Source organism: Carcharodon carcharias, chromosome 9, assembly GCF_017639515.1.
Source record: "Carcharodon carcharias isolate sCarCar2 chromosome 9, sCarCar2.pri, whole genome shotgun sequence".
In the NCBI taxonomy this organism is placed as follows: Eukaryota; Metazoa; Chordata; class Chondrichthyes; order Lamniformes; family Lamnidae; genus Carcharodon; species Carcharodon carcharias.
Genome location: NC_054475.1, coordinates 126,095,155 through 127,248,587, shown reverse-complemented (window position 1 = coordinate 127,248,587; position 1,153,433 = coordinate 126,095,155). Strand labels below are relative to the sequence as shown.

At 43.2% G+C, this 1,153,433-nt stretch overlaps 4 protein-coding genes across 11 annotated transcripts; 2 read left to right on the top strand and 2 right to left on the bottom strand.

The window, feature by feature from the left end:
- The first annotated feature begins 126,544 nt into the window (after positions 1 to 126,544).
- On the top strand, positions 126,545 to 140,971 carry LOC121282466 (diamine acetyltransferase 1-like). The gene is made up of 6 exons (XM_041196169.1): positions 126,545 to 126,575; positions 133,552 to 133,618; positions 137,888 to 137,899; positions 138,556 to 138,662; positions 140,646 to 140,686; positions 140,801 to 140,971. The coding sequence occupies exons 1-6, from the start codon at positions 126,545 to 126,547 to the stop codon at positions 140,969 to 140,971; spliced, it is 429 nt and encodes a 142-aa protein (XP_041052103.1).
- Positions 140,972 to 144,359: 3,388 nt separating this feature from the next.
- Positions 144,360 to 203,127, bottom strand: LOC121282508 (MICOS complex subunit MIC27-like). The gene is made up of 9 exons (XM_041196214.1): positions 202,987 to 203,127; positions 183,732 to 183,836; positions 176,753 to 176,872; positions 160,297 to 160,351; positions 156,159 to 156,257; positions 153,020 to 153,111; positions 151,747 to 151,845; positions 147,247 to 147,376; positions 144,360 to 144,764 (listed from the first exon to the last, which is right to left on the bottom strand). Exons 1-9 carry the CDS (start codon positions 203,086 to 203,088, stop codon positions 144,676 to 144,678), a joined length of 891 nt encoding a protein of 296 aa, XP_041052148.1. The 5' UTR covers positions 203,089 to 203,127; the 3' UTR covers positions 144,360 to 144,675.
- Positions 203,128 to 230,068: 26,941 nt separating this feature from the next.
- On the bottom strand, positions 230,069 to 978,998 carry si:ch211-26b3.4 (connector enhancer of kinase suppressor of ras 2). Its single transcript, XM_041195459.1, has 23 exons — positions 978,935 to 978,998; positions 905,994 to 906,157; positions 761,258 to 761,460; positions 743,307 to 743,394; positions 718,553 to 718,594; positions 681,849 to 681,968; positions 669,934 to 669,993; positions 599,402 to 599,470; positions 580,484 to 580,630; positions 571,840 to 571,973; positions 571,155 to 571,366; positions 518,176 to 518,253; positions 516,478 to 516,489; positions 479,129 to 479,367; positions 344,376 to 344,424; positions 337,137 to 337,309; positions 317,558 to 317,631; positions 316,801 to 316,872; positions 269,937 to 270,007; positions 263,525 to 263,625; positions 261,896 to 262,409; positions 249,157 to 249,356; positions 230,069 to 231,795 (listed from the first exon to the last, which is right to left on the bottom strand). The coding sequence occupies exons 1-23, from the start codon at positions 978,996 to 978,998 to the stop codon at positions 231,580 to 231,582; spliced, it is 3,102 nt and encodes a 1,033-aa protein (XP_041051393.1). The 3' UTR covers positions 230,069 to 231,579.
- A 50,176-nt stretch (positions 978,999 to 1,029,174) lies between these two features.
- Positions 1,029,175 to 1,126,207, top strand: hdx (highly divergent homeobox). Of its 8 annotated transcripts, none has more exons than XM_041194652.1 (11): positions 1,029,175 to 1,029,287; positions 1,034,236 to 1,034,346; positions 1,064,038 to 1,064,184; positions 1,068,834 to 1,069,964; positions 1,078,312 to 1,078,365; positions 1,100,393 to 1,100,533; positions 1,109,119 to 1,109,317; positions 1,110,375 to 1,110,511; positions 1,116,203 to 1,116,298; positions 1,121,797 to 1,121,919; positions 1,125,955 to 1,126,207. In XM_041194652.1, exons 2-11 carry the CDS (start codon positions 1,034,329 to 1,034,331, stop codon positions 1,126,024 to 1,126,026), a joined length of 2,118 nt encoding a protein of 705 aa, XP_041050586.1. In that variant the 5' UTR covers positions 1,029,175 to 1,029,287; positions 1,034,236 to 1,034,328; the 3' UTR covers positions 1,126,027 to 1,126,207. The 8 variants fall into 8 exon arrangements, with proteins under 8 accessions (XP_041050586.1, XP_041050584.1, XP_041050589.1 ...); XM_041194650.1 differs by having other exon boundaries at positions 1,100,387 to 1,100,533; XM_041194655.1 differs by lacking the exon at positions 1,125,955 to 1,126,207 and adding an exon at positions 1,119,391 to 1,119,498 and having other exon boundaries at positions 1,100,387 to 1,100,533.
- The last annotated feature ends 27,226 nt before the right edge of the window (positions 1,126,208 to 1,153,433 follow it).

The window sequence follows — 1,153,433 nt, the reverse complement described above, 5'->3', positions numbered from 1 at the left end:
ACCCTTAGGACTTGGGTTCCAATCCCAATCTAAAATGGTAATGGGAGAAACTCTCTCCTCTCTGCTGGCTGTAAGGGACTCAGACCAAATCTAACCAATGTCAAAACTGCCCAAGGATTGGCATTTTGTCTACAAAAAGAGCAGCAGGAAATGGAGAACTATAACAGAAATGTTCTTGTGGAGTTGAACTTCTTGTTGGGGTGCAGCAAGCTTTGCTCTGTCACACCTGAATACTAAATCTAGGTGTCCAGAGTAAAAAGACGTTTTATTTCTGGTGCTGCAAATGATTCATCAAATACAAAACTGTTAAAAGCAAAATGTTTAAATGCTATATTATAGAAATGTCTATCTAACGAATGTATCTATATTAAGATATAAATATATTACCCGTTTGAGTGCTGAAAGGTCAGTCAGTTCGCTAGTTTATCCTGAGCTTGATAACCTGGCCTCTCGCCAGAGAAGGAGTCATAAATTTACAAGCAGCTGCCAGTCTACAGAAACTTCCCTCAGTAATCGGCCTCAAAGGTGTTCCTATTTGGAATAGGAAGTAGGAAGTACCTGAGTATTAGTCATAAAGAGACAGCTAAGGTTAATCATCATATCACTGCTGCAGATCACAGGCCGCCCATGAACAAATCATGGGAAATCAGCTAATGGTTCAAAAAGACATACTGTGAGCAAAATGTTTAGGATTTGTTTTACCAAAGGTATATACTTCACTTCAATCTTCTGATCTGGGACATTGGACGAAATCTTGTTGTAGCGGCAAGTGTCCTATCAGCAGGGCTGGAAGCACACCTCCATTTGGAGGTGGGACGATTGGCCAAATGCAGTCACACAGTCAGTACATTCAGTGTCAAGAGGCCCGGCCAATTGTGAGGCAGCAGTGGGCAGGAAGTCACCAACCCTGCCATTGCCTCAAGGTGTCGCATTATGAACAGCACCTGGGCAGGCATCCGCTCCCTGCAAGCCAGCAGCATCAGTCTCGCTGTCTGAGAAGAGGATTTTGAACTGGATCGGCGGGAGCTACAACTACCCCCTCCACTCCTGCGACTTTCAGATTTCCTGCAGCTGTTGCCACCCCCTTCCACCTGTTGATTCCGATCACCCCATTCAAAAGCAGACACATTTCTCAGCGCAGACAAGTGGCCCCATGGTTTAGTCATGCAGGGTCTCCTCCAGGCTGCCCAGGAACAGCAGGAGTTGCTCACCCCCAGGTCTGGCAGCAGGAGGCCCTCCCGCCTGACCACGGCTGCCTGGGCAGAGATTGCAGCAGAGGTGAGCAGCCGTGGGGGTCCACAAGCAAAACTGGGTCCAGTGCCACAAAAGGGTCAATGAGCTCCTGCACTCCGCACGGGTAAGTGGTACAGTGTTGTCACTGCAAAATTGCACTCATGATCACATTAAGTGATGTGAATGCATGAGTGGAGAAGTATGTCAGGCAGGAGTTTGGGTTCTAGGCCTCAGCACCAGATGGAACATGTGGACAGAACATGTGGGATTCAGTTCATGCTGTGAAAATTGTACCAGTGCATGTGTGTGGAATGCTTACTAAGGAGCTGTCACACTTAGCTCTACTTAGCTGTCACAGGCCTGCAAGCTCTTAAAGGGGTTTGCTGTCCACTGAGATCATACTCAATCCTTCTGCCTGTCTGCAGGACAAAAAAGCACATAATATGAGTAAAGGGTCAAAGATTTGTGCTGGTGTCTCTGAGGTCCACATGTTGACCCCTGTCAGAGGAGGAGGAGGGAGTTGAACTGGCCAGGTAGCTGGGTGGAGAATCAGTTGAAGACGGTGAGGCCAATGTGTCAGGGCAACAGTGTGTGAATGTCTCCAACTTGGTGTTGAGAACTGAGCATATAGGAGACATGCATGATAATGCCATGGGAAAAGGGATTGTGCATGACCGCAAGCTAATTCTTTGTGCTCTCCGCTGCAGGTCCTTGCGGTCAGGAGAGACATCGAGCACAGCTTCTGCAGCAAGCAAATTCCAACACTGAGGATGATGACACAGAGCACTCAGAGGGTGCACTGGACTATCATTTCCCACACCGTCCACCAGTGAAGACATTCACCTCAGTGGGAATGGGTTTGCTATTAGACTCGGGGTGACAATCTGCTGAGCACATCACAGCAGCTGATGGAGGATGTGACACCAACAGGTAGGAGGAGCACCAAAAAGCTGCCCTGGGCGCCTCATCTCAGGGTGGTCCCAGGGTGAGTTGCCACCCCTCCTCCTCTCTGGCAGTGACCCCAGTGCCTCCATCAGGTGAGGCCAAAGAGGTTCATCTGCATCTGAGTTGGAGACCCTTAGTAGGCCAGAGCCCTCCAAGCCTCGGACCACCAGAGGACAGCTGAGGCAGTCTACACTTGGAAGATGAACGCATGGCATTCTTAGCAAGACATTGCCAGGATTGGAGTGTGTGGAGTGCGTGTGACTGAGTCATGTGCGACCTCTTTCCAGTTCAGAAGTGTGTTTGCCTTTTACAGGGCGATGCTTATGGGCTTGTTCATGCCAAGGGCCTACATCTTTTTCCCTCCTAGGTGCCAGAGGTCGTAGGCCTCTAGGTTAGTCTGGAGGGAGTGTGCCAGATCTGGTAGCACTTCCATTGTGACATTTCTTGAGGCAGAAATCAAGAGACCTTGCAAGGGCCCCTGAAGTTGGGATTCCATTGCCCTGCAGTTGAAGCAGCACCTCAGGTTCTTTTGACTCTTCCCCTTCACCCTCGTCCGAGGATGAATCCGGCTCCTCCATCTCCCTGGTTGACAATTCCTCACCATTTTGCTGCATGGGGTTGTGTAGGGAGCAGCATACCACAATGATCCTGGAGACTGTCTCTGACACATACTGTAGTGCTCCACTAGAGCAGCCCAGGCAGCAGAACCTCATCTTCAGCATTCTGATGGTCTGTCCTATTGATGCCCTTGTTGAGGCATGGGCAATATTGTATCTCTCCTCTGCTGGGCTTTGTGGGTTCTGCACAGATATCATGAGCCAGGTCTTCTGTGGATAACCCCTGTCACCCAGGAGCCACCCCTGCAGTTATGCTGGAGGAGAAAACAGCTGTGGCACCTGAGATTGAGTGAGAATGTACAAGTCACCTTGGGAAGCCAGCACACACATGCAGGATTCGTTTTCAGTTGACATGAACCAGATGAACATTGATGAAATGAAACTCAATTCGGTTTATGAATGCTGCTGGCTGTTCCCAGGGAGCTCTTGGGTGCCACTTGTGCAATCAATTCCCCCTTGCACTTGAGGAAATCCAGCTATGGAGCCGAATCCAACAGCTCTGGCTGACTGGCTCTCAGGGCCTGTGGTGAGTCTCACAAAACTGTCGGTCCTTCTGACCATGATATAGGTGGACTCCCTTATGCACCTAGATGTCTGGGAGATGCCACACATGACCTCTGCGGAGCTCTGGTGGCATAGAAATTCTATGTCACAGTGACTTTTAAGATACTGGCATAGCTACCTCCCATGCCACAGGACCATTTGTCTTTCTGCATGAGCTGACGGATGTCAGTGACCTGGTGTGCCATCCTCACTTGTCTTAAAAAGGCCGGAATTGTCCCCTCCTATCAGCAGCTGGAATCATGGCGGGCGTGAGTGCACAATTTGCGAGAAGCCAAAAATTATGCCATCGTGAAATCAGTTTGCAATCGTCCATTCTGCCCGTCAGGAATTTAATTTTAATGCATTTACATCTCATCATTGTGCCCACACACCAGAATAGAATCAACTCCCATGTCGGCATGAATTCAGAATAGTGTGCTTCGCGACTGCCTTTAAAAGGTGTGTACCTGGCGAGCTGAAGTTTGAGGATAATTTGGAAGCGAGTGCACAAAACGTTGCACAGCACTTGCGGGAATTATCCATAGGATATCAAGGAAGAGGCACCATGCATTCAGAGGGGGCACAGGCAAGTCGCTTTCTCCCGGTTGATTTTCAGTGCGGTGCCGGGACAAGGTCTCCAGTGCAGGTGAGGCCGGGGTGGGGGGCAAGGCTGCACAGACAGAAGGAAGTACACAAGCATATGCTGGGGTGGGGGGATGTGGATTGCAGGGTGAGGAATGCAGTCATGGGTTTGGAAAACCTTGTTAAAAGTGAGCATTTTTCCACAGCTGAGACAGTTCAGCAGCAGCTCCATTGCCATGCTTGGAGTTGGGCCTCTGAAGCATTTCTGCCCACTCAAGCAATGCAAAATCATGAATGCGTCACCAAATGCTGCAGAAATTTTCACTCCCCTGGGCACAAACTGCAAGTTAATGTGCGTTTTAGGGGGCAGCAAAACAATTGGCCGAATGGCCAAGTTGTAGAATCCCCTTGCGAAAGGTGGCCATAGTGCAGTCACTGGTGGGGGCACTCAGAGCCCCTTTTAATGTCTTTATTAAGGTTTGGACCAGTGTGCCTCATGGTTCAAGCTAACATTGTGGGTTAGGAGAATGCCTGCATGTGAGCTGAGAGTGCAGCGTGCAGTCCAGTGGCTGAAGCTGCCACCAATCGGTCAAGTGGAGTGGGAGGAGGTGGGTGGGATTTCAGACAGTCAATGAGTGCACTACACACTGGCCATCCAAGTGGTGACCAGCACTCTCCAGTATGTGTGAAGGTGTCTTGAGAATTAACAAAGAGAGGTCCTTAGGACATATATAACCCATGCGCCTCTCTCTTTGATCTTGCAAGAGGAGAATATCAGGATCATGGAGCCTGGTGATTTAGCAGCATTGCTCATGTCTTACAGGGAGCAGAGAAGGAGAAGAGTGCAAAAGGGGTGCCTGGTTCGCCAACGCGAGGAACACTAACCTAAATATGAAGGGGTGGCAGGGCCTCCTGCACACGCAGCTGAAATCCACAGCAAGCCATTGCTCATAGGCACCTCGCTGAACCCAGGGTCTATAGAAACAGCTCATCATTCCTGCAGATCACTGGGAACCAGTGTTATCAAAGACTGCACATGTCTAGGGAACTGGTTGGTCACATATGCCAACTGCGGCAGGATTTGGTGCCATGGGGGCATCGAGGGCATCCACTGCCAGTAGCTGTGCAAGTGACTGCAGCACTCAATTTTTATGCCAGTGGCTCCTTCAAGGGCTCTGCAGGTGACCTATGTGGGATCTAGCAAGCCTCCAAGCACAAGTGCATCTAGGAGATCATGGACAGCATATTTGTGAAGGCACATAACTTCAGGAATTTCAACCAGGATCAAGCATGCCAGGAAGCAACCACTGGGACTTGTGGCGAGCTGTGGTTTTCCACGGGTGCAAGGTGCCATTGACTGCACTCATGTGGCACTCAGATCTCCATGGCAACAAGTAGTCAACTACATCAACCACAAGGGCTTCCACTCGCTGAATGTTTAGCTGCTCTGCAACCACCACAAATGCATACTATAGCTCTTTGCATGATTCTCAGGGAGCATAACGACTCTACATCCTTAGCAGGTCTCAGATCCCTGACATCTTCCAGGGTCCACACAGGCTGCAGCATCGGCTCCTCAGGGACAAGGGCTACCCATAGAAGATGTAGCTGATGACGCCTGTGCAGCGGCCTCAGATTGCAGCTGAGAAACGGTAAAAGAAGGCACATGCTGCAGCCCGTTCTTTGTGGGAGCAATCAATAGACATATTGAAAATGAGGTTCTGGTGCCTTGACAGGTCTGGTGCAACACAGGCCCCAGAAGGTGTCATGGATCATCGTATTACGCTGCGCGCTACACAACCTGGTGTTGCAATGGCTTGGGAGGGAGGACCTGGCTGAGGAAGAGATGGAGGAGCTGCATGTCTCCTCCGATAAGGAGGATGTTGAAGGTGAGGCGAGGGTGATGAGGTCCTCACAGGCAAGGACGCTGGCTATGAGGCCATTGCACTGGCCAGACGAGGCATATGTGCTTGGGAGGCCCTAAGAGCTGCAAGATTTGTAGAGGATGATGGTAAGGACAGTCCTGACATCTTCACATTGCATCTGTGAACAGTTGACTCCTGTGTGGCTGAAGGCAGCGCACACACCCTTAATACACAGGCTTAAGTAGTGGCGACACAACAGAGGCCCTAATATTTGCAAGATTCCAGGAGGATGATGATGATATGCAGTGAGGACACTCCATAGATCTTCACACTGCCTCTGTGAACGTTGGACTCCTGTCTGGCTGAGAGTAGCTCTTTTGCGCTTTGTGATCAGGGTCATATCATGGAGACGCAGCCGTGAAACTTGAAGTGCACCTGATCCTTTGGCAGCCTTCCGTACCTGTTCCTTTCAGGAACGCACTGTCACTGGTCACAGATGCTGAAGAGATGGGAGCCAGCCCTTCCTTAAAGGTGCTGAGAGAACACAGAGAGAATGATGGAACTCTATGATGCCTGCCCATGACATTCTGGCATCAATGACAAGCACCGTTGAGGTGCAGAGATCACCAATGTGTCCACTGAGTGTGCAGCCAGACCAGCATTTTGGTCTGAAGGTTACACACTGCACAGGGAAGAGGCCCTGGACTGAGACACCTGCCTTTATCTTGTGCAAGAACCAAGGTTTCAGATCTGAATGACACGAATACAGTTCATCATAACCAGGAGCCATAGGCAAGGAGACATTCTTAGGAATTTATTTACAATAGTAAACATTAAATACAAGTGCTTAACACCCATGCCCAGGCTGTGCAATTACATCTTCTTAACCTTCTTAACCCTGCCACTATGTCTTGGTGCTCCCCCAACATCCACAGTGGAGGTGGAGGCAGTGTGCTCGCTGCTACGTCCTGTTGTTTGTGATGACTTTGGTGGGTGCCCTTTGGATGGCCCAGATCTGGAGGGCCCCTGCCTGCTTTAGGTGTCCTGCTGTGGGCCAGATGCACCCTCCTCGGCCTGTGGGGTCACAGAAAGAGGCGATTTGGATTGGCTGGAGACTCCTGGAGTCACCTGGATGTTATGACCCCTGGTGTGCAACTGTTGGTCCTCTTCCCTATGAGTGTCTGATGGCCCCTGGCTGATTCCTTGAAGAGAAGGGGAAGCTGCAGTGAAATCGGGTTGCCCCGCACCCCTCTCGCGTTGACGCTGTTGAAGGTCAGCTATGGCATCAACGATGGAGTTCAGCCCACGCAGCAATGCAGGACCGGTGTCTTGGACCAAGATCTCCATGGTGGCCGCCATCCTGCCAGCGTAGACCTTGGTGCATTGGCATGATAACGCTATCACCTCAGGCTGAAGGCAGAAGGACTCCTCCATCATCCCTTGCAATCTGAGGAGTGCAGTGGACATCCCTTCCTCATGTTCCCATGATAGTCTTTGCAGTTCCACCAACTGATTGAGGACCGAGTCCAGAGGCTCATCATCTGACTTGGACTCAGCAGATTCCTTGCCTCCAGCATTCCCCTGAGTGCTGGTGACCTCGGATGTCCCTGCCTCCAACTGCTATGGAACAGATTGTGTGCTGTGCTCACAAGATTGTGATCCTGAGGCCACTCTACATCTAGGACCCACCAAGGTGTGTGTCGCTGCACTGGTGAAGGGTGTGGGTGAGCACCATGATGGGTCTTCAAACGAGGTGAGGGTCCTCATCTGAGGTGCTCTGGGTGCTGGGGTGGGGTCATGGTTGGCTGAGGGCAATGTGGCAGATGTGCCTAGGAGAGAAAGTGGAGATTATCAGTGCTTGGCAGTCGCGTTACACACAGGACGGTGGACTCAGAGTAGTGTTGAGAGAGAGATGATCTGGTGTTGAATTCCCACATGGATGCTTGCCGCTGACCTCACCATCGACACAGGAACGGTCCACATCCACTATGGCTAGCTCCAAGGCGTGACTCTTGAACAGAGTGAGGACCTTGATATCTGGCACTCCACCCCCGGATTGGCACCTCATCCACTGATAGTGCGTGATCTTGTCCTGCATAAAGACAGATGGAGAGAGTGTGAGCAAGGCACATACCAGACCAAATGAGAAGGATGCCAAGCTGGCTTGTGTGCTGAGTGGATCCATGGACCAATGACCTGTCCCCAGTTACCCTTGATCTCCTTTCTATTGTGCTTGATTTGTCTTCGGTAGAGATTGACTTTCGCTGGGTCAACCAGCTCCCCGCCTCTGTCCCCAGGAACCTTTTTAGGGCCACCATTTTGAACCAAGGAGGAGCCAGCATCCCTCCCTTGGACAGCCATGCCACACCGAACTCAATGCAACAAGCTTAGCCTCCTCTCCCTGGTCCAACAGAGTTCCCTATCCAAGGAAAACAGCTTCTAGTCACTGCAAATGCACCAGGAAGACTACCTTGCCAGCTGCACGTCACTTTAACAAGTCATGAATCTGAAGGCACCTGTTTCTCATTCACTGCTGACTTAACCGCAAAGGTACAATTTAATCTGGCAAGCATGTACTTCATGCGTATACAAGACATGCAAATGCATTAAAAATCGGCTCCTGCCACACACAATCAGGAACCACGATCTACCTTTAATTCACCCCCAACTTTATTCCCAACTTTCATTCTGCTGTTAGGAAGCTGACATTTCACCTCCCACACAATTAAGTGGCCCAGCCCACTTCGTTTGCCGCTCCCAGGAACAGAATTAGATTTTGCACATAGATAAACATGAAACTCGAAAACTGAGAACCTAATTGTTTACACAATAGAATGATTGGAGCAAAATGGCACGCAAAACTTTGAAAGCGGAAAGACTGCACTTTTCTGAAGACTGGAAAGTTAATGGTGCTTCAAAGTGCAAACATAAATACAGCAAACCCCATTTCATGAGGAATTTAAAGGAAATGCCCAGTAATCAATTTTTATGATGATCAAATGTTGTCACCACCTGGTTTATGTGTGAATTTGCTTTAGTGTAAATATCGCAACCTGAGAGATGGTCTGACCTACAGTTCAGTTAAATGTCAAAAATGTTTTCTTTTTCTTCTGTGTTCTAAGTGAATTACTAGGCCCACAATACTTAAAAGATGAAAAGATATCCTTCATCAGGGATCTCAATTTAATGTATTTGCTTAGAACATTCCAAGAAAAAATGCATGTTATTGGTGAGTAGATAGTGAGTGAACATTCCAATCCCAGAAACAAAATGGGGAGTAAAAATATAAAAAGTTCAAAATCCCACATCCTGTGATTATTGTTCTGGTAGTAGAATGAGGTCATCATAGGAAGGACTGGATTCCTGCCCAGATATTCTATCATATCCTGTAATATGAGTGTATTGAACAATATTTTTACAGGAAGATGCTATATCATGTGCTGGTTGCATGGAATGAGATGGCAAGCTATATATAGACAATACTAATCACTGGGGAGTTGTGTCTGGTTTTCTTCGTGCATTCGTAGATGGGGGGGAAAAAGAATACGCAAGACTTCAATTTGTACTCAATGTTACTCATACAACAAATGTGATGGCATGTGCTAGGGAGAAAGTGGTTCTTATATCAAGTGTTGCTATTTTGGATACCACTTTGGACTGGGGAATTAAGCAGTTTTCCACTCTTTTGTCATTTTACCAGTCCCTGGGTGGCAGGCTAGCATTTGGGGGTGTTGAGGGGTGGGGCGGGGGGGTGGGGGGTGCTGGTAAAATGCCAGGGACCCATGTTAGGCTGGTCCCCTTGAATGCATTCCCACTGACAGGCCATCTTACAAGCACCGGGAAGGGCAGTTTCTCAGTCGCATGCTGACGAGAGGCAGACAGCCAATTTAGCAATTATAGGTCCATTTTGCCAGTGACAGAGTGACCCACCCCTGCAACTGCATGGAGAGAGCAACTTTCAAAGATGGAGGGGTCTTCACCCCTTTGGAGGCTCCTTGGTTCATGGAGGGGGCTTCTGGTCACACAGGCTTCCCGCATGAACCTAGCTGGAGGGTTTTCTCTTCCAATCACCAGGGCCTGCCTGGATTTTTCACCTCCTTTGCGCAGCTTCAGCAGCAGCTACCTCTCTCAATAGCAGAGCTCTGATTGGTCTGGCAGTTTGGAGAGCCAGCCTGCCATCCTTAATTGTATGGCTGCCACTGGAAGGATTGCCATTGTGGTCCCACTGGCCATCCGCAATTGGTCCTGACATCAAGACTCACACTCTGTCAGATAAACCCCAGCCTTGGTATCAGCATGAAGAAACTCTAGGTCAACTGCATTGAGCAGACACAAATTACAGCTCTGTCCCAAGCAGTGCACCTTAACAAGGAAGAGAAACCTTTTGTCCAAACCATTCCTCCATTTTTATAGTGACGTTCAGGCACCAACTATATTGACATAATATACTTATCCAATTCTGGCTTGACGGCTACCTAAGTCAGACGGTGTAGGCCAGTTATTAAAGTCCCAGGGTATGCAGGTTTAAATGCTTGGTGGCGGAGTATGACCATCATGGCAATGATTATTGGTATTTCCTGTATATCAGGGTTGGTAGTGTTCTGTTTACCTTTGCCACTTTGAAGCATGGTTTGGGTAAGGACGACGGGTTTCCTTTCTTGAAGACCATTAATGAACCAGTTGGGTTTTTACAACAATCCAACAGCTTCATGGTCACATTTACTGACACCAGCTCTTTTTATTTCCAGATTTCGAAAATCTGAATTCAAATTCTCAAATTGCCCTAGATTTCGATTTGACTTCTCATTCTTTGAATCATTACATTACCATATCCATCTACACTATTGTAAACAGTTATTAAACAGAGACTCTTCCTGCATGCTGTGCTAGTCCAGGAATCCAAGAGGCAATAAACTATGGCTCCAGGCTGCCCTGAGAACCGTTGACTTTCTGTAACCCCACCTATTCTATCTACTCTAACTTTACCTGCTTTATATACTCTTAATTTCATCTGTACTAAAACCATCTATTCCAATCAAGCTTAATGCCAAATTATGAAGAGTTTTGTGCAATAAACATCTAATCAGTAGGAGCTGGGTTTTTAATTTACATGTACTCTAAATGAACAGACTAAAAACTCTTAGATAAAAGCAAAATACTGCGGATGCTGGAAATCTGAAACAAAAACAGAAAATGCTGGAAAAAGGCAGCAGATCTAACAGCATCTGTGAAGAAAAAAAAACAGAGTTAACGTTTCTAGGCCATATGACTCTTCTTCAGAGTGTTGAGTTTTTCCAGCATCTTCTGATTTTGTTTCAGACTAAGGAATCTTATTCATCAATCTAGCCCGGATTTGATGTTAGTTTACAGCAAGCTAGTTACTGTACCACTCAATATCTAGATGCTTACATGAAATGACAGCACTAAAGTTGTGATGTTGCTCCATTTTAGCTTCCATCCGTTTGCATTATTGCAGGAAAAAAATATTGGAAGGTAAGATTAAAATTTTCTTTGAATTTTCCAAATGCTTCTAGAATATACTTGCTAACTCAATTGATTTACTCTTAGATCTTATTATTCATTTGGTGATTTAAGTGTTTTTTTTTACAAATAATTATATAGAAATGATAACATGGAAACAGGTCATTCTGCTCAAACTATGTTGGTGTTTATCCTCCGTGGGAGTAGCGGTTCCAAACCCGGGTTCCTTTCCCTGTGCCCTTTATTCCCCATTCCTTCAACCACTTAGCCAAACTATTTATAAAAATTGACCTGTCTCTACTGCAATCACAAACATTCCACAGCCACACAATCCTCCCTGTAAAAAGGTTTCTCCTGCTCTTGGCCTAAATCTCTTTCTATCAGTTTCTGCTTTTCTAAGATTGCTTACATCACAGAGTTTATATTTATTCTGTCCCACCTCTTCATCATCTTAAACATTTTTATCAAAGTACCCTGTAATCTCCTTGCAACTAAAGAAAACATCTCAGATTTTGAGTTGCTCTAGAACTTCTGTGAAAAATTGGATCAAGCAGCAAAACTGAAAGCCAACCCATGCTGTTTCTAGCTAACCTGCCCTGTGCACATAACAGCACCAGAAGATATATATAAGGAAGGGTATTTTAATTCATCCATCCAAAACAATTCTCTGTTTCCCATTGCTTCACTTAATTGTTTCTTAATTGATGCCAGGCATTTTTTGCCCCCAACATTCAAATTGGAAATCAATTCCAAATGTTGATCATCCTCTGTGCAAAGGACAAAAGCTTTCACTTCCTAGAACCAAGTTGATACTGTTTACTGACACCTGTTATTCAAATAATTCTCAAAATTATCCCTGTTAATCAATTTCATCATTTTAGCTGGAACTGAAGTAAGACTTTGATTGGTCCAGACAGCTTGATGCTGATTGGTGAAGGCATTGCCATTGGGTATGAACCAGGGAATGGCAATGCCTTGACCAGAGTTGACCTGCCTGATTTGAATTTGAACAAAAGCTTGGCAGTTAACTGTTCCCTGCTCCATTCTCCATGGCAACACTTCAGCCAATCAAAAACAACATGCCAACCAATCAGCACACTTCTCTCATGCATTGTAAATTGTTGTTCCCTTTCCTGTTGGTAATCTTGCAATCTGCCCTGATGAGTGCAAGACAAAGAGCTTAGACAGTAAGTCTCTTTTTTCAACAATACGCAAGTTCTTGAGTGTTGCTATGGCTGCACCCATCAGCCCAGTAGAGAATATTCCTGACTGGAATGTTGTAGGTGATGAAAAGGCTTTGAGGGGGTCAAGGGATGAGCCATCCATCACAGCTTCTACTTTGCTCCTGTTAACGTGGTTGTTGCAGTTAAGCTGCCAGTCAATGGCGACCTGCAATCTATTAATGATGAGGGACTCACTGATGGTGGTGTATTTGAAGGTCAGAGGGTGATGGCTGAGCTTGTTCTTGTTTGAGATGGTTATTACCTGGCACTCTTGAAGCGTAATTGCTGCCAGTCACTTGTCAGCTCAAGCTTGCATGTTCAGTTCCTGCTATTGGACGCCTTCATTATCAGAGCAGTTTTGAATGGAGTTTTAAGATATCTGGGAGAAGAATGTGAAATCAGTGGTCACCTTAGCTGCACAGATGCAGCAAATATGATTAGAATTTTCTGATTTAAATTTAATGTACAATGTTTCTGATTATAATGCCCCTTGTTGACTGCTTCAGAAAATGCAATGACAGTCAGGTGGCTGTAAGATCAATTTCCACACCAGAGGGCTGAGAATAAAATCTTGGTTGACACTCTGGAGCAGTACAGGAGGAGGTGCTGTCTTTTGGATGAGTCTTAAACTAAAGCCCCAGCTGCCCTCTCAAATGGACGTATAAGATCACATGGCGGTATTTTGAAAAAGTGCAGAATCCTGTTCTTTCTGTCACTAAAGAACAGATATCTGCTCATTATCTCTGCATTGTTTCTGGAACTTTGGCTGCTGCATTTCCTACCTTACAAAAGTGACTACAGTTCAAAAACACTTCATTGATTGTAAAGCGTTCTGGAACATTCTGAGGTCATGAAAGGCGTGATACACATGAAAGTATTTTTTTCTTTAATGTCAGAGGTTGGGAGGTTTTAATTGAAGCTGGCACCAATGGATGCTGATTCTAATACTTACAGGTATGGAAAACCATAAGAACAAAATTGCATTGCAAAGCACCTTCACCTACAAATCACTCACCTAAAGGCATTTTTCAGCTGAATGCTGACCATACGTCATGTTTGATCAACCAGCCACCTCCAACAGAATGGGAAACATTGGCCACTTGTTCCCACGGCCACAGAAAACAGATGGAATTGGAGAATCCAATCCCTAAAAATTTTCCTGCAAAATCATGGAATACCGCCTAACAGACACAAGATTTAATTTAATACACCTTTCTTTTAATTTATGTTCGTGGTGCCAGCTGGGTTCCTAAAGCATGCAATTAGCAGTAGCCTGAAGAAGAGCTTTTCAGGTTCAGTACAGGAAGACCTACCACTGACCTCAGTAAATCTATCAGCTTTTGCATTGTTGCATTGTGTCAAAAAAAAAATAAGGATAAAGGTGAGTTATAATCGCAACCTGTCTAAGCAATCTGGGCAAAACCTTTCAGCCAAGTCTAAATGCAGTAGAATGGACAACAGCTTACATTTATATGGCACCTTTAACACAGCCTGATGCCCCAAAGTACTTCACTAGGGAGTTATCAGACAAAGTAAATGGTACCTCAGCTGTAATGTTAAATTAAACTTAACAGTGAACTGGAATCCCAGTGTTTCATTTTGAAATTGATCCTAAACTGGAAAAGGATAATTTGTCCAAATTTTGCTGCAGCAGGGCATCTAACAGCTTCTGCCGTAAGGTAAACTTGCACCTGCACTATTTTGCACAAAAAATATTTGCCCACAAAGTTGCTGAAGATGTGAGGTGAAGTTGTTGCAGCGAATGGAAACCGAGTCGCTGGGACCTGTGTGAAAAAGACACACAACAGGGTATCCCTTAACCAATCAAAATTAAAGATTGATAAATAAACAGTGCAAGGACTGAGAAGGAAGCATCAGTTGGAGGAGTGTCAGATACAGGAAGAGAGACTGAGAGAGAAAGAGAAGGATTGGATTAAGAGAGACAGAAGGGAAAAGAAAAAAAGCATTTTAGTTTAAAATCTGAAATTTCAAAATCTCCTCAAAAAATGCAATACCAGAAGGAATGAGATTAAACACTTTGAGTAATTAGTTTTCAGTGCCACAGGGGATGATTAACACTCCATAAAACCTTACCATGTCATTGAAAGGGTGTCTACACTTGTAATGACAGGGGTTAATTTTCTGTGATGAATTTAAGAGGAAATTAATGGGCAAATTTTGCAACTTCTTAAAAATTGGGCTGTCTTGAAGCCAATGATAGAGTTATGCAACTCAAGCAGCAACATTTGGATATCCACATTTATCTGTATCTGCTCCTTGCTGTACTATTTACTTGTAAATAAGTGAGCAGAGTTGTAATATGCCGTTAAGGTACAGCAGCATGACATCACTAGAAGGGAAGAGCTACGCGATCCAGTTTTTGTTTCACATTTGACTGTGAGCAGAGCACAGTACAAGCTCTGATGTCTTCAAGCTTTAAAGCTTTATATGTCTGTTCTCATGTGCCCAGTCTTGATAAATGAACCCACTATGTGTTTACCCAGTCCTTTATGAGTGATTGGTGCCTTTAAATCATTATAAAAAACACAACAGAAACTAGAGAGCAACTTTTAAAACTGCAAGAGACAAAAATGCAGGTACAGAATTTCCAAGTTTACAGTTGGGACAATAAGTTTACATCCAGGATCCCACAGAAGCTAGAGGCAAAATACTGCAGATGCTGGAAATCTGAAACAAAAATAAAAAGTGCTAGAAAAACTCAGCAGGTCTGACAACATCTGTGGAGAGAAAGGCACAGTTACAGAATCTGTGGAGAGAAAGAGTTAACAGTTTCAAGTCCATATGACTCTTCTGAAGAAGAAGAGTCATATGGACTCGAAACATTAACCCTGTCTTTCTCTCCACAGATGCTGTCAGGCCTGCTGAGTTTTTCCAGCACTTTTTGTTTTTGTTTCCCATAGAAGCTAAGTGGCAGCCAACGAAAGTGGCCGGGATTTGTTCAGAACCAATGTCCTTTGAAGTCATTCCACACAAAGGCAGGATGGTGAAGCATAACCAAGGACAAATCAGATGCATCCCAGCTCCTCAATCACCATACAGTCTGATTGCATCGGGCACAAGATCCCAAATGCAACCAGGAACAACATTCAAGAATGACAATCCCACAGATCACTGTGAGCAATTAAAGACACCTCCAGGCAAGTTTACCATTATAAGAACTGGGTATACCAGCAGATTATCTCTACGCTTTAGAGTCTCATAGAGTCACCAGTCATGTACACTTATGTAATGGTAACTAAACTTTAACATGTATTGTAAATAGTTATACTTATTTGAAAGGGGTGTTAAGTATCTTTTAAATGAAAAGAGGATGCTGTAATTTTGCCTTTGAGGAATAGAAACATGACATCACTAGAATGGACGTGTATCATGCAATCCAGTTTTAATTTCATTTTCGCATGTGAGCAGAACATAGCACAGCTCTGATGTCTTTAGGCTTTGTACTCATGCATATTTGTTCTCATGTGCCTAGTCGTAATAAATGAACACACATGTTTACCTAATCCCTTCAGAGTGATTAGGGCCTTTATATCATTATAAAAACACAGTAAGCACCAACTGCCTTTCCTTTATTTTTCCAGGAGTACTTTATTTACTTACTTAAGTCAACTTAGTTCTTCCGGTACCATGTGGGACAATGGGCAGCAAGAGTCTTCCACTGACCCCAGTCCATCACAATCTCTTTTGCTCCAATTAAAGTGTGCCCGCTCTTGGAGGACCTGCTTAAATGGTCTTCTTTGGCCAACCCCCTCTTCTTTTGCCTGTTGGTGTCGGCTCTATTGCCACTCTGGTGGGGCATACATCCTGGAGATGAAGGACTTGTCCTGCCAGCATCAATCACTTCTCTGTTATGATGTCCCATGGGCAACTCTGATAAGTCCTTTGTGGCATTTCTCCCTTGGTGATGTTATCTTTCTGTGTGATGCCTGGGATCTTACATAGGCAGTGCTGGTGAAACACTCCCTACTCACGTGAAACCTTTGTCATTCTCTTTCATGTCTCGCTGGCACAGATTGTGAAAATGCATTTTTTGGTAGCTTGCTGTAGTGCTTAAGATGCAATGCAGAAGGTGAACCATAAACCTGACCTTCTTGAACTCTGACCTCTGACATTCCTATTGAATGAGGGGGACTTGACACGAAAGACACAGTCTGTGGTTTGATTTACAAAGTTAACAATACTCCTTATTAAGATGCAATTATTTGTAGTTACATGAGAAACAATTAATTTTGTCCTTTTACATGGCTGGAGTATCTCATTTCACAGCCTAATTCATTGTCAAACTATTTATCTCAGACACTTTTCTATGAACAGGTGGTGTGTCCTTTTATCTAAATAACAATATAGAATCATATCCTTTTTTAATAATTACCTTTAGATTGAAAGCATTGGCCTTCAGTTCATAAAGCACCATTAATTTTACATGTGGCCATTGTTTCAAGATCTGGCACTTCCTGCAAAGTTACCGAATTTCTTTGTTGGCATGTTATTGGTATTGTTTGATGTTATTATTAATCCATTGACATTTGAGAACCACACAACTCCTCACCAGAGTGCCACACTCTGCATACAGTAGTGAAACATAGATGGCAGTAAATAAAGCTTGACTGTTAGGTGTTGATTGTACAAATATTAGGATCACCATTCGTTTTGACATTTGGTAAACTGTCTGAGATCAACATGAAGCTTGACTAGTGCCTTTTATTTTTGCAGCTTTTGTGTCTTCTGCTGCATGTGATTAAATATTTGCTCACTGCTGATTTCCACTCCTTTCATTCTGTGGTTGATTTGCAAGACTGAATAAGTTTGGCACAGGTTCTCCCATGGGAACATTTACACCAAAGCTGTGCCAGCAATGAACATCTCTGCTAAGAGAGATTCCAACCATCTCACCTTGACATTTAACAGCAATACTATCACTGTATCCTCCACCATCAGCGTCCTGGGGGTCACTATTGGCCAGAAACTTAATTGGACTAGACATAAATAATATGGCTATAAGAGCAGGTTAGAGGTTAAAATTCTGCAGTGAGTATCTCACCTCCTGACTTCTCAAAGCCTGTCCACCATCTACAAAGCACAAGTCAGGAGTGTGATGGAATATTCTTCACTTGCCTGGGTGAGTGCAGCTCCAACAAGACTCAAGAAGCTTGGTACTATCCAGGACAAAGCAGCCCACTTGATTGGTACCCCACGTACCACCTTAAATATTCACTCCCTCCACCTCAGGTTTGTCCATAATTTGAATTTAATAGCTATGGGCAGGTTTTCCTGAGTCCAGGAAACAGGCAGCTAAAGGAATGCAGTAGTTTTCCAGCACGGCTTATTGGCTAGGAAGTGCAGAAGTGCTTTCCCAAACCAACAAACAAATGTGCCGTGATATCTCCCTATCATGCAATTGGCCAACCCGCACCTACTCCACTTGATCTCTCTTACCCGCTCAAAGTATATTCCTATGACCTTTACCCCCACAATCTTTCGCCGTGATCTCTCACAGCTATGTCCACTCCAGAGATTCCGCCCCCGCGATCTCTTCCCTCTGTGTGTCAGCGGTGGTTCAGTTGCACTGCAGCCTCTGAAACATAAGGTTGTGGGTTTAAGTCCCATGCCAACACTTGAACATCAAAACCATGGTTGCAGTCCAGTGTAGAACTGGGGAAGTCCATATGACAGTGCTGCAACTGGAGAACACTGGATATGGCTCAGGTCACAGGGGCATTGATGTTACGACTCAGGTCACAGGGAATTGTGATTTACAGCTCAGGTCACAGTGGCATTGAGGTTTACAGCTCAGGTCATAGCGGCATTGTGAGTTTGGCTCTGGTCACACGGGCATTGTGGATATGGCTCAGAGTGATTTCAGGCAGCCAATTTATGCAGAGCAAGCTCCAGGCACAAGTCCCGTGTTCATCTTCAAAGTAATGTTTTGGGATCTTTTATGTCCACATGAGAGGAACCTCGATTTAACTGAAGATAACACTTCTGACGGTGCAGCTTTTCAATATTTATTGCTCAATCAACATCCCAAATATAGATTAACTGGGCATTATCAGCTTGTATTTATGTTGTGCATAAATTAGCTGCCCGCAATCACTCTCCACAATTTTTCCCCTGTGATTTATCCCCCTAATCTTGCACCCTGTAATCTCAAACCCATGATTTCTCCAAGCTATCTCCCCTGTAACCTCTGCCTCCTCATGATCACTGTCTCTGTGATCCGAGCTGTAGTCACAACCCCTGTGACCTGAGCCATACCCTCAATGCCGCTGTGACCTGAGCTGTACCCAGTGTTCTCCAGTTGCAGCAATGTCGCATGGACTTCCCCAGCTGACTGCCAGCCAGCTTCAAGCTGACTGACTGCTAGGTTGGAAACAAAGTGAAAAGAACTCAATTGAGGTTCTGCCATTAAATGCAGCAGGTCGTTTGTTTTCCTGGGTGTCCTATCTGCTAACAGCACTAGCTCTTTAAACGTTTAAATTAACGTGGGTTAATTTTTAGTGTGTTTGTTTCACGTTCCTCTATCTAGTTTTACCCCAGCCAGGCAGGTTACAAGCACAGTAACTAGTCGCCTCTAAGGTGTTTTAAATGAGCTGTTTATAAGATATTAGCTATGCTTCAGCGAGTTCAAAGGTTGTGGATTTTTTTTCTTGATTCTTTCATGGGGTGTGGCAGTCACTGGCAAGACCAGCATTTGTTGCCCATCCCTAATTGTCCTTGAACTATGTGGCTATTTCAGTTAAGAATCAACCACATTGCTGTGGGTCTGGAGTCACATGTAGATCTGACCAGGTAAAGATGGCAGATTTCCTTCCCCAAAGGACATTCGTGAACCAGATGGGTTTTCGCAGCAATCAATGATAGCTTCAGGGTCGAGCTTTTCAATTCCAGATTTCAATTCCACTAGCTGCTGTGGCGAGATTTAAACCTGTGTCCCCAGAAAATTCACCTGGGCCTCTGGATTACTAGTCCAATGACATCGCCACTATGCCACCGTCTCCCCATTGCATTGTAGACCAAACTCTCTGATGGGACCCTGGGCATCTTGCATCATTACAAAACTATAGACTGTGGCTCTGAAGATACTTGCATTTACACAAAGGTGGCGAGGAAACAGGGGGGACCTCTGATATCCAGGAATGCAGAGGGCTTGCCGAGTTGAATGGCAGGGCCTCATTATAATTTTTATTATTTCGTTTCCCACCCAACTGCCAGCCACACTGACACACAAGTTGGCTTCCAGACAGGACAGCCTGCAGCCGGAAGCCACTGGGATAATTGGGGTGTCCCCCCAGCAACAGGTAAAGAGCAGAAGAGGGGGTTTCAGACCAGCAGTCACGAGGAGAAAGGTGGGGGGAGAGAGATCAGAGTGCAGAAGGCTTGGCATCATTGGATTGGAGAGAAGGGGTCAGCTGATTTCAGCAGCTAATTTGATTGAGGGGGCCGTGGAGTGGACTCACAGAAGCTCTGACCTGCTTCATCTCCGCCTCCAAGTCCTGGGAAGCTGGCTGGCCAATGCTGATTGCACTGTTGGAGTCTGACTTAAATACTATAGTGCAGTGTTGTGCCTCTCATAAGCAGAACACAAACACTCCACACAACACATCACCCATGAAAATGGCTATAAAAACAAAAAACTGCGGATGCTGGAAATCCAAAACAAAAACAGAAATACCTGGAATAACTCAGCAGGTCTGGCAGCATCGGCGGAAAAGAGCAAAATTGACGTTTCGAGTCCTCATGACCCTTCAAATGTCAACTTTGCTCTTCTCTGCCAATGCTGCCAGACCTGCTGAGTTATTCCAGGTATTTCTGTTTTTGTTTTACCATGAAAATGGCGGCAGGCTCAAATGCAGTGGGTTGGGGTCGTGTTACTTAATATTAAGTGAACTCCCTGATCCTCGCCATTCCATCGTGAGGGTGGGGTTAAAACTCCCCTCCTCCTCCGAGAGATGTTATTGCAGCAGGATTCATCGCCTCAGTGTTCAATGACTGAGTGTTCCGGATTATTCTGAGTACCGTCATTTTCCCAATATGAAAATTACATCTGGAAACAACTGCTAGTGATGGGAGGAGATGAATATTTACAAATTCCTACATCATGCGATGGTCTGTTATTTGATTAGAGTTACTGGATTGCTATTTCAACAACAACAAAGACTTGTATTTACATAGCAGTTTAAATGTAATAAAATGTCCCATGGTACTTCACAGAAGCATTACAAAACAAAATGCAACACCAAGCCAACATAGATGGTATTAGGTCAGATGACCAAAAGTTTGGTCAAAGAGGTAGGTTGTAAGAGGTGTCTTAAAGAAGTAAAGTGAGGTAGAGAGATGGAGAGGTGGAGGGAGGGCATTCCAGGGCTTGGGCTTAGGCAACTGAAGGCACGGCCACCAATGGTGGAGCAATTATGATTGAGAATACATAGGATGGCAGAATTAGCGGATATCTCGGAAGGTTGTAGGGTTAGAGGAGGTTACAGAGATTTGGAAGGGCAAAGCCTTGGAGGGATTTGAAAACAGGAATGAGAATGTTAAAATCAAGATGGCCAAAAGTTTGGTCAAAGAGGGATGTTTTAATAGGTGCTTTAAAGGGGGAAATGGAGGTAGAGAGGCAGAGGCTGAAGGCACAGTCACTGATGGTAGATCAATTAAAATGGGGGAATGGTCAAGAGGCCGGAATTAGAACTTGGGGGCTGGGCAACTGAAGGCACAGCCACCAATCGTGGAGCAATTATTAATTGGGAATGTACTAGAAGCCAGAATTGGAAGAGTGCAAATATCTTAGATGGTTGTGGGGTTGGAGGAGATTACAGGGATAGGGAGGGGAAAGGCCATGGATTTGAAAACAAGGATGAGAATGTTAAAACAAAGGTTTGAACGGGAGCCAATGTAGGTCAGCAAGCACGGGGTGATAGATGAACCAGATTTGGTGCGAGTTAAGGTATAGGCAGCAGAGTTTTCAATTATCTCAAATTTTCAGAGGATAGACTGTGGGAGACTAGCTAGGGGTGTGTTGGAATAGTCAAACCTAGTGGTAACAAAGGCATGAACGAGGGTTTTAGCATCCGATGAGGTGAGACGGAAGTCAGGTCGGGCGATGTTATGGAGATGGAACTAGATAATCTAAGCAATGGCCCAAAAGCTTCCTGGAAAGTTTCAACATAAGAGTTTCGCCTCTGACCTCCCCAAGGGAATTCACATACAGAAATTAATGCCAAAACAAAGGGTATGCCCAAATTTCCTGAATCATTTCAAATTCCCAGTCAGTTTATGAACATAGCTCCAGCTCCATTTACACCAGTTCTAAATGGGCACAAGTTTACAACCAAAATTTGAAGTGCAACAGAATTTGAAATCACAAAATTACAATGCTTTTTTATAAAAACATTTTTTGTATTTCTCTTTAGTGAGGCCTACACTGTATTTTTTAATATCTTCAAATGTTTTTATGGCATCAGAATCCATTGCATTAAAATGAGAAATGCTCACTATATTTTTATTAAGCTTGCTTTTCTTGCTTTTTTCATTCATTTGCGGGACATTGGCTTCACTGGCCAGACCAGCATTTATTGCCCATCCCTCATTGCCCTTGAGAAGGTGGTGGCGAGCTGCCTTCTTGAACCGCTGCAGTCCCTGTGGTGTAGGTACATCCAGTGCTGAAAGGAAGGGAGTTCCAGGATTTTGACCGGGTGGCAGTGAAGGAACTGTCCCAAGTCAGGATGGTGAGTAACTTGGAGGGGAACTTCCAGGTGGTGTCTGAGGAGCCTCAGTGAGTTTCTGCAGTGCATCTTGTAAATGGTGCACACTGCCGCCACCGTTCGTCAGTGGTGGAGGGAGTGAAGGTTTGTGGAAGGGGTGACAATCAAGCGAACCGCTTTGTCCTGGATGGTGTCAAGCTTCTTGAGTATTGTTGCAACTGCACTCATCCAGGCAAGCGGAGAGTATTCCATTACACTCCTGACTTGTGCCTTGTAGATCGTGGACAGGTTTTGGGGAGTCAGGAGGTGAGTTACGCACTGCAGGATTCCTAGCCTCTGATTTGCTCTTGTAGCCACAATATTTAATGGCTAGTCCAGTTCAGTTTCTGGTCAATGGTAACCCCCAGGATGTTGATATTGTGGGATTCAGCGATGATAATGCCATTGAATGTCAAGGGGCGATGGTTAGATTCTCTCTTGTTGGAGATGGTCATTGCCTGACATTTGTGTGGCGCAAATGTTACTTGCCACTTGTCAGCCCAAGCCTGGATATCGTCCAGGTCCTGCTGCATTTGCACATGGACTGCTTCAGTATCTGAGGAGTCGCAAATGGTGCTGAACATTGTGCAATCATCAGCAAACATCCCCACTTCTCACCTTATGACGGAAGGAAGGTCATTGATGAAGCAGCTGAAGATGGTTGGGCTGAGGACACTACCCTGAGGAACTCCTGCAGTGATGTCCTGGAGCTGAGAAGATTGACCTCCAACAACCACAACCATCTTCCTTTGTACTAGGTATCACTCCAACCAGTGGAGATTTGACCCCTGATTCCCATTGATTACAGTTTTGCTAGGGCTGCTTGATGCCACACACAGTCAAATGCAGCCTTGATGTCAAGGGAGTCACTCTGACCTCACTTCTGGAGTTCAGCTCTTGCTCATGTTTGAACTAAGGCTGTAATGAGGCCAGAAGCTGAGTAACCCTGGTAGAACCCAAACTGAGTGTCAGCGAGCAGGTTATTGCAAGCATCGCTCGATAGCACTGTTGATGACCCCTTCCATCACTTTCCTGATGATGAGCAGTAGACTCATGGTACTGTAATTGGGTGGGTTGGATTTGTCCTGCTTGTTGTGTACAGGACATACCTGGGCAATTTTCCATATAGCCGGGTAGATGTCAATGTTGTAGCTGTACTGGAACAGCTTGGCTAGGGGTGCAGCAAGCTCTTGCCAGAATATTGTCAGGGTCTATAGCCTTTGCAGTATCTAGTGCCTTCAGCCGTTTCTTGATATCATGTGGAGTGAATCGAACTGGCTGAAGACTGGCATCTGTGATGCTGGGGACCTCCGGAGGAGGCAGAGATGGATCATCCACTCAACAATTCTGGTTGAAGTTTGTTGCAAATGCTTCAGCCTTATCTTTTGCACTAATATGCTGGGCTCCTCCATCACTGAGGATGGGGATATTTGTGGAGTCTCCTCCTCCAGTGAGTTGTTTAATTGTCCACCACCATACACGACTGGGAGTGTCCTGTGGTGTAGCTTCACCAGGTTGAACACCTCATTTTTAGGTATGGCTGTTGTGTTCAGAGTGAGGGAAGGTGGAGTACATTCCATGCTTTCCTCGAGCGCTGATAGTTTATGTCGCTTTTTATTACTTTATATTTCACAGGAAATTTTAGTGTAAGTTGGTGTCTGTAAAAATTGCAGTTTTACCATTAGTGTGATCCTGGAAACCATGGCCCAAATTAATCCAACAGCCAGTCAATGCAACGGGCAGAGAAACATTATCCCATTTTGGCTAGTGGCAAGAATACAGGTTGCATTCTCTGTGAATAAGAAAACTGAAAGTTATAACCAAGTGCAGGGGATAAAGTGCCCAAATATGGACAGCTTTTCCTTCCTGACATACACGTCTGCTGTGAGAACTGAAATCTGGTGGGCATGTGTCCGATTGAAATAATAGTTGAATGATGGATGTGGTCTTCAGCTGACCAAATCTAAACCAAACTTAAATTGACTGAAAATTGTTCTTCTAATGGGCAATAAATTAAGTTCTTTTAGCTCATGCGGTTGCATTAGCAATTTTGAGGTGATGCCATAAATGTGTACACTCGAAGCTATAGTGTGATTTTGGCCTTAAAGGAATCCCTAGTCTGAATGTTGCTGATTTGAACTAATTTTGCTTAATTTCAAATATTAATTATGACTGAAGGATGAGTTGTTGGAATGCAAACACAGACCTTGTGGGAATAGCGCTGGCAATAACTCCACTGCACAATCAGATTAAAGTGTTGTTGACAGCATTTGCTGTATACTAAGCCATTCAGATAAACACAGAAGGTTCTAGTTAAATAGGCTGGGGAAGCAGTGACAAAGAGGCAAAAATAGCCTTTGGAATGAGAGAATGATTGAAAAGCCAGCATTCCACTGAGTGTGAGATGATGCTGTCTGAAAGGCTTGTGTTTCAGACAAAATATCAACTCCTCACCTGAGTGATTAAGGGTTTAGGCAGTCATAACAAGAACAAATAATCAAGTCTAATGGAACCTCAGGTGAACATTATCGTGTGGCATGAAAGGAAGAGTTAAATGGGAATTAGATGGGTGGGATGGCCCTGTCTATCCTATTGGGTGGACTCTATGCGTGGGAACAGGGGAGCTTTTCCTGCACATCCTGACTAATATTTATCACTCAACCAACGCCTAAAAATAGATGACCTGGTCATTATTTCATTACTGTGCTACGATCTGTGCTGATGTTAATACTGGAAAAATCAGATCCCAGAGTTGATACCTGACTTGATAGAAACTAACTTTTTTAGAAACCATGGAGGAAAGTTACTGAACAAATTCACAGGAGTCTGCTGATGAATTTTTAACACATTATTTTTAACACAAAGAATAAAATATTTATTCAACAAGAAAAATGAACGGTATCACACCAGTCAAAAAAAATTGGAAAGATCTCAATACAAACACAAGGGGCAGAATTTTATGTCCCGTGAGTGGGCACATGCCCGACCCAATCAGGAGTAAAATAGTGCGTGATGACATCCAATGGCATTGCACATTCATGCGATATTTCAGTCGGCAGGTGCACATGAGAGCTGGCAGCGTGCCCGCTGACAATTAAGAGGCCTATTAAGGCCCTTAAGCAAGTAATTAATTTGTATTTTTCACTGCCTTATGGTTGGAGATTGGGCAAATAGGCCAGGCATCCTTTGCATTTTTTATGAAACCTCATCCACAGGCGGGTTGAGGTTTCCAACAGTAATTAAAAAAAATGAAAAATTTTTCAACATCAGGCAAGATTTTCCCTTCGTCAGGCGGACGCAGCAGGTGGACCCAGGAGCGGGCTCAGAACCGCAGCCCGTAATCAGGCCCCAACTCAATTTCAGGCTAGCTGGCCAATTAACGGCCAGCCAGCATGAAACATGCGCTGAGAACCTCAGTGCTGCTGGTGTGGGGGTGGGAGAAGCGCGAGTGCTAAAGTCTGTATACATGTGGGGGTGTGTGCACTAAAGCTCGTTGAAGGCAGGGAGCTGCCTCATGGAGCTGAAGAATTTTACAATCAAAAATAAAGATTTTAAAAATAAAGGAAATTTGTCCCCACATGTGACTCAGACACATGAACAGGGACATATTAAAAATGATGGGCAAAATTTTCAGCTTGGCGGACGGGCACTAGCCGACCCACTCGAGTGTAAAATGACACACATTGACGTTGGGCAAGTGTCCTGATGCTAATGCACAGTTGCGCAATATTTCAGTCGGCAGGCATGCGCGGGAATCAGTAACGAGCCTGCTGACAATTCAAAGGCCTGTTAAGACCATTAAAGTATTAATTGACTGACATTTTTCGCTGCCTGTCCAAGAGTCACATGAGGGGACATGTTTTATTACGTTTTTCATATCTTCATTTTGAAAAAATATCTTCATCTCCCTGAGGCAGGGAGCAGTTGGCTTCCTGACTGCCCCCGCCCACACTCGCCAAGCCCGCCCGACAAGGGTTAAATTCTGCCCACTGTTTCTTCAATTGCAGAGCAAACAAAATGAGTTCCTTAAACTAACTTATCCAATAACACCTCTGCTAAACTGATCACTTTACTGAGTTCTATAACTTACTATTTAATCAACTATTGTCCCCAATAGCCTTGTAGTCTTTCTTATCAGAGAGCTTAGAATTCTTGTCCTCCCTCTCTGACACACACTGAACTTGCTCCCTCTTAACTCCTGTCTTGCTTTATGTGTCTGTGTCTCTGGACCACTGTCACTAAGAAACAGGAAAGTTTTTTTCTACTTTGTGTTTTCCTCCCAACAATCATTAAGCTTTTAATCCATCTCTTTAACTTCAGGGGTTGTAAAACCTGATTATAAATGTATATATACAAACAAACCCAAAAGACCTGACCTTAAGTCAAGAGTCAATCTAGGCTCCCAGGCTGTAAAGCACTTTGGGGCAAAGTCATCAAAATGGCTGGTAGAATGTTGGCCTTTATCTCAAAGGGACTAGAATACAAAGTGGATAGGAGGGGTTAGGGGTGCTGCTTCAGATGTACAGAGCTTTAATCAGACCCCATATACTATACTGCAGATTTGGACACCAATAGGCTATATTGGCCATTGATGGGTACAGCACAGATTCACTTGAATGACAATGGAGCTTAAAGGATTGAATTCTAAACTAGGACAGGTTGCATAAACCTGCCCTGTATCCTCCACATCAAAACAGCAGACCACTGTTAATCATCACTCAGCACACCCCCTTCCCAATTTTTAAACCCCTCTCCTCCCACTGGATTCTCCTGAGGCCCTTGACTGAGATCAGAGATGGGCCATTTTGTTTTCTTGCCACCCCTGTCCCCAACACTCTGCAATCAGCCAGCTGCACCGGGTCTCTGGCTGGCACCCAATGCTCGCTGGTACTGTCCTATGGGACCAGAAAGACTGGCTGCAATTGTTATAAAAACCCATCTGAATCCTTTAGGGAAGGAAATCTGCCACCCTTACCTGGTCTGCCCTACATGTAACTCAAAATCCACAATAATGTGGTTGACTCTTAACTGCCTTCTGAAATGGCCTAGCAAGCCACTCACTCCAAGGGCAATTAGAGATGGGCAACAAATGTTGGCCTTGCCAGTGACGCCCAAATCCCATGAAAAAATAAAACTAAAACCTGTTCCTTCATTCAGCTAAATCATAGCTGATCTATAACTCAACTTAATTTTCCAGTCCCTTCTCCATGTTCCTCGATACCCACCGAAGAATCACTCTCAATCTTGCTCCTTGACTTTCAATGGCATTACCATCACTGAATCTCCCACTATCAACATCCTGGGGGTTTACCATTGACCAGAAACTAAACTGCACAAGCCATATAAATACTATGGCTACAAGAGCAAGTCATAGGCTAAGAATCCTGCGGCAAGTAACTCACCTCCCAACTCCCCAAAGCCTGCCCACCTTCTACAAAGCACAAGTCAGGAGTGTGAAGGAATACTCCCCACTTGCCTAGATGAGTGCAGCTCATCAAGAAGCTTGACAACATCCAAAATAAAGTAGCCTGCTTGATTGGCACCCCATCCACAAACATTCACTTCTTCCACCACTGGCGCACAGTGGCAGCAGTATGTACCTTCTAAAAGATGCACTGCAGGAATTCACCAAACAGCACCTTCCAAACCCATGACCACTACCATCTAGAAGGACAAGGGCAGCAGATAGATGAGAACACCGCCAACTGGAAGCTCCCTTCCAAACCACTCACCACCCTGACTTGGAAATATATCATTTCACATTCCTTCACTGTCGCTGGATCAAAATTCTGGAACACCCTCCCTAACAGCACTGTGGGTGTACCTACACCATAGGGACTGCAGCAATTCAAGAAGGCAGTTCACCGTCACCTTCTCAAGGGCAAAGAGGGATGAGCAATAAATGTTAGCCTAGCCAGTAATACCCACATCCCATGAATAAATTTTAAAAATTTAAATTGATCCAATTTACCCAATTGAATCCTTCTAACATTTTAAAACCTCAATTTCAACATGCAATGGGAAAAATAGCTTTGAATGATCTTTACATATTGTGCCAAAGCTTTGCAGTGGAACTTTGATTTTTTTTGTTCAACATTAAGTGCTGCGCAGTTTCTTTGGGCCCACAGGCTTCTGCTGGTTTTTACTTTCTGGCTGTGTGCTAATACGATTGGTGCAATCATGTGGAACAGTGGAGAAGGAACCGACAGAAATTTTGGCTCAGTTTGCCGATTGGACACTTTGGAAAAGTCCGAGCCCATGGTCTGAATTTCCAATTCCAGCACCTACAAGAGATATGCAGACACATTGCCTGTGGATTTCTGTCCACCATTTGCAACGAGTAAGGCAGATTCTGCTTTTAGGGAGTTTGCATGTGGGATTTCTGGATTTCAGCAGCGTTTAGAGGATTAAATCTGCTTACAATTAAAATCATTGGTTTATGGTGACTCAGTAAATCAGATTTCCTTTCATGGCGTAGGATTCTGGAATTTTCCAGCAATTTCAGTGTATCTTTAGCATCACATTCTCCGATTTGCATCAAAATTCTGTGAAAACTGCAACCCTTGGTTACTATCAATTGAAGAGAAGCCAGGTTAAAAGCTCCGCTGAGATCCAGAAACATTATAGACAAGGTTTTAACTCACTCAAAACCCATCCACTGGCACAGAGCCAAAATTGGTTTGTTTGGGGCCTTTTCTCCTGCTATTAGAGTCTCACTAGACCTCCACCCTTAAGGGAACAGTACTACACTAGAGACGGCTGATTTGGTTTCATCAGTTGCTGAAATATTTCCACAGCACAAGCAAGATCACAATCACTTTACTCTAACCAGAAATAACCATACTTGGCTTGTTAATGTCTAACTGGAAACCGCAATGTGTTTGTCACTGGAACCATCAAGTCAATCCCAATACCCTGGCTCCCGGTACTATCCCACATCACTACCCCATTCGTTCACTGTAAAGGTGCAGTGCTGCGGTAAGTCCAGTGAATCAAGGAAAACGAAGGTCTCACCACCCACCAGGACCTCAACAATGTCCTTTAGGTCCCACACACTTAATCTTCAACATGCAACTTCAACACTGATGAAGCTTGGAAAGTTGAATGGAGCTCACAATGTCACAGACATACACCACGTGAAACATCAGAATGTGGAGGATCCCTGCCTTTGCTCTTCCACCTCTTCCACAAAGCTCTTGGGCAATCATAAACCACATCCATATGAACCATGACTTCTCGGTTACTCGATGCACCAATGGCAAACTAAAATCTCTCCAACATGCGACTGTGGTCATCCAGACAACCATGGAACATATAACTTTAGCTAACAGTTTCTTATGAGGGATTTTATCAAATGCCCACTGAAAGTCCATATAAATAACACACCTAAACATTCCCTGACCCACAACTTAAGTCACATCTTCAAAGAAATTCAATCAGATTCATCAGGCGTGACCTTTCACAAATCCATTCTGACTCCCTCCGATCAATTGAAAATTTTCAAGATATTATATCCTTAATTATAGGCAAGGATTTTCCAGTCCTGACGTGATGGGAATCGTTGCAGGCCAGACAGAAAATTTGATGGAACAGCTGAAGGTCTGTTGACTTCAGGCGGCACTGGAATATCCTGCCATCATCTAGCTGTCTATATTTTCCTGTTTTCCCTCTGTCGTCTTTTCTTATGTGGCAAGTGACATGCACACCTTTCCAATCTAAACCGTTGCTGAATCAGGGGAACTTTGGAAGATCATAGTTAGGACCCCCACAATGTTCTTTCTCACCTATTTAAGACCCTGGGGTGGAATTATCTGGTCCTGGAGATCTGTCACTCTTTAATGTCATTATTTTCTTCATTGCTATTATTAACAATAGGTAGAGTAGATGGGGAAAGGCACAAAATCATAGGGCAGCATTTTCCCGTTGGCATGCAGGGGCAGGCCTCGCAGATCCGTGCGTAAAGTGATGCACTGTGACGTCGGGTGAGCATCATTGCCATCGCGATATTTCGTTGGGTGTGAGATGATATCTGCTGCGCACCTGCTGTTAATTAATGGGCAACTTAAGGCCCTTGACTCACCAATCGACACCGATTTTTTGGCACTTGTGCAATCTTCGGGTCGGCGCACAGACCAATGGGCAGGCGGGTAGGACATATTTGTATTAACCTCATCCACAGGCGGAATAAGAGGGTTCACTGGGGTTGCGAGTGTCCTCTCTCAAGTATTGATTTTTCAAAGTTATTGAAACTTGCCTGTGTGATTTGCAGTACTTCAAAACGCATACCAGCTGCTTTGGCTGGACTCTTAACCTTCAGGTCAGCACCCTGCAGTGAAGAATCGTTTTTGGGCTTGCAGGTTTATGGAAGCCTTCCCATAGCCTGGGAATGGGAACTGAACTCTCCACTGGAGGCAGCTCCTCTGAGGAGGAAGGGAGGGCTAGAAGGGGGAGGAGGCCAGGAGTGCACATTCAGCCTCCAGCGGAGCCACTTTTGGGGGGTGAGGTGCAGTCACAACGGGCGCAGGGCCAAGAGGTAGACCAAGGTGGAAGGGGCCGCAGAAGACGCCACTATCCTGCTGCCAGAGTTTACACGCAGGGGAAGCAGCTACCTCAATATATCTGAGGTGCAGTACCGAAGGAGGCTCCATCTCTCAAGGGAAACAGTCAACTATATTGTCAGGTAATAGGCCCTAAGATCTCCGCTAACCATGTGGGTGGACACCCCATGCCAGTGGCTCTGAAGGTCACAGCTACCCTCAACGTCTATGCCTCTGGCTCCTTCCAGGGGTCGGTGGGTGATCTTTGTTGTGCCTCCCAATCTGCTGTCCACACTTGTATCAAGCAGGTTACAGATGCTCTGTTTAGGTGTGCATTGACCTTCATCCACTTCCGTTGGTAACAGGCAAGCCAGACACAGTGAGCCAGAGGCTTTGCGGCCATTGCTGGCTTCCCCGCAACCAGGGTGCAATAGGCTGCACACATGTGGCCATCAAGCAGGTGAGCCGAGTGCCTTCGTCAACAGGAAGGGCTTCCACTCCATGAACGTGCAGATAGTGTGTGATCACAGGATGCAGATTCTACCAGTCTGTGCAAGGTACCCAGACAGCTCCCATGATGCCTACATCCTCAGACACTCCCAGGTGCTGAGGCTCTTCAGTGCTCCGGCTCGGCTTGATGGATGGCTGCTGGGTGACAAGAGCTATCCCCTCAGAAGGCAGCTCATGACACCTCTCCTCCATCCAAGAACAGAAGCTGAGCAGCGCTACAATAGGAGCCACGCCTCCACAGGGCTGTGGTGGAGAGAACCATCAGTCTTCTCAAGATGTGCTTCCAATGCCTGAACCGCACTCCAGTCCCCCCAGATCATGTGTCGGTGATAGTAGTTGCATGTTGCGCTCTCCGCAATCTTGCGTTGGAAAGGGGTGATGCAGTGGATGATGAAGACATCGACGCAGTGGCTGCGGCTGCTCATGATGAGTCCAGCAGTGATCCGAGGATCAGCACGCACAGGGAAATGATGAGGGGGTAGACGCTGACCTGGGCATGCTCCAGGGAGACAGGGGTACCCAGGAGGCTTTAATCCAATGAACCTTCAGCTAGTGCATCACATATGGACCTGCAAGACAAGCCTCAGCTATCGGCTCCATACTCGATACCCATGTGCCAAATCTTCCAGGTTAGGAACAGTAACTAAGGACCTTCTTTATAAAGCTGAATGTCCCGCAAGCATTCCCAACATTTTTGGAAATGACACACAGGCAGAAGAAAAGAGGCACCCTCAGCTTTGGTCATGTGTCTTAATTTAATATCACAGGCAAAGAAACTTAACAAAACAAAATGATGTGGTTGTTCCAGTTCAAAGCAAATCATAAAGATCTCATCTCAGGCTAAGTTAAAAGCACCAGTGATAAACCCATGCTGTGCCTAAGGTGCCTTATGTTTATGTTTCTGGGTGCTACGTCTTCATGCTGCCCCATCTCTGGGAATGGCATCTGAGACAGCCTGCTGACTCTGCTGTCCTGTTGGCCTCGATGACATTGGCAGTCGTCCTCTGGCCCATGGAACCTGTGCTGGCCCCACCTGGGAGGAATCTGCCAGTTCCACAGCTGGCATCTCCCCAGTCATCGCAGCCTCACCGGATGTTACAATCACTGAGAGACGGGCAGAGGAGCTGCCACCCTCAACCAGAGCGCCCTGAGAGGTGCTTGCAGAGACAACAGGCAGTTGCTGCGTCGACCTGAGGTCACCATGGGCCTTTTGCTCACCGTAGATGGATGGGCACCAATCTGGGAATCTTGGTGCCCACACTGGCACTGACCAGCTGAGGTCAATGCTGATGTGAGAGCTTGATGGTCAGAGCACATCCCCAGGAAGCCCTGATGGGTCTCCTGGAGGAGCCTCTCCACGTGAGTCGCCACTCTCTTCATTGAGGACGCATGGTGCTCAGACATGTGGCTCATTGCTTCTGCGATCATCCGTGTAGACTCCTCCACCACAGAGACCAAGCCAAGCATAGCCCCATGTATCTCCACTGATGCTCCCGCACACCCAGCCACATTTCCTGCACCTGCTGCGTCGCAGATGACTCCAGAGGCACATCATCAGGCATCGACTGAGCATGTGCCTGGTCCCCCGCAGTCTTCCAACCACTGGCGCGATGGACACTCTGTCTTTGCCAGTGCCTCCAGCGACTATTAAGTGCCTTCACCATTGTGCCCCGGGACACTAGCCAATGTTCTAACTCCCGCCAAGGCACTAGCATCTGGCAGAGATGGTGTGACGCTGGTGAGACTTCAGGGCCTCTGCTGCTCCACCTCCTGGCCCTGGTCTTCTGATGCTGAAAGGAAGAACAAGGACATTGGAACAGTTAACGTGGAGACAATGACAAAGTGCATCCCTGTCCCCCGGATCATTATGCGCTTATCCTTCCATAAGCAATGGTCAAACCATGTTGCAAAATTAAATCACTTAACATCCAGCACTGTTATGGCTGTTGGGAGAACAATGCTGACCTCATTGCTGGGCACACATACCTGGCCATGGCACCCCAGCCTCACCGACACCAGTGGACCTGGGCGCATGGCGCCTCTCCAGATCCAGGGCCTCCTGCTCAAACTGGCTGAGAATGGCTAAACCTACCTGGCTGCCGACAGCCCTCACACGCTCTGCAGCATTGTGAGCATTCTTCTCCTGAAAAGGAGAGACAAGCATCGATTTGTGCAAATTGTACATAGATTCTCTTCACGGACGGCCCACCCCAATCAGAGTGGGACGTATCAGGGGTCCCGAGCCTCCTTACCCCGTTGCTGCTGAACACTCACACAAAGGTGCTCGGCCTGTTCCCCACACCCCCACCCCCCCTCCCCCTTGGCCACATGCTGCCTGCATCACATTAGGCACCACACGGTATATCCTTCCATAGCAAGGAGGTGCAAGCACGTGGAGCGTAGAGGGCAGCAGATGGTTCATTGCCACGCCACCTTGAAGCTCCCCTCCCAGCATGTCATCACCCTGACTTGGACGTGTCCTGGAGTTCCAGCACTGCGCCCAGGTGCAGCTCCTCCAGCTTGCCCCCAAAACAGTCATGTGTGTCTCTGTGTACCACAAGCTGCGGGTGCAGAATCCACTAGGTTCTTCACCAGGGTGACCTAGGCATGGGCAATATCTACTGGCCCACCCAGCAAAGGAATATGCCGTCAATGATTCAATGCAGTCACTATATTCAGACTTGGCAGGGAGGTGGTGGCAGCAGGGGGGAAAGCCGACCTGCCGGGCTAAGTGACCAATGCAAACAATGTCCTCACCCTTCCAGGGTGCAACAAGTCGTTGAAGCGCTTGCGACACTGGATCCAGGTGCGCCACACCACATTGCGGGAGCTCACCACCTCCGCCAACTCCTCCCAGGCACATTTTATCATGTGGGGGGGGTTTCCTCCTCCCGTCCTGGGGAACCAGCACCTCCTGCCATGCTGTCACCTCCTGGAGGAGGGCAGCAAAGCAGGCAACGGAAAAACGAGGGGCACACTGGACCCCCGCCCTACCCTGAGGCCTGGCCTGCCCCGTTAGCCTATCTTCCAGACTTGAATAACTTCCATTGCCCTTCTGTAGAGCCCTTCGCCCAACTATTGCGAGCAGCTTTTACAAGGCTGCCAGGCCTTCCTTTATACAGGTCGCCATCGGACCTGGTGGGCTGAGCGCGCCCACCACCGCCCACCCACTCCCACTGTGCACGGGAGTCGTGAAGTACACTGGGCCCACCCACTTAAAATGGTGGCGTGGACCTGATCGCGAGCAGCGATTGGGTCTGCGCCCACCTGCACCCACTCCTGCTCCACCCACCCCACCCCCCCTCCTCATCCAGAAAATTCTGTCCATAGAGTCAGGGAAATGAACGTTTCGGGGGAGTATAGGACTGAAGGAGATTACAGAGATAAGTGTGGACCAAGAACTTGGAGTAATTTATCGTGGAGGTCAAGGACTCCTGATATTTTGCATTAAGCTTTGGGGAGCTATAGGAGAGATTTGTTGTGCGAGAAACTGACACGAGGACTGGATGTAAAGTATTTTTAAACTGAAGCTTTCGAGTCATGACACAGAGCTCGAGCAGACATCTGGACTCAGAGACCAATCTGACGCTGGAGAGAACAGCAATGGGGCTCCTTGGTTAGAATGGTTGACACTTAACTTGGGACTGACAGAAATGTCAAACCTGGTTTAAAATGCACCCAGGAAGTCTTTTAGTGAGTTCAAACGTTTACACACTGCTGTCTCTATATTCTGAACACTTAAATCTTGAAAACTCTCTGATCACAGCCATAGCTGGACTCTGTTACTCTGAGAATGGTGGGGGCAGAATAGATGCAGGGTAGTTCGGCCTTGGGTGGTTTGGGTTGAGTGAGGTCAAGGGTCAAAGTGTGGGAATAGCAAGTGCTGAAGGGGCTAACTAGTCAAGAGGCACACTGCACCAATTCAGCGCCTAGCCGAATTGTTCAGGTAAGGTTTTTTATTTCACGCAATTAAAATTGTTGAATGGCATATTCTAAAAATGTCCAGTTTCTGGACAAATCTGCTTTTTGGACAGCCGGATTTGAGGCTGTACCAAAATCAACATGCAGTAATATTGTACCCCAGGCTTTTTTGAGATCCCTTTGACATTCTGGAATTCTCTTCCCAAACCTCTCTGTCTTGCAGCATCTCTCCTCAGGTTAAAACAAAAACCTCATGAAAACTGACCTGTTTAATCATAAGTCCCTTAACCCAGTTCCTGCTTGATATCTATCGCTCCTGCCCTAGGGATATTTATGTCCATTAAAAGCACGATAAACAGGCAAGCTGCTTTTGCAATTTTGCTTAAAGCTTCTTTAACTGTCTGCAAATAAAATTACTAATATCACTGATAAAACAGGATAGCTTCGTAAAATTTGATCATAATATTACACAGAAAACAGCTGCACCGCTTTGAAGCCCATCAAACAATGAGTGCAAGCACACTTGATGATCACCATCGTTTCAAAGGATATGTTGTCTTTAAAAGCAGTATTCCTAAATGGGGAACTTTGTGCTGTAGGTTATGCCTTTGGGTCATGCAAATCAATATTTAAGCTGATTATTTTATGTGCATTAGTGCTTTCACTGGGAGCTATCTTTGGGGCCTAGTAATTGCTCCTTGTTTGCCTCCAATCACCCTAAAGTAACTGTGAATTTCTGGCTTTATTCAACAATTGGCCTGCAGCCCTTTTTAAACCTATGTAAACCGTTCCATTCTCAGATCCTTACACTTGAAAAATAACCTTTTCCAAAAATGTTTACCATGGAAAAACGATCGAAAAGAATTTCAAATGGGAAAAATCTTAAAAATTACAGAATATGTTATATACAGAAGGATTAAAAAATCCACAAACCGCATTTGTGCAAACTCACTATTTTGTCTTTCCTAAACTGCACTATCACTGCTCACCATTTTGTCACTCCTCCCTAATTGTGTTGGCTTTGGTAGCAGACTGGTTACAATACTGGGCTAGCAATCCAGAAGACCTTGGCTAATAATCCAAAGACATGAGCTCAAATCCTATCATGGCAATTGAGAAACTTAAATTCAGATGATTAAATAAATCTGGAAATAAGAAGCTGGTAACTATTATAGTTGGGGAAGTGAACTGGACCTCGGTGTCTGGACATCCAACATCAGTGTAGGGCTGGATGCTGGGCACTAGGTTGCCACCAGCAAAGGTTGTCGGCCTGGAAGGATCCAGAGAACTTGGTCAGCTCTGTAGGCGCCCCTTGGGACAAAAGTGATGCCCTCGGCAGCCTGGAGGTGGAGCCTGAAACCTGGAGCATGGGCTGAAGCAGAAGGGGCAGAGTCAGGAGCCTAGAGCGTGGGCTGGAGAAGCTGGGGAGGCTGGAAGCCTGAGAGGGAGAGAGAAGAGCAGGGCAGCAGCAAGGAGCAGGAGCAGAAGTCCGTGACCAGTGAGTCTCAGCATCAAGGTGCCTAGGACTTGAATAGAGCAGACTGAAGCCTCTGCTGGTGGCTCAAGCACTGAGAAGTGACAACAGAGTAGGCAAACAGCTGCTGGAGACCTAGGTGGACCACCTGGACAACACCCCTGAGTTTGAGAGGCCACAAGGAGAGGAAGATCCCCTTCATGTCTGGGAGATAAGATAATCTGGTCAATGTGACCATGGGAATTTGCAGTAGGAGCTCCACCAATTGAACTCTGCTACCCAGCTGATTGAGATCAGGAGTTCAGATCTCAATGGTCTCCTGGTGGATCTGGAGCATCAGCCATGAATATCCATTGTATATATTTTGTTCCTCTAACTTAAGCTGTTCCATTAATATGTATAAAGATTTGACGCCAGTGGAATGAAGAGTCCCTGTTTTATAATCTTTGTGGTGTCCATGAGCTTGAGTCGCACATTATGATTTGGTGTCAGAAGTGGGATTCAACACATGCATCAAATCATGGCAGATGATATGGAAACCTTACCTGAAAAGTTTGTCAGAATTCTAAACACAGCAATGTTAACTTGCACTCGATAGTGAAACTTTATGTTTGAAGGTGATTTTTAAATCATCGTTAGATATCTGAAAGTATTCAAATGAAGGAACTGACCCAAAAGCACATCAGTTGCGAACATTTATGTGCTTGCAACCATAGAAAACACATCAATTGCAAACTGTAATTGTTCACCTGACATCATTGCTATTAAACCCTTATGGATCAGCAATTGGCTAGCTCCAAAGTGTGCTCACAGCGAGTGCTGGCCTGTTTAAGTGCTCGCAGAGAGACTGTTGTTGGAAATTAACTAAGACCCTCATGCAGCCTGTACTTGGAAATTTGTCCCTGTTAAGTGCACACACCAGCACTTAATATTGGCCAGCCTGGTAATCTGCCTCCCAATTTCCAGTATCATGGAGTATTGAGATATAGTTAGGCGGAATATAGATATTAGGTAGAATTCATATACGATTAGAAGCTTGTACTGTAGAATTGAATAAATGGTTACAATTTGTTAACAGGCAAAACGGGGCTAAAAACCTTTTATTCATTTGCACACACACACAGGGACAGCTCTGAATTTAAAGGCAGCTGAAGTACTTCTGTGTTTAAAATTAAAACAAAATTTTAAAAATCTTTTTCAGACAGAGGTACCAGATATGGACTACTATCAAGACTAGTGGGACACCTCACCCCGCCTACACACAATCCCCCCAATTCTCCTACACCCAACCCCACCAAACCCCCTATCCCCTCTTACACCACCACCCCTGTCTTAGTGACAACCCCCTACCCACCATCCCTACATCCACCCCCTCTACCCCCCACCCCCAGTCCTCTACATCCACAGCCCCTGCCCCCTCAAACGCCACTAGCCCCCAACCCCTCTACACTCCCCCAGCCTCCATCCCTCTACAGCCACTCCAGCCCCCTATACACTCCCAAGGCCCCACTCCCTCTGGACCCCCAAGCCCCTCTACAACTCCCAGCCCCCCCACCCCTCTATACCTGCACCCCCTCTACACTCTACAGCCCCTTTACACCCCACCCCCTCTACACACCTACAACACCCCAGCCCGTCTATACTCCCCAGCCCTCCAGACCGTCTATGCCCCCAGCCCCACTACAACCCCCACAGCCGCCCAACCCCTCCAAACCCTTCACCCCCTTATCCCCTCTACAACCCCAACTCCCTCTACACCACTGCAACCCCTCACAACCTTAACACCCCCTGCCTCCCACTCCCTGAGTACCCCCTCCCATCTACAATCCCCACCCCCCAACCCTCTACACTCTACCCACACCTCAACACCCCCCCCACCCCCCTCTACACCCCACATCTTCTACATACCCCCAGCCCCCACCTCCCCTATACTCTCTACAACCTTCCAACCCCTCTCCACCCCCAGCCCCTCAACACTCCCACACCCCCAACCCTCTATACTCCCCCAGCCTTCCAACCCCCTTTACATGCCCTAGCCTCTCTACACCCCCAGCCCCCAACCCTCAATCTCTCTATGACCTCCACCCAATAACCGTGTCTTCAGCCCCCAGCCCCTCAACACCCATAACGCCTGAAACTCCTAGGCCCTTTACAACATCCCCAGACTGTACCCTCTCTATACCCCCCACAGCACCCCCATCCCTCTATGCCTTCCCAGCCACCCCTCCCCTCTGCACATCCCCAGATCCCAGGGAGGGAGGGGAGAGAGAGAGGGAGGGAGTAGAGAGAGGGAGAGAGAAACAGAGGGAAGATAGCAGAGAGATGGATCGAAGAATGGGGAGGTGAGATGGATGGACAGATGGAGGGAGGGTGGAGGGAGAGACTGCGGGAATGGGTGACAGGGAGACAGGGAGGAAGCGGGAGAAGGGGAGATAGGGTGGGGGGAGAGGGAGTGGGGTGGCTGGGCAATAGTGCAGGAGAGAGAGAGAGGGCAGGGGATGGGGAAGAACCAAAATAGCGGGAAGAGCTCTGGTATTGGAAGGGTCTTGAGGAGGGGTCAGAAAGAGAGCTGAGGCTTGAGGGTGGGGCATGTAGGCCTGAGGTTTGAGAGGTTGTCAGTGTCAAGCCCCGAGACCTGAGTGAGGGCTTTCACAAAGTCCCATGTAGGTACATTTCCGGCAGGCCCAAGGGGAAGAGGGAGGGTCCAGGCCATCAGAGCTGGGTGTTGGGTGTTGCTATCTTACGGCAGAGGATATCGGAAGAATTGGGGGTAGTGGGGGTAGGGGGTGGGGTGTACCGCAAGATTGTGATTTTTAGCCATGCATTGGGCGATAAGTTGCTTTCCTTAAAAAAATCTTATTCACATTTCTTTTTACCTTTTTCTGAACTTTCACCTTCAGGCATAAACCTTGCTGGGATGTCCGGTTTTCTTGGGGCAGGCACAGCCTGGATGTTGGTGAGGACACCCCCCTGGGCTATGGTGACTCCTCCTGGCTGCTTGCTGAGCTCCTAGTCATTGCTGATGGTGAGCTGCAGGTGGTGGAGGCTGATGTGGGTCATCTTGTTGTCCTGGGTCACATTGTCAACCAGCTCCTGGATCTCAGCAATCAGGTACTCAAGAACAGCAGCCAAGTAGGCAGGGGCTTTAGAAAGGGAGTTCCAGGGTTTTGACTCAGCAATAGTGAAGGAATGGTGAGTTAGGGTGGTGTGTGGCTTGGAGAAAAGCTTGCATGCAGTGGTGCTTCCATGCATCTGCTGCCCTTGTCCTTCTCGGTGGCAGAGTTCGCGGGTTTGGAAGGTGCTGTCGCAGAGCCTTGGTGAGTTCCTAGCTTTCTTGTTTCATTATATACTTTTAAATTTAATTCCACTACACTGTTACTTCTAATGGTGCAGCAACTACTTCGTTACTTACATTGTTGACTATTTCTTTACCGTGCCGCCTCCCCCACCCGGTGAATTATCCCTTGTTTTGCCCCAGAGTTGGTGGGGGCATTATTTCCTTGAACTCCCAAGTGCTTCCAATTACTAATGATCGCCTCTGAATGCAGAAGAACACTTCCACAACCTTGACAAGCCGCGTTGGCTTTCGAGCATTTTTGAGCATTTTAAATGAATTCAGGCACCTGGCCAAGATGCAGTGGGTGCTGAAAGGACTGGAACTGGCCATGTCAGCAAAGGAGGCCAAAGCAGCTGCTGCTGTAGTGGAGGCTCAGGCTTCACAGGATGAAGTTGAGAGTCAACGTAGTGACCAAGGAGCAGCTTCCAGTGTGCCCTCCTTTAGCATAGCCGGGGAAGGACAGAATACCCTGTCACGGATATTCTACTTGCCGACAGGTAGGAAGCTGAACGGATGTGGGAGAAGGCCAGAGAAGGCCAATAATCCAGCAGCTGAGAATTGGAAGATGGGCCTGCAGCTGGTTATGGTACTCAGGAGCCTCAATGAGAGGGAGCAGGCAGCGTTCATGATGGGACATCTGTACCGGAAAGCTCACAGGGAACTACTGCCGAGAGGTGCGGATGATCAATGAAGTCCGCAGCGAATCTTTGATGTCCTGGCACAAGTCTTTTGGGACAGCAGTAGCCTGCCACAGCTGCAGCAGAAGTTTTCTGAGTACAAGCAAGCCGAAGGAGAGGACCTAGTCTCAACTGGTTTCAACATCCCTGGAGCTGGTGAAATTGTTCGACTGCATCATTCTCCTGGATCTCTCCTTCAATTGACCACGGACACAGAGCTGAAGTGATACATGGAAGTGTCCGGATGGAATTGAGGAGACTGAATAGTGACAAACCCCAACTGTCCTTCTTGGACACATGGGATCATATCATCTGGATCATGGGAAAAGACTAGATTCCTAAGGCCAGGAAAGAAGCTGCTGTCAGGGAGGTGACTGTCAGCACTGATGGGAATGTAAACCTCAGGGTGAAGAGGTAGGCAGAACAGATTGCTGCACAGCAAATGCAAATCCAATTCTTGCTGCCTATCTCCACAGCAAGTCTCATGGCCATTATGCCTGAGGATACTCCATAGTGGTGCTGGGATTATAATGGTGTTGGGCACTTCAAATGAAACTATCCTCAAAAATCAGAGACACAACAGACATTAGGTACAGCAAACCCATCCTGTGCAATTCCATTCTACCTTCCTCACCAGAGATGATACAGGCTCAGCAAAGATATTGGAAATGCTGTGGCCCTCAGCCAGAAGACTGACCATGAAAGGGAACCCACCTTTGCCAAGTTAGAGGAGATTATAGTTGATGCCAAACCCATGCCTCAAGCAGATGGCAGCATTCACACCCCAGTTCCCCCAGAAAATTCAGGCAGAGATTCATCCAAGTGTCACCAATGTGTTATGAGGGAGATCCAAATCTGATCCAGAGAAGTAGAACCTTTTCCTTCCATCTCAAAAGAGGATTTCAGGCAGCTTCAGCTGGTCGATGAAGACATCTGTAGAGTTCACCACTACTGGAAAGCCCAACATCCATCAACTCTGGTGGTGCCTTCTGATGAAGAAGTCCAAACATGCATGTAAACTATTGAGTTGCTGGAAGGGGTTCAGGGAGGAGGAAGGTGTTCTCTATTGGCTGGTTCATGACAACGGGAGAGAGGTGAAGCAACTCATCCTGCCTGGCAGTCTCAAGCATCAAGTGTTGACAGCGGTTCATGTGCCAGGGGGGAGGCACCATGCATTGGAAAAGACAACTCTGCTGACCAGGGAGAGATGTTACTGGCCTAGGGTGGCTACTGATAGTGGATTACTGCCAGAACTGTGAGAAATGTACTTTCGTCAAAGCAGAGAAGCAGCTTCACCCCAGCATAGGATCCCTAGTTGCCTCTAGATCGTTGGATGTACTCGCAATGGGTTTCACAGTCCTCGACCGCAGCAATGGGACTGAGCATGTTCTCATACTCATGGATGTCTTCACCAAATTTACACAGGCCATTCCCACCCATGACCTAAAGGCCTCAATTATAGCTAGAGTGTTAATGTGCAATTGGTTCATCTATCCCATGTCAGACCCACAGTGTCCAAGACCCTATAGAAGCTTGGCAAGATGTACAGCAATGTCAAAAGCCGCACTACCCTCTACCCCTGGAAGGTAATGGACACTGTGAAGGATTCAACCATATTCTGCATGGCTGATTTCACACTTTGACTCCTGAGAGCAAATAAAAGTGGCCTGAGTAGCTTCCGGAACTGGTCTATGCTTCTAAAAGCACCCCACATTCCAACATGGGCTATCCTCCGTACTATCTCTTCTTTGGAAGAGATCCAGTCCTTGCTGTGGATCATCTCCTTGGATTCACTGGACACTCTTATGGAGATGACCAACTCAATGAGTGGATAGCTGAGCATCAAGCAAGTTTAAACCAGGCATTTAAAATGGTGTCCAATAGGACCTCGAAAGAAGCGTTGCGAAGAAAACCGCTACACGATCATAAAGCTGACAAGGTGGGCCTTCCAGCTGGCATAAGAGTATTCTTCCAGAACAGAAATATCAGGAGTCAAAATCAGATACAGGATGTCTGGCATTCGAAACATTACAAAGTCACCAAGCGGTTTGACACTGGTGGCCACACCCATGTTGTTGAACCAGTAGCTGGAATCAGCCTCAGCAAATGGTTCACGATGGGGGAGGAGGAGGGGTTGCTTGAGGACAAAGCCTGGTGAATGATGTGGAAGCAAGCAGTTTTCTCAATGGCATCGCTCAACCTGAAAGGTCAGCAGGCAGTAGTTTGAGTGAAGAGGAGTTGGAAAGCAATGGGGAATCCTGAAATATGTCTGTCTGAGATCCAGTGTGAGGAGGCCAACTCCAGTGTTGGAAAGAGATGCTGAGGTGTCTGACAGGGAGGCTGCAACTGGAACAACCAGCACTGCAGATCTGATGGTCCCTAGGAACAAGACCGATCTAGTCCCCTATGTGGCTGACCCCTCACAAAGCCTGGGTCCTATTGAAAGTACCAGTTCGGAGGAGGGGCCGAGAAGGTCATCTCAAACAATTGCTAAATATCATCCCAATCTTTAATATTTGTGCAGATCGGTGATGAACGAAGGAAATGCTGTCACTAGTAACTCAAACGAACTTATTGATCACGCGATTGCTAAGTCACTGTGTGATATGCGTAGTTGCCGGGATTGCAACTCTCAAGCAGGCAAGTATGTAGTAGGGGAACCAAGCGGGATGTCGGCCTCCTGACTTCCGATGACGGCGCAGGGCTGGATTCCAGGGCCTGCCCACTTTGAGGCATTGGGTTGCCGCCAGCAGAGGTCTTCAGCCTGGGAGGAGTCGACAGAGAACTCAGTCAGACCTATGGGGCCCCCTGAGGATGAGAAGTGATGCATCAGAAGGCTGGGGGCAAAGCCTGAAGACTGGAGCATGGGCTGAAGTGGAAGGGGCAAAATCTGGAGCCCAGGGTGTGGGCTGGAGAAGGAGGAGAAGCCAGAAGCCTCGGAGAGAGAGAGAGCAGGGCAGCAACCAGGAGCAGGTGCAGAAATCCGAGACAGGTGAGTTGCAGCATTCAGGAACAAAGGCTATGAATAGGGCAGACCAAAGCTTTTGATGGTGGCTTAAGCACCAGGAAGTGGCAGCAGGGTGGGAAAACTGCTACTGGAGACCTAGGCAGGCCAGCTGGATAGAAGCTCCGAGATCGAGAGGCCACGAGGCGAGGAAGATCCCCTTTGTATCTGGGAGTCAAGATAATCTGGGTCACATGGTCACAGGGAGTTAGCAAAAAGAGCTCCACCAATTGAACTCTGCTCCCCGGCTGATTAGAGATCAGGAGCTAAGCTCTTGATGGTGTCCTGGTGGATCTCGAAAATCAGCCGCAAATGTCTGTTGTAAATAGTCTGATCTTCTAAAAACTTTTCCATTAATTTTTATAAAGATTTGATGCCAATGGAATGAAGAATCCCTTTTTATAACTTTTGTGCAGTCTTTGTGCTTGAATTGCACATTACACCACGAAACTACCACATTGTCCTGGAAACTCAATCAGTTCATTAAAAGCCATCAGGGAAGGAAACCTGCCATCCTTACCTGGTCTGGCCACGAGTCATGAGTGCCTCAAGGCCCACAGCGATGTGGTTGATTTTTAACTACCCACTGAAATGGCCTAACAAACCATTCAGTTGTATCAAATTCTTCACCACGTGGACTGCAGAGGTTCAAGAAGGCAACTTGCCAACAACTTCTCAAGGGCAATTGGGATTGGGCTTGCCAGTGATGCTCACATCCTAAGAATAAAAACAAAATTTTATCCGTCAGAGATTCCCAACTCTCAGAGGCACTTGTAAATATGTGCGATGGGGCAGAGGTCAGTAAGCTCAGTGGTGATGACTGAATGAGAATGAAGCCTGTGTAGGTCAGGGTGAGGACTGTGGGGGTTTGGACAAGTTGGAGTTTTTGTAAGGTGGAACTCAAACGGTCATCAAGGAGGACTTCAGAAAATTGAGTTTCGAGATAATGAGGACAAGGAAAAATCTCTCCCTAGTCTTTCTGCGGAAAGTCTCTCTCATCTCTCTGTAGAAGGTCTCTCTCTAGTCCCTCTGTAGAAAGTCTCTATTCTTTCTGTAGAAAATCTCTCCTTGTCTCTCTGTGGAAAATCTTTTCCCAGTCCCTCTGTGGAAAAATCTCTCCCCAGTCTCTCTGTGGTAAGTTTCTCTCGATCAAGAGACTTTCCACAAAGATACTAGGGAGAGACTTTCCACAGAGAGACCAGAGAGAGACTTTCCACAAAGATACTAGAGAGACACTGTACTAAAACAGCTTGGCTAGGGGCCTGGCAAGTTCTGGAGCTCAAGTCTTCAGTACAATTGCCAGAATATTGTCAGGGCCCTTAGCCTTTGTAGTATCCAGTGCCTTCAGCCGTTTCTTGATGTCACGTGGAGTGAATGGAATTGGCTGAGGACTGGCATCTATAATGCTGAGGATCTTCAGAGGAGGCTGAGATGGATAATTCACTTGATACTCCTGTCTCAAGATTGCAGCAAATGCAATTAATGCCTTATCTTTTGGACTGATGTGCTGGGCTCCTCCATCATTGAGGATGGGGATAATTGTGAAACCTCCTCCTCAAGTGAGTTGTTTAATTGTCCACCACCATTCACGACTGAATGTGGCAGGACTGGAGCGTTTAGATCTGATCCGTTGGTCACTTAGCCCTATATATCATTTGCTGCTTATGCTGTTCGGCACACAAGTAGTCCTGTGTTATGGCTTCACCAGGTTGACACTTCATTTTTAGGTATGCCTGGTGCTGCTCCTGGCTTGCTCTCCTGCACTCTTCATTGAATCAGGGTTGATCCCCTGCCTTGATTGTAATGGTAGAGTGGGGGATATGTTGGGCCATGAGGTTACAGATCGGGTTCAAGTATAATTCTGCTGCTGCTGATGGCCCACATTGCCTCATAGATGCCCAGTCTTGAGTTGCTCGATCTGTTCAAAATTCTCCCATTTAGCAAGGTGGTAGTGCCACACACCACGATGGAGGGTATCCTCAATGTGAAGGTGGCACTTCATCTCCGTAATGACTGTGTAGTGGTCACTCCTACCAATACTGTCATGGACAGATACATCTGCAGCAGACAGGTTGGTGAGGGTGAGGTCAAGTATGTTTTTTCCTCTTGTTGGGTTCCCTCACCACCTGCCGTAGACCCAGTCTAGCAGTTATGTCATTTAGGACTCGGCCAGCTCGGTCAGTAGTGGTGCTACCGAGCCACTCTTGGTGATGGACGTTGAAGTCCCCCACGCAGATACATTCTGTGCCCTTGCCACCTTCAGTGTTTCCTCCATGTGGTGTTCGAGATGGAGGAGCAAGAGCTGAGGGAGGGCTGTACATGGTAATCAGCAGGAGGTTTCCTTGCCCATGTTTGACCTAATGCCATGAGACTTCATGGGGTCCGGAGTTGATGTTGAGGACTCCCAGCGCAACTCCCTCCCGACTGTGTATTACTGTGGCAGTGTTGTGCTGGCCCTGTCCTGCCAGTGCGATATGATATACCCAAGGATGGTGATGGTGGTATCTTTTTGGTTGTTTTTACAACTGAGTGGCTTACTAGGCCATTTCAGAGGGCATTCAAGAGTCAACCACGTTGCTGTGGGTCTGGAGTCACGTGTAGGCCAACCAGGTAAGGGTGACAGATTTCCTTCCCTAAAGGACATGAGTAAACCAGATTGGTTTTTACAATAATCGACAAAGGTTCCATGGTAATCATGGTAATTCCAGATTTTTATTGAATTAAAATTCCTGACATGGTGGGATTCAAACCCAGGTCCCCCAGAGCATTACCTTAGGTCTCTGGATTACTGGTCCAGTGACAATACCACTGCACCATCACGCCCGCCCCCCCTCCCCCCAATGTCTCCCTGCCTATGGCTCCTTTTTCTGATGAGCAGTGTTAATGTCACTCAGATATGAAACCTTTCTGCACAAGATAAAGGCAGGTGTCTTAGTCCAGGGCCTCTTCCCTGTGCTTTATGCAGCTTTTAGACCAAAGTGATGGCCTGGCCTCACACTCACTGGATACACCTGCACCTCGGCAGTGCTTGTCATTGCTGCCAGAATGCCATGGGCGGGCGTCACAGAGTTCCGTCATTCTCTCTGTGCTCTCAGTACCTTTGAGGTGGGGCTGGCCCCCATCTCATCAGCATCTGTGACTGATGACGCTGTGCTCCTGAAGTGAACAGGTGCTGAAGGCAGACAAAAGATAAGGTGCATTTAAAGTTTCATGCTGCATCTCCATGATATGACCCTGATCACAGAGCGTAAGCGAGGTACCCTTTGTGAGACAGGAGTCAGACATTCTCAGAGGAGAAGACCTTTGGAGTGTTCTCCATGACAGGAGCATTATCACAGAGACTATGCACGTTGCCATCAGCTAGGCTGGAGTCAAATGTTCACAGATGCAATGTGAGGATCCATGGTGTCTCCTCATTGCATGTCATCATCATTCTCCACAAATCTAGCAGCTATGAGGGTCTCCCGAGTGCGCCTGCCTTGTCTGGCCAGTGTGATGTCCTCATCGCCATCATCCTCGCCTTCGAGGGCCTCTTCACCCTCATCCTCATCGATGTTCTCCTCATTGGAGACCTCCAGCTCCTCCATCCCCTCCTCAGCCAGCTCCTCTCCCCGTTGCAGCACCAGGCTGTAAAGTGCACAGCAGGCAATGATGATGCATGACAATGTCTGTGGACTATATTGCAGGGCTCCACCAGACCAGTCCAGGCACCAGAACATCATCTTCAGAATCCCGATGGTCTGCTCCATCAAGGTGTGAGTTGCAACATGAGCCTTGTTGTACCTTCGCTCTGCTGCAGTCTGAGGCCGCCACATGGGTGTCATTAGCCATGTCCCCTGTGGTAGCCTTGTCCCCAAGAAACCATCCCAGCAGCTGCCGTGTAACCCTGGAAGATGTCAGGGATCAGAGACCCACTGAGAATGCAGGAGTTGTGGACATTGCCTGGGAACTAAGTGCAGACCTGCAGGATGCATTTGTGGTGGTTGCCCACCAGCTGCACATTCAGCAAGTGGATGCCCTTGCGGTTGACAGAGTTGACTGCTTCTTGCCATGGAGATCTGAGCCTCATGTGAGTGCAATATTCCACAGAGGTCACCTGTGGAGCCCTGAAAGGAGCTAAATTGTAGAAATTGAGCACCCTATCACTTGCATGGCCATGGGCAGTGGATGTCCTCCCTGTTCCTATGGCGCCAAACCCTGCAGCAGGTGGCATATGTGACCGATCAGTTCCCTAGACATGCTTAGTCTTTGGCAACACAAGTTCTCAGTCATCTGCAGGAATGACAAGCACCATCTATAGACCCTGGGTCTAGCTAGGTGCTGACCAGCAACAGCTCATTGTGGCTGCTCAGCAGCGTGTGTGGCAGGCCCAGCTGCCCCTTCTTCATGAGGCTGCTGTTCCTACTTCTGCTCAGCCAAGCGCCTCTGTCACTTTTTTTCTCTTTTATCTCCACTCTCTGTAAGCAATGAGTCATACAGCTAGTTCACCAGGCTCCATGCTCCTGATGTACTCCTCCTGCAGGATGAAAGAGAGAAAGATGGCTGGGATAGCTTGGGTGTACTAAGAACCTGTCTGTCCTTGGCTTGCTGCATTGTTCCAGTGAAGCCCAACGCAATCTGGAGGAACAACACCTCATCTTCCGACTAGGCACTTTACAGCCTTCCGGACTGAATATTGAATTCAACAACTTTAGGTGTTGAACTCCCTCCTCCATCCCCACCCCCTTTCTGTTTCTTCCCCCTTCCTTTTGTTTTTTCCAATAAATTATATAGATTTTTCTTTTCCCACCTATTTCCATCATTTTTAAATATTTTTAAATCTTTTATGCTCCCCCCACCCCCACTGGAGCTATACCTTGAGTGCCCTACCATCCATTCTTAATTAGCACATTCGTTTAGATAATATCACCAACTTCAACACCTATGTGTTCTTTTGTTCTGTTGTCTGTGACATATTTTGATGATCTGCTTCTATCACTGCTTGTTTGTCCCTACAACCACACCACCCCCCTCCACTTCTCTCCCCCCACCCAAACTGCACCCCCCACCCCCCCCTCCACACACCTTAAACCAGCTTATATTTCACCCCTTCCTTGGATTCACCTAGTTCTGTTGAAGGGTCATGAGGACTCGAAACGTCAACTCTTTTCTTCTCCGCCGATGTTGCCAGACCTGCTGAGTTTTTCCAGGTAATTCTGTTTTTGTACTAAGAACCTCTCTTGGTTAAGTCTAAAGGCCCCTTAACACATCCCAGAGAGTGCTGGTCACCACCTGGATGGCCAGAGTTTAGTAAGCTGCATGGCTACCCAAAACCTCACCCACCTCCGCCCCACTCCACCTGACCAATTGGCAGCAGCTTTGCCCACTGGACTGCATGCTGTGCTCTCAGCTCAGGCACAGACATTCTCCTAACCCACACTGCAAGGCTGCACTATTAACTTGAACCATGGGGGAAACTGGTCCAAACCAGGATGCTAACATTGGAAGGGGCTGTGAGCGCCTCCAGCAGTGACTGCTCCATGGCCAGCTTTAGCAAGGAGATTGTACAACATGTGCAGGCGTCCAAATATTCCACTAAAACACACATTAGTTTGCAGTCTGTGCTCGAGGGGTGAAATGTTCAGGAGCGCTTGGTGGCACTTTCATGCCTCTGCGTGCTTGAGTGGATAGGTAAGCTAGAGGCCCGTATCCAAGCACGTCAATGTGGCTGCCCCTGAACTGTCTCAGCTGCGGAGGAATGGTCACTTTATACAAGGTTTCCCTAATGTGTGGTCACATCCCTCGCCCAACTGACCCCACCCCGCATGTGCTTGTGCACTACCATCAACTGCAGGATAGCCCTTCCCCCCCACCAAGTCGCCTCAACCACAGTGCAGCCCTTGCCCCCTCTCAACTAGCACTAACTGCAGGGCAGCCCTTGCCCTCGCCCAAGTCGCTTCAATCTTTGTCCCTTGTCCCCACCCCCATGCAACTCGCCTCAACCGGAGGGCAGCCCTTGCCCAGGCATTGCACTGTCAGTCAGCCGGGGGAAAAAAATGTGCAACGCCTCAACCTTGAAGCTCAGCAGGTAGCCCTCGCAAGCGCTGAGCAACGTTACTGTGCATTCACCTCCGAGTTCCCCTTGAAGTGAAGCTTACCATGTGCATGCCTTTTATATGCTGTGGTGAAAAACATTGGTGTGTAATCACACCGATGTGCTCGACAATCCAGCGTGAGGAGATGAAACCGGCATGCTGGGCTTACAATGATGTGCAGCTGTATTACAATGAAGTTCCCAACGTCTGATGGCAGGAAACACAGCCCGCCATTGATGGGCAGAGCAGAAGATTGGAAACTGGTTTCACACCATCGTGAAACCGATTTTTGGCCTTGTCTGCTCATGCCACCAAACACGCCCGCTGCCAACAGGCACAGAAAATTCTGCCCATAGATGCAGCTAGGCCTGCTATTTCCAACATTTTCTGTTTTTATTTCAGATTTCCAGCATTCACAGTATTCTGTTGTTGTTCAAGAATCCTGCCTTGGCCCACAAAATCTTGGTGCGTGATTGATGACACTTTGCCCTTTACTGACACTTTCCCACCTAGTTAAACCCTTCCAAGTGCCCTGCGCAAACTGCCTTAATTCATTGGCTTTAATGTAATCTGGGACATCGAAAAACATGAAAGGTAGTTTTCGGGTTCTTAACTTTCTTCTCCTGGACCTGTGGAGTCTATACTGTTTACATTGTTGGGTGGATGCCATAGAATTGCCAATTAAAGGCAAACTGTACAGGTCAAAATGGTCTGAATTGTCTCAAGGTCTCTCACTATGGAGCTCATTGTTCAACTTCAAGTTTCTTCTCACTTATAGACATATTGGAAGTCATTATTTTAGGATTTGTCCAATAGGGACCTGGCGGTGCATGTGCTTTGGAAGGTGACAGGACAAATTAAGAGAGCAGCTAGCAAAGCATATGGGATCCTGGGCTTCATAAATAGAGGTATTGAATACAAAATCAGGGAAGTTATGCTGAGCCTTTATAAAGCTCTAGTTATGCCCCAACTAGAGTATTGCATCTGCTCAGCATACTTTACTTAGGATAAGAGAGGGTGCAGAGGAGATTTACCAGAATGGTTCCAGGGATGGAGGCTTTAATTACAAGATCAGGTTAGAAAGGCTGGGGCTATTCTTCTTGGAGAAAAGGACTTCGAGGGGAGATTTGATAGAGGTGTAAGCAAAATACTGCAGATGCTGGAATTCTAGAACAAAAGCAAAAACACCTGGGCAAACTCAGCAGGTCTGACAGCATCTGCGGAGAGGGATACAGTTAATGTTTTGAATCCGAATGAAACTTCATCAGAACAGATAGGGGTGTATAAGGTTGTGACAGGCTTATGACAGGTAGACATGGAAAAACTGTTTCCATTATCTAATGGTACACGGGCTAGGGGACACAAATGTAAGATTTTGGGCTGGAGATGTGGGGGAATGAGAGGAAGAACTTCTTTATAGAGCGAGTGTTAATGACTGTGATCCGATGCCCACAAGTCTGGTGGATGCAGAAACAATCAACGGTTTGAAAAGGGATGGGCACTTGAAGGTAATAAACTTGAAGGGCTATGGGGACCGAATGGGGGAATGGAATTGACTGGGCTGGTCCACAGGGAGCCAGCATGGACTCAATGGGGCAAATAGCTTCCTTCTATGCCATAAATGAATCTATTTCCCCAGAACTCAGGCCTGAATTCTGCAGGATCCACCTCGTTTTTTGAAAAACAACTAGCCTGAAATGTTCTGGTGTTGATTGAGCTAAAATGATTTTATTAAGGAGGTCTGATACCTCCGTTGTGTTTTTTCTCTTTGTACCGACTACAATTTTTTCATTGTCCTTGTTTACAAGTTCCACCATAGCTTCAACAAACCTCATTAATGTCCTCCCTGTATGCCCTAAGACCCATGCTCCACTCCCCTATGTCTGCAACCAATGGTTGAATGGGGGTTGGGGGTGGTTGGGGGGTGGGGGAGAGGAATTTTATGTGCCAATATCTCTATTGCTGGTGGAAGATCCTTCAGCAATCACCACCCTTCCATCTGGAACTATCTCCTCAAATTAATCTGCATTGCTCCTTCTCTCCACACCATCAGAGTCCTATTCAAAACTGACCTCTTGGGCTGCACATTTTGTTTACTCCAATAACTTATACTTTCCCAATTTCTGCTCAATGTCCATTACCAAATTACACCACACACTTGGGGTATTTTATTAGATTAAAAGCCCTACATCACTCTATGGTGTTGTTATAAAGGATGTTTATTTCATTCACTGCTCAATGTTGTTGAAGATAAAGCTTGCTGATAACATTTCCAACTTTTTTATTCATTATTAGATGAAGTAGCACCCCACAATAAAACTCTGACTACAACTTCACATGTTGATTAAAGCCTTCCCTCTAACTAGAACTATTTTTGTTTCTAATTCTTGGGATGTGGGCTTCGCATTCATTGCCTATCCCTCATTACCTGTAGAACTGAGAGCAGTTAAGAGTCAGCCACATTGGTATGGGATCACAGTGACATATTGATAGTGGTGTTACCATGGATAATGCACCAGGGAACAAGCTTTTGTTTAAATTCAGACCAACCAAATTGACTCTGATTGGTCGAGGCGTTGTCATGGGGAATTCACTAGGGAGCAATTGTCCCCCCTGGTGCATTCTCCATGGCAACACCCCTACAATCAATGTTCACTTGCCAACCAATCAGCACCTTTTCTCATGCAGTATATATTGCTGTTTCCTTTGAGATTTAGCATTCTTGCATTTCAGTCCTGATGAGTGCATGACAAAAAGCTTTGACAGCATGTCTCCTTTTTCAGCAATACTCAAGTTCTGTATTACTTTTCTATTTCTTAATTCTACCCAGAAAGACAGCACTGCCTGCTTACCCCTCATTTTATCTTTCCTTATCATTGAAGCGATTTCATCCATAATCATTAAGGCTAGTCTTCTCCCTCTATCATCACAGAATCTCAGAATTTTTACAGCACAGAAGGAGGCCACTGGGTCCATTGTACCTGCACTGGCTTTCCAAATGAACAATTTATTTAATGCCATTCTCCCCCACTTCTCCTCATACCCCTGCACATTCTTCCTTTTCAAATATAAGTCTAATTTCCTTATTAATGCCATGATTGAACCTACCTCCACCACATTCTCAGGCAGTGCATTCCAGACCTTAACGACTTGCTGCGTGAAAATGTTTTTTCTCATATCGCTTTTACTTCTTTTGCAAATTACTTTAAATCTGTGCTTGGTCAAGTGGGAACAGATTCTCCCTTTTTACTCTGACCAGGCTCCTCAATTTTGAATACCTCTATCAAATCTCCTCTCAGCTTTCTTTTCTCCAAGGAAAACAGTCCCAACTTCTCCAATCTATCTTCATAACTGAAGTTCCTCACCCCAGAACCATTCTCATGTATATTTTCTACACTGTCTCCAATGCCTTCACATTGTTCCTAAAGTGCAGCACCCAGAACTGGACACAAAATTCCAGCTGAGTCCGAACTTGTGTCTTATACAAATACAACACAACTTCCTTGCTCTTGTACTCAATGCCCCGATTAATAATGCCTTGGAGACTATGTTTTTTTTAACAGCTCCCTCAAACTGTCCTGATACCTTCAATGACTTATGCACATAGACACCCAGGTCCCTCTGCTCCTGCACCATCTTTAGAATTGGGCCCTTTATTTAATATTGCCTCTCCATGTTCTTCCTACCGATATGACTTACTTCACATTTCTCCACATTGAACTTCATCCGCCACCTGTCCGTCCATTCCACTAACTTGTCTTTGTCCTACTGAAGTTCTACAATTTCTCCCTCACATTTTACAATGCTTCCAAGTTTTGCTATCTTTTTCCCTTTCCTTTTCCTTCTCAATACTTTTTCCTAACTTTTTTGTGGACTTTTGAGATCTGTTGGAAGATCCTGCAGCCATTACACCAATTCTACCTGGAACCTGATGTATCTAGTTTCCAGTCCTGACCATTTTGCAGCCATATTTCAGTTACAGGGCCATGTTATACCATCCAAATTGGATTTGTGTCTGCATTTCATTCAATTTGTTTCTGATAGCCTGGGTATTTGTATATCGAATGCTTATTTGGACCCTAACTTCTACTTCTGCTCTAATGTTTTACTCATACATTTCCTATTTCACTCTTGTGGCTTAATTACTTCATATCTTTTAGTGTTCCCTTTATCTGTGGTTCCCAAACCACACTTTTGGACTGTTTAGGAGGTCTTGTGGTGCAATGGGTCCCTGCCTTTGAGCCAGAAGCTCTGAGTGTGAATCCCACCCTGGAACTTGATAGCCAAGGAAGTTGTGTTCATAACATGGCCAAACTGATTGAGTATCGACCTGCACACCCTTCGAACACATGCCAGTGGGAGGCTGAAAGAGTGGGAAAGATTCCTGGTCAGCCATGTGATGGAAAGAATGTTGGAGTCTCTACCATCACTATCCATAGCTCCAATTTACAACATGCTTTAAAAGTGCATGTTGCCAGAGCAACTCGGATTCCCTGAGTGAACTGTAACACCTTCCTTTTTGAACTATTATTCATACCACCCATTTCACCTCAGCCCACCCTCCATTCATTAGCTTAATGTCTTAGTGGCTGCCCAATCTATCCTTTCCACTAGGACTCTGGTCCCAGCCCAGTTCAGGTGGAGCCTGTCCCACCCAAGGGTACAGTTCCTTCCTGTCCCTATCTTGTTGCCAATGAACCCCTTTTTCCCACATGACTTCTTCAGCCTCTTGTTCTTTTCCCTAACCTGCTTATTCCTGTGTCAGTTTGAACATGATTCAGGTAATAATCCAAAAATTATAATTTGTCCCCTGATTGAACTCACCCCACAAACCCTGGCCTCCATATACTGGCCTGCTCATAATCCCCTAAGAGTCCTCGGATGTGGAATCTGGAAGAAGAAGATTATCATGTGATTTTGATGTTAAATTTGACAGAACCTCAGCTTCCCAAACCCCGGGAGCCCCCATCCCCCATGACTGTCCTCAACCCACAATCTCCCCATCTCCCCGTAAGTATCAGGGCAACAAGCTCTGAATTAATGATCCAAGTCTTGATTATTAGTCTAGTAACGTAAGCACTACACAGCCGTACCCAGTAATACATTACATTGCTTGCTTCGAATGCCCTTCCCTCAGTAGCTTTAACAAGATGATATGGTGAAATTACGACCAAATTATCAAAAAACACTTCTATTTATATTGTTGCTTTGTACTGCAGACCCTTAATCTAAAATCTTCAACTGGATTTCAGTATTAGCCACTGATGTGAGTGCAAAGGGAGTGCAAATTAAACAAAAACAGATGCTCTGTCTGGTGATAATTTTTTTCCGTAATGGAGGAAGGAAACAGAAGTTGGAAGCAGGGCTACATGGAAAAGCTATCAGGAGAAAGCAAGCAAGTCCTGTCTTAAAAGTCAAAGTTACACCCAATCAACATGTGGTAGCTATCCTTTATTACCGAGTCTATCAGGCAGATGCACTATGGAAAGTGAGTTTTTTTTTATGTTCATTCATGGGATGTGGGCTTCGCTGGTTGGGCCAGCATTTATTGCTCATCCCTAATTGCCCTTGAGAAGGTGGTGGTGAGCTGCCTTCTCGAACTGCTGCAGTCCATGTGGTGTAGGGACACCCACAGTGCTGTTTGGGAGGGAATTCCAGGATTTTGACCCAATGACAGTGAAGGAATGTTAGGATGGTGAGTGGCTTGGAGGGGAACTTCCGGTTGGTGGTGTTTCCATGCAACTGCTGCCCTTGTCCTTCTGGATGGTAACGGTCGTGGGTTTGAAAGGTGCTGCCTAAGGAGACTTGAGCTCCTGAGTTCCCGCAGTCCATCTTATACTTGGTACATAGCGCTGCTACTGTGTGTCAGGTTACGAGTATTGCCTAATTTCTCAAACAGCAATGATAGAAAAGGGACTGGTGAGTGCTGAGCATGAGTTGTTGGTCCAGGCTGGATGGATTGATGAAGTGATTTCACTATGGTATTTTAGTTTAACATAACTATTAGTAGCTTCATTTAGCTGTTCCTTCGGCACTAGACTTCAGTAACACTTGCTGGGTTACAATTTGAGAGGCATCTCTAACACCTCATCCAAGCTAATAAAAGGCTATTGGTGCTCTGTAATCATTATTCATCATCTGTGAACTTGGAAGGTAAATGTCAATGAGCTATTCTGCCCAGGGAGTGCATTAACCTCAAGCCTGATCTGGTTCCCACCAAACATCTAGTGCGGAGCTTCTAGCAGGAAGTAACTGAAGAAATGTCAGAAGCAGGAATGCCAGGTAATTTCTTTTTTGGCTGGGGCAGAGGCCAATAGCATCCCCTCAAATACTACCCTGAGTGAGATGCATTAACCCACCACAGACCAGGGATCTTCTAGTAAGCACTACAACTGAACCATGGTGTCAGTCAGGGCTCAGTGTTAGGAGTCAGAGGTGTGGGTTCAAGTCTCACTCCAGAAACTTTGGCACAAAATCTAGACAGTACAGTGTAGCAGGGCTTCTGGCAGCAGGTGGTGATGATGGGGCAGAACACCAAACAGAGGAACTGGTCAGCTGCTCAGGGTCCATCCCTGTAGGGAGTAGGATCTTTAACAAGCTGAGAGGCAGAGCCAGATGCCATGAGGTGAGGGGGAAAGTAGCAAGGGCAAGTCTAGGACTTGTGAATGGCAGGAGCTTAGGGCAGCTTGAAGCCCCTGAGGGTGGCTAAGGAGCCAGGAGGGGAATTTGGAGGCATAGTCAGTATACTGGCAGTACCCCTGAGTCTGAGAAGACTCATGGAGAGAGAGGACTGCAGCCAGGAGCTGGGCAGCAGAACAAGCCTGACGAATCACTGCATTGAAGAGCCAAGGCCCCAAATAGGGCAGAGATCTGGAGCATTGGCGGTGAATATTCTCTGTCAGTAGTTTGTTTCTTGGAATTGTGTCTTCTTTTAAGAGCTTATACAGTTTTGATGCTGGCGGAGTAGAGGAACCTTTTCTTTTTAACCTTCATGCAGTCTGTGAGGTTAAATATCACATTACAACAGTGCAGTACTGAGGGAGTGCTGCACCTTTGGAGGTGCAGTCTGTTGGATGAACCACTAAACTGAGGCCGCTGTCTGCCCTCTCAGATAGGCATAAAAGATTGCATGGCACTGTTTCAATGAAGAGCATGGGAGTTCTCCCTAGTAGCCTAACCAATATTATCCCTCAAACAACATGGCTGAAACAGTTTATCTGATCACTTTTACAGTTGCTGTTTATGAGATCCTGCTGTGCGGAAAGTGGCTGCCGAGTTTTCCTACAACAGTCAGAAACAGTTCATTGGCTGTAAAGCGCTTTAGGATGCTTTGATATCATGAAAAGCTTTCTAGGGATACAAGTTTATCTTGTTTATTGTGCCAGCCAGCAGGATCTTAACCATGACCCAGTCCCATGTCCCTAAGGGGAACGTCTGTTCCAGCTGCTTTTCTAACAGCGATATGGGTGTTACCTCCTCCAGAGTGTCAGGCAATCAATGGAGATGGGGCAGTCTGCATTTGTTGTGTGTAGGCACTTTCAACGTGAGCACAGTAGAGGTCAATGAGTATGGGATGAGTAAGGGGTAATGGGAGAACAGTACTGGGTGCGGGAAAGAATGTGACTGGGGAGTTTTGGATGTGCTGCTGTTTGTATTGTGTGGGGAGAAATATTGGGAGCTACACTGTCACAAGCACCTGTTTCTCCCTCTTGTCTAAAAGAACATGGGCCAAACTCAGAATCGGCCTGTTGTTACTGTTCAATTCGTCTGAAGATACTGTCTAATAACTGGGTCTGCGATTGAGCTCTCAGCTCCCCCCAAGCTTATTTCTGGCAGTAAATCTACTTTGAAACTGTTTGGTTTATTTTCCACTATTGTCAAGTGAACAGCTATTTGTATTTAGATTTGAACAGTAGTCAATATGATTGAGAAAGAGATGAAAATAGCACAGAGTGAGGTTAGAATCCTTTCATCTTTCCCTGCACTACTGTAAAGTTTCCAAAAGTAAAGAGGTAAAATAGTGATTTTAAAATTCCCTTTCACAGGTTACTCCAGAGTGTTCATTAATTGTGGATAAGCATCAGCCTCCACTCAGTGGGACCATCCTCACTTCAGAACAGGCTTTAGGGATTCAGGAGGTGAGATACCTGCTACAGAATTCTGAGCCTTTTACCTGTTCCTGTGGTCAGACTTTATATATCGTATTTATATCCAGTTAAGTTTTGGGTCAATGGTAACCCCAATGTTCTTGAATGTCAAGGGAAGATGATTAGATTCTCTTTTGTTGGAGTGGATCTTGCCTGGCATTTGTGTGTTGTGAATGGTACTACCACTTAGCGGCCCAAGTCTAGCAGCATATAAACACAGACTGCTTCAGTTTCTGAGGAGTTGCAAATACTACTGAACATTATGCAATCATCAGTGAACACCCCCTCTTCTGACTTTATGTTGGAAAAAAAGGTATTGATGAAGTAGCTGAAGAACACTACCCTGAGGAACCCCTTCAGTGATGCCCTGGGGCTGAGAAGAGTGACCTGCAACAACCACAACCATCTTCCTTTGTGCTAGGTATGACTTCTACCAGTGGAGAGCCCCCATCCCCCGATACCCTTTCACTCCAGTTTTGCCAGGTCTCCTTGACACCACACTCAGACAAATGTTTCCTTGATCATAAAGATGGTCACTCTCTCCTCACGTCTAGATTTTAGCTCTTTTATTCATGTACCAAGGCTGTAGTGAGGCCTGGAGCCAAGTGGCCCAGACATTGGTGAGCAAGTTAGCAGGTGCCACTTTATGGCACTGTTGCCAATACTATCCATCACTTTGCTGATAATTGAGAATAGACTGATGAGGCAGTGATTGGTTGGATTGGATTTGTCCTGCTTTTTTTGGACATGTCTACCACTAGCAGGTAGATGCCAATATTGTAGCTGTAGTGAAACAGCTTGGCTAGCAACGTGGCAAGTTCTGGAGCACAAGCCTTTGATACCATTGCTGGAATGTTGTCAGGGCCCACAGCCTTTGCAGTGTCCAATGCCTTCAGTCATTTCTTTATATCATGTGGAGTGAGTCAAATTAATGAAGGCTGGCATCTATGTTGGTGGTGACCTCAGGAAAATGCCCAGATGGATCATCCATTCAGCACTTCTGGTGAAGATGGCTGAAAACACTTCAGCCTTGCCATTTGCACTAACGCTCTGGGTTCCCTCATTGTTGAGAATGGGGATGTTTGTGAAGCCTCCTCCACTGCTTAGTTGTTTAATTGTCCACCGCCATTCATGACTGTATGTGGCAGTACTGCAGAGCTTTGATCTCACCCATTGTTTGTGGGATTACTTAGCTCTATCTATAGCATGCTGCTTTCACTGTTCAGCACCCATGTAGTCCTGTATTGTAGCACATTTTTAGGTGTGCCTAGTGCTGCTCCTGGCATAATCTCCTGCACCTTTATTAAATCAGAATTGATCCCCAGCTTGACGGTAATGAAAGAGAGGGATATGCTGGGCCATGAGGTTACAGATTGTGGTTGAATACAATTCTGCTGGTGCTATTGAGTCACTTTTGACAACAGATGCTGAACCCCAACTGTAGTCCATTCTGTGCCCTTGCTACCCTCAGTGCTTCTTCCAAGTGGTGTTCAATATGGAGGAGCACTGATACAGCAGCTGGGGATTGGGGAGACAGGGGGGGGAACTGCAGTAGGTAGTAATCAGCAGGTTTGACCTGGTGCCTTGAGATTTCATGGGGTTCAGATTCAATGTAGAGGATTCCCAGAGCAACTCCCTCCTGATGGCTATCACCTCTGGCTAATGCTTCGGGGACATGAATTCAAATCCCACCATGGCAGCTGCTACTCCTCCATTCTGTACTTTAACTTGTTCAAAACAGTATCATACCATTCTCCATACTGTACACCATTGTGCTCCATACTGTTCTATACCTTGCTCCATACTGTACTATACTCCGCTCCATACTCTACAATGTACTATAGGATCTAATCTTTATCACCTCCAAAAATAATTTACACCCATACCTAATATGATAGCGACTCAGAAACAAGACCAATTTGACTTTCTAAGCAGGCTCTGTATGACTGGTAAGTACAAGAGATTAAAATCAAATCCATTCACCATGTTATGTTTTTAAAAGAGATGGGCAACTTTCTCCAAACACTTCTGCTAAAGAACTATGAGTTGGCCAAGATAGGGTTTAACATAAAAGTAAAATACTGTGGTTGCTGGAAATCTGAAATAAAAACAGAAACTGCTGGAAAATCTTGTAGGTCTGGCAGCATCTGTGGAGAGAGAAACAGAATTAACATTTCGAGTCCAATATGACTTTTCTTCTGTATATTATCTTGGGATCTTAACATGTTTAACGCAAGGAGCTGATAAATGCACTAGGGTTGGCTTCCCTGGATGATTGTTAAGGAGCTGGTTAACTAAATTATCTGCTAGCGCTCATTAAAGAGGTTGCATGCCATTTTGGCAGGGACTGTTTCAGATGATGACTTCTAACAGCAACCAGCTGAACAGGAATAAGAAGTTATTGCTAAGAATTTTGAGTGCTCCTTTAAGCTATGCTTCGTTTTCCACTTTCGCTTGCTGATTGAGATCCACGGGCTGTATTGTGTTTAGAAAGGACTTTTGAGACACATAGGGAGACTTTCTGGGCCACTTTGTCAAATTTTCACTAAGGCTTCATCAATATTTTTTCCAAAAATTCTCTTCTGCATTTTATGCAGAAAAGCGAGTGTTGTGCTACCTTATAGATACCTTATAGATGTCACCAGGAGAAAGAGAGTACTTAGTCATGGCCATTTTGCTAGCAGATTCTCATTCTCATGCTCTGTCTGAGGAATTAGAGGAGAAGATCAGATCAGGTAGAGCAGCTCAAACTGCAAGAGGAGAGAGGGACAAGAGAGTGAGGATAGATCTCAGCAGGAATCCCTATCCACTCAGAGTCTTCAGAGGGTACTACTCCTATAATCACCCAAAACCATCGCATGAGGAGCCTGCGCTTCAACATGGCAGTCATTACAGAGATGGTGGTGTCATCATATTAGATGGTGGAGTTGCTATCATATTAAGTACAGGTGTAAATTATTTTTGGAGGTGATAAAGATTAGATCCTACAGTACATTGCAGAGTATGGAGCAGAGTGCAGTACAGTATGGAGCAAGTTATAGAACAGTATGGAGCATAATAATGTACAATATGGAGGAGGGTAATTTCACTGAACTAGTACTCCAGAGGCTAGACTAATGCTTTGGGGACAGGACAGCTGGTAGAATTTAAATCCATTTATTTGGAATTGAAAGCTGGCCTCAGTGATGGTGGCCATGAAACTATCATTGATTGTCGTTAAAAACCCATTGGGTTCACTAATGTCCTTGGGAAGGTAATTTGCCGTCCTTATCTGGTCTGGCCTACATGTGACTCCAGACCCATAGCAATGTGGTTGGCTCTTAGCTGCCCTCTGAAACTGCCTAACAAGGCACTCTGTTCAAGGGCAATTAGGGATGGGCGACAAATGCTGGGCTTGCCAGCGACGCCCACAATCCGGGAAAGAATAAACAAAAAAAAAGAACTGTGGCCTTGTGGATTGAAGGTTCAGACATCGCAGTACAGCATTGCCTGTGGCAGTCAAGGCCATCGTCACACTTAATTTTATGCCACTGGAACCATCCAGGCTGCTACAGGTGGTGCCATTTACATCTCACAATCCTCTGTGCACTTCCACATAAGGGAGTTCCCTGCGGCTACATACACTCTTAGGAATGACTATCATTCCCTATTGCCAGAGAAGTCTAGAGGCAGAGAGCTCTAGAATTCAACAGGATTTCAGGATTCCTTATTATCCAGGGAGCCATTGACTGCACACATGTGGCTATATGAGCCCCTGGTTTAAACCCGCAAGTGCTCAGAAGGCAGAGGTTCCCTCAATGGGCAATTTGTCTTTTCCCATCTCCCATCATCAGTGCATCAAACAGGAGAATGCCTGCTATCCAGAGAGCTGCCACCATGTGTTTATAATGCGATAACCATCCATCCTACGGATCCTTTGTCCCACCACCAACGCAATGTGCACAGCTGGCTCCAAGGTGACAAGAGATGCTCTCTGAAGCCATATGCCCTCTAATTTCCTGTTTCTTGCACTGTGCAGTCCCTTTAAGATTGCCACACCACCACATATTTCTGCACCCTAAAGGGGCTGCCGATTGTGCGTGGCCTGTTTGTCTCCTGTGTGGCACATTCTGCACTGTTATGTACTTGTGCTGCTTAGAGGGAATGTTGTTCTGATACCACACATCATGACTCCCTCAGAAAAAGCACCAGCTGAGCAATCACACAATGAGAGCCATTCATTCACCAGGAATACCACTGGGATCCTGAAACAGAGCTTAGTCTTGTCAGGAGGTACACTGCAGTACTCGACTAAGAAGGTCTAGAGATTCCTGGTGATTTGCTGCATGCTCTGCAATCTGAGGATCACAAGAGATCAGTCATTAACAGCAGGAATTGTTCCAGAGGGTCAAGCTCAGGAGCCACGACAGGGGGAGGAAGAGAAATAGAGGAAGGAGGAAAAGGAGAAGAAAGTGGAGAAGGAGAAAGTGGAAGAGGTGGGGCACAAGGATTGGGTTGGGGGAGTACCAGTGATTTATGGGCCAGCCAGGGTGCACACTCACTACCAGGGGTCACTCACCATCATCTAGTTGAAATTGTTTTTTGTGAGATGTCCTCCACCATCAGACTCGGATGCTCTGTTGTCACATGACGTACTTTCCATAACTTATGAGGCATCAGCCAGTCCATCATCTACACTCAATCCTTCGAACCCTTTCCCATGAAAGTTGGGGGAATAAAGATTTGATCACTACCCAATTACTATCTTCACTATTTATCTACTTCAAAGACAAGCAACTGAAACATGACACAACCAACAGCGCATACAAATTTGAAACTGTTCACCCTGCAGCTTGCCTTAGAGATGGTCTATAAGTGCTCATGCACAAAGTGCAACCCCAGTGGCAGCAGTAGGTGAGGTATTGCCGAGAAAATGAAGAGAAAGTCCAGATGCTCTCCCAGGAAGCTGTGAGCAAGAGTACTGAGAGAGTGTTGCAGGGTCAGAGGTGTCATCTTTAAGCTGAGATATTAAACTGTGGCCTTGTCTGCCCTCTCAGATACATACATTGAGTGTCTTTAACTCCCTCATCTAGCTTTTGGGGTCAAGCAAGATTTAAGTGCCCTTACAATTGTCAAGTAGATTTGAACTCCTGTTGGTGGGCAGTGTGTCAGGGATGGGGAGAAAGGGAATGGGGGGTTCTATGACTGAGATATGGCTTCTGAATAAAAATAATACAAATTATGATTTTCTTCAAAGTTTCATGGTGAGATTTAATACTTTTAAATACAATATTGAATAATTGGACTGTTCCATTGCTAAGTAGTGATAGTTTAATAAAACAGGAGGAAAGGGATTAGAATAAGTGGGAGGAGCTTGAAATCATAGCCAAAGAGAGAGGCTTTGAAGAGACAAGAAACTAGAGAAGGAGGTCACGAAACAGAAGAATATAAAGAGGGGGAGAGATCCAGGGGACAGAGAGTAGTGTGTGAAGGGCGAGGGGGAGAGGGGTGGCAGATACCCAGGGGACAGAGAGTAGTACGTGAGAAGGGGGCAGATACCCAGGAGACAGAGTAGTGCGTGAGGAGGGGGCAGATACCCAGGGGACAGAGAGAAGTGTGTGAGGAAGGGACAGATACCCAGGGGACAGAGAGTGGTGTGTGAAGGGGGGAGGCAGATACCCAGGGGGCAGAGAGAAGTGTGTGAGGAGGGGGCAGATACCCAGGGGACAGAGAGTAGTTTGTGAGGGGGGGGGCAGATACCCAGGGGACAGAGAGTAATGTATGAGGAGGGGCAGATACCCAGGGGACCGTGGCTATAAATGCTGAATGTCCAGCAACAATACTCAGTAGGTGTCAATTTTAAGAATATCAAAAGAAACATCACCTTTCCAATCACACATCCGACCTTCCTGAAGGTGAAGAGCTTGCATCACAATGGCTTTCATTTCCGTTCAATTTCCATTAGTAAAGAAATGCAAATGTTTGCTCAGGTCTTTCATCGAATTCAGAGACATTTTATTGTGTTTCTGAGTCCAACTACAACTATTCCAAATAACAATTACAACTTCTATTTATATAGAATGTCCCAATGCACTTCAATGAAGTGTCACCTCTGGACACCCTCCTTTTCCTAATATAACATTGCAAAAAATCCTCTCCAGCATGTTTTGGACTTCCCTTGCAAATTCATTTCAGAGGGCATTTGAGGGTCAATTACTTTGTTGTGGGTCTGGAGTTACATGTAAGCCAGGCCAGGTAAGGATGGTAGATTTGCTTCCCTGAAGGACATTAATGAACCAGGTAGGCTTTTTTATGATACATTTTATTGCAGATTTTTAAATTAATTGAATTTAAATCCCAACTGTTGTGGTGGGACTTGAACGCATGCCTCCAAACTTTAGTCCAGGCTTCTGGATTACTGGCCCAGTAACATCACCACGCTGGAGATCTTGTGGCACAGTGGGTGCCTCTAAACTAGAAGCTCTAGGTTCAAGTCCCACTCCAGAACTTGATGGCCTAGGAAGGTGCATTTATAATGTGGCCAGACAGATTGAGTATCAACTGGCAAATTGTTCTGCCAATGGCAAGCAGTAAGAGTGGGAGAGATTCCTGGTCAGCTGTGTGATAGAGAGAAAATTGGAGCTTTTACCATCACTGCCCATGACTCTGGACTGGAACATGCATGTAAAAGTGCATGTTGCCACAGCAACTCAGAATCCTTGTGGGGAGCTGGTTGATCCAGATGGCTGATTTGGACCAAATTAGTGTCAACAGCAGGGGGTTCAATTCCTGTTCTGGCTGAGGTAGATTTGGGACCTTCCTTGTTGTCCTATCTGTGCTGAAAATTGCAGTTCTGTGGGTCAGACCTGCCCTTGGACAGAGAACAGAAGAACATTACCATTATACCAATATGTATATTTCATATTTGCTATGATCTGTGCAATATTTTTACAATTTTATCTATTTTTAAAGTTTTATGTTGTCTCCTGCCTCCTTAGTTGCCCCTGGCTGTCTTTTTGGGCAAGGAGAGCTCTTGCCCCTTAAACTGGCCTGAATCATGTTAAATTCTTCTTTGAGCACTTTCCAATTTTCTATTTTTATAACTCCACACGTAAAGCCCCAATGCCTGCTTACTTCTCTTTATATCCTCTCTTAACATTGAAGTGATTTCATTGTTAATCACTAAGGCTATTCTTCCACCGCTATCATTTTCCTGATCCTTCCTGTAGAACTTATAAACTGGTATGAGGTCTTGTGGTGCAGTGGGTGGGTCCCTACCTCTGAACCATGAAGCTCTGGGTTTCAGGCCCGCTCCAGGACTTGATGGCCACTGAAGGTGTGTTGTGGCATGGCAAAGCAAGTTGATTGTCAACCTGTAAATCCTTCTGATATGCCTATGGTAGCTGGTAAGAGCCAGAACTGTGTGGTAGCTCCAGTGCAACAGCCTCCCACATTAAAAGGCTACATGCATAAGCTCTTGTCTTCGTCTCCATGAGGGGCTGCTGCAGAGAGAGAGAGATAACTGGTGTATTTAGTTTCCAATCCTAACCATCTTACAGTCATATCTCAGTAATGGCTACCATGAGTCATGAACGTCTAGTTGTAATATTATAGATTTTTAAAAAAAGCTAATTTTCCTTTTAAATGGACACAAGGAACCTTAAATATGGCTGTGAAAAATCAGCAGACCTTTTTCAACTGCAATGTGGTCAAGCTGTAGAAGGCTCCAAGTGGATTGTGGGTAGGCATACACAGACATGTGAAGGCATTTGAAATTCAACTCTCATTTCCACAAGTGTACATAGAAACGGATTTTGGTATCCCTGGAAGTGTGAATAGTTCTCTTCTATTTCCTCAAACCTGGGAGAATGAACCATTCAAGTTAATGGCTGAGACATTTAAAAGGTTAATTACCTACACTAAAGAAGACAATGGATGGAGATATTCCTAATACCTAATATGGAAGCATGATTTGACAATTTGGGACAACAGCCATTTTAAGTTTTGGAACTGTATAAAGTCTGTTTGAGAACAGCCATTTTGTGTACAGAACCCCAGGAAAACTCTGAGAAACAACATCAGAGAGGATCTCGGTCAAAGAGGTCAGGGGTCAGAGAGGACAAAGAGAAAGGTATTAAGAAATCAACTGCTCTTCTGCCGAAAGAATCCAGGCAATCTGCAAGTGCCGGAACCACAGAATTAGTGAGGAATAGGAAACCTTCTCTCTCTCCCAAAATCCTGCTAAGTTCACCTAAAAAGGCAAACCCCCAAATTGTCAACTGCAGAAGCCATCACAGCTGCTAAACAGAACCTCAAGTTTCAACCCCTTCACTTTGGAAAGAAGGAATTCAAGCAATGGAATACAACGATGGGTGGCATCATCTCAAATTCACACTAAGTGCGGTAGCAGGCAGGTAAAACAACGTTTTACCCCTCAGCCACAATGGCGGCTTTTCACAATGTTGCGTCCCAAACCCACTGCATTAGTTATGCATTCTCAGGAAATATGCCATTTCCATGGCGGGTGGGCTCTCATTCGCCCGCCGCACCACCACCTCGCTGCTTCATCATGCCAGGCGCCATATTAAAAGTCCAGATGCGCGCACACTTCTCAGTGCTTCCAGCCCATGGCTACTGCAGAGAAGATGTTCACAAAAGGCAAAAAGACTGCAGCCCCCAGGTTTAGTGACACATCACTGGAGTGCCTTTTGGACACTGTGGAGGCCTGCCATGATGTCCTCTACCCCCCTCTCTGGCCACAGGATGGGCAGCAGTGTAACCAACCAGGCTTGGGAGGCGGTGACAGTGGTGATCAGTGTCAATGCTGCACAGAAGAGGTTGGCCATCCAATGCAGATAGAGGATGAATGATCTCATCTGTGCAGCCAGGGTAAGGCAACAATTTCATCACTCCAAACTCACACACTTAAGCCCATTCACTGGCATCTCACTCACTGCCAGCTCAAGGGATGTTCTCACACACACACACCCTCACATGTCCATCTGGCCTCATTTCCTATGAAGACTGACTTCTCAGCCCTCAACATCTTGAGGCCATTTGCACAGATCAACATGTGCCCCCACACACACCCTGGGTTACCCTCCTTCTCCGGCATAGCTCTCATCCTGCAGCCTCTTCCCTTGCCTGAGGCAACGTCTCCCCCTTCACCAAGCAAGCCTTAGCCATGTAGCCATTGAAGAGCCGCCTACATATGGCTGATCTGGTAGGTAGAGACCTACCCATGAGCCCCCCTAAAAATGATGTAGTGCTGTCTGTGAAGCCTGGCGCTGATGACTTCAAGTGCCGATCGAAGCAAGGTAGGCTAACAAACCTTGAGGTCCCGAGCGAAGTGCACTTGAAGATGTATGTCGCTTATGTGCTGTTGTGAAACAAGTCGGTGGGATGGACGTTCCAATGGTGGGGGGGCGGGGGTGGTGGGGGGGCAGACGATTCCGGCGGACTGGCCTTATAATGATATGCAGGTATATTACAATGAGGTTCCCGATGTCCGATTACGGGAAACACGGCATGCCATCAGTGGGCTAAGTGGACAATCACAAACTGGTTTCATGCTGTCATGAAACCGATTGCGCCATATTGTCCGCTTACGCCACCAAACACGCCTGGTGCTGGTGGGTACGGAAAATCCCAGCTGATGTCTCTGAAACTAATTTGAACTCTTATCTTTAAGTATCTTTTTTGTCTTTATCTGCTGTTAATCTTTGTATCTCTGTTTTAGTTAATACCTTTATTACTTTTACTTAAGTAACTTTCAGCAGGAGTTTTGTAATAAACTAACCTTGATCTTGTTTAAGATATAGCTTGTCTGCTGGGGTATTTTCAAATTGAACTATTCATAAATTAGAAGGGGGCTACAAACACACACACACAATTTCTTGGCTCATGGACCACTGTAAAGAAACACCTTTTACAAATTTGTGACATATGTCATACTCTTCAAAATGAATTTTGCACCTGCAATTCATTCAACTTGTTCCTTTATAGACTATGCATTTATATATGAAGAAAGCTTATCTGAGTCACACACCCTGACTTGCCCAACTGCCCTAATGTTTTATTCGCACATTTCTTACTTCTCCTTCCTGGTTTGTTTTCCTTTTATTTGTGATACCTGAAGCACAATTCCTGACTATTACTCTGCACTTTTACCTTTTATTTTCATTTGAAGCAAGGATTTGAAAATGAGGATAAGAATTTTAAGATCGTGGCATTACTTTACCGTGAGCACAGAGGTAATGGGTGTATGGGATCTGGTGTGAGTAAGGACATGGGCAGCAGAGTTTTAGATAACTCCAAGTTTACTGAGGTAAAATGTGGGAGAAATAGTTAACTCTAGAAGTAACAAACCATCTTCAGCTGCCTCATCAATGATCTCCGCTCCATTATAAGGTGAGAAGTGGGGATATTCACTGAAGATTGCAGTGTTCCGTTCCATTCACAACTGCTCAGGTGCTAGAGCAGTCCAAGCCCTCATGCAGCAAGAAATATTTGCACCTCACAAGTGCCAAGCAGTGACCATCTCTCCTGGTCATTCAATAATATCACAATTGCTGAATACCCCACCATCAATATCCTATGAGTCACCATTGATCAGGAATTTAACTGGACCAGCCATATAAATACTGTACCTACAAGACCAGTTCAGAATCTGGGAATGCTGTGGAACGCACCTCCTGACTTTCCAAACCCTGTCCACCATCTACAAAGCACTATTCAGGAGTGAGATGGAATACCTTCCACTTACCTATATGAGCGCAACTCCAACAACACTCATGAAGCTCAACACAATCCACAACAAAGCACTTACTTGATTACCACCCCATTCACCAGATTCACGCTCTCCACCACCAACACACCGTGATAGCATTGCGCACAATCTACAAGATGCGCTGCAGTAACTCATCAAGGTTGCTTTGGCAGCACCTTCCAAACCTGCAACCTCTATTTTCTAGAAAGACAAGGGCAGTAGACACATGGAAACATCACCCCCTGAAAGTTCCCCTCCAAGCCACTCACCATCCTGACTTGGAAATATATCACCATTCCTTTACTGTCGCTGGGTCAAAATCCTGGAACTCCCTTCCTAACAGCACTGTGGGTGTACCTACAAAACAGGGACTGCAATAGTTCATGAAGGTGGCTCACTGCCACCATCTCGAGGGCGGTTAGGGATGAGCAATAAATGCTGGTCTAGCCAGTGACACCCACATCCCAAGAACAAATAATAGGTGATCTTGGTGATGGTGTGAATATGTGGTTGGAAGCTCATTTCGAGGTGAAATATGACACCAATACTGAACCAAGTCTGGTTCAGCCTCAGCCAGTGGCCAGGTTGAGGGATGGAGCCAGTAATGGAGCTTGTGACCAGGATTTGGAGGAAATTTCTACTGGATGTCAGATAAGCTGTTTGATAATTTAGAGACAGTGGAGAGATTAAGACAGATGGTGGTGAGTTACAGCACAATGTCAGTGTACTTGCTAAAACTGTTGTGCTTTCAGATGTTGCTGAGGGGCCACAAGATAATGAGAAATAGAAAATAAATGTCAGATTGGTAGCAATTCTCACTTCTAAGCTAAAGGTTTGCTGGGTTCAGCTTCCATTCCAGAGATTAAATGCTGGGCTGACACTCCAGTGCAGAATCAAAGGAGTGCTGCAACGTCAGAAATCTCCTTGTTTCCAAGGAAAGAAAGAGACTTGCGTTTGTATTGCACCTTTCATGATTTCATGAAAGTACTTCTCAACTAATAAAGTGTAGAGAGTGCTTTAATGTGGGAATACAGCAGTGTTATGAATGATGCAGTTTGTAAAGTGGAGTTATTTAAAATTCCCAGAGGGAAACTTTAAACAACTGTCAGAACCTATAATTTAAAGTGTTATGTCTGAGATGCGACTCTAAATTCAGGAATCAGACCACCAGTTCTCAAGGCTTTACATTAGACTAAATGAAACATTTTATTAATTTACACAGGTTAAATATATATACACATGGCTACAAATTACTGCTATCATAACTTTTAACAAATTCCCAAACTAATCTCCATTAAGGCAACAGCAACCCATAGACTTACCCAAACACCAGGCAAAGCATTTTCACCTTATGAATTCAAAATGAAGTTATTTTCACTTTGGTTCCTGTGCAGACAGTTGGAGGTTTGCAGCTGCCTTTTCCTTTCACATCGTCTCTGCTCCGCACACACAAAACTGCTAAAGTTATACCTACTGATTGAATGCAAATTCTCATTGTATCACCAGCCTCTTTGAACTCCACCTTTTAACAATAAAACCCTTTCATAGTACCAATTTTATTAGTAATATAAACACATTGCTTGGTAGCTGCTAGATAGGCATCAGTTTCACCCCACTTCTTGAATGTCTATTCAAAAAATGCAAATGCATTCTACCTCTCTGTTTACATCTCAAAACTAGTACATGTCAAAGCACCCAGACTAGCTTGCTTTAATCCAATTAAGACACACCCACAGACTAAACCTCTATGTTAAAAGAAAAATATTTTCCAATGATATTATATACATTAATAGCTCCATGACAGCAGCAATTTGCAAACTTTAATGAGATATGAAATAATCTGTTTTAGTGATGTTTTTTGAGATATAAATATTGACCATGACACTGGGGAGAGCTCTCCTGCTCTTCTTCAAAAATGCTATGAGATATTTGACATCCACCTAAGAGGGCAGACGGTGGTTTGGTTTAATATCTCCTCCAAAAGACAGCACCTCCAACAGTGCAGCACTTCCTAAGTATTGCACTGGGGTGTCAGCCTGGGTTATGTGCTCAATTCACTGGAGTGGGACTTGAACTTGTGACCTTCTGATGCAGGGACATAAGATGCTAACCTGAGGTCCTGAGGTAAATGTGAACAAAGTCATGCCAATACCTGAAGAACAGTGAGGTTTCTCCTAGTGTACTGGCTAACATTATTTCATGGTCATTTTGCTTATTTTCTGCTTGTAGCTCCTGGCTCTGTGCAAATAGGCTGGTGGTGCTTTGGGAAATCTCGAGACTACAAAACAAGCTGGTTCTTTCTCAGAAACTGCAGCTTTCGAGGTCTCACGTTGCTTTGTCAGCTGATTTTGCAGCAGGTGTCTGAACCTGGATTGACACTGAACAGCGAGAATCATTTACACAACAAACAGCAAACCATTCAAAATGATATCATCAAACCATGGCTGCATCATTGGGCAGATTCAAAAGTCCCCCATTGAAATAATAATGCTCAGTAATGGTGATGTCATTCCAGACTGTTTAGTGTTATTTAAGTTAATATTTATAAGCCAAACATGCCCCGCATAGGTGCTGTCCTTCAGAGGTCATATTACATCAAGGCTCCATCAACTCTTTCAGCTGGACATAAAAGATGCCACAACACTATTCAAAGAACAACAGCGGCGTTCTCCTAGTAACCTGGCCGACATTTCATGCAATCATAAAATCCTACTTGACAGAACAAACTACTTCAACCCATCTTGTCAATGCTGGCTCTTTGAAAGAGCTACCCAATTGGTCCCGCTCCCGAGCTCTTTCTCCATAATCTTCCAAATTGGTCCTGTTCAATTACATGTACAATTCTCTTTTGAGGGATTCATCCATCAATTATTACCTCAATAAAAACAAAGAAATGCTCTGGTCATTTAACTCCTTTGTGGAATCTTGCTGTATACAAGCCAGTGGATGCATTATACCCACATGATGATGGTGATTACATTTACTAACAAAAGAAAAATTGGATATGAAGAGCTTTGAGACATCTTGAGAGACACAAGATATGGTAACAATACAAGATCTTTCTTTATCTTCATATATTTTACATAAAGATTGAATCATGTGATTTAGCACGAAGCAGTAGTGGTAGGAAGCAGTAGCAAGATATAGAAAGTTACAATACAATCCAGCAATGTCAACATAGTTTTATAAAAGGAAAATCACGTTTGACAGGGCTATTAGAGTTCTTTGAGGATGTAACAAGCAGGGAGGATAAAGGGCAACCAGTAGATGTAGTGTATTTGGATTTCCAAAGGGCAATCAATAAGCCGCCACATAAAAGGTACTGATTATGATGTAGGGGGCGATGAGGGGGGGGAGGATTTTCTAACTAACAGAAAACAATCAGGATAAATGGGTTGTTTTCAGGTTGGCAAAATGTAACTAGTGGGGTGCCACAGGGATCAGTGCAGGGCTTCAACCACTTTCAATCTATATCAATGACTTGGATGAAAGAACCGAGTAAATTTGCCAACAGTATAAAGATAAGTCAGAAAGCATGTGAGGACACGAAGAGTGGTTAAATGAGTGTGCAAAAATTTGGCAGATGGAGTATAATATTGGAAAATGTGAGTCTACCCACTTTGGTTGGAAGAACAGCTATGCAAAGTATTAATTACATGGAGTGAGATTGCAGAAAAACAAAAGTTAGCATGCAGGTACAGCAAGTAATTTGGAAGATAAATGAAATGTTGTCTTTATTGCAAGGGGAATGGAATATAAAAGTAGGGGTGTCTTGTTACAACTATACAGGCATTGGTAAGACCACATCTAAAGTACTGTGTACAGTTTTTGGTCTCTATTTAATTGGAATATACCTGTATTGGAGGCATTTGAGGAAAGGTTGAACAGGTTGGGCCTATACTTATTGGAGTTTGGAAAAATGAGAGGTCATTTTATCGAAACATGTAAGGTTTTGAGGGGGCTTAACAGGGGTAGATGCTGAGAGGATGCTACCCCACATTGGGGGATCTAGAATTCAGGGGGATAATTTTCAGAATAAGGGGTCGCCCATTTAAAATGATGAGGAGGAATTTCTACTCTGAGGGTCGCTAATCTTTGGAATTCTCTAACCCAGAGCCTGTGGAGGCAGATTGGATGAATGAAAGCAGCAAGATAGCCAATTAAGGCTGTTGAAAGGCCTATTAAACTAATTATCAGAGGCTGACTTGAATTTTGCACTTGGCCTCCAGGCACCCGGAGAGCAGAGTAGCTGCTGGGAGGCAGCCTCCTGGCGGCAGACCAGGGGGGCAGTGCTCTAGCTAGGCTTTGTGGCCCATGAGGCAGCATGTAGCTACAGCTGAAGCCAGGCAGGCAGCGAGGGACTTGCTGACCTGCTTGTTGTTACTGATGACTACAGCAGCTTCCCAGACATAGAAATAGCTACGTCAGCCTCAACAAAGGCAGTCACCCCAAAGCTCAACCAGATTTTTGCTTTGTTTGTGTTAATTTTATTAATCATATATTGAGGAAAGAATGAATCTGAAGCCAGTCTTTTCCTTAAGCCAGGTTTATTTCCAAGACTACAGAGTAATGGCACAGATTCCTTTTGTTCCTCTCAACACTCAGTGTGAACTGTTTTTCTACTCTTGCAATGATTCCTTAATCTTTCCCCTATTGGGGGCAGCTGCTTTTAATTACCAACTTAAAGAATGAACACTATTGCAGTATGATTCCAATATTAACAATTTGGACTCCCTCACATGGGGAGAAATGGCAATGGACACTGATTTAACAGTAATTAGTTCTGCAAATTGCAGATCAATTCTCTCATTTGCTTCTTATTACTTAGTGCATCGGAAGACAAATTTTTCATATATTGTATTTTTCTTGGGTTTGAAATAGTTTGTTAGTGCATTGTTGCTGAGTTGTAGTCATTTTCACTTTGCGCAAGTGTAAGTTCTCAAAGATTTATTTAACTCCAGATTGGAGAAGTAAGGCCTTTTTCTTTTGTCATCTGTGATTGCAAAACCTGCCATCATGCTTTTGAATTGTCACAGCCATTTTTACCCATGTGAAAATACAGATGATGCCTCTGAATGCACATCAAAACATGATAGATTGGGCATAGACAACACCATCTTGATCAGTCGTGCAGCAATAGTGCGTGATCAATGATCTCAGGTCACATTCCTTTCATAGAAACTCCACTGTAATGATCAAGTGGGAGAGACACTTAATGGACACAGAGTTGCATATCAGTTTTGGGAGTGGAGTGGGTGCAGGTGCAGTGGTGAATTTTGAACCTTCAAAATGCAGATGGCATTCTGCTTAGTAACTCAGTGGAGGACATACAGGAGTTGTTTGATCGATCAAGTTAACCAGAAATACAGTCTGCTGATCAACGTCAACAAGACAAAGGTGATGGGGATGGGTGATTAACGGAGTTCAGCTTGAACAGATCGATACCTTTTGCTATTTTAGGTCGCTCATCACAGAAGATACAGAGTCTACCAAAGAAATTCGGGCTAGATTTAACAAGGGTCATAGCACTGTGAACTCACTTAGGAATATGATGCAGTCACAGCATCTCAATTAAAATGAAAATTCAACTTCTGAAAGCCCTTGTGTGGCTGGTGACAATATATGGCTGTGAAAGCTGGATCATCAAAAAGAGTGACGAGGCTCGAATAAGAGCATTTGAGATGACAGGACTCAGACGGATATTACATGTGTGATGGATGGCCAAACAGGAAAACGCTCAGGAAAGCTGGTGTTAAGAGGAACTTGCCTGAGGCAGCGATATCAAGGGAGTTCACAGATTTTGGACATGTCTTGCAAACAAGAGGGGAGTGTTTGGAAAAAGAGGTAATGCAAGGTAAAACATTTGGAAAATGTGCACAAGGAAAACCCAAGGTGGCATGGATGGATAATATCAGAACATGGACTGGTCTCTCTATGGGACAGGCAGTGAGGCCAGTGGAAAATAGAAATCAGTGGAGAAAGGTTGATCATAGTGCAGCTAAACCTTGGAATGAGGGAGATGAAAGACAAGAAAATAATCCAAGATTTTTTTTTCTGTTTGGATCGCTATTTTGGTGATATCATTGTGTATAAATGCAGGCCTCCCTGTTGCTAATCCCAAGCTGGAATGCATCATGTGCGTGTCTAATAATCGGCTACAGCTGCAATGTGTTCCCGAAATCCCCAGCCTAAAACCATATCTCCAGAAAGTAGACAAAGACCTTCCAAAAGTTGCATACCTGAAAGCAACGTTTATACTTTCACCATCTTCATCATCATTGTGAAGTTTTTGGGAGTAAAGAAGTAAAGTTAACAGTAAAGAAGCTTTCAGAACCAGAACTGCACATGATGTCAAAAGAATAGATTCCTTTATTCTCTTTCCAGACTCCCTCTACTAGTATATGTGTATAGTAGCCTTAAGTGGACAAAGTACACAATGCAGTTCTCAAAACAGTACAAATTGTGGCCCACAAGCTCACACCTCAAAACTTATCCATTTTAGGAGCTGATTCTTTATACCTTATAATTCACAGTAACCTTTATTGGTGGGGAGTAAAACAAAGTTGGAACATAAAAGGTATTTCAGTCATTGAGGGTTCTCTGTGGGGAGCCATATCCCATGAGAGGCTGGTTCAGAACTAAACCTACAACATTGTATCCCCTAAATCTCCATCCCTGCTGAGAGCACAGAATCCCCCACATGATCAGAACCCCTGCCTCTCTGTGGCATTAGCTCCTTCCTTGAAGCAGACTGGTTACACTAATAAATATTTTTTTTTGCAAAAATATACTTTATTCATAAAAAATCTTCAACAACATTTCAAACCATTTCAAAATCACCATCACAAAAATACAATCAGATTCAACTTTTATGACATGAATCACGAGGTGCATCAGTACAAACAATGAATATTACAATCATTTGCAGACATTCATTTTGAGCTGTACAGTCCGAGGGGCTCTTTACAGTTCCCAGTCCCTCTGTGCACTGTGGCAGAAAGGTCTTGGGCAGCAACCCTTCCCCATTGTGCCTTTGTGGGGCTGCCCCAAGCTTTAGTGCGCCCCTCAGCACGTAATCCTGGAGTTTGGAATGTTCCAGTCTGCAACACTCGGTCAGGGACAACTCTTTGCGCTGGAAGACCAAGTTACGGGCAGACCAAAGAGCGTCTTTCACCGAGTTGATGATCCTCCAGCTGCAACTGATGTTTGTCTTGGTGTGTGTCCCTGGGAACAGCCCGTAGAACACAGAGTCCTGTGTCACAGAACTGCTCAGGATGGACCTCGACAGAAACCACTGCATCTCTCCCCAGACCTTCTTTGCAAAGGCACAATTCACAAGGAGGTGAACAACGGTCTCTTCCCCACCACAGCCACCTCAAGGGTAACGTGCCGAGGGGGTGAGACTCCTGGAGTGTAGGAAGGATCTGACAGGGAGGGCTTTTCTCACCACCAGCCAAGCTACATCTTGGTGCTTGTTGGAAAGTTCTGGCGATGAGGCATTCTGTCAAATGACTTTGACAGTCTGCTCAGGGAACCATCCCACAGGATCCAGCCTCTCCTTTTCCCGCAGGACCTCTAAGACATTACGTGCCGACCACTACCTGATGGACTTGTGGTCAAAGGTGTTTCTCTGCATAAATTTTTCCACGAGGGACAGGTGGTAAGGCACGGTCCAACTACTTGGAGCGTTCCACGGCAGCGTGGCCAGACCTATCTTTTGCAACACCGGGGACAGGTAGAACCTCAGCACGTAGTGACACTTGGTGTTTGCATACTGAGGGTCTACACACCACTTGATGCAGCCACACACAAAGGTGGCCATCAGTATGAGGGCAATGTTGGGCACGTTTTTTCCCCCTTTATCTAGAGGCTTGTACACCTGCGGACACGATCCATTTTCAACCTCCAGATAAAGCGGAAGATGGCTCAGGTGATCGCTATTGTGCAGGAGTGTGGAATGGGCCAAACCTGCGCCACATACAGCAACAGCGAGAGTGCCTCACACCTGATGACCAGGTTCTTACCCGCAATGGAGAAGAAGCGTCGCTCCCACATGCCCAGTTTCCTTTTCACCATAGACACTTGCTCCTTCCAGTTTCTAACGCATGCCCTGGTCCCTCCGAACCATATCCCCAGCACCTTCAGGCCGTCAGCCCTGACAGTGAAGGGGACAAAGGATCGGTCAGCCCAGTTCCTGAAGAACATGGCCTCGCTCTTCCCACGATTTACCTTGGCTCCCGAGGCCAGTTCAAACTGGTCGCAGATGTGGATCAGTCTGTGCACCGACAGGGGATCCGAGCAGAAGACAGCGACATCGTCCATGTACAGGGAGGTTTTGATCTGAGTGCCTCCACTGCCTGGGATCGTCATTCCTCTTATGCCCATCCTTCCTGATGGACTCAGCAAAAGGTTCTATGCAACACATGAAAAGAACAGGCGAGAGAGGACAGCCCTGCCTGACTCCAGATTTAATCAGAAAATTATCTGATTCCTACCCATTGATTGAGACTGCGCTACTGATGTTAGTGTAGAGCAGTTGGATCCAATTGCGAATTCCCTCCCCAAACCCCATTTTGGAGAGCACATCCACCATGTAGGTGTGCGATATTCTGTCAAAGGCCTTCTCCTGATCCAGGCTGATGAGGCAGGTAACCACACCCCTGTCCTATACGTAGGCAATCGTATCCCTGAGCAGCGTGAGGCGGTCAGAGATCTTCCTGCCTGGCACAGTGCAGGTCTGGTCAGGGTGGATCACCAATTCCAGAGCAGATTTGACCCGATTGGCGATGACCTTGGGCAGAATCTTAAAGTCCACATTCAACAGTGAAATGGGTCACCAATTTCTAGTTTCCTCCCTTTCCCCCTTGTGCTTGTAGATGAGGGTGATAATGCCTTTCCACATGGATTCTGACATATTGCCGGCCAGGAACATATTCTCGTACACTTCTAGCAGGTACGGACCGATCCAGTCCCATAGAGCCAAAAACAACTCCGCCGGCAAGCCGTCGCTTCCGGGAGTTTTACTCTTCTCGAAGGTCTCAAGGGCTTTAATCAGTTCGTCAGGAGTTAGCGGTTTGACCAGATTCTCCCGTATACTGTCGTCTAAGACCTCCGTGATAGAGGACAGGAAGGACTGGGAGGCCGTGCTGTCTGTGGGCTTCACGTCATACAATCCGGCATAAAAGGATTTGCTGATCCTCAAAATGTCGGACTGTGATGACTTTACTGAGCCGTCTTCTTCCTTCAGGCTGCTGATCACAGAGCTCTCTCTGTGTACCTTTTGGAAGAAGAAACGTGAGCACGTCTCATCCTGCTCCACGAAGCGGACTCTGGAACGGAAGATGATCTTGGAGGCCTCCGAGGCAAAGAACGAGGCTTGCTGGCTCTTCACCCCTTGGAGTTCCTCCTTGACATCGACCCCCATCGACTGCAGCCGGAGCAGATTCTGCATGTTTTTCTGGAGTCAGGACATTACCCTCTGTTCCTTTCTAGCATTCTGGGTGCCTTTGAGGATGAAAAACCTCTTGATGTTTCCCTTGATCGCTTCCCACCACTAATAAATATTTGTATTCCTTTAGTAATGAGCAGTTTAAGAAAGTCATGCATTTATATGGTGCCTTTCCCAAACTCAGGATGTCCCACAGCACTTTTCACTCAATAAAGTACTTTTGCTGATGAGAAACATGGCAGGTAATTTGTACATAGCAAGGTCACGCAAACAGCAATAATATAATGACCTGTTAATCTGTTTTAGTAATATTGGTTGAGGGATAAATATTGACCAGGACACCAAGGAAGAATTCCCCTGCTCTTCTTCGAAATAGTAGGCATGGGATCATTTACATCCACTTGAGAGCAGGCGGGGCCTCAGTTTAATGTCATATCCAAAAGACAGCCTCAGTATTGCACTGGAATGTCTGCCTGGATTTTGTGCTGCAATCCCTGGAGTGATATAATGAACCCACAACCTTCTGACTGCAAGATGTTGTGCTACTGTTCAGCCAGGGCTGAGAGCTAGTGCCTAGTTGGCTCATTCTGAGCGTGTGTTAGGCTGGGATGTACCACGCCATCAGCTGCTGCGATTCCCCACTGCATTTTAAAATGGTTTTGGTGCCACTGAGATGGGTTAGTAAATTCAAAGGAGAACCAGGCATAATCCAGCTTTCGTTCCCTCCCCTGCAGCTTGTGAACCACGCGCTGCTTGTGCTGGGGATCAGTGAGCTGACTGTTCCACTGTCAAACAGGAGCCCTGAAGAATAACTCCTTGTACTGGTGCCAGAAAGGGCCAGAAAGTTAAGCACACAGCACTGAATAGAATCATGCCGAATGTGAAACCACCCTTTTCAACACATCAGCTCTCAGCATGAAGTTGTCTGACTAAAGGATTGGGCTAATTTTGTGATTTACAGGAACAAGACTCGATTGCCAGAGATGACTGACAGCAAAAGGAACTGCAAACAATGTATTTTTTTTTAGCCTAACAATAGACATCGAGATCTTTCCTTCAACTTTTACATTTGACTATTGTGCAAATACTGGTGAATACTTCTTCATAAAGTTTTAATTACAATTGCAGGTGGTAACAAAATAAACTAATTCTCTCCTACAATTAACTCCATAGCTTAAATCATTGGGGCAAAGTAAAATCATTTGTGGGTATTACCAGTAGAGTGTTGTGTAGTAAACAGAAAACTCATTCTGCTTGTTTATATAAAACACAGCTGCTGTCACACTCCAGCTGAGGCAAAGCAGGATGCTGACACCAGCAATTATTTGGCTTGACACTGTTCCCAAATACATACCATGTCGTAGATTAGCACTGGGAAGTATCTCTGCTAATCATCCTACTCAATTTTGCAAAGACATGCAATATCTCACATGTATCAGCTCATTTCAGAACCTTAAGGCCTTGATTTATCCAGTATGTTATTGATGGTTGAATGTTGCACCCTGCAGCATTAATTAGATTAACAATAGAGTGCTGGACTTAAAAAGACCAAAGACAATCTAGTTTGCCTTCAACCATCCAAGGTCTTGCATGATACAATGATATTGGAGTTGTTGACTAATAATAAGGAATCAACTCCATCAATAAGTCTCCAACAGGCTCCACAGAGGTGGAGAGATTTAGGAACTGTAGGTTCAAAGTCACTTATTCCTCCCAAACTTGCTACCCATCAGAAAATCAAAGCTTTTACTTTTGTTTCACCCAGTGCTCTTGAGGTGTGCAAAAATTGGTGCAAGATGATTTGAATGTCTTGTTTGCCCACAAGTACAGTGGTGTTGTGCTTATGCTACTTAGACAAGTAATCCAACAGTATAGAAATACACATGCTGCCACAGTAGTTTGAGAATTTAAACTCTGTTTTAAAAAGAATTAGAAATAAAATCCTGGTATCAGTAAAAGTGTCTATAAAGCAATTGGAGTGTTGTAAAAAAAATCCAACTGGTAACTTTATTGCTGAGAAAGAGACATGCTGTTGAAGCTTTTCATCTTGCACTCATCAGGACAGATGCAAGAATACCACATTTCAAAGGGAACAACAATTTATACTGCATGAGAAAAAGGTGCTGATTGGTTGGCAAGTAGACCCAGTTTCCCGGTTTTGTTGGGGGGGGGGGAATGTAACTGTTCCCTAGTGCATTCTCCATGGCAACACCTTGACCAATCAGAGTACACTTACCAACCAATCAGTACCCTTTTCTCATGGAGTATAATTTGTTGTTCCCTTTGAAATACTGTTGGGATACAAACAGTGTGAAGGGCACAGGGCCCACAAAATTCTTGAAAGAGAACTTTTTCAGCCAGCACATAACAAGCTCAATGAGAGAGGACTCTTAGGAAATAAATCTGAACGAGTGGATGAAGTAGTCTCCATTTTGGAGATAGTGACCATAATACAGTCAGATTTAGCATAATTATGGAAAAGGACAAAGATACAACATGAGTAAAAGTTTTAAATTGGGGAAAGACAAATTTTACAAAGCTAAGAGGTGAGCTGGCGAAAATGGACTGGTTACAGCTACTAGAAGGGAAAGGGTATCAAATCAATTGGAGGTGTTCAAAAGCAAGGTTCTACTGGTACAGTGTAGACATGTCTCCACAAAGTAAAAGGATGTTACTGCCAAATCTAGAGCTCCGTGGTTATCCAGAAGCAAATGGGGTAAGATAAAGCAGAAAAAGAAAGCTTATGACAGTCACAAAAAGCTTAATAATGTAGAAAGCCTAGAGGAGTATAAAAAATACAGGGATGAAGTAAAAAAGGAAATTAGGAAAGCAGAGAGGATACAAAAAAAATTGGAAAGTAAAATCAAAGAAAATCCAAAGATGTTTTACCAGTACATTAAGAGCAAGAGAATAACTAAGGAAAGGGTAGGGCACATCAGAGATGTACATAGCAACTTGTGCATTGATGCTGAAGATGTGGGCAGGGTTTTCAATGAGTATTTTGTCTCTGTCTTAAGGAGAGAGGTGATGCAGACATTCTAGTTGAGGAGGAGTGAGACGTGCAAAATATTAGATACAATATGCATAGTGAGAGAGGAAGTACTGGAGGGACTGGCATCTTTGAAGGTAGATAAATCACCAGGGCTGGATGGATTGTACCCCAGGTTGTTAATGAAAGCCAGGGAGGAAATAACGGATGCTCTGAGGATCATTTTCCAATCCTCACTAGATACAGGTAAGGTACCAGAGGATTGGAGGTCTGCAAAAGTTGTACCAATATTTTAAAAGGATGCGAGGAATGGACCAGAAAATTGTAGGCCAGTCCGTCTGTCTTTGGTAGTGGGAAAATTATTTGTATCGATTCTGAGAGACAGGATAAACTGTCACTTAGAAAGGAATGGATTGATCAGGGATAGTCAGCATTATATTGTTAGGGGAAGTGGCGTTCCACAGGGCTCAGTGTTAGGTCCCTTGCTGCTTGTTGTATATATTAATGATTTGAACTTAAATGGGGGAGGCATGATTTGGAAATTTGCAGATGACACAAAAATTGGCCGTGTACTTGAAAGTGAAGAGGGTAGCTGTTGTCTCCAGAAAGATATCAATGATTTGGTTGAGTGGCAAATAGAATTCAATCCCAAAAAGTTGTGAGGTAGTGCATTTGGGGAGGGCAAACAAAGCAAAGGAATACTCAATAAATGGGAGGCTATTGAGAAGGGTTGGAGAAGTGAGAGACCTTAGAGTGAAGTGCTGTAACCTGCAAGGCTACGAACCAGGTGCTGGAAAGCGGGAGTAAAAATGAGCAGCAAGTTTCTTTTTTTCTCTTTTTTTTGGCCAGCGCAGAGATGATGGGCTGAATGGCCTCTATTTGCACCATAACTCTTCGATGGTTCTATGGCTCTATGTCCTTTAAGAACATAAGAATTAGGAGCAGGAGTAGGCCATTTAGCCCCTCAAGCCTGCCCCGCCATTCAATAAGATCATGGCTGATCTGCCCCAGACCTCAACTCATCTTTCGTGCCAGCTCCTCATATCCCTCAACTCCCCGATATTTCAAAAATCTATCTACCTCCTCTTTAAATATTTTCAATGATCTAGCCTCCACAGCTCTCTGGGGTAGAGAATTCCAGACATTCACTACCCTCTGAGAGAAGAAATTCCTTCGCATTTCAGTTTTAAATGGGTGTCCCCTTATTCTGTAACTAGTTCAAGATTCCCCAACTAGTGGAAACATTTTCTCAACATCTACCCTGTCAAGCCCCCTCAGAATCTTGTACGTTTCAATAAGATCACCCCTCATTCTTTCAAACTCCAATGAATAAAGGCCTAACCCGTTTAGCTGTTCTTGTTAAGTCAACCCCTTTATCCCAGGAATCAATCTAGTGAATCTCTTTTGAACTTTCTCCAATGCCAGTATAGCCTTTCTTAAATACGGGGACCAAAACTGTACACAGTGCCCCAGGTGCAGCCTCACCAACACCCTGTACAGTTGTAACAAGACTTCCCTATTTTTAAACTCCAGTCCCCTAGCAGTACAGGCCAAAATTCCTTTTGCCTGCTTAATTACTTGCTGCACCTGCATACTAACTTTTTGTACTTCATGCACAAGAACACCCAGATCCCTCTGTGCTGCACTTTTTTGGAGTCTTTCTCCATTTAAATAATAGTCTGCCCTTTGATTTTTCCTACCAAAGTGCATGACCTCATACTTTCCCACATTAAACTCCATCTGCCAAGATTCTGTCCACTCACTCAACCTGTCTATATCCCCTTGCAGATTCCTTATGTCCTCATCACAACTTGCCCTCCCACCTATTTTTGTATTGTCAGCAAATTTGGATACATTACACTCTGCCTACTCCTCTAAGTCATTAATATAGATAGTAAATTATTGAGGCCCTAGGACTGATCCTTGTTGCACTCCACTAGTTGCATTTTCCAACCTGAAAAAGACCCATTAATCCCGGCTCTCTGTCTTCTGTGTGTTAACAAATCCTCAATCCATGCTAATACATTACCCCCAATACCATGAGTCCTATCTTGTGCAATAACCTTTTATGTGGCACCTTATCAAATGCCTTCTGGAAATCTAAATACACTACATCTACGATTTCCCCTTCATCAACTCTGCTTGTTCTATCCTCAAAGAACTTCAGCAAATTTGCCAAATGTGATTTCCCTTTCACAAAACCATGTTGACTCTGTTTGACTGGATTAATCTTTTCTAAATCAGGGATTGTTTCTTAGAGCAATACGCTGCAGAACTGACCCGGGAACAGCGGATGACTAAAAACGAATAAAGAGGGAGAAATTGATTATGAAAGTAAATTGGCAAGAATTATAAAAACAAACAACATGAGCCTCTATGAGTGGCTAAAGTGAGCGTGGGACCCTTGGAGGAATGCTTCTGGAGAATTGATAACAAGGGAACAGGGAAATGGCAGATAATTTAAACCAACATTTTGCTTCGGTCTTCACAGTGGAGGACACTATAAACGTTCCAAAGATATCAAATAAGCAAGGAGCTAATGGGAGGAAAGATCTTATAACAGTCTCTATCACGAGGGACAAAGTATTTGACAAACTAATGGAACTAAAGGCAGACAAGTCACCAGGACCTGATGGCTTGCATTTAAGGGTTTTAAAGTGAATGGCTGCAGTGATAGTGGAGGCATTGGTTGAAATATTTCAGAACTCACTGGATTCCGGGAGGGTCCCAGCAGATTGGAAAACCGCTAATGTGACGCCTCTGTTCAAGAAGGGAGGGAGACAAAAAGAAGAAAACTATAAGCCAGTCAGCCTAACATCTGTCATTGGGAAAATGCTAGATTCCATTATTAAGGAAGAAATAACAGGGAGTGCTCATCCACTGACCTTCCCCTTAGTCTATTTTCCCAGCCTGCTTTAGACAACTCTTTCTTCAGAGCTCTGTAATTGCCCTTACTTAAGTTGAGGATACAGGTTTGAGACCGGAGTTGCTCACCCTCAAATTGAATTCAAAATTCTACCATGCTGTGATCGCTACCCCCTAGAGGATCCTTAACTATGAGATCTCTTATTAATCCTACCTCATACATATTCCTAGATCTAAAATAGACTGTTCCTGGGTCGGTTCCGTAATATATTGCTCTAAGAAACAATCCCTGATGCATTCTACAAATTCACCTTCCATGTTACCCCTGCCAAACTGGTTTGTCCAGTCAATATACTGATTAAACTCACCCATGTCACTTATAGCGCCCTTCTTACATGCCTCAATTATTTCCCGTTTATACTTTGACCTACAGTGAGGCAAATCTTCGGGGCCCTATAGACGACTCCCACCCATGACATTTTCCTCTTACTATTCCTTATTTCCACCCAAACTGATTCCACATCACGAATTATTGCACCTATATCACCACTCACCACTGCACTGATACCTTCCTTTATTCACAAAGCTACCTCACCTCCCTTTCCTTTATGCCTAATTTTCTGGAACATCGAATACCCTCGAATATTGAATTCCCAGTCTTGGTCACCACATCTTTGTAATAGTTATCAAGTCATATCCATTTTTTTCTATTTGTGCCGTCAACTCATCTATCCTGTTAGGGAAAGAAAGCTGCCAACCTTACCCTGTCTGCTGTTACATGGACTCCATCTCATATGTAAAGTCTTGTGATTGATCCCCAGACAGTAACAACACTCCTCATAGGGTGAACGAGTGAAGTTTTCAATATTCCCTCTGCATTGTAGCTGCATCGTAACATCATAGAGAGGGCGAGGGAGGGTAGTTGGTGTTGAATGACAAATCCTATCATCTAGCACTGCCATGGTGGCATTGACAAGACATCTGACAAATAATATTAGTTAACATTTTGAGTCCATATGACACTTCCTCAGAGCTCTGAAGAAGAGTCATATGGACTTGAAATGTTAACTCTGTCTTTCTCTCCACAGATGCTGTCAGACCTGCTGAGTTTTTCCAGCATTTTCTGTTTTGTTTCAGATTCCCAGCATCCGCAGTATTTTTCCTTTGACAAATAATATTGTCTTGTCAATAGTGCATCATTGGAACGTGTCTGCCTAGCACAGTCCAGTGGAACATTACAGAAACGGTAATGAGCAGGAAGCTTACGTGCCAAATTTAAAGCTATTCCGGGAAAACCTGAGGTGAGAAATCTTCCCTAAGTTGTATTTTAAAATAAAGATTCCAAAACGGGAAAGAGCTATTCTTTGGGAATTAAATCAAATCCAACATTGAAGAAAATAATTGTGCTAGTGTGATTTTGAAAAGACTTCTGTTTCAAAGGAAAACGTTCTTTGGGATTGGCAGTCAGCTGTTTGCCACAAGTTGATTGGTTGCCCAAGGGGAGAAGGAATGCACACTTTTGGGCCACGTACCAGTGAATCCATTTGTGCCAGTGAATCTGATGGTGCCAGTGAATCTGTTTGTGCCAATGAACATTCCATTTTAGTGCAATGTATTTTATGATTACAACTGATTTGTGATTGCAAGGTAGCACTAGGCTCATCTATCTTAAGCACAGAGGGTGATAGAATTATAGAATTATAGCAAGCACAGTCTAATGCAATTAATCTAGTACAGGCTAGATTGATGCCAAGAATCTACAATACTGATCAGCTTATCTGCAGAAGATTAAGTCATTCATTCCCTCAGGTTAAAGTTCTTATGCTTCCTCAAAGGACCTGAACTGGTATGGAGGGACAAGGGACCAAGGAGAAGCTGTCATCTCCTTTAAAGGAATAACAGATGGAGAACAACTCTGCATAATGGCCTGATCCAGAAGATCTGTTTGAGGTAATAGCTCCCTTAAAATATTTGGCAAAAAAATAATGTTTTTCATATCTCAGTGTTGGTGGGACAGCATCGTATATATGGCATGGCACAACATAGTGTCGCAAGACACAACATGGTAGAGCATGGCATAGCATGGCACAGAACAGCATGGAATGGCATGTCACATCATGACATAGAATAGAATGACACGCAATGAGGAGAACTCATCATATCTGAGAGTGTGCAGTCAATACATTTAACTAAATCATATAAACTCTTCACAGTCACTGAGCCACAAACAGGGAATGCAGTTGATGTGTGGGCAGCATTTATCAACCCTTAAAGATAAAGTGTTCAATTAGGGGGTCAAAAATACTTGTAGCCCTTCAGCAATGTTCCAAATAGCTTTTGAGTATTTCTTCTTTCCAATAACATGTACTGGGGACAAGAACAAGGCAATAAGGACAAGAATGTGAAGTCAATGTAGAGACATGAAGCAGAATTCCTGGGTAAGCAGAAAAACAGAAACTGTACAGAATCTGAAAATGCGTAAAAGTTAATTAACATAGTAAATGATTACTTCCTGTATAAAGTAGTAGTAATATGGCAGCCATTATAGGAGGCTCTACAACTCAACATAACGGGGGTCAAAATTCTGGGGTTAGAGTGGGTGTAGATTAGGCATATCATTCACACCAGCTTGTAACTTGAACTCCAAATTTTGAGAGGAGCAGAGGGTCTTCCCTTGCCTCTGAGTCAGAAGATCCTGGGCTCAAGCCCCAGTCTGGATGCAAGCAAATAATTTAGACGGACACTTCTTGCAGAAACGGGGTGTGCTACACTTGGTTAGTGCTTCAGGGCCTATAGAAACGATTGGTGTACCTTGGTAGGTACAACCAATCAGACAATGCTGCCTCTTAATCACAATGGTGTGCTTTCTTTCTTGCAATATCACAAAGCAATGCTTCCAGAAAACCATTCAACCTTATGAATCATAGAATGGTAACAGCACAGGAATAACAGATGGAGAACAACTCTGCATAATGGCCTGATCCAGAAGATCTGTTTGAGGTAATAGTTCCCTTAAAATATTTGGCAAAAAAATGATGTTTCTCATATCTCAGTGTTGGTGGGACAGCATCATATGCATGGCATGGCACAACATAGTGTCACAAGACACAACATGGTAGAGCATGGCATAGCATGGCATGGTGTAGCACAGCACAGGCACAGCACAACACAGTTGTGTCCATGCTAGTTCACTGCAAGAGTAAATCAGTTAGTCCCACTCCCCCGCCCTTTCACCGTTGCACCTCAATTATCTTCTCTTCAGGTGCTTATCCAATTCCCTTCAGAAAACCATAACTGACTGCCTCCACCAATCTATCAAGAAGTGCATTCTAGATTCTAATTCCTTGTGTATAAAAATGCTTTTCCTCGTGTCACCATTGTTTCTTTTGCAATAACCTTAAATCAGTGTCCTCTGGTTCTCGACCCTTTGCCAGTGGGAACAGTTTCTCTCTATCTGCTCTCTAGACCCCTCAGGGCTTTGAATGCCTCAAGCAAATCTTCTTTCAACCTCTAAGAAGAACAACCTCAACTTCTCCAATCTATCCATGTAACTGAAGTCGCTCATCCCAGGAACTATCCTGGTAAATCTTTTCTGCACCCTCTCTAAAGCTTTCACATCCTTCATAAAGTGAGCTACCCAGAATTGGCCAACACTCCAGCTGAGGCTGAGCCAGAGTTTTGTAAAGATTCACCATAACTTTCCTGCTTTTGTACTCCAGGACTATATTTATAAAGCCCAGAGTCCATTTCTCAATCTGTTACTTTCAATGATTTGTCGACATATACCCCCAGTTCCCTCTGCTCCAGCACCCCCTTTAGAATTGTACCTTTTATTCTCTATTTCCTTTCCTTTCTTCTTACCAAAATGTAGCATTTCTCTGCATTAGGTTACATCTGCCACATGTCCATACATTCCGCCACCTGCCAACTCCTCACAGTTCAAAATACTTCCAAGTTTTGCATCACCAGCAAATTTGGAAATTGTGCCCTGCACAGCCAAGTCTAGATCGTTAACTTAGACAAGATTATAATAGCAGTGGTTCCAGGACTGACCCTTGGGGAAACCTACTGTATTCCTTCCTCTAGTCTGAAGACCAACCATTTGCCTTTAATCTCTGTTTCTAGATCACATCAACCACATGGTTAGTCAGGCATTCACATATTGCCATGACACGCTCAGGAACTTGTTAATACAATTTAATTCAGGAAGAGGAGCCCCTACTGTACTGGACTCTGTTGTTCACTTTCATCAAAGAGCCAGGAAAATATCCCATCGCTGCATGGGCAGTGAAGAGAAGTTGAGAGAACAATGCTGAGGTGGGTTTAACATGCAGGCAGTTTGTCTATAAGTAAAGAACCCTCATACACCTTGCTGAGGGTGTTATAGATGTCCCCATTGCCTAAGTCACTAATCAATACACCCCCCTGCACAACCCCACCCCACCTCACCACCCTGCCAGCCCTACTGAATGTAAATCAATTCAACCTTATAGGTGCAAATACCTAGAAGATGGACCCCATTGCCTCAAATTAATCTGATATGCATAAACTCTAGTTCTATTTATGACTTAGCCTTTTACTCCATCTAATGGATCTAATAAACTTCCCATGGACCTTGGGCATAATTTTTGCAGAGTTGAAAAGACTCCTCAGACCTTTAAAACTGATGGGCAGGACCCAGATGCAGAAGTCTCAACTTCGTTTCTGGCGGGTCCAACTTTTGTCGGCAGTGGGAAGAGGTGAGACAAGATGCACAGGAGGGAAATGGCAGGGCCATTTGAACCTAGTACTGAGTTCAGATAGACTCCATTTGGCTAGTCCAAGGGCCTTAATCCACAATGTAGGAATCACAAATATATGTAATATATGTAAATGCTCTTGAAGGATAGATAAAGTTTGTTTAAGAGTCATGATCTGAAATTTTTTAAACACCTGCTCTTTAAACAAAAAAAATAAGAGTGAAGCTGTCAGTGAGAGTGAAAAAAAACCCTCTGCTGGACTGCCTTGATTAACAAGCCATCTGGTGTAGGTTAGAAGAAACATTGCATCTGGTCATGCAGTTTCAATAGAGTTCTTTATTGACATTTCCCGTAGGTGAGCATTCTGTCATTATGAATGCCTAGCTGAGTTTCAAAAGTTACACCTCTGCATTATAAGGTTCTGGATCAAGCCCCATTCTAGGACTTGAGCACAAATATGAAGGCTGACATACCAGTATAGTACTGAGGGATTGGTGTACCGATGGAGGTACCATCCTTTGAATGAGAAATTAATTGAAGCCTGTCTGCCCTCTCAGGTAAATGTAAGAGATTCCATGTCAATATTTTGAAGAAAACCAGCAGAGATATCTCTGGTGTCCCAACCAATATTTATCCCTCAAAAAAGTCACAAAAAACATGATCTGGTCATTATCACATTGTTGTTTGTGAGAGTCTACTATGTGCAATTTGACTGCTGCATTTCCTACATTACAACAGTGATAACACTTCAAAAGTATTTAATTGGTTGTAAAGTGCTTTGAAGCGTCCAGTGGTTGTGAAAAGTACTAAATAAATGTAAGTCTTCCTTTTTTCTTCCTTTTAACACTTGAAACAGTCCATGGGTAGTGTAGAGTTGTGGAAGCAAAAAAAAACTTAAGCTAATTAACTGATAACTTTATGGGATTGAATAAGTTTTTCCTTCATTCAAGATGGGTAGGTTCAAATGGACTCCCTCATCTGTTTGTCTGGATGGCAGTGCAGTGATTATGAGTTCAAATTGTCATGGCAAGTTGAAGATTGAATTTAATGAATCCAGTAATTTGTGGGATGACACAAGAAATAAAACAACCATGAAAGCTACCATATTGTCACCAAAACCCAATCAGTTCACTAATGTACTTCACAGAAAGGAACTTACCAGCCCTACCCAGTCTGGCCCACACATAACTCCAGTCCCATATGATATGGGCAACTCCCAAAGCCCTCTGAAATATTCCAGGAAAGCCATTGTCAAGGCTCAATTAATCCAGCAGTGTTAGTGAAGTGATGAACAGGTGATTAATTTTCCATGGTTCAGTGATAGAATTCTCACCTCTTAGCCAGAAGACTATGGGTTCAAGGCCCACTCCAGAGATTGAGCACATTACCCAAGCTAACAATTTAGTGTAGAATTGAGGAAGTGTTGCACTGACAGAATTGCCATATTTCAGATAAAATTTTAAAACTAGGCACATTCTTCCTTCACAGGTGACTGTAAATGATCCCTTGGAATTATGTGAGGAAGAGCAGGGAGGTTTTTCCAAGTTTCCTGGCCAAAATGTATCCCTCGACTAACATTATTAAGACGAATGATCTAATTATTATCACACTGCTGTTTGTGGTCCTTTACTCTGTGTAAATTAGCTGCTACATTTTCTACATTTCAACAGTGACTACACTTCTAAAATACTTTTAAAATACTAAAATGTTGTAAAGCACTTTGAGATGTTCTGAGGTTCTGAAACGTGCTCCCTCATGTGATCTCAATATTTATATTCTCACTGTACAAGCATGTGTTCTTTGAACTTTCTGTGTGATTGCTGTTAAAATTAAAAGCAGAATGTGAGTGTTTTCTGATTGTTGAAATCATTACTCCCTTTATTACTGCAAGTGGGCAGATGGTAAGTAATTATGCACAGGTGAAGAGCATTTCCCTGCCTTGTGTGACTGCATTTAAGGCATTTTCTATTGATATATGTACATTTGCCTAAAACCTAGCCAGGTTTATGATTAATTAGTAATTTCTATTAGATTACACTGTTTTAGCCTAATCTATATGTGCTGAATTAGTTAAGGCTTTGTTAAATGCATCCATTCGAGTACCCACTGTCCTGAACATTGTGTGCAACAATGAAAGCTTTACTAATTTGATCAATGTACTACTGACCAAGCAGTTGGATTGCACCTGCAATAATGTTGCTGGGTCCTATAATCATAGAATCGCAGAATGGTTACAGCACAGAAGGAGGCTATTCAGCCCATCGTGTGTGCTAGCTCTCCAAAGGAGCAATTAACCTAGTGACATTCCAAGTTTGGTATCATCCGCAAATTTTTAAATTGTGCCCTGTGCACCAAGCCCTAGGTCATTAATATATATATCAGGAAGAGCAAGGATCCTAGGGCCAACCCCTGGGGAACTCCACTATAAACTTTCCTCCAGTCCGAAAAATATCCATTAATGACTAGTCCCTGTTTCTGCCATTCAGCCAATTCCATATCCATGTCTTTACTGTCCTTAGCATTCCATGAGCTATAACTTTGCTCTCAAGTCTGCTGTGCGGCACATTATCAAATGCCTTTTGGAAGCCCATGTACACCACTTCAACAGAATTACCCCAATCAACCCCCTCTGTTTCCTCATCAAAAAACTCTAGCAAGTTAATTAAACACAATTTACCTTTAACAAATCCATGCTGGCTTTCCTTAATTAACCCATACTTGCCCACGTGACTATTAACTTTTTCCCAAATTATTGTTTCTAGAAGTTTCCCCACACTGAGGTTAAAATGACTGGCCTGTGATTTAACTTTACACCCTTTTTGAACAGTGTGCAATGTTTACAATTCTCCATTCCTCTGGCACCACCTCTAAGTCTAAGGAAGACAGGAAAATTATGGCCAGTGCCTCTGCAATTTCAACTTTCTCTTCCCTCAGTATCCTTAGATGCATCTCACCTGGCCCTGGTTCCTCATCAGCTTTACGTACAGACAGCATATCCAATACCTCAGCCTTATCAATTTAAAACCCTTCAAGTGTCTGAATTACCTCATTTTTTACCATGGCCTGGGTAGTATCTTCTTCCTCGGTAAAGACAGATACAAAATATTCATTAAATACCTTAGTTACGTCCACTGCCTCCATGCCAAAATCTCCTTCCCAGTCCCTAATTGGCCCCACTCCTCTTTTTACCATTCTTTTATTATCTACATGTCTATAGAAGACTTTTGGATTCCCTTTTATGTTGGCTGTTAGTTTCTTATCATATTCTCTCTTTGCTCTTCTTATTTGTTTTTTTTGCTTCCTCTCTGAACCTTCCATATTCAGGCTGGTTCTTCTTGTATTACCTACCTGACATCTGTCAAAAGCACACTTTTTCTTCTTCATCTTACTCTCTATCTCTTTCGTCTTTCAGGAAGCTCTGGATTTGTTTGCCCTACCTTTCCCCTTCAAGGAAATATACCTTGACTGTGCCTGAGCTATCTCCTCTTTAATTCCCATTGTTCAGTTACTGTTTTTTCTGCCAACCTTTGATTCCAATTTATTCGACCCAGATCTGCTCTTACACCATTGAAGTTAGCTTTACCCCAGTTACTTATACTTACTCTGGATTTTTCTTTGTCCTTTTCATAGCCAACCAAAACCTTATGATACAATGATCACTGTCCCCTAAATGTTCTCCTACTGACACTTAATGTACTTGGTCCATCTCATTCCCAAGAACCAGGTCTAGCAGTGCCTTCTTTTTTGTCGGACTAGAAATGTACCACTGTAGAAAATCTTCCTGAACACACTCTAGGAACTCTTGCCCCTCTCAGCCCTTTACACTACTACCATCCCAGTCTGTTTGCAGATAATTGAAGTCTCCTATTATAACTACTCTATAATTCTTGTATGTCTCTGTAATTCCCTTACAAGTTTGTTTCCCCACATCTTTCAGCACCAGTTAATGGCCTATAGACTACACTGAGCAATGTAAATGCCCCTTTTTGTTCCTTAGCTCTAGCCAAATAGATTCTGTCCTTGACCCCTCTGGTGGGACCTCCTCTCTCTTCAGCATAGCATTGTTTGCCTTAATCAATATCCCCAGCCCTCCCCATTTACTTCCCTTCCTAGCTTTCCTGAACACCTTGTATTCAAGAATATTTAATACCAAGTCCAGCACTCCTTTGATCCAGGTCTCTGTTATAGCCACAACATCATATTTCCACATGGCAATCTGCACCTATAACTTAATCTACTAATCTTAATCGTCAAGCAATCACTATAAAACAGGGCTCCCTGAATGATAAGGGATGATCGGATCTGCCAGGTTATCATATTCCAGTTCATTGCAACACATTTGTGTTTTCCTGTATTTGTTGATCCAGTATGTAAAGCAGTAAATGCACTAATGGAGTATATGTTCTGTAACAATAGATTTAGTAAATGACATTGTCTTCCAGAATTTGCGAGAGGGCCACTAGGGATACATCAGTTTGACATCGATTTGATCATTACTGGAAAGGACAATAAGACCCTGGAAAACCAGCTTCAATGAGAAGGCTCTGTAGGTCATTGATTATGAGATGACCATTGAAATGCTCGCTGTGCAAGGGCAGTTGAATGTCCAGTAGACCTGGGAATAGGAAAAACCTTCTTGACCTGGTGAAATTAATAGATAAATTTATTTAGTGATATCACTGTGTGAACAATTCAGGCAAAAATGACAGAAACCCTCCTCTTTGGATAACTAATTATCAATAAATTTATAATCATATCCATTATACAGCATAAGATAACTATTGTGATCGTAATAAAATACAGCAGAATTGACAATGATCCTTATTAATTTAGTTTAGCGTTCTTCTAAATTGACACCTTCTTCCTAACAACTTTCCAGTTGTGGGTGCCATCATTTTCCTCCCATAAGCAACTTTCACTTATATAGCACCTTTCATGTGCTCAAATGTCCCAAGGCATTTCACAGGAGCCTTATCAAACAAAATTTGACACCCATAAGGAGATGTAAGGATAGGTGAGGTAAGTTTTAAGGAGCCTCTTAAAGGAGAGCGAGGATCTAGGCAGCTGAAAGCATGACCTCCATTGGTGGAGCAATTAAAATCAGGGAAGTGTATAACAGAATTGGAGGGATGCAGAGATGATGAAAGATTAGAGGAGGTTATAGAGATGGGAAGGGATGAGGCATTGGAAGATTTGAAAACAAGGATGAAAATGTTAAAATATAACACAAGGTAATCAATTGGGAGAGTCCCTTGTTATCAGATACTGTTCCATTTCCATGAAGAGAACAGAAAAGAAATTGGGAGCTCTTATAAAATAGATATACAACAAAAGATTATTCTTAAGCCAAGTTAAAGTAGGCTCCCTGTTCCAGACAACTCACAGATGAGTAATTTTACTGGCATGACTGGATGCATTGATGGAGAGCCAAGGGAGATATGATGGAGCTGATTGTCCTCTGATTGTTGGTCCTTGAGCACTTGATTCAGGGCTGTTAGGCAGAGGAAACTGTCTGGTCTCCACTCCTCCTTTGGGCCTGGTGCAGGTTTTCTGGGAAATGCCTTCTCCTTCCCCAGAGTAGGTGGGAAGCTTCCTCCTGAGAGAGGTGAATGTATCTCAATTGTATATTAGTGAGATGGAAGTGGGTGTCAGATCAGAGCGCCTCGCACACCATTGTCCTGGGTTTCCACCTGGCAAAAGCTGAGGAAATCTTCCCTCAAGAACTTTGGGGGAGTCCCTTGTTATCAGATTGCCCCTTCAGGGTTTTCTGCAAACCCCTAGAGCCTCCAGAAAAGCAGGTGGGTAGGTAGGATGTTGTAAAGGGAGATCAATAGAAGCTGGAGTCTATCTTGGCATTGCTTTTAGCTTTGGGAAATAATCCTTTAACTTGTATCTTGTTTCTGTCGCAGGGTGAAGACCAGGCTATGCAAATGGGTTACAGCTGAAAATTCAATCGTGGTACAGTGAGGCTGCACTCCACCCAACCCATGCCGGTAATGGATCTATTTATAAGTAGAATGAAAGCATAAAAGCCCGATGCTTATTTTTTTTCATTGTTAAGACAGTCTTACAGAAGTCTGAGGAAATCCTGAATCAGATGGGAAGAATGCTTGGAAAATACCTTTGCCAGATGAACTGAAGGTTTCCATGCTGTTAAATTTTGGTTTGGACCCTGGTGCCACACATCTGGTAAGAATTGTAATTTGAGTAAATATGTTCTTCACAGCACTAAGCTTCATGGAAGTGGAAACATCCCTGAAAGCTTTAATCTTTACAATAAAGCTTCAGGGACAGTGTGAAGAGTGTGAGGTTGTGAATGCAGATTGGGGCTACTAATGTTTTGGTTGAATGGTTGGCTGAACAAGGTGGTTAGGAGGTCCCGTAGTGACCAGTCAGTTCAGCACTTGGTTGGGTTTCTCATTTCTGATAATAGTAGTGTGATGGAAGTCCACAAGGAGCCCCGCAATGCACACAACAAAGGCGGTGGAAATGTTTTTGCACCCATGCTCCCTCACAGCAACCACCCCCCCGCCCCCCCCCCCCCCCCCACCCAGGAATCACACTGGACACCTAGAGATATTTGCACTTGTTAAATATGTTTTATAGATGGGAGATTGTTGTTGTATTGATAGCGGTCAATGGAGGACACATGTGGTCCATGCTCCTGACTGGTGGACAATAAACAGAAAATGATGGAGCAACTTATTAAAAATAATTTGTCATGTTTGAAGAGAAACAATTCACCATTCAGACTCGAGCAGCAACTTAGATGTTACTATTACAACTATGGCTCCATGTCTTTGAGTCCTACCCTTGTCAGGCTCTCTAATATGCTGGCATCTATATATTGCATTAAATATCATACAAGCAGTGGCCATTTCTGGGTCTGAGTTTTAAAGCGTCTAAGCAATTGCTGCAAACATTTAATCCAGTTTTTTGTTGTTGGATTTGGGACACATGTTCATCCCATAGATGTGTACATGTTCTAAATCAATTCATTATTTTTATTGAGGGAAAATAACTAAAATTGGGATATCTGAAGATAGTTTCTATCTCAGATTGACATGTTTTGTGAGGTGGAAAATGAACAGTATTTTTTAAGAGTTTAGTTATAAAGCTGCTGAGGCTCACAATCCAGTTTGCATTTCTAGTACTTTCAAAACTATGTAAACTGAGAACTGAAGTTTTGCCCCTGCATTGGGAGCACATAGTTGGGACAATTCCCGGCTCCACAAACCTGCCCAAAGGAAATGTGCCCCAGAAGGTTGGATTTTCGGTCCGGGTGGGAAGGTTCAAAATGGCAGTCATGGTGGGTGACCCCAGAACAAGTTCGGAGGCTGCCTAGGTGCTCTGGCACCATGTCAAAGTATTTTTTTTAACAACAAGAATACATAAAACAGCCTCTTATCCCTCACACCCCCCTCACTGCCCCACACACACTCCCCATGCCCCACCCATGTGAACCCATGCCACCTAATGCCCCTCTACCCATTCCCCATGCCAATCTACATCCCTCCACCCACCCCATGGCCCCTCATACCCCCATGCCAATCTATGCCCCTCTATCCATTCCCATCATCCTTTATTGCCCCTATGCCAACATATTACCAACCCATGCTCCCCAACCATTACCCTTTGCCTTTACAACCACCATGCCAACTCACCCAGTATCCACCATGGGCAGACCTCAGGACCCACGCTAACATGAGATAAAATAAAGTTATTAAGCATCCATTGAAAAATTCATTATTTAAAAAAAAACTCTCATTGATAAAAATGCCTTTAAAATTTCCTTTAATCCCTTATAGAAACAAACATTGGAATTCATAGTCCTACTTCAAAGGGTCTATTACGGGTTGGAGCTATCAATCAAACTGTGAACTGAGAGACACCCCACTGTGACACTGTAAGGTTGTGAAATCATTCATGCAGCATTAATCCAGTAATGATAACCCTCAGGTTTATGCCAATTGACAGGGTGAAATAGCAAGCACTGTTTTTTTAAACGCTGCATTTTTATTTCAAAGGGCAGGAGTTTTAAACCCTTTGACAATTTGACAGTTCCTTTTGACAATTCCAATGAGTTTATACACTTTTTAATGTATTTAACAATCCCAAAGGGTACCTTACCTCTCCCAGAGGTATTGTGGGACCATATCCAAATGAGTCCCTTGCCTCTCCAAGAGGGTACCTCACCCACCCAAGCAATGGTGCAAAGTTAAGACCTGCTCCTATCAGCTCTCATCTGCACATGTTGTGTTTCCAACTCCCCTAGCTCAGTAAATAAGTAGCTAAAAGGACAAGATTGAAGTCAACGGAAAAGAAATTGAGAGTGTAGTGCAAAACAGGTTATTGATTCACTATGAGCCCATTATATACTCCTGTCCTGGCAATCTTACTCCACAAAGCCCACTCATAGTAAACTTTCACTAGCAACAAAATAAACAGAACTCCAGCCATGATTCTTCCCTCTGTTAGCAAGAAAGTAATGGATGACGAAGGCCATCTAACCCAGCTTATCGTATCCATCCCAGAATGATATACGGACATTTGTATTAGGAGCAAGAGTAAACCATTTTGACCCTCAAGCCTGCTCTGCCATTTGATAACTTTGCCAACATTATACCAGTGACTACAACTCAAAAGTCTTTAATTGGCTGTAAAGCAATTTGGGACATCATAAAAGGTGTTGTACAAATGTAGGTTTTGTCTTTCCTTCATTACATCTGCATGCAGTAGGCAGAGTGAATGTAGCAATAGTGAAGTTGGAGGCCCAATGCTGATTCGCTCAGGATAATTAAGCACCGAGCAATTAATGACATTACAAAGAAATCCCTACATTTACAAAACAATTCAATTCTGTAGATAACCTCCCACCCCACAACCATCCTTCCGACCTTCCATCCTCCCCCCAACTCCCCCAAACCTCTCAAATCTCCCCCTCCAACCTCCCCCCAACCTCCTTTCCAAACTGCCTCCAATCTCCTCCTCCAACCTCCCTCCATCATCCCACCAACCTTCCACACAACCCTCTCTCGAATCTCCCCCTAACCATCTTCAATCTCCTCCCCAACACTCCTCCAATCTCCCCCTCCAACCTCCCATCAACACCCCAACCCCTCCTCCAAACTCCCCCCAAGCCCCCTCCAACTCCCCCCACAATTTCCCCTCCAACCCATGCTCCAATCTCCCCCAACTCCCCCTTCCAACCACCCCAACCAATCTCCCCCCTCCAACCACCACCTCCAATGCCGCCCCCCTGCCAAACATACACACATACACACACACACATGCACACACAGCATCTAATTGTCTAATTTAATGTATTTAACAATCCCAAAGGGTACCTTACCTCTCCCAGAGGTATTGTGGGACCATATCCAAATGAGTCCCTTGCCTCTCCAAGAGGGTACCTCACCCACCCAAGCAATGGTGCAAAGTTAAGACCTGTTCCTATCAGCTCTCATCTGCACATGTTGTGTTTCCAACTCCCCTAGCTCAGTAAATAAGTAGCTAAAAGGACAAGATTGAAGTCAATGGAAAAGAAATTGAGAGTGTAGTGCAAAACAGGTTATTGATTCACTATGAGCCCATTATATACTCCTGTCCTGGCAATCTTACTCCACAAAGCCCACTCATAATAAAATAGAGATTTGAATGACCATTTTTCAAACAAGAACATGTCCAGTTGTTACGCTGCTGTTGATCTTCAGGTAGCTTTGTGGTTTTCTGGCGGGCTTTTCAAAAAAAGATTCGGAACCACAAGGCTGCTTGAAGGCCGGAAGCAGCAGCAACTCAGTGAAACCGACCTGACGCTGACAGACTGGCTTTAAAAAAATCGGAACTCTCAGCCTGACCCATCCATTTTTTAAAAGTCAGTCTTTTCGCTCTGTACCTCTGGTTGCTCAGTGTGGATGACAAGAAACTCTGTTGAAAACACCGATCCCAGGGCCCCCGGCCCAAGGTGTTTGGCACCATCTGCACCATCTTCTCCCTGGCCCTGACTGGAGGCAGCTGCTGCTTTATATGGGCAGCTGCACCTGTGAACCAGGGATGTGCAGTTTGGAATCTGCCTCCATTTCCCACAAAAATGGTAGGCGCATATTCAGGAGTGGGACATCCGGATTCAGACATCCACAGCCACTTTCATGAGAATGGAGAGGCTCTCCATCTTTACAAAAATTCACGCCATCGTTATCCACAGAAAAACAATTTAACTTCTATTGTATTTCTAAACCAAGTGTGTAAAATTACCAATGATAACTACCAGAGGATTTCTAAGGAAAGGCTTATTCAAGTTCTCTTGAACTATCCAAAACTTTCGAAAAAAACCTCAAATTCATGTGACTGCACAACAAGGAGTACGCTCTTCAGAAATTATTAAGTGCTTAATATCTTAATTTGGTGTAAAAGTAAAATTACTTATTGGATCTTTTTTAGATATCCAAGGCTTGTGCCAACAGCTGTCTCTCAGTTGCTTCACAAACAACTGTTCTGAACACAGTGGAACAGTATTATGACCCAGGGCTGTGGGCCTGCAGACTGACTGATGTCAAGTGGAATGCGAGAAGAGATTCCACAACAGACTGTCTCAGTTCTGTTTGCAAAATGCAAGGCAAAGGGCGGCCCAAATGTGACTGCCCAAGGCAGCTGACTAACCCCAGTGGCACCGAAAGATCAGAGACTTCACATAGTTAGAGCTGTATGAATGAATACATTCAAAGTAAATGGGGACTTAAAAATAACTTTATAGTGCGGGGAGACCTGGGAGAGTTGGCCTCAGTAGCTGCACGCTGATTTAATAGTTACAGTCATGTGAAAAGCAGAGAGAATTATTGCAAAATGAATCAAAAATGCAACAAGGGAAAGCATTTCTTTGTGCACATTATGTAATGGTTTTCTTGCTAATACATTTATCTTGTGTTCACAAATTTGAGGGAGCTGTAGGTACCTTTCCAGGTCAATTAGTGTCAGAACTGCCTGTAAGTTGACTGATTCTCTTTTATGGGAGGTGACTCTCACTGCCTATCACCTACTTGGACACGGGAATCATAAAATGGTTACAGTGCAGAAAGAGGCCATTCGGCTGTTGTGTCCATGCCAGCTCTCTGCAAGAGCAGCCCAGCTAGTTCCACCGCCCTTTCCCCATGGTCCAGTATATTTTAAATCTTCAACTGTTTATCCAATTCCCTTTTGAAAGCCACAATTTCATCTTCCTGCACCTCACTCTCAGACAGTGCGTTCCAGATCCTAATCACTCACTGCATATATAAATGTTTTTCCTCTTGTCGCCATTGCTTCTTTTGCCAATTGCCTTAAATCAGTGTCCTCTGTTTCTTGACCCTTCTACAACAGAAACAGTTTCGCTCTATCTACCCTGTCCAGATCCCTCCGGATTTTGAACACATTTATCAAATCTCCTCTCAACCTCCTCTTCTCCAAGGAGAACAACCTCAACTTTTCCAATCCATCCAAGTAACTGAAGTCCCTCAAGTCAGGAACCATTCTGGTGAATCTTTTCTACACCTCCTCTAAAGCCTTCACATCCTTCCTAAACTGTGGTGCCCAGGCCTGTTTCCTCATCCATCACATTAGTTAAACACAATTTACCTTTTAAAAAATATTTGCTGGCTCTTCATAACTAATCCGCATTTGTGCAAGTGATTGTTAATTGTGACCTGGTTTATCCTTTCTCAAAGCTTTCTCAATTCCAAGATTAAACTGACTGACCTGTAGTTAATGGGTTTTCCTTACACTTTTTTAATAAGGGCATAACATTTGCAATTCTCCAGTCCTCTGGCAAAATCCCTGTTTTTAAGTGTCACGGACAGAATGTATGTGGTGTCCTACTTCACATGATCAGTGTGTTTTATACAGAAAGAGTTGTGTTTTGTCTTACCTTTGGAGAGTGTATATTCCAATCAAAGAATTCAGCAGCAAGTTTCTGTGAGTTTAAAAATAAAGTGTATTTATTCTCACACATTCACCCCTAATTAAACACAATGTCAGGCCCACTTATTCTCACACACATACTGACATAGATTGGGTATAGATAAAGGTCATGCACTTTTACAGATTACAGGTAACTCAGTCTCTGGTTTACGATCTCTGGTATCCCACCTGGCAAGCCTATTGTTTCTTTGACGGTTTTGTTGCTTTAAATTTAAAGGGGTCTTGTAAAGCAAAGGTTCACAGCAGTTTGTGAGAGTTCTTGTAGTCAAATAAATGGTGTTTGTTTCTGAGGTGAACTTCAAACTGGAACAGGTAGGGAGAATGAGTCCTTCTCTTTGTTGGGATCTCCCACTTTCAAGGTATTGCTGTTAATTACTTTGGTAACTTGCAGATAGTTCTTAATCCAGTTTTGTAACAATAGTACCCCTTTGTGCTTTAGACTGGATACGCATGTTTTTCACATGAATACTTTTTCAACATCTACTGAGGTGGATTAAATAAATAATTGGAGAGGTGAGTCCTGATAACAAACCAATAAGCTACAAATTTCATGCTGAAGTGAACATTTATAACAGCCACTATTTACCTGTGTGAAACAATAACAAAGAGCCTTTCACTCTTCTCCACATCAGTGGGTCGACTTACTTGAAGATGGTGTCCAACTACCCTGTAGCACTTTTAACCTCCTTGCTTCAGTGACAGTTCTCTTGGCTTTTCGTTGGCCTATCTGCCCATTTCCACATGTCCCTTTTTTAAATCTCCTTTTTATAGGCTGAGGAATTGCTTCTTGCTTGTAGGTTCCAACCTAGGTGCACAATTGTGGGATTTGGTGGGTCCAAACCCAGTGCACAATACTAGCATTGGGATATGCCCAACACTAGATATACAATAACCAGAATGAAATAGATCCAACACCACTCTATAACAAAAACAGAATTACCTGGAAAAACTCAGCAGGTCTGGCAGCATCGGCGGAGAAGAAAAGAGTTGACGTTTCGAGTCCTCATGACCCTTCGACAGAACTCGAAACGTCAACTCTTTTCTTCTCCGCCGATGCTGCCAGACCTGCTGAGTTTTTCCAGGTAATTCTGTTTTTGTTTTGGATTTCCAGCATCCGCAGTTTTTTTGTTTTTACCACTCTATAACACATGGATGATGATTCGTGTAGTTATCCTTGCAGCAAATGGCACAGCTCTGCATCAGGACATGTACAGCCCTGAACCACATCTATCTATCTCTTCCCACTTTGCTGTTTCCTGATAGGTGTGCCTCTGCCCGTAAGTGGCAGGGTAGCAGCAGGATGCAGTCTAACTCTAATGGCATACCTCCTGTTCTTCCTCCAGATAGTGTAAACAAAGAGATTGCCAGTATCGCAATATCATGAGCATGTTTAGGGCAAAGGGTAGTGTAGTGGTAATGTCACTGGATTTTTTATTCCACAGACCCAAGTTAATTTGCTGGGGATACAGGTTCAAATCCCACCAGGGCATATGGTGGAATTTAAACTCAATTAATAAAATAAAATAAAAGCTAGTCTCAGTAATGGTGACCATGAAGCCATCATTGATTGCCATAAAAACCCATCTGGTTCATTCATGTCCTTTAGGGAAGGAAATCTGCCATCCTTACCTGGTCTGGCCTACACACAACTCCAGACCTACAGCAATGTGGTTGATTTTTAATTGTCCTTGAAATAGCCTAGCAAACGACTCAGTTCAAGGGCAGTTAGGGATGGGTAACAAATGATGATCTTGCCAGCGACTCTTACATGCCATCAAAGAATAAAAAGAAAGTGGCAGTGTTAGAACAGCTGGCACAAAACCCTCTGACCAACTATACTACATAAGAGAAAGAGGAGGGAAAGAAAAGCAGAAATGGTCCTAAAATGCTGGCCCAAATCTTCCAATTGGGTTCTTCAAATCTGCCTCTGTACTAACACACCCAAGGTACTCCAGATGCCCACTTTACTTTGGCGACTGAGTTTGTTACTTACATCTACATCGGGATATTGCACAGACATCTAAAGAACATCGTTGGAGGTTAATTTTAACTAGCTGCAGATTGCAGGCAAAAACATAAAACCCAACAAGAATACTGGAATGATGCGTTATGAGTGTGGAAATTTGGTGTCATGGATGTCCAATATTTTCCAATCAATGATGCCCACCAATCATTTGTAACTGATCGGAAAATGCTGGTGATTCTGCCCATTAGGAACGAATCCAAGCAAAACATCGAACAACCCGTGGTTGCATTTCTGCCAGACTTTCCATCATTGAAGACTAAACAGAATCACAGCATTGTTACAGCACAGAAGGAGACCATTCAGCCTGTCGGGTCGGCACCAGCTCTCCGAATGAGCAATTCACCTAGTAAATGATTACTTGGATCAGCAGCCATCCACGGGTAAGTTATATGACGGAGCTCATCGGTAGCAGCTGCCAGCTCTAAGCCCAACAAGGCCAAGTTTGACCCTTCCAGTTGGTCTTTCTTCAGCACTGCAGCTGCTTGATTTAATATTGCTTGGATGTGTACATGTGTGGCTTTAAATAAGATATTCCCAGCAATTCCCTAGTGGATGTTACAAACATGCCCTTGAACAATACAGACTGATGTATTCAGCTGCAATGTGACTGATCCCAAGCTTATCATCATGCATGATATTGTTTTCCAAAACTGATATGAATCAAAACTCCATATTTCACTTTTGTTTAACCTACCCTGTCTCTAAATCAAACTGGCGTACCTTCACAATGTATTCAATTGTAGGCTAAAATCCTTTGAAATAAAATTACATGGATTCCATGAATCCCAAAATTAAAGGGCAATGCCGTCATGGACTCTGTTATTCATGTTTAAACAGCCCACACACTTGCACTGCTACAGACTACTTGTCTGCCACAATCACCTGAGTTTTCAGAACTTAAAGGGCACAGTCTTCATCCAGAAGCCTCTACCTGAATCTTACAGTTAGGTCCAACTAAAAAGGACCAGTAGCACTCCAAACAGTACCAAGGAGGTCTCAGGTTTAATCCACAGTCCATGAGAGTTTGTTGGTCTTAGCCAGGACAATTGTCCCTACAACTGGCCCTGGAAACCTAGGGTTGTGGAGGGTTAACCTGTGGCAACAGAAAATCTCATGTTTATGTTTGGGTTACTTCAAAGTGGGTTTTGACCAAGCTCTGGCAGGACTCTCCTTATTCTCTCAATCCCAGCACAGTTGCATGGACTTGGCTTGCATTCGCTTGAGTATAGAAGATTATGGAGTTATCTAATTGATGGTTAAATAATTTGATAAGGTGGATAGAGAGAAACCAGTTCCTCTGCTGGGAGTACAGAATGAGGGGGTATAAATTTTAAATTAGAACTTGGCCATTCATGGGTGATGCCAGCACAAACTTCTTCAACACAAAGGGTCACCTTAACCTGAACCCTCTCCCAAAATGCTATTAAGATTGGGTCAATTGAAAACTGATTGATAGCTTTTTGTTAGAATAGGTAAGAGTATTAAGGGATATGGAACCAAGATGAGAAAATGGGGCTAAGAAACAGACCAGCCATGATCTAACTGAATGGCAGAACAGGCACGATGGGCTGAATGGCCAACTCCTGGCCCTATGTTCCTATGTTCCTAGATCAGAGACATTCTAGTGATACATTTCCAGAATTATTTCTTTTAAAGCTTGTTAACTGTGGAATTGTGTTTTTGTGAGCGACTTAATTATGGCAAATTTCTTTGGTTTCTTGTTTTCAATAACATTGATGTTCCTCCATAGACAGTCTTTATCTGTATCCCAGTAAGCAGTTGTTACAAATTCAGGTTTTGTCCTCAATACATCCTCAGTTAGAGTTGCTCACCCCTGTGAGTCCTACAAGCACTTGGAATTTCCTCCCTACTTACAACTTGGAAGCTGGACCCAAAATTGCACTCATTCCCAGACCCAGGTTATGCCCAAATTTCCTGTAAATCCCATTAGAATAGAACATGTAGACAAATCAGTCTAAACAAATCGTGGCCAAGTGAAAGCACCAAATTCACACACCAAATTTTGACAGAAAATATGAAAATTAAAGTTTCAGCTCATGTAAGCATCATTAGGCATAGCATCAGCAGAGCTTTTTAAATTGATAAAAGGTAAATTTAGAACGAATCTCAGGAAATCTTTACTTGCCTGAAGTATGTCGGTACATGGAATAGATTGCCAGGAAGATTAGTGGAGTAGAAAACTTTAATCTTTTAACATACCACTGGTCACTGAAATAGGAAGTGTAGGAGGAGGGCTTCACAAATTTTCTGGATGGATGAACTGCTAAGAGCTGAGTTATCATCTTCCCCTGGTAGTCAGATGTGTGAGGTGGAAGTTGCTCAGGGCCTGCTATGTTATAAATTTTAGTGATGTCATTGGGCTGCACCTGGATAAATTCTCTGCCTTTAATAGCTCCTTACTTTGTCACTGGGTGCAAGTTTCCCTCCGTTGGAACCCAGCAGCAGTTTCTCAAGGCTGGTTAGTATGTAAAGGAGCGGCGGCACTGTAACCATTTTCAAATCGGGTAGGGCACCATATAGACCCTTGTGTGATACTAAACACTAATGAAATCTGATCCATGATTTAGTTAAATGTGGTTACAGGTTTTTTCTGGTTATACTGCCACTTCCATTTATTTACACTTTTAATACAGGAAAACATCTTAAGTTACTTCAAAGCAGCATAAAGAAAACAGATGCTTAAGCAAGAGCTGAGAACGGGGTAACCAAAATCTAGGTTCAAGAGCTAGATTTAGAAAGTTTCAAAGTAGGGGGAGGTGGGGGAGATGAGCATGTGAGCTAAGTAAGGGAGCAAATTCCTCAGAATGGGACCTAGGCAGCTGAGGGACAAAGGAAATGGGCAAAAGAGCCTAGGGTCAGGAGGACAAAAAATTTCAGGTGGTGCTATAGATGTTATGGAGGTGAAGGCAGGGGGAGGGGGTTTGGGAGGAGCAAGGGGCATGGTGTCAGGGAGGAGTTAAGGCCACAAATGGACTTAAAGGCAAGAACAATAATTTCCAATTTGAAGTGCTAGGAGGGGAGGGAAGGTGGAGTTGTGGTGCAATGGTAGTTCCCTACCTCTGAGCCAGTAGCTCCAGGTTCAAGTCCCACTCCAGAACTTAATCGCCATGGAAGGTGTGTTTTTAATGTGGCCAAACAGGTTGATTATCAATCCTTCCAATATGCCTATGGCTGATGGTAAGAGCAAGAGGGTCTCCTAGTCCAGCGGAGCAGGCTTGAAGGGCCGAATGGACTACTCCTGCCCCTGATTAGAACATTCAGGTAGAATTTGCATAAGGCAACAGCTAACCACTGCAGTACCTTGCCAAGCATAAACATGACTAACACATGGAGGGTCATGAGGACTCGAAACATCAACTCTTTTCTTCTCCGCTGATGCTGCCAGACCTGCTGAGTTTTTCCAGGTAATTCTGTTTTTGTCATGGAAATCCATGGTCCCCAACACCCTCTTAGGGCATGGTACCTGAAGAGAGAGAGAGACTGTGTTGGGGGAATGGGAACCAAAGTAGGCCAGTGACAACAGGGGGCTTGATAGGTGAGCGGGAATTGGTGTGGGACAGGATACAAGGTGGGTGTGTTGGAGTTTGTGGAGGGTAGAGGAGGGGAAGATGTTAATCAGAGCATTGGAAAAACTAAGCCTAGACATGGAGGAGGTAGTTTCAGAGTTTCAGTGGCTGATGGGAGGAGCAGACGTGGATGAAGTTATAGAGATGAAAGGCTTCATGGTTGAGAGAATACAGAGCTGGAAACTCAACTGGAGGCTAAGCAGGATGCCATAACTAATGGCAATTATTTACCTGTTAATAAATAATTTAAAAGTATTTCTTTAAAGAAGTGGAGTGTTTATCTTAGATAAATGTACATTGCCTATAGCAGATCATCATGCAGATTGTGGTGCTGGGAATTTATGGGTGATCAGAAAAAGTGCTTTTACTTTTAAACATCTTTTTTCACCTGGTTATCTTAACATGCAGAGTTCCCTCTTGGTGTACTTGAGTTTTTAGTTAATCATCTAATTGGTTATCAGATGACAGGACTACATCACAAACAACAAAGACCTCAACAGAGCCAATCTGCCCAGCATTGAAAGCATTCTCTTGCAATGTCAGCTGTGCTGGGCTGAACATGTGAAATGCAGGAAGGATTCCAAAATGACACAAGCAGTGCTTTATGGTGAACTATGCCCTGGTAAGTGAAATCACACTTCAAAGATCAGCTGAAAAGACAGCTCTCTCTGGATGACCCTAACCAACAGGTGTTGAAGCACGAGGCTGTCGATAAAGACAGCTGGCACAAATCACGTAACTTTAATAGATGGATGGATTGCTAAAGAATCATTAATGTATGTTAATTTTTGGAACAGGAACGTTGACATATCTTTTGCAATGCTTTGAGGTATAATACATCTCACAAAAACACACATTCTATGTACATTATCAAGAGAAGGGAAGCATTGGTTTAACATACTTTTGAGGTCTGTTAAAGTAGTTCTGTTTCAGTCTGATAAGGATCAAACTCGCCAAGTAGTTTCACAGAATTCCTCACCACAATATTTTATCATTGATTTGGCACTGCTCACATACACTCTGCATTGAAATTTTTACACTACAACAGTGCTGATTTTAAGCAAAGTTTCACTTATTTTTTTCCTCATGTGTTTCTCCTCAGTGCCAAACCATGGCTGGGAGTGATAAGTGTTCCTCCCGTAAGTCTGCACACTTTTCCCAACAATTAACATTAGGGGATTTATTTTTCATGTAATGGCTCGGACAGGCCGTGGAATTCCAGAAGGGCCACCACAAGTGTCATCCCACCCTCAATGCTCACAATGCCCTACAAAGGGCAAAATATCATAGCAGCATTGTGGTGCATTCTCCGCCCCACACCAATCAACACCCCCTCAAAAAAAGTTATCTGAAGCATCCCTAAACATTGGCTTATAAGTCGTACCTCAAAGGGGCCATGGCCTTAAAGGGACAGATAAGCAGCTCGACATCAGACTCAATAACATCTCAGCAACACCAAGGGAGATCTGCTATTGAATGAATATCTTTGATAACAGAAAGTGGGAATAGTTTGGAATGTTAAATGGCATCAAGAGCTGGTCAGCATCAGGCGCCGTCTCGCAAATATTCAAAATGTGTCTCAATGATCCATGAGCAAATGAAACAGTGAATTTTTTGGAATATTTTGATGCTATAAATAATATTGAAGAAGCCACATGATGCATTGTGTGACTGTATTTGTCAACGGCCGTAATGCTGAATAACTCTGGATGGATTTGGGAGACCTCGAATGACAGGGCTTACAGTCTAGGACCTTTTCTGTGAATATGATCCATTCCGAAAAAGCTGAAAGGTTTGCTCAGATCAGTCAAATCAATAACTATTGAAGTTGTGGCATTATTTTGAACAAGAAGCAATTACAAAGAAATCAAATATCCATTGAAATCATAGCTTAATTTATTTCATTTAGGATGTTCTCTGGCATTTTGATTATTTCCTACAGTCAGTATGCAAAATAAACCCGTGAGCATAATTATCTACCTTAGCATTACTGGCAGGTTTTACTTTAGAAGGAAAACAAAAATAGTCACTTTCAAACAAAGGAGAAAAACACAAGAGCAAATCTGTATGTTCCAGTGGGGTCGGTTGGTGTGTGTGTGTGTGTGTGTGTGTGTGTCGGGGGGGGGGGGCGATGGTAGTGGAGCGGTGAGGAGCTGGTGTGTGTATTATCAAGAGGAAAATTAATCAGTACATTAGCAAACAATATGCAGGGGGCTTTAGGCAAATTATGGTTATTCAGGTGAAAATTTACAATATTTTAGAGAAGATTGTGCAGAACAGTGTGTGAGGGAGAAGATTAGACAAAAAGTGAGAGGAACAAGCGGGATAGAGATGGAAGGGTAGGATAGAGTGAGAGAGAAAAATAGGACAAAGAGTGAGAGAAGAGTAGGACCGTGGGTGATGGAAGAGTAAGACAAAGAGTGAGAGGGAGAAGAGCAATATAAAAAGTCTTCTGCCAATTCAGTTACCGCTCCTAATTTTTCCTCCATGGATTGGCACTCATTCACTTATCCATTTCTATTTAACATTCCACCCCCCCCACCACCCTCTCCCCCATCCCCTTTAAAGCTTCATAAGACATTGTCTATGTTAAAGAGACAATACAAATGCCAACTCCTATCTTCAGTCATAAATCACTTGAGGAAAGCATTCCTATAATATTATTACTTTTGCTAGTGATATAAACCCATTAGGTGAGATAAAAAGCAATGAAGATATATACATTCATAGAAATCTGGTCTAACTTCATTGCTTTTGTAATGAACCTTAAAGTGATGACATGCTGCTAACCCTTAAAAGCATATTACAACAATTATTTGGGCTCAAAACTGGCCCAGGTACATTAATGTAGTTAAACCGTAAAATAAAGTGCATTAGAACTTCAAATGTGCACAGTTAGGAAGTCAATGGAATTGTGGAAGCAGGAAACTGCAATCACCCTGGGATCAATGCAAATGTCACTCTTCAATGGGCAATGCTAATGAAGTTGACTACCATAAAGCAACTTTTAATAAACTAAAACTACCATGAATGGGCAGAGTCGGGTGTTTGGAAGTCAGTGTTTGGAGTGGTGGGTGCAATTTTCAATTACGTGCCAACAGCTCATGTGTAGAACACAGAAATGGAAAATTATCGCAGTGCTTTCTGCCTGAATTGTACACAGCAAAGTGCTACAAACAGCAATATGATGAAAGAGCAGTCGATCTGTTTGTATTGGTGTTAGCTGAGGGATAAACATTGGCCAGAAGACTGGAAGAATCCCCCTGCTCTTCTTCCAATTGTGCTAGGGATCTCCTTTATGAAGGGTCAGTTTGAATGTCTCATGCGAAGGACAGCACCTCCCTTAGTGAACACTTAGTGTCAGCTTAGATTGTGTGATCAAGTTACTGAAGTAAGGCTTGAAGCCACAACTTTCTAACTCATATGTGGGATTGCTACCACCATGGAGTCAAAGTCACCACCAAGTCCTCATAAAGTTCTTTCCTTTCCCACCCTCCTTCATCTCCCTGTCCCTTCACCAAGACTAGTGAAGTTATAGGAGCTGCTTCCCAGTGGAAGCAGTTGTAATGAACAAACAGGACAACATGTCGACTTAGGAAAGTTGGGTCTTAAGAGATGGACGTGTGTGATCACAGATGGTCAGATGCTCCTTGGGTATGACACTTCTTGCGTGATCAGAATGAGGCGGGGGGAGGTGATGGGAATGTGAAGGAAGGTTTATTGTGGAGATGGTGAAAGGGTAAAGGAGAAAGTAGAAACATTTGATTTTCTGGAGTACACTAAGGATCAGAATTTCCTTTGAAAAGTTGGTATGAGCGGGGTTGAATACTTGAGGAGATAGGCTGATGGTGCAAGGAATAGACTCCATGGACTAACAGAACCTTTTTGGTTCATCACTCTCTTGTATTAATTATTTGGTTAAATATTTGAGTTTGTAATACTCACTAATTTTTCTGAAAGGGATGAATAAGCCAAAAGCCACAGCTGACATCATTGTTATTTTTACTGATGACACTTTGTTTTGGAAACATTTATTCCAATTGGGTGTTGGCACTTGGCATTAGCCTGTCTGAGGTCCTAGCTATTTCCGCTACTGGAAGCACATTTACACTTTTAGAACGTCTCCTTTTAGAACATCAGACTCTTCAGCCATCATTACACACATAACAAACATGTACAAAGTCTGAAGTTATATCAAAAAACAAAGCAAAATGCTGTTCATTTGGATCACTAAATGCTGTTTGAATACTACAACAGATTTTCTTGTTTTAGTGTATTATTAGCTATTTTTTGGTCAGATTCAGGAAGCAAGAGAGATCTGTACCTTGCGCTTCCTGGCTCAGTCCTAAAGAACTGCCACTGTGGGGGTGGCAGGTGAACACTGCCCTCTTCTGGGTAATCTGTCAAACTGCAATTCATTACAAAAACAAAAATACCTGGAAAAGCTCAGCAGGTCTGGCAGTATCTGTGGAGAGGAACACAGTCAACGTTTCGAGTCCGTATGACTCTTCAACATTTCATTGTCACCTCTCGGACACAAACGTTGCCCAGGCAGGATTTGGGCCTGAATGATGCAGCATGGAAAGAAGCCATTCAGCCCATCCTGCCTTTGCCAGCTTGTTGAAGCAGTCATCCAGTTAGTCCCATTCCCTTACGTTTTCCTCAGAATCCTGCAAACTTTCACCCCTCAAAGTCTCAAACCCTCCAGATCAGAATTGGACCAATCAGGATGACATTGCCGGTGTCATAAACCCAATTACCAAATAATCTAGTAAAAATGTCCCTTTTTAAAAGGGCACAAACAATAAACACCCAATCATATATAAAAGGAAAGAAAATATATCAAATATATTATTTACACAGTTGATCATGAATTCCAGTCTCTACTGGGTGCATTGATCATGTAAAGTCCCATGTATACAGTGGACACCATGTGCTCCCTTTCCTGGACCACTCAGGTGTAGACATGACCCCTGCGGAGAAGCAGGTAGCCAAAGCAACCACACCACCAACCGCATCGAACCTGGACCTATTAATGGTCACCATGGCCAGGCCCTCTTCTAGTGGCCAAACATCAGGAGCATGGGTCTGAAGTCCAGCCAGGAACTGAGGAGCAGCCCTTTCAAATAACAAAAGGCTGCAACCTCTCCGTCTCCATGTGCACATCAACTCATCCAGGCCACAAAACTTATAAACAGCCTGGGAGTCGGTGAAGTTTCTCAGAAATTTGTTCACAGTGGTCCAGCCAGGGCCATTCAGCTCCTGACCTCATTATAGCATTGGTCCAAACATGGACAAAAGAGCTGAACTCAAGAGGTGAGGTGAGAGTGACTGCCCTTGACATCAAGGCAGCATTTGACTGAGTGTGGGGTCAAGGAGCCTAGCTAAAGTCAAGTCAATGAGCATTGAGGGGAGACGGTGGCATAGTGGTATTGTCGCTGGACTAGTAATCCAGAGACCCATGGTAATTTTCTGGAGATACAAAATAGAAATTGCTGGAAAAACTCAGCAGGCCTAGCAGCATCTGTGGAGAGAAACAGAGTTAACTTTTTGAGTCCATATGACCCTTCTTCAGAGCTGGGGACCCAGGTTCAAATCCCACCACGGCAGATGTGTGGAATTTGAATTCAATTAAAATCTAGAATTAAAAGTCTAATGAAGAACTCATCTGGTTCACTGTTTTTTAGCCTTTAGAAGGGAAATCTGCTGTCCTTGCTGTTGACTCTTAAACGCCTTCTGAAAATATGCGTAAGCCAGTCAGTTGTATCGAACCACTAAAATGCCTCAAAGGAAAGAAATCGGACTGACAAACTGGCATTGACCTAGACACTGAGCAACAGCAAACTCACCCCTGTCAACCCTGCAAAGTCCTCCTTACTAACATCTGGGGTTTGTGCAAAAATTGGGAGAGCTGTCTCACAGGCTGTTCAAGCAACAGCCTGACATAATCTCCTCACAGAATCATATCTTACAGATATTGTCCCAGACACCACAATCACCATCACAGCAGAGGTGGTGGCACAGTGATATACAGTCAGGCGCCAGTTGCCCTGGGAGTCCTCAACATCGGCACCGGACCCCATGAAGTCTCATGGCATCAATTCAACACGGACAAGGAAACCTCCTGCTGATAACCATGAACTGCCTTCCTCAGCTGGTGAATCAGCGCTCCTCCATGTTGAACACAGCTTGGAGGAAGCACTGAGGGTGGTAAGGGTGCAGAATGTACTCAGGGTGGGAGACTTCGATGTCCATCGCCAAGGGTGCCTCGGTAGCACCACCACTGACCGAGCTGGCCGAGCCCTAACGGACAAAGCTGCAAGACTGGGTCTGCGGCAGCTGGTGAAGGAACCAACAAGAGGGAAAACCATACTTGACTTCATTCTCACCAAACGGCCTGCTGCAGATACATAGTATTGGTAGGAGTGACCATTGCACAGTCCTTGTGGAGATTAAGGCCCACCTTCACATTGAGGATATCCTCCATGGTGTTGTGTGGCACCACCAGTGTGCTAAATGGGATAGATTTTGAACAGATATAGCAGCTCAACACTGGGCATCCTTGAGGCAGTGTGGGCCATCAGCAGCAGCAGAATTGTACAATCTGTAACCTCATGGCCAGGCATATCCCCCACTCTACCATTACCATCAAGCCGGGGATCAATCCTGGTTCAATGAAGAGTGCAGGAGGGCATGCCAGGAGCAGCACCAGGCATACCTAAAAATGAGGGACCGCAACTTCCTACTTCTGCCGGAAAGTGATTGCCTGCTGCAAAACCAACAAAAGAAATACATACTTGCCTGCCCTGCAAATTTACTCTGGGAGGTGCTTAGGGCCTGCATCGAAGGCCTTCTTGAGGGCCCCAGTGAAGTCCAACTCTGGCAAAGCCATGCCCACCAAATGACACAAGAAGAGCAGGGAATGTCCCGTGAAGTCAGCATTTGACAGAAGAGTTTTAAAGAGACAAGTTGAAGACCCAAGGATTCCCCATAATTTTAAGGTCAGGGTCTTTAGACCAGTGAGCAGAGTGGGGGTGGGGGGGGAGGGGAGGCACTTGCCAACGCGTAAAATGATGCAGGATGACGTTGGGCAAAACTCCCGACGTCACCCCGCCTCATTTCAATTTTCAGGTCAGCAGGGGCGCAGCCGAATCAGCTGTGTGCCCACCGACCTGTCAACGGCATATTGAGGCCATTGAAAAAGTAATTGATTTCATTAATGGACTTGCCCATCCAACTTTAAGGTTGGCGAGCAGGCTGGGAGCCCTGGTGGGATTAAGTAAAAACATGAATCCTCATCCACGGGCAGGATGAGGTTTCATAAAGGTTTTAAAAATTTAATTAAGGTTAGAATTAAAGTGATGGACATGTCCCAACTCATATGATGATGTCACATGAGGGGACATGTCAGGGAAATTTTGTTTTAGTTCCTTTACCATTTTTAAATGTGGAGTTGATCTCCCTGAGACAACACTTAGCCTCAGGGAGATCAGTGCGCTCTTTTGCATGCACACATCCCCCTCGCCCGCACAGGGAGTGCATAGCGCTTCTGGGCGGACGTCACGCTGGGCGGGCCTTAATTGGCCCACCCACATAAAATGGCAGCGCGCCCCGATCGGAGGTGCTCCTGCCCTCACCCACTCCTGCACTTCCCCCTCAGTATTTCCCAGCTTTTGTTTTTGTTATTTATTTTAAGCTGTTAATGCTGTCATTACTGGCTCGTTCTAAGCTTACTGTAATAATTTAATTTCTTTTAATGATTGAATATCATTTTTAGTCAGGATATATAAGTTAACTTAGTTTTTCTTACTTATTTTAAATCTGTAATTTCATTAAACAACTTTAAGTGTAAGGTGCTTAAAAGTATTGATAATCTTTTTTGCATTTTGAAGATGGCAGTTTATGATAATGTGGTGAAGACGTGGAGTCTAACCTTCACAGATGAGGAATTGAGAATCCTTCTAAACAAGGGTGGAAGAAAAGCACATGTACATCCTAGGCCGTGGGAAATCTGAGCCTCCGGGGAATCTTAAGGCCATGGCTTGGAAACAGGTTGCAGCAGTTCTGAATGCCAACAGAATTGTGCCTACAGTACCTGCTGTAAGAAACTGAATGATTTAATGCGTTCAGCCAGGGTTTGTATATAGCTGAGTACATAAAGTAATTTCTGAAACTTCTTAAAATCCTAGTTTGTGACTATAAAAATTAAGAAAGGTCAGAAATTTTTACTCTGTCTATTCAGTTTGAAGTGTCAGAAATGTAGTTGCCATGGAAATAGTTTGAACCAGTTATATCCAATCTTGATAAGACAATACAGAGGTGTAAAGAATGCAGGTGCCTTGGAGACGCAGTGAACGAGTTCCATCCGAACTTGATAAGATAATACAGTTTCTCTGCTAACTTTGAGGGGTGTCAAAAATGCAGGCGCCTTAGATATGCTATGAACTAGTTCCATCCAATCTCGATAAGGCAATACAGCACAATAAGTCTCTGTCAGATTCTAACTAAAATGATAACACCTGCAGCTGCACACTGTGGCCAGGAGCCCAGCTGAGAGACAGTTGCTGCTGGTAATGTTGCAGCGCCTGCACTTTCTGTCCAGCAGCTGCCCAGTTTAGAGAAACCTGCTGCTGGGAATGCATCTGGGACACAGGAGTCACAGGGATGGGGACAACGCGGAAGACATTAGAGCTCATCCCCTCTCCCTCCAACACTGCCTCCTCTACCTCCTGCCCATTTTTTTCATAATGGATATTTTCTTTGTTTTTTTCAGTGCTTTGCGTTCCTTACTTATTGTGCCTTTGGCCACTGACTTGACTGTAAACTGTGTTTTGTTACATTTGACTTATTTTTTGGTTTGTGTTGTTTATTAGTATAGTTATGCCTTCATTTAAAAATGTTCCAGTTCAGATTTGTTGTTTGTTTGAGTCATGTTATTCAGCTATAGTTTTCTTCTATTTAAAAGTTCAGTATTTTTGATGTAATTACACATTTGTAGCAGTCGGGAAAACATTTATTCATAAAAATAATGTAAGAGATACAAAATCTTAAATTTTTGACAAACACTGTACCCTTTACCTTAAGCAGCTGCACCATGACCTTTAGAGTAATAACTACCTCAATATGTTTACATTTTTACAAATAAAATGAAACTTTTTTAAAACTTTACCACAACAGGTCTCTGGTCTTATTTTGGGAGGGAGGGAGGGAAGGAGGAAGGGAGGGAGGGACATAAGCAGAGCAGCAATTGTGATGTGCCAGGTGTTGAACATGACTCCAGATCAAGTTTGAAATCTGCACTGAATACTGGAATACCTGTCAGAGATATGGTTCACATCAGCATATAGAAGGCTTGCGTATGTCCTTTTAAGAATTACACTTTTCTAAAGCACTTGAAAAAGCCAAATTACATACTTTTAACAGTGAACGCAGAACTCCTTTTCAAACTGTATCAACTAGATAAGAGATTTCTAAGGATTAGCATTGCACTAAAGGGGCTTTTAAAACTGGAATACGCCACATTGCATTAAAATGCATCGTAAACATATATTTTACAAAATAACTTTAGCTGTAGTTTATTACCGACACTTCATTGAGTCAAACCTACATTGTTAAAGGGCTTCTAAATGGAATAAACAGCAGAATTGCATGAAAAAATTTGTGAAAAGAATAAAATTTCTATCTTTCTTACACTTTCTGCACATTATATCTGTTCAAAAGATGTTGAAACTAGAAGTAAAGAAAAATCAGCCACCACTGAAATGTCTGCTGCCTCTCTTCATTGCAGTTAGGCCAAGAATGAAAGTATGTAAAGAAATCCAGGTAAATACTTACCTATCATTGGGGCAGCTAGGCAAAGTGGGCACTGTGGCATAAATTTATGCCCTTCAGTGTAACATACTCAGTTGTGCAGTTAAAAATCCTGAGTTGGGAGTTTGAATGCAGTGTGTTAGCACACGTGCACCAGGGCTTCCTTGGGGTCCCGGAGCATAACTTCCAGGCTATGCTACCAGAGCAGCGGTAAGTAATGAGGAATTAAGGGCCAAGGTGACAACCTGGTTCAGCTACACCACAGGACTACTTGTGTGCCAAACAGCATTAGCAGCAAGTAATAGACAGAGCTAAGCAACACCACAACCAACGTATCAGAACTATGCTTTGCAGTCCTATCACATGCAGCCGTGAATGGTGGTGGACAATTAAACAACTGACTGGGGGAGGACGCTCCATAAATATCCCCATCCTCAATGGTGGAGGAGCCCAGCACATCAGTGCAAAAGATAAGGCTCAAGCTTTCGCAACAATCTTCAGTTAGAAGTGCCGAGTGGATGATCCATCTAAGCCTCCTCCAGAGGTCCCCAGCATCAAGATGCCAGTTTTCAGCCAATTCGATTTACTCCACGTGACATCAAGAAATGGCTGAAGGCACTGGATACTGTAAAGGTTATGGGACCTGACAATATTCCAGCAATAGTACTGAAGACTTGTGCTCCAGAACTTGCCACACCCCTAGCTGAGTTGTTCCAGTACAGCTATAACACTGGCATCTACCTGGCTATGTGGAAAGTTTCCCAGGTATTTCCTGTACACAAAAAGCAGGACAAATCCAACCCGAACAATTACCGTCCCATCAGTCTATTCGCAATCATTAGAAAAGTGATGGAAAGGGCCATCAACTGTGCTATCAAGCAGCACTTGCTTAGCAATAACCTGCTCACTGATGCCCAGTTTGGGTTCCGCGGGGCCACTCAGCTCCTGACCTCATTAAAGCCTTGGTTCAAAGAAGAGATGAACTCCAGAGGTGAGGTGAGAGTGACTGCCCCTCACATCAAGGCTGCATTTGACTGAGTCTGGCAACAAGGAGCCCATAGCAAAAATGGAGTCAATGGGAATTGGGTATATCTCTCAACTGGTTGGAGCCATAGCTAGCACAGAAGAAGATGGTTGTGGTTGTTAGATATCAGTCATCTCAGCTCCAGGACATTGCTGCAGAAGTTAATCAGGGTAGTGTCCTAGGCCCAACCATCTTCAGCTGCTTCATCAATGACCTTCCCTCCATTATAAGGTCAGAAGTGGGGCCGTTTGCTGATGATTGCTCAATGTTCAGCACCAATCACTGAAGCAGTCCATGTCCAAAAGCAGCAAGACCTGGACAATATCCAGACTTGGACTGATAAGTGGCAAATAACATCCACAACACACAAGTGTCAGGCAATGACCATCTCCAATAAGAGAGGATCTAACCATCATCCCTTGACATTCAATGGCATTACCATCACTGAATTCCCCACTGACAACATCCTGGGGGTTACCATTGACCAGAAACTGAACTGGACTAGCCATATAAATACTGTGGCTACAAGAGCAGGTCAGAGGCTGGGAATCCTGCGGCAAGTAACTCATCTCCTGACTCCCCAAAGCCTGTCCATCATCTACAAGGTGTGTGATGCAATACTCTTCACTTGCCTGGATGAATGCAGCTGCAACAACACTCAAGAAGCTTGACACGGTCCAGGACAAAGCAGCCCACTTGATTGGCACCACATCTACAGACATTCACTCCCATCACCGCTGCCGCACAGTAGCAGCAGTGTGTACCATCTACTAGGTGCACTGCAGAAACTCACCAAGGCTCTTTAAACATCACCTCCCAAACCACGACCACTAACATCTGGAAGGACAAGGGTAGCGGATAGATGGGAACACCACCACCTGGAAGTTCCCATCCAAGCCACTCGCCATCCTGACTTTGAAATGTATCGCCGTTCCTTCACTGTCGCTCGGTCAAAATCCTGGAACTACCTCCCTAACAGCACTGTGGGTGTACCTACACCACAGGGACTGCAAGCAGTTCAAGAAGGCAGCTTACCACCACTTTCTCAAGGGTAACTTGGGATGGGCAATAAATGCTGGCCTAGCACTGAGGGAATAACAAAAAAGAATCAGGGTGAAAACACTCCACTGGTCATACCTAGCACAAAGGAAGATTGTGTGGTTGTTGGAGTTTAATCATCTCAGCTCCAGGGCATCACTGCAGGAGTTCCTCATGGTAGTATCCTCGGTCCAACCATCTTCAGCTGCTTCATCATTGACCTTCCTTCCATCATAAGGTCAAAAGTGGGGATCTTTGCTGATGATTGCATAATGTTCAGCACCATTCACAACTCCTCAGATTCTGAAGCAGTCCCTACCCAAATGCAGCAAGACCTGGACAAAATCAGGTTTGGGCTGACAAATGGCAAGTAACATTCACGTCACCCAGGTGCCAGGCAATGACCATCTCCAAGAAGAGAGAATCTAACCATCGCCCCTTGACATTCAATGGCATTACCATCGCTGAATCCCCCCCACTATCAACATCCTGGGGGTTACCATTGATCAGAAACTGAACTGAGCCAGTCATATAAATATAAAAGCAAAATACTGCAGATGCTGGAAATCTGAAACAAAACAAAAATATCTGGAAACCTCAGCAGGTCGGACAGCACATGCGGAGAGGAATACAGTTAACATTTTGATTCCGTATGACTCTTCATCAGATGAAGAGTCATATAGTCATATAAATACTCTGGTTTCATTCAGTCCTCCAGCACTGGTACGCAGCAGCAGCAGTGTGTACCATTTACAAGATGCACTGCGGAAACTTGTCAAGCCTCCTTCAAAAGCACCTTTCGAAGCCGCAACCTGTACCACCTAGAAGGACAAGGGCAGTAGATGCATGGGAACACACTACTAAGTGCAAGTTCCTCTCCAAGTTACACACCATCCTGACTTAGAAATATATGGCTGTTCCTTCACTGTCACTGAGTCAATATCCTGGAACAGCACTGTGGGTTTACCTCCACCTCATGGACTGCAATGATTCGAGAAGGCAGCTGACCAACACCTACTCAAGGGCAATTAGGGATGGGCAATAAATGTTGGTCTTGACAGTGACACTCACATCCCAAGAAAGAATTTAAAAAAGCAACGCTCTGAAGCACAAACTTTCAGTGGAAAGCACTTCTGAAGTATGCTATTTTGAGATGATACTGGATTGTCTCATGATTAGCATATAATAATGAGACCACATAATGACACCTTCCTGTGAATGAGGTGTGCTGACCTGCACGCTCAGTATCACTCTCCCCTCCACACCAACCAAATCTTTCAAAGTCTGGACTCTAATCTACTGGTCTTTAAATGGAGGCAAGACTTTCATTTTAAACCTGCCATGTTAACATAAAGTTAAATTTATAGACATAGCAGGAAAAGTTGACTAAAATAAATGGCATCAATTTCTGCTGTTGCTCAGAGGGAGGCAGTGGCATAGTGGTTTTGTCACTAGCCTAGTAATCAGAAAGCCATGGTAATTCTCTGGGGACCTGAGTTTGAATCCCACCATGGCAGATGGTGGAATTTGAATTCAATTAAAAAATCTGTCCGATGATGATCATGAAACCATTGTCAATTATCATAAAAATCCATCTGGTTCACTAATGTCCTTTAGGGAAGGAAATCTATCACCCTTGCCTGGTCTGGCCTACATGTGACTCCAGACCCACATCAATGCAGTTGACTCTTAAATGCCCTCTGAACAAGGTCAATGAGGGATGGGCAATAAATGCTGGCCTAGCCAGCAATGTCCACATCCCATGAACAAAAAAAACTTTCAAATGTTGCCTAAAAAATATAACAATCATAAAGTAACATTTATTGGGGCCTTATCAATATTGGGCCTCAATTGATATCCCTTTTGGGAGCATATACTTACCAGTTGAAGTATTTGTTGGTGGGATTAATTGATCCAGAATCCAAAGAGCATTACCGCGCAGTCTGTATATAGATGAATCATTTTCCCTGATGGGACAGTGGTACAGGATAAGATGATGATTTGTGGCCTTTACCAGAATAGGTTTGCATAGGGCCTCCAGGATTGAAAAAAATAATAATCTCCAGGATAACTCTATGAGCAACATGGAGAAAAATTATCAGGGCAATAAAAAAATAAATTTTTAAAATGTTATTTGAACAGCTTGAAGGGAATGTGGATTGTGCACTGCTTGGTTTGCTGCATTGTGCGGTGCATTCCAGAATGTTCCATGGCCGCACACCCACAGGAGGCAGGAGATGATGTGGTGCAGCCTCCAGGAATACAGCCAATGAGAGGCAAGGGAAACAACCAGTTTGACCAGTAAGATTGGGTTTGAGTTGAGGAAGTTGATCAGGTCTTTCAATTCTGATTGATAAACATCCAGGGTTTTAGATTACAAACTGGAAAAACACGAATATTCCTCTCTGAGGGAAGTGTGCTTCAAAGATTGTCACAATGAGGTGCTGTATAGTCAGAATTGTAGCACCACCATTGATCCAGAGGAGGCCAGTGTTGAACAACTCAAATTCAGCACATCTTTCTGAAGTTGCAGATTCTGGACAAGCAGGAGGTAGATCAAGAGGGAGCAAACAGCACAGAGGAAATAATGTCCCTCAAACTTTGCCAAAGGATCAACCTCATTGAAGCAAGAACTATTGGTTTAATGACAGTCTGTTTTCTATTCTGTATACATTTTATACATTTTTTAACTGCTTTTCCACAAGACAGAGACAGAACGGCAGGCAGAGTGAGGAAGGGTGAGGGAATCACAGATAGAAAGAAATCTAGAGACAGATTGAAAAGTAGAAAGACAGACAGACATATAGGCCTGGATTTTCCGGCCCCATCATGGGTGGGACCCACCGCGGGCAAGGCGGCACCCATCCCCCCCAGCCAGAAATCCATTGACTTGCGGCGGGACTGGAAGATTGCGGCGGCAGACAGGTGCAGAAAATCCTGCCCATAGAGTTTAAGAGATATAGAGGCAGGGAGAGGGATATTGGTACAGATCTCACATTCTCTGGAGTATTGGGAAGTAGCCCGGAAGATGCATTTGGGGATCCCTCGGAAGTCCCTGCGCAAGGACTACACAGGAATTCCCAGGAAGATTCAACTTCCAATGGGCAGTTCCAATGGGGGAGGAGTGCTACTACTGAGGAAAGGAAATAGTATAACTGTGGATTACTTTCCAAATTTAATACAGAGATTAAATACAGCAATCCGAAACTATACCATTGACTAAGTGAGCAGTTCCTCCACTAACAGGTGCAATTTTTATTGTGAGGGCCAAAAGTGATAAAACTTAAGATGAAACTAATTTGCACCTAATTTTTCACTAATTATCTCCGTATTGTAATTGTTTTATCTCATTAAAAGATTCTAATTAAATTAACAGATGAACTTTGTGATTCAAATCACTGCAGATCCTTAAAAGGGAACTTCTGAAACAAGAATACATTTCCAGTTTTAGAGGCAAATTACACCCACCCAAGAGGGTAGTTTCATAGACCATCCAAAAGACAGAACCACCCTCAGTACTGCACAGGTGTGTCAGCCTAAATTATATGCTCAGGTCTGGGGCTTGAACCTGTAGTATTAGGATTTGTAAGGGTTAATGTTTGGGACTGTGTAAATAGCACCTCCCAAACTGATGAGGTATCTCACATGCATGCTCTCCCTCTCCTACGTTTTCCTTCTTTCTCCCACACATTCCCTCCATCTCTCTCCCACACTCTCCACTCTCCCTCTCTCTTACATGCATGCATGATCTCCCACTCTCCCATGCACACACGCTCTCCCTCTCTCTCCCATACATGCATGCACACTCTCCCTCTCTCTCCCACGCATGCACACACACTCTTCCTCTCTCCCATGCACATCCACTTTCCTTCTCTCTCCCACACTCTCCCTCTCTCTCCCATGCACGCATGCTCTCCCTCTCTCTCCCACGCATGCACACACACTCTTCCTCTATCTCCCATGCACATCTACTCTCCCCCTCTCTCCCACACTCTCCCCCTCTCTCCCATGCACACACACTCTCCCTCTCTCTCCCTCACGCATGCACGCATGCTCTACTATGCATGACTAGGAGATGATGAGGGAGAATGTTGATAGCTTTATCAGTGTAACACTTACTCATGGATATCTGTACATAGTTCAGTTGTATTAAATAAACCAGCTGTTGTTTAAACATACCAACATCTCAGAAGTCATTCTGAAGCTAGACTGTCCAACATCCATGAACCCACAACCTTCTGACTCAGACCCAAAATTGCTGATATCCAACAAACAGAAAAAAAACACCCAGAAGAACGGGCAAGTGGAAAGATAGAAAAAGTAGAAGAATGTGTGGAGAGAAGGATGTGAGCTGAAGGTCGATATATTAACATCACTGGCCCATAATCTGTGTCTCACGAATGAAGTGTTTGGCAATTACAGCCAAATGACATTTTATTGACATAATACTTACCACAGGTACGGGATTCCCAACTGAACATGCTTCAAATTTTCTCAATTAGTTCAACTGCAATGCTGGTAATACAGGTTGATGTTCACCCACATTTATTATGACAGGTGTAGGTATTTGCTTCTCCTGGCCAATAAGACCACCAATGTTTTCAAGGGAATGGCACAAACAAAGGAAGAAAAAAGGTTTATGGGGAGAGCGGGGACAGGTAGTGGGATTAGTTTTGGATTAGTCCAGCAGAGAATCGAAACAGACACAAGGAAGTCATTTGACTTTGCACAGTTGTGTGAAACAGGTGATTGTGAATTTTTATTTCCATTGAGGTCAGTGGGGAGAGACACAAAGCAGTCGCCAACTAGCTATCACTTGTATTACGCAATTGTTCAAAGGCAAGATCTATACTTGTGCATCCCCTGAACCTCCTCTGTTCTGCAAGCCAAAGAGGTTCTATGCATGGAGGGGTAAATCTTGATTCCTCAGTATGCAAGCTGACAACTCTGGAAGCTTCCTTAAGATTATGTCACTGACAGTGACATTACTGAATTAGGTCAATGAGTGCTTTCAATATTGTAACGTGGTTAATGCTAGGAGCCCATTAATCAAGTGGCATGCCTGTAGTTAGTGCTGGACTTTGATAGTTCTGCAGGCAGTTAACACCGCACATATATGAACTTTAATAACCTGGACTGGCAGGTTTATATCGAATGACGTGTCACCACAATGCTACCTCATGTATACTACACCTTAGGGTTAGCAGTCGAAGATGAAAGTAACATGATATAGTTCCAGCAGAAATCATATTGAATTCCTGTTTTATTCCTTCCTTTCAATTGAGACTGTGCATGTGTGTGTGGTGGCAGAGGAGGTCAGGTTTTCTTGCCAGGATCTGTACCCTCAGAGGGTAGGATGCGGAATGGTGAAGGGCATGCTGGCAGAGGCGACTCGGTCAGCGGTTAAAATTCTGATTGTCCAGGAACTGGATGTCTTGATTGAGAGAGACATAATTCACAATATTTCACTTCCTATTGTGCATATTTGAGTCCTATAAATGATTAGTACGAACAACCAATATGGAAATTCCCACTAGATATTTAGACAAATAAAATTAATCTGAGTTGATGAATTTACTGACATCTTCTCACCTTCTCAGAGATAGTGATCAAAAACAAGCCAATGGAGTTGAGATACAGATCAGTCATGATCTGATCGAATGGCAGAATGAGTTGGAGGGGCTGAATGGCCTCTTCCCGTTGCCTGGGGGTGAAGTTCATCAATGCCGCTGTGCGAAATGTGTATGAAATAAAAAATCTTGGCAATATTTTCCAGGACCAGAAAAATTTAAACAGGGACAGTGTATAACAGGCTGTCCATTCATTACAAGACTGTTAGCTCTACCCCGGAGCTTAACCCACCCCAAAATCCATTAATTAATGAGACTTCAAACCAATCAAACTATTCCAAAAACTTAAATCACATAAAGGAAATAAGGGACATTTTTGAAAGTGTGAAAGTCGTTTTTAGTTAATATGACTGAATACCTTTAAATTATTTAACATGTCGAAAGTTTCAAATATTTCACTGAACTTTGCCCTCCTGCCCTTTCTCTCACTGCCTGTGGGGGCATTCAGTGAAGCCGGACTCACTCTAGCCGTGCTTCATTCAGGTGAGCAAGTCCGACTGCAAATCCTTTCCTGCCGCCCAGATTTAGCAACTCTGTTGCGGAATTCCGCTCAATTCACTTGCTCGCCTAAGCGGCGAATCCCTCCCAGTAACTAGACAGCTTCAGTGGTGGGGGTGAAGGAGAAAGGGGAGGAGGGAAAGAGGAGAGGAGAGAATGGGGCAGACGGGAGAGAGCAAGATAGAGGGGAGGGGGATAGAGGAAGTAGGAAGAAGGGAGGGGGATAGAGAGAGTAAGAAAAGAAGGGAGGGAGAGGGATGGGGAAGGGATCAGACGTAGGGCTTTCACCCCCCACCTTGGCTGCTCCTTCGCCAAGGGAAGTAGCATCACTCTGAGGTCTTCAATGAAGCTGTAGGTTCCAGATATGCGCATCACATGTCCTCCCAAACACCCCCCACATCCACCCCCTCCCTCACATCTACCCCCTCTCAAACATCTCTCCGTCCCTCCACACCCTCTCTCTCCACACCCTCTCTCTCCACACCCTCCCTCTGCCAAACACCTCACTACCTCCCCCTCCTGTCCCCTCCTAAACACCCCTTCCCCTGTTCAACCTCTCAGAACTTTCCAACACATCCATCACCTGCCAACCATCCTATCTAACCATCCCAAACATCTTCACCCATACCAACCCCGGGGACAAACTGTGAATGAAGAACCCTTTTGCTGCTTTCTTAAATCGCAGGATCATCTTTGGACCGAGAGAGGAAGTAGAGGTTCCAGAATGACAAAATTCACAATCCGTAATGCCACATCTGCCAACTGTGCCGATATCCTGCGATTGATTAAGGTAACAAACATACCATGCATTTTAACCTGTGGACTGAGAGAGCACCCTCCATATTCCAATCCAACAAAAGGATAAGCAGATGAGTTATACTCTTTGGATTGCAGTTGTGTCATTGGATTTGACAAGCTATTGTGTATCTGGTACCATATTGCAACTTGTTACTAGTTCTGGGTCAAACAGACACCTTGATAGTGAATGTGTGATGTTCATAAGGCAGAATCAAAATACTGCAGATGCTGGAAATCTGAAATAAACACAGAAAACTGGACACTCAGCAAGTCAGGCAACATCTGTGGAGAAAGAAACAAAGTTATTGAAACAGGCCAATGTAGTTTGATCAGAACAGGGAGTTTTTATGGATGAACAGCTTTTAAGCAAGTACAGAGTCTGGAAAAGGCGGCAGGGAAAGAACAAAAGGGAAAGAGAGGCCTGCAATAGGGTGAAGGGTAGGAAGGATTTGATGAGAAAAGGGATAATCATGCAAGGTAAAAAAGCAGGCAATAATGAGACATGAAACTAAAGATGGATCCAGTGTAGTTGTAAGTGGTTACAGCAGAATGACAGAGAAGGACTGAAGCATGGAAATTCTGTCATGGGCTGAAGGCTCCCATGGCCCGAAATGTAGCACAGAAAGGTGGGAGACCCCAGGGATGTGGACCAGCCCACGGCTGTGTATGCTCCCAAGCACCAGGCCACACTTCCTCCAGTCCCAGTGCCTCTGGTGCAGCCATCCTCCATCACCAGCACCGACAACCCAAGACAATGGGAGCAGTGGTTAAGATCTAAAGTAGTTAAGCACAATATGAAGGCCAGAAGGCCAAAAGGCATCAGTAGAAAGATGCAGTGTTGTTCCTTGAGCTTGTGCTGAACTTTATTGAGAGTGTTTCCAGCATTTTCAGCTTTTTTTTTTTAAATTTCAGATTTCCAACATTCTCAGTATTTTGATTCCGTTTCACCCTATTGCTAATTCGTGACACTATGCATACTAAACAGAAGTGTTCTGTAAAGCAGTCATCCAATTTGCATTTAGTCTTCCCAATATTGAGGAAGCCATATTTGTGAGTAGTAAATAGAGGATACTATATCGAAAGAAGCACAAGTAAGTTGCTGTTTACTTGGATGGAGAGTTTTGAGGATCTGGATGGTGGGAAGGGAGAAGGTGAAAGGAGATAGGTGTTGCATCTCTGAGTTTGCATAGAAATGTGCTCAGGGAAGGGGAAGGAGGAAATTAATAAATGGAAATGTGACAGAGGATGGGAATTACTAAATGGATAGCTGAGAGGTGGAGGAATTAATTACCCCTACCCCTCAGTTCAGTTTATTATCTAATGGATTTATAACAAATAGAAAAAGAATACATTTTGATTAACTGTGCTTCAATGTACCAGTTTGTAATTTTAGTTATAAAAGTTGGTTGATAGATAATAGATACAATTTATTTTTAAAAAGCAGCTTGCTTCATTTGAAGACATGGCTAATGCAGTCAAACTGACAGAAAAAGGTAAGCCATTACCCTTGTACAATAGAAAGCATTGAAGGAAGTTCTTTGGTCACTGCTGTCATAGGGTAGATCATACATGTCATAGACCACTACCCCTCCCCCCACCCCTATGAAAGTTTGGTGTAAATATAATTATTTTTCTTGAATCTTGCTGAAAAGAGAGACATATTGTCAAAGCTTTTCGTCTTTCTCCCATCAGGACAAATACAAGAATGCCAAATTTCAAATGATCAGCAATTTATGCTACTGAAGAAAAGGGTTCTGAGTGGTTGGCAAGTCAACTCTGATTGCCTGAGATGTTGCCATACATACAGCAATGGGGAAACTATAGGCTCACCAAGCTCCCAGGTAATTTGGTTTCTTTATTCGTTCATGGAATGTGGGTGACACTGGCAGGGCAGCATTTGTTGTCCATTTCTAATTGCCTGTAAGTTGAGTGACTTGCTAGGTCAAATTAAAGGGAGAATTAAGAGTCAGCCACACTACAGTAGGTGTTGGGTCACATGTAGCCAGACTGGGTAAGGATGGTATATTTCCTTCCCTAAAGGACATTAGTGAACCTGATGGGTTTTTACAATAATCGATGATAGCTGTCATGGTCGCCATTACTATTACTAGCTTTATAATTCCAGATTTATTAATTGAATTGAAATTCCACCAGCTGCCGTGGTGAAATTTGAACCTATGTCCCCAGAGTATTAGCCTGAGCCTCTGAATTACTAGTCCAGTGACATTATCACTACACCACCACCTTCCCCCTAGACTTAATTTCATTGCTGGTATGAAGCCAGGTACCTAGGCCGTCGAGGCTGATCAAATCAAACAGCATGTTCCTTCGGTTGTTCGTAATGGGTAGAGTATAGACCATACTTTCAAAACCCAAAACAAAATACCTACTGATAGAGGTGATTCCATGATTGGACAGCACTTGCTGAACAATCCTGAATGTGCTAGTAGCTACAATAACAACCAATCCAATACAGTCAGTAGAGATTGTAACATGGCTTAACAAAAACAGAATTACCTGGAAAAACTCAGCAGGTCCGGCAGCATCAGCGGAGAAGAAAAGAGTTGACGTTTCAAGTCCTCATGACCCTTCGACAGAACTAGACGAATCCCAGGAAGGGAAATATAAGCTAGTTTAAGGTGGTGGGGGGGGGGTGTGGTTGGGTGGGGGGAGAGAAGTGGAGGGGGGTGGTGTGGTTGTAGGCAAAAGCAGTGATAGAAGCAGATCATCAAAAGATGTCACAGACAGCAGAACAAAAGAACAAATCGGTGTCGAAGTTGGTGATATTATCTAAACGAACGTGCTAATTAAGAATGGATGGTAGGGCACTCAAGGTATAGCTCTAGTGGGAGTGGGGGGAGCATAAAAGATTTAAAAATATTTTAAAATAATGGAAATAGGTGGGAAAAAGAAAAATCTATATAATTTATTGGAAAAAAACAAAAGGAAGGGGGAAGAAACAGAAAGGGGATGGGGATGGAGGGGGGAGGTCAAGACCTAAAGTTGTTGAATTTAATATTCAGTCCGGAAGGCTGTAAAGTGCCTAGTCGGAAGATGAGGTGTTGTTCCTCCAGTTTGCGTTGGGCTTCACTGGAACAATGCAGCAAGCCAAGGACAGACATGTGGGCAAGAGAGCAGGGTGGAGTGTTGAAATGGCAAGCGACAGGGAGGTTTGGGTCATTCTTGCGGACAGACCGCAGGTGTTCTGCAAAGCGGTCGCCCAGTTTACATTTGGTCTCTCCAATGTAGAGGAGACCGCACTGGGAGCAACGAATGCAGTAGACTAAGTTGGAAGTGAAATGCAAGTGAAATGTTGCTTCACTTTAAAGGAGTGTTTGGGCCCTTGGACGGTGAGGAGAGTGGAAGTGAAGGGGCAGGTGTTACATCGGACGGCCCGCTTCTACCTCCTACCCAAAATCCACAAACAGAACTGTCCCGGTAGACCGATCTTGTCTGCTTGCTCCTGCCCCACAGAACTCATTTCTCGTCATCTTGACTCCCTTCTCTCTCCCCTTGTCCAGTCCCTCCCCACCTACATCCGTGAGTCCTCTGACACCTTACGTCACATCAACAATTTCCAGTTCCCTGGCCCCAACCGCTTCCTCTTCACCATGGACGTCCAATCCCTCTACACCTCCATCCCCCACCAGGATGGTCTGAGGGCCCTTAGCTTCTTCCTCGAACAGAGGCCCGAACAATCCCCATCCACCACTACTCTCCTCCGTCTGGCTGAACTTGTTCTCACGCTGAACAATTTCTCCTTCAACTCCTCTCACTTCCTCCAAATAAAAGGTGTGGCTATGGGTACCCGCATGGGCCCCAGCTATGCCTGTCTCTTTATGGGGTATGTGGAACATTCCTTGTTGCAGTCCTACTCTGGCCCCCTTCCACAACTCTTTCTCCGGTACATCGATGATTACTTCAGTGCTGCTTCGTGCTCTCATCAGGACTTGGAAAAATTTATTAATTTTGCTTCCAATCTCCACCCCTCCATCATTTTCACGTGGTCCATCTCTGACACTTCCCTTCCCTTCCTTGACCTCTCTGTCTCAATCTCTGGTGATAGACTGTCCACCAATATCCATTACAAGCCTACCGACTCCCACAGCTACCTTGACTACAGCTCCTCACACCCCGCTTCCTGTAAGGACTCCATCCCATTCTCTCAGTTCCTTCTCCTCCATCGCATCTGTTCCGATGATGCTACTTTCAAAAACAGTTCCTCTGACATGTCCTCCTTCTTCCTTAACCGAGGTTTTCCACCCACGGTCGTTGACAGGGCCCTCAACCGTGTCCGGCCCATCTCCCGCGCATCCACCCTCATGCCTTCTCCACCCTCCCAGAAACATGATAGGGTCCCCCTTGTCCTCACTTATCACCCCACCAGCCTCCGCATTCAAAGGATCATCCTCCGCCGTTTCCGCCAACTCCAGCATGATGCCACTACCAAACACATCTTCCCTTCACCCCCACTGTCGGCATTCCGTAGGGATCGTTCCCTCCGGGACACCCTGGTCCACTCCTCCATCAGCCCCTACTCCCCAACCCCCACCTATGGCACCACCCCATGCCCACGCAAAAGATGTAACACTTGCCCCTTCACTTCCACTCTCCTCGCAGTCCATGGGCCCAAACACTCCTTTAAAGTGAAGCAACATTTCACTTGCATTTCCCCCAACTTAGTCTACTGCATTCGTTGCTCCCAATGTGGTCTCCTCTACATTGGAGAGACCAAACGTAAACTGGGCGACCGCTTTGCAGAACACCTGTGGTCTGTCCACAAGAATGACCCAAACCTCCCTGTCGCTTGCCATTTCAACACTCCACCCTGCTCTCTTGCCCACATGTCTGTCCTTGGCTTGCTGCATTGTTCCAGTGAAGCCCAACGCAAACTGGAAGAACAACACCTCATCTTCCAACTAGGCACTTTACAGCCTTCCGGACTGAATATTGAATTCAACAACTTTAGGTCTTGACCTCCCCCCTCCATCCCCATCCCCTTTCTGTTTCTTCCCCCTTCCTTTTGTTTTTTTCCAATAAATTATATAGATTTTCCTTTTTCCCACCTATTTCCATTATTTTAAAATATTTTTAAATCTTTTATGCTCCCCCCACTCCCACTAGAGCTATACCTTGAGTGCCCTACCATCCATTCTTAATTAGCACATTCGTTTAGATAATATCACCAACTTCGACACCTATGTGTTCTTTTGTTCTGCTGTCTGTGACACCTTTTGATGATCTGCTTCTATCACTGCTTTTGCCTACAACCACACCACCCCCCTCCACTTCTCTCCCCCCATCCAACCCCATCCCCCAATCACCTTAAACCAGCTTATATTTCACCCCTTCCTGGGATTCGCCTAGTTCTGTCGAAGGGTCATGAGGACTCGAAATGTCAACTCTTTTCTTCTCTGCCGATGCTGCCAGACCTGCGGAGTTTTTCCAGATAATTCTGTTTTTGTTTTCTATTTCCAGCATCCGCAGTTTTTTGTTTTTTGTAACATGGCTTGTTTACCCTTGCCAGAAGTGACATGCATTCATACACAGGGACTCTGCAACTAACAGGAATTTGTTCAAACCTTGCGGGTTTTAAAATTACCCAGGAGCTTGGGGCATTTATAGTCCCCTTGTTGCTTTCTCCACGGCAATGTCTCAACCAATCAGCACCCTTTTCTCCTGTAGAATAAACTGTTGTGATTGTTTGAGATTTGGCATTCTTGCACTTGTCCTGATGAGTGCAAGATGAAAAGCTTTGGCAACATGTCTCTCGTTTCACCAAGATTCATATTACATTTCTGTTGTGCTCATTACAAAGAAGGAGGTGGTTCAGAGAATCATGTAGCATTGGAGGATGCCACTTAACCCATTGTGCCTAACCTTGTTCTTTTAAAGAGTTACCCAATTAATCCCTCTCACTTCCTATAGCCCTGTGAATTGTTTCGTTCTATGCATTAACTCAATTCCCTTTTGAAAGTTACCTTTGAGTCTGCTTTCACATCCTTGCAGGTAGTGCATTCCAGATCATCTTAACTCTGCTTAAAAACAATTCTCCTCCTCCTTCTTCCTGTTATATTTCCAAATATGGCAGGACTGCAAAGCTTAGATCCCAACCAACAGATCAGATCAAAGCTCTGCAGTCCTGTCACATACGGTTGTGAATGGTGGTGGACAATTAAACAACTCACTGGAGGAGGAGGCTCCACAAATATCCCCGTCCTCAATGATAGGAGTACCCAACACATCAGTGCAAAACATTTGCTACAGTCTTCAGTCAGAAATGCTGAGTGGATGATCCAGAGGTCCCCAGCATCACAGATGCCAGTCTTCAGCCAATTTGATTCACTCCACGTGATATCAAGAAACGGCTGAAGGCACTGGATTGTGCAAAGGCTACAGGCCCTGACAATATTCTGGCAATAGTACTGAAGACTTGTGTTCCAGAACTTGCCGTACCTTGAGCCAGGCTGTTTCAGTACAGCTACAATGCTGGCATCTATCCGGCTATGTGGAAAATTGCCCAGGTGTGCCCTGTACACAAAAAGCAGGACAAATCCAACCAGGCCAATTACCGCCTTATCAGTCTACTCTCTACCATCAGTAAAGTAATGGAAGGGGTCATCAACAGTGCTATCAAGCTGCACTTGCTTAGCAATAACCTGCTCAGTGACTCCCAGTTCGGTTCTGCCAGGGTCACTCAGCTCCTGACCTTATTACAACCTTGGTTCAAACATGGACAAAAGAGCTGAACTCCTGAAGTGAGGTGAGAGTGACTGCCCTTGACATCAAGGCCATATATGACCGAGTGTGGCATCAAGTGGCAAATAACATTTGCGCCACACAAGTGCCAGGCAATGACCTTCTCCAACAAGAGAGAATCTAACCATTGCCCTTTGATGTTCAATGGCATTATCACCACTGAATGCCCACTATCAACATCCTGGGAGTTACCATTGACCAGAAACTGAACTGGATTAGCCACATAAATACTGTGGCTACAAGAGCGGGTCACAGGCTAGGAATCCTGTGATGAGTAACTTACCTCTTGACTCCCCAAAGCCTGTTCACCATTTACAAGGCACAAGTCAGGAGTGTGATGGAATACTCCCCACTTGCCTGGATGAGTGCAGCTAATCAAGAAGCTTAACACCGTCTAGGACAAAGCAGCCCGCTTGATTGGCACCACATCCACAAACATTCACTCCTTCTGCCACTGACACACAGTAACAGTTGTGTGTACCATCTACAAGATGCACGGTAGGAATTCACCAAGGCTCCTTTGACAGCACCTTCGAAACCCACGACGACTACCATCTAGAAGGACAAGGGCTGCAGACACATGGGAACACCACCACTTGGAGGTTCCCCTCCAAGTCATTTACCATCCTGACTTGGAAATATATTGCTGCTCCTTCACTGTCATTGGGTCAAATTCCTGGAACTCCCTCCCTAATAGCAGAGTGGGTGTACGGATACCACATGGACCGCAGCAGTTCAAGAAGGCAGCTCACCACCACCTTTTCGAGGGCAACTATGATTGGCAATAAATGCTGGCCCTGCCAGCAAAGCCCACATCCTATGAATGAATAAAAAATATATATATCTTTAAATGTGTCCTCTGGTTACTGACCCTCCTGCCAGTGAAAACTGATTCTCCTCAATGACTGTCAAAACCCTTGACAATTTTGAGCTTCTTCTAAATGTCCCTTTAACTTTTGCTCATAAGGGAACAATCTCAGATACTCTCATCTCTCCCACATAAATGAACTTTCTCATCCCTGGTACCATTCGAGTAAACCTTATCTCCACATCCTTCCTAAAATGTGGTGTGCAGAATTGAACACAGTAGACTGAATTTTAGTTCCAGGGTCTAGAGTCCAGATTCTGATGCTGGGCTGAATTTTGCATTGAGAACCTGGAAGTGGCCGTGGAAAGACCCTAGAGGAGAAAGCAAATCAAGAGGCTATCTCCAGGAGCGCTATCCAATTGAAAATAGTGGGCAGACTCCACAGTCAGGAGCATCAATGAGAGCGCCCATATCTGGTGGCAGGTAACCCCATTAGGAGAGGTGAGAGCTTCCGCTATAGGTAGATGACCGCCTTCCAGATAGTGTGCGAAGAATGCCCTAAGTTGGCACTTGAATAGCAATAGCTGCCACCCTTCAAAGCCACCTCCCTGGATAAAGGCTGGAACCGGAACATGCCAGCAGACTGGCACAGCAGCTGGTAGCATGAAAGTGCTGGCACTCTCATCTCCAAACCTGCCTCTGACTGTGCTTGTGTCTGCTCCTCCCTGCTCCAATCCCCCAGTCCCTGTGGTGATACTTCATACCCCTCTCACAGTCTAGATCAGTCCTTGCTATTGATGAAATTACTTCTGGATCAGATGTTTTGTTGTTGTTGTTGATGATATAATGGGTATTTTCCCCTTCAGGAAATTGATTCTTCACCTTGATATTCTTTGTTCCAGACTGGTTAGAAGATAGTTTTGATGAACACCCTTGCTATCATTGTCTTGTTGCAGAAGTAGCGAAAGAGTGGTAAGATTATTTTGTCTTTACCATGACCCAGGTTTTGTAAAGAACGCTTTGTTTTGGAATATTTCAGTTCATTTTTTTTTCTTTCCTTTCTTTGTTGCTGACAGTGCCTTGTTAATGGGTACAGTCCTGGGGGACACTCAATGCTTTGACTAAAGGTCATTCCCTCATGTAGTGGACAATGAGTCTTGGAGGGCAATTTAACTGAGTCTGGAAAGCTGGACCTCAGCCTGTCCTTGCTTGGTAATCATGGCATTCTAACATGGTGGAGCTGGGAGCTGATTATTCAGCAAACTGGGAAACCCTGAGCAACATTTTTATTTTGCTTTGATAGTCCGGGGAGCACTGAGGCCGATTCTACGTCGCCAATACCACCCTGGCTGAAAGACTTGAGATTTAATGTGTCATTTTAGTTGTTTGTGTGGCCACATAACCTGCACTGTGTCAGCTTCAGCTTGGTGATGGCAATGTTACCTTTGAGTTAAAAAATCATGGGTTCAAGCCCCATTGCAGGATCTGAGTACATAGATTAGATTGATCCTTCAGTACAATACAGAGAGCATGTGTCTATCAGAGTTGGAAGAACTTTTAAACAGAGGCCCCACCTGTTCTGGTGGACATGAAAGATTCCACAGCACCATTTGAAGAACAGAATCATTTCCCCAATATCGTGGCCAAGATTTATTTGTCAACAAGCATCACCAAAACAGATTAACTGGTCAACTACTGTGTTGCAGTTTTGGATTTGATCAGCACATATTGGTCGTTATGTTTGTCTACAACACTTTTTTTTTATTTGTTCATGGGACGTTTGCAGCACTGACAAGGCCAGCATTTATTGCTCACGCCTGATTGCTTTTGAAAACGAAATGTTGAGCTGCCATCTTGAACTCCTGCAGTCCAAGTGGGGTTGGTGCACAGTGTTATAGAGGGAATTCCAGGATTCTAACCCAGTGACACTGAAGAAACCAGCATATAGTTCCAAGTCAAGATGGTGTGTGGTTTGGAGGGAAACTTGCAGGTGGTGGCATTCCATTGTGTCTGCTGCCTTAAACTTCCAGGTGGTAGAGGTCACGGGTTTAGAAGGCAAGTTTCTACAGTGCCTCTTGCAAATGGTACATACTGCTGTCAATGTGCATTGGTGGTGGAGGGGGTGAATGTTTAAGGTGGATGAAGTGCAGGTGGAGCAGGCTGCTTTGTCCTGAAATAAAAACAGAAAATACTCAACAGGTCAAGCATTATCATAATTATTATACCATCATTATCGTAATGCATTATCCTGCATTGTCTGTTTTCAGATTTCCAGCATCTGCAGTATTTTGCTTTGTCCTGGATGGTATCGAGTTGCTTGAATGTAGTAGGAAATGTACTCTTGTAGGCAGGTGGAGAGTATTCCATCACACTCCTGACTTTGCCTTGTAGAATGCTTTGGGGAGTCAGAAGGTGAGTTATTTGCTGCAGAGTTCCCACCTTCTGACCTCCTCTTATAACCACAGTATTTAAATGGCTGGTCCAGTTAATTTCCTGGTCAATTGTAAACCCCAGGATGTTGATAGTGGGGAATACAGCAATGGTAATATCAAGGGGAGATGGTCAGATCTCTCTTGTTGGAGGTGGTCATTGCCTGGCACTTGTGTGGCATGAATGTTACTTGCCACTTTTTAGCCCAAGCCTGAATGTTGTCCAACCCTTTCTGCATATGGGCCTGGACTGCTTCTGTAACTGAGGAGTTGTGAACGGAATTGAATATCCGCAATTGTCAGTAAAAAGTCCCCATCTCTGACGTTATGACGGAGGGAACATCACTGATGAAGCTGAAATAGTTGGGCCTAGGACACTACCCTGAGAAACTCATATAGCAATGTCCAGGGACTGAGATGATTGATCCCCAGCAATCACAACCATCTTCCTTTGTGCTAGGTATGACTCCAACCAGTGGAGAGTTTTCCACCTGATTCCCATTAACATCAATTTTGCTAAGGCTCCTAGATTCTATTTCTTGGTAACTCATGGAGTGAATCCAGTTGGCTGATTACTGGTAACTGTGATGTTGGGGACTTCAGGAGGATGCCAAGATGGATCATCCACTCGGCACTTATGGCTGCAGATGGTTGCAAACACTCCAACCTTGTCAACTGATGTGTTGCAGTCCTCCATTGTTGAGGATGGGGATATTTGTGCAGCCTCCTCTTCCATTTAATTGTTTAATTATCCACCACCATCCATGACTGGATGTGACAAGATTGCAGAGCTTTGATCTGTTCCGTTAGTTGTGGGATCACTTTGCTCCATCTATAGCATACTGCCTCCTCTGTTTAGCATGTATGTACTCCTGTGTTATAGCTTCACCAGGTTGACATCTCATTTTTGATGTCCAGTGATAGTCCTGGCATGCGCTCCTGCACTCCTCATTGAACCAGCAATGGTTCCCTGATTTGATATAATGGTGGAGTGAGAGATATGCCAGGCCATGAAGTTACAGATTGTAGTTGAATTCAATTCTGCTGCTACTGATGGCCCATAGCACCTCATGGATGACCAGTTTTGAGCTACTAGATCTGTTTGAAATCTTTCCTACTTAGCTTGGTGGTAGTGCCGCACAACATGATGCAGTTTGAAAATGGGACATTGTCTCCACAAGGACTATGCGGTGGTTGGTCTTAACCAATGCTGTCATGAAAGGTGCATCTGTGACAGCATTGGAGTCATATATAGGCCACACCAAGTAAGAACAGTGGATTTCCTTCCCTGCAGGACTTTAGTGATCCATCTGAGTTAGTATATATCAAAGTATAGATTTAGAAGTGTAAGTAGGGAGTTCATGGAACAAACTGCCCTTGCCATTCATGCCATGGGAACACACATTACTTTAAATCATCAGCTTCTAGCAGGCCACATTTTCAGGGAATTGAATTGATTTCCAAGATGAAACTACTATTGTCTAGAATTTCCAATCAGCAACATGATAAGTCCTTTAAAATGTCTTCATTCCAGTAATTACATAACACTGCTATAAAATCTGAAGCCAATATATTTAAATTTAATTGTATAAAATGTACTTGAAGTGCACATTCAATCCATCAGCATTTGGAAAACAGATGCATTTTCAGGTCTTGACCCTTTGTCAGAGCTCAAAGGCACATGATGCCTTTTTCCATGCCTCAGATACATAAAGATGGTTTATGGAGTGGGGAGAGAATAAAAGGTAAAGTCAAATTTGCCACAATGCTCATGTGAAACTTGAATATTTTACTAGGCCTCATCCATATTTTTAAGCAGACACTGATGACAGATAAATCTTACTCCTACAATTGTACTTTTATTTAATTTGAAACATCACCACTGTGACCATTTTAGATTTTATCCAGTAGGAAACACATATCTGGCATCAAACCTTGACTGGAAATGTTGTATATTGTGGCAAAAATAATTGTGGTTCTTTTCACCAGTACAGCTGGCAGGTCTGAAGAAGAGCCATTCGGACTCGAAAAGTTAACTGTTTTTCTCTCCACACCTGCGTAGTTTTTCCAGTATTTTCTATTTTCATTTCTGATTTCCAACATCCACAGTATTTTGCTTTTATCTTAGCTGACTGGTCTTTCAATTCAGTAACTATAATTCTAGTTAGGTCATACAATGGACCAATGTTGTTCTTCATAATTTCTGGGCTGTTCTGCCTTTGGCCTAAATTTTCTCAAATATTGAGAAGTACTGTTACCAGATGGAAAGCAGGAGCAGACCCTATGCTGGCGGGTGCTGGGCTACAGGGGCAACTTTATACTAGCAACAGCTAATTAAGCATCTGCTGTTGAGATGGATGCCTAATTGGGGATGGTGGCCCATCTCCCAGAGCTGTTGGCCCAATGAGAGGGTCAACAGCTAGGCAGCCTCACCAATAGTGGTGACCACCGCTGGGGCTGCAACCTGAAGGTGCATCAATGGTGAGCCACCCTCAAAGATGAGGTACATTTTGCTCAGTTAGCCATAACCTGGCAGACAAGTCCCAGAGATTGGAATTGGGCAGGGGGAAGGTGGTGCCTTAAACATGTGTGGCCATGGCCACCAAGGGGCTCCTCTGCTGACCATGGAGCAGCTATAAAGGAGAAGCCCCATTCCAAGGAACCCACTGGAAGGCCACCAGGCTTTACCTTGCAATGGTAAAATGGTAGTACGAGTGGGAAATGGCCCTTAGTTGGCTCAGTAGGCCACCAGCGGGCAGCTGTATCTTTGAGGTTCCTACCGCTGGTACTGTGCCATGGCAAGGGGAAGACATTGGGCTCCCCTCCTGATGCCTCATCTTGTCATGTTACCAGCCCCTCTCACCTCCCAGCCCATTTCCAAAGGGCTGGTAAAATTTAACCTTTTGAGTGTCTGGTTGCACTCTAGCCTCTGAACCAGAAGGTTGTGGGTTTAAGTCTCATTCCTGAGATTTCAGCGCACAATCCAGGTTGACATTCAGTAGAATAGTGAGGGAGTGCTGCACTGTCAGAGGTGCCATTGGTTTTATGAGACATAAAACCAAGGCCCTGACTGTCCCTTCAGGTGGACAATTTGAAAAAAAGCAAGGAAGTATGTAATAGGGAGTACGTTGTTTAAAAGTGTACTTATTTGGTTATAAAGTGCTTTGGGATGTCCTGATATTGTGAAAAGTCATATATAAATGCAAGTTCTTTCCTTATATTAGAAATAGTTAAAATTATGAAAAATGGTTTAATATTTAAAAGGCAGATTTCTTTCCTTGAGTCTTAATTTGTATGTTTTCACATTTACATACTTATGGTGTGTGTCTCCGAACAAGTTATCAATTAATTTATATTGGTTGAACGTTCATTGACCTGGCCAGTGTTCCCTTTCCTCAAGCATTGTTTCTCTTGCCTACAAAAGTGTCTTTATCACTCTTCGTTGACCATGTGTTCTATAATAAATATACCTTTATTCTCAGGGCATACAGTTGTGGGATTTGCCATGTATTACTTTACATACGATCCATGGACTGGAAAGATGATTTATCTTGAAGACTTCTATGTGATGGAACTGTACAGAGGTAAGCAGTGCTACTGACTGCATTTTTAGAAAACCTGTTAATTTTCCACACATAAGTTTAACATACAAACAGGAGCAGGGGTAGGTAATTCAGCCCCTCGAGTCTGCTCCACCATTCTATAAGATCATGGCTGATCTGATAGTAACCTCAAATCTGCATCCTGCCTACCCCGATAACCTATCACCCCCTTGCTTACCAAGAATCAATCCACCACTGCCTTAAAAATATTCACAGACTCTGCTTCCACCACTTTTGAGGAAGATTCCAAAGATACTCAACCAACTGAGAAAATTTCTCCTCAGCTGTTTTAAATGGCGACCCTTATTTTTAAACAGTGACCCTAATTCTAGATTCTCTCACAAGAGGAAACATCCTCTCCACATCCACCGTATCAAGACACCTCAGAATCTTACGTTTCAATCAAGTTGCCTCTTACTCTTCTAAACTCCAGCCGATACAGGCCTAGTCTGTCTGACCTTTCCACATAAGACAACCTGCCCATTCCAGGTATTAATCTGGTAAACTCTCTCTGAACTGCTTCCAACACATGTACATTCTTAAAATGAAACCAATACTGTACACTGTATGCAGATGTGGTCTCACTAGTGCTCTGTATAACTGAAGCATTACCTCCCTACCTTTGTATTCAATTCCCCTTGCAATAAGTAATAATTCTATTACTTTCCTAATTACTTGCTGTACCTGCATAATAGCCTTTTGCGATTCATGAAGACACCCAAATCCCTCTATATCTCAGAACTCAGCAACCTCTCGCCATTTAGATAATATGCTTTTATTTTTCCTGCCAAAATTGACAATTTCACATTTTCCTTCATTATATTCCTTGTGCCAGATCTTTGCCCACTCACTTAACCTATCTATATCTCTATGCAGCCTCTTAGATAAAGGTCCAATGCTACAAATAGGGGCATGACCAGTATTTCAACTGACATCACTCTGTGCACTTATTAAAATACTACTCCAAACACATGGATGTATTTTATTTTCCAGTTTGAGGCACTTGATAACCATCTCTGACTGAGCTGGCCTCCAGTGACTTAGTTTGCCTCTAAAACAGGCAGTTTCACCTGTTTCCTGGCCTGTCCACAGTGGAAAGGAGGATCCTTGAGCAGTCTTCTAATAAGGAGAGATCCATTAAGCTCTAACAAGCATTAGTTGGGATTCGCACACACATATCGTTTACATTGTGACTGTCAGTTTGTGAAATTGTCTTATAGTAAACAGGAACCCCCAGGTATCCCAGGACCCATGTGTCAGGATTACATTCCTTTCAACATTCTTTTGGGTCTTGAAGGTGAAACCTAGCAAGTGTTTAGTATGCTGCATGGCCGTTTTTGTTTACCTCCGTAACATACTTGCTAAAGGTGACCCACCACAATGTACCACTTCTGCCCACTTAGATTTTCACTCTCAACAATCTTCTTGGCAAGATCTATTTTGCCACTTCCAATTATCCACTAAACATTTTATTAACGACCCTTAATGCTGCTGGTGTACATATGGATGACCACATGTAAAGGTCTTTTTTTAAATAATTTTGTATAAATGATTAGATCTTGTGATGGATGAAAGGATAAGCACAATCTAGTTCTTTAATATTATCTTAACTCCACTACCATATTCACTACCACATTCCAGCTTTCGAATAGCTTGCTTTCTGAATCAGTCCTCAGCTTGCCCCTTACTAGTCTGTATCTACCTTTTCTCCCTCTGTCTGCACTGGAGTTGTGGGTAGCTCAAAAGTGTTCTCTGACTCACCATTTCTATTCCGCTTGGTATCCTGAATGCATTTTACAAAGTCCTCAATTGTCTCCTTTGAAGACCTGAGAGGTCAGCTTTTTCCTAACATTTCCTCATCATTTGAGTCCTTTTGACATGGGGGTCCAACCAATTTCTAAATGTAATTTCTATAGAGAAGTGAAAAGATGTTTTGAAAGAAAGCTTTGTGATTTTTGCTTGCAGGTTTGGGCATAGGATCTGAAATCCTGAAGTGGATTAGTCAGGTAAGCGTATACAATATTTCTGAATAACTATCAAACGTATTTGTATTTTAGGATTTTAAAGCCCTTCCTTTTGACACTGAGATTAAAATTGGATTTCTGTTGCACTGTGTTTAGATAGCAATCCAGAACAGGTGTTGCAGTATGCATTTTGTTGTTGTGAGGTGGAACACGGCCTCTATAGAATACTACACAAGACGAGGTGCTCTGGATCTGTCAAAACAGGAAGAGTGGCTTCTATTTAAATTCAGTAAAGAGAACATGATCAAACTGGCATCTGAGGAATGAAAGCAGCACCACAGGACAGCCAAGGCAGAAGGATGATACGTGTTTCTTTTCCTTATTTGAGGGAATGAACATTTTTTTTTGGTACAGGCATTCTTCCTGCAGGAGGATATCTGAGCATCTCCTTTACATTAAAAACTACCGAAATCTCCTTCAATTCAATTACTGCGTTTTCTAAGAGTGATACCATACCGTAATGAACCTGCCATTGGAATTGAAGCAGACGGTTCATTCAACATAAGTACATTTGCTACTGATGTATATTATTCCAAGCTGATGTGTGAACTAAAGTGCCTTTCTCTTTTGTCATGTGCAGCACTTAATACAGATTTGCACTGTGAATATGAATAAAGTTTTTTTATATGGGAACTATTTTGGCGAAGTATCTGAGAATTACAAAATGAAATTTGCTATGATGACTTTATCATTTAGCATCACTAGCCAACTGTATAACTGTCAGCGTATTGTTCAACAAAACTGAGGTGACATGGAAGTTTAAGTGATGATTGGTGGTCATGTCTGCCATTTATTACCCAGCTTTACTGTGGAAAAGCTATCACATAATTGGCACAATGTGGTCAAGCCATATTGCCAGGACTTGAACATATAAAGTGATTTAACAAAGCTTGTGTTGCTGTCGTGGGGTTTGAGGTGGCTGGGGGGAATGAACCACTAAAAGGAAAAGTAAACAGCGGTCATTTTTTCAACGTACTTTGACACTAATTTCTATGAATCTCTACCATTGATGAGCAGAATGTTTTGCTGTCTGACTGCACCATTTGTTGCATATAGAATCATAGAAAGCCTGTGTCGGCATCTATTGCTAGTGTCAAGTTCATTTCCTCTGGAATGCCCAAGCAGTGAAGCTAAATACAGCCACAGAAAAGTTAGTAAGTTACTCAATTTTTTTTGACACAACAGCTTTCATTCAACATTTCTTTGAGTTCATGTAAACTGAGTGATTTTTCAATTTTAAACCATTCTGCTTTTGACAGCAATTCAATGGCTTCAATCTAATAGATCAATGCAGCAATTGGACTAATACAGACTGCTCTATATTGGAATGCAAAACAATCACATGTACAAAATCACCTATTTATATTTCTTCTACAGTTTCTTATCCAAATATTAGAACCATCCATTATCCAATTTTGAATAAATGGAATGCTAATCCTAGCCAGCTCCCTTCCAAGTCAAACCTAGAGACAGTAACATTTCTTAACTGCCTAATTACTTCAATATAAATATCATTTTGTCAAATGTTCCTGTTGTGGTTGAATCATTGAAGAAATAAATAGTATCTGTTGCAAACATTCATAAACTGGCTGTTTTTAAAAATGGATTAAAGTTTCATAGTCTTGCACAGAAGCACAAATCTGTCAAAGTACAAATGGCAGGTTTTTGATAAATCATATTGTTTAAAAAAAATGAAAGCCAGTAATTTCTGGCTGTTTTTCTGAGATCTTGTTAACCTGTTCACTCACCAAGGTCAAGAGTTGGAGATTCACAAGCAGCTACCAGTCTACACAAACTTCCATTAGCAATTGCCTTTTTAGGACATCCGCACAGTATGCAAGAGTGAGGCTTAAAAGATCAGGTCACAGTGAAACATCCTTGGCACAAACATCAAAACTCTACTTAACAGACTCCAGATGAATTGCAAGCAATGCTGGGACATATTGACCAGGAAAACTATTGTCTATATACAGATATCAATGATGTTTGTGTCTCTAATGCTTGAAAGACTACATTTGCTCCCAAGAGATTCTCTTTTGGGAATTTTAAAGCACCTCGCTTCCATCATATAACACATCATGGCCCATTAGAGTGTCTGCTCAATTTTCCTGAAGGGGCGCAAGTTATGTTCAGTTTCTACAAATCAACACAACTGTTACTGTTGAAAGAACAATGCTTTCCACTGAATTGTCTCAATCCTTAATGAAGGAATAAAGAGACATCTGTATACTATAAGCATCTCACAATCATTTCAACTTATTTCAGGTTTTGCAAACTGGTTCAATGTAAGTGTCTGCACCAGTCTTGTCTTGTGGCATCACAAGTTAGGAAGTCTGTCACCATCCACTATAGTATAGATTTTCTAACCAAAACATCTGCCTCATCCAAAATGAGCGATGATATATGATGATAATGATATCCCATGTGTTTCTCTAAGCTAAGCAGCTTTGCTTTAATAATGTTTTTAGAGCTTAGCTTTACTTTGGCCGAGATCAATATTGGCTTCATTACTTAATTAAGAGCTGCTAGAGAAATTAAGGCCGTGGTTTCTGAACATACAGAACAAGAGGCAAGATCTGCAGGCCACATGCTTAGGACTTTTAATTTCCAACTCCACCTAATGCTTTATTTATGTACAACACTATACATTGGTCTTGAATCCAGTGGAATATCCATCTTTTTACCAGATGCAAGAGATTCCTTGACATGCACTTCTCATATGAAATGTGAATAGAATCTTGAGAAGTTTTTTTCATATATGCTGCACTAATATTTAATTCAATAAATTTGGAGTTCAGTAATATTTTAAATGGAGGTCTTGTGGCATAGTGGAAGTGGGTTGGGTTGGGTTTGGCTCAGTAGGCTGAATAGCCAGTATGGATCAGAGTGATGCCAACAGCGTGGGGTTCGATCCCTGTTCCAGCTAGGGTGGATTCAGGACCTGCCTCTTTGTTCCCACCCATAGTGGAGGTCATGGGCTGTGGGTCAGACCTACCTTCGAGGAGGGAGAAGAGGAAGAATAATATTTTAAATATACCTTCCAACATATGCAAATCCCAGTAAGAATGAGCACTACTAAGGCTTTGGGTAAAGAATAGGGGAATTGCAGCTAATTGAGTAGCACTAAAATTCCTCACAAAGCAAGGTCCTCTTTTTGGTTAAACACAAAAGTATTTTCTGCAAAGGGGAGGAGGTAAGCTCAGCCAAGTCACTCACCACAGCTCTCAGTAGCTGGCGACTTGGGAGCAGGATCTAGAAAGTAAATAGTATGTGATCTAAAAATTAGAACAAATGCGTGGTGCTGTGGAACAACAAAAAATGATTTCAATTAAATGGATCTTTTGTGCTCCCCAAGGTGTGAACAGGATCTGGGTATTGCACACTTGGGTGGCATTGTACCTCATTGTTTGGGTCAAGTCTTCCTGAATCCAGAACAGAATGCACTTCCCTTCCCCCCACCCCCATCCCCTCCTGAGCCCCAGCGTATCCTCAGCTTACTGATAGAAAATATTAGAATTCAACATGCTGTATGAAATTTAGCTTCTTGTTCCAGTTGGATGGAAAAGAAGAAAAGGTGCTAAGTAAACAAAATCACATATAGCTCTCCCTAGAAACTGATCTCCTCATACATTCCCAGGAACAAAGATCTACATGGTTTTCCTGAAGTTACACAATATTTATTTTCTGGGTGTTGTGTACACCATTAAACAATGTGATATAAACAAACAGCAATCTCATTTTTTTATTAAATGTGGCAGTTGAATGTGTAAAATCTTAGCAGGAGATGACGGGTTTATAATCGACACATTTTGAGATATAAATAAATAAACACTGTATAATGAAATAAATTCATACACTAGCATAAATGGTGGTTATTAACAGTTCCAGATATATAAATTTGTTCCACTGCCAACAAAGACTCTTTGAAATACCAGAAAGCATATTGAAAATGTCTGCAGTCTTCTGGGTCCTTAGCTTCGAGTGCTGTACAAGTCTGTATCTTCAGGATTTGACTGACCATGGTCCATCAAGTTAGGATCAAATGCAGCCGTTTGCTTTTCTGTTGTATGAGCGAAAAATTAAAAAGGTGGATGTCATTTTAAACTAGACTTTTGAAATATGCTTCACAATAACAGCAGAAAAACACTCGTTCATGACTGTTGTACTTGAGGTGTCACAGGGTTAAATTTCTATCACGCTTAATAAAAAAAAGCCAGTGTACAGAAAAAAATCCATTAACAGGACATATTTTTAAATTGATACTCTTTGTAAAATGTACAGAAACAGAAGGCCAGTCTGATATCTAATTGACTTATCAAAGAACAATTAGCCTCTTACTGCCCTAGGATAGTATAACTATACCTGTGGCTTTACACCAGGTTGTACTTTAGAAGCAGGGCAATCGATTGCCTATTGCATGTTATAACCTTTCTGTTCGAATAACAGAATAGATCATTTGACCTACTACGAGCTAGAGGGAAAGGATGGTGGTTGGGGCTGGGTGGAAGGGAAACCGAGAGATAAAGAAGGAAAGAGAATCAAGAGAAGTCAATCGATCTAGAGATAGTAAGAGAGATCCATCAATCGAACGATATAGAAATATATTTGCATTTAATTAATATAACATAACTCAAGTCTTTGGAATTTCTGTTAGTTTATGTACCAGAGGTTTTTGCTTACCTTTGAAGTAATAGCATGAAATCCAGCTTGACAGAGCACTGCTTCAACAGTACTTAACGTGGGGAATTGGGTAAGTGAGGGAATTTTAAGAGTTGATCTCGTAGTATAATCTAGTCAAGTTTCACATTTGGCATTTAACTTTAGCCTTAATTTGTATTTTTTCCAATCATAGCCAGTGATAAATAAGCCGCCTGTTAGTGGCAGCTGCACTGTTAGTAAATTAGGTGGCTAGTTAAGACAGGTTACTTGGTCAGCAGGGTTGACTCAGGGGTCTGGAATTTCTGTTCGTATAAATAGAAGAGGTTTTGCTTACACACAAAATCCAGCTTGACGGAGTACTGCTTTGGCAGAGCAATTAACTCAGAATTGAGTGAGTGAGGAATTCAGCAGATTGAGTAAAAATGCTTTTCTGGTTATTTTATAAAACAAGTAGTAGTCCAAGAGAGGGAGTGGGAGACAGCAAGACCTGAAAGCTAAAGTCCAAAGGCATTAATTAGGTAAGCAGGTAGAATTCGTTGGTGAGCTTTGAAGTTTCTTCTTTTCTCTAAAATTGGAGAAAAGCTGATTTTGATGGGCTGAGAATAGAACTTTGGAAAATAAAATGGGGGCAATACTGACAAACAATGATGTAGAACAACAATGGAAAATATTTAAAATAGTGTCCATAGTGCAGGGAATATATTGGGCTAAAAGTACAAACTCTTTGGATGAATAGAGACACGTGGGCACAATTGGGGGTTAGGAAAAAGACATACATTAAGTGCATAGACAGCAGAGGAGTACATTAAAGGAGAGAATATGGAGAGATTAGGAGAGAAGTCAAAAAACAATGAAGAAGCAAAAATAAACAATGAAATGAAATTATTAAGGAACATAAAACAAAACAGTAAAATATTTTACAGGCATATCAATAAAAAAGGAAGGCTGTGATGGAAATAGGACATTAAGGGATAGTCAGGATAATAACACAGGTAATGACAGAGATGGCAAGAATATTAAATAATTATTTTGCTTTGTGATTTACCGGGGAATAGAAATGGTAGACATTACATTAAATGATGAGGGGGAGGGGATGGCACAATGGTAATGTCACTGGACTAGTAATCCAGAGGCCCAGGCTGGGTGCCATATTATAAAAAGGATCTATACCAGAAATGTGTGGGTATATATATCAGGAAAGAATTGACAGGCTGGGTCTTTTTTCTCCTTAAAAAAGCTGATGGCTGATGTAATAGAGATTTTTTAAATTATGAAAGGTTTTGACAGAGCAGATACAGGGAGAATGTTTTCTATTGTGGGGAAGATCATAACTTAGAGGCCATCAATGTAAGATAGTCACCAAGAAATAAAATAGGGAATTCAGAAGAAACTTCTTTACCCTAAGAGTGGGAGTAGACTTCTTGTTATTCAAGCTGTAAGTGACTTCACCATCTTCTGACAGTCCTCTCATGACTGAAGAGTCCAATAGAAGATCGCATGAATATCTGCAGAACTGGCAGTTCATGTTGTCATTGATGCTTGCGGGAACTGCTGTAGCTGGGTGACCCAAAGCGGGCTGAGAATGTGAAACTCACTACCACAGGGAGTGGCTGAAGCGAATAGTAAGGATGCATTTAAGGGGAAGCTTGAAAATGGGAGAAGGAAATAAAAAGTTACAATGATAGGTTTAGATAAGGAGGCTTGAGTGGAACATAAACTTCAGAATGGCCTGATTGAGCTGAATGGTATGTTTCTATGCCATATGTTCTATGTAATCCTATGTAAAATAATAAAAACTTCACCACCCACGGCACATTAAGTTTATAACATGATACATGTTAATATCCAAACTAGTTGATGACAGTAGAAATGCTGTTTAGTACCTTCTGTTGGCACAAAGGTAATTTCTGACTCTAGTAGTTTTTGAGGCAATTCCTCTGCAAGTGGAGTATCAGTGCTTTCTGCTTTACCAATTAACTCTTGCTTTAGCTGGTCCTCCTGTACTTTAGTGGTCTAAAGTAAACAATTAACACACCAACAATAAAAATGCAGAACTTACTTTAGTGCTCATTTCAAGCAAGCAGAATATTCAAATATCAGTTTAATTTTTTTTTTAGTTAACAGAGATTGGTAATTTTTGCCCATTTGTACACAAGTTGGAATTTCTTTTGCGAGTGGGCTCCTGAGATTGAAGCTGCCTTGTTTAGTTTTTTGCCGAATCTCTGCTTTATTTGCCCCACTCAGCTCCACCAACCCCGCTCAAGCAGATCTTGACAGTGCAGTGTCCTTCCCTGCCAGAGTTGAGCTTCAACAACCCTTCCCCATATCCAATCCACTACTAGAACTGCCAGTCTGCACCTCCAAAACATCACCCATCTCCACCCCTAGCTCATCCCCACTGCCATCAAAACCTTCACCCATGTTCTTATCAGCTGCAGCCTATTTCCCATGGACTTGATGGGTGCCTCCTTCTGCACTGTAAAGATTCTGTGATTGTGACTTTTGAGATTCACCATACACAAACTCACCCAGAAATCTGGCTCCTTCATCCCATTCTGTACAAACTGACACTATCACCCTGATTTTTGCTAACCTCCAATTGCTCCCAATTGACCAGAGTACTTGCATGATTTCACTAACAAATATGTAAACTATAGCTATCACACTTTTAAAAAATGTAATCATTTCTATTTTAACCTATGGGGCAGGGCAATTCCACACTCCCTGCAGGAAGTTGTACTCACAGACAGCACAAGCCAGGAGCAAGTATACAATAATGCGATTCCTCGACTCACGTACCCTGTGAGTGTGTCACACTGGGATCATAGAATTACTCCTTATATACAAGAAGCAAAACAACAAAGGAGCTGAATTTTAGGTAAGCACAACAATGTAAATATTAATTTTTGATTGTTATTGAAACCTACTTCCACATAGGTTTACAGCAGTAGAATGCTCAATCTCAGCTGGAAGGGCTGTCAATCTAGATTCACAAAGTCTGATCAAAAACGTTCAGCGATGGATCATTTTCAATCATTTGCTGCTATGAAAATCAACTCTTGAATGGCCAGAAACTTTCAGTTCGACCACTGAATTGCTCAAATTATACCGACTGCTGACGAGCTCAACTTGTATTAAGGAATAAGGAAACAGGATAGATAAAAAGTTAGTACAGTGCAAATGCTGGAAATCAAAAATGTGAAAGGGTGGACCCACAGGGCAGGTCCCTCAGTACCTGTGAAGATAAAAGACAGGTTAACTTTAAAGTTTCAGGTGTGATCCTTAGAGTTTGCTGTGAGACTCTAGCATTTTCAATTTTTGCTTCAGATTCATGAGATTACCTGATATGATCTTGTTTCTATGTAAAAAAATATCAATTCCAAATAAATGAACTTAATATTATCTTTTCCCTAACTTGTCTGCATTTACAATTTAATTCCTACTAATTAGCATGAGTGAAAGAATATTGTGCTTGTTTAAATTTATGCTCTTTTTTTGGAAATGTTTACTTTTAGTGACTAATGTACATCCTCAATTTTGATTGCTCCATCATTGGCAGCCACTTTCAAATGCCGAGGCCTGATGCTCTGGAATTCCCTCCCCAAACTTCTCTGCCTCCCTCTCTTCCTCTAAGATGCTCATAAGAATCTACCTTTTTGGCCAGGCTTTTGGTTATCTGTTCTGATATCTTCTCTGTGCCTCGGTGTCAAAATTATATTTTTTTATATAATGTGCTTGTTAAGCATAGTGGGACATTTAAATACATTAAAGGAGCTATTTAAATACAAGTTGTACATAAATGTAAGTTGTTGTTGACTACATTTGTAAAAAGGGGTTGGGTGACTGCACTCCCAACTTCATTTCAGATTTTAAATCTTGGCCTCAATTGAATAATTTTAGAAATTCACATTAATTAATGTAAATTTGCCAAGTTTGCTCAGCAAAATAAACGAGTGACAGAAATGGCAAGTTATATAGGCTTGGGAGAATTTAAAGGACAATGCACAGTGAAAGATGTGGAAAACTTTGCACTAAATCTCAGATTTGCATCAATAACAGCTGTGTAAATACTGTCGTCATTAGTAGCAAAATAAAAAAAAAATCTTTCTTTCATTTCTCAATGCCATTATTCACCTCTTTTGGCAGACTTACGAATAAAATAGGGCCAGACTAACACAGAGGTCAAAGATACCAATGCAATTTAGTCAGCTCCAGGAATGCTGGGGGAGGGAAGAAAACAAAGAGCAGGCACAAGGACATCAGATTCAAGAGTGACCACGTCAGATTCACAAATGTCTGACACCCTTTTCAGTACTATATGAGGCAAAAGTAGCAACTAATGCCAAGTCAAAGGCCCATCTTGTCCTTTGGATTCATAGACAATCTACATGTTACAGTGTCACCTAATTCTACACTCAAAACAACAAGAGCTACTGCACCGATGAACATCCCCATATCTCATCCCTTCTGAAATTGTGTTCTCCCCAAGTGAAACATGTTGAATTATCCCATGTTTGATGCTCCCCAGGACGTCAAAAAGGAACATAGGAACAGGATTTAAGCCCTCAAACGTGTTCTACCATTCATGAAACCTTATCTGATCTGCATCTTAACTCCATTTGCTCGCCTTTGTCCCATAATCCAATAATTCTTGACTCCTTTGCTGATCAAAAATCTATTCAACTCAACCTTGAACATATTCAATGACTCAGCCTCCACTGCTCTCTGGGGAAGAGAATTCCACAGACTAATGACCCCTAAGAGAAAAAAAAATCCTACCTCAGTCTTCAATTTTTAAACTGTGTCCCCTGGCTCTAGACTCCCCCACAAAGGGGAAATATTCAGCATCCACCCTATCAAGTCCCGTCAGGATTGTGTGTGTTTTGGTCAGATCACCTTTCATTTTCTAAACTCCAATGGATATAGACCCAACCTGCTCAACCTTTCCTCATAAGATAACCAATTCATCCCAGGAATCAGTCGAGTGAATCTTCCCTGAACTGTTCTGAATGCAATGTTATCCTTTAAGGAGACAAAAACCGTACACAGTACTCCAGATGTGGTCTCACCAACACCCTATACAACTGTAATATAACTTCAATACTTTTATACCCAATTCCCATTGCAATAAATGCCAACATTCCATTTGCCTTCCTTATCACTTGTTGCACCTGCATACCTATGTGATTCCTGTACCAGGACACCTATGTCCCTCTGTACCATACAGTATTCCAACTGTGGTCTAATCAGGGCTTTGTATCGCTGAAGCATTACTGCTACTCCCTTGTATTCTAGTCCTCTATATATAAAGGCCAACATTCCAGTAGTCTTTTTGATTATTTTCTGTATCTGTTCATAACATTTTAATGTTCAATGTATCTGGACTTCCAGGATGTGTGCTGTCCCTTTGAATCCAATGACCTTTGGAAACAAGTATGCTCATTTCAGTCTTGCTCAGGACCCATCTTAATATTTGTCTGTGAAGCAATTGAGTTTAGAAGTATGCTAGCTACTAAAATGGCAAGTGATCTTCATTCCCGAATTCCACATGCCATTCCAGAACATGTGCATTTTTCCTCTTCTTTCGACTTCCTTGTTGGAATGAATGGAACTAGCTGGAGAAAATTTGGTTATAAAAATGTACAATATTGATTAACAATTATTTTCATATAATCTTTAATTTTCTTCAGCTAATCCATACTGTGAACAAAGTCAATCAGAAAATGCACTTTGGAGATTGGGATATAGAGGTTGTGGATTGGATCAGAGATATGGAGGCCATGTTTATACATCTGCTGGTTGCAAAATCCACCAGCTGGTTTAGAGCAGGGAAGTACTGAAGAGAGAGCTCCTCATCAGTGCTGAGATAACTGATCTCATTAAGAATGGTGATGGAGAGATTCTTGCCTGTATAGAACTCAGTGAGCACATTCAAAAGAACAGAAGAAGAGAGAGAAAAAAACTAGGAGATAAAAAGAGAGCAACCAAATACACAGAGGTCAAGTTCAGGATTGAATCCAATGTCTCTTTTAATACTAAACAAGGCAGCAAAGTCAATGTTGAAGCTGAGGATCATTTTATGCTTTGCATTTACAATTGAAAGGAATAGTTTTCTCCCACACCATGCTAACTTTGAATTAAGACAAAGAGCATCAAAAACAACTTTATTAAGAATGTCAAGTGAAACAGCACAAAACACAGCTTAACTCAAAAAATGCAAATGCAGAAAAAGGTATTTATAAGTAGTTGCAAGCTACATTTGTCATTTCTGAAAACAGCGCACTATATTTATATGATCCAAACAATTTATGTATTTCATCCAATTTTAATGTTATGTTAAGATTTCTGGTTCAATGATTATTTTCCACAGAAATCGAAATTACCTCCTGGTCTCCCTCTTTCTTTGCAGTATTTCTTTTCCAGAGAGATCGAACAGCCTCATAACTGCCCTGGCTGACAGCATACATCTTCTGGCCAGAAAACTAAACAAAAAACATAACACTAACAATATCACTGTTCAAAGTTGTATCCTAGCAAATACATTATTCTGCTCTCATATATGTTTGGTAAATTGATGCAACCTCTGCCAAGAATTAACACCAAAACACAAAAAAAAATGATCATTTGGAATTTTAAAATTACCAGTTACATGCAAAATAAAAATGCAGATGAAATAAAATGAAACTCCCACTTGTCCAGGAAACAACAAATAAAACATTCCCAGTTCCAAGAGCAACTGCAGAACATTACGCTAAATAGATGCTTACATAGCTGTCATTCTAGGCCTATATAAGCTTGTGCTTATCCAAAACTCAGCTACCCATCTCTTAAATTGCTACAACCAACCTTAACACCCCCACCCCAACCCCTCTGCTCACCCAGATCACTGTGCTCCTCAAACTCTGGCCTCTTTTGCATCCCTAATTTTAATTGTTCCACCATTAGTGGCCATGTTTTCAGCTGCCTTTCCCCAAAGCTTTGGAATTCCCCCCGGTAAACCTCTCCAACTCTCTGTTCTCTTTTAAGATGCTCCTATAAAGCTGTCTCTTGTTCAAGCTGTTGGGCATCTTTCTGATTTCTGATTTCTCCTGCTGCGGTTCTGTGTCAAAAGATGCTTTTTATTAATATCACTCGTTAAGCACCTTGGGACATTTTACTACCTTAAACACGCTATATCCATGTAAATTGTTGTCGTTTAACTACCAAGAAATGTTTCTAATATCAACAGATCAAAAGTTTTTTATTCAAAAAATGTAACCACTTTCATTTGTAAGCCCTAAATGGAAAAATGGTTTCAATTCATCCTATTGATTTCACTCCTAATTCTTCCAACATCACTTACAAGCAATTGGAATGTGTGCTCTAAATGGACCCCCAAAGCTCCACCTCAGCAGCAGATTAATTCATTGCTCTTAACATGGTATAATGCAAATTTTTCCTTTTCTAAAAGAAAACATCTAGAGTCCACGCAATAATATTTTTCATAAGCATTACTACACCAAAACTCAGGATTCATTCGGATTGTCCAGTATGCGCAACTACTTTGTAAAGCTCCTTTTTCCAAACCTCATCACAGTTTAAACACTGCATAACCCTTTAGTCATTCACGTATCAGAAGAAAAATATAACACTAATTAAAATGGAGGGAAATATTACCTTTGCTACTGAAATAGCTTCTTGAGGGTAACAAATGGCCATTCCTACAGTTGCAAGTCCCACAGGATATACCATCTTCTTAAACTGTGGACCTACGTAAATTCAAATCAGTTAGTGCAAATAACACATCACAGGAAGGTGACTACAAGATTTTTGAAGCCAAGTTTCAGCTAAGCCATACTGTAACTGAATGAACTTAAAATAACAACCATACTATAGACATTAATAATTCAAACACAGAAGAATAGCATTTATTTAGTAGTTGGGGTGATGGTGGGGTGACAGGGATATGTCAACTTCAAAAACTAACTTTGTTTCTCTTATCTAGGTCTAACCTTTCCCCACCTGTATGATGGAAGCTAGGTTCCTCTCTTACGATGTAAGCCTTCTGAGTTTCTCATAAAGATCCTCATTCTGTTCCCCCCATTTCCCCAGTTTCATCAAATCATTCCCAACGTCTCATCATTCCAAGCCATTTTTCTCAGTTAAAAACACTTCCTGTTTTCTTTTGTTTTTCTCTTCTCCAGTATTTTCACATTGATTCTGGCATCTTCCTCCTCCTTAATTAATACTGTGGTTTCTTTTTCTTAGTACAAAATTCTAGAGGTCTTTTTGAGCTGTACAACATTACAACAGGTAGGCTACCTGCTCTCAGACTTTTAACAATGTTGCTGCTAACCAGCCCTTTATGTTAATTGGAGCACCTGAGTGGCGTTGGGTTGATCTTTTAATAATTCCTTCCTTTGAAGCCATTGTTGAAATCAGGACACTTAAATAAAATGATTTTCAGTGTGTGAACAGCACTGATTAGTTAATCTATTCCTTACTAACTGGTATCCTAACCTTGCAGTAAGTCCAGCTATGAAGTAGCCAGATTCTTTCCTGATGCTGCCTCTGATCCATCCAATTCTTGTGGTCAAAGAAGAGGAGCAAACTGATGGTAAAATTTGACTGGGCATCATATTTCAATGGATTTAATACAGCCTGTACCATTGATCAGTTGACATAGGTTCAATTTGTGATTCTTGCCAGAGTCAGAAAGAACTGGGTTTAAACAGTAAACACTTATGTAATAACAGGGCTGTGGATTCAAGCCCCACTTCAGAAAATTCAGCATATAATCTGGGCGGGCACATGCCCAACCACTCGAGCATAAAATGACGCCTGCTGACATCAGGCGACTGTCCCGACGTCAATGAGCAGTCGTGCAATATTTTGGTTGGGGGGCGCGTGCCAGAGTCAGCAGCGCACCCACCAACAATTAAAAGGCCTATTAAGGCCATTAACAGTGTATTTAAAATAAATTTTTCACTGCCCATCCAACCTTACGGTTGATGGGCAGGCAAAAAGTCCAAGTGGCCTTTGCGCTTTATAGGAAACCTCATTCATGGACTGGATGAGGTTTCCTAAAGCAAATAAAAATAAAATAAAAATGTTTTAATTTAATTGAAGGGACATGTTTTATAACATTTTTAATTTCTTTATTACTTTTAAAAAAAACTCTTCAAATCCCTGAGGCAGCTCTGTGCCTCAGGGAGATTATGAAGTGTGCACTTGCACTCATGCTCGAAGTTTGCAGTCGCCCCACTAGCCCTCCCCCCCACCATCTGCCCAGGCAGCGCTGAGCGCTGTCGCTCACGTTTCACACTGAATGGGCCTTAATTGATCCGCCAGTGTGAAGTCACCTTCCGGCCTCAATCGTGGGCAGCAGTCAGCTTCCCGACCGCCCCCGCCCGACAAGGGTAGGATTCTGCCTGTTGACTTTCAGATATAACATTTAACCTAGCCCCAACTGCCCTTAGATGAATGCAAAATGATCCACGGCACTAATAGAAGAGCAACAGAGTTTCCCCAGTGTCCTGGCCAATATTCATCCTTCATCCAATATCACTAAAGCAGATGGCCTGGTCATTTATTTCAATGCTGTTGGAGGGAATATTGCTTCAGACCAATAAACTGTTGTAGCTCCTACATTACAACTGTGACTATGCTTCCAAAGTTGTTGGCTGTATGGCACTTCAGGAAGCTGAGGTTGTGAAAGCGGCTCTATCAATTTCTTTGTTTCTAGGTGAGGCAGCCATCTGGAGAAAATGGCTGATAACCACAATTATCAATCACTATCCAAACACTATTTCACATGGTTATTAGTAGAAATTTCTAAGCCATTGCATCTTAATTATTCATGTGGAATAATCAATGAAGCTTTAAGTGCTGATATAAACTTACTTCTGTAGAAAGTGGTAATGAGTTAGAACTTGCTGCCTATGAGGATGGTGGAAACGGTGTTGATCGATGATTTTGAAAGAAAATTGGGTGGACATGTGAGGGAAATAAATTTTCAGGGCTACAAGGGCTGAGCAGGGGAATGGAATTGACTGGATTGCCCTACAGATATCCAGCATAGAATCGATGGGCTGAATGGGCTGCTTCTGTGCTATTATGTTCCTACATTATGATGAACCTTTATTAAACTCTAGTTCGACCTCAAGTTGAGTACAATTCAGGGCTTGGCACTTTAGGAAGGATATGAAGGCTTTACAGAGGGTGCAGAAATGATTGACAAGAATGGTTTCAGGGATGTGGGACTTCAGTTATGTAGATAGATTAGAGAAGCTGGGGCTCTTCTCCTCAGAAAAGGTTGAGAGGAGATTTGAGAGAGGTGTTCAAAATCATGAGGGTCTAAACAGAGTAGGTAGGGAGAATTTGTTTCCATTGGTGGAAGGGTCGAGAGCCTGAGGACACAGATTTAAGATGACTGGCAAAAAAACCAAAGGCAACATGGGGAAAAACTCCTTGAGTAGTTAGGATCTAGAATGCTGCACCATCTGACATGCTGGTCGAGGTAGATTAAAAATTTTGGCTTTCAAAAAGGAATTGGATAAGCACTTGAAGAGAAAGAACTTGCAGAGCTATGGGGAAAGGACAGGGGAGTAGGACTAGCTATACTGATCTTGCAGTGTCCCAGCACTGAATCGATGGGTCAAATGGCCTCCTTCAGTGGTGTAACGATTCTATGGAAATAGATCTACAGCCACAAATGCAGGTAACAAATCTGAAGAAATGTGGATCAACATATACAAGTATCCAAGGAGTTCATCCTGCCTTCCAAAGCAACAACTGTTTCATGAAAACTGCCTACCTCTTGATGCCAGAATTAATCCAGCCAATCCAGACACAGTTATCACACCCATTCTTGGGAAGAATCCTTCAGGTGGATCCTTGAGAAAAACGTAGGCACCTTAGAAAAAGAAAAAGATGAACATTTTCCTCATCATATCCTTCTCAATCATGGAGATTAGTGCGCCACCCCCCTCCCACCCCCCAATGACTTTAGTATATTTCCAATTTGCTCTTGCGTTACATGAATCGGTTTCACTTTCACAATGATATCCTCTTTTATTTATCTTCATAAATTCCTTCCTAATACTCTTCATAAACTTAATTTTCTAGTTTCCCAAATTTCAGTTCACAGATACCTAAGCAAGGGTGATGGGGTGAATGACCATTACTGATGCTCACTGTGTTCTGGTATTAAAGATCATTGTATTTTTAAAAACAAACTTTTTTTTTTGTCTGTGGAACACATTAGCTGCAGAAAATCTGTTTGCAAGGTTCCTCAAATGCTGCCCTGATCAAGTACACACTAAGTGCACAGAGCTGGAAGAACTACTCCATTTTTGATTGCGCAGGTCATTTGGATTCTTCTTAGACATTTTCAATCCCCTAAGAAACACAATCCTTCTTAACCTTTCAATCATTATGTTATTTAAATCTATTAAATTCTGTGACCTTAGAAAGTGTTAACTCTCAAATTATACATCACCTTAAATTCCATGATAGCCTGTACACTTTGGACATGAACATGACTGATGAGGTTCTTGCCCATCTTATACACCTCTGGAGCCTTCCTGTGATTTGTCTGCCATTGACTGGACATCTCTGAAGTCTGACAAGGTCTTGCCCATGTACCTCTAAATAAAATACCAATATCTGGTTTTCCAAGAAAGCTATGCTCATGGCTATCAAGTATCCTCCTTTTACCTGCAATGTTTCATCCCATGCCTTAACTTCGCTCTCTCTCTCACCCACATTATTGATGAGGGAGCAGAACAATCTCTTCCACTCAATTCAGAGTTTGGCTGACCAATTCCACTTTACATTCACATCTTTCTTTCAGACTGCACAAATTCAATACACACAACTATCATTCTGCTCACAATAAATCACTAGGTATAGTAAATATGTAAATCCATCCATCATAAACGTAGAAGAAATCTTTGCCTTAAATCTTCTGAGAGACATGAAAATCATGCTCTTTTAATTTTTCAAAACAGTTTCTTCAAATATCTCAACAGTTAACACTTCTTACCTTTGATAGCTGCACTTAACTCCATCTTCATATATTAACCTCATTATCCCCTCTGATCTCAAAATGGAGATGACAAATCCCCTCCGGTGCTTGAGCTACCCTATAGAAACTTGATTTTTTTTGTGCAGAATTCTCCTTTATTATCCAGTTCTCAACTCAGCGAAATGAACTATTCCTCCAATATCTCAGCAGGATCTTTCAGCATCAATCTTAACTGAATGCAACAAAAAACTAGTTATCCAGTAGCCAATAGTCTTTCACCTTCTACTGCGGCCTTTTTATAGAGTCATACAATGGTTTCAGCACAAAGGAGGCCATTCAGTGCACTGTGTCTGTGCTGGCCCTCTAACCACCAAGTCCCACTCCCTTGCCTTTTCCCCATAGCCCTGCAAATTTTCTCTTTTCAGATAATGATCCAACTCCCTTTTGAAAGCCTCAATTGAACCTGCCTCCATCACACTCTCAGGAGGCGCATTCCAGATCTTAACCACTCACTGTGTGAAAACGTTTTTCCACATGCTGTGTGAAAATGTTTTTCCTCGTGTTGGCATTGCTTCTTTTGCCAATTACCTTAAATCTGTGTGCTCTGGTTCTCGATCCTTCCACCAATGGCAATAATTTCTCTCTATCTACTCTGTCCAAACGCGTCATGATTTTGAGTACTGTTAAGATCCTAGACCAGACTCTCAAGTTTTCGTTAAGATCCAGTTAGCGACCAATGACATTTTATTTGAAGTAGACAAAGTTTGAGATTCAAGATGCTCCCAAAAGAATAAAGCCACAAGATTCCATGGGTTTTGGAAAAAAATTACTCTACAAGGTCAAAAAGGTAAAATAATTTACAATATTTATCTTATTCTCTAACATTCAGGATTAATATGAGGTACATATGAATTAACAGGCAAACTGTGGTCGAATACCCCACACTGTAGAATGAATAGCAAATGTGACCAAGACAGATCCCACGGATTTCTCAGCAACTCATCCAGGCATCAGTAAACACACTAATGCCTTCACATCCATCCTAAAGTGTGGTGCCTAGAACTGGATGCAAGATTCCAGTGTTTTATACAGGTTTAACATAAATTCCTTGCTATTGTTTTCTATGTTCCTATTGATAAATCCCAGGATGCTGTATGCTTTATTACCTGGTCTCTCAACCTGTCTTGCCAACTTCAATGATTTATGCATATATATACACCCAGGTCCCTCTGCTCCTATGCCCCCTTTAGAATTGTACCCTTTATGCTGTCTCTCCTCATTCTTCCTGCCAAAATGAATCACTTATCACTTCTCTGCATTAAATTTCACCTGCCACTTATCTGTCCACTCCGCTAACCTGTTTATGTCCTGCTAAAGTTCTACACTATCCTCCTCATGGTTCACAATGGTTCCAAGCTACCTATCATCCACAAATTTTGAAATTGTGCCCCGTACTAATTGTGATCAAAGTCTAGAACATTAATATACATCAGGAAGCTTCAGGGGTCCTAACACCAACCCCTGGAAACTCCCTATAAACCTTCCACCAGTCCAAAAAACAACCGTTCCCTATCACCCAGCCCATTTCATATCCATGTTGCTACTGTCTCTTTTAATCCATGAGTCTAACTTTGCTCACAAGTCTGTTGTGCAGCACTATATCACATGTCTTCTGGAAGTCCATATACACCATATCAGCAGCACTATCCTCATCAACACTCTCTGTTACCTCATCAAAAAAACTCAAGTTAGTTAAGCATGATTTGCCTTTAATAAATCCATGCTGGCTTTTGTCTTTCAGGATATTGTTACTACGGACATTATTCCTCTATACTTTCTATCCTTGTACTTGGCGAACACAAAATGTGCAATTCTACACATTCTTTGTCCTCTTTTCATCCTCATTTTGTTGATAGACTTATTGAACTGTCTTCCACTCAGTTCATTCCTTCCTTAAAAGAAAAGCTGTGGTATTCTTTACCTCTCCATCACCCTACAACCTTCAGACTTGAAGCCCTAGCCTGATGTCACATGGCCACTGCACCTTGGTTTACTCACACGCCTTCTTTTCAACCATAAGTGTCTTACACTATGGACCCTGGCTCTTCACACAAGTTTATTTTTACTTGATACAAAACATTTTTTTTTGGCTTTCAGGAGTTTAGAAAGTATTGTAGCTAATACATTTCCCAACAGAGTTCTGGGTCAGTCTGTTAATTATGTGGTCAAAGTTTTAGCTCCAAAGCAATGCCATTTTTAGAAATTAAGTTGTTTTAGAAATTTTCCTTTCCTATATTTAACTGTAGTATGTAATAGCTAATGGCATGATGTAAACTCATTAATCAAAAGGTCTAATGTTCATACGACATGCAAATACGAGTAAGTCAATTATATTGTTGAGGTTATAAGGTTAAGGTTAATAAACAGTTGATGGGAATTGTCTTTGAGCACATATAAATGAGGGATATCCTTTGAAAGTTTAATTTTTTGTTACAGTGTCCCTTTAAGGAGCTTTCAATTAGTTAATTTGTTTATACTTGTTCATTTGGTTAAAAAAGAGCATATAAATGAGGGATAGGGACACTGTTGTGTGGGAGGAGAGCTGAGAGACTGAACAAGTCAATAAACTCCCTCAATATAGAAAAGCTCTGTGTCTTGGTTTCAGCTTCAACAACCAACTTGGATTCCATTAACAAATAAAATCCACTGATGATCATTTATCAAAGGCACGTATTTCCCTTCTACTGTAGATAGATTAGCAAGTACTGTATAAGTTGGAGCTGAGACAGGTGAACCAGAAAGTCCCAAGGATGACCACTGCTGAATCCACCTGCCTCAATCAGGACAACAGTGGGCCTGCTCCAAATGGCTTCAGTGTCCCAAGATCCAGAAGAAGAAAAACTAAAATAAACATAAACACACTTACCTTGCCCAAATGTAATTGTATTTTCTGCACCACTTTTAATAGCATTATATGCACCCTAGAAAAAAAACAGATGAAATTCTGTTAAAGCTAACATTAACTGCAATGGAAAAACAATTATAGAGACAGAAATAAAATCGAACATACTGGAAGTGAAATAAAAATGAAATATGCTTGGAGAGTGAAAGGAGATGTGATGGAAGTTGGAGTTCCTTGGATGAACAGAGAAAATAAAATGCGATTTACAAAAAGATTTAGGGCCAACACCAAGTATATAAACCATAGAAGGAAAGCAAAAACAATAGAAATGTTAAGAGGAGGATGATAGACCAGGAAGCATAGAGATGTTATAAATGCACAAGGAATAAAATCATTAAAGATTAAAGCTAATGAGTAGAGCTAGAGATGAAAAAGAAAATCAATTTTCAGGATGAAGGAAAGGCAGAGGTACCAATGAGAGCTTCTGCCTTTTTCTGTTTTTCAGAGAAGTGTGGTAGTGGGAATATGGTTAGGGAGATGAGAAAGAGTTGGAGCAGTTAAATAGGGTAATTATTGAGTAGGAAGTAGTGCTTAAAACAACTGGTGAAACTCAAACGGGATAGGTACTGGGCCTTGATGATCTGTATCTCAGAATTCAGAAGAAGCTGGAAGATGAAACAGCTGAGGCTTTGACCATAATGTATCAAATATCTTGGGTTATGGAAATTGGACAGAGGATTGAAGAGTTGTTAAAAACACACTCGAAAGGGGAAAAACAGATAAAGCAGGTGGCCACAGATCTAAGACTGGCAGTGGCTACCCGTTAAGTTTCTAGGAGGTCAAAAAACTGAATGAAATGAATATTCACTTAGAAAGGTATGGGATAATAAAGGACAGCCATAATGGATTTGTAAAAGACAAGTTGTGTTTTTTTTTTAATTCATTCACAGGATGTAGACTTCGATTGGTGGGCCAGCATTTATTGCCCATCCCTAGTTGCCCTGGAGAAGGTGGTGGTGAGCTGCCTTCTTGAACCGCTGCAGTCAATGTGGTGTAGGTACACCCACAGTGCTGTTAGGGAGGGAATTCCAGGATTTTGATCCAACGACATTGAACGAATGGTGATATATTTCCAAGTCAGGATGGTGAGTGACTTGGAGCGGAACTTGCAGGTGGTGGTGTTCCCATGTGTCTGCTGCCCTTGTCCTTCTAGATGGTAGTGGTTGTGTCTTTGGAAGGTGCTGTTGAAGGAGCCTTGGTGAATTCCTGCAGTGCATCTTGTAGATGGTACACACTGCTGCTACTGTGTGTCAGTGGTGGAGGGAATGAATGTTTGTGGATGTGGTGCCATTCAAGCGGGCTGCTTTGTCCTGGACTGTGTCAAGCTTCTTGAGTGTTGTGGGAGCTGCACTCATCCAGGCAAATGTGGAGTATTCCATCACACTCCTGACTTGTGCCTTGCAGATGGTGAACAGGCTTTGTGGAGTCAGGAGGGGAGTTACTCGTTGCACGATTCCTAGCCTCTGACCTGCTCTTGCGGCCACAGTATTTCTATAGCTTGTCCAGTTCAGTTTCTGGTCAATGGTAACCCCCAGGATGTTGATGGTGGGGGATTCAGTGATGGCAATGCCATTGAACTTAAGGAACAATGGCTGGATTCTCTCTTGTTGGAATAGTCATTGCCTGTTACTTGTGTGGCACAAATGCAACTTGCCACTTATCAGCCCAAGTCTGGATATTGTCCAGGTTTTGCTGCATTTGGACTTGGACTGCTTCAGTATCTGAGTTGTCACAAATGATGCTGAACATTGTGCAATCATCAGCGAACATCCCCACTTCCGACCTTATGATGAAAGGAAGATCATTGATGAAGCAGCTGAAGATGAAGAAACTATCCAGAGGAACTCCTGCAGTGATGTCCTGAAGCTGAGATGACTGGCCTCCAACAACCACAAAACAACCACAACCATCTTCCTCAGTGCTCAGTATGACTCCAACCAGCAGAGAGCTTTCCCCCTGATTCCCATTGAGTCCAGTTTTGCTAGGGCTCCTTGATGCCACACTCAGTCAAAAGCAGTCTTGATGTCAAGGGCAGTCACTCTCACCTCGGGAGTTCAGCTCTTTTATCCATGTTTGAACCAAGGCTGTAATGAGGTCAGGAGCTGAGTGGCCCTGGCGAAATCCAAACTGGGCATCAGTGAGCAGTTAAGCAAGTGCTGCTTGATGGCACTGTTGACCCCTTCCATTACTTTACTGATGATAGAGAGTAGACTGATGGGGTGGTAATTGGCCAGGTTGGATTTGTCCTGCTTTTTGTGTACAGGACACACCTGGGCTCTTTCCACATAGCAGGGTAGATGCCAGTATTGTAGCTGTACTGGAATAGCTTGGCTAGGGGCATGGCTAGTTCTGGAGCACAAGTCTTCAGTGCTATTGCCAGAATATTGTCAGGACCCACAGCCTTTGCACTATCCAGCACCTTCAGCCATTTCTTGATATCACGTCTAGTGAATCGAATTGACTGAAGACTGGCATCTATGATGCTGGGGACCTGCAGAGGAGGTAGAGATGGATCATCCACTCGGCACTTCTGGCTGAAGATTGTAGCAAATGCTTCAGCCTTACCTTCTGCACTGATGTGCTGGGCTTCTCCATCATTGAGGATGGGGATATTTGTGGAGCCTTCCCCTCCATTGAGTTGTTTAATTGTCCACCACCATTCACTACTGGATGTGGCAGGAATGTAGAGCTTAGTTCTGATCCGTAGGTTGTGGGATCGCTTAGCTCTGTCTATCATTTGCTGTTTATGCTCTTTAGCAGGCAAATAGTCCTGTGTTATAGTTTCACCAAGTTGACACCTCATTTTTAGGTATGCCTGGTGCTGTTCCTGGAATGCCTTCCTGCACTGAACCAGGGTTCATCCAATGGCTTGAGGGTAATGGTAGAGTGGGGAAAATGCTGGGCCATGAGGTTACAGATTGTGTTCGAGTACAATTCTGCTTCTGCTGATGGCCCACAGTGCCACACGGATGCCCAGTATTGAGTTGCTACATCTGTTCAAAATCCATTTAACACGGTGGTAGTGCCACACAACACAATGGAGGGTATCCTCAATGTGAAGGCAGGACTTTGTCTCCACAACGATTGTGTGGTGGTCACTCCTACCTATACTGTTATGGATAGACGCATCTGCGGCAGGCAGATTGAGGATGAGGTCAAGTATGTTTTTCTCTTTTGTTGGTTCCCTCACCACCTGCAGACCCAGTCTAGAAGCTATGTAATTTAGCCAGCTTGGTCAGTAGTGGTGCTACTGAGTCATTCTTGGTTGATGGACATTGAAGTCCCCCACCCAGAGTACGTTCTGTGCCCTTGCCACCATCAGTGCTTCTTCCAAGTGGTGTTCAACATGGAGCAGCACTGATTCATCAGCTGAGGGAGGGTGTTATGTGGTGATCAGCAGGAGGTTTCCTTGCCGATGTTTGACCTGATGCCATGAGACTTCATGGGGTCCGGAGTCGATGTTGAGGACTCCCTGGGGATTTCAGGCCATTTCAGGGGGCATTTAAGAATCAACCACATTGGTATGGGTCTGGAGTCACATATAGGCCAGACCAGGTAAGGATGTCAGATTTCCTTCCCTATTGAATTCAAATTCCACCATCTGGGATATGAACCCAGGTCACCAGAGCATTACCCTGGGTCTCTGGATTACTAGTCTAGTGACAAGATCACTATGCCAGCACGTTCCCCTGACAAATTGAGGAAGTAACAGATGAACTGATAAAGGAAATGCAGTGAATTTTGTGCATGTGCCTTTTCAAAAGGCATTAGATTGGGTGCCATATAGGAGGCTTGTTGATAAAATATAGGTACACAATATTAAAGAGAATGTGGCAGTACAGGAAGTTAGGTAAAAAACACAAGAAAAAGTTGTGTTCAAGAGATTTCTTTTGACTGGAATGTCAGCTTTGGGACCAGCTCTTCGCCAAACAATAAAGAAACAAAATAATCTCAATTTAGGCTTAGTGGGCCAAAATTAAACAGAATGAAACAAAAAGAGGGAAGATTCTAATTAGGAGGAGGACTAAAAGTGACATCCAGAGGCCATAGACAGGTTAGTATATTGGGTAGATTGATGCCAGATGAAATTTAAGCGAGTTGACGCATTGTGCAAGGAAGAATAAAGAGAAGAATTATAAATAATAATAAAACTCTTTAAAAGAAGTTGAGAGCAGAGAGACTTAATAGGCTATAACACTTAAATCTTTAAAATGAAGCCAATGCAAAACAGCAAATGGACTCATATCACAATCTGGGTGGCACTTCAGTGTAGTGCTGAGGGATTGCTGCACTTTCAGAGTTGCCCTCTTTCAGATGACACATTAAACTAAGGCCCCATCTGCCATCTCAGGTGGATGTAAAAGATCCCATGTCACCATTTGGTTAAAAAAAAAGCAGGGCATTCTCTTGATACACTAACTAACATTTAACCTTGAACCAACATCATTAAAAAGGAGAGATTATCTGATAATTTAACATGGCTATTTGAGGGACTTTGATGCATGCCAATTGGCTGTTGTATTTCCTTACATTACAGCGATTACACTTCAGAAGAACTTAATCAGCTGTGAAATGCAACCAAGAATGGTGGAAGGTGCTACATAAATGCAAGTTTATTCTTTCCCCACCCCGCCAAGATATAGAGTATGCAGAAACACAAAATTTATTTTAATTCTTGTTTAGCAAGGGAAGTCTTGCTGGCCCAGCTCCAGAATTCTCATTGCATGACTCACCCTCCAAATATTCCATAATTCAACTAAGAACTCTGCTCAGACAACATAATTAACCTAATCAGGCAGGTCACCCAAATCAAATAAAGTCAAGTTGCTCAGTATTAAACGAACAAGAATCAAAAGAAGTCAATAAATAACTTTAGTACAGAATTGAGCCTGACAATTCAGTGCAGAACTACAAGAGTGCTCCATCGTCAGAGGGCAGACATTAAAATGGAGGTCCAAATTGCAAGATCAAATAATGCTGCTTTAGAAGAGCAGAGAATTTTCCTGGCACCTTAGCCAATATTCTTCCCTCCCTCACATAAAAAAATCTGGTCATTAATTTAATTTGCTGTTTGTGGGTATTTATTATGTACAGACGTATTACACTGTGTTTCTGCCTCTCTCCATTTCACATGCACAACATACTTCAATGAGATAAACATGCCCTCTGTTGTATTTCCCACCATTTGCATGGTTTGAAAGTTGCATGTGAGGACTGTTCGACCTCGATGCCTAGCCTGTCCTCAAAGTTCAGCAGAGGGAATCTCTGAAGTGTTTTTTTTAAAAAGAGATAGGGTCTATGCAATCATTCTCAGATGTGACCATGCACAGGCTTAGAGAAGCACACAAAATTTTCAGGCAGCTATTTTTCTGCCCATGTTTAGCACGACTCCCCAGTCTGTATCTCCAGTATGCTACTGACCTGATAGCTTAATAATCCCATCCCATCAAAACTACACTGAAAATGGAAACTCAGGTTTTGTTTTACCATAGATTTTTTAAATTCAGAGACCTGCCATTGTAATACACCCAAACGTATCATTTGTGAGATTCTGAGGACTGAAAATTCTACAAGCAGTATCAATTCTTAATTCACATTACAAGGCTCTTACTGCTCATAGAAACACAAGTGGAATAATTTGTTTGTTTATGAATTCTTAGCACAGAAACATAATCACATCAGTCTCTGCTTAGGCAAATCCATTTACCACAATGCTTTGCAAACCAATATCTTTAAAAATGAAAAAATAATACAAAGCAAGCACAGACTAAAAATATGTAAATAAAGGAAACACGACATGACTCACTGCATTGTGATCCTCACACAGTAAGTTACTATGTCCTCAAAATGTTACAGCTATGGTCTAAATGTTAAAATATTAAAATTGAGTTATTTTTAGAGACTGGGTTCAAATCTTGTAGCAAGTCATTCATTGCATATTACAGTTGTCATAAATAGTTACAAAGCCTTCGATTTTAAATTCTTTCAGAACAATAGCATCATTTCAAGATACATACCACGGTTCCAACATCTTGATTGAAAGACTGCACACAACCACTCACAAGTGAACAGTACAGTGCAGAGAAATATTTGGTTCCCTTTATTTTCATAACAGACCATGCTGATTCAGACATTTTTACATTCTTCACAGAAATAGATTTATTAAAACTGTCATTAGCAGATTGGAAAATCAGATCTGGTTATCAAATTTCTGGTGGAATACCTGTACCTGTATGCAAAACAATATTCCGGGAAAAGTTTGATCACTGTACTTGAGAGCCAAAACTCAGTAAGAAAGTGTTAGCCCAATTGGTATCAATGTCACCTCAGAGTCAGAAGGCTCTAGGCTCAAACTCCACTCCAGAATACCTTAGATCAGACACAAAAACAAGACCCACCAACCCGCACTTCAAGGAATCCACGAAACAATTTAAAAATACAGCAGGGATTTCTTTCCTTAACCAACATCCCCAGGACAAGTCATTTTTGACTTTGAAACTTAGTTCACAGGTGGGTCCCAAAACTCCTGTGCTGTGTTACACTTCTCATCACCCAACCTAATCAATTATGGTAGTGTTGTAGCATTCATTACATCGACCCCTTGATCTTTCCCCCCGACTTTCTCTCTCTGGCTTCCTTCAAGCATTTGACCTGTTCCAATCTTCTGCCTTTGCCTTTAAAATCTTTGCTATCTGCTGTCTCCCCCACCCAAGCCTGAATGTCGTCTGCTGCCTTTATTACGTTGGCGCAGGTTTTGGGGACGTTTGAAACATGATTATAAAAATCTAAGCTGTCAGAAACAATTGTTACCAATATAGGGTAATATATTCTGTACCATTATAGAATGATAGGAACTATTCCTTAAGTGAGACAAGGCCTCTTTTTCAATTACAGCAACATTGTTAGTTCTCACGGTCACTGGCAACACTTCCAAAAACATGTCCCTGTGTCATTTTCCCTTCACTGTGATACCAGGGATGCAACTTACTATTCCAGCTTCTTCGAATATCCTCAAGCATGTCATCTCCCAAATCCATGCCCATCTTTTCTGCAATTTTATCCACTCCTGCCATAGTGCTGAAATTGTCCTGATCAAAGTCGCAAATGACATTCTATGTGGCTGTGGGAAATTTTCCCTCCTCAACCTTCTTGACCTGTCTGCAGTCTACAACATGGTTGACCACACCATCCTCTTCTCCATTGTCCAGCCGGATATGACTGTCCTCTCCCAGTTCCATTCTTATCTATCCACTTGCAACCGGAGAATTGCCTGCAATGGCTTCTCTTTCCGTTCCGTTATTATCCTAGAGTCATTCAAGATTCTATCTTTGGTCCCCTTCTATTTCTCATTGACACACCACCCCTTGGAGATATCATCCGAAAACATGTGGTCTGGTTTCACATGCAAGTTAAGGACACTTAGCTTTACCTCATCATCATTTCCTTTGATCCCTCACTGTCTCCAAGTTGTCAGACTGCTGGATGAACAGAAATTTTCTCCAACTAAACACTGGGAAGACCAAAGCTATTCATTTCAGTTTGCCACAAACTCAGCTCCCTAGCTACTGATTCCATTCATCTTCCTGGCAACTGTGTGAAGCTGAACCAAACCACTAGTAACTTTGGCACTACATTTCAGCTTCTGGCCTGATACCTACCCAAGACCAAGACTATATAATTACACCACCATAACACTGCACAACTCTGGCCCTCAACTCATCTGCAACTGAAATCCACATCTGTGCGCCTTTGTTACCTCTAGACTTGACATTTGCAAAGCTCTCCTGGGTAGCCTCCCAATCCTAAAAAGTTGTACTCATCTAAAACACTTGCTGCGTGTCTCCTAACTCATACAAAATTTCATTCACCCATCACCCCTGTACTCACAACCTGCACTGGCTCCTGGTATAATTTTGAAATTTTCATCCTTTTTTATCAAATTCCTCTATGGCTCAGCTCTCCCTCTGCCCATAACCTCCTCCAGCCCAACCTCAGATCTCTACACTCCGACTATTGTGGCATCTTACATTTCCCCGATTTTAAATGCTCCACTATTGATGGCCATACTTTCAGCTGCCAAGGTTCTAAACTTTGGATTTCCCTTCCTAAACCTCTCAACTTTTCACTCCTCCTTTAAGTTGCTCCCAAAAAATGGCTTCTTTGACCAAGCTTTTGGTCACCTGTCCTGATATCTCTCTCTCTGTGGATTGGAGTGAAAAGGTTGATAAACATTGCCCACGAAGGATCTTGGGACAATTTGCTAAGTGAAGGAGCTATATAAATGCAAGTTGTTCTTGTTATTTTAACAGTTTCCTAAAACTAACGACAGGCTTTTACTATGTTTATTGGCACCCCAGATAGTACCATGCTGCACAGACCCATGGTCCATTCTTCTGCTGTCAACCTCTTCCAGCCCTTTCCTTCATTTTCCTATTCGGGCTTACCTACACACTAGAATACAGCTTTCCCCTAGCTCATGTACCATGTACAGCATCAAAGTGTTTCCGTAGTAAAAAGTTCAATAATCTGCTGTTTGAATGTTCTGAGGTGAAGACATTAGTGCAGATGCAATTATTCTGTTTCCTGTTCATGTATACGCAAGTATACATTGCTCTTCATATATTTCACTGGTCTATCTGTGGTCCGCACCCAATTTTAAATAATCTGTTTCTCTGTGGCTCCAAAATTTACGTTTTGCATTCATCAAAAATAGATACTAGCAGTTACTGGATGAGCTGGTGAGTTGAAAAGGGGAGAAAATAGTCCGGTAATAGCTTGCTGGGGCTTTATTGATGAAAGAAAAAAAGGCAAAAGTTGCTAACCCATTTGACATTGTTATCCATATCAATATGTAAATTGTGCAGCTTTTGTTCATTTCTTGGGAACATGGTGGCCAGGAAGACATCAATCATACCAAGTCAGCAGATACTGGCATTGCTTGATAGATAAAAAGGGAGAAAACCATTAACTGTTTAATAGAAACGGGGAGAAGTAAAAAAAAGACAGATATAGGAGCTGCCTGAAATTTTAAATATAAAAAGTGAGATAGAGTATGAAAATAAATCAAGGAAGAAAATGGCTGCACGGGAAAGCGATAAAAAGAAGAAAAATTAAAATGGAAGAATGTTTCTTAATTAACATTCACTGATGTTAATCTATAGTTATTAGAGTGTTAACTGCTTCCAAATGAATCCAACTTTATGGTGGCTGGCAGTCATAAAATGTTTTATGACAACAATGACGCAGGGGCTGGACATGGTTGAAGCAATTTGTGGAGAGATAGTGAAACATACCTTAGGTTGACACGGAGGCTTAATTTATCTTGTGGCAGTAACAGTTAGGCCTCTGAGGAATATTAAACAATTGCTACCATTTTCTACAGCAACAGTTCCAGCAGTTCATGTAAACAAGGAGCTTAAACCCAAAGAAACAAGAAAGGCCATGCAGGCAAGATAGTGAAACAATGTAAAAGGAGAAGAAAAGCTTCAATTTTAATAAGTGGCCAATACTCCACAATGGGAATAATAGACCCCTTCCAAAGAAATGATGCTCAGTAGCAACACTGCCTTAAAAGAAAATGAATGCCACGTTGGACCATTTATAAGTACAGATGAGTGTTGCCAATTCAAATTCATGTTATGCTAAACAAGAAAACTGAAGTATCTAGCAATTCAAATCCAGCAACATGAAGCGAGAGCTTAATGCTAAAAAAAATATAATTTAATTATACAATTTTGAATTAATATTCGGTTGTATTTGAAGATGGACCAATCATCAGCTCAAATGGCATGCATCTTTTAAAAAGCCAGAATTAAATACTGAAAAATCTCATGACACAAGGAACAATAAGAAAGGATGGTTTACTGATACAAACTATTTTTACAGTAAGGAACGAATTCAATAAGTTTTAGGAACAGGAAAACACTATTAGGTCAACGTGCGTTATCCTTATTCAGACACCAACCCAATCTATTCATCTTCACATCATGTCCCTAAACTACCTTATGAATTAATTTATATTGTCCACTTTAATGGTCTCCTTTAGCAATTTATCTAAACTTATTTTTCAGGTAGGAAAATTCTACCTGACTCACCTACTTCTGAGTTCTTAGATTTTAAACATTTGTATCATAGCATTCGAACTGTTCAAATGGCGTGAATAAGACACTTTTTCTAGCATTCTCTATGGACACCCAATTTTAAATTATATTTAGATTGGCAGGATATTGCTCCATATTGGGATTGGGAGAATAGGTGCAGGAATGGACATATTTTTGGGTCCAACTTCCAAAATGCACACACCCAGGAAACTCAAGGCTTTGATGCTCAAAATCATCACCATCACATCTGTTACCCTTTAGTATTTAGTTTATCTTTGTGCATGTACTGGCAACAGATACTGTCTGTAGCATAGCACTGTTCCACATGAGGCTTTACACATTTCTTGTTCTGAAATAGTTTGAATCTCATATTTCAGATTTCTCTCAAGGATGAGTGCTAAATGTGGCTTTGAATAACACGCCAGGAGTGGGAACAGTATATCTATTGGTCTGGTCTATATTACTCTCTTATGCCTCCATAAGTTCCATTCCAGTCTTCAAGAGTACAGTAAGTTCCCATTATAAGTTGCCCTGCTTAAAGTCATTTTGCTTCAACGTCGTTTACTTTTGAGGACCTTTTTGATTTACTTTGTTATTTGCAATCTGGCCCTGCCACCCGCACTGAAGTCTGGGCCATCCACTGCCATATTCTGATGCTGCAGCCACTGTCACTAGAAGCCCAGTCTGCAGGGAGACAGCAAGGCCTGTGATCCTGGAGCAGGAGCGCAGGGCAGGGACAAGAAGCTGCTGGCCGCTGATCAGGTGATGAACTGAGAGTATCCCTGGGGCTGGGGTTGGGAGGGAGCACCCCTCCCCGCCCACACCACAAGAGAGAGAAAGCGGGAAAGTAGAGTGAGAGAGAGAGCGAGAGGGAAAGGAGAGAGAGAGAGAGAGAGAGAGCGGGAAAGGAGAGAGAGAGAGAGTGGGAAAGGAGAGAGAGAGAGCGGGAAAGGAGAGAGAGAGAGAGCGGGAAAGGAGAGAGAGAGAGAGTGGGAAAGGAGAGAGAGAGAGAGTGGGAAAGGAGAGAGAGAGCGGGAAAGGAGAGAGAGAGAGAGAGAGAGCGGGAAAGGAGAGAGAGAGAGAGAGAGAGAGCGGGAAAGGAGAGAGAGAGAGAGAGCGGGAAAGGAGAGAGAGAGAGCGGGAAAGGAGAGAGAGAGAGAGAGAGAGAGGGAAAGGAGAGAGAGGGGAAAAGGAGAGAGAGAGAGAGGGGGAAAGGAGAGAGAGAGAGAGGGGGAAAGGAGAGAGAGAGAGCAGAAAAGGAGAGCGAGAGAGCGGGAAAGGAGAGTGAGAGAGAGAGCAGGAAAGGAGAGAGAGAGAGCGGGAAAGGAGAGAGAGAGAGAGCGGGAAAGGAGAGAGAGAGAGAGAGCGGGAAAGGAGAGAGAGAGAGAGCGGGAAAGGAGAGAGAGAGGAAAGGGAAAGGAGAGAGAGAGGAGAGGGAAAGGAGAGAGAGAGAAGGAGAAGGAAAGGAGAGAGAGAGAGAGAGCGGGAAAGGAGAGAGAGAGAGAGAGGGAAAGGAGAGAGAGAGAGAGCGGGAAAGGAGAGAGAGAGAGAGAGAGGGAAAGGAGAGACAGAGAGAGAGAGGGAAAGGAGAGAGAGAGAGAGAGGGAAAGGAGAGAGAGAGAGAGAGAGGGAAAGGAGAGAGAGAGAGAGAGCGGGAAAGGAGAGAGAGAGCGGGAAAGGAGAGAGAGAGAGCGGGAAAGGAGAGAGAGAGAGCGGGAAAGGAGAGAAAGAGAGAGAGAGCGGGAAAGGAGAGAAAGAGAGAGAGAGCGGGAAAGGAGAGAAAGAGAGAGAGAGAGGGAAAGGAGAGAGAGAGAGAGGGAAAGGAGAGAGAGAGAGCGAGAGAGGGAAAGGAGAGAGAGAGAGAGAGAGGGAAAGGAGAGACAGAGAGAGGGAAAGGAGAGACAGAGAGAGAGGGAAAGGAGAGAGAGGGGAAAAGGAGAGAGAGAGAGGGGGGGAAAGGAGAGAGAGAGAGCAGGAAAGGAGAGCGAGAGAGCGGGAAAGGAGAGCGAGAGAGAGAGCAGGAAAGGAGAGAGAGAGAGCGAGCGGGAAAGGAGAGAGAGAGAGCGGGAAAGGAGAGAGAGAGAGCGGGAAAGGAGAGAGAGAGAGGGAAAGGAGAGAGAGGGGAAAAGGAGAGAGAGAGAGGGGGGAAAGGAGAGAGAGAGAGCAGGAAAGGAGAGCGAGAGAGCAGGAAAGGAGAGCGAGAGAGCGGGAAAGGAGAGCGAGAGAGAGCAGGAAAGGAGAGAGAGAGCGGGAAAGGAGAGAGAGAGAGAGCGGGAAAGGAGAGAGAGAGAGAGCGGGAAAGGAGAGAGAGAGAGAGAGAGAGTGGGAAAGGAGAGAGAGAGGAGAGGGAAAGGAGAGAGAGAGGAGAGGGAAAGGAGAGAGAGAGAGAGCAGGAAAGGAGAGAGAGAGTGGGGGAAAGGAGAGAGAGAGAGCGGGAAAGGAGAGAGAGAGCGGGAAAGGAGAGAGAGAGAGCGGGAAAGGAGAGAGAGAGAGCGGGAAAGGAGAGAGAGAGCGGGAAAGGAGAGAGAGCGGGAAAGGAGAGAGAGCGGGAAAGGAGAGAGAGCGGGAAAGGAGAGAGAGCGGGAAAGGAGAGAGAGCGGGAAAGGAGAGAGAGCGGGAAAGGAGAGAGAGCGGGAAAGGAGAGAGAGAGAGAGAGCAAGAGGGAAAGGAGAGCGAGAGCGCGAACGGGAAAGGGGAGAGAGAGCGAGAGCATGAGCGGGAAAGGAGAGAGAGAGCCTGAGAGGGAATGGAGAGAGAGAGAGCGAGAGCGCAAGCGGGAAAGGAGAGAGAGAGTGAGAGAGAGAGAGTGAGAGCGTGAGCGGGAAAGGGCGGAAGAGAGAGAGAAAGCTAGAGCGCGAGCAGGAAAGTGGAGAGAGAGAGAGCGAAAGCATGAGTGGGAAAGGGGAGAGAGAGTGAGAGAGAGCGAGAGCAGGAAAGGGGAGAGAGAGAGTGAGAGTGCGAGTGGGAAAGGAGAGAGCGAGAGCACAAGCAGGAAAGGAGAGAGAGAGCGCGAGAGGGAATGGAGAGAGAGAGAGAGAGCGAGAGCGCAAGCGGGAAAGGAGAGAGAGAGTGAGAGAGAGAGCGTGAGCGGGAAATGGGAGAAAGAGAGAGACAGCGAGAGTGGAAAAGGGGAGAGAGAGAGAGAGCGAGAGCGCGAGCGGGAAAGGGGGGAGAGAGAGAGCGAGAGCACGAGCGGGAAAGGGGGGGAGAGAGAGAGCGAGAGTGCGAGTGGGAAAGAAGAGAGCGAGAGCACGAGTGAGAAAGGAGAGAGAGAGCGAGAGCACGAGCAGGAAAGGAGAGAGAGAGAGAGAGCGAGAGTGCGATCTGGAAAGGAGAGTGAGGGCGCGAGCGGGAAAGGAGAGAGAGAGAGAGTGAGAGAGCGTGAGCGGGAAATGGGAGAGGGAGAGAGAGAGCGAGAGCAGAAAAGGGGGGGGGCAGAGAGAGAGAGAGAGCGGGAAATGGGGGAGAGGGAGAGAGAGCGAGTGCGCGAGTGGGAAAGGAGAGAGAGAGCGAGAGCGCGAGTGGGAAAGGGGAGAGAGAGAGTGAGAGCGCGAGTGGGAAAGGGGAGAGAGAGAGCGAGAGCGCGAGTGGGAAAGGAGCGAGAGAGCGAGAGCGCGAATGGGAAAGGAGAGAGATAGAGATGGCAAGCGGGTGTGGCGAGGGGGCGCGCAGGAGAGGCGAACGGGCAAAGTAGGCGAGGCGAACGGGCAAAGTAGGCGAGGCAAACGGGCAAAGTAGGCGAGGCGAGCGGGCGCGTCGAGGGCGGGCGAGCGGGCGAGCGGGCGCGTCGAGGGCGGGCGAGCGGGCGCGTCGAGGGCGGGCGAGCGGGCGCATCGAGCGGGCGCGTCGAGCGGGCGCGTCAAGGGCGGGCGAGTCGAGGGCGGGCGAGTCGAGGGCGGGCGAGCGAGCGTGTCGAGGGCAGGCGAGCGGGCGCGTCGAGGGCGGGCGCGTCGAGGGCGGGCGCGTCGAGGGCGGGCGAACGGGCAAAGTAGGCGAGGCGAGCGGGCAAAGTAGGCAAGGGCGGGCGAGCGGGCGCGTCGAGGGCGGGCAAGCGGGCGCGTCGAGGGCGGGCAAGTGGGTGCATCGAGGGCGGGCGCGTCGAGGGCGGGCGAGTCGAGGGCGGGCGAGTCGAGGGCGGGTGAGCGGGCGCATCGAGGGCGGTCGCATCGAGGGTGGGCGAGCGTGGTGAAGGCGGGCGAGCAGGCGTGGTGATGGCCGGCGGGCAATGCATGGGCGGGCGGGCAACGCGTGCATGCAACCAGGCAAGGGAAGAGAGGACGCGCATGGGAAAGGAAAGAGAGAGCGCGCGCCGGAAAGGAATTAGAGAGCGCGCATGGGAAAGGAAAGAGAGAGAGAGAGACAGCGTGGGAAAGGAGAGAGGAAACGCGCAGGAAAGGAGAGAGTGTGAAAGGAGAAAGAGAGAGAGTGCGAGAGCGAGTGGGAAAGGAGAGAGAAAGAGAGAGCATGTGAGAGAGATTGGGAAAGGAGAGAGTGCGAAAGGAAACAGAGAGAGCACGAGTGAGAGTGGGAAAGGAGAGAGAGAGAGAGAGTGGGAAAGGAGAGAGAGAGAGAATGGGAAGGGGGAGAGTGAGTGGGTAAGGAGATGGAGTGAGAGTGGGAAAGGAGGGAGAAAATGGGAAAGAGAGAGAGTAGGAAAAGGAGGAGAGTGGGAAAGGCGAGAGACACAGGCAGACAGACAGAGTGGGAAAGGTGAGTGAGACATGGACAGCTTGAGAGTGGAAAGAGAAAGATAGAGTCAAAAAGGGAAGCAAGAAAAAATTCGAGCTGAGTTTCGGGACTGCTGTTGGTGGGATAGAAGCTGTGCTACTCCGGGGTGCTTGGGTGATTTATTGTTATGTAATTTCAATGTATATAGTATTTCTGTTATATTCAGTGATTTATTTTATTTTGCAATGTATTCCAACAAGGAATGCAGTATTTCAATTTGTACATTGGTTTTTGCGGGCAAGAATTGTCTGAAGGAACCCAACTGTAGCTTTAGCATCGATTCCTAAGGGAACCCATGATTCACAAAGTTGTTTCACTTAAAGTTGAGATTTTCAGGAATGCAAACACAACTTTAAGCGAGGACTTGTCGTAGTCAGGAAGTTCATATTTGCTTCATATATTGAAGCTAATGAATATTTAATTAATCTAACAGTAGTTTATATGGACTAGAAAGTGAATTATCTAATTGCTTGATTAGATAAAAGATCCTACTCAACTAGCTAGCCTTTAAATAGGACTTTTTCATTTCTTGCCATTGTAGGTCATATTTATGTAAATTATTTCTGGAAAATTCGCATTATATTCCATGTATTTCCAACTTATTGGTTCCTTTTCAGTTTTTTATAGTTCATAATCCCAGAAAATAATTACCACACTTTGCAGTATTGCATTTTCCAACCACTTACAATTATGAAGTCATATACAAACTGAATCAATTCACACAGTGATTGTTCATGTTCGAATTATTCCTCTCTCCAGCTATTAATCAATAAAATTGATAATACTGTATGAAATAAGCTTAAAGCAGGAGCCCAAACTCCAGTCATTTTTTAAAAATCTGATTGTTTGTGATTGGAAGTAAATGCATAAGCACCAAGCCAAAATTAGGTGAAAGCAACACACTTTTATCAGATCATCCCGCCCTTTAAGATCAGATACTGAGTAATAGATAGAGTGCCACCAATGCAGTGTTCGTAAGAATCTAAAACCGTATTCATTCGTAACATAACAGTGCCTAGACACTTCTATTTCAGAAAATACAAGAATGTTTCATAACCATATTGTATCCTTGTAAAGCCATGTAACTACACAAATAGATTGTGGCCAGAATATGCCCATTTAAATAGGTTTATTTCTGCTGCAGCGACCTAACAGTTAAATATTCTTTTTTAATGGTAAGTTAATCCTTCTCATGGGAGCAGCATATTCCTTAAACAAACAAATGGTGTTTTTTACCAGCTACCCATTCCCAAGGTCATTTCCTGGCTCAGCAGAGCACCGGTGCTATTGTAGTAGCATTCTGTGAACTGTGAAATTTCAAGTTGTCAATAACAAACTGTGTGCACCATAGGTTTTAAAATTTATTTTGTTGAAACAATTTCTACAGTTTTTCCAACAAAATAATCACTGATATTAAATCAGAAAACAGAAGACAGAACAACTTTTGAGGCTCTTTCCTGACTTTTGGTATTTCAAAAGAAATGCGTCGTCATTTTGAATCTTGCTGTAACAAATACTTACAAAAATATCTTGTCTCAAATAATTCCATAGGACATAGCGCAAGTAAACACAAAAGGGTGATTATACAATACCTTGCATTGAGTAGCAAACGGTTGAACCTTTTGTCTCACAATAGAAATCCGTTGAAGGAGCCAACCAGGCTGTTCAGTTATGTACTTGGAGTTTGTAGAAGGTTCATTGTAAACTGAAAGCTTAAAACAACAAATTACATTCAATATGAGAGTGACATTTTACTTAAACATTATGTTTAATAATGAGTATCACCTTTTGTAGAGATAATTTTGCATCAAAAATCCTATTTAAAAATAGAACTGGACTAGCCATATAAATACTGTGGTTACAAGTCATAGGCTAGGAATCCTGTGGCGAGTAACTCAGCTTCTGACTCCCTAAAGCCTGTCCACCATCAACAAAGCACAAGTCAGGAATGTGATGGAATACTCTCAACTGCCTGGGTGAATCCAGCTCCAACAATACTCAAGAGCCTTGACACTATCCAGAACAAAGCAGCCCGCTTCATTGACACCCCATCCACAAACATTCACTCCCTCCACCACTGACGCACAGTGGCATCAATGTGTACATTCTACAAGATGTACTGCAGGAATTCACCAAGCCTCGTTAGACAGCACCTTCCAAACCCACAACCACTACCATCTAGAAGGACAAGGGCAGCAGACACATGAGTACACCACCAGCTGCAAGTTCCCTCCAAGCCACTCACCAAACCAACTTGGAAATATATTGCCGTTCCTTCACTGTCGTTGGGTCAAAATACTGGAACTCCCCCCCACTGACAGCACTGTGGGTGTACCTACACCACATGGACTGCACGGTTCAAGGCGGCAGCTCACCACCACCTTCTCAAGGACAATTATGCATGGCCAATAAATGCTGGCCTAGCCAGTGACACCCACATCCCATAAATGAATCAAAGTAAGATACAAGGATAGCTATTGTTTAATCTCCCTCTACATATCTACCCTTTTGACAGAAAATGGTAATTAGTTTGGCCAAGAACATTCAGATTTCAGAAACTAAAACAAAAACAGAATTACCTGGAAAAACTCAGCAGGTCTGGCAGCATCGGCAGAGAAGAAAAGAGTTGTCGTTTCGAGTCCTCATGACCCTTCGACAGAACTTGAGTTCGAGTCCAAGAAAGAGTTGAAATATAAGCTGGTTTAAGGTGAGTGTGTGGGGGGCGGAGAGAGAGAGAGAGGTGGAGGGGGGGGTTGTGGTTGTAGGAACAAACAAGCAGTGATAGAAGCAGGTCATCAAAAGATGTCAACAACAATGGTACAGAAGAACAGATAGGTGTTAAAGTTAAAGTTGGTGATATTATCTAAACGAATGTGCTAATTAAGAATGGATGGTAGGGCACTCAAGGTATAGCTCTAGTGGGGGTGTTTTTTGTTTTATTTTAAAAATAATGGAAATAGGTGGGAAAAGGAAAATCTTTATAATTTATTGGAAAAAAAAGGAAGGGGGAAACAGAAAGGGGGTGAGGATGGGGGAGGGAGCTCACGACCTAAAGTTGTTGAATTCAATATTCAGTCCGGAAGGCTGTAAAGTCCCTAGTCGGAAGATGAGTTGTTCCTCCAGTTTGCGTTGGGCTTCACTGGAACAATGCAGCAAGCCAAGGACAGACATGTGGGCAAGAGAGCACGGTGGAGTGTTAAAATGGCAAGCGACAGGGAGGTTTGGGTCATTCTTGCAGACAGACCGCAGGTGTTCTGCAAAGCGGTCACCCAGTTTACGTTTGGTCTCTCCAATGTAGAGGAGACCACATTGGGAGCAACGAATGCAGTAGACTAAGTTGGGGGAAATGCAAGTGAAATGCTGCTTCACTTGAAAGGAGTGTTTGGGCCCTTGGACGGTGAGGAGAGAGGAAGTGAAGGGGCAGGTGTTGCATCTTTTGCGTGGGCATGGGGTGGTGCCATAGGAGGGGGTTGAGGAGTAGGGGGTGATGGAGGAGTGGACCAGGGTGTCCCGGAGGGAGCGATCCTTACGGAATGCCGATAGGGGGGGTGAAGGGAAGATGTGTTTGGTGGTGGCAATTTGCTGGAGTTGGCGGAAATGGCGGAGGATGGTCCTTTGAATGCAGAGTGATAAGTGAGGACAAGGGGGACCCTATCATGTTTCTGGGAGGGAGGAGAAGGCGTGAGGGCGGATTCGCGGGAGATGGGCCGGACATGGTTGAGGGCCCTGTCAACGACCGTGGGTGGAAAACCTCAGTTAAGGAAGAAGGAGGACATGTCAGAGGAACTGTTTTTGAAGGTAGCATCAGCGGAACAGATGCAGCGGAGGCGAAGGAACTGAGAGAATGGGATGGAGTCCTTACAGGAAGCGGGGTGTGAGGAGCTGTAGTCGAGATAGCTGTGGAAGTCGGTGGGTTTGTAATGGATATTGGTGGACAGTCTATCACCAGAGATTGAGACAGAGAGGTCAAGGAAGGGAAGGGAAGTGTCAGAGATGGACCACGTGAAAATGATGGAGGGGTGGAGATTGGAAGCAAAATTAATAAATTTTTCTAAGTCCCGACGAGAGCATGAAGCGGCACCGAAGTAATCATCGATGTACCGGAGAAAGAGTTGTGGAAGGGGGCCGGAGTAGGACTGCAACAAGGAATGTTCCACATACCCCATAAAGAGACAGGCATAGCTGGGGCCCATGCGGGTACCCATAGCCACACCTTTTATTTGGAGGAAGTGAGAGGAGTTGAAGGAGAAATTGTTCAGCGTGAGAACAAGTTCAGCCAGACGGAGGAGAGTAGTGGCGGATGGGGATTGTTCGGGCCTCTGTTCGAGGAAGAAGCTAAGGGCCCTCAGACCATCCTGGTGGGGGATGGAGGTGTAGAGGGATTGGACGTCCATGGTGAAGAGGAAGCGGTTGGGGCCAGGGAACTGGAAATTGTTGATGTGACCGGGACACCCTGGTCCACTCCTCCATCACCCCCTACTCCTCAACCCCCTCCTATGGCACCACCCCATGCCCACGCAAAAGATGCAACACCTGCCCCTTCACTTCCTCTCTCCTCACCGTCCAAGGACCCAAACACTCCTTTCAAGTGAAGCAGCATTTCACTTGCATTTCCCCCAACTTAGTCTACTGCATTCGTTGCTCCCAATGTGGTCTCCTCTACATTGGAGAGACCAAACGTAAACTGGGCGACCGCTTTGCAGAACACCTGCAGTCTGTCCGCAAGAATGACCCAAACCTCCCTGTCGCTTGCCATTTTAACACTCCACCCTGCTCTCTTGCCCACATGTCTGTCCTTGGCTTGCTGCATTGTTCCAGTGAAGCCCAACGCAAACTGGAGGAACAACACCTCATCTTCCGACTAGGCACTTTACAGCCTTCCGGACTGAATATTGAATTCAACAACTTTAGGTCGTGAGCTCCCTCCCCCATCCCCACCCCCTTTCTGTTTCCCCCTTCCTTTTTTTTTCCAATAAATTATAAAGATTTTCCTTTTCCCACCTATTTCCATTATTTTTTTAAAAAAAACAAAAAACACCCCCACTAGTGCTATACCTTGAGTGCCCTACCATCCATTCTTAATTAGCACATTTGTTTAGATAATATCACCAACTTTAACTTTAACACCTATCTGTTCTTCTGTACCATTGTTGTTGACATCTTTTGATGACCTGCTTCTATCACTGCTTGTTTGTCCCTACAACCGCATCCCCCCCCTCCACCTCTCTCTCTCTCTCCGCCCCCACACACTCACCTTAAACCAGCTTATATTTCAACTCTTTCTTGGACTCGAACTCAAGTTCTGTCGAAGGGTCATGAGGACTCGAAACGACAACTCTTTTCTTCTCTGCCGATGCTGCCAGACCTGCTGAGTTTTTCCAGGTAATTCTGTTTTTGTTTTTGTTTTGGATTTCCAGCATCCGCAGTTTTTTTGTTTTTATCTCAGATTTCAGAAAGGTAGCTTAGTCACCTTCAAGTGGAGTACTTGGCATTATTCTTCATATAAAAAGGTACTTTATGCATAGTGATACATTCCCCATAAAATTAGTGTTGAATTACAACATATCTGTGTACAAGTGCACTCATTGAGATCTGTGGTGTGTGCCAATATGCAGTGAGAAAAGGAAAACCGCAGAATATTGTATTGAAGTCCTTTCTCCATCTCAGCTCTCCAGTGTTACCTTCTTTAATACGCTTTGGCCTGGGGGATTATTCAAAATATAAATAGATCATATTCCCCCTACCACTGCTGCAATAGTTTCAGCAATGCTGAATCAAGAAAACCTGCAGATATTTCTCTTATTACATCTGGTGGATCATTCGGATAAGTTTCAGAAAACAAATTTTGAACTCCAGTCATATTTAAAAAATAAACACCACCAAAAATGATACAATTAAAATTATTTTCTACAACACCCCACTGACATCAATGATTGGTGTCCTAGTGCAAACAAAGGTTTATGAGACAGATGCTAAGCTTTCATCCTCTAGCTATACCTAGTGGAGAGTGTCCAAATATCGCAATCAATACGTCAGAGAGGGTTATAGTACAAGTCAAAGTGAAGGCATGTGCACAGTATGGTAGCTAATACACAGTGCTGCTGCAAAAGATGTAGAGCAAAAGTATACTATTGCCTATTCATGCCACTGACTTCAATTGGTAAGAAAGTGATTTTTTTTCACTATTGTTACACCATGCAGAAGGAAGAACACCCATTTGTCAGGGTAAAGCAAATTAAATAGCCTATGTGACCATTCATTTCCTTCCTTATACAGGGGTGAAAGTGGGTGTACAAGACAAACTCCAGTCTTCAAAATATTCTCGTATTATATTAAGCTCTCTTAATATAATATTATGCATCTCTGCTCCCCTCTATTTTGAGTTAAGGGGAGAAAATAACCAAGGAAAAAAAGTTATTGCATTTATATCGCATCTGACCACATTCCTCAGAAATGGCTGAAATATGTTTCTTGCAGGATGAACTGCTCTGAGGTGCATACCCTTTTATATAAGTAAATTCAGCAGTTCTGTGACATATATGAAAATCCCGAGAATGAGAATATGCAATGATTTTGTTTTTGGTGTGTTCATTGAGAGAGGAAGGTGAGTCAGAGCACTGGTGGGGAGGGTGGAAATCGCTGCTCTTCTTAGAATGTCACAGGTCTTTCATGCTCACTTGAACCCCAGGAACAAGTAGAAGTTACTTTAATGCAATGCGTCATCCGAAGAACAATACTACTGATAAAGTGGCATTCTCTAAGTACTGCACTGGATTGGGGTGTGAACCTGCTGAACCAAGCTGACAATATGTGAAAATTCCAGCATCAGTTAAACCAAGCACCATGCTGAAGAGTCTCTAAACCACAAGACTGAGGAATCCACATAGGCAGAGATTCAGTTTGCTCAATATGGAAACCAGGAACGTATGCCACCAGAGCATACTGCTTATTCGCAAATAGTCAGAAGCAGGGCTTAAGGACAGCAAGTAGGAGTACTGATGGATTTTAAATAGCTAAAGCTCCACAGCTACCAGCACAAAACACTGATGAACACCTTTCTTCTTCTGCTAGGATCATTCTATCAGTTCTGGCAGGAGCTTGCAGAGTTACGTGGATCAGAGTCAGGAGAATTCCAGGCACGACCAACAAACCCACGCTTACAGGTTCCATTGATTGGCAAAGCTGGCTGGTTAGTCATCAAAATTGTCTTCAACTATAATAGACTTGCCAAGCTGAGGTAGCAATTAGAGCCTTTCAGAGGGTTGAATCAGTTCCCACCTTCCACTGATAAACACATAATTTTTTGTTCAGCTTGATTCCAAATAGACCCTGGAAGACTCTCTCCTTTCCCCAAATTAAATAGGCAAGGGTGAACATAAGCCCTCGTTAGATATACAACGGATACAACAGGAACTCTTCAGAAGTAACATGTAGAGTTGCACAAGTCACCACAAAATAGATGACTGCATTACCCTAATTTCTTAACTGCCAAAATATGCCCCCATTGAAAAACAAGAGAACTTTTGTACGAACTTCTTGTCTCTCTGCAGCTGAATCTTCAAGCAAGCGTTTCTTCAAATCCAACTTTCCGAGTCAGCTACACGTTGAAAATCTGCCTTCAGCATGACTGAAGGAACTTTCAGTGTAGTAGAGGGAGTTCTGTGCTATGTCACAGGGATGATAAGGGAGTGCCGTCTTTCAAATCAATTCTCTCAGGTGTACGCAGAAGCTGTCATGATACAATTTAAAAAGCGTATGCATTTGAAGTGTTCAAATTGGAAGCCATATTTTCCTCCATTACAACAATACTACATTGCAGAAAGCATCTCTTTAGCTGTGAACTGCTTTGGGATGTCCTGAGGAAGCGAAAGTTGCTACATAAATGCAGGTTCGGTCTTCAAAATTGCTTTAAGTTTAGTAGGTGTACCATTCAGACTTGCAACCCTACCAATAGCTGGGTATCAAATCAAACTCATTCACAAAGGACTTCTTCTCTATCAACTTTACCGACCTGCCTGCATGTGGGTATGTCCTTACCTTGCCTACATGTGACTCCAGAACCACAGCAATGTGGTTGACTCTTAACTGCCCTCTGAAATGGTCTAGCAAGCTATTCAGTTCTATTAAACTGCTGCAAAGCCAATAAAAAGGAATGAAAATGGACAGATCACCTAGGCACTGGAAACCCAGTTCTGTCAACACTGCAAAGTTCACTCATTCTCTTAGAACTGAATCCTGATGACACCGAACAGACAGAAACTGCATCACCAAGTTGCAGACGGTAACTGAAGTTGGGGAATGGAAAAATGTTCCATTTACATGAAACATTTTCGAAGTTTGCAAGGTGTCAATTTAAACGATCAGTAGCTTGGTTTTTTTTTTAAATTAAACAGGCAGGTTACAAAATGATTAAAATTGTGGAGTTATTTAGTACCAGCATATACCCATCACCAGAAAATGTTCGGCACGTCTGGCGACTTGATAAATTCAAATGAAAAAAAATTATTTTCCCACATTATTATAAACATTGAATCTAAGCAGGAAATTTAATAAAGCAGTAGAAAACCTCACCTGTTCAGGCTTGATCAGATCCTTATCCTGGTGACTTTTATTTGAAGCATATACTTTGAAAGAGACCAGGCCCAGGCCAGCTGGAAGAGCTGACAATTTGACAACCTGGGAGAAATAAAATTAAATTATACAGCATTCCTGCTAAATGAACTCATTTTTCAATAACTACGACTAGGGGCTTATACTAGCCACTTAAGTGGTTACATCAGTTTATTCTCTCACTCAATCTATATCTTTTCTTGAAGAAAGTGCCTCATTAATTCATGGCACTGGTTATTTTCCTCAATTGATTATAAGAATAAGCTTGGTTTGAGCAGTGTAAAATGCCTCTTTTCCTTTCTGCATCTCAGTTAAATAACTTTGTGAAGATTATGCTAAAGGATTAAGTGACCATGGGAGGTGGTGGTGTAGTGGTAATAGCACTGGATTAGTAATTCAGAGGCCCAGGCTAATGCTCACCAAGCCAACTGGTGGAATTTAAAATCAATTAATAGTCCTGGATCTTGGTAATGGTGACCATGAAACCATCATCGATTGTTGTAAAAACCCATTTTTAAGGAAGAAAATCTGCCGTCCTTACCTTGCCTACATGTGACTCCAGAATAACTGCCCTCTGAAATGGCCTAGCAAGCTATTCAGTTCTATTAAACCACCGCAAAGCCAACAAAAAGGAATGAAAATGAACAGATCACCTAGGCACTGGAAACCCAGTTCTGTCAACACTGCAAAGTCTACTGACATCTGGGGCTTGTGTCAAAATTGGGAGAGCTGTCCACAAATGAGTCAGGCAACATAGTCATACTCAGAATCATACCTTACAGAATGTGCCAGACACCACCATCACTAGCTATGTCCTGTCCAAAGGTGGCAGCACAGTGGTGTACAGTCAGAAGGGAACAGCCCTGGGAATTCTCAACATCAATTCTGGACCCCATGAAGTCTTATGGCATTGGGTAAAACATGGGCAAGGAAACCTCCTGCTCCTCCCTGCCACGTAATCTGATGAATCAGTGCTCCTCCATGTTGAACACCACTTGAAGGAAGCACTGAGTGTGGTAAGGGCACAGAATGTACCGAGGGTGGAGGACTTCAATGCCTATCACCAAGAGTGGCTTGGTAGCATCGTTACTGATTGAACTGGCTGGATCTTAAAGAACGTAGCTGCTAGACAGTTGGTGAGGGAACCAACAAGAGGAAGAAACCTACTTGACCTCGTCCTCACCAATCTACATATCACCAATGCATCTGTTCATGACAGTATTGGTAAGAGCGACCATTGCACATTTCTTGTGGAGACGAAGTCCCACTAGCACTACCACCATGCTAAATGGGATAGATTATGAACATATCTAGCAACTCAAAACTGGGCATCCATGAGGCGCTGTGGGCCATCATCAGCAGCAGAACTCTATTCAATCACAATCTGTACCTTCATAGCCTGACATTTACCCACTCTACCATTACCATCAAGTGGGGGATCATACCTGGTTCAATGAATATTTCAGGAGAGCATGCCTGAAGCAGCACCAGGCATACCTAAAAAAATTAGACGGCAACTTGGTGAAGCTACAACACAGGACTACTTGCACACCAAACAGCAGAAACACCATGTGATAGAGCTAAGTGGTCTTACAACCAATGATCAAGCTCTGCAGGTCTGCCACATCCAGTCATGAATGGTGGTGGACAATTAAACAACTCACCGGAGGAGGCTCCACAAATATCCCCACCCTCAATGGTGGGGCACATCAGTGCAAAAGACAAGGCTGAAGCATTCGTAACAATCTTTAGCCAGAAGTGCCAAGTGGATGATCCATCTCGGCCTCCTCCTGAGGTCCCCTCAGACTCACAGATGCCAGTCTTCAGCCAATTCGATTTGTTCCACACAACATCAAGAAACTGCTGAAGGCACTGGATACTGCAAAGGTATGGGCCCTGACAACATTACAGCCACAGTACTGAAGCCTTGTGTTCCAGAACTAGCCATGCCCCTAGTAAAATTATTCCAGTATAACGACAACACTGGCGTCTATCCGGCAATGTGGAAAATTGCCCAGGTATGTTCTCTCTACAAACAGCAGGACAAATCCAACCCAACCAATTACCACCCCATCAGTCTACTCTTGATCATCAACAAAGTAATGGAAGTGGTCATCGACAATGCTATCAAGCAGCACTTACTCAGACATAACCTGCTCACTGATGTTCAGTTTGGGTTCCACCAGGGCCACTCAGCTCCTGACCTCATTACAGCCTTGGTCCAAACATGGACAAAAGAGTTGAACCCAAGAAGTACGGTGAGAGTGACTGTCCTTGACATCAAGGCAACATTTGACTGAGTGTGGTGTCAAGGAGCCCTAACAATACTTGAGTCAATGGGAATCAGGGAAAAACTCTCCATTGGTTGGAGTGGTACCTAGCACAAAGAAAGATGATGTGATTGTTGGAGGTCAATCATCTCAGTCCCAAGACATCACTGCAGGTGTTCCTCAGGGTAATGTCCTAGACCCAACCATCCATCTTCTGCTGCTTCATCAATGACCTTCCCTCCATCATAAGCTCAGAAGTGGGGATGCTCGCTGATGATTGCACAATGTTAGCACCATTCATGACTCCTCAGATACTGAAGCAGTCCAGGTCCAAATGCAGCAAGACCTGGACAACAATCAGGCTTAGTCTCATAAGTGGTAAGCAACATTTGCGCCACAAGTGCTGGGCAATGACCACCTCCAACAAAAGAGAATCCAAACATCTCCCCTTGACATTCAATGGTATTACCATCGCTTAATCCCTAACTATCAACATCTTGGGGGTTACCATTGACCTGAAGCTGAACTGGACTAGCCACAGAAATATTGTGGCTACAAGAGCAGGTCAAAGGCTGGGAATTCTGCAGGGAGTAACTCCCCTCCTGCCTTCCCAAAGACAGCTCACCGTCTACAAGGCACAAGTCCGGAGTATGATGGAATACTCCCCATTTGCCTAGCTGAGTGCAACTCCAACACTCTAGAAGCTTGGCAACCCATCCACCACGTTTTACATCCACTCCCTGCACCATCAACGCAGTGGAAGCAGTGAGAACCATCTAAAGATGCACTGCAGCAACTCACAAGGCTCATTGGACAGCACCTTCCAAACTCATGACCGCTACCAACTAGGAGGAAAAGAGCAGCAGATGCATAGGAACACCACCACCTGCAAGTGCCTATCCAAGCCACACACCATCCTGACTTGGAAACATATCGCCGTTCTTTCAACGACACTAGGTCAAAATCCTGGAACTCCCTCCCTGACAGCACTGTGGGTGTACCTACACCAATGGACTGCAACAGTTCAAGAAGGCGTTTCATCACCACCTTCTCAAGGGTAATTAGGGATGGGCAATAAATGTTGGTCTAGCCAGTGCCCCCACATCCCATAATAGAATAGAAAAAAAAAGACTGCTATGAAACAGGAACTACAATTCTTTCCAAAGTGCAAAGTGTAATTATGTTGAATCCAAGTAAACTTATTCGGTGATTTATTGTTCTATTTCAAAACAATTGCAAGTGATTAAGTACAGATAGGTAAACCCTAGTCTATTCTATCCAACTGACCCTTCGCAACAATAAGATGTTGTCTTACCTATACTGCAAATTCACATCTAAACTTTTGTTCAAAATTTAGAAGGCTAAAACTCTTGCCATTTCATTCATGTTGTGTACATGTGGCATATTTGAAAAGCTAATTATATTGTTATATGTTGGCACAAAACAATTAGTTCTTGTATTAACATACCAAAGAATTTCATGTCGGAGCAGAACTATTATAGCTGTTTTGTGGCTTTGAAAGTAACTTACTTTGTTACACTCAAGTATTTTCAAGGTTGAAATGGCATTACATTGCCAAAGGAGGCAACAGCTGTTACAATTTGTTTTGTAAACATATGGTACACTGTTGCAGCAATGATGTTAACATGTTGCAGTGCAGTGTTGACAAGGGATTTGCATGTTTCATGTAACCCAAACATACAATGTACATCCAATTTAATGGGGTATCAATGAAAGTCACAAGTTCCGTATTCAAAAATCCCACTTGGCATATTTGCAGAGATATTTAGTGTTGAGCCGATTAACTTGTGGTTCCATATGTATAACAGGAGGAGTCTGTAAGGCCCTTTGAGCCTGCTCCACCATTCAATCAGATCAGGGCTGAACTTCCACATCATCTCCACTTTCCTGTACTATCCCCTATCCCTTGATTCTCTCAATGTCCAAAAATCTATTGATCTCAGCCATGAAAATACTCAACATATTGGCTTCCACAGTATTCTGGGATAGAGAATTCCAAAGATTTCCGACCCTCTGCATTTGCTCATCTGAAAACTTAAAACTATTAATTGTATGAAGTGTGGTTTCTGTGCATGAAGTTTCTTCCAATGCATCTGCAGTTAAGGCTGTTGGAAAAACAGCACTCAGTTCTCCAAGTAAGCAATACACTAAAAAAACTGCTTCAAGTTGGCAGCAACAAAAAACACAGGTTAGTTATTTCATCATGTATTTATTTAATAATTTTATTTTCTTGCAGAGAAATCTAAACTACAGTACACTGCATTATGGCAAATACAAAAAAGGTCACATTTTGTGGTCCTAGAAATCATTCTTCTGCATACAATTACAACAGGCATCCAATCTTTATAGAACAGTAAAACCAATGGTTAATTGGGAAAGCTGGGAATTTTGTTCAATACTAGAATCTGAATTCGCTGTCTCTGAATCCTATGCTACACATGCGCAATGTCATCTCAATTGAGTTCTTTCATGAGAATCATCTCAAAAGGTGTGAAGGTGATCATCGTAAAGCACAGCCTCCTGGCCAAGAAGCAGTGTATTACTTTCCTCACAATGCTAATCAATCCTCAGGACTAGGAATTTCTTAGGTGTTTAATGCAGGATTTCATTCTTTGGTACAAGGAGGTGAACCTGCAGGGTTTGCAATAATATTTCTTTGTCTGATGAAGTCAGTATCAAATTAACATCTTTTACAGAGCTCACATCAAAAATTTATTGTGGCTCCATTACTAATGCATTTCCCCAGCACAGCAATTTTTTAAATATTTTTTCATGGAATGTTGGCATCACTGGCAAGGCCAGCATTTGTTGCCCATTCCTAATTGCCCTTGAACAGAGTGGCTTGCTAGACCATTTCAGAGGGTGGTTAAAAGTCAATCGCATTGCTGTGGGTCTGGAGTCACACAGAGGCCAGACCTGGCAAGGAACGCAGATTTCCTTCCCGAGAGGACATTAACAAACCAGATAGGTTTTTTTACAACTATTGATGATAGTTTCCTGGTCACCATTACTGAGGCTAGCTTTTAATTACAGATTTTTATTGTTAAATGAACTTAAATTCCACCAGCTGTCATGGTTGGTTTTGAACCCATGTTTCCAGGTCATTAGCCTGGGCCTCTGGATTACTAAGATAAAAGCAAAAAACTGCGGATGCTGGAAATCCAAAACAAAAACAAAAATAAAAATAAAAATACCTGGAAAAACTCAGCAGGTCTGACAGCATCTAACGTTTCGTTTCGAGTCCGTATGACTCTTCAATATTATGATATGCGAAAGGTAGGTGAAAAGGAGTGTTTTAAGCGGGGAGAGGTCGAGAGGTTTAGAGAGACAATTCCAGGGCCTAGGCATCGGAAGGCCTGACCACTAATGGAGGAGCAATTTATAATTTAAAAAAATTGGGAATGCACAAGAGGCCAGAATGGAAGGAACGCAGAGATCTCAGCAGGTTGTAAGGCTGGAGATGGATGGTGACAAAGGGAGAAACGAGGCGAATACTCCAATTTTTTTCTTTATCTATTCCATACTCACTTGAAAGAATGAAACTGTGGTTCCTGGTGGCAATGCTACAGGTAGCTCGTTTAACAGTTTTCTAATTAAACTTAACAAGGTTGCACTTACTCAGCTCACAAATATTAATTTTAATTTTGACTGTTGTAGCTTGTGATTTTCAGAACCACAAAAATAAGGAGCCCACCTTTTTCATTTATATCCTCAATCTTTCTCCGCATCCCCTGGCTACCTTTTTAGAAAGATTAGGTTTGCTTGTTAACCTTAGTGGGTAAATGTACCTCTAAGCAGACTCAAACAGATCAAGTTTGTGCAGTTAGCTCTGCTCAGAGTTAGTGCAGTAGGGAGTTACAAAAGTACTTCAGTTTCTCTGGGGTAATTAAAGTAAAACATCAAGGGGTCCAGTGATCCCTGCACATGTGGGGAGGTCAAAGAGAAGAAGATTAGGCTGTGATGTACATGGTCAAATAATTTACTAATGCTCTAATTTTTAGGCCCATACTACAAAATAACCCCTTTGGGAAGGACTGGAGGTTGGATGGATTCTCTATTCAGCTTCCAGATGTCAGAGAAGCTGGTGTGGAGGGCACGGTAGGAATAAATCATTGCATAGAGCTTGCAGTAACTACAGCAATCTGATCTTTTTCAAAGAGGTTTTGCAGACCAGACCACTGGACATTGCAAAGCACAATACTGCCAATTAAGTACTTTTAGGAGTGTCATCACTGTTCTAAGTAGGAACATTCAAAGAAGAGCTCTCCCCAGTGTCCTGGCCAATATTTATCCTTCAACCAATATCATTAACAGATGATCTGGTCAGTACCTCATTTGATGTTTGGATGGTCGTTGTGCACAAATTGTCTGTCATGTTTCCTACATTACATGTGGTGACTGTACTTCAAAAATAGTCGTAAAGCACTTTGGAATGTATAGAGGTCATGAAAGGTGTTATATATAAATGCGAGTTGTTATTTATTTTAACTAAAGCCTACACTGATTTCAGAAATGCCAGCATGTTATTTTGATCCTATCTTGAGCAAGCCACCAGGAAATCTTCAGAAAATGTATTCAATTATACATAAAAGGACAAACTAATTTAATGCATTGTCTTGGCAAGCACTGCATGTATTTACATCACTTAAATCAAGTGACAGGAAGTCGGTTTACTTTTCCATAATTTACCTACCGTAGTTTCCAAGTCAAGACTAAAAAATATTCCAATAATGAAACATTGCGACAATTCTACAATATCACATTCCCCAAATGTGCTCATGGCTAGCTGGAAATACACTTCTATACACAAGCAAGGTTGGTAATGACCCAGGCTTAACACTTAGAATATTGAAGGACAACTTCATTTTCAGTGATAAATTCCACACAAAGTTATGCTCTGTGAAATGGCAGAAACTTCTGGGGATGGGGGAAGCCGGGGTTCTGTTCTGTTCGGGATTCTGGGACTGTTAAAGAACAGTCAGTCCTCTGCTCAGAGAAGAGAGAACTTTCCTGAAATTTATTTTTGAACTTACAATCAACTTACAATTCTGCTCTCAAACTACTAAAATCAGGTCTAAATTTTTAAAAAACTTTTGACATGTATACGTCAAAATATATGAAAATCATTTAACTCTTTATGATTCAGTGTTGTCTTTAAAAGCTAATTTTGCAGTGTTAGATTTAGTTTTGTTAATATAATGCTGCAAAAACAAGTGGATCCTGCTCAAAGGGTAGCTAGGTTGCATTTAAATTATAAATGTGGGACTGGATTTCTGCTCCCGAGTCGGGTGCAAAATTCCCAACTCCCCAAACCCGATTCAAGAAAAACTTCCCCAAATGGTCACACGCTAACATCTACTCTTAACAATCCTAGAGGGGTACCTGACCTCTCCAAGGGGGTACCTTACCTCTCCAAAGGGGTCTGGTAGGTTTAGACCTTTTCCTCAAATTGTAAAGTCCACAAGTTGCGTTTCAGAAACCCGGATGGTGAAAATTGCTTCTGATTGAAGACAGATGTGTTGCAGGCTCCGTGGACCATGGATGTGTTAAATACATCCTGCTCCTGTTACCTCCCTGGTGAAAATGTTGACGCCTGATACAGGGGTTGGGGGGGACCTCCAGATTAAGGGCTCTGGCAATATTTTGACTAAGGTGTGGGAGACTTTCTGTCACTGTGAAAATTCAGCCCATAGTGTCTGTAAATTCCTGCAGTGTAAATCTGGAATCAGGCCCCGAGTTGCCCCAGAAACTCCTTCAAAAAGTCTTATTCCACTTTGCTCCACAATCAGGTTCCAGACCGTGGCTTTGGACTACTGTTACAGGACAAATGCAGTGTAGGAGAAATGCACCTCAGAAATGTCATCAAGACAACAAGTGATTCTGAGCCAAAAGCGTTATTAGGAGGAATGTGCTTATTGAAAGAGGTGGCTGTTAATCCACTTATTATTGCTTCATATGAAAAACAAATCCAGATTTTGTTCTTTCAAACCTTGGGTTACGTCTAGTGATTTGGTTTGCACTTTAGGCAAAAGTAAAGCTTAGAAAATATTTTCCCACAAATACTGGACATGCAAAACAAACTCCTATCAATTCCTTTCAAAGCAAGATGAAAGCTACCTTGTAATTACAGTTGTGACAATCCAGTTCCAAAGACTTGGCAGTTCAATGGGCAGAATTTTGCCCTTGGTGGGCGTGCGGGCCCCACTGGCTCGGCGGTGGGAGGACAGCTGACCCCTGCCACCGAAACGGGGCCCGCTGGCATTTTGAGTGGGTGGGCCAATTAAGGACCGCCCAGCGGCCTTCTGTCAAAGTGCGCTCTTTCGCACAAGCACACAAAAGAGTGCACTGCTCCCTGAGACTAAGTGCTGTCTTAGGGAGATTAGTGACAGTGCACAAAAGTTAAAAAATAGAAAAATAAAAATATTATTAACATGTCCCCCTCATGTGACAATGTTAATAAAAATGACATAAACTTTATTACGCTTTTTAAAAACGGACATGAAACCTCATCCCGCTAGTGGATGAGGTTTCATGCATTATCAGGAGCGCGCTGATAACCTTAAGGTTGGACGGGCGGGTCTATAATGATCTTAATTAGCCTGTCATTGGCCATTGACAGGTTGGCAGGCAGACAGCTGATTTCGCTGTCCGCTTGCCTTCCTAAAAATTTAAAGGGACCGGGATGACATCTGGTGTTCCTCCCAACGTCATTCCACGTCATTTTCCCGTCAGCGAGCGGGCCCCACCCCCAAATCATCAACAGGAAAATTCTGGCCAAATGTTTAATCCCGAAGCTATGGCAAGAAAAACTGGGCAAAGAGAAAAACAAATTGCAACAGATCTGCAATTCCAGACAAGACAGTGATTAGCAAAAGTGTGAGCCATCTGGATGCACCCAACTTCAGTCTCTAACCTGCACATCTTTTAATGAAGAGGAAAAAAACTACTTGACGCAGAGAGTGCAAGAGCATAAACAGAGGGCGTGAAGGCCCAGGACAGAGTGCAGACCTGAGCAAAGGCGATATAATATACTCAGTGAATACAAAAGTAACAAAAAAAAATGAATGCCACAGGACAGAAGGTAGATGATTGGTTAATGAGTGTTACCATTGTCTTTCTTTAATTTAAGAAAGTGGGTTATCTAAGAAATTTAGTAGTCTAATAAATGAGGCATGGCAAGACAACTTAGTCATGTCAATGCCCGTTCTGTTCCATGTGGGAATGTCAGGACATTTCTCCTGCCCCGGACAACCACATGTGCAGGAAGGGTCATCAGTAGTAGCAGCAGCAGCAGTTTGAGCCACGGATTTCAAAATATCACAAGAAACAGGAACAGGTCTTGTTTTGTCTCATTCTCCTTCGAATCACTCCTTTTTCAGCCAATCAACTCATGGGCTTTCTGTGATGGCACAGTTTGATTTTTTTTCTCTAACTTTTCAAACTTGAGCATGCCCCAGTCTGTTCCTGCTTCCAATTCTCACTCTAGGCAAGTGTTAGCCCCGAGACTGGGCACGAATTTATCCTCTATTTGCAGCTCCTGCTTCCCCTTAGCTCCACTCCTACTCCTACTCTCACTCTGGATTTCGGAGCTCAAGCAGCAACTGGAATCACTGTGGCACATCCATGAGGCAGAGAACTATATGGAAAGTACATTTCTGGAGGTGGTCACCCTGCAACTTAAGAGTTTGCAAGTAGAGGGGGAAATGGGCGAATGCCAGGTTGACAATGAGGACAAGGCAGGCATTGCAGGAGTTCCCAGAGTACATCTCGCTCTGTAATAGCTATTCAGTCTGAATATTGGTGAGAGCCATGGTTCTTCTGGGGATTGCAGCGAAAGCCAAGTCCTTGACACCAAAGATTGTTCAGCTGTACAGTGCGTAGTTGGGGGCAGGATGAAGGTCAGGAAATTAACAGTGATTATTCAATAGTTGGAGAGGTCAGGCAGGCATTTCTGTGGCTACAGGCATGATTCCAGGATGGTATGTTGTTTCCCTAGTGGCAGTGTCCAAAATGTCACTGAGCAGTTACAGAACATTCTGTGAAGGGAGGGTGAACAGCCAGAGGTGGCCACACATATCGGTGTCTAATATAGATGCAAAGAGGGATGACGTCCTGTAAGCAGGTTCAGGGAGCTAGAAATTAAAAAGTAGGACCTTAATGGTAGTAATCTTCAATTACTCCCCATGCTGGCGAATATAGAAATAGGAGAATGGATGAACATGTGGCTAGAGAGCGGGTGCAGGAGGGAGGGCTTTAGATTCCAGGGACATTGGGACTGGTTCTGGGGCAATGGGGTCTGTACAAGCAGTCAGTAAATCGGGCACAGGCCAACATTGTGGAGGGGAGGTTTTCTCATGCTGTAAGGCAGGGTTTACCCTCGTTTGGCAGGGGTGTGGAAGCTGAACATGGGTTTAGAAGGGAAGGAAGCAAAACTGGAAATGGAATGCAGGAAATTAATAAGTGTGAAAGGCAGAGGGAACAATGGCTAGAAAATAGATAATATATAAGTAGTTCAGTAATTGTCATATACTTCAATCAAGGTGTTTAGTGAATAAATCAGATGAACTGAGGGCACAGGTAGACACATAGAAGTATGATATCATAGCGTTACTGAATATGGCTTAAATAAGGGCAGAAATGGCAGCTCAACATTTCTCGTTACAAGCTTTTCAAATGAGATAGAGGAGTAATATAAAAGGAGGGGGCTGGGTCGCAATACTGGTAGAGAAAAAAAAATCACATCTCTGAGGACACAAGACAAAGTGCTTTGCAGTCAACAAAGTACTTTTGAAGTGCAGTGTTGTAATGTAGGGAATTGCTAGAAGGGCCAAATGAGGCCATATGGACTGAACTGAGGAACAAAAAAGGGGCAATCACACTGCTGGCAGTACTCTATAGACCCCCAAACACTCAAAGGGAGTACAGAAGCAATAGAGCAGGGGGATATGGCAGGGGATTTCAACTATCCTAATATAAACTGGGATAAAATCAGTATAACAAAGTACAGAAGGTACAGGTTTTTTAAAATGAATTCAGGAGAACTTTTTTGTGCCAACACATCACACGCCCAACAAGATAAAGGGCAGTTCTGGATTTAGTTTTGGGGACTGAACCAGGGTAGGTGCAAGGGGATCAGTGGAAAAACTGTTTAGTGGTAGTGATCATAATTCAGTAAAATTTGGGAAGTCTATTTCACTAAGCTGCAACGTGATTTAACTAAAATAAACTGGAAACAGCTACATGAAGGTAAGTCAGTATCTGAGTGATGGGATGCTTCAAGGAGATAGAAAGGATTTAGAATAAACATGTTTCCACAAAGAAAAAGGGTTGGAGATCCAAACGCAGACCCTGCCTATCCAAACCACCATCCCACCTTACCACCACATGTCAAAGGGACATGCAGAATTCGATAAGGCAATAAAAGGGAAGCTTATATCGGATATCAAGAGCTCAATGCTGCAGAAAGCCAGCAGCAGTATAAAGTGGAGGGATGAAACTAAATAGGAAAGCAAAAGAGAGCATGAAAAAAAAAAATACCGGGCAAGTAACATCATGGAAAACCCAAAGATATTTCATAATACATAAAGGGCAAATGGATAAATAATGAAGGAGTGGGCCACAGACCAAAAAAATAGTATGTGTAGAGGTGGAAGCATGGCCATGTTTCTGAATTAATACTTTGCATCTGTCTTCACAGGAGTGGGGGTCAGTGCAGATATTGTAGTTAAGGAGAAATGGCAAATTTTAAATGAAATAAACATAGCTAGAAAGGGGTTTGCCATCTTTGACAGTAGATAAATCACCAAGCCCAGATGAAATGCACCCCAGGCTGCTAACAGCGCTAACATCCCTTCCTATCAGCACTCTGGGTATACCACATGGACGGCAACAGTTCAAGAAGGCAGCTCACCAATATCTTCTCAAGGGCAATTAGTGATGGGCAACAAATGCTAGCCTTGCCAGTGATGTCCAAGTCCCATGAAAGAATACAAAAAAGCAAAGGAGGAAACAGTGAAGGCCCTGACCATCATTTTCCAATTCTCTCTGGCTTCAGGTGTGGTGCTAGAAGACTACAAAAGTTGCACCATTGTTTAAAAAGGGAGGAAAGGATAGACCATTTAATTGCAGGCCAGTCAGCTTAACCTTGATAGTGGACAAATTATTGAAAAAAATTCTTAGAAATAGTATTATTTAGAAAGGCACAGATTAGTCAAGAACAGTCAGCACGGATCTGTTAAGGGAAGATTAACTTGATTAAAATTTTCAAAGAGATAACAAGATTGATGAGGCTAATGTGTTTGATGTAGTCTACATGGGTTTAGCCATGATTTTAGACAAGGTGGCACATGGCAGAATAGTCAGAAAAGGAAAAGCTCGTGGGATTCAAAGGGGAGGGCAAGTTGGATCCAAAACTGTCTTAGTGTTTTTGTGACTAGAAGGTTGCTTCTAGTGGGGATCTGCAGGGCTCAGGAGTGGATCCCTTGCTTTTCATGGTATATATATCAATAGTTTAGACTTAAAAGTAGGGGACCTGATTAAGAAGTTTGCAGATGATACAAAAATTGGCCGTGTGGTTGCTAATGAGGAAGAAAACTGTAGACTGCAGGGCAGAAAAAATGGCAAATAAAACGCAAATCAGAGAAGTTTGGGGAAGGAAAACAAGGCAAGAGAATACGCAATAAAAGGTAGAATACTGAAAAGTATAGAGGGGCAGAGGGACCTTGGAGGGTCCACAGATCCCCGAAGTAGCAGAACAGGTAGATAAAGTGGTTAAGAGGGCATAAGGAATATTTTCCCTTATTAGCCGAGAACATGGAATGCAGGATCAGGAAGGTTCTACTGGAAATGTATAAAACACTGGTTCGATCACAGCTAGATTACTCTAAATAATACTGGTCACTATTATCGAAGGGATGTGATCACATTAGAGAGTACAGAGAAGGTTTAAAAGGCTGTTGCCAGGAGTGAATAACTTTAGCTAAGAAGAAAGATGAGTTATTTTCTCTTCAACAGAGGAGGCCGAGTGGAGATTTAACGGAGTGTACAAATTATGAGAGGCCTGGAAAGGAAGGACCTAATTCCCTTAGCAGCAAGCTCAAAAACCAGGGGGCTTAGACTTAAAGTGAAAGTAAGCAAAATAAAAGCACTAGAAGGGAGTAGAGGATCTTTTTTTTAGCCAGCACAGATCGCTGGACTGAATGGCCCCCTTCTGTGCCTTAAATTTTCGATTTGTAGTGAACACTGACATACACCACATGATTGTAAATATCCAATGATCCCATTACAATTTTCTGTGTAATGCTGAACATGGAACTTTTTATGTACTGAAATTTGCTTCATTTTTATTAAAAATCGAAGCTAAAAAAAACTCATTTTCAAAATCCAGTAATTCAAGGTGCACTTATTATTAATTTATTAAGAATAGTTCTGCCTATGGTTAGTACTCCACCTAGAGGGAAAAAGGTTTCAGCCTGTCATCAACTGTTCAGGAAATACATCTATTTTGCTTATTGAAGAGAGCACAGGGTTTTCAATTGTCAGCAGTGCGATGCTTCACTATAAATTCACAGGATCGCAACTATTAACTTTCAAGTGCAATCATTATATGCTGTGCAACACAGGCACCAAATACCAGGTACCTAAACTCAATTAGATTTTAGCCCTGCAACGGATTTCATCTGTCCATTACTGTCCATTTAATGCAAATGCAAGTGTCACAGGGCTTTAGTTGTGATCACATTATGCGGCTTGGTATACAAGAAGGACAAAGCTTTTCATGGTTTGTGACTCACCAGAGAGCAAAAAAATCAATAATTTAACTGCTATACTCAGTTTTATACTTTAGCAGGACAATGGGATCCACCGTAAGTCCTTATGCTAACAATTAGAATTAACCAAGAAAAACTTGCAGAGAAGGTCTGGATTACTTCTTGCACCCATTTCCCCTCAGTTCACAGCTACTTATGCCAAACCCCATGCACCTACAATTATAGAGGAAACTGGTCCTGGAAATAGGGTGGGCAATACAAATTTTGGCTGATGAGAGGCATACAAATGCCCAAAATATATTAAAACTTCTAATATTTCTAAGCCTGAAGTATATAAACTTCTCCAGGTAAGAAAATTGCAGCTAATGAAACAGAATACAGCATGGAAATCCAGTCCATCAGGACAGGAATGTTAGACTTCATAGACAAATGGCATGAACAGATGAAAATACAACTCTTCTGCTGGACAGTCTGGTGTTCACACTGACATGCTTTGCCACAGACCAAGAGAGAACCATGTATCTGAGAAAACATATGCAGAAGTACATACTTAAGCATTATATGATCAGTATGAGGCACATACCAAGTTACTGCTACAGACACATGAACAAATGCATGATTTAGGAAAAATATGCGGCATGAGACACCTCTTGTCCTACATCATTCCACAGTGTCTATTCTCACGGAATGGATCTGTTCAAAGCTCCATGCAGCAGACCTGTGAAATGGCTCTCTCTATAAAAGTAACTAAATTAATCAAAAATAACTCTAAGATGTTGAAGTGTTTAACTCCAAGAAGGCCTTACTCTTTCCACATGGAAGCTGGCCTACAAATTCTGACCAGCGCTTCTGCTGCGGTTTGCCATTGAGTCTTGTTTCTGGTATCTTGATGCCTGAGCTCAAAGAGGTCCTTGCACAGGATTCTGAAGCATGTACTTTCCGCTTTTTGATGCAATATGTCTTTATAATATTGACCTCCCAAACATATGTGCACACAGTCTTCAAATTCATACATGGCTGTCATACTGCTAGCAACACCTAACTGTTAGGGAGTGCATCTAATCCAGGCAGGTATTTAGAATCATAGAATGATTACAGAACAGGAGGCCACCATTTGGACTGTTGTGTCCATGTCAACTCCCCACAAGAGCAATTCATCTACTTGCACTCCTCTGCCATTTTCCCCTCAGCTAAGCCCCCTGACTTCACATCAATCCCTTTTAGGTGCCTAATTGGCCCCATTGTTCCGTTTAGCACCCTTTTGCTATTTACATACCTACAAAGACTTTTGGATTCCTTTTACATTAGCTGCAAGTCTCTTCTCATACTCTCTTTTTGCTTCTCATTTTTTTCATTTGACCTCCGAAATTTCCTTAATCAGTTGGGTTCTCAATTGAATTATCAACCTGACATGTCATATACATCCTTTTTCTGCTTCATCTTGCTCGCTATCTCTTTCCTTATCCAGAGAGCTCTGGATTTGTTTTCCCTATCTTTCTCCCTTGTGGGAATATAGTTTGGGTACAATCAAGGTATTTCCACTTTAAATATAGCCCATTACTCTTTTCCAACATTCATATTGAGCATCACTATGGACAGATGCACAGAAATGCCCATTGAGGTACTGTATTATCCTTGAACTCCCAGAAATCACATGGTCCTGTTTAATTAAAGAAAACAAGACTAAGCTGCATCCATTTCATGATGAATTAGGTGCTACAAAAGGTGATAGGCAACAGTCTGGAGACTCTGAAGAATTAGCTTTGCTGTTTTCTTTACTCATTCATGGGACGTGGGCATCACTGGCTAGGCCAACATTTATTGCCCATTCCTAACTGCCCTTGAGAAGGTGCCTTCTTGAACCACGGCAGTCCATGTGGTGTAGGTACATCCACAGCGCTGTTAGGGAGGGAGTTCCAGGATTTTGACCCAGCAACAGCGATATATTTCCAAGTCAGAATGGTGAGCGGAGGAACTTTCAGATGGTGGTGTTTCCATGTGTCTGCTACCCTTATCCTTCTAGAATCTTTAGACGGTAGTGATTGTGGGTTTGTTGCCCAATAAAATGTCAACTGCCAGATGTTGTCCAATGTCCTGGGTAGAGTGCGTCTTCCACTCATGAAGAAAAAAGTTTGCAGCACTTTTCATTATTTGGATGACCGGTCTTGTGAGATGCAGAAATATTCAGTCCTTATATTAAATATCCACAAATGGATATTTACCACCATCTACACTGAAGGGCAGCAACGTGGAGGGAAAGAGGTGAAAGCTGGCAAATGCCACAATCAGGGATCTTGTACAACTTGGCAGTTTGTAGCAGCATTGGAGCAGTTTCATTATCCGTAGGAGATTTTTCTGATAGGCTACAGTAACATTGAAACCACTGTTTGAGGAGCTATAAAGCAAGGTTGTCTCAGTCTCCAACAGACATCTTTGGAATGTCAAATTTTAAACCATGAATAATGGTCCTGAGGGGAAATCACATTCACCAATGACGAAGGAAAAAAGGAAGATTTTCTCACACTTAGACATCCTAAAACACTTTACAGCTAATGAAGTATTTTTCAAGTATACACACAACTGTAATTTAGGAAAAGGAACAATCAATATAACACACAGCAAGGTCCCACAAGTAACAACACAGCAATGACCACATAATCTGTTTCTAGGTATTGGTTGAGGGATTATCACTGGCCAGGATATCAGGGAGAACTTCCCTGCCCTTCTTCAAAATTGTGCTGTGGGATCTTTTATATCCACCTGAGAGAGAAAATGAGGCCTTATATTAACATGATTCAAAAGACAAAAGCTCCTATAGAGCAGGAGGGCAAGTGCTTTTCAACCAATTGCACTTTTCAAATGTCATCACTGTTGCAATGTAGAAAATGTTGAGCTTATTCAGTGAAAGAGGTAGACATGTTTAATCCCACTGAGTTCTCAGTTTAGGTATCTTCTGGGAGAGATGTTCACAGTCACCAGGCTTCAAAATTTTAACAGATTGGGATGAAAGTATCGATGTTCTTCAGTTTTTTTCTTGAGCTCCTCAGAGTATTTTTAGAAGGTTAAAAGAAGGTAATGTAGTCTACAAGGGGCCAGAGACAGAAACACACATCCTGGACAGGGTCCAGTGTACATCTTATATAAAAGAAACATTACACAGGCTCAAAAAGTCCAGTTGAAAATAAAAACACTGCATTAAAGCACTTCACATTCAGGAACAACTCTTATCATAAGTGAAGCCAATACCAAAAAAGCAAATTAACTAAGGATGGAAAAACCCTACATAAGGATGGAAACGTCACAAGGATTCCTGACAAAATGTATCTTAATAGAAATGGCAACAGACTAGCTTGGAATATCCGGGACTTGGGCTTCAAACCAACTCAGACTTTTAAAGTCTCATCTATTAACAGTAAGGATATAATGTGAAATAAGTCTCAGTCTAGTGAGCATCAGCCAACTGCACTAAATTACCTCATATTTGGCACTGTCACTCCAGCATGGTCTAAGGACAGTCAATGTGGAAAACAGTAAAATTGCCTCACTGTTGCGTTCTTTGCTGAGGTCGAGGCACATTAGTGAGGCAGAGTCGTAGGAGTTTAATTTCTTATCTAGCTGCACCATACCTGATGTGGGAGTGCTTGATATTGAGTGCCTGAAATGGTAACTTTTTCAGTTGCAAGTATTGACATGCAGTATCTTAACAGTATTTACTTCATATATAAAATTTGATCTAAATTTTCAAAAAATGTTACATTGTAGTTTACTGCAGTGCACATTACAAATCAGACAAATATCTTAACAGTTTGCTTTATATTTTTTTTAAAAAGTGTTCATGCCTTCATCTGTCTAGGCCCTAAACCTCTCTCATCTCTCTTTTAAGACGCACCTTAAAACTTACCGCTTTATCAAGCTTTTAGTCATCTTATCAGTTCAGTGTCAAATTTTGTTTGATAATGCTCCTGTGAAGCATCTTAGGATATGTTACTCCATAAAAATTATACTTATATCCACAAACATACATTCACCTATCTGCCGCTATCAACACAGTTGATCACACCATCCTCCTTAACACCTCTCCATCACTGTCCAGCTGGATGGGGCTAAACTCCCCTGGTTCGATTCTTGTTCAACTGATCATAGCCAGAGAATCACTTGCATTGGCTTCCTTCCACTCCCATACCACTACCTCTGGTGGCCCCCAAGGATTCCTTAGCCACCTCATATTTCTCATCTACATGCTGTCCCTTGGTGACATCACAAAGCCACATGCATGCTGACGACACCCAGCTCTACCTCATCATCACCCCGTGACTCCTCACTGTCTCTAAAATCTCAGACTGTCTGATTTCTTAAAACTCTTTGCCAAAACAAAGCTGAGTATCCTGGATTACTTCATCACATCAATTTTAACATACAGAAGTGAGTGTTGGACAATCAGTGAAGCAATGCAGAGAAAAACTGAGGCTGCAGAGCCTTTGAGGCAAATAATGAAAATATCTTGGATAAGTCACATTACTAATGAAAGGGTGCTAGTAAAATTTGAGACCAAAAGAACTCTGCTGACCATGATCAGGAATAGACAGTTAGAATTTCCTGGGCACGTAATAAGAATTTATGATTTATAAAGTCTGATGCTTATAGGAAAGAATCAATAGTAAAAGAGATTGAAGTAGATAAAGAACGATTTTTTAAAAAAGAGCTATGCAAACTTGATGACTGTACCACCAAGGAAGACAATCCACGTCTCCAGAGCAAGATTAACATAGAGGTTCATGGTCACCAACACCCTCTTATGGCAGGGCACCTGAAAAAAGAGAGAGAGGCCTCTTTGACCAAGCTTTTGGTCATCTGATCTCATACTGCTTTATGAGGTCTGGTGTTATATTTTGTTTTATAATGCTCCTGTGAAACACATTAGGCTGTTTGATTACATTAAAGGCGCTATATAAAGATATGGTGTTGTTGATCTATAAACTCACTCCTGTGACTTTCTGTCACACGAACTCAGTGCCAACGCCAGCGGCCATCCACTGCCACCAAGAGCGGGCCCCGGGCTCCAGTTGCATGGGGCCGCACTCGCCCTCACAGCGCGATCAACGAAGCGAAGTCCGGGCGCCTGAGTCTCGGCTCCGGACAACGGCCAGGGACACTCACCTGAGACACCATGGCGACAGCTCCTGCTCCAGAACATGCGCAATGCCCGGCGTTACCGGCTCCAGAACATGCGCACTGCCCGTAGTGCTGCCTACAGAACATGCGTGGTGCTGGCTTTGGAACTTCAGCCGTGCTCGAGGTGCCGGCTACAGTACTGAGCGTCGGCGCTTGGATATGCGCATTGCACTCAGTGTCAGATCCAGCAGATGCGCAATGTTTTCAGTGCCGGCCACAGTCTGCTCTGGGAGTGTTGGTGCTGCCCAAAGTGACCTAACTGGGGGATCTTTACATCCAGCGACAAGTCCCCACGGTCACTAAACTAAAATCATCACAAGCAAGGGTCTCTTTTTAGGGCAGCACTAATATGAGACCACTCAAACTGAGAAAATGCCAAAATAAGCCAAAGCAACAGAATACTTACGCATAAGTCTGAATTTTATTACTGATGTCCACAGTATTACTCTGTATCCTGAGAAGACCAACAAGGGAAAGATGAGAGCACATTGATGAGTAGTGGGTGTGTTTTTCTCCAGTTTAAAATAGATTAAGCTAAAGAAAAGTAAGGGTTCTAGTTTTTATTTAAAGTACATAAATAATTTAACTTTTTTACTGTATTTAACTTAAGTGAGCATTTTTTTTCAACTGGAGGCATGGCAGGGCAGCTCAGTCCCATGTTATGTACCGCCTGCAACATGTGGGAAGTCCTAGACGCTCCTTGCGCTCTGATCGACTATGTATGCAGGAATGCCACCAGCTGCAGCTACTTGAGCTCTTGAGTTTCAGAGCTTGAGCGGCAGCTGGAGGCACTGAGGTGCATCCGTGAGGCTGAGAGTTTCGTGGATAGCACGTTTTTAGACATGGTCACCCCACAGCTTACAGAAGTGCAGACAGAGAGGGAATGGGTGACCATTAGTCAGAAGAAAGGAGTCAGGCAGGTAGTCAGGAAATCCCCAGGGTGCATCTCACTTGAAAACTGTTTTTCTGTGTTGGAAAATGGTGAGACTGACTGATCCTCTGGGGAGTGCAGTCATGCTCATGGAACTGTGAGTGGCTCAGCTGCACAGGGAAGGGAGGAAAAAGAGGGGAAGAGCAATCGTGGCAGGAGACTCGATAGTAAGGGGGACAGACAGGCGTTTCTGCAACCGTAGATGTGACTCCAGGATGGTAAGTTGCCTCCCTGGTGCCAGGTTCAAGGATGTCACTGAACGACTGCAGGGCATTCTGAAGGGGGAGAATAAATAGACAGAGATTGTGGTACATATTGGTACCAATGACAGAGGTAGAAAAAGGGATGAGGTCCTGCAAGCAGAATTTACGGAGCTAGGAAACAGATCAAAAAACAGGACCTCAAAGGTAGTAATCTCTGGATTACTTGCGGTGCCACGCGCTAGTGAGTATAGAAATAGGAGGTTAGCCCAGATGAACGCGTGACTGGAGAGATGGTGCAAGAGGGAGGGATTTAGATTTCTGGGACATTGGGACTGTTTCTAGGGACGGTGGGACCTGTACAAGGTGGATGGGTTGCACTTGAACCAGAATGGGACCAACATCCTTCCGGTGTGGTTTGCTAGTGCTGTTGGGGATGGCTTAAACTGACTTGGCAGGAGGATGGGATCCTGAGAGGAGGTTCAGCAGGGGGAGATGCACAGCCAAATTTAGAAGAGAGAGCAAGTGAGTCTGGAAGGCATAGAAACTATAGGCCAGTTAAGGCAAAAGGGAGTTTGGCAAGGTTGGATAGTATTTATTTTAATGCAAGGAGTCTGATGAATAAGGCAGATGAGTTGAGGGCATAAATTAACACAGAGAAGTATGATGTCATTGCTGTCACAGAGACATGGTTGAGAGAGCAGCAGGATTGGCAGTTCCGTATTCCAGGATATAGGTTCTTCAGGCGAGACAGGGAAGGAGGTAAAAGAGGAGGGAGTATCGCAATATTGATCAAGGAGTCAATTACAGCAGTAAGGAGGGATGACATCCTAGAAGACTCCTCAAATGAAGCTATATGGGTAGAACTGAAAAACAAAAAAGGAGCATTCACATTGCTGGGAGTGTACTTTTGGCCCCCAAACAGTCAGAGAGAAATAGAAGAGCAGATATGTAGGCAAATTTCAGAGAAGTGTAAAAGCAATAGGGTAGTAATAGTGAGGGATTTCAACTTCCCCAACATTAACTGGGTTAGTTATAGCATGATAGGTTTAGAGGGAGCGGAATTCTTAAAATGCATCCAGGAGAGCTTTTTAAGCCAGTACGTAGAAGGTCCTACAAGAGAGAGGGCAGTCCTGGATTTAATTTTAGGGAATGAAGCCGGGCAAATGGTAGAGGTATCAGTAGGGGAACATTTTGCAGATAGTGATCATAACTCTGTTAGATTCAAGGTTGTTATGGAAAAGGACAAGGATGGGCAGAAATCAGAGTTCTAATTTGGGGGAAGGGTGATTTTAATAAGATCAGATATGATTTGGCCAGAGTGGACTGGGAGCAGCTACTTTTAGGTAAATTTGCGTCAGAGCAATGGGACTCATTCAAGGAAGAAATAGGGAGAGTATAGGGCCAACATATTCCAGTAAAGACAAAGGGTGGGACCAACAAATCAGGGAATCCTGGATGTTGAGGGATATACAGGATTGGATAAAAAGAAAAAGGGAGGCTTATGGCAGATGCCGAGGGCTCAAAACAGCGGAAGCCCTCGAGGAGTATAGAATATGAAGGGGGGGGGGGAGACTTAAAAGGAAATTAGGAGAGCAAAAAGGGGGCATGAGAAAACATTGGCAGATAAAATAAAGGAAAATCCAAAGTTGTTTTACAAGTACATTAAGAGTAAGAGGATAACTGGGGAAAGAGTAGGGCCCATTAAGGATCATAGTTGTAATTTGTGTGAAGAGCCGGAAGACGTAGGTAGGGTTCTAAATGAATACTTTGTGTCAGTGTTCACAAGTGAGAGGGACGACATGGGTATGGAAATCAGGCAGAAGGACTGTGATATAATTGAAGAAATTAGCACAGAAAGGGAGGAAGTTCTAAGTGGTCTGGTGGGCTTAAAAGTAGATAAATCTCCAGGCCTATATGAAATGTATCCCAGACTGTTGAGTGAGGCAATGGAGAAGGTAGCAGGGGCACTGGCAATAATTTTCAATACCTCTATGGCCATAGGAGAGGTGCCAGAGGACTGGAGGTCAGCCAATGTGGTATCTTTATTCAAGAAGGGAGGAAGGGATAAAGCAGGGAACTACAGGTCAGTCAGTCTAACCTCAACGGTGAGGAAACTATTGGAAGCAATTCTGAGGGACAGAGTTAATCTACACTTGGAGAGGCAGGGATTAATCAAGGACAGTCAGCATGGTTTTGTTAAGGGGAAGTCATGTCTGACCAATTTGATTGCATTTTTCGAAAAGGTGACCAAGTGTATAGATGAGGGCAATGCATTTGATGTAGTCTATTTGGACTTCAGCAAGGCTTTTGATAAGGTCCTGCATGGGAGACTGACAATGAAGGTAAGAGCCCATGAGATCCAAGGAAATTTGGCAGATGGATGATGGTCGAGGGGTGTTTCTGTGACTGGATGCCTGTGTCCAGTGGGGTCCACAGGGATCGATGTTGGGTCCCTTGCTGTTTGTGGTATATGTAAACAATTTAGATTTGAATGTAGGAGGGTTGATTATGTTCGTGGATGGCACAAAAATTGGTGGGTTGGTAAATAGTGAGGGGGATAGCCTTAGATTACAGGAGGATATAAACGGGCTGATCAGATGGGCTGATCAGTGGCAAATCGAATTTAATCCAGATAAATGTGAGGTGATGCACTGGGGCAGGACAAACAAGGCACGGGGATACACAATGAATGGTAGGACACTGGGAAGTACTGAGGATCAGAGGAACCTTGGTGTACATGTCCACTGGTCCCTTAAGGTAGCGGGACAGGTAGATAAGGTGGTTAAGAAGACATATGGGATACTTGCCTTTATCAGCCAAGGCATAGAATATAAGAGCAGGGAGGTTATGTTGGAACTGTATAAAATGCTGGTTAGGCCACAACTAGAGTATTGTGTGCAGTTCTGGAATCTGCATTATAGGAAGGATTGCACTAGAGAGAGTGCAGAGGAGATTTACCAGGATGTTGCCTGGGCTGGAGAGTTGGAGGAGAGATTGGATAGACTGGGGTTATTTTCCCTGGAGCAGAGGAGATTGAGGGGGGACATGATTGAGGTGCATAAAATTATGAGGGGCATAGATAGTGTAGACAGGAAGGAACTTTTCCCCTTAGTGGAGGGATCAGAAGCCAGGGGGCATAGATTTAAGGTAAGGGGCAGGCGGGTTAGAGGGGATGTGAGGAAGAATTTTTTCACCCAGAGGGTGGTGGGAATCTGGAACTCACTGCATCAGAGGGTGATAGAGGCAGAAACCCTCATAACGTTTAAGAAGTATTTGGATGCGCACATGCGATGCTATGGCATACAAAGCTATGGGCTTAGTGCTGGAAAATGGGATTAGTATAGTTAGGTACCTGTTTGACTGGTGAAGACTCAATGGGCCGAAGGGCCTTTTTCTGTGCAGTAGAGCTCAATGATGTTATGAGGCAAGGTGCATAGCAGTGCAGACAACATGTGACCTCTCCTGGTCTACCTGAACACTGACAGGACCGCAAAAGAACATTTTGTGCATCCCTGATTTTAATTGTTCCACCACTGGCAGCCGTGCCTTCCACTGCATCAACCCCAAGCTCTGGAATTCCCTTCCTAAACCTTTCCCCCTCTCTGCTTCTCTTTCCTCCTTTAAGATGCTCCTTAGCCTTTGGTCATCTGGCTTAATATCTCCTCATGTGTCTCAGTGTCAAATGGCTTTATCATTCTCCAGTGAAACGCCTTGGGATTTTTATCACATTAAAGGCTCTATATAATTTCAAGTTGTTGTTGTTGTTGGAAGCAATGAGCAGCCAGAGAGACCCCCTCGCCACTCCCTCACAATGGGGATGGTGTGTGTGGAAACAGATTCACTCCAAGGCAACTCTCAGAAAATGGAGGCACACTCCCAGGAATTTTCTGTAAATATTCCTGGAGACAGTTTCCTTCCCCACCCCCTTAAAATGCTGACAAACAGCCGAGGGACTCTTCACTCCAATCTTGTCTTACACCTGAGCGACTCCACCCTTCAAGTACTGACCCACACCCCATGGACTGTTGATAAATAGAGATAACTTAAACACATATATCCCATGCCTTTCAGAACTTGATTACATACCAAACACTTTACAGCCAATTAAGTATTTTTGATGTCATTGACTGGAATCAATGGGAATCTCTCAGCTGGTTGGAATCATACCTAAACACACAAGAAGATGGTTATTGGAGGTCAATCATCTCAGCTCCAGGACATCTTTGCAGGAGTTCCTCAGGGTAGAGTCCTAGGCCCAATCATCTTCAGCTGCTTCATCAATGACCTTTCTTCCATCATAAGATTAGAAGTGGGGATGTTTGCTGATCATTGCACAGTGTTCAACGTTATTCGTGACTCCTCAGATACAGAAGCAGTCCATGTCCAAATGTAGCAAGTCCTGGACAATATCCAAGCATGGGCTGACAATTGGCAAGTAACATTCATGCCACACAAGTACCTTGCAATGACCATCTCCAACAAGAGAGAATCTAACCATTGCCCCTTGACATTCAATGGCATTACCATTGCTGAAGCCCCTATTATCAACATCCTGGGGATTACCACTAGCTGGAAACTGAACTGGACTAGCCATATAAATGCTGTGGCTACAAGAGCAGGTCAGAGGCTAGGAATCCTGCGGCGTGTAACTCATGTCCTGACTCCCCAAAGCCTGTCCACCATCTACAAGGCACAAATCAGGAGTGTAATAGAATACTCTCCACATGCCTGGATGAGTGCAGCTCCAACAACACTCAAGAAGCTTGACACCATCCAGAACAAAGCAGCCCACTTGATTGGCACCCCTTCCACAAACATTCACTCCCTCCACCGCTGATGATTATTGGCAGCAGTGTGTACCATCAACAAGATGCACTGCAGAAACTTATCAAGGCTCCTTCAACAGCACCTTCTAAATTCATGCCTGCTACCATCTAGGAGGACAAGGGCAGCAACTAGATGGGAACACCACCACATGAAAGGTCCACTCCAAGTAACTCACCATCCTGACGTGGAATTATATTGCTGTTCCTTCACTGTTGCTGAGTCAAAATCCTGGAACTCCCTCCCTGAAGGAACTCTGGGTGTACTTACGCCACATGGACTGCAGCAGTTCAAGAAGGCAGCTCCCCACCACCTTCTCAAGGGCAATAATGAATGGGCAATAAATGCTGTTCTAGCCAGCGACACCCACATCCCGTGAATAATTTTTTTAAAAATTGTGTTGTAATTTAGGAAGCACAGTAACCAATTTCCACATGCAAGATCTCACAAACGGCTATGAAATATTTACCAGATAATCTATTATATTAATGGTGGATAAAGGATAAGTATTGGCCAGGACACCAGGGTAAACACCCTGCTTTTCTGCAAAATAGGGCCAAGATACCTTATACATTAGCCTGGATAGGGCAAAGGGGGCATCGGTTTAACATTGCAACCCAAAAGATGGAACCTCTGACAGTGCAGCACTCCCTCAGTACTGCACTGGGGCCATCAGCCTAGATCATGCATTTAATTTTCTGGAGTGGGATTTGCACCATATCTGACTCAGAGGCGAGAATATGATCACTATGCCAAGGCTGGCATAATACTGCATATCCAGCAACTTCCTCTGAAAATATTTGGCACACTGCCAGAGACCTCCTGCAAACATAAATTCCGTCTCAGGGACATCACCCCCAGAAATCCAGATACTCATATTTCCAATAGACAATGTGCAAATATTGACATGCACCTAGAGATCCTTTACAAATACTGACACACTCCCAGGTACTCATTATAAATGCTGATGCACTCCTGGTGACCCGCTTTAACATAGTCTTGAGCATCTCCAGAAAATGCTGGTGTGTTCCTGGGAAGCCCTGCACATAAGGGCACATCCTTGAGAACCCCTTGCAAATATTGAGATGTTCCCAGGAATATCCTGCAAGCATTGAGAAAATTCTGGGAACCCGCACAAAATTGAAAATTGTGAAATACTCAGGGCTGAATTTTCCACTCTCACTAGCGGCAGGACTTTTGGTGGGGGGTGGGGTGGAGGGGGTGCACAAAAGTGGTGGCAAAAGTCAGGTTCCAACTGGCAGGAAATTAGTTTGGAAATTGTTCCCCCGACTTTCTGGCGGGCTACAGGTGGGTCAACTTTCCCACTGATTGTTGTTGGGAACCATATTTGCATCAATTTGTATCTCATGAATGCACATTAAAAATACAAGTGGCCGGATTCACGCCCTTCCTCCAAATTCGCTCTGCCAGCGAATACTTAGAATGATCTGTTTCACAAACGTACTTGGCAAGCTTCATTTCACCAGCGACTTCGAGGTACATGGCTGCTTTCACCTACCTTTAATAGTGGTGCTGCGAGATCTTGGTGCTCGACAGAAGCTGCGCCAAGGCTGGTGCACTAGAGGCAGTACCAGTGGGAAGGGGGATGACAGAGGCATGACTGAGGGGGGAGTGCGTGGGACACAGGAGGGAAGAGTGGAACGCTGGCACATGACAGGGGTTGGGTGGGGGGGGAGTTGCATTGTTAAAGGTGCAGAGGGTAGTAGTGTGAGACAGACCTGGGGCTGAGGCCACACTGTCAGGGGAAGATTCAGAAGACAGCCCTGGGACTCAGCGGGCCATGCTAGAGGGCACTGCATGTCTCGGTCCCTGTCCTGGGAAGGGGAGGCCTCTCTGGGCAGTGACAGTCGGGCACAGCATGGTGTACACGGCGTGGTCAGTCGGTACAGATGTTGGTCCTGGGGGTTGGAGGATTCGTGTGGGGTGACAGATGGCACAGTCACAGCCAGGGACGGCATCTGCATTGTGTAAAGTGGGAGTTGGTAAGTCATGGGGCCGGGTATTGTATGGTCTCATGGGGTGAGGACTCCCTGAAAATCATGGTGTATGTGGCCTCAAGAAGGGTAGGGGTCAAATTGACAAAATGTATGGGGGCATGTACATTAGGGTTCAGAGTGGAGGACAGGAGTATCAACAGATATAAAGATTGGCTCCAGGGTAATGGGGGAGGCAGGAGAGTGATTGGAGGAAGGGGAATGTGGATGCGGTGAGGATGGAGGATGATAGGGACACGGAGGGTAAGATGGGGGTGTTGAAAGCTGGTCATCCACACAAAACACTGCACCACCATGATGATCAAGAACTAGGAACAACGCAGTTGAAAAATAATGCTTGACAAAAGGGTCTAAGGGCATGTGGGCGGAATCAATGACTGAAATTTTGGAACGGCTGAAGGGGCTTCCTCATACTTATCGGCTCAATGTATGTAGATCAGGGCTCAGCTAAGAACTGTTAACACGTGTCAAGTCCCAATTGAAGGAGTTTGGTACCTTAATTCATGGAGTGCATTCATGCGAGAATCTGTTAAAGCTTGGGGAAACATTTGATTTGCTCTGATTGCCCACATATCCGTCACAGAGGCATGTAAAGAGGGAAGAAGGATCAAACAATTAAGGGACAACAACTGCCATGAATAAGCAACAAGCTCAAGACAAGCCTCCACGTTATCGTTTGAATGACCATGGATTGGAGGCCATAATGCTGGCAATCATGAAATTAGTGCAAGCTGGGCTCATGTCAAGGACACAGGCTGACAGTATCCTGACTGGGGGTAAGAGCACATGGCTGTATTGACTCTGATCAAAGTCTATTTGTTAATGTGCAGTCATGTCATAAGGGGATGTTCAGCCACATGAGAACCTTCAGGATGTGCTTCAGCTACAATGGGTGGCCCAGGGATGCCATGTCTGGAATGAGGACAAGTCCAGGCCTTCACACCGGCTTCCTGGCTTGGCGGTAGAGCGAGAGCATTTCATGGTAAAGTGCAATCATGTCCCTATTCTATTTGTCCACAGAGACAAAGAAGAGTGCAGAATGCAGGCTGCAGGCAATGCTGCCTTCTTTATAGGTTTTGATGAGAGTTTGGCACAGCTCAGGGAATATCATTGCTTTGAGAGTCTGCAGGGCCCCAGGAAGATGTCCAGATGCTGATGAGGAGCGACCAAATCCATGGAGGCATTAGGCATGACCAAAAGCCTATAGAAGATACCTCTCATACATGAAGCTGAGCAAAAGACAGTGCCACAGACACCTTCGCTTGTCTAGGGATGTGGTGGATCACATCTGCTACATTCTCCGTGAGGATCTCACTCCGCACGGACTGGGAGGCTAACCAATGCCGCTGGCACTGAAGGTTACGGCCGCACTCAACTTTTTTGCCAGTGGACCATTCCAGGACTCCGCTGGGGACCTCTGTGGAATCTCACAATTGTCCACTCATAAATAACGTGCAGTTCACCATGGATCAAGCAAGACTGCCAGAGCTGTGGGCCTCACAGCGATCTCCGACTTCCCACAAGTTCAGGGGGCCATCAATGGCACATACGTTGCCTCAAGAGCTCCCTGGCAGCAGCCAGTAAGATTTATCAATAGAAAAGGCTTACATTCTCTAAACATGCCTCTGATCTGTGATCACTGAAAGCAGATAATGCATGTTTGTGCAAAGTACCCTGGGAGCTCACAAGACTCTTACATCGTGCGTCACTCAAAGGTGCCACAAATCTTCGAGGGCCCTCAGCACATTAAGGGCTGGCTCTTTGGTGATAAGGGGCACCCCCAAAAGACGTGGCTAATGATGTGCATTTGTTGTCCACATAGTTCACCTGAGGAGAGATATAATGCAGCACATCCACAACAAGATCCTTAATAGAGCAGACAATTGGCATGTTGAAGATGCATTTTAGATGTTTGGACCAATCAGGTGGGGCTCTCCAGTACTCTCTACAGAGGGTGTCCTGTACCACCATTGTTTGCTGTGCCCTACACAACCTAGCACTGCAAAGGGGGGATGAGTTTCCACATGAGGACATGGAGGAGGTACACATCTCTTCGGACAAAAAGGACATGGAATGGGATGAATTCAAGGAAGGTGAGGATTTTTATGTGCCTCAGGAGGAGGCCCATTCCACGGTCATGAAGCGGAAGATGTGTCCATAAGACCCTCAGTGCAACAAGGTTCCAGGAGGAATAAGGTGAAGGCAAGCTGATACAAGTGGAGTTCTCCTATCCCTTCAATCAAGGCAGATATTAAGACCTTCTTTATCATCTTCAACATCTCAATGAAGGTCATCAATCTCAGAATGAATAGTCACATTCATGCATAATGATGGCCCATCCTTGGAAGGCTAAGTACCCTAAGAGCATGTGACCATTCCGTAATGTGATAAGCACTCCACCAATGCTCAATCTGAAGCAAGTAAATATTGAAACAGAAACATAGAAAATAGGAGCAGGAGAAGGCCATTTGATCCCTTGAGCCTACTCTGCCATTCAATATGATCATGGCTGATCTTCTATCTCCCACTCTCTCCCCATACCCCTTGATGTCTTTCGTGCCTAGAAATCTATCTATTCCCTTCTTAAATATATTTAGTGACTTGGCCTCTACAGCCTTCTGTGTTAGAGAATTCCATAGATACACCACCCTCTGCGTGAAGAAGTTTCTCCTCATCTCAGTCCTAAATGGCCGATCCCATATCCTGAGACTCCTTGTTCTAGGCACCCCAGCCTGAGGAAATATCATCCCTGCAGCCAGTCTGTCCAGCCCTGTCAGAATTTTATACATTTCAATGAGATCCTCTTTCATTTTTCTAAGCTCCAGTGAATACGAACCTAGTCAACCCAATCTCTCCTCATACGACAATCCCAGGAATCAATCTGGTGAATCTTCGCTGCACTTCCTCCATGGCAAGTATATCCTTTCTAGGTAAGGAGACCAAAACTGCACACAATACTCCAGGTGTGGTCTCACCAAGGCCCTGTATAACTGCAGAAAGGCATCCTTGCATCTGTACTAAAATCATCTTGCAATGAAGGCCAACATACCATTTGCCTTCTTAACTGCTTGCTGCACCTGAATGCATGTTTTCAGTGATTGGTGTACAAGGACACGCAGATCCTTTTGTACATCAACATTTCCCAATATATCACCATTTAAATAATACTCTGCCATTCAGTTTTTCCTACCAAAGTGGATACCTTCACACTTATCCATGTTATACTGCATCTGCCCATGTATTTGGCTAAATTGGCTTGAAGACTCTTAACATCCTTCTTGCCACTCCTCACATTCCCACCTAGTTTTGTGTCATCAGCAAACTTGGAAATATTACATTTGGTTCCCTCATCCAAATCATTTTAAACATATTATGAATAGCTGGGGCCCAAGCACTGATCCCTGCAGTACCCCACTAGTCACCGCCTGCCACTCTGAAAAATACCCATTTATTCATACTCTCTGTTTCCTGTCTGCAAACCAATTCTCAATCCATGCCAGTATATTATCCCCAATTCCTTGTGCTTTAACCTTGCGCACTAACCTCTTATGTGGGATTTTATCAAAAGCTTTCTGAAAATCCAAATACACCACATCCACTGATTCTCCCTTATCTATTCTATTAATTATGTCCTCAAAAAACTCCAGTATGTTTGTCAAACATGATTTCCCCTTCATAATTCCATGCTGACTTTGTCTAATTCCATTGATATTTTCTAACTGTCCTATTATCACATCCTATATAATAGACATGATGCAGTCCTTTCAGCCATTGCTCCAACATTTCACAGGCCATGGCTGCCTTCATGAGGCAGAAACACTGCTGCAAACATCAATGCATTTATAGCAGTATCTGGAGCTTAGCAAGGTGGCCCAAGGAGGAAAATGATCGGTCACTGGTTATCACCTGACCACCTCAAGACAAATCTAAATCTGGAAAACAACATCTCTCCAAATGCCATCTCTCATATATGATTAATAGTGAGGCCACATCTTGATATTGAGCTTCAGAATGACTTCACTCTTCAGGACGCTGTGATCTGTCACTCTGCAGCATTGGAGCGAACCTGTGAGTCAGGTTACTTTTGTAAGCACAGAGAGTGCTTCAGCAGGATCATCTTGTGATCATTGACAAGCACTCATGACACTGTCTTCATTGGAAGCCCCCCAAGTTAACACCAGCATTGTTGGCATCTGGGAGAGATGTGGCCCAGTCTGTATTGACATAGCACTTTTTAATTATAATTTAGTTCCCTAGTAAATGCTGAGGAGCAGTCAGGAGATGCAGAGGAGAATCACTCTCATCCCATTGCAGTCCTCCACATTTTCAGTCTACCAGAGTGTGATAAGTACAAGGAAGATGAAGATACTGATTGCACTGTCACATTATGAGAACCATATCAATTGTCTTCCTGAGACCTAACACAGGGATTCCGTCAAGCCACACTCGGGTCCGTGAGGTGATCACCAGATAGTGACCCAGGGCCTACTCTAGAACTAGGTCCCACCAAGGTGTGTGTACCTGCGCTGGGGGAGGATCCAGGGAAACGCAGTGATCGGTCTTCATCAGATGCCTCCTCAAGATCCTCATCCAAGGTGGTCTGGGGGCTGAGGCACTGGCTGGTGGTTTCCCTCTGCCATTTCTTGTTGGTGGCTGGAGTCAGGGCCAGGAGGTTGCCCTGGGAATCCCCAACATCAACTCTGGACCCCATGAAGTCTTGTAGGAATCAGGTCAAACATGGGCAAGGAAACCTCCTGCTGATTACCACGTTCTGCCCTCCCTCAGCTGATGAATCAGTGCTCCTCCATGTTGAACACCGCTTGGAGAAAGCACTGAGGATGGTAAGGGTGCAGAATGTTCTCTGGGTGGGGACTTCAATGTCCATCACCAAGAGTGGCTTAGTAGCACCACTGCTGATTGAGCTGGCCAAGTCCTAAATGGCATAGCTGCTAGACTGGGTCTGCGGCAGGTGGTGAGGGAACCAACAACATTGAAAAACATACTTGACCTCATCCTCACCAACCTGTTTGCCACGGATGCATCTGTCCATGACAGATTCAGTAGGAGTGACCACTGCACAGTCATTGTGGAGACGAGGTCCTGCCTTCACATTGAGGATACCCTCCATCGATGATGAACATGTTTGGCAACCGTAATAATTAATGCCTCACGTGAAGAGGCACAGGTGTAGGTGGTAGATGGATTTTAAAACTAAGTACTTTTGGTGCCCAATTTATTGTTTAGAAATTTATGACAGTTGTCATGAAGATGTATTTTATGTCAAATAATGATGTTTAATCCACCGGCTGGAAGCATTAATTGAGCTTTTCAAAACAGATTTTTTAAAACACAGAGTAAAGTGATTTGAACTCACAGCCAGGGTATCTACATAATTTACATTACTGTGCATTCCATATTCCAACCCCATTGAGATGGAGACAGTATGTCTACAAAAACCCATCACAGACAATGACCTCAGAGGGATGTGAATGAAACAATATTTTCTATTGCATTAGCACAACACTTAGATACTCAGCTGGATGGAGATAAACCATCAAACCTAATCGCTTGAGCAATGGGACCTGGGCTAAGAGGGGGACCTCCCAGACCTGACCTGATCAAGTTACAATTGGAAAACACAATCATGTTTGAACTACTGGTCAGTTGGACAGGGTGATCACCAATGGTGTGAATGTTTTAAGCATGTTTTCTGAGAACTGAGGACAAGCAGCTGAGACGCTGTGAGAGATCCTTCCCCTCTCTCGCTCTCTCTCTCTCTGTCTGCCCAACTAATAAGCTTTTGAGCCCTGTCTCCTGTTGTTTGATTCTCTGTCCATGTGCAGCAGAGATTTTAAAGAAAGAACTCAACTACTCCAGGAGAACAGATGTGTCATCCACCTGTAGTTTTAAACCACTTTGACACTGAAAGCAGAAGACCACCGAGTGAAAGCAGGAAGGCCACTACATTCAACCTGAAGCCAACTGAGTCACCAAACTATAGACTTCGAATTCCTTTGGACTTGGACTATGGTATCATCAACCTATCTTTCTCCATTCTACAATCTGTATTTGTGTGCATGTGTGTGTGTCTATGTGTGCGTGTGCACGTGCAAAATTCAGTGTGTGTTTAATTATTTTACTGAAGTTGTTGGACTCAAGAAAATCTGTCCTTTTGGTTCTTTCATGATCACAGCACACTGAATTGGTAAGTGTATCCTTTCCAAACAAAAATCCTGTTGTGGTAAACCGAGGAGAGGGCAAAGAGGGGAGCCATTCAACCATCCCTCAACTGGTTGTAACACAGCCTCCTCACAACAATGCTATCCAGTTCCCAATCTTTTGGAAGGTAAACTAGCCCTTTTTCTCTAAGTTGATGAACTAGAAATTGAGACTATTGGGATGTGATCCTGGTGCAATGCTCGCTGCATGCATCTGACGAGGCCAGCAGCAGGAACCTGTTAAATTGACCGGATAGCCTTATTAGCATAGTGCTAGTAAGCTGTGGGCATCTCTCACTTCCTCAGAGGCAGCTCACTGGTTGTGGGGGTGGGGTTGGGGATGAGGAGGCGGTGAGGAAGAGAATCCAGGCAGCTAGATGCCACCTGAGGACCTCAGGAGGGTCTGGGAGGGTAGGGGAGACTACTGGGAGGTAGGGGAGGAGGGAGGTGAGCAGAGAATGGCAGAAACCTGGAGCTTTATCCAGTAGCCAGGAGAAGCACATCTGCTCTTTCTGGTTGCACAATAAAGTAAGTAAACAACTTACATTTCAGATGGAAGCCCCCAGAGGTTGGGCCCTTTAAGGACCATTGGTTTGGCTACCAAGCTCCTGAAAAAACTGACCGACAAAAGCACAGTTCCATCTGTGGTCCTTCACAAACCAATTTGGCAAAGGCTGATTCACCTATGCAATGAGCCTAACACCAGTTTCATGCATGCCTACTGCCCACTCCTAACCTGTACAGCAGGGAGTGCATTTGCAGCAAGGAATAAGTAGGTAACTGCCAGCTGCTGTAATGGATCCTTGGATGCCCATTTCATCTCTTCAAGAAAATTGCAGCTCATTCTACTTTGTTCAGATATCAGCATTTATATTTTTGGCAACCAATGACGGAGAATTGATATAAAAATCTATTAGGTATCGAAATGTTAACCCAGTCGAGGTCGCGTAGTGACAAGAAGAATTGCTGTCTATTTAATAATACGATTCAGTATCAGCAAAATGAGGCTTCAAAGCAAACTCCTTTCTGCTTCTAGAGGGAAATGGTAGCTTTTAGAAAGCTATCTGCTAACTCCACGGTAATGAGGTTTATGGATTCGGGACATGATGCCAGATACTGTAGAAGGATCCTTTCACTTTATCTCAGTAAGTCTCAGTGAGTTTATTTTGAAATCCAAAGTCAACCATTACTGTGAGTGAAGCTGTAAAACCATACAGTATTATTCCGATTTGCAGCTTACCCACCTTTCCTCTCTTTGTCGAAGAGAATGAGGCTAACACACCCTGAAGATTAAAACAAAATGTTCCATTGTGAGAAGTGCACAAGTTGGAAAGTGGAAATTAATGTAAGAATGTGACTCCCAGTGATGTTGTTGGGCTGAGTTTTTGAACTGTTTGTCAGTGTGCAACTTCTAATCATGGCAACTACATGGTGGAAAAATGTGGTGGTGGCATAGTGGTGTTGTCACTAAACTCGTATTCTAAAGACCCAGTGTAATCCTCTGATGGACCTGGGTTCAAATCCCACCATTGGTAGGTGGTGAAATTTATTTTTAATAAAAACCTGGAATTAAAAGTCGAATGATGCCCATGAACCCATTACCGATCATTGTTAAAAACCCTTCTGGTTACTAATGTCCTATAGGGAAGGAAATCTGCTGGCCTACATGTGACTCCAGACCCTCAATGTTGGCAATAAATGCTGGCCCAGCCAGTAATGCCCACATCCCATGAACAAATTTTTAAAAATTGTATTGTTTGTATCACTGTCACTTGCACACAACAACATTTCATAACAATCTCAGATATATCCCAAGCTGCTATGTGAGGCAAGGGAGGAGATAGCAGGGGCTCTGATACCAATTTTCCAATCCTCTCTGGCCACAGGAGAGGTGCCAGAGGACTGGAGGACAGCGAATGTGGTACCATTATTCAAGAAGGGGAGTAGGGATAAACCAGGTGATTACAGGCCAATGAGTCTAACATCAGTGGTAGGGAAACTATTGGAAAAAATTCTGAGGGACAGGATTAATCTCCACTTGGAGAGGCAGGGATTAATCAAGGATAGTCAGCATAGCTTTGTCCGGGGGAGATCATGTCAAACAAATTAGAATTTTTTGAGAAGGTGACTAGTTGTGTAGATGAGGGTAGTGCAGTTGATGTCGTCTACATGGACTTCAGTAAGGCTTTTGACAAGGTCCCATATGGGAGAATGGTCAAGAAGGTAAGAGCATGGCATCAAGGGCAATTTGGCAAATTGGATCCAAAATTGGTTTAGTGGCAGAGTGTGATGGTCAAAGATTGGTTTTGCGATTGGAAGCCTGTGACGAGTGGTGTACTACAGGGATTGGTGCTGGGACCCTTGCTGTTTGTAGTGTACATTAATGATTTCGATGTGAATATAGGAGGTATGATCAGTAAGTTCGTAGATGAGACGAAAATTGGTGGTGTTGTAAATAGTGAGGAGGAAAGCCTTAGATAACAGGACGATGTAGATGGGCTGGTAAGATGGGCAGAGCAGTGCCAAATGGAATTTAATCCTGAGAAGTATGAGGTGATACATCTTGGGAGGACTAATACACAATGAATGGTAGGACCCTAGGAAGTACAGAGGGACCTTGGTGTACAAGAAGGCAAATGGGATACTTGCCTTTATTAGCTGAGGCATAGAATATAAGAGCAGGGAGGTTACGTAGGAGCTGTATAAAACGCTAGTTGGGCAACAGCTGGATTACTGTGTGCAGTTCTGGTCACCACACTATAGGAAGGATGTGATTGCACTGGAGAGGGTGCAGAGGAGATTCACCAGGATGTTTCTTGGGCAGGAGTGTTTCAGCTACGAAGAGAGACTGGATAGGCTAGGGTTGTTTTCCTTAGAGCAGAGAAGGCTGAGGGGGGATCTGATAGAGGTATACAAAATTATTAGAGGCATAGATAGGGTAGATAGGAAGAAACTATTCCCCTTAGCGGAGGTGTCAATAACAAGCAGGTATAGATTTAAGGGGCAGGAGGTTTATAGGGGATTTGAGGAAAATCTTTTTCACCCAGAGGGTGGTTGGAATCTGGAACACACTGCCTGAGGGTATGGTAGAGGCAGGAACCCTCACAACATTTAAGAAATATTCAGATGAGCACTTGAAATGCCTTGGCATTCAGGGCTATGTGCCAAGTGCTGGAAAATGGGATTAGAAAAGATAAGTGCTTGATGGCCAGTATGGGCACGATGGGCCAAAGGGCCTGTTTCTGTGCTGTATAACTCTATGACTCTCTGACTCTATTTTCCAGAACCAAGTACAATTTGTTTTTCAAAGCATTGGCACACTCCCATTAATAATGATGGTGAATTAATCATTGCTGCAGCCATTATAAAACAGATCCTACATTCTCCAAAACAACTTACCAGGATTTATTGCATAATCATTGATTCTTAAGTGTACATCTACCAAACATTCTGACTTTTTACGTAGCACGATGCTGTTGCTTTGACTAAGGGAAAAATAAGCTGCAGTTGAAAGATGGTGTCTGTGTGAGAAAGCATTGGGTCAATTAGTTTGTCTTCTAGTGGATGTTATGATGAATATTATAGTTCTTGATCAGGCTGGAAGTGTATGCCTTGGTCACCTCGATTAGGCGAGCATTAGCTTTTGATGAAGAATTAGCAATGTACTTGAGGACCGAAGCTTTATGTTGCAGGTGCTCATCATTACAAAAAGATCTTGATTCTATCCAGCATCTATTGTGTTTTGCTTTGTGTTTTATTGATTCTTTTGTATCGTTGTCCATTAATAAAAAATTACGTTCAATCATTTGGAGGGATCTTAATTTTCAATTTTTCCTTACTTCAAATCCAGATCAAAATCGTAGGAAAGGTGCTGCAGTTTCTCAATAAAACCCAGCACAAATTCAATGTAAAATTAACATTCAGGCACAATTGTTTACAAGTCCTCTCAGAGCGCAGTTGAAATTCTACTTTTCAAACAAAATAGTACCTGAGATAAATGATGCACCATTCTAATGGCATATAACTGCAACCTAAGTGAATGTGCTTTTTTTTCCATTTTTATCATAGTGCAGAGATAAAACAGGAGGCACACAATGATTCTAAGGTGGAAGCTTTAAATAGATGGGCAGCATTATATATCCTGGTATATTTAGTCATTGCATTTGGCTGCTTTCCAAAATATAAAGATGGTGGGTGAATAGATGTAGCATGACTTGCTCGCTTCCAGGATTGACTTTCTTTAAGCACATTCCCTTAATGATAGCTGCGTGATAGTTGCCATTTCCTAAGTAGCCCTGTGCACTCACTCAGGAAATGCAACTTTACAGCCTCATACCCTCCTGCTGTGAGACAAGTAATTTAATATTCTTGCAATAAGTCCAGCCAATCTAGTCCAATTCTGAATGTTGTTGTTCATTGTCCTGATCCTGTCAACTCTCATTGCCTTCTCTGTCCATATTCATCAGTGGCAAAAGTTCACAAAACAGAAGGCAGTGTATGAAGTTTACACTGGAAGCCAACTTTTTCGACAGTGTGTACAGCCTGAATCTAGCTCTCCTTCTGCAACTATATACACTAATAAGACCATTTGATGGAAAGTCTTCTCAGAAATGACAGTGTGCTAAAATTGGCACATGTTGCTCTCCTCTTTGCATTGTTATAACTCTCTTGCGAAATGAATTGAAATGAGATTAAGGTTAAGTTCCACAAAGCACAGATGGTCATGATGATGGAAGTTCTGCTGGATTAGAACAAACCAATGTGATACCTTTTCCAACAGAGATGACAAAACATACCTAGGCAATGACATTAATCAATTAATCTTGCATCCCTAACTGGCAAACTAATGGAATCCATCAAGACAGATAAACTTGAGGATAACTCTGCAAATTTAATCTAATAAACTGTAGTTAACATTGTTTCAGATTGCCTGACCAAAATCCTTGACTTGTTTGAGGAAGCTACATCCCAAATGGACAATGTAAAGTGCTATGATACAGTGTACCCGGACTTCCAGAAATAATTTCATGAAAGATTGCTATATAAGTTTAAACACTGGGTATCCTAAGATAAGCATGTTAGAGAAATAAAGAATTGGCTGTAAGAAAGGTGCCAGTGACACCGTTTAGGGGACTAGTGGTAGACTGGGGGGACTTACAGAGTGGACTGTGCAGGAATTGGTGTATTCAGAACCATAATGTGACTTGATTATGTTTGCAGGTAATAGTAAATTGGGATGGGTGAGTCATTTAAAGCTAAAGAAGCACTCAAGGAAATACATAAGGACCTAATCAAAATTTACAAACATGTAGAACTATGGCAAATGAAATGCAGTGCAGATAGATGTAAACTGTTACACATAGGACCACACTCAAAGAGATCTGGGAGCCATTGTAAACTTAATACCATGGCCCCAATTTTCGCAAAGCCAGAAAGGCTCTACACCTTAGCCAAAATGACACTGGAGTCTGGAACCCAGAGGTCCTGCCCCCAATCTGGGCGTCCACCATTTTAGCTGGGGGATGGGTGTGGGGAATGAGGGCAGTTCATGGAGGAAGCTGCACTTTTAATTTTGGACATCCACGTTCCTGAAATATGACTCATGAGCTTTACGAATTTGAGGGAAAGGTACCGGAGTTCTTTGGAGAGGTCAAGTGCCCTTTTGGAGAGGTTCAAGTATTCCTTTGGGATTCTAAAGAGTAGATATGAATGTGCGTAAAAATTGGGTAAGGTCTGTGGAACTGTCAAACTGCTGGGACATTTGATTCCCTTGCCCTGTAAATTTTGAAAAAGCCAGCCTGCAGTTGCAAGAAATCGGTGCTTGCATTTACAATAGATGTGAGGCACAAAGGAAATATTGAACTTTGGAAAGAGATGTCATGGTAGGCAATGAGGATGAAGACTGTGCTATGTGAAAAGGTTAGAAAAACTCATCAAGACCAAACCTCTGCTGCAAGATGCTCAAATATTGGGTGGAATTGTCCCAGATCTCCACTAAGTGCAAAAGCGGGCGTGAAAAAAGACCTTTTACCTGCTGGCTGCAATGATGGGTTTTTGTGCCATATCGTCCCCTTCCTGGCGCGTCCCGCCTCATTGATAATACAATCACAGGAAACACTTCAGATTGTTGATGGGCTGGCTCGTATTTGCCTGCCAAGCCGTGACCTCAGTGCTTCCTCGCTCCGGGTGCCATATATATAGCACACCAGCATGCATGCTTACTTCATGTCTACAGACTAGGGTTGTTCCAGGCGACAGATGGCCCCAAAAGCCAGGAAGGCAGCAGCCTCCAAATTTAGTTACACCTCTCTGAGGTGCCTGCTGAGCACTGTGGAAGGCCGCCGTGATATCCTCCACCCCCACTCTGGCTGTAGGAGGTCCACCGGAGGCACGAATCTGGCCTGGGAGGCAGTGGCAGAGGCAGTCAGAGCCTCGTGCAAGGACTCCCCCATGCATGCAGAGCCTTTATCCATCACTCTCATTTCACTGTCTTGAGCATTTTCAATGATACCTGCAGGGGTTCTCTTTCAGTTGTCCATCTGAGCTGACTTGCATCTCTGCCCACCCATTGATCACACTCCCATGCTTCGCTCACTTTCGATTTCTGCAAAATGGTAGTTGTCAAGTTTGAGATAAACTCCCCCGTCCTTTCCACTCCTCCAGTCACCCATGTCCTCTCCCCCATCACAGTTGCCCCCCTGGCATCACCTTCCACCTCCCCACCATCACCTTCCAATCCAAACCCTTGTCATTCCAGGATGTTCAGGTGAAGGTGCACGTTCCCCACCTTCCTGAAAATCTCATCCCAATCCACACTGACTTCCCCAACCTCCTCCTTCCCATCTCCAGTGTCTGTGTCTGCCTCCAAGTCTCCACCAACCACCCTTGTTGACCCTTCTATTGCTACCGACGCACCCTCACCCTTCCACCCTATCAACCCCCTCTGCCCCCTCACACTCACCATTCCCTCCTACCACACACACCCTGTTTGCTCCCCAGGAGTCAGTCATTGACTCCAAAGACCCCTTTCTTGTACGTTCACTTGGACATACCCTGCTTACTCCCTCCTCTCCCTAGATACCTTCCACCCTCCAAACTCCCTCCTCCCCCTGGACACCTTCTCCCCTCTGAACTCCATCCTCCTGGGACACCTTTCCCTCTCTGAACTCCCTCTTTTACACCTTCCTACACCCTTACACCTACCTCCCCACTTGCAGCATTCTCCTCTGTTACACCTCGTATTCCCTCCTCCCCCTGTACTCCCTCCTCTCCTTCCCTTAGACACCTTCCCGCCTCTGAACTCCCTCCTCCTTTGGACATCTTTCCCCCTCGAACTCTCTCCTCCCCCCAGGGCACCATGCCCCCTCCGAACTCCCAACTACCCCAGACACCTCCCCCTGTCAAACTCCCTCCTACCCCCAGGCACCTTCCCCCCTCCGAGCTCCCTTCCTTACACCTACCTCCCCACTTGCAGCATTCTCCCCTGTTACACCTTCCTCCCCCTGTGCTCCCTCCTCCTGTCCATACTCCCCTCTTCCTCCCCCTCGGACATTCATCTCACTCCCAACCTCACCCTCCCCAACACCTTCATCTCTCCCCTCTGAACCACACCACCCCCATGACATCTTTGTCTCCCAATTCCTCCTGCCCCAGTACACCTTCCTCTCCCACCCATCCCGGTACACCACCCTCTTCCACTCACACCTAGACCTTCCTCTCTCCCCTTCGCCGATCATCTGTAGCAACCCATGGCCGAGACTGTGATGTTCCGAAGGAAACCCAAAGCATCAACGGAGGCCTCCCACCTTTAGAGAGCTGCTTCACGGTGGAGCCATGTGCTGAAGATCCACCCAGCATGCGATGCATATGTTTCTCCAGGGCCCGGCAGCTGTAGGACTCCTGCATCTTCTTCTCATCGGATGTCTGCAATCTGAGCAAGGCCCTAACGGTAAGTCCTGATGTCTGCACATTACACTTGGCCAGATGTGTTCTGGGCCAGTGTGTTTTCCCTCCAGTGTAACAGAATATCTGGCTTGGAGGTCAATTCCAGTCGGGCCTTACTTTGCATCCCATTAGCAAAGTGGATTCATGCTGGCCTCCAGTGGGGTTCGTGTTCTGCCATGGTGGAAACGACCCTGCAATGCTTTCATGCTGGCATGAAACTGATTTCTGCCCCTCACGCTGAATTCTATTCCCCCCATCTGCCATGACGCCCACTGCCAATGAGACCAGACGATTCCACCCATCAGCTCTGGCCCTAATGCAGTCTCCAAGGGAAGTGGCATGTTAATTGCACCCACATGATCTTTAGGACTCCAACAAACCATATTATGCTTTCAGAAATAGCTCAACATGCATATAGTCGGTGATGCCAATCTAAGCAATTTCCATGTATTAATTCCAGATATATCAGGGACAGGCATGCTGCCTTTAATCAAAGCATACTATGTGCCAATAAATGATGTCCAATGTGCAGATTGTGGAGTTATAAAACAATAATTCCATTGCCCTGATTTCTCAAGGGATCTGGTTACAGTTGCAAATCACATTGAGAGCAAGAACATTTCCAAACTCCTCATCTGAACAAACTCCACACAAAATTCAAGATCAAATAGTCATAGTTTCAAATTAAGGAAGGCAATGAAAAATGGGTAATTCAAACAAACCATTTTGTGTAAAAGGCTGAAAATCACAGACTCTCATTGTTGCCAGGCATGCAACAGTTTTCATGGCCATGTATTTCTGGTGCCAGGTTGGAGGACAATTATGTACTTTGCCGTGGTGGGATCTGAACAGATGACCACTACATGACTGTAAAATGACCACCAACTGCTATAATTACAATGAGCATTGAAGATTACTGAATCATGACAAAATCACATCCTGGGAAAGAAACAAAAAATATTCACGTTATTATTCAAATTCCCTCTGTGACAAAAGATCTAAGCCATTCCCACAAAATAAATATATATTGTTAAAATCTTAGAATTCTGTAGCATAATTTCATATTTCTACACCATGCCTAAAAGTTATATAATGAAAAGAGACAGTGGGAATGAAATTGGGTGATAACAGGTTTGTAATGAACTGACAGCTGATTTCTCAGTACATTTGATCTTCTTTCCACTGACGTTTACAGAACGATAGTTTAAACTCTTTTTGGAAATCCGATTTCTAGTCTCATAGTTGTTTTTACCTGGTTTGAAATTAAAAATCTTGGTAATATTTTCCAAGTCAATGGAAAATAAAAACTGTAGTGCAGTGCATAACAGGCTGCCGATTCATTACAAACTTGTAAACTAATTTCACCCCCAGTATCTTTTTCCAGGCCTAATGAGGCTGAATATGAAAACCATAATAACAAATGAGAATCTGTTTTTTGTCTGCCATGTACTGAACTCTAGCTCCATTAAATTTAGGCAGTGAAACGTCACCCATTGTGCAGAAATTGTGGGGAGAATTTTTTATTGAAACCTTTTGTGGGGGGAAAGCATTGCTGTGTATCATTCTAAACTAAAATATTATAGAGAGATATAGAGATAACACTGCAACTAACTTGCTGGAGTTTTTTGAAGAGGTAACAGAAAAGGTCAATGAGAATAATGCTGTTGAATGTGGTGTACATGGACTTTCAAAAGGCACTTGATACAGTGCCACACAACAGACTTGTGAGAAAAGTTATTTTTGATGGAATAAAAGGGATGGTAGCAATGCAGATACAAAATTGGCTGAAAAATATGAAGCAGAAAATAATAGTCAATGGATATTTTTCAGGCTGGAGGAAGGTTTGCAGTGGAGTTCCTCAGGGGTCGGTATTGGGACTCTTGCTTTTCCTGATATATATTAATGGGAAGAATTTTCCCGTCGGCAAGTGGGGGGGGGGTGGGGCCTGCTCGCTGACACGTAAAATGACACGTGGTGACATTGGGTGGGCGCCCTGAAGTCACTGCGCATCATTTAGATTTTCAGTTTGTTGGCTGCGCGTCCGCCGAACTGTCAAAGGCCTATTAAGGCCATTTAAAACCTAATTAATTCAATTCAATGAGCTGCCCAACCAACCTTATGGTTGGCGGGCAGGCGAAGAGCCCAGGTGGCCTTCGCATTTTTCATGAAACTTCATCCAAGGGCGGGATGAGGTTTCGTGAAGTGTTTCAAAATCTAATAAAAATTTATACTTTTATTCTTTGACATGTCCCAGCTCATGCGATGGTGTCACACGAAGGGACATTTTAAAATGTTAAAAATCTTTATTTAAAACTTTAGCACTGAAACAAATCTCTCTGAGGCACCTCTGTGCCTCAGGGAGATCTCTGCGCTCTTTCATGCATGTGCGTGAAAGAGCACAGGGAACCTCTTAGGGAATCCCCACCCCACCCCCCACCCCCACCCCACCCACACAGGGCGAGCATCACACTGGGTGGGCCTTAATTGGTCCGCCCATGTAAACTGGCGGCACGTCCCCGATTGGGGGCACCAATTGGGTTCCTGCCCACCCCCCGCACAACCCCCCCCCACCGATGGGGGGAAATTTCTGGCCATTGATCTAGATCTTGGTGTGCAGGGGACAATTTCAAAGTTTGCAGATGGTATGAAGCTTGGGAGTGTTGTAAACTGCTAGGAGGACAGTGTAGAACTTCAAAAGGACATAGACAAGTTGGTGGAGTGGGCAGATCGGTGGCAGATGAAGTTCAATGCGGATAAGTGTGAGGTGATGCATTTTGGTAGGAAAAACATAAGACAGGCAATATAAAATAAGGAGTGAAATTTTGAAGGGGGTGCAGGAGCAGAAAGACCTGGGTCTATATGTGCATAGGTCATTGAAGGTGGCAGGACAGTTGGAGAGAGCAGTTAGTAAAGCATATAGTATCTGGGGCTCTATTAACAGGGGTATAGAGGACAAGAGCAAGGAGGTTATGCTGAATTTATATAAGACACTTGTTAAACCTCAGCTGGAGCATTATGCACAGCTCTGAGCGCCCCATTATAGGAAGGATATGAACACATTGGAGAGAGTGCAGAAGGGATTTACAAGAATGGTTCCAGGAATGAGAAACTTCAGTTATGAAGATAGATTGGAGAGGTTGAGACTGTTCTCCATGGAGAGGAGGCTAAGAGGAGATTTGATAGAGATGCTCAAAATCATGAGGGTGCTGGACCGAGTAGATAAGGAGAAGCTGTTCCCACTCGTAAAAGGATCAAGAACTAGAGGGCACAGATTTAATGTGATTTGCAAAAGAAGCAACTGTGGGGTGAGAAAAAATCTTTTTCATGCAGCCAGCGGTTCGGGTTTGGAATACACTGCCTGGAAGGGTGGTGGAGGCAGGTTCAATTGAGGCATTCAAGAGGGCATTAGATGATTATTTGAATAGAAATAATGTGCAGGGGTACGGGGAAATGGCAGGGCAATTGCACTTGGTCATATGCTCATTTGAAGAGCTGAGGCACACGATGGGCCAAATGGCTTCCCTCGGTGCCGTTAAAATTCTGTGATTTTGTGATATGTTAAGGAGTTGATTTCTCTTTATATTTCATCAATATTGTTCAATGAGCAATTGGGCTCATTTATCTAACCTCCCCCACAATGTCCCCTCGACCCTGCAAACAAAACATCCTAATAAGCTCTATATATAATATGGATGTGCCAAATATAAGTACGTCTAAAAAAATCCAAACATTTTGCGAAGATTATGTTGCACACTGGTATGTTTTCACACAAAATCTATTTAAAGAGATTCTATGCTCAGATCTCAGTTCAATCCCTGAATGTCCCAAAGGTTTCCCTTATTTTATCTCTCTCTTGTCTGAACAAAGGGGTTTCACAGGTCTCAGCAGCCCTCCAGCACTTTCTCTGTTGACCACTCTTCACATGTGAGCCTTATTGTACAACTTTGAACCAGGAAGAACATTAGAGGCAGCAGAGTTTGACCTTCACACATGCGCATTTTTCATCAGAAGTGCCTGGATATCAATCACCAGTTATTATTTCTCCGCCTCCCTTAGCCAGGAGCTCTGAAGCCAAATATAGTGCTCCGACGGTTGTTCAGGAACATCAGCTAAAGATACACAAATTGGGGACTGAATGAAATCAATCTCACCTTTTTAGCATTGTAGAGTATCTCAACATGTTGTCACAAGATGTATTTAATGCATTAGAGAGAATTTATAGAACAAAAACAGGGCCATTTGAGTCTAGTGTCCTTGCTGTTGTTTATACTATACACATGCCTCCACACACCCTTTTACCCAATACCATCAACATATCCTTCTCTTCCTTTCTCCCTCATTTACTTATTTACTAGCTTCCCCTTAGATGCATTTATTTTATTTGTTTTTACTTCCTATGGGTAGCAAACTCCACATTCACACCACTCTGCGGGTAAAAGACATTTCTCCCAAATTCTTCATTGGATTTATTAGAGACTAGCTTCCATTTATGCCCTCTAGTTTTACAATGTTGGAATATTTTGCTATAGTGCAGGTCCATTAGAACTCTTTCAGTGTTGTAGTAATTATGGTTTTACTTAGAGTGTAATGTACCTTTAAAAATAATACTTGTTTAAGGAAGATCACATGATTTGTAATAACCAATAGGAAAGTAGCGCAGGCTACCTCAGCAGTCAGTGTAGCGATAGAGTTGGAGTTGAAAGCACATGTGTAGTTGTGCTGAGTATATTGTAAATAAAGTTAAAGTTTCCACCCAAGAAGTGTCTGCAGATTAACTCTATCATTAATAGCACAACTCGGCCATCCTACAAGTGTCCAAGGAATCTTGTTTATAAGCTGTCACAATTATGAGTTTGGCTATCGCACAAGGCAGACAAAAATGAATCCCATCACTTTCAGGGGAAGAAGATTTAAATAGTCAAAGATACCATATCACAGAGAATTTAATTTAATGAAGTCAAAAGTTTTACAACTCAGGCTTACAATTTGTTCAAAAAGGACTACCTTTAAATCATGAAGAATAATTGCTTCCAATGATGCACAGAACACATGTTAATAGTTAACCATAGCATTGCAAAAAAAAGTTAAATTTTCCTTTTTATTGTTGCAGTGCAACTTACAACTCATACAACTGTGCAATGTACCATGTACACACAATGAGAAACATACAATGGAAACCTACATATGCCAAAAAACCTCCTACTTGTAGTCACAAAAAGTAAACCAGGTGAGTTAAATGCTGTTAATAACTGATACATGTTGTCTATTGATTTCAAATCAAAAACGTACTAAATTTACATTCTCAAATTTGCATGGCTAAAAAGACTCAATGAGGTCTTTAAACACTGATAAGGAAGTCAGTTGACATTAAGTGACCCAAATGAGTATTATCACAGTTTCAGTACACTCCTTCCCCTCAGCCTACAGTTAATGGTGCAGGTAAAGTGCAAGCAATAAAGACAACAAATGACAACAGAATAATGTATTTAGATAAGTCTTACTATTGTGTTTTTTTAAAGGTACAGTGTGGTCTAACAAGTCTTCTGTCTACTTGCATATAGTTAGAATAATTACCCTGGGAGCCAGAACCAACTTCTGTCAGCTTACCATACACAGTTAATATTGATACAAAACTTGAACATGACATTTTAGTCAATCACCTTGAATGTGTCAACAGATCATCCACCAGCCTCTGGGCCCCAGGTATATCAGTTTTAAGTCAATGTATTTCTTTTAACCAGCAACAGTATAAAAAATTGTGAGCAAGGAGTCATATATAAATATTAATACTTGTATATTTTTAGTTATTTTCATATACAGCTTTTAGCTATAATTTTAATAAAAGCTGGGTTGTTTTCAAAGGGACATCAAAAATTACTCTTGTTCATTCAGTGTTACACTAGCAAAACTTTACATACTTTACATACATTCAGCAATTTGTATGTTCAATGCCTACATAAAAATGAATGTTCACCTAAAACTGTGAGTAGATTAAGACATTCCACTCTGGTTTACCAGAGATTATTATCAACCACTTGTCATCAGTATTATTCATTTGGACGGGGTGAGTTAAGTTGTCAGTATAAAACTGTTGGAACATATAGGTGCTGTTGACTAAAAGCTTAGCTTTTTTTTAGTACAACATATACAGTATGTGTGTACTTATAATTTTTATAAACACTACCACCTGTCCTTTCAAATGCAAAGTTGAAAGCACATTGTGTTGGTCAACAGAAACAAAGAAAAGGTTTTGGAATAAACAGAATACAGACATTATCTCATGCACATATTAGGCATCCTGTGACACTATTCTGTTATCCAATTTATGTACAAGAATACTGCTGAATATATTATGTACAAATATACAATATGGATGCTAAAGGTTTGATAGCATGGCGAGGTGCTGCTGTCTGCTGGGCAGTGTGCTCCAGTTACAAATTGGTTCACACGTGAGTTTCGATGAATGAATGTGTGTGTGTCAAGAGTGGTGCTGGTAATACCAGTTCAGACGCACCATTTTGCGGCTTCATAACAGCACTGTACCCACAAATGTCCAAGAAAAACTCATGATTCAGCTGTTTCCACTCTTTAAATTTTTTGGATGTCAAGTAGGGATCTTCAAGAATCTGGTTGATAATCATCAGGTCTCCTTCTTTCGCCTGAGGGAAATAAATAGAATAGAGTGAAAAGTGCAAAAATCAAGGCTCTCTGCTTTCTTCAGAAGACTTGGGTTAGTGAACATGAAGCTCAGATAACGTCCTGTTTTCAGGTGCATCGTCATTATTACACAAATCAGAACATAGGAACAGGAGCAGACAATTCAGTTAGACCACAGCCTGTCTGTATCTCAGCTCTATTGAACTGCCTTGGCTCCATCACCCCTAATATCCTTAATACCATTTCCGAATAAAATTCTATCGCCACAGTAATGACATTTTCAACTGACCTAGGCTTAACAGTTTTTTTGGGGAGAGAGTCCCAGGACCTGATTTTAATCCATTGAGAACCCACCCACTTGTACAGAGTTCAAACCAGGTCCCCAGATTTCCACCCTTCCTCGTGTGAAGTAGTGTTTCCTGACATCACCCAAGTCATGGATGCGATTCTTATAGCTTTGCAATGTGCTAGCTATGGCCCTGTGTTAACATGCTCACCTCTGAGTCAGAAAGTTGTGGGTTCAAGCCCCAATCCAGGGTGTTTAACACAAAATCCAGATAGACACTCCAATGGTGAAATGAGGGTGTTTTGCACTGTTGGAGGTGCTTTCCTTCACATGAAAAGTTAAACTAAAGCCCTGTTCTTCAAATGCTGTTCTTCAGTTCTGTTGAAGGGTCATGAGGACTCGAAACCTCAACTGTACTCCTCTCCGCTGATGCTGCCAGACCTGCTGAGTTTTTCCAGGTATTTCTGTTTCTGTTTTTGTTTTAAACTAAAGCCCTGTCTATCCTCTCAGGTGGATACAAAAGATCCAATAACACTATTTGAAGAACAGCAGGGGAGTTATCCCTGATGTCCTGATTAATAATTATCTCTCACCAAAAAAACAAATAATCACTTGATGTTTGTTGGAGCTTGATGCGTATAACATTGGCTGCTGCGCTTCTTATAATTGTGACTGCACTTCAAAGATATTTTGTTGGCTGTAACACACTTTGGGACATCCTGGTGTCATGAAGGCTGTGATAGAAATGCAAGTATTTCTAATTGTTGTTTCTCTCAGTGGTCATCTGGCGAGATTCTGGGCAGGCAGCTTTATTGGGAAGGTTGGATACTGTTTACCTGAAGGATTCAGCTGTCAGGTTGCTGTTACAACATGAATTGTAAAAATATTGTGCTTCAAAGTAACTCATATGGCATGCTTTCAGCCATTTCTGAGATACACTGCAGAAATGCATATTTCCAGGCAAAGTACTTAAATGATTCTGATCTTGGCAACAACCTTTGTGTACCTGACAATGTTTGCTGATTCATTCAGGGCACTGGAGAGGAACAATTATACACAAATGCTGGTATATCCCTGTCACATATGGAATCAAAACCATAGTTTCCTCTCCCACTAGGGTTCCTTGCAAAAATGCATCCCATGCTATGGAAGCTAAGGAAAGGTTTGATCCCTGTGTGGAAAACAGTGAGACTTCTGTGTATGTTATGTCATTCAATTTCTGAATAGTTAGAATTAAAATGAAAGCCAACATTACTGACCAAATTTTAAGAATACAGAGTCAGAAGAGATCACCAGTTGTTTGCTCTTAGGGTACAGAGGCTCTGTGGTGCAAGTTAAATTGAACTTGGTTAAAATAGTAATAAGCTCTGGGTAAAAAGATATTCTATGGAAGACAGTTGGTGGTATAGTCACTGGACTAGTAATCTGGAGGCCCAGGCTAATGCTCTAGGTACATCGGTTCAAATCCCATCATAGCAGCTGGTGGAATTTAAATTCAATTCATAGATCTGGAAGTGTGAGTGATGGTGACCATGAAACTATCATCGATTGTTATAAAAACCCATCTGGTTCACTAATAACACTTTAAGGAAAGAAATCTGCTATCCTTATCCATGTGACTCCAGATCTACAGCAATGGGGTTGGCTCTTAACTTCCCTCTGAAATGGCCTAGCAAGCCACTCTATTCAAGGACAAACACTGGCCTTGCCAGCAATGCCCACATCCTATGAAAGAAAAAAAATTGTAAGCTCCATTCTGTCCTTGATATTGATTGACAGTTCTGTTCTCAGGGGCTTTTGGTCATAATAGGGGCTTCTCCCAGTATCCGCAAGTCAATCCAGATATCTGAACTCTGGTGGTTGGTTGATCACATCAGCCAAATATGGCTTTGCAAAGCCATTTCCAAAATATGGTTTCATCCAGGAGCCCATATGCTTTATTGTGTAAGAAATGTATGTTAAAAATGGTATTTAACCCCCTTGTGCACGGTTCCAATTTAATTGTTCAAAATATATGTACTCCGAGTGCCTTACTGCTTTAAGTGCATTATTTTATTTATAAACAAACCTGAATTACTTTAAGCCTAAATGCATTTGTATAATAAGGTGGCACTTCTCACCTTTTGGAACAGGCAACAAAATGTGAGGATGTCATGTGATTTCTGTGACCAATATCGCAATAAGAAGATAAATATCAATTGTGGATATGCCAATTCTAGTATGGCATGTATAATGGCACAGGTTCCCTTTCTAATTGTTCTTGTGGTGACACTGATAAAGCAGCACTGAGTGCCAACCCTTTCATCCAGGAGCCATTAAAAGACAACATTGGAGGGCAAGACTGTAGCTAAATGAAGATAAGACTGGAAGATTCCCTTCCCTGAAAGTCTTTAGTGGATCAGTTGAGTTTTTAAGGACAATCCAGTAGTTTCATAGTCATATTTATTGGTGCCAGCCTAAATTTCACAAGGCTGACTGAATTTAGTTTCACTGTTTGCAAAGGTGGATTGTGAACTCACAAGCTCTGGGTTGCTAATCCATGACCATCATTGATTCCTTGGAGACTTTGTCTGCTTAAGGAAACTAACTTATTCACTGGGAGCACAAAATGATAATGCTTAGAAAGAGGAGACAGTGGCGTAGTGGCAGTGTCACTTGGCCAGTGATCCAGAGACACAAGTTCAAATTCCACAGTGGCAGCTGGTGGAACTTAAATTCAATTCATAATAATCTGGAATATAAAGCTAGGCTCAGTAATGGTGACCATGATTGTTGTAAAAACCCTTCTGGTTTACTATGCCCTTTCAGGGTGGAAATCTGCCATTCTGGTCTGGACCATCATGTGACTCCAAATCCACAGCAATGTGTTTGACTGTAAACTGCCATCTGAAATAGCCTAGCAAGCCAGTCTATTCAAGAAGAACTATTAGGGTTGGACAACAAATGCTGGCCTTGCCAGTGATGCCCATATCCCATGAAAGAATTTTTAAAAAGCCCAAATCATGGTATCAATACCATGGTACATGCTGAACTAGTGAGTTTCGGCAAGTGGTATTGGAGGTTATTGATACCCTGAGACCCTTTCCCTGTATTCAGCATCTACTTACTTGCAGAAGGCATCACTAGGGACAGCTAAAGACCCAGGGTGAATTTTTCCTCTATGCCCTTTTCAAGTATGCCGTTTGTAATGTCATGCTGAAATCAGCATGTAAAAGGGCTAAATCTACATCTCCCAGGGTATTGATTAAACTGAAAAGAATAGAAAACTTCAGGTTTCAATTAATTTAAATGGATGCACTTATTGATTAACATCTTAGGCAATGAACTGCTTCCATTCAGAATTGATAAATCACTATTTTGGTTTGCTTAAATCATAATAAGCATGTGCTCTGCTGCCTTTTTCAGGGTACATGGGAGATGTTAGCAAGCTACCATTTGAAGGGTAGGCCCCAATTCTTGGAAAAGACAGTCGAACTCTTCATTAGATTGAGCTCTTTATGATTAATAGCCCAGAGACTTCAGCTCGCAAAAGAAGACAATGAAGAGTAAGAATGTATGTGCAGCTCACAGCCAAAAACTTCAAGGTCTTTTTGTTCGAAAGTTCTATGTCAACCTGATATTTGAAGTCAGACAAGCCTGTGGTCGTAAGTAAAATTATAGCCAATGGTCCACACTTAGGGCAGAATTTTCTGGCTCTGTTGGCGTCGGGTTTCATGTCGGGTGTGAACTGAAAATATGGCAGGAAGGCCAAAAATTGGTTTCACGCTGTCGTGAAACCAGTTTACGATCATCAGCTCTACCCATCGAGGGTGGACCACAATCCTGCTGCCACACATTGGGAACTTCATTTTTAAAAATCTGCATATAATTTTAAGCCCTGCTCGCCAGAATCATGCCCCAACACGAGATCATCCGGGCATGTCAGCCTGATTGCGCACCAACGTGTTGCACAACTATACACAAGCAACATGCGCCTGGCGAGCTGCACTTCACTCGGAACTTCAAGGTTTGCTTGCCTACCATGCTTCAGACAGCACTCGCAATCATCAGCATCAGGCTTCGCAGGCAGCACCACATCATTTTTAGGGGGCTCATGGACAGGTCTCTACCTACTACACCAGTTGTAAGGCAGAGTGGCTTTTCAACAGCTGCAGGGCTGTGGCTTGCTTGGAGCAGTGGGAGAAGTGGCCTCAGGCAAGGGAAAAGGCTGCAGGATGAGGGGAAAGGGGGTATCCCAGCGTGTGTGTGGGGGCACGTTGATCTGTGCAAGTGGCCTTGAGATGGTGAGGGCTGAGGAGGCAGCCTCCAGAGGAGATGAGGTCAGATGGAGATGTGAGGGTGTGTGTGAGAGTGAGTGTGATGTCCCTTGAGATGGCAGAGTGAGATGCCAGTGAACTTGTGATGTGCTTGAGTGTGTGAGTTTAGAACGATGATGTGGTCCCCTTACCCTGGCAGCACAGATGAGATCATTCATCCTTTTTCTGCAAGGTATGGCCTACCTCTTCTGTGCAGCGTTGGCACTGACTACCACTGCCACCGCCTCCCAAGCCAGAGTGATGAGATTGCTGGACTTCCTGCAAGCAGAGTGGGGGGGGTGGGGTGTTGGGGGGGTGGTGGGAGGACAAGACGACAGTCCTTCAAAAGGCATTCCAGTGACGGGTCACTGAACTCTTCTTGGCTTTCAGGGCCGTGTCTTCTCTGGAGCAGTCCTAGGCTGCAAGCATTGAGAACCGTGTGGGCAGCTGCAGTTTAGATATGGTACCCGGAGTGAGGAAACCGTGAGGTACTGCGTGGTGGGCAATTCAGAGGCTGCCCGCCAGCGAGACAGCGTGTTTCCTGTGTCTGAATAATTAATGAGGCTGGAAGCAGATAATTCAGCATGAAAACCCGCCATTGTGGCCAATGGGTAAAACGTCCTTTTTCTCGCCCGCTACTGCACTTGGTGCAAATCTGGGACGATTCTGTCCTGAGGCAGAAAGAAGATTGCACTTTTATTACTTAATAAATGGAGGCTTGTAGCAAAAATATCTCCCAGGGTGTACAACAGAACACATAGATCCAAGTGTGCTGAATTTTGAAGGAGAACTGTTTGGGCACACCATGGGTGCTGCAAGCTTGATTTGCATTGTGATGTTGTTGTTATTGAAGAACAGTGAGAAAGAATAAAGTGCCTTTGTTCTTTCTTGTGTGGACTAGATTGAAGCTGGGATAGTGTCTCAGGTACTGATATAAATCTCCACTATTAAGAGATGAACTACATATTCAAAGTTATTATGTCTATACTGCTAGGCAACATAGCAATTTTTTTTCAAATCAGCACTTTAATTATTACAACTGATAATTATATCATCTCTGGCACAAATGACAGCACCAAATTCTTTTCAAGTATAAAAATATATAGATTTGATCTGAAAACATGCGTGGCTATGGATAGCATTTGCTCTTTAAGACTTTGAAAGTTTTACAAGGGTTATTTAAGAATGAATTTCTCCAGATTCTCACAACTTGTTGATAGCTTCTAATCTAACCCCATCAAATCTCAGCACTGCACTAATTTGAACATGAGCAATAGAATCCTGGCTGTTGCTTTCCTGAGGCTTAAATAACTGAAGTGATGAAGATCTAATAGATGGTAGGCCAGGAAAAAGCATTGAAAACTCAAGCCAGTTCTCTTGCCGGATTCACATTGTAAAGTAGGACAAAAAAATCGGTTATAAATGGCTTAAAGTTTATCTGCCATTACATCTCCATGTGCAAAGGGCCCTAAAAGATACGGAAGACTGTTGCTGTTCAGACTTGGGGGTGGGGGGGGGTGGGGAAGGAAGAGAGAGAGAGAGAAGGTGAACAGGACTAGTAATCCAGAAACCCAAGCTAATGATCTGGGGACATGGTTCAAATTCCACCATGGCAGCTGGTGGAATTTGAATGAGTTAATAAATATGGAAGTGGAAGTTAATTTCAGTAATGGTGGCCATGAAACTATTATTGATTTTTATAAAAATCCATCTGGTTCACTAATGTCCTTTAGGGAAGGAAATCTGCCTTTCTTACTCGGTCTGGCTTACATGTGACTCCAGACACAAAACAATATGGTTGACTCTTAACTGCTCTCTGAAATGGCCTCGCAAGCCACTCAGTTCAAGGGCAATTAGGGGTGGGCAACAAACGCTAGCCTTGCCAGTGACACCCACATACTGTGAAGGAAAAATGTGCAGGCCCTGTTGTTGGATGGTGTCAAGCTTTTTGAGTGTTGTTGGAGCTGCACTCATCAAGGCAAGTGGAGAGTATTCCATCACACTCCTGATTTGTGCCTTGTAGATGATGGACAGGCTTTGGGGCATCAGGAGGTGAGTTACTCGTCACAGAATTCCCAGCCTCTGACCTGCTTTTGTAGCCACGGTATTTGTATGGCTAGCCCAGTTCAGTTTCTGGTCAATGGTAAGCCCCCATTGTATTGATAGTGGGGGATTCAGCGATGGTAATGCCATTGAATGTCAAGGGAGGATGATTAGATTCTCTCTTATTGGACATGGTCATTGCCTGACACTTGTCTGGTGTGAATGTTATTTGCCACTTATCAGCCCAAGCCTGAAAATTGTCCAGGTTTTGCTGCATATGGCTACAGACTGCTTCAGTATCTGAGGATTGCAACTGGTGCTGAACATTGTGCAATCATCTGCGAACATCCCCACTTCTGGCCTTATACTGGAGGAAAGGTCATTGATGAAGTAGCTGAAGAACGTTGGGCCTAAGGACACTACCCTGGAGAACTCCTGCAGCAATGTCCTGGGCCTGAGACGTTTGACCTCCAACAATCACAGCCATCTTCCTTTATGCTAGGTATGACTCCAACCAGTGGAGAATTTTCCCTCTGATTCCCATTGACTTTAGTTTTGCTAAGGTTCTTTGATGCCACATTAGGTCAAATGCTGCCTTGCTGTCAAGGGCAGTCACTCTCGCACTGTATCTTGAGTTCAGCTCTTTTGCATGTTTGGACCAAGACGAGAATGAGGTGAGGAGCTGAGTGGCCTTGGCAGAACCCAAATTGAGTGTCAGTAAGCAGGTTATTGCTGAGTACGTGCCACTTCTTAGCAATATCAACAACACTTTCCATCACTTTGCTGATGATTAAGAATCAACTGATGGGGCGGTAATTGGCTGGGTAGATGCCTGTGTTGTAGCTATACTGGAATAGCTTGGGTAGTGGCATGGCTAGTTCTGGAGCTTTAGTCTTCACTACTGTTGCTGGAATATTGTCAGGACCCACAGCCTCTGCACTATCCAATGCCTTCAGCCGTTTCTTTGATAGCATGTGAAGTGAATCAAATTGGCTGAAGACTGGCATCTGTAATGCTGGGGACCTTGGGAGGAGGCTGATGTGGATCATCCACTCAGCACTTCAGGCTGCAGATGGTTGCAAATGCTTAAGCCTTGTGTTTTGCACTCATGGGCTGGGCTTCTCCACCATTGAGGACGGGGATATTTTTGGAGCCTCCTATCCTTCCTGCACTGTCCCAATATCCCTTGATACCTTTAATATTTAGTAACTTATCATTTCTGTCTTAAAGATATTCAATGACTGAGCCTCCACAGCCTACTTGGGTAGAGAATTCCAAAGATTCACCACCATTTGAGTGAAGAAATTCCTCTTGAGCTCAGTCCTGAATGGCCTACCTCTTATACTGAGGCTGTGTCCCCTGGTTCTAGATCATCCCTGGCAGGGGAAACCTCTTTCTTGCATCTACCTTGATGAACCCTATTAGAATTTGTATGCTTCAATGAGATCGCCACTCATTTTTCCCAACTCTAGAGAATACAAGCCCAGCCTCTTCAATCTCTCCTTATAAGACAGTCCCGCCATCTCAGGAATCTGTCTGGTGAATCTTTGTTGCACTCCTTCTATAACTAGTATATCCTTCCTTAGGTAAGGAGACCAAAACTGTACACAATGCTCCAGGTGCAGTCTCACCAAGGCTCTATACAATTGCAGCAAGACATCTTTACTCCTGTACTCAAATCCTCTTGTAATAAAGGCCAACATACCATTTGCCTTCCTAATTGCTTGCTGCACTTGCATGTTAGCTTTCAGTGACTCTTGAACAAGGACACCCAGGTCCCTTTGGAAATCAACACTTCCCAATCCCTCACCATTTAAGAAATACTCTGCTTTTCCATTTTTCCTACCAAAGTAGACATTTTCCCATATTATTTCCCAAATGCCAAGTTCCTGCCCACTTACTTAGGCTTTTTAAATCCCCTTGAAGCCTCTTTGCATCCTCCTCACAACTCTCATTCCCACTGACTTTGTGTCAGCAGTAAACTTAGAAATATTAGGTTTGGTCCCCGCATCCATATCATTGCTATAGATTGTGAACAGCTGGGGCCCAAGCACTGATCCTTGTGACAACCCCACTAGTCACAGCCTATCAACCTGAGAATGCTTTGTTTATTCCTACTTTCTGTTTCCTGTCTGTTAACCAATTCTCAATCCATATCAGTGTACCACCCCCAAACCTATGCACTCTAATTTTGTTTACTAACCTCTTATGTAGCATCTGTTGAAAGCATTCTGAAAATCCAAATACACATCCACTGGTTCTCCCTTATCTATTCTGCCAGTTATGTCCTCAAAAATTCCAACTGGTTTATCAAACATGATTGCACTTTCATAAATCCAAGTTGATTCTGCCCGTCCAGGGCTCTTACCAATTTTCAGTGCATTAATTTGTCCAGTATTTTTTTTCTTACTCATAATAATTTCTTCCAGTTCCTCATTCTTGCTAGTTCCTTGGTTCTGTAGTATTTCTGGGAGATTTTTTGTACCTTCATCCATGATCACAGACACAAATACCCCGATTTCATTCCCAGATCGGGTTCATAGAGTCAGGAGATTTCCTGACTCGGCAAACCCAGCCTTTAAAAATGGCCACTCACAGGCTGGATTTTTGGACAGGGGAGTGGGCTGAAATAGGTGTCGGGGTGGGTGACACCGGAACAAGTGTGGAGGCTGTCAGGTGTGAAGGCAGACTGGATGCAAGGTGCTGGCACTGTGTTTAAATTTTTTAAAAATTGCTCCAGCCCTCACCACCACCCCACCCCCCCACCACCCCCACCCCACACACTCCCTATGCCCATCTATGCTAGCCTATATCCCCACCCACCCATAGAGTCCCTCATACCTCCATGCCAACCCATGCCCCAACTCACCCCCATGGCCATTCATGCCCCCAATTTAGTTCCAATTCATGCCACCCATATTCACTACCCACAACCCTTTACCTTTATCCCCTCCACGTCAACTATCTGATTAAGCTTTGACGCTTCCTGGATAACTCTGCCAGCTTTGACACTTCCTGGACCACATGACACTTCCTGGACCGCTTGGCAGTTCCAATGGGTTTCTGCATAAACAGTGCCCAATTAGGTTTAATTCTAACAATCCCAGAGGGTGCCTTATGTCTGCAAAGGGTGCCTTACCTCTCCCAAAGGTGTCCCAGGATCTTATCCAAAGAGATACCTTACCCTAACTATCCAATTAATCCACTAAGTTCAGACCTCTTACCTGGCCTGTTCTGCACGATCCACGATTCACGCAGCTAGTGATCAAAAATTCCACTACAGTGAAGGTAGCTGGTGATTTAAATGGCCAGCTGCCTCAGCAAATTGTGCATGCTCAAGGCCCGGCCTGACTCCAGTCCTGCCCCCATGAAGATGGGGAATGCCGGGTTTGGGGGTGGGCTTAGAAATTTCATCCATTTCCGGGATTTTTGCCACATCAGAGAGGCTCATTCATTGTGGCAAAAATCTGGGCCAAAGTATTTGTTTATCTTCTCGGCCATTTATGTATTCCTCATGATAAATTCTCCTGTCTCTGCCTGTAATGGGTCCGCATTTGTGTTTGCTCATCTTTTCCATTTTATATACCTATAGAAACTTTTACACTCCATTTTTATGTTTCTCGCTAGTTTACTTTCATATTCTATTTTCCCCTTTTTTATTCGTTTTTTGATCCTCCTTTGCTGAATTCTAAAATTTTCCCAATCCTCAGGCTTACTACTTTTTTGGCAACTTTATAAGCCTATTCCTTTGATCCAATCCAATCTTTAACTTCTCTTGTTAGCTGTGGTTGGATCACTTTACCTGTTGGGTTTTTGCACTTCAAAAGGAATGTATATTTGTTGTAAAACATATATTAATTCACCATTGCCTGTCTACTGTCATATCTTTTAATGTAGTTTGCCAATCCAGCCAACTTGCGGCTCATACCTTCGTAGTTTCCTTTGTTTAGATTTAAGACCCTAATTTAGGATTGAACTACATCACTTTCAAATTTCATGTAAAAATCTATCATATTATGGTTACTCTTCCCTAAAGGCTCCTTTACAATGAGATTATTAATTTGCCCTTTCTCATTGCGTAGTACTAGATCTAAAATAGTCCATTCTCAGTTGGTTCCTCAACATATTGTTCTAGGAAACCATCTCCTATTCATTCCAGGAACTTGTCCTTCACAGCGTTAGTGCTAATTAAATTTACACAGTCTATATGTAGATTGAAGTCCCCCTTTACTGTGTTACCTTTGTTACATACACCTCTGATTTCCTGATTTATAATGTGCCCTATATTACTCCAATTGTTTGGTGGCCTATAAACAACTCCCACCAATGTTTGCTGCCGCTTGGTGTTTCTTAACTCTAGCCAAACTGATTCTGCATTTTCATCTTCCGATCTAAGATCGTCTTTCACTAATGTACTGATCTCATCCTTTATTAACAGCGCTACCCTATCTCCTTTTCCATTTTGTCTATCCTTCCTAAGTGTCAAATACCCTTGAATATTCAGTTCCCAGCCTTGGTCACCCTGTAGCCACAGTTCCGTAATAGCAATTAGATCATACCCGTTTACTTCTTTTGTGCCTTCAATTCATCTACCTTTTGTGAATGCTACATGCATTCAGATAGAGTGCCTTTAATTTTGCCTTTTTAACATTTTGCTGTATTTTGACCCTATTTGATGCTGGCCTTTGTTTCTGCTACCTTCCAATTTCTCTTACTACTTTTCTTCCAACCATTACCACTTTGTTTCTCTTCTAACTGAAGTCCCTCTCAGATTCTCATCCCCCACCAAACTAATTTAAACCCTCCCCAACAGCACCAGCAGATTTCCTTGTGAGCATATTGGTCCCAGTCCTGCTGAGGTGTAACCTGTCCTCCTTGTACAGGTCCCACCTGCCCCAGAACTGGCCCCAGTGCCTCAGAAATCTAAAGTTCTCCCTCCTGCACCATCTCTCCAGCCACGTGTTCATTTATTCTATCCTCCAGTTTCTGTACTCACCAGCACATGACACTGGAAGTAATCCTGAGATGACTGCCTTTGAAGACCTGCTTTTTAATCTTTTCCCAAGCTCTCTAAAAGCTCCTTTAAGGACCTCATCCCCTTTCTACCTATGACATTGGTCTCATTGTGGACCACAACCTCTGGCTGTTCAACCTCCCCCAGAAGGATGTCCTGCGGCCACTCAGTGACATGCTTGATCCTGGCACCAGGGAGGCAATACACTATCCTGGAGTCACATCTATGACTGCAGAAATGACTGTGTGTTCCACCAACATTTGAATTCCCTACCACTATTGTTCTTCCACTCTTTTTCTTCCGCTCCTGTGCAGCTGAGCCGCCCGTGGTGCCCCGGACTTGGCTCTGATTGCATTCCTCTGAGGTACCTCCATTGTCCTCACCAGTATTCAAAACAGAAAACCGGTTAGTGAGTGAGATGGACTCAGGGGTCTTCTGCGCTGCCTGTCTGGTCCTCCTGGGTTGTTTGACAGTCACCCATTCCCTTTCTGCTCGAGCTTTCTTAACTGTGGAGTGACCATCTCCCAAAACATGCTTTCCACATAGTTCTTAGCCTTGCAGATGCACCACAGTGACTCCAGCCATTGCTCAAGTTCTGAAACCCGGAGCTCAAGTTTCTGCAGCTGGTAACACTTGCTGCACATGTGGTGGTCTAGGCCATGGGGAGCGTCCAAGACTTACCACATCACAGGATGTGTATTCCACTCAGCCGAGTTGTCTTGGCATGCCTTAACTTTACTTTACAGACCAGTTATTACAAACTGGAGACTGGAAAGTAGGAAGTAGAACTACTCACCAATCAGCTCCTTCCTCTGTGCTGACATCACTTTATATTCCTGACGTCACGTTTTGAACTCCGCCAGTGTTCTGCTCCCACTGGCTGTTTTTTATGCCCCACTTAACTCTTGCTCCTTCCTGTCACTCTCCAATTAACTAATTACTTATTTTCTTAATGATTTTTTAAATTAATGCCTTCACTTAATGTACTACTTTACACCTTAGTAATACAATAAATCCTACTTTTTAACAATTACCTCACCATTTAAAAATAAAATTAATCAGTAGATTCACCAGCTTATTATTTCCCTTCTACTTGTGTCTCTTAATTAATTTCTTAAGGATTTTTTTTTTAATGTTTTTCTAATTTTCAGCTATTTACAGACACTCCCTAACAGTAGTTACTCACCAATCAACTAACTTTACGGTTTTCCTGTGGTATCACTGTTTCATTTTTTTTTAAACACAGTCAGCTCCTCAATGCTCCCCAATTTTTGCTGCTCCCATGCAGGTTTGGGTTCCTCTCCACTCCCTGAAGGTAAGTGAAGTGAAGGCCCTGAGCCTCATTCTCTATTTATCCACTCTAGAGTTTAATTGCTCCCACACAAGTCTGTGTTCCTTTCTGCACCCAGCCAGCAGTTACATGCTTCTCTGTGATGTCACACCTCAATTTTCTTTTTTCTGAATGCAGGCTCTGAGTGGCTCCTGATGGAATAGCTGCCTTATATTCCTGTTCCTTGTCTTGCTCTTCCCTGCTGCTCCAACTGAACTCTTACCTTCTCCGCACTGTTTATATCCCCACTCCTAGTCTCACGCTTTCGCACTGTTCCAAAGCAAAGTTTATTTAAGAACTAAAAGAAAGAAAGGCTTGCACAACATGTTTGTCACTTCTCGCAGGAATACTTCAAAGCACTGCACATAACTAATTATTTTGAAGTGAAGTCTTGTTCTATGGAAAGAAGAGAGACTTGCATTTATACAGCACACTTCACAGCCTTAGGACATCTCAAAAAGCTTTCAAAATACATTAGAAGTGTAGTCACTGCTGTAATGTAGGAAGTGTGACAACCAATTTGCACACAGGAAGCTCCCACAAACAGCGAAGATATAGTGATCTGATAATCTGTTTTTTTTAAGTGATGTTGGTTGGGGGATAAATTTTGACCAAGACACCAGGGAGAACTGTTATTTTTCTTTTTCAAACAGTGCCATGAGATTGTTTGTGCAAACAGGTTTAATGTCTCATCCCAAAGGTTGTAACTCCAACAGAACACAAGTCCCCCAGGACAAATGCAACTTCCATTTTGCACAGCAAAATCCCACAAACGACAATGAAATTAATAATCAGTTAATTTGCTCTCTGGAGGTGTCAGTTGAGGGATGAATGTTACCCAGGATGGCAGGATAATTCCCTGTTCTGCTTTGACTAGTGCCATGGGTTATATTCTGTATCCAGAACCAAGAAACCAATTTATGTATATCGGAATTCAGTCAGATACAACAGATCGTACTAGGACTCAGTCAGATACCAGGAATGTTATGGGATTCAGAAATCAGAAACAGTACCGGACTCAGTCAATTACCAGCAACAATACTGGACTTAGATCCAGGAATGGTGCTGGACTGACTCAAATACCAGGAATGATGCTGGACTTAGTCAGATACCTGGAATGGTACTGGATTCAGTCAGATACCAGGAATGTCAGTGGAACTCAAGCAGATACCAGGGATGACAGCAATAATTATTTATTCAGAAATTAAGAAGAAGGAAGACTTTGGACTTATATAATGCCTTTCACTTCCTAAGGATATCCCAAAAGAAATTACTTTTGAAATGCAATCACTGTTGTTACATAGGGAAATGCAGCAGCCAATTTGTGTAAGATATAGTCCTGCATAGAGACTAAGTGAACTTTCCTGATCCTTCTCTGAATAGTGCTATGGAATCTCTTATGTCCACCTGAACTGGCAGCAACAACGTCTGTTTAATGTCTCTTTAGAAATACAGCACAGTCTCAGTATTGCAGTGAAGTGTTGTACAGGAGTACGTGCTCAAGACTCTGGAGGGGGGGCTTGAACCCTCTGACTCAGAATTTACACTGTTATCAACTGAGCCAAGCTGACCCTTCCACACAATACCTCAGAGTATATTGACAATGAATATCTTTTGAATACCTTTTTAAAAATATGCCATTGCTTTTCAATAAGTTAACTAATAAAAATTCACCAATTGAGAACAGATTTTCAATGAACCAGAGCCTGAACATTCAAATTATTATTAAGTCCATCGATTCTCCCTTCTGAGAAAATCGGACAATTTGATGGAGGAATTTTTTCTAGTTAAAAAAAAATCAATTTTGCCCTCTTGGAATATCTTCATTTTGTGTCACTGCTTTTGTTGTTGTTTAACTGTTATGATGCATACCAACACCGGGTGACTGTTGGGCCAGATAGTTGTCTCATTCAGTCCATTCTAAACTGAATTCACAGAAACACTAACATAGGGCACTGAGGGGAGAGTGTCTCTTGCTGATAACCAGTAAATGTCATGATAAAGTGTCTCCCAGTAATCTCAAACCGGCTCAAGGTGACTCGAATGCAAAGTGCAAAGCTGCACAAGCTGAGAGGTCTCTGTTCCAAGATACCTAGTATCAGCCAGTCTGTGGGGCGATGGGATATGGGTAAGTTGCATTCTTCAGCCAAAGATGCAACTCAGATCCCATCCTTGAAGCATCCCCCACTGCTGCCACAGGTTGCAAAACTGATATTTGCCCATTCCCATTATATCTGCAGTGCCGATCTCTCCAGATGCCTCAGTTAACAAGTGCAACATCCATTGAGGAATGAATTAGCTGATCACTGCTGGGATGGTTATTACAATTGACCAAACTGTTGAATGAGGCACCCCACTGCGAACAAGATGACTGAGCTTACCATCATTTACTTGTGAGGTATTTCCTATCCTCCTGGAAGATAGGAGAAATTGAAAGCTAGAAGTTGTGGTAATGTGGATTCTTCAGCACAGTATCTGAGAGTCATAAATGGTACAGTTACAAACTTGAGGGAATTCTCAGATTCCTCACAAGAAACAAAACCTGATCCAAGTTATGAAGTAGGCTCTAGCCAGACAATCAACTTTTGTCTGTTGCTTCCCTGTAGCTGCCATTGATGAGCCTGGACAGACCATCCATTGGATCAGAAATCACCCTGCTCTGTTTACTTCAGCTAATTGCTGACTTCCACATCTAAGCAAGTGCAGCAACTAAATAAATCTTGAGTAGTCATGTGATGAGTGGCACAGGACGAGTGCCAGACCCCATCCACAGGCAATAGATGGACTGGGAAATGGATGGGAAAGTCCTTGGTGAGTCATCTCTGGATTAGTCACTCCTGGACAAGCATCTATAACTTTAACACATCAATTACACCACAACAATGGTAGTGGCCAAAGAATTGTTACCTGTTATTCTCCCAGCTATGATATAGCACTCTCTTTGGGGAAGTGGATGGAGGGGGAAGCAGGGTGTGGGTGTGTGAGGGATTAAAAAATAATGGGTTCAAAATGGTTTCAAAGTTAACATAAGTTTAGAAATGACCTCTGTCAGTATTAGTAAAACTACAGCCAACAACCATATGATGTTTCTCTGTCTACGTTTAGTAGAGGTATTATTTTAAATGGATTAGTGCTTCCATTAAAATAGCACAGTGTTGCGCAAATGAGTTAAGCATTCCCTGGAACAGGACTAGGCCATTTAGCCCTGGAGCTGGCATTCAGCAACATCATGCTGATCTGCACCTCAACTCCATGGCCAGGATTTTACAGTCGGCGTACGAGGGCGGGCCCAACATGCCGACACATAAAATGATGTGCGATGTTTTGTTTGGTGGGCGCGTGCCATAGTTGGCTGTACGCCTGGCGATAATTAAAAGGCCTATTAAGGCCATTAAGGAACTAATTCATTTCAAATTTACGCTGCCCGTCCAACCTAACAGTTGGCAGGCAGGCGAAAAGGCCAAGGGGCCTTTATGTTTTTTGGAAACCTCATCCACAAGCGGGATGAGGTTTTGTAAAACCTTTACAAATTGAATAAAAACACTTTTGAAAAATAAAAACATGTCCCATCTCATATGACACAGTCACATGAGGGGACATGTTTCATTAAATTTTTATTGCATGTACTTATTTTTTTCACAAGTGCTTCAATCTCCAAGGCAGCTCTGTGCTTCAGGGAGATTGAAGCGTTCTTTCGCGCACTCATGTATTACGTTGGGCGGGCCTTAATTGGCCCACCCACGTAAAGTGGCGGTGCAGAGCCAATTGCAGGCGGCCGTCCCTGCCCATTCCCACCCACCATGGGAAAAATTCAGGCCCGTTTTCTTGCTTCCATATCCCTTGACACCGTTGCCTAAAAACAATCTCTCAATTTTAGTCATGAAAGCACCAACTGACACATAATCCACGGTCTTTTCTGGACAGTGGAGTGGTTGCGGGGGTTGAGGGGAAGGTAGAAAGAACCAGATTTCCATGAACCATTGTGTAAAAAGTGCTTCCTGATCTCATTTCTGAATGGCTGAGTTCTAAATTTACACTGATGGGCATTTTCTCTTGATTCCCCCACCAGAGGGACGCTTTTCTGTGTCGACCTTCATGTTTTCAGCATTTTAAATATCTCAAATAGATCAATCCTCAATCTTCTATTCTCACGGGAATACAAGCCAAATTTATGCAACCATCATCATAATTCACCCTTCTAAACCCCGGTATCATCCTGGTGAATGTGTTGCACCCCCTTGAAGCTCCAATCAGTGCCAGGATTTTCAGGTACCTCATTCTCTAATGTAAAATTGAGGATCACAGCAGTTTGGAAAGGTCAAGTGTGTATTCTAATAGTGGGCATCTTGTTCCTCAAGTTCAAATTTAGAACAAGTAAATGATGCTGCTTCTCACCTTTAGTGTACTCTTCAGCATCCTAATGTGGTGCAATTTTTCATTGACAACTGGATCGTTACATCTTTTTATAAATGACCTTCTGAATTCTTGTTTGGTGGAAGGACGCTGCTCTCCGATTGCAGACAGACTGGCCTGCTCCAGGGACCTGTACAGCTCCTGTAACCCATCTGTAGATCTTCTGTCTTCTGCTGTACTTTCTGGAAGGGAATATTGCAGGTGTTTGAATCTCGTCACACGCACGGACCAAACTGGACTTTAAACATACACGTTTCTATCTGCCTGTATTTTGGAATAACACTTGCGACCAACATATGAGTGGATTTTTTTAGGTTTCTACAAAGTGAGGTTTCTTGGAAGCGATTAGGATCCTAATGATTTTATAAATTAACCTAATATAATATTGCAGCAAATAAGCTGGTGTAAAAAAAATTAGAGCTCCTTGAGATAGTTTGGATCTGTGAATGATGTCCTTTAAGTGGAAATAATTAAATCCAATCAACCTTCCCTCATTTCTATATGCACTTCAGTGTCTGTTATGTAGGAATGGTGCATTGGTTTATAATTTTAATTCAAATATTCCTTCCTTAATATCCCATCCACCACTTCCCCGGTACCTGCTGAATTTGTTTGTCTATTTTTGTTATTACATGAACATTTTAACTTGATTAGTCTATATATGAATTTTAAGATGCAAGTTATAGTACAATTCAGCCTTTGGGCTGCGAACATATTTCTTGAATAAAACATCATTATCATTTCAGGCTACACTTAATATAACAAGGAATTCACAGTATAACACAAAAATGGGAAGCTAGCACTTCCAGATCAGTTCAAGGCAAACTACAAGCTTTGATTTATTAATTTATAATAAAATTATAAATAGATCGAATAAAAAATTAAAATTTATATGTATATATTATTGATCCAATAATATAAAAGATTTGGAAACAATTTTTTGCATGCTGAATCAATGCTTTGGTTGAATAAAATCTCTTGGAGACTATTCTCAATATTGAAACTAGCTTACGAAAAGCAGAATAAATTTACATCTGTCAACAGACTTCAGTGTGCAGAGAGACATGGCTAATGACCATCTATTAAAACAAAAGTCGCTCTTCTGGACTGCTAAGTGCTTTGTGCTTAATGAAATCCGTGCATGCAACTACTATTTAAATAAATAATCATGTTTTGTCAGGCAATGACTGCATAGGAGGTTTGTTAACTGCCATCAGTCATCATGATGTTCTTACTCATTATTACAGCGTCACGTCAGTTGGTCTCGAACTAACCCACTAATACTAAAACGTAATTCCTCTAACAGCAATGATAGCGCATTCACAATTGGCAATGAAAAGACATCTAATCTGTGTCTATATTATTATGGGGTGTCTTAGATGAATCGATTCCTTGTATTTTAAATGCACGTTTCCATTTACAATCCATTTGGCACATTTTACGTTATCTATAATTGTTACAAAAATATTTGCAAAATTGCAAATCAAATATATAACTTGTAAGAAAAGAAAATTAAATAGGGTGAATCAGGCGTCTTTCAAGATTACAATATAAATAAAGTGGACCAAATAAAACCATTTTAACAATTATGAATCGGTCACTGCTCCCTCTTACCTTACAAATTCTCCATTCTTGTGCTGTTTCCACTGTTTTCAGACATAAACAATGTAATCTCACAAGATGACATTATTTACGTCATGTGACTGCGGCCTTGCTGATCGGCCTGAAACAGGGAACAGGGGATTTTTAAAGTAGGAGGGGCAACACTCGTTCTTTCACTGACCAACAGTTGCAGGTTATTAATGACTGATTAATTAAACTGTGGTATTAGCAATGCACACTATTTACATGCACTGTTTTAGTTTCTTTAAACAAAGCACACTGGTGATGTTGCTGGAAGGAATTACTGTTTTAGAGCGAGTAAAGCAAATTAAAGCCTTATTCACTCACACACAAACATTATCAATAGAAATTCAACACTAGGCTGCCATGGATTGGTAAATTTAGAATGAATGCAATTAAAAGATGTATTTTTGTTTCCTTTGTGATTCCAAATTTAGTAAATTGACTAGATTCTGTGGGGGAAAAGGTAGAGAAACTGACAAACTTCAGATGTAACATCTCCACAATGACATGAATTAAAAGGATGATTTATTCGCAGGATACACACGATGATCTGGGTCATTGTTTCACAGAGGCCAAGTGAGGTCAATCACAAGGGTTCAAGCTCCGGGGCAGGGATCCTCACTTGGTGCAAAAGTGGATTGAGTATGAAGGACACTGTGCCTGATTCTCATTCCTCCTGATTTTATTTGAACCATTGAAGGATCAGGACGTCAATCGGGGTGAACCAATTGATCTGCCCCCTTCGTCAAGCACAGTGAGCTCTATCCTATAAAATAGACCCCGATGCATCATTGCCCCTTTCTTTTCAAAAGGGTTTCTGAGATTATTACCAGTAATTTGGGGATCACTCCCCATGATTCCACTCAGAACAGCATTCTGGTAAATCCAATTGAATTTGGTATTCATTAACTATTCCACTTTCACTTCCCACTGTCTGGGATTTCTATGGTCATAAATAATCAAAGTGGAACCCTGCACCAGCTCAATGCAGTTACATTGAGCCTTATGCCATGGTTTTACCTCTCTCTGCTGGAAAGTTGAGTTACTGCCATAACATAACTGACTAAAAGGAAAAAAATATTAGTTTGCTGAGCCATAATTCTTCAGCTACAATTAAGATGGTCCTTCAGTGAAGTGACAATAAAATATATTCAAGGGTCAATTTAACCCATTCCACTGGGTGGGAAACTGATGTGATCTGATCACCTGTCTGATTTAACTTTTCCCTGGTTTGATTGCCTGGCTGTGCCAAGAGTGTAAAATTCAATCAAAAAAAACCCATGAATTTTCAATGCATAGATAGAAAATTCCAGAAATACTTAGCAGATCAGGCAGCATCTGTGGAGAGAGAAACAGAGTTAGCAGGCTGAATTTTCATCCTCAATGTTGGTAGCGGGAATCAGGAAAATTCCTAGTCCGGCATACCTTGGGAGAAAGTGCCACAAAAGGCAGGACTGTCATGGTGCAGGGGCAGATGGGGGCTGCAGTGGTATCAGCCAACCCAGGAAAGAGTTTGGAGGCAGCCACAGGGCCTGCCAGCTATGAAGGCAGACTATTTAAAAGTCCTGCATCAGTGTTGTGGGACGTCGTCCTAGTCATGATGAAAAAAATTAAGGCCCTCTAGTCCTCACCTCTCACAACCCCTCACCGCTAACACATTCCCCATGCCCAATCCTTGCCACCTCATGCTCCCCACCTATGTCCTATGGTCCCTCATGTCCTCATTCCAAGGTGTACCCCCCAAACAACCAATATGACTCCTCATGCCTCTATTTGAGGTTTGAACTCCCCCGCCCCATGCACCTCCTTTGGTCCCTCATGCTCCTATGCCAAGCTATGGCATTTCTAAGCCCATTCACCCACTGTACACTGCATAGAACCAATGAACCCTATAGTGACAATAGGGTGTTTTAAAAAAAAAACTTTAAAAAGTAATTCACTGATAACATTCCACTTTCTTAAAAAATAACTCCTCTTTACTACAGGCTACTAAAATATCAATCATCCAGACCCTTTAAAGGATCAATAGCTGAAAATGCAAACACTTGAAGCCTCTTTATCTTGTGTAAATAAATATTTTGAAATTAACAGATTAGATCAGAGAGCCGGAGCTGTCAATCAGCTAATGCTTTCCCTGGGGCTCAGGTGTTTCAGCACTTTAATGGATGTCTGGCCTCTCAGCCAAGAAAGCATAATGAGGCTTGGCGTCATTAGTTAATACATTAATATGTAGAAAGTTATTAATGAATGAATACCTTGCCATGGAGGCATGAGAGGCCATAGGGGATGGTTGGGGGGCAGGGGGAATATCTTGGCATGCAGAAGAAAGGTTTGAACTTAGCTTTCAAAAGGTTCCTTCATGCAGACAATGGTTCATGCCACTTCTGAGCGGCTGTGAACCATGACTCTTTGAACAGCTGGTCTGACTGCATGAAAATTGCAAGGACTAGGATACCCAGAAGGAAAAAACAGTTCAAACCAGTACTCTTTCCCAATTTTTATTGGTGTTCCATTTTAAGGTATATAAGACCAGTTCAGACCAGTATTCTTATTTCCCAGTTTTTACTGTTTTTCCCTCTGGGTATGCCTATCCTGAAATTGAGCTAGCCAGGCCAAGAGTGCAGGGTGTGGGTTTGCAACCCAAACCAGCACACACCCTTAAAAGACATTCCTGAAAATAGGAAATTTGGGAATGGGATCAGGAATCTTGTCCTGGCCACTATTTTCACCCCTCCACTGAGTCTCCCCCACTTCATGAAACTCCATCCCAATATTTCATGTTGATGACCTTTCATTAGAACTGGGAAACGTTAGAGACTTAATAGGTTTTGAGTATAGAGAGCATGGGACAAGGACAAAAGGAAGGTCTTTGATAGGGTCGAAGACAGGAGAGAGAGCCAAAGGGGAAAGAAAAGAAACAATGAAACAAAAGATGTGTCTAGGGCAAGTAAAAAGTGTGCAGTCAGAAAACAAAAATAAGAGAAAAACCAAAACATGCAAAGAAAGAGAAACAAAATCAGAGTGATGCATTTACAGTCTGAAATTGTTGAACTCAGTGTTGAATCCAGAAGGCTGTGGTGCCATTTCTCAAGCTTACATTGAGCTTCACTGGTACAGTGCAGCAGACCAAGGTCAGAGATGTCAGCATGAGAGCAAGGTGGAGAATTAAATGACAAGCCACCTGAGGCTCAAGGTCATGCTTGTGGACTAAGCAAAGGTGTTTCTCAAAGCAGTCACCCAATGTGTTTGGTCTCCCCATTGTAGAGAAGACCGCACTGTGAGATGTGAATACAGTAGACTAAATTGAGAGAAGTACAAGTAAATCACTGCTTCATCTGGAACACTACTGTGGTCCTGGGAAGACAGGGAAGGGATGAGAGCAGACATGGTTGAGGGCCATGTCAAACACAATGTTGGGGGGGGTGAATCCACATTTGAGGGAAAAAGAAGATATCTCAGAAACACCAGTGTGGGAGGTCGAATCCTTAGAACAAATGTGATGGGGTCAGAGTTTTCAAGCTTTGTTTAAAACCTGAACTGTTGTACAGCTCTGTATAATGGCTGCTTTGGATTACATGCAGTGGTTGAATCATGTGAATAAATATCGACCTTGTTTCTACATATTTGTTCTAGAGGTAAATTTCATCCAGGTCCTATAGGTCACTTGCTGTCCTGACCAAAAGTCAACATTTTTCATTGTTACTAAAGGGGTTTTACGATTGGATGTAATTCATTTCTGAAGTAAGGTGAGAGGCAGCGCACTGGACCTACTAAAGTACCCAGTAAATTATATGCTACAGATATGCCAAATCTTGTGAATTAATTGCCAGAGACACAATTTCTTAGTCAAGTTCAGCCTTATTCATGATCTCATGAGAGGTCTCTGATGTGGATATTTGCTCACAGAGGTTGGAACTGGGTTACTGACTCTCACTCTCCTGATTGGTTACAGCCAGAGAGCAGGCTCTGCAAGATCCCAAAACTGCTGCTGGCTTTGTTTTATGTTGCACTCAGTCTCCGATGGCTTCCGACAAAATGACACTCACTTTTAAAGTGTTAAGTATCCCATGGACAGAATGTCTGAAGGCCTTGTGTTTGGTAGGGGGTGGGTGGGTGGGGGCGAGGAGGGGGGAGAGGCTGAAGCGCTCACGTTGCATCTCTCTCTCTTGGGCAGAGTGGAAATCCTAGGAGTTGACTTAAAGTTTTGGCCTAATTTTCAAATTCCTGCAACGCCCTCTCCACTTCTCTAACACCAAGCTTCTTACTGTTTTTCACTTCTTCACTTTATGATAGCCCTTCATGTAGCCAATGCTATAGGCCAGTACCTCCCTCGCTATTCTGTCTCACCGCCCTCTTTGCTTTAAAAAAAAACCTCCCAAAAGCACTTTTCTTCTTTTGTGCTTTTCTTTTCCTAGTCTTTATTTTTAAATATTCCCCTCCTGCTTAACATTCACTGTTTTACATTCTCAATGTGAAACACTTTGAGATACCTCTGTATTTGAGGAGTTGAATGGCAAATTGTTGTCTATTGGTACTAAAAGAGCAGCACAGCTGTACTGTACACTCAGTATCTATCATCATATTGGACTGTTTGTTACACCAAATTATTTCAAGATATTGTAAATGAAAATAATGCTTAAGACTAATCATTGAAACCATCATGTTTTACTGGTCTGTTTTGTATCTTCACACACATCCCCTTTGGAGAATAGTGGGTAAGGGTTGGAAGAATTAGCAGGCCAATCATCTGTCAAGCCACATCATGAACATTCCTTCCATGGCCAACAAGTCCTGTAGTGTGATTTGAACCCTGGACTTCTGGCTCAGAAGTAGGGGAAATACCTACTGAGCCACAAGACCTCCTCTATTTTATAGGTGATGAGCATACACATACATGGTGATCTATTAAGTTCGGCACTTGTGTGAGGCAGGTTGGATGAGATTCTTAATCTGCCAGTTACTATTCACATGTTTGCATTTGCTTAACTGCTACTATCATATTTTGAATACCTCAAATTTGAAGGTAATACTAGTTACTCTACACAAGAAAAATGTATTTTTAATGCATTAATTTGTCAAATTGGGATAGGTTTCGTCCTATAAGAAGGCAGCCAATAGTAACTGTGGTGGGAGGACAGATTGTTCTTTATCATATACGGAGATAACAAGTAGGAATTTTAATATTTTCTTATAAAGCATTTACTGAAGCAGTAATATAGTTTTGGTAAAGAACCTTTACCTGTTAGAGATTAAATAAGCCACCAAAGATGTGGTGCCAGCCTACACTGGTTTATTTTTGAAAAAAAAAGTAACTCAAGATTTTTATACAATATCTCTTAATTTTAAAGAGTTTGTCTCAATTTCTGAGACAGAAAGGTTGCCTGTCTGTATAAACCAAGTACTCAGTGATAAGCTATGGAATACAAAATGGATGTCATATGTGACAAAAATTTAGGAGCTCCCTCTTGATTTGGTTTTTGCTGATTGTTGAGTTCTTTCTAATGTCTGCCTTGGCTGAGTGATGGTGTCCTCTGAGACAGGAGACCAAGGGTTTAAGCAATAGACCTAGAGACTTCAGCACACAATCAAGGCTGATACTTCAGTACAATACTGAGGAGGGCACTCCAATGCTACCGCTTGGATAAGACATTAATTCTAGACCAAAACAGAATTACCTGGAAAAACTCAGCAGGTCTGGCAGCATCGGCGGAGAAGAAAAGAGTTGACGTTTCGAGTCCTCATGACCCTTCGACAGAACTTGAGTTCGAGTCCAAGAAAGAGTTGAAATATAAGCTGGTTTAAGGTGTGTGTGTGGGGGGCGGAGAGATAGAGAGACAGAGAGGTGGAGGGGGGTGGTGTGGTTGTAGGAACAAACAAGCAGTGATAGAAGCAGATCACCAAAAGATGTCAACGACAATAGTACAATAGAACACATAGGTGTTAAAGTTAAAGTTGGTGATATTATCTAAACGAACGTGCTAATTAAGAATGGATGGTAGGGCACTCAAGGTATAGCTCTAGTGGGGTTTTTTAAAATTTTTTTTAAATAATGGAAATAGGTGGGAAAAGGAAAATCTTTATAGTTTATTGGAACAAAAAAGGAAGGGGGAAACAGAAAGGGGGTGGGGATGGGGGAGGGAGCTCACGACCTAAAGTTGTTGAATTCAATATTCAGTCCGGAAGGCTGTAAAGTCCCTAGTCGGAAGATGAGGTGTTGTTCCTCCAGTTTGCGTTGGGCTTCACTGGAACAATGCAGCAAGCCAAGGACAGACATGTGGGCAAGAGAGCAGGGTGGAGTGTTAAAATGGCAAGCGACAGGGAGGTTTGGGTCATTCTTGCGGACAGACCGCAGGTGTTCTGCAAAGCGGTCACCCAGTTTACGTTTGGTCTCTCCAATGTAGAGGAGACCACATTGGGAGCAACGAATGCAGTAGACTAAGTTGGGGGAAATGCAAGTGAAATGCTGCTTCACTTGAAAGGAGTGCTTGGGTCCTTGGACGGTGAGGAGAGAGGAAGTGAAGGGGCAGGTGTTGCATCTTTTGCGTGGGCATGGGGTGGTGCCATAGGAGGGGGTTGAGGAGTAGGGGGTGATGGAGGAGTGGACCAGGGTGTCCCGGAGGGAGCGATCCCTACGGAATGCCGATAAGGGGGTGAAGGGAAGATGTGTTTGGTGGTGGCATCATGCTGGAGTTGGCGAAAATGGCGGAGGATGATCCTTTGAATGCGGAGGCTGGTGGGGTGATAAGTGAGGACAAGGGGGACCCTATCATGTTTCTGGGAGGGAGGAGAAGGCGTGAGGGCGGATGCGCGGGAGATGGGCCGGACACGGTTGAGGGCCCTGTCAACGACCGTGGGTGGAAAACCTTGGTTAAGGAAGAAGGAGGACATGTCAGAGGAACTGTTTTTGAAGGTAGCATCATCGGAACAGATGCGACGGAGGCGAAGGAACTCAGAGAATGGGATGGAGTCCTTACAGGAAGCGGGGTGTGAGGAGCTGTAGTCGAGATAGCTGTGGGAGTCGGTGGGTTTGTAATGGATATTGGTGGACAGTCTATCACCAGAGATTGAGACAGAGAGGTCAAGGAAGGGAAGGGAAGTGTCAGAGATGGACCACGTGAAAATGATGGAGGGGTGGAGATTGGAAGCAAAATTAATAAATTTTTCCAAGTCCCGACGAGAGCATGAAGCGGCACCGAAGTAATCATCGATGTACTGGAGAAAGAGTTGTGGAAGGGGGCCGGAGTAGGACTGCAACAAGGAATGTTCCACATACCCCATAAAGAGACAGGCTTAGCTGGGGCCCATGTGGGTACCCATAGCCACACCTTTTATTTGGAGGAAGTGAGAGGAGTTGAAGGAGAAATTGTTCAGCGTGAGAACAAGTTCAGCCAGACGGAGGAGAGTGGTGGTGGATGGGGATTGTTCGGGCCTCTGTTCGAGGAAGAAGCTAAGGGCCCTCAGACCATCCTGGTGGGGGATGGAGGTGTAGAGGGATTGGACGTCCATGGTGAAGAGGAAGGGGTTGGGGCCAGGGAACTGGAAATTGTTGATGTGACGTAAGGTGTCAGAGGAATCACGGATGTAGGTGGGAAGGGACTGGACAAGGGGAGAGAGAAGGGAGTCAAGATAACGAGAAATGAGTTCTGTGGGGCAGGAGCAAGCTGAGACGATCGGTCTACCGGGGCAGTTCTGTTTGTGGATTTTGGGTAGGAGATAGAAGCGGGCCGTCCGAGGTTGGGCGACTATCAGGTTGGAAGCTGTGGGAGGGAGATCCCCAGAGGAGATGAGGTCAGTGACAGTCCTGGAAACAATGGCTTGATGTTCAGTGGTGGGGTCATGGTCCAGGGAGAGGTAGGAGGAAGTGTCTGCGAGTTGACGCTCAGCTTCCGCGAGGTAGAGGTCAGTGCGCCAGACAACAACAGCAGCACCCTTGTCAGCGGGTTTGATGACATTGTCAGGGTTGGACCTGAGAGAATGGAGTGCAGTAAGTTCAGAGAGAGACAGGTTAGAATGGGTGAGAGGATGCTGAACGTTCAGTGCTCAGCAAAGGACTTGGTTTCATACCCTTACGCCCTCACCTCAATGAATTTATGGGCTCGGCATGATACTGAACTCTTCTTCCGCCGTCTTCGTCTCCGGGCTCACTTCTTTGGGCAGGAGTCCTCTCCCAGTTCAACGGATCCTTTTACCCATCTCCAATATTCTCCCTCCACCTGGACCCCTCCCTCTGGATTCTTACCTTCTCTCGATCTTTTCATTGAGAACTGTCGGCGCGACATTAGTCGTCTCAATTTCTCTGCTCCTCTCACCCATTCTAACCTGTCTCTCTCTGAACTTACTGCACTCCATTCTCTCAGGTCCAACCCTGACGTTGTCATCAAACCCGCTGACAAGGGTGCTGCTGTTGTTGTCTGGCGCAATAACCTCTACCTCACAGAGGCTGAGCGTCAACTCGCAGACACTTCCTCCTACCTCTCCCTGGACCATTACCCCACCACTGAACATCAAGCCATTGTTTCCAGGACTGTCAATGACCTCATCTCCTCTGGGGATCTCCCTCCCACAGCTTCCAACCTGATAGTCGCCCAACCTCGGACGGCCCGCTTCTATCTCCTACCCAAAATCCACAAACAGAACTGCCCCGGTAGACCGATCGTCTCAGCTTGCTCCTGCCCCACAGAACTCATTTCTCGTTATCTTGACTCCCTTCTCTCTCCCCTTGTCCAGTCCCTTCCCACCTACATCCGTGATTCCTCTGACACCTTACGTCACATCAACAATTTCCAGTTCCCTGGCCCCAACCGCTTCCTCTTCACCATGGACGTCCAATCCCTCTACACCTCCATCCCCCACCAGGATGGTCTGAGGGCCCTTAGCTTCTTCCTCGAACAGAGGCCCGAACAATCCCCATCCACCACTACTCTCCTCCGTCTGGCTGAACTTGTTCTCACGCTGAACAATTTCTCCTTCAACTCCTCTCACTTCCTCCAAATAAAAGGTGTGGCTATGGGTACCCGCATGGGCCCCAGCTATGCCTGTCACTTTATGGGGTATGTGGAACATTCCTTGTTGCAGTCCTACTCCGGCCCCCTTCCACAACTCTTTCTCCGGTACATCGATGATTACTTCGGTGCCGCTTCATGCTCTCGTCGGGACTTGGAAAAATTTATTAATTTTGCTTCCAATCTCCACCCCTCCATCATTTTCACGTGGTCCATCTCTGACACTTCCCTTCCCTTCCTTGACCTCTCTGTCTCAATCTCTGGTGATAGACTGTCCACCAATATCCATTACAAACCCACCAACTCCCACAGCTATCTCGACTACAGCTCCTCACACCCCGCTTCCTGTGAGGACTCCATCCCATTCTCTGAGTTCCTTCGCCTCCGTCGCATCTGTTCCGATGATGCTACATTCAACAACAGTTCCTCTGACATGTCCTCCTTCTTCCTTAACCGAGAGTTTCCACCCACGGTCGTTGACAGGGCCCTCAACCGTGCCCGGCCCATCTCCCGCGCATCCGCCCTCACGCCTTCTCCTCCCTCCCAGAAACATGATAGGGTCCCCTTTGTCCTCACTTATCACCCCACCAGCCTCCGCATTCAAAGGATCATCCTCCGCCATTTCCGCCAACTCCAGCATGATGCCACCACCAAACACATCTTCCCTTCACCCCCCTTATCGGCATTCCGTAGGGATCGCTCCCTCCGGGACACCCTGGTCCACTCCTCCATCACCCTCTACTCCTCAACCCCCTCCTATGGCACCACCCCATGCCCACGCAAAAGATGCAACACCTGCCCCTTCACTTCCTCTCTCCTCACCGTCCAAGGACCCAAACACTCCTTTCAAGTGAAGCAGCATTTCACTTGCATTTCCCCCAACTTAGTCTACTGCATTCATTGCTCCCAATGTGGTCTCCTCTACATTGGAGAGACCAAACGTAAACTGGGCGACCGCTTTGCAGAACACCTGCGGTCTGTCCGCAAGGATGACCCAAACCTCCCTGTCGCTTGCCATTTTAACACTCCACCCTGCTCTCTTGCCCACATGTCTGTCCTTGGCTTGCTGCATTGTTCCAGTGAAGCCCAACGCATACTGGAGGAACAACACCTCATCTTCCGACTAGGGACTTTACAGCCTTCCGGACTGAATATTGAATTCAACAACTTTAGGTCGTGAGCTCCCTCCCCCATCCCCACCCCCTTTCTGTTTCCCCCTTCTTTTTTTTTTCCAATAAATTATAAAGATTTTCCTTTTCCCACCTATTTCCATTATTTAAAAAAAAATAAAAAAAAAATAAAAAAAACCCCTAGAGCTATACCTTGAGTGCCCTACCATCCATTCTTAATTAGCACATTCGTTTAGATAATATCACCAACTTTAACTTTAACACCTATGCGTTCTATTGTAGTATTGTCGTTGACATCTTTTGATGATCTGCTTCTATCACTGCTTGTTCGTCCCTACAACCACACCACCCCCCTCCACCTCTCTCTCTCTCTATCTCTCCGCCCCCAACACACACGCCTTAAACCAGCTTATATTTCAACTCTTTCTTGAACTTGAACTCAAGTTCTGTCGAAGGGTCATGAGGACTCGAAACGTCAACTCTTTTCTTCTCCGCCGATGCTGCCAGACCTGCTGAGTTTTTCCAGGTAATTCTGTTTTTGTTTTGGATTTCCAGCATCCGCAGTTTTTTTGTTTTTATCTCTTGTGATTAATTCTAGACCGCCTGCTTGATCAAGGTGGATATTGGAAGAAAATTAGAGGGATCATCCAGTGTTCTGTCCATCATTTCCCCCTCAACCAAAAGCAATAAAACTGCTTAACTGATCAATTATCTCATCTGCTGTTTGTGGGATCTGACTGACGGCAATGGCACTGATACGTTTGCCTATACAACAATGACGACAATACTGCAAAAGCAATTCATTGTCCACGAACTGTTTTGGAGCAAATTGAGAATGTGAAAGGCAATATCAGAAAAGCAAGTTCTTTCTTTAATAAAATAAATTCCAGTCATGTACAATACTTTCTAATCACTCTATCCAAAAAAGTCGTGCTCCATATGAAAAACATGGCTCATACCAACCTGGTTTATTTGCGCCATTTTGCTTGATACATTGGATCTCATCATCCTCAGATCTCTCCTCAGCAAGTCCGGGAGGGAGCATATGCCCTTTTATTCTTGCTTCCCTATTCCTTGGGAGGCTCTGGCTACGTTGTTTACATCCTCTACTGTGAGATCCAGGTCCCCGTTCACATTCCACCAGTGGAAAAGGCCCATCGCGGTCATGGTTATGGCGTCTCTGAACGGGCAATGTTGCCTGCCGTCTTCTTTCAGGTGACATTAGGCCTGTTCTACTAGGGATATAATCCGTTTCCAGAGGGACAGTCTGCAGGAAATGCAACCCTGAACTGGTTAGAGGGGTTTCAATCAGGTCCTGCCACGACCGCCTCTCTCTGTATGAAGATCTACAGCCAGATGAATGGGTACTTCCTGATGCATCATGCCGTGAATCCTCAGCAGATGAATGCGAGTACGTTGACTCACTTGAGAAATGTCGTCCGTGTTTAGATTCTGGGAAGGGACTTGAAGAATTAACCTTTAGAAAAGTGAGAGAAGCAATTAATCTGTAGTTACAATAATTATCAGCAATAGTCTTATAAATATAAGACTGAAAATTGCTATTTGTGATATTAACAAATGAACAGCTAATATTCCTAACTCTTAACCCCATCTAACCCCACAACCCTCAGATTTCTGCTCTTCTCTAACTCTGGCCTCTTGTGCATTCCTGATTTTCTTAGCTCCACACTGGCATAGTGTGCATTGTAAAGCATCTTAAGATGCTTCATTGGTGTAATTAGCAGACAAAATTTGTCACCAAGTCATATAAGCAGATATTAGGAAAGGCGACTAAAAGCTTGGTCAAAGAGGTAGGTTTTAAGGAGCATCTTTCCTAATATCTTCTTATATGACTTGGTGACAAATTTTTTTTGTTAATTACGTCAATGGAGCACCTTAAGCTATTTTACAATGCACACTATGCCACTGTGGAGCTAAGAAAATCAGGAATGCACAAGAGACCAGAATTAGAGGAGAGCAGAAATCTGAGGGTTGTGGGGCTGGAGGGGGTTAGGAGTTAGGAATATCAGCTGTTCACGATATACTATAAATGCAAATTCCCCTTTTTGTTGCATGAATCATAGCATAATATATCCCTGAAGGAGGTCATTTGGCCCATGGCATCTGTGCTGACTCTTTGAACGAGTTATCCAATTGGTCCCATTCCCTGACTTTTCTCCTACTGCCCTGCACGTTTCCTTGCAACTATATATCCAAATTCCTTTTGGAAGTTATTGTTGACTCTGCTTCCATGTTCCTTTCAAGTAGTGCATTCCAGATCATAACTCACTGCATTAAATAAAAATCTCTCTCCCTTTCTTTTTGCCAATTATGTTATAGAAATTCCTCTGCTATCGAAAGAGAAGCTCCAATTGATTTAAATAAAATTAGATCACGCTTGATTTTTCAGGTGTTTCTGTCATGCTTCAGCTGGTAGTATTCTCATCTCTGAGTGAAAAGGTTGTGGGCTCAAACTCCACACCAAGATTTTAGCCGATAATCTAGCCTGACAGTCCAGTGTAGTGCTAACAAATACCAAGAGTGTGCAAATACCCACAAACATATATGGCAAGGCTGCATTCTGATACTTACTGATGGTGTCCGGGGATACGTGTCACACACCGCTGAAGGGCCCTCCGCTTTTACAGTTAAGGAATCATTGGCATCCTCTTGGTCGCTTTCACTCCAGTAGTCTGAAGGGGAACAAAAACACCTTATTACAAAATACTCCCTGATTTTAAAAATAAATTTGGAGAGCCCTGATAAGGTTAATAATGACAGAAATGCACACCATTGAAAGACACAAGGAGTAACTTTAACATGGGTAAGCATGTGGGGTGGGTGCGGTTATAATGGAAAGAATTCTGAGCACATGGGAAAACTGGTTCCAACTTTCAGACCTCCAGGTTTTTTGGAAGCAGAATTGGAAACAGGCATTTAAATACTTTTATGAGACTGGTACCCTCTGATTCAACCTGCTTTACAGTGGCCGGTTTGGTTTCCCAGGCCTGAGGAGAGGGTAGTTTTGAGGAGAAAGTAAATGCCTTTACAGCATGACTTTTGGACTAGGAGGTGCAGGAGTCTTCCCCAGGTCCTCCAAACTCCCCACCCCCATAGAAAGGATTGCTCCTGTGATTGGGGGTGGACACAAGCCCTGGGTTCAGGATCGGACCTACCTGGGACTACACCTGTTCCCCATAAGACTGGAAGACCTGGTCATCAGGTTGACTTCCAGGTGGGGAACTTGTCAGGGGCAAAAAGTACCTGCTGTGTAAATTATGCCTCCTGTTTCTTGGTCAAAAAGGAATTACAGCTACAGTTCCTCCCCAGTTGACCAACTAGGGCTGCATAATCAAATACAAATCTAATCCTTTACACACAATATCCAATATTTGTCTATGTGTTTATAGGTCTTTATTTATGAGGTTACTTCAAAACTAATTATTACCACTGGAAGCTCTTTCTATTGAGTGTGAATTTGCAATTTAACCGTGTAGCAATTGTTTCGATGTAAATACTTATCCAAAATCTGGTCCCTCTATAAGGGATCCATACATTTTATTTTCACTCAAATAAGCTGCAATGCAGATAGAATGGCTTTGGTTTGCACTAGAGGCTCTAGGGTAAGATTCACATAAATGAATCATTAAATTGTTTATAAAGAACCCATGGACAATTCAATCACAGATATAGCAGAGGAAACACTCCGATGCCCCATCTACCCCGACCCTCATATTAGAATTGACCCTGGGAATAACACTGGTTGTGGAACAATTCAAATGACAGGGAGGTTAATTTTATGAACAATATGAACATACAAATTAGGAGCAGAAATAGGCCACTTGGCCCCGCAAACATGTTTCACCATTCAATAAGATCATGGCTGATCTGATTGTAACCTCAACTCCACATTCTCATCCCAATAACCTTTCACCCCCTTACTCATCAAGAATCTATTTACCTCTACTTACAAATATTCAAAGACTCTGCTTCTACTGCCTTTTGAGGAAGAGAGTTCCAAAGACTCATGATCCTCAGAGAAAAAGATTCTCATTTCTGTCTTAAATAACTGATCCTTTCATTTTAAATAGTGACTCCAAGTTTCAGATTCTCTTACAAGAGGAAACAACCTTTCCACATCCATCCTGTCAAGACCCCTCGGAATCTTACATGTTTCAATCAAGCCACTTCTTACTTTTCTAAATTCCAGCAGATACAAGCCTAGCTTGTCCAACCTTTCCTCATAAGATAACCTACCCATTCCAGGTATTTATCTAACAATTAACTTCTCTGAACTGCTTCCAATGCATTTACATCCTTCCTTAAATAAGGAATCCAGTACTGTCCACAATACTCCAGATGTGGTCTCACCAATTCCCTGTATAACTGAAGCATTACCTCTCTATTTTGTATTCAATTCCCATTGCAATACGTGATAACATTCTATTAGCTTTCCTAATTACTTGCTGTATCTGCATACTAAACTTTTGCAATTCATGCCCTAGGACACCAAGTTTCCTCTGCATCTCGGAGCTTTGCAATCTCTCACCATTTAGATAATATGCTTATTTTTTATGCTTCCTGCCAAATTGGACAATTTCACATTTTCCCACATTATACTCAGTTTGGCAGGTCTTTGCTTAACTGATTTATATCCCTTTGTAGCCCCCTTATGTCCTCTTCTTTGTATCATCAGCAAATTTAGCAACCATAACTTTGGTCCCTTCGTCCAGGTCATTTATATAAGTTGAGGCCCTAGCACTGATCCCTGTGGCACACCGCTCATTACATCTTGCCAACAGACAAGTACCCATTTATGCCTACTCTGTTTCCTGTTAGTTAGCCAATCTTCTATCCATGCCAATATGTTACCCCCTACACCTTGAGCTTTTATTTTCCGCAATACCTTTGATGTGGCACCTTATCAAATGCCTTCTGGAAATCTAAGTACAGCATGTCCACCAGTTCCCCTTTATCCAAAGCACATGTTACTTCTTCAAGGAACTCTAATAAATGGGCTAAATATGATTTCCCTCTCACAAAACCATGTTGACACTGCCTGTTACACTGAATTTATCTAAGTGCCTTGCTATAATGTCTTTCATAATAACTTCTAACATTTCCCTGTGACAGATGTTAAGCTAACTGGCCTTTGCTAAGGAAAATTGATGTTTATGGATGCAATTCAAATATATTCCAATTGTTAGGAATTTAACACGGAAGTGTGAAAGAAAATGGAGGAGATATTTCTAGTTTCAGGACTGGATCTTTCTGTCCACAGTTGTGTCATTGGCTCTGTGTAGGAAGACAAAATCATGCTGGAGCTAGTTTTCCTGACACTGTTAAAAGGAGCTCAGTCTTCAGCCCCAGCAGCATTATCCAGCTGAGGAAGATCAGAACCAATGACTGAAATGTCAAGTGACCGTTCTGCCCATACAGTCATAATTTAGGTTCAGTTGCCCTTTAAATTCAGTTAAGAAATGTCCTCTGGACGTGGTGCACACACGGGGCTGTGATTGTCTACTTTAAGCTGGAGCAGGTTATATAATTCATCACGCTTCATCACAGCATTTTGCCTGCAGTCCAATACATTTTTTCTATTTGTGCTAGGCCCTGTTGTTTGAAGTTCCTGCAGCTTCTATGAACATTAAACTTAAAGGGAAGGTTTTCATGAGGGAACTAAAGGTAAACTGTTAACATTTTCATCTTTGCGGCTTAAGTCTTCTAAGTGTTTGCCTTGACAGAGAGCTCATGCTTGAGAAGCACATTCCTCATGAGCTTTTTGCCATTTTCAGCATTCAGAAATCACCATATTTCTCAGCTCCTGGTTGCATTTTGATGTTGTTATTCAGCAGTGTTATTTAACTTATTGTCAACACTGTGATCATTGATATGTTTGAGGGTGACTCCCAGGAATTGGATGCAAATGATGCTAGCCTGCAAATTTATTCTTTATTCTGTGCTTGAGATATGGGTATTGCTGGTAAATCCATAATAATTAGTGGTGGATCTATGTATAACCAAGTGGCTTGTAAGGCTACTTTCAAAGGGTCTTGAGAGTCAATCAGATAATATGGGACCAGAGTCACCTGTAGACCAGCTGGTAAGTACCCATCTCTGAAGGACATCTGTGAACCAGCTAGGCTTTTGTATTGCAAAACAAAAATAGAATTACCTGGAAAAACTCAGCAGGTCTGGCAGCACCGGCGGAGAAGAAAAGAGTTGACGTTTCAAGTCCTCATGACCCTTCAACAGAACTGATTTTTCTTTGCAATGAGAGGGGTGAAATATGGCTTTTGTATTATTCAATTTTACAACCTGCCATATTAACCTTGTGACTCTGGCTTATGAGTCTAGTACAATGATGATGAATATCATAGTTATCACAAATAGTGGGTTCCAGAGGAAGGGGAGAACACCAGTATACTGGTTAGTTCTTTGGAAACTGTATCCTAGGAATGATGATTGAAGATGAATGTTTAATACATTTATACAACACTACTCTTTGCTATTTTAGTTGCAGCTTTCATCTATTTTAAAGTAAGAAGATTAACACTTCAGTTAAAACAGCAGATAGAGGAATGACATGTAAAGCTCTCTTCTTTGACCATATCTCCTGGCTACTGCTTGCAATCTGTTTCCGTCATTGTGACAGAATGAGAGACATTTACTATTTTAAAGGCAAGCTGCTGAGAGGTTTGTTAATCATTCCTCCAACAGTAAATGCTAATGAATATAAATCCTATAGATTTGATAAAGCCCTTTCGCTGGCACTATGGATGTTGTCATAACCTCAAATTCCTCCCCATTTTCCCCTGTCTTCTCTAAACTGGACAGCAAGAACAGCAGGGGTGGGGGGTACCACACAGCTTCCTCAGCCTGCCGCCTCAGGATTCCATTTATGAAAGGCCACAAATGGCGAGGAGGTGGAGTGGGTATGAAAGTGTCACCATTACTATACTAAACTTACAGCCCAGAGTCACAAGTTCATAATTGAAGAGTCTGAGAATATCAGCGATCCATATCTCTCAGCATTATTACCAGGAAAATCAATCAAAACCAGTCAACGGGGATAAAATGGAAGTCTCCAGCACAAAGCTAAGTGCCTATATTCTGATGTGAATTTCATAAGGTTTTATTCTGGTTAGAGGTCTTGCAGTGCTTTAACTCCACAGCATGTCTCTTCTCTCCTTTACAGGTTCCCCATCTGGAATTCAATCTGATTGACAGGCTTGTCCCAGTCAGGCAGGGTCTTTCTGGTGCAGGTAGTTCCGATACTCGGCCCCATGGGGGAGTGTCCAATCCCCAACACTGGGACTGAGAGGTGGGGCAATGATTCGATTTCAGAGGGGATCTGATTCCTGAACTTGGGGCCAGGGGGTCATTATTTGGGGTGGGGTCTGATGATGGTATATTTTAGCAGGGGTTGGGGTGCACCAGGAGGAAGCACTCTTGCTGCTCCTGGTCCACATAGCAGCGCTGGAGAAGCACTTAGCTTTTCTCTGAAGCTGTCCTCACCACACTTCAGCTATTCAGGTTTTCCAAGGCCTGGGGAACCTAGCCAGCTGCTGTGAAATCAGAAGCTGCCAATCTCCATTAAGCATTTAAATTGCCAAGCTGCCTCCTGGGAGCAGGTTGGCTGTCCACCCCTTGACCCGCCTCTGTTGAGCTCAAAGTGGATGGTTTAGGGTTGGGATTGAGATTTTATAAGTTTTAACATCAGACTGTCCCCAACCCATTTGTTTTTTGTTTAAAATTCAGCCATATCTTTTGGATATCTGATCATGCCTGTTATACTTGATCTCAAATTTACAAAACATAGTTTGTAGGAAGCTCAGACCCATTTACGTTGTCACCTGGAATTCCCCACAGGGTTCGGATGAACCCTCTGACAAACATTCACTCATTTCTCTGCAGTATTTATTGAAGTTATGTCGGGAGATTAGAATAGCCCTATAGAAATGCAGGGCTAACATATTTAAACGGAAAGGCAACCCCCCCACCCCCACAAATTATAGACAACATTGTGTCCATGCCCAGCCTTGTAATTATTATGTTCAACCCCACTGCCATGTCTGAATCGCTCCTACCCTCCGTCATGTGAGACTTACTTGACATGTGCTCCACAGCTGATATCCCACCCAGCAGACAATAGGCCTCAATCTGGCTGACTGTCAGGTGGCAAACCTCAAGAAAATTTAAAAGATGTCCTGCTGTTAACTACTCCAGGACGTCCAGGAAACTCATACATCCTGGTTTCCCACTGGAAATACCCTCTCACGCTTACAGTCTTCCCAGCCCCAAATGAAAACGGGGTCCATAATCTTCTCAAGGCAACTAGGGGTGGACTGCCTAGCCAGCAGTACCCACATCCAAAGAGTAATCTGAGAAAAGCTCATTCAGGCAAAAAAGATCAGTTTAAGAATTCCTCAGTTATCAGTGGATGTTTGGCCTGTGTGTAACAATTCATAAGTTCACTTCAAACATATGAAATAAAATGCCTACTAGTTTCACAAATTTAAAATAGATGGGAGGTAGCCTCTGTTGAGATAGTGGAGAGAGGAATCCCAGATGCAACAAGTAAGTGTTCACTTGCTCATCTTCTTTAATTCAAGAGAACTTGGTTCATTACTTTAGAGTTCACAAGTAACCTGGACAAAACTCCAACAAGGATAAGACCTGATTAAAGAATTGGCTAAGTCTTAGGGATGTCCTAGAGAAAGGGATGGAGCAGCAGCAGAATTAAAAGGGAACTTTAATTGTCTTATTCTTCTTAATGAACCTCGACGAAAATTCTAGACAATGATTGCAATAAATGATTTGATTTTATTCTGCTTCCCATTCCCATGTGAGGACCGTTGGGTCTACTTTCATGTTTGATAGCTATTCATATCCCAAGCGTTTCCTCCCTCTCCCAGCTCCTATTAGCACGTATTACTGTAGAGTATTAATTCTCTTTGTTAGAATAGCAGTTAGTTCCAGCTGGGACCATATAGAAGCTCACCTTCATCTGGTCTGGTCACCTTATCATCAGGTGTGTACCCAATAGCAGCTAATCCCAATCGATTCATCCACCTGCAAAAGCATTGGAAATGCCGAAGGGAAAAAAGGCATATGCAAGATTAATTACAAATGTTTTAATTTGCAGTTGCCAGTCATTCTTTAAATAGCAAGAATTAAAACAGTCAAAATGCATCTGATATTTTTAACATACATTCAATATCTTTGCCAGTAGAAAGCAATCTATGCTTTATGAGAAATTAAGTTCCATTGTTTTGTTCTCTTCACTGAAGAATTAATGGCATGGCTCAGTTTAAAGTTGTTAATGGAATTAACTCTGTAGCACAATGGTATTGGCATCTATGTCACACACACAGATTCTTTTTGCAGATATTATCCATCACTGGGGTGATTCATCATCAGATGTGACTGGGCCACATCAAGCAGTATTGGGCCTAACTCTCACCACTCCAGGATCATCCTGGAGAGCAATTATACCTCTGGACTTTTTAAACCATTTTCTTCGCCTTCAAAAGGTACAAGGAGTTCATGAATTTCTTTGCTACTAGGATTGAGACCAACAGTTCAACTGTTTTCCCCCTTTCATCTTACCCACCAAGCTAATCCTTCATCTGGATTCCTGTTGCCCTCTGACACCTTACGTCACATCAACAATTTCCAGTTCCCTGGCCCCAACCCCTTCCTCTTCACCATGGACGTCCAATTCCTCTACACCTCCATCCCCCACCAGGATGGTCTGAGGGCCCTTAGCTTCTTCCTCGAACAGAGGCCCGAACAATCCCCATCCACCACTACTCTCCTCCGTCTGGCTGAACTTGTTCTCACGCTGAACAATTTCTCCTTCAACTCCTCTCACTTCCTCCAAATAAAAGGTGTGGCTATGGGTACCCGCATGGGCCCCAGCTATGCCTGTCTCTTTATGGGGTATGTGGAACATTCCTTGTTCCAGTCCTACTCCGGCCCCCTTCCACAACTCTTTCTCCGGTACATTGAAGATTACTTTGGTGCTGCTTCGTGCTCTCGTCGGGACTTGGAAAAATTTATTAATTTTGCTTCCAATCTCCACCCCTCCATCATTTTCACGTGGTCCATCTCTGACACTTCCCTTCCCTTCCTTGAACTCTCTGTCTCAATCTCTGGTGATAGACTGTCCACCAATATTCATTACAAACCCACCGACTCCCACAGCTACCTCGACTACAGCTCCTCACACCCCGCTTCCTGTAAGGACTCCATCCCATTCTCTGAGTTCCTTCGCCTCCGTCGCATCTGTTCCGATGATGCTACCTTCAAAAACAGTTCCTCTGACATGTCCTCCTTCTTCCTTAACCAAGGTTTTCCACCCACGGTCGTTGACAGGGCCCTCAACCGTGTCCGGCCCATCTCCCTCGCATCCGCCCTCACGCCTTCTCCTCCCTCCCAGAAACACGATAGGGTCCCCTTTGTCCTCACTTATCATCCCACCAGCCTCCGCATTCAAAGGATCATCCTCCGCCATTTTCGCCAACTCCAGCATGATGCCACCACCAAACACATCTTCCCTTCACCCCCCGCTATCGGCATTCCGTAGGGATCGCTCCCTCCGGGACACCCTGGTCCACTCCTCTATCACCCCCTACTCCTCAACCCCCTCCTATGGCACCACCCCATGCCCACGCAAAAGATGCAACACCTGCCCCTTCACTTCCTCTCTCCTCACCGTCCAAGAGCCCAAACACTCCTTTCAAGTGAAGCAACATTTCATTTGCATTTCCCCCAACTTAGTCTACTGCATTCGTTGCTCCCAATGTGGTCTCCTCTACATTGGAGAGACCAAACGTAAACTGGGCGACCGCTTTGCAGAACACCTGCGGTCTGTCCGCAAGAATGACCCAAACCTCCCTGTCGCTTGCCATTTTAACACTCCACCCTGCTCTCTTGCCCACATGTCTGTCCTTGGCTTGCTGCATTGTTCCAGTGAAGCCCAACGCAAACTGGAGGAACAACACCTCATCTTCCGACTAGGCACTTTACAGCTTTCCGGACTGAATATTGAATTCAACAACTTTAGGTCGTGAGCTCCCTCCCCCATCCCCACCCCCTTTCTGTTTCCCCCTTCCTTTTGTTTTTTTCCAATAAATTATATAGATTTTTCTTTTCCCACCTATTTCCATTATTTTTAAATATTTTAAAATCTTTTATGCTCTCCCCACTCCCACTAGAGCTATACCTTGAGTGCCCTACCATCCATTCTTAATTAGCACATTCGTTTAGATAATATCACCAACTTTAACACCTATGTGTTCTTTTGTTCTATTGTTGGTGACATCGTTTGATGATCTGCTTCTATCACTGCTTGTTCGTCCCTACAACCACACCAACCCCCTCCACTTCTCTCTCTCTCTCTGCACCCCCCCCCCACACACCTTAAACCAGCTTATATTTCAACTCTTTCTTGGACTCGAACTCAAGTTCTGTCGAAGGGTCATGAGGACTCGAAACGTCAACTCTTTTCTTCTCCGCCGATGCTGCCAGACCTGCTGAGTTTTTCCAGGTAATTCTGTTTTTGTCCTGTTGCCCTGTTGCATTGATCCCTATTTTTACTTCCCTCATGCCCTTTTCAAAAGGCCCACCTCCTGCTCCCTGGATTCTTTACCATGAGAGTGCTGATCACCCAACTTCCCTTTCCAGCTACCGAGGTGACAGTGTAAATGGTTACTTCTCATGTATTGACCCCCCTTCCCCTCTTTCAAATCAGGCATCATCACTCCCTTCTCAAGGAATGTACCCCTGACCCCTCTGTCCTTTGAACTTCTATCTCATCTTTCTTCTCCAAAGTCCTTGAATGTGTTATTGCCTTCCAAATATGTGCTCAACTTTCCTTAAACTCATGGTTGAATCTCTCCAATTAGGTACCCACCCACAGCACTGAAATGGCCTGAATCAAAGTCACAAATGGCACCTCTATGACTGGGACCATGATTGTGCATAATCCTTCCTCAATCTCCCTGAACCTTCGACAGATACAGTTGAGCATTGACTACGCCATCTTCCAACAATGCTTCTCATCCTTTGTCTAACTTGGTGGGTCTGCCCTTGTCTGTTCCCACTTTTAGCTTTGCACTGTAGCCTGATGTATGTAATGCCTTCATCTCTTGTGCCAGCACTGCTACCTCAGTCCCAAAGGACCTATCTTTGTCTCCCTCCTCAAATTAATCATTCGGAGAGCTGGTGCAGACACGATGGGCTGAGCGGCCCCCTGTGCTGCAACAATTCTGTGATTCTGTGCATTTACATGCTACCCATTTAGCAACATCATCCAAACACATAGGGACAGTTTCCACATATACGCTGATGACACATTGCGCTATCTCTCCACCACCTCTCTTGACCACTCCACTGCTTGTTTTTTCAAACTGCTTGGCTAATACAAACCAAATTTAAACTTTAAAGCTAAAACTAATTCCCAACACCCCAAAATATAAATATAACTTACTTAAACTGTCAATATTTGCTAACAGTATATCCTATCCCACCAACATTACAGGCCCACCAGAGGTGGCGGCATTGTGGCATATAGTTGGGATTATTAACACACTCCTGGAAATCCCCTGAATATACTGACACACTCACACAGAGCCCCTGAAAATACTGGTATGCACTTTCCAAACTGAAACTTCCTCCATCGTAAAGTCTGCCACTTTAAAACATTGCATGCCTCCACCCTGGCTGCTGAAACTCACATCCAGACCTTTTGTCACCTCCAGATTTGACTATTCCAATGCTCTCATGATCGGCCGCCCATTCTCAATTCTCCATAAACTTCAGCTCATCTAAAACTCCAATGCCCATATCCTATTGTGCCTGAGCTCTCACTCAACCATTATTTCTGTCTTGCTGACCTAATTGGCTCCCAAAGTCCAAACAAGTCCCATTTAAAGTTCTCATCCTTATGATTAAATCTCAGCATGGATGTGAAACCTCCACCAGCCCAACAACACTATCCCCACAACACCATGACTCTGTTTCTCCAATTCACGTTCATCTCTCCCCCAGCAATCCTAAGCTTTGGAATTTCCTCCTTTAAGACCCTCATGTAAACCCACCTTTCTGACTAAGCATTTAGTCACCCCTCCTGTCTCCTTCTTTGGGTTGACATCCATTTTTGTCTGATTATGCCTCTGTGAAGCACCTTGGAATAATTTTGTACACCAAAGGCATGATATAAATGGAACTTGTTTGTTGAAATCCTGCAGTGCAATATTAACACCTGAGTGAGTTTCAACAGCGTGAGTTTCAAGTTGGAATTCCTCAATCATAAAATCCAGTTATGAAAGGTTTGCCTCAGTCAATCAGATCTCTTTATTTGTTAGCTTAGGGTATGCTAATTCTGTTACTTTATTTGCCACTACCAAAAACATTTTCTACAATAACTGGATTGCCTTCCTTTGGTTAACCGGCACCATATTCCAGAAATTAGGACAGGATGTATGCAAACATTTATGGGGCTTCCCTGGGGGCATACCAATATTTTCAGGGGCTCTGTGTAAGTGTGTCAGTATATTCAGGGGATTTCCAGGAGTGTTAATAACCCTGACTATATGCCACAGTGCCGCCACCTCTGGTGGGCCTGTATTGTTGGTGGGGCAGGACGTTTAAGTTTGATTTGTATTTCTGTATTTGTGTGTGAAGAAAAGGTCAAGTTGAGTTTTAGTTTCACTTTAAAAAGATGAAACGTGGGCTTTAGTTTCATTTTTGAGGGTGATAGCAGCTCTAAAGCTGTTTGTATACCTGCATTTCTGATGGGTTTTATGACTGTTGGGGAGAAGTTAAAGCAAACACAACAGCAGAAAAATCTGTGCTGTTGTCTTACAACAGGGGCCCAGAGAGGCAGGACCCACTGACACACAGGCAGAGCAGATGAAAACAGTTTGAGTTCAGCTAAAATAGCTGCCAGAGAGAGACTGGAGCAAAGGTACTGTAAGCAAGTCCAAAGCTAAAGAAGGTCCCCAAATCCAGGGGAGTGGAACAGGAAAGATCCCAAGAAGATCTTCCAGTCCAAGGATGGACAGGAACCTGGAAAAGGTCCTTTTAAGTGAAGTTAAGAGTGAGGAGCAGAGGAAGGCTCCAAGCTTAAAGGCAGAAAGCTACAGGAAGCAAATTTAAAGTGAAATAATGGCTTGTGAGAATTCAGAGGTCCAAAGAAACAACTGAAGGTTTGTAACTCTTTGCTATGGGCATGTGAAGCAGTGGTGTACTGTTGATGGCTGAGTCGGTGAGAGAGAGCGTGCAGAAGCAAACTTGAATACATGTGGTAACCCAAGGGAGAGGAACATCAGAAGGAGTGTTCAAAAACCCTGAAGATGGACCCTTGCAGAAGGCGTATGAGAGAAAGCATCAATTTGGGAGCAGATTCCAAAGGAGTTCATGGAGAGTGGAGGTTGGAAACCCTCATATGAAAGATGGAGTTCAGTGAGACTGGTTGGCTCATGGTGTGTCAAGCATCTGGAAAGAATTGGGGAGAGATCCATATCATCTTTTTGAGATGGCATCTGTCACTTGGTTTGACAGTGTGGTGTGTCTGACCACAGGTCGTCTAGGGGGTTTACATGGGCTGTGTACATACGGTGAACATTTAAGTATAAGATAGCTTTTATAACGTGTTTTATCCTTACAAATCTGTATCTATCTGTAAAAATATAGTTGTGGTGAAGGAGTATTGTAATATAGTTCATCTTTTCTTGTTTAATAAATGTTTTATTCTTTTGTCATCAGCTGACTCCGGTGACTCTGCTCAGTAGCAACTCTCTACGTATCTAAACAAAAAAATAAAAATTAGGATCTGTCAAGCCAGGTTCCAACCTGGGATTAGGCTTTTCCAGTTGTAACATCAGCTGGGATCATAACAGTACTCAGGTGGTGTCTAGGACATTGTCTATAAGGTATGATTCCATGAGTATGACAGTGTCAGGCTGTTGTTTGACTAGTCTGTGGGATAGTTCTCCCAATTTTGGCACAAGCCCCTCCCCGCCCCTCTCACCACCCCCCACCGCCCGCCAATGTTTGTAAAGAGGACTTTGTAGAGTTGACAGGGTTGGATTTGCCATTGTCGTTTCTGGTGCCTAAGTCGCTGCCAGGAAATCTGTCTGTTTTCCTTCCTTTTTGTAGGCTTCATAGTGGTTAGATACATCCGAGTGGCTTGCTAGGCCATTTCAGAAGGCAGTTAGGAGTCAGTCATATTAATGTAGATCTGGAGTCACAAGCAGGCCAGGTAATGACGGCAGAATTCCTTCCCGAAAGGACATTAGTGAACCCAGATGAGTTTTTACAACAATTGATTCATGGTCACTATTACTGAGGCTGCTTTTTTAATTCCAGTTTATTAACTGAGTTTAAATTCCACCAGCTACCATGTTAGGATTCAAACCAATGTCCCCAGATCATTAGCCTGGGCCTCTGGATTACTCGTCTGGTGACATTACCACTACACCACTGCCTCCCCCCATACTTGCAGGTCGTCCCCATGAGCTTGGGAGCATTTGAGGGAGTGTGCTAGTATTTCCAGTTGATACCTAGGAAGCAAGTTAATATTTAGATGCATTTGATGGAATTCCTTGATAGTTGATCATTATTTGGAGTATGTATATAAATATGTGAAGGTAGTCCCAAAAAGTGTATGAGCATTTACATGGGTGGCCTAGGAGTGTGTCAGTATTTTAGGGGGCCCCTGGTGTGCGTAGGGCATCCCTGAAGTGTGATAGTATTTGTAGGGGATCCCTGTAATATATCCGTATTGGTACAGTGTCCCTAGAGTGCGACAGTGTTTGGAGAGTACAGAAATGTTTGACAAACATCACCTAACTTAACTCATTTATCAGAAAATTCTCTGTTTATAATTTTAATCAAGGCATCAACCTACTTAAAATAAAGCAGGTACCAGACCCTGTCAAATAGCAAACATTAATTTCACACAGTCGAGGGAAATATGAAGAAGCGAATATCAGATGGGTAAATTTCACGGCCTCCATCAGAAATTGTGGGCGGAATCGTCCCACGTTTGCACTAAGTGCAGTAGTCGGCGTGAAAAAATACACTTTAACTGCCTGCCGCAATAGCTGACTTTTGCAACGTGTCATCCCCTTCCTGCCTCAAAAATTATGCAGTCATGGACAAGATGCCGGATCGCTGGTGACCGACCTCCAATTTGCCTGCCACTCCGTTACCTTGGCGCTTGCTCACGCTGGGTGCCATATTTAAACTGTAGCTGCACGCACAGTACTCAATGCTTGCAGCCCAGGACTGCTTCACTGACGACATGACCCCAAAAACCAAGAAGAGTTCAGCCCCCGATTCAATGACGCATCCCTGGGACGCTTCTGGACAACGTGGAGGCTCACCGCAATGGCCTCTACCTGTGTTCTGGCTGCAGGAGGTCCATCAGTCTGACCGCTCTGGCTTGGGAGGCAGTGGCAGAGGTGGTCAGTGACAATGCTACACACAATAGGTCAGCCATCCAGTGCAGAAAGCGGGTGAATGATCTCTTCTGTGCCACCAGGGTAACGAAACCATCTCATCACTCTAAACTCTCACACTGACAAGCCCATCACACATTCACTGGCATCTCACTCACTGCCAGCTCAAGTGACATCACCACTCACTCTCTTACACACACCCTTACATCTCCATTTGGCCTCATCTCCTCTAGAGATAGCCTCCTCATCCCGTCCATGGCTCCATCCAGCACACACACAAGTCTGGCATCCTTCTCATTTGGCCTGGCATGCGTCTTGCTCATACTTTGTCCATCTGTCTTTATGTAGAACAGGATTGTGCACAATCAACTGGCGAGGTCCCAGACTGGGGTGGAGTGCCGGACATCAAGGTCCTCACTCCGTTTGAGAGTCATGCATTGGAGGTGGCCGGAGAGGACAGGGACCGTTCCTGCGGCAAAGGTGAGATTGGCGGCAAACATCCACGTGAGAATCCTACACCACATCATCTCTCTCTCAACATTACTCTGAGTCCAACGTGGCTGTCAAGCACTTCTTTCCTAGGCATATCTGGCATGTTGACCTCAGGCAAAACTTGACCCCGACTAAAACACTGAGAGCACCTCAGATGAGGACTCTGAGTGCAGCACCCGTGAAGTCACGTCACGGCGCTCACCCACACCCTCCAACAGCACAGCGACACACACCTTAGCGGGACCTAGATGAGAAGAATGCTTGGGATCACAGTCTAGTGAGCACAGCACACAATCTATTCCATAGCAGGCGTAGGCAGGGACATCTGTGGTCACCGGCACTTGGAGGAATACTGGAGGCAAGGAATCTGCTGAGTCCGAGTCAGATGATAAGCCTCTAGACTCAGTCCCAAGTCAGTTGGTGGAGCTGCAAAGAATATCACGGGAACATCAGGAAGGGATATCTGGTGCACTCCTCGGATTGCAAGGGACAATGAAGGAGCCCGTATGCCTCCAGTCCAAGGCGATGGTGCGTCTGCATGCAGGCGCTAAGGTCAACACTGGCAGGTTAGCGGCCGCCATGGAGAACTTGGTCCAGGACAAAGGTTCTGCACTGCTGCGCAGGCTGAACTCCATGGCTGATGCCACAGTTGGCCTCCAACAGTGTAAACACGTGAGGAGTGTGGGCAGCTCAATCTCACTCCAACTTCCCCCTCTCCTCAAGGAGATAGCCAGGGGCCGACAGGTACCCATAAGAAGGAGGACCAGGAGCTTGAAACCCCACGGCCATTCAGCCAGGTGACTCTAGGAGAGTCCGGCCAATCCAAATCCCCTCTTCCTGTGACCTCCGCAGCTCCATCTCAACAGGCTGTGGAGGGTGCAGCTGGCCCACAGCAGGATACCCAAGGCAGGCTGGGGCTCTCCCGGTCTTGGACCCCCAGAGGACACACACTGAAGTCATCACAGACAACAGATCATAGCAGTCAGCAAACTGCCTCCACCTCCACTGTGGATGTTGGGGGAGCACCAAGATGCAGTGCCAGGGTTCAGAAGGTTAAGAAGATGCAGTTACACAGCGTGGGCACAATGAACATAATGTTCATTATTGTAAATAAACTCCCAAGAATGTCTCCTTGCCTATGACTCCTTGTTATGATCAGCAACGTTCATGTCACTTAGATGTGAAACATTGGTTCCTGCACACAATAAAGGCAAGTACCTCCATCCAGGGTCTCTTCCCTGTGCAGTGTGTAACCTTCTGGCCAAAGTGTGGTCTATCTCCATACTCACTAGACACATCAGTGATGCCTGCACCTCGATGGTGCTCGGCATTGCTGCAAGAATGCCGTGAGTAGGCGTCAGAGAGTTCCATCATTCTCTCTGTCTGCTCTCAGCACCATTGAAGTGGGGCTGGCCCCCATCTCTTAGGCATCTGTGACCAGTGACAGTGTGCTTCTGTAGGGTACAGATGCTGAAGGCTGCCAAAGGGTCAGGTGCATTTAAAGTTTCACAGCTGCGTCTCCATGATATGACCCTGATCACAGAGTACAAGCGAGCTGCCCTCAGCCAGACAAGAGTCAGGCATTCACAGAGGCAATGTGAAGATCTATGGCATGTTCGCACTGCATGTCGTCATCCTCCTGGATTTGAGTGCTTATTAAAGGCCTCCGCTACTTGCCATGACATGGGCCTGAGCATTGAGGGTATGTGCGCTGTCATCAGCCAAACAGGAGTCAAACGTTCACAGATGCAAGATGAGGATGTCAGGACTGCATCTCAGTGCATCTAGTCGTCATCTTTCACGAATCTTGTAGCTATGAGAACCTCCCAAGTGCACCTGTTCATCTGGCCAGCGCAATAGCCTCATCACCGGGATCCTTGCCTTCCAGGACCTCATCACCATCATTCCCTTCAATGTCCTCCTCGTCGGAGGAGACGTGCAGCTATTCCATCGCCTCCTCAGCCAGTCCTCCCTCCATTGCAGAGCCAGCTTTTGTAGTGTGCAGCAAACTATGATGATAGTATTGCAGTGTTCCACTGGACCAACTGAGGCACTGGAACCTCATTTTCAAAATGCCTATATAGTTTGCTCCACCAAACTCCAGATCATGTCATAAGCCTCGTTGTACTGTTGTTCTGCTGCAGTATGAGGCCGCCGCACAGGCATCATCTGCCACGTCCTCTGTGGGTAGCCCTTGTTCCTGAAGAGCCAAGCCTTCAGTCTCTGTGGACACTGAAAGTTGTCAGGGATCTGAGACCTGCTAAGGATGCAGGAGTTGTGGATACTCCCTGGAAATCATATGCAGAGCTATAGGATGCATTTGTGGTGGTTGCAGACTAGTTGAACATTCAGTGAGTGGAAGCTCTTGCAGTTGACTGTTTGTTGCCACAGAGATTTAAGCGTCATGTGAGTGCAGTCAATGCTACCCCGCACCTGTGGAAAATCAGAGATCTGTGCAAACAGCGCTCTTGCTTCCTGGCTTTCCTGATCCCAGTTGAAATGCATTAAGTTCTGTACCTGTGTGAAGATGGTGACTGTGACCTCCTGGATACACTTGTGTGGTGGAGGCTTGCGAGATCACGCACAGGTCACCTGTGCAGCCCTGAAACGAGCCACTGGCATAAAAATTGAGTGTCGTAGTCACATTTACAACCACTGGCAGTGTTTGCCCTCCATGTCCCCATGGCACCAAATCCTGCAGCAGTTGGCATGTGACTGATCAGTTCCCTAGACATGTGCAGTTTTTGGCGACACTGGTTCTCAGTCAGATTGGCAGCAGCTTTGTCCACTGGACTGCATGTTGTGCTCTCAGCTCAGGCACAGGCATCCTCCTAACCTGCATTGCAAAGCTGCGCTGTTAGCTTGAACAATGAGATACACTGGTCCAAACCTTAATAAAGACATGGCAAGAGGTTCTGAGTGCGTCCACCAGTGACTACCCTATGGCCACCTTTGTAAAGGGATTCTACAACTTGCCCAGTTGTCCAATTGATCTGCTGCCCCACAAAATGCATATTAATTTGCAGCCTGTGCCCAAGGGGTGAAAAGTTCTGGAGCATTTGGTGGCACTTTCATACTTTTGCATTGCTTGAGTGGGCAGAAAAGTTTCAGAAGCCCAACTCCAAGCATGTCAATGGAGCTGCTGCTGAACGGTCTCAGATGCAGAAGAATGCTCACTTTTGACAAGTTTTTCCAAGTGCATGGTTGCTTCCCTCACCCCACCTCTCGCGCTACCTCAATCCTGGCAATGTGCTGCTGCCTTGCACCATCACCACCACATCGCCACCTCCCCACCCCCCCAGCCTCACCCGCATTGAAGCCGTTGCCCTGTGTCATGAAGAGATATTAATGTATATAATGTTATTGGAAATTATTTTAAATTGGGTTTGTAGTGGGGTCTGCGTCAGTGTGTATGTGTCTTAACTGGATTAAAGCCAGCTAGTCTGGGTGCTTTGATGTATAGTAGTTTTGAGATGTTAACAGTAAGATAAAGGATGCATTTGCATTTTCTTGAATAAACCATTCAAAGACTGGGAGTGAATTCTTGCACCTAGCTAGGAGACCACCAAGCAATGTGTTTATATTGCTAATAAAATTGGTACTATGAAAGAGGTTTTATTGTTAGAGATGGTGGAGTTCAAAGGGCTTGGTGATACAATGAGAATTTGCATTCAACGGGAAGACTAGGTATATACAGACGAGTTTTGTGTGTGGGTCAGAGGAATGTGAGATCTACGCAGCCTGTAAACCTACCACTGTGTCTGCGAAGAAACAACTTGAAAGGGACCTCACTTTGAATTCGTAAGATAAAATGTGCTTTGCCTGGTGTCCATTTAAAGTCTACGGGTTATTGTTGCCTTGGTGAAGATTTTAGGAGTGGAGTGATTAATTTGGGATTTGTTTAAAAGTTATTATGGTAGTAATTCATAGATGTGTATGTGTTTAATTTTTTCTTAAAATTAATAAATATATTTAATTTATATAAAAACATCTGGAGTCTTGGTGGTTTCATTTCTGAATTCAGAGTTTCATCTCAAACATACCAATTGAAAATATAGGTTATGACAGTTGTTTAAAGTTTCCCTCTGGGATTTTAAATAGCTCAGCCTATACCAACTGCTGGGTCGTAACACCATGGCAACTGGAAAGCCAGTTGGGAAAAAGTGACTTGCCTGGCCCCCCCCGCCCTGCCCCATACGTGGTGCCTCTTCGTTGATGTCCTACAGGCGATGCTCATGAGTGCTATGCAATGTTGTGTGCACTAGCCTCTGAGTTCCCCTTGAAGTTCAGCTTGCCAGGTACATGCTTTTTTAAAGCAGTTGTGAAGCATGCCGTTCTGAAGTCACGCTGACATGGGCAGTAAACTTGATGTGGAGGGGGATGATTCCAGCATTAGGGCACAATAATGACATGCAAATGCATTAAAATTAAGTTCCCACCATTTAACGTCAGGAAACATGGCCTGCCATTGACGGGTGGAGCGGACAAGCGCAAATGATTTCACAACGGTGTGAAAACAATTTTTGGCCTTCTCACCATGCTGTCCACTCATGTCCACCATGACGCCCGCCACCAACAGGACCAGACAATTCCACCCTATATATCCTTTTGGGAGATGATTACTGCAGACTGCATCAGCCTACACCCAACACCCCATTCTGTGCCAACAGACATCAGAAGTTTTTGTGCCACCCTGAGTAATAAGCATAAAACAGTTCCCTGTCATAGCAGGGAGGGAGATAACATATCCTTCAAAACTGAACAGTTTAGCCCTTATCTGTAAGCTACCTTGGTACAGTTCCACTATTTCCGACATTTGCCTCATTAGGCTTAAGGATGTGCTAGTCTAATCTTACAAAACAACCTAGTGCTACACTTTATACATATTTTATGAGGAAAAGCTGATCAGGCAATTTCCCAAAAAGTTTGTATTTTAAACTTTGACCAAGAAAGACACAAATGACTGGAGCAGCAGGTTTTACACAATACACAACAGAATCTGCACAGTTTCCTCAGTTGCCAACAATAATTCAGAACAAACAGAATATTTGAATGGCTTAAAAATTTGACATGAATTAAAAATGATAAAAACCATAAATAATTGAAGAAAGAATGCATTATTAAGCATGTAGAAGAATTGCAAAAATCTAGAGCAAACTACACAAGGCAGACTATCGTGAAATTATAAATCAAATTTTTAATGTTGCATTTTACAAGAAAGAAAGATTTACACTTATATAGCACCTTTCACAACCATTTTGCAGCCAAGGAAGTATTTTTGAAATCTAGTATTATTATTACTATTGTAATGTGGGAAACACAGCAGCCAATTTGCACACATCAAAATCCCACAAAGAGCAATGTGATAATGACCAGATAAGTGAGGTCAGTTGAGAGATAAATATTGGCCAGGGCACTTGGGATAACTCACAATAGTACCATGGGTTCTTTTACGTCCACCTGAGAGGGCAGATGGAGCCTTGGCTTAACATCTCATCTAAAAGATGGAGCCTCCAGCACCCCCTCAGTCCTGCAACGCGCTTAGATTTTGTGTTCAGGTCTCTGGAGTGGGACTTGCTTCCACAACCTCTACCTCCAGGTCGAGTGTGCTACCACTAAGCCATGGCTGACACAACACAAAATGAGTATTCTGAATTTGTACAGCAATGTCAATCTTTTGGTACCATATCTAAAATTATATATAAGGCAGCCTTTTAATTCTTCCCACCAGGATCGCCTTCATTAACTAAAAGTTACATGCGAACATTAGGAGTAGTAGGCCACTTGGCCCATCGATCCTGCTCCGCCATTCAATAAGATCATGGCTGATCTGACGGAACCTCAACTCCACATTGCTGCCTGCCCTTGATAACCTTTCACCCCCTTGCTTATCAAGAATCTATCTACCTCTGCCTTAAAAATATTCAAAGACTCTGCTTCCACTGCCTTTTGAGGAAGAGAGTTCCAAAGGCTCACGACCCTCAGAGAAAAAAACTCCCCCCATCTCTGACTCAAATGGGTGACCCCTTATTTTTAAGCAGTGACGCCCTGATTCTAGATTCTCCCACAAGAGGAAATATCCTTTCCACATCAACCCTATCAAGGCCCCTCAGGATTTTACATGTTTCAATCAACTCTTATTCTTCTAAACTCCAGCGGATATAAGCCTGGCCAACCTTTCCTCATAAGACAACCTTCCCATTCCAGGTATTAAGCTAGTAAGCCTTCTGCCCTGGAATGGGGAGAAATTATAGAATTACACTGAATTTCCTAGCACAGGAATAGACCATTCAGTCCAATAGGTCTATGTGGGTGTTTATGCTCAACACCACATCCTTGGCTGACATGCAGGTCACTGGTCCCACACTAAACAGTTGACTCTTAATGCTGTCAGGGCATGTAGGAAGGGGCAATAAATACTGGCTTGGCAGTATTGGTCACATCCCATGAACAAGTAATTTATAAGAAGCCACCAAAACACATTATAAATACAAAATATCTTTAACATAATAAGAGAGAGCTGACAAGATATAAATACTGATTAATGCAATGTTCACACAGTAAGTCCAATACTTATATCAAATCATGTGGGTATAGATTTCTTACTCTTTGCTATGTAAGTGTTTATATTATGGACAGACCTTGGCCCGGATTTTGATCTATGAGGCAGGAGTCACTGGTCGGGCCATTTCCTGTTAACGCAATCCTGCCTCCTGCCCAGCAGTGCCTGTCAATGTCATTTTCACCATGGGGTGGCAGGAGTGGGCTGAATTGGGGTCACCACCACCTGAAGCAAGGCGGAGGCAGAAATGGAGGTGGGTGGATGCCAAGGCAGGCAGGTTAGAAGACACATCTCGGTTCCCTGGGACATCTGCCCAATTCTGTACATGAGCATTAGGCACCCTAGCCCTCACCCCCCCACCCACCCCCATGCCCCTCCATACCCCCGCCTCCTCCATAAAACCCCCACCCCTTCATAAACCCCCTGCCCCATCATATCCCCCATGCGCACTCAGATACACCATTTCCCCGTACTCCCCCATGCCATCCCATATTCTCCCATGCACCTCCACATCTTCCCTTGCCTCATCACCCAGTATCCACTATGGACAGAACTCACAACTTCTAAGATAACATCTTTGAGATGTTCATGAAACTGTCAAAATGAACACTCATTCAAATTCCACTTGAAAGAAAAACTATTCTTTTTTAGGAGCTCATAAAACTGTCAATCAAACATATTCAAAGTCCACTTGAAAAACTTAATCCCATTAGGTGGTCATAAAACCTCTTCAAAAAGCATAATCCCCTTAGGAGCTCATAAAACTATCAATAGCTGGGTGGGGAGTCTGATCCTGGGGAGAAATCTGCTACCTGACCATGGCAAGGGCATGGTGGGGGGAGGTGGGATTCAATCCTGGGCTGCGATTGGGCTTGTATGACAGAGAGCACCTGATAGTTGGGTAGCTTAGGAGGCTGAGGGGAAGCATTCCTACTGCTGCTGATTCACAAGGAGAGCTGTGAGGCACTTACCTTCTCCCAGAGGCTGTCTTCCCCTCAATACAACTGTCGGGTATCTCAAGACACCATAATTCTTTTTGCCATTTAATCTCTCCTGCCTTCACCCATATCACAGACCTCCCCTTTTGTTCCTTCTCCTCTCTCCCTTTACAAGCTTCTGTGCTCTTAAATCTGTGATTTCTCTGACTTTTGCCAGTTCTGACAAAAGATCATTGACCAAAAAAGTTAATTCTGTTTCTTGCTCCACAGACGCTACGAGATGTGCTGACTATTTCCAGCATTTTCTGCTTTTATTTCAGATTTCCAGCATTCACAGTACTTTACAAATGAAAGTTCTGTAACTGTCATTGTGTCCTGCATGGTATGTTGCCTCGCTGGTACCAGGGTAAAGGGCATAATCGAGAGGGTGCAGAATATTTTGCAGGGGCAAGGGAGTGAGCCAGAAGTTATGGTGCACGTAAGTACCAATGACACTGAGATAGCAGATATTGCAGACCTAAAGCCAGATTTTTCAGGAGCAAGTTAAAAATTAGAACCTCGAGGGTAGTAATCTCTGGATTACTCCCAGCGCCACACGCTAGCCAGAGTATGAATAAGAAGGTAGGGAGGATCAAAGTGTGACTTGGAGCATGAGGCAGGAGGGAGGGGTTCAGATTCTTGGGGCATTGGGACCAGTTCTGGGACAAAAGGCACCTTTCAAATGGACAGGTTGCACTTCAACAGGACTGAGACCAATGTCATCGTGGGAAGGTTCACTGGTGTGGCTGGGAAGGGTTTAAACTAAATTGGTTGGGGGTGGGCACTAGCAAATAAAAGTAGAAAAAAGGGATAAGGTGCATAAAGTGAGAGTGTTAGACAATAATAAAGAAGGAAGTAGTACCGTATTAGGGGCGGAGTAGGAAGAAATATGAGGAATGCAAACGCAGCAGTGCTATGCATGGATGTGTGGTGAATAAGAGTAGTGAGCTACAAGCATAAATAGCAGTTTGAGAATATGGTGTAGTGGCATTAATGGAAATGTGGCTTAAAAAGTGAGGATTGGACACTTAATCTACGAGGATATAAAGTGTTCAGAAAAGATAGAGAAGGAAGAAAAGGAGATGGGGTGGCAGTAATGACTAGGGAAGACATTGCAGTGTTAAAAAGAGCAGACTTCCCTGAATGGGCAAGGAGAGAGTCTACTTAGTTAGAACTGAGAAGTGAAAAAAGATCATGCTACTTGGGGTTCTATATACTTCCAAATAGTGAGAGAAAGATGGAGGGGCAAATCTGCAGGGAAATCAGAGAGATGTGTAAGAACCATAGAGTGGTGGCACAGAAGGATCTTAGTTACCCAAATATTGATTGAGATAATGTTAGAGTAAAGGGTAAGGAGGGGGAGGAATTTCTGAAAAGCGTTCAGGAGAACTTCCTTGATCAGTATGTTCTCAGTCCACCAACGAAGGAGGCATTGCTGCAGCTGGTTCTGGAAAATGAGGTGGGCCAGGCGGACCAAGTATCCATGGGGAACATTTGGGTAAGAGTGATCATCATATCATAAGGCTCAGAGCACCAATGGAGAAGTGCAAGGAACAATCTAATACAGAATTTCCAAATTGGAAGAGGGCTAATTTCAATGCGATGAGAAGGAATCTAACCAGGGAAACATGGAATCAGAGAATGACAGGAAAAGTGTAACAGACCAATGGGTGATCTTTAAAGGAAGCGATGCTTCAGGTACAGACTAGATTCATTCCAACAATGGTGAAAGGTAAAGATAAGGATTATGAAGAAAGAAGAGTTTCTAAGATGCTGGTCAGGTGAATTCTTCACATGAAAACCAGGTCAAATACAATAGGATGAAAGGGGAGGCGAAGAGGAAAACAAGACTGCAAAAGTAAATCTGAGAAAAGAATGGCAGTCAACATAAAAGGGAATCCCAAAATCCTCCAACAGAATGTAAATCAAATGTGGGCAGTAAGAGGTGGAGTGGGTCCTATTAGGGACAAAGGGAGTGATATTTGCACAGAGGTGCAGGGAAATAGAATACTTAATATGAATCTTTGTATCAGTATTTACTAAGGAAGCGCAATCTAACAAAATATCAATAGAAATAGAGATAGTGGCGTTGGAGCTAATGGAAAGGCTGGCTATGCTGAGGATAGATAAGTCACTTGGCCCAGATGGCCTGCATCCCAGATTGCTAAAGAAAGTGGGGATGCAGTTGGCGGAAGGACTGTCTTAATTTTCAAACTTCCCTAGATTTTGAGTGGTCTCACCCACCTGTGGGCTATTTTCATTCCTATGGGGCCACCTGCTGATGCCAAGCCACTGCAGGGGATAGAGGCAGACTCCCAAATGAAAAGGCAGGGAAATGGGGGAGCAGAATTTTGCCCTTGGCACGTGGGATTGGTGGGGGCAGTCAGGGACCCAACCGTTACCCATGATCGGCAGCGCTCCACGATTTTACACGGGCGGACCAATTAAGGTCCACCCAGCGTGATACGTGAGCTGCAGTGCTGAGCGCTGCCTGTGTGGGTGGGCCCCCACACCAGCCAGCACATCAAGCTGTGGCTGCTGGCCAACCAGAGGAGGGATTGTTGTCCATGATGATGGCCAGGCAGCTGTGGCCCTTTTAAATTGAAAATCTTTCACATTATCTTCAAAGGGCAGATCCATCAAACACTCTCTCTTACCTGCATCAGCAGCTCACACCTCAAAACAGTACAGCAGCCAATATGTCATTGTTGAAAGGCTCTCAGGAGCCCACCCACCCTCCATCCCTACAAAGATCATGACAGGAGTCTGACACCAACACAACTTGGGGTCGGAACCTGGAAAGTCACCCGACATTGGGGTCCCGACCCCAAAACAAAAACCAGCCTATTATACCTAGTGAATCCCTAATTAGGGATAGGGTCAGACAAACTATTATGAACGTATAATAATTTTCATAATATTTTTCTGGTTTCTTGTCAAGTAGGTTTATTGGGGTTGTGTTTTTCTGTGTGTGTGAGATTTAATTACATCAAAAGGAGTAAGGTGTGGAAGTGTCTTTAATATGCTAATGAGTGAACGTGGTTGGGATCTCAGCATGTAAGGTGTAAAGGGAATTTGCATTTTTAGATAGATGAAGGGGATTTGGTTTTCAAAGGGATCTCAGTCTGTTTACAAATAGCCAGACAAGCAAGCTAAGGAATGTGTTTATTTTTCTCAAGGGTTACTGACAATATATAGTGAACATGAAAATTTTTATGTTGTGAGGGAGACTTTCAAAAACTTAGGAAGCAATAAAATTTACATATTAAAAAGGAGAAACATATAAAGGAGAATGAGTCTATGTGTCAGAGGAAGGCATTGTAAGGTCTAACAGGAGTGTGTGAAATAGCCTTCATGAAGCCTCCAGCATTTGTGCATAAACCTGCTGTCTACAGAAGCTGAAGCTGGAGAACGCCACTTTGAATTCCACTGTCCAGAGTATTGTGTCAGTTTGCTGGATCTGTTTAAAATTTAAAAAAATCTATTTTTGAATTGTTGCCTTAAAGGGGGTGTAACTGCGAGTCAGGTTAATTAGGGAGTTTAAGAGTTATTATAGTAGTAATTTGTAGTTCTATGTATGTGCTTGAAATCTTCTCTTCTGTTAATAAATGTTTTAATTTAGTTTTTAAAATAATATATCTCTAAAAGCCTTGCTGGGACTTATTACTTCTCAATTCAGTGCACACATCTCGAAATAAATACAAATTGCAAAACCATTGTGATAGCACAATCAAGTTTCCCTTGTCGATTTGATCTGCCTGGCACACATCATCTGCTGTGTCATAACACAAACAGTCCTCCCACTGACTGTATAGGCAGTCGAAATGGACAGAGACAACCAGTCAACCAGGTTTTTAAAGAAGGGACTGCAAGCTATAATCCTTGGATTGGAGATGATTCAATTCTTGAAGGAATGGCATGACTCCTCATCTTTCTGTTTGTTTCTTTGCATGCCCTGAGGACCATGTTAAGGCACCATATAAAAACAAGTCTATTCTGTCTTCATTCATGTTTGATACCAATTCAGAAAGCCTGGAGACTAGGTGCTGACAAAACTTGGGTACTCACTATTGCTCGCTATTTACATTAGTTAACAAACAGATTCAAATTTGGTTGCTCTACTCTAATCAGTACTAATAATTTTTGAAAGAAGATATAAAATATAATTAGAGTAGCATCAATATTTGTGTGCTCAGATATGAAATGCCTGATAGTCTCCATCACTATATTAGGCAGCTTCATGCTCTAATAAATTTGTTGGTGAACTCGAGCCAAACTCTGAAATCCATTCTCATGTAGGCTAGCTGGTATTGAGTGACAAGTAAAAAGCAGCATATTAATCATCAAGCGGGTGGTAATGACAAGCCAGATTTAAAACAAAACACTAGCCTATATTTGTTAAACTAGAATAGTCTTCTGAAAGTAAAGCAATTGATTAAAAAAAATTAAAAGTCTTCTTCCTGATTCTGCAGGAACACGTTCATTATGGAAGTGTTAACAGTTTTCTGCCATGCTTTCCTGATTGATTTAAAGTAAAAAGCAGCAACCCAGAGGTAGGGAATGTGCAAGTCATAAAAAATTAAATGGCTAGGAAACAACCATATGAAACTGCTAAGGACTTATCAAAGCAGCTAACTCTGCACAATTAGGAGAACCTCTGAAAAAAGTCCGCAGCCTTATCTGCCAATATTTTTTCTCATTGCCTGCAATTTGTAACTTTCAAAATTTAGCGTTAAACAAATCAAAAGAAGCCACATATTCCATAATCATAATTTACCTGTAGAACTACTTTCTTTGCCTTTTAATGGCCTAAATTTTCTGTTAGGCAGGCAGGCAGAGCTGATGTTGATGCCATTTTGTGCGGGCGGGCCAATTAAAGCCCACCCAGCGCATTTCCGACTCCCGTGGAGAGCAGGAATCTTAAGTTTGTGGTGGTTGTGTACAGACCGCCGGGTACAATGGCAACCCGGCAGTCTGTATAAAAAAAGGACAGGCAGCCTCCTTTAGGCTGTTCACTATGACCAGCTGCAGGTGGCACCTCAGGGGGTCTGCAGAGCAGGCCAATGTAGAGGGAAGGCCAAAGGAGGAGGGCAGGCTGTAGGGCATGGGCCAGGAGTAGGGCAGGCTGCAGGGTAGGCCAATGTGCCCCTCGCTTTTCTGATGCCCGTCTTGCTGCCCTTGTGGAGGAGGTGGCAGGATGGCGGGGGGTGCTGTTTCCCCAGGATAGGAGGAGGAGGATGCCCCACATGACGAAGTGTGTCTGGGAGGAGGTGGTGAGCTTCTGGAACGTGGTGTGGTGCGTCTGGATCCAGTGCCTTAAGCGGTTCAACGATTTGTTGCACTCTGGAAGGGTGAGTACCATGTTGGCGTTGGGCATTTAAGCCAGCTGATAGCCTTAGCGCCACCCCCCCCCCCCGCCAAAGTCTTAGTGTCGTGACTGCATTGGCTTATGTTGGGCATTTGTCGTATGCTGGGTGGTCAAGCAGATAGTGACCATGCTTATGGCAGCCTAAGTGGTTCTTGAGAAGATGTTCTCCCCGCACCAGGCGTTGATCTTAGTCACACGAGTAGTCTGGGGGCAACCTGCAGGAGATGCAGCTCGGTGCATACTCAGAACTCCAACATATGTCCTATTCACTCTGATGAGATTGTGGAAGGGGATCCTCAAGGTCTTGTGGCCAAGAGCCATCTGGTGCCCTCAGCGCCGCACCTAGTTGTGCCTCCTTGCCATGGGAGCTAAGACCGTGTGTTTCTGAAAGTGATGGACGCAGAATGTGTCCAAGGTGGCCGTTGAAGGGGGGTTGGGAGCAGCCGTACCATATTTTTGTGACCGATCACCAGTAGCATGGACAGGAGGCACTGGAGGCCTCTGTGGTTGGGGTGTGGCGTGTGCATGCAGAGTACATGAGCGATCAGCCCAATAAATGGTCTTCTCTGTTCTGCAGGAGAAAAATGCGCATAATGCACATGAACGTTCACGCACTGGAGGTGGCCAGGCCCAGCTCATCATATTGACCCGTTCTGAACAGGAGGCCCTGGAGTTAGAAGCACGCCATGCGCCCAGGTCCACAGGTGTCGGTCAGGCTGGGGTGGAGCAGCCAGGTATTTGAGGTCCACTCTGTCTTCCCGCCATCCAAAGCACTGATGATTGTTGGAATTGTTAATGCAGCAACACTGCTCATTCACAGACTGGTAGAGTCAGAGGTGTAGGTCATAGACAAAGGTCCCTCAGCCATAAGACCATAAGACACAGGAGCAGAAATTAGGCCAATCGGCCCATCGAGTCTGCTCTGCCATTCAATCATGGCTGATAAGTTTCTCAACCCCATTCTCCCCCCTTCTCCCCGTAACCTTTGATCCCCTTACCAATCAAGAATCTATCTATCTCGGTCTTAAATACACTCATTGACCTGGCCCTTCGAAGATGCGCGAGTCTAGCACCTTCCAAAGTCACCTTATCCCATTTCTGACCACTATCCCCATGGCCTTGGATGCCATGGCATCACTACTGCACATCCAAATATTTATTACATCTTAGGAGGGTTTCTGCCTCCATCACCTTTCAGCCAGTGTGTCCCACATTACTCTGTCCAAACGTCCCTCATCACCTCACTTGTCAACCTCATGCTCTTTACCTTAAATAAATGCCACCAGGTTAGTCATCCCTTCGCCAAGGGGAAATGTTGCTTTCTGTCGACCCTATCTATGCCTCTCAATGCTATGAAGCTCAATAATGTCACCCCTCAATTTCCTGTACTCCACTGCAAATTTCACCAGTGTATGCTGTGTCATCATAACTTCAACTCTCCAGGATAGCATGCATCCAGGTCAGCGACCTCTGCACTCTCTCCACTCCAATCACATCCCTCCCATGAAGCACTGATCACAACTGAACACAGAAGTGTAGCTGTGGCCTCAACAGCATTTTCTGCACTTGCAACATGACCTCCCTATTCCTACATTCTATTCCTCGGCTAATAAAGGCAAGTATGGCTTTTACCTTCTTAAACTCCTTATGCACCTCTCCTGCTACGGGCCTGTCAACATGCCCAGCAAGGTCCCTCTAATCGTCCTTACTTTCCACGGTCCTACCACCCCTCGTGTATTCCCGTACCTTGTTTGTCCTGCCCAAGTGCATCACCTCACACTTATCCACATAATATTCCATTTGGCACTCCTTATGCCATCTGACCAGTCCTTCTCCTGACTATTTGTCACCCCACCAATGTTCGTCTCCTTAGGTTCTGGAAGGTTGAGTGAATAATGAGCCAGGGGGAAAGGGATGAAGTGTGTTACTGTGTGCACGCTAACTGATCCACTAGCCTTGTTAATTTCAGCATCATCAGAGCATGGCCACCAGGATGAATTGCAGATGCCCCCTCTCACATCTGAGGGCCCTCAACTGTCACCTGTGTCACACCATTTCAGCGAGGCAGGCACCAGCACAGAGACTAGCACATCGATGGGAATTGTTACATCAGCTAATGTCCCGGGGCACAGTGGAGAGGGCACTTCACAGAGGAGATGGCAGAGACAGAGAATGTCAATGGCGTCAGCAGCCAGAGGACTGCAGGGTCCAGGCACATGCTAAGTCTCGCCGTGATGATGTGCCTCGGAGTTGTCCGCCACGCAGCAGCTGCAGGAAATGTGGCCGGGTGTGCGGGAGCATTGCATGAGAGTGTGCTTCACTTGGTCTCTACGGTGGAGGAATCCACGTGGAGCGTGAGTGATGCCATGAGCCTCATGTCAGGGTGTCAGGCTTCCTCCATGGAGAGAGTAGCAACTCTCCTAGAGAGGGGCTTCCAGCAGAACAACCAGCTTCTCCTGGGGATACATTCGGACCTGCAAGCCCTCACATTGCCAGTGGCCGCAGCTGGTCATTGGCAATCTAGGAGATAGTCTGGGCACCAAGTCCCAGCTCGGTGCCCATTCATCTACGGTGAGCAGGGAGGTCCGAAACGACCTCACATCGGCGCAACAGCTGCCTGTCGTCTCTGCGGTCAATGAGAGCAGCAGCTCCTCTGCCCCTCTGCCAGTGACCATTGCATCCAATAAGGCTGCGACGACTGGGGATATGCCAGCTGTGGAACTGGCCATTCCCTCCCAGGCGGGGCCAGCACAGGCTCCACAGGCCAGAGGACATCCGCCAAGGTCATCAAGGCTAACAGGACAGCAGAGTCGGCAGGCTGTCTCAGAAGTCATTCCAAGTGATGAGGCGGCACCCAGACGTAACACCTGTAAACGTAAGCATAAGGCACCTGAGGCACACCACAGGTTTCTCCCTGGTGCTTTTGTGTTGGCCCTAGATTAGGGAATTATTATTTTTTGATGTTGTAACAACGTTTGGAATTAATTTTGTTGAATCATATTATGGATCAAAATAAAATCCACATGTGTTACCATGGTTAAGGGTGGCTCCTTTGTGCTGCATTTGTATGTTTCACAGTATTGTCATGAGTGTTTGAGTGGACATTGTGGTTTATGTGCAAAACCCTTAGTTGCAGTTGATGAAATGGCAGATGTAGCATTTAAGTGCCTCGTATGGATGCGCCAGGCAATGCTGGTCCTCCAGATCCATTTGTGTGGAGCTGGCTGAAGGTTTGTTGGATTAAAGTCTCCCAGGTGTCCCAGCTTCTTTGGTGTAGTGCTGGGTCAGTGTTCAGCCCCTCATCATTGCCCTGTGTTTCCTCATCCTCCGAACCACTGCTGGAGTCATCGTGTGCAGCCGCATCCACTGCGTCAAGGTCTTCGTCGCCCAATGCGTCCCCCCTTTCCAGCGCAAGATTGTGCAGAGTGCAGCATGCGACCACTATCACCAACACACGATCTGGGGGGTAATGGAGTGCGCCCCCTGAGCAGTCCAGGCCTCGGAAGCTTAGCTTAAGAAGACCGACGGCTCTCTCCACTACAGCCCTTGTGGAGCCATGGCTCCTATGGTACTGCTGCTCAACTTCTGTTCTTGGATGGCGGAGAGGCATTATGAGCCACCTTCTGAGGGGATAGCCCTTGTCACCCAGCAGCCAACCATCAAGCTGAGCCGGAGCACTGAAGAGCCCCAGCACCTGGGAGTGTCTGAGGATGTAGGCCTCATGGGAGCTGCCTGGGTACATTGCACAGACTTGTAGAATCAGCATCCTGTGATCACACACTGTCCGCATGCTCATGGAGTGGAATCCCTTCCTGTTGACGAAGGCACCGGGCTCACCTGCTGGCACCTTGTGTGCAGTCTATTGCCACCCTGGATGTGGGGAAAGCCTGCAATGGCCGCGAAGCCTCTGGCTCGCTATGCCTGACTTGCCTGGTCACAGCGGAAGTGTCAATGCACACCTGAACAGAGTGTCTGTGACCTGCTTGACACAAGTGTGGACAGCTGATTAGGAGACACCACAAAGATCACTCACTGAGCCCTGGAAGGAGCCAGAGGCATAGAAGTTGAGGGCAACTGTGACCTTCAGAGCCGCTGGCATGGGGTGGCCGCCCACACAGTTAGGGGAGATCTCAGGGCCAATCATCTGACAGATACAGTTGACTGTCTTCCTTGACAGACGGAGCATCCTTTGGCACTGCACCTCAGTCATACTGAGGTAGCTGCTTCTCCGCTTGTATACCCTGGCAGCAGGATAGTGGCGTCTTCTGCGGCCCCTTCCACCTCAACCTTCCTCTTGGCCCAGCGCCCCTTGTGCCTGTGCCTGTACGCCCAAAGGTGGCTCCCCTGGGGGCTGATTGTCCACTCCTGGCCTCCTCCTTTTTCTAGCCCTCTCTTCCTCCTGTGGACATGTCAGAACCCATACCCAGGCTAAATGGAGGCCTCTGGAAAGCTGCAGACCCGATAAAGATTCCTGTCTGCAGAGTGCTGAGCTGAAGGTTCAAAATACACAGAAAGCTGCTGGAATTTGTTCTGAACTGCTGCAGAGCACACAGGCAAGTTTAAAACACTTTCTGCAATAAATACTTCACAGGCCAGACTGACAAACCCACTGAGCCTTCTTATCCCACCCGTGGATGAGTTTTATTAAAAAGTTGCTTACCAGCCTGCTCGTTGCGCCCGTGCGCTGAGCCGAAGATTGCACGGGTGCCTGAAAATCGGTATTGATTGCCAAGTTAAGGGCCTTAACAAGCCCGTTAATTAATGGCGGGTGCGCGTCGCACTTCATCGCCCGCCCAACGAAATATCGTGATGGCGCGTGGTGATGTCGGAGCACTTGCCCAATGTCACCGTGCATCACTTTATGCGCTGATGTGTGGGGCCCACCCCCCCACACATCACCCAGAAAATTCTGCCCAATAAGTTCAAAGCTTTGGCCTGTCTCAAAAGTCCAGGCTATAATTGCATATTTGTTTCTTAGATCAGTGCAGGAATTTCCAGCTTTGACTCAATTTCCAAAAGTTGTGACAGAATTCTTATGTTTCTTCATTTAGAATGACTTGAAAAGCATCCGGAGCAGTTTTTAAACACTGAATTTGAAAGCTGACTTAAATTTAAACCATTATCAAATGCTTAATTTCTATTTTGAGACAGAGCATAAGCTGAGAGAGAAGGAAAAATTTTGAGAGGGAGATAGAGACAGAGAAAGGGAAGAGCTGTGATAAATACTGGAGAACCATAAAACAGATTTAATCCTACAACTGTGAAATGTTTATTTTCTCACAGCTTAGATCTGAACGTTATTTTCTTTAAAAGACAAATGAACAGAATTTAAAATCTTTGCAGAGCAAACTAATTACCTTATAACTCACAAAGGGAATGTAATGGTACTGATTATAAACATCTAAATTAGTTCTAGAAGTGCTAGTCATAAAATAATTCAATAAACAGCAACTACAGTGTTTAAGCGCATATTGCATTAAAGGCTGGCTTCAGGCTGGGGCAGGTCAACTCTAATATTTCTGTACCCCTATTCTTTCAATTGTGCAAGAGCCCCCTTCCCTCCCATCCCACCCCGTAATACTTCTGGACTCTGGGACAGCATCCATGTGTATTTCTGCACCATGATATCCAATTTCTTATTGCTCACAGTCCCTGGGAACCTTCTTCCAATGTTCTTGGACCAAGGAAAACATCTGCTGGTGATCCCAGCCTCAGATTCTCAACTACCAGGCCCTGAACTCCCTATAAGTGCTATTTGACCTCTGATTGCCCTCCCATTTAGTACAAGGAAACCACAGGAATCCCTCCTCTCCAGTTCTCATGTATTCTAGCCCTCCCTGGTACTCCAGATCTTATGCTGTGACTGTGTGACTCTCTGATCCCAGTTCTGAGAATCCATGTATTTTGCTCCAAGACTCTAGAATCGTACACCTCTTGCACACTCTCGAGCAGTGCTGTTAACCCTGGGACCTGCCCATTCTTGCTGGAGATTCCCTTTAGTGTTCTGAGACACCAGCACACAGTACAGCCAGTTGCTGATCTCTCTCTGTAGTGATACCAAACTCTGACTTCCACCATATTTCTGTCATAGTCCTGGGGCCTCCTACAACTCCCTCCAGCATCCATTCTGCTACAAACCCCTTACCTCATTCCAAACTTTACAGCCTCCTCATTGCTGTTCGCATGAGAAGATGTGGTACAAGACACAGGGAACAGATCTGAACTGCAGGAGGGCTCTGAACTTAGAAGCCTTTTCCTCCTTCGGAGGAAGCCACCGTTAACATCCTTGTATCCAAGAGCTTGAAGGGAGGACGGTCACTCACTCTCCCACAACTGTATGACTAACATCGACACTGCCTTGCAATGTAACCACTGATGGTATCTCAGCAATGCAAGAGCAGTCTATCACCACTGCCAATGGTTAAGAACTTGTCAATTCCTGAAAGATCCAATCACATGCATCCCAGGGATAAAATTAGTGAGCTTGAGAATGTAGCACCAGGTGAGTCACTGAAAAGAAAGACAGACTTGGATTTAGATAGCACTTTTCATAACCTCAGACATCCCAAAATGTTTTACAGTCAATGAAGTACTTTTGTTGTGTGGTCACTGCTGTAATGTAGGAAATGGAGCAGCAAATTACCCTCCATAAACTTCTACACAAAACACTAGTATGATCAGATAACCTGTGCTTGGGCGATATTGGTTGAGGTCCTGGACACCAGGAACAACTCCTCTGCTCCCTTTTGAACTAGGGCCACCTGAGTAAGCAGGAGAAGCCTTGGTTTAACACCTCAACTGAAAGGCAGCAGCTCTGACACTGCAACACTTCTTTAGTACTGGACTGGAGTGGTTGCCTAGATTTTGTGCTCAAGACTTTGGACCAGGGCTTCAGCTTCTGACTCAAGCGTGAGAATGCTACCCACTGCAGACACAGCACTGAACTGAGAAGCAGCTGGTAATGGCATCGAAGAAGCAGCAGAAACCTGAGACCCAGGTGGTTACATGTCTGATATCAATTAATCCCTCTGGTGACATTGGGCAGCTTTGGCACAATGCTGTTACTTGTTACTCGGAGATGATAAAGCAGTTGTGGCCACGCTGACCAATGCGCCAGCCACCTACTTGATGGGCAGCGCTGTAGTACAGATCTTTACATTAACTTTGAGGGAGACGGAAACAGAAAGCTGAGATTGGTAATGACCTTTATTATCGCTGGCAGTAATTACAACATGATATAAGTTGGCCATTGGTGTTATTGCAGCAGAGGTACAGCATTAGAAATGGTTTAGAATCTGAAATGCAGTTTCCCTCAATCAACATAAGGTAGGTGTGCCAGATATGACTGGATGGCATAAAAGTGAGTGCATGTTATTTGCCTCTGGAGCGCTCCCTGACATGTCTTTTTTTTTAACCACTCTAACAATGAAATAATGAATATGAGGTTCTTGAAAACCAACATTGAGCATAAATTTAAAATTAATGATGGCTGCCAGAGGACACTTTCACTTGCCATTAGTTGCTTGTGACTCTCTGAACTCTGATAGATAGCACAGCCCCTTTACAAGTTCCTTTTTTATACTCTTTTTCTGCTGACCTCGTTCAGTCATTTCTGGTGATTTTGCACACAATGCTTGTTATCTTTATATCTACTTGGGCATCTCATAAAACAGAAATCAAAGGGAAAAAAACAATGAAGTGACCAAAAACCAGCTTTAAAAATGTGTTGGAAAAATTTAAAAAACCCATAACTGCATCTACCTCTTTTCAAGTATCCATCTTCCTTTTTCACCAATGTTCAGAGTGAGCAAACCCAGAGCAGAATCCCATCGAAATGAATATGACATTGCTGAAAGGATGACTTACAGCAATTATATTATGTTTTAATATTTACAGTTTGGCAAGAGCATGCTCATCGATAAGTTGGTAAGAATACTACAAACTGAAAATTTAGTAGGATAGAAATTAACATTGGTGTTACAGAGCATGAAAATTTAGTGCCTCCACATGACATTTCACTGTCTGCTATTGTACGGAGTTAATAACCCACTTTAAATAAATGTGGTGTGCCCTGGCCTTGAAATAGTGGATAGAGGATTGCTGTACAAACACTTCAAAGATCACTATCATTAGCAATCATTTGGTTTGGAATCCAAATTTCAGCTGAAGCATTCTGGTTTGGTTATGGTGGTATGGCTCAACAATTAATTACACTGTTGAATTTGAGAGACATTCAGAAGCTGTAAACTATGTTTCGGTATCATGTTTGCAAAATATGCAACAAATCCTCTGCAAATATTTTGCGAGATAATCATTTACTCATTATACGGATATCATGATGAGCCAAGGACCACCTGTTTGAGTCCACCCCACCCTCCCCGCATCCCTTTAACCGATTTTAAGTACAATGATGGAAAATAGATTGCATGGAGTATACAGCAACTCACTATAATATAGTGAGCTGGATCTTAAGATCAGCAGCAAAGCAATGGCACTCATCACTGACCTTGAAGAAAGCTGTCCACAAAGATCTAGTGATCTTTGTGGCATGGATTTCCCCTTTCCCAACTACAGTTTAAATCTGGCATCAAGTCAAGGGGATTGCCAGATATTCAGCAGCCATGATGTCTGCAAGCTGGTAAGCAGTTAATCACATTGAAGCATTCTCACAAACAGCAAACCAGGATGTTAACAGCATTTAATACCCTTCACCTTTAATTGAAATGTTCAGATTGCAAAATAACTCACTATGATTAGAGTAATAAAAAGTATTTAAGTATATGCAGAATTTTTTTTATCATACTGGAGAATTTTGAAATTCTGCAAACATAAAATTAGCTTTTCAGAGTCAATGAGGGTGGTTGGCAGTAATTATAAACTGAGTATGCAATTAAACACGCAGTTTCATCTCTTTCAACAAGGTGAAACTTGTTCAAGAGGTTTTACAACAAATCTAATATTGGAAAAGTGGAAGTTTTTGTCAATTTACTGATTGCTTAGAGACTGCACTCTTCAAGGACACTTCAACAACGCATCCTTGGAGCAGTGTAGAATCACTGACAGCAACCTCTGGATTTCTGTAGTATTCTGCATATGTGTGGGCTCCAGAAGTTCTGTCAGTTTCAGTGGAATAATAATGGTGATGCTGACGGCAATGTTGTCATACCACTGCAAAATCTGGGCAATAAAAAAACATGTAATGGAACCATAAGGCCATCAGAGAAATAGAAAACTCTTGCCTGCCCTACACAAAGATCCTTTCCATGCTTGGCATTTTGATTGCCTGAAGCATTCCAGGCCAACATCATATGTGGTTGTAGCTCTTTAATCCTCGATTAGAGCTGCTTAAGATACAATATTATTGAAATAAATGCCTCCTTCATTATTGTTCAAATAAATGAAACTTCCTTCCTTCATTCCTTTTTCTTTTGGCTTTTACCATGTTACATGGGGTTACCCAATGCTGATTAATCAGTTTTCACATTAACCATCATTTTTTGGATTTTGCAGGTGGTTTTACAGCCAGATATCCTTCTTGCTGCTAATCCTCCCCATTTATCTGGGCTGGGGACCAACGCATATACACACTGGCTTGACTGCACCAGTAGCTGGGTTTGCTCATAGTCAAAAAGTCCTGGAGTGGATCTTAAACCCAGGGCCTTCTAGCTCAGAGGTAGGAGAGATACCCATTGAGCTATTCCAGCAAGTGAATCTTCCGTTCCACATATATTCCACTATGATGGTCTCTCCTAAAGATCCATTTGGCTTAATATTTCCTCAAATTCTTGGTAAAGAATTATCATCCATTGCCCCATTCTGTTCCATCATGATCCACAGCAAGTTTCATCTATAACAACTTTGACAGGTCTTTCACTTTCTGGTTTACCATGAGACCACAGCTTATGATGATATCCCAATCACTGGCTTAAAAGTGTACAACTCCAAATTTACCCATGTTCTAAAACAAAAACAGAATTACCTGGAAAAACTCAGCAGGTCTGGCAGCATCGGCGGAGAAGAAAAGAGTTGACGTTTCGAGTCCTCATGACCCTTCAACAGAACTTGAGTTCGAGTCCAAGAAAGAGTTGAAATATAAGCTGGTTTAAGGTGTGTGTGTGGGGGGCGGAGAGATAGAGAGAGAGAGAGAGGTGGGGGGGGGGGGTTTGGTTGTAGGGACAAACAAGCAGTGATAGAAGCAGATCATCAAAAGATGTCAATGACAATAGTACAATAGAACACATAGGTGTTAAAGTTAAAGTTGGTGATATTATCTAAACGAATGTGCTAATTAGGAATGGATGGTAGGGCACTCAAGGTATAGCTCTAGTGGGGTTTTTTTTTAAAATAATGGAAATAGGTGGGAAAAGGAAAATCTTTATAATTTATTGGAAAAAAAAGGAAGGGGGAAACAGAAAGGGGGTGGGGATGGGGGAGGGAGCTCACGACCTAAAGTTGTTGAATTCAATATCCCCCTTCCTTTTTTTTCCAATAAATTATAAAGATTTTCCTTTTCCCACCTATTTCCATTATTAAAAAAAAACCCCACTAGAGCTATACCTTGAGTGCCCTACCATCCATTCTTAATTAGCACATTTGTTTAGATAATATCACCAACTTTAACTTTAACACCTATGTGTTCTATTGTACTATTGTCGTTGACATCTTTTGATGATCTGCTTCTATCACTGCTTGTTTCTCCCTACAACCACACCCCCCCCACCTCTCTATCTCTCTGCCCCCCACACACACACCTTAAACCAGCTTAAATTTCAACTCTTTCTTGGACTCGAACTCAAGTTCTGTCAAAGGGTCATGAGGACTCGAAACGTCAACTCTTTTCTTCTCCGCCGATGCTGCCAGACCTGCTGAGTTTTTCCAGGTAATTCTGTTTTTGTTTTGGATTTCCAGCATCCGCAGTTTTTTTGTTTTTACCCATGTTCTATCCTGTCTATTCAACCTCCCTTAGTTCCAACTCATGTGATCTCCTAATGGGGAAACAAAAAAACTAGATAAAACCCATGCCAATTAAGGAAATTTAGAAGCACAATCTCTCTCCAACCACCAAGCTCAGTGGTTTACTTCCTTCGCAACTTCCTGTTGTCTGACTCCATCACGGTGCCTGTGTTCTGATTTTTAAAAACCTTTTCCACAGCCCCAGCTGCCAAGTATTTTTCAGAATAACCAGCCACTGTGCAATCTGGAGAATAAATGAGATTTGAAGGTCTGAACTGACTCTGAGACAAAGCAGAGTCCTCCAGGGAGTTTCACTCTACTTCATTCTGTCATGAAGCCAGGCTACATTTTCATTGTATACAGTCAGTGAGATGTGAAACTCATTCATGCCAATGTTGTAATCTAATGTAACGTGTACTCTAGTATAGTCAGATTCCACTTCTTGTGGGTGCAAAGACTAGTGATAATTTGAACCATGGTGAGATAATTAACTGATTTCACCTTATTTTTAATGTTCAATCAATTATGAGCTTGCAATCTATAGATTCATAAACTACTTTGACATGAGTGTGATAGCAGAACAACATATTTTTGTTAACACATCTCTCAGATCCATTCATAAACTTACACCTAGATTACAATCTTTGAATACTTCAATTGATTAAACACACATCGGCCATCTGTGCTCCCGCCGCCCTTACCCTCACAAAGGTGTCTGAGTTGCTGTGGCAACATACACTCTTACATGCATGTTATAGTTTGGAGTTTTGGATAGTGATGGCAGAGGCTCCAATTTCTTTCCATCACACGGATGACCAGGAATCTCTCCCGTTCTTACCGCTTGCCATTTGCGTATATTGGAATCATTTACAAGTTGATCCAATCTGTTTGGCTGCGTTGTGAATGCATCTTCCCTGCCATCAAGTACTGGAGTGTGACTTGAACCTGGAGCTTCTGGCTCAGAGGCAGGGACGTTATCCACTGCACCGCAAGACCTCCTTGCGGATATGACCCAGACCTCACTGTTGCTTGCCATTTCAACACACCCCACCATACTCTCATGCTCGTCCTTGGCCTGCTGCAATGTTCCAGTGAAGCTCAAGGCAAACTGGAGGAACAGCACCTCATCTTCCGATAAGGCAATTTACAGCCTTCCGAACTTAACATTGAGTTCAACAACTTCAGATCATGAACTCTCTCCTCCATCCCTGTCCCCTTTCCCATCCCCCTGTTTTCTTATAATTTATATATTTTTAAAAATATTTTTTAAAATATACTTTTCTTTTCCCACTTATTTCTATTATTATTTTTAAGTTTATTTCCATCCATTGTCTTATCTCCTCCTTTTAGCCCATTTCAATCCCTTCTCCCTACCCCACCCCCATTAGGGCTATCTGTCACTTACTGGTCCTGCTTTCTACCCTTAATGTCGCCAATAGCACATCCTTTAGCTATCTCCATTGTCAACACCGCTTTGTCCTTTTGTCTATGACATCTTTGGCAATCTCTTTACCTCCACCTATCATTGGCCCTCTATCAGCTCCACCTGTCTCCCCCCCCCCCCCCAAACAGCTTATATTTCACCTTATTTCTATTTTTCTTTAGTTCTGATGAAGAGTCATACGGACTCAAAACGTTAACTTTGTCCTCTTCCCCACAGATGCTGTCAGACCTGCTGAGCTTTTCCAGCTATCTTTGTTTTTATTTCAGATTTCCAGCATCCACAGTATTTTGCTTTTACCAAATTCCAAAGCTTTTTACAGTCAAAATGAGAAGCCCAAACGGTTAATAAGGATGCGTGCTGGATAAACACTACAAACACAGATATATAAAATATGACTGACAGGTTTAAAGCATTTATGTCACTATATATCTCTCACTAAATAATTATTTCAAATGGATATAGCATTTCCTTTTACTGCCTAAGTATGAGAGCTTGTCAAATCAGGTACAAAAAAAGAAATAAAGGTAAAGATATATTGGATAATTAAGGCGGGGGAAGGAAAAGTAAGATTTTTTTAAAAGTTTGACATTATTAAGTATCCTAAAACAATCCACACCCTGAAGAGATGAGACACGACACGAATAAGAGTGGTTGGCACTCATCAACAATTATCACTGTTAAAAGGGCACTTACGCAGTTAACGTGCGAATGCAACATTAAAATCACGGGGAGCCTGAGTTGCCATTTTCATGAAGGTACAGCAAAGTGGCGTATATCATTCAGCAATTTACAGCAAATCTCAATTCACGGGACATACCCTTCTTCGCCACTAGTTTTTGGCCGATTTGCACATTAATAGCAATGTACAGTATTCAGATGTTATGTGTTTCAGTGAAATCTCGCCAAAGACAATTTAGCATCTACCTGAATAGACAGACATGACCTTGGTTTAAGTTCCCATGGATATATTCGAGGAAGAGGCACAGTTAAGTATCTTATTACTGGCAACCCGGGGACTAAGTCCAGGTTAGATTTCAGATCTTGTCAGTTTTCGGAGAAAAAAGTTGAAACCTTAATTCGATTAATGGGGAATAAGTTTTTCTTTTAGTTTGAGAAAAAGAATGTTATAGTGAAGAAATAACATTTGAAAAAAATAAGGTCAGGCTGACTCATGGCCTGTGCTGGAACCCCAAAATGAGTCGGACGGATTGAGCCGAGCCGGGTGGGATCGGGTCGGCTGGAGTGGGCTCCAGGGCCGTTCGGATCACTTGGAGCATCGGAAAAGACTGGCGCGCTACCGCCAATGCAGCACCTAGCCGAGTTGTCCCAGTAAGCTAGTTTATTAATTTAGTACCAAAGTAGATACATGGCAGCTTATAAAAATGTCTGGTTTTCGGACAGCCGGATTTGAGGCACTGTACCTATATGTACATCTCTGCTAAAAGCACACTGTTGCAAGCGTGAGATCAGAGTACCTGCCGAACGGAATCACCTGCGAAGCACAATGGCAATTTGGGGTTGGGGGGTACGTGTGGGAATTCTGTGCAGGCTTTCCGGAAGGTGGTCACCCCAAAGCCACAGAGAATTGAGGAGAACAGTAAGCTGATAGGATAGGAATCCTCTGGAGGTGTGGCTCTCTCAAACCAGTTTTGATTGCTGAATACCGGCAGGGATGATGACATCTCGGAGGGAGTGCAATCCATGGAACACCCATGGCATACTGGGACAAATGACTCCAGAAGGGACGCAGCAAAGTGTAGATGTGTAGTAGTCATAGAGGGTTTGACTGTCACAAGAATAGACGGACCTTTCTGCAACCATCAATGTGTGTTCCACGTGATGTGTTGCTTCCCTGGTCTCAGGCCAAAAGATTTTATTGAAAGAGTGGGGAAAGGGGAACAGCCAGAAGTTGTCCATGTGGGAACCAATGGTTTTGGAAGGAAAAACATTGAGGTCCTGCAGTCAGATTTTAGGAGCTTGAGACCAGATTTTTACTAGTGCTATGTGCCAATGAGTATATAAGCAGGATAAATCAGATTAAAACATGGCTGGAGACATGGTGCAGAAAGATCGGCCCACCCACACTCCTTGGCATTGACCTCAAGCTTTCTGGCAGGCATGTCAATGCATCAAGTATTTCGATGTGCATATTTATCAGTGTTCTCCTACAGCCCATCCCATTGAAGTTATCGAATGAGTAAGTGGGATGTGAGAATGAGGACCAGAGGATATTGTCACCTTTGATGGTTTCAGCCTCGCCTCTGGCCATGGATTTAGCCTTGGCCACTCCAAATGATGGCAAGCATTGCCTCGTCCATCATGGAAACCGTGCCTAAGCCTTGCCGGTTAGCTGTTACTACCTGCGGTTATCACAGAATCACAGTGCAGAAGAGGCCCTTCAGCCCATCGAGTCTGCACCAACATGTGAGAAACACCTGACCTATCTACCTAATCCCATTTACCAACCCATAGCCTTGAATGTTATGACGTGCCAAGTGCTCATCCAGGTACTTTTTAAAGTATGTGAGGCAAGACGCCTCAACCACCCTCCCAGGCAGTGCATTCCAGACCGTCACTACCCTCTGGGTAAAAAAGTTTTTCCTCACATCCCCCCTAAACCTCCTGTCCCTCACCTTGAACTTATGCCCACCTTGTACTTATGTTCCACCTCGTCCTGCAAGAGAGAGGCAAGTGTATCAGTGAGTGCGGTGTTATCTGCTTGGATAGCGTCACTGTCCAGGTTGAAAAACTAGCAATGTATATAGCTGTGAGCTGTGGGTGTGAGGATTGCAGCAGTGCTAAGTGCATGAGGATGAGGTGAAGCTATGAACCTTCGGTATGAGTAGTGATTGATAGAGATTGTTAATAGGTGAACGATAGGGGTGTGGTGCATTGAGTAGCATGTGAGGCTCGTGGTGCCATTGGTAGGATACAGCATTTGATACATTCATTGACCTTGAGCACTTGTGTAACATCATTGAGCTTCTTGTCACTTGGCAACCAGGTCCCCGGAGCTAAACTTATGGCATGGACTGGATCTGCCTTGCAACGTTTGACTGATGCATCTCCAGCAGATAGATGATGTCACTCCTCCTCGCCATCTCTTGTTCCATGACAGGAAATCTTGGAGCTTACTTTCTGACAAAGTGTGCCATTAGTGTTTCCCTTTTCAAAATTGCTTTTAGGACAACTTCCAGCACTGACTCCAGCTACAATGCACCATCCCTCTAAGAGGTACAGGCTGACTTAACTCATGTATTCACTTGTCAAGCTTTTGTGCTCCCTGCTCAGCTGTGCAGCAACTTGGCATTATGCTTAATGCTGCCTGCTAATTTAAATAATTGTAGCTTTGCAGCCAGTATGAAGTTTGCATGCCTGATTGTTGACTGCTTTGGAACCAATGGATGTAGTTAATTCTGCATCGCAATCTTCTCGCCTGTTTTCGGACCCTGGTCAATTTTGTGGCCACTGAGTCTAAACCTGGAATTATAAATTAGACTTAAAACATCTACTGGAAGCAAAATGTTGATTGGGAAAGAAAGATAGAATTGAGAGAGGTAAAAAATATGTATATAAAATAATTTTCTTTTAACATTTTCATTATTTTTAAAATTTTCAAGACAATGAAATTCTGCAGAAATGGAATGCCACATTTGCAAAATCAAATTTTCAGTGCAAGAGGTTGTTAGGCAGTAATAAGAATAGAACGTGATGTCAAAAATTCACTTACACAGTCCAGATCACTATTGTTCAGATGTTTAGCAAATAAATAGTGGGCAATAAGTTTCAGAGAATAGTAGATAGCAGTGCTTTGTGCTCAAAGGGTTTGAAATTGTTCTGTGTTCAAGCTTCTGCACATACAAAGCATGTGTCTTAACGTGTTATCATTTACAGTGAGCATAGGATCTTTTTTGCAATTCTCCCAAGATTATTCCTGGGATCTAGCTATGTAAATGTACATTAAACACTGCCTCACTTCTGATTTTTCTGTTTTCTTTGTTACAAGTTTATTAGACAACAATTGAATGCAAACATGCAAATGAAAGGATTGCATTTTGTATTCTGTTCTTGAGGAAATTATGGGTCTCCACATATTCCAATGATAAAAGTACATTATCACTTGGCTGTGCAGAGATGCTGATTACCCACTTCACAATGCATTAACACTACATGATCTTCACCTTGCGCAACAAAAAGCACAGCACAAGTACATTCAATGAGTGGGAACATCAGTGAGTGAACATTTGGTGGGCTCAAATAACAGTCTCAAATTTTGCCCATGTAACGGGTCCTTTATAACCATACAATTTACAGCGCGGAAGAAGGCCCATCAAGACCTTGCCAGTCAATGAGAAACCATCCAGCCTAATCCCACTTTCAAGCTCTTAACCTTTGTAGGTTACGCCACTTCAGGTGCATTTCTAAGTACTTCTTAAATGTTATTAGGGTTTCTACCTCTACCACCCTTTCAGGCAGTGAATTCCAGATCCTCACATCATCTATTTCTCATCCTCACATTTCCTCCTGAATTCCCTCTTAACCTCTAGGACCTAGAGCTGAGTCTTCTGGCACCCCACTGGAAACAGGCTTCCAGTCACAAAAAACATTAATGGTTACCCTTTGCATTTTGACCTCTGAGCCAGTTTTGGATCCAACTTGCCCCTTTGCCCTTGGATTTATGGGCCTTTACTTCCTTGACCAATCTGCCATGTGGAACCTTATCAGAAGTCTTGCTAAAATCCATGTAGACGACATTAAATGCACCACCCTCATCGAACCTCCTTGCTGTGTCCTCAAAAAATTTCAATCATGTTAATCAGATATAACCTTCCCTTAACAAATCTGTGCTGACTGCCTTTAATAAATCTATGTTTTTCTAAATGAAGATCTATCCTGCCCCTCAGAATTTTTTCCAATAATTTTCCCACCATGACTAGCCTATAATTACTTGGGGCTGAATTTTCCCCCGTCGGGTGGGTTGTGCGGGAGTGGGCAGAAGCGAGCGCGAACTTGATCGGGGCCCCCGGTCGGGTGTGCACCGCCATTTTACGTGGGCGGGCCAATTAAGGCCCACTCAGTGTGATGCACTGCCAGAAGTGCTGTGCGCTCCCTGTGTGGGCGGTGGATATTCCCTGAGTCGGGGCCTGCGCTCTTTCGCACATGCAAAAGAAAGAGCGCAGAAATCTCCCTGAGGCATGGAGGTGCCTTAGGGAGATTAGTTTAAGTCTTGAAAAATGTAATAAAGTCAAAAAAAAATAAGGACATGTCCCATCATATGAAACTGTCACATGAGCCAGGACATGTCTATTCATTTTTTCAAAAAAATTTATTTAATTAGTGAACCCTTCATGAAACCTCATCTGGTCCGTGGATGAGGTTTCATGAAAAATGGGAAGGCCGCCTAAGCTCTTCGTCTGCCCGCCAACCTAAAGGTTGGATGAGCAGCATTCTTAACAGCTTCAATTACTTTGTTAATGGCCTTAATAGGCCTTTGACAGTTTAGCACGTGTGCAGCTGACATGGCTGCACTCCCACCGAACTGACAATCTGAATGATGCGCGGTGACGGGACGCCCGCTCAATGTCATCGTGTGTCATTTTACACGTTGCCGATGGAAAAATTCTTCCCTTGGTCTATCCCTTTCTTCCTTTTTAAACACTGGTACAATGTTAGCTATCCTCTGGCAGCATACTTGTAGCCACAATACACCCACAATATATTAACAATGATGAGTCCACAACATGGAATACATTCACCAAATAAGTTGCTTGTTGGGATACCACCTGGGCTCTGGTTGAACATTGTGGATTATACTGCTGAGAGATCTCTGTCCCTCATTCATGGCTCCTTGGAGGTTGTCCACACTTGCTGAAGTCAGTTCACGTTCCAGTACGTTGTGCAAAGCTCAAGGCCTTGGTATCATTAGTGGTAGCATTGCTGAGAGCTGCTCTAACTTTGTCCAGTGTCTTTGAGCATGAAGTGGTTCACGCCCACTGATAATGCATGCTGTAAAAAGAAATGACTAGCCAAAGAGATCACTTGCTTCATTGCACTGCTCAGTTGGGTAGGGTCTGCAACTGTAGCAAACCAACTGAAGAGGCGATTGACTGATAAATTTGCTCCTGCTTTATAGCTGGCCCCCAGGTGGTTGGATGCATGAAGTAACTCAGTAGGGTCTTGATGAGGGTCTTGTGTTTCCACACAATCTCATGGTGACCATGAAACCATTGTCAATTATTGTAAAACCCATCTGCTTCACTAATGCCCTTTTGGGAAGGACATGCTGCTTTCCTTATCTAATCTGGCCTACATGTGACTCCAAACCCAAAGCAGTATGCTTGACTCTTAAATGCCCTCTGAAATAGTGTGGCAATTCACTCAGTTCAAAGGCAATTCAGAATGGGCAATCTATGCTGCCCTTACCAGTGATGCCAACATTCCATGAAAGAATTTAAAAAAAAAACTCAGCCTTTTTCTTTGCCCCTTCTATAGTCATATGGAGTGATACACCAGGTTACTCCTCCTTAATTTTGACAATTTTTTTTGGGTGCTGATTCACCACTTGAGGTGGGTATGTGGGATAAGGTTCATTGGTGAGAGGATTGGTTTGCTCTTCATAGGTTTCTGGCATTCTGTAATTGGATGCAAAGTGCGCATGATGAATGAATTGAACATTACATGGTTTGTTTCCCAGTGCAACAGGACTACTGCTTTAGACTTGTAATAGAGAAGATCTCTGATTATGCAAACCTTGGGACATCATCTTCTCCTCTTGACTGCATACCACTCATCCTCTTATACCCAGGTATCTAAAGGTTTCCAGTACATGACCTTCACAACAGCATCTTTATAAATAATCCAGTCCAGTGCAGTACTGGAGGTGTGTTGCCCTCTCAGAGGAGATGTTCAGATGTTAAAAACTTTGGGACGTCCTGAAGTCATGTAAGGTAATTATAAATGCAAGTTTTTTTTTCTTCTTTCTTCGCTTTTGGTTTGAGCGATATTCCTGACTACCCTCCTTATCTGGCTAAGGTAGCCTGCACCAAATCAGAAATGTCAGCAAAAACATTACTAAATCTTTCTGTTGTATCAGGACAAATTGTTTCTGCCAATTCTCCTGAACTTGTTATCCTTCCCAGACACTTTGAAAACTTGTCTTTGATTATGTTGCATCTTCACAGATGGAATACTTGCTTATTGAGGTATTTTAAATTCAATTACTGTCTTTGGAAATGGCAAGAAAATAAATCATCCATAGTGAAATGGTGGCTTATTTCTCATTTTACATAAATCAGAACCATCACGTTTTGGATTTTTAAAATAATTAAACAGCTCAATCTCCACAAGGCAGATTTGTATTTTACTCCTTGTAAAACTCAAACACACATCAAAACTGAACCTCCTCCCATTCTATTTAAGATTAATCTACAAGCAATGTAACAAGTTAGAGATTACTATGGCCGATATCAGGAACTGAATGTCTACCATGTTTTTTGTTATTTTCAATCTGATTTTAAGATGCCAGTTTAGATTGGTGAATGCCTTCATTTAAATAACAGATGGAAAACTATCAGACAAACTTTGTTTGCTTATAATTTTTTGTAACCTGCTACAAGCAAATTGGATTTTATAAGAACTTTTGCTTGGCAACCAGGATCTCCTTTCATAGCTCAGCTTGTTCTATGATGTTCTGAAGAATTACATACTCTGAAACAGAATATCTGGAAGATTTGGAAGTGGAATGTGTACTGTACATTTAATGCACTCGTGAAATTCCTTTACCATTTTAGTGAGGCGCTAATCATCGAAAATAATTGGATTAAAAATGCATTAAAATAGAAGATTAATGAGCATTATTCAAACCCATGCAGGGTTTATCAACATATATCACTGACAATCATTCCTTGGCTTGGCAGCAAGTGTTAAATTCTCCTTTCAAAAAAGGGTAGCCAGACAGTGATGAGGGAGGCCAATGAATTTTGTGGCGAAGGAATGGAGTTTGTGGTGGGGTCCGTGGTAATAGTTTTGACCTTCCCAATGTTCAACCGGAGGAAATTGCAGCTCATTTAGCTCGGATGTTGGACAACTAGGCTAACTATACATAGACAGTCAAAGGGTCAAGAGAGGTAGTGGTGAGACAGACCTGGGTGTTGTCAACATGTGTGGGAAACTTATGTCACTTCTTCAGATGATCTTGCCAAGGGGTAGTACATATGTAAGAAACTGGAGCGGTCTAAGAATAGATCTGTGGAGGACTCCAGAGGTAACGACTCCAGAGGGAGCAGGAAGAAAGGCCATTGCAGAAGATTCTCTGGCTACGACTGGAGAGTTTGAGTAAAACTGTTGTTACAATACTCCCACTCTGCATTGTGCATACAAACATTGAAGCATGTACCCCAAGATTAGATCTTTGCTTCATCCTGTAAATTAAATTAAACTTCATCCTTTAAATTAAGAATCAATATTTCCTCTAATTCTTCCATCCATATGTGGAGTGAATTTTGTTACGTGCAGCAATATTAAGCTGATGTGTGCCACCATTAGAAACAAAAAAACTTATACAATATATATATTTTTTAAAGTTACTATAGGTATGGAAGAAGAAAGAATACCAACCCCAGCCATTGACACTATAACATGCTCATCTACAAATGACCAGATTTACTGAATTCAATTTTAAGTTTACCATGGTGCAATTTGAACTCATGACCTCTGGGTTTTAAATTCAGTATTATAACCACTACACGTACATGAGAGAGGCATTTGTTAGTTTTTATATTGCAGCTTGTACTGTTGTCATTTGACAGGAGAAAAGTTGAATTGGTAATGATGGTTCAAGACATGATGAGGATCTTTTGTTTCAATTTGACAAGATCAAAATAGAAAATTGATAGAAAATGTGGAAAAGGCAACTTTTTTCAGCTTACTGAAGTGTTTTCTTAACTTAAAACTGCTATGAATATTGAGAAAAATTGCTTAGTTGTTTCTTCAAATCAGCAAACATAATCAGGCAGAGGTAAAGTGTCGCTGTGAATTTGGAAAGAGGCTTGCTCTCGTGAACTGGAGGGTGAAAGTCAGAGAGACACAGCGTCCCTGTAAATCCAGTGAATATTGAAGTGGGGAAATGACATGTGGGAACTGGGGAAGAGAGTTGTGTGAAAAGAGAATGGAATCCCAGGAGGGAGAATGACTGTTGAGGTGGTTTTTGGGGGAGTCATGACATTTATTCCACATGCAGATATTTTGAAATTAAAAATCAATGAATTGTGAAGTAATAAACTGGTGCACCATTTTTAAAGTAAACTGCCTCTCACATTGCATACAAAAGTGAATTAGGGAGAAGTAGTACGGGTATTTCTATGTATGCATAGTTTAAAATGTCGAACTCACAAGAACCTTTGCGTTATGATTTGGAGATCTGGTCTAGGAATCCAAAACTTTTCACAAACTTCCTGGAAATGTCCCTGTGTTTTTAATGTGTCAAATATCTTTGGGATCAATCTTCCTTTCATAATTCTACAAAACCAGCTGCAGCAGAATGACTGGATCAATGGTATTAACTGGCCCAGAAATTCTCTTACCAATGACTTAACAATACATAATAACTTACTAGCTCTTAAAAAATTAGTAACTCTTTCAACTTACTTCCTGCTCATTGCCTCTCCTGACTCTCTGCTTCCCTCCCTGGCCCTCCTGCTCACCGTCTCTTTCTCTGACTCCTGACCCGCCTCTCCCCTCACTGACCCTCCTGACTCGGTACCTCCACTCGTGCTCACCTCTTCCCTCCCTGACCCTCCTGATTCGCCACCCCACTCCTGCTCACTTCTTCCCTCACAGACCTGTTAATTCATTCTGAAGCCAGATGGTGAAGTAGGAAGCCAGATGCCAATCTTTTACTAAACACTAGATTTACAGAATGCTATGTTACATATGTCTGCATCCTTCCTAACCAACATCATGTCCCCCAGAAGTCCCTCCTTTATATGTTTTTCTTTGAACCAAATAAAAAATAAACCATTAACAAATTAACGAGGGTGACAGACCCTTAAAAGGGTACTGTAACAAAAAGAAAACTATCAGAGGAAAACTTAGCTAACTAAATTAATTATCCCCTATTTATAGACTCATTTGAGAAATAAAATCAACAAATTGAAACTAAAAATCAATAAATCAGAGGGGGTGACAACCCCTGGGTTAGGCACTGTAATTAAACCAAAAATGTGAAAGGAAATTTACAACTGAAATCAAAATGTCCTTTCCGGGGGAAGTCCCTCTTTATAAGCTCTTTGTGAAAAACAAGATCCAATAAATTAAACTAAAAGTCAAAGAGTGGGGGGGGGAATAAAAGCCCCAGGTGGGGCACAGGTCCCTCTTTATATGTGCTTAAGGTACTTAATCAATGTGCTAAGAATACCTATGTATCCTTAACCTTAATAATATAATTAACATACTATTAAAACAAGCTTCCTGCTTGCTGCCTCTCCTGCTCACCACCCTCCCTCTCGCCATTTCCCTACCGCTCGTCATTTCCCCCCCCACTCCCCCCAAAACCTTCCTGGAGGCTGTGAGTGGGACGGTTGGGAAGGGAAGCAGCAAGCAGGAGCATCAGGGAAGGTGTGGTGACAGGGAGGGAAACGGTGAGCAGGGGAGGCTGTGAACGGAAGAGGTGGGAGGGAAGCCACAGTCGGGATGGTTGGCAAAGGAAGCAACTAGCGGGAGGTTCAGCGAGTGAGTGGAAGAGGCGGTGATCAGGCCACAGGAAAGATGCTGACATAGCTTCGGGCTCCAGGAATTGACATGAGTGAATTTTAGCTGTTAATTCCACTCGATTAATCATGTCAGGCTTGGCTCTCGTCTATTAATTTCCTGTCGTGGGAGTGTCTACCAATTCTTTGCTCATGGAGCAGAGTGACAGTAAACCTCATTTAACTATCAGGATGTGCGCTGCAGTAATTGTTTAATACGGCACTTGATGGATTGTTGAGCAGCTGCGCAGATTATAGGGACTTTAATTTACAGTCTCACGCTGGAAGATTTATTTGAAGGTTACACCAAAGTAGCAGCAATGATATACCAAATGGGAATCACAGAATTATAGAATTATGCAGCACAAGTGGAGGCCCTTCAGCCCATCGTCACTTTGCTATCTGTTTGGCAGAGCTTGCCAGCTTGTCCGTTCTCCTGTTCTTTCTTCAAAGCTCGGTAATTCTTTTTCTCTTCAAGTGTTCAACTAATTCTCTTTTGAATGTTATTGTTGAAGCTGCTTCCACCACCCTTTCTGACGGTACATTCCAGATCACAAAAACTGCACATAGGAAATGTTTCTTCACGTCGCCTCTAGGTCTTTTGCCATACACCTGAAATCTATTTCTTCTACCTGCTGACTCTCCTGTGGCTAGAAATAGTTTCTCCTTATTTACTCCAGCAATGTGATTTTGAACACCTCTATTAAATTTTCTCTTAACCTTTTCTGCTGTAAAGAGAACAACTCCAGCTTCTCCAGCCTCTCCACATAGCTGAAGTCCCTCATCTCTGGAACATTTCTAGTCAATTGTTTCTGCACCATCTTTAAGGCTTTGACATCCTTCCTAAAGTGTGGTGCTCAAAATTGAAGAGCCTATTTATGAAAAAACTAATTCAGTTCAAGCAAATAGAGGTGCTAATTAGTGATAAACTGTAGACAATGAATAGTTGTATTTCATGAAATTATGGAACCTATTTTCCATTCATATTTTATTAAAAAGGAATGTTTAAATATATAACCATTCTAAACACTGACTATAAAATATCCTAATAGGCACAAGTCTCTCAAATCAAACTGCAAAGAAATAAAGTATAAGATGAAACCTATGGCGTTGAAAAATGATCTTTAGTTATATTAACTGCCAAAGAGTGAAGGCACTCTCTCAAACTCACCTCTTCATTTAATGCAACCAGCAAAATTAGCAGTTACGTAAATGAGTTTCGACATCTGTGTTAAAATAGCAGACAGGTGAATGTCACACAAACTCTTTCAGCGTTTGTCACTAAGATCACCAGCAGAAATGCGTATATTTCATTTTGAAATCAACATATGGTGCATGCAGAATATGTTATGGAAGCTCTTTGTGATATGCTCCATGACCCACTCTGGTACAATTAACACAACTTGACTGCTGCTCATCTGTCACCAAGTCAATCCACTTTTCATTATCTGTCATCTATGTACATGGAGGGCATAGATAAACTTGTCAAAGAAAAAACACGCTGGGTGGAATCGTCCCAGATTTGCAAAAAGTGCAGTAGCGGATGGGGAAAAAAGTCATTTTACCTGCTGGCTGCAATGGTGGGTGTCCCGTTCCCACCTCATTAATTGTGCAGCCACAGGAAACACGCCATTTCCCTGGCCGGTGGCCTCAAATATGCCTGCCATGCCACTACCTGGCTGCTCTCTCGTGCAGGGTGCCAAATTTAAATTGCAGCTGTGCGCACACTTCTCTATGCTTGCAGCCCAGGACGACTCCAGTGAAGATTTGACCCCAAAAACCAAGAAGAGTGCAGCCCCCCGATTCAGTGATGTATCCCTAAGATGCCTTCTGGATGCCATGAAGGCCATCGTAATGTCCTCTACCGTTGTTCTGACCGCAGGAGGCCCATCAGTCTCTCCCCTCCGGGTTGGGAGTTGGTGACAGAGGTGGTCAATGCCAATGATGCACACAAGAGGTCGGCCTCCAGTGCAGAAAACTGATGAATGATCTCATCTATGCCGCCAGGTTAAGGCAACATCTTATCACTCTAAACTCTCACTCAAAAGGCCATCACACATTCACTGGCATCTCACTCACTGCCAGGTCAAGGGACATCACCACTCACTCTCTCACACACATACCCTCACACGTCCATCTGGCTTCATCTCCTCTGGAGACTGCCTCCTCAGCCCTCACCATCTTGAGGCCACTTGCACAGATCAATATGTGTCCCCACACACGCCTGGGATACCCCCGACCTTACCCAGTACAGTCCTCGTCCTGCAGCCTCTTCCCTTGCCAGAGGTCACCTCTCCCTTCCCTAAGCAAGCCTTAGTCCTACAGCCATTGAAAAGCCACCCCCCACCTCGCCCTTCCACCTAATGGCTGGTCTGGTAGGTACAGACCTGCCTAGAGCCCCCCTAAAAGTGATATGGTGCTGCATGCGAAACCTGGCACTGATGACTGTGAATGCTGCCCGAAGTTAGGTAGGCAAACAACTTAGAAGTCCCAAGCGAAGAGCAGCTCACCTGGTGCACATCACTTAAGTACAGCTGTGAAACACGTCAGCATGCAATCACACCGATGTGCCCAGATGATCCAGCATAGGGGGATGATTCTGCCAAGTAGGGCTTCTGATTAGATGCTAAAATATTGGGATTAGGTTCCCGGCAATCACAGCCCGCCATTGACGGGTGGAATGGACGATCACAAACTGGTTTCATTACGGCGTGAAACTGATTTTTGGCCTTCCCGCCCTTCCGCTCATGCCTGCCCAACACCAACTAGGCTGCAAAATTCTGGCCACTGTTGCTTAAGCTTTCAGTCACCATTTTAATTGCTAAATATAATCCAACGGAATAGAACATTTTTACCTGTTCATTTCTTCCAAGCAGTCGGTTGCAAAGTAGAAGCTCTTAATTTTCGGATGACAGGCCTTGAAGGCACTTCAGGAAAACAAAACATGAAAGTCTTAACACACAGATCAGCAGAGAGGAACTTCATTATTCTGAGAATGCAATTTTCAATGGAACTGTGTAGGTTTTTGGGGTAGATTGTAACTTTGTGTGATAGTGCAAAATGGTTCATTGTGGGTGGGCAGCTCATTTTATATCTCTCTCCACTTTCATTTCCACTTGACATCAATGAAGAACGATTTAAATGGAGGCTGATGACTCGTTTTAGACTATCACACAAAGTCAGCACCTACCCTGCTGTGTTTAGAAATACCCAGCATTTTTGCTGTTTCATTTTAATTAAAGAAACAAATCAGAACTGAGTCACCATTTGCACCTCAGAGCCTCATGAACAGGGAAACACATATGCCATCGCATGGTAATTGAAAGTAAACTTTCTGATTCTGTGTGCTCCTGCAAAATCATGCCAGCGTCTGATTGCATATTGGGAATCACAGACACAAAACTGTGATCGTTTTGTCCATTAACTTTAGTGGGTGGGAAATACTGGGCTGCAGCTCCTGATCTCACAATACAAGTTCCCAGAGGGCAAGGGTCAGTACTGCGACCAATCGGCAAATTTACTTTTAGATGTTCAGAGCTCAGCAGGTAATTCCCTTTGTTTACACACTGTTTTTGACAAATTGCATAACCGCACTGCCAGATTATCACTTACTATTTCCGTCTGCATTCAATAGCCCTGTCTATCCTGAACTCCGGCAAGCTGATGAATCCCTCAGCCTTTTCATCCTGTTGAGAAAGCACAGAGCCCAATGATAAGGAAAATTGTTCTGATATGTAAAATGAAGTTTTCTGGTCTTAAAAGTTCTAGGGTTGCAAAATATGTCAAATGATAATGACTTTAACTTCTAATCCATTTAAACTTTGCTGAAAATAGGGATTAGTGGAGTTTTATTTCCCCACTGTAAGCATCAATTCATTTAATATGTCCCCAAAAGACTCTGATTAAACAATAAACTCTTTCAGTCATGAGATTTCATTCAAACCTTGTGCAATGTATGACAAACCTTAAATTTTACAAATACTGATCCCAAAACAAATTCCATTTTAGAATTGCAATCTTTTCTCATGTCAAGCTGAATGCTCTCTACGTAATCCATCGACAAACCACATGAAGGTTCATTCAGAATTCAGCTAAACAAAAAAAATGATGCCCTTTGCTGACGAATAGCACCATTAAAACTTTAATCCTGTCACCTTACCTGAAAGTCTACTTCTGCTTCAACTACCTGACTTCTTGGCGGTGAAAAGTATCAGTGCATCCAGATAGTTTACATAGTGGTATTATGTATATTTACAACACAAAAACAGTCCATTCAGGCCCAATGGGTCCATGCTTATCCTGGTTACCTACCACGAGTCTTCTCCCACCTTTCTGCAGTCAAGCCCATCAATATTTCTTTCTGTACCTGTCTCCCTCCTGTGTTTATCCAGCTTCCTCTTAAATACACCTATGCTAGTCACTTCAACCATTCGTTATTTTAACCCGGCTCTGGGTAACAAAGTTTCTCCTCAGTTCCCTATTGAATTTATTCATGACTATCTGACACTTATGGTCCCTAGTTCTGGTCTCCCCTCAAGTGGAAACATCTCACATCTACTGCTTCCCAATCTTAAAGACTTCTGATGCCTCAGTCTTCTTTAGAGAAAAGAGTCCCAGTATTCAATCTTTCTTGATAGGTATAACCGCTCAGTTCTGGTACCGTTCAAGATAATCTTTTTTTGCATGCTCTCTCGTGTCTTTATCCATTTTACAATATGTAGAGCAGAATTGGTTCAAAGTACTCCAAGATTCTATTCAAGTTTAACTTAATGGGCCAAATATTTGTCAGTGCTATGAAATAGTTGCAGGGATCACAATTCATGATTGCGTTCTGGTTCCACCGCCTCCTCATCACCATGATTTCTCCTAAGTCTATGAGGTAAGCATGTGTTCCAGAAAGCCTCCAGCTCTTAAAAGGCAGTCTGTCCCTCTCAAAGGGGAGTTCCTGCACTAGAACACACAAGTCTAAAAACAATTGAAGCAGAAATATTTGACGTGAAGGAAAATGGGGCACTTGCCCAGGGACACATCACCAGCTTCATTGACTTTGCTCTGGAAGCTCTAGCCATGGAGGTGGATAGAAGGACCAAGGTCATCAAAGCATTTCCTCAGGAGGAAATGAGAGTAGATGACAAGGAAGGTCAACTCGCAGGTTCTGGGAGCAATGCAAAAAGAAGTGTGATAACCCCAGAAATGTGGTCAAGGTCAGTGAATGCATCTTCACATCACATCTCACACCCACAAAACCACCAGCCCACTATGCTGCCCAGTGCATTGTACCTCCCATCACTTACCCAACAGTGCTCAATATTCATGCCTAACATTCATATAATGCACCTTATCCCCATTAACCTTCCAAAGCTCCCACCCACATCTTACTGCCTCTGCAGACTTTCAGCTATGGTTGGCGCATCACCCAGGCATAGTGCCACACAATCATTAACAGTCTGCCCTCCCTCTTGCAGGAGAAGGGCACCCTTAATGGGAGGGAGCAACACAGGACTATAGGTGCAGGTAGGGACACCACAATTACACCCATTTACCCTAACAAAGGAGATGATACTCTGCATCATGGGTTTGGCAGCAATGGAGTCTGTGCTGAGAACATTGAAAATGGCAAAAAGGTACATCCTTATGTCCCTTCTCAACTCACTATTCACCCACATCCTGACATCAACCATAAATTCAAAGCTGCAGATAATGTGACCCTGAACCTCCTTTCCCATCCAACTCACTTCCTCACTCCAACCCTCCCTTTCTGCTTTTATTCTTTCAGACACCCGAAGTCTGCCACTGGTCAACTTCAACACAGCCAGGAGGAAGAGAGAGAGGAAACCTACACCAATGACAAGGAAATCACTGGCTCTCATGATCCCAGACACCAGGTCGGATTGTGTGCAGCTTTGAGGCTAATATAGAGGCAGGATCAGCGCATGGCAAGTGCAAGGCATGATTGGACTGCTGCCAGATCAGACTGTAGTCGCTTGTGCCAAGCTGATGCATTCAAAAACAGGGTCCATAAGGCCCAGAGGTGCTTGAGGGTGCCCTGCAAGGCCATCCGCAGTCTCCCCTGCGGGAAGTCAGCTGTCTTACACCAAACTTGCACAAGGCACTGGGGTAGCACTGCTTAGGGACACTAGAACAGGTGAAGAAACCCACAAGACAGGCACTAATGAAATGCACAAGGGTGAATAGTTCATTTTTCTTCGTACAATAGGATATGTTATTGGATAAAGATGCTAATGAAAAAGTTTTTGTTGGTGGCTTTTATTGTTGGATGGTGGCCAGGGAGTTGTGTCTCGGATCCATGTGACGGTGGGGATTTATGGGTCCATATTGGTTTGGAGTAATTGTCTCAGTGGAAGCATAATCTCCCCTCTAACAGCCCATCTACTTACAAGGGGTCCAGATTCCCTCCTCCCTGCCTCCTCCTCCTGAGTTGACCTCCAGATCCCTGGAGGTAGTAGCTTCGCTGTTATAATGACAAGGCTGTGGAGAATACAAAATACCACCGCAAACTTCAAGGCCCATCTGCAGAGTGCACTGCGGTACTCCCCCTCAAATGGTTAAGGCAGTAGGACCATTGTCTGTGGAAGCTGATTGCTTGTTCCATGATGTCCTGAGTGTCTCTGTGGCTCTTGTTGAAGGCCCACTCTGCTCACATGATGGGATAGTGGCAGGGGGTCAGCAGCCATGTGTAGAGGGGGCAGCTCTTCTCCTCCAGCTGGTCTCCGGTTCTTCTAGAAGAACCAAAGATGGCAGGTAGGCCATGCATCGTGGCTGCTACAGGATAGCAGGCATTCTTTTTTTTAATTATTCATTCGTGGGATGTGGGCTTCGCTGGCTGAGCCAGCATTTATTGCCCATCCCTAGTCACCTTTGAGAAGGTGATGGTGAGCTGCCTTCTTGAACCACTACAATCGTTGTTGTGTGGGTACACCCACAGTACTGTGAGGAAGGGAGCTCCAGGATTTTGACTCAGCGACAGTGAAGGAACGGCGATATATTTCCAAGTCAGGATGATGAGTGACTTGGAGAGGAACTTCTAGGTGGTGGTGTTCCCATCTATCTGCTGCTCTTGTCCTCCTAGATGGTAGTGGTTGTGGGTTTGGAAAGTGCTGTCGAAGGAGCCTTGGTGAATTCCTGCAGTGCATCTTGTAGATGATACACACTGCTGCCACTGTGTTTTGGTGGTGGAGGGAGTGAATTTTTGTGGATGAGGTGCCAATCAAACGGGCTGCTTTGTCCTCGATGGTGTCAAGCTTCTTCAGTATTGTGGAAGCTGCACTCATTCAGGCAAATGGCAAGTATTCTATCACACTCCTGACTTGTGCCTTGTAAATGGTGGACAGGCTTTGGGGAGTCAGGAGGTGGGTTACTCGTCGCATTATTCTTAGCCTCTGACCTGCTTTTATAGCCACAGTATTTATATGGCTAGTCCAGTTCAGTATCTGGTCAATGGTAACTCCCAGGATGTTGATAGTGGGGGATTCAGTGATGGTAATGCCAAAGAACATCAAGGGGTGATGGTTAGATTCTGCCTTGTTGGAGATGGTCATTGCCTGACACTTGTGTGATGCGAATGTTACTCGCCACTTGTCAGCCCAAGCCTGGATATTGTCCAAGCCTTGCTGCAATTGAACATGGACTGCTTCAGTATTTGAGGAGTCATGAAGGTGCTGAACATTGTGCAATCATCAACGAACATCCCCACTTCTGACCTTATGATGGAAGAAAGGTCATTGATGAAGCAGCTGAAGATGGCTGGGCCAAGAAACTACCCTGAGGAACTCCTGCAGTGATGTCCTGGAGCTGAGATGACTGACCTCCAATAACCACAACCATCTTCCTTTGTGCAAGGTGTGATTCCAACCAGCAGAGTTTTCCCCCTGATTCCCACTGACTCCAGTTTTGCTAGCGCTCCTTGATGCCACACTTTGTCAAATGCAGCCTTAATGCCAAGGGCAGTCACTCTCACCTCACCTCGGGAGTTCAGCTCTTTTGTCCATGTTTGAACCAAGTACTGTAAGAAGGCCAGGAGCCGCGTGGCCCTGGCGGAAACTAAACTGGGCATCAGTGACCAGGTTATTGCTAACCAAGTGCCGCTTGATAGCAGTGTCCATGACCCCTTCCATTACTTTACTGATGATTGAGAGTAGGCTGATGGGGCGGTAATTAGCCGGGTTGGATTTGTCCTGCTTTTTGTGTACAGGACATATCTGGACAATTTTCCACATAGCCGGGTATATGGCAGTGTTGTAGCTGTACTGGAACAGCTTGGCTAGGGGCGCAGCAAGTTCTGGAGCACAGGTCTTCAGTACTATTGCCAGAAATTTGTCAGGGCTGATAGCCTATGTAGTATCCAGCACCTTAAGCCATTTCTTGATATCATGTGGAGTGAATTGAATTGGCTGAAGATTGGCATCTGTGATGCAGGGGTCCTCCAGTGGAGGTCAAGATGGATCATCCACTCGGCACTTCTGGCTGAAGACTGTAGCAAATGCTTCAGCCTTATCTTTTGCATTGATGTGCTGGGCTCCACCATTGAGGATGGGGATATTTGTGGAGCCTCCTCCTCCAGTGAGTAGTTTAATTGTCCACCACCATTCACGACTGGATGTGGCAAGACTGCAGAGCTTAGATCTGATCCATTGGTTTTGGGATCGCTTAGCCCTGTCTATCACTTGTTACTTATGCTGATTGGCATGCAAGTAGTCCTGTGTTATAGCTTCACCAAGTTGAGACCTCATTTTTAGGTATGCCTGGTGCTGCTCTTGGCATTACCTCCTGCACTCTTCATTGAGCCAGGGTTGATTCCCTGATGTGATTGTAATGGTAGAGTGGGGGATATCCTGGGCCATGAGGTTACAGATTGTTTTCGAGTAAAATTCCACTGCTGCTGATGGCCCACAGCACCTCATGGATGCCCAGTCTTGAATTGCTGGATTTGTTTGAAATCTATCCCATTTAGCACAGTGGTAGTGCCACACAACACAATGGAGGGTAACCTCAATGTGAAGCCAGGACTTCGTCTCCACAAGGACTGTGTGGTGGTCACTCCTACTGATATTGTCATGGACAGATGCATCTGCGGCAGGCAGGTTGTTGAGGATGAGGTCAGGTATGTTTTTCCCTCTTGTTGTTTCCCTCACCACCTGCCACAGACCCAGTCTAGCAGCTATGTCCTTTAGGACTTGACCAACTCGGTCAGTAGTGGTGCTACCGAGCCACTCTTGGTGGTGGACATTGAAGTCCCCCACCCAGAGTACATTCTGCACCCTTGCCACCCTCAGTGCTTCCTCCAAGTAGTGTTCAACATGGAGGAGCACTGATTCATTAGCTTAGGGAGGGCGCTATGTGGTAATCAGCAGGAAGTTTCCTTGCCCATGTTTGACCTGATGCCATGAGACTTCATGGGGTCCGGAGTCGAAGTTGAGGATCCCAGGGCAAACCCCTCGCGGCTGCATACAGCTGTGCCACCACTTCTGCTGTCTGTCCTGCCGGTGGGACAGGACATACCCAGGGATGGTGATGGTGGCGTCTGGGACATTATCTGTAAGGTATGATTCCGTGAGGATGACTATGTCAGGCAGTCACTTGACTAGTCTGTGAGACAGCACTCCCAATTTTGGCACTAGCCCCCAGATGTTAGTAAGGAGGACTTTGCAGGGTCAACAGGGCTGAGATTGCCATTGTCACATCCGGTGTCTAGGTCACCAAGATAAGGGCCAAATTTATCAAGTGGAAACTCATCAGTTCCTGTAGCTCTCCCTCTTGACATGGTGAGCTTGAGGAGCCAGGTGGCTACAAGCAATGGCACCCTGCACAATCAGAATCTTGCTATTCTGACGATGCCATGTGCCCTCTTGGGTTGTCCTATGATGAAAGGCTGAATAAATTCTCTGGAGTTTAGAAGAATGAGAAGTGATCTCAGTGAAACATATTAGAATCTGAAGGGGCTTTAAAGCGTAGACACTGAAAAGTTGTTTCTCCTTGCTGGGGAATCCAGAACATGAGAACACAATCTCAATATAATAGGCCAATCCTCTCGGACTGGGATGAGGAGAAACTTCTTCACTCAAAGGGTTGTAAACCTATGGAATTCTCTACCCCGGAAGGCTGAGGATTCTTCACTCTTGAATATATTTAAGTCTGTGTTTTAACTAACTAACAGAGTTGATGAGCAATTTAAGATGTTAATTAGCAAATAATTAAGAATGCTGCTCAGTATAAGCAAAACACTGCGATGGTATTTGGATCATAGCCAGAAAGCCAGCTACTACAGAAGTCCTTGAGGTACCTTGCTGTTGGAAGCATGCCAGCCGGCTGGTGTTTTTCTATCCACCCAAATAGTTTGCAAGATTCTTAACTTTGATAAATTGTTTTTGAAATCTGTTTTTCTGAGAAACAACAATGAAAGTCATTTTTGGTTTCTGCCACAATCTCTTCAAATTAGTGACTATTAGCTCAGATAGTTCAGCCAGCCATCTTTGGACATAGGTTTGAGTCCCGGCCTGGTCCAGGAATCCCTAACGTTTTGAGATAAAGACACTTACCTTCCAGTAAAATTTCTCCTTAATTGGAAGTATAATTACCTTTTAATCAATATTTGTTTGTTTATCCAAACTGTTAATTACAGTAGATTCAAAAATTAAGCAGGATTGGCATGCTATGATTAGCTTTAGTTACCATCTATGTTATTATATAATCCTCATCCACAAACTGTAATCCGTAACTGGTTTTAATAATAAACATTTTTGAATAAGTATAAAAGGGTTGTAGTCTCATATTTATATCCTCACAAGCCCATATATACAAATTATATCCTAGAGTTCTAAGAGCTGAGATTGGAAAACTGCACAATAGTTTATTCTGCTATAATAGACCTCTATGTATATTATATCCTAAGATAACATTGCTAGGTTGGAAACTCCTGGAAGAGAGGACTTTTCATTTCAGGACCCAGTCTATAGCTGATCAAGCAGACTATGTTCCTTTAATGATTTGAAATTTCTTTCTGTTGAGGTTCTAGGTTAACAATAAATTCAAGGGAATAGGTTTACCTTGCCAGGTAGTAAAAATAATAGAACCATTAACATGCAATAGCAGAATTTTGGTCTCTGAGAGGCAGTGGCATAGTGCTATTGTCACTGGACCGGTTACCCGGAGACCCAGGGTAATGCTCTGCAGACCTGGGTTCAAATCCCACCACAGCAGATGAATTCAAAAAAAAATCTGGAATTAAAAGTCTAATAACCATTAAACCATTGTTGATTGTCATAAAAACCCATCTGATTCACTAATGTCCTTTAGGGAAGGAAATCTGCTGACTCCAGATCCACAGCAATGTGGTTGACTCTTAAATGCCTTCTGAACAAGGGTAATTAGCGTTGGGCAATACATACTGGCCTAGCCAGTGACAGCCACATCCCATGAATGAATAAAAAAAAATCAAGGGATATGGGGAACTTGGGGGAACATTGGTTGAGCCATGATAATATAATAGGCCAAATGGTCTACTCCTCTTATTTCTCATGCTCTTATGTTTTTTATTATATCTTTGCATGAGGATTCCATTATCTTTTAAACCAAGCTAATTAGTCTATAGTTCTCTGGACTTGTTCCATCTGCCTTTTTAAATAAAGAAATCACATCTGCTGTTCACCAGTACTTTGTACTATTCCCTTTTCTAATAACTTTAAATACATATATTCTTCCAAAGTTTGATGAGCTTATCAATTATCCTCCCCCCCATCTTTCTATTTTAAAAGCCTTAATATTATTTCTGATCACTTCGTCTAGTGTCATGTCCACCGTATTAGTCTCCTTGGTCAAGATCGAAGCAAAGCAATATTTAATATTTGCGCCATTTTATTGCCATTATCTGTCTGCTTATCAAGTGTATCACTTAGTCATCCCATCCCTAACTTGATTTTTTTTGTTATTTATATGTCTGTAAAGTGTTTAACTATTTTTTTATATTCCTTAATAATTTAACTTTGTAGTTTCTCTTTGTCTTCCTAGTTAATTTATGACTTCTTTCCTAATCATTTTGTATTCCATTTTGTCATCCTCTTCTTTTTTCTCTGTGTACTTAGAAATACAGAAAATTTCAGACACAGGAGGCCATTCAGCCTATTGTGTCTGTGCTGGCTGAAAAAGAGCTGTCCAACCTCATCTCATTTTCCAGCATTTGGTCTGTAGCCTTATTGGTACTTCAAGTGCACATCCAGATACTTTTGAAATGTGACGAGGGTTCCTGTATTTATCATCCTTTCAGACAGAAAGTTCCAGACCCCTACCATCCTCTGGGTGAAAAAAACTTCAACTCCCCTAAAATCCTTCTGTCAATTACATCAAATTAACTTCCCCTGATCATTGACCTTTTTACTCTTGACCCCTCATAATTTTGTACACTTCAATTAAATCTCTCCTGAACCTCCACTGTTCCAAAGAAAACAACCCCAGCCTGTCCAGTCTTTACTCACAGCTAAGATTCGCCATTCCTGGCATTATGCTCATGAATCTCCTCCTCTATATCCTCCCTCGTGTGGATGTACCTTCCTGCAATGTAGTGACCAGAACCCCACACAATACTCTACTTGTGGTCTGACTTGTGTTTTATACAATTCTAGCATAATGTCGATGCTCTTATATTTTATATACTGTGTATGTTTCTCTCTCTCATTTCAACTTTGCCTTCATTACTTTGTTCATCCATGGTGTGTTATTACTTTCTCGATTTTAGTGGGATATATTTCTCCTGGGCTGTATTGAGTATCATTTTAAATGTTTTTCATTGCTGTTCTATTTTTGTGTTGCTGGTAAATTTTCCCATTTACTTTCCCTACCTTTATCTTATGCCTTCTTACATTGTGATCACTGGATGCCATGCTTACTTCTAAGTTTACTTCTCTTATCTGTTCCAGTGCACTTCACAACAATAGATCCAGCAATGCTCCCTCCCTTGCTACTACAGGTAAAATAAATATAAGATCTATTTGAAGCTAAAATTTAACTTGCTGCAATATTTATTGAAGAGCACTTGGCACATTCATATGGCATTGTTATAAATGCCATTTAAAATATATATTAGAATAGCATAATGTAATGCAAATGCATTAATTGTTTGTTCCCTAATGGCCTTTAGCAATTTCTAGGTTAATGAGATCAATCATGTTTTTCTTATATTTTGCACAGCTAAGTGACCAAGCAACTGACAGGTACTCAACATTTTAACCCAAGATTTACTACTTCTGGTTCAAAGGGCTTTTGTCTATTCTTCAATTTGAAATAAGATTGAAATATTACACTTAGTCAGTTAAATACCATAAATACCCCCGGGGAAAAATAAGCCAATTTTTGATAAATTTTTAAGCAAAAAATTTAAGTGGATGTCTTTTACACAGGTACTGTTTTTAAGAGGCTAACTTTCAACTAAAACATTCCCTCCCAGCACACCTAAAATGGCTCTCAAAATAACCCACAAGGTAATGGGGGAAGCTGGGCCCACACCAGCTGTTTATTGTCTCTCTCTCTCTCTCCCTCCCTGTTTTTATAACGGACCTTACCCTGCAATTCCTCTCCTCGGGAGAGAAAGCAGCAGTGTCAACTGTGCCTGTAAATTCAATGATGCTAAGGGGCCAAGGGAAGAGAAGGGTCATGGTATTAGGAAATGTCACAGTGAAGGCCCCCAGCCCATGACTTAGGCCTTGGTTCAGGGGGATTGCGCTGTATCTGTACTTAGAAGGACCCAGTTGGCAAGGCCCAAGCCTCCCCTCCCCTCTCAGGAAGGTTGAGGGTGATGGCTGAGGACACAAGGCCCAGGGGTTCATTTATCTAATGTTTACTCTGGAAGTTGGTTCCTGCAATCTGTTTCCATCTGCACTGTTGATATCTCTTCACTGATTTGTTGGTTTTCCCCCCAAAATATAAAAATTGATCGACATTTTACCTGCCTTGATTGACAAGTAGGAAATACCGCAAGTGTCACTTTTTTTAATGAATAACGGTTGAGGTATTTGATGTGATTGTAGAGATTATACTTTGGTTCTGAAATTTTTGGGCTTTGATCCCTGTAAAACTACAATTGACTTTTACACGAGTTTATATGAAAAATGACCTCTCGTTGGCCAGAAATCACAGATTAACTCTTATATAAAACTAACCTTTACACAAGTATATACAGTAGTGTGTGTGTGTGTGTGTGTGTGTGTGTGTTTTGTGTTTGGGTCCTGTAAGCTTCCAAAAATGGGCTCTAGTTTGCCTGGTGCTTTGGGAAGAGTTGTACCTGAATTATTTCTGCACACTTTCAGACATTGTGCTTTGATTTCACTGTTTAATTTCATTCCATTTACCTGCATGGGATTCAATGATTTTTTAAAATTCAATCTTTCAAGACAAAAAATGTAAGGCTCCTTTTATTCTACAACTGTGTGCAGTATGTACTATATTATTTCACATGACACTGGGTGCTGCAATAAAGGTGTAAATACAACTTGCATCAGGGTACAGCATATCGCTGGAGTGATTGCCCTTGGAGGAGGCAGTCTTAATTCACTTGGCTTTTCAATTAGTTTGGACCACCAAACTCAGTTAACAAGGCACAAATTTAATGTCAGTGGCAAGCTGAAAGTGCTTTGCACCAATCCTAAACCATTAGCATGAGGGCACCCTCAAATAATAAGTAGTCTGGCAGTTCACATTTCATAAGGCTGTCATTTCAGAGTTATGAAAATATGTCCCACTTCCAAAGGCATCAATTGTAATTTAATCTCAAAGTTTTTAAAAAGTCTGAATCTAAAGCAAAATCAGACACTAGCGCAAGAAAACCAACACATAATTATCATGTTGCAACAACATAGTAGATATTATTTTGATTAAAATAAAGGCAAAGAATATAAGAAATAGCCCTGTTTCCATTCAATTCCAGTGAATGCAAAAACCATCTATATTAAGTAGAAGTTCTATAGGAGTCAAACAGAGCATTATGGTTGTATCATACGGCAAGGATGGAGCTGTATGAAAGTCCTTGGCCTCAATTTTCACTGTGTCAGAATGACTCAGGAGCCCTTTAAAAATGGCATCTGGGACCTGATTTTAGGATTCCTGACTCCCTTCTCGGGGTTTCCAATAAACATTGTGAAATTGACAGCAGAGATCAGAGTACCAGAGCTGTCAATTAAGAAATGTTTTCTCTGGGGCTCAGGTGTTTCAAAAGACCAATGGATTTCTGGCCTCCCTCAACCAAGCCTCATTATGGATTATTGGCTGAGAGCTCTGGCTCTTTGATCTCTGCTGTAAATTTCACAATGTTTATTTATACAAGATAAAGAGGTTTCAAGTGCCTGCTATTTCAGCAACTGAAACTTTAAAGGATCTGGAAGATTGACACTTTTTTGGGCTGTAGTAAAAAGGAATTTTCCTTTTAGAAAGTGGCAAGTTATTGATGACTGACTGATTTTTTAAAAAAGTTTTTTTAAATATTCTACATTCATTGGTTCTATACAAAGTGCAGTGGGTGAATAGGCATGGAAGTGCCATAGCCTGATGTGGGGGGCATGAAGGGCCAGAGAGGTTGGTTGGAGGGGCATACCTTCGCATCAGGGGCAATAGAAGCCATCAGTGTTGTTTATGGAGTCTGACCTTGCTATGTGGGACATGAGGGGCCATAAGGATTGTTTGGAGCCTTCAAAGGGTGAGGGCTGATTTGGGTCAAAAGCCTGCACCCTGCACTCCTGACCTGGCTGGCTCCATTTGCGGGGATGCCTTAGTCCTCCGCCATCTTCATGGAGTTGGGTCAGGTTTTCTATGAGTTGTGGTTCATGGCACCTCAGAGGTGTTGTAAACCATAGTCTGCATGAGGGGATATTTTAAAAAGTAAGTTCAAAAGTTCCTCATGCCCCCTCCCTGCCAAGACATGGATGGAGCCCCATCCACCCCGTGGTCCCTCATGCTTCCCATGCCAATGTCTGCCACCCCACTCACTCCCTATGGCCCCTCATTCTTCTCATGCCAAGATATGCCCTCCAAACAGCCCCTATGGCCCCTCATGCCATCCCCCATGCCAAGGTAAGGCCCCCAAACAACTACGGCCCCTCATGTCTCTATACCAAGGTATGCCTCCAGGATCTGACCACCATCCCTAATTGAATGGCAAACGTGGAGGTGGCCTGCTAATTGGCTGCTTCCCATAAGATTTTGCCGGCAGGTGTACTGCTGCAATGAGTGGGGTCGGGTCCAGAAATGGTCCTGACGCTTAAAAATGTTGTAAGTGCAGAAGGTTCTAGCTTGTGAGTGCATAGAAGCTCAGGTATAGTGTCAGTGAGTATTATTTTTTCATTCCTTAGGGGGATATGGTGGAGGCATAGTGGTAATGTCACTGAACTAGGCTAATGCTCTGAGGGGCAAGGTTTCTAATCCCACCATGGCAGCTGGTGCAGTTTAAATTAAATTAATTAAAAAAACTAAAATTGAAAGCTAGTCTCAGTAAAGGTGACCATGAAACTATCGTTGGTTGTTAAAAAAAATCTGCCCTCTTTACCTGGTTTGACCCAATGTGACTCCAGACCCACAGCAATATGGTTGACTCTTACTTGCCCTCTGAAGTGGCCTAGCAAGCCGCTCAGTTCAAGGGCAATTAGGGATAGACCACAGATGCTGGTCTTGCCAGTGACACTCACATCCCATGAAAGAATAAAGAAAAAAAAGTGACAGATTTGGAAAAAGACAGAAATTATCCCAGCCATCACTGGAAGTTGGTAGATTGCCATAGATGTAATATCTGAATGAAAGTAGGTGAAGGAAGAAGTGGTTTTGATTTACTAATTAGAAATATTTGTTTTTTAAGTCAAGCATTTAGTTACTTAGTCATCTGACAATATAGTATCTCAATGAGAGCTCAAAAAATACGTTCCTATGTAAGATCAAGAAACCGGGATTCAGTGATTCCAGTCTTGCAACAGGGAGTTGCAGGAGATAGATGGTTTGTTGGTTTCTCAGGGAATCAAGGGATTTGAAGAGTGGGTAGGAAAGTGGAGTTGAAGCAGAAAATTAGCTGTGATCATATTAAATGGCTGAGCATGGTTGGGGCAGCACGGTCTACTCCTAATCCCATTTCTTATTCACAAGGGGCAGAATTTTGCCCTTGGCAGGCAGGCTCAGCGGGGGAGAGCAGGGGCAGTCAGGAAGCCGACCACCACCTGCGATTGGGGCCGGAAGGCGATTTCACGCTGGGGGGCCAATTAAGGCCTGCCCAGCATGAAATGCAAGCGGCAGCGCTCAGTGCTGCCTATGCAGGTGGGGGGAGGAGGGCGAGTGGGGCAAGCATGCACTTCATAATCTCCATGAGGCATAGAGCTGCCTCAGGGAGATGAAAAGATATATAAAAATGAATAAAGATATTAAAAATGTAATAAAACATGTCACATGAGCAGGGACATGTTACTAATTAAGTTTAAAAAAAAAATTTATTTGCTGTAGAAATCCTCATCCTGCCCATGGATGAGGTTTCCTAAAAAGTGTAAAGGCCGCTTGGCCTTTTTGCCTGCCCGTCAACCGTAAGGTTGGACTGGCAGGGAAAAATTCTATTTAATTGATAAATTAATGGCCATGGCCTTTTAATTGTTGGCGGGCGCGTTGCTAACACTGATGCGTGCCGCTGAGTGAAATATCTCGTGGCTGAGCATTGATGTCAGGACGCTTGCCTGACGTCAATGTGCGTCATTTTATGCCCGCCCACTAAGCTAAAGATTTTGTCCAAGGAGTGCGGTGTGGAGTCAGGAGCACCATGCTGTATGATTCTGTGAGTATGGCTTCCTGTGAGTATAGCTTCCCACCCAAAAAATGCCCCTTAAATTTCAAATTTTAATCATTGCAAAATTTTATAACCCCAGAAAATGGGTATGGGGATTGAGTTATGTGACTAACCAATGCCCTTTGCCTCCAATGCAGGCAATAGGTAAACCTTATGCTGCCTGCTAATTTAAATGATCATAGCATGCAGTCAGTGCTAAGTGCTTCAGTGGAGAGGTGCATTTTGGTTAGAGAAGATGCTGGAAGTCATTCTAAAAGTGATTCTGGCCTGGAGAAAAACACAAAAATAGCATGGCAGACAGTAGACTTGAAGATTTTCTAACACAATAGTGGAGGCTTTGGAGCAGGAGAGATGTCATTTATTACAAGGGGCCATGAAGTCCTCCTAGAAAATCAGTGTGAAGGCAGTGGCACCAAGTAGTCTTGGTGGTCAGTGCCAGGAAGTTAGCCCTGAGGAGCTGGATGCAATGTTGGAAGAAGTTCAATAACCTCACATGAATGAACTCAGCGAATGTATCTTCAAATTCTGCATCCCACCAACTCCTTCACACAGATTAAGAAGGTGCAGATTACTTCCACATTGCTGTTTTGTTATCCACATTATACCAGAGAACTATGCAAAGTTCAATATAAATCTCAACCTAAACATTTTCACCTGAAGGACCTATAAACCATAGGAGATCCATAGGTCTGTCTACGATAGAGGAAAAAGAGCAATAAGTGAAAGTGGTGATTAGAAAGACTTCACACAAAAGGTGTTATTTATTCATGTTTGATCTTGCATGCATTACATTGTACTGAGGTGTGAACCCGTGAGTAAACACAGCTGTTTCTGCTGAACGAACACTAGAACACTTCATGAGCTTTAAGTGGCATTTTTCAAATTGATGTTATTATATCACTTCTTAGCCAATATAAGTAAATGCCTGGTGAGGGGCTATAAATTTAATTCAAAATCTTTGTTCTTATATATGGGTTCTTTATATAGGTTCAAATACCACCATGGCAGCTGGTGAAATTTATATTCAATTAATAAAATTTGAAATATAAAGCTAGCCTCAGTAATGATGACCATGAAACTATCATTGATCGTTGTTAAAAGCCGTCTGGTTCATTAATGTCCTTCAGGGCAGGAAATCTGCTTAACCGAGGTTTTCCACCCACGGTCGTTGACAGGGCCCTCAACCGTGACCGGCCCATCTCCCGCGCATCCGCCCTCACGCCTTCTCCTCCCTCCCAGAAACATGATAGGGTCCCCCTTGTCCTCACTTATCACCCCACCAGCCTCCGCATTCAAAGGATCATCCTCCGCCATTTCCGCCAACTCCAGCATGATGCCACCACCAAACACATCTTCCCTTCACCCCCCCCATCAGCATTCCGTAGGGATCACTCCCTCCGGGACACCCTGGTCCACTCCTCCATCACCCCCTACTCCTCAACCCCCTCCTATGGCACCACCCCATGCCCACGCAAAAGATGCAACACCTGCCCCTTCACTTCCTCTCTCCTCACCGTCCAAGGGCCCAAACACTCCTTTCAAGTGAAGCAACATTTCACTTGCATTTCCCCCAACTTAGTCTACTGCATTCGTTGCTCCCAATGTGGTCTCCTCTACATTGGAGAGACCAAACGTAAACTGGGCGACCGCTTTGCAGAACACCTGCGGTCTGTCCGCAAGAATGACCCAAACCTCCCTGTCGCTTGCCATTTTAACACTCCACCCTGCTCTCTTGCCCACATGTCTGTCCTTGGCTTGCTGCATTGTTCCAGTGAAGCCCAACGCAAACTAGAGGAACAACATCTCATCTTCCGACTAGGCACTTTACAGCCTTCCGGACTGAATATTGAATTCAACAACTTTAGGTCGTGAGCTCCCTCCCCCATCCCCACCCCCTTTCTGTTTCCCCCTTCCTTTTTTTTCCAATAAATTATATAGATTTTTCTTTTCCCACCTATTTCCATTATTTTTAAATATCTTAAAATCTTTTATGCTCTCCCCACCCCCACTAGAGCTATACCTTGAGTGCCCTACCATCCATTCTTAATTAGCATATTCGTTTAGATAATATCACCAACTTTAACACCTATGTGTTCTTTTGTTCTATTGTTGTTGACATCTTTTGATGATCTGGTCATGAGGACTCGAAACGTCAACTCTTTTCTTCTCCGCCGATGCTGCCAGACCTGCTGAGTTTTTCCAGGTAATTCTGTTTTTGTTTTGCTTCTATCACTGCTTGTTTGTCCCTAGAACCACACCCCCCCCCCTCCACTTCTCTCTCTCTCTCTCCGCCCCCCCCACACACCTTAAACCAGCTTATATTTCAACTCTTTCTTGGACTTGAACTCGAGTTCTGTCGAAGGGTCATGAGGACTCGAAACGTCAACTCTTTTCTTCTCCGCCGATGCTGCCAGACCTGCTGAGTTTTTCCAGGTAATTCTGTTTTTGTTTTGGATTTCCAGCATCCACAGTTTTTTTGTTTTTATATCTGCTATCCTTATCTGGTCTGGCCTACATGTGACTCCAGACCCACAGCAATGTGGTTGACTCTTAACTGCCCTTTGGAATGGCCTAACAAACCACTCCGTTCAAGGACAATTAGGGATGGGCAACAAATGCTGCCCTTGCCAGCAACACCCACACCTCATGAAAGAATAAAAAATTTACAAATTCTCGCAAGAACTTACCCTATCTCTACGATCTTCTACAGCCCTATATTGCTTCCCAACCGCTTTAACTCTCTGGCTTTCTGTTCCATTCCACTGGCAAAGCCTTTAATGGTCTCAGCTCTTTCAAACTCACTGAATTCCTTGCTCACTGCAGCACGATCCAACTTTTTAACAGCTTCCTGTATTAGCTCTTCTACTGATGCTCAGTATCATCCTGTCCTCAGTGAAGGAGCTTGGGAGGGTTAGAGGTGATACGGCAATTCCAGCAATTGTTACAGAAGGTGAACTAAAATGTTGATTTAAAAATAAAAGGGATTGCATTTGCTTTTGTCTTCATACCATCACAAAATCAATAGTAAAACTGTTTAACTCAATGATAATGAGCATTAACAACAAGACATAAATGGCACACTAATATAAAAACAAAATATGACAAAAATCTGGAATAAAGACAGAAAATGCTGGAATTTCTCAGCAGCTCTGGTAGCATCTGGAGAGAGAGAAACAGAGTTAATGGGGTGAATTTTATGCTCTCACCCTTGAGTGTATTTGAAGATAGGGAGCATGTAAAATAAAGGGGGTGGCCAGCCTGCCACCTTCCCACTACCCCCGTCCTGTCTCTCATGTTACAGGGCAGGTAAGGCATCAAGGCAGCCCAAAATTCTTTAGGCCTATTGAGGCCTGTAAGTGGACAGTTAACTGCCACTTAAAGGCCTCATTCTGCCTCAGCCACAATTTTTTGACTGGCTGGGGAAGGCAAGGAAATGGCGAGCAGCCCAGCAGCTTTAACAGCACATCTGCTTTTGGGAAGGAAGTGGTGGGCTACTTTCTTTGGGGGAATAGGGTCCCCTGTGCCTATTAGAGGCAGTACCCCCCACCCCTAAGATGGTTGTCCCCCCCCCTACCTTGTGCCTTTCCCGTCCGGCTTCTAAAACAGGACCCTCCACCCAGTCCGCCATCTCACTGGGGTCTCCAATCCCTGCCTGACCAAAATCCCCAGACTTACCTTCAAGTTCAGTATCCGTGTCCTTTCTTTCTGGGACCTATGTGTAGTCCATTGAATGGCCACTACTGTCTTCTGCCACTGTTGGGACTACAGAGCTGCCGGCCAATCAGATTGGTTGCAGCTCTCAAGGGCGGGTCTTCCTGTCCCTGGGGCCAGAAGTCTCACTATCAATTAATTAAGGCCAACCCCAGCATATTATCACTGCAGATCAGCCGGATTTAAAGTCAACTACATGCCAACCATCTTTATGACCAATGGGGGGGGCAGTTAATTTATCCCCCCCATAAAATTCATCCCAGTGTTTCAGGTCGATGACCTTTCGTCACAATAATTCTGACGAGAGGTCATCAACTTGGAAAGCTGTGGGCAATTTTAATCTAAAACAAGAGTGGGTTTGGGTCAGCTGAGTGTTTAAAGTCTTAAGTATCCAGTTCTTGACCAAAACCCACCTCAAACCCACCCGTTTCCTGCTGTAACTTAGGCTGTAAGATGGTTGGCAGGCGACCCATTCCAAGGAGGCAGGCCTTCTTTATGATAATTTAAATATCATAATAAGGCTGTGAGCCTCAGGAACCTCGCAGCTGTATTCAGGCTTTTCCAAGTACTTTCTGGATTCAGCATGCCCGCCTGAGCAAACGCTGCAATCGGCAACCCTCACAACCTGATCCCTATGAGCCCTCCCCAGCCACCTCCACCTCCTGAGCCAACCTACCAGGCCTCTGACTACCGTGAGCTCCCACTCCAGGCCCGTGATACCTCCGTTCCCCAGTCGCTGGCCCACCCTGCACCAGGCCTCTGATTTCCCCTCCAATAACCTCTCACCACCAAGGCCTCTGATTCTCTCCTCACTCCTGACACTGGGACTGACACATGATTCACCTCTATAACCAATGGCCACTCCGCACCCACCCCCCCAACCTGACAATCGACCAATCTTTCCACAGATGTTGCCTGACAGAAGGAGTATTTGTAGCATTTTCTATTTAAACTTGATGGCACACTGATGATTACTGTGCATGTTCTTTCTCATTGCTAACCATTCTTAGTCATCATAAATCTATTTATGTTGATGAACTGTCCCTTTATTTTATCATAATTTTGTTTTGTGGATTTGTTCCTTGTAAATAAGCAATTGGTGTTCAAAATTTAACCCACAGTCCCAAAGGGAGAATGGTAAGGTAATGTTTTTGAGGCTGAACTGAAAGTTGGAGTGGTTGGATTGTGTATGGAAGGGGAGCATGGTGGGGGGTTGGAGGGGGGTGTGGAATAGGGAAAAAATTTCCTCAAAACCACCTTGACAGTGTTTGGAGCTACTGTGGAGTCTTGGCTTCACTCGTGGCTCTGAAACATTAATCAGATGTGTACAAACAAACAGATCAATCTCTCTACTGCTTACCAATTAAAATGGAGAAGGCAAAATTGGCACATGCTATTGTACACAGAATTCATGTACCTTTGGGAAAATAAGGAAAGAATGGTAATTTGTCAAGACCTACATTCAAAGAGTCCAAAGTATTTGCTCCATTATTTTACTGCTCTTCTATCATTCTTTTCAACAGCAACAGAAAGCTGGGAGAATGTAGCCAGCTTTGAATGCCACTGAGTAACTTTATTTTATTCAGCCTCTTTGTATGGAGACCCTTTTTTTCTTTAATTCTCTCTTGGATAAAGGAAGAGCAAAGGGAAGAGTATGTCCCTTACATTTTGATTTGTGTACCAGTAGAGTGAAGCTTCCTTCAGAATAAACCAATATTTTTTCCATTTCTGAGTGAAATATCCTTTGGCATCTTTCTTTTTCCACAGCCAGCCCTCACAGTCTCCATGGCCTAAGTCCTTACAGGAAATCCGCCTCCTGCTGCCACCGGTTAGAGAACCTGACGGGGAAAACAAAAAATTAAACCGCATGTAGAAAGAATGTACGCAACATTAGGATCTCCCTTTAAAATGTACATCCATTCAGCAGCAACATCGTTGAGGAACATAGTGGTGGCCTGATAAAGTACATCCCAACCTTCTCTCTGGTCACATCTTTAAATTCCAGTGGGCTTGACAAATATCACCTGCTCATCATGGAGGGTTCTGAGATGACAGCTGCTGTCAACCCAACCAGGTTACCGTTGGCAAATACAATAAAATGGCAGACAAAGGAACATCCAAGGACGTTAAGCCTCACTAATATCGGCAATGGACCTTTCAAAGCTAGTGTTATTTTAGTTTATTAGGGTTGCTGGTCTGCTCTGTGGGAATAAATTAAAGCTATTATTGATTTCCTATATTCTTTCAGAAAAGGTGGGAGTAAATAGTAAACACATTCCAATCAGCAGCTATCTTCATCACTGCTAAAAGGGATTGTGTGACCTACCAAAATCTACAAATCTTAAAGAACACCATTCAGGGTTGAAACAAATGAAAACGCCTGCAGTAAATTGGAACCAATTTTGGTTTCAAGCACGACTGCTGTCGAGCAGGTTTGTCAGAGTTGTATATTTTGATATTTAATGCCCATATTTGTCACATTCACACATCCCAATGAAATTTCATAAATGTTTACAAAGGCTTCAACATTTGGAAGGTTATAATGAATTTTGATCAATGCACAAAAAGGAATTGAATATGATAATGTTGAATTCCTCTACATAGGTAATTAATTATCATAAGGATGTCAATAGTAACAATGTCACAAATCATTAAAGCCAGTGGACAGGTACAAAAAGCCATTAAAATGGCTAATGGCACATTAGCTTTTATCTCAAAGGGAGGAAGTTATGCTTGAGTTGTGTATAATCTGATCAGACTCCATCAGGATTACTGTAGCAACTGTGTCTCAGGAAAGGTTATATTTGCCTTGGAGAGAGAGTAGCACGGATTCACCAGAATTACACCATGGATTTAGCGCGTTAAATTATGAGGACAAATAGCATTAACTTTGCTTGTATTCTCTTGAGTATAGGAAATTGAGGGGTGGTCTGACTGAAGTATTTAAAATGTTAAAAGAATTTAATAGAGTAGATACCGAGAAACTTCTTCATCCGGTGGAAAGCAAGAACTAGGGGACATTACCATAAAATCAGAGTCAAGCCATTCATGAGCAAAATCAGGAAGTAATTTTTCACACAAAGACTGTAGAAATTTTGAACTCTCTGCCCCAAAAGGCTATGAATGCAGTGTCAATTGGAGCCTTTCAAGACTCAGATCGATCAATTGATGCTTTAGAATTTCCACTCCCCTGGAGACTATACTGAATTATTTTTGTATGGATGCAAATCCATTTGAATTGTTAGTCATCTGCCTAAATGACAAATGATTGGAGTGCTATATATTGTGCAGTGAGACTGTGGATAGGTTAGCTGTTGGCGGCTTACTGGGAAATGTTGTACAGAATGGACTGTGGCTGGGGCAGAGGAAAGGGAGTTCATTCATGCAGTTGGGAGCAGCTGGTTTAAGCAGTGGGCTTGTCTGAATGTTTTAAAGATGTGCTAGTTTGCAATCTCATCACACTTTTGTTATTCAACTCGTGTACAGTCATGACAGATCAAAAATGATAATGATTTAATTGTTAGCAATATCCAAGATTGTTTTATCTGCAAGGTGTGTTTAGGAGGCAATGTGCTAAAAGAGAATATATTCACTAAAAGGCTGAAAGATTACCAAATGTAAGTTACATTAAAAAAAAGCTTTGAAGTATTGCTGTCAATGACAGCTAGTTCAATAACAGCTTAAAGGATGCAATGATACCAAGGCTCAGCACTTCTTCTGAAACTGGGCTACAATGCAATATTTTTCAAACATACAGTGCTGAATTTTCTGGTTGGCAGGAGGGTGAAGAGGGCACGGACCGAATTGGTGCCTGCAATTGGGTCCGCGCCATTTTATGCAGGCGGGCCAATTAAGGCCTGCCCAGTGTAATGCGCAACTCCCGAGGATAGCGGGAATGGGCGGACGGCGGTGGGAGTGCACTGTCCGCCGGGTCCAATGGCAACCTGGTGGCCTGTTTATATGAAGTGCTGGCAGCCTTTGCAAGGCTGCTCACAATGGCAAGTGGAAGGGCTCACCAGAGGGCTATGGTGAGCAGGCCAGTCCGGAGGGTAGGCCAGCGGAGCAGGCCAGGCTGGAGGGTAGGGCAGCGGGACAGGCCAGGCCAGAGGGTAGGGCCCAGTGTGCCCCTCGTTTTTCGGATGACTGTCTTGCTGCCATCCTCGAGGAGTGGCAGCACGGCGGGAGGTGCTGGTTCCCCAGGGTGGGAGGAGGAGACCCCCCCACATGACGAAGCATGCCTGGGAGGTGGTGGCGGAGGTGGTGAGCTCCCACAATGTGGTACGGTGCAACTGGATCCCGTGTCGCGAGCGTTTCAACGGCTTGTTGCGCTCTGGTAGGGTGAGTACCATGTTGGCATTGGTCAGTTAATCCAGCAGCTCGACTTACACCCCAGCTGACCCCCCAGCCCCAAATCTGAGTGTAGAGACTGCACTGAATCATTGACGGCATTTGTCCTTTGCTTGGTGGGCCAGCAGATATTGCCTTTGCAGAGGTCAGCCCGAGAGGGTGATGAAGAGATGTGTTTTGCCCCTGCAGCATGTGTTACACTGAGTCCCACATGACTGGTTTGGGGGCAACATGGAGGAGCTGCACCTAGGAGCTGTGTTTGAACTCCAGGACATGTCCAAGTCAGGGTGATGACAGGCTGGGAGGGGAGCTTCAAGGTGGCATGGCAATGAAGCATCTGCTGTGCTCTGTGCTCCACGTGCTTGTGCCTCCTTGCTATGGAAGGATATACCGTGTGGTGCCTAATGTGATGTAGGCAGCATATGTCCAAGGGGGGGAGAGGTGTGAGGAGCAGGCCTAGCATCTTTGTGTAAGTGTTCAGCAGTAGCGGGGTGCGGAGGCACTGGAGCCCTGATATATCCCACTCTTGTTGGGGTGGGCTGTGCGCGAAGAGATTCCATGTGTAATTTGCACTAATCAATGCTCTTCTCTCATTTTCAGAAGAATGCTCATAACGTGGCAGTGTGTGTGAGGACTGGTGGGGGGCCAGGCGCAGATTGCCATTCTTAGCCGCTTTGAGCAGGAGGCTCTGGATCTGGAGAGGCGCCATGCACTCAGGTCCACTGGTGTTGGTGAGGCTGGGATGCTATGGCCAGGTATTTATGCCCATCAGTGAGGACAGTAATGTTCTCCCAACAGTCATGGCACTGCTCAATGTTAAGTGATTTAATTTTGCAACATGGTTTGACCATAGGTGATGGAAGGATGAGCACATAATGATCTGGGGGATAGGGATGCACTTTGTCATTGTCTCCACGTTAACTGATCCAACGTCCTTGTTCTTCCTTTCAGCATCATCGGTGCAGGGCTGGGAGGAGGAGCAGCAGAGGTCCCCTCTCACACTTGAGGGGCCTGAAGTCTCACTAGTGTCACACCATTTCTGCAAGGCAGGCAACAGCACAGATACTAGCACCTTGGTGGGAATTCGAACATCAGCTAGCGTCCTGGGGTACTGTGGTGAGCGCACTTCACAGTCGCTGGCAGAGACAGAGTGCCCATGGCGCCAGCAGTCGAAGGACTGCAGGGGACCAGGCATGCTCTGGAGTTGACCGCGATGCAGCAGGGACAGGAAATGCAGCCGGGTGTGCGGGAGCATCTGAGGGAGGCTATGCTTGGCTTGGTCTCCATGGTAGAGGAGTCTACGCAGACGATTGCTGATGCAGTGAGCCACATGTCTGAGCGCCATGCGTCCTCCATGGAGAAAGTGGTGACTCTTGAGAGCCTCCTCCAGGAGACCCATCAAGGCTTCTTGAGGATGCACTCTGAGCAGCAAGCCCTCACATCGGCATTGACCTCAGCTGGTCAGTGTCAGTGTGGGAGATGGCCTGGGCATTAGCTTTCCCAGCTCGGCGCCCATCCATCCATGGTGAGCAGGGAGGTCCGAAGCGAACTAATGTCAGTGCAGCAGCTGCCTGACATCTCTGCAGGCACCTCTCAGGGCTCTGGATGAGGGTGGTAGCTCCTCCGCTCCTCTCCCAGTGACCGTAGCATCCGGTGAGGCTGTGATGACTGAGGAGATGCCAGCTGTGGAACTGGCAGCTCCCTCCTAGGTGGGGCCAGCACTGGCTCCACAGGCCAAAGGACGACTGCCAAGGTCATCGAGACTGACAGGTCAGCAGAGTGAGCAGGCTCTCGATGCCACTCCGAGCGATGGGGCAGCACCAAGACGGAGCACCCAGAAATGTAAACATAAGGCATCTTTGGCACACCACGGGTTTTTCACTGGTGCTTTTGTATTGGCCAGAGATGAGGTCTTTATGATTTGTTTTGATTTGTAACACTATATTGTATTTTTTTTGGAATAAGTTGGTTTGCTTGACTTATTAAATTCAGATATGTCACCATGGCTGTGGGTGCCTCTTTTCTTCTGCATATGTATGGTTTCCAAAACTGTAATGAGTGCTCTGTTGGGCATTCAGCTTTATTAACAAGGCCCTTAGGAACTGTTCCTAACCTGGGAGATTTTGCACTTAGGTGTCGAGTATCAAGCCTACTGCCCAGGTTTGTCCTGGAGGTCCAACTCTGGTGTGCTAGCTGAAGGTTTGTTGGATTAAAGCCTCCCGGGTGTCCTTGCCTCCCCAGAGTATGCTGGGGTTAGCGTCTACCCCCTCAGCATTTCCCTGTGCATGCTCATCCTCAGACTCACTGCTGGACTCATAGTGTGCAGCCACAGCCACTTCGTCGACATCTTCAGCATCCATTGCGTCCTCCCTTTCCAGTGCAAGATTGTGGAGAGTGCAGCATGCAATCACTATCACCGAGACGTGATATGGGCGGTATTGGAGTACGCCTCCTGAGCAGTCCAGGTATTGGAAGCTCATCTTGAAAAGACTGATGGTTCTCTCCACCACAGCCCTTGTGGAGGTGTGGCTCCTATTGTACCATTGCTCAGCTTCTGTTCTTGGATGGCGGAGAGGCATCATGAGCCACCTTCTGAGGGGATAGCCCTTGTCACCCAGCAGCCAACCATAAAGCCGGGCTGGAGCATTGAAGAGCCTCGGCACCTGGGAGTGTTTGAGGATGTAGGCGTCATGGGAGCTGCCTGGGTACCTTGCACAGACTTGTAGAATCAGCATCCTGTGATCACACACTATCTGCACGTTCATGGAGTGGAAGCCCTTCCTGTTGACGAAGGCACTCGGCTCACTGCTGGCACCTTGATGGCCACATGTGTGCAGTCTATTGCATCCTGGATGTGGGGCAAGCCAGCAATGGCTGCGAAGCATCTGGCTCACTGTGTCTGACTTGCCTGGTGCCAATGGAAGTGGATGAAGGTCAATGCACACCTAAACATAGCAGCTGTAACCTGCTTGACAGAAGTGTGGACAGCTGATTGGGATTCACCGCAAAGATCACCCACCGACCCCTGGAAGGAGCCAGAGGCACAGAAGTTGAGGGCAGCTGTGACTTTTAGAGCCATTGGCATGGGGTGTCCACCCACACAGTTAGCTGAGATCTCAGACCCTATCATCTGACAGCAATAGATAGTTGACTATCTCCCTTGAGAGATGGAGCCTCCTTCGGCACTGCACATATTGAGGTAGCTGCTTCGCCGCCTGTATACCCTGGCAGCAGGATAGTGGGTTCTTCTGCAGCACCTTCTGCTTTGGACTACCTCTTGACCCTTCGCCCCTTGTGCCTGCGCCCGTCCTTCCAAAGATGGCTCCCCGGAGGCTGAATTTGCAATCCTGGCCTTCTCCCCCTTCTAGCCCTCTCTTCCTCCTCAGGGGAGCTGCCTCCAGTGGATAGTTCAGCTCCCATTCCCAGGCTAAGAGAAGACTTCCTGAAACCTGCAGGCCCAGAAGAGATTACTCACTGCAGAGCACTGACCTGAAGGTTAAGAGTCCAGAAAAAGCAGCTGGTATGCGTTTTGAAGTACTGCAGATCACACAGCCAAGTTTCAAGAACTTTCAAAAGTAAATGCATGACTGTGCACACTTGCGACCCCAGTGAGCCTTCTTGTCCTGCCTGTTGATGAGGTTAATACAAGTGTGTCTACCCGCCTGTCCATTGTGCCCGTACACCTACCTGAAGATTGCATGGGCGCCGAAAAATTGACGTCGATTAGTGAGTCAAGTACCTTAAGTGGCCCGTTAATTAATGACAGGCGCGATTCGGACATCATCATGCACCCGCCCAGCGACATATCGTGATGGCGCGCGGTGACGTCGGAATGCTTGCCCGATGTCACCGCACATCATTTTACATGCGGGCATGTAGAGCCTGCCCCCCGCACGCCAACGGGATAATTCTGCCTGTAGAATCATACAGTACAGGAAGCCATTCAGCATATTGCACCTGTGTCAGCTCTATGAAAGAGCTATCTATTCATTCCCACTCCCCTAATTGTTTCCCCTTGGCCTGCATATTTTTACCTTTCAAGTATTAATCCAATCCCTTTTGAAATCTATCATTGAATCTTCCTTGTTCCTTTTACATCACAACAGCTTGCTGCATATAGCACATTCTACTCATCTTCCCCTGGTTCTTTAGTCAATTATTTTAAATCTGGTTACAGACCCTCCTACCAGTGGAAACTGTTTCTCTCACATTTTGAACACCTCTATTAAATATCCCTTAACCTTCCCTGCTCTAAGGAGAACAATCCCAACTTTTCTAGTCTCTCTACGTAACAATTCTGGTACCATTCTAGTAAATTTCCTCTGCAACCTCATCAAGAATTGGTATCCTTCCTGAAGTACAATGCCCTAAATTGGGCCCAATATTCCAGCTGAGGCCTAACCAGTGATTTATAAAGCTTCACCATAACCTGCTTGCTTTAGTACCTGATGCCTCCAATTATAAAGCTAAAGACATTGCATGTTTTTTTTAAACAGTCTGATCAACTTGTCATGCTGCCTACAATGATATTAATGGACATACTTATATATTTCTTACCTTTGGGTCTCTTTTTGGTTTTTGACCTCAGAGAGGCATAATGAAAAGACTGTAAAAAAAACAAACAGGATAACTAAACATTTATAGCCAATGCACTGATGTTTTGTACATAAAGCACAATGAAAAAAGGTATTAATTGTCAAGTTTATAAAAGAAGCCATGTGGTTTATTTCATATTCCACAATTCATTCATCACAAGCCAATACAAGTGGCACAGATGCTGATGTTAGTGCTTTTCAGTGCTGGTACTACAGTGACGACTGTTGAGAACCAAAAGGGTTCAAGATTTGACTACACGCTGGAGGGAGCTGTGCAAAGCTGACAGTGACTTCTAGGAATCCTTCATCAGTCCTACATGAGAAAGACTACTAGGGAATTCAGTACAGAACAACAAGCACAAACATCATCTGCATATCAAAAATCAACAATCAGTACTAATGCAGTGCTTTGACATCACTCAGGAAAGGTAACAGAAGCCCACCTTTTTACTGAGAAACTATGAAAATCACTTCAAGGTTCCACTTGCAGACACATATGAGGCAGTTTACCCTTGGGCTAGATTTTCCACCTGTTGAGTCTGAATGGGATACATCTATCTCCCTTAGTTGTTTCTGTCAAGCAGAACTTAAAGAGCCACTAGGGTAAATTGGAGCATAGGAACAAGAGGAGTCGGCCATTCAGCCCTTTGAGTCTGCTCCTTCATTCAACTAAATCATACCTCATCCCAATCTCCACTGTTTATCTGCCTTTAATCAATATTCCTTGACACTCTTACCTCATAAAAATCTGTCTTGAAAGTTCAAATTGACCTGACCCCAGCATCCATAACCTTTTGTTGAGGGGAAGCTCCAGATTTCCACCTTTCAAGAAAAAGTGCTTCATGATTTTACCCCCAAGTGCCTTGGCTCTATCTTTAATCTTGTTCCAGATTTCCCCCACCAGATTAAACGGTTTCTCTGGATCTACCCTATTAAATCCCTTTTAACATTTTAAACATCGCAATCAGATCACCTATTCTCTTTGGGGGGGGATTCAGGTGCGTGCCTGATTTGTGGGTGCATGGTTTTCAGTCCATTAAAATGGGCAGAAAATGGAGGACCTGTAAATGGGACACTTGATATGTGGTCCTGGCTCTAAAGCTCTGCATCAGCTGCACTAAAGGCAAACATTTTGCCCCCAGTAACTGTATGAAAACATTTCTGTGTTTTGACAACTGAAGTTAGGGAATACAAACTGCATCAGAGCATGTCACAAGAATATTAGTGTAATGCTTGCATATGATATTGAATGAAGTGGCATATGGCCTATTTGTTGTTTCAATCAAGACAGTGGCATGGATTTTCAACCTTGAGGCAGATAGGGGGAAATCAGGAAAATTCCCAGCTTAACCCGCCAAGGCGGGAACTTCATTGCTTGGGGCTGGATGTGAGCTGGAGTTGGGTCAGCCTTCTTGGGAAGAAGCTTGGAGACAGACATGGGCTGTCGGGTGCCAAGGCAAGCTGTTTAATCTGCCTGCCTCAGTGCCATGGAACGTTGTCCCAGTCAGAAAAAAAACACAAAGACCCTCAAGCCCTCACTCCTCAAATCCTTTCACTCTCCAAACACTCCCCATGCCCTATTCATGTCACCTTGTGCCCCCCACACCTCCTCAGGCCCTTCATGCTCCCAATGCCAGGCTCTGGAACTTCTATGCCCATTGTACACTTTCTAGAACCAATAAACACCACAGTGTAATGTGGTATGTGTAAAGAAAAACATTTGAAAAAGTGTAATCTATTGATCACTTTCTCCAATGAAAAAAAGTCTGCATGGCGAGCTAATAAAAGTGTTAATCATACAGGCCCTTTGAGGTTTCAAACACTATAAACTACAAACACTTGAAACCACTTAAGTTATGTCAATAAACATTGTGAAATTGAAGCAGAGGTCAGAAAGCCTGAGCTGTCAATCAAACAGTTTCCTCTGGATTACAGGTGCTCTGTTATTCTAATAGATGCCGGAGCTCTGAGCCAAGCATACAGGAATGGAGCTGAGAATCCCACAACCGGGACGTGCCCGCCATTTTTAAAAGGTTCCCGAGTCAACCTGACTCAGTGAAAATCCAAGGCAGTGTTCTTTTAAAGGAAATTTAAAAAAAACAAACTGCTATTTTGCACATAACCATAAACATGCAAGGGGTGAAATAGGACATTGCCCGAAAAGGGCTCCTGCTGAATTGGCGGTCGGTTTTACACTGTGTCCTTTACCACTGGATGCTGTGTAAAATGGACAGCCAATTTGCTAAAAGCACATTTTGCTCAATTGCCTTAAACCAATTACATCCCCATAATTCCTATTGTTAGTAGCTGAAAATACAGGAAAGAAACAAGATAATTCCAGTATTATATATGTATTTTCAACCTGCTGTGCCTATGCACTGGAATAACTAATTGATGTCTGGGAAGATTCAGGGGTATGGGCAGTGAAATTAGCTTTGCAGCACAGACACAATGGGATAAATTGCTTCCGTCTGTGCTGTAAGCTTCTATGGTAAATCTATAGTATATAGCTTATAGAGAATATGTTTTCGCTTGTGGGGAGACCAAACTAGGGGCTATAAATATAAGATGGTCACTAATAAATTCGATAAAAAATTCAGGAGAAACTTCTTTATAGCTATAGAGTGGTTAGAATGCAGAACTTGTTACCACAAGAAATAGCTGAGGCAAATAGCATTGATGATTTAAGGGGAAACTAGGTAAGTGCATTAAGGAGAAAGGAATAGAGGGTATGCCTATAGAGTTGAATGAAATAGGGTTGAGGGGGTTTATGTGGTGCACAAACACAAGCATTGATCTGTTGAGCCAAATGATCTGTGCTTTAAATTCTGCATAATTCTATGTAATATTGTGATATACTCAGCACTACTAAATCTGTTTTGAGAATATGTATATTAGAGTTTCCAAAGAACGACTGGCAAGGAATTTCTACAAGAGAGCTTAATAAAAACCATGAAATGCACTCTTAAAGACAAAATTGAGGTGAGATTTATTCCACAAACAGTACATTTTCCACATTATGTAAGCGTCACAAGGCAACAGATCGGTACCTTTTAGAACCATCTACTAGCAGTGTACATCATAAATAAAAAATAAGTAGCCTGTGCGTGAGGTATATCACACAGCTAGTCTTGAATAATCCTTTGATCAAATGCTCTCCAGACAGCTTGACGTACTTGCTGTCTTGTCACATAAAGGCCATCTAAAAACGTACTGTATTGATTGAGTTTGAATGGAATTCATGAATATTATTCAGAAAGGTCTACATAAATCAAATAGCACCATAGGAAAGAGCAACATTTAGCAATGTTACAGCCCTCTAGTATCATCCATGCAAGTTAATTGAACTCATATTATCAATATGGACATTTCCTACATTTTACACAATCGACTACACTTCAAAAAATACTTAATTGGCTGTAAAGTGCTTTGGGATATCCTGAGGTTGTGAATGGTGCTTTATGAATGTCAGTTTTTCCCTTTTAACAAGACAGGTAGTGTGGAGATTACTCCATTGCTCTCCTTGCAGAGAGGTTCTGGACAGCTTACCATATGCCTCTATCTAACTGTCAAGCGGAACTCAGTTGTGAAAATTGACAAGCCTCGTCAATATGTTTGCCACTAGTAGTGTGGTCACACAAACTCCGTCCAAATATGTCATAGCGTGGTAAGAATAGTCCTGTGTCAGAAAGTGAACTTGTCCAGATGGATAAATTCTGTGGTTACTACAGCAGGTCAAAGGTTGAGTATTTTATTTTGAGAGGTTCATCTCCTGACTCCCCAAAGCCTGTCCACCGTCTACAAAGCACAAGTCAGAAGTGTGTTGGAATACTCTCCACTTGCCTGGATGAAAAGCTCCAACAACTTAAAAAGCACAACACAGTCTAGGACAAAATGATCTGCTTGTTTGGCATCCCATGCATCACCTTAAACATCCATTCCCTCCACCACCGGTATACTGTAGTGTGTACTATCCATAGGATACACAGCAGCAACTCACCAAAGTTCCTGTGATAGCACCTCCCTTACAAAATCTGCCAGCCAGAAGGTTATGGGCAGCCTATGCAGGCAGCACCATCATCTTCAAGTTCTCTTCCAAATCACATACCATTCCAATTTGAATACAGTTCCTTCATGGTCATTGAGTCAAAATCCTGGAGCTCATTATCTAATTGAACTGTGGGAGTACCTTCACCAAATGGGACTGTAGTGACTCAAGTATAATGCCCACCACCACCTTCTCAAGGGCATCTATGAACAGACATTAGATGCTGGTCTTCCTAGTGATACCCATATTCTGAGAATGAATAAAAAGAAAACTTGCACATGATACAGTGAAACTTGATTTTTGAATTGTTCTTTCTCCCACCAAACTGTGGATAACAAGGATGCCTACCCAAACATCTGATACATCACTATGAAATGTTTCCATTTGGTCACTGAGTTGCGAATGGTTTCTGATGTATGGCAGCAGTACACTAACAAATCTACTGCATCAAACAGTAACCAGAGTTGTTCCTTAGCATTGTAATCATTGACTGCCAAGTCACACTACACTGGAGTGGGTTTATTCTTGACACAGACTAACTAATCCTATAATTATGTTTCCTATTCGATTGACATTAGAGCAGTCAGAAATCGAACTTGGTAATCTCAGGAAGGAGAACCATCACTTTGTAATTTATTTTGAAAAACGCACACCAAATGTGTCTCTTCTGGTGATTCAATACATTATTTAGTACAGATACCTTTATCTGCAGGAGGCAAAACAAATCATCAATCAAATGCACTGTGGGAGCTTTCAATATTAAAACAAACTGGGTCACTTTAAAGATATTTAGCTGTCTTTTTACATTAACTTAGAAAGTATAACACACTCCACTTGGTTACTGCATTTCTCAGCATTTTCAAGATCTATGAACAGTTAGTATTAGTGAAACATAATGAAAGTATTAAGTAGATGTGAAGACATTTTGCAGGAAGGTACAGCACTGGAAACACTTGGCAGAATTAAATAAAATTGTTTTAAAATCTTCAATTTTCTGTTGGAGATAAACTTTTCAAAATCCTCATGTACGAGAATAATGTGGAACATGGAATATCTGATGCCCGGGGGATTCCACTTGAATGGAGGTTATTGGAGATGATGGGAAATTTAAAAAAGGCTTCTCAGTAACAAAAGTGAGTTTTTAACGAGTGTTGACCTTAACTCCCAAATTGCAGGGAACTCCAGGAAGCCAGTCTTTCTGAATAGGTCAATTTTTCCTCAACAATAATTCCTCAACTTTTCCACAACAGTAATTGCATTTATTTAGTGCCTTCAATTCAGCAAAACATCCCAAGCCAGTTAACAAGAACATTATTAATAAAAATATTGATAACAAGCCACAGAAGGAGGTATCAGAACAGATGATCAAAAACATTGTCAAAGAGATAGTTTTAATGAGCATCTTGCAGGAGGAGAGAGTCAAGAGGCAGCTTAGGGCAGGAATTTCAGAGCTTAAGGTCAAGACAGCCGAAAGGAAAGCTACCCATGATGGAGCAATCAAGATTGAACAAGAGGCCAGAGGAGCACAGAGATTTCAAAGGCTAGTAGGACGAAGGCGGTTACAGAACTGGGGTGGGGGTAGGGTGGGGGTGGGGTTGGGGTGGTGGGGAGAAGTCAGAGAAGAAGGCAATGATAAAGCTAGTGGAAGTCATCAGACAGAGGGGTAATAGGTGTACAAGACTGTGCAGGTTAAGATACGGGAGCAGAGTTTTGGATGAGCATAAGTTTATGCAGGGTGGAAGTTGGGAGGAGAACCAGGAATAGCCAAGTTTAGAGTTAACAAAGGCACAGATGTGGGTTTCAGCAGCAAATGAGCTGAAGTAGAATTGGAGTCGGACAGTGTTACAGAAGTCAAAGTAGGCAGTCTTGATGATAGAGTGAGAATGTGATTGGAAGCTCATTTTGGAGTCAAGGTTGCAAACGCTCTGGTTCAATTTCAGACAGTTGCCAAGGATGGAGAAGCTGTTCAAGGAGCAGAGTTTATGGCTGGGACTAAAGGCAATGGTTTTCAGCGTTTTGAAGGGATAGAGATCATTTAATATATTTTTTAATAAAATACCCATTCTTTGGATGTGAGCATCATTGGCAATGTAAACATTTACTGCCCGTCCCTAGTGGCCCTGAGAAGGCAATGGTGAGCCTTCTTGAGTAATGGCTTGATACAATTGAATGGCCTGCTAGAACACTTTTACAGCAGTACTTCCCAAACTTCTTGCTGCAATGCCATTTTAATGGTTCACATTTGGTGCGACCTGAGACTGAAAATTGGGGGGAGGGAGGGAAAGAGTTGCTGACCAGGCAGGAGACAGAGTTGTTGTGGGAGATGGGTGCGCAATGAAGTTATGCTAACCAACAATGGTGGGGAAGGTATGCAGAGTTCAAATGGCAGGGATACAAGCACAAAAAGAAACTTAGACACCTACCATTTTGCAGGCTCTGTTAGTGGCAGCAATTGGGCCTCAGAGCTTCTTTATTAGGACATGCCCATTGGCAAAAAACATTACGCACATTTAAAGGGGACTTGCAGCTGATCCCAGAAAAGCCAAATTTGATTCTGTGGCCCACAGCCACCATTGCTGCCTCAGAGCTTGCGATCCCAATTGCTTGTCCTGTGACCCCACTGGGGATCGCAACCCAGAGTTTGGGAACTTCTGCTTTAGAGGGGAAACTATTTAACAGGTAACTAGCCAGTTTGGTGTGGGACTGGATTCATATGTAGGCCAGACCAGGTAAGGGCAGCAGGTTTCCTTCTTTACAGGACCTTAGTGAAGTAATTCTGTTTTAACGATAGCCGAGGAAACAGCTTCATGATTACTTCAATGGGTGTCTGCTTTTTATTTCCAGGTTGCTTAAACTGCTATGGCGAGAATGGCATATTCAGGTGATGTGTTCATGATGGGACTAATTTCCTACCATTAATATCATGGCAATGCTGAATACTGGGCCAGATGGTACAATACTGGCATCCAGTGCTGATATGGTTGTGGGAAGCCTGCGCCCTGCCATGGGATTATAATTCTTCGTGGGGTAAGCTATTAGATCCTCTCGGAAATCTTGAATATTTAGAAAAGAACATTTTTTCTTTACCTGTCTCAGAGCCTGAGACCTGCCCCAGTGATCTCCCTTGAAGACAGGCAGGAGTCCTGCTTATTTATGCAAATCAGGTTAACCCTGGGAAATCAGCCACAGCCAGCAAGGCAATCCTGGGCAAACTGAAACTTTATGCTGTCAAAATTACGGCAGGGTTCTGCCCAAGAATGTCCAACCACTGGTTTTACAATTTATTTCTCAATAGGCATTTTAGCCAAACCTGTACATCTGCATACATGGTCATTTAGAATCACAATGAAGGTAATTTTGATGATTGTCTAAAACAGGCAATATTGGATCAGCCATTATATACCTCGACCAGTTTTTGTTCCCATTGAAGTCAACATGTTTCGTTGCCTCTAAAATACTTTAGGACATCCTGATGGAAGGCATAATATAAATGGGAGTTGAACAGGTTGAGGGATGACCTGATAGAGATCTTTAAGACAATGAAAGGGTTTGATAGGATAGATGTAGAGAAGATGTTTCCCTTTAGAGGAGTCCAAAACTAGGGACCATAAATATATGATAGTCATTAATAAATCCAACAGATAATTCAGGTGGAATCAGGGGGAGGTGGCGCTCTGATCTTGCTTTGATCTGGGAATCTTGCTGTGATTGGAGATGGGGTCTTGCTGTAATTGTGGGTCTTGCTGTGATTGGAGGGGGGGGGGGTTCTTACTGTTATCAGGGGAGGTCTTGCTTTGATTGGGGGTGATGAGGGGATCTTAGTGTGATTGGGTGGTCTTGGTGTGATCGGGTGGATCTTGTGGTTGTGATGGCCCATGCACTTTGGGAAAAACCTATAGTTTATGTTGGGGTAATGAACTAGGGTTCTCTGGAAGATGTTTTCTTGTAAAAAACAGTCAAGTGATCAAGCCATCTGGAGACAAACAATAGTTAAAAAAGGTATGGTGTGGTTTTGTTTTCAAGCAGTTTAGTCTAGAACAAGCTGACTGAAGGGGACATCTCTTTCAAGCAGAATTCAATTGAAATTCTGTGTGCTGGCTAGAAATGGTTAAAATCCTTGATAATTAAGGGTCTCTGCTAAAGTGAGTTGGATTTCTGGATAGCCAATCTGAGAAAAGAGAGAGAGATAAAGGGTGAGTTCCTAGATGCAAGACTTCAGAGTTAAAGATCATTAGAACCAATAGAGTTCTGACCTAAGGTAGCTACGCTTAAGATGCTAGCGACACCTGTAATGAACTGACAGGCTACAATTGTGAGACAGTTAGAGGAGGTTTGAAGAGACAACCTTACTAGAAATAAGTGGAAAGCCCAAGAGATCTCAACCCTTACATGAATCTTTGAAATAGTACTCAGACCAACTGGTTAATCTTCCAACTTCTGACTTGAGCTTCTGGAGGGTGTAAGTCAAATGGATGTAAAAGGAAATTTGAGTTAAGAAGTTCAGTTTAGAGTGTAAGAAACTGTGTTCATTCTATTTTTAATATCTTTAACACAACTGAGTATTTAAGGTGTGGTGTAGTTCTTATTACCCATGTTCTTTGATTTCTGTGTAGTAAAATACTTTTGTTTTAAACAGTGACTCTTGTGGCTTCATCCTTTTAGTAAATACCTGGGTTTCTGGATTTCCAAAAAGAAAAACAAAAATGGTGCTGGTCTCTACCAGGATCCATAACACTGTGATCGTGGGAGTGAGGGGAGTCTTGCTGTAATAGGGGGTGGGAGATGCTTTCATGCTGTAATTGGGGGAGGGTCATGCTGTGAATGAGCGGGGGTCTTGTTGTGATTGGGGTTGGTCTTGCTGTGATCAGCGGGCTCTTGCTCTGACTGAGGGTCTTGCTGTGATCGAGGGTCTTGCTGTGATCAGGGAGTAATCTTGGTCTGATCGACGGTCTGCACAAGGGGCTTGCTGTGTTTGGTAGGAGGCTCTTGTAATGATGAGAGTGAAATGGGAGACACAAGACATCTTTGGAAAGCTCAGAGAAACACGCCTGCCCAAAAGAATACCTGAAAAATAAATAGTAAAGCCCAGGTTGCAGCTCTAGGCAGGTTTGACTGACAGAGGAAATGACACTACCCACCATGTCCGGCACACCCTAACCCCGGCACACACCCTTTCCTGCCATAGCCCCAATCCCAGCATACCCCCTCACCTAACACACCCCATTGCCCAGCACACCTTCTTCCCGGCACACCCACCTCGGCACAGCCCCTTGCTCAGCATACACCCTTGTCCGGCACACACACCCTGGCTTGGCATTGCTCCTCCTCCGACACACCCCCTCGCTCGGCACAGCCCTAGACAATGATTGGACTGTCTGCTTTAGAACATGTTTCACTATCTCACAAATTGAGTGACAGTTTACTTCAATCCTGGCGAATCATACACATTCCCCCATAACTGGTTTTCACAGAAAAAAAAGCCAAGCAACGAGCATTCAGTTGTTGACACTTGATTGCAAAATAATTAATGCCATGGCTTTTTTTGTTGTGTTCGGGGAATGGAAGTTTGGCAACATACAATTAATGTACTTTGTTGTGCTGATTCATTGTAAGGGCACTAGATTAAATATACCACTAATTACAGGTTATTATAACAGACAAATTCTCATCAATGGTAGGAAGGTCTACAATCTCTCCAAAAAAGGAGATGGGACTAAATATAACAAATCTTAAATGGTGTTAAACTGAACTGCTCTATTATGTATAACCTAAATCTAATAACTAAACAGCAGTATGATGTAAACAATGACCTCACTTCTATTGAGTTTACCATGATATAGCGTCCTTGGTTGTTCTAATGCTACATTTGCCATGGTATGAAATAGGAGGATAAGGCAGATAAATGCGTGGCTGGAAAGATGGTGCAGGAGGGAGGGCTTTAGATTTCTGGGACGCTGGGACTGGCTTTGGGAAAGATGGCACCTGTACAAGCTGGATGGGTTGCACCTGAACAGAGCCAGGACTGAGTTCCTTATGGGGTGTTCTGCTAGTGCTGTTGGGAAGGCTTTAAACTAACTCGGCAGGGGTGTGGGAACCAGGAGAAAATATTAGAAAGGAATACCAGGGTACATAAAATACTGGGAGAGACAGATAGCACTAGTATAAAGAATAGTAAGTTAATAGGTGGAGTCAGAGTAAGAAAGAAAGTCATGAAGTATGTGAATGCACGGTGTACAGTAATTAATTGGAGGAAAGCCAACTTCGATGGGATGAGAATGCATCTGAGTTGAGTGAGTTGGAATCAAATGTTGGCGGAAAAGATGATGGTTGAACAATGGGCTACCTTCAAAGATGTCAAGGTATATTCCCTTGAAAGGGAAAGTTAGGACAAATGAATCGAACGCCATGGATATGAGGGAGATGGAGGTGAAGATGAAAAGGAAGAAGTATGAGTATGACAGATGTCAGGTAGAAAAATACAATGGAGAATCAGATTGAATATAGACGGAATGGAGGGGAAGTGAAAACACTAATCAGAAAAGCAAGGAGGGAGCATGAAAAGAGACTGGCAGCTAACATAAAAGGGAATCCCAAGGTCTTCCATAAGCATGTAAATAATAAAAGGGTGGTAAAAGAAAGGGTAGGGCCAATTTGGGATAAAAAAGGAGACTTGCATGTGGAGGCAGGAGAAGTAGTTGAGATATTAAACAAATACTTTGCATCTTTCTTTATAAAGGAAGGGGATATTACCCAGGCTGAGGTGAAACAGGAGGTAACTGGTACACTCAAATTTACAGTTGAGAAGGAGGTATTAGAAAAACTACTTTTACTTAAAATTGATAAGATACTTAGGACTGGATGAGATGTATCCGAGGATACTGAGGGAGGTGAGAGTGGAAATTTCAGAGGCACTGGTGACAATCTTTCAGTCTTCTTTAGACATAGGGGTGGTGTCGGAGGACTGGAGACCAGTCAGTTTGACTTCAGTGGTAGGGAAACTTCTGGAAATTCTAGTTTGGGGCAAAATCAATAGTCACTTAGACAAGTATGGGATAATTAAGGAATGCCAGCATGGATTCATTAAGGGAAAATCATGTTTAACTAACTTGCTGGAGTTTTTTTGAGTAGGTAACAGAGAAGGTTGATAAGGGCAATGCTGGTGATGTGGTGTACATGGATTTTCAAAAGATATTTCATACAGTGCCACACAATAGACTTGTGAGCAAAAGTCTTGCTCAGGGAGTAAAAGAAAAAGTAGGCACTTGGATAAGAAATTGGCTCAGTGACAGGAGACAGAGATGATTGATAAATGGTTGTTTTTCAGACTGGAGGAAGATCTGTAGTGGAGCTCTCCAGGGATCAGTATTGGGACCCTTGCTTTTCCTGATAAACATTAATGACATAGTCTGTGGTGTGCAGGGCATGATTCCAAAATTTGCGGATGATAGGAGGATTGGAAGCATTGTCAACTGTAATGAGGATCGTCTTGAACTTCAAAAAGGACATAGACATATTGGCGGATTGGGAAGAAAAATGGCAGATGAAGTTCAATGCAGAGAAGTGTGAGTTGATTCATTTTGGCAGGAAGAATATGGAGAGACAGTATAAAATAAAGGGAGAAACTCTAAAGGAGGTGCAGGAACAAAGGGACCTTGGTATTCTGTCGAAGGGTCATGAGGACTCGAAACGTCAACTCTTTTCTTCTCCGCCGATGCTGCCAGACCTGCTGAGTTTTTCCAGGTAATTCTGTTTTTGTTTTGGACCTTGGTATATATGTACATAAGTCATTGAAGGTTGTGGGGCATGTTCAGAGAGCAGCTAATAAAGCATATGCTATCCTAAGTTTTACTAATATGGGCATTGAGTACGAGAGTAAGGAGATCATGTTAAACTTGTATAAGAAACTAGTTAGGCCTCATGTGGAGCACTGCGTCCAGTTCTGGGTGCCATACTTGAGGAAGGATGTGAAGGCATTGGACAAAGGAGATTCACAAAAATGATTCCAGGGATAAACAACTGTAGCTATGAGGATAGATTGTAGACGTTGGGTCTGTTTTTTCTTGGAGAAAAGTAGGCTGAGAGGAGATTTGATAGAGGTATTCAAGATCTTGAGGGGTATGGACAGGGTAAATAGTGAGAAACTGTTCCTACTCAAGAGTACATCAAAAACTAGAGGGCACAGATTCAAAATAATGGGAAAAAGGAGTAGAAGTGATGTGAGGAAAGATTTTTTTTACCCAGAACATGGTTGGAGTCTGGAATGAACTTCCTGAAAGGGTTGTGGAGGCAGGTTCGATTGGGGTATTCAAAAGGGAACTGGATTACTATCTAAAAGTAAAGAATGTGCAAGGTTACGAGGATAACGCAGGGGAGTTAGATTCAGTAGAATGCTCTTTCAATGAGCCAGTGCAGACTTGATAGACCAAATGACCTCCTTCTGCACTGTAAAGATTCTGTGATTCTGTGACCTGGCTCAAGGAAGGGCAGGACTGGGTGTTAAATATTCCTGGGTACAAGGTGTTCAGAAAAGATAGGAAAGGAAGAAAAGGGGGAGGGGTAGCAGTATTGGTTACAGAGAGCCTTGCTGTGCTGGAGAAAGAGATGTCTAGGACAGAATCAATTTGGCTAGAGCTAAGGAACAAATAAGGTGCAATTACATTACTTGGTGTAATCTATAGACAGCCAGCTAGTGGGAAGGATGTAGAAGGACAAACCTGCAGGGAAATTGCAGAGAAATTACATTATAGAATAGTTACATTGGGGGACTTTAATTACCTGAATGTAGACTGGGATGGTGGTAGTATAAAGGGCGGAGGGGGGCAAGAGTTCCTAGATTGTATTCAGGAGAATCTTCTACAGCAGTATGTGTCCAGTCCAACAAGAAATGACGCAGTGTTGGACTTGGTTGTTGGAAATGAGGTGGGCCAAGTAGATCAAGTGTCAGTGGGGGGACATTTAGGAGATAGTGATTGTTGCTTTGCAAGGTTTAGGATGATGGTAGAAAAGGACAATGCACAATCCAGAGTAAGAATAATCAACTGGGGTCAGAGCCGACTTCAATGGGGTGAGAATGGAGCTGGGCCGGATAGACTGGAACCAAAGGTTGGCGGGAAAAACTGTAGCCGAAAAATGGTCATAGAAGAAATGATCTGGGCACAGTCAAGGTATATTCCCTCAAAATGGAAAGGTAGGGCAAACAAATCCAGAGCTCCCGGGATGAAAAAGGAGATAGAAATTAAGACAAAGAAGAAAAAGTGTGTTTATGACAGCTGTCAGGTAGAAAATACAATTGAGAACCAAGAGGAATACAGAAGTTCAGAGAAGAGGTGAAAAAGCAAATAAAAGAAGCAAAGAAGGATTATGAGAAAAGAGTGGCAACCAACATAAAGGGGAATCCCAAAGCCTTCTATTGGCACAGAAATAGTAAGAGGATGGTAAAAGGAGGAATAGGGCTGATTAAAGACCAAAAAGGGGATTTAGATATGGAGGCAGGGGGCATGGCTGAGATGCTAAATGAATACTTTGCATCTGTCTTTATCAAGGGAGCCGATGCCACTGAGTCCGCGGTGACAGAGGAGGAAACTCTGGCATTAGAAGGGGTCAAAACTGATAAGGAAAATGTGTTGGATAAAATGTCTGTACTTTAAGTTGACAAGGCACTGGGACTGAATGAGATGCATCCATACAAGGACATTGAGGAAGTAAGAGTGGGGATTGCAGGGGCACTGGCCATAATCTTTCAGTCTTCCCTAGGCTCAGAGGAGGTGCCGGACGACTGGAAAATTGCAAACATTATGCTCTTGTTCAAAAAATGTTGTAAGGAGACGCTCAGCAATTAACGACCAGTCAGTTTAACTTCAGTGGTGGGGAAGCTTCTAGATTCAATTATTTGGGATAGAATTAGTAGTCACATGGAAAAATGTGGGTTGATTAGGAAGAGCCGGCATGGATTTCTCAAGGGGAAATCATGTTTAACAAACTTGCTAGAGTTTTTTGAAGAGGTAACAGAGAGGGTTGATGAGGGTAATGCTGTTGATGTGGTGTACATGGACTTTTCAAAGGCATTCGATACAGTGCCACACAACAGACTTGTGAGAGAAGTTACAGCTCATGGAATAAAAGGGACAGTAGCAATATGGATACAAAATTGGCTGAGTAAGTGGAAACAAAGAATAATGGTCATTGGATATTTTCCGGGCTGCAGGGAGGTTTGTAGAGTTCCCCGGGGGTTGGTACTGAGCACTTGCTTTTCCTTATATATATTAATTATCTAAATCTTGTGTGTGCAGGGGACAATTTCAAAGCTTGCAGATGATATGAAACTTGGAAGCACTGTAAACTGTGAGGAGGACAGTTTCGAACCACAAAAGGACATAGGCAAGTTGGTGGAGTGGGCAGATAGGTGGCAGATGAAGTTCAATGCGGAGAAATGAGAGGTGGTGCATTTTGGTAGGAAGAACATGAAGCGACAATATAAAATAAGAGGTACAATTCTTAAGGGAATGCAGGAGCAGAAGGACCTGGGTGCATATGCGTAGATCATTGAAGTAGCAGGACAGGTGGAGAGAGCAGTTAATAAAGCAAACAGTATTTAGGTCTTTATTAATAGGGGCATAGAGTACAAGAGCAGGGAGGTTATGCTGAGCTTATATAAGACACTAGTTAGAACTCAGCTGGAATATTATATACAGTTCTGGGTGTCATGCTATAGAAAGGATGTGAATGTATTGGAGAAAGTGCAGAAGAGGTTTACGCAAATGGTTCCAGAGATAAGAAACTTCAGTTATGAAGATAGATTGGAGAGGTTGGGACTGTTCTTCTTGGAGAGAAGGCTAAGAGGAGATGTGATAGAGGTGTTCAAAATCATGAGGGGGCTGAACAGAGTAGATAGGGAAAAACTGTTCCCGCCCGTAAAAGGAGCAAGAACATGAGGGCACAGATTTAAAGTGATTTGCAAAAGAAGCAAATGTGATGTGAGAAAAAACTTTTTCACACAGCGAGTGGTTTGGGTCTGGAAGGCACTGCCTGGAAGTGTGGTGGAGGCATTCAAGAGGGCATTAGATGATTATTTGAATAAACACAATGTACAAGGGTACGGGGAAAAGGCAGGAGAAAGGCACTAAGTCTTAATGCTCATTCAGAGAGCCAGTGCAGATACAATGGGCTGAATGGCCTGCTTCTACTCTGTAACAATTCTGTGATTCTGTGAAGATTGTGTTTGTCTGGTGCTGCCAATTCAAACTCTTTTCAGAAACTATTCTGCATCCAACTTCTGTGGTAATATAATCAAAAAATGCATTAGTTTTTTGAAACAATAAATATTGAATTTAGCATGTATGTATAATTTTAAAAAAGCTTGCTTGAACAAGAATAGGTCTCAGGAATTGGAATAATTTCTCTACACCTTGTTGGAAAAGTCTACAAATCACTGGTACAAAACAAGGTTTCTTCCTGTTAAAATGATTCTTAGAAAAACCGCATCTCATGGTACAGAATTCACAATAAATTGGAAGCCTCAAGCATAAAAAAAGAATTGGCCCAGTAACTCTTATTCACACCTGATTGTCAAACTCAGTTATAGAGCTGCCTGATTGCACATATCTCCTTCGAGGCCCTCTTATGCGAGATTGAAAAAACAAGAATGGAAATGTATTTCGAAGCTGCGACTCTGGGGACTGATTTTCTTGATCCCTGATACTGTATAGGTGGACTTCTTGTGTAAAAACTAATGCTCTCTTAGGTTCTCGAGAGTGGTCTTTGCTGCCGATAATATGTGAAAAATATTTGAGGGAATCATATGGTGTCTGGGATAGCCCCAAATTCTAAAAGCCAAAAGTTTTTAATTAAAAGGACAGGTTTTACAAATGATGCTTGTAGCTCCTTGCTTGCAGAAGACTAAAGTGTTATCTAATTGAAGTGTTCAAGATGATTAAAAGGAGATGATGGGGTAGATGGAAGGAACAATTTCCTCTGGTGAGAGAAGCCAGAACAAAGGGGGAGAAATTTAATAGTAGAGCTGGGCCTCTCAGGAGTAATGTCAGAAAGTAATTCTTCATATAATGTATAGTAGAAATCTTCACAGAATGGTTATGGCACAGAAGGAGGCCATTTGACCCATCATATCTGGGCTGGCTTTCCTGGAACTCCCACCCCTCCAAAAAGTTGTTTAAGCTATAGGTCATTTGAAAATTTCAAAACTGAGATTGCTAGATTTTTGTTAGGAATTAAATTAAGGGATATGGGTAAGTGGAATCAAGAAACAGGTCAACCATGATCTAAATGAATGACTACCCTGCTCCTCCAATTCCTGCCCCCCCTCCTCTGTTCCAGCTCATGTCTAGTTCCTCTGGCTTCCACACCTCACACTCTTCCGAGTCCCTCAGCTCCGCTTCGAATCCCCTCACTCTCCTTCCCCATCCTCGGTTCTTCAGTACCACCGATGTTGCAAATGGCATTGGATGAAAAGGAAAAATCTTTCCATTCCAGCAAGTGCTGTTTCCAACATTGGCTGGACTGAAGAGTTAGGGGAGCAAATGGAGAGGAAGGATGAGCGGGAGGCCAGAGGAGTAGCGGGGTGTGGAGGAGGGTGATGGGTGGAGAGGGGGGTAGCCTAGGGAGTGGAGGGTGCCACGGTGCTGGGGGTAGAGGAGCCGGGTGTGGCGTGGAGGGGGTTATTGTGGAGAGGAGCTGCGTGGTATCAAAGAGGGGAGAGGAGTCAGGGCTGTGGTGGGGTTGCTGAGGTGGAGATGAGTCGAGTGGAGCTGAGAGACAGACCCCAGCAAACTTTTAGAAATTGTTTTACAAGTATTTAAAAGTTTATATCAGTTTTAAAAATATCCTAACTGTTTGAAAACATTAAAAATCATGAAAAAAAATTACCTATCAATGACCTGAAGACTGACCTCAAGGGGGCGCATCTTCAGCTCATGATATGACTATGGAGAATGGCTTTGACAGAAATGCGCCAACATTGGAAGCCCTTGCTGTTTGTCCTGTGGCTCGGCCTTGTCTGAAAGAAGAGGAAGTTTTTGCTGCAGCCCATGGACAAGGTAAGTAGGGATTTTTTGGAGCAATCAGCAATGAAGGAGGAAAATCTGGGCCACAGTTAATGTTCAGGTCAATGGCGTTTCATTACAGAAAGAGAAGTGAACCATCACAGAAACACATTCTGTAAATTGCTGGTGCATGCCTCAAGAAATAAAGTGGTCCAAGAATTGTAGTGGGATGATATCTCCGAGACCCTGACTAGAGGACCATGTCTAGGTTCTTGACGGTAAGATACAAATTTCAGCTTTACTACAGTGGCCAGGTGCCAACCAGGGACCAGATTTATCAAAGATCAATCCTATCACTCTTTGCTCTTCCTGTTACTGATGCTCTGTTAAAGGATTATTCTACGAGCTAGCAAAAGCTTAGGACATTCAGCTATCAACAGAGATTGGAATTGGAGCAACCTTGTTTTGGAACGTAGCTATTAGGGATGAATGTCCATTGGATGAGAGACTGATTTCACTGAATGGAATCTACAAATCCAATCCTGGTCCTGAAGACCATTATGGGAGCTTTCTAAGAAGAGCAAGGACTTAGCTTCATTACCTCTACACCATTGAGTATTAAGAATGTATCCTCAGTTGGTCGCCAACAGCCTCCTGACTATCTACCCTACACATCCCCGCCTGCACTCTTATAAAAATGGATCCATCGGCGGAATTAACACTCCCTGGCCAGTGGGTTTGAATGTGAAAGGGGCATGTTAAATCCAGTGGATGATCTGCCTACTTGCTTGCTCCTGCCCCTGCCCCTACCACAATTATACATGTGGCAAGGGTGGTGTTGGGCCCCTCAGTGGGCAAATCAAGGCCCTTAAATGGACAATTAATTCCCACTTAAGGGCCTCATCCCGCTACTGGCATTCAACTGGTGGCAGGATAGGGCCACACTCAAGCAGCCAGCCTGGCATGTTGGCAGCAGGCAGGTGGCTTTCCCTCCTTAACTGGGCCCCTGGGCCCATCAGAGAGCCTCCCAAAGTGTAACCCCCACCCAGGTTGCCCTCTTCTCATGGACTCTCACACACCAGCCCCCAACCCGCTTCCTGAACCCCAAACACTTACAAAGTTCCGATCTATTGCAGCTCGCCTCTTCATCGTCTAGGGGCGGTACTGGCAGTGGCCACCACTCCCACTGGTGCGACCGGTATACCCACCCGTGATTGGCTGGCAATTGGCCATTAAATAACTTCAGGGCAGCTATTTTTCTGCTGAGCGAGCTCTTCCCTGACCTTTTAGTCGAGGGGCACAAGGATTAAGGTGCCCCATATAATTCAGTCCCAAGTGCCTCTAGATAACTTAGGTCAGCTTTCTAGTTTATCAGGAATCAGAATTTCTGAGTGGATCACCAATTTTTTGAAAAAAAGACCCTTATTGCAAATGTCATTTCCTCAATGACCATGATCAGAAGCCTCTGTTGTATGTGCACAATTCCTGTCTGCACATGCCCACACTGGAGCAATCGTAGGAGAAATGTATTTGCTTAGCATCACCTCTAGTGTCGCTATGCAGACTTAGGCCAACTCCCTGCATAGTCCATGCTAAGCTCACCATTGATAGTATGCCACTCAGGTAGTGCCCACAGAGTTACCTGCCCCAAGGCAATCGAATACACACCAATGCTTCACAAATTTCTCCCCCCTCCCACCCCGACTCTCCGCAAGCTTTAGATAAAGGAACAGCTGAATATGGGTCCCTTTTGAAATGAGTCAAATGAGTCAACTCAAGTCTCTTGAGTTCAGAACTTGGTCCAAAGCTTGCCCCTTCGATGCAGTTTCACAGCAATCACAACAATTCCTCAATATTTAGATCCAATTGCTGAAAAGCACCAAGCAATGCACAACCCCATAATATGCAGTTGAAGAAATAGAAGCTATACCACAAGTGTCAATTATCATGACCGGGGGTGGGGGGGGGGGGGGGGGGGGGGGGGGGGAGAGTGAAAATCAAATTTGAAGATATACTTAATTTATGAACAAGGTCAACATAATTTAGTGACTTTGTCAACCAAATATACTTAGCAATCTTCCAGTGTAATGAAATTTTCCAAAGTGTTGCCCAAAAAGCAGCAAAAGTGAACACATGGAATACTGAAAAATGCATATTGCTGTATCTTTATTAGTCAGTTATTTGTAAGCAATAAAGACTGCTGAGAGCATAGAAGTTGCAATATACAGATATGATGTTATTCTAATGATTTATGCTGTCAGAAATGATGTGCAGAGAATAGCTTTCAAAAGCCTTACCTTCCTCATTGCCGTGCCACCTTGTCTGTCAATGCCAGCACTTGCATACCTGCGTAAAAAGAGATAACAGTGCCTTTGTAGAGGATTATCTTCAGGTGAGCAAAAAGCTATTCCATTGTATTTTCAATTGAAGGGATACAGTGTTAACTGAATTGCACATGACTTTTTCATTACTTTGATATATTGTTACTATTTCAAGTTAATTTTATGAAAATGATTCATGTCGTCGGCCCATGCTACATGATTACCCCCCAAAGAATTGTTGTGGCTCAATCATGTTTTTGAAGTAGCTAAACTACCCAAAGTAATCATTTTAAAAAAAATGTTGTTAGCCCATAGTGGAAAAAAAAAGCAGGAATGCTACAGGATAGAGTCAAAGAATTTGCCAATCTGTTTCAGTGGTCACCTTAGGTCACTATTAGTCTGCAAAGAACTGCTATGGTTTTTAAATAAGAGCCCTTTCAGTTCATAGGATGTGATTGACCCAGTCCTGAGCAATGATTTTAAGACCTGAAGCAGTGGCTAAATGACTCTGTTTTTGCACAGATGCTGCCTGATCTGCTGAGTGTTTCCAGCTTTTTCTGGTAATCATTTATAATTAATGCCAATCCCACGGTTAATATGAAGCCAGAATTACTGATGTACCGAGTTAACTTCCTTCAAAGTAACAGCCTCTCACAATTTCACTACAAATACCAAGTAGCTGGTATAAAATTCTGGCGCACGGAGGCCAAAACTAATAATTTAACCTATTCCTTTCTTAAATGACAGTTAACATTAACGGACATTGACAGGGCAGCAACCTCATCAACAAATTCAAATGATACACAGCTGCAAAGCTCCAGTGAGTGCAACCACCATCTGAAACCCAAGAAGAGATTTCTGCTTTGCAATCACTATCAGGTATTTGCTATTCCTTGTAATATGGTAGTCTCCTTTATCAATCCATGAGATTAATTTAATAAAAGATAATTATCCTTCACTATTCACCAGAAAATGAAAATAGGAAAGAAACCTCGGGAGAGGCAAGAAATCACAATGTTTCTGTTAAAATATCACATTACTTTAAAGAGCAAATATATGTCATGAGGTGGAGATATCACTGATATAAACCATTTTGAACAATGAAACATAGGATGGAACTTAATGTAAATGATGGTGTTCTTGCCTACCAACTGCAGAGCCAGCGAGAGTTCCACGTTGCTTCTTTAGGGAAAGTCTGCCAAATTAAGAGTCAATCAGGCACTTAACTGGACAGCAGTGGGCCTACCTTGGGACCAAAGATCCCAGGGGTGGAAATCCCACCCCAGATAGCTGTCAGCTAATCAGAGGCTGGCAACTCTTCAGTGTTTGGCAGCACCACCAGGGAGGCGGTAGTTGCTGCCAGTAATGCACTGACCTGAGGCTCAGGATCGCCGAGGGACCCAGTGGTGGGTCCCAGTGGTGAGCAGTGGTGGGATGGGGTTCATGGGATGCAAGCTATTGGGGTTGGGGGGAGAAGGGTCGGCAGCAAGGTCAGGGGAGTCCCTCTCAGCAGACCCCCTCTTTCTCGATGTTGGGTTCCTCGATCAGGCACTGAATGCCTGGCATAGAGGGACCCTCCTCTCTGCCACCCCCCAGAAGTCTGCAAGCAACCCCACAAGGGTTTGCTTTATGGGCTTCCCACATGGCAAGTCTCCTGCCACTGCTGAGTGAGTATCAATGGCGGTGGAATGAGGTCCTTATGTGAGCATTAATTGCCCATTTCAGGCTCTCAATTGTTGATGGGGCAGGGAGGCCATCCATGAGCTTAGAGTTGGACAGACCACTCCAGCTGAAGTCTAAACTTTGATTTGTAAAGGTTCACCATATCTTCCATACTTTTGTACTCTGTTAAGCCATTTATAAAGTCTAGGATCATATTTGCTTTTATAACAGTGTTTATCAACTTGCCCTGCCACCTTCAAAAATGGATGAATGCAGTTCAGGTTTTAGTCCTGGGAGCAGTCTGCAGAGTAACATGCAGAGTAACAGACCTTAAAAAATCCTTTATTTATTACATGTCATTTTGGAGTGTGTTTCTGTTGAAGAAAAATTGTCCCAGAAATTATGCTGTGATGTACCACTGCAAAATACTCAATGTTGTTGTCTAAAATTTCTCTCGTTAATTTAGCAAAAGTGCAAATCCTGGTTAATATATGTAGTTTAGCAGCCCCTTGATAATGGAGCAGGGAGAGAAAAATATAAGGTGAAATGCAAAAACAAAAATGCTGATGTTTAAAATCTGAAATATAAAAAAACAAGGTTCTGGAGACACTCAGCGGATCAGTCAACTTGATGTTTCAGAATAAATGTGTGGGGAACAAAATCCCGTAAATGATGTAAGCCTGGCCTTATATGAGAAGACATACTGAAATGGGTGATAATGCAAAAAATATAATTCACTCATAGGTCAATGCTCTGTGGCACAAAATGTACCAATTGATGCATGAGGTTGAAGCAGTGTCTTGATCTCCCTCCATTTTGCCTCAGTTGTTTGATAAGATCTTACCTTTCCCAAGCCCATTACAAAAGCACATAAAGCAAATCAATATCCAATTTCACGTAGGATTCGACTGGTTGTAAAGGAAAGATGATCAGTAAAATATAGATGTAAAATCAGTGAAGTTCAGAGCTTTGGAACTATTTCAGGTTATTTTTATTATTTGCTGTAGAGTTTGCCAATCAGAGCCAAATATGCTCTGCTTGACATCACAACATGATAAACTTTCTCTTTTTCCAATTTCCCCCTAGGCTGGACTTGGTGATGTGTTTTCATCTGGCACTGATTTAATCTGTTTCCTTTACATTATTACATATTTCCGCGACTCTGAATAATAAAAAATGGAGATTTCTTTTGAATTTGTGGGAAAAGTGGTTTGAAAGTTAAATTAAGTGTAACTCCACCTGACTTTGAAACATTTCAGATCAGGGATGGAATTTTACCATCTTTGAAAACTTTATGCAGCCGAGAACAAATGCTAATCTTGACCCTGATGTTGTTGGCTGGCTGCACAGTGTCACCATCTTATGAATGGTGGCCAATTAAGAGGCTGCCTCCCCATTTGCCTTCAATTAAGGACCACAGGCAGGTTCACAAGGCGAGATACTCAGAGGGCCCAAAGCTCTAAGTGGCCACTGCGAAAGATGGGCACTGCTGAGACAGGCAAGAGAATGTGAGGGCTCCCCAAAATGGAGGCATTCTCTGCGGCATGTTAGCAACTTAAAAATCAATCAGGGCCATATCTGTCATGCCACTATTCTGAAGGGCTTGTAGCCCCCTCACCCCAGCAGTTCCATGCTAGAATGATTAAGAGGAGGTGCCAATGGCTCTCAGCCTGCCACTGGGAGGCCAGCTCCATTTACCTACTGAGTTCCAGTCTCATTGAGGAGACTGTCCGCAGTTGGCAAGGTCCCAGAGGTGTCATAACCATGCCTTCAACTGGCCCCTTAATGGGCCTAACAGACTATCCACCACTGCTGAGTGAGTGGTCGCTGTCACGTTGACCCCACCTCAGGCAAGATTCTCAAAGGTGAAAACACTTTGGGCAACTGACCTGATGTGCTAATTGCCAAGTTTGCTCCAGTCCCACCTCCTAACCTGCTTCCGCAGGGCTGGGAAGATTCTACCCCATGTCTGATGTGTTAAAGCACAAGGAGAATGTACAGGAATATAAGGGTTCCATTTGGGAAGGATAAGGCCAGCGTCAGATTTTGCCCATCAAGTGCACACATTAGAAAATCACAGAGCTCTGGCCCTGATAGTCCATCTGTATTAAAAGGAAAATAGTGGTGGTGTAACTCTTTCAAGTACAAACCCATTTCCATCTGTTTCAGATGAAGTTAGATTGTTTCATGGTTTGCCATTGTGAGATTTGAACTCTTGATCTTGGGGTTACAAACCCAGTACCATAACCACTTAGCTATTTAGGCCAAGCTTAGTGGTGGTGTAACTCTTTCGAGTACAAACCCATTTCCATCTGTTTCAGATGAAGTTACATTGTTTCATAGTTTGCCATTGTGAGATTTGAACTCTTGATCTTGGGGTTACAAGCCCAGTACCATAACCACTTGGCTATTTAGGCCAAGCTTAGGGGTGGTGTAACTCTTTCGAGTATAAACCCATTTCCATCTGTTTCAGATGAAGTTACATTGTTTCATAGTTTGCCATTGTGAGATTTGAACTCTTGATCTTGGGGTTACAAACCCAGTACCATAACCACTTGGCTATTTAGGCCAAGCCAAAATTGGGATAAAGCCATTGTGAGATTTGAACTCTTGATCTTGGGGTTACAAACCCAGTACCATAACCACTTGGCTATTTAGGCCAAGCTTAGGGGTGGTGTAACTCTTTCGAGTATAAACCCATTTCCATCTGTTTCAGATGAAGTTACATTGTTTCATAGTTTGCCATTGTGAGATTTGAACTCTTGATCTTGGGGTTACAAACCCAGTACCATAACCACTTGGCTATTTAGGCCAAGCTTAGTGGTGGTGTAACTCTTTTGAGTACAAACCCGTTTCCATCTGTTTCAGATGAAGTTACATTTTTTCATAGTTTGCCATTATGAGATTTGAACTCTTGATCTTGGGGTTACAAACCCAGTACCATAACCACTTGGCTACTTAGGCCAAGCCAAAATTGGGATAAAGCCATTGTGAGATTTGAACTCTTGATCTTGGGGTTACAAACCCAGTACCATAACCACTTGGCTATTTAGGCCAAGCTTAGGGGTGGTGTAACTCTTTCGAGTATAAACCCATTTCCATCTGTTTCAGATGAAGTTACATTGTTTCATAGTTTGCCATTGTGAGATTTGAACTCTTGATCTTGGGGTTACAAACCCAGTACCATAACCACTTGGCTATTTAGGCCAAGCTTAGTGGTGGTGTAACTCTTTTGAGTACAAACCCGTTTCCATCTGTTTCAGATGAAGTTACATTTTTTCATAGTTTGCCATTATGAGATTTGAACTCTTGATCTTGGGGTTACAAACCCAGTACCATAACCACTTGGCTACTTAGGCCAAGCCAAAATTGGGATAAAGCCATTGTGAGATTTGAACTCTTGATCTTGGGGTTACAAACCCAGTACCATAACCACTTGGCTATTTAGGCCAAGCTTAGGGGTGGTGTAACTCTTTCGAGTATAAACCCATTTCCATCTGTTTCAGATGAAGTTACATTGTTTCATAGTTTGCCATTGTGAGATTTGAACTCTTGATCTTGGGGTTACAAACCCAGTACCATAACCACTTGGCTATTTAGGCCAAGCTTAGTGGTGGTGTAACTCTTTTGAGTACAAACCCGTTTCCATCTGTTTCAGATGAAGTTACATTTTTTCATAGTTTGCCATTATGAGATTTGAACTCTTGATCTTGGGGTTACAAACCCAGTACCATAACCACTTGGCTACTTAGGCCAAGCCAAAATTGGGAAAAAGCCATTGTGAGATTTGAACTCTTGATCTTGGGTTTACAAACCCAGTACCATAACCACTTGGCTATTTAGGCCAAGCTTAGTGGTGGTGTAACTCTTTCGAGTACAAACCCATTTCCATCTGTTTCAGATGAAGTTACATTGTTTTATAGTTTGCTATTGTGAGATTTGAACTCTTGATCTTGGGGTTACAAACCCAGTACCATAACCACTTGGCTATTTAGGCCAAGCTTAGTGGTGGTGTAACTCTTTTGAGTACAAACCCGTTTCCATCTGTTTCAGATGAAGTTACATTTTTTCATAGTTTGCCATTATGAGATTTGAACTCTTGATCTTGGGGTTACAAACCCAGTACCATAACCACTTGGCTACTTAGGCCAAGCCAAAATTGGGATAAAGCCATTGTGAGATTTGAACTCTTGATCTTGGGGTTACAAACCCAGTACCATAACCACTTGGCTATTTAGGCCAAGCTTAGGGGTGGTGTAACTCTTTCGAGTATAAACCCATTTCCATCTGTTTCAGATGAAGTTACATTTTTTCATAGTTTGCCATTATGAGATTTGAACTCTTGATCTTGGGGTTACAAACCCAGTACCATAACCACTTGGCTATTTAGGCCAAGCTTAGGGGTGGTGTAACTCTTTCGAGTATAAACCCATTTCCATCTGTTTCAGATGAAGTTACATTGTTTCATAGTTTGCCATTGTGAGATTTGAACTCTTGATCTTGGGGTTACAAACCCAGTACCATAACCACTTGGCTATTTAGGCCAAGCTTAGTGGTGGTGTAACTCTTTCGAGTACAAACCCATTTCCATCTGTTCCTTTTCAGATGAAGTTACATTGTTTCATAGTTTGCCATTGTGAGATTTGACCTCTTGATCTTGGGGTTACAAACCCAGTACCATAACCACTTGGCTACTTAGGCCAAGCCAAAATTGGGATAAAGCCATTGTGAGATTTGAACTCTTGATCTTGGGGTTACAAACCCAGTACCATAACCACTTAGCTATTTAGGCCAAGCTCCAAATATTTGTTCAATGTCTCTTCCATTTCATAGTTTTGCCATCGTGAGATTTGAACTCTTGATCTTGGGGTTACAAACCCAGTACTATAACCACTTGGCTATTTAGGCCAAGCTTAGTGGTGGTGTAACTCTTTCGAGTACAAACCCATTTCCATCTGTTCCTTTTCAGATGAACTTACATTGTTTCATAGTTTGCCATTGTGAGATTTGAACTCTTGATCTTGGGGTTACAAACCCAGTACCATAACCACTTGGCTATTTAGGCCAAGCTTAGTGGTGGTGTAACTCTTTTGAGTACAGACCTGTTTCCATCTGTTTCAGATGAAGTTACATTGTTTCATAGTTTACCAGTGTGAGATTTGAACTCTTGATCTTGGGGTTATAAACCCTGTACCATAACCACTTGGCTATCTAGGCCAAGCCGATAATTTCTAATGTAACTCTTTCGAGTACAAACCCGTTTCCATCTGTTTCAGATGTTGTTTCATAGTTTGCCATTGTGAGATTTGAACTCTTGATCTTGGGGTTACAAACCCAGTACCATAACCACTTGGCTATTTAGGCCAAGCTTAGTGGTGGTGTAACTCTTTCGAGTACAAACCCATTTCCATCTGTTCCTTTTCAGATGAAGTTACATTGTTTCATAGTTTGCCATTGTGAGATTTGAACTCTTGATCTTGGGGTTACAAACCCAGTACCATAACCACTTGGCTATTTAGGCCAAGCTTAGTGGTGGTGTAACTCTTTTGAGTACAAACCCGTTTCCATCTGTTTCAGATGAAGTTACATTTTTTCATAGTTTGCCATTATGAGATTTGAACTCTTGATCTTGGGGTTACAAACCCAGTACCATAACCACTTGGCTACTTAGGCCAAGCCAAAATTGGGAAAAAGCCATTGTGAGATTTGAACTCTTGATCTTGGGGTTACAAACCCAGTACCATAACCACTTGGCTATTTAGGCCAAGCTTAGTGGTGGTGTAACTCTTTTGAGTACAAACATGTTTCCATCTGTTCCTTTTCAGATGAAGTTACATTTTTTCATAGTTTGCCATTATGAGATTTGAACTCTTGATCTTGGGGTTACAAACCCAGTACCATAACCACTTGGCTACTTAGGCCAAGCCAAAATTGGGATAAAGCCATTGTGAGATTTGAACTCTTGATCTTGGGGTTACAAACCCAGTACCATAACCACTTGGCTATTTAGGCCAAGCTTAGGGGTGGTGTAACTCTTTCGAGTATAAACCCATTTCCATCTGTTTCAGATGAAGTTACATTGTTTCATAGTTTGCCATTGTGAGATTTGAACTCTTGATCTTGGGGTTACAAACCCAGTACCATAACCACTTGGCTATTTAGGCCAAGCTTAGTGGTGGTGTAACTCTTTTGAGTACAAACCCGTTTCCATCTGTTTCAGATGAAGTTACATTTTTTCATAGTTTGCCATTATGAGATTTGAACTCTTGATCTTGGGGTTACAAACCCAGTACCATAACCACTTGGCTACTTAGGCCAAGCCAAAATTGGGAAAAAGCCATTGTGAGATTTGAACTCTTGATCTTGGGTTTACAAACCCAGTACCATAACCACTTGGCTATTTAGGCCAAGCTTAGTGGTGGTGTAACTCTTTCGAGTACAAACCCATTTCCATCTGTTTCAGATGAAGTTACATTGTTTTATAGTTTGCTATTGTGAGATTTGAACTCTTGATCTTGGGGTTACAAACCCAGTACCATAACCACTTGGCTATTTAGGCCAAGCTTAGTGGTGGTGTAACTCTTTTGAGTACAAACCCGTTTCCATCTGTTTCAGATGAAGTTACATTTTTTCATAGTTTGCCATTATGAGATTTGAACTCTTGATCTTGGGGTTACAAACCCAGTACCATAACCACTTGGCTACTTAGGCCAAGCCAAAATTGGGATAAAGCCATTGTGAGATTTGAACTCTTGATCTTGGGGTTACAAACCCAGTACCATAACCACTTGGCTATTTAGGCCAAGCTTAGGGGTGGTGTAACTCTTTCGAGTATAAACCCATTTCCATCTGTTTCAGATGAAGTTACATTTTTTCATAGTTTGCCATTATGAGATTTGAACTCTTGATCTTGGGGTTACAAACCCAGTACCATAACCACTTGGCTATTTAGGCCAAGCTTAGGGGTGGTGTAACTCTTTCGAGTATAAACCCATTTCCATCTGTTTCAGATGAAGTTACATTTTTTCATAGTTTGCCATTGTGAGATTTGAACTCTTGATCTTGGGGTTACAAACCCAGTACCATAACCACTTGGCTATTTAGGCCAAGCTTAGTGGTGGTGTAACTCTTTCGAGTACAAACCCATTTCCATCTGTTCCTTTTCAGATGAAGTTACATTGTTTCATAGTTTGCCATTGTGAGATTTGAACTCTTGATCTTGGGGTTACAAACCCAGTACCATAACCACTTGGCTACTTAGGCCAAGCCAAAATTGGGATAAAGCCATTGTGAGATTTGAACTCTTGATCTTGGGGTTACAAACCCAGTACCATAACCACTTGGCTACTTAGGCCAAGCCAAAATTGGGATAAAGCCATTGTGAGATTTGAACTCTTGATCTTGGGGTTACAAACCCAGTACCATAACCACTTGGCTATTTAGGCCAAGCTTAGTGGTGGTGTAACTCTTTTGAGTACAGACCTGTTTCCATCTGTTTCAGATGAAGTTACATTGTTTCATAGTTTACCAGTGTGAGATTTGAACTCTTGATCTTGGGGTTATAAACCCTGTACCATAACCACTTGGCTATCTAGGCCAAGCCGATAATTTCTAATGTAACTCTTTCGAGTACAAACCCGTTTCCATCTGTTTCAGATGTTGTTTCATAGTTTGCCATTGTGAGATTTGAACTCTTGATCTTGGGGTTACAAACCCAGTACCATAACCACTTGGCTATTTAGGCCAAGCTTAGTGGTGGTGTAACTCTTTCGAGTACAAACCCATTTCCATCTGTTCCTTTTCAGATGAAGTTACATTGTTTCATAGTTTGCCATTGTGAGATTTGAACTCTTGATCTTGGGGTTACAAACCCAGTACCATAACCACTTGGCTATTTAGGCCAAGCTTAGTGGTGGTGTAACTCTTTCGAGTACAAACCCGTTTCCATCTGTTTCAGATGAAGTTACATTGTTTCATAGTTTGCCATTGTGAGATTTGAACTCTCAATCTTGAGGTTACAAACCCAGTACTATAACCACTTGGCTATTTAGGCCAAGCAAAAAGCAGCTCTGTAACTCTTTCAAGTACAAACATGTTTCCATCTGTTACCTATTCAGATGAAGTTACATTGTTCAATAGTTTGCCATTATGAGATTTGAACTCTTGATTTTGGGGTTACAAACCCAGTACCATAACCACTTGGCTATTTAGGCCAAGCCTTTTGTACTATAACCACTTGGCTATTTAGGCCAAGCTTAGTGGTGGTGTAACTCTTTCGAGTACAAACCCATTTCCATCTGTTCCTTTTCAGATGAACTTACATTGTTTCATAGTTTGCCATTGTGAGATTTGAACTCTTGATCTTGGGTTTACAAACCCAGTACCATAACCACTTGGCTATTTAGGCCGAGCTTAGTGGTGGTGTAACTCTTTTGAGTACAGACCTGTTTCCATCTGTTTCAGATGAAGTTACATTGTTTCATAGTTTACCAGTGTGAGATTTGAACTCTTGATCTTGGGGTTATAAACCCTGTACCATAACCACTTGGCTATCTAGGCCAAGCCGATAATTTCTAATGTAACTCTTTCGAGTACAAACCCGTTTCCATCTGTTTCAGATGTTGTTTCATAGTTTGCCATTGTGAGATTTGAACTCTTGATCTTGGGGTTACAAACCCAGTACCATAACCACTTGGCTATTTAGGCCAAGCTTAGTGGTGGTGTAACTCTTTCGAGTACAAACCCATTTCCATCTGTTCCTTTTCAGATGAAGTTACATTGTTTCATAGTTTGCCATTGTGAGATTTGAACTCTTGATCTTGGGGTTACAAACCCAGTACCATAACCACTTGGCTATTTAGGCCAAGCTTAGTGGTGGTGTAACTCTTTCGAGTACAAACCCGTTTCCATCTGTTTCAGATGAAGTTACATTGTTTGCCATTGTGAGATTTGAACTCTTGATCTTGGGGTTACAAACCCAGTACCATAACCACTTGGCTATTTAGGCCAAGCTTAGTGGTGGTGTAACTCTTTCGAGTACAAACCCGTTTCCATCTGTTTCAGATGAAGTTACATTGTTTGCCATTGTGAGATTTGAACTCTTGATCTTGGGGTTACAAACCCAGTACCATAACCACTTGGCTATTTAGGCCAAGCTTAGTGGTGGTGTAACTCTTTCGAGTACAAACCCGTTTCCATCTGTTTCAGATGAAGTTACATTGTTTGCCATTGTGAGATTTGAACTCTTGATCTTGGGATTACAATCCCAGTACCATAACCACTTGGCTATTTAGGCCAAGCTTAGTGGTGGTGTAACTCTTTCGAGTACAAACCCATTTCCATCTGTTTCAGATGAAGTTACATTGTTTCATAGTTTGCCATTGTGAGATTTGAACTTTTGATCTTAGGGTTATAAACCCAGTACCATAACCACTTGGCTATTTAGGCCAAGCGCTTAGTGGTGGTGTAACTCTTTCGAGTACAAACCCATTTCCATCTGTTCCTTTTCAGATGAAGTTACATTGTTTCATAGTTTGCCATTGTGAGATTTGACCTCTTGATCTTGGGGTTACAAACCCAGTACCATAACCACTTGGCTACTTAGGCCAAGCCAAAATTGGGATAAAGCCATTGTGAGATTTGAACTCTTGATCTTGGGGTTACAAACCCAGTACCATAACCACTTGGCTATTTAGGCCAAGCTTAGTGGTGGTGTAACTCTTTCGAGTACAAACCCATTTCCATCTGTTCCTTTTCAGATGAAGTTACATTGTTTCATAGTTTGCCATTGTGAGATTTGAACTCTTGATCTTGGGGTTACAAACCCAGTACCATAACCACTTGGCTATTTAGGCCAAGCTTAGTGGTGGTGTAACTCTTTCGAGTACAAACCCGTTTCCATCTGTTTCAGATGAAGTTACATTGTTTGCCATTGTGAGATTTGAACTCTTGATCTTGGGGTTACAAACCCAGTACCATAACCACTTGGCTATTTAGGCCAAGCTTAGTGGTGGTGTAACTCTTTCGAGTACAAACCCGTTTCCATCTGTTTCAGATGAAGTTACATTGTTTGCCATTGTGAGATTTGAACTCTTGATCTTGGGATTACAATCCCAGTACCATAACCACTTGGCTATTTAGGCCAAGCTTAGTGGTGGTGTAACTCTTTCGAGTACAAACCCGTTCCCATCTGTTTCAGATGAAGTCACATTGTTTCCCATTGTGAGATTTGAACTCTTGATCTTGGGGTTACAAACCCAGTACCATAACCACTTGGCTATTTAGGCCAAGCAAAATTAGCCTTCAACTGGCGAGTGAGACGGCGGTTTTTAGGAACCTCCACCTGATTTTTGTGTAAAGAGAACGCGACAGGCCTCGAACCTGTAATCGTCTGATATTACCAGCAGAAACATCGAAGTCAGACGCCTTATCCATTAGGCCACGCGCCCTATACAAAATTGTTTCATAGTTTGCCATTGTGAGATTTGAACTCTTGATCTTGGGGTTACAAACCCAGTACCATAACCACTTGGCTATTTAGGCCAAGCCTTTTTTTTTAAAAATTGTTTTTTTTTATAGTTTGCCATTGTGAGATTTGAACCCTTGATCTTGGGGTTACAAACCCAGTACCATAACCACTTGGCTACTTAGGCCAAGCCAAAATTGGGATAAAGCCATTGTGAGATTTGAACTCTTGATCTTGGGGTTACAAACCCAGTACCATAACCACTTGGCTATTTAGGCCAAGCTCCAAATATTTGTTCAATGTCTCTTCCATTTCATAGTTTTGCCATTGTGAGATTTGAACTCTTGATCTTGGGGTTACAAACCCAGTACTATAACCACTTGGCTATTTAGGCCAAGCTTAGTGGTGGTGTAACTCTTTTGAGTACAGACCTGTTTCCATCTGTTTCAGATGAAGTTACATTGTTTCATAGTTTACCAGTGTGAGATTTGAACTCTTGATCTTGGGGTTATAAACCCTGTACCATAACCACTTGGCTATCTAGGCCAAGCCGATAATTTCTAATGTAACTCTTTCGAGTACAAACCCGTTTCCATCTGTTTCAGATGTTGTTTCATAGTTTGCCATTGTGAGATTTGAACTCTTGATCTTGGGGTTACAAACCCAGTACCATAACCACTTGGCTATTTAGGCCAAGCTTAGTGGTGGTGTAACTCTTTCGAGTACAAACCCATTTCCATCTGTTCCTTTTCAGATGAAGTTACATTGTTTCATAGTTTGCCATTGTGAGATTTGAACTCTTGATCTTGGGGTTACAAACCCAGTACCATAACCACTTGGCTATTTAGGCCAAGCTTAGTGGTGGTGTAACTCTTTCGAGTACAAACCCGTTTCCATCTGTTTCAGATGAAGTTACATTGTTTCATAGTTTGCCATTGTGAGATTTGAACTCTCAATCTTGAGGTTACAAACCCAGTACTATAACCACTTGGCTATTTAGGCCAAGCAAAAAGCAGCTCTGTAACTCTTTCAAGTACAAACATGTTTCCATCTGTTACCTATTCAGATGAAGTTACATTGTTCAATAGTTTGCCATTATGAGATTTGAACTCTTGATTTTGGGGTTACAAACCCAGTACCATAACCACTTGGCTATTTAGGCCAAGCCTTTTGTACTATAACCACTTGGCTATTTAGGCCAAGCTTAGTGGTGGTGTAACTCTTTCGAGTACAAACCCATTTCCATCTGTTCCTTTTCAGATGAACTTACATTGTTTCATAGTTTGCCATTGTGAGATTTGAACTCTTGATCTTGGGGTTACAAACCCAGTACCATAACCACTTGGCTATTTAGGCCAAGCTTAGTGGTGGTGTAACTCTTTTGAGTACAGACCTGTTTCCATCTGTTTCAGATGAAGTTACATTGTTTCATAGTTTACCAGTGTGAGATTTGAACTCTTGATCTTGGGGTTATAAACCCTGTACCATAACCACTTGGCTATCTAGGCCAAGCCGATAATTTCTAATGTAACTCTTTCGAGTACAAACCCGTTTCCATCTGTTTCAGATGTTGTTTCATAGTTTGCCATTGTGAGATTTGAACTCTTGATCTTGGGGTTACAAACCCAGTACCATAACCACTTGGCTATTTAGGCCAAGCTTAGTGGTGGTGTAACTCTTTCGAGTACAAACCCATTTCCATCTATTCCTTTTCAGATGAAGTTACATTGTTTCATAGTTTGCCATTGTGAGATTTGAACTCTTGATCTTGGGGTTACAAACCCAGTACCATAACCACTTGGCTATTTAGGCCAAGCTTAGTGGTGGTGTAACTCTTTCGAGTACAAACCCGTTTCCATCTGTTTCAGATGAAGTTACATTGTTTGCCATTGTGAGATTTGAACTCTTGATCTTGGGATTACAATCCCAGTACCATAACCACTTGGCTATTTAGGCCAAGCTTAGTGGTGGTGTAACTCTTTCGAGTACAAACCCGTTTCCATCTGTTTCAGATGAAGTTACATTGTTTGCCATTGTGAGATTTGAACTCTTGATCTTGGGGTTACAAACCCAGTACCATAACCACTTGGCTATTTAGGCCAAGCTTAGTGGTGGTGTAACTCTTTCGAGTACAAACCCGTTTCCATCTGTTTCAGATGAAGTTACATTGTTTGCCATTGTGAGATTTGAACTCTTGATCTTGGGATTACAATCCCAGTACCATAACCACTTGGCTATTTAGGCCAAGCTTAGTGGTGGTGTAACTCTTTCGAGTACAAACCCATTTCCATCTGTTTCAGATGAAGTTACATTGTTTCATAGTTTGCCATTGTGAGATTTGAACTTTTGATCTTAGGGTTATAAACCCAGTACCATAACCACTTGGCTATTTAGGCCAAGCGCTTAGTGGTGGTGTAACTCTTTCGAGTACAAACCCATTTCCATCTGTTCCTTTTCAGATGAAGTTACATTGTTTCATAGTTTGCCATTGTGAGATTTGACCTCTTGATCTTGGGGTTACAAACCCAGTACCATAACCACTTGGCTACTTAGGCCAAGCCAAAATTGGGATAAAGCCATTGTGAGATTTGAACTCTTGATCTTGGGGTTACAAACCCAGTACCATAACCACTTGGCTATTTAGGCCAAGCTTAGTGGTGGTGTAACTCTTTCGAGTACAAACCCATTTCCATCTGTTCCTTTTCAGATGAAGTTACATTGTTTCATAGTTTGCCATTGTGAGATTTGAACTCTTGATCTTGGGGTTACAAACCCAGTACCATAACCACTTGGCTATTTAGGCCAAGCTTAGTGGTGGTGTAACTCTTTCGAGTACAAACCCGTTTCCATCTGTTTCAGATGAAGTTACATTGTTTGCCATTGTGAGATTTGAACTCTTGATCTTGGGGTTACAAACCCAGTACCATAACCACTTGGCTATTTAGGCCAAGCTTAGTGGTGGTGTAACTCTTTCGAGTACAAACCCGTTTCCATCTGTTTCAGATGAAGTTACATTGTTTGCCATTGTGAGATTTGAACTCTTGATCTTGGGATTACAATCCCAGTACCATAACCACTTGGCTATTTAGGCCAAGCTTAGTGGTGGTGTAACTCTTTCGAGTACAAACCCGTTTCCATCTGTTTCAGATGAAGTTACATTGTTTGCCATTGTGAGATTTGAACTCTTGATCTTGGGGTTACAAACCCAGTACCATAACCACTTGGCTATTTAGGCCAAGCTTAGTGGTGGTGTAACTCTTTCGAGTACAAACCCGTTTCCATCTGTTTCAGATGAAGTTACATTGTTTGCCATTGTGAGATTTGAACTCTTGATCTTTGGGTTACAAACCCAGTACCATAACCACTTGGCTATTTAGGCCAAGCCTTAGTGGTGGTGTAACTCTTTCGAGTACAAACCCGTTCCCATCTGTTTCAGATGAAGTCACATTGTTTCCCATTGTGAGATTTGAACTCTTGATCTTGGGGTTACAAACCCAGTACCATAACCACTTGGCTATTTAGGCCAAGCTTAGTGGTGGTGTAACTCTTTCGAGTACAAACCCATTTCCATCTGTTCCTTTTCAGATGAAGTTACATTGTTTCATAGTTTGCCATTGTGAGATTTGAACTCTTGATCTTGGGGTTACAAACCCAGTACCATAACCACTTGGCTATTTAGGCCAAGCTTAGTGGTGGTGTAACTCTTTCGAGTACAAACCCGTTTCCATCTGTTTCAGATGAAGTTACATTGTTTGCCATTGTGAGATTTGAACTCTTGATCTTGGGGTTACAAACCCAGTACCATAACCACTTGGCTATTTAGGCCAAGCTTAGTGGTGGTGTAACTCTTTCGAGTACAAACCCGTTTCCATCTGTTTCAGATGAAGTTACATTGTTTGCCATTGTGAGATTTGAACTCTTGATCTTGGGATTACAATCCCAGTACCATAACCACTTGGCTATTTAGGCCAAGCTTAGTGGTGGTGTAACTCTTTCGAGTACAAACCCGTTTCCATCTGTTTCTGATGAAGTTACGTTGTTTCATAGTTTGCCATTGTGAGATTTGAACTCTTGATCTTTGGGTTACAAACCCAGTACCATAACCACTTGGCTATTTAGGCCAAGCCTTAGTGGTGGTGTACTCGCAGTTTGCTGATATCCACTCTGAGTAGATGAGTGTCTGCACCGTGCATGCCCATTGGACAGGCAATTCTCTCATCAGTGTCACTCTGTTATGCCCTCAGGCTCACATTGGGAGTCAGTGTAAGGGAAGAAAGGCTCAGTAATTAGTGTAAATTCTGCCTGAAACTGTAATTTCATAAACCTACCTATTGATTAACAAGAAAAAAGTGTGGTCAATGGTGGCAGTAACTCTGTCCTAATGTAAGCAATTTCCAGCTTGATTTATTTTTTGGGGATATAATGAGACTCTCCATAGTCACATCACTGAAGTGCAGAATTCAGCTGTGTGGTGAATCTGACCTGGAAGCCATGGTTTTCTACATCTTGCACTGCAGTGCAAACAGTCACACAACAATGAGTATCTCAGTCAAATCCCATTTTTTTGTTTGAGATTTTTACCTGTGTTTTGGGATCACATTCCACCAATTTGTCTGTTAATAATTAGGCTTATTGATCCAATGTGACTGAATAAATCAAGTTTTTATTACATGGGATTATGAGATTTTTGCATATATGCAACGATTCCCGAATGGATATTTCACTGCAGATGAGAGATTAAACAAATCTGCTTAAAATGGTTAAATTAATTTGAAGACTTGATCTGAAATTTGCATTTTCTTTCAAATTTGTTTTTTTGATTTTTATAGTCATTTTATCTAAATTATATCCATGGTAATCCTCATTGATAACTTGAAAAATTTTATATTCACACTGAACAAGGGTCCACCACACCAATCTTGATTGGGTGCCATCCAGATTCAGTTTAGGATTCCCCCTGCAACTGCCTGGCATTGCTGTCACTGAATTGTAAGAGACGATATGACCCATCGTGCCAGTTTTAACTCCATAGCCTGCATCTTTTGTGTTTGACGGAGTCCCCATGGGAAATCATCAGTTGGGGAGGACTCAGAAACAGCTAGGTCCAATTGCAAACCTGACATGGCAGAGGGTGGGTAGGGGGAGAGGGGTTGGGTGGCATGGGTGATGGAATTTGATTCATGGGGATTTTTTATTGGGGGGGTGGGGGATGTGATTGGGAAGCCAGGAAAACCAGGAGTTTGAATTCCTGCTCCTCCTGGCCCACAAACAGTGCTGTAAAGGCAATTAGCTTCTCCCCAAAGTTGGCCTCATCTCTTTTCAGCTCCCGGGTTTCTTGAGGGTTGGAAACCTGGCTGTCCAGTTAAATCAGAGTCTGTCAGCCTCATTAACATATATACATTGCCATGCCACCTTCTGAGAGTGAATAGGCTGCAAACTTCCTGGCCTATTGGTGGCACCTCATCCGTGTGTCCCACTCTTGACATGGTGGACAGTATCACCGGTTATTTAACAATGGGAGTTATCGGTTGAGACTGTTCCTGCTCTCACCTGTTATTTCTCTGTGCTCTATGTTCAGCAAGGGGATGGGTGTCACTGCATTGCAAGCATGTGCAAAGTTCATAATCAACCTTCCCCATCTCCCCAGCTCTCGGAATTTACAGCCTGACTGCTGGCCTGGCTTCTAGTGAAGACGCTAGCTTTTTAAATGTGTTAACTTTGGACTGCCCAGCTAGGGTAGTTATCTCATCAGTTTCATTTCAATGGGAACTGGCCTTAGGTGCCCAAAGGCAGTAGAATTCAGAAGACCAATTAGCACACTCGCTCTGAGGTGTGGGCAGCTTGCCTGGGGCCTAGTTTGAGCTTGCCTGGAGTTCAGTGTAACTCCTACCTCAAATAAGTCTTCAAATGTAAACATTAAATGGTTAGGTTTTACTCGACTTAGTATCGCTACAGTAACATACACTCACTGACCACATCAAGATGATTCTTTTACACTTTCAACAGTCAACCATATTTCAAAAAACATATCAGAAAAGATTTACCTTTCTGTCTCCCCAACAATAGAATCCCCTGCTCGCTGCAACAATAAAAGATGGAAAGAGGAAAAAAAAAGCTGTGTTAAAGTCTTTAACAGAAATTCAACAAACCCCATTTCCTATCATAAAACATTCAGCGAGGGTGTTCTGACATACCTGAAATGTGAGGTCATTAACTACTGCAGGTATAAACAGCATTTACTGTAGACAGGCAAGCTGAAACAGCACAGCAAAATATTTGCTTGCTACGTCTACAGACTCACACTTAACTTCCTGCTAGCGCTGACACTCAGACCTACTGGCAATGGGTTTGATCTATTTTTAGTCAGAAGTTAGTGCGATGGAGGGTTGTGGGTATTCCCCCACCCACGATTTTGTTTTTCAAACTTGTGACACAGCGATGGTACCAGACTCTCACCCTTTCAGTTCTAGATTCACAGTAGCTGATGTGAGGGTTACAGAAGGGTGTAACTGAAAGAAAATGGACTAATGAATGCCCGATGTATTCATTCAGAAGTGTTGTCTGAGTTCTCTGGTATAGTTTCTCTATCTCCTCAATATAGGGAGAACTATTCATCCTCTCTTATTCACACTAAAGCACTCCTTCTCTAGTCTTACAGAAATAAATTCCCAATTAATTTACCCAATGGAACAATATTCTGCCTATCTGATTGACTAAACTGACTCTTGAAGCTGGCTGCCTAACCTTGGTTCTTGGGGAGAAAAATGTCTATGCTCTGACTTCCTTGTGACTTACTTTCCTTATGCTGAATCCAGGAATTTATGTAAGAATTTGCTTTTAACCAAGAAAAGATGGAAAGCTAATTAAACTGTTACTAGTTAGCGGCACAAATCACATAAGCTAACAAGGTAATTAAAATCAGTACAACTAAACTGATTTAAAATCTTTTTTTTTAACGAAACTAATTGACAAGTAACTTTTTTTTATGAAACTAATTAAAGCAAGTTCCATAACATATAAGAGAGTGATTTGAAAATATTTCCTCGGAGTCATGTAAGGGATCCAAATGTTGCAAGATGAGCAGAAGGGGAAGAAATACTAGAAAGAGTTTGGAAATCACTAATTATTTCAACACAAGGGGGTAAGTGATTAAGGAAAAGTAGAAAACCAGTCAGGCTAGAAACTTCTCAAGCTGGTTGAATCCTTACAATAATTGGATGACATTTTTAAAAAGGCCATGCAACCCCTGGAGTACGAAAGGGTCCTTAGTCAGTAGATTTGACATTTATACTTATGATTTGCACTAGTTCCAGACTGGAGCCTGGAAATTACTGAGAGTCAGGTTTCCAGTGCTTGTTCCAAAGTGCTTCTTCTAACTTTTTCCTATAGACATTAACCCACTCATTTTAAATAGGTTAATCTTCTTGTTAAAAATTGATAGATTGATTGATCATAGTCGTTCCTAAGCTACTAATGTTTTTATTGTGCGTATTATAAAAGAATATATGAAAATATTAAGAACAGACAGAGGACCTGTTGAAGCTCACTCTCCTTAACAGGATATTGAGGTTACTTCCATGATTTTACGCTCCCACACTCGAGCTATGCCCTTGGCGACTGGGGATTGGAGAATTGGTGTTACAGCTTAGTCTTATTCACCACAACCTCCCATTGATCACGACCTCTACAGCTGGGAGCTCAGGATTATGCTGTAAAGTCACCCATGATACCTCAGCGTAAACTATAATTTTGGCAAATCTAACAAGTTTGCAATCATTATCATACATTATACGTCATTCAGGTGACACCAAGGCTATGTCTTCCTGATCAATTGTTGATTTATAATTGTTAATGTTTGTACAATAGTATAACGAATAGGTAAGGGGAACTTAATCTCAAGCAGTAAATATTGTATACAGTACATATGATATATATATATATTACATTTATATAAAAATAATTGAGTTTAAGTTCTTTATGTGGTAAACACAGTAATTATGGATTCTTAAACACTATACAGTGTGTGGTAAAGTGCCAATTCAAAATGGTGAATTCAACAAAACTAATCTTAGAAGTGATTTCTCAATTTTTTAACTGTCAGTTAAAAGGTAATTAAGAGTCATCCAACAATTCTTCTGAAACTTCTGAAAAGTTTTGATTCATTGATTTCTCTTGCGTTTGTCTGTTAAGCTTAGATTTTTGCTGCATGTATGTACAAATGGAACATTATGACTACCTCAATAATGCAGCCCTCAGATTTTGGTATTTTCCTAACACTGTCAACATAGTTACCACCTCCTTATAAATAAACATGTAACTTTCACCTTCAACTCAAAGCTTGTACTGCTTTCCAAATAACAGTACAGATAACAAAAGATTAATCTCTGAAACTATGTTGAGATGCCAGCATATATATTCATCCCCACTATCTTAATGGGTGCTATTTCAAACAGGTTAAGATGAAAGAGGGAGGGATTTCAAACCCATTCCTCCATGAGAATGTACTGGTGTAGATTTAATGGTCTTCAAGGGTTAGTTTCTTTACCAGAGATCTTAGTGTGGTTTCTTTTTCTATTAGGTGCTTTAATAGCATATTTACTGATAGCAAATAATCTTTTACGGAACAGAATCCAACAATGTATATTCTTAAAAAAAACTTTATCCTTAGTGCTATTTCTTATTTTTAAATTGGACTTTTCTGCTGAACGAAGACAATTAAGATGGCTGACCCTCTCTCTGTGAGTCACCAGAACAAAATAATTCATTTCTCAGTTTCGGAAATGTCACACCTCGTTATGTCTGTGGAGCTTCTAAAAGACCATCTGGAACTGCACAGACCAACTTCAAAGAAAGTACACAAAACCTATTTACATTTGATAAGCCAAGCTTGATAGCGGAGTTGGTGAGTCTATGGAGACAATGACTTCCCAAACACCAGACACTCAACAAGTAGAACCCCTTTCAACCCATAATGGCTGAGATGTCATTAGTCTGGGACACAAAGCCAATTGCCAGACACTGGATAAACATCCTTTATTGAAGTCATTGTGGAGAAGTAAGGTCATATAACCTAAGACTCTGGCTTGCTGAACAGGTTACTATTACGCTCTTGAGCTGCATTCCCCAATCTGCTGTTTAACATCCGACCAGCAAGCCTCACAGAAGCAAGCTCTGACCAGGTTGGACAACTGGCCCCCATCTAATCTGACTCTGCTGGGAAGATTTTGTACTATCACCGACAATACTGATTCAATCTCTGCGTGCCTACTTCATCTTGCAAATATTACACCACCGGTCCTCAGCTAGCTGACCTCTGTGAAAGAATTCCTCATTGGACTTTGATTCTGAACTCTGGAACTCACATGAACCAATATTAGTTTTCTCTGTGGTCCTTGTACTTTATAACCTCCCTTTCTCTATCCCTCCCTTTACTGTATGAATGCAGAGTGGGAAATTGTGGACATTCCTTTTCATGTTTTTTTTGAATGTGTGCAATAAACTAACCTTCTGAATTAATCCTAACTCGAATTTGCTGTTGGGTTACTAGTAGAAAATAGATCACACAAAAATTGAGGGGTTGGGAAATACACCGCTGCCTATTCTTAAAAAAAAAGCAATTAAAAACACATGCTGTTTACGGACAGATGGTAAGAGGAAAAATCAGTGTTGTTTGAACTGATTTCTCTCCTGTCCGTAACAAGCCCCATAATGTATTAATAGTGTTATATTTCTGAATATATGTTCCTGGAATAGAGCACAGAGTTAATTAGCGCACACATTTGTGATTCATTCAAAGCCTGTATGTAAGAATGGAAGTTGCTCAATATTCCTACACTAACCCTACCAACAGGTCAGTAGCTGGATGTTTCCCTTCAGAAAGAAGATTGCATTTATATAGCGCCTTTAATGTAATAGAACATCCCAAGATGCTTTAAAACCTTACAAGACAAAAATTTGGCATCAAGCAACATACAGAGGTATTAGGCTAGATGACCAAAATCTTGGTCAGAGGTGGGTTCTAAAATTGTTTTAAAGAAGGAAAGAGAGGTAGAGAGGCGGAAAGATTTAGCAAGAGTATTCTGCTGCTTTGGTCATGGTTTCCAGTGGTAAAATGATTAAAATTGTTTAAGAAGCCAGAGTGGGAAGAGCACAAAGATCTCAGGAGATCTCTGTAAGGCTGGAGGAGATCAAGAGATAGGGAGGGGCTAATTCATTGACAGATTTGAAATCAAGAATGAGGATTTGAAAAATCAAGGCATTAACCAGGAGCAATGTTTGTCAGTGAACACAGAGATGTGAGTTTTGGTGCAAGTTAGAACAGGGTTGGAGAGTTTTGCTGTGGATAGAATTGGGAAACCAGCCAGGGATGTGCTGAATAGTCAGATTTAGAAGTAACAAAGGAATAGACTAGGGCCACTACTGCAGAAAAGCTGAGGTTGGGGCAGAGTCAGACAATAATACAGAGGTGGAAACAAGTGGTGTTAGTAATGGTGTGGGTATGTGGTAGGAAACTCAACTTGAGGTCAAATATAACATCCACAGATCGTCTGTAAATATAATGTTGTAATGTAATTTTTAGATTGTGGAACCATAAAAATCCAGACAGAGGACAGTTGTCCTGCTAGTGCTGACACTCAGACCTACTGACAATGGGTTTGATTTATTTTTAGTCAGAAGTTAGCGCAATGGAGGGTTGTGGGGTTCCCCCATCCATGATTTTGTTTTTCAAACTTGTGACATACCGACAGTACCAGCTTCTTAACCTTTCGGTACTAGATTCACAGTGGCTGATATAAGAGTTATAGAAAGGCAGAACTGAAAGAAAATGGACTAATGGATGCCCAATGTCTTCAATCAGGTGAGTTATCTGGGTCCTCTTATTCACACTAAAGCACTCCTTCTCTAGTCTTACAGGAATAAATTCTGAATTAACTTACCCAATGGAGCAATATCCTGATTGTTTGATTGACTATACTGAGTCTAGGAGACCTTATTTCTTGTGCCTGCATGACTCTTTGATACACCACCGCCTGGGAACACCACTGCCTGGAAGTTCCCCTCCAAGTCACTCACCATCCTGACTTGGAAATATATCGCTGTTCCTTCACTGTCGCTGGGTCAAAATCCTGGAACTCTTTTCCTAACAGCGCTGTGGGTATACCTACACCACATGGACTGAAGCAGTTCAAGAAGGCAGCTCACCACCACCTTCTCAAGGGCAACTAGGAATGGGCAATAAATGCTGGTCCAGCCAGCGAAGCCCACATCCCGTGAATGAATAAAAAAAAACAACAATCTCAAACTAATTCCACCAGTCTGATCTCTCCCCGTGGCCCCTGAAACCCTTATTCATTTTCCTTGTGCAGGTATCTGCAGAGGCTCTGGGAGTGTGTCAGTACCTGTAGTTGGTCCAAAGAACTAGGTCATTACCTGCAGAAGGCCTTGGAAGTGTATCACTATTTGCAGAAGTTTTTGAGAGTGTTCAGGGGTGCCCCATACGTAGAGGAAAAAATGGAATACAATTGCACCACAGCCTTAATAATGGAAGGTAGAGTCCTCACAGAAGTTCAACAGGCTGCTTGTGTGCTTTGGTACTCCTCTTTTTTGGATTAATACACATCACAGGTGAGTTAAAGAGGTAGGTCCAAGGCACGTGACAAATCCACACTGACTGGTGTGTCAGGTCACTGAAGAAAGTGCTCGAAAAGGTGAAACTGCTTTTGTTTAACTGCTTACAATTTATTATCACAGCAGGTATTATGGTTGTTCACCATGCATTTTTGATTGCCTCCTTGTCATGCGACATATTTCTGAGGTAGAGTGCACCAATTTCACTTGGTGGAGTATCTTCATAGGGAGATGGTACTAAGGTCGCTAAACTAGTAACCTAGAGAAAACAAAAACAGAATTACCTGGAAAAACTCAGCAGGTCTGGCAGCATCGGCGGAAAAGAAAAGAGTTGACGTTTTGAGTCCTCATGACCCTTCAGCAGAACAGCAGTAACCTAGTGCTCTGGGGACATGGGATCAAATTCCACCATGGCAGCGGGTGCAGTTTAAATTCAGTTAAGAATATCTGGAATAAAAATCTTGTTTCAGCCTAGCAAGCCACTCAGTTCAAGGGCAATTAGGGATGGGCAACAAATGTTGGCCTTGTCAGTGATGCCCACATCCCATGAAAGAATTAAAAAAAATCTGACAATCCTTCTCAGGTTCTCTGCACATATTTCAGTAAGGTATTCCTCCCACCTCTCCCTGAACTTTGTCACCACACACACATACTAAAATTTGTAAACTGCATTTCGAACATAGGAACAGTATTATACCATTCAGTCCTTCAAATGTTGATTAAGTCATGATCGATCCGTACCTTAGTTTTATCTACCCATGTTTGTTGCATAATCCTTAATGACCTTGTCTATCTATCTATCTCAGATTTGAAATTTTCCATGACCTATCATCAAGGGAGTTCCAGATTTCCCTTTGTGTGAGGAATTTAAAAATAAAACCCATTCAGAATGTCTTTCTAGACCACAGTTTCATCAGAGGGGAGACTCCTGTCACTGCCCTAATTTATTTCATTTTTACAGATGTCTACTTGCTGGTATTGTGTCATTGCTACACCATCACAATAGTGTTTTGACCAGCACATGTCTGCAATAGATATATTTTTAATTATGATGCAACACAATCGTTCATTGCACTGTTTACAACACCTCCATAATTGTTGAATATGTACTGTAATAGAAAGCTAATTATTTTCACCGTCACATAAACAAGGTTTTATCTCACAATTAATGCAGGAAGGGACTTCCAGGTGGGATAGTGAGGGCAAAAAAAATGTGGAGTCATTGAGATGAAATTAGACAATGTGCTGAAATTGTGTGTGGAGGGTGGAAGGAGGGGATTGGAGGTTGAATCTGATACGATGAATGACCTCCTTCACTTTCTTGTGATCCATGTGATAAGAATGTCCAAATATCAATAACCACAGTAATGAAAGTGATATGCTACAATAGTTTTTCATTAACTGATTTGAAAAAAAAATTAAATCTGCTTATCGTCTGCTATAACAAATGTTAGATAGCGTACAAACTAAAGGGTGCATCTGGAGATGCATTGGCCTGAGACCAGATTGGGCAAGTTAATAAACTTCATGCCAACAGACAGATTCTGTACAGTTATGCAGCTCATCTATCTGCTTATCTGCTATAGGTATACGAATTTTTCATTTTTAGTTTGCCTCCATCCTCACATGCTGCAGTTATATCAGGGTATTATACCTTACACTGGTGAACAGACAAGCTGTGACTGAATGTGACTGACTGCACAAATTTTGGAAAATAATGACCCATTCCAAGGACTGAAGGGAAATTGGCTTCTGCGCCAAATTAAGTGGATGAAAAATAATTTGGGCTGCAAAGAGGAAGGGAATGTTGAGCTCTTTGCCTGGATTACTGATGTGGACTTCCTTGCTTCAAATATGTGTCCTGGGAATTACTGAATTAGGAGGCGATGGTGGTGTAGTGGTAACATCACTGAACAAGAAATCTAGGAGGCCTAGGTTAATGCTCTGGAGACATGGGTTCAAATCTTGGTGGAATTGAATTAATAAATCCAGAATTAAAAGCTAGTCTCAGTGATGGTCACCATTAATGAAACTAACATTGATTGTTGTAAAAACCCATCTAATTCACTAATGTCCATCAGGGTAGGAAATCTGCTGTCCTTACCCAATCTGGCCTATATGTAACACCGGTCCCATAGCAATACATTTGACTCTTAACTACCCTCTGAAATGGCCTAGCAAGACACTTAGTTCAAGGGCAGTTAGGGATGGGCAACAAATGCTGGCATATCCCATCAAAGAATAATTTAAAAAATCAAAAGATTTATCCATACCCATAACAGAATTGGAGGCCTGATGGAGGAAATCATCCTTGCTGCATGTGCAAAAATGCTTTTCATTGAGGAAAAATAAACTAGGTTACTCAATGCTCTGTTTTTACTGCACAACTGCACAATATTTACTGATATCAGAACAACTACAGACAGGAACTGAAACCACACTTTGTTTTGAGTGGAATTAATGACGCCACAGATCAAAATGCAAACGTTAGGCTTTGTATGTTTTCCACTAAAACCAATTTAATCAGTTATTTCTGAACTCACCCACCTTACTTTATACTGTGGTTTGTACTTGCAAATCCTTATCATTAGGTCAGTTAGTATGGTCAAGTTTCATGCGAAAACTTGAATGTAGTGGTAGTAGATAAGTCAATTTATTTACAACCATAATGGGGAGAGTTTAACACGGGTGAGTGTGCATGGAGTTAGATGCAGATATGGGTGTAAATCTTCAAAAAATGCAAGTGCATTGGGAAGCTGCCTCCAATCTTCCAATTTCTACATTAACTCAAGCAGGTTAGGCTGCTTTTTTACCTTCTTGTGTGACAAGCTTGTTTACAGTACTTGTGCTGAGAAGTTACTTTTGTAATTTTGGAGGTGACATCTACATTTTGAAGGTTTGTACAGCTGATCAGCATGGATGCCGTTTATGTTGGATCTCACCAGCACCACTAGCAGCGACAGCCTGGTCAGAGAAAACGAACAGCAGAAGAGGTGCAGCTCACTGATGATCATACTTTGAACATAGGGTCTACAGAGAGAGAATAAGCTTCCTCAGCATGTCAGAATATCAGTGTTTCAGGAGGTGGCAGACATTTTCAACCTGCTAGAATAAGACCTGCTGCAGTGTGGACCTTATGGCCAAGGTTTACCAGTAGCTGTCAAAGCAACCAGCATCCTTAACTTCTTTTCCTCTGGCTCCTTCCAGGGCTCTTGCAGGAGCTGCCAGTCGATGGCCCTCAAATGTATTAGACAGGTAGCTTGTTTACCAGGGAGGCAATTATGTCAACTTTTCCTGCTATGGTGTCGGTTAGAATGAGCGGGTGCTCAGGTTTGTTTCTCTGGCTGGCTTCCCACAGGGGAAGAGGGCATCATCAACTGTACGTATTTTATTCCCTTTATTCTTTCATAAAATGTGGGCATCGCTGGCAAGACCAGCATTTGTTGCCCATCCCTAATTGCCCTAGAATTGAATACCTTGCTAGGCCATTGCAGAGGGCAATTAACAGTCAACCACATAGCTGTGGGTCTGGAGTCACATGTAGGCCAGACCAGCTAAGGATGGCAGATTCCCTTCCCTAAACTGCATTAGATGGGTTTTTACAACAACTGATGATAGCTGTCTTGGTCGCCATTACTTATAAAAAATTAATCCATGGGATGTGGGTGTCGCTGGCTAGGCCAGCATTTATTGACCATCCCTATTTGCCCTTGTTCATGTGTAAAAGTCACCATGTTATCATTTACTTGTTGCAGGGTAAGGTGTCAAACAATGGCGCAGCACAGTCTAGCACTGGTGACAGCTGTATCAGGGAGAAACCCCTGCATTTACGAAAAGAGATCATTAGGAAATTCATCAGACTAACAATGTTTAGCAGTGCATAGGGTGAGGTGAAAGGGTCAGTGGATCACCCATCTCAGAGGAGTATCTGTCTGTCTAGAAATCATGTATGAAAGGTGGAAGATAGGTATAGAAACCTTTCAAATGCTGCAGTGCTCCTTTTTTATCAACAGTAGAACTGGACAGACCACCTGACATCAATCTAGGCACTGGAGTCATCACTGCAAAGTCCTCGTTACAAACATCTGGGGGCTTGTGCCAATATTGGGAGAGGTGTCCCACAGACTAGTCAAGCAACATTCTGACATAGTCATACTCACGGAATCCTACCTTACAGACAATGTCCCAAACTCATCCATCACTATCACTGGGTATGGCCTGTTCACCAGCAGGACAGGCCCACCAGAGGTGGCAGCACAGTTGGTATACCATAGCAAGGGAGTTCTCAACAGTGACCCCAGACTCCATGAAGTCTCATGACATCAGGTCAAACATGGACAAGGAAACCTACTGATGAACACAGCTGATGAATCAGTACTCCTCCATGTTGCACACCACTTGGAAGAAGCACTAAGAGCAAAAGAACACAAATTGTACTCTGGGCGGGGGGGGGGGGGGGGACTTCGAGGCCATCACCAAAGGTGGTTTGGTAGCATCACAGCAGGCTGAGTCCTGAAGGACATAACTGTCAAACTGGGCCTGCTACAGGCAGTGAGGGAACCGACATGAGGGGAAAAAAACTACTTGACCATGCTCTCACACACCTATCTGTGTCCATGTCAGTATTGGTAGCAGTGACCACCGCACAGTCCTTGTGGAAACAAAGTCCCATCTTCACATTGAGTTACCCTCCATCACGTTATCTGGCACTACCACTGTGCAAGATGGGATAGATTCAGAACAGATCTGGCAACTCAAAACTAGGGATCCATGAGGCACTGTGGACCATCAGCTGCAGGATTGTATTCAACCACAACCTGTAACCTCATCGCCCAGCATATCCCCTACTCTGTCATTGCAATCCAAACCTGGTTCAATGAAGAGTGCAGGAGAGTGTGTCAGGAGCAGCACCAGGCATACCATAATAATCAGGAGCCAATATGCTGAAGGTACAACACAGGACTCCATGCATGCTAAACAGTGGAAACAGCATGTGATAGACAGAGCTAACCAATCCCACAGCCAATGCATCAGAACAAAGCTCTGCAATCCTACCATATCCAGTCATGCATGTTGGTGGACAATTAAACAGCTAACAGGAGGAGGAAGCTCCACAAATATTCCCATCCTCAATGAAGGGGAGTCCAGCACATCAGCACAAAGGATAAGGCTGAAGCATTTGCAACCATCTTCAGCTAGGTGTATCCAGTAGATGATTCATCTCAGCCTCCTCCTGCAGTGCTCAGCATCACAGATGCCAGTCTTCAGCCAATTCAATTCACTCTATGTGATATCAAGAAACAGCTGAAGGCACTGGATACTGCAAAGGCTATGACTCCTAACAACATCTCGAATGTAGTACTGAAGATGTGCTGCAGAACTAACAGCACCACAGCCAAGCTGTTCCAGTCATCTACAACACTGGCATTTACCCCACAATATGGATAATTGCCCAGGTATGTCCTGCCCACAAAAAGGAGGACAAGTCCAAACTGGCCAATTCCCACCTCATCAGTTTACTCTTGATCATCAGCAATGATGGAAGATGTTCTCAATAATCTATAAAGTGTCACTTTCACAACAATACCCTGCTTGTCAGGTTTGGGTTCCGCCAAGGCCACTCAGCTCCTGACTTCATTACTGCTTTGGTCCTAAAATGGACAAAAGAGCTGAATTCAAGAGGTGAGATAAGAGTGACTAACAGCATTGGACTGAGAGTGGCACCTAGGAGCTCTAACAAAATTGAAATCAATGGGAATCAGAGAGAAAACGCTCCACTGGTTGGAATCATACCTAGCACAAAGGAAGATGATTGTGGTTGTTGGACATCAATGATGTCAGTTCCAAGACATTGCAGCAGGAGTTCCTCAGGGTAGTGTCCTAGGCCCAACCATCTTCAACTGTTTCATCAAAGACCTTCCCTCCATCATAAGGTCAGAAGTGTGAACGTTCGCTGATGATTGCGCAATGTTCAGCATCATTCGTGAATCCTCAGGTACTGAAGCAGTACGTTTCCATATGCAGCAAAACCAGGACAACAGTCAGGCTGATAAGTGATAAGTAGCATTTGTGCCACACAAGTGCCAGGCAGTGACCATCTCCAACAAGAATCTAACCATCTCCGCTTGATATTCAACAGCATTACCATCACTGAGTTCTCCAGCATCAATATCCTGAAGGTTACCACTGATCAGAAAACTAACTGCACCAGCCACCATAAGAACAGGTTGGGGGCTTTGACCAACAATATAAATACTGTGGCTACAAAAGCCAGTCAGAGACTGGAAATTCTGTGATGAATAACCCACCTCCTGACTCTCCAAAGCCTGTCCACCATCCACAAGGCACAAGTCAGGAGTGTGATGGAATACTCTCCACTTGCCTGGATGAGTGTAGCTCCAATAACACTCAAGAAGCTCAGCACCATCCAGACAAAGCAGTCCCCTTGATGAGCACCCCATCCACGACATTAAACATTCATTCCCTCCACCACCAATGCACAGTGACAGCAGTGTGTACCATCTACAAGATGCACTGCAGAAACTTGCCAAGTTTCCTTCAACAACATGTGTACTATCAAGAAGGGCAAGGGCAGCAGACAGATGGGAACACCACCACCTGCAAGGTTCCCTCCAAATCACTCACCATCCTGACTTAGAAATATATCACCGGTCCTTTGCTGACGCTGGCTCAATATCCTGGAACTCCCTCCTTAATAGAACTGTGGGTGTACCTACACCAGATGCACTGCAGTGGTTCAGGAAGGCAGCTCACCACCACCTTCTCAAGGGCAATTAAACATGGGCAACAAATGCTGGCCTTGCCAGCAACACTCAAATCCCATGAAAGAATTAAAACAGCTATATCTTATTTCGTCCTTTGTACTACTTTGCAGATAAAAACAGTGGCATAAGCAGCTGGGGTAGATTAGCTCCACAAACAGTACTTCCCTTAGTCCCAACAACACCAATATCTTACTTCTCCAAACAGAAGTATTCTTCATCCTGTGATAGTAGCACTACATAAGGCTGGAAGAATGCATCCTGAAGAGGGCAGCAGGTTCATCGGAGTGGTCCATGGTTCCTGTTAGCATTCTGTGTTGCCTAGTGATGATGACATCAGCACAAATTAGTTAGAAGAGAGGATGATGGATTTGATGGATATGGAGAGGTCACCTGGCTCCATCGAACACAATGTGAATGAACATCTAAGTGCACTGCAGAGATGCAGATATCCATCACTGAAACCAACTGGATAGAAACATGGACCATAACTTTCTCTACATGCCTGCTGAAATTGAAATCTCAAACTCTAATAGCAAAGCTATAGGATGGATAAGATTATGTTCAATATACTGTTAATCTGGGTATATTGGGTGTCAGAATACTGTCAGCATAGATTTCGACTCTTGGAAAGAGTGGACACCGTCGAGGCAAATGCTGCAATAGTTGCAAAGCCCTTCTGACAAGACCCCAAGTGTTGTCCATCATCCTACCCTCAAGTTTCACTGAACAGTGCCTGTGCAACCGCAGAGTTCTGACCAAATGCCCATTTTGCACACCTCCACTACCTTGGAAGGAGGAAAACATGATTTCTGGTTAGTTTATGGGCTAGTACCAGACTCTCAAGGTTGTTTGTGCCAGGGAGGTATGGGGTCTTCCTTATCTGACAACCCTTAGGCTGCAGTGCAGTTGGCAGTGTTTCAGGGAAACCCAGGGACTGCACGGATATCAATGAAGAGTAGAGGTAGAGTTTGGGCAACACTTGGTAAAAGGTGAGTGCAAAATGTTCCTTATGCTCATGGTGTCCCACCTCAGCATACAATATTATCTAAGCTTCCCTTATGGTCACGATGTATGATATACGCTTGGTCATAATTTCTGGTGGAGTGGAAATTGAGTCGGATTGCCACTCTACTTGTAATTTCTTACATTCAAATCCAGGCGAACTTATCTCATCTGACCTTCCGACCAGGCAGGGCAAGATCCGTGAAGTGCAGTGTGCTTCCAGGCTAGGGAGAATAAGGTAAGTGGGTAGGATTTCAGGGGTTGTGATGGTCGGGTTGGGGGGGAGGAGGGGTCAGTCAGGTAGTCAGGGTGGGGTTGTAGTTAGGAGGTCCTGTGCAGTTCATTGGCGGGGGGGTGGGGGGGGTCCCATGTGAGGTTGGGGTGTTCCATGGGGGATGGGGGGAACCTATGCAGGGTTGAGGAGGTTAGTTCAGTGTCCCAATGTTCGGGGCCAGGGGGGGCATTGGGGGATGTCAGTACAGGAGTTACCCTGAAGCTAGAACTGGTTTTAATTTTTCTTACTGTTTCCGGGTAACTATTGATGTAACACTGTTGGAACCATCCAAAGTTTGCGATTTGAATTGCTTTTCCGGATGGTTCCCATTGCAGGGCTTCCTGTGAAACTGCCGTGCAATCTTTACCTGGGAACTTCCGGGAGGGGGTATTCCCCTGCCCATCTTTGGGGTAACCCCCAGAAATGACGCCCTGGAGCTTAGAGGTTACAGGTCTGTGTCTTGTTTCATGGAAGTAGAGTTTGGCATGTTTTGGCCCTTACACACAGAAAGGTGGTTAGCAAATTACAAGCAAGTAGGGGAAGGGGATCTGCACCAACCCTCAGTGAATGCTGCCTTTGCAACCATCAGCTAGATTGAAGAACAATGCTAGCGGAGTAAACTGCAATGCTAATTGCATTTTAATTGTTTGCAGGTGGTGGGTATTAAGTGGGGATTTACATGTCCTCCTATAAAATGTTCAACATCTGAAGGAATATCGCTCTAGGCTAATCATCTTCCCAAGAAAGGATTCCATGCCAAAGAAGGGAGATTCTTCGGCGAAAGAAATTAAGGTGGCAACGCAGCTAACTGGATCTGTCATGCCAATCAAGAATATATACAAAAGAGAGAGGGCCTAGGTGATCTCTGAAGATGAGAAAAATTTCAAGGCCTTTGCAAGCCTCCGTATGGCCCGTGCAAATGCACGTTTGTTTGGAATCTGTGCTAAGAGAGCAAAGGAAGCAGCAGAGCAGGATGTTGAGAGAAGAAGTAAAGAAATAAAATATCTGGAACTGTTCAATAAATAACTAATCTTTTTAAAAAGAATAAATAAATAAATAAATAGGAACAGACTGAAACTGCAGTTGTAGGGTTAGGGGGTGCATGTTTGTAATGTGTATCTCTGTAAGTAAAAATGTATAAAGATTGGTTCTGGCTCCAGTTCTGTCCTTCACAATCTGGCTTTCTAGAATATAAGCAAGTAGTATCATCACAAATGACATTATGGTCATCTGAAGATTTCAGCAGAGGAATGTGCAATGATTTCCTGACAGCATTGGATGTCTCTCAGTTAAGCTTCATCAAATGCATGTAACATGTGTCACTTGTCACTGCTTACTCCTTTTCCTGTGTCTCTGTCAGTGAATATCGACCAAAAAATCCAGCAGAAAAATTAGCTGTTATGTCCCTATTTTGCATTTCTTGATTTACAAGCTCAGTTAAGATGCTGACCTCATCCTTCTTGTTTGCTTGTAAATTTTCCACCATCTTGCAGTATGTCAGGGCCAAAACATGTAGACAAATAAAAAATATATATTCTGCAATGATAACAGTGTTTACCTTTGCATGGATGACAAAGTCTTGGGAGTTAGGAGAATGAGGGAATCAATGTTTATGGGAAATGCCCACACGCAATAGTCTGATCAGTGTAGCCTGTAGAAAGGGGTCTATTACTATTTTTATCTTTTTTACCAGCAAGATTTACTGAAGAATATGGTGGCCATCCCACGTGTTCATTAATGTAACCTGGGGTTGGGCTAATTCGAAAACAGCAGAGAAGAAAAGACACATAAGTCATAGGATTCCGGCTTCCTGAAACAATTACCATGCTGCTGACATGAGATAAAGCTGTGGGGAAAATGTCTGGACTGCAACAGGTGGCATGTGATCCTTTCACTTCTAAAAATACAAGTTTGAAGCTAGGCCAAATTGACAAGGATGAAAGTCTCTTTACAGATTGTAAGGCGCTGGAGACTATTGCCTGCTGACAGTGAAGTGAGACCAGTTTACTAGAGTTATATTATTGGCTCCGTGCCTCTCTCTGGCCAGGCAAAATGGAATTCTGCATGTGCAGAAACACAGCCCACGCAATGGTGTCACAATGTCAGCTGGACTTTAGTGTTAGAAGAAAACTCACTATTTTATTGGTTTTCTATTAATGTTAAAGCCGTGATATCAAGGAAGATCTCTGGTAATCCACTGTAGCTTAAAAAGAACTAGAATGCCATCCATGTCTCATAATAGTTATCCATTTATGAAACATATATACCAATCACTGTCATTAAACTACACGCTATTGATTGCAACTGATGAGGCTTTGCAGAGCAAGTTCGGTGGAGAACTTTAAAATCAGTGCAACCCAATCATAACCTCCTAGTTTTCCAATCTTCACACAATTGGGAGCGCTGAAAATTGCAGTCCACCGTTCCCTATTCTCCAATCCAAATTACTGTTGGTACTGTACAGCAGGAGCAGAGTATTGCAATGCGGCCTACATCTGACTGCAAACTTTATGTTCCAGGCGTTCTAGCACTCCTTAAAATATTGGGCAGCAATGAGTTAGTACATTCAACTGCAGGAGCTCTGCAAGAAAGCAAAGTGTATCTTGCCACACATTTTTCATAAGGATATCAAGGTGGGATTTATTCATTTCTAGTGGCTACTAAGATTTTCAGCCCACCTGTATACTTTACAATTGCACATAAAATTATTTTGACTTTGCAATTGGAAGCCTTTTTGAATTGGACAGTTTAAGATTTTAAGTGCACATTTAAATCTGAATTAAGATCCTACTAAATTGATACAGTGTCAAAACCTACTTAAATTCCCTTTTCTGACTACTTTGCAGGTATTTCTCTGATAGTTCTCAATCTGAGACTCCAGTTTGAAGCAAAGAAAACAGGACTTGAAATTGCAATGATGGTAATGAGAGGAAAAGTGCTCTAATGCATTCTATTGTTCTAATGCTCTTTTCCTAAAATCAATCACATGAGCTGCTCCCCTCTCTGGGACTTACTTTTCAGAACTTTGATCCACGTTTTTCTGTACTGCAGCAGAGTAAACCACATTGGTATCGCCACTGAAGCTGGACTCAGTATTCAGATCAGCGCCTCTTCAGCACAAAGCTGCCATCAGAAGACTCTCAGCAAATTAAACTAGGTATGAGCAGTATTGGCAGAGTCTTTATTTTTTCATGGGATGGGGCCAGCATTTGTTGCCCATCCCTAATTTCCCTTGAACGAAGTGGCTTGCTAGGCAGTGTCAGAGGGCAGTTAAGAGTCAACATATTGCTGTGGGTCTGGAGTCACATATAGGCCAGACTATGTAAGGGGCATTTGTGAACCAGGTGAGTTTTTACAATGATAGCTGTCAAGGTCAAGATCACTAAGACTAGCTTTATATTTCAGATTTATTAATTGATTATAAATTCCACTAGCTGCCATGGTGGGATTTGAACCCATGTCTCCAGAGCATTAGCATAAACCTCTGGATTACTAGTCTCTGACATTACTACTACACTACCATCATACCAGCAGGAAAGCCTGTAGGGCTGGTGGGCTCAGAATGAGGAGCTGGACTACTGCAGAGACTCCAGGATAAGGCTGTGACTGAAGGGGCTTGGTGTGAGAGAATAGGAAACAACAAAGACTAGGGGACTTAACCTGAGAGACTGGAGAGTGTCAGAGTCACTTTGGGCTCCAATGTGAGACAATTGAGAAGAACAGAGTTATCAGTAAAAGGCAGAAAAACATGGACTTCAGCTTAAATGGAGATGAATAAGATCAAAGCAGTATGTAAGGTACTATGTGGAATAGAAAAGGTTAATCCTTAGTCACTACTTCAAGCTAAACCATGATTGCAGGACATGGATACAAACTGGTATAAGGCAAATTCCATGACTGATGATCAAGAATCATGTTTTCACACAGATTAATGAATGGGGTAGGCCACTGGAGGTGGAAACTCTTTCAATAGGCAATTAGATACCATAATGGAGGGATCACAGACTTTAATGGAAAGATGAGCCAAGGCAGAAATGGCCATCCTTAGCAGAACTTATCTTTGAGATGCCACCAGAAAAAAACAAGGGTTTTTTGAAACCTGCTAATGGGAGATGTTGCAATGCAGTCCTTTCACAAAAAGAAAAGCATTTTACTGAAAAACCATGGCCTGCCCTTCTAGCAGCCTTGTAACTGTCATTGGAGCAAATAATGTGGTTTCACTCTGCAAAGACCGGTTGCAGCACCGACAGCAATTCCAATTATCTGCAGGTTGCTAAGCAACCCAGCATGGCCAAAGCTTAGCCATCCTTGGCATTCAATGTTGGTGAGACCAGCACAAAATAATTTAATTAGCAGCACATCCCTCCCAAACATTTAAATCTCTGCCTTACATAAACTAATGTGATTTGGAATTTAAAATTTATCATCAGCTAGAAGTTGCTGAGTAGACAAGTGGCTGGGGGTATCCTGGCTTGAAAGCTGCTGTTTGGTGCTAACGGATTAGCCCTTGATCCATTTGTGTGATATTCCTCTCTTTTTCTGACCTTAGCAGAGATCCGAAAACTTTTTTTAAAAGTAAGTCACAAGAACTCATCAGGTGTTCAAAAGCAAGTTTCAGCCTATGAAAGGGTTAAATTTCTAATTTTAAACTTCCTGAGAGGATCCTTGCCTGACATGAGAAAATATTAGAAATTCAGTTGTGCATAGCGTGTGCCCAAATTTCTGACATTTCACTTGTGCCAGGCGACACCTTGTGATGAAAACATGAGGTCAGAAAATTACCCCAAAGCCTTCTTAAGAGGTAGTAAGCTGGTCCTGTAATGACTCAGGAAGCTTATCCAATTTGTAACTGAGTCACACAACCCAGAATATTAGTATCATAGAATCACACAGCTATGGTTTGCCTCAGCATCCCTGATCCAGCACAAAAGTCGAAACATCGAACCGATTTCTCACTCCTGATCACCATCCAGTGACCCCTCCTGGATGATGATTGACAGGAGCACATTTGGCTGTGATGCCTCCCCTCTGTGATGGAGTGGCTTTCTGACATTCACACCAAGGTTCACATATGTAAATTGGCCAGTGGAGTTGGGTGCCTGATGCTCAAGGAACCTTAAAGCAGTGACAGGTTGACATATTTGGGAAGTCAAGAGGGGAGGAAAAAAGCAGAGAAAATTGGTTAGAAAAGAAAAAACAAATAACATTAAAGCTGCTCTGAGCAATGTGATTGCACAAACTCTTACTGGCCATTGTTTGCAATCTCAAACCTTTTATTTTGAATGGATCAACACATCTGTTACTACAGTATAGAGAATTCAATACAAGTTCATTAAATATTGGTCTGATAATACTGATCACAGTAATTTCTAAGCTAATGAGTCATTTATGAAGGGTGAGTGGCTATTAAAATACAAGACAGGTAAATTGCATGCCTGAGAAAATTTAAATTTAAAACATTTTAGAAATAATCAGTGTTTCAAATCTTCTTGTTAACTAGATTTAGCTGTATCTTTTTGATTCATTAGAGTAGACAATTGTTTAAGTATCCTGTACACAATACCTGCTGGTAGCAATTTCAAAATGCAATGCTGTGATTCTGAATATTGAGAGACTGAATTACTGTAATAGCTAATTGTTTAAAAGCAAGAGGCAGACACAACCCAATGCTACAATCTTCATAGCAGTACACCCACTCAGTGTGGACTCCAAATGACATACACCACCTCTATAATTAGTTCACCACTATTTGCTTCAGTCAAACCCATATTCAACAACACAGAAAAATGCCCCTAGGTGCTTTTGCATCTTAGCATGTATCCATCAACCAGCAGATGTTACAGTTTGTTACAGATGCTCAGCAGTTTTGAAGAGGGGAATTAACAAAGCCAGTTATTTCATGCTGGGTATTTCTAACCTCTTGCCAACAATTTGTATCCAAGTTTCCGATGCCCTCTGATTGAGCTTGGGAATTTACAAATAGTGACAGTCACCAGGGTTTTCATTTCTATATTGTATCGCACAAGGAATATTTCAGCAGTGGCTTTAAAGTGGCATGTCAGGAAAAACACTGCTCCATATCTGCAGCTCAAGAAAGAACTTGCTTTTATATAGTGCCTTTCAAAACCTCAGGACATCCCAACATGCTATGACCGAGACTTGGCTAAAAGAAGGGCAGGATTGACAGCTCAACAGCTGGGGGGGGGGTTTTGCAATATTGATCAAGGAATCAATTATAGCAGTGAGGAGGGATGATATCTTGGAAGAATCATCAAATAAAGCCATATGGGTAGAAGTAAAAAACACAAAAGGGGAAAACACGCTTTCGGGTGTGTGCTGTAGGCCCCCAAACAGTCAAGGAGAGATAGAGGATCAAATATGTAATCAAATTTCAGAGAAGTCAAAGAATAATAGGGCAGTAATATTAGGGGATTTTAACGACTCATATATTAACTGGGATAGTTTTAGTGTGCAAGATAGGGAGGGAGCAAAATTCTTAAGTTGCATCCAGGAGAACTTTTTTAGCCAGTACGTAAAAAGCCCAACAAGGGAGGGGTCAGTTCTGGGGCTAATATTCAGAAATGAGCCTGGGCAGGTGGAAGGTGTATTAGTAGGCAAGCATTTTGGAGATATTGACTATAACTCAGTTAGATTTAGGATAGTTATGGAAAAGAATAAGGTTGGGTCGGGAATAAAAGTTCTAAACTGGGGAAAGGCTAATTTTACTAAGACGAGATGTGATTTGGCCCAAGTGGACTGGGAGCAGCTACTTGCAGATAAAACTGTGTCAGAGCGGTGGGAGGCACTCAAGGGGGAAATAGCGAGAGTACGGGGCAAATGTGTTCGCGTAAAGACAAAGGGGAGGACCAAGTCTGGAGAACCCTGGATGTCAAGGGACATAAAGATTAGGATTAAGAAAAGATTAGATAAATAAAAAAAGAGAAGTTTATGGCAGATACCGAGGGCTCAATACGGCAGAGTTCTTAGAGAAGTACAAAAAGTGCAGGGGGAACTTAAAAAGGAAATTAGGAAAGCTAAAAGAGTGCATGAGAAAGCATTGGTGGGTAGAATAAAGGAAAACCCAAAGGGTTCTTTTAAATATATAAAGAGCAAGCGAATAGCTAGGGAAAGAGTAGGGTCAATTAGGGATCATAGAGGTAATGTCTGCATGGACCTGAAAGACATGGGTGCAGTCCTCAATGAATACTTTGCGTCAGTCTTCACAATGGAAAAGGACAACACAGATGTAGACATCAGGGTGGAGGACTGTGAAATATTAGAGGAAATTAACATAGAGAGAGAGGAGATACTTGCGGGTTTAGTGGCCCTAAGAGTGGATAAATTTGCAGGCCCGGATGAGATGTATCCCAGGCTGTTGAGGGAGGCAAGGGAAGAGATATCAGGGGCTCCGGCAGTAATTTTCAAATCCTCTCTGGCCAAAGGTGAGGTGCCAGAGGACTGCTAATGTTTTCCCATTATTAAAAAAGGCAGGAAGGGATAGACCAGGAAATTACAGGCCAATCAGTCTAACCTCAGTGGTGGGGAAGTTACTAGAAAGAATCCTGAGGGTCAGAATATATTTGCACTTGGAGAGACATGGATTAATCAGGGATAGTCAGCATGGATTTGTTAAGGGAAGGTTGTGTTTGACAAATTTGATCGAATTTTTTGAGGAGGTAAGCAGGAGTGTTGATGAAGGTAATGCATTTGATGTGGGCTACATGGACTTTAGCAAGGCTTTTGATAAGGATCTTCATGGCAGACTGGTCAAGAAAGTAAGAGCCCATGGAATCCAAGGCAAAGTGGCACGTTGGATCCAAAATTGGCTGAAATGCAGGAGGCAGAGGCTGATGGTAGAGGGATGTTACTATGACTGGAAGTCTGTTTCCAGTGGGGTTCCGCAGAGCTCGGTGCTGGGGCCCTTACTGTTTGTGGTGTACAAAAATGATTTGGACTTAAATGTAGGGGGTATGATCAAGAGGTTTGCGGATGACATGAAAATTGGTAGGGTAGTAAAAAGTGAGGAGGATAGCCATAAACTGCAGGAGGATATCAATGGATTGGTCAGGTGGGCAGAGCATTGGCAAATGGAATTCAACCTGGAAAAGTGTGAAGTAATGCATTTGGGGAGGGCTAACAAGGCAAGGGATTACACGATGATTGGGAGGACTCTGGAAAGTACTGAAGATCAGAGGGACCTTGGTGGGCATATCCATAGATCCCTGAAGGTAGCAGGGCAGATAGATAAGGTGGTTAAGAAGGCATATGGGATACTTGCCTTTATTAGCTAAGGCACGGAATACAAGGGCATGGAGGTTATGCTGGAACTGTATAAAATGCTGGTTAGGCCAAAACTGGAGTAATGAGTGCAGTTCTGTTCACCACATTACAGGAAGGATGTGATTGCACTAGAGAGGGTGCAGAGCAGATTAACCAGGATGCTGCCTGGGCTGAAGGGTCTGAGCTATGAGGAAAGACTGGATAGGCTGGGGTTGTTTTCCTTGGAGCAACAAAAGTTAAGAGGGGATCTGATAGCGGTGTGTAAGATTATGAGGAGCATAGATAGGGTGGATAGGAAGGCACTTTTTCCATTAGTAGAGGAGTCAATAACTAGGGGAATTGATTTAAGATAAGAGGTAGAAGGCTAAGAGGGAAGTTGAGGAGAAGTTTTTTTACCCGGAGAGTGGTGGGAGTCTGTAACTCACTGCCTGAAAGGGTAGTTGAGTCAGAAACTCTCATAACATCTAAGAAGTGCTTAGATATTCACTTGCATTGCCATAGCCTCCAGGGTTATGGGCTAAGCACTCGAAAATGGGATTAATGCAGTCAGATCTGTTGTTGATCGGCATGGGCATGATAGGCCAAATGGCCTCCTTCTGTGCTGTAGACATCTATAAGCCTATGCTTCACAGCCATTGAAGTACCTTTGAAGTCTAGTCCCTGTTGTAATGTTGACAAACACACTTTGCGCACAGCAAGATCTCACTAACAGCAAGTGAATAAATGACGAGATCATCTGTAATTAATGAAATTGGTTGAGGGCTATATGTTGGTCAAGACACCAGGAATAGATTCCCTGCTCTTCTTTGGATAGTGCCAGGGATCTTTTATGTCAATCTGAAAGGGCAGATAGCACTTCTTTTTAATGTCTCATTCAAGAATGCAATGCTACCTCAATATTGCACTGGGGTGTCATATGTACATTCGAATTAGGAGCAGGAATAGGTCTTTTGATCCCTCGAACCTGCTTTGCCATTCAGTAAGATCATGGCTGATCTGAATGAGAGGTGATCTTGTTGAAACACATAAGATCCTAAGAGGAGTTGACAGAGTGGATGCTGAAACGATGCTTCCCCTTGCGGGAGAGACAAGGACTAGGGGACATGGTTTAAAAGTAAGGGGTCTCCCATTTAAGATGGAGATAAGGAGAATTTTTTTTTCCTCTCAGACCGTCATGCATCTGTGGAACTTTCTCTTTCCCAGAGGGTGGTAGAGGCAGGGTTATTGAAAAATTTTAAGGCAGATGTAGTTTACATTCTTGACTGACAAGGGAGTTAAAGGTTTCTGGGAATAGTCAGGACAGTGGCATCGAGGCCACAATCAGATTTTATGCTCAAATCATTGGAATGGGCCTTGAACTCACAATCTTCTAACTTAGGACTGGGAGTGCAAACCAAGGCTGACACCTCAAAATTGTACCACAGATGCGTGACTGACTGGGAGCAATGCCATGAGAGATGTGCTAGAATACACATTCTTCTGTCTCAATACATTTCCATCAATACCAATTTCTCATTTTAATGGTGCACTTAAGTACTAAAGAAGGTTCTACAGAAGGCTCCATTCTCGTTTTAAGGAATTTTTTATCTTAATATATAGAGTGAATCTAGGTTCAAGCTTTCAAATAAATAAAATGAATGAAAAGCCATTTCAACTCTATGCCCAGCTCCACCACGCTTCAAAACAAACCCTCTGCCAAGCTGAAAGTCTCAACTGCGCTGACAAGCAAATTAAATATCCAATCCTTCCAGCAAAATGGTCTGTGTACATAAAATTCAGTCCATCTCTCAATTACCATATTGTACTGCAGCTTCTCCTAATGTAGGGCCCATTACTCAGATTAATTGATCAGTAAACTAGCTTGCCATCAGCAAGCAAATGGAAAATGGGCCAGTCTGATCCAATAAAGGGCTAATCTTCATTTAAGGCACTAGCATTGGCTCACAAAAAGCTAAGCTGGTTAATACCATAATGAAGATGGCAGAGAGAGAGAAAGTACACACAGAGGAGTTAAGCAGTCAACCTTTAAATAATTGACAACAATATGGAGCCTGGTATTTTTAATTATTATTTTTTGCTGCAGCTTGTTTGGATTTTGACAGAATTGAAAATTGTCGTGTAAATTGAGTTAAATGCTCACTGACATTTAAACATGGGATTGCTCAGATTAGCAATGCTGCCCTGATTGGTTAATGGTACTGGAAGACTGCGGGAGAGGACAGCTGGCAGATTGTCACTCTCTCCATCCATTTTAAAGGGATGCGGCAAGTTAACTTTTTTGAGCCTTAACAAAAGGTTGCAAATAATTTAAGCATATTTTGCAACCTTTCCAAATACTTTAAAAATTTTTTTCATGGAATGTGAGCATCTCTGGCTAACGCCCATCCCTAATTGCCCTTGTTCAGAGAGCATTTAAGAGTCAACCACATTGCTGTAGGTCTGGAGTCACATCTAGGCCAGATCAGTTACAGGCAGCAGACTTCCTTCCCTAAAGGACATTAGTGAACCAGATGGGTTTTTACAGCAGTCAGCAATGGTTTCATGGTTATCATCAGATTTTTAATTCCAGACTTTTATTGAATTCAAATTTCACCGTCTGCTTTGGTGGGAAATGAACTCAGGTCCCCAGACCATTAACCTGGGTCTCTGGAATACCAGTCCAATAACAATACCACTATGCTATCACCTCCCCAAACTGCAAAGGGGAAATGAAATAGCTGGCAAAATGCAAAGGGAGGCAATGAGAAGCAGGAAGTAGAGTTTATGGATAAGTAGTGGAGTAGGACCCAAATAACGTGGCTTCAGGAAACGTTAGCAGGGCTAGTACATCACAGCACCTTCCCTAGTCACAGTGGTGCAGCATGCCTGGCAGTAGAAGGGAACCAGCCTCAGTGCTATGTAAATGACCACAGGATGTAGGAACAAATCCTGAAGAAAATGACACATATTAAGAAGTGAACAACCTCAGACTATCCAACCATACTATTTATGAGGTAGAAATTGTCCAAGCATGCTGCACTTTTATTAGTAATTCGTGTTAAACTCTCACTTAATATTATAGGCCTGCTGTTGGTTCTTATGCTCCAATATTCCAGCAGGGCACAAATTCATGCTGCAACTCAGAACTGAAAGCTTCTGCACAATCACATCTTCAAAGCCCTTTATATATAAAACCATTGAAACACAAAATAGGTGCAGAATGCATGGTCATGTCATGACACAGGATCAGCCATGGTTTGGATATACCTCTGTCACAGTGTATGCGTTTCTTCAACTTACACCTCAAGTCAACTTCTCTGCTTTCACATCAAATGGCCAAGAATGCAAAATAAAGGAAGTGTCAAAAATATTAAGCCCTAGATTCCCAAGGAAGGACAGTCAGGTTGACCCTCTCATTTATACTTGAAGAGGATCGGGCAGAGTCAAGTTACAGACCTCCATAAACTCAGTATGCCTAACCATTTAGTTCTTATGAATGCTCCAATGCAGATACAAAGGTATCCAATACACAGCTAATTTACACCGTCCTATTCACTCATCAACCCATGTGGTTGCTGACCTGCATGGCCTCCTAGTTCCCAAACAATTAAATTTTAGAATTCTCATTCTCATGTTGAAATTTCTCCATGGCAATGCCCCATTCTATCTCTGTAACCTCTGCTGGCCTTACAACCCTCGAAGAACTCTGTGTTTCGCCCACTCTGGTCTCTTTTCCAACCCTTCCTTTTTTTTCTACCCCCCCTATTGGTAGCCATGCATTCAGCTGTCTAGGTCCTGAGGTCTGAAAATCCCTCCTTAAATTTTTCTAGCTCTCTATATCTCGCTTCTCCTTGAAGATCCACTTTGACCAAGCTTGTGGTCAACTTTCTTAAATTCTCCTTCTTTGGCTTGGTGTCAACTTGTGTCTGATAATGCTCTTGTCAATCACTTTGAGATGCTTTACTATGTGAAAGATGTTCTGTAAATGCAAGTTGTCATTCTATCATAATGGGAGCACTGTTGAGAAGGTGTCTCATATAGCTGGCATTTTAATATTTCTGTCATTATAAGACTGGAAGAATAGGTTTGCAGAATAAGACAGCACATCACCTTATCCTGTAGTCCCATCTTACCATTGCCTGTAAGCACCTGAATTGCACACTTCCTGGAGCAGACAATTAATGAGCATGAGAGGCAGCAGCAGGCGAGCCACCATGCACAGTAATGGCAAGTGGTGCTGGCACAGGAGGAGCAGGAAACTACTATTCACTATTTTGTTCTATTTTGGGGGCATTCTTATGGAATGTTTGAATCTGTTCGTTCAAAAGTTTTTTTTGCAGAATTTTTATTTGTCACTGTACAAGGTAATGGAACCTAAAATGGCAAGTATTATCTACTAGTTTGTGGGAATGCCAACTTTAAGTTGGCATCTACAAAATTGAAACTGAAAAAGAGGCAACATGAAAAGGGAACTCATACAATACAGACTTTCATGGTGGTTCCGGCAGACAAAAGACATCTAACAGTCAGATAGAGAATGCTATGATAATTAGCAAGTCAAATTAAAGCAAAGGAGGAGAACTGATTTTAAAGCACTCGAAGAAGTATCTGAAGCTTGAAGTGGCAAGAGATGAAAGAAGGCATGCCAAGGAGATGGGCAGAAATCCTAGTCAGCCTGCTCAAGCCCACCACTATGCCACTGACTTTACTTTCAGGCCCTTGACACATCTGATAACTGGTAGTAATCGAGGCAACAAGCCTCCTTGGGCTTTTGGTCAGCAGGGAGCTAGTTAGAAAGCTGAATGAGCACATACAATCCAACTGCATCACAGAGTTGGCACTGCTTTCAGCCATCGAGCTGACTCCCTCAACTGTTCTTCCCCTCTCCTACCTGACTAATATGGAATTAACTGCATTATCAGCCAATGTTCTTACCTGCACATTAAACAGGTGGCTGTCTCTTCTGTTAACTTGGCCAGCACTCTGGAATTCCCTCCCTAAACCTCCCCGACTTTCTACCTCATTCTTGTCCTTTGAGGCCCTCCTTAAGGCCTGTCACTTTAGGTTGCATGCCCTTGCATTCTATTTAAGCACTATGATGCACCAGACCAATGTCACTGCACTGCTCCATCTCCCAAAGCAAAGGGTAATTAATGGCCTATCGAGTGCAGGTTGGTTGCATATGTTCTTTCAGCTTTCTAACAGCTCCCTGCTGACCAAGAGCCCAAGGAGGCCAGTTGCAATTACTACCAGATATCAGATGTGTAAAGGGCCTGAAAGTAAAGTCAGTGCATAGTGGTGGGCTTGGGCAAGCTGACTAGGATTACTGCCCATCTCCTTGGCATCCCTCCTTTCATCTCCTGTCATTTCAAGCTTCAGATACTTCTGTGAGTGCTTTAAAATCAATTCTCCTTTGTTTTAATTTGACTTGCTAATTATCATAGCATTCTCTATCTGACTGTTAGATGTCTTCTGTCTGCCAGAACCACCATGAAAGTCTGTATTGAGTTCTCTTTTTCATGTTGCCTCTTCTTCAGTTTCAGTTTTTGTAAATGTTTCAATTAATGTTGGCATTCGTGCTAACTAGTAGACAATATTTGCCATTTTAGATTGCATTATCTTGTACAGTGACAAATAAAAATTCTGCAAAAAAAACTTTTGAAAAAACAGGTCCAAACATTCCATAAAAATACCCCAAAAATAGAATAAAATAGTAAAAATTTATTGTCAAGCTTCAATTTAAAAACAAAAGTCTAAACATATCAGGAAATGATTGATAGGCTGGGGTTCTTTTTGAAAAAAGGCTGAGGGTGACCTAATGTTTTTAAAATAATGAAAGATTTTGAAAGCGTGGAAATGGAGAGAATGTTTACACTTGTGGGGAACAGCATAACTTGAGGCCATCAATATTAGATAGTAACCATGAAATCCAATAGGGAATTCTGAAGAAACTCTTTTACCCAGAAAGTGGTGAGAATGAGGAATTCGCTACCACAGGGAGTGGTTGAAGCAAATAGTATTGATGCATTGAAGGGGAAGCTAGACAAGCACATCAAGGAGAAGGAAATAGAGGGTTACAATGATAGACTTTGATGAGGGGAGATGGGAAGAGGCTCAAGTGGAACATGAGCACTAGCATGAACTGTTTGGACCAAATGGCCTGTTTCTTCGTCATATATCCTATGCAAAAAAAAAACCCTCTGCCCTTTAAAAGTTCCATCACATTTGAAGCTTCACTTAGGCCCACCCCAGATTGGGTAACAGAGCACAGTGTGATATCATTCTAAATGGAAAGGAAATCAATTGTGCTCTTCTTAATTTTCACACCGTATTTTACTTACTTGACATCATTGACTGTTCAGGGTTACAGCATTTTAGACCAGTCTGAAAATTGATTATGGTGAGGAATTGGCACAGATCCAGCAAAATGGGCTATTGTCAGATATCTGGATCTACCTTAGCACTGCACTAAATTTTCTATTCAAGCCTCTGGAATGGGACTTGAAACCGACAACTTTCCAATTCAGAAATGTATGTGCTGCCCACTAAGCCACAGTTGGTACTACAGATATAACATGCACTGAGGCTGATAGTCCTGTGATATTCATGAAGACTATCTACTTCAGAATTTTTCACTTTTTAAGAGCTCCATATTTGTAGGAGGATGAATGAATTCCTGAGAACTTGATCAAGTTGTTTTGAAACTGATCACCAATTTTCCCTGATCTGTCTATTCCCGAGAAATATTTTGACCTCTTTCTCAAGGAGGACAATCTTGGCTCATTCCAGAAAAGGCAACCAACTTTGCCATAAACAAAGCAGCTTATGTGAGGTTAAACTGGAGTCTTGGACCAATGGTCTTGGAACCATGTGCAGGCTAAGGCATAAATACAGTATTATTGTTAGTAAGAATATTTTATTTATTCTCAGGATGTAGGAGTCTCTGGCAAGCTGGCATCTATTGTCCATACATAGCTGTCCTGAGAAACTGATCCACCTTTTGAACTATTGATAGCAATTTGCTACAACTGAGTGAATTGCTGGGCTACATCAGAGGGCAGTTAAGAGTCAACCATTTTGATGAGAGACTGGAGTCACATGTAGGCCAGGCCGGGTGTGGACAGGAAAGTGAACCAGTTGAGTTTTTACATTAATCTGACAGCTTCATGATTGCTTTTAATGATACTAGTTTTCTACTTGCAAAATCTTGAAAATTCAATTCAAAACGCCACGATGGGATTTGAAGTCACATTTTGTGGATTATGAGTCCAGTAAATACCCACGTGTAGCAGAACATGAACACAGAGCCCCAGAAGACTTTCGCATATGCAAAAAAAAGTTGGCCAAATTACATTTTCTATGTGCTGTACACCTGTCAAACTTGAGAGTATTACCTTGATAATCTACCTCATTTCCACTTTATTGGCTCAAAAAGCACATTCATAAAATCACAACAAATCACAACTAAAGATATCAAAACTGCCAATGAAATGTCATTTTAAAATATCCGTAGGCCAAAATTTCCTTACATTTTTACCTTCTCTAATAATTGTTGGGAAGCAAGTTATTGCTTTTTTGCTCCCTTTTTGACTAAAGCAAAGATAGTGAGGTGGTAAAACATATCAAACTGCAACGATGATAATAGGTGAGTTGCCGTCTATGACAATCTTCAACAATGATTGCACCTAGTACTGTGTGGGAATGCCATGCTCAAGTTCTTTCTCCTAGAAATAAGAAAGGGAAAATCAGAGGAATTGCCACTTATAAGCCTCAGACAGCTGAGCAGAGGTTATAAGCAGTCCTTGCATGCAGGTCATTGATCAGCCATCTCACCTGCTACTAGTGCATGGTCTGAGGGGCCAGAAGAATGGGAGAAATATGCAGCAAGTCTCTTCTGCAAAAATATCGATAACAAATGAGAAAAGATCATGCACAATGTTGCTCCCGACCAACGCCAACTCTCTCAACTGTCCCATCGTTTATTTCCCCTTCTACTTTTTGTATCCTCCTCAGTCTTTCAAGTTAAATTCACCTTTTCACCTGCATGCCTCTTGAACACTTTTATTCCTCATTGCCATTCCTATAACTGTGTTTTTCTCTGACTCCTTTCTCTCATTCTTTCTCACTCAGTCTTTCTCAAAAAAGGACTTATTTTATAAATAAATATGTACAGCCTGGCTATGACATAATTGGTGAAACCGTTACTACTATGCTTGCAGGATGTTTCCTCTACCAGTTACAGTGGGAAGCTACTTAGTAACTGAGCCAACGAAGGAGCCTGAACTTTTCTCTTAAAATGTTGATGATTTTCTGTGGGAAGTTGGTGTGCTAGGGCATCAACTTACTTGTTGGAAAGTTTCTCTGAATAAATCCCAGTGTTCAAATTCAATAACTTTATAAATATGTCAACTATGTGGATAAACTCCTGTCTCAACTGGTAGTATAGCATATACAGCCTCACTTTGCAACAAATAGCGATGAAGAATAGTAGAATTAATTATACTTCTGGGCTGTTCATTTTGACACAGTAATGTGCCATTTTTAACATAATTAATGATTTGGGAGAGAAACTGTTGTGTCAGTTACCTTTGAAGGGCTGGTCAAACTCAATTTGCAAATCCTGCCTGTGAAAATGTTGAAAGCCTCATTCAATAATCAGTCTCACAGCTCAGTCGACTCATTGACAATGGAATAGCTTTTCACAGGAGAAAGGCACGGTGTTCCCTTTGTTGCGCATAGGATTTATGTGGAGTGGGTCAACAAAAACTTTTGACTGCATTCATCTTGATGCTTTGTTCAATTTGGTGTATAACCGAAGTGTTCTTATTCCTTTAAGTGTTCAGTTTCTCTCATGAAGAGTGAAATTATCTACATGTGTATAACTGTGTTATTGCTGCATCCTTAAGTAGATGCTTTGGGCTGAAATTTTGTCTCCTGACTTGGGGCAAACCTGAGTTGGGAGGGCCAAAATGGAGGCTTGGGAAGCCACAAATTTAGAATTTCCCCAATGATTCCTGCTGCCCAGCATTGTTAATTGTATAGATTAAGATCAAGTGTATACAGGTGGGGGGCACTTCATTACTTAAGCACATAACACTTAGGGACACTGATATAGAGGTAGGAGCTATATGTTTGTAATGTTTCACTTTGTAAATAAATCTGAAACTGAGTAAACATTTACTTCTGATCTCCTCCTTCACTAACTGACTGTCAGAAGTTTAACAGCCATTTTTAATGGATCAGGAATCATGGTGGGTCACAACCTGGCAATCACTTAAAGTGACAATGGGTTCACAAATATAAATCCCTGTAGGAAATTAAAATTTCCCTTCCTTTGGTAATTTCGTGCAGGTGGGTGAGTTACTGAAGTTTGTGGGAACTTTGCCAGGTAAAGTCCGTTCATGAACCTTGGGGGAAGCCTGCTCAGGAGCCAGGCACCTTTTCACAGGTAAGCTTAAAAGCTGTTGCCAATGACCCCTCATATACCCTTTTCCCCATTATATCACCCATGAATCCACCATGCCCTCTCACACCCCATGCCCCTTCTATACTCCCTCATATCCCCCAAGCTACTTCCATGCTCTGACAATTATATCTACAGAGGCAGTTAGAACAGATGACCAGACATCTTTTTTTACAGATGGCCTCATTATGAACTCAAGGCTGAGCTCCAGGAATGGCGAATGCACTCAGCTCAGCAGGGGTCCATTGAAATACCTTGTAATGGAGCACAAGCTTTCCTTGATTTACATCTTAATTACCTTGTAATAAGATATTGTTTCATAGATGTTGTATTTAAATGCCTGTGTGTTTATTTACACACGATTAATGGGTATGAAGTGGATGAAAGCTTTTGACATTGATATTATGAATAGCAATGGTTGATTGACACTTTTATGAGGTCGTAAGCTGAGAATTTTTTTAAAGTAGATTTTTAAAGACTGCTTATTTTGCCAGTTTCAGGAGTATTTCAAGGGCTTACTAATGGCTCGTATGTTCTGCACATTACTGATACTGGGAGAGTGGGTAATGGGGATGCATGGGGGCATGAAAGAGACATTGGTTAAGGAAGGGTTTGGCAGGTGGAGGGGCATGAGCGTATGTAGGGAATATGAGGGCGCATGGAGGAGGCATGGGGATATAAGGAGGCAGGGGGCATGGAGGGGACAATGGGGACTGGGTGGGTTATGAGGGGTGAGGGCTACAGAACCTAAAAAACATGTGGAGGACAGGGCTGTTGTGCCAGAAAACCAAGGCAGGCCTTCTAACTCACCTATTTCGGCACCCACTCATCTCAGTTACTGCCTCGGGCCTGCCAAGGGAGGTGGCAGGCTTGAACCTCGTCCATCCACTTCTCACAGAGACGAAAATACTGTGTGAGTGGGAGGAGGTGACAAATTTGGAATTGTGAAGTTGGGAAATGGCTTGACTCATGTTTCCTGAACCAGAAGGGAAGATCCGGCCCTTTATTTTGCATTGTTGTGGTCACATTAATGTTACTCAGGGTATCATAAGTAAAAGGGAACCTTTTAATCCACATTATCACCAGTACATGATCTATTGAATAGTATCAAGAATAGGGAGAGGAAAGTTAACGTAACGTGGCTTGAGCAGTACCAATGTGGTATAACTTTCTTTCACTAGTGCACGGCTTTAATCTGATACACGTAGACCATTGCTATGTTTCAGGCTTTCTCCCAGCACTTTTAATCATTGAACCCAACAGAAAGGCAGTTCTGGTAACCAGACTGAGTTTCTATGTATTCAAACCTGCATGCATGCGGTAATGGAGCTAGTGTCCTTTCAAACTAGGTAGAGTGTACAGCACAGAAACAGGCCATTTAACCCATCTTGCCTATGCTGGAGCTAATGTTCCACATGAGCTTCCACCCACCCTTCTTCATCTAAACCCAACTACAAAACCCAATTCCTTCCATCCTTACATGCTTTAGGGATGGGAGCAATAAATCCTGGCCTTGCCAGCAATGCTCACACCCCAAGAACAAATTAAAAAATGCATCAGTACCATTTACATCAGTGACTCCTTGTGGTATTGTGGTGGTGAGGAAATTTTCTCCTGAATGTCCTATTAGGCTTATTGGTGAATATCTAATATGTATGGTCATGAATTCTGTCCGCCATTTACTGAGCAGGTGCCTGAGGTAACGTTCAATGCAGAGAACATCCTGGGGGTTACTATTGACCAGAAACTGAACTGGACTAGCCATATAAATACTGTGGCTACAAGAGCAGATCAGATGCTCAAAATCCTGCAGCAGCGAGTAACTCACCTCCTGACTTCCCAAAGCCTGTCCACCATCTACAAGGCACAAGTCAAGAGTGTGATGGAATACTCTCCACTTGCCTGGATGACTGCAGTTCCAACAACACTTAGGAAACTTGACACCATCCAGGACAAAGCAGTCCACTTGATTGGCACCTGATCCACAAACATTCACTCCCTCCACCACTGCATACAGTGGCAGCAGTGTGTACCATCTACAAGATGCAATGCAGGAACTCACCAAGCCTCCTTGGACAGCACCTTCCGAACCATTGACCACCATCATCTAGAAGGGCAAGGGCAGCAGATACATGGGAACATCGCCACCTGGAAGTTCCCCTCCAAGCCACTCACTATCCTGACGTGGAAATATATCACTGTTCCTTCACTGTCGCTGGGTCAAAACCATGGAACTCCCTTCCTAACAGCACTGTAGGTGTACCTACACAACATGGGCGGCAGCGGTTCAAGATGGCAGCTCATCACCAGCTTCTCAAGGACAATTGTGGATGGGCAATAAATGCTGGCCTATGCCACCGATGCTCGTATCCCATGAACGAATATAAAAATAAAAGATTGACATAACTTTAGTGTTGTGTTTAGTGCAAGAGTTTAGCAGACCACTACCCAAGCATTGAAGGTAATTTCATTACAATGATCAAATGGAGGTCTTCAAGATTATGAAAGGGCTTGATACGGTGGCCATAAAAGGTGTTTCCACATGCAGGTGAGACTAGATTTAGGGGCCATAAACCTAAGACAGTCACTCATAAATCTAATAGGGAATTCAAGAGAAACTTCCTCAGACAGTGGTTAGAATACTAACAATTACTCTTTATTATAGCTCAATACAGCAGGGATCATGCATTCTCGCCTCCAACTAGAAGGTTGTGGGTTCATGGAGATTTGAGCACAAAATCTAGGCTGACACTTCCATATCAGTACTGAAGAAGTGCTACATTTTCCATCTTTTAAATCAGATGTTAAACTGAGGCTAGGTTTGCCATCTGCAATTAAATATATGCCTGGAGGTTTGATCACATGACTTGCTTCCACTCTCCAGCTATTAGTCAGCCAACACATTCACCCTTGTGACACACTGCCTTCCTATGCCAATTATTAAGCAAAAAGACTCATTACCCAATTGGATGATGGTTGACAGTCAGCCAAACAACTTTTTCCCCCCACTTTTCAATAATTTTAAGTCTAGAAGAAAGAAATGTTCAAAGAAAATGAAAAAAAATATAACCTTTATTAATATCCCTATGATTGTTTTTCAAGATTGCACACAGCAGTGTCCTGGAGATTGATCTTCAATTTCTGGATACTCCAGGCCAACCCTGGAGAGGTGGCAACTCTAATGGAGACCCAGTTCATCCTCTCCAGTGGACATAAAAAAATCCAATGGTGCTATTTAGAAAATGAGCAGTTCTCCCAGGGAATATTTACACGTCAACTAACACTTAAAAAACAGATGATCTGGTCATTTATTTCATTGTTGTTTGTGGAATTTACTGTGCACAATTTGTCTGCCGTGTTTCCTACAACAACGGTACACTTCAAGAAGAACTGTTCTGAAAGACATTACATAAATGCATTTCTTTCTTTTCTTTTGTCCATATCACACAGGATGAAAGCCTTGATTTTGTCACAATAACCTTGGAGGCAGTTTAACAACATTCATATGCGTATAAAGTATAGTCATACAAGGATCGAGTTTGCCCTGTTGGTGAGGGACATGACCACTGACCATTTCATACTGGAAACTCTCCAGCTTGAATTTAGGTACAACATTGGCTCTAATTTTAAACAGAAATAAATTTCTACCCACTGATAAGAATGGCAGGTGGCCTTCATGTGATTAATTTTTAATGTTTCTTCCTGCTCCCCAAATGTCCAGAATGGCCCCTTTAACCATTGGTGCTAAATGCATCCGTTTCTTCCCAGAACTCCCTCACTGTCATTTACCTATTCCTCTACTGGTGCTAAAGCCCACAAGCCATTGAATAAGATTCAATTTTAACAGCAGGATAGCCAGAAACAACTGACGTCAGTATTAATGTTTATTACATGAACATAAAAGTGCAGCACTTCTATTAAGTAATGGCTGCAAAGCTCATCACCTCTGATTAATTATTGTTGATATTGTATATTAAAAGTAAACGAAGCGACAGAACCAATTCAATGAAATCAGTTTTCATGCTGACAGGAAGTTGGATTGGACAGCGTTCATCCCCGGCAGCTGAGTTCACCACTAGCACAGCAGACAGGATTGAAAGCCTGTGCTCCTTGTGGCCTCCAGGAATTTCTGGACTAAATTTGGCAGCGCCAGTGCAATTCTGAGATAACCTGTTCTCGAATAATACCAGGCTAATTGGCACTCAATAAAACAACTTGTATTGTATTGTACTTTGAAAACAATAAAATGTTCCAAGGCACTTCACAGGAGTTTTATAAAGCAAAATTTAATACCGAGACACAGGAGAGACTAGGGCAGATGGCCAAAACCTTGGTCAAAGAAGTGGGTTTCAAAGAACATCTTATGGGAGAAAAGAAATGTAGAGACACAGAGAGGTTTAGGGAGTGAATTCTGGAGCAAAGGCCTTCGGCAGTTGAAGGCATGGCCACCATAGGTGGAGCATTTGAAATTGGGGATGCTCAAAATTAAAGGAGTGCAGATATCTTGGAGGATTGTGGGGCTGGAAGAGATTACAGAGTTAGGGAAGGGCGAGGCCATGGAGGGATTTGAAAACAAGGATGAGAATTTTGAAATCAACATGTTGATTAACCAGGAGCTAATGTAGAATAACGAAAACAGGGGTGATAGGTGAACGGGACTTGGTGCGCATAAGGGGACGAGTAGCAGAGTTTTGGATGACCTTAAATTTATGGAGCATAGAATAATGGAGGTCAGCCAGGAATGCATTGAAATAGTCACGTCTTGAAGTAACAAAAGCATGAATAAGGGTTTCAGATGCAGATCAGATGAGTAGGGATGGAGTTGGGTGTTGTCTTGTGGGGGGAAAAAGGGCGGTTTAAGTGATGGCGCAGATATGCAGTCGGAAGCTCATCTCGGAATCAAATATGTTGCCCAGGTTGTGAACAGTCCAGTTCAGCCTTGGACAGTGGCTTGGAGAGGGATAGAGTTGGTAACCTTGGAATGGAGTTTGTAGTGGGGACTGAAGACAATGGCTTCTGTCTTTGCAATAATTAATTGGAAGAAATGCTGGTACTGGAATTGTTCAGTTTTGTTAGACAAGCAGTTTGATAATTTAGTGACAGTGGAGGAGTAGAGAGAAGGTAGTGGTGAGGTAGAACTGGTTGCCATCAGTGCACATGTGAAAAGTGGCTCAGTGTTTTTTTTGGATGATGTCATCAAGAAGTAGCACGTAGTTTTGCACAAAAAGGTCACAAGGCTCACTGGTTGTGAGAAACGAAAATGCTGTTAGGGTACAACTGTGAAGCTGAAGTTAGGAAATTCTGCTGTGGTGCAGGAAAGAAAGTTTCATTGCACAGAAGTCATACCTTACCTCATCTGGGCGTGCCTGATACCAGAAGCAGCTGTCATAGGAATATAGGAATTGTTGGATTAGAAAAAGACCACCATCAATCTAGTTTGCCTTCTACCATACTGATAGTCACATGCTACAGCTGTAATGAGAGTTGGTGGCTAATCATGTAAATCAAAATCTATCAATTAAACTACAACAGATTACATTTGATGTGAGGAAATCTGCAGTATTGGAGAGCTTTAGGAATCATTGGCCCAAAGTTACCTGTTCTTCCCAAGTATTTGCTAAATGACTTGCATCTTGTATTCCAAAGTCTTTCATTTCATAGAGAGATCTATCTAATTTTGCATTTGAATGAATCAAGACAAACTGCATCCACCGTCTCCCTGTTCCACAGATTGACCATTTGCTTGCTAAAATATTGGAGTCTATATTAATGCCCCTCCCCAAACCTTCACCAACCCCAAGATAGGCAGGAGAGGGTTGGAAGGGGTTAATAATTAAAAATTGCGAAACGTGACCAGAACTTGTGCGTACCTGCCTCCCGCTATTTTTAAAGGGGCTAGTTGCTTGACACATCTGTGGCCCACCTTAGCAAGGCAGACATTATTGTTTTTGCATCACGTTGCCAGCCAGCTTTCCCAGGGCTTAGGAAACTTGGCAGTGAAATGAAGATGGAAATGTAGAGGGCAAGTTCCTTTTGCAGGGCTCCTTGCGAGCACCTGGCCTCTCAAGCAATCGTTGGCCTGCACCTCCCACACAGCAACAAGTCCTGAACTTGAGCCGTGTGCCTGTGATTAGCTGACACTGCTCTTCACCAACCATCACTCCAATGCCCCGACCCACAACTCTTCTGATCTTACTCGATTGCTGGGGACTGTCCCCTACAGTCCCTGAATGCTGTCTTCTGCCGCTGTATTGCCCACACAGCAGCCAGACAGCCTGTCAGTCTATATTACAGCCAGGCAGGAAACACATTTAAAAGTGATAATCAGGTCTTGTCATTAAACTTAGCAGGATCTCTACATCACCAAGACATAACCCCCACTACCCTCAGCCCCCACCTGAGAAGCACCCACTCTTGCGCACTTCCCACCTCCCTGTAAAAATTAGGCCATTAGTTCCATAGGTTGATTTGGGATTTATTCCCCAATCCTCAGGTTCTGCTATTCTGGACAAGGTGAAACAGTTTACCGAGGTCTATATTATCAAGTTACTTTAAAATACTAAAAACAGAATCATATCACCTCTCAGTTTTCCTCTTTTCCAATGAGAACATGTCCAATTTACTTAATTACTCCTATCAATCCAATTTCCCCATCCCCTCAATCATTCTTTTTGTTCTCTTCTGTATTCAGTTTCAAAACCGCTAAAGTTTGCAATTACCCAGCAGGACATCCTTCACAAAAATCCATTGCTCTTCTAAAAATAAACCCTTATTTATGAATAAAAAATGATCCCTTCTTGTCTTCTTACATCTGATGTGCTCTCACATTTTTCAAAGATTTCAACTCTGACCCAAGCACATCGAAATGCACAAATAATTAATTGAAAGTGCAATTATTCGCAAAGTAAATGCCAGAAATTTCCTGAGAGTTTCTCCCAAGCAGACACTGTAACTTCAACAGGAGATCAGCAGAAACCCAGGATAGCTGATAAACAGGTTACCACCAGAGTGACAGCAGCCAATAGAGGGAATTTCCAAAGAGATCCCTAGCAGTAATGTTTAGGGAAAGCTGAATTTACGGTCCCATAATGAAGGAAATTAAGGAGAAAGAGGTAGGTACGTCATTCCTCAAAGGGGTTTTAAGGACACAAAATCATGATAGTCAAGTGCAACAGTGTGATGTAGACTTTGAATTCAGTTTAAACATCTGGAAATAATATAGACTGTGACAGTAGTACCATAAGGGCAGAGAGAGGGAAGAGTTTCTGAAGTATATTCAAGAGAATTTTCTTGAACAGTACATCTCCAGCCCAACAGTGAATGGATCTGGTTTTGTGGAATGAGGTGCATCAAGTGGACCAAGTGTCAGAGGGGAAGCACTGAAGGAACAGTGATCTCAATAGTCGCTTGGTAATACAGAACTTGAGTATTGCTGAAAAAAAGAGACATGCCATTGAGGCTTTTCATCTTGTGCTCATCAGGACAGATGCAAGAATACCGAATTTCTAAAGGAACGACAATTTATACTGCATGAGAAAAGGATGCTGATTGGTTGGCATGTGGGCTCTGATTGGTCAAGGCATTGCCATAAAAAATGCACCAGGTAACAGTTTAATTGAAAAAGGTGCAATGGCTGGACATATTCTGTTTGCAAAGCTCCCTTTCCTCGACATGCCAATTAAGAAATCTGTTAATGGGTCCTCTACTATTGTCTATGAAGGGCCTACCTTCACTGATCAATATGCGCTATAGCATTCTTAGAGCTCCAAGCACTATAAGAATGGCCTTATAGGCAACCTCGTAAATAGAGCCTGAGCCATTTGCTCACCGTGCAAGCTTGATGCCAAAATAGGGAGCATCAAAGCTATCTTGTAGGATAATGGCTACTCTGATCAGGTCATTACTCTTTATGTCATACAAACTCATGAGAGACCACAATTTTTGGACCTAAAAAGTGTCTCATCTACCTCAAGTTGCCCTGCAAGGGTAAGGTGTCTCAAAAATTTGAGCAACAGGTAAACTTAGCCATTTCACATTGCTACTGTGCAATAGCAACATGAATGGTATTCTCCACTAACAGGATGCTGCTGTCATGCCAAAAAGGTGTTCTGTTTACCATACAAATGAGTAATGTGGTATATGAATTTCAGTGCTTAATGATGCCAGGCACATTCCAAAGACTGGTGGATTGTATCAAACAGTATGCTGTTATGATCTTTGACTAGAACCCTAAGCTTTTGGTATGATTTGGTTAGGGACTAATAACGTTTTGTTTAAAGAAAAGGAAGTTTGAGATTAAGATACTTGCTCAGTGAATAAAGACACAAGAATCCATGGGTTTTAAACAAACAAAAATAAACTTTATCATACAAGTTCAGAAAGAACAATTTACAATATCTGTCTTATACTCATTCAGAGATAATATCAGGTACACATGAATTAACAGGCAAATTGTGACAAAACACACCACACTGCACAATAAATAGCAAACGTGACCAAGAGGGAGTCCATGGATTTCTCAACAACTCACCCAGACACCAATAAACAATGAGTCAACCAATCTCGTTGAAACTCTGTCTCTTTCATGAGTGATTCCGGTCTTCACCTTTGATGATCTAACCTAGGAATTCTCTCCAAAGGTTACTCCAACTTGAGTGGCATCAACAACGGCCAACCTCGCAGGGTCTCAATTTCATCTCCTGAGATTCCATTCCCCTGGGTTCCCGAGGATGCACTCAAGCACCAACTCACAAGCACCACTTCAGCTTTTTGGCCATGCTGAGCAGAACACTAATACTCCAAAAGGGCACTTTCGCCCCAGCGGTCCACAGCGCAAAGTCACCAACCTTCTGCTGCCGCCTTAGGTTTTCAGGGCTTCTCCTGAGCCCTCTTCACCGAAAGTTTGTTAACCGCAGCCCGTTTCCTGCCTTTTAATTTAAATGGGATCTCTTCCTGTCACTGTCCCCTGTCTGGGACTCTTCCTTTGGGACCTCTCCCTGTCACTGCCCTGTCCCTTGCCTGGGGCACTTCTTATTAATGGCTTGCTGCTCCCTGTCACATGACCCAGGTTTTCGTGCTGTTTTGCACAGGTACGCTGGGTCCGTCTTTGGCTCAAAGAACTTAATGCTGAATTGTGCATGTGTAGCCTGCTCCCAGTCTGAAATTCTGTTGGGATTTGGAGTTCCCAACCTTCGGCTGTCTGATGAGGTGAACGTGGTTTTTGTAACAATGTTCCTGCAGTTGTTCGCAACTGGCAGAATTGACTAACTGTACTCAGCCAGCCTATGCTTGCAAAACTCAAAAATTAGGCCAGGAGTTTTCAGTCGGTGTGCGGGGGCGGGCACAACACACTGACGCGTAAGGTGACGCCCGATGACGTCAGGCTTGCATCCTGACATCATCATGCTGTCTCGTGATGTTTCATTTGGCGACGTGCATTGCAGTCGGCTGCGCACCCGCCGATAATTTATAGGTCTATTAAGGCCATTAACGAATTAATTAATGTCAAATTGCCTGTCTAACCTTATGGTCATCTGGTTCACTAATGCCCTTTAGGGAAGGAAATCTGTCTTCCTTACCTAGTCTGGCCTACACATGACTCCAGACCCACAGCAAAGTGGTTGACTCTTAACTGCCCTCTGAAATGGCCATTCAGTTGTAACAAACCACTACAAAGTCACAAAAAAGGAATGAAAATGGATGTGCCACCCGGCATCAACCTGGGCACCGGGAACAACAATGGCAATCTCAGCCCTAGTGACCCTGCAAAGTCCTCCTTACTAACATCTAGGGGCTAGTGTCAAAATTGGGAGAACTGTCTCACAGATTAGTCAAGCAACAGCCTGACACAATCATCCTCACGGAATCACACCTTACAGATAATGTCCCAGACACCACCATCACCATCCCTGGGTATATCCTGTCCATCGAGCAGGACAGACCCAGCAGGGGTGGTGGCACAATGGTATACATTCGGGAGGGATTTGCCTTGGAAGTCCTCAACATCGATTCTGGACCCCATTAAGTCTCATGGAACCAGGTCAAACATGAGCAAGGAAACCTCCTGCTGATTACTACGTACCACCCTCCCTCAGCTGATGAATCAGTTCCCCTCCATGTTGAACATTTCTTGGAGGAAGCACTGAGGGTGGCAAGGGTGCAGAATATACTCTGGGTGGGGGACTTCAATGTCCATCACCAAGAGTAGCTCGGTAGCACCACCACTGACCGAGCTGGCCGAGTCCTAAATGACATAACTGCTAGACTGGGTCTGCGGCAGGTGGTAAGGGGACCAACAAGAGGGAAAAACATACTTGACCTCATCCTCAACAACCTGCCTGCCGCAGATGCATCTGCCCAAGACAGTATCGGTAGAAGTGACAACTGCACAGTCGTTGTGGAGACGAAGTCCCAGTTTCACATTGAGGATACCCTCCATCATGTTGTGTGCCACTACCACCATGCTAAATGGGATAGATTTTGAACAGATAAAGCAACTCAAGACTGGGCATCAATGAGACACTGTAGGACAACAGCAGCAGCAGAATTGTACTTGAACACAATCTGTAACCTCATGATTCGGCATATCCCCATTATACCATTACCATCAAGCCAGGGGATCAACCCTGGTTCAGTGAAGAGTACAGGAGGGTATGCCAGGAACAGCACCAGGCATACCTATAAATTAGGTGTTGACCTGGCGAAGCTACAACACAGGACTACGTGCATGCCAACCAGCATAAGCAGCAAGTGATAGACAGAGCTAAGCAATCCCACAACCAAAGGATCAAATCTAAGCTCTGCAGTCCTTCCACATTGAGACGTGAATGATGGTGGACAATTAAACAACTCACTGGAGGAGGAGGCTCCACAAACATCCCCATCCTCAATGACGGAGGAGCCCAGCATATCAGTGATAAGTGAAAAGATAAGGCTGAAGCATTTGCTACAATCTTCAGTCAGAAGTGCCGAGTGGATGATCCAACTCCGTCTCCTCCGGAGGTCCCAAGCATTACAGATGCCAGTCTTCAGCCAATTCGGTTCACTCAACATGATATCAAGAAATGGCTGATGGCACTAGATACTGCAAAGGCTGTGAGCCCTGACAATATTCTGGCAATAGCACTGAAGACTTGTGCTCCAGAACTTGCTGCACCTCTAGCCAAGCTGATCCAGTATATCTACAACACTGGCATCTGCCTGGCTATGTGGAAAATTGCACAGGTGTGTCCTGTACACAAAAGGCAGGACAAATCCAACCCAGCCAATTACCGCCCCATCAGTCTACTCTCGATCATCAGTAAAGTGATTGAAGGGATCATCAACAGTGCTATTCAAGTGGCACTTCCTTAGCAATAACCTGCTCACTGACGCCCAGTTTGGGTTCCGCCAGAGCCACTCAGCAGGTAACATTTGCGCCACACAAGTGACAGGCAATGACCATCTCCAACAAGAGAGAATCCAACCATCACTCCTTGATGTTAAATGGCATTACCATCAGTGAATCCTCCACTATCAACATCCTGGGGGTTACCATTAACCAGAAATTGAACTGGACTAGCTATATAAATACTGTGGCTACAAGAGTAATTTAGAGGCTAGGAATCCTGCGACGAGTAATTCACCTCCTGACTCCCCAAAGCCTGTCCACCATTCACAAGGCACAAGTCAGGAGCGTGAAGGAATACTCCCCATGTGCCTGGATGAGTGCAGCTCCCACAACACTAAAGAAGCTTGACACCGTCCAGGACAAAGCAGCCTGTTTGATTGGCACCACATCCATAAACATTCATTTCCTCCACCACCGAGACACAGTAACAGCAGTGTGTACCATCTACAAGATGCACTGCAGGAATTCACCAAGGATCCTTCGACAGCACCTTCCAAACCCATGACCACCACCATCTAGAAGGACAAGGGCAGCAGATAGATGGGAACACCACCATCTGAAAGTTCCCCCCGCAAGCCACTTACCATCCTGACTTGGAAATATATCACCATTCCTTCACTGTCATTGGGTCAAAATCCTGAAACTCCCTCCCTAACAGCTCTGTGGGTGTACCTATCCCACATGGACTACAGCAGTTCAAGAAGGCAGCTCACCACCACCTTCTCAAGGGCAATTAGGGATGGGCAATAAATGCTGGTCCAGCCAGCAAAGCCCATATCCTGTGAATGAAAACAAAACTGTTCCCCAGCGCATTCCCCATGACAATGCCTTGATAAATCAGTGTTGACTTGCCTTTCTTGAATTCAAATGAAAGCTTGGAGGATAACCATTCCCTGGTGCATTTTCCATGGCAATGCCTTGTTCAGTCAGAGTCCATTTGCCAACCAATCAGCACCTTTTTCTCATGCAGTATAAATTGTTGTTCCCTTTGAAATTTGGCATTTTTGCATCTGCCTTGATGACCACAAGACAAAAAAGCTTCAACAGCATGTCACTTTTTATCAGCAATACTCAAGAATAGAGATCATTGTATCATAATGTTTATATTAACTATGGAAAAGGACAGGGAACAAACTAAAGTAAAAATTTTAGGAGGGCCAATTTCAGTGGGGTGAGAATGGATCTGTCCTGGGTAATTTGGAATCAAGGGTTGGCAGACAAAATTGGAAACAAATAATGGTCTGCCTTTAAAAAGGAAAGAGTTCGGGTACAGTTGACGTGCATTCCTGGAAGGAAGAAATATAGGGCAACGAAAACCAGAGCTCCCTGGATGACAGAAGAGATAGAGAGTAAGATGAAGTAGAAAAAGGGGGCATTTAATAGATGTCAGGTTGATAATACAAGTGAGAACCAGGCTAAATACAGAAAATTCAGAAGGCAAGTGCAACAGGAAACAAGTAGGATATGCAGAGAGTATGAGAAGAGAATAGCAACGAACATAAAAGGGAATTGAAAAGTTTTCTCTTAGCATATAAACAGTAAACGGGTAGTAAGAAGTGGTGTAGGGTTACTTAGGGACCAAAAAGGAGGCCTACGCATGGAAGCAAAGGGCACGATTGAAGTACTAATTGAGAATCTACCAAGGACGGCAATGCTACGAACATCATAGAGAAAGAGGGGCAGCTGAGATACTAAATGGGCTAAAAATTGATAAAGTGGAGGTACAGGAAAGGTCGATTGTACTTAAAAGTTGATAAGTTACCAGGACTGGATGGGATGCATCTGAGGATGCTAAGGGAAGTAAAGGTGGAAATTGTAGGGGTACTGGCCATAATCTTCTAATCATCCTTAGATGTGGGCTGGTTCTAGAGGACCCTTTGTTCAAAAACAGTATAAACCCAGCAACTACAAGCCAGTTAGTTTATGTGCCACTTTATCTAAAGCCTTTTGGAAGTCTATATACGAAGCGTCAACCTAATTAACCCATTCTGTTACCTCATAAACAAACTCCATCAAGTTAGTGAAATATGATTGCCTTTAACAAATCCACACTGGTTTTAGCCAGTTAGTTTAACTGGGTGCTAAGAAAGCTTTTAGAAACAATAGCCCGGAGGAAAAATAATCACTTGGACAAGGATGGCTGAACTAAGGAAAATCAGTGTGGATTTGTTAAAGGCAATCGTGTTTAACTAACTTGATGGAGTTTGTTGATGAGGTAACAGAATGGGTTGATGATCTTGATGCTGTGTAAATAGACTTCCAAAAGGCTTTAGATCAAGTGCTACATAATAGGTTTGTCAGCAAAATTCAAGCCTACAGAATAAAAGGGACAGCAAGGATATAAAGTTAGCTGAGTGGCAGAAAACAGACAGTAGCAGTGAATGTTTGTTCTTTGGACTGGAGAAATATATATAGTGGAGTTCCCTAGGGTCAATACTAAGGGCCCTGCTTTTCTTGATCTATGTTAGTGACTGAGACTGGCTGTACAAGGCACAATTTCAAATTTGAAGATGATACAAAACTTGGAAATATATTGACCTGTGAGGGGGATAGTCATAGACTTTAAAAGGACATAGACAGACTGGTGAAATGGGCAGACGCATGGTCAATGCAACTTAACATAGAGAAATGCAAAATTATACATTTTGGCAGGAAGAACCAGGAGAAGCAATATGAATTAAAGGGCACAATTCTAAAGGGGACACAGGAATGGAGAGACCTGAAGGAATGTGCGCACAAATCGTTGAAGGTGGCTGGGCAGGTAGAGAAAGTGTTAAAAGTGCATACAGGATTCTGAACTTTATAAACAGAGGTATAGATTACAAAAGCATGGCAGTTAAACACAGTTTGTCTTTAACAAATCCACACTGGTTTTCCTTAATTCATCCACCCTTGTCCAAGTGACTATTACTTTATAAAATACTGATTTGACCTCAACTGGAGGATAGTGTTCAATTCTGTGCAATGACTTTCGGTTGAGTGTGAAGACTTTAGACAGGGTGCAGAACAGATTTTACAAGAATAGTTCCAGCAATGAGGGACTTCAGTTACATGGGTAGATGGAGAAGCTGAGGTTGTTCTCCTGAGAGAAGGTTGAGAGGCGATTTGATTGACCTGCTCAAAATCATGAGGGATGAGGACAGAGTAGATAGAGGAAAATGTTTCCCATTGGCAAAAGGGTTGAGAATCAGAAAACACAGGTTTAAAGTGATTGTCAAAAGAACCAAAGGCAACATGAGCAAACATTTTTTATGCAGCAAGTAGTTACGACCTGGAATGCACTGCCTGAAAGGATAGTGAAGGCCGTTTCAATTGTGGCTTTCGAAAAGGAATGGATAAGCAACTGAAGGGGAAAAAAATTGCATGGGCTAGGGGTAGTTAAGGGCCAGGAAGTGGAACTAGCTAAATCGCTATTGCAGAGAGTCGGCAGTAACTTGATGGGCCGCTCGATGATCTCCTTCTGTGTGGTAGCCATTCTATGATTCTAAATATAAAACTGGTGTCAATCAACTTTACCTTGAAGTTGTGAAATTGTAAAAATCCAACTGTCTCCCCAAGTGTCCTAACCAGTTCTGGCCTATTGCTAGCGTATATGGCCCCAATCCCACACTAATGTGGCTGACTCTTAATAGTTCCCTGAACTAGATAAGCAAGCGACTCAGTACCTCAAACCCTCTCAGGGCAACTGGAGCTGACAATAAATGTCAACCTTTCCCCTGCCAGCCATGTACAAAGAATGAAGAGAAGATGTGCCTTCATGTTTTATATGCTCCATGCTGCAATGATTAACATGTCTCAATTACAACCATTCTGTCATTCCTTAGGCTATCTGATTATTCAAATTAATTCCATTGTAAATTATAGTTTAGTCTTATAAACTATCTTGGGTTCAGAGGTGTTAGCAGTCTGAGAATCTTATTTCCAGCATTTACAGCCCAACCTAATTATATGGTTAATTATACCTAATCTTGGATTGCGATCTAAACTGAATATCACTTCTTTCTCGTGTGCCCTCTCTTGAACTCCAATCTTTCATTAAGCAGGCTGAAAAAATAATTTTGGTGATAATGAGGCTAGATACAGATTGAAAGTGAACATGGAGAGTAACAGGTGTAACCCAACCTAAGTTACTCAGGTCAGTTCACTTTGCGTAAAAGCCAGTAAAGGGAAATGATTTACGTGCCCTGTACCTTTTGTGTGCTGATTTTTTTTTTGGTGCTACTTTTTGAGACAGCTTCTAATCACAGAAATTAGCTTCCTGCCCAGCAGGTCACTCTCTTCCTTTCTCTTCATGCTATCAGAGAGTGAGAGGGCTGCCCAGACTTCTTCCCCATTCAGTGATCTGCCAGTCATGTTCTCCATAAAAGCAGCTACACTTCTTCCCGCAACCATACTTTGGGGCACAAGTCAAAGGGAGTCCATCTCCTGTTAATCTCCAGATAAATAGGCATCATCCTAATTCAATGAATTTGGGATTAACAAGACAAGGAGATGTAGTTATGTGTGTATTCACAGCTGGGTTCGATCCTGACCTTGGCTGTCTGTCTATGTGGAGTTTGCACGTTTTCCTCACGTCTCCATGGGTTTCCACAAGGTGCTCTAGTTTCCTCCCACCGTCCAAAGGTGTGCTGGTTAGATGGATTGGCTATGGTAAATTGTCCCCCACTGTGTGTGCCTGTGTTTGTGTGTGTGCACATGTGTGAGTGTGTGCCCTGTGATGGACTGGTGTCCCATCCTGGGCATATCCTGCCTAGTGCTCACTGCCTGTTGGGATAGGCTCCAACTCCCCGCGACCCTGAATTGGATGAAGCGGTTCTGGAAAAGTGAGTGAGCGTGTGTTCACGGTGTGTGTTGGAGGGATGCATGTGTGTGTGGTGTGGGGGAGATCATGTGTATTGAGGCCTCAACTATTCACCATAATTATTAATGACTGAGATGATGTGATAGAAAGCCACATATCCAAATTTTCCAATAGAGGCAGCATTGTAAGCAGTGTAAATGGAAGCAGAAAATTTCAGAGATATTGAAATTAAATTAAGTGAATAAGCATTGTTTCTAGCTTTTCACCATTTTTTTATTTTCTCTTTCAAGGGATGTGGGCATGGCTGGCAAGGCTAGCAACTGTTGCCCATCCCTACAGGCCCTTGAATTGGGGGACTTGCTAGGCCATTTCAGAGGGCAGTTAAGAGTCAACCATATTGCTGTGGGTCTGAAGTCACATGGAGGCCAGACCGGGTAAGGACAGCAGATTTCCTTCCCTAAATAGCCATTCGTGAGCCAGATGAGTTTTTACGACAATCGACAATGACTTTGCAGTCATCATTACCGAGACTAGCTTTTCAATTCTTGATTTATTAATTGAATTTAAATTCCACCAGCTGCTATGGTGGGACTGAACTCGTGTCCCCATAATGTTAGCATGGGCTTCTAGATTACCAGCCCAGTGACATTACCACTATGCCACTGTCTCTCTATTTAGAAAGTACTCTGTTCTATCCTTTTTGGGTTCAAAGTCAATGATTTCATATGAACCTACACTGAAATCCATTCCCCATAGTTTTGCTCATTCACTTAATTTACTTTCAATACCTCTTTGAATTTTTCTGCTTCCATTTACACTGCTTACAATGCTGCCTAATTTGATTTATTGGAAAATTTGGATATGTGGCTGTCTGTTACATCATCTCAGTCATTAATAATTACAGTGAATAGTTGAGGCCCCAACACGGATCCTTTCGGAATGTCACTAATCACATCTTGGCAATTAGAGTTACTGCTCATTATTCCTACTCTACCTCCTGCCACTCAGCCAATTTCATAAGAACAGAAGAATTTGGAGCAGGAGTAGGTCACATAGTCCCTTGAGGATCCACTGCCTTTCAATGCAATTATGTGGAGAAGGGAAGAGAAGCTGAAGAGTGAGAGGGAGAATAGGGCACAAGGGAAAGGATGATATGGGTAGTTATGTAGGTGTTAGTGGTATGGTAGAGAGGATGGAGAGTAGCAATGTAATTTATTCCTGCAAATTCGGGAAAGGGGTTGGAAAATACTTCACTGGGGGCAGGACTGAGAAGTGAACAGTGGGGTACTGGAAAAGGAATGAAAATGCCTTTGTAAGGATGGGAGAATTAAGTAAGCTTTTTCGGTGGCAAGAGCTGGGAAGTGCATTAAAAAGTGAAATTCTCAGTGAAGAAGGGGACTGGGAATGCCTGAGAAGTACTTCAATAGGTGGGAAATACCTCAGCTGGGACAGGAAAGCAAGGCAAGAGAGTTGACAGAAGGGGTGCAACTCAAGATCGGGGAGTACATCAACACCAGAGATGAACTAATGCAAAGTAAGGCCAGAAAATATTAATGCCATAAGGAAGCATGAGAGCAGATTTCAGCAGCTGTCCACCAATTATCATCACTTGTTTCATTTCTAGCCTGTGGGAGCTCTCTAGGGTTAATTCAATCCCGTAGATCATATTTCTTCCTTACATCCAGAGAATTTTATTGTGTTAGACCATCGGATTTGGCCATTTCTTACCGTATACAGTGCTTCCTATGTTAAATTACCAAAGGAATATTGAACTGTCTATGGTTGAAAGCAATCTGAGACTTTACATTTTCTTCCAATGACTATCAGCTACTGCAGTATGGAAGGTGGAAGCAAAGGAAGATAAAACAAGGATTTAACGACATATATCATTTTAGTCCGAGGATGCAGGGGAAAACAGTGGGCTGCCACATGACGTTAGTCAAGTCACACTACCTAATCGTTCACACAACTTGATTTTTATAGTACTCATACTAGAGGTGCAATGCTATTAGAGTACTGTGACCCTCGCCATTTTAATTTATAATACATAAAGTATTTAATTTAGTTTACTAAGGAAATTGTTTCCATTTGATTATCATGCAAGACAATGCAGCAGTTCTAGGGTTAATCTACTTTTGAAATCCCAAGAAAGTGAAGTTGTACCTCTGTACTGTTTTCAAAGGTTGGGCATGGCTCTTGCCCTGTAATTCTCCATATCAAATACACTTGCCTATGTGGAAGAATGTTCACAGAAGCTTTTTTTAAGCTTTTTTGTGTGTTTACCCTGCCAAAGAATGTGCAAAGTTTGCAGAAAACCTGACGATGATGAGGAAATAGGAATAGTGAAAAAAAAACAAATGCATATGATGTTATTCTCAAGGCACTGTCTCACATTTAAATATGCTGCAGATATTTCAGTTGTGTTAACACGAATGCCTTCACAATGAATGTTTCATATCTTTCCTGGTTTTTCAAGCCACAGTAATATGATCCCATATTAGTAACTGCACCAGGATATCTCACTATTCCATGCCAATTTCTACTTCTATTTATCTAGCTGTCTTTCTACTAATCCCAATATACAGGAGCTGGTTAGCCTTCATTGGGGAATTGTTGCTCAGCCAATCTGCAGCCTCTGTATTGGAGGCCCTATTCATCAGTCTATTTCAGCAATCTGGCCACACAGCACTTGCAGATTTATTACATTAAGGCTAAAAATAGCTGCAGCCAGTGAACCGAAGCTGATGTCTTGGCTTCTCTTCTCCTTAGGATATTTTGAGAGTCAGGAAAGCAAGCTCCAAAATCACGTGTCACAGCAACAGTGCTGGAGCTGTTTAAATTATTCACCATACTCTTTCTGACTATTTCCAAGCTGCTACTTCTTAAATCAGTTTGATCTTTCCAATGGCTATTATGGCTATTGTTGACAATGAGTCTGTGCAGCAAAATATGACATTCCCAGTTGCATCATCATTATGTTAAACGAAACAAGCAGAAGCACACGGAGAGCAGAACAAACGCTTTGATTTCCAAAATAGCCGAGATCACCTGCTTGCATTATCGGTCTGAGGACAACAGTACTATTTATATGTTGTAAAGAACATTATTAAAAATACATATCACTGTTATAGCTTGTTTGAGAATATTGTAAAGAGCTCTTACATCATTCTTTTTTAATATTTCATGGAAAACCAGCTTTAAAACTACAAAATACATTCATTACTTAAAGGCTTAATTGGAACATTTAAATTCTTAGACAAAGAAGCAAAACTGGCTTAATGTAAAGGATTCACTAGTCTGCCTTTTACCTTCCTGGTGGTCACATGATACAATGTTAATGGAGTTGTTGGCATGATAATCAAACTCTATTAATTAGTCTACAGCAGACCCAGATATATGGTGCAGAAAACCCATCAGTGGAATTGTTCGTGGCAGCACTGTATTTTCCAAAGTGCAAAGTGCATGATATTCCTTTCCTTTATTATGATGCTAATTTGAGACAATTCCAGAACTACTTCTAACAATCCTTGCTGTAACATAGACATAATAGAACATAAACCTCTTTGTTAACTTTAAACACTCCACTGTGCTCGAGTCCTGTTTCTCTCTGCCACACCTCTATTTGTATCCTCCCAGCTTAGCTCTCTTGCACGTAGCCTTTTTCTCTCTCCCTTACTGAACAAGAAATCTGTGCTTAGAGGGGGAAAACAGAGAAGAACAGAAGTAAATTGCACATGTTGGGAATCAACAACATGGGCTGTCAGCACCTGAACAGAGAAAAAACACAGATCCATTGTCAAAAGAGTACTGTGCAAGTCTCTCTTCCTGAAGCATTGAACCAACCTTTGTCTTTCTGAGATGCTGATGAATCTGTGCGGCTCGGGCATTTTCTGCTTTTATTTCTCTTCTCTGCTGGTTCTGCCATTCAATAAAATGAAAACTGGAACCAATCCACAAGCTAAAAGCACACCAAACCAGTTTCACTTTGTGACCTAGACTCCACCATAGCACAAATCAGTGAGAAAATGAATACCCCTGTATATTAAAGCCCAACATAAAAGTTAATTTCATGCGTAAGAAACTGTCCTACAATTAGGCACCATGCAAACATGAAGGAGGCGAGAATTGCATCCGGCTTTATATGGGTGGTATAATTTAGATATGTAAGCGTATTCTTCTCTTCTTTTCAACCTCCAACTGAGAAGACAACTGACCTGCTCCATAATCTCTGCCAATCTGCAATTTGGTATTAAGTACAGTAAATCAAGGTGATACCCACTGCAATCCATTTCCTTTCGGTAACTCGCTCAGAGATCCAGCTGATGGGCAATTTCTTAGGGTCTGTGCTAGTCTGAGAATTGAATTTTAGTCCTTATTGAGGTTGGTTTTGTGGCCATTAAGATATAATTGTTGGGGAATAGAATACTGCCCAAGATTTTGCACCTCCTGTTAATGTCAAGCTCTTCAATGTCAGGGGTAGCATCAATGAGACATAGAATAAAATTGCCCAACAATTTGCATCAAATCCAGCTTCAGAAAAACACTTTGATAATCCCAATGTGACATTTCCATTTCTCTCAGTAAGATTGTGAGATTTACCCAGAGTTTATATCGGTACCAAATAGTGAGCATCAGGCTAGAGATGGACAATCAGCATGTTTCAAGTGAAGAGAGGAGTAAGACAAAGCTGTGTACTGTGGCCAAAGTTACTCATTTTGTACACAGAACAAATATTCCAAAAATTAGATGTACTTCCAGGGGTGAAAAGTTATGGTATACTGATGACACAGCACTGTGACAGAATCAAAAGGGGCCTACAAGATATCGTAGATCAAGTAAAATTCAGAAGTTTAGAATATGGATTGGGTATGAACACCAAAATGATAGAAACAATGACGTTTGGAAAGAATATATTATAAGAAAATAGAGTGAAGATTGAAGTTTGTGGTGTCACACTGGACCAAGTAGATAAGTTTGTTTATTTAGGACAAATGATAACAGAAGATGGCCGATGTGATGCAGAAGTTAAAAGGATAGAGAAAGCCAGAAGCAATTTTGTGAAGACGAGGATGTGTTAGCAACAAGAAAACTCAAGATCCTAACAAAGAAAAAAACTCATCAAATTCTACATTCCATCCACTTGCCTATATTCCTCAGAAACTTGGACAATACATAAAGACCTGTGGAAGAAAATAGCGGCCTTTGAAATGGAGATAAGCTAAAAATTCCATATCCAGACCATAAGACCAATGAAGAGCTGCTTGAAATTGCAAGAATGAACTCTAAAAAGTGGCACTCAGAAAAGGAAATGTCAGCATTTTGGCCATTTGATCAGAGCTGAAAAGCTACAGAGATCTCTTCTGGAGGGCAAAGTGAAGGACAGCTGAAAGAGGGGTCGACTTTGGCGCAGTTGGATGACAGATACCACAGAGTGGTTGCAGGCGAGCTACGGTAGATGTGTGAGAATGGGGCAAGACCAACGAGCATGACATATGATAACAGCAGATCTCCTAGGTGGAGTACAAGCAGCAGCAGCAGTAAGATTGTCTATTTGGGCAGAACATCCTGTGGATGTGTGCTCATCAGGAATTGTGCTGAGGTGACACAAGCTAATTTTACTTCTGCCCTCGGTATACACAAGCTGGTAGCGTAAGGGTCATTTATAATCACACCAGCTAAGTTACAGTGTTTACTGGGGGTTCCACTCAAAAGCAGAGTACACCTCCCATGCACAGGCCTCATGCATGACACCTCACTGCACACCATAAATTTGATCCTGTGCCCTGGGCTTTACAGGTTACTGGAGCAGTCAGTTTTTGTGACCAATATAGCCCTACCCCTTTACCAACCAGTTGTAGCACCAACCCAAGAAGTCCAATTTACTCTCACAGATATGTAAGAATGGGGATGCCAATGCGCATTACAACATGTTCCGAGATTAATGCAGTCCCAGTAAATAGTGACTGGATCATTGTTCTTTGAGTGCTCACTGTACAGTAATGCTGTAGCACAGAATGCTTGCACACCTACTTTGTAATAAGCTCCCAACAGGCCTAAAACTATACAAATCTGGGGACAATGTGTGGAATCTTCTGTTTTCGGTGGATATCTTGCACACTGCCTAAAAGTAGCAAGACACCTGCGCTGACTATAGAAGGAAGGCCTGCCGTATCTTCTGCCCATCATTCAGTTAAGACGACAGCGGTGGGTCTTCCTCCTGACTGAGTACCCCAGGATAGGACGCCCGCCTGCCAAGGGCTGCTGGCCAATCAGAAGAGGAGGCCATGGCTACAGCGGGAACAACCCCCCAACCCCCACACACACAGAGTTTCCAGGAACGTGGAGCGCCCCAAGAAAAAGTATTGTTGAGGAGGTCTCGAGGGGTGGGGGTCACGGGGTGAGGGGATCCATGGGGGTCGGTAGCCAGGGCAGAGGGGGTGGTGACTGTCAGTGTCCACTCCCCTGCTCCATATCCATGTCGTAGATCATGCATAGTGCAGATCGAGGGACCACCCCTCCAGCTGACGTGCAGCCCACACAGTTTTACCACTCATGCGGGCTGCCTGCCAGCAGGTCCACCTGGAGCTTGGAAGATCGCAGCGTTAGTGGGATGAGGCCCTTAAGAGGTCATTTATTGGCAACTTAAGGGACTCAAGTGGAAGAGGAGCGGGAATGTTGACCATAGGCCTTCCCTCACAGAACTTACTTCTGGTGGAGGCGGGAAGGCGTTGGGTATCGGTCCCAACACCAACCTACCAAATTTTCTGGCCCTTCCACCTCCTTCCTCGACTCTTGCAGGAGCAGAAGATTCTGGCCAATGTTTTGGACACTTGTGCCCATATGAAGCAGGCAGTCCATGGAAAGCCAATTTTCATATGTTGAGTCAGCTCATTTTTTAATTTCAGAGCACTCCTGGTACACAGGCTTGGAGCTTACAAGACCAGCAGTGAGATAACTTGTTCTTTAAGGGCAAAGGAATGCCCTTAAAAGGGAAATGTACTCAAAAAAATGTTAGCAGCAAGACACCTAGATACATGGAATCCATCTTTAAGAAACAAAGCTCATTTCTTGAAAAGCTGAATGGACTACCATATTGACAGATAGATACTACAACCAGACAGGAATAGGTGCAAAATACACACAGCAGCAACTGGCAGCAATTCATTACCATTAACACTAAACGACTCAACATAGGAGAATGGGCTTTCTACAGAGTGTTTCATATGTGCACAACGTGTCCAGAACATTCTTCCCAAATTTGCACAAAGTTTAATCTTGTTAGGACCTTATTGCATGATAGGTGTCCGAGCACTCTTGTTATTCCATACCTTACATGCAGTAGGTGGCTTGTGAACTCATCAGTTCCCCAAAGAGCAAAATCCTTGTGTCTGACCCATTGCATGCTCCAGACATAGACAAGCATGTTATGGCCCAACATACCTCTGGGCTAAGTTGCTACCTTGGGTGAATCATCATGAAACGAACATGGGTGAAGTCACTTTCGAATCAGTGGCTTTATTGTCTAATCTTTATGTTCCACTTGCACCATTCTGAACAGTGTCAAAACTCTATTGAGTTCCAAAGAAGTCATATCAGACTCGAAATATTAACTCCGTTTCTCTCTTCACAGATACCGCCAGACCTGCTGAGTTTTTCCGGCACTTTCTGTTTTTATTTCAAAATTCTACTGCCTGATCAAAGAGGAGACTTTTAATCATTCTACCTGAGTTAGGTTCCATTTCCTACCCTCTCAGTCAACAAAATACACACAGGCTTTAAATTATAACATCAGCTAACCTACAAAGCGGAATTACAAAATCCTACATGAATGTAGCTTGATTCAAGAGTATTCTGACAAAATGATTTTGTTGTGTGTGTCTATTTTGATGCAGAACTGTTTGGTACTTCAGACCTCCCAGAGTGAGAACACATACACTGTAATTTTACTCTGAACAGCACTAAACTACTCACGTTTCAGCAATAGTAATACATTGCAGCACTACACAAGAGCTAACACTTGGTGCAGCAAATAACAAAGGAAATTAATCCTCAAAGTTTACATGAGTCAACACTTAGATTTTACATATCGGTAATCAGCAATGTTGTCCAATATAAATTCAGCCAACTAAATAGGGCTTCTTCCTGACTGGTGCACTTTGGCTTATTCAATTTAAAAGCTGGCCTTGTAAACTTAAATGCAAAATCAGCATTTAAACACTGCACTAATGTTCCACATAAGAGCATAGAAAATAGGGACAGGAGCAGGCCATTTGATCCTCCAAGCCTCTCCATCATTCAGTATGATTATGACTGATAATTATCTGTAAGAAAGAAAAATTCTAACTTCAAGCTCCATATATTTTCCTTGTAACACAGATCAGTCAATAGGTTTAGAGAAGGCAACATGAATAAGGATGTTGCTTCAGTATAAAAGGTAGATCACACAGAAAGGCAGTCGGTCTCAGTCCAGACAGAAAGAGGAAGATCTGCGTTCTCTCCTTAATTTTCACTGCTTTGGACTTCCATCGATTTCCCTTTGGTAACAATGTCTGTCAACGGACAGAGACAGTTTTTCGAGTAAAATAAAACCTTGGTATTCCTCTCAGTTTTAAGTAATAAAATGATATTTTCTACCACTTGCTTTTTTTTAACATTTGTAGCCTTTTCATCTTTGTTTATTTTTATTTACAATATCCTGAAACCTGTTTGTATGTGCCAGTTTTTTCATGAAGCACATCACATAAATACTTCACTATTCAGAGGGGAATGGCAGCAGGCATTGTAGACTGCTTCTTCAACCTTTCATCAGTCACATTAAAACATTCAGCTGTATGGGCCGTGAATGTTGCTTTAAAGGCCAGCTCCACTTTAATTATATTTGTGGATGAGCTGAAAGGTCACTCACAATTAAAATGATATTTTGCTCTGGGCCCAGCTGGGCAAAGCGGCTGGTGTCATAAAGTATAGACATGCCCAGTAACAGCTTAACCTTACATCAATAAGCCTCACTTGAAAGATCCAATTGGATTATGTTTTTGTTCTGGCTATTTGATTGGTTAAAATTATGTAGTGAAGTGACACAATATTATGGTTAGAGCATTCGAAAAATCAATTCCTTATTAATAGGAAATAAATTAATTCAGGATTGGCATGACAGAGTTGGCTAGATGGAGTAAGTTAGATGGAGTAAAATCAAGAACTCTTTCACTTAAAGGGTAGTGCAAATCTCAAACTCTGGTCCAGATTTTTCCCTGGGTTGGGTACGCAGAGGTGGGAGACTTCCCGGCTTGGCAAACCCAACCTTTAAAAATGTCTGTCCGCAGCTCAGATTTTCGGTTGTGTGTGGGGGAGAGCTGAAATTGGAGTCGGGGTGAGCAATCCTGGAATGAATGTGAAGGCTGCCAGGTGCAGGGGTGGGCTGAGTGCAAGCCCTCCCTCTGTATTCCAGGGCTGTGTTTTAATTAAAAAAAACACCTCTCCAGCCCTGACCCCTCACCCACCCACACACTCCCGATGACTCATCGATGCTAACCTAGGCCAACCCACGTCTCATACCCCCTATGCCAACCCATGCCCCTATACCCATCCCCATTGTCCCGCATACTCCCTATGTCAACTTTGTGCCAATTCATGCCAACACAAGCCCCTCACACACCACCCTTTGCCCTTACCCCCTTCATGCCTAGTACCACTAGACACTTCCAGGACAGATTTGACAGCTTTGACACGTCCTGCACAGCTAGGAGAGTTTTGACACTTCCTCAACAGTTTTGACACTTCCTCGACAGCTTTGACATTTCCTGGGCAGCTTTGACAGTTTTGACAAATCCTAAACTGCTGGATAGTTCCTTGACAGCTTGACAATTCCTTGACAGCTAGTCAGTTCCAATGAGCTTGTGCATAAAAAGTACATAATCATGTTTAATTCTAACAATCCCAAAGGGTGCCTTACCTCTCCCAAAGGTATCCTAAGAGGTACCCTACCTCTCCAAAAGGTTACTTTTGCTATCCAAATGAATCCAGCAAGTTCAGACCTCCTCTTACCTAATCTGCTCTGCGCACTCTGGGATTCACGCAGCTAGGGTTCAAAAATCAGAAGTCAGTAGAGGCAGCTGGTGATTTAAATAGCTAGCTACCTCCACAATTCGCGCTTATGTGAACCCCAGCTGAACTCCAGTCCTGTCCCGCATGAAGATGGGAAATGCTGGGTTCGGGGGCAGGACTTAGAAAATTCGGCCATTTCCGGGATTTTTGCCGCACTGGAGAGCCTCTCAGTTGTGGCGAAAATCTGGGCCTCTGTCCCTCAAATGAGTATGGTTGCCAGACCAATTGAAATTTTCAAGGTTGAGATGACAGATTTTTGTTGGGTAATGGTCTCAAGAGATAGGGAGAAAATGTAGAAGTCAGGATATAGATCAGCTAAGGTATAAGTGAATGGTGGAGCAGGCTTGAGAGATTAAATGACCAACCAGTACTCCTTTTCCTATGAGCAGAATGGCCTTTATTGCCCTTAACTTACATAGAAGGTTCACAAACCATACTGCAAGGTTCATTTGTCACCATTAGTTCAGTTACATTCTGAAAAGTGAAGAGGCCACTCAATAGAACACAAATCCCCACCACACTGCATTAACTAAACAGGTGGAATTGTCCCAGATTTACACTAAGTGCGGTAGTGGGCATGAAAAAAGATGTTTTACCTGCCAGCCGCAATGGCGGACTTTCACGCCGTATCATCCCCTTCCCGCCTCATAAATTATGCAGTCACAGAAAACATGCCGGATCCGATTTGCCCACCATGCCATTACCTCATTGCTTCCTTGTGCAGGCACCATATTTAAACTGCAGCCTTGCGCACAGTCCTCAATGCATGCAGCCCAGACTGCTCCAGTGAAGACATGGTCCCAAAAGTCAAGAAGAGTGCAGCCCCCGGATTCAGTGATGCATCCCTAGGATGCCATGGAGGACCGCCGCGATACCCTGTACCCCTGCTCTGGCCGCAGGAGGTCCATCAATCTCACCACTCTGGCTTGGGAGGTGGTAGCAGAGGTGATCAGTGCCAACTCTGCACACAAGAGGTCAGTCATCCAGTGCAGAAAAAGGATGAATGATCTCATCTGTGCCGCCAGGGTAAGTCAACCATCTCATCAATCTCAGCTCACCAACTCACAAGCCCAGCACACATTCACTGGCATCTCACTCACTGCCAGCTCAAGGGACATCACCACCAACTCTCTCACATACACCCTTACATTTCCATCTGGTTTAATCTCCGCTGGAGATAACCTCCTCATTCCATCCATGGCTCCACTCAGCACTCACGCATGCCTAGCATCCTTCTCATTTGGCCTGGCACGCACCTTGCTCACACTCTCTCCATCTGTCTTTATGAAGGATAAGATCGCGCACAATCAACGAGAGAGGTCCCGGGGGTGGAGTGCCAGACATCAATATCCTCACTCCATTTCAAAGCCGCGCCTTGGAGTTGGCTGGAGAGGATGTACGCTGTTCATGTGGCGAAAGTGAGATCGGTGGAAAGGATTAACTTGAGGATCCTGCACCACATCATCCCTCTCTCAGCATTACTCTGCGTCCTCTGTTCTGTGTGTAACGTGGCTGCCAAGCACTAATAATCTCCACTTTCTCTCCTAGCTATGCCACCCTCTGGCAACATTGACCCCGACCCTGGTGCCGAGAGCACCTTGGATGAGGATCCTGAGGGAGCACTGTTGAAGAACCGACACGGCGCAAACCCACACTCTCCACCAGCACAGCAACACACACCTCAGTGGGACCTAGATGTAAAACAGCCTTGGGATCTCAATCTGGTAAGTACAAGACACAGTCTGTTTTATTAACAGGTGCAGGCAGGGACATCTGAGGTCACTGGCACCCAGGGGACTGCTGGAGGGAAGGAATCTGTTGGGTCCGAGTCAAATAATGAGCCTCTGGACGTGGCCCTGAATCAGTTGTTGCAGCTGCAAAAATAATCACAGGAACATCAGGAAGGGATGTCCATTGCACTCCTCAGATTGCAAGGGACGATGGAGGAGTTGGTCCACCTTCAGTCTGAGTGATAACGCCAGCATGCCAATGCACCGAGGTCAATATTGGCAGGATGATAGCTGCCATGGAGACCTTGGCACAGGACACTGGTTCTGCACTGGTGCGCAGGCTGAACTCCAACGCTGATGCCATAGTTGGCCTCCAAAAATGTCAATGTGAGAGGGGTGCGGGGCAGCTTGATCTCACTCCAGCTTCCTCGGCCTCGTCTGGCCAGTGCAACTGCCTCATCACCAGCGTCCTTGCATTTGAGGACCTCATTACCCTCATCCCCTTCAACATTCTCCTCATCCATCTCTTTCTCAGTCAAGTCCTCCCCCCATTGCAGTGCCAGGTGGTGTAATGCACAGCAAGCTAAGATGGTGCACAACACCCTCTGGGGACTGTACTGCAGTGCTCCACTAGGCCTGTTGAGGCACTGGAACCTCATTTTCAAGATGCCTATTATTTGCTCAACCAAAGTCCGGGTTGCAGCATGAGCCCCGTTATACCATTTCTCTGCTGCAGTCTCAGGATGCTGCATGGGCGTCATCAGCCACATCCTCTGTCGGTAGCCCTTGTCCCCAAGGAGCCAACCCTGCAGCCTCTGCGGAGATGTCAGGGATCTGAGACCTGCTAAAGATGTAGGAGTCATGGACGGTCCTGGGAATTGTGTACAGATCTGTAGGATATGTTTATGATGGTCGTAGACCAGTTGATCATTCAGCGAGTAGAAGCCCTTGCAGTTGACGTAGCTGAATGCTTGTTGCCATGGACATCTAAGTGACACGTGAGTGTAGTCGATGACTCCCTGCGCCTGTGGAAAACCAGAGATCGCCACAAATCCCAGCCCAGTGCTCTTGCTTCCTGGCTTGCCTGATCCCAGTTGAAATGCAAACAGTTCTATGCCTTCGCGAAAATGGTGTCCATGATCTTCTGGATGCACTTGTGGGTGGAGGCTTGTGAGATCCCGCACAGGTCACCTGTGGAGCCCTGGAAGGAACCATTGGCCTAAAAATTGACCACCACAGTCACTTTCACGGCTACTGGCAGTGGATGTCCTCCATGTCCCTGTGGCACCAAATCCTGCAGCATGAATGACAAGCGCTGTCTATAGACCCTGGGTCTAGCAGGCACCTACTAGCAACGGCTCACTGTGGATCCTCAGTTGCATGCGCAGGAGGCCCTGCTGTACCTATATTCTGAGGGAGGTGCTCCTCCCAATGGCAAGCCAAATGCCTCCATCGCACTCTTCTCCTTCTTCTCTGCTCCCTGTAAGTCATGAGGCATACCACTAGATTGCCAAGCTCCATGATCCTGATGTTCTTCTCCTGCAAGATCAAAGAGAGAGACGCGTGGGTTAACATATGTGTCCTAAGCACCTCTCTCGGTTGTCTCAAGGCACCTTCATGCATACAGGAGAGTGCTGGCCACCACTTAGATGGCCTGTGTGTAGTGCACTTCATGGCTGTCCGAAACCCCATCCACCTCCATCCCACTCCCCTTAAATGATTGGCGGCAGCTTAGGCCACTGGACTGCATGCTCAGCTGAGGTGCAGGCATTCTCCTAACCCACACTGCAAGGCTGCACTGTTAGCTTGAACCATGAGGGACACTGGTCAAAACCTAAATAAAGGCATTGCAAGGGGCTCTGAGTGCCTCCACCAGTGACTGCGCAATGGCCACCTTTCGCAAGGGGCTTCTACAACTTGCTCAGTCGTCCAATTGTTCAGCTGCCTCCAAAAACGAACATTGATTTGTAGTCTGCACCCGAGGGGTGAAAAGTTCTGAAGCATTTGGTGGCACTTTCATGCTTTTGTCTTGCCTGAGTGGGCAGAAATGCTTCAGAAGCCCGACTCCAAGCACGTCAATGGAGTTACTGAGTGGTTTCTGCTGTAGAAGAATGTTCACTTTTGACAAGCTTTTCCAAGTGCGTGACCTCTTCCCTTATCATTCACCCTCACCCCGCCTCCATGCGCACCCCCAGCCCGGTATGTGCTTGTGTACTTCCTTCAATTTGTGCTGCCTTGCACCACCATCACCACCAATCTCCCACCCCTCCCCTCTCCCCCCTGCACTGGAGTCCTTGCCCCAGCACTGCACTGAAAGCCACTGGGAAAAAACAACTTGCCTGTGCCCCACGCCACCCCACCAAATGCCTCTTCCTTGATGTCCTACTGGCGATCATCACGAGCGCTGCGCAAGGTTGTATGCACTCACCTCGGAGTTCCCCTTGATGTTCAGCTCGCCAGGTGCACGTTTTTTAAAGGCAGTCATAAATAACACCATTCTGAAGTCACGCCGACGTGGGAGGTAAATTTGACGAGGGGGGATGTTTTCGGAATGTGGCCACGATGATGAGATGCAAATGTGTTAAAATTAAGTTCCCAACATTGGACATCGGGAAACACGCCCCCTCCCGCCCCATTGATGGGTGGGACTCACAATCGCAAACTGGTTTCACGATGGCATAAAACCAATTTTTGGTCTTCTCACTATATTGTATGCTCACGTCCACCATGATGCCTGCTGCCAAAGGGAGCAGAAAATTACGGCCAATCTTATTACAATCACGCAGCTCTTCCTTGAAGCTTTTCCCTGCTAGGTTGATAATCTGTAACTATAAAGCTGAAAAAGATAGCTTCTTATTAAGAGCTCCTACCTCACTGAGGAGGTTTCAGGTCTATCCACATCCAACAACATGCTCTGAAAACTCTGCTCACATTCTGACAGCTGTGACAAATTCTATCATAGCAGTTAAGACTATCAGAAGATTCTAAAACAATCAACAGCATTCTAAATAAAACAACCCACAACACCTAAAAAAAAATCTTAATTCACCCTATCTCCCAATATTAATGGATCTTTTAAAAACAATTTCAGGATTTGGAAATGAATCCACGCCTTTGCTAAAAACTAATCAGTTCTTCCTTGGGCCATATCCTATCTGTGTACCAAGTTCCAGTGAAATTGGTACATTAGTTTTTGAGATATATTGTTTACAGACATACAGAGTAAAAACATTATCTCTGCCCACCTTCAGTAGCAGAGGTAATGAATACCAAAGCAATTGCTTTGTCACTGTGTTACAGCTGACTGTTAATCTGGATTTTTGATAGGCAAACAAGATTAGATGAATTACCCAATCAGGTTGCAATGAAAGTTAAGTCTGAAGGAGTAGATTCTACAAGAAACTTTAGCTTCAGCACAAAGCAAGCAAAGGAACTTCAAGGCAAGGCTCTGAAGGTAAAAGGGTAAACGAGTTACATAAATATTGAAGTATCTGCCATCAGTAACTGCGCTCAAATTATCCACACAAGTTAAATCAGATCAGGTTTTCCATCCCCCTCCCTTCTCTGAAGTTATCCACTCACATCTCCAACATGTTATATAATCAAGAGGACAAACCACAAACATCTTGGAAGGAATTTTCCATTCTGAGTCCAGTGGTAGGCGGGAAAGTTGGCGTAATTCCCACAGGGTAGCGGGATGGCTAAACATGCACGATCTTCTGCCTTTTAGCTCATTAATTATGCAGCGAAGAGCTTGGTGAATCTCGTAATGGGGTAGGTCATCTGCCCCTGTCTTTACCTCATGGGGGTCATAGATCCTGGTGCCATATTTAAATGGCACCCGGACAGACATTCAGTCATTGCAGGCCAGGTGTTGTGTTGCACAGGAGAGCAATGGCCCCAAGGAGAACAAAACCCTTTGCACCACGTTTGAGCAAAGCCTCCCTGGAGGATTCTCCTCTAGGCTGTCCAGGAAAGGCCTAAGGTTCTCTTTCCGAGTGATTGTTGCAGGAAGTCCTCCCACCTGAGCACGCCGACCTGGGAGGAGGTCACAGGGGAGGTTAGTGACAAACAAAAAAGGGCCGCCTTGCAGTGCTGCAAAGGAATGAATGATCTGTTACGCTCTGACAGGGTAAGTGAAACATCTACTCACTGCAAACTCACACTCTCATAAGCAGTCTAAGGGTTAGACCATAGGGATATCACACAACCAGCAGATGGGACACCAACACTGAATGTGTTTCAACCACTTTAAGCTCACCATCTCATTTAAGTTCCGGCACAAACTATGTCTTAATCTCTTACTGGGGAGGGCTCAGCAGACAGAACAGGCACCTGGTAATTCCCCTCCAAGTCACTCATCATCCTGACTTGGAAATATATCGCCGTTCGTTCACTGTCGCTGGGTCAAAATCCTGGAACTCCCTCCCTAACAGCACTGTGGGTGTACCTACTCCACAGGGACTGCATCAGTTCAAGGCAGCAGCTCACCACCACCTTCTCAAGGGCAGTTATGGATGGGCAATAAATGTTGGCCTATCCAGCGACACCCACATCCCGTAAATTAATTTGAAAAATGCTTCTGACCTCTCTTTCATCCATTGCGTTCACAGTCAATCCATCTGTCTTTATGCTGAACAACATCTCACATAACCATAGGGAGAGAGTCAAGAGCAGCAGGAGAAACCCGGAATTGTGGACCCTCTCACCGTTCGAGGAACAGGCCGCAGAACTGGCTGTTGAGGATGGGGATTGTTCCTGTGTGGAAGGCGAGATCAGCAGCCCCCAATAAGCCACTGAGGGTGCAGCCAATATACATTGACAACATGCAGACAATGATTGTGAATGATGAGCCTGCCTTGTCTATCACTAATTTTCACTTCTCTCTATTACAGAAAAGGGGGAGGACTTCTTTGACAAGAAAACTGAGCCCCAGCCCCCAGACTACCTCTGAGAGGAAAGCAGACCTACCTCAGAGAAGAACTGTCACTGTGTACACCTGCACCCTCCACCAGCAGAGATACACACACCTTGGTGGGTCCTAGTTCTAGAGTAGGTTCAGGGTCACTATCTGGTGAATCTCTCAAAGACACAGGTCCACAGCAGGCGAAGGCAGTGGCAGCCAAGTTCTCTGACACTCAGAGGATTGATGGAGACCAGGCCCCTGCTGAGACCAAGTCCGATGATGAGCCTCTGGAATCGGACCTAAGAGAAACGTTGAAGATGCAGGCAGGGAAACACCAGGCATAGTTATCAGATGCTCTCAGCAGTCTGCAATGATGGAGAAGTCCACCCATGTTCAGTCTGATGTTGTGGCCCTGCCATGCAAGGGCATAGAACTCTCCATGGGAAGGGTGGCAGCTGCCTTGGAGACCTAGGCCCAGCAGTTTCTGCTGGATTTGCGCTCGGATTTGCACACCATCACTCTAGCCGTGGGTACATTCTAGCAGTGGCTGCTCCAACTTGCCTCTGCCAGTGACCCCATAAACTCCAGTAGTTCACGCCAAGGATGCTGCACCTGCATTAGAGCAGGAGACACTTAGTGTGTCGTGTCATGCCTGTGCAATTGCGTCCTCATGTGGCTTCTCTGAATCCTTGCCCTTGTCAGAGTCATTCCCTTCAATGTCTTCCTCATCTGAGGAGATGTCTAGCTCCTCAATGTCTCTCTCAGGCAATACATCCCCCTTTTATAAGGCAAGGTTATGCAGGATATAGCAGCAAACAATGATGATGTGAGACACTCTCAGTGCCGAGTATTGAAGAGACCCATCTGACCTGTCCAAACCTCAGAAACATATCTTCAGGAGGCCAATTGTTTGCTCTATTAAGGACCTAGTGGCGGAACGTGCCTCACTGTATCTGTCCTTAGATGCACTCTGTGACTGACGAGAAGGCATCATTAGCTATGTCTTCTAGGGGTACTCCTTATCACCAAGGAGCTAACCCTCCAAGCGCCGAGGTCCCTCAAAGATCTATGGCACTTGCAAGTGACTGAAGATGTAAGAGTCATGAGAGCTCCCTGGGTACCTCGCACAAACATGCAGGATCTGCTTTCAATGATCACAAATTAGCTAAGCGTTCAGACAGTGAAATCCTTTTCTATTAATAAGTCACACTGACTGCTGCCAGGGAGCTCTCAAGGCCACAAGTGTGCAGTCGATGGTGCCCTGCCCCTGTAGGAAACCTGAGATGGCAGCGAATCCGACAGCTCTAGCAACCTGGCTTGCGTCATCCATGCGGAACCGGACGTAATGGTGAGCTTTATTGAAAAGGGCATCTGTCACCTCCCTTATGCATTTGTGTGTGAGATTGTGAGATTCTGCACAGGTTCCCAGTGGAGCTCCAGAAGGATCCCCAGTGCGGCGGTAACCTTCAAAGCAACCGGCGTGGGATACCATCAAAGTCCTAATGGCATGGGTTCCTCGTGGAGAAGGTGGAAAATGTGAGCTACCGCATCCCTAAACAAGCAAAGGAACCCGTGACACTGGCTTTGGGTGGGATTGTCCCAGATTTGTACTAAGTATGGGGGCAGGCAGGAAAACGGATGTTTTACCACCAGCTCCAAAGGAGGCTTTTCACAACGTATCGTCTGCTACCTGCCTCATTAATTATACAGCCACAGGAAATACCTCACCTCACTGGCAGCCAGCCTCTGAATTGCCTGCCCTGCCATTACCACAACCTTTCCTCACCCCAGGTGCCATATCTAAACTGCAGCTGCCCACACAATTCTCAATGCTTGCAGCCTAGGACACCTTTGGTGAAGACATGGCCCTGAAAGACAGGAAGAGTTCAGTGATCCGTCACTGGAATTCCTTTTGGAGTCCCACCGTGATGTCCTCTACCCCCGCACTGGCTGCTGGAGGTCCAGCAATATCACCATTCCAGCTAGGTAGGTGATGGCAGTAGTGATCAGTGCCAACACTGCACAGAAGTGATTGGCCACCCAGTGCAGAAAGAGGACAAATGATCTCATCCATGTCACCAGGATAAGGCAACCATCTCATCATTCGAAACTCACATACTCACAAGGCTTCATACATTCACTGGCAGCTCACTCACTGTCAGCTCAAGGGACATCACCACTCACTCTCTCACACACTCCCTCGAATATCCATCTGGCCTCATCTCCTCTGGAGATTGCCTCCTCAGCCTGCACCATGTTGAGGCCACTTGCACAGATCAACATAAGCCCTCCACACTCACCCTGGGATACCCCCTTCTCCAGTACAGCCCTCGTCCTGCAGCCTCTTCCCTTGCCTGAGGCCACTTCTCCCCTTACCCAAGCAAGCCCTAACCCTGCAGCCATTGAAAAGCCACCCCCACCTTACGGATGGTCTGGTAGTTAGAGACCTGCTCATGAGCCCCCCTAAAAGTGATGTGGTGCTGCCTGCGAAGGCTGGCGCTGATGACTGCAAGTGCTGCCCAAAGCAAGGTAGGCAAACCTTGCCTACCTCGAAGTCCTGAGTGAAGTGCAGGTTGCAAGGTGCACATCGCTTATGTACAGTTGTGAAACCTGACGTGCCCAGATGATCCAGCATGGGGGGGATGATTCCAGTGAGCAGGGCTTATAATGAGATGTTAAATTAGGTTCCCAATGTGCAGCAGCAGGAAGCGCGGCCCGCCATTGGCGGGTGAAGCGGATGATTGCAAACTGGTTTTATGTCAACGTGAAATCAATTTTTGCAATCTCCTGAAATTTTCTGCTCCCGCCTGCTATGATGCCTGCCACAAATGGGAGTGGACGATTCCGCCCTTTGCCTCATCTCCATATACGAGCTACATCCAAACAGCTTTGTGGATTTTGCCCCTCCTCGGCAGCAACTGGGACTTCTTGGGGTCCCGCTGGCTCTTGATCGTCAGGCCAATCATCTTCCTGGAGCTGTGCCAATTGGTGACGAGCCCTTCTTCTCCTCATTCTAATCACAGCTATCAACAAGACAATGTTGCCTGCAGCCTGCATTCTCAACTCCTCCTTGTGTCTGTGAATGGATACAATTGAGCAATCATTGCTACTTCCTCTTGAATGACCTCTCTTCATCTCCAAGCCAGGAATCCAGTCTCAAGCCCTTGACCTGCCTCAGTGGTGCATGGCATCCCTGGCCACCCCTTGCATGGGGAGGCAGTGGCATAGCGGAATTGTACTGACACTAATTCCAGGGTAAAGCTCTGGGGACATGGGTTTGAATCCCACCATGGCAGATGGTGAAATTTGAATTCAATAAAAATCTGAAATTAAAAGTCTGACGATGACCGTGAAATCATTGTTGATTGTTGTAAAAACCTATCTGGTTCACTAATGTCCTTTAGAGAAGGAAACCTGCTGTCCTTACCTGGTCTGTGGGTCACCAGACCACACAGCATGTGGTTGACTCTTCAATGCCCTCTGAACAAGGGCAATTTTGGATGGTCAATAAAACATCCCATGAATGAATTAAGAAAAAGCTGCCTGGGGTTGACAGGTGGCCAAGCATCCCCCTCAGTTATGACTTCATTAGGCTTTATAAACTCATCTGCTGAAACCTGCAGGCAGGCTATTGTCAGTTCGCCTTCAGTAGCCTAGACAATCGATATCCAATCCTTGTACTTATGCCATGATTGTAAGCCATGACCAGTACACTGAGGCTTGAACATTGAGGCTTATAGTTTCCAATTAGCTTCTGTGCAGCAGCCATGGCCCTTGATTCTCCTTCCCTTTTCACATGGCTCTGTGAGAAGCAGAGGGCCCATTAAGACCAAATGCACTGCAGCATCATAAAAAACTTAATGGATTCTTAATGGAAGCTTGATCACCGTGCATTAGACCATCGAGTCCAACACTCACCTGAGTCATGTTGCCCATGGTTTGAACAGGAAATTAACAGGGTGCCCCTGGGAGCCCGCCCACCATGGAAATGGCATGTTTCCGGGAATGCATAATTAATGCAGCAGGTTTGGGGTGAAAAGCTGCCATTGCGGCTGGCGGATAAAACGGTATTAGTTGTTGTAATAATTGCTGGAAACTCAATACAGAGCAAAGCTTCCCATTTCCTTTGGCCATAGCCAGTCTACCATCACAAGACAGACACTCAAAGACCTTGCAGGTAAACAGCTTCATATAGCTGTATCTTCAGACAACAAGCCACTGTTTATTAATTAGGAAGTCCATTGTTTTCCAGTTAAATGGAATTAGTGGGACCTGGAAAAGGAAAGACTATTGATCTTAACCTGACATCTTGTAGCAGAATTCTGCAGTTGCTGATGATTTGAAGCTTCTGCTCTGGATCGATGATGTTATAAAATTTCATGTGCCCCACTACATGCAAAGCCTGACTAACCCCAAAATATTTTCTGTTGAGGTGCTGAGGAAACACTCTGCCATTTGTCATGGAAGAATTGAAGGCATCTGCAGATGATTCCCTGCTGACTCTGTCATCAAGGTATTTGTGTTGCTTTCATTGATTCTATAGGCTGGATTTTCACCGGCGTTGGAATCATTGCCCATCAATCCAACTGGAGCTCAGCTCATCTACCATCATAGCACAAAGATATTTGATGGTTTCTCAGGAGAGACGCAGTCTTCAGTGACATTGCGGCTCCGACATCTGGAGGTAGCTCATCGTCCATTTATATACAATTGCAAGAAGATACCTTCTTCATCATGCTGGCACCTAATCGCTGTCCCCTCTGCGGCCTTCTGCTGATTCCTCATTCTGAGGTTGCCCATACAGGTGGCCACAAGGTTGCTGCTGTCCAGATCCGTGCCCCTCCATGCCTTCCTCTCAGGTTCTCCTCATTGCTGGAGGGCCTGCCTCCTGAGTGGATGATGCCCATGGTACTTGGGCACTGCTGATCTGGAGGGTCACTCTGTCAGTTGCTTCCTTAACACTACCCACACTCTCAGACCCCTCTCAATTCAGCCCCTGCCAGTAGCCAGATGGCACAAAGGAAGAGAGGTCCCAAATCCCTGGCATTTTAACTCCCTCTCCTCGAAGTAAATCACTCAGGCCATGCTGCACCAGCCTTCCTGTGAAAGTGAGCTGCCTGATCCCACAGCTGTCGAATGCAATAATGAGCTCAGCTGCTGCCCCATTGCCAGCCTTAAATACCTTGCGGGGCTCTGATGCCCCATGGATCCTGTGTAGTCTTCTTAAAATTTTAATGGACCCGTAAAACGTTGTTCAATTAGTTCTTTAATCAGCTTAACAAGTTCTCAGTTGCTGGTTTTGAAGAAGCGTGCACCATTCACATCGACTTGCTGTCACCACTGGTAATATACGGATCCGGCATGATGACATCGGAAGTCCATTCCAGCACCACTCCATGCAATTTTACAACACCCCCATGCTTCCCAAGCTGTCCACTATAGAGCTGCAAAATTCCAGCCCTGTTTTCAAAAAACACAAAGCTGTACTTGCTGAAAACGGATGGTGGATGGTGTCCAAAATCCAAATGATATTTAAACTAAGCAAGTTAAAAAAAATAGAAATTTTATTAATATAAAACATATAATGAGAAAGAGCCAATCAACCCATCGAGCCTATTCGTCCATGGTCCGTGTCAATTTTGCTTTTTCAATATTCTACCCATGTTCTGTGAAATTCCTTCTTGTTCCCAGAAGATAAATAAATACAATTCTGAACAACCAATTAACAATACAATGTTTGCTTTTCAGCCATGACCAATTGCATTCCACAGATGGCCTGTCATAGTCTTGACGGAATGGAAACCATCCTGTGCCATTCAATATTTTATTGCTGTCTATTGTTATTTGTCATAACCTTTAATCTTGTTCATAAGCAATTAGTTATTCTGTTTATTTTCAAAACAGGTAATCTCCAGGTCACTTTTTCACTGAAACAACTGGCAAGCTCATCCCTGATGTGCTGTACATTCACTTTTCTGTTGTTCTTTTCATAAGGCTTAAGTGGTTGTGACTTGGAACTGCTTATTACAGTAAAGATTACAGTCCTGTGAGTTGACTTTCAATGAGGGGTGACTTTCAGTAAAGTATCACGGTGCTGCTGTACAGATAACAGCTGTTGAATTGCATCCAACATGCACACAAAAGTTCTTCAAAAATTCTCAATTATTTGTTCATATCGTAATCCGCTCGTGGTTTTTTAAAACCAAAAATATATCAATGGCACTGAAAAATGGCAAAGACATTTATCCAGTTTGTAAATTGAGGTGTGTTCCATCATATGATTAGTCATTGCCAATCACAATTTAAACTAGAATTTTGTTTTACTTGAATTCAAAAAATAAAAAAAGCAATAGATTGTAAAAGATTGCAGTACAGCATGGGAATGAAAACTCCCTTCAGCCTATTAACCTGATCTTTTCATGGACTGTGTATAATTTACTTATCATGGTCTTTACCGAATGCATCTAATCTTCTGAAGGAAGGTTCTGCGAAAGTACTTCTGCATCCAAAGATAAGTACATATGAGAGAAGCCATTCATTCCATTTTTAATCCATACATCTAGATTTAAAAACAATATTTACATTCAGCCATCACCAATCATTTCTGATTGCCAATTTTTCTAGCCATTGTACTTTTATTGGTAGCTTTTCAATGACAATTTTATGCATTGCATCAAAGCACTTTAATACAGAGTAATTCGGTGGAACGTTTGTACAGATAGGTTTATGTGACAGTATGCTTGTTCATCAAGATCCTTCCATTAAATAAACTGCCTTCATATTCACTTTTAAGATATACAAACTTTCTAAGTATACCATATTAGTAAATTAATTTCACTTATGGTATATAAGATATTCAAACATCTTTTTATTGATTGTTGATTGCATGTCTTTAATCATAATTGGTGCTCTCATTCTGAGGTGAAAGAATCACTTAAAATAATTTTTGCTGGTGGCAGAAACTGACTGCAGCAAAGGATCAAACAACAGAAAAATCCCAATCAGCGGTACACCAATAATCTTGAGGTTTCCTTGAAGTCGTGTTTTATTATGGTTGCACATCTTAAAACTAAATATAAAGACAGCCAGAGTTTGTTTTTAGGTATGTACCTTGTCACTTGTGTTCACCCTACTTGCATAACACCTTCTGGTTCAACAGTTTAAATTAATCCAAATGCTAAATTCTGCACTTTGAGCCAAATGCTAATGAGTGCATAACTGCACACAACTGACCGATTGTGTTTTACTAGAAGCTTTAAGCAGGGAAACGTCAGTCTGCAACAATTAATTAACCTACGTGAACATTGCACATGCAAATGAATTAAGACTACACAGAAATGACCCAGTTATAAGGGGCATGTGGCTTCTGAGTTGTGATTGTCACAGTAATACCTTGTCTGCTGTGAATGTATATAGAACAGGATATGAGAATATTCAACACATGCTGGCAAGTTTGCTATTCTTTCTCAGTATTAGGTGAGATGGATCCCATACCTTGAGTAATGAATCCAGCTCTGGCCACAGTGACACAAGGGAAGCATTTCAGATAAATACTGGAGGCTGATCCCTAATGTCAAGATTTATGAGGAGAAACCACAGTAACCTAAGCTATTTAGCCTCATAAGTAATTGATAGAAGTAATCTCACAGAGGGATAGAAAACCATAAATGGTAGAGAAGAAGAGGATAAAAATTACATCAAATTAAGTTGATGATGTCGGGTAAGGGAAACAGACTCAAATTAGTGAAATGTAAATTTAGGACTGATTTTAGGAAGTTCTTTATAGAGAGAGTGATCATATATTCCAGTGTCTATAAAATATCTGGAATAATTTAAGAAACAATTGGATGTCTTGTTAAAATTTTTACAGCCAGTTGGTGAAGGAAGGGATCAATCTTTACTCAGTTTTAGATTTATTCACAAAGTGAGGCATTACAAACGTATAGCTCCTAACTCTACAACCCAACAGCAGTGTCAACAGTGTCTCTTTATATGTGCACAAGTAATTGGGGTAGGGCAGAGCAGTGCTGTAGGGTAACCCTGGATGGGTCAATGGTACATTCCCTTGCTGTGTAAGCTTCCACATGTGGATGAGGCTAAGTAGGAGGCGTGTCACATGTATGGTGCATGAACAATAATGTGAATTTCGGCAGGATGAACCAGAAGCCCTGAAAACAAGGACAGTCTTGCTTCTTTATTGGACAAACACTGTGCCCACTGAAGTGAAACAAAATCCTGTCATTGTGTCCTGTATTTTTTAGCTGTCAGATTGAAAACGCTATGAGGAGGAATTGATGGGACCAACATTTTGCAAGCACAATCTATTCTCACCGGATCTAGTGATATACACAGATGTGATTACCAGCAAATTACTTGCAAATTACCAGCTGTATTTTGTTTTCAGCATCTGTTGCCAATAAACAATGTAAAGGGATGTGCCCATTATGCTTAACAATTATATACTAAAAACATCACTTCAGATTTAACCACAGCTCCGTAGAGCCTACTGCAGAGGCACTTCAATTATTCCTGAACAGCCCAAATTGTCCCTGAATTTTCAAAACTCTTCTGCATCATGAACAGCTCAGTTTTATATAAAACTGAGATAAACCATAGAACAAAATGCACCGCTTCTGCAAAAAGAGCAGTTAGCCACAGGTTTAGTTCAGAGGGAAATGTTCCACATATGTCCAGATGAGTGTATTGAATAGAGTCAGTGTCAGCTGTGGCTCAGTTGGCTCTTGACTCTGTCTTACTCCAGGACTTGAGTACAAAAATCAAGGCTGACAGTGAGGGAGTGCAGCACTGTTGGAGGTGCCATCATTTGGATGAGATTTTAAACCAAGGCGACATCTGCCCACTAGAGTGGTTGTAAAAGATCCCATGGCACTGTTTTGAAGAAGAGCAGGGGAGTTATCCTCAGTAGCTCAGCCAATATTTATCCCTCAATCAACATCACAAAAACAGATTGCCTGGTCATTATCACATTGCTGTTTGCAGAAGTTTGCTGTGACTACTGGCTGCCATATTTCCTACATTACAACAATGACTACACTGAAAAAAAGTACTTCATTGGCTGTGAAGCACTTTGAGACATCCTCTGGTTGTGAAAAGTGCTATATAAATGCAAGTCTTTCATTTCTTTGAATAGGCATTGAAAATGAGGCTTTTAACAGCAGCAGCACAAAAAGAATGAGGCTTTGTCTTGCGTCCATAAGGTGGAATTCTCAAAAGTGGAAATACTAAGCAGGTTGTTACTTAATTTGCTTAATGTAAACTTTGTACAACAATTTCAGTGGCAAAGATATATTAATCCTACTTATCAAACAAACAGAATTTTGTAATTAGCTAGAGGGGCTATTCACTGATGATCACGCAATGTTCTGTTCCATTTGCAACTTCTCAGATATTGATGCAGTCCTCATGCAGCAAGGCCTAGACAACATGTAGGCAACTGGTAAGTGACAAGTTATGTTCACACTGTACCTTACAACAGTCACAATGCTTCAAAAGTACTTAATTGGCTGCAAAGTGCTTTGGGACATCCTGAGATCATGAAAGGTGCTACATTCATGCAAGTCTTTTTTTTAAACACAAATGCCAAGTAATTATCATCCCCAACAAAAGAGAGTCCAACCACTTCCCTCTGACATTCAATGGCACTACCACCACCAAATCCCTCACCATCAACATCCTGGGAGTTACCATTGATCAGAAAATCATTGGTCCAGCCATCGTAGTGCCATAGCTCCAACAGCAGGTCAAAGATTGGGTATTTTTCAGCAAATGGGTTTATCCTGACTCCCCAAAGCCTCTCCATCATCTACAAAGCACAAATAAATATCCATTTCCTTCCACTAGTGCACTGTGTTTGCAGTGTGAACCATTATGCATAGCAGCAACCCACCAAGGTTTCTTTGACAGCATTTCTCAAACCTGCAGACTACCACCTAGAAGGACAAGAGCAGCAGAAACATAGAAACTCTGTTACCTTCAAGTTCCCCATATCACCCTGAATTGGACATTTATCGCTGTTCCTTCATTGTCACTCAGTCAAAATTCTGGAACTTCTTATCAACATTGTGGGAGTACCTTTGCCACTCTGGGACTAAGCATTTCAAGAAGGATGCTCACCACCAGTTCCTCAATTCTTAACAGTGATACCCATATCCCAAGAAAATAATAAAAAGACCAGAAGATTGAAAAAAATCTTGAACTGAGAAGATAATGAAGCAGGAGCAACAAAAGCTCATCCAGCTTACCCTATCAATTAAGCCCTATTTCAGGATGATATATTTCCATCTTACTCCAGGAAGAAATCACCTCGGTGCCGAGCCAGTCCTCCTTGCACTCCCTGCAGACTCGTTAAAATCATATAAATGTTCTCTGATCCCCAAAGGTAATCAGCTGAAAGGGTAGAATATTCATGCGGAATATAAATTTTGGATAGCGAACAGTAAATGGAACAAAACAGAAGTACCAAGAATTTTTTGATCTCACTCACACTCCAGGCAGTTGACAAGGTGAGGCTGAGCTGTGATTTAGTTGGCTGTTTGAACTGCTGCTGTATTAAAACAGCACTGCTCACAATACAGTACCTGTTGTGCATCATGGAATTAGCAGTACAGGGCAGGATTGCTACCTGTTGACCTATTAATCATTTTGAGATGTCGACTAAATCAATCTGAAGGACAAGCTTCCACCTCAACTGATTAGGGAAGTTATTATTTTTCTCAATTCTGCTCTTGATACAGAATTGGAAGCATTGAGAAAAACAAGGGCAGCCATTGAATGCTATCGGTTGTCTGGTAGTACAGACTTGAGTGTAGCTGAAAAAAGACACATTGCCAAAGCTTTTCTTCTTGCATTCATTAGGACAATTCGCAAGAATACCACTGAATGTTAGTGACAGATTTTCAGCCAACATATTTTGTGATAAATCTCAAAGATCGGAAACTTTGTCAGAGCCACTTCTGCTCTGCTGCCACAACTTTGCTGAGAGTGTGGCAGCGTGCTTGTGCATAACTGAAGTTTGTGCTGCACTTCCAGTATTGTTACAATAGCGGAGTAGGATCAAATCTAAGAAAAGTTCATTAGGATCAAACCTCTATGTACTGATCTAACAGCTTTTGCAAACAGCGATGATGTGATTACAGGAGGACACACGGCAACAGAAGCCAATGGAAAGTGAAACAAAAAGCAGTTCAATTGCAAGGTTCTCAGAATGAGTGTGAGTGACTAGCAGCAAGAAAGCAAATCAGAAGACAGGACAGCTCATAGGAATCTCGTTTTCAGTAATTAGAAGTGAAGGAAACTCTGCCAATGTTTTAAATCATTCATGGGATGTAGATGTAACAGGGAATGCTGGCATTTAATGTCCCTCTTTAGTTGCCCTTGGGATGGTAGTGGTGGGTCTTCTTGAACCCTGGTCTTTGTGTGGTGATGGTACTCCCACAAAATGATCAGGAAGGGAGTCACAGTTTATTGACCCAGTGACAATGAAGGAGTGGCAGTATATGTCAAAATCTGGATAATGTGGGGGAACTTGGAAGTAACAGAGTTCATATGCATCTTCTGTCCTGGAGAATTTGTAGACTTTGGAGGGGTTGCAAAAGCCTTGGAGACTAGATGCAATGCATTCTGCAGTTAGTACGCCTGGGAGTCACAGTTCCCCAGTGGTGGAAAGTATGATTGATTAATAAAGGGGAGGCAGTGGCATAGGCGTAGTGGTGGTGTCACTGGACTGGTGATCCAGAGACCCAGGGTAATGCTCTGGGGACCGCATTTGAAACCCACCATAACAGTTGGTGGAATTTGAATTCAATAAAATTCTGGAATTAAAAGTCTAATGATGACCATGAAATCATTGTCAATTGTAAAAACTCATCTGGTTCACTAATGCCCTTTAGGGAAGGGAATCTGCCATCCTCACCTGGCCTGGCCTACATGTGACTCCAGATCCACAGCAATGTGGTTGACTCTTAAATGCCCTTTGAAGTGGCCTAGCAAGCCACTCAGTTGTATCAAGCCACTAAAAAGTAAATAAAAAGGAAAGAAACCGGACAGAGCACCCTGTATTGGACCTAGGCACTGGAAACGACAATGGCAAATTCTGCCCTGTTGACCCTGCAAAGTCCTCCTTACTAACATCTGGGGGGCTTTGTGCCAAAATTGGGAGAGTTGTCTCACAGATTGTCAAACAACAGCCTGACACAGTCATACTCATGGAATCATACCTTACAGACAATGTCCCAGACACTATCATCACCATCCCTGGGCATGTCCTGTCCCACCGGCAAGACAGACCCAGCAGTGGTGGCGGCACAGTGGTATACAGTTGGGAGGGCGTTGCCCTGGGTGTCTTCAACATCGACTCCGGCCCCCATGAAGTCTCATGGCATCAGGTCAAACATGGGCAAGCAAACCTCCTGCTGGTTACCACGTACCGCCCACCCCCTCTCCCTGCACCGCCCCCCCATTCCCAGTTGATGAATCAGCATTCCTTCATGTTGAACACCACTTGGAGGAAGCACTAAGGGTGGCAAGGGTGCCGAATGTACTCTGGATGGGGGAAATTCAATGTCCATCACCAAGAGTGGATCGGTAGCACCATCACAGACCGAGCTGGCCGAGTCCTAAAGGACATAGCTGCTGGACTGGATCTGTAGCAGCTGGTGAGGGAACCAACAAGAGGGGAAAACATATTTGACCTCATCCTCACCAACCTGCCTTCCGCGGGTGCATCCATCCATGACAGTATTGCACAGTCCTTATAGAGACAAAGTTCCGCCTTCACATTGAGCATATGCTCCATCATATTGTGTGGCATTCCTACCATGCTAAATTTGGAACAGATCCAGCAACTCAAGACTGGCCATCCATGAGGCACTGTGGATCATCAGCAGCACAGCATCATCAACTACAATCTATAACCTCATGGCCCAACATATCCACCCACTCTACCATTACAACCAAGCCAGGGGATCAGACCTGGTTCAATGAAGAGTGCAGGAGGGCATACCAGAAGCAGCACCAGGCATACCTAAAAATGAGGTATCAACCTGGTGACGCTACAACACAGGACTACTTGCATGCCAAACAGCATATGTAGCAAGTGATAGGCAGAGTGATTCCACAATCAAAAGATCAGACCTAAGCTCTGCAGTCCTGCCACATCCAGTCATGAATTGTGGTGGAAAATTAAACAACTCACTGGAGGAGTAGGATCTGCAAATAACCCCATCCTCATTGATGGGGGAGCCCAGCACATCAGTGCAAAAGATAAGGGTGAAGCATTTGCTACAATCTTCAGCCAGAAGTGCTAAGTGGAAGATTCATCTCAACCTTCTCCCGAGGTCCCCAGCATCACAGATGCCAGTCTTCAGCCAATTCGATTCACTCCGCCTAATATCAAGAAATGGTTGAATTGACTGGATACGGAAATGAACCCTGAAAATATTCCAGCAAAAGTACTGAAGATTTGTGCTCCAAAACTTGCCCGGCCACTAGCCAAGCTGTTCAATTACAGCTACAACATTGGCATCTACCCGGGAATATGGTAACTTGCCCAGGTATGTCCTGTACACGGAAAGGAGGACAAATTTAATCTGGCCAATTACTGCCCCATCAGTCTACACTCCATCATCAGTGAAGGGATGGAAAGGGTCATCAACAGTGCTATCAAGCGGCACTTGTTGAGCAATAACCTGCTCACAGACACTCAGCTTGGGTTCCGTCAGGGCGTTCAGTTTCTGACCTCATTACAACCTTGGTTTAAACCTGGACAAAAGAGCTGAACTCAAGAGGCGAGGTATGAGTGACTGCCCTTGACGTCAAGGCAGAATTTGACCGAGTGTGGCATCAAGGAGCCCTAGCAAAACTGCAGTCAATGGGAATTGGGGGAAACTCTCTGATGGTTGGAGTCATACCTAGAACAAAGGAAGCTGGTTGTGGTTATTGGAGGTCAATCATCTCAGTTCCAGGACATTACTGCAGGAGTTCCTCAGGGTAGTGTCCTAGGCCCAACCATCTTCAGTTGCTCCATCAATCACCTTATTTCCATCATAAGGTCAAAAGTGGGGATGTTTGCTGATGATTGCACAATGTTCAGCAGCATTCACGGCTCCTCAGATACTGAAGCAGTTCATGTATAAACGTAGCAAGACCTGGACAATATCCAGGCTTGGGCTGACAAGTGGCAAGTTACATTCGTGCCACATAAGTGCCGGGCAATGACCATCTCCAACAAGAGAATATCTATCATCCTTTGACATTCAATGGTATTGCCCCACTATCAACATCCTGGGGCTTACCATTGACCAGAAACTGAACTGGACTAGCCATATAAATACTGTGGCGACAGAGCAGGTCAGAGGCTAGGAATCCTGCTCCAAGTAGCTCACCTCCTGACTCCCCAAAGCCTGTCCACCATCTACAAGGCACAAGTCAGGAGTGTGATGGAATACTCTCCACTTGCCTGGATGAGTGCAGCTCCAACAACACTCATGAAGCCTGACACCACCCAGGACAAAGTAGCCCACTTGATTTTTTTTATTATTCATTCATGAGATGTGGGCATCGCTAGCTCAGCCAGCATTTATTGCCCATGCCCAACTGCCCTTGTTCAGGGGGCATTTAAGAGTCACACACTGCAGTGGGTCTGGAATCACTTGTAGGCCAGGCCAGGGAAGGATGGCAGATTTCCTTTCCTAAAGGACACTAATGAATCAGTTGGGTTTTTATGACAATCGGCAATGGTTTCACAGTCATCATTAGACTGTTTTTAATTCCAGATTTTTATTGGATTCAAATTCCACCATCTGCCAGGTCCCCAGAGCATTACCCCCGGGTTTTCGGATTACCAGTCCAGTGACAATAACACTACATGCATTGCCTCCCCTGACACCCCTTCCCACAAACTCTTTCCAAAACATTCACTGCCTCCATCACTGGTGCACAGTAGCAGCAGTGTGTATCGTCTACAAAATACACTGCAGGAACTCATCAAGGCTCCTTATAGACAGCACCTCCCAAACCCACAACCACTACTATCTAGAAGGACAAGGGTGGCTGAACACCACAACCTAGAAGTTTCCCTACAAGACACTCACCATCCTGACTTGGAAATATATTGCCGCTCCTTCACTGTTGCTGGGTCAAAATCCTGGAACTCCCTCCCTAACAACATTGTGGGTGTACCTACACCCCAGGGACAGCAGCAGTTCAAGGCAGCTCACCGTCACCTTCTCAAGGGCAATTATGGATGGGCAATAAATGCTGGCCTAGCCAGCAAATCCCACATCCTATAAATGAATTTAAAATATCAAGCAGTAATAGAAAAGTAAAATACTTTGTATGAAGGAAACCTGAAATTAAAACAAAAATGATGTAAATACTCAGCAGCTCTTGCATGCAAATGCAGAGAAAGAAACAAACAACGTTTCAGTTTGATGACCCTTCATCGGAACTGGGAAATGTTAGAAATTTAATAGGTTCCAAGTGAAATTGGGTGAGGGTGAGATAAAGAACAAAAGGGAACGTCTGTGACAGGGTGGAGGGCAGGAGAGATCAAATAAGATAAGGTTTCATGATGCAAGACCAAAGGAAATGGTAAGACGATAAATAGAGAAACAAGTGATATGTCGAGAGGAGGTGTGAATTATAGAATCGTGTTTAGCTCTCCCCTGAAACCAAAAGGAAGGAAAAAAAAGAGAAACAGATGAAAAAAACAAAACCCAGCAAAGAAAAAAGAAACAAAATGGGGCAGAGATCATGATATAAAACTGCTGAAGTTAATATTGAATCTGGAAGGCTTAATGTTCCCAGTCATAAGGTGAGCTGCTGTTCCTCAAGCTTGTCTTGAGCTTTACTGGAACACTGCAGGCAAGGTGGAGAATTAAAATGACACCCTTGCGGACTGAACTGAGGTGTTCCACAAAGTATTCGTCCAATTTGCATTAAGTTTTCTGACAGTAGAGGATACTACGTTGTGAGCAGCGAATATAGGATACTAAATTGAAAACTGTACACATAAATCATTGTTTCACCTGGAAGGAGGGCTGGTGCCTTGGACGGTTAAGAGAGAGGAGGTATAACAGCAGGTATTGCATCTCCTGCACTTGCATAGAAAATTTTGTGGGAAAGTGGGGCGGTGGTGTTGGAAGGATTGAGGACTGGACTCAGGCTGTCGTGGAGCTGATGGTCCCTTCAGAATGCTGAAAGTGGAGGGAAAAAAAAAATTATTTGGTAGTGGCTTCACACTGGAGGTGGCAGAAAAGGTGAAGGATGATCTGTTGAATGCTGAGGCTGGTGGGGTGAAAGGTGAGGACTCGAGGAGACATATCATAGTTCTGGCTGGGAGGGAAAGGAATAACAGTAGAAGTGTATGAAAAGGAATGGACTCGGTCAAGAGGCCTGTCAATCATGCCGGGCAGAGTCCTCAATTGAGGAAAAAGGAGGGCCGATCAGAAGCACTGGTGTGATAGGTTGCATCATTAGAACGGAGACAGAGAAACTGGGAGAATGGATACAATAAATGTTCCATTGGTCTGTGTAAATGTAGCAAACAGGCACAAATTTAAGATGGTTACAAGAATTAAAGGGAAGGTTAAAAATATCTTTACAGAAGATTGTTTGAATGTGGAATTCTCTCTGTCAAAAACCACTGTTGACATAGAGCCCAGAATGTGTTTTAATATGAGAAATAATTTGTCTGGAAAGAGGAATATTGAATGATATGGGAAACCAGCAGGAAAGTTAGACAGGACTAAATGGCTCATGTGGAGAAAACAGTGGAATAATCCTGACAGACTGAATGGTGAGTTTTCATGATTCTATGATGAAGGTAGTCAAGGATAATTGGAATTGCATTCCAGAGTGAGTTAGCACCTCAGAAGGAGAAGGGAAAGCTGGCGAATAAAGTAGGGGGAAATAGTATTTAATAAATATTTTGATATATTTTTTTGAGCTCCCTTGTACCATGTTTGGCATAATTATGGATTTTTACCATTCAGAACACTTAAATTAATACCATTCACACTGAACTTTTTTGCTATGCATTCTTAATGTGCATGTCACATCCTAGAAATGACTATTGGTGATATTTGTAGATGAATGCGTAATATATTTGTATGACATTCTCTGTCCAGAGACATTAGCCCATTTACAATAAGAGAATGCCTTACAGATGCAGCCATCTATTAATTTGGCACAATGGGCTGACTGGCCTCTTTCTGTGCTGTATGATTCTTTAAGTGTCACAACAGTAACTCCTAGGCTTACAAGACATAGCAGCTGAGCTACAGATAAATGGTTTTGCACCAAAGTCTTTAGCATATTAGTGAATTGAAGATTTTTTAATGAATGATTTTGTAACTGAAGATCTAGGCCTAGCTTTTCACAGAGTCGTGGAGACTCTGTGTACCTTTAAAAATGGCAGGTAGGGCCCGGATCCGGATCTCTTACCCACGTTTCCAGTAGATCCTATTTTCACCAGTCAGGGAAGAGGGGTGGGCTGTGACTCACACATGAGGGTAATGCAAAACCAGCAGGGTCCTTTGAACTCAAGGGCCTTTAACTGTAGTGTGAGTTACAAATTTTTAAGAGGAGATGTGAATGCTCATGAAGGGCCAATAAGGTCCGTGGAACAATCAAGCTGTCTTGTTATTTTATTAGCCTGTCCTTTAAAAAAACCTTGAAACAAAACTTACCTGCCTCTGTCTATGAGTTGAAAAAAATCTGTGCTAGAAGTTTCAATAGCTGTTTGTTGACATAACACTAAGTGTTAGCATTATTGCATTATTACTGCTAGACTGCTTTCCCCAACCAACCATGATCACATGGGGGGCATTGGGGGTGGGGCTGTAAGTTCACAGTTAGATTGACAACTCAAAGCGATTATTAAAGGATTACCTGCCATTGATATGGGGATATGAATGCAAAAGTTTGTTTTTATAAAGGATTAAGTACTTGTGGGGATTTAAATATATTTAGTGGGCTTTCACAAAATGGGAGCAGTTTTTACATAGTGAAGTCTGCAATAGATATTTATAAATTTATTTTATTTCATCTCCGCATGCCTCCTGAAGTCTACCCATAATGGATACTGCGGGAGTTGGCATAGAGGATGTAAGGCCAAAGGGTGGTGAAGCATAACTTGGCACTAAGCAGGTATAGGGGTTAGACGGGAAGGGTAGGGGAGGGGGGGTCAAGAGTTCACACTAAGTTGCCATAGGGGCAATGAGGACATTGGGATAGGTGGGGAGCTGGGTTGGCATGAGTTGGCATGGGGAGTAGGTGAGGTGTGAGTGGCTGTGATGGGTGAGGCCTAGAAGGCCTAATATTTAACAAAATAACAAGGAGCATGAAATCCCAGAGAAACGAGGTGAGCCATTTAAGCAGCTCCCTCAGCATTCGGCAACCCCTGTGACTGCCTCTGATCTGCATCTGGGCCCCATTCCATCCTGCACCCGTCTGCTTGGAATGAAAATCATGTTGTGCACTTTTTCCTGAGGCAGGTGGGGCAATCCGGCAGATTTCTAGGCCCTGGATTCAAGTTTTCTGGAGTGGATTGCTCTATGAGATAACAGACATTTCATAGCAGAGTACACAAGAACGTTAGTGCGCTTAATAAATCAAAACATTCAGAAGAGTTGAGTATTTAAAAAGTGAGAAATTAAATGTGGAGAAACATCCAAAGAAACACAACAAACAGCAAAAATTTGCTTTATATCTGTGACATTTTTACAAAGTATTTTAAATCAAGCCATGGTTGCAGTTTTTCCAATAATCTAATTTGCAGTTGCTGCACAAAACTGCTGTACTTTAAAGAATAAAACTCACTCCTGGTCCACCATTTTGAATCAATCTGTAAGTAGGAGTGTCACTCTGCTATCAAGGGCAATCATCCATTGCATTCATTTCTCTGGCTTTCCTCTCCTCAGGCATTTTCAGTCCTGCGACTGATGTGATTAATGAAAGAGAATGGCCTGATTTGACTGATGATGTCTTCACTGCTTTCATCAGTCTCAAATTCTACTGCAAAATTTGCAATGATCTCACTGAGTAAAACTACAGCAACTTTAATCTTTCCCTTCTGAATGGCATCTTGCACAGTGTGATAAATCATTTCAGTTTTAAACTGTAAATGTTCTCTACAAATTTTATCTTGACTGAATGCATCCTATAGGTCACCAAATATTGGGAAGGAAATTTGCAGCAAATTACAGAGAGGCGGAAGAACTACAGAGTAGCGACAATGGGGGGCTTCAATTATCTTAATATAGACTGGAACAGTAGTGGTGTAAAAGGCAAAGAGGGGAAATAATTCCTGAAGAATGTACAACAGAACTTTCTTAGTCAGTAGCTTCCAGCTTAATGAAGAAGGAAACAGTGCTAGATTTAGTTTTTCTTATTCATTCAAGGGATGTGGGCTTTGCTGACTAGGCCACCATTTATTGCCCATCCCTAACTGCCCTTGAGAAAGTGGTGGTGAGCTCTCTTCTTGAACTGCTGCAGTGCATGTGGTGTAGGTACACCCACAGTGTTGTTAGGGAGGGAGTTCCAGGATTTTGACCCAGCTACAGTGAATGAACTGTGATATATTTCCAAGTGAGAGACTTGGAGGGGAATGAGGTGGGGCATCAGTATGTTTCAATGGGAAAGCATTTGAAGAACAATGATTGTAATATCATCAGGTTTAGAATAGTTACTGAAAAGGAAAAGGCACAATCAAGCATAAAAACATTTAACTGGAAAAGGGCTAATTTCAATGAGCTGGAAAAGGATCTGACCAAGGTGGATTGAAATCAGACACTTGCAGGTAAAACAGTAGCTGAACAATGAGAGAGTCCTTCGATGAGGAGATGATGTGGGTACATAGTAGACACAGGGTGGAATTTTCCGTGCCCGCTGGCGTCAGGTGCCCTGGCGGATGTGGCAGATAATATGGCGGGAAGGCCAAAAATCAACATCACGATGTTATGAAGGTAGATTGTGGTCATTTCCTGTGCCTGTCAATGGCGGACCGCGTTTCCCAGCGCTGCACGTCAGGAACTTCATTGTAATACATCTGCATATCATTATAAGCCCAGTTCACCGGAATCATCCCCCAACACTGGATGCGACATGCACCTGGCCAGCTGCACTTGGCTCAGAACTTCGAGGTTTGTTTGCCTATTTGGCTTCAGGCAGAACTTGTGGTCATCAGCACCAGGCTTCACAGGAGCACCACATCACTTTTAGGGGGACTCACTGCTAGATATCTATCTACCATACCAGCTGTAAGGCTGGGGTGGCTTTTCAATGACTGCAAGATTGAGGCTTGCATGGGGAAGTGGCCTCAGGCAAGGGAAGAAGCTGCAGGGCGAGGGCATTACTGGGGAAGTGGGGTATCCCAGGGTGTGTGTGGGGGCACATATTGATCTGTGCAAATTGTTTCAAGATTGTGAGGGCTGAGGAGGCAGTCTCCAGTGGAGGTAAGGCCAGATGGCAATGTGAGGGTGTGCGTTAGAGAGTGAGTGGTGATGTCCCTCGAGCTGGCAGTGAGTGAGAAGCCAGTGAATGTGTGATGGACTTGTGAGTGTGTGAGTTTAGAGTGATGAGATGGTTGCCTTACTCTGATGGCACGGATGAGATCATTCATCCTTTTTCTGCACAGGATGACCAAACTCCTCTGTGCAGCGTTGGCATTGACCATCACTGCTATCGCATCCCAAGCCGGAGTGGTGAGATAGCTGGACCTCCTGCAGCCAGAGCAGGGGTGGAGGACATCACAGCGGTCCTCTGAAAGGCATCCCAATACCTCTTCTTGGCTTTCAGGGCCAAGATTTCACTGGAGCAGTCCTGGGTTGCAAGCATTGAAAACTGTGTGGGCAGCTGCAGTTCAAGTATGGCGCCCATGGAGTGAGCAAATGGCGAGGTAACAGCGTGGCAGGCAATTCTGAAGCCGCCCGCCAGCAAAACAGCGTGTTTCCTGAGGCTGTCGAATTAATGAGGTGGGATTGGGACGATATGGCGTGAAAAGCCGCCACTGTGGCCAGCGGGTTTTCCTGCCCGCCATTGCATTTAGTGCAAATCTGGGATGATTTCATTCACAGTCTCATGCGGAGGAAGGAAGAGACACAACTAGATTTTGCAGGAGGACTAAAGATATAGAGATTAAAATGAGACAGCAAAAGGAAGCTTATGACAAATGTAAGATTCAAATTACAGTAGAGAACCAAGCTGAATATAGAACAGGTCTAACAAAGGGATATATGTGGATCAAAGACAGTGCCTGAGAATAGATAAGTGACTAACTTAAAAGGGAACGCAAATGTATTTTATAAACATATAAATAGAAAACAGATAGTCAAAAGAAGAGTGGAGCTGATTCAAAAAAGAGACATTCTTGTGGAAGCAGAGGGCATGGGTAATGGTAAATGCATCTGTTTTCAGGAGAGAAGAGTGTTGTCAATGTGCAGAAAAGAGTGACTGGAATGATACCAAGGATAAGGAGTTTCAGTTATGTGGAGAGACTGGAGAAGCTGTTCACTCTCTTTACAGAAAGAGAAGGTTAAGAGGATAGAGGTGTTCAAAATCATGAATGACCTTGATAGAGCAAATAGGTTAAAACTATTTCCAGTGGCAGAAGGATTGGCAACCAAAGGACACAGGTTTAAGGTGATTGGCAAAAAAATCAGCGGAGCATGAAGAAACATGTTTTAGACAGTGAGTAGTTGTGATCTGGAAGGCACTACTTCAAATAGTGGTGGAAGCAGATTCACTGGTAACATTCAAAAATGAATTGGATAAATACCTGAAGGGAAACCATTCAATGGACTATGGGGAAACAGCTTGGGTGTGAGACTAATTGGACAGTTCTACCAAAGTGCCAGTATAGGCACAATGGGCTGATTGGCTCTGTGCTGTATCATTCTATCATTCTAATTCCTGAGACACTTGATTAACATTATTGGAATGTACCATTCGACCATCCATATTGTCATTAGGACTGAATAATACCAATAGATATTTGAGAATTCCAATTCTAATTTTTTTCTTAACAATTAGCAATTTGCATGATATGTAGAAAACTTCCCAGCAAACATGTTGATTAATTAAAAGTATGTCAACAAGCTATGACTGGTGGGATAAAGGCTTACTGTTTGAATATTTCAAGTTTTCTCTTCCCTTCATTTTTTCTTGGGCATCCTGACAGCAGGCAGCTGGTATGGCCAGGAAGGCAATCATACCAGTACAGAAATTACGGCACAAAAACAGCCCATTCAGCCCAAACAGACCACGCTGGTGTCCAAATTCCATCTCAATCTGTTGCCATATCTATTGGTGCACCTTTCCTCCAGTCATGTATCTAACCCAATCTTCAATGGCAGCATGGTCTCGACAAGCAAATACTTCCCAGGCTTTTACCTTTGAAGTGTCTTCCTTATATTTTCCTTTGCTGGCAATCAGCAAGCCCCTGGTCTCCCGAGTGGCAGCTCAACACAATGTTAGAGCTAGGGCTTTCAACTGAGACTGTGTGGCAATGGGAGTTACAAGGCCTTCATCCTACCCATCTATATTGTGTGCATTGCTGTGGCTCCAACAAGCTTTGTAAATTGTCCCATATTCCATGCTGCTGTCATAACAGGAACAAACAACTGAAGCTTTGCATCAGATGCTCACAAAACACACGAGACTCACTACTTCCATAGATCAAATTCATGCACACACACACATACACACATGCATGCATACGCACACACCACTTTGCTTTGGCGGTGCATTTTCAAATCAGCGTCTCTGTTGCACCAGCTCATCATTGTTGAAAATGCTCAGCCATTTGCTTGTCTCTGGCTACAGCATATGATTTTGAATTTCATGTGCTTACTGATGATGGTGGTTTTGAGGCATAGCCAAGGGCCAAAGCGTCTAACTACATCATGTTCAGCTTACATCAGGCAAGACTGAAGGCAAGGATTGTATTCTAACATAGGCAGTGGGGCCTATTTGCACTGAATGTCAAAATTGAAATAAATGTTTCAAAAACCCAGTTTTTGCCAGTACAATTGATAAACTTCAAAAAAGCAACATAAACTATTTTGTCTTTTCTTCTCACACCAGCTTCACTCTCACATCAGCTTCTTCCACTTGAGAATCCAAGCGACTGAAGATTTATTCCTAAAGTTTAATACTTTGTCCTACATCAAAGTCTAAATTGGGCTAGAAGATTTTCACTACAAATTCATGCTTGGTGTTATAAACAGATACTATACTGTGATGGGTTTTTGCACATGAACATTAAGGACATATTATATAAATTCATTATCATACTTTTAAAAAATTTGTTCATGGGATGTAGGTGGTGCTGGTTAGACCTGCATTTATTGCCCATCCCTAACTGCCCTTGAGAAGGTGGTGTTGAGCTGCCTTCTTGAATCATTGCAGTCCCTGTGGTGTAGGTACAGCCACAGTGCTGTTAGGGAGGGAATTCCAGGATTTTAACCCAGCGACAGTGGAAGAACGGCGATATAGTTCCAAGTCAGGATGATGGGTAGCTTCGAGGGGAACTTTAAGGTGAGGATGTTTCCATCTGTCTGCTGCCCTTGTCCTTCTAGATGGTAGTGGTTGTGGGTTTGGAAGTTACTGTCTGAGGAGGTTGGTGAGTTCCTGCAGTGCATCTTGTAGATGATACACAATGCTGCCACAGTGGATGGGGTGCCAATTAAGTGGGCTGCTTTGTCCTGGATAGTGTCAAGCTTCTTGAGTGTTTTTGGAGCTACACTCAGCTAGGCAAATGCGGAGTATTCTATCACACTCCTGAATTGTGCCTTGTAGATGATGGACAGGCTTTGGGGAGTCAGGAGCTGAGTTACTCGTCACAGGATTCCTAACCTCTGACCTGCCACTGTAGGCACAGTATTTATATGGCTAGTCCAGTTCAGTTTCTGGTCAATGGTAACCCCCCAGAATGTTTTATAGTCAGGGATTCAGCGATAGTAATACTATTGAATGTCAAGGGGCGGTGGTTAGATTCTCTCTTGCTGGAGATGATCATTGCCTGGCACTTGTGTGGCAGGAATGTTACTAGCCACTTGTCAGCACAAGCCTGGACATGGACAAGGACTGCTTCAGTCTCTGAGGAGTCACAAATGGTGCTGAACATTGTGTAATCATCTGTGAACATCCCCACTTTTCACCTTACGATGGAAGTAAAGTGATTGATGGAGCAGCTGAAGATGGTTGGGCCTAAGACATTGACCTGAGGAACTCCTGAAGTGGTGTCCTGGAACTGAGATTATTGGCCTCCAACAACCACAACCAGGTACCTTTGTGGTAGGTATGACACCAACCAGCTGAGAATTTTCTCCCTAATTCCCGTTGACCCCAGTTTGCTAGGGTTCCTTGATGACACGCTTGGTTAAATGCTGCCTTGATGTCAAGGGCAGTCACTCTCATCTTACTTCTGGAGGTCAGCTCTTTTGTCCAAGTTTGAACCAAGGCTGTAATGAGGTCAGGAGCCAAGTGGGTCTGGCAGACCCAAACTGAGCATCAGTGAGCAGGTTAGTGCTAAGCAAGTGCCACTTGATAGTATTTTTGATGACCCTTTCCATCACTGTACTGATGATCGAGAGTAGACTGATGAGGTGGTAATTGGCCAGGCTGGATTTGTCCTGCTTTTTGCGTACAGGACATACCTGGGCAATTTTCCACATTGCCGGATAGATGCACAAGAACAGCTTGGCTAGAGGCGCAGCAATTTCTGGAGCACAAGTCTTCAGTATTATTGCTAGAATATTGTCAGGACCCATAGCCTTTGCAGTATCCAGTGCCTTCAGCCTTTTCTTGATATCAATGGAGTGAATTTAATTGGCTGAAGATCTGTGATCCTGGGGGTCTCTGGAGGAGGCTAAGATGGATCATCTACTTGGCACTTCTGGCAGAAGATTCTTGCATATGCTTCAGCCTTACATTTTGCACTGATGTGTTGGGCTCCCCAATCATTGGTGATGGAGATATTTGTGGAGCCTCCTCCTCCAGTGAATTGTTTAATTGTCCACCACCATTATCAACTGGATGGGGAGGAGATGGCACAGTGGTATTGTCACTGGATTGGTAATCCAGGGACCCAGGATAATGCTCTGGGGACCCAGATTCAAATCCCACCACGGCAAATGGTGGAATTTGAATTCAATCTAAAAAAAAATCTGGAAAAAAGTCCAATGATGACCATGAAACCTTTGCTAATTGTTGTAAAAACCTACCTGGTTCACCAATGGCCTTCAGGGAAGGATATCTGCCGTCCTTACCTGGGTCTAGCCTACATGTGATTCCAGACCCACAGCAATGCAGTTGAGTCTTAAATGAAAACAAGGGCAATTAAGGATGGGCAATAAATGCTGGCCTAGCCAGGAATGCCCACACCCAAGAACGAAGACTACAGGGCTTAGATCTGATCTGTTGGCTGTGGAATCGCTTAGCTCTATCTATCACTTTCTGCTTATGCTGTTTGGCATGCAAATAGTCCTGTGGTGTAGCTTCGCCAGGTTGACACCTCATTTTTTGATATGCCTGGTGCTGCTCCTGGCATGCCCTCCTGCACTCTTCACTGAACCAGGATTGATCCCCTGGCTTGGTGGTAATGATAGAATGGGGAATATGAGGCATATCATTGTGGTTGAGTACAATTCTGCGGCTGCTGATGGCCACAGTGCCTCATGGTTTCTCAGTCTTGAGTTTCTAAATCTGTTCTAAATTTAGCCCATTTAGCATTGTGATACTGCCACACAACACCATGGAGGGTATCCTCAATGTGAGGTGTCAGACTGTTGCTTGACTAGTCTGTGGGACAGCTTTCCGAATTTTGGCACAAGCCCCAAGATGTCATTAAGGAGGACTTTGCAAGGTCAACAGGGCTGAGCTTGCCGTTGTCGTTTTCGGTGCCTAGGTCCGATGCTGGGTGGGCCATCCGGTTTCATTCCTTTTTGACTTTCTACCGGTATGATACAACTGAGTGGCTTGCTAGGCCATTTCTGGGGACAGTTAAGAGTCAACCACATTGCTGTGGACTGGAGTCACATGTCGGCCATACCAGGTAAGGACGGCAGATTTCCTTCCCTTAAAGATATTAGTGAACTAGATGGGTTTTTACGACAATCGGCAATGCTTCATGGTTATCATCAGACTTTTAATTCTAGAATTTTATTGAATTCAAATTTCACCATCTGCTGTGGGTCTCTGGGTTATTAGCCCAGTGACAATATCACTATGCGACCGCCTCCCCCAATACTAAAGGAAAAAAACAGGTCAAATTAATTGCATGTTTAAATGAGATATTAAACCAAGACTTGTGCCCTCTCAAATGGACGTAAGAGATCTCAAAGCGCTTTGCAACGAGGAACAGAAGATACTTTATGGTGCGTTGTTTAATTTTTATTACTCAACTGATATAATTTTTAAAAAATCAGAATATCTGGCCAAAGCCTCTTCGCTGTTTATGGGACTTCGCTATGTGCAAATTGGCTGCTGTGTTTCTTACATTGTAAGCAGTGGCTACACTTCAGTACTTACTTGGCTGTAAAGCAGTTTTGTACATCCTGTGGATATGAAAGGCACTATAGAAATGCAAGTTCTTTCTTTCAAATGTGAAGTTAATAGAATTGGAGACCTGCTTCTTATCACCTGCTTTATACAGGCTTGTCATTCAAAATAATTCTGCTTTATACAGAATTTATCTTCATAGCAGTTGAATAAATAGCTCAAAGTGTCATTCCTCTTATCTCTCTCAGAGGTCTGCTCCAAAATTACTAATTTTACAGATATTCAGCAAGGGCAAGTCATGAACAAAGAATGGCAGGCACAGCTAGAGCACAAATCCTTGCACTGAACACCTGGTTAAATTACCGTCAAATAACAACAATTTTGTATATTCTTAACAGCAGCTATTCATAACAGACTGCCCCTTTAATCAAATAGGTTCCAGTGCCTTAGTTAAAATATAAATAATCTTCCAAAATGGGCTTAATAGATGAAAAATGGGCTTCTTTGTGTTTTGCTGCCTAGTCCGAGGCGTTGATCAGTGCTGGCAGGAGGCACTTCTAATACCTTGGGCTTTTGCCTGAATGCCATATCAACAGTAAACATAAAGAGAGGTTGCTGTGCAATTCCTTACTTCCAGCACAGAACTGTGCTAATGGTGGATTAACTGAGTTAAAGACTATTTCCAAACTGCGCTTATCCCTACCTACGTTCCTTACTCTAGTGGGGATAGAAAATTACTCTCCACTGTCAATGAGGTAATAATGAATAATATTATTAATAATAATGAATAATATTATTAATAATAATTTTTTTAAAATTCAAAGAACAAAGAAAAGGACAGCACAGGAACAGGCCCTTCGGCCCTGCAAGCCTACGCCGATCATATTGCCCGTCAACTAAAACATTTTGCAATTCTGGGGTCCGTATCCCTCTATTCCCATCCTATTCATGTATTTGTCAAGCTGCCTCTTAAACACCACTATCGTACCTGCTTCCACCACCTCCTCTGGCAGTGAATTCCAGACACTCACAACCCTCTGCGTAAAAAACTTGCCCCGCACATCACCTTTATAGTTTTCTCCTCTCACCTTAAATCTATGTCCCCTATTAATTGACTCTTCCATCCTGGGAAAAAGCTTCTGACTATCTACTCTGTCCATGCCGCTCATAATTTTGTAAACTTCTATCAAGTCGCCCCTCAATCTCTGTCGCTCTAGTGAGAACAATCTGAGTTTCTCCAACCTCTCCTCATAGCTAATAACCTCCAGACCAGGCAACATCCTGGTAAACCTCCTCTGTACCCTCTCCAATGCCTCCATATCCTTCTGATAAATCAGAATTGCATGCAATATTCCAAGTGTGGCCTAACCAAGGTTCTATACAGCTGCAGCATGACTTCCCAGCTTTTATACTCAATACCCCTGCCAATGAAGGCAAGCATGCCATATGTCTTTCTGACTACCTTATCCACCTACGTTGCCACTTTCAGTGACCTGTGGACCTGCACACCCAGATCCCTCTGCCTGTCGATGCACTTAAGGGTTCTGCCATTTACTGTGTAATTCCTGCCTATGTTAGACCTTCCAAAATGTATTACCTTGCATTTGTCCGGATTAAACTCCATCTGCCATTTCTCCGCCCAAGTCTCCAACCGATCTATATCCTGTTGTATCCTTTGACAATCCTCTTCACTATCTGCAACTCCTCCAACCTTGGTGTCGTCTGCAAACTTGTTAATTAGCCCAGTTACATTTTCCTCCAAATCATTTATGTATACTACAAACAGCAAAGGTCCTAGCACTGATCCCTGTGGAACTCCACTAATCACAGCTCTCCATTCAGAAAAGCACCCTTCCACTGCTACCCTCTGTCTTCTATGACCAAACCAATTCTGTATCCATCCTGCCAGCTCACCTCTGACCCCATGTAACTTTACCTTTTGTACCAGACTGCCATGAGAGACCTTGTCAAAGGCCTTACTGAAATCTATGTATATAATATCCACTGCCCTTCCATCGTCGATTATCTTATTCTTATCATATTATTACTTGAATGGCAAGTAATTCAAATGAAGTAATCTTACAAGGTTCCAATACCTTTCTAAATTTGAGTGGGGGTGGGAAGGTGGGGTAGCACTGTAGCCGCAATTCTCAAAAAGAAGGCTCCCTGACAGCACCCGAGCCTTATGAACTTATTCCCATTATATACTTATAGACAGTCAAACAAGTTCATCGTTAACTGAATGGTTCACATATTATCTTCAAGTAGAACTCCCTCAACTTTCTGTTCTAAGGTAAATAATAAAAGGGTTGTCAAAGGAAGGGTGTACTTGATCAGAGACCAAAGAGGAGGCTTTTTTGGAGACAGAAGGCCTGACACAGGTTCTAAATGAATACCTTGCATTGTTTCACTAAAGAAGAGGATGCTGCCATATTATGAACATATGAATTAGGAGCAGGAGTAGGCCATTCGTCCCCTTGAGCCTGCTCCGCCATTTAATATGATCATGGCTGATCTGATTGTGGTCTCAGCTCCACTATCCTGCCTATCCCCTATACCCTTTGATTCCCTTGTTAGTCAAGAATCTATCTACCTCTACCTTAAAAATATTCAATATTCAATGACCCTGCCTCTACCACAAGCCAACAAGGACTTCTTAAAGGTAAATCATGCTTGACGATTTTGATAGAATTATTTGATGAAATAACAGAGAGGATGGATATAGGTTGGTGCAGTTGATGTGTATATGAACTTTCAAAAGACATTTGATATGGTATCACATAATAGATTTGCTAGCAAAATTAAAGCCCACAGAATTAAAGGCTAAGTGGGAGTGAAGATATGAAATTGGCTGAGGGACAGAAAGCAGAAAATACTGATGAATGGTTGTTTTTCAAACTTGAGAGAGTTATTCATTGGGGTTGACCAGCGGTCGGTATTAGGGTCACTGCTCTTTTCCATATACATTAATGACCTGGACGTGGGTAGACAGGGCATAATTTTAAAGTTTTCAAATAATATGAAACACAGTAATGTAGCAAACTATAAGGAAAATAGTAGCTGAGTTCAGGAGGACAGAGACTGGTGAAATGGGCAGATACAAGGCAGATTAAATCTAATGCAGAGAAGTGTGAAGTGATACATTTCAGGAATAAGAGACAGTAAAAACTGAAAGGCACAATTTTAAAGGAGGCACAGGAACAAAGAGACTCCATACACAAGTTTTTGAAGGTGGCAGGACAAGCTGAGAAGGCTATTCAAAAGGCATACAGGATCCTTGGTTTTATTAATAGTGGCATAGAGCACAAAAGCAAGGCAGTCATGCTAAACTTTTATAAAACACTAGTTAGGCTCCTGTTGGAGTATTGTGGACAATTCTGGGCAGTGCCCTAAAGGAAGGATGCCAAAGTTTTCAAGAAGATGCAGGGAGATTTACTAGAATGATGCCAGGGATGAAGGGCTTCACTTATTTGGGGAGAATGGAGAAACCGGGGTTGCTCTCCTGAAAGCAAAGATTGTTAAGTGGAGATTTGATAGATTAAAAAGGAGAAATTGGTTCCAGTGGCAGAAGAGTTGGTAGCCAGAGGACACAGATTTTGGGTAATTGGCATCAAGACCTTGAAGGAACATGAGGATTTTTTTAAATTATTCAGCAAGTTGTAATTATCTGGAATGCACTGACTGAAAGAGTGGTGGAAGTAGACTCCAAAAAGAAATTGGATAAATACTTGAAAAGAAAAAAAATTGCAGGGCTCTGGTAAAAGAGTTGGGGATTAAGATTAGGTAGATTTTCCAAAGAGCTGCCACAGGCAAGATTGGCCAAGTGGTCTTCTTCTGTGTTGTATCATTATATAATTCTATTATTGGAGCCTAGTCACTGTTGTAGATACATAACAAGACCCCACAAACAGTAATGAGATAAATAACCAAATTATCTGATTTAGGATTTGGTTGAGGATAAATACTGATCTATGATTAAGAAGCCAAAAAAATGCCGGAAATTGCATAAAACAGGAACTGGCATAGAAAGCACTAAAGATAACTGCACTTCAGCCAAAATAAAATCCTGCACCAATTGACAGTAACAGCTAAAAAATCTCAGGCTTCTGGCAAAGGTATAAACTCTTAGGGTAGAAATTTTCGTCCTGCGGGCGGGTGCACGCCTGAACCGAATGGGAGTGAAATAGTGCATGATGACGTCGGGCGAGCCTATTAAGGCCCTTAACTAATTAATTAAGCTTCATTTTTCGCTGCTCGTTCAACTGTTTGGTTGACGAGCAGGCGAATAGGCCAGTTGGGATGAAGTTCCCAATGCTTACTAAAAAAACAGTAAAAATTTCTTTATATCCTTTTTTACATGTCCCTCTTCATATGACTGAGTCACATGTGGGGACATGTTTATCTCATATGTAAAGTTTATTTTTGTATTTAAAATCCCTCAGCTCCCTGAGGCAGTTCTGTGCCTTCAGGGAGCTGTCAATGCTCCTCCGCACATGCGCACTCTTCAGCGTTTGCGCTCCTCCAGTCCCCCCACCTGGCAGCGCTGAGGCACTTAGCACACCTTTCACACAGGCTGGCCGTTAATTGGCCAGCTAGCGTGAAATTGCAGTCAGAGCCCGATTGCGGACAGTGATTGATCTCGCAGCAGTTCCCAGGTCCGCCCGCCATGCCCGCCCGACAAGGGGTAAATCCTCCCCTGAGAGTTGGAAATCTCAGATTTCCTTCAATTGTGTTGCAGCCATACAACGCCCAGCCAGCCATCCTTAATTCACTGTTTAATATTGAGTTGATCAATATCGAGCTAATTTAGTTTCATTGACAAGCAGGCATGTTAACCTATCGTGTTTGAATAGTGGACACATTTTATATCAGAGGTCTGCCAGAATAAAGTAGAGACTAGGGATTACAGTTAGTGATATTAACATTCATATGGCTCATCTCTTATTTTAATGGTGGCATCAACCCATTTAAACCCATTAACACCTCAACTAAAACAATGGAGGGAGAGGAGATAAAAGCAAAAAACTGCGGATGCTGGAAATCCAAAACAAAACAAAAATACCAGGAAAAATTCAGCAGGTCTGACAGCATCTGCAGAGAGGAACACAATTAACGTTTTGAGTCCGTATGACTCTTCAACAGAACAGAGGGAGAGGAGATAAAAACAAAAAAACTGCAGATGCTGGAAATCCAAAATACAAACAGAATTACCTGGAAAAACTCAGCAGGTCTGGCAGCATCGGTGGAGAAGAAAAGAGTTGACGTTTCGAGTCCTCATGACCCTTCGACAGAACTTGAGTTCGAGTCCAAGAAAGAGTTGAAATATAAGCTGGTTTAAGGTGTGTGGGGGGGGGCGGAGAGAGAGAGAGAGAGAAGTGGAGGGGGTTGGTGTGGTTGTAGGGACAAACAAGCAGTGATAGAAGCAGATCATCAAAAGATGTCACCAACAATAGAACAAAAGAACACATAGGTGTTAAAGTTGGTGATATTATCTAAACGAATGTGCTAATTATGAATGGATTGTGTGAACACTTTTCCATCACAATAATAATTACTAGCTTTTTATTCTTTGTGAGGTAAACATATTTGTCTCCATGAGTTCTCAAAGGTTCACATACTGTAATGATGCTGATACTTGTTGATCCTGTATCATACTAAGCACTGAAATTGAACTCTTCAGCAAATTAAACACATGAAGGTGGAGCATAGAGGATGATGGGTTTCTGACTGCAACGCAGTCAGAGATTTACATATTATAAATGCCATGAATCAGCCAAACTTCTACCTAATGCTACAAAGGAAATCTTCATAGCTTAAATAATACTGGTTTTAAAAGTAGCAGTAAAACTACAGTGCAGTCAATACAGTTAATAAATCACCATTAAAAATTCAAGTTTAGATGCATTTGACACAGATGACACTGGGCACTGCTGTTTGAGGTCAGTGCGGATTTGGTGGCAGTTCAGTCAGAAAAAAAATTTAACTTATATTTGGCTATTTTTGCTGTTGGAAGTTAAACTGGGACCTAGAATTCCTTTGGGACACTTCAGAGGGACCAAAAATGTAAATTGCCACAGATTCAAATAATTTTTGACTTAAAGGAGCCAAATAGTATTCACAAAGCGTTAATTGCATTCACTAACCATTGCTGTCAAATCTACCATCTCACTTTAAAATGGTGATTATTTTACTATGAACTATACCAATTGCTTCAGAGTATACTTCCAAATGCAAGGCCCACACATGTTTTGCGAAGCTTAATTAATCAAACCCAAAACATATGCCAGACCTGAGCCTGGGAAACAGACCAGCTAGATAATAAAAATGAATGGTAAAGCCAAACAATAGAACATAATTACTTACATGATAGAGAGGCACCGTGTTGCTTTCAGGCAGTGGAAAATTCAAGATATCCTGAGAAGTGGGATCAAGTCTCACAGGGGCTGTCAATACTGAGGGACTAATAGGGTAGCTGGGGCTTCCTGGGTTCTTCTTCCTCCTTGAGCTCCTGCTTGTATCTCTCTTGCTGTCCCTCTGTGTCATAGGCTCCTCTTGGATGATCAGAATTTTATCATCACTCAGATATCGTAGAAGTGAATCCTCTGGGTCAAAGGAGGAAAGAACCAGAACATGGTAAGTTCATTTGCAAGTGTAGCAGACTGCACAAGTTTGTAAAACTCTAAATTGAAGCACCACTTCCTTTAAAATTTCAGGCAACCACAAAGCAACCCACAACCGTTTGTTCTGAGCCACTCTAAATGCCATCCAATCAAGAAACATTCCATTACACCAAAAAAAATGTTATTTTGGAGATACTGGTGAAGTCTCCTCCAAGAAGTCAAATGTAGCTTTAAATCTTGTTAGGTTGTTCATGAGAAAGCAAACTGGTTCAGGTGTGGCATGTGCTTGTTACAGTCTCAGTTTTATAATCATTTCCTGTATTGTAATCATATAGCGAGATCAAAATGTTCTATTTTCGGTGCTTTTTTAATAGTAGACGAGAATTGATTAAATAAATCAAATGAAAAAAATCCTAAATAATTTTACAAACTCTGCTCATTTCCAGATTAGCAAAGAAATTCTCACTCTTATGAAATTTCTGTACAGTTTAAAAGCAGCACAGGGATATGCCTCCATTGGATTACTTCATGGATGCTTGCAGCCTCAGAGAGGCAGGCCTCAGTCAGTTCAAACCATTCAAAATGCCAACATGAAAGGCACTCTGGGGTGTCTCATGTTAGATTTTTCATGTCCTGCACTCAGAATGAATTTGTGCCCATGAGCCTTCATATGGAAAATTAACAATCTCTGTACAAACACACAAGGAAACTCTGTGGAAAAACAAACCTGGGACATTTTTACACACTTCCTGGATACAACAGCACAAGCTGAGGCCTGCAAGGGGCTCAAAGCCTATCCACTCAAAAGCAGTCCACTATGCGGTGCAGGCACCATATATAAATATAAAAACAAAGCCAGGAAGTTGTCTTTATATTATTTTACTGTAATACTGTATTGACTGGACTCTATACTATCCTAAAAATAAAGACTTCCATTAATATTGTGCCTTTCACAACCACAGTATGTCCTAAAGCGTTTTACAGACAATGGGCAGAATTTTCCCCCCGTTGGGGGGGATGTTCAGGAGCGGGTGTGTGGAGGCGCCCCTCCAATCAGTGCCCCTAATTGGTGGCACACCGCAATTTTATGTGGGTGGGCCAATTAAGGCCCACCCAGCGTGACATCCGTCAGGAAGCGCTGTGAGCTCCCTGTCTGGGCGGGTGGATTCCCTGAGCCGAGAGTGTGCTCTTTCGCACACGATCGCGAAAGAGGCTAAGTGCTGCCTCAGGGAGATCGGCTCCAACTGTAAAAATGTTAAAAATAGTAAAATAAAATTTCCATGACCTGTCCCTTCATGTGACACTGCCACGAGTTGGGACATGTCCATCACTTTTAGTTGAACTTAAATCTTTAAAAACCTACATGAAACCTCATCCTGCCCATGGATGAGGTTTCATGCTTTCTCTGAAGCCCACCAGGGCTCCCGGCCTGTCCGCCAACCTTAAGGTTGGATGGGCATGTCCATTAATGATGTTAATGAGTTTGTTAATGGCCTATTGAGGCCATTGACAAGTTGGCGGGCGCACAGCTGTTTCGGCTGAGTCCCTGCCAACCTGAAAATTGAAATGATGTGGGGTGATGCTGGGAGTTCTGCCCAATATCGTCCTGCAACATTTTACGCATCGGCGAGCGGGCCCCGCCCCCCGCTCACCGACCGGGAAATCCTGCCCAATGAATTGCATTCGGAGGGTGAAATTTTCCCCACCCGCCCTGCAAAAAATCCTGAAGGTGGGATAAACAGTTGGAATTCTGTTCTGCCAACTTTCAAGGAGGGCCGAGCTTCCCGATGAACAATGTCAGGATCCCTATTTGCATGTATTAGCATGCGTGCTCATTAAAAGGCCACCTTGCCAGAATTAAGTTTGCACTCCAAATTAAGTTCCCTGCCAACGAGAATTTAGAACATTCAGTTTTACAACTGTATGTCGCATGCATCTGGTGAGCTTCACCTCTTCCATAACTTTAAGGTTTGCAGATGTTGCTTTCTCCTTTTTGGGGACCTTGCATAATTCAATTTGAGGGCAATTAGCAAACACTATGCTAAGGCTGGACAAGAGAGGCAGGTTAAAGCTGAAAGGGGGTGGGGTATGGTGGTAGGGTGGAGCGAAGGCTGGACATGGGAGGCAGGCCTAGGGAGGAATGGTGGGAGAATGCCCAGGGCTGCCCGGGTGTTAATGTCCAGAGAATGGTGGGGAGGAAGCGCCTGGAGAACAGGAGCAGGGAGAGTGCCCAGGAAAGCCGGGGGCGGGGGGGATGTCTGGGAAGGCAGGCAGAGACAGCGTTTGGAAGGTCAGGGGGAGTGTCTTAGAGGGTGTAGCTGGTGGTGTTGATGGTGGGGTCCTGGGGGGAGAACTCAGGGTACTGGTGATAGGAGGGATCAGTCACAGTCAGAGGGAGGAATGGGATGTGGCAGGGTGGCAGGTCCAGAGTGAGAGTCTGACAGGTCTTATTGGGAGGGGTCACGGTGGCAGACAAGACAGGCAGGTGGATAATGAGAGGGGGCAGGGTCAAGGTGGGCATGAGGACGGTAATGGGTGTCTCTCTAAGGGGAAGGAAGGGATGGGAAGGTGGATTGTGATATGTTCTAGGGTTACAGGGGGATTGAGGTTCAAGGGCGATAGAAGGGAGAGGAATGGTGATATTGGGTGGGTCTATGGTGATGGGGGGAAGTTGGTGGGTGACAGGGGGAGTGTAGAAGGTGCTGGAGTGGGTTTGAAAGGTGACGCACACCATTTTTCCAAATTGACCTAGACCACGCTGTTAGTCAGTCAGTGAGATCCCTCAAAATGGAAGAAGGGTCTTTTCGGGTGGGTGGAGTCATCTAGTTGAGGCAGCTAGATGACAAAGATGCTCACTTGTGTTCTCCCTTCTAAAGCAAAGCTCACATTGCAGCAGGTTTGCTCCCAATTGATGGGTCCCATAACATCGAGATCCCAGCAAGGAGTGCTGTTCATTTTGTGCCATTTGCCATCAGCTGCAGTCAGATGCAGGGAGGGAGGGAGGTGGAATTCTTCCAAGTGGCATAGCAGGTGGATGGCAGCCAACTTGCGATTCTAAACCCCCATCCTACCGGGTGAATGGTCATGGCTGACATGGGATCATACAATTAAACTTCTAATGCTGCAAAGGCAATGGTCTCTCTAGAGTTTCGAGGGCAGTGGAGACAGCGGAAAAGTGTCCACCTGAGGCTTCTTGCACGTGGCTCTCAACACCCTGGTCGAACAACAATGTCTCCATACACATTCATGTATGAACAGGAGGAACACTCATCTCTGGTCCTCCAGGATGTCCTTTACCTGGAAGCGGTGGAATGGGGGTGTTATGTCTAGACGGAGGCCAGGTGAAGGGCTAAGTACTTGCCTGCTAGCTTTGAGATGGAGGGAACCTGTAAAGGACACGTTCACTTATCTTAGCACTTCAGCTTGTTCACATATCCACTGAGATGTTGATGATGCAGGCTACAGGCAACCCTGCCTTAGTAATGGCTCTCATCCATATGAGGAGAAGGAGGGCCCATTGCAGGTTGGCACAGAGCCATGAGGAGCAAGGGCCTGAGCAGCAAGAAGCAGCGGCACTTCAAGAAGGTCAAGGTGCTGGTGAACAGGGTACACTTCAATGGTGAGCATTGGCCTGACCGTGTGTGTATTGCAGGCAGTGTTCTTATCCAGAGATAAATGAAAGGTAATGCCAGAAGTGACTTTGTTTATCCCAGGATGTGGTTGCCCATATCTGCCAGTTTCTCCAATATCAGCTGCGGCCGGAAGGACTCTGGAGGAGTAGTTTTGGAGCTCCTGATCTGCATTGAGTGAATGGCTGCCCAGGTGCTGTTTAAATATGATGCCAGGATCTTCAACCCATGGGGCAGAATTTTCCCCTCATTGGGGGGGAAGTTGAAGAGCGGGCGTGAGGAGGCCCAGCTCAGATCGGCGCCCCCGATTAGGGGTGCGCCGCCATTTTACGTGGGCTGGCCAATTAAGGCCCACCCAGCTTGACGTCCACACGGAAGCGCTATGCATTCCCTATGCAGGCATGGGGGGGAGGAAATCGCTAAACCCGAGAGTGCACTCTTTTGCGTGTGCACAGGAAAGAGCGCACTCATCTACCTGAGGCTAAGTGTTGCCCCAGGGAGATTGGCTCTACAATAAAAAATATTAAAAATAGAAAAAAAAATTCCCTGACATGTCCCCTCATATGACACTGTTACATGAGTTGGGACATGTCCATTACTTTTAAGTACAGTTTAATTAAATTTTTAAAAACTGACATGAAACCTCATTCCGTCTGTGGATGCTTTTCCTACTGTCCGCCAGGGCTCCCGGCCTGCCCACCAACCTTAAGGTTAGACGGGCAGGTCCATTAATTAGTTTAATGACTGCCAATAGCCTCAATTGGCCATTGACAGGTCAGCGGGCGCATAGCTGATTTTGCTGAGACCCACCTACCTGAAAATTAAAAGGGTCGCGGTGACGTCGGGTTCTGCCCAACGTCACCGCATGTCATTTCATGTGTCAGCGAGTGGGCCTCGCCGATGGGAAAATCCTGGCCATGAGATAATGGCAGGGCGAGCAACTTCCTTTCCACCCTGCCATGGGATTCACCGAGCATCTCACTGAAGCATAATTAATTAGCTGAATAGCGCAAGGTTGCAAGTGTTCAGTCGTCCCACCACCCAGTGGCAATCATGCTGACTGTCCTGCCCGCCACCTGACTTAGATTCCAGATTCAAGGTTTCGCCTGAAGTGCAAGTTCTGCTGTTACATGAGAAACATGGAAGCTAATTTGCACAAAACAAGGTCACATAAACATCAATGAGATATATAGCATATTATCTGCTTTATTGACATTGAGGTTGAAAGACAATTGTTGACCAGGACACCAGGGAAAACACCCCTGCTCTTCTTTGAAATAGTGCTATGGGATCTTCTAAGTAAGCCTGACAGGGCAGATGGAGTCTCAATTTAAAATCTAATTTCATCACCATTGATAGTGTGGCTTTCCCTCAGTGCTGAAGTGCTAGCTGAGATGATTTGCTCAAGCCTCTGAAGTGAGACTTGAACCCACAACCTCTGTCTTAGAGAGTGCTACTCACTGAACCATGGCTAACACAAAAGTGAAAATAAAAGTTTGAACACATATAGGGTTGCTGCTTTCCAAATTTAATCAATATAAAATAGCCATCCCACCACTATTAAACTGAAATCTTTTTTAAGGGTTAAGATTTGTGGAGTACTCAATTGATTGTTTAGCCATCCGTATTAAAAATGTGACATCTATGCACAATTTCTGCCAACATAACCTAACTTCCTGTCGTTTGTTTTTGCCATACACTTTTGGCAACTTTTTTGCCATTAGATTCCTATGTCATCATTTATAATGGAAACTGTCACCATACACTCGACACACTCTTTTATTATCAGGGGTGCTGTAGTACCTCAGGTTTATATCTTCAATGCAGAATAATTCCTTTGCTCCAACCAAGTCTATTTCTGCATTTCCTAAACTATTCCAGGTTTGAAGTAACTACAAATAATAACAAAATCAAAGCATTATTTTAAAACAAGGATAGAATGTATGACCTTAGATGGGGACTGAATTATATGCATGTCTCCTGGTCCTACAGGCTGTAGTCTCTGACCTCACTTCACCTGGAGATGGCACTTGGACTTGACTCGCTCTGTGCAATGCCACTAGGTATCAACTAGTTAACTCTAAATAGGCTGAATTGTCCCTGTGGGCTTTTGAGCCCAACCATCAGGTTCAAATGGGGGTTAAAAGCCCGCACTTTGTGGGAAACAGTCACAGGAGTGGCTAGTTAATGGGCAGAGGAGGGTCTTCACCATCCAATTAAGGATCAGGGACAGCCTATTGAAGTTGGAGGGCCATTCGGAGGCATTCCAGTTTGAAAGCAGCGGCAGGATACCATGGCAGGTAAGAGATGGAGAGGGCACCCCAAGATGTTAACTTTTTCAAACTTTAAATTAAAAATGGTCTTTGCAGCTGGGCCACCACTGGAGGTGGTGGGGGGGGGGGGGGGAGGAGGTGGTTGTGGGGGTGTTGGTGGGGGGTAGTGGGGATAGACTCTTTACAAGGTCAGTTATGTCTGCTGCTGTACCCAGGTAGATAGGGAGGCAGCTAAAGTGATCCCCGCTCCTCCAGAAACCTGGAGGTTGGCTGGAAATGTCCAATCAGCCTCTTTCAATTGACTTTAAATGGCCCTTAACAAGGGTAGTTCTGACACCTCCAAGAAATCGGCTTGGGGATGGGATAGAGCCAGAGAACCAGCACGCAGTAGAACTTATAATATCCTCCTGCCTCTGCTCCCCGACCCTGGCCAAGGCTCAAAATCCAGAACATAATATAGTAGATGAAGGATCTTCAGAGTTACAGTGAATTCAGCTGAACACAAGTCAAGAGTTAATTCAGGCACAGGGTAGGTCGTGGCTTTGTGCAATAGTGTAAGGTGGGTGATAGCAACTCACCGGCCTCCTGCAATTTAAACCAACAGAAATAAAAATTAGGAGAAATGTAAAACGAGTTACCGATTCACTATGAACATTCTGCATTGTCGCATAAAGTCATGATCTACCCACAATGTCCAAACTCGCTTCTGTGAGTCTTCTCCTCTTGCTTTTGTGCTTGCTCCTCAAGTCTGTGCTGTGCAAGTGAAATACTTAAGGCTGAATTTTCCCTCTGGGCGGGAAACAGAGATTGTGACTGTTTCCAGGTGCTGAACTCATCCCCCAATATGATGGTGTATAGGCAATCATTGTGATTTACATGGGATGCCCCCTAAATAGGCCTGGAGAGAGGCTCCCTGCCCAATTAAGGATGGTGGGTAGGCTTTCGAAACTGGAGGACAAATCAGAAGTCCACCTGCTTGAAAGAAGCAGTACGCTACAAAGAAAGATAAATAAGAGAGAGGGTGCATCCTCTCCCTCTTCAGCTTCTTTAAACTTGAAATAAAAAATGGCTTTTGGAGCCAGATTACCACCGTGGGTTTGGAAGGGAAGGTGGGGGAGAACCCCTCTACAGCACGGCTTCTCAGTGCTCCTGAGCCCAGTTAAACAGGGTTGCCTGAAGGCCTGCCTGGAGTGCTGGCCACCAGCTATCCACCAGGAAGCAATTTCCAGGCACCTAGTGAAGAATTTTACATTCGTCAGTCGGGTGGGTCCGAACGACTCAGCGGCGGGTGGCCGATTGCCGCTGGAGAAACGGGCCGCACCGCTATTTTCCGCGGGTGGGCCAATTAAGGCCCGCCCCGCGGTTAAGCGACTCCCGTGGAGAATGGGAAAATAGTTGCGGGGGTGGGTGGCCTCAGACTGCCGGTTCCAATGGGGAGCCCGCATCCTGCATAAAGAGTGGCCAGGCAGCCTCCTTGAGGCAGTGCACCATGGCCACTCGTGGAGAGAGGGAGGGAGGTCTGAGGGGACAGCAGCATGAGCAGGAGGAGCGGGGGGGTGGCAGGCTGCAGGAGAGGCCAGCAGGGGGCCACTGTGCCCCTCAATTTTCCAATGCATGCCTTGCTGTCCTCCTGCAAGAGGTGGGCATCTGTCGGCACCTTCTGTATCCGGAGGAGGGCTCCCCATGTCACCAGCCAGGTGTGGGAGGAGGTGGGTGACTCTATAAGCGCCCATGATGATGGCACACAGTGCAAGAAACGATTCAACGATTTGCTGAGCTCTGGAAGGATGAGTACCATGTCTGTCTTAGCCATTTGACCCAGAAGGCAACCTTAGCCTTTGACCACCCCCCGACACCCACTGCCTCCCCCCGCCCCCCCCCCCAAACCCCCAACCACCATGTCTTGCTGTCATTGCTGCATAGGGCATATGTTGCATGCTGGGTGGGCAAATGGGTACTGAACATGCTTACACCAGCTTTAGTGGTTGAGGAGAAGAAGGGTTCTCCCTGCAGCATATGTTGTTCTTTGTGGCATTTGAGTAGTCTGGGGGCAATCTGCAGAGGAGGCCGCACGACACATACTCAGAACTCCAACACATGTCATATTGATGGTAAAGAGATGGTGCAAGGGGTGCCTCAAGGTGTTTTGGGCAAATGCCATCTGCTGGCATTAGCGCCTCACCTATTTGCATCTCCTTGCGATGGGCGCCAAGAGGCATGTGATATTCAAAGTGATGGACGCTGAATGTGTTCAAGGGGACCGTTGAGGGAGGGGGTTAGGATCAGCCGTACTATCTCCTGGGGACTGATCACCAGTAGTGTAGAAAGGAGCGGCTGGAGGCCTCGGATGGGCCATTGTGGTTGGGGTGTGGTGTGCGCATGCAGACTACACGAGTGAGCAGCCCCAATAAATCCTCTTCTCTGTTTTGCAAGCAAAAACCCACCACAATGCCCAGGAGCGCCAGAGGCCCTCCTGCAGCACCTCATGCCTTTTGAAGAGCAGGCCATGGAGCTGGGCAGGAGTCAGGAGGCCAGGGGCGGCGAGGCTAGGGTCCGGTGGCCAGGTATTTGAGGTCCATAGACCCTTCCACTCTATCTGCTCACCATCCAAACCACTGATGTTTGCTGCAATCGTTAATGCTGAAACACTGCTCATTCACAGACTGAGACATTCTGACGTGTGGGTCATACAGAAGGGACCCTCATCTCCTTGAGGAATCGCGTCTCCACCACCTTCCAAAGTCACCTTATCCCATTTGTAACCACTATTACCATGGTCTAACATGCCATTGGATCGCTGCTGCACAGCCAAAGACTTATTTCATCTGAGGGGATTTAGGACCTCCAGCACTCTTTCAGCCAATGCGCCCCACATTACTTTGTCCAAAAGGTCCTCAGCTGTGAACATCATGGCACTCAACTTAGATGAATGCCACCACATTACTCATCCCTGTGCCAAGGAGAAATGTTGCCTTCTGTCCACTCGGTCAATGCCCCTCCTTACAGAATGAAGGCCAAGAATGTGACCTCCCAATCTCCCGTGATCGATGGCAAATGTTGCTACTGTTTGCAATGTTTCTTCAGCCCCGCAACTATCCAGGCCACAATGCATAGGTCAGGTACCTCTGCACTCTCCCCACTCCTATGGTTCATAACTTGCCATGTGGCATTCCTGAGGCCATCTGACTAGCCTGTCTGCATGTGCGTTTAATAGTTGGGGCTCGTCTTGACTCTTTTTCACCTATGTTCTTCTCCTTAGGGTCTTGAAGGGTGAGCGACTGATGAGGCTGGGGGGGGAAGGGTTGAAAGATTGAACAGCTCTAACTGATGCACCATCCTTGTTGTTAATTTCAGCATCACCACCAGAGTGACCTGCACTTCGACCCCGCCCCCCCCCCTCCCCCCCCCTCCACACCTGAGGGCCAACAAGTGCAACTTGTGGCACATCATTTCAGCCAGCCAGGCATCAGCACAGACACACACACCTGGGTGGGGACTTTACCGTCGGCTCGTGTCCCGGGTCACAGTGGAGAGGGCACATCAAGATCGCGGGAGGAGGCGGTAGGGGCAGAGAGTGCCGATGGCTCCAGCAGATGGAGGGCTGCAGGGGATGAGGCAAATGCTGAGTCCGACACTGATGACATGTTCTGGAGTTGTCCCCATTGCAGCAGCTGCAGGAAAGGCAGCAAGAAGTGCGTTTGTATCTGGCAGGGTTGCATGAGGGAATGGTTCAGTTGCTCTCTGCGACGGAGGAGTCTAGGCATAGCGCACGTGAAGAATCCGCCCTCAGGGCAGAGCTTCAGGATTCCTTCAATGAGAGATTGGCGACTCATAGAGAGGGGCTTCCACCAAATGGATCAAAATATGATTGGGTTACGCTCTGACCTGCAAGCCCTCACAGCAGTTCTGGCCACAGGTAGTGTTTTCCATTGTGGGAGATGTAGTGGACACCATGCACGGGCACTCGGTGCCCACGCATCTGCGGTGAGCACAGCGGTAGATTTGGACCTCATGTCGGTGCAGCAGCTGTCTGCCATCGCTGCGACTCCTCTCAGGGAGCTCCAGATGAGGGCAGCAGCTCCTCTGCCCCTCTGCCTGTCAATGTTTCTTCCATTGAGGCTGCGACAAATGGGGAGGTGCCAGTTCTGAAACTGGCCACTCCCTCCCAGGTGGGGCCATCACAGGCTCCATGGGCCAGAGGACGACCGCCAAGGTCATCGAACCCAATAGGACAGCAGAGTCAGCAGGCTGTCTCTCAAGCCACTCCAAGTGATGGGGCGGCACCTAGATGTAGCACCCAAAAACGTAAGCATAAGGCACCTTAGGCACTCCACAGGTATGTCACTGGTGATTTTGTTTTGGCTTTAGAATAGGGACCCATATTTTTGTGATCGCTAACAAGTGGTGTGTGTTTTTGTTTTGGACAAAATAAAGTCCACCTTTGTAACCATGGCTGAAGGTCTTTTGTTTGTGGTGCATTTTTCTTTTTCACATATTTATCATGAGTGTTTGAGTGGACATTGATGTTTCTGTACTAAGCCCTTATTTGCAGCTAAACAGGTGGAAGATGTGGCACCTAAGTGCCACCTGTGGAAGTGCCAGGCAATGCTGTTCTTGCTGATCCATGTGTGTGGAGCGAGCTGAAGGTTCTTTGGATTAAATTGTCTTGGGTGTCCCTGTCTCCTTGGTGTAAATGCGGGTCATCGTTCTACCCCTCATCATCGCCCTGTGCTTCCTCATCCTCTGAGGCACTGCTGGATTCATCATGTGCAGCCTCATCCAGGGCGTCAAGGTCTTCATCGTCGGCTGCATCCCCCCTTTCCAGTGCAAGATTGTGCAGGGCGCAGCAGACTACCACTATCAGAGAGATGCGCCCCCTGAACGGTCCAGGCAACAGAAGCGCATCTTGAGAAGACCGATGGCTCTCTCCACCACAGCCCTTGTGGTGCTCTGGCTCCCATTGTACCGATGCTCAGCTCCTGTTCTTGGATGGTGTACTGGCGTCATGAGCCACCTTCACAGGGGATAGCCCTTGTCACCCAGCAGCCGACCATCCAGCCGAGCCAGAGCACTGAAGAGCCCCGGCACCTGAGTCTGAAGATGTAGGCGTCATGGGAGCTGCCTGGGTACCTTGCACAAACTTTTAAAATCTGCATCCTGTGATCACACACTATCTGCACGTTCATGGAGTGGAAGCCCTTCCTGTTGACGAAGGCGCCTTGATGGCCACGTGTGCTGTCCATAGCACCCTGGACACGGGGGAAGCCAGCAATGGCCGCGAAGCCTCTAGATCGCTGTTTCTGGCTTGCCTGGTCGCAGCAGAAGTGGATGAAAGTCAATACCCATCTGAACAGAGCATCTATAACCTGCTTGACACAAGTGTGGACAGCTGATTGGGAGACACTGCAAAGATCACCCACCAAGCCCTGGAAGGAGCCAGAGGCATAGAAATGGAGGTCACCTGTGAGCTTCAGAGTCGCTGGCATCTGGTGTCCACCCACACAGTTAGGGGCGATCTCAGGGCCAGTCATCTGACAGATATAGGTGACTGTCTCCCTTGAGATTCGAGGCCTCCTTCGGCATTGCACCTCAGTCATATTGAGGTAGCTGCTTCGCTGCCTGTATACCCTGGCAGCAGGATAGTGGCATCTTCTGTGGCCCCTTGCACCTTGGACAACCTCTTGGCCCTGTGCCCCTTGTACCTGCACCTGGCCTCCTAAAGGTGGCTCCCCTGGAGGCTGATTGTCTAGTCCTGGCCTCCTCCTGATTCTATCCCACGTTACCTCCTCAGGGAATCTGCCTCCACTGGAGAGGTCAGAACCATAGCCCCAGGCCAAATGGAGGCCTCTGGAAAGCTGCAAGCCCGAAAAAGAATGCTGTCTGCAGAATGTTTTCACTTTATACAAAAACCTCTTGGACATCGATGAGAACTAACAATCACACAGGTATGTTTTAAACACTTTCATCAATTATAACTTCATGAAAAACATGAACAACCCCTCTGAGTCCACATATCCCGACATTGCAAAAGTTTTCTCCAATAATCTCCTACCCGCCTTCCCGTGGGCCTGTGCGCCGATCTGAAGTTCACACGGGCCCCTCAAAATCGTACACAATTGGCAAGTTAAGGGGCTTAACAAGCCCTTCAATTAATGGCGGGTGAACTGATCGCGCCCGCCCACCGAAATATCGCAATGGCGCGCGCTGACGCGGCATGCTCGTGCAACATCAGCGTGCGTCATTTTACGTGCTGACGTGCGGGCTACACTATCTGCACATCAGCCGGAAAATTCTGGCCCTAAGCTGGTCCCTGCCACCTATGAGGAACCTGGAGGCCTCCTTTATTTGGCTTCACTTGACTTTTAACAACCCATGATGGTCACCCGCCAAGTGTGATTATGTAGCCCATCCAACCCCTCATCCCACTTCATAAAAAATTACCTGGGGTTGGGATGGAGCCGGAGAACCGGCATGCTGGGCTATTTTTACCTCCCGCCCGCCTCTGATCCTGGCCCCTGTGGGGGCTGAAAATCTAGCCCTTAGAGTTCCTGGTCTTCATCCAACTTATCCTATTTTTAAAAATGTAAAGATGAAAGCACTAGTTAAGCTCCACATTTGGTATGGAATGAGCAATTGTTAAAACAAATCATGAAAAAACGAAAATCCTCAAAGGAATAAAAAAGGCATCTGTGAATAAATGTCAGTCAGATGGCGTTATTGGTTTGTGTGCAAATATCTGCCAAATTTTAAACTATGCATATCTTTTTCTCTATCTTTTACTGTGCTTCAAATATCATCCCACCTTTAATCATGATCCAAGGATAATAAATTTTTTAAAAGTACAAACTTGCACCTTGTGTGATCTCAGGGCATCCCAACTTGCATTGCAGCCAAAGAAGTGCTTTTGAAGTGTAGCCAATTGTTGTAATGTGGGAAATACAACAGTTAATTTGTGCACAGCAAGCTCCCACAAGCAGCAATGAGATCATGACCAAATCACTTGTCCTCGGTTTTGGGGGTGAGGGAAAAATATTGGTCAGGACACCGGGAGAAATCCCTTGCTCTTCTATGAATATTGCCATAGGACTTTTTACACCCACCTGAGATGATGTCTCATCCAAAAGACACCTGACAGTGCAGCACTACCTGAGTATTGCACTGATATGATATTGGGGGACAGTAAAATATCAGAGAGAAATATAAAATGGATGGATCTCCCATACTCCTTGTTGCTCCAAGTTTCGTGAATTACTCACCCAGTATTTTGGCTCAGTATATTTGCATTTACATTGTAACCTGTTGCGTGGTCTCACAGTAACTAGAATTGCAGTATTAGTGAGAGTCTGACTTCACCAGACTTCAGAGAAGAGCGGTGGGAGATCCTGTGAAGCAAGTAAACTCACACCACTTAAGTTTTCTCGTGAGCCATTCTTAAAAATGACCTTCTGGTGCTGTGAATACTTACGAAAAGGAGATTTAATCATGCATGAGCAGAGCTTTCCGCTCAGCAAAAGAATATCAGCTCAAAACAGGCAGCATAAACTAAAATATATGAAGGGATTGAGTCTCTGGTTCTTATTAAGATCTTCAATGATGAGAAGGGGAACAACCTACTGAATAGCAGAGGAAGAGGTGGAGAGAAATATGAGGTCACTGTTGATTCCATTGGTGGCACAGCAACCAAGTGGTTATGACCTCCTAGAATTACTTCTGTTATCTGACCATCTAAGTCTTGAAAAAGATTCAATTTCACTAATTGCTTCATCAGAAAGAACAATGGGCGACTTTTACTGGCCTCCGGGTTTTTTATTATCCTTTCATGGGATGTGGGAGTTGCTGGCTAGGCCTGCATTTTTATTGCCCATCCCTAATTACCCTTGAGAAGGTGGTGGTGAGCTGCCTTCTTGAACTGTTAGGAAGGGAGTTCCAAGATTTTGATCCAGCGACACTGAAAGAACAGCGATTTGGTCCAAGACAGGTTGGTGATGTGTTAGAAGGCTGGGGAGTTGCCAGAAAATACTTGGGAGCCTTGTCAGGAGGGCTCCTTGATGCTTTCTTGCCACTGGGCCGTTTTCCCTGCCAACAGGTAGGCTGCAAATGAGAGATGGGCAGTGCTATCAAGCAGCCCCTTCGCTCAACAAGGCTTCACCCCCCCTCACCCCGGTCGGAAAATCAATCCTGCAGCCCCAACGCCATAACTAGAAGGGTTTCTCTCTGGCCATCGAGGCTTGCCTACCTGGCTCCAAAACAGGAAGATGTCAAAGATTCCACAGCTATTTTTTTTATAGACGAGCAGTGAGTTTTCCTGGCATCCTGGCCAACGTGCATTCCTCAACTAGCACCACACCAAAACTAGATTAACTGGTTATTCATCTTAGATAAAAACAAAATACTGCGGATGCTGGAAATCTGAAATAAAAATAGAAAATGCTGGAAAAACTCAGTAGGTCTGACAGTATCTGTAGAGAGAGAAACGGAGTTAATATTTCGAGTCCGTATGACCCTTCTTCAGAGCTCGTGGTTATTCATCTTATTGTTATGCTGGAACCTTTTGAGTGCACGCTGGCTGCCAGGGTTTGCTTACGTAATAACAAGTAACTTGCATGAAATGCTTTGAGGAGTTTCTTGGTGAAATAGAAGAAAGTCTTGCATTTATATCACATCCTATCAATAGGCTGATATCCAGGAAATAGGATGGAATCTGCAGTGTATCACACAACTAATGAGCAAGGGAACACTGCGGGGGAAAAACTGACACAAGCATGTTTTGCAAATAAGACTGTTCAACAAATGCCATGGTTATAAATGAAATAATGATGGAAAATATAGAACTTGGGACTTAAGTCATTGAAATTATAGAGTTTACATTCACATTATGTCACAATTTGAAGATTGCCAAGAGACAATTAACTACCTGCATTTTCAGATAAATAGAATTACACAGTATTTACAGCACAGAAACAGGACATCAGTGCTGATGTTTATGCTTCACATCTTCACATAAGTCTCTGTCTACCTGTCTTCTTCTAACCCTATCAGCACATCCTTCTATTCCTTTTGCCCTCATGCCCTTATCCAGCTTACCTGTTAAATGCATCCATGCTATTCACCTCAACTGCTCCCTGCAATAGCAAATTCCGCATTCAAACTACTTTCTGGATAAATAAGATTCCCCTGAATTACAAATTGGATTTATTACTGGCAATAATATATTCATTGCTCCTAATTTAGGAGGTGGCAACATCATCTCTGCACCTATAAGTTACATGGTTAGAACCCAATCAGTTTAAGGCTGCCACAACCTGTGGCACGCAGGCTAAATATTAATACTGTGCATTAGTACCTGAGCTAACTGTATCATGCCATGAAGTGCTTATGTACCGCTATTGATATGCCATGACTTCACAGTAGTGCAGTCCCATGCATCTGGCATCAGAAAAATAATATTGTCACTAACACAATGGGGGAACAGGTGGTACCCTCTCTTCATGTTGAGGAATGTCATACTGTGTTAAGTCACTCTCATTCTATTGTGAACAAGCTCATAATAAAATGATTGAGCTGTTTTTAACATGTGTGCTTGTTAGCATTTAATGATTTGACATATTGGGAACCAAAAACATCACAGATGGCCTTCTGGACGGATTAACGTTATAAGTTTTTTTTTTCACCAAGCATTAATTTAGTTAATTTGGTTTCACTGAGATTCACATAACATTGGATGTCCTTTTCTGAATTTCAGTGGAGCCAAATCAACTTAATTAGTGAATGGTGAAAGAACATGTTAAATTGTTAAAGTGTGGGCTTTTTAAATTATTGCCTAATTAGATAGATTTATTTTTGAAAATAACATTTTGGGATACAGTAAATGAGTAACTTCAGAAATGACATGCGGTAAGTCTTTTGGAATGAAATCAATGAGGTTGGACCCATGGTTCCCAAAATGTTCTATCACTGGGGTTTTCTTCATGTCATTTTTGAGTTGTTGAGGATTTATTTATTTATTGAAGGGATGTGGGCATCACTGGCTAGGCCAGCATTTATTGCCCATTGTAAGGAACATGTCTTTTTTTTTTCTGTTGGACTATTGTAAAGAACATATCTATTTATTTTCTGTTGAACTGCAGATTAAAATTACAATGGCTACAGTTTGAAAGACATGTCCACTGGAACTGGATGAGAGATATATACAATGTTGCAGTGCTGGAACAGAGTGTGCCATGAAAGGCAGGATGGTGCCAGAAAGGAGTCCTGGACTAAGGGAGCTGCCTGGCAATAACGTTTTAATTGGCTCCCAACCAGGTGACCAGGTTTTGTGTGAGAACAGTGCATCAGAATAGCTCATAGCCTGAAAGAAGAAAGACCGAAAACTCCTCTCACCTGTGTGAGGAAGATTCCAATAATTCCAAAATAATAGCTAGCTGGCTTTTTCTCCTCATATCTCTATAACCTGCTCTCTCTCTGAAAACCCCTGTCAAGAGGCAAAGGGGAAAATCACCATTAAGTCAAGTGTACAACCAATGAAATAAATACATAAAGTGCTGGAAGACCACCTCGTGTCATCAAGAACTGAAAGGAATTTGGAAGACATCGATCAAAATCAACCCATCAAATCCTGTACTCCAGAATTGGTGCTATTGAACTCTTTTATCCCACCCTTAAAATCCATGTTTTTGTGTGTCTTATGTGTCTTGTATGTGTGTGTATAGGGATTTAAGAAGGGGTAGAGTTTAAGTTATAGAGTTAGAAAATAGCAGTTAATGCTCCTTTCTTTTGCCACTGGTTAATGACAGTTTTTTCAATAAATAGTTATTTACTTATTGGGGCAGAATTGGGGTAGAATTGGGGCAATCTGGTGGCTTGATCAAACTTTTTCACATTTGTCGCAGCTCAGGGAATAGTGGGGCTTGATATTGCAGTGCTCTATCCCCAATGAGTCATGACACCATCCCGAATTGCCCTTGAGAAGGTGGTGGTGAGCTGCCTTCTTGAATCACAGCAGTCCATGTGGTGTAGATATATATGCAGTGTTGTTAGGGAGGGAGTTCCAGGATTTTGATCCAGTGACAGTGAAGGAAAGACAATATATTTCCAAATCAAGATGGTAAGTGGCTTGAAGGGGAACTTCCAGGTGGTGGTGTTCCCATCTATCTGCTGCCCTTGTCCTTCTAGGCTGGTCATGGGTTTGGAAGGTGCTGCCTCAGGGGCCTTGGTGAGTTCCTGCAATGTATCTTGTAGATGGTACACACTGCTGTCACTGTGCGTCAGTGGGGCAGGGAGTGAATGTTTGTGGATGGGGTGCCAATCAAGCGGGTTGTTTTGTCTTGGATGGTGTCAAGCTTTCTGAGAGTTGTTGGAGCTGCACTCAATCAGGCAACAGGGAGTATTCAATCACACTCTTGACTTGTGTCTTGTAGATGGTTGACAGGCTTTGGGAAGTATTAATTATAGATTAATTATTCACTATTAGCTATGATTAGTTAACAAGTCCATTATCATTGTATCATCCAGCTAAGAGGATGGTAGAAACTGAACCAGATGGATGGGCCTTGGTTTTTCTCAACTCACAGTTCCTACTTATAATAATATATACTTAGGCACGTTCATCTAATGGAAAATCTGCACAAAATCATTTTGATCCAGTATTATATGGTGTTTGCATAGGACATATGGAACAGCTCATGTTATATTTTTATGATACTCTCATCCTATTACACAAAATAGTTGGCATTGAAAGTATTAAAATTACTTTATCCCAGGGTTATAACTGAGCCAAAAATATATTTATAGACTGAACACTACTACAATAAAGAACAGGAGAGTTCTCCCTGGTGTGTTGACCAATATTTATCCCTCAACTGTCATCACTAAGGTTGATTACCTGGTCATGATCACACTGCTGTTTGCGGGGGCTTGCTATGTACAAATTTGCTGCTGTATTTCCTACATTACAATAGTGACTACATTTTGAAAGTATTTCATTGGTTTTAAGTAATTTGAGAGGTTCTGAGATTGTAAAAGGTGGTCTAACTTCTTCAACCATTTGAACCCTCTGCATATGAAAAACTACTGATAATGACCAAACTGCTGCTTCTGTAAATGTGGATCATGAACAATATTTTTGAATATTATAGCCAGCCAGGATGGATCCTTCAGATGATGCATTAGCTGTGCTAACCAACTACAATGCAATTGGTCCTCTGTAGGCCAGCCCCAAAAAGACACAGCTCAGCTGTTTTCACCTTAGGAACAGGGATGCAAAGTGAGAACTCAACGATGCTGGTATAGGAGAACCAGCATGCAACTGTAAGCCTGTATGCCTTGGAATAATGTTAGATCGCACTTGAAGCTTCAAAGTTCATGTCATCAAAGTAAAGGTGAAGGTGGCATTCAGAAACAATGACTGAAAGAAACTGGCCAACTGTAAATGGGAAACAGACCTGAGAACATTATAAACAGCTGCCTTTGCCCTTCACATTTTACTCTCTTCAGCTCTGAAGAAGTGTCATACAGACTCGAAACGTTCAACCTGCTTCTCTCTCCACAGATGCTACCAGACCTGCTGAGGTTTTCCCAGATTTTCTGCTTTTATTTCAGATTTCCAGCGTTCGCAGTATTTTGCTTTTACATTATGCCCTTGCCCTTTGTTGCTCAGCATTTGAACAGGCATGCCTATTCTGGGAACACTCTGCCGACACCAAGAAGTTGGATCCTGTCTTCAACGCAGCTGACAGAGCTGCCTGAAACCTACTAAAGTGGACAATCCATACCTGGTTGCTGGTATTGGCCCACCTGGCATAAGGAGGCAAGTTACATCAAGAGTAGAATGGACAAGGCAAACCTGTAACTCTCATCATCCTCTCTTCCAGAAAGAGCCAGCAACAAAGAGGCTGAAGACGAGGGGCAGCTTCTACCATTTGGTCCAGACCCAGACTGTTAATATCATAGCTGCTGCCTCGCTAATTGGTCAAGACATCTACAGAAAAGGCATCTGTGTTGGCTAGTGACCCAGAGGAATCCCACCATCAGCAACCTGCGAAACACAGTCTACTTGGCTGTGTCTCAATCATCTCAGGATTGGTGTTGGCCACTGCAAAGTTCTTATGCAGAAGTGGGGATACAGTCAAACAAATTCTGTTGAATGTGACTGTGAAGTGGCATCCCAAATGATGAAACATTTCCTGAAATGCTTCTACCACTGGAGCCATGTGGCCCTGAAAATCTGAAAATCTTCAACTCTCAAGTCAGAACCTGCATGGAATAGTCACGAGAGAAGTAGTAGCGATAAGGCAAGAAGATTATACTCTTAGTTTTGATTATGTATATTCCTTTCTTTGTGTTGTAGGTTCTAAATTAAAAAGTAGAAGCATATTTATCAAATCTTGTCAGTGTGCCCAGAAACGGCTGCTCACATTGCAGGCACTTACACTTATTTGAGCAATAAAAGACTGTCACTTCCACTTTGCTACTCTGGGAAATAAAGGGCATGTCAATACATTAACAAAAATCACATAAATCTCAGTACAGAAGTATCACAGTGATTGACTAACCCAATTTTGGAGCTTTATTCCCCAATTTTTTTACATTCTTCCTCCAAGTCACAGTAAACATTGTGATTCACTTAGCTTCAAGAGCCACTTATGATAAAGGGTTCCATATTCTAATAACTCTTCCAAATTCTTTCCAACCATCCCCTTGTGCCTATGTCACTAATGTTGAGTTTTTGCCTACTTATCAGCTATTCAGTGAACGGTTTGGCAGGGGGTTTGGAGGTTTTGTAAATTCTTCACTATTTATACTTGAAAAAGCTTTTCATTTTATATTTATTTTTACTCCTTTCTGCTGTTGTGAATGCAGCCCAATTTTTCACCATAACAATATCTGCTCACCCCGAGAATCAGCCTAGAGAATTTATGTTGAATAATTTTAAGTCTTCAATATTTCTTACATTGAGGTGCCCCAGCTGCAGCCTAACCATCATCTTTTATGGATTCATCATTCTCACTTGCTTTTGTAATCGATGCCTTTGGACACACAAAGTCCCATCTGCCCTTGTATGGCTGCTTTCAACAGCAATTCTGTTTATTAAATTCTGTAGGATCATAAAATTTTATAATACACCAAAAGGCTGCTTGGCACATTTTGCTTGAGCCACTTCTCTGAAATGTATATCCCTTTGTGCCCTTTCCCATGTTGTTAAAATGCGCCTTTGAGGGAAAGCAGTACACCTTCACTTTAAAGGAAGTATGTCAAGTAATCCAGCCTCAGTTTCACTTTGGCCTGGAGCAGAACACAGGCACACAGCTCTGTATCTCTGATGTCCTCAAGCTTTTTATCCATGTATATATGTTCACATGTACCTAGAATTAATATATGAACCCACTACGTGTTTGCACAATCCCTTATCAGCAGTTGGTGCCTTCAGATCATTTTAACATACACAACACATGTCTGTTTAGGTTTTTCTGAGTGACACACACCTTCTTACCTTCTTTCCAACATATGATTTTTTTGTATGTTTGTATAACAGCAGATTGTGCATGTGGACAGCAGTGGGACAGATTACCTTTAACTCCCTTATAAGAAGAACCCTGGTTTTGGGTTCAGAGGCAATAAGAACTGGGAGGGAGGTGGAGGGCAGAGGCTTTCTACTAGCTCATTGATGGCGTCATTTCCCATTTTTTATTTCTGTGCATATTCACTCCCTCATAATAGGGGCTTAGTCATATTAGTGAGACAGGATAAGTTGGCAGACAAAACAAAGGACCAGTAACATGAAATGCTAAGGTACAAATGAAGTGAACATCCAGCACTCATTTTAAAAGGGAACAGCATCTGAAACACTGCTCAGGCGCACTCACCTCACTGAAGGAAAACAGTCTCATTAGCAGATTTTTGTGACCTTAAATGAGCTCTGTGTGTCATGGCCTGGAATTCCTGGATCAAGGCTAGACTTCTGATAGCTACCCTCAATCTGGGTCAGTCCTAGAGTGCAGCCCAAGCAGTTTCTCAAGCATTTGTTTGACATTCCTTCATACTCTTAGAAAACAGTGTGGAGTGTTGGAAGAATTTTTCAAGCTGATTAACAACCTGCTTTGAGCTGTGTAAACGCTTCTTCCATGGTTAACAAGTCCTGGAGTGGAAGCTGAACCCGGAGTCTTCTGGTTCAGAGGGAAGGGGCACCACCAGCTGAGCCATTTGGGCTCCCTCTCCACCAAGAGTGAGAGTGACATTGACACTGCATTGAAAACCCCATGTAGTGTCAACAGAGCAGAAGGATGGCAGGAAGGCTGCAGGAGCTTCTTATATGGATTTTTAAAAAATTCTTTTATGGGATGTGGGCTTTGCTGGCAAGGCCAGCATTTGTTGTCCATCCCTAAGTGCCTTTGAACTGAGTGGCTTGCTAGGCCATTTAAGAGTCAATCACATTGCTATGGACCATGTAGGCTAAACCAGGTAAGGATGGCAGATTCCCTTCCCTAAAGGACATTAGTAAATAAGAGAGGTTTTTACAACAATTGATAGTAGTCTCATGATCATCATTACTGAGACTAGTTTTTAATTCCAGATTTTATTAATTGAATTTGAATTTCACCAGCTGGTGTGGTGGGATTTAAACCTGTGTTCCCAGAGCATTCACAAGGGCCTCTGGATTACTAGTCGAGTGACACCACCATCTCCGCACAAAAAGGAAGCTCTCCCTGAACTTCCCAAAAGGTAAAGTGGAGAGTGAGAGGATAGAATGCCCATTAGCAAGTCCTCTCCCTCCCAACAGAGTCATGAATGGGCTTCCCACAGCTACCCCAGGATGGACTACATTCTCCTGGAGGTGGCGGCATTTGAGATTGAACTCAGGAAAGTTGGCTGGTTTCCCAGGTCTCACTGGCATCAGGCCCAGCCCTGTATTGAGTGAGAGGGGAGGAGAATTTACCACAGCAGATGATGGGTAAGCTGGCCATAAAGAAGGAGCTTGGATTTATGAAGTGCCTTTCATGAATTCAGGATGTCACAAAATACTTTTAGGTAATGACATACTATTGAGATGTAGTCAGTATTGTAACAAAGGAAACATGGCAGCAAATTTGTGCACAACAAAATCTCACAGCCAGCAATGTCACAATGATCAGATAATCTGTTTTAGTGATATTGGTGGGGATAAATATCAACAGGATACCAGGGAGAATTTCCCAACTCTTCTAGAAAATAGAGCTAACACAGAGGCAGACAGAACCTACTGTTTCTTTTTATCTGAATGATTGCATCTCCAACATTGCCGCATTTCCCATGCACTGCACTGGAATGTCAGCATGGATATTGTACTCAAGTTGCTGAAGTGGGACTTGAACCCTTAATCTTCTGAAGCAAAGGTGAAAATTGAGCCATGGTTGACACCAATAACTCTCCCTATCCCATTTACCTCCTCCGTACTATCTGGTTTAGTGTGGCATGGCAAAGAAGAATTCCAGTCCAACTTTCAGTGTCACAGGCACTTTATCGTGTATATTACAGATTAGTCTCAGCATCCAATGATGTAGGGCTCCAAGGTTTGCTGAGAGCTGAACTGGGTATCATTAGCTTTGTGTTTGCTCCCCTCTATTTTATCAGAAATCACTGTTGATCATCCAGAATGTAAATCCTGCAGATGACTTGTCAGCTTTAAGTCCCATGAATTCTGTTAATACCATTTCCCATTTAATATTTATACATGTTAGTTGCTGTCTGGCATGCTTCTCTGGTACTCCCGCAGCCCTTCCTTCATTCTCTCCTATAAATATTAAGGTGAAATAGTTGTTAAGCCTCGTTTATCCTTTACTCTAAGATTCCCTCCTTTGTCTTTCAGTGAGTTTCACTTCTTTAATTATCTCCTTGCTTGTGTTGTGTTTCTACAAGCCTTTGCTATTAATCTTTATGTTGACTACCAGTTTTCTCTCATTCATAGGAAAGAATCATCCCGGATTTGCACTAAGTGCGGTAGTGTGCGGGAAAAGGGACTTTTTATCCGCCAGCCGCAATGGCGGCTTTTCAGGCCGTATTGTCCCAATCCTGCCTCATCAATTATGCATTCCCAGGAAACACATCACCTCGCCACTTCATCACCCTGGGTGCCATATTTAAAATCCAGCCACATGCACACCTTTCAGTGCTTCCAGCCCAGGACAGCTGCAAAGAAGACATGGCCCTGAAAGGCAAGAAGACTACAGCCCTCCCAGTTTAGTGACGCGTCCCTCAAGCGTCTTTTGGATGATGTGGAGGATCGCCATGATGTCCTCTACCCCTGCTTTGGCTGCAGGAGAAGCAGCAACAGCAGTGGTCAGCACCAATGTCCTGCAAAAGAGGACAAAGAGTGCCGAGGGAGGATGAATGTTCCCCCTGTTCTGCCAGGGTAGGTCACGCTTCTCATCACTCTCTACTCACACACTCACAAACCCATTACACATCCACAAGGATCTCACTCACTGCCAGTTCAAGGGACATCACCATTTACTCTCTCCCACACACCTTCATTGTCCTCACCCTGTCCATGGGACCACTCACCACCCACACACGCCAGGCATACATATCATCTGGCCTGGCAGGTGTCCTGCTTACACTCTCTCCATCTATATTCATGCAGGACAAGCTAACAGACAACAACAGGGAGAGGTCGCAGACTGGTGGAAGAATATCTGAAATCAAGGTCCTCATGAACTTTGAAAATAGAGTGATGCAGCTGGCCGGCAAAGATCTGGACCATCCCTGTGGTGATGGTGAGGTCGGCGGTACTCTACCAAGTGAGGATCCAGCAGTGCAACATCCATCAGCTGTTGCTTGACTAGTCTGTGAGATAGCTCTTCCAATTTTGGCATTAGCCCCCAGATGTTAGTAAGGAGGACTTTGCATATCGACAGGGCTGAGCATGCCAGTGTCATTTCCGAGACCGGTTAAGAATCAACCACATTGCTGTGGGTCAGGAGTCACGTGTAGGTAAGGACGAAAGATTTCCTTCTCTAAAGGACTTTAGTGAACCATATAGGTTTTTACAACAGTCAGCAATGGTTTCATGGTCATCATTCGACTTTTAATTCCAGATTTTTGTTGAAATTAAATTCCATTTGCCATGGTGGGATTCGAACCCTGGTCCCCAGAGCATTTACCCTGGGTCTCTGGATTACTAGTCCAACGGCAATACCACCATGCCTCCCCGTCGCCTCATCTATCATGAGGATCATAATGACTGACTATTGAACAAGTATGAGCTGATCAAATTGATTCTGCATGAATTTATGAAGGATAGGACATGTCTGCTAAATCTAGTTGGAATTTGTGAGAGCACACTAACATATCTATATAGACTGACAGAGGGCATTTGATAAGCTTCTGCATAAGAAATGATTAGAAAACAAATAAATGTACACTGAGTTGGAGGTGTCCTTTTGACATGGGTTGGCAATAGGTTGGGAGGTAGAAGACAGAAAGTAGCATATTGGGAATGTTCTGTATTTGCAGGATCGAACAAGTGCTGTTCCTAAGGAATCTGTACTGGGGCCTCAAATTTTCATCACAAAAATCAAGCATTTGAATTTGGAAATCTGTGTTATTATGAACAATGCACAATTTTAAGTTGAACTTGCATATATATATATATATATATATACACACACACATATTTGTGTGTTCAGAAAGATAAAAGGTTTCAGTTTCATTTAGGTTGGTTGCTTGCCTTGGTGCCAGAGAGTCTGGATAAACTCCTGATTAAAAGTAAGGTCTTTTGGGTTTGTTTGTATGTACACATTTTTAATATGGTTCTACAACCCCTGAAGTTAAAGAGATGGGTTAAAAAGGGGTTAGAAATTCAGTAATTTTGGAAAAAAACACCAAGTAGAAAAAACTTCACTGTTGCCTAATGACAATGGTCTAGGGACAGACACAGAGAAAAGACAGAGGAGAGAGTTCAGTGTATGTCAGAGAGAGAGGACAGGAATTTTAAGCTCTCTGATAAGAAAGTCTACAAGCCTACTGAGGACAATAGTTGATTGAATCGTCAGTTATAGAACTCAGTCAAGTGATCAATTTAGCAGAGGTGCTACTGGAAGACTGAGTTTAAGGAACTCATTTGTTTGCTCTGCAGTTGAAGAAACAGTGAGGTTAGAGTGCAGTTTTTGGATGTCTCAGGGAGAAATATGAGTTGGGTACAAAGCAGCAATTGAATGCTCGGGAACTCACTGGAAGAAAACCATTTGCAACTGTGCCAGTCCCAAGTGAGAAGCCTTTGCACCAAACTCTTCACTGATTTATGTGTCTGTAAAAATATTGCTAGGATAAAGGAATATTGTGAATTTGTAGCACATTCCCTTGTTTGCATTGAGTTCTTTCCAACCTTTCTGTCTGGTGTAATATAGTTCATTTTTCTTATTTAATAAATATTTCATTCCTTGTATTAGAAGTTCACCAGCAGACTCATGTGAATTTGTTCAATAACTTAGCTCCATGGCATCTAAAAGAAAAGTTAGGATTTATCAAGCCAGGTTCATTCTGGGATTTGACTTGTCCAGTATTAACATCAACTGGGATTGTAACAGTGTATACAAATCACTAAAAGCTAGTGTACAGGTGCCAAAAGTATTCAAAAAAGTGAATAGAATTTTGGTCTTTGTCTCTACATACAAAAGTGAGAAAGTTATGCTTCAATTGCATTGGCCACATCTGGAATACTGTTTGGGCATTGATCCTCAGCAAGGAACAGTTGACTAAAAGTGTTAAATTATGAGGTCAGGCAGCATAAACTTGGTTTATATATTTTTATTTATTCATTCATGGGATGTGGGCTTCACTGGCTGGACCAGCATTTATTGCCCATCCCTAGCTGCCCTTGAGAAAGTGGTGGTAAGCTGCCTTCTTGAACTGCTGCACCATGTGGTGTAAGTAACCCATAGTGCTGTTAGGAAGGAAGTTCCAGGATTTTGACCCAGCGACAGTGAAGGAACGGCGATATATTTCCAAGTCAGGATGGTGAGAGACTTAGAAGGGAACTTTCTGGTGGTGGTGTTCCCATCTATCTGCCCTTGCCCTTCTAGATGGTAGTGGTCATGGGTTAGGAAGGTGCTGTCGAAGGAGCCTTAGTGAATTTCCTGGTGCATAGATGTTTGAGGGGGACGGGGACGGGGGTGCCGGGACGGGAGTGGGGAGATGGGGTTGGTGGTGAGGGAACGGGGAGGCGGGGCTGGGTGGTGATAAAATTGAGATGTTTAATATTATAAAGGCTGTCCTAAAGTGCTTTACAACTAGTTAGGTACTTTTGATGTGTAGCCACTTAGTAATATAGGAAACACAGCAGTTAATTTAGGCAAAGGCTGGTCTCACAAACAGCGATGTAATAAATGAGAGGAGAGTGTTGGCTGGAACACTGGGGAGAACTCCCCTGCTCTTCTTTGAAAGAGGTCAGCTAATTTGTACGTAACTAAGTCCAAAAATAAGCATTTTGCAATCTGTGGACAACATAATAACATGAGACTATTTTGTGTTTCTCAATGTTATGGATGTAGAATAATAGTGGCTTCAAACAGTGGTTGACAAATAACATTAATGGTGGGAGGAAGCTCCTGAGGAAATGTCTGCGGCCTCCCATAGTGTTTAAGGTCATTAAAAAGGATTAAAACTAGCTGATTTGCTGGAGGAGGTTACAACAGGGCCAGGATTTTTAGGGTGGCAGGGTTTCTCTTCCTGCCATCTGAAAAGTCAACAGAGAATATATCACTGCTGATACTGTCTGCACCATGGCAATTTCATGCTCCATTAATTGGCTTGAGATGGGCCTTCTGCCAATCACATGGAATAAATCCTGCCTCAGAGACCTTCCGGCCTATCTGATTGGCCGGCAGCTCTTTAGTCCCTGCAGCGCCAGAAGCTGCAGTGGACAAGACTGGGGCTGCATGTAGTCCCGAGAGCATAAGTCCGGGAGTCCAGGACCAGGTAAGTGTGGAGGTCTCAGGGCTGAGGGGGGAGGTGAGGCCCAAGGGAATGGGCAGAGATGGATGGGGGTGTTGGCAGACAGGTTGGGGGGCAGGGGGTGGGGAGAGATCCCCGCAGGAGTCATAACTTTTGCCCTTTGTTTAATGGGGGCTGCTGATGGAGGCACCCTCTCCTCCACCCCCCCTACTTCCTGCCTGAGGCCTGAACATGGTTCATTTTCGGGCATCCCCCTGCCCCTGAACTCCTCTCGCCAACCTGGAAATTGAGGCGGGGCAGGAAATGGCTCTTAAGTGGTCAATAATTGGCCACTTAAGGACCACAACTGATGCAAGGGCAGGCAGGCCAGCCTTCACCTCACCTGTCGAAGTGGAAAATTGCAGAGAGGTCAGAGCAGGTGGGAACCCGGTGGGAAGGCTGACCGAGAAATTTTACGCTCCCCCCCACACCCATAAACCCGCTGGCTGGGAAAGGTAAAACTCTGCCCTTGGAGTTCTGTCAGGAGATCAAAAGTGATCAAAGACTATATGGAGCTGTTGTTAAGATCCTACAGGGTAAATTAGGGCGATGCACCAAGATATGGCTGAGGTACTAAATGAATCCTTTGTACTGGTCTTCCCTACTGAAGACAACACTGCCTATGGTGACAGATAGAGAAGCTGTGAGTCCTCATGATGGAAAGAAATAGACCTGCTGGAGATATTTGGTTAAATAAAGAGGAAAAATGCAAATAAGATTAAACTAAAGTTGTATCAACATCTGGGGATTCACTATAAAAAGCCATAACCTCGACAGATGGGTACTGAAGACTAGATATATCACATGCTTTAAGATTTATTAAAGAGACTGGTATTATTTATTTATCAACTTGCAGTGGATAAGGAAAACACTATTCATGTTTCAGGAGCAAATAAAAAAATAGGTCATGTCTCAGAGTAAAAATTTCTCTCTGGGGATGTGTGCCCTCTCCTATTAACATGCTCCCGTCCTCCAGCCGTGCCCCTTTGCAATAGTGTAACCTCTAATTCACCATGAGCAACTTCACAGGAGATCAGCTAGCACATTAGATCATCTTAATTTGCATCATCTTATGAAAGGAAGCTGAATGTGATTGAGAAAGAATTCCTTTGAACTGTGAGGTTCAGTACATTCTTAACATCACACCCACAATTTTCAAACAAATTTGGTCTGATTGCACAATTGCTGAAATAACTATTGAAAAAAACCCCTGAAATATGGTAGTCCTGAACTGCTGTTTAAAGGAATAAAGCAACTGTAAATAAATGGCATGTCACCAATGTACCTGAAGAAAGAAAAAAGGCTTTCATTATTCATGGACAGCTTTGGCCATTATCTTTCACTGATCACCCCATAAAACATCGATCTAACAGGCAGTTCGGAAAGAAGTCTTCAATATTAATAGATTTCATTATTTTAAAGTCTTATATGGGTTTCACAACATAATACAGCAGGAAGACTAAAAATAATCATTCTCAAATTCAAATTTTAGAAAGAGCTATGTAAATAGGGAAGGTGGACAACTAGATCCCGTGGGTCCTTACACATTTCACAAATATTTTTTGCAGCACAAAGTTTTTTCTTAACAGCCCTGAGAAACAAATTAGAATTTTATTTGAAAACATTGTGCAGGTGTCAGACCTCAACAGCACTCAGGGATGTGGGTGTGGGGTACAGCAGAGGGGGTCATAATCGGGCAGATTACTCCTCAGATAATGTCGGACTTTTTGGTAGCTTAAAATTAACAAGTAATGAACCATGCCCCAGCCCATACCATGCAAGTAAGTTTTCCATGTGACATTTGGATTATAAGAGCATGTTAAATTTATAGGGTGGGGAGGAGAAGGTTACATTAAATGGATTTTATATAAGCTTCAAGGTAGATTTGACAGCTCTAAGATTTGGGTCAATAATATGTTTATTTAATATTTGTTTTTAGGAGATGGCAACATTGGCAAGGCCACATCTATTGCTCACCCTTAGCTGCTCTGAGGAGGAGGTGGTAGGCCTATACTATTGATATTCCCAGGATGGTGTTAGTAATGGAATTTCAGGATTTTGATCTAATGATGATGAAGGAATGGTGGAACATGTCCAGTACTGGAAGCACTATATGCTCCTAACCTTCTTTGATATTGTTAACAATCCTACCTACCTCATCCTCTCTGTCCAATCTCACACAGCCCCTCCACTGCTGGCCCATGACGTTATTGACAGACTGACTTTCAACTCCCATCAATATTGCCATCTCCCCTTCCTTATGTATCCATTTCCCGTTAACTAGAACATAGCCATTCACTATTTTATCGTAGACAAGTCTATTGATACCTGCCACTGACAGAAAGATGGCTCAAAGGCAGTGATACATTCTCCATAACAGAAGTCTCCCTGCCTGGCTATACTTTCTATAATTTCCTCTGCCCAAACTGTCATGGCAGTAGGCAGCACTCATTACCAAGTCAAATCTTGCCCCCTTCCACAACTGTTCTGTCATCTCTTTGGGCATGTCACACTCATCAATCCCTCATGCCTGTCATTCACAATCCTTGTCCTTTGCTATCAAGTCCCACACCAATCTCTTCATTGAGATTATGTCCTTTCTCTTCTTCTTTAGCCTCTGTAATGAGCAACTCTTAATCTTCAGTGATCTCAACTTATGCTGAATCTATTACAACTTCCTCGTCCTCTCTAAAATTTTAACCTTAACATAAACTCTCTTGCCCATATACTCAGTAACCCACACATCATCATCTCCTCCTTACACTTGAAGTCCAGATCATCAACATTTCTGAGAAAATTCTTTATCTCCCTTTCCACCTACAGACTGTTTCACTGCCTGGATTCCAGCAATATCGATACTCCCATTGAAAATAAACTCTCCCCAACTTTGTTGTTGAATTACTAGGAGGTGCCTCTCGGGTGTGGCAGCTGTTTGCATTTACTGTGAAAACTGATCTGTCTGAATCTACTTTGTTTTGGACTGATGCCGAACATCTAAATCTGATTCTTGCACATCATCACCCACCTCGCCATTTAAAACTCCAGAAATTTTGCTTTTTGAAAATGTTTGGAAAGTAACCTCCTGTTGGACTGTTGCTTTTGTGTTTAATTAGAGTTGAAGTACTTGCAATTTCTGGAATGCTTTTTTTGAATGAACCTCACAGGTTCCCTTCCTCGGCTCTTACCCATCATAATACATGTTGTCATTGTTGGCCTGCTAATTGCTCCCTTGTCTCCGCCTTCACCATCCATGTTCCCAAAAAATCAATCAGTGTCTCCCCATCCCTGCTGCTCCCTGCTTCCATTTGCCTGGTGTTAAATCTCGTAGTAACTGCTCATTGGTAAATCAGCAAAATGGATTAATCAAAGGGCTCATGGGTATACCAGTATTCTGTGCAACTTTCCAGATTAGCAGTGATGACAGCGATGGCACCTTGACTCTACTTGGCTCTTTGATCAATAATGTGAATCATGTCGAAATGAAGAATGGTGCTAAGAGTCCTGCCTTGCTTTTGCCTATCCAAATGAAAAAAAAATATGGCTTGGCAAACAATTTTCCTGAAAGGCAACGCATGTTCGATGTGTTCCATCCTCTCCTCTTAGACATGCCTGGAATTTTTAGTGAAGAAAAGGAAGTTCGAAGAAGGATGTTGCAATTTGGTTGCTCTCCCATTCATGGATTGCCACCTTGATGTGGTGGAGAGGGTTGTGTGCTCCCAAGATCCCTTGAGCGATGCTGTCGAGAGCTCCATGCTCCTGGTAGGGCCATCATGGTGCGAAGGTCGGGGGGGAGGTGCCAGACAAAGTGCAGTCCAAAAAGTCCTCAATGACAGAACAGGTGAAGGAAGACTGTGCATTCCACCAGCTGCAAAGGGTGAAGAAGGCTATAATGGCAAGGTAATCCTAGTCATTGTGGCTTGACACATCACCAAGATCTGATGACCAAACTGTCAAAATTGTGTCCCCACAAAGTTAAACAAAGTCACGTGCAGGCTTCTGCCAGGATCCATTTGCCAGAGTCCTGTGGTGATGCAGAATTGGTGACGGGCTTTGAACCTGGGAGTCCCTAGTCAAGAACCTGCACATGGGTGACAGATATATGAAGGTCATCGGACACCTGTGTTGGGACAGAGGTGTCTTTGGGCAGCAACATCAGTGACTTAGCAGTCCTCTTCAGGACACCCTGGCTCATCTTAAATGGATACAGGGCTAGAAAGGGTGCCCTAAAAATAGGCTGTCATAGTTTCTCCTGGCTGGGGAACCATGCCCTGTGGGATCACCATCTTTGTGGTCAAAGTAAGAAAACTTTAAATTTTCCAACTTGGAATGTTAGAACACTCACAGATAATCTCAAGAGTGACTGTCTGGAAAGAAGACCTGCAATCGTCTTGAGTGAATTATCAAGACTCCAAATTGACATCCCTGCCTTCAGTGAGACCTGCCTTCCTGGGGAGGGGCAACAGATAGAGCAAGCAGGGGGATGCACCCTGCAACCCTTGTGTCCATGGAGCTAGTTATGCCATCCGGAATTGGATCTTGGATGCACTACTAGAACTCCCCAATCATATAAATGAAAGGCTCATGACACTTCGCCGACAGCTCAGCCGTAATCAATATGCTGCAGTCAACACTCTGATGAAGATGTTAAGGAAAAGATTCTATTCTGACCTGAATGAAGTCCTCTCTACAATCCCAAAAGAGGAAAAGATCACTCTTTAGGGAGACCTTAATGCCAAGGTTGGCCATGACTCCAGTGTCTGGAAAGAAACCATTGGGAAAAACGGGGTGGGACAAGCATTGCAAACAGCATCCTCCTGCTGACAAAGTGTGCTTAACATGGCCTCATTACAGCAAACAAAGGAAAAATACAAAAGCGCATGGAGGCATCCTTGATCAAAGCATTGGCACCTCCTGGATTATGTGATTGTTCCAGGTCAAAGATCTAAGTGATGTTTGTACCACTCAATCCATATTGGAGACTAATGCCTGCTGGACAGATCATTGATTTGCTCAACTGGTGATGAACACCCACTTAGCACCAAGAGGAAGATCAATGTTTCAGCCCTAAAACAGTTCGACCAAAGACAGGAATTCAAAGTTCAGCTCATGGCCAATCTGGAAAATCTTCACAATTCCAACTCAATTCCAGAACAGTAGGATCAAATAAAGTCAATTGTACAAGACTCCTGTGCCCAGGTCATTGGGCATCACCATCATGAGGACTGATTTGATGATAACAATGCTGAACCATGTGACTGGCTAGAACAAAAACGAGCAGTCTTTATTGTCTGGCAGAACAACACAAGGTCACAAGTCAAGAAGGAAGCATTCTAACAGCTTTGGCTGACATCAAAGACAAATCCGGAACATAAAGGACATATGGTGGGAAGGGAAAGCCCAAGAGATCATGACATGCAAAGTTTTTTTGAAGCCACCAGGCCATCTATGGACCAAGGTCAAATGGATAAAATCCCCTTTGTTCGCAGGATGGTGCTTCTTTTCTGAAGGATGATAATGCAATCTGTCAATGCTGGAAAGAGTATTTTCAGCAACTCCTCATTCGTGAATCCACAGTGGAAGCTGATACTCTCCAAGCTATCCCCCTAGTACCATGTGGTAGAATCCATCAATGGGAGAGCTGCAAAAAGCAATCAAATAAAAACAACAAAACCTGTGTCCCTGATGGTATTCCAGCTGAGGTGTTCAAAGCTGGTGGGCTTTTGCTCATATCAAGACTCCATGTGCTCATCCTACAGATTGGGGATGAAAAAGGACTATTCCCTCCCCCACCTGATTTCAGGAGTGCGACAATTATAGCCATCTTCAAGAAGGGAGATAGGTCATTACATGGGAACTATTGAGGTATTTCCCTTGGTCCGTAGCAGAGAAGATCCTGAATCGCCTACTTCCCGTGGCTGAGGAAATCCCCCCAGAGGATTTCACAGTATGGCTTTAGACCTTCCGGGGAACCTCTGGCACGGTCTTTGTTGCCAGACAAATCTAAGAAAAATGTTGAGAATACAACCAGGAACTCTTCATTGCTTTCATCGGCCTGACCAAAGCATTAGACTCAGTAAATCATAAGGCTCTGTGGATTGTACTCCAAAGATTTGGATGTCCAAGAAACTTCATCACAATCTTGCAACTGTCTTCAGTGGGAGAGCCAAAATAGATGCCTTCAAAATCCAGACCAGGCTCAAGCAAGGCTGTGCGATAGCCCCCATATGACTGATTATTTTTATTCTCTCATGGGATATGGGCATCTCTGGCTAGGCCAGCATTTATTGCCCATCCCTAATTGCCCTTGAGAAGGTGGTGCTGAGCTGCCTTCTTGAACCACTGCAGTCCATGTGGTGTGGGTACACCCAGAGCACTGTTAGGTAGGGAGTTCCAGGATTTAGAACCAGTAACAGTGAAGGAATGGCGATACATTTCCAAGTCAGGTTGGTCTGTGGCTTAGAAAGGAATTTCAAGGTGGTGTACCCATGTGTCTCCTGCCTTTGTCCTTCTAGATGGTAGTGGCTGTGAGTTTGGAATGTACTGCCTAAGAAGGCTTGATGAGTTCCTGCAGTGCATCTTGTAGATGGTACACACTGCTGCCACTGTGGGGCAGTGGTGGAGGGAATGAATGTTTGTGAATGAGGTGCCAATCATGTGGACTGCTTTGCCCTGGATGGTGTCAAGCTTCTTGAGTGTTGTTGGAACTGCGCTCATCCAGGCAAGAGAAGAGTATTCAATCACACTCTTGATTTGTGCCTTGTAGATGGTGGAAAGGCTTTGGGGAGTCAGATGTGTTACTCTCCACAGCATTCCTAGCATCTGACTTGTCAAGTAGATTTACAATCGTCCTGACGGTAGTTACTCATCTCATCAAAGATTAACTGCCCTCTGATGTGAGTATTAAATTCTGCCTAGATGGAAACATTTTTTACCTCAAGTCGCCTCAATGCCAAAATTAAACTGACCATCATAGACACATATGATCTACATTTTGCAGATGATTGTAGTGTTGTTGCCCACTCTACTCCAGATTTGCAAGCCACTCTTGATGTATTCAGTTCTGCTTAGCCTGTCTTTGAGTTTTGCCAAAACAAAACTCATATATCAACTCATATTTGGTCAGCCAAATATTCCAACTCCCATATATTTTGAAATAAAGATTCTAGAATATGTTGAGTACTTCCCATACCTTGGCAGCCACCTCTCTCAAAAGGCTACCATTAAGGAGGAGATCCAGCACTGGATTCTTCGGATTCAATGGGAAGATCGTCAAACAAATGCTAGTGTCCTTCTTGAAGCCAGCTCCAGAAGCATTCATGCAAAACACCTGAAAAATCAACTTTGATGGACCGGTCACTGTTTCCAGATGGCTGAAAAGTGTGTCATCCACCAGATCCTGTTTTCTGAACTCTCAAATGGCCAATGTTCCAAAGGGGACAAAGAAAACACTTCAAAGACTCTTTGAAGGTCTTCTTGAACCATGGAGCATTGACATTAATGGCTGGGAGGAGCTTGCTATAAATTGTTCAAAGTGGCAACAACTTGTTCATCAAGCTGCATCCTGCTTTGAGTCACAGCATTTTTCATGATGAGGCAGAAAAGGAAAGGAAGAAAATCCTTCACTCTGGATCTCACTACCTCGTGCGACATCCTGCCCATGTGCCCAAAGATCTGCGGGTTGAGAATTTGCCTGTTTGAAGACCCACAGCAGAAACTCACGACACTGAGTAGACGTCATCTTCAAATCGAGGGACAGCCACCGTCAACTAGGATTCTTCTTTTGACAACATTTGCTGTGTTTCTGACAGAAGGGCAATATTGCTGAGCAGTATTTGACTTTGAGACTTGGCCTAATAGTAGAAAATACACCAAAAATGAGCTGGCTTACTTTTGGGCTCTAACAAGAGCAACAGCCCATAAAAAATAAGATCAGGAGCAGGTAATGAGGCCCTCAAGTCTGTTGTGTCATACAATATCTACATCTACAAATTTCTACATCAAATCTACTCTCCCATCTGATTCTCATTTCCCTTGACTCCCTTAGTGACCAAAAATTTCACCTATCTTTGCCTTGAATGTATCCATCAACTGAGCATTCCCAAGAAAATTCCCAAGATTCACAAATGTCTCCTCATCTCTGTCCTAAATGGTCAAACTTTAATCCTAAGACTATGACCCCTTGTTATAGACTATCCAGCCAGGAGCCTCCAGTCCTCTAATAATTTTATGTTATTCAATGAGACCATATCTCATTTTTCCAAACTCTAGAGAATATAGGTCCATTCTGCATAATCACTCTTCATTGGACAGCCCTCTCATTCCAGGAATCAATCTGGTGAACCTTTGGTGCACCCCTTCTAAGGCAAATAATCCTTCCTTAGATAAAGGTACCAAGACTCTAATAATTATGGAATCTTGAAATCTGTGGCTTGCTTATGGTCAAGTTGAAGGACATACTGTTCCAAAGCAGGCATACTACATCACGTAACACTGATGTGCAACAAGGTCTAATTAATGAAATGACCGCCTTGATTGTTTTTTAGATATATTTTTATCACAGGGGCTGCATTTTCCCATGGGCTTCAGGACCCTGATGCCGACCCCAAAGGTAGGGCCTATCCCTGGATTTGCCAGACCAATGGCAAAATGTTCTTGGAGTTGGCCTCCTATTTAGCCATCTCCATGCTTTCCTCCTTTTAAAGATGGCAGGCAGATTCCAAATGCTGCTGGCTGAATTAGAGATCCAGCAACTCTAAAGCCAAAGCAGCCACACTTGGAGAGGTGGGCAATGCTGAGTCAGGTCAGTGACTACAAGGGTGCCTGAACATGGACATACTTCAACATGGAGGCACCTTTAGAGGAGTAGATCTAATGGAAAAGTTATCAGAGTTGAAGCTAGTATTTCCTCCCCCCCAGTGGATTTTCTTAGAACGCGGGTGCAGCCTTTCTTCCCTGTGGCCACGTCATTGGGGAATGGAGCCTCCAGCTCTGATGGTCCCGCTAGCTGCTGCAGGTGGACTGCCTCTATTGAGTTTGTAGCCTCCGCACGGGACAGGACGGGGGGGTAGGGGGTGTGGGGTGGTTGGGGCGCTCCACCACCAGCTCAATGTTGGGGAGACAACAATAATGTCCATAATTCGGGTCCTTAACAATGTTAATTGGTTGCCAGATTCTGTTGATTCTATTTCTAGCCGGCCCCTTGGAAACTTTGCAAGAATGTGTCGGGGAGCTGTGCCTCTGTGTCCCTGTCCTATTTTACAACAACCAATTCTGCCATCTCCAAGCCTGCCACCAGAGGGTTGTGAAAATTCATAGGCCCTGATCTTGATTGGACAGATTTTGTGCACGGGGAGAGTTTTGGTTGGGAAGTATAGTCTTCCCTGCAGTTTTAATGTCACAGCAAGTGCCTTTATTTTCCAGCAGGTTCCTCGCCCGGAAGTCAGCTTGATTGATAGGCTTACTCCCTTATGAGTGGGAACTGTCTGGAGGAGGCCACAGTCCAGGGAGCCTAGAGCTGGATGGATTTAGATGGATTTAATTACAGTGGAGTGGGGATTCTGGTGGTTGGGAGATCTGATCATAGGGGGTGGTGATTGGCAATCGCAGGCACAGGGAGTTGGACAGTGTTTGATGGCAGGCTGTAAAGTTACCTACCTGTTCCACAAAGCAGTTTGCACCTCCCTTTAGCTACTAAGTTTCCTAAGGTGTGGGAAACACAACTATTCAGGGTTAAACCTGAAAGATAAGTTAAATCTGAGCCCTGTGACCTCATCATCATAATACGTCCCCTCCTGGGACAAGGTTGGATTCCCGACTATTACCACGTCCCGCCTCCATTAAAACTGGAAGTAGGCAGAGTGGAGATGGGGTTGAGATATTTTTTAAATTTTCAAATCCCACCCAACCCATACGCACCCATTTATGGAGGGTAAAATTCCCTCATAGCGTAAGGAATACTGAACTTTAACATATATACTAGTGGATCTCTTATATCATTGCTCATGGTGCAATGAGGGAAATGTTGGTTTACCTTATCTAATACTCAGTATGTTACCAGTTCACTTTTACAATGGTTGAATATATCAACTTTACCTCTTTATTACAGAGCATTGTGAGAATGTTTGCAATATTTTGTGTCCCTGTCCTATGGCTTTTTGCATATTTTTACAAATATGAAGTTTATAAGATTGTTATGTTTTAGGGTAAAATAAAAGTGGTCATGTGACCTCTTCTGAAGTCTATCTAAAATCAGGCCTTGGTGATGTGGCCATTAAAGAAGCCTCAGGTTGTTTTTCTGGAAAAAAGGTGTAAGGTGTTTACATTTGGAGACAGTGGCAACAACATGTGTTTATCGTGGTTAGTCTGTTAGTCTCAAAAGCCCTAGGAAGGTGTTGAGAATGTCAGGTTGTAAACGGTTATACTTTAAACTATCCTTTTACTTCCAAGATAGAGTAGATTTGAGGTCTAAATAATAGCTAATCAGCACTTCTATCTGGATACAAGGCCTATGTGATTCACTTTGCCAAGAAGATGGGCTTTAAGAGGGCAAGGGTTTCTAAGATATCCCTGAAAACTCACAGACACAGCAGTCTGCCAGGATCCAGGAGAGAGAGGGAGAGTAGCTAGAGGCTGAAAGTCTCTATGGTTCACCATGCAGTGATGAGAGGGAAGCTTGCGCTCGGATTGAAAAGACCAAAGTCGTGAGGAGTCAAAACAAGGCTGCAAGGTTCACTTAGCTTGTGCCAGAGGGAAAATCTCTAGGAAAAAATCCTCACTGTGAAAGACAGCTCTAAGGCTAAAAATTCCCAGGCTTGGAGAACTTAAGGGACAGCGTAATGTATAATTGTGAATTGGGATTTTCAGTTGTATTAAAATAAAAGAGGCAAGCTCTGTTCAGTAGTTTAAAGCATAAATTGCCTGCAATGATGGTGTTTAGTCAATGTTGCTTTTAATTTGTTTGTTCCGCTTAAAGTTGTAAAACTTGAAATCTTGTCGTGTCATCCTTTTAGCTATCACCTAAAAGTTCACATTGCTTTTTTTAAAGGGATCGTAACATTGCATGGAAATGAAAAATAATTGACCTTGATTACTATTTAAATGTTCATTCAACTATGTCATCTATTCAACTATTATATTTCACTTTTCTTTCTGAAAGCCAGAGGTATGGTGAAAGATATTACAGTTTGGTAGATTATTGAAACTGTCTGAAATACAGGTAGTCTTGGGGACTGGAGTTCTGGACCCAAGAGTCTGAGAGTGGGTGCTGGGGGTTGCTAGCAAGGCAGATATGGGAACATTTGGGAAGGGGGATGGTTATTGGGTGGCACACTCATAGGTGTGGGACAGAGAAGAGCAGCAGATGAAAGCAAAGGTAGGGGTACTGAAGGTAAGGGTGTAAGTGTAGGAGTAGTGAGACAGGGCAAAAAACTATGAAATGGGTAAAGATACACTCATTGGAGTGGATGAGAAAAATAATTCCCTTCACTCCACAGAGTGTAGAATAGTATTTCCATAGCTGTGACTTGGGAAGCTTATGCTATTTACATACATATTGATAAGCATTTAAGCACAAGTAATACAGATCACTGCTAGGGGTAAAGTAATCCCCACTTCCCTCCCTATTGTCACCCAACATGACCAAACCTTTAGCCTAAAGTGCTCCTTCCCTAACCTTCAGCAAGATGGCATTACATCAGAAAATATTACAGCAAAGAAATGCTAAATTTACAGCAAGTGCACATATGAGCAAAACTTTTAATATATTGCTGACACTAGTTAATCATTAGTAGTGCTGGTATGCAGATCACTTAATAGCACTATTATATTGTCACGTAAATAAAACTAGTTCTAAAAACCAATATGCATTATAGGTTTGCTTTATCCTAGCCAAAAGTCACAACAGCAGATATACTCACCTCTGCTACCTCGCTTATATGTACTGGGCTCCTTGGATTCTCCCAGCCAACTGTACTCTGTTGGCATGGATACAGGCCTCAAGTCACCTGGAAACAACCCAATAAGTAGTTGAAAATACTCTTGTTTTGAAGTGCAGCTCAATGTATGACTACGGTAAAGGGGAGATTCTGTGATCTAACGCTTCTGGGGCAAAATTACGGGAGTGTGTTATTTTCCTTTTATTAATTTTAATGGATGGAAAATTCTAGGCTATGTGCCTGCAACTTCCTTTAAAAGCACTCCTTGAGAGAGCTCATCTCCTGGTGGGGGGAGCTCCAAATTACAGAATCACACCTGAAGTCTCCTTTGGTAGCAAAAGTCATTAGATTTATATGTGAAGGAACTGTCAAACAGCAAAGACTAGAAATCATTGTTGTGATCATAGTGAGTGAACCTGTGTGACATTCTCCTCACCGATATTTTAATGCATGCATTGATCCCTTTATTTTAAATAGATTACTGCATCTGCTAAATTGAGGAGCAGAGAGATGTTACAGCCTATGTTTACTAATGTCACTTAAGTAGTTTCTAAAGTTGTAGACCCTTCTATTTACTGAGGGTGTAATTTAAAGCATTTCCTGAACAGCACATTTACCGCAGAAACATCCTCTTTCTACTTTCCAAGCCCATATTTAAACCAAACTTGAAACTCACTTTCCAGTACAATGCATGAACACTTTCTGGACTACTGGTCAATAATGAAACTCTTTTTAAAGAACATGTAAAGCATGTCACAAGCATGCCCTATATTTGAAATGTGAGTCAATATCTCATGTTTTGTGTTTTTTAAAATTTATACTTTCATGGCACATGGGTGTGCTGGCAAGGCCAGTATTTGTTGCCCATCCCTAAATGCTCTTGAATGGAATGGTTTGCTAGGCTATTTCAGAGGGCAGTTAAGAATCAACCATATTGCTCTGGGTGTGGAGTCACATGTAGGACAGACCAGATAAGGAATTCCTTCCCTTAAGAACATTAGTAAACCAGATTCCTTCATGACCATCATGGCTGAAAAGAGCTTTATAATTCCAGATTTATTCATTGAATTTAAACTCCACCAGTTTCCTTGGGAGTTGAACCTGTAGCCCCTAAATCACTAGTCTAATGACATTACCACTGCACAACACTACCTTCTCCCCCCTAAGTTAATTGATGTGAATGATACAGCACAAGATACACAATGCATTACACTAGCTATTTTGTCAGGTTACAAATGTAAGGATAAATTAGCAAAACTGTTGTGAAGTGACACAGACTCCTGTCTGGCTAAATTTCAATCTTTCCCCTCTAACACCCTTCTCTTTGACTCTTTGTTATCCTTTTCTATTGTTGATGTTGACCCTTACTATGTCCCGGTCACTACTTCCCAACTTTCCTCAGGCTCTCTTTGGTTATTTGTGCCACTTAATTCTCCAGAACAAAAGTAATACTTCCTTCCTTAATGATCTGGAAACAAACTAAACAAGGAAGCAATCTTTAATACCTTCTACTAATCAATCCCCACTTTGATTACATGCTTTACTTTTATTCCAGTCTATCGTGAGATGGTTAAAATCATTCAATGTTACTGCCAAGTTGCTTCAGGAGATGCTGCCAGCGGTTTCCCCTCTGACTGCAGGGGCCTGTCAGCAACAAAGATAAATCTCTGCCACTATTGCAGTCTTAGCAGCGACCACTTCTCTTGCAGAGGTGGCAGAGCTGCTGGCCCTCCGATTTGGATGGTAGCATGGAAAGCCTGCCCAACTTCCTTAATTGGCCACCTCCCCCAGCATCTGCTGGTTAATTGGACAGTCCCGACACTATTACTCTCACCTCCACTGCCCACCCACCTGGCCAAGCCACCTGCTTTACATCTAGACTTTGGAACTTTGCTGTTTTGAGTAAAACCTCACCCTACGAGCAGAATTGTCCCAGCTTTACACTAAGTGTGGCGGCGGTTGAGAAAACAAGGTTTAACCCATTGGCCACAATGGCAGCTTCTCACGCTGTTTCGTCCCAAACCCACCGTATTAATTATGCACTCCTGGGAAACACGCCGTTTTGACGGCACGCAGGCTGTCATTCACCCGCCACGCAATCACCTCGCCGCTTCATCATGCCGGGCGCCACTATAAAGTGCATCTGCACGCACACTTCTCAGTGCTCCCAGCCCAGGACTGGTGCACAGAAGACAGGATGGTGCTGAAAGGCAAAAAGATTGCAGCTCCCCGATTTAGTGACGCATCCCTTGAGTGCCTTTTGGGCGTTGTGGAGGTCTGTCGTCATGTCCTCTATCCCTGTTCTAGCTGCATGAGGGGCAGAAGCATCATCAATCCAGCATAGGAGGCAGTGGCAGCAGTGGTCAGTGCCAATGCCCTGAAAAAGAGGACAACTACCTAGTGCCACTACGGGATGAATGGTCTCATCTGTTCCGCCAGGATAACTCACTCTTCTCTTCACTCTCAACTCACATACTCACAAATCCATCACATATCCATGGGGATCTCACACCTCAAGGGATAACACCACTAACTCTCACAAACACCCTCACATCTCCATCAGGCTCATATCCTCTGGAGCTGGTGTCCTCAACCCATTCATGGCTTTGCTCACCACAAATATTCCATCTGTTTCCACGCAGCAGAATACTAGTCACATCAGAAGGGAGAGATCCCAGACTGGGGGTGTAGTGACCCACATTAAGCCCCTCACTCACCTTGAGGAGTGTGCAATTGCACTGACTGGTGAGGACGTGGACCGTGTCTGCAGTGATGGTGATGTCGGCGATGGACACCCTCTTGAGGATCCTGCACTACATCATCCCTCTCTGAACGCAAATGTAAGTTTTTTTTAATTCATTCACAGGATGTAGGCTTCACTGGCTGGGCCAGCATTTATTGCCCATCCCTAGTTGCCCTTGAGAAGTTGGTGGTGAGCTGCCTTTTGGAACCGCTGCAGTCCATGTGGTGTAGGTACATCCACAGTGCTGTTAGGAAGGGAGTTCCAGAATTTTGACGCAGCAACAGTGAAGGAACGGCGATATATTTCCAGGTCAGGACGGTGAGTGACTTGGAGGAGAACTTTCAAGGTGGTGGTGTACCCATCTATCTGCTGCCCTTGTCCGTCTAGATGATAGTGGTCATGGGTTTAGAAGGCAGTGTCGAAGGAGCCATGGTGAGTTCCTGCAGTGCATCTTGTAGATGGTACACACAGCTGCTACTGTGTACTGGACGTCTTGGTGGTAGAGGGAGTGTGTGTTTGTGGATGTGGTGCCAATCAAGCGAGCTGCTTTGTCCTGGACAGCGTCAAGCTTCTTGAATGTTGTGGGAGCTGCATTCATCCAGGCAAGTGGGGAGTATTTCATCACACTCCTGACATGCCTTGTAGATGGTGAACAGGCTTTGGGAGTCAGGAGGTGAGTACTCGTCACACGATTCCTAGCCTCTGACCTGCTCTTGTAGCCACAGCATTTATATGGCGAGTCCAATTCAGTTTCTGGTCAATAGTAATCCCTAGGATGTTGATAGTGGGGGATTCAGTGATGGCAATGCCATTGAATATCAAGGGGTGAAGGTTGGATTCTCTCTTGTTGGAGATGGTCATTTCCTGACACTTGTGTGGCGCGAATATCACTTGCCACTTGTCAACATGGACTGCTTCAATATCTGAGGAGTCACAAATAGTGCTGATCATTGTGCAATCATCAGCGAACATCCCCACTTCTGATCTTACGATGGAAGGAAGGTCATTGATAAATCAGCTGAAGATGGTTGGGCTGAGGGCAGTACCCTGGGGAACTCCTGCAGTGATGTCCTGGAGGTGAGATGACTGACCTCCAACAACCACAACCATCTTCCTTTGTGCTAGGTATGACTCCAACCAGCGGAGATTCCCATTGACACCAGTTTTACTAGGGTCCTGGATGCCACACTCAGTCATATGTTACTTTGATGTCAAGGGCACTCAGTTTCACCTCACCTCGGGAGTTCAGCTCTATTGTCCATGTTTGAAACAAGGCTGTAATAAGGTCAGGAGCAGAGTGGCCCTGGTGGAACCCAAGCTGGACATCAGTGAGCAGGTTATTGCTAAGCAAGAGCCGTTTGATAGCACTGTTAATGACCCCTTACATTACTTTACAGACGATCGAGAGTAGACTGATGGGGCGGTAATTGGCCGAGTTGGATTTGTCCTGCTTTTTGTGTACAGGACACACCTGGGCAATTTTCCACATAGCCGGGTAGATGCCAGTGTTGTAGCTGTACTGGAACAGCTTGGCTAGGGGCGCAGCAAGTTCTGGAGCACAAGTCTTCAGTACTATTGCTGGAATATTATCGGGCCCCATAGCTTTTGCAGTATCCAGTGCCTTCAGCCATTTCTTGATATCATGTGGAGTGAATCAAATTGGCTGAAGACTGGCATCTGTGATGGTGGGGTTCAGTGAAGAGTGTAGGAGGGCATGCCAGGAGCAGTACCAGGCATACCTAAACATGAGGGGTTAACCTGGTGGAGCTACAACTCAGTACTAAGTAAGACATCAAGGAAACCTAGCAAATCTGGAGTCAATGGGAATCAGGGGAAAACTCTCCTCTAATTGGAGTCATACCTAGCACAAATGAAGATAGTTGTGATTGGTGGAGATCAGCTCCAGAACATCACTGCAGGAATTCCTCAAGGTAGTGTCCTAGGCCCAACCATCTTCAGCTGCTTCATCAATGATCTTCCTTCCATCAACCCTGGTTCAATGAAGAGTGCAGGAGGGCATGCCAGGAGCAATACCAAGCATATCTAAAAATGAGGTGTCAAGCTGGTGAAGCAGTAACACAGGACTACTTGCATGCCAAACAGCATAAGCAGCAAGTGATAGATAGAGCTAAGTGATCCCACAACCATTGGATCAGTTCTAAGCTCTGCAGTCCTGCCACATCCAGTCATGAATGGTGATGGACAATTAAACAACTCACTGGAGGAGGAGGCTCCGCAAATATCCCCATCCTCAATGATGGAGGAGCCCAGCACATCAGTGCAAAAGATAAGGCTGAAGCATTTGCTACAATCTTCAGCCAGAAATGCTGGGTGGATGATCCATCTCAGCCTCCTCTGGAGGTCTCCCAACATTACAGATGCCAGTCTACAGGGGGAAACCCAGGGCCACTCAGCTCCTAACCTCATTACAGTTAGGTTCCCTCACCACCTGCTGCAGACCTAGTCTAGCAGCTATGCCCTTTAGGACTTGCCCAGCTCGGTCAGTAGTGTGCTAATGAGCCACTCTTGGTGATGGACATTGAAGTCCCCACCCAGAGTACATTCTGTGCCCTTGCCGCCCTCAGTGCTTCCTCCAAGTGGTGTTCAACATAGAGGAGCACTGATTCATCAGCTGAGGGAGGGTGGTATATGCTAATCTGCAGGAGGTTTCCTTGCCCATGTTTGACCTGATGCCATGAGACTTCATGGGGTCTGGAGTCGATGTTGAGGACTCCCAGGGCAACTCCCTCCAAACTGTATACTACTGTGCCACCACCTCTGCTGGGTCTGTCCTGGGGTGGGACAGGACATACCCAGGGATGGTGATGGTGGTATCTGGGACATTGTTTTTAAGGTATGATTCTGTGAGTATGACTACGTCAGGCTGTTGCTTGACTAGTCTGTGAGGCAGCTCTCCCAATTTTGGCACTAGCCCCCAGATGTTAGTAAGGAGAACTTTGCAGGGTCAACAGGGCCAAGTTTGCCATTGTTGTTTCCGGTACCTAGGTCAATGCCAGGTGGTCCGTCGTGTTATATTCCTTTGTGAATTTTTAGCGGTTTGATACAACAAAGTAGCTTGCTAGGCTATTTCAGAGGGCAGTTAAGAGTCAACAACATTGATGTGGATCTAGAGTCACATGTAGGCCAGACCAGGTAAGGATGGCAGATTTCCTTGTCCTAAGGGGCATTAGTGAACCAGATGGGTTTTTACAACAATCGACAATGGTTATCATTAGACTTTTTAAAAATTGCACCATCTGCCATGGTGGATCCCCAGGGTATTACCCTGGGTCTCTTGACTATTAGCCAGTGACAATACCACTACGCCACCACCTCCCCTTCCCTAAAATATACAGCACAGAAGTGCTATTCGGTGCAACTAGTCAATGTTGGCATTTATACTCCCCATGAGTCTTCTCCCATTCGATCTACCTTATCTCAGCCTTTCAGCATACTTTCTGTTCCCTTTTCTCTCATGTACTCACATAGTTTCCCTTTGAAAGGATCTAACCCTCAATCACTTCTTGTGGTAGTAAATTCTACATTCTAACCACTCTCTTTATTTTCTGATTGGATTAATTCATAACTATCTTGTATTTTTGTTTTGAATTCTCTCACAAGTGGAAACAGAATTTTCCCACCTCACCTGGCAGCAGGTGCAGCTTCCTGCTTATGTGCATTTTTCCGGATTTGGACTAGCAAGTTTGACAGCAACTCACTGAGCCGTGGCAAGAAGCCAATTAAGGCTGGGAATGAGACACTTGTCTGTAACTTACTGCCCCACAACAGAGATTTCCTGGGACACATGCTGAGTCAGGAGCCTGGTAATGGATCAAAATCAGCTTTGCAGATGGAGGTCCAAGCTGTGACTCAATTGTGTGTTTGCATTTATTTGCTTGCAGGAATTCACAAAAGGATTCTAGCCCCAGGCAGCAGGCATGCCCTTGCAGCCCTTTGGCAAGCCAGCACAACATAACGGGCTGAATGGCCTCCTGTGTTGCAACCATTCTGTGATTCTGACTTCATGGGGGCCGTGTCTCTGCTAATGCTTGCCTTGCTTCAATGGCAGCTGCTTTCCTCCTACTGAAGGCATTCCCGTGGCGCTCATACATACGAACATACAAACTCGGACCAGGAGTAGGTCAGTCGGTCCTTCGAGTCTGCTCTGTCATTCAATAATATCATGGCTGATCTGATTGTACCCTCAATACCACATTCCTACCTACTCCCTATAACCTTTTACCCCCTTGTTAATCAAGAATCTATCTAGTTCTGCCTTAAAGATATTCAAAGACTTTGCTTCCACCACCTTTTGAGGGACAGAGTTCCAAAGACTCATTACCCTCTAAGAGAAAAAAATTCTCCTAATCTCTTTCTCTTAAATGAGTGCCTACTTGTTTTCAAACAGTGACCCTTGTTTCTAGATTCTCCCACAAGAGGAAACATCCTCCCCACATGCAACTTGTCAAGACCCCACAGGATCTTAAAGGTTTCAATCAAGTTGCCTCTTACTCTTCTAAATTCCACTGGATACAAACCTAACCTGTCCAACCTTTCCTCATAAGATAACCCACTCATTCCTGATATTAGTATAGCAAAGCTTCTCTGAACTGCTTCTAATGCATTTATATCTTTCCTTAAATAAGGAGACCAGTACTGTACACAATACTTCACATGTGGTCTCACCAGTGCCCCATACAACTGAAGCATAACCTCTCTACTTTTGTAATCAATTCCCCTCACAATAAATGATAACATTCTATTAGCTTTCCTAATTACTTGCTGTACCTGCATACTACCCTTTTCTGATTCATGCAACCAGGACACCGAGGTCCCTCTGAATCTCAGAGCTCTGCAATCTCTCACCATTTACATCATATGCTTCTTTTTTATTCTTGCTGCCAAAATGGACAATTTTAAAATTTCCCACATTATACTCGATGTGCCAGGTCTTTGCCCTCTCGCTTAACCTATCTATGTCACTTTGTAGCTTCCCATGTCCTCTTCACAACTTACCTTCCTACCCATCTTTATGTTGTCAGAAAATTTAGCAACCATACCATCTGTCCCTTCATCCTAGTAATTTATATAAATTGTAAAATGTTGAGACCCACTGATCCCTGTGGCACACCACTTGTCATATCCTGCCAACCAGAAAAAGACCCATTTATGCTAACTCTCTGCTTCCTGTTAGCTAGCCAATCTTCTATCCATGCCTCCACACTGAGCTTTTATTTTCTGCAATAACCTTTGATGAGGCACTTTATCAAATGCCTTCTGGAAATCTAAGTACAATACACCGGTTTCCCTTTATCCACAGCATATGTGACTTCTTTAAAGAATTCCAATAAATTGGTTGAACACGATTTCCCTTTCACAAAACCATGTTGATTCTGCCTGATTAGCCTGATTTTTTCTAAGTGCCCTACTATAACATCTTTAATAGTAGCTTCTATCATTTTCTCTATGACAGATGTTCGGCTAACTGGCCTGTAGTTTCCTGTGTTCTGTCTCCCTCCCTTTTTGAATAAAGGAGTTATATTTGCTACTTTCCAATCTAATGAAACCTTCCCCAAATCTAGGGAATTTTCGAAAATTAAAATCAACGCATCAATTATTTCACTAGTTGCTTCTTTCAAGGCCTTAGGGTGAAGTCTATCCAGACCTGGGGATTTGTCAGCCCGCAGCCCCAACAACTTGCTCAATACCATTTCCCTGGTGATTGGAATTTTCCCAAGTTCCTCCCTCCCTTCTATTTCCTGATTTACAGCTATTTCTGGAATGTTATTTGTGTCCTCTATAGTGAAGACTGAAGCAAAATACCTGTTTAATTCATCCGCCATCTCCCTACTTACCATTTTCAGTTCCCCAGATGCACTTTCTATAGGACCAATGCTCACTTTGTTAACTCTTTTCTTATTTAACTATCGATAGAAACTCTTACTATTAATCTTTATATTACTAGCTAGCTTTCATTCTTCCCCTAATTTTCGCTCCCTATTCATCTGTTTGTCATTCTTTGCTGCTCTTTATATTCATTCCAAGCTTCTGACCTGTCACCCATTTTTGCGTAATTATATGCTTTTACTTTAAGTTTGATACTGTCTTTAACTTTTTTAGTTAACCACGGATGGTGGGTCCTACCCTTGGAATTTTTCTTTCTCATTGGAACATATATATTCTGTATATTCTGAAATATCCCTTTAAATGTCTGCCACTGAACATCTATTGACATATCCCTTAACTTCATTTGCCAGTTCACTTTAGCTAGCTCTGCTTTCATGCCCTCATAATTACCGCCATTTAAGTTTAAAATAATAGTCTTGGACGCACTCATTTCTCCATCAAAATGAATATAAAATTCAATCATATTATGACTGTTGCTACCTAGCCATACCTTCAATATGAAATCATCAAATAAACCTATCTCATTGCTCAACACCAGGTCTAGTATAGCCTGCTGCCTGGTTGGCTCCAGAACGTGCTATTTTAAGAAACTATCTTGAAAACTTCTATGAACTCCTCATCTACGTTACATATATGTAGATTAGAATCTGACAAGCTGCCATTATCTCTTCTTTTATACTCTGTCCTGCTGTGTAGTTACAATTAGGAGGCCTGTACACCACTCCCACAAGTGACTTCTTGCCTTTATCATTTTTCATCTCAACCCAAACTGCTCCAGTTGATGACCAGGCAACGTCCACACTGTGAAGACAGATGGTGGCCATCTCCAAGGCCTGTGCTGATTGGACCTTCCACTGCTGGAACCCAGCCACTATACCTAATTGGGTGGGGCTTTCGATAGTGTCTTCTTCTTAATTGGCTGCTTCTGGGAAGATCGTGTCTAACATTCTGTCACTCACTCTTCCGGATTCCCAACCAGGAATTCATTCTGATGTTGGGATCCGCATTCTAGCAGCAGAATTGAGCCCATTCTCCCCAGATTTACCCTGCCCAACTCACTTATTATTTTAAAGACCTCTATCAGGTCTTCTTTAAGTTTTCTCTTTTACAAAGAAAACGTCCCAATATATTCAATCTTTCTCGATAATTACAATCTTTCAATTCTAGTACTTGCCTTATAAAATCTCCTTGCACTTTTTCTCGTGCTTCTCTGTTCATTCTAGAGTATGAAGACCAGAACTGTGCACATTATCTAAGTGCGGGCCTGACCAGGGTACTATAAACGTTTATCATAACAACTTCTGAATCCTGTACACGACAGGGTTCCAGAGAGAGAGAGACACCACTGCACCCTGCCCAACACACACACACAGACACCATACACACGCATACACACACACAAACACACCTAAAAACAAAAATTTCAGTTCAGTTCAGCTGAAGCCAGGATGCCAGAGAAACTGGACAGCAGAGGGACAGATAGCAAGTCCCAAACTGAAGTTGAAGACAGCTGCCAGGAGAAGGAGGATGGGAGAGGAATCTGCACAAGCAGGTTCCAGAAACTAAAGAAGCAAGTCCCAAAATCCAGGGGAATGGAACAGAGAAGATCGAAGAAGACAATCTAGTCAAAGGGCAAGGACAGGAATCTGGAAAAGGTCTTGTTCTGTGGGAGTGAAAGTAGGGAGCAGAGAGAAAGGTTCCAAGCTTCAGGCTTAAAGAGAAGAAAGCTGCAGAAAGCAGATTTAAAGCAAGAAGCTGGAAGGTCAAAGTTTGCAGCTGAAGGTCTGTAACTCTTCACTATAGGCATGTGAAGCAGTGGTGTTCTGTTGGCACAGATGAGTCAGTGAGAGAGAGTGACAGTGGGAGGAGGTTTGAATCCAGGCAATCCAGGGGAGAGGAACATCGGAAGGAGAGTTCGAAACCCTGAAGGTAGACACTTGTGGAAGGCGTCTGAGAGAAAGCTTTGCTTGGGAGAAGACTCCAAAGCGAGTTCTTCGAGAATGGAGATTGGTAATCCTTGTGCGAGAGTCGGAGTTCAGCGAGACCGGTTGGCTCACGGCATGACAAGCGTCTTGGGGGGAGTTGAAGGGAGATCCATAGCATCTCTTTGGGGTGGCATCTGTCCCTTGATTTCAGAGTGTGGTTTGCCTGTCCACAAGCTGTTGGTTTACATGGACTGTGTTTTTAATGTGAACCTTAGAGTATAAGATAGCTTTTGTAACTTGTGTTATCCTTACAAATCTGTAAATATCCGTGAAGGTATAGTTGTGGGTGAAGGAGTTATGTAATATAGTTCAGCTTTTCTGATTTAATAAATGTTTTATTCTTTTGCTAAAAAGATCATCAACTGACTCCAGTGACTCTGTTCAGTAGCCACTCTCCATGCATCTAAACAAAAAATTAAAGTTAGAATCTATCAAGCTGGGTTTCACATTGGGATCAGGCTTGTCCAGTAGTAACATCAGTTTGGATCGTAACACTAAGAATAATGCTTTGCTACTATTTTAATTGCTTGCTTACCTGCAATGCTGATTTAGGATTTTAATGATTTGTTCATCTTCATCCCTAGATCCCTTTGCTCTTCTATGCATTTGGTTTCTTATTTGCTAAGTTGTAGATAATCTTTTTTGCCTTTCCTGCCAATGTACATCACCTCACATGTTAAAGTTCATTTCTCAGTCTGCAAGTTTTCTGATCTTATATTATGTTGCATTCTTTAGAAATGTTTGTATCTTCAGATCTGTGCCAATCAATCCTGACTCAAATCTTATGAACACATATTCTTTGTCCTAGTTTTATTTTGTTTTGTTATCCTTCTTCAATGGTGTTTTAATTTTTCACTTCCTCATAGCCTGATCTTTCCCTTTCTCCAATGGTAGTATTTTTTTATGATTGCTCTTCCGTATTCAGTCCTTATCACTTGACAATTTTTTTGAATGTGCCTTTCTAATCTCAAAACCGGCCTTGCCTCACCTCAGCCCTGCCATAAAGGTTTAGATTCTGTGAGGATTTATAACCTACAGATAGGTAGTGGTTTGAAAAAAGTGCAGGAGCCCCATAAAAAGGGCCAGCAATATGTTGGAAATCACTCTGGATCCAGGAGAAAACTATGCCACTAGTCAATAGGAGACACAGTCAAGTGGGGAATTACTGAACTATACAGTCTTACAGCAGAGCCTGCTGTGAAGAAGAAAATGAGAGGAGGCTGACTGGAGGCAAGCAAAAATCAATGGAAGGCAGTGACGTTAATGCTGGGTTGTCCAACAGACATTCAAAATACTGGAAAGTAGAAGTGACAGATTACGCAAGATGCTGCTCCTCCAATCACAGGCTGTTGGTCTCCTGTGTTTGCTGCTGAAAGGCTTAGTAGCAAACACAGGAGAGAAACAGCCTGTGATTGGAGGTGCATTGGAAAAGTGAGTGGCAACGCATCAGCCTGAGCCCTGAACACCAGAGTGGCGGTGGTAACAAAAATAAAAATAGCTGGAAAAACTCAGCAAGTCTGAGAGCATCTGCAGAGAGGAATACAGTTAACGTTTCGAGTCCATATGACTCTTCATCAGAACTAAGGAAATATAGAAATGAGGTAAAATATAAGCAGAGTGGTGGTGGTAGTCTGTTGGCAAGGAGGAGAGGACTGGTGGGGGGGGTGGGTGTGTGGAAGGAGAGAGAGAGGCTGCAAATGAGAGGCTGCCTGGCAAGGGGTGGGGGGGGAGGGGGCAGAGGCTGCGAGTGAGAGGCTGCCTGCCGGCTGCGGGAAAGCAGGGGAGTGGGTTTGGGGGGGTGGGGGGAGAGGCTGCGGGGGAGAAGCTGGGAGAAAGAAACTGGCTGCCGCAGGGGGGATTGAGGAAGAGGATGCAAGGGAGAAGATGTTTGCTGGGGTGGTGGGGGGGTACTCAGGAAGAGGATGTTTATGGGGGAGGATTTTTCACTTGTTGGGTGGGCTTGGCGGGGGCGGGTGGGAAGCCGACCGCAATTGGGGCTGGAACGCAATTAAGGCCCGCCCAGTGTGAAACACATGCAGCAGTGGACTGCTGCTTGTTTGGGGGGGTGGGAAGAGGGCGAGAGTACATGTTCGTGTATGTGTGCGGGTGCGCGCTGGAAAAGCTCCCTGAGGCACAGAGCTGCCTCCGGGAGATGAAGAGTTTACAACATTAAAAATAAATATTTTTAAAATGTTATAAAACATGTTTCCTCATGCGACTCTGTCACATGAGCAGGGACATGTTAATTAAATGTTAAAATTTTTCTTTGGTTTTTAATTGCTGTTGGAAACCTCATCCTGCCCATGGATGAGGTTTCCTAAAAAGTGCGAAGGCTGCTTGGCCTTTCCGCATGCCCGCCAACCATAAGGTTGGACGGGCAGCAAAAACTAACATTTAATTAAATCTTTAATAGGCCTTTTAATTGTCGGCGGGCGCGCTGCTGACTCTCGCACGTGCCCGCCGACTGAAATATCGCGTGAGTGTGTGATGCTGGTCTGATATCATCGCGTGTCATTTTACGCTCAGTCAGGTCAGGCACACACCCGCCTAACGAGCGTTATATTCTGGCCATGGTGTATAGCAACGTTTAGTAAATGGAGTGAAAATTACAAGCAACACTCCTAAATGAAATGAAACAACAAAAATGCTGGACTTTCTATCAGCCCTTCAACCATTTATGACAAAGAATGTTTTTCTAGAGAGTGGAGTGTTCAAATGGAGAGAAAGGGATAAGCCAGGACTTGTATGCCATCCAGTCTAATATTGGTAGTGGAAAAGGTTCTAGAGGCCTTAATGTTGGATGAAATTAGTACTGTCTAGAACACAGTTAATTAAGAACAATAAGCATGGATTTATATCAGGCAAATTATGTCTAACAAATTTAATGGAGTTCTCTGAGGAAATGATAGACAAACTGATAAAGGGAATGTGCTAGATGTTGAGTATATGGATTTTCAAGGTGTATTTGATAAGATGCTTCATAGGCAGCTTACTAATAAAATTGAGGCGCTTGATATTAAAGGGCCTAATGCAACATGGATAGCAAATTGGTTAAAAGCTAGAAAAGAAAAGTGGTTAATGGACGCTTGTGAGTCGGGGTTGAGGGGGTGAGTGGCGGGCAATCAATCACAGGAATTCTGTTCTCTGTCTCTCTTATCTCAAAGATGGTTGTTTGGGCACAGAATGTCCTATCAGAAGTAGTGATGGAAGCAGATTCCCTCAAAGCTTTTAAAAGGGGAGTGGATAAGCATTGGAAAAAATAAAATAGTTAAATGGTACAGGCAAAGGGCAGAGGAACGTGAGTAAGTAGATTGCTCTTTCAGACAGCTAGCATAGATAAAAAGGCTGATTTGACCTTTTGTGTTGTAAGACTCTACAATTCTATAATAAACAAGGCTATGAAATGAGCAAAAGAAAAATGGAGAATCAAGGCACAAAGATCATCTGATAGGAGAAATTCTAAAGAAACAGCATTAAGCCATGACTAATTCAAACGGAAAATAATAAATTGAACTGAAAATCATTGAAGCCAGGCAAAATGTTAAAAGTTGAGCAATAATGTTCCAAGTAAAAGGTTCCGAGGTGCTGAGAAAAGCCCTCGAAAGAAGCAAGTCTATGTGTTAAAACAGGAGAAAGGTATTGCAAATTGGATTCGATAGGGTAATACGGTGTAATTGTTAATGCGGGAGTAATGTGCCAGACTGTGCATTTGTTAAAGGAATTAAATGCATTTCAAATGAAGGGAACAAAAGAAGACTCTGGGGTATAAATGCAGTGAAAAAAATCAAGAAGCTCAAAATAATCAAATAGAGAAAACTAAGCTTTCAAACATCAAACGACAGATAGGAATTTGACAGGAGAGGATTTAAGGGAAAAGGTTGAATAACTCAGTACATAGGAAGGGCAAAGAGGTAATCTTGAATAAATGAAAATACTCAAGTGATAGGCTCTGTCAACAATAGAAAATAAAACATGCCACAAACAGAAGCAAACGGCTTAAAAAACAATCTGAAGGCTGGGTTGAAGAGAAGTGAGACTTGAAGTGCCAATGAACAATCTAAACTAGATGACAGGAAGTTATTAAGCTGAACTATTGCAAACTGAACTATAGACTTATCAATAAGATTAGGACCTAAGTTTTCACATCATAACCCATTAAAGTGAATGTACTACAGTTTGTGTTGCGTTTGGAAAACCTAGTCTAAGAGTCAAATCAAGACAATTATCATAATACATCTAGACTAACTTAAAATACTATTTACTATTCTTCTCCAATTTCTATTTCAAATTGTGGAAATCCAATCAACTGTTGAATAAAAGTTCCTTTGCCTATACCACAACCTGAAGTCTGTCACAAGATTAAGGAGGTATGTTTGAAAGTTCATCAAGGGTAATTTGCTATTGTACCAAGAACTGAACACTTAAGTTAGATATTTATATTTGTTCATGGGATATGGCCATCGCTGACAAGAACAAGAATAGGAAATAAGAATAGGAGCAGCAGTAAGCCATTTGGCCTCTTGAGCCTGCTCCTTAATTCAATAAGATCATGGCTGATCTGACTGTGGCTTCAACTCCGCTTTCCTGTCTGCCCCCCTTAACCCTTATGTCCCTTGCTGATCGAAAATCTATCTAACTCAATCTTAAATATATTCAATGACTCAGACTCCACTGCTCTCTGGAGAAGAAAAAAAATTCTCCTTATCTCAGTCCTGAATAGGAGACCCTTAATTTTTAAAATGTGTCCCCTGGTTTTAGGCACCCCCATAAGGGGAAACATCTTCTCAGCATCCATCCTGATCTTACATGTTTCAATCAGATCATCTCCCATTCTTCTAAATCCCAATGGGTTTAGACCCAACCTGCTCAACCATTCCTCATAAGATAACCCCTTTGTCTGAGGAATCAGCTGAGTGAGCCTTCTCTGAACTGCTTCTAATGCGATTATGTCCTTTCTTAAGAAAGGAAACCAAACTGTACAGCTTACTCCAGATATGGTCTCACCAAGGTGCTGTACAACTGTAACATAATTTACCTACTTTTATACTTGATTCCCTTTGGAATAAAAGCCAATATTCTATTTGACTTCCTAATCACTTTCTGCACCTGCATACCAACTTTTTGTGATTCATATACCAGGACCCCCAGATCCCTCTGTACCATAGTGTTCTACAATTTCTCTCTATTTACATAATGTGCTGCTTTCCTATTCTTCCTACCAAAATGGACAAGTTCACATTTTCTCATATTATCCTCCATCTGCCAAAATTTTGCCCACACATTTAACCTATCTAAGTCCCTTTGTAGACTCTTTGGATGGGATTTTCTCACCCACCTGCTGCCAGGATTTTCCGGTCTTGCCGCATGTCAATGGACTTCTGGCTGGGGCGCTGCTTCGCCCGCAGCAGGTTTACCTGCGATGGGGCCGGAAAATCCCGGCTTTTATGTCCGCTTGACAGCTCACTTTCCTACCTATCTTTGTGTCATCAGCAAATTTAGCTACCATACATTCGGGTCCCTTCATCCAAGTCATTGATATATAATGTAAATAGTTGAGGCCCCAGCACTGATTCCACTAGACCCATTTATTCCTATTCTCTGCTTCCCATTAGCCAATCAATCCTTTACCCATGTTAATATATTACCCCCTACACCATGAGCTCTTATTTTGTAACCTTTGAAATGGCACCTTATTGAAAGCTTTTTGGAAATCCAATTACACCACATCCACATTGCTTGTTACTTCCTCAAAGGATTGTAATAAATTAGTCAAACACCATTTCCCTTTTGCAAAACCATGTTGACTCTGCTTGATTGTATTCTGATATTCTAAATGTCCCGCTATTACCTCCTTAATAATGGATTCTAGCATTTTCCCAATGACAGACATTCGATTAACTGGCCTATAGTTTCCTGCTTTCTGTCTCCCTGCTTTCTTGAATAGGTATGTTACATTAGCGATTTTCCAATCTGCTGGGACCTTTTCAGAATCTAGGGAATTTTGGAAAATTACAATCAATGAATCTGCTATCTCTGGAGCCACGTCTTTTAAGACCCTAGGATATAGGCCATCAGGTCCAGGGGACCTGTCAAACTTTATTTCTAATAGTTATCCCAGTGCCTTTTCCCAATTGATTGTGATTATTTTAAATTCCTCCCTCCCTTTTACCTCTTGATTTCCAAGTGTTCTTGGGATGTTTTTGGTGTTTTCTACAGTGGAGACAGACACAAAATACCTGTTCAACGCTTCCGCCAATTCCCTGTTTCCTGCTTGAGTTACTCTTTTCCTTTTTAAATACTTGTTGAAACTCTTACCAGCTGTTTTTATATTTCTAGCTAGCTTTCTCTCATACTCTAACTTTTCCTCCTCATTATTCTTTCAGTCATTCTTTGTGTTTTCTAAAATCTGTTCAATCTTTTGACTTACCATTGATCTTCAGTGTTATTTGCTTTTTCTTTGAATTTGATACTATCTTTAACATCCTTAGTTAGCCACGGGCAGCGCATTCTTCACCTAAAGGCTTTCTTCCTCAACAGAATACATAATTTCTGAGAGTCCATGGCTGGGATTTTCCATGCCCGCCGGTGTCGGGCATTTTCGGTGGCATGAGCATACAATATGGCGAGTAGGCCAAAAATCAGTTTCACAACATCGTGAGACCAACTTGCAATCGTCTGTTCCGTCTGCTGATGGTGGGCTGCGTTCACCGCCATCGGATGTCAGGAACCTTATTGTAGTACATCAGTATATCATTATAAGGCTAGCCTGCAGGACTCATCACCTAACTCCGTTGGATCGTCCGCCCATGTTGGCGGCCAAACACGCCTATGTGTTTTACAACAGCATAAATAAGGTGTGCAATTGGCAGCTGCACTTCGCTCGGGACTTCAAGGTTTGCTTGCCTACCTTGCTTTGATTAGCACTCACAGTCATCAGTGCCAGGCTTCACAGACAGCACCACATCACTTTAGTGGGGCTCATGGGTAGGTCTCTACCTACCACATTAGCCATATGTGGGAGGCTTTTCAATGGCTGCAGGGCAAGGTCTTGCTTGGGGAAGGGGGAAAAGTGGCCTCAGGCAAAGGAAGAGGCAGCAGGCTGAGAGCTATCCTGGGGAAGGAGGGTATCCCAGGGTGTGTGTGGGGGCACATGTTGATCTGTGCAAGTGGCCTCAAGATGATAAGGGCTGGGGAGGCAGCCTCCAGAGGAGATGAGGCTAGATGGACATGTGAGGGTATGTGTGTGAGAATGGGTGGTGATGTCCCTTGAGCTGGCAGTGAGTGAGATGCCAGTGAATGCATGATGGGCTTGAGTGTGAGAGTTTAAAGTGATGAGGTGGTTGCCTTACCCTGGCTGCACGGTGAGATCATTCATCCTCTATCTGCATTGGATGGCCAACCTCTTCTGAGCAACACTGGCACTGATAGCCACTGCCATTGCCTACCAAGCCAAAGTGGTAATGTAGCTGCCCCTCCTGCGACCAGAACAGCAGTAGAGGACATCACAGCGAGCCTCCATGGCGTCCAAAAGGAGCTCAAGGGCTGCAGTCTTATTGCCTTTCAAGGGCCATGTCTTCTTTGCTGTAGTCCTGTGCTGGAAGCACTGAGCGCAGCTGTACTTTCAATGTGGTGCCTGGCATGATGAAGTGGCGAGGTAATGTCGTGGCGGGCGAATGAGAGCCCGCCCGCCATGGAAATGGCCTGTTTCTCGGGAATGCATAAGTAATGCAGCAGGTTCGGGATGATACAGTGTGAAAACCTGCCACTGCGGCCAGCAGGTAAAACTTCATTTTACCTGTCCGCTACTGCACTTAATGCAAATCTGGAATGACTCCGCCCTATATCTCCTACCTGGAGCCTCTTCCTCTGTAAGTTATTTAATTGTCTACCATCATTCATAACTGGATGTAACAAGATTGCAGAGCTTTGATCGAATTTGTTGGTTGTGGGATCGTGTGGCTCTGACTATTTCTTGCTGCTCCCACTGTTTTGCATGCAAGTGGTCCTTTGTTGTGGGGATCTTGTGGCGCAATAGTAGCATCCCCACCTCTGACCCAGAAACTCTTGGCTCAGGTCCCACTCTGGGACTTGATGACCATGGAAAATGTGTTCATAATGTGGCCAAACAAGTTGATTATCTGCCTGCAAATCCTCCCAGTATAATAATGGTATATAGATATGGCAAGGCGATAAGACTGAGAGTCTACTGCTCAGCCAGAATCTGCAGAAGCTAAGTGTTCTAACACTGCACTACCTTGCCTAGCATAACCATGGACCAACACATGAAAGTCCATGGTTGTCAATGCCCTCTTAGGGCATGGTACCTGAAGACGGAGAGTGCTGTGTTGTAGCTTCACTAGGCTGGAACCTCATTTTTAGGTATGCCTGGTGCTTCTCCTGGCATGCTCTCCTACACTCCTCATTGAACCAGGGTTATCCCCTGGCTTGATGGTAACAGCAATTGAGGGTTATGGAGAGCCATGATGTTATAGATTGTGGTTGTATATAATTCTGCTGCTGCTGATGGCCTACAGCACCTTATGGTACAGTTTTGAGCTGTTAGATCTGTTTCATCCTATTTAGAAAGATGATAGTGTCACTCAACACAAAATGAAAGTTGTCTTCTGTGTAAAGTTAGGATTTAGTCTCCACAAGGACTGATTTGTGGTCACTCCTACCAATACTGCAACAGGTTGAATGGTGAAGACAAGGTCAAGTAGGTTTTTCAATCTTGCTTCTCTTACTATCTGTCTCAGGTACAGCTGGTAGATATGTCCTTCAGGACTCGACCAGAGTGGTCAGTAGTGGTGCTGCTGAGTCAGTTTTGCTGACGGACATTGAAGTCCCCATCCAGAATATATTCTGTACTCTTGTAATCCTCAGTGCCACTTTCAAGTGGTGTTCAATGTGGAGGAGGTCTGATTCTTTTTTTTATTCATTCTCGGGATGTACGTTTCACTGGCAAGACTTTATTGCCCATTCTTAATTGCCTTAATCAAAAAGCAGTGAACAATCTACAATTGAGTATCTTGCTAAGGAATTTCAGAGGGCAGTTAAAAGTCAACCACATTGCTGTGAGTCTGGGGTCACTAGATGAGTGCAGCTCCAACAACAATCAAGAAGCTCAACATTATTGAGGACAAAACAGCCCACTTGACTGGCGTCCCATTCACCATTTTAAACATTCACTTCGTTCACCACCAACACACAGTGGTAACAGTGTGTACTACAAGATGCACTGCAGCAACTCAACAAGGTTCCTTCAACAGTACCTTCCAAACCCGCAACCTCCACCACCTAGAAGGACAAGAGCAGCAGACACTTGGGAACACCACCATCTTCAAATTCCCCTCCAAGCCATACACCATCCTGACTTGGAACTATATAATCGTTTCTTCACCGTCACTGGGTCAAAATCCTGGAACTCCCTCCCTAACAGCACTGTGGGTGCATCTACACCAGATGGCCTGCAGCGATTCAAGAAGGCAGCTCACTAACACCTTCTCAGGGGAATTAGGGAAGGGCAATAAATGCTGGCCTAGCCAGCGATGCCCACATCCCATGAAAGCATAAATTTAAAAAACACATGTAGGCCAGACGAGGACAGCAGATTTGATCTCCTGAAGGACATTAATAAACAAAATCCCGCAGTTTAACGATCAGTTTTAATGAGACTAGCATTTTATTCCAGACTTATTAATTCATTGAATTTAAATGCCCACAGTGGGATTTAAACTCATGCCTCCAGAGCATTAGTCCAGGCTTCTGGATTACTAATCCAGTAACATTACCACTATGCTAACATCTCCTTCATCAGGTCAGGGGGAGTTGTAGGTGGTAATCAGCAGGATGTTTGTTCCCCATGTTTGAACTGGCAGCAGGCGACTTCATGGGGTCCAAAGTAAATGTTGAGGACTCCCAGAAACTCTCCCTCCCAACTGTCTATCACTGTGCTGCCTCCTCTGGTTAACTTGGCCTGCCAGAGAGACAGGACATACTAAGAGATGATGATGGATGATTTCCTTCCCTAAAGAGCCTTAGTGAACCAGATTGGGATTTCACAACAATTCGGTGGTTTTTCATGGTCATCATTACTGAGACAAGCTTTTCATTCCAGATTTATTTTTACAATTGAATGTAAATTCCCCCAGCTGCTGCGGTAGGATTTGAACTCATGTCTCTGTCGCATTAATCCAGGCCTCTGGATAACTAGTCCAGTAACTACCATTACTAGTCCAGTAACATAAAGACTATGCTACAGTTTCCACTGAATTTGATAACTCAACTCCTGTTAATCATTGAGAATCAAATAGATACATTTCAAATAAAGACCGAAAAGCAATACCAAACCAGTGTCACTGGCCTCAGCCTGAATTTTTCCCACTTTGGATGGGCTTGGCGGGAGGGGGAGCCGACTGCTGCCTGCGATTGGCTCCGCACTGCGATTTCATATGGGCGGGCCAGTTAAGATTTGCGAGCGGTAGCACTGAGCACTGCCTGTACCTCTAAGCCTGTACCACATTTACCCACTAAAGTTAACATGCAAACCTAATCTTTCTAAAAAGGTAGCCAGGGGATGCGGAGAAAGATTGAGGATATAAATGAAAAAGGTGGGCTCCTCATTTTGTGGTTCTGAAAATCACAAGCTACAACAGTCAAAATTAAGGGGGAGGGGAGGAGGGAGAGTCGGGTCTAGCGCGCAGTTCGCACATGTGCATGAAAGAGCGCTTCAATCTCCCTGAGACACAGAGCTGCCTTTGGGCAATTGAAGTGCTTTTAAAAAAATTAATAATGACATTAAAAATTTAATGTCACATGAAATTGGACGTGTTTTTAATTCCAAAATAAAGTTTTTATATAATTTGTATTAGCTTTAGGAAACCTCATCCTGCTCGTGGATGAGGTTTCCTAAAAAATGTAAAGGCCACTTGGCCCTTTTGCCTGCCAAACATAAGGTTGGACTGGTAGCGTAAAATTCAACTTGATTACCTTGTTAATGGCCTTGAATTTCAATTATTGGCGGATGTGCAGCCCACTCTGGCGTGCACCTGCTGAACAAAATATCTTGCATCATCTTACGTTCCGGCGTGTCGGGCGCATGCCCACATGCCAAAGGTAAAATTCTGGCCAACATGTATAGCAAGAGTGAGGTACAATGAAATTAGAAAATCACTTCTCACTTTTACTGTGTTTGGTTACTCACAATAATCAGCTTTCTGAAACCAGCTGCTATTAGCTTATTATGATCATAATGGTGATCAGTGCAGCTTAGTTGTGGAGATCACTTTAGCGATAATTCCTCATAACAGAATAAGAACTGCTTCAGTGTTAACATCATTAAACTGCAAGATCTGGCATATGAACAGAGAATGACTTTATTAGTAGGTCGCTAATTGTTGCCTGTGCAGGACCTTGATGATGACTCAGTGACTGCTGCAGCACTTTAAACAGCCATAAGTCGTGGTCTGTTCAAGGATGCTAGTATAAGAGTAATGAACAGGACAAGATAGAATTCACTAGCAATCTCTTTGTAAGCACTTAACATTCTGAATAGCACATGGTTAAAAGGAAGGTTTGCCCGGGTACTGTTCTGAATGTTTGTGCCATGATGAAATTGTAAGTAGTCATCTGATTAAAGTGATGAGTGCTGAACCATGGAATCACAGGATTAACAAAGCCATTCAGGGTGTAGCACCCTCTTGGCAGTGTGATCAGTTGGCTACTGCCCGTTATCAATCACTGCAACCTGATTTCACTGTTTCTAACTATATCAAGAAGCAAAAGCACAACACAACAGAAGAGCAGGAAACATGAAATTATTTTCTTAATTTGTTGCGTGGTCCCGCCTAGACTAACCTTCAACTTTTCCCAATTCCTATAGAAAGACATTTCCAAACAACATTATGCAACCAAATGAATCATTCTCAATCGAATGAAAATAGAAAATTTAAAAGCAAGAGGTGAAAGGGAAGCTGTGATTAAAGTAACAGTGTTATGTACAATAGCATTACTTTCAGTGCAAGAACTTCACTGCAACATACCCTGGTACAGCTGTTCGATTGATGTGATGAACTCTCAAAAAGTTTTTTGGCTGGCACTCAACTAGTACTGAATATAAGAAATATAACTGCTGAATATATGAAATAATGAAGATTTCTGTCCTCTAACAATGTACTGACAACTTATGGAAATGCACAAGGTGTCATGTTCTCCTGTAAGGGATGTGGTATTTGCAAGTGATGGAATGGAAGTTCTGTTCTTGACCTGAGCTCTGCACGTTTGGATCCACAGACCTAATGCTGACAAGGGATTTGTGATCTATAGATTATTAGAGAATAAAATGAGGAATCAAAAGATATAAAAACAGAGAACTCTGGAAATACTCAGAAAGTCAGGCTGCATCTATGAAGAGAAACAGTTTCAGGTCGACATAGGACTTCAATTTCCAGAGTGTTCTGTTTTTATTTCAGATTGCATCTGCAATATTTAGCTTTTGGATTAGTGAGGAAACAAAAGAACTTGAGTAAAGTGATAAAGGTGCGGTGTAAACAGAATGTATAGAAAGTGACAACATTTAACGCATTTAAGGCCCTAACAGGAAGTCCCGACTTTTGCACGTCAACTTGTCCAGACGTGTCCTGGGCTGGCGTGTTTTCCCGCTGGCATAATGGTAAATCTGGTGTGAGGGGACAACTCCCATTAGCAGGATGCAAGGCGGGTTCATGCCGGCCTCCAACGGTATTCATGTTCCACCATGGCAGACACCATCGGATGATCCCGCTGGGCTTTCATGCCAGCATGAAACTGATTTTTGACCATCTCGCCATATTGCCCCCAACCACCCGCCATGACACCCAACACTAACCGGGCTGGAAAATTCCAGCCTATATTTTTAAAATTTCTCTATGGAGTTTTGTACTTGGCTGCTTTAATTTGTTCATTACTTCCTGAAACAACAACTCATTTGACAGCACCTCCCAAGCCTGTGACCGCTACCACCTAGAAGGACAAGGACAACAGATTCACGGGGACATCACCACCTGCAAGTTCCCCTCCAAGCCACACACCATCCTGACTTGGAACTAAATTATCATTTCTTCACTGTCGCTGGGTCAAAACCCTGGAACTCCCTCCCTAACGGCACTGTGGGTATACAACAGTAGGTGGACCGCAGCGGTTTAAAAAGGCGGCTCACTGCCACCTTCTCAAGGGTAATTAGGGATAGGCAATAAATGCTGGCCTTACAGGTGATGGTCACATCCCAAGAACATATTTTAAAAAATTTTAAAAAGAAACAGACTGTGGCCAGGATTTTAGTTATGACGGGCAGGCTAGGTGGGAGTGGGCATGGGGCCGGTCACCGCCCGTGATTGGCTGCGCGCCGCCATTTTACGTGGGCAGGCCAAGTAAGGCCATCCCAGCGTAACACGTGGCCGGCTGCAATCAGCGATACCTGTGTGGGTGGGGGGAGGAGGGAGAGTCGGGACTGCGCTCTTCCGCACATGCGCGTGAAAGAGCGCAGCAATCTCCGTAAAGCACGGAGTTGCCATGGGGAGATTGAATAGAAAATGAAACATTTTAATAAATGATATAAAAATTGATTTAAACATGTCCCCTCATATGACAGTGTCACATGAGTTGGGACATGTTTATGAAGGTGGGAAAATTAATTTATTGTTTTCATAAAAGCTTTAGGAAACCTCTTCCCTCCCATGGATGAGGTTTCCTGAAAAACGCGAAGGCAGCTTGGGCTTTTTGGTTGCCCACCAACCTTAAGGTTGGACGGGCAGTGTTCTTAACTATTTTAATTGCTTTCTTAATGGTCTCAATAGGCCACTGACATTTCGGCGGGCGCACGCCTGCCGAACTGAAATATCGAGATGATGCGAGATGATGTCGAGATGCACGCTTGACGTTATCATGAATCATTTTACGCGTCGCTGTGCCCGGCCCACCCCTGCACGCCGAGCGGAAGAATCAGCCCTGTATGTTTGTTTGCCTGCAAGTATATGTGTGTGTACCTGGAATTCATTATATTTGTATCATGTGTTGATGTCACTTCAAAGGGTGGATGAGCTCTGGCCAAGGCGACTGGCTAACAAATGGTTGACAAGTCCTCATAGGTGCCAGAAGCATAATATTAATTATTTGGTTACAATAAGTGTCCTGTTATATTGTGATATTGTGGCCTTGTCGCCTATTTGTAAAAGAGCTGATCTGCAGACAACTTTCTAAGTGGAAACATTAGGTTTATTTATGATACAGCCAGCAACAACTATATGTGTGTGTTCAACTCCATCTCTATCGCTATACTGACTGTGGAGGTAGCCCACGCTGCTAACACATTGGTTTACACAGATCGTGTGATCATACATCACATGACTATTCTTAAAGGTACAGTCCAACATTTAACAAAACCATAATTACCACAGGTTCTGTGCTGATACTCTGCCTTCCCCTTACACATTAAGCCAAACCTTCTCTCAGGTTCCCCAGCCCCTATTTCAACATCTCTGTCTGGTTTCCCTTTCAGCTTCACTTATGCTACCTCTGGGCTCATCTGATCCATGTTGTAGTATAAGGATCTGGCACATACAGGGTTAATGTGGGTCTGAGTACAATACTGCCGCACACTGGTGTAAGAATGCATATGACCCAGGCCTAAGGTCAGTATGGTGTTAAGCAGAGTCGTGTAAAGACCTAGACATGGAGATAGCTCCTAGCCTGTACCATTTACTGTATATATGTATATAATTACAAGTAGTTAATAAAGACTTATAGTTAACATCCTGAAGACTATGAAGAGACACTGTCCTAACACATGTCAGCAACATATAATAATTCTCGTAATATTATTGGAATTTATAGTAAAATAGAGTAATAGTGGGATGTGTCTATGTGTCAATATGTATCTGTGTGTGTGCGTAAAACTTAACTGAATTAGAGGCAGCTACTCTGGGTGCTTTGATGTAAGAAGGGAGGTTAGATTTGAAATGTTAATTAGGTAAGCATGTGGAAGTTTAGAAACATAGGTGTCAAGGGAATATTTGCATTTTTAAATAGAGCAACCCAGCATTTACCATCGGCTGTGTCATAACAATGTGTGACACACCATCTACAAAAACAACCCATCCTTGAACTCTCTATCATAGAGTCATAGAGGTCTCCTGTACAGAAAAAGGCCCTTCGACCCATCGAGTCTGCACCAATCAAACAAGTACCTAACTATTCTAATCCCATTTTCCAGCACTAGACCCATAGCCTTGTGTGCCATGGCATCGCAAATGCACATCCAAATACTTCTTAAATGTTATGAGAGTTTCTGCCTCTGCCACCCTTTCAGGCAGTGAGTTCCAAATTCCCACCACCATCTGGGTGAAAAAACTCTTCCTCACATCCCCTCTAAACCTCCTGCCTCTTACCTTAATTCTATGCCCCTGGTTATTGATCCCTCCACCAAGGGGAAAAGTTCCTTTCTGTGTACCCTATTTATGCCCCTCATAATTTTATTCACCTCAATCATGTCCCCCCCTCAATCTCCTCTGCTCCAGGGAAAATAACCCCAGTTTATCCAAACTCTCCTCATAACTAAAACTCTCCAGCCTAGGCAACATCCTGATAAATCTCCATTGCACTCTCTCTAGTGTAATCACATCCTTCCTATAATACGGATTCCAGAACTGTACACAATAATCCAGCTGTAGCCTAACCAGCATTTTATACAGTTCCAGCATAATCTCCCTGCTCTTATATTCCATGCCTCAGCTAATAAAGGCAAGTATCCCATATGCCTTCTTAACCACCTTATCTACCTGTTCCACTACCTTAAGGGACCAGTGGATATGCACACCAAGGTCCCTCTGATCCTTGGTACTTTCCAGGGTCCTACAATTCATCGTGTATTCCTGTGTCTTATTTGTCGTGCCCAAGTGCATCAACTCACACTTATCTGGATTAAATTCCTACTGATCATTTGCTACTGATCAGCCCATCTGACCAACCAGTCTGTATCCTCCTGTAATCTAAGGCTATCCCCTCACTATTTACCACTCCACCAATTTTCGTGTCATCCACGAACTTACTGATTAACCCCACCCAAATTCAAATCAAAATCATTTATATATACCACAAACAGCAAGAGACTCAACACCAATCCCTGTGGAACCCCACTGGACACAGGCATCCAGTCACAAAAACAGCCCTCGAACATCACCTTCTGCTTCCTGCCACTCAGCCAATTCTGGATCCAATTTGCCAAATTGCCTTGGATCCCATGGGCTCTTACCTTTATTGTCAGTCTCCCATGCAGGAACTTATCAAAAGCCTTGCTGAAGTCCAAGTAGACTACATCAAATGCATTCCCCGGATCTACACACCTGGTGACCTTTTCGAAAAATTCAATCAGATTGGTCAGATATGACCTCCCCTTAACAAAACCATGCTGACTGTCCTTGATTAATCCCTGCCTCTCCAAATGTAGATTAATTCTGTCCCTCAGAGTTGCTTCCAACAGTTTCCCCATCACTTAGGTTAGACTGACTGGCCTGTAGTTCCCTGGTTTATCCCTTCCTCCCTTCTTGAATAACGGTACCACATTGACTGTCCTCCAGTTCTCTGGCATCTCTCCTGTGGCCAGTGAGGTATTGAAAATTATTGCCAGCACCCCTGCTATCTCCTCCCTTCCCTTACTCAACAGCCTGGGATACATTTCATCCAGGCCTGGAGATTTATCTACTTCTTAGCCTGCCAGGCCACAAAGTATTCATTTAGAACCCTACCTACATCTTCCGGCTCTGCACACAAATTACCAGTATGGTCCTTAATGGGCCCTACTATTTCCCTAGTTATCCTCTTACTCTTAATGTACTTGTAAAATAACTTTGGATTTTCCTTTATTTTACCTGCCAATGTTTTCTCATGCTCCCTTTTTGCTCTCCTAATTTCCTCTTCAAGTTCCCTCCGACACACTCTATACTCCTCTAGGGCTCCCACTGTTTTGGGCTCTCGATATCTGCCCTGAGCCTCCCTTTTTCTCTTTATCCAATCCTGTATATCCCTCGACATCCTGGATTTGTTGTCCCCACCCTTTGTCTTTACTGGAATATGTTGGCCCTGTACTCTCCCTATTTCCTTCTTGAATGAGTCCCACTGCTCTGACACGGATTTACCTAAAAGTAGCTGCTCCCAGTCCACTCTGGCCAAATCCTGTCTGATCTTATTAAAATCGGCCTTCCCCCAATTTAGAATTCTGATTTCTGGCCCTTCCTTGTCCTTTTCCATAACAACCTTAAATCTAACGGAGTTATGATCACTATCTGCAAAATGCTCCCCCACTGATGCCTCTACACTTGCCCGGCTTCATTCACTTAAATTAAGTCCAAGACCGCCCCCTCTCTTGTAGGACCTTCTACATACTGGCTTAAAAAGCTCTCCTGGATGCATTTTAAGAATTCTGCTCCCTCTGAACCTATCACACTATGACTAACCTAGTTATTGTTGGGGAAGTTGAAATCTCCCACTATTACTACCCTATTATTTTTACATTCTCTGAAATTTGCCTACATATCTGCTCTTATATTTCTCTCTGACTGTTTGGGGGCCGAACGTACACTCCCAGCAATGTGATTGCTCCTTTTTATTTTTTTCAGTTCTACCCGTATGGCTTCATTTGAGGAGCCTTCTATAATGTCATCCCTCCTTACTGCTGTAATTGATTCCTTGATCAATATTGCAATACCCCCTCCTCTTTTACCTCCTTCCCTGTCTTGCCTGAAGAACCTATATTCTGGAATATTGAGCTGCCAATCCTGCCCCTCTCTCAACCATGTCTCTGTGACAGCAATGACATCATACTTCTTTGTATTAATTTGTGCCCTTAACTCAACTCATCTGCCTTACTCGTCAGACTCCTTGCATTAAAATAAATACCATCCAAAATTGAACTTCAGGTTTGACATGCAAGAGTACCAGTGGCTTTTTTACGCAGAAGTAGTTCAACCTTTTAAACTCAGGAGACAATCTCGGTTTGTTTTTGCGACTTACACTGTTGAAAGGGCTCCTGCGGATGTTGATATAGATACAGAGTGCCTTAACTGGCCTATAATTTCTCTGCCTTCCAGACTCACTTGCTCTCTCTTCTAATTTTGGCTGTGCATCTGCCCCTGTTGAACCTCCTCTCAGGCTCCCAACCCCCTGCCGTCAGTTTAAACCCTCCCCAACAGCACTTGCAAACCTCTCCGCAAGGATGTTGGTCCCATTCCGGTTCAGGTGCAACCCGTCAGCCTTATACAGGTCCCACCACCCCCAGAAACAGTCCCAATGTCCCAGAAATCTAAAGCCCTCCTTCCTGCACCATCTCTCCAGCCACGCATTCATCTGGAATAACCTCCTATTTCTATACTCAATAGCACATGGCACTGGAAATAATCCAGAGATTACTACCTTTGTGGTCCTGTTTTTTAATCTGCTTCCTAGCTCCCTAAATTCTGCTTGTAGGACCTCATCCCTCTTTCTACCTATGTCGTTGGTACCAATATGTACCACAATCTCTGTCTGTTTGCCCTCCCCCTTTAGAATGCCCTGCAGCCGTTCATCCTTGACCCTGGCACCAGGGAGGCAACATACCATCCTGGAGTCACGTCTACAGCCGCAGAAATACCTGTCTGTCCCCCTTACTATCGAGTCTCCTACCACTATTGCTCTTCCACTCTTTTTCCTCTCCCCCTGTGCAGCTGAGCCACTCACAGTGCCATGAGCATGGCTGCACTCCCCAGAGGAACCGTCACTCTCACCCTTTTCCAACACAGAAAAACGATTCTCAAGCGAGATGCACCTGGGGATTTCCTGACTACCCGCCTGACACCTTTCTTCTGACTGATGGTCACCCATTCCCTCTCTGTCTGCACTTCCATAAGTTGTCGGGTGACCACGTCTAAAAACGTGCTATCCACAAAACTCTCAGCCTCGTGGATGCACCTCAGTGCCTCCAGCTGCCGCTCAAGCTCTGAAACTCAGAGCTCAAGTAGCTGCAGTTGGTGGCACTTCCTGCACACATGATCGGTCAGAGCACAAGGAGCGTCTAGGACTTCCCACATGTTGCAGGAGGTACATAACATGAGACTGAGCTGCCCTGCCATGCCTCTAGTTGGAAAAAATCCTTACTTTAAGTTAAATACAGTAAAAAAATTAAATTATTTATGTACTTTAAATAAAAACTAGAACTCTTACCTTTCCTTAGCTTAATCTATTTTAAAGTGGAGATAAAACTGGAGAAAAACACTTACCCATTACTCACCAATCAGCTCTCACCTTTGTGCTGACGTCACATTTTGAAGCTTTTGGAGATAACCAAAAGATGTCACAGACAAAAGGACAAAGTGGTGTTGAAGGTGGTGATATTATCTAAAGGAATGTGCTAATTAAGGGTAGAAAGCAGGATGAGCAAGGTACAGATAGCCCTAGTGGGGGTGGGGTGGGAGGAAGGGATCGAAATAGGCTTAAAGGTAGAGATAAAACAATGGATGGAAAAACACTTAAAAATAATGGAAGTAGGTGGGAAAAGGAAAATCTATATAAATTATTGGAAAAAACAAAAAAGAGGGGGAAAATCGGAAAGGGGTGGGGATGGAGGAGTGAGTTCATGATCTAAAATTGTTGAACTCAGTATTCAGTCCAGAAGGCTGTAAACTGCCTAGGCGGAAGATGAGGTGCTGTTCCTCCAGTTTGCGTTGAGCTTCACTGGAACAATGCAGCAAGCCAAGGACGGACATGTGGGCATGAGAGCAGGGTGGAGTATTGAAATGGCAAGCGACAGGGAGGTCTGGGTAATGCTTGCGGACAGAACAAAGGTGTTCAGCAAAGCAGTCACCCAGTTTGCGTTTGGTCTCTCCAATGTAGAGGAAATGGCATTGGGAGTAATGAATGCAGTAGACTAAGTTGAGGGAAATGCAAGTGAAATGCTGCTTCACTTGAAAGGAGTGTTTGGGCCCTTGGATGGTGAGGAGAGGGGAAGTAAAGGGACAGGTGTTGCACCTTCTACGGTTGCATGGGAAGGTGCCGTGGGAGGGGGTTGAGGTGTAGGGGGCGATGGAGGAGTGGACCAGGGTGTCCTGGAGGGAACAATCTCTGTAGAATGCCACCAGGGGGGGTGAAGGGAAGATGAGTTTGGTGGTGGCATCATGATGGAGTTGGCGGAAATGGCAGAGGATGATCCTTTGAATGCGGAGGCTGGTGGGGTGATAAGTGAGGACAAGGGGGACCCTATCATGTTTCAGGCCTAATTATGTTGTGTTCACTCTAATATACCCTTGCTGTATGTCAGCCAGCCAGTCCAGAGTACTGCAGCCCAGGGTGACATGATGCAGGTTGAAGCCAAGTCTTCTAAACCCAGAGCTGCTTGAGGTTGTCCTACAAGGCCATCTGCAGTCTCCTCCAGTGAAAGTCAGCAGCCTTCCAGCACCTATGCTGCAGCCACTGGGGAAACACTTTGTTGGAGCACTAGGAGTGGAAAAGGCACAAAGGAAATGGACATGGGTGATTAGCTAACTTTTGTAAACTTTATAAATTTGGTTTTCAATACACATTTTGTGTTGGCTTTGGTTTTGCAATGTGGCCAAGAGGACTCTGGTCAGTGACAGAAGCAATTTAAGGATTTTGGGACTGCTAGTGAATGGAGCATTGGAATTGAGGTTAATGGCATCTCATTTGAGCTGGTTCATCAGCTACAGCTAGCAGAAAGTGGTTATCCAGGTTGGAACCTCTCTTCCTTTTCATCTTCATTCACTTCCCTCTCTTCCTCCTTCTCTTGCTCTTCAGCTTTTTGCCTGATGGGTGTTGGCAAGAGCTGTTCTCTCAATGTCCAGATTGTGCAGCATGCAGTAAACTAGTACAGTTGAGTAATGCGGAGCTCCTTCAGAGCTGGCCATGCAGTGGAATCATTGCTTCAGCACACCAATAGTCTGCTCTATCACATTTCATGTGGAAGGATGACTCTCATTGTAAGCATGCTGTGCGCATTTGAGTGAGATGAGAAACAGAATCATGAGCCATGTCATCAGCGGTTACCTTTGGTTTGCTGTGGCGCTTAAGTGCAGCTGGCACAGTGGACTCTACCAGAAATAAAGGCATTATGACTCTAGCAAGGATACTGGGCATTGATCTCCATGGTTCACTGCCTCCAGTCAAATGCTAGCTACATGGTGAGGGGGTGGACTCCCTTTCGGTTTAGGTATATGACAGAGTTGAACAGCGTTGCAGTCAACGGCATCCTGCACCAGAGAGAAATCTGCGACCTTCATAAACACTCATGCACGTTCCATCAGCTTCTCTCTGGCAGGGGGGAATGAAATGAAGTTATCTCTCTTCAAATAGAGAGTGCTGACAGTGCATTGCAAACAGCAAGATGTCACTAAAATCTCCAGAACCAGCCTGGAAAAAGCCAGGTACATAAAAGTTAATAGCTATGGTTACCTTCACAGACATGAAATGCAGTCCTTCCAGCAGCTTGTCCTCCTCTGTCTGGCCTCTAATCAATCTTGAAGGCATGCTGCATTCCAAGGCAAATGCCTAGTATTCCCATATCTGGGAGCAACTGGTTTATAAAGAAGCCTTGAAATTATCAAAAAATGCCAGACTACACCCTGTAGACCTTTGCAACTTGAAACAACTGTGGAAAGTTCAAAACGCCTGCAGAATCATAGCAACAGACAGGAGAAATGAACAAATGAATCTGTAAGTTATTGATGATGCGGTTCCGTAGAGTTGGTGCAGGGTTCTACCTGCTGCTTAGCCTGTTCACTTAAGAAAAGTTGCAGGTAAAGAGAAGCTGGAGCACAGAGCTCCAAAATGACAACAATTCACATCAAATCACTGACATCAAGATCTGTCTGCTCTGCTCAAGACCAGAAGACGTTAAGTGAGTGTTCACGCTAGCCCCTTTGCCAAGATGCCGTCTGACATATGCCACCCATCACAACGTTGGATGTGAAGGACTGAATGCCTTTTACACAGCCTCTTTATATAGTCCTTTTTCCAGCCACGGAGAGGAAATCAGGTGGGCTGCCCAATGGGTTACCAACATTTTTTTTTAATTCATTCATGGGATGTGGGCTTTGATGGCTGGGCCAGCATTTGTTGCCCATCCCTAATTGCCCTTGAGAAGGTGGTGGTGAGCTGCCTTCTTGAACCACTGCAGCCCATGTGGTGTAGGTACACCCACACTGCTGTTAGGAAGGGCGTTCCAGGATTTTGACCCAGCGACAGTGAAGGAACGGCGATATATTTCCAAGTCAGGATGTTGAGTGACTTGGAGGGGAGCTTCCAGGTGGCGGTGTTCCTATGTATCTGCTGCCCTTGTCCTTCCAGATGGTAGTGGTCGTGGGTTTGGAAGGTGCTGTCAAAGGAGCCCTGGTGAATTCCTGCAGTGCACCTTGTAGATGGTACACACTGCTGCTACTGTGTGTCGGTGGTGGAGGGAGTGAACGTTTGTGGATGAGGTGCCAATCAAGTGGGCTGCTTTGTCCTGGACAGTGTCAAGGTTCTTAAGTGTTGTGAGAGCTGCACCCATCCAGGCAAGTTGGGAGTATTCCATCACACTCCTGACTTGTGCCTTGTAGATGGTGGACAGGCTTTGGGAGTCAGGAGGTGAGTTACTTGTCGCAGGATTCCCAGCCTCTGACCTGCTCTTGTAGCCACAGTATTTATATGGCTAATCCAGTTCTGTTTCTGCTAAATGGTGACCCCCAGGATGTTGATAGTGGGGGATTCAGTGATGGTAATGTCATTGAACATCAAGGGGCGATGGTTAGATTCTCTCTTGTTGGAGATGGTCATTGGCTGACACTTGTGTGGCGGAATGTTACTTGCCAATTGTCAGCCCAAGCCTGGATATTGTCCAGGTCTTACTGCCTTTGGACACGGACCGCTTCAGTATCTGAGGAGTTGCAACTGGTGCTGAACATTGTGCAATCATCAGCGAACATCCTCACTTCTGACCTTATGATAGAAGGAAGGTCATTGATGAAGCAGCTGAAGAGGGTTGGGCCGAGAACACTATCCTGAGGAACTCCTGCAGTGATGTCCTGGAGCTGAGATGACTGACCTCTAACAACCACAACCATCTTCCTTTGTGCTACATATGACTCCAAACAGTGAAGAGTTTCCCCCCTGATTCCCATTGCCTCCAGTTTTGCTAGGATGCAGTTTCTTGATATCACGTGGAGCAAATCGAATTGGTTGAAGACTGGCATCAGTGATGCTGGGGACCTCCGGAGGACACCGAGATGGATTATCCACTTGGCACTTTTGGCTGAAGATTGTAGCAAATGCTTCAGCCTTATCTTTTGTACTGATGTGCTGGGCCCCTCCATCATTGAGGATGGGGATATTTGTGGAGCCTCCTCTTTCACTGAGTTGTTTAGTTGTCCACCACAATTCACGACTGGATGTAGCAGGACTGCAGAGCTTAGATCTGATCTGTTGGTTGTGGGATCGCTTAGCCCTATCTATCACTTGCTGCTTATGCTTTTTGTCATGCAAGTAGTCCTTTGCTGTAGCTTCACCAGGTTGACACCTCATTTTTAGGTATGCCTGGTGCTGCTCCTGGCATGCCCTCCTGCACTCTTCAATGAACCAGGGTTGATCCCCTGGCTTGATGGTAATGGTAGAGTAGGGCATATGCCAGGCCATGAGGTTACAGATTGTGTTTGAGTACAATTCTGCTGCTGCTTATGGCCCAAAGCGCCTCATGGATGTCCAGTCTTGAGTTGCTAAATCTGTCTGAAATCTATCCCATTTAGCATAGTGGTAGTGCCACACAACACGATGGAGGGTATCCTCAATGTGAACACGGGGGGTTTTGTTTCACAAGGGCTGTACGGTGGTCACTCCTATCGATACTGTCATGGACAGATGCATTTGTGGCAGGTAGCTTGGTGAGGATGAGATCAAGTTTTTTTCCCCCTTCTTGTTGGTTCCCTCACCACCTGCTGCAGACCCAGTCTAGCAGCTATGTCCTTTAAGGCTCAGCCAGATCAGTCAGTAGTGGTGCTACTGAGCCACTTCTCGTGTTGGACACTGAAGTCCCCCACCCAGAGTACATTGTGTGCCTTTGCTACCCTCAGTGCTTCCTCCAAGTGGTATTCAACATGGAGGTGCACTGATTCATTAGCTGAGGGAGGGCAGTACGTGGTAATCAGCAGGAGGTTTCCTTGCCCATGTTTGACCTGATGCCATGAGACTTCACGGGGTCCAGAGATGACGTTGAGGATTCCCAGGGCAACTCCCTCCTGACTGTATACCACTGTGCTGCTACCTCTGCTGGGACTGTCCTGCCAGTGGGTGATGGTGATGGTGTTGGGACATTACTTTGATGATTGCCTGTAAGATATACTGACTATGTTGCTTAACTAGTCTGTGAGACAGCTCTCCCAATTTTGGCACTAGCCCCCAGATGTTAGCAAAGAGGACTTTGCAGGATCGAGAGGGCAGGAATTGCCGTTGTCGTTTCCGGTGCCTAGGTCGATGCTGGGTGGTCAATCCAGAGTTTCATTCTTTTTTTGTGACTTTGTAGCGGTTTGTAACATCTGAGCGGCTTGCTAGGCCATTTCAGTGGGCAGTTAAGAGTCAACCACATTGCTGCAGGTCTGGAGTCACGTGCCTGCCAGACCAGGTAAGGACAACAAATTTCCTTCCCTAGATGGGTTTTTGCAACAATCAACAATGGTTCCATGGTCATCATTAGACTTTTAATTCCAGATTTTTATTGAATTCAAATTCCATCATCTGCTGTGGCAGGATTTGAACGCAGATCAATACCCTGGGTTTCTGGATTACTAGTCCAGCAACATTACCACACTACGCCATCGCCTCCCTGCATGCAGTGCACTGCACCGATGAGGGCAAATGTATAGACTTTATCCAAGATATGGCAGAAGAACAAGTAACTAATAACAGCAAAGAGATAAATTGTAGTTACTTCAAATTTGTTTTAGACAATAGCAATTCTCCAATGAGCAATTTTTTCAATGTGATGTAAAGTCACATCTCTATTAAGTGTTACAGCACGGAAAGAGGCCCTCTGGCCCATCATGTCATTTCTTAAACAAGAAAACAGTATTCTCTGAGCATCACTCTTATGGAGGATTATATAGCATATACAGCACAAAACAAATCATTCAACCCAACTAGTCCAAAAACAGAATTACCTGGAAAAACTCAGCAGGTCTGGCAGCATCAGAGAAGAAAAGAGTTGACGTTTCGAGTCCTCATGACCCTTCAGCAAAACTGAGTAATAATTACTCAGTTCTGCTGAAGGATCATGAGGACTCAAAACGTCAACTCTTTTCTTCTCCGCCGTTGCTGCCAGACCTGCTGAGTTTTTCCAGGTAATTCTGTTTTTGTTTTGGATTTCCAGCATCCGTGGTTTTTTTGCCTTTTTTTCAACCCAATTAGTCATTTGTCACTAACTACATATGGTGTTTAAAATCCATAGTCATCTCCTCCCATTTATGCATGCCACAGATACAATTTTGGAGACCAAAAGGCACTCATAGTGTACAAAACACAGGGGTTACTGAGGTTAGTTTCACACATGTATCCAAAATTCCTGCTTAGCCAGCTGTTGCTTTTTTATCCAGTTTGACTGACTGTTCTTCCCGATATGATGCCTCTTTTGTCCAAAGTCAATATTCACAACTGCGAGGGGGTATGATTGAGGGATTTATGGGCAGAATTTTGCCGTTGGCAAGCAGGGGGTGGGGCCTCCTCGCCGGCATGTAAAATGACGCGTGATGACGTCGGGCAGAACCCCCGGCGTCACCCCACCCCCTTTAAATTTTCAGGAAGACGGGGGCGCAGCAAAATCAGCTGCAGGCCCGCCGACCTGTCAATGGCTTCAAGTGGCCATTGACAGGATCAGTTAAACAATTGAAGGACCTGCCCGTCCAACCTTAAGGTTGTTGGGTCAGCCAGGAGCCCCAACGGCAAATAGAGAAAACATGAAACCTCATCCAGTGGCGGGATGAGGTTTCATGCAGGGTTTTATACATTGTAATAAAGATGTTCTGTAAATTATGAACTTGTCCCAACTCATGTGACATTGTCACAAGAGGGGACATGTAAGGGAATTTCTTTTCTATTTTTAATATTTTTCAAAGTCCAGGTGATCTCCCTGAGGCTGCACTTAGCCTCAGGGAGATGTGCGCTCTTTCGTGCGCATGCGCGTAAAAGCGCACTCCCGATTTCAGGGAATCCACCCCGCCCGCACAGGGAGCGCTTCCCAGCGGATGTCCCGCTGGGCGGGTCTTAATTGGCCCACCCACGTAAAATAACAGTGCAGCCCACTTCACCGGTGGCGATTGGCTCCGCGCCCGCCGGTGATTGGGTCGGGCCAGCCCATCCGACAGGCAGAAAATTCTGCCCTGTATCAAGGTTTCTTCAGTGAATGTTTGCTTGTGTAAGCAGTTGACAAGCTGAGGCAAGCAATACAAGAAGACGTTAACTTGCAGACTGGGTTGTTAAGTGACAAATGAACTTTAGTGTAGATAAATGTGAGGTAATCTACTTTGGTAGGTAAAGCAGAAACAATCACATAATCATCTTAGAAATTAAAAAAACAAATTGGCAAAGGGATTTAGGAATACAGGTGAACAAATCATTAAAAGCAACAGCACAGGTTAGCAAAGCAATTGAAAATGCTAACAGAGTACTCAGAGTTATTTCTAGATGTATAGAGTTCACAGGTAGTGAAATTATGCTAAAAATGTATGACACTTTTGGGCTAGCGCTGCTGGTCTCCATATTGTAAAAAGGCATAAAGCCTTGAAGAGAAGAGCATACAGCTATCGAGAAAGGTTGGGGTTTTATTCTTTATTAAAGAGAATACTGAGGTGAGACCTGATAGGTGTCTTTAAAATTATAAATAGAGTGGACAGGATAAATGTAGAGAAAATATTTCCACTTTTCAGAAAATCCAAAAATAGGGGACATGAATACAAGATAGTTACTAATAAATCCAAAAGCGATTTATGGTGAAATCTCTTTACTCCGTGAGTGGATGTGAACTCAGTACCACAGGAAGTGGTTAAGGTAAATGGCTCAGAAATTTAAGGGCAGGATCTTCTCCCCGCCGGGTGTGGGGTTGTGCGGGGGTGGGCACAAGCGGGCGGGTTCCCAATTGGTGCCCCCAGTTGGTGGCGCGCCGCCATTTTATGTGGGCAGGCAAATTAAGGCTCGCCCAGCATGACATCTGCTCGGAAGCACTATGCGCTTCCTGCGCGGGTGGGGGGCGGAATTCCATGAGCTGAGAGTGCGCTCTTTACTGCATGCGCACAAAAGAGTGCACGGATCTCCCTGAGGGAAAGTGCCGCCTCAGGGAGATCGGCTCAAATGTGAAAACCAGTTTAAAGAATAGAAAAAAACTTACTGACATGTCCCCTCATGTGACACTGTCACATGAGTTGGGACATGTCCATAACTTTTATTTTAAAATATTCTGAAATTTTTAAATCCCTCTTGAAACCTCATCCTGCCTGTGGATGAAGCCCACCTGGGCTCCCGGCCTGCCGGCCAACCTTAAGGTTAGACAGGCAGGTCCACTGATTAGTTCAATTACTTATTATTAATGGCCTTAAGTGGCCGTTGACAGGTCGGTGGGTGCGCAGCCAACTCGGCTCTGCCGACCTGAAATTGTAAATGATGCGGGGCCACGTTGGGATGTCCACCCGATGTCACCCCATGTCATTTTACGCATCAGTGAGCGGGCCCCGTCCGCTCCCACTCACCGACCAGAGGATGCAGGCCTTAGATACAAGCAAGGAAAGGGGATAGAAAGACAAGGTAGATGGAATGGGAGGAGACTGAAATATAAACACCAGCATTCACTAGTTGGGCTGAATGGTCTGTCTCTTGCTAAATATTCTATATAATTCTACATAAGAGTGATGCTCAGAGAATACTGTCTCCATGTGCAAGGTACAGATGTGAGCTTTACATCCGGTTGAAAAAATTGCTCTTTGGAGAATTGCTATTGCCTAAAGCAGATTTGAAGTAAGTAACTGTGATTTATCTTTTTTGCTGTTATGTTTGACTTTTGCATCTATCAAATCTGCGATAACATTTATATATTTGTCCTTTTTGGTGCACTGCACCGTATATTGGTAACCTTTTGGGCAGCTCAACTGATTTTCTCTCTGTAGTTGGAAAAGGGACTATGTAAAGAGGCTGCGTAAAAGGTATCCAGTCCTTCACACCCAACATGTTGATATGTGCTCCATGACCCAGGGTTCTTATTTTCTCAAAGTAATACAAAATCTTTGTAAATCTTTTTTAAGTAATAGTGATATTGTTGGAGTGGCTCAGAGGGATAATCTTTTATAGTGGACTGACAATGGCGTAGGAAATTTTTGTGAACTGGGGAAATTAACAACGACCCTACTGTGAGACTACTTCAACCTTACAAAGAGTTTGTTAATCAAAGAGCTAAGGAAAAGGCGACAGTCCACACTGCATGGTGTGGGAAGATGCTCTTGTCTGTAGCAAGACAGCTCAGGTTTAGTTTAGGTGAAGCTTTTGTTTATTTTAAATCATTGTTGGGAAAGTTATTGACTTGTTGAACATACTTGTGTGTACACCCTTCTCTGAAGTGAGATTTATCAGGGTGCCTGATCCAGAACAAATAAGCAGATCTTTTTCAAGTACACAAGCTTTGATATTTTTCTTGCGTAAAATCTTACTTCTCAGCATATTCTTTCAACACAGAGTTGTCACTGCACTTTGTACTCTAGAGATTTCACCATCTGACTTGCAGATCTGTTGCTTTGATGTTATCTGTAGCTGCATAGAACCACATAATTTATCTGTGACTGTCTTTAATCTCAGGACTGAATTATTCTTCCTCAGCCCTGACTGATGACACGGCACAGCAGTGACAATGCCAAGACATTGCATATGAATGAATAGTTGGTTGACAGTTCACAACATACCTGACAAAGAATTTAGGAGGGAATAGTGGTAACTAGGAAGACATTTATTCATCAAGTTTAGCATCACTGCAATGTGATTTAAATAAAACTATAGAAGCTTGCAATGCAGAAGGAGGCACATCGTATCTATGCAAGTGCTCAGAAAGCGCTCTCCACCTAATCCCACTCCTGTGTTCTTTAAAATTTTTCTCTAAACATTCCACTCCTTCAAATGCTTATCTCCTTTGTCCTTAAAACATGAAATAGTGTCTGGAAAAACTCAGCCGGTCTGGCAGCATCGGCGAAGAAGAACAAAGTTGACGTTTCGAGTCCTCATGACCCTTCAACAGAACTAAGTAAAAATATGAGAGGGGTGAAATATAAGCTGGTTTAAGGTGGGGGGGGGGAGAGAGAAGTGTGGGGGGGGCGGTGGTTGTAGGGACAAGCAAGCAGTGATAGGAGCAGATAATCAAAAGATGTCACAGACAAAAGAACAAAGAGGTGTTGAGGGTAGTGATATTATCTAAAAGAATGTACTAATTAAGAATGGATGGCAGGACACACAAGGTACAGATAGCTCTTGTGGAGGTGGGGTGAAATAAGACTAAAAGGGCATAAAAGATATAGATTTAAAAATAATGGAAATAGGTGGGAAAAGAAAAATCCATATGAATTATTGGAAAAAACAAAAGGGAGGGGGAAGAAACAGAAAGGGGGTGGGGATGGAGGAGAGAGTTCAAGATCTAAAATTGTTGAACTCAATATTCAGTCCGGAAGGCTGTAAAGTGCCTAGTCGGAAGATGAGGTGCTGTTCCTCCAGTTTGCGTTGAGCTTCACTGGAACAATGCATCAAGCCAAGGACAGACATGTGGGCATGAGAGCAGGGTGGAGCGTTAAAATGGCAAGCGACAGGGAGGTCTGGGTCATTCTTGCGGACAGACCAAAGGTGTTCTGCAAAGCGGTCGCCCAGTCTGCGTTTGGTCTCTCCAATGGAGAGGAGACCACATTGGGAGCAACGAATGCAGTAGACTAAGTTGGGGGAAATGCATGTGAAATGCTGCTTCACTTGAAAGGAGTGTTTGGGCCCTTGGACGGTGAGGAGAGAGGAAGGGAAGGGGCAGGTGTTGCATATTTTGCGTATGCATGGGGAGGTGCCGTAGGTGGGGGTTGAGGAGTAGGGGGTGATGGAGGAGTGGACCAGGGTGGCACAGAGGGAACGATCCCCATGGAATGCCACTGGGGGGGTGAAGGGAAGATGTGTTTGGTGGTGGCATCATGCTGGAGTTGGCAGAAATGGCGGAGGAGGATCCTTTGAATGTGGAGGCTGGTGGGGTGATAAGTGAGGACCCTATCATGTTTCTCGTCGGGACCTGGAAAAATTTATTAATTTTGCTTCCAATCTCCACCCCTCCATCATTTACACATGGTCCATCTCTGACACTTCCCTTCCCTTCCTTGACCTCTTTCTCAATTTCTGGTGATAGACTGTCCAGCAATATCCATTACAAGCCTACCGACTCCCACAGCTACCTCGACTACAGCTCCTCACATCCCGCTTCCTGTAAGGACTCCGTCCCATTCTCTCAGTTCCTTCGCCTCCATCTGATGATGCTACCTTCAAAAACAGTTCCTCTGACATGTCCTCCTTCTTCCTTAACCAAGGTTTTCCACCCACGTTCGTTGACATGGCCCTCAACCGTGACCGGCCCATCTCCCGCGCATCCACCCTCACGCCTTCTCCTCCCTCCCAGAAACATGATAGGGTCCCCCTTGTCCTCACTTATCACCCCACCAGCCTCCGCATTCAAAGGATCATCCTCCGCCATTTCCGCCAACTCCAGCATGATGCCACCACCAAACACATCTTCCCTTCACCCCCCCTAGTGGCATTCCGTGGGGATCGTTCCCTCCATCTCCTGGTCCACTCCTCCATCACCCCCTACTCCTCAACCCCCACCTATGGTACCTCCCCATGCATACACAAAATATGCAACACCTGCCCCATTTACTTCCCCTCTCCTCACCGTCCAAGGGCCCAAACACTCCTTTCAAGTGAAGCAGAATTTCACTTGCATTTCCCCCAACTCAGTCTACTGCATTCGTTGCTCCCAATGCGGTCTCCTCTACATTGGAGAGACCAAACGCAGACTGGGCGACCGCTTTGCAGAACACCTTCGGTCTGTCCACAAGAATGAACCAGACCTCCCTGTCGCTTGCCATTTTAACACTCCACCCTGCTCTCTTGCCCAAATATCTGTCCTTGGTTTGCTGCATTGTTCCAGTGAAACTCAACGCAAACTGGAGGAACAGCACCTCATCTTCCAACTAGGCACTTTACAGCCTTCCGGACTGAATATTGAGTTCAGCAACTTGAGATCTTGAACTCCCTCCTCCATCCCCACCCCCTTTCCGTTTCTTCCCCCTCCCTTTTGTTTTTTCCAATAATTCATATGGATTTTTCTTTTCCCACCTATTTCCATTATTTTTAAATCTATACCTTTTATGCCCTTTTAGTCTTATTTCACCCCACCCCCACTAGAGCTATCTGTACCTTGTGTGTCCTGCCATCCATTCTTAATTAGCACATTCTTTTAGATAATATCACCACCTTTAACACCTCTTTGTTCTTTTGTCTGTGACATCTTTTGATTATCTGCTCCTATCACTGCTTGCTTGTCCCTACAACTACCCCCTCCACAAACTTCCCTCCCCCCACACCCCGACCTTAAACCAGCTTATATTTCACCCCTCTCCTATTTTTACTTAGTTCTGTTGAAGGGTCATGAGGACTCGAAACGTCAACTTTGTTCTCCTCCGCCGATGCTGCCAGACCTGCTGAGTTTTTCCAGGTATTTCTGTTTTTTTTTTGGATTTCCAGCATCTGCAGTTTTTTGTTTTTATCTATGAAATAGTGTCTGCCTTGATTACTCCTTGTGGCAAAACATGCTATGCTTCAACCTTCAGTTAAACGGAGTTTCCCATCATCTCTCTTCTCACTCTTCTTAGGACAAGTTTTAATTTATGGTCACTTGTAATCAACTCCCTGACAAGACGAAATAATCTTTCTTTATTTACCCCATCAAAGCCCTTCATTGTTTTAAACATCTCTATTGATTCTCCTCATAATCTTCTTTGGTCCAGTGGAAATAACCCAGAATCACAAGTTTCTTCATCCATGTAATTTTTCACGCCTGGCAACATCCAGATGAATTCACATTGCCTTCTCTGTGTAGCTTTAATGCCCTTTATATATCCGGGTACACATAAGTAAAAACTATTGCCTTATATAGGTTACCTTTACTGCTTTGCAATGAACCTAAACTGGCAATGTAACCCCAAAGTCAGGGACTGAGCTGACTCGAGTGAAGCAGAGTGACCCTGGGAGCAGTGGTCCCCCACCATTTTGGTTAAAACCACATAGAGTGTGAATCTAGTGCAGTGCTGAAACTGGTTTGCAAAGAACTCAGTGGGTGGTGGGGAAGTGGAACAGGATTCCAATGGATCACGGGACACTGAGCCTAATTTAGAGAGCAGAGGTTCTCCACTCCCCGCTCTGTAAGGAGTTACATTGCAAACTTAGGGGAGTGAGTTCTGTGCACGTGTGTATCAAAGAGCATGCAGAGCTCTCCCCTAGAGTTTAGGTTCACACCATGCAAGAGACAACCAACATAAATATTGCAATGACTCTGAATGATTGCTACAGTATAAACGCACCATAGAAATGATAACCAGGTTACAACCCAAGCAACTAATTCAGTGATGATCAAAATCTATAACAGGATATTTTGAGCAAATTCTAATTGTTAAAGAGCAAGGTTAGTATGTTACAATGAAATTATACTATGGTATTATTGGAATATGTGCGATTTTATTTGTAAACTGAGAAAGGGATATACTGTATTTTGTTTTTCTGTCTCGCAGTAAGTAAGCTCATTGTCATAGTTGATGTCTTTGATAAGTAATGGCATTCAGTAAAGGTTAATTCAAAGGTTTGGATATATCTAGAAAGAATGGGAAAATGATTTGAGAAGACCAGTGTTATTAATAAGAGAAAATATGACAACTCATCACATAAAATGATTTAATCCAAAATGAGGTTAGTTGGGTGGAAATTTCTCATACAAAATGCTTCAAATTAATGACTGAGAATTGGTGATCAGTGGGCCAAAAGCAAAAATCGACCTAATTAATCAAGTGGGAAACAATAGTATCTGAGGAATGAAAAGGAGTAATTAGGAGTGATTTCAACGACCTAGAAATTAAGTTAAATGATGATAAGAAACTTTGAAAGTGAGAGGTAAATTTATAGGTCTTGAAATTAAGAGTGCTTTTCAAGAAGATTATCTAAAGCAACAGCAACTTATATAGTGTCTTAATGTAGAAAAACCAATGCAAGCTAAAAAACAGAATGAGTTAAGGATGTATTGGAGACCCGTACATACTATCTGGAAGCAACAGGAAATTGCTAACCATATATGTATAAAAATATGTTGTAACTTATATTAAATGTTTCTGAATTGCCTTGAGGGGGGATTTAATATTTCCATGTCCCTGTGAGGTCGGATACGGAATGCCTTGAATTTATCTTTTGGGTGGGAATTTTTGGGGATGTAAGCCCGCAATTGCCAGGAGCCAGAACAGAGGAGCTATTTTCCCTAAGACAGCTTGCTAAATGGAAGTCTCCGTGCTCACTGTCCTGTTTAGGACAGCGGGCAGGCTCTTGGTGCTGCCAATGCAATCCTCCACTTGGATCACTGTGGCCCCCTTTTTGGGGGATAGAGTCTCTGGCTCTGATGCCCCTCCAGCCTGTTGTTAGGAGGTCCCCTCCATTAAACTGGCAGCCTCCACATGAGATGGGAGCCTCTCAACCAATGGTCCCATCAAAGTGCCCCTGATTGGGGCTTTAAGTATTTAAATTGGCTGCCTGCATCCATTCAGTAGGTAGACGCCCTGCCTGCTCCGGGAAGTTCCTTGGCAGCTTGAATGCATCAGAGAGCCATCCCGATGTGGCTCCCCACAATTTTTCCCAGCCCTCCTTAGCCTGCTATCCTGGGCCCAGGAAAATTCAGCTGTAAACAACTACTCCCTCCTGAATTACTTTGGTCATGCAGGCAACAGGACAGTACCAGAAAACATTTATTGACTTTAGTGTGAACCAGTACTTGGCACTGGTCTGAGGGCCAACCTGGGGCCTTCCAAGCTTTGAAACAATAACACTTGCCCAAATATGGCTGCACGCTCCATTAGCAGACAACTTCCTGGGATCATGTTGCTTTAGATGGTGGTGGCATAGTGGTATTATCACTAGACTAATATTCTAGAGGCCCAGGCAAATGCTCTGGGGACCTGGGTTTGAATTCCACCACTGCAGATGGTAAAATTTAAATTCAATAAAACTCTGGAATTAAAAGTCTAGTGATGACCATGAAACCATTGTCGATTGTCATTAAAAATCCATCAGGTTCACTACTGCCCTGTAGGGAAGGGAATCTGCTGTCCATACCTGATCTGGCCTACGTGTAACTCCAGACCCACAGCAATGTGGTTGACTCTTAAATGCCCTCTGAACAAGGGCAATTGAGAATGGCCAATAAATAGTGGCCTAGCCAGTGATGTCATCCCCATGAACAAATAATAAAAAAATCCAAGCCAGTCTGAAGTGCCAGGTTGTATTAATGTCAGTGCTGCCAAGAAAGAAAGAATTTTCATTTATATAGCACCTTCCGCGATCTCAGGACATTCCCCAAAGTACCTTACAGACAATTAAGTACTTATGAAATGTAGTTACTGTGAATATTTAAGAAATGTGGCTTCAAGACTGCTCCTGCAGCCTACATCACCAGGTCAATTGAGGAAGTGAGTAGAGATGTGAAAGGTTATTCTCTCAGAAGGCACCACAAATGAAGGTAATCAGCTTGTGGTAATACAGATCTGACCTCAGATATTATTGTTTTGCACAGATTAGCTATTCTTTTTACCTATGAAGCAATAGTGATTCCACTTCAAGAGTAATTCACTGTGAAGCTACTTTGGGCATCCTGAAGCTGTGAAAGGTGCTATATATGAAAAATCTTTGAGTTCTTCTTCAGTTTGCCAGGCAACTGAGATGAGAGGGAGGGGATGAGAAATGTATTGCTAAAAGCAACCAGGAGCAGTACCAGGCATACCTAACAATGAGATGTCAACCTAGCAAAGTTACAAAAGAGGGCTGCTTGCGTACCAAACAGCTGAAGCAGCAAGTGATAAACAAAACTATGTGATTCCATAACCAATGTATCAGATCTAAGCTCTGCAGTCCTGCCACAATCAGTAGTGAATGGTGGTGGACAATTAACAACTCACTGGAAGAGGAGGCTCCACAAATATCCCATTCCTCAAAGATGGGGGAGCCCAGCACGTCAGTGCAAAACATAAGACTAAAGCATTTGCCAGAATCTTCAACCATAAGTGCCGAGTGGATGATCCATCTCAGCCTTCTCCAGAGGTCCCCATGATCACAGATGCCAGTCTTCAGCCAATTCAATTGCACGTGATATCAAGAAATGACTGAAGGCACTGGATACTGCATATGTTATGGGGCCTGACAACATTCCAGCAATAATACTGAAGACTTGTGCTCCAGAACTTGCCGTGCCCCTGCTAAGCTGTTCCACTGGCATCTACAAAAAGCAGGGCTAATCCAATTGGCCAATTGGCACCCCATCAGTTAACTCTCAATCATCAGTAAAATGGAAGGGGTCATCAACAGTGCTATCAAGTGGCACTTGCTTAGCAGTAACCTGCTCACTGATGCCAAGTTTGGGTTCCACCAGGGTCACTAAGCTCCTGATCTTATTACAGCCTTGGTTCAAACATGGACAAAAGAGCTGAGCTCCCGAGTTGAGGTGAGAGTGACTGCCCTTGACATCAAGGCAGCATTTGACCAAGTGCGGCATCGACGAGCCCTAGCAAAGCTGGAGGCAATGGGAATCGGGGTAAAACTCTCTGCTAGTTGGAATCATTCCTAGCACAAAGGCAGATGGTTGTGGTTGTTAGAGGTCAGTCATCTCAGTTCCAGGACATCACTGCACGAGTTCCTCAGGGTAGTATCCTAGGCCCAGCTATCCTCAGCTGCTTCATCAATGACCTTCCTTCCATCCTATGGTCAGAAGTGGGGATGTTTGCTGATGATTGCACAATGTTAAGCACCATTCGGAACTCCTCAGATGCTGAAACAGTCTATGTCCAAATGCAGCAAGACCTGGACAATATCCGGGCTTGGGCTGACAGGTGGCCAGGTGGACTTTGTGCCACACAAGTGTCAAGTAATGACCATCTCCAACAAGAGAGAATCTAACCTTGACATTCAAAGGCATTACCATCACTGAATCCCCTATTATCAACATCCTAGGGGTTACCACTGACCAGAAACTGAACTGGACTAGCCATTTAAATACTGCGCCTACAAGAGCAGGTCAGCGGCTAGGAATCCTGCGGTGCATAACTCACCTCCTGACTCCTCAAAGTCTGTCCACCATCTACAAGGCACAAGTCAGGAATATGATGGAATACTCACCATTTGCCTGGAGGAGTGCAGCTCCAACAACATTTAAGAAGCTTGACACCATCCAGGATAAAGCAGCCCGCTTGATTGGCACCCCATCCACAAACAGTCACTCCCTCCACCATCAACACACAGTGGCAGCAGTGTGTATCATCTATGAGATGCACTGCAGGAATTCACCAAGGCTCCTTAGGCAGCACCTTCCAAACCCACAACCGCTACCATCTAGAAGGACAAGGACAGCAGACACATGGGAACAGAACCACCTGGAAGTTCCCCTCCAAGCCACTCACCATACTGACTTGGAAATATTTCACCGTTCCTTCACAGGTCAAATCCTGGAACTTCCTCCCTAAAAGCATTGTGGGTGTAGCTACACCACTGAAGCAATTCACGCAGGTAACTCACCAGTGCCAAGGGCAATTAGGGATGGAAAATAAATGCTGGCCGAGCCAGGGATGCCCGCATCCTGTGAAATAATAAAAAAAAATCCTCCCATGATTCTGTAATAGAGTTCTGCAAGATACAAGGCCTCTACTCTCTACAGAGTCAAAAAAAGGTTGTGAATCCTTCGTATGGAAAATTGAAATTATAATCCAGAAAATATTAAGATCACATTGCTTTTTGTAATAAATGTTCTTTACATAGAACGATGAAAACAATGTTTAGTATGCATTTTGTGTTTAAGGTAGAAACATTAAACAATACGACCAGCAATTTATTAATTTATGACTGTAAAACCTATACACCAATGGTTAGAATTATGGAATTTTACAACACAGAAAGATCATATTTGGTCCACTGTGCATGTGCCAACTCCCTACCTTTTCAAATTCCCTTTTCAAAGAGGCATGCCATGTTATGGGAATACCTACATTAAAAATTCAGCTCTTCCTTCACGGTTTAAATTTTCACACCCTGTTATCGACTCATGGGTCAGCAGAAGCCATTTTTCCCAAGTTACCTTGCCAAAATCCCTCATCATTTTCAATCCCTGTGGTTCCTCTCCTCCTTAACCATGTCCAATCTAGTAAAAGAGACCCAATTTCTATCGTCTCTGTCGAAATAACTAAAGCCTGAAATTCCTGGCATCATCTTAGTAAATATATCCTGAACCTTCTCTATCACCTTGAGATCCTTCCTAAAACAGTGACACAATACTCAATGGCCTACCCAACAATACACACCCTTTCATTAACCTTTTGCCTTTTTTTCTAGTTTTCCTGCGCAATTTAGATAGCTTTTAGTATTTTTTTAAAAAAAGCATTTTCCTGCTATCCTTCTGAATTTATTTGTTCACCTATTTGATGGCTCCTTGAGACACAGGCTACTTTGAAGAGAAGTTTCTGTTCAGAAGATTCAGGTATGAAAAGGTTTGCATATATGTGTGGATAAAACATTTCTCAATATGTTAGTATTAAAACAGATGTTTACAATACCATATAATAATTGAGAAGCAGCAAACATCACCATTAAAACAATCAGAGTAAATTTCAGTTTCAAAAATTGGCTTATTTGTTATATGGTTCAAAATTATGTTATCTCTTTCATTGACAAACAAAATAATGTGAGTCAGCACTTCCATAGAAATGGAGCCCTACAATGTCACAGTGGGATAGATTGCAAACAAAACATCTCAGAATCATAAGGGAAATGTGCTAGGTTAAAGCCTGTGACTATCCAGATATTTGTTTTTAATTTGAAGTATGAAGAACTAATATTTCAAATTGACCAAAATATAGATTCAAAAGGTGTCTCAGCTAGGGCTAACAGCAGAGCAACTGAAAACTATAACAGCTTGTATTTATATGGCACTTTTAACATAACAAAACAGGAACACTGTAAAGCAAAACGTGGCACTGAGCCACATAAGGAGATGTTGGGGCAGACGACCAAATGCTGGGTCAAAGAGGTAGGTTTTAAACAGCATCTTAAAGGAGGAAACAGAGGTGGAGAATACTTGGGAGGGTATTCCACAGCTTAGGTCCTAGGCAGCTGAAGGCCACCAATGGTGGAGCACTTAAAATTGGGGATTTTCAAGAGGCCACAATTAGAGGAATGCAGATACCTCGGAAGGTTGTAGAGCTGGAGGAGGTTACAGAGATAGGAAGGGTGAAGCTATGGAGAGATTTGAAAAGAAATATAAGAATGTTAGAATCAAGAGTTTGCTTAACCAGAAGCCAATGTAGGTCAGAGAGAACAGGGGTGATGGTTGGCATGATTTAAGACAAGGACAGCATTGTTTCGGATGACCTCAAGGTGATGGAGAGCAGAATGTGCCTGACAGGAGTGCATTAGAATAATCAATTCTAGTGGTAACCACAGCATGGATGAGGGTTTCAGCAGCAGATGAGCTGAGTCAAGGGTGGAGCTAAGCGATGTTATAGAGATTATTTAAAGCCAGTCTTAGTGATGTGGTGGATAATCAAACTCATCATGGGGTCAAATATGAGATGGATGATTCAAGTGAATTGTGCAGGGAGACAGCGGATATAATTCAAAAGGTTAAGCATATCTTTTATGTGTATTCACAGTTGGAATATAGGAAAAGTGGCAACCAACTTGTGCAGGTTCCCACAAACAGCAATGAAATAACGACCAGATAATCTGTCTCAGTAATACTGATCTTCAAAATAATGCCACCAAAGTGTTTATATTCAGCCATGAAGGAAGAAGAGACCTCAGTTTATTGTCTTATCTGAAAGACAGCACCTCCGACTCTGCAACAGAAAGTTTCTTTTTAAATTAGGATAAAAGCTAAGGGAACTCTGAGAGGGAATAAAAAGAAAGGGAAAATGACTGAAAGGAGATTGTGATGTCCAAAGCTACCAGTAATTTTTCAGGATTATGAAATTTAAACAATATAAGAATAGGGAAGCATCTGGGAATTAATACAAAATTTGACATATCATAGCTTATTTATTGTGTTAGTAAAAGCAAAATCCTGCAGAGGCTGGAAATCTGAAAGAAAAACAGAAAGTGCTGGAAACCAAAGTAAGTTATATTGGACTCTAAGCATTAGCTCTGTTTCTCTAATCACATATGTTGCCAGACCTGCTGAGTTTTTCCAGAATTTTTTGCTTTTGTTGTTAACCTGTTAGTCCCTCCCTGAGGCAAAAGGGTCCAATAGTCATTCTGAAAGTAAAAACTGATAAAAACTGAAAAGGCAGAATTCTGAAAAAGAGTATGAAGGTGACGAGGGAGAGAATGGCTCGTGGGCGCAGAGGGGAGGGAACGAAGTGCTTCAAATGCTAAGGGATTGAGAGTGTATGAAAAGGAAACCAGCCCTCCAGCCAACAAAAACATTTCAACACTGAGGTGAACAAAAAAAAATTGAGAAGTATCCAAAAATAATGCAGAGAAAGAAATTGTTATCCATTAGAAGACTCAGCTGCAGGGCCAGAATTTTCCAGCCCCTCACGCTGGCGGGATCTCCTGGTCCCGCCGACATGATCGGAGATTTCAAAGGCTTTCCAGCCCTGCTGTGAAGGAGCCTTCAGCACAGTGAGGGGGGCTGGAAAATTCCGGCCCATGTGTTTCTTCTGAATTCCAGCTGAATATGACAAATTCCAAAGATTGAGAAGTGATTCAAAAGCTGGAGTACTGGAAAAGGAAAACTAGGGTTTAAAATATGCAGCAGAACAACAGGAAAATAAAACAAATTTTACTCGTGATGACCAAATTGAGAATATTTCACAATTATTTGAGACAGAAATGAAAAGAGAAGAACTCAGCCAAAGAATTGAATCTTCGGCCGGAGTCTAAGCTTTGAAAAAAGAAGAATGGGAGAGCTGAACTTTTAATTGCTCTCTTATATTTGTGATCTCTAGCTTTGGACTCCCCCGCAAACAAAACAATGTTATGTCTACCCTATCAAACTCCTTCATAATTAAAAAACAATTAAATTAAGCCTTCTTTTGTTTAGGCAAAAGAGCCCCTTTGTGTTCAGCCATTCCTAATAATTATAGCCTCTCAGTTCTGGTATTGTCCTTGTTAATTATTTTTTGCTCTTCTCCAGTCCCTCTATGTACTTTTTGTAATAAGGAGACCAGAACTGTGCACAGGATTCGAAGTGTGGTCTAACTAGTGTTCTATACAAGTTTAACACAATTTCTCGCTTTTTAAAATTCTGTTCCTTCAGAAACTGAATTTCTAGGGGCGGGTTTTACCATTGGAGGCAAGGAACCTGAAGGTGGGTCCAATTCCACAATGTGTTCCTGCTTCCGTCCCCGGTCTGCTATGAAGCTCAATTTTCACAGGGGTCGGAGTCTTAAGAGACCAGTCTACCACAATTGGTGCTGGGAATAGAAGCAGGACACCGGGGAGCAGACCACATTCTAGCCCGAATCAGCTGCCATTGCATTGGCTGCCATCTCTGGGTGGTCTTAAACAATCAAGAGGACCTTCATCTTCAAAGTGGCCAGGGCAAATGGAGAGCTGCGACCCAGGATAGGATAGGGAAATATTGGTTATTAAAATTTCATTGTTGCTGTCCAAACTTTCACTTTTGCATCAAATAAAACCTTTTCAGCTCTGCCACCCCTGTTCCTGCTAGGTTGCATATGGTCAGCTTCAGGGAGATCCTAACAGCCACCCGCCCCATGAAAATCTTGGGAGGACAGAAGGCTAGCTCTTAATGAGTACCCTAATGACCTCAACACCCCTAATTAATGAGGCTGTTGACTTCAATCTCCTGCCCAACCACCGGTCCTCAGGGAAAATCAAGAGTTGGGAATGGAGGCGGCAGACCACTATGCAGGCTGCAGGCAGTTTTTTTTTGCTTTCCCGCTTCCATTTGTCCCAGTTTGTGACAGGAAAAGGGGAGCATAACATCCAGTCCTATGTGACCCCAGACTCACATCAATGTGGTTGACTCTCAACAGCCCTGTGAAATGGCCTAGCAAGCCACCAAGACACATCGCCCCCAACTTTTCAGAGCACTTAGGAATGGGCAACAAACGCTGGCTTTGCCAATATTTCTCACATCCCTTGACTGAACAAATTCAAAATGGGTTGGTAGCACACGCCTCTGATTTAGAAGATTATGGGTTCAAGTGCCACCCTCGAGACTTGGGCCAGAGTTTTGCAGCCCTGCTACAGCATGTCTCCCTGCTGTGGATATTGCGAGCTATTTAAATCTCCATTCAGTTTGGTGGGACCATAATATGCTGCCGGGCAGGAGGGACATAAAATACTGGCCTTGAGCACAAAAAATCTAGGCTGACACTCCATAGCAGTGCTAAGCGAGTGCTGCACTGTCGATGGTGCTGTCTTTCAGATCAGATGTGAAACTGAGACCCCTTATGCTCTCTTTGTTGGGTGCACAAGATCCTATAGTGCAATTTTTTAAAATAGAAGGGGAATTATCCCTGATATCAGTAATTATCTCTTAATCTCTATCACTAAAAAAAAGATTAACTAATGATTATCATGTGGTCGTTTGTGGGAGTTTGTTGTGTGCAAATTGGCTGCTGCATTTCCTTCATTGCAACAATTTGTATAGACGTGCTTTCTCCAAACCTTCCAGTGTTCTTCACCAAGGACCATATTTTTCAACACAGGAATTTCAGGAATTTGGGTCAAAGACTTAGCCAAAAAATCAGGAGTCACAAGTTTAACCAAATACTATTAAATTAGGAGGACTGTAATAGTCACAATTTTTTGAAGCTATTTTTATTCTTTTTGCTGTTTTTTTCTTATTTTACTTTCAACTTCCTAAAGCATTATGTACCATCTCCAGAGGACAGGAAAGATCCTGAATCACTTTCAACTGGAAAGAATGCAGCTATTTAAAACAAAAGTGAAATATTCCAAAACGCAAGGCAAATACCAACCATGAGTTGGTGTTTTCTCTCTTCTCCGGATACCAGTTGCTCTCCCTCTCTCATATTCAGAACTCATAGGCAAACCTTCTCCTTCCATTAATGTGTAATATTTTCCACTTTCATGGTCCAGAAAGTAACTGGAAGATTCAGAACCTTTCATCCCAGACTTTGCCATCCCATACTTGCCAATGTCGTCACAAGGCAATATCCCCAATTCATCCCTAAAGCAAGAAAATAAAAGGTCAAAAAACAACCATTAGTTCCAAGGCTTCAAAACATGTCAACTTTCTGCGTGGGTTCAGTTGCCAATCCTTTTAAAGTGAGTTTGATGGCTCTCAAATGGAAGCTTGGTTGGAAGGTCATGCTGCAGAAAGCAAGGGTGTTTTGCTTTATACTCTTTGAAACAATGTTAATGTTCCTTTTACATTATGAAGTTTGGATTTGCAAAGCAAAGGGAAAGCAGGTATGCAAATAATGAGTAATCTGAGTATACAGATGCCAGAAACACTACAAAAAAAATGATGTTTGAGTGTTAACTTTCACTAATAGCAAAATTTTCAGTGACACATGAATGATACATTTATCGGCAAGTTACTTGAAAGGACTGAAAGTTGGCGTTTTCAGCTGACCCTAATGGTGAAGACAATTGACCAGTGTTTAAGATAGAGCAGGAATTCCCCATTTAAAGACTTACCTGGGACCGTAGATTCCTGACAGGGGAGATAGAATAAAGACATCATGAAGGGTGGAACTGTCATATTTTGATGATATGCCAATGGTGCTAGTTGGTGTTGTAGAGCTGCTTGTAGGACTTGTAGGAATAACTGGCTGGAGAAGATGAAAATGATATATGATTAGTGCCAGACACAAGTCAATCTTGCAAATTACCACTTGAGCATCTGTACATATCTACAGTGTAACTATCACTGTCATGTGTTTAAAAAAAGTCAGATCCATTGGTCAGTCTTTGGTGGTGTTGTTTGAGGAAAATATGTTGGACAGGAAATGGAGAGGACTCACTTGTTCTTCATTGAATAGTGCAACAGGATGTTCTGCAGGTCTTATGACTCAGTTGGTAACACTCCTGTCTCTAAGCCAGATGACCCTAGGTTCAAGTCCCACTCTAGAACTTTATGGTCACAGAAAAGGAGTTCATGATACAGTTCAACAGGTTGTCATTCACCCTGCAAACACTTCCAACCCTCTACACCATTCTCCAAGAGGAGAAATGTGTGGGAAATTATGCAAAGCAAACAAATGGGACGTTCTTTGCCTACTTGGGACTGAATAGAGGGAGAAACTGTTCCCATTGGCAGAAGTATTGAGAACCAGAAAAAACTGATTTAAAGTGATTAACAAAAGAAGCAATGGTGACTTGCGGAAAAACTTTTTGAGCATCGAGAGGTTACAATCTGGACTGCACTGCCTGAGAGCATAGTGGAGGCAGATTCAATCAGGGTTTTCAAAAAGGGATTTGGATAATTATCTGAAGAGAAAGTATTTGCAGGACTACTGGAAAAAGGCAGGAGAGTGGGATTAGGTGAGTTGCTGTTGCAGAGAGCTGGCATGGACACAATAGGTCAAATGGCTTCCTTCTGTGCTGTAACCATTCTATGATTCTATGGTTGTATAAGCAGTCACTCGATGCTGAGAGAGGAACACTGCGAAGATATCTGTGAGAAAATTTTTATGGTACTTGGATAAGCAATAGAGAACAAGGATTTCAAATAAGAGTTCAGAGGGGTAGAACAAGGTGAGATGTTAAAAGGAAGAGAAAGTGCCAAAGGAGTAGCAGGGCAAAGCAAGATGCAATTTAGTGATAAAAGCCATATCACCACTGGGAAGTAATGGGAGGCATAGCCAGGTCGGGTGGCTTCATCTTGGAGCAAGGTGTCATTAGCCCTTAGTTAGGTTTCCATCAAGGCCATGGTGCCAATACAATCATTCACCCTAAGCTGCCAAGGGCCTTGTTCACAAGTGAACAGACATTCTGGGGGGAGGTGCAGAGAGGAGTGGTGAGAGCTAATTCACTGGCAGAGTGTGTAGGGTCTGAACTGGTAGGAGTGAGATGAACAGGGAGAAGTTTGGCAACATTAATCCTGGCGGGCATGCTGGGCAGGAGGGTTGGTGAAAGAGTAGGATGGAGCCGTTACTGTTGCAGCTCATAAGGAGGCAGCGACGAGTGCCTCAATGGGTTCTTTGGAAGATGCAAAGAGAGGAACAGAAGGTAGCTCTAGCCTTGTTTAAGAGGAAGACAAACCTGGTGGCAGGAGCATAGGAAGATTGTAAAGTAAGAAAAGGTTGGAGAAGGGATTTGGGAGGGCAGAGTACCTGAGAGCAGATAAATGAGAGGAGGTACGACAACATGAAATAGGGGTCCAGGAGGGGTAAAGAGAAAATAAATAAGTGGCAATAGAAGGAATGGGCTTGGGCCTGAAACCCACAACCTTAGAAGCAGAGGCAAAACTGCAACCAACTAAGTGAAGCTGACGCTATAACATGCAAGCCAGCTTAGTGCCATTTTAACATTTATATTTAATTTGTTTCCCTGTGATGGAAAGCCAGTATCCTGGCCAACAGATGTTTGATTAACAGCTCTGATAATAAATCCTGTTCCGACAAACCTGGGAAGAACCATAAACATGACAACCAGTAGTGTGCTCTATAGAATTATGTTATAAATAATTCATTCAATTCCATAAAACATTGGACATTGATATATTTAGAAGTTTCATTTATATTTGAAAACTTATGTTTGAACCCAATTATTCAAGCTAGGAAACATTCATGATTTTAATCAGAACAATCCATTGAAAAGCATTACAGGGGTTGTAAATTGTTCGAAAGTTTTGTTTTGTCAGTCATTATATAATCATCACCATTTGTTGTAGCTGTTTTTGGAAACAAAGCCTAGAAATGACTGTTAGATGATATGAACAGATTAGTATTAAGTATTGTTGTGGCATTCCTTTGTTGACTATTGTAAAACAGGCACTGATTCATTGATTTGAATGCCGAACACCTTTGTTGGAATTGTTCAACTACTCAGTTTTCCAAAAGCCATTTTCACATTCAGATGATTTAAGCTTGTGCCTCAGCACTATAGTAATGGTATAAATCAAATAAAAGTGAAATGTAAGTAAGTTTTAACTGTGCTTGATCTATCAAGTCATTATACATTACAGTTGTTAAAAAAATTACAAAGATGTTTATAGCCAGTTTACTTCTACTCATTACTAAATTACTCAAAAATTATGTTTCAATGTAATACCCGGATTAAGTGAACATCCTACATTATTGCATCAACCCATTAGTTAATCATTTTCCCTTTAGTTAATATCTGAGTTTTACTTTGTGCAGAAAAAAAGCATCTCATCCTGTTGACAATTGGCAGGGGCTGGGGTAGTACTGCAAGACATGCCTGAGAGTAAGATTTCCTCCCACTGCAAGTTATAGTGAGACCGTAAGTAAGTTTTGTGAAAATTTCCTCTGTCAGTCTGAACACTTTCCGAAAGAACAATTTCATTAAAAGTAACAGACTAAGGAAACCATCACAAATGTGCTTAAAATGCCATATATAGTTAGCAGAGTAGACCAGATTATCCACACAGTTACTGACACAATCAGCTCACTGCTTTTATTTTGTTGGACAGAACTAAAATGTTTGTTTATTTGAGGCACTTTGGGACATTTCTGAGAGGTATGACAAAGCACCATATGAAGGCAGCTTGTTCCTTCTGTAAGTGCAACCCAAGTAAATACAGAATTATTTCTTTCCACAGAATGAAATTTGCTGCCAGCAGGGCCAGCCAATATGCTTATTAAAGTGAGCACTAAGATCACTCCAGGACACCTTTAATTAATGAGTCCAATAATTGAAGGAGGCCTGCTCCATTTATTACTGCAACATCTTTCTGCATTTCTGTAACTAAAGAGCTAATGAAGACAAACATCTTTTAAATGAGAAATTGTCAGGGTGTTACAAAGTAGCAGAGCTTATAAAGATACATTGAGGGCTACGTTGGCCCCAAAAACAGCGATGGGATTGCTATATGTAGTTAACCCCCAGCCATTGATTGCATCACAAGCAGCATGCCAACTTTGTGCTTCTGGCTCATTTGAATGATCTCTGCATCCAGCCAGTGCTTAACAGCGCTGTTCACTAGCTGGATACATCAGTAGGGAACCAATTTTGAGTGGCTAGCACCATTTAAAGCTGGGTTGCCAACTGTGATTAAATGTATTCCTGAAGGTTTCATCACATGACTTGCCCCCACGCTCCAGCCACTAGTTGGTCAACACATCCATCCTTGTGACGCACAACCTTCCTAGGTCAACTGGAAAGCAAAAAGACTTATTACCTAATGGGATGATGCTTGACTGTCAGCCAAACAGCCTTTTTTCTACCATTTATAATCTTTTTATATCTAATGAAGAGAAATGTTCAAAAAAAGTGACAAAAACCCCGATCTTTTCTACTGTCCAATGATTTTTCTCCAGGGCTGCAAACAGCAATGTCCTAGAGACTGATCTTCAATTCCTGGAGACTCCAGGCCAATCCTGGCAGGTTGGCAACCCTACTTAACACTGACCTGCAAAGGTTGCCTGCAACTCTTAAAGGGAAAGTGGAGTTTGGCTAAAGTATGTGCTGGGACTTGTGGTTGAAGAGAATCTGACCTGGAAAGACACAAGAATGGCACAATAGGGGACAGCATGGGTTCCAAGGTGTTCGAACACTGCACTGGACGTCTTGGTGAAGGAGATGGAAAGGAGGAGAGATGTTCTGTAGCCGCAGAAGGAAAGGTGGCCCTCTAGGCCCATGGTCAAAGATCAGTGGGAATAGATAGCCGTGGAGGTCAATGCCAGGAGTCACAACCTGAAGAGGGCTGCAGTCCCGCAAGAAATTCAATGACATCACAAGAATAGTCAAGATCAGCAAATGTATCTTCAAATAACAAATTCTATCAACTACACCATGAACATCACACACTGCTCAAATCACAGAACTCCATCACTCACTTACCAACAATCTTGATCATTCAGGCCTCTTACTTGACATTCATATGCTCCACCTCACCCTCACATACTTAACACTGCTACAAGTCTCACATGCACATCTCACAGGCTGCACACTCTGCCAGCTGTTCAGTCATGACATACACATCAGCCAAACCGATTGTGTCACACTCACTGCCATTCTTTCCTCTCTCACAAGGTGGTGCCACAACTGGAGGCACGAGAAGCTAACCAGAGGGCAACAGCCGTACCTCCATGTCAGAACCCCCATGGAGGAGATGCTGCTGGTCGTTATTGGGGCACCTAGTGCTGAAGATATGGATAGTGGCGGAGCTGAAACCATTGAAGGTGATGGTATCGTCATACCTAATCCTCCTTCTCACATCCTCCTGCATCCCATTCCATAATCTCTTCTGATTTATATGCTGCAGATAATATAAGCATGTACATCTTACATTACCCCCCTCCCTTCACCACAACCTTCCCCTGTGTCTTTATCCTGTCAGACAGCCAAGAAGTGCAACCTGGCCAGGCAGTGGAGGAACAGCAGGAGAATGATGATGAAGACAGCACATTCACTTGATTTCACAGTCGCAACTTCCAGTTCAGAGATTGATTCTGTGCATGTTAGAGGATAGACCAGTGGTGCAATTTGCACCTGGTGGAATACCAGACAAGAGTAGGCCGCATCCAGCTCACTGGAGGCCGAGGTCACCCACCCATTTCTGCTGTAGTGGACTCAGATGAGGACCTCAATTGGGCAGCCCGTGGAAGAATGTCAATGGGTATCCATCAGGAAGCTTGCCAGAAAGCCTGCGGTCAATGTCCAGGTGGAGTCAAGGAAAAGTTCAGAGCCAATTTGGGACAGTGTTTTGTGCGGAGCTTGGAAACCAACCTTTCCTGCCTGGAATTAGCAAACTCCATTCTCATGCTTGTGGATCCAACCAGGTTGCAGCATCTGAAGGCTGAAGTTAGACGTTCCATTGCAGCACTACCAGCAATCACCCAGTGTTCTGCAGTTAAGGATCAGACTGAAATCATGCCAGCTCAGCTTGCTGCCATGCAAGCTCAGCCTACAGCTATCATAGCCATGGATTACACAATGCAAAGGGGCCTGCAAGATGCTCCCACGTGTGTGTAGGTTCACGCTGGAGTCATGAGCCAAGTCTTCAGTGAATAACCCTTGTCACCCTTTGGTTTGCCATGGTGCTCAAATGCAACTGACATAAAGAACTGCGCAGAATGAAAGCTGTATCAGCGCTACCAGGATACCAGGCATTAATCTGCCTCTGGTCACACACCTGCTGGACGTTGAGGGAGTGGAATCCTTTTTGGTTCTAATATAGGGCAGAGTTGACATGCGATGCCTACAAAGTGATATGCATGCAGTCAGTGACACTCTCCCTTATAAGAAAGCCTGAAGCAGTCCATTTCCAAATGCAGCAAACCTGGACAATATCCAGGCTTGGCCTGACAAGTGGCAAGTAACATTCGCACCACACAAGTGCCAGGCGATGACCATCTCCAACAAGAGAGAATCTAACCATCGCCCTTGACATTCAATGGCATTAGCATCACTGAATCTCCCATTATCAACATCCTGGGGGTTACCATTGACCAGAAACTGAACTGGACTAGTCATACAAATACTGTGCCTACAAGAGCAGGTCGGAGGCTAAGAATCTCACAGTGCGTAACTCACCCCCTGACTCCCCAAAGCCTGTCCACCATCTACAAGGCACAAGTCAGGAATGCGATGGAATACTCCGCACTTGCCTGGATGAGTGCAGCTCCAACAATATTCAAGAAGCATGACACCATCCAGGACAAAGCAGCCCACTTGATTAGCACCCCTTCCACAAACATTCACTCCCTCTACCACCGACGAACAGTGGCAGCAGTGTGTACCATCTAAAAGATGCAGTGCAGGAACTCGCCAAGGCTCCTCAGACGGCACCTTCCAACTCACGACCACTACTATCTAGAAGGACAAGGGCAGCAGATACATGGGAACACCACCACCTGGAAGTTCCCCTCCAAGCCACTCACCATCCTGACTTGGAAACATAATCGCTGTTCCTTTATTGTCGCTCGGTCAAAATCCTGGAATTCCCTCCCTAACAGCATTGTGTGTGTACCTACATCACAGGGACTGCAGCAGTTCAAGAAGACTGTTCACCACCACCTTCTCAAGGGAAATTAGGAATGGGCAATAAAGGCTGGCCTAGGCAGCCTCGCCTACATCCCATAAATGAATTTCAAAAATCCGAGTGAAGCCACATGCCTGTCCCTGGCAAGAGAGGTTGAAATATAGTTCGCTCTTTTTGAAAATGGAGCACTGGGCAGCAAACTGTGAGATAGTGCTTCTGTTCATTCTCCAACTCATGCTGTATTCCAAAGGGAATGTCTACTCAGTGCACCCATGTATGGGTACAATTGGTTTGTGCAGCAGTCTTGTAGTCGGCAATATATCTTTAAGTACATGCCACACCACTCCCTGTAGACATTGGAAACTTAGAACAATTATAGAAAGCACCAAACAGTTGTAGAATTATAGCAACAGCTAGAAGAAATGAACCAGCGATTAACTGCAACAACTTGTATTTATTTTACACCTTTAACGTAATAAAACATTCCAAAATGCTCCACAGGAGCATTATTAAGCAAAAATTTGACTCTAAGCCACATAGGGAGATATTACAACAGATGACCAAAAGCTTGGTCCAGGGGGAGGTTTTAATGAGTGTCTTAAAAGAGGAAAGAGAGGAAGAGAGACGGAGAGATATAGAGAGGGAATTCAGAGTTTAAGGCGGAGGCAGCTGAGGGCACAACCACCAGTGGTGGAGTGATTAAAATCAAGGATGCTCAAGAGGATAGAATTAGAGGAATGCAGGGATTTTGGGAGGGTTGTGGGGATTACAGAAATAGAGAACGGTGAGGCTATGAAGGGATTTGAAAACAATGATAAAAGTCAAGGTATTGCTTAAGTGGGATCCCTTGTAGGTCAGTAAGCATAGGAAGGATGCCCAAAAGAAAGGTTGCTAGCAAGCCCAATTTCCTGCCCACTAAGCTTTCAACTCAAGTGAAACAACAGTTCTTAAATAAAACAGAAAGTGCTGGAACTATTCAGCAGTCTGTGGAGGGAGAAACAAAATTCAATCATTAATGTTCCTCTTTTTTATTCTTTCATGGAATGTGGGCATTGCTGGCTAGGCCAGCATTTATAGCCCATTCCTAACTGCCCTTGAGTTGGTGGTGATGAGCCACTTTATTGAACCGCTGCATCCATGTAGGTACACCCACAATGCTGTTGTCTTCTGCACTATGATATCCTTGTAATTTAATATCTCCTGTCCTCTGCCCTATCCCAGACCTCCCCTTTTGTTCTTCCTCCCTCTCCCCACTTTCAATGGCATAAAACTCATCACATTTCTGCCCTCCTTCAGTTCTGAAGATGAGTCATATTTGACTTAAAACTTTAACTCTATTTCTCTCTCCACAGACGCTGCCAGACCTGCTGAGTATTTCTAAAATTTCCTGGAAAAACTCAGCAGGTCTGACAGCATCTGCGGAGAGGAAGACAGTTAATGTTTTGAGTCCGTATGACTCTTCATCAGAACTCTGATGAAGAGTCATATGGACTCGAAACATTAACAGTCTTCCTCTCCGCAGATGCTGTCAGACCTGCTGAGTTTTTCCAGAAAATTTTTGTTTTTTGTTTCAGATTTCCAGCATCCACAGTATTTTGCTTTTATAACGGTCTTCAAATGCTTGCTTCCTGAGGGAAATAAATGAGCTATTAAATTGATTTAGTTACTATACTGTCATTTGAATATGTAGCAACTTGGTACCTAACATAGTTTATCAAGATCAGGGGTAATCTCAAGAAACATTAGGATCTCATAAAAATGTAACAGCATGGCTGCCTGGTACAGCAGAGAAAGGTGGTCAAAAGGGTCAAGACTGCAGTTGCAACCTCATTCAGTAACAAGTATAATTAATAAATAGGAATATAACATTGGATTGATTGCATGATTTATTAAAAGATTGCAAAAAATATTGCTATACATTTGTTCAGCTAGAAAGGAAAGGGTCAATAAGATGACCATTGATCTGCATTTTAAATGAAACTGAAAATCTTGTCTAAAAATAGAATTCATGCAGGCAAGCTTTGTAATTAGTTACCATGGTGCACTTAGCAAGTCATTTATCCATCCGTGTTAAAATTGAACTTCTCAGCATTTTTATCGGACACATTTGTCATGCTGACAGCACCTCAATCTGAGGGCATCTGACTGCAACTTAATGAGGACTCAGTTTACCTGTAGGGCTAAGGGTTTCCATCTTACATTCTTCAGCAGAGCAGGGGCGGAAGTGAGTGTGTTCTGTGGTCGTTTTTTCAAAGTCAATATAACCCCATTGGGATCTTCTCTGAGTGCATTGACGAGGTTCTTCAGCTGCCAACCCACCTAGGATCAGGAACCCAGACAGAGAAAGATAAAAAAAAAAAATTTCCTTTTCTGAAATAAAAATTGAAACCGGGATGGAATCAAATAAAAATGTAAATAAATAGTGACATAGTGAAGGTATCTTACATTGGAGTAATGTAAACATGCAAAGAGGGAAAAGGATCTGTCCCCACCTAACAACGCCAGTTACGTGAAACATGATAATTACAGTTAAGGAAGGCCATTTGGACAATCCTAATTCAAACATCCAAAGAGATCCTGATATGTCCCCATTGTAGCATCTAAATAGTCCTCAGATGATTCTGGGGGTTGTGCTTCTGTTACTCTAACAAGAAGTCTATCCCATACATTGATTATAGGGAAAGCGATGGAAAGAATAACAGTCTGAAGTAACTCAATGCGGTAGAAAGAACTTATAATGTATGAAGAGTAGCAATATAAAAAGTGCAACATACTGAGCAACATGTATTACAAAGTGCATTCAAGTTTTTGTGTGAAGGATCACAAAGGGAGGCCTGGGAGCTGCTTGTTCTCTCTGTCAGGATTGTTAAGTAAAAAATATACACTCCAAAAGGAGAAAAAAAGATGGTTTCAATCACCAAAGCAAATTTTAGAAGGAAAAGAAACATGGACTTCTACTGTTTTCCAATCATTTAATTTTAATAACCTATATGTGAATGTGTACTTTTTCTTTCTAAGATTTGGAAAAAAAATCAGTATCATGACAGTGCAAGAAGAGGCCATTCGGCCCATCAAGTTTGCACTGGCACTCTGAAAGAGCACTCCACCTAATCCAACTCCCCTGCGTCAACCCAGTAACCTTGCACATTCTTTCTTTTCAGGTAGCAATGTAATTCCCTTTTGAATACCTCGATTGAACCTGCCTCCACCATCCTTTCAGGAAGTTTGTTCCAGACTCCAACCACACTCAGGGTGAAAACATTTTTCCACACATTACATTTACTCCTTTTTCCAATTATTTTGAATTTGTGTCCTCTAGTTCTTGATGTTCTCTTGCTATTTACCCTATCCAAAATGAGTTCAGTAAAGTTGAAGTAGTGTTTCCAAAATAAATTGTCGCTGGAAAATTCTATTAAACACCTCTAAATAGAAACATATATATGCTATCATTATATGATCTAACTTTTATGCAGATCCATGAGGTAAACCATTAAGTATTATCTATCTGTGTCATTAAAACTAATGTGTGAACAATTGCACAATTAAAGAACTTAAAGAAATTAAAGAACTTATCAAAACCACTGACACAGAGCGGGGTAAAATGATGTAACGACAGGCGACTAAAACCTTGATAAACTGGCATCATAGAATGTTATAGCACAGAAGGGGGTCAATCAACCCATAATGCTTGTGCCAGCTCTTTGCAAGAGCCGTCCAGTTAGTCCTTCATATACCAGCTTTTTCCCCATAACCCTGTAAACTATTCATGTTTAAGTACATGTCCACTTGCCTGTTGAACATTCCTCTGGAACCTGATTCCGTCTACAGATGGAAACCTTCTGAACTCATCTGAATTCATATGAACTTCCACTTTCATACTATTAGTCTCATATAAAAACCCTTGAGAAAGTTCCATTTTGTTAAATGAGATCTAGGTGGCTTTTTAATGGCGTATTAGGTTCATAATTACTGCTGAACAACCCTTCTGGCCCTGAAAAGCTTACTTTATATTTGTGGAATTTCAAATTCTTCCATTATGATAAAAAGAAATTGAAAGATTTCCTTAAAATATTTTTAGAAGTTTATTATATTTCAGCTTCTTGCTTAATCTCATGTGTTTGTCCTAAGCTTTATTTTACTGCCTGCAAAATAATTAAGAAATGAAGAATATTCAGTGTTTCTTACTTCCTGGCTTGTTGGATGTGAGAATTCTTCAATGTGATAGGCTGCTTAATCATTTTGATGACAATCACTGTTGCTGGATGCAAGGTTTCCCAAAGAGCTGCCACCAGAATCAAAGTAATGTTGCAAAAAGGAAATCCATGCCAAAGGAATTGCTGGATTTTTGTGGGCAACTTTCTTCAAGATCAGTTCGCTTTGCTGCTGACTGTGAAATCTGGGCCATTAATTTTAGTTCTGGTTTGAGGCACTCTTAGAATTTTCTCCCTGTTTTGCTGCTCCAGTGATATCTATTTTGTCTGCTCCACAGCAACTTAATTGCAAACAGTACTGTGTGCAGCATTAGACCAATCTTTTGGATGCTTGATCCTGGGACTTCCACTCTATAATCACAAAGATGGTGATCTCGCTGGGAGTGGTTCCCCAGCCAGGAGAAAGTGGGAAAGCCAATTTTAGGGCTACAAATTTTTAAACTCTACCCCACTTGGTGCGAGCAGAGGGTATCCTGAAGAGGACTGCTCAGTCACAGATGCTGCTGCCCAAGGACATATCTGTCTTAACACAGGTGCCCAATGACCTTCATGCATCTGTTGCCTCTGTGCAGAATCTTCACTAGGGACTCCCAGGTTCAAAGCCCTGTCCCCGTCACCAATCCTCCAACACAGGTTGGCAGGTGGACCTTGGTAGAAGCCTGTGTGTTACTTTGTTTAACATGGGGACCTTGGGTGCCATCATTGTCCACACGATCTTGATGGGTTGGTGGTCAGATTTCAATTACATGTCAAGCCACGATGACCAGGGCCACCTCTGCAGCCTTCTTCTGCCTTTGGAGCCAGTGAGATGCACAGTCTTCCTTCGTCAGTTCTGTCGTTGAGGACTTTTTGGACTGCAGTTTGTCTGGCACCTCCCCTTACCTTGCCACCATGGATGGCCCTACCAGGAACAAGGAGCTGCTGATGGCATTGCTCAAGATATTGTCGGAATGCATAAGCCTCTTCATAATGTCAAAGTGGCAATCCACGTAGAAGGAAAACCTTGTCTAGGCAGGAAAACATATGATCACAAGTATTTGTAGCATCTTTTAATAGAAGAGCCTATAAACATTGGGGGCAAAATGAGATACAGGGTTTCTGGGCAGGGGCAGGGGATTGGGTTTGTTTTGGATTGCTGCAGCACAGGCACAATTAATTGAATAGTCTCCTTCTATGCAGAAGACTGCTAATGGCTGAAGTTAGGTTTAAAGTGAAAATCCTTTTATTTGATATCCATTTGATCCCATCCTTCCAGAACACCAACCCTACCATCTTTCCATTACACCATCTAGTTGATTTGATCTGACTTAAGCATTCCTTGCTGGACAAGGAATAGGATGTTATCTGTTCTCTGTGCTGGTAAACTGATAGTGTGGAACTAATGTAGTAGATACAAACAGCTGGAGAAGTGACTGATTCCTTTAAGGGATAAGAAAGTTGTAAAATTCTGTTTGAATTAAACTTCAGTAGTACTCCTGCACAAATATGCAATCCCTAAGCCTAAGTTTAGATTTAGGCAAGTGAGGTATCTCCAAACTGGAGGAGAGCCTATGTACTCCATGTCAGGCAAATGGAAATTCTTACCTGTGCAAATTTGTCAGAGGCTTGACTTAAAAATACAATCATTTTCTGCATGCATGTGTCAAACAGAGTCAAAATATTTCTTTTTGAGGGCACCTAAGATTTTCTCGGGGACTACTTTTTTGGTTTTCAGGGGCTCCTTTTTCCTTCCCACCAACTCCTTTAGTAGGTGATGCAGTCACTAGTAACATCACCTTTTGTACTTGTCTTGTTTTTTAGGGTTTCCTTCTTTAGATAAATGGTTAGTACAAATACCAAAGATGTGTGTATGTATACATAATATATATGAGTCTCTTAGTTTGGAATCTATAAATAAGATGTTTTGTTAATTTATTATAAATAAATCTCCCTCACTCTATTTCCAAAATGAAAATTCTAATGACTTGGTACAAGATAACTTATTGGGAATGTATCTAATATCTGCAACTCCTTTTAAAAATTAATTGCAAGCAATTAGCACTCTTCTGCCAATTTCAAGTTTCTTTCCCCTCAATTGTTCTGCTGAACATGAGTGTTGTCAAAAACATCAGAATACTGACTTTCAAAATATGCAACAAGGGGAATGCACACAAATTAATTCTGCAGCACCAAATTAACCATTAGATAAAGAATGGTTTAATTCATATATGTGAATTCACACTTCAGTGATTTTTTCCAAGCTAATGCACCTCCTCATATGATCATCTGTGTTTTAATGAGATAAACATAGACTGAAACCCCTTGGCACAAAAGCACCCTAGTTATATTGAAATCACATACCACTTCATGGAGGTGGTTAACACACTAATTGTACCCACCCCTCAATGCTATACTTATTACAATGAACATTGAAAGTCTGCACAAATATAGAACCATCGAGGTATGCTGGCTGTCTGAAACATTAAAGAATTTCCCAAGCCTGACATGTGGGTCTGTGTTGTGGGGAATTCCAGTTCTAGGTTTTGTTGGGTCTGGATTTTGAGGGTCCAGGTACAGGTTTAGGTTTTGGGTTGTCGAATATTGTGGGTCTGGAACTGGGTCCGGAATTACAGAAACTGAGTCCCAGTTTCAATGGGTCCAGTTCAGTGTCCGCGTCTTGACTGCTTTCAATTTGTGGTGGTCCGGCTTTTGGGGAGTCTGGGTACAGGTTTGGGGGGCGGTGGGGTGTAGTCCAGCTTTTTGGGACTGGCTTTTGGGTGACCTGTGCCTGGTTTTGGCAGTTTATGTTTGTGTTTTGGAAGTTCAGGATCTTTTGGTTTTGGGTCCAGGTTTTGGGGGCTTTGGGTCCTCATTTTGGGACTTCTGTGTTTTGGGTGGTCAATGTCTGTGTTTTGGGGACTCCAGGTCTTGGTTTTGTTGCATCCAGTTCTGGGGTTTTTGTGCTTCGACTCCAGGTTTTGGGGGTTCTGGGTACTGAGTGGTCCAGGTAAGGCTGTGAGGAATCTGGGTCCATATTTTGTGAACTTGGAATCTAGATTTTGTGGGGTTTGGGTTCCGATTTTAGCATGGGCTGTGTCTGTGTTTTAGAGATGTCTGAGTTTTAGTTGTCCCAAAATGGGACTTAGGAGATCGGCGTCCGGATTCTGGGTGTCCAAGTAAAGGTTTTGGGATCTGAATTTGAGGGTCCAGGTCCAGGTTTTAGTAGGCAAAACCCATTTCTTACCTCCCTTCAAAATGATCTCCTCTCAAAGTGATTGGTAGTGGCAACAGCAGGGCCAGCAGCTCCTTCAATCACAGGTTCACTTCCTTCACCCTTCCTACTTCTCTAATCATAAGTTCTGTCTCTTGAGGAGTAGCAAAAGCGCGAGAGAGGGAACTTGTGATTGGAGGAGCAGCTCCTCAAAGATTCTGACTCTCTCAAATATGGGGCGACTTTTCTCTCAATTGTCATCCCCGTCATTGATTTTTCATGGCTTTTTGAGGGTAAATTTGCTGACTGCCACTGTGTTCTGAACCCTGGTGTTAAACACCCAGCTACCCAAAAAGCAAAGGTTAAAATATCCATAAAAGGACAGAGTGGGACTGATTGAAAAGCTCAAATAAATAGTCAGCTCAGGTACAATGTGCTGACTGGTCTCCTTTTGTACTGGATGATTCTGTCATTTTAGGACTTGCTATGGAGCCTGGACAGCTGGACAATCAACAGCAAGGCCCCTAAGTACCTTAATCCCATCTGGCTTCGGGATCAGATTACTTAGTCTGCTAATGAAAAACGGTAAATTTAAATTTAAAAGTAATAAATCACAGAATTGTTATAGTGTAGAAGGAGGCCATTCGGCCCAGTGTGTCTGCACCGGCTCTGAGCATTTTAATTTAGTGCCAATCTCCTGTCTTTTCCCCGTAACCTTGCACATTGGGCAGAATTTTACGGCCCTGTTTATAAATCCAATTGACGACAGTGGGAATGTAAAATCCCGCTGTCGTAAAATTCTGCCCATTGTTTCTACTTAAATGTCCATTCATCCAATGCCCTCTTGAATGCCTCAATTGAACCTGCCTCTACCACACTTCCAGGCAGTGCATTACAAAGCCTAACGACTCACTGTGTGAATAAGTTTTTTCTCCCCTCATATTTGTTTCTTTTGCAAAACACTTTAAAACTGTGCCCACTGGTTCTCGATCCATTTACGAGTGGGAACAGTTTCTCCCTATCTACTTTGTCCAGACCCCTCATGATTTTGAAAACTTCTACCAAGTCTCCTCTTAGCCTGCTCCTCTCCAAGGAAAACAGTCCCAGCTTCTCCAATCTTTCCTCATAACTGAAGTGTCTCATCCCTGGAACCATTCTTATAAACTTCTTCTGCATTCTTTCCAATGCATTCACATCCTTCCTGCAGTGTGGCACCCAGAGCTGTACACAATATTTTAGCTGATTAGGGACCAAAAAGGGAATTTACACATAGAGGCAAGAGGCATGGTTGAGGTGTTAAATAAAAGAGATGAAGTGCACATTGGACAGCTGGGTTTGATCAGATTTCTCAGACAGTTTGATTCAATGCCAATTGAACTGCATCTGCTTAAAAGCATTTTCTTGCACCAAAAATTCTTCAGTTCTTATTGCTGACATAAAGGGAAGGTGCAGACGACGTATGAGAAAACTATTGACCTGTTTGGGTTTATTAGTTTTTCTCCTGGTCCTTTTATTCATACAAAGAATTACAATTCCTTTTATAATTTAAGTCAATAGCAAGTTTGCTAAAATACGGAAACATAAATTGCTGAGTGTCCAACCCGTGACATAATATTCAATTAAAAAGCCTACAGTTGAAATTTAATGGTAGTCTAATCAATAATTTGAAATCATACCCTGGCTATGGCAGATTCATATTGAAATGGAAAAACCAGAGAATTCATTTCAGACCCCATTCCAGCATTTAATGGTCTGTCACTAATCACTGCCATAAGACCATAAGACGTAGGAACAGAAGTAGGCCACTCGGTCCATTGAGTCTGCTCTGCCATTCAATGAGATCATGGCTGATCCGATAATCCTCAACTCCACTTTCCTGCCTTTTCCCCATAACCATTGATTCCCCTACTGATTAAAAATCTGTCTACCTCCTCCGTGAATATACTTAACAAGCCAGCTTTTACAGCCCTCTGAGGTAAAGGATTCCACAGATTAACTACCCTCTGAGAGAAGAAATTCCTCATCTCTGTTTTAAATGGGTGACCCCTTATTCTGAGATTATGCCCTCTGGTCCGAGACTTTCACACAAGGGGAAGCAGCCTCTCAGCATCTACACTGTCAAGTCCCCCTAAGAATCTTATATGTTTTAATAAGGTTGCCTCTCATTCTTCTAATCTCCAATGAGTACAGGCCCAGCTTCTCAACTTCTCCTCATAAGAAAATCCCTCCATACCTGGGATCAAACTAGTGAACCTTCTCTGGACTGCCTCCAATGCCAGTGTATCTTTCCTTAGATAAGGGGACCAAAACTGTTCACATCATTCTAGGTGTGGTCTAACTAGTGCCTTGTATAGTTTTAGCAAGATTTCCCCATTTTTATACTCCATTCCCTTTGAAATAAAGGCCAACATTCCATTTACCTTCCCTATTACCTGTTGAACTTGTATGTTAGCTTTTTGGGATTCATGCACAAAGACTCCCATATCTCTCTGTGTTGCAGCCTTCTGCAATCTTTCTCCATTTAAACAATATTCAGCTCCTCTATTCTTCCTGACAAAGTGCATAACCTCACATTTTCCCACATTATATTCCATCTGCCACTTTTTTGCCCACTCACTTAACCTGTCTATATCCCTCTGTAGACTCCTTGTGTTATCCTCACCACTTGCCTTCCCACATATTTTTGTATCAACCACATATTTGGTGATAGTACATTCACTTCCCTCATCTAAGTCATTTATATTGTAAGTAATTGAGGCCCCAGCACTGATCCCTGTGGCACTCCACTAGTTAAAGGTTACCATCCTGAAAATGCCCCCATATCCCAAGTCTTTGTCTTCTATTAGTTGCCAATCCTCTATCCATGCTAATATAATACCCCCAACACCATGGGCTCTTACCTTATTAAGTAGCCTTACATGCAGACCTTATCGAATGCCTTTTGGGAATCCAAATATATTACATCTACTGGTTCCCCTTTATCTATCCTGATAGTTACCTCCTTGAAGAATTCTAATAAATTTGTCAGGCATGATTCCATTAATATGCAGCTTGGAAGGGAAAAAATAATCCCTCGTCCAAAGAGTCAGGTAACTCAATGAATTATCCATTTCTAATAAGTTAGTCAAAATAGTGAGTGTTAGGAAGGTAAGCAACTGGAGGAAGGTCCCACCTATTTGGGCACTCTGTGGCCCAGAGGGGCACTGGAGTGGCAATGGCTGCCCCCAATGCCCTCACCAACACCAGCCCATCCTCTTTGTTGGGGCCTGCCTGACTGGCCCTGGTGTCCCAGACCCCACTTATGTGATTTTTGGGGGGCAGAATGCTTCCATGGCATCCTCTTCTTCCAGCTGCAGTCCCAGCAGTGGCTACTGCTCTCAGTGGCGCAGCAGAGACTACTGATCTGCTGGCCTTCTGACTGATTGGGAATTCCACTGATCCTTTAAAGGGAAGGCAGCCCTGATGGCAGCTAATAAGCTGCCCTGATCCCCAAAAATGCAGTTGGGGGCAAAAGAAGTGGGGTCATCCCTGACGATCAGACCTATCATCAGGAACCCCACCACAACAAAATTCAACCCACCGGAGGGCAGTAGGGCCTGGGATTCTGGGAAAATAAATGTCCTTCCCCATTCAGGTACGCTGCAGTCAAGTGTAGCAACTAATCACCCACCCCAACTCAAGTCAGCTAACTCAGGAGAGTCCGGGAACTAAAATTGGGAACCACTTGTTCCATGGCTCAGTACAACTCTTTGGCACACCCCAAAGAGGCTTTCTGTGGTCATTTTCAGCAATAAACTATATTTTAGCACACAACTGTCAAAGTCATTGATCTAAATGGAAAATACAATTATGGATTGTTAGGGAATCCCACTGGTCTTTGATGCACGTCAGAAATTCAGGCATCTGATGTTCACTGAATCACCAATCTGAAAATTGCATGGAGTGTCCAGCCAGGCTGTCTATACTGGCTCCCGGGAGACAAAGCTTCCTGAGTCAGACAAATACTCTGAAAATACCAACTCTGGGGCGTATGTTGCCTAAAGTAAGTGATGTCTGATGGACAGGCATCAGTGATGAAAGCTAGGAATAAGAAAAACTATTTAGGACATGATATTGTGCTTTATATTAGTGCTCGATGCCTCCCCCGTTAAAAAGTACAATTTCATTCATCCAGCTCTTTTATTCTGGGAAAATACTACCCCACTTAATCTCTGCGTTGGGTTTCTCAACACATTAAAATGTCATTCATTAATAGCTGTGTAATCCACACAGCAACTAAGGATTCACATACCAGTTTACAGTATTAATAAGAGGAAGATGTAGCCATGGCAATGGAGTTCACCACTCAGAAAGAATCACTGATTTGTGACTTGTCAATTCACTGCAGGCTTGTGGAATCCTCCATGCATAAAATTACAGAGCAGTCTCTTTTTACTACATCAAGACTGTCACAGATTCTTTCACCCAGACAACAGAATGCAAATGTATTTAAGATGTGTTCCTGTTCATTGTCTTTCATTATTGTTCTCCCCAAAGCAAATTTAATGCATAAGATAAAAATAGTAATTGTTGGCAGGAGAGAAGGCAGGTTAATATTTGTTTTAGCACAGACTCTGCATTAGCAAAGCTTTGCACTCTGAAAGTTAACAGTCTTTTCTCTTTATAGATGCTGTGTACCTCTGGCTTTGTCTAACATAGTCTGCTTTCATTTCAAATTTTCAGAATTTGCAATTTCATTTTAGATCTCCCATGGCTTCCTCACGGTTATTTGGGGATTTATTGAATTATAACAATAGGGATCTTTACATCACGTGAGAGATAGCTGATGTACAGCGACTGAACAATTTAAATTCCATTTTTATTGAATGGTATTCTGGGATTTTTTCCTATTGCTTTGGTGATTGCATTCTATGAAATTATTTGTGAAAACTGTAAATGAGCGGTATTTATTTTATATATAATTCTGTACTTATGTGTTTATTTTAGTCCCTTACTGGTTATAAAACCAGGAATACTTAACAGGATCATTTTTTTTACTTACTCGTTCATGGGATGCGGGTGTTGTTGACTGGACCAGCATTTATTGCCTGTCCCTGATTGCCCTTGAGAAGGTGGTGGCGAGCCATCTTCTTGAACTGCTGCAATCCATGTGGTATAGGTACACCCATAGTGCTGTTAGGAAGGGAGTTTCTGGATTTTGACCCAGTCACAGTGAAGGAACGGCAATATATTTCTAAGTCAGGATGGTGTGTGGCTTGGAGAGCAACTTGAAGGTGGTGGTGTTCCCAATATCTGCTGCCCTTGTCCTTCTAGGTGATAGCGGTCGTGCGTTTGGAAGATGCTTTTGAAGGAATCTGTCAGACCATATTAATATGTCATACCACTTGGGGTTAAATATCTGGGTGTAGGGTTTCTGCGGGCGTCTCCTAATCTCCATGCCATAACTTTGGCAGAAAGTTGGGAGAATGGCAAAACGGGGTATTGGGAGAAACTGTGTGGAAAAGATACCCCTTGATATTTCGCAATACTGGATGGTAACAGTGCACAAAGTTCCCTTGTCCAGCACAGCACTGGGGGTTGATCTTGAGATTAACTACAGAAGTGGAACTTGAGTTTTGGCAGGGAACTTGAGGTTTGAATGGTTGCTTGCCAAAACTGACAAATTCCTTGTAACTGTTATCAGTGATGGCAGGGGTATGTGATGGCAGGAGTGGTAGGAGCTAAAGTACTAAGGAGAGGAATAGGGATACGCTCCAGTTCTGGCAGCACTGTTTTGTAACTAAGAGATCCATCCAAGGTTAAATTTGGTGTTTGTACCTTATTCTTGGAAATGTATCTCTTTTTTGTCTTTTTCAATCTGTCTCTCAATGTCATTCCCTCACCACCCCACCCCCCACCCCCCCACTTTGAGCTGACTCATATGGGGTGATATGGTTTCCGCCACCCCTGCTAAAAAGTTGTGGGGAGCCTTCAGGCAAAGAACAGCTGCACTGTAGCCATTTAACAGCCAATTGGCAGGTTATAGGCTGGAGGCAGGATTTCTGCCCCTTGAGGACTGGAAGTCCTGTCTCAGAGAGTTGCCAGCCAATCAGATGTTGGCAGTTCTCCAATACTGGCAGCGTCATCAGGAGCAATGGTGCCAGTACTACACTGGTTGAAAAAGGTGCAATGTGTGGACATACTCCTTCTGTCTGTCAAAGACAGGACCCTGTGTGTGAATATATGTAGCTTCTAGCATGCATAATTGAGCCGCACTGCGAGCTCAGCTGATAATCTTAAATTGTTTTTCGGTGCAATTCTCAGCACAATCAGCAGGTGTTGTCCAATCACAGAATCACATCCAATCACAGCATGTCTCTTTTTTCGCAATTTTCAATATTAGAGTAGGAGAGGATTTTGAGTTTATATATTCCAAATTTAAAAGACACTATTAATATGTAAAAGACAACAAAAATAGCCAGAATCATAGAACATTCAAACAACCTTAAGTAGTCAAGGACTATAGCTAATCAGTATAGATTTAAGACTTTTTAAAGTGCTTTTTAAAAGATTTTGCCTATCTCTACTTGCCTAGAGAATGTGGTGAACTTTTAACTGAGCGGGTTGCCAGGTTGGTACAAAGGATGTTAAGAATGAGCTACTTAGTGTGGAGAAAGATCACGTGTAGATCAGGTTCAGGAGAATGACAGAATTTCTTCCCTGAAGAATATAAGTTGGGTTTTTAAAATAACCTTGCAAATTTATGGTTGAGATGTTGATACCCTGGCATGCGAGTACCACCAGGCTCGGCAGCTTAAGATACACATTAATAAGCAAAGGATTTTAGATTTAAACAATCAATTGCAAACAAAGCAGAAAGACCCATGCTTTTGAGACAATGTTGCATTTCATTCACCATTAGGGGCGAAGCTGATGTGGAAAAGCTGCAGTGATGCAGATAGTCTGCCACTTTAAATTTACAGATGTGCTTCTACAAATTTTAATCAAAACTCGAATCTAGTGGTGGAAGACAAATGCCCAGTATAGCTACTTAAAGGGAAAGCTTTTAGAAGTCAAGAGCAGGAGAAGTCACAGCCTTTTAATTTGGAAAATTTGAGAAGTGTAAAGAACGTTTAGAGAAGTGTGAAGAAGGTGGAAGTGCGGAAGTTTACAATTTAGACTGGTATGTAATTCACAGTTAGTTTCACACAAACACGAGGATAAGATATAGTGTGACTCCATGATCTGAACTCACAGTGGGGAACTACTCCTGCAGGAATGCATTATTGGAAATCACTTGCAATACCTCTGCTATTTCCCTAGGTGCAATCCCTACAAGTGGAATTTCCCACTGGAAATGCATGATGATGGGATCACCCCACTGGTCTAGCAGGACAAGTACATGCAAGGTGCTAGGTAGAAATCAAGAAAGGTCTGCCAATAATCCGAATATTGCAAACTAATCATCCTTGTAGAGGAATTGGTGCCAGCAAAGGATACTGAACTGTTTACTTGATCAAATGGTTCTGTGTATTTATACTAATATTATAGACTTAAACAAGCAGTCCATAAAATGCCACTTGTTACATTGATACGTAAACCTTGCCAAGCATATATTGCAATCCTCAAAACTAGTCAGATACTGCTGTGATGCTTTACTGAGGTGAAATGAGCACAACTTTTGCAGTCTGTGTGCTTAAATCCCATGTTACGCAATGAAAGCAGGCATCAGGATAAATATGCTCATTATGTACTTTTAGTTGCCACAGTAGACTGGGTGTTTCTTTGCCAGAATGTACAAAACCAAAAATTATCTGTTGTTCCATTCCAACTTAAAACATTTTTTTCCATCAATATTTCAAAATGATGACCTCTGCCCTATTTCTGCACTATTATTTAGAATAATTTGCTAGGTTTATGCTTAAAAACTATCCATCCCTAGTTTCAAGGTACTTCCTCTCAGCTTAGTTTAGTATAGTTAGAACTGGGCACATAAACCATGCACTAGTTGGCCTACTGATGTCAGAAGGCATATCCTGCACTTGAAGGGGAGATAAATTCAAAACTAATCTATGGAAACAATATTTCAGTGAGAGACTGATTGATTCACGGAACAAGTTCCCTTAGGAGACTCTGGAAGCCATCAGTTTTGATTCATTTCGATGGAAATTGGATAGATTTCTTTCAGAAAATAATAATATGAGACATGTGACCAGGTTTTCAAGGTCCCAATCAGGACCAAATGAAAGTGTGACTAAAAAAAAATGTCCGCCAGACGGGGCACCAAGAGATTCTGCCTCTAATCCTGCCCTCGACCATTTCCACAAGTGTGGGGAAGGTCCCGGAACCCACCCAATCCTATTAAGGAGGCAAGTGACAGTGTTGTGGGATCATTGAAAGCCCGCCCCAGGTAAGTTTGTTAATTTTCATGGAAGTGGCTGGACTTTAGCAGATGGCGGGTTTTGGAGGTGTGAAGCATAGACTGGAGGCAGGATTTGTTTAAAAGGTAAGTAAAATGGGTTTGCCTCCTTCACAGTTAATAATTAAATGCTGAAATTTGACTTGTATCTGTGTTCAGTAAGATGAGTTATGACATTGCTTTGTTTAGAAGATATAACTATTGCATAATATGATTGAATTTTACATTCAGTTTGGGGGAGAGAGGAGTGAGTCTGAGATTAAGTTTTTAAACTTAAATAAGGGCATTTATGGGGGCTTGAAAGCTGAGCTATCTAAAGTGAATTTGCAAATTAGGTTAAGGGATAAGTCAATAGAGATGCAATGGCAAATATTTAAGGGGATATTTCAGAATGCACAGAACAGATATATTCTGACAAGTACGAAAAGATCCAAGGGACGGACACACCATCCATGGTTAACTAGGAAGGTTAAATATAGTATCAAACTTAAAGAGAAAGCATACAAATGTGCAAAGACAGATGGCAGGTCCGAAGATTGGACAGAATATAAGCAACAGCAAAGAATGACTGAAAGACTAATAATGAGGGAAAAATTAGAGTGTGAGAGACAGCTAGCCAGGAATATAAAAACAGATAGTGAGAGTTTTTATAAACACTTAAAAAAGAAACGAGTTAACAAAGTGAGCGTTGGTCCTATACAAAATGAGTCTGGAGAACTGGAAAACAAGGAGATGGCAAATGAATTGAACAGGTATTTTGCATAATTTTTCACTATAAAGGATAAAAGTAACATCCCAGAAGCAGCTATAAACCAAGAAATCGAAGTGGGGAAGGAAGGCAGGAAAATTATAGTCATCAGAGAAGTGGTACTGAGTAAATTGTTGGAGCTGCAGGCTGACGAGAGGCTGGGTCCTGATGGACTTCATCCTACAGTCTTCAAAGAAGTGTTTAGTGAGATAGTTGATGCATTGGTTTTAATTTTCCAAAACTCCTTAGGTTCAGAGAAGGTTCCATTAGATTGGAAGATAGCAAATGTAACTCCTTTATTCAAAAAGGGAGGGAGACAGAAAGCAGAAAACTACAGGCCAGTTAGCTTAACATCTGTCATAGGGAAAATGTTAGAAGCTCTTATTAAAGAAGTTATGACGGGCACTTGGATGAACTCAAGGTCATCAGGCAGAGTCAACATGGTTTTGTAAAAAGGAAATCGTGTTTAACCAAGTTATTGGAGTTCTTTGAGGAAGTAACACGTGCTTTGGATAAAAGGAAACTGGTGGATGTACTGTACTTAGATTTCCAGAAGGCATTTCATAAAGTGCCACATCAATGGTTATTGTGGAAAATTAAAATTCATGGTTTAGGGGGTAACATATTGCATAGAAGAGTGGCTGGCTGACAGGAGGTAGACAGTAGGCATAAATGGGTCTTTTTTCAGGTTGGCAAAATGTAACGAGTGGTTAGCCACAGTGATCAGTGTTGGGACCTCAATTGTTTAACATTTATATAAATGACTTGGATGGAGGGATTGCAGGGATGGTTGCCAAATTCGCTGATGACACAAAGATAGGTAAGAAAGTAAGTTGTGAAGAGGACATAAGGAGGCTACAAAAAGTTACAGATAGGTTAAGTGAGTGAGCAAAGATCTGGCAAATGGAGTACAATGTAGGAAAATGTGAAATTGTCCATTTTGGCAGGAAGGATAAAAGACATGTATATTATCTAATCTGAAGGGAAACTTATTATCTAAATGGTGAGAGATTGCAGAGCTCTGAGGTGCAGAGAGATCTGGGTGTCCTAGTGCATGAATCACAAAAGCTTAGTATGTAAGTACTAAGTACTAGAAAGTTATCATTTATTGTGAGGGGAATTGAATACAGAAGTAAGGAGGTTATGCTTCAGTTGTACAGGGAACAAGTGAGACCACGGAGTACGGTGTATAATATTGGTTAATATTATTTCAGGAAGGATGTAAATGCATTAGAAGAAGTTCAGAGAAGGTTTACCAGACTAATACCTGGAATGGGTGGGTTGTCTTATGTGGTAATGTTGGACAGACTAGGCTTGTATCAGCTGGAGTTTTGAAGAGTAAGAAGCGACTTGATTGAAACATATAAGATCTTGCAGGGTTGTTGTGGAGAGGATGTTTCCTCTTGTGGAAAAATCCAGAACTAGGGGCAGGATTTTCCCGTTGGCGAGGGGGGGGCAGGGCCCACTCGCCGACACGTAAAATGATGCGTGGTGACATCGGGTGGAAGTAACGACATCACCCTGCCCCATTTAAATTTTCAGGTAGGCGGGGGCGCAGCAAAATCAGCTGTGTGCCCAGCAACCTGTCAATGGCCAACTATGGCCATTGACAAAGTCATTAAACTAATTAATGGACCTGCCCGTCCAACCATAAGGTTGGTGGGCAGGTCAGGGGCCCTGGCGGGAATTAGAAAAAGCATGAAACTTCATCCACAGGCAGGATGAGGTGTCGTGTAGATTTTTAAAAATTTAATTAAAGTTTTTAAAAAGAATTATGGACATGTCCCAACTCATGTGACAGTGTTGTATGAGGGGACATGCCAGGGAATTTTTATTTTCTATTTTTAATATTTTTGACAATAGAGGTGATCTCCCTGAGGCAGCACTTAGCCTCAGGGAGATGAGTGTGCTCTTTCGTGCGCATGTGCGAAAGAGCGCACTCTCAGGTTTAGGGAATCCCGCCCGCCTGCACAGGGAACTCACAGCGCTTCCCGCTGGACATCACGCTGAGCGGGCCTTAATTGGCCCGCCCACATTAAATGGCGCCCTGCCCCCAATTGAGGACGCCGATTGGAGGCGCCCACACTTCAACTTCGCCCTCGACAGGGGGAAAATCCTGTCCCAGGGATCACTGTTTAAAATAAGGGGTTGCCCATTTAAAATAGAGGTGAGGTGAAATTTTTTTCACTCAAGAGGGTTTTGAGTCTTTGGAACTCCCTTCCTGAAAAGGTGGTGGAAGCAGAGTCTTTGGCCTGAATTTTGCTCTCGTCGGGTGCGCGCGATCGGCGGGCCCAGGAACGGACATGAAACCGTCCCCCCACCACAACCGCTGATAACATATCACCCTCCTTGCTTACCAAGAATCTCTGCTTTAAAAATATTCAAAGGCCAGAATTTTATATCTCGGGGGCGGGCTATCGCCCAACCTGAACGGGCATAAAATCACGCAAGAAGACATCAAGCAAGCGTCCTGTCGTTATTGCACGATATTTCGCTCGGTGGGCGTGCACATAAGTCAGAAGGCTAACCGCTGACAATTAAGTGGGCAATTAAACTCACTAATGTGAAATGCACCCTGAGAAAGGCTCAGCACTGCCGGTGGGAGTGGGAAAGGGGCAGGCGCCGACTTCACCGCGGGTCCTGGTGAGCGCTTCCACTGAGCTCCCTGAATGCCTTAGAGTGCTGTAGACCTCCAAATAATAAAAGGAAGCACAAGAATTATGCAAAAAATGTCCATGCTGCACAATCATGCACCTGAAAACATACCTCATAAAAAAAACTGTCTGCAGATATTTTGTTTTATTTTAAATCCTAACGGAGATTTCATCCCAACCTTGGACGAGGTTTCATCAAAAATGTAAAACCCGCCTGGCCGATTGGCCCGTCCGCCAACTATAAGGTTGGACGGGCCGCAAAGAAATAGCTTACAATTGGGTCGATAATGAGCTTAATTGCTCGCTTAATTGTCAGCAGGCGGCCTTATGACTTATGGGCATGCCCACCAAGCAAAATATTGCACAAGTGCGCGATGACGTCAGGACGCTTGCCCGACGACATCTTGAGCGATTTTACACCCATTTGGGTTGGGTACGCACCCACCTGCAAGACGTAAAATTCTGGCCTTTGGATATTTTTAAGGCAGAGGTGGATAGATTCTTGGTAAGCAAAGGGGTGATATGTTATCGGCGGTAGCTGGGATGCAGATTTCAAGTTACTATCAGATCAGCCATGATCTTATTAAATGGTGGAGCAGGCTTCAAGGGCTGAAGGGCTTACTCCTGCTCCATGTTCGTATGTAAACAATGCATTTGCCAGATTGTTACTTCTACCAACTGGCAAGCTGTCAAATAAAAGATCAGCATTGTAAATGTGGAAAAGTCTTCAGATGAGTTAAAAAGGTTCATCTAAGAGGTAAAAAGTCGAGTACATTTCACACTATTGAAAGGCAACCTAGTATGATGGCCAAGTATGAATGTTTAATCTTTTCCCATTGCTTTTACATGTTTAGTCTTGAAGTCTGTTGAGTTAGCAGTCATGAAGTATGTTTGTTTACTTAGGAGTTTTATACGCCATTGGTACAATCCAACTGCCCAATAGTTTTACAAGTGCTTGACATTGTTTATACAGCTGCTTTGAAGAGTTTGTTTAGTTACTCAGGGAGTTTTATGGGCTCTTCAGTGGCTTCCAATTTTTACAGTGGAGTTTGTGAGTTCTGCTCATAAAACAGAAAATGGGTGAGGATGTTGAGGTGGATGAGGGAGTGACGATGAGGGTAAGGGGGTTGGTGGTGAGCAGGTAGAGTAAGGGGGGTTTAACATGCTCAGAATACTGTATGTAGATGAGCCACTAATTGCCCTGGAAGCAGCAGGCCGAGGATTTTTGGGAATAGAGGGGGCCTTTGAACTTGCCCGCTTTGGACTCCGTTTGCTTCCAATCCTACCTCCAGGCCAGTTAGGGCCTATACGCCCTGGGAAGATCCTGCCTGCTGGCAGTCTCAAGACAGAGGCAGGAATCATGGTGGTGGGATTATATCCGTCTCCTGATTCCTGCCTCCGACATGAAAATCCGGTATATAGTATATGAATAATTTGGGACAAGAGGTTTGGTAAGTGCAGCATTCTTGGGAGGAAAAAGGTGATTTCCAAAGTTCTCCACCACTGGTGGTTTTCTTTGCAACATTTCTGAATCTGTTGTAGACTAATTGTTGGAGAATGATTGCTATTATAAGTCAACATGTCCATTATTGCTGTATAATGTGTCTATGAAGATGGTAGAAGCAAACCAGATGAACCTTAGTCTTTATACTTCTAGAAATTTGAAGTAACTAGGTCCCTCCTGAGGAACTCTCAAGGCATACCGAGTGAGTGCAAAATTGCAGTGTTTCATATTACATCTTGTACTGTTATGGAAGGGTGCCAACAAAGCTGTAAAAGGAAGAGCAACTTCCTTCCACCTTAAAAAAATTCCCAATTACAATTCAAGGACAAGGAAACTTCAATTACCAATGAACGTGAGGCCCCTTTTTGAAGTTTAAACCACTTACCACAGTTTGATGGTTGACTTGAATCACTTCATCCCCTGCATGAATCTTCTTGCACTGGTCTGCAGGAGACTGTGTGCAGAGAAAGGAATCATATCAGAGACCTGAGAGTATAATTTAGCTGAAAAGACACTGTGGATGCTCTCCTTTTAAGACTTGAGGAATAAAAGTGAGTTCTGAAGAACAAAGAAATAGATTTCAAAATGTTATGAACAGATGAACTTTGACATGCTTAATGAGTGAGGAAAATACCGTTTTAAAGTGTAACTTTATTGTACTATAACATATATAATTAGAAAGCTGCCTTTGAAAAGTAACCTTACAATTGTTCAGACTCCATCACAATATGCCACATAACTTCAGGTTTTGTGACACAATTAGTAAGTTAAAGCCTAAAACGCCAAACATTGCAACAGTTGAAGCAAGATGCACAATACATAATTGAAAAATAAAAAAATATTGAATACATTATTTGCAAAGTTCTGCTTCCAGTGTGGAGGTTTGCATAATGGGATCAGGGATTGTAGAATTGGCCCTGCTGTCTTATACACCTATCATCAACCCACGGCCCCTTTTAGTGTAGTTCTGCATCAGGAATAACCACCCAAAATTACCTCTTTAAGTACCTGTATTGCTAAACATTATTGAAATAAATCTTGTGCTTATGTGAAGCAAGCATCAGTATCTTGACTGAAAATGCTAGAAATATTCAGCAGGTCTGGCAGCATCTGTGGAGAGCGAAACAAGGTTAACATTTCAGATCTTTCTTCAGAACCGAAGACAGGTCCTTTATCTCTGTTTTTTACCTTCATGGATACTGCCAGACCTGCTAAGTGTTTTCAGCATTTTCTGTTTTTATTTCAGATTTCCAGAATCTGCAGTATTTTATTTTGGTACAATGACAGCGTTGGGTACATAATGGGCAGAATTTTCCTGTTGGCGCGCGGGGACGGGCCCCGCACGTCTGTGCGTAAAATGATGCGCGGTGACGTCGGGTGAGCATCCCGACATCACTGCATGCCATTGTGATATTTCATTGGGTGGGCGCGCAATGACCTCTGCTGCGTACCCACCATTAATTAACGGACCACTTAAGGTCCTTGACTCACCAATCGACGCCGATTTTTCAGCGCCCGTGCGATCTTCGGGTTGGCGCACGGGCACAACGGGCAGTCGGGTAGGACATATTTGTATAAACCTCATCCACGGGCGGAATAAGAGGGCTCACTGGGGTTGCGAGTGTGTCCTCTCAAGTGTTGATTTTTCAAAGTTGTTGAAACTTGCCTGTGTGATCTGCAATCCTTCAAGCACATACCAACTGTTTTGTCTGGACTCTTAACCTTCAGGTCAGCACTCTACAGTGAGGAATTTTTTTCAGGCCTGCAGGTTTCAGGAAGCCTTCCCATAGCCTGGGAATGGGAGCTGAATTCTCCACTGGAGGCACCTCCTCTGAGGAGGAAGGGAGGGCTAGAAGGGGAAGGAGGCCAGGAGTGCACATTCAGCCTCCAGGGGAGCCACCTTTGGGAGGAGAGGTATAGGTACAAGGGGCACAGGGCCAAGAGGTAGACCAAGGCAGAAAGGGCCGCAGAAGACGCCACTATCCTGCTGCCAGGGTATAGAGGCGGCAAAGCAGCTACCTCAATATGTCTGAGGTGCAGTGCCGAAGGAGGCTCCATTTCTCAAGGGAGACTAAATTTGTCAGATGATTGGGCCTGAGGTCTCCAATAACTGTGTGGGTGGAAACCCCTTGCCTCTGGCTCTAAAGGTCACAGCTGCCCTCGACTTCTATGCCTCTGGCTCCTTCTATGGATACGTAGGTGATCTTTGCAGTGTCTCCCAATCAGCTGTCCACACTTGTGTCAAGCAGGTTACAGATGCCCTGTTTAGGCGTGCATTGACCTTCATCCACTTTCGTTGGGACCAGGCAAGCCAGGCACAGGAGCCAGAGGCTTCGCGGCCATTGCTGGCTTACCCCACGTCCAGGATGCAATAGACTGCACACATGTGGCCATCAAGGTGCCAGCAGGTGAGCCCGGTGCCTTCGTCAACAGGAAGGGCTTCCACTCCATGAACGTGCAGATAATGTGTGATCACAGGATGCAGATTCTACAAATCTGTACAAAGTACGCAGGCAGCTCCCACGACACCTACATCCTCAGACACTCCCAGGTGCCGAGGCTCTTCAGTGCTCCAGCCCGGTTTGATGGATGGCTGCTGGATGACAAGCTCAGAAGGTGGCTCATGACACCTTTCCACCATCCAAAAACAGAAGCTGAGCAGCACTACAATAGGAGCCACACCTCCACAAGGGCTGTGGTGGAGAGACCCATTGGTCTTCTCAAGCTGTGCTTCTGATGCCTGGACTGCTCAGGGGGCGCACTCCAGTACCCCCCAGATCGTGTCTGGGTGATAATGGTTGCATGCTGCGCTCTCCACAATCTTGCGCTGGAAAGGGGGGACGCAGTGGACAATGAGGACGTCAACGCAGTGGCTGTGGCTGCACATGATGAGTCCAGCAGTGAATCAGAGGATGAGCATGCAAAGGGAAATGCTGAGGGGTAGACACTGACCTGGGCATACTACAGGGAGGCAGGGACACCTGCGAGGCTTTAATCCAATGGACCTTCAGCTAGCACACCACAGATGTACCTCCAGGACAAGCTTGGTCTGTTGGCTGCATGCTTGATACCTAAGTGCCAAATCTTCCAGGTTAGAAACTAAGGCCCTTGTTCATAAAGCTGAATGTCCCACAAAGCACTCCTAACATCTTTGGAAACCATACACATGCAGAAGAAAAGAGGCATCCTCAGCCACATGTCTGAATTTAATATCACAGGCAAAGTAACTTAATGAAACAAAATGACAAGGGTGTTCCAATTCAAAGCAAATCATGAAGACCTCATCTTGGGCCAACACAAAAGCACCAGTGATAAACCCGTGGTGTGCCTAAGGTGTCTTATGTTTACGTATCAGGGTGCTAGGTCTTGGTGCTGCCCCATCGCTGGGAGTGGCATCTGAAGCAGCCTGCTGACTCTGCTGTCCTGTTGGCCTCAATAACCTTGGCGGTTGTTCTCTGGCCTGTGGAGCGTGTGCTGGCCCTGCCTGGGAGGGAGTGGCCAGTTCCACAGCTGGCATCTCCCCAGTTGTCGCAGCCTCACCGGATGCTATGGTCACTGGGAGAGGGGTGGAGGAACTGCCACCCTCATTGGGAGCACCCTGAGAGGTGCCTGCAGAAACACCAGGGAGCTGCTGCGCTGACGTGAGGTCACTTCGGACCTCCCTGCTCACTGTGGATTGATGGGCACAGAGCTGGGAAACTTGCTGCCCAGGCCATCCCCCACACTGGCACTGACCAGCTGTGGTCAATGCCGATGTGAGGGCTTGCTGGTCAGAGCGCATCCCCAGGAAGCCCTGATAGGTCTCCTGGAGGAGCCTCTCCACGAGAGTCGCCACTCTCTCCATGAAGGACACATGGCGTTCAGCCATGAGGCTCATTGCTTTGGCGACAGTCCGCATAGACTCCTCCACCACGGAGATCAAGCCAAGCATAGCCTCATGTATTTCCTCTAGATGCTCCCGCACACCCGGCCGCATTTCCGTCCCCTGCTGCGTCATGGACAACTCCAGAGGCACATCATCAGACACCAACCGAGCATGTGCCTGGTCCCTTGCTGTCCTCTGACTGCTGGCGCCCTGGGCACTCTCTGTCTCTGCCAGCTGCTCCAGCGACTGTGAAGCTGTGCCCCGGGACAATAGCTGGTGTTCTAACTCCCACTGAGGTGCTAGTACCTGCACTGGTGCCTGCCTGGTAGAGATGGTGTGACCCTGGTGAGACTTCAGGGCCTCTGCTGCTCCTCCTCCCGGCCCTGCTCCACTGATGCTAAAAGGAAGAACAAGGACAGTGGATCAGTTAATGTGGAGACAATGACAAAGTGCATCCCTGTCCCCCGGATCATTATACGCTCATCCTTCCATAAGCAATGGTCAAGCCATGTTGCAAAATTAAATCACTTAACATTCAGCACTGCTATGGCTGTTGGGAGAACAATGCTGACCTCACTGATGGGCATACATACCTGGCTGTGGCACCCCAGCCTCACCGACATCAGTGGACCTGGGCGCGTGGCGCCTCCCCAAATCCAGGGCCTCCTGCTCAAACCGGCTGAGAATGGCTAACCACACCTGGCTGCCGCCAGCCCTCACACGCTCTGCAGCATTGTGAGCATTCTTGTCCTGAAAATGAGAGACAAGCATTGATTTGTGCAAATTGTACATGGACTCTCTTCGTGCATGGCCCACCCTAACCAGAGTGGGAAATATCAGGGCTCCAGTGCCTCCTCACCCCACTGCTGCCGAACACTCACGCAAAGATGCTAGGCCTGTTCCCCACACCCCCACCCCCTCCTTGGACACATGCTGCCTACATCACATTAGGTACCACACTGTATATCCTTCCATAGCAAGGAGGCGTAAGCACATGGAGTGCAGAGGGCAGCAGATGGTTTGTTGCCATGCTACCTTGAAGCTCCCCTCCCAGCACGTCATCACCCTGACTTGGACATGTCCTGCAGTTCAAGCACAGCGCCCAGGTGCAGCTCCTCCAGCTTGCCCTCAAAACAGTTATGTGGGTCTCAGTGTACCAAATGCTGCGGGCACAGAACCTATCTCATCACTACCCTCTCAGGCTGACCTCAGCATGGGCAATATCTTCTGGCCTATCCAGCAAAGGCCACATATCATCAACTATTCAATGCAGTCACTACACTCAGACTTGGCAGGGAGGTGGCGGCAGCAGGGGGAAAGCCGACCTGCCGGGTTAAGTGATCAATGCCAACATTGTCCTTACCCTGCCAGAGCGCAACAAGCCGCTGAAGCGCTTGTGACACTGGATCCAGGTGCACAGCACCAAGTCGCAGGAGCTCACCACCTCCGCCAACTCCTCCCAGGCATGTTTCGTCATGTGCGGGGCCCTCCTCCTCCCATCCTGGGAACCAGCACCTCCCGCTGTGCTGCCACCTCCCTGAGGAGTGATTGGCAACAAATGCTGGCCTTGTCAGTGATGCAGCAAGGCAGTCATCAGAAAAACGAGGGGCACACTGGCTCCCCGCCCTACCTTCCGGCCTGGCCAGCCCTGATGGCCTACCCTCCGGACTGGCCTGACCCAATGGCCTACCCTCCGGACTTGAATAACCTCCATTGCCCCTCTGCAGAGCCCTTCACCCATCATTGCGAACAGCCTTTCCATGGCTGCCAGGTGCCTTCCTTTATACAGGCCGCCAGGTCGCCATTGCACCCGGTGGGCTGAGCGCGCCCGCCCACTCCCACTATGTACGGGAGTCGTGAAGTACACTGGACGGGCCTTAAATGGCCCGCCCACATAAAATGACGGTGCACACCCAATCGCAACCGGCAATCGGGTCCGCGCCTGCCTAGGCCCACTTTGTCCCCCCTACCTTCCAGAATATTCTGCCCAATGTTATGGACTATAAATTAATTATACTCTCAAAGTCAAATCTGTTGGAAGTATACTATGCTGGACTACAAAAAGACAATTAGGAATGCCTTCTATAAGGGTCGACATCTTGCATGGCAGTGACTTAAATACCTTGAAATAGTGAAATACCTGAGGATGCAGTGACATAGGTACAGTACCACAAAATGCTGAGGCTACACCTGCAACTAAGATCAGGCAGACCTTGAAGAATTTAAAAGGCATGGCCATCACCGCATGAAGGTGCTGTGGACATTTCTCAGTGTGATCTCATTCCTATCAATAGAGAACACAGGCTGATATGGTGCTAAGGGCAGGACATGATTGATAGAGTATTAGCTTTTAGTGGTTAGTCAATTATCTGAGATACACAGATGTTAACAAGATCTTGCTTCTATGTTCCATTCTCTGCATACAACCCCAGCAGACATCGAGCTCTCCCTTGAGAAAGTCCATGCTCTAATGTTTCAAGAGCCAGAGACATTTGCTTATTCTCCTGCAACCCACATATCCTAAATTCAATATCTTTGTCTGGATGTGATTTCCTTCTCCTTTGGGTCTAATATTTGATTGATTTTAAAAATGTCCGCACTTTCAAAATGACAATACCTTGATGCAATGTTTAAAGGAAACTAGCAAATCTCTTTTTTTATTTGTTCATTGGGATGTGAGCATCACTGACAAGGCCAGCATTTGTTGCCCATCACTACTTGCTCTTGAGAAGGTAATTATAAGTCATCTTCTTGAACTGTTGCAGTCCATGTGGTGTAGGAATACACATAGTGCTGTTCGGAAGGGAGTTCCAGGATTTTGACCAGTGACAGTGAAGGAACAGCTATATAGTACCAAGTAAGGATGGCTTATGACTTGAACAGCAACTTGCAGGCAGTGGTGTTCCCAAGCAACTGCTGCCCTTGGCCTTCCAGATGGTAGAGGTTGTGGATTTGGAAGGTGCTGTCTGAGCCTTTGCGAGTTACAGCAGAACATCTAGTAGAAAGTACACACTGCTGCCACTGTGTGCCAGTGGTGGAGGGAGTGAGTATTTAAGGTGGTGGATGGGGTGTCGATTAAGTGGGCTGCTTTATCCTGGATGGTGTCGAGATTTTTTTGAGTTATGTAGCTGCTGCACTCATGAAGGCAAGTGGAGCGTATTCCATCACACTGATGGTGGACAGACTTTGGGGAGTCAGGAAGTGAATTACTTGCCTCAGAACTCCAGCCTCTGATCTGTTGTTGTATTTGTATGACTAGTCCAGTTGAGTTTTTGGTGACTGTTTACCACCCCCCAACCCACCCCAGGATGTTGATTTTGGGGGTATCAGCAATGGTAATGTCATTGATGTCAAGGAGAGATGGTTCTCTCTTGTTGGAGATGGCTAGATACAAGCAACTTCATTTTTTCCCCATACCAAAATCCCTTATTCCCAGTACCTACAATAGATTTGCAGGACTTACTTAAAATTCAAATACTCTTTTAACAGGCATTTATTGAGTATCGGCTTTTAGTCATTAGCCACTAAACGTTTTCTCGGTTATACATGTAAAATCATAGAATCATACAAAATGGAAGGATGCAATTGAGTTCAATATACATGTGTCAGCTCTTTGAAAGAACTATTGACTCCCCTGCTCTCTCCCATAGCCCACAATCTTTTCCTTTTCAAATAAATTTCCAATTTCCTGTTTGAATTGAGTTTGATTTCACCACTATTTTAGACAGTGATCATATCTTGCTATGGAAAGAATAAACCCCTTCATCTCCGCTCTAGTTCTTTTGTCAATTGTCTTAAATTTGTGTTCTCTGGTTACTGATCCATCTGCCAATTGAAACAGTTTCTCCTTATTTACTCTATCAAAACGCCTCGTAATCTTGAACATCTCTATTAAATCTCCCTTTAACCTTCTGTGCTCCAAGGAGAATAACCCCACTTTCTCTCATCCTTCCACTACATATTTTCATTAATAAAATAGAATTTTCACCAAGCTGTTGTTGGTGTAACTCTCTGCAGTGTCCAATGATCAGAACCTGACTACATGGATATTCAATGTGATGCAGACCTGGCTTTCTGATCAACTCTGACCTTGACGCTCAAATGCATAAACACGCCCCTCTGCTCCTGAAGCGCACACTAGTTCTCCTTGGTGACAATAAAAAATCCCAAACAACACCTTTTGGCTTGGTATTAGCTGGCTTAAATTGTACAAAAACCTTTCTATGTTAGTTATTTCTTTACACTATTCTTGCCCCTCTGTTGTTAATTGGAGGCTTCTGTCTGATTTCTATGGTACAATATATGAGTTGTAGTTCTGCAAGAGCAGAGGGGAAAACTAACATTCTCATGATTTTTTTTTTTCAGTTTCCTTACTCACCTGGAATGAGTCCATAATAGCTGGAAACTCCTAGCACTCAAGGCCCAGCAAAAATTCTCAATACAAGTCCTGGCTTTAGACAGTAGGGCAGCCTGTATGGAGGAAACTTCTTGCATGCATTTTAAATATTCAATGACTAATTTTATGGGGCATTTATTGATTTTTTTTCAGGATTGAGTAATTTATGTGCTTGTTGCATTAGAAGTCTTATCTCTCACTGTGTATACTTAACTGCGATAAAAAATAAGGGAATTATACCAATCTCATTAGCCCGACTAATAAAGAGTTCATTAACAAGAAAATCATCTTATTAACTGAAAAAATTGATAAGGCATGGATTTTAATTATATTCTCCTTATGCTGAGCTGTATTTTAACTTTTGGTATTATCATGTAATTTAGAAATATATGAAGTGTTGCAGGGGTAAGATATAGGCTGCAATTTTTGCCAGCTCCTTGAGGTGCTTAAGAGCATCCAGATGGTCAAATTGGGGTCTTCAGCTTAGCCTATTCAGGAGCTGAATCACAGAAATTTTATGATGCAGAAGGAGGCCTTTCAGCCATTGTGTCCATGCCAGAACAGCCCTGCAAGTTGCTGCTCTTCAAGGAGACATCTGGGTACTTTTTAAATGTGATGAAAGTTTCTGCCTCTACCAGTGAGTTCCAGTCACTGGGTGGTAAAATGTTTTCTCATCTCCCCTCTAATCAATTACTTTAAACGTATGCCCTCTTGTTTTTGACCCCTTTGCTAAGGTACATAGGTTGTCCCTATTTACTCTATCTAGGCCCCTCATAAATTTATACACCTCATTTTAAGCTTGTTAATTCACCTCATACTTACCCTGAATATTTGAATATAAGATAAATATTGTAAATTGTTTTACATTTTTGACCTTGTATAGTAAAGTTTATTTTTGTTTGCTCAAAACCTATGGAATCTTGTGCCTTTATTCTATTAGCAAGAGTCTTGAATTTCAAACTTTGTCTATTTTAAACAAAATATTATTGGTCCCTAACCGGATCTCACCAACAACTTGGGGCCTGGCCAATGATTATAACACTGGGCACAGGCTCAAAGTAACATCTGTACTGTATGTGCATATAGCCCCATAGAAACAAAGGAAATTGATTAAAGGAAAGTAAATGAGCTGAATTTTCAGCTCAGCAGGCGGGCTCGGTCGGCGGGCCCAGGAGCAGCCGGGAAATAGACTGCTGATGGCCATCGGCCCCTAACTGCGATTTCGTGCTGGCTGGTCAATTAACAACGTGAAGCGCGTGCTGAAATGGTCAGTGCTGCCAAGCTGGGAGTGGGAGTGGGTGAGCACTGACAGAAAGCTCCCTGAAGGCAGAGAGCTGCCTCAGAGAGCTGTAGACCCGAAACGCAGGAAACAAAGTTTTTAAAATCAGAAAAGATCGTCCAAGCATCACAATCAGGCACCTGAACATATAGGGCAGAAATTTGCCCTTGGTGGGCGCGCGGGCCCCGCCGGTTCGGTGGCAGGCGGACAGCTGAACCCCGCCACTGAAACGAGGCCCGCCGCCATTTTGAGTGGGCAGGCCAATTAAGGCCCGCCCAGTGGCATCCCCAAAAAGAAGTGCTAAGCACTTGCTGTCCAGGGAGGAGAGGGAATCCCCAGCTGTCAAAGTGCACTCTTTTGCGCATGGACTCGAAAGAACGCACTGCTCCCTGAGATTAAGTACTGTCTCAGGGAGATTACTGACATTCCAAAAAACTTTAAAAGTAGAAAAATTAAAGAATTATTAACATGTCCCCCTCATGTGACAATGTCACACGAGATAGGATATGTTAATAAATATCACATAAAATGTATTAAAGTTTTTAAAATGGACATGAAACCTCATCCTGCCAGTGGATGAGGTTTCATGTATTATCAGAAGCCCGCTGGGGCTCCTGGCCTGCCCGCCAGCCTTAAGGTTAGACGAACAGGCCTTTAATTATCTTAATTACTCTGCCAATGGCCTCAATTGGCCTAAAAATTTAAAGGGACCGGGATGACATCGGGGGTTCCTCCCGACATCAGCCCGCATCATTTTCCTGTCGACGAGCGGGTCCCGCCCCCAAATCACCAACAGGAAAATTGAGGCCATGGGTTATAAAAATGCTGTCCATAGATTTATATTGTTATTTTATTTAATAACGAAGAGTCTTTGGATGAGCTTTCATGAAAAATGTTAAGCCCGTCTGGCCAATTCGCCCGTCCGCCAATCATAAGGTTGGATGGGCTACGTAAAATGACAGACAATTGCGCCAGTAATGGGCTTAATTGCCCTCTTACTTGTCGGTGGGCATGCTTCTGACCTTTGCACGTGCCCACTGACCGAAATATCACGCAAGCGCGGGATAACGTTGGGACGCTTGCCCGATGTCATCTCATGCGATTTCACGCCCGCGCGGCCGCCCAATCAGCATAAAATTCAACCCTAAGAAGAGAAAGAGGAAATTGATTAAAGGAAAGTAAGTGAGCAAAGAACATAAAAAGAAGTTGCAAGGAAAGGATAAAATGGAGAGGGTAAAATGCGGGCGATAACTGTTAAAAATTCACAAGGACTTTATTTTTAGGAACAAATTAGGTCATAATAGATTGTACAGTAGTTCTCACTCATTTAAATATGATTCACATTTTTAATTGAACAGTTGATTGATTATAGGTTTCGTTGGTTACATCACATTCTGACCAATGTATTACATTGGTATTTTTGATTTAATCGATTTTAATGTCATTTATCAAAGGCAAGTCTTAAAGTCAGGAAACTTAGTATGGTTGGATGAGTCACATGATACAAACACAAAGGCTAAGACATTAAGGTTATGTTAGTCACTCAGTTTTCAAGATTACCAATTTTATGAAGTACCAGGAAAGCTCATCATTGATGTGTATTTTAGATATACTATTTCACCCTGATTTAAAGTGGTAATTGTATTTTAAAATAGCACAGTGATTCCTAGGCATTTAAATGTTTAGAGTGGAGAGCAAAAGGTTGGCTTACAAAATCTATAAGCTGGACATATGATATTAACCCACTAAAGTTTAAATTGTGCTTCCGCTAAAATAGCAGAGAGACATTTCAGACACATCAATTTGTTCAAGAATACGTAATTTCAGTGTTCACAAGACTTGTTCACTTCTAACCCCATGGGGAGAATTTTCTCCCTGTCAAGAGGATCGAACGGGAGCGGGTGCGCAGCCGATCACCACCCGCGATTGGCTGGGCATTGCCATTTTACCTGGGTGGGCCAATTAAGGCCCACCCAGCATGAAGTGCACCCGGAAGCGCTGAGTGCTCCCTGTGCGGGCGGGGGATGGAGGGAGAGTTGGGGCCTGCGCTCTTTCATGCATCCGTGCGAAAGAGTACAGAAATCTCCCTGATGGAGATTAGTTTTATTTTCAAAAATTTTAATAAAGAAAAAAAAATTTTAATACATGTTCCCTCATGTGACAGTGTCACATGAGCTGGGACATGTCAATGGACTTTAATAAAAATTTTCATTTAACTTATAAAAACTTCATGAAACCTCATCCCGCCCGTGGATGAGGATCATGAAAAATAAAATGGGCTCTTCGCCTGCCCGCCAACCTTAAGATTGGACGGGCAGCTCCATTAATTCCTTTAATTGATATTTAAATGGCCTTAATAGGCCTTTGACAGTTCAGCGGGCACGCAGCCAACTCAGATGCGTGCCCGCCAAACTGAAGATCTGAATGATGCACGCTGATGTCAGGACGCACACCCGACATCACCGCACGTTACTTTATGTGTCGGCGAGTGGGCCCTGCTTCCGCACGCAGACCCAAAAATTCTGGCCCATGTTATTCCTCTCTGATAATTTGCATTCTATGGATGATTCAACTATGGGTCAACCGTCATGTCCCATATAGAATTTGATAATCAATATTTTTCCTCACCATTATATGACTTTCAATCCTAGTCTTAAATAGAAATATACCTTGATTTCTTTGAAAGGTGTTAAGTTATATGAGCTTTAATGGCCTTTGATGGGAGTCTCGCAAAAATTTGTTCCTCCTGGAGAGGCAAAGCTGGATTCAAATTTAGTAAAGCATCAGTTAGGAAGCTCTATTCTAGATTTCCAGTGATATGAACAGACAATAGACACTCAATTTCTCAATTCATTTAAGTTACTATACCTGTTCACACTGTAGCTGCCTGCTACTTTCAATGTCCATCTATATCTGGTTAATGGAGGCATGTCTTTGTAGGTTAGATTGGCCTGTGTCAGTTATTACCTGCAGTGGAATTCTCCACTGACACAACATGAGAAAGATTTGTTTTTAAGTCTTTTCTTTATAAAATAAATCTTCATATTTTTGTTACACAGTTAAGTAGAGAGGAAATCTCTCCTGCCTCTCCCTACCATCAAACAACCCAACCGAAAATATAAAGCTGCTGAATGCGATAATGAGATTCACTCTCAAGAGGAAGCCGCAACTGACCAACATTTATAAATATTTTGTTTGAACATCTCCAATTGCTCTGCAAATTTAACCAGTCAGCAACTAAGCAATAAACGGAGGGTTTCAGAGTCTATGCTCAGGCTGTGTTAGTTGTCTAATCTCAACTGACCAGCAGTAGAGCTACAACAGTCACACCCTGGGTCGGATAAAACAAAATTGACCAGGTTTTCCATTCTTGAGTCTATTTATTTAATTAAAGTTATATGGGTACAAGATCAGACTGTACTGGGAGAATAGCAACCTGGCATGCTTCACTTGTGAAAAGTGTTCATCTAGTTTCAGTACTGCAGGATATCCAGCCAACAAACACCTGACAAGAGCCAAAACCTTCAGGAGAGGCAGGGGAATGCTTATTTTCTTCTGAAATTCAAAATGTTAAAGGATAGATAACAAATTAAAAATATTGTTTTGAGAAGCTCGTTTTTTTTTCTTTGGCATCTCTTACTTTATTTGAATCGTACTCAACCCACTCTGCAGTTTTATAGCCACTTCAAACACATCATATAAGGGCATTCTTGTCAGGCAGACTTTTGAAAACACCAAGTAAAAGGTCAGATTTCTAGCAGATTTTTTTCTGTTCACATAAGTAACTGGGCGCTCCAAGCTCAGACATAATGATAGGTTTAAGTACAATGCCTATGTTTGGAGTCTGTGATTTATTCACTCGATCAAATGTTGGAGCAGTTGCTTTTCACCCTAAGTATACAATAAATACACTCATCTTAGTGTAGTCTTTCAGTGCTGGTCACCGCTGCTTTACTCGTCCTTTCACTTAATACATTATTTTTTCATTCCATGCAAAATTATCTCAAATATATTAATTAGAGGTAGAATTTTCCCAGGCAAAGGGAGGTAGGTATGGGTGCATACTGGGAGTTAAATCCCCTAAAAGTGACATCAAATCGGTATCCCAACATCAATCCGTCCTCTTTCAGTTTTCACTTGGGCAGGTTTAAAGGCAACTGAGGAGCACCCCTGCAGCTGTTGGCCAACTCAGTTAAATACTGAGCTAGGTCTTTAAGTTCTGTTTTAACCAAAGATTCTGGATTTAACAGGCAGCGGACCTATTTCACAAGATGTGTGAAACTCGCCAGGATCACTGAGGTGAGAGCACAACAGGGAGAGCTGCTTCAATGAAACTGACAGGCTAGGAAGCCTTTGATCAGTGAAACTGAAGAGCTCCAGCCATGATCAGGTGAGAGGCATGTTGCTCACAGCACTCCTTCTCAGAGAATATTTTCAGTGCTTGAAAGGTGATTGACAACTTCTTGGACAGCTTATTCAGCTCCACCTTGCACATCAGATGAAGCCCAAGAGGAGCAGCCACTCCAACACTAACAGCACTACCAGCATCAGGACCAAATCCAGGGCCAGCTGGCTTCTCCTCAGCCACATGGCACTATGCAGGCCACAGGGGATGGCCACAGAGATCCAGTTCCAGGCGGCATGATCCTCTACACTGAGTCTGTAGGCAGAGGGTCAGCTACCTCAATATGTCTGAGCACCAAAGTCTCAGGACTCTGAGGTTTCTTGGGCAAATTGTTGCTGACATCTGCAGCTTTGTGGAACAAGATGTCCTTCCAAGTGGACCAGAGGGGCTCATATTGCCAATGGCCATCAAAATGGCTATCACTGGAGGCAACCTCAAGTCTCTGACAGCCTGAATTCTGTTTGTTCTCTTTTCCTGCAAAAAGAGAAAGCAGGGGTTTTGAATGTTGGAAATGCTTTGTGTGGAGAGGAGGGAAGGAACTTTTGTGGAGGCTGACTGTGCGGCATGGGCGTGAGAGGGCATTAGGATGAGCATGAGTATGAGCGTTGGCTGTTCAGATGGGGATGAGAAGTGCCTGCAGAGGGAGAATGAGTGGAGCTGCTAGGTGCATTTTTCTGAGCTGTGCAGGAGAATGCTGGAAAGCCAAGTGTGAGGCTTGTCACTTGAAAGTATCATGCCACTCAACTTTCACACACTCCTGTGGTCCTGGATCTTCCTGGTGCACTATTCCACATTGGTGGGACCAGGGGTCTGCTGCTGTCTTCCTCAATCACTTCCATCCATGGCTGTCTGGTTGGAGAGGTTGTCCTCTTCCTCCACTTCACGGGAAAGCTAACCTCACTGCAGTACCTCAGATCCCACAGCAGCACCTCCAGGTAAGAATGAGAGACTCAGCCGCAGCCTTCCCAGGTCTCCTCTCCATTCCTGTGGTTGTTGCAGCCTCAAAAATCCATATCCAGCTGAGTCATTCCAACCCGTGTCAGGGTCTCTTTAATTGGAAATCCTTTCTTTGACAGAATCGGTGTGTGATTCCGCCCACTCACCCTTGGCTGGGGAACCCAGAGATAGGGTCCTCGAACAAACGCCTGAACAATCCCCATCCACCACCACTCTCCTCCGCCTGGCTGAACTTGTTCTCTCACTGAACAATTTCTCCTTAATCTCAACTTACTTCCTCCAAATAAAAGTTGTGGCTACAGGTAACCGCATGGGCCCCAGTTATGCCTGTCTCTTTAAGGGCTATGTGGAACATTCCTTGTTCCACCCCTACTCAGGCCCCCTCCCACAACTCTTTCTTGCTTCGGTGCCGCTTCATGTTCTCATCTGGATCTGGAAAAATTTATTAAGTTGCTTCGAATTTCCACCCCTCCATCATTTTCACATGGTCCATCACTGACACTTCCCTTCCCTTCCTTGACCTATCAGTCTCAATTTCTGGTGACAGACTGTCCACCAATATTCATAACAAGCCTACCGACTCCCACAGCTACTTCGACTACAGCTCCTCACACTCCACTTCCTGTAAGGGCTCCATCCCATTCTCTCAGTTCCTTCGACTCCGTCACATCTGTCCTGATGATGCCGCTTTTCAAAACAGTTCCTCTGACGTGTCTTCCTTCTTCCTTGACCGAGGTTTTCTACCCACGGTGATTAACAGAGCCCTCAACCGTGTCCGGCCCATCTCCCGCGCATCTACCCTCACACCTTCCTCTCTCTCCCAGAAACATGATAGGGTCCCCATTGTCCTCACTTATCACCCCACCAGCCTCCGCATTCAAAGGATCATCCTCTGCCATTTCCGCCAACTCCAGCATGATGCCACCACCAAACACATCTTCCCTTCACTCCCCCAGGCAGCTTCCCGCAGGGATCGTTCCCTTTGGGACACCCTGGTCCACTCCTCCATCACCCCCTACGCCTCAACCCCCTCCCACGGCACCTTCCCAAGCAACCACAGAATGTGCAACACCTGCTCCTTTACTGCCCCCCCCTTCACCGTCCAAGGACCCAAACACTCTTTCAAGTGAAGCAGCACTTCACTTGCACTTCCCTCAATTTAGTCTACTGCATTCGCTGCTCCCAATACAGTCTCCTCTACATTGGAGAGACCAAATGCAGACTGGGTGACCGCTTTGCGGAACACCTTCGGTCTGTCCACAAGTATGACCCAGACCTCCCTGTCGCTTACCATTTCAACCACCCTGTTCTCATGCCCACATGCCTGTCCTTGGCCTGCTGCAATGTTCCAGTGAAGCTCAACACAAACTGGAGGAATAGCACCTCATCTTCCAATTAGGCACTTTACAGCCTTCCGGACTTAATATTGAGTTCAACAATTTCAGATCATGAGCTCTCTTCTCTATCCCCACCCCCTTTCCGATCCCCCTTTTTCCAATAATTTATAATTTTTTTACAAATATATTTTTATTTTTTCTCCTATTTTTAAATTTATTTCGATCTATTGTTTCATCTCCACCTTTTAGCCCATTTCGATCCCTTCCCCCTACCCCACCCCCACTAGGGCCATCTGCCACTTGCTCGTCCTGTTTGCTACCCTTAATGTCCCCATTAGCACATCCTTTAGATAATATCACCACTGTCAACACCCCTTTGTCCTTTTGTCTATGACATCTTTGGCAGTCTCTTCTTGGCCTCCACTTATCACTGGCTCCCTATCGAGCTCTACCTGTCCCACCCACCCCCCTCTACCAGCTTATATTTCATCTCATTTCTGTATGTCTTAGTTCTGATGAAGGGTCATACAGACTCGAAACGTCAACTGTATCCCTCTCCGCAGATGCTGTCAGACCTGCTGAGTTTTTCCAGGTATTTTTGTTTTTATTATAGGGTGCTAATGCCCTGGCTCAGTTAAAGAGCCTCAGCAAAGTTTCCCAGTGAGGTCAATGGGTCCCTGGCCTGGTAATGCTCCCACCCTTTCTATAGGGCCTAAGTTGAGAAAATCATGCCCGATCTGTCAACTTGACTCAATTGGAAGCACTTTCACCTCTGAGTCAGAAAATTGTAAGTTTAAAGCCTGCTTCAGGACTTGAGCATGTAGTCTAAGCTGACACTTCAGTGGAGTTCTGAGGGAGTACTACATTACAGAAGACGATGGGCCATAACTTCCAAGCTCTCCAGTGTTGGATTTAGAGGATACCCCAAAGATGCGCTGAGGAATCCTTCCCAGAAGTCCTCAGGTAAGGGTTTGAATGGAAATTGCCAAGTCTACACTTCCTCTGAATGATTGCGCTGCGCTGGGATACATCCAACAATGTGGTTTAAATCGAAAATTCTGGATGGTCCCTACAGGGTTACACCAATTGTTACTCAGAAAAAGTTAGAAGATTTAAAACCTCTTCTAACTTCTGGGTACCTATTGTAAAGACCCAGACTGACCCCCACGGGACATCACCCAACGCCCCCCAAAACCCCCGGACATTCCCAACCCCCACCCCTGAGCTCCAATCCCCCACCGCATTGCATTTATTTCATCTAATTCCTGCGGGCCAGCACTTTCCGATGCTAGTTGGAAGTTATGGCCCATTAGCTGCTTAGTTACATCGTCTGCTGTTAAAGATAGCACAAACGCTGAGTCACCCCGATGTTCTGGCCAACACCAATCCATCATCCATTACCACCAAAAAAGATAAAGTGGCCATTCATCTGCTGAGGACGAGGCCTTGCTGCGTGTGGATTGACTGTTGTGTTTGTCTATAAACCAACAGTGACTATACTTTAATAGTAATTAATTGGGATATCCCGAGAAGATGAAAGATACAACATAAATGCAAGTTCATTCTTTTGCTGGAATTTTACGCGGAGGCAGTGGCCTCACTGCTTCCCCACCAGCGCCCCCAGATGATAAGCCTGGGAGAACCACCTCCTCCACTTGGTTGAGTCACCCCACAGCTATTTTGCAGCTGTGGGGCCGTTAACTGGCTCAAGGCAGGACTTCCGCCATTGCCCCCACCCCCCCACACTCCTCCCCCAATCGGGGAGGAAGTCTCACCTTGGAGAGCTACCGACCAATTAAATGGCTGGAAGCTCATAGCCCCAGCAGTACCACTGGGAGCGGTGGCCCTGAAGAAGTGATGCCATGAGGTAAGCCTGGGGTTTCAGTAGCACCAGGCTGTTAGACCCCAGAGAGGGAATTGGGGTGTTGTGCTTGTCAGGAAAGGTGAGGGCGGGGATGACTACATTCGGAGGAGATTCCGTTGGTCACAGAGTGCTTGAACAGGAGCCACATGTACCCACACCCCTCAACCTGGCAATATGGCCACCAGGTTTTACCTGACAGCCTGGATACTTGGCCGTGTCAACTACCATCATGGATAAAATCCTAGTGGTGGCAAGAGCAGGCCTTGCCTCTGGCTGCTTCACTGAGTCCTGAACCCCAGCCCCATCCATGGACTCGGTGGTGATACCTGCACTGCTGAGCTGCGGCCTGTATAAGCACAACCCATCACCCTCACAGAATGACCTGGGCACCAATATCAGCCACTCAAGACCCTGAACCTGCACTCTACTACTTCCTGGCAAAGGTCCATGAGCTGGAGCTGTCAAGATGGTGAGCACTTAAAATAATAACATCATTAAAAAACACATATTTTCATATTTACATGATGCATTATAGGTTGATCTATAAAATGTGAGCTTTAATAATTGTATGCTCAGTGTTACTGTGCTGCTTGATTGTTGTTTTGTTTTTGTTGGTCCCTGGGGCCACATTAATTTACAAGTGTTAAAATGGAATCATTTTGAAACACAGATTGAGAAGCACTGCTTTAGCAACCATAATATAGGGCAGGAATTTTCAGTTGGCGTGCGGCGGCGGGCCCAACATGTCGATGTGTAAAATGACATGTGATGACATCGGGCATGTCCCAATGTCATCGTGCTAAACAGATTTAAAAAGCCTATTAAGGCCATTAAGGAAGTCATTAAGGTCATTGTTGATGTTAACATTGGCAGACAGGTGAAAAGGCCAAGTGGCCTTCACGCTTTTTAGGAAACCTCATCCATGAGCGGGATGAGGTTTCCTAAAGCGTTTATTAATTAAATTTTAAACTCTTATGAAATATAAAAATATGTCCCCTCTCATGCGGCACAGTCACATGAGGGGACATGTTTAAATAAATTTTAGAGCCATTTATTTACTTATTTGAAAACTCCGTGCCTCAAGGAGATTGAAGCGCTCTTTCATGCACGCTGGCCCCAACTCTCTCTCCTTCCCCCACCCACAAAAGTAGCGCTGAGTACTACAGCTCACGCCATATGCTGGGTGGGCCTTAAATGGCGCCACGGGCGGCGATCGGCAACCGCCCCTGCCCGCTCCCGCTGAGCCCACCCACCACCTGAAAAATTCAGGCCATAAAGTTAAACTAATGGCACGATTCATTTACATTGATCACAGGCTTTCTGTTGTGATTTAGGATCTTTGTAGCAATCAGGCAACAGCGTGAAGCTTACATGAAATTCGAACAAGACAAACTGAGAAAAGTAAATGAGAATAGGACTGAGCAGCCTGGGTTTCACTGACTGCGGCTGAATGGCCCACAGAATGTGGCTTGGATGCCGGAGGTTTAAACTTATCACCAAAAGGCTTTATTACCAATGAGTGTTTGAGCTCTTCTGTGTTTGATTGTACCTTAAGTCATTCAAATGTCATTTTGATACTGGATGCAATTTGCCTGTGTAGTCTTGAACGTATAGCACATCATTAAGCAAAGGAATTTATAAGAAAAGAAACAAGTCTACAATTAGTAGGAGCTAGGAAAATAAAGCCCAAGTTAATACAGTTTTAACATTTTAAATATGAAACATGAGCATATTGGCGAAATCCTGAGGATACAACAGATGGCAGTAGTGAGAAGTGACTGAGAAGCATTCTGGGAGAAGTCAGCGCTGTCACTGCAACTCAGAAGGGGATCAAGGAGGACCCACTGCCAAAGAACAGGATACCAGAAGCAGTCACCGCAACTCAGAAGGGGATCGAGGAGGACCCACTGCCAAAGAACAGAATACCAGAAGCAGTCACCACAACTCAGAAGGGGATCGAGGAGGACCCGCTGCCAAAGAACAGAATAGTCCCAAACATTATATTGCTGTAGTGTTTCCATCCCTCCCTCCTCCTCAAACCAAAAAAAAAAGAGGGAGAGGCAGTACCTTCAGGAGTGCACCAGACCTGTGAGGGCCACTCTTCTGAAAGTGGATTTTTTTAAAAAGCAGCTGATTGGTGTGTAAATCCTGGTGAATTCATTGCTTAATACTGAGGTAGGAGCTAAAAAAAAAGTATAGAGTAGTACTGCACAAGTCTAATTAGTTAAGAAACAAGGTTCCTAGCTAACATAAATAAGGCCCCGAGCTAGTGTATTTTTAAGGGAGTAACGAGCTTAATCGAGAGGTACGTCATGGCAGGAGAACTCAGGCCCGTGATATGCTCCTCCTGCAGGATGTGGGAAATGAGGCACGCTTCCAGTGTCCCTAGTGACTATGTGTGCGGAGGGTCTGCCCAAATGCAGCTTCTAGCTAACTGGATTTCAGAGCTGGAGCTGCAGGTAGACTCATTCTGGAGCATCCACGATGCTGAGCAAGTCGTAGATAGCACATTTAGCGAGGTGGACACACCGCAGGTGAAGATTACACAGGCAGAAAGGGAATGGGTGACCATCAGGAACAGTAAAAGACTCAGGAAGGTAGTGCAGGAGTCCACTGTCGTCATCCCCCTCTCTAACAGACATACTGCTTTGTATACTTTTGGGGGGGATGGCCTCTCAAGGGAAAGCAGCAACAGCCAAGTTCACGGCACCATAGGTGACTCTGCTGCTCAGAGGGGCGGGAGGAAAACAAGTGACAGGGCTATAGTGATAGGGGATTCAATAGTTAGGGGCACAGACAGACGCTTCTGTGGCCACAAACGTGAATCAAGGATGGTATGTTGCCTCCCTGGTGCCAGGGTCCAGGATGTCACGGAGTGGCTGCAGGACATTCTGGAGAGGGAAGGTAAACAACCAGTAGTCGTGGTACATATTGGTACCAATGACATTTGGTAAACTAAGGGTTAAGGACCTGCAAGCTCAGTACAGGAAGTTAGATAAATTAAAATGCAGGACCTCAAATGACATCTCAGGATTACTCCCAGTTCCACATGTTAGCGAGTCCAGGAAAAAGAAGATAGACCATATGAACACGTGGCTGAAGAGATGGTGTAGCCAGGAGGGATTCACTGGGACCGGTTCTGGGGAAGGTGGGACCTGTACAAATAGGACGGGTTACACCCAGGCAGAGCTGAGACCAGTGCCTTTGCGGGAGCTTTTGCTAATTCTGTTGGGGAGTATTTAAAGTAGTGTGGCAGGGTGATGGGATCCCAGGAGTAGGATCAGATAGGTCAAGTTCAGATCAGAAAAATGGAAGTAGAACATTAGTTAGGGACGTTGTGATAGACATGGAGTTACAGGAGAAGCAAAGTTTACAAAGTGTCCAGCAAGGGAAATTGACGAGGTTAAACTGTTTATACTTCAATGCAAGGAGTATTACAAACAAGGTAGATGAGTTGAGGGCACAGGTAGACACATGGAAGCAGGATGTCATTGCTATAACAGAGACCTGGCTAAAGGAGGGCCAAAACTGACAGCTTAATATCCCTGGTTATAGAGTCTTCAGACATGATAGAGTAGGAGATAAAAAAGGAGGGAGGGTAGCACTAATGGTTAAAGAATCAATTCCAGTTGTGAGAAGGGATGAAATACTAAATGGGTCAATAAACAAGGCTTTATAGATTGAGCTTAGACCCATAAATAGTGAAAGGGAGACAGAAGAACAAATATGTAGGCAAATTTCTGTTTGTAAGAACAACAGGGCAATAATAGTAAGAGACTTCAACTATCCTAATATCAACTGGGATTCAAACAATATAAGGGGCACTGAGGGAGAAAAATTCATGCAGTGTGTTCAGGAAAATATTTTCAACCAATTAGTGACAAACCCAATGAGAGGAGATGAAATTCTAGACCTAGTCTTGGGGAACGAAGAAGGGCAAGTGGGTGAAGTGACAGTTGGCGACCATATCGGGGACACAGTTCAGTTAGATTTAGCATTACCATGGAAAGGGACAGAGCTAAGACAGGAGTAAAAGTCTTGAACTGGGGGAAGGCAAATTTTGCAGAAATGAGAAGGGAATTGGCTGAGGTGGACTGGACAGCACTGCTGGAGGATAAAACAATGGAAAAACAGTGGGAAACACTAAAAAGCAAGATCCAATTGTACAAAGTAGATATGTCCCCTACAAAAATAAGAGTGGTACTGCCAAATCTAGATCCCCCTGGTTGTCTAGAGGAACACAGGGGAAGATCAACAGAAAAAGAAAGCGTACAATAGGCACAAAGAACTAAGTACTGCAGATAGCCTAGACGAATATAGGAAGTGCAGGGACGAAGTAAAAAGGGAAATAAGGAAATCAAAGAGAGGGCATGAAAAAAGATTAGCAAGTAAAGTTAAAGATAACCCAAAGATGTTTTACCAATACATTAATGCTAAAAGGTTAGTTAAGGGAAAAGTGGGACCTATCAGAGATGAATATGGAAACTTGTGTGTAGATGCAGAGGCTGTGGGAAGAGTTTTGAATGAATATTTTGTCTCCGTGTTTACAAAGGAAAGGGAGGATATAGATATAGTAGTCCAGGAGGAACACTGTGAGATATTGGACGGGATAGTCATAAAGAGAGAGGAAGTACTCGAAAGGTTGAAATCTTTGAAAGTTGATAAGTTACCAGGGCCAGATGAATTGTTTCCGAGGCTGCTGAAGGAAGTCAGGGAGGAGATAGCAGATGCTCTGAGGATGATTTTTCAATCTTCACTAGATACAAGGGAGGTGCCGGAGGACTGGAGAAATGCAAACGTACTTCCATTGTTTAAAAAGGGATCAAAGGAAATGCCAAACAATTATAGGCCAGTTAGTCTTACATCTGTGGTGAGCAAATTAGTGGAATCAATCCTGAGAGATAGGATTAACTGACATGTGGAAAGGCATGGACTAGTCAGGGATGGTCAGCATGGATTTGTTAAAGGAAGGTCTTGCCTCACAAATTTGATTGAATTCTTTGAGGAAGTGACAAGAAGGGTTGATGGAGGTAGTGCAGTGGATGTTGTGTACATGGATTTTAGCAAAGCATTTGACAAGGTCCCACATGGCAGTTTGGTCAGGAAAGTAAAAGCCCATGGGATTCAGGGTAATGTGGCAAACTGGATAAAAGGTTGGCTTTGTAACAGGAAACAAAGGGTAATGGTCGATGGATGCCCTTGCGAATGGAAAGTTGTCTCAAGCGGTGTTCCACAGGGCTCAGTGTTGGGACCCTTGCTGTTTATGTTATATATATATATATATATATATATATCTAAACGATTTAGATGTGAACATGGGGGGGGGCATGATTGGGAAATTTGCAGGTGACAGAAAGATTGGCCAAGTAGTGGATAGTGTAGAGGATAGCCATAATTTCCAAAATGATATAGATGGGTTGGTGGAGTGGGCGGTGAAGTGGCAGGTGGATTTTAACAGGGAGAAGTGTGAGGTCATACATTTAGGGAGGTCAAACAGTTACAGGGATTACACAATAAATGGGAATATACTAAGAGGGGTAGATGAAGTGAGAGATCTTGGCGTAGAAGTACACAGGTCCCTGAAGGCAGCAGTTCAAGTAGACAAGGTTGTAAAGAAGGTACATGGAATGCTCTCCTTCATTGGCAGAGCTACAGAATATAAAAGTAAGGATATAATGTTGGAATTGTATAAAACACTATTGTGTGCAGTTTTGGTCACCACATTACAGGAAGGATGTAACAGCTCTGGAGGGAGTGCAGAGGAGGTCTACAAGAATGTTGCCAGGGTTAGAAAAGTGTAGCTCGAGGAGAGATTGGATAGGGTGGGGTTATTTTCCTTAGAAAAAGAAGGCTGAGAGGTTACTTGATTGAGGTGTACAAAATTATGAGGGGAATAGATAGAGTGGACAGGATAAAATTGTTACCCTTGGTGAAGAATTCTAGAACTAGGAGACATAGATTCAAGCTAAGTGGCAGAAGGTGTAGGGGGGACATGAGGAAGAACTTTTTTATGCAGAGGGTAATGGGTATCTGGAATTCGCTGCCCAAGTTGGTGGTCGAAGCAGAAACTCTAAACTCTTTTAAAAAGTATCTGGATCTGCACCTTAAGTGCTGTAAGCTGCAGGGCTATGGGCCAGGTGCTGGAAGGTGGGATTAGAAAGGGCACCTGGGTGTCCTCGGGCTGGCATGGACAAGATGGGCCAAATGGCCTCCTTCTGTGCTGCAATTTTTCTATGGTTCTATGTTATACGGAACCAGATTAGCAGGTACGTGGAAAAAAACTCCCAATCAGGAAGGCTGTCAGTTTTATTAAGACTTTCTGACGATTACTTCATGTGCTGGAAGCACTGTTACTTTATATTTTCAATCTGATTCTTCTCATTTCATGAGGGTGACTTGCCTTGATGAAAAAGGAAAAAAAAATGCTGAAAAAAATCCCTGTAGTAACGATCACAACGATCTTGATAAAAATGACATTCTCCTAGTGCATGGAGATCAGCGGGGGATTGTAAGGCGAAAAATCAATGAAATGAGCTGACAGTAAATACCCATTAAAGGGATATTGCACATTTGAAGCTAACCCTTAGTTCTAAGCCTTGTTTTAGAGATGGTTTAGGAAAGGTACCACACAGTAAGCTATGATGAATCCTGGTATTTGGCAGGCATTTCTTGAGCACGATACAGAATTGGTTACATTCTCATTAGTAAATAGTTATTAATGGTAGCAGTTATGCATGGGGCCTCGTTAACAGTAAGGTCTTGTGGCTATCAGTGTTCAGATCTTTGTTCCTCAAGATCTTTATTTGGGTGAAGTTGTGGTGGAGAAGGAGGGACCAGTGAGGGATGCGAACCATAATATCATGGATCATATAAAGACTTGTATGAGTGTTAGGCTCTTAAGTAAAAGATGCAATCAGAACTAGATGCAATGGGGGAATGGGCCTGTAACTGGTGGATGTCATTTCATAGAGAAAAAGACAATGTTATGTATGTGGGTACAGCTAACACCAAACATGTACTGCATGTTGAGTGGGGATAAGTGTTACAGTGCATGAATCTCTATAGATGAATGATCAGTGCCATGAAGCAATTAGAGTATCTGAATGCAAAGTCAGGATAATCCAGGAGAGAGAAAAATCATATTGTCCTTGCACAGACCTTGACTTTGCCTCATCTAGAATAAGTGTGCAGTTTAAGGTTCAACAATTCAGACAAAAGTTCATTCAACCCTTACTAAATTGATACATTGTTTAAAATCCTTTAATTTGCACTATTGACATGGATGGGTCTTCCTACAACAGAAAAGTATAGATTTTGGGGAGATTTGATCAAGGTCTTTAAATAATGAAAGGACTAAACTCTGTTCAATTCATATAGATTAAGGAGAACAAGGGGACATGTGTACAATCTACACAGATATACAGCATGGTTAGACATCGGGATGTTCTTTATTACAGAGGATCTTTGGCCTTTGGAACAAGTTCTCAGTTTGTGCAACGAGTGCAATTTTACTGTGCGCCACAGTGCCAGGTTTTAGCGGCGTATTATACACTTCCCGCCTCATTAATTACGTAGCCACAGGAAACACGTCTCAGGCGGGCGGCTTCTAAATCGCACGTCATGCCGTTACCTCATCATTTCCTCACTCCGGGTGCTATATTTAAATTGCAGCCATGCACACAGTTCACAATGCTTGTAGCCCAGGACCGCTCCAGTGAAGACATGGTCCTGAAAGTCAGGAAGAGTTCAGTGACCTGTCCCTAGAATGCCTTATGAAGGCCCGTCACAATATCCTCCACTCCTACCCTGGCCGCAGGAGGTCCAGCAATTTCACCACACCGGCTTGGGAGGCAGTGGCAGTGGTGGTCAGTGCCAACACTGCACAGAAGAGGTTGGCCATCCAGTACAGAAAGAGGATGAATGATCTTATCCGTGCCACCAGTAAGGAAACCATCTCATCACTCTAAACTCTCACACTCACAAGGCCATCACACATTCACTGGCATCTCATTCACTGCCAGCTGAAGAGACATCACATTCTCTCTCTCACACATACCCTCATCTCCATCTTGCCTCATCTCCTGTGGAGACTGCCTTCGTGGCCCTCACCATCCCGAGGCCACTTGCACAGATCAACATGTGACCCAACAAACACCCTGGGATGCTCCCTTTCCCCAGTACAGCCCTCGCCCTGCAGCCTCTTCCCTTGCCTGAGACCACTTCTCCCCCTTCTCCAAGCAAGCCCTACCGCTGCAGCCTTTGTAAAGCCACACCCGCCTTACGGCTGGTCTGGTAGATGCAAACCTGCCTGTGAACCCCGCTAAAAGTGATGTGGTGCTGTATGCGAAGCATAGCGCTAATGACCATGAAAGCTGCCCAAAGCAAGGTAGGCAAACAAACTTCGAAGTCCCGAGCAAAGTGCAGCTCGCCAGGTGCACATTGCTTATGTACAACTGTTGATCCAACTTGGGGGATGATTCCATGAGCAGGGCTTATAATAAGATGTTAAAATACTGAAATTAGGTTCCCGACGTGCAGCGGTGGGAAATGTGCCCTGCCATTGATGGGTGGAGTGGACGACTGCAAACTGGTTTTATGATTACGTGAAACCAATTTTTGCAATCTCCTGATATTTTCCAGTCCTTCCCACTATGGCATCCGCTGCAAATGGGAGGGGATGATTCTGCTCTGTGTGTTCCACATGTGTTGAGCAAATTGTGGTTGATATTACAATGTACAGAATGTAGATAAGGTATCAGATGATCATGGTCACTAGTCTCTTAGAAATTGTCTTTAGGGCTTTCAAAGGTCAGAGCAGAATTGCCTAGATTCTTTTGCCAGAATTGCAAAAAGGTTTTCCTCTGCATTCTTGCCTCTCCCAGTAGATCAGGCGACTGTAAGTGGATGGAGAGCAACGAGAGTTGCATGGCTCAATTATGTCATATCGGCATGGGATAGGCTCAATGGAGCAACTGGTGTGTTCCTGTCCATCAATTCCCTTAGTTCTTATATATGGCTCCAGCTATAAATGTCATGACAACTCAACTCCCTTGCACAGTGAGCCATTGAAAAGATTTTCTCTTTGAGCAGATTAAAACAAGTCCATCAAGCCAGAGAATTCTGTCAAAGGGTTGCCATTTGAAAAGTGAAATACTTATCTTTTCAGAAATGTAATCCCACAAAATTGTGAGCTTTTTGGTACAGTTTCATCCAATATAAATTGGCACTCTTTAGAAACCACTTGCAAAAAACAGACACCACAAAACAGAGAGTAATCCCAGCAACACCAATAAGAGTAATCCAAAACACAGCTCACTTTTACTCACTGAAAATGCATATAATGTACAATACTCTCATTAAAATGATTAAAATAGGGTGTACAAACTGGGATCCACAAAAACCAAGACAAACTTAAGTAACACCACAGCAAACAACATAGAAACAGGGGAAGTGAATCTATGCAGTTTCCCATCCTAATAGGACGACAGGGAGAGGAGTAGGCTATTTAGTTCCTCAAGCCCGATCAGTAACTTAATTAGATCATGTCTGATCAGTATCTCAACTCTAGTTACCCGCCCTTGATCATATCCCTTGGTACCTTTACCCAACAAAATCCACTGATCACAACATTCAACAAAAACAAATTCTTGGTCTTTAGTCTCTTTTAAAGTACTGGCTGCAGTATAGCATCCAGAAGCAGTAGATGTCTTGTGGAAAGGATAATTCTGTGATTCCATAATCTCAGTGGGGAAGATATATTCATAGCAACTATCTGTTGGAGAATGTTGTAGCCCTATCTCTGACCAGTGCTCCTTTTGAGTGTGGGTTCTTTGCTGAGAATGCAGAAGTTCAGAAGGTTCCATATTGGGATTTAATCTACAGGGAATGTTTCCTGATCATTTTACACTTTAATTTTATTCCTCTGATTATTCTGAACCCAGCAATTATACTGGGTGAATGGCATGTTTTCAGATACCTCAAGGATAGGGGTATCATAGCTCTCTCACGAGCCACATCAACGCAAATCATGAAGCTTTGGGATTAAAGGTAATATCCATATTTCCAATAATTTCCATCTAAGTCATGTTAACAGTGCTTGGTTTTCTGATTTGACCAGCAGCTGAACAACAGTTGTCTCCAAATCTCCAGGCGCACAAAATTCAAACAGGGAAAATTAGCTAATAAGATACAAGGATTGAGTTGACTAGATATTCATGGGTTTGAGCTTTGGAGACACCTGTGGTCCTGAGGCAGCAGTTTCAGGAGGATGAGAGAACAGGGTATATTCCAAGAAAGGGCAAATTGTACATGCTCTGTGGGTTGAAGCAAAATGCGATTTTTATTTTCTATACCTTGTAATATTGTTATTCATCTTATGTTCCAGTCCTTTACTAATTTGAATGAAAACAATTACCTATAATTCTGGTCGTAATGATAAATGTCATGAATGACAAATAAAATAAACATTATCGTTTCTTTTACGATGCATTAGTGAACAGAACTGGATGGTGCAATGGGTTAGCTTATTATACTACTAGTAGTTGAAAATGGGTTTGTATCAAGACAATCTTGGAAACAGAATCACAGAATCTTAACAGTGCAGGAGGAGGCCATTCAGCCCAACGAGTCTGCACTGACTTGTTGAAAGAGCATTCTACTGAATCCCGCTCCCTGCCTTATCCCTGTAACCTTGCACACTCTTTCTTTTCAGCCAGCAATCCAGTTCCCTTCTGAATACTCCAATCGAATCTGCCTCCACAACCCTTTCAGGAAGTTTGTTGCAGACTCCAACCACCCTCTGGGTAAAAAAATCTTTCCTCACATCACTTCTATTCCTTTTTCACATTATTTTGAATCTGTGCCCTCTAGTTTTTGATGTACAGTTTCTCACTATTTACCTTGTCCATACCCCTCAGGATCTTGAATACCTCAATCAAGTTTCCTCTCAGCCTTCTTTTCTCCAAGGAAAACAGGCCCAACCTCTCCAATCTATCCTCATGGATACAGTTGTTTATCCCTGGAATCAGTTTTGTGAATCTCCCCTGTACTCCCTCCATGCCCTGCCATCTTCAATGACTTATGTACGTATACACCGAGGTCCCTTTGTTCCTGCACCTCCTTTAGAGATGCAAGAGACCTAAGTAAAATGTGAATGCTCACTCATTAAAAATAACTGGGATATTTTTGTATTAATTAACATAGAAAATAGGAGCAGGAGTAGGCCATTCGGCCCTTCGAAGCTGCTCCGCCATTCATTATGATCATGGCTGATCATCCAACTCAACAGCCCGCTCCCGCTTTCTCCCCACATCCTTTGATCCATTTCGCCCCAAGAGCTATATCTAACTCCTTCTTGAAAACATACAATGTTTTGGTCTCAACTACTTTCTATGGTAACAAATTCCACAGGCTCACCACTCTCTGGGTGAAGAAATTTCTCCTCATCTCAGTCCTAAATTGTCTACCCCATATCCTCAGACTGTGACCCGTGGTTCTGGACTCCCCCACCATTGGGAACATCCTTTCTGCATCTACCCTGTCTAGTCCTGTTGGAATTTTATAGGTTTCTGTGAGATCCCCCCTCATTCTTCTGAACTCCAGCAAATATAATCCTAATCGACTCAATTTCTCCTCATATGTTAATCTCGCCATCCCAGGAATCAGTCGGGTAAACCTTCGCTGCACTCCCTCTTTAGCAAGTATATCCTTCCTCAGACAAGGAGACCAAAACTGCATACAATATTCCAGGTGTGGTCTCACCAAGGCCCTGTACAATTGCAGCAAGACATCCCTGTTCCTGTACTCGAATCCTCTGGCTATGAAGGCCAACATACCATTTGCCTTCTTTACCACCTGCTGCACCTGCATGCTTACCTTCAGCGACTGATGTACAAGGACACCCAGGTCTCGTTGCGCGTTACCCTCTCTCAATTTATAGCCATTCAGATAATAATCTGCCTTCCTGTTTTTGCTACCAAAATGGATAACTTCACATTTATCCACATTGTACTGCATCTGCCATGCACTTGCCCACTCACTCAGCTTGTCAAAATCACAATGAAGCATCTCTGCACCCTCCTCACAGCTCACCCTCCCACCCAGCTTTGTGTCATCTGCAAATTTGGAGATATTACATTTAATTCCCTCATCTAAATCATTAATTTATATTGTGAATAACTGGGGTCCCAGCACTGATCCCTGTGCTACCCCACTAGTCACTGCCTGCTATTCGGAAAAAGACCCGTTTATTCCTACTCTTTGTTTCCTGTCTGCCAACCAGTTTTCTATCCATCTCAATACATTAGCCCAATCCCATGCACTTTAATTTTACATGCAAAACCCTTAACACTTTAATTCAGTCAGTTTAATTTAGTCATGCCACAGGCTTTCCCGATTATTTGAGCTTCTCCTCTTCCATCACTGTGGTGACCTGGATACTTCCATACTTTTCTTAATGTAGCTCCAGCTGTTTGAAATGAAAGATCATAAACTAGGTGTCCTTTGGATCTCTTTATCTGTCCTTTGGAGTTCTTATGATGCAACGGGCAGCATCCCTGCCTCTGAGCCAGAGCTCTGGGTTCAAGTCCCACCCCAGGGCTTGATATGGCCAAGGAAGGTGCGTTCACAATGCAGCCAAACAGGTTGAGTATCAACTTGTAAATCCTTCCAACATATGCCAATGACAGTAAAAGCAGTCAGCCATGTGATGGAAAAAACCGTGACCCTCTACTGTCACTATCCATAGCTCAAAGCTACAATGCGCTTATAAAAGTGCATGTTTCTACAGCAATTCAAACTCTATAAGGGGGGGCCAATTGGCTCAGCTGGCTGGAAGGTTGGTTGGATCAGATTAGTGCTAATGGGCTCAATCCCCATTTTGGTTCGGGTGGATTCAGAACCTGACTTATTGCCCTATCCATGGTGGAGGTCATGGCACTAGGGGCCAAACCTATCTGCGGCCAGAGAACTTAAGAAGGAGGGATGACCTGTCCTTTATTTATTTACAGTGAATAACCTTGCAGCTCACTGCCCTGGGCCAAGTCAAGGTCAGCATTTCAAGGCTGGTATTTTTTTTGTCGTGACATGCTATTTGAAATATCTGAAATAAACACAATATTACTGATACTATATATACCTGGGTGGACAGTATCACAGCAGATTAGCTTCTTACAATGTATTCCTACTACAAATTTAATACGGACACAAAGAAATTTCACTTCCTACTGAAGGATTATTGAAGTGTAGAATTTTGTGCCAGGGTCTGATCTCCCTCCACTACACGTTCCACTATGTCAGTGACATTCAGTTTACAGCACACAAAGTTAATTTAAGTATGAAGACAAAATCGTCTTGAACCAATGTTAAATGTGTAGTGTGAGCACACTGTTAGTGACTTAAGCCCCATTAAATGGCTATGGCTTTTCTAAACTATGTATGGATACCTAAATGGCTGCGAGGATAACAAACAGCATTGTTAACATCTAATTACTTTGGTGATCATCCAAAGTACTATTTGTAAATTTTTTTAACTTATGATAACATGTAATTAATCTTATTAGGCACTCTATTTATTTGTGTCAAACTGTAAACATGCTTAAACTTGTAAAGTGGAATCACTTAATTTCAAGTTTCCTGTATTAAAGCAATAGATCCATAATTTGAACCAGCATAACAAACCATTTCTCGACACAAGAATTGTTTTTAAATATAGATAGTAGATTTTGTTCATGACTCAAGAAAAATCAGTGTTCAACTCTTTATTTTTAGGTCTGCCTTCATCATTCTTGAGCTAAAAGGACATGTCAGTGGTCTTCTCCCAATACTTGAGTTAACGCTGGAAGATGTGAGAGAGCAACCCTAGGTGATTCAGGCTTCCATTTTCTTCTTTGTTCCTATATGGGAAGCAACGACCTTCAATTCTGCAATTTTTCATAATGGCAGGGCAAAGATCAGTAACTTGGCTCAGGAGAGGATCACTAGAAGCTTGCTTTTTATTTTGAGTTGAAGCTACAGTTGGTACTTTCTCGGATTAAACAAGTGATCAGAAAACTGGACTTGGTAAGAATTTTGGTTTGATTCTGATCAAAGTTAATCAAAAAATCACTGTCACCACATTATCATGATCATTACTTTTGCTCATTCAAGTTAAACAATACCAGTACGCAAATAATCCCAAGGCTCATCCAGTGGTGGGGGAGGTGCCCAGTGGAGGGCTCTCTACATGGGAGTCCTCCCTTTTTTTCACTAGGGACCTGGTGTGGACAATGTTACATGCAGCAGTGCCATGCAATCGTAGGTTAAGGTGGTTCATGGACTGCCAGGCCACATGTGTTTTCTGTGGCTGAGAAGAGTCCATGTTCCAGGTATATATAGATTGCCATAGACTGCAGCCCCTATTTAGTTATTTGAAGAGGCTGCTTCTCAATTTTTGGTTGCACTTCAGCGCCATGCTCCTGACCTTTGGTCACCCGGTGCGGAAGGGGGCGAGGAGGGAGGAGGGCCTACTTGTAAGCCAGTCCTGGGCCTGGCAAGGTGGCCATTAACAGGTCCAGGCAGAGGACAGTCAAGGGAGTCGTCTGACCTGATTGTCTGCCCCTCTTCCGCAACTATATTCAAGGCTAGGTGGCCCTGGAGGTGAAGCATGTGACGTCCACTGGTACGCTTGAGGCCTTGCGCAGCCGATGGGCACCAGCCCCGGAAATTATATTTTAATTTGACTGGCTAAGTTTCCTTTTTTAAAATTGATTTCTGTTCAAAAAACAGAACACCCCTTCTATTAATTTAACTTATTGATCCGTTGTTTTATTTTTTTAAAAAGACAATAATACCAAGGCTGACCTTACTCTGTTGCTGTGCATATCTATATGTAACTCATCATATTCACTGGGAGACCTATCCGCTTCTGAAGCATCTCAGAAGAACAGCCAAGAATTACAGGGAGTCAAAAACATGGTGCTACTTGATATTATGTACATTGTCACTTCAATGGGATCTCAAAGTCCTTCAAATTATTGTCATGTTTTTCAGCTGTGGCAGGTTGGCAAGTCTGGCCATCAGTCCACTGAATTCAATGCTTCATTCAAATATGAAACCCAGGGGAAAAATAATGAGGAAAAGTGAAAACTTGGCTGCACCTATGTTGTTACAATTGTGTGTTACAACAAACAACCTTGATCAAGTCAATGTTCAACAGTATCGCAACACAAAACACATAAATTACCTCCCGAAAACTAAAAGTGAGGAACAGAAGCTTTTGGCATAAAGGACCAAAACCTGATAATAATTATCGCAAATCCAGAATTACAATTAGTTTCTTCTCAGAAAAGCAGGTTAAGAGGTTATGTTTACTCTTCATTCAAATGAACAGATTAAATATCTAGTTATTGCACAGGAGACAAAAGTAGAATAACTGCCAAATAATATTTCCAGTTGTAAGTGAAGTTTGAGTAGTAAAGTTATGTATTATTAAGTTAAAACTTCATGAATGTAAAATGCCTACACAACAGGGGCATCTATAACATAGATATTTCTTTGTCACGTCTTTGCAAACGAATTGTAATGCTGTATTTTCAATTGGATTGAAGGAGCTTCTGCATCCATCTATCTAGAACAAAATAAAACGCTTGCTTCCAGTACACATTTTGTCCGTCACTTCATATCCCTGTGACATTCTGTCCATTTCACATTTTTGGCTTCATCTCTGTATATGTGTAAATACCTTGTGGCTTGGTTCAAATCTCATAATTGTAAATGAGCATCTAATCACAACTCATGAGGTGAGAATATGTAAATCAATGGATAGAAAAGCAATCTATAAAAACTACACAGGTTATATGAAAATAATTAATCAAGCATCAACAATTAGAAATGCACAATAAAAGAAGGGGCACCAATCAAACTTCTCCCCATTGACTGAAACATTGGGCTGAATTTTCACCATTGAGGCAAGAAACAGGAGTCTTGACCGTTTCAACGTCCTGAGCCCACCTCTGTTGGGAAACTGCCTGTAAAGTTAAAATTTTCACAAGGGTGAGCTCATAATTGGCATGGAGGCAGGTTCCCTGTCCAATGAAGGATGGTAGGCGGGATCTCAAAGCAGGAGGGTCAATTTGTGACCTTCCAGACCCAGAGAAGCATCTGGCTGTGCAACAAGGTTAAGTAATTTGGAGGGCACTTCAACAAGAAACTGCTGAATCAAACACTTTTTAAGATCTTTAAATAAAAAACAGAAAAAGCAACCTGGCCACCACTGTGGGGGTGTGGGGTGGGGAGAAACACCTCTCCAGGGTGGATTTTGGTTCGTTCCACAGAGGCAAGCAGGCCCTCCATGTAGGAGCAATGGCACCTTGGCCTGCCACTGGGTGCCCATCTCTAGGCCTTGGACCTGCTACCTGTCGCATTGGAAAATTGGAAGCTGACTGGAAAATTCTGGGCGCCAGTATTTTTGGGCTCTCCTACATTCATTACAGACCTTGGGTCGGGGTGGGGGAGGGAGGGGGGGCAAAAATTCTGTCATTAACTCTGTCTCTCCACAAATGCTGCCTGACCTGCTGAATCCAGCAGGTTTTTATTTCAGATTTCCAGCACCTGTGATATTTTGCTTCACATGTTTTTGTAAATCATATCAGCTATCAGGTTTATCCACTGAAGACTGACACCAAGGATCGTAACATGGTGAAGAAAAAAAATACCAAATATCATAAGCAAATGATTAAAACTTACCTATATCTATCACAAATGGAAACCATTGTTCTCTGTGTTTTAAGTACTGAGGGGGTGAGCTTGCTCTTTGCCAGTAGTAAGCAACTTGGTCTTTGCGGATCAGCAATCTCATTTATCTTACACAGTGCTCGACTTTCTTTTCCAAGATCGAGCATTACATGAAAGCGCTGAAGACCTGTTATGAATGTATTTTGCTCTACCGGCAACAACCAATATCCCCTTTTCAGTACTTAAAATATGTCTAACAATAATTTCTATTAGTGACTTGTATCTCTCTGAGAAGCCATGTGTTTATCAGGAGATTCCCGGAGGCATCACTGCTCAATGAAGAATCTGAACTAGCCTGCAGACTACAATCCCCAACAAATAAGTTTGCTGAATAAACAGACATACTGTCAAAGCTTTACATCTTGCACTCATCAGGACAGCCATGCAAGATAAACAAACAGTAAAAGGAACAACAATTTATACTGCATGAGAAGAGAGTGCTGGTTGGTTAGCAAGTGGACTCTGACTGGTAGAGCTGTTGCCATGGAAAATGCAGCAGAGAACAGTTAACTTTCAAGCTTTTATTTCAAATGCAAACCAGGCAGGTTACCTCTGATTGGTCAAGGTATTGCCAAGGAGAATGAACCAGGGAATGGCAGACCTGAAGCTTTTATTTAGTTGAAAAAAGTGTAATGTGTGGATATGCTCCTTCTGTCTGCAAAGAACAAGGCCCTGTATGTGAATATATGTGGCTTCCAGCATGCGTAACTGAGCCACACTGTGAGCTAGACTGATAATCTTAAATTGTTTTTCGGTGTAATTCTTGGCACAATCAGGATTGTTTAGCAGGTGTTCTACAATCATGGAATCACATCTAATGTTGTACACAATGTTTTGACTTTACAGACAGAAGGAGCATGTCCACACATTATGCCTTTTCCAACTAAATGAAAACTTGGGGGACTGCCATTCCCTGGTTCATTCCCCATGGCAATGTCTTGACCAATCAGTGTCAACCTGCCTAGTTTGAATATGAAACAAAAGCTTGTTAGTTAACAGTTAACTGTTTGCTGCTCCATCCTCCATGGCAACGCATCTACCAGAGTCCAGGTGCCAGCCAATCAGCACTCTCTTCTCATGCAGTATAAATTGTTGTTCCCTTGACTGTTGGTTTATCTTGTGCAGCTGTCCTGATGAGTACATGATGAAAAGCTTTGATAGTATGTCTCTTTTCAGCAATACTCAAGTTCTGTACTACCAAGCGTTAAATAAATTTGGCTACAACTGCCTGTTAGTCACAGCTATCCTTGTTAGTTTTCAGTGGCAAGCTTGCTGTTCATATTGTGCACCAGGTTAATCTTCATCCACTTCTGTGTCTGATAAGAAACCATTTTCAGGTTTCATAACCATAATGTGATTTTTGTTTGTATAAAACATCATCACAAGGGGAAGCTGAAATTCCAACCCCTTCTGGTAACTTTCATTGTTAAGGTATTTTTTATACGTGGAGTGGGTAAAGATAACTTCGCCTTTTTTTCCGTGCAGCAATCAAAAATTCTTACTACAACATCCCGGAGAGCAGGGGAAATCTTTAACTAACTTATAAAAAAAATCTTTCACTAAAGTGCTCCACCCCTAACTCCCCCTAAGCCCCTACATTGCCCAATTTTACACTCCAGCATTCACCTTTGCAAAAGTGAACAATAACAGGGGACTGGACCAGTAAAGACAACCCACCAATAGAAAATAGAGGAACATACAATCAAACAATTCAAAACATATTTTCAAAATATATGTCTGTCATTTTTCTCCCTGAGTAACTGAAATTTATTCGCTTATCATCAAAGTTGTAAAGTAAATATAGACATAAATATTTATCCATAAACAATTCAAATTGTCTTTGAATATCTTTGTTAAAGTTTCAACCTGCAAGTCTTAGCCTCCCCTTTGAGGCAGAGAGAGATAGGCAGAGGTGATGGTAGCAAGAAAGAGATAGAATGACAAAGAATAAAAGTTGGTATATTATAAAATCTTGCCTCGGACATGTATTTTCTTCATCATGCTTACTGCATTGCATTTCTTTATCATCTGACATAGCCTGTTCAGGTAATTGAAGTTTTTCTTTGTGGAGATCAAATTCCTTTCCCTTTCTCTCCAGAATTTAAGATTTTTCCTTTCTCATGTCCATTGGAATTCTAATTCATGTTTTTGCTTTCTCTTTCTTTCTCTCTTTCTTTGTCCTCTCTTTCCCTTTGGAATTCAAGCTTTTCATTTCTCTCACATATGTGAATTCAAATTTTTGTGATTCTCTGGCCAGAAATTTACCTGTGTCGAGCGGGCTGGGCAGAAGCGGGTGGGGATGGGCTGCGCGTCACCATTTAACATGGGTGGGCCAATTAAGGCCCACCCAGCGTGATGCATGGCCGGTAGCGCTCAGCACTACCTATGCAGGCAGGGGGAGGAGGGAGAGTTGGGGCCTGTGCTCTTTCGCGCATGTATGTGAAAGACCACAGGAATCTCCCTGAGGAATGGAGCTGCCTCAGGGAGATTAAGTTGACAGCACAAATTTTTAATAAATGATCTGAAAAATTATTTAAACATGTCCCCTCATGTGACAGTGTCACATGAGCTGGGACATGTTTGTGCATCTCGCAAATTTTATTTAATTATTTTATTAAACTTTCAGGAAACCTCATCCCGCCCATGGATGAGGTTTCCTGAAAAATGCGAAGGCCACTTGAGCTCTTTGCCTGCCCACCAACCTTAAGGTTGGACGGGCAGCGCTGTTAATTAGCTTAATTAGTTTCCTAATGGCCTTAATAAGCTTTTGACAGTTTGGCGGGCACGCGCCTGAGGCAGCTGCACGCCCGCTGAACTAAATATCTGAATGACATGCGATGACGTCAGGACACAAATCCGACGTCATCGTGTGTCATTTTGCGTGGCAGAATGTTGGACCCATCCCCGCACGCCAAGGGCAATATTCAGGCCTCTATCTCTTTACAATTCAAATTACTTCATTTGTAATTGAATTCAAGACAAGTCAATCTGAGTGCTATCTGGATTACTCGTTTCTCCTTCAATTTTCAGGTGTTAAGCCAATGCTTCAACAATATCCGCCTTTTTAAATCTATTTTTAAATCTCTTTTTAATTTCTCTGCCACCACCTTCAAATTAACCTTTGTTAACTGTGGTAAGGCATTCACAGATAAGTCTTCTCTTTAAAAATGCCTGAGCAATAGATGTAGCCATGTTAACTTTGAAATAAATGCAGCAAAAGTAACTGTGAAATCTTGTTCGTTTAAACTCTAGAAGATTGCAGTGTACCCCTTTCAGCCTCTGGATTCATATCCTGTAAGAGCCCTGCAGAGAACAATAACTTTTAAAAGCAGATTGAAATTCCAAGTGACCAACTGAAAGGAATTGCATGGCAAGATTTCAAGTTTTAAGATTTTTACTGCAGCAAACAAACTAAAAGCAACAGCAACTAAAAATTACTTAGCAGGCAACTAATACTCTAACACATAAATAGGATATCCCTTATTAGTTTCTTAACACCCATGCCTCATTTAAACAGCGCATGCTCTCCACAGAATCACATTTTTTACAGGAACAGGTCCAAAGCTCTGAAGAGTCATGTTAACTGTTTCTCTCTCTACAGATGCTGCCAGACCTGCTGAGTTTTCCAGCATTTTGTTTTTATTTTAGGTACAAAGTTAATCCCAGCTTCCAAATGGCTCACTTCTCCCCGTTTCACTCAGTCACAGCGTGCAGTGACTGTTAAATGTCCTTTCCCTCAGTCTTCCGAGAATCCCGAACTGACCTCCAGCAACTTGGCTCAATTAGATGATTCCTTCCCCCAGTCACACCAGAACAAATCTATCAGAGTCTGTAAATCTCTACAGGTTCCATCTTTTCAACCAGAGAACGTCTTCTCAAGTGCATTTTGTCTGCTATCCAACAGCGAAAACCACCATTTTCCTTCTGCTGATCGCCCTCTCTGTGCCCCCACTCCGCACCTCTCTCTCTGTGTCTAGGGTTTCTTTAATTAAACTGCCTAAAAGTTTATAAGTTTACCCATGACAAAGCCAGATGCTCTGTCCTTTGTTTTCAGGTGTTAAACCTGCAACTTGGGTTTCAATATTTTTTGACTTGGGCCCCCTGTCCCCGTGGTATAACCAGGTCACATTGGCTTGTCATTGGGCTGAACTAGTAGGAGGTCACATGTCCCTTTTTATTATGATGTGTTGCCTTGAATTTAAAGAGACAATCCCAAACATAACCATCTTAAAAAACTTCGCATTTAAAACAAAATGTAATATCACTAGTCAACAATGTCAGGAAAGAGAAAGCAGGGAACAACAGACCAATTAGCCTGATATCAACCATCGGAAAAATTCTGGAATCTATCATTAAGGAAGTCTTAACAATGCACTCAGGTAATAATAGTATGATCAAGCAAAGTCAACATGGTTTTACGAAAGGGACATTGTGCTTGATAAATTTATTAGAGTTTATTTAAGATCATAAGAAATAGGAGCAGGATTCGGCCATTTGGCCCACCGAGCCTGCTCTGCCATTCAATAAAGTCATGACTGGTCTGAATTCGGCCTTAACTGCACTTCCTTTCTGTCCTTCTATAACCTTTGACTCCCCCGTCAAAAATCTGTCTAACTCAGCTTTGAATGTATTCAATAACACAACCTCCATTGTTCTCTGTGGAAAAGAATGCCAAAGACTAATAATCCTATGAGGGAAGAAATTCCTCCCCATCTATGGGGGTGGAATCGTCCCAGATTTGCACTAAGTGCAGTGGCAAGCGTGAAAAACGACGTTTTAGCTGCCGGCTGCAATGGCAGCTTTTCACGCCGTATTACCATTTCCCACCTCATTAATTATACAGCCACAGGAAACACTTCGTCTCGCTGGCTGGCGGCCTCTGAATGGCCCACCACGCTGTTACCACAGCATTTCCCCACGCCAGGTACTATATCTAAACTGCAGCCATGCATACGCTTCTTAATGCTTGCAGCCCAGGACTGCTCCAGTGAAGACATGTTCCTGAAAGTAAGGAAGAGTTGTGACTTGTCACTGGAATGTCTTACGGAGGCCCACCGCAATGTCCTCCATCCCCATTCTGGCAGCAGGAGGTCCAGCAATTTCACCACTCTGGCTTGGGAGGTAGTGGCAGTGGTGGTCAATGCCAATGCTTCACAGAAGAGGTTGGCCTTCTTGTATAGAAAGAGGATGAATGATCTCATCCGTGCTACCAGGATAAAGCAACTATCTCATCACTCTAAACTCACACACTCACAAACACATTCACTGGCAGCTCACTCACTGCCAGCTCAAGTGGCATCACCACTCAATCTCTCACATACACCCTTACATCCCCATCTGACCCTATCTCCTCTGGACCATATTTTATCAAGAAGACAATGTTGCATTGAGAATACTGTGTGTGTTATGATGCACAGTTACGATATTACAAATCTTTAGGAAAACTGCTTTAGATGTTTTTTTTTAAAAAGAAACCTTGGACTGAGTTTAAAGACTGTTTCAAAATGGCTCCAAGCTACCAGACAAAATTGTGGATTTCAGACTGGGTCTCCTTCTCCGAGAGGATAAAAGACAATCCTTAATTTAACTATGGTTCACTGTGGTCTCGACCAGGAGATAATAAAGTTTTGTTGATGTCTCATTGTAAGAATGTAAATTGCAGCTGCAAGGACAACTCTACAACTTCAAGATCTTCACTTCAGGCAATGCAACATCTCGACTTCAGACATATCAGACCTGCATCGAACAATAGAGAGACTGAACCAATCCATTTTTTTATCAGTATCATTTTAAATCTTCCTCTGTAACCAATCTTTATGTGTATATGCCTAGTGACTATCTTTTCCTAAGTAAATTCCAGAGCAATAGTGTGAAATAAACTAAACTTTTCCTTTTTGAGTAAAAATGCTGCTGAGTTATTTTAAACTGAATTACTCATTTCAAGGGTAAAATATACACACACACCTACAAATACTTTATTCATGGGAAGCACCTTTTAAAGCATCCATGACAGTGAGCAATATATTATATTACAAGCACGGTTATTTTAATCACCATATCCTATTTCAACCAATGCATCCTATTTAGAGCTCAATAATCTATTTCCTACACTAAACTCGACTGAGAGCAATATATTCCATTTAGAGACAGATATACCAGTGAGCAACAGTACATTTTATTTCGATCTGGATTCCGTTTGAAACATTATCAATTTCGACTCTGGACCCCATGAAGTCGCAGGGCATCAGGTCAAAAACGGGCAAGGAAACCTCCTGCTGATTACCACGTACCACCCTCCCTCAGCTGACAAATAAGTGCTCCTCCATGTTGAACATCACTTGCAGGAAGCACTGAGGGTGGCAAGGACACATAATGTACTCTGGGTGGGGGACTTCAATGTCCATCACCAAGAGTGGCTCGTTAGCACCACTATTGACCGAGCTGGCCGAGTCCTAAATGACATAACTGCTAGACTGGGTCTGCGGCAGGTGGTGAGGGAATTAACAAGAGGGAAAAACATACTTGACCTTATCCTCACCAACCTGCCTGCCGCAGATGCACCTGTCCATGACAGTATCAACAGGAATGACCACCGCACAGTCATTGTGGAGACGATGTCCCACCTTCACACTGAGGATACCATCCATAATGTTGTGTGGCACTGCCACCTTGCTAAGTGGGATAGATTTCGAACAGATCTAGCAACTCAAGACTGGGCATCCATGAGGCACTGTGGGCGATCAGCAGCAGCAGAATTGTACTCGAACACAATCTGTAACCTCATGGCCCGGCATATCACCCACTCTACCATTACCATCAAGCCAGAGGATCAATCCTGGTTCAATGAACAGTCCAGGAGGGCATGCCAGGAGCAGCACCAGGCATACCTAAAAATGAAGTGTCAACCTGGTGAAGCTATTACACAGGACTACTTGCGTGCTAAACAACATAAGCATAAGTGATAGACAGAGCTAAGTTATCACACAACCAACGGGTCAGGTTTAAGCTCTGCAGTCCTGCCACATCTAGTCATGAATGGTTGTGGACAATTAAACAACTCATTGGACGAGGAAGCACCACAACTAGCCCCATCCTCAAAGATGAAAGAACCCAGCACAGCAGTGCAAAAGATAAGGCTGAAGCATTCACAACAATCTTCACCCAGAAGTGCCGAGTGGATGATCCATCTCGGCCTCCTCCGGAGGTCCCCAGCATCACAGATGCCAGTTTTCAGCCAATTCGATTCACTCCATGTGATATCAAGAAAAGGCACTGGATACTGCAAAGGATATGGGCTTTGACAATATTCTGGCAATAGTATTGAAGATTTGTGCTCCAGGACTTACCCCTAGCCAAGCTATTCCAGTACAGCTACAACAATGGCATCTACCTGGCTATGTGGGAAATTGCCCAGCTATGTCCTGTACACAAAAAGCAGGAAAAATCCAACCTGGCCAATTACTGCCCCATCAGTGTGCTCTCCATCATCAGTAAAGTAATGGAAGGGGTAATCAACAGTGCTATCAAGCGGCACTTGCTTAGCATTAACCTGCTCACTGTTGCCCAGTTTGGGTTCCACCAGGGCCACTCAGCTCCTGATCTCATTACAATCTTGGTTCAAAAGAACTGAAATCCCAGGTAAGGTATGGTGTGAGTGACTGCCCTTGACATCAAGGAGCCCTAGCAAAACTGGAGTCAATGGGAATCAGGCGGAAAACTCTCGGCTGGTTGGAGTCATACCTAGCACAAAGGAAGATGGTTGTGGTTGTTGGAGGTCAATCATTCTCAGCTCCAGGGTATCACTGCAGGAGTTCCTCAGGGTGGTGTCCAAGGCCGAACCATCTTCAGCTGCCTCATCAATGGCCTTCCTTCCATTATAAGGTCAGAAGTGGGGATGTTCGCTGATGATTGCACAATGTTCAGTACCATTTACGATTCCTCAGATACTGAAGCAGCCCATGTCCAAATGCAGCAAGACCTGGACAATATCCAAGCTTGGGCTGACATGTGGCAAGTAACCTTCGCACTACACAAGTGTCAGGCAATGACCACCTCCAACAAGAGAGAACCCAACAATCAGTTGATGTTCAATGGCATTACCATCACTGATTCCTCCACTATCAACAGCCTGGAGGTTACCATTGACCAGAAACTGAACTGGACTTGCCATATAAATACTTTGGCTACAAGGTCAGAGGCTAGGAATCGTGCAACGAGTAACTCACATCCTGACTCCCCAAGGCCTGTCCACCATCTACAAGGCACAAGTCAGGAGTGTGATGGAAGGCTTCCTACTTGCCTGGGCGAGTGCAGCTCCCGCAACAGTCAAGAAGTTGGACACCGTCCAGGACAAAGTGGCCTGCTTGATTGGCATCGCATCCACAAACATTCAATCCCTCCACTACCAACACACAATAGCAGCATTGTGAACAGTCTACAAGATGCACTGCAAGAGTTCACCAAGGCTTCTTAGACAGCACCTTAAAACCCACGACCACTACCACTTAGGAGGACAAGGGCAGTAGATAGGTGGGAATACCACTACCTGGAGGTTCCACTCCAAGTAACTCAGCATCCTGACTAGGCAATATATCGCCGTTTCTTCACCGTCGCTGGGTCAAAATCCTGGAACTCCCTTCCTAACATCACTGCGGGTGTACCTACACCACATGGACTGCAGCAGTTCAAGGAGGCAGCTCACCACCACCTTCTCAAGGGCAATTAGGGATGGGCAATAAATGCTAGCCCAGCCAGCGAAGCCCACATCCCGTGAATGAATAAAAATAAATTATATGGTATTCAGAACTCTACTATCAATTTGGAGCTCTATATTATAGGTCGAGCACTCTGGTCTAATTAGAGGAATGCTGTCGAGTTAGAGCACTGTCGTCCAGTTGGAGCACTGCGCTCTGCTGTGAGTGCTACATTGTATTTCAAGCTTCACATCCTACCCAGAGCATTACAATCTAGCCCATTATAATCTATTTTGAGTTCCATATATTATTTTGCCTCTATGTTGTATTTGTAGAGCACAACATTTATTTGAGCACTCTATCCTATTGATAACCTGCTAGTCTTCACTAATCCATTGGCACAACTCTCCAAATGTTAGTGAGGAGGACTTTCCAGGGTATGCCTTTGTTACTTCCAGTGTCTTGGTTGATGCTGGGTGGCCCATCTGTTTTTATTAATAATTGGCTTTTCTGTCATGTTTTGGTACAACTGAGTGGCTTGCTGAACCATTTCAGAGGGCAGTTAAGAGTCAACCACATTGCTTTAGATCTGGAGTCACATATAGGCCAAACAGCAGATTTCCTTCTGTGAAGAATAATAGTGAACTGTATAAGTTTTTACGACAGTTTCATGATCATCATTACTGAGACCAGAGGCTGAATCTTCGGCTCGGCGAGCAGGGGCTGGGCCGCTCCCTCACTGCCCGCCCGACAGACAGAAAATTCTGCCCTAGCTTTTTATTCCAGATTTATTAAGTAATTGAATTTAAATCTTCCCATGCTGCCTTGATGGCATTTGAACTCATGTCTCCGGAGCATTAGTCCAGGCCTCTGGACCGCCAGTCCAGTAACATTACCACTGTTTTCGGTAATAAATTTGCAGATGGGTGTGTAATTGGCAAAATAATATCAATATAGACAAGTGAAAATGCTGCACTTCGATCAGAATATGGCGGTCACATATTGCTTGGATAAGACTCAAAATGGGGTTGAGGAACAGAGGAACCTGGGGTACCAGAGCAGAAATCACTAAAAGTAGCAATGCAGGTTATTAAGGCCATAAAAAAAGCAAACAAATCACTGGAGTTCATTTCTAGAGGGATAAAATTGAAAAGTAGAAACCTTGGCTGGGATTTTCCATGCCCATTGGTGATGGGTGTGTTCGGTGGTGCCAGCAGGCAATATGGAGAGAAGGCCAAAATTCGGTTTCACGTCATCATGAAACAGGTTTGCAATTATCCGCTCTGCCTGCTGATGGCAGGCCAAGTTTCCCACCATCAGATGTCGGGAACCTCATTCTAATACATCAACATATCATTATAAGGCCAGCCTGCTGGAATTGTTTCTCCTCCCACTGCTGGATCGTCCGCCCATGTTTCAGAACAGCATATAAAAGGCGTGCATTTGGCAGGCTGCACTTTGAGGGGAACTCGGAGGTGGGTACACAGTAACGTTGCAGTCGACTGTTGGACTTCAAGGTTGAGGCTCATTGGGGGGTGGGGGAAACGGCTGCCCTGCGGTTGAGGCAACTTGGGGGGTGAGGGGGCAAGGACTGCCCTCCAGTTGAAGCAGAAGCACATGCAGGGTTGGGAGTTCGGCAAGGGTAGTGGCCACGCATTAAGGAAACCTTGTATAAATTCACCATTCCTCTGCAGCTAAGACAGTTCAGGCATGGCCACATTGATATGATTGGAGCTGGGTCTCTAGGTTCTCTGCCCACTCAAGCAATGCAGTGGCATCAAGGTTCCACCAAGTGCTCCAGATCCTTTCACCCCTTGGGCACAGACTGCAAAGTAATGAGCATCTTACTGGACTGCAGAACAGTTGGACAGCTGGGCACATCTTCTTGCTAAAGTTGGCCATGGAGCAGTCACTGATGGAGGCGCTCACAGTCCCTTGCAATGTCATCATCCCAGTTTGGACCAGTCTCCCCCATGGTCCAAACTAACAGTGCAGCCTTGCAGCATGTGTTAAGAGAATGCCTGCGCCTGAGCTGCGAGCACAGCAGGCAGTCCAATGGGCAAAGCAGCTGCCAGTCAGGTGGTGAGGGGCTGAGGTGGGTGGGGGTTTGGGCAGCCGTACTGTGCACTAATCTCTGGCCATCCAAGTAGTGGCCAGTATTCTCTGGGATGCGTTAAGGGGCCTGCAGACTTAACCAAGACAGGTTCTTAGTACACCCATGCTAACCCACGCGTCCCTCTCTTTCATCCTGCAGGAGGAGTACATCAGGAGCATGGAGCCTCCTGACTTAGCTGTATGCCTCATGGCTTACAGAAAGCGAAGACAACAGAGAAGAGAGCGACTGAGGCGCCTGGCAGAGGGAGGAGCAGCACCCTCTGGCAGAAGGGGCGGCTGGTTGGCACCTAATTAGACCCAGGATCTACAGACACCGCCTTTCATTCCTGCAGATGACTGAGAACCAGTGTTGCCAAAGACAGCGCGTGTCTAGGGAACTGGTCGGTTACATCTGCCAGCTACTGCAGCATTTGGCACTACAGGGGCATGGAGGGTATCCACTGCCAGTGGCAGTAAAAGTGGCAGTGGCGCTCAATTTCTACGCCAGTGGCTCCTTTCAGGGCTCCACATGTAACATCTGTAGGATATCATGAGCCTCCACCAACAAATGCAGAAGGCACACAACCTTGTGCATTTCACCCTGCACCAAGCCAGCCAGGATGCAAGGGCAATTGGATTTGCCCAGATCTTGGTTTTTCCACAGGTGCAGGTGCCATCGACTGCACTCATGTGCGGCTCAGATCTCCAAAGCAACACACGGTCAACCATATTAACCACAAGGGATTCCTTTTGCTGACTGTGCAGCTGGTGTGTGACCACCACAAATGCATCTTGCAGGTCTGTACACGGTTTCCAGGGAGTGTGCAGGACTCCTACATTCTCAGTTAGTCACAGAGCCCTGAAGTGTTTCAGGATCCACAGAAGCTGCAGGGATGGCTTCTCGGGGACAAGGGCTACCCGCAGAGCAAGTGTCTGATAGCATCCGTGCGACAGCTTCAGGCTGCAGCAGAGCAAAGGTCTAACGAGGCTCATGCTGTAACACGCAACTTGGTGGAGCAGACCATCGAGATGCTGAAAATGAGATTCCGGTGCCTGGACCGGTCCAGTGGAGCCCTGCGATCCAGTCTGTAGAGGGTGTCATGGATCGTCATCACCTGCTGCACCCTTTACAACCTGGCACTTTAACAGGGAGAAGAGCTGGCTGAGGAGGAGATGGAGGAGCTGGAGGTCTCCTCCAATGATGAGGATGCCAATGACAATGAGGGTGAGGAGGACCTCAAAAGCAACAATGACTGCAATGAGGCCCTCACACTGGCCAGATGAGGCAGGCGCACTCGGGGGCCCTCATAGCTGTTAGATTTGTGGAGGATGATGACGATATGCAGTGAGGAGACACCATGGATCCTCAGATTACATTTATGAATGTTTGACTCCAGTCTGGCTTATGGCAATGCGCATACCCTCTTGTGATAATGCTCCTGTCATGGAGTCATAGCGGAGGCCCTAATAGTCGCTCAATTGCTGGAGGATGATGATGATATGCAGTGAGCACTCTCCATAGATCTTCACATAGGGCAGAATTTTCCAGATGGCAGGGGGCGTAGAGGGAGTGGGTGGGGGTCCGCGCCACCATTTTACATGGGCGGGCCAATTAAGGCCTGCCGAACATACTTCACGACTCCCGTGCATAGTGGGAGCAGGCGGGTGGGCGGCGGCGGGCGCGCTCAGCCCGCTGGGTCCAATAGTGACCTGGCAGCCTGTTTAAAAGCAGGTGCCTGGCAGCCTTGGTAAGGCTGTTTGCAATGGCTGGGCGAAGGGCTCTGCAGAGGGGCAATGGAGCTGCCGCAAGTCCAAAGAGTAGGGCAGCACGACGGGAGATGCTGGTTCCCCAGGATGGGAGGAGGAGGCCCCCCCCCAGATGACGAAATGTGCCTGGGAGGAGATGGCGGAGGTGGTGAGCTCCCGCGATGTGGTGCAGCACACCTGGATCCAGTGTCGCAAGCGCTTCAACGGCTTGTTGCGCTCTGGAAGGGTGAGGACAATGTTGGCATTGATCACTCAGCCCAACAGGTCGGCTTTCCCCCCTGCTGCCACCACCCCCCTGCCAAGTCTGAATATAGTGACTGCATTGAATCATTGACGGCATATTCCTTTGCTGGGTGGGCCAGTAGATATTGCCCATGCCGAGGTCACCCTGGGGAAGAGATGTGTTCTGGGCCTGCAACATGTGGTACATTGAGACCTACATGACTGTTTTGGGGGCAAGCTGGAGGAGCTGCATCTAGGTGCTGTGTTTGAACTGCAGGACATGTCCAAGTCAGGGTGATGACAGGCTGGGAGGGGAGCTTCAAGGTGGCATGGCAATGAACCCCATCTGCTGCCCTCTGCACGTCACATGCCTTGCTATGGAAGTATATATGTGGTGCCTAATGTGATGTAGGCAGCATGTAACCAAGGGGGGTGGTGGGGGGGGCGGTGGGGAACAGGCCAAGCACCTTTGAGTAAGTGTTTGGCAGCTGAGGGGTGATGAGGCATCGGAGACCTGATATGTCCCACTCTGGTTGGGGTGGGCCATGCGCGAAGAGAGTCTATGTACAATTTGCACAAATCAATGCTCTTCTCTCATTTTCAGAAGAATGCTCACAATGCTGCAGAGTGTGTGAGGACTGGTGGTGGCCAGGCACAGTTAGCCATTCTCAGCCAGTTTGCGCAGGAGGCCCTGGATTTGGGGAGGCACCATGTGCCCAGGTTCACTGATGTCGGTGAGGCTGGGGTGCCACAGCCAGGTACATATGCCCATCAGTGAGGTCAGCATTGTTCTCCCAACTGCCATAACAGTGCTGAATGTTAAGCGATTTAATTTTGCAACATGGCTTGACCATTGGTGATGGAAAGATGAGCGCGTGATGATCCGGGGAATAGGGATGCACTTTGTCATTGCCTCCACGTTGACTGATCCAATGTCCTTGTTCTCCCTTTCAGCATCAGCGGAGCAGGGTCCAGGAGGAGAAGCAGCAGAGACCCTCTCTCACAACTGAGGGCCTGAAGTCTCACCAGCATCACACCATCTCTACCAGGCAGGCACTAGCACAGATACAAGCACGTCAGTGGGAACCAGAACATCGGCTAGCATCCCAGGGCTTGGCAGTGAGGTCACTCCACAATTGCTGGAGGAGCTGGCAGAGACAGAGAATGCCCATGGCGCCAGCAGCCGGAGGACTGCAGGAGACCAGGCACATGCTCAGTCGATGACTGATGATGTGCCTCTGGAGTCATTCTCGACGCAGCAGGGGCAGGAAATGCCACCGGGTCATAGAGTCATAGAGGTCTACAGCACAGAAAAAGGCCCTTTGGCCTATCGAATCTGCGCCAGTCAAACAACTACCTATTCTAATCCCATTTTCCAGCACTAGGCCCATAGCCTTGTATGCCATGGCATCACAAGTGCACATCCAAATACATCTTAAATGTTGTGAGGGTTTCTGCCTCTACCACCCTCTCAGGCAGCGAGTTCCAGATTCTCACCACCCTCTGGGTGAAAAAGTTCTTCCTCACATGCCCTCTAAATCTCCTGCCCCTTACCTTAAATCTATGCCGCCTGTATAGTGACCCCTCCACCAAGGGGAAAATTTCCTTCCTGTCTACCCAATCTATGCCCCTCATAATTTTATACACCTCAATCATGTTCCCCTTCAATCTCCTCTGCTCCAGGGAAAATAACCCCAGCCTATCCAATCTCTCCTCATAACTAAAACTCTCCAGCCCAGGCAACATCCTGGTAAATCTCCTCTGCACTCTCTCTAGTGCAATCACCTCCTTCCTATAATGCGGATTCCATTTCTGCAGGCAATCCTCTAGCTGTAGCCTAACCAGCGTTTTATACAGTTCCAGCATAACTTCCCTGCTCTTATATTCTATGCCTCGGCTAATAAAGGCAAGTATCCCATATGCCTTCTTAACCACCTTATCTACCTGTCCTGTTACCTTAAGGGACCAGTGGACATGTACACCAAGGTCCCTCTGATCCTTGGTACTTCCCAGGGTCCTACCATCCATTGTGTATTCCCGTGTCTTGTTTGTCCTGCCCAAGTGTATCACCTCACACTTATCCACATTAAATTCAATTTGCTGCCAACCCATCTGACCAGCCCATTTATATCTTCCTGTAATCTAAGGCTTTCCTCTACTATTTACCACCCCACCAATTTTTGTGTCATCCGCGAACTTACTGATCAACCCTCCAACATTCAAGTCATCTGGGTGTGCAGGAATATCTGGGGGGGCATACATGAGGCTATGCTTGGCTTGGACTCCATGGTGGAGGAGTCTACGAAGACCATCGCCGATACAATGAGCCTCATGGCCAAGTGCCATGCATCCTCCTTGGAGAGAGTGGCGACTCTCATGGAGAGGCTCCTCCAGGAGACCTTTCAGGGCTTCCTGGGGATGCACTCTGACCAGCAAGCCCTCACAGTGGCATTGACCTCAGCTGGTCAGTGCCAGTGTGCGAGATGGTCTGGGCACCGTTTCCCAGCTCGGTGCCCATCCATCCACGGTGTGCAGGGAGCTCTGAAATGATCTCAGGTCAGCATAGCAGCTCCCTGTTGTCTCTGTGAGCACCTCTCAGGGCGCTCCGGATGAGGGTGGCAGCTCCTCCGCCCCTCTCCCAGTTACCGTAGCATCCACTGGGGCTGCGATGACTGGGGAGATGCCAGCTGTGGAACTGGAAGATCCCTCCCAGGCGGGGCCAGCACAGGCTCCACGGGCCAGAGGATGACCTCCAAGGTCATCTAGGCCAATGGGACAGCAGAGTGATGCAGCCATGAAACTTCAGAAGCATCTGATCCTTTGTCCACCTTCAGCACCTGAGCCTTTCAGAGGCACAGCGTCACTGGTCCCAGATGCTGAAGAGATGGGGGCCAGCCCCACCTTAAAAGTGCTGAGAGCACACAGAGAGAATGATGGTACTCTGTGACACCTGCCCACAACATTCTGGCAGTAATGAAATGCACCCTTGAGGTGCAGGCATCAGTAATGTGTCCAATGAGTGTGAGGCCAGGCCATCACTTTGGTCTGAAGGCTGCACAAAGCACAGGGAAGAGGCTCTGGACTGAGACACCTGCTTTAATCTTGTGTAGAAAGGTTTCACATCTGAGTGACATGAACAGTGCTCATCAGAACAAGGAGCCATGGGCAGGAAGACATTCTTGGGAGTTTATTGACAATAGTGAACAGTATGTACAAGTGATTTACACCCGTGCCCTGGCTGTGCAACTGCATCTTGTTAACATTCCTAACCCTGCCTCTACATCTTGGTGCTCCCCGGCCATCCACAGCAGAGGTGGAGGCAGCCTGCTGATTGTGATGACCTTGATGGGCATCTTCTGGAGGGCCGAGACCTGAAGGGCCCCAGCCTGCTTTTGGGGTCATGCTCTGTGGCAGTGGCACCCTCCTTGGCCTGTGCAGCTAGAACTGCTGAGGTCACAGGAAGAGGGGATTCGGATTGGCCAGACACTCTCGGAGACACCTGGATGGATGGGCCTGGAGTGTGCACCTGTTGATCCTCCTCCCTATGGGTGCCCAAGGGCACCTGGCTGACTCCTTGAGAAGCAGGGGAGCTGGAGTGAAATCGAGCTGCCCCACACCTCTCTCGCGTACGTACTGTTGGAGGCCAACTATGGCAGCAATGATGTAGTTGAGCCCATGCAGCAGTGCAGGAGCAACATCCTGGACCATGGTTTCCATAGCAGCCGCCATCCTACCAGTGTTGATGGGGCGTTTGCATGCTGGCGCTGTCACCTCAGCCTGAAGGCAGATGGACTCCTCCATCATGCCTTTCAATCTGAGAAGTGCAGCAGACATCCCTTCCTGATGTTCCTGAGCTTGCCTTTACAGCTCCAGCAAGTGTGACATGACCAAGTCCAGAGGCTTGTCATCTGACTCGAACTCAGCAGATTTCTGGCCTCCAGCAGTCCTACGAGTGCCAGATGCCTGGGAAGACCCTGCCACCACTTGCTGTGGATCAGACAGTGCAATGTGCTCACCAAACTGTGATCCCGAGGCTACTGTAAAGCTAGGTCCCACCAAGGTGTGTGTCTCTGTGCTGGTGGAGGGTGTGGGTAAGCACTGTGATGGGACTTCAAGGAAGGTGCCTCCAGATTCCTCTTCAGAGATTTCTTCAGGGCTTAATTGGAGGCCCTGGGTTGTGGACTCTGTCGGCTATTTCCCAGATGTACCTGCAGAAGCAAGCGGAGATAATTAATGCATGGCAGCGGCCTGTGGAACAGGATACATCAGTCACAGCATAGTTGTCTGACAGATGTTGCATTGCTGAATCCTCACTTGGTAGAGCACCACCGACCTCACCGTCAGCACAGGAATGCTCCAGATTGTTGCCGGCCAGCTGGATGGCTCTGTTTTCAAAGTCCATGAGAACCTTGATTTCAGGCATTCCTCCACAGGCCTGTGACCTCTCACTTTTGTTGTGACTTGCATGAATAGAGATGGAGAGAGTGTAAGCAGGATGCCTGCCAGGCCAGATAATATGTATGCCTGGTATGTGTGGGTGGTGAGTGGTCCCAAGGATGGGATGAGGACAATGAAGGTGTGTGTGAGAGAGTGAATGGTGACATCCCTTGAACTGGCAGTGAGTGAGGGCCCTGTGGATGTGTGATGGGTTTGTGTGAGAGTAAGTTGGAGTGATGAGAAGAGTGACTTACCCTGGTGGAACAGAGGAAATTGTTCATCCTCTTGCGGCACTGGTTGGCTGTTCTCTTTGGAAGGGCGTTGTGCTGACCATTGCTGCAACCGCCTCCCAAGCCTGGTTGGTCACACCGCTGCCCATCCTGCAGACAGAGCAGGGGTATGGGACATCGTGGCGGACCTCCGCAGCGTCTAAAAGGCGTTCCATTGATGCGTCATTAAACCTGGGGGATGCAGTCTTTTTGCCTTTTTGTGGAGATCTTCCCTGTCGTCGTCCTGGGCTGGAAGCCCACTGAGAAGTGTGCGCGCGGCTAGACTTTAAATATGGCACCTGGTGTGATGAAGCGGCGAGGTGATGGCATGGTGGGAAAATGAGAGCCTGCCCGCCATGGAAACCGTGTGTTTCCCGAGAATGCAGTGGGTTTGGGATGATACAGCGTGAAAAAGCTGACATTGCAGCCGGCAGGTAAAACATCGTGCATTAGTGCAAATCTTGGATGATTCCACCCCTTATTATGTTAAACTTGTCTCAAACCTTGGTTAGAGTACACTTGCAGTACTGTGAATAGCTCTGGACATCATTTTACAAAAATGATATAGTGGCATTAAAGAAAGTGGATAAACAATTTACATGAAAGGTCACAACCTCAAAAGTTAACCCTGCCTCTCTCTCAACAAAGTATCTCCAGCATTTTCTGTTTTGATTTCAGATTTCCACAGCAATGTTCTGCTTTTGTTACAAGAATGGTACCAAGACTGAGAGTTTATAGCTATCAGGAAGACAGAACAGGCTGGGGCTCTTTCCTCCAAGAGACAAGGCACAGGGGTAACCGGATATGGGTCTTTCAAATGATGAATGAAACATAGAAACATAGAAAATAGGAGCAGGAGTAGCTCATTCAAAGCTTTGAATGGGTTCGATAGGTGTCTAAATATAATTCCCTTGATTACCTTTTTGTATTAAACTTTGCTAGATTACAGTTTTGTATTAAGTTTTGTTTTCCTTTGGTTGTTTTCCTCCGCTTTAAAATGAAGCTTACAGCACTATGAGCATAAAAGTGTGCTTTAAAGTGCAGCCTTGCTGCCATCCCATCAATATTAAACTTACAAAGCACAATGCACGTAGCTGAAGCCTGTTAGTTCACACCAAATAAGAAAGCTTGAAGGAAAAAAAGGGCAAAACCCATGTAAGGAAGGAGTGCACCTGAAATGGCCTGGGGGCCTAGCCTAAAGACTTGGTGCATGGCTGGGTCTTGGCCCCAAACCCCCTACAACTTAACTCTGGCTGCAGAAATGAATTTAGCTCTGCTGCCTGGAGGCTTTTATAGGCAAGAAGTTTTCAAAATCTAGTTGAAGGCAGTGACCACCGCAGAATAGTAGAGTCTCCAGAGTACATGTCCCAAACAGTGGCAAATCTTTGTTCCACTTCTGTAGATTATAGATTAAATGATTAAATGTATTAAAACCCATGTGTTCTTAGAATAGAAGACTGCTGTTAAACGATTTGATGTCGTCTTCCTCTTTCTTACACAGGGTAACTGGAGAGAAGATATTCCCATTTGTAGGTGTTTTAAAAACTAGGGGCCATAAATTTAAGACTTAATAAATTGTTAGCGAATACAGATGAAACTTCTTTCCCCAGAGAGTGGTGGGAATGTAGAAATTGTTACCATTAAATATGCATTCAAAGGGAAGCTAGATAAACAAATGATGGAGAAAAGACTCGAACGGTATGTTGATAGGGCTAGCTGAAAAGGGTTGAGAGGATTCCATGCGGAGCATAAACACCAGCATTGAGCAGTTGGGCAGAATGGTCTGTTTCTGTGCTGTACACGAGGTTACATTGTATTCTATTACCCACTCCATATTCCATTTTGAGCACTGTATTCGACTTCAATCTGTAGATTATATTTAGAGCACAATATTCTGTTTCGAGCTTTGCATTTGGTTTAAAGCACTTCATTATGGCTGGAATTTTACGGCCCCATCGCGGCAGGGATGGGGCCATAAAACACGGCAAGCCATTCTAAACTCCATTAACTTTGGTGGGACTGTAAAATCCCACTGGCATTAAATTCCACCCTATAGTTTGCATGCTATATTTTATTTCAAGTTCCAGGTTCTAATTTTGGCCTTCAGATTCCATTTCAAACACTAGATTATGTTTAGAGCACTGTATTCTATTTAAAGATCTCTTTTCTATTTGGAGCTCTGCACTCTGACGCACTACTGTCTTTCTAAAGCATTATGTCATGATGCATTTCAAGCTTGATGTGATGATGTATTACATAAGAACATAAGAACTAGGAGCAGGAGTAGGCAATTCAGCCACTCGAGCCTGCCCTGCCATTCATTATGATCACGGTTGATCTCACTTCAGCCTCAACTCCAATTTCCCACCCTCTCCCCATGACCTTTCAACCCATTACTAATTAAAAATCTGTCTATCTCCTCCTTAAATTTATTCAGCACCCCGACATCCACTGCACTCTGAGGTAGTGAATTCCACAGATTCACGATCCTTTGAGAAAAGTAAATCCTCTTCATCTCTGATTTAAATCTACCACTCCTTAGCCTAAAACTATAGCCTCTCATTCTAGAATGCCTCAGAAGGGGAAACATCCGCTCCACGTCTATTTTGTCACCTTTAGCATCTTATATACCTCAATTAGATCTCCACTCATCCTTCTAAGCTCTAGCGAGTATGGGCCCAAACTGCTCAATCTCTCCTTGTAAGACATTTTGGAAGGAGAAATGAGGAAAGTCAATAATACAATTTTAGAGGGGCGTAGAGAACAAAGAAACCTGGGAATTGAATAAGAGAATCATTACGGGTGACATGATAGGTTGATGAATCTCTTACAAAAACATATGGGATCCTGGACCCAATAAATATATGCATAGAATACAAATGCAAATAAGTTCTGATAAACTATTACTAATCACTGGTTAGGCCTCAGCTGAAATAGTGGACTAGATTTTGTGGAGACGGTTGGAGTTGGAGAGATGACTGGTGGGCTTGGAGAATAGTCCAAGAGGCCTGTCAAAAGGAAAACAGCTCCAGATTATGTCGGTGGCAGGAGGGTATGCAAGCAGAAAATTCACCCGTTATCGGCGGGAACCTGATATTCAAAATCGACCTTTTGAATGCAATTTAAATGTAATTTCCTGGGATTCAATGCAATTTCCCCAATTAAAGGAAACTGACACGGGTCTCCAATAACCCACCTATTTAACATTGGTGTCTTCAGTGTGGCTTATTCAACTCACTGTTAGACCTTTTTTGACTTGCGGGAGGGGGAATCACAGGGAGCCGCTCTGTCTTCGGAGATTTTTTTCTCTGTGTTCAAAGTTGAAAGTCTGACAAACCAAGGAGCCAAGTCTGAGGAAGGAAGTGACTAAACCTAAAGTGTTGGTTCTAAAATTAAAGGGACAGCGCATAGCTTCAGGACAGAGGGGCCATTCATTACATATCTGAATCCCTAAAGGGACACTTCAGAGGCTGCATTGAAAGAAAGAGAGAGGGTGTTGCACAGTGGGAATCAATCACTCTGTACTTGCTCATCCTCGAGCACTGGAGGGGGATCAGAGCTGCATAGGAGCACCATGCTGCACAGGAACCAGTGCAGGCAGCCCAGCAGCAGCAGCAATAGAGGGAGCAAAACAACAGGAGATCAAGCAGCAAGGCAGAAGGAGACGCAGGACCCCACCACATCAGAGAGTTTACAGGGCCAGGATGATGCACCTACAAATGTTGGAGAGCCAGTGCCTTAAGAGACTATGCTTCTCCAAGGTGACCATCACAGAACTATGCACCCTTATGTAGAACAATCTACACCCATGGGAATACAGTGGGCACTATATTGCAGTGACATTGAAGGTTACTGCAGCTCTTAACTTCTATGGCCAGGATTTTCCCCTCGGCGAATTGGGGGCGGGGCCCGCTCGCCGAGGGGAAAATGATGCGGGATGACATCGGGAGGACCCCCCGACATCATCCTGGTGCCTTTAAATATTCACGAAGGCGGGCGGACAGCAAAATCAGCTGTCTGCCCGCCAACCTATCAATGGCCAATTAAGGCCATTGACAGGCTAATTAACCTTATTAAACACCCTGCCCGTTCTCTTTGATGCAGTGGTGAGTAGCTGTTTAAGTGATGTTGCAGATGTCACCTGTAGACCCCTGGAAGGAACCAGCAGCACAGTGCAGAATTTAGCTCTTGGCTGGCGGGCTTGATATTCCAGCAGCAGCCAGAATGCCTATGTGCTTCAACACTCACAGGTGCCACACTTTTTTATGCCAAAGCCACAAATCAAGGGATGGATCCTAGTTGACAAGGGCTACCCTCTTTGCACATGCTGATGGCACCTGTCAGAAACCCTTGAAGTGAGGCAGAAGAGAGGTTCAATGCCAGACACAGCTCAACAAGGAACATCATAGAGCAAACCATCAGTCTGCTGAAGATGCACTTCCACTGCCTCGATCACTCTGTGGGGCTGCTCTCCAGTATAACCTAGTTAAGGTGTCACAGAGAGTCGTTGTGTGCTGTGCACGCAGAGGGGTGACAACATCTGCCCAGAGAAAGAAGAGGCAGAAGCCTCGTCTGATGAGAAGGAAGGGGAAGTAGAGGGTGACATGGAAGGAGGTCCACATCAACAGGCTACTGTCAATGTGCATGCCATGGAAGGTCACACATGGAGGGCAAGGGACCACCTCATACTGACCCATGTCCAGCCACCTGGGTCACCATTAAACAACATAAAATCAACAGCCTTACCCATTTTCTACAGGTGGCACATGTTGTTGCATTCAAGAACTCACAACATTCTTCCTCAATCATCACACCAAGGCCACATTTTACTCTGCGAGCAAACAAACAGTGGCCCTTAAACACATGATATTAAACATAATACATCTCTAAAGGGAAAACATCATGAGGCCCTCAAATGAAAAAAAACACTTACTGAATAAAGCATTTTTATGAAGCACTAAAACTTCTTCTTTAACGTAATAACATAAACACCAGTGCTACTTTACTGTGTGAAAGTGAACTTTGTGAAAGACTTCAGAGAGCACCAGCAAAGTGCATCCAATGTCTGCAGATATTGTGGGAGCAGGCAGCTGCTCTCTCTGGTCCAAGGCCTTTGATGAATGCAGCAAGCATCCTCTGGCAGCCCTAGTCCTGAGTGGGCCAGTACATATTAGGCTCTCCTTCATCAGTACAGGACAGACTGCTCTGACCACTGCTTCTGGAGGAGTTTGGGTCACAGGCAGAGGGCCTGGCAAGCTCCTGACAACACTCAAAGAAGAGCCCTCAAGTGTGTCAGGTGCATCTCCCAGGTCTCTCGATGCAAGATGGCACCTCCCTGCTTCTCGTTGACTGAGTTGCATCTAGAGGGGTGTCCAGGGGCCCCGGAACCTCTCACAGGCCCACTGCTGCAGGGAACTCATGGCACCAGCAATGGTCTGCTGGATCACACTGACACCAGGAATCCAGTGTTCTCCTGCATCTGCCTCTCCATGGAAGAGGCAATGCACTCTCCTTCCTGAGACATGGCAGAAGAGGTAATGCCATGGAAGCACTGCTCCATTGCCCATGCTTGTCTGCTGAAAGCCTCAGGTGGTTATGCCAGATTCTCCCATTTGCCTCTGAAACTCCAGCAGATTGAGTGTGGCCCTCATCAGAGGCCCTTCACCAGTCAGGGGCACAGCAGGGGCTTAGCCTCCAACAGTCCTCTGACTACTAGAGGCCTCAGCTATCACTGCCCTCCTTCATCTGCATCCGCATGACTGTGCGGTGCTCACCAGATTGTGACCCCAGCATGTGACTGACTCGCCACCGAGGTGAGTGTACCTGTACTGGTGGTGGGTGCAAGGGATAAGTGTGATGCTGCACCTTCAGTGAGGGAGATTGACACTGTTCTCTGCAGCAAAGAGTGAGAGTTCAGAAGACTGTGTTGCTTGCCCAGTGCCAGGTTCAGGACATCTCCTCAGGGCTGGAGAGGAACTTGCAGTGGGAGGGGGAGGATCCAATTTTCGTGGTCCATGTAGGTACCAATGACATGGGCAGGACAAGGTAGGAGGTTCTGCATAGTCAGTATGAGAAGCTAGGTGCCAAATTAAGAAGCAGGACCTCAAAGGCAATAATCTCTGGATTATTAGTTGAGCCACATTGTCCTCTGAGAAAGTGTCAGTTTTTTTTTTTCATTCGTTTATGGGACGTGGGCATCGCTGGCTAGGCCAGCATTTATTGCCCACCCCTAATTGCTCTGGTTCAGAGGGCGTTTAAGAGTCAATCACATTGGGTCTGGAGTCACATGCAGGCCAGACCTTCCTTAATTAGTGAACCAGATGGATTTTTGTGACAATCAGCAATGGTTTCATGGTCATCATCAGACTTTTAATTCCAAACTTTCATTGAATTCAAATTTCACCATCTGTCATGGTGGGGTTCCCCAGATTACACTGGGTCTCTGGAATACCAGTCCAGTGACAACACCACTATGCCACCACCTCTCCATGGAACACCTGGGGGCTGGTCACTATGGCAGCTGACCTTGAAAATGAAGCATAAAAACAATCACTGGAGTGATGATGTTAAAGGCCATGACCATTCATGGGTGCAGCAGGCTGCCATGGTACCTGGAGGTGATGGGTTAGCGCAATTCCTCCTCACTCTCCACGCCCGCCAATCCAAACTCAGTTCGACATGGGTTGATGCCTTGCTCCCCTGCCAGATCCAGGGCTTCCACCTCCGTCTCCATCAGTGGACAAATCTCCAGCACTCCACTCCCCTGTCTTGGATCTCTCCCTGGGGTCATGGGCCATTTTGTCCTGAAATCATAAGGAGTTTTCAATGATGCTGAGGAAAATTCCTTACTGTCGGACTGCTCCCAAGCGATGTCAGGCTGCCCAGCTGTCCTTCCAATCCTTACATTCTTAGGAAATCTCGGTAAAGCACAGAGGAGGATGTAGATTCCAGTGACACACACACATATGAAGCCTCTGCCGTTATGGAAGCTGGTGAGGGGGAACACTTTACACTTCAACACCTGACTGAGCCCCAAGCCGTTCTGTGCCCCTACTTTTCCCACACACCTTTCATCCACTTATTGACAGTATGAAATTGAATCTCAACCCTTGTAGTGCAGAGGAGGTCATTCATCCTTTTTCAGCAAGCACGTGGAAAGGCGACTATGCCAGAGTGAGACGGAGCCTTAGTGAGTAGTGAATTAGGTTCATGTGGGAATTCGGTGCACGAGTGAAAGAGTTTTGGTACACATAAGAATTAATCTAAGTTAATTAAGTGAGTAATTAAATTAAGTTAACTAAATAACATCAGTAACAATGGCAGGACAGGTGTTATGTTGAAGCTGTGGAATGCAAAAGGCAATCCAGGACAAACATCTGCAGAAAGTATAAGCTGCAAGAGGAATTTTGGATCAGGATTATTAACCTGGAAGCCAAACTGCAGATGCTGTGCATCATAAGGGAGGGGGAAAATACCTGGGCCAGAATCTTCTGCTCGGCCCGCACTGCACGCCAACGCAATGTCACCGCGCGTCATTCAGATCTTCCGTTTGGCGGGGGCGCACCGGAGTCTGCTGTGCACCCACCGAACTGTCAGAGGCCTGCTAAGGCTATTATTAAACTAAGTAATCCTATTGAGAAAGCTGCCCGTCCAACCTTAAGCCAGGCAGTCTTCACATTTTTCATGAAACCTCATCCAGGGATGGGATGAGGTTTCATAAAGGTTTCATTAATTAACTAAAAATTTTTATGAAAGAAAATATTGTAAGAAACATAATGACACTGTCACATTAGGGGACATGCCTGAATAATTTTTTTTATTTTTTGCAAGTTTAAAACTTAAGTTAATCACCCTGAGGCAGCTCCGTGCCTCAGGGAGATTTCTGCGCTCTTTCGTGCACATGTGCGAAAGAGCACAGGCCCAAACTCTCCCTTCTCCCCCCAACCCCCCACCCCTGCCCACACAGGTCGTACTGAGAGTTTCCGGGCGTGCATCACGCTGGGTGGGCCTTAATTGGCCTGCCCAAATAATATGGTGGCACACAGCTAATCGTGGGTGGCAGTCGGCTCTGTGCCCACTCCAGACTGGCTCGCCCAACAGTACCTAGTTTCTCATACTGACTATGTAGAACCTCCTTCCTTGTCCTGCCTCTGTCATTGGTACCTGCATGGGCCACAACAATTGGATCCTCCCCCTCCCACTGCAAGTTCTTCTCCAGCCCTGAGTAAATGTTCCGAACCCTGGCACCGGGCAGGCAAGACAGCCTTCTGGACTCTCATTCTTTGCTGCAGAGAACAGTGTCAATCCCCCTCACTATACTGTCCTCTATTACTACTACATCCCTGTTTGCTCCCCCAACTTGAACGGCTCCTTGTACTATGGCGCCATGGTTAACCTGCTCATTCACCTTGCAGACCTTGCTTTCATCCACACAGGTTGTGAGAACTTCAAACCTGTTTGACATTTGAAAAATCTGAGGTTCCTTCACTACTGTCTGCTCGGTCCCATTACCTGCCTCACCCACAGTCAATTTCTGCTGTCCCTCGCTGCTGACCAAAACAGACGACCCTATTTTAAGAGGCATGACCGTCTTCTGGAACAAAGTGTCCAGGTGGAGAATTTTCTCTAGTACATGAGTCAAAAAAAGTTAGTATGCAGGTACAGCAAGTAATTAAGAAGGCTAATGGAATGCTATCCTTTATTATCAGAGTAATTGAACATAAAAGTAAGGATGTTATGCTTCGATAATACAGGGTATTGGTGAGACCAGATCTCAAATACTGTGCACAGTTTTGGTTTCCTTATTTAAGGAAGGATGTCAATGCGTTGAAGGCAGTTCAGAGAATGTTTACTAGATTGATACCTTGAATGAGCGGGTTGTCTTATGAGGAAAGGTTGGACAGTCTGGGCTTCCAAACTGGAGTTTGGAAGAATGAGGGGTGACTTAATTGAAGTATCTAAGATCCTGAACAGTATTGACGAGCTGGACGTGGAAAGGATGTTTTCTCTTGTGAGTGAGTCCAAAACTACGGGGCGCTGTTTTAAGATTAGGGGTTGCCCTTTTAGGACAGAGATGAGGAGAGATTTCTTTTCTTTTAGAGGGTTGTGCAACTTTGGAACTCTCTACCTCAGAAGGCAGTGGAGGCGAAGTCATTGAATATTTTTAAGGCAGAGGTGGATAGATTCTTGTTAGGCAAGGGAATCAAAGGTTATTGGGAGTAGATGTGAATGTGGAATTCGAAAAACAAACAGAACAGCCATGAGCCATGTTCTCAATGAACTCGAGGGCCTAAATGGCCCACTTCTGCTCCTATTTCGTATGTTCTTTTGACCCAATCTCTCAGATGGTGTCAAACTTCTTGAGTGTTGTTGGAGCTGCACTCAGCCAGGCAAGCAGAGTATATTCCATCACACTGCTGACTTGTGCCTTGTAGATGATGGACAGGCTCTGGGGACTCAGGAGGTGAAGTACTCACCACAAGATTCCTAGCCTCTGACCTGTTCTTGTGGCCACAGTATTTATATGGCTAGTCCAGTTCAGTTACTGGTCAAAGGTAACCTACAGAATGTTGATAGTTGGGTATTCAGCAATAGTATTGTCATTGAATGTCAAGGGGTGATGGTTAGATTCTCTCTTGTTGGTGATGGCCATTGCCTAGCACTTGTGTGGCGCAAATGTTACTTGCCATTTGTCAGCCCAAGCCTGGATATTGTCCAGGTCTTGCTGTATTTGGACAGGGACAGCGTCAGTATCTGAGGAGTCGTGAATGGTGCTGAACATTGTGCAATCATCAGCGAACATCCCCACTTCTGATCTTATGATGGAAGGAGGATTATTGATGAAGCAGATGGAGATGGTTGGGCTGAGGACAATACACCGAGGAACTCCTGTAGTGATGCCCTGGAACTGAGATGCGCGCCCTCCAACAACCACAACCATCTTCCTTTGTGCTAAGTATGACTCCAACCAGTGAAGAGTTTTCCCCCGATTCCCATTGACTCCAGTTTTGCTAGAGTTCCTTGATGCCATAATTGGTCAAATGCTGCCTTGGTGTCAAGGGCACTTGCTCTCACCTCACCTCTGGAGTTCAACTGTTTTGCCTATGCTTGAACCAAGGCTATAATGAGTGACCCGAGCTGAACCCAAACTGAGCATTGGTGAGCAAGTTACTGCTAAGCAAGTGCCACTTGATAACACTGTTGATGACCCCTTCCATCACTTTACTGATGATGGGGTGGTAATTGGTCAGTTTGGATTTGTCCTGCATTTTGTGTACAGGCTTTAAATTTTCTGTGGCTGTTAGTATTGTTCTTATATTTCTTACAATATTTTCTTTCAAAATTTTATTAAATATAATTGATCCTCTGACATTTACGAGGGAAATTTATGGCTTAAGGGATCTTTCTATGATTCAGTCATTCGTGACATCTGTTGCAAAATTTGATTTTTAATTATTCTGTCAACTATCATCACAAAGCAACAGAGCAAATGATGAGGAAGCATTCAGTGGATTTTGCAAACTTATATTTCTTCCAAAATAACAACTGGATCTATAACAACACTACCATAAACTCCCCCTGCACATTCAGCTTATTAGGTGCGATTCACAAGAAAAGCCAAGTGACGTTCAACACAAACAACTGAGATTCCAGATGAAAAATGTAAACCTTTGCCACAATTCAGCAGACAAGAAGAGAGGAAAAGGAAAAAGAAATTAAGCGGTAAGAAAAGCAATCAGATTCAGGACATACACCAATTGGATTCATCCAATCAGATTTAAAAAAAATAAAGACTTGCATTTATATTGCACTTTTCATGACCACCGGATGTCGCAAAGCACTTTACAGCTAATTAAGTACTTTTGAAGTGTATTCACTGTCATAATGTAGAGAATACAGTGGCTAATTTGCACACAGCAAACTATTTTTGAGATGAGATGTTGATTGAAAGATAAATATTAGGCAGAACACCAGGGATAACTCCCCTGCTCTGCTTCAAAATCAGTGCCATGGGATCTTTTACATCCACCTAAGCAGGCAGATGGGGGTGACAGTTTAACATCTCAATCAAAAGACAGTGTACTGGAGTGTCGGCCTTGATTTTTGTGATCAAGTCCTGGAGTGGGACTTGAATGCAGAACCTCGTGACCCAGAAGTGAGAGTACTACCAACTGAGCCACAAGCTGACACAGGTGAGAGAGCAATCGGCTAAGGATTTATTTCCAGTCAATGCAAAAAATAAGTAATTCTGATTATTGAGATGTGAGAGCATGAGAATCCTTTGAGCAGGTGAGTGTGCGTGAATGCTATTGAATCACTGCTCAGAGAGAATTATTTTTTAAGTGCAAGAGCTTAGTACTGAAGAAAGTTTTGCAGAAAGGAGACAGTGCAAGAATCCTCCAATCAGAGGCAAACACAAGGAGAGAAAGGGGAAGCAAGGAATGTCATTAAATTCAGAATTTGGAACAATATATGAAAAGGGGACCAGGAGAGGAATGTTTTTGTTTTTATTCAAATGTTATTCCAAGAAAGAAATAGCTTGTGGAAGTAAGGGAGCATTATGGAAATATTAATTTTTCATGTCCACTCATTACTGCTAAGACTACTGACAGTGTTGATTCACTAAGTGAAATCGCAAGAGGCATGTTGTGCCTTATGGGAGTATATTTTCTAACCATTATTGTTCTGATAAGAATCTGACAATATTACAAAATTCCCTTGTGTATTTTTTTAAATCATAGACATTAGCCTATTCACAGTGAAAAGTTTGGTGTCTGCATTTAGAAAAAAGTGTGCACACCATATACATTTGATTTGAAGCGTCCATTAACCTCATTGATGACAAAATTACAAACATCAACCTTGAGCCATAATGATCTAATTTTTATTTCCATATTCCAATATGACTCAAGAAAAAGAGGAAGAACATAGATTTATATAGCACTTTTCACAATCTTAGGTCGACTCAAACCACTACAGCCAATGAAGTACTTTTGAAGTGTAGTCACTGTTGTAATGCAAGAAACAGGGCAGCGAATTCACACACAGCAAGCTCCCACAAAAAGCAACGTGATAATGACCAGAGCATTTGTTTTAGTGATGTTGCTGAGGGATAAATATTAGCCAGGACACCAGGAAAACTTTCTTGCTCTTTGAATAGTGCTGTGGGGTCTTTTACTTTCACCTAAGAGCACAGACAAGGCCTCGGTTTAACATTTGATCTAAAAGATTGCATCTCTGACTGTGCCGTACTGAAATGTCAGTCTGGATTATGTGTTCAAATCTCTTGATTGGGACCTTTTTTTTATTCATTGAAGGGATGTGGGCTTCGCTGGGTAGTCCAGCATTTATTGCCCATCCCTAATCAGCCTTGAGAAGGTGGTGGTGAGCTGCCTGTTTTAACTGCTGCAGTCCATGTGGTGTAGGTACACCCACAGTGCCATTAAGGAGGGAGTTCCAGGATTTTGATCCAGTGACAGTGAAGGAACGGCGACATATTTCCAAGTCAGGATGGTGAGTGGCTTGGAGGGGAACTTTCAGGTGGAGGTGTTCCCATGTGTCAGCTGCCCTTGTCCTTCTAGATGATATGGAAGGTGCTGCCTAAGGAGCCTTGGTGAGTTTCTGCAGTGCACCTTGTAGGTGATAAAAACTGCTGTTACTGTGTGTCAGTGGTAGAGGAAGTGCATGTTTGTGGATGGGGTGCCAATTCAGTGGGTTGCTGTGTCCTGGACGATGTCAAGTTTCTTGAACGCTGTTGGACCTGCAGTCATCCAGGCAAGTGAGAGTATTTCATCACACTCCTGTCTTGTGCTTTGTTGATTGTGGACAGGCTTCGGAGAGTCAAGACGTGAGTTACTCGCCGCAGGATTCCTAGCATCTGACCTGCTCTTGTAGCCATAGTATTTCTATGGCTAGTCCAGTTCAGTTTCTGGTCAACAGTAACTCCCAGGTTACTCCTGACTCAGAGGTAAGAATGCTACCACTGAGCCACGGCTGACACATAGTAATGTGAACTGGGAATTCCTGTATTAATGAAATGGCATACTCGTGTGACATTCCTCTGTCTGCTATTTTGAAAAGATTAATATCTCCATTTAAGTAACAGCAAAGGGAATCTCACTCAAATGTATTCAGCATCTATCCATTGTTAGGAAATAGAGATAGCTAAGTAAGTTATATTGGTATTTGTGGGTGTTAGGAATGAGTTTTAGCTTTAAGTTTGATTTGTATTTCTGTATCTGAGTTAAGAAAGGTCAAATGGAGCTTTGGTTTCACTTTTATAAGTGCTTGCATTTCTAATGAGGAGTTTTACAACTTCTAAAGCAAAGGTAAGCATACCAGGGTAGAAGAATTGGACTGTTGCCAAGCAACAGGGGGTTAGAGAGGCTGTATCCTTGCACAGACATGCACAAAAGAAGAGAAACAGCAATTTGTTTTGGAAGCTGTTGGAGTTCAGCGAGTTTTGAAGTTGCTGCCAGAAGAGACTAAAGCAGACAGATAGCCAGTCCCAAGCTAAGGAAAAACCTCAAAAATCCAGGAGAGTGGAGAAGGGGGAAAGTCCAAAGGAAACCTTCTAGTCAAAGGAAGGACAGGAACCTGGAGGAGGTCCTGTTAAGTGAAGTTAAGAGTGAGGGGCAGAGAGAAAGGCTCCAAACTTTAGATTTAAAGAGACAAAAGCTGCAGAAAGCAGATTTAAAGCTTGCAAGAGGCAAGAAGGTCCAAAAAGACAACTGAAGGTCTGAACTTTTTGCTATGGGCATGTGAAGCAGTGGGGCTGTACTGTTAACGCTAAGTTCGTGAGACAGAGTGCATGGAAGACAGCTTGAATGTATGTGGTGACCCAGAGAAGAGGAACATCAGGAGAGTTTGAAACCCAAGCGGTGTCTGAGAGAAAGCCACGGTTTGGGAGAAGCTTCCAAGGTGAGTTCTTGGAGAGTGGAGATTGGAAACCATTGTGAAAAAGATGGAGTTTAGTGAGACTGGTTGGCTCACAGTGTGACAAGCATCTTGGGGGGAGTTGAAGAGAGATCTATTTGAGGTGGCATCTGTCATTTGGTTTCAGAGTATACTGTGTCTTACCACAGGGTGCCATAGGTTTACATGCACTGTGTACTTATTATGGATATTAGAGTATGAGATAGTTTTTGTAGTTTCTGTTATCCTTACAAATCTGTTTTCATCTGTAAAGCTATAGTTGTGGATGAAGGAGTATTGTAATATAGTTCATCTTTTCTTGTTGAATAGATGTTTTATTCTTTTGTTAAAAGTTCATCAGCTGACTCCAATGCCTCTGTTCAGTAGCTACTCTCCATGTATCTAAACAAACAAATAGAAGTTAGGATCTACCAAGCTGGATTCCACTCTGGGATCAGGCGTGTCCAGGGGTAACCTCAGCTGGGCATCATAACACCATTAATTTTTAGGTATTATAATGAAAATCTTACATATGCGCTTTACTGTGTCAACCTTTTCCATTAAAAATACATGTGTCCACATTTATAATGCTTATGTAAACTTGTAACATTGTAATCACTTTCCCTTGACAGTGGTGGCACTGTGGCACATCAGGCTATGCCACAGAAAACCTCCTCTGCTCTAATCAACTCAACCTCTCCGCTCCCAAATTCATGAAAGTTTCACTATTTGTCATTTTAATGTAAAATCAGAGTATTACATAAAGGTAAAATATATGACTTTAAAATGGGAATGAATTATGCATTTTAGCTGAAGAGTACTCTTGATGTTGACTTCTCATGTATAATATGAGATTTATATTAATATATATTTGTATACATATAATAAATATCTTGTTATCTAGCAACAGTCTCCATTTCTTCTGCTTCAACAAGCTCCTTTTTACAAATACACATTTTATTTAATGAAAACAATAAAGATTCTCTGTTTTGATAACTTCATTCTGAACATGAAGCAACATACAGCTCTACCAGCAGTCTTCTTGTTTTGACCCTGTCTAGTGGTTAATGCAGGATAATTGCTTGTGAATAAGTGCAATCTCCTCTTATTTATTGTTTTAGATGCATCAAGATAGCATCATTTGGTAGCACTGGAGGCACATATACCTCAGTTATATTTATTTGTTTTGACATGTTCTCCCATCCCAGGGTAGACACTCGAATGGCAACCAGACGAAATAGATGAGATTGTTAGAACGAACATTTAACGATCAATATATTAGTAGGTTTCTCAGAAATGTTGCCAGTATATTCTGTGATATTTCACAGTTATGTGAGTGATGTAATAATGGACAGTTAACAACATATTGGGTTGTAATTACAGGCCTCATCCATCTGTCCAGCCTCCTTTCTTCTGTTACAACTACTACATTTGTATGTTCACCTGTCTTACCTTTTAAACACTCAGTTTATTTTACAAAGAAATGTTACAAATATTGTCCTGTATATGCAGTGTAACCTTCCACTGGTCCCATTGTCGCCTCATAATTTCATTTTGGGAGTTAAATTGGTCGAGCAGGTCAGCAGTCTGTGTTTTAACTTCTAGAACTTCCAGGTCTACTTGATGGGATTAAGCCTGGCTGACTTCAACAATTTTATCGGAAGTAAGTTTGAACTGCCTCTACCTCATTGTTGATGGCATGAGTCCAGTACATACAATTGGCACTAATTAGTAATCTTGATCATAAAGGGGGACAAAAATGCTGAAGCAGTGAAGGTAAATTGTGTTTGACTAGCTTGATTAATTGTTGCTGAAGTAATCGGGAGGGTTGATGGAGGTAGTATGATTGATATTGTATATATGGACTTTCAAAAGGTACTTGAAAGAAGATGGACAAAGACTCTTGTGGAGTTGAACGGTGGCATAGATCTGTTGAACCTAATCGCTTGTTTCTGTGCTGTAAAATTTAATGCAATTTTATGTATTTAAGTGAGATGTAACATAATTGTTTACAGAAGCTGATAACAATGTTAAGATAAATGAATGTTTTCAACAGTCTACAGTTCAGCTAAAGATAAGCTCACGCCGAACATTTTCCCCATGCGTGTTCTTTCTGAATTACCTCACATAATGGGTTTGCTTAGCAGGAAGTCACAGGGATCAGCAAGCCATGTATAATTTTATATTCAATCTTCCACACACAGACTTACGATGTACTTCCCGTTACCTTTGAGACTGCTAATGCATAAAGTTTCTTCCCATAGTGACTGTATGTAACACACAGCATTTATTGTACTGCAATAATGCACATTTCATATCATCAGGGAAAGAGCTGGCTTCAAATGGGAGTTGTCATTTTTTTCTTGTCTGCTCTCACATCCAACAATGTGGCTGACTAGCCTCTCGCTTTTTCTATCACCATTCTCTGTGCTATTCTTTTATCCAACAGCTAAGTGGGATGGGAAATTCCCAGTTTCCCCTTTACCCCACCTACCATTCCAATAGCAGATTTCAATTGAGATTGTGGCAGCACTTGAAACAGCCTGTGTCCCCTGTCTGGGCCCTTTGCTGCTTTGAAAATAGATGTCAAAGAAGGACAGGAGATATACATCAGACAAAAGAGTTTTGAAACTGCATAACAATTTTAAAATTAAGACAGCCTCTTCGAACTAGCTATCAAATCATTTTCTCTCGGCTCTTATTTATCACCTAATCATATCGTTGCCAAGTCTGGTCTCATCACATGATGCAATGGTTTTAAGGACTGAGTTATGACAAACTCACTTACTCACAGCACCAGTACAACAATAAAATGGTTGAGAGGGGGCAAATGTGTGTTGCCTTGACATTTTAAACACCAATGAACCCATTTCAAACATCAGTTGGGCTGTAGAGTTTAGATTTTCCTGGAAGGTAAAAAACTAATGAAAAGCATAAAACATGATAAATCTGAAATGTCATTCAATATGTATTGCTGAGAATTCCCTGGTTTGAATTCCTGGAGTCTCCAGGACAATTCAGTATGGTTGGCAACTGTATCCTCATCTTCAAGTGGGCAAAGTGACTTAACTAGAGATTTGACAAAATGAGGCGACACATTTCATGTTTCACGTTACAAAGTTAACATTTATTCACACCAAACAAAGCAAAAGATGGCACATAAAGAGCCTTTAACAAATCTGCACTGCTGGGGAGAAGCCTGACCTGCCAGCAGCTCCTTTTAAAAAGTATCCACGACTTTGTAAACCTAAAAAATTGTAAGTCAGTGCCTGGTTGAATGTCCAGGTGAGTGATGAGCAGGTGAGCACCTCACACCTATATACAGACCACTTATATTTGCAAAGTGGTGATAATTCCAATATGTTTAAATGACTCATTAATAGGATAATAATATGAAGTTGATGAGGAAAACAACTTGGCCCAATTCAGCTCCTGGATTCCAAAACAACCTTAATATTCTCTAATGCACTACGACATCTCATTCAGTAAATCCACTCAGGTCTCCATTACTCTTCCTTGATTTCCATTCTAAATATTTATATTTTTATATATGAAGAAGCTCCTCCTGCCAACTCTGATAAATTGTCTCTCCACCAGTTTTAACATATGCTTCCTTGTTCGAGGGTCTTGGCTTATTCCTTGACACGGTGTTCCAGGTTTACTTTAGCGACTTTGTTTAATATCTCATTTATTTGTGTAAGCTCCCTCCCAGTTATCTCCCTTCAAACTTAACAAGCCCTCACCTTTCTTCATAACTCATTCCTTAGATACCAGAGATAAACCTCACATGCATTGTCTGCACCACCTCCATGGCTTCACTGTTTCCCTTTGGTCTTACACTGGTGACACGATGGCTGCTTTGCACTTTGCTCTACAGTTTTCAACATAAATCAAGTATCACAAAAGCTAATTATACATTTGCTTTACATTTTTTGCACTATTTGTCTAAAGAACGGGGTTTTATTTTGATATCTCAGTAACACTCTGAGGACAAGAGTGTTGGAACATAAGACAGCATCATTTCATTCTGTGAAAAATGGGAATTAGAAATATTTTTTGTTGCTTCCATTTGACTAATTATACTTTCCAAAGTTTAGCACTGGATAGTTACAACAAATTGTTACAGCAGGGATCAAGAATGTGCACATATTCTGAAAGCTTGATGAGGTGGTAGGTTGGGGCGGGGTGGCGTGGGGAGCAGGGATGCAGGTGGCAAGGGGCAAAACCTACAGCACTCAGGTTAGTTCATTTTTTGTGGATTTTGTATTCAGAGCTGGGTTACAGACTAAAAGGTTTGTGGAAAAAAACATGCACAGACAGCGCTGGAAAACAGCAAGTTGTTTGAAAATAAATCACCTCTTGTGTAAATGGAGCAGAGAGGGTCTGACAGTGGCCCAACAAGAGATTTATTGCTACCTGCTGTAGGAGACAAGGTGTCGAGAGATTGGAGAAGCACTGCCGAATGTTTTACAAATTGGTCAAAGATTTTAAGGCAGCATAATTTCGAAACAAACAGACGTCACCTTCTCAGAAATCAGAATTGACTCCTCTTTATGGCCATGCATTTTTCAAATGGCTGTTCACTAAAATTAATAAAATCAAATGTTGGGTTTCCTTTAGCATTTGAGAGGCTCAGGTTAAAACTTACATTTTCAGTGGTTCCTGTAATGACATGTAGGCCATCATAGGTTGATTTGATGTACATACCCTGCAAAAAGACCAGACCGAAGGTCAGTGAGACATTTTGCCATGGCAGATTACTGCAACCCCACCCTATCCACCATCCCATCCATATGTAGCAGGCAAAACTGTGCTGCTGCAGCAACTGCTGGGAAATTCAGAAAAAATACATCCCCTAGCTACCAAATTGGTTCTAAGGTGATGTATTTCATCTCACTGCAAGTGATCACTTCACAAGTGAGAGAGAGAAAAGAAGTCTTTTGCATCTCCTGAATGACTAAAAACCAAGAATGCAAAGTGCATATTTCAGTCAAATCAATAATCTTGAATGCCAAAAATTAAATTGCAAAGTGAAAATTATAGTGTAGATTAAACAATGTAGTTCATTCACGATCTTTTATTACAAAAAAGGCTACTTATTTTCTCTCACATAAAGAGGCTGACAGCAATAGTAATTTCAAGTTCTTCAGAGCAGTCTCAAGACCTGTGGTCTTTTATAACATTTTCTTTTTGAATCTTGGCATTCTGTAGTCACGATTGTCAAGCACTGATTAAATGCAATGCTCCAGTGCATCACAATCCATGTGACTGCATTATTTTCAGCGTATTGAGAAATTCAAAATTTGTGTAAGAATAAAAATCCCACACAAACCAGATACTGTCATGGATGTAAATAAATGCAAAATACTGCAAATGCTGGAAACCTTAAATAAAAAGAGAAATTGCTGAAAAAACTCAGCAGTTCTGGCAGACACTATGGATGTGTCAGGTCAGGATTCAGCTAAATGCAAAAATGAAACCGATTTTTAAATAAGTTAGTGCGCTCTTTCTCCCCCATAGATCTCCAACAAACCAGCAAGTTAAATGATCTCCAAGCACGTTCCTGACACAGTAATTCCACATAAGCAATCAGTAAATACGGCGCCCAACAGGCAGCTGCATTTTAAATACTTTTTATTTGAAAATAAAAAAGCTAACACAGTACAGAGGAAAATCATACCACCAAGGTGATACATTGCAAGAGGCAGTCAGAATTCTCAATCTGCTTCTATTCCATTATTAATAATATAACCATACCTACTAACACTGCTGGTAGCTCACACTTAAGTTACTAAAGAACTTAGTTATGTCTCTTAATTTTAATCATGGATCATGTTCCCTCTTGGAATCAGTGCCTGTGGCTTAATAGGATACCTAATCTGAGGAACTTAAATTGACTGATAAAAGGTGACTGATGTTTCCTAATCAAACAGAAAACAACCGCAATAAATTTACATCAAAAACAAACCTGAATAACAGCCTCAACCTTCTTCATTGATGTTTTCAATTTAATTTTTAAAGATTTCCAGAGTTTTTGGGGTAGTTTTAACTAAACTTGCCAGGCAGGAAACCCACAGGATCACATAAGACACTGGTTTTACATTCCACCCAACATTACTCTTCATTGATATTCAATACTGCACTTCAGTGTCTAGAGAGCAGAAGGGTATGGGGGAGGAGATAAATAAATTATGAATTGCTTTTAAGTGAGATGAGATATATTGTAATAAATAAAAGAATGTTAAGTTAAAGGAGGACAAAATGCTGGGACTTCCACATTTCACGGTTGAAATGGTTGGAAATAGTGCAGCCCTTGAAATTATGGTCCCAACCTTGACAGGGCAGGTTGCGTGGGTGGGGCAGCACCATTTTGGATGGGAAACTCAAATTACCATATTTGTTTTTTTTGCCTGGACCCCCACACGGAAGTCTGTCTGATTGACAGGCTCAGTTTCTAGTCAGGTTGGGGAGGTGCAAGATGTGGGGGGATTTCAGAACAGGGTTATAAGTCTGCAGCTGCTACTGGCAGCATGGAAATGGTCCATCCTGACCCCAGGATGAGGGGAGTTGGGGCGGCTATGGGGCAGAAGGATCTAATCCTGAAGGGGAATTTGATTCCAGACCCTGGCAATGTTTTGTATGGGGGCGGGGTTCTGATGGGGGAGTGGGTGTCAGATACAAGAAGCAGGTAGTTGGTGGGCCGTGGGAAGAACTCGTGCTCCTCCTGCCTCACCAGTAGTTCTCTACCTTCCGCCAAAGTTGTCATCACCTTCCTTGAGATGTCAAGTTTCCTGCAACCTGGGAAACTTCTTATCCTAAATCCATTAAACCCAGAGGTAGGCAATGTGGAATCAGGTTGGTGTTGAGTTTGAGGTTTTAAACATTTTAACATCACATGGGACCCATGCCTCCCATTTTTGGGGGTTGAAGTTCACCTCCCACCCTGCCCCATTTCAGTACTGTGATTGGATGTGCTGGTATTTTGTACTTTACCTACTTTTCTGTTGCTCCTTTTACATTCATGGGCTTAAGGAGCTGTATGGTCACTGGAGATTTCCTGAAACAAGGTTTTTCTTCACCTTAGCAATCTTTCAATATTGCCTCGTTCTGTTTATGGACCTCTGTTTGTCTCACCAGCTTTATTGTTTTTTCTAAGGTGAGGTCTTCCTTAGATTGCAATAAGTTTGATAGGGATTCATCGGTAACACCAACTGCAGTGTGGTCTCATATTAATTTTGTTTTTAGGTCTCCATACTCGCATTCATCAATCAGCCTATAGAGTTTACTAATAAAAGCATCTACTGGTTCACCTGGTTTCTGGACCCTTTTGTTGAATTTGGCCCTTTCCAGAATCTTATTGCTCCTCAGGTTGAAATAGTTATCAAAAGCTTTTACAACTTCTTCAAATTTATCAGTGGTCTCATTGATGCTCTGTCTTGCAATATCATCTGCTACTGTTCCTATTGATTAAGTTAATGTGTTGACCTGTTCAGCTTAAGACTTACTGTCTAATCTTGAAACAATTCAGAACCTCAAGAATCTTTTTCTCCAAAGTGCCCAGTTTTGAGTTTGATTTGGTCCTTCTGTGTGTCCAAACCTTTCAGGTAGCATTAATTTAGGATCCATGGTTTTTCTAAGATTTAGGTGGCTTAACCAAAGTTTTAAATGTTCCTTCTATTGTCTAATGCTTTCCTGCATTGTTCAGCCTCTCAACGAGACCCGCTGTGGTCACTGTCTCCCTTGGGGATCTCACAGCTGAACTTGGTATTAATTTCTTGAACACTGCAAAGCTGTTAAAAACCACTTTGCTTTAAATTATTTCAATAATCTGTTATGATCCTTGGCCAAATCCGGTTAGAGACCAATGACGTTTTGTTTAAAGTAGATAAAATTTGAGATTCAGGACGTTTATTAAGTGAGTAAAACCACAGGTTTCCACAGTTTTGAACAAATGAAAATAAACTTAACTATAAAAATTCAGAAAGATAACACAATTTATATCCAGGATAAGTATGAGATACATATTAATTAACAGGAGAACAGTGGTCGGACACACCACAGTGCACTATAGATAACAGATGCAACCAAAACAGATTCTATGGCTTTCTCAAGAGCCTACCCAGACATTTGTCACATTATGAACCAACCAATCTCACTGAAACTTCATCTCATGAAGTTTCCAATCTCCACATCCGAAGATCTCGCCTTGGAATTCTCTCCAAATGTCGCTCCTACTTAGACCTGTTCAACAATGACCCACTTCGAAGGGTTTCAATCTCACCTTCCGCGATTCCCCTCCCCTTGGATCTCCAAGTACACTCAAGCATCACCTTCCAAGCAACCTCAGATTTTCAGCTGTGCCAAGCAGAACACAACTGCTCCAAAGGGGTACTTTTGCCCCAAAAGCCCACAGCATGGAGTCACCGGCTTTTGGCTGCTTTCTTGGACCTTCAAGGCTTCTCTAGTGCCCACTTCACTCAATGGCTATTCTCTGCAGCTCTTTGTTTACTTTGGAGCCTATTTATCTGCTCCTTTCTTAAAACCTAATTAACGGGACCTAATTCTGTCCCCTGTCTTTAACCCTTACCTGGGACTTCTTTTTGGGACACCTCCCTGCCCCTCCCATGTCCTGCTCCCTGGGATACCTACTAGATGATGGCGCTCTGTTCTAGGTTGTCTGACCTACACTTCCTGGCCGGCACATACATGGGAGACCCAAGGTTCGTTGGGCACTGGAGTTCCCTACCTATAAACTAAAGAAGGTAAGTATTTGAGTTTCATCAAAAATCTCTTCATTCCTGCCCCTGGAGCATCGAATATTTGCAGCCGCTTTTTTTTTTCCTTTCTTGTGCTGCCTCGTGGTCGCCATGTGTAATGGCACTGGCCTTGGTCCCGGACTACAGGGCTTTTTGTAACCCACTCTTGCTAGGAATCTGGTTTTCCCAGTGCTACCTGCCCAGTGTGCTATTAGAATTGATTTTTTTTAACCATTTTTAAGGGTTGCCCACCAGTTCCACGATTTTTGCTTGATTCTCTGACTCAAAGCCAATGATCACTGGATCAGGATTTTCTTCACTGACTACCACATGCTGTGCTGCAGCCCTGAATGACTTTGAAAGTCGATTTTCTGACTCTTCCTGCCTCCACTTCATTTATGGAACAGCTCTGGAGCTCTTCAACTGGGTCTTGCTGAGTTCTGCAGTTTTGATGCCGCTTTTACAGGTATGACATTTAATCTTCTTTAAAGTTGAATTTTCAGTGTTTTGGGATCCATCACTGCTGCCACCATGTTGTATGCCGGTTAGTCTAGCTTCACAGTGATTACTGAGACATCGGTGTATTCAAACAACAACTGGTTTATTTCATACAACTCAACTATGTACTGATACCCATGACTAGGTGTTATACTGCTGAAGCCATGAACATTCTCCCTCTCCTAGTCATGTATTCTCTTACATCATCATTATGGGAGGTGCTATTTACACAGTCCCACATATTAGCCATTACAAACCCTAATACCACAGGTACAGAAAAAATTCACAAGAAAGGTTCAGGGAATGAGAGAATTCTGTTACGTAAATAGATTGGAGAAGTTGGACTGTTCTCTTTCAAGAAGGTTGAGAGGAGATTTGATACATGTATTCAAACTAATGAGAGCTTTGAACAAACTAGATGTGGAGAAACAGTTCCCATTGGCAGAATAGTTGAGAATTGGAGAGCACCAATTTAAAGTGATTGGCAAATGAACCAGAAGCAACATGATGATAAACTTTTTTTTAACGCAGCAAGTGGTTAGGGTCTGGAATGCACTGCCTGAGACTGTGGTGGAGGCAAATTCAATCATAGCTTTCACAATGGAATGGGATAATTATTAGAAGAGAAAAGATTTCAGTGCTAAGGGGAAAAGACAGGGGAGTGGGAGTAGCTGAGCGGTTCTTGCAGATACCCTGCCTGGGCACTATGTGATGAATGGCCTCCTTTGCTGTAACCATTCTATGGGTGGGATTTTCAGGCTCCGCCCACCGTCGGGACTATCCTGTCCCGCTGAAAGTCAATGGACTTTTGACTGGGCCGTTGGATATACCACGGCGGGTCCTGCCACAACGGGGCCGGGAAATTTCAGCCAATGATTCAAAGGGACATAATAGATGTGCAAATCTGACTCAGACAGTTTAAGTAATCTTCTGTGCTTTTTTTCAGATGATCATTTATAACATTTATTACCTAACAGTACAGAAAATTATTTTCAGCTTTGCCAACCATCTGATAGTGTTATGACACGCTCAATTCTTACTGTGAGGTTTAATGTGCTCCTGATTTCATGTTTTTATCTCCTGACTGGCCCCTCATTCCATACATTTTGTAATTCAGCTAAAACTGCTGCCCTTATACAATCTCATACCAAGACCCATTTGTCCAATGTCTCCTGTCCTGGCTGATCTGCATCAGCCACCAGCACCTCGTATTTAAATCCCTTCATCACCTCTCCCTTCCCCATTTCTGTGAATTCCTCTAACTCTGTTTTTCTATATTATATGTGGCACACTGTAAGTGCAAGCTGTTATTATTTTACCACACTCTGTCATGATAATAGTTGATTGTGTTAGTGGACTCTAGTATTAGATAGTATATGGCACTCTGTACTAGATATGGGGTCACCTGACCTGGGGGTTGAAAGCCAGATAGCACATGTTAGAGCCTGTCTTGATAGAATTCAGTTACTGTAGATACGTATTTATTTCAGGAAAATGTGTTATCAATGAAGTTAGCTCAGCTATAATATCAACGGCCTGTGTGCATCATTGAAACAGAAAGCAAGACATGATGTCAGAAGTAAACTAAACGCAACAATGGAGGTTCTGAAACCACCAACAGAGCTTAGTTTAGAGGGAAATCTCACCAAAAACTGGAGGAGTTTCCGGCAGCAATTGAGCTGTACCTTACAGCGATGGGGAGTGATTAAAAAAGACCCTCTGGTACAATCTTCCATCTTTCTTCATGTAGCAGGAGAAGCAGCCCGAGAAGTCTATAATACATCTTTGAAAGTGATGAGAAATGAAATGACTTGAAAGAAATAATGGAAAAATTCAAAGCCTACTGCAGGCCTAAGAAAATCATTATGGGAAAAATGTTCTCGTCGGCAGTCGGGAAAATGATGCACAGTGACGTCGGGCGTCCCGACATCTCCGTGCATCATTTAGATTTTCAGTTCGGCGGGTGTGTAGCCAAGTCGGCTATGTGCCCACCAAACTGTCAAAGGCCTATTAAGGCTATTTAAAACCTAATTAATTCAACTTAATGAGAGCTGTCTGTCCAACCTAAGGTTGGCGGGCAGGCAAAGAGCCCAGGCGGCCTTCGCGTTTTTCATGAAACCTCATCCACGGGTGGGATGAGGTTTCATGAAGTGTTTTAAAATCTAATAAAAATTTATATTTTTATTCTTTGACATGTTCCAGCTTATGCAATGTCACATGAGGGAACATGTTTTAAAAGTGTTAAAAGCCTTTATTTAAAACTTTAGCCCTGAGACAAACCTCCCTGAGGCATCTCCATGCCTCAGGGAGATCTCTGCGCTCTTTCGCATGCATACACAAAAGAGCACAGGGAACCTCTCAGGAAATCGCCCCTCACCGACCCACAAAGGGAATGCTTAGCGCTTCTGGGCGAGCGTCATGCTGGACAGGCCTTAAATGGCCCGCCCACATAAACGGCGGAGCGTCCCCGAGCGGTGGTGCCGATCAGGTTTGCGCCCGCCCCCGCATAACCTTCCTGATGGGGGGAAATTTCTGGCCCATGTATGAAAGATACTGACTTTATGCGTTCATGCAAGGCAGTGCCAACGTTGGTCAGTACGTAACTGAGCTGAAAAAATGACCTAAATCATGTGAATTTGGAGATCTTAAAGACTCATCCAAGATAGAATCATTTGTAGGATCACATATGACATTCTGAGAGAATGGCTTTTGAGAGAAGTTGATCACATGCTGGAGAAAGCAATAAGCATCTGCAGAACGACAGAGACAATGAAATGCCAGATTAAACAGATGACAGAAGATGATAAGCCACACACAGTCAAGCAATTAGTTGCAGTAAAACAGAAACAGCCCTGGGAAAGACGTAAAAAGAACAAAACTGCTATTAAAACATTTAAATGCAGCTGATCCGAAACAGAGCATTTACCATGTGGTTGCCCAGTCCACGGAAAGCAGTGTGAGAGCTGTGATAAACTAAATCCCTTCAAAAAGATGTGTAAATCGAAGTAAGTGACACGATTGACAAAGACACTGAAACTGAACTTTTCGTTGGTGCAATAACAACAAACTCCAAAGAAGACGAATGGATTTAAAAATTGCCAACATGATGGTGAATTTCAATTTCGACACAGGTGCACAAGCAAATATCATTCCCTTAAGCCTATATCATAACATAAGCAAAGAAAAACAGCTAACTAAAACAAAAGTGAAGCTGTCTACTTATACAGGTGAAAAAAATGCTGTAGAAGTCAAGTGCCTGCTTAAAGTGAACTACAAAAACTGTCTCAAGCACTTCCGTTCATAGTGGTGAAAAGTGATGCAAGTATAAAGATGTATTCCAGGGAATTGGTTACCTAAAAGGAGAACACACCATTAAGATTGATGAAACTGTGACATCCAAAATACACCCGCCCAGGAAAATACCAGTAATGCTGAGAGACTGACTGAAAGCAGAGTTGGACAGAATGGAGAAACTTCACATCATCAAGACAACTGATGCAGAACCGACAAAGTGGGTGAATCCAATTGTAACTGTAGAAAACTCAGATGGGAATCTGCAAGTCTGCCTGGATCCCAGAGACTTAAACCAGGCAGTACAAAGAGAGCACTACCAGCTGCCCACAGTAGAAGGGATCACATGTAAGCTAGCCGACACTGAACACTATTCAGTCTTGGATGCGAGTTCAGGCTTCTGGCAGGTCAAGCTGGATTAATGCAGCTCTTATTTCTGTACCTTCAACACACCATACGGGCGATACAGATTTTTACGCTTACCTTTTGGTACTAATTCAGCTCCAGAGGTGTTCCACAGAACAGTGAAGTAGCTGTCTGAAGTGTTAGAGGCCATGGAAACATATATTGATGATGTGCTGGTCTGGGGAGCCTCATGAGAAGAACACAACCACAGACTCAGGAAGTTGCTGGCTAAAGGTAGAGAAAGGAACCTCAAATTGAAGAAGAAAAAGTCCAAAGTAGGTCTTCATGAAATCAAGTACTTGAGGATGTGCTAACAAGTGAGAGACTGAAGCCGGACCAGAGTAAAATCGAAACAGTCGTGAACATGCCACCCCCAAGAAAGACTTGGAGAGGTTTTTGCAAATGGTGACCTCTCTTGGGAAATTCATTCCGAACATGTCTGACCTGACAGCACCACTCAAAGAACTTCTACAAAATGATGTGGAAAGGCACTGGGAACAAAGTCATCAGAAGCTTTGACCAGTCTGAAGAGAACACTGACCCAGGCACCAGCATTAAAGTATTACAATATCAGTCAGCAAATCAAGATCTCAGTAGACACTTCAAAGACTGGCCTGGGGGCTGTCCTCTTGCAAAATGAGGCACCAATGGCATACGCTTCAAAGAAAATGACTGAAACACAGCAGTGATATATCCAAATAGAGAAAAAAAGCTAGCAATTGTGTTTGGCCTACAAAGCTTCCATCAGTTTGTCTATGGCAAAGACGTGGAGGTAGAATCTGATCATAAGCCTCTGGAAGCTATACTTAAAAAGCTCCTGAACTGTACACCACCAAGAATCCAAAGGTTATTAATGTGTCTGCAGAAGTACCAGGTCAGAGTTAAATACAAACTGGGCAAGGAAATGTATATCGCAGACACTGTCACGTGCATACCTACCCATCACGGAGGAAGAGGATAAAGAAACGGAAGCACAGGTTCACATGCTGATAATGAACTTACCTGTGGCTGTAACCAAACTGGATAAGATCAGGGAAGTGACCAAGAACGCTGCCATCTGGAGAAAACTGCAGCAGATTGTGCAAACTGGCTAGCCCACATATAGGAGCGGAGCCCCTTCTGCTGTACAAGAGTACTGGAACTTTTGCGAGGAACTTCATGTAGCAGAGGGAATACTTTTCAAGGGAGAAAAGATCATAATTCCTGCAACACTGAGGAAAGAAATGCTGCAGTGCATACACGAAAGTCATCTCGGCATAGAAACATGCAGGAGAAGAGCTCAAGGTGTAATGTATTGGCCTGGGATGGGAGCACAAATCGGGGAAAAGTTGAATCCATGTGCAGTGTGCCAAAAGTACAGTAAATCACAACAAAAAGAACTACTTCAACCACACAATGTTCCAGAGAGGCCCTGGCAGAAAATTGAAGTGGACTTGTTCACATTTGACAACAGTGAGTACCAACTAGCGGTAGATTATTACTCAAAGTTTTTTGAGTCTGTGCTGCTGAGAAATGATAGTAAGAGCATCGCTGTAATAAATAATTTTAAATCAATTTTTGCCTGCCACGACATACCTGAAGTGCTCATCTCAGATAACTGTCCACAATTCTCAGGCACTGAGTTTCACAAATTTGCACAGGACTGGGAGTTTTGCCACACTATGTCAAGTCCCAAATATCCACAATCCAATAGAATGGTGGAATGTACCGTGCAGACCTTAAAACATCTGTTGAAGAAGGCAAAGGCGGACAGAAGAGACCCCGTCTTGGATCTGCTGGATTTCAGGAATATTCCATTAGAGGGCATTGGATCATATCCAGCACAGCTCCAGATGGGGAGAAGACTAAGAACTAAGCTTCCAACTGTGCCCCAATTGTTAATTCTACAACCAGGACCTGCTCAAACTGAAACAGCAGAAGCAGAAACAGTACTTTGAATCTCTGCTTGACCTGAACATGGGAGAGGCAGTGAGGATTCAACATGAAGGGATCTGGAATCCTGCTGTTGACACAGGAATTTACAGATGAACCAAGGTCTTAAATATCGCAGACTCCAAATGGATAATAGTACAGGAGAAACCAGAAATTCTTATGGAAAACAAATGAAACACAACCCTGCTCTGAACCAGAAATTGTAGCTGAAGATCAAAAACCAGAATGCATCAGTGAAGCAACAGATAACCAGACAAAGCCTGAGAGTCCTGAAAACTATTCAATGGGTGATAGTGACACAGGGCTGGAGAAGGCCCCTTGGTCCTTCAAAATCACCTCTGTCACCATTCAGAACATCCAGTGGAAGAATGTGAAAAAACCACAGAGATGAATAAAAGACAAAACAAAGTGATAAAGAATAGATAAAAAGCTTTGTGTACTTTAGTTGTATGTAAGTTTTTTAAAAAGTGAAATGTCATGATCATAGTTGATTGTGGCAGTGGACTCCAGTATTCACTAATATATGGTACACTGTACTAGATATGGGGTCACCTGACCTGGGGGTTGAAGGTCAGATAGCATATGTTGGAGCCTGTCTTGATAGAATTCAGTTACTGCAGATATGTGTTAATGTTAGGAAAATATGTTATCAATAAAGTTAGCTCAGCTACAATGTCGACAGCCTGTGTGCATCATTGAAACAAAAAGCAAGAAAACTCCACTGCTCTTAAAACCTGTCTGCTACTCTGTCCAATCTGCCACCAGGTCATTCCTCCACCCTCCTAATTTCATTGCCACAGGAGAAACCAAGGAAGGCTTGTGGAAGCTAACATGGGCAAAAATAAAGATCCCTCCTACTCCCCTCTCCTTCTTTGCCTATTTAAAAGCGCTCCTGCTTCCTGTAACCTCAGAACACAGAGAAGATTGTTATTGTCTTGACTTCCAATGACCACTTCTGATAGTCTCACTATGACAGTTTGAGTGCCAACATTTTAAACAGGTATATTGTGGAAGGGACAAGAGGCTAAGGAGGAACACAGAGGAAGATCAAGGCGAAAAGGATGTTTGAGGGGGAAGATTGAGAGGTTTTTCAAAAGCATCAGAGGAATTTCTTGCAAATGGGGAATCAAAACAGCAGTAGAATGGCCATTTATATTTAAAATAATTTAAAATTATTTTTCTTAATTTTGTCCATCTACTCTTCCTTGACTAATAGCAATCAACTCTTCGATCTCTGTTTTTGATCAGATGACAGCAAGTATACAACTGGTCTAATGTTGCTCAGTACTAATATAAACATTGAGCTCTCATACCATGTTGATCGAACCCCATCATTCCGCCCCCACAGTGGTATGGCCAATATAGAGAATATATTGTGCAAAGGTTTTGCACCATGCATGTTAAAATGCATTGGAGCATGTTGCTAATATAAGTTTCCCACTGCAAGCAAATTAAATAAAGGTAGTAAAGTATTTAATAACTCTAACCTTTTTTAACTGAGAAATGTCAAACATATTTATTTGACCCAGATTGACAACACAACAAAAGATTGGAAACAAAATATGCTACTGCAAGGATTTATTATGATGACTCTCTGTATTAATTTAAGCTACAGTTAATACAGAGTCTATTGTACATGATAATGCAGTTTAACAATTACATGGAAGAATTAGGTCCTTACCAAACCCTCACTGGGCATGATATTCGTTAGATGGACAACTTCAAGATGTGCAGACTGTGACACCAGGGAGTCCGATGAAAGTGAGATAATGTGATCGCAGATCCCTGATAATGTTTTACACTGTAAGTAATCAGAGAGCCCAAGACAGGTGTTAGTAATGTGAAAAAGAACTCACTAGCAAGTTCCCTTATCCCTTCCATCTCTTGTTCTTTTTATAGCTACCACATGAAAGCTAGTTATTAATCATGTAGCGTAAAATGCATTATGCAGAAAGAGAGACACAATGTTAATCCATCATCAAGTACATTATCTCTGAATTTTATGCTACGCGCGATTCCAGTTGAGACAAATTCACCACCATTTCAGTCTCATATTCTTGAGCAAACCCTGACTTTCATGTCTGATCTATAATTTTATTGCCTTATTTTACTGCATATGCAGTTGTGTGTTCAGTAATAAACACAGCAATATTAATTTAGTGAAAATTTAAATGCAGCAGTCTATTCTGTGGCTCATGTTGCATTTTGGTATTGAATGAATCCAGTATTAGAATTTCTGCTGGCAATGCAGCTATTCATTTATATTACAGGCGGCTTCATTAGCCAAAAAGGAAGGGAAATGCCTACTACTGCCGTGCCCTCTAAAACAGTGCAAGTATTGACTACTTTGACAGATTATGGTCACATCCACACACAATCCTGCCCACACAGATCACATAATTGGAAGCCTGCCAAGAGAAAGAAAGCCCAATTTAATACTTTAAAGTTACCTGTTCATGTTTCATGGTTCTTTTCATAATGACGTTAGAACACACACATAGACAACAGTGACTGCTCAAAGCATTATGGAGGAACTATATCAGAATGTGTTATTTCCATCTGACTGATCAATGAAAATAAAACTCATGGGGCAGGATTTTCCCCCTGTCGGGGGTGAAGTTGAAATGCAGGCACGCATAGACATGCCTCTGATCGGCACCCCCAAACGGGGGGGGTGCCGCCATTTTACGTGGGTGGGCCAATTAAGGGAGGGGGGAATCCCTAAACCTGAGAGTGCGCTCTTTCGCACATGTGCACAAAAGAGCGCACTCATCTCCCTGAGGCTAAGTGCTGCCTCAGGGAGATCGGCTCTACTGTCAAAAATATTAAAAATAGAAAAAGAAATCCCTGACATGTCACATGAGTTAGGAAAAAAAACTTTAAATTTTTTAAAACCTCTCATGCAACCTTATCCCGCCCATGGATGATGTTTCATGCTTTTTCTAATTCCCGCTAACCTTAAGGTTGGACGGGCAGGTCCATTAATTAGTTTAATGACGCTGTCAATGGCCTCTTGCTGTGCCCCCACCTGCCTGAAAATGTAAATGGGGCGCGGTGACGTCGGGAGTTCTGCCTGACGTCACCGTGCATCATTTTATGTGTCGGTGAGTGGGCACCATCCCCCGCTCGCCAATGGGAAAATCCTGCACATGAAAATTCAGTTAGGCAGTGGAAGAAACAGCAAGTTGGAGTTAGGTACAGGCCATGTTTTCATGGTCAGATGATCTTACATTACTGTCTGTGGCCTGACCTAATTTGGACTGCCCGATTCCCCAATTGATGTGCTAGTTATACTTGAATTTTGAAAAACATGTCTAAATGGCAGTTAAGCATTTAAGTTCAAAACAGGAAAGTTTGATATTTGAGAGCACTTTCCCAATATGGTTAACATTTGACCTGTGAACAAAACTTTCTTAATGTTTCATAATGCATTTGTCTAAGATTAATATTAAAGTCAATATTACTCTTTTTGATATAGTGGAGAAAATTATATTCCCAAAATACAGACAAGCATATGGCATGACAAGGTATTACCTTAACATTTTTACAAATTGCAATGATTAGTAAGTGCGATATGAATGTGGCCCAAAGCATCATCCATCCTTCAAATAAACAATTTCAACTGGACAGAAAACATCCCAAGCACCCACAGTAAGAAAAAAAACCTACCCAACGCTTATCGTAATTGACCCTGCAGGTTGATTGGTCAAGTGTTAATTTCTGCCCCACTGTAAATCATGCATCAAAGGTAAATAACTAAAACAGAGTTGAAAGATTAATGCTTCAATATCAGAAAGTTAATTCCTGAGACTTCATCAGCAAAACTGTAACTACACAGTTTAGATTAGAGTAACTTAACAGGAAATACTAGGGTTTGGAGTTTGGGGGCCAAAATGGCACCTTAATTCAGGGCAAGAAACAAAATAGGGAGCTGGAGTCTTAAAGCTGCAGTAGCTGTATTAACATTATAATGGCCTTTTTAGTGTTTGATTTGATTCTGTATCAGCTAAAGTTTGTACCTTTTCTTTGTAAAGATGATTTGAGTTGCCAAGCTAATTAATCTGTTTTTGGTGGTATTGACTGAGGGTGAAATGTTGGCCCAGACATTAAGGGAATTCTGTTCTTCCAACAGTGCAAGCTTTAATTTGTATGTTTGATTCCAGAGTAATTAAGGTTTTGGAGAGGCGGTGCAGGGAAATGGTCACAGAAATTGGGGTGTTTGGAATTGAAATGTTTCTGTGCTTATATTGGGCCAAATAAAAAAGATATATTTTAAAAAGTGGATTAATATTGAAAAAAACAGCAAATTCTGGAAACCTAAATACAGAAAACGCTGGAAATACACAGTGAATCAATCAACATTAAAAAGGGAAATTGTGGATTTTGATATTTAGGTGCATATTGTTTATCAGAGCACCCTGTGTGTTTCCAGCATTTTCTCTTTTTCTGTTAGTCTGGATGCTTTCCATTCAGGTATTAGTATAATCTGGCTAGAATGTTTTGAAATGGTGCCCAAAATCACAGAATTTACAATGTAAGTGAGCAACATCCACAACCACAAAAGGTTGAATGTAGGATTATTTGGAGTATCTGGATAATGGAGCTGAATCTGCCCGGCGTTTATCACTTGAACTTAGTGGTGGTGGAATTTCGAAATGGTAAACAAAATCATCATGGTAGTTCACAAAGTCCTAATTAAAATAATCCTGACTAAAGTGCTGTTAATACCACAAAGAAAGAAGAAATAACATTTTTAGAGCACATGCCTGGGGATGTCCAAAGTCACTTTGCAACAAATTACTCCAGAGTGTAGTCACCTGTTATCTTCCAGGGAAGTGTGGCTAACAGTTTGTACATACCAACGTTCCATAAATAGCAACAAGAAGATTCAGCAGTTAATTTGTTTTAGTGATGCTGGTTGAGGGATAAATATTGACTGGGACAGTAGGAGAGCCCTGCTCTTCTTCAAACAGCACCATGAGAGATTTTACTTTGGCTGGGGAGACGTTGTAGCGGTAATGTCACTAGACTAGTAATTCAGAGGCCCAGCTTATTAATAATCCAGACCCATGGCAGCTGGTGGAATTTGAATTCAATTAATAATAAATCTGGAATCGAAAGCTTGTCTCAGTAATGGTGACCATGAAACTGTCATTGATTGCCACCAGCTAGCAGCCCATATCACCTCCACAAGATTCCACCTGTTATTTCAATATACTATTCTTGGAACATTTGCAGAGGCAGCTTATGGGACTCTCCGACTGGAGTCGGAAATGATTCCAATTTCCCATGTCTGAATTAATTATGTAAATGAGAAACAATTGATTAACCAAAGAGAATGACCTATTTCTCCACACAGCTGGCATGAACCCAGAAATGCATTAATCCTTTCCGTTTCATCCTAATAGAAATGGGGGAGGAAGCCCTGGAAATGGGCAGGATAGCCGTGGTACATGCAATTGCCAATGGAGAGATGATGCCGATGCCATAAAGACTGGATGAAAGCATTATATATTGCAATGCCAAATGACATTGATCTGTCATTCATGTTGATTTGTTACAGCACAATGTCCTGGTCAATATTTACCCCTCAATCAAGATCATTAAAACAAATTAACTGATTATTCACCTCCTTGACGTTTGTGGAATCTTGCTGTGTGCAAATTTCATTTCATACATGACAACTGTGACTACTCTTCAAAACTCTACCACTTTGACACATATTGAGATCATCAAAGCAGAAAGTGTAGTGCCGCTGGGGCACATTGGAGCACTGCTCCAGCACCATCTATTTAAAGCAGGCTTGTCTATCTCAATGTGGCCCGAAAACCTGTTGGACATTCAAGTGACTTATATTTGAAAAATGCTGTAAAGCTACTCATCCAATTACAGGCAGCTGGATGAGCGGGGTCCAGAAGAAGCAGCCGGATGTGTCAGTTCTCTGCAACAGTAACTTAGCTAGTCCCACTCCTCAGCCTTTTCCCTTTAGCTCCGCAAAACCTTTTCTCTTCAGATAATTATCAAGTTCCCTTTTGAAAACCGTAATTGAATCTGTTTCCGCCACATGCTCAGGCAGCGCATTCCAGATCCAATTCACTTGTTGTATAAAGAGGTTTTTCCTCATGTCGCTCCTGGTTCTTTTGTTAATCACCTTAGGATTCTTGACACTCTGCCGATGGGAACAGTTCCTCACCATTGACACTATTCAGACCACTCATGATTTTGAACATGTCTAACAAATCTCCTCTCAATCGTCTTTTCTCCAAGGAGAACAGCCCCAGCTTTGCCAATATATCCGCATAACTGAAGTCTCTCATCTTCTGAACCATTCTTTTTCTGCACCCTTTCTATAACCTTCACATCCTTCGCATTGAGGCTGAACCAGTGTTTTATGAAGGTTCATAACCTACTTGCTTTTGTGCTACATGCCCCTGTTATGAAACCCAGGATTCAGTATAATTTATTAACTGCTTTCTCAATCTGCCCTACCATCTTCAATGATTTATGCACATATATACTCAAGTCCCTTTGCTACTGCATTTCCTTTAGAATTGTACGTGACATTTTATGTCACGTCTCCTCATTCTTCTGACCAAAATGTATGACTTCACATTTCCCTAAATTAAAATTCATCTGCCACATGTCTGCCCATTCCACCAGCCTGTCTATATCCTCTTGAAGTCTATCACTATCCTCCTCACAGTTCACAATACTTTGAAGCCTTGCATCATCAACAAATTTTGAAGTTGTGCCAGGCACACTGAGGTCAAGGTTATAAATATAAATGAGGAAAAGCAGTGGCCCCTCTATATACTATCCCCAAGTCAGAAATAAGTTTTCTGTAATACATGTTTTTCATAGGTTTGAATTAAATAATTAAACTGTTGCAAAATGAAATTCTAGCTATGCTAAAGACTAATGATTTGAAATAACACATGGTTTGAAATAAAATGCCTACCAACACCAGTTTTTTCACTTAAAAAGCAGTTTTACTGATGTTTGTGGACTCAAATACATAGGAATACAACGCAACAGTAGATTTAGAAATGATATGGGTTACACATTTTCTTAGAGCTCCTGCTCCTCCAAATTTCCCAGTACACCACTGCATCAAAGGATCATATAAATTCAAGCACTTTCTTCCCATTATTTCAGTACTGAAATCAAATTAATAAGCATTTACCCAAAACGCAGAGGAAAAATCAAGGACTCCCAGCAGGGATTTATTAAAAACAGTTGGTGTTTGCATGATGCCTACATCTTCAGTCGGTGACAGATCCCTGGAGTCATCCAGAGTCCACAGAAGTTTCAGGAATTGCTCCTCAGAGACAAGGGCTACCTGCAGATGCTGTTGCTGATGACACCCATGCAGTAGTCTCAGACTGCAGCAGACCGATGGTATAATGAGGCTCATGCTGCAGCTCATAACTTGGTGGAGCAAACCTTCGGGATGCTGAAGATGAGGTTCTGGTGCCTGGGCCAGTCTGGTGGTGCCCTACAGTGCAGTCAGCAGAGAGTGCTATGCATTGTCATCGTCTGCTGCGCCCTTTACAACCTGGCGCTTCAACGGGGAGACTGGAGGAGATGGAGGAGCTGCACGTCTCTTCCAGTAAAGAGGACACCAATGGAGATGGGGGTGAGGAAGTCCTTGGAGGTGACGATGACGGGGATGAGGCCCTCGCATTGGCTAGATGAGACAAGCATGCTCAGGAGGCCTTCATAGCTGTTAGATTTGTGAAGGATGATGACAATACACCTGTGAATATTTGACTCCAGTCTGGGTTGTGGCAGCACGAATACCATCTGAGAATGCTTCTGTCATGGAGATGCAGTGGAGGCCCTAATAGTCACTAGATTGCAGGAAAATAATGACGATATGCGGTGAGGACACTCCATAAATCTTCACATAGCCTCTGAGGATGTCTGACTCACTTCCAGCTGAGGGTAGATCACTTGCACTCTGTAATCAGGGTCATGGGTCATATAGAGGCACAGCCATGAAACTTTAGAAGGATCTGATCCTTTGTTCGCCTTCAGCAACTGAGCCCTTCAGGAGCACAGCATCAATGGTCACAGATGCTGAAGAGATGGGGGCCAGCCCCACCTTAAAGGTGCTGAGAGTAGACCGAGAGAATGGAAGAACTCTGTGGTGCCTGGCCACTACATTCTGGCAATGATGACAAGCACCCCGAAGCGCAGGCATCAGTAATGTGTCCAGGGAATGTGAGGTCAGACCATCACTTTGGTCTGAAGGCTGCACAAGAGCACAGAGAAGAGGCCCTGGACTGAGACACCTGCCTTTATCTTGTACAGAAAGGTTCCACACCTGAATAGCAAGAATACTGCTCATCAGAACATGAAGCCACAGGCAGGGAGACATTCTTGGGAGTTTATTGACAATAGTGAACAGTAAGTACAAGTGATTAATAACAATGTCCAAGTTGTGCAACTAATTATCCTTAGCTTTCCTAACCCTGCCAACATGTCTTGGTGCTCCCTGGACATCCACAGTGGAGGTGGAGGCGGCCCATGACTGCGACGCCCTGTCTGTGATGACCTTGGCGGGAGTCCTCAGGACTGCTGAGGTCACAGGAAGAGGGGAGTCAGATGAGCCAGGCACTCTCAAAGTCACCTGGATGGATGGGTCCAGAGTGTACACCCGCTGATCATCCTCTGTATGGGTGCCTGGGGGCCTCAGGCTGGCTCCTTGAGGAGCAGGGGTAGTTGGTGAGATCGAGCTACCCAGCACCCCTCTTGTGGATACACTTTTGGAGGCCAACTATGGCATTAGCAATGGAGTTGAGCCCGCATAGCAGCGCAAGAGCGAAATCCTGGACCAAATTCTCCTTTGCGGTTGCCATCCTACCAGCGTTGACCTCAGTGCGTTGGCATGCCAGAGCTATCACCTCAGAGTGAAGGCAGACAGACTCCTCCATTGTGCTTTGCAATCTGAAGAGTGCAGCAGACCCACCCCTTCCTGATGTTCACAAGCCTTCCTTTGCAGCTCCAGCAACTGTAACATAACCGAGTCCAGAGGCTCGCCATCTGACTCAAACTCAGCAAAGTTTTGGCCTCCAGAAGTCCTCCAAGTGCCAGAAACCTGGGAATTCCCTACCTCCACTTGCTGTGAATTTGACAGTGCAATGTGCTCACCAGACTGTGATCCCTGGGTTTTTCTAAAGCTAGGTCCCACCAAGGTGTGTGTCTCTGCACTGGTGGAGAGTGTGGGTGAGCACTGTGGCGGGACTTCAGGGAGGGTGCCTCCAGATTGCTCTTCAGAGGTATCTTCAGGGCTTGTTTGGAGGCCCTGGGTCGTGAACTCTGTCAGCGGTTTGGCAGATGTGCCTGCGAAAGCAAGGAGAGATAATTAGTGTATGGCAGTGGCTTGTGAAGCAGGACACATCACTCACAGCATGGTTGTCTGAGGAATGTTGCACTGCTGGAACTTTATTTGATAAAGCTCGCTGTCACCACAGTATTGGTCCAGATCCTTGCCATCCAGCTGGATGGCTCTGTTTTCAAAGTCCGTGAGGACCTTGATTTCAGGCATTTCGCCACTGGTCTGCGACCTCTCCATCTTGTTGTGTGCCGCCTTATCCTGCATGAATAGAGATGGAGAAAGTGTAAGCAGGATGCCTGTCAGGCCAGATGGTAAGTATGTCTCGCTTGTGTGGGTGGTGAGTGGTCCCATGGACGGGATGAGAACGATGAAGGTATGTGAGAGACAGTGAATGGTGATGTCCCTTGAACCGGCAGTGAGTGAGGGCCCTGTGGATGTGTAATGGGTTTGTGAGTGTTTGAGTTGAGAGTAATGAGAAGAGTGACCTAACCTGGAGGAATGGAGAAGATCATTCATCCTCTTACGGCACTGGGTGGCTGTCCTCTTTTGAAGAGCATTGGTGTTGACCATCGCTGCCATTGCCTCCCAAGCCAGGTTAGTGCTGTTGCTGCCCATCCTGTGGCCAGAGCAGGGGTAGAGGACATCCCAGCGGGCCTCCACAGATCCAAAAGGTGTTCGAGGGACATGTCACTGAACCTGGGGGCTGCAGTCTTTTTCAGTTTCAGGGCCATGTCTTCCGTTCAGCAGTGGTGGTCTGGAGGCACTGAGATGTGGGTTTGTGACTAGACTTTAAATATGGCACCTGGCATGATGCAGCAGCGGGGTGATGGCAGGCGGACTCTCATTCGCCTGCCTGCCATGGAAATGGTGTGTTTCTGGGGAATGCATAAATAATGTGGTGGGTTTTGTGACGATACGGCGTGAATACCTGCCATTGTGGCCAGCGGTTAAAACATTGTTTTACCCACCCGCTACCACACTTAATGAAAATCTGGGATGATCCACCCAAAGTCTTCAAATGCAAAGCCGAATGGCCTTCTTCTGTGCTGTAACTTCTCTATGGTTCTATGGTCAACTCATCAGTCATAATAATTATTCTGATGTTGGCAATAGCACAAGCCTTTCAATAATGACTGCCCAAGGGTCTGTCTTCAGCTGGTCCTTATGGTCAGAGAGTCTTCAGGTGTTTCAAAGCCTGCAGCAAGTTACTGCATCAAGGTTATAATCATGTAGCTTGCCTAGGTGATTAAGAAACAGGGCATGATGATGCTGTCACACTTGCTCTGTCATGGGAGGTTTGGGTTCAAGACTATGATGGTACTTCTCTCACAGGGAGTACCCAAGTCTTAGCTGAGAAACTGAGCTGAGCCTCAAGGGATTATGAGGTAATTTTCCCCCTACATCCACTACAACTAAAGTAACACCTGATGGGACTTGGAGGGGAAAACCATGCAGGAAGGATTGGATCACTCGCCCAGTATCCATACCATTAATTTAAATAAGAGGAAATGTGATGATGGATGTTATCTTTTTTAATATTTTTGGGAATATGCAATATTCCATGAAGAAGGCTGCATGTATGTCCTTTTTTCCATTCATTCATTTATTGATGGCTAGGCTAGCAATTATTGCCCATCCCTAATTGTCCTTGTTCAGAGGGCATTTAAGAGTCAACCACATTGCATCACATGTAGGTCAGACCAGGTAAGGATAGCAAATCTCCTTCCCTAAAGGACAGTTATGAACCAGATGGGTTTTTATGACAATCAGCAATGGTTTCACAGTCATCATCAGACTTTTAATTCCAGACTTTTGATTCAAATTTCACCATCTGCCATGGTAGGATTACAACCGGGTCCCCAGAGCATTGCCCTGAATCCCTGGAATACTAGTCTAGTGACAATACTGCTATGCCACTGCCTCCCCCCATCCATGATTAATTAAGCTGGGGGGAAGATTAGTAAAGACAGCTTGTCTCTGGGAATTGAGAGATGAAAGGTAAAGATGCATGCATTTGTAATGAGAGGCTACGGTAAAGTTGGAATTACAAGTAAATAGGCTGGGTTTTAAAATTTGCATTAGGTGAGAGCTAGGGACTTGACTTTTCAGCTGCTAAATTTCAAAGGGACTTTAAGGGACTTTTACAACTTACAAAGGTTCCATAAGTAAACAAAAGAAAGTTATTACATTTTATTTGACACAGAAGTGAATAGAAAGACATGAAAGATTTTTATATTTTAGAAAAATTGAGTTAAAAGAGGTGCTGAGGACAATGGAGTCTAAGATGAAAGAAAGAAAAGATATTGAAGGAAAGATGTTTAGCTGAGTTGTGTCGGCTGTGTGAGGGAGGTGTCCTGTGACCAGCTCTGTGCTGAGAAAAGTTGCAAATTTGAAGCAGCCATCCAGTTTCAAGCCAGAAAAGTCTTTGTTTTCAGAAAGCAGTCCGTTTCTGAACTTCCTTTGGATTTCCACAGCAGAGTGAAAGAGAGTGAGAAGCCATGTGGTATACCTTTACAAAAGTGACAGCAGTTTTTGCCTTGGGTAATATTACTGGGGTTTTATGGTTAAAAATCTATAAGGGAGCTCTTGCCAAGTAGTTGTGTGTTATTTGTGTGTTCTGATCAAGTAGGTTCTTTTTGAGAAATATTTGTAAAACTGTTGTAACTGTGTAATTTTAATCTTGTGTGCTTAAGTCCTTTTTTGTTCTTGTAAATAAATCTTTAAATTTTAAAATCTTAAAAGAGCTACTGGGATTCTGTGCTTCTGGAATCACTAGTTTTCCCCTCATTTTCAAAATAGTGAAAGAAAAGGTTTTGATCAGTAAGACAAGTTTCCCTCTGGGATTTGGCTTGTTCAGCAAAGCACATTGGCTGTGGTCATAACAAATTTGGGGGCTCTTTGCAGGATTTAAAATTCCTTGATTGAATTGGGAATTATGAATTTAAAGGATGCGAGTGCAAGGAGAGAATGAAACTCAGGAGTTTTGTGTTGAAAGATTTTTAAGTGGTTGGACTGCAACATGGCTTTGGCAGTTCTTAAGGCTTTTCTGGAAGTGGAAAATGTGACTGTGGAATATTTGAAATCTTTGACTAAAACTCAGCTGAGAGAATTAGCAAATGATGTGCAGGTAGAAATAAAAGTGAAATTTCGTAAGGCTGATATAGTTAAAGTACTTACTCAGCATTTAAAGTTAGAAGAGGATACGCCAGAAACTAGTGTGTCACAGCTGGATGTAGCAAGACTTCAGTTGCAAATGAAGCAGCTTGATATAGAAACAGATAGGGTAAGGCAGAAACCTGAATTGGAAGAAAAGAAGAAAGAGAAATGAAAAAACTTGAAAAGCAAATAGAAATAAAAAGACTTCAATGGAAAAATGAGGAGCAAGAAAAGGAAATAAAATATTGCAAGAAATAGAAATAGAAATGCAAAAGCTTGAACCTCAACTTCAGACAGAGAAGTTAGCAAGTGAGGAAAGAGATAGAGAATTTCAGAGGCAGAAAGAAGCCAGACTGTATGAATTGTCTAAAGTGAAACTTAGAATAAAGGAGGAAAGGATAGATCGTGATTCAGATGGTGACTTTGAATCCTTTGAGTAATTTGATTGAACTAAAAATTTTCGTTTAGTGCCTAAATTTATGGAGCATGGAGTTCAAAGATCTTTCACCTCATTTGAAAAGATAGCTATGAAATTGAATTGGCCAAGAGATGCTTGGACTATAATGTTACAGTGTGTTTTGCCAGATACAGCAGTTAATGTGTATGTTAGTTTATCAGAGGAGAAATCTGCAGACTATGAGGTAGTTAAAAGAACAATATTAAATGCTTATGAGCTTGTCCTTGAAGCTTATCAGTTGAAGTTCAGGATGGTAAGATAAAGACTAATCGGACATTTGTAGAGGTTGCAAGAGAAAAAGGAACTCTCTGGGTTCAATGGTTTAGGGCATTAAATTTAGACTTTTGAAAATGTAAGAGAAATTATGAATATGGAAGAATTTAGAAATTGTATTCCAGTAACTATCAAGACATGTTTAGGTAAAAGACAAAGTAAAAAGATCAAGGAAGCTCCTGTTTTAGCCGATACTTATGATATTTCACACAGACAGGTGAGTGTAGGAAAAGGGTCATATGTAAATCAGCAAAGGGATTGGAGATATAGAAAACCTAGCAATGGTACAAGTGTTAGTAACAAGGAGCCAGACACCAGATTATTAAAGATGGAAAAGTAGAAGGCAAAGGTGAAGGAAGAAAAATAGTATGTTATCATTGCAACAAAGCTGGGCATACAAGGTCAAGCTGTTGGAGGTTAAATGGGAAAGCGATTGCAGTGATAGGAACTCAGAAGTCTCTGTAAGTAAAAGTGCTATGGGTTCTGAGTTCAAAGTGCAAGACAGACCAGTAGCCTTTGTACAGGTGAAAAAGGAGAGTCAGTATTAGCCAGAGAGGTAGGAATTTGTTCACAACCTACCTAAGGAAGTTCCAAAGGGCAAGTCACAGAGATGTTTAAAGATTTTATATGAGAAGGAAAAGTATATCCATGTGTTCCAGGAGCAGCATGAAAGATTGTTAAGATCTTAAAAGATACAGGGTCTAGCCAGTCATTAATGTTATTGGATAGTGCCACCTGCTGTCTAGAAGGGTTATTACAGGAGAAAGTGTTAGCTAGTGGAATCCATGGAGAAGCCTATTTCATTATATAAAATAAATTTAAAGAGTGATTTGAAAACAGGAGAGGTGATTTTTGGAGTGGTGGAGAAATTGTGCATTGCGGGGCTCAATTTATTCTAGGGAATGATACAGCTGGATTGTAAATATTGTCTACGCCTACTGTAGTAGAGCAATCTGTTGAGATGCAATCAACAGAGCTTTTATGGAAAGAGCATCCTGGATTGTTTCCAGATTGCGTGGTGACAAGGTCAGAGGCACACAAACTTAAACAGGAAGAGGAAAAATCTGAAAGACAAGGGGAGGATACTGAACTTCAGTTGGCCACATCAATCTTTGAAAAGATTACTCAGGAAGAGGAGATTAGAGAGCATGAGGCATTTACTTCCTTTAAGTTAGTGGAGTTACAGCAGCAGGATCCATACTTAAAGCAGTTATACCACACAGCTTCTCCTGAAACAGACGCAGAACACATTCCAGAGTGTTATTACCTCAAAGACAATGTGTTAATGAGGAAGTGGAGACCACCTCATGTCCTAGCAGATGAAAAGTGGGTGATCAAGTAATGATACCATTTGGTTACTGGAATGAAATTTTAAGAGTGTCTCATGAAATCCCAATGGCTGGACATTTGGGAATTAGGAAAACTCAGGCTAAGGTACAAAAACATTTCTATTGGCCTGGGCTACATAAAGATGTAGTTAAATTCTGTCAAACATGCCACACAAGTCAAGTGACAGGAACACCTCAAGCAGTAATTAAGCCTACACTTTTAATTCCAATTCCAGCATTTGAGAAATCTTTTAGCAGGGTCCTGACTGATTGTGCGGGACCCCTCCCTAAGGCTAAAAGTAGGATTCACTATTTAGTGACAATCATGGATGTGTCCAGAAGATTTCCAGAAGCAATAGCTTTAAGGAAAATGACAGCAAAGGTGATTGTAGAAGAGTTGACCAAATTCTTTACAAGATATGGGTTACCAAAAGAAATACAGTTGGATCAGGGTTCAGATTTTGTGTCACAGCTTTTTAAAGAGGTAATGAACAGCCTAGGAATAAAGCAATTTAGATTGTCGGCCTATGACACTGAATCACAAGGTGCTTTAGAAAGGCACCAGACTTCAAAGGCTATGATTAGAGCCTATGGTCAACGCCACCCACATGGTTGGGATCAAGATATTGCATTCTTGTTGTTTTCTATCAGGGGTGCCCCTAATGAGTCAACAAGGTTCAGTCCTTTCGAGTTAATTTATGGTCAGGCAGAGATCAAAGGTCACAAGTGGCATTGTGTGCAGCCTGACATTGCCTTTTGAGGCCCTTTCAATCCTCCCCAAATCAGCAGAACAGGCAGAGGTTTAAGGGGGACCCTGAATGGTCTGCAACTTTAGAAAATATGCATTAAAATACTTAAGGAGACATACTTGAAAAAATGTTATTTTAAAAATATTTTCAAAACTAAGAATGTTTCACGGCCCCCTTTAGCTGTTCAGTACTATCAAACTGTAACTATGTGACCCTTTCAAACTGTAAGTATATAGTACATAATACATATTGTACAAACTGTTAACAGTGCAGTCTAATCTAACTTTAACCATAGAGTGTAAACCTACGAATTGTGAGCAGAAGTAGACCATTCGGCCCCTGCAGCCTGCTCTGTCGTTCAATCAGATCATGGCGATCTGATTGTGGCCTCAAATCTACTTTCCTTTCTACCCCCTTCCCTTGTCAATCAATAAACTTTCTAACTCAACCTTAAAAATATTCAATGACCCTACTTTTACCATTCTTTGGGGAAGAGAGTTCCACAGACCCACGACCATCTGAGAGAAAACATTTATCCTCTTAAACATTTCTCTATCTTAGATGGATGACCCCTTATTTTTAAACTGTGTCCCCTAGTTCTAGTCTCTCCCATCAGGAGACACGTCCTTTCGGTATCCACCCTGTCAAGTCCCCTTAGGATCTTATATGCTTCAATAAGATCACCTCTCATTCCAATGGATTCAGGTCCAACCTGTCCATCCTTCCCTCATAGGATAACTCCCTCATCCCAGGAATCATTCGAGCGAACCTTCTCTGAACTCCTTCTAATGCAATTATGTCCTTTTTTTAATAAGAAGCCCAAAACTGTACACAGTACTCAAGATGTTGTCTCATGTGTGATATCAAACAGCACTTACCCACCAATGACCTACTTCCCAATGCTCAGTTAGGCTTCCACCAGGATCGATTTCCTCCAGAGCTCATTGGAGCTTTGGTCCAAACATGGTCAAAAGAGTTGAATTCCAGAAGTGAGGTGAGAGTGACTGCCCTTGACATCGCGGCCGTATTTGACCAAGTTTGCCATCAAGGAGCCCTAGTAAAATTGAATTCAGTGATGCCACACTCGGTCAAATACTGTCTTGATGTCAAGGACAGTCAGTCGCATCTCCCTGATACTATGATCACTGTTACTTAATTGTTCCCTACTGACATTTGATCCACTTGACCAACCTCATTCCCTAGTATCAGATCCTGCAATGTCTCCTTCCTTCTTGGACTGGAAACATAGTGATATTAAAAATTCTCCTGAATGTACTCCAAAAACCCTTGCCCCACTCTGTCCTTTACATTATTACTAACCCAGACTATATTAGGATAATTGAAGTCCCTCATTATCAGTACTCTATAGTTCTTGCACCAATCTAATTTTCCTTCAAATTTGTTCCTCTGTATCTTTCCCATTAGTTGGTGGCCTATAAAATGCACCAAGTTGTGTAACAGTACATCTATTGTTTCTTAACTCTAAATATATTCTGTCCTTGACCCCTCCTGGACATCCTTTCTCTCCAGCACAGTAATTTTCTCCTTAATTAATATTGCCACCAGTACTCCTTTCATTCCTTCCCTATCTTTCCTGAACACATTGTGATAGAATGGTTACAGCACAGGAGGCCATTCAGCCACTTATGTTCATGCCAGCTCTTTGCAACAGTAACTCAGCTAGTCCAACTCCCCCATCCTGACCTCATAGCCCTGCAATTTCTTTCTCCAAAGCTGCTTATCCAACTCCCTTTCGAAAGCCACAATTGTCTTGTCTCAGGCAGTATATTCCAGATCCTAACTGCTTACTGTGTAAAAAAGATTTCCCTCATGTCACCACTCGTTCTTTTTCTAATCACTTCAAATCAGTCTTCTCTGTTCTCAATCCTCCCACCAAGGGGAACAGTTTGTCTCTATTTCCTCAGTCTCGAACCCTCAAAAATATTTAGAGCCTAGTTCTGTCCTTTTTTGAGCCAGGTCTCTGTCATCACCACAACATCACGTTCCCATGTACCGATTTGCAGCTCACTAGCCTCATTTGCCCTGCTCTGTGTGTTTACATATATCCACTGTAAACATGAATTAGATCTTACTGTATTCCCTCTTGGTCTGACACCACATAATACCTTAAATATTGATTTTGACAAAAGAAAATACAAGATGAATACAGCTTTAGCAAACTAGAATAGAAACTGGACGACCCGTGAAGTTTTCATATATAACCCTTATCAACTCCCATTTCAAAATGCCTGCGCCTTTGAAATCTGGTTGGTGCACAAGATTAAACTAATATATCCAGATGTAAATCCAAGCTAACATCTGAAAGCTGTCAAGATCACTGAAGTCTGATACAGATTAAGTGGTGTCTGATATGAATGGACAAGTGAAACACCAGTGTTGCAGCCCAGGTGGAATGCGTGAAAAACAAATTACTTTCAGCTATGAAGTTCAGTGAAAAGCTAACCTGGAATTCATACAGCCAAAAGTCTGCCTGGAAAATTGTAACAAGCCCTATCACAAAGTAAATCGGCATCCATTAAAACATGGGAATCGGAGCTGAAAATTTGCTCAAGTGATAGTTTACAGTCTGAACTCTAATCCTCGATACCCTGCTGAAATAGCTGTATTTTAATCTCCATGTCCCTTGGCCCATTTTGTACCATGGTTTATGGTACTGGACGATAGTTTGTTACTATTAGATGTATGAGATACTGTCTCATTTTATCAAAAAAACTAAGGGCGTAATTTTCCATAAATGAGACTAAGTGCGGTGGCGGGCGGTTTTGGCAGTGCCCTCCTCAAAATGGTGGGAACTCTCACCCGATTCTGAGCTTAGAGGCTCATTAATTATGCTAAAGCGTGTATTGGTCCAAATCAGCTGGTGAGTGGGAGCTGATTCGTCCGACTGCCATCAGCAGAGGGGTTCGAAGGTCCAAGTGCCATATTTAAAGGCCAGTCCAACACACAATCTCACCCCCTCCAGCCCACCAGAGATGTCTGACAGCCAGAAGAGGAAGGTCGAGAGCCTGACGAAGAAGGCAACATCCCACTTCACACACCAGGCCTTGGTCAGAGCAGTGCAGGCGCACAGGCATGTGCTCTATCCAAGGATGGCTGCAGGAAGTGCAGCAGCCTCATCTCTCTGGCCTGGGAGGCCATCACGGAGCAGGTCAGTGCGGCTGGCAACTGCATCCAAAATGCCACCTAGTGCTGGAAGAGGATGAATGATCTCATCCGCTCTGCCAAGATGTCATCCTTCAACTCCCTCCAATGTCAAAATCTCATCATGGCATCATGCACTCAAACACCTACACTCTTCAGAGATCGCACACAACCATTAGCAGGAGACACATAGCAACACTCATTCTCTCATTGAGGCTTTCACATCACCACCATCCCATCTATCATCTTGCTCACACTCAATCCTCTGGTCCTTCTGGGGAAGGCTCACCACTCACAGGGGTCATGCATCTCACCCAACCTCTGCTCTCTCCCTCCTCATCACATGCTTTTCTTTCTTCTTCACACAGGCCAAGCTGGCGCACAACAGGTGTGAGAGAGCGCAGACCAGGGAAGGGGCAGCCGACATCATTGTCCTCACTGCGTTTGAGGAGGCTGCAACCAAGCTGGCTGGGGATGACAGGGATCATTCCTGTGGAGAAGGGGAGATTGGACTCTCCCACCAATGTAATACAGATCACAGCTCCATTGCTTCATCAAATCTTGATATTCAAAGTGAGTCACATGTAGTCTTATCCAGCTCACGCTCATTAAATGAAACTTTATTTTCTCATTTCTAGGCACCAGCTGTTCGAGGCCCCAAGCCAGTCCAACACAGTGCAGGCCCACAGACCTGATCTGAAGAAGAAGCTCCAGGAGAACCATCACGGAACTCACACGCACCCTCCACCAGCTCAGAGGCACACACATTGGTGGGGCGCAGCTGTAGATTAGGCTTTGCCTCAATTTCTGGGGAACACCTCACTGACACGCCCCACAGCAGTCGGAGGCAGGGGCAGCCCAGGTCTCCGGCACTCAGAAGGCTGCTGGAGACCAGCCACCCGCTCAGTCTGAGTCAGATGATGAACCTCTGGAAACTGCCGCCAAGTCAATGCTGGAGGTGCAACAACAGGCGGCGGTGGAACATCAGGCAGAGATTCAACAGTCACTCAGCAGATTAGAGCGAATGATGGAGAAGTCTATTCGAGTTCTGTCTGATGTTGTGACTCTGACATGCAAGCACCTCGAAGTCACCATGGAAAGCCTAGTGACCACCATGGAAACCTTGGTCCAGCAGCTCTTGCCGGATTTGCGCTCGGCCCTGAACTCCATGGCCACACACATGGGGACGAGGCACCTTGATCTCCCTCCAGGTGCACCATCTCCTGCAGGAGTCAGGGCTGGGCCCTCGGGTACCCACAAGGAGTATGAACTTCAGCCGGACACCCCGGGGACCTCCTTTCAGGACACTCCAGCCAGTCACATCCCTCTCTGCCTGTCACCACATCCACTTGAGCTTCTCAGGCTGCCGAGAGTGCTTCTGCCCCTGGGCAGGTGAGCCCTTTTAGGCCGGGGCCTTCCAGGACTCGGGCTACCAGAGGACGATGACCAAGGTCATCACAGGCATCAGGATGTAGCAGTCAGCAGGCTGCCTCCACCTCTGCTTCGGATGTCAGGGCTGGACCCAGGTGCAGTGCTAGAGTTAGGAAAGTTAAGAAAAATATATGTCATTTTTGGGTCACTGGTATGCTGGACATGTAAAGAAATTGCACTTCTGTTAATGTTTGATGATTATGTGAATGTCCCTGTCAACTGAAGGTGTTGTGATTTTGCATTTTGGAATCCTCTTATTTCGAGGATTCGACCTCCTCCCACTCAGTGATAGTGTCCCATTGTGAGATTCATATTCCTGTGATGTCAACCTCAGTTGAACTAGTCTCCACACCCTTGTGTGATGTCAGAGAGATGTGTTTAAATCTTTATTAAAAGTGTGTGATGTAAGTGTTTTTAACCTTTCTTCCTCAAGGAAAACCATTGAGTGAGGGCAGCTCATCAGCATTAATATTCTAGTGGCATGTGTGTCTCCTCAGCGGTAGAGACAGAAGAGAAGACGTGCACAAGAGGAGGAGGTCCCGGGGCAAGTCCACATTTCAGGCGCAGCAGTGTTTACAGCATTAGATGGCGGCGAAGGCTTCAAGTCTTCTCTCGCATTGCTCTTGTTCCTAAGTGGACTCTCAGTTCCCAGAATGAGCTCCCTCACAGAACCCCATGGACCAAAGCAAAGATCATGGCCTGGTGATTCATGAGGTCAAAAAGCGCAAGTGTGAAAGTGCTGCTCATTCCCGCTGCAAATGGGTGGACATCTCCTGAGTTGAAAGAAAATGGCACTGAGGGCTGAGAGATGTGGCCATATTCCCTCACTTAACTTTACTTTTCTTGGAACCTGTCAGTAATTAATATATCACAGGGACGTCTCCCATGTCTTCCTTCCCCCATGGCGTGATCACGCTCATACTGACCCTCAGCAGCCTTGTGAGGATCCTGAGCCTCTGGATCTTCATCCTCCGATGAGCTCTCATCCTCCTCCAGTTCATCCTCTAGCAGGAGTTCACCTCTTTGCATTGTCAGATTGTGAAGGGCACAACACACTGCGAAGATGTTGGAAATCCTGTTGGGAGTGTATTGGAGCGGTCCAAGTATCTGAAGCACATCTTCAGAAGTCCTATAGTCTGCTTTATAAGGGAGGGTGTGGAGCTGTGAGCAGCGTTGTACCTCTCCTCGGAACGACTCTGAGGGCGTCTACCGGTGACATGAGCCAGCATGTCAGTGGGTGCCCCTTGTCCCCAAGCAGCCACTCCTGCAGACAGATTGGCCCCTCGAAAATCTCAGGCACCTGGGAGTCACTCAGGATGTAGGAATTATGGCAACTCCCAGGGCACTGTGCACAAATGTGCAGTATGTACTTTCACACACCAGGGCCTGAATTTTCAGCTCGGCGGGCATGTGTGACCGGTGGACCAGGGATCAGCCGGGAAATGGACCACCGACCGTGATCGCCCCCCGACCGCGATTTCATGCTGGTTGGCCAATTAACGGCTAGCCAACATGAAACACACGCTGAAAAGCTCAGCGCTGCCGGGGTGGGGGCGGGAAGAGGGAGGGCGACAACATCAACATGGGCGCAGGCCAGCGCTGACAGAAAGCTCCCTGAAGGCAGAGAGCTTCAGGGAGCTGAAGGCCTGATACGACAAAAGTAAAGGTTTCAAAAGCTGAAAGAAGTGCCTCTGCATCATAATAAGTCACCTGAAGATTTAGCTTATGAAAATGCTAAAGGCAGAAATTTCTTTATATTCTACTTCATCACGGAAATCTCATCTCGTCCTTTGATGAGATTTGTTGAAAAATGTAAAGGCCGCCTGGCCAATTAGCCCATCTGCCAACCATAAGTTTGGACGGGCTACATAAAATGACAAAGAATTACGTTGTTAATGGGCTTACTTGCCCATATAATTGTCAGCGGGCGAGCTTCCAACTTTTGCATGTGCCCGCCAACCGAAATATCATGCAAGCACGAGATGATGTCAGGATGCTCACCGAAAATCATCTCGTGCGATTTCACGCCCGATTGGTCTGGGTGTGCGCCTGCCCATTCAGTGTAAAATTCAGTCCCAGTTGTACATTGATGGAATGATAACCCTTGTGGTTTATAAACATTAGGGCCTGTTTCCATGGAGCCCGTATAGCCACATGGGTGCAGTCTATTGCACCCTGTGCTCTTGGGGAGACTGAGATGACACTAAAGCCAGAGAAACTCACAGCCTGTCTATCTCTGTCCAGAGTAAACCTGACATAATGATGTGGAGGGCATCTGTGACCTCCTTTATGCATCAATGTGTTGTGGGCTAAGAGATGCTGCACAGGTCCTCTGTTGATCCTTGGAAAAAACCAGAGACCAAGAAATTAAGTGCTGCAGTCAGCTTCAAAGCCAGTGGCAGGGGATACCCGCCAACTCCAGGTGGCGTCAGATCTTCATGAACAATGTGGCATATGTGATGTACCAGAGCTCGTGACAAGCGCAGACATGCACATCATTGCCTCTTACTCATTTGTAAGAGCTGACTCCTCTACGATAAACCCTTTGTCTGGGTCTCTCCTCCTGACCCTCCTGTTCATGCTCTGGCTCCGCTTGACCATGTCCCTCGTGCTGGAGCTGCACTTGGAGACACCTCTCCCTCCTTCGCCACCTCCATTGCATTAGGACCCTGACAAAAGCAGCATTGAGCCCTGGGTCCATATGTGCTTTTGCCTTTTCTCTGAAAGGAAACGCTGAAGACATTAGTGATTCAAAGGGCAAGAAAATGAAACTCAGAAGGTGACACATTTGGAAACTGTAAGGGTACATAGTTTTTCCTGTCCTACTTGCATGTTGGCTGATGCTGCCTTGTCCCAGAGACACTAGCACACACATTAAGGTGACCAAGATGGCATTGGAGATATGTAACATCTTGAGCCCTGCATGGGAAGCTAAAGTTTCGGTAAAACGTGTGACCCAACCTAGCTCTGTGCTCCAATTTTTGATGTAGCATATTAATGACCAATCAGTTGTTCATGGTCAGTGAGTGGATGCCTTTTGGCCCATTAGAGGTGTCAAATCTGATGAACACATGACAGGCCTTCACTGATGGAATGCCATATATGATAGAGCTGTGCCTCCTTCACTATTGCCTACATTCCCAAATTCTCCATTCCTTTATGTTACTCTTGAGATGCAGCAACTGTGATGTGAAGCCACTGAGTTCTGAGTGGCCCTTTAACAGTGTTATTGAAGCCACTGGTTTTCAGTGGCTATCATCGATCATAAGGAGGTTTGCCTTCCTTCTTTCTTTTTTTTTGGAAAAATATACTTTATTTGTAAAATATCTGAAAGAACATTACAAAACATTTCTAAATGGCCTTCACAAATAGTGCAATCAGATTCAACTTTTACACATGGATCACGAGGTGTTCCAATACAATCAATGAATATTACAGTCCTTTCAATATGGTCATTACAGTGAGGCAATGCAATGGGATTGGAGTTATCGACATACATCATGTTGCACTCTGAGGTGCTTCAACACAATTATGATACATTTAGTGTTCACTACATACAATCTTTGTTGAGTCGTACAGCCCGAAGGGTCTACACAATTCCCAGCCCCTCAATGCACTGTGGCAGAAAGGTCTTAGACAGCAACCCTTCCTCATCGTGTCTTTGCAGTGGCTGCCCCAAGCTTTAGTGCATCCCTCATCACGTAGTCCTGGACCTTGGAATGTGCCAGTGTGCAACACTTGGACGGGGACAACTCTTTGCACTGGAAGACCAATAAATTTCGGGCAGACCAAAGAGCGCTTTTCACCAAGTTGATGATCCTCCAGCTGCAGTTGATGTTTGTCTCAGTGTGTGTGTCCCTGGGAACAGCCCGTAGAGCAGAGTCCTGCGTCACAGAACTGCTCAGGATAAACCTCGACAAAAACCACTGCATCTCTCTCCAGATCTTCTTTGCAAGGACGCATTCCACAGGGAGGTGAACCTTGAGGGCAGCGTGCAGAGGCGGTGAGACTCCCGGCGTGTAGGAAGGATCTGACGGGGAGGGCCTTTCTCACCACCAGCCAAGCTACATCTTGGTGCTTGCTGGGAAGTTCTGGCGATGAGGCATTCTGCCAATTGATTTTGACAGTCTGCTTGGGAAACTATCCGAAAGGATCCACCATCTCCTTTTCCCGCAGGGCTTCTAGGATGTTACGTGTCGACCACTGCCTGATGGACTTGTGGTCAAAGGTATTTCTCTGCATAAATTTTTCCACGAGTGACAGGTGGTATGGCACGGTCCAACCGCAGCAGCATGGCCAGACCCATCCTTCGCAACACCGGGGACAGATAGAACCTCAGCATGTATTGACACTTGGTGTTTGCGTACCGAGAGTCCACGCACAGCTTGATGCAGCCACATACAAAGGTGGCCATCAGGATGAGGGCAATGTTGGGCATGTTTTTTCCCCCTTTAACTCGAGGTTTGTACATCGCGTCCCTGCGGACACGATCCATTTTCGACCTCCAGATAAAGCAAAAGATGGCTCGGGTGATCGCCATGGCGCAGGAGTGAGGAATAGGCCAGACCTGCACAACGTACAGCAACACCAAGGGTGCACACACACCTGATGACCAAGTTCTTACCCGCAATGGAGAGGGAGTGTCTCTCTCACATGCCCAGTTTTCTTTCCACCATAGCCACTCGCTCCTTCCAGCTTCTAACACATGCCCTGGTCCCTCTGAACCATATCCCTAGCACCTTCAGGCCATCTGACTTGACGGTGAAGGGGACAAAGGATCGGTCAGCCCAGTTCCCAAAGAACATGGCCTCACTCTTCCCACGATTTACCTTGGCTCCCGAGGGCCAGTTCGAACTGGTCACAGATGTTGATCAATCTGCCCACCGACAGTGGATCCGAGCAGAAGATGGCGACATCATCCATGTACAGGGAGGCTTTGACCTGAGTGCCTCCACTGCATGTGATCGTCACTCCTCTTCTGCCCAGATCTTTCCTGATGGAATCAGCAAAGGGCTCTTTGCAACACACAAATAGGGCAGGGGAGAGAGGGCAGCCCTGCCTGACTCCAGATTTAACTGGAAAGCTTTCTGATTCCCACCCATTGATTGAGACGGCGCTACTCTTGTTAGTGTAGAACAGTTGGATCCAGTTGTGGATTCCCTCCCCAAACCCCATTTTGGAGAGCGCATCCACCATGTAGGTGTGTGATATTCTGTCAAAGGCCTTCTCCTGATCCAGGCTAATGAAGCAGGTGTCCACACCCCTGTCCTGCACATAGGTAATTGTATCCCTGACTTGCACAAGGCTGTCAGAGATCTTCCTGCCAGGCACAGCACAGGTCTGGTCAGGGAGGATCACCAACTCCGGACCAGACTTGGCCCGATTGATGATGACCCTGGACAAAATCTTATAGTCCACATTCAACAGTAAAATGGTTCACCAATTTCTAATTTCCTCCCTTTCCCCCTTCTGCTTGCAGATGAGGATGATGATGCCTTTCCTCATAGACTCTGGCATGCTGCCAGCCAGGAGCATACTCTCGTACACTTCTAGCAGGACTGTGCTGATCCAGTCCCACAGAGCCGAATACAACTCCGCCGGCAAGCCGTCGCTTCTGGGAGTTTTACTCTTCTCGAAGGACTCAAGGGCCTTAGTCATTTCGTCAGGAGTTAGCAGTTTCTCCAGGCTCTCCCATGTACTGTCATCTAAGACCTCTGTGATAGAGGACAGGAAGGACGGGGAGACTGCGCTGTCTGTGGGCTTCACGTCATGCAATCCGGCATAAGAGGATTTGCTGATCCTCAAAATGTCAGACTGCGATGACTTTACTAAGTTGTCTTCTTCCTTCAGGCTGCTAATCACAGAGCTCTCCCAGTGTGCCTATTGGAAGAAGAAACGTGAGCACATCTCATCCTGCTCCACAGAGCGGACTCTGGGCCGAAGATGATCTTGGGGGCCTCCAAGGCAAACAGCAAGGCTTGCTGGTTCTTCACCTCTTAGAGGTCCTCCTCTTAGAGTTCCTCCTTGACATCGACCCTCATCGACTGCAGCCAGAGCAGGTTCTGCATGTTTTTCTGGAGTTGGGACATTATCCTCAGTTCCTTTCTAGCTTTCTGGGCACCTTTGAGGATGAAAATCCTCTTGATGTTTTCCTTGATCGCTTCCCACCAGTGTGTCAGGGGCTCAAAGAGGGATTTCACGGTTCTCCTTTGTAATCCCTCTTGAGTTCCTTAGTGTTCTCTGGGGTCATCAGTTGCACTTTAAGCTTCCATGTCCCTCTGCCAGCCCTCTGGTCTTCCTGTAAATGACAGTCAGCCAGGAGGAGGCAGTGGTCAGAGAAGAACACTAGCTTGACGTCAGTGGGTCTGACTGTGAACGCACAGGACACAAACAGGAAGTCTATCCTGGAACAGGTGGATCTGTCTGGCCGCAACCAGATATATTCACGCTGCGCTCGTCTGCAATGTTGTTAAAGACATCGTACAGCTTGGCAACCTTTACTGTTTCCATCAGGGATCTGGACGTGGTGTCCAATCTGCTTCGGCCTTGCTGGATCGTCCAGCCACATTGATGATACAATGGAAGTCACTGCCCAGAATGACTGGCCTGGAAGTCGTCAGCAGCAGTAGGAGCTGCTGAAAGACCGCCAGCCGCTCGCCCTTTTGTGCCGGGGTGTATACGTTAATTAACCGGAGTGGAGCATTCTTGTACATTACGTCTACTACAAGGAGATGCCTGCCCACCACCTCCTTAACTTCGGAGACGGTGAAGTTACTCCCCGCAGCAGAATACCCAGGCCGGAGGAACGTGAGTCATTTCCTCCTGACCAGATCGATGGTCCATGGGACCACCATCATTGCCTGTAGGAGCTGAGGTGTGGTATTGCACACTCCTGCAGAAACAACAGGTCAACTTTGACCTTGGCAAGGTAGTCCAATGTCGCAACACATCGCGTAGCATGTTTAAGCTATGCACATTTATGGGTACAATCTTTATCCCCATTTTTAAAGCATTTTGTTGCTTACCAAACCTGTTGTCTTTAAGAGCTCCAGACCATTGGTCTGCTCCTGCATACCCATAGTGTTCACAAATTGTCTCACTTTGGATGGGCTGAGGAAACTGTCCTGAACCACCCCGTTGGAGATGTTCCACTCAGGTGCCATCTGGGGGTTTGTGCAAGGAACGAGATTTGAATTGTTCTCTGTTGGAGCAGTTTCTCCGATCCACTCCCCCTCTGGGCGTTGCTGCTCCCAGCTTCCCGGAGTTGGGGTGCACTGTGTGCTTCACTGCTCCCAGATTCCTGGGTCTGGGGTGTACTGGCCTCTTCAAGTTGTGGGCAAAGTTGGGGTGCACTGGTCTCTTCATTGTTTCCAATGTTCAGGAGCTCAGGTGTCTCATCCTCCAACCCCCTAGAGATTTGCTGCTTCTTCTATTGGTGCCACCCTTGCCCTTCTTCGCCCGAAGAGTCCTGCTCACTCCTGCAGCAACAAGAGGTTAGGGGCAGCCCCAGAAAGGCCCCCTCGTGTTTGTCCTTCCCCCTCACTGCTTTTTCACAGCCTTCGCTCCCCGATGTCTCCCTCATGTTCACCATTCCCCCCCACTGCTATTCCACAGCCTTCCCTCCCTTTTGCCCCCCTCATGTTAGCCCTTCCCTCTCACTGCCATTCCACAGCCTTCCCTCCCCGTTGCCCCCCTTGTGTTCATCAGCCGCACCCTCGCCTCACAGCCCACGCCCAGTTGAAATGCTAGTTTCTGAAAGTGGAGGTCTGCATGAGTACCAAAGCACAGAGATGTTGCTTGGGACAATGTAGGCAAAGAGTAGACCAACCCTACAGCTCCAGCAGTGCGGCATTCATCGCAACAAGACCAGCACAGCACTATGGCAGGTAGGCTATGTATGTTCCTCTCACCTCAAAGTTACCAGCGAACTGAGGTCCAACTTGTACTCGCCACCTCTTGACAAAGGAACTTAAGGCCGACGTAATTTCCTGCTGACGGGAAAGATGGGAAGGCTTGACAAGATTCTGGCGAGCAGCTGTTTTAATGAACATTCATGACATGTTAATGAATGCAAATGGCGCTCGTGCCACTAGTCAGCAGGATAACTGACCCACCATAAACACACCATTGGGAGAATCGCAACCTGTTGTTACAATGGCTGAGTTGCGACATTTTGCCTGCTGCTGGATTCTCTGCTCCCGCCTGCCACAAAACCCATCGTGGGCAGGATGGGAAAATTCCGCTCTCAGAGTACAAACATTAAATTTTGTTTCTTCAATGTGATTTTGGAATCAAATTCAATTCCTAATGTTGCCAGATGCTGGAGACTGACCACGTGCCTGCCTCTCCCGTTTCCACATGAGTACCAAAGATTTCCCTCTTTGCTAATCCAAGGGAGTCAGTTTTCCGCCAAGGTGAGAAAGACACAAAGGAGGCAGAGATCTATTAAGAAAGGCCTTGCCCTACCTGTGCCACCTCAGGGTTTCTTAGGTTCTTCCAGCTGTTGAGCGTAGCTGGAGCAGCTTTGAAACTGTCAGAGGCAGGAGAGGCTATTCCCATATCCCTTCTCATTTTCTGGTGACCTCATCTGCTCGATATCCCAAGGCAGAGGTGCCTGAAGATAACTGGAGTGAGGACTTGCCCAAGGCCTTGCTTGGCTGGATGGTCAGTGGGGCAGACTGAATTGTTGAATATACCCACTCAGGGTACCCCTGTGTTCCTTGACTAGGAAAGCCCACATAAATGGCCCAAAGCAGGAAGATCATGCGACCTTCAGTAATGAAGTATGATGCACTGTGCAGCACTATACGTGTGCCTACACCAAATGGACTGCAGAGCTTCAAGAAGGCAGTTCACCACCATCTTCTTAAATGCAATTAGGGATGAGCAACAAATGCTAGCCTTGTCAGCAACAATCACATCCCATGATAGAATAACAAAAACACCCAGAGATTTCTCATTATACCGAGAGTATCTTTAAACTACACGATCAACTTTAGATGCTGTAAATGCCATGCTCTCTTTTACATCACCTATTTCAATTATGCCCCAAATTTTCATCTACAGCAAAGTGATAGCGTTCCAGTTGGCTTCAAAGAAACACAAAGACTGAGCAATCTTCGTTGCTTGGATTCCCATTTTTCCAAGTTAAGTTTGAATCTTGTGCCAAGTCATGGGGATCATCGGGCATCCAGCAAAGGTGGTGTCATCAAGCAGGCTAAGCAGCCAATCTCATTGAAGGATTTTCACAGACAGCAAAATCAGTAAGTAAAAACCACTGAATTTGTCACTTTTAATTACCATTTTAAAGAGACCAAAATAAATTACTTGAGTTTAAGTCAGAAGCTGAAATATCATAAACACATTAGAAACATATTTTTGATGTAACTTTTTAAATCACAATGGAGAAATTTAACATTCACAAATATAAGATATTTTTTTCTGAGCCAGTGAGACAGTTCAGGTGTAATTATGATCTTAATATACCATTAAAAACCCAACTTTTTCTCAATAGTTTTTGCACTGAGATTTATAATGTAAAAGGGCAAGTTCTCATTGGTTCAGTGGTTTCTATTTGATTGCAGTCTGGGGGTGTTCAACAGCACACCCGAATCACTGACAGTAACATTTGGATTCCCACAGTTAAATGCGCACGTGTGCTGTCAGTTTCAGAGGAGTAATGATGTCAAACGCTAAGAGTTCAACCATCATCACTGTAAAAATATCTGGGTCATTATGTTAATACAATTGAAGTAAATATATGACTATCAAATATGCAAAGTATCATACAAAGTTTATGAAATCTGAAATTTGAGTTCTATTCTGTCTTCATGGAGGAAGACGCAAATAACTTCCCAGAAATACTAGGGAATCCGAGGGTCTAGTGAGAAGGAGGAATTGAAGCAAATTAGTATTACTAAAAAAATAATGATGGAGAAATTAATGGGACTGAAATCCGATAAATTCCCAGGGCCCACTTCTCAGGATATTGAAGGAGGTGGCCAGGGAAATAATGGATGCATTGGTTTGTCATCTTCCAAAATTCTGTAGATTCTGGAACAGTCCCGGCAGATTGGAGGGTGGCAAATGTAGCCCCATTATTTAAAAAAGGAGGAAGGGATAAAACAGGGAATTACAGACCAGTTAGCCTAACATTAGTGGCAAGGAAAATGCTAGTCCATTATAAAGGATGTGATAACAGGATACTTAGAAAATATCAACTGGATTAGAAAAAATCAACATGGATTTATGAAAGGGAAATCATGTTTAACAAACCTACTGGAGTTTTTTTGAGGTTGTAACTAGCAGAATAGATAAGGGAGGACCAGAGGATGTGCTGTATTTGGATTTTCAGAAAGCTTTTGATAAAGTCCCACATAAGAGGTTAGTATGCAAAATTGGGGGTAATATATTGGCGCAGATTGAGAATTGGTTAGCAGACAGAAAACAAAGAGCAGGAATAAATAGGTCTTTTTCAGAATGGTAGGTGGTGACTAGTGGGGAACCACAGGAATCAGTGCTTGGGCCCCAGCTATATACAATATATATCAATGATTTGGATGAGGGAACCAAATGTAATATTTCCAAGCTTGCAGATGACACAAAACTAGGTGGGAATTTGAGTGGTGAGAAGGATGTTAAGAGGCTTCACGGCAATCTGGACAAGTTGAGTGAGTGGGCAAATACATGGCAGATGCAGTTTAATGTAGATAAGTGTGAAGTTATCCACTTCGGTAGGAAAAAACAGAATGGCAGAGTATTATTTAAATGGTGATAGTTTGGGAAATGTTGATGTACAAAGGGACCTGGGTGTCCTTGTACACCAGTCACTGAAAGCAAGCATGCTGGTGCAGCAAGCAGTTAAAAAGGCAAATAGTATGTTGGCCTTCATTGCAAGAGGACTTGAGTGCAGGAGCACTCTTACTATAGCTATACAAAGCCTTGGTGAGACCACACCTGGAATATTGTGTGCAGTTTTGATTTCTTTACCTAAGAAAGAATATACTTGCCATAGAGGGAGTGCAGCGAAGGTTCACCAGATTGATTCCTGGGATGGCACGATTGTCATATGAGAAGAGATTGGGCCGACTAGGCCTGTATTCACTGGGGTTTAGAAGAATGATAGGGGTTCTCATTGAAATGTATAACATTATGACAGGACTGGACAGACTGAATGCAGGAATGATGTTTCCTCTGGCTAGGGGGTCTAGAACCAGGGGGTCACAATCTCATGATACGGGATAGGCCATTTAAGACTGAAATGAGGAGAAACTTCTTCACTCGGAGGGTGGTGAACCTGTGGAATTCTCTACCACAGCAGGCCATGGAGGCCAAGTCACTGAATATATTTAAGAAGGAAATAGATAGATTTCTAGACTCTAAAGGTGTCAATGGGTATGGGGAGTGTGACGTTGAGATAAAGGATCAGCCATGGTCATAATGAATGGCGGAGCAGGCTCGAAGGGCCAAATGACCTAATTCTGCTTCTATTTTCTATGTTTCTATTTATGTGGATGTCTATCTTTAACTGCTAACTATAATGCAGGTGATGACACAGACTACTTTTATTGCCAAATAACTAGAGTATGTTTTATCCTATTATCTTTACCATTCATTGAACTCACTGTGGACATACAGACCCAGACACACAGGCTGATTCTGCATCACACTGTGTAGCTGCAAAGAAACATACAAGTTGGGTCACTGTGTCAGGACATTTTCCCTGTTGTCTCACTCTTAAGAATTGCTTCTTAAGTTAACTAATTTCATTAATTCTCTTTTTGCTTCATTATTGATGCATATATTCATAATCTATTGGTCAGTTATGGTTTGGTTAATTTGTTATGGAAATTCAGGGCATGTCCTCATATCCTTGAATAAGGACTTGTGGCATGCACTTCTTGGATTTCAAGGAAGCATCCTAATGTCTTATGAGCTAGCTTAGATATTTTGCCCAATTGTCAAGTTCAAGACCAATGCCTGAACATAAGAAATTGGAGCAGCAGTAGACTTTATGGCCCCTCAAGCCTGCTCCACCTTTCAATTCAATCATGGCTTTTTTCCCTTTATTCTTTCATGGGATGTGAGCCACGCTGTTAAAGCCAGCATTTGTTGCCCATCCCTAATTGCCCTTGAGCTGAACATTTCAGAGGGCAGTTAAGAGTCAACTATATTGCTCTGGTTCTGGAGTCACATGGAGGCCAGACCAGGGTAAGGATGAAAGATTTCCTCCCTTAATGGATGTTAGTGAACCAGATAAGGATTTGTGACAACCAATTATATTTTCATAGTACCATTACTGAGACTAGCTTCATATTTATTGAATTTAAATTCCACCAGCTGACATGGTGAGATTTGAACCTATGTCCCCAGAGAATTAGCCTGGGCCTCCAGAGTACTAGTTCAGTAACATTATCACTATGCCACCATTTCCCCCTTCCGCTTCAACTCCACTTTCCTGCCGACTTCCCATGTCCCTCAATTCCCTGAGAGATCAAAAATCTATCTATCACAGTCATGAATATACTCAACCATGGATCATTCCCCAGTTAAAGACTGCCAACTTGAAAATGCCCCATTTATTCCTCGTCTCTGCTTCCTGTCCATTAACCAATCTTCAATCCATGCTAATATATTCCCCACAACTCCCTGAGCCATTTTCTTGCATTTTAACCTTTTTGTATGGCACCTAATCAAATGCCTTTTGGAAATTCAAGTACATTACTACTGGAGCTCCTTTATCTGCCCTATTAGTTAAATCCTCAAAAAGCTCTAATAAATCTATTCAATACAAATTCCCTATTGTATAACCATGTTGACTCTATCTAATCATACTGTGATTTTCTAATTGCATTGTTAAGACTCCTTTAAAAATAGATTCCAGCATTTTCTCGATGACTGATGTCAGGCTAACTGGCCTGTATTCCCCTGTCTCCTCTCTCCCTCCTTTCTTGAATACTGGTGCTGCATTTGCTAAATTCTACTTTGCTGGAGCTGTTCTATAATCTAGGGGATTTTGGAAAATCATAACCAGTGCATCAAACATCTCTGCAGCTATCTTTTAGACTATCAGGTCCCAGGAGATTTGTCAGCTTTTAGCCCCTTAAGTTCCTCTAATGATTTTTCTCTTCTGCAATCAATGACTTTAAGTTCTTCAGTCTTATTAGCCCATTGGATATGCTCTATTTTTGGTATGTAATTTGTATCTTCAAAATATTTGTTCAATATCTGTGCCATTTCCTCATTCCCCTTTAGAATTTCTCCTGCCTCTGCCACTAGTGAGCCAATGTTTACTTTAGCTACTCTCCTTTTTTTATATACATACAAAAGATTTTATCATCCATTTCCATATTCCTGCCTGGTTTCTTCTCATTCTCATGTTTCCTTTTTAGTCAAACTTTGGTCACCCTTTGCAGGTTTTTGAAACTCTCTCAATCCTCAGACTTACTACGATTCTTCACAACAGTATATACTTATTTTTAGAATCAAATACTATCCTTACCTCACTAGCAAGCCAGAATGAGTCTTCCTGAGTTTTTATTTTTAATTGAATGTAATTTTGTTGAATATTTTGATTTGTTTATTGATTGCTTCTCACTGGTTAGCTACTGCCATAACTTGTAATCTGCTAAGCCAATATACTATAGTGAGCTCTCCCTTCATACCTATGTAATTGGCTTTGTTTCATTTTAAGTTCCTCTCATAGGTGCAAGAATCCTGCTCTCAAACTTATTATGGAATTCAATTGTACTATGATCACTCTTTCCCAGAGAATCTTTTACTATGAGATTATTACTCGTTCCAAAATAGCTCTATCCCTAGTTGGTTCCACAAGGTAGTGTTCGAGGAAGCTCTTGCAAAAGCATTCTACAAACTCCTCCTCCAGACTACCTTTGCCAATTGGATTTGCCCAATCTATGTGAAGATAAAAGTGCTCCACAATTACATTGCCTTTGTCGCAAGCTCCAATTATTTCTTGCCTAATGCTTTTTCCAACAGTATAATTACTATAAATTACTCCTACCACCATTTCCTGACCCATGTTATTCCTAACCTCCACCAATACTGACTCTACCTTGTAATCTGCTGAGCCAAGATAGTTTCTTACTACTGCCCTTATGTTATCTTTTATTATCATGGCTACTCCTCCTCCTTTTCCATTCGACTTATCTTTTTGAAATGTGGCGTACCCTGGAATACTTAGTTATCGAACTTGGTCACCTTGCAAACATATCTCTGTAATGGTGATTATATGAACCCCACTTATCTCTATTTATAGTGATATTTCATCTACCTTCTTAGGGATGCTTTGTGCAGTCAGTTGAAGAGCCTTTAATTTTAGTTTTTTTGGTGCTAATCTGTGCATGGACTGTTTTGCATTGCACTCTTACCATTAAACTCTTTGTCTCTTCCCATCCCACTCTGCTTGCCTTTACTCAAATCGCTACACTGCTCTGTTGCCTCAACTTTTCTCTTTCGACTTCTAAATCTCTCTTATTCCACCTTCTGATTTTATTTTAAAGCCTTATCCACAATCCTAGGTATACAATTCTCCTGGACGCTGATCCCAGGCCTGTTTAAATGGAGCCCATTCAAATGGAATAGCTCCCTCTTTCCCTTGTATTAGTGCCTGTGCCCCATGAATTGAAACCCCTTCTTCACTCATCACTGTCTGAGCCATGCATTTAATCCTCTAATCAACTTAACTCCATTTCAAATGGCATGTAGCTTGGATAACAATCCAGGAATTATTATCTTTGAGGTTCTGTGTTTTAGTTTAATATCATTGGAATTCTCAATCCATTTTTTTCCAAACCTTAGTTTTCAATGTTTGACTTGTGCTTTTCAAAGAACAATAGGCCAAATCCCAGGATGTCCACAAAACATTCCCAAAAATTCTTACAGGTCTCATGCAATAAAATGAAATTTGATTTATTCAGTCAATATATAACAAAAGGCCTAATTAAAAAGGACAGCATTGGGAAATATCATCACATGTAATAAAAATAGAACTTGACACTTCAGCTACTGTAAACAATAAACCTGGTCATGCTACAACGAAGCTGCTTTGGCTCTGAAGTTAGTGTGGGCTCGGGTGCCAGTCAAATGATTCAATAGAGGAATTTCCTCCTAAGCCTCTGACAATGGAACTAACCTCCAGTGTTACATCAACAGTACAAAGGCAGAAGCTGACTGGAATGACAAATTAGGACATAAAATGCACCTTGCCAATTGTGGGATTTTGACAAATAAAAAATAAAGATTTAAAAATACATATTTTGGATTCAAACCTTCAACGATATTTAATCCATTTTGATAATTAGACTTGATAATATTGGAATTCCCATCATTATTCTAGAGTGCAAAGTATGCATTTTGAATGTTTCAGCATTGCACTGAAAGGATCAGAGATTGGAGAACTTTACTCTGCATTCAGGTATGTTACAGATGAGCTGAGAGTGGTGATTGCTGACAGGGAGTTCCAAATGGAAAAGTGTTCATTTTCTAGAATTAAAATCCCTCACTTTGACAAACATAAATCCATCAAATATTCTTCCCAGATGAAACAATGCATGATTCCCAACCATAAATGTTTGAACTTTGAAATCAAGAAAGATACATCCATCACAACAAAAACAGAAAATGCTGGAAAAACTCAGCAGGTCTAACAGCATCTGTGGAGAGAAAAACAGAGTTAATGTTTCGACTCTGTATGACTCTTCTTCAGAGTGGGATATATCCATGCTTGCAGTCACAGTTCCACACCTGAGAATTATGCTGCCATCCTATTTATAGAGAAACATATTCTTGTCATAGGCATCTGAAACATAGCAGTGGAATCTGGAACTTGCTCTGAGGGCTAGAACAGTGACAGTTTCAAGGCTGAGATAGATACATTTTTGTTAGGGTAGCAAGGGGTATAGGGTAACAGCGTGCAAACGCAAGTGAGATACAGATGAACCATAATCCAATTTAACGGTGAAACAGGCTGGATGTCCTACTACTGCTCCTATGTTCCTTGAAATAGGGGAAACTGGGCAGATTCATTCAATCAAATTAAGAAAGAAAATAGGAGGAATCTTCCCACCATCAGCGGGAATTATGGCGGGCAGGGGTGCTTAATTTGGCAGGAGACAAAAAATCCATTTCCCGACAGCAAGATATAATGTTGGAATTCTGTACTCCCAACTTTCAAGGCGGGTTAAAGGCGAGTCAAGGTTCCTGACAAACAATGTCAGAAATTCCGTTTGCACGCATTAGCATCTCATGGATGCTCAGTAAAAGGCCATCTATCTGGAGTTAAGATCCCCCCAACAAATTAAGCACCCCGCCATCGAGAATTTAGAACGTTCAGTTTACAACTGTGTATAAGTGGCATGAACCTGGCCAGCTTCACCTCTACCTTTGAGGTCAGTAGATGCTGCTTTCTCCTTCTTGGCGACCTCGTGTAACTTCACTCATACAAAGTGCTGGTAGCAAAAGCTGCACCAAGGCCGGACACGGGATACAAGCTAAGCAGGGAAGCGGGGTGCAGAATGTCTGGGGAAGGCGGGGGGAGAATGTCCGGGGAGGTAGGTGGGAGAAGGTCAATGGAAGGGTGTGGGGAGAATGTCTGAGGAAGGGTGTAGGGCGAATGTCTGGAGAAGCATGGGGGAGAGTCTCTTGAAGGGCGGGGTCGGTGGTGTCGACAGTGGGGTCCTGGGGGATGAACTCAGGGTACTGGTGACAGGAGGGAACAGTTACAGTTAGAGCGGGGAGTGGGATACGGTAGGATGGCAGGTCCAGGGTGAGAGTCTGGCAGGTGAAAGTCTCATTGAGTGGGGTCACGGAGGGGGACTAGACAGCTGGCTCGGATAACAGGAGAGGGCAGGGTCAGGGTTGGAATGGGAACAGTAATGGGTGTTGGCTCTGAGGGGAGGGGAAGCATGTGGAAGTAATAGGGTCCAGGGTAAAGGGGGAGATTCAAAGGTGACAGAGGAGAGAGGAATGGTGATATTGGGCCAGTCTATGGTGATGGGGGAAGTTGGTGCGTGACAGGGGAAGAGTAGAAGGTGGTGGACTGAGTTTGAAAGGTGACACGCACCATTTTTCAAATCTGACCTTGACCACACAGTTAGTCAGTAAGTGAGATCCTTCGAAGTGAGAGGAGGGTCTTTTCAGGTGGGTGAAGTTCAAGGTCAGCAAAACTGGACACCCTAATAATTATGAGGCAACTGGATGTCAACCATGCTTAGTTGTGTTCTCCTCTCTAAGGCAAAGCCCGCACAGCAGCAGGTTTGTTTCTGTCTCATGGATCTCATATCTTCGAGATCCTAGCAAGGTGTGGAGCTGCCATTCATTCTGTGCAATTTGACATCGACTGCAGTTAGAGGCAGAGATGAAGAGAGGGAGGGAGGTGATGCCTCCAAGGAGCACAGCTGGTGGACGGCTTATAACTCCAAACCTCCATTCTCCCAGGTGAATGGTCATGGCTGAGAAGGGCTCATGTGGTTTCTCTTTCTATGTTGCCAAGGCAATGGTCTCTCTATAGAGTGTTGAGGTAGTGGAGGCAAGTGGAATAATATCAGGCTTCTTGCACATGGGTCTCATCACCCTGGTCAAAGCGCAATGTCTCCATATGCAGTCACGCATGAATGGGAGGAACACCCATCTCTGGTCCTCCAGGATGTACTTCCCCTGGAAGGGGTGGGGTGAGGACGCCATGGCCAGATAGAGCCAGTTGAAGGGCTTAGCACTGGCCTACTGGCTTTGAGATGGAGGGAAACCTGTAAACAACATGCTCACTAAACTTATCACTTCAATTTGTTCACATATCCACTGAAATGTCCATGATGCAGGTTGCAGGCAACCCTGCCTTGGTAATGGCTCTCATCCAGATAAGGAGAAGGGGGACCCATCAAAGTTTGGCACGGGGCCAGGAAGGGCAAGGGCCTGAGTAGCAAGAAGAGGCAAGGCCTCAAGAAAGTCAACATACTGGTGAATAGGGTCCACTGCAACGGTGAGCATTGGCCCAATGATGGGTGTATCGGAGGTGGTATTCTTATCTAGAAATGAGCAAAAGACAATGCTCGAGGTGCCTTCATTGTCCTGGGATGTGGTTACTCACATCTACCAGCTTCTCCAGTACGAGGTGCGGCCACAAGGGCTCTGGAGGAGTAATGCGGAAATCCTGGTCGGCAGTGAGTGAATGGCTATTTGGGTGCCATTTACATATGGCGCCAGGACCTTATGCCACATGAGGTAATGGAAGGGTGAGCGACTTCCTGACCTCCCTGCCACGAGATTTGCTGTGCTCTTCATGGATGCATAATTAAAGAACTGAACAGCAGAAGATCGCTAATGTTCAGCTGTCCTGCTGCCCAGCGGAATCACGCTGACTTTGCGGCCTGCCACCAGATTTAGACTCCAGGGAAGATTCCGCCCAATGAAAAAACTTCTGAACTAAGGCAAGCATACAATAGCAAAATGAACAAAATTTTAAAAACTTACCACATGGAGAATCTTATTTTCAGTTTCATAAACTGTGCAATCCTACAGGGGAAAGAAAAGGAATAATCAATTATCTCATTACACTAAATCAAACAGCATATCATACTTTTAAAACTCTGACATAAGTTGTAGGACATTAGTGATCACTTAATGACCAAAATTCCTAACCATTATTTTAGTTTAGCTATTAGCCCACTTTAAAATAAATGGACTAATATGTAGAGAGTAAGCACAGAGATTTCAGATTAACAGACAAAGCCTTCACATGCTAGCTTCCTCTGAGAGCCTATTGACATCAGAACAAAAGATTCAATAGTGTGAGCTCAAGGAGTCAAAACTAAGCCAAAAAATATGTTATTTGAGTTAGCATCATTTTGATGGCCCTTTGACAGGTTGCATTCTAAAGTCAGTGTACTAGTTCTGGTGTGTGGAATACAGGTGGATTTCTTTTTAAATCTGTAGTAATTTTTAAACTAAAAGAACATTCTCTTAGAAAACAACTACAACCTACTGAAAGCATGTTTTGGTTAGATTATGCAATATTAATGCAGAATATAATGCTTATTGCTGATGTAGATTGCCTCACTGCTGCCCTTGCCAAGTTATCACTTCTCTAATCCATTAGGCGTTCTCCACCTCGGTACAAAGACACATAAATTCATGTATGATCTAATCTACGGATGCATGATAGATATTGCTAACCTACTGGGTCATTTTCCCTCTTTTCCAAAAGCATTTTATTGTTCTGTTTCACGCTGGCTACAGAGTTCCACATTTGATTGTTTTGGGTCCAAATTTGGACGCAACCTTTGCAGCATCACTGGGCTATTGTGCCCATGCCTGATAAGGCTATTGGTAAGATAGTTCATTTGAATAGTAGTACTACCTGCATTGACAATGAAAGATCTCATCAAACATGGACTGGCAGAATGTATGGCGTGATTCCATTAATCTCTGCGTATGTGTAAAACATAACAGTAAGCTGAAAACCATTTATTCTGCCAAGTATTTTTTTGGGCCATCCAGGATCCTGCCTGTATTGTTCCAGCTCTGCATCTGAAGTCTGGCATCAGGGCTAGAATTTGCTAACTGTGGCCAAATCAAATTTCTAAAAGTCAACATATTGACTGTAACTTACCATTTTCCAAATAAATAAACACGTTGCCTAATGCATCTGCAATAAAACGTAAGCATGCAGATTTCATAGAAATATATACCATGATATAAAATTGACAGGAAAAACATTTTTTTATATGGATTTGCAGAGGAAGCAAGCTTTGGAGTTGCTTGGTGCCCTGGAGCTGTTCGTTTAAAGAAAAATGCCAAAATTGCTTTCTAAATTTACTCACAATGCATCAAAGAAGAAAATAAAATCAAGGCCAAATGTGATAAGTTCAATGAATGTCACTGCATGATCTTGCTGCACTTCGTAAGACTGAAGCACCATATGGACGACCTACCCTGGGATACTTGCAGCTAATTCAGTTAAGGGTGAATGCTCACTGTAAGCTGCACATGTACAGCTCCTTGGTAACCCAGAAAGTACAGTGAAGACTGCTCAATAACTTGCCCCCTTTAAGATACCGTGAAAGAAAATATGAATGTATTGCTCATTCAACCAAACAGGTTGCGCACAATAATAAAAATTTGGAGTGGAGATTGGTTAGGTTTATAACTTTGGTAGGGAAAATAAGGAGTTCATATATTGGAGAATAAGAATCTAAATTAGGTAGAGGAGCAAAGGAAGTATGAATCCACATATCACAAGAAGTGGTGATACATGTTTAAAAAGCCTTATTCAAGCAAATAAGGTTTATTTGAAGAGGGACAGAATTGAAAAGGAGAGAAGTTATGCTAAGTTTGTATTGTGAGACCACACTTGGGAGTCCTGCGGACTGTTCTGGTTATCATATTATGAACCTTATACAGACACACTGGAGATAGTGCAAAAGAGATTCAGAGGAATGATCTCAGGAATGTGAGGTACTACCTGTCAAGAAAAGCTGAACAGGTTGAGTCTCTTTTCTCTTGAAAACAGAAGGCTGGGTGTATTGTGGTGGCAGTGGTGGGGGGGGAGGGGGTGGGGTGATGTGTGGGGAGACACCTAATCAAGATCTTTAAAATTAAGAAAGGTTTTGATAGCATGGACACAGACCATTTCCATGTAGCAGAAGATCAAAACCAGAAGCCATCAATATAAGAGTGTCACCAAAAAATCAAAAAGGGAATTCAGAAGAAACTTCTTTACCTAGCAAATAGTGAGAGTGTGGAATTTGCAGCCACAGTGGGTGGCTGAGGCAAACAATATGGATGCTTTTTAGGGAAGGCTAGACCAGCATATCCGGGAGAAGGGAGTTAGATGAGGAAGTGTGGGAGGAGGCTTGAGTGCAGCATCAATGCCGAATGGTTGAGCTTAATGACTTGTGTCTGTGCTATATTTACTATGCAATTCTATGTTACAATGTGTTTGATGTGTCAGGTGTATTATGAAAGCATATAGTTAATAGGCCTTTACACAACATGGAGGCTTTTTATTTCAGCATTTCATTTTAAATACCTAGCAGTTTGCCCTCTTACATTGCCTACAGTTAGGCTGTGATGATTTGCTACTTTTAACTCTTTCGAGGACAAACCCGTTTCCATCTGTTTCAGATGATGTTACATTATTTCATAGTTTGCCATTGTGAGATTTGAACTCTTGAGCTTGGGGTTACAAACCCAGTACCATAACCACTTGACTATTTAGGCCAAGCTTTTGCTACTTTTAATGGGGTAGTGTTTAAAATAGCTTTTAACGACAATGCTGAATACTACATGTGAGGATGTGGCTGAAATAGGCAATGCCAGGTCATTGCAACTGCTTGGAAACTCCCTTGAACAATTAGGAGACAATTACAGCTACTTATAAATTTCTGGCTCTGGGTTAAACGAGCCCGGCATTATAAATTATTCTGTTTTCTGCAACAAAGTGTAACACTTTGAGGTGCGACAGACAGGCATGGTAGTATAGTGGTTATGTTACAGGACTAGTAATCCAGAAGCCTGAGCTAATCATTTGTTGTAACTGGAAGTATAGCCTCTCCTGCTGTCTATCAGGGGGTCACGTGACATTCTGGGATGCTCTTGACCAATGGACCCTAAGCACAGGCAATCGAAGGGGTGGGGCTTCCTGACGAGAGTCCTGATCGAGCATGTAGCACCTGAAAAGCTCTCTGTAATAAAGTTTTATCTGTTTCTTGTTGAAAACTGTCTGTTGAGTCATTGCATAATCCGAAGATACTGGGCAGGATTTTGTACGTACTGTGTGGTAAACAGTCACTCGGCAGTGATTTTCCCCAAATTGGCCACTTTGTGGCCAGTGGGTGAGCTATATAGCCATCCAATTAAAGAAGGTAGGTGGGACCTAAAAGCTGGAGGGCCAATAAAAGACTACAATTTGGAAGGAGATGAAGTCTCCAATCCAGGGCAGAGAGAAAGGGTGCTGTTATTTTGAGGTACCCAATCTCCAACTTTTTAAACTTTTAAATTTAGAAATGGAATTGACAGCCAGACCACCATTGTGAAGGTGAGGTTACCTACTGTCTTAGGTGTGGCCAGATGGGCGGGGATGGACTCAAAACCTGCCTGGAGAACTGGCCTCCACAGTCAACCACCAGGAAACCACCTTGAGGCAGCTAGCCTAGTCTTGGCAAATTCAAGTCAGCCTATGACAATAGGCCATAAGTGGCCATTTCACACCTCTAATTGGCTACCAGCCACTTGCAGGTGAGGAGCCCTGTTGAACCCCATCCCGTCTTTGGGAAAGTGGCCCTGGGGTGGGATGGTGCTATCAAACTGGCTTACAGGCTAGCAGCACAAACTGTCACATCCGCTGCCATGCTTAGCCCCATATAGGTCCATAAATTCAAATTCCACCATAACAGTTTATGAATTTGAATTCAGTCAAGTAAATTAATCTGGAATAAAAAGCTGGTGTCCGTAATGATGACCATGAAGCTATTGGATTGTCATTAAAAACCAAACTAATTCACTAATGTCCTCCAGGGAAGGAAACCTGCCATCTTTACCCTGCCTGGCCAATATGTGACTCCAGACCCAAAGCAATGTGGTTGAATCTTACCTGCCCTTTGAAATGGCCCAGCAAGCCACTCAGTCGCATCAAACCACTATAAAAAGGTACATTGAGAACAAAGCTAGGCAAATCACCCAGTGTTCTGATGGAAGGTTATTGACCTGAAACATTAACTGTTTCTTTCTCCACAGATGTTACCTGACCTGCTGATTGTTTCCAACATTTTCTCTTTTTATTTCAGATCACCTGGCATGGACTTAAGCATTGGATTCAGACATAGCAAAGGCACACCCAGGCTGGCCAACTCCACAAGGTCCTCCTTACAAACATCAGGGGCTTGTACCAAAATTGGGACAGCTGTCTCAGAAACCAGTCAATCAACAGCCTGACATAGCTGTCATAGAATCAAACCTATCATTTAATGTCCAGGCTCTAGTATCACAATCCTTGAGTGTTTCCTGCCATCGTAAGAAGACCGACTCATCAGAGGTGATGGTGCAGTGGCATACAGTTGGGACAGGGTGACCCTAGGTGTCCTCAACATTGACTTCAGACCTCATGAACTCTAATGGCAACAGGTCAAATATGGGCATGGAAACTTCCTGCTGATTACCATCTATTCCACGAACTTGCACCCGCCCCTCTCCCCCTGCCCCTCCCAGCTAATAAGTCTGTATTCCTCCACATTGAAACCACTTGGAAGAAGCAAGGGGTGCAGAATGTACTCTGGGTGGGGAGCAACAATGTCCATCCACCAGGTTCAGTAGCATTACTGATATAACTACCAGGATGGACTTGCGACAGGTGATGAGAGAACCAACATAAGGGAAAAACCTATCTGACCTTGTCCTCACCAATTTACAGTTGCAGCTGACAGTCCATGACAATACTGGTAGGAGTGACCTTCGCACATTTGTTGTGGAGACAAAGTTCTATCTTCAAACTGAGGACACCCTCCATCATGTTGTTTGGCCCTAACACTGTGCTAAATCGAACAGACTCAAAACAGATCTAACAGCTCAAAACGGGGCATCTATGAGGCCCTATAGACCATCATCAGCAGCAGCAGAATTGTATTCAACTACAATTTGTAACCTCAAATGGGAAATACCCCCATTCTCCGATTACATCAAGATGGGCAACCAATTCTAGTTCAAACAGGAGTACAGAAGAGCATGCCAGCAAAATCAACAGATGTACCTGAAAATGGGGTGTAAACCTGGTGGAGCTAAACAGCAAAAACAGCATGCTGTATGCAGAGCTAAGTGATCCCACAAGCAATGGATCAGATCAAAGCTCTGAAGTGCTGTCACATTTAGCGATGCATAGTGATGGACAACTAAACAGCTAATGGGATGAGGAATTCCTATAAAAACCCCATCCTCAATGGTGGTGGAGCCCAGAAGACCAGTGCAAAAGCCAAGGCTGAAGTGTTTGCAACTACCTTTAAGTCACAACCTCCAAGTGCATGGTCCATCTCGGCTTTCACACCATCACAGATGCCCGTCTTCAGGCAATTAGATTCACTCCAAATAATATCAAGAAATGATTGAGTGTACTGGATATAGCAAAGGTAATTGGGCAATGATGACATTTCGACTTTACTCCTGAAGACTTGTGCTCCAGAGCTAGTTGTGCATCTAGATAAGCTGTTCCAGTACAACTGTAACGCCGGCATCTACCCTACAAAGTGAAAAATCACCCAGGTATGTCCTGTCCACAAAAGAAAACACATAAGTGCAATCCAGCCATTTACCACCCCATCAGTATATTCTAAATCATGAGCAAAGCGATGGAAGGTGTCATTGACAACGCTATTAAGCAGCATTTATACGCAATAACCTGCTGTCCGTTGTCCAGTTTGGGTTCTGCCAGGATCATTGTTGTCATCATTGTCAGCTGTCCATTGATTCGAGGATGATGTCTACTCAGGGTCATGAGTTTCTGTCATGGGTCTTGATTTGACTGAGTAGGCCGATTTTAAAAAATTATTCTTTCATGTGACGTGGACGTCGCTGGCTAGGCCAGCATTTATCGCCCCTCCCTAATTGCTCTTCTTCAGGGGGCCACAGATCACAGATCTTTGAGCACATGGGGCAGGATATCCCATGATGTGGTGGGATCGGGATTGCAGGATTTGCTCCCTTTTCTCTCCTCCTCTGCCTTCACTCTGCTTCATCATTAAGACATTGTGACTCAAAGCATGATGCAGCTTGATGGACAAGTTGGCGCCATTTTGAATGATTGGTAGTAGCAAGCTCCTCCCAGTCATTAATGTCAATGCTGCTGCTCTTCAAGGAGAGCTTCAGAGTGTCTTTGAACCATTGTCTTTCTCCTTCCCTGGAACTTTAGCCCTTTGAGCATTGAGAAAACAGGACCTAAGCAGGGGAGATGCTTTTTGGCCATCCCCGCATAGTGTCCAGCCAATCAAAGTTGATTTTGTAGGAACTTTGCCTCAATGCTTGTGCAGCTGGCTTCAAGAAAGGCACGAGCATTTGTTCAATGGTCTTCTCATTGAATCTGGAGGATGTGGCAGAGGCGTTGCTGATTAAATTTCTTGAGCGCTTTTGTGTGTTGGTCTCTCTGCAGCCCAGGGGCCTGGTGATGACAACTGCTCTGTACACTAGGACTTTTATTAACTTGCAGAAGTGGTTATTGTTAAACACTCACTGCCATAGTTTGTAGAAGGCTGAGCTGGTGCAGCTGGTCCAGTGTTGGATCTCTTCATTAATTTTGACCTTTTGAGAGAGATGGCTGCTATGGGAGGGGAGGTGTCAACATATTCCAGAGGCCCTCCCTCAACATATATGGGAGGTAGAATATTTGGTATGGGTTGATATATGAGTTTTGTTTTGGCAACATTCAAGGGCAGGCTGAGTCTTTTGTAAGCAGAACTGAACACATCGAGAGTGGCTTGCAATCTGGTGCAGAGTGGGCAATGACACTGCAGTCATCCACAAACTTAGATCATGGGCAGAATTTTCCTGTTGGCATGCAGGGGCAGGACCCGTGCGCCAACGTGAGTGTCCCGATGGCACCACACGCCATCGTGATATTTCGTTGGGCAGGCATGCGATGATCTCTGATGCGCATGCGCCATTAACTAACAGGCCACTTAAGGCCCTTAAGGCACCAATTGGTGGCGATTTTTCGGCGCCCGTGCGATCTTCGAGTCATCACACGGGCGCAACGAACAGGCGGGTAGGACACATTTGTATAAACCTCATCCATGGGTGAGATAAGAGGGCTCTGTGGAGTCACAAATGTGCTCTGTCAAATATTGATTTTTCAAAGCTACTGATACTTGCCTGTGTGATCTGCAATACTTCCAAACACATACCAACTGCTTGGACTGGAGTTACAACCTTCAGGTCAGCGCTCTGCATGAATGAGAGGTGATCTCTCCATTGGAGGCAACTCCTCTGAGGAGAAGGAAGAGCTAGAAGGGGGAGGAGGCCGGGAGTGCACATTCAGCCTCCAGGGGAGCCCCCTTTGGGAGGACAGGGACAGGCACAAGGGACACAGGGCCAAGAAGTAGTTCAAGGTGGAAGGGGCCGCAGAAGAGGCCACTATCCTGCTGCCAGGGTATACAGACGGCGAAGCAGCTACCTCAACATGTCTCAGGTGCAGTGCCGAAGGAGGCTCCATCTCTCAGGAGAGACAGTCAACTATATCTGTAAGATGATTGGCCCTGAAATCTCCACTAACTGTGTGGGTGGACACCCCATGCCAGTGGCTCTAAAGATCACAGCTGCCCTCAACTTCTATGCCTCTGGTTCCTTCCAGGGGTCGGTGGGTGATCTTCCCAATCAGCTGTACACACTTGTATCAAGCAGGTTACAGATGCTCTGTTCAGATGTGCATTGATCTCTAGCCACTACTGTTGGGACCAGGCAAGCCAGACACAGCAGGCCAGAGGCTTCGCGGCCATAGCTGGCTTCCCCCGTGTCCAGGATGCAATCAACTGCACACATGTGGCCATCAAGGCACCAGCAGGTGAGCCCGGTGCCTTTGTCAACAGGAAGGGCTTCCACCCCATGAACCTGCAGATAATGTGTGATCACAGGATGCCGATTCTAGAAGTCTGTACAAGTACCCAGGCAGCTCCCATGATGCCTACATCCTCAGACACTCCCAGCTGTTGGGGTTCTTCAGTGCTTCAGCCCAACTGGATGGATGGCTGCTGGGTGACAAGGGCTATCCCCTCAGAAAGTGGCTCATGACACCCCTCTGCCATCCAAGAACAGAAGCTGAGCAACAGTACAATAGGAGCCATGCCTCCACAAGGTCTGTGGTGGAGAGAGCCATTGATCTTCCCAAATGCGCTTCCGATGCCAGGACCGCTCAGGGGGCGCAATCCAGTAGCCCCCAGATCCTGTGTCGCTGATAGTTGTTGCATGCTGAGCTCTGCAAAATCTTGTGCTGGAAAGGGGCGATGCTGTGGATGAAGAAGATGTAGACGCAGTGGCTGCAGCTGCAAACGAGTCCAGTAGTGAGTCCGAGGATAAGCACGCACAGGGAAATGCTCAAGGGGTAGATGCTGACCCGGGCATACTCCAGGGAGGCAGGGACATCTGGGAGGCTTTAATCCAATGAACCTTCAACTAGCACACCACCTGGACCTCCAGGACAAACCTGGCCTGCAGGCTCTAGGCTCAATACCTGAGTGCAAATCTGCCTGGATAGAACATTAACTAAGGGCCTTGTCAATAAAGCTGAATGTCTCAAAAATCACTCATAACATTATTGGTAACCATCCACTTGCAGAAGAAAAGAGGCACCCTCAGCCATGATCACATGTCTGAATTTAATATTATAACAAAAGGAACTTAAGAAAACAAAATGACAAAGGTGTTCAACATCACACCAGCTCATAAGGACCTCATTGCGGGCCAACACAAAAGCACCAGTGATAAACCCATAGTGTGCCTAAGGTGCCTTATGTTTACGTTTTCGGGTGCTATGTCTTGGTGCTGGCCCCTCGCTGGCCATGGCATCTGAGGCAGCCTGCTGTCCTGTTGGCCTCGATGGCCTTGGCACCGTCCCCTGGCCTGTGGAGCCTGTGCCGGCCCTGCCTGGGAGGGAGTTGCCAGTTCCACAGCTGGCATCTCCCCAGTCATTGCAGCCTCATCGGATGCAATGGTCACTGGCAGAGGGGCGGAGGAACTGCGGCCCCATCCGGAGTGCCCTGAGAGGAGCCCACAGAGATGACAGGCAGCTGCTGCGCCAACCTGAGGTCGATTTGGATCTCCCTGCTCACCATGGATGGATGGGCACCGAACTGGGGAACTTGGTGCCCATACCCTCTCCCACACTGGCACTGACCGGCTGAAGTCAGTGCCAATGTGAGGGCTTGCTGGTCTGAGTGTATCTCCAAGAAGCCCTGATTGGTCTCCTGGAGGAGCCTTTCCACGAGAGCCGCCAGTCTCTCCATAAAGGACGCATGGTGCTCGGCGATGAAGCTCATTGCATCGGCGATCATCCGCATAGACTCCTCCACCACAGACACCAAGCCAAGCATAACTTCATGTATCTCCACCAGATGCTTCTGCACACCTGGCTGCATTTCCTGTGTTTGCTGCGTTGCAGACGACTCCAGAGGCACATCATCAGCCACCAACTGAGCATGTGCCTGGTCCCCTGCAGTCCTCCGAATGCTGGTGCCATGGACACTCTCTGTCTCTGTCAGTTCCTCCAGCAACTATGAAGTGCCATCACCGCTGCGTCTTGGGACATTAGCTGATGTTCTAATTCCCACTGTTGTGCTATTATCTGCACTGGTGCCTGCCTGGCAGAGATGGTGTGACGCTGGTGAGACTTCAGGGCCCTCAGGTGTGAGAGGGGGGTCTCTGCTGCTCCTCTTTCTGGCCCTGCTCCACTGATGCTGAAAAGAAGAACAAGGACATTGGATCAGTTAACGTGGAGACAATGTCAATGTGCATCCCTGTCCCCCCAGATCATTATGCGCTCATCATTATGCCACGTTGCAAACTTCAATCACTGAACATTCAGCACTGCCACGGCTGTTGGGAGAACAATGGTGACCTCAATGCTAGGCAAACCTACCTGCCTGTGTCACCCCAGCTTCACCGACACCAGTGGACCTGGGCACATGGTGCCTCTCTAGATCTAGGGCCTCCTGCTCGAACCGGCTAAGCATCGCCACCTGGGCTGGCCCTCTGCCAGTCCTCACCTGCTCGCCATTATGTGCATTCTTCTCCTGAAAAGGAGAGAAGAGTTTTGATTAGTGCTACTTATACCTGGATTCTCTTTGTGGATGGTCCACCCCAACCAGAGTGGGACATTGCAGGGCTCCAGTACCTCCTCACCCCGCTGCTGCCGAACACTCACACAAAGTTGAGAGGCCTGTCCCATCCACATCCCCACACCCCCCACCCTTAGTCAAACGCTGCCTGCATCACATTTGGCACCACAAGGTCTAACCTTCCATAGCAAGGAGGCGCAAGCACGTGGAGTGCAGAGGACAGCAGATTGATTGGTGCCATGCCACCTTGAAGCTCCCCTACCAGCATGTCATCACCCTGACTTTGACATGTCCTGGAGTGCCAGCACTGTACCTAGGTGCAGCTCCTCCAGGTTGCCCCCCAAAACAGTAATGCGGGTCTCAGTGTACTACATGCTACGGGTGCAGAACCCACCTGATCACCATCCTCTCAGGGTGACCTAGGCATGGGCAATATCTGCTGGCCCGCCCAGTGAAGGACACATGCCATCAATGATTGAATGCAGTCACTACACTCAGACTTGGGCGGGGGGGGGGGAGGGTGGAAGCCGACCGGCTAGGTTAATTGACCTATGCCAACGTGGTACTCACCCTTCCCGAGCTCAAGAGGTCATTGAAGCGCTTGCGGCACTGGATCCACATGCGTCGCACCACGTCATGGGAGCTCACTACCTCCGCCACCTCCTCCCAGGCACATTTGGTCATGTGGGGGGGGCCTCCTCCTCCTGTCCTGGGTTACGAGGACCTCCTGATATGCTGCCACCTCCTCAAGGAGGGCAGCAAGGCAATAATTGGAAAAACGAGGGGCACAGTGCCCCCCCCCCCACCCGCCCTGCTCACCAGCAGCTCTTTGGGGAGCCCTTCCAGTAGCCATGTTTGACAGTCTTCGAAAGGCTGCAGCAGCTTTTTAAAACAGGCCACTGGGTCGCCATTGGACTTGCCGGTTATTATAGTCCTGCTGCCGCCCGCCCACTCCCGCTGCCCTCGGGAGCCGTGATTCACGCTGGGCGGGCCTTAATTGGACCGCCTGCATAAAATGGCCGTGTGTACCCAATCGTGGGCAGCGATCAGGCCCGCGCCTGCTCCCGCTCCGCCCGTCCACCAGCCAGAAAATTCTGCCCCATGTATATCTATGGTGGTCAGTTTAGTTTTGGCATTTGAGTGACTGAGGTTAAAGAGATTTCTATCGACCCAGTATTTAACACTCAAACCAGAGGGCAGTTGTTATTGATCTTTGATGAGGTGAATAGTCACTGTCAGGTAGATTGTAAATAGTATGGGGCCTATCACTCAGCCTTGCTTGGCACCAGTCTGGATTTTGAAGGCATCTATTTCAGAGCTCCCACTCAAGACAGTTGCAGTCATATCATCATTAAGCAGTAGCAGGATTGTGATGAAGGTTTTTGGACATCCAAATCTTGGGAGCGCAATCCACAGAACCTTGTGATTTACTGAGTCAAATGCTTTGGTCAGGTTAATAAAAGCAATGAAGAACTCCTGGTATCAAAACAGAAAATGCTGTAAAAACTCAGCAGGTCTGATTGCATCTGTGGAGGCAGAAACAGTGTTAATGTTTCGAGTCCGTATGGCTCTTCTTCAGACAGACCCAAAATGTTAACTCTGTTTCTCTCTCCACAGATGCTGTCAGACGTGCTGCGTTTTTCCAGCATTTTCTGTTTTAATTTCAGATTTCCAGCATGTGCAGTATTTTGCTTTTATGAAAGAGTTCCAGAGGCTGAATTTTCCCATCAGCAAGCGGAGGAAGGCTTGCTCGCTGACACCTAAAATGATGAGTGGTGACATTGGGCGTGCATCCCGATGTCACTGTGGGTCAGTTAGATTGTCAGTTCAGCGGGTACGCAGCCTCATCGGCTGCATGCCCGTCGAATTGTCAAAGGCCTTTTAAGGCCATTAGTAAACTAATTAAAGTTGTTAAGAATGCTGACCATCCAATCTTAAGGTTGGCGGGCAGGCGAAGAGCCCAGGCAGCCTTTGCATTTTTCATGAAACCTCATCCACTGGCAGGATGAGGTTTCATGAAGGGTTTGTTAATTAAATAAAAAATGTTGAAAACATTAATGGACATGTCCCAGCTCATGTGATAGTTTCACATGAGGGGACTTGTCCTTAAAATGTTTTTCCACCTTTATTAAACTTTCCACAACTTAAACTAATCTCCCTGTGGCAACTCTGTGCCTCAGGGAGATTTTTGCACTCTTTCATGTGCATGCGAAAGAGCGCAGGCCCCAACTCAGGGAATCCCCCCCGCCCACACAGGGAGCGCACAGCGCTTCCAGGTGTGCGTCATGCTGGGTGGGTCTTAATTGGCCCGCCCACTTAAAATGGCAGCACGCATCTGATTGGGAGCACCAAACGGATTTGCGCTCGCTCCCACCCGCCCCAGCACAACCTTCCCACCACCACCTGCCACCCCGCCACCCACCCCCCCCCCCCAAGACGGGGGGAAAATTCTTCCCCTGGTGTTCTCACCAATTTTCTTGGATTTGTCTGACAACGAAGAACAAGGAAGTTCTTCTGGAAGGTCTAAAGCCACACTGCGTCTCTGGGAGGGTTTCCTCAGTCACAGGAAGTAGGCAATTTAGGAGAATGCGTGTCAGAATCTTCTCTGCTATGGACATCGATAATTTCCACAGCATGATTTATCTCCCTTCTTGAAGATAGTTACAATTGCTGAATTTCTGAAATAGGAGGTGGGTGGGGAGTTCTTTTTCCTCCCAAATCTGTAGGATGACTGCATGAAGTCCTGATCTGAGCAAAAGTCCGCCAGCTTTGAAGACCTCAGTTGGAATACTATTGGAGCTGCAGCTTTGTTGTTTCTCATCTGTTTGATTGCTCGTTGCAGTTCTCCCATCGATGGTCATTTACCAATGGATTGTACTAGAGGGTACAGGAGGATAGCATGCAGATTATCAGCTGCAATTGTGGATTCACAGTTGAGCACTGTGGATCACTCAGCTCAAGACATCATTACACCTTTAGTCCAAACATAGATAAAAGAGCTGAAGACATGAGGTAAGGTGAGAGTGACTGCCCTTGACATCAAGGAAGCTTTTGACTGAATGTGGCACCAAGGAGCCCTTGAAAAATTGAAGTCAATTGGAATCAGGGTTGGAAACAACCACTAGTTGGAGTCAAACCTAGCACAAAGGAAGATGTTTGTGGCTGTTAGAAGCTAATCAGCTCAGTCTCAGGGCAATGTCCTAGACTCAACTATCTTCAGTTGCTTCATCAATTACTTTCCTTCCATCATAAGGTCAGCAGTGGGATGTTCGCTGATGATCAAACCATGTTCAGTTCCATTCACAATTCCTCAGATACTGAAGCAATCTGTGTCTGCATACAGCAAGACCTGGACAATAGCCAGGCTTGAGCTGAGAAGTAGCATGAAGCATCACCTCGTATATGTACCACGCAATGATCACCTCCAGCAAAAGAGAATCCAACCACCTCTCCTTGAGATTAACCACTGACATCATGGAAGTCACCGTTGACCAGAAATGTAACTGGATCAGCCACATTAATACTGGAGCTACCAAGAAAAGATTAGTGGTTCAGTATTTTGTGATGAGTGACTCACCTCCTGTCTCCCCAATGCCTGTCCGCCAGCTATATAGCACTTCAGAAGTGTAATAGAATGCCTGCCAGTTGCCTGGATGAGCAGCTCCAGCAACGCTCAAGAAGTTAAACACCATCCAGGTCAGAGCAGCCTTTTAGATCTACAACCCAATCACCACCTTAAACATTAATTCCCTCCACTACTGGCAAATGTGACTTCAGTGGGTACCATATACAAGATGCACTGCAGCAGCTCACCATGGGTTCATCGACAGCACCTTCCAAACCTGCAACCTTTACTAGAAGGCAAGGGCAGCCGACATGTGAGAGCAACACCGCTTGCAAGTTCCCCTCCAAGTCACACACAATCCCGACTTGGAAAAAATTGCCATTCTTTCATCATCGCTGGGACAAGATCCTGGCACTTCCAAACTCTAAGGGGAACTTGAACAGTGTACTGGAGGTAGAGGAAGTGGGAGTCCTCCTTTCAGCACAAAAATTTTCAGTTCAATTTGTAGAGAAATATTTACAAACTGAGTAAGTTCTGAAAAGAAAGAAATGGGGTGGGATTTTCTGCACCCGCCTGCCGCCGGGATCTTCTGGTCCCGCTGCAGGTCAATGGAATTCTGGCTGGGGCACTGCCTTGCCTGCAGCGGCTCCCGCCCACAATGGGGCCGGAAAATCCCAGCCATCATAGTTTATTTTCTGAAATATTGAGTCACCCAGTTTATTCAATCCAAATACATTAATCTCTCTGCATATGTAACACAGAGAGAGAGAGAGTATGAGTGAGCTCCATATGTGGTCAGCCTCACTGTCCATGCACATTTTAAATTATTTAATCGCAAGATAGCTGAACAACTGTCTATTTTAAGAAAACCAGATGAGCACATTCTGAAGCTTCCACATGAAGGAAGTCAATATATGGTCCACAACATTGTTCGAAGAAAAATCATTTTCAAATTTTGAATTTGGTTATCAGTTTTCCTGTAACTTAATGCAAGAATTGCTACCAGCACTGAGTGGTGTCACATCAACTGTTCATTGTTTCATGTAATTTGTACTCAACTGCCTGAGGCAGGAAGGTAAATTGATGATGCACCTGTCAGATGGAAAGATAGGATGTGTGAACATCAGTAGTCTCTTAGCAGTAGGGTGGAAACTAAATATGAATGAGGATCTTCTCTGCTTTCCATCCCAGAGGATAAGTGTGGCAATCTACTTGCACAGTGTCCCTAGACATAACTGACTACTACAGTAAATTAGACATTGCTGCTCTTTTGGGATGATATGTTGTACAGAGCTGAAAGCAGATCTGAATTCCATCTAGAGCTCAATACATACCAATTTCAATATTGTGAATTTATGTTGAGTTACAAAGCTAAAAACTCATGACTCACTGTTCAGTCACAAAGTACTTGGGCCTGGGTGACATATTGATCAATTTCATTTCAAATTCCTGGTTATGATATTTTTAATACGAAAGTTAGCTGCGCTTGTCAGGCAAAGGGTACAGCACAAAATGTGAGATGACCCTTTGTAACATCCACTAATTAACCTTCTATGCACTGTTGGCAAGGTGTGGGACTTACCAGCTACAAAGAATCGCAGCAGCTTGTCTGAGTTTTAAGCTCAAAAACATGTTGATTAGTTGAAAAAACACTTTAAAACTACTATAGTTTTCAGCCGAAGAAAATCCATTTTTTAAATAACGCTTGTATCTCTAAAAGGAAGATTGGGAACGAAAAGGAGACAGATAAGTAATATATGTAAAATAAATATGTAAACAATAAAGTTAAAAAAAAGTAAGACAGAGAAAATATGAATAGCAGTGAAAATAGGCTGCAGTGGGGGTAAGGAAAAATCAAACATTTTAATGTTATGTACTTCATATTTATTTTCATAGTTTAAAGTTAATGTTTCTTTAATGAAGGGGTTCCTGATATTAGGTAATTTTATTTGCTTTCAGTGTCAATATAGAGAAGGCATGGAACTAACATAGATCTTGGCTTCCAAGTTAACCTTTGAAGCTTTGGGAAAGGAAAAAACCCTTTCAAAAATGGGGGTTGATTTATACGCCGAATACAAATTGTGAATCGCCCATGTTGGTTTAGGGAGTCACCATTTTGAAATGTGAAAAAATTCCTGGTCGTTGGTCGCCATTTGTGGTCTGCTCTGTGTAGCCATGTCTTAAATTTCCATGCATCTTCTTAGCAACACTGCCCATTTCACCTGTTTGATCCCATGCATTCAATTATAAAGCAAGTATAACCCTAAACATGTATCTCTGAGCTGAAAAATTGAAGCCGAATCCTAATGTGAGTATAGCCCTGAACACGCAATAATTAGCTGAAAAATGGTGCTGATGGCAGGTTGGGGGGAGGATGTGGTCAACTTATACACTGAGTATAGTCCTAAATATGCATTTACGTGCTGGAAAATAATAGGGTCGTCTTATAAGCCAGATCAACTTGTAAGCCACGATCTCCGGTAGTTGCCTTATGGAGACTAAAATCTTCTTGGAGTTTCTGGATGTCTAAGGGCTAGAAATTAGTTATGGATGGAAGCGTTAAATGACGATGTCAAATTGTCCACCTGTTGTACACCTTGCTAGATATTCAGTTCCATTTGTAGTCTGCTCTGTGTGGCCGTGTCTTAAATTTTCGTGCATCTTCTTGGCAACACTGCCCGTTTCACCTGTTTGATCCTGTAGGCAGCGAAGTAGATGGGCAACTGATAAAATACTGCCCATTTCACGTTAGTGCCCAAGCCATATTCCTAACTCTAAAGGTTAGAATAATTTTAAAATGAGGAAAGCATGAATTAATTTTATAATGGTTTCAATATTTCAGAGTGAAGGATAGCTTTATATGATTCAAACTTAAGAATGAGACTACCTGGCAAGTGTTATTTTTTAGATATTCACTGTCAGCATTCATAGATACATTCCTGCAGTTCCTTGACTGCAGACATGAAATCATTTTTCAATATTCATGACATCCTCAGCAACTAGTGATTTTGTTGCATGGCGTAATACCTCTTTTGCAGGTACCTTTTTGAGAGTAGGATGTCAATCCAGACAGACTAATGTCATGAAGGTCTCATTTTCCTTCCATTTGTGAGGGGCAACACAAAATTGTCTCCTTGTAACATAAAACTGAGTAGCAATTATGTTATGGAAGTAGGCTGCTCAGTCCATGTTGAAGTTTATCCTCCAAATAAGCAGTGGTCTCGTTCTTGGGTGAGTGGAACTGCTTTTATATTGATAGCCATGTTGTCCAAATGTGTTGCCTATCTCTTAACCCAATTTCTTCTGAGTGTGAGTCTGTTTTACTAAATTATCTATCATTTAATAAAAACTGACAGTTCATTCAGAAACATGGGTAATGTACTAAATCGAAAGGTTCACATTTGTGTTGTGATAAACCCATGGGCCTCGATATTAATCTGAAGGCAGCTTCCAAGCAGGGGCACAGAATTGCATTGGGAAGCCCGGTTATCAACTGACTGCATCTGAATTTGCGATCACAATTAGATTGTATGAATTAATTTTGACTTCAGGTTTCACATCTCCAAGCTTTGCACACCAGCACGGTGCAATTTCAGTTATATTTAAAGGATAAGGGAGCCATTGGAAATCTGATGCATTCAGGATGGATGGTGAGCATAGAGCAAAAGCATCCTCAAAACTCAATAATATCTCGCTGAGATTACTGCTGGGTGTAATCAGGAGGAGGATGAATCATCATCTTTGGTGAGGCACTTAAGGGCTTCAAAACACACTGAGTGTAGGTCAGATTCACGGGAAAAGGGTGGGTGAATGGAACTAGCTGAGTTGTTCTTGTGAACAGCTGGCATAGAAGATGACAAGTTTTCCATGGGGAGCATTTTTCCTATGGCGGGTGGGCTGGGCAGGAGCGGGTGGGGACGGGTGCGGAGCCAATCACCCACCGTGATCGGCTGCGCACCACCATTTTATGCGGGCGGGCCAATTAAGGCCCACCCAGCGTGACGCGCGTCCAGTAGCATTCAATGCTACCTGTGCGGACGGGAGGGAGAGGAGAGTGAGTCGGGGCCTGTACTCTTTCACGCATGCGCGCCTAACAGCGCAGCAATCTCCCTGAGGCACAGAGCTGCCTCAGGGAGACTGAACGGATTAGAGAACTTTTTAAGAAATAAAGTAAAAATTTATTCAAACATGTCCCCTCATGTGACAGTGTCACATGAGCTGGGACATGTTTCTGAAGTTAGGAAAAGTTATTTGTTTTATAAACGCTTCAGGAAATCTCATCCCGCCCGTGGATGAGGGTTCCTGAAAAACGCGAAGGCTGCTTGGGCTCTTGGCCTGCCCGCCAGCCTTGAGGTTGGACAGGCAGCATTCTTAACAAGTTTAATTACTTTTTTAATGGACTTAATAGGCTGTTGACAGTTTGGCAGGCGCACAGCTGCCTCTGGCGCACACCTGCTGAACGAAACATCAAGATGATGTGCGATGACATCATGTGGACTCCCAACGTCATCACGTGTCATTTTACGCGTTGGTGTGTTGGGCCCGTCCCCACAAACCGACTGCAAAATTCTGCCCCACATGTCCTGATGCAGTTATATTTCCTCTGTGTCATACTAAACTGAACAGGAAAAAGTTTGTGAATCCTGACTATTGACAATAGATTTCAAAAACAAGTAGAAAGTGTCTGAAATCACTCTTTTTTTGTAAATTCACAAATTTCAAACATCCACCTTTTTCTTTTGATCGGCTGAGTAGCTTCCTTCTGTGCTGTGACCGTTCTATGATTCCACCTCTACTGAAGCCACAAAGGATGCACTGCATCCAAGGGTACATGCAGGTGATCGATAAAATGCTATGGTTTTTTCTTATAAGGTCAGTTCTCTAGTCCCAGCAGCACCACTGGGAATGGTGGCCATGACTGAAGGAAGCTGTAATGGAGTTGGACTTTATCGTAAGTCTGGGGCCTCGATGGGGCCTGGCTGGCAAGCCCTGGTGAGGAGGGTAGGAGGGGTGTGGGGAGGTTGGTTGGACAGGACAAGAGGGGGAGAGAAAACACAGTGGATGGGGGTCGGGGTTTGGAGGTGAAAATATCTTATGGTGTTATGGAGCCTCCAATCAGCTTGGGGGCCCTGAAAAGAAGGCAATGCTCCCTTGACTGACAACCAGTCCAGTGAAAGGTGACGGGCTAGACACCTGGTGCCAGCTTGCCCCTCCAGGTAAAATCCCAGCGGCAACAGGAAAAGGAACCCTACTGGAAATAGAATTCCAATCAGAGAAACATCCCTCTACCATCACCCTCTGCCTCCTGCACCTCAGCCAATTTTGGATCCAATGTGCCACTTTGCCTTGGATCCCTTGGGCTCTTACTTTCTTGACCAGTTTGACACGAGGGGCCTTATCAAAAGCCTTGCTAAAGTCCATGTGAACCACATCAAATATATTACCCTCATCAACACCTCCTCAAAAAATTCGATCAAATTTGTCAAACATGACCTTCCCTGAACAAATCCATGCTGACTACCCCTGATTAATCCGTATCTCTCCAAGTGCAGATATATTCTGTCCCTCAGAGTTCTTTCTAGTGACTTCCCCACCGCTGAGGTTAGACTGACTGGCCTGTAATTTCCTGGTCTATCCTTTCCTCCTTTCTTAATAATGGGACAACATTAGCAGTCATCCAATCCTCTGGTAACTCACCTGTGGCCAGAGAGTATTTGAAAATGACTGCCAAGGCTCCTGATATCTCTTCCCTTGTCTCCCTCAAAAGTCTGGGACACACCGCATCCAGGCCTCTGGATTTATCAGCTTTTAAGGCCACTAAACCCACAAGTACCTCCTCTCTCTCTATGTTAATTTCCTCTAATATTTCATAGTCCTCCACCTAATTTGTTGTCCTTTTCCATTGTGAAGACTGATGCAAAGTATTCATTGAGGACGTCTTCCAGGTCCACACACAGATTACCTCTCTGGTCCCTAATTGGCCCTGCTCTTTCCCTAGTTATTCTCTTGCTGTTTATATATTTAAAAAACCCTTTGAGTTTTCCTTTATTCTACCCACCAATGCTTTCTCATGCACTCTCTTAACTTTCCTAATTTCCTTTTTAAGTTCTCCCCTGCACCTCTAGGGACTCTGCCGTATTGAGCCCTTGGTATCTGCCATAACCTTCTCTTTTGTTCTTAATCCTAACCTTTATGTCCCTTGACATCCAGGGTTCTCTGGACTTGGTCCCGCCGCTTTGTCTTTCCAGGAACATATTTGCCCTGTACTCTTGCTATTTCCTCCTTGAATGCCTCCCTCTGCTCTGACACAGTTTTATCTGCAGGCAGCTGCTCCCCCTCCACTTGGGCCAAATCGTATCTCATCTTAGTAAATTTAGCCTTTTCCCAGTTTAGAACTTTTATTCCCAGCCCAACCTTATCCTTTTCCATAACTATCCCAAATCTAACTGAGTTATGGTCACTATCTCTGAAATGCTCCCCTATTGATACGCTTTCCACCTGCCTGGGCTCAATCCGAATATTAGGTCCAGAACTGCCCCCTCCTTTGTTGGGCTTTCTACATACTGGCTAAAAAAGCTCTCCTGGATGCAACTTAAGAATTTTGCTCCCTCCCTACCTTGCACACTAAAACTATCCCAGTTAATATTTGGGTAGTTAAAATCCCCTACTATTACTGCCTTATTATTCTTATGCTTCTCTGAAATTTGATTACATATTTGATCCTCGATCTCTCCCTGACTGTTTGGGGGCCTATAGTTCACACTCAACAGTGTGTTTGCCCCTTTTGTGTTTATTACTTCTACCCATATAGCCTCATTTGATGATCCTTCCAAGATATCGTCTCTCCTCTCTGCTATAATTGACTCCTTGATCAATGTTGCTTACCCCCTCCTCTTCTATCCCCCCTCTATCTCGTCTGAATACCCTATAACCAGGAATGTTGAGCTGCCAATTCTGCCCATCTTTTAGCCAAGTCTCAGTCATAGCTATGATATAATACTGCCACCTGCCTATCTGTGCCCTCAGCTCATCTGTCTTATTCCCCAGGCTCCTTGAATTAAAATATATTCCATTTAGCCTTGCTGAACTCACTTCTTTCTTATCTAGCCTATGTTTCCTCTGCCTTCCAGACTCACTTATTAGCATTTTAACTTCTAATTCCATCTCAGCTTCTCTCCCCTCTGAACCACTTTTCAGGATCCCACCCCCAATTTAGTTTAAATCCGCCCCAACAGCATTACCAAACCTCCCCGTGAGGATGTTGGTCCCATTTCTGTTCAGATGTAACCCGTCCAACTTGTACAGGTCCCACCTCCCATGGGAACGGTTCCAATGCCCCAGGAATCTAAAGCCCTCCCTCCTGCACCATCTCTCCAGCCACGCATTCGTCTGCTCTATCCTTCTGTTCCTATACTGCGTTGCACCAGGAGTAATCTGGAGATTACTCCCTTTAAAGTCCTACTTTTCGATTTCCTACCTAACTCCCTAAAGTCTGCTTGCAGGACCTCATTTCTCTTTCTTCCTATGTCATTGATCCTAACATAGACCATGACCTCTGGCTGTTCACCCTCCCCCTTCAGAATGCCCCGCAGCCGTTCCATGAGTGTTGACCCTGGCACCCGGGAGACAACATACTATCCTGGAGTCACGTCTAAATCCACAGATGCACCTGTCTACTCCCCTCATTAATGAATCCCCTACCGCCCATCCACACTTCTTCCTCCTCACCTAAGCAGCTGGACCATCCACTATGCCATGCCCTTCGCTCTGGTTGGCCTCCACAGAGTAATCCTCACTCTCGCCATTTTCCAAGACTGAAAAACGGTTTGGAAGCGAGATGCACCTGGGGGATTCCCTCATTACCTGCCTGGTCCCCTTCTTCTGTCTGGCGGTCACCCATTCCATCTCTGCTTGCACTTCCTTAAGCTGCGGGATGACCACGTCCTGAAACGTGCTATCCACAAACCTCTCAGCCTCATGAATGCACCGCAGTGCCCCCTGCTGCTGCTCAAGCTCCAAAACCTGGAGCTCTAGTTGCACCAGTCGGAGGCACCTCCTGCACACTTGGTCATCCAGACTGCAAGGAACGTTTAGGATTTCTCACATAGTGCAGAATGTTCAAATCGTGGGACTGAGTTCCCAAGACATATCTTAACTAAATAGAATATGGACCCTAGCTTTTACTTTACTCTTACTCCCACTTGAGTCTCGCTGTTTTAACATCTCTCTCCTGAAGTCTCCAATGAGGAAATCCCCAATTTCAACATGTAAGTTTCTTGCTGGTACCAGAGAGTGGGTATGGTGGAGTTCGGCTGTGTCTTACTGTAAAAATCACAAAATTTTCACCCCTCACCCAGCCCAACTCCAACCCAGCCAAGCTTGTTGATCAAAACATCTCCCCACGCCCCCCTGCATTCTTCTGAGGTTGACCACTATTAACACTGTTTGAGCAGAGTAGAAGAACCTTCACTCTGCAGTGACCCAAGCTAAAGCCTGACCAACAAAATTATTTTTCTTCGCAAGCCCTGCGCAAACCCTGCCTCCACCCAAACCCACCCACCACCACCCCCCACCCCACCCCAAACCTCAGTGAGAATGTTATGTTGCCTCTGTTTTTCTGCAAGGAGAGGCAGAGGTTCCAGTGATAAGCAACACCTCTGTCATTTGCTCAATACTGTACATCAGACTTATTTTATAGTGGTTTGGAATGACATGGGTGTGGAAACTCACCCATCAAAGGCACCAGCAATCTGCATTCATTACAGTCTGAAGGTCCAGCTCAAGGAGAGAGTGCAAAGCTGACTCTGTTTCCCCCCAAAGTAAGGGTGGATGCCAGCAAAATGGCCCTTTGTGTAATCACACCTGCATTGAATCACCCTCCAGGAGCTTCTCTATGTTCTCCAAGCCCCTGCATGCACTAGGAATTCCCAATCTGAGGTGTTGCTGCATTTAAATTGCAGCTGGCAGCAATACTGTGGAGGAGAAATCAAGTGAGGCAGCTGCGGGTGGTGAAGGGGGAGCAAGAAAATGAGGCAGAGAAAGAAAGAGCTAAACTAATGATATTAGTAATGCAATAGAGCAAAGAAACAACAAAAAAAAACTCAGTGGGAAACTGTTCACCTCAAAGATCCAAGCCTCAAAAAATCAGAATGTATTTTTCCAGTATGAACTCTGCTATGCCTCGAGGTATTAACCTGCCATGCCATGTCTGGGCAAGGCATGATGTATCATTCAATTAAATGGAATAAATAAAAAAGGTAAACCACAAATTCAGGAAACTGGAAATAGAAACAGAAAATGCTGGAAATATATGGCAAGTCAATTAGCAGCTGTAATGAGAAAAGGCCATTTTGGAGGCAGGGATGGGTGTGAACCCTTCATCAGATCAGTTGTGTGTGTTGAGCACTGATTTTGTTTCAGGATCCTCCGCTGTGTCTGTGTGCAGATTTGATTGACAGTTCTGTGCTTAGAGGTTTCTTTAAACTGTCATATATACAAGAAGCTAATGGCCACTTCTTCATTTCATTTGTGGATAGCACGTTTCAGGACGTGGTCATCCCGCAGCTTAAGGAAGTGCAAGCAGAGATGGAATGGGTGACCGCCAGACAGAAGTGTGATACAAAAATTCTTTGTAAAGATATGCACTGATACAAAAATTAATGAAAGTTTAAAGGACTAAGAATCAAAAATTGATTTATTTTGGACTCTAAATAATTTAATGCACCGATGAAAGTTAAGTATTGCTAATGTTTTTTCTGTTGAATTTACTTGCTCCTTCTTGCAATAAATCTGTAGGTTAGCTGAAAATATGTGGCTCCCTCAACTTTCTTTGGTCTATGGGATAAATCAAGAACATTTGATGGGTATTCCATACTATATTAAGTAGACCAACAATAAAAGGGTTGATCATTCATTCCATTTTCTAGAAGTTTAAGTTTTTTGAACTTTAGTTCATAGGAGGCACAGGCTGCATTTAAAAGTTGCCACCTGCAGTGAACAGGAGCAAACTGTACGGGGAGGCTGGGCCCAATTTTAACTCAATGTAAGTGGATTGGTTCTGAATGGGTTAAACACTCTCAAAGGGAATTCCACAGATTTGAAGTCTGAAAAGGACTGAGTTGGAATAGAACACAGTACAGAGCACCTGGACTTCGATGTTTCATTTCAAAACACATTCATTTTATAAATCAATGCAGGAATCTATCATTGAGAAAAATTTGCAAATAAAATTGCCTTCCTTTGAGGGAAGTCACATTTTTCTATTAATGTGCAACCCTTTACAACTCAAGCATAAGTAATCCAGCTGTTTTAAGAAATATCTCTGGCTGGATTACAAATCACTTATGGCTGAGTGCGGGAGTAGCATCAGAGCATTTTAACAATCAAAATAATTGACCAAGAAGCATAGATATAAAACTATGTATACATCATCCAAAGTGTCAGCTTGCTTCTACTCTTCTAGCTCTTTCCAGTTCATAGCTCTTGAAGAGCATAGGCTCAATCGCTAAAATATTCTGTATCTTCTGATTCACTTATCTTTCAGAGGCAGAGTTGCAGATAATCATGAATGAGATTCTGTCCAAGCATCATTAACTGATTCTGATTTATGTTGCGTATTGCTTGATGTCTTGTTTGATCAAAAATATGTCAGTGACTGTACATCCATCAATTTATGCATGTGCTGTAATCTCAGTTATCAAACTACCAACATATTTATGATTTTATTAAGCGCCGTTGTAAAATTATTGTAAATGAAGAAATATTTCAATTAGGTGGTGATAATGGGTCAAAAGGCAACCAACCTCAATCTTTTTCTGGTGATATGGCTATTCGATATGAGTTTAATACTTACCAGCTGCACAATGGTTGTTAGTTCCAGGCACAGCTGAACAATGTTATTTTTCAGAAGTGAGTATTCCGTTACGCTAACAAACGGAGACCTAAAACACAATGAAGAACAATTAATTCTAATATTACAATGGTAAATCTTTCTTTCATGTAACAATATTATTGGATCCTTACCAGCTAGAAACACTAATACACCTTTAACATGTGATAATATAGCACCTACACAAATGGATTACAATTAACTTCATAATTCAAAGAATCATAGAATCTTACAGCATAGAAGGAAACCATTTGGTCCAACCTGTCTGTGCTGGCTCTCAGAAAATGCAGTTGTGCTTCATCCCACACCCCGGCTTTTGTCCTTAATCCTGCAAATTCCTTATGCTCGAGCATCTGTCCAATTCCTTTTTAAGGTTATTTATGGAATCAGGCTTCACCCTCTTTTCGGGTAGAAAGTTCCAGATCCTGACAACTCTCCAAGTAAAAACATTTCTGCAATTCACCCCTCTCGATTTTTTGCCAATGATTTTAAATCTATCACCTCTAGTTATTGACCCACTCACCATATGGAATAGTTATTTTGTCTTCTCTATCAAAGACTCTCATCACTTTGAAAATGTCTACTAGGCCAACTTTAAAAGTTCTCTGTTCCAAGGAAAACAGTCTGAACTTTCCAACCATGCCTTATAACTGAAGTCCGTCACTCCTGGTAACATCCTGGTCAACCTTCTTTGTACACTTTCTAAGACCTATACATCTTCCTTTAGCACAGTGCCCATAATTTTCCATAATGGTTCAGCTGAGGCCCTTATCAGTGATTTATAAATTTTGAGCATGATCTCTTTTGTTTTTATAGTCTATTTTATAGTCTATTTACAAACCCAAGTAACCCACATGCTTTTATAGCCATCCTTTTAACTTGCCCTGCCACCTTTGAAGAGCTATGTAAATGGAATTGTTCAACCACACTCTACAAAATCATGCCAATTATAGTATACTGTCTTTCTATATTAATCCATCCAAAGTGCATCACTTCACCCGCATCAACATTAAACTCCATATGCCGTATTACTGCTCATTTCATCATCCCATTTATAATATCTGGAAGACTACAACTATCCTCATCACTAACAACTTTGTTATTATGTTTTGCATCATCTGCAAACTTCATAATCCTGCTCCTGACACCAGAGTTTGTAAAAATTGCAAACAGGAACTAACCTATGAGGAACACCACTGTTAACAACTTCACAGTCTGAAAAACACCCAGCCATCCAGCACCGTCCACAATTGCAGCTACAGACAACAACTTACATCTATATACCATGTTTAACAGAGTGAAACATCCCAAGACACTTCACAGGAGCATTATCAACCAAAGTTTGACACCAAGGCACATAAGAAGATATTAGAATGGTGACAAACATCTTGGTCAAAAACATATGTTTTAAGCAGTGTCTTTACAGAGAGAAAAGTACAGAGGCAGAGAAGCTTTGGGAGTGTATTCCAGAGTTTAGGACCCACACAGCTGAAGGCATAGCCACCAATAGTGAAGCAATAGATATCTGGGATGTGCAAGAGGCCAGAATTAGCAAAGTACTGAGGTCCCAAAAGGTTGTAGCAGGATGGACACCTTCCCCCTCTCTACTGACTGAAAGGGCCCAACGTGGAAATGGACAGGTTACCTAAACCAGCAAAACCTTTCATTTATATACCACCATCACAATGTCAGAAATATCCCAAAGGTCTGAACAAAGTAAAGAAACGGATGCCGAGCCACTGAGATTAAGATGAGTGACAGAATGTTTGTTCAAAAAGATTCATTTGGGAAGGCTTTTAACAGAAGAAAGTAGTCGTGAGGCAATGGGACCTAAGGAGGGAGTTACAGAGAATCGTCCTCTGGCTGCTGAAGTCAGCGACCAATGCAGGGGTGAAGGCAGATAGGAGACGACACACAATATTGCAGAGTTGGAGAAAGAAAGGGTGTGGGAAGGAATTTAAGGATGTAGGAGATTGCAGAGATAGGTTGGGGATGAGACCAAGGAAAGGTATGAAGTTGAGGGTGTGGATTTTAAATATAATGGCCATAGTTTTACAGCAGGTTTACAGGCGGAGTTGCCCGTAAAATTCTCCAGGGAGGCATTCCTGCCCCTCCCCCAATCTATCTGCAATTTTACATTGGGCGAGTGAGGCCTAGAGCGGCCTGCCCACCCTAGCCCAATTGAGGCCCTTAAGTGGCCAATTATTGACTGCTTACTGCCTGGCCTCAAATTTGAGGCTGATGGGAGGAGTTCAGGAGCACAGGAGAAGCCTGGCAGATCATCCTGCTCAGGCCTCGGAAGGGAAAGGGTGCCTCTCTCAAGCCTCCCTTTCCACATATAGCACAACCCCCACCCGCCACGCTGCTACCTCAGGTCTGCTCTCCTGCAGGTGCGCCCTCCCCCCTGGCCTTGCCATCAAACCCCCAAACCCCTCTCTCCATCCCTTTGAGCCTCACCTCCCTTCCTCGCCATGAGACCACCACCCAGCCCCTCCCGCAACCCCATCCCATCCACTCACATGGTCGTGGAATCCAGGACTTAGAATCTGAGGACTGTCTATGGTCCCAGTCTGGCGACTACAGAACTGCTGGCCAATCAGATTGGCTGGTAACTCTCCGATGCAGGGCTTCCACCTGAGTGAGGGGCGAAAGTCCTGTCTCCAGCCAATTAATGCTCCTTGGAGCATTTAATGGCTGCAGGGCTGTAGTGATAGCCAGGGATGCATTCTTTGTCAACTCTTCGGGTGGCCAGAAAGGAAACCCCACCATTCAAAGAATCCTGCCCAATGTCTTGGGGAAAGAGAGCCAGTATCAGGCAACACGGTTGTGAAGAGATAGATGAATAGGATTTAATGCTGGACGATATGCAGACAGCTTAGTTTTGTAGTTCTTGTTGTTTGTGAAGGGTGTAAAATGGGAAGCCAACAAATAATCGTCTGGAGAAGTCTAGAGCTGTTATAAACATGAATGAGGATTTCAGCAGCAGAGGGATTGTAGTGAGGCAAGAAACAGACAATGAAAATGGATGTCTTGGTCATGAGATTTTTGGCTCAGTGAAATAAATGATGGTTAAACAAATGTTTAACAATTTGGAAATGACCCTGGTAAACAGAACACGCAGACATTTCTGCCACTCTTAAACAAGGAGATTATTCCCCAACACTCTTTTTACCTTGAGGAGCATAAATGTCACCAGAAGTTGTATAACTAGACTGGACATAGAAATACGACAAAGTTAATCAGTGTGTAGTTAGACAATCATAGGCGGAGTCACCACACATTTGCTTCCTCCCTTCTCACTGTCCAAGGCCCCAAATAGTCCTTCCAGATGAAACAGTGATTTATTTGTACTTCTTTCAAATTGATATACCATATTTGCTGTTCATGATGTGGGCTCCTCTACACAGGGGAGACCCAATGGCTAACACAACTTAGTGGAATGGCTACATTCAATCCGCAAGTGTGACCCTGGCTTCGCATCACCGTCATTGTAATTCTCAACCACATTCCAACTCTGACCTCTCTGTCCTCAGCCTCCTACACCGTTCCAATGAAGCTCAACATAAGCTTGAGGAGCAGCACCTCATCTTTTGATTATAGGCACTTTACAGTGTTCCATACTCAACACTGTGTTCTAACAATTTCCGATCATAACCACTGCTCCCACTTTTTTGGACACAGTTGCTGGCAATAATTCTTCTTATGTTATGTTTGGGGAAGATGATGGTGCAGTGGTATTGTCGCTATACTAGTAATCTAGAGACCCAGGGTAATGCTCTGGGGAGCTGGGTTCAAATCCCAGATGGTGAAATTGGAATTCAATGAAAATCTAGAATTAAAAGTCTAATGATGACCATGAAACCATTGTCGATTGTTGTTAAAAAAAACCCATCTGGTTCACAAATGTCCTTTAGAGAAGGTGACCTGTCATGCTTACCTGGTCTAGCCTACATGTGACTCCAGACCCACAGCAATGTGATTGACTCTTAAATGCCCTCTGAAATGACCCAGCAAGCCCTCAGTTGTCTCAAACATATCAGTTGTATCAAACTGCTACAAAATCACAAAAAAAGGATTGAAACCCTACAAGCCACCTGGCATTGACCTAGGCACCAGAAACGACAATGGCAATCTTCAGCCCTGTCAACCCTGCAAAATCCTCCTAACATCTGGATACTAGTGCCAAAATTGGGAGAGCTGTCTCACAGGCTAGTCAAGCAACCGCTTGACATGGTCATCCTCATGGAATCATAATGTCCCAGACACCACCATCACCATTGGTGGCACAGTGGTATACAGTCAGGAGGGAGTTTCCCTGGGAATCCTCAACATTGACTCCAGATCCCATGAAGTCTTATGGAATCAGGCCAAATATGGGCAAGGAAACCTCCTGCTGATTACCAGCCTACTGCCCTCCCTCAGCTGATTAATCAGTGTTCCTCCATGTTGAACACCACTTGGAGGAAGCACTGAGGACGCAGAATGTACTCTGGTTGGGGGACTTCAATGTCCATCACCAAGAGTGGCTCGGTAGTACCACTACTGACCGAGCTGCCAAGTCCTAAATGACATAGCTGCCAAATTGGGTCTGTGGTAGAGAGTGAAGGAACCAACAAGAGGGAAAAACACACTTGACCTCATCCTCGCCAGCCTGTCTGTGCAGATGCATCTATCCATGACAGCATCAGTAGGAGTGACCAACACACAGTCCTTGCGGAGATGAAGTCCCACCTTCACAATGAGGATACCCTCCATCGTGTTGTGTGGCACTACCACCATAGTGGGATAGATTTCGAACAGATCTAGCAACACGGGACTGGGTATCCATGAGGCACAGTGGTCCATCAGCAGCAGAATTATACTCGAACACAATCTGTAACCTCATGGCCTGGCATATCCCCCACTCTACCATTACCACCAAGCCAAGGATCAACCCTGGTTCAATCAAGTTCAGTGAAGAGTGCAGGAGGGCATGCCAGGAGCAGCACCAGGCATACCTAAAAATGAGGTGTCAACCTGGTGAAGCTACAACAAAGAGCTACTTGCATGCCAAAAAGCATACACAACAAGTGACAGACAGAGCTAAGTGATCTCACAACCAATTGATCAGATCTAAGCTCCGCACTCCTGCCACATCCCGTCGTGAATGGTGGTAGACAATTAAACAATTTACTGGAGGAGAAGGCTCCGCAAATATCCCTAAGATAAAGGCAAAATATTGCGGATGCTGGAAATTTGAAGCAAAAAGAAAAAACGATGGAAAAACTCAGCAGGTCTGACAGCATCTGTGCAGAGAAAGACAGAGTTAATGTTTCAAGTCCATATGACTGTTCTTCAGAGCTAAAGGGAGAAGGGCTCTGAAGAAGAGTCATGCAGACTCAAAATGTTAACTTTGTCTTTCTCTCCACAGATGCTGTCAGACCTGCTGAGTTTTTCCAGCAATTTTTGTTCTTGTGTCCGCAAATATCCCCATCCTCAATGATGCAGGAGCCCAGCACATCAGTGCAAAAGATAAGACTGAAGCATTTGCTACAATCTTCAGCCAGAAGTGCCGAGTGGGTGATCCATCTCGGCCTCCTTCTGAGATCCCCAGCATCACAGGTGCCAGTCTTCAGCCAATTCGATTCACTTCACGTCATATCAAGAAATGACTGAAGGCACTGGATACTGCAAAGGCTATGGGCCCTGACAATATTCCGGCAATAGTACTGAAGACCTGTGCTCCAGAACATGCCGCGCCCCTAGCCAAGCTGTTCCAGTACAGCTACAACACTGGCATCTACCTGGCTATGTGGAAAATTGCCCAGGTATGTCCTGTATATAAAAAAGCAGGACAAATCCAACCTGGTCAAATTACCATCCCATCAGTCTACTCTCGATCATCAGTAAAGTGAAGGAAGAGGTCATCAACAGTGCTATCAAGCGGCACTTGCTTAGCAGTAACCTGCTCACTGATGACCAGTTTGGGTTCCGCCAGGGCCATTCTGCTCCTGACCTCATTAAAGCCTTGGTTTAAACATGGACAAAAGAGGTGAACTCCCGAAGTGAGGCGAGAGTGACTGCCCTTGACATCAAGACCGCATTTCACTGAGTGTGGGATCAAGGAGCCCTGGGAAAACCGGAATCAATGGGAATCAAGAGGAAAACTCTCCACAGGTTGGAGCCATACCTATCACAAAGTAAGATGGCTGTGGTTGTTGGAGGTCAGTCATATCAGTTCCAGGACATCATTGCAGGAGTTCCTCATGGTAGTGTCCTCGGCCCAACCATCTTCAGTTGCTTCAATAATGATCTTCCTTCCATCATAAGGTCAGAAGTAGGGATGATCGTTGATGATTGCACAATGTTCAGCACCATCAGCGCTATTTCATCAGATATTGAAGCAATCTATGTCCAAATGCAGCAAGACCTGGAAAATAACCAGGCTTGGGCCGACAAGTGGCAAGTAACATTCATGCCACACAAGTGTCAGGCAATGACCATCTCCAACAAGAGTGAATCCAACCATCACCCCTTGATGTTCAATGGCACTACCATCACTGAATCCCCCACTATCAACATCCTGGGGATTGCCATTGACGACTGAACTGGACTAGCCATATAAATACTGTGGCTACAAGAGCAGGTCAAAGGCTAGGAATCATACAACAAGTAACTCACCTCCTGATTCCCCAAAGCCTGTAAAGCTTGTCCACCATCAATAAGGCACAAGTCAGGAATTTGATGGAATATTCCCCACTTGCTTGGATAAGCACAGCTCCCACAACACTCAAGAAGCTCAAAACCATCCAGGACAAAACAGCCCGCTTGAGTGGCACCACATGCACAAACATTCACTCCCTCCACCACTGACGCACAGTAGCAGCAGTGTGTACTGTCTACAAGATGCACTGCAGGAATTCATGAAGACTTCTCCGACAGCACCTTCCAAACCCAGGCCTGATACCATCTAGAAAGACAAAGGCAGCATACATATGGGAATACCGCTACTTGGAAGATCCCTTCCAAGTCACTCACCATCCTGACTTGGGAATATATCGCTGTTCTTTCACTGTCGCTGGGTCAAAATTCTGGAACTCCCTCCCTAACAGCATTGTGGGTGTACCTACACCACATGGACTGCAGCAGTTCAAGAAGGCAGCTCAACAGCACCTTCTCAAGGGCAACTAGGGATGGGCAATAAATACTGGCCAAGCCATTGAAGCCCACATCCCGTGAATGAGTTTAAAAAAATCTTCACTTCTGCAAGACCCAACATTTGTTTATTTTATTGCTCTATTATTACCCACTTTTGCTATGCATCCTCATCCTTTTTGTCATTTAATCTCTCCAGCCTTCCACCCTATCACAAATCTTTCTCTTATTCTTTCTTCCCCTCCCTCACTTTCCCTACCTCTGTGTTTGTTTAAAACCTGTTACATTGCTAACTTTGTCTGATGAAAGATTATTAACCTGAAAAGTGAACTATTTCTCCCTTCACAGATGCTACCTAACTGGTTGAAAATTCCTAGCATTTTCTGTTTTTATTACAAAATTAACATAGTTGTCTAGGAGACATACCTAACAAAATCTGACACTGAGCCACGTTAGCAAATATTGGAAAGACGACCAAAAGCTTGGACAAAAAAGTAGGTTTTCAGGATTGTCTTAAAGGAGAAGAAGGAGATCGAGAGGCAAAGGGTTTTAGGGAGGGAATTTTAGAGCACAGGGTCCAGTCAGCTGAAGGAGCAATTAAAATTGGGGATACATTATGAGGCCAGAATTGGCAGAGTGCAGATGTCTTTAGAGGCTTGCAGGGCTGGAGGAGTTTAGAGAGATAGGGAGGGAATGAGGCCATGGAGAGACTTGAAAACAAGGATGAGAATTTTGAAATTGAGTCTTTGCTGCACTAGGAGCCAATCTAGGTCAACGAGCACAAGGGTGATGAGTGAAAGGGACTTGGCATGAGTAAGGATACAGACAGCAGAGTTTTGGATGGTCTCATGTTTACAGAGGTAGAATGTGGGAGAGCACCCACAAGAGCATTGGAATAGTCAAGTCCAGAGGTAACAGAGGTATACATGAAGGCTTCAGCAGAAGTCAGTGGTCCTGGTGATGGATACCAAAGCAGTGAGTGGTCTAGTTCAGCCTCAGACAGTTGCTATGAGATGGATGGAGTTGATGGCTAGGAAATGGAGTTTGTGGAAAGGACCAAAGACAATGGACAGAATTTTCCATTCGTCTAGTAGTGGGCAGGAAAGTCGGCATGATTCCCGGTAACTGCCGGGACAGCTGAACAAACACAATCTTCCACTTTTCAGCACATTAATTACGCATCTGCATGGAGCTTGGCAAATCTCCTGGTGGGGTGCACAGGGATTTGCCCACCCCGTCATTACCTTATGGGATTGAAGGTCCTGGTTCCATATTTAAATGGGACCCGGATAGCCATTCACTCACTGCAGGCCAGGTATTGTGTTGAGAAGGAAAACAATGGCACCGAGATGAAGCAAACCCTCTGCTCCTCGGCTCAGTGAGGCCTCCCTGGGGATTCTCCACAAGGCTGTCCAGGAAAGGTGGGAGGTCCTCTTTCCGAGGGATGGGAGCAGACGGTCCTCCCACCTGACCATGCTGGCCTGGGAGGAGATTGACGGGCAGGTTAGCGCCTGTAGAACACAGAGAAGAACCGTCCTGCAGTGCCATAAACCAATAACTGATCTGCTCCGCTCCGCTCTGACAGGGTAAGTGAAATTTCTACTCACTGCTAACTCACACTCTCATAAGATATCAGACAGTCTAAGGGTTAGAGCCAACATGAATGTCACACACGACCAGCAGATGGGATATCAGCACTGAATGTCTGCCAGCCACTTTAAGCTCTCCTTTTCATCTAAGTTCCTGCACAAATGGCACATTAATCCCTTACTGTGGAGGGCTCAGTAGAAACAAAAGGCATGCATGCTTCTGAACTGCTCTTTCATCCATTGTGCTCACAGTTAACCCATCTGTCTTTATGCAGGACAAGATCTTACATAACACAAGGGAGAGAGCCATGACTGACGGGGGAACCTCAGAATTGCGAACCCTGTCATGGTTCAAAGAGCAGGCTGCAGAGCTTGCTGGTGAGGAGAGGGATTGTTGCTGTGTGGAGGGCAAGATCAGCTTCCTCCCACAAATCAGTGAGGGTGCATCCAGTATATATCAACAACATGAGGGCAATGACTGTGAGTGATCTTTGGCGTATGAGCCTGCCTAGCCAATCACTAATTCTCTTGTCTCTCTATTCCCGGTGCCTGTAGGTAAAGGGGGAGGACTTCCTGAGAATAAAACTGAGCCACAGCTCCCAGGCCACCTCTGAGAAGGAATCAGAAGTATCATCAGAGGAAAAACCATCACCGCATTCATCTGTACCCTCCACCAGCACAGATACAAGCACCTCAGAGAGACCTAGTTCTAGAGTAGATTTAGGGTCACAATCTGATGATCACCTCATTGACGCATGTCTACAGTTGGCAGAGGCACTGGCAGACAAGATCTCTGACACTCGGAGAACTGCTAGAGACCTGGCCCCTGCTGAGACCGAGTCCAATGATGAGCCTCTGGAATTGGCCCTAAGAGGCAAGTTTGAGATGCAGAGGCAGGCAGGGGAATATCAGACAGAGTTGTCAGAGGCCATCAGCAGACTGGAACGAAGGATGGAGGAGTCTGTCCACATTTTGTCTGATATTGGCTCCGGCATGCGAGTTTCTGCTGGATTTGCGCTCAGATCTGCACACCATCACTCTAGCCATGGGTGTGTTCCAGCAGTGGCTAGGCGAGGGGGGACAGGGCACCTCGGCCTTCCTCTAGGTGCCCCTCCTCCTCAAGGGAGGAGCAACGCTAGTCAGGCACTCCAGGCACATCCACCAAGGACACTGCGGTTCCCTACCTCTCCTTCTCCTCTCTGCCAATGACCCCATGAACTGCAGCAGTTCAGGTCAAGGAGTGTGCACCTGCATCAGAGCAGGAATCCTTTAGAGGCTACACCAGAGGACAACCACCAAAGTCATCTCAGACAACTTAGAAGTTAGTAGGCTGCCTCCACCTCTGCTGCAGATGTCAGGATTACACCTAGACGTAGCGGTAGAGTCAAAAAAATTAAGAAGGTTTAAATGCACAATGGTGGCAAGGGTGTTCACTCATTGTTTTGACTTTTCACCTTTGTAAATATATGTTGTATTATTCCTTCTCTAAGTCTCATTGATTCAATTAGATTTCATGTCCCACGATCATTTAAGGATTCAAAATGTGGGCCAGATTTTCCAGCCCTGGGTTTTCCCGTGGTGAGGCTGCTGAACCATTGAAATCTCCGTTCACATCAATGGGACTCGAAGATGCCACTGGTATGAGGGGCTAGAAAATTCCAGCCATAGTCCCTAAAATGAACTCCCATCTGGATCTTCAGTTGCATTAATTCTCACACAATCTGAGCACAATGAATAGCCCTTATTTCCACATCTGCAACATCAGGAAATGCACATCGTCTGTAACACTGATGACTGGCCAATATAGCTGTCAGCTTTAAATCTCAGGCGACATTATTTGGGCTCAGGAGAATTGCTCATCAAGGTTAATGATTATCCTGTTGCTGATGTCACACTGATGTCTGTTGTTTGTGGATGGCACACATAGTTGTCAGGACTAACGTTATAATAGTTTCTCCAATATGTAGTTTGCAATGGAATTTACTTTATGAGGGTGCGTTCATAAAAAAAGTAGTTCAAAACTTCGAAGCCCCTAGGCTTCTATACCTCTCTGCAGGTAGATCTCATCTCTGATTTTAAGGCTGAACGCCATTCCATGCTGAGCTCCCACTCTACCCAGGCTCGGCGCTGAGCTAGGGAGGTCAGGATCAATTGGGAACATTACAAATTTCTTCAAGAGGGAAAGAATGTGTGATGTCAAAGGTGTGTGTTCATCGTAACGAAGCCGTCACAAAACAAAAACAGAACTACCTGGAAAAACTCGACAGGTCTGGCAGCATCGGCGGAGAAGAAAAAAGTTGATGTTTCGAGTCCTCATGAAGTCATCTCCTCACTTGTGATGATACTACATTGCTCTTGGATGGCTGCTTAGTGGTGCTTTCTGTACTTGCTGTGCAACGATACAGCTCACAACTTGATCTGGAAGTCATTGCATGACAGTCCTCTCACTGACTTAGGATATGTAGAAAGGATTGGCCTTTGTGAACTGGACAATGTTGAGGACTATGATGCTCTGAAAACAATGTGTTTGCACATCTTCTAAGTCCTCAGTATGTTGTATGAAGAGAAGATGTTGTCACTGGCTTCTGTGTCAATACTGACAGGGCCACGTTTCTCCCTAATGCACTTGTCAGGCTTCTGACTATTGCAAGGTCCTGAGTGTTTGGTACTCATCAAACCGTTGTCCTGGTGAGGCACTCCCTGTGAGGCCAATGCAAACAAACCTTGCAACTTTGCTAAATGATGTAGAGTAAAGGGCCACTGCATCCTGATGCGTGAAGAGCGATTGGAGGTCAGTAGCAAGATGATGTCTGCATTATGCAATCATGAGTGCTGGTGATGGGAGAAATGGAGTTCTCCAGATGCTGCTCCCTCTTAGGACATCCAATTGCAAATCATTGAAGAATGGTATGAGCGTTCAGGCCACCCTCTAAGCTGACGTCATACTGACATGAGTGCATCCATGTATGAGTTGGCTTTTCAGCCACTTAAAAGCTGCCATGCACACTGACTTCATGAGGCCATGGGTGTCATGAAAAGATATTAATGTCTATAATGATTTTGAAATGGGAATTGTAGTAGGGTCTGTGCTTATGTGCGTGTCTGTATGTGCTTAATTGGATTAAAGCCAGCAAGTCTGGGTGCTTTGATGTATAGTAGTTTGAGATGTTAATTGGGTAAATAGTAAGTAAGGATAGAAGGTAAAGAGTACATTTGCATTTGTTGAATAAACCATTCAAAAGAATGGTTGAAATCTTGCACCTAGCTAGACGACGCCAAACAATGTGTTAATTTTTTTTCAGCTTACTAATAAAATTGGCGGAATGAAAGGGTTTATTGTTAGGAAAGGTAAAATTTAAAAACCTAGTAATACAATGGAAAATTTACATTCAAAGGGGAAGCTAGGTATAAACAGAAAGGGATTTGTATGTGTAAGGCAAAGGCATTTAAGATCTAACCAGCCTGTAGGCCTACAACAATATGCAAAGGAACCAAATTGCAAGGGAACCTCATTTTGAATCATAAGGTCAAATGTGCTTTGCCTGGTGTCTGTTTAAAGTCTATGGTTATTGTTGCCTTGGTGAAGATTTACCTGGGAGTGATTAATTTGGGAAGTTGTTTAAAAGTTATTATGGTAGTAATTTGTAGACATGTGTATGTGTTTAATTTGTTGCTAAGTTAATAAATGTTTAATTTAGTTTTATATAAAAATCCTCTTGAGGCTTGGTGGTTTTATTCCTGAATTCAAACATACCAATTGAAAATATAGGTTATGACAGTTGTTCAAGTTTCCCTCTGGAATCTAAACAACTCAACCTTTACCAACTGCTGTGTCATAACAATGGGTGAAAGAATTGTAATACGTGAAGCTGCTTAAGGACATGAGCTAACCATATTCCACAATGGCCGCATGTTGCCAAGGCTACTCTCCCCTCCAAGGATGACCCTGTCGTTAGGGCATAAGGCAACTAATACTCTTCCGTGATCATCGTGAGATTTCTAATCTTTCCTGAGATGTTCAAGCTAAGAATGAAGGTGTTGTTGCATCCCAAGCATCAAAGGCTGAAGGAAACTTCAATGGAGAAAAATTGTCTTCACTTTAATGCTCCTGGAATCTTGTAGCTATAAGGTTGTCACAGGCAAGTCTGCTGCATTGTGCCTGTGCAATGGCATCCTCATGTGGCCCATCTGCCCTCCTCAGTGTCATCCCCTTCAACGAGCGGAATTTTCTTTGCCTGCTGGCATCCGGCATCATGGCGGGCATGAGCGGACAATATGGCAGGAAGGCCAAAAATCGGTTTCATGACGTTGTGACGTTTGCAATCATCCACTCCGCCCGTCAATGGCGGGCTGCATTTCCCACCGCCACATGTCGGGAACTTCATTGTAATACAACTGTATATCATTATAAGCCCAGCTTGCCAGAATTATTCCCCCTTGCTGGGTCATCCATCACGCTGACGTGTTTCATAATGTAACTTAAGTGACGTGCACCTGGCAAGCTGCACTTTGCTCAGGGCTTTAAGGCTTGTTTGCCTACCTTGCTTCAGGCAGCACTTGCAATCATCAGTGCCAAGCTTCACAGTCGTAACCACATAACATTTAGCGGGGGTTCATATGCAGGACTCTACTTACGAGGCCAGCCGTAAGGCGAGGGTGGCTTTTCAATGGCTGCAGGTCTATGGCTTGCTTGGGGGAGAGGGAGAAGTGGCCTCAGGCAAGGGTAGAGGCTGCAGGGCTAGGCCACTTGCACATTGATCTGTGCGAGGGGCCTCAAAAAGGTGAAGGCTAAGGAGGCTGTCTCCAGAGGAGATCAGTCCAGATGGAGATATGAGGGTGTGTGTGAGAGAATGAGTGTTGATGTCCCTTGAGCTAGCAGTGAGTGAGATGCCAGTGAATGTGTGATGGGCTTGTGAGTTTGGAGCGATGAGATGGCTGCCTTACCATCGGCATGGATGAGATCATTCATCCTCTTTCTGCAATGGATGACGAATCCCTTCTGTGCAGTGTTGGCACTGGCCACCACTGCCATTGCCTCCCAAGCCGGAGTGGTGACACTAATGGGCCTCCTGCTGACAGTGCGGGAGTAGAGGACATTACAGCGGGCTCCAACGCTGTCCAGAATGCATCCCAGGGACGCATCACTTCATTGCGGGGCTGCAGTCTTCTTCCCTTTTGGGGCCATGTGTTCTATGCAGCAGTCCTAGGCTGGGAGCACTGAGAGGTGTCCACATGGCTGCACTTTAAGTATAGTGCCTGGCATAAGGAAGTGGTGAGGTGACAGTGTGGCAGATGAATCGGAGGCTGCCCGCCAGTGAAACGGCGTGTTTCACGGGATTGCATGATTAATTAGGCAGAATTGGGATGATACAGCATAAACACCCGCCATTGAGGCCAGCAGGTAAAATGTCCTCTTTCCTACCCACTACCGTACTTAGTGCAAATCTGGACGATTCCGCCCAATTTCCTCCTCATCCGAGGAGACATCCAGCTCCTTAATGTCTCCCTCAGGCAACACATCCCCGCTTTCCAGCATAAGGTGTGCAGGATGCAGCAAACAATGATGATGCAGGACACTCTCTGTGGCGAGCTGGAGTGCCCTGCCTGACCGTTCAAACATCGGAAATACATCTTCAGGTGGCCAATCATTTACTCTATTAAGGACCTTGTGGCAGAATGTGCTATATTGTATCTCTCCTCGGATGCACTCTGTGGATGACAAACTGGAGTCATTAACCATGTCTTCTGGGGGTGCCTTTTGTCCTCCAGGAGCCAATCTGCTAAGCGCCAAGGTTCGTCAAAATTCTGTGGGACCTGCGAGGTCAAGAGGTAAGAGTCATGAGAGTTTCCTGCATACTTAGCACAAACATACGGGATCTGTTTTCTATGATCACAAATTAGCTGCGATGTTCAGAGAGTGAAATCCTTTTCTATTAATGAATCTCAATAGCTGCTGCCAGGGAGCTCTCAAAGCCACATGTGTGCTGTTGAGAGCACCCTGCACTTACGGAAAACCTGAGATCGCAGCGAATCCCACAGCTCTGGGAGCCTGGTTTGCGTCATACATGCGGAACTTGACGTAATGGTGAGCTGTATTGAAAAAGGCCTCTGTCACCTCCCTTATGCATTTGTGTGTCACCGATCGTGATAGTCTACAAAGGTCCCCTGGAAAAAAGGTTCACTGCGGTGGAAATCTTCAGAGCAACTGGCATTGGATACCCTCCAAGTCCATGGGGCATGAATTCCTCACGGAGAATGGCAAATGTGAATTACTACATCCCTAGACAAGCAAAGGCACCTGCGGCACTGTCTTTCTCTCATCTCCATGTATGAGCTGCGTCTTCTAAAGACCCTTAGTTGCACGAAGCATCTTCACAAAATTGCCCCCTCCTCGGCAGCATCTGGGACGCCCTGGGGCCCTGCTGACTCTTGATCCTCAGGGCAATGGTCTTCCTGGAGCTGTACCAATCGGTGACGGGCCCTTCTTCTCCTCATTTTGATCTCAGCTATCAATGAGGCAGTGTTGCCTGCAGCCTGCACTCGCCACTCCTCCTTGTTTCTGTGAATGAATACAATTGAGCAATCATTGCAACTTCCCTTTGAATGGTCTCTCTCCTTCTCCAAGCCAGGAATCCAGTCTCAAGCCCTTGGCCTGCCCTCATCCCCAGGCCACAGGTTAATAACATCATTATTGAGATTCACAGATGGCTGAGCATCCTCCTTAGACATGGCTACACATGTAAAATGAGAGTCTTCATTAGGGTCAATATACCCATGTACCATAATCCCCAGTCAGGCAGCTTGCCTCCCGTAGCCTAGACAATAACTATCGATACCCTAGCCTTGTACTTATGTCATGACTGTAAACATAGTGCCCTGTAAGCCATGACCAATACAATGGGAACATTGAGGCTTGTAGTGTCTACTTAGTTTCTGTGGAGCAACCGTAGCCCTTGATTGTATGATCCTCCTTTCCTGTTCACATGTCTCTGTGATTATCAGGTGGCCATTAAGACCAAATGCACAGCAACACTAAAACTTAATGGATTATCACCTGAACGCGCACCATTACTAAAGGAGCAAAGTGTATCCCATTGTGCATTAGACCCTCAAATTCAGCACTCAGCTGAACCCTGCTCTCCATGGCTTCAGCAAGAAATTAATAGGGTGCCCCTTCAATTGGCCCAAAATATTTGTGAACTCCTCCCCACTCCTTGAAACCACTCCCATATCACTTTTTTCAAGCTTGTTTTCCAACTGTGTCAATGATCACAGAAGGTGAGCATGGTGCTCATTAGATTTGTAAATGCGACCGTTTCCAATCTTCCCCTATCACCCACTAATTTCCTCCCAACCTCCTTTGCAGTCACCACCTCTTAATTCCCGTCCCTCCCATAGCTATCCAGCTTCCCCCTGTTATATCTGACCCCATAATTGTACATGTTGATATTCCTGTTCTCCCTGCTGATCCCTTTAATGTTGATCTCCCCATGCCCTTTGTCAATCTGAGTCCCCCATTCTCGAGACCACATGCACCATTACTTTTCGAGACACCCCCATGAGACCATCCAATACCCCTCCATGACGTTTCAGCCACCAACATACAGAATACAGATGCCTCCTGACATGGCCCGTACAGTCCCAGGACATCCTCTTAAATATTCACCCAACAGCATGGCCTGAACCCCCAGGACGGTCTCTTAAATATGTCCCGACAGCCTTTCACTCTTCCCATCTTTTCCTTGCCCTCTCAGCCCCCTGAGTCCTGCCTCTGTCTCACCCTTTCCCTCTGTTCCTTGCTCCTCCCAGTCCTGCCTCCATCTCACTCTTACCCTCTGGTCGTGCCTCCCACGCCCAGCCTTGGCGCAGCTTGTGCTATAGGCACCTGATACGTAGCAGTGACAACATAAAAGTCACAGATGAAATGAAGCTCACCAGATGGGCACCACTTATATACAATTGTAAAACAGACTGTTCTAATTATCCGCTGGTGGGGAACTTAATTTAGAGAGGGAACGTTGATTCCAGCAAGGTAGCCTTTTAATGAGCACTTATTAGATGCTAATGAATGCAAATGAGGTTCCCAACATTGCTCAGCAGGAAACGCAACCCGCCTTTTATCCGCCTTAAGAGTTGGGAGAACAAAATTCCAAACTATGTTTCCGCCAATGGGAAAGTGATTTTTTTCATTCACGTCAAATTAATTGCCCCTGCCCGCCACAATTCCCGCAGCTGGCAGGAGTGTAAAATTCCATCCAATGGCTTTGTTCTCCCTAGTATTTAGATGGAGGGAATTTTGCTCACCCGGTACTGAATGGTGGACAAGCAGTTGACAAATCAGAGGCAGTGGTGGGGTCAAGGGAGACTGTGGGGAGTTAGAGCTGGGAATTATCACTGTGATGAGGAGAAATTACTCCACACGATGGCCCGTGAATCTTTGGAATTCTTTACTGCAGAGGGTTGTGGATGCCCCGTCATTGAATACATAGGCTGGGTGGGACAGATTTTTGGTCTTGCAGGGAGTGGACGGGAAAAACAGTTGAAGCCCAAGGTCAGCCATGAACATAGTGAATGGTGGAGCAGGCTCTGTGGGTCATATGGTCTATTTCTGCTCCTATTTCTTGTGTTCTTGTGTGTACATGTGGAACCTGATGTGTTTTTGGATGACATAGCCAAGGGGCAGCATGCGTGAGAAATCAGAGAGGGCCAAGGATAGCTCCTTGGGGACAAAAGAGATAATGGTGCAGGAGCAGAAAGAGATTCTCTAGCTATGAATGGATAATTATGAATGGTAGCAAGTGAGGGCAGTCCCATCCAGCTGGATGATAGAGGAGAGGCTTTGGAGGACAATGTTGATGGAGGAGGATAGTGTGGTTAACTGTGTCAAAGTCTGCATACAGGTCAAGAAGGATTGGGAAGTCTAGCTTACCACAGTCACATTACATAGTATGTAATTTGTGGCTTGACAATGACTGTTTCAGTAGTGTAGCAGAGATGAAAAACTTACTGGAGCAACTCAAACATGGAATTGCAGGAAAGACGGCCATGGATTTGGGAAGTGACAACATGTTTAGGGACTTTGGAGAGGACAGGGGCTTGGAGGTAGGGCAGTTGTTTTAATGATTCAGCATTCCAACAGGTGGGCAGACATTCAATGGTTATTGGTAATTCAGAATAATATCAGCAGGGTACCTGTCTAGCCAGGCCAATAAGCTCTTGGCAGCACCAATGAGGTCAACCACTGAGGTAAGGAAGTCATTCGGCAACCTTCTGGAAGCCCTGCCATCATAATGGCCACTCCTCCGTCTGCCTGTTATAAAATTCTGTAAGTTTTTGGCTGAGGCATTCAGCTTGTGGGAAAGTGTTCTGAGGTTTTCGGTCTCTAGTCCATAGTTCTGTAAGGGTAAAAACATAAGTATTAATAGTTGGTGCATCATATCGTTTACCATAAATTTTACTCCATAAGGGAGTCAGGTTCAGAAACACAGAAGGGAAGAGAGAACTTGCATTTATATAGAACTTCGCAGGACATCCTAAAGACTTTACAGCCAATGAAGTACTTTTGAAGTAAAGTCACTGTTGTATCCAGGGAAATGTGCAGCAGAACTGCACTGAAGTTTTAACCAAGATTAACTGCCCAAAATTCTGGAGTTTCATAACCTTCTCATGGATGCGTGAGTGGTACCAAAACATTTTAAGCTTGCTCATGGTAGATAATCATCTTATTTTTGGCTCAACTCTTTAAAACCTACATTCTGTTATTCTCTTAAGCTGGTGTACATTTCTAGCAATTGCCAGGGATTCTCATCATCAACCTTGTTGGGGACCATTGCCGTGGGTCTCCAGCTGTAGCTTCCTGCTGCATTAGCCTGTCTCACAGCTGCCAAACTAACGCCATTGATACTGGCCTCAGACGTGAGTTGGGTCCAGCCTCTTTCGAAGAGGCTCGGAAGTTAAAATGGTCCAGGTCTCACATCAGCAAGCTGGGGTGAACTTGATGCTTGCCTTTTCCTCTCCATGTTCGTAGCATGTCCTGAGTTATAAATAATTTTATATTTTACCAATTAGAATGGGGCTTCAGGCTTGCCTGCAAAAAGCTAAGAGCACAGTTCTCTCCTGGCCCAGGGAATTTCAGTTGAAGTTTGGCAATATAAATTAGAATAAAAATAAGACATCCTTGTATAAAAGGAGTTGAGACTGGAATAATCGTAAAACTACTTTTTTTTTAAATTAGAGGTTTAAGAATGGATGTTAATAATATAAAATCCAATACCCCAAACATCAGACTATCTTATTTTGACAGTATCAAAATAGCCCTTAAACATTCATTTGCTTTCCCAATTAATCGGGGTAGCAAACAATCACAACTGCTTTCTAAGGTAACATTATATCCTCTCTAACAGAACTCTGTTAAGACACACACTGCAATTGCCATTCAGTCACTGATCACAGAAGCACTTCAAGATAATTGGTCCATGATTTTCAGATTTGGAAATGTGCTGAATGTGTAATGCAGCATCAGTCCCTCCTTGGACTTGTCTAGTAGCCTCGGGCACAAAAGCCAATTGCTACAGTTACCCTCAAAACTGCAAATAAAGCAATTAAAACTAGGGAAAGGGGTCACAGGTGAGTTGATGGTTGTACAGGAATCACTATTGTGTAGCAAGGACAGCCTGCCCTGCTCCGATGTTACTTTTCCTTTCTCCATTCTGTCTGCACTGCATCAATGACCAAAGCAAACACTCAATTCATATGGAGTCTGGTGGTAGTAGTTAAATCAATATTAATTATTACCAAACAAGTGCAGCACATACAGTTAAAGGCTATTTACTCTGCAAAATACTCTGCTAACTGGCTTCAATTTGATCTGCCCTACGTTCACTTAATTGGTGTGCAATCAAACTACAGTATTCCATTACAGTTCAATGTAATAATACATGCACAATGTTGAGCAGTGATAATTACCATTTTGATAATATGCTAGTGGTATGTAGTACTGTACACTATTGTACACAGAACGTAATGGGAATACAGTGAATGCTGGTGTCCAAGTTGCTTGTCTTTGTGGGCTGCTTTGAAGTTGTGATCGGCGAGTTTCAGGTGTTACAAATGAAGCTTCCATTGATTTGCATAACACCAACAGATCCTGGTGTACTTAGATGGGATCTATTCACCAAGCATGACCAACAGCACTAAAAGCAGCCCACAAAGTTAAACTGGACAGCAACTAGCAAACAGGAAATATAGGGCTGAGTCTTATTGGTCCCTGGATGACAGGAAAGGAGGCAGCAGGGCCAGTAAAATAGTGGGGAGCCACTGTGATACAGTTTCTCTATTCCGCCAGTTAGGAAGTTTCACAGCAGTAGGCGGGAGGTGGGCTGCAAAGTGGATCAGCGGCCTGTTCCATGGAGGCGGACAACCAATTTGCATAATTAAAAGCCCTATTAAACATCATTTAATAGGGTCGCCAACAGCAGGGTGGTTCCCTGCCATATGAAGAGGCTCCCAGCCTCATGGAGGCAAAATCCCTGCGCCAATCTGGGGGGCCATCAAAGCTGGAGGCTCCATGGCTCAAAGAGGGAGCCATAGGAACAAAAGGCAGCTCTTGTGGCCCCAACAGTCCCCCTGAAAAGCGGTTTCCCTTCGTCCCCTCCTGCAGTAAAATTGCTGCGCCAGTCCCCTGCTTGCGAGAGTGAGCTCGGGATCCAGTTTTTGGCTGAATGTTGGGGTCCCAAAGCCCACAGTAAAAGTCAGCCCATTGGCTCAAATGGAGCTGAGCTGCCTGAGCTTCGACAGCCAGAGCCTGGTTGTCCATGGCCTGTGATTTGGACACTCCTACGCAAACCGATGATCTCAAAGCACACATTAGAAACGCTAGCATTCATCTGAATCTGCAGAGATGCAACACAAATAAAATAGAGCATTTTTCAGGCATTATGACACCCATTTTGAGAATATGTTAAAACAATAAATGAGGAAATCCGACATTTAAATGAGTCTCTGAATACTTTACATTTCAATTACTGGCTCAGAATGTGCTGCCAGCTTCTAACTGTAGTCAAGTGTTTGAAATGTAGCAACAACTTAATTTTTAATGGCAATTTATATGTTCCCAGACTTAAGATGGTCACTGGTAATGGGAATACATAAGCTGGCAATAACTATTATTGACAAATAAAATTGTTATGAACATCAGTGTAATACAACAATATAATTATAATCAGAATAAATTGCTTTGATTTTGTGATCTGAATAACATAAAATGGTCTATGCAAATAAATTTATGACCCCTTCCCATTCACCAAGACCACCTTGTTCAGTTATAACATTCCACTCAAATCCTTGCAGTGGTGGCATGACTCTCACCCCAAGACCTCTTATCATTTCAGCTCCTTATTCCTCACGTACTTTTTCTCCTTTAATACCTCTTCCTCCTCCATCTCCTTCAAATCCCTTCTTAGTCACTCAAAAACTTCCATGCCAGAATCTCTTTCCAACTCTGCCCCTCAGTTTCTACACCAAGGTACTCAACATGCTCAAGAATTTCAGCCTTTATCAAAATTCCCTATTTTCTCCTCTTTTCAAGTGTATCTTTCCTTTTGTCCTCACTCATTATCACCCTACAGTATTTTCTCACTCATGCCAACCCCTCCAAGCCTAGTCTTCATACCATCAAAGGTTTTAATCATGCACTTTAGTATTTTCCACATCTCATGCTTTACATCCAAATGCATTATCACTTCTGGATTCTATTGAAAGGCGAGAATAATTCCAAGCTAATCTGTTCAACAAGAAACTGTTCCTTTTGGTTCTCTTTCTCATTTCCTTCTGACATTATCTCTATGTCAAATCCATGAAGCTCATGGGGCTGGATTTTGTTCTCTTTGGGCGGGCGCAGCAGGCGGGCCTGGGAGCAGCCACGAAACTGACCGCCGCCCCTGATCGGGCCCCAAACGCAATTTCATGCTGGCTGGCCAATTAATGGCCAGCCAGCGTGAATCTTGCACTGAAACGCTCAGCGCTGCCTGGGTGGGGTGGGGGGAGGAGAGTGAGCGCAGAAGAGAGCACATGCACGCGGGTGAGCTCAGTGAAAGTTCCCTGAAGGCATAGAGCTGCCTCAGGGAGCTGAAGATTTCTAACATTAAAAGTAAAGACTTTAAAATTAAGGTAAACATGTTCCCTCATGTGACTCTGTCACTTGAGCGGGGACATGTTAAAAGCGAGAATTAAAATTTTTTATCTTATTTTTAATTAACATCGGAAACCTCAACCAGGTGGATGAGAGCTTTCCTCAAAAATTCAAAGGCCACTTGGCCTTTTCGCCTGCCTGCCAACCGTAAGGTTGGATAGGCAGGGAAAGGTTCACTTTAATTAATTTATTAATGGGCTGAACAGCCCTCTTAATTGTTGGCAGGTGCGTTGCTGACTCCCGCACATGCCCGCCGACTGAAATATCGCACGAGTGCACGATGATGTCGGGATGCTCGCCTGAGCATCACTGCACGCTATTTGACGCTTGTGCATGTCGGTGAACTGAAAATCCAGCCTGTGGCATTTTTCATCTCTAAGATTGAGATTATCCTTGCGGGTTGATAATGATAATGCTGTTGATGTGGTCTACATGGACTTCCAAAAGGCAGTTGATACAGTGCCGCACAACAGACTTGTGTGCAAAGTTATGTAGCTCATGGAATAAAAGGGACAGTAGCAACATGGATAGTAAATTGGCTGGGCGACAGAAAACAAAGTAGTGGTTAATGGATGTTTTTCAAGCTGGAGAAAGGTTTGTAGTGGAGTTCCCCTGGGGTTGTGTTGGGACCCTTGCTTTTCTTGATATTTATTAATGACCTAGATCCTTAGGTGTACATTGCATAATTTGCAGATGATACAAAACTTAGAAGCATGTGAACTGTGAAGAGGATAGGGTAGAATTTCAAAAGGACATAGACAAGTTGATGGAATGGATGAACAGGTGGCAGATGAAGTTCAATGTGGAGAAATGTGAAGTGATTCATTTCAGTAGGAAGAACATGAAGAGATAATATTAAATAAAGGGTACAATTCTAAAGATGACGCAGGAGCAGAGGGAACAGGGTTATATGTACATAAGTCACTGAAGGTGGTAGGACAGGTTGAGAGGGCGATTATAAGGCATACAGTATCCTAGGCTTTATTAATAGGCACATAGAGTACAAGAACAAGAAGTTATGTTGAACTTGTATGAGACACTGTTTCGACCTCAGTTGGAGTATTGCATCCAATTCTGGGTGCCATACTTTAGGAAAGATGTGAAGGCACTGGAGAGAGTGCAGAAAAGATTCAGGACAATGGTTCCAGAGGTGTGGAATGTTAGTTATGAAGATAGATTGGAGAAGTTGGGACTGTTTTCCTTGGAAAAAAGAAAGCTCTAAGGAGATTTGATGGATGTATTCAAAATCTTGAGGGGCCTGGACAGAGAAAATAGGGAGAAACTATTCCTGCTCGTGAAAGGATCAAGAACGATAGGGCACAGATTTAAAGTAATTAGTAAAAGAAGAAAAACCAAAATGAGAAAAATCTTTTTCACACAGCGAGTGGTTATGGTCTGGAATGCACTGCCTGAGAGTGTGATGGAGGCAGGTTCCCTTGAGGAAATCAAAAGGGAATTAGACAGTTATCTGAAAAGGAAGAATGTGCCAGGTTACGGGGAGAAGACGGAAGAATGGCACTAAGTAAATTGCTCGTTCGGAGAGCCGGTGCAGACGGTTGAATTGCCTCCTTCTGCGCTGTAAAAATTCTGCAATTCTGTGATTACCTTTAGAACACTGTGATAAAAGCAAAATACTGTGGATGCTGGAAATCTGAAATAAAAACAGAAAATACTAAAAAACCTCAGCAGATCTGGCAGCTTCTGTGGAGAGAGAAACAGAGTTAACGTTTCGAGTTCGACTGAAATCATACGGACTCAAAACGTTAACTCTGTTTTTTTCTCTCCACAGATGCTGTTAGACCTGTTGAGCTTTTCAGCATTTTCTGTTTTTGTTTGTGCTTTTAGTCTGTTTGTTAAGGTTTTAAAACATGAAATCGTGCTCTGTCATTATTTCAGCTATCAATTGGAAGTTCAAATTTCTTTTGAAAAGCTAACAATCTCTATGGGGATCGTGATACTTGTCACATCCATGGTGTCTTCTTCTAGCATTGCCTTATGGCCATATTTACTCTCTGGTGAATAGTGCTAGGACAGGTCAAGGGATCAATATAATTGTAAGTTGATGTTGTATGTTGAAATATTAGCCAATCACATTGAAGTTGTGTCAAGTTTGTTCCAAATGGTTTAACAGCTGCTGTGCAATAATAACCCTCATACTTGCAGACACATCATTTATAGAGGTGTGATGCTTGGCACTATAACTGTCATTGTTTACCTTCTTCCAATAGGCATTGCCAATTTAAGAATGTAAAAGCAAGAGTCGTGTTTAAACCACAAGATTAAATCTCCAACATGGAATTATATCTTGAGGATAGAAGATTAAATGACAATCTAATTGGGTGTGTTAGGATGACTGAATGGTCAGATTCATCCTGTGGGAAGGATCCAAAACAAGAAGGCATAATGTAGAAAATAGAGTGAGGTCATTAAGGAATGAAGCCAAGAAATAGACAACAGGCATGAAGATATTACAAATATTGTAACTGTATTTTTTAAAATGGACACAAAAGCTTTTAAGATGGCCGTCAGCATATCATCTGACTTTGACAAACTCAGCTCCAGACAGTCCTGAAGCTCAAGCAAATACCTAATTTTATATGTGGACAATCACAGCCACTTGTGAAATTCACACATCCTTTTGTTTCAGGATGAACCATCAACAAACAGGACTAACATACCAGCAGATTTGTCTTTCTGCTTCACCATCGACAATTGAGACATCGAAGCCCAATGGGTAGTAGAAATATGAAATGGATCTCATTAACCTTTCATTGTATTGTGATGGCTTCTCATCCCAAACACAAAGGCCTTGGCTGTCTCAAAGACTTTGGCTATTTCAAACTCCAAGTTTGAAAAGCCACAACAAAGGATGTATATCAGACTAACACACCATCTCATTTGGAAAAGGACTTTGAAATTGCAACAAGTCACATGGGTAAGGCAGCCATGTTTGTTACCCGCTTTTAAAAATAACAGCAGAAGTTGTTCTGAGACAGAAAGGCCATGACAGATACCATCTGGAAGCCCAGTTGCATGGCAACTATGCAGCCAAGCTAAAACAGCTATACTTTGAAAGTGGGAGAAGGACTCTGCCCCCAAACTGTTCTGCCTTCAAGTTCACTGAGAGCTGACTTCCTGGCAATTCAACTACAAGAGACCTCACTGAGCTCACTGAGAATCCTCTGCTTTTACAAAACGTCTGCTCCAGCTAAAGCATCAATTCATCTAAAAAACTATAGGCCTGCTAGGAAATAGACTAAAATAATTCAAGATTGTAATTGTATTGTTTTTTCTTTCATCTGAATCTAACCTTTGTGTGTGTGATAGTGCGTGAGTCTTGCATTTTGAACCTTTGGGACAAGTGTATGATAATAAATAATGTCTTTATTTTTAAATTCATAAAAGCTTGCCATTGGAATCATTTAAATTGGGAGAAATCTCTCAGAGGGTAAGAAAACACACTAACCTCACACATTAAAACACTTTGATCACAGACAACAATAAAACACATAAACTCTGTTCGTAACACATACCTTCACACAAAGCGAAGTAGAAATCTGGATCTCTCTCCACCAAATGTTATTGAGGATAGGTCAATTGAAAACTTCAAAACTGAGACTGATCATTTCTTTAATCAGATAAGGGTATTAAGGTATATGGAATCACAGCAGGTAAATGGAGTTAAGATGCAGATCAGCTATGATTTAATTGTACGGCGGAGCAGGCTCAAGAGGCTGAATGGCTTACACCTGTACCTATGTATACAACACAGGATGTACTAATCAGTTTAAGACATATCTCATGAGTGTTTTTAGATGGAAAAGGAGAAACTAAGATAGTGTATAGGTCAGCTATTTTAGCATGCATTTTTGTGAAGGATAGACTGTGTTAGTGTATATTAATTGCATTTAATTGAATTGTGTTTAATTGCAGGTGGTGGGCCTTAACTGGGGTTTCAATTAAGCACATAAAAAAAGACACTTATTGAAACCGTGGTGAAGTGAATGCTTGTAATATATAACACTGTAAATAAAAGTAAGACTGAGTAAAGATTGGCTTCAGTACAATCCTTCACCAACTGTCTAGCTAGAAGATAACAAATTAGTTTCTAACAGTGACACAGTTAAAATTTCCATCTGACTTAGTCCTTAAAAGGGCTGCTGAAAACCTATTCTTGATTTAAGGATAGTAAACTTGTCAGGTTTAGATAACCCTTAATTCCATAATTTAATTAATATATGACACAAACATATTTCTGCATGTTAATTCTGCATACTTAACACTATGAAATACAATGAGCGGATGAAGTAGGTGGGGAGGATAGTTTTCCAAATTTAATTTCTTGTCAGGGAACATGGGCTTGCCAGTCTGCCATATGCAATTGAGAAACCAATTTCACGAATGAAAATTCTAGAGGAATTCACATTTTAGTCGTTTGGTGGTACAGATTTGAGTATTGCTGAAAAAAGAGACATGCCGTCGAAGTTTTTTTGTCTTGCACTCATCAGGACAGTTTGCAAGAATACCAATAGTAAAGGGAGCAACAATTTGCATGTCTCTTTTTTCAGCAATTCCCATTTTCCAAATATAAGTCACTGGCCCTGTGGACTTATCGTTCTACATTTAAATTATTTAATAACTTAAAATGTAATTAAAACACAGGCATCATGGGCAAGTCCAGCATTTGTCACTTATCCCTAATTGCCCTTGAAAAGGTGGTGGTGAGCTGTCTTCTTGAACTGCTGAAGTCCATCAGATTCCATATAGTTAAGTCAAGATGGTGTGTGGCTTGGAGGGGAACTTGCAGATGCTTAAAAAAATTAAGAATCAATAAATAATCACATTCATGCCCTAAAAGGTTTATAAATTTCCAAGTGAATCTAGGAGAAGATAGAATCTGCAAAATAGCCATTTCCAGGCTTGCATCTTTGTTTCATCTTTTTTTCATTAATGTTGGTAGATCTCCTGTGTCTTTGCTCATGGATGTTCACCAGCCTGGAGTTCAGTTACTGAGTTTTAAAAAGGCCTGCCTCTGAGCTCTTGCATTTCCTATCCATGCTCTGCAGAATCTACAGAAGCCATATTCAACACCCTGGGCCCAATGCTGTCTTTTCGTCCCAACTCAGGCAACAGAGACATTTTCCTCAGTGGTTCTTAGTGCCCTAACAAATGTGGAAGAAGAAAACTGACAAATTCAAACAGGATGTTTACAACCAACACTTTGTGGATAGAGGTTGTGCTTTACACAGCATCAATACCAAGTTCAATGAACTTTTTGAAGAGAAGGGAGTTTCATATTAATTGGTGCTAATGTGTTCCAGAATCAGTCAGTCTTACTGTTCAGTACAATCACTGTTGCTCTACAAAAAAGAACTTAAAGAGCTTGCATTTATGTAGTGCATTTCATTACCCTAGAATGCCCTAAAGCACTATACAGCCAATAAAGTACCTTGGTGTGAAGTCACTGTTGAAACATAGGAAGCACAGAAGCCATTTTGCACATGGCAAACCCCCACAGACAGCAGTAAGATAACGACCAGATAATCTGTGTTTAATGGTGCTGGTTGAGCATTAAATATTGGTCAGGACTCCTCTGAAGGAGAACGCCCCTGCTTTTCTTGAAAATAGCGCCAGTAGCTCTTTAATGTCCATCTCAACGTCTTACCAAAAAATGACATGTCAGTGCAACACTCTCTCAGTAGTATCCAAAATGTCAAAGCAGTGTTCTGACATTATTGATGTGAGCTCTGCATTCATCATCTTGTTTCCATCAATACTCTTTAACTCTTTCAAAATAGGGGCACAGTTAATTCCTTTGATATAAATGAAAAACATTTGCCTGAAATCTAGTGTGTCCGCTTATTCATTTTTTGATTGCTTTTTAGTGAACATGGAATTTGGGCTAATCAGGAAACTTTGTGCTCTAAGGACATATTGGGCATTCTTCCATGATCTACAGGTGCACAAGGTGCAATTTTTTTACTTCATTGCAGATAATTTAACATAAAGCATGTTCTAAGTCTTATCTAAGCAAAGATATTCATAACATCAAATGGATAACACAACAAAGGACTGGAAATATAACACAAGCTAATTCCAAACAGTCATTCTGTCAGCAAACATATTCACAAGTAGCTCATTTCAGAAACTGTGCTGGGATTTTCCCAGGAAAGTAAGTGGGTTTGCATGTGGGTGGGTAGTTAAATCCCCTGAGATTGACATTGGGTTAGAATCCAGGTTTCTGCAAGGCAGGATTAAAGGCAAGCAGGGAACCTTTGGATCTTTCCATTACATTATTCAGAGGTAGTTCAGGTAGTTTAGAAGCCAGTTAAAAGTTGGTTTAACCCTCAATTCCGATTTCCCAGATAGGGTACTTGTTTGTCAATCTGTCAATTCACCAGGGTCACTGAGGCAACTATACAGTGGGAAGAGCTTCTCCAGTGAAACTGACAAGTTTGTATTGAAGAGCTCCAGCCTTGTCCATTGAGAGACTGCTGTTCATCACACTTCTTCTCTCAGATAGTGCTTTCACTGCTTGGCAGGTGATTGCTAACTTCTTGGAAAGCACTTAACCTGTCTAGTACTTAACTCAGCTTCAGCCGCACTTCCCTGCTGCCAGCCTTCATCACAGCATGGGAGCAGTTTATGCAGCTCAACCTCCCACCTCTGATGAGGGGCAAGAGCAGAACCCACATCACCACCAACATCTCCAGCGGCATTAGCGGCCTTCTTCTAGACCTCCATTAGGCATAGGAGATGGGCACTGAGATCCAGCTGGAAGGAAGCAGGAATCACAAGGCAGACTCTGTCAACATATCTGACATCTGCAGCCTTCTTAAATAAGACCTTCTTCCTAGTGGAGCAGGTGAGCATGTATTACCAGTGATCAACACCACGTCCCCCTCACCCTTTTGCCATTGTTGTGTGCTTACTTCTCTTGCAATGAGTGCTGTGAATGATCATAATGGTTTGTGTGGAGATGAAGGAAGGACATCACCTGTAGAGAGTGACTGTGAGGCATGGGTGTGAAAAGGCAATTGGATGAGGGTGTGTGAGTGTTGGTGGTTCAGATGGGGCTGTGAGGAGATGCAGGCAGAGAGAAGAAAGAGTGCAGCCACAAGGTGTGTTTGTCAAATGAATGCTGTGCAGGAGAATGACGAGCAACTCAGAGGGTGGGGCTTGGCACCTGAAAGTGTAACGTCACTCTCCTGTCATGCCCTCCTGAGGTCCTGGATCTTCTTGGTGCACCACCTCCAGGTAGGAAGGTCAACACTTCTGCTGCTGACTTCCATCCATGCCTGCTTGGCTAAAGAGCTTGTCCTCTTCCTCTTATCCTTGGGATCCCTTCACCTCACTGCAGTCCCTCAGATCCTGCAGCATGACTTCCAGTTAAGAGTGAGAGACCCAGGGAGCAGCTTCCCAGGTCTCCTCTCCATTCCTGTTACTGCAGCCCCAAAAATCCAAGTGCTGGTAAGCCCCTTAAACACATGTGGTGATCCCTTTAATTAGAAATCCTTCTTTTGACAGGATACACATCATCCTGCCTGCCATCCCCTAATTGGCTGGACAATCCACAGAAGGGATGCTAATGCCATGGCTGAGTTAAAGAGCCACTTCAAGTTGAGCAAATTAGGGAATTGATACTCAATCTGCAAATGGTCCCAGCATTCAGGCAGGGACTTATCCCACACGATTCCTTCCTGTGTTCCTGTTAATTTGTTCAATGTTCTTTGCAGGTGATTTCCATACTTGCAACTAATCATACAATTTTCTAATGGCAGAGTTTCCACATGGGCAATGTGATAACCCACTGCTGTTTTTTATTATTCCCACTCTCCCTACTTGGATCAACTCCAAGATTCTGGGATTTTCTCTGAAGGCATCCAAAGTGTAATTCACATTCTGTTAACAGTCACAAGGATGTTTGAATTTCAAAACAAAAACAGGAACAGAAATACCTGTAAAATCTCAGCAGGTCTGGCAGCATCAGCGGAGAAGAGCACAGTTGACGTTTCGAGTCCTCATGACCTTTCAACAGTACTAAGTAAAAATAGGAAAGGGGTGAAATATAAGCTGGTTTAAGGGGGGTGGGGGGGGGGGGTTTGTTGGGACAAGAAGCCAGTGATAGGTGGAGATAACCGAAAGATGTCACAGACAAAAGGACAAAGAGGTGTTGAAGCTGGTGATATTATCGAAAAGAATGTGCTAATTAAGAGTAGAAAGCAGGACAAACAAGGTGCAGATAGCTCTAGTGGGGTGGGGTGGGGTGAAGGAATACTAAAAAGGCTAAAAGATAGAGATAAACAATGGGTGGAAATACATTTAAAAATAATGGAAATAGATGGGAAAAGAAAAATCTGTATAAATTATTGGAAAAAACAAAAAGCAGGGCGAAGAAACGGAAAGGGTGTGGGGATGGAGGAGGAGAGTTCATGATCTATAATTGTTGAACTCAATATTCAGTCCGGAAGGCTGTAAAGTGCCTAGTTGGAAGAAGATGTGCTGTTCCTCCAGTTTGCGTTGAGCTTCACTGGAACAATGCAACAAGCCAAGGACAGACATGTGGGCAGGAGAGCAGGATGAGGCGTTGAAATGGCAAGTGACAGGGAGGTCTGGGTAATGCTTGCGGACAGATCGAAGGTGTTCTGCAAAGCGGTCACCCAGTCTGCGTTTGGTCTCTCCAATGTAGAGGAAACCGCATTGGGAGCAACGTGAGTTGTTGGAGCTTGCATTCCTTAGCACTTGAGAGAAAGAGAAAAAGTTTCTTGTTGAGGCGTCAGATGAGACGAAGAATAAAATGAAAATGGGGGCACGCGCAGCTTTGAAAAAGGGTGCGGTGGTGCTGCTGGAGGGAGAGGTTGAGTGTGTTCATCTGGTGGCGCATGGCACTGAGTGTGGATCTCAGAATGCGACGGGAACAGCAGTCCGAGGAACATTGTATGTCCCGGAGATACCTATAATCCTGGGTGGGTTCGAAACGAGGGATGGAATTTCAGTTGAAATTCCATCCCTCAGGTCTATCCACAAGCATTACCCAGACCTCCCTGTTGCTTGCCATTTCAACACTCCACCCTGCTCTCATGCCCACATGTCTGTCCTTGGCTTGCTGCATTGTTCCAGTGAAGCTCAACGCAAACTGGAGGAACAGCACCACTTCTTCCGACTAGGCACTTTACAGCCTTCTGGACTGAATATTGAGTTCAACAATTTTAGATCATGAACTCTCTCCTCCATCCCCACACCCTTTCCGGTTCTTAACCCTGCTTTTTGTTTTTTCCAATAATTTATATAGATTTTTCTTTTCCTACCTATTTCCATTATTTTTAAATGTATTTCCACCCATTGTTTATCTCTACCTTTTAGCCTTTTTCGATTCCTTCACCCCACCCCACCCCCACTAGAGCTATTTGTACCTTGTTTGTCCTGCTTTCTACTCATAATTAGCACATTCCTTTCAATAATATCACCACCTTCAACACCTCTTTGTCCTTTTGTCTGTGACATCTTTCGGTTATCTCCACCTATTACTGGCTTCTTGTCCCAACAAACCCCGCCCCCCCCCTCCACTCCCCTTAAACCAGCTTATATTTCACCCCTTTCCTATTTTTACTTAGTTCTGTTGAAAGGTCATGAGGATTCGAAACGTCAACTGTGCTCTTCTCCGCCGATGCTGCCAGACCTGCTGAGTTTTTCCAGTTATTTCTGTTTCTGCTTTTGTTTTGGATTTCCAGCACCCACATTTCTTTGCTTTTATCTCGATGTTTGACTTTCTTCAGGCTTTCAACAACTGAATACAATATTTTAACCAGGGCTGGCAGCCAGAGCCTTGAGCATTAACTATGTGCTTATTAAAATGATAAGCTCATGAGCCTGCAGTAGTCAGAAGGCAATTAATTATTGGTCTTTGAAACCTAATGTTGATTTGGCTCACCATTGGACTATTTGCGATTCAACAGTCCCTTAGCTACATCCCATCACCCAACACCATGCTGGGATTAGATGTTAATGTGAAATAAAAATCTCAGGTCAGTGAGAGCCAGCAAAAGGAACAATAAATCTTCAAAAGGTGCAAAGATGTAGCCACAAGGCACACAGTTTACTCGTTTTGTTTGCATTTGTATGCTAATCACTGATGATGATGCTGGGAAATGCAGTGGATTTTTTTTCTCTATTGCTGTCAGATTGCACATGTATCAAACACTCTCAGCTCAGGCCTAGCTTTATTTGCCAAGTGCTCCTGTTAGGCCACACAGTCAGGCAGCACATATTGTCGGTGTGTATGGACAGCTGCAGTTGTTAATGAGCTGCTACGAAGTGTGACTCAATACCTGGACACTTGGCTGATGAAACTGCAAAAGCTGCAAAGGGAAGGTGGCAAATTGGTATCCTTGGAAGATCAAGCCGGTTGGAGGGCCCTCCACATCTGAATCTATTTTGAGGCTGTTGAGAAGATGGCCCTATGTATTAAAAGAACAGTTACAGCACAGGAAGCCATTCAGCCATTGTGTCTGTGCTGGCTTTCCAAAGGAGCAATTCCCTGCCTTCTCCTAGTAGCCCTGCACATTCTTCCTTTTCAGGTAATAATCTGGTTCCCTCTTGAATGCCACGATTGAACATGCCTCCACCATACTCTCAGGCAATACATTCCAGACCTTAACCACTTGCTGCATGAAAAAACATTTCCTCATGTTGCCATTGCTTCTTTTGCCAGTTACCTTAAATCTGTGCCCTCTGGTTCTCAATAATCCTTCTACCCAAAGCAGAAATTGAAAGGAAAGAAAGACATGCATTTATATACTGCCTTTCATGACCTCAGGATGTCGCAATGCGTTTTTATAGTCAATGCAGTACTTTTGAAATGTAGTCAGTTGTAATGATGGAAACATGGCAGTCAATTTGCATACAACAAGATCCCTCAAACAGCAACGTGTTGATGACCAGATCATCAGTTTTAGTGATGATGGCTGAGGGATAATAATTGGTCAGAACACTGAGGAGAACTCCCCTGAGTTTCTTTGGAATAATGCCATGAGATCTTTTATGTGCACTAAAGAGGGCAGGCAGGGCCTCAGTTTAATGTCTCATCTGAAAGACAGCACCTCTGTCGGTGCAGCATTCCTTCAGTACAGCACTGAGCCTAAATTTTTTGCTCAAGCTTCTGGAGTGGGACTTGAACCACAGATTTTAGATTATAAATAGGATTCCCACAAATATCAAGATGACCCCATCCCCACGATTTAAGATGAGGTGTGTGCCAGGGCAGACGGAAGCTCAGAATCCCACTCCTACGTCAATGTTGCTCGGGGACCAAGCCTCCAGATTGCGTGTCTTCTACTTCTGCAAGAAATGCTCTCAGAGACAAAATTTCCTGCAGTCACCAAGATTACTCTGTGGAAAGAAACACTGCATTTTAAAGCAATGAGATATAGTACAATTTGGAAGGAAGCCCAGGCTTTGCGAGAATTTGATAGTAGAATGGAGTCTTGGCAGGGTCGAGTGAGGGGGGCCGAATGTAGGTTGGGAAATCAAGCTGGTCCATCCCAGTCTGTTCACAGTATGTCACAAAGGAACTCGGTAAGATAAGGGAGGCTACATTGTTGGTCGAGGCAAGCCTTCGTTCCATAGTAAAGTTATGCAAACCAGTTCCCAAACTCTATTCCAGGTTCTTTGTTTTGTTTTGCAACTCACCTCACCCAAAAATCATGAATTAGTCCATTAGATTCTTAAAACAATGCTGAGCTGCTGCATAAACTTGAAGAAAGCACTGCTGTTTAATTATATTTTGCCCTCTATCTTAGTTTCCCTTGCTGCAGAACTTGCCATTTTAGCATTGAATATTTTTGTTTCCACAGTGCTTTACTACAATATTGCTCCGTGCTGTAGCAATAAAACTGGCAACAATCAAAATGACTGAGAATAGGGGATTTTTTCTAGTTCCCTAAAGGCCATAAATTGAAATGAGGAGGATGAGTTCCTGAGACATGATAACAGTCATTATGTGCAGATGTGCCAGTAAGCCCAAAACCCTAATAGCCAAGGTGATCCTCCTCCTCAGAGACCACCTTCAGTACCTCACTTCCTAAAAGATGGCAGCAATGCAGTATTCCATTTCCTGGAGGCTGAACAGCTGCCAAGGGTATGAAGGTCACTACTGTATTAAAGTTTTAAACCACTCAATCCTTCTACATCATGAACAACATCTAGCAAATCTGTTAACTGACTCCCAGAAAATTCATATTTGCATGTGGCAACATGTTCATCACTTTCCTGTGGAACGAATGCATCAGTTTAACAGGGATTAGGAATTTCCATGAGTGGAGTGCAATGCTCAGATTGTAGGGTCGAGATGTCACCTCCTAGCAATTAAGGTGCACTGACCTCTTTTGGGACAATGCCCTGCACTGTCAAACAATGTATCTCTTCTTGCATAACTTCTTAATGCCACATGTTCATTTTGCCAGCATACAAGTAGATTATCTGTCTCTGTGCCACTGAGTCACTTCAGCACATACTCTAGCCATGTCAAAAGTTAAACTAAAGTCCAGCCCTCCCACCTACTCAAGATATCCAATGGTACTATTCAAAAAGCTAAACAGAAATTCTTCCAGTTCCTGGCCAATATTTATCATTTGATCAATGCCAATAGAATAGAATATCTCTCTACTGTCTGCAGGGCCTTACTGTGCACAAATTAGTCACCATATTTGTCAACTGAAAATTCCACTTTAAAAGTACTTGATTGACTGGTATGCAATTGCAACATTCTGAGAACAAGAAGGACACCGCATAGATTAATTCATTTATTTTTTTTTTCTGCAACCGCTTGTATTTAAATGGGCACATCCCTTTATATGTGAATTTGGAGCTAGATTTTCCATATATCTCATTAGGGTGCCTGCCAGTATAAAGCTGAAACTGCATCGGGCACTTACCTTAACTATACCAATCAGTGGACCCCACAAATCTGTGTGCCATGTGCTAGTTTTTCCCTGCACATGTTTTGCTTGAAGTGCAAAATTGAAGCCAAAACATTCGATTTGGCAAATGCCAAAAATTAGCCCTGTATCTGACTGAACACTATAGATGAATTAGAGACAGAAGTAAAAACAGAGATAAAAACAAAAAAAAGGGCCAAATTGCCCAAACACTCCTTTCAAGTGAAGCAGCATTTCACTTGCATTTCCCCCAACTTAGTCTACTGCATTCGTTGCTTCCAATGTGGTCTCCTCTACATTGGAGAGACCAAACGTAAACTGGGCGACCGCTTTGCAGAACACCTGCAGTCTGTCCGCAAGAATGACCCAAACCTCCCTGTCGCTTGCCATTTTAACACTCCACCCTGCTCTCTTGCCCACATGTCTGTCCTTCGCTTGCTGCATTGTTCCAGTGAAGCCCAACGCAAACTGGAGGAACAACATCTCATCTTCCGACTAGGCACTTTACAGCCTTCCGGACTGAATATTGAATTCAACAACTTTAGGTCATGAGCTCCCTCCCCCATCCCCACCCCCTTTCTGTTTCCCCCTTCCTTTTTTTTCCAATAAATTATATAGATTTTTCTTTTCCTACCTATTTCCATTATTTTTAAATATTTTAAAATCTTTTATGCTCTCCTCACCCCCACTAGAGCTATACCTTGAGTGCCCTACCATCCATTCTTAATTAACACATTCGTTTAGATAATATCACCAACTTTAACACCTATGTGTTCTTTTGTTCTATTGATATTGACATCTTTTGATGATCTGCTTCTATCACTGCTTGTTTGTCCCTACAACCACATCCCCCCCCTCCACTTCTCTCTCTCTCTCTCCGACCCCCCACACACCTTAAACCAGCTTATATTTCAACTCTTTCCTGGACTTGAACTCAAGTTCTGTCGAAGGGTCATGAGGACTCGAAACGTCAACTCTTTTCTTCTCCGTCGATGCTGCCAGACCTGCTGAGTTTTTCCAGGTAATTCTGTTTTTGTTTTAGAGACAGAAGTGCTTTTTCTATGATAACTGCTTTAAAATCTATAATATTATATATATATAGGTCTATGATAACCACTGTATATATTCGCAGACATAATTGTTGTGCATCATAGTTCTGTGACAAAATTGAAGTCTGAGCAGTGTTCCAGCGTTACCCTAGTTTGGTAGGTAAGACTCTTTAATGCTTCACATTCCAATTTTGAGCAGCATATCTAAGTCATATCAAATATAACCAGCAAAGAAAGAACTTGCAGTTATATAGTGTCTTTCATGCCCTCAGGACATCCCAAAGAACTACACAGCTGAAGAATTACTTTTGAAATGTAGTCACTGTCGTTTCATATGAAATTGTGACAGCCAATTTGCACACAAGGCCCCACACACAGCAAAGGGATAACTGGTGTTAACCTAGGGATAATTATTGGTTAGGGCACAAGGAAAACTCCCTTGCTCTTCTTCGAATAGTGCAATGGGATCTTTTATTTTCACATGAGAAGGAAGATGGGGTCTCAGTTTTACATCTCATGTGAAAGTTGGCATCTCCAGCAGCCCACCTCTCCCCCCAAGTGCTTCACTGAGATGTTATCTGAAATTACCTGCTCAAGCCTCTGGAATGGGACTTAAATCCACATCCTCCTGATTCAGGAGGTGACTGTGCTATCACTGAGCCAAGGCTGATGGAGGTGTTGAAGCACAGCAGTCAAAGGAATGCAGCATGAGATTTTACTTGTGCTCTAAATCACCTCCACGACTACAACCAGATTGCACTGGTCTTGTAAAATGACTGTCAGTGGTTTCATCCTTGAACACAGACAGCATCATTTTTCAAGAGTGTTATTGATGTTACCAGTACCTCAAGGGTAATAAAATCAATTGTTCTTTCCAAGCCAGTATTAATTTTTTTCCAGTTATAGTGCTTCGAAAGTGACTTTGGGGACAGCCCGGAGAACTGAGTGTCCTCCAAGATGAGTGGGGTACTTTTTGGCTCAAGCAATTAACGTCCAAAGCACAACTCATTGCAAATGCTCAGGAAAAATGGTAGAAATCCAAAATGGTGAATCTCCATGGAAAGAAAACCATGCTATTAAAACAGTAGTTTTCAAACTTTTAATGCGAATACTGGCAGACTGCTGGGACTCCATGTTAATGCTGGGAGCCCAACATTCAAGAGAGGCAGTATCAAGAACTCAAGGTTAAAGAGATATTATATGGTTATTAATAATTACGCTATGACTTCAAGCTCCCAGTTAGGAGCCTTACTGATCAAGCATATATATCTGAATATAAATTTCCAACCATGCATTTAAAATGGTGAGAGAATCTGGGCAGTACATGCTTGCTTATCTAATATGCACCTTCAATGATTAAATGTACTTTCTGACAAAGAGGTAAGAGTGCTAGCATCAGAGCCAAGCTGACATTTACATAGAAAATATCAAAATTTGATAACAGATTAACAGAAATCCAATGAACTCACAGACTCCAGGGATTCCCCTCTAACAATTTCAATATTAATCTGTCTCTTTTATCTTCCAACTTAATAAGGCCCAAATTAGGATCAGGAAAGATATTCCTCTGTCTCACTCCCTCCCCCTCAATGCCTCTCCTCCCTTCCTCTTTGATATAAGTGTTCATAGAATGTTTCTAATTCAAAGCAAACAGAAGTTATAACCGCTTCTGTCATCGGTTGCTTGTCATGTCATAGATCTATTGTTTCTCCCTCATTCCTAAATACTCAGTTTAAGAAATGTAAACGTCACCTGATGAAAATTTTTACAATTTGTCCTCTGGCCTTTGTTCAAGTAATTTTGTGAAATAACATAAAAGAATCTGTAGTGGATTAAAGTGAAATATTTTTCAGTTGAGCTAACTAAATATTATTGATATTGTCTAGAAAACTGCAGGCACTGTGCATGTGTTCAGGCTGCAGGATCCATCTTTAGCTAACAGACTTCTAGGCAGCTCTGGACAGAAGTATTAAATACAAGCCCAGGATTCTGGTAAATGCTTTAAGTAAATACTTTAATTTTTTTTTTAAAAAAGCATTTCAAGATACCAAAGACAATTCAATGAGTAAAATAAGGTGACAATTTTGTTTGAAGCTTTATTTTAGGCTATTGAAATTAAGTATTTCTTTTTGGCAATCTTAATAAGCAATAATAGCTTAAGGGTACAGTAAGTTCGATAAGAAGAAAACCTTATGAGTCAGTAGGCAGTTTCATGGTTCAAGTGTATACGAATCTCTAGAGACAATTAAATTACACTACATTGTGAAAAAAAACCTTATGAGTTTACTGCATAACCCACTTGTGATTTGAGGTTTTGGGCCTTTTCCCATTCTGTTGCCTTCTACTTATAGAATTTTGAAATAAACAACTATCTCCCACTTTGTGCAGCTGATATAGCATCTTGATTGTGTGCCTGGTTAATTCCACAAAATGTTCTGGTGACGGGAGTACGAACAGGCCTGGTAGATGTCTTAATGGCACCAATTAGCAATATCACGGCATCACCAACTTATTCTCCTAGTCACCTAACATCCCATCTTGGAAGTATGTTGTTTTTCTATTCAATATCTTTGTGGGAACACCTTCACCACATAGACAAAACAGCAGCAGTTTAAGAAGGCAGCCAATCACAATCTCCCAAAGTAACTAGGTACGGACAATAAATGCAATATGTAAGTATCTAATGCATAAATCAACAGAAAATATGATTTCAGTGTTTTTGGTTGGCTTGATTTTGTTGAAACATGAACCTATGAGAACACCAGAAAATGCCCTTCCTTAGATGCAAAACAATTCTAAAGGCAAGCTTGGGGAAGATATTTGCATTTCCCATTGCGTAATGGCATTGTTATGAACAAAGCCCTTGGCTGATTCAGGACTGTGTTAACTTGTCTGTGTATAATTGTTTTTAATTTATTTTCACTGCCAAGGTTTTACTAGTAAGTTGTTTCTCTATAGAATACTCTTTTGTTGTTGTGGTATTGCTTTGATCACATATCCATCTGTAAAGAGCTTCCCTTTGAAGTTATCAGGATATCTGTAACACTCTTCTACACAATTTATTTTCTTTGTAATAGTTATATTTTTATTTGTTCCATGGTTTTTGTCATGAATGAGTTGCTAATCACTGCCCCCCACCCCCAACCCTGCCAGCAGCTCCAAGTATTCCATCAACTTCATCTTCTGAGTTTATTAAATGTGTAGCAAAATTATAAAGGCAATAAGGTTCCAAGTTTTATAAGTGATCTGTCCTGTTAACTGATTTCATCCAGGGTGTTGGTAAAGGCCTGAGTTTGGGCTCAACATCTCTGGAAAAAAACATGTTCCAGAAAAGGAGCAAACCCAAAGGCTCAGACCCCTAAGTAGGAATAAGCCCAAACCCATGACCGCTACCATCTAGAAGGACAAGGGCAGCAGACACAGGGGAACACCACCACCTGGAAGTTCCCCACCAAGTCACTCACCATCCTGACTTGGAAATATATCGCCGTTCCTTCACTGTAGCTGGGTCAAAATCCTGAAACTCCCTCCCTAACAGCACCGAGAGTGTACCTACACCACGTGGACTGCAGCAGTTCAAGGGCGATTAGGGACGGGCAATATATTCTGGCCTAGCCAGCGATGCCCACATCCCATGAATGAATAAGAAAAGGTCACTGGAAACAAAATTTACTGGACAATGTTTGCAAAATATTGAATATTTTTGTAATATGTTTTTTTTTAAGGAAAATATTTGGCTAGCTGGGGGAGCATGGCTATTGAAGGAATGATCATATTGAGTTTTGAAATTCCATCTGGACATGAATGGACCTTCAGCACTGCTCCAGGGAAAATGCTTCTATGTGAGAATGTGTTCAGAACTATGTTCTACTGTTCATTTGTATAGATTTACTTGACAATTAGTGGCCAGAGTGATGCAACAGAAAGAAAAAGAATCACAAGTTGATAATAATCAGAGAGAAGAAAGCTTGCACTTCATCAGTTTCCAGACTTACTGGCAAGTGCTGCAATTTGCTCTACTCCAGTTGTATTGATAATGAAGGTGTCTTTCAGGGCTATAAATGAACCAACTTGAAACTTGAGTTCATAAGTTGTGTTCCAAATGATGAATCAATTTTCTGTTTCCTGCAGGGATAATACAAAGCAGACTGGAGAAAATTGAACTACTTCTCAAATCAGGGATTCATTGACCATGGCAAGACCTTGATCCAATACCAGAAATAAAGTCATTATTTTTTTAAGTGGGTAGGTGCTGTGCTAGGTCACTAAAAGAAAGAAATTGTAACTCACATTTGCACCCAAACTAAATTTCTTCTTCCACTATTTCAACTTAGGTGTCAATGCATTTATGTTGCATGGATGAAAGCCTCTTAAAATAGAGAGTGAAATTTTGTACAAGCACATTAAGCATTAGTTAAAAACATTTTCTTATATGCTTAGCTATTAAAACGAAAATATAGTCAGGCTCAATGAAATGTTTAACTGGAGTATAGCAAGAGTCCTGAATAAAAAAAAGGAACTCTTTTCAAATCATTTTTGCCAGAGAAGGCTTTGAACTTTCCCAGTACTGTGGCAAGTCCTGACTATAACCAGTCACTCCTTCAGGGAACTGCAAATAAAAATTGTTGTGTTGCAGAAACGCACAGGAAACAATATTTGACCAGTGAAGTTGATATGTTGGCATTAATCAATGCAGCACAATCTTATGTAACATGCCAAATATGTCTTTGACTGTAAAAGTGCAGAGCCAACATTCCAGCACACCAATAGCACATGTTGTGAGTTGTAGGATTAATTTGACTGTCTGATATTCTTTGTCAGCGCAGTTACAGTTTTGCAAATGGTTCTTTCTCTGACCAAGTGCCAAGCTCAACACAATTGTCCTCTCAGCCTGCGGAAAAGCTGAAAACTCACCAATTTCACCATCCACAGAGGAATAATCCAAGACGTTGCATTTCAATACTTTAAGAAAATAGGCCACAAGGTAAACAGCCACCCAAGATTACAGACATAATCTAGAATGCACAATAATACTTTAGCTTTGAGCTCAGCTTCAAACTTGTTGAGGTTGAATGGCTCAGTGGACCACTATCTTCCCAATTTCTTCATGTTCATGCTGTACCAAAACAACTTCAGCATACTAGAAGCTGGTCCACCCCATTAATTTGCCGACTACTCCTTACTATTTTTTCCCTTCCCACTTATTAGTTCCCTGCCTCTTTACCTTGACAAAGCTGTTAATAGGCTGAAATGTCTTATGAGGTTTTCCAAGGCTTTCAGGACTTTTGTCACCATGTTGTGACTCTCCCCTTTAATTGCCCCTATCCTTCAGATTTCACTTAAAAGCAGTTCTCCATTCTCACCAACATACCCGGATTACTGACATGAACCGATACCTGAAGCTATCCTAATGATCTGGCCAAAGAAAATGGATGCAGTTCATTTCCATATAAGTCTACTTCCATCTGCCACTAAACATTTGGGTTATAGGTATCATGAAAGTAGCAAAATTGGGCTCAGATGTTGGAAAACATTCTCAATTATCCTAGAAATTGTTGGCCACTCACAGGCAATACTTCGAGGCATATGTATCAACAACTCATTTGAAATTGAAAAGGAAGCATTAGATTGATCTTTCCAAAATTGCCAAGCTATTTTTCTGTTACAGATTTTCGTGGCCGATTATAGCTGGCAACGAATAGCAAATCCGCTAAATTAAATCAAGTACCCAGTATAAAGTATGGTTCCTTAACTAGCTTTGTAAGACCTCACAGTACTTCATAGAAGCTAACACTGTATTTGCATGAACCAAGAGTAGTAGGTATCGAATGGATTAAATTGAGTTTATAGGAAACAATAAATAAATCCAATCTAAGAAAGCTCAGAGGCAATTCCTATGAAACATCCACATCCATGGCTACAGGTTGCTTCATTGCAGTAAATTCTCTGGTTCCCTTTGCCTTTTATAGTTGAACCATTTAACATACAATTCCCAACGCTTCAATATAAAGAATGCTGATGCTTGGCCTAAATAGCCAAGTGGTTATGGTACTGGGTTTGTAACCCCAAGATCAAGAGTTCAAATCTCACAATGGCAAAACTATAAAGAATGCTGATTGTGGAGTTTACCGCAGAACGAGTACTGAATAAAAAAAATTTAAACTCTATGGAGACTCCTATCTCCCTGAGCTGGTGAGCTTTGTTTACCTTTGGTTCACACATTGATGATGAAGAACCACAAGTATTACATGCATCCAAAGCTACTAAATACCTACGTCTGCCATTATACATCACCTATCAATTACAGACTGGTTGGTGTTCGTATGCTATGTGGGCAGATTTGAAATGAACCAGGTATTTTTTGCTGTTTTGTGAGAATTGTAAATCAATGTTATGTTTGCGCCTATAAATGAATGGTCTCGATTTTATATATAATTTCTTTACCTAGATACCTAATTATTAGTCCTTGCCATTTTAATGTGGAAGTAACAAAGTAATTCATATAGTTATCAGGGACCAATGTCAGCTAAGAATTTTTCAGTCAGTTTGTTCTCACAGACCAATTACTGCTCACAATATTTGCATTTATAATTTCATGTGCAGATTTGTGATTTCACCTGATTTAGTTCAAATGGGATACTTTGTGATATCATGGGAAGGCACATGTAAAAGTGCCTGGATGATTCATCAAAGAGAAAAACTATACAGACAAGGCATGTGTCAAGTCCAATCACTGGTCTATCTTGAGTTGACTGACTTATCTAGGCAACAGTAGGGATGGACAACTAGGCTCAGCATCCTTGGTGAGGAAAGCGGGACTAGAAGCAGGTACTTTGGACATTGAGTGAAGTCAGCACCTCAGCTGTGATGTTCCCTAGGACAGTCAAGAATCTCACTGTCAAGACATGCATTATAACTACTTGGATGCTCGGTATCCATGAAGCCAAAGAGGGGGTAGGGAGACAGGGGAAAGTGAGAGGGAGAGAGAAAAGCAGAGACACGGGAGAGAGGAAAAAGAGGTGATAAGGAGAGGAAGGGAATGGAGAAACTGGAGAGAAAAAATACAAACAAATCTGAAGGAAATTTGTGGAATAATTTATATTTAAGGAAGTTTCGGATTTTAATCCCTGAGAAGAAAAGAATTGCAGATTGGTCAAAAATCCAATGATTGGTCAAAAATGCAATGATCAATCAGCACACACAGTAGCTAAGGAATTTAAAGCTTTGAATAATGAATGAGGAAGTCTTTTACAAGGGAACTGTTATTTGGGACAGCTCAGCGCACATTGAAGGGGATAAAAAAGACCTCAAGAGGAAATGGTGAGTAAGATCAATGCAATATCCCAGGTCCAAACGGATGAGGAAGGATTTAGAAAGCAATTTCATAGTTTCTGCAAGAGCGTCAAAGAAATATTTTCCTTGAAGGTGGATGGAAATGGATTTGAAGCCAGGCAGTGGCTCAGTCCATCTAACAGAAACCCATTCTACTGAACATTGGAGGCAGGGACAAATGAAGCAATATTGCAGGACTTCAATGAGAACTAATTTGGGAATAAATATTTGAGAACATTTAAAGTTTTATTTTCACACCAGTTTGTTCAGACTAAAATCTAAATTAACACCACTCAGTAAAAGAGTGTATCCTACTTTAACACATGTACAACAGGCAGCAGAGTGATATAGTGCATTCCTGCTTCAGCACGCTGTGCAGTCAAACATGAGCACTGCTCCACACGACAAATTTTCAGTGTCAACCAGTGGTGCCAAGTGGAGCCCAGCCCTTCTCCATGGGGACAGCAAGGATGGTGGGAGTGGCAGAATCAGTGCACAATGAACTCCAGGTCATTGTTGTATGTGTCCTAAAAATTGGCTTAAAAACAAGATTGAGCAGTTTTCCTGCTTGCCCTGCATTGGGAGTAGATACTGTTATCTGCAGTCAACAGTGTGAGTCCCAAAGGCTGTGTTGCCTGTCAGCAGTGCCAGGGTTAAGACTTGGAGAGGAACTTGGAGTGCGAGTGGAAGGATCAGTAGTCATGGTTCATGTGGGTAACTGGAACATAGTTAGGAATAAGGGACTACATTAAAAAACTGAACCACAAAGTTAATAATTTCTGGATTACTATAAGAGCCACAAGCATAGAGTAAAGAAGATCAGAGAGTTGAGACAAAGACAGAAAATGCTGGAAAAACTCAGCAGGTCTGTCAGCATCTGTGGTAAGAGAAACAGAGTTAATGTTTCGAATCCGTATGACTCTCTGATGAAGAATCATATGGACTGGCAGCATTAAACTTTGTTTCTCTCTCCACAGGTGCTGCCAGGCCTGCTGAGTTTATCCAGCATTTTCTGTCTTTTTTCAAATCGCCAGCATCCACAATATTTTACTTTTAAATCAAAGAGTTGAATGAGTGGTTGAAAGATTGGTGCAGAGACATGGGTTTCATTTCATACGATTCACCTGAACTGAGCTGGGACCAGTGTATAGGTGATTCATATAACTAGAGCTGTAGAGAGGTCTTTAAATTAAATAGTTGGGGAAAGGTTCACATGAGGAGAGATTTGCAAAGTTGAAGAGAAAGGACAAGGCAATAATGTAGACTAGTCATGGGGGTAATGATAACCAGATGGTAATAGGAAGAGACAGAACGTACAAACATAAGAGTGCACCAGCAAATAAGGTCAGAGTAGAGAAATGGTAAAAAGACAGAATTAAAAGCTCTTTATCTGAATTCATCAGCATTCGTAATAAGATGGATGAATTGATAGCATAAGTAGAAATAAATGGGCATGATAATGATAACTATTACAGAGACATGGGGCTGGATTTTCATGGAGTCAGGAAGAAGGTGCGAGCTCACTGCATTCCCAACCTGGCTGGCTCTAGGTTGAGATGCAGAGATTAAGTCAGTGGGGTTGTTGTAGCATGCCGAGCCTCATGCCATCCGGTGGCGGGCTCATGCTTGTAATATATTTGCATACAATGAATATTTCTTCATGTAATACTTTTTAAAAAGTACATCCTACCTTCAAGAAAAATTAAAAGGCGCCCGGCTCGTTTAAAGATTGTTATAATTATATCTCTCAACATTGAGCTTTTCTTTTACCAAATGGAAGGACATGGCATGATCTGGACATCTGGATTCTAATCTGGGAGTTTTTAAAAATGTCATAAATTCACCTTGGAAATGTCAACAAGCAGGCCTCTTCCAAGAAATCACCTGAACTATAAGGTACTTGAGAAGGATTTGTTTGTTTGTTTTGAACTGCAAAGTGCTTTAATTAATGAAAAGCTGGAAGATAAAAAGGCAATCAAATGGCAGGGGAAAACCTTAAGTTTGAACCTGTGGTTTTATTTTCAGTCTTGTTGGGGAACAAGCCGAGGAAGGAAGGCTACCCTAGCTGGCTCCCTCTCTCTACCATGTGTGGCTATCAACCTGTGGCCAGAGGACCCTCATCTGAGTGTAACTGGTCTGCATTTAGGCCTACAAAATGAAGATTAGTTGGTGAGAGCTTCCAGGACCAGCCCGTCTTCAGATGAGGGTACTCCAGTTACACAGTGTCGAGACCCTGAAAACTTTATCCTTTATTTTGTAATGCCCATCTTCTAAAGCCCATCTCTGCAGAGACACTCTATCTGTTTGTCTTTTGTTTGTCTGTGTGTATGTCTGTGTGTGCACTGAGGGAATTCTTTAGGAAGAAATAGATAGTTATGCTTCCCGATTATAATAGCGTGTTAGCCAGTACTTGCAACTTGTTAAAAGAAGTTCTGTTTTAAAAGAAATTAATAATTCTGAAATTTTTGAAAGAATTATCTCTTTTCTTCTGGGTACTAGAAGTACAGGTACATAGGGGGTTTTTAATATATAAGAAGCAAGAGAATAACTAGGGAAAGAGTAGGGCCAATTAGGGACCATAGAGGTAATGTGTTTGTGGACCTGGAAGACGTGCGTACAGTCCTCAATGAATACTTCGTTTCGGTCTTCACAATGGAAAAAGACGACGCAGGTATAGACATCAGAGTGGAGGACTGTGAAATAGAGGAAATTAGAGAGAGAGAAGGGACTAGCAGGTTTAGCAACCTTAAAAGTGGAAAAATCCACAGGCCTGGATGAGATGTATCCCAGGCTGTTGAGGGAAGAGATATCAGAGACCCTGGCAGTAATTTTCAAATCCTCTCTGGCCACAGGTACCAGAGGACTGCTAACATTGTCCCATTATTTAAAATGGGAGGAAGGGTTAGGCTAGGAAATTACAAGCCAGTCAGTCTAACCTCAGTGGTGGGGGAGTTACTAGAGAGAATTCTGAGGGACAAAATATATCTGCACATGGAGAGGCATGGGTTAATCAGGGATACTCAGCATGGATTTGTTAAGGGAAGGTCGTGTTTGACAAACTTGATCGAATTTTTTGAGAAGGTAACCAGGAGTGTTGATGAGGGTAATGCATTTGATGTGGTCTACATGGACTTTAGCAAGGCTTCTGATAAGGTCCCTCATAGCAGACTGATCAAGAAAGTATGGGATCCAAGGCAAAGTGGCACGTTGGATCCAAAATTGGCTGAGAGGCAGGAAGCAGATGGTGATGGTAGAGGGATGTTTCTGTGACTGGGAGACTGTTTCTAGTGGGGTTTCGCAGGCCTCGGTGCTGGGGCTCTTGCTGTTTGTGGTGTACATAAATGATTTGGACTTAAATATAGGAGATATGATCAAGAAGTTCGTGGATGACATGAAAATTGGTAGGGTGGTAAATAGTGAGGAGGATAGCCATAAACTGCAGGAGGATATCAACGGATTCGTCAGGTGGGCAGAGCAGTGGAAAATGGAATTCAACCCGGAAAAGTGTGAGGTAATGCACTTGGGGAAGGCTAACAAGGCAAGGGATTACACGATGAATGGTAGGACCCAGAAAAGTACTGAAGATCAGAGGGACCTTGGTGTGCATATCCATAGATCCATGAGGGTAGCAGGGCAGGTAGATAAGGTGGTTAAGAAGGCATATGGGATACTTGCCTTTATTAACGGAGGCACAGAATATAAGAGCAGGGAGGTTATGCTGGAACTGTATAAAATACTGGTTAGACTGCATGCAGTTCTGGTCACCACATTATAGGAAGGATGTGATTGCACTAAAGAGGGTGCAGAGGAGATTTACCAGGATGCTTCCTGGGCTGTAGGGTCTGAGCTATGAGAAAAGAATAAGTAGGCTGGGTTGTTTTCCTTGAAGCAGCGAAGGTTGAGAGGGGACCTGATAGGGGTGTATTCTTTTATACTTTTATAATGTATAGTGTATTCTTTTACACTCTTATAATCTTTTATGAGAGGCATAGATAGGGTGGATAGGAAGGTGCTTTTTCCATTCGTAGAGGGGTCAATAACCAGGGGGCATAGATTTAAGATAAGAGGTAGAAAGCTAACAGGGAAGTTGAGAAGAAATTATTTCACCCAGAGGGTGGCGGGAGTCACTGCCTGAAAGGCGTAACATTTAAGAAGTACTGAGATATTCGCTTGAGTTGCCATAGCCTCCAGGGCTATGGACCAAGTGCTGGAAAATGGGATTAGTGTTGTCAGATCTTTGTTGACTGGCACGGACACAGGCCAAATGGCCTCCTTCTGTGCTGTAAACGTCTATGATTCTATAACTGGCCATTTTGGTGAGAAAATTAGACATTCAAATTAACGGTCTGGCCTGCAGGGTAGTGGGGCTTGATAATTCGCACACTACTCCCATCCCGATCGTAACAAGGTTTAAAGGTGGTGTGCACCCATTGACTTTGTGCTGTTGTATGAGGTCAGCAGCTTTAACGCTGTGGTGCAAGGGAGGGGAAAAGGAAGATGGCAGTTTGCTCAGGACGTGGAAAGGGTGAGTTAGAGGTGGGGATGTTAAAAGCTTGGGATCTGGGTTTGTGGAGGAGTGGAAGAGGGTCCAAGGGAACATAGAGGGTGGAGTTGGGCAGTGGAGGAGTGGTGGGCAGGGCTTGACATCCTGGGTTTGGAGAAGTAGGGGGGGGGATGGGGTGCGGGGAGAAACAGTTCATCAAGGTAAGAAAATGAGGGGGCTGAAGGGCAGGGTCACTGAAAAGTTTTCTCCTGCTGCAGAATTCTACATGCCTTTGGCACACCATTAGCACTTAAAATTTGAATTGTACTTACGTGAGAAACAGGAAAAAACAAGAGAGCAGATGTGATGCACACTTCTGGCTCCACTGCCAGGAACGCCACGCCACTGATAAAATTCAGCCCACTGAACAAGACTGAGTTAGACAAATTTTTGATCCACAAAGGAGTTAAGAGTTGAGGGTGGTGGCAGGCAGGAAAGTGGAGTTAAGGTCACAATCAGTTCAGCCACCATCTTAACAAATGGCAGAAAAGGCTCGATGGACCCTACACTTGCTGCTATGATCTTATGAACTTATGATATGTTCCAGCACAGCCACAATACTGGCATCTACCCGGCAATGGGAAAAATTGCCCAGGTATGTCCTTTACACAAAAAGCTGGACAAATCCAGCCTAGTCAATTACCGCCCCATTAGTCTACTCTCAATCTTAAGTGATTGAAGGGGTCATTAACAGTGCTATCAAGCAGCACTTGCTTTGCAATAACCTGCTCACTGATGCTCAGTTTGGGTTCTATCAGGGCCACTTGGCTCTTGACCTCTTTACAGCCTTGGATCAAATATGGACAAAAGAACTGAACTCCAGAGGTGAGGTGAGATTGATTGCCCTTGACATCAGGGCCGCATTTGACTGAATGTAGCATCAAGGAGCCCCAGAAAAACTGGAGTCAATGGGAATTAGGGGGAAAATTCTCTGCTGGTTGGAGTCATACCTAGATCAAAGGAAGATGGTTGTGGGTGTTGGAGGTCAATCATCTCTTTTTCTGTACATCACTGTAGGAGTTCCTCAGGGTGATGTCCTAGACCCAACAATCTTCAGATGCTTCATCAGTGACCCTCTTCCATCATAAGGTCAGATGTGGGGATGTTCACTGATGATTGCACAATGTTCAGGACCATTCATGACTCCTCAGATACTGAAGCAGTACAAATACAACAAGATCTGGACAATATCCAGGCTTGGGCTGACAAGTGGCAAGTAACATGCGTGCCACACAAGTGCCAGGCAATGAACATCTCCAACAAGAGAGAATCTAACCATAGCCCCTTGACATTCAATGGCAATACCATCACTGAATTCCCTACTATCAACTGAACTGGACTAGCCATATATATACTGTGGCTACAAGAGCAGTTACAGCTGGGAATCCTGCAGCAAGTAACTCACCTCCTGACTCCGCAAAGCCTGTCCACCATCTACAAGGCACAAGTCAGGATTGTGATGGAATACTCCCACTTGCCTGGATGAGTGCAGCTCCAACAACACTCAAGAAGTCTGGCAACATCCAAGACAAAGTAGCCCACTTGACTGGCACCCCATCCACAAATATTCACTCCCTCCACCACCGATACACAGTAGCAGCAGTGTGTACCATCTACAAGGTGCACTGCAGGCAGTCAGCAAGCCTCTTTAGGTAGCACCTTCCAAACCCAGGACTGCTACCATCTAGAAGGACAAGGGCAGCAGGCACATGGGAACACCACCACCTGGAAGTTCCCATCCAAGCTACTCAACATCCTGACTTGGAAATATATCACCATTTCTTCACTGTCACTGGGTCAAAATTCTGGAACTCCCTCCATAACAGCACTGTGGGTTCAAGAAGGCCACTCACCACCGCCACCTCAAGGACAATTAGGGATGGGCAATAAATGCTGGCCTAGTCACTGACGTCCACATCCCATGCTTTAACTTTGTTCTAAATCTTGAGTGCCAAAGGATTACAACATCCCTGCCTCGTGGTCAGGGTCTTTGTTGTTGCTTGTCAGCCAGCCAGCTTAAACTACATTTTCCCCACAGCCCCCACTGAAAAATGTAGCTGTCAGTCCTCAGTGGCTCCTCTCCCTGTTACCCCACAATCTATCCACAGATCAATGGCTTCCCACAATCTCCCACGTGAAAGAAGAAGCTAGACAACAAAGCTGGTGAGGAGAGGTTGAGAAAGACAGCAAAGAGATTTCAGCAGAGAGAAGGCAAAGAAATGCTGAAGAGAATAGAGGGAAAGCAACCAAAAGACAGCAGAGACAAGGAAGAGACTTATTCACCATTTGTAACACTATGGGATGCCCATTTGTCTGTGTGTGTATTTAAAGTGTATTATTTTTTGTTCCACTTTACTGGTGGAAATTTAATTTGTTTCATGATTTGACTTAGATCAGATCTTTTTCCATTGCTATTTACTATGGGAAATTCACCATCCCACCAAATGAACATATTAATTAAGGGCATGTTATTAACACTGCATGAGATGTTTTAAATGTCTCTTCAATTTTGTAGTGCTAATCCCTGGCATTAATATATCCACATTCATCATATTGTATTCATCCTAATACATCCAGCCTGTACAACAACAGGTGTGTGAGCATTTTTTTCTCTCAAGGATAGCTGAGGAACCAATAATCATATGCAGATGACAACTGCTGCCAGGACAAAAACTAAGACTAATACAAGTTGGTTTTAAAACAATCATCAATCAATTGCAACCTTAAAATCACTGGATTTCACCCACATCTACATTTGGATGACATTTGCCTTTCAGGTTACACGGCAGACTTGAGTAATGCTGGGATTTTCTCTTGACCCAATATGGCAGGATTATGCACTCTAATAATTGTACAGCAAGGGCACAGAAATGCAGATAATATTCTAATTTCATTTTTCTTGCACCATGGTCTAAATTAATGTTTGTTATTCTTTGGGGTTGGTGCATGGTGTGGAGATTCTGTTGGCTACACGTACCTGACTCGCATGTATTGTTATGACATGGCAGATGATGTGTGCCAGGCGGACCAAATCCACAAGGGAAGTTGGCCAATCTATCACAATGGTTTTGCAATTTGTATTTATTATGAGACGATCTGTGCACTGAGTTCAGAAGTAATGAATCCACTAAGACCTTTAGAGATTTTAAAAATTAAATTAAAATATTTATTAACAAAAGAAAAGATTCAAGCACATACATAAGAATTAAAGCTATAACAAATCCTAAAATTCCTAATTAACCTGACTCTAATTTACACACACCCTTTAAGGCAACAGTCCAAAATAGGTTTTAAATTTTTTAAAAACCCAACAAGTCACCACAGTACCCACTTGACAATGAAATTCCAAAAGGCTTTCTCCAACTTTAGTTACTGGATACAGCAGACTTTTGCAAACATAGCTTGAAGCTTCCTGAAGGCAGTTTCACACACTCCTTCTAGATATTACATGGCCCCCCAACACAGCCTTTCATTTTTTTTATGTATGTTCCTCTCTCTTTAATATGTAAATTCCATTGTTCCAGATGTCTTTGGAACTTTACCTTTCCCATAATATAAAAAACCTTTCATGTTGCCAATATTGTCAGTAACCTTTGGGAAAAGTAAGCACACTGCTTAGCCTTGTTTATCCGGCTAGTTGTATACATCCTAACATCCCTTTGAAATCCAAACAACCCCTTCACTAATCTAAAAATGCAAATTTCCTTCAGACCTTACATGCTAAGACCACACTATTGTTTACTCATTAGCATTTCAAGTACATTGCTACACCTAACTTCTTTTGATAATTTCAAGCTTGCAGTCTTACCTGAGTCCAAATGTAATTAAATCATACAGACAGAACCATCTCCACTCACACCCATAAACCTACTTTACAATAAACCAGAATAATATTATGAAAATTATTATGCTTTTGTAATAATATGTCAGATTCCAGGCCCTGAACAAGTGGTTTGAAGACCGTACATTGGTAGCTTGGCATTAAAGAAATCATGAGGAGAAGATTATTTTTATCTTTTCTGTTCTATTTTTGCCTGCTTTTCTCCTCTTTACTTCAATATTGAATTCTAGACTTCTCGCACATGTAAAAACCTTGGGTGTGAATTTGGGCTCAGTGGCTTCTTTTGTTTGGAGGCTTACGAGTACCATTTGGGGACCAAAATGGCATCCAGCATGCAGGCACACATCTCTGTCACAAGTTGCACTGGACATCATCTTGGTGAGGGCATTGGCTCATGCACAGCTAACATCCACCAGAAGTATGCAGAACAGGCAGATTATGAGGGTCATTCAGTAAGCAAAGCTGATTTGATACAGATGCTGGAAGTGTCAATTTGGAGCTTCACATTACTCTTTACCTCACACAGCTTAGCACACATTAAGTAGCAGGGGCCCCACCAGTGCTATGAAAACAATCATCAACTAATTACAGGTTAACTGCAGTTTTATTTATTCTACCACAATCAACAAGTCCTTCGTGCTTTCCATAGATCTTTCAAATTTGAAAGTCTTCGTGGAATGGTGCTGAAGGGCTTCTTGCTGATTTCAAGGTTTCTGCATAAACCACTTGCTCCCAGACAAGAGTGTACTTGTAAGCATTCTCCTTGGAATACAGCATGACTTGTAGAAAGAACAGAGATCACACAGAGTAGGGCAAACTGTTGGAAAAGGGAGGAGCAGCTGGAAAGGGAAAAGGACTCCCACCCAGGAGGCCACATTTGCCCAGGGTGTTAAGGAACAATTCTTCAATCTGAATCACTGTGAGTAACAATGATTGAGATGTCTATACTTCAATAAGGATGCCTTCACTGAAATCTGCTACTTGCTGCATCTGCAGCCACAACCTCGGAGCAGGGTAAGGAGCATACTGCCATCAGCTGTGAAGGTGACCACAGCGGTGAACTGTGTCTGGCTCCTTCTAGGTTGGAGTTGGAGATCTCACAGTTTGCATTCCCAATTATGTAAAGGAGATCTATAATTGAAATGTTTACAGGGTTATGGGGTTAATGGGTTATAGGGGGCAGACAGGAAAGTGGAGCTGAGACCACACTTGTGCAGCCTACAAATTGGTGCCACAAACTTGGCTCTCACTGCACTCGTCTGAGGAATCAGCACTCTCACCAGCTTCAAAAACGGAAAATTAATTTATGAGCAGCACCGCAGGGAATTCCTGCACTACCTGCCTCATTTTCTTGGACTGCCTGGTGGTCACTAATACCCCTTCTACCTCCAGAGTCCTAAGCTGTGGATCAGCCATGAATAGATTTGAAGGGCCAAATGGCCTACTCCTGCTTCTATGTTCCTACATTACACAACCGAGGGAGGAATTTTGTTTGCTTCAAAATTCAAGTTCTGTTTTTTTTTCAAAACAAACTAAAATTATGTTGAGGAGTGACACTTTCAGATTCCTACACATTCTTCAGTTTCTAGAGCATAAAATAAAGGTTAAAACAAGTGTTTACTCAATGTAACCTGTCATTTGTTTTCTCAGATTCTCTCTTGTACACACGGTGGCTGGATTTTCAATTGCTAGTATCAGGAATGGGTGCGGGCGCAATATGAAAATCACATTCGCTGAAGGCGTCGCTGGATCTGGACCAGTCCAATTTTTAAAGTGAGAGTGGGGGAGGGTGTGAGAATCTGCTCACTTCCAATCAACAGCCTGTTAATCTCCTTGAGGAGCTGGTGAATGAGCCACGAGTGGAAGGGGTTGTGTGGAGTGGTGGGAGAATGCAATTTGGAAATCAGCGAACCGGAATCTTCTGGTGCACATTAGTGCACAGCTGTTGGGCTCAATGTAGGGAGAAGTGAAATTTTTTTTATATAGTGAAAAATCTCAGCAACTGGAGATCTTGTGCTGGATCACGTGTGTTACCACTCATTTGGCCATGTGTCTGCTTTTGTGCATGGTGAGGCTGCTGGCCTTCTGAGGATCTGCCTGCTCTGTAAAGCAGTGGCATGCCCCATCATGGCTGCTATTTTTTTTCTTTTCTTATTCATACATGGGATGTGACATTGCTGGCTAGGCCAGCATTTATTGACCATCCCTAATTGGCCTTGAGAAGATGGTAGTGAGCTGCCTTCTTAAACCGATGCAGTCCAAGTTGTGCAAGTACCCCCACAGTGCTGATAGGAAGGGAGTTCCAGGATTTTGACCCAGTGACAGTGAGGAACGGCGATATATTTCCAAGTCAGAATGGTGAGTGACTTGAAGAGGAACTTCCAGGTAGTGGTGTTCCCGTGTGTCTGTTGCCCTTGTCCGTCTAGATAGTAGCAGCCATGGGTTTTGAAGGTGCTGTCAAAGAAGTCTTGGTAATGCCTGCAAGGCATCTTGTAGATGGTACACACTGTCGCCACCATGGGCAGGACTTTACCCTTAGCGGGGTGCTCGGTGGGAGTGGGCGGAGGCGGTCAAGAAGCCAACCGCGATCAGCTTCCCAGCGCGATTTCATGCGGGTGAACCAATTAAGGCTGCACTGCGTAGATCGCAAGCGGCAGCACTGAGCATTGCCTGTGCGGTCGGTGGGGAGGAGGGAGAGCCGGGCCTAGCGCGTAGTTCGCACATGCATGCGAAAGAGCACTTCAATCTCCCTGAGGCACGGAGCTGCCTCAGGGAGATTGAAGCGTTTTTTAAAAAATTAATCAAGACAGTGAAAATTTAATAAAACATGTCCCCTGATGTGATTCTGTCGCATGAGGTAGGGCATGTTATTAATTCCAAAATAAAATTTCTATTTAATGTTTATTTGCTTTTGGAAACCTCATCCCACTCGTGGATGAGGTTTCCTAAAAAATGTAAAGGCCACTTGGCCTTTACGCCTGCCTGCCAACTGTAAGGTTGGATGGGCAGTGTAGATTTGAATTTAATTAGCTTGTTAATAGCCTTAATAGCCTTTTAATGATCAGCGGGTGCGCGCCAGAGTCAGCTGCATGCCCACCGAACGAAATATCGCATAAGTGCGTGATGACGTCGGGATGCATGCCGCGTCACTTTATGCTCGGGCATGTTGGGTGCACGCCCACACACTGATTGTAATATTCTGCCCCATGTCAGTGGCGGAGAGAGTGAATGTTTGTGGATGAAATGCCAGTCAAGTGGGATGCCTTGTCCTGTATAGTGTCAATCTTCCTGAGTGTTGTTGGAGCTGCACTCATCCAAGCAAGTGGAGAGAATTCCATCACAGTCCTGAATTGTGCCTTGTAGATGGTGGACAGTCTTTGGAGAGTCACGGGATGAGTTACTCACCACAGGATTCCTAGCCTCTGACCTGCTCCCGTAGCCACAGTATTTACATGGCTAGTCCCGTTCAGTTTCTGGTCAATGTTAACCCCCCCCGCCGGTGTGTATAGTGGGATATTCAGAGGTGGTAATGCCACTGAATGTCAAAGGGCAATAGTTAGATTCTCTCTTGTTGGAGTTGTCATTGCCTGGCACTTGTGTGGCACGAATGTTACTTGCCACTTGTCAGCCCAAGCCTCGATATTGTCCAGGTCTTGCTGCATTTGGACGTGGACTGCTTCAGTATCTGAGGTGTTGCGAATTGTGCTGAACGTTGTGCCATCATCAGCAAACATCCCCACTTCCGACATGATGGGAGGAAAGTCTTTGCTAAAGTAGCTGAAGATGGTTAGGCCGAGGAAACTGCCCTGAAGAACTCCTGCAGTGATGTCCTGGAACTGGGACGATTGACCTCCAACAATCACAATGATCTTTCTTTGTGCTCGGTATGACTCCAACCAGTGAAGAGTTTTCCTCCTGATTCCCATTTACATCAGTTTTGCTCAGGTTCCCTGATGCCACACTCAGTCAAGCACTGCGTTGATGTCAAGGGCACTCACTCTCAAATCACCTCTGGAGTTCAGCTCTTTAGCCCATGTTTGAACCAAGGCTGCAATGAGGTCAGGAGCTTAGTGGTCCTTGCAGAACACAAGCTGAGCATCAGTGAGCAAGTTATTGCTAAGCAAGTGCCGCTTAATAGCACTGTTGATGACCCCGTCCATCACTTTACTGATGATCAAGAGTAGACAGATGGGGCAGTAATTGGCTGGGTTGGACTTGTCCGGATGTTTGTGTACAGAACATACTTGAGCAATTTTCCACATTGCTGGGTAGATGCCAGTGTTGTAGCTGTACTGGAGCAGCTTGCTAGTGGCACAGCAAGTTCTGGGGCACAAGTCTTCGGTACTATTGCTGGAATATTGTCAGGGCCCATAGCCTTTGCAGTATCCGATACCTTCAGCCCTTTCTTGATATCACGTGCAGTGAATAGAATCGGCTGATGGCTGGCATCTGATGCTGGGGACATTGAGAGGATGCCAAAATGGATCATCCACTCAGCACTTCTAGTTGAAGATTTTTGCAAACACTTCAACCTTATCTTTTGCATCAATATGCTGGGCTCCCCATCATTGAGAATGGGGATATTTGTGGAGCCTCCTCCTCCAATGAGTTGTTTAATTGTCCACCACCACTGACGACTGGATGTGGCAGGACTGAAGAGCTTAAATCTGATCTGTTGGTTGTGGAGTCGCTTAGCTCTGTTTAACACTTGCTGCTTATGCTGTTTGGCATGCCAAGTAGTCCTTTGTTGTAGCCTCACCAGGTTGACACCTCATTTTTAGGTATGCCTGGTGCTGCTCCTAGCATGCCCTCCTGCACTCTTCATTGAACCAAGGTTGATCCTTGGCTTGGTGGTAATGGTAGAGTGGGGGATATGCCGGGCCATGAGGTTATAGATTGTGGTTGAATACAATTCTGCTGCTGCTGATGGCCCATAGTGCTTCACGGTTGCCCAATCTTGAGTTGCTAGATCTGTTTGAAATCTATCCCAATTAGCACAGTGCCACATAACACAATGGAGGGTAGCCTCAATGTGAAGACAGGAGTTCGTCTCCACAAGGACTGTGCAGTGGTCACGCCTACCGATAATGTCATGGACAGTTGCATCTCCGGCAGGCAGTTTGGTGAGGATGAGGACAAGTATGTTTTTCCCTCTTGTTGATTCCTTCACCATCTGCCATAGACCCAGTCTAGCAGGTATGTCCTTTAGGACTCAGCCAGCTCGGCCAGTAGTGGTGCTACCAAGCTACTTTTGGTGATGGACATTGAAGTCCCCCACCCAGAGTACCTTTTACGCCCTTGCCACCCTCAGTGCTTCTCCCAAGTGGTGTTCAACATGGAGAAGTACTGATTCATCAGCTGAACGGGGGCAGTACATGGTAATCAGCAGGAGGTTTTCTTGCCCATGTTTGACCTGGTGCCATGAGAAGTCCTGGTCTGGAGTCGATGTTGAGGCCTTCCAGGGCAACTCCTTCCTGTCTGTATACCACTGTGTTGCCACCTCTGCTGGGTCTGTCCTTCCGGTGGGGCAGTGATGGTAGTGTCTGGGACATTGTCTGTAAAGTATGATTCCGTGAGCATGACTATGTCAGGCTGTTAGCAGGACTGTGGCAGTCTTTAATTGCATTGACTGCAGTCTATGGCAGGACTGCAGATGTTAAATCTGACAGCTCTCCCAATTTTGGCACAAGCCCCCAGATGTTAGTAAGGAGGTCATTGCAGGGTCGTTTCCAGTGCCTAGGTTGATGCTGGGTGATCCATCTGGTTTCATTCCTTATTAACTTGTTGTTAGCGGTAGGCCAGACCAGGTAAGGATAACAGATTTCCTTCCCTAAAGGGGATCGGTGAATAGGATGGAATTTTAACAACAATCAACATGGTTTCATGGTCGTCATTAGACTTTTAATCCGAGGTATTTTAATAAATTCAAATTCCACCATGTGCCATGACAGGATTCAAAGCCAAAGCATGATCCTACTAGTCCAGTGACAATACCACTACGCCACCACTGGTCCTCGTGTTCTCCAGGCAACTTGTGCCTCCTGATTATGCTCAGCACCACTAAGAGCTTGCATCCAGTCTAATTAAGATTTACATTTGAAGGTGGAATCAGCGGGCAACGCAGATGCGGCCTGGAAATTAACGAGGTGTCGGGTTCCCAATCCCGAATTGGAAATCAAGCCCAACCATTCATTTTCCTTTAAAAGACACTCTATATAATCATTATCTGAATAAATCTATTGAAATTTGTCTCCAGGTCTACTTCAAAGCACAAATTCCTTGAAGCAGTAGAAAAATACTACAATCTTTCAGCTGACTAAATGATGCATCCTAACAAACTGGAGACACTGCACATGCTCATGTACACAAAGTCATTTGCACTTGCTAGCAGCCCTGTACACCGCAAGGACTGCAGCAGTTCAAGAAGGCAGCTCATCAACACCCCCTCAAGGGCAATTAGGAATGGGCAATACATGCTGACCTAGCCAGCAACGCCCACATCACTGAAAGAATATTAAAAAGTTAGCTACAGCTTTGAACAAGAATTAAAACCCAGGTCCATGCTCTTTGGAGAGCGAGAGGCCATCAAAGTTTAATGAAGCAATTAAAAGACACAAAGAGTAAATGTGATTACATTATTATGAAACTTGTGGTCTGTTCATTTTATTTAAAATCTTACTTTGAAAATAAAGTCTTCATTTACAAAAATTGGTCACTATTTTTAGAAAATATTTTGAGCAATTTGCAGGGGAAAGATAATAAGCATCATCCAGTGGATTATCATACAGGTGAGTGTTACCATTTAACATTTGAATTCCCAGGCAAGTTTTGACATTTTAACTTTACATTATCCAATGAAAAAACTGACATAGAAGTTTTCAATGGAAGGATCTTTATTATGTACTATATGCACTTGCCTGATTTTTTGTTTTAACTTTTGCCTTCATGATTTCTTTTGCACACATTTATAATGAAGAATGCCCAGATAAACTTGTCGCTCTGATTGTGCAATGTGGCTACACAGGATTCCTTGAATTTTCTGAAAATGTTTTCTGTTATTTTTTCATTTGTTTTTCCTTGGTTACAGAAATTTCTAATTAACAATTTAAGGAAATAACCAAAATGACGTACATCATATTAACAGAATGGTATCCAAACATTTCATTCTCTTTTGTGTCTTAGAATGCCTTCATTAAAGTTTTTACTTGAAGCCATCAGATTGTCTAAAATGTCAGGGATTGGAGTTAATATTTTGCCCAGAGCTGCAACACTGTGAACTAAATGTGGCTTGTATAGACTGAGCATGTGCTACTTACCTAAATTCACAAGGTACATTTTACCAGTCATCTATATTGAGTAATATTTAGTTTTCAGCAGGTTTGGCTCAAAGATTCCTTAAATTTACAACTGGAGATTCTAATTTCTAAAACCTGACATACCGTGGCTCACGGCATCGGGGCCAAATAGCTACCCAATTAAGGTCGGCAGTCTGCCTTTCTGAGCTGCCAGCCCAATCAGAGGGCCCGCAGCTCTGCAACCTTGGCAGCGCCATCAGTAGAGGTGGTCATTGCTGAGGCTGCAAGTGGAAGGAGAGGGTACTTCCATCTTGAGGTGTCCTCACAAATAAGTTAGAACTTTTACTTCTGTGCCGGGCCAGACAGGCAGGCCATGGCAATTGGAGGGGTAACCCCTCCAGTGGCAATGTGGGGTAAGCGGCCAGAAAGGAAATCCCCCACTTCCCTGCCCGCAGGATGCCTCTGGCAGTCTCCCCATGCAGCAGGGCCCTCTCGACTCTGGTAAAATGCTAGCGGGGATGTAAAATGGCTGGCAATTGACCTGTTAATTGGATTAATTGGCCACCCATCTCTGGCCAGCAGGCACCCAAGCGCTTCCTTTCCAGCCTTTGGGAAATATCCTGTGACAATGGGGAAGATGTTGGGGTTCCCTCCCAATGCCTTCCACCCTATTTAACCATCTTTCCTGCCTCCCAGCCTGTCTCCAGAAGGCTGGCAAAATCCTGGCATAAGAGAGATGGACAGGCTGATGCACGTGCACACATACACATACGCACAACATTTGCAAGAGTAAGAAACAGGTATTTATTTTCTTCATTCTAAATTCATTTCTTGTTTAAAAAGTTGAATTATGAAAGCAAGCTTCTTTGAGGAGAACATAAATGAAGGCAGGGTTAGCAGAAGAGGGTAGGACAGAAGTACTTTTAAAGAGGGCGTGCCTCTGCCCTCGGAAATACCCTTTAGGGAGAGTGAATGGGACTGGATGGATGGTTAACTTTGAACAAAATGACTCATTTTTCTAATTACTGTATCAAAACTCTTCAAATCTCAGTTAAATTTTCTTTTACCTCCTCTGCTTCAGCAGAAATAATCCAAGTACCTAAAGTATTTCCACAATGTACATCGTATTTTCTCTCTGGTTTTGACGTCTTTTTGATAACATAGGGACCAAAATTGCACATAGTACTGCAACTGAGGTTTAACTATTGCAAATTTATCATTATCTTTTCGTTTTTCTACACTATGCTCCATTAAATAACCCAAAATGCTATAGACCTTTTTGTGTCACACATATAATATGCCAAAGAAAAGGTATTAGAAACATAAGATCATAAAATACTGGAGCGAGAAGTCGGCTTTCTTTTTAATTGATCTCTAAGCAAAACTACCCAGTATTTATTCCAAAAGATTACTGAAATCCTGAAAAAATTACTGGAGACTGGGAGAACGCCCACAGAAGATGGTGGCAATCACACTCTGCATGGCGTCCTTCTTAAAAGTGTGACAGCTGACTTAATGTTAGCACTAAATGTGTTGGAAGTTATATGCTGCAAATGGGCAAAATGTGAGAGAGCATTCATGAGACAACACCAGTGCAAGATGCATTTCATTACCTCCCCTCCCAATTGGATACTGATGATGCTGTGACTTTTTCGGGGATCAACTGTTCAGTAGTCTTTTTTGTCAGTCAAAAGTACTTTATGTTTGGATGCCTCATACAATTTCACTTCAATGATGAGTTCAGTCCAAGAAATCCCAGAAGGAAAATCTTGCTTCATTACTGTCCTACTCACTGCTGTTATTGTTACAACTGTCTTCTGAAAGGATTCCCCTGTGGCCGTCCTCATACTGCAAGAGATCCAATCAGGCTGAGGAAAAGAACCTTTCAAAATCTTTCACACTCCTTTCATTTTAGGATATGGATGCCTTTCCCTTATTTTTCCTTTTTTCCTGTCCACTGGCCTGGCTTCTACTTGAGCATTTCACTACCTATCTTAAAACTAGTGCTGCCAATTATTCTGCCTTCATGCTTGTTTCAAGTCATCAATCCATGCAATCATAGCCCTGCTAATAGAAAAGTTCAATCAACTACCCTGTTACTATTAATGATAAATATTATCCTTCTGCCACATTTTGGAAAAGCAAAATCTGTCTTTTGACCGAACACAGTTTACTACCAGTGTAGGTGAAGAGAAATGGGAAGTGGATTGCTTTCTTTATAACTCAATTTAGGATTGACAAAATGCTACTTGGGAAATTAACAAAGCCATAAGTAAGATGTCACAAACAGTTATAACTTTTATCCAACAACAGTGAATTGGGTGGGATACAAAGGACACAGATTAGAGAGCTGGAGGATCAGTTTGAAACTCAAATACATTACATTCTCTGGATTGTACTTTTAACATTTGGTCAGTTTGGTTTCAGCAGTAATTTTGTAGTAGGCTCTGACTTGTTCCTGATGTGTTAATAGGTTATCTAATGTCGACTATGAATTCTAGTTGATGTCATGGTCATCTTCTATTTGAAAAGATGAACACACAATGTAGATACATACCCATCTAGTTACTTGCAGCCTTAAACTATTACACATTGCAAAGAATTACTATTAATTGGGGTACTGCTGAATATAGGCCAGAACATCTGAGGAATGGCAATGAGTCCTACTGCCACTCCGCTCCTTTTTACTTACACTGGAATGCAGCTACACATTTTACATCCAATCTTACGACTTTGGCCTCCTCAGAAAAGTGCAGGGAAGTGGGTTCCCAAGGCCTTCAATCGAGTGTAGCAGAGTTGGATGAAAGGAAGCCACATCCTCTTTTTATGGCACTAGCTGCCATTAAGCAGGTAAGTTTAAAGGTCCGAGCAACTTCGAGAAGCCAGGGAGAATGTAAGTGGGTAGGATTGTTGTGGGGGGGGGGGGTTGAGGGAGTAATCGGAAGGGTAGTCAGAGGATCAGAAGGGAAGTCGCAGAGAGGTTGGGGGGTTGGGAGGGTAGATGGCGGTGGGAGAGTAGTTGTGGGATGTGGAGGGTAGTTAGGTTGCAGTCAGAGGGGTGGGGGGTGTAGTTGAGAGGTCCAGTGGAAGGTTGTGGGGGGGGGGGGGGTGGTCAGTACTACAGTTACCCAGGAGTTAGAAGTAGTTTTAATTCTTCTAACTCTTCCTGAGTAACTATTCTGCTGAAAAGTCTAATTTAAATCGGAATTTGTATGGTTCCCAGTGCAGGTAATTGCCCATCGGAAGTTTGAACTTGCTAGGCAATTCCCATGCAGTCCTTTTGTGGGAACTTCTAGGTAATCCCCCAGTGCATTTTCTCGGGGACCCCTCTGGGTATGACCCACCGCTGCCCCCAAACCACACACTCCGCCCCCCCCCGGGAGATCGGAAGTTATCAGCCTATAACTCCATTTTATCATAACGATCTAGGTAGTTACTGTAGGTCATGGTATGAAGATGTTCAAACCCATTTAGGGAGTAGATCCAGGTCATGAGTTTGCAGTCTTCATAGGAAAATGGGAGGAACATGGAATGTGAGCCCCAAAAAGCTGTTTAATATCCTGGGAAACTCTATCATTTCAATGTTATACAAAGGTTACTTATTCAGTCACAATAAACCAGACAGCTTAATAATAATAGGAATAGAACAGAATTTCTCAAAACTCTGATAAAAGTCCAGTAAAATCTCAGTGTCAAACAGCAAAATAAATATTCAAATTATTGAGTTGCCATGAACCAAATCATTCTGATTTAAGAATAAACAGCTTTGTAAGTAAAATGAAGCAAAAATGCTACAGCTGCTAGAAATTTGGGTTAAAAACAGAAGAGGCTGGAAATACTCAGCAGATCAAGCGCTACCTCTGCAGAGAGAAACAAGAGTTAATGGGCAGAATTTTGATCTCGTCAGGCGGGCGTGTGCCTGACCCAAACGAACGTAAAATGACGCGTGTTGATGTTGGGGGAGCCTCCCGATTTCAACACACACTCGCGTGATATTTCGCTCGGCAGGCACGCACAGGAGTCGGAGCCGTGCCTGCCATTAATGGAAAGGCCAGTTAAGGCTCTTGACACCCCAACTGTAAGTGATTTTAAGTTGCCCGTGCGATTTCTCACCCATCACATGGGCAAAACGGGCAAGTGGGCAGCCTACAATTTGCAAAAGCTCATCCACGAGCGGGATAAGAAGGGTCAGCAGCATTGTCATGTGAGTAATGAGGAGTTTTGGAAATAGTGTTCTGCTGGTTGCTTATTTGAACTGGACAGCTTCATCTCGGTTCTGAGCTTCATTCTGAGCATTCCTAGGCTTCATTCCAGGGCTCATTGGTGTTTTCCAGGCCCCCTGAGGATTCAGAGCATGTGGGCCCTTCCAGGTATTAGACAGCTTTCCCGTAACCTAGTAACGGAATTGTGATCTCTGCTGGAGGCACCTCCTCTGAGGAGCAACAGATGGGCAGAAGGGAGGGGAGGTCAGGTATCCAATGCAGTTTCCAGGGGAGGGACCTGTGGGAGGAGAGCCGCAGGGCACAAGGAGCGCAGGGCCAGCTGGCAGTCCAAGGCAGAAGGGGCCACAGAAGACAATACTATCCTGCCACCAGGGTGTACAGGCGATGATGCAGCTACCTCAGTGTCCAAGGTGAAATGCCGAAGGAGGCACTGCCTCTCCAGGGAGACCCTGAACTCCATTTGTCAGATGATCAGGCCTGAGATCAGCCCCGACTGTGTGGGTGGACACCCCATGCCAATGGCTCTGTAGGTCACAGTGGCCCTCAAATTCTATGCCTACAGCTCTTTTCAGGGCTCAGTGGGGATCCACGTGAGTCTCCCAATTAGCTGTCCACAGTTGCATCAAGCTGGTGACAGAAACTCTGTTCAGGCATGCGTTGACTCTCATTCATTTCCGCATGGACGAGGCCAGCTAGGCTGAGTGAGCCCAGGCTTTGCAGCATTCCCCCGCATCCAATGTGCCACCAACTGCACACATGTGGCCATCAAGGCGCCAACGGGTGAGCTGGGTGCCTTCACCAACAGGAAAGGATTGCACTCCATGAATGTGCAGATAGTGTGTGATCACAAGATGCCAATTCTGCAAGTATGTGCAAGGTACCCAGACAGCTCACAAGACGTTTACATCCTAAGACACTTCCAGGTGTCAAGGCTCTTCAGTGCTCCAGCTCAACTGGATGGATGGCTGCTGGGTGACAAGGGCTATTGTTTGAAAAGGTGGCTCATGGCGCCTCTCCGCCACCCAAGAACAGAGGCGGAGCAGCAGTATGACAGGAGCCACGCCTCCACAAGGGCAGTGATAGAGAGGACCATTGGTCTTCTCAAGATGCACTTCTGATGCCTGGACCATTCAGGGGACGCATTGCAATACTCCCCAGAGCGGTGTCACTGATAGTGGTTGCATGCTGCGCTCTCCAAAATCTGGCACTGACAAGAGGCAACCCACTGGAGGAAGAGGATGTTGATGCAGCTCCACAGACATCAATGATGAGTCCAGTAGTGAATCCAAAGATGGGCACGGTGAGGGTAATGCTGAGGGCGTGGAACCAGACCTCAGTAACCTCCAGGGAGGCAGGGATACCAGGGACGTATTGATCCAATGCTCCTTCAGCTAGGCTACCAAATAAGAACTATCACCTCATGCCAGGGTTGCCGCCTCCATCCTGGATCCCAGATAGGACCCTTTCCTTGGCGCCCAAGATACACTCAGTGTCTGTGCAATAAAGTTTCAAGATACCCACATCCAGCATTAAATACTGGCCTACCCTGCACCTACAAAACAAATGAAGCATACTCAGGCCAATAACACAAATAAAATGACATTTAATGTTGGAACTCAGATTCTTGAACTGAACAATACCCGGTAATGGTAGTCACACCATTAAAAAATGAAATGCTAAATGGGGGCACAAAATATCACCCGTGACCAGGTCCTCTTGTGCTTAAGGTGCTTTAAACTTATGATTACAGGTGTTACGTCTGGGTGTTCCCCCCTCACTGGCTTCAGAATTGGAGACAGCCTGCTGACTCTTCTGTCTTGTTGCCCTTGATGACCTTGGCGATCATCCTCTGGCCAGCGGAGCCCGTGCTGGTCCCGGCCTGGAATGGCCGGGGCATGGCTGGCATCTCCCCAGTCGCTGCAGCCTCATCAGATCACAGTCACTGGCAGAGAACTTAAAAGGGAGAAGAAGAATGGTGTTAGTGGCAAGGTGCTAGCATGGATAGAAGATTGGCTGTCTGGCAGGAGGCAGAGAGTGGGGATAAAGGAGTCCTTCTCAGGATGGCAGCCAGTGACTAGTGGAGTTCCGCAGGGGTCAGTGTTGGGACCACAACTTTTCACTTTATACATTAATGATCTAGATGAAGGAACTGAGGGCATCCTGGCTAAGTTTGCAGATGAAACAAAGATAGGTGGAGGGACAGGTAGTATTGAGGAGGCGGGGAAGCTGCAGAAGGATTTGGACAGGTTAGGAGAATGGGCAAAGAAGTGGCAGATGGAATACAACGTGGGGAAGTGTGAGGTCATGCACTTTGGTAGGAAGAATAGAGACATAGACTATTTTCTAAATGGGGAGAGAATTCAGAAATCTGGAGTGCAAAGGGACTTGGGAGTCCTAGTCCAGGATTCTCTAAAGGTTAACTTGCAGGTTAAGTCAGTAGTTAGGAAGACAAATGCAATGTTGGCATTTATTTCAAGAGGACTAGAATATAAAAGCAGAGATGTGCTGCTGAGGCTTTATAAGGCTCTGGTCAGACCACATTTAGAATATTGTGAGCAATTTTGGGCCCCGTATCTCAGGAAGGATGTGCTGGCCCTGGAAAGGGTCCAGAGGAAGTTCACGAGAATGATTCCAGGAATGAAAGGCTTAACATATGAGGAATGTTTGAGGACTCTGGGTCTATACTCGATGGAGTTTAGAAGGATGAGGGGGGATCTGATTGAAACTTACAGAATACTGAAAGGCCTGGATAGAGTGGATGTGGGGAAGATGTTTCCATTAGCAGGAGAGACTAGGACCCAAGGGCACAGCCTCAGAGTAAAGGGAAGACCTTTTAGAACAGAGATGAGGAGAAACTTCTTTAGCCAGACAGTGGTGAATCTATGGAATTCATTGCCACAGAAGGATGTGGAGGCCAGGTCATTGAGTGTATTTAAGACCGAGGTAGATAGGTTCTTGATTGTTAAGGGGATCAAAGGTTATGGGGAGAAGGCGGGAGAATGGGGTTGGGAAACTTATCAGCCATGATTGAATGGTGGGGCAGACTCGATGGGCCGAATGGCCTAATTTCTGCTCCTATGTCTTATGTCATCAGTTAAGGTCATCACACTGTCACGACGCACGCCTGGCACCCTGGTGAGACAACGGAGATCTGCATCATGGTGCCCTCGTCTTTCGATTATCAATAGGGACTCCGGGTTCGAAGCTCACATCAATGAAGAGAGTACACTAGAATGGATTAGCCAAAATTCTCACCTCAGTGCACAGCACTCTTACTTCATCTGACACCCCAACCTCACCATGGCCGGTTGACCGAGGTGCATGGCGCCTTTCAAGCTCCAAGGCATCCTGTTGATAACGGAAGATGATGAGGAGGTCTGGTTGTCAGGGAAAAAATTGTTCAGGATGCCAGAATGAACTCCTCAACTCTTCTTGAAAATAGTGACATGGAATCTTTTACATCTAACAGAGATGGCAGACATCCAAAAGGCTGCACTTCCAACAATGCAGCACTCTCTCACTACTGCACTGAAGCTTCAGCCTAGATTAAGTGCTCAAGTCCTTGGAGTGGGACCTGGAACCCACAAACTTCTAACTCAGAATCTTGCATTCCCGTCACGTCTGGATACAAATTATAAGAGAATTAGTGACAATAAGTTCAATTTTATTAAATGGTGGGTGACGCCAAGCATTTAGACACAAGACGCTAAATTTTTCATTTAATTATAAACACAATGTTCTGATTCTTCTTAGAAAAGAAAATACATTCAATTAATTATTTTATAGTCTTTCTGCTGTGCTTTTAATTGGTTTACACAACAGCAAATAAGCTACTAGCAGAATCAGAAATTAAGGTATAAAATGACACTTAATGGGGCATAAAAGCAGCATTCAAAAGCAGGAGCCTCCTGTGAGATGGAGCAGACTTGTTACAATATATATTGATCATTTCCTGTCACACTTCCACTAAGAAGCCAGAAGAGTCTCTATCTTTTTAATGAGGTAATGATGATAATAATATACACAGTGGGTAATAGAGACAGATGTCTGAAGTGGAGAAGCACAATACTTCAGCTAACCTTGGTTTACATACCTATGATTTTATAGTTAAACAGGGCAGCTCGACTTCTGCACCTACGTTGATAAGCTGTTAGAAAGTGGGATCGACATTCAACACATTTTAATTCTTTCTCTTTATGTTGACTTAATAAACATTCTTCTGTGGACTACCAATGCTAATGAAATCTAATGGGATTGGCTCAGAATAGTTACTGAGTCCAACATTCCAATATAGTTAACTTGACATTTGCAAATTACAAATGTACGATTGCAGAACTCACTACAGTATCCCCCCCCAATCTAGGTTTGACTCGTTCATGATTGGAATGAGCAGCTCCTTCCAAGACAACTCCCTTCCCAAAATAAAAAAATGACAAAAATAGGGAAAAGGGTCATTCGCTCACAACTAATAACTGCAGCCAGTCCTTACAATGGATAGTGATAACAAGATAACCCCATTTTACATTTCTCTGGAAAACTAATGAGGTGAAGTTCTCATTACGATCACTTTTCCATAAAACTTCAAATCTTGTTTTTATTTTGTCCATGCGATTATAATCCAACAATAAATCTATTTGTAATATTTAGTTTGAAACAAATGAATAATGCAGCATCAATGATGCTGCCTAATGTTGAAATTTTTCCCTCATGGTTTGTAAAATCCCAAAAGCAAATGGGAAAAAAATTGTTGTGTCACCGAGCTGACATTGCACCATTCATACACAATCAAAAATGCTTCTGGACGCACTTCCTCCTGAAACCAGCAGCAGTCCTAATTTAAGTAACATCCTTTTTATTTCTGGTGACATCACATAAACCTGCAGCAAGTTATCAAAGGCATTGTAAGGCAAACAATAGGGAGAAACATAGAAAGACTTGCTTTTTATAGCACCTCTCAGGACCTCAGGATGTCCAAAAGGCTTCAGAGCCAATTAACCACTTTTGAAGTGTCATCACTTTTGTAATTAGGATACTTTGTTTTTGCAATGAATCAATTAGTTGTCCCCGCAATGATCTCTAGTTTATGAAAACGTCCCAGATATGTGTGAACTTTATCCCAGACTTCTACTTTAATTGAACATCCTCATTATATCCATCTCTTGTCACTGTGCTTTTTAACTTGTAAGGCATCCCTTCAGTATCCATTTATGCCACAATAGTACATCGTGCTCTTGTTTCTATTTGTTGCAATATTGATATCAACCAAACCATAGCAAACATTTATTGCATGCACAATTCTGTGTATTCTGTGTTCTTTATTCAAATCAGTATGATTGCTAGCTACAGGTTTTTTATGTATATAAAATTTGACTGCTAAATCTGTAAATTACAAAATATGGTTTTGGGTATTCTTGACAGCCCAAGAATCTTCGAGGAGCAGCTACACATGTAGAGTGCTAACATTCCAGATGAGTAATCAAAACTATAGCTAAGTAGAGCAATATAAAAACCAGTTTGCTTTATTTTCATTTTAATTGTAAGCTGGATTTAGCTTCTTACAAAGTCAGATAACAGAATGATAGGAAGGCAGGGTCTTTCAAGCTGACACTGAAATCATCAATATTAGGGAAATAAAAGCGTATCTCATCAATTGGAGGTTATTCTATTATCTATCATTTTTTGACTTCAAAAAATAAGGATTTCATCAGTCGTTTAATTTATCTGAACTGTGGGGAGTAGAGGAAGGGAGCCGAGTTAATAAATTTAGTGGTGCCAGTTTTTGGATATAAACCAAGGTGACAAGTATGCTGATGTGCCAGAAGAGGCTGGCCACAGGAGAACCTGAAATTAGCCTCATCCTAATACATCAGACAATCCTCTGGTCCTCCAGGGGAAGCTCCTTTCATTGGTATCATTCAAATTTCAGGAACTGAAATAAAAATGGTTGTTTAAAGTACTCTGGCTGCTGAAACAACAGCCAGAAGTTTTCTTTCATGGCGCCAACAAAATATTACTAGAACAGCCTTTAATTGAAGACAATGTATCTTTCAACAAAAATGGAAAACTATTAAATTGCGGAAGAATCATTGCAGCCATAAACACATTTGTTTCATTCCCATAGTTTTCCTCTGCATCTGTTGCCTCTTTGGGTGATTTCAGAAACAAGGTAAAATTTTACACCCCCAACATCTTTCTGAGCTCTTTTGCTCATTGTTATGATCTCCCTTGAGACCAATAACTCTTAAAGAGAAATTCAAATTTCCAGTCAACAGCTGAAAGAATATGTCAAGGTTTCATGTTTTAAACCTTGACGTATCAAATGACAAAAAACACTATTGACTAAGCACTGTTTTCTTTTGTAGGCAACTTATGCTTTAAACTATAGAAATAAATGGTTCCTTTTTACTCATCATGCATTGCACTCTCCACGGAATTACGTTTCTTACTGCAAACAGTTCACAGGTACTCCCAGCTTCTATTGGGTTGCTTCCTTTTTACTTTCCCAACCAGGTAACCTCTCATCCCAGAACTAACCCTCACTGTGAGGATTACACTGTAGGCTTTTTCCTCTAGCTTCAAGCTAGGCAAGTCTTCATGCCTCTTTTAACGCTTCACAATCTCGGTATTCAACCTGAATGTGAGTTCCCACCTGTGTGGTCAGCATTTTCTCTACTTAAGGTGCAGGCCTGACTAGTTCAGTCTCGTGTTCTCTACTTCTCAGTTGGCGGTAGACTGCACAAAACAAAATGACAACTTCCCTTCGTCAATGATATTCCTGGGTTTAAAGGGAAACCTGTAATTTGATCTCAAAATGGCTTCCTCTAAACTCTTCCCCATGGCAATGGGAAACACAGTAGCTTTGCTTCTAATTATAAATGTTAATTAGTTATCCTTGATTTCAATTTCCATTAATCTTAGAAGCAAAGGGATAGTTACAGTGCAAATATTTAGAATTTAATATCTATAACACCTTCCTGAGACTTTGGGAGACTCAAAGTCCACTCATTGTGGACTCAGAAACTGCTGTCATTGTCTCCACATGTCTCCACCTTGCACCTCCCTCTCAATAAAACAATCTGGGTCTTCCTCTGACCTCTAACAAGTAAACCATCCAGACTTACCGCCAGGCAGATTCCAGCAAAGGTCACATGGACCCTTTCATCTACCATACATTTAAAGCTACAGTCCCAAGATTTGGTAATTTTATAAAGCAAAGGTATAAACATAAAACATAATAATCTTATACACCTCAGAATTCTAACATAATTTATGAGCACAGAATGGGAGGGTGCAATTTAACAAATTTGCATTGTCAGAGGGGATCCTTGTCCCCATCAAATATTTTGGATGTACTGCACACAATTTACCAACCATAAATTTTTTTAAGGTCTTTCTCAAATTGTGTTCTTAAATGTAAAAATATATTTCGAATGTTTACTGTCTGCTTCATAGCATAGGTCATAGCCAACAGACACATTACTAGACATCAATATCCTGTCAGGTCTCTAATTAGAGCATTTTTTCAACTCTTAACCTTGAACTGAATTGTGATATGAATGCTATTGAGACCTTCTCCATAGTGGAAAATAACATGAAAAATGTGCAAGTCAATCTTGATACGTGTATATTAACTGCATAATAAGCATAAAAAGTGACTAATGTAGAATCTGTTTCTTGCATTTGTTTTGACATCTTTTAATGTTGTGGCCTTTTCATTTCCATAGCATTGGCTTAGGGTATCTTTTCTTTCATAAGGTTGGAATTCAGATAATTAAATAGATTGGCATCACAGTCATTGCAGTGGGAGGCTGTTTTTGCAAAAATTCACCTGATCTCAATCTCTCTCACTCACATAAATTAAAAGACAGTTAAAAATAGATGCAAATGTGGAAAATAAAACCTACAGTTCTTTTAGTAGCACACGCTGCTATGCAGTGAACAACTAGGCAGTTACCTCTCTAGGTTCTTTAAGAACTTGGATTTTTTTTTGTTGTACCTGTAGGTGTTCTTTGAATGATGCGGCTCAGAGCAGAAATTATCATTGGCAATAATGGTGGAAAAAGAGCATGTTCACATGTTCATATGAAATCCTTCTGTTCACTTTTTTAATAGTGGCAATAGCCTATTCATTTCAAATTAGCTAGCACCACCCTCCCAACTGCAGATATGAGAATGCCCTGTGAACATGTCCAGCGTCTTGCCATTATAACCGCCAGTCGTTTCAGCTACACAACCACCAACCTACACCAGTACAATCATCTTATGCCAAAGACTGATAAAAGCCTGTGGTTAATTTAGGGTACATTCCTCTCTGTCCTTCTATGACAATCAGGCAAGCTCCCAGCAATTCCAAGCTCTGCTGGAACTAAATGTTTACAAATGGAAAAACTCAACTCTCTCGAGAACTTGTCCAGCTCCCATTTGAAGGACTGCAAGAATTCCATATTTACCAGATGATCAATTTTGAACAGTGATCACTTTCTGGAAAAAGACATACTTCCTAAAATGTAACCGTGCTCCCTGTTCACTTATTTTATACAAATACAATCTCGGCCAAACATTTCTTTCCTCTCTACCTTCTCCACAGCCTCAATCTTCCCTGCAATGTATGAGGGTCAAAAGTGAACACAATAACAATAGACAGAGGTTAGTTACCGAGGGCAGAATTTTCCCATTGGCGTGCAGGGCCTGCCCCCGCACGTCAACGTGTAAAATGACGCACGATGACATTGGGCGAACATCCCAACGTCACCGCGCACCATATTTCAGTGGGCGGGTGCGCAATAATCTCTGATCCATGCCCGCCATTAATTAAGGCCCTTGAGGCACCAATTCATGGCAATTTTTTGAGCCCGTGCGATCTTCAGGTCGTCGCATGGGAGCAACAGGTAAGCGGGAGGACACATTGGTATAAGCCTCATCCACGGGCGGGATAAGAAGGCTCACTGGGGTCGCGAATCCGCACAATCAGATATTTAATTTGGAAAGTTACTGACACTTGCCTGTGTGAGCTGCGATACTTCAAAACTCATACCAGCTGCTTGGACAAGGCTCACAATCTTCAGGTCAGCATACAGTGAAGATCCTTTTTGGGGCCTGCAGGTTTCAGGAAGCCTTCCCTTAGCCTGGGAATGGGAGTTGTGCTCTCCACTGGAGGCACCTCTTCTGAGGAGAAAGAGAGGAGGCCAGGAGTTCACATTCAGCTTCCAGTGGAGCCACCTTTGGGAGGAGAGGCACTGGCACAAGGGGCATAGGGCTAGTAGAAAGTCTAAGGCGGAAGGGGCCGCAGAAGATGCCACTATCCTGCTGCCAGGGTATACAGGCGGTGACTCAGCTACCTCAATATGTCTAAGGTGCAGATATCTGTCACATGATAGGCCCTGAGATCTTTGCTAACTGTCTGGGTGGGTGCCTGCTGGGTGACAAGGGTTATCCCCTCAGAAGCTGGCTCAAGACACCACTCCGCCATCCAAGAACAGAAGCTGAGCAGCAGTACAATAGGAGACATGCCTCCACAAGGGCTGTGGTGGAAAGAACCATCAGTCTTCTCAAGATGCGCTTCTGATGCCTGGACTGCTCAGGGGCTGCACTCCAGTACCCCGCCAGATCATGTGTCGCTGATAGTGGTTGCATGCTGCACTCTCCAGGTGCTGTTATCTCGCTGGCACTGGCATCTGAGACAGCCTGTTCACTGTGCTGTCCTGTTGGCCTCGATGACTTGGTGGCCGTCCTCCGACCGTGGAGCCTGTGCTGGCCCCGCCTGGGAGGGAGCTGCCAATTCCACAGCTGGCATCTCCCCAGACGTCGCAGCCTCACTGAATGCAATGGTCACTGGCAGAGGGGCGGAGGAACTGCTGCCCTCATCCGGAGTGCCCTGAGAGGAGCCCGCAGAGACAACAGACAGCTGCTGCGCAGACGTGAGGTCACTTCGGACCTCCCTGCTCACTGTAGACGGATGGGCACTGGGCTGGGAAACCTGGTGCCCACACCATCCCCCACACTGGCACTGAGCAGTTGAGGTCAATGCCGATGTGAGGGCTTGCTGGTCTAAGCACTTCCCAGGAAGCCCTGATTGGTCTCCTGGAGGAGTCTCTCCACGAGAGTTACCACTCTCTCCATGGAGCACACATGGTGCTCCGCAATGAGGCTCACTGCATCGGCGATGGTCCGCATAGACTCCTCCACCACTGACACCAAGCCAAGAATAGCCTCATGTATCTCTGCCAGATCCTCCCGCAAACCCTGTTGGACTTCCAGCGTTTGCTGTCTCATGGACGACTCCAGAGGCACATCATCAGCTACTGACTGAGCATATGCCTGGTCCCCTGCAGTCCTCTGATTGCTGGCGCCATGAGCACCCTCTGTCTCCGCCAGCTTCTCCAGTGACTGTGAAGTGCCCTCACCGCTATGTTCTGGGACACTAGCTGGTGACCTAATTCCCACCGAGGTGCTGGTATCTGCGCTGGTGCCTGCCTGGCAGAGATGGTGTGACGCTGGTGGGTCAGAGACTTCAGGGCTGTCAGGTGTGAGAGGGGGCCCCTGTTCCTCCTCCTTCCAGCCCTGATCCACTGATGCTGAAAGGAAGAACAAGGACATTTGATTAGTTAACACAGAGACAATGTCACTGTGCGTCCCTGTCCCCCGATCATTATGCGCTCATCCTTCCATAAGCAATGGTCAAGCCATGTTGCAAACTTCAATCACTGAACATTCAGCAATGCCATGGCTGCTGGGACACTAATGGTGACCTCACTGCTGGGCAAGCATACCTGCCCGTGGCACCCCAGCCTCACCGACACCGGTGGACCTGGGCGCATGACACCTCTCCAGATCGAGGGCCTCCTGCTCAAACCTGCTAATGATGGCCAACTGGGCCAGCCCTCCGCCAGTCCTCAGCCGCGCGATCAGGTCCGTGCCTGCCCACACCCCGCTCCTGCATCGCCTGCCCGACAGGCAGAAAATTCTGTCCCTAGATTTCATATCATCTGCCCTAGTGCTACAAACCCTATTTGTCTCCCAGGTGGTCCTGTCACACTGCTTGTGGTGATAATGTATTGTTTTTTATTCATTCATGGGACGTGAGAATCACTGGCAAGGCCATTATTTGTTGCCCTGCTTGCTTTTGAGAAGGTGTTGGTAAGCCATCTTCTTGAACCGCTGCAGTCCACATAGTGAAGATACACCCACAGTGCGGTTTGGGAGGGAGTTCCACGATTTTGACCCAGCCACAGTGAAGGAGCAGTGGCGATATAGTTCCAAGTCAGGATGGTACGTGACTTGGAGGGGAATTTGCAGGTTGTGGTGCTCCTGTGCATCTGCGTCCCCTGTCCTTCTCGGTGGTGGAGGTCACAGGTTTGGAAGGTACTATCAAAGGAGCCTTGGTGAGCTGCTGCAGTGCATCTTGTCGATGGTGGAAACAGTGAATGTTTAAGGTGGTGCCAATCAAACAGGATGCTTTGACCAGGGCAGTGTACAGCTTCTTGAGTGTTTTTAGAGCTGCACTTAACTACGCAAGTGGAGGGTATTCCATCACAGTCCTGACTTATGCCTTGTTAGATGGTTGTCAGGCTTTGGGGAGTCAGGGGGTGATTTACTCACAGCAGAATTTCCATCCTCTGACGTACTGTTCCAGTCCCCAGAATTTATCTGGCTGGTCCAGTTAAGTTTCTGGTCAATGCTAACCCCAGGATGTTGATGGTGGGGGATTAAGCGATGGGAATGCCATTGAATGTCAATGGGAGATGGTTAGATACTCTCTTGTTGGAGATGGTTATTGCCTGGCACTTGTGTAGTGTGAATGTTACCTGCTCCTTATCAGCCCAAGCCTGAATGTTGTCCAGGTCTTGCTGCATGTAGGCACATTCTGAGGAGTTATGAATGGTGCTGAGCATTGTGCAATCATCAGCAAACATCCCCCCTTCTGACCTTATGATGGAAAGAAGGTCAATGATGAAACAGCTGAAGATTATTGGGCCTAGGATACTACCCTGGGGAACTCCAGCATTGAGGTTTGGCCCAATAAACAATGGTGCTAGCATTAAGGCAGATGCGAAGTAATCACTTAAAGTTTGGTATGCCGTTACTACTGCTCATCCTGCATCTTCACAAACCACTAAAACAAATGATTGCCCACAGAGACACACATAGCGCCCATATAGGCAGAGCAAAATTATATATCTCTGGGGAAGCAAGCACAGATTGTCGATGCAGTTCTGCTTTCAGAAACCAACAATATGTTAGTTTGGCCAGAAGGCATGCAGTGAAATAGCAAGTTAATACTGAAATAGGTGGAAGAAAATATCTTCTCCAAACTGAAGAAAGGAAGGGAAGGATGCTTTTCATATGGGTGCTGAATGTCTGCAATTCAGTTCAGCTGCTCCAACCACATTACAGACTTCTGGCCTATTAACATCTTGGAAAACAGGAATGGGAGTAGGCCATTCAATTAGATCTATCCTCAATTCCATTTTTCAGCCTTTGTTCCACATATCTTGATACTTCTAAGTATCAAAAATGTGGGCTTGACGAACCATGCGCACTGTTTTGTTAGGGGTTCTCAGCCTTTTCCTACCAGTTTATGGTGTGTGCTGGCCACTGAGCAGGCTTCAGTGCCCCATTATTTTCAGCACTGGTGCTGAACGTCACATTATATCAGCTCCGATGAGAATTTACTTCAATACTCACAACAGTAACTCTAAGATATTGCTCCCCTGAGGAAACGCCTGCAGACACCAAGATCACGTTAACATCACTGCCTCTTCTTTTCAGTCAGAAAGTCTATTTAAGTGTAGATTTATTACACAAACCCTAAATCATCAATTCCAGTACAAAACAGGCCAGAGGCCTCCTTATAATCATTAGCAAATAAAACAGAATGACCTGCTGAGTTTTTTCTTGGACTGTGGGTTTTGATTGTGAATTAGTACTTGCATCCTTAGCCAACTGAGCCACATACTGCCATTCATGTGCATCTTGTGATCTCAAAAACGATCATAATTTAGGGAAGACTGGTGGGAACTCCTGTAAAGGAGTGTTCACTGCTGCAAGATATACTATATATATATATATACATCGCTCAGTTCTTACTGGTTATGTACCTCTTCTCGGTGATCATATAGTTTGGGGTGCGGTGGAAAATGTATATATTGTGATATTCAAGATATCACAATTGTGGGGGACAGGCCAGACCAGAAGATTGTTTTCTGTCTAATATTCTGTACAACATACAGTGGAACAAATCCTAGCAGTCTTGCTTTTCAAACCATGGGGTACAATATTTCTGTTCAGGTCCGGTGTTGTGACTGCTAGAGTTTGCTCACCATTACTATTGGGCTTGGTAAAAAAAAAATGCTAAATTGGAAATGCTTACTCAAAGCTACAGTAATGTTAAACATGCATTTGAGTACAATGGTATGATGGCTGTCAAAAGCAAGTTGAGACCAACTCATCTTATGGTGAGGGGAAGATCAGCATAATTTGTTTCAGCAGAGTCAGGGAGAGCTCTAAACTCCTGTCTTGTCTCTCGGAGCTGAATCCTCATTGTATGTTCTCCAATATAACTAAAGTGTACAGAGACTTTGCAAAGTATGCACAAGGGTTTGTTTTTGCTGTGAGCTGAATGCTCTATCTGTTGGAATAGCATACTTGGATTATAGGCCAAAGTGGTAGAATATCTTAGGGTAGAGTAATGTTCTACAACATAGGTACAGGAGCCCTTCAGCTCCTGGGACCTGTTCTGCATTCTGTTAGATCATGGCTGTTCGGTACACCAACTTAATTTGCCCACTTTTGCTCTGTATCCTTGATATCTTTCCCTAACAAAAATCTATCAACTTCAGTCTTGAAAATTTCAAATGACCCAGAATCCACAGGCTTTTGGGGAAGAGATCCAAGTTACCCCTAATCTTTGGGTGAAAAATAAATTTCTTCTTTCACTCCTGAATCGCCTAATGGTAATTTTGAGATTATGCCCTCTCTTGCTCTGAATTTTCCCATCAGAGGAAATAACTCCTCTATGTCTACTCAACTGAATCCCTTCATCATTTTAAAGGCCGAGATTAGATCTTGTGCATATGGGGTTGTCCTATGATGAGAAGCTAAGAAAAGTAGGCTTACATTCTCCGGAGTTTAGAAGAATGACAGGCGATCACATTGAAACCTACAAAGTTTGGAAGGGGCTTGATAGGGTAGACCCTGAGAGATTGTTTCCACTGGTTGAGGAGTCTATGACACAAGGGTACAATCTCAGGATAAGGAACCAATCATTTACAACTGAGATGAGGGCAAATTATTTCAGTCAAAGGGCTTTGAATCCTTGGAATTCTCTACCCTTGAGGGTTGTGGATGCTCCATCGTTGAATACATTTAAGGCTGGCATTGACAGATTGTTGGTCTCTCAGGGAATTAAGATATGGGGAGCTGGCAGGAAAATGGAGTTGAAGCCCAAGATTAGCCATGATTGTATTAAATGGCAGAGCAGGCTCGATGGGTCATATGGTCTGCTCCTGCTCCTATTCCTTGTGTTCATGTAGATCATCCTTCAACCATCTTAACTCAGAGGGTACAAACCAAGTTTATGCAAACTGTACCCATAAATTAACCCTCTCCCAAGTTTCATTCTGGTGAATCTATATTGCAATTCTTCCAGAGTTAATACATCTTACCTGAGGCTTACTGCCAAAAACTGAATCTAATATGACACTGTCTCACTCAGCTGATGTGTATCTCCTTACAATGTTGCACAGTTATCCTACACCATTGGAAATCCTATAAAATTTAGAATTCCTCAAGCTCATTTGTAGAGACATAGACATATCATCCACCTGAAAAGGGAAACTTTGGGTGGAGTTGTCCCAGATTTGCATGAAGTGCGGTAGCTGATACCCTCCAGCCACAATAGCAGGTTTTCATGCTGTATTGTCCCAATCCCACCTCATTATTTATGCACTCCCAGGAAACACGCCATTTCCATGGCGGGTGGGCTGACATTCGCCTGCTGGCCATCAACCCATCGCTACATCATGCCAGGCACCATGTTAAAGTCCAGCCACAAGCGCAGCATTCATTGTTTCCAGCTCACTATAGCTGCATGGAAGACATAGCCAGCAAAGGAAAAAAGATCGCAGCCCCTCGCTTCAACGACAGGTCCCCCAAGCGACTGTGGGATGCCATGGAGGCCCATGGAGGTCCTGGGATTTTTAAATTGCTCAGCTTTACCGAAAGGCTGCCTCATAAAGGTGACCAATCAATCTTAGGAGGTGGTGGCAGTGGTGGTCAGCGTCAACGCCCTTCAGAAGAGGACAGCATCCATGCAGGACAAACTAGCACACAACAAGAGGAAGAGGTCGCAGGCCGGTAGCAGAATGCCCGAAATTAAGATTCTCACAGATTTTGAAAACAGAACCATCCAGCTGGCCGGCCACGTTCTGGACCGGTCCTGTGCTGAGAGTGAGGTCAGCGCTGCTCTACCGAGTGAGGATCCAGCAGTGTAATATCCATCAGGCAACCATGACATCAGTGATGTGTCCTGTTTCACAAGCCACTGCAATGCACTAATTATCTCTCCTTGCTCTCGCAGGCACATCTGCCAAACAGTCGACAGCGTCCACGATCCAGGACCGCCAATCAAGCCCTGAAGAAACCTCCGGAGGGGAATCTGGAGGCACCCTCCCAGAAGTCCCATCACAGCGCTCACCCACACCCTCCACCAGCACAGAGATACACACCTCAGTGGGAGCTAGCTTTAGAATAGCCCCATGATCACAATCTGGTGTGCACAATGCACTTTCTGATCCACAGCAAACAGCAGCAGGGACTTCCCAGGTGTCCGGCACTCAGAGGACTGCTGGAGGCCAGAACCTTGCCAAGTCCGAGTCAGATGACGAGCCTCTGGACTCGGTCATGTCATGGTTGCTGGAGCTACAAAGGCAAGCTCGGCAACATCAGAAAGGGATGTCCGCTGCACTCTTCAGATTGAAAGGCACGATGGAGGAGTCCGTCCACCTTCGAGCTGATGACAGCGCCGGCATGCCAATGCACCAAGGTCAACACTGGTTGGATGGTGGCCGCCATGGATACCTTGGTCCAGGACTTCGCTCCTCCACTGCAACTCCTGATGCCACAGTTGGCCTCCAATAGTGTGTATGTGATAGCGGTGCTGAGCAGCTCGATCTCATTCCAGCTACCTCTGTTCCTCAAGGAGTCAACCTGGGGCCCCTGGGCACCCATTGGGAGGATCATCTGCAGGTACACACTCTGGGCCCATCTATCCAGGTGACTCCAAGACTGTCCAGCCAATCCAACTCCCCTCTTCCTGTGACCTCAGGAACTCCTGCTCTACAGGCCGAGGAGGGTGCCGCTGCCACAGAGCACGACCGCGAAAGCAGGCTGGGGCTCTCCAAGTCTCGGCCCGCCAGAGGACACCTGCCAAAGTCATCATAGACAGGGCACACAGTCAGCCTCCACCTCTGCTGTGGATGTCTGGGGAGCAGCAAGACGTAGCTGCAGGGTTAGGAAAGTTAAGGAGAATGAGTCGCACAGCCTGGACATGGGTATTAATCACTTGTACATACTATTCACTATTGTCAATAATCTCCCAAGAACATCTCCTTGCCTATGGCTCCTTATTCTGATGAGCAGTGTTCTTGTCACTCAGATGTGAAACAGTTCTGCACAAGATAAAGGCAGTTGTCTCAGTCCAGGGCCTCTTCCCTGTGCTCTGTGCAGCCTTCAGACCAAAGTATTGGTTCAGGCTCACAAAACATTGCTGATGCCTGCACCTCGGCAGTGCTGATCATTGCTGCCAGGATGTAGTGGGCAGGCGCCACAGAATTCTCTCATTCTTTCGATGCACTCACAGCACCTTAAAAGAGGCGCTGTCCCCATCTCTTCAGAATCAGTGACCACTGATGCTGTGCTCCAGCTCCTGAAGGGCTCAGGTGCTGAAGGCAGACAAAGAATCAGAACTTCTAAAGTTTCCTGGCTGCGTCTCTAAGATGTGACCCTGGTCATGAAGCGCAAGCGAGCTGCCCTCGGCCAGACAGGAGTCAGACATTCTCAGAGGCCATGTGAAGATGGATGGAGTGTCCTCACTGCACGCTGCCATCATCCTCCTGCAATCGAACGATTATTAGGGACTCCACTTCATCTCCATGACAGGAGCATTCTCACATAGGTTATTCGTGCCTCCATTAGCCAGACTGGAGTCAAATGTTCACAGATGCAATGTGAGGATCTATGGGGTCACCTCACTGCATGTCATCATCATCCTCCACAAATCTAGCAGCTATGAGAGCCTCCCAAGCATGCCTGCCTCATATAGCCCATCATCGTCGCCTCTGAGGACCTCCTCAGCCTCATCCCTATTGACGTCCTCCTCATCGAGAAGGAGTCATGCAGCTCCTCCATCTCCTCCTCAGCCAGCTCATCTATCCGTGGCAGCACCAGGTTGTAAAGGGCTTAGCAGATGACGATGATGTGTGACACCCTCTGTGGACTGAATTGCAGGGCTCCATCAGATCAGTCCAGACACCAAAACCTCACCTTCAGCATCCCAATGGCCTGTTCTACCAAGTTGCGAGCTGCAGCATGAGCCTCATTATAGCGTTACTCTGCCGAAGTCTGAGGCTGCTGCAAGGGTGTCATCAGCCGCAGCTTCTGCGGGTAGCCCTCGTTCCCAAGGAGCCAACCCTGCAGCTAATGTGGGCCCTGGAGGACTGCAGGGATCTGCAAGTGACTCAGGATGTAGGCATCATGCACACTCCCTGGAAACTGTGCGCACGCCTGCGGGATGCGTTTCTGGCAGTCGCATGCCAGCTGCACATTCAGTGAGGGAATCACTTGTGGTTGATGTAGTCCACCGTGTGTAGTGAGGGAGACCCGGGTGCCAGATGGGTGCAGTCATTCGCACCCTGCACCTGTGGGAATCTCAAGATCCAGGAGAATCCAATGGCCGTTGCATCCTGGTTGTCACGGTCCAAGGTAAAATTCACAAGCTGTGTGTCCTCGAGAAGATGGCATCCGTGATCTCATGGATGAATTTGTGGGTGGCAGATTGTGTAATCCTACAGAGGTCACCTGTGGACCCCTGAAAAGAGTCACTGGAATAAAAATTGAGCGCCAGGGTCACTATCACAGCCACTGGCAGTGGATACCCTCCATGCCCCCTTGATGCCAAGTCCTGCAGTAAGTCGCAGATGTGAGTGACCATGTCGCTAGACAGGCACAGTCATCGGTGACACTGGTTCTCAGTCATCTGCAGGAATGACAGGCAGCGTCTATAGACACTGGGTGTCACTAGGCGCCAACCAGCCATGGCTTGCTGTCACTCCTGGGCAGCATGTCCGGAAGCCCCAGCAGCCCCTTCTCCCTGAGGTTGCTACTCCTGCCTATGCGCAGCCAGGAGCCTCAGTCGTTCTCTCTTCCGTCTTCTCCGCTCTCTGTAGGCCATCAGGCATACAGCTAGGTCACCAGGCTCCATGCTCCTGATGTGGACTTCCTGTGGCCTGAAAGAGAGAGGGACGTGGTTAGCATGAGTGTACTTAGCACCTTTCTTGGCCCTGTGCGACTGCCCCTTAACGCTTCCCAGAGAGTGCTGGCTACCCCTCGGATAGCCACAGATATGTCCACTGCATGGCTGTCCTGTCAGCCTGTGACATGAGGGAGACTGCTCCTAACCGGGATGCTGAGATTGTAAGGGGCTGTTAGCACCTACAGTAGTGACGGCTACATGGCCAGTGTTGGCGAGGAGATTGTACAACATGTGCAGTCCAACTGCTTTGCGTTCCAGTAAAGTGGTCGAGGACTTGCAGTCTGTGCCGGGAGGCGGCTGGGGGGGAATAAGGTTTGGAGCGCTTGATAGCACTTTGGTGCCTCCACATTGCTTGCGTGGACGGGCAGTCTAGGACCCCGACCCCAATCATATCACTGTGGCTGCGCCTGAACTGTCTCAGTTATGGAGGAATGGTCAGTTTATACAGGTGTCCCGACTGTGTGGCCACATCCCTTGCCTACTGTGCACGGGATCCAACACCAAGGCAGCATTTGTCCCTCTGCCCCCCCGCTGACAAGTCGCCTCCAAGGCTGTCTGCCCCCTGACAACAGTTGCCCTCGGACGTAAACATACAGACGATCCGGTGGGGGTCCAAGAACCAGGCAGGATGGCCTTTTAGTGACTTGGTAATGTATTGCAATGAGCTCCCCGACGACCTTTGGCAGGAAATGCAGCCCGCCATCGCAAGCTGAGCAGACGATTGCAACCTACCTTCCCGCTGTCGCGAAGCCAATCATGCCATATTGTCTACACATGCCACCTATCACACCCACTGCCATAGGGTCCAAAGTGGAAAAGTACCACAGCAACACTGCATTCAAAAAAAGGTCTTAACAAATAGCATGCTGACGAGAATTGCTTTCTCATGTCAAATTTATTTTGATTTCTGTTTGAACTTCAAATACTCTTCTTTGGTTTTCAGCACAAAAATGCTAAGTATTTGGGATTTCTCCTCTCAGATCCCCCCTTGCCATTGCTCCCCACCCTCAGCCCCCCTAAAAGAATATACCTCAATTCCAAGGATGCTTTTAAGTGGCTGGAAGTGGCAAAGTTGCAGAAATGAGTTGCTGTGGCACCATTTGTTTATGCTCACTGAGCAGCTGCATAGCAAAATGCAACAATGCCAAGAACTTGCATACTGGCTCTCTAGGGCTACAGTGACGATGGCAGAGTTTCCTTCACGCTGGTTAATGGTCCGAAACTGATTGCCAGCAGCACAGGTACTCCTGAAACTTGCCTCACAGTTGCAGCATTCAGCTGACAGCAAAAACAAATCCTTGCGTACACTTTGCAAAGTCCCTGTACACTTTAGTTACACAGTGCTTTCATAAGAACACACAATGAGGACTCAGCCCCTTGAGATCTCTTGTGCAAGTCAGGAGCCAGGAAATCTCCTTGAGTCAGCCAAAGCAAATTATACTGACCTTCCCCTCTCTCCAAGGTGCACTGTTCTCAAGCTTGCTTTTGACAAGCTCTATGCCATTGTATTCTCCTGAAGGTTTTGTTCTTAACAGCGACTTTGAGAGGATAGATGAATTAAGATGGGAGGAGGCTCGTGTCAGGCATAAACACCAACATAGACCTCTCAGGTTGTAAATACTAAGCAATAGCAGGAAATATGGTTTAAGTTTCCATTTTAATAAAGCTGGAATTCTCCTCCCCAAGCCCTTTCTTTCACCACCTGACAGAAAATCTGTACACAAAGATACAAGTAAGGAAGGCATCAGGCCAGTGAGGTGATGCAGCATGTTCCAGACTCAAAGCATTGCCTCCTGTGCATTGGTAGGAAGTTCATTTTGTAATCCAAAGTCTCAACATTCCATAATATATTCCATTTTAATCAGCAGCCAGCCACTTAACCCAAATCCTGCTTTTGCAGTGGGTTAAGTGTCCCAAGGAATTATAGTGCAGGGTTCATGCAGCTGTTGCTGTTAGGCCTAGTGTTTATTGATGGAGCACCATCAAATCTGCTGTATTAAAAATATATCCACTTTCACCATTAAACATCGATTTATAAGCACTGGAGCATTTTAGGAACAAGAAACTGAAGGATGGCATACAGTGGGGTCCCCCAGTGATCAGTGGACCACAGCTTTCCTTGATAAATATTAATAACCTAGATTAGCATGTATAGCAACAATTTCAAAATTTGCAGATGACAAAAAATTTGGAAGTATTGTGAACTGTAATAGACTTCAAGAGGACATAGGCAGGCTGGTGGAATGGACAGACTCATGGGCCTGAATTTTTGCTCCCAAGGTGGGCAGTGCGAGTCAGGAAATTTTCCAATTCACTGCACCCTCGGAGAAACTTCCCCAAATAATGAGATCTTTGTTCCAGTGGGGAGTGGGGAGGGGGGTGGGGGGTGCGGAATAGAGATGGGCCCACCACACCTCCAATGCAGATCAGAAGTAGCCACAGGGGCTGCTGAGTGCCAAGGCTCACCTCGGTCCTCAGGGACTTTGTCATAAATATTAAGCCCTCCAGCCTTCAACCCTCAAAACCCATCCTCCCCCCCACCCATTTGCCATGCCACCTGCAAGCCCCATGCCAATGTAATCCCACACAACCCATGGCTCCTCAGAACCCCAATGCCAACCTCATGCCAACACATTCCCTCCACACATCCCCAGGCCCCTAATAGCCCCCATGCAAACTTAATGCCAACTCATGCCCACCCACCCACCAGCATTTTCCCTTACATCCTCCATGCCAACTCACCTAGTATCTACCATGGGCAGACCTCAGGAGCCATGTTGAGATGAAATAAAATAAAGGACTAAATATCTGTTACAGCCTGCATGATATTAAAAAAAACACTCCATATAATGTAACTGAGAATTTAAGATATCCTGTAAATATTACTATTCATGTTCTTTGATTTTTGTGTAGTCAAATTATTTTGTTTTAAACGGTGAACCTCATGTCTTCATTCTTTTAGTAAATACCTGGGATTTCGGATTTCAAAAAATAATAAAAATGTTATTGGTCTCCGCCGAGATCGTAACAGCTGTTTTCTCACACTCTTTGACACAGACAGCCAATTTTTTTTAAAAAGCTGGGGATTTAAATAACTTCACAGCTTCAGTTTTTTTTACCTCTCACTGACACATGCAAGCTGTTTTTTTTATTTTTAAAGGTTTGAGGATTTAAATAGCTCCACAGCTTGACAGTTCTACAGACCTTATCCATCCTTCACAAGCATTTACATCTTCTTTAAAAATTCCTAATTCCCACACTGTGGGTTAAGGCTGTCACTACTACAGCAAAAATGGAGTGTGTTTGAATTCAGCACTGAGTTCAAAAGGCCCTGCTGAGTTTGGGTTTCCTGCCTGTGTGAATTATGTTCCGTTCCCTTTCCTCTGCCGGTGAAAATGGGATCTGTCGGAAATGGGGTGGGAGTTCTAGGTCCATGTCCTGTCCATCATTTTGAATGTCTGTGGAATCTCCACAACTCCAAGAAAATCCAGGCTGTGATAGATGAAAGTTAATGCAGAGAAGTGTGAAGTGATACTTTTTGGCAGGAAGAAAGAGAGGCAACATAAAATAAAAAGTACAATTCTAAAGGAGGTGCAGGAACAGCGAGACATGGTATATGTACACAAATCGTTGATGGTGGCAGCTCACATTGAGAGGGTGGTTAATAAAGCATTCGAGTTCCTGCACTTTATAAATAGATGCATAGAATACAAAAGCAAGGAAATTATAAAACTCTGGATCAGCCTTAGCTCCAGTATTGTGTCTAATTCTGGGCACTGCACTTTAGGAAGAACGTGAAGGCTTTAGAGAGAAAGCAGAAAAGATTTATGAAAATGGTTCCAGTGATGAGGAACTTCAGTTATGTGAATAGATTGGAGAAGCTGGGGCTGTTCTCCTTACAGAAGGTTGAAAGGAGATCAGATAAAGGTGTTCAAAATTATCAGGGCTCTGGATAGTGTAGATAAAGAGAAACTGTTCCTATTGTTGGAAAGGTCGAGAACCAGAGGACACCAATTTAAGGTGATTGGCAAAAGAACCAAAGATGATATGAAAAAAAGCTTGTTTACGCAGCAAGTAGTTAGGAATTGGAATGCACTGCCTGAGAATGTGGTGGCACATTTAATTGTGGCTTTTACAAGAGAATTGGATAATCACCCAAAGAGAAAAAATTGCAAGGCTACTGGAAAAGGGCGGGGGAGTTCGACTAGCTGAGCTGCTCTTGCAGAGAGCCGGCAGGGACACAATGGGCCAAATGATCTCCTTCTGTGCTGTAACAAGAGCTGGGACAGCATCTAGCAGAGCCAACACCATGAGAACACTCAAAGAACTTGACCCCTTGCTGATCAACCTCCAGTGACTCACCCAAGTGATCAAATTAGGTTATTAGTTAGTAGGTTATTCAACCACTGAGGCATAACAGCCATTCTCAATCATAACCTCACTTGATTTACACCATGCACATTTTCACCAAGAGTTACTAGCAACAAGGATCAGGAACTTTGACTGCTTTTCCCCTCCCTAGCTCAGGGGCACTGAGACGAACTTTACTAACCTACTTTGGTCTTAGCCAAGATCAGCTTAGTGAATGCATACTGAGGATTTCCTGGTCTGTATGCCTCAGCTAATCCCCACTTTAGTTAAATCATTGAATCATTGAATCTTTAAAAAAATTCCTTTTCTTACAATCAGGTAAGGAGTGGTCAAATTGTTCCCCTCTTTTTCTCTTGTTTGGCCAGAACAGGTTTTTTTGTAAATGGATATGCTTGCTAATTCCATGAGCGTTTAACTCTAAGTGCTGTGATCATAAAAGTCATGATCGGACAGGTTTTCTTCAGTTTTGAAAAATAAAAAAGATTTTTTTTTTGTACTTAACCCGGTGTAAGAAAAATTATTAAGATATTCCAACATTTAAACACACACACACACACACACACACAATCCAAGTTCACATACACACAAATATATTACAAAGTGGGAAGGACAGGTTAAGTAATTCAGAATCAAGTAAAATTAAAGGGGCATCTCTTGAAGGTTGGTGACTCAGCTGGCTTCAGACTAAACTCTGTTTTCCTGCTGCTTAAAGCGTTGAGGCAGTTTAAAGCTGTAGATGGATGACTTATCTGTTCTTCTGGAGATAGGAGCGCTCTCTGTTTAAAATCTCTGTCTGCGATACCTGGATAGTCAAAACTACTAGACAGGTTTCAAAACTTACAAGTTGGATGGAGAGAGAGAGAAGGAAGGTAACCACTCAAGGATATGTTCCTTCAGTTTCTCAGTTGTTTGTTCAGTTCTGCATAGAAAACAGGTGCTTAAACACACAAAGGGTTGTTTGTCACATGACTGTCTCTCTTTAACAGCCCAGTGGCCCAAATTTGGTCATGGCTAGTGTATTTCAGTTACCTTGATTAGATCATGGCTGAGAATTCCTCTTTCATGAGCTGGAGCAGCTCAGATAAAGTAATGGACTGGTGAGCGAATAAGATAATAACATTTTACAAAGTATTTGAAAAACACAGATTTTCATGTTTATGATGTATTATTATATGTTGATCTATAATATGTGAACTTTGATAAATATATACTGAATGTTACTATACTGCTTATTGCTGTTTTGTCTTTGTTGGCATCTGGGGTCACGTGAATTTTCAAATGCTAAAATAGAGTCATATTTGAAAATCATTTAGAAATATTGTCTTAATGAGTTTAGATGAAGAGGGCTGGGGGAAGGTATTGTCTGTAGCATAAATAAAGACGCCATGATGTGGAGGGGTGGGGGAGAGGCTGTGATGTTGGGAGGAGAGGGGGGTGAGAGAAGCCATGATGTAAAAGTGTTGGGGAGAAGCCAGGAAGTGGAAGGGGGAGAGGCAGTGATGTGTGAGGAGGAGTGAAAGAGTCCGAGATGTGCAGTGAAGAGAAGGGCCATGATATTAGTGGAGGGAGAAGGGGAGAGAAGCCATATTGTGAAGGCTGTGGGGAGAAAAGGCTATGATGTTGGGTGAGTGACAGGGGGAGAGACAATGATGTGGGGAAAAGGGGAGCAGCTATGATGTGAGGGGAAGAGAGGCAGTAATGGTGAGGGGAAGGGGAGAGAGAGGCAGTGATATGGAGGGGAAGGGGAGATAAATCAACAATTGGGAGTAGGGAGGCTGAAAGCTTACTTGTGAGACTTGGGGAGAGGATAACTGGACCCCAATTTAAACATGCTAATGAACTGCCCCACCTCTCCATGGCAAGACACTTGGATGTCTCAATATCCACTGCCATAAAAAGATGGCATGTGAGATGCATGTTAGTGATATATTCCCCATGTTTAAATCTTTAGCTGTGCCTTGCCTACCTCTCGCCAATCTTGGGAAATGAGTCCAAAAATGCAGGGTATGAAATCCATCCAGCTCATCTTCCATCTCTGAATTCCATGTTGATATCCAGCAGGCTAATGAGTGGTGGGAGCTCATTAAACCTTCCTGCAGCATAGGACTAAGCACCCTATCAATTAGTATAAAGGTTGTTACCGCCATTAAATGAGCATTTATGGATGCTTCCATTCACTGCTTAATCTGTCAAACTCTAAATCAGCTTGCAAATCTTTCTACTATTTTGCACAATTCTTTAAGGGAAGATTGTGAGGGTATGAAAGCAACAGGATGGCTTTTTATTTCAAAGAATGCATTGAAAATTTAGGTGAAGGAATCCTTCGTTAAATCTCTGCTAATTTTTGTAATGAACACCTTGTTTCATGTTTGGAACCTGGATTAAATTAAAGCAGCTTGTTCTTCAATCAGCAATCAATCACTGAGATCAGTGGACAAAATGCTGAAACGTTCATTATAAACATAGTAAGGATGAACGCACAAGTTTCTTGACCTTGATGCATTTCATCAGGTTATGCCAGATTTGGATCGAAAGGAGACATTTGAAACACAAGTAACAAAACCTCTTTGCCTATCTCAAAAACCTCATTATGAACATGCTAAAATGAGGTAGATATAAAAGTTGCAAAAAGAAGAAGAATCTGAGATTGATACTAAACTATTACTGTATCAGCAATACATTTGCACTTCAAAGGCTCTTCATACAGGAGCAAATCCTCTTTAGTTATGGTCCATCCTCTGCAATTTTTTTCAGCAGCTGACAGCAAGCTTGAGAAATGAATCTGTACCCAATAACCCCAGCTTCCATGTTAATTTTACTAATTTAAAAACTACAGACTTGAAATTATTGGTAGAAATATTATCATATTTTAAAACATTTGTTCATCTTCCTGTGGTTAGTTATTAGTTTGTAGGTTTATTTATTTTAGTTTCTGAAAGATAGAATTTGTGTACCACAGAAATGTCTAAAAACAATTAAACATTTGGCATTGCCGTCAAGGTTATGTAGGCAAATGCAGCCATTTTGGTACAACCATATTGCTCAAAACAGGCACAAAGTGAATAGCCAGTTAAACTGCTTTTATTGTTGGTGGCGGTGCTCAAGGGTATAGTATTAACAAGAACGCCACAAAAGCCTACTGATCTTCTTCAAGTAATGTCACAGGATCTTTTTCATCAACTACATCACTTGAGTGCATCTCACTCTCGAACCAGTATTGAGTTCTGTTCTATTCTTAGGGCACAGTGATCATAAAATTATATGGTTTAGGTTAGTCATGGAAAAGGAAAAGAAGCAAGAGTACAGCAAAAATACTTAACTGGAGGGGGCCAAATTCAGTGGGTTGACAACTAATTTGGCCTGGGTAGACTGGAATCAAAGATTGGCAGGCAAAAATGTAACAGAACAAAGGGCTGACGATAAAGTGAAGATGGTTTAAGTGCAGTTAAGGTACATTTCCATGAATGGAAAAAGTAGGACAAAGAAAGCCAGATCTTCCTGGATGATGAAAGAGATAGGGAGTAGGATGAAGCAGAAGAAGGTAGTGGATGACAGATTTCAGATTGATAATACAAGTGAGAACCAGGCTGAATACAGAAAGTTCAGTGGGGAAGTGCAAAGGGAAATATGCAGGGCAAAGAGAAAGTATGGGAAGAGACTGACAGCTAACATGAAAGGGAATCCAGAAATTTTCTATAGCCATATAAACAGGACGGTTGGAGCCAATTAGGGACCAAAAAGGAGATCCAGTCACGCATGGCCGAGGTACAAAATTAGTACTTTACATCTGTCTTTACCAACAAAGAGGATGCTGCTGAAGTCACAGTAAAAGAGGAGGAAGCTGAGATACTGGATGAGAGACTGGAAACGCTTTCTGTACTTAAATAAATCACTAGGTCTGGCTAGGATGCACCCTAGTTTGCTGAGAGAAGTAAAGGTGGATATTGTGGAGGTTCTGGCCATATCTTCCAATCCTCCTTCGATAACAAGGTGGTGCATTTGTTGCACTCTTGTTCAAAAGGGGCAGCAAGGTAAACCCTGTAACTACAAGGTAGCTAACCTATTAGTTTAACCTAGTTGGAAAACTTTATAAACAATATCTGGGACAAAATTAAGTCACTTGGACAAGTGTGGATTAATTAAGGGATGCCAACATGGATTTGTGGTGTATATGGGCTTTCAAAAGCCATTTGATAAAGTGCCACATAATAGGCTTGCCAGCAAAGTTCAAACCCATGGAATAAAAGGGAGAGTGGCAGCATGGATACAAACTTAGCTAAAAGACAAGAAACAGAGACCATTGGTGAACAGTTGTTTTTCGTCCTGGAGGATAGTATATAGTGGTGTTCCACAGGGATTGGTGCTGGGACCATAGCTTTTATTGACTAATTTTATATTAATTACTTGGACTTGGGTATACAGGGCATATTTCAAAATTTGCAGATACCACAATACTTCCAAGTGTAGCAAGAATGATAGTGAATGAGAGTGATAGTGATAGACTTTGAGAGAACATAAACAGGCTCGTGGAATGGGCAAACACATGAATATGAAATTTAACACAGCGAATTTTTGGTAGGAAGAAGGAGGAGAGACAATATAAGCTAAAAGGTACAATTCTAAAGGGAGTACAAGAACAAGAGACACCCAGGGTATATGTACACAAATCGTTGAAGGTGGCAGGGTACGTTCAGATAGTAGTTGGAAAAAGAACATAAGGGATCCTAGGTTTTATGAATAGAGGAATAGAGTACAAAAGCAAGGAAGTTATGATGGACATTTATAAAACACTGTTTCAGCCATAATTGGAGCACTGTGCCCAATTCTGGATACAGGCTTTAGAAAGGGTTTCAAGGCATATAACAGGGTGCAGAACAGATTTATGTGAAAGGTTCCAAGAATGAGGGACTTCAGTTACATGGAGAAGCTGGAATTGTTCTTGGAGAAGAGAATGTTGAGAGGAAGTTTGATAGAGGTGTTCAAAATCATGAGGGGTCTGGACAGAGTAGAAGAAGAGAAACTGTTCCCATTGGTAGAGGACAACCAGAGGGCATTGATTTAAGGTGAATGGGAAAAGAACCAGAAATGGCATGAGGAAAAACCTCTTTACACAGCAAGTGGTTATGATCTGGAAGGCACTGCCTGAAAGACTACTGGAGGAAAATTCAATCTTGACCTTCAAAAAGGAATTAGATAAGTAATTGAAGCAAAAAAAAATTTGCAGGGTTACACGAAAAAGGTGTGTGAGTGGGTCTAGTTGGATTGCTTTAGCAGAGTCTGCACAGAATCAACGAATCAAATGGTTTCCTTCTGTGCTGTTATCAGTCTATGATTCAGTGTGACAGTCAAGGCTCAGTTGGTAGCATTCCCATCTCTGAGTTACAAGGCTTTGGGTTCAAATCCCACCCTAAGGCTTGAGCACAGAAATCAAGGCTCACACTCCAGTGCAGTACTAATGGAGTGCTGCACTCTCGGGGATGCTGTCCTTTGGATGAGACCTTAAACCAAGGCACCATCTGTCTGTTCGGGTGGATGTAAAAGATTCATGGCACTATTTCAAAGAAGAGCAGGGTGTTTTGGCCAATATTTACCTCTCAATCAAAATTAAAAAAAAAACATATCATCAGTCATTATCACATTGCTGTTTGTGGGAGCTTTCAACACACAAATTGGCTGCCGCATTTCCTACATTACAATATGACTACACTTCAAAAGTATTTCTTTGGGTATAAAGCATTTCGAGACATCTGGTGGTCATGGCAAGCACTCTATAAATGCACGACTTTTTTAATAAAAACATAAGAAATAGGAACAGGTGTAGGCCATTCAGCCCTTTGCCCCTGCTCTGTCATCCAATAAGTTCATGAATGATTTGATCATGATCTCAACTCCACTTTCTGCTTGCTCCCCAGAATCTTTGACACCCCTGTAGATCAAAAATCTGTCTAATTCCCCTGAAAATATTCAACCTCCATTGTTTGCTGGGGTAGAGAAAACCAAAGATTCACAATCATCTGAGAGAAAAAAATCCTCTTCATCTCTATTTTAAATGGGAGACACCTTATTCTGAAATTGTGCCCATTAATTGTAGATTCCCCCATGAGGGAAAACATCCTCTCAGCATCTACCCTGTCAAGCCCCTTCAGAATCTTATATATTTCAGTAAGATCACCTCCCATTCCTCTAAACTCCAATGAGTGTCGGCCCAATCTGTTCAACCCTTCCTCATAAGACAGCCCCTTCATCACAGGAATCAACCTAGCGAACCTTGTTTGAACTGCCTCCAATGCCTCCTTAAATAAGGAGACCAAAACCGTACACAGTGGGAATATAGGAGCAGGAGTAGGCCACTTGGCCCTTCGAGCCTGCTCCACCATTCAATAAGATCATGGCTGATCTGGTTGTAGTCTCAGCTCCACTTTTCTGTCTGCCCCCCTTAAGCCTTGACTCCCTTGCCAAAAAATCTGTCTAACTCAGTTGTGAATAAATTTAAAGATCCAGTGCTTTACAAGTGTCTCACCAACCCTATACAGTTATAACAAGACTTCCATACTTTTATACTCCAACCCCCTTGCAACATTCTATTTCCCTTCCTAATTATTTGCTGTACCTGCAGGCTACCTTTCTGTGATTCATCTACAAAGACACCCACATCCCTTTGATTCTATAGTCTCTCTCCATTTAAATAATATTCTACTTCACAATTCTCCCTACCAAAGAGGATTTCCTCACATTTTCCAACATTATTTTTGGCCACTCACTTAACCTATTTATATCCCTTTGCAGCCTCTTTATGTCCTCTTCACAACTTGCTTTCTTACCTATCTTTTTATCGTCAGCAATTTTCTATTCTATAAGTAGGTGGGATGGCATTCAGATCCTTGGTTTAATTAGTTGAACCAATCAGCTGAAGGGCAGCATTGCTGAGCTCCCTCCAACTGAATTTTTGGCATAGAATATGTTCAGAATGGGGCGTTAACCCACAATCTTCGGACTCAGAGGTATTTTTGATACCAACTGAACCAAAATGGCACTTATACTGATAAAAACAACTTAAATTTATATAGTGCTTTTAACCTAGGAAAATGTTCCAAGACACCATAAACAAAACAAGGAGACATTTGGATGGGTGACAAAAAGCTTGGTCGGAAAGATAGGTTTTAAGCAGTAGCTAATAGGAGAGGTAGAGAGGCGGCAGGGAAATTACAGGGGTTAGAACCTAGTCAGCAGTAAGCACAGTTGTCAATGGTAATATAATAGAAATCCTCCAGTGTTGGAGGAATGCAGAGTTCTCGAAATTTGTAGGTCTGGAGAATAGGGAGGGGTTGGAAAACAAAAATTAGTATTTTTAAATTCAAGCATTGGTCGACTGGAAGTCAATGTAGGTCAGCACAGGGATGATGGGTGAACAGTACTTAGTCCAAGTTAGAATATGTTGTTTTTGATAAGCCCAGGTATATGGAGGATGGAAAATGGGTGGTTATCCAGGAATGCAGTGATATAATTGGGCCTACAGTTAACCAAAGTATGGATGAGGGTTTCATCAGAAGATGGGCTGGGGCAAAGGCAGAGACAGATACTCTGAGAATTCATTGAATAGAATTACAGAATAATACTGCATGTAAAGAGAACCATTGTGCATCTGTCAGATCTTTGGCAGAACTATCCAATTAATCCCACTCCCTTGTCTTTACCCATCGTCCTGTAATCTACCCTTTCAGAAGGTGCATTCTACATTGTAACAACTTGCTGTGTAAAAGAATGTTACCTTACATTGCCTCTGGTTCTTTTGCCAATCACCTTAAATCTGCGCCCTTTGGTTATGTCAATTGGAACAGCTTCCCCTTGTTTACTTTATCAAAACAATTCATGATTTTGAGCACCTCTATCAAATCTCATCTTAACCTTCTTTGCTCTAAGGTGAATAATCTTAGCTTCTCCAGTATCTCCACATAACTGAATTCCCTCATCCTTGGTACCATTCTAGTAAATCTCTTTTATACCCTTTCTATGGCCTTCGCATCATTCCTAAAGAGTGGTTCCCACAATTGAACACAGTATTCTAGCTGAGTCTTTTAGAAAGTGTTAGAATAACTCCTTGCTTTTGAACTCTATTGCTCTCTTAATAAAGTCAAGGATCCCATAGACATGTTTTTAATTAAAAAATAAAGCTTTTATTTATTTGCATTTGATTTTGGAAACCTCATCCCGCCCGTGGATTAAGTTTAAAAAAAATGCAAAGGCCACTTGGCCTTTTTGCCTGCCAGCTTGCCAACCATTAGGTTGAACGGACAGTGAAACATTAACGTCAATTGATAACTTAATGGCTTTAATAGGCCTTTTAATTGTTGGTGGGCACGATGCTGGCACTGGCACACACCTACCAGCTGAACTATTGCATGACAGAGCGTTGATGTCAGCATGCTCGACCGACGTCATCACGCATCAGTTCACGCTCAGTTGGGTCGGGCGCATGCCCACCTGCTGAGTAAAAATTCTGGCCATGGGCTTTGATTTTAATGATACTGCACTGAATTTACCTTTAGAAATGGCAGCCGGGACCCAACTCAGACTCCTGGCCCCATTCCTAGCCAACCCAATTTCCACCGGCGCAGGATAAGGGTGTGGGCTGGTGCAGATTGCAAGCCCACACCCCATACTCCCAACATAGCTGAGGACGGGCTTCTCCTAGACCCCACAATTTTCATGATGTCAGGCCAGCTTTTCAAACAGTCGTGGTTCACAGTCCCTCAGAGGTGTCATGAACCGTAATGTGGAGGAGGAAATGTTTTGAAATGGACGTTCAAAAGGTCTTATCCATGCCTCAATGTCAATCTACACCCTTCCACCCACCACTCATGGCCTCGCATACCCTCCATGCCAACTAATGTCCTTCCATTCACTACCCACGTCTACCCAAACTCCCATGGACCCTCGTGACAAAGAATGCCCATCCACCGACCCCAACCCCCACCTTCCATGACTCCACCCTCCCCCATGGCTCCTCATACCCTCCATGCCAAGCAACGGCACTTCCATGCCCATTCATCCATTATAAACTCTGTACAGGCCCACTGAACCCTATAGTAACATAGTATGCATGAACAAGATTTAAAAAAGGTAATTCATTCAGAACTTTCTACTTTCTTGAAAATAAACTGCTTTTACTACTGCCCTATAAAAGTGTCAATCATCCAGACCCTTTAGAGTATCAACAGCTTAAATTGCAAGCAGTTGACACCTATTTATCTTGTCTAAATAAATATTGTGCAATGGACAGAATAGTTCACAAAGAGCTGTCAATTAAGCAGTGTTTTCCCAGGGGCACAGCTGTTTGAACAGACTAATGGATATCTGGTCTCTCAGAGAGGGCAGTCTGTGTTGGGTAAGGGGGTCTGACGGGTGAGGGCTAGAAAGCTGTGTTATTTTATTGATTTTAATTGTATTAGTCCCAGAGCAGCAAGGTGGGCCTTTTAAACAGTCTGCCTCCAGGTACTCGGCACCCAGCAACCTCTGTAACTGCCTCCTAACTCTTTCCAGGGGAGGCAGTTCTGACTCCAGTTACCTTCCACACACCCAGAATGAAAATCCTGCATTTCTTCCAAGGTGGACGGACCAAATTGGAAAATTTCCCGACTCCCACTAGGCATCTCTAGGATGAAAATCAGGCTCTTAGTACACATAGTAGACTTGTTAAATGCCCTTTGGAAATTCAAATACAGAACATCAACTGTATTAACTTCAATAACCCTTTCCATCACTTTATTAAGAACTCAAACAAGTTAGTCAAACATAACTTGCCTTTAACAAATCAGTGCTGTAATTTGTTATTCTACATTTTTCCAAATGCAACTTAATTTTGTCCCAGATTATTGTCTGTAAAAATTTCCCCACTACTCACATTCAGAGAACTGGTTGTAGTTACCCAGTTTATCTTTCTCCCCTTTTTCAAACAGGGGTGTAACATTTGCAATCCTCCAGTCCTCTGATACTGCCACACATTCAACAAGGAGAATTGGAAGACTGTGGCCATAGCCTCTGCAATTTCCATCCTTACTTTCCTCAGTAAGCTTGGCTGCATCCCATGCAGACCGAGTGAATTTCTGTTTTGAGAACTATGAACCTTTTAAGCACATCCTTTTAATCTATTTTTACCTAATCCAGTGTCATTAGTGCCTCTTTCCTTATAACTACATTTGTAGTATCTTCTTCTATAGGGAAGACAGATGTGAAGTACTCATTTAGTACCCCTGTTATGACCTCTGCCTCCACAAGAATATCTCCATTTTGGTCTCAAATCAGCCCATTCTTCTTTCGTTTGCCCTTTTATTAACCAAGTATTTATAAAAGGTGTCTGAGTTCTCTATCATGTTAATCACTAATCTATTCATGTTCTTCTCTTATTCCCTTTTTAAGATCTCCTCTGCACTTTATATATTCAGCTTGGTTCTCAACTGTATTGTGAACCTTGCATTTGTCATAAGTGTCTTTTTTCTGTCTGATTTTAACTTTCGAAGAAGTTTTAAATTTGTACATCCATTCAGATTACCTCATTGTTGAAAGCATAGTCAGACCCTTGAATTTTTTGCTAAAGTGTTCATATGACTGAATGAACTAAGTGAAGCATTGAAAACTACACTGGGTCATTTTATTAGAATAAACTGAAACAAAGTACTTGCATATTGATTCAATTGCTTGAATGCACTCCAATATAGCTGATAGCAGGCATCAATAAATCAAATTGACTATTTCTTGTTCTTGAGTCAAATGAAGAAGGTCACAATGATAAGTTGGTTTTCTATGTTTGTCTCACAGCCATTTAATTCATGTCTACATGCATTTCTATTTACTTGCCGCACGCCTACGTCCAGCAAAGTAATATACTAGTGGCCGAACCATAATGATGATTTGTGAATTATCTGACAGAGAGCAGCTTCACGTATTACAGCGTGTTCATAGAATCATAGAATAATACAGCACAGAAGGAGACTATCTGGCCCATTGTGCCTACACCAGCTCTTTGAAAAGACTATCCGATTAGTCCCCTGTTCTTTGTACATTGTCCTGCAAATTTTTCCCTTGCTAGTATTTACCCAACTCTCTTTTCAATGTCAAAACTGAATCTGCTTCCATCAAACTTTCAGGCAGTGAATTCCAGATTATAATAATTCGCTTTGCAGATAAGAGTTCTCCTTGTCCCATCTCTGGTTCTTTTGTCAATTATTACATCCCTGTCTTCTGGCAACTGACCCTTTTGTCAGTGGAAACAGTTTCTCCTTCCTGTCAGGATGATAATATCTTGAGGATACAGAATATTGTGTCAAGTCATTATAACATGAGCTGATGAGGAGTAGATCCTTCTCAGCAGTTGTAGGAAAATCAGACATACTGTGAAGAACTGCAGGAGTCATGATTTACAATACAGCCCATTAATGCTGATCTGATACTTTCTTTATCTGGAAAAGGGCATTTATCATTGAGTAGAGTCATGGTACCTATGTCATCTTTTCCAGATTTATGCTTTGAGATGCCTCAGTGGATGTCAGATAAAGGGACAGGCAAAGGATTTTCCCAGCAACAGTAAGACATTTTATTCACTATGTGAAATAATTCTCAAATGCTGCTGCTCATTTGGATTTTGCAGTATTGAATGTTTGGGATTTAAAAAATGGAATGTTGTTGTACTTATTAAATTATATTAAACCCAGCCATTCTCTAGCGGGATTGGGGTCAGGGTTTGGAATGTGGTTGTGATTTTTATGTCATTTCAAGTCAGGAAACAGGCACAGCTGGAAGGCTGGGAAACAGAATGGGGAGCTGGAGGCAAGACTGCAGGATTCTGGAAGCAGTACACACCGAGGGGGAGGGTCCACGAGGCAAAGTGAAGTAAAAACAGAAAATGCTGGAAATACTCAGCAGGTCAGGTAGCGTCTGTGGAAAGAGTTGACGTTTAAAGTCAATTAACTTTTATCAGTACTAAGGAAAAATAGAAATGTAATAGGTTTTGAGCAAATGAAAGGGGGAAGGGGCAGGAAGAACAAAAGGGAAGGTCAGTAATAGACTGAAGAGCAGGAGAGATTAAATGACAAAATGATTTATGGTACAAAGCCAAAGGGGGTCACAAAGGGTCAAGCAAAGAAACAAAATATGTGTCCAGATGAGGTGATAACAGCTGTCCAAACACAAAATTAAGGGATAAAGTGAGAAACGATAAAAAATTGAATCAGCAAAATAAAACATGAAACTAAGTGGAGGCAAAGGTTATTGTCTAAAAATGTGGAACTCAATGTTGAATGAAGAAGATTGTACAGTGCTGAGTCGAATGTTGAGGTGTTATTTCGCGAGCTTGCGTGGAGTTTCATTGGAACACTGTGGCAGGACAAGGGCAGGAAGATCGGAGTGGGAGCAAGATGGAGAGTTGAAATGACAAGTCACAGGAAGCTCGGAGTCATGCTTCTAGACTGAAGGGAGGTGTTCTGCAAAGTGGTCACCAAGTCTGCATTTGGCCTCCCCATTGTAGGCCACACCATGAACAGCGAATACAATATACTAAATTGAAAGAAATATAAGTAAATTGCTGTTTCACTTGGAAGGAGTGTTTGAAGCCTTAGGTGATGAGATGAGAGGAGGTAAAAGAACAGGTTTGCATCTCCTGTGCTGGCAGAGAAAGGTGCTTAGGATAAGGGAAGGGCTGTTGAAGTGACTGAGGAATGGATTAGGGTGTCGCAGTGGGAATGGTCCCACTCTGACTTTTCTGTCCTTGACTTGCTTCAGTGTTTCAATGAAACTCAACACTACCTCAAGGAACAGCACCTGATCTTTTCACTCAGCTATGGCTTTTAAACCATGAAACTTTTTGCCATTTAATCTCTCCTTTCTTCCACCCTATCGCCCTGTTCTTCCTCCCTTCTTTCACCTATTCAAAACCTATTACATTTCTATCTTTCCTCAGTTCTGATGAAGTGCCATTGACCTGCAACGTTAACTCTTTTTCTCTCTCCACAGATGCGCCCTGGCCTGCTGAGTATTTTCAGCACTTTCTATTTTTATTTCAGATACTTCCAGCGTCTGCTGTATATTGCTTTGGTTCCAGAGGCAATGCATGGTGATGGGGTGGCAGCAAACAGAGCGTAATGTTTTCCTCCTTCATGGGTGGTCTCACCTTAGAAAGATAAAAAGAAGACTGAGAGGAGGCTTGATAGAGGTATTTGAGATCCTGAGGGGTATGAACAGGGTAAATAGTGAGAAACTGTTCCCATTCAAGAGAACATCAAGAACGAGAGGGCACAGATTCAAAATAATTGGCAAAAGGAGTAAATGTGACGTGAGGAAAAATGTTTTCACCCAGAGGGTGGTTGGAGTCTGGAACAAACTACCTGAAAGAGTGGAGGAGGCAGGTTCAATTGAGGTATTCAAAAGGGAATTGGATTGCTACCTGAAGAGAGAGAATGTGCAAGGTTACGGGGATAGGACAGGGGAGTGGGACTAAGTGGAATGCTTTTTCAGACATTGTGATACTGTTATAGGTATTATTCCATGACCTGCTGACACTGGAACAACTACAAGGTCTCAACAGGATTCAAAGCCTGAGCCAATCCCAAATATTTTTTAAAACTTTCTTTGATGGAGTTAGCATAGTGCAAGTCTTCCTCCTTAATAAGGGCTATGCATTTTGAAATAAGAAGCTTTTTTTTCTTCAAAGCAGTCCTAACTGTTGTAAACTTTCTAAACTCCTGATTGTATACAAACTCCAGGTATTGTTTGACTTCCTGGTTTGTAACATATGGTCATTTACTAAAGTGATGGTTTGTGCCTGGAACTTATTAGGACAAAGAGTCCAACAAATTAAACACAAAATTTTGATCATGTGTAAGAATAAAAAAGTTATTTCCTCACATTTGGTAAAGAATAAAGTTGCATTGCACCTTTTGCTTTAACAGACTAGTCTAATTTGCTGCTAATTAGATTCATTGACATTTACTTATGCAGATATATGACTGGTAATTTAAATAAACAGTTATCTCGGCCAATTGCAGATCTTCGGCCGACTGAAGCATGATGCTTCTGAGTGTGACGGCTTTGAAAGGTGTCATTCTGGGGACATAAGCTACTTACTAGTCTTTTAATTGTATTCAGCTTCGAACTTCCAAACTTCCTTAGCATTTTTGTTTTTTGTGGTACAGCATTAGCATGCCCAATATTGCATTTGAATTCAGACTAACAGCAGATTTGGAAACAACTTGACCTTGAAGTTGTCATACGCCTCAGAACATGCAGCAGGTAAAGTTTGCTGCAACACAATCAGTTCCCAAGAGGGTTTTCATAGAAAAAGTGGATTGACAAACTTAATAGTGACAACAATGATGTCATTACATCAGGCAGCACTGTGCATAATACCAACCATGTTAAAGAGCTGTTACTAAGCAGCCAATGTCCCTTTAATCATATATATAAAAGCAAAAAACTGCGGAAGCTGGAAATCCAAAACAAAAACAAAAATACCTGGAAAAACTCAGCAGGCTGGCAGCATCTGCGGAGAGGAACACAGTTGACGTTTCAAGTCCGAATGACCCTTCAACAGAACTAAGTAAAAATAGAAGAGAGGTAAAATATAAGCTTATATTTCACCTCTCTTCTATTTTTACTTAGTTCTGTTGAAGGGTCATTCGGACTCGAAACGTTAACTGTGTTCCTCTCCGCAGATGCTGCCAGACCTGCTGAGTTTTTCCAGGTACTTTTGTTTTTGTTTCCCTTTAATCATAGTCCCATTTGTACTGGGAGAATGTAGCATTGTCTGAGGTGCAATCTTTCAGATAAGACATTAAACTGAGGACCTGTCCACTCTCTCTGGTGAACATAATAAGTTCCTAGTACATTATTTAAATAAGAGCAAGGGAGTTCTCCCCAGTGTTCTGGCTAATTTAGCTCTTAGACAACATCATTTAAAAACAGATATCCAGTCATTTATTACATTGTAATTTATTGGAGGGTGCTGTATGCAAATAGGCTGCCACGTGCCACAATAGTGACTGCACTTCCGAAGTATTTAATTGGCACTTTGGGATATCCCGAGTTCATGAAATGTGTTAAATAAATCTAAGACTTATTTTTCAATTGTTTGTAAACTTTTAATGTAGACAGAAAGCCACTCCACTCTCACAATACAGCTGGTTTCAGGGTCACCAGGCATTGTGAATATCCAGTGCCACTGTTACTACCTTGCTGCTTTTGGTATTAGGAAGCACTTCACGAAAGGGAAGTGAGGTCAGTCGTATGTCTAACATTTTCCTAGCCAAACAACATAAACTCTGAAAAGTCCAAAACTCATAAATCACCATCACGTCACCCACTAAAGCTGCTCCCAACCTCCCAATATCTCACTTCATACCAAAGAATCATAGAATGGTTATGCACAGGAGGCCATTCAGCCTGTCATGTTAATGCCAGCTCTCTGCAAGAGTAAATCAGCTAGTCCCACTGTCCAGCCCTTTCCCCATTGCCCTGTAAGTGTTTTCTCTTCATGAGCTTATCCAAACCCTTTTAAAAGTACAATTGATCTGCCTCCAAGACATTCTCAGGCGTTGCATTCCAGATCCTAACCGTTCACTGTATAAAAATGTTTTTCACCATGTTACCACTGGTCCTTTTACCAGTCACCTTGAATTGGTGTCCTCTGGTTCTCAACCCTTCCACCAATGGGAACAGTTTCTCTCTATCTACTCTGTCCAGACCCTTCATTACGTCTCAATCTTCTCTAAGAAGAAAAACCCCAGCTTCTCCAACCTATTCACGTAACTGAAATCTTTCATCTCTGGAATTATTCTCAGTCTTTTCTGTACGCTCTCTGAAGCGTTCACATTCTTCCTTAAGTGCAACGCTCAGAATTGGACTCCATACTCCAGTTGAAGTCAAACCAGTGTTTTATAAATTTTCATCATAACTTCCTTGCTTTTGTACTCTATGCTTCTATTCACAAAACCCAAGATTCTATTTGTCCTTTTGGCCTCTTTCTCAACCTGTCCTGTCACTTTCAACAATTTGTGCACATACAACCTAAGCTGCTCTGCTTCTGCACAGACAGCCACCCCACTCTCACAATACAGCCAGTGTCAGGGTCACCAGGCATTATGAATATCCAGTGCCACTATTACAACCTTTCTGCTTTTGGTATTTGAAAGCACTTCAGGAAAGGGAAGTGAGATCAGTTGTAATGTGGGGAGAAGAACCCCTTTTGAATTGTATTCTTTATTTCAAAATATATCACTTCACACTTGTCTGCAGTAAATTTCATCTGCCATATGTCTGTGTATTCAATGAGACTGTCTATGTCCCCTTGAGATCTGCCACTATCCTCACAGTTTGCAATACTTCCAAGTTCCGTGTTATCTGCAAATTTTGAAATTGTTCCCTGTAAACCCAAGTCTAGGTCATTAATTTATATCAAGAAAAGCACTGATCCAAATACTCATCACTGGGGAGCACCTTTTGCATAGCTTCCTCCAATCCTAAAAACAACCATTCACCACTACACTCTGTTTCCTGTCATTCAGCTAACTTTGTAAACAATCAATTCCCCTTCAACAGTCTCCAATTCCGCCAAAGCTAACACCTCTAACACATTACCAGGCTAGACGCAACTACAAGTCCCCTGACTTTCATTCTCCATTAGATCCTTTCTTGTCTTCCAGTTGAATGAATGCTGTGCCAAATTTCTTAGTCCTTCTTGCATCCTTCCTGTTCTGAAAGCAAGCCTTGTTTACACGTCACGCATGCTAATTCTTTCGTAGGACCTCATTACGTTGGAGCTTCACCCCTGTGGTTTGTGCCTGTGCACTTTCTTCATCAGCTCACAGGCAGCTTATTGGTTCTCACAACTTCTCATTCAACAACTATGCACACAAAACCATAAGCAAAGGTGCTCAGGAACATGCCTTTACATTTAGTCCAGTGGTAGCAATTCCAAACTGCAGGTAAGTATCATGTGATCATATGTCACATGATTAACCATGAAGGGGTACATCCATTGAGAGATGGCAACTCTAAATACAGGTCAGACTGATGGGAGAAACTCTTCTCTCTCAGCCTGTTATAAGAATCCTACATAAAAATGGCTTCAAGCAGTCTGAACCTAATATCCAGATTGGTACCTATACATTGACTATCTCACTCAAAGAAGCCAAAGAATGGCTAGCAAAGTGGAAAAACTGATGCTGCTGCAGCCACGCATGTCCCCAGTTTAGCTGAATAGGCTATTGTTTCCATTTCTTCTCTTGGAGAATAATGCCAAGTAATGGAAGGACTCACTGGCTGATTCACAGTCTGACAGGCCATGATGTGAACATCATTGGCCATAACCGTCTCTACATCAGCTGATAGGATGGTCAGTTGTACAGTGTGGGAGGGTTTTATGGGCTGTCACAACCCATACAATGAGGCTATCCTCAGATCCTCCAGATGCAAGAAGCCCTCTCGATGTCAACTCAGAATTAAGAGACAGAGCTCCAGTCTACACTTCCTAAGACTATCTGAAGCAGAGTTTGAACCCTGTACTCTGATTCCAAGGCAGGAATGCTACGTTTAAAACAAATGTTTGCTCCAACAGTTGGGGTAGAGAAAAAAATAACAAGAGTTTTACTTTTGCAAATTGTGCTTTCATAATTATGCTTTTATTTCAGATTCACAGAGACAAAAATCTGTAGGTCATGCACTTTGGTAGGAAGAATAGAGGCATAGACTATTTTCTAAATGGGGAGAGAACTCAGAAATCTGGAGTGCAAAGGGACTTGGGAGTCCTAGTCCAGGATTCTCTTAAGGTTAACTTGCAGGTTGAGTCGGTGGTTAGGAAGGCAAATGCAATGTTGGCATTTATTTCAAGAGGACTGGAATATAAAAGCAGGGATGTGCTGCTGAGGCTTTATAAGGCTCTGGTCAGACCACATTTAGAATATTGTGAGCAATTTTGGGCCCCGTATCTCAGGAACGATGTGCTGGCCCTGGAGAGGGTTCAGAGGAGGTTCACGAGAATGATTCCAGGACTGAAGGGCTTAACATATGAGGAACGTTTGAGAACTCTGGGTCTATACTCGATGGAGTTTAGAAGGATGAGGGGGGATTTGATTGAAACTTACAGAATACTGAAAGGCCTGGATAGAGTGGACGTGGGGAAGATGTTTCCATTAGTAGGAGAGACTAGATCCCGAGGGCATAGCCTCAGAATAAAGGGAAGACCTTTTAGAACAGCGATGAGGATAAACTTCTTTAGCCAGAGTGGTGAATCTATGGAACTCATTGCCACAGAAAGCTGTGGAGGCCAGGTCATTGAGTGTATTTAAGACCGAACTAGATAGGTTCTTGATTGGTGAGGAGATCAAAGGTTATGGGGAAAAGGTGGGAGAATGGGGTTGAGAAACTTACCAGCCATGATTGAATGGTGGAGCAGACTCGATGGGCCTAATGGCCTAATTTCTGCTCCTATGTCTTATGGTCTTATAGTCTTATGGGTCAGACCAAGTCCTTTGTGTTGTTAAATCCAGCTCCATACACCAATAGAAGATTCCTAAGTTTAGATTTTTTTAAGCCAGTTTTTAACACAGATGCCAGAAGCTGCCTCAATTACAATCAAGATTAAAATGGCACCAGTCTATAAATAGCCCTAGAATCAGAGTACTGACACTCTGAAGGGCTGACATCTCACAACTTGATAAGCACAATAGTTCAACATATAAATAACCTCAACACTGAACAGTTTCCTTTAGTTTTCGAGATGACAACCACAGGCAGGTAGGACAGGAAAATTGATTTCTCTCTGCAAAGTTTTACAATAATTCAGGGAAGTAATTTTCAGTAAATCACCCCTATTTTCAGGGATGTGCGTAAACATTATTAAAAGGAGAATGTTGTGTTGTAAAAAGAATATTTTAAAATTCCCCTTATTTGCTACAGGAGCCATTAAGATATCATAGATGAAGGATCGTGGAAAAAAAATTCAGAACCTAATAATGAAGGTCAAGTGTGTTGTAATTTCAGTCAGATAAAAGATCATTTTCCTTCAACAAAGTTGGTGTTTCTTATGCCTAGTAACCTCCAATAGGGTGTATAATAGGAAATTGATGACTTAATACAATACAAACTTAACACAATAGACTACGGAAATGATCATACATCTTCTCATTGCAGGCACACAATGACAAAGGGGTGACAATATGACAATATTATTACACTGACAACATGACACTTTGGAACTCCGAAGAAAAAGAGTCATATTTGACTCAAAATGTTAACTCTGTTTGTCTCTCCACAGATATTGCCAGACCTGCTGAGTTTTTCCAGCACTTTGTTTTTATTGAAAATGGAGGATGTTTTGGCAAGGATGTTGGGGTCAAAGGCCATGTTCCCTCTAAGTTCAGTTTGCTGTGCACAGCCTACCTGTTGTATTGCATGGTTCCTTTAAGATTGCCGTGCATGTGCTAATCCTAAGCGATTATTGCTTGTGCATGTTCCATTTGTTCCCTGTGCAGCACACTCTCCATTGCTGCACAGACCCGCGCCTCTGCAGCTGAGAGGGAACATTCATAATTTTTTTTTCAGGAAGGGGTGATGATGGCAGATTTGAAGAGAAGGACAGTACCTAAAGACAAAGAACCATCAACAATATACAGAAACATAAGGACTGTCCATTGTTGAACATCATTCTTGCTTTCGTTTGCTGCAATATAGCTCTGCTCCTTGTCCTGCTATTCTAGGTTAGTGTCTCTGATTAAGGCTGAAATTTTCTGTTGTCACCAGGAATGGGTTGCCAGGTGGGAGGAAGGGCATAAAATTGGGTAACATAGCAAGCGACACTTTGCTCATCACCTATCAAAGCTCACAGATATTTTAGGCGTGGCACAGTAGGCATTGCGCAACCTACTCACCTGTGGGCCAATTGAAGCCCTTAAGGACCTCCCTTATTGCTGGGATTTCTCCTTTGGCAGGGGAGGCCACGCCAAGTGCCCAAGCCACAGGTCATGGCTGTGCACGTTGGATTTGCCTCTAGTTTGGGCATCCTGTGGTATTTCTCCCTCCACTGCGTTTCTCCTCCCCTCTTGACCCACTACAGCCCCCAACCCCTTCCAGGGGCCGGCCAGCCTGGCTCCGGTGAGACTACTGTTCTTTGGGGAAACTGCCTGCAGTCTCAGAAATGGCTGTTGCTGCCAGTGGCACTGCCGGGACAAGAGAGATGCCAATCATTTGATTGGTCGGCAACTCTCGGATGCAGGGCTTCCTCTCAGATGGGATTAGAAAGCCCGCCTCAAGCCACTTAACAGCCTGAGGCTATAATATATCTGCAGGACGAGACTATATATATCAGGGGACAGGAACCCAGCTAAAAGTGTAAAATTCAGCCCTTGAAGCTTTTTGCTTTCTCATTGCCATCTACTTCCATGTTAATTCTCTTTTCTTTTCAATCATTTATTTTTTCACTGTCTTTGATGATGTTTGAATGAAGCTGGAGTCTGGCCCAAGATTTACTAATTATACATTTACAAAAAGAGAACTGAAACAATCGTGTCTGCACCAATATAAGGCTTCATGCTACAGGAAGGATATAGAGGCAATGGAGATGAAGCAGGGAATTATTAGGATGCTGCCTAGTATGAGGAAATACAAATACAAAGACAGACTTGAAAAATTAGTCACTCCTGTTCTAATGAAAACAGCCCGAAGGAGTTATTCGATAGACATGATTAAAATAATGATGAAATGGAGCAAAAGGAAACAGGCTGTCCCCAGTGCTTGAATGATCTAGAACAAGGGGAGATAGAAGATTAAATGTAAGAGATTCTGGACAGGGAGCAAGAGAAACTTTTTTTTCCACAGCAAGGATTGTGAAGCTAAGGTTATTAGGTATGCACTGCCAGAGTTTGTGACTGACATAAAGACCAGGTCAACATTTTAAAAATATGTAAATAGGTAGTTAAAGCAAATGGATATGGAAATATAGTGGACACATGGGATTAGGATTACTACTCATGTGGAGGAAAAACACCAACAGGGAATGTTTGGGCTTAACAGCTTGTTTCTGTGCTGTAATTTCTATGTAACTCCATTTTCAGGACCCTATTCAGCTTGTAATTATAAATTTTTCCCCTCCAACTAACCCCAAGTGTTCTTTTTCTGTGATTGTGAATTGTCTCTTACATGGTAATACAAAGGAAAAGGGACATTTCAAGATGAGACTGGTATACAAGAGAGAGGATTGAGTGAATAGCACAACTGAAAAAAGCAAAGTGCGGAATAGAAAGGGAAAACTGAAAAAATATGCTAAATAGCAACGATGTCAAGACACGGAAGCAGCATTTTTCTACTCCAGCAAGCCAGATGGTGAAGCAAAAACTGGAGCCGATCTTTATACACATTTATATTTATTTACAGAGTTACACTTTACAAGGATACACTTCTAAATCCCAACAGCTACAGTTTTAGACTTTAGTCTATTTATATGGACTCAAGTGAATCCCAATTAATGCCCACCAGCTGCATAAAATTAAAAACAATTAATAAGAATTAATAGATTTCTTTCTCTCTCAATTTAAACAAAAATTACAGTTAATCTGCACAACCAAAATTTCAGGGCAAATTAAATCAAAAACCTCCATATTCTGCACAAAGCATTGCATTGCAAGATGTCCCTCCTCTAGGACCTCGAACAATTTCTTAGTACATATATTTCTTTCTGTAAACCAATCAGACAACTGATGGCTTATATTCAGCCATTTGATTTTTAGAGATTTCCTTTCTCTCTAGCATTGGTTTCAAGCCAGCAAGATCAACACAAACTTCTGAAATTCACACTTTTGGTAGAGCATACATTATCCCACAATGAACGATTATCTACATAACATTCAATGGGTATACCATCTTCAGTGCACTCAATGTACAGAACTTACTTTGAATATTTGACAAATGGAATCCCATATCCATTGTCTCCACAAGAGCCAGTGCTTCAGCTGCTGAAATACTATTAATAGCCCTGTTTATTTTCTTACCTTCCCAAGCAAAAGATCATTTCCCATTTTCACCCTAAAAAATATTATGAAACCAACTGCACTAGGATACTCATCAGGAAGATTATTATGTGAAGCACCTCTAAAATTGGACCACCTAAGGATGGAAAGTTAAGTTTGCGTTTCTTCAGATTTTATTGTTTCATGTTTAATTTGACCTTAAAACATCCTCAATTTTAGGGTGTTTTATTGCACTACTTAATTCCAAAACACCAAAACTAGCATCTGGTCTAATCTGAGCATCCAACCAGTTCAACTGATCACTCAAGCTTTGCAATTGCTCTGTTTCTTCTTTCTTATAACATTATCTCCCTGTGATAACCTAGTAGAACTAATCAGGATGGGAGTATAACTCTGTAAATACAATTGTTGAGTGAAAGTTATTCCATACCTGCTCTGCTTAATATCTAACATGTTTAAAAGCCCCACAAGCCTGCCTCTCAATTTTAAAATGTACCCTAGTCTTATTAATAGCACATTTCTCAAATTCTACAGTTTCTCCCCATAAGAAATCATTAACATTTTTCATGAAGATGCCTGAAAACTTTTGTTTATGAATCCAATAGAACATTGTGGGGTTCTGCTTTTAGTTAAACACAACCCATTTTCAGCAAGATAGATCTCATCAAAAAATACCATGTTCTGGAAAAATTATTCAGGCCACAGACGCATTTGTTTGGTTTCCATAGTTTTCCTTCTGCAGCTGCTGCCTCTTTGGGCAGTTTCAGAAACAATTATCTCTGAAAAGGATCACCCTGCAGAAACACAGCTTTTATATCAATTGATCTACACTCTTATGAATGTGTGGCCAAAAGAGCTAAAAAGATTTTGAAAAAGTTTACTTTTCCAGTTATGGAAGAGTCCATTTTAACATCTATATCATCCAGTCATTCTTTAAAACCACTAGCGATTTGCTTCACTCTAGTCTTAAGTCCCAGCTGCAAGGATTTTTTCAGTACAAGTACATCTATGCGGCAAAACAGTGCTTGTACCTTTATATGGTACCACAGGATAAACACCAAGCTGTCTCCAACTATCTAGTTATTAGTCCTTGGCTTGCTGCATTGTTCCAGTGAAGCCCAACGCAAACTGGAGGAACAACACCTCATCTTCCGACTAGGCACTTTACAGCCTTCCGGACTGAATATTGAATTCAACAACTTTAGGTCGTGAGCTCCCTCCCCCATCCCCACCCCCTTTCTGTTTCCCCCTTCCTTTTTTTTCCAATAAATTATATAGATTTTCCTTTTCCCACCTATTTCCATTATTTTAAAAAAAAATTATTATTTTTTTAAAATCTTTTATGCTCTCCCCACCCCCACTAGAGCTATACCTTGATTGCCCTGCCATCCATTCTTAATTAGCACATTTGTTTAGATGATATCACCAACTTTAACTTTAACACCTATGTGTTTTTTTTGTTCTATTGTTATTGACATCTTTTAATGATCTGCTTCTATCACTGCTTGTTTGTCCCTACAACCACACCCCCTCCTCCACTTCTCTCTCTCTCTCCGCCCCCCACACACACACCTTAAACCAGCTTATATTTCAACTCTTTCTTGGACTCGAACTCAATTTCTGTCGAAGGGTCATGAGGACTTGAAACGTCAACTCTTTTCTTCTCCGCCGATGCTGCCAGACCTGCTGAGTTTTTCCAGGTAATTCTGTTTTTGTTTTTGTTTTGGATTTCCAGCATCCGCAGTTTTTTTGTTTTTATCTAGTTCCCTTTGTCTTGTCTTTCTTATTTGTTTATCCTTATATTTATTGGCAACCACCAAAACTTCATGATCATAGGGATTTTTGTTTCTATTCCTGTTTGGGGACTGCTCTATGGCCATTGTTTCATTGTGCAATCTATTCAAACTATAGCCTCTACTTCCACTTATATGTCTATCAGGATTACTACTGCAGGATCTCCCTCTCCCACTATTTAAGGTTTTCTCTCCAGTACTGGATAATTTTCTTATGCAGGAGTCGCTTCCAGATCTACTTTTAAGTTGTTGCACCATGCTTTTCTACTCTCTGTTCTTTCACCTCATTATGCCAGTCCATGGGCCTCATTTCTTGGCCATCACCCTGAACATTCAACCAGCTTTTAAACTTGTCAGTAGCTTTCCCTGCACATCCCACAATTGTCATATCCCTCCATTCACTAGACCCCTCTGGAATATATCACCCGTGTACCCACTCTGGACAACTGGGCAAATTCCACTACTTAGTCAGAAACTTTGCTGGTGTTCTAAGTCCTCCACCCTATCCATTTCTCACCAGGGGCCAGAATTTTTCACTTGTCGGGTGGGCTCAGCAGGGGCGGACAGGAATCTAAACATCACCCACGATCAGTTCTGCACCGTGATTTTACGTGGGCGGGCCAATTAAGGCCCACACAGCCTAAATCGCAGCAGTGGCAACAGCGACAATGGGTGGATGGGGGTGGGAGCCCACCGGGTCAAATGGTGACCAGGCAGCCGATTCAAAAGCAGCCCAGGCAGCCCCCGGAAGGCTGCCATGGAGGGACGTGAAGTCATCATGATGGATCCGGTGGACACAACAGGTGGGAGGGCAGGTTGGCAGGGCAGTCGGCCCCACATTTCTCTGATGAGTGCCTCGCTGCCCTCCTGGAGGCGGTGGCAGCACGGCAAGAAAGCCTTCTCCTCAGGGATGGGAGGAGGAGGCCTCCCCCACCTCAACAAAAGGGCCTAGGAGGTGGCATCCTGGGTCAGCAGACTTGATGTGCTGAGGCACACATGGGTCCAGTGCTAGAAGCACTTCAACGATCTCTATGCAATTGGGAAGGGTGAGTACTGTTTTGGCATGGGTCACTTAGTACAGCAGTTAAGATCTGCCCTTCCGCCCCCTGACCCCCGGACCTCTCAGGTCTAACAGTGTGAGTGGCAAATGTCAAAGAGAAAGCATCTGGGCAAGTGGATTAGCCCTGGCTGCTTGGACTAAGTGTCTTGCGGCTCCAGGGTCATGAATCGGCTGAGCCCTGCGAGGTATTCCTTAGGTGGAGTTGGCCAGGCTGCAATGGTGCTGCAGGTACAGGGTGGACTAATCAATGCTCCCCTATCCTTTCAAGAGAAAACATCCCATAACAATGCCAAGAGGTTGCAGACTGGCGGGGGACCACTCCAACTACTCCTGATTTGAGCAAGAGACCATGGAGCTGGAGAGGTGCCATGTGCCTAACTCAACTGGCTGCGATGAGATTGGGGTGCCACAGGGAGGTAAGAGTGCAGTGCACTGGGGTCAGAATGTCTGTCATTGGAACCATTCCACTGTTGTCTCTATATTGATGTGAGCCTTGAACCTGCAATCCCCATTGAAAATGGAAAGATGAGGGCATATCTGTTTCATCCGGGTGCCAGGCATGCACAGTAACAGTGTAATGACTTCAACTAATGACATGTCCTTGTTCTTCCTTTTAGGCTCACCAGCAGCCCATCAGGGTGAGGAGCCTGAAGGCTCACCATTGACCCGAAGACAGCATCCAGCAGAACGCGCCCATGTCACACCTGCTCTACCGAGCAGGCACCAGCGCAGATACCGGCACTTCGGTGGGCATTAGATCGGCGGCTAGTATCTCGGAGCACATTGGTGAGGGCACTTCACATTCACTTCAGGTGCAGGCAGAGGCAGAGAGTGCCCAGGGCGCCGGCAGTCAGAGAACTGCTGGAGACCAGGACAATGCTCTGTTGGTGGCTCATGATGGGCCTTTGCAGTCGTCTCGAAGCAGCAAATGCTGGGCATCCAGCAGGATGTGTGGGAGGATCTGGTGGAGAAACATGAGGGAATGCGTACCGTGGTCTCCGTTGTGGAGGAGTCCTTGCAGAGCGTGAGCAATGCAACGACCCTCATGGCCAAGATCAATGCATCTTCCATTGAGCGAGTGGCAACTCTCATGGAGAGGCTCCTGCAGGAGCTGAATTAGGGGTTCCTGGGGATGTGCTCAGACCTGCAAGCCCTCACACCGGCAGTGACCTCAGATGGTCACTGTTAGTGTGGGAGATCAGTTGGCACCCAGTATCACAGCCAGGTGCCCGTCCATCAATGGTGAGCAGGGAGGTTCAGAGCGACCTCACATTGGTACATGAGCTACCTGTCATCTTTGCAGGCTCCTCTCAGGATGACGGCAGCAGCTCCTCTGCCCCTCTGCCAGTGACTGTGGCATCTGATGAGGCTGCAGTGACTGGAGAGATGCCAGCTGTGGAACTGGCAGATCCCTCCCAGGCAGGGCCAGCACAGGCTCCACGGGCCAGAGGACACCCAGCAAAGTTATCAAGGCCAACAGGACAGCAGAGTAAGCAGGCTGCTTCCAATACGGTGCCAGCGAGATGGGAACACCTAGATGTAGTACCCACAAGCGCAAGTCAAAGCACCTTAACCACAACATGGCCTGAGCACAGGTGATATTTGTTTTCCCCACTTTTAATTTAATTCTTAATTGGTGAGATGGAGAACACCTCTGAATTTCATTTGTTAACTTTATAGCAGGCACCATATCATTAAATGTGTTTTTATACAAGAAGCCCCTGAATGCTTCATTTGTTCTGCAGGTGCAGGATAACCCACGATGTTATGAGTGACTTGTTTCTCATTAAACAATGTTGAAATGGCATAGTGCATGTTGTTGACCAAGCAAATATTCCTATCAGGGATCGAGTATGGAGCCTGCAGCCCTGGTATGTGGTGGTGGTTGTTCTTATTCAGTAGGCTAGCTGAAAGGAGCATTAGATCAAAGTGTCCTGGGTGTCCCTGCCTTCCTGGAGGTTGCCCAGGTCAGCATCTATGCCCTCAGCGTTATCCTGACCGTGCTCATCCTCAGACTAGGCTCATCGTCTGTTGCCTAAGCAGCTGCGTAAAAGATCTTCTTCCTCCACTTCATTCCGCCTTTCCAGTGTGAAATCATGGAGAGTGCAGCATGCAACCACTATCAGTGACACACGATCTGGGGGGTATTGGACTAAGTCCCTTGAACGGTCCAGGCATCGGAAGCACATCTTGAGAAGACCTATGGCTCTCTCTACCACTGCCCTTATGGACCCATGGCTCCTGTTTTACCATTGCTCGACCTCTGTCCTTGGGTGGTGGAGAGGCATCATGAGCCACCTTTTGAGGAATAGCCCTTGTCACCCAGCATCCATCCATCCAGTTGGGCTGGAGCACTGAGGAGCCTCAGCACCTGGGGGTGTCTCAGGATATAAGGATCATGGGAGCTGCCAGGGTACCTCGGACAGACTTGTAGAATCAGCATCCTGTGATCACACACTATCTGCACGTTCATGGAGTGGAAGCCCTTACTGTTGACGAAGGCACCGGCTCACCTGTTGGCACCTTGATGGCCACATGTGTGTAGTCTATTGCACCCTGGACATGGGGGAAGCCAGCAATCGCTGCAAAGACTCTGACTCGCTCTGCCTGGCTGGCATCGTCTGTACGGTAGTGAATGAAAGTCAATGCATGCCTGAACAGAGCTTCTGTCACCAGCTTGACACAACTGTGGTCAGCTGATTGGGAGACTCCACAAAGATCACCCACTGACCCCTGGAAAGAGCCAGAAGCATAGAAGTTGAGGGCCATTGTGACCTACAGTGCCACTGGCATGGGGTGTCCACCCACACAGTCAGAGCTGATCTCAGGGCTTATCCTCTGACAGATAGAAATCACTGTCTCCCTTGAGAGGTGCAGCCTCCTTCAACTTTGCACCTCAGACATATTGAGGAAGCTGCATCGCCACGTGTAAACCCTGGCAGCAGGATAGTGGCATCTTTTGCGGCCCCTTCTGCCTTGGACTTCCTGTTGGCCTTGTGCCCCTTGTGCCTGCACCTTTCCTCCCACAAGTTGCTCCCCTGGAGGCTGAATAGGGACACCTGGGCTCCTCCCCCTTCTGGCCCTCTCTTCCTCAGAGGAGGAGGTACCTCCAGCAGAGACCACAATCCCCATTCCCAGGGTAAGGGAAGGCTATCTGATACCTGGAAGATCCAAAGTTGTATGAATCCTCCGGAATCCTGGAAAACAACAGAGTCCTGAACTGAAGCCTCTTACTTCTGTCAAAGCAACTCTGAAGTGAAATGAAGATGCCCTGTTCACACAAGCAAGCAGCAGCAAGTTATAAACTAAAGTAGAAACTGCATGCATTATCAAGCACACTCACTCCTTTCATCCCACTCATGGATGAAGTTTTTGAAAATGTGGCCTGCCTGTCTGCCTGTTTAGCCCGTGCGATGGCCTAAAAATCGTATTGGCCACGTAAACCCCAGGACAATTGGTGTCTCAAGAGCCTAACTGGCCAGTTAATTAATGGCAGGCGTTCCCCCTCCCTACCAAGTCTTCATCGCACGCCCGCTCAGCGAAATATTACAAGGGTGTGCACAGATGTCGGCACACTCTGCCGACAGCAACACGCTTCATTTCTCGGTCGGACATGTCGGGCATGCACCTGCACGCGAGATCTAAAAATTCTGCCCCAGGTCTACAAAACGTAGGATGAAAGTATTTCTGTCTTTGTCCCATATCCTTAGGTCTGTGGCCACTACCTCATTAAATTCGTGTGCCAATGGAAAGCTTCCAACAGGATGACGTATCGTCTTCAGATACTTTTTCTGGATTTCACATTTTCATTTTAATCTCTTTTGTTAGTTACAGTTGTGTACTGTATGTAACGTTACACCAAGTGACTTTTTTTCCCTCTGATTTTTATCACCTGTTGCCATTAATACTTGTCTAACAGTCTGATGAGAAACATCAGATTTTGTTAAAGGGATACAGTAAAGTCCTGACTAGGAATCAACAGACTCTCCAAAAATAATTGCATAATCATGCTCCATGTCAAGTTTCATTTGTGCTTTTTTCATAGTTTTATTGAACAGCATAGTTATCTCACTAGAGAGTACATCAGTACTTACAAAAAGGCTTTCTCCAACTATTTTACATGGAATTACAACTCTCTTTCGTGATCTCAGTGCATTGTCATTGAGAAATATAAGGCTAATGGTACTTATATATTCCTTTCTCTTGCATTGACCCTCCCTACTTAGTGAAGCAAGATAAAATTCCACACACCACCAAAGTGCAAACACTATCTAGCCCTGTAATTAGCCAAGTCCATGACTAACATATTCATCACAGGAAACTCCTCACGACCATTGTTATTTGTTTGGATTCATCATTTCTCCATTCTCTTCCTCAGGATTCTCTGCATTGTGTCATTTCGAGGGCCCTGCCTCTCCCCTTTGGGCATTATCATCACACCTGAAGAACCTATACCTGTTCCTTGAACATTCCTGGGATTTATTTGCCTATTATTGCTGTTCCAGTTCTTCCTTCTATTGTAATAGCCAGATCAACTAAAGGTCCTTTCATCCTCATTCTGCCTGTCATTAATACTTTCATTGTACTGATGCCTACGTCCTGTACCTGGACCATTCTGAAAGCCCTCTATTTCTTATGTCACTGAGGAGTGTCCCATTTGTTCCATGAAGACAAGAAAATCATTGTTTCCTCTGGAATGTGTTCAATGCAGCAGGCAACTGATCCAATAGGGTCTACCCTTCAAGAATCAAACACCAGTACAAACATCCACTTAATTCGTCCAATGGTTATATGGTTCCGACTGAGAATATCTGAGGGTAATCATACCCTAAAAATTTACACTCGTTTTTTGCCATTTTCCACATTGGCATTTAGGATTGTAGTTTTGTGTCTGAATTTTTTCTTAGTTTCATACTCTCATCTTTAGGCAATCATCCTCTGCTATCATGTTCTATTCCATAAAGTCAGTTGGTAAAGGATAGAACTGGGGCCAATCTTTACACAATTTATATTTACTTACACATTAAGCATACACCTCCTAACCCCAACAATCACAGTTTTAGTCTGTCTATTTATAGAGTCATGTGGGTCCCCTGTTAATGCCCACCATGTGTATATAAGTAAACACAATTACTACACAATTAACAGTCTTGTAATGGAAGAAGCAAAAAATAAAATTGCCCAAGATGGTACAAATGAGTTAAAGTGACAGCTAGGTTTCGCAGAGTGCAGCCCAAAAACACGTTAAGGAGAATGGGAGCCTCCCTAGTCACTTCTTTCTGAGCTCTGTGACCCCTTTCCCTTAATTCTATTCACATAGCTTCTATGTTGTTTGACAAATGCTATTCCAGACAAAAGATTGTTCAAGAAAAATGGCCTATGTGTTATACACTGGTTGAATCAAGTTCTATTTATCTCACAGTGTTGAGCAGTCCCAGTGTATTGCTTGCATACCCAAAATCCCCACCTTCTTGTGTCACTCAGGCTGAGGCCAACAGACACAAGGCAATGCAGTAAGCCTTGTGTGCAGAGTGTCTTCACTTTTGGCCTAGACCAGGGGTTGACGTGTGAACCTGAGGGTGACTAGACCAGTGGAGGACAGAGCCATGCAGTTTGTGCATGTGCCTTCTCAGACCAGTGTAAGAGATGGCAAATCGCCCATGGCAGGTGCCACTGGCAGTGTTATAGGCACTTTCGAGCATGATTTCATAGGTGGACTGATGGTTATTCAGCACAGGGGAGGTGGATCAAGCACAATATTAATTTGGCACAAGGTTGAACATGATGGAAGGATTTCGGGCCAAGGATTCTGCTCATACGGTTGTTGAGAATGACGTGTAAGTGTATGTGTGCTCACAATGACCAAGGTTTAAGTGTGTAAGTGCTGTTGTGTCTCACACAGATCCCATGAGGGCACGCCTACCATCCAAAGCCAGAACAATTCTTGAGTATCAGGAGGGAAGGTGGAAGAGATATCTGAGAAAGTACCATCCCATATGACCAGCCCATAATGAACCAACACAAATACTAGCACGGCAGAGGGAAGTAGTATGCATTTAGAGTCAGTCACAGCGGTGAAGGGCACAGCAGCAGAGTGCAGGAGGAGGTGTCAGAGTCAGAGGCATCTGTGCACAGTCCCCCTCGAAGGAGGGGGGGGGGCAGTGACAATGATGCTCTAGTTGACACTGAGGTAGGGCCTCAGGAATCACTTATGGGGCACAGTACTTTGATCAGCAATAGCAGATGTGCAGGCATCTGGTGGAGTTTCCCGAGGCAATAGGAGCTCACACAATGCAAGTGGAGGAGTCCATTGCGGTGATATGCACAACCTTGTCTCGGGGGCTCAACCGCATGAGCTCCAACCATGAGAGAATGGCCAATCTCATGGAGAGACACATGCAACATTACTCAGAGTGGATGCAAGAACTGTGTAACTCCAAATAAGGGTTTGGAGCTCACTCAGTAGCCTGGAGCAGTCCATTCAGAATATGAGCACTGACCTCCATGGAATATGGGGAGCAGTGTATCCATTACAAGGTGTTCTCACTGCTGGCACAACAAAGAGGCCAGCCACGAAACTCCTCAATGCCTTACAGACATAGGGTTGAGCAGCCTGCCTCCACCTCCTCCGAGGCAACATGGGGGGCGGGGGGGAGGCAGAATTTTACGCTTCGCTGGCAGATGTGTGCCCGACCCAATCTGGTGTAAAATAGCGCAAGAAGGCGTTGGGCTGTGTCATCCTGCACAAGTACAACCTTCAGGTCGGCGGGCATGTGCGGGTGTCAGAGCCATGCCCGCCATCAATCAAAAGGCCTCTTAAGCCAGTAAAAACCCAATTGAACCTGATTTTACGTTGCCCATGCAATTTTGTGCTCGTCGCATGGGCAAAATGTGCAGGCGGGCAGCCCATAGTTTGCAAAACCTCACCCGAGGGTGGGATAAAAAGGGTCAGCAGCATTGCCAGTGTGAGTAGTGAGGATTTTAGGAGATAGTTTGCTGCTGGTTGCTTATTTGAACTTGACAGCTTCATCTCTGTTCTGAGCTTCATTCTGTGCGTTTCCAGACTTCATTTCAGGAATCATTGGTGTTTCCAAGGCCCCCAGAGGATTTTGTCCGTGTAGACCCTTCCAGGTATCTGTTAACCTGGGTAATGGGGACTGTGGTCTCCCTAGAGGCACCTCCTCTGTGGAGGAAGAGAAGGGCAGAAGGGGGAGGAGGTCAGCTATCCCAATGCAGTTTCCAGAGGAGCAACCTGTGGGAGGAGAGGCGCAGGCACTCGCGGCGCAGGGCCAGCAGGTAGTCCAAGGTGAAAGGGGCCGCAGAAGACACTGCTATCCTGCTGCCTGATTCACTGGTGGTGATACAGCTACCCCAATATGTAGGAGGTGCAATGCCGAAGGAGGCCCCCGCCTCTCCAGAGAGATTGTGACCTCCATTCGTCAGGCGTTTGGGCCTGAGATCACCTCCAGCTGTGAGGGTCGAAACCCCATGCCAGTGGCTCTGAAGATCACAGTAGCCCTCAACTTCTATGCCTCCAGCTCTTTCCAGGGGTCAGTGGGGGACCTTTGTAGAGTGTCCCAATCAGCTGTCCACAGTTGCGTCAAGCTAGTGACAGAAGCTCTGTTCAGGCGGATAGTGACATTTATTCATTTCTGCATGGACGAAGCCAGCCAGGCAGAGCGAGCCAGAGGCTTTACAGCAATTTCTGGGTTCCCTGCATCCAGGGTGCAATCAATGCACACATGTGGCCATCAAGTTGCCAATGGGTCAGCCGGGTGCCTTCATCAACAGGAAGGAATTCCACTCATGAATGTCCAGATAGTATGTGACCACAGGATGCAGATTATGCAAGTCTGTGCAAGGTACCCTGGCAGCTCCCAGGGCACTTAAATCCTCAGACTCATCCAGGTGCCGAAGCTACTCAGTGCTCCAGCCCGACTGGATGGATGGCTGCTGGGTCAGTGACAAGGGCTATCTGTCGAAAACATGGCTTATGATGCCTCTCCTCCACCAAGAACAGAGGAAGAGCATAATTATAATAGGAGTCATGCCCCCACAAGGACGATGGTAGAGAGGATCATTGCGCAGATGCGCTTCTGAAGCCTGGACCATTCAGGGAGGCACTACAATACACCCAGAGCAGGTGTCACTGATAGTGGTTGCATGCTGCACTCCACAATCTGACACTGGCAAGGGGGGACCCACACAGCTCCACAGGCCACAGAGGATGAACCCAGTAGTGAGTCAGAAGAGGAGCGCGGTGAGGAGAACATTACCGGAGTGAAGGCAGACCTCTATATCTTTCAGGTAGGCAGGGACTCCTTGATCCAACGCTCCTTTCACTAGGCTGCCGAAGATATGCTTCCACCTCATGTCAGGGCTGCCGCCTCCAACCCAGATGTCTGAAATGAACCTTTCAGTTGAACCCAAAGTCCACTCAGTGCCTGTGCAATAAAATTTAGAGCCACTCATGTCCAGCATTACATACTGACATACTTGCACCAAAAAAAAGGTGAAGCATACTCAGGCCATTATAACAAAAACAAAATTTATGTCATTTTCACAATCCAAACAAATTAACATAATCTTCTCTGGTCTTCATTCCAAGACCAGTAAACATAAACAAAACATTACAGAACAGAAGATCACCTATGAACAGTCCCTCTTGTGCTCATGGTGCCTTAAATGTATGTTTGCGAGTGCTATGTCTTGGTGCGCCCCACCTCACTGGCAGCGGCACTGGAGGCAGCCTGCTGACTCTGCTGTCCTGTTGGCCATGATGACATTAGCGGTCGTCCTCTGGCCAGTGGAGTGTGTGCTGTCCCCACCTGGGAAGGTGCGGCCAGTGCCACAGCTGGCTTCTCCCCAGTCATCGCAGCCTCATCAGATGCCACAGCCACTGGCAGAGGGGCAGAGGAGTTGCTGCCATCCTGAGAGAAGCCCGCAGAGAAGACAGGCAGCTCATGTGCCAAAGTGAAGTCAGTGTGGACCTCTCTGCTCGCCATTGATGGACGAGCACCTAGCTGGGATACTGGGTGCCTCATCCATCTCCCACACTGGCACTGTGTGAGGGTTTGCATGTCTTACTGTAACCCCATGAACCCCTGATTCTGTCCCCGGAGCTGCCTCTCCATGAGAGTCACCACTCTCTCAGTGCACTCGGCTATGAGGGTCAACGCAGTGCTCATGCTTTGCATGGACTCCTCCACAACAGAGACTATGGCGTGCATACCCTCATGGATCTCTGCCAGATCATCCTGCACATCCCGCTGAACATTCAGCATCTGCCGCCTAATGGACAGCCTCAGAGACTCATCATCTGCCTTTGATTCAGTATCTTCCTGGTCTCCAGCAGTCTTTTGACTTCCGGCGCCCTTGGCACTCTCTGCCTACGCCTGCTCCTCAAGCGAGAGTGAAGTGCCCTCACCACAGTTTTCCGACATTCTAGCCAACGACCTAATGCCCACCAAGGTGCTGGTATCTGCGCTGGTGCCTGGTGCAGAGAGCGGGTGTGATTGCAGGTGCAGCTGAAGCCCAGCAGTCCACTGGCATCAGGGGTGGCTCTTTGGGGTCCTGAGAATAAGTGCGTGCTGGCAAATCTAAGGGAGAACAATGACATGTCTTTAGTTCAAGTCATCACACTGTCATTGTGCATGCCGAGCACCCTAGTGACACAGTGGAGATCTGCATCATGGTGCCCTCATCTTTCAATGGGGACTCCAGTTTTGAGGTTCCCATCAACGAAGAGACCACACAAGAAGTGTGCACCATCCGAAACTCTCACCTCTGTCCACTACTCTCTTACCTTCGTCTGACACCCCAACCTCTCCGTGACCAGCTGACTGAGGTGCATGGCGCCTCTCCAGCTCCAAGGCTTCCTCAAACCTCGTATGCATTAGGAGGTTTGGGGGGTCTCTGCCTGTCTACCACCTTTCTATGTTGTTGTGGCTTATCTTCTCTAGAAAGGACAGAGGAGCATTGATTAGTCCATTCTCTATCTGCAGCACCATTGCAGCCTGGCCAACCCCACCTGAGGAACACCTTTCAGTGCACATCCAAGTCATGGCCTCAGGCCGCAAGGCATTCAGTCCAAGCAGCCAGGGCTCACCCTTTGGCCAGCTCCAGCATCATTGACAGCTGGTACTCAGACTCTAACACCCCTGAGCTCCACAGGGGGACTGGCCAGACTTTTACATTTCAACACACTGATCCATGCTGACACAGTACTCACCCTTGCCGAGCGCAGCAAGTCATTAAATCTTTTGCGCCACTGTGCAGAGTTGGTGGCTGTTGACCCGCGCTACCACCTAATCCCAAGCTCTTTTTGTCAGGTGCAGTGGCCTCCTCCTTCCACTTCTGGGGACAAGGGTGTCCCTCCTGGCAGCCACCTTCTCCAGGAGAACCACGAGGCACTCATTCGAAAACTGGAGGGTCTGAGTGCTCACCCAACTGCCTTCTCGCCTGGCATCTCCAACCGCACTTGAGGCCATAGCTTTGGTATTCAGCACGCTGCAAATATGTTCTTTCCTGCCAGCCCTCAAGGAGCTGCCTGTGCCATTTTTAAACTGCCCGCCGGATCAACATTGGATTTGGCAGACAACAGTCCCCTGCCTGGCCCTTCCCGGCCACTGGGAAGACGCATTTCACGCTGGGCATCCTTAATTAGCCAGCCAGCGTGAAGCTGCGGTCGGGGGCTGATAGTGGACAGCGGTCCATTTCCTGGTGGTTGGGGGACTGCTGATCACATGCGCCTGCCAAGGGTAAAATTCAGACCAGGGAGCAGGGTGTGGGTGGGTGGGGGCACGGCAGGGGGGTGCACCAAGTAGGAGTGATCGTGAGCAGAAGGACAGTCGATCACTGATGGATTCAACAATGTGAGATGTACACCACAGGTAAGTGGCCCATAAATACACCATTTAAATTAAAGAATGGATGGATGTATAAATTGGTCTATACTTGCTGAGTGGTACATACAATAACTGAGTAAACATAAAACTAAATGTTCTTTTCAGTGTCACTGAAGATGCAGCCGGAAGTCCACCTCTCTGTCCCCTGACAGTTGTGAAGGGTGTGGCCATACATGTCCATCATTGTAAAGTTGGCTGCTTACTCATACTTTCAATGCTGATACTAGTCAACAGTGGGATGTGGACATCGTGCACCCCTCGAACATTTGTTTCCATTCATTAGTGTCTTTCAGGAGGTTGTGCTGAGTGGACTGATTTAGAAGTAGCAATCCATCTGATGCAGGCCCACCCACAGTCCTGAGATGAAAGCAGGGAGATTTCTGCAAATTCTCCCTCAATGCACAGCGTTGATCAGCATTACTTGTGCCTTTCAGGTGATGTAGCATTTGTGGGAGCTGACTGTCCTTGTACCTCTTGCTGTTACAGGCCACGGTCTGACAATGAACCATGGTGAGTTGCTACACTGACCACTGTGGATGTATCATGGTTTAAATTGAAAGTAGGTGAATGGTTTGGCCATTATGCTGGTACCTTTATCCTGCACAGTCTAGAGTTGCAGCATTCCTGTTGGTCAAGCAGTCATAGGTGGATGTGATGAGCCTCAAATCACACTGCACAATCACTCTTGAGATAGGGGCCAGGCTTGGGTTAGTTGCCACATATTTGGTCTCCATTTCTGTAGCAGCCTCCAATGTACACTTGCAGGACCCTCTGTTACAGGGCATCTCAAAGTCAATCCTTCAAGATTGCTGAATCCAGACTTCTGATAGTGAAGAATTCAGCCATTAAGATGTCAAACAGTGCAAGGAGACTTGCAGATTTTCCCTCTTGTTGGGGAATGGGCATCTCCTGGAAGATCTGAGGCATTCAGTATCCTGGGACTTTATTAATAGGGGCAATGTGTACAAGAGCTGGGATGTTATATTGAACTTCAGCATGCTAGTTCAACCTCTGCTAGAGTATTGTATCCTGTTTTGGGTGCCAAACTTTAAGAAGGATGTGAAGACATTGGAGAGAGTGCAGAAAAAAATCATAAGAATGGCTCCAGGGATAAGGAACTTCCATTATAAAGGCAGACTGGAAAAGTTAGGGCTGTTTGCCTTGGAGAAAAGAAGGCTGAGAGGAGATTTGATAGAGGTATTCAAAATCATGGTGGTGGCCTGGGGGGGGGGGGGGGGGGGGGGGGGGGGGGGCACATGCACGCGTCTGGACAGAGTACATAGGGAGAAACTGTTCCCAGTCATGAAAGGATAGAGAACGAGAGGGAACAGATTTAAAATAACCGGCAAAAGAAGCAAAAGCAACATGAGGAAAAACATTTTCATGCAGTGAGTGGTTAAAAGTCTGGAATGCACTGCCTGAGAGTGTGGTGGAGGCAAATTCAACTGAAGCATTCAAGAGGGAATTAGACTGTTATCTGAAAAGAAAGAACATGTAGGGTTATGGGGAGAAGGCAGGGTAATGGCACTAAGTGAATTGTTCATTCAGAGAGCTAATATAGACATGATGGGCCGAATGGCCTCTTTCTGCATTGTGGCAATTCTGTGATTCTGAACCTCTGGTCTCCAGGACACTTACATAGCAATAGCTTGCCAGCTATTTGCTTCTGAAGGTGAAGCCAGTTCCTCAATGCTGCTTAGGAGGAGTGCTTCTGTAATAGGTTCTCGCTGTTGACTTTGGCGTTATGGGCTGAGTTGATCCTAGGTGCCCAGGCACACCTGTCAACATTTCCCCCATTGTCCCCCTCCTCCTCCTCAGCTACATCTTCATCTGATGAAATGTTCCTCCAACTATTCCTTCGATGAGTGGTCTCCATCAGTGGGCTCTGGATCTTGCATCAGTATATCCCTTCGCAGCATCATATTATGTAGTATGCAGCAGGCCACCACTACCCTTGACACCCTAGCAGTTGAATAATGGAGTGTGCCTCCTAAGTGGTCAAGGCATCAGAAATGCATTTTTAAAAGTCTAATAGCCTGCTTGATGAGTGCCCTGTTCTGAAGGTGACTGGTGTTATAATGCTGCTCTTTCACCATCCCTACTTGGCACAAAGGAGTAAGCAGCCACCTCCTCAAATGGATAACCTTTGTCCCCAATGACCAGCCATGAACCTGAGGTCGAGGCTCAAAAGGATGCAGCAGGTTTGACTCCCTCAAGGTGAAAAAGTTAAAGCCAGGAGATTGTGTACATATGTGGAGGAAAACCTTATTGAGGTCGTACACAAGCTGCACGTTGATAGAATGATAAAACTTTCCATACATAGAGCACCTTCACAGGAGGCGATATGATGGCAATGTATGTGCAATCTGTTATGCCTTACACTTGTGGAAAGCCAGCTATTGACACAAACCCCATTGCTCTCTGGGACTGAGATTCTATGTCTATAGGGAAATTAATGTGCTCCCCAACCCTAGCAAGGCATATATCGGTGACTAATGCTATGCAGCTGTGGGCGGCTGTTTGTGAGATGCCGCAGAAGTCTGCAACACAGCCCTGGAAGGATTAAGCTGCATAAAAGTTGAGGGCCATGGTAACTTTGACTGCAATTGGCAGAGCATGGGTACCAGATTTTCGAGGTCCTGAGAGATTTGAAGCCTTCGCCTACACTGCCTTTCAGTATTGCCGAGGAAGCTGAACCTTATAACAAAAACAGAATTACCTGGAAAAACTCAGCAGGTCTGGCAGCATCGGCGGAGAAGAAAAGAGTTGACGTTTCGAGTCCTCATGACCCTTCGACAGAACTTGCGTTCGAGTCCAAGAAAGAGTTGAAATATAAGCTCCAGTGGACCATTCGCTCAGGGTAATATCTCACCCTCCTCCTTCCTGATCCTCCCTCTAGGGGCTCTGCCAGCTCATGCACGGGTACCCTGGCTCTAGCAGCACACTGCTGTGCTGACTTTCCCCTATATGCTGTATGTGGGAAGGTCCTATACCTATTTCTTCAACCTTCTTTCCTTTGTGGACAACACACCTCTTACTCAGAGAGTCTGGCAGTCTAGAATGTCACCCACTTGGCTGACAACACAAGGAACGATGAAGTAGAGCCCACAAGGATGCGCCCTTGCTCTTTTCCAGCCACTCCGATAAGTAGCAGAAGCTGCTACTTTACACAGCTCTTTATAGGGCTTTGAAACCTTTGCGTCGGGTCTTCAGAGTTGCTCACATCTCCAACACCAAGTTGTGAAGCACACAATGAGTTGAGGACGTTCTGGGAGTGAAAATCATGACTTCCTGTTCTCTCCTATCTTTTTAAATATCCGGCTGATTCATAACTGCCCCATGTGCGTTTTGCATCCGCCTCCCTTTCACATATTTGTGAAAATCAGAAACCCTGAGAATAAGGGCGGGACTTTTGGATCAGGGTCCCACCTGCTATTTCCATGCCTCCATGGAGTCTCCCCGACTCCATGAAAATCCAGCCCATAGTAACATTCCAACAATCCATGTTCCCTTGAGCACTCCATTTGAAAGCAGGCAATTAGGAATAGGAAACAAAAACAGAATTACCTGGAAAAACTCAGCAGGTCTGGCAGCATCGGCGGAGAAGAAAAGAGTTGACGTTTCGAGTCCTCATGACCCTTCGACAGAACTTGCGTTCGAGTCCAAGAAAGAGTTGAAATATAAGCTGGTTTAAGGTGTGTGTGTGGGGGGCGGAGAGATAGAGAGACAAAGAGGTGGAGGGGGGGGTGGGGGTGTGTGGTTGTAGGGACAAACAAGCAGTGATAGAAGCAGATCATCAAAAGATGTCAACGACAATAGTACAATAGAACACATAGGTGTTAAAATTAAAGTTGGTGATATTATCTAAACGAATGTGCTAATTAAGAATGGATGGTAGGGCACTCAAGGTATAGCTCTAGTGGGTTTTTTTATATATATAATGGAAATAGGTGGGAAAAGGAAAATCTTTATAATTTATTGGGAAAAAAAGGGAAGGGGGAAACAGAAAGGGGGTGGGGATGGGGCAGGGAGCTTACGACCTAAAGTTGTTGAATTCAATATTCAGTCCAGAAGGCTGTAAAGTCCCTAGTCGGAAGATGAGGTGTTGTTCCTCCAGTTTGCGTTGGGCTTCACTGGAACAATGCAGCAAGCCAAGGACAGACATGTGGGCAAGAGAGCAGGGTGGAATGTTGAAATGGCAAGCGACAGGGAGGTTTGGGTCATTCTTGCGGACAGACCGCAGGTGTTCTGCAAAGCGGTCGCCCAGTTTACGTTTGGTCTCTCCAATTTAGAGGAGACCACATTGGGAGCAACGGATGCAGTAGACTAAGTTGGGGGAAATGCAAGTGAAATGCTGCTTCACTTGAAAGGAGTGTTTGGGTCCTTGGACGGTGAGGAGAGAGGAAGTGAAGGGGCAGGTGTTGCATTTTTTGCTTGGGCATGGGGTGGTGCCATAGGAGGGGGTTGAGGAGTAGGGGGTGATGGAGGAGTGGACCAGGGTGTCCCGGAGGGAGCGATCCCTACGGAATGCCGATAAGGGGGGTGAAGGGAAGATGTGTTTGGTGGTGGCATCATGCTGGAGTTGGCGGAAATGGCGGAGGATGATCCTTTGAATGCGGAGGCTGGTGGGGTGATAAGTGAGGACAAGGGGGACCCTATCATGTTTCTGGGAGGGAGGAGAAGGCGTGAGGGTGGATGCGCGGGAGATGGGCCGGACATGGTTGAGGGCCCTGTCAACGACCGTGGGTGGAAAACCTCGGTTAAGGAAGAAGGAGGACATGTCAGAGGAACTGTTTTTGAATGTAGCATCATCGGAACAGATGCGACGGAGGCGAAGGAATTGAGAGAATGGGATGGAGTCCTTACAGGAAGCAGGGTGTGAGGAGCTGTAGTCGAGATAGCTGTGGGAGTCGGTGGGTTTGTAATGGATATTGGTGGACAGTCTATCATCTGAGATTGAGACAGAGAGGTCAAGGAAGGGAAGGGAAGTGTCAGAGATGGACCACGTGAAAATGATGGAGGGGTGGAGATTGGAAGCAAAATTAATAAATTTTTCCAAGTCCTGACGAGAGCATGAAGCGGCACCGAAGTAATCATCGATGTACCGGAGAAAGAGTTGTGGAAGGGGGCCGGAGTAGGACTGCAACAAGGAATGTTCCACATACCCCATAAAGAGACAGGCATAGCTGGGGCCCATGCGGGTACCCATAGCCACACCTTTTATTTGGAGGAAGTGAGAGGAGTTGAAGGAGAAATTGTTCAGTGTGAGAACAAGTTCAGCCAGACGGAGGAGAGTAGTGGTGGATGGGGATTGTTCGGGCCTCTGTTCGAGGAAGAAGCTAAGGGCCCTCAGACCATCCTGGTGGGGGATGGAGGTGTAGAGGGATTGGACGTCCATGGTGAAGAGGAAGCGGTTGGGGCCAGGGAACTGGAAATTGTTGATGTGACGTAAGGTGTCAGAGGAATCACGGATGTAGGTGGGAAGGGACTGGACAAGGGGAGAGAGAAGGGAGTCAAGATAACGAGAAATGAGTTCTGTGAGGCAGGAGCAAGCTGAGACGATTGGTCTACCGGGGCAGTTCTGTTTGTGGATTTTGGGTAGGAGATAGAAGCGGGCCGTCCGAGGTTGGGCGACTATCAGGTTGGAAGCTGTGGGAGGGAGATCCCCAGAGGAGATGAGGTCAGTGACAGTCCTGGAAACAATGGCTTGATGTTCAGTGGTGGGGTCATGGTCCAGGGAGAGGTAGGAGGAAGTGTCTGCGAGTTGACGCTCAGCCTCCGCGAGGTAGAGGTCAGTGCGCCAGACAACAACAGCACCACCCTTGTCAGCGGGTTTGATGACAATGTCAGGGTTGGACCTGAGAGAATGGAGTGCAGTAAGTTCAGAGAGAGACAGGTTAGAATGGGTGAGAGGAGCAGAGAAATTGAGACGACTAATGTCGCGCCGACAGTTCTCAATGAAAAGATCGAGAGAAGGTAAGAATCCAGAGGGAGGGGTCCAGGTGGAGGGAGAATATTGGAGATGGGTAAAAGGATCCGTTGAACTGGGAGAGGACTCCTGCCCAAAGAAGTGAGCCCGGAGACGAAGACGGCGGAAGAAGAGTTCAGTATCATGCCGAGCCCGAAATTCATTGAGGTGAGGGCGTAAGGGTATGAAACTAAGTCCTTTGCTGAGCACTGAACGTTCAGCATCGGAGAGGGGAAGGTCAGGGGGTATAGTGAATACACGGCTGGGGTTGGGATTGGAAGAAAGGGTGGGGACGGAGGAACAAGCAGGGGTGGGGGGTCCTAGATGGGTGTTGGTGTCGATGAGTTGTTGTAGCTTGCGTTCCTTAGCACTTGAGAGAAAGAGAAAAAGTTTCTTGTTGAGGCGTCGGATGAGCCGAAGGATAAAATGAAACTGGGGGCACGCGCAGCTTTGAAAAAGGGTACGGCGGTGCTGCTGGAGGGAGAGGTCGAGTGTGTTCATATGGCGGCGCATGGCACTGAGTGTGGATTTCAGAATGTGACGGGAACAGCAGTCCGAGAAACGTTTTATGTCCCGGAGATACCTGTAATCCTGGGTGGGTTCGAAACATGAGGGGTGGAATTTCAGTTGAAATCCACGTGGGGTAAGTCGGAGACGGAGACAGTCACTGAGAAAGGAGATATGGCTGTGAAAGCGGGTTTTAGTAAACACCTTGTCAAACACTAGGAGGGAAATGGAAAGCAAAGAAGATGAGCAAGACAACAGAGAGATACGGAAATCTTGGCGCAGAGGAATTAGGAATTAGGAATAGGACCTTGGTTTGATTTGAACCCACTCCAAGATTCAAATGAACACAGTCCTTCTATTAACAACAGGGTAACACCATTATAAGCAACTGAGATCAGCCAAGATTCACAAGAGCTGTCTTCACAGTCAGCAAACATGACTACAAAATGAAACCTTTAAACATAATTTTGAGAACGTACAATGGCACAGTTTACTTCGCATTTCTCCAGGTCAGGTGAATAACATGGATAGTGCTCACTCTTAAAAAAAAACATTGTCAGTTAACACCTTCAACTGTCACTCTTTATTAATAAAAGGTTCCGGTAGTTAAAAAAGATGAGCTTGGCAGACTGAAGGAAGTACTCCTGGCACACAAGCAGTGCTGTGAAGCGGCAGAATGATCTGCTTCACTGGCCCAGCCTTGAACTGGTGAAAGTTCCACTGCATTTTTCTGCCATTCTCAGTTATGCCACTTAACATCAAAGACCTATTATAAATATTTCACAGATATAATGTGGCTGAGTTTTTTTTACATATCCTGAAGGATGTAAAGGATATCCAAAAATATAGGTTGAAAGAATAGCAATATTGTCAGTGGGACTCAAATCACAGCTCTGCATTATGTTGTACATTACAATTTGGGAGCTAGCCACAGATGGTCAGCATTTCAATCATTCACCATGCGAAAGGTTAATACACAAGATAAGGAGTTGGGGGGTAATACGTTCGTATTGATAGAGGATTGGTTAGCAGTCAGGAAGCAAAGAGTAGGGATAAATGGGGCATTTTCAAGTTGGCAGGCTATAAGAATCAGTGCTGGAGCCTTGGCTACTTACAATCTATATCAATGACTTAGTCAAAGAGACAGAGAGTGATGAGCAAAAGTTATGTGGGAATGTAAGCTGTGTTGAGGGCACAGAGGCTGAAAAGAGATACAGAACGATTAAGTGAATGGACAACAAGGTGGCAGATGGGATATACTGTGGGGAAGTGTGAGGTTATTCACTTGGTAGTAAGAATAGAAAAGCAGAATTTTTTTTACAAGGCGATTAACTTGGTAAATTTTAATGCTCAGAGGGATTTAGAGCATTACTCATGCAAGGAACACAAAAAGTTAGCATGCAGGTACAGCAAGCAATTAGGAAGGCAAATGGCATGTTAGCCTTTATTGCAAGGGGACTGAAGTACAAGAATATGGAATTCTTGCTCCAATTGTACAGGGCTTTGGTGGGACTGCACTGCGTATATATGAATGATATACTTGCATTGGAGGCAGTGCAGCAAAGATTCACTGGATTAATACTTGGGATGAGAGGGTTGTCCTCTGGTGAGGGGCCAAGTAAATTGGGCTCCTATTCTCTGATGTTTAGAAGAATGAGAGGTAATCTTATTGAAAAATAGAAGATTCTGGGGTGGCTTGACAGGGATTCCTGGCTGGGGAATCTACTGTATAACGTGGGGACACAGTCTCAGAATAAGAGTTGATCATTCAGGACTGAGATGAGGAGAAATTTCTCCTCAAGTGAATACTTGGAATCCTCTATCCCAGAAGATTTTGGATGATGCATTGTTGAATCTATTTAAGACCGAGATAGAGAGATTTCTGGTCTCTCAGGGAATCAAGGGATATAGGAAGTGGGTGAAAAAGTGAAGTTAAGACTGAAATCAGTCATGATTGTATTGAATGTCAGAGCAGGATTGAGAGGCCATATGGTCCACTCCTATTTCTTATGTTCCCAACTCCCTGTTTCCAGCTCCTTGGACATGGGATTCACCCAAAATGGGGTTATATATCATAGGTGTCAATGTATAAGTCCACCTTTGAAGCCTCAAACAATCCCTCCAAAAAAAGTGGGTTGATTTATGCGCCAAGTATAAAAGTGAAATGTTTGGCAGGGCGATCGGGGGGAGGGGGGGGAGGATGCAGTCGTGACCATTTTCAAATGTCATCAGCATCCAACGCAAAGAGTCGGCATGCCTTACATGCCTGCAAATCTTAACCACACAGCCCATATCGCCTGCTTGATTACTTGCGCCCAGTTATAAGGTACCAGTAAGTAAAGCATGCACTTGTGGGGCGAAAAATTGAGGCCGACTACTAATGCCAACAAAAATGTTGTGACTGAAAAGAGGGGTGGACTTGTACCCTGAGTATATGCAAAAATATGACTTTTGGGGCTGGAAAAATGGGGTCGACTTATATACTGCGATTTACAGTAGGTGCTATTTTAATTTGTGATATGAGACACCAGCATGTCTGAGACTCCTATGAGTGTTTGCACAGTTGAATCCAACTTCTTGCGAAGATGTGTGTACCCATTATAAGTCTGCCGTAACCATGGCAGGTTTAAAAATGCTGGGAGCCAACTCAGGGATGCCGGTCTCCTGAAAGCCAAATTGAAGCACAACATCAGCCTCTAAAGATCTCTTGGCATCGGAAAAGGCTGTCCCAGATGGCTTTTGTCAAGCTGAGAAAAAAAGTCATTTTCTCACTGAGGCAACATTAAGCAGCAATAATGCTAGAAATATGCCTCTCTGGCACTTCCTTCCCACTTTTCCCCTTCTCCCTGTGCCCAATGACAATCACAGTCACTCGGCAAAATGAGTAACATAGCACACTCAGGAGATCTCATTCAAAAGTTCCTTAACAATTTGATAGTCTCCTTACAATGCTTGATAAACATGTCCTATTTATTTCCAGTTTTTTTGTTCATGGGATCTGGGCATCACAGCATGCATCACACATCCCTAATTCCCCTTGTTCAGAGGGCACTAAGAGTCAACCATATTGCTGTGGGTCTGGAGTCACATGTAGGCCAGACCAGGTAAGGACAGCAGATTTCCTTCCATTAGTAAACCAGATAAGCTTTTAAAACAATTCACAATGGTTTAATTCCAGTTTTTTTTATTGAATTCAAATTCCATCATCTGCCTTGGTGGGATTCGAGCCTGGGTCCCCAGAGTTTTACCCTGGGCCTCATCTTCCAATGAAACTGTCCCTTCTGGCTCAGAATATTTGCCTCTGCCTCACTAGATCCTGCTGTACAGGGACCAAACTCACTGCTACAGGAAGTACGCAATGAGCACAAGGCTTCATGAGAAGTTTAACTGTGGTACATTGAGTTGTGCAGATTGTCATGGATTACACTATGCCTTGACAGAACTCATTAGCCTATTGTAAAGTAACAGGGTTGCTAGGAGGTTGACTAAATGTTAAAAAATTCCGCTGCATATCTACTTCAAGCAAAAGACCACAGTTGCTTTTTGGACCAAAATCCAGCTTAATTAGTCTAACAAGTCTGCTCCATAATTGCCCGACATTTGACAAAGATTCAACTGGGTGCATGCCTACCAGTTGGCTCAATATAGCTGGAATATTTTTCAAGTCAGCCTATTTATTGTGGTGTTTTCTTAATTATATTAATTACATGTAACAGAAATGCAGCAGTGAGTGTTTATCTGAGACTGGAATTGAGACAAATTGTCAGAAAAGTGGCATGTGGTATTCCTAAGCCAAAATGTTTGACTGTTATAGAATACTAAGAAAAGCAGGGATGTGCGATACACTAGTGCTCATCCTTCCTTTAATAAGTGTGTGTATTTTGAAGGCACTTTGAATGCATTTTTATGTACAGAATGTAGACATCACAATTAGAGTACATGGTTGAAGACTTTGCCGCAAAGGGAACCCCAAAATTTGTGCAAGTCACTAAGTAAAATAAAACAGGAGGCACTACCAGCGCTACTCATTTCATCAACTTGCTGTTAAAGAGCAGATCAACGGGAGCATGTCAGGAGAGTGGCATCTGGCAAGTCAGAAAAACAAGTCCTGCAGCATTTTGAAGCTGTCTTACCTGAATACTCTCCTCACCTCACCTGAATACTCTCATGGCTCAGCAGCTGAGAAACCGTCATGCTCCGGCAGCATTCAGTTATCTTTGTTCATACTTCTCGTAGCCCTTAAACATGCTCCTAACCAGCGGTTAAAAGGCATAAGTGTTCTATCTGGGAGTTTCATATCCACCATTCGGGTTCAGAGAAATCTGGGAGGAGGGGAGATATCTTCCAACTCAAATTTTGTACTTGCAGTAAAATTAAATTAAGATGCCTGAACTTATATAAATGCATTAGTCTTATTTTTAAAATCTGGATCATGTCTCCTCTCAATCCTCTAAAGAAAACATGTTCAGTTCCTAGAGTTTCTCTTCACAGCTTCAGAGCACAAAGCTACAGAATCAACCTTGTTTCTCTTTGTTTAATGCCAAACACATAAATTTATCTTTTGAATTCAAGTGCCCAATATTTTTCAGTTCTTCAAGAAGACATGGCTTTTAGTACCAGACCCTCAATGTAACACGATATGACAGGAACCAATGAATAATCATAGCAAACTCAACAATCAAACTCATGTTTCATTGTACAGTAAGTCCCTGTCTTAAGTTGCCTCATTCAGCATTTTTTCGCTTTAGCATCGTGGATGTAGCAGGGCCAGTATATGCACTTAGGGGTCTAGACTTTCACTTTAGCATTGTTTCAGGCTGGGGCTGACAGTGTGTGTGTGACCCGATTGGCGCCATTTTGGAATGGCCTCTCCTGCTCCTGGAGACTCTCTTTCATTTGCTGCTTCCTTCCTCAACTCTCTCTCTCTCTTGCCACTTCTCTTCCCAACTCTCTCTCTCGTCACTTCCCTCCCTGACTCTCTTTTGCCGCTTCCTCTCCAACTCTTGCTCACCGCTTCCTCGCTGACTCTCTCTCACTCACTGCTTCCCTCCCCAACTCTCCCTCTCACCGCATCCCCATTTTGGAATGGCCTCCCCTGCTCCTGGAGACTCTCTTTCACTCGCCACTTCCCTCCCCAACTCTCTCACTCTCCACTTCCTTCCCTGACACTCTCTCTTGCCACTTCCCTCCCCGACTCTCTCTCGCCGCTTCCCTCCCCGACTCTCTCGCTTGCTGCTTCCCTCTCCAACTCTCTCTTGCTCACCGCTTCCCTTCCTGACTCTCTCTCTCTCGCCGCTTCCCTCCTCGACTCTCTCGCTTGCTGCTTGCCTCTCGGGCTCTCTCTTGCTTACTGCTTCCCTCCCTGACTCTCTCTCGTTCACCGCTTCCCTCCCTGACTCTCTCTCTCTCACTCACCAATTCCCTCCCTGACTCTCTCTTGCTCCTCGCTTCCCTCCCCAACTCTCCCTCTTGCTGCTTCCCTCCCTGACTCTGCCACTCACCCCTTTCCTCCCCGACTCTCTCGCTCGCTGCTTCTCTCACCAACTTTCTTGCTCATCGCTTCCCTCCCTGATTCTCCCACTTGCCGCTTCCCTCCTCGATTCTCTTCCTTGCCACTTCCCTCCCCAACTCTCTCACTCGCCGCTTCTCTCCCCGACATGCTTGCTCGCCCTGTGGGCCCTCCCTCCCTGTTGTCACCCACCTCCTGAGCCCTGGCTGACAGTGAGGCTTAAAGAGAGGAAGTGGCAAGCAGGTGAGATGGGCAGGGAAACGGCGAGTAAGAGAGTTGGGGAGGGAAGCGGCAAGTGGGAAAGTTGGGGAGGGAAGCAGCGAGGGAGAGAGTCGGGGTCGGAAGCAGTGCGGGAGAGAGTTGGGGTGGGAAGCGATGAGTGAGAGAGCCGGGGAGGGAAATGATGAGCGGGAAAGTCGGGGTGGGAAGCGGCGAGGGAAAGAGTTGGGGTGGGAAGTGGCGAGCAGGGTGGGTTGCGCACGGAAGCAGCGAGTGGTAGAGTTGGGTAGGGAAGTGGCGAGCAGGAGGAGTCGGGGAAGGAAGCGGCAAGCGGGAGAGTCAGGGTGGGGAGCAGCGAGAATCAGGCAGGAAAGCAGCAAACGGGAAGGTCGGGCAAGGAAGCAGCAAGAGGGAAAGTTGGCGACAGGGAGGGAGTCAGCCTGCGAAAGAAGCAGCAAGCGGGTGAAAAGTCAAAAGAGCTGGTATACAGTATTTCCTTTACTTTTATATATTTTAAAAGTTATTTCATTTACCAATGCAGGAATTTAGTAATGTAAAGCACTTCAACTTACTGGATATAATGTTTTAATGACTTTTTTGCTGATGAGGAAGGTCCTTCGGAACCTAACTGCAGCTTTTACATTCGTATGAATGGAATAATGTGATTTACTTAAAGTTGTTTCACTTAAAGTTGTGATTTTCAGGAATGCAACTACAACTTTAAGTGAGGAGTTGCCATAGTAAGGGCAGTCAATTGCTAATACAGCCAAGTCAACCTTATCACAGAATGCACATTTACATGCAAAATCTGTTCTGCATTTTTCATAAATCAATCCATTAACTATAATTTAATTATAAGGAAAATAATTAATTTGTTGTACCTACAGATGTACACATGAAATATTGATAGTCCCATGACCCAGGGCATTGAACTATACTTATTAACCAGGACAGGCAACAGCAAACACATAGTAGGCTATGTCAAAAATTATCAATGCCCACCTTTATATAAGCCTCCATGATCTGTTAAAAAAAAATTAATGCCCAGACTCTCTTGTCAAGGAGGTTTAGACCAATCACCAATAATTATATTCTTGTTCTCTAATATCTTTTTTAGCTGCATCAGGCAAGTATTGACATCATTTCTCTTTGTAACTGCAACATCCTCCCTTAGTCTTCTTGTCCTTCCTCCGCCTTTTTCTTGTGCTGGTCCCTGTTGCAACATTGCACTCTGCTGTTTCAATCTCCCAGCCATTTTTTCGTTTTACCACATATCACATTTTGGGATTTTGGATCTTTCTTTCCACAATAGGATAGCAAGAGAAAGGAGCACACAGGGGACAGTCAAGCTGCCAGATAGGTTTAGGGAAAGAACCTTGGCCTAGCAAGGGAAAACTCGCTCATCTCACAGCCAGAGCCAGTCAGAATTAGAAAGCTGACCAAGTAAGCCCATTCATAGCGATTTTCATTATTTCTCTTGCTCAAGGAGGGCTCTAAAAGTTAGTTGAATTAAGGAAAGATTTGGTTACAATAGTTGTTCACTTGCTGTCTGCAAATTAAAGTACTTGATCAATACGTATTTGACCTAGTCTAACTGAAATATTTTCAGCCCGCCTACTTAAAGGTTGCTTAAGTGAACATGAGGACTCATCTGGATTGTGCTACTGTATATAATCAGATATTAGGTTATATAGTCACGGTCCAGAAATAAAACAGGGGGATCACTTACAGAGTGGCCAGCATCGTTATGCCTAATATATGGAACAAGTCTTTGATATTACGATTGCATTGCATATTTCCCACTGGATACATTTCTAACTTTACAAACTTCTTCTATCAGCCTTTGGAACAACAATTAAAAATATACTTAAGCTACTCTCCACTTGGTTTAATTATATCCCCTTTATTATTTGCCCTGTGCAGTCTCCAGCATTGATCTCACCACTAATGTTGAAGTTGATTGATCCAAAAGCTCAACCTAATAGTCTGCCTACAATACAATTGATGGAACGACACAAAAGCAATAAATGTTGACATGTGGAGAAGATTAGGCCCATATACTGACCCAGATGTAACCTTTTCAGCCTCCTGTATACTGCAGGGCCATCTTTTAAGTGAAGGACATGCTCACTAATAACTATAGGTGAATACTAATTACCATTAGCGCAGGTTCTATGTCTCAGGGACTGTGGTAAAGTTAAAGGGGGATGTTTCAGTACTCATAGATCGAAGCACTAAGGTGTAAATTTGATACAAGTGTTCAGAAAAGGTAGAGATGGGAAAAAGCAAAGTGCGGTGGCATTACTGATTAGGGAAGACATTGGGCTGCATTTTATATGCCCCAGCCGCACGTATTTTCATTGGGGGTGGGGAGTCACATTGAATAGTGCGGGTGCCCACCTCACCACCTTCCCATCCACCCCTGAGCTCACCCACATAATACTGCTGATTTTGGGGCTGCCTGCTATATTTAAATAGGTAATCAAGGGTCAATTAAACTTGTAAACAAGCCAAATGATTCTGATAATATGCTGCCCATGCCATAACATATTTGGCGTGAGCAGTCGGGTGGAAGTGGGCAACCTGATTTTTAAAATTATTTCTTCAAAGGGTGGGATGGAAGGGGTGGGGGGGTGTAGAGAGCTGCCCACCGCTACTCTGTATTATTCAGCCTACTGTAGCGTTGGAAAGAAAATATGTCCTCAAGAAGATTGGGACAGAATCCATTTCAGTTGAGAAGCAAGAACGGTATGATGCCACTGGGTGTATTCTATCAGCCTCCAAATGAGAGAGAAATAGAGCAGCAGGAAAATCACCAAGATGAATAAAACTATATTGTGATATTGGGAGACTCTAATAACCCAAATACTGATTGGAATAACGTTAGTCTAAAGGATAAGGAAGGGGAGGAATTTCTAAAATGTGGTCAAGAGAAATTCCTTGACTACTGTGCTATCGGTTCAACAAGGAAAGAGGCATTACTGAATCTGGTGCTGGGAAATGAGGTGAGCAAAGTGGACCAAATGTCTGCGGGGGAGCATTTGGGTAAGAGTGATCATTGTATCATAAGATTTAGATTAGTAATGAAGAAGAACAAGGAACAGTATAAAGTAGAACTTCTAAATTGGAAGAGGGATAACTTCAATGGGATGAGAGGGGACTTAGACAAGGTAAAATGGAAACAAAGATTGACAGGAAAAGCTGTAATGGAACAATGGGTAATCCTTAAGGAGGAGCTATTTTAGATACAGGCTAGGTACAATACAAGGGTGAAAGATAGAAGAACCAAAGCAAGGCTTCCTTTGATGATGCGGGAGATAGAGAATACGATGAAACAAAAAAAGAGGGTGTATGATACATGTTAGGTGAATTCTTCAAGTGAGAACCAGACCAAATACAATAAGTTGAGACAGAAGTGAAGAGACAATATGACAGATAAAGAGAGAATATGAAAATGGAATGGCAGGTACCACAAAAAGGCACCCAAAATCTTCTAACTTGTAAATCTTCGGTGATTGTTGGGACAGGGTCGGCCTTTCTTGGGGCTATAGACCGTCAGCTGCAAGGAAGCTGCTTCCATGAAGGGTGGGGGGAGGCTGCTCCATCACCAGCATAATGCCGGCATCCTCACCTATTGGCCCCTAATTGGGGCCTTTAATATGCAAGTTGGCTAAACCACTTCCGTGGAGCATGAAACTTCCCCGGTAGTGGGACAGTATGTGTGTGCCATTCTGGCACAGCTCCCTGCTATTTAATCATGCCCCCACCTCCATTCTCACCATCTGAGGGCCAGTAAAATTCAGCCCTGTCAAGGCATAAACTCAAAGTGATTTTAAACATAGATGTTACTGTCTGGTGCCAAGTGCAAATTTACAGGTAGATTCTTATTAGGTTAGGGTTTCAATGGATATGGAACAATGGAAGGAACATAGAGCTAAGGTGCAGATCACAGAAGATCTAATTGAATGGTGGAGCAGGCCCAAAGGGACCATGTTACCATGAACTACTGCCAACCTGGGCTTGTAGTTTTGGACAAAAGGGATTTTTCAAGAAATGGAAATGGAACTTTAAAATATATATAATTAAAATCACAGTAAAGTCTTGTTTGAAGTCACTGAAAATAAAGATAGCATTTTCTAACAGGAAATTGCATATTAGGATAAATTAGATCCTTGTGTCAAAAAACATTAATTTCTTGTTCAACAAAACAGATTCTGGTATAGATATAGAGTGGTCCAGTGCATTAGCACTTGTTCAGAAACATTAGTCTTTTGCCTCTGGCACCCATTCAAATGCAAGACAGGTATGAGGTTAAAAGCCTCACTTCAGTAATAATGGACAAATGTAGGAGTCATACAGTCTTAGGTAAATTCTGTGTGGATTAAATGTTTTCTTAAGGATAGCAGGAACAAAAGCCAATTTCCCTCCAAACCCCAAGAGAAAGGAAAGGAAGAATCAAATCTATATCTAGTGCAGTTAACGGGTATTTTGTTGCAATTGCATATTGAGGCTATGAGGGTAAAGTATTATAATTCAAAACCACACATGACATGTAAATGAAACAAAGTGAAAGGTATTTACAAGTCATTGCAAATTGAAAAACAACAGTATTCCAGCACTAATGCTGGTTTTACTGAATAGTGCAATGGTTTGCTTTGCGTTTACTCTGCATTTTTCAATGGTCATTTCTTTGAGGCAATGGGAATGGGAGTAATTGTTTATTTAATTATCTTTTCTTCTCCATTGCCCCCTCACAGGGTTTTCTGCAGGGGTTTATATATTTGTGTTTTAATTAATTGTTATGGTGTCTCCTCCATTTTGTCTTGCTTCAATATGGATTTTACCACACAATGATGTAATTTCCCATTTTTTGAATTATAAATGGTTGTTGCTCAGACTGAAGCAGTGGTAATTATATATAACAATCAACACCCAAAATAAAATTTGCTTTAAATCCAGTCTTGCATTATATTGTGCTACATTTTTATTAAAAAAATCCTGTGGTTTTCAAGAAACAGTATGAAACCAATTAAGCTAAGAAAAACACTTTAATGTTGCAGTGCTTTGGAATATTGCCATTTTATTGTCAGGGCCTATGAATGACCTGATCTCTGTGTTCTATAATATTATATTTCATATATTAATATTTCATATTAAGCAGCCAAAGCAGATGATTTCATATAATCAATACAAGGATGATGGTCAAAAATAGATGTCATTCAAGCATTAATGAAGCCAAAGGGGAATCAATTTTCAGTGCTGTACAAATAATTTGCTCCTGCTTTGTTTATTCTTAAATTATATTTTTCTTTACTTTCATGACCGCCAAGTTAAGTAATGGTCTATCCTAATATATAGCACAAAGTCATGAGGAGGTCTGAAAAAGACTGAAGCATTCAGCCTGAAAATGGATGGATCCCTGACTACAATTCTCATTTGGCTATTATAGCTCCTTGTACTCAAGGCCCAAAACTACTTCCATAAGCAAACCAGTGTTCTTTTTATATAATCAACATCTGGTCCCTTGGGTTTCATAGAAAACTTCTGCACCGTTTTTAGCTTACTGGATATATCATAAGCCCTCACACTTACCAAATGTTCATTTGGTCCCACAATTATGTTTATAAATAAGAGATGACCAGTAGCAATTAAATAAAACAGCAGTTCACAGTCGTTTACAGAATATATCTACTTGGCTGCATAAAACAAAATACATGATTCTATATTGTTATTCTTAATAGAAGTGAGTCAACAACTTTAATGTTAACCGAGCATGGAGTTTTTGCCTAACTTTCCACTGACCCTGATACTTTTCTCTTGCTAACCTTTGAAAAACTGGTAAACTGAGATCGCACTTCCGAGATACACGTTTCACTACCTTTGAAGTCCATGCAGGAACAAAAGAGATTTAAACATTTATCTCTCACAATTGCATCAGGTTGTCAATCATCCACAGGAATTGAAAGGCACAAATTGCTTCCTGGCCAAAGCCATACATCCTTTTGGGTCAGCAGATTCAAACTGAATGTCTCAGCTTCTTCCTGGTATCAAATCAAATTGTTTTTAGCACTTTGTTTGGGCCAGGCAACTTATACTCATTTACAGAACTATTGTCTTACTGGGCCAGTTTTACAGCAGGGCCAGCAACAATAGAAACAAGTTTATTGCTCACTATTAATGAGCTTTTAATAACCAAAATTTGAAGTGGCTAGTGGTTTCCTGTACACAGATATTAAAATGTATAGATTTATGATTAGGTCTACATTCAGAATCCCCAATTTCTCATTGACAATATTGATAAAAGAAATCAAATAACATATTCTGGATCAGAAATTGCTGGGAAGTTTCACCCATTAATGTCACACCACCATAGTTAATTTGTAAATAAAACAATTTATGGCAAAGAAATATGCCATGAGCTTTGAATCTCTGCAAATTGATGGGCAACATGCACTGCTCAACTGTTAGCTTTTACCAAAACCAATAAAAGTTTATTATCCCTGTGAGGCTCCCCATTGAACTAATGGCAATCATGAAATTGCTAGATTTAAGGTATTATTACTATTTATTTCCTCTGCAGCCATTTAGTGCTGACAATCAATGTCATAGAGGACCTTGATAATGACCTGATTTGTTGTCCTAACATAACATTCATCCTTGAAGGTCCATATAGAGACAGCTAGAGTTGTGGAGTCTCATTTCAACAAGTAGGGAATTGTTCCTAGAATTATTTTTCTTTCTTTTTATCTGTCTTGGCAGTCCTTTTGTGCCAGGTTTACCATCCACAGTTCTGTTAGGTAATAATATTCGACATTCAGAAGTGGATCACATTCGAGTGAAAATTAGATAGATTTATTTCAGAAAATAACACTTTGGGATAGAGTATGTGTGTAATACAAAACATGACATTTGGTAAGCGTAGCAGGCTTGGGATCATTGGTTCTTTACTTCATGGGTCAAGGATGTTTGTACATTTCACACACCGGTCATTCACTCATCAGCTTCTCAAGGACAAATGCAGCAATTTCCAAACATAACTGGATTACAATTTCCTCCTCTGCTTTCATTTCGTTTTGATGTTTTCTTATCTTTCCTGTTTCTTTCTTCTCTCTCACTTAACCCACTCTCATTCCACTTTTTTATTCACTTTTCTGTCTCTATATTTCAATTGGCTCTAATTCACCCTATTTTCTTGCCTGTTTTTCAGACATTCTGTTTCATCTTCCGTATAGTGTCGGCCTTGGCTCAATTGATAGCTCTTTTGCCTCTGAGTCAGAAGGTTGTGGGTTCAAGCTCCATTGTAAGACTTGACCTTAAAAATTGGTGCTGACACTCCATTGCAGTATTGAGGAAATGCTGTACTGTCAGAGGTGCTGGTTCTTGAATGAGGTGTTAAGCTGAGTCCCTGTCTACCTTTGCAGGTGAACATAAAAGGTCCCATGACGCAATTCTTTAGAGCAGTAGGGGAGTTATCCCCAGTGTCCTGGCCAATATTTATCTCTCACTTAACTCAACAAAAACAGATTAACTGGACAATATCTCGCTTCTGTTTGTGATTGTTTGTTGTGTGCAAAATTGGCTGCCACATTCCCTACAAAACAACAGTGACTACACTTCAAAAGGTACCTCATTGGCTGTAAAGCACTTTGCGACATCCTGTGATCACGAAGGTACTAGTATTGTTTTAATATGTGTATAAAAAAAGAACCATTTTAAACAATCAAGGCATCAAATAAAATTGTGATAACCCATTTGTATTATACTAGGTTTTCAAATATTTCCTCTTTCTGGATACAATTTGTACATAGAAAATTACATTAATTACAAATTTGCTGGTCTGGTCAAACAGAAACATCTTTATATCCATAAATAAGACTGAACACACTCACTGACCCTTTCTCCCCTATAGTGTAGAGCAGTAAAGTTGGTAAAAAGCCCTTTCACTCTCCAAATCACTAGCTACTGGCACAGTTGACTGCACCATCCTCCTCCAACACCTCTCCAGTTGGTTGAGAATGCACTCAGCTGCTTCCATGCTTATATATGTAATCACAGCCAAAGAATGACTGCAATGGTTTCTCCTCCTGCTTCCACACTGTAACATCTGGTGTTCCATCAAAGATCTTGGCCCCCTCCTATTTCTCATGTGCATGCTGCCTCTCAGCAACATCATTCAAACACAAAGAGTTAATTTTCACACACACGTTGAAAGCACCCAGCTGTACCTCACCATCCATCTGAAGTGGATCGACTGCTTGTCTGAAATCCAGTACAGGATGACCAAAAATTTCCTCCAATTAAATATTGGACCCATTCTGACTTATTCTTACTGATTAAATGAATAGCTGATATTTATCAAAGTTAGATCCTCAAGGGAGAAGGCTAAAGGCTTCTTCTCTAAAAAGGTCTCTTTTGCATGAAATGCCGGTCTTATTATTTGTGCCATTTAAATTAAATTCTTCCTTCAGCAAAATGTCTGATAGGACAACTACATCCTTGGATGTTGTAAAGGAAAGATTCAAAGGAGACAAGGCACAGGGCAAAATATTACTTAGTCAAGGTGAAACATAGGATTCAAAAGTTTCAGTGCTTCATTTTAGCTAAGCAAATAACACTTTAACATCTTTCAAATTCCACCATGCAGTGAGAAGGATGCAAAAGAAAAACATCTTAAAAATTATTTGGTATAGCTAATATGAGGGTTGCTTTGTGATTTAAAGTGAATCAGAGATCTTGCTTGCCATGATCTATTTTGATAGAGAACAGTAGCATAGTGGTAATATTATTGGACTAGTAATCCAGGGGCTAATTTGGAAAAATGCTGCAGAGATAGGAATTGAAATCCCATGGCAGTGGAGATTAATTAATCTATAATAAAAAGCCAGTCTCAGTAATGATGGTCATGAAATTACCAAAACTACATGCATGCTAAACAGGGGAAGCAGCATGCAACAGGGATAAGCTATCCCCTATCCAATGGATTAGATCAAAGCTCTGCAGTCTTGTTACATCTAATTGTGAAGGGCAGTGAAAACTCTAAATCATAATCAAAATAATGGAAGTGTTGTTGACAGCACTATCTGGCGGCACTTACTCATTAATAACTTGCTCACCAATGCTCACTTTGAGTTCCACCAGGGCCATTCAACTCCTGACCTCACTACAGTCTTAGTCCAAGCATGGACAAAAGACTGAATCAAGGGGTAAGGTGAGTGTAAATGCCCTTAACATTGAGACAGCATTTGACTGTTTGCAGTATCAAGAATGCCAAACAAAACTGAAGTCAATGGAGATTGGGGAAAACTTTCCACTGTCAGGAATCATACCTAGCACAAAGGAAAACGGCTTGGTTGTTGGAGGCCAATTATCTTATCCTCAGGATGTTGCTGCAGAAATTCCAGAGCAAGTTATTAATGAGTGCCCTAGGCTCATCAACCTTCAGCTGCTTTATCAACAACCTTTCATCCATCATAAGGTCAGAAGTGGGGATGTTCAATGTCCATTATATAATGTTCAGTACCATTTTCAACTTCTCAGGTACTAAAGCATTCCAAGTTCATATGCAGCAAGACCTGGACAACATTTAGGCTTGGGTTGATGTGTGACAAGTAACAATCAGGCCACACAACTGGCAGGCAATGAGCATCTCCAACAAGAGAAAATTTAACCATCTCTTCTTAATGTTAAACAGCATTATCATCCACCATCAACAACCTGTGGGTCACCATTGACGAGGAACTGAACTAAACCAGCCATATATTGTGGCTACAAGGGCAGGTCAGAGGCTGGGAATTCTGTGGCGAGTAACCCACCTGACTCCCCAAAGCCTGGTCGACCATCTACAAGGCACAAGTCAGGAGTGTAATGAAATACTCTCCACTTGCCTGGATGAAGCTCCAACAACACTGACTAGGCTCGACTCCATCCAGGGCAAAGCAGCCTGCTTAATCAGCACCCCCATCCACCTCATTCACTCCCTTCATCACTGGCACACAGTGACAGCAGTGTGTACCATCCACAAGATACAACTGCAGCAGCTCACCAAACCTCCTTTGACAGCACCTTCCAAACGCACAGCCTATAAATCCTGAAAGGTTTAGGGCCCATGGGAACATCACCACCTGCAAGTTCCTCTCTAAGCCATCCATCCTCCTTACTTGGAATATATCCCTGTTCCTTCACTGGTCCTGGGTCAAAAATTTGGAACTCCCTTCCCAACACCAACGTAGGTGTACCTACACCACATGGACTACAACAGTTCAAGAAGGTGGCTCATCACCACCCGCTCAAGGGCAATTAGGGGTGGGCGACAAATATTGGGTTTGCCAGCGACTCTTACATCCTATGAATGAATACAAAGCAAAAACTCAAAGCCTATGTCTTCATCTATCAGCAATATAGATGAGACGGTCTTGGGTGTAAATGTAGATCTTAGCTGACCTCATATGGGGTAGCAAAGGAAGGCAGAAACATGGGTAGAATTTTTTTTTATTCCTTCATGGGATGTGGGCGTTACTGGCAAGGCCGGTATTTGTTGCCTATCCCTAACTGCCCTTAAACTGAGTGGCTTGCTAGGCCATTTCAGGGGGCAGTTAATAGTCAAGCACAATATTGTGGGTCTGGAGTCACATGTAGGGGTCAGACCAGGGAAGGATGACAGATTTCCTTCTCTAAAGGACATTAGTGAACCAAGTGTTTTTTTTGATATATAGAAGTCAATGATAATTTCATGGTCACCATTACTAAGAATGGTTTTCAATTCCAGATTTATTAATTGAAGTTAAGTTCCACCAACTGCCGTGGTGGGATTTGAATCCATGTTCCCAGGGCATTAGCCTAGGCCGCAGGATAACTAGTCCAGTGACATTACCACTATGATACCACTTCCCCTATGATCTTTCAACTGATCAGTTTGCTGCTGGCGGGGGCTGGAGGTTGGCAGGCAAGGGCTGGCTGGCAATGGGTCAGGAATCTGTTTGTTCATCTTGTTCAGTACAAGATGAAGAAAGCCTCGCCTTGGCCATTCAGTGCCTCACGGAAGTGCAGTCGAATGTGCTCCAGCCCTTGGCTAGCAGGGAAGTTGTGGGTAGGCCATGAGAAGGAAAGTGCAGAAACAGGAGATGGAAGTGGGGATTCTGCTCAAGTTGTTCTCACTTGTCATCTCTTGCCCCCTTCTCCCTCATCAATCAGAGCACCACATACTGTCTCCTGTCCCAATGGCTGAGTTGACCCTTGCACAGGTGCAGGTGGAGCAATCTTTGCAGGGCCCTCAAGGAATCAAACATGCTGAGGATGTCCACCACAAACATCTGCACTGTCGAGAGCAGAGCAATAAGTAGGCTGGCTGTAACTCTGTTGGAGTCACAAAGGTAGTGTCACATAGGGGTAATAGAAAGCGTAAGGGGAAGACTTTGTGGTTGCACAAGATGATTATTGCTTATAACAATATTAATGCCATTATGCTTGTGAAATTATAAATGATTCTATTACTTTACTTAAACTCTCCTGTGCCCAGCCATTTCCATTGTTGCATTCCGAAATCCACTTTGGCATTAGCCTTCAGGAGAATGGTATGACCGGAATGGAAGATAAGGAAATAGTATGAAAGTGATGGAAAGATTTATGACTGTGGGAATGAGTTGTGTTGTTGGTGAAATCAGGGCACTGGGGCAAGGCCATTGATTCGACACTGAAGTGTCATATACCTTCACGCACTAAATTTTATCTGAAGCCTGTCACAGGCTTCCTTGATTCCTTGAGGTGAGTGACTGCAGACACTCTGGCTGCATCAGGATCTTCCTCTTGCTTCTGTGAGAATGCTGAGCAGTCAGCACCTTCCTCCATTGCAGCTCCAGTCCTCTCCGCAGGGTGATATTGTGCAAAGCACAGCAGCCCACTACCATTCATATGAGGTCTTGAGGGGTCTTGACAAGGTTGATGTGGAGAGGATATTTCCTTTTGTGAGAGAATCTAGAACTAGGGAGTCACTGTTTAAAAATAAGGGATCACCCATTTAAAACGGAGATGAGGCGAAATTTTTTCTCAGAGGGTCATGAGTCTTTGGAACTCTCTTCTTGAAAAGGTGGTGGAAGCAGAGTTTTTGAATATTTTTAAGGCAGAGGTAGATAGATTCTTGGTAAGTAAGAGGGTGCTAGGTTATCGGGGGTAGGCTGAATACAGATTCGAGGTTACTATCAGATCAGTCATGATCTTATTAAATGGCGGAGCAGACTCGAGGGGCTGAATGGCCTACTCCTGCTCCTTGTTCGTATGTTCATATTCTGGATATCCTTGTTGGTGTATACTGAAGGGTGCCTCAGGCACCTAAATTGTACCCTGCAATACAATGGCTTGCTCAATGATTACCCTTGTGCTCATAAAACTCCTATCCTCTGCCTTAGTGTCGGGCTCACAGGCATCATGACCCAGGCTCTCAGAACAGCCCTCTCCTCCAAGGGGACACCTAATCATTCTGTTTGGAGGTTTGAAAACCTGTGGAAGATGTGACAGTCACAGAATGGCAGCATCATGGCAGCCTCAAGGATATCTTGCACAGACATACATGAAAACCTTCTGGTGGTCACATACCAGATGAAAATAAAATCCAGCCACTGCAGCAAATACAAGAGAACTGGCCTAATTGACCTCTGTGAGATTTACAGTTCGGGAATCACAGATTAACTGAAATAGGTGGTATAGAATTCCTCAGTAATTTTATGGTAGTTTATTAAGTTTATTAAGAAGCAACAATTTAGATATGATACATAATCTAAATAGTCAGAAACGACAAAAGACCCATTACAGGTGAGAATGATTTCCTGGTCCCGGATCGGTCAAACAGATGGGGGAAGCAGTGGGGTTCCTCTTCATGCTGACAGTGACAGTCTCCTCGAAATGGTTTACTAGTCCTCGATTGGACAAATAGATGAATGAAGCTGATCTCCATGGCTGGCAGTGGCGGTTTCTTCTGTTTTCTTCAATACTCTTGAGCTATCCAAAGTGTTCAGTCGATGCCAGCATGGGTCATTTGAAAAGCTCTCCTCTGTCCAAATTCTCCTTGAGTTAACCAAGGTGCTTGGCCAGAGCAAGCATTGATCCACCTCGAAAAGCTCTCTTCTGTCCAAAGTGATTTTTCCCTCTCAAGAGTTTGTTTACATACCTTATTTCTGGGAGGCTTATGTCAATCATTTGTGCAATTGTCCATTGGCAAGGAACATATATGCAAGGTAATCCCTCCTATTGCCTTCGGAAGCCCATGAAGTTATCTTGTGGCTCATCACTTGCTAGGACATCTTGTTTAACCTTCAGATAGTTGGTTTATGTATGGGTCATGAGGCCACTTCCTACCCCACTATCAGGAATAGCAATTACTTGTTTTAAAGCTTGTGCTAGAGATATATCCTTGGCCGACATAATGGCCGTCACTGTCTTGTATTTGTCAGCCCAGAGAGCTGCTATGGGAACTTTCTTTATAAGGGAGAAAGAGAGAACTATACCTGTGATATTTGTTATGGACAGGACAGAGATGGCTGGATAACATTTCCCTTTGCTCCCCATGTCACGGTTGTCTGCAACAAGATGTGTATTTTAGATGGAGTGTCTTAAAACCCTTTAGCATTGTGACTTTTAATAATAGACACAAGACAGGCATTCTGTTACGTTTAAATTGAAAGAGAAGATAAATGTTTATTTACACAACACCCTGAAATGCAAATGCAACAAAAACATTCAACCCTCAAAAACCCACACACACAGGGAAAGGTGAATTCTAGACATGAATTATGCACCTAGGTTATCAAAGAAATAATAAGAAGTAAAAAATGAAGAGTTTGAGTGATAAAAACAAAAAACTGCGGATGCTGGAAATCCAAAACAAAAACAAAAACAGAAATACCTGGGAAGACTCAGCAGGTCTGGCAGCATCAGCGGAGAAGAGCACAGTTGACATTTTGAGTCCTCATGAGCCTTCAACAGAACTAAGTAAAAATAGGAAAGGGATGAAATATAAGGAGGTTTCGGGGGGGGGGGGGGGTGCGCAGTTGATGGGACAAACAGCCAGTGATAAGAGGAGATAACCAAAAGATGTCACAGACAAAAGAACAAAGAAGTGTTGAAGGTGGAGATATTCTCTAAAGGAATGTGCTAATTAAGAGTGGAGAGCAGGGCAAGCAAGGTACAGGTAGCTCTAGTGGGGGTGGGGTGAAATAAGACTAAAACGGCATAATAGGTATAGATAAATAATGGATGGAAATACATTTAAAAAGAATGGAAATAGGTAGGAAAAGAAAAATCTATATAAATTATTGGAAAAAACAAAAAGGAGGAAGAAACGGAAAGGGGGTGGGGATGGAGGAGTGAGTTCAAGATCTAAAATTGTTGAACTCAATATTCAGTCCGGAGGCTGTAAGGTGCCTAGTCGGAAGAGGAGGTGCTGTTCCTCCAGTTTGTGTTGAGCTTCACTGGAACAATGCAGAAATCCAAGTTCAGACATGTGGGCAAGAGAACAGGGTGGAGTGTTGAAATGGCAAGCGACAGGGAGGTCTGGGTAATGCTTGCGGACAGACCGAAGGTGTTCTGCAAAGCGGTCACCCAGTCTGTGTTTGGTCTCTCAAATGTCGAGGAAACCGCATTGGGAGCAACGAATGCAGTAGACTAAGTTGAGGGAAGTGTAAGTGAAATGCGGCTTCACTTGAAAGGAGTGTTTGGACGATGAGGAGAGAGGAAGTGAAGGGACAGGTGTTGCATCTTCTGCGTTTGCATGGGGAGGTGCCGTGGGAGGGGGTTGAGGCATAGGGGGTGATGGAGGAATGGACCAGGGTGTCACGGAGGGAACAATCCCTATGGAATGCCACCAGGGGGTGTGAAGGGAAGATGTGTTTGGTGGTGGCATCATGCTGGAGTTGGCGGAAATGGCAGGGGATGATCCTTTGAATGCAGAGACTGGTGAGGTGATAAGTGAGGACAAGGGGGACCCTATCATGTTTCTGGGAGGGAGGAGAAGGCATGAGGGCGGATGCACGGGAGATGGGCCGGACACGGTTGAGGGCCCTGTCAACTACTGTGGGTGGAAAACCTCGGTTAAGGAATAAGGAGGAAATGGCAGAGGAACTGTTTTTGAAAGTAGCATCATCAGAACAGATGCGACGGAGGCAAAGGAACTGAGAGAATGGGATGGAGTCCTTACAGGAAGCGGGGTGTGAGGAGCTGTAGTCGAGGTAGCTGTGGGAGTTGGTAGGCTTGTAATGGATATTGGTGAACAGTCTATCACCAGAAATTGAGACAGAGAGGTCAAGGAAGGGAAAGGAAGTGTCAGAGATGGACTATGTGAAAATGATGGAGGGGTGGAGATAGGAAGCAAAATGAATAATTTTTTCCAGGTCCCGACGAGAGCGTGAAGCAGCACCGAAGTAATCATCGATGTACCGGAGAAAGAGTTGTGGGTGGGGGCCGGAGTAGGACTGGAACAAGGAATGTTCCACATACCCCATAAAGAGACAGGCATAGCTGGGGCCCATGCTGGTACCCATAGCCACACCTTTTATTTGGAGGAAGTGAGACGAGTTAAAGGAGAAATTGTTCAGTTTGAGAACAAGTTCAGCCAGACGGAGGAGAGTAGTGGTGGATGGGGATTGTTCGGGCCTCTGTTCGAGGAAGAAGTGGAGAGCCCTGAGACCATCCCGGTGGGGGATGGAGATGTAGAGGGATTGGATGTCCATGGTGAACAGGAGGCGGTTGGGGCCACGGAACTGAAAATTGTTGATGTGATGTAAGATGTCAGAGGAATCACGGATGGAGGTGGGAAGAGACTGGACAAGGGGAGAGAGAAGGGATTCAAGATAGCGAGAAATGAGTTCCGTGGGGCAGAAACAGGCTGACACGATCGGTCTGCCGGGACAGTCCTGTTTGTGGATTTTGGGTAGGAGGTAGAAGCGGGCCGTCCAAGGTTGGGCGACTATCAGGTTGGAAGCTGTGGAAGGAAGATCTCCAGAGGAGATGAGGTCAGTGACAGTCCTGGAAATAATGGCTTCAATGGCTTCCAACAATCTCCCTCCACCTGGACCCCTCCCTCTGGATTCTTACCTTCTCTTGATCTTTTCATTGAGAACTGTCGGCGTGACATTAGTTGTCTCAATTTCTCTGCTCCTCTCACCCATTCTAACCTGTCTCTCTCTGAACTTACTGCACTCCGTTCTCTCAGGTCCTACGCTAACATTGTCATCAAACCCTCTGACAAGGTTGGTGCTGTTGTTGTCTGGCGCACTGACCTCTACCTCGCGGAGGCTGTGCGTCAACTCGCAGACACTTCCTCCTACCTCTCCCTGGACTATGACCCCACCACTGAACATCAAGCCATTGTTTCCAGGACTGTCACTGACCTCATCTCCTCTGGAGATCTTCCTTCCACAGCTTCCAACCTGATAGTCACCCAACCTCGGACGGCCCGCTTCTACCTCCAATTAAATCCACAAATGCACTGTCCCAGCTGACCGATCGTGCCAGCCTGTTCCTGCCCCACGGAACTCATTTCTCGCTATCTTGACTCCATTCTCTCTCCCCTTGTCCAGTCCCTTCCCACCTCCATCCGTGATTCCTCTGACATCTTACATCACATCAACAATTTTCAGTTCCGTGGCCCCAACCGCCTCCTGTTCACCATGGACATCCAATCCCTCTACATCTCCATCCCCCACCGGGATGGTCTCAGGGCTCTCCACTTCTTCCTCGAACAGAGGCCCGAACAATCCCCATCCACCACTACTCTTCTCCGTCTGGCTGAACTTGTTCTCACCCTGAACAATTTCTCCTTTAACTCGTCTCACTTCCTCCAAATAAAAGGTGTGGCTATGGGTATCCGCATGGGCCCTAGCTATGCCTGTCTCTTTATGGGGTATGTTCGAGTCCTACTCCGACCCCGTCCCACAACTCTTTCTCCAGTACATTGATGATTACTTCGGTGCTGCTTCATGCTCTCGTCGGGACCTGGAAAAATTTATTAATTTTGCTTCCAATTTCCACCCCTCCATCATTTTCACATGGTCCATCTCTGACACTTCCCTTCCCTTCCTTGACCTCCCTGTCTTGATTTCTGGTGATAGACTGTCCACCAATATCCATTTCAAGCCTACCGACTCCCACAGCGCCCTCGACTACAGCTCCTCACACCCCGCTTCCTGTAAGGACTCCATCCCATTCTCTCAGTTCCTTCACCTCCATCGCATCTGTTCTGATGATGCTACTTTCAAAAACAGTTCCTCTGACATGTCTTCCTTCTTCCTTAACCGAGGTTTTCCACCCATGGTAGTTGACAGGACCCTCAACCGTGTCCGGCCCATCTCCCACGCATCCGCCCTCACGCCTTCTCCTCTCTCCCAGAAACATGATAGGGTCCCCCTTGTCCTCACTTATCACTCCACCAGCCTCTGCATTCAAAGGATCATCCTCTGCCATTTCCGCCAACTCCAGCATGATGCCACCAACAAACACATCTTCCCTTTAACCCCCCCGGCGGCATTCCATTGGGATCATTCCCTCCGTGACACCCTGGTCCACTTCTCCATCACCCCCTACTCCTCAACCCCCTCCCACGGCACCTCCCCATGCAAACGCAGAAGATGCAACACCTGCCCCTTCACTTCCTCTCTCCTCACCGTCCAAGGGCCCAAACACTCCCTACAAGTGAAGCAGCATTTCACCTGCACTTCCCTCAACTTAGTCTACTGCATTCATTGCTCCCAATGCAGGTTCCTCGGCATTGGAGAGACCAAATGCAGACTGGGTGACCGCTTTGCAGAACATCTTCGGTCTGTCTGCAAGCATTACCCAGACCTTCCTGTTGCTTGCCATTTCAACACTCCACCCTGGCCTCTTGACCACTTGTCTGTCCTTGGCTTGCTGCATTGTTCCAGTGAAGCTCAACGCAAACTGGAGGAACAGCACCTCATCTTCTGACTAGGACTTTACAGCCTTCCAGACTGAATATTGAGTTCAACAATCACTCCTCCATCCCCACCCCCTTTCCGTTTCTTCCCCCTCCTTTTTGTTTTTTCCAATAATTTATATAGATTTTTCTTTTCCCACCTATTTCCATTATTTTTAATTGTGTTTCCACCCATTGTTTATCTATACCTTTTATGCCCTTTTAGTCTTATTTCACCCCACCCCCACTAGAGCTATCTGTATCTTGCTTGTCCTGCTCTCCACTCTTGATTAGCACATTCCTTTAGATAATATCACCACCTTCAACACTTCTTTGTTCTTTTGTCTGTGACATCTTTTGGTTATCTCCTCCTATCACTGGCCGCTTGTCCCAACAACCACTCCCTCCCCCCTCCTTAAACCAGCTTATATTTCACCCCTTTCCTATTTTTACTTAGTTCTGTTGAAAGGTTATGAGGACTTGAAACGTCAACTGTGCTCTTCTCCGCCGACGCTGCCAGACCTGCTGAGTTTTTCCAGGTATTTCTGTTTCTGTTTTTGTTTGAATGAGTTCTTTTAAGGTGCAGTGTTGCAGGTCTGGAGGGGTTGTTTCTTGTGGTTCTTTGCAGATGAATGGAGGATGGGTGTCTCTGGATATCCAGATAACTGAGCATCTGTAGAGACAAATTCTTGCAGGTGAAGGCAAATTCACCCCTCTCTCACCGCCTAAGTTGACTGGTTGAATTAGGCAGGGTTCCTCCCTTCTTGTTGCAGTATAGTCCCTTTTGTGTCCTGTTGGTCTCCAGGCTGCCTTGTCTCTGGCTGGTTTTTGGAGTAATAAGATTTGCTATCTAAAGTCAATTTCAATCATGTGACCACATAATCAATATGTAAACTGTCCATATAAGCAATTTAAAGTTAGAAGCCATTGCTACAGAATGGAAGATGAATGGTGTCTACTCACACCTCTCTTTGTTAAGTTTCAAGCTCGCTGACACCAAGTCTGGCAGGACCTTTGTATTTGAGTTTCGGTAATTGCCCAGATAACAGGAGGTATAAATTTATAAGTGATTTCGTATTTAGCATGCCTATTCAAGGAAGGGTACTCCACCACCAGCATTTTGAGAACTTTCCAGACACCTGGGTTAATTCTTTGTGCAGAAATCACAAAAGGTCACCTGGGCCTTTGGCAGCCATCGTTGCAGTATATTGTCACTTTTTTGAAGGAAAAGTCAAATTTAAAGAGTCCACATTGATTAAAGTTTGAATCTTGAATATTAGATATATCTTTACTGGGCATGGCACATTCAATAAATTTCTTAACGTTTTACAAAGTTATGATACAGAGATTTTTTACAGCTCCTTATTAGTGTTGAAGTGGACACAAGTGACGGCCTTGGCAAATATGGCATCAATCACCTAGGAGACACACATGTGGCCAGCCGATTGTGAAATCCTGCAGATGTCACTAGCAGATCCCTGGAAGAAGCTGGAGATGAAGAAATTCAGGGCTGTGATGATCTTGATGGCCACTGGCTATACATGCTCACCTGGTCCATTTTAAAGGAAGTCTTTCTGCTTGAAAGCCTCAGCCTCCTGAAGCATTGTTGGTTTATGATTTCAAGGAAGCTGACCCTCTGCCTGTAGACCCTGTGCTGGGGGCATCGCCTCCTCCCAGGTGAACCTCTGCATCCATCCCTTCTGTCCTGTGAGGTGGCATGTGGCTGCAGAGAAGGCAGCTACTTCTGCTGCTGGTGTTACTGTTGCTTTTGTTGCTGCTATTGCTGGACTGCGTTGGTGTGGCTGGTCCTCTTGTCGTTCATCACCTGGATGTATATGTGCATTATTCATTGAAGGTGGCAGGACAGGTTGAGACAGTGATTATTAAAGCATGCAGTATTCTAGGCTTTATTAATAAGAGCATAGAGTATATGAGCAAGAAGGTTATGTTGAACTTGTTCAACATAACCTCCTTGTACTAGTTCGGCCTCAGCTGGAGTATTGTGTCCAGTTCTGAGCACTGCACCTTAGGAAAGATGTGAAGCCATTGGAAATAGTACAGAAAAGGTTCACAAGAATGGTTCCAGAGATGAGGGATTCAGTTATGAAGATAGATTGGAGAAGGTGGAACTGTTTTCCTTGGAGATGGCTAAGAGGAAATTTGATAGAGATATTCAAAATCATGAGGGGTCTGGAAAGATGATGGGGAGAAAATGTTCTCAATCATGAAAGGATCCAGAACAAGAGGGCACAGATTTAAAATAATTGGCAAAAGAAGCACTCGGTAAATTGCTCATTTGAAGAGCTGGTGTAGACACGAGGAGCTAAATTGCTGAATTCTGCACTGTGACAATTCTGTGATTCTGTGAATGACCAAAAAAATCAGGTTCATTTTGTTGATGGTAGAGGAATGAATATTGGCCTGGACACTGGGGAGAATTCCCATGCTCTTCTTTGAAGTGATGCCATGAGATTTTAATCAACCGAAAAGAGCACACAGGGCCTTGGTTTAACATCTCACCCCAAAGACAGCACCTTCAGCAATGCAGCATCAACCCAGTACTGCACCTGGAGTGTCAACCTAAACTTTGTACTAATTCATATAATAAGACTTGAACCTACAACCTTCTGACTCAGAGACAAGAGATGTGAGCCACAGGTGTGATGTCAATACATTACAGGAGAGATGGGAAAGGAGAATATTGGGAACTCAACAACACGTGGCAGCTGCAATTCCCTGGACAAAGAAGCAATGCACTTTCAAATGTGGCAGAACATAAATTTCAAAAGGGTCAAAAAATGCAAACAATAGGAAATTGAGACCAGAAATGCTTTTGTTACAATACAATGGATTTGATATTTTAAGAAATACATCTGAGAAATCAATCCAAAAATCCTAAAATCATCAATTGAACTGCTCAGTATTAAACAAAATTCTAATGACAGTTGCGCCAAATGTAGGATAACAGATGACTGACAGTTAAAGGCCGTAATTCAAGCAAATGGTTCGGGTGACATCATAAACCTATTTAAAAAGTCTGCAGAGCTATGACACTAAATTGTTACTTTAAACTCACTGACAGACATTCATCATTCATGAACTATTTCGGCGATTGCTTAATCTCTGGATCATGGCTTATATTCCTGTTAAAAAGCATTTGTACTTGTTTTTACATTCAAGGTGAAGGATATTGGTGAGGGAGATTTCAGGCACTCAAGTGTCAATGTCAAGCACTCCCCAGTCAGTTGCAGCAAAGACAAATACAGAGTAAAGCTCCTGTTACTGTTCTTCAATAATGTGCACAGCCCTGACCTCAAGAGCACCCTTACTGTGGTGTTTATTTCCAGAGTAGCAACGCCAATTAATACCAAGTTCGGCAGATTTATTCTACAAATTATTTAATGTATTCTGACAGCCAGCAGGTACAAGAGAGGAGCCTTTCATCCCATATTTCTGACAAGATTTGAACCCACAGTTGAAAGGCCAATGTCTAACATTCTCCATTACCAAGTTACTCAAACTATTCCATGGTCTGCACATTCGGGGTAGAACAGGAAATATGATGCCAAAGATAGGATCATAAATGACTGTAGAATGGATGCTGAAGGAATGTGACTGACACTATAATACCACTGTGTTTGTCTTCAGCAATATTAACAGATCCCCCCCCACTATATGGGCAGGATTTTACGTGTCGGCAAGCAGTGGCGGGGCCCACTCGCCTACGCGTAAAATGACGCACGGTGGCCTCGGGGGGAGCTCCCGAGTCGTCACCGCACCCCATTAAAATTTTCAGAAAGGCGGGGGCACAGCAAAATCAGCTTCACTGCCCACCGACCTGTCAATGGCCAATTGAGGCCATTAACAGAGTCAATTATGCAATTAAAGGACCTGCCCGTCCAACCTTAAGGTTTGCGGGCAGGCCAAGAGCGCTGGCATGAACTAGATAAAGCATGAAACCTCATCCACGGGCGGGATGAGGTTTCATGTAGCTTTTTAAAAATTTTAATAAAGTTTTTTTGAAAATTATGGGCATGTCCCAACTCATGTGACATTGTCACATGAGGGGACACGTTAGGGAAATTTTATTTTTCTATTTTAAGGTTTTTTACATTTACAGCCGATCTCCCTGAGGCTGCACTTAGCATCAGGGAGATGAGTGCGCTCTTTCGTGCGCATGTGCGAAAGAGCGCACTCTCGATTTTGGGATTCCCCCTGCCCGCACAGGGAGCATATAGCAATTCCCTGCAGACGTCACGCTGGGCAGGCCTTAATTGGCCACCCACATAAAATGGCGCCATGCCTCCAATCAAGGGCACTGATTGGAAGTGCACCTGCACTTCAACTTCCTCCCCGATGGGGAGAAAATTCAGCCCTATGAGTCATGAATATGACATATTGTTTCAGGGGCCCTCAGTAATACCTAAACTAAGTAAAGCATCCTTTCCAAAGAATGGAAATTATTGTTACTGATGTTATTGTAAGAACACTTCAAATGCATTAATCAAGTTCCCCTTAATAGTATTTTAACAGAGTCTGGAGGGAATTTTCAGAATAAGTAGGGAAAGACCTTTCAGTATTGCTAAACTACAGAAGGGCATTAGAACTTTAGGGAATTGACTGGAATTACCATAAGATTCACCATTTACCACACCAAAGTTATTGTACACAAGCAATATGGTATCTTAATTGCAATATATTAAAAAGCAAAGGGAATTTATTCATGACTAAGGACGCTATCATGACTGGAGCACAATCACTGTGGGGACTGCTGCAGATCAAGAAGGCAACTCACCACCACCTTCTCAGGGGAATGGGCAATGCCTGTGTTGCCACATCCAAGATAATACAATATAAAAATAACAATGTGAGAATATATAATAGAATTATAGTATAACATGTAATCATTTAAAAATATCTTCTGTATTTGCTACAATTATTAATATTCTTCTCAAACTAAATTAATGGAATAAATAAATCAAAGCTGATATGTTAAAGGTAACCACAAGCTCTATAACCAGTGGAAACAGCTCAAGCTTAGAAGAACAAAGGTGCACGAATAGTTTAGAGTGAATGGCTTTAATTGGGATGGTGAGTGCATTGAATGGTTTGTCCCGAGGCAGCAGCATGGGAAAATCAGAGGAATGATTGGATGGATAGTTAAGTGAGGGTTAGTAGACTGAGACCGATCAACTTTCTGGTCCTCTTATAATTTCCTAAGGAACATTGTGTCTGAAGAAAAACCAAACTGTTAGCTCACATGGTTCCCTGCAAACACCTACATTAATATTTAGCACTTGTTCACAGATCTTCAGTCCATGTTCTCAGAGTGGAAACAAAGTTGAGGGCACAAACAAATTAAACCACCAACAAATGTAAGTGAGAAATTGTTTAACATGTTTGCACAACATTCCTTTGTCTACTATTTTAACAAAAACGTCAACCAATTTAAAACAAAGATAAAGCCTAAGTTAAAATAGTGAAAGAGAATATTGTAAGAATACTAATATATCACCAGTAGCTTTAACTTTACAACATCTTTCTTTGTAGCACACACATACACCCACATAGAAACATCAAAATATCCCGTTGTCCAACCTCATACAATCAGTACAGCAGGCTCATTTTGAATGTCTGCTCGTCCAGCAGCATTCATCCCCATGTTTTTGTGACAGTAGACAAAACAACTTGAATTCACAAGGTGCACACAGTAAAAATTTAGGGAAAAATGAAACTACAACACTGTTCCAAAATACTGTAGTATAATACATTTAGAGAATGCTACATTGGAGAAAAGTTGCTTCAAAGTTTGCCGCACCAAGCAAGTGGAGCACTTCTTAGCTGTCACATTCACACAAGGTTGTCAGTATACTATTACTTTCACACTATTTGTAAATTTCAGGTGCACATGATGCAAAAAGCACCATGATTCAGCAGTCAGATTCCACTCAACCACCTTACATCCACAGAGGCTAAGAGTTATGGCCCCACCTTTAGCAGTTAGTTCCATAGCATTTGGATTTCATACCAAGTGTGCTACAGTCCCAAGGTACATGTGAAACCATGGACTGAATTTTTCAGAATTTTTCCTGCATCGGGTGAGCTCAGTGGGAGTGGCGGGGGCGGTCACAGAGCCAATTAAGGCCCACGAGCGCTACCTATGTGGGTGGGGGGAGGAGGGAGGGCCGGGTCCAGTGCTCTTTTGCACGTTGCCTCAGGGAGATTGAAGTGCTTTTTAAAGAAATTATTAAAACATTCAAAATTTAATGAAACATGTCCCCTCATGTGACTGTGTCACTTGTGTGGGGACGTGTTTTTATTTTTCAGAAAAAGTTTTATTTAATTCGTAAAAGCTTCAGGAAACCTCATCCTGCTCGTGGATGAGGTTTCCTAAAAAATGTAAAGGCCACTTGGCCTTTTCACCTGCCTGCCAACCATAAGGTTGGACGGGCAGTGTGAAATTCAGGTTAATTACCTGGTTAATGGCCTTAATAGGCCTATCAATTATCGGCTGGTGTACAGCTGACTCCGGCAAGTGCCCACCAAATGAAATATCGCGAGACAGCACAATGACGTCGGGATGCACGTCCAATGTCATCGTGTGTCATGTTACCTGCCGGCGTGTCGAGCCCGCCCCCACACTCCAAATGTAAAATCCTGGCCCATATTTCTAAAGTGCCCAGGTGCTTCACAGACCTGCTAGGAACTTATTAAACTTTTCAATGTTTTAAGGACTGACTCTGTTTTCCACTGTCTTCTCAAATTAAATTAGACCCCCAGCAGCAGAGCTCACTGGATGTGCATCCAAAAGCTTAAAACTGACAATAGCCATGCAAGCATGTGCAATAACCTAAAACAGACATGTCAAATACAACAAGGAAAATGTTGCATCGTCTTGGATTTTAGGTGACTTTATAAAGCTCTCCTTTGTGTTAATAATATTTCTCAAATCTTGAGTACCATAATTTGATACAATTACATATACCAGGTTATTTATTTTAAAATTGTTTTTCTTTATTTATAACAGGTATTGATAACAACCAGCAATGCACAGTTAGAAAAGTTTAATTGAGAATAATGTGCATAAAACTTTTACTCCGAAAGCTAAATATTATGCTTATTTTATATTAAAATATGTGCTGATTGCCACTGGGTAAGTTAATACAGATCTGGATTTTGTAATTATTTTAGATTACCATATATATTAGGGCTTGCGACATAAATTATGCTACTATCTCATCTTGTCCCACCTCCACTGGATCGGCACTGCAGTAATTCAAAGAACAGGAGCACTTGGGCTGCAGTGGCCACAATAATCACCGTGTTAAGGATTGAATGTCTATTGGCTGAAGGTATCCAGTAACTGCAGGATCTATTTAATATAGAGCTATTGTCTTGCACAATACACATTGGTTGTAATAACAAAATGCACATAAATCACAAGATTGATAGCAAATTATGCCGCCTTCTCTAGCTTAAAGAAGCAATACTACAAGAAGCTGAAATTAATAATTTACTTTCCTCTCTTGCTGAACAGTTATCCTCACTGAACTATGTCATTATTTCCTATTAGGATCAAATTAAATAAAATTTTAATTAGTGTGTCCAAAAAACTGCAATTATATACTGCCTTACCACCTCTTCATAAACATGCTATGGATACAATTAATTAATTTGATGTGCAGTCACCATTATGAACGAATACTTCACATCCGTCTTCACCCAAAAGAATGAGGATGAAGGCATAGAACTCAGGGAGAAAGACTGCAAGGTTCTTGAGCAAATTCATACAGGGAGTGACAAGGTATTGGAGGTGCTGGCAGGCTTAATCCAGGTCTGGATGATTTGTGTCCCAGGCTGCTGAGGGAGGCAAGGGAGGAGATTGCAGGGGCTCTGACCCAAACTTTTAATTCCTCTCTGGCCACGGGGAGATACCAGAGGGCTGGAGAACAGCTAATGTGGTTTCGCCATTTAAGAAGGTTTGTAGAGATAAACCAGGGAACTACAGACCAGTGAGTCTCACATCAGTATTAGGGAAACTATTGGAGAAAATTCTGAAGGAGAGAATCTATCTCCACTTGGAGAGGCAAGGTTTGATCAGGGATAGTCAGCATGGCTTTGTCAGAGGGAGGTCATGCCTAACAAATTTGATTGAATTTTTTGAGGAGGTGACCATGTGTATAGATGAGGGTAGTGCAGTTGATGTAGCTTATATGGATTTCAGCAAAGCCTTTGACAAGGTCCCACATGGAAGACTTATAAAGAAGGCAAATGCACATGGGATACAGGGTAACTTGATAAGGTGGATTCAAAATTGGCTTAGTTGTAGGAGACAGAGGGTGATGACAGAAAGATGCTTTAGTGACTGGAAGCCAGTGTCCAGTGGCATACCACAGGGATCTGTGCTCGGTCCTCTATTATTCGTCATTTATATAAACGACATAGGTGACTATATGGGGGGTAGGATTAGTAAGTTTGCAGATGACACAAAGATTGGCCGGGTGGTTAACAGTGAGGTTGAGTATCTTGGGCTACAGGAAGATATAGACGGGATGGTCAAATGGGCAGATAAGTGGCAGATGGAATTTAACCCTGAAAAGTGTGAGGTGATACACTTTGGAAGGAGTAATTTGACAAGGAAGTAATCAATGAATGGCATGACACTAGGAAGTTCTGAGGAACAGTTCTGAGGTCCCTACCTTGGCGTGTGTGTCCATAGATCTCTGATGGTGGAAGGGCATGTTAGTGGGGTGGTGAAAAAGGCATATGGGACACTTGCCTTTATTAATCGAGGCATATATTACAAAAGTAAGGAGGTCATGTTGGACTTGTATAGAACCTTGGTGAGGCCACAGCTGGAGTACTGCGTGCAGTTCTGGGCGCCACATTACAGGAAGGATGTGATTGCATTGCAGGGGGTGCAGAGGAGATTCACCAGGATGGTGCCTGGAATGAAACATTTAAGTTACGAAGAAAGGTTGTATAGACTTGGGTTGTATTCGTTGGAGCAGAGAAGATCGAAGGGCGACCTGATTGAGGTGTACGAGATTATGAGGGGCATGGACAGAGTGGATAGGGAGCAGCTGTTCCCCTTAGTTGAAGGGTCAGTCACGAGGGAACACAAGTTCAAGGTGAGGAGTAGGAGGTTTTGGGGGATGTGAGGAAAAACTTTTTTACCCGAGGGTGGTGACGGTCTGGAATGCGCTGCCTGGGAGGATGGTGGAGGCAGGTTGCTTCACATTCTTTAACAAATACCGGATGAGCACTTGGCACGTCATAACATTCAAAGCTATGGGCCAAGTGCTGGTATATGGGATTAGGTAGGTAGGTCAGGTGTTTCTCATGTGTTGGTGCAGACCCAATGGGCTGAAGGGCCTCTTCTGCACTGTGTGATTCTGTGATTATGTAGGTTAACAAATTTTTCCTCAGCTAAGTCCCACAAACAATGAGGTGAATGCTCAGTTGAATGTGGGCTATTGGTGAGAGAAAAATGGTTGACTAGGACAAGGCTTCAGTGGCTACAAAGACCCTGATTTTAACTGCTTCCCCTCTGGTGAAAACCAGACAGGGGAGCCAGTTAGAGTAAGGCAAATCACACAGCATCTCTGAACCTGCCAGCTCCCTGCCGTATCCCATTTGTTCTTTTCAATAAGATAGCCACAAGAAAGAAGTCAGGTCTGATTTTACATATGCAGATCTAGTCCATTATTCTCGTCTGAATTTGTAATCTTGGTTGAATGTCTGAGCAGAATGGGTATCAATGTTTATTTCACCATCAGGCAAACCTGTCGAGAGCTGGAATGTAGATCAGCAGCAAACATTTAAGTTTTATGTTAGGTTTACTTGAGGGCGAGGAATAGGTGTACTTCTCTGGACCTCACTATGAATCTTGCACCTCCCATGCACCAGGCTACCCCCTTCCTGCCCCTCACTCCCAATCTCTGCCAAAAGACTTCACTCTATCCCAATCCCTGACAAGAGACGTCTCCATCTCCCAATTTCTGCCATGAGGCTACACCTCAATCCCAATCTTTGCCAAGAGCATTTTCCTCCTATCCCAATCCATGCCAAGAGACTTCGCCTCCTGCATGGCCGCCAGAGACTGTCCATGTGGTTCCAAACTGTGGCCTCCTTCCACCAGATGCCCACCCATCCATTGGTCACGTCAATTTGGCCAGATGTCAGAATGGACTCTGTAAATCTTTATTTAAATAACACCTATGTTATGATTGGCAGGACCTCCACATCCTTGGCTTTGTTGGTTTCATAGCCCACTACCAGGGTCTTGCACACCCTAGTGAAAATTAAGGCTAAAATGTCACCAGTGAAGTTCCTTAAAAAAAATGGTGTACCTACCTTTCTTCAGATAGGTGCCAGCTGTGGCTTAGTGGTAGCATTCTCACCTCTGAGTTAGAATGTTGTGGATTCACAACATACTGCAAAGAGTTTGGTCTTTAGGCTGCCGTACCCAGGAAACCAGAAATTGTCAGGTGCTATTGCCAATGGTTTTCAGGTAGCAAGTGCCAACAAGCACTCCAAAAGTTTGCCTTAATAAATAGTTTGTACTTCTAAAGGAAAAGTTAGATGACATAATGAATGGCCGCTAGAAAAGTAATGAAATAACATTTAATTGTCTTTGAAGCAACCACTTGAACATCATGACCAAATGCCAACTACAGTCTTCACTGTTTAATAGCAGAAAAAGTCAAAACAAAAGATGGAACTGGACCTTACCAGCGCACACAGCAGATCAACTGCTTCCAAGATAAGTTCCTGATGGCCAATGCGTGTGACACCTAACTCCTCAAGCTCTTGATGCGTAATGTGTAAAAGCTGATCTCCATTGATCTTTTCCCTTTCAAAGTTCTTTATATATTGCTGGAGACAGTCATCGAGCCCTGCACACAACATTGAAACAAAAAGAGCATGAGTACTGCAATGATCATCATAGAATCATACAGCACAGGAGGCCATTCTGCCCACTGTGCCCTTGCCAGCTTTCTAAAGGAGCTATCCAATTAGTTCCACTCCCTTTCTATTTATATCTAATTCCTTTTTGAAAGTCACTATTGAATCTACATTTACCAGCGTTTCAGGTGGTGCATTCTAGGTCACAACAGGTTATTATCAAGGTATGACATAATTTGGATTCTTCACAGAAACTGCAATTATTACAGCCTTATTCTGGCCCACTGTGTCGCACTAAAAATGAACACTCTGTACTGTGGTCTGAATAGGGTTACTCACTTTAAGTTATTTGGTACAGTTAGCTATCAAGTAAATATTGGTACGTAAATTTATTAGCAAGGCAGCAATTCGAAATATAAGTATGTCCAGAATGTGCATATTCCTAAACATGTTGCACACACAAAACAATTGCTTTGCATTGACTCTTAAGTACACAAATGTGTAATTCATTTCTGTTGGCAAGGCAGAACATAACTGAACTGTTTGCCTTCCAGCAAACATTTCACAGCATTAAAAATGAATCCTGCAAAAATAAATATTGAAGGTTAGTCACAGGCAGAATTAGAGGTGCTAACTACCAGGCATCCTTGGTTCTTTTCAGCCAAGTCCTCTTCCCACAGGGCAATGACAGATGCTGGTTATAATCAGATACCTTGGCAGGAAACTACAAGCATTACAGTATGAACAATTTATTTTATATAACAATGTGAAGAAACAAACCGTTCCAAATACAATATGTTACCATGCTTATTTTGAATTACCACTGGGAGAGGCCTACACCTCTTTTGGGGGAACCACTGCTGATTACTGCATGATCAGATACAAGAGCTTCTAATTCTGTTCTGACAGTTAACTATTCTACACTTATCGCACTTAGTCCCTTTATAGCCGTTCCGTTGAGGGGTCACTGCCTTAATTATTTCTAGCCTCCTATTCACCCATCAAGTTGAATTCTAAGTGGATAGTCTGGCAAGAATAAACCTTATCAAGAACCACTGACTGACAGTGGAAAAGTGGAAGCAGCACAACAAAGATAAATATTGTGATTCCTAAAATGTATTTCAGTTATTCATATTGTTGAAATCAATAACAATATGGGCAAATATGTTCAAGTTGATCTCCCTAGGTATGCTCACAGGATGTTAGAAAACATGGTGTTATGTAAATAAGGCAGGTTGCAGTTTGGGGAACAGACGCTCGGTCAATAAATATCTGTGACAGTTCTGGACTCTATTGACCAGAAACTCAACTGGACCAGTCACATAACTGCCGTGGCTTCTTCATCAGAAGAAGGGGGTTGGGTAGTCTATGACGAGTGGCCCATCTCCTCACTTTCTAGTCTCTCCAATTTAGAAGTGTGATAGAATTACTCTCCATCTGCCTGTGCCTCCAACAACACACAAGAAGCTCAACACCATCCAGGAAAGGCATTCTTCTGGGTAACTACCCCATCCACTGCCTTAAGCAACTGCTCCCCTCACCACCAATGCACATTGGTTGTAGTGCACTCCAACTACAGAACCCACTGCAGCAAGTTGCCAAGACTTCACCAGCAGCACCTCCCAAACTCTCAACCTCCATTGCCTAGAACAACAAAAGCAGGAGGTGTATCAGAACACCATTACTTTCAAGGTCTCACTGAAAGTCACACCATCCTGATCTGGATATATAGCACCATACCCTTATTGTTGCTGGGTCAAAATCCTGGAACTCCTGATTTAATGGCACTGTGGAGTACTTTCACTACATGGACTGCAGCAGTTCTAGGCAGCTCACCAAAACCTTCTCAAGGGCAACTAGAGATTGGCAATAAATGTCCACCATGCTGCCGACTGCAATATCCAAAGCGTGAATTTAAAAAATTAAACAGTGTGGGAAGTGAGCATTTGTAGGAGGAGAAACTAAATTAGGGAAAGTAGGAAACACCGAAAAGATGAACTTAATGAAGACTTAAGGGGATTATGGGTACATGGAGCAGCAATGAAGGGCCAAGGAGGAGTAAAGGGGTTGCAAAGCGTGGGGGCAGTGATCTGTTTACATACTGAGGTCTACAGGTGGAGACGTTGAGTATTGATAATTCAGGTTGATGGTTAAGATAAATGAGAATTTTTTGGGATGTATGCATAACTACAGGGGGAGTCAGCAGTATTGGTGGGTTGGGAAATAGTAGTGAGTAACTGAGGGTGATAGGTCATCCATAATGGGGATAGCTGGCAGTTGAGGGGGCAAAGATGTGTGGGGTTCAGCAATGGGAACCTAGAAGATGTGAATATTCAGGAGCTGGGCAACTTCATTGGACAGCAGTAGACATTGAGGACTTACAAGGCAATGGAGTACTGTGTGCAAGTCGGGACATCCCATTATAGAAAGAACATCAAAGTTATAGATTTACCAGAATGGCATCAGGGTTGCAAAATTGTAGTTATGAGAGATTTGATACAAAGAGAGGTTAGGGCAGTGGGATTCATTTTCAATTGCTTTCAGAAGAGTCACACAGAGACAATGATTAGAATTACCTTGATGTGTTGTAAATTGCTCGATTTCAGCACTGAAATGGAAAGTTCAGGAACATTTTTGGTCAAATATTGTTTTCACAGATTGATCTTAGATTTGCAGCCAGCACAACTGTTATCAATTATAATATTTATTACTTTCAACAGGATCCAGAGCAATCATCACAAAACCTCTGAATTTACTGGAGAAAAATAGTGAAAATTCATTTTTTTTGCTGGAAAGAAACTCATTGCACTGACAGCATTATTAATACAGTTGTGATTAGTTAAACTAAAATGTTTGCGATACCAATGGTGATGGAGGTTTTCCATAAGAAGCATCCAAAATGTATTTTTTAAAAACTCACAATATTTAACAGAGCACCCTGTTTCTGTCAATCTCATGTCTTAGCCAGAACAGTTAAAACATATGAAACATTTTCTGACAAATTAGTTCTACAGCTCATTCTCAGATCATAAGGAAAGGGGGGGAAAGAACGATAATTGGTAGTGTGAAAAGGTAGACCATGAGACAGCCTGCCATTCGCAGTGAGACAATCATGTGTGATAGGCAATTCTGCACTTGGTCAGATTCAGTGGAGGGCATTTTGTCAGCAAATATAGTCTAGAAGCAAATTTCAAGAAAAAGAGCTTCAAGCTGGAAGTAAGTCTCATGACTCAGGGACATGGAAAGGGAAGTTGGACTGGTAGCCAGAAATAGCCTGAGGTACATTCAGTCATATTATTCTGCATCACAAATCCCATCCTCCCTTGTGTTTTCCAACTGTGCATCCCTCTCTTAATTGTTCATGGACTGATGAATGCTCACTCCAGTTTCCCAAGATCTGGAATATCCCATTACTCCCAAACACTGGGATTCCCACCCTACTGTTCTCAAACATAAAAGGTTGGACTTTTTCACAGGCTTCAAGACCCTGACATCGGGACCAAATTGGTCGCCTCTGTGCTCGGGCAGGCTTTCAGTGCTGCCCATCCAATCTCACAGCCAGCAGCTCTAGAGTCTCAGCAACCCCGCTGCTCTGGAGTCTCAGCAACCCTACCAGAAGTGGGCACTGGTGAAGCAAGTGCAAGAGCACCAGAGCTCTTAGAGACATAAAAATTCAGAGAGGCCAAGCAGACAGGCCCCTCGGAATGGAGGGGAAACTCCTGCAGCGGCAATGTTTGAGCTGCAAATGTGGCCATTGTTGCCAGTAGCCTCCTATTTGGAACATGGTGCCTACAACTCCGATGGCATTCTGGACAGCTACAGGGAGGCCATCTCCAGTGAGCTAGCGGCCTCCACCCGCAGCGAGGGAGCTGCTCCACAGGGTTAAGGTTAGGGTTAGGGCTTTGCTCATCTCATCTTTGCATTTTCCCTTGGCACACTGGTTGAACATTGCTGAGCATGGGTTGCTAAACCGCCAAGATTTTTCAGGAGTCTGCAGGAATTGAAGGTTAATGTAAGCAGCTCTGAAGAAAAATCATTATAAAAACATCCAAAGTAGAGGAGAAGAGATGTTTGACTCTGAGTGTCAAGAATCGCCCAAGTAGGAAATGAAGGGCTGAATTTTCCCATTCAAGTTGCGAACCCGATGTCAAGCTGAGTCATGGGCCCAGTGGGGGTTGCCGGACAGCGGGCATGATCTTCCTAGAGGAGGCCAATTAAGAAGCTGCCTTCAGAAGGTGCATCCGATTAGGGACAGCAGACAGCTTGAGGATGCACAACGGCCAAAACACCTGAAGTGAAGGGTGGCCGACAAACCCAAGGTGAATGCTGTGTTGCTGCTGAGGTGAATGGAGAAGGAGGGGGCAGCCAGTTCCTCACACCCAACACTATCTAGTGGATCCATCTGCAGCTGACAAGTAAACAGTTGCAAGCATTTGCCTGCAGATGTCCTGAGGATTGACAATTTTGTCCTTTAAATTGACCACTACATATGAAATTCATGTGCCCCGACCTTGCACTCTGCTTTTGCCTCCAGTGATTACATAAGCTGCAGACACAGTGGGGTCCTGTGCACCACTGGCAAAATTCAAAGCCTTCCAAAATTGCCCGCTAATAGCTTCCATAATTACCTTAATTGGTTTGCCGCCACTGACAGGTGGGTGGTCATCTGTGCACATATCCTCTGCTCCACCCCCCCTACCCACAGGAAAAACAGGAGGGGATGGAACTGTTGGAAAACGTGTCTGCCGCCATTTTTCAAATGTTCCCACTCCCCTACTTATGATCACGCCTCCAATGGCCTGAGAAAATACCTCTTTGAAGTGTCTGTTCCCTTCCCAACTGGCATAGGAGGGATGTGTGCCCCAAAAATGGATGTGTTGGGCAACAAATGGGACTAAGGTGGGCAGTTGGGAAGCTGAAGATGATGTGTTGAAACCTCCTGGAACCTGAGTTAGTGATCCTGACTAAAGTCAAGAATTCACTTCATGGGAATTAGGCATGAATCTAGATTCTACCGCTCCATGGTGCTGCTGGCTAACTTTACTTTCTCAAACGTAAAGTGCTTCACATTTTAAAACATCAGGAACATACATGCCAAGCTTCAACTGTATACACTGCCAGCACTTTGGGGCCCATCAGCATCTGCCAATACAATCAGTGCCCTCAAGGCTGGCACCAAATACTGAGATTCCTCTATTTCCTGATGTTCTAATGCAAAGGGCCCGGATTGCTTTCAGGCAACATGAAATTATGTCAAAACAGGGGTTTCCAACCCCAGTGCAAAGTGGGCAACAATTGGGGCCATTAGCACTGGAAGCATGCACTGAGGAGGAAGAAGTGTTGTCTAAGCAATTAGCCATATTACTCAGATGGGAGATGGGGGGAAAATGGTTGTCATGAGGCCTTGACAGAATGCGCTGTCATGCGAAGTCACGGCAAGCAGAACAAATGGCAAGGGGTAAATATGTGACTTTGTGTGATGGGGGACAGAATGGATGAGGATGAGGGGAAAGTAGATGGAGTGGTTGGCTATGCAGGGGAAGTTAAATCTTGGCAGCAAAATGGAGAGGGAAAGAGGAGATAAATGGGTGACAACAGATAAAGAGGAAGTGGATGGTGATGAAAGGGAAAAGGAAAGGGCAGAAGCTGGGAGTATGGTGATTTGCAAGAGGAAAGAAAGAAGACATTGGAAGCAGAATTTTAGGATGTGGGTGGAAGGAGAATGTCACCATTAACTGAGGGGGTAGGGAGATTGAAAGTGCGCATGAAGTCTGGAGGCAAGAGGGGAAGGAAGAACACCTACTTGGGACAGAAGATGGTAGAAGAGTATTAGCTGATTGGAGAGGGAGCTGAGTTCCAGGGTTGAATTGAGAGTGGAGCTCGCAGGATTGGGGAAGAGAGTGTCTATGTGCAAGAGTGGTGAGTTGGATGGGGTTGGGTATCTCTGTGAGCTAAGGTAGGAGGTTGAACAGTGACAATGTGAACAAGAGCAGTTGGGGTCTGGGGGGTGCGGAGGAGAGGAGTTGAACATGGGTCAGTGACAGCTTACGTGAGTGACAGTTTAGTGCTAATTAATCAAAGAAGCCTTCATCAGCTTGGGCATGTGCGCAGAATGCAAAATGGCTGTATCTCCAAGGATATGCTATAAGGGGAGGTAGTCCATGCCAAGAACAACAAGGCACCCAAAGCTGTGATTCAAGGATGCTGTCAAAAGAGACATGAAAGCCCTCAACATCAATCACGAGAAGTGAGAAACTCTAGCTGATGACTGATGCAAACAGCAACACTAGCTTTGGGAAAGAATTCGCCAGCATCATGGCATGGGGTTTCAGAAGCTCCAAAGTGGATGCCAGCTCTGCAAACAAGATGTCAACAGAGATCATCCCGCACCACCGGCAAGGGATAAATTTATGCGAGGCACTTCTGGCAGACTTTGCCTCTCCAAAAATGGTTTGTTCAGCCATCAAAAGCAGTGCAGCAGATGATCTCATCTGACCTCACAAAAGTTCTGAGGCTGCATTCTCATCATCTCTCATAGGTGGAAGGATGCCAATCGACAGCTGACATAACTTTTGGGTGCGATTGGTTGACCAATTGAAAATCCTAATGGCACTCCGAAAAATTAAAATCTTATGCATTACAAAGTGTAAAGATGCTTAAAATTAGCCATAATACTAAAGTTTTCATGTAGAAGTACCATCCGAGAGCCTCCTTAAAATCCACCACTAATTTTGCACATTTATTGTTTGGGATTCCACCACCCCATCAACGGTTTCAAGTAGTTATGTGTTTTTGCTCCCATGCAAGTGATGGGATCTGCTAACAGTTTAAGTACAACGCCCATGTGACTACTTCTTTTCAATTGTCAGGACCATTTGTGAGCAGTCAGCCATGTTTGGAAGCTTTGTTTACTTTTCCTGGTTAATTCTCTGGTGCATGCAGCAAAGTCCTCACACAAGCACATTAAATAGGTTGCTTCATGAAATTCAGTGTTGCACAAAGTGGAACGAGAAACATTTGCACATTAGCATGCATCAAAGACAACATAAATTAATTGAACAGCTCACAGTAATTAACTATAGTCATTAATGCAATCTACAGAACCTGTCAATCTGAAACTGGACTCTGTTGTGGCATAGGGAATATTCCAAAAGCAGCAGAAAAACATTAAGCAACTTATTTGCACGGATGATCTTTCTATTTATACAACAGCAGACAAAACTGCAAAGCTCTTTTTGACTTCACTAACCTAAATATGGAGTTAAGAGCTATCTTTAGCATTTCAGATGGAAGAAATTCCATCTGCTGTCAATGTCGGCAATTCCAGCAAAAAGGCATTTTTGGCAACAAAGAAGAATGTCTCAGACAGTGAAGCTGGTAATAAATAAACCAATCCTGAAAGGGGAGGTGGATTTCCCGCATCCAATGACTGACAGGGCAGCTGACATTAGGAAAAACATTTACATGCTGCCTTTAATGTAGTAAAACATCCCAAGGCGTTTAACAAGAGTGCTTGGTCAAGACTGATATTTTTTCTTCCACATCTTATCAGTCATCAAAGTCTATGGCCAGAATTTTACCCTCCTCTCCAGGCAGGTTTTTAGGCGGGGGTGGGAGGATCGTAAAATTGAAGGAACGGCATTCTCTCTGGGTTCCCGCTCACCCTGACCATGCAGCAATTTTATGCTGGGTCAGGCAAGGCTTCAGAGGGGAAGCCCGCCTTGCCTCAATTGAGGCCCTTGGCCACTTAAGAGGCATTTCCTGCCCAGGCTCAATATTTAGGATGGTGGGAAGATTTACCTGGCATGGGGGAGGCCTGAAAAAGAATGGGCCTAGATCTTGTGTGGGAGGTGGGGGGGGGGGGTGGGGGGGGGAGCCCTCCATCAGAAGCCCCCTTTTACTGTGGGCGCCATCCCCCCCACCCCTGTAAGGGCCAGTAGCCGCTGGACCTCCCTCCCCCCCACCCTTTGGTCTTTCCCCCAAAACTCCAATCAACCCCTTTTGAAAACTCACTTTCATAAAAACCCATTCAAAACTTTAAAATCTTCTCAAGCGCTTAATCCTTTATCAAAACAAGCTTCCATTCATAACTCCGTATCAAAGACAGCTAATTCCTTAATTACCTCTTTAAACTGACAATCAAATTGTGAACTTAAGACCCGCCCCCACTCCACCACCTTTTTGCTGAGATAATTTTAGCTTGTGGAAAGCAGCTAAACATTCATAATGACATAATGATAGCCCTTGGGGACATGTCAACAAACAGCTACTTTGACTGCTAGAACACAGTTTTTTTCAGCTCTCACTGACATTTTAAAGGACTTGGGATTAAAAATCTTCACAAGTTCTACAGAACTTGTTCACCCTTCAAGAGCATTTACGTCTACTCTAAAAATCTGTGACTCCCATGCTGTGAATTAAAGCCGTTTCTACAGTTCAAATGGCCCAAATGAGTTTGCATTTCCCTCATGTGAGTAATGCCACGCCACCTTTCCCTTAATGGCAAAAATGGGATCTGTCAGCAACGGGCAGGAAATCCACACCCGGTCCCATCTGTCATTTTTAAAGGTCTGCAGAGTCTCCACAACTCCTGGAAAATCGTAACCCAGATGTTTAGGGCATACAATCCAGGCTGACATTCCAGTGTATTACTGAGGGGCTGTTGCACTGTCAGAGTGCCATCTGTCAGATGAGACATTGAAAATAAGGCCCTGTCTGCCTTCTGAAGGGGACATCCTTCTGAAGGAGAAGATCCCATAGCACTGTCCAGGAAAGAGCAAAGGAGTTCACCTTTGTTTCCTTGCTAATATTTATCCATTCAATGTTCTGAGGTCACAAACGCACTACATAAATGCTTTTTTTATGCAAGGAGAGTAAGGCTGTTCTCCCAGTATCCTGGACAATGCTTATCTCTCAACCAACATTACTGAAACAGTGACGATGAAGGGTCATCATCGATCTGAAATGATTAATCTGTTTCTAGGCCTGGCCTGCTGAGTCTTTCCAGCATTTTCTGTTTTCATTATCACTGAAACAGATTGTCTGTTCATTTATCTCATTTTTATGTGTGAAGTCCTTTGCCTAGTAATGTAACATTAGCATTATGCTAGTTAAATGTCAAACTTTAAACATAAGTGTTGCTGTAAGGAACCTGGCTGCCACATTTCCCTATATTACAACTGTGATTGCACTTCAGAAGAATTGTACCAGCCGTAAAGTCCCTTGGGCATTCTGAAATGCTTTACAAATGCAAGTTCTTTCCGTATAATAAACGGCAAATCAAAATCTACTCTACTAATGAAGTCTACAAGATTTTGACAATTTATAAAATTCCAAGTACTCCATTAACAACATACAATATAAAAAATCACACCTGTAAAGGATCAAACCAACCCCAACAAACAGCACCTCAAGTGATCAGTGTCAAATTTCCTTGTTACTGTTATTAGGTTGACGCTCACCATCTTCAAATCAGCACATCAAGACAACTTCTCATAAGACCATCTCTAATACAGGCCTGATGGTGGGCAGGCAGTGACTGGGCTTCATAACTAGAGGCAGTGTGGTACCCCTGCGACTGTATTACTTCAGAAAGTGTGACTTATATGGAAACCAGTCTATCTCTTTGGAGCCAGAAGGCCCTGGGTTCAAGTCCAACTCCAGGACGCTGTAAATGAAAGAACCCAGCCACTGGTGCAGGCAAGCCAGCATGTATCAGTGCTGGTCCCCAGCCTGGTTAAATCGGGAGGATTTGCGGCAGGAAGGACATCCGACTGAAAAACCACCTGCCAAGTCCAAAAATAATGATTGATATGAAGGTGTTATTAATTACCTTTGTGGCGACCCCATGTAACATGGGAAACGCTGCGAGAGGAAGGAAAAAATGGAAACCAATTTATCAATTACTGGCTCAAGTTTGACTAGCCTCTCACAATGGTGGGCAGATTCAGTGTGTGGTGACAGATATACCTTGGTACACCACCAAAGGCACAAGTACATAGATAGAACACTGTTTGCAATAGGTAATGCTCTGGTGTTTACCACATTCCAATAGCAGCATTAAAATCTTTCCTGTTCAGTTCTCACTAATGGTCCTTCTTACCTTCTCTTATCAACAAACTATATAATGCATGAATGTCAAATGCTAATTCCAACACACACAGACGTAACATTTGTTGCACAAACAGAACAGATGGCATTAAACTGCTTTATATGTGCTTCCCCCACAATGAAGATCTTCTCACACAATTCTTGTTCTCCCATGTTCAGTGCGATAAGACCTATGTTCATCAGATTAGCCATTATTAGTTCATCATTAATGAATCCAGTGGTTCAATAATGCACAATGTCAGTGTTGAAGGAGGCCACTTGACCCATCCTGTCGGTGTAAACACTGAGAAAACTAGAAAAAAACTATCAAATTTTTTAAAAAATTTCTTTCTAAATTATCGATCCAAAATTGCACATTGGCCGAACCAACTATCAGAATGAAATTTCGTCACTTGAAACTTTTTTAAAAATGACAACATCTAGTCTGCTATAGTGACAGTGATATTGTGTACTGTATAATTATCTGAAACTGCTGATATTAATATATCTTGGATGCTCTGGCCAATTACCACTGCCCCCTATGCCTCCTGCCTCCTAAAATATATCATTGTAAGTATCCATGCAGTCCATGAAGGCAAAAAGTTCAGGCACCTGAGCCATGCAGTGTGCCAAGATCGTTAGCACTTGTGCTGCTGGCTGTGTGTTCCAAGTATTAAACTCAGCGTACAACTCTGGTGTGTTCCAGGGAAAAACTCCAGTCAATGAGCCACAAAAAAAGGTGACTAACACCAATGTTGGAAATGGTTTTCATTTTAGTATCTGTACATCACCAGTTCACAAGAAGTTTTTTTGCGAGGAGTAAACTAAGATTTACAAAGCCCCAAAAAGATGGAAAAAGATTCTTCAAAAATAATACATGTAACCTACATCCCCAAAAAAGCTGCCGACAGCAGGATAAGGTAATGCTTGAATGAACTTCTTGGGCACTGGCAGAGCTGCTCCTGTTAAGTAGGTCACTCTTACATGACCAGCATAACAAGGAGACGGCTAACAATACCCTTGGGTTTTCAGCTCATTGACTCCTATTAAATACCACTTTCCACCTCGGGACTAAATGACGACAATCAGTTATCATCAAGTGGCTTTACTCATCACATGAAGTCCTATCTTGCAGTCTTGATCCTCCTAAAACTATAGCTGTTTTAATTGTCTTAACAAAGCTATTTGATTTATCTGTCAAATAGATCAAAGGAGGTATCTATAGTAATGAATACTGCTCACGGAAATAATACTTCATCATGAGTCACACAGCATTAGGGCACAGCTGGTTTAGTAGTACCGACTGGCACTTTGTGAATGAAGAAAGCACTGAGTTCAATTTTAGTTACAATAGTATTTCACATAAACATGAAAGTGCATGGATTCTTTACAAAAGGTTCAAAAGAGTGGCTCTGAAAGCTTTTTATTCCAAATAATGGGTTGCTATCTCCACTTTTTTTTTAAAGGAGAATGGTCTAAATCTTAATCCAGGGAAAACAGAGATACACAGCAAATCCTGTGAACAGAGACTGAGAAACAAAATAGGAAAAGCCATGAAGATCTGTTGTAAAACTCATTGCTGATGAGTTTTTTTTTAAAGAAATTGTATTTTAGATTGCCATTGGCTAAATGAGATTGTTTAGTGAATGGTTGAACTATGCAGATCAGAAAGATTCCAGCCCTTATTTCCAATCTGAGGCAAATCAGTTGATCTGAGAAATGGCAGAGGGACATTAAAATTGGTGTCACTTCTCCTATGAGTGTGCATTCTCCAATGATCACTCCAGGTTATGGAAATTGTAGGACCTTGAACCTGAAGCATTCCTTGATAATAATCTCTTGTCAATAAATCTGTCACTGAAGACATGAGTTTCCATTGGTGCATAATACCCATATAGCAAGAATCCTTGAGCCTAAACAATATACAATTACTGTCAAATGGTCACCAAAAACATGGTTTTTATACTGCATTTGGTAATCTATTCAATTACATGAAAGATTAACTCAAAGTTCTGTTTACAAAATTGAAGTGAACAATGCATCTTCTGTAGAAACCAAGATTCCATTCGATACACTCCAATAATTAGGGGAGGTGATGGCATAGTAGTATTGTCACTGGACTAGTAATCCAGAGACTCAGATGCTCTGGGGACCTGGGTTTGAATCCTGCAACAGCAGATGGTGAACTCTGAATCCAATTAAACCCATCTGGTTCACGAATTCCCTTTTGGGAAGGAAATCTGTCATCCTTACCAGGTTGGTCAGGCCCACATGTGACTCCAGACCCAAAGCAATGTGGTTGACTCTGAAATGGCCTAGCAAGCCACTCAGTTGCAACAAAGACACAAAAAAGGAATGAAACCGGATGGACCACCCGGCATCGATTTAGGCACCGGCAATCGCAGCAGCTGGGGCTAGTGCCAAAATTGGGAGACAGCCTGACATAGTCATCCTCACGGAATCGTACCTTACAGATAACGTCCCAGACATCATCATCGCTGGGTCTGTCCTGTCCCAGCAGAGGTGGTGGCACAGTGGTATACAGTTGGGAGGGGAATTGCCCTGGGAGGCCTCAACATCAAATGTGGACCCTATGAAGTCTCATGGCATCAGGGCAAACATGGGCAAGAAAACCTCCTGCTGATTACCACGTGCTGTCCTCCTTCAGCTGATGAATCAGTGCTCCTCCATGTTGAACATCACTTGGAAGAAGCACTGAGGGTGGCATGAGCACAGGATGTCCATTACCAAGAGTGGCTTGGTAGCACCACTACTGATCGAGCTGGCCAACTCCTAAAGGACATGACTGGGTCTGCGGCAGGTGGTGAGGGAACCAACAAGAGGGAAAAACATACTTCTCATCCTCACCAACCTGCCTGCCGCAGATGCATCTGTCCATGACAGTATCGGTAGAAGTGGCCATCACACAGTCATTTTGCAGGCGAAATCCTGCCTTAACATTGAGGATACCCTCCATCGTGTTGTGTGGCACTACCACCGTGGTAAATGGGATAGATTTCGAATAGATCTAGCAACTCAAGACTGGGCATCCATGAGGCATTGTGGGCCATCAACAGTAGCAGAATTGTACTCGGGCACAATCTGTAACCTCATGGCCCAGCATATCCGCTACTCCACCATTACCATCAAGCCAGGGGATCAACCCTGGTTCAATCAGGAGGGCATGCCAGGAGCAGTACCAGGCATAACTAAAAATGAGATGTCAACCTCGCGAAGCTATAAAACTTGCATGTCAAACAACATAAGCAGCAAGTGGAATACAGAGTTTAGTGATCCCGCAACCAACGGATCAGATCTAAGTCCTGCTACATCCAGTCATGAATGGTGGTGGACAATTAAACTACTCACTGGAGGGGGTGGCTCCACAAATATCCCCATCCTCAATGATGGGGGAGAGTGCAGCACAGCAGTGCAAAAGGTAAGGCTGAAGCATTCGCAACAATCTTCAGCCAGAGGTGCCAAGTGGATAATCCATCTCGGCCTCCTCCGGAACTCCCCAGCATCACAGATGCCAGTCTTCAGCCAATTCGATTCACTCTACATGATATCAAGAAACGGTTGAAGGCACTGGATACTGCAAAGGCTTTGGGTCCTGACAACATTCTGGCAATATTACTGAAGACTTGTGCTCTAGAACTTGCCGGGCCCCTAGCCAAGCTGTTCCAGTACAGCTACAACACTGGCATCTACCCAGCTATGTGGAAAATTGCCCTGGTATGTCCCGGACACAAAAAGCAGGACAAATCCAACCCGGGCAATTACCGCTCCATCAGTCTACTCTCCATCATCAGTAAAGTAATGGAAGGGGTCATCAACAGTGCTATCAAGCGGCACTTGCTTAGCAATGATCTGCTCACTGATGCCCAGTTTGGGTTCCACCAGGGCCACTCAGCGCCTAACTTCATTGTAGCCTTGGTTCAAGCATGGACAAAACAGCTGAACTCTAAAGGTGAGGTGAGAATGACTGCCCTTGACACCAAGGCAGCATTTGACCGAGTGTGGCATCAAGGAGCCCTAGCAAAAATGGAGTCAATGGGGATCAGGGGGAAGAATCTCTGCTGATTGGAGTCATACCCAGCACAAAGGAAGATGTTTGTGGTTGTTGGAGGTCAGTCATCTCAGCTCCAGGGCATCACTGCAGGAGTTCCTCAGGGTAGTGTCCTCGGCCCAACCATCTTCAGCTGCTTCATCAATGCCCTTCCTTCCATCATAAGCTCAAAAGTGGGGATGTTCGCTGATGATTGCACAATGTTCAGCACCATCCACGATGCCTCAGATCCTGAAGTAATCCATGTCCAAATGCAGCAAGACCTGGACAATATCCAGGCTTGAGCTGACAAGTGGCAAGTAACATTCGCGCCACACAAGTGTCAGACAATGACCATCTCCAACAAGAGAGAATCCAACCATCGCTCCTTTATGTTCAATGGCATTACCATCACTGAATCTCCCACTATCAACATCCTGGGGGTTACCATTGACCAGAAACTGAACTGAACTCGCCGTATAAATTCTGTGGCTCCAAGAGCAGGTCAGAGTCTAGGAACCGTGCGACGAGTAATTCACCTACTGACTCCCCAAAGCCTGTCCACCATGAACAAGGCACAAGTCAGGAGTGTGATGGAATACTCCCCACTTGCCTGGATGAGTGCAGCTCCTACAATACTGAAGAAGCTGGACACTGTCCAGGACAAAGCAGTCCACTTGATTGGCACCACATCCACAAACATTCCCTCCCTCCACCACTGATGCACAGTAGCAGCAGTGTGTACCATCTAGAAGATGCACTGCAGAAATTCACCAAGGCTCCTTAAACAGCACCTTCCAAACCCACGACCACTACCACCTAGAAGGACAAGGGCAGCAGATAGGTGGGAACACCACCACCTGGAAGATCCCCTCCAAGTCACTCACCATCCTGATTTGGAAATTTATCGCTGTTCCTTCACTGTCGCTGGGTCAAAAGCCTGGAACTCTCTCCCTAACAGCACTGTGGGTGTACCTACACCGTATGGACTGCAGCGGTTCAAGAAGGCAGCTCACCACCGCTTCTGAAGGGCAACTATGGATGGGAATAAATGCTGGCCCAGCCAGCGAAGCCCACATCCCATGAATGAATAAAAAAAATTGCCTATTTTTACTAAATTTGAAAGGAAAAGCATCACAATTACACAAAGTCCTCACTTTAAGTTGTCATTTTGCTTTAGAGTGTTTATTCTTCAGGGCCATTTTTTTTCAATTTGCGGTTTTATTTTGGCTACACCTGCCACACCCGAACGCTGCACTCTGGGTCAGCCACGACCATGTTCTGATGCCAAAGGCACTGCCACCATCACCAGAGGCCAAGGCTACAGGGAGAAAGCGAGGCCTGAGGTCCAGGGGCTGGAGGGCAGGGCAGGGATGGGAAGCTGCCGGCCGCCGATCAAGCATTGAAGTGTGAGTAACCTGCGGGTGGGGGTGTGTGATAGGAAGGAATTAGCAGGGCCTCTTGCCTCATTGATGGCAGCCTACCCCCCGCCGTCCCATCTTCCCCCTACCCCAGCTCCATCCAGCCCACCTGGTTCTCTCGATGGCCCTTCCTCCCATCTCCATCCACAGTCTCCCTACAGAAGCTGTGCTACTCAGGATGATTTAGTGTTATCTAATTTGAAATCACATAGTATATCTGTTACATTCAGTGATTTATTTTATTTTGCAAGTTATTCCAGCTCAGAATGCACAGTGCTGTACACCTACAGTACAGTATTTCAGCTTGTACATTGCCTTGACAAATCAAGAAATGTCCTAAGGAACCTAACTCCAGCTTTAACATTGATTCCTATTGGAAACGATGATTCGCTTAAAGCTGTTTCCCTTAAAATCATGATTTTCAGGAACGTAACCAAAACTTTAAGTGAGGGCTTGCTGTAGCAGTGAAAATAGATGATAAAGATAAGCAGAACACTAATATTTGCACAATATGGAAATTTGTAATGATCAAGTGGGCTGTGGAAAGGTGAAGGGAGAGAAATATATTATGAGCCTTTCTTGGCTCAAAGTTTTGACGAACACAGTGGGCAACAGGAAGTAGGACAAAGGAAAATGTTCAAAAACCTGTGAATACTCTATGATTCCTTCCTACCTCCATGCCATTCCCTCCAACTTGGAACTGCCTAATCTAATACAAGGAGTTGTGACTGCATTCTCAATACCTACTGTCTAACTCCCACATTCCTGATGGCACATTATCTGTAAACAGAAGTAATGTATCCGGACTAATCAATGTTAGCAACTTGAGCGCAATAGAACTTTCCACCAGTTCAGCTCCTTCCTTTCTGAATCATTTTTTGAGGTAACTTAAGTTTCAACAAAGTTTCAACTTGGCTCAGTAGTGGCACTCTCACCCCCAAGTCAGATGGTCATGAGTTCAAGCCCCAATCCAGCATCATACCACACAATGAAGGCTGACATTTTGGTGCAGTACTAAGGAAATCCTGATGTTGGCCATACCCATATTTCTGGTGAGATGATAAACAGAGACCTATCACTCTACTCAGATGGTTGTTAGAGGTCCAATGATGCTAGTTAAAGATGAGCAAGGAGCTCTCAAAATGTCCTGGCTAATATTTATCCCTCAGATCAATACCATTAAACACATTAACTGATCACTTATCTTATTGCTGTTTGTGGTCCATTGCTGGGCCGGGTTTGCCTGTAAAACAGTTATACTTCAGAAGTACTTCATTGGTTGTGAAACATTCAGATATCAGGAAAGGCATATTTTGAGTTTGTTCTTAGTTTTCACTTTCATGATTAACATATTCTGATTTCATTTGCAGGGCAAGACTTCCCTTTCCTTTAACCCACACACCTTATTCAGCATTAGCATCTAATGCCCCATTTATACAACCATTCAGAAACCAGAGCATTTCACATGTCTGCTATAAAGGATTGTTAGTATTTGGATTTCTCTTCCACAGACAGCAGTGGAGGCTGGGTCATAAAATATACTCAAGGATGAGTTGGGCAGATTTTTTATCTACAAGGGAGTCAAGGGTTATGAGGGCAGGCAGGAAATTGCAGTTAAGGCCACAGTTTTTAAAAATTTATTATTTCGTGGGATGCGGGCATCACTGGCAAGGCCACCATCCTAATTGCCCTTAAAGTGAGTGGCAGTTAAGAGTCAACCACAATGCTGTGGGTCTGGAATCACGAAGAAAAGAGGCAAGGTAAGGATGGAAGATTTCCTTCCCTAAAGGGCATTTGTGAACCAGATGGGGTTTTACAACCATCAATGATAGTTTCTTGACTACCATTACTAGAACTGGCTTTTAATTCCAGATTTATTAATTAATATTCATATTCCACCAGCTGCCATGGTGGGATTTGAACTTGTGTCCCCAGAGCATTCGCCTGGGCCCCTGGATTATTAGACCAGTGACATTACCACTATGCCAGCATCTCTCTTGGATCAGTTCAGCCATGATCTTATTGAATGGCAGAGCAGACTCGATGAGCTCCTGCTCATATTTCTTTTGATCTTATGAAAGCCAGAATAATTGATTCAGGCACTTCCTTTGGTAATCCAAAGCAATAACTGGCTTGCTTTCATTCCCTAATGAGAATGTTCTTCCAAAATAGCTTCAGGTCACTCAATCCTGGATGCAATATAGCTATTGTATAAGGAGCTGAAAGAGAACATCCAAGAAACAGTTTATCAAATTCAACCAAACTGGCTGCTAAAATGAGCTATAGATTCACACTTCAAAGGTGTTAGTCATCTTTCCCAAGGAGGGCAGGTCAGGAATTGGGCACAAATTCATTAAATTATGCCAATGTTCCTTTGGAACTAAAACACTATCTCTCCATTCAAACTCAGATCCCTAGAGCATTACCCTAACTTTGTATTTAAACATTTTAAGCCCCATTTCTATCCTCCTTTGCACCCTTTATTCAATGCTACGCTTCAGGCAGGAGGGTTGGACAATCTGCGTCCAGTTTTAGGTCAGCGAGTGGGCGCGCCTGACCTGATTGGATGTAAAATTGTGCGTGATGACATCAGGCGAGCGTCCCAACATCATCACGCGCTTGCATGATATTTCGGTCGGCGGGCACATGCAAAAGTCAAAGTGCGCCTGCTGACAATTAAGAGATCTCCTTAATTGGCTCCGATTTTTTGTGGTCCGTCCAACCTTACGGTTGGCGGATGGGCAGACTGGCCAGGCGAATTTTTCATGAAACCTCATTCAAGCGCAGGATGAGGTTTCCGTTATTAAATTAAAAATAAATTAAAATTTATGGACAGCATTTTTATCATGTATGTATTTATATGACTGATTTTGGTATGTGAACATTTTTTTCATGATTTTTAAAACTTTATTTATTGGTTTTAAAATCTTCAGCTCCCTAAGGCAGCTCTCTGGGAGCTTTCATTCAGCGCTTCCCGCGCCCGTCCTTACGTCAGCACCTGCCCTCCTCTCACCCCACCCCAGCAGCGCTGATTATTTTGGCGCACACTACACACTGGCTGGCCATTAATTGGCCAGCCAGCGCGAAATCGTGGTCAGGGCCGATAGCGTTTGGCAGCGGTCTGTTCCCCGGCCGCTCGCAGGTCCGCCAATTGCACCTGCACGCCGACCTAAAAATCCTGCCCCAGATTTTGCTATGGCAATCATTATTATTTTAAATATAGTATCTTTTTTTTTATACATAAATCTGATATAATGCAAACTCTATTATGGCAGAGCCGGATTGCCACCAAGACAGCGGTGAGAGTGGTCTGTCACCAGTGGTACATCATCAAATCATCCTCCAAAACAAGAATGCCCTTTCCAACAATCCCTAACCATCTCTAACGATCGCTGTGTTTCTGTCCTTGGTGTTAGGTCAGAAATAACTCTTAACATTGCACTATGGGCTGGTGAGAAAAGGCAAGTAGTACTGAAAGAGACCAGGATTGCAGTAGTTGTTACCACAACAGTGATAGATAGTCACTAGCATTCAGGATGGGGGCAGAGTGTGAATCTTTATAACCAATGCCAGTTAGTCTTCATATGGAACCTTCTTTACAGAGATTTTAAACTTCAGAAACAATGACCAGGTATTCTGTTGCAATCCTGGACTCTCCAAATCAAACCATTTGTTTATCACTATGATTTCAGTGATTAAGGCTGGGTCAGTCACCTTGTTTGGATGCAAATTAATAGGAAATCTTGAGGTTTTTCCGAAAAATTACCTATTTGTGTGTCAAAGTTACAAATTGCATTGCTTGCATTTAGTTCCCACATAAGAAATATGGCACCACTAAAGACCATTACTGTTAAAACAAATTAAATTTTTAATATTCATGAGAAAACCTATGTGATTTCTATATGATTTTTATTTTCCTTAAAAATTATCTTAATTTTCCTTGTAATGCATACATTCTAAAAATTGTTGCTCCCAGGTGTTTTTGAAAATCCAGCAAAAACTGCTTGAAAGGCGGGCTATTAGATATTAATAATGCCATTGAATTACTCCCAAAGCACAAATACACTACAAGAAATAATTCTCAATACATGGCTAGGTTTAACATCTAGAGTGGTACAATGCAGGTCCGCAGACTAAGTCTACATACACCCATTCTTTTGAAGCTGTGAAGTACAGCTACACAGGGAGAAGATCGACATCCAAGCAATTACGCCTGTCGAATACAAATCTATAAATCCACGCTGCGCTCTCTCCAAAGCCAGTATGTTCTTCATAAAGTGTGGTGCTCAGAACTGCTCACAGTACCCCAGGTGTTGTCCTGCTAGGGCTTTGTATAGCTTTGGCATACCCTCTAACTCCTTGTATTCTATTCCTTTACATATAAAGGCCAGCATGCCATTAGCCCTTTTAATTATTTTCTCAACCTGTTCATGACAATTCCTTGATCTATATACCTAGAACCCCAATTCTCTTTGGGCATCCAATGTTTCAAGCTTTTCGTTATTTAGAAAGTACTCTTGTCTATCCTTTCTCAGTCCAAAGTGGATGACCTCATGTTTGCCTACATTGAAATCAGTTTACCACAGTTTTATCTACTCATTTAATCTATTATGGCTCTTTGTAATTTTATGCTTCCATCTACAGTTCTTACAACCCTGTCCACCTTTGTGTCATTGGCAAACTTGTACATGTGACTTTTTGTCCCATTAGCTAAGTTGTTAATGAATACAGTGAATAGCTGAAACCCCAAATTAGATGCTTGCGGGACATCACTTATCACTTCTTGCCAACTTGAGAGTACTTGCCCATCATCCCTAACTCTTGCCACACAGCCAATTTCCTAGCCAGGTTTATAATTTGCCTTCAATCCCATGAGCTTCAACTTTAGCTAACATGCTCTTATGAGGCACTTTATTAAGTGTCTTCTGGAAGTCCATATAAATTACATCCATAGACATTTCCCTGTTGATGGCTTCCGTCATTTCTTCAAAAAGTCCAATCAGGTTCATCAGGCATGACCAACCCTTTACAAATTTACGCTGGCTCTCTCTGATCAGCTGAAAATTTCCAAAGTGTTCAGTCGCTCCATCCTTAATTAAAGACTCTAATAGTTTCCTCACAACAGATGTTAGGCTAACTGGTCTATAATTCCCTGGTTTCCCCCACTCACCTTTCTTAAATAATGGAATGACATGGGAAATTTTCCAATTTAAAGAAACAATTCTCAAAGTTTGAAAATTCAGTACATATTTCTCTTTTTTTAGAGATCTCCAACAGTTTTAATTCTAGAATTGCAACTCTCATGTTGGCTGACAGCAGTTATCCAAAGCCATGCTCACACTCACCAGAAAGATTATGGTCTCTTGTGAAATGGGTATACAGATGAAAAGGGCTATGCTTCTCTGAGTGAGTCAATAGCATAAAGTACTATTGCACAGACAGCTCCTAACACTGAGAAAGCATTCAGTGGCTAAGTGTCATGCTGGCGCATTAAATAAGTTACTTTGAATCCAAGCTTGAAGAGCAGAGGTTAGACACAGTTCACACGAGCTGTTGAGGAGATCCTGCTGATGAGACAGAAAGCCAGTGGCTGTATTATTCACCTATGCTGTGGCTGTATTATTGGTCAATCAAAGGAAAGAAAACCTTCTATTTATATCAGGCTGTAACTTCCGACTAGTGTCGGGAAGTGTTGGCCCACAAAATTCGAAGAAATATATACCTACGTATCCTGTCTTGAAAATTACGTTGACACTTCTGTTTGCTGGAGCTGCTCGGGGCCTGCATCGAAAGGCACCTCGCAGACCCCAGTGAAGTGTAGCTCCAGCAAATTCGAGGAGGTCATGCTCCCTTTTTTACTGCACTTGCTGCCGTAAAGCAGCTAAGTTTAATGGGCCAAGGCAATTGACAGGCCGGGAGAAGGTAAGTGTCAAAGATAAGTGGATAGGATTTGGCAGGGGGATTGTCTGAGGGCGGTCTTTGGGGGGTGGTTGGAGGTCCAGGGGATGGGTGGGAGTCAGAGGCCTAGGAGAGTCGGAGGTCTTGGGGTGCTCTTGGGGGTCTGAAGTTGGAGGGTGGGAGGAAGTCCGTGAGGAGTAGGGGGGAGTCCACGGCTGGGGGCAAAGGTCAAAAGTGGGGATGCTGGAAGTCTGTGGGGGGTCTGAGGTCCAGGGGCGGTGGAGATATCAGAGGTCGGGGGGTGCGGGATCAGGGGGTAGGGGGATGGCGGAGGTCGGGGGGGTGATGTTGGGAGTTCTGGGGTGAGGGATCAGGGATGGGGCTGTTGGAAGTGGGGGGTATCAGAGGGCGAGGGTTGGGGGGGTGTCAGAGGTCGGGGTGGGGGGTGTCGGAGATCGGGGGTGTCAGAGGTCACGGAGGTTAGGGAGTTGGGGAGGGGCGTCGGGGAGGTGGGATGTGTGGGGGCAGTGCCATGGGGTCGGTGTGAGTCTTTTCAAAAGTTACTCAGAAGTTAGAAGAGGTTTTAATTCTTCTAACTTTTTATGAGTAACTTTTGTAATAACCCTGGCGGAACCATCCGAAGTCTGCAATTTAAACGAATTTTTGGATGGTTCCCAGCGCAACTGTCCACAGGAAATGTGCACTTCTTGGCAATTGCTTTGCAAACCCTTACCTGGGAACTTCCCAGAGGGATTTCCCAGTGCATCTTTTGGGTACCCTGCTGGGGAGCTCGGAAGTTACGGGCCATCATGCCATTCATGACCTCAGGACATTCAAAAGTGCTTTCCAGCCAATTAAATATATTATTTTTGAAGTGCAATGATGCTGTAGAAAACATGGCAGTCAATTTGCACACAGCAAGTTCTCACAAACAGCAATGGTATAATGATCAGCTTATCTGTTGACCTTTAGGTTTGGCTGAGGAAAAAATAATAGTCAGGGCCATGTGCCCTTCTTTGAAATAATGCTATCGGATATTTTCCATCCACTGAGAGAACAGGCAAAGCCTCAACAACATGACTTGTATTTATAAAGAGTCTTTGGATTGGATTTTCCTCTTGGGAGCCTGTTTTGTGAGTTGGGTCATTTTGCAGCTCGCAAACTGCACTCCGCACTGATGTGCGACTTGGCCCAGGATTCTTGTCTTTTCCCACAGGGTTCGGGTTTGCATTGCAGTTTGCAAGCCAGGAACCAGCAGAAGTGTGTGTGCGGAGGCCAGCTGGTGAGAAGGCCTGCTTCAGTACAGCAACAAAGCTCTTGACATTGTTTAAAGTCCCCCTAAACCTCACCATTCACTCCCTCCACCCATTCCTCTGACATTCCATGCCTCCTCCATGCACTCCCATCTATCTTCCATAACTACTCACCCAGTATTGTTATGATAACTTTGCTATATTCACTTATGATCTTTGCCAGTTGTAAAACTTTCTTTTATTTCTCTTTGAAATTCAACAGTTAAAAATTCAACTCCTAATTTATCTCCTAATGCAAATTCCTATTCATGTTGTATTTACTTTAATCTCATCTTAGCTTGTTCATCTGCACTTCAAAGTGCCTGCCTTATGCCTAACCCTGTGATGATTTAAACATTGCAGTCTGATTGTCTTCAGTTTAATTAAATTAGTCAAACACACACATACACACACACAGCCCCTACAAGCCTGCTTCACAGTCTCCCACAGTAATATTGGAAAAAATGATATTTTTCTTTACTGTATCCAATATGCTCAGTTCTCAGTCCATACAACATCAATGGAAAATATTTGGGAAAAAAACCTCTCCATCTAATAAAAGCCTCCATCAAACACGCTATAATTGATAGAGAAAAAAAAGCTTTCTGTCATGTGAAAAAAACCTTGTAATACTTGTAATCATATTAGCTTGTGTCAACAAACCAGAAGCCATATCAAAGGCACAATCTGTTCTTCCAACCACTTAAAACTGCCATTCGTTCTCAGATGAATAGAATACCTACTGTGCTGAAACCAATTAGTACTTGGATCTCAGCCAAGCACTCACAATGGCCACAAATGCCCAAACAATAGAGTACTCTCTAAGGAAAGAACAGAAGATGCTCATTTCAATTTCAGAGTGCCTGTCAATCAATAGACAGGAGCAGGTGGTTAGATTTTTTTTCAAGTGTCAGAAGCAGGATTTTTTTCATCAGCTGCCACTCCATTTAAATCATAGTACAAAAAATGATGGGACAGGCTGTCAGGATGTTTTGTAACATTTTTCAGAATGGTATGGTACTTTTCCATTGAAAAAGTTTGGAATGCATGTGAACCATTGCACAATGCTGGTGAATGTAAGGGTCAACTTACCTATGCAGGGCAGATTCCTATGATGAATCACTGCATTGAAAACACATCTACATTACAATACAGCACCGAGTAGTGACATTTGAGATGTGAAAGCACTTCATGCTTACCTTTCAGAATGTTCTCAGATCCTCAGCACACTTTCTATTTTCTTCACAAATTCTGAAACATGGCGTACTTTTAATGGGCTTCCAAAACTACACAGCACCAGGTGAAAAAGGGCTGCAGCTGAAATCCGATTTTCATTCCCCCATTTAAAATAGGGAACCCGACCTTAGTGGGGGCGGGTTTGCCTTTTGAACAGTAAGTATTGCCACAAAAATACTATAGGACAATGGCACAGGGTCAAGAATGCAGAGGAAAATCAAATTTCTTCCCCAAAAAAATCAAGTGTGGCCATTCGTGCACCAGAAACCACCTCTGCACCCAGACAAAAATTCGGCTCTTTAAATAGAAGATTCTCAAACAAAATAGGACATAAAGCCACATAGCAGGTGTTAGAAAAGAGGTAGCTTTTAAGAACCATCTTAAAGAAGGAAAGAAAGGTAGAAAGGCTGAAGGGGATGTTATTTCAAAGCTTAGAACTTAGGCAGCTGAAGGCACGGCTGCCAAGATGGAGCAACTAAAATCTAGGATGAGCAAAAGACTATAATTGGAAGAATACAGATAACTCAGAGTGTTGCTGGGCTGGAGGAGATTAGAGATAGCGAGGGGCAGGCCATGGAGAGATCTGGAGACATGAAGGTAGAATTTTAAATTTGGTTAAACACCTCATCCAGAAGACCACATGCTTGAGAAGAAATGTAACGTTGACGTGGAACTCAGTCTGCTTATGAACCTTTGAGAACCTGCCCTTGAAAGCATACCAATACAGATCACTTATCTGGTCCCTATTTTTTTTGTGCAGTAGGAGCAACTGAGTTTAGCTTCCTTTCAGGAATCGCTGACTTTATCTAACAGCTATTTAGTAAGATTTTTTAAGCTCTCTTGTAAATCACTATCAGTAACTAAAAATAGATACATAAATTGACTTCTTGTAATTTCTTATTGAACATTAGCACATAACCTGTGGCATCGTTCATAGAAAATAATAAATCATTTGAGGCACTAAGGCAGGAACACTGTAGCACATGACAAGCAATTCTGCTGCTGAAATGTTCATGTGTGCTAAGCTGAAGTGAATGTGTGTGTTCCTTTAAGGCTTTACAATTGTAATTGACTCTTGAAGTCAATTACACTTGGCAAATGCTGAGTCAATTAGAGTTCAGACTCACTTCGGAACATGGAACAGAAGGACACTAGGCCCAGGGAATTGCTCTGCAATTTCTGTTAGTCATGGCAACTCATTGAAATCCCAGTTTCTTGCCTGTTTTCCATATCCTGGGTAATTATCTGCTTCCTCTTGAACACCTGAATCACTTTCACACCTGCTGCCATCTGATCCAGTGTACTCCACATTTCCACGACGCTTTGGTGAAATTTACTCTTGATTTTATTTTTAGCAGCTTGGCTTGAATTCTAAGTTTATATCCTTTTCTGAAATCCCCCATTATGATGAAAGATCATTCTCCATCTACTCTTCAATTTTGTTAACTACTTTTTAAAAGTCAGCTCTTAGACCAAAGTGAATTTATTGTCACAATATTCCTGTGTCAGTGAGGTATTTCCGGTTAATTGTAAATCATTGTTTTTCTTCTTGTGAACTAAATTTTCAGATAGAACAGTGAAACACCGAACTGCAGTATCTGAAATAAGACAAGCAAGAAGCTTGTCACATGTAAGGTTTTACATTTATGTTAATGGATCTTTCACATAATGAGTTGCAAGGCACACAATGGATCACAATTCCCTGTTAAAATCATGGCAAGAATAATGGCACTTGCCATTATTTATGGATAAATGGTATAGCAACTTCAAGCAAGGGGATGCATGGTTAAATGTGAATATCCAAAAGTTGGTGTCCAAGTTGCACTGTTATGGTTTTGAAATGTAACCAGCCAGTCGATGGACACATCTGACTTTCTATGGTCATGTGCCTCTGCATGAGGCAAGCAGTGTAGGCTGCCATTTCTAGCCAGTTTAACAAAGCCTCTCATAAAAACAGACACTGAAGAAGACTGTTGTTGTTTGGTAGTACAGAACATCTTGCGAATGCCCTGATGAGTGCGAGATGAAAAACTTAGACATGACTGTTGTCCTTTTACATTGAAATATGGTGTTAGAAAGTGGAGAAAAACTAGATTGCTGAACAATGGAAATGACACAGAGAAGACACTAAGAACCCAAGAACACAGAAAGGTTCAAATCTGCAAAAAAGCTGCTGCAAAAAGGACAAGAAGAAAAGCTGCTAGTAAAATACTGCCTATAGAGAAGGCAGAGCTAAGAAAAACACACAGAAAGGTTCAAATCTGCAGAAAGCTACTAAAAAGAGGACAAAGGAAAGGCACTGAGCTGCAGAAAGAGGACAAAGCAAACACAGACAAAGGCTGCTGGCAAATTACTGTGTGAGAAAAATGGCTTTAGTAAATTATCCACTTTCATCTCCAGTTGAATTGAAAAGAGATGCAACTATGAGAATGCAACAGACTTAATTAACAAACCTGAGCTGATAAGAATAGCCACACTTTTAAGACTGCTAGGGAAGGACCGCTACAAACTATATACTACTCCAAACTTAACAGCTGAACAATGAAAAAAGAGAGAGATTTTGAAAGCCTTGAAAACACATTTTGAAACCTGAGCGAATGTTACATATGAACATTATGTACTCATCACTAGAGTTCAGAGTTAAAACAAGACCAGTGAATGGTACTCAACAGTAGTAAGGCAGTTTGCAGAATCATGTGAATTCAGACATCTAAAAGCTGATTAAAGATAGATTGGTCTTAGGTGTGAGAGATGCCTTAGTGACAGCAATTCTACTGAAAGGTCAGAAATTGAAGCTAAAGAAAGTGATAGATGTGTGTCGAAATGCGGAAGTTATGAAACACCAGCTAGAGCATATTTATGGCAGAGCAGACCAGGAGATATATTGTGCTGAGAGATAGCCCAAGACAAAAGAGCGGAGCAATCACAAAGGACAGGATGCAAATACTGCAGAGGATAGCATGCACAGGGAAAGACGGATTGTCCAGCATGGGAAAAGCAGTGTTTTAACTGCAAGAAGTAGAATCATTTCATGCACAAGTACTTGGCCAGAAACAAAGGAAAGCAAGCCGATATAGATGGCCACAGGAGAGAAATCAGCAGGCAAGCCTGATGAAGAACTATACACAATACAACAGGTTGGCTCTGTCGAGTCCATAGGTGACATCATGACCTTCACAGACCTGTGCAAAATGGCTCAACATGGCGATCTGAAAATGAAGCCCTTGAAAGTAGGGTTGAGGCTATATGATGGCACAATATTCATACCAAGAGGACAAATTAGTCTGAGAGCCCAATGCAATGGCAAGAATGAAGATGTCGAGTTCCAGTTCATAGATGGAACACATTAGCCACTCATTTCAGCTGAAGCAAGTCTAAAGCTTGGACTGGTTTGTTACTCCTAGAGGAGTACAAAGATGTGTTTACAGGGTTTGGATGTCTACCTGGAGAATATCATCACGAAGTAGATGAGAGTGTAAGGCCAATTCAGCATCTGCTGGGCAAAGTTCCAGCTGCCCTCAAGTCAAACCTAAAAAAAAAGATAGAGAAGCTGGAAAAGCGGGGAGCGATCAAATAAGTGACATCCCGTATACACTGGATTAGCAGCATGTTAGCAGTGAAACAACCCGGAAAGCTGCTTAGAACAAAGGATCTAAATGAAGCGCTGAAGAGATCTCACTACTTCATGCCAACCATCGAAGGAATTTTGCCGCAACTTGCCAAGGCAATGATATACACTATCCTAGATGCGAAGGATGGTTACTGGCTAATGAAGCTGGCTGAAAGCAGCAGCTTTCAAATGACATTCTGGATGCCGTTCAGGAGATACAGATGGTTATGCATGCCTTTTGGCATTTCCACGGCTCCAGAAGAGTATCAACACAGACAACATGAGACAGTCAATGACCTTCCTGAAGTGAAAGCCATAATGGATGATTTGCTGGTCTATGGATGTGGAGTCACATTGGAAGAAGCTATGGCCAACCACAATCAGAATTTAATACAACTGCTGGAGGGAGCTCGCCAGATGAATCTGAAGTTGAACAAGAACAATTTGCAATTGAAGATACCTAAAGACAAATACATAGGTCTTGTACTGACAGAAAAAGGTCTTCACCCGGATCCTGAGAAGATGAGAGCTGTAGCAGTGATGCAACAACCAACAGGTGTGAAAGCAATGGAAAGATTTGTTGGCTTTGTGAAGTATTTAACTAAATTTTTGCGTAATTTGTCATCGGAGTGCAAACCATTAAGCAAGCTCACTGCCAAGTATGTGCTGTGGTACTGGGGCACAAGGCAAGAAACGCCATTCACGAAAATAAAACAAGTAGTGATAAGAGTGCCAGTGCTGAAATACTATGCTGTCAACGAGGAAATCACCTTTCAGTGTGACACCAGACAGACAGGTCTGAGAGTAACTCTGATGCAGCAAAGACAACCGGTCGCATCTGCATCCAAAGCACTAACCCAAACAGAACAATGCTATGCTCAGATAAAAAAAAGAGTGCTGGCTATTATTTCTGCCTGTGAGCATTTTCATCAGTACCTGCTTGGGAGAAACAAAATAACAATGGAGTCTGACCACAAGCCCCTTCAAAGCAATTTTTGCAAATCGTTACTATCTGCTCCAAAGCAACTGCAAAGAATATTACTTCATTTACAAAGATATCATCTGGACATGACATACAAGCAAGGAAAACAGATGGATGCTGCAGACATGCTGTCAAGAGCAGTACTCCCCATGAAGGAACTTGAGGTGACTACAACAGAATGCAACATCCTCCAGATTCAACATGAAGCAGCAGCTAGACATGCTCTGGAAGCCATCAACCCAGCAGAGACATTGAATCTGACAAACAAAAGCCTTGCTCAATCAAGCAAACTGCCCAACAAGATGCAACTCTACAAGTGCTACAAGAAGTAGTGATGAAAAGATGGCCTGAGAGCACTATGGACACACCTGTGGTCACAAGAGCATATTGGGCATACCGAGATTAATTGACAGCCCAAGATAGCATATTGTACAATGGAAATAGAGTCATCATTCCTAAGGACATGACAGGAGAAAGGCAGGTCACGATCATCCGCTCAGCCCACCGAAAGCGGGCTGCGTTTCTCGCCATCATTCGGCAAGGAGCTAATTGTAATACATGAGCATATAATTAAAAGGCCATCCCACCAGGCTCTTGAAACCCGCCATATCGCCATCCACGTCGACGGGAAAGCACATCGACGTGTTTCATGACAGCATGCAGGCAACGTGCACTTGGCGGCCTTCATTTTGGGGGAACTGAGGTGAGTGAGCAGCAGCGTTCTCCACAGCTCAGGGGTTAGAGTCTGAGTGCAAACTGTCAATAACACTGGAGCTGGCCAAAGGGGTGAGCCCTGGCTGCTTGGACTGAGTGCCTTGTGGCTCGGATGTGCCCTGCAAGATGTTCCTCAGGTGGGGGTGGCCAGGCTGCAATGGCGCTGCAGGTAGAGAGTGAACTGATCCATGCTCCTCTGTCCTTTCAGGAGAAGATAACCCATAACAACATTGAAAGGTAGTGGATAGGCAGAGGCCCCCCAAACCTTCTAATCCTATCCAGATTCGAGCATGATGCCTTGGCTACCTCGGTCAACTGGTCGCGGAGAGGCTGAGGTGTCAGATGAAGGTAAGAGTGCAGTGCACAGAGTTGAGAGTTTCGGATGGTGCAAACATTCTTGTGTAGTCACTTAATTGATGGGAGCCTCAAAACTGGATTCCGGATTGATCATTAAAAGATGATAGCACCATGATGCAGATCTCCATTGTCTCACCAGGGTGCCTGACGTGTACAGTGAGAGTGTAATGACTTAAACTAATGAATGTTGTTGTTCTCCCTTAAGTTTTTCAGCATGCACTCAATTGCAGGAACCCAAAGAGCTACTCCTGATGCCAGGGGATCACCAGACTTCACATGCACCTGCATCACACCCACTCTCTGAACCAGGCACCAGCGCAGCTACCAGCATATCGGTGAGCATTAGCTCCTCGGCTAGAGTATTGGAGCACAGCGGTGAGGGCACTTTACAGGAGTAAGCGGAGGTAGAGAGTGCACTGCTGGAGACCAGAACGGTACTGAGTCAAAGGCAGATGATGAGCCTCTGGAGTCATCCATTAGGCGGCAGATGTTGGATGTCCAGAGGGGTGTGTGGGAGAGTCTGGTAGTGGTCCATGAGGGTATGTCTGCCATGGTCTCTGTTGTTGGGAATTCAAGTGGAGCATAAGTGTTGCATTGACCTTCATGGCCAAGCGCACTGCCTCCTCCATTGAGAGAGTGGTGACTCTCATGGAGAGGCAGCTCAGGTGGTCAGTGCCAGTGTAGGAGATGGGTGAGGCACCCTGCTTCCCAGCTAGGTGCCCACCCATCAACGGTGAGCAGGGAAGTTCAGAGCAACCTCACTTTGGCACACAAGCTGCTCGTAGTCTCTATGGGCTCCTCTCAGGACATTCTAGATGATGGCTGCAGCTCTTCTGCCTCTCTCCCAGTGATCGTGGCATCTGATGAGGCTGCAATGACTGCAGAGAAGCCCAGTTTTCTTCTCCGCCGATGCTGCCAGACCTGCTGAGTTTTTCCAGGTAATTCTGTTTTTGTTTTGGATTTCCAGCATCCGCAGTTTTTTTGTTTTTAACCCAGTTTATGTTTGCTGGTCTGGGAATGAAGACCAGAGAAAGTTATGTTAGTTTCTTTGGATTGTCAAAATGAGATCAATTTTGTTTTTGTCATAATGGCCTGAGTATGCTTCACTTTGTATTTTTTTGGTGCAGGGTACACAAGTATGTAATGCTGTACATGAGAGGCTCTAAAGTTTTTTGCACAGGTACTGAGTGGGCTTTGGATTCAAATGAAAGAGTAATTTCAGGGATGGTGGCGGCAGCCCTGGCATGAGGTGGAAGCAGATCTTTGGCAGCCTAGCTGAAGGAGTGTTGGATCAAGGCGTCCCTGCCTCCCTGTAGGATACAGAGGTCATGCCCTCAGCGTTCTTCTCACCATGCTCCTTTTCTGACTCACTACTGGATTCATCTTCTGTGGCCTGTGGAGCTGCCTCAAGATGTTCTTCCTCCAGTGGGTTGCCAGTGCCAGATTGTGGAAGGCGCAACATGCAACTTCTATCAGTGACACTCACTCTGGGAGGTATTATAGTGCTCCCCCTGAACAGTCTGGGCCATCGGAAGCGCAGCTTCAGAAGATCTATGGTCCTTTCTATCACCGCCCTTGTGGAGGCATGGCTCCTATTATAACATTGCTCTGCCTCTGTTCTTGGGTGGAGAAGAGGTGTCATGTTTTCAATGGAGAGCCCTTGTCACCCAGCAGCCGTCCATCCAGTCGGGCTGGAGCACTTAATAGTCACAGCACCTGGGAGTGTCTCAGGATATAAGCGTCATGGGAGATGCCAGGGTACCATGCACAGAATTGCAGAATCTGCGTCCTGTAGTCACACACTATCTGGATATTCATCAGTTGGAATCCCTTCCTGTTGACGAAGGCACCCGGCTGATCCATTGGCTTCCTGATGGCCACGTGTGTGCAGTAGATTGTACCCTGGATATAGGAGCACCCAGCATTCACTGCAGGCCCTCTGGCTTGCTCAGCCTGACTGGCCTCGTCCATACGGAAATGAATAGATGTCATTACTTGCCTGAACAGAGCTTCTGTCACCAATTTGACACAACTGTGGACAGCTGATTGGGGCACTCCAGAAAGATCCCCCACTGACCCCTGGAAAGAGCCGGAGGCATAGAAGTTGAGGGCCACTGTGACCTACAGAACTACTGGCATGGGGTTTCCACCCACACAGTTGGAGGTGATCTCAGGCCCAATCATCTGACAAATGGAGGTCACGGTCTCCCTGGAGTGGCGGAGCCTCCTTCGGCATTGCGCCTCGGACACAATGAGGTATCTGTATCGCTGTCTGTAAACCCTGGAAGCAGGATAGTGGCATCTTCTGCGGCTCCTTCCACCTTGGGCTACTGGCTGGCCCTGTGCCCCTTGTGCCTGTGCCTCTCCTCCCATAAGTCGCTCCCTTGGAAGCTGCATTGGAACATCTGGCCTCCTCTCCCCTCTCTTGCTCCTCAAAGGAGGTGCCATCAGTGGAGACCACAATCCCCATTACCAGGTTAACAGAAGGCTGTCTGATACCTGGAAGGATCCACATGGTCAAAATCCTCCTTGGACCTTCAAGACACCAATGAGTCCTGAAATGAAGCCTAGAAATGGTTAGACTAAAGCTTAGAATAAGAGATGAAGCTATCAAGTTCAAATAAGCAACCATGAGCAAACTATCTACTAAACGCTTCACTACTCACATGCTGCAGCAATGCTGCTGATCCTTTTTATTCCATCCTTACGTGAGGTTTTGCAAAATGTGGGCTGCCTGCCTGCCCATTTTGCCCCGCGCGACAAGCACAAAATCGCATGGGCAACATAATCGGGTTCCATTGAGTTTTTAATGATCTTAAGTGGCCTCTTAATTGATGGCAGGCGTGGCTCCGACACCCACTTGTGCCTGCTGACCTGAAGATTGCACACTTGCGAAATGACATTGGGACGCTCGCCTGATGTCTTCTTGCGTTGTTTTATGTCCAATTGGGTCGGGTGCGCGCCTGCCCGCGAGGCATAAAATTCTGCCCTACGCGTGCAATGCATATGCAGACACTGACTAGCAGAACAAATTGTTGTTAATGCATGAGAATAGTGGGTGTAATGTGGGTAACTTGGATAACTCAAAGTCACAAAGGATCGTGCATGTAAATGTGGATTTTTGTTCGCTAGAAAATTGGGGATATTTGTATCTTTTGTTCGATATGAAAAGGGGGTGTTTGAGCTTTGAAATGTAACCAGTCTGATTGACACAGTTGGTTTTCCATAGTCATGTGACTCTGCCATGAGGCAAGCATGAGGCTGCCATTTCGAGCCAGTTCAATAAAGCCTCTCACGATGACAGACACTGAAGAAGGCTGCTGCCCTTATATATTGAAACATGCATCACTCCACCATTCACTAAATTGGCATCTCACCATCAGCCTCCCGATTTTGTCTTCAGGATCTCTGTATTTTCCCATTATTAGCCACAGAATCTTGTCAACACAAGGACAAGTATCATTTCAATCATGCTATATGTATTATTGACTGCTAATCAAACGTTCTGGCACGAAAAATTAACAATTACAATTGTGAAGTATCACTCCATCAGGTTATGAATTTTTCAGGGAAACCTTTAAAATGTCAAATTTTACATGCAATTTTTACTTCTTACTTTGCCTTTCCATGTTTTTCCCTCTCTTAACCCAATCGTTCTTTCTCTTTTTCTCTATTTGACTTGACATTGAATTCACACCTTCTTAGTCCTTCCACTGTTTATTTCAGAATCCTTCAATCTAATTGGTAAAAGAGGCACCCTGTTGGTTGTCCTGTTCTCCAAGATCCCAGGTGCTCAGATTCTCTCACTGTGCCACTGTTAGCTCTCACTTTCAGCAGATTTGTGGGGGGAAAAGTCTTTTAAGCTACAAGTTGCAGGGGGTAGTTAACTAACAGTAGACATCAGCAGAGCCCAAGTTTACAGTTTGAATCAGTGAAATTCCTTTTAGTTAATGGCAGAATGACAAAAAGCTGTCGATTGAAAGCAGGGACAAGAGAAGAACAAAAGTAAAACCAAAGTCTACAAAGGGAAAGGTAACAAAACATGGACAGCTACAGCTGTTCATCATTTTATCTCCCGTTTCATTTGCTTAAAACCTATTACATTTCTAACATTTCCCAGTTCTGCTGAAAGGTCATCAACCTGAAATATTGGCTGGAATTTTACACCTCCCGGAAGCAGGCTGGCAGAAAGGGGACATAAAAATCAGGTGGGATGGTAGAGGTTCCGTGCCCATTGCCTACTTGCCTCCAGTGGTAATTTATCAGCAGCGGGGTAGGTGTCGGCCTGCCCACCCAACCTTGGGCCAATGGAGGAAAATTGGGCATTTAGTGGCCACCTAAGGGCCTCTTCCCACCGCTGCTGGTAGGAGGTGCCCACGCCACATGTCAAGGCTGCCAGGTAAACTCTAGTGGCCTGGGCTCCAGGATTGGGCTTGGGAGGTGGGGTGGGGGTATTGTCTTCCTCTTGTTTGAGCAACTTGTGCCCAACGGAAGACTCCCAATAGTGATCACTGCCCCCATTTGTTCTTCCCTCTGTCAAGGTATCGCGATCGTCGCCATCCCATCCCGACCTGCATGACTAGCCCCAGCAAAGCTATCCCAAAAGACTTTTGAATTAGGCCTCTATCACTGCTCCTTGTGTTAGACTGGCTGCAGTCCCAGCAGTGGCCACTTCTCCCTGATTGACCATCTCAGAGAGGGCACACCCTCCCAGATTGCAGGGTGGGTGGGGGGGACGCCTTATGACCATAAAATCAGGTTGTGGCTTCCATGCCAAGCAAAGGCGGGCTCATCTCTGACTTTTCAGCTTTTTAAAATTAATTTATGGGATGTGGGCATCACTGGCTGGGCCAGCATTTACTGCCAATCCCTAATTACCCTTGAGAAAGTGATGATGAGCTGCCTCCTTGAACTGCTGCAGTCCTTGTGGTATAAGTACACCCACAGTGCTGTTAGGGAGGGAGTTCCAGGATTTTGACCCAGCGACAGTGAAGGAACAGTGATATATTTCCAAGTCCGGATGGTGAGTGGTTTGGAGGGGAACTTCCAGGTGATGGTGATCCCATATATCTGCTGCCCTCATTCTTCTAGATGGTATCAGTCATGGGTTTGGAAGGTGCTGCCTAAGGAACTTTGGTGAGTTTCTACAGTGCATCTTCTAGATGGTACACACTGCAGCCACCATGCATCGGTTTTGGAGGGAGTGAATGTTTGTGGATGGGGTGCCAATCAAGCTGGCTGCTTTGTCCTGGGTGATGTCAAGCTTCTTGAGTGTTGTTGGAGCTGCCCTATCCAGACAAGTGGGGAGTATTCCATCACATTCCTGACTTGTGCCCTGTAGATAATAGACATTCTTTGGGGAGTCAGGAGGTGAGTTACTTTCTGCAGGGTTCCTAGCCTCTGACCTGCTTTTGTAGCTACAGTATTTTTGTGACTAGTCCAGTTCAGCTTCTGGTCAATGGTAACCCCAGGATGTCGATAGTGGGGGAGTCAGCGATGGTAATGCAAATGAGTGTCAAGGGGTGATGGTTAGATTCTCTCTTTTTGGAGATGGTCATTGCCTAGCGCTTGTGTGGCATGGGGGCGTGGGGCCACTGCATTGATGAAAAATTAAGTCCATTAACTTTGTTTCTCTTTTCACAGAAGCTGCCTGACCAGGTGAGTATTTCCAATATTTTCTGTTTTTAATTAAGATTTCCAGCATCCGCAATATTTTGTTCTTGTATGGGAGGTTAATGCGGCTTGTCAAATGTGTATCAATAATGCCAGGTTATTACCACAATGTTGGCGGGAGGAGTGCAGGGTCATTAGGCAGAATGCACTGAGGTCCATCAACTGCGGGGCTGAACACAAGGTACAATGAAGTATGCAAGGAACTGAGGAGGAGGGGATTCTCAGGTAGTAGGAATCCTCAGAATTGGAAGAAAAGGGGGGATCCCAGTGTCTGGGAATACTGGAAAACAGAAAAGTTGGGTACATTAGCAATGGGCAGTCGGGTCTGGCTAAATCTGGAGAGCTGAGGGAGGGATTATGGGGAGGACTTCTGGTTTGATAAGAACGAGCAGAGCATGAATCAGGGCAAGAAGCACTGGGGAATGGGATTCCTGTGTATGACAGTACTTGGAGAGATAGGTAGCAGTTAAAATATCTATTCCATGGCCAAGTTTTAGAGACAGGCTGAAACCTTTGTGTAAACACATTAATAAAGCTACTCAAATAAACAAAGGAAATATTTATAGACAAATCGCGCTGTTGCAAAAATGTGTAACTTTTTTAGAAACTATGTTTGGCTCATATACTCGCCAGTCTGAGGATCAAATCTGTTTGAATTGCAATGTTTCTTCTCACTGGCCTTTGAGAACTGCTTAGCTTTACTAGTCCTCAGTAGTTTCTCTTTGTTTGACCCATTTTCCTTGCTTTAGATTTGTAGGTTTCTGTCTTTTCAATTCTGATTTACTGCTATTTAACACTGAGCTAATTTGTTAATAAATAGTCTGAGAAAGAGTGACCAGGAGCAAGCATCACACTTACAGGCGTTGCATACTGGAAGCAAGAGTTTTAATATCTTAACAACAGAAGATCTTCTGCAGCATTGTCCATACTGAATTGGAGGATTTGCTACTGTATAGCTGGTTGGCATTCTTCCATCTGCGAGAGATGATGGGAATGCAGCCTTAGAACTTTGCTGAGGTCAGATGAGATCATCTGCTCCACTTCTTTTGATGAGTGAACAAGCCGTTTCTGGCTGTATGATATTGGAAATAATAATAACTGTTAATCCTCAATGTGGCACACTAATTTACAGTGCCTAACTAAAGCAATCCTACTTTCATTAGATGGAATTCTCTGACTTTAGAGATGAAAGTGAACTCCTTTGGCCATTTTTCTGTGAAAACTGTAAATGAGTGCCTTCTATTACATGTTCCTTTATTTATATACAATTAATTTTAAGAACCAATGATATAAAGGAAGAAAGTAGGTAACAGTGATAGATATGATGGCTTAGCAGTTATGGGGAGGGCACTTTATAGAGTTGCTGTGCTTTGGAAATATTGAACGCGGTTCTGGGTTATGGCAGAAACGCAGAGAGGGAACATGAAATAAGGTGGGACTATGGTTGGAATGTAGGGTAAGATTTACTGGATGATTTCTGGCAGTAGTGTAAAAAGCTGGACGAGGAAGTCTCAGGGTATGATAGCATTGCAATGGTGAGGAGTAGTGGGTACAGGTAAGTGGCTGTCAATTCTGGATGGAAGAAGTAGCAGAGATAATGACAGCCCTGTGATGCGGAAGGGAGGGGCAGTGGGGGGTTCTCAGCACCAAAGAAGGTTCTCGGATACAGCAACTCGACAAGAACACACCCAGGTCTAGAGTAGTGAGTTGAAGGGCAATGAACCAGTCATACTAGGTGGGATTTTCAGGATGCTTGAAGCTTGCACAGCGTGGAAGCATTTTGGGTAGATAACAGGGGGAAAATCTTTTGGACAAGGAAGCAAGGGGTGAGTCGCTGGGTCATTAGGTCTGGTGGCACAGAGGAAGGATCCTTTTTCTTTCATTCATTCATGGGATGTGAGCATCACTGGCTAAGCCAGCATTTATTGCCCATCCCTAATTGCCCTTGAGAAGGTGGTGGTGAGCTGCCTTCTTGAACCGCGGCAGTCCATGTGGTGTAAGTACACCCACAGTGCTGTTAGGGAGGGAGTTCCAGGATTTTGACCTAGCGATCGGGAAGGAACAGCAATATATTTCCAAATCAGGGTGATAACTGGCTTGGAGTCTAACTTCCAGGTGGTGGTGTTCCCATGTGTCTGCCACCCTTGTCCTTCTAGATGGTAGTGACCTTGGATTTGGAAGGTGCTGTCTACGGAGGTTTGGTGAGTTCTTGCTGGGCACCTTGTAGATGGTACACACTACTCCACTGTGCATCGATGGTGGAAGGAGTGAATGTTTGTGGATGGGGTGCCAATCAAGCGCGCTGCTTTGTCCTGGACGGTGTCAAGCTTCTTGAGTGCTGTTGGAGCTGCATTCATTCAGGCAAATGGAGAGTATTCCATCACATTCCTGACTTGTGCTTTGTAGATAGTGGACAGGCTTTGGGCAGTCAGGAAGCAAGTTACTCGCTACAGGATTTCTAGTCGCTGACCTGCTCTAGTAGCCACAGTATTTATATGGCTAGTCTAGTTCAGTTTCTGGTCAATGGTAACCCTCTGGATGTCAATAGTGGGGGATTCAGCGATAGTTATGCCATTGAAAGTCAAGGGGTGATGGTTAGATTCTCGCTCGTTAGAGATGGTCATTGCCTGGCACTTGTGTGGCACGAATGTTTCACTGAAATGAATTATAATAGCATCACAATATCTCACTACCTTGGAAATTAATAAGCTATATTAATATACCAATGTGAAGTAGATGAGGCAGGAAGAAACGTGAGTGTAATTTAAATACATTTCAACCTGACTTGTGTTGTTGATATGGTATATTTACAGAAAGACATATTCACTGATTTGTTTTTTTATCAGGATAAAGCATCCTTTTATCTTGTCAGCTGCAACCAAGCTGGTAAGTGGATAACTGCTCCCAGCCTTTGAGACAACATCTGGGAGAAAAGCACAGTCTAACTTCTCCTTCTGATTTTTCCTTCCCCATATCAAGTGAGCACTGGAAATCAGGAGCGTGGGGTTGGTGGGGGTGGGGGTTCATGGTGTGGAATTAATCCTGGCCTCTACTATTCCGTGCAGTGTGCTGTGTGACACATTTAACATGGTAAAACAACAGATTACAATATCTTCGCGAAAAGAAAATCAAAGCAGATAATTGTAGGCTCAAAGAGACAGCCTTCACTTGGACATTTGATGACTTCTACAGTGTTACTACATCAATGCTAACCGTGACCTGCTCTGCACCCGACCTTTATTTGCCACTTTCTATCATTTATATACTGTGGTCACTATTATTTTCAAGGGTGATAAAATCATTCAAAAAACAACTTTCATCAGGTCATACTTGTACAATCCTACTCATTCAAATAAGCTTGCCTGGGAAATAAATAATAAATTATTCAATCAAATTAAACAAAAATGCTTAAAATTGGTCCCAATGAAAATTCATCAGGACCTGAAATGTTAACTAAGGGCGCGGGGCGGTGTAATATAAGGGGTTAACATGGTGTCCCAATACATGCAAGATTGGATCCAGGCACCAGTTGACCTTGAACACAAGACGTTGCTAAGAGACTTCCTGTTATCTACTGAAGGGAGTCGGAGCCGAAACCGCATGGGAACAATGCCCAGTACTAAACAATGTGTTGGACGAGTGCCCAACGCGGACTCAGTGAACTCGGCAAGTAGCGCATATATAAGCCTGGAAAGTCCCCAGTTCGGGGAGTCTGCTCCGGGTTGCATTAATCGCTGAGCGTGGGTCACAGGCAGCATCTCCACAGAACTGACGGCTCCCAGTTCCAGTAATCCGTGGAGTAAGTATATAGTCAATTATGCCAGACCCGTTGTGAGTATTGGATCTGGCTTCTATCCTATGTAAGCTAGGTAGGAAACAAGCAAAATAAAATAATATTATCCTAGCAAGCTAGTCTCCTGTTCTTTGTTTCCGCATCAAACTACCCGCCTGCGAACCTGATCCTCATAATTTCTTAAAACATTTTGGCGTAGTCGGCAGGATCAATCGCAATTGAGGAGGGATTTTGATGCGAAACAATGTTTGGGAAAAGGAATAAGAAACCAGAAGGGCAGGCCGAGGCGGTTGCGGTCCCAGGATGGCAAGGGCCGTGGCATAGTGTAGCGGCCTGTTTGCGGAAGGGTGGGGGGCGACCGGAAAACTGGGAGGCCGAAGGCGTAGGAACCACCCCAGGGTCGCTGCTGTCCACCCTTGAGAAAATCCCGGTCCCCTCAAGGAACCCCTTGCCAGGGATCCAGAGGCGGATGTGGGCTTGTGCGGCGGCTTGTAAGCAGCAGTCTGACAGGCGTCAGAAGTTGGAGGCTGAAATAGCAACCCTTAAGCATGAGCAGGGGCTCAGTAGCGGGGATGCCTCCGTGTTAAGACAAGAAATTATAAAACTAAAGGCAGAAATAACAGCACTAACGGAATTAGCAGGGCGGGCGATCACACATTTGTCGTCTAGTAAGCGGAAGAGTGAGCGAAAGCGCCCGCGATCCGTGAACCCCACTCAAATAAGGGCGTTTGTGGCGCAGCTAAATAATGGGGACGGCTGGGATATTGACCACTGGGACGGGAATATATGGGGGGATTCGGATGATCAATACGAAGATGAGCTGCCACCCCAGGTGCGAGCGAATCCGGTCGTCCGGAGAAAACAGGTTCAGAGACGGCCTCCTGTTAGGTTTGAAGTGTTGTTGGATGATGAGGGAAATCCCCAACGAAACGAGCGAGGCGAGCCGATCCATCATGAGATCCCTCAGTTGCAACCTCCTCCGGAGTTCTCCGAGCTAACGGAGGACTTTACTACGGAGGAAGTATTATACATTACTCAAAAGACTCGCCGAAATCCTGGGGAGCCCATTGAATTGTGGTTGGTGAGGCTTTTGGAAGAAGGAGGACAGCAAGTCCAGGTAGATTTTCAAGATGCGCCCAAATTCGGGGGATTGGCCAAAGATGCGGCAATAGACCTGGCATATAGACGACGGGCATGGTACGATACCTTGTTAGGAGGGGCAGGGACAGTAATGGGGATATCCAATGCTATAGACTCTGAAGTGACCCGTACTAAATTATCCAGTACGGGGCAAGCAACTGCACAAGGCCTGTACACTATTGGCCGATGGATGCCGTCGGCCATGATGACGCAGGAAGAGACTGCACGAATTTTGCTGCATTCCTTAAAATGGGAATTGGACGTGTGGGATTCGACTCAACGGCTGTTCCAAAATTTTACTGTACAGATGAACTGGACAATTTGCGGTATCCAAATGCTGCATGCACATTTGCAAAAAGAACGATTTTTACGAATAGTCACTTCGCCTAATGTTCAGGCCTGGCGAGGGGTGTGGAACGTATCTGAGAAATTATGGATGAACACCTATCCGGACAAAACATGGTGTAATGCAACGCTGTGTAAAGGACATTTTGTAACCTTGAATGTAACTGATTTTGTGACGGTGTGCCGATATTACGTATTGCCGGTCATTACATCTGATGGATATTACTTTCTCAAAACAAAAGGGAATTGGTTCAGTCCGGACACCAATCTTACCTATGACTTGTCCGCGTGTGAGCAGGCGGATCAAGGAAAGGCCTGTCTGTTGATGGATCGATATCGAGACCCGTGCCTTACAGAAGACACGGCTTTGTGTGAATGGATGATTGAGGCACCCCGAGATATGATGTGGCAGATTGGTCCCCATACGCTCTGTGTGGCCACTAGTCATGCCCATGCCTTACTCCCGACGACCCCTTTTTCAGGTTGCCTTACTGGCATCTATCGATGGCGGTGGCAGAACCATACTTACCTATTGACCAATTACAGCGGAACGCAACACCTCACCACTATGCAGTGGCAGGTATGGCTGCACCCTTGGAGTATCTCGCTAGAGCGTTTTAAACAGGCCCTCGATCGCTCGGAAGAGCTAAAGCAGATATTGCGACAACATCAAATCAATGTTACCCGGGTGACTGTGTCCACCTTTATACATGGCCAAAAGGTAGTACACGCTGCTCATGTAGTAGAGGTGGAATCCGCCCATCACTGGTGGGATCTGTTCAATGGGCTGTCAACTACGGCACGACGTTCCCTATTTCCTCCGTTGTTCATTTTAATCGGAGTTTTAGTGATTCTGACCTGTTGTAATATACTGACCTGTACGTATGTTTGCCGTGTGCGGCAGCAACTGGAACAAAACATGTACATGTTATAACAATGTATTGCTTATTATTATGTATTTGTATAATCGTTACATGTATTGGGCCAATCAGTGGAATGTAATATAAGGGGTTAACATGGTGTCCCAATACATGCAAGATTGGATCCAGGCACCAGTTGACCTTGAACACAAGACGTTGCTAAGAGACTTCCTGTTATCTACTGAAGGGAGTCGGAGCCGAAACCGCATGGGAACAATGCCCAGTACTAAACAATGTGTTGGACGAGTGCCCAACGCGGACTCAGTGAACTCGGCAAGTAGCGCATATATAAGCCTGGAAAGTCCCCAGTTCGGGGAGTCTGCTCCGGGTTGCATTAATCGCTGAGCGTGGGTCACAGGCAGCATCTCCACAGAACTGACGGCTCCCAGTTCCAGTAATCCGTGGAGTAAGTATATAGTCAATTATGCCAGACCCGTTGTGAGTATTGGATCTGGCTTCTATCCTATGTAAGCTAGGTAGGAAACAAGCAAAATAAAATAATATTATCCTAGCAAGCTAGTCTCCTGTTCTTTGTTTCCGCATCAAACTACCCGCCTGCGAACCTGATCCTCATAATTTCTTAAAACAGGCGGTGGGGGGGGGGGTCTCATAATCAGTTGCTTTGTCACATACAGAATGAGTACTGACCTCAGGTACCATGCCCTAAGAGGGCACTGGGCAAACATGGACTTCCATGTGTTGGTCCATGGGTATGCTTGGCAAGGTACTGCAGTGATTTGCCACTACCCTCTGCATGTTCCACCTGACCAGGAGACTCTCCCACTCTTACCACCTACCATAGGTATATTGGAAGGATTTGCAGGTTGATAATCAACTTGTTTGCCCATAACATGAGCGCACCTTCCATGGTCATCAAGTCCTGAAGCAGGACTCAAACCCAGAGTTTCTGGCTCAGAGGCAGGGACGCTACCCACTGTGCCACAAAATCTCCTGTAACCCAACCACAACACGCATATTAAGATAAAAGCAAAATACTGCAGATGCTGGAAATCTAGAACAAAAACAAAAATACCTGGAAAAACTCAGCAGGTCTGACAGCATCTGCGGAGAGGGATACAGTTGATGTTTCGAGTACGTATGACCCTTCATCAGAACTAAGACATATGAGATGAAATATAAGCTGGTAGAAGGGGTGGGACAGGAGAGCTCAATAGGGGGCCAATGATAGGTGGAGGCCAAAAAGAGACTGCCAAAGATGTCATAAACAAAAGGACAAAGGGGTGTTGATAATGGTGATATTCTCTAAAGTATGTGCTAATGGGGACATTAAGGGAAGCAAGCTAGTGGCAGATGGCCCTAAATTTTTTTTTACAATTATATTTTTTTCTTTTCCCTCCTATTTTTAAATTTATTTCAATCTATTGTTTCATCTCCACCTTTTAGCCTATTTCGATCCCTTCCCCCCACCCCACCCGCACTAGGGCCATCTGGCACTAGCTTGCTTCCCTTAATGTCCCCATTAGCACATCCTTTAGATAATATCACCACCGTCAACACCCCTTTGTCCTTTTGGCAGTCTCTTCTTGGCCTCCACCTATCACTGGCCCCCTACTGAGCTTTCATATCCCAACCCCTTCTACCAGCTTATATTTCATCTCATTTCTATATGTCTTAGTTCTGATAAAGGGTCATACGGACTCGGAACATCAACTGTATCCTTCCCCACAGATGCTGTCAGACCTGCTGAGTTTTTCCAGGTATTTTTGTTTTTGATGCATATTAAGATTCAGCTTTCGGCCTTCCTTCGGCTTTGAATACCAACTTCAGATGTTCTTTGCTGTTAAAGGGTCATATTTTGAAATCCAAACAGGAAAGTTTACAACAGATGTTAAGAATCATTGAATGATAAAACATAGAAGGAAGTCATTTGGTTCATCATGCCTGTGCCAGCTCTTTGACAAGGCTATCGAATAAATACCATCACTCTGCTCTTTCCATATAGCCCTGCGGATTTTTTCCTTTCAAGTATTTACCCAACTCCCTTTCAAAAGGTATTATTGAAGCTGCTTCCACGACATTTTTAGACAGTATGTCCCAAATCATAACAATTGCATAAAAAATTTTCCTCATCCTATCTCTGGTTCTTTTGCCAATTACAAATAACCTGTGTATTTTGGTTACTAACCCTTCTGGAAACCACTCCTCTTTATTCATCTTATCAGAATCATTCATAATTTTGAACACCTCCTCCTAAGTATCCTCTTAACCTTCTTTGCTGCAAGGAGAACAACGAAAATGTCTTCAGTCTCTTCAAAACCTGAGGTCTTGCATCCCTGGTACTAGTAAATCTGCTGTGCATCCCCTCTAAGGCCTGGTCATTCTTCCTAAAGCTCTGGGACCCAGAATTGGTCAGAATACTTCAGCTGAGTTCTAACCAGTCTTTTATAAACGTTTAGCATAATTGCCTTGCCCTTGTTCTCCATGCCTCTGTTGATAAGTTCTGTGGAAGGTCATTGCCGATCTTACATCGGATTCTTCAGTCATGAGAGATCCACAGGAGACAGCTTGGACATACTCCAATTAATGAGAAGTCTATCACCAGATAGAGCCAAGATTGCCATACATTTTTTTTTAACAGCCTTCTCAACTTGCCCTGACACTTAAAGGTTCACGTATGTATACCCCCAGGGCTCTCTTGCAAGCCCTTTAAAAATGTTATCATTTTGTTCATACTGCCTCTCATTGTCCTTCCTACAAAAATGTATCACTTCACATTTTTCAATTTCATTTTCCATGGCCAGAATTTTTGACTCGGTGAGCAGGGGCAGGCCCCACTTGCCAAGGCGTAAAACGATGTGGGGTGACGTCGGACATACGTCCTGACTTCACCACGCGTAATTTAGATTTTCAGTTCGGCGGGCCCACAGCTGAGTCAGCTGCACCCCCACGAAACTGTCAAAGGCCTATTAAGACCACTTAAGAACTAATTAAACTAATAAACTGAGCTGCCCGTCCAACCTTAAGGTTGGCGGGCAGGCGAAGAGCCCAGGTGGCCTTTGCACTTCGCAAGGAACCTCATCCACAGGTGGGACGAGGTTTCATGAAGTGTTTATAAATTGAATAAAAAATTTTTACAAAAATTCATTGACATGTCCCAGCTCATGTCACATGAGGTGACGTCTTAAAATGTTTTCTTTTCTTCATTTAGATTTTTAAAACTTAAACTAATCTCCCTGAGGCACCTGTGTGGTGCCCCAACTCAGGGAACATCCCTCCCCACCCCCCCAACACCTGTTCAGGGAGCACTCAGTGCTTCCGGACGCATGTCATGCTGGGCAGGCCTTAATTGGCCAACCCACGTAAAATGGCGGTGCGGACCCGATCGGGGGCGCCAATAAGGTCCTCACCCACCCCCGCCCGCCTCCAAACAACCCCCTAACGGGGGGAAAATTGTCCCCCATGCGTCTGTCCATTTCACCAGACTGGCCGTGTCCTCCTGAAGTCTGTTACTTTTGCTACATTTCCAAGTTTTATGTCTTTTGCCAAATTTGAACTTATACCTTGTATTCCCAAATCCTTTTTATTAATATACTTCAGAAAGCAGTGGTCCTAATACAGATCCAAAGGAGACACAACTGTACAGTTTCTCTCCAGTCTGAAAAACAACCACTGACCACTACTCTCGGTTTACTGTTTCTTAGCCAATTTGTATCCACGCTACCACTGCCCCTTTAATCCCACAACTTCAATTTTGCTAATAAGTTTATTATATTGTCCTTTATCAAACACCATTTAAAACTCCAGAGACACAACATCAGAACCACAACACTTTCTTTTACTTCACCAAAGAACACAATTAAGTTAGTCAAACACAATTTGCCTTGAATAAATGGATGCTGGCTTTCATTCATTAGCCTGTATTTTTTCTGACTACTGCTGGATGCCAATATATGAACTTTGAATTATTTCTATGCAAACATTTATCATGAACAGGCAAACATCTCTGGTGAAAGAACAGAGGGATGAATTTCAAACAAACACATGTAACCTCTCCAGTCTAGAAATCTCTTCTTCGGAAACACCTGTTTGTCCAGGAATTTTATGAGCAGCCCCAAGTACATTACTTTGAAAGTTGAAACGTGGAAGATACAATATTTTATAAGTAAAACAGTTTTTGTCACTGCTTCACAATGATTTATCACTGTTTTATGCTACAGGCCAATATTTATATCTACAGTGTTTTCCAGTTCTCACACTTGTGGTTAGGCATTCTAACATAATTCTATAATCCAGAAAGTTCCAAAATCCAGAAATTACTTGGTATCAAGCATTCCAGACTGGGGAGTGTTACAGTGTTTATTAAGCATTCATTTGCCAATATCCTCTCCGAGGAGATATTATGTTCTGGGGTCAGGATGTACATGGCTATGCCAGCCAGGGTAGGTTGGATTCATGGCTTGTATGTTAGTTTCTTGTCTTTTTCATATATTTGCACATTTATGTATGTATACATTTGTTTCTAAAAATAACTATAGGGCAGGATTTTCCGTTCGCCAGGTGGGAGTGGCCGTGAAAAAGTTCGCTGCCCACGATCAGCCCCTGACCTCAAAATCACACTGACTGGCCAATTAACGGAGTGAAAGGCGTGCTGAAATGTGGGAGGGCAAGCATGGAAATCTGCACATGCGTGGGGGCGCGCGCTCTGAAAGCTCCCTAAGGGCACATAGCTGCCTCTGGGAGCTGAAGAATTGGAGAAACAAAAATAATTATTTTAAATGAAATAAAGACGTCCCCACATGTGACTCGGTAGAGGGACATGTTTAAAATGATGATGAAAAATATATAAAGCATTTTTATTTACTGTTGGAAACCTCATCCTGCCCATGGATGAAGTTTTGTTAAAAATGCAAAAGCCACTTGGCCTATTCATCCACCTGCCAACCAAACAGTTTAACAGGCAGCAAAAAATACAAATTAATTAGTTGCTTAAGGATCTCAACAGGCCTCTTAATTGTCTGCGGGCATGCTGCCAACTCTCACGCACGCCCGCGGACCGAAAGATCGCTCGTCCACCGTTATCATGTATGATTTTATGCCTGATCGACATGCCCGCAGGATGTATATAAAATCCTGCTCATAATTTACTTCATCATAAATCAATAACTGCATTTTCTTTATATTTTAAACTGGTTTCCCCCATTAAGTATTCGTGCTTCTGTAAAAATGGGAACGTGAAGAGCTCGCTCAGAGTTCAGGTTATTACAGTTGCTCCTGATAATAACTCTTGCTTTCTGCAAAAGTCACATTTGCCTTTGGTCAAAAGCAACCACTTTAACCAATGATCCTGTTGGTATTAAGAATATCACTGGTGAATCTTAACAGAGTTTGGATTAAGTCTACATTCTTAAAGATACAAAATGCACACCTTGACTCACATACCAGTGTTAAAGTGACTGATGTCTCTCTTGTTGGCTCAGGTGCATTCCGCCCACTTGTAGTGTCCCTACTAAGCTCTTCTATATTTTCTACCCCCCGCAAAGTTTGCCATGCCCTAAGAGGAACCCAAATCTGCCTTCAAGGGACTGGGAAAATTCCCCCAAGTACGTTAGTAAGTTTACAAATACCAGTAAGCGCTGAAATCATGCTGACTAACTGACAGATATCTGTTGACTACATATACCCCTGGATTCTTCCCTGGAAAGCAGCTCCAATGTCTCAGATTGAAAAGCTGTGGGTTACAGGCATGTATTATTGCTCAAATTAAATTGTCATATTTACGTTCCTGAGATTTACCCAATTTCAAAATAGCAAACCTCACAAAAGTGAAAAATTTTCCAGCTGAATGGAACGGCATTTCTACCAAGAGTTTCTAATGGTTCTCAGCCAATTAAAACTTTTCCATATCCCACTCAAAATCTAACTGAGGAAAAATGACCAAAAAAGCATGCATATGATTGATGGATTTGCAATCCAGCTACTTGGCAAGTGCCAAATGTCAAGGTATGTTTGCATCCTTTTATTCACTTTCATCAGAATGAAAGCTGTCAAGCTCACTATAATTTAGTCTTATGATAAACTGTGCTGCTGCAATAACTCCTGTGAGAAACCATCATCTGAGTTGGTTCCTTCACAAATATACACATAGCAAAAAAAGGCTAGTTACCTTCACAAATGATCAGTGTTCAGTATCGTACAGATTCAGAATAGGCACGTTTCAACAAAAGTGCCTCTAGGCAGGGAACATTTTGTTTTTTAATAACTTTAGTACAGAACACAGCAGGTGTTGACTTTGGAGAGGGACATCGGAGAAACAGTCACTTGACTGACAACTTGACTGGAATGTAAATAAGGCACTGCATAATATTTTATGTCAGTATATTATCAAAAACATTTATATAGAGATACACATGGCAAAGGAGAATTCCCTTGACTGCTAGTAACTTTTATCAAACTTTTCTTTTACCTAAACACCTAAGCAACAGGAAAAGAGGACTTAAGGTTCTTCGTGCTTTGAATAGGTGCAGTCATTTTGTATCTTTCAAAGGATTCATTAATTAACAAAATGGTGGAGTAGGTACAATAGGCCAAATGGTCTACATCTTTCCTTGTAGCAATAATTGTAATTTCAAATTACCTGGATATATGCCATATGGACATTGATTGACGCTGCTTAAACCTATTCAAGATATTAGACTCAATGTCAGATTGCATTACTGAAAGAAGAATATTTTAATACACTGGATTACCCATCCCCCACCATTAATGAGATCTTTGAGGACACTTTAGGTAAAAATCAATAACAGCACATTTGCGTATCAATTGGTATTTGTATATCATTTGGTCTACTCTAGTCTCACCCTCAGTCTTTCCTACCTTTTAAAGCCTTTGGATTTTTATCTTATTTATGTTTTCCCCTTAGTTGTCTTCCTTCATCCAGCTTTATACTGTTGCTGGGTACAGCTCTGCCCTCTGTTACCTCACTTTATTCACCATTTTGGACCTAAGTGTAAGTAGGGTATTTGTGTAGCTCATCAAAACCTGATCCCATTTTCATTTGATGCCCACATGCCTTTTAATGTGACTAGAGAGCAGTTTGATAGAGGAAATAGCTGATTATTCCTTCCTTAGCACAGGGCAACGATGACCAATGATGGCACTCCTACTGCCATCCCAGCTAACATCAGTAACTCAGGACAGACCAGGAATCAACTCTGGGACCTTCTGGCTTAAATAATTGTCCATCACAAGAACCACCTTCAAGCTTTTCACACATGAACTTGGCATTGTGTAATCAATAATGACCAACTCTTATCCCATCTACTCATTATTCCAACCTTGATAGTCCTACACATCAAAGCTTGGCTTCTCAATAAAGAATTTGGCTGATGAATTCTAACTGAATGCAGCCCAAGAGACTGCATTAATATCATTGTTAATGGCATTTGTGAAGCCTAGATTGGAAAATTTATTTCCATCACTCCAGAACTGCAACTTTGCAATGAAAAGAGTTTGTAGAACTCCTTGATCTGGTAGAGAAAAACAATCACAGTACAATCAATGCACTTCTTCCAAATTTCATAACTAAGCAAATGAAAATGCAATGATTCCAAATTATGTCTCAGTACCTTCTGTGTTTTTATGAGGCAGTAAATCACTTTCCCAATGGGCAAATTAACTAAATTGCCATTAGCCTCATTTTACCTAAGATTGCCTTCCCTCAGGAAAGCCTTGCTGCAAGACAGAATGTGTGGAGCAATATACTTCAGTTCAGTAGGTAAGCCTTTCCAAAACATTTACTGATAATTGCTTCATTTTATCTTCTCTGTGTAACATTTAAGTATTCATCTAAACCAGTCCACATGACATCATCCAACTGTTGCTAATAGTAAAAGTGACAACAGAGAAAAAAAAGAGTTAAATGGAGTCATCGCTTCCTTTAAAAACACATGCATTACATACAAATCATAAGCTACTTTAGTAGAACAAGTTTTTCAATAAAATGAACAAAGATTCCCCACCGGTCAAAAGTTAATTGATGTGACTAGAAAAAGTTGTGACTAACTAGCTTTCAGTACAAGAAAATTATATTGTCATAAAGGTTGATTAAGCAAAATCCACATTATACTATTGAACTATATAATTTTTAACAACCATCTTCTGTCTATTAAAGTGTATGACCTAAGCCCTCACAAATAGATAATTGTATATTTACATACAGATCAAAAGGTTACAGATTCAATTCCTTGTTTGTCCCAGGTTAATAGCAGTTAGGATATCACAGTTACCCCCACCACAAGGCTAGACAGAGAAAGAAAAATAACAGGGAATCCTGTTCCTCAGTGCTGTCCGATGACCTCTGCTATAGAGAGCGCCTGTGTTTCCGTGTGTTAAGAGAGAAAGGGAGAGAATGATAGACACAGACAGTGAAAGGAGAATAGGAATCAAGCTCAGCTGACATGCTCTCCATGGTTCAATAATATTATCCAGGCACTAATTTTCCAAATTAAATTGAGCAACAGATAAAATATTAAGGATTATCAGAGGCCAACAAGTGAATACTGCAGAAACTGAAATAGCAGAATCCCTACCTGCACACCTTTCCCAGCACTAGCCCAGAGTCTGGTCAATCACATAAGAATGGCCACATGCTTACCAATTGTTATAGCGATTAAAGTAATGCTAAAAAGATAATCATATGATTGCTAAATGGCCAATGTGGTTGCTAAAACATATTGCTAAGATCTGAAATGTCACTAGATTATTACTGATCGATGAGACTGCACAAAATGGGACCTACGCCATTTTTTGTAGTGTAGAATCAAAATATTAGTGTGAAAATCATATTCCAGGAAGTCATCGCTTAACGTCGCTTAATTGGTTCCTGGAAAACACGACTTTATGTAGAATAATGTTATATGAAACAGTCTGTCTGAGACTCATAACCTCTCCCAAGATTGCCTGCTCCCCACCTTACCAGAGAACTAGCTCCTGCATGTTAAAATAAAAGCAAAATACTGTGAATGCTGGAAACCTGAAATAAAAACAGATAATGCTGGAAAAACTCAGCAGGTCTGGCAGAATCTGTGGAGCGAGAAACAGAGTTAATGTTTCAAGTTCGTATGATTCTTGTGAAGAAGAGTCACACAGACTCGAAATGTTAACTCTGTTTCTCTCTTCACAGATGCTGCCAGGCCTGCTGAATTTTTCCAGCATTTTCTGTTTTTATTTCCCATGTTAAACATGGGAGTTTCACAGGAATGTCCAGATGGAAGGCAATGTTAACACAAAACAGCAGCAAAACAATGTGAATGCAGGATTCTAATTGGGCAGCGATGTCCTTGCAAAACAACATTAAACAAGAACTTCCTTTACATAGATCTAGCCCTGGAGTTTTCACTAGGTTGCACTGTTTTATCTAGCACAATACACCCAAAATCGTTCAAACCAGCGCAAATCATTGCGATATTACAAGAGTAAATTATGTCCAGCACAAATCAAGATTCTGCAATCTTTTGCATTCACTGAAATTAGCTCCACCCTCAAAAATGGTTGCACCCCTATTTTTTGGGAGAATTTGATCAGCTAATGCAAAATCTATGCGACACCTCCTACTTCCACATTCCTAATCATACAACTACATATTTGTTAAATCTTTGCTGTAACTAGCTTACAATGTGTAGTATAAAAATCATTAATTTGTTAATTGCCATTCTGACAAAGTATTACCAACAGCACCAGTACTTATCACAGGGATTCATCTGGCCAACTAATATTAGTTGATACAATTAGTTGATATTAAAAACAGAGACAAATGAATTGTATTTGTCTCTCATGTATTATGTTGTTGGCTACTTTCCTGTCACAATACATGCAGGATTAAAACATCAGGCTGAATAATATAAGGGGGGTAGACAGCTCCCCTGACCCCCAGAAACCACATCAGCGTGGACCCAACATGCCTCACACTGACACACCCAACAGCCATAAAGTGCAGTGGGGCGGACTAATGAGGGTCAAGTGGGATGTCCATCCCTCATTGGGGTGAAAGTCCCGCCCTCTGAAGGTGCCAGTCAATCCAATTGGCCAGCAGGTCCATCAGACCTGGCAATGCCAGGAAGGCATCAGTGGCCGCTGCCGGAACCACTGGAAAAGAAAGGGCCCCAAGGCCTTGGATGCCCGGAGCAGCTAAGTATGGGGTCTTGGGCCAGGAGGATTTGAGTTGGATAGGGAGAGGGGAGTATGTGTGGGGGGGAGGATGGAGGTTTAAGGGAGAGAGCAGGTAGGAAGAAGGGGTTCAACCTAATGGGGTGGGGAGGGGGGCACCCCATGATCAGCAAAGGGCAGCCCCCAAAGAGTGACCCCACCCACACCCCCCATTCCTTCCCGCCCTTTAAGCACTTCAGGTTTAAATATTGGGCTTCCCGCTCCCACCCCGCTGCCCACGCCAAACGTTTTATGGTGTGGGTAGCACATTATCAAGGTCAAATGGCTCAATAATGAGCCTAATTGACCCTTAATTGTTCATTTAAATATGGCAGGAGGGCTGCCAATTTTGACACCCGCTCACCCTCCCCATATTATGGGGGTAAGTTCGGGGGCGAGCGGGAAAGTGGGATGGGCACCCACCCCATTTTACATGTTGACCCCCCTATTTTATGTGCTCCAGCCACCAAGGGAAACACACCCACCAGGCCACATAAAATTCAGTCCATCAAGTTTGTTTCAGGAGGATAACTCAGGTGGTAGAAACAACCACCTAGGACACAGACAATGTGACCGTTGCTGTTGAAGGAAAGAGACACACAACTGTTACAGTGCACAGTTATTATATTACATATTTTTCAGAAAAAATTGTTTTGAAGTTCACATTTTGTGAATCTTGGACTGAGTTTAAAGACTGTTTCCAAAATAGACTCTGAGGGTCACATGACTTGTGGAACCCCGTCAGTCAGACAAAGAGACAGCCTCATCAGACATATATATTTAAAATTCAATGAGTGTTCCAAGAGAGTAAACAGAAACTCATTGCCTTGCTGGCTTTTCCTCCAAACACAAAGACACTAACTGAAAAGCCACTATAAGGTGTGAACAACCTTGACTCTTTTGATCACTACAAGGGGTAAGGAGACTTCAGATAACTGTAATGGAATTACCACTTGCCTTATATGGAAAGTGACTTGGCATTCTTCATATGATAATGAGGGCCATATAGCCTTACCTGTAAATAGCATTGAAAAGGGTAGGAAATGGCAGATCCACAGAGAACCATCTTGAAGAACCTTAAACACAGGGAGAGACAGAAAACGGCATCTAAAAACAGCTACTGATCTGCTGTAATGTAACAAGGCAGCGAAAAGTGTCATAAAAGCAAAAAAACTGCAGATGCTGGAAATCCGAAACAAAACAAAAATACCTGGAAAAACTCAGCAGGTCTGACAGCATCTGCGGAAAGGAATACAGTTAACGTTTCGAGTCTGTATGACTCTTCACCAGAACTAAGGAAAAATAGTTTTTCCTTAGTTCTGGTGAAGAGTCATACAGACTCGAAACGTTAACTGTACTCCTCTCCGCAGGTGCTGTCAGACCTGCTGAGTTTTTCCAGCTTTTCCTTAGTTCTGGTGAAGAGTCATACGGACTCGAAACGTTAACTGTATTCCTCTCCGCAGATGCTGTCAGACCTGCTGAGTTTTTCCAGCTAACAGTGTCATGCCTGCAGAACAGATGTAAGGAACCTTTTCTCCTCCCTGTAGACCTGATTCACCTACTAAGCTCACCTGTTAGATCAGCCTCCAGCAACTGAACATTGGAAACAAAAACAGAATTACCTGGAAAAACTCAGCAGGTCGGGCAGCATCGGCGGAGAAGAAAAGAGTTGACATTTCGAGTCCTCATGACCCTTCAACAGAACTGAGTGAATCTAACGAGAGGGGTGAAATATAAGCTGGTTTAAGATGGGGGGGGTTGGGTGGGGGGAGAAAAGTTGGGGGGGGGGGGGGTGGGGGGGGTGGGGCTGGTGTGGTTGTAGGGACAAGCAAGCAGTGATAGGAGCAGATAATCAAAAGAAGTCACAGACAAAAGAACAAAAGAACACAGAGGCATTGAAGGTGGTGATATTATCTAAACGAATGTGCTAATTAAGAATGGATGGTAGGGCACTCAAGGTACAGCTCTAGTGGGGGTGGGGTGGAAAGACTAGCAGGGCATAAAAGATTTAAAAATAATGGAAATAGGTAGGAAAAGAAAAGTCTATATAAATTATTGGAAAAAACAAAAGGAAGGGGGAAGAAACAGAAAGGGGGTGGGGATGGAGGAGGGAGTTCAAGATCTAAAGTTGTTGAATTCAATATTCAGTCCAGAAGGCTGTAAAGTGCCTAGTCGGAAGATGAGGTGTTGTTCCTCCAGTTTGCGTTGGGCTTCACTGGAACAATGCAGCAAGCCAAGGACAGACATGTGGGCAAGAGAGCAGGGTGGGGTGTTAAAATGACAAGCGAACATTGGAAGCCATCATAGCTGCAGTGTCAATTCTACAACCTCAAAACCTTCACTTCAGACAGCGCAACCGCTCAACTTCTAAACATACCAAGTCCACAGCAAATAATAGAGACTGAACTTAATTCGCACCTATAAGTATCATTTATCTTCATCTGCAACTAATCTTTATGTGCGTGTTAGTAACTTTATCTTTTTGTAAATAATGTCTAGAGCAATAATATGAAATAAACTAATGTTTTCTTTTTTTAAGTAAAAAGGCTTTGCTGTTGGGTTATTTTAAATTGAATTTCTCACTCCATGGCTAAAAGAATACACAACTCACATATAAGTACATTGTTCACGGATGACTTTGGGGAAACACCTTTTAAAGCATCCGTGACACAACAATGAAAACTTGCATTTATACAGTGCTATTAACAAAGTAAAACTTCTCAAAGGGCTTCACAGAAGCCTTATCAAACAAAATTTGACACCAAACCAGGGAGGGAATACTAGGGCAGGTGACCAGAAGCTTGGTCAAACAGGTACTTCTTAAAGGGAGAGAGAGAGGCAGAGAGTTTTAGGAAGGGAATTCCAGAGCTCAGAGCCTAGGCAGCCGAAGGCACAACCGCCAGTGGTGAAGTGATAAAAATCTGGGATGCGTAAGAGGCCAGTGTTCAAAGAGCTCAGAGATCTGGGATGATTATAAGGCTAAAGGAGGTTAAAGAGATAAGGAGAAACAAGACTATAGAGGGGTTCGAAAACAAGGACGAGAATTTTGAAATTTTAAAACTGAGGCATTGTTTAAGCGAGCAAAGGGGTGGCGAGTGAATGGGAGTTGCAGCAAGTTAGGATATACAGAGCAAAGCTTTGGATAAATTCAAATTTATAAATTTATAAGAAGGGAGACCACCCTGGAAACCACTTGACCGGTCAGTTCTAGAGGTAACAAAGGCGTAGATGTTCAATTTACCTAGTTTCAACCTATCTTTAAAATCCTGGGCTGATTTGCTCCAAGTCACCAGACTTGAAGCTATCGGAAAGAATAAAAGGTAGGAGATTTTGTGGAGGTTTCACAGCAACATGTCCCATGCAAGATTATAGCTTCCATTTTAAAATTGAGTGTTAATGCAAGAGACACAACTGTAATCTTTCTTTATTCTCAGTTAGAATAGGTAAGTTTATTTTTACTGTAAATCAGTGTTTACCCTTGCCAGTGTGTCCTTATCAATTCATATTTGTTCTTATTAAATTCATTCTGTAGTTTATAGCCCAGGCCATGGTCTGACAGACTATCTGGAGTCAAGGAGATCAGGTGATGGGGTTGCCATACACCTGAAATACAGGGACAAGTCAAAATATGGTTATGGTTCAAACCATGGACTCTCCATTACTATTTATATATTGAGCAGTCTACCACAGATACTAACAGTAAGGCTTAGTTCCCAGTGTGGGCTTTGACACTCAACTCAAGGAGAATATCTAAGCTACAAAGAAGAAAAGTCTGAATACATACACTTACGAAAAGAAAATGTGTGTTTATCTATATCTTGCTGGCCAATAATGTTTTAAATAACACACAGCCTTGAAACTTACTGGTTTATCTCAAAATATAATGTTTCTATTGCTAACATTAGCTGTGCATTTGTTTATTAGTAGCTTTATTTTGGAGACAGCAATATTTTAATTATTTTCTCAAAAAGAATCTACCATTTAGGCTTATTGAAACAATCATAATATTAATAGTTGCTTGGTAGTGAAGAAGTTGACCATTTTTGAAAAGAACTAGACATGCTGTTGAAGCTTTTTGTTTTGCACTCATCAGGCACAAGAATGCCAAATTTCAAAGGGAGTAACAATTTATATCAATTGAGAAAAGGGTGCTAATTGGTTGGCAAGTCAACTGTGATTGGTCAAGGCATTGCAATGAAGAATGCATCAGGGAACTATGCCCCCACCCATTTAATTCAAAAAAAGCATAATGCCTGGACATGTTCCTTTTGCCTGCAGAAGACAGGGCCCTGCGTATGAATATATATAGCTTTCAACAAGCATAAGTCAGTCACATTGTCCGCCCAACTGATTATCTTAAATTGGCTGATAACGTAATTCTTAGTACGCTCGGCAAGTACTGTCCAATCGCGGAATCACATCTTATATTAGACATTATGTTCTGAGTTTTGCAAGTGCGGGCTGGTTGAATACAGTTGGTACTATGCTTGTCGCGAGCCTGACAACAAGAATGAATATATTGACAAAATGCATGCTGTTCTTAATGAAGGGTCCAAGTTCATATCCATTGGACCCGCTGCCAAGCATGACTGCACAGCCCTGCTCAGAAATAAGTTCCAAAAACATTTATTAGACTTGTGTAAGAGTAATGAGTTGTCTTGTGCCATATATGATAGGTTTTATCCTCATGGTTCACTATGTCCATGTATGTATGAGCTACCCAAGAAGCACAAATGTAATGGACCATTAAGCCATCTTATCTATGACTGGTTCTGCACAACATGAATTAGCCAAATGGTTCAGTGAGTTGCTACAACCAGTTCGAAGTGAGTTTCCCATAGACACAGTGAAGGATTCCTTCACCTTCACAAAGACCAAACGATACCTCTATATCGATAGGAAAGTCATGTCTATGTGCTTGTTCAACATTGCATGCCAAATCACTAATGTGCCACTCAAGAAAGCCAGGCATATGAGCCACATCACTATGACATGGCAATCTAGACACTGCACAATTTTCTGAATCTATATTCATTGAACTTAGCAACTCATGCAGTTGAGTTCAGCTTAAATGACACTATGTATGTCTAAATAGATGCTGTAGCCATGGGATTCCCCCTAGGCAAAGCTCTCGTTAACATTTTGTTGGCTTCTACGAGAAACACGTTTACGATGGAATGACCCTTAACCTTCTACCCCTGCACATTTCTAATACATAGATGATCATTTGCTATATTTGAAACTGTAGCTACATGGAGGTATTTTCTTATGCACCTTAATGAGCTCCATCCTGTGCTCAAATTCACCTTTGAAATGGTGCAGGCTAACGAACTCCTTTTCCTCTATGTGCCAGTTGAGAAATCTGCTAATGGGTTCTCTACTACTGTCTACCACAAGCTTATCTTCATTGGTCAATATATACATTGGGTTTCCTACAGCTCCACATGCTATAAGGCTGGCCTTTTCAGCAATCTTGTAAATAGAGCCCAAGGCATTTGCTCACGGTGCAAGCTTGATGGTGAAAGAGAGCGCATCAAAGCTATTCTGAGGGATAATGGCTATTCTAATCAAATCATTGCAAACTGTGTACAACGCATACTCACAAATGGGCCAAAGAATGCCACTTTCGGACTGAAAAAGTGTCCAGTCTACCTCAAGTTACACTGGAAGGGTAAGGCATGTCAAAAATTTTGCAACAGATGAAGATAGCCATTTCATGCAGTAGCAACATGGGTGGTATTTTTCATGGATGCTGCCATCAAGCCAAAAAAGTATTCTGCCTAGCACACAAATGAGTAATATGGTAGATGAATTTTAGTGCCGGTGCGATACTAGGGACTTCAGCCATACATCCCACTGACTGACAGATCACATTAAACAGCATGTCCCTTCAGCTGTTCGCAACACAAGTACTGATGAGTACTGATCATACTCAACCAGCCGAAGCTTACAAAACTCAGAAACTAAGGTCTAAAATTAGATGTGATTCCGTGATTGGAAAGTGCTTGCTGAACAATCCCAAGTGTACTAAGAATTACATTAACAACCAATTTAAGATTATCAGTCAGGCACGCCATGTGCCTCACCTATGCTTACTCGAAGCTACATATATTTATACACAGGGATCTGTCTTCTGCAGGCAAAAGGAACATGTCCAGGTATTGAATTTTTTTAGAATTAAACAAAAGTGTGAAGGACAATAGTTCCCTGGTGCATTCTCCATGGCAACACTTCAACCTAACAGAGTCAATTTGCCAACAAATCAGCACCTTTTTCTCATGAAGTATAAATTGTTGCCTCCTTTGAAATTTGGCATTCTTGCATCTGTTCAGATGAGTGCAAAACAAAAAGCTTTGACAGCATGTCTCTTTTTTCAGCAATAATCATAATATTTCTTTCTTAAAAAGACCAAATACACTTGAGTGAGGATATGCAAAATCACAGAATTTATCAGTTTTTATTCTGAATTGTATTCAAATTGAACGGAACAGACATCAATCACATTGTAGATATCTTTCTTTGTTGTTTTTAATTTCCTTGATGAACTTGTATTTTGAGTGTTATTTTTGTGTGTTGCTAATTTGGTTGAAGCTCAGATATCGAACAACATGGGTGGTGTTGAACAATACATCAATCTTGACCATGATAATTCACATACAGCTTTATCTTTGTTCAGTGTGATCTAGCGACAGATGGAGGAGTGCCCTGTGAAAGAATTCTAGTTCATCTGTCATTTTGTGCATTAAGCACTTTAAGCAAGTCAAAAATCTGCAGAAAGGTTATTTCTTTTTCATCTGAACAAAAACATCAATTTTTAAAAAGCTTTCCAATAAGTGTTTTTGTACAGACAATCATCCAGCATTCCTTCATCCTTGAATTATTCTATGTGGTTCATATTACAAATATACCAAAATACAAATGTCTCACAGAGGGGAAGTATGGGCTCAATTTTTTTTAGGTAGTATAGCAGCAAAGCTTCTGGCTTTGGCAACAAAACCTGTCTCATAATACTTACATTTTTTCACACCAGTAATTTCACTGGTTCTACACTGCTAAAAATCAGCTCAACATAGACACAGCTCAGCAAAACAGTAGCTTTCTGGAAAATCTCCAGTGCATCATATCTGTAGCTGAGTCCAGAAGAATAGACAATGGCATAAATTCCTCAGCTTGAGCTGAAATACTGTACAAATATGGCTGTGATAGCATTTGAGAGTATGTATTAATGTAGGTTTTAAATGTCTTCTCCATGTTTAAATCAAAATTAAATTTGAACTAATCATTTCCGGTTATTAATTATCAAGGTTTTCTCTACTTGAATCAAGTCATCAATTATTCTGAGTATGACATGTAATGACATTGAAATCCCACCACTTTGTATAAGGGCTCATCAAATTTCACTGATGCAAAATATTATGGGATTGTAGGATGTCGACAGCTATATAGTTGCAGTTATTTTGTTACTTTTTGTTGCTGATAAATGATTTTAGTTGCACAAAAGTGACAGTATAGCTTAGAAGAGTACCAAGCATACTAAAAAGCCTCAAGGTGTGAGAACATTTGAGAAGGCTGCCTCTCATCAGCTTAAATTCCCAAAGCGAGCGGCATAAATCCAATCTTAAAGCACAACAGATCAAAGGCCTGTATAATATATTATTTTTTCAATTATAAATTTGTCAGCAGCAATGGTGAACAACCATAGAATTACAACAACAATATGAGCATTCTGCTGAAAATGTCATAACAATTATGTGATTTCTAAAGTTAGGAAGAGAAACGTGGATTAATTCCTATAAATAATAGCAGTGTATTCTTGTAGGCAATGTAAGAAGAGACACCCCTGTACACTGAACTATATATACACTCATTGGCCTCTCTTTGAGAAAGCCTGTCTTCTATACCCAAGTGAGATCCAAATTTTAGTTATGTGACAACAAGTTGAATAGTAACAGAAGTTTTGCACATTTTATGTAAATTTTACAACAGTATTTCAAAAAACAAAAAGTTTCAATCTCAGCAGAAAGACAAATATGAAGAGTGATTGGGAATATTCTTTAAAATATCGAAATTGTTGACCAAAACATTTCTTCCACATCTTTCAGGAAGTCTTCATCCAATTACAGGGGTACCTTACTCATTTATTTATTCTAAAGTTAAAAAGCTAATACAGCAGAATAAGGGAACATGCATTTGTGCAACCGCATAAAACTTTGCACCTAATGCAAATCCATTCTGTCACCTCTTAAATGCCGTGTCCTGTCAATAGGGAAAAACTAATGATTAGTTCAAATAACCATTATCTTGTTCAATTAACCAAGCTTGTAGCATTTAGTCAGAGATATTTAAGACAAAGAAATCCAAATTCAATTCAATTAGCTGGACAGATGGAAAAGCTTTTAATTTGCAACAAGCAGGGACCACACACCATCCAATCAAACTAATCAATTTGTTTTCAAATCTAGTGATCTGGAACCAACAAGCACCAAAATTCAAGCCAAATTGCTCAAATAATGTCTTTTAACACGGGGTTCTGGTTTAACAATAATGCTTATAACAAATTTATAAAATGTTTTGAAAAGAATCCATTAGATCATTTAATTTTAGAATTGGTACTGGAGATTTGCAGCTGCTATGGACAAAATATTTAAATGAAAATGATTGCAACACACTGTGGAAGTGATAACTGGTTCTGTGGAATGACAATAGCCAGCGCAACAGTGATGACAGCCACCAGAAACCCTATCATGTGATAACATGTCAAGCTCCATTGGACTCATTTTGAGAGAACGATAAGCAGCTGCAATCTTCACTGCTGAACAGCTGTAACCTTGAAAGAGAGAGAGCCTAAAAGTTGTAGTTTTCAACCTGTCTCTGGAATTACAATGCCTAAAGTGCACAATGACAAGCTGCACCGTGAGGCAACCACATGGAATATTTGTATACTGTGAGGCAAGCAGCGAAATCTAAAAAAAGGCTTTGTTCAGTGTTTTGTACAGCTTAAGACATTCTAAGCTATCTATAGTATTTAGAATGAGGATTTTACAGAAGTGCTGCCGAGAGACATTGATGATTGCACTTGGCCGGAAAGAAATGAGGCAAAAAAACAAAAAAACTGCGGATGCTGGAAATCCAAAACAAAAACAGAATTACCTGGAAAAACTCAGCAGGTCTGGCAGCATCGGCGGAGAAGAAAAGAGTTGACGTTTCGAGTCCTCATGACCTTTCGACCGAACTGAAAAGAAATGAGGCACCTTGATGCTGAACTCAGATACTGCAGTTAAATTCTGTCAACTGGATCCAGAATGCAGCAAATACCAATTTGTCCAGATGGTAGTCACTGGAGTCCCACCAGTGGGAAAATCTCCCAAGGCAGTGCTGCAACCATGGCAGCTTTAATAAGAGCTCCATTCTGGCAGAAAGGGGACAGAGGAATGACTTTTTTTGTAACCACCTAAGTGAATGAGAAAAGTAAAGGATGGTTTTGGGGGAGAACAAAGGTATGAATATAAACAAATCAAGTATTTGCATTTTACAACAACAATTATAACTTATAATTATATAATGCCTTTAACTTAATGAATGTCCCAAGGAGCCTCACAGGAGCATTATAAAACAAAGTATGGCACTGAGCTATATAAATGGGAAATTAGATCAGATGATCAAAAGCTTGGTCAAAGAGGTAGGGTTTAAGACGTTTCTTAAAGGAGGAAAGCGAGGTAGAGAGGCGAAGAGATGTAGGGAGGGAATTTCAGAGCTTGGGTCCTAGGCAACAGAATGACCACCACCAATGGTGAAGCAATGATAACTGAGAATGCACACATGGTCAGAAATGGAGGAGCGCAGACATCTCAAAGGATTGTAAGGTTTGGGGAGATTACAGAGATAGGGAGGGGAAGACCACAGAGGTATTTGAAAACAAGGATGGAAATTTTAAAATTAAGACAATGTTTTTAAGCAAGTAGTCCAAAGCCACTGTGGGACATTGTTTTTAAGCAAGTAGTCCAAAGCCACTGTGGGAGCTAGAGCAACATTTAATTAAATTGCTGTGAATAAAATATTTGGCAAATGGGGAAAGAAACTAGATACTTACATGCACACAGGTTTTATAAATCAGAAGATAAATATTAAATGTATTCATTTATTAAATTTATTTTTTAATAACTATTATTGCAAACATTTTGTTTGTAAGCCTCGTACCACTCAGAATTAATAAGGTTTTTAATGCTTTCACTTTATCTCAGTCATGCAACTGCTGTCAGATTTAGACTTCAGTGCGATTGCAATGGACATCAGAAGCTACAGACCACACAGCAGCAATACCACTGGACATCCATTAAATCAATGTCAAATAAATAGCATAGTTAGGTCAACAAGTTCTTTTCAAACATTTTGTTTGGTTGACGGTGACACACAATCTTACTAGATTGAAGACAGTTGGTTGGCAGTACGGAACTTGCGTATTGGTGAAAATTAGACATGCTTTCAAAGTTTTTCATCTTGCATTTATCAGGACAGATTCGTAAGAATACCAAGAATTGTTCCCTTTAGATTTGGTATTTTTGCAAATCTGTCCTGATGAGTGCAAGATGAAAAGCTTTGATAGCATGTCTCTTTCTTCAGCAATAGATTGAGGATGTTTTTCAAACAGCAGATTGCTGTGATTTTTAACCATAATTTACAAAACAATGATTTAGAGTGATTAATAGAGTCAAATCATTTTTAATATTGAATTCTTATGAAAGTTGGAGTATCAAATTCGGCAATTCCATTCAACTTGTGGTTTTGGTCATTCTATTAGCTTTACATTATTTGCTCTCTGATTAGTTGGGGTACACACAAAACAAATATCCCATCATACCTAAATCATTAGATAAAAACAAAAAAACTGCGGATGCTGGAAATCCAAAACAAAAACAGAATTACCTGGAAAAACTCAGCAGGTCTGGCAGCATCGGCGGAGAAGAAAAGAGTTGACGTTTCGAGTCCTCATGACCCTTCGACAGAACTTGAGTTCGAGTCCAAGAAAGAGTTGAAATATAAGCTGGTTTAAGGTGTGTGTGTGGGGGGCGGAGAGTTAGAGAGACAGAGAGGTGGGGGGGTGTGGTTGTAGGGACAAACAAGCAGTGATAGAAGCAGATCATCAAAAGATGTCAACGACAATAGTACAATAGAACACATAGGTGTTAAAGTTAAAGTTGGTGATATTATCTAAACGAATGTGCTAATTAAGAATGGATGGTAGGGCACTCAAGGTATAGCTCTAGTGGGGTTTTTTTTTATATTTTAATAATATTAAAATAAAAAAAACCCCACTAGAGCTATACCTTGAGTGCCCTACCATCCATTCTTAATTAGCACATTCGTTTAGATAATATCACCAACTTTAACACCTATGTGTTCTATTGTACTATTGTCGTTGACATCTTTTGATGATCTGCTTCTATCACTGCTTGTTTGTCCCTACAACCACACCCCCCCCCTCCACCTCTCTGTCTCTCTATCTCTCCGCCCCCCACACACACACCTTAAACCAGCTTATATTTCAACTCTTTCTTGGACTCGAACTCAAGTTCTGTCGAAGGGTCATGAGGACTCGAAACGTCAACTCTTTTCTTCTCCGCCGATGCTGCCAGACCTGCTGAGTTTTTCCAGGTAATTCTGTTTTTGTTTTATACCTAAATCATTGCCTGTTTTACAGTAAACAACTGCAACTCCATCCCCTAACTATATGTTAACTTCCACTTCCATTACCTTCCTGTGGTTGAAGCATTATACTACTTCTGTGAACTGATTAAATAACGAGGTCATGGACCAAGTTCCTTAATGAGCACAGATGGACACCATTTACTGCAGAAAACATTCACTGAAATTCCTGCTACCATATAGACAAGTCTGCATTTATAAAATTATTGGTTGGAGCCATACTGCTGCTACACAGCAGTGGTAAACATTATTTACTGTAGAGTTCACAAGTAAAGAAAAACAAGGCACATTTTTATTCCAAACAATGAAATTTTTCAATGACACTTCCCCCAAACGTCATCAAGTTTACTTATTTCAATTGGAGCAATAAAGGTAGCACTGAGTTGTCCCAATGTCACCACAAGTATCCCCTCTGGAAGGTCACCATTAATACAGTAGTCCAACCTGAGGTCCAATAAACAGAGCATTTTAAAATAAAAATGAAATCAGGATACTGTTGTCAAAATTAATTCTCCAGTAAACATTTTGCAATGTCTATCCATCTTGTTTTTTTTCTTCCACATAACCCAATTAAAGCCAAATAGATACTTAAATGAAGATCTTGAATTGATCTGTCACCATCATGGCAGAGGCCCCATAAGGTCAAAATAGAAACCAGTTATCACAATTTGATTGGCTGGTTTTATATTTCTGGTTTATTGGCTTGGTTGTGCATCACCAAGTAACCTTTGGTCGCATGATATCAACTCAGCATTGTAATTGGTCTGAGATTACATCTTGTAATAAACTAGTTAACCTGAATCTATTCAGCATGGAATAAAATGGGATTCACTGCTCAAATCTGCAATAAAGTAACTGAGAAATAATGTGAAACTGAAGTCAGGTGAAAAACAATTAACATTACAGACTGACCAAAAGAAATAACTCAATTTCAAACCATTTATTATGATGCCTTATTACTACTTTACACCAATCACATATTTTACTTTAGACCACATTTTCAGCCAAAAGAAAATCAAATATCTTTAGGAACCATGCACTGTTTTGTGGGAGTCACTGATTTAGTGTATTGTTGAATTCTATCTACAGGCATTTACATTTTTATAACCTTGTGCAAGAAATCATCCACACAGTTTTTTAAAAATGCCATGCAATCTTTGTTGCAAGCAATGGATAGGAGTTGACAAAATGTTACATCACTGTGGTATTTAGTGAGTCCAACTTATGCAGTTTGTAAAATACAAACCTAGCTAGCTGTTTTCAGATGTAGCAACATTACCAGGAATAGGCATTATAGTTAGAACATAAGACATAGGAGCAGGAGTAGGCCATGTGGCCCATTGAGCTCACCATTTAACAAATCATGTCTGATCTTCAACCTCAACTCCACTTTCCCAACTGATCCCTTATCCTTTGATTCCCTTATAGTCCAAAAATCATTCAATCTTTGTCTTGAATATACCCATCGACTTAGCATCCACAGTCTCTGAGGTAAAGGATTTCAAAGATTCAATACTCTCTGAGTGAAGAAATTTCTTCTCATCTCAGTCCTAAATCACCATACCTTATCCTGAGATTGTGCCCATGGTTCTATACACTCCAGTCTGGCAAAACAATGTGAACTTGTCCACTTTGGCAGAAAGAATAAAAAGACAGTATACTATTTAAACAGAGAGAGATTGCAGAACTTGGCAGTACAGAGGGATCTGGGTGTTCTGGTACACAAATCACAAAAATGTATTTACAGGTACAGCAAGTGATTAGGAAGGCAAATGGACGATGGGATTTATCGCAAGGGGGGTAGAATATAATGTAGGGAAGGTTTACTGCAGCTGTACAGGGCCTTGGTGAGACCACGTCTGGAACACTGTGCACAGTTTTGGTCTCCTTATTTGAAAACAGATATAATTGCGTTTGAAGCTTATCAGAGAAGGTGTACTCGTTCCATTCCTGGGATAAGGGGCTTATTTTATAAAGGAAGGTTGAATAGTTTGGGCCTATACCCATTGGAGTTTAGAAGAATGAGAGGTGCTCACATTGAAACATATAAGATCCTGAGGGGATTTGATAGGGTAGATACCAGGAGGATGTTTCCCCTTGTGCAAGAGACTAGAAATAGGGAACACAGTTTAAGAATAAGAGGTCTCCCTTTTAAGACAGGGATGAGAATTTTTTTTTCTCTCAGAGACTTGTTAGTATGTGGAATTCTCTTCCCCAGAGGGCAATGGAGGCTGGGTTATTGAATTCATCCAAGGCAGAATTAGACAGATTTTTGATAGACAAGGAAATCAAGAAATATGGAAGGCAGATTGCAAAGTAGAATTGAGATCACAACCAGATCAACCATGATCTTATTGAATAGTGGAGGGGGCTCGAAGGGCTGAATGTCCTTCTCCTGAACCAAAGTCTTCTATTCCTATGTACTCTATCAAGCCCTCTCAGAATCTTACAAGTTTCAATGAGATCACCTCTTATTCTTCTATACTTCAGAGAGTTCAGGCCCATTCTACTCAATCTCACCTAATAAGACAATCCTCTCATCCCAGGAATCAACCTAGTGAAATGTTTTGCATTATTTTTAAGACAAATATAAAACTCCTTAGGTACAGAGACCAAAACTGTACATAGTATGCCAGGTGTGTGGTCTCATTAAAAGCCTGTATAATTATAGCAAGACTTCCTTACTCATCTATTCCAACCCCTTGCAGCAAAGAGCAACATACCATTTGCTTTCCTAATTGCTTGTTGTACCTGCATTTTAACTTTCTGCACTTTGTGTGCAGGACACCCACATCTCTCTGAACATCAACATTTAAAAGTTTCTCACCACTTAAAATATATACTGTTCTTCTAGTCTTCTTGCCAAAGTGAATAACCTCACATTTTCCCACATTATACTCCATTTGACACATCCATCTATATCCCTTTGCAGATTCCTTGTGTCCCCCTCACAGCTTAAATTCCCAGTTAGCTTTGAATAGTCAGCAAAAGTGAACAGATTGTAGTTGGTCTCTTCATGTAAGTCAGAGCTGAGACCCCAGCATTGATCCTTGTGGCACTCCACTAGTAATAGCCTGCCAATCTAAAAATGGCCTGTGTACTCCTCCTGTTTCCTGTCCTTTATCTAATCTTCTATCCATGCTTATATGTTACTTCCAGCTGCATGGGCCCTTATCTTGTGTATTAACTTTTCATATGGCACCTTGCCAAATGTCTTGAAAATCCAAATACATCACAGCCACAAATCCCCTTTTAACTACCCTATTAGTTACATCTTCAAGAAACTCAAATTCGTTAAATGTGATTTCCCGTTCATAAAGCTATGCTGACTCTGTCTAATCATATTATGATTTTTTAAGTGTCCTGTGACTAATTCCATGTGCAAGATGTAATGCAGCAACTCATCAAGGCACCTTCAACAGCACTTTGCAAACCCACAACCTCTACCACCCAGAAGAACAAGGGAAGCAGGTGCATGGAACACCATCACCTGCAAGTTCCTCTCAGAGACATACACCACACTGACTTGGAAATATATCGCCATTCCTTCACTGTCCCTGGGTCAAAATACTGGAACTCCCTTTCTAATAGCACTGTAAATCTATGTACACCAGATGGACTGCAGCAGTTCAAGAAGGCAGCTCCCCACTACCTTTTCAAGGACAACTAGGGATGAGCAATAAATGCTGGTCTTGCCAGAGAGGCTCACATCTCATGATTGAATATAAAGGAAAGACGAGGAAAACAAAAAAAAAAGAATGGTTTCAGCATTTTTCTGATGTCTGATTTAGGCGAACTGGTCAGTTATTTTTCTCTCCTGTCTTTCTTGATCAGCAGTGTTACATTTGCTACCTTCCAGACTCTGAGAACTTTAGAAGGTCACAAACAATGCAATCACTATCTCTGCAGCCACCTATGTAGGCTATCAAGTCCAAGGGATTTATTTGTTTTTGTTTCCATTAGTTTATCCAGTACTTTTTCTCAATTAAGATTATTTTTTTAAGTTCTACATTCTCATTAACTCCTTAGTTGCCCAGAATTGCTGGTATGATTTTTGTGTCTTCTACTGTGAAGCCAGATATGAAATATTTGTTTGACACCTCTGCCATTTCCTTACTCTCCTTTATAACTTTTCCTTTCTCAGCCTCTAAGGGACCCACATTTACTTTTGCTATTGCCCTCCTTTATGCATACTAGTCAAAGCTCTTGCAATCTGTTTTTATACTTTTTGCTAGTTTACTCTCATATTCCATTTTTTCCCACTTTGTGAATTTTTTTAGTCATTCTTTGTGGGTTTTAAATTCTGTCCCAACACTTAGACCTACTAATCTCCTTGGCAATATTATAAGCATCTTCTTTAAATCTAATATTTTCCTTAACTTTTAGTGATCCAAGGATGGATCATTTTACCTGTGGAGTTTTTTCTTTTAATGGAATGTATATTCATAGAGAATTATTAAATATTTCTTTAAAGGTTCATCATTGTTTTCCTACCATTATACCTTAGAATCTGATTTCCCGATCTACCTTTCCCAACTTGCCTGTCATACCTAAGTAATTGGCTTTATTTAAGACTGTCATTTTGGACTTAAGTATATCACTCTTGAGCTCAATGTGAAATTTTCTCATTTTATTATTCTTCCTCAGAGGATCCCTTACTATGAAATTACTAATTAACCCTTTCTCATTACACAATAACTGATCTAAAATAGTCTGTTCTCTGGTTGGTTTCACAACCTATTATTGTAGGAATAATTCTCAAATGTAATGTATGAACTCAACCTCCAAGCTACTACTGCCGGTTTAATTTGTCTTGTTTACATGAAGGTTAAAGTCCTCCTTGATTAATGTGTAGTTTTCTTACAAGCCTCTTTTATTTCCTGATAAATACTCTGTTAGAGGTTATATAAACTACTCCTACCAGTGAGATTTCCCCCCTTGATATTTCTTATCTCAACCCATACTGATTCTACTTCTGAACCAAGGTCCTTCCTCACTACTGTCCTAATGTCATCCTTTATTTTCAGGGCTACCCGCCTCCCCACCCTCTCCTTTTCCATTGTGTCTTTCCAAAATACCAAGTAGCCTAGAATATTTAGTTCTCAGCCTTTGTCACCATTTAACCATGCCTCTGTAATGACTATGAAATCAAACCCATTTATCTCTATTTGTGTGACTGATTCATCTAGCTTGCTCAACTTTGTGCATTCAGATAAAATGCCTTTAATTTGAACTTTTTACCATTTTCCCCAAATTTGACATTATTCACCAATGCACTGTTATTATTAAGTTGGTGCTTTCAGATGAAGGGCCTTTAATTTTAACTTTTTACCATTCTCCCTAATTTGACCTTATTCATTGATGCGCTATTACTGTTAAATTCTCTGTCCCTTTCTTGTCACAGTCAGCTTGTCTTTATCTAAATCTGCTTTGTGCATTTGACTTTTTCTTTAGATTTATAAATTTCCCCTCACCTGAACACCCCCCACCCCCTGTTTTAATCTAAAAGCCTATATACAGCCCTAGTTATTCTATTCGCCAGGATTCTGGTTTAAGTGGAGCAGATCCCTACAGAACAACTCGCTCTTTGTCCTGTACTGGTGCTAGTATACCATGAATCAAAAACCCACATCACCACACATTCTTACCTGTTTGACCCTATGCTAATTTTCATGTGGGTCAGGTAGTAATCTAAAGATTATTACATTTGGGGTTCTCCTTATTAATTTAAAACTCAGCTTCTCAAACTCCCAAAAGAACCTCATTCCTAGTTTTAACTATGCCCTTGGTTCCTATGTGGACCATGACAACCAGGTCTTTCCCCCATGCTTGAAGTCCTTATCCAGTAGCCAGGAAATATCCTTCATGATGTTTGAGCATTGGGGTCCCGCTCTTGATAACATTGTGCCTCTCTCTTTCTCTATTTCATGTTTAATGTTCTAGGTTCTTCCTAGTAATACAAAAATCACTCTAATGAATGATTTGATAATCGGTGCCAATTTCATGTTATCTTCAATCTCCAAGAACGGTTTGCGGGAATTAATTTAGTAATTCAATGTAATAGCAAAGAATCCTAAGCATAAAATGAGACGCACATTATCGCAGATTAACGGCACAACCTTCATATGCTTCTTAACTGCGAGAAATACGCGCTTATTTTCTTTTCTTGAATGGAAGGGCTCCAGAAAAATTGTTGAAGCGACGGAACAAAACCCAGAGGTGAGAGAGAAGGTTGCGCTTTTGGGGTGAAAGGTTCAGTTGCATTTGGTACAGTGTATTTATCCATTGTTGGGTGGAAGTTGAGTCTGGCAGACGTCGAGACAAGGGGAGGGGGAAGATTTCATTTTCTTATTTTGGTTTTATTTAATTTCCTATACGGCTTAATTCCGCTACAGATCGAGAGAACTGCTAAGAGATTGATTCAGAGGACAGCAGATTGAATGTTTTGTTTTTTGTTTGGAAGGGGAGAGAGAAAACCTTCGGAGCATCCCTGATTTGGCCATAAAAACCTCCATACACAACGAACACACATCAAATCTCTAACCAGCAGAGGGACGACAGGGATTGCCCGAGAGGGGAGGAGGTCGGCACTGACTCATCGCCACCAGAGAACTGCAGTCCTTAACTCTTCTGATCCAGGACTTTATTTCGCGAGTGGGAGCGTGTTATTCCTCACATTTTACACTTTGACTGCGAGGAATACAAGAAATAAAATTGAGGTAATGGTGACACATTCGTCCTTTTCCACCTGATCCTGCTTCACGTAGCCGCCAAGCTGCTTTTTTTTAAAGAGCAGCTTGTAGCGGCGGATCGTGCTCTGTGATGGGGAGATGCAGGCAAACCTCAAGTGTGAGCTGAATGTTAACAGGACTGCTGGCGCCACAAGGCTGGTTCGGCTCGGCTCTCTCTCTCTCTCAGCCGACGGCAAGTCCACACAGCAGGGGAAGCACAGAACCGCTCGGTTTATGGATCGAATCGATCCCCATTTCACTTGGGTCCACAGATCAACCACCCCCGCCTGCAACTCCCCGCCACACACACACACACACACACACCCGAATTATTTTGGAAGGATGCCAATTTCTTGGCGTGTGCCTGTTATGTTTGCATACAGGTGTACGTACCAAAAGAGAATCTGACAGAAACACAGCAAACACCATCTGCAACTGTGAAACAATCATCTCATGTACAGCTGGTCCAAGATGCAAATCGCTCTCTAAGAAGTCTTGTTTAAATTGAAAATAGTCTATCACACCAGTGTACTATTTTGTTCGTTACAGCTCTACAATTTACAAGTGTCATGTCACATTACCAGAGGAAGTACATGTCTCCGTTTCTATTTAAATATCACCTCCACGATCTGCATTTGAATGATTATTAATACGGCTAATTAACGTATGTCAATAAATGGTGTCAATAAAATTGACACTGCCCTAAAAAGTTGGAATAGGGAGGTAGCCAACCAAATTACGGGGGGGGGGGGGTAAATATCGAAACATTCATAGTGAGAGGAGACAGGACGAAAAACACACAGGAGACAGTAGAAAGATAGAGACGCCATCGATTTAACAATGAAGGCTAAAGTACAACCACCTCCAATTAAAACCTTCGCCGGAGAGATGTGAACAAGTACGAGATATTTCTGTTTATTCATTGCTAACGAACGTACACGTGTCTGGAATATGTAATGAATGGGGTAGGTGTTTGGGCAGATGTTTGGGTGCACACCAGTCATCAGGGGAATTGTGCCTAACACTGGATCAGCAGTGTGCTTCCTTATACGCTTCTATAGCCTAGTCTAGCCTCGTCCTATTCTCGGCTTGCACCTCATTACGGAGCCAAAGGAGAATCCCCCATTTCGGTATCCTAACGTGGGCGAGTGCAGGATGATTCATCAATCTCGTGACATATGTTAAAAAAAAACAGCCAAAACATGAATGGGAAGCACCGCATGGAAATTCGGGATTCGTTGCTTTTATATGGCTCCTCGAGTTTGATTTCACTTTGTATTGGGAGAAAGAGTTCATTGATATACATGCAATGAATAAATTGATGCAGTGATGTTAGTTGGGAAATATATATATGTAGCCTTTCCGACAAAGCTTGCAGAGTCGGTGTGATGATCCATCCTAAATAGACATTATGAAAAAGATTAAAAGTGTAATGGATGAAACGTTATGCTGGGGATCACCCACTCTTCCAAGGCTTGTCGGAACCCAGTAACTAGTTTGTGAAGGACTCTTGTACCTTCTGTTTTGACATTCGTTCACTGATAGGAACGGTTATTTGTTTGCTTTTGATTCTTCCTATCTAAGATTTTTCAGCTACAATGTTTTATGCTGACAATACATCACCCACAGCAGAATTTTGGGCCCCGTCCAGCTTTCATGTTGGAAGAGGAGTACGTGATTCCTCACCAGGCGTGATTCAGGGCACCCACTGAGCTCCCAGTACTTTCCAATCAGACGAATGCAAAGCCTTAACCCGTCCCAAACCCAGTCCCCAGCTTCCCTGGAAATTAGCATCTTCGTTTCACGCCAAACCAGACCAAGAGCTGGGACCGCCAGATCTATGAATGTAAGAGCCCAAACTCCAAAGGGCGACCCTCCCATTACCAGCAGAAAATATGCCCACATTGTGCGCTTGTTTGATTAAAAAGCTCCTTGAACGCTGTCGGAAGCATCAAGTACATCTGCTTTCCGCGAGTTCTGGAATAAATATTGCAGTTGATCAATTTGTTGAGCGATTGCATTTTTGGCCATAGCTGCGTTGGTCTGATGTGAATACAATAGGCGGTTAATGGGAGGAAGGGATGGAGTGAAAAAAGCAAAAGCAGAGATAGATATGCAACGCGAATACAGAGTACATGTCAGTACAACTGTGAGCCGAACAGAGGACAGTGGCGGGCAAGGCGGAGATTCCCCCGCCTGTCCTATATCTTTAAAACAGCAATTCACTGGCGGCTTGTGAAACAGTACTGCACCCGATTCATACCGCATCGCAGCATTATACATAAGCAGTGCCTAGGACAAGTGCACTCCGCGTACTAAAGAGAAACCAGCCTTAGATTATTATCGGATTTGTTATTCTTTAACAAATGTTAAATTCAAAAGGCACAGGCTGCGGGGGGAAGGGGACTCCTGAATTCACTAACACCGTTTGGATGTGGTACCCAGGTTTCAATGGTGCACAGTGCGTTACTAGACATGGTTTTCCCACACTACTACCTGCCAGGTTAGTTGTTACTACCTATGCATTTTGCAAGACTATATTTCCCCCTTCCTAGATTCTGCAAACGTGCGGTAAAAATAACAAATACTGAGGCAAGAACCACTGTTCATTTCCGATCCCAGTTTAAATGTGATGCACGAAATCTAAGTACCTTTCATCCAGTCCACCACCTGCTTGGGCGTCCACTTGCTGATGGGTTCCATAACCAAAGCCATGGGTGACCAGTTTTTTTTGTACTGCACACCAGGCAGAATCGGGAGGAGGGAGAAGGCGAAGACAGAAGGCAGATCTTTCAAAGCATGGCTGAAGCAAAGACCGAACAGGGTGTCATCGGGGCAATCCAGATGTTTGTGTGTGAGAGGGGACGGGAGGTGGGTGGTGGTGTTCGAGGTTGGAGAGAGATAGATACCCGTGGCTCCACCGCACTGATCTGTCGAGATGTTGGCAGCAGCTTCAGTGCACGCTGGCTGCAGTAACCTCAGCCACGGTGCGCCGGAAATAGCGCAATATGCAAAGTCAGGACTTGTCCCTTTCACTCACATCCTGCTCTTCCCAAACTATTTTTCAGCTTGTGTGGAGGGTGAGCAGCGAGGGACAGCGGTCTGCAAAGCCGCGAGGGGAGGCTGGCGGGCGTTGCCCTGGTTTATTTCAAAAGGCGAGAGAGTGTGTCCTGCTGCAAGGACAGTACCTGGAACTTTCACTTAGACTTCCAAACGGAAGTACATGGGTATGCAACACCGAATCTCGTGTAAAAGCAATACGATGTGCAACTCAAATCAGGTCATCTCGGAGTTAATTTTGCTTAAAAAATAGACACACCTTCTGACCCAAGTAGCTGCTGCACATTCCACTTCCCAGAACGGAAAATGACTGATCCTTAAGTGAAGAAGTTGAGTGGCAGCTTCCACATTCATCCTCCAGCCCCCCTGTACATGTGCCTTGTCCCATTCGGTTGCAGGACCTCCGACCATTGCGTATTGCTGGGAGAGCTAAATGCTCTTTGGAGGCTGCTGTCTGCTGTAAGTCGGGGGTCCACAAGTTTTCATCTGTTCATCCGTTGCTGCCCCAACAGAGATTGCCCGGGAAACACTAGAAAGTGGGTGGGTGAGTCCTGGAAAAGTCGTCATAGTGTTAATATGGAAGCTAACATCGTCAGGTGGAAACAAATTCCAATTTTAAGAAAATTTCATTTAAAAAGGGCGGTTATCAACTATATTGTCGGGTCCTCAGCATTCGGTAAAGCGAAAGAATAGTTTAACACTTAGGGCATCAGGCGCTTAAGCGAATTGAGTAAAACGAATTTAAGACAGGGAGCAAAATACCCCCGAAGAACTGTTGTGAAAACCTAGCAACATAGGACTTAGGAGCTGGAGTGGGCCATTTAGTCCTTGGAGTCTGCTCCGTCATTCAATCAGATCATGGCTGATCTGGTTATGTTTCAACTCCATTTTGCCTGTGCCCTCCATAACCCTTGACTTCCTTGTCTATCAAAAACCTGCCTAACTCAGCCTCCACTGCTTTCTGAGGAGGAGAATTCCACAGACTAGCAACCCTTTGAATGTTCACACATATATCCATCCTTATGCAATATATTCCAAAATTTCAAACAATCTTGAAATCCAATAATGTGCTTCTTTCTTAGAGCCTGTACACAGCCTTTAGGTATTGTACTAGCTTAGAAGCATCTTTGCTAATGTTTAACTGTGATGGATTCCATTATTATCTATAATTTCCACAGCAAAATCAATGTAGCAGAAACATGATTAGGATGAAACTCCCACCCTAATCATGTAGGCTTAATTATTAATCAATTATCACAAGCTCCTTAAATACTAGAGTACACAGATTCTGCAGTGTCTTCTTTTGAGGTTAATTATATTAAATGTATAGGATGTCAAACACTGACCTGTACAAGGGATCATCATAGAGAGAGACAAATGAACTACTCAGATTGTAGTGACATGTACCCTCAGGTATACTCAGTAAATGTAAGATTTGGAGATTTCTGGTGGTGTTGCTCATGAGCAGTCAGGGTCCTGGGTGTGGTTACTAGTATTGACTGGTGATCGTTGCCCATCAGTATAATACAGAAAAATAGTCATAGTGCAAAACTAACACAAGGTAAAATATTTCATACTTTACTGATCCTTAAAGATGCTCACCCCAGAAATATGTTTACAACAATACTTATCTCTCCACTGGTAAAACTGTCTTAAAAGTACATTTCTTGTTTTCCTTCCTCTGAAACTCTTATTTCCCATTATTTACTGAAGAAATATTGTTGTTGAATTTCTCATGGCAGATTTGGAGTATTTGCATAAGGTTCAAGCATCTCATTTGTGTTTTTACCATTTTAAACTTGCCTTTTTTCAGTTACAGGATTATGTAAAATAATTCCCCCCATTCGTTTATATGCTGCCCTGTATGTTCTGGCTGATTTTTGTCATGCATGCAACACTGCCACAAAGAGGTCATGGAGCTGAACCTTTATCTCTGTTTCTCACTCCACATATTCTTTCAGAACTGCTTACTGTTTTCAGCAATTTGTTTTTTTAGTTCAGCTTTGTCCTCAAAAGTTCACTGTCCAATAACCAGCATGTAAACAGGTCATCATTCAGCATTTCCAGGATTCGCCAATTCCAGCACAAGTGGTTGAAGTCAATAGCAAATAGCCTAAAAAGCACTTCCACCCTGAGAGAAACACTAGCCAACCCCCTCCCTCCAACCTGACACACATTCAATACAGCAAAATTAATTTCAAATTGTTAGTTTACGGGTTTAAATTAAAACCTTAAATTGTATAAAATATTGAATTAAAGCATTTCAGTGTTGTTTTTAAGTTGCTGTCCTCTCACTGTTACCTGCAATGTTTCAGTCTGGCTGTCATGTGATATGAATTGTCACAACACACATTGGGTATTGTAACTCCACAAGAGCAGAGCAGGTTATCAAAGGAAACCTTTTGAAAGCATCTCTAATATACTGTCTGGGCAAAGTTAGTGATCTCTAAAAGAAATGTGTACTTTTTAGTTTGAGTTTACGATGCTATAACCAAATACAACATTTTGTGAGTCAACAAAGAAGGTAGTAGATGAAAAATGTGTGGGCAGTTTTGTGGTTGTTGCTTTTTTAATTATTTATTTATGGGATGTGGTCTTCGCTGGCTGGGCCAGCATTTATTGCCCATCCGTAGTTGCCTTTGAGAAGATGGTGGTGAGCTGCCTTCTTGAACCGCTGCAGTCCATGTGATGTAGGTACACCCACAGTGCTGTTAGGAAGGGAGTTCCAGGCTTTTGACCCAGCAACAGTGAAGGAACGGCAATATATTTCTCTCAGGATGATTGAAACATTGAAACAGCACACTAAAATGTAGATTTGATGTTTTAATGAAGAGGTTCAATAAATGACAAGAATAGACAATTTCTCTGAGATCGTTTTGTATTAACATATCTTAACACAAAAGGACTGATTAATAAAGGGAATAGAGTGCTTCTTTTATCAAGATGTTCCAATTAATACTTAGCATTTTTCAGCAAGCACACCACAAATTAATCCTTTCATTATGGTCATCTGTAACAACTTTCAGCTGTAAATATTGTCTCAGGAAGAATATCTTACAATGTAAAACACTCACTACAAAATTTAAAAAGAAATATTTTACAAAGTACTATATTGCACTTCAACATTGAAACCTAATTTTATTATAATAGAGGAGCAAGATAATTTATTGAGGAAATCAGGTTGAAGTTATTTTCTGTCATTGCAAATAATATATATCATGGCATCTCTTGTGTGCACTTCCCATGTGTGAGCACATATTTTGGGCAGAATTTAGTGGAGTCCAATGCAGCAGGCAGGATGGTGGGCAGGCCTGGAGAATCGCATGGGAGAACACGCATCAGACTCCCATGTGGCAGGAAAACTGTCCCACATTTAGTGAGCGGCAGCAAGGGGCTGATGTGGGAAATCCACCTGCAAATGGCAGGAAAGTAATTAGGCATGTGAATGAGCCACCTAAAACCAATCATCCCTGAATTTAATGGTGGCTCATGAATTAAATGAGCCTCACATGGGTCTCCCTCCAGAAGGCCACCCAGAAAACCCATTGGATTTGTCAGCAGTTACCAGAGAAGGCGTCCCTTGTTCACAGATAGTGTCCGATTGAAGGACCGTGCATTGGTGTGTGGGGGGGGGTGTGGTTCACCACTGAAAGCCACCCCTGGCCCTTGCATCCAACCCCCCTCTCCTTACAACTCCCATCCTGCCCCACTTCTCTCCAGGGATCCAGCAATGATCCCTGGTGAATTTCTGAGTACAAGACCGGCAGTGGCCACCACTCCAGGTGGTATTGCCGGTATAGGAGAGCTGTCAGTCTCTGATTGAGATTTAACCCCTACTGGAGACCTCATTCAGCAGGATGCTGAAGATGCCAGGGTAACTGCCTCTTACCTTGCAATTACATTGGTCCTCCCATAGAAAACTGACATGGGGTTCTCACTGGTTCTCCAACCAGTCGCAGGACCCCCGTCACCAATACTAAATTCTACCCTTTGTGTCGTACCCTTACATCATTGTCCTTTATTAGGCTTGATACAGCTTAATAAAGTACAATATATGTAAATTAACTTATTCCAAGCAAATCTCTTGGCAGTCAATTGGAATGTGCAGAAAGACTCCAAGAAAGGGAAATACAAAAGCATTATTACATATTATCACAAAGCAATGATTGTGATCTCCAATCTGAATAGCAATGAATCCGTAAGTGGGCTTAGTCACTATTTACTTCATGCTAATGAGTGTCCTCAAAGGGACAATGCTTTATATCAGCAACAGAATAATATTTTGTGCATGGTCTAACATGCCTCTCCTTATAAAAGAGTGCATGATTGTTTTATTGGAAGCAATGCTTGTATATTTATTTAAAGAAAATAGGTCAGAATGATTAAAAAAAATCCTTGTCTCATCTCTTAAGCTTCATATGATAATAAACCATGTGAAATATTAAGGTACACAAAAGATTAAGAGTTTATTTGTAATAATAATTTTCACACCTGTTTATTCTATTCTTGTTTCCACTTTAATCAACAATTCCAATTCAATGTAATTAAATTGTTGTTAAGGAAACATATCTAGCACAATCTCTTTATTTTTATGTACAGTTTTATCTGTATCTGGCACAAGTCTGTCACATTTGTAAGGTAAGCAATGTTGCGTGTGTCCATGAGATACTCACTGGCTTTAAACATCACAAACAAAAAATTTCCAAGGTAATGATAATCTGCAAAAAAACAAACACGCTTTCCCTGGAAAAAAATTACTGTTTAAAACAATGCCATCCATGATAAAACCACCGAAACTAAACAGCAACCTATCAAAATCTTTGAAAAAATTTCTCAAAGTTCTTCAAGGAAACCATGTCAGTCCTCCACCTAACACAACATGTACCCCACAAAAGGCCCAAATTCCAGCACTGTCTTTAACTTCCTGGTTACACAGCAAGGAGCAGGACCAGGAAGATGGTTATGATGTGCAATATATGAACGGAGACATAGGAGAGAATTTTCAATTAAGGCCCGTCCAGCATGACGTGTGCCTGGAAGCGCTATGCCTCAGGGAGATTAGTTTAAGTTTTAAAAATCTAAATAAAAAAAAAATTAAGACATATCCCCTCATGTGACAGTGTCATATGAGCTGGGACATGTCAATGAACTTTAATGAAAACATTTATTTAATTTATAAACCCTTCATGAAACCTCATCCCGCCTGTGGATGAGGTTCCATGAAAAATGCGAAGGCCGCCTGGGCTCTTCGCCCACCTGCCAACCTTAAGGTTGAACAGGCAGCTTTCTCAATAGTCTTAATTAGTTAATTAATGGCCTTAATGGGCCTTTGACAGTTCAGCAGGTGTGCAGCCGACTCGGCTGCTCGCCCACCAAACTGAAAATCTAAATGCGCGCAATGACGCACACCCAACATCACTCCATGTCACTTTACGCCTCTGCAAGCGGGCCCTGCCCCCGCTCGTCAAGCCAAAAATTCTCCCCATAGAGTTTAAGCATACTTGTGGGTATTTTCAGTGCATGATTATTTTTGCTACTGGATACTCATTGATGGGAGTTTCTAATTAAGTTACTGGCATAGTTTAATAATTATGTTAATTAGTGGCTGAAGATAAGATACTGAGCTAATTTAATTAATTTACTTACCGACTCAATCTAACCAGGGGTGTAGTGCCAAATTTTGAGGCGCTGGAGCTCGAAGAAAATGTGTTGGACATATCATTTCTAAATCTACTATTACATTGTTTTCCTCTGTATTAATCATTTGAGTCCCCAACAGTCAGTAAAACTATGCTTTTTAAGTGAAAAATATTAGTTCCAGTAGGCATTTTATTTCAAACCATGTGGTATTTTGAATCACTAGTCTTTAGTATAGCTGAATTTCATTATGCAACCGTTTAATCATTTAATTCAAACCTATTAATACATGAATCACAGAAAACTTAGTTACTTCTGATTGGGGAATGGTATATAGAGGGCCCATTGCTTTTCTTGCTTTATATGAATAACCTAGTCCTGAGTGTACAAGGCACAATTTCAAAATTTGCAGATGATGCAAGACTGAGGTATTGTGAACTGTGAGGAGGATAGTGATAGACTTCAAGAGGATATAGACAGGCTGGTGGAATGGGTAGATACATGGCAAATGAAATGTAACATAGGGAAATGTGAAATGATACATTTTGGTCAGAAGAACGAGGAGAGGTGACAGAAAATAAAGGATACAATTCTAACGGGAATGAAGGAGTAGAGGGACCTGGGTGTATATGTGCATAAATCATTGAAGATGACAGGACAGGTTGGGAAAGCAGTTAATAAATTATACTAAATCCTGGGTTTTATAAATAGGGGCACAGTGTACAAAAGCAAATAAGTTACGAAAGTTCATAAAACACTGGCTCAGTCTCAACGGGAAGAATGTGAAGGTTTTAGAAAGGGTGCAGAAAAGATTTAAGAGAATGGTTCCGAGGATGACTTCAGTTACATGGATAGATTGGTGAAGCTAGGGCTGTTCTTCTTGGAGATGAGAAGGTTGAAAGGAGATTTGTTAGATGTGTTCAATATCTTAAGGGGTTTGGATAGAATAAATGGAGAGAAACTGTTCCCATCAGCAGAAGGCTGAAAACCCTAAGGTGATTAACAAAAGAACCAGAGGTGACATAAGGAAAAACTTTTTATGCAACATGTGGTTTGGATCAGGAATGCACTGGCTGGGCATGTGGTGAAGACAGGTTCAATTGCGGTTTTTAAAAGGGAACTGGATAATCATGTAAAGAGAAAAGATTTTACAGGGCTACATGGAAAAGGCGAAGGAGTGGGACTAGCTGAGTTGCTGTTGCAGAGTACCGACACATAAACAATGTGCTGAATGGCCTCCTTCTATGCTGTAATTGTTCTATGATTAAAGGAACATTCAAGGAACTTGACAAATATACGAGGAAGAAAGAAACTGAAGTTGATATGGTGACGAAGAAGAGTAGGAGGAGGCATGTGTGGAATATAAACACCAACTTGGATGAGGTGGGCCAAGTGGCCTGTTTCTGTGCTGCAAATTCCATGTAAAGCTGCCAGAAGGGAATACAAACACTACACCTCATTTCACATCCTCAGGCTATCACAGCCAAGGAATTGATGTTCACTAGGCAAACAGTGTCTGCAGGATACTGATGCTGCTTTAGATCCCAGGAACCTTGAGCTTCAAAGACTCTGCAATGCCTGTTTATGAGAAAGCTGTGTGCAGGGAATTGTAAAGTCTTTTTTTTACAGTGAGGGAGTTGTACAGGAGTGTTATTGTTGGTGCAGTTGCTGCTGCTGCACATTAACTCAGAGACATTCAGCAGTATCAGCGTGAGGCTTGAGGCCCAAGACCCTGGGTCCGGCCTTCCGTCCACCACCTCATAATCTCCCCAAGCTCTGGATTCACAGCCACACTGCGAACTCTGGACATTCCGGTCAACTCTGATTGTCCGGCCTGAACTCAAACTCCAGGAACTCATAGCCAAACTTGCCCCTGTACCCCCACTATCGCCAATAAACAGTCCAGCATTAAGCATATTATTGGTTTAAACTATTAAGACAATTTATTTAACAAAAGAAAAAAATACAAATAACCATAACACAAAGATGCATCCTTCTTTCATGCTCCTGAGAAAAAAAAGTCACAATTTAAATTCTTTTATAGAACTTTTATACATGCAGAATTTTTTTTTGTCTCACCACTGATAGAGCTGTGCTTCTAAACTACATCTTGTGGGTGTTCCAAATGAAATCCCTCAGATTAAAACAGCTCCAGTTCCTTATATCTCCCTATCAGCAGTTCCTGAGAAATCACTGGACATGGTCCCTGCACCTGCTACCTCTGCGTCACGCATCACGCAGCCCCATATGATTGCGACATAACGGATGGCCAATCAGCAAAGGAGACTTTACCATCCAGGCTCCAGTGGTGAATATTATGCCTTTAAATAGAAGGTGCTGGAGTGGCGCTCTGGTGCATTTTGGCAGCAATACATCCCAGAATCTAACTAAGTTTTGGTTCTACATGTTTTCCAGAATTCAAATTGAGGGATCTTGGTGCTGGGAATGGAATGCTTAACCTTTTCACCAGCTAATGGAACTCTGAGCATTTCTGGCATCGACTGTCATCAAGAATCAGTGGGTAGCACTCTCACATCTGAAGCAGAAGGTTATGGGCTCAAGTCCCAGTCTAAGATTTGAGCACAAAAATCTAGGCTGACACTCCAGTGTAACACTGTCTTTCGGATGAGACGTTAAACCGAAGCCTCTTTTAGCCTCTCAGGTGGAGGTAAAAAATCCAATAGCACTATTTCAAAGTAGAGTAGGGAAGTTATTGTGGTGTCCTGGTCCAATATTTATCCCTCACTCATCATCATTAAAAATAAAAAATTAACTGCGCATTGCTATTTGTGGAAGCTTGCTGTGTCTGAATTGGCTGCCCTGTTTCCTACATTACAATAGTGACTATGCTTCAACAAGTACTTAATTGGCTGTAAAATGATTTGGGACCTCCAATAGTCATAAAAAGGTGCTTTATAAATGCAAGTCTTTCTTTTTCACCTTCCCAGGTTGGATTTAATGCAGCCAGATACAGAATGGGGCTCTGTCTACTCTGTTCCAACCTCAGGATCTACACACCAGTGTCATATTTTCCAACTTACAACATCAGAAATACTGAAACAAAAACAGAAAATGCTAGAAAAACTCAGCAGGTCTGACAGCATCTGTAGAGAGAGAAAAACAAAGTTAACATTTCAAGTCCGTAAGACCCTTCTTCTGAGCATACAAACTGAAAACATTAACTTTGTTTTTCTCTCTCCACAGATGCTGTCAGGCCTGCTGAGTTTTTCCAGCATTTTCTGTTTTTGATTCAGATTTCCAGCATCTGCAGTAATTTTCTTTTATCAGAAATATTGAAGCCTATCTGAATGATATCTCAAACCAGTGCCAAATTTGAATCTGTGTCCAAGAGCTGAAAGTTCAATGGCTGCACCACTCAGAATCCCTAACCTACTCCTTTAATTTGATAATTAATTAGATTATTGGCTCAATTTAATAATTAAATTACTAAATTTAAAGAATGATTATATTGAATGTATTTTCTTAATCAACAGTTTGCTCATGACAATTAATGATTAGTGGCTCTCTCTATTAATTTATAGCTGGAACAGTGTTATTCTTAACCCAGCATCTTATCCAACAGTAATACAAAAAGATCAATTTATTTACAAAGCTCATCTAATCTGGGAATTGTCTCACCTGGAGTACAATGCTCAGTTGTATAATGCTCACTGTCCTTGATTAATCCATGTCTTTCTAAATCACAATTGACACTATCCCTCAGAATTGTTCCAATAATTTGACTGCTACCGAGGTTAGACTGACTGGCCTGTAATTATTTGCGTTATTCCTTCCACCTTTCTCTAAACAATGGTACAACTTCGGCAGTCCTCCAGCACTACTCCCGTAGCCAGAGAGGATTGAAAATGATGAAAAGCTTCTGCTATTTTTCCCTTGCTTCTCTTAGCACCCTGGGATTCATTTCATCTGGGCCTGGTGTTTCAAGGTTTCCTGCCTCGCTAAATTTATCCCATCTTATATTTTATGCTCGTCCTCTTTAATTATGTTTGCATCATCCTCCTTTTCTGTGAGGTCAGATGTAAAGTCTTCATTAAGAATCATGGCCATATCTTCTGCTTCCACACACAAGGTACCTTTTTGATCACTAATCGGCCCTCCACTTTCCATAGTTACTCTGTGCTCTAAGTTGAGATATATGTGATGTGAAAGAAGGATAAAGATAAACAAATAGAAGAAAAATATGACACTGTTTCACGATGAACTTCTCAAAAACACTGGCGTGTCTTTCTGCTTAGCATTACTGTAAAGTTTTAAACATTGCAGTAATTATCGTGCTTATACAAGCTAAAGCAATTGAAAAAATATTAATCATTTCAAAACAATTTTTTAAATGATAGTTTGTATATTCAGAGAAGGTTGAGATTATGAATATTGAATGCCCATGACTAGAGAACCTGAAGGTTTTAAATTGTCAGTGATTAGTGTCACATGTCACAAGTGTCATATATGCTATTTCTAGTACATAACATGCTACATCATTAGTATTAAAATCATACCGCTATATGTTTTTCTATTTCCTCTCAGGGACCAGTAGTCAAAGGTTAAATATATATTGTAATATATGCAGTCCTGAGGGAATGCTGTACTGTCAGAGATGCCATCTATTGGATAAGCCGTTAAACCAAATCTGTGCTCCCAGGTGCATTGAAGAGATCCCACAGCACTGTTGTGTAGAACTTCAAATTTCTTCCTGGTGTCCTGGCCAATATTCATCCTCAAGTAACACCTGATAAAAACAGATTACTTGCGCATACCAGATTGCTGTTTATGGGACCTTACCATATGCAAATTGGCTGCTGTGTTTACTACATTACAACAGTGACTATACTTCAAAAGCATTTAATTGGCTGTAAACTGCTTTGAGACATCCTGGGTTATAAAGGTGCTTTATAAATGCAAGTCTTTTTTCTGGGAATCTATTTAAGTGGTGAAAGTGCTATAGTATTGATGGTACCTTAATTGCTTGAATTAATTTACATTTTTGTAATCTCCACATAAAACTGACTGGACACAAAAATGTACTATCTTGTGTACAAATGCATTGGGATGTCCTGAGAGTACACACCTTGGTTTCATTAAATTTCTCAAATGGAGAAATGCAAACGTGATGGAGAAATGCAAAAGAGATTTGAAATACCACATGCAAAGTGGTAATATTTTACAGAAACCAGGCAATGATATTGCATGACAATTTACTCATGAGTAACATGTTACACTTATTTTTATGGCTTATGATGTAATTTTAAATCCTCAGCTGGATTTCAAACTTGTTACTCATTCTATCCTATTCTAGATTCTCATATAACACCACCAAAACCTGCATTTATAGTATAAATACTTGGGTCCTATCTTCTTATACTTGTTCATGTCTCCTTGAAAATTACTGATTACATTTGCATTCTCAATCTAACATTTAACTGGTCATATAAAATCAAGTATAATTAAGGTTATTGGAATATCAGTGTATTTGAATTATATACACTATGAGCTTCTCTCTTGTGGCTGCAAATTTTGAGTGCGGGTACAGGTTCCCTTGGGTCTGAAAATGAACTGAAAAGATTTTTCATGCACAAAGCAGGAATATTGATGATCAACTTTAATTAAGGTTTGAGATTGAGTTAAAACCTGACCTGACAAAATGTGGATGGGCATATGGGCCTAAATTTTTCCCATGTCAGGCGGGCTTGGCGGGAGCAGTTGCAGAGTTGATCACCGCCTGCAATTGGCTCCGCACTGTCATTTTATGTGGGTGGCCAATTAAGGCCTACCCAGCGTAATACGTGAGCGTTAGCACTGAGCATGACCTGTGTGGGTGGGGGGAGGAGGGAGAGTCAGGTCCAGTGCTCTTTCGTGCATGCGTGCAAAAGAGCGCTTCAATCTCCCTGAGGCACAGAGCTGCCTCAGGGAGATTGAAGCACTTATGAAAAAAATAAATAAATGAAATAAAAATTTAATGAAACATGTCCCCTCATGACTGTGTCACATGAAATGGGATGTGTTTTTATTTTCCAGGAAAAGTTTTGGTTTAATTCATAAATGCTTTAGGAAACCTCATCCCACTCGTGGATGAGGTTTCCTAAAAAACGTAAATGCCGTTTGGTGTTTTCTCCTGCCCACCAACTGTAAGATTGGATGGACAGCGTAAACTTGAAATTAATTACTTTGTTAATGGCCTTAATAGGCCTATCAATTATCAGAGGGCGCGCAGCCAACTCGGGCATGCGGCCGCCAAATGAAATATCGCGAGACAGCACGATGACGTCAGGACGCATGCCCGACGTCATCGTGCATCATTTTACACGCCAGCCTGTCGGGCCCACCCACCCCCCACGCTGACTGTAAAATCCTGGCCATGGTTTTTTTTTTAAAAATTAACATAGAAATCCTGAGTACCTGTGGGCTTGCCATATATGTAACAGAAGCAACAATGTCATATCTAACACAGGAACAGTTTTTCTCTCACAGAGGACACAGTGTGATTCAAAGGTTGGCTTTCGGTAGGGATTGGTTTGGGGTGTGGTTTAAAAACTATACAGAAGCAAAAACAAATAGGAAGAAATAATGCAAAATTTCACTTACTACATGGACCACTTTACAATCATGGCAACTGTTGAATTGTCAGGAGACAACAGCTAAGTTGAAAGATAGAAAACAAAATTGTCTAAAGGTAGCCATCAGTTTCTTAGGAGGCAACCATACATGGTGACATTGTGGACTGCAGGCAGAATCTAATTAGATCAGCTTTGTTTATCCAGTCCTGCAGGCAGACTCAAGACTAGCCGAATCTTTAATACGTTGGTCAAATGTCAAGACTCAATAGACAGCATAAAGACTGTTATTCACACCTAATTTATTGAGTGGTAGAAAGAATTAATATTCCATTGTCTGACTATTGAACAGCAGGTGGATTAATTCCCAATGATGTCTGTCTCTAAATCAAAGACTGTCTGGGCTACATCTGGACAGCCACTCTAGGTATATCAGTTCCTTGTTTTGACTGCTTATTTTCCTTGTGGAGGAGGCACTGTGGCTTCAGTGTTCTTATAATATTTTGCAAAAGGCTCTGCTTATAAATTAGTGGAGGTCTGGTAATTCAGCATGTTTAAATGGTTTTCAAAATAAAGGTTCATCATTGTCTCCAATGTGCCAACTCAGCATTCAGCTGAGGAATAGAGTAATTGAGGACCAAGATCTCAAACCAGAGGCTAGGGTCATGTTTTATCGGACAGGAGTGCTCCCATGTGCTTCGAAGACTTGAGCAATCTACAGCTGGCACATCAAAGCATTGGAGAAGTACCACCATGTGGAGCCTTTCAGACTTACCTCTTTGCAATCAGTATATAAATAGTTAAACACAGACATTGAGAAAATTCCTTCATTCTAAATTCACAAAAAACCTGTTATAGTCAAACCTGGAGTGGTAAAGTAGGGGAGTTAATTTTTACTCCTTATTCCTGACACTAGACTCCAGAAGAAACTGCTCTACTTGAAAGTCAGTCATGGCAGGAGATTGTCACGACGATGAGAATTGTGAATGATATCAACCTGTAATTTCACCAGCTAATCAAACGTATACTGAACTGTTTAAAAGTGATCTTTTAAAGACAAAAGATACTGACCTGCCACAAGTCACCTAATGTCTGGTATTGTAAGTTGACCACTTTTCTGGAAAGTTCCTCTACAGACATGCCTGACATGTTGCTCATAGAATTTCATACCTGAGTGTCAAGGTCCACTTCAAAAAAAGAACTACTGAAAGGAACAGGAAACCGCATTTGCATCTTATAAGGTTGAAAGTCCAAAAGGACAATAGCTACCTGGAAATGGATAATGACTCCTTCAGAAACTAATGACTGGGACATTATAAACCATAGAACAAAAGCCAGATTCAGACATCAGATAAACAAAACCTTTTCTGAAATCATTGTGGGGGAGGAAGTCACATGACTGTAAACCATTTCTGAAATCTCTCTATACAGCTACTAAACTCAGAAGCAAGGGTAGTCTGAAAAAACTGCCAATGGAGCAGTAACAGAGTTCCCTTCTCTCTCTTACGTTAAAGCCCTATCTCTACAGTCTAAAAATCCTGCACAGAGGTAGTGAATTTCCATTGAAAGGAGCCTCAGGAGAAGACTCATTGATTTCTGGAAAAGACGGATTACGGATTTAAAAAGGAAATTGTCTCCAGCAATTGCAGTTACATGGGCTTCAACACAACCTCTGAAATTTAAAGGAATCTGGAAAAATCGCAGACACAGTGTCCAGCAAAGAACTCATAAATAGTGAACTCCCTTTTTACCTTTCAGTATTAAGCTTTTAACTTGGCTGGGAACATAATTACCTCCGGTATAACTTGTAAAATTTTGAATGCTTGTGTGCCTGTGAATGTGGGTCGCGAAAGTTCAAAAAGCGCACATTTACTTTTTAAAATATTTTGCTATCTTTATCTGGATGGTTTTTAGCTCAGTAGAAACGAACCCCTTTTGTTTAAAAACCCTCAAAACAGCCTTTCAGACTTACCTCTTTGCAATCAGTATATAAATAGTTAAACACAGACATTGAGAAAATTCCTTCGTTCTAAATTCACAAAAAACCTGTTATAGTCAAACCTGGAGTGGTAAAGTAGGGGAGTTAATTTTTACTCCTCATGTGGTCATAACAAGACTCCCAGGAAGACAGTGGAAATGCTTTTGGGGTGTCCTTAAAGCATCCCTGAAGAGGTCAAACATTCCTGTTGACTCCAGGAGACCTGTGAGCAACAAAAGTGGAGATGGTTCATTTGGGAAGGCACCAAACACATCGAGTGACTTCTTCAGGAACACACAGAGGCAAAGTGGAGGCACCAAAAAAAGGGAACAAACCTCCAAATAACACATCTACCTGACCCTTCCAGCACCATATGGCCCACATGTGGCAGAGTCTTTAGAATGTGCAATGGACTCATCAGCCACTTCAGAAACATTTCAAACCAGAGTCAAAGCAAACCAATCTCAATTCCAAAGGACTGCCTAAAATGACTAAACAAATTACTGCACTGATGCTTCTTTCTGTATTTTTTGATTCCATAGAATTAACAAGGTTATAAATACATCTACTTGCAGTTTTAGCCCAAACAGAAATGTCTGACAGAATAGTATCTTCTCCCTTTTGAATAGGGGGATATATTAGATAGCCCATGTGAACTTTGCAGCATTAACTATATTAACAATTACTCCTGTTACAATGGAGGAGCGTTATACATTGTGGCAGTTTTCCAGGCTGATGTGTTTATTAATGCTGTGATTAACCGCAGGAGCCAACATTTTCTTTTTGATTATTGGCTTTCGTCTTGCAAAATCTCTGGATGAATCCATATCCTTGAAAATTAAGCAGCTATACTATTTTTATCATGCATAACATTGCAAGATTCAGAGTCAATGGAAACTATTCTTTCTGGCTGTGAACACAGAATATTGGGAGAAAATCTGATACTCAATAGAGACCACCATCTTAGATTCTAGAAATTTCCCGTTTCTTTGTTCAGATGCTTGGCTACATAATATTCAGACTTGGGACAATATACCAGATTTACAAATTAATCAAATTTGACTTAAGTCGTGTGAGCCGGTTTCTCTCAATCGTATATGTTAATTATGATAATTTTTGAAAAGAAAGCAAATAATCAAAAAATGATGCTTCAAAAGCAAAATACGGACTATCAAGAAAGAAATAGGGCATAATAGAGAAAATACAGTTTGATGAAATGAAAGAAATTCAGAGAAACTATAGCCTGACTGAGCTCTAGCGTGTGGTCAAATCTTCTTTGAAATTAAAAACATTTTACACGAAATGTCATTTTGGTACTATACTTTTTGTTTGCTAACTTATCTCTAGCATTCCTGCCATCACTTAAAAAACATTGTATTCTCACATTTGTTTCTCTTTCATAATCTTTTCTATCTCTTTCTTGTCTCACTATCTTACTCCTGCCTATTCTTCACATGCTGATATCTCTTGTGCTCCTTCCTTGCTCCTCACACTTTCCAATGTTTCACATGCTTTCTCCCACCTATTTTCACAATTGCTTACTAACTTGAACATACCCCAACATACAACTTAAGCTTCCCTGTTTTCCTTTTTGCATCACCTCTTGCTTATTATCCCTTACATTTCTGAAAAATCACTTGGATTTTATCTGTCCCCTGCCTTCCCAAACATCTTTCCCAAATCTCTTCATTTTGGCCTATCCACTATTTGCAAATTTCTTCGGTTTCATCTCTTGACTTCCTCATGCTTGTGCCATCATTCATACTCTTTTGTGGATTACTTAAACCCTGGCCGTTTCTGGTGGTCCTTCACATCTCTAATACTCTTTTTCTGGGTTTTCACATCTGATTTTTCTTGGACAATGATATTCCTATGCAACTTAAATCATTTTCCTAAATTTTGCCAAGAGCCTAAAGGATTAAATTGTGGTACTATTTTCTAAACATTAACAATGTTTATTATTCATTATTAAACATGGGCATTTCAATCCAAATTAGATGCTATGCTTCTAAACTGACTGCACACATGTGACGTGAGGGAACTTGTAGTGGATGGAGTAAAGGCAGGGAGTGTAAGAGAAATTGTCCTCATGTACAACAAATCATTAGCAGGGTTTCATTATACCTATTAGTTCTGTCATGTCTCCCTCCTGTGTATCATACACACTCTGTCATCTCTAGCATACCTCTCCCTGAAGTATTTCAACTTTGTTTTGTCAGATTTACCTTTAATTTCCCCTAATGTAGCTCTCACATTACTTAGCTCCTTAGGCCTTCTTAAACCCAGTTTAATATCACAACTAAGCTGAAAACAATTATCAAGTATCCTGCTGTATAACTGCTTCTGCCATTTGCTTGTATGAGCAGATACAGAACAGATGAAATTCAATGCCAGAAAGTGTTAAGTGATACACTTTGGTAGGAAGAACGAGGAGAGGCAATATAAACTACAAAAAAAATGGATTCAGGAACATGGAGACCTGAGGGTATATGTGCACAAATTATTGAAGGTGGCAGAGCAGGTTGAGTAAGTGGTGAAGAAAGAAAATGGGATCCTGGGCTTTATAAATAGAGACACATTGTACAAAAGCAAGGAAGTTATGATGAACATTTATAAAACATTGCCTCTGCTTCAAGTGGTGTACAGTGTCCAATTCTAGGCTCCGTACTTTAGGAAGGATCTGAAGTCTTTGGAGATGATACAGAAAAGGTTTACGAGAATTATTCCAGGATGAGGGACTTCAGTTTCGTGGATAGGTTGGAGATGCTGGAGTTGTTCTCCTTACAGAAGAGAAGGTTAGGAGGAGATGGACAGCATCAACTGCATTAAATATAAATATATGTAGAAAATAGATTAAGAATGTTTATTAAAATGACAAGATATCACATAGATCATCAGTTCCTTCAGAATTTATAATAGTCAATTGCATAATATGCATAGGTCATAGTAATTAGGAATACTTAAGAAGTCAATTTGTAGTATTGCTATAATAATGAGTACAGTACATAGTGCTCTGGGACAAAGAAATGCAGAGCACATGTAATCCCAATCTTCATTCCTTGTCTGTGCTGTTGGCAGTAAGGAACATTAAAGCTGGCCTCAGTATTCCTGTAATTACGATTACATGAAAAAATATCAAAAATTGACATTAGAATGAAAATAAAACAATATAAGCTTTTCCAAATATCTTTTGCTTCCATTGGTATTACTTTGACACACAGATGGCATTTTTGTCTGCACTGGAGTGTTGCTTTGGGCTGCAGTAGAGTGCTTAAGTTGGAGTTTGGTGACTGAGGGAATTTAAGGGTTAATTTTTAGCTAAAGTCAAGTCTTTCTTTAATTTCGTAATTAACTAAAGGTTGTTGTTTAGGGTGGAAGAAGGTGAGTTTTAGGCCAGCTTTAAAACAGGGTTTATACAGGCTCTGCTTGCAGCTACAACTAGTTAGTTAGATAACTGGCTTAAACAGGTTTTCAGAGGCTAGATTCAGAGACCATAAAAACAGGCCATCTTACAGTGTTAACTTTATCTGCACTGGAGTGTTGCTTTGGGCTGCAGTAGAGTGCTTAAGTTGGAGTTCGGTCCCTGAGGGAGGTCGGTGAGGAGGGAATGAGGTGATCCTTTGAGTACCATGAGTACGGTCAGGTAATTATTCACTACTTTTATCGCTTATAGTTTTTAAGGTATTATTTTGTGGTTCATAGTTTGTAACAACAAGGAAGAGGGAAAAAGGGCCCTAGAGTAATTGATATTATTTGATATTAAGTATCTTCCAAAGGGTTTAATTTAATTTAAAGGGGTAAGTCATGTCAGGAGAGCTCAAAGCCATGGTGTGCTCCTCCTGCTCCATGTGGGAAGCCAAGAACATTTCCATTGCTCGGGGCCAGCATGTATGTGGGAAGTGTCTCCAGCTGCAGCTCCGGGTTGCCTGGGTTTGGAGCTGGAGCAGCAGTTGGGGACACTATGGAGCATCCACGAGGTGGAGAGTATCGTGAATAGCATGTATAGAGAGGTGGTCACACCGCAGGCTTAGAGTCCACAGGCAGGAATGGAATGTGTGACCACCAGGCAGAGCAAGAGGACTAGGCAGGCAGTGCAGGAATCTCCTGTGGCTATTCCCCTTGGGGGGAATCGCCACTAAGAGCAAATCAGCAACAGCCAAATTCGTTGCACCACAGTTGGCTCTGCTGCACAGGGAAGGAGTAAGAAGTGTGGGAATGCAATAGTTATGGGGGATTCAATTGTAAGTGGAATAGATAGGTGTTTCTGTGGCCGCAACTGAGACTCCAGGATGTATGTTGCCTCCCTGGTGCTAGGATCAAGGATGTCTCAGAGCGGCTACAGGACATCTGAAGGGGGAGGGTGAACAGCCAGTGATCATGGTACACATTGGTACAAACAACATAGGTAAAAAAAAAGGGAGGAGGCCCTAAAAGCAGAATATAGGGAGTTAGGAAGTAAGTTGAAAAGTAGGGCCTCAAAGGTAGTGATCTCAGGATTACTACCAGTGCCACGTGCAAGTCAGAGTAGAAATAGCAGGATATATCAGATGAATATATGGCTGAAGAGGTGGTGTGAGGGGGAGGTTTTCAGATTCCTGGATATTGGGACCGGTTCTGGGGGAGGTGGGACCAGTACAAACTGGATGGGTTACACCTGAGCAGGACCAGGGCTGATGTGCTAGGGGGAATATTTGCTAGAGTGGTTGGTAAACTAAAATGGCAGGGGGATGGGAACGTATGCAAGGAGTCAGACAATGGGAAATTAAGGACAAAAACAAAAGACAGAAAGGGGAATAAGAAAAGTGATAGGCAGAGAAATCAAGGGCAAGAATCAAACAGGGCCTCAGTGAAAAATAGTGGGAACGGGACAAGTAATGTTAAAAAGACAAGCCTTAAGGCTTTGTGCCTTAACGCGAGAAGCATTCACAACAAGTCGATGAATTAACCGCGCAAATAGATGGAAACAGGTATGATATAGTCAGGATTACGAAGACATGGCTGCAGGGTGACCAGGGATGGGAACTGAACATCCAGGGTTATTTAGTATTTAGGAAGGATAGACAAAAAGGAAAAGGTGGTAGAGTTGCATTGCTGGTTAAAGAGGAAATTAACGCAATAGTGGGGACAGATATTAGCTCCAACGATGTGGAATCTGAGAAACATTAAGGAGCAAAAAATGTTAGTGGGGTTTTATAGGTTTCTATGAGATCCCCCCTATTCTTCTGAACTCCAGCGAATATAATCCGAACCGAATCAATCTCTCCTCATATGTCAGTCCCGCCATCCCAGGAATCAGTCTGGTAAAGTTTCGCTGCACTCCCTCTATAACAAGAACATCCTTCCACAGATAAGGAGACCAAAACCGCGCACATTATTCCAGGTGTAGTCTCACCAAGGCCCAGTATAATTGCAGCAAGACATCCCTGCTCCTGTACTCGAATCCTCTCGCTACGAAGGCCAGCATACCAGAATCACAGAATCTCTCTGTGCAGAAGAGGCCCTTCGGCCCATCAAGTCTGCAGCAACATGTGAGAAACACCTGACCTACCTACCTAATCCCATTTACCAGCACTTGGCCCATATCCTTGTATGTTATGACGTGCCAAGTGTTCATCCAGGTACTTTTTAAAGGGTGTGAAGCAATCCGCCTCCACCGCCCTCCCACGCAATGCATTCCAGACCGTCACCACCCTCTGGGTAAAAAGCTTTTTCCTCACATCCCCCCTAAACCTCCTGCCCCTCACCATGAATTTATGTCCCCTTGTGACTGACCTTTCAACTAAAGGGAACAGCTGCTCCCTATCCACCCTGTCCATACCCCTCATAATCTTGTACACCTCGATCAGGTCGCCCTTCAGTCTTCTCTGCTCCAACGAAAACAACCCAAGTCTATCCAACCTCTCTTCATAACTTAAATGTTTCACTCCAGTCAATATCCTGGTGAATCTCCTTTGCACCCCCTCCAGTGCAATCACATCCTTCCTATAATGTGGCGACCAGAACTGCACACAGTACTCCAGCTGTGGCCTCACCAAGATTCTATACAACTCCAACATGACCTCCCCACTTTTGTGACCTATGCCTCAATTGATAAAGGCAAGTGTCCCATATGCCTTTTTCACCACCCCACTAACATGCCCCTCCGCCTTCAGAGATCTATGGACACACACGCCAAAGCCCCTTTGTTCCTCAGAACTTCCTAATGTCATGCCATTCATTGAATACTTCCTTGTCAATACCATTTTCCTTCTTTACCACTTGCTGCACCTGCATGCTTACCTTCAGTGACTGGTGTACGAGGACACCCAAGTCTCATTGCACATTCCCCTCTCTCAATTTATAGCCATTCAGATAATAATCTGCCTTCCTGTTTTTGCTACCAAAGTGGATAATCTCACATTTATCCACTTTATACTGCATCTGCCATGCATTTGCCCACTCACTGAGCTTGTCCAAATCACGCTGATGCATCTCAGCATCCTCCTCACAGCTCACACTCAGCTTTGTGTCATCTGCAAATTTGGAGATATTACATTTAGTTCCCTCAACTAAATCATTAATATGTATTGTGAATAGCTGGGGTCCCAGCACCGATTCCTGCGGTACCCCTCTTGTCATTGCCTGCCATTAGGAAAAAGACCCGTTATTCCTACTCTTTGTTTCCTGTCTGCCAACCAGTTTTCTATCCATCTCAATACACTACCCCCAATCCCATGCGCTTTAATTTTACACGCTAATCTCTTATGGGACTTTGTAGCAAGCCTTCTGAAAGTCCAAATAAACCACAACCACTGGCTCCCCCTCATCAACTCTCCTAGTTACATTCTCAAAAAATTCCAGTAGATTTGTCAAGCATGATTTCCTTCTTGTAATTCCATGCTGACTCTGTCCGATTCTGCCACTGTTTCCAAGTGCTCAGCTGTTAAATCTTTTATAATGGACTCTAGAATTTTCCCCACTAGCGACGTCAAGCTGACTGCTCTAGAATTCCCTGTTTTCTCTCTACCTCCCTTTTTAAATAGTGGGGTTACATTAGCTACCCTCCAATCTGTGGGAACTGTTCCAGAGTCTATAGAATCTTGGAAGATGACCATCAATGCATCCACAATTTCTAGTGCCACTTCCTTAAGTACTCTGGGATGTAGATTATCAGGCTCTGGGGATTTATCAGCCTTCAATCCCATCAATTTCCCCAACACCATTTCCCTACTAATATTGATCTCTTTCAGTTCCTCCCTGTCACTAAACCCCGTGTTCCCCAACATTTCTGGTATGTTATTTGTGTTTTCCTTTGTGAAGACAGAACCAAAGTATGTATTTAGTTGGTCAGCCATTTCTTTGTTCCCCGTTATAAATTCCCCTGTTTCTGACTGTAAGGGACCTATATTTGTCTTCACCAATCTTTTTCTCTTTGCATACCTAAAGAGACTTTTACAGTCAGTTTTTATGTTCCCTGCAAGCTTACTCTCGTGTTCTATTTTCCCCTTCTTAATCAATCCCTTGGTCCTCCTTTGCCGAATTCTACACTGCTCCCAATCCTCAGGTCTGTTGCTTTTTCTGGCCAATTTGTAGCCTCTTCCTTAGATCTAATACTATCTCTAATTTCCCTTGTAAGCCATGGTTTGGCCACCTTTCCTGTTTTACTTTTGCGCCAGACAGGAATAAACAATTGCTACAGTTCACCCATGCGCTCTTTGAAAGTTTGCCATTGCCTATCCACTGTCATCCCTTTAACTAACGTTTCCCAATCCATCATAGCCAACTCACGCCTCATACCATCGTAGTTTTCTTTATTAAGATTCAGGACCCTAGTCTCAGAATCAACTACGTCACTCTCCATCTTGATGAAGAATTCTCATATTATGGTCACTCATCCCCAAGGGGTTTTGCACACAACTAGATTGCCAATTATTCTCATTACACAATACGCACTCTAGGATGGCCTGCTCTCTAGTTGGTTCCTCAACGTATAGGTCCAGAAAACCATCCCATATGCACTCCAGGAATTCCTCCTCTACAGTATTGTTACTAATTTGATTTTCCCAATCTATTTACAGATTAAAGTCGCCCATAATTACAGATGTTCCTTTATTGCACGCGACTCTAATTTCTTGTTTAATACCATTCCCGACATCACCACGACAGTTAGGGGGTCTATATACAACGCCCACTAACATTTTTTGTCCCTTAGTGTTTCTCAGCTCTCCCCATACAGATTCCACATCGTTGGAGCTAATATCTTTCCTCACTTTTGCGCTAATTTCCTCTTTAACCAGCAATCCAACTCCACCGCCTTTTCCTTTTTGTCTGTCCTTCCTAAATACTGAATACCGCTGGATGTTCAGTTCCCATCCCTGGTCACTCTGCAGCCATTTCTTCGTAATCCTGACTACATCATACCTGTTTCCATCTATTTGCGCGGTTAATTCATCGACTTGTTGCAAATGCTTCTCGCGTTGAGGCACAAAACCTTAAGGTTTGTCTTTTTAACATTACTTGTCCTGTTCCCACTATTTTTCACTGAGGCCCTGTTTGATTCTTGCCCTTGATTTCTCTGCCTATCACTTTTCTTGTACCCTTTTTTGTCTTTTGTTCTTGTCCTTGATTCGTCCTCCTCTGACTCCTTGGTTCCCATCCCCCTGCCATTTTAGTTTAAACCCTCCCCAACCACTCTAGCAAATATTCCCCCTAGGACATCAGTCCCGGTCCTGCCCAGGTGTAACCCGTCCAGTTTATACTGGTCCCACCTCCCAGAACCGGTCCCAATATCCCAGGAATCTGAAACCCTCCCCATCCCACCACCTCTTCAGCCACGTATTCATCCGATATATCCTGCTATTTCTATTCTGACTTGCATGTGATCCTGAGATCACTACCTTTAAGGTCCTACTTTTCAACTTACTTCCTAACTCCCTATATTCTGCTTTTAGGGCCTCCTCCCTTTTTTTTTTACCTATGTTGTTTGTACCAATGTGTACCATGATCACTGGCTGTTCACCCTCCCCCTTCAGATGTCCTGTAGCCGCTCTGAGACATCCTTGATCCTAGCACCAGGGAGGCAACATACATCCTGGAGTCTCAGTTGCGGCCACAGAAACACCTATCTATTCCACTTACAATTGAATCCCCCATAACTATTGCATTCCCATTCTTTTTACTCCTCCCCTGTGCAGCAGAGCCAACCATGGTGCAATAAATTTGGTTGTTGCTGTTTTCCCCTGTGGGGCCATTCCCCCCAAAGGGGAATAGCCACAGGAGATTCCTGCACTACCTGCCTAATCCTCTTGCTCTGCCTGGTGGTCATATATTTCCTTCTTGCCTGTGGACTCTTAGCCTGCTGTGTGACTGCCTCTCTTTACATGCTATCCACAATACGCTCCACCTCACGGATGCTCCACAGTGTCCCCAACTGCCGCTCCAGCTCCGAAACCTGGGCTTCCCAGAGCTGCAGCTGGAGACAATTCCCGTACACATGTTGGCCTGGACACTGGAAATGTTCCTGCTTCCCACATAGAGCAGGAAGAGCACACCACAGCTTTGAGCTCTCCTGCCATGACTTACCCCTTTAAATTAAACGAAATCTTTTGGAAGATACTTAATATCAAATAATATCAATAACTCTAGGGCCCTTCTTCCCTGCTCCTCGCTGTTACAGGATATAGCCCTTACAAACCATGAACCACAAAATAAGACCTTAAAAACTATAAGCGATAAAAGTAGTAAATACTTACCAGACCATTCTCACGGTACACAAAGGATCACCTCATTCCCCCCCTCACCAAACGCCCTCAGTCACCAAACTCCAACTTAAGCACTCCACTGCAGCCCAAACAGCATGCCAGTGACTTATTTGAGCCTTGATACATCAAGGCAATCTATTCACTTTACAATCCAGTTAATATATAAAATAAGGTGCCAATATTTTTAAAACATATTTTCAATTCAGCAATCGGTATTGCATATTAACAAGATCCAAGCCCATTGGTGAAGCCAAAACCAAGACAAACAGCTTTTCTTTATCGAGAGTTTATTGACTTGTTCGGTCTCACAGCTCTCCCTCTGCACACCCAGTGTCCCAGCCACCCCCTATTTATATGCTCTTTTTAAATCAATAAAACAAATAAACTAATTAACTAATTAAAAGCTCCTTTAAGGGGTATCCCTTATTTATACTCTTTTAGTAAAGCAAAAATCAATAAATGAGAGGGAGTGACAGCGCCCAGTAGGACATTGTAACATAACTCAAAACGTTAAAGGAAACTTAACTAAATAAACCAAAATATCATTTCCAGGGGTGACGATGCACCTCAGCCCCCATGGCATCCACTGGTCACGGAAGGTCTCAAGCGTACCAGCAGACACCACATGCTACCCCTTCAGGGCCACCCAGCCACAAACATAGCCACGGTAGAGGGGCGGACAGTCGAGTCAGACGACCCCTTCAACCGCCTGCTGCCTGGACCTGTTGATGGCCACCGTGGCCAGGCCCAGGAGCAGGCTTAAGAGGAGGTCCTCCTCCTTCTCTGCCCCTCTCCGCACCAGGTGGCAAAGATCAGGAGTCTGGGGCTGAAGTGCAACCAAAAATTGAGGAACAGCCCCTTCAAATAACTAAAAAGGGGCTGCAGCTTACATAAACATGGAACACAAACTGCCATTGGCTCCAGAGAACACATGCAGCCTGGGAGTCCTTGAACCACCTTAACCCACAATTGCATGGTACTACCGCACACAACACCCTCCACACCAGGACCCTGATGGAAAAAGGGAGGATTCCCACGTAGAGAGCTCTCCGCTTGGGACATCCCCCACCACCAGGAGGCAGGCCAGAATGCCACGGCGTGTCCTGATGGTGCAGGAAGGCAAGGAAGTGGAATGTGTGCAGCAGCAGACCATACAGGAAACCCCTCAGCGCCAACTGGGAAGGCATGGAGGGAATTTCTGTGAGATGGCTCAAATTGTGGGGTTGCGACTCCCGAGGAAGGTGTTGGGATGCAGGACCAATGTGAAATTCTGTCCAAACGGGTCAGTTCAGACGAAAATCCACCACATGCTTAAGTTGCCTTGACGCCACGAGTTTCATCAGGTCCGAGCACCACCATTTTCAGGCTGTGGGTGGCTTTGGCCACAATCTGGTCATCAATAGACGCAAACCTGACAGGCTGTTGCAGCATCACACAGCCCGCTCCTCTCCATCCACCATGTCCCCGACTCTGGTCACCCTGAGCCCTCTCTTCTGCCATTGGAATCCATATTGAAGGAGGTGTGGATTTCTGAGCAGTAGCTCTGATGATAGCCACTACTCCTGATGGAAGGGAACTCCGACATGTTCCAAACCTTGATCTGTTCTCTATAGAAGACAGGTAACTCCTGTAAGGAGGCATGAAGACCTCCCAGGTCTATAAACAGGAGCTGCAGGTCATGGTTAAGGCCATGCACCCTGGCGGAAGAAATACATCGCCAGGGCACTCCATTGGGGAGGGGGCTCAACATAGAGGTATTGCTGCAGGGTCTGGATATGGAAAGTCACCACACCAATGACTGACTGCCCTCCCTAAGTGCAAGATACAGAACCTTAGAAGCAACCCAGTGTGTCCATTTGTCCCAGAAGAAGTCATTGAGCCTCTTCTGTACTTTTGTGACAAAGTCCAGGGGAGGGATCAAAGTGACCAGTTGATATCACGGCATGGCGGCGATCAGTCAGTTTATAACCAACACTCAACACCGGTAGGACAGCACTCAGAGAAGTCCTGTCCAGGCCCCTAGGCAAGTGGTGACTTTGGTTTCCAGCTCTTCCCAGTTCGCTGGTCAGGATCCCTCAGCAGGACTAAGATGGACTCCCAGGTAGAGGGGATTGGTGGCACTCCAGGCAAAAGGCCTGAGCTCCTCTGGTTGGGAGTCCATCTGCCGCTGATCAACTAAGAGTCCAGAACATTTGTCCCAGCTGAACCTAGCGGAGGACATTTTCAGAGTAGATTTTTTGACAATCTCGCATCCTCCGCACGTCATCAGCAGAGGCCGAAAGGACTATCCTCATGCCCAGCCCGAGCAGAGCCAATCCCGACAACCTCCTCTGCAAAGAGAATATAACTGACCAGACATGGGGCAGCCCTAACACACGCCCCTCCCCACACGAAGGGGCGCCATCAAGGACCCATTAATCTTAATTTGACACTCTGCGGTAGTATACAGAAGTCGGATTCGGGCAACAAAATGCATTCTGAACCAGAGAGCTCACAGAGTCCCGATTAGATATTCATGATCCACCCTGTCGAATGCCTTCTCCTGAACTAGGGAAAGGAAGGCACTCGACAGGCCAATCCTCTGGAAATGGTGGATCAGGTCCTGGACCAGATGGATACTGTCATAAATGGTCTGGTCAGGGTGGATCGTGTGGAGTGAAGCCATCACCCTGGCAAAGATTTTATTTTCTGTGCTGAGCAGGGAGACCAGGCACCAGTTCTTAGGAAGGGGGAAGATTGCCCCCTCTTCACCGGCGGGGCTAACAACGGCCCTGTGCTATGAGAAAGACATCTTCCCAGTCGTGATACTCTTCCCACAGGCGCGCAGTCATTCCCCAGGACGTCCCAGAATGCCCTGAAGAACTCAATGGTCGGTCCATCCAGCCCTGGGAACATGCCCCTGGAGAGGCTATTGAGCGCTTCGGTCAGCTCCTCTAGTGTTGACAGAGCATCAAGCTTCCCGGTGGCCCCCCGGGCCAATCTGCGGTAGGTCCTCCCACAAAACACTGCAAGCATCCTCGCTAGACGGATCCGGAAAGAACAGAGCAGAATAGTATGCTCTGGTTTGAGCTCTCACTCCCTCCAGATCCGAGCAAGGCATCTGTCGTCAGCCAGCAGCGTAAGGAACTGCTTACGGACACCCTGCCTTTTTTCCAGTGAGTAGAAGAAAGGGGAGCCATCGTCCAGGTCCTGCAGGAACCAGATTCGTGACCTCATGTACATACCTTGGGACCCACCAAGTTACAGGTCCCTCAGCGTGTCGTTCTTCTCTTCGTACACTGTCCACAAGGCTGGGTCCTCATTGGGCTAATCAAGTGTGTCTCCAAGTCAAACACCTCCATCTCAAATTCCTTGATCCTGGATTTCCGACTTTTTGTTGACCCCTTCACGCACTCCTGACAGAAAACATGGACGCAAGTCTTGCCCACATCCCACTATAGCCTCTAGGAGGGGAAGTTTCCCTCCTTCCTTCGCCAGCGGCCCAGAAGTGACAGAACGAGTCCAGGAACCGCTCATTCCCCAGCAGCAGTTTATTTAAGTGCCAGTATGCAGACCCCAGCTGAGCGCAGAACGGAACAAGTTCCGCCCACACCAGATGGTGGTCCGCTGCACAGAGTCAACCAGAATGCAGGCCACGAACACATTAGAAATATAAATGGCATCGATTCTGGATGCTCCGACTCCAGGCCTTAGAAAAGTGAAGATATTGCAGTCAGGATGGAACGAGTTCCACCCATACCAGACGGCGGTCTGTGCATGGCATTTGCTGCACAGAGGCCGCCACAATGCAGGACACAAACGCCTTAGAAGTAATAAAGGGGTCAACTCTGGGTGCTCTGACTCCAGGCCTCCCAAAAATTAAGATGTTGGGAGTCAGGATGGAGATTCTGCCAGATAGCCACCAAGTTGAAGGACCTGATCGGGACCTTCAAATTCCGCATCGATGCTGAGTGGCGCAGGGCACCGCCTCCTCAGCGGTGCACTGAAATCTCCTCTGAGGAAAATGCACTTGCTTTCATTGAAGGAATTAAGGTGAGTGGACATTTCATCAAAGAAGCTCACTTGCTGCGGTATACACAGGGGTTATACGCATTCACAAAGTGGTACAGCAATCAGCCTGGCACAGGCTCCTTGACCCCTAAGATCTCTGGCTGAAAATGTGGTGCCAATAAGATAGCCACCTGCTAAATTTTGAGGCCAGGTGACTCATGTAGGCCTCCCCTTGCCACTCCAGGAGCCATGTGGTTTTATCTCCTGGAATGATGTGGATTTCCTGCAGGAAGCACACAGCATACTTCCCATCCCTGAGGATTGAGAAATTTTGAAACCTGTACTGTGCCATTGATGTTAAGGCTGGCTGTGGTTATCTTCATTATCAGAAGGATATGCCACTGTTAGGATATGGCAGGTGGTATTTGCCAGGCTGATCAAATCCACAAGGGAAATTTGGCCACGCTATCACAATGCTTTTGCAATCTGTGTTTATTACTGGAAGATTTGTGCACTGAATTCAGAAATAATGAGTCCACTAACACCGTTAGAGATTTTAAAAATTAAATTAAAACATTTATTAACAAAAGAAAAGATTAAAACACATACACAAGACTACAATTACACGGTTATTTAATATTATAACAATTCCCAAAGTTCCTAGTTAACCAGACTCCCAACTACACACCCCTTTAAGGCATCAGTCCAAAAGAGATTTTAAATTTATAGAGACAATCCAGCAAGGTTACTAGAAGCACCCATTCTTGACAGTGGAATGCCAAAGGCTTTTAACACAACTTTACTTACTGGAACAGCAGACTTCTGTAAAATGGCTAGAGGCTTTTCCCGAAGTCTGTTTCACACGGTGTACCTTTCAGATGTTACATAGCCACACACCCATAGCCTTCCAATCCTTTAAAATATGTCTTCCTCTTTAATCTGTAAATCCCATTGTTCCCCCCTGTCTTTGGGATTAACTTTTCCCATGATATAGAAAATTTTCTATGTTGTCATTATGGGCAGCACTTATGGGAAAAATCAACATAATAACCTGCCTTATCTATCTTGTTAGTTGTAAACATCTTACCATGCCTCTTTGAAAGCCAAACACCTCTCCACTTGTCTTAAAATGCAAATTTAATTCACGCCCTATCTGCTGATTTTACCCTAGCTTACTAACTAGCATTTCAAATGCCCTTTCTACACCTAACCCTTTTGATAATTTCAACCTTGCAGTCTATCTGTCTCTAACTTAATTAAATCAGCCACACACACATAAACATAAGCCTACTTTACAATAACCCACAATGATATTGCGAAAAATATGATAGTTTTGTAACAGCCACCATCACCAACACCCAGTGTAAGTGCGGGAGGAGAGGATTTTTTAAAAAGTTTTCCTCTCCTTCAGGAGCCCAGTGAGAAATGACTTGAATTTCTGCTCAGTATTCCAGTCCAGCCCAGGGGGCCTTTTTTGCCACACAGACGGACCAATGGGAATAATTTCTAAATGGTGAAAAGTTAGAAATAGTGGCGATTGACATAAGGGTTCTTAGATGATTAAAATATATATGGAGAGGTACAGAAAATAATCAAAAAAGGCCACTGAAAAGCTGGTCTTTAAATATAGAGAATTCAAATACACTGGTGTATTTTCAGCAAAACCAATCGCACCAAAAAATGCCCTGAAAACATCAATCAAGCCATTGACACATTTGCTTAATTTTCATAGCTTTCTTCTGACTCTGGGCAGTTTCAGAAACACCTCTCTCTGAAAAATATCAAAGTGATGCAGAGATGCTTTTATGTGGATTGGTCTACACTCCTGTGAATACGTGGCCAAAAGAGAAAAAAAAATGCAAGATTACTTTTCCAGCTATGCAAGAGTCCACTATAACATTTTAACTAACCTGTCCCAAATACTGCTGAGGTGCAAGCACTATCTAATACTACACATTTAATGAAATACACAACTAACACATTTATCATAGGACTAAAACTCCATGTGACTGGTATCATCTGTTCAGATTTGTCACTGTCTCTATCTTCTTCCTCAGAACTCTCTTCATCATGTATCAATTAAAGAATCCTGCTTCTCCACTTCGGCAATTCACTACATCATGATACTTTGAGCCACATTTGAAGCACCCATTAATTGTTCCTCAGCAATTCCTGGGATTAATTCACCTATTATTGTTGTTCTAATTTTGTCTCCTGCTGTAATAGCCAGGTCTGCTAAAGGTGATTTTATCTTCATTCTGCCTGCCCTTAATCCTTCCATTGTATTGACACCTTAGTCTGGTATCTGGACTATTTTGAAATCTTGAAATCATTGAATTCTCTATACTTTGTTTCATCTCAGAGAGTTCCATTTGCTCCATGGAGGCTAAAAGAAATGACTGTTTCCCTAAGAATTTTTTCAAGGCAAGAGACATCTGATCCAATAGGATTTCCCTCCTAGAGAACCGGACACAAGTTAGAACCAGTAGCTTGTCCATCTGAGAAATCTTGGCACAATCCAATAGTACAGATCTAGGGATTTATAAATTGAATTTTGTTTATCTTTTATACAGTCTGCTCAAGTCCATAACATATTCCTCCATGGAATGACCATCTGTTTTCTGAAATCTATCAAAATCTGATCATACCTTAGAGACATTTAACAGATCATTTTTCATGTAGATTCATCCAAGACCTCTAAAAGGTCCAAACTTCATCACTATTGAACTGACAGGCATCCATCCCACAAAATACTTCACTTCTGGTAGGAAGCAACAATCCCAAGGTCATACGTTATTTCTTCTTTGATAGAGACATAATCCATGTCCACATATACTTTCATTCTTTCATTGATCAGGCAGTTCAGGCTCTGAGAATACTGGAGGATAATCATAGCCCAACAATTTTTATTTGCTTTCTGCCATTTTCCATAACGGCCACTAGGATTTCAGTGTTCTGATAAATTTATTTATTAGTGTCCAACATTTACCCTTAGGGAACCAATTCTCTGCCAGCTACCATGCTATACTTCAGGAATCCAGTTGATGAAGGATAGGAATGGAGCCAAACTTTACAAACTTTTATAAGCATTTGTTTACAGAATTATACATTACAATCATGGGTCTCCTAACTCAACAACTACAGTTACAGTTTGTATCTCTTTACAATGACCACCATCTGCATACAATTAAACACAATTAATATACAACTAACAAAAGGATATTCTGCTGATTACCACTTCATTATAATAATCCTGAAACCATGTGAATTTTCCAAATGAACATTTATGATCCAATTTCTTTAGATTTTCAGGCAGCAGAATTGGGAAGTAAAACATCTAAGGAAGGAGGCATTCTACCAAGCGCTGTTCTGTTTGTTCTTGAGGTATATAAAGGTTTAATTTTATATATTTAATGCCAAGAATAAACAGCAATCTAAAAGCAGCTGCACGGATCCATTAATTGTAAAAATGGGGAAAATTTAAGGAAAATGGATTAAGATATGACTTTATTCTGGGGTTACTTGTCAAATGCTTAAAAAAACCCAGTTAGAGCTTGGATAACTAGCAGAAATAATGCACAATTTAATTTTTGGTTAGAAAACAATAGTGATGACACTTATGGAACACTTAGCTCTGAAGAAGTCATATGGACTCAAAATGTTAACTCTGTTTCTCTCTCCATAGATGCTGTCAGACCTGCTGAGTTTTTCCAGCATTTTCTGATTTTATTTCAGAGTTCCAGCATCCACAGTATTTTGTTTTTTTCTTAAGAAGTAGTTTGTTGCCGTCTTCAGGAGCTGAGAGTCACCATATAAATAGCACTTTTCTTTCACACCAAAAATATAAAAAGGACACAACTGAATGCGGTGAAAGTATAATAATTTTCATAATATTTTTCTGGTTTATAATGAAGTAGGTTTATGGGGGTAAGTATATTTGGGTCTGTGTGTGATTTAATTACATTTTAAAGTCAAGTAGGCTGCAAGCTTTAAATCATCAAAAGAAGCTAGGTGACTGACATGCTAACGAGTAAACATAGATGCTGGCTTAGTACGTAAGGTGTGAAGGGAATTTGCATTTTTAAATAAATGGAGAGATATTTGGATTTCAAAGGGATCTTAGTCTGTTTACAACTAGCTAGATAAGCAAGGCTAAGGAATGTGTTTATTTTTCCCAAAGGTTACTGACAGTGTATAGTGGCAACATAAAAGCTTTTATATTATGAGGAAGATACAGTTTCAAAGACATACGGAACAATAGAATTTACATACTGAAAAGAGAGAAGCATATATAAAGGAGAATAAAAGGTCATGTGTCGGAAAGCCATGTAAGATCTAAAAGGAGTGTGTGAAATAGCCTTAATGAAACCTCCCGCATTTGTGCATAAGTCTGCTATGTAACTAAACTGAAGTTAGGGACAAGCCATTTGGAATTCCACTGTCCAGGGTATTGTGTTAACTTGCTGAGTTTGTTTTAAACCTAAAATCTATTTTGGACTGTTGTAACTGGGGTCAGGTTAATTAGGAATATTAGGAGTTCTTATAGTAGTAATTGTGGGCTTATGGCTGTGCTTGAAATCTTTTATTTTGTTAATAAATATTTCAGTTTAATTTTTAGAATCTCTAAAGAGCTTGGTGGACTTATTACTTCTGAATTCATTGCATACATCTCATAATAAATATGAATTGCAAGTTTCCCTTGTGGATTTAGTTCACCTGGCACACATCTTCTGCCACATCAGAACAAACTCGGGGCTCTTTGCAAGACATTTGAAATTCATTGTTTGGTTTGGAGTTGGTGAATCTTAAGGTTACAAGTATGAGAGGCACAATGAATTCAGGAGTTGGTGTGAGGGATTTTAAAGTGATGAGACCACAAAGATGGCTGCATCCATGGCTAAAATATTTTTGGAAGTAGACGATATAACTCTGATTGGGTTACAAGAAGTATCTAAGGGTAAGTTAACAGTATTGGCTGATAAGTTGTGGTTAAGATTACCTGTAGGGGCAAAGTAATCAGACATAGTTGAAGTGATAGCACAGCATTTGAAGTTGGAAGTGATGCCTGACACTAGTGAGTCACACCTGGAGGTGGTGAGACTTCAGTTACAAATGAAGAAGCTTGAATTTAAGCAAGCAATGGAAATGAAAAAAAAACTTGAACTAGAGGCAACAGAAAAATATAGGGCAGAGAAAGAAAGAGAAAGAAATAGAAAAGGAGAGAGTATTTCAAAGAGAAGTAGAAATGTGAAAACTTGACCTCCAGAGGGAACAGTTAGCAATGGAGGAAAGGGAGAAGGAAAGAGAAAGACAATACCAACAAGACAAGAAATTCCAATAGGGGGACATTTAGGAATTAGAAAGACACAGGCAAAATACAAAAACATTTTTACTGGCCTGGATTGCATAAAGATGTAGTCAATTTCTGTAGAATAGGTCACACATGTCAGGTGATAGGGAAACCACAATCAGTGATTAAGCTGGCACCTTTAATTCCAATTCAAGCATTTGAGGAACCTTTTACTAGGGTCATGACTGATTGTGTAGGACCCCTCTCTAAGATTAAAAGTGGAAATCAGTACTCACTGACAATAACAGATGTGTCTACAAGGTTTCCGGAAGCATTACTCTTGAGAAATATTACAGCAAAGAGAGTGTGGAAGAGCTGACCACATTTTTTTACACAATATAGTTTACCAAAAAAAATACAATCATATCAGGTTTAAATTTCATGTCACAGCTGTTTATGGAAGTGATGAACAGTTTGGGGTTAAAACTGTTTAAGTCAACAACTTACGAGCCTGAATCACAAGGAACTTTTGAAAGATGGCATCAAACTTTAAAACCCAGGATGAGGGCTTATAGTCAAGACTATCCACAGGATTGGGATAGAGGAATTCCATTCTTGTTATTTGCCATTAGGGATGCTCCTAATGCATCAAGTGGGTTTAGCCCTTTTGAATTAGTCTATGGTCATGAGGTAAGGGGACCACTGAAAATGATTCATGAGAAATTCAGAAACTACTCTCCTGGATTATGTATCAAACTTCAGAGAAAGATTGAACAGAGCATGCAAGTTAGCTAGGGAACATTTAAAGATACCACAGCAAGTGATGAAAGTGAAGGCAGATAGGAGAGTCACAGGTCATAGTTTTGTTGCTGGGGAAAATGTGTTAGTTTTGTTACCAGTACTGGGTGAATCGTTAAAGGCAAGGTTTAGTGGGCCTTACAGGATTGAAAAGAAACTGAGTGAAGTAAAGTATTTAATAAATACTTCAGATTGAAGAAAGAAGTAGAGGGTGTGTCATGTAAATATGCTTACAAAGTACTTTGACGGGAAAGAGATTCAATAGGAGGTGGTGGTGGATAAGGAGAAAGGGGTAGAAATAAAGGATTCTAAAACTGATTTTCCTCTAATTAAATTGGATAATAAAAGTGTACTTAAAAAGCTAAATGTAATATTGAGTTACCTTTCCAGACAAGTGTCAGTGATCTGGAGAAGCTTTTGCAGTCACACAAAGCTATTTGTGGCAATAAGCTGGGGAGGCCAAATATAGCTACACATGATGTGAGTATAAGAGTTTCATTTTCAATAAGGCAACATCCTTATAGATTAAGTCCAGCAAGGTTATCACAAGTACAGAAAGAAATTGAATTCATGCTTCAAAATTATATCATTGAGTCCAGTTGCAGTAACTGCAGTTCACCTATTGTGATGGTACTGAAACCAGATGGAACTCAAAGACTGTGTGTGGATTATCAAAAGGTGAATGCAGTGACAAAAGCAGATTCATATTATATACCATGGTTGAAAGATTGTATTGAGAAAGCAGGGCAATCAAAATTTATCACAAAGATTGACTTGCTGAAAGGCAAGTACCATTATCGGGGAGGGCAAAGGAGATATTGGCTTTTGTGACGACAGATGGAGTATATCAGTTTACAGTCACACCATTTGGTATGGAAAATGCACCCGCAACATTTCAAAGACTGACAAAGTAATTGCAGGATTGCGCAATTCTGCTGTTTATATAGCCAACTTGATAGTTTTCAGTGAAACGTGGGATGAGCATTTACAACATCTGGAAGAATTATTTAATCGACTTCAAGAAACTAATTTGATGATTAACTTGGCTAAAAGTGAATTTGCAAAAGCGCAAGTTACATATCTACACCATACAATTAGAAATGGTAAGGTGGTTCCGAGAGGTGTGAAAGTCAAAACCATCATGGATTTTCCTGTGCCTACAACAAAACAGTTTTGAGATTTATGGGCATGAATGGGTTTTAATGGAAATTTGTACCAAATTTTAGCAATGTGGTTGCTCCATTGACTGAACTATTAATAAAGAACAAGAATTTTCAAAGGACACAGGAGTGTCAGAAAGCATGTGACAGTTTAAAAACTGTATTGACTACAACACCAGTTTTAGCAATACCTATTTACGCCAAGCAATTTAAGTTGGTTGTTGACGCAAGTGATATAGGCACCAGTGCTGTATTGTTGCAAGATGAAGAAACTGGAGTTTAGAAACCGATAGGGTATTTTACATGAAAGTTGAATGTACAACAGAGAAGATATTCAACGATTGAAAAGGAGACTGGGTTTGGTGTTAGTATTGCAGCATTTCAAGGTTTATGTTGCAAACAATTCATCAGAAACAATTGTTAATGCAGACCACAATCCTTTAAAATTTCTGAACAGATTTCAAAACCGAAGTGCAAGGCGACTTTTCAGATGGAGTTTATTACTGCAACCATTTAACTTACAAATTTTATATGTGGCTGGATGAGAAAATCTAATTGCAGATGCCTGTCGAGAGTTTAAATCTCAAAGGGAAATTGGACATTTAAAATCTGGACACTGGACTGAAATGACCTCTTTCATAAGGTGATATTATGTTAATGCATGCATCTGGTAATGTAATAATTTGGGTATATAGATAAATATAGTAGGTAGTGTAAAATGGGTTAACAAAATGAAGCTGTCTTTTTAAATTATGATGGTTCACTTTCTCATAAGCATGAAGGTGTGATGAAAGTATAATAATTTTCATAATATTTTTCTGGTTTATCGTGAAGTAGGTTTATGGAGGTAAGTATAGTTGCGATTTAATTATGGTTTGTAGTCAAGTGGACTGCAAGCTTTAAATCATCAAAAGAAGGTAGGTGCTTGACATGTTAATGAGTAAACATGGATGCTGGCTTAGTATGTAAGGTGTGAAAGAAATTTGCATTTTTAGATAAATGAAGGGATTTTCAGATTTCAAAGGGATCTTAGTCTGTTTACAACTAGCCAGATGAGCAAGGTTAAGGAATATGTTTATTTTTCGCAAAGGTAACTGACAATATATAGTGCCGACATGAAAGTTTTTATATAATAAGGAAAATATAGTTTCAAAGACATGTGGAACAATATAATTTACATATTGAAAAGAGAGAAACATACATAAAGGAGAATGAAAGGTTATGGGCAGGATTTTCCCGTCAGGGAGCAAGGGGATGGGGCCCGCTCGCCGACATGTAAAATGACGTGCAGAACTCCCAACATCATCACACCCCATTTAAATTTTCCGGTGCACGGGGGTGCAGCAAAATCAGCTGTGCGCCCGCCAACCTGTCAATGGCCAATTGAGGCCATTGACAGAGACATTTAGCTAATTAATGGACCTGCCCGTCCAACATTAAGGTTTGTGGGCAGGCCAGGAGCCCCAGCGGGAATTTAAAAAAAGCATGAAACCACATCCACGGGCGGGATGAGGTTTCATGTAGGTTTTTAAAAATTTTATTAACGTTTTTAAAAAAAATCATAGCCATGTCCCAACTCATGTGACAGTGTCACAAGAGGGGACACGTCAAGAATTTTTTTTTCTATTTTTAATATTTGTGACAGAACAGTCGATCTCCCTGAGACAGCACTTAGCCTCAGGGAGATGAATGTGCTCTTTCGTGCACATGCACGAAAGAGCTCACTCTCGGGTTTAGGGAATCCACCCCCCAACCCACACAGGGAGTGCATAGCGCTTCCCTCCGGATGTTGCATTGGGCAGGCCTTAATTGGCCTGCCCACATAAAATGGTGCCGCAGGGGCGCCGATCGGAGGCGTGCCTATGCACGCCCGCAATTCAACTTCGCCCCTGACAGGGGGAATATCCTGCCCTATGTGTCAAAAGGTCATGTAAGATCTAACAGGAATGTGTGTAATAGCCTTAGTGAAGCATCCAGTATTTGTGCATCAGTCTGCTATATAACTAAACTGAAGTTGGGGAAAAGCCATTTGGAATTCCACTGTCTATGATATTGTGTTAACTTGCTGAGTTTGTTTTAAATCTAAAATCTATTTGGGCTGTTGCCTTAAAGGAAATGTGACTGGGGGTCTGGTTAATTAAGAATTTTATGAGTTCTTTTGTAGTAATTGTAGTCTTATGTATGTGATTGAAATCTTTTATTTTGTTAATAAATATTTTAATTTAATCTTTAAAATCTCTAAAGGGCTTGGTGGACTTATTACCTCTGAATTCAGTGCACACATCTTGTAATAAATACAAATTGCAAAATCGTTGTGATAATGCGACCAAGTTTCCCTTGTAGATTTGGTCCACCTGACACACATCATCTGCCACGTCATAACGCTGATACATTCCATTCAATTACTGTACTTGATATCATCAATTCTATGTATGCATGATCCCATAGTCTAATGAGATCAGATAGGGAGTCAGAGAGACACGACATATATCTTCTATTAGATGAAACATTCTTTCAAGTATCCTGCACAAAAGTGCAAATAAAGCACCATGGTTGAAAGTCTGATGAAAAATCACAGACCTGAAACATAACTCTGTTTCTCATCACAGATGCTGCCTGATCTGCTGAGTATTTCCAGAATTTTTTGTTTTCATTTCAGATTTTCAGCTTCTGCAAAATTTTGCTTTTGTACCATTATTCAAGTTCTCAATTCTGACTTCTGCAAAATGGAGTTGCTGAGGGAAAAACAAGTGTTTGGAACAAAAGATAAAACAAACTTCTTGAAAGAAGCTTTTGAAATACAGATGTGGGAGTTCTACTTTACATTTGAAGAGCCACTAGTACCAAGAATGCGAGGTCAAGAAAGATATACAATAACGTCATCCAAAGTAACAGATAGTTGGTTAGATGAGTGGGACCTGCAGTTACAGTATTTTTCCATGAAAAATTGAAAAACAATATTTTTGTTGCACTATTGAAGGCATGGATGAGTTCAGGATATAGTGATTCAGCCATTGCACTAATAAAATGATGATCTGAGATCTGGGGGTGGGAGATTTTAGGTGAATCATCAGCAAAAGAATGAACAGGGTTATATGATGAGTTGAGGTCATCAATTTGAAACAGAACAGAGGGGATAAGAGGATAGAACCTTTGCAGAACCCAGATTTATGCGAAGAGTCAGAAGTTAAGTACAGATAAACGGAAAAGAAATTAGATAGATGAAAGGACAATTGTTTAGAAGTACATGATACCAGGCGTCAATCAAAGCTTTAGAGACATCCAAAGCCATGGCCAACGATTCACCTAAATGGTCAACAAGTGCTTAACTTAGACAATGAGAAGACCAGCAGATGGCCATGTCAGCATGATGCATGTTATGGTTAATAGTGCTTTCTTCAAGACTCCATTAATAGGTGGAAGATTTCTTGTTGGGTCTCTAATTATTTCTTCATCATAGTTGCCACTCTTACTATAACTTACCATCATCTGACCTTGTTCTTTTTAATTATCCTTGCCTATGGGACATGATTGTCACTGGCAAAGTAGAATTTATTGCCATTCCTAGTGCTATAAAAGCTTGCAGAGTGTGGGACTGGGGTTTAATGTAACCTAAACCTGGTTATGGTGGCAAAATCTCTTGCCTGCAGAAAATTACTGAACAGTCTGATTTTTACAACAATCACGGGCTATCATTATCAATTCTTGGTGCAAGTCAGCAAACTATGAGCTTTCTTCAATTCTATTTCAAAACTTGCTAGGATGGGAGTTAACTTGTTGATTTTCCACAATTTTTTACTGGAAAACCCGGTGTAGCACTATCTTCTAATCTTCAATCTAGTTGAGATGTAATGAATTGAAGACTTAATTCTCTGCCAATTCAAGATTGTTAACAAAAATGACTTTGGACAATCTCAGTCCAGTTCCCAGTGATTTATGCCTGTCCATATGAAAAAAGTAACTTCCACTATAAAATGCCTTTCATGTGCTCATTCTAAAGTATTTTATAGTCAATGGCTTACTTCTGAAGTGTAGTCATTGTTGTTTCATTGGCAAACACCAGCCATTTTGTGCACGACAGGACCCATCAAACAGCAATGGTATAAACCACCAGTTACATTTTTTTTTTATTGATTTAGGGATACATATTGGCCAGGACACTGGACCAACTTTCTTGCTCCTCTTCAAATAGTACAGAGGGATTTATTTTACATCCAGCTGAGTAACCTAGAGTATGATTTCAAGTCCAAAATGGCAGAGCTTGACTCTATGAGATTTTGATCCATTGGCAAGATTGCTACAAATGAGCCAAGCTGACATTTGTAATCTGATATTAAAGTGGCAGTCCAAAGTGAAAATATGACACCTGCAAAAGCAGAACAAAGGAAGGCTTGCACTTATACAGCACTCTATCACTGGACATCACAAAGCACTTTACAGCCAATGAAGTACATTTGAAGTGTAGTCACTGTTGTAGTGTGGCAGCCAATTGCGCTCAGCAAACTCCAATAAACAGCAATGTGATAATGACTAGATAATCAGTTTTTGTGGTCTTGATTGAGGGATAAATATTGGCCAGGACAACAGGAATAACTCCCCTGTTCTTTAGAATAGCGCCATGAATCTTCTCCAACCACCTGAGAGAGCAGATGTTGCCTTGGTTTAAAATCGCATCTGAAAGACGGCACCTCCAACAGTGTAGCACTCCTTCAGTAGTGCACTGAAGTGTAAGCCTTGATTTTTATGCTCAAGTCCTGCAGTAGGACTTGTGCCCAGAACCTTTTGACTCAGAGGCAAGAGTGCTACCAACTGAGCTGCTGCTGACACACCAAAAGAAGGGTAAACCAAAAAGTTCCCTTTTATAGTTAACGTTCCTGAGCAGTGGAGTGTTTATCTTTATCATATACTACAACCTGGTGCTGGCATTGTCAGAACATGGAGAAGTACATTTGTTCTGTTAGCCCAATGTTATAGCCCTCATTTTGATAATCACAGATAAATTATTTAGCAGTGTGTCATTATGGTTGAAAGGAGCACCAATTTGTATTCCTTGTTCATCCTTCAAGGCAAAGATGACCATGTTCATCATCTGGTGTGTTTGGTAGGGTTCCAGTGGGTAAGTAGCTGACAGCTAAGGCCAATCTGTGCCTGGAAAGTTCTGCTGCAAATAGTTCAGGATGATTGAGTTTTGGACAAGTTGATGGTTTTAGATTTCTTCTTCTTGGCCGGAATCATGGCGGGCATCAGTGGACAATATGGCAAGAAAGCCAAAACTCAGTTTTATGCTATCGTGAAACCAGTTTGCGCTCGTCTGCTCCATTCATCAATGGCAGGTCACATTTCCTGCTGTCCAATGTCGGGAATTTAATTTTAATGCACTTGCATTTCATCATTGTGGCCGCATGCCAGAATCATTCCCCCACCTCAAATTTACCTCTCATGTTGGTGTGACTTCAGAACAGCATGATTTACGAGTGCCTGTAAAGTGTGCACCTGGCGAGCTGAACTTTGAGGGGGGCTCAGAAGTGAGTGCGCACAATCTTGAGCAGCGCTCACAAGGATCGCCTGTAGGACATCAAGGAAGAGGCACTGCGCATTCAGGAGTGGGGGGGCGGGCGCACAGGCAAATCGCTTTTTCCCAGCCGGCTTTCAGTTTGGTGCTGGGGCAAGGGCTCAACAGCGGGTGGGACTGGAGTGGAGGTGGAGCAAGGCAGCACAGGCTGAAGGGAGTACACAAGCACATGCCGGGAATGGGGAGGCAGGGGGTGGTGGTGTGGTGGTGTGGTGGTGGGGGGTGGGGGGGGGGTAGGTGAGGGAAATGGCCACTTACTTGGAAAAGCTTGTGTAAAGTGAGCACTCTTTCATAGCCAAGACTGTTCAGCAGCAGCTCCAATGATATGCTTGGACTCGGGGCTCTGAAGCATTTCTGCCCACTCAAGCAATGCAAAAGCACGAATCTGCCACCAAATGCTCCAGAACCTTTCAGCCTTTGGGTGTAGACAGCAAATTAATGTGCGTTTTATGGGGCTGCAGAACAATTGAATGACTGGGCAAGTTGTAGAATCCCCTTGCAAAAGGTGGCCATGGCACCCATGATGGGTGGCGATGTTCAAAGCCCCTTGCAATGTCTTTATTAAACTTTGGATCAGTGCCCCTCATGGTTCAAGCTAACAGTGCAGCCTTGCAGTGCGGGTTAGGAGAATGCCTGCATCTGAGCTGAGAGCACAGCATGCAGTGCAATGGGCAAAGCTGCCACCAATCGGTCAGGTGGAGTCGGGTGGAGGTGGGTGGCGTTTCATGTAGTGCCATGAAGTGCACTACACACTGGCCATCCAAGTGGTGGCTTGCACTATTCAGCATTTGTGAAAGGGCCAAGAGAGAGGTCCTTGGGACCTCTCTTTAATCCAGCAGGAGGAAGACGTCAGGATCACGGAGCCTCGTGATCTAGCGGTATGCCTCATGGCTGACAGGGAGCAAAGAAGAAGAAGAGTGCGACAGAGAAACCTGGCTCACCAATGGGTGGAGCACACGCTTAAGAAGAATGTGCGGCAGGGTCTCCTGCACACGCAGCTGAACACCCTCAGAGTGCCGCTGCTCAGATGCACCTTGCCGGATGCAGGGTCTATAGATGGCGCTCTTCATTCCTGCAGATGACTGAGAACCAGTGTCGCTGAAGACTGTACATGTCTAGGGAATTGGTCAGTCACATATGCAGGATTTGGCGCATAAGGGACATGGAGGGTATTTACTGCCACTGGCTGTGAAAATGACCGCGGTGCTCAATTTTTATGCCAGTGGCTCCTTCCAGGGCTCCATACACGATCTGTGTGGGATCTCACAAGCCTCCACCCACAAGTGCATGAAGGAAGTCACGGACACCATCCGCACGAAGGCACAGAATTTTATGCATTTCAGCCAGGGTCAGGCAAGCCAGGAAGCAAGAGCGCTGGGATTTGCAGCGATCTTAGGTTTTCCACATGTACAGGGTACCATTGACTGCATTCATGTGGCACCTAGATCTCCGTGGCAATAAGCAGTCAACTACATCAACTGCAAGGGCTTCTACTTGCTCAATGTTCAGTTGGTCTGCGACCACCACAAAGGCATCCTACAGCTTTGCACATGATTCCCAGGGAGCACCATGACTCCTACATCCTTAATGGGTCTAAGATCACTGACATCTTTCAGGAGAGTCGGCAGCCTCAGGCTGCAGCAGAGAGATGGTACAACAAGGCTGAGAAAATTGAGGTTCCGGTACCTCAACACGTCTGGTGGAGCACTGCAATACATCCAGCGGATGTCATGCATCATTGTAGTTTACTGCATGCTACACAATCTGGTGCTGCAACAGGGGGAGGATCTGGCTAAGGAGGAGATGGAAGAGCTGCACATCTCCTCTGATGAGGAGGACGTAGAAGGGAATAAGGGTGATGAGGTCTTCAAAGGTGAGGATGCCGGCAATAAGGCCATCGCACTGGCCAGAGGAGGCAGGCACTCAAGAGGCCCTCATAGCTGCAAGATTTGTGGAGGATAATGAAGAGATGCAGTGAGGAGGCACCATAGACCTTCACATCGCATCTGTGAACATGTGACTCCTTTCTGACTGATGGCAGCGCACAAACACTCTGTGGTAAGGGTCCTGTCATGGAGACACAGCGGAGGCCCTAATAGTCACTCGATTCCAGGAGGATGATGATGACATGCAGTGAGGACACTCAGTAGGTCTTCACACTGCCTCTGTAAATGTCTGACTCCTGTCAGACTGAGGGTTGCTCACTTGCGCTCTGTGTTCAGGGTCACCTCATAGATATGCAGCTGTGAAACTTTAAGTGCACCTGATCCTTTGTTAGCCTTCAGCACCTGACCCCTTCAGGACCACACCATCACCTGACACTGCTGAAGAGATGTGGGGTCAGCCCCACCTCAGAGGTGCTCTGAGCGTACAGAGAGAATGACGGAACCCTTTGACGCCTGCCCATGACATTCTGGCAGCAATGCACCGTCAAGGTGCAGGCAACACTGATGTGCCCAGTGACTGTGAAGCCAGATTATCACTTTGCTCTGAAGGTTACACACTGCAAAGGGAAGAGGCCCTGGGCTGCGACACTTGCCTTTATCTTATGCAGGAACCAAAATTTCACATCTGAATGACACGAACACTGCTCATCATAACAAGGAGCCATAGACATGGAGATATTCTTGGGAGTTTATTTACAATACTGAACATTATGTACAAGTGATTAACACTTGTACCCGCGCAGTGCTGCTACAGCTTCTTAACCTTCCTAACCCTGCCGCTATGTCTTGGTGCTCCTCCGATATCCACAGTGAAGTTGGAGGCAGCCTTCTGACTGCTAAGCTTTGTTGTCTGTGATGACTTTGACATGCGTCCTCTGGAGGACCAAGACCCGAAGGGCCCCAGCCTGCTTTGGGTATCCTGCTGTGGCCAGGTGCATCCTCCTTGGCCTTTAGAGCTGGAGATGGTGGGGTCACAGGAACAGGGCATCTGAATCAGCCGGCCATTCCCTGAGTCACCTGAGTTGATGGCCCCAGGGTGTGAGCTGCTGATCCTCCTCCCTATGGGTGCCTGACGGCCCCTGGCTGACTCTTTGAGGAGAAGGGGAAGCTTGATAAGTGAGATTGAGCTGTCCTGCACCCCTCTCATGTTGACACTGTTGGAGGCCAACTAAGGTATCAGTGATGGAGTTCAGCCCGTGCAGCAGTGCAGGAGTGATGTACTGGACCATGGCAGCCGCCATCTTGCCAGTGTTGGCCTTGGTGCATCGGCATGCTGGCGTTCTCACCTCAGGTTGAAGGCAGACGGACTCCTCCACCATCACTTGCAATCTAGCGAGTGCACCAGACTTCCCTTCCTTATGTTCCCGTGATTGTCTTTGTAGCGCCAACAACTGATTGAGGACTGTGTCCAGAGACTCATCATTTGACTCGGACTCAGCAGATTCCTTGTCTCCAGCAGTCCTCGGAGTGCCAGCGACCAAGGACGTCCTGGCCACCACTTGCTGTGGAACAGATTGAGTGCTGTGCTCACCAGATTGTGATCCCGAGGCTGCTCTGCATCTAGGTCCCACCAAGGTGTGTGTCGCTGCACTGGTGGAGTGTGGATGAGTGCCGTGATGGCTCTTCAACGGTGCTGCCCCCAGGGTCCTAATCTGAGGTGTTCTCGGTGCTGGAGTCGGGGTCAAGGTTGCCTGAGAACAATGTGGCAGATGTGCCTAGGAGGCAAAGTGGAGATTATTATATTATTATTAGTGCTTGGCAGCCACGTTACACACTGAACAGTGGACTCAGAGTAGTGTTGACAGAGGGAAGATGTAGTGCAGGATCCTCACATGGATGCTTGCCACCAACCTCACCATCGCTGCAGGAACGATTCATGTCCTTTCCTACCAGCTCCAACGTGCGACTCTCGAATGGAGTGAGGGCATTGATGTCCGGCGCTCCACCCCAGGTCTATGACCTCTCCTGTGGATTGTGTGCGATCTTGTCCTACATAAAGACAGATGGAGCGAGTATGAGCAAGGCAATGCCAGGAAAAATGAGAAGGATTTTAGGTGTGCGTGTGTGCTGAGTGGAGCCATGGATGGGATGAGGAGGCGATCTCCAGAGGGGATGAGGTCAGATGGAGATGTGAGGGTGTGTATGAGAGAGTGAGTGGTGATCTCCCTTGAGCTGGCAGTGAATGAGCTGTCAGTGAATGTGTGATGCGCTTGTGAATGTGAGAGTTGAGATTGACGAGATGGTTGACCTACACTGGTGGCATGAATGAGGTCATTCATCTTTTTTCTGCACTGGATGGCCGACCTCTTGTGTGCAGCATTAGCACTGACCACCCCTGCCACTGCCTCCCAAACAGGAGTGGTGAGGCTGATGAGCCTCTTGCTGCCAGAGCGGGGGTAGAGGACGCCGCAGTGGGTCTCCACGTTATCCAAGAGATGCACCATTCTTCTTGGCTTTTGAGGCCATGTCTTTACCGGAGCAGTCCTGGGCTGAGGCATTGAGAAGTGTGCGCGCGGCTACAGTTTAAATATGGTGCCCAGAGTGAGGAAGCAGCAAGGTAATGGCATAGCAGGCAAATCAGAGGCCAGCTGCCAGTGATCTGGTGTGTTTCCCGTAACTGCATAATTTATGAGGCGGGAAGGGGACGATATGGTGTGACTATCCACCATTGCAGCCAGCGGGCAAAATGTCTTTTTTCACCCCCTTTACCACACTTAGTGTAAATCTGGGACAATTTCACCCTTTGCGTTTTCTCTCTGCTTCTGACATGAGGTTGCTTTCGTAGGAGGCTGCACCCTTTTTTAAATGGTTTCAAGTGCAGCAATCCTGGACGATCTTCTGCCTAGAATTGAAGTCGATATCAAAGCTCCCATGTGAAGCAATTTTAAAATGAGGACTTAATTACATATGGATGTCCTCATTCAATTAGTCCCCTCCCTCTAATCTCACTCCACTTGAAGACTATGCTTGGTCTTAGCTCTGTGTAACACAGCAGGAGATGAACAAGTACATTTAATTAGCCTTGCACACGGAACATCAGTCACATTTGAAAGTGTATTCACATTTGTATCTAATTGGCTCAAATACTGTGTTTACTATTTAAAAAACACACAACTAAACAGGTAAGGACAAGGAAATGAGCATTATGTTTTTCAACAATCTTCCTCAAACAACAACTATTAGTCTCTTAGTAGATTAATGACTCACTTAGGATCTTGTGAAATGTATATACACATAAATATATAACACACACATGCACACACACATTATTACTTGGAGGTTAAATATAACATGCAACAAACCCTGCTTTATAACAGCAAGCTTTTAAGTTATTTGAAATTATAGATAAGATTTGTCATTCAAGTATTCTGTGAAACACAGAGTTTTGTCTGTTGAGTGTCATTATCATGGGACTGCAAGATAAAAATATCTGGCCCATCAGAATTATGTATAAGACTTGTTTAGGATGAGGTTGTTCAAATTGATTTGGTTACTCAACAATGCTGTCAACTTTGACTAAAAGCTAGAATGACATTTTGCACAGAAAATTCTGAGATCAAGGGTTAAACAAGGGTCACCACAGCGTGCTGCTCATGATAATAAACTGGGATAGTCATTAAATAATAATTAAATGTTCATTTAAAGTAAGTAGAATATCCCTAGTGGAAGTGCAAGATTTAAAAAAATTCCCTGCAACTTATTGCAATAATTTACTTTCTCCATTTCCTCTGTGTGTGTGTGTGTGTGTGTGTATGTATGTGTGTATAGATTCCCATTACCTAACACAACCAATAATACTGCATGATAAAGCAGAGATTGGCCAGTTGGGAGAGTTCTTGAAATTATGTAACATCTTTAACATAATGAAATGCCCTGAGGCATTTTACAGGAGCACTAAGGAACAAAATGTGACACCAAACCACATATGTAGATTATAGGCCAGATGGCCAAAAGCTTGGTCAAAGAGTTGCAGTTTATAAAGGATCACGAGGCGGAGAGGTTTAGGGAGGGAATTCCAGAGCTAAGGGCCGACACAGCTGAAATGATGGCCAGCAATAGTAGAGTGATGAACGTTGGGATAGCTCAATAGGTTATATCATATAATTTGTGGAGCATAGGGATCTAGCAGGGGAGGAGATTTGTAGGGCTGACCGAGATGACAGAGATAGGGAGTGGCAAAGCCATGAAGCAATTTGAAAACAAGGATGAGAATTTTAAAATCAAGGTGTTGCTTGACTGGCAGCCAGTGTAGATCAGTGAGCAAAGGGGAAATGGATGAGCAGGACTTGGTGCAAGTTAGGACAAGGGCAGCAGAATTTTCATTGTGGCGCATAGATCATAGGAGACCAGCCAGGAGTCCATTTGAATGATTACATCTAGAGGCCAAGGGTAGGTCCTTGGAGGGGGAGACCTGGTGTAGTGGTAATGTCACTTGACTAGTAATCCAGAGATGCAGGCTAATGCTCTGGGCACATGGCTTCAAATCTCACCATGGTAGCTGGTGGAATTTAAATTCAGTTAATAAATCTGGAATATAAAGCTAGTATCAGTAATGGTGACCACAAAACTATAATTGATTGTTGTAAAAACCTATCCAGTTCACTAATGCCCTTTACAGAAGGAAATCTGCCATTCTTACCTAGTTTGGTCTAGATGTGACCCTAGACCCACATTAATGTGGTTGACCTTCACTGCCCTCTGAAATGGCCTAGCAAGCCACTAGGTTCAAGGACAATTAAGGATGGGCAACAAATTCTGGCCTTGCAGCAACGCCCATGTCCTATGAAAGAATAATGAAACGAAGGCATGAAAGAGGGTTTCAGCTGCATATTGTTTTATATATTTGTTCACAGGATGTGGCCAATTATAGCAAGGCTAGCATTGCCCTTGAGAAGGTGGTGGTGGAAAGTTCTTGAACTGCTACAGTTCATGTGGCATAGGTAAATAACAACAGTGTTGTTAGGGAGGGAGTTCCATAATTTTGAGCCAGGGTCAGTGAAGAAACAGTGATAAATTTCCAAGTAAGAATGATGTTTGACTTGGAAGACAACCAGCAGCTGATGACAAGTTCAGGCAGAGTAGAAGTTGGGCAATGCTGCAGAAGTGGAAATAGGGCAGTCTTAGCCTTAGTGCAGATGTGTGGTAGGAAGTACATCCTGGGGTCATATATAGCACCAAGTTTGCAGACAGTCCAGTTTAGCCTCAGACCATTGCCAGAAGTGGGGTAGATTTGGTGGTAGGGGAATAAAGTTTATGATGAGACTGAAAACAATAGCTTCTGTTTTCCCAATATTTGATCGGAGGAAATTTCTGCTCATCCAACACTGGATGTCCGACAAACAATCAAGCAATTTAGAGACAGAGGGAGTTTCAAGAAAAATGGAGGAGAGGTAAAGCTGGGTATTTTCAGCATACATGAGAAACAGCTGCCATGATTTTGGATGATGTTGTTGAAGGGCAGCTTGCGAATGATAAAAAGGTGGGGGCCAAGGGTAAATCCTTGAAGGACACCAGAGGCAATGATGCGGAAGCAAGAAGAAAATCATTGCAGGTGATTCTCTTGCTATGAAAGGATAGCTAAGAATGAAACAGGCAAATGCTGTCCAATACAGCCAGAAGACAGTGAAGAGGTGTTGGAGTCAAATTTCATAGTCATCCATGTCAAAGGGTGCAGGCAAGTCAAGGAGGATGAGGAAGGATAATTTATCTTTGTCATAGCTAAACGAGGATGTGACTTGTGACTTTAATAAGCTCTGTCTTGGTAAGAAGAAACAGGGTCAGGAACATGACTGGAAAAATTCAAATATTGCGTTCCAAGAAAGATGGCCATAGATTTGGGAAGAAACAACATGTTCAAAGGGCTGTAGTTTGTAAGGATGGAGGGGTCAGAGGTTGTTTTTTTGAAGAGAGGGGTGATAATGGCAGATTTGAAGGACAGGGGACAGTACCTGAGGTGAGGGAAGTCAAGAAGGGAAAATGAGTTTCAGCAGATTCCTACTGGAATAGGGTCTAGAGAGGAGAAGTGAGTTTTGTTGACAAGATAAGCTTGGAGAGGGCATAAGGGAAGACAGGAAGAGAAACTAGAGAATGAAGCAAATTCAGAATTAGGGCAAAGGGAAACTTAGAGGAAAATAGACTTTGTGGGCTGGGTGAAGGGATGAAAACAGCAGAGACAACTGATCAGGTGGTCTTGATCTTCATAACAAAAGTCCGCAAGCTCATTGTTAGAGTTCAAAGTGGAGGAGGCAGAGAAGGGTGGTTTAAGAAGAAGAGAAATAGAAGAAGAGGTATAGAAGAGAGACCAAGTGTTACCTTAGCCTTCTTGAATGATCTTTGCACCTTGGGCAATTTTAGTGATGGAAAGTGCAGCCTAACATTTTCTGTTTTCTATTTAACTTTTTAAATATAAGAATGCATATTCCATCTAGTGGCAGACAAGTTACTTTCAATCAAGTAAAGTTGTTGAGAGCACAGTGCTGAAGAGGATGTCTGCCTATTGTTTGGATTTAAAGCAAGAGGCCAGTCTGCAAAATTTAACCACAATTTTGATCTCTGCCTAGTCTTCTCTTTCACACACTGCTTGATTATTTATTATCTTCCATTTGACAGCAAACAGCAATCTGCTTCTAAAACAGTGTCAGATACAAGGAGACATTAAAAAAATCATAACAAAAACAAAAACAGAATTACCTGGAAAAACTCAGCAGGTCTGGCAGCATCGGCGGAGAAGGAGAGTTGACGTTTCAAATCATGGTCAAATGGCCAACTCCTGCTCCTATCTAAGAGTGATGCAGGGGAAAGAAAAGTTTGCGGAGGGATCTGACAATTCTGATTAATTCTGGAAATTGTCAGGTAGCTTGCCTCAAATCTTATAATTTTACTACAAATATTCTTCAACCATTACCTGATGATTTTTTCCCCGTCTGGGAAGAAGTTTAGTGTCAAATGATGTAGATTTACAATGGAAATGTGTCACAATAATCTTGCTTTTTTAAAAATCAACAATTCCAAAATAAGCAGTCCAGCATCCGGACTCTCCAGGGCCCCGTTGCCAAGGCAACGGGCGGGTGCAGTTGATTTCCGACCGCGCCTGCGCACCTCGCATCGGGGGCCCCCCATCCCGGCCTGTGATTGGCTCCTGTCGCCTCGGACGTCATGATCATGAGAGCAGGTGTGATTGGACGTGGCTGATTTTATTGTCTGGCTCGGAGAGCAGGAGAAATCTGCTGAATTGATATCCTTCTGATTTTTACAGGGCTTGAAGGTACGCGCGGCTGATTTTACCGTGAATTCAACTGAATTTAGAGGGATTTCTTACCCCCTACCCCTTCCCTCCCCTCCACCCCCTGCCTTGATGGGCTGCGGTAGTGAACAGGAGGAGGCGGTTTTAAAAAGTGGCTAAAGTTGCAGTGGTTAGCGTGGCCTGGCCGCCAGCTGCTGGTAGGTCATCCGTCAATCGAATTATTCAACTTCAGACTTTACAGTTCAAGTCATGGCGCGGCCGCTGGCAAACTTTCCGTTAGCAAAATCTCCCTCCCGGGCAACGGCGCCCATCCTTCACCCACTCCCGCCCGCCCGCAATCGCCCCCTCCTCCCCTCAGTCCTTGCGGATCCGGCGGGCAGGCAGGGAGGGTAAACACACAGACAGACTGGAGGAGGATTTCACCAGAATGGCCCAGGCGCTGACTCCACTCATGCGCACTGTTGCAATCTGCTGGGATCTCTGTCTGGCTTCACATTGGAGGGGGGAGGGGATAGGGTATTAATTTGGTGTAACAACAGATTGAACAAATATACAGCACTATGTATTCTAGTGTGACACTCAAATAACCTGTATACAAATAATACAATATAATGTATTGTATACTGTAAACTGAAATAATAGCACAATATATTTTAGCTAGAATATAAACTTAATATAACAGCACAATTTAAGAAGACACAATGCAGTGCAATATAATCTAAAGTAACAGCACATTTAGTCAAATAACTACATTATCATATGTAACAATACATTGCAGTATAATCTACATTAGCAACACAATTTAGTCTATGATAACGACAATATATGTAACAATGCAGTGTAATATCTAAAATAGCACATTTAGTCTAATATAACTACAGTATCATATGTAAGGCACTACAATGTGATCTCACAGTATACTTATATCACTGCATTGTAATATAATCTTATAATAACATAATCTAACAGGACAGTTTAAAATAACATGATACAATATACAGTTAGTGATGGCAGAATGTACTCTAATATATAAAAGAGCACTAGAAAATACAATGCCATTTAATGCTTATGTTAAAATGTAAAATGCAGTGTAATAAAATATAATTTAGCACAACATAATGTGTCTCAGTTTAGCAGCCAACAATGTAATTTAACAAAATACAGTTCAGTTATACAGCATGACATAATTTAAAGTCAGAATGCAATACAATGTAACATGCAACTCAACATAACCCAATTCAACATAGCGCTGCATAGTTCAATGTAACACTGAGTTTAATTCTTCAAAGATTCCTTTTGGTTCTCTGGATCTACGTTTACTGTCATTTATTTTTCCAGTTTGTGTACTGCAATTCCTAAACTCTGAATAATGTAACCTTTCCTTGCAAAGCCCTGTATCAAAATCATTGTTCATAATTTAAAGGACGTAATTGACAATTACAGTGGTCAGTAATAGAAGATTGCGCTATAGAATTGTCAGTAGATTTTTTTGCTTGTAGTAAGGGCCACATGAATCTGTAATATTTTGCACAATGGTAGAAGAATGTTCAAAATGGGAAGGTTAAGTTTGTTTAAGATATTTGGACCTGTTGTGAGGTCACATTTTTCTCATAATTTTCTCACGCCTGAGTAAAAGAAAACTTATCTACCACATTGTTGAGTGTAATGTTGGGCAGACACCTGTCTGATTTTGGAATAGGAAAGTTTGCTGTTTAATTTAAAAATAGTGGCAAAAACTAGTTCTCATTATTTCCAGTGCAGGTTCCCTCTTGAACCCTTCTCTTGCCAGTGAAATGCTTCCTGCATGGCTTTGGGTCCAACATTAATTTATTTCAAAACACTGAGTTAGTGGCTAAGTGCTATTTGATATATTAAACGGGCTAATTCCCTTCTTCCCTCCTCACCAGATTTCTGGTGGCATGGTGGTGAACTGACTTCTTGTACCACTGTAGTCTGTGTGGTGTGGGTACACCAACAGCACCGTTAGGAGATCCAGGATTTTCTAAGGATGATTAAACAGAAACTGTTTCCAATGGCTGAAGGGTTGATACAAATTTAATGTAACTGGCAAAAGAACCAGAGGTGACATGAGGAAAACTTTTTTACTCAATGGCAGTTCGGATTTGGAATGCAATGCATAGATACAGATTCACTAGTAGCCTTCAAAATGGAATTGGATAAATAATTGAAGGAGAAAAATTGCAGGGATATGGGGAAAGAGCAATGAGGTGGGACTAATTGGATTGTTCTTTGATAGAACTGGTGAAGACTCAATGGATTGAATTGTCTCCTGAGCTGTACTATCCTATGATTCCATGACCATGCGGAAGGCATCATAGCTTATCTTTCCTGAATGGATTTTTCTGCTCCTAACCAAAAGATTCCGAATTTAATTGCATTGTCCTTTGCTGACCTTATCCAAGATCAGTTAATTCAGTAAAAATGGAAGAACCAGAGAGTATTCCTAGCCCGCAAGGTTCTATACAACAACAGTTTGCATGCACGTAGTGCCTTTAGTGTTGTAAAAGCTCCAAAGGCACTTCACGAGCATTTTGAAACCAAACTTGATACAGCCACAAAAGAAGATATTAGGACAGTGACAAACCTTGTTCACAGAGGAGACTTGGGGAGAGAGAGAGACCAGAGATTTAGGGAGGGAATGCCACAGTTTATGATCGAGGAAGCTGAAGGCGCGGTTTCCAATGGTGAAGTGATTTCAAAATATGAGGGGCACTGAGGCCTTGGAGGGTTGTAGGGTTGGAGGTTATAGATAGGGAGGGGCAAAACATGGAATGATTTGAAAACAGGAATGAGGATTTTAAAATTGAGATGGTGTTGGACTTGAAGCCAATTTGGTTAGCGAGCACAGGGGTAATAGATGAACAGGACTTGGTGTGAGTCATGGTTGCTGTAAAGTAGTTATCCACATTTGTGCAGAGTAAATTGGTCTGTTATTTGTACAGCAATGTGATAAATGAGGGTTAAATTATGTACTCTGCAGCTTCAATTTGTATAGTCTTACTGGTAATTCAAAATCATTTTTTGCACTGAAAGTATTTGAACTAAGCAATATGAATAATAGAGCAAAGTGGGAATTTTTGAGTTGTCAAGTCATTTTTTAACTAAACTAGAATATATACATATGCCTCTGAAAATTTCAAAGTATTCGGATATGTTGTTTCAATATATGTTACCACTGCAATGTGATTTGACTGAAGTATACAAGATCCTGAACAGCCTTGACATGGCGGACATCGAAAGGATGTTTCCTCTTGTGGGTGAGTCCAGAACTAGGGGGCACTGTTTTAAAATTAGGGGTCGCCTTTTTAGGACATAGATGAAGAGAAGTTTTTTCTCGCAGAGGTTGTGTGACTTTGGAACTCTCTGCCTCAGAAGGTGGCAGAGAATATAAGGCAGAGGTAGATAGATTCTTGTTAGGCACAGGAATCAAAGGTCATCGGCATTAGATGGGAATGTGTAAATCGAAACACAAGAAGATGGGCCATGATCTTATTGAATGGCGGAGCAGGCTTGAGGGGCCGAATGGTCTACTCCTGTTTCTATTTCTTATGTTCTTATGTTCTAAATAGCTGTATTGCATATGTCTCTTTGTGTCCTGGAGAATTAAGCACTAAACTTTAATTCGGGGATTTACACATTAAAATGCTAATGGGAATTTACACATCAAAATACTAATGACTTTGTGTGTGGCTACATTACTGCTTGGTTAACATTATTCAATTTGCCTGGGTGCTTCCAAGCTATTTAAAGATATCTCTTTGAACATAAAGAAATTATTTGCTGAGGCAGAATTGTAAGACAGGTTAGCATTAATGTTGTGGTTTATGATCTATCAGAAGCTTTGGTGCACAATTTGTGGTTGTAATGATGTCAAAACTTCCAGTGCACAAGGTTAGTTCTGTGTAAAGCTGACAGCAGCTTCTGGTGTCTGCACGTCCAGTTAAATACAGAAATCAAAGTTACTCTCAGGAATACACTGCTCCTCCACAGAGTGCATTGTTGCAGATGCACTCAGCACAGAAACCAGTGATTTGATTTGAACAGATATTTTACGCACCAATCGTACTGTAAAGAATTTGGAAATGTTATATAAAACCTTGTGTGTTACTGAGTTTTTAATGGTGGACTAAGTCATAATTACTGATGAACAACCTCTTTTGTGATTTGAAAAAAATGAATTCTAGAAACCTGGGATGCCACTCCTTCTATTCCATGATAAATTCTATGTATTTTTAAAATCATTCTTTGTTGTTTTACTTTTTAAAGTTTGACATCTCAGCTTCTACCTGAATCCTGTGCGTTTGTCCCAAACTTTATTCTGCTCTCTCTGAAATGATTAAAAAGTGAAGGATAACCAGCGATCAGTTTTTATTCCCTTGTTTGCAGTATGTGAGGATTCTTCAATCTGATCGGCTGCTTGATGACTTCAATACTCTTGAATGCCACACAAATCTTTTGTAGATGATGCCAATATGAAATCGATAATAGGAGAAATTGACACCACAAAGCTCTGTAAATCTTTGTGGACAGCTTTCTTTGAGGTCAGCAGTTAGTGCGCCCCCTTTCGCCGCTAACCAGGAAACGTGGGCCGTAGTTTTACCATCTTGTAACGTTTCAGACAACTATTTTAAATCCTGTAGACACCTGTGGGAATGTGACATAGGAGGTTGTAAGTGTAGCTGTAACATCCAACAGGTAACCAAAGGAGTGGCTTGCTTACTTGCACTTTGCTTAACTGAGCAATAAAAATTATTTTATTTTCTTTGGCTGAGCCATGGAAAAGGCCCATTTCATTTAACAAAAGACAGTCTGTGTCCAATTCTTTACCAGAGTATGGGTGCAATTACACTGTTACCATTCAATCATACCTTTTAAAATGTTGAAAATTACTCCTATGAAGAAACCAGTTGTATTTTTTGTATTTAAAATCCACTGGTTTCACCTCCAGCTGAGGAACCGTGCAGTGCAAGGTGGAGCCGCAGTCTTGTCTTACAAAGTTATCTTCGATCGAATGTGACAGGAGGGTCGGGAGCCAATCAGAATGGGGGATTGCCCACAGGTATGATTGAATTGATACAAAATGTAACCAGGTAAACATGATAGTGTTGCATAAGGAATTTTGTTAAAGAGGAGTAGATGCAAGATTATCTGGGCTTGCGTGACCCAAGCCAAGTCACCAAAAACTTGAAAAATTTACAATTACTATTCACAATGGCTTGCTGTATAAAACTTGAAATATGATCAATATTTCAGCTGACTAAAAAGGTGATAAATTATTAATAGCTCTGTGAGACATATGCCATCTTTTTGTTAACTTAAGCTGTATTTACACTACAGCTACACAATCAATGTGACAATGTTCTGTTTTACAATAACACAGATCTATAACTAAAATGTTAGCATCAGTGCAAAGCAGTTTGCTTCAGACTGGTGAATTTACCATAGTGCACTGGAAATACAGCCTAAAATGCAATGCTTGGTCATTGCAAACTTTATATTCTTTATGCATTGTCAGGTGAAAGATGTTATTGCTGCAGACTTTTAATTTTAGGTACCCTCTCTTCCAGCATCAAACACTCTTAGATCAGATGTATTATGGCAAGATTGCCGAGGAGAGCTTGGCCTACTCTGCCAAATCAATGTACCTTAACCCAAACATCAGCAGAGCAACCTCTTCATCAATGTGATATTATTTCTATTTTCCACGTCAACCATCCTGCTCAAGTGGGATTGTCCATTAGTGCCAGTTTAGAGAGAGTTTTACATAGTAGGCTAGATATGCTTCCGAGGAACTAAATTGAGATATCCTGAACTTTTTTCACATAGGATTATTGCAGTGAGACTTTCATTCCAACTTTCTGGGCTAAATCTGAACCCAGCTCCCAGAAAGATCACTGATCCATTGTACAACCCAATCCCCATGAAGTGGAGCTTTATCAAATAATCTTAAACATATAAGGTTCGCTAGTTTAAGGGACAAATTTTCCACAAGCAAAAAACGTGAATTAGACCAGATGGTGTAATAAGGAACTGTGGGACGGTGGGAAATGGGTTGAATGGTAATATAACTTGGCATGCACCTAAGCAATAGTGGAGCTCCCAGTTTATTCCTGGAATATCGGTGACAAAATTTAATTGTTTATTTCCCCCTTGAAATTGACATTTGCTGGCTTCCCGTTCTCCACCTTCCATAAACTTTAGCTCATGTAAAATTCTCCAACTAAGTCATGCTCACCAATCACCCTTGTTGATTTGTTACTGATCTACTTTGGCACACAGTATCCTACTTACCTCCAATTTGAAATCTTCATTGTCATGTGTGACTTTATTGTTGGCTTTACCGCTCCATATTTTTGTAATTTGCGATACTTCCCAGCTTCCTACCCCTGCCACACCTTCATATCTCTGACTTTGTGCATCTTCCTTGACACTACCATTGCCAGTCCTGCCTTTAGTCACCTAGGTCCCAAGCTCTAGAATTCCTTATCTAAGCCCCTGTGCTTCCCTCCCCTCCTTCAGGTTTATAATTAAGATCCACTCGCATCCTTTGCTGATATTATATTCTTTGACTCACATCCATTTTTGACTCATTATTCCTCTGCGATGCGTCTTTGAATAGTTCTATGTTAAAGATGTTATAGAAATATGTTGTGATTCAAAGGAAAGTGGACTAAGGGAACAGGACATACAGGATTACAGTTCAAATGAAAGATAAATGCCAACATGGACTTGGGTTGAAAAACTCATTTTCATGCTGTACTGCTGTGTAAATCCATGTCTTCACCCCAGTATTGTGCCATGATCAGTTCCAGCTCTACCACTGGCAGTCATTCCTGGCCCATTGCATGCTGTCTCCAATCTATCCACATTTCTGGCTTTTCTAGGCCTCCTGTTATTTTTTTGTGCAGAATTTAAAACAGTTATGAAGTTCTGCATGTTTCTGTTTTTTCCTAGGGAACAAAAGGAGAGAGATTAGAGAGCCATAAGAAATAACGAGCAATGGGAAAGTGTGATATTGAGAGATGGAGGGGGCAGGGGTGTGGATGGAGTGAGAGAGGACCAGGGTATTGAGGGGTACGGGATCAGATAGCAAGTTTGGGGGAGGCTGCGGCATTGTTTTTGGCAGAGATGGGTGAGAGGAAAGAGAGGCTGGGGGGACAAAAGAGACAGGCACTAATCCTGGGGACTGAATGCTGAGGATACAAAAAGTAGATGAGGTATGGGAACAAGATACAAATTACCTTTTACTGGAAAAGTCACTGCAGTATCAGAATCAGAATGGTGGGGTGGGTGTGAAAGGGAGAAACAAAAGAAAAACTGGAGTAAGCCATTCACCCCTCTAGCCATTTTCATTGTTCAGTTAGATCATGGTTAATCTGTAACGTTACAGCACAGTGCGTTGCCCAGAACTGAGTGCAGTGCTCTAAGTGTTGGGAGGGAAAGGGTATGGGGGAGGAGGGAGAAAAGTGCATATTAATAATTGCCCATGATAATTGCATTAAGGTTGGACGGACAGGACTTTAGTGATCTTAATTAGCCAGTCAATGGCCTTAATTGGCCATTGACAGGTCGGCGGGTGGACAACTGATTTCGCTGTCCACCCGCCTTTCTAAAAATTAAAAGGGACCAGGATGACGTGGGGGGTTCCTCCCGATGTCATTTCGCACCATTTTCCTGTCAGCGAGTGGGCCCCGCCCCCAAATCGCCGACAGGAATATTCTGGCTTGTGTGTTTGTGACCTATTCCAGATTCCTGAATCTAGGCTGACACTTCATAGAACCATAGAAAAATTACAGCATAGAAGGAGGCCATTTGGCCCATTTTGTCCATGCCAGCCCGAGGACACCCTTTCTAATCTCACCTTCCTGCAACCAGCCCATAGCCTTGCAACTTACAGGACTTAAGGTGCAGATCCAGGTACTTTTTTAAAGAGTTTAGAGTTTCTGCCTCTACCACCAACTTGGGCAGTGAATTCCAGACACCCACTACCCTCTGTGTAAAAAAGTTCTTCCTCATGTCCCCCTACATCTTCTGCCACTTATCGTGAATCTATGTCCCTTGGTTCTGGAATTCTCCACCAAGGGAAATAATTTTATCCTGTCCACTCTATCTATTCCCCTCATAATTTTGTACACTTCAATCAAGTCACCTCTCAGCCTTCTTTGTTCGAAGGAAAATAACCCAACCTATCCAATCTCTCCTCTTAGCTACACTTTTCTAACCCTGGCAATGGGGTACTACTGAGTGAGCACATCATTGTCTGAGATGCTGTCTTTCTAATGAGACATTGAACCACATCTGCCCTCTCAGGTGGATGCACAATATTTTGTGGCACTATTTAAAAGAAGAGCAAGGGCATTCTTCCTGGTGTCCTGGCCAATATTTATCTTTCACCCAATACCACTAATACAAGTTACCTGGTCATTTTCATATTGTTGTTTTTGGGACCTTACTGTACACAAAATTGCCCGCTGCAATTCCTGCATAACAACAATGGCTGCACTTCAGAAGTATTTTGTCGGCTGTAAGGTGCTTTGAGATGTACTGAGATTGTGAAAAATGCTATATAAATGCAAGATTTTAGCATGGGGATTAGACCTTTCTGTCTGTTAATGTCTATTTTAGAGTTATTACTTCAGCCTTTCCCAAAAGTCTGGGCTTGGACTTTACATTTTTGTCTTGGCCAATGATACTTGTTTTGTGGAAAATACTGCATGTGCCTAGGACCTGAGCATATGCCATTTCCCACAAAGCATCCAAAGCGTTCAGGGTAACAAATAAAGAAAGGAATTTCAAAGATTCACAAGCCTCTCTCCTGATTTCAATCCTAAATTGCTGATCCCCTTATCCTGAAACTATGACCCCCTAGTTTCAAACACCAGCCAGGGGAAATGCCTTCTCAACATTTATTCTGTCAAACTCTCTTAAGTTTTTTTTAAATGTTTCAGTGAGATTGCCTCTTATTCCTCTAAAACTTCAAAGAATATAGGCCCATCCCAATCGGCCTCACCTCATAGGGCAACTCTTTTGTCCCATGACTCAATCTAGTGAACAATTTTGCACCCCCTCTAAGGCGAGTATATCCTATCTTAGATACACAACACAGTCCTCCAGATGTGGTCTTGCCAAAGCACTACTTATAAGAGCAGGATATTCTTACTCTAATACTCCAATCCCTTTGCAATAAATAAAACATACCATTTATCTTCCTAGTTGCTTGCTACATCTTCATGTTAACTTTCTATAATTTGTTTATCCCCCTGAATCCCAATATTTACTAGTCTCACCTTTTAAAAATGTTCTGCTTTTCCAATTTTCCTGAGTAATTTCACACTTGCCTGCATTATACTCGGTCTGTCCAATTACTTAACAGATCTATACCCCTTTACAGCCCCTTTGGGAAAGAAAGTTGTGAGAAGGACCCGCAGATAACATTTATATTTTGTGTAATTATGTAAGGCAGAGAAAGTGAGAGAAAGAGAAGAAAAGTAAATAGAACTTATTACACATTGCTAGTAGTTTAATTTTTGCATACAAGTCACAGCACAGAACGTAACTGGTCTCTACCTGTGTTTATACATAGAGCCCCAACCAGCTCAGTTTTCACTGACAATTCTCAATTCTGTTACCAATTTTTAGAAATCTTTTTTGAGCTTTCTACAGCACCTCTTTTTGTAATATGTAGATCAGAACTCTGCACAGGATTTCAATTATAAGCTTTGTAAACAGGGAATTAGTCATGAAACTATTTGTTTTTCCTGTTTGTTAAGATGTAAGTTAACTTTTAAAAGCAAACTAAAAGCCTCCAATTATTATCTGTATTTTGTTGATAATTAGAAAATTTACATTTTCAAATATTGAAACCTGAGTTGATGGGAGTAAGTGAGAGAGGCAAATAGACTGACCAAGATTTTCACAGAAGCTGATGACAAAATGTCAACTTTATTTGCAGAGATTTTAGGTTACAGCATAGTGCTGGCAAAGCTGGTTTTCGTCCCTAGTGTTGTAGAGTCATTATCATTATAGCACAGCAGGAAACCATTTGGCCCATCATTGAAACATTTGAGACCCCGATTTAGGAAAACTGGTTCCCAGTGTGTCATCCTTTTAAAATTCCCATCTAGCTTAATCCTATTGAAGTAGCTTCTGCTTGATGACTTGGCAGAGGGGAAATACAATTGAATTTGGACTTGGAATTCAATCTTTCCTTATTTCTAATTTATATTTTCATCATATTCAAGGATTATTCCACAGTCAGTTGTTAATCAACTTTCACACTGGTTCCCATGTACTGTGTTCCATAATATTTGTTGCCCTAGCAATGGGGAGAAGTTGGAGTAGACCTTTCTGAATTTGGCCTTTGTGGATCCGCCACTGTGCTGTTGAAGCCAGAAAATTGCTGTAATGTAAATAAGAGCGGAACTAGAATGCAAAATTGGTCATTAGAAACTTAGGAACAGGAATAAGCCATTCAATTCTTTGAGCTTAGCCCTGCTTTCATTTAGATCTTGACTGAGCAACACCTTAACTCCATTCAGTCACCTTGGTTACATATCCTTCAATACCACTGCCTAACAAAAATCTATCATTCTCAGTTTTGAAATTTTTAATTGAACCCCACCCCCCAACCTCAGGAACCTTTTGGGAGAGAAGGAGGGAGAGAGAGAGAGAGTTCTACTTAAAAACATAGGAATTGGAGCAGGAGTCAGTCATTCAGCCCTTCCACCATTCAATGAGATCATGGCTGATCTTGAACTTCAACACCATTTTCCTGCACTATCCACGTATCCTGTGATGTTTTTAATATGTAGAAATCTATCAATCTCAGTCTTGAATATACTTAACGAATGAGCCTCCACAGCCCTCTGGGGCAAAGAATTCCAAAGATGTTCTAGATTTCCACTACTCTTTGTGTGAAGAGATGCTTCCTGACATCACCCCTGAAAGGCTGAGCTCTGGCCTTAAGGTGGTGCCTCTTGGTTCTGAACTCCCCCAACAGAGGAAATATTTTCTTTTCCTTTACCTTATCAACGCCTTCAGTCACCTTAGACATCTTACTCATATTACACTTAAATCTCAATATTCGAGGGAATGCAAGCCCCCTCAGTGCAATTTTTCCAAATAATTTTACCCTTTAGCCCTGGTATCATTTCGGTGAATCTGCACTGTTACATTTGTAAGGTTTATTAAGATTATATTTTAGGATTGTATCCTTTGGTTTATAATATGTTTTGCAACTGTAGCTTGAAATGTAAGGTGGATGAAAGGGGTTATGTGACCTGTGCTGGCATCTGCCTGATATTAACAATTAAACCATACAGTCTTAGAGAACTGAGAAGATTCCTACTGATTTATTGAGAGGGAGACAATGCCAGCAGGTATCACATATACCATGAATGGACCCTAAATCGCCTAAAATCCCACAAAGGTGTTATATCCATTAAGTTGTAAACAGTGGTGCTGTAAACTATCCCTTTATTTCTAAGATGAGAGGGGTTTGGGATTAAAGCTGCTTAGCTTTGTATCCAAGTAGAATTGCCATGGGGAAGAGGGTAGAAGAAGCCATTTAGAGATCAGGTTACAGGCTTCTCTATAAACCCAGGTATATCACACACAGAGAGCAGTTGCAGTTTTGTCTTGTGTTGGCTGCATCCAACTTAGAAGTAAAGAGCTAGCAATAGAATCAGCCAGAGTGTACTTTAAGCAGAGAATATCTTGACTCTATTATTCATCACACAGAATGCAGTGGGTGCTCACATTCAGATTGAAGACAGAGTTTGTGAGTAGTTAAAGGAGGCTGGAAGATGCGCTTAGCTTGGAGATAGAGGAAGAAATCTACCGTATAACCCTCAAGAGATAGTTCTGGGATTAGAGTCTACCCAGCTTGGAAAGTAAAATGGAAGCAACGTATCGGAAGCCATAAAAACTGTAATTCCATGAAGAGTGCAATGCGTGATAAATAAAAAGGAAGTGTTTATTTCTATAGTTCAAAGTTTTGAGTTGCTTAATACAGTAAAAGTTTTGAAATGTAAAATCTTGACTTGTTATTCTTTCAGTTGTTAACTGGAAGTTCAAATTCCTCTTTTAAAGTCATCATTCTCTACAGAGATCGTAACATCTGCAACCCCTTCAGTTCAGTCTATCCTTCCTGAAGTGTGGTACCCAGAGCTTTATAAAACTGTAGCACAATTTCTAGGCCTTTATTCCAGCCCAGCCCTATTGACATGAAAGTTAATAGAGCTGTGAAGTGATGTCGTTTGGAAGGAAGAACAAAGAAAGGCAATATGAAATAATGGATACAGTAAAGGAGGTACAGAAGTAGAGGGACCGGGGGGTGCATATGCACAAACTGCTGAAGGTGATAGGACAGGCTGAGAAAGTAGTTAATAAGGCATACGGGATCATGGGTTTTGTAAATTGAAGCTTAGAATACAAAAGCAAGGAAGTTATGGTGAACTTTTATAAAACACTGATTTGGTCTCAACTGGAGTATTGTGTTCAATTCTGGACATCACATTTTAGGAAGCATTGGAAAGGGTGCAGAAGAGATTTTTGAGAATGGTCAGGAAATTAGAGAAGTTGGAGCTGTTCTCTTTTGATAAGAGAAGAGAAGATTTGATAGAGGTTTTCAAAATCATGAAGGCTCTGGTTAGAGTAGATAAGGAGAAACTGTTCCTATTGATGGAATGGTCAAGAACCAGAGCACTCCAATTTAATGTGACTGGCAAAAGAAGCAACATGACATGAGGAAAACAAAAACAGAATTACCTGGAAAAACTCAGCAGGTCTGGCAGCATCGGCGGAGAAGAAAAGAGTTGACGTTTCGAGTCCTCATGACCCTTCGACAGAACTTGAGTGGGTCCAAGAAAGAGTTGAAATATAAGCTGGTTTAAGGTGTGTGTGTGTGTGTGTGTGGGGTGGGGGGGAAAGAGAGAGAGAGAGAAGTGGAGGGGCTTGGTGTGGTTGTGTGCACAACCACACCAACCCCCTCCACTTCTCTCTCTCTCTTCTCCACCGCCACACACACCCCCCCCCCCCCCCCCCCCCCCCCCCCCCAACCCCACCCCACACCTTAAACCAGCTTATATTTCACATCTTTCTTGGACTCACTCAAGTTCTGTCGAAGGGTCATGAGGACTCGAAACGTCAACTCTTTCCTTTTCCGCTGATGCTGCCAGACCTGCTGAGTTTTTCCAGGTAATTCTGTTTTTGTTTTGGATTTCCAGCATCCGCAGTTTTTTTGTTTTTATGACATGAGGAAAAACTGTTTTGCGCAGGTCGAGGTTGGGATCTGGAATTCAATGCCTGAGAATGTGGCAGAGACACGTTCAATTGTGACATTCAAAAGGAAATTGGATCGTTATCTGTAGAGAGAAAATTTGCAGGTTATGGGGAAAATACAGGGGATGAGCTGAGTAGCTCTAACAGAGAGCAAACACTGACATAACAGGCCAAATGGCCTTCTTCTGTGCTATAACCATTCTATGATATTCTGTTAGCCTTTTCAAATTTTAATATCTGTTCATTAGTTTTAGTGACTCTTTTTTGTACTTGACTCTTAAATCTCTCCGTTCCTCCATTGTCCCTACTTCCAACCATTTGGGAAATACTTCTGATCTATTCTTTTTCGGTCCAAAGTGGACTTAAGACATTCCTCCCCTTAGAATTCTATCTGTCACAATTTTTCCGACTCACAATCTATCAATGCCTTTTTGCACCTTTCTCCTCTTATCCATGCTACTTGTTGTGCCATTTAATTTAGCTTCAGAAGCTAAGTTGGATCTGCAACTCTCTATTCCTTCATCTAAGTAATACACAGCTCTTGCACAGTCTCTCTCTCTCTCCCTCCCACCCTGCTCTAGGACTTTTTTCCATTAAATTTTATTTAAAACATGCATTGGAAAATATGAACACAAATATCGAAGATTTAAAATTTTTCAAAGTTTTCTAAATGGTGCAAGTTAAAATTAAAACCTTCTGATGCGTGAGTTGGGGATTTGCAGTAAAGATGTCTCAGGAGAATTGCTTTTAAATTTGATTGAGCTGGCGCTGGAGGCAAGATGGACATAATGGAAAGGCAGATTTAGCTGAGACACACAGGGAGGAGAGATGAAGGAATTCAAGACCAGACAAAAGAGACAAACTGCAAATAGACCAAGAATTATAGGGGAATGAGAAATCTGATGGCTCCCAGAGAAAAGTCAACATAATTTTAATTTGAATCACCTTTTATTGTTCTAGAAGGGGAGCTGAGAATGCTGCCACTCAGGTTCTGTACTTTGGAAAAACAAGCTAATCATAAAACTCAAACCCAACAAATTGAAGAACTTGCCAATTTACAGCTGGCGAAAAATGTGAAAATTTAAAATACCTTTACCTCAGTAGTTACCAAGATATTAAAGATTGTTTAAAAAACTGAAGAGCCCTGTATGTCACTGGAGGCAGTACTATACTGTTAAAACAGGTAGCCCTAGTTTTTCTGGACAGCAACACCATGAGGTGATTTTGCTTAGGAATTAAAGACCAGGCACCGGCCATTTGGCCCAATTGGATTATGTTGGTATTTATGTTCTACACAAGCCTCCTCCCACTCTACTTCATCTAACTCTATCAATCTAGCAGGGTTTCATATCCTGCTCTGAGGTGATGTGCTGGGAATATGCTACTGCTGGCAGTGCCTGCTGTTGGATCCACAATATGCTGTTCTTTATTCACGTGGTACATTCGGAGTCCTAACTGCCAACTGCTTTCACACTCATTTCAAAATTGTTACATTTACCATCTTATTTCAAATCTTAGCAGCAGCCCTTCAGCATTCACTGATCCCTTATAACAATTCTCAAAAATCTCATCCCTTATCTCCTTTAATACCCTCTGACAAATAATGTCCTTTGCCTGGGATATCTGTTTTGAGTCCTTTTAGATTGTGTAGAAACTTCCATGCTCTTTATCTTGAAGTCGTTCAACCTTTTCAAAAATATTCTGGTGGACTAGAGTGAATGTTAGCTGGTAGCCTTAGTTTACCTACAATTAGCAAATTTAGATTAAATATCCATTCTGCTTGGCTCAGCAATATGCACTTCCATATGTCCTGGACTCGGGTGCTAAGCAATTCACCCCTTAAGCAATTTCTTTATCTTCACTCAGTACCTTTTAAAAGTTGATTAGTTTATTTTATTCCTACTAGGGATGTGAGCATCACTGACGAGACTGGCTTATATTGCCCATCCCTAGCTCTTCTGTGAAGGTGGTGGCGGACTGCCTTCCAGAACTGCTTCAGTCTGTGGTATTCTCCATAGTTTCTTTTAGATAAAACTGAGTGACTTGCAAGGTTACTTCAGAGAGCAATTAAGAGTTAACCATTGTTGGTGTAGGACTGGAGTCACAAAGGCAAGTATGGGTAAGGACAGCTTTTTAAAAAAATTCCAGATAGCTTTTAGAACTGAATTCAAATTCTCAAACTGCCATGGTAGGATTTGAACTCACGTTCTCTAGATTATTAATCTAAACCTCTGGGTTACTAGCTTAGTAACCATTTAAAATTGTGTATCTGGTAGCCAACCATGTTGAAACAATTATTCCATGGCCCTGTCCCCCAAAGAGGTTATGGCTTCAATTGCCTAGATATTATCTACAACACTTGCCATTACTAAGTCAGATGTGCATTGCCTTCCAAGGCTTCCCTCTGCACTGAGACAGGAAGCAGTCATGTGTTACATTGACTAATTCAGAATCTAAATCACTTGAATGTTCATCACTTATTGTGATGGCTGATTGTATTCATGCACCACAGAGCATACAGTCTTCCTTTTTTATATCAACCTTGTGGATTGTAGCTTACCTCGATACCTTTGAGTTTAAAAAGAAATAAGTATTAACAGTTGTATATCTTTCGTCAAACTATAGGACTTCACGTATTTAAAGTCGCAGGTGTCCCTGACAAAGACCTATTTTTAAAAAATGACATTGGACCCACATGCTAATTGTGCTGAATCAGACATCCTTTCGTAATGCTGGAGTGTAGCCGAAATGCAATCAGTTGAAAAAATTGCTTCTTGTGCAGTGATTTTAAAAACACTTTCTTTCCTACCTTATTTCTAACAGAGAACTGGTTCCTTTGGATGTGGCATCTGCCAAATCTGCCATTTACACCTTGGACCAGACTTGGTAACAACTGGCTTTAATTTTTGATTAAAAATACAACTATTCTAAATACAAATAGACCACCTTTATGTAAGGCTTACTGCGCTTGGATCTCATAAGACCAGCAAAATAAAGAGCTTTTGGTCTTGATAAATCCAGCAGGTTTATTTTGGCATGTATGTCAGTTGTGCAAACGTGTTTGTCAGGAGCTGGTGATGTTGGTGGGTTTTTGCACAGTATAAAGGCAGTTCTAGGGAACTGTGTGAATCCTCTAGCAATTCACATTCTCAGCATCCACACACAAATCTCTCAACCAAAAATACAGGTTCCACAAGCAGCACCTAGAGAACCTCAGCTGGTCCTGCATTTGTGAATTTGACACTCAGGTTTCTGTTCGGGCTGCTGGGTTAAATTGGGACTGAGATGTCAGCAAACACAGTTTGCCCCCTCAGATGGATGTAGAGGATTACATGGTACTACTGAAAAAAAGAACAGGGAGTTCTTGTGGTTTTCTGTCCAACATTCTTCTCTCAACTAAACCATCTAAGCAGTTTATCTGGTTATTTATTTCATTGATGTTTGTAGGACCTAGCTAAATGCGCATTAACTACTAAGCTTTCTTGCACCTGTCTTGTTCTAGTTTTTATAAATCTGCTCACAGCTTGATCACTTTTACACAGCGTGGCTGCGATCTGGAATGCACTGCCTAAGAAGGCATTGGAAGCAGGTTAACTCACGGCATTCAAAATGGAATTGGATTAGTATCTGAAAGGAAAGATTTTTGCAGGATTTATGGGCTAAGTGGAGGAAAGGGTACTGTATAGTGGGATTAGTTAATTTGCTGTTCCATAGAGCTGACCCTAGCTGGACAGGCTTAATGGCCACCTTCTCTGCCGTAATTATTCTATGATTCCATGTTGCAATAAATGGAATTTGACAATTTTACAGTTGACATATATTTGGAAAACATATTAAATTCAAGGAAATTCTCTTTGCTTTTCTCAGTTGTAAAGGTCAAATATTAAGGTACAACTTCAATGGCTTGTTGAGAAACATAGCTACTAATAAGGACAGAAATACCTACTAAAATATCATCCGTTAAAGCTAACTCTAGTTGAGTTACAACATTCATCTGCATTGTGCTCGATCAAGCTTGGGCTATGAAAACTGGTCAAAAGGAGAACGTGAGCTATAAAAAATATTTTTTATGGAACAGAATGCTATGTTAATTTGATGTGGAGATTCTTGTATCTATTCATTGAGAAATGGTGACGAAAACTGAATTGTAGAAAAAGTGGAACTCTAACATTGTTTGAAAGGTCCAGGAATAAGAAACAATGGATGAGCCAAATAGTTTAATATTTTATTGGATGATATAGTTCATTGGAAGCATTTTAAACTATAATAACTCTTCTGATGTATGCAAGTAAGGAATTTACAGAGTGGAATTTCATTGTGCCCCCATTAAAAGGCAGCCTGTTTGCAGAGTGGACTTACACACGAGTAGCAAACCTTTTTATGTCCATCCTGTGCTGAAACTCATTGGTCAATTCCTGATTTGAGTAAAGTTTTTGAGATTTCCTTCCTTTTCCATGCTGTTGCAAGTGGTAAAATTGAACTTCTTTTAAGCAAACTTAAAATGAAGTCTCTGCAAGTGCCAGCACGAACAACTTGTGTACGCAGTGACATAATAAAAGTTTACGGAAGTGGAAATAGGAGATATTAGTAATGGCATAAATATGAGGCCAGAAGCTCATCTCAGGAGTACTTACACTAAAGGTCGCTATATAAATGTAATAAAACAAAGTACAATACCAAGCCACATAAGGGGATATTAGATTAGATGACCAAAAGCTTGGTCAGAGAGGTAGGTTTTAAGAAGTGTTTTAAAGGAGAGTGAGGTGGAGAGACAGAGAAGTGTACATACAACCATATGAAATAGGAGCGGAAGTCGGCCATTTGGCCCCTCGAACTTGCTCTGCCATTCAATAAGATCATGGCTGATCTGTTTGTGTTTCAAATTCTACATTCCCATCTACCCCCAATAACCTTATATCCTTGTTAGACAAGGGCATCAATCTACCTCTGCCTTAAAAATATTTAATGACCCTGCTTCCACCTCCTTCTGAGGCAGAGAGTTCCAAAGTCACACAGCCCTCTGAGAGAAAAAACTTCTCCTTACCTCTTTGCTAAAATGGTGACCCCTAATTTTAAAATGCTGCCTGCCCCACGATTTAACTCGCAAACAAGATCATGCTCACGTCCAACTTGTCAATACTATTCAGGATCTTATATACTTCAAACAAGTCACCCCTTGCTCTTCTACACTGCAGTGGAAACGAGTCCAGTCTGTCTAACCTTTCCTCAAAAGACAACTCGCTCATTCCAGGTATCAATCTGGTAAACCTCCTCTGAACTACCTCCAATGCATTTACATCCTCCTTTAAAAAAGGAAACCAAAACTACACACAATAGTTGAGATGTCTCACCAGCGCCCTGTATAACTGAAGCATAACATCCTTACTTTTATAAAAATAAAAATACCTGGAAAAACTCAGCAGGTCTGGCAGCCTCTGTGGAGAGGAGCACCATTAACGTTTCGAGTCCGCATGACTCTTCAATAGAACTAAGTAAAAATAGAAAAGGGGTGAAATATAAGCTGGTTTAGGTTGGGGGGGTGGGGTGGAACAAGAAGAGCTGGATAGAGGGTCGAGATAACCAAAAGATGTTACAGACAAAAGGACGAAGAGGTGTTGAAGGTGGATATTATCTAAAGGAATGTCCACCTATCACTGGCCCTCTATCCAGCTCTTCTTGTCCCACCGTTTCTTCACCCCCCCCCCCCCCCCCCCCCCCCACCACCACCCCACCCCTAAACCAGCTTATATTTCATCCCTTTTCTATTTTTACTTAGTTCTGTTGAAGAGTCATGCATACTCGAAACGTTAACTGTGCTCCTCTCCACAGATACTGCCAGACCTGCTGAGTTTTTCCAGGCGTTATTATTTTTGTTTTGGATTTCCAGCATCTGCAGTTTTTTTGCTTTTATTCTTACTTTAATGTTCAATTCCTCTCATAATAAAGGATAGCATTCCATTAGCCTTCTTAATTACTTGCTATACCTGCATATTAACTTCTTGTGATTCATGCACTAGAACACCTAGATCCCTCTGCATCTCAGAAATCTGCAGCCATTCTCTGTTTAAGTAATACTCTGCTTTTTAATTCTTCGTGTCAAAGTAAACAACCTCACATTTTCTGACATCTGCCAGATTTTTGTCCACTCACTCAACCTATCTATATCCATCTGCAACCTCCTTATGCCCTCTGCACAACTTTCCTACTTATCTTTGTGTCATCTACAAATTTAGCTACCATGCCTTCACTCCCCTCTTCTCAGTTATTGATATAAAAAATTGAGGCCCCAGCGCAGGCCCCTGCTGGACTCCACTCATCACATCCTGCCAATCAAAAAAAGACCCATTTGTGCATACTGTCTGTTTTCTGCCAGCCAGCCAATCTTCTATCCATTCAAAATGTTACCCCCTATACCATGGGCTTTTATTTTCTGCAATAAGCTTTGACGTGATACCTTATCAAATGCCTTCTGGAAATCCAAGTATAGCATGTCTACAGGCTCCCCTTTATCCATAGCGCATGTTACTCCTTCAAAGAACTCCAATAAATTGGTTAAACATGATTCCCTTCCACAAATCTATTCTGATTCTTTCCAATTACCTTGAGTTTATTTAAGTGCTCAGTTTTAACCTCCTTAATGGTCGACTCTAACACCTTCCCCATGACAGACATCAAGCCAACTGGCCTATAGTTTCCTGTTTTCTGCCTCCAGCCCTTCTTGAATAGAGGGGTTATATTTGCTACTTTCCAGTCTAATGGAATCTTTCCAGAATCAAGGGAATTTTAGAAAATTAACGCCAACGCATCTATTACCTCATTAGCCACCTCTTTTATGACCCTAGGATGAAGTCCATCTGAACCCAGAGACTTCTCAGCCTGCAGCTCCATCAGTTTGCTCAGCACCACTTCCCTAGTGATTGATTGATTGTAATTTAATCAAGTTCCCCTCTCCCTTCCACCTCCTGATTTACAGCTATTACTAGAATGGTTTTTGTATCCTCTGTAGTGAAAAGCAAGATATTTGTTAATTTCATCCACCATTTCCATGTGGCGAATGGAGGGCTAAAGGCTAGTTAGTTGGGATTTTGAAAGTTCAGTTTAAGTGAATTGGGAGATAGCTTTTTCTAGGGACAGATACAGAAGATGGTAGAGTTTGGGTGTGGAAGGGGGAATGTGAGTGGTAACAGTATAAGGAAGTGATCGGAGACGGCCTCATCTGTGATTGAAACTATGGGAGTAGAGAGACCACGTGAGAGTCAAAGGGGCTGGCCATGAATGTTTTTGGGGGGGCGGGGGGTGGGGGGGGGTGGTAGAGATTTACATGGAGAGATTTAGGGAGGATAAGAGGGTAGTGAACTTGCAGGAAATAAGACATGAGTTGAAATGGAGTTTGAAATCACAAGATGAGAAATCATTCAGTGCAGAGAGCAGTGGGAGGAAGAAATCTGTGATTTAACTTGTATCCTACCTGGAATGATGGCTTTGAAAGAGAGGTGGAGCAAGGTGAGATGCTTAAAGGGAGAGAAAGTGCTAGAGGAGTAGGGGGTCATGCCAAGTTGGGTTCTTGTGATAAGCACCACATTGCCATCGCAACAGTCTTGACAGGACAAATGGTGGAAGACGTAGACAGGAGTGGAGGCTTCATTAGGTGACAGTGTCATCACCCTTTAGCCAGTTTTCTGTTAAGGCCATGATGTCTATGTAATCATCCACAATAAGTTCATGGATAGCAAAGACCCTCGTTCTGGAGGAACATGGGTAGAGCGGCAGTGAAAACTGATCAGAATTCACAGGGTCAGCAGTGAGAGGGGTGAGTTGGACAGGAAGAAGATTAGTAAGGTTAGCCCTGAGCAGCACAATGAGTGGGAAAGTCAGTGAGAAAGTGGGGTTGGGCATTTGGGATTGCTGCTCATAATGAGCCAGTGACAAGTGCTTCAATGACCCCGTCGAAGGATGCCAAGAAAGGCACAGAGAGAAGCTGTAGGCTTATCTAACAGAGAGTCCAGCCTGTGACAGCAGCAAGAGAGCAGGGCAGTTGAGGAGTACTGAAGGGTTGGGATAAGTAATTGGAGGGCCAAGTGCTTAAGAGTGGTGAAGAGAAGTGAAAGGAGGCATGACAATAAAAGAGAGTCTAGGAAGAGTAAAGAGAAAGGAAGTTGAAGGAAAGAGCAAAAGTGGAAATGGGCTTTGGTGCAACGCAGTAGCCAAAACGTACGTGCAGATGGAAGCAGAGAAAGTGCAAGTAACATAACACAAGTTACATAAAAATTAGGATGCATAAAAGCATGATAATAAACAGGCAATAGGAAATAGATGGTGATAATAGGAAGGAGTCCATAGTTAAAGTTGGAAGTCCGTGGTGAAATAATGGCAACTTAGGAAGAAGCAACAAGATGCTGTTTAAGTTTGTAGACAGGTGAAGCAAGTCAAGTCCAGAAGCTGATGGAGGATGGAGTTTCAATGCATGCACTGATGGAAGGATTTTCAAAGGAATGAAGATCCAGGAGGTGAACACACTCATTTGTGAAGTTGGAGGACACCATAAAATCTAAAATCAGCAGAGGATTTCTCCTCTGATATTCTGGCCAGGAACAGACTACAGCTGAAAAACCAGTCAAACCTGAACGATGCCAGACTGAAGCAAAGGGTTAAATATTGTACAACGTTCTTGAGTATGGTTTAAGGGCATATATCCTTTACATGTGTAGTTATTCCTAGTTTTCAACTGGTCCTTTGCCTGTGGTACTACTTGTGAAGAAGATACAATGAAATGAATAGGATTGCAATATAATTCAATAAAACAATTTGTGAGTGCTAAAAATATTTTTTGACAATGGAGGAGTGTTAGCCCTTTCACAACAGATCTGAACTTCGAATTCCTGAGGAACTGGTACAGCTTGGTCTTATACTCCGAATTCATTAGATTTACATCACAACTGACATAAATCCATAATCAAATTACTAATAATATAGTTACATTAAGGGAGTAACTACCTACATTTGTGATTTGCAAAAAAAAATGCTTGATAACATTTCCCACTGACTCACGAGAGTGATGTTAGAAAATTTCCAAGAAGTTTTCACTGTTGGCAGCATTCAATCCACAGCATTTGCATTCTGTACAAATGTTTTCACCATTTGCACAAGGTTGCATAGATTTGTTAATTCTTGATATCAGTATTTAAACTTGGGATTTTTCTTGAGTACTTGTCTAGGCCTATTTTTCTAGCTAAAAAGACTTGATGGCCCAGAATTTCCTGGCATAGCTTGAAAGGTAACATAAACTACTAATTGTACTGTCTGTGAACTGATCTTCCTATTGAAAACTTGCCCCAAAGCTTCCTTGGAAGTAATTTGAATAGATTGCAACAGATTGCTAATAGATTGCTAATCAGGGACCTCAAATGATGTAGCCAATGCCTTACCCTATGTGCATCAAAGACTTAATTAAGGAGACCGATATCGGTATGACCAGAGTCACAGTATTCTGAATTTCAGACCCTTTAACTTGAATGCCAGTAAATTGTTAAGGACACACTTAGCTGCTGTATTCAGTTTTCAGGAACAACCCAAGTTTCAGATTTTTTTTTCAACCCTTTATTTGGAAGATTACATTACTCATTTAAGCTATTTTCAAAGTTTCCAGTTAAACAAACCAGGGGCAAAATTGGACCTTGTTATGCATGTTTCTTGTGTAACAAAATAAGGGTAAAGTCCAATTTTGTAGATATCTCATAAGGGCACCTGAAATGCATTTGAAGACATAATGGTTTGAGATATATTCAGGCATCCTTGGTGGCTGCTACAAGGAGATGTTTAGCCCTTTGCAAACATTGAAAGGACCCCTTCAAAATTGGTCAGAAACTCAGGCTCCAGGAGAAGAGCCATCTATTGATTCTGCTCCATCTTGCCAGGACCCACATCTGATGAAGCTGTTGAATACTTTAAATGCGCTTTCGTGCTCATTCATGCCTTTGTTATCTCTGGACCTGACTATTTCAACACATTGCTAGCTGGGCTCCTGCATTATATCCCGCTGCAAGCTTGAGGTCAGCCAAAACTCTGCTGTTCTTTTGCTCACTTGTGCCAAGGTCCGTTCACCCATCGCCCCTGTGTTTGCTGATCTATATTGCCTTTCTAAACAATGCCTCTATTTTAAAACACTCATCTTATTTCTTCCAATCCCTCCATGGCCTGGCCCCTCCCCGTCTCTAATTTCCAACCCTGCAACCCTCCGAGATATCTGTGCTCCTCTAATTACGTCCTCTTGAATATCCCTGATTTTTAATTGCTGTACCATTGTTTACTGGACCTTTAGCTGCCTAGGCCCTTAGTTCTAGAATTTCCTCGCTCCACCTGTCCTCCTCTCTACCTCCTTTTTCCCCACCATTAAGACTCTCCTTAAGACTTACCTCTTTGACTAAGTTTTTAACCTGTGCTAATATGTCCTCATATGGCTGGGTGCCAATTTCACTCTATAGAGTTCCTGTGAAACCCCTTGGTATATTTTATTATGTTTAAGGTGATATATAAATGCAAGTTATTGTTGCGGAGACATACAATTGGTTATTTAGCATGGCTGCTTGTATTGGGAATATTCTAGATTGACTTTAATCAGCTGCTTCCTGCTTGGTCTCTGGGGTTCACTTTGGCCTGGAAAGGTTGTAAGGATCGTGTTAATGCCCTTTGCTGTCACTGTGCAGCTGCATATTCTGATGGAGGTGGGATATTTGAGTTAAGTGAGCCTTCAAGCATGGAGTCCAGATTACTTGGAATTTCTCCAGTTCCTGACTGCACATAATTTGTTCTAAGAACTTAGGAATTGCAAGATATGAAAAAACCAAGGTCTATCAATTTAGTGTTCCAGCATCCTGGCAATCACATGATCCAATAATAATGGAGTTGATGACAAATATTGATCCATTTTTTTTTTGCATTAACCACAGACAAGAAGCAAGGCAGCTCTTGTGGAAGTCTTTGGGAAACATTGACCCAATGTCAGCTATTCCTGTCAAGCGTCCTACACTTAACACTTCTAATTGTGGTAGCCTACATTTAAGTCAACCAAAAATATATCATTTTGGGAAGAAATGAAATGTTACAGCTAGTTATGAGAGCTGTGCTCATCTGTTTGTTGTGCAGGGCTCTACCTCACCAATGTGTTGGCGCAACCAGCACTGGCCTTAGGCTCACTCAAAAGTGCAAAAACAGTCATAGGCCAGGTCTTCCCTTGGGGGGGCGGGTCCCGCTCGCCGACGCGTAAAATGAAACGGGATGACGTGGGGCAGAACTCCAGATGTCACCCTGCCCCATTTAAGTTTTCAGGTAGGCGAGGGCTCAGCAGAATCATCTGTGCGCCTGCCGACCTATCAATGGTCAATTGAGGTCATTGACAGAGCCACAAACTAATTAATGGACCTGCCCGTCCAACCTTAAGGTTGGTGGGCAGGCCAGGAGCCCTGGCCGGCATTAGAAAAAGCATGAAACCTCATCCATGGGCAAGATGAGGTTTCATGTAGAGTTTAAAAAATGTAATTAAAGTGTATTTAAAAGTTATGGACATGTCCCAACTCCTATGATATTATCACATAAGGGAACATGTCAGCGAAATTTTTTTCTCCCTATTTTTAATATTTTTGACAAGAGAGCCGATCTCCCTGAGGCAGCACTTAGCCTCAGGGAGATGAGTGCACTCTTTCGTGCGCAAGCGTGAAAGAGCGCACTCACGGCTCAGAGAATCTCCCCCCCCACCCCGGGAGCTCATAGCGCTTCCTGGCAGATGTCACGGCCTGCCCATGTAAAATGGCAGCGCGCCTCCACACGCCCACTCTTGAACTTCTCCCCCAGCGGGGGAAAATTCTGCCCATGATCTTTTGAACTATCACTCATGGCTGAATGTCAGATAATTCTTTTCTAACTGCAGCCTTCCAGCACTTGCCTGCTGTAGATTGATGACTAAAAGAGTGATGTCATTTGTTGGAGTTTGTATGAAGTGTGTTTGTTTTGACTTGGCCCTCGCCCATTTTGCTGCAAGTGGTGATGTGGAGAGTTGGTCTCTATACTTTATGCCATTCCTCTATCGATGGTTAATGTAGGCTTAAATACTAAGTACTGCTCAAGTTGTGTGTACTGCCTTTTGGCACTAGTGAGTATTGTACACAGGGAGGAGATGAGTGTAAGAAATGTTAATGTGCGCAGTCCTTATAGACATTAAGCATTATCATTAGCTGTCATTCTGTTTAACCTTTTGATTAAGATAGAGAATCTATCCTCTTTGGAGATGTTTGCCTCCCAGGTGTTAATCAGCATGGGCATCCTGTTCTTTTGGATGATTAGGAGGTAGCCAGAATTGTCTCATTAAATCTCTCAAGTTCAGTTTGCTGTAAGGATGTGAGAGATTTCTTGTTGGTATACCACTGTCATTTCTGCCTTTTAACAGGTTCGAATAATTTTTTGCTTAATTGAGTCCCTTGATTTTGAGGTTATAATTTTGAGGTTAACCTGTTATAGGTTAGGTTGGTAGATGGTTTTGAGGCTTTCTTAAGTTACAGGTTCTACTTTTTTTTAATAACTCGGGAATCCCATTTAAAGTTTCAACTCTCGAAAACATTGCCAACTAAATATTGTAAACAAGTTCCCTTGCAAAACTAAATTAGTCCTATATTGACATCTCAAGTATTAAGAAACAGCAGCAACAGAACCAATTCTGTCACTTCAACAGTTAGTTGGCTAGTTCCAGAGATAAGCTTCAAAGTAAAAATGAAACTTTTTCCCAGTATTATTTCAGCATCCATGATGACCTATAATTGCTGTGTCTTACTAAGGCATTAATTCACACAAAACACCCAATTCATTTTCTCCTATGACAGTAAAATGCATAAGTTACTCATGCGCTTAATAAATATCAGCAGGCGAAGAAAGTCTTGTCCCTTATCCAAGTGTCACTTTGTGAAGGTCTGTGCTTGTCAATATGGGATTGGACTGAAAACCATTGCATTTGAACACCACTCCTGTTCTTACTTGGTTTCTGAATGTGCACTTCAAGCGGGGGTTATTAGGTATTGTTCAGATGCTGGAATAATAGTCATGTATTGATGCTCCTATTCGGGAATAATGATGCAAACTGTGGCAGTCTGGCTGGTCTGACCAATATAGACAAGGGATTCAGGGATTGAACCCAGCATGTTACTAATTCTTTAACACAATCTGCATTGAATATTGTGAAGGCTCGGATAAATTGCTTTTAAACCAGATATTTTGCATGGATGGTGTGTCTAGATATGGTGGATTTGTGTGTAGAGTAACTGTGCTTCCCTCGTGTGCTATCAGTTGTGGCATGTTCAAGCTGTATTCTTTCTTTTGAAATGGATGTTCATTGGTGGGTTTCTTTTAATAGAACCTTGTTTAAAAACAAATGATGTGGTGCATTTTGTTATTATCTTCCTACACACTATATCTACTTAGTTTGCAACATCTCCCATCCATCTTCAAGAATGTCCTCTTGTTGTTTGTCTCTGCATTGGAATTATTGTTCCAAGTCAATTCCCCCCACCACTGGTCCTCAGACTTCAACTTTGGATTTCTGCTCATCCCTTGTGCACCCCCACCGCCTCTTGCCCCCCCCACAATGCACACACCTACTACAACCCATCACTAATTTTTTGCCTTCTTTATCTCCTGCCATCATCCTAGGCTTGAATCCATCTACCTTAAGCCAAGCTCTGCCTCTCACCATCCTCCGAAAGGCCCATTGAAGGATCTATCACTGGTTCCTTGTAAGCAGCGACACCAACTGACCTCCTCTCTTCTTGACCTTCCTACCTTGTGTATCCCTGAGAGGACTAATCGCACCAACTTCCTTCCCACTCCTCGCCCAACTCGCCACTTCCTCTTTGTTGACCTGCTGGCAGAGTCTAGTCACTGCCCTGTTCACAATCCTGTTCAAACTATCAGAACACAATTCTGTTGTAGACATTGCATTGACATCATGGTTTGACTTAAATCTGGCTCACAGGTGGCAAGATCTTTCTACTTAATAAAGCCTCTTCACCTGCCTATATTTTCAACCAATTGGCCTGCCTAAACCTCTGTGATGACAGTGTGGCCCTTTTCATGAATTTGCAATATCAAGTCTTTCGCCCTACTTTTTGGTATTTTCAAGCACCTTGCCTTGCTCCCTCTCCCTCGCATCACTACTGTCACCAAGTTCCATCCCATGTTTAAACCCAAAATGCCCACCTTTTTCTCCATTAATTGCTGCAGTGGCTAACTCATCATCAATGATTTCAGTCTCTATATCAATTTATCTTACCCCCCAACCCCTCTGATTTCACTGTGCTCCTGTCTTCTCCAAACTTGTCCCTCCATATAAACTCTCTTAGTTTACATATTTACAAAGGTGCCCTTGAGCTTGTCATCTTATGTAGCCCCTCTATTGCAGTACTTTGATAACAAACACTTCCGGTATCTCTCCTCTGCAATGCACCCTACCCTCTTCAAGCCCCACTACATTCTGCATCTGCCTCTGAGGAAAAACCTTCGAGCTAGGTGACATCAACATTGAACGAGCTGGTGACCTGAAATAAAGTACAGTTATTGCCCAAGCAGTAACTGGTCCCTTTACAGAATCACACAGTACAGAAGAGGTCCTTCGGCCCATCGCGTCTGCACTGACATGTGAGAAACACCTGACCTACCTACCTTATCCCATTTACCAGCACTTGGCCCATAACCTTGAATGTAATGACATGCCAAGAGCTCATCCAGGTACTTTTTAAGGGATGTGAGGCAACCCGCCTCCACCACCCTCCCAGGCAGCGCATTCCAAACCATCACCATCCTCTGGTTAAAAAAGCTTTTCTCACATCCCCCCTAAACCTCCTGCCCCTCACCTTGAACTTGTGTCCCCTCGTGACTGACCCTTCAACTAAGGGGAACAGCTGCTCCCTATCCACCCTGTCCATGCCCCTCAATCTGTACACCTCGATCAGGACACCCCTCAGTCTTCTCTGCTCCAACAAAAACAACCCAAGTCTATCCAACCTCTCTTCATAACTTAAATGTTTCATCCCAGGCAACATCCTGGTGAATCTCCTCTGCACCCCCTCCAGTGCAATCACATCCTTCCAATAATGTGGCGACCGGAAATACACACAGTACTCCAGCTGTGGCCACACCAAGGTTCTATACAAGTCCAACATGACCTCCCTACTTTTGTAATCTATGCCTTGATTGATAAAAGCAAGTGTCCCATATGCCCTTTTTAACCACCCCACTAACATGCCCCTCCACCTTCAGAGATCTATGGACACACACGCCAAGGTCCCTTTGTTCCTCAGAACTTCCTAGTGTCATGCCGTTCATTGAATACTTCCTTGTCAAATTACTCCTTCCAAAGTGTATCACCTCTCACTTTTCAAGGTTAAATTCCATCTGCCACTTATCTGCCCATTTGACCGTCCAGTCTATATCTTCTTGTAGCCCAAGACACTCAACCTCACTGTTAACCATCCAGCCCATCTTTGTGTCATTCGCAAACTTACTAATCCTACCCCCCACATAGTCATCTGTCATTTATATAAATGACGAATAATAGGGGACCGAGCACAGATCCCTGTGGTACGCCACTGGACACTGGCTTCCAGTCACTAAAGTAGCCTTCTGTCATCACCCTCTGTCTCCTACAACTAAGCCAATTTTGAATCCACCTTATCAAATTACCCTGTATCCCATGTGCATTTGCCTTCTTTATAAGTCTCCCGTGTCGGAACTTGTCAAAGGCTTTGCAGAAATCCATATAAACTACATCAACTGCACCACCCTCATCTACACACCTGGTCACCTCCTCAAAATTCAATCAAATTTGTTAGGCATGACCTCCCTCTGACAAAGCCATGCTGACTATCCCTTATCAAATCTTGCCTCTCCAAGTGGAGATAGATTCTCTCCTTCAGAATTTTCTCCAATAGTTTCCCTACCACGGACGTGAGACTCACTGGTCAGTAGTTCCCTGGTTTATCTGTACAACCCTTCTTAAATAGCGGAACCACATTAGCTATTCACCAGTCCTCTGGCACCTCCCCTGTGGCTAGAGAGGAATTAAAAATTTGGGTCAGAGCCCCTGCGATCTCCTCCCATGCCTCTCTCAGCAGTCTGGGACACAAATCATCTGGACCTGGGGATTTGTCCAATTTTAAGCCTGCCAACACCTCCAATACCTTGTCACTCCCTGTATCAATTTGCTCAAAAACCTCGCAGTCTCTCTCCCCGAGTTCCGTACCTTCATCCTCATTCTCTTGGGTGAAGACGGATATGAAGTAGTTGTTCAACACTCTGCCAGTGTCCTCTGGCTCCACTTATAGATTGCCCCCTTGGTCCCTAATGGGCCCTACTCTTGCCTTGGTTAGCCTCTTCCCATTGATATACTTATAGAATATCTTGGGATTTTCCCTACTTTTACCAGGGGGTGCTTTTTCATATCCCCTCTTTGCTCTCCTAATTGCTTTCTTTGCTCCCCTTGTAACTGCTAAAAGCCTCTCCTTTCCCTCTCATCGTATCCTGAATATCTCTGATCATCCATGGTTCTCTGGGCTTGTTACTCCTTCCTATCATCCTAGATGGAAAATAATGAGCCTGTACCCACCCCATTTCCTTTTTGAACGTGCCCCTGTGCCCCCCACCCCCCACTGCTGTTCTGTAGATTTCCCCACAAGTAGCTGTTCCCAGTCTACCTTGGCCAGATCCTGCCTTATGTTACTCTCCCCCAATCCAAAACATTTTTTTGCAACTTGTCTATTTCTTTGTCCATAACAAACTTAAACTGTACCATGTTGTGGTCTCTATCACTAAAGTGCTCCCACCACCACCTCAGCCACCTGTCCGGCTTCATTCCACAGAATTAGGTCCAGCACTGCGCTGTCCCTTGTTGGACCCTGTACATATTGACCTAAAAGGTTCTCCTGTACACATTTCAAGAAATCCACTCCATCCAAGCCCTTAACACTATGTCTATCCCAATTAATGTTGGGAAAGTTGAAATCACCTAATATAATTACCCTACTATTATTGTTTTTACATACCTCCACGAATTGTGCACATATTTGCCCCTCAATTTCCCGCTAATTGGGGGTCTATAATAAACACCAACAATGTAGCTGCCCCTTTTTTATTCCTAAACTGTACCCACAAAGCTTCATTTGATGCTTCCTCCAAGATAACATCTCTCCTTACTGCAGTAACTGACTCCTTAACTAATAATGCAATGCCTCCTCCTCTTTTACCCCCTCCCCTGTATCACCTGAAGATTCTATATCCCGGAATGTTGAGCTGCCAATCCTGCCCCTCCCTCAGCCAAGTCTCTGTGATGGCTACTATATCACAATTCCACGTGCCAATCCTCACCCATAACTCATCTGTTTTACCTGTAATACTCCTGGCATTAAAGTAGAGGCCATCCAGCCTTGCCTTACTCCCTTGAAACTTAATGTAGCTGTACTCCCTCTGACTCAATTGCTTTACTGTATTATGATGTGTCCCTATTCTGCTAACATTCTGTGTCCCCTCCCCCTGCTGAATTAGTTTAAACTCCTCCCAACAGCATTAGCAAACCCGCCCGTAAGGAAATTAGTCCCACACTTGTTCAGATATAGACAGTTCCTACTTGTACAGGTCCCACCTTCCCCTGAATCGGTCCCAGTGATCCAGGAATCTAAAACCCTCCCTCCTGCACCAACTCTTAAGCCACATATTTATCTGCGCTATTCTCCTATTTCGGTGCTCGCTAGCACGTGGCACTGGGAGTAATCCAGAGATTACAACCCGAGAGATCCCGCTTTTTAGTCTACTGCCTAACTCCCTGAATTCTTGATGGAAGACCTAATCCCTCTTTCCACCTATGTCATTGGTACCAACATGTACCATGACCCCTGCCTTATCACCCTCCCCCTTCAGGATGCCCTGCAGCCGTTCAGTGACATCCCGGACCCTGCACCAGGGAGGCAACACACCAATCTGGAGTCACGTTGATGGCCACAGTTGTGCCTATCTGTTCCCCTGACTGTAGAATCCCCTATTACTATTGCTCTTCCTCCCCCTCCTGTACAGACAGGCTGCTTGTGGTGCCAGAAGCTTGTCTCTGTCTGCACTCCCTGGAGGAACCAGCACCCTCATCAACCTCCAAAATAGAATACCGATTTGCGAGCTGGACCCCTGGGGACTCCTGAACTACCTGCCTGCTTCTCTTGGACTACCTGGTGGTCACCCATTCCCTTCCTTCCTCAAGTCCCTTCAGCTACAGTGTGACAACTTCTCTAAACGTGCTATTCACATCAGGCTTAAATCAGACTTGTCCAACCTTTTCGCCTGGGGGGGGCGCGGGGGTGGTGCCATATTACAAAATTTTTCTCGCTCAAGGGGTCGATGAGCAAATTTCATAAAGATAAAGTTTGGCATAATGTTATACATGAGTTTTTTAAAAAGAGATGAAATGAAACAACTTGCTGAGCAAAAGAAAAACAATGAGTAATAAATAAAGATGAGTATTAGGGTGTAACAGGGTGAGTGTGTGCCCTCTGCCCCCTTGCACTTTCACCCCCGGCCCCTTAGAACCCTCGCCCTCAGCTTGGCCCTCTGGGCCCCCACCCCCCCGATATAGTCACCAGACACTCACCTACTCAGACATCAGTGGGCCCCACTCTTGCTGCCTCGTTCTCCACTCTGGATGCCTGGTCCCCGCTTCCTGCCATCTCTGCTCCGAGGCTACCCCTGTGCATGGATCCCCACTAAATGCACTGTGGCTGGTGTTTGCTGCTCCTCCAATTGCAAATTGTTTCTCTCCCACATTTGCTGCTGATAGGCTCACTGTGAGCCTATCAGCAGCAAATATGGGAGAGAAGCAATTTGCGATTGGAGGAGCAGCCCCATGCAGAACCTCCCATTCAAACTTACCCGTTTGACTGGCATTTTACAAACTGGCTCCAGGGGCTGCATAGAGGAGCTTCATGTGCTGGGTCGTACGGTGGATAAGTCTAGTTTTGCACTTTACAAATGGCATTTTTAAGTGCGATTAAATTTACTCTCAATGAGTGGTGGTTGGGAGAACAGACTAATGCAGTGCAGTCACAACAACTGCTGAGCATCTGTTACATAAATAGTTCCAATGATGAGTTATTGGCTATGTTTAACAGAGCAGTCTTCCGTCCTTGATTATCTGGCGAGATTTGCTCAGCAATGCACACAGTACAGTACAAAACCTACACAAGAGCTTTGTAAAACATATTATGGGTAAAAAAAACCAAGCTTATCTAAATTCTTCCATTTATTCTTCATTTTGATTCTGGTCTACTAATTGAACTAAGGCAGATGTTTGTTTACTTACTTGGTTGTCAACCGTGTCTCAGAGCATTCTGGACTCATGAGTCAAGAGTTTCTGGTTCAAATCCCACTCCAGCACTTGAATGTCAGCTTCGAGTTGTGTGCTCTAGTATAGTACTGAGGGAGTGTTGCACAGCAGGTGGTGTAGTGTTTTTGGATGAGACGATAAACCTAAATTCTGCTTACCCTTTTAAGGTGGATATAAAGTATTCCACGGCACTATTTCGAAGAAGAGCACGGGATTAATACCTAGTGTCTTGGCTAATATTTATCCCTCAGTCAACATAAGAAAGCAGATTATCTGGTCATTATCACATGCTGTTTGTGGGATCTTGCTGTGTGCAAATTGGTTGCTGTGTTTCCTAAATGTGACTATTTTTCAAAAGTACTTCATTGGTTGTAAATTGTTTTGCGATGTCCTGTGGTGATGAAAGGCATCTAAATAAAAGCTTTTTTTATGGGTGTGAAAGGATAACCAGATCTTTACTCCATTTTGTTATCTTTCTGTAATAAACAGATTTGGATTTGTTCTGATCTTGGGGTGAGTGACAGGAGTTGAGTGAGGGTTGTGGGAATATCTTCTAAGTTCAGGAAGAAGAGAGCTCTGGCTATTGAAAGAGTAGGTGTGAGTTTTGAGTAATCTGAAATTCATGAGCCATTTGGGAAACTATATTTCTCTTTTTTTTACTACTTGCACCATCCAAGGAATCTTATTTACCAAAACAAGTTAATCTAATCATTTGAAGGATTATAATTGAATGGTGAAATCTTTGGCCCCTTTTAATGTTAACAAAGTAGTCAGCAACATTGTTTAGCTTGTTTCATAAATTAATGTTTAATTTTCAGAAAATACTCAAAATACTTAGCAGATCAACCAGCATCTGTTGAGAGAGTAGATCAAGCTTCACATTTCAGGTTTTGATCCTTTGGCAGAAAGTTTTACTTACCTGTTCTCTCCACAGGTTCTGACTGACCTACTGAGTGTTTCGAGCATTTTATGCCTTTGTTTCGATTTCCAGCATTGGCTGTTTTTTTGCATTTTATTTGTAACTTTTTCGAGTACAAACCCGTTTCCATCTGTTTCAGATGAAGTTACATTGTTTCATAGTTTGCCATTGTGAGATTTGAACTCTTGATACTCTTTTTTGAGTAAACCTGTTTCCATCTGTTTCAGATGAAGTTACATTGTTTCATAGTTTGCCATTGTGAGATTTGAACTCTTGATCTTAGGGTTACAAACCCAGTACCATAACCACTTGGCTATTTAGGCCAAGCCAATGCAAATAACTCTTTCGAGTACAAAGCCGTTTCCATCTGTTTCAGATGAAGTTACATTGTTTCATAGTTTGCCATTGTGAGATTTGAACTCTTGATCTTAGGGTTACAAACCCAGTACCATAACCACTTGGCTATTTAGGCCAAGCCTTTATTTGTTTGTATCCCCACATTGCTGCACCATGGCAAGCAGCCAGGCAACTAGCTTCTATTAATAGAGCCAGTTGCTAATAAAATGCACAGAAGATGGTTGATCTTCTCTAATCTTTTCTGTCTCCCTTCCATGTTTGTAAATAGCTATTTTCTCCATAGCAGCTTCCTTTATCCTATCCTGGCTGAGATCAAAAGGTGCATGGGCACACTCCCCTCCCCATATTAACTGTATTTCTGAATGTAATGTTATCTTGTGTAGAATTTTTGATGCACCAATTTAGCAATCTGTTGGTCGATTAACTCTTCCAGAAGGCATTTTTTTCATGGGAAACCAGGACAATCCCTACATCGGCTGCCAGTTTCCTCAGTGAGGGGCTCAAAAAAGCCAAAACAAGCCCCTCTGTTGATGATTAATCAAACAGAAGTTTTTGACTTCAGCAGGTTTACTTAAATAGCAAGTTGGTAACTTCAGCTGTTTTACAAAACATAACGATGTGCTAATTAGTGTTTGGCCTTGCCCAGAATTAATCTCTTCAGGTTTTATTTTAAATACTTCAGTAGAATCTGTTGTTTTCTTGTGTATCTTGAAATAACTTTTTTTTAAAACAGATTTTGTCTTTTTACACATTTCAAATTGTTATAACAAAAAGCACTGTACTTTCTTTTATAGATGAATCTGCGTTCTATATTCACAGAGGAACAGCAACGAGTATTACAGCGTTATTATGACAGTGGAATGACAAATCAAAGTAAAAATTGCTTTGGATTAATAATACAGTGTGCACGTGAAACGGGGTTAGATTTTAATGTAGTCAGGGTAAGTAGTATAACATTTTTCCACAGCCATTTTGGAAATGTTGGGTTTATACTGGATCCCAGTAGTATTAAGTAATAGAGTAGTAACCAATGTAAGACTTTGTCCTCTGCAAGATGTTTATTACAGACAAGGCTTGTGAACACAAAAGGTCAAATCTTGTGTTGTAACTGCTAAAATGTTCAGAGCTCTCACTGATCTGTGAATGCTTTCTGATAAGATGTCTACATACAGATTTGAGTTCAGACTTCCAAGAAGCTTTATAAGGACAATTTTATGCATAGGTATCATTTGGAAACAGGTGGAGAGGGCTATCTTTAAAAGCGCTACATCAAACTCACCCTTGAGTATTTGCCTGTAAAATTCAGTCCTAAAAATAAATTGGGTTCCCAAGTTTGTAGGTTAGAGTTCTGCTTTCGATTGTATTTGTAAAGCTTGGGGACATGAATGTACCATTTTATATTTAGCCATACCTGCTGTTGAATACTTCTAATGAAGGCAGGTGCTGGAAGCTATATTTGAAACTCCAGCTATCTGTTGGAGTTTGTTTATAAATTTAGATTTGCATGTAAGGGTTTAATTCGTCAGGTTGATACCCAGATAAAGCCAGTGCAAAGCTCATTATAGCCCTCTTCCCGGTGGATTAGCATCTTTCGTTCTCTGCTATCCACTGGACCTGAAGCCTGGTGGATCCTGCATAACCTAAACTGTTTTGCACTACAAGCTCATGTCAATATGGTTTTTGCTAGCCATGTACCTGGTCAGCATTCAGTCCAATGTCTCTTTTTTACTATAGTACTAGAACTGAAAGTAAATGCTTTTAATTTTGGAACCTTTAGGCAGCCATGCTTTCACTATTTTCAATGTATTGCCAGATAACTCTCCATGGTAAAGTAGGTGTATGCAAATGGCTCGGTTATACTGCCAACATTAGGAAATATTAGAAAATAGTTAACTACATCAAAATGGCACTGGGCTGCACCTGATTATGAATGTAAACTAATGGGGCCAAAAGCCATATTTTCCTCTATTCAATGTTTGTCTGTTTAGCATTGCCCTGAACAATAATGAGTCCAGCACACACTTTTTGTTTTTAAAAAAAAATTCCAAAGGCCAATTGTGGAAAAGCTGGTACAAAATATTGAATTCCAGACCTGAACTGAGTTAGCTTTACAAAAGCTACAATTTTGAGGCATCGCCATAGCAATGACTTAATTAAATAGTACAAGGGATAAAGGAGGGAGCCAATGCCCAGCCCTAATGTTTTTATTGTGCACAAGCAGCAGGTTGACAACTCTCTTGCTGTATCACACATTGATGAAGCAGAAAATCAGGGTCAGCAGCTGAAGGATGAGAGAGGTTCTCTCATAGCCAGGTGATTAATAATGTTACTGGTCTCACAAATAAAATGGACCAGTGGATCAAAAAAGATATATATACAAATGTTTCTTTAAATAACAGATAAGTGGAAAGAAATTGGGAGAAGAGAAATTTTGTTATTGTCTGAATATCATATTTGAAAAAATCCTCACTAAACTTTCTAAACTATTCTTGCAGAATATGTTGCCTGTGCTGGCTCTTTGAAAGACCAAACTGGACCCATTCTCCCACTTATTCTCCATCTTTGTAGTCTTTGCAAATGTTTTCTTTTTTCAAATGTATATCCAACCACTTTTGGAAGTTACTTATTAAATAAAAAGTGACACTCGCACAACATAAGTACCAGGCAATGACACTCTCCAACAAGAGAGAATCTGACCATCTCCCTTGACATTCAATGGCATTACTGTCACTGAATGTCCCATCATCAACATCCTGGGGTTACCACTGATCCAAAATTTAACTGGACCAGCCATACAAATATTGTGAAACAAGGGCAGGTCAGACTCAGAATTCTGTGGTGAGTAACTCACCTCCTGACTCCCCAAAGCATATTCATGATCCACAAGGCACAAGTCATGAATGTAATGGAATACCCTCCATTTACCTGGATGAGTAAAGCTCCAACAACATCCAAGAAGCAGCCTGCTTAATCAGCACCCCATCCATCACCTTAAACATTCACCCCCACCACCACAGGCACGTAGTGGAAAACTATGGAAGATGCACTGCAGCAACTCACCAAGCCTCTTTTGACAACACCTTCCAAACCATCTACCACCTAGACAGATAGAAGCACCAGATTCATGGCAATACCACGGCCTGCGAGTTACCATCCAAGCTACACACCCACTGACTTGGAACTGTATCGTCGTTCCTTCACTGTTACTGGGTCAAAATCCTGAAACTTCCTTTCAAACAGCACTGTGCACACGCATACACCCCAGGGACTGCAGCAGTTCAAGGAGCAGCACACCATCGCCTTCTGAAGGGCAGTTAGGAATGGGCCTTGCCAGCAATGCTCAAGAATTTTTTTTTTGTCTGTTTCCGCCACACTTTCATACAGTCCATTCCATATCATACCAACGCTAAAGTCTCTGCTTCCCTCCTCTGGTTCCTTTGCCAATTTTCTGGAATCTGTACTCTCTAGTTACTGTCCCACCCATCAGTAGAAGCAGTTTCTCTTCATTTGCCTTGAATGATGAATCTCTTTTCATTAAAAGTGCTATTTGTTCAAATATCCAGTGTTTTTAAAGCTTGTAAACGGAAGCAGGAAAATGAATATCCTAAGTCAAAATAAAATCAGAAAATGCTAGAAATTTGAAACAAACCGTTTCAATTTATCCTATCTTCTGACTTGCTGCATTTTTCCAGCATTAACTTCTTATTATTAAATTCACATGTCTGCAATTTGACTTGGTGTTTTATTTGTAACATGATGACGTACATGGTTCAGAGAGGGTGACACAGGAATTAAGCGAGGGAATTCCATAATAATGAAGGAATTATTTTTGATAAATTGACAGATATGCCACACTACAACTTTGATTCAAATCCAGTGCGGTAGCATCCAAAACTTTATCTGGACCACCGTTCCTGCTCAACTTAACTTGGATAATATAGCAGAAATGCTGGAAATATTCAGCAGCTCAGAAAGCAGCTTTGGAGAGAGAAACAGAGTTAACATTTCGGGTCAATGAGCATTCGTTATCAACTTGAAATGTTAATTCTGTTTCTCTCCACCAAAGCTGCATGATCTGCTAATTATTTGCATCGGTTTCTGTTTTTACTCAGATTTCCAGCATCCGCAGTATTTTGCTTTTGTATTAATAATATAATTATTGGCTATTGTAAATTGATTTAAATAATATTGTTTAAAAAAATTAACACTTAATTAGCCAGGTTCTCTTTATTAACTGTTGTCTTCTAAAGGTATTTTACATTCTGCTGTTTATAGATTTCTTAAAAACATGTAACAGAGTGTAAGCACATTATTTTGATACTGATTGGTTGTCAGTACTACACACTTGCACTTTCCACAGCACATATAAAATCCATGCAATGATTAAGATTGCATGTGGCTAGTGTTTCATGGACTGAGAAGAAGCAATTTGATTGATTCCACTTCTTCCCCAATCCAGGCACAGTTTGCATTTTCACAGCCTCTTCCTATTTTATCTTTTTGAAGAAAAGCAAATAGCCACAAGGAAGAAGGTGCCATCAGTTCTTAACTCATGCATATATTCTAACAAAGCACCAGGATATCAATCTAAAATTTGCATCCATTTAGGTTTCTCCAGCAATGGTGTTTCAGTGAGACCATTAAGACTGAACTCTAATGTTTCATGTAGTGTTTAGTCATGCTTTATAATCTGTAACTTGCACTGAAGCTCCCTTGTAGCTATACATTTTAATTTGCCATATAGATCCTCAGTTGAACGGGAGTTTGCAATGTGGCTAGTTCATGAGAAGGGGAAAGATAGAGGAGAGTTCTTTGAATTGTTGAGTTTTGTTGGAGCTTGCATATTCCATGCTTATGTGCTATAGTAATGTGATCAGTTCAGTAACAGTTAATGTTAAGCATATCTTTAGTTAAGACTTGAACCATGCTCCAGATAAGTTTCAAACTCAGGCCTTTTTCTAACCTGGGTTTTAAATTCCAAATCATCTCATTGCTCCTCCTCTGTTTTAATGTATCATTATTCTTTTGGAGGTAAGGAAGCCCAAAATTTGCACACACAAAGCCCAGTGTGATCAGCCAAATTGTCATGCAAGGTTATGTTGACTGGGTGCTTTGATTAATTGCACCAACATCCCCTTTTCTTCACCCCTTTTTGCTATGGAAAGCCTTCCATCAGATTAATGTTTCATATGCAAACCAGGTGGTAAATTACTGGAAGTGTAATCTTGCATTGCAAGTTTCAGACTTAGTCATTGGAAGCTACAAGCATGCAAAATGAAGGTGACAGTAATTCTGAAAGTAGATGTGATCTCAGAAATTCAACTTGCATTGAAATTCGAAGACTTTTTTTAAAGCTACAACCAAACGTGTTTGGTAACAACCACACTTGTTTTTTAGTAGGTGAGAGCCTTCTAATATCAAACTTAAAATTCAGCAAGTATTGAGGACTGGCTGCTTTCTCTCCGCTCCTATCTCTTTCTTTTATGAAGGCTAGATTGAGCTTTAAGCTTTTCACTTGAACGTGTTCTGAGCCAGTTCTAAGTTTAAAAAATATATGCTTTTTGCACACTTAATGGTATCTGTTTTGCAGACTTGGATTGGCAATAAAAGAAGAAAACTGAATTCTACAAAATACAGTTTAGATGATACACCTTCTACACAAGGCCCAGCAGGTAACAGTATGGTGGGAAAACCTGATACACCAGTGAAAAATACTAGCCTTGTCTCTCCATCCCAAAGCCAGCAAACCATTTTAACATCACCATGCAGAAATGTAATGGTAACGGGTGTGTTTACCTCTACCCATTCTGCCAGCGCACAAGGGTTGTCTCACCAAAAGGATGGCCACAGGTGTGACATTCCTAAAGGTCTTATACATAGACCAATGGGGAGAACTATAACAGAAATTGAATTACAACAGCATGCCAGTAGTCAAAGACAGTCTATTTCCAAAAACTCTGCAATTCCTGTTTGTGAAAAAATGACTCCTGGAACGAGGCAATTAAATGTTCACAGTCCCACCAGCACTGTATACTCCTCCAGTACAAAGAACTACAGTCCTGCTTATGTTCAGAGTGAAATAAATAGAGTACAGTCGGCATCAGCTAAGTCAGTTGGTGGGTGGCCAAAACAACAGTTTAATTCAACCATTGCAGAGCTGTCTCAGTGCCCACGAAAGCTCAGTTCTGAGCCTCCTTTCTCGAGAAGTACATCCAGTTGCTCATCTGATTCAAAGGTTAACCGTGGAGACACTGCTGTCAGCTCTCTCCAGATTCGGGATGTATACTCGTTGGCAAGTAGTGAGCAGTCCCCTAGAAATAGGGGGGACCATGCTTTTAGGAACTTGCGACAAATGGAAAGTGGATGCTTTTCCATTGCTATGGAAACTGGAGATGTTGACGAGTATGCAAGGGAGGAGGAGCTTGCATCAATGAGTTCAGAGCTGAAAAATCATCCAAGAGTTTCTGAAGCGAATACCCCAAAAGAAATGGAGTGCTCAAATACATCTCTCGTGACACCAGCAAGGAACATTAGCACTGGTTCGTCACAGGTCAGTGCGCGGGATGTGTCTGGAAGTGTATTCTACCGTAGTGGAGAATTCCGAGCGCCCGGGACAACAATGACCTTGTACGGTAATGCTTCCTCATCAGAGGACTCATTCAACCTTCGCCCTCCATCATCTAGCAACCAAAGGCTAACTCCCAGTCAGACCAACTATCAGGTACCTATTAGTTATTTTTTTGATCTGTATGGAAATAGTGTTGCGGTTGTGTAAACTTGAAAAAGCAATATGTAATCATTTAAAATGTAGTTATGTGCTCAGAATCATATTGGTCGCTTGCTTTCTTTTTGATTTTTAAATTTGTAACTTACCAATGCTGTGACTGTATACTTTGTTTCTTGATTTAATTTTTCAACCAGTGCCTTTTATGAGCTAATTATACTTGGCATCAATCTTTATTTCTTCGCAATGTAAACAAAATTATTTTAAGGAAATATATTGAATATACAAAAAATTCAGTTATCTTTATTGCTGCATACAGGTCAAACGTTCTGTAATAATATTGGAATCTGAGCCTGAGCTGTACAGTATGTTGAAAATAATAACAACATCTCCCTGTGGATAGCCTAGTGTTTCAAAAAATTAAGCTGCTTGCTTCCATCCTGCGAGAGAGAGATCAAAACCCAAGGTTGTCACTCTAATTACATTTGCTAGTTTTTGTTCTGACTTTCGCAAACTTCCAGCAAGTTGGATCCCCATGGAGGTAAAGGTAAAGTTTTCTGTCTCAGGAAGCATTGCTCAAAAACAACTGCATCATTTGAGATTCCAACTATTGTGTAGGATTTAAGAGTATTCCTTTTAATTTCTGGAAGGGTTTATACTGCAAATGTTGCTGCATTTTAACTTTCAGTTGTTAAAGTCAATTGGTGAGCACCTTCTCCTGCACTTGACCAGGGGATGTTGGCAGTGCAATCTTTCTATCTCAAATTGAATTTGTTTTTAATGCGGTACGAACATACTTATGCACTTGTTTGTTCATCTATACATTAATGTGAACTAGTTAGTTGTAAAGAAAGACAGCTATGTTATATTTTATCTTGAACATTAATAGTTCCCAACTGAGGAAAGATGTTCAATGTGAAAGTACAGCTTAGAGTCCCTCTTCACCCGATACAATTCTGTCTTTTTACCTCTTATTTTCTTGCACCTTTGAAATAGATCATGAATTTCACTGTTCTGAACTGAGCAACACTTTTAAAATCAGTTTCTCTTCTGCAGTGCACATACGCTTGGCAAATTTGTAGCAAAGATTACTCCAATTGCCACGTGGAGTGGAATTTATAACGTCCTCTTGAATTAATTTAGTGTTGTTATACATTGTGTCCAAAGCGGTCGTCCACCTGGTGTTTTCAAGTAGAAGTGTGCAGAATGTTTACAGTAAAATTATTGCAGGGAACTTTTTTTTTGTGTGGTTGGAGATCAGCTGGAAACAAGAATTGGACTTGTAAAAGGACATTTTTTTTGAAACAGACTGAAGTGATTCTAACCTTCATCAAGACAGCCAACACTAATCGACATTACCATTTATTTCACATTCCAATCCTATGGAAAGATGGCAAGTCTACAAAACTCACCAAGGACATTGACTACCACCCCCCCCCAACCCCAACCCCAACTCCCAACCCGCAACCCCAACCCCACCCGCTGAGACCTTCCTCCCTGCCCTATTGATAAGATACTTATGGAAACCACTTACAGCATTCAAATATTAATTGCTTGGGCAAAAGGCCTTGATTTTTAAGAGCTGCCAGACAAGCTAATAGAGCTATAATTAGAATCTACATCTATATTTGAATTACAGGCAGTTGGAGAGGGATCACATGATCAGCCAAGTATTTTGTGTGGTTTTAGCATATGGGTTTCTCCACAGAACAGGACTAAGCCAAGTGGAGCTCCTGTCTCTCTCTCTCAAGCTTGGACACTGTCTACTAATTTGATTTTGCCTCCATTTGCAGTAGACAGAGATTCTTAAAGAGAGAATTCAACTCCAGGAAAACAAAGACCCGCTGCAGCTTTAAACTACCTCAACGCTGAAAGCAATTGCCTGCAGCCAGCAGATAATCCAAGCTACGAACTGTGAACTTCTTTTATTTCTTATAGACTATAATTTGGCAAATCTATCCTCCCCTACTCTATAACCTGTGTTGACTTTGTGTGTGTGGAAGTTGGAGCATGTTTTATTATTTTACAAAGATCAGTTTAAATAAAATAAAACTAATGACCTCCTTTGTTAAACTCAAGAAAACCTGTCCAATTGGTTCTTTTGTGATCACTATGTGCAAGCAGTTAAGTACTCCTTGAGTTGGCAAGTGTAACCCACTTGTAAACAAAAAACCTGTTGAGGCAAACAAGGAGAGGGAAAAGAGGGGGAGAGTCCTTCGACCCATCCTCACCTGGTCGTAACAGAAATTTGGGGCTCACCATAAAGACCAAATCCACAGACAAACAAGAGAATTTGTAAGTTGGGACCCAAATTGATCTCTAGAAGTAATTTAAAAATTCAGATCCAGTTATATTTTTCCCTTGTGGTTTGCAGCGATAGAATACTAACAAAATATCCCCATTCAAAGCCAGTACATTCCTATAACAGAATGAGGTAATTTTGGACATCTTAGAAGCTCTATCGATTGAAGAGTATAGCTGAGCTTTTAGAAATAAAAATCCAACCAAAAGCTGGGAAATCCAAAATCCTAAAACTTGTTAAATTTGAACTTGAAGAGACAGCAACAGACATAGAACCCAAAACGGACCAGCTAGCCTTAACAAAAATGCAGTTGGAAGAGCAGAGATTAGAGCTAGAATTCCAACAAGGAGAAACAGAGAGAGAGAAGATAGAGAAAGGGAGAGACAGGAACAGGGAGAGGAGAAGGAATTCCAGTTAAGGCAGCTTGAATTGAGTAGGGAAAGACCACTGTACCCAGTGAGGGCACAACTAGTGAGAGAATTGCCCCTAGCTCAGGAGCGAGTGCTGAGTTCTTAAAGTTCTCCAGTTAAGTTTGATGAGGGAAATGTAGAAGAATTTTTCATCTCATCTGAGATGCTTGCAAAACAGCTGAAGGCCATTGGAGAATTGGACCCTACTATTGCAAAGTAAGTTAACAGGGAAAGCCCATGAGGTTTATTCTCTATTGCCTGATTGTCTGTTCATCAAATTGAGATGACGTGCTATCCTAAGTACATGGGAGTTGGTGTACTGCAAAAAAAATTCCGAACTCTCCGAAACAACCTGAGTAAACTTGCATCACGTTCAGAGGGTTAAGCAACTTGGTTTCAACCAATGGATATGAGCATTTAAAATAGAGTTCGCCTATGAAAGCCTCAGAGGTGTAATTCTCCTTGAGGAACTTAAAAACTCACTTCTCTTTCCATAAAATCCCACATGGAGGAACAAAAACCTGCAAGAGCTATACAGGCAGTTCTCATAGCAGATAACTATAAGTTAACCCAATTGACAAGATATTTATGGAAATCACTTACAGTATTCAACAGCTGAAGATGAACCATTCAAAGGTTAATTGCCTGGACAAAAGACCTTGATTTTTAAGATAGCCCCCCAGTTGAGTTAATCAAATTATAATTGGAATCTACAATTGTGTTTGAATTACTGGCAGTTAGAGAGAGAGCACATGACCAGTGAAGATTCTTTTTTGAGTGGTTTTAACAAATGAGTTTCTCTGCAGAACAGAACTAGCAGTTGAGCAAAGTGGAGTTCTTGCCCCTCTTTAACAAGCTTGGAACCTGTCTACTAATTTGATTTAGTGTCCATTACACAGTAGCCAGAGATTCCTTAAACAAAGAATTCAACTCTACAGCAGTGTCTCCTGGAAGACAGAAAGACCAGCTGCAATTTTAAACTGCCTCAGCACTGAAAGCAAAACAACTGGAATTGGCATGCAGCCAGCAGATACTCCAAGTAGCGAACTGTGAACTTATTTTATTTCTTATGGGCTATAATTTGGCCAAATCTATCCTCCCCTCCCCTGTAAGCTGTATTTGTGTGTGTGAACTTGGGATATGTGTGTGCACATGGAAACCGGAATGTATTTTATTATTTTACCCAGATCGGTTTAAATGTAATAAGACTAAACTCCTTTGTTAAACCCATGAAAACCTGTCTTACTGCTTCTTTTACGATCACAGCACATAGCCAGTTACGTGCACACTAAATTGACAAAGATATTCTATTTTTTAAAAATCTGTTGCGGTCAAACGAGGAGAAGGAAAAGAGGGGAGCCCTTCAACCCCTATCACCTGGTTGTAACACTTCCCCTGGGGATTCAGTGGGTAATGCGGAATGATCAAGAAGACCCCAGCTTGTATTGTGAAGGATTATGAAGGTGCTAGGACATGGGAACATAGCTACAGGAGTAGGCCATTTAGCCTGTTGAGCCTCCTCCACCATTCGATACGATCATGGCTAATCATCTGCTTCATCGCCTTTTTCCCACACTGTTCCCATTATCCCTTTGTCATTGGTATTTAGAAACCCATCAATCTCTACATTAAGTATACTCAATGACTGAGCATCCACAACCCTCTGGGGTAGAGAATGCAAAAGATTTACAACCCTCTAAGTAAAGATAAAACCTCCTCCTCTCAGTCCTAAGTGGCTTCCCCTTATTTTGAAATTGTGACCCTGGTTCTAGACTCCCCAACCAGGGGAAGCTTCTTACCTGCATCTACCCTGTCTGTCCCTTAAAGTATTTTGCAAGTTTCAATGAGATCACCTCATTCTTTGAAATTTTAGCGAATACAGGCCCAGTTTCCCCAATCTGTGTTTATAGGACAGTCCTGCCATTCCGGGAACAAGCCTGGTGAACCTTTGTTGCACTCCCTCTATGGCAGTAATATCCTTCTTAAGATATAGTCTAACCAAGGTTTTATACAGATGAAACAGGATTTTGCTACTCTTGTACTCAAATCCTCTTGCGATAAAGGCTAACATATTACATTAGCCTTCCTAATTGCCTGCTGCAGCTGCATGTGAGCCTTCAGTAACTTATTGACGAGGACACAGAGGTCCCTTTGTACATCTACACTTTCTAATCTCTTATCATTTAAGAAACATTCTGCATATCTGTTCCTCCTACCAAAGCGGATAACTTCACATTTTTCCACATTATATTTCAACTGCCGTGTTCTTGCCCACTCACCAAGTCTGTCCAAACCCTCTCTTAGAGCCACTTTGCATCTTCCTCACAATGCACATTCCCACCTAGCTTTGTGTCTGAAAATATTACTTTTGGTCCCCACATCCAAATCATCAGTATTTTTTTGTGAAGAGCTGGGGCCCCAAATACTAACCCTTGCAGTACCTCACTAGTCACAATTTGCCAAAGCATAAATGACACATTTATCCCTACCCTATTTTCTGCCTTTTAGCCAATCCTTAATCCATACCAGTATATTACCGCCTATCCCATGTGCTTTATGTTTGCTAACCAACCTTCTATGGGAGACTTTGTCAAAAGCCTTCTGAAAATACAATTATACCATGTCCACCAACTCCCCTTTTATCAATTCTGATAGTAACATCCTCAAAAAACTCCAACAGGTTCATCATTCACAAATCTTTGTTGACAATGCCCAATCTGTCCATTATTACCCAAGTGTCCATTTATCACATTCTTTATAATAGATTCTAGCATTTCCCCCACTACTAATGTAAGACTAGCATGTCTGCAATTCCCTGTTTTCTCGCTCCCTCTCCTCTTAAATAGTGAGGTACCATTCACTACCTTCTAATCTGCAGAAACTGTTCCAAATTTTATAGATTCTGGAAGGTGATCACCAATGCATCCACTATCTCCATAGTTACCTCCTTCAACACTCTGGGATGTAGAATATCAGGTCCTGGTGACTTATCAATCTCTGTCTCATTAATTTCTCCAACATAACCTTCTTACTAATACTAATTTCCTTCAATTCCTAATTTTCTCTAGTCCTTTGGATCTCTAATTCTGGGAGATTTCTTGTGTCTTCCTCAGTGAAGACAGACATAAAGTAATTATTCAGCTTCTCTGCCATTTCTCTATTCCTATTATAAATTTTCCTGACTCTGCCTGTACCCTGACCTGCATTTGTCTTAGCCGAATGTTTCCTTTTTACGTACCTGTAGAAGCTTTTACTGTCTGTTTTTGTTTTTTGCTAGTTCGCATTCATATTTTATTCTCCTTTACTTTATCAGTTTCTTGGCCCTCCTTCACTACATCCTAAAATCCTTCCAACTTTATAGGACTTTTCTCTTAATCTTATACAATCCTTAACTTCCATTGTTAGCCATAGTTGACTAACTTTTCTTTTTGGGTTTTTGTGCCTTGAAGGAATGTATAGTTGCTGTAAACTATACAATAATTCTTTAAAGACTATCCATTGCTGATGTACCATCATACCTTTTAATATATTTTCCCAATCCTCCTCAACCAATTTTCCCCTTATACCATCAAAATTTCCTATGTTCAAATTTAGCACTCTGGCTTCCAGTTGAACTACCTCACTTTTAAACATAATGTAAAATTCTGTTGTATTAAGGTGCTGGGTTTAAGGCATTGAAATAGTGTTGTGTATCATTCCAATTTATTATTTGCTTAGACAGAATGCATACAACTGTTTCCTGGGTATTTTTACTTGTTTTGGGAGAAATTGCTAAAACAAATGATGGAGATGAGTGCTCATCCATAGTGAGTTGCAAATTTCTTTTGCACACTTGGTGTATTGCACCTAAGATCGGGAGGAATAAATGTGATTCAAGTGCACCTGTCTCGTTGAAGAAATATAGTAGATTTGGAAAAAAACTCATGTAAGTATTGTCAATTCTTAATTCAAAGTTGCTTAATTCATGTAAGCTGCTTCATTTGAATGTTAAATTCCCAATTTCTTTTATTTTAGCTGCTTAATTCAAATAATGGGATACTGCACAATTTCATAGTGATGGGAAAAAGACTTAAGTGGACTGTATCTACGAGAGGCTGCTTATGAGATGAATATTGTCATTTTTAGATTTGTATTTACCAGAGCTTCAATGCATTTAGAAAACCAAGGTTTCTTTGCAGCCTGCATGCTCTGCATTGCTGAGTTAAAATGCATTTTATATTTTCAGTTAACCTTGTGTTTTGTTAAGTTCAAATCTTTGAAGGAAAAATGTTGGTAAGTTTATGCAAGAGGTTGTAATGTTCTAAAGTTGTTCAAATTAGGTCAGAAATGAGGAAATCTTTTGTTTCATTTTTGCAAAGCTCAGCTACAAATGCACTCCAAATATTTTGAAACAACCCATAGGCTGCAATATGGAGTATTCAACACAGAGCACTGTGGATTGTCGTTATGCAGGAGGACGATCTTTGTCAGTTTGATCTGTACATCATATTCTTACACCATCCTTTGAACTCTGAACAATTCCTTCAAAGTTCACATGGGGGATTGGTTTAGAAAGTCAAGTGATACTGTCATTACTAAAGCCTGACCTGAGTTGGTGGCAGTTTGTTAAAATTGCACCATTGTGATGATTGAGTGATGCCACAAGAACGCAAAATGCTTTGATTAATCTTGTATTAAATCTTAGAGCACTGAAGGAGGCGATTTGGCCATTGTGCCTGTGCTGGCTCTTTGAAAGAGCTATTCAATTAGTCTCATGCCCTTGCTCTTACCTGGCTGCTCTGGAAATATTTCCTTAGCCACCTGAGGACACCAGAAAAATGTTTTAACTTGGTTCACAGTGGGCGCAACCAATTAATGAACCATCTTAGGCCTGATTCTCTCAGCCTTTTTCCCTTTGCCCTTCAGGACCCAAACTGCTTAAGACTCTGTGTTCACTGCAGTTTGAAACCTGCTGTTAGTCCTGTTTGCACACATCTTCATCATGACCAAGCTACGAGTGGTGTGTGAATGGAACCTAGGGACAAACAATTAACTTTACTGTTCATTATTAAATAATGCTTAGAGTTAGATTACATCCCTTTTATTTTAAGGAAGGAAACGCAAGATAAATTGCCATGTAAATTTAGGGTGTTGTGTAGAGTAAGGTAGGCAAACAGCAGCCTTGTGGCGTTCCTGTCCAAATGCTTATTAAAAAGAAAATTGGCTACCATTCAAGTTACAAGAGAAAATTTGAAGTGGGGCAAAGTATATTAGCACAATTTTCTGCACCATTTGTCTGTTCATCTGTTTTGGACACCTTAGTGAACTACTTGAATGTCAGAAAAACAAGCTGTTAAAAGATCTGAACTCTGTGGCTGCTGTAAATTAACATCTGCAAAACTGCATTCGGGGTAATGCAAACATGGATTTTAGTCAGTCCATCATCCATTGTGATGAAATCTTTTTTAAACTCTGAAACCTTAAAATTGATCGTAAAATATTCAAAATATGGCTATCTAGTAAGAGAGTTTAACATGGAATGATTGCTTAAATTACCTGAGGTTTAAGAATATCTGATGATTGTGAAGAAGCTCACAATAATTGTCTGTTTTACAGTTCATAATTTCAACAGTAATGTTACTTTCTGCTTCAGGTGTCGGGGTCTGGCCTACTGCCTTGTCTAACTGGAACCTCAAGGAAAAGAACAGTAAGTATTTTATGCACACCTTGCTATTAATTTTAAGATCCTACTCATTCACTAATTGCAAACTATTGGCCCTTTTCCCACAGAAGCCTTTTCATAATTTAAAATAAACACTGGTATTAATCAAAATGACATGTCAGTTTCTAACTGTCTTTATAAATAAAATAAATGTGCAGAAACCTAATTGCATGAGAACACCAAAAGCCCACCTGGCCCATTGAAGTTTATCTCTATAATCCAACTCTCCTATCAAAGTATCCAACTGTACTTTGATAAATCCCATTATATTTGGCTAAACTGCCTGCTTGCTAGACATATTATTTCACTAATTTATTGGTCTCTTAGTAAAGACGATCTTGCTGAAATATTTTGAAGTCTCTCTGCTTTCCTTCTCTATCCTCTGGCTTACTCTGAACTAATAATCTGGATTTATTTTATCTATAATATTTAATATTTTATCCACTTCAATGAAGCCCTCCCCACTTCAAAAACATTTTTAATCCTGTGGTGTAAAGCTTCTCTAACCTTTCTTCATAGCTCATCACCTGGGATCATTCTTATTGATTTTTTTGCCCTTCTTCTCTAAAATATCTTTTTTAATACATTGGAATGACCAAGATTCAGCAAATTACTTAGAAGTATGCTCTGACTAGTGCAAGGAGCTAAACTTAAACATTGCACAGGTTCAAACCTTTAAAAGTACTAAAGTTATAATTCTCTACCATATTTTGAGTTACCCTGATTTTTTTTTTTTATTTGTAATGCAGGTATTTTGGAATGCCAGGGTGAAATAGTGATTTCTGTCTGCAAGCTTCTTTTCCAAACCAAATTTTTGGCATTTCATTGATATCGGAAGGGGAACATAGGAACTTGAGTACGTCATTCTTTAGCAAGCCTGTTCTGCCGTTCAATCTAACTCCATCCACCCATCTTGACTCCATCTGAATTCAGACCCTTCGCCAGCAAAAATGTGAATTTTAATAAAATAGAAAACATTTTTACTTCATAGGGTAGATTCACTGATCCTATTCTCTCTGTCAGCCAGAGATTATGTGACAACACTTAATACCAGATTCCTAGTATGTGCTCTGAGGACAGAAATGTAGGATTGATGAATTAACCATTTTTTATTGAGCTTTCATGCTCTACTTGGTGTCAGCCATTGCTCAGTTGGTAGCTCTCTTGCCTCAGAGTCAGGGAGTTGCGAGTTCAAGTTCCACTCCAGAAATTTGAACGCAAAAATCTAGGTTGTCTCTACAGAAAAATACTGAGGGAGTGCTTCCCTATCAGAGGTACTGTCTTTAGGTGCGATGTTAAACCAGGGCCCTGCCTGCTTTCTCAAGTGGACTTAAGATCCAACTGGGAAGATATCCCTGGTATCCTGGCCAATAATTACTCTCAATCAACACCACTAAAAGGCATTACCTGGTTAGTTACACATTGTGCACAGTAAGATCCCAAAACAGCAAATTAGCTCCCATGCTTTCCACGTGAGAACAGTAATTATGCTTCAGATGGTAATTCATTCGTTCTAAAGTGCTTTGGGATGTCTGGATTCATGAAAGGTGCTATATCAATGCAAGTCTTTCCATCTTTCTTTACTTGTTTCTTGTATAATAACAGCTAGGCCTGCTTAAAGAAAGTGTAGCCAAGTACTAATATTATGAAGGACTTTTAGACAATTAAAAATTCTGATGTGCTTCATCTGTTTGCACGTGATTCGTACCTAGTGTTTCTTCAAACCAATGACCAAGCATGTCAAAATATATCAAAGAAACAGCTATTATTATACTGTGTGATGTTGGTTTTGACATCTGCCAAAAACCTGGTTAATGGTCATCAAATCACAGGCTGAGTGTTTTGCTCCATCACCGTTGACTACCTTCTAAAGATGGTGTCTGCAAAGGAATTACTGGCAAGACTTCTACTTTCACTTCTTGGATAGAAATCATTTTATGTTAGCATCTTGCCTGCTGACCTTGAGTTTAAATTCCACCAGCTGCCATGGTTGGATTTGAACCCACTTCCTTAGAGCGTTAACCTCGGCCTCTGGATTACTAGTCCAGTGACATTACCACTACCCTACCGTCTCCCTTGTAGGAGGAGCAGGAACCACAGGTACACTGTTGATTTAACATGGGATCGAGCACCATTGGCTGATATTTTTGGGACTGATGAATGCAGAATTGACTCTTTACAAAATGAAATGGACCTGTCACTCTTAATTTCACAAGGTACAATTGGACACTTGTGGGTAGAAGTGGGTCATTGTTGTAATCGTTTTCTGAATGTGGGATGTGACCTTACAAGTGATTGCCACCAAGAAAGATAAATAACTTTTTTTTTATGTTTGCTGTGGAGTCAGAAAGAGCAGGAGTGTACTTCCAAGCTCCACAGCACTCAGCAGGGCTACTAGAGAGCGTTGATTGGTCACCTCTCATCAATTTCCCCCTCTGGGACTTAACCTGAAGCCCGCTTCCGGCAATGTGAGTGGCCTAAAATGCATCTGCAATGCGTGAACTCTGTGAAACCACTGCTTGTGCCGACAACTCACCTAAATTATTGAAATGAGGCCTAATTTCAGGCCTGTCTCTGGACTCCCACTTGGGACCCGAAAATGGGTTGAGACAAATTTCTGCCCCATCATGTCCAAACGATGCCCTTCCAAAATAGGGGTCAAATTCAATGAACAGATAAAGCAGGCGATCTCGTAAAAAAATATATAAGCAAATTCTCCAGTTTGAGGTTTTTTTGAAAAAACTCAAGTATGTCTCTTGGAGTACTAATCATTTCCTAAGTTCACAGATTTATTTATTCCCTTCTAAATTGTTTTTTTCTTGTAACAATGAAGCAGTTTGAGAATTCAAGGTAACACCTGCATGCATATGGACAAAATATTTCTCTCATTAGGAGAGTTGGTGATTGCTCAAAAAATGCTGTTCCATTCCATTATATCTTCACAAGCATTTGATTTGATGTGTGCCTGTTTACCCATGTCCTGAAACGCCTAACAAAGGAACAGTAATGCTTGGCTCTTCTGAGCAAAGGGAATTGATCAGTTTTAAGTAAAGTAAATATAGCCATGTGATTGCAAAAAGATGGAACAGAGGATTTTCATTTTTTAAACCAAATGCTTTAATTGTGCTCCCTTAATATGAATAATTTATTTTTAAAATAAAATTAGGATTTGTATGCACGTGTTCAAAATAAAGCCACAATGTAACTTGATACATTTCAGCCATAGTCTGTATTACTTGTTGCTAAGCATGCCCACCTATATAATCAAAAGGTTTAGAATCCCTAGAAATTTGAATGTCTGATCATAATGTTCCTTTAGCCATTAAGATTCCTGAACCAGACCACTGTGACTTTCCTGAATGAGTTCACAGAAACTAAACAGATTCCGTTACAGTATGACTGGGACCACTCTGATTCCAGACCCACTCTGATTTGGTTCATTCAGAAAAATAATTGTGAAAAATCCCATATTATACAGACTTTGTGGTACATGACAATCCCAACCCCCATTAACATTCCACAGGCTTTATTTAACAGCTCCACAATAAGCTGCTTATGAACAACTTCTATTTTCAAAATTGTATTCCCAACACCAGTGGTGTCTAAAAAGTGGGGAAATAAGAACAACTCTACTGGGTCCTGGATTCGAAGGGTCCAAAATTTATGAATGAAACTGATCAGTGATGATAAAATTGTAGTAAGGATAGAGGATAAAAAGCAGTTAAAAAGATAAAAAGTTTCTAAATTTTCACACATTCTTTTTCAGTCTGTAATTTTTTCCTGCTTTTGCTTTCTTCTGCACTTGACTTGTAAACACACATCATAAATCAAACAGTCAAGCATAAATTACGTACAGCATCCGCAGTTTTTTGCTTTTATAAATTAAGTACAGCCTGAGACCCTTCAGAATTCCGTTTTGGCTGTCAGAGATAAAAGTTGTGAAACTTCTCAAGCAACTCCGATATCCTGATGGCTCACTACAACCATATCATTATTGAGCAGTTAAGGCCGCGAATTTTCCAGAAATCCTGATTGTTTAGCATAGCTGGGTGAGGCTATCACTAAGTGCAATTCAATCTAATAGATGTTTTACAAAAGTTTGGGGTTTTTTTCCTAAAATTAATTGAAATTTCTTTTCATTAGCAAAGAAATGGGTTTACATTTATGGAGATCAATTTGTCTGTTCCAAGACAGATTATGCAAGTGAAGATTTTTAGCAGAGGCCAGTTTTAGGTCAATATTTATTACAATAAAAAGTGCAGTTTCTTTGCAATAAATTGTTTTCTTTCATAAGTTTTAGGGATACTGGAATCTGTTGATGAATACTGTTAATACACTTTGTTTTCAACAGTATTTTGTAATATCTGAGATCAAAGCGCTGAATTTTCACCCTAGAGGCAGACAGTGGGAGTTGGGGAAATTTCCCATCTTGGCCCACCCACCTTTGGGGCAATATTCACCAACAAAGGTGGAATTTTCATTCTGGGGGGTGGGGGCTAACTGGAGTCGGGCCCACCACCCCTGGAAAGAGCCACAGTGTCTGTCGAGTGCTGAGGCGGGCTGTTTAAGAAGGCCCATCTCTGCTCTGGGACTTCATCCCAGTTGTAATAATGACAGCAAAACAAAGAACAGCCCCCATCCCTCACCCCATACACTCCCTGTGCCCCATCCATTCCAACTAATGCCACATCATGCCATCCACCCACCCTCGTGGCCCCTCGTACCATCCATGCCTAGTTGTGCCCCTCTTCCCACCCCCATTCTGTCATACCCTCCATGCCAATATATGGTACTTCCATGCTCATTTGTCCACTATACACTCTCTAAAGAACCAATGAACCCTATAATAACAATTAGGTATGTGAAAAAATTTCTTTAAAAAAGTCATTCATTCATAATTTTCTAATTTCTTAAAAAAACTCCTTTCACTACAGCCCTATACACAGCCAATTGGAGCCCAGACTTCCATTGGGCTGTTGAAAAAGCTGCACTCCAGCAAAAGCATTGCTTAGTTGACAGCCCTTGCTTTGTGATCTAATTTGTCAATTGAACAATGTTTATTTACACAAGATAGAGGTTTCAAGTGCTTGTAATTTCTGCCATTGATACTTTAAAGGGTCTGGGTGATTGATGTTTTTATAGGACTGTAGCGAAAGACGTTTTAAATTGGAAGCTATGGATAATTTTTTAAAGCTTTTTCACGCATCCTCTTGTTATTTTGGGTTCATTGGTTCTGTATTGTGGGTGAATGGTATGGAGGTGCCATAGGTTGGCATGGAGGCTGAGGGGCCGTTGGGGGGGGCCGTTGGAGGATCATAGCTTGGCATGGGTAAAACCTTTTGAACTTGCATTTCTAAAGGTTTTCTTATCCAGACTATGGTTTGCATAGTCTGTGAGCCACAAGTCCTTTGAAAGCTAGCCCAACTCCATTAAAATTGCAGGGACTAGGAGATGCTTAAGCCCTCAATGGAGCTGGTCAGGTCGGGAGTGCAGGGTGTGGGCTTGTGGCCCACTCCCTTAACCTGCAGTAGTGAAAATTGGTGGAGCCAGGAATGGGATCAGGAATCCTGGAATTAGGTCCCGGGCCACCATTTTTTCACCTCCCTGGAATCAAGTACAAATTAGACAGGATTTAACAGAATGGTGGAGCAGGTTTGAGTGACTGATTGGCCTACTGCTGTTTATTTCTTGCTGTGATGGTGCGTTTTATGGTTGGGAGGTTATCGCTCCAATCAGAACAATTAAGTCAAAGAGATGATATGAAAACAATAACAGTTGAAATCTGTTCAGGCGCATAAAGAATGCTTCTGGACAATATTCAGAAAGAAAATACAATTTTCCTGTTTTTCATAAACTCCACTTTTTGCGATGTGGCAATTATTTCCTACAGATTTGAGAATTACTTATGCTGTTCGTTTCAGGAAAACATGGATAAAATTCTCCCATTTGTGTTCCAGCTCCTTCAGATAAAGGCCAGCATTTCGAAAGTTTTTTTGTTTACTCTTTGTACCACTTCACCAGCTTTTTGTGACTTATTTTGATCCTTTACAGTTTCCATTCTGTCTCGTTCATTTTTATTTGTGTGGCAGTGTGTAGTTTTTAATTCATTTGTCTCAGCCAATGCTTGCACTGTGTTTTTATGTTCTTCAGCATCAGTGTGCTGAAAACTTCCTCGTGTTCTGTTTAATGCAAGCCTGGTTTTGAAATCTCCAGCAAATGTTAAGGATTTGTACTGTTAATTTCAGAAGTTTGAGGCATGTTCCAAACTTAGCAAAAGACCTTTGTTCTAATTTGCCTTGCTATAAAGCTATTCTGCTGACAACAATGTCTAGTTTTTCCAGAATCTAGAATAGCCCATAGTTATGGTATAGTGTACCTGCAGTGCACTGTTCGAAAGGGTGGTGCAAGCAGGTTCAATAGTGACTTTCAAAACTGAAGTGAATATATACTTGAAAAGGAAACATTTGTAGGGCTATAGTAAAGAATAAAAGTAAAAACGTATGTTACTAATGGGATACTTTCAAATGGGATACTACTTTCAAAGAGCTGACACTGGCAAAATGGACCAAATGGTCTCTTTTTGTGTTCCATGATAAGTTTGATTTTTTTTCTCCCAATGCCCTCTTCATCACTGTCCTGAGCTGCATCCTATATAAACTTCAACTTACTCAAAACTCTATAGTACACAGGTTATACAAAAGCCTGTTTTCTTAATACCCATACCTGTTGTCTTTCCTTCTTCAGTGAATTGATTTCAAAATCCTTGTTCTGTACAGATGTCTCCATGGCCTTGCCCTCGCCCTCACCTTGACTCAAACCTTTTTTCAGTCATATGTTACTGATCTCATACTTGCTCTTGTGACTCTGGTCTTGTGTGTTGTTCCTCCTTCCCTTCCTGCTTCACCTTTGGCAGAGAGCATTCTCTGTCCTAACCCCCTGCACCCAACTTCGCTGTCTACTCTTGAGGTAATTCACTATTTTAGAAGAGCTGCATTAGCCGAAGGTGCTCTTCTTGCTCCTGAACTTGATGAAGCTGGTGCACTATCACTGCAATTCCTTGCTTTTACACTAGACTTCTGTTTATGTTAGAGTTGTTGGAGCCACACCTCTGTATTCCATGCCAATTCAAAAAGCCAGCATTGAGTAGCCGTTAAGAAGGAACATGCGCAGCCTCTCGTGTAACTTGGAGCTCTCCAGACTTTGCAAGTGCCTAGAGCTTGGACCTACGTTAGCAACAAGGGACTGAAAATGGGTAGCTGCAGCAGCAGACCTCTTCTCTTTTTATTATGCCCTAACGTCTTAACCGAGATTAAGATTTCGATATTTGAAAAATAGCTATGGAAACACAGCAATACCTCCTCACCAGTTGCACCAGTTTACAATACTTTTAAGAATGAGTTTTCAAACATGTCAACAAAAAAATTGGCACCCAAGCTCCATCTGATCGGATTTCATTTGAAGTACAAACCATTAATGGTACAGCTTAAAGGCTATTTAAATTTACAGAATATTTATATTCTAGCATCATGTCCTATCAGCTGTCAATCAGTTCAAAGTGTTCTACATCTTTAACCTTAGAAGTAATGGGTTTCCAAACCAAGATAAGACTTGGTTTAGTCCACCCAGAAAACAATGCTGAACTAACAGTATAATTAAATGTTACTGTCAGACTATTCAAAGCAGCTTCCCAGATGATTGTGTAATCATCCATGTGTAATGCATTTTTTTTTAACCTAAGACCTTATTAATTTTTTCAGAGTTATGCCAAACATGTATTAGCATAATTTATATATCTTTACAATCGTTTGGAATAAGACCATTTTCTTGAACTTCATTGCTATATGCCATATCATAAGATTTGTGCATTTTTTAAAATTTCTTAAGATTTATTACCAGAATGCTGCTTTCAGTTCTGGGCTGTATGGTGATAAAGGAACAGTGAGAAGCATTTAAAGAAACAATTCAAAATATTCAACAAAAAATATATTTTAGAAGTGAACAGTAAGGATAACAGCAGGATTTGGGATAAACAGACATTGTTGAAATGTAGTAAACAGCGAGGAATGCCGTAAGGATCAGTGCTGGGGCCTCAGTTACTTACAATCTATATTAATGACTTAGACAAAGAGCCAGAGAGTAATGTATCTTAGTTTGCTGATGATACCAAACTACGTGGAAAGGTAAGCTGAGAGGAGGACACAAAGGCTACAAAGAGATATAGACAAGTTAAATGAGTGGGCAGCAAGATGGCTAATGGTGTATAATGTGGGAAAATGTGAAGTTATATCTTTGGTCATAAGACGAAAAAACAGAGTCTTTTTAAAAAGGTGTGAAATTTTAAATGTTGTTCAAGGAGACTAGGGTGTGCTTGTACAAGGAAAGTTAGCATGCAGGTACAGCAAGCAGTTAGGAAGATAAATGACTTGTTGACCTTTTATTGCTAGGGGATTGGAGTACAGGAATAAAAATGTCTTGTTACAATTGCATTGGGCTTTGATGTGACCACATCTGGAAAACTGTATGCAGTTTTGGTGTCTCAATTAAGAGAAGGATATACTTGCATTGGAGGCGGTACATCAAAGGTTCACAAGTTGCTCCCTGGGGTGAGGGTGTTGTCCTATGGCTCAATGGGCGGAGTAGCCTACTCCTGCTCCCATTTCCTATTTTCCTATGATGTGAGACTGAGTAAATTGGATCTTTATTCTCTGGAGTTTAGAAGAATGAGAGGCAATGCCATTGAATCATACAAGATTTTGATGGGTTTTGATAGGATAGATGCTGAGATTGTTTCCTCTGATCAGGGAGCCTAAAACATGGTGGGTGGGCGGGGGGAGGGGGCACAGTCTTAAGTTAAGGGGTGATCATTTAGGACTGATGAGAAATTATTTCACTCAAAGGGTTATGAATCTTTGGAATCCTCTACACCAGAGGGTTGTGGTTGCTCTATTGTCAGGTACATTTAAGGCTGGGGTAGACAGATTTTTGGGGCCTCAGGAAAATAAGGGATATGGGCAGCAGATGGGAAAGTGGAGTTGAGGCTCAAGATCAGCTATGATCATATTGAGTGGCGGAGCAAGCTCAATTTGCTATATGGTCTACTCCTGCTCCTATTTCTTGTGAGCTCTGCACTTCAGAGTGGAATATTTTGCTTTTGGGTGGTTGCAATGATGATAGGTCAAAATGGTACTGAGGCAGAAAGGATTAAAAGGACATTAGATAAAGAGAAACTATCTCCTCTGGTGCGAGAGTCCAGGTAAAGGGGGCATAATCTTGAAATTAGACTGGGGCTGTTCACTTCGCTGGTTGGTGGAAATCTCGAACTCTCCAGCAAAAGCTGCTAATAGGTCAGTGAAAATTTTAGAACTCCAATGATTTTTGTTGGGCAGGGGTATTAAGGGTTATGGAATCACAGCAGGTACTTGGAGTTAAGATACTGATCAGCTATGATCTGTTTGAATGGGGAACAGGCTCAAGGGGTTAAATGGCCTACTCCTATGCCTATTCTCATTCACCCTGAAACTATGGTGAAGGACCGTGTCCTTCTACTGATAGTGTTTCCATGATGGTTGATACATAGTGACTTGCAGGATAATGAAGAAGCAGTGTGCAATCTGTATCCAAGTCAGCATAGTGGGTTACTTGGTGCTGCTCTTGTTGGTGATAGAGGCCTCAGTTGAAAGATGTTGTTGTTGATGGGGAAATTTGGGATGTTGTTTGATAAAGTCCTTCATTGGCCAGCTCCCCCTATTTGAACACCAGTTCCTTGTTTTTAGTGAGATGGACTTTGCAGCATTTGATTGGATTCAGACTGCCCAAATCTTCACCCGTGTCAGATGCCTGGCACAGTGTTGATAAGACTGCCCATTTTTAGTAACACTCCCAGGATATTGTTTGGGTGTAGATTTAAATATTTGACATAAGCAACAATGCTTTGTTTGGCTGTTAATAAAACACTGTATTTAACCTATAAGACAGTAGCTCCATTTCTGAATTTAAACCATGTTATTTGCATCCTTAAATAAATGGCATCTGTCATGAGGCTATTGTGATTAAAAATAAGGACTGGATTTAACCATCTATTCATTGTTAGTCGGTAGCAATCTAGCCCTCAGAAATTTTTCCTCCATAGATTTGTGTATTTAAATATATCTTAAAGCAGTAAGAGTAGAATCTTTAAATATAAACAAACTTGTAGGAGCAGAGACTTCTGGTGCCAGGGTTGTTTGTTTATGAATTAATAACTTAAGAGAGTATGATCGGGCTTTGAGTGGTTTACAACTGAGTAAATAACGATCAAGGTCCTTCAAGCAGGCATTGAGAGTAAACTGTGAATTATGGGCTGGAGTCTTGTACCAAATTGGGTTTTTACAACTATCTGGCAGTGTTTGCAGTCATTTTACATTTGTACTTGCCCACAAATTAAACACTATATTTAACTTATCAATTTAGCATATTTTGTGTAGGTATGTGGAGAGGAACTCTGGTTGGGACCCTGCATGCTGTGGAGTTTTAACTCCACAGTGTGCGTCTTTTTGTTTTCAACAGGTTTCCCACATGGAAGCTAGCTTGATTGGACTTGGCTCACTGTCAGGCAGGGAACACTCAGGAGGAGGCCACAGGAGCAGGTAAGGAATCTGCTGCTTTAGTATTAGTCTTGCAGGGTGGCAGGGGTGCAGGAGCACTCGCAGTGTGTCCCAAGGCAGAGACAAAGGTAAGCATGGTGGCCTGCGAGGAAATAATCCTGTTGCTCCTGGCCCAGAAGCAGTGCTGTAAGGATGCTTACTTTCTTCCCCAAAAACTGTTCTTGTCTCCCTTGAGCTGCCAGATTTCTCAAGCCCCGGAAAAGCTTGGTGTGCCAGAAGTAAACATATAAGACAGGTTAAATGTCAGGCTGCCAGCCTCAAAATATTCAAATGGCCAAACTGAATCCTCAGAGTGGGCTGGTAGCCTGCCCCTTGTTCACCTCTATTAAACCCAAATGTGGTTGGATTGGGGTTGGGTTTGAGATTCTAAAAATAATCACATCCCACCTGACTGCAACCAATCCAGCTTTGGGGGTTAAAATTGCTCCATTGATCTCATGATATGTGATGTTAGTTATAGAATTGTAACCATTGTACTATGCTATAGTACAGTATGTAGAAACACCTCATTTCAAAATGTAAACCTTGAGATAGTGTTCTGTTTACTAAAGAACTAGAGAATGTTTATCTGATTCTAAGCTATTGCATTCCAAGAAACCATTAACAGAAGCCTGAAAGTAATATCTTTGGTGCACACTAAGAGGGCATGTTAAACTTTAGTGGGCTGTTGCCACCTTTTTGATGGAAGCATTAATTTTTGTATCCTGTTTGCTTGTGTCAATATTTTCCATTGTAAATATAATTCAACATTGACTTAACATGTAGGAAATGAGCCAGTTTTGACGTTTTCTTGTCTCCCAATTGGTGGACATTGTAGTGGGCACCGAATATGAGAGTTGTCAGGGTTAGTTGTTAGACTTAGGTTACGTTAACTGATTGCAGCAAAGGTTAAAGGACCCAGTTTTCAACTTGATAGAGATTCCGTCTGCTCTCCAGCAGTTTGAGAAAAGGTCTGAACTATAGCACTACAGTTATTTAATTTCATGTATTATTTCAGGTATTTAAAAAGATGTTTAGGTGCAACTTTTTTGCCTGCTTATTATTTATTTTAGAATCAGACCTTGCTGTCAAGCAGGTGCTGCACAAGTGACTTGGGGCTAAGTTCCATCAATACTTTGACAGCTAAAGATGTGTTGCCTGCAAAGATCTTTAAAGGAAGGTGGGAAAGAGAAGGAGAGAAATTTCATACTCTGCTTTTCATTTCTATTCTCAAGAAAGGCCAAATTTACACTTGATTTTTGTCAGAACACAGATAATTTTTGACTCAACCAGTTTGTGTCTGCATATACCCTCCCTGCAAGCAAATAGTTCTAATCAAATTTGTCCATCCTTTCAAACCCTGTCAAGATTCTGAAAGGAAATAGAAAAGCACTAATAATATACTTGAGAAAGCCTCAAACTCCAGAACTAGGGAGTATAGCTATTATTATAAAACAGCATGTTATCTGACTCATCATGTACAGATCATCTGTTAGTCTTGGATAAAATATTGAGTATCACCACTACAGATGGTCATAATTTTCTACAAAGGCAAAGAAAGCCACACATTGCACTACTCGCTTCTTTTGAAGCAGAAATCTACAAGCAGTTACAATTGTGTGTTTAAGCATAATCTCCCACGTAATCTAAGTTGGTAACTCAATGCAGTTCTGAGGGAGTGCTGCATTATCAAAGCTGCCACTTTCCAATTCAACATTAACTGAGTCCCTCCTGCCTGCACAGATGAATGTAAAAGATCCCATAGCATGACTGGAAGAAGAGAATAGAGGTTCTCCCATTATTCTGGTCAACATTTATCTTTCAACCAATACCACAAACAGATTTTCTGGAAATTTATCTCCTTGTGTACATGCTGGTGCTCTGTTTGCCGATAAAATAACTGACTACCCCTTGTAAAAGTAATTTATTGGCTGAGGAGCACTTTGTATATCCAGAGGTCATAAAAGGGTCTCTGTTTATCTTTCATTGTGTTCTCAGGATTTACAAGCAGCTACAATTATCTGGAATTGTCCATTTAACACCATTTTCCTCACAAAGTGTACTGCATTGTTGAGCTGTGAACGCATGTGCCCTGCAAAAGTTTGCAGCAGGATTCAAGCCAATCCACCCAACTTGCTTGTCCAACTTGGACTTAGACTTGTAAAGCTGCAAAATGTCATACGCGAGAAGGAGACAACTTGACCTTAAAGGGATGGGCATACAGTATAGCTTAACCTTAACAGCTACCCATCACACTGTATCCCACACAAACATTGAGCAATGTCACAGGAGAGCTGCTGGTTAAATTTTCCACTTATTCCCATTAGGAGTTGGTTAGGATGGAGCTTGGAAAATGTATTTAGTTGAGAAATTACTTGGATTTGTAGAAGACTGATGATTATATTTTAAAGTTTTTTTTAATGCTGATATTTAGCTTTGTACTTTGAAACAGGGAAGACCTAATTTATTTAGCAATAATCCTCTTAGCCCTTCAACAGCGACAACATTCTGTAACCTCGTTCAACACTCAGACACCCTGCCCCAACCCCCACCTCAATACACACTCCTACTGGCTTTGGCCTAGCAAACATCCCTCCCTCCCTTTACCCCCACCACTAGTGGTTGTGGCATTGGCCACCAAGTCCATCTGCAATTCTATTCTTAAACTTCTAAACTTCCTACTGTCCTTCTTTAAGACTCTTCTTAAGACCAACTTCTGAACAAGCTTCAGTTCACTCCTTCCAATATCCTTTGCTTTGACATTTTTTTATTACGCTTCTGTGAAGTGTCTCAAGATACTTTTATAGGTAAAGGTGCTATATAAGATGTAAGTAGTTAACTCTCACATTGGTGTAGTTGAAACTGCTTCTCAAAGATGTTGGTTGCAGTGTAAATAGCCACTGTCATTAGAATAGATAATGGTGAACCACTGAGCTAAGGAAGTAGATACTTTCAACCGTGTGCCAAATTGATTTATTTTCAATTTTTTCGGAAAGAGCTAAAATTGCTTCAAACAGAAAGTAAGAAGACTTGAGACCTTCATTTATATGGTACCTTTCACAATTTCAGGATGCCCCAAACTACTTGACAATCAGTTAAGTGTTTTGGCAGTGTAGTCAACTGTTGTTGTGTAGGAAACAACAGCAAATTCTTACAAACAACAGTGTAATAATGTTTTAGTAATGTAGGTTGAGGGGTAAATGCTTTCCAGTCCTTCATGGAGAACTCCCCTGCTGCTCTTTGAAGCAGTGCTATATGATCTTTTACATTTACCTTAAAGGGCAGACAGGATCGCAGTAATGCAGTGGAGTATAAGTCTAGATTTTTTTGCTGCAGTGTCTGGAGTAAGACTTAAACCCACAGCCTTCTGTCTCAAGCGAGTTCCCTAAAATTCCGGCCTCTGTATCTGTCTACTAAAATCTTTTCATAATTTTTAAGATCTCTTTTGGGTAACCCCTCAGACTTCTCTTTTTGAAAGAAAAGACCCCAGCCTGTTCATCCTTTCCTGATTGAATATAACCTCGAATTTCTGGTATTATCCTTGTAAATATTCCTCACATCCTCTCCATTACTCCTATACCCTTTTTATAATATGGCGACAAGAACTGTTAACAATACACTCACTATGTGTGGTTGTTTCAAGGTTTTATACAAGTTTAACATAACTTCCCTACTTTTCAATTCTATCCCTCGAGAAATAAAGCTAACTCCCAGATCCCTTTGCTCCTCTACTCCATTTAGATTCTCATTTCCCAAGTAATATGTGACTTTCTTATTTTTCTTGCTGAAACATAACACCTCACATTTAGTTGTGTTGTAATTAATTTGCCAACTATATGCCTCTTCTGCAGTTATTATTGTTGTTTTGTAATTTGTTGCAGTCCTCCTTAGTATTGACTATCCTTCCTGCCCAGGACCTAAAAATTGGTGTCATCTGCAAGTTTAGAAATTATGCTTTTAATTCCAAAGTCTGAATTGCTAATATAATATGAATTATGAACAACAGTGGTCTAGCACGGTGGGATCCTCGTGCGATCCCACTTTCCACCTTCTGCAACTCTGATTAGCTACCCTTTACCCCTGCTTTCTGTCTTGCAGCTAACTAGTTATTCTTTTTGCCAAATGTCTGTCCCCTGACTCTGCATGCTCTGACCTTTATTTGTTAGTTTATTGAGTGTCACTTTATTAAAGGTCAGAAATTATATCTGCTCTATCTGTCAACTGCTCAAAGAATTCAATGAGGTTGGTCAAGCAAAACTTTCCCTTTGAAATCCATGCTGACTATTCATTATTTTATTTTTTGGCTTTTAGATGTTTTTCTATTGTCTCCCATCATTTTTTCTACTGTTGATGTTAAACTGACTGATCTATGATTTCCTGGACACATTTTATCTTTTTAAGTATTTGTGTAATATTAATAGAAAATTGAATTATAGAAACTACAAATTCCTGTTACGTAGAAACATAGAAGGATTTTCTATACAGGAGATCATTCAGCCCGTCATGTTCTGCCAGCCAAAAAGGAGCAGTCTAATTCCACCTTCTGGCTCTTGGTCTCTAACCCTGTAGGTTATAATACCTTGAGCATATCTAAGGTGCATCTTAAATGCGATGAGGACTTCTGTCCCTACCAACCTTTCAGGCAATGAGTTCAAGACCCCCACCACTCTCTGGGCAAGCAATTTTCTCCAATTGCCCTCTAATGATTCCACCGAATACTTTAAATCTATGCTTTCTGGTTACTGACCTCTTTGCAAAGGGAATTAGATCCTTCCTATCCAGTAGATCTTGGCCCTCCCATAATTTTATACACCTTAGTTAAATCTCCCCTCCTTGTTCAAAGAAAAATAGCCCACCCTAACTAATATTTTCTCAATACTAAAATTCTCTATTCCTGGTAACATCCTCATAAATCTATTCTGTACCCTTTCTAGTGAGATCACATCCTTCCTGTAATGCGGTGACCAGAACTGTATGCATTACTTTAGCTGCAACTCAAACGTTTTATACAGACCATTAGTGGCTTAAAAATGATACTAGCTGTATGCATAAAGCAAACTCAATCTACTTCTCTCATGACCTGAAGTGGATATTGAGCCCAAATCTCTGAGTGTTCTTTGCTTGCCTAGGGTGGATCACCTGTTTTATGTCCTACTAATTCCCCTGATTTATTTGAAATTAGCTGCTGCCAGGTAGATGACAAAGTCGTATGTATATTTCAGGAAGCAGATGGCAAGTAAACATGTCAATGTGCCGATCTTCTCGCACCAAATTGAATACAGCTAATGTGAAACAGGACACTTACAAAATCCCATCAGTTGTGTAATCCTGTAATCCTGATGATTCAAAGTCGCTTTAAGCCCTTAAAATATTGAATTTTTCAACTATGTGAATTAAACAATCTAACGCTAAAATGGCAATTTTAGTGCTTAAAAATTTACTTATCACATAATTTAAATTAAGAATTTGCTGTACCTCATATATTTTGTTCTTAATTTAATGTTACAAGTGTCCATGTATGGCTGGTCCAAGTATTGTTTCACTTACTTTGCTTTGTATTTAGAATACAAAATTTCTTGTTCTTATGTTTTTCTAGGCCAGGACTTTACATTCAGCGTGCAGGGCCGGGCCCGATACACTGGAACGTAAAATGACTTGCGATAACGTCGGGCATGCGTCCCAACGTCATCACGCTGTCTCACGATATTTCGTTCAGCAGGCATGCACTGGAGTTGGCTGTGAGCCCACCGATAATTGAAAGGCCTATTAAGGCCATTAACATACTAATTAACTCCAAATTTACGCTGCCCGTCCAACCTAACGGTTGGTGGGCAGGTGAAAAGGCCAAGCGGCCTTTATGTTTTTTAGGAAACCTCTTCCACCAGCGGGATGAGGTTTCCTAAAGCTTTTACAAATTGAATGAAAACTTTTTTTGAAAAAATAAAAACATGTCCCATCATGAGGGGACATATTTCATTAAGTTTTTAATGTTTTTAATGATTTCTTTAAAAAGCACTTCAATCTCCCTGAGGCAACTCTGTGCCTCAGGGAGATTGAAGTGCTGTTTCGCATGCGGAGCACTGGACCCGACTTTCCCTCCTCCCCCCCGCCCGCACAGGTAGTGCCCAGCGCTACCGCTTGCGATCCACGCTGGGTGGGCCTTAATTGGCCCACCCGCAAGAAATTGCAATGCCGAACCAACTGCTGGCTGTGGTCGGCTCCACAACCACTCTTGCTGAGCCCACCTGACACGGGAAAAATTCAGGCCCTTGTATTCAATGCCCTCATAGTGCTCTGCTTTGGTTAGGCATATTGTGGGTTTCCCTCAAACAAATTATTAGGCATTGCCAAACAGCTGGTGTTGGTGACTGTTTTGCCTTTTACATAACGTTTTGGGGGGAGTTCTGTCTTTCCCACCCCCTACGTTTCCATATGAGATGCCTTCTGTGCCTACTTTTGTCATAAAGGCTATTTAAGGACAGTTACAAGAAATTAAAATGACTACAAAAATTACCTTTGAAATCAGACACTCCTATTTAAGGGAGCTCTGGTTTTCTGTGTAATTGACAGGTTGGTGAATATGGGGCTTTGTTGAGTGAGAATGTAAAATACTGAATGGAATCGTAAATTTCATCTGGAGTAATATATCACTTTAAATATGATACAAGGAGAAGTAGGTGATGTCACAAAGTACTTCTTCACAAAGGATAGCCAATATATAGTATGGCCTTCTGTTTGGATAGTGAGAGGTCCAAGCTCTGGAGGCACATGACAAACAGTTAGCTGCTGTGCTAAGTGAGATCATTAGTTTCTGTGGAACAAAGGAGCAAGACAAACCAGAACTAATTTTCTGTTTCATCTGCGCTTGCCTTTGTAATTCAATGAATAAAGCTAATATATGGTTGTGGTTCTTTTAGAGAAGTCGGACTTGGAACTGAGCACCTCAAATAGGGTTGCATTGACTCGAATAAAAGCCAAATACTGCAAATGCTGGGAATTTGAAATAAAGACAGAGAAAATAAAGACAGGTCTGGCAGCATCTGTGTAGAGAGAAACAGTTAACATTTCAGATCAATGACCTTTCATCAGAATTTTGGAGCTTGCATATTCCTGGCAGATCCTTGACACATCATCTTGTCAATTCTCAAACATTTTGCTACACTTTGTTGTCTGCTGAGAAGGTCACCATCCTTCAGCACTTGGGTACTTCACCCAACCTTCTTCCTTTTTGATTTTAGATCGAGAGGGTCTTGTGTGCTTTGTTTATAGGTTGCTTGTTTAATTCAATCCTATTCCATTTAGCTCACTCCAGTTCACTTTGTTCTTTCCTTAACAGTGTCAGAGTTCAAATCCCACCATAGCCTAACCTCTTCCAAATCTCTATTCCTCAAACTCTGCATTCCTCCAACTTTGGTCTCTTGTGATTTTACACTCCTGCCAACCCCTTCCTCCCCACAGTCCCTTCACCTCACCAAACTCTGGAATTCCTTCCCCAAGCATCTTCATCTCCCACCTCTTCTCTTTCCAGAATTATTTGCTCATTACTCATAATAACGCCTCCTTTGACTTGCTGTCAGTCTTTGTCTGATCATGCTCATATGAAGAAGTGCCTTGGGACACTTTCTAACTTTAAAAGCGATATATAAATGCAAGTTAATATTGCAGTAACCATGATCATTGTCAATTTTATGTTGGTATTCATATTCGCTGTAAAGCTTCCACACATTCTGAGGTAGATGTGTACAATGGCCTAGATGGTTAGAGTTGTGCATGGAAATCCCATCATGACAAATTATGAAAAAGAACTCAAATTTGGTCACTCATGACCAGCACCAGGAAAGTAACCATTGAAAAACTGCCAGATTGGAATAAAAACCAACTAGTTGACTCACCCACTTCCCCTGGCCTATTTGTGACTCCAACTCTACAATATGTGGTTGAGTCTTAATGGCCTCCAATCTGGCCCCCAAAAGAAAAACTAGGAGTGGGCAGTAAATGCAAGCTTACTAGCGTCATTCACATCCTGAGAACAGACAAATAAGAAGCCTAAAGGTACTGATATTGTGCTGAGAGTGAAATGGGGCATGAGCTTACTGCAAGTGTCTTGCAATGGTAGGAACTAGAACAGGGTCATGAGCACTGGAAACAATGGTTCATTTTCATTTGGATCAGCCTGAGGGTAGGCCCCGTATCTCCCCCAGGGGAGTTTTGATTGATAACTCCCTTTTGATTTATTTCCCTGAATTTTTGAAGGTAAGAACTAGGATCAGGAATAAGCCATTTAGCCCTTCTAGCCTACTCCACCATTCAGTAAGGCCATAGCAGAGCTGTTTCTATCTCAACTCCACCTTCCCATACTATCCCCACATCCCTAAATCTGTTGATCTTTGTCTCAAATATACTCAATGACTAAGCATCCACAGCCGCATGGGGTAGAGAATTCAAAGATACACAGCTATTTGAGTGAAGTAATTTCTTCTCACCCCAGTCCTAAATGGCCAATCCTCTATTCTGAGACTGTGACCCCGAGTTCCAGACCGCTGCCAGGGAAAATATCCTCCCAATGTCAACGCTGTCAAGCCCCTCAAGAATTTTATATATTAAAATTAGATCACCTCTCATCTTCTAAACTCCAAGGAATATAATATAAAAGCAAAATACTGCAGATGCTGGAAATCTGAAATAAAACCAGAAAATTCTGGTAAACTCAGCAAGTCTGGCAGCATCTGTGGAAAGCAAAACAGAGTTAACGTTTCAAGTCCATGTGACTCTTTTTCAGAGCTAAAGAGAACATAAGCCTGGTCTACTGAGCCTCTCCTCGTAGGACAGTCCTCTCATTTCAGACCTTCCTGTCGCTTGCCATTTCAACACATCGCCCAACTCTCATGCCCACATGTCCGTTCTTGGCTTGCTGCAGTGTTCCAGTGAAGCTCAACACAAACTGGAGGAACAGCACCTCATCTTCTGACTAGGCACTTTACAGCCTTCTGGACTCAACATTGAGTTCAACAACTTCAGATCATGAACTCTCTCCTCCATCCTGACCCCCTTTTTGATCCCCTTTTTTCTAATAATTATTATATATATTTTTTCTTTTCCCACTTATTTCTATTATTATTTTTAAAATTTATTTCCATCCATTGTTTTATCTCCACCTTTCAGGCTACTTCGATCCCTTCCCCCCACCCCACCTCCACTAGGGCCATCTGTCACATGCTCGTCCTGCTTTCTACCCTTAATGTCACCATTAGCACATTCTTTAGCTAATATCACTACCGTCAACACCACTTTGTCCTTTTGTTTATGACACCTTTGGCAATCTCTCCTTTGCCTCCACCTCTCTATCCAGCTCCACCTGTCCCACTCCCCTTAAACAGTTTATATTTCACCACATTTCTTATTCCTCTTTAGTTCTGATGAAGAGTCTTACGGACTCAAAACGTTAACTCTGTCTTCCTTTCCACAGATGCTGTCAGACCTGCTGAGTTTTTCAGCAATTTTTGTTTTAGTTTCAGATTTCCAGCATCCGCAGTATTTTGCTTTTATCTCTCATTTCAGGAATCAGCTTAGAGACCGTTGTTGCGCTCCCTGTCTTGGGTAAAGAGACGAAATCTACACAATATTCAAAACCTGGTCTCACTAAAGCCTGAAATAATTATAGTTTGATGTCATTATTATTGTAATCCAATTCCTTTGTAACAAAAACTAGCATAATTTTTGCCTGATTGCTTACAGTATCCACATGTTAACTTAATGTGATTCATATACAAGGACACTGAGGTGCCTCTGAATGCAAACATTTCCCAGTCTCTCACCATTCAAAAAATATTATTCTGCTTCTCCATTTTTTCCTTCCAAAGAGAGTCACTTCATATTTCTGCACATTACATGCAATTTGCAAATTCTTGCCTATTCGCTTAACCTGTCAGTAGCACTTTTGCAGCCTCTTTCAGTGCTCCCCACAGTTTACTTTCCAACCTCACTTTGTATCACCAGCAAACTTGGAGAAAGTACACTAGGTCCCCCCACCTGAGTCATAGACATAGATTGTAAATAGCTGAGGTCCTAGCTCAATTCCTGCAGTACCCCTATAGTTATACTCTGCCAACTTGAAAATTGACCCATTTATTCCTGCTCTGTTTTCTGTCCATTAATCAGTCCTTAATTCATGCTATTATATTACCCCCAATCCCATGAGACCTAATTTTGTGCAATAACCTCCTACATGTCACCTTATTGAATGCTTTTTGAAAATTCAGATACACAACAGTACATCTACTGGTTCCCCCTTATTTATCCTCCTCGTTACAATTTCAAAACATCCTTAACTGATTTGTCAAAAGCTGTTTTCCTTTCACAAATCAGTGGTGCTGCTTACCCATTTAATGATTTTCTAAATGCTCTATTGCCACTTCCGTAATATTAGATTCTAGCAATTACTCTGCAACTGATTTCAGGCTAACTGCCCTATAATTCCTTGGTTTTTTCCCCCTCCCTTTCTACATTTGCTACCTTCTAATCCATGGAGACTATTCCAGAATCTAGGGGATTCTGGAAAATTAAAACCAATGCCTCCACTCTTTATGTAGCTACTTCTATTAAAACCTTAGGATGTAGGCTGTGGAATCCTGGGGATCTGTAAACTTTTTGTCCCATTAATCTCTCCAGTACTATTTCTTAACTCGTACTGATTTCTTCAAATTTCTCATTCCTGCTAGACCTTTGGTTTCCCACTATTTCTGGAATGCCTGAAAGAGTCATTTAACGTATTTTGCAAAGGCTCTCCTTTTAAAACAGCTTCCATTCTTCATGCTTAGTATCAAACTTGACTGCAGCGCACAATTCAGTGCAGCACATGAACAGCATGAAGTAAGCAATGGCCACTTTCTGCTGCTGCCTAGCCTAGAAATTCCACATGACTCCTGAGTGTCCAGAAAGTGGTAGCTTAGTTGTTCAACTTATTATTTAACTCTATTTCACATTTTAATGCAGTTGAGTAATTAAATCATCACACAAATTTAAGGAGATGTTATAATTTCAGGATGCACCAAAGTCTTTTTCTGACATATGACAGTAGAAAGGTTTAGCTTCTACTGGAGTTACAAGTTGGAAACTGCAGCTCATAGTTTACAACACTAGGTTGAAGATTTTAAATAGCAAAGTTCTCTAATTTTAAAAAAGGGTAGACCAACTTATGTTTTCCTGGCTTGATTCACACAGTAATTTTATACCTAATAAGCAACACCAATAATCAAAATAATTTTAATGCCTTATGTAAATTCGGAATTGCAAATTGCCTCATTTTGAAGCATTTCTCTTACTGTTTTCATAATGCATTATCGACACTTGTTTTTTCTTCATACTAAGCTTTCTCTTTACTTAAGCTGCAGGATCGTACCCAGTTTAGTGAAAGTGATCTGGCTGTTCTGAAAAAATATTGGGATGTGGGTATGACCAGCCTGGGTTCAATATGCAGAGAAAAAATAGAAGCAGTCGCCATGGAATCAAATGTCGACTGTGAGATTGTCAAGGTAAGAATGTCGCCTTGGTGCTTTTACGTTTTTCTTTATCAGTGGGTTTTTTTGTATCTTGGGAGGCTTAAGTGACGTTGATGAAGCCATTCTAAGCTTACACAAGGCCATATGCACATACATCATATTCGATTGTTTCTTAAAATAGATCAACAGTGCTGCACAATGAAGTGCAACGTCAGCTGCTTCATGTACTGAGGTTGGGATGTTATTAATTTGTGCCAAAAATAGACCGGTTTTGCCGGCTATGCTTTCTGAAGGTTCCAGAGTTATTGAATGACTCGCATCATTTTATCCGGACTGATATTTTATATCAATGTTATAAAAACTAATTCATGGATTATATTTCTATTCAGAATCTTGCATGTACAGAGGACCCTGAAGATTCCAGCTCTTATTACTACATATACAAATATGTGGGATGTGAAAATGACAGGGTCTTCACGCCAAAATCCTTGGATTATTTTGTTGCTATCATTTTGAAAGCAGTGCCTTTGATGTCATTGTAATCATGTCAGAAATGGGTTACCATTGCATTAACCTGAATGAGTTTGAAAGGAGGAGAGGAAGTAAAAGAGAATGTTTCATCTCAAAGGGTTGCAATGCTTTCACCTCACCCCTTTGCGACATTTAGTTATTTTATGCAAAATGAGTTGCTGGTTATCCTTAACTTCCCTATCATTTCTGGCAGAGACATGCACACAACCCCACAAACTTCTGCAAATACAAAGGTAAAGTTATACCTGCAGCTCTCTATTCCGCACCCTGCAACCAAAGCTGGTTACCTGCTCCCAGTTCAAAACCCTCCTCCACTCATTGCCTCAGCTCTGTATCTTATTTGCACCTGGACAGGCCTACTCGCCTTCAGTGCCTAAGACCCAGGCCCTAACACTGTCCCCAAGCTTGAGTGCTCCTGCACTTAGCATAACCTCAGACCTGGCACAGCCTTCAACCTTAACTCAGCTTGAGATTCCATCATAGAATCAGACCCACACAGTAATGTCTCATGCTACCACTAACTACAAACATGTAACAATTTGCCTGAATGATAGCAAAGTGAGCTAAATCAAATGCAAGATGAGTAGTCTGGTACATATAGAGTAAGATGGGAAATATTACTTGACTTTGTGATGTAGGGGAGTAATCCTGTTTGTCCAGTTTTTAAAATTGTGTTTGGAGAAAACTTTCCCATTTTACATATCCATTGTCAGCATCACTTATTGCCACAACTATGTTCTTTATTCCAACTTCGGAAGAACATCCCCTATTGAACCAGCATGGCATTCTACATCTCCTGTATCAGCCATTCTTTGTCCTTGAAGTAAAGATTTTGTGCTCTGAGCCATTCAACTCCTTTCTATTAGATCATGGCTGATCTGTATCTCAATCCACTTACCTGACTTTGATCCATATGACTTGATATTCTTAACTTAATAAAGTTGTATTGATCAGTCTTGAACATTTCAGTTGACCTCTGCCTCAAGAAGCTGTGGAATGCTGAGTCCCAGATTTCCTTGTAAATTGTGTGAAAATGTGGTGCCAGATTTCACTCCAGAATAGTCCAGCTTTAAATTTGAAATTGCACCCCTTTGTTCTAGGTTCCCCCACTGAAGTTTCTCTGTATCTATGTTTCGTGCCTATGCATTAAATTTTGGTGAATTGTAGATATGGACACCTAAATCCCTTTGCCCCTCCAAAGCTCCTCGTTTCTCACCATTAAGAAAATATACTGACTTACCTTCAAAGTGGATAATCTCAAACTTCCCACATTGAACTCGCATCTGCCAAATTTTATACACTCACTGAATCTATGTTCCTTTGTAACTTGCTTTGTAACTATGCCTACAGCCAACTTTTGCTGTATTGGTCTGAACTGGATTTGAACCTGGGTACCAAAGTCAATAGGTTTATATCACAGTTACTGCATCACTATCTATTTCTACTTTTTTCCTTCCCCCATGTGTCTAGTATACAAATTTATCTGCAAAAGTCACTCTTCCTCCTCTCAGCCACAAATAGAGGCGAATGTCACAAGTTAAATATATCTTGGGAGATTTATATATTAATCAGCCCCTGAATCTCCCTCTCTAACACTTAAACCCCATATTCAAGAATATTAGGTATGTTAAACTTACCTGTTGCCTAGATCCTAGCAAAAATATGCTAATTTGGCAACCCTAAAATGTTTCAATCCTTTCAACTTCCTATCTTATATATCCTTGGCTCAATGGTGTTTACTCCTACTTTTGTCTAAGCATACAAGCTGTACTACTTTTTGATTTGTAGTCATTCATTGCTTAAGTACAAGAAACACCCTAGTAACACTAAAACATATTAACTTAAGCAGGCAATTTGGCCCCTCAAAAATGTTCAATTAGATCCTTGCTGACCTGTGCTGCAACTCTATTCGCCCATCTTTATTGCATATCCCTTGATACTCAACAAAAGTCTTTCAATCTCAGTTTCAAATTTCAGTTGATCCAGATTCCACCATTTTTGGTGGAGAGAGCCCCAGATTTTCACTGCCCTTTGTGTGGAAGGGGGCTTCCTAATTTCATTCCTGAAATTAATCATTCTCTGGCAAAGCTGATATTTTTTTGCCCATAGTAGATGATGGGCTGTCGTCTTGAACTGATGCAATCTGAAGATTTTCCCACAATATTTGAAGTGCTTAATAAAAATGATTGGTTTGTTAAGCCATTTTGGGAGGGCAGTTAAGAATTGACTATGTTGGGTCTAGAGTCATGTATAGTGTTACAATCCCAGCTGATGTTACTACTGGACAAGTCAGATCCCAGGGTGGAACCCAGCCTAATGGATCCTAACTTCAATTTTTTGTTTAGAAGCGTTGCGAATGGCTACTGAACAGAGTCACAGGAGTCAGCTGATGAACTTTTAACAAAATAATAAAATATTTATTAAACAGGAAAAGGTTTATTACAATACTCCTTCACCCACAACTATACCTTTACAGATATTTACAGATTTGTAAGGATAACGCAAGTTACAAAAGTTATCTTATACTCTCATGTTCACAGTAAGTACACAGTTCATGTAAACCAATAGGTGACCTGTGGTCAGGCATAGCACACTCTGAAACCAAGTGACAGATGCCACGCCAGACAGATGCTATGGATTTCTGATCAACCCCACCCCCAACCCTGATGCTTGCCATACCATGAGCCAACCAGTCTTACTGAACTTCGTCTTTCACATGAAGGTTTCCAATCTCCACTCTCAAAGAACCTGCTTTGGAATCTTCTCCCAAACAACGCTTTCACTCTGATGCCTTCCACAAGGGTCCACCTCCAGGGTCTTGAACTCGCCTTCTGATGTTCCTCTCTCCTTGATTGCCATATACATTCACGCTTCCTTCCATGCACTCGCTCTCAGGTACTCAGCTGTGCCAACAGAATACCACTGCCTCACGTGCCCATAGTAAGGAGTCACCAACCTTTGGCTATCTCCTTGGATCTTCTGGCTTCTCAAAAGTCTATCTTGCTTTAAGTCTGCATCCTACAGCTTTCTCTCTTTAAGCTTGGAGCCTTCCTCTCTGCTTCTTACTTTCATTTCCACTGAACAGCATCTTGTTCCAAATTCCTGTCCTTGTCCTTTGACATAACTTAAAGTGCTTCTTGGGACCTTTCTTCTTTTTCTTTAAGACCTGCTCCCTGCAGTTTTCTCTCCCAGAAACTGCTGACAACTTGGTATCTCCCTTGAGGTCCAGAACTCTCTCAACATTCACTGTTACTTTAACTTTAGAGTAACTCGCCTAAGATTCTTAGATTTATTCTCCTCAGCACTCTGCTAGTATGTCCAGTTAGAGAAAGACTTAAACTGCTTCCTTCATCTGAAAGCATGATGACTAACTGAACTCAAACTGCTTTTCTGTTTCTCCCTGTCTCTTTTTGGGCCTCCTGTTGCTAGGCAACACCCCAATTTTTCTACCTTGTTTGTTTTAACTCGAGTTGTAAAACCTCATTAAAATGCAGACATCTTTTAAATTGAGACTAAAACTCAAGTTGCCACTTTCTTAACACACCAATACAGAAACACAAATCAAACTTAAACTTAAAGATATACCCTTATGCCTAACACATACAAATACACATATAACTTATTTAAATTATCTCTAGTTCCTGACAATAGATCACAACTGGAAAGGATGGACATTTCCTTTCCTAAAGAGCATTGGTGATGCTGTTAGCTTTTATGACACCCTCCAACTTTCTGTACTTAAAGTTAATAAGGCACCAGGACCGGATGAGATGCATCCACAGATACTGAGATTGGAAATTGCAGAGATGCTGGCCATAATTCTTCAGTCTTCCTTAGACTCAGGGCTGCTCTCAGAGGACTGGAGAATTGCAAACATTACACCCGTGTTCAAAAAAGGGTGCAAGGATAAGCCCAGCAACTACAAGTTGGTGAAATGGGCGGACAGGTAGCAGGTGAAATTCAGTGCAGAGGAGTGTGAGGTGATCCATTTTTGTAGAAAAGACATCGAGAAAATAAAGGCTACAACTCCAAAAGGGTGGTTGAGCAGAGGGACCTGGATGTACAGTCAGTTTAACTTCAGTGATGGGGTAACTTCTAGAAATAATAATTCAGGGCAAAGTTAATAGTCATCTGGACAAATGTGAGTTAATTAAGGCAAACCAGCATGGATTTCTGGAGGGAAAATCATGTTTGACTAACTTGCTGTAGTTTTTTTGAGGAGGTAACCAAGAGGGTTGATGAGGATAATGCTGTTGATGTGGTGTACATGGACATCCAAAAGGCGTTTGATACAGTGTGACGCAACGGACTTGTGAGAAAAGTTATAGCGCGTGGAATAAAAGGGGCAATGGCAACATGGATACAGAATTTTCTGAGCGACTAGGAAACAGAGGGTAGTGGCTAATGGATGTTTCTCCTGCTATAGGAAGGTTGGAAGTGGAATTCCCCAGGGGTCAGTGTTGGAACTCTTGCTTTTCCTGATATAGAATAATGACCTAGACCTTAGTGTACAGGGCAAAATTTAAAGGTTTGTGAATGATACAAAACTTGGAAGCATTGTGAACTGTGAGAAGGTTAGTGTAGAACTTCAAGGGGACATAGACAAGTTGGTGAAATGGGCGGACAGGTAGCAGGTGAAATTCAGTGCAGAGGAGTGTGAGGTGATCCATTTTTGTAGAAAATACATCGAGAAAATAAAGGCTACAACTCCAAAAGGGTGGTTGAGCAGAGGGACCTGGATGTATATGCGCAGAAGCCATTGAAGGTGGCAGGATAGGTTGAGAGAACAGTTGATAAAACATACAGTACCCTTAGCCTTCATAATAGGGGCATAGAGTACAAGAGCAAGTAGGTTATGTTGAATTTGTGTAAGTCACTAGTTCAGGATCAGCTAGAGTATTGCATTCAGTTCTGGGCGCCTCACTTTAGGAAAGATGTGAAGGCATTAGAGAGGTTGCAGAAAAGATTCACAGGTAGAGAGCCATTCTTATCTGTGAAGAGAGAGTGAGAGAACTTCAATTATGAAGATAGATTGGAGAAGTTAGGACTCTTTTCCTTAGAGAAAAGAAGATTGAGAGGAAATTTGGTAGAGGTATTGAAAATCATTAGAGGTCTGAACAGAATAGATAGGGAGAAACTGTTCCCACTCATGAAGGGATTGAAAACAAGAGGACACAGATTTAAAAAAAGTAAAGAAGCAAAAGTGATATGGGGAAACTTTTTTAGGCAGTGAGTGGGTAGGGTTTGGAATGCACTGTTTGAGAGTGTGATAGAAACAGGCTCAATTGAATCAATCAAAAGGGAATTAGACTGTTATTTGAAAAGGAAGAATGTGCAGGGTTATGGGGAGAAGGAAAGGGAATGGTACCAGGTGAATTGCTCATTTGGAGAGCAGACACTACGGACCAAATGGTCTCCTTCTGCACTGTATCAATTCTGTGAACTTCATGACCACTGATGCTAGCTTTCTTTAAATTGGATTTGAATTCTCAAGCCATCACATTGAGATTTGAAACAGATTATTAATCTGGGCACCTGAATTATTAGTTTTGTAACATAACTACCACATTACTATACCAAAGTGTTTTTTTCACTGATGTGTTGGAGTGGTGTGTCCAATTTTAGGATTTTTGCATCATTTTTCTGCTGAAGGATTAGAAAATAAAGACTTTTGAATTTTTTTAAAGCAAGGTTATTCCAACAAGTTTTTAAAAAGACACTTGAACAAAAGGTGGTTAATATGCTAAGTAGTATTCAAGAGATTAAACAATAAGCAGTTAATTATTTTGTGCAACTGAGAATTCCTCAAACCTTTTGTGTTGGAAAGCTCTTAGATCTCTACCTACCTGTGAAGAGTCAGAGATTAACAAATAGAGACAGAGATACACAGAAAAACAGGCATTGAAAGACAGGAACTGTGCAATGAAAACCTGTCTTGTTGAAGGGATGGCTATTATGGCCTTTGCTGAAGTGAAGAGGTTGGAAATGCTGGAAGATATTTAGAACATATTTAAGTTAAATTTACCCACAGTTATGAGGAAGTGTGACATATTCTTAATTTTGTTGTAAATGTATTTTGTACTGATTGAACTAAACAAATCTAATCATAACTGCTCTCTGTGTTCACTTGCTGTGAAATAAAGCAGTTTAACGTTTTATCTTAAGCCTCATATCAACAAGCGTTTGCTCGACCAGCCTTTGGGCAGAGTGCAGGAGCATTCATGCAAAGATCCTGAATATCCAGTTCAGATAATTAAGGGGGTGCTAGTTTTATATCTCTGGGGTATGCTGTCAAACAAGTAGTTTCAGGGAAATATGTCAAATCCCATAAAACCTCAGGGAGATGTGTCAAGTGCCATAAAGCTTAAGAGATTGGGCCACTTATGATTTATGACTCACATTGTCGAACCACTGAAAGTATCTTTGACAGACCCAAATGTGTAGTTGAAGGCATATTCTATCTGTTTTTATCAGCATGCTGCAACAGAAAGAAAAGGTAGCAAGGCAAACATAGAAAAATGAAACATCAGATGAACATTACAGAACTCATGAGAAATAGAGAAACCCACTTTCACAAGCTTGTAGCAAGATTGTGTTCAGTTGAGCGACTGAATGAGTTGTTATTAGCAATAAAAAGCTGTGATGTTGTACCTGAATTTCCATCTTTCAAGGATTTCTTGTTATATTAGCATCTCATACTCCTGGCTGAGAATTGTTATCTATCTGAACTCCCAACTTCACAGTTTCTCTTGGTTTTGACCACTAGAATGCAAGGAAATGGGACTATCCTAGCATTTGTATCAATGGTGAAAGCCTACTGTTATAACTGCAGTTCCCGTGAGAGCCCAATGACCCAAAGCAGCTGTGTGATTAGACAGAACAGTAAACATAAAGCAGGGCCAAATGGCATTTGCTACTGTTATGGCAGACATGTTTTGTGCTTTTACTGATTTAGTTTATGGCTTGAGGGCAATTCCTTCTGTGTTTGCCTGTAACTGAAGATCTCTCACCAAGAATTTACCCAATGTTGGCAATTCGGCTCAGCTATGAACTTTAACATGTGTTATGCTGTCAGCCAATGTCAATGCCAGTCTCAAATAGTGTGTAATGTACAGAGTATTGCTGAAGTCTTTTATTTAAACTTGAAATGGAAAGGGTGTCCTCAATTTGTATTTGCAGTTAAAAAATCCACTACAGAATTTCTGAATTTTAAAATGCCGCTTAAACATCAACAGGGTCACTGAGCAACTTGATAATGCACCGTACCTAGACATGGCCTGATTGCGTTAAGCAAGTTATGCATTTTTACTTCAGCCCTTCAGTTTCTATCTGAGTAATATTTTTATGGTCTTGATCTTCGTCACTTTGTGCAACAAGAATTCTTGGGGGACACACGGGGCATTTTTGTTACCTGAATTATAATTTGTACCTAAGTACCAATTGCTGCTTTTTGCTTGGAAGTTACCAATTCAGTTACTCCCACAATTTCATTGGTGCAGATCTGAGAGAACACACTTTATTCCAGGTGCTATGTCCATTCCACTTCAGAATGTTTTGAGAAAATGCAGTGCATATTCAGATGTCTTTTTTATTACCATCTAATAATGGATTTGACCCTGGCATTTTGACTGGAAATTGTTCATGAAAGCTGTTGGATTGCCTTAAAAACCCAACTTGTTCACAAATGTCTTTCAACAAAGGGAACATGCCACACCAGTCCAATTTGGCCTACCTGTTTTCCACTTCTAAACTACATAGCTGACTCTTAGTGTCCTCTGGGCAAAGAAGGATTAACATTGTATAATGCTATATCGTTGTTGTTCATTTCCCCTCAACAAATAAATAAATGAACATCTGAGGATTAAAAAGAAATAGAAAGGCTTCAGTGTTGTATCACAGCGTGCCTTCTCCTTTTTCCCCTCCAAATATGCCTGCTTTGTCAGGTTGGCTAGCTCGCCTATCTTTTATTCATACAATTTTTTTTCACCATGCAAAATGGTTTTCCTTGCTCTTACTTCAGTACTTATATTTCTCTCCTCTGCCACCACCGCTCCCCCTCCCCCTCCCTCCAATGCTCTTCTGAAAAGACATGGATAGGAAATCGGAGAAGGAAATACCGCCAGTTGGGAATTGAGCTACCTCCTGCTCGTGGTGGACCAGCTGACTTTTCCAAGCTACCTGAATCAGGGTCAGTTTCGTTGCCTGTGGTCAAAGCTGAAATGACAAAGGTTCCTGAAAATTCACAGGATAATGAGAAGAACAAAGAAGATGTCAGCTTATCTGAAGGTACAATCCATTGAAGCACATTTTTGTGCAATATGGAGTTCTAAATGTAGAAGTGTGGCTCAGATAGATAACTCAGATGAGGATGCAAACGTTTTGTTAACGTAAAAATGTGTTCTTAAATGAGTCATTAGGTACATCGAAATACTCATGGGGCAGGATATTTCCGTCAGCGAGGCCCACTTGCTGACGCGTAACATGACGTGCAGTGACGTCGGGCAGAACTCCTGACATCACTGCACCCCATTTAAATTTTCAGGTAGGCTGGGGCTCAGCAAAATCAGCTGTGTGCCCGCCAACCTGCCAATGGCCAATTGAAGCTATTGACAGAGTTATTAAACTAATTAATGGACCTGCCCATCCAACCTTAAGGTTGGCGGGCAGGCCAGGAGCCCTGGCAGGCATTAGAAAAAGCATGAAACCTCATCCACGAGCGGGATGAGGTTTCATGCAGGTTTTTTAAAAATTAATTAAAGTTTTTATTAAAGTTATAGACATGTCCCAACTCATGTGACAGTGTCATATGAAGGGACATGTCGGAATTTTTTTTTCTATTTTTAATATTTTTGACAGTAGAGCCGATCTCCCTGAGGCAGCACTTAGCCTCAGGGAGATGAGTGCGCTCTTTCGTGCGTATGCGTGAAAGAGCACACTCTTAGGTTTAGGGATTTCACCTCTGCCCACATAGCGAGCACATAGCGCTTCCATGCGGATGTCATGACATAAAACGGCGGTGGCCCCCGATTGGGGGCGCTGATCGGAGGCACGCCACTGCGTGCTCACACTTCAACTCCCCCACCCCCCGCCGAAAGGGGGAAAAATCCTGCCCATGAAAACTTAATTTTCCCTAAATTACAATGGTTTTACGTTGGCATCCTAACGCAGCTCCTTTGCCAATACTAATAGCACTTGACACTTTTAGGTTATGGTTCCATTTTTGATTCGCTTCCTCTCATTTCTTTGTTTAAAACACTAGCAATTTAGTACCTAACCTAACTTCTTTCCATTATTCTTGTTTTCCATGGCTCTTAAGTTGCAAATTCATATCCTGTCTTCATAGGTGCACCAAGTGAATTGGATCAAAGGGAAGAGGAGGAGGAGGAGGAAGAAGAAGAGGATGAAGAAGCAGCAGAGGAGAATGGGGATGGAGAAAGTGTTAGTGATGGATCGTGCAGTATTCCAACATTAGAAAAAGTGGTAAATTTTTTTTCATATGAGAATTCACAAGTAGTAATAGTCAGTTGGAATAGGGCAGATAAACTACTTGCTCAATGAAATGCTGTTTGACTCAAATAAAGCTCAAATCAGAAGCATAAATGAGCAGAGCACGTTCTCAGTTGGTTGGATAAATCAAAGGAACAAATCAATCAAGATATCTCTCTCAAATAATTACTGAATTACTTATAAGCTTGGTTTGCAAATAATGCCACGTATGTATTTGTTGGACAAATGCACAGGTAATATATCTTCAAGATTACTCTGCTTATAAGCCCGGTGAAAGTTTGTAATGCTGTTTTTGGAATTTGGCATCAATCCAAATTTATGCATACAGCAGGTTGCCAATTAAAACAGCATTACAATGCAGAGTAGCTGGTTGTGGACTTGTATACATAGCTCCACAAAATGCATGTTTCTAGCCAGGACTGTGGGAGGAAGGATGGATGGAAGAATTGGGGCCTACTGAATGGAGAATTGCTGCTTCCCAGCCAGAAGAAAGAATCAATCCATGGCAAACTGAATTGGGTTAGCCTGGCAGTCCTTGTGCAGCTCGAATTCCAACAAACACTTGGGAACAAAGGAAGGAAGGTTAAAGGAAATGAAAAATATTCTGCAAGTGCTTCATCTGTTTTTGGATTAGTTTGCGTCATTTAGAGTCCTAAGAAAAGCGTGGGACTGTTCTCCCTTTTTCCACCTCTCAACTGACTGAATTTAACAGGTTTAAAAGAAGTGCTTTAAGCCTGAATGTTGTGGCTATTAAGAACAGGCAATGACAGGTTCGCTCATAAATTTAAAAGATGGATAAATGTTTATTACCCAACATCCAAAAAGTATTCGCAACAGCACCCACTCACACGTGCACGCACATACACTAGAAAAGGCGGTTTAAAAGAAATAGCATGCACTTAGGTATTAAAAGTCTGAAAATTCACTGTCCCATGTTTCTCACACTTGCTTCTCTTGATATGAAGGCTAGGAACATTGCAGGCCAGTGAAGAAATAGAGGCTGGACGTTTCTGAAAATAGATTTGCAATGGCTGACTGCTTTCAGTAACAGGTTTCTCTGGCTTAACTCCGGTCGAACCTGCGCAGCAAAAACCTGGCTTGGTTCTCCAAATAAGTCAGTAAAAGGCCACCCTGAATTCTCTGCCTTTTGATGGATCTCAGACAGGATCCTGTTGCTTTGCTGGTCTGGAACTCTTCTGAAAATGTGTCTTAATAAATGTCCCTCATCGGAAACCTGGTTTCTGTCATTGTGACCATAGTATCTGTTCTGTTATTGTCCTCACAAATGGTCTCTGACAACCTTGGCATTGACAGACAATGGTGTTTCAGTTTCCACCGTTTGCATATCCTCATAATAGAATGGGTTTCTTCCACACCCATTCTTTGCAATTCCACTCTGCAGCTGAGAAATCTGCAAGTCAATTGTGAACAAGTTTCTCCAATTATTTGAATAAGGAAAGCCATTAATGCAGCAAGAAAGGTCATTTGCCGTTTAATCTCTTGTCCAGGCATGCAGGCTAGCTTCCAGGACCTTGTGTAGTTCCATGTATATTGACAGAAAAGAAAAAAGTCACCTGACCTCTGAATGCTATTTTGCTTCAAAAGCAGTGTGTCCATTATCCATGTTGTTTTAAGGTAAAATATTAATTTCAAATAAATTGAGATTCCATATTGCATGAGTGTGACACACTGAAATATCAATAACATTTGCTTATTTTGTTGCAGTATAAAAAATCTTCAACTCTTGATACTGAATTTAACTTCATTTATAAATATTGATGTGTGAGCCAGTGAAGAAATGTTCATGCAGGTGCACCCGCTAGTGAAGAAATGCCCAACACTAAAATGACAGTAGAGCAATTTCCTTTGTTGCATTCAACCAGGACCTTTTAAAAGCTGTTTCTGTATTTGATCTTACTGAAGCAGTAAAATGTAATCCCAAAATCCTTTATTTAAAAATGAATAAAAATAGATGTTTTAATGAGCTCTTCCTTCCTCAAAGCAAAGCAAGACATGCATGTTGTCTCACTGTAAGTTCATTCCCTACCTGAGGCTGAAAATAGACTTATTCACTTGTTTATCCTGCTGCCTCACTTGGGGATATAAAAATCCTATTGCCAGAGCTGATCCCTGATCTTTGCTCCGTTAACCAGTCCTAGCCATGAATGGATGATGTAACTGATCTGAAGTGTCAGGCTAAAAAAGAAGAGAGAAAAAGGGTTCTTGCTGCTGATCACAATCCAGTGATTGTTGCTGACATTGACTGGTCACAACATGATCAAGGCAGGCAGTAGTGGATTTATTCCACTGATTTACATGGAAAAACCAAATGATCAGAACTTTGGAATTACCGGCATCCATGGAATATCTCTTTAACGCACATAACACTATTCTTGTGTTGAAATCATTGCAGGCGGCAGATGTATAATTAAATGTTACTCTGCATGAGATGGCTTTCCGATATGAACCATTGTTTTTCCTACCCCTCTGACAAAACCATATAATTGAAGTTTCTTATCTTTAAAAATGTGTTTAAAAAGTAAGTATGTATCGCTACTGCTTGTAAACATTTCTCACTTTCGAGCTATTTCCCGAGGCTACTCGCTCATTCATTGTAGATTTTGCAATGTTAAGTGAGTTTAGTGCAGCTTGTCCATTAAATTAGTATTACTTTGTGATTAGTAAGGAGAAATTTAAAATATGTTTAAAGTTGCATTTGCTGGAAATTACACACTTCGATTGAAGAATGTTGCAGCCAACAAAAATCAAAGGTATAATTCGGAGATAAATACTGCCATCCAGTGTTTAATATAATTCAGTACTGCTGTATGATTTGTTTGTGATCAGCATTGTTAACTTGGCTAGTATAGTTTGCCAGCAGTTTCTGTTGTTGCAAATAACTTATTTTTGGACTTTGCAGTACAAAATGACTGCTTCATCTTGACTTCTTCACAGATTTAATCCACACTGAAAGAAAGTCTTGCATTTATGTAGTACCTTTCATGACCATTGGATGTCCCAAAGTGCTTTACAGCCAATAAAGTACTTTTTTTAAAAGTGTAGTCACTGTTGCTCTGTAGGAAACACAACAGCTAATTTGCGCATGGCAATGTGATAATGAGCAGATAATCTGTATTTGTGATGTTGATTGAGGGACACCAGGGATAACTCCTTACTCTTCAACATAGTACTGCATGATCTTTCACATCGACGACAAGGCATCCAAAACGTCTCGTCCAAAAGTTGGATATACCAATGGTGAAATGGTATGTGAAAGGAGTATAACCTGCTAATATAGTACTTTCAGCTCCATTTCCATAATATTGAGACTACCAGTTTCCTGTTGAAATGGAGCATGGTCTTTTGCTACCATAGCTTCATCTCTTTAATTTTGTGTATTTGGACTTTTGTGATGGGACCTCACATAAAAGGGGAGAATTTCAATCTCACCAAGTTTTCTAGCATAATCTGTTGCACAGTATATAGTGGACTGCCCGTGAGCAGGTAATTGAAAGGTTGGCTTGAGATTCCCACAGCATTACATTGCAGCTACAATTGAGTATCCAGTTTAAGGGCTAAATTTTGTGTAAGTAAGCACTTCATATTAACTTCAAATTTTGAGTGGTAGTATATTTTATTTAATTGCCATAAAATCCTAAGTAATATAAAAAGAGATACATGCATTCTTAACATGTAGACTGGTATCAATCTATTCTAAGGTTTTACGTTTTTATGATGAAAGTACCCTGTGCTTTTTTTAAATGATTTTTCAATCAAATTATTCATAAATTGTTGTCTTCAAACTTTTATAGACTTTCTTGATGTTGCTAAAGATGAGTTTCCAGCTAAATTGCTGGCTGCCAGATCAATTTTGAAGCATTAGAGCACAGCTGTGATAAAGGAATAAATGAACATGTCTGTGTGAGAACATTTGGGATTAAGTGATGGGTGAACACAATTTCAAAACTTATGTATTTTAAATAAAGCTTTACTAATTACAAAATAATGTTTTAATTTATTAGAAAAACAAGCTTCCTGTTCAAGCAGATTAAGTTTACAAAAGAAGCAGTGAGGCTAGTTAGTTTAGGGTTTCAGAGAATATAATTAAGCTAGTGAAGCTCTGTGCACTTAAGCAAATTTTTCAAATGACCTTACAACTAATGAAAACCATAATGAAGGCGCTGTGGTATTGTCATAACATAACTGTTTCCAGCCACTGATCAAATTATCCAGAAATAGAGGGGTTCTTTGTTTAATATAATGTTAGTGGCGCCCCTGGCGTTTCTATTATTGTTGCTAAGTTGGCCTCTTGTGGCAAAATCTAAGGTCCTGACAAACTCTATGTAGAATTTCCTTAGAGGATACAAGCATTGGATCATGACAAAGGCCATTGATTTGAGATTTTCTTAGAAAAACAAATGGAGCCACTGTAAACCTCAAAGCACTGGCAAAAAATCTCAGTAATATGAGCACAGTTTGACTTATTTGGTCAATGGCGGGGTGGGGGGGGGGTGGTGATCATTAAAAGTGATCAAATTCTGCAGTGTGACTAACTCGTGGCCTGAAAGCTGAGTGGCTGCAGGACAATGAATCGAACAAGACAGTCAGAGCCAGATATTGTGTAGAAAGATCAAGGGCTTGAAATTACATATTGTGCATGTTGTCAGATGAGAGTTTAAGGTATTTATATGAAGTTCCTGTTAAGTTCCATTACTCTGAGGGACAGTTTAATATCTCCAGTAAACAATAAAGAAAATAATTTCTAATGCAATTAATTATTGGTGAAGTAATAATCACAGTATGTATTTTAAAACCTGGATGAATAATGATAGAGCAGTGGTTACTAAGCACCCACTGGTGCTTCAATGGTTGTAAACTTCCCAGCTGCATGAGGTTGGTTCCTTGGCTTCTATCTATAGTGAGTTTCAGTAGCAAAGACTTGTGTATAACTTGTTCTGCCTTCAAAGCTCCAAATGCATGAGGGCAATGAAGTTAATAATTTTGCTGAATAGGGGTTAAGTTGGCAAAAGTTAGACTTTGAGAATTTTTCCAAGTCTTTTTGTTCGAACAAACAGCGAGCAAAAATTGTGAAATAGTCTGATCTCAATACAATTGTTTTTTGCTGAACCTGAAAAAAGTACCATAAACTTTGTACTATATATACAACCCCCAAAACAAATTGAGCAAAGGATGTCCACTTTTTGTGCTGCACTAAAAGCAAGTAATCATTTAAATTATGCAAATTTTCCATTTAATCAGCGATATGAGTAGAAGACTTGCATTGTGAAATTGCCGTGATGTTTAATGTCATAATGTGAGGAAAGATGCCAGTTTGTCTCAGTTGCCTATCAGTATATATGTTGGGTGTGGAGATGTCTTCCATGGGGGAAATGTGATGAAGGGAGGCGGTAGGATGAGGAACATCTCACTTGGATCTTTCTGGCAGCTGGCTACCAAATGCAATGATGCTCTCCTCTGGGCTGCAGGTGTAAAAGGCTTGGTGAATGACAAAAAAGGAGATGATGTCATTAGGGAGCAACTTAAAAAAAGCAAATTTGCTGAGCAATATGCTGTTTTTAAAATGGTCAAAAAGGACTGATCATGACAACATGGAGATTTCTTAATCTTAAAGCACTATTTTACTTTTGGTCTTTTTTGACACAGAAATTAGAGGTACTTGATGACGATGCAGTTGAGATGAGCAGTTGTGACCGTGTAACACCTGAAGTTGAGCAGCTCCAGAAACTACTAACTTTTAGGGTAAGATCTGTCAACATTGGAGAAAATTAGATTACTGTCCAAACATGTCCCAATTTTTATATGTTTACAGTAATTTATTTTTCATGAATGAATTGAGTACTTTTTACTGAATGAGATATTTGGCAGAGTCAAGGATGAAGAGAATTCTTAGATTAGTTAATGAGTAGTTAATCATATAATTACAGTTGTTTCTGATTATTTTTGTTTATACTGTCAAACTGATTAGGCTTGAAGTTGGTGGAAACCTTGCGTTCAATTTTTCATCATTGATATCAAGATTAGATGTGAAAGACTTGTAATAGATGCCTATTTTCTGTTTAACAGGACCCATCCCTAGAATGGGTTTTGTTCTGATATTCCAATGTATAACATGATGTACTGGAGGAAAATTTGCTCATAACCATCCTGTATTAGTTCACTGTTTTTTGATCATTTCCTCGTTTTCACAAGTACTGATGGGTTGTGTAACATACAATTTTATACAGTTTTAAATTATGGTCATGAAGCTTTCCTGCTGAGATTTAGCTTGGTAAATATGCAGCTTCATCGAGTCTGCACTCAAGCATTGCTTGAAACTGAATTCAGCACTTCACTGATTATGATGCTATGAAATTTGAGTTTATTTGTGGATTTTTTTTGTGGCTTCTTTTTGGAAGTAGAAAAGTAAAGGATGGCATGGAACAGAATAAATCAATTGGGAAAGGAAGAAAGACAAATTAGAATTCAAGAACAACTGTAGGGAATGAAACCTTGTTCTATCAAGGATCCTATTGTGAGAATAGTTACAAATTGTCATTAATCTAATTTATACATTTTTATTCATTTTGTAAATTTTTCATGAAATAGCAGCCATTGTCTAGCCAATCTAATTGTCTGGCCTAAACAAAAACAAAAATACCTGGAAAAATTCAGCAGGCCTGGCAGCATCTGCATCCTGGTATTTTTGTTTTTGATTTCCAGCATCCGCAGTTTTCTGCTTATATAATTGTCTGGCCTAGTTGTTAAAGTGGATGCTGTTAGGTTAATGACCTGAGGCTGAACCAGACTTTGCAACCTTGGTGTCATATTTGACTCTGAGGTAAGCTTTTGATCACATCTATGCCTTCACCTAAGATCACCTATTTCCACCTCTAACATCACCCAACTCCACCCTTCCCTCAGCTCATCTGCTGCTGAACCCCTCAACAATACCCCTGTTACCTCTAGGCTTGTTTATTCCATTGCACTCCTGGCTGACCTCCTATTTTTCACCTTCTGTAAACTTGAGCTAATCCACACTCTTGCCTGTTCACCCATCATCCTCGTGCTTCGTGACCAATATAGGCTCCCAGTTAAGTTGCACTTTGATTTTAAAATTCCCATCCTTGTTTTTAAAGCCTCCTCCAGCCCTCTAACCCTCAGATATCTGCACATCCCCATTTGAATTGCTTCACCCTCAGCTGCCAACTCCCTAAACCCTGATATTTCCTGCTTAAACCTCTTGCCCTTTCTACTACTCTTTCCTTGTTTAAAACATGCCTTAAAATCTGTCTCTTTGACCAAGCTTTTGGTCATTTGCCCTCATGCGGCTCAATGTAAAATGTTGTTTGATGATGCTCCTGTGAAGCACGTTGAAATATTTTACTAGATTAAAGGTACTAGAAAAATGTAAATCATTGTGGTATAATAAGGAATGTCTTCTGGTTTCCATAATTCACAGAAATCCATTTTATTGCCAAGTACTGGCTTCTGTCAGCCATTTAAGTTGCTACTGGATATGATGCATAATACCACATTGCCAATCTCTTCTTTGACTGCTTTTTCATCCATACAAATATTCTATTTGCCACCTAAGATCCTATAAATGATATTTTATATTAAATTGGGAGCAAGTGGGTATTATGAAAAATAGTTTTATTGTTTTAGAAACTTGTTTATAAAGCAAGAGTGGCAAAACTATGGTCCACAGCCTGGATCCAGCCAACCAGCTTCAGCTATCTGGTTTGCAGACATGGAGCACCTCAGCCAGTTCCTTCTTAGCCCATCCATGGGATTCCAATGTTCTTATCCCTAAGGGATGCCGATTGTTCCCGCCTCATTCTGCTGTTTCAAATAATTGCTCAGGCGTTCTCATTTGCCTTGGGCAAAATCATTGAATTGCTTGAGTCAACAATCTAGTCTCCATCAAACTTCATGTTTCTTACTTAGCTCCCTGTTCATAAAAACCTTCTTATAGTCTTTTTTTGACCAAGCTTTCAACCATCTCTTACAAATGTTCCAACATCACTTCTCTAAAAGTACAATATAATGAAAGTTACTATTGAGCTTTCTAGTCATGTTTACATGACATGGAAGATCTTGGGCTAAAAATTCAATAGGGCCATTAGGAGCACAGTTACCTTGGTCTGTTTACCCTGTGCCATGATAGGGTGCAACATGGCACAAAACATTCTGTTGACTGGCTGCATGCTCAGCAGTGGGCCCAGATGCATCTGTGGCCTGAACAAATTATAGCTAGCTTGCACTTCTTAAAGGCAGCCTATGCCTCTTAAAGGGGAGGGGAGGGTTAGGTACACAAATTGAAAAAAGTATTTGCGAGAAGGGTTCTATTGGAACAGCAGGTTAGAGAGGGCTCCCAGGTTCTCTGAAATGACATTAGAGGTGGAAAGGCCAGTCAAGGACATCATTCCATAGGGGGGTGGGAGGCCTTCTGTGCACATGCCAGAAGGGAATCGGAGCAAGTAGCAACAGAGGTCTATCAAAGAATCAGGTCATGAGGAACCAAATAGAGTGCTAGAAAATGTTCAATGGCCTCACATGCACAGTCAAGGTCAGTAATTACATTCTCAGATGACTTCTCCGACCAATCGCACCACAACCTCACATACATACTGCTCAATGCACCCCATTCACTCATCTACCAATAATCTCGAGCAATCAGCACTCATGCCCGACATTCACTTGCTCAAACTCACCTTCATACACTTAACCACCGCAGCAAGCCTTACGCCTACATCTCGCAGTTCCAACATACTCCCAGCTATTCAGTTATGACAGGCACCACACCCAAGCACCTTGCAACACACTTACTGAAACTCTCCCCTTTCTTGCAGGACAAGTTTGCACATAACAGGGGGCAGCAGCAGAAAGCTAGAGCTGTGTGGCCGCTGATCTAGCACTGCATAGGAGCACTAGACAAGTCAAAGGCACCCACAAGACAGGTACTGAGGGAATACACGAGGATGAATCATTCAGTTTGTGTTATTAGAAGTGTTGTTGGATATAGTTATGTGATTTTTTTATTTCAGGATTTTGACCAAGGGGACCATGTAATTGGAACAATTGGATAGATAGATGTAGAATTACATAGCGAGTTGATATGCGGATGATTTTGGCTGAACCGGAGGCTGATTAACTGGCCACAGACACACAGCCCAACTGGAGCAATGGGGTCTTGAATGCCTCTGCTAACTCCTCTTGCTTGCTGCCTCCACTTCTGTCCAAGTTGCTTGGCCAAGAGCCGTGCTTTCATGAGAGCCAGGTTGTAAAGCACACAGCAAACCACCACAAATTTGGAGATATGTTCCAGCTGGTAGAGAGCTCCCACTAAGTGGTCCAGGCATCAAAGCCCTTGTTTTAGAACATCAATGGTTTGTCCCATGATGTTGCTATTGGCAGTGTGGCACTTATTGTGTGAAAGCTGCCCACATGTAGAACAGTAGCCCTTGTCACCTAGCAGCTAGCCTCTGCTTAGACATGGTAGTTTGAATATGGCAGGAACAGCTGACTATAGCGCAGGATGAAAGCATCATGGCTTCAGCCAGGGATAGTGCGTATCATACTCTGCATATGATCGTGCACTAAATGCACAGTTCTGGTACATCTCCCCATTGAGCTGTGGTGCTCACAGAACCAAATATCTGCAGTCGATACCTCACCCTGCACCTTTCAGAATGCCATAACACTGGCAAAGCCACAAGTCGATTCCTCCTGCTTCTCTCTAGTTAGAGAGAAGACTATGAAGCCCCCTCTCCTGGCTTGCAGAGCATCTGTTACGTCTCAGATGCAGTAATGCATGCCGAACTGAGAGGTTGGCAGTGAATTTTCTTTTTGAGATATTGGCAGTGCTAGCAACACTAGACTGAAAAGATCTGCTAGAGCAGAAGTTGAGGACCTTGGTGACCTTTGTGGCCCATTGACACTGTCCTTTCCCTGTTCAGTGGATGCAGATCCAATTGGAGGAGATGGCACTGTTGGGTGACCTCCTCCTGGGTGAATCATCGCTGCCTCAGATACTGTTTCTGGCTGCAGTGAAGGTATGAGAAGCAATTGACAGCAATTGCTGCATATAGCTTTCCATTGAAAGCCCTTCTCCCCTTTCTGAGCACAGCTTTCCCTTTCTGCTCCAGCCACTCTGAGTCATACCAGGCTTTCAAACTCCACTGAACTTGTTGGAAAGTTCAAACATCTCTGAGCGCATGTTCAGCTGAAAGTGGTTAAGAGCAGGCATTACCATGACCTATAAGGCCCAAGCTGGGCACCAAAACTTTAGACGCTGGATGATATGATTTGCCCACTCTCCATACTTCCAGTGTACGCACAACATGCCTGCCCTAGAACCTTTACAAGCATGGTGTGCTAGAAGTGGCCAAAAGTGGATTGGTAGCCATTTTCAACATTCCACGTTTCTTATTGACATCCCTCACCATCGTGTGCAAAATATTGCATTAAAATTCCACACTGGTCCAGAATTTGATACTTGGCAGCACAGTCTCAGGATAAGGGTAAATCATTTAGGACTTGGATGAGAAATTTCTTCAGTCAGAGCATTGTGAATCTTTGGAGCTGTCTACCCCTGAGAGTTGTGGATGCTCCATCATTGAGTATGTTTGAGGCTGAGATAGACAAACTTTTGATCTCTCGGGGAATCAAAGAATATGGGGAGCAGGTAAGAAAGTGGAGTTAAGGTACAAGTTTAACCATGATTGTATTGAATGGCAAAGCAGGCTCTAGGGGCTGTACTGGCTATTCTGCTATTTCTCATGTCCTTAGGTCGGGTATTGATATTCACTCTCTCTAGAAAATTATATGTTGTTCAGCTGTGTTTTATCCTTTATCCTATCTCAGTTTTGAGTCAGGAGGTTGAGGGTTCACCCTTCACTCCGGAACTTAAGTGCATAATCAAAGGTCACAATTGAGTGTAAGGAGAACAGTATTGACAGAGATGTCATTATTCAAAGAGCAGAGAGTTCTCCAAATATCCTGGTGAACACTTGTCCAAGCAACATAACCAAAAAGCAGATTAACTGTTCATTCCTCTCTTTGCTGTTTGTGGGATCATCTTATGCGCAAAATGGCTGCTTTGTTTGCCTGGAGTCACTGCGCATCAACGTACTGAATTCTGTGAAGCACTTTGAGACATGTGTTGAGGCCTTAAAATTGGTGTAGGCTGTTCTTTCTCTGTTGTATATGACCCCTGAGTCTAGAATTTTTTTAATGCTGCTTCTTATTCTTTTTAGAATGACAAAATTAGGTACCTTGAAAACGAACTGGAGAAACAGGAACAGAAATACCTCCATCTTCAGAATTTTACTACGAGTTTAGTTCTTGCAGTTAAAACGAATGACACAGAACAGCAGCAGGTAGGTTTAGTGCACAGCAGAGTTCTCACCAGGATCTCATTCTGGACTAACTATTCCAGGCTGTTCTGAGTACTGCTGTGACACTAGTTTGGAAAAGGTTGACATAAACGGTTAAAATGATCATTGAGAAATAAATGTGGCTGCTTCAAAATCTCTCACAGTTGAGCTATGCCAGGAGCTGGCAAAATCAATATGGAAAAAGACAAGTGGAGAACTATTCTTTGTCTTGATGATGGAAGGCAGTTGTGAATCTTGCAACAATATTTGGTACTTAGGACCAATCAATGCAAGTTTATGATCATTCTAGAATTTTTTGTAAATCTGGAGCTTGTACTGCAAGGCATTATGTAACTGTTGAATTGAAGGGTACTGATTGGTATACAAATTTGATGTTGAACTTTTCTTTGATTTATTGGAAGCTATAATAAAGTTCTGATATGAAAAGCAAATAATGAATCATAAAATATTTTGTTATAATGAGGTCACTTTGGCAGGAAGTTTTTGGAACTTAATACTGCAGAACATAATTATTTTCTGAGTAGTATAAATGGAGAAGTTCTGCACTTCATAGAATCATAGAATGGTTGAAGTACAGGAGGCCAGTTAGCCTGCCTTGTCCATGCCAGCTGTCTGCCAGAGGAATTTAGCTAGTCCCATTCCCGAGTCCTTTCCCTGTAGCCCTGCAAAGGTTTTCTCTTCAGGTGCTTATCAAATTCCTTTATGAAAGCCACAACTGAATCTGCCTCAACAGCCTCTGTTGATGCATCCAGATCCTAACCACTTACTGCATAAAATAAATAAAGCCTTTGATTCTTTTGCCAGTTCCCTTAAATCTGTGTCCTTTGGTACTTGACCTCTCTGCCAATAGGAACAATTTCTGCCTATCTAGATCCCACGTGCTTTTGAATCAAAGCTCCTCTCAACCCCAGCATTTCCAACCTGTCCACGTAACTGAAGTTCCTCATCCCTGGAACTATTCAGATGAATCTTTTTTGCCCCCTCGCCAATGCCTACACACTCTTTCTAAAGTGCAAAGCCCAGAATTGGACACAATGCTCCAGTTGAGGTTGAACTAATGTCTTATAAAGGTTCACCATAACTTTGTTGTTTTTGCATTCTATGCCTCTATTTGCCCAGGATCCTTTGTGCCTTTTTTATCACTTTCTCAACCTGTCATGCCAACTTCAACAATTTGTGTGCAGCCTATGTCCCCTTGAGATCTACCACTATTGTCCTCACAGCTCATAGTACTTGCAAGTTTTTTGTCATCTTCAAATTTTGAAAGTGTGCCCTGCACACCCAAGTCTAGGTCATTAATGTATATCCAGGAAAGCAGAAGCCCTACACTGAACCTGGAAAAGTCCACTGTAAAGCTTTTTCTGGCCAGAAAAACAACTGTTCACCACTGTTCTGCTTTCTGTGACAGCTAACTTCGTACCCATGTTGCCATTGTCCCATTTATTCCATTGGCTTCTATTTTTCTAGCAAGTCTAATGTGGCAATTCATGAAACATCTTTCGGAAGTCCAAATGACCACATCAATCCCCTCTGTTACCTCATCAAAAAAACTTAATCAACTGAAAACACTCCCTGCACATGTGATTGTCCAGGACACAAGAAGGTCCTGGAGCCCCCATTTGGTACAGGATGCCCATTTGATGGGACTGAAGTGCCTTTCCGTACTTTCGTTTATTAGACTTATTCCTAAATTAAGAGAAACAAAGTTAAGACCTAAATAAACTTATCAATCAGCTCCTTCCGTTTTGCTGACATGATTTTATTTTGTCAGCAGATAAACTTAAATGTTTTTATTTAATTCTTAAAATCTGTGATATATAGATAACGTACTCAAAACTTTTGGGCCCCTTAATGTTACTATCCCTCCTTAATCAGAACAAGGGAAACAAACTTAAAATTAACTTGAACACTGATCATAATTATCGAAATTATCCACTATATATAAAATATGGTAAGTTAGCTTACGTATTTTATTAAATTGGTTTTTAATTTTTATGCTATTTAAGTGACCTAGCTTACATTATTGGTAAATTAAATTAAATGTTGACCTGTAGACTCACCCTTGTGCTCCTCCTTGTCCTGTGATGTCACTATGCGATTTTATTTTCCTCCTGTTGATTTCATGGGCTCACCCTTTTACACTGCTCCCTCTGCTCTCAGCCTCGCCCTAAGTGCAATTTCTTGACCCCAGGTTAAGTGATTATGACTAACAAGCTTAGAGTTTGAATTGGTTTTTCTTTATCAACAACCTGTGCAATTAACTGTGGCCTATTGATGTTCTTGATATGCTAATTTGTGACTATATAACTTGTAGTCAGCATAACCTTTTCATTGCTGGACAGATTCCCCAGTGATTTCTTGTGACTGACATCACCTGAACCAAAAATTCAGCAACCTGATGTATTAGGTCCGAGCAGACCTAAAAAATGATTTGGCTTGCACTTAGGATCCGAGTACATTTAGCTAAAGTGCATGTTTGCTCATTGCCTGAGACTTGGTCCAAGTCTGCTGGAATCTAAAGTGATTAATACAGAGTCTTCAACTATTTGTGATTTTAATAAATTTTAATTTACATTTGCAATTGTGAACCAGCCTCAAAGCAGCCCATAACCTTGGAATTTTTAAAATATTTTTCAAACTACTTGAGCTCTTTCTTTCTGATGTTCCATGCCAAAGTTCAATGGCAGCTGAGCTTATAACAAACTAAGCAAGCATAATTACTTAAAAATTAGATTTTCCACATTGTGACTCCCTGTCAAATTCAGACATACAAAGATTTGATAAATGTATTCAATATTGTGAGGGGCTTGGACATTGTAGATAGGGAGAAACTATTCCCAATCATGAAAGGATTGAGAATGAAAGGACACAGATTTAAAGTAATTTGCAAAAGAAGCAACAGCAATATGAGAAAAAAACTTTTACTCAGTGGGTGGTTAAGATTTGGAATGCCCTGCCTGAGAGTGTGGTGAAGGCAGGTTCGATCGAGGCATTCAAAAGGGAATTAGACTGTTATTTGAAGAGGAAGAATGTGCAGGGGCTATGGAGAGAAGGCAGGAAAATGGTACTAAGTGCTTGTATTTGCTCATTCATAAAACTGGTGCAGACACGATGGGCCGAATGGTGGCCGCTTGCACTAAAACAATTCTGTGATACCATAGCCAAACATAGTTGTGATTATTCTTGCCTATTCTCATTTCAGTCAGCAAAGTTGTTGTTATTGGATGGCATCCCTTGAGAGATGCTGTAAAACACTCAGTGGTAGATAAGTTTCACACTTGCTGTTGAAAACACCTAGCCTTTTGCATTTCTGAATCTGCCCTTAACCAGCCCCTGTTGAGTGGACCTGGCACCTTTTGGAGCTGTCTCTCAATATGAATACATTAACATGCAATAATTGGGTCCCCCTTCATGATACCATTGCCTGGGATTAGTCTAGAAGTGACATTGGAATATCATTGGGAAAGTTGGGTTTTTTGGGTGATCACACTTTTTTACGTTCAAAGTGAGCACCAAACTTCGCTCCCTTCAACCCAGGAGGCAACGTCCTTTTGATTGTAGCATCCATACAGTTTGCCTCACAACAGCCCAGTAATAAAAAGTTCTTAAAGAAGAAAGTAAATTAGTAACAATGGATTTGCTGCAAATAATTGGCTTCGGGAAAGTTCAAACAAAATTGTGGAGTAAGAGGGTGTTCATAAATTAGGAAAGTAAATTACTATGGGCTAACCAAATATCAACTGTAAATCCCTGCGACTTATTTTGGGTATGTGAAGATTTATATATAACCCTGATCAGAAAAAACAGTTTATATGTCTTTTAGCATGCACTTTGTATGAAACGAGGAGGATTTGAGAGTGTAAAAATTCTGCTCTTTTAAGGATAAATTCCTTGAGCGCTTTTTCATGATGATGTTAGAAGATGTTTTTAACCACACTTGAATCAACACCATTTTCAGTTTTTAATAGCTGCTCTGATACAGCTATTTATAAAAATGTTGACATTTTCTCCTTACAGATGTTGCTGATGAACTTGCCTCCTGATACTGAATGCAACATGGATTCACCTGGCAACCGGGAACAAAGCTAATTAGGTTTCCTCTGTATCAGAGGATCTTACTAAGTGTGAAACAACCTTTTGGAAGTGATAAAAACTTCTTTAAAATTATTTGTATCATTGTTAAATCTTTTACATGTTTCAAAAATAAGACTGCTTGTGCTACAGCTTGATCCTGAAATGAAACAACTGCAGAATAAAATGGATTTTGTTAGCTAGTGTTATTGTTTTTTTTTAAGGGAGGTGGGAGATTGTAGAGGCCAGAGTTTGGCCATGCATACATTATATATTGCAGAGCAATAAAAACCTTACTCCAGGTTCTCAATTAACACAGCCACCCTTTTTATATAGCAGTTCTGCATTTTGACTAGACATCCACTCCACATTTCAGCTTCAAATTAGCATGTTGCCAAGTCTAATCTTCCTCCACTTTTCAACACTTGGGTATCACTGCACTCTACATGGTTGTAGAGTGCTTTGAGACATTCCGTAGATGCAAGTTATTTCATTTTACCTGCGTCCTGTTTTAAATGAGCCTGTGATACAGCAGCTTGGCAGTTTTTGAGACAGGCAGAGTTTTACCCAGAGAAGTAGAAGGAAAGGGTGACCTAGCCCTGACAGCATTCTACCCACTCTTTTCCAAAAGAAAACAAAACATTTGTCATTTCTAAGGTGCACAAGGCATGTACTCGTTGAAAGAAATGAGTACAGTGGTACAATCCTGGAGTTAGGAGGAGGATTTGCCTCAGGAATTCCGGGCAGTATTGGAGAGAAGCATTTCTTTTCCTCAAGCAGCTATTTTGTTTAAAAAAAACCTTGGCTCTGAAATTACACTGGAATGCAAGTAAACAAACATTTAACTCGTCCTTCTGAAATCCCTACAAGGTAGTTTATGGGTATTATCCCTTTTATTTTAACCAATAAGTCCACACACTCAGTTAATATAACAGTGATTTGACAGTTTGTACATGAAGTGAGTGCTGGTTGTGGAATAATGCATTCGCAGACCCTGGTTTTCTGCCCATGTACATTAATGGAGAATGAGGACCTCTTAGCTTGCTCTTCCTGCCCAGCACCCCTGTGAACAGTGATGCTTGCCAAGAAGAGAATCAGTCCAGTAAATGTTAATACATAAGGATTCCATACTATTGTTTCAGCGACCTGGTTTTTAATGTTTTTTTGTTTTACTTTCTCTTTATGTAAAGGATTCCCATGTAATTGAGTGCTCATGGGGCTGAATCTTCCAGTGGTGTGCAGGGGCAGGCCTGACATGCCAACGTGTAAAATGATGTCGGGCGTGTGTCCCAACATCATCGCGTGACATTTTGATATTTCATTTGGCGGATGTGTGCCAGAGGTGGCTGTGCGCCTGCTGAAATGTCAACGGCCTATTCAGGCCATTAAAAAAGTAATTAACCTAGTTAAGTCCATCCAACCTTAAGGTTGGCGGGCAGGTGAGGAGCCCAAGCGATCTTTGCGTTTTTTAGGAAACCTCATCCGTGGGCGGCATGAGCTTTCCTGAAGTTTTGATAAAATAATTAAATAAAATTTCCAAACTTCACAAACATGTCCCAGATTATGTGACACTGTCACATGAGGGGACATGTTTAAATAAATTTTTACTTCATTTATTAAAAATTTTTATAATCCATTCAATCTCCCTGAGCTCCATGCCTCAGGGAGATTGCTGTGCTCTTTCACACAAAAGACCGCAGGCCCCAGCTCTCCCTCCCCCCACCCGCACAGGTAGTGCTGAGCGCTACTGGCTGTGCGTTACGCTGGTCAGGCCTTAATTGGCCCACCCACGTAAAATGGCGGCACGCAGCCAATTGCAGGGACTCTGGATGCAACTTACGTTTTGACAACTGCTTGACCACCTGTATTTTTGCTGTAACTACTTTCAGGACAACCTTTGTGCAGTCAGGGTTTTGATGGAAACTGTGTCAACTTTTCTTAATCCATTAGTTCATTTTTCCCATGTAGATGCACTGATCTAAAACTAAAATGAGCTCAAATTATGACTGAGTCGTCTATGAATCTTGGTGTTCTGAGTAACTACGGTATTTGCCAGATATTCTGAGTTGCCATGTAATGACATATCATCAATTACTTTTTATTTGCAACAACTTGATACAGTGCATGTTGCATTTAACACTGATGTGAGACTTAAATGATTAACACAGAACAGTTAAGATTTTTTTGGTTGAGCATTTGGGAGGAGATGCCAGCTGGAGATGAGATGCAGTGTTTCACCAAAGAACAAAACATATACAGCCCCCACCCACTCTACCATCAATCATGGTCCCTGGATGTGTACAATGTCCATTACGATTATTTTTTATTTTTTTTGTAAGTAGAGAACAAAGCAGCAAAGTGCATATGAGTTTTAAACAGGCATAAGCATGTACTGGGGGAAAAAAATCAGTATTAAAGAAAGGCAGAACTATTGGTATTTATTGCATTGAAGCTTTGATTCTATCCCTCTGGTTCTTTCAGTTTCCACAGTTGAACAGAAATTTACTCATTGAAACATACAAAATGGAAAACATGATACTGCAGATTAGCTTTATGAAATGTCAGCGTCAATGGCATCAAGGTGTTTGCTTTGCGTAGCTTTCCAAAGTGTCCTATGTGGTTGCACTGAAACGCTGTGCTGAGACTGCAGGACTTTGGTCACGCCCTGTGGTTGCTTGGCTCCGCAGCGCTGGAGTAATCACCCACCCTCTAATGGTCAGTTAGGATATTGCTTCCCTTGGCCTGGAGTGTCCCTGCTCCTCTGCTGTTTTACTAGCTGGACAGTGGGGGTTGCTCTGTACCATAGCTTGCTTTCACCACTTAAGATGGATCTGTGCTGTAAATGGACTTTGGATTGCCTGACAATCTGAATGGCCTCTTCAAGGGTCAAATCTTCCTTGGCTTGAAGCATGTCTGAGAGTGCATCCTCCAACAAAAATTCTGTCCCTGATTGGCTCTAATTTTCAGTTGACCGTAGTCACAGCCTTTAGTTGTTCTCTATAGCTTATTAATGAAAGGAGTCAAAAGGTTCTCCTGGCTGTTAGACACATTTGTTCAACTTTGCTCTTTCAAGGACCCTGTTACCGCTCAGATTAAAATATGTTAAATTATTGTAAAACTTGGTCCAATTTTGCTAAAGAGTCAATGATTCCTTGTCTACCTATTATATTGTCAGCTATTAGACCTACTGAATAAAGCTGTGTGTTAAACTGTTCAGCTTTTGTCTTTTTGCCTGGGCCTGAAGCAATCATGTATCTAAGGAATCTCTTTCTCCAAAGTCCCCAATTTTGTGATTGGTTTGGGCCTTGAATGAGACCAAACTGGTCTGGTAAGGTAAATTTTTAGTCCATGGTCCTTTAAGTTAAAAGTATGTATAGCTTTAAATACTGTAAGGAAATCCAAGATGGCGCTGCTGTTTCTTAATGAGCTTTCCCGTGCTTGTTGGCTTTGGCGGGCTCTTGCAGGTGTGAGCTAGAGGACTTAAAACTCATTCTGGCCAAGAGCTTAAAAAGTTTTAAAGTTAGCAACAGTCAGAATTACTGTTTTAAAACATACCGTGAGCAGCCTGAGTCCTGAGTTGGCACCTGACCACGTAGTGGCCACGCTTGCTCCGACCGAAGAAACAAATTAAATTAAGTAACGGCATTCATGATTTCTGTGTTTCAAAACTTTCAGCAGCAACTCCCTGGATCAACCATTCTGAGTCTCCCCTACAGTATCTAAGTATTTTCAAGTCGTGAGACCGTTGATTCCCGGTTTTTGCTGGGTCCTTTAACTGCCGGTTATTTGTTATTTAATTTAATTTGTTTTTCGCTCTGAGTGAGTTTGGCCACCACTTAGGTGCCAACTTGGGACTCAGGCTGTTTACAGTGTGTTTAGAAATCGCAATTCTGACTGCTGCTGACTTAAAAGCTTTTTAAAACTTGTTCTGGCCAAGATCTTGAGTATTGAAGCTGGACTTCCGTGGGATTCAGTGGAGACTTGTGTTGCAATGTGGAGTTTTATTTCTGCCTTCTGCTTCCAATCTTGCTTTGGAGCTTCTCTCATGTGATCTCCCTCTGCGGTTTCGCTTCTGGTGCTTTCAGTCAGGTCAGAATGCTGCTCTTTACATTTTCATGATTTCGGGGTCCACCCTTCACTGCCGCCATGTTGTAAGGTATTGTATGTAGTTTGGTAGATCTCATGAAGAGGCTTTGAGTCTTGTCTAGTTTTAACAGTAAGTGTTTAACTGCTGGTAACTATGGACAGGATGAGCATAATTTTCCATTCGGCGTGCAGGCACACGCTGGATATGGCGGAATGTTAAATGATTTCAGGCATGTGTCCTGACGTCATCGCGAAGTCGCACAATATTTCCTTCGGCAGGCGTGTGCCAGAGTCGGCTGCCGCCCACCGATAATTGATAGGCCTATTAAGGCCATTAACCAAATAATTAACCTTAATTTTACACTGCCCATCCAACTTTATAGTTGGCGGGCAGGCGAAAATGCCAAGCGGCCTTTACATTTTTTAGAAAACATCATCCACGAGCGGGATGAGGTTTCCTAAAGCTATTACAAATTAAATAAAAACTTTTTTGAAAGATAAAAACATGTCCCATTTCATGTGACACAGTCACATGAGGGGACATGTTTCATTAAATTTTTATTGTATGTATTTTTTTAAAAGCACTTCAATCTCCCTGAGGCAGCTCCATGCCTCAGGGAGATTGAAGCGCCTTTTCATGCACATGCGCGAAAGAACGCTGGACCTGACTCTCCCTCTTCCCCCCGCCTGCACAGGTATCCGCTCGTGATCCACGCAGATTCACACTTCAGTTATATGCTCCTTTACATTACTGTACCCAGTCCCACATTAACCCCTTTTATGCCATACCCTTCTACTGCAATAATGCCATTGGATGTCATGGGGAAATGGTTAGATTTTCTCTTTGTTGGAGATAAGTGGCAAGTAAAATTTGTGCCACATATCAGCCCAAACTTTAATAGTGTCAAGGTCTTGCTAATGACTGTTTCACTACCTGTAGAATTCCAAATGGTACCAAACATTGTCAATAAACAGTGAACATCCCCATTTCTGTCCATAGGATTGAGGGAAGACAGCTGAAGATGGTTGGGCTTACGGCACAACCCTGGAGAATTGTAGCAATGTCCTGGGCCTGAGATGACTGCAACTACCCTCCTTTTTGATAGGTATGACTCCAACCAGTAGAAAGTTTTCCTCCCAATTCCCATTGACTTCAATTTTACTAAGGCTCCTTAATGCCATACTCAAATGCTACCTTAATAGGAAGGGCAGTCACTTTCCCCTCGCCTCTGGAATTCTGTTCCTTGTCCATGTTTAGACCAAGGCTGTAATGAGGGGTGAGCTAAGTGGGACACAAACTGAGCATTGGTGAGCAGATTATTGGTGAGTAAGTGCCACTTGACAGCACTGTTGAGGACACATTTCATCACTTTGTTGATGTGTGGGAATAGACTGATGGGGAAGAAATTGACCAGATTGGATTTGTCCTGCTTTTTCTGGACTGGACACAGGGTGCCACTATTATCATTGTGCTGGAACAGCTTTGCTAAAGATATGGCTAATTCTGGACTGAGTCTTCAGCACTACAGCTGGCATGTTGTCAGGATCCATCGCCTTTGCTGTCTCTGGTGCACTTAACTGCATCCTGACATCAAGTGAATCATGTAGAGTGCACTGACGACTGAACACTTGTGTCTATGATGATAGGTGTAGAGTAATGGGTTCATGGTTATGTTAATAAAACCATAATGTTAATGATGATGTAAGCATGACATCAGAGTCAGATGACTAAGAGGCTCCAAGAGGGCAAGACGCAGAACAGCCTGTGTCCTGAAAACCATATGGTTACCCTGAGGCCCTTGTAAATAGTTCCTACTCAAGAAATAGGAGCAGGAGCAGACCATATGGCTCTTTGAGCCTGCTCTGCCATTCAATACGAACATGTTGATCTTGGGCTTCTACTCCACTTCCCTGCCCATCCCCCATATCTCTTGATTCCCTGAGCAACCAAAAATCTGTCTATCCCAACCTTAATGTATTCAATGCTGGTGCATCCACAACCCTCTCAGGCAGAGAATCCCAAAGATTCACAACTCTTTGAGTGAAGTAATTTCTCCTCATCTCAGTCCTAAATGATCAGCCCTTATTCTAAGACTGTGCCTCTGTGTTATAGATTCCCTGACCAGTGGAAACAACTTCTCAGTATCTACCAAGAAGGAAAAAAACAGTTTGGACCAGTACTCTTATTTCCCAGTTTTTACTGGTGTTTCATTTTAAGGTATACAAGACCAGTTCAGGCCAGTATTCTTATTTCTGAGTTTGTACTTTTTTTTTGTTCTGGGTAGGCCCCTTCAGAATCTTGTATGTTTCAATGAGGTTGCGTCTCATTCTTCTAAACTCCAGAGAAAATAGCTCAGCCTCTCATCATAGCACAACCCCTCATCCCAAGGACCAATTTAGCGAACCTTCGCTGTACTGTGTCCAATGCAAGTATATCTTTTCTTAAATGTGGAGACCAAAATTGCACACAGTATTCCAGGTGTGATGTCACCAAAACCCTGTACAACTCACACAAGACTTCTTTATTCCTGTACCCCAATCCTTCACAATAAAGGCCAACATGCCTTCCTTATTGCTTGCTACACCTCTATGTTAGCTTTATGCGTTCCTTGTACAATCACACCCAAGTCTCTTTGAACTTCCGCACTTACAAGGTTCTCACGTTTTAAAAAAATAATCAGCTCTTCTGATCTTTCGACCAAAGTGAATAACTTTGCACTTCCCTACATTATACTCCATCTGCCATCTTGTCATCCGCTCACTTAACCTGCCTATATCTCTTTGCAGCCTCGTTGAATCCTCCCCACAGCTTACCTTTCCACCTAGCCCTGTACCATCAGCAAATGTAGATACATTACTCTCTGTCTCTTCATCTAAGTCATTAATATAGATTGTAAGTAGCTGAGGCCCCCACACTGACCCTTGTGGCACTCCACTATTTACTACCTGCCAGCTTGAAAAAATCCTTTTTTTGCCCTCTCTTTGCCCTATCTTTGCCTCCTCTCTATTCTTAATAAATAGTTTCAAGAAAAACAACTACCTCATGTCAATCATAGAATAAGCAAAGCCTCATCAAGATATGGTAAGACAGTAAAACATGGTAAAAGACCAAAGCATGGTTACAGTAAAACCCCTTCAAAACAGTGGAGACCTCAGGAGGAGGCCGAGATGGATCATTCACTCAACACTTCTGACTGATGGTGTTTGGAAACACTTTAGCCTTGTCTTTTGCACTCAAATGCTGGGCTCTACCATCACTGAGGATAGGGATACTGGTTGAGCCCCCTTTCCAGTTTGTTGTTTTTACACAAGTGGACAACTGGATGTGGCAGAACTGCAAAACTTTGATCTGATCTATTTGTTGTGAGAACCTTAACACTAACATATGTTGCTTCTGCTGTTTTCTTGTGTTGTCGTTTCATCAGGGTTGTTACTTTTTTAGGTATGCCTGGTGCTACTTCTGGCATGTTCTCCTGCACTCCTCATTGAACTGGGGTTGATCCCTTGATTTGATGATGGTAGAGTGAGGGATGTGCGTGCCATGAGGTTACAGATTGTTGTTGAATACAATTCTGTGGTTGATGTCCCACAGTGCCTCATGGATGCCCAGTTTTGAATGACTAGATCTGTTCTGAACCTATCCCATTTAGCACAGTGGTGTCCTCAGTGCAAAGATGGGAACTTGTTTCCACAAGGGGCTATAGGATGGCCACTTCACCTAATACTGTCATGGATGGATGCATCTACGAGAGGTTGTTTGATGAGGATAAGATCAAGCAGGTTTTTCATTTGTGTTGGTCCTCTCACCATGTGCTGCAGGCCCAGACCAGCAGGTACATATTTAAGGATTTAGCCAGGTTAATCAGTAGTGCACCCAAGCCACTGTAGGTGATGAGCATTGAAATCTCCACCCAGAGTACATTCTATGGCCTTGCTACCTTCAGTGTTTCTTCCAAAATTTCTCCAATTCCCATGTTGTCCTTACAATGAGGTTTTTCTTGGAAGAATTACTGGTGGGAACAATTTCACCTCCACATGAGATTGATATTTAAACACAAAAGGTTAACAAAAATAATGATTTTCAATCAGTGCTGACAGAAATATTGGCCATGCCAAATGTGCATTAGGGTAGCACCAACCCAATTTATTTGTTTCAAAAGTCTGATCTTTATGCAAGTTAATATGGTACACTAGGGTCTGGATTTTACCGTTGGTGAGCGGGGCCAGGGCCCGCTCGCCAACACATAAAATGACGCACGGTGACGTTGGGCGGAACTCCCAACATCATTGCGCCCCATTTAAATTTTCAGGAAGGCGGGGGCACAGCAAAATCAGCTGCGCGCCCGCCACCCTGTCAATGGCCAACTGAGACCATTGACAGATCAATTAAAGTTATTAGTGAACCTGCCTGTCCAACCTTAAGGTTGGTGGGCAGGCAAGGAGCCCCGGTGAGAACTGGAAAAAACATGAAACCTCATCCACAGGCGGGATGATGTTTCATGTAGGGTTTTAAAAATTTTAATAAAGTTTTTTGGAAATTATGGACGTTGTCACATGAGGGGACATGTTAAGGAAATTTTATTTTGTCTATTGTTATCTTTTTCACATTTACAGCTGATCTCCCTTAGGCTGCACTTAGTCTCAGGGAGATGCGTGCGCTCTTTCGTGTGCATGCGCGAAAGTGCACACTCTCGATTTTAGGAATCCCCCCACTGCCCGCACAGGGAGCGCATAGCACTTCCCTGCGGACGTCACGCTGGGCAGGCCAATTAAGGCCCGCCCACATAAAATGGCACCGTGCCTCCGATTGGGGGCACCGATCGGAAACAAGCCCGCCTATCAACTTCCCCCGCAACGGGGGGAAAATTCAGCCCTAGGTTTTTACTTGTGTGTATTTTTCTCCTTCTTCTCTATTCCTCTTACTGATCATTTTTTTCCCCACTGCCCTTTCAGTCTCCAGCCTTATTCTATCAGTCCTGGTTCAATGACTGGTAGAAGCATATGCCCACTGTTGCTGCAACTATAACTTTATATTCCCTGTAATGCTATTGTCCTTGAATTTCAACTCACGGAAGCAACTGAGAGCCATTAAAAGCTCCCCAGCTACATTTTGAAGCAAATTATGTATTTCCATAACTTGAACCTTAAACTGACACTGTGTGAAAGCAATTTGGAGAATTTTACTGTTATTTGCTTCCAACAAGTCCTTTGTTCAGTGGTCTTGCTTGTGTGAGACATTTATTAACTGAAACCCTATTGTGAAGCCAGCAGAGGACTTGCCTGTACTGAGTTTTCATCAATCAGTTTCATGATTCACCTTCTCCTTGGGGATGAGCTTTTCGAAAAGCTTTGTGAAATTAAATGTATCAGTGCAAAACCACAACTTCCGACATCCGAAGTAATATTGATTTTATTAATATCAGCCTAAGTGAACAGGAACCTCGTACAGCGAGCGCAAAAAAAAACTTTGCTCAGTATTTTAAAAATCATGATTCCTAATGAGATATTGTTATCAAAAGATTTGTGGCCATTTCAATAACTTAAGGAATTGTTTCACGAGATGAAGCAATGCAACTTGGATTTGGGGAAAAATACAGAGATGTAGTATTTGATTTTTTTTTCCTTCTTGGAACGTGGAAGACACTGGTGAGGCAGTATGTTGCCTATACCAAGTTAAGCTGAGGAGGTGGTGATCTGTACTGCGGCCTTGAACCAGTGCATTCCTTGTGTTGATGGAGCTTCCACAATGCTATGAAGTTCACGAATATTATCCTAAAAACGATCAAGAAACGGCATATGTGTCCAATTCAGCATGGTCTGTCATTTGGACATGTTCCCATGATATTGCTGCTTTTGCCTTCCTCAGTAGAAATCATGGGGCTGGGTAAGTGTTGTAGTGCATTCTGAACATAGTCAATATAAATCTCTTTGGAATAACTCCCAAAGTTGCAAAGCTTTTTACAACTTGTTTGCTATTATAATGGCGGCTGCTTCTGTGTGGAAACTAAATTTAAGGGTGGAATTGTCCCAGGTTTGCACTAAGTGTGGTAGCAGGCGCAAAAAATAATATTTTACCCACCAGCCGCAATGGGCAGCTTTTCATGCCGCATCAGCCCACCTCAAAAATCATACATTCCTGGGAAGCACACTGTTATGCAGGCAGGCGGGCTCTTAATTGCCTGGCAAGCCATCACCTTGCCGCTTCCTCACTCCGGCCTCTATATTTACAGTGCAGCCACACACACACCTCTCAGTTCTTCCAGCCCCTCGATTTAGTGACACATCCCTGGAATGCATTTTAGAAACCGTGGGAGCCTGCTGTGTTGTCCTCTTCCCCTGCTCTGGCCGCAGGAGGGACAACAACATCACCAATTCAGCTTAGGAGGTGGTAATAGGGGTGGTCAGTGCCAACACCCTGCAAAAGAGGAAAGCCATACTGTACCGAAGAATATTCTCCTCTGTACTGCCTTCTCGTCATTCTCAACTCTCACACTCACAAACCCATCACACATCCACAGGGATCTCACTTACTGCCAGTTCAAGGGACATCGCCATTCATTCTCTTACACACACTTTCATTGTCCTCATCCCATCCATAACACCACTCACCACCCTCATGTGCCAGGCATACTTATCATCTGGCCTGGCAGGCATCCTGTTTATATTGTATCCTTATTCATGCAAGATCAGCTGGCACACAACAAGAGGAGGAGGTTGCAGACTGAGGAATGTCCAACATCAAGGTTCTAACAGACTTTGAAAATAGAGTTATACAGCTAGCCGGCAAAGATCTGGACTGGTCCTGTGCTGTCGGTAAGGTCGGTGCTGCTCTACCAAATGAGGATCCAACAGTGCAACATCCATCAGACAACCACGCTGTGAGTGATGTGTCCTGTTTCACAGGCCACTGCCATGCGCTAATTATCTCTCCTTGCTTTCCCAGGCACATCTGGGAAACAGCTGAGGGAGTCCACTCAAGCCCCAAGGACACCTCATAAGAGAAATCTGCTGAAACCCAAATTGAAGACCCGTCACAGTGCTCACCCATACCCTCCACCAGCCCAGAGGCACACACCTCAGTGGGACCTAGTTCTAGAGTAGCCTTGGGGGTCACAATCTGCTGAGACATTGCACTGTCTGACCCGCAGCAGGGACTTCCCAGGTTTCCAGCACTTGGAGGACTGCTGGAGACCAAAATTCTGTTGAGTCTGAGTCAGATGAGGAACCTCTGGACTCTGTCATACCTCAGTTGCTGGAGCTGCAAAGGCAAGCTCGGGAACATCAGGAAGGGATGTCCACTGCACTCCTCAGATCGCAAGACACGATGGAGGAGTCCGTCCACCTTCAGTCTGAGATGAAATCGCCGGCTTGCCAACGCACCGAGGTCAACACTGGTAGGATGGCTGCCGCCATGGAGACTTCGGTCCAGGAGATTAGTCCTGCACTGCTGCATGAGCTCAACTCAATCGCTGATGCCATAGTTGTCAACGCAAGACAGGTGCCAGGCAGCTCAATTGCACTCCAGCTATCCTTTCTCCTCAAGGAGTCAGCCAGGGGCCCTCAGGGAGGAGGATTAGAAAGTGCTCACCTGGCCATCCACCCAGGTTACTCCAGGAGTGTCCGGCCCATCTGAATCCCCTCTTCCTGTGACCTCAACAGCTCCAGCTCCACAGGCCGAGGAGGGTGCCACTGCCACACAGCAGCACCCTGAAAGCAGGCCGGAGCCCTCCAAGTCTCAGCCGTCCAGAGGACGCCCATCAAGGTCATCATGGACAGGGCATAGCAGTCAGCAGGCTGCCTCCACTTCTGCTGTGGATGTCGTGGTAGCACCAAGGCGTAGCAGCAGGGTTAGGAAAGTTAAGGAGGTGTAATTGCACAACTGGGCATGGTTGTTAATCACATGTACATAATGTTCACTATTGTAAATAAACTCCCAAGAATGTCTCCCTGCCTATGGCTCCTTGTTATGATGAGCAGTGTTCATGTCACAGATGTGAAACCTTGGTTCCTGCACAAGATAAAGGCAGGTGTCTCAGTCCAGGGCCACTTCACTGTACAGTGTGTAACCTTCAGACCAAAGCGATGGTCCAGCTTCACATTCATCTGACACATTACTAATGCCTGCATCTTGAAGGTGTTTGTCATTGCTGCCAGAGTGTCGTGGACAGGCGTCACAGAGTTCTGTCATTCTCTCTGTCAGAGAGAATGAGGTGGGGCTGCCCCCCCATATCTTCAGCATCTGTGACCAGTGATGCTGTGTTCCTGAAGGGGTCAGGTGCTGAAGGCTGACAAAGATCAGGCGCATTTAAAGTTTCACGACTGTGTCTCCACGCTATGACCCTGATCATAGAGTGCAAGTGAGTGCCGTCAGCCAGACAGGAGTCAAACATTCACAGAGGCCATGTGAAGATCTATGGAGTTTCCTCACTGCATGCCATCATTATCCTTCTAGAATGTAGGGACTATGGGCCTCCACTGCGTCTCCATGACAGGAGCCTTATCACAGAGGGTATGCGCACTGCCATCAAACAAACAGGAGTCAAACGTTCACACGTGCAATGTGAGAATCTATGGTGCCTCCTCACTGCATATTGTCTTCATCCTCCACCAATATAGCAGTGAAAGAGCACACTCTTGGCTGAGGGAACTCCCCTGCCCCCTGCCCGCAGGCCGGTATCTCACTATCTTGGTGGGGGGTGGGTGGAAGAGCACCTGTTTTATACTCACTAAATAATGCTAATCTTTCACTGACAGACAGTATGCAAGGTAATTGGTAAACTTCATCAGGAAGGGCCCTATAATCATTGGCTCTTTCCCCTTACTCAAGCTAACTTCTCCTAGAATTTTTCACAATGTTAATAGTCATGGTGGTGAGGGAGGCCTATGGGTCTTTATGAAATAGAGCAACATCAACGTAATGAGAAGTGTTACAATCTCCATGGGGGATTTGTAAACCAAAATCATGCAATTCAACAAACTACCCACAAATGGAGAAGTTACCAAGAAAATTTCACTTTGTGTAACTTTTGCTTTAACATGAATCAGAATCTGAAAAATTAACAGGCAAATCGTGATTGATACACATATGGAATAACAGATACAACAAAGACTACCTCATGGAGGTAGTAGACAGTTCACTTCACCTGTGTGGTCCAAGTTTATGCCACACAGTTCTTCCAAACAGAATTCCAGTCCCTTTCCTTCAAGGACTTAGCTGATTTTCTGCAAGCACCAGGTTCCACATAAGCATGGTTCTACACATTCAGTCTTCCCTGTAAGGTGTACTTCTTTCAGGAACCTTTTCAGCTGTCAGCTCCCGTTGACCTAGTGTGGATCCAGAAGAATTTGTGCTTTGCTTTCTTCTTTCTGTCTGCCAACCATTTGGCCTCCGTATTTTAACTTCCTTGCAGTTAGTACTGCTTCCAGAGCAAGAGTCACCAGGTCACATGGACCAGTATTTCTAATTACCCCAAAAATAAAATTAATCCCTTTACAAGTGATGCAAACTCTTAAAAGTCCTTTTTAAACATTTTCAGAAACAATTTTGGATTCCCCAAACATTTTAAAGTAATTGCAAGTTTTCCTTACTGTTACTGCTTCTGGATTAAAGGCCATCACACTTCTATGGGTTTCTGTTTGGGTTTCTGTTTGAGTTTCTCAACCCATAGCAATGGGATCACCTGGGCATGTCCCTGAGCTGAGGTGTTTATCTGGAATCCTCTGTTTTACTTTGAGTTAAAAGTATATATTTCTCAATTCAGAACATAGCTGTCTTGTAAAGTTCAACATTCGTGACAGAAGTCACGATCGCCAAAGCACTATCAAATATGCCACTACCCATGCACCAAGCTTGGTTCCATTACATGAGGGAAAAATTACTCAGAGACAGATCTTTTCAGATCACCGTGTGTTTCCCTGTTGGGTCAGCTACTCAACAGATAACCATCCTGAGCTGTGTGGGTCTGTGTGCTGAATCTGCTGATCTCGGCAGAGTGGCAGGGAGGATACTACAACTGGCCTCAGAACCCACAGGTCAGGACCCACAAGTAGGAATTCCCAACGGAGCTGAGAGTCTGAGGTTAGCATATGTTGCTGCCTGTGATTAAATAGCTGGCCAACATTGTCTGTCTTTACTCAGTGGTGGCTCTCTTGCTTCTCAATCAGATGGTTATGCATTTCAGGCCCATTCCAGAGACAAACATATTGGATGACACTTCAGAGAAGTACTGAGAGAGTACTGTGAGGTGAATACTGATCTATTGAATTCCTTCAAGCAAGAGCAGAATCTATTTCTGACTGGGATGGAGATCATCTTGTATGTGAGATAGTTATCATGAGACGATCAGGACCAGAGTGGTTCTGGACTAGTTTTGATACTTCAAAATTTGTTGACGTAGGTTTTTTAATCTGTTTTTTTCTGTCCCCCAAGCAATCACATGGCATCCATGTACCCTAACTAATACCATTATAGATCCTTTAATGTGCGATGATTCCATTATGTGTGGTCCTAATGTGTGGTGCCCTGAAGCTCCAAGCTGCAGTATATCTATTTACCCACTCTCTCCTTAGTTGGTGCTCATCTATTTATTTTTTGACTTTTATTGTATTATCCAATAGTTGGTTTCTGAACTTGCTGTCCACCCAACTATTTTATCTAATTAACCTTTCAGCTGATCATAGCATCTTCTCACCCTTCAATCATGTCCTTTATAACTTGCACTGATTCCTAGACCCCAACTTAAAAATTTAATTATTCTACTCAAATTCCATTATGGCTTTATCCTTCCCTATTTCAGTAACCTCCTCCCTTTAACCTCCTCTCCCTTTGCCCCACCCTTGACAGCCGTGTCTTCAGCCGCCTCGGCTGTATACTCTGGGATTCTTTCCCTAAACCACCCTGCCTCTCCACTCTTTTTTCTTGAAGGCTCTCCTTAAAACACACCTCTTCGACCAAGCTTTTGCTCAGCTCTCCTAATAGCTCTTTCTTTGGTGAGGCAACGATTTCTGTTTAATTGCACCTTATGAAATGCCTTTGGATGTTTTTTATGCTAAGGGCCCTACATAAATGCAAGTTATTTTGTTAATGATTGCTTCTCACTCCATCCTTCATTGCTTTGGCTTTAGATGATATCTTTCTGTTCCAGGAGTTCTTCTCTCTCCAATTTTTGAATCACTTTTATATTTCTTGTTTCTAAACCAGGGCGTAAGGATCCTTAGTATTCATCTCAATATCCCAAGAGTAGATTTTACGCATGAATCTTTTCTGTTAAAATTCAACACCATTTCTTTTTCTAAAGTGTGCCATGTTTAGGTGGGTAATAGCGATTGCACAAGTAACAGGCAAACACTAAAAGAAAACTAAAAATAATACAGTATGCTTTTTATCAGTGTTGATTTTAGAGTTGCTTTTTTTGGAAAAAATTACTGAGCCACAAGGAGTTTCTGTAAGTGGGAGAGGTTAGGGTATGGTCAGTAACCACTTAACTAGACAGAATCTGCATTTCGACTCTCATTGAAACTATCCTGCAGGAACTGTACAGAACCCACTTCAATCTGCTACATCCTATTAAACATCCGATTACTTAAAGCTGTATTCAATGTGCCCAAAGAGGTAGAAAAAAAATTACACAATAGCTATTTGGTTTGCAAATTCTTTTGGTGCGATGCAATAGACAGGAAGTCGATGCGGTTTTATTTTCTAAGAAAATGCCACGATGGAAAGTGCATGTGAGGAGGCACAGCATTATTTTTAGCATGCCACTCAGTGCACATGTTTATGTTTTACAAGTATGGTAAGAGCTGGATCGATTCTTGATAAGTAAGGAGGTGAAATGTTATCGGGGGTAGGTGGGAATGTGAAGTTGAGGTTACAATCAGAGTAGCCATGATCTTATTGAATGGGAGACCAGGCTTGGGGGGCCCAGTGGCCGACTCCTTCTAATTCATATGTGCGTATTGGACTTGTAAATATTTGGGGATGGATATTTACTGCTGAATGTCTCCTCTGATTTTACTGACCTGGGACCTGATATGCATTTACCTATGGCGGTATATAAAAAATTGTGTTGAAGCGATACATTATGCTATGTACTGGAAAGACAAGAGCATCAGTTGCATGGGAACACCATCACCTCCAAGTTTCCAGCTAAGTCACACATCATACTGGCTTAGACATATATTCCTGTTGCTTCCTCTTCACTGGGTCAAAATCCTGGAATTCCTAAAGTAACAGTATTTTGGGAATACCTTCATAACGCAGACTGTAGTGGCTTAAGGAGAAGACCTCCATCAGCTTCTCAAGCCCCATTAGGAATGGGCAATAAATGCTGGCCTTGCTAGTGATGCCCATACCCCGAAAATTACATTTTTAGGTAATTACTGGCATATGATGCACTTTACTGATAGTCAAAGTTACATGTTTTGCATATATATATTGGTAATACCATTCAACTGGCACTTTTCTAAATGTGCTTCTTGCTTGGCAGTCCCTCAAACTCAACCTCTGCCTTTCTCATCTAGTATAAAAAGAAAACATTAAAGTTCCACGGGAGACTCAACTAACTGGGATTTTGAAAGGTGGCAGCTGCAGATTCATGACACAATTCTGCTTCACTTCCACCTCATTATGTTATAGCCTGCACTGCTTGTTAACAAACTAGATCATACTGATGATTCTTGATGAGCCTTTCGAAATTTTAACCCTGCAACTCTGCTCCAGTTGTCCATGAGAAAGTGGATGAAATGGCTTGTTCTGCCAAGCTGTGACCTGTTTTACACTGATTAATATCACTGATTTTCCCAATAACCGCATGGAATATCCTTGCAGCACTAAGAGTTGTGATGACTGGTTGTTTTTTGGATTGGAGGAATGTACATACGGTATAAGTCATATAAGATGACCCCACATATAAGGTGACCCCATTTCTTTGGCCCCCCCCAAAATCATATTTTTGCATATACTCGGTGGAAAAGTCGACTTCACTTTTCAACCACAACATGCTATATTCGCATTAGTTGTAGGGTAGCCAACCCTCCCAGAATAGCCTGGAGACTACAGGAATCACCCTCAATCTCCCGGCAGCTTTTGAAAGCAGCATGGGAGATTTTAAAATGATAGCATTCCCCATTAATCAACTGCTGGCGGCCACAGAGTCCATTTAACTGAAAGGCATTTCGCAGGCAGGTTAGGCAGCAGCTCCACGCAGGCACAGCCAGTGTGATGACATAGAATATTTGTGTCACAGCCATACATGCGTACTGCGCTCGTGGAGATCCCTGCTTGCTGCTCTGTCTGTTTTTTTTTCCCACCAGCAGCCGGCACTGAGCCTGAGAGCGAGCGAGCCTCGAGTTGAGCCCTTGGGTGATTCAAGATTCAGAGAAGTTGGAGAACAAATGATTGAGCCAGCCCAGCCAGAAAGTAAAGGAGTGAGCGATAGGGCAATTGAACTGTCTGAACTTTCAACTCCTGGAAATCACGGGTCCACGCCTTGGAATTTTCTAGAAAATTCATACGCATGCTTCCACCAGTCCAACCCAGCCTAAAAGCGGCTCTCCGCACCTCAGCTGAAAAGAAAGTCCCAAGAGAGGCCAAGACTCACTTGAGTAAGAGGGAACGCTTCTGCTTCCAGCATCTTCCTTTGCTGCTGGGCTTGAAAAATTGCATTGATTAAAAAGTCCTAAAAACCAAACTTAGCTTTCCACCAGGAGACTTTACATGAGTTGAGTAATCTCAGAGAGCGAGCCAATCAAGCCATGGTAATTTGGTAAAAGGAGTGCTGCTGCCTGTTGTTTACATTATAGCTAGAAGAAAGCTTACCTAATAGTTTTAGTAGCTGTTTATACAGCTCAAAACACCCCAAAGTGATTATTGACTCTGATGAGGGGCATTCTGGCACATCTGGTAGGGGGTGGCACCCACGCTAAAATAAAAAATTATGGCTCTATTGTGCACAGGGGAGGTAATGACATAGTGGTGTTGTTGCTGGACTGGTAATCCAGAAATCTAGGGTAATGCTCCGAGGAACTGGGTTCAAACCCTGCCATGGCAGATGGTGGAATTTGAATTCCATAAAACCATTGCCCCAATTGTTGTAAAAACCCATCAAGGTTATTGACTCTGAAATGGCCTAGCAAGCCACTCAGTTGTAACGGACCACCCAGCATTGACCTAGGCACTGGAAATGACAATGGCAATCGCAGCCCTGTTGACCCTGCCAAGGCCCCCTTGCTATCATCTGGGGGCTAGTGCCAAAATTGAAAGATTGTCTGATATAGTCACCCTCAGAATCATACATTACAGATAATGTCCCAGACACCACTGTCACCATCCCTGGGTATGTCCTGTCCCACTTGCGGCACAGTGGTATATACAGTTGGGAGGGAATTGCCCTGGGAGCCCTCAACATTGATTCTGGACCCCATGAAGTCTCATGGAATCAGGCCAAACATGGGCAAGGAAACCTCTCTCCCCCAGCTGATGAATCAGTGCGTCTCCATGTTGAACATTACTTGGAGAAAGCAGCAAGCGTGCAGAATGTACTCTGTGTGAGACTTTGATGTCCATCACCAAGAGTGGATACTAACCGAGCTGGCCAAGGCCTAAATCACATAACTGTCAGTGGCAGGTGGTGACGGAACCAACAAGAGGGAAAACATACCTCATCCTCACCAAACTGCCTGCTGCAGATGCATTTGTCCATGATAGTATCGGTAGGAGTGACCACTGCACAGCCATTGTGGAGATGAAGTCCTGTCTTCACATTGAGGATACCCTCCATTGTGTTGTGTGGCACTACCACTGTGCGAAATGGGATAGATTTCGATCAGATCTAGCAACCCAAGACTGGGCATCCATGAGGCACTGTGGGCCATTAGCAGTAGAATTGTACTTGAACACAATCTATAACCTCATGGCCTGGCATTTTCCCCACTCTACCATTACCATCAGGCCAGGAGATCAAGCCTGGTTCAATGAAGAGTACAGGAGGGCATGCCGGGAGCAGCAGCAGGCATACCTAAAAATGAGGTGTCAACCTGGTGAAGTGATAACACAGGACCACTTGCATACCAAGCAGCAAATGATAGACAGAGCTAAGTGATCCCACAACCAACAGATCAGATCTGAGCTCTGCAGTCCTGCCATATCCAGCCATGAATGGTGGTGGACAATTAAACAACTGACTGGAGAAGGAGGCTCCACAAATATCCCCATCCTCAATGGTGGAAGAGCCCAGCACAGCAGTGCAAAAGATAGGGCTGAAACATTTGCAGCAATCTTCAGCCAGAAGTGCTGAGTGGATGATCCATCTTAGCCTCCTCCGGAGGTCCTCAGCATCACAGATGCTAGTCTTCGGCCAATTTGATTCACTCCACGTGATATCATGAAATGGCTGAGGACACTGGATACTGCAAAGGCCCTGACAATATTCTGGCAATTGTACTGAAGACTTGTGCCCCAGGACTTGCCACACTCCTAGCCAAGCTGTTCCAGTGCAGCTACAACACTGGCATCTACCCAAAGGGGTCATCTGCAGTGGTATCAAGTGGCACTTGCTCAGAAATAACCTGCTCACTGATTCCCAATTTGGGTTCCGCCAGGGCCACTTAGTTCCTGACCTCATTACAGCCTTGGTTCAAACATGGATAAAAGAGCTGAACTCCCAAGGTGAGAGTGACTGCCCTTGACATCAAGGCAGCATTTGACCAAGTGTGGCATCAAAGAGCCCTAACAAAACTGGAGTCAATGGGAATCAGGGGGAAAACTCACTGCTGGCTGGAGTCATACCTAGCACAAAGGAAGATGGTTGCTGGAGGTCAGTCATTTCAGCTCCAGGATATCACTGCAGGAGTTCCTCAGGGTAGTGTCCTAGGCCCAATCATCTTCAGCTGCTTTATCAATGACCAACGTAAGCTCAGAAGTGGGGATGTTTGCTGATGATTACACAATGTTCAGCACCATTCAGGACTCCTCGGATACTGAAGCAGTTCATGTCAAAATGCAGCAAGACCTAGACAATATCCAGGCTTGGGCTGATAAGTGGCAAGTAACATTTGCGCCACACAAGTGTCAGGCAATGACCATCTCCAACAAGAGAGAATCCAACCATTGGACCTCGATGTTCAATGGCATTACCATCACTGAGTGTCCCACTATCAACATCCTGGGGGTTACCATTGACCAGAAACTAAACTGGACTAGCCATATAAATTCTGTGGCTACAAGAGCAGGTCAGAGGCTAGGAATCATGCGATGAGTAACTCTCCTCCTGACTCCCCAAAGACTGTCCAGCACCTACAAGGCACAAATCAGGAGTGTGATGGGATACTCCCCACTTGCCTGAATGAGTGCAGCTCCCACAACACTCAAGAAGCTTGACAGTGTGCAGGACAATGCAGTCCGCTTGATTGGCATCATATTCACAAACATTCACTCCCTCCACCACCGATGCACAGTAGCAGCAGTGTGTACCATCTACAAGACGCACTGCAAGGAATTCACCAAGGCTCCTTAGACAGCACCTTCCAAACCCATGACCACCACCACCTAGAAGAATAAAGGATAGATGGCAACACCACCACCAAGTCACTCACCATCCTGACTTGAAAATATATCTCCATTCATTCACTGTTGCTTGGTCAAAATCCTGGAACTCCCTTCCTAACAGCACTGTGGGTGTACCTACACCACATGGACTGCAACAGTTCAAGAAGGCAGCTCACCACCATCTTCTCAAGGGCAACTAGGGATGGGCAATAAATGCTGGCCCAGCCAGCGAAGCCCACATCCCGTGAATGAATAAAAAAAAGTTTGGAAACGACAGGTCAAAGATCAATTGATGACATCATCATGTTTGGGGGAAAAAAATCTCCTGGAATAGCTTCACTCTGAGTTGGCAACCCTAATTAATAGTCAGCCTCAATTTTGCACCCCACAATTGGATGTTTTCCTAACTGGTACCTTATAGCTTGGTGCAAGGGATCAAGCAGGTGATATAGGCTGAGTTGTGAAGACGCATGAGAGTTTAAGACACACCCACACAGCGCAAACTCCTTGAGGAGAATGACATAGGTGTTGACCACACATACCCATGCTGGTGGTTCACTTTTATACTCAGCGCATAAGTCAAGCCCCATTTTTGGGCGATTTTTCGAATCTTCAAAGGTTGACTCATATGGTCGACTACCAACATCTATGGTAGTGGGGTTGCCCCCAGACTGATATTTGGACCCCTGCTTTTCCTGATATATATTAATGGCCTAGGCTTGGGTGAACAATTTCTTGAATATGTGAAAGTATTGTGAACTGTGAGGCAGATAGTGATAAACTTCTGGAGAACATAGACTTATTATTGGGATGGACGGACAAGTGGCAGATGAAGATTAATGCTTACATGTGTGAAGTGGTGCATTTTTGTAGGAAGAATGAGGAGGTGCAACATAAAATAAAGGACACAATTCTAAAGCAGGTGCAGGAGCAGAAGGACCTGGGTGTATATGTATATAAATCGTCGAAGGTGGCAGGACAGATAGAGAAAGTGGTTAATAAAGCATATGGGATCCTAGGCTTTATAAGTAGGGGCACAGAGTACAAAAGCAAGGAAGCTATGACCTTTATAAAGCACTGTTTTAGCTGGATTGGAGAATTGTGTTCAATTCTAGGCATCACATTTGGAAGGATGTGAAGGCATTAGAAGTGGTGCAGAAGAGATTCATGAGAATTGTTCCAATGATGATGAGCTTCAGTTGAGGGGATAGATTGGTGAAACTGAGTTGTCTCATTGAAGAAGAGAAGCGTAAGGGGAGATTTGATAGTGATGTTCAAAATCATGAGGGGTCCGGTTAGCGTAATTAGAGAGAACTGTTCCCTTTGGAGGAAAAATCGAGAACCAGGTGATTGGCAAAAGAAGGAATGCTGATATAAGGAAAAACTTTTTTACACAGAAAGTGGTTGGGATCTGGAATGCACTCCTGGAGAACCTGAAGAGAAAAAAATTTGCGATGTATGGAAAATGACATGAGACTGGGACTAAGTGAATTGCTGTTGCAGAGCCGGCATAGACGTGAAAGACTGAATGGCCCCCTTCTGTGCTGTAACCATTCCATAATTCTATGATTCTGTAATTTCCAACCCTTTATTGATTTGGTTGTCATGTTACGTGGGCTGAATACATTCTGGACATTCATGCTCCATCAGAGGAGGGTGAAAACGACAACTCCCATGATGCAATGGCATCACGCCCTGTTGTCCACAGCAGCTGAAAATTGTGCACTCAGGGGCTGGGATTTTCTGTGTCCGCTGGCGTCAGGTGTGTTCAGTGGTGTCAGCGGACAATATGGCACAATTGGTTTCATGACGATGTGAAACCAGTTTGCGATCATCTGTTCAGCCTGCCGATGGCATGCCACATTTTCCGCCATCAGACGTCGAGAACCTCATTGTAATACATCTGTTTATTAGGCCTACCTGTTGGAATTGTCCACCCCCCCCAATGCTGGATCGTGTGCCCATGTCAGTGGGAAAGCATGCCGACGTGCTTCACAACAGCATATAAAAGGCATGCACTTAGTAAGCTGCACCTTGAGGGGAACTTGGAGGTGAGTACACAGTAACATTGTGCAGGGCTCACCAGGGTCGCACGTTAGGCTTCAAGTTTGAGGCATGTTTGACGGGGTGCGGGCAAGGGCAGCCCTGCAGTTGCATTCGGGGTGTTGGGATAGGGTGGATGAGGGAAGCAGTCATGCACTTGGGACACCTTATATAAAGTGACCATTCTTCTGCAACTGAGATAGTTCAGGCGCAGCCATTGATATGATTGGAGTCGGGCTTCTAGCTTATCTGCCCATTCAAGAGATGCAGAGGCATCAAAGTGCCACCAAGTTCTCCAGAGCTTTTCACACCTCGGGCACAGACGGCAAAGTAATGAGCGTCTTAGTGGGCTGCAGAACAGTTGGATGACTGCTTAAGTTGTACAATCTCATTGCTAAAGCTGGGCGTGAAGCAGTCATTGGTAGAGGTACTCACAGCCCCTTGTACTGTCAACATCGTGGTTTGGACCAGTCTCCCCCATGGTCCAAGCCAACAGCGCAGCCTTGCAGTGTAGGTTAGGAGAATGCCTGCGCCTGACCTGAGAGCACAGCCTGCAGTCCAATGGACAAAGCTGCCGCCAATTGGTCAGGTGGAGTGGGGCAGAGGTGGGTGGGGTGTTGGGCAGTCATGTAGTGCACTAATGTCTGGCTATCCAAATGGTGCCAGCACTCTCTGTGTTAAGGGGCCTTCACACTTAACCAGGACAGGTTCTTAGTACATTCATGCTGACACATGTGTCTCTGTCTTTCATCCTGCAGGAGTACAACATAAGGGTGATGGAGCCTGGTGAACTAGCTGTATGCCTCATGGTGTATAGAGAGCGGAGATGATGGAGGAGAGAGCCCTGAGGCTCCTGGCTTTGCAGAGGGAGGTGCAGCACCCTCAGGAAGAAGCAGCAACTGGGGCTCCTGTACATGCTGAAGAGCCATAGCAAGTCGTCGCTTGTCGGCACTTAGGGATACCCAGGGTCTATAAACACCACCTTTCATTCCTGCAGATGACTGAGAACCAGTGTCACCAAAGACTGCGCATGTCTAGGGAACTGATTGGTCACATCTGCCAGCTCCTGCAGGATTTGGCGCCGCGGGGACATGGAGGGCATCCACTGCCAGTGGCTGTGAAAGTGACCATGGCGTTCAATTTCTATGCCAGTGGCTCCTTTCAGGTCTCCACAGATGACCTCTGTGGGATATCCCAAGCCTCCACCCACAAATGCATCCATGAGGTCACGGATGCCATCTTCGCGAGGTCACACAACTTTGTGCATTTTGCCCGGAACCAGGACAGCCCAGATGCAAGAGTGATTGGATTCCCCCAGATCCCAGGTGTCCCACAGTTGCAGGGTGCCATCAACCACACTCACCTGGTGCTCAGGTCTCCCTCACAACACACGGTCAACTATATCAACCGCAAGGAGTTCCATTCGCTGAACGTGGAGCTGGTGTGCAACCACCAGAAACACATCCTGCAGGTCTGTGCATGGTTTCCAGGGAGTATGCACGACTCCTACATTCTCAATCAGTCACAGATCCCTGACATATTCCAGGGTCCACAGAACCTGCAGGGATGGCTCCTCAGGGACAGGGGCTACCGGCAGAGGATGTGGCTGATGACATCCATGCGGCGGCCTCAGACTGCAGCAGAGCGAAGGTATAATGAGGCTCATGCTGCAGCTCGCTACTTGGTGGAGCAGACCATCGGGATGCTGAAAATGTGGTTCTGGTGCCTGGACTGGTCTGGTGGAGCCTTGCAATAGAGTCCACAGAGGGTGTCACGCATCATCAGCGCCTACCAGGCCATTTATAACCTGGTGCTGCAATGGGGAGAGGAGCTGGCTGAGGAGGAGATGGAGGAGCTGGAGGTCTCCTCAAAAGAGGAAGACACTGACAGTGATGAGGGTGAGGAGGTCCTCGCACTGGCCAGACAAGGCTAGTATGCTCAGGAGGCCCTCATAGCTGCTAGGTTCATGGAGGATGATGATGACATGCAGCGAGGTGACCCCATAGATCCTCACATTGCATCTGTGAACATTTGACTCCAGTCTGGCTTATGGCAGCATGAGTACCCTCTGTGAGCATGCTCCTGTCATGGATATGCAGTGGAGACCCCAATAGTCGCTCAATCACAGAAGGATGATGATGACATGCGGTGCGGACACTCCATAGATCTTCACACAGCCTCAGAGAATGTCTGACTCCTGTCTCGCTGAGGGCAGCTCATTTGCACTCTGTGATCGGGGTCATCTCATAGAGATGCAGCCTTGAAACTTTGGAAGCACCTGATCCTTTGTCCATCTTTAGCACTTGAGCCCTTCAGGAGAACAGCATCACTGGTATGATGCTGAAGAGATGGGGGCCAGCCCCAACTTAAAGGTGCTGAGAGCACACAGAGAGAATGACAGAACGCTGTCACGCCTGCCAACGACATTCTGGCAGCAATGATAAGCACCGTCGAGGTGCAGGCATCAGTAATGTGCCCAGGGAGTGTGAGGCTGGACCATCACTTTGGTCTGAAGGCTGCACAAAGCACAGGGAAGAGGCCCTGGACTGAGACACCTGCCTTTATCTTGTGCAGAAAGTTTTCACATCTGAGTAACATAAACACTGCTCATCAGAACAAGGAGCCATAGCCAGGGACACATTCTTGGGAGTTTATTGACAATAGTGAAAAGTATGTACAAGTGATTAACACCTGAGCCCAGGCTGTGCAATTACATCTTCTTAACTTTCCTAATCCTATCGCTACGTCTTGGTGCTCCCTGGACATCCACAGTGGAGGTGGAGGCGGCCTGCTGGCTGTGATGCCCTGTCTGTGATGACCTTGGTGGGCGTCCTCTGGAGGGCTGAGACCTGATGGGCCCCAGCCTGCTTTCGGGGTCCTGCTGTGTGGCAGTGGCACCCCTTCGGCTTGTGGAGCTGGAGCTGCTGAGGTTACAGGAAGAGGGGATTCAGATGGGCTGGACACTCCCGGAGTCACCTGGATGGATGGCCCTAGTGGGGACACCTGCTGATCCTCCTCCCTTTGGGTGTCCAAGGGCCCAGGCTGACTCCATGAGGAGAAGGGGTAGCTGCAATGAGATTGAACTGCCTGGCACCCCTCTCGCGTACACTGTTGCAGGTCAACTATGGCATCAGCGATGGAGTTGAGCCCACGAAGCAGTGCAGGAGCGATGTCCTGGACCAAGGTCTCCATGGCGGCTGCCATCCTACCAGTGTTGACCTTGGTGCAATCACCAGATTGTGACCCCAAGGCTATTCTAAAGGTAGGTCCCACCGAATTGTGTGTCTCTGCTCTGGTGGAGGGTATGGGTGAGCGCTGTAATGAGACTTCAAGGAGGGTGCCTTCAGATTCCTTTTCAGAGGTTTCTTTGAGGGTTGATTGGAGGCCCTGGGTCGTGGACTCTGTCAGTTGTTTCCCAGATGTGCCTGCGGAAGAAAAGAGAGATAATTAGTGCATGGCAACGACCCGTGAAAGAGGACACATCACTCATGGAATGGTTATCTGATGGATGTTGCACTGCTGGACCCTCACTTAGTAGAGCACCGCTAACCTCACCATCAGCATAGGACCGGTTCAGATCGTCGCCGGCCAGCTGGATGGCTGTTTTCAAAGTCTGTGAGGACCTTGATTTCAGGCATTCCTCCACCAGTCTGCGACCTCTCCTGCTTGTTGTGTGCCAGCTTTTCCTGCATGAATAAAGATGGAGGGAATGTAAGCAGGATGCCTGCCATGCCAGATGCTAAGTGTGCCTGGCATGTCCGGGTGGTGAGTGGTCCCATAGACAGGATAAGGACAATAAGGGTATATTTGAGAGAGTGAATGGTGATGTCCCTTGAACCAGCAGTGAGTGAGGGCTCTGTGGATGCGTGATTGGTTTGTGAGTGTGTGAGTTGAAAGTGTGAGAAGGGTGACTTACCCTGGTGGAATGGAAGAAATCATTCATCGTCTTGCAGCACTGGTGTCTGTCCTCTTTTGAAGGGTGGTGGCACTGACCAGACCTGCCACCACCTCCCAAGCCTGGTTGGTCATGCCACTGCCCATCTTGAGACCAGCGCGGGGTTAGAGGACATCGCAACAGGCCTCCACCACATCCAAAAGGTGTTCCAGTGCTGCGTTGCTAAACCTGGGGGCTGCAGTCTTTTTGCCTCTCGTGGACATACGAACTTACGAATACACATACGAACAAGGAGCAGGAGTAGGCCATTCAGCCCCTTGAGCCTACTCCACCATTTAATAAGATCATGGCTGATCTGATAGTAACCTCAAATCTGCATCCCATCTACCCCCGATAACCTATCACCACCTTGCTTACCAAGAATCTTTTCACCTCTGCCTTAAAAATATTCACAGGCTCTGCTTCCACCAATTTTTCAGGAAGAGAGTTCCAAAGACCCACGAGCCTCTGAGTGAAAATTTTTTTACCTCATCCCTGCTTTAAGTGGGCAAGCATTTATTTTTAACCAGTGACACCCTACTTCTAGATTCTTCCACAAGAAGAAACATGCTCTTCGTATTCACCCTGTCAAGACCCCTCAGAGGTGCTTATAGGTTTCAATCAAGTTGCCTCTTACTCTTCCAAACTCCAGCAGATACAAACCTAATCTGTCCAACCTTTGCTCATAATACAACCCACCCATTCCATGCTTTAGTCTAGTAAACCTTCTCTGAACTGCTTCCAATGCATTTACATCCTTCCTTAAATAAGATGACCAATACTGTACACAGTACTCCAAATGTAATCTCGCTAGTGCCC

Coding starts and splice junctions, on each gene's coding strand:
- LOC121282508 (XM_041196214.1), bottom strand. CDS start 203,088: ATGTTCTGTAGGCAGCACTACGGGCAGTGCGCATGTTCTGGAGCCGGT. Junction 156,258..160,296: donor TACAATTACATTTGGGCAAG/GTAAGTGTGTTT, acceptor TCTTTTTCTAAG/GTGCCTACGTTTTTCTCAAG. Junction 153,112..156,158: donor ATTAATTCTGGCATCAAGAG/GTAGGCAGTTTT, acceptor GAATTTACGTAG/GTCCACAGTTTAAGAAGATG.
- LOC121282466 (XM_041196169.1), top strand. CDS start 126,545: ATGGCTAATGCAGTCAAACTGACAGAAAAAG. Junction 126,576..133,551: donor AGTCAAACTGACAGAAAAAG/GTAAGCCATTAC, acceptor TCTTTGTTCCAG/ACTGGTTAGAAGATAGTTTT. Junction 138,663..140,645: donor TGTGATGGAACTGTACAGAG/GTAAGCAGTGCT, acceptor TTTTGCTTGCAG/GTTTGGGCATAGGATCTGAA.
- hdx (XM_041194650.1), top strand. Junction 1,078,366..1,100,386: donor GAACCTCAAGGAAAAGAACA/GTAAGTATTTTA, acceptor TCTTTACTTAAG/CTGCAGGATCGTACCCAGTT. Junction 1,109,318..1,110,374: donor AGATGTCAGCTTATCTGAAG/GTACAATCCATT, acceptor CTGTCTTCATAG/GTGCACCAAGTGAATTGGAT.
- si:ch211-26b3.4 (XM_041195459.1), bottom strand. CDS start 978,998: ATGGCTTTGGTTATGGAACCCATCAGCAAGTGGACGCCCAAGCAGGTG. Junction 761,461..905,993: donor TTGATCTGCTGTGTGCGCTG/GTAAGGTCCAGT, acceptor TTACCCTTACAG/AACTATGGACTAGAGACCGA. Junction 270,008..316,800: donor TGCTTGGAAGAAATGAACAG/GTAAAAATGTTC, acceptor ATGCTTTTGCAG/GTGGATGAATCGATTGGGAT.